Raw genomic sequence first — 1,153,433 nt, forward strand, 5'->3', positions numbered from 1 at the left:
GCCAAGAGGTTAGAAATAATAATAATAATAGTATTAATAATGATAATACACTGCCACTGAAATTATATTTTCAAAAATACATGCATAAAACATATAATACATTCGTAGGACATTGCTTCAACCTCCTATCGCAGCTCCACCTGCATCTATTCGACACACCTTTCTGAAGAGGATTTTCAAGCACTTGCGGTGGAGATTAACTCGGAGAAAAGATTAGGCAAATTAACCGTGATGTGTCTCCCGAAATAACCGGTTACTGTGCAGTTAGCTCTCCGGCCGTCATGATGTAGAGCATGGAATAACATTTTATGGCTCCTTTCAAAACAATTGGGATGTTTGCGATGCCGCTGAAGGTGAGTCCCAGTTCAGAATCCGGCAGTTGTGTTATTTGTTTGCTAGCTGTGGTTTGTTGAACTTGTTTGCAACCTTGACGAATAATGTGTTTAAAGCGACATATGGTCATAAAATCTTCATTAGATTTTCTGATATTTCTGATTCTGATAAATTACTACAAATATATTGTGCTGGAAATGTACCCACAAAAAAAAAAGGAAAATCATGATGGTTTGTTGAAGGGTAGTACTAATACTGCTACTGTGACTAATTATACTACTAGTGCTTTTATCGATTCACAAATGTAAATATGACACATATTGGCAAAGAAAGTGCATCTAATAATATCAGTTTTAAATTGAAAGGTTGTTATTTTATTTTATTTTATTTTATAGATTTAAAATGTCTAGAAAAATCAGTTAAGTGGTTTTAAGTTTAAACATAATTTACTTTCAGAGAAACAATAATTACATGTGGTACAAAATTGTTCTATTACAGTTCATGCATGCTCAGATAAATAGAATTATCTCGATGGCTTGTTGTGCTCTGTTGTGTTGTTAAAACTCGGGTAATTAAGTCACCTGATCGGTTTTCCCAGAAGATAGGTCATGTTACCTGATGGCCGTGAGTAATGAAGTAAACAACATATGCTGGCAAGGCGTCATTAAGTCGTTTACACGTCGCGTTTTATTTAGATTACCTTGAACTGATGTTGTGCTGTTTGGGTTTTGAGCCACGTGCAAAAATAGTTAGCTCCCAAACATATTTAATTGACAATACATCCACGGCGTAGTTGCAAAAATGGAAAAGACAAGGTCAGTGAGCCAAGAAAAAATGTCTGATTAGTCAGGAACTTTATTTTTAATCCCCCACAGTAGGAAATATATAAAACAAGTGTTCTTGCTAATCGTCTAATCCTTTACTTTTCTTTGTCTTGCCTTGCAGCCAGTCGACAATGATGCATGAGACAGGGCTTCGAAGGCTCCTCCCTGACCAGTTATCGGGGAGTGGGCACACTTTTGGCACCACGCGCCACCCAAGCATCAATGACCCCATCCTATCGAAGAGGGTCTGCTTCTACAAAAGTGGGGATCCGCAGTTCAGTGGCCTGCGCCTGGTCATCAACAGTCGCACCTTTAAAACCTTCGACGCACTCCTGGACAGTCTTTCTAAAAAGGTTCCCCTGCCATTTGGTGTTAGGAATATTACGACTCCTCGGGGGGTTCACGCAATCTGCACACTGGATGAACTTGAGGATGGAAAATCCTACATCTGCTCCGACAGCCGTAGAGTAAAACCCATCAATCTGGCCCTGGCCAGGAAAAAGCTGCCACCCTGGTACAATGCCAGACCCGTTACTTCTCATCGTCGCCGGACTGTGCGGCAAGCCGCGTTTTTCCCGGGCTGGAGCATCCACAAGCAGAAGCCGGTGGTCGTGCGCACGCCCAAGAAACTGCTGGTTTTCCGCAATGGGGACCCCACTGTAAGACACACTGTGGTGCTTCACAAAAAGACTACGCCGAGCTATGAGTCTATCCTGGAGTACATCTCAGAGCTGATGCAGTTCCACGTGGTGAAATTATACACTCCAGAGGGCAGACGTGTGAGTGTTCCCCTCTATCACAACAACACAATTCATTGTTGAAAATTTTTATTTTACAGGCACAGGAGAACAACATAATAATAGACACATCTTTACAAATACAACAAAACTCTTGCCCTTTTGCACAGATATCATTGTCATTACTGGCCGATAGAGCAGTGACTTAACCCTGGCATGAAATAAACGTCACATGAGGAGAGAAAGTGTTAAGCTTCTTTAGCAACTCTAACACCCAGGAAGGCATTCTGGGATACTGGAGTGTAAGGCCTTACGTCAGGGATCTATTTAAAAGATAAATAAGAACACACCGCGTTTATAATTGTCATACATTTACATTAATGTAAATCAAGGTTAATAATGATATATTTTTTTTATGTTGAAATATTTATTGTCTCACTGTATAAAAGGGAATAATTTATTTATTTCTTTTGTCTGCTGCAGGTTGACGGTCTTCCAGGTCTGATATTGTGCTCTGGGACTGTAGTGGCCGTAGGCAGGGAGCCTTTCAGACCTGCAACCTACAGTGCAGAGACATCGCCAGCTCCCAAATGGCTGCATACAAACCGAATGGGTCTCAAGAGACAAAAGGATATGAATCGTAAGTTTACCTACATAACTAAATTTTTAACTAGATTAACTAGACTTGTAACAATCGTAGTGTTTTATATTTAGATGATGGTAACAGAGTTGTGACAGATAACTACATTGGTATGACACACATATTGTGTGCACGGTAATCCAACTGCTCTCATGGGATAAGGCTTGGAAAGTGCTGAGGCAGTAATATTGTACATAATACCATAGATGGCCTACTTTCACTGCAACAAGGCCACTGAGCCGCAGCAGTATCCTACTAACTTTCTTTTTTTTTCTCTTCTCTCTCCATGCATTCAAACTGCCCCCAACCATCTCCATCTTCTTCATGTTTTTTTTTGTCTTTTTTGAACCTGACCCTCTCAAAAGGTAAAAAGAAGTCACTATCATTTTCGTCAAAGTCAAGGAATTTCTCCCCGTCATCTGAGAGGTTCATTGTCAATCAGATTCACAACACCATCGCGGGGAGTTTATGTGACGTACCCTGTGACCTCAGTAACTCAGCTGAGTTGGAGTCCCGTCGTATACTGGAGTCAGTAGCAGAAACAGAAGGTGGCGCCGGCTTTTGCGATGGAGATGAAAGGCGGAGCACGACGCTGCCGAATGAGGACGACATCGAGAAGTCCTTTCGGGTTAATCAGGACGGCAGCATGACGGTTGAGATGAAAGTACGGCTGACACTTAAAGAGGAGGAAACCATCCATTGGACGACCACCTTGACACGCTCAAGTGTAGCCAATCAGCTTAATGCGACCTGCTTACCGGAGCTTGAGGCAGGGCAGGAGATCTGTTCACCTGAATCAAACTCACTGGATCTACAAAGCCCTGCTGCGTCCATTGACTTCAACAAGGACAAAACCAGAGACGACAATGATGATGATCCACCATCGCTGGGCAATGGAGCTTTCAGTGAAAGTGGTAATGAAGAGGATGATATCAAAAACCATTCAGATGTGTTGTCTCCAAGGAGAGCTCCAACCCCTGGACACAAACAACTGACCAACAATGAGCAGAGCAGCACTAAGCCAGTACCCAAACCAAGGAGATTTGAATCTACAGAGAGCAGCAGCAGGAACATCTCTTCATTCAAGTCAGCAGAAATGACGGAATTTTTGCAGATTGAATCCAGTGGAGAGGAGATCGCTGAAACAGTCGTACACATTTACGAACAGCAGACTTGTCAAGACAATTTCCTCGCCAACGTTTGTGCACACAGCATGTCTGCTTCTGGAATTACTTTTGGAAGGCCAGCTACTTCAGAGACTGGTCATCTCTCCTCAAACAATGAATTTGACACAGAGCACTGGAGGCCATCAACTGCCTCTGAGTCCATTAGTATCTGGAGGACAGAGAGCATGTCATTAACATCGGATTTAAACTTGCCACCGATGAAAACTGGTGCACTTCAAACAACTACTAGAAAATTCCAAGCGAAGCCCCAGCAAATAAACCTCAGTAAACACGGGATGGTCTCCTCAAAACCCAAGGCGGTTAAACATCTCGGCAAAAAGCAAGAGGTGATTTCTGGGGGAGCAACCAAGACTCCAAAGAAAGCAAAAACTTTCTCCAGCGCTGGGTTCCTTAAGAGAATATATGGAAACAAATCCAAATCAACTAAAAGTATTAAAAAGCTTAAAAAAAGACCAACTCAAAATGGGGATGGGGGTGTTACAAAACACAGATTAGAACAATCAGATGACACAACACATAGCATGGTCAAAAACCCAAATATACCATCAGCACTGACAGAGCATATGAGCGAAAGAGTTTCTTTTGAAACAAGCAGGATGAGTGTTTCTCCCAGTGGGTTTAGCCAACCACGGGGAATACTGACACGGCAGACGTCAATGCATACGGAAAAAAAGGGCAAACATGAGTCCTATGTTACCAATAAATACATAGAGAACTGGCTGGAGCAAGCCCACTTCAACCCTAAAACTGAAAACAGCAGGTGTGGAGATTCTGAAAATAAGCAAGAAGTTAAGTGTTGGGAGGAAACATCAAAAATCGAAACATGCCAAGCCTCCGAACCACCACCAGAAGCTTTGTTGACAACAACTGTCAAACTGAGAGTCCGGTCTTTTGAAAGTCAATCATCATCAAGTCAGTCAGCGGAGACCGCCTGTCAGCCAGTTGCTCATAATGGCAACAGTAAGATATTAGCTCCAAGAAATATAGAAGAAATGAATCCTCTCTCAAATGGTATCTGTCCCAAAATAATTCCACCAACTAAGACTTCTACAGAAATGCCATCAGGTGGGGAAGTTAAAAATAAATCAACCCCAGTCAAAATCTTGTTTCAAAAGGCAACACCTTCCAATACACTTTCAATGGAGATGGAGCTACCACTACCTCCACCACCTGCTGAAAACACAGAGCTACCAAACCCAGAATACTGCATGGATGTAATGTCATTGGCAAGCAGCCCATCATATAGAATCTCATCACTGACCGGTCAAGAAACAGATAATAATGTATCCGTCAGTCCTACATCAGACAAAACTATGTCACCAACTGAAGACACAAAGGGAGTAACATCTGTTCACACTGACATTCCTTCTACGCTGAATGAGGCACCATTATCAAGAATTCCATCCATTAAAAGGGCCCCTTTGGTCAGTAATCTGTCTCTTGAAAGGAAAATGTCTCTCAGAAAGGCCTGTGTGGATGAATATACTTTAAGTAATGATGCCACTTCAGAGTTGAAGACATTATCTACTCCTATGAACAGTGTTGCTGATGTTGTGCCAGCGAATTCACCACGACCCATCAAAGCAGAACCAGAAGAGACACAGGAATCAGTCTTAGATCCTATCAGCAAGAAGTTATGTTGTACTTCTGTATCCCCTACTAGTTTAACATCTGAGGAGAGAGTGTCATCAGCAAGCATTTCATCAAGCGAAGCTTCAATGCCAAGCGATCTCCCACTTAAAGACGTGAAAATCAGTAAAACACCATTTTTAACTCAAAAAGAGGCATCGTCGCCTAAAACTGTTGTGAAAAAAGCAAAGCTAATCAGCAGTCCATCTCCAGAGAGGAAATTTAGTAACAAGAAAATTTCTTTTGACCTCCCAAATAGCTCTCCGAAGTTATCATCAGTGCATACACACTCTCCGGATAAAACAATATCTCCAAATTTTGGAAAACAAAAAAATGCAACACCAAATGCTAGCCCTTCTACTGAGAGAAAGCACGGGCTCTATAAACCAAAACTGCAAAAGACACCATCTCCATATTCTCACTCTCTGGACATGGCGTCACCACCTGTCAGACACAAGTCAAATAGAAAGCCGCTCTCCAGAAACCTCTCCACAGACAACCCATCGGAGCTGACAAATAAAACACAAAGGACAACACCATCACAAAATAGAATTCACCAAACACAGCCGGTAAAAACGACATCTGAACCGGGGAAAACGTTGGCCTCTGACACTTTAATGCCTTTGGAAGCTGATGAAAGTAATGAAAATAAGGTTGTAGGAGCAGATCAACACAAGTCCATCACATATATGCAAACAATACCACAGCCATTAAACGATGCAAACCAGCCCAACATGAAACCTGTTCTTGAGAAGATTTGCTACTCAATCAAGTCAATCAGACAAATAACTCAGAACAAACGGCCATCATGTCTGGAGAGGTCCAACAGCTTACCCGACTTCTCCTCTCATGTGGCTTCAACGTTTGGCTCCTCATCTAAAGCTCTTCTTGCTTTCTTGTCAGTCATGACCCTAAAGGAAGGCCTAACTTCCTTAAATATGAATGAACTGAATGCAAACAATGTCAGCTGTGCAGAGGCTTTGAAAATGATCGATTCTCTCAGAGAAATTGCGTGCATTGAGGATTCCCACAAGCTGAAAACTAGCTTGTCAGATTTGCAACAATCAGCCTCGAAACAGCTTCTGCAAAGTTGGAAGGGCTTTCAGGAACTCAGTGACAGGTGCAAAAGTCGAAGCTCATTGTCTGACAGTTCAGAGCAAGAACTCAATACCAAGGCGGGTTCAGACTGTGGCATTGAAGAAAATGTTATTGATGAGATCATGGATGACCTTGATGTACCGGAAAAGCTCAAGGAAGAATTGGCTTCGTTTTCGGCGGCAGTCATAAGTGACAATGTAGAAAAGAGGTCTGCCAAGATCACTGATAGAAGTGAGCGGTCACCAGAAGAAAACAGTGGCGAAAACACAAAGCACTTCTCCATAAACGATAGTGTCAATGTCCAGGAAGTTATACAAGATGATAAAGCTGCTGGTGATGTGAGGTCAATAATTAAAAAATTCTCTGACGTGACGTCTAAACAGAATGAAGCTGTGACCAAGTGTCAAAGAGGTACACCCAGTTATAAACAAATTCCAGAAGAAAGGCAGCTTTACACTACACTGCTTGAACAGGAGGATGGAGAGAGCTTGCAGACATGTAAGGATGCAATACATCAAGACTGGGAACGTAGGCAGAGTGAGGACAGCTCGAGTATCCCTGAGGATGAGTGCATCCATGATGATAACGCAGCTTCACAGGAGGAAAGGCAGAAGATGTCAAGTGCCAATAAAGATTTAGGACTAAAAGAGAAACAATTTGCATCCAGCTCAGAGGAAGGTCATCAGCATAGCTCAGAAGAGGAAGAACCTGAAGTAGCATGGGAGGAGAGCGAAAAGAAGAGAGGTGACGGTGAAGACTTGTCAATGTCTCAAAGTCTCTCCGAGGAAGAAAAGGACGACGGACCACGACCTAACTACTATGTGGAATTGAATGTAAAAGGGGAGAAAAGTGTGTCCAACTCAGAGGAAGAGCAATCAGAGGTTGAAAGTAAGGAGCCATGCGACAAAGATGACTCATCATGTCTGTCCGAGACTCAGAGACAAGTGACTCAAGCATGCAGTATGGGACTGAATGTCAGCGTTGATGAAAGCACAGGAAATTCAGATGCCGATGAGCAATGTTCAGAGGAAGAGCCACCAGAGGATGAACGTAAGGAACTGCAAGCTATTGTTGAGGAAAATCTGTCTGGCGATGACGGAGAACAGGACGACATGGAGGAGGAACACCTTTCAGATGATGAGGGACAAAATTGTAAAGGGTTTAGTGTTTTGACAGAGGAAGCAGGTGGAGAAAAGGTTAGCTCAGAAGATGAAGACATTCCTGCTGTACAACACGTAGCAGAAGGTTTTAGATATAATGCAGAGGAAGATAGTGGGAATGATCACAACAGCTGTGAAGAACACGTGGATGAAGAGCAACCAAGGGTCGAACATGCACACATCAGCCTCTCAGTTGAAGAAGATGATTATGAAAAAGAGACGAGCTCGGAAGAGGAGCGATGCAACAACCAAAGGAGTCCACAAATTCAGGAATCTCCTGCTCTGGCAACACAGTCTACAGCCACCACATGTGAAAAGTCTGTGGTGAAGCCAAAGCATCAGTCTGAAGAAATAATATCACAAACTGTCGCAGAGAGAATACTTCTTCTTCAAAAACAAGTTGCTGACATCCAGAAAAGAAAAGATACAACGAAAAGTCCGACAATAACACGTCTCTCACAAAGAGATAACTCTTTAGAGTCAGATGTGGAAGATTCCCCTTCTGATTCGCCTACATCTCAGATGGCCCCCAGCACCCAATCGGCTCCTCAGTCGTCGCTGTCTTTCAGCTATGACTCCAGCGGTGTTATAACCAAAGAGCCTGAAGGCAGAGTCAGATCCATCAGGGAAATGTTCTTAGCAAAGTCTGGCGCACATGCCCAGCAAAGTCGTTTCCCGGGCCAAAGCACACCGCAGCTGTCCGAGCTAAGAGCCGAAACATCAGTTAGTGGAGGGTATCAGTCTCAGACTTCAAGCGAGCTGTCCAGTGGCGAAGATGACACCGCACGGAAATCCATCACCAAAGGCTTTGTTAGGAGGGCAATCGAAAGGCTTTATGGCAAGAGAGACGCTTGTCCTGACGAGGAATCCGGTGAAAGGCCTCCATTGGAGCCAAAGCAGAAGAAAAATGAACATTCGAGCATTTTCTCTCCATTCCACGCGGCCCGAACCAAGGCAATGTCTGAATTTTCTTACTTCAGTTCCTCTAATGCACTGGACACCTTAAGCGAAGCGACAAGATGCATCGCTTTTAATGCACAAGTCGGGCCTGGGGACAGTGTTCCCATTGATAGTGGACGATGGCTCCTCAGAGAGAACACAGTGATCAGGAAGTCAGTCTCAGATCCAGTAGGAATAAACAAAGCCTTCACAGACGCTCCTCATGGCGAAGAAATATGTAAGGACACAAAGGAGAACGTTCCATATTCTCTCTTCAGTACAAATTCTGAAGTGGAAGACAAGGCCAAGACATGTTCCAAAAAATGCACTTACTTTTCTTTGCCCCACGCTAGCGAGTCAGACGTATGTCAGGATGACCTGAGCACAGGTAGCAAGAGCAGCATGAATGGTGACAGCATCGTGGAAGCAAAGGACAACTCAGAGGACACCAAAACGTGGGTAGAGAGGAACGGCATGCTGCCAAGCATTCCCGACTTTAAGTTGACGGATAACAAAGTGTACCCTCTTCCACCTGATGGCGAGGTGGTGGTGCTGCAGCCTGGGAAAGGCCAAGGCGTAGTTAACAGAAGGATCCAGGAACCTGATGTGTTGGACATACTGTACAATTTCTGTGGTCAGCATTGTCCCATATTGTAAGGCGAATTAAGAATCTGAATAAGAGTCACTGTTGGGCTTCAGTAGAATATATCTTCTTTGGTGCCTACATTTTGACGTTGCCATAGTCTTGGCGTATAACACTATCAACTCGTGAACTCACCGAAGCTGAATGTGAGCTTGTGCTACCGTTGGTTGGTTTAAGCTCCGTGTTCAGTGTAAAAATAGGGAACGTTTATTTAAAAGACTTGATTGTGTTTTTTGCCACGCACACTCCTGAGCAGCTCTTTTCTACTTATAGGTTGCCTGTCAACACAGTAAGCACCCAGAGCATTACGGTAATCTCATTTTAAACTTCTTTAAACCGATCAAGTCCCCGCAGATGTCAGGCAACAAGGCCAATCCCGAACGCAACGAGGGTCAGTCCATGACCACGGCTCAGTCAAAAATGGTGCCGTTTGTTTTCTTCCAGTCAAAAAAGCAACACAGCATGAACCAATTTGTGTACCGATTAAAGAAATGAACAATTAATTATGTTGTATAATGTATATCGGTTGTCTACAGTGTAAATAAGTCAATAATCATATGTAAACACATATTTAACCTTTTATTTATCATTAGAACAAACTGTTGTATGGTTTACAAAGTGGCAGCTGTTTTTTGTCTTTTTAAATTGATGTGTAAGAATAAAAGCGTGTGTTTACAACTGTTATCTTTTTTTATTGTTTCTACAATAAATTCCAAATCATCTTTTGAGTTTTATCCACAAATCGAGACGACTCGTACCAGTAAGAGTCAAACGGCCAAGGTGGACGGTGCGTTAAAAGACACCTCAGGAGTCTGAGCGCCGTTGTTTTCTCTTGCTGATTAGCATCAGATGCCTGAGGAGGAGCGGAGACCTCTGTTTTCTCACTCTCCGTTGGAGGAAGCATTCATGTTGTTCTAAGGTTGTTTTGTTTCTCAGAAGTTGCCATCGAGCTGGCCCGTGTTGTGACAGGAGCGTCGAGGAATGCGCCGAGAGGGGGGCTGTTTACATCTGCAACTGCATAGAGAAAACACGACCGCCGGACTATTCCCACCATTTAAAAATATTGCACATTATAGGATCGGTCCTGCGAATGGCGTATCAAAACAATGCAAGGTGTTAATCTTTCTGCACCGCTCCAGCGTCCACTAGATGGCATCAGCCAACAGCACAACAAAATACTCCCACCTGCAGCCAAAATGTTTTATCGTTTATTTAAATAAATATTTACATAACAGCTTCGTATAAATCAAATTTCTTTTCCTCACACGACACGTCTTTCTAAAAGCTTCAACAAGGAGAAAGAAGAAAATAAGAGATGGATTACAAAGATGCAGTTAATCTGTGTGTTAAGAGAGGCACAGGTTCACCTGAACCCCTCGCGTTGATCAAGACTTTGCTCATCTTTCATTAGAAATCTTGTTATAGTATGCATAAATCTACATGATAATTTGATATACATATAAATTCTAAGGAATAGGAGGATGACACTACGCTAAATTAAAATAATAATAATAATAAAAAAAAAATGTTGCACACTGCTTAGAGTGACGTACGGCTTCAAATGTGTAAAAGAAAAGAAATCAACATCTTAAGTCAAACATTATTCATTCAGGCACAAACAAAAGCCTCTGTGAAATTAAAAGACACCACTCATACAGTATAGGCTACAATGCCCCGCTAAACGGTGTACAGTATATATGGCTCGGCTTGGAAAACGTTTCAGGCAAGGTGATCGAAGTAGAGAACACGATTAATGCCCGAGCTACAGTTCTAACCCACATCTCTTCACACCCTTGAAATGAGTCGTGATGGTTCGTTTGAAATATTACAACTAAAAGGACACTGAAATTAGCCCGTTAAAAGGTGAAAATTTAAAAATTAAACATTAACCGCTCGATACAACAATATAAATTCCTTTCAGAATGACCAACAACGCTTTAAAACAACTCAAGTTGATGGCAGAGTCACTGTCAACAGGAAAGAGGGACCCTAAATGTATCATAGTGTTACGACAGAGCATAGAAAACAGAACAAACCGCTGTGGCTTTACGTTACGCTCCTCAGGAATTTCAAAATAAACAATGAAATGCTTTTCTATTGCTGTCAGGTCATGCTTGTAACCTCCATCCTTCTAATAAAACCGAATATTGACTTAAAAATGAATAAAGAAAATAATTCTTCAAAATACTATGCAGGGAGGGTTTAAAGGGTGAATTACCATTTGTTTAAACAACACTTTGTTGTTTTAATCCTGAGATTTAAACCAATGTGTTACCTCTCCAAGGAGTCAATTTACAGTTTTTTTTTGTTGTTGTTGTTTTTAAACACGTGAAGATTCAGTGTCAGACACGATTTGGTGAGCGTGGGTCTCACTGGACAGTGAGCGTCTCGCGCGAATCCGTCGTCGTTTTTTTTCCCCCCCGAACGCCGTCATACCGCTTTAGCTTCGGACTGGGAGGAGCGCGTCCCGCTCACAAAGTTATAAACCAAAAACTGAGAAGTGCCGAAATACTGCGTGGCGAAGAGCTTTCCGTCGGGTGTGGGGTCTGAAAACGCGATCTCGTCTTTGCTCAGGTATGAACCGTATATGAAGTTGTTCCTGCGCAGGATGAGAGAAAAGAAAGCGTTAGCGTTTTTCTTTTTATTTTATTTTGTTGAAACAACGTCGGCAGTTTGCAGGCGCTCTGACCTGAGGCACTCGAGCATACGTGAGGCGATGCCCTGGCGTCTCATCATGTTGACGACCCAGATGCGGCTGATGCCACAGATGGCCGGCTCTGGTGTTGTGGAGCAGCACCAGGCTCTCTGACGTTCAAACATCACCTTCTCTCCCTCCGAGCCCTCTGGTACGGGCTCCTCTATCACCCTGTACCCCTGTAGACATCCACAGAACTCAGTGCACTGCAACCAACAATTACTCACAGATCAAGACACACTACAACTCGTCCTACCTCTTGTATGTGCTCCGCTATGAGACATCCAGCCACTTTCTTATCATTAGAGATGAAGAGGAAGGTTTTGGTCTTAGAGGGACACTTGGTCTCCACCTGCTGGAAGCCGAGGTCATTGTCCACCATCTCCCGGATCTCCTCAACCTGAGGGGTGGACATTGTACAGTATTTTACAGAGACACAATATGCTGATGGTAGCTCGACATCGCAAATATCTAATATTGTGATAAAGATGTTTAACTGTACATTCTGACTCTGCAACCATACCTTCTTCAAAGCGTATTTGGGATCATCTGGCAGGACAAGAATGATTTTCCCATCAGGATATTCTGCCAGAATCCTCTCCTTTTTCCATCCCTGAGAGAAGGTAAAATGTTTTATTTTTTTGCTTCCTGATTAAGTGCTTGTGTTCTTTATATCACGCCGACAAATATCCATACTTTTTTTTTTTTTTACATTGTGGTTCTGCTTTTGCTTTAAACTAGAAGTAAACAGAAACACAATACAGTTCCACAGAAATCACTCACATAGGCTGCACAGTGTGTGGATCTGATGCAAAAATTCATAGCTTCATTCATACAGTTTTACCCCATCTGTTCAAGTGTTGTAATATGCAGTTATATCATAAAAACAATTATCTATTTATTGCCACAAATGTCTGCGCTAACAGTCTCGAAGCAAACGACATATTAGGCAAGACAAACACGAGACTTCCTCTCACCACATATTTGACAGCACTGATGAACTGGTTGTGAAAGAGCAAATGCTGCGATTCGTCCTCAGGGTTGGCAGCGGAGTACAGCATCCCACACACGCTGCAGGCCACGGCCCCGAAATGCTTCTGGCCCGCGTCCTGTGGGACGGCACCGATTTTTAATCAGACATGAAAGAAGTCGGTTTCTTCAGTGGCCAGACGCAAAAACACGGTGAAAGCGTTACAATATCGATCTAACAGAACGGGAGTTTCACTCACGATAATAGTCTGGGTGCCATCTTTGTCAGCCTCCTTTAGTTTCTTGACTTCTTTTTGCAGGCAGGCATCGGAGAGGGGAGCCCCGCCGTCGTGATGCTTCGCTGCTCCGCTGTGATTAAAACACACATTTGATTATTACTAGATTCAAAAATGAAATAAAAAAGAAAGACAGTAAAATAACTTAGGAGGCACTTCTTACTCTTGACCGAGCCTTTCTGATGGCTTCTCCATTGCTGTGACCGTTTCTTTTTTAATCTCTGGAGAAGGTTCCTCAGTAGCGACTGTAAGAGAAAGTTACACATTTTACAAAGCTGCGCTCTGGTATATAAAGTTATGAAAGCTGTTGAGCCAAACAATGATAAAATCAACGACAGTTAATGGTAAAATACATACTACAGAACCGTGTTTACTTTGATTTTGTTATTTATCTGTTCAAATGAGGATAAATTGTTACTGAATCCACCCGGCATTTTGTAATGTGACAGCTTGATACCTGCAGGCTTTTCTTCACACTGCTGCGCGCCATCACACACTTTCAAGCTCTCCTCAGGGGGAAGGGAAACAGCAGGAACTGATGAAAGTGGCTCAGCTGTTTTCTGTTTAGGAGAGAGAGAGGCAACATCAACAGTGTATTCGCAAAGTTGCTTTGACATATTTTGGGAAAAAAATATTTTAGTCTTACCTTGTATTTGCCGTCTTCCCCTGATGGAGGATTTGGTGGTTTCTGTTGCACTAAAGAGATGTCATTGGAAGCAGCAGGCCTCATCTCAGTTTTGGCTGCAACAGCAGGCCTAGCTGCTGTTGTTGGAGTAGACTGCTTCAACGGTGCTGCGTTTGCACCAGCTGTCTTTACTTGGGATGAGGCAGAAGCAGCAGGCTTGGACTGGCTCGTAGCTGAAACAGCTTTAGGCTGCGGCGCAGTCGAGACAGGAGACTTCAACGGAGCACTGGCTGATGAAACAGGCCTTGTCGAAGTTGCAAGTGTACCTGAGGCCTTTGACTGGACGGTTGTCGCAACAGTAGGTTTTGACAGTGCTGGCTTTGACTGAGCCGGAGCTGCAGCGCCGGGCTTTGACTGACCTGAGATCTGTCCAGCGGGTGTGGTCTGAGCTTTGAGTCGGGCCTGGTTGGCGAGCTGTGGTGAACCTGTGGGTTTAGACTGAGATGCGAGGTTTGAGGGAACGCCGGGGCGAGCTGATTGCTGGAGACCCGACTGGTTACTTGGCTTCGTCGGTTTAATTGGTAATGGGTCGTCATCTAGTTCGAAGTCATCAGGGGAGTACTTGGGCCTGGGTTTGTACGGCTTGTACTCAACTTCAACGTTGAGTTTTTGAGCATTAAGCCCGTTGGGCATGGGGGGAGGCTTTGCCGGCAGGGTCCTTTTTGCCGCTGACCTGGTTACTTTTGGGGCAGGCGCCGGAGCAGCTGCAGCTTTCAGTGTTTGAGCCTTACTTTGCCTTGTACTTCTACGGACCTCTGTATTAGAAGGTTCAGTTTTACTGGCTTCAGTTTTAGCAGCTTCGGCCTTCCTGGGCTCAGTTTTGGAGGTTTCCGCTTTAGTGGGTTCAGTTTTGGGGATTCCAGTCTCAGTTGACTCAGCCTTAACAGTTTCCACTTTGGGAGTCTCGGTCTTGGGTGTAGAAGGTTTGCTAGCTGTAGCAGGACTTGGAGGGGATGTCTTTAATGGACTGGGTGCAGGTGGAGGAGTTGTCGTGGCAGGGCTCACCGATGTAGCCAAAGGTGGTTGCCAATCAATGTCTGAAAACATCTGATTTGCTTGGTCGGACTTTAACTTCTTAACACGCGCCCAAGACATTTTCTCTCTCTGCAGCTCCACCTGTCTTAGTCTTTGATATCGAGTTAGCTTCTTTTTCTCGTGAGCTTTCAGGGGCACTGAAACCTGTGTGATGAAGAAACGTCTCTTCTGAGGCTCTGCAGCAGGCTTGGTTTTGGATGAATCTGCCGTCGGGAGCTGGGCGGCCGATGCTTCCTCAGCAGGGGTGACTGAAGAAGAGCACTCCTCTGGTCCAGCAGGGGTGGCAACACCAACCATGTCTGCATCTTGTGTGCTAACGGGTGGATGTTCCTTCTTGTTGGCTTCACTTTTGGACGCTGCCGCTGCCGCCGCCGCTTGTTTTTCTTCCTCTATCCTCTTCAACAGCATGCTGTCTGTGGCAATGTCCTCGGCGATCTCCTGGCACAGGGCTAAGAGGTTCAGCTGCTGTCTGTTTGCTGTCCTCTTAGCTGCAGCAGCCTTCTGCTCAGCCAGGGCTGCAAGGCGAGCTTTGGTTCTTGCTTGTGTATTCATTTCTTGTTTCTTGGGTTTCTGTGCCTCTTGTTCCTTCTTTTCCTCTTCGGTCTTTACAGTAGTGCTGTTTTGCTTGATGTTGGTCGCATTACTGTCATCTTTGTTTTTTACTTTTTCTTCAGACTTTTTGGGAAGACCTAGCTCAGGTGTTTCCTGTGGTTTTTCTATTATTGTAACGCCGCTGTCTTCTTCATTCTCTTCCTCTGCAACTACAATCTCGTGGCCAATCTCTATATCCTCCAGAATCTGCACTTCTTCTAGGTTCAAATTTCCTTCGGCATTCTCCATCACCACTTCATTACAGTCCTTATTTGTGCCTTGAGCTTTAAGGTTCGTCTCCTCCATATTTGAGATACTAATATCCTTTATTCCAGATGTGGACTGCTGGTCAGAATTCTGAGTAACCTGAATTCCTTCCTCTAAAGCTGAAATATTTATCTTATTCTCCTGGTCACCTGAGCTATTTTCTGTGGCATCTTCAACCACATCAGTTGCTTCGTGTTGCTGTACTTCTGCTTCAAGACATACAGTTTGTTGGGAACCATTTAAAATCTTTTCATTTTCCACTTCTCTCATCACCACATCGTCTGGACTAACTTCCTCTGACATAGAGGCCGACAGACCTGATTCGGCTGCAGCTTGAGTGACGATATCAAAGGGGATTTCGCTCTCTGGGACTGGTTCTAAAATCACAAAATCCTCAGATGCAGATTGAGTGTCAGTTGTAGGTGTTATCTCTGTGATATTTGTCACTTCCTGGAGTCCAGCATCCTCCTGCAGCTGTTCAGACAACTCCGTGGCAGGAACACACTCTGGAAAACCATTACTTTTACTTTTGTCAGTGGCATCTTCTGACCGGCCATCTGGCACGCTGATACCATCACCAGAACTTATCGATGCAAAGTCTTTCACATCCGCAGTGGGGTTACCCTGCTCCAGCTGTGCAGGCACAGGATTCTCTGGTACATCCATAGTTTGTAATTCCATCTCAACTGCTGTATGGCTGACTGAGACACCAACTTCTTTAATTTCTTTGTTTTCCATCCGTGACTCAACAATTTCTTTGTCATTTTCCTTGACAGAAAACTGCATATCCTCAGCTTCTGTGCTCTGCACGTCCAGTAAAGAAACACCGACATGATCCTCTGCTGCCGAAGAAACCTCTCTGCCGTCAATACTCTCTGGACTACTAATGGGTTCATACACTATCTGGTTTTCATGAACCTCCGACTGATTAGCTGTCTTAATCTGCTCTTCTGATGTCTGAATTACGAAATCACTGTCATCTGATTGGCCACAGACAAAAACAATTACCTCACTGCTTTCAGCTCCTTCTGCTTGTCCTTCAATATTACTGACAGACTTGTCAGCCTTGACCTCATTAATCACTTGGCTTCCCATTTCTCCTTCTAATGCAGTATCTGCCCTTTCTATTGATCCACTTATTACATCCATATCCCCTTGGACATCGTCAGCACCAGGCTCTGTCTGTCTGTCATTTTTGTTGTTTTCCAAATTAGTGATAGCAAGAGGCTTCTGAATCTCCTCTGATAAGGCCATGGTGTGTTGATTGATTTCCTCTGTCACATGGTTTTGCTGTTCTGCTACAGCTGCTGGATCAGAAGCCTCCTCTGGAGCTGAAGTAGTTTCAATATTAGTTGGAATCTCTTGGACATCAACACATTCAGAAGCATCCTCGACTTCATTTTGCTTACTCTCACAGCTCATCAAGTCTTTTTGAACATCACTGGCTGTACTTACTTCAGTGATGTCCTGACTTGACTGGTTTTGTATTTCCACATCAGGTCTTGAATCAGAAATCTCTTCTGATATTACTGTTGTCTGCACCTCCATCTCTACTTGATTCTCAGTAGTGCTGCAACATTCAACATTAACCTTATCGTTGTTTAAGTCACTTTCTGTATTGATGAAATCTTTTTGTATTTCAGTGTCTGTTGTGTCCTCACTGACATCAGGACCTCCCTGGTTTTGGATCTCTACTGTGGATGTGAGATTAGAAATCTCCTCCGGTATTTCGTTTGTCTGTATTTCCATTTCTGTTGCACCCTCTGTAGTGGTGACTGACTCAGTGGCAGCACTGTTTCCATTTTCGTTGCAATCATTTGAAGTAACATTTAACCGTTCTTCGACTTCCTCCGATATGTCGTTTGCAGGTTCATGGACTTCCTGGCTCTTCTCACTTGGAGTTTGAGCTGCAGATATAGAAACCTCAGATGTTGATTCAGCCTGTGTTTCCATTTCATTTTTATTCTCTGCCACTGTCACAGACTGTGTACATACATCTGTGGTATGTTCACAGACATCCTGGTTCTCTCGTGCTTCCACTGCAGGTGTTGTGTTAGAAATATCCTCCGAAGTCGTTGCGGTTTCTATATTCACCTCATTGTGGCTTTTCTCACTTTGTATTTCCTCTGAAGAGGCTGCTTGAGAAATCTCTGATGTTGATGTAACCTGTATTTCCATTCTGATTTGATTCTCTTTAACAGTTGCACCTTCAACAACCGTGTTATCTTGATGTTTCACAATGTGAAGATTTGCAGTCATCTGGTCTTGCTGAACCTGTTTAAATGTTTCATCTGCAGTATGTTTACTGGCGTCTTCGTTTTCCAGACTGTGCATTTCCACTACAGAGGCTTTGTTAGGACTCTCCTCTAATGTTTTAATCTGCAAAGCCACTTCTGTTTGGCTTTTTTGTATTTCCACCATCAGGTCTGGTTTTGAAATGTCCATTGTTGACTCCGTTTGTATTTCGATTGGACTCTCTGGTGCAGCCACAGTCTCTAAGTTCACTTTGTTGTCATTTTCTACCGTTGTGAGTTTTTCAACCTCATGATCCCCATGAAATTCAGTTGATACATCTGTGATGGGTTCATCGACCATCTGGCTCACCTGGCTGTGTATGTCGACTACTGGCATCATGTTACTGATTTCCTCAGTGGTGGCTGCTTTCAGTACATCCACCTCATTTTGATTCTTCGTAGCATCCATAAATTCAGCTTCTTCACTGCTCCTATGATTTGCAGTTCCAGCATCTTTTAGAACCTTGTCAGGTTTGCCTGTGCTGAGTTCACTGACTGGGCTTGCCTGGGTTTTCAATTCTGCTTTATCTGCTGGATTAGAAAACTCATGCATTTCCGTCTTGCTTTGACTCTCTGATCTACCATCACATTCAAATATTTGCATGTTTTCAGATCTATCAACTACGATAGGAACCTCAGTAGATATGACTGTAGTAGATTCACTGACTTTCTGGCTCTCCTGCATTTGCATTTCCTCAGTTTGTTCTGGATTAGAGATATTTGATATTGTTTCAGTCTGCGTCTCTATTTTTTCATGTCCATCAGTTCCACATTCAAGGTTCACTGTGCCGTCTATAATTTCACAATTTTCACCCACCTGATGCTCAGGAAGATTTGTAGATGTGTTTGTGGTAGGTCCAGAAACATCGTGAGTTTTCTGACTTTGTGTTTCCACTGTAACATCTTGATTAGAAATCTCTGATGTCACTGAAGTCATTATATCCATAGTGATTTGACTATTTTGAGTAACAGCACACTCAACACTTGTGTCCTTATCTTTTTCTGTGCTTGCAGACTCTTCTTTAGCTTCTACTGACATTTCCGCCGTGTTGTCATGAAGTTTGTGGGTCTCCTCATTTTGTATTTCCTCTTGCGGTGCTATTTGGCTCTCTGGAACTGTGAAACATTCAGAAAAGTCCTCTTTTTTATTTTCCTCAAGAACGGTCTCACAATCAGGTGTCAATATTTCCGTAGTGTTGTTAGTTGCTTGAGAGGTGTGGCTCAGTTGCACCTCAACAGTCTGGGTTGACTGGAAGTCAGCTTCAAGATTTTCCCCAGAATGTATTTTTGTGTTCACATCATCATGAATGCTGGTGACTATGTGTGGCGTGTCTATAGATTTGGATTTTTCTTCAAAAGTCACTTGAATTTTGACACTGAGGTCTGTTTGAGTCTCTGAATGGTCAGCAGACACAGATATAGACTGAGTTTCATCGATTTGACTCTCTGGATTACAGCTTTCTACCAGGATTTGTTGTGGCGTGGAATTTGCTTCGTTTGACGTTGCTAGTTCTGGTATAACATTACTGTCACTTGCAGAAACTCCCAGTGTGCCAGGCTCATCTTCACCAGTTTTACAATTTAAATGGAGTTCATTTCCATCAGAAACAAACTTTGTGTTCTCCTTAGTTTCAGGACACAGGTCTGCCTGACTTTCTGATTCACAAACCAAATGCATCGTTCCATCTGCTTGTTCTACACTTTTGCAACTTGTATTATCCTCTCCAAAAGACCTTAGTGTTTCTACCGACGATGCTTGCGTTTCATTATCTCCATCCTTTTGGCTTTGGATGGAATCAGCTTTATCCTTGTTTTCCTTTTTGTCATCCTCAAATGTGAAAGGGATTTCCGCAGTGTTGGGATCTAACAGTTCTCTAGGCGATGCTGGTGATTCGTTATCCACAGGCTTTTGGCTTTCTACATTGTGTAGTTCCTTGTGTTTACTGTCTTCAACAGCAGACTCAAATTTGGTGCCAATGTCAGTGCTTACAGAAATTGAGGTTTCTTTCGTCACCTCTTGTGTTGCATTAACGGATATTTCTTGTCCCTCTTGAGGTGTGAAAGATTCTTTTATCTCATCTTGATGAGTCTCACCCGTGCCTGGAACACTTAGCAAATCTGAGAATCTACCATAATCGTGGTCCATCTGTACAGGGCCCACGGGCGGGGATGGTAAACCCTGGCTCAACTCATTTGGATCAGAAGATGACTCTTCAGCTTTGCGCTTGGCTTTGTTCGAGTATTTCCTGATGCAGCGTGCCTTGTCTTCGTCATCCCTCTCTCTAAAGAAGTCAACTTTACTGTCATCGCTACTTAGCTCATCATCAGACTCCGTGGAGGCTGTTCGCTTCAGGGACGCGTTGGAGTTAGCTCTCTGTGTGGGAGCTTCTCCACAGGAGGCACTTGTGGCTTTCAGGAGCTTGGCTTTTTTGACAGGCGGGTCAGAGTCTGTTTTGCTGGAATCCTTAGGGGGGGAACTCTGTTTGGGTGACTTGGCAGGCTTATTCACCCCTTCCACTGACATTTTTTTCTTAGTCCGTGGGGCTACTTTCATTTCTCGCATATCTCCCGCTTTGATGGGCTGATTATTAGTAGCTGGTGCAGGGCTGGATGACAGAGCCTCTCCATCCTCATCCAACTTTCTCATCTTGGGCTGTGGCTCGTGAGGATCTGATTCGCTCTTTGGGGCTGGCATTCTGTGAAAATAATTAAATGCAGCAGTTAGCACAAGGACAGGAGTCATATATTTTTTTACTAGCACCATGCAGTTTCTTTTCCCTTTTAGTGAAAAAAAAAAAAAAGGAAAGGAAATCCTCCTGAGTAGAGAGCACAGCTTCAAATGCTGACACTCACATCATGCATCCGTACTTATATCCAACTTGTATTAAAATAGCATGAAATATAATCTATTTCCACATGTGTAACCTGCTTTACTACAAGCAACAAGGCAGGCTAACGACATAAACAGTGGCAAATCGTAGTTAAACTAGATGGCTAGCGAGTCACGCAATGTACAACGCATCCTTGCTCACTTACTTAACATCTATACAGGCAATTTATCTCATTGTGTAAAGGCGCACAATCACTGCTGTCACGGGGAGTCGAGCTCACAGTCGGAAATGGTCAGTTAGTTAGCTAAGAGTGGCTATCTGGGAGCCCACAGTGATGGGAGCTAACGCTAGCAGCAGCCAACTCGCAACAAATGAGCAAACCGAGACTCGCTGCTCCAAGTCCGCCTAAACAGCGACCGGACAGACCGAGCGGAGGGTCCACGGACCGGTCCTCACGACAATAATACCAGCGAAAAGACGAAAGCACGGCGTTCATTGGTGAAACTCACTTTGATGTTTTCTTTTTCCAACAACAGCTGTTTTTTTCCCTGTGAATAAAAATTAACTGTACTTCCGGAGAGAGGCGCCGGATGTGACGCAGCAGCAGTGGCACTGAAAATCGAGATTTTTTCTAATAAATGTTTTTTGTTTTTAATTTATTTTAACTTAAGTGTGAGAAACAGGCAGCTCACAGTGGTTTACGTGTTATTGTTAATTTTAATATATAAAAATGAATCACATTTTCGTGAAGTTTGATGTTGAAAATGCATCTCATAGGCACAATTTAAAAAAAAATCATCTGTGTAATATATGTTTTAAAGAGAATATAGAACAATAATTTCACAAGAGTTACAGATAAATGGGTAAAAATAGATTTTTTTTTTTCTTTAGTAAACTCTAATGAACATTGTAGTTGTTTCATGTCTGAGCTATATATGGATTTTAGCCCAGTGTTGAGTAGGTGAATTCAACTGGAATATCTTCCAGTTGTGGTTTTCTTCAAATATTTCTTAGCATTGAAGGAGCAAAACCTCTGAATATCTTAATAACTAACAAGACCATCATGGCTTTCAATACACTCCTTGCAAGACGTTTGATTCATTTCAAATGGAAACAACACGCTCCTCCTTCCTTTTCTTGTTGGGTTAGAGATGTTATGTGTTTCTTGACACTAGAAAAATCAGATACACAATCAAGGCATTCCCTTTTCAAGATATGGAGGCCCCATTAGATTTGTATTGCAGGAACCCCTTAATAATGACTAAGATGAAATCTAGATATAACTCATTCACTCAATGCAGCAGTGCCCTCCTCCATCTTTTTTTCTACCTTGTTTTGTTAGTTTATCCATGTATTTATTCTCTTACTCCTTAATGATCATGACCTGTAACCGTGTGGGTGGGTTGGTGGTTGGGGTGGGATTGGAACAGTGATCAGTGTGTCTAATGAATAATACACTTGTTTTTATTGTGAGGATGAATGCATAATTGATTCTCGCCAAGGGTCAAGTATATGACCTTTCCTTTATTTATTCAATGCTTTCATACCCATCACCAGTGCACAAAGTTTTGACTGTTTTTGTATCTTTATGGCAAGAGCAAAACATTTTAATATCTTAAAAGTGAAAGCACATCAGCTCAGTCTATTAAAGATATTTGACATTGACATTGATTTTGACATTCACATAATTGCAATTCAAGTTGCAACATGAGGATTATTGGTAATAACCTGGTGATACATTACGTACTTGTTTTTTTCTGCATTAGCACTTTCAATATCTAATATTTTCTGTTTAAGAAGATCAACTTTCCAACTCCAATGATTTAAAAAATCATAATAGAAAGATAGATAAATAGAAGGTCGGATCAAACTTAAAATTAAATTATTTGCGAACATTTTTACTTAATTGACTTAAACTGGATTGAAGAATACAAAACACAGACAGTTTTACTGCGACTTTATTTCATCAACAAACCCTAATAGTGGCAAGCACAACAGGCACAGAGGTTTACAGTTGTAAATATACAGACACCTTCAAGTGTGCATGTTAAGCACTTTTGCTAGTGTACAGTTTGATAGCTGAGGAAAAGTGATATTTATTGATCAATGCACCGCGGACGCAAATGGGAAACGAGACAAAAAGCATCAGTAATATTATTGTGAGTGCATAAATCCATGTTACTTTTTCATCTCAAGGATTCCACTTCCTGGGCCTCGTCTCTTCGCACTGCAGATGTTACAGAACTGCACTCCTGGGATCTGGGGGAAAAAAAAGTTTGTGACATTCTCAGATAAAAAACCTCGACACCAAAGAAAATAAATAGCGTGTTGTATAAAGTACAATACACACCACAGAGTTGTCACTTACTGTTCCCGCAGATGGTAAACACTCCTTGTGAAACATGTGTCTGCAGTGAAACACCACCACACTGAAGGGTTTGGCCATGTCTGTAAAAAACACACGCGAGGCACAAATGAGCACGGAACAGCTTTTAAGTGCAACATTAAAATAATCTTCGAGAAAATTACCAACCTGAGGGTAATACTGTAGCATGGCATGACTCACAGATGTTCTCCTCTGAAAGGAAAAGCACGAAAACACATACATGAATTCAGTGCAATTCATCTCCACCACTGCTAAAAAAAAAAAAAAAACATCCACCCACCATCGACCCGAACTCCTCTCATCTGGGTTCGATGCATTTTCTGGAGCAGAGAGAGGGAGTCTGCCACCAGGATCTTTTTGCATCCTTCCCTCAAAAGAATCTTACAAACAGGAAAAACAAAAGCCAGTTAAAAATATAATATATTTTATTTGAACTGATTTTTGCAGCTGAGTGCAGTAATTAATAATCCGTACACTAGTGAAAACAAATGCAGCGTCATGGTTGTTATAATGTTCAGCTCATGTTGAGGTCATAAAGGTGGAAGTTCAACAGTCTGATTATTATAGAGGAGGTGGTTTGTGGTGTGGTTACACTGGACTGAATTAAACACGAAAGTGTTTCTGGTAATTAGGCTAGCCCGCTGACTAAAATGGGACTGTCAAAATAGAAGAAACATTAGAAGAAGGTGACTAAGGCACTCGAAGTCCAAAGTTTAAAAAGCCTTAATTAAAATTGCCGCAATTTATCAAGCCTGCACCAAAGAGCACATTTTTGCTGTTCTTTTTTTTTCTATTAAAAGAAACATTAGTCAGGAGAAACTAAAAATGATCAGCTGAATCAACATCTCTCTCTCAGTTATTTTAAACAAACGCTGAATACCGTAACTTTCATGAAGTCTTACTGCAAGGCGTTTATATTGGAGTGTCAATCTGAGAAAGGCAGGTCTAACCTGTAGATTGTAGTCCTGGAGGATCTTCACCAGTGAATCCCTAAGGTTCGGGATCTCCATGCCTTCCTTTATGCGGTGGATGAGGAGAATGGGATCCACGTGAGTGCCGATATTATTGAGGAGTCCAGTGATGAACGCTACAGTCATTAAAAAAAAAAAAGAAGAAGTGATTATTAAAGATAACAGGGCTGATGTTGAGCATAAGTGAGTCAGCGTCAGTGAGTGGTGTCCTACGTGGTTTGTCGATAGAGTAGGAGATGAGATCCTCCCACAGCTCTGCGTCGTCCTGCTCTTTGGCGAACTCTATGGCCTTGTCCACGTCGCCCAGCTCCTCCATGATCATCTGCAGGGCTCTTCTGCAGTTCCCCATCCTGCCTGTGAGCGACACGACCAATCAAGTTTCCTCTGCCACGTTTTAACAAGCAGACGTTCACCTCAATCAAGACTTACTGAGCAGGAAGACGGTCTCCTCCACGAAGTTCCTCTGCTGACAGATCTCCAGAGCCTGTGAGGAAGGGACGGAGAAGAATTACCTCATAGCAGCTGACGTTTTCTGGGAACTTGAAAGCGTGGCAGGATGATGATGTACCTTTTCAAGAGGGCAGTGTGTGCTGTCTCTCAGGAAAGGTAAAAGGTTTGGTCGGTCGTATTCGGCGTAGAGGCCTATCTGCCTCTCGTGGTACTTTTGTCCTTTGTGGTGGTCCCTCTTGAACAGTTTATGGAGGTACTGTAGGGGAAGAAGGTTTGTCAATTTAACTGTTAGAGCCGACTTTGTGCACTAAAGCGTATGAATTTACACTCACCACATGCAGAAGCTCAGGTCTGTCTGCCAGCTCCTCCACCACCCGGTCCGTCTGGTGTAGCGAAGGAAAAATAATCAGTCCGCAGCCTGATCATTAACAGAACAATCATGACAAGATGCAAAGACGTCAGCTACTTACCGATATCTTGTCTTCATTGTCCAGAAGCATGTCAACGGCTTTCTGACAAGATAAATTCAAACAGTTTGTCACTTAAATAGAAAAGCGGTGAATCAAACTGACATGTTTGCCGTCAGTGACGACCCTTCACCTCTTTGTCAAAGTCCATGAGGAGTACGATCTTGTCCTCTATGGAGGAGAAAAGGTTGTGTCTGTGGATGAGCTGGTAGACATCTTTGTGCCTCAATCTCAGGTAGATCTCCAAGGCTCTGTCGTACCGCTGGTCGTACGTGTACCTGAAGCAGCAACAAACACCGACGAGCTGAATAATAAATGTGGATCGCATGCGCTTTTCTTTTTTTTCCAAGTCACTTAAATGATTTCTTATTTTCTGTATGTTAGGATCACTCACAGCTCAGCCAGGGTGGTGAGCAGTGTGCTGTTGGTGGGATCCCTCTTCAGGTGATCATTGACAGCCTGAACAATGGCCATGTTATTATAAAGCTCCCCCGGCCACTCTCGGATCAGTGTGGCGAAACCCTTTGTGGAAACAAATAAAGAGAGCCGCACAGACTATTATCTGGTGTTCATCAACCAAACGCACAACCACTGATACGCCAAAGGCCCGTGTAAGTACCTCATAGTCAGTTTTTAGAAATTCATGTAGGATCATTTCATAGATGGCCGGCCTGAGACGTAGATCTCCTCTTGGTAGATACTGACTGATGGCCTGAAATCAGAGAGAGGTGGATAACTGTTGATAATGAGCTGGTACTGGATAAGAAGACACAACTCTCCACAGAGAAGGCATCACATTCCTTTTTGTAGTTTATGTTAATAATATCATTAAGTTTCACAGCCTGACCCGGGCCTACCTTCAGCTGTCCGATGGTCTTGAACCTGTAAACTTCATTCTCCCACAGTTCCATGTTTTTCCCAAGAACTTTTTGACACTTCCTGCATTGTAAATGATTCAAATAACAAATAAAGGAGACACTTTAGTGGCAAATGGAGTCAATTCAAACACCTTCAAGATCTAAAACCAGCATGGACGTTCCCATTTTGACCCTTGACGAGGTAGTTCATAAACGCTCATTAATCATTAAAAATCATTAAAATCATTAAAAATAAAATAAATTTACATAAAATATACAAAAATATAAAACAACATACAAATAAAATAATACAAATGCCATCAAAATGCGTGTTTAGAGTATGAAAATAAGACAAAAATTTCTTATTAAGTAAATGTACTGAAAATAAACCTGAAGTTCCTTCAACAATTTCATGTAATAAAATGTTTGTAGTCTTTATATTATAGAGTACGGGAAGATATACACTTGGCATTTTTGTATTTGGGAAATTATTTATTTCAAATCATGATTGAGTTTCATATAAGCAATGTAGAGACAACAGAATATTAACAGCTCTATGGTGTAACGTAAGGATAACAACTTAAAGATTCCATCATTTATTACACAGTCTGTAATAAAGTTCAATAACATCATTATAGTTAATGAATCCTATATCAAAACAGGAGCCATCGTGATTCGCTAACTGAATTGTCTCAAACTTTTAATAAATTAATTGTTTCTTAAATGTCATGTACGTTACCTTGCAGCAGTGTCATAGTCTCCCTTCTCCACCAAGTGATTGATGTAAGCCATCCCAATCTTCTGGACTTCGTGCCTCTTAATGTTTTTGAAGCTGATCTCCGCGGCCATCAGTGCCTCCTGTCGCCGTTAAACCGCATAAGCAGGACATGAAATTAAACTCTGACATCGCAGGCTGTAACCTTTAGCAGCATTCATAAAACTCCACAGCGCAAACCTCATATTTCTTCTTTTCCATCAGCCAATCAATATGGTCGTCCTGGTCTCGCTCCTTGGCCACAACGATGTCTTTGGGACTGATGATGTAGAAGAGCGGCTCTCCCTCCGAATGCTCTGTTAATGAAAATACATTTATGCCTCTACGTACTGCTGCATTACCGCTGACATTTCGTGCTCGGCGCATAATGAAATCAGAACGTAGTGGAAGGCCGCGTGACATTTCTGCGAGGGCGGTTTTTTATTGTCTCACCGAGCCGGTAGTCTCTGCACTCGTTGTCTTGGAAGTTGCGCACCGTCAGCGCGTCCGAGGAGATTTCCTCGCAGGTCTCCAGGAGAGGTTGGATGATGTCGAGACGAGGACGCGCACGAAACTCCTCGTCCTGCACAACCACACACAGTTACTTTTCCATACTTCAGTTTAACATGAGTGTTTAAAAATGCCGCTGTTACCATTTGGTCAGAGTTTTCCTTCACGAAGAAGAGGGCGACCAGCTGATCTGCCAGCGGTGCCAGACCACTGATGAAGAACTCGGTCTCAAATGCAGAAGCTGTTCGGAAGAAACACAGAAACATCTTTGTAATATCTCTCATGTGAAGTACAGTTTCTCCTGCTTGTTTTGAAGTTGATATAACACAGAGTTTGGCTTCAGTTGAACTGAACAACAACTACTGAAATGTAAATGCTGAGTGAAATAGGCTTGAAACCTAAAATGAAATATATACAAATCAGCCACAACATTAAAACCACCAACTGGTGAAGTGAATAACTTTGATGATCTCATTCCTGAATGAACAATTCTCCAACCTGCCCATGATTCCTCTTACACCCTCGAACTGTCACATAAGATCATCAGCTATATCTTGTATTATTAGATTCTACGTGTTTCCTTCAGCTTGATGTACGTATGGGAGTTTTTCCTTCACGCTTGCTCTGGAGGTCAGTTTTTGTAAAACCTCTTGAGATAATTTGTATTGTTATTGACGCTGTATAAATAAAATTGAATTGAATTGAATTGAATAAGGACGTTATGTTCTAGTAAAACTGGGACCCGGTATTCATATGGATGTGGCTGTGATATGTTATGTACTACTACTACTACTACTACTACTACTACTACTACTACTACTACTACTACTCATTGAACATTGTTGCAAACCATATACACCCCCATGGCAACAATAAGGAGTTGTTCATTGCAGAACACCTCCAGATTAGCCTTTAATGTGCATCCAACTATCCAAATGGTGTAAAAGAAACTGTGATTTATCGGACAAGGCCACATTCTTTCATTCCTTTTATGTCTATTGTTGGAGCTTTTTGAAGAGGACGGGGGTCAGCGCGGACACCGTGACTGTGTCGCTCACGACCCAGTCACTGTTTGATCCTTTATTTTGCCCATTTTCCCAGCTTCCAACATCAACTTTGAGGCCTAATATGTCCCATGCACTGACAAATGCCACAATAACCAGATAATCACATTATTCACTTCACCTGTCATAATGTTATGGCCGATTGGTGCATTGTTGATTCTTAACACATTTACGTAAAACTACTGGTTGTGTTTTGATGTTCTATCTTCACAACACCCAGAGGAATAATTGTTTTCTGAGACGTGGCGGCCATTTTAACACTAACTTATAATTAAGTCTGACTTCTAGATGTGTTTCTGTTCCTGCTTTTAAATGCTGCCTTCTGATAGTGTTGTGTTTATAATGTGGTATTCACAATCTTTCTGATAAGATACAGAGAGTGTTGATATTTTTAAAGGCAAGCTCAAGACTTACCTTTTTAGTTTGGTTTATCTTTTTTTACTGTCTCAATAGTTAGACTTTGTATAGTGTTTTTTCATGACCTCAAACTTAGTTTGTATTTATTTATTTCATTTTATGCTCTCAGGTCTATAAACTATATTAATGAACTTCTTAGGATGTTATTTTTTATCCACTCTCTGGTGTTTCCTCACGTACGTTGGCATTTCTACGGTTAGTGCTCCTGTTCTAATAAATACTGTTTTTATTTGTTCAACATAATGAATTTCTAAGTTGTGTCTCTCTCTGTGCATGTGTGTCTGTGTTGGAGGAGGAGGTTTTTGAATGAAAAGTGCTCTACAAATACAGTCTGACTGATTGACGCTGAAGATCCGAGCTCACAGGTTTCCGCCTTGAAGGGAGTTTACTCATAAACCCGATAAAAAATTACACCATTTGAAAGAAGCCTCGTGCTGTGTCCCATAACCTTATGACTTTATTCCTGGTGTGTAGTGCTATTATACCTATTTCCACATAGCGACTTGGCAGATCTCTCATTTCAGTTGGATTTCGCTCCTTCACGACGCAAATCTGAAGAGAAACGAGGGAATAACAGTGAGAAACAGCAACAACATACCTCTAATAGTAGTTTGAACATGCAAAAAAACAAAGCAGACCTTAATGGAGGTGCCCCAGCCAACAATGAGAGTGGTGTTGTCTTTCCAGCAGAGGCTGCACGGGTACATGTCTGGCCTCAGACTGATGTTATCCCTCAATACATTGGTGATCCGCTGTTTTGTGCTGATGTCATAGATTTTGACTCCCTAAAAGAAATGAGGGTATCAGGGCGTTCGAACATCGTGCAAACATTGTGCAGCTCTGTGGCTTTAGCTGAACACTCACCACATTGTTGGCCCACGCAATCAGGTTGGCCCTCCACTGGATATTAGTGATCGTGCCCTCGCCTTCATGCAGGAGCGAAGTCTTCCAGCGATTCAGCCAGTTTCTTTCATACAGAAGGAGCTGGAAGGAAGAAAAACAGAACATTTAGCATCACACAGTCAGCTTTTGTGCAGTAGCGCAGTCCCGCCTACAGAGGGCAGTAGATGAACAGCACATTGCACGAGAACCGGTAAGTGCACGAAGCAGCTTTATAGATTTAAATTAAACCAGATTTTCCTCCTCATATGCAGACTTAATTCCACTCCAGGGCGTTTAAGTGCAAAGTAAATGAAGACAGATTGTTCATTTGACTCCATCTGAGCAGGAAAAGCTTCACATTAACTGGTTGGGGAAAAAAAAAAAAAGTCATTTTAATGACTCCCATGGCCGATGAAAGGAGGTGCTGGAAATGCATCGCATTACAAGCATGAATTCATATACGCTTCTCACTCTCATGATGGTTACACACCATTTATTACAGACACCGTGGGTGGTGTAGACATAAGCATTTAAATACATTTTCATGCTATGTATTTACTGTCCCGTCTCTGTTGTGGCGCTGACGGCACTTGTTTGGGCCTCATTCGGCACATGCTGCAGAGGCCGAAGCCTGTCATTCACATTCCCTGCATTGTTACTATCCTTACTTTATAAACTGATACAAAAATAACCCCCCTAGAAAAGTGCATAATATTACCAAGGAGGCCGAGAGAAGGTTGTGTAGGCTCTTTAATTCAGCAGTTGGGCTATGTTAATAAACAGTTTGCTCCACAAAGAGATGATATGACAAAAGAACTGGGGAGACGAAATTGAATTTCCTTTGACAGGATGTGGCTCCCGTTGAGGCTTATTGATTTTCATCACAGGCACCTTGTGGAGGCCTTCACAACTTAGAACTGAGAGGAATCAGCACCAATTGAAAGAAAATGGCAAAGTAACACTAACAATGGAGTTTCACGGAAAAAGTTTTCCCTTACATTTGTTGTATAAATGTCAGTATGCTTTTTTTAATAGACGGCTGGGCAACGACGCCACATCAGCGCAGCTCATGGTAGCGTAGCGGGCGCGTTGTAATAGGTAGCCGGTTTTGCTTCTGAGCAACAGAAATGACAAATCCCGATGTCTAAAATAGTTCTCACCTTCAGCTGTGACATACCCACCGGAGGCAATGCAAAGAAAAAGAGATTACTGTATGCGCCCCGGAAATCCTAAGACTATGTACCCTCTTGATAATGACATCTATTTGCCGTGCTTGTGAAGCATTGCCTTTCCAACACTGTTGAGCGAACAGCACTTTGTGAAAATGGGCAGCTCTCCCGAGAGCACTCCAGCAAAGAGACAGAAAAGTAAGAGCCTTTCACACCAGACAAAGGCCCGCGCATCGCCTTCAGCCGCGCCAAAGTGAGACGGTTTGCGGGATTCGGTTTCACCCGGACACAATCAGGATGAATTATTGCAGCGGGAAATGCCTAAAAATGGGCGAAAACTGTGTGTAATGACCGCAGGAGTAAAAAAGTACTACTGAAACCTACCTTGTTGCCCCCGGTGACAAACTGCTTGTAGTTTGATCTGGTGAACTGAGGGTGTAATGCAACCACCTGAGGAAAAAAAAGATTTGACTGTTTAGAAGGGAGATTTCATTTTTTATTACACGTGGAGGTACAAACAGTGAAAAGGAGTCATAAACTTACTTTGATGGGACAGTCGAAGTTGTCATGGAAGCCCTCTCTTGTGTAGAGGCCGAACACTTGCACCTGAAATGGAAACGAGCGACGGGCGAAAAAACAGCAAGCAAAGGTGAATAACTCAAAAGATTTCCACTTCTTTAATTGCCGCCTCTGCAGCTATCTGACGCCAGTGGGCAGGAAGTGTGGTCAGAAAAGACGTTGATTGGCTCTTCGCGTCTCCGCTGGGTCACCAATTAGTGGACAAGCTGATTCATTGAACCCTGCGGGGCTTAGAACACAAGCCCTAATCTCGGCCTCAGCCGGCTACAGCGGACCTCTAATGTACTGTAAGAGATCATGACACCCACTTTCCCTTTATCCGGGAAAAAAGATGGGGGGCGCGATACAAAACTGCGATGCTAACTCCTTTACCGATCCGTGTCAGTGAGTTGGGATTAAGTTAGATTTCAAGGGATTAACAGACAACTGGTGCAGCGCTGATGCTAATTGTGTGCTCCACTTTTTTTGTATGACAAGATCTAGGTTTTGCCACCAGAAGTGTTGGAAGTATGGGGAGGGGGAAATCAGAGAACATATCTTGACTGCAAAAATCCACGAAGGATGGTGGTAATGATGAGTAGAGACAAGATAACAGCGAGGAGGAGAACACGGAGAAGGGCATCCATAGACGGATGATGGCTGACTGACAGCTCGGCGGATCCGACTGCAATCCTTTCCCCTGCTCTTCAAAACTGTTACAAGCTTTTTATAAATTCTAGCAAAAAAAAAAAAAAATAAATAAAAAATAAAATAAATATGGGTGTAGATGTGAAGATAAAACTCCAGGTTAATGCTCTGGTTTGCGGAAGAAGTGCCTCAATTCACTCCCTCTAGTTCCAAATCATTAGCATAAGGTCTAAAGCTGATAAGGCTATATGCATCTGAGGATGAATTACGGAAGATGAAAACCACTGATTGGCGATTCTCTTCCCAAGGACCAGTAACCAGCGGGCGATGAGTGGAGAGATCTCACCTTCCCATCCTCGGAGCAGATGCCCACATGCTCTCCACTTTCATCCAGACTGATCTGGTTGATCTTCACTGAGCTCTGCGGAGACACAATATCACGGCATCTTTTTTTTTAGAGAGGTGGGGGAATATATCTTTGTGGCTGGCTGACATTTTACCCCAACTAAGTGAAATGCCAGGAAAAGCAATAGGTAAAAAAAAATTTTTTTAGTATGTAATGGATGCATGGTCCCATATGTGTCAATGCATAGAGAGTGCATTAATACTGAGGTTCCTTCACTCCTGATGCTTTTAAATTTAGGACTCTTAAGATAAAAGGATCAGACAAATGGAATAAATTACAGCAAATGGTACTTTAAAAACATCCCTGAAGTGTAGGCTGTTTGCTTATCATACATTTACAATTTCTCAAGCGTAGTAGCTCTGCCCATTTGGTAACCAAAGTGAATCCTTTTCTTCTGTTCTGTGTCTTTTCCGTTTAGTAGAAAACTTTGTTGTTGTTGTTGTTGTTTTTCAGGAAACGGCCGATAACTGGGAGTAAGTTCTTTTTGTGTGAGTAGCACTTGAATCAGCATGCTCAGTGGGGACACTACAGTCAGGAGTGCAGGTACAGTAATGTAAAACTGCTCCTTTGTGTTGACCAAATCAGCCCTGATTACTGGATTTTTTTATTTTTTTTTGACTTGCAAATTAAATTATTGGTCAGAGCTCATTTCCTCCAGATTGAGCGAGCAGAGACTTATGGGGGACAAAAATCAGATGTAATGAAACTAAATGCGTCTTCGTGCTTCAGTGTGAGATCTAAACCGTTTTATTTTGTCTAAATACTCGGGTTTTGTCCTGCGTTCATTCAGGAATTTATACGTTTCACTAGACACATTTTGAATCGTGCAATTTATTTTATAGGCCAATTCTAACATTGTTTAAGAACGACTACTTTCGGCTTGAGAATATTATTCTGATTCCAAACATATTCCTGATGATGTGGAGCGGCCTTGAAACTGCCTCTAAAGCTTCGCAGTGTTGGTTGTTTCTGAAATACTAACTACAGTAAAGTCTGTGACTTTCACAGACGTGAGGACTCTTAACAACGAGTAAACAGTAGAACAAGCAACACAACGCAATACACATATATATATATAGAGAGATATATATAAAGTATATTACGCCATTGAGTATGCTTGAATGCTAGCATTTGCTAATTAGCCGTAAACATAACCTACAGCAGCAGGGAATCTAATTCATTTTGGTTATTATCTGGTTATGAACCAAAGTAAAATTTATAATTGACGACAGCACGTTAAGTAACTAAGGACCATGCATGTCCAAGTGTCATGGAAAAACTAGCCTATAGTTGCAGACATGCTTCAGCGTGGACAGATTAACATTATAATTTCTCAGATATGAAGACTCAATAACAATAAGACTAATGACCTTTAATAACAACACAAGTCCACTTGTCTTTGATTTAGCCTTGTTTTCAGATAAAACACAACCTGAAAGAGTGAAAACATTCAAAACAACACAACACAAGGACTATATTTAGCATGTTTACTTGCTTAGCTCCGGTTGTTAGCATGCTAACATATGCTAATTAGCAAAGTAGAGCAGAAAGGAATGTCAGTTTTACAGTATTTGGTTAAGAATCAAGGTAAAGTACTGTTCATCCTCTGAAGACCATGAATGCGCAACCAAATGACTCTTAATAATAATGGTTAATGGTTAAGGGCCTTTAAAAACAACACCAGTGTAAGTTTAGCACATCTATATACTTAGATAAGCATGTTAATGTGTTACATTGGAACATAAAGTGAGAGAATGTTACTTATTTTGCATTTATAGCATTATTTGGTTATGATTGATGGCAGCAAGTAAAGGAATCATCAAACTGATTGTAGCTTAAACCTGTGAGGACCATGAACGTCAAACTATCCAGTATTTATTGCTGTACTTTGCTATGGATAATTAATATGTCAAGGTACACAACGTATTACGTGGACTGGAAGTGTTAAAAATGAAATCATTATAACCCAAAGGATTTTAATCACACTTACAATTTCAAACTTCTGAGTTACATTTCCTTGGATGTCCAACAGGAAAACCTTCCCAAAATGTGTACCTAGGGCGAGAAACTGAAGAGAGACAAAATATAAATGAAACCAGGAGACACTTGGAAGCAATTCTAGATTTTGGAACAAAATCTGTGTTTATGAAGGCTGTGGGAGAGGATTGAAAAAAGAAAGAAATAATATTTCCTGGAGCTGCAGTGACATGGGCAGAGTGGGGATTGGGTGGGCTTGGAGGCAAAACTGTGAAATTGCAGGGGGTGGAAAAGCCCTATTTATTAAAGCAGACAGTGTGAAATGGCATTTTTTTACCCCCCCCCACACAAATTAAAATGCTTAAGCATAATAAATGCACTGTACATTTGACTTGTCGCCATGCTCCCCATGCAGCCCAATCACCTCCCTGCCCAGCGCAGAGCCATTATTTCTACTGAGCGGCAACTGGTTCCTGTGTTTTGTGCTCCAGCAAAAGTGCGTGTGTCCACACGTATGTGTGTGTACAAGTGTGTGTGTGTGTGCGGGTCCACTGGGACAAAAAAATTATAGAAACCGGGGGCTTTTGGCATTAGATTAAGTGTGTGTTCTTCCACCCCAGCCCCTGCTCCGTGCCCTTCTCCTAATCCCCCTCCCTTCTAGACCAGCATGTGGATGTGCGGCGAGCCTACCATGCTTCAGTGCAGTCTATAATGAAATGCTTATATTTACAGGCACAGCTGAGCATGTCAGACAGAGCCTCTGCAATCTCCCCAAATAAAATAACCAAAAATAAATAAATAAAGGGTTCAACCTTGTGAGGCGGAGCGACTTTTAAAGGGATTTATCAGAATGGAATTGTTCAAATGAAATTCCGATTCAGACACTTAAAATATGAGGCAACATAAGGCAATATATGCCGTCGGTGGCTTTAAGGCTGCGGGAGTTTGTCACGGCGGAGGAGGGGGTGGAGGGGGTGGGTGGGTGGTGGTGTGACCACACACGTAGCTGCATTGTAGAAGGAACATAAGAACAGAAATCCCAGGGCTAAAGAAAGTCGGATCAAATTTAGAATTTCAGCAAAGCAGTCTCTCGCTGTTTTTTTGTTTTTTTAAAAAAGGGGGGAGACCAAATTCTCAAAGCAGAAATAAATAAATGAAAATCAATAACGGTTAATAAAACATCAGGTGAGGAGACATAACCGGGTACGACTTTTGCTCTGCTCAGGCGTGCAAGTGTGCTGCCGGTGCCACGACGATTAAACATCTCGCCGAGAGTGGCCCTCTTAAAAACATCAACAATTCGACAAACAGAGGAGAGGGGCGGCGGGTACGTGAGGGTGGGAATAAAAAGAGGAGAAGACAATGGCGCCCGGAGCCTCGCGATGCGCCTCCCCGAGAGGAAAAGCAGCAGGAGGTGAGAAAAGAATGGGCTGCTTTTACAGATTGAACAGAAGATGACATATCTCGAACACGTACATAAACAATGTGAAATCTGTTGTTGAGATGGGCGGGCCCGCGGCTGGAATGCCCTTGTGGGCGGCAGATTATAACCTCTACCTTGTCATGGACGGTCATGCAGCTGGCTGCGTCGTTCTGGAGGATTTCTGTCACTCCATTGGTGAGCCTCTCGTACTTCAGCTTGGGCTCCTCCTCGCTGTCCTCCTCCTGTTCGAGAAAGCAGTCTCCTAAGTGGGCTCTCGCCCGAAACATTTTCTTAAAGGTATTCATAACAACAGGGTCCGCTCAGGAAGAAATCGTACAGCTGACAAGGCTTTCAGAAAGCCCTCGCCGAAATTGTCCATACGGTGACCTCTCTGAGTAATACCGTGTTCTGAGTTCAAACCTGATGTTTTACAGAAAAGAAGTTTTGCGAGAACTTCACGTCTCCACTTAACTTAAAGGCAAGCCGTTATTTTTCTCACCACTAGATGGCTCTGTAGAGCAAGGATTTTTACATGTGGGTTTTTATTTTGTGTCCCTTTGTTCCACTTACTGAACATTGTCATTGGTAATGCACAAGAAAGATGTAATGATTTGTTAAAATTAAGGTAGATGACAGGAAGAATTCTGGCTAGCAAGTATAGATTTAAAAAAATATTTTAAATAATGAGTGGAAGTACATAACTTTTCTTTGTTTTGTTCCTATTTATTTATTTTAAGGTGTTTATCTACAGAACGAAGAAGTAAGTTAATGTAAAGAATCCCCCAATCATAAATCTATCACGCTTGAAAAGATTGTGTTTGTAGGATTGCATAAAAGGATTAAATAAAATAAAATCCTTATCAAAATGGAAATGCACATATATGATAAGTAACATGTGTGGATACTCATATTAGATGATGTAAACTGACTGGGTATGTTTTACAAGAAAAGCCAGTATAATAAATGTCTTGTGGGCTTGTTTAAGACAAATCTAATTCATTAACCATCTACATAATGACGCACACAATATGAAAATTAACTAATAAATTTAAAAAAAATAATTATAACTATGCACACATATAATATTTCTGTACTCAAAACAAAAAAGAGCAGTGCTTCCTACATCACACTCCTACAACAACAACTAATATGTTACTAATCCACTTTGGGAAGCTGGAGTGGTTACTGTATATATGAACATATGCGTATAAAATTTTTCATTACCTTGCATGAAAGGTAGGCAACATTTTTATTTATTTATTTATTTATTTCATCTTTTTATGAGGCCGTCCATCCCCGGTGAGATACGCGGCTTTAGTCTTTTCATAAAGCAAACTTAAGGTATTCTACCGCGTTACACTCTCCGGCACGAGTCAACATTTGCGGCCAGTCACAGCCTGAATATTACCCATAATTCAGTTTATAACCAATGCTGCACAGTCTGTGGCTGCCCAGAGGGTGCATCAACTCAAAACATTGTCTGCCATTATGTGCTACTGGGTTGGAGGTGGGGGACAACAGCGTGGAAAAAATGTTATTTTCAAAAACAATCCTTTCCCACTCAACAACGCCATATCTAGGCTATTTCCTGTGTCTTCTGGTTGTGAGATTTTTGATGCGAGGGCATTTGTCACGGGTTTCAAAGGCGTATCAAACAACAAAGGCGAACTTCATCCCCTGCGAGAAACTACCCATTTTAAAACTTTTGCCATCTCTTGCAAGATGCTCTTTGTTTTGTCAACTACTGAACTGGCCTTTATTTTGTGAACGTTTTTGCCATTTTCTTTGCCAATTGGTTGTTGGACCGCAACAGGTTGAACCATTCCCTTTGTCTCAATCGGTGACGACATTCTGCTTTAAACACTGAGGGTGCAGTAAGTGACATTTAGGATGACAAAAAATAGACCATTGTCACCCAGCCCGTCTGCCTTAAACATTATGTGAACACAGGTAAGAATTTAACAGAGAAATCTGAATAAATGGATGGATAAACAAGGAACCAATGACCCGTCCTTGCAGTGGTGTGTTTCAGATCATTAAGAAAGGTTGTGTGACTGGATGCTTTGCCAACTACTGGGGAGGACTTTAATTAATAACATACTTGGCCCATTCAACAGGTTAAGGCACAACATTAGCAAAAGATTTTGTAAGATTTTATTAGGTCTTCAACAGTGAATACTGCAAAATCTTTGGTTGATCGGACATTTTATTAATTTTTCAAACACCCTACTGTTGAACATGTTTGATATAAAAAAAAAAATTGAACCTGTGTATTATTTGAATAGGTTAATATTGAATGCAAAATGATAATAATAATATATATTTATAAATAGCACTGGGCTGAGTTTAATATAGAACACATATAGTATGTAGGGGGTCACTACTTAATCTCTCCATCAGTTTGAGGGTCCTTGGTCTAAAAAACGTTGAACACCCCCTAAGATGTACTCGCTTGCCAGTTAATTAGGAACACTAGTGGAAATAAATCCTTCCTAATGTAACAATCCTGCGTTAAATCTTAGTGTGGTGAAGGTTATGGTGTTCAACATATTTGCTAACATTTGCATGTGAAGGCAAGTAAATCCTAAACCTCAGAGATTCACTGGTGCAGATCCTCCAGGACTAAAATATACAGGTTAGACCAGCTTCTCTTGGACTCACACAAAAGCATCCTCAAATAAAAAGTCTTAGCTTCATGAAAGTTATGACGTTCAGCATTTGTTTATAATAAGTGAGAGAGGTGTAGATTCAAATGTGCTTTCTTTTTAAGGACTGTTTGCAGTACTATTAAATTATTTGTGTTGTACTGACACAAGTTTCTTTCACTTTGATAACCGTCAGTTGTCTAGGCTAAATAAAAGACAATAAAGCTTGAAATGCATTAATTTTCAGAAGAAGTGCACCTAACTGGAGAATGAGAGTACGTATGGGTGATTTCAGTGTTTATGGTTTTAAATATATTCTAATTATAACTAAGATTTTGAGGGGTGACAACAATGACTTAAAGTCCAGAAACTTCTCTATCCTACATCTGGGAAAATTCAACATAGACGCTACTGTACTAGCTACATTGTGTGAATGTGTTTTTGTGTCTTGGTGACACGCTGAAATTAAATGGCTGACGTCGACGTATCTGTGATTTTTCCTTCTTTGTTTTTGTTGCTGCAGATTTGCATATTTTTTGTATTGTGCATATTTTTATTGTGAAAATTGTAATTTATAATTTAAAAAAGATGTATTTTAAAAGCAATAGTCTCTCCAGTTTGCATGTAATGTTTTTGTTTCAGGCACAGAGCGAATAAAGTCAGAGTACTAATATACCGTTCATACCAATTGTTTATCAGGTTTGGATCCACAGAAGGAAACTTCATGAAAACAATACCAAGCACAACCACTCACAAACCTGCCTTATCGCTGTATCAGACTCGTCAGGACAAATTGCAAAGGTGGTGAAGTGTATGCCTCTGACTTTCAAGAGCCACAATTTTGACAAATTGTTACCCTGCTCATTCTTTTTCTGTGAGTAGCAGAGTGTACAGAAAACAGACCCTCACTACCTTTATCCCGCGAGGCTGCTGTCAGCCTGCAACAGCAGCTGACGTCGAGTCAACTAAACAATATTACAGTACTCTAAGCAAGTAATAATGAGCTGTTTGCCGCCACTTGGAGGAGACACACAATCCCCAAGTCTGTGCCGTTGTTCCCCCGTGACTGTCGGTGTCCTACAATACAGCACACAGTTGTGCGCAGACAGAACAAAACATGCAAGAGCTCTTTCTGTTCAGAAGCTTGGAAATTTTCTACTTTCTTTTACCTCACCCTTTCTTGAGAGAAGTGCAGGTGTCCAATGCAGCCCTATCCCATATATATGTTATTCTATTCTCCGCTTCCTATAAAGACAAATTCCCCTTCCTGCCAGGCTGATGTGTAATGCAATATTTTATTTAGCCCACGTGTAATTCTCCGAAGCACAGGTGTACTGTAACACGCCGAAACTCGCTCGTAATATTGATGGACCTGGAAAGGTATCTGTAATTCATGAGTGTTTGACACCTCTCAAAATCTGACAATGATCCTTCAGGGATAGAGCTGTGCTGATAAAGGCTGGCTGTGTATCACAGTCCTTTCAGAGGGCAGAGAGTTTTATTTTGAGTTCAAAAATCAGCCACGCTTGACAGAACTATGCACACCTCTGGCTCCGATGATTCGATTCTTCATTGACACCCTGGTGCAACCGCATGACATTTCTAGGTCTGTCTCTTTTTAGGAGAGAAGGAAGTAGCAGCACCAAACAATCATGCTCCTGTGTTTCTTACCTCAGACTCATCGGTGCATTCCTCACTTGATTTTCTTCCCTGAATGAGGACACACATCGAGTTGCTTAGGATAAACTCATAAGAGCAATCAATCGTTGCAGTCAGACGCCAAAGCTTGATGCAAAAGGATTGTGTGTGTGAATTTAAACTCCAAATTTCACATGTTCATCCCTGTCAGGCTATAACGCCCCAAATGTCTCAAGTCCTGTCACAGAAATGTTAGCTAACAGGCTGAACAAATCCCAAACGTAGCTGATAATATTCCCCAAACACATTTCTAATTTATTTTTGATGCAGTGGTGTCTGGAACGTCAACATTAGCCAGCTAGCTTTAGCACGTTTAGCTTACCTGCTCCTCCATCTCCGACATTGCGATATAATATTTTGTTGAATCCCAAGAGAACAGATGTAACAGCTCAATACGCGTTGACCAAACGCATGTTAAATCCCCGCTAAATCTTTACCTCATGTCAAAAGCTCCCAATAAATAAAATTTGTTTGTTGCGGAAGCCTGCTCCCTGTCATAAGTTAAATCACATGACTGAATCAACGCCGTGAGGCATTGTGGGTATTGGAGTTGTCCAGGCAGAAAAGCGACGGCGACGGCCTAATGGAGAGGTGGAGAAGCCAATATACAAATAAGGGCAGGTGAAAACTCAAAATATGTTTTCTATGGTTATATTATTTCGTCATTAAACTAGTTACATATTTAAAAGTAGCTCCCGTCAGTTTTTTTTTCATGTTTGAAGCGGTACGTTTGCAGAAAATGGCCATTTCTTCGGTCGAAGCCTGCGAAGTCGTGCCAAGTGAAGGCGCTTATGTCCACAAATCATGTCTTCTTCACGCAGAGGCCTAATTACTTAAACAGCTTGAACAGCGGCCAGATGCCATAAATTAAAACAGACTGTAGCCCTTGAAACTTTCCCAAAGTGGATAAAAAAGGTCGATGGCCGCTGTGATTAATCAAATGGATCCAGTCAGTGGTGGAAACATAGCTCACTCAAACATTTGGTGCATGACGTTCGTCATTTGCCACTCCTTAAACTTTAAGCTATATAATATTAATGATAGTTATATCACGCAGCACTTTTCTTTTAGTCGTATGTTTGATACTTTTAAGTTTATTTTTCTGACGGCACTTGAACGGAGCATATTTGTCTGCAGTTTTGTGTTTCTGCATCACTATTTTTTTTTTGTGAAAGTGTCACCACCACCTGAACATTTTTGCAGACCAAGCGTGCCACAGTTGGTAATAGAAACGGCTGCAGCAGAGCAAAGCAGAGCGAAGCAGCAGGTGGATCTGGACAAAGAGGAAGGACCCCAGCTGGGCTGCAAAGAGCGATAAAGAGGGGTAAAAGCAGAAGGGGCCTCACCTGGGATGCCAGGTGTTGCCGTTGAGCTCTCTGGAGATGCCCACCTGAAGACCCTGATGACGTTCTTACCCCGTCGCTTAAAACAATGCTGATTACTAGGGATATTAACACCAAGAACTATGAGCTGAATCGCTTATGTGACCAATTAGGAACTTAAATAAGTGGACGGGGGTCAGCAACCGTGATAATATGTTTGTTGTGAAGCCTCATTAATACACATTCAGTGTTATTTACTTGAGAGTATGAAAATCCTGTGTCTGTTTATGTTCTCATTTAACGTGAATCAAGCTCAAAATCATATAGTGTCAGACTTTTCTGAACTTGTCACCTATGCATGACCTTCTCCGCATTTAACCCCAGACTAAACAAATACAGCCATTTAACATTAAATCACCCGGAAGGTTTTATTTTTTTAATGTGTGTTGGTTTGGCTCGATCATATTTAGGTCGTTGGTTTTTATTGTGTATTTGCAGAAAAACCTGAACACGGTGGAACCCTTCCGATATTGGTCGACTCCCCGGGTCCTTCGTCACTCTGCTGACAGCTGCATACCAGAGTCCAGATGAATGCCAAAGGTATGATTTGCCTCTTCTTTATTGAGATTGTCTCACACCCCCATCTTGCCTCATCCATCCTCAGGAGAATCCTAATGCACTGATACCAAAGGGGAATAATTTTTATTTTTTTCTTCACAATCTGCTTAGCAATGATTTATTGATTGCGGCTTCCACCCTCGCAGAGAATTACCGATCCTTTTTGGGAAATCAGATTTTCACACCTTTCATGGGTGTGTGCGCGGCGCGGGTCTCCGGAGACGGTGTGAGGGGAAACTGACTTTGAGGAGCAGCGGTGTGTGAATCTCTGCGGTGTCACTCCTCTCCTGCCAATGGTTTGTCCAATGAATGGCCCTGTGATTCTCCCCACCTCTCTCCATAGTCCTGCATTATTTATTGGTTGATAAATACAGTGTCCGAGCTTGATTTCAATATGCTTTCGTTCCCTTTCGAACCGCTAAAACGCACGGGCCGTGCAGCCTCTCCTATCGCGAGCCCCTCTAAGTTATACGCATTTCTTAGACAAAAAAGTAATAAAAACATCCCTCGCCCTCATAGGAGGAGTCAGATTAGTGCACTGAAAGCTTTGATGCTCCAGAATGTCAGCTCGGTGGATCGATCCGGCAAAAAACACACACACACCTGACCAATCAGAGGCGTCTATCTGTTGTGGACCTGCTGGGCACCTTGGTTTACAAGCTTCAAAGAGCTCCTTTTAATACACTGCTTTGATAGCCCTCGGCCTTCACTGACCCACCGACCATCCACTGGGGAACATTTTAGCTTTAGTGGAGAGGAGTGGGATAACTGTTGATCATATTAACAAGCATGGAATATAAAAAAATAAATCATCCAAAGTCTTGGCAATTTACACCACTGGCCCTGCTATTTCAAAAGGTAAAATACAGAGGAAGTAAATTAGCGAGGAATTTTACAGATTCAATTTGTAAAATCCAAATTTTTTTTTTTTTATGAGTAAATCACGGATTTCATCAACATTTGCTTTTAAAAGGTGATTTAGTGAAATTGTCACGAAGATTCATTCAGTGAGAGACAGGAGGACAGTCTGGTTAATAACCCTAAGGGGGAGACAAATCATCATCTAACAAACCACGTTAGACGTCTCTGGATGTTTGCCCGGCGTAGAATAACACACATGTATAGAGGGTAATTAGCGCTTCGAAATTACTGCTTATTGTCGGCCTCTTATTGATGCTTTCTGTTCACACCATGTGTGCGTGCAGTACTTTTTAACTTATATTTAGGTAGTTGAATCAGTCCTTCATTAATCTCACAGTGGAAGAATGTACAGTGTTGTTGCAGAAGAGAGCGTAGAACTGTGACACACTGTACAAAAACAAATGTAAATAAAATATATCTATGAAAATACCACAGAAAAAAAAGTTTACATTGGACATTGGCGGATGAAAAACAGTTGTTTTTTCTGTTTTGTTTTTGCAAATTTGTGTTTATATAAATTGCTCCTGGAATCCGGATCAAAATTGAGGAGTAAAAATGTGATTTATTACTTTCAGTGTAGCATTTAAAGCTGATTTTTTTATCAATTCAAGTTCAAGATTCAAGTGGCGTTGATTGTCACTTCCACCATATGTTAATAAAAACATGCAGAGGTGAGAAATACTGTTTCTCCAGCCTCCCACTGTGCTAGATATATACTGACAACATGCACACATTAATTACTATGACAGCTGGTGGAACTTGTAACTATACAGTGAATGTACACTGCTATGTACTGTATGTACACAACTGCACAGGAGAGCTGTAAGTACAGGAGTTACCAATACAACGAATGAATACTATTATAGATATATACTATGATATGATGATGTGTTGTTATGTTTCACTGATCATTAGACTTGCAAATTACCAGGAATAATAATTTATTTAGTTTCAACAGAAAACTGATTAGGTCACTTAGATCCATGTGCAGACATTTTGAAATGAAGAGACTCCTTTGTGAAAAGTCATAGTACCTCACAAAAGCTTATCTAATTCACTCATCTGTTAGTGTTTGACCCTTTAAAGGGCAACTGTTGAAATACTTACTAGAAGACTGTTTTAGGTTTGTGAAAATGTTCTAGATTTATAATTTTCATGGAAAAAATCACAATTAATGAATTTACCATATAAAATTCCTTTCCCTTAAGTGATAAACAAATACAACGTGCTGATTCAGACACTTGTCAACATTATCACATTAGACAACATAAGGCCACTTCTTCATGGCGCCAATTAAAGCAGTTACACTCAGCTTTCATGCAGAGGCGGACCTTGAAGACCACATTAGACCTGAGAACGTTTTCTTTGATCTCCTCTGATTGGCTGAATGGAAACTACCTACAGAGACAACAATTTAAAATGTGTGCGAACTTACCAAATGTGATTCCTTGCCCCATAAAGTGTTAAGAATGCAGAAAGGTTGAAAAGAGCTGAAGGAACTCCTGGGTCACTGACACATTTGGATCCATCCCGGCTTATATATCCGTCACTTATCACAATAGAGAGATCCTAAATCAAGCTTTGTTGTATTTCCATGATAGATTTAGATTTAATCTCAGATGATTTGTGAATATGTGGTTTGTTATTACTATAGAACACCTGCAACACCTGCTCAACAGGGTGAGCTGTGGCACTGGTTCAGTTCCAGCCTGCAACTTTTTCTGCATGCATCCTTTATCTCTCTGCCAATTGTTATTTATATATATATATAGATATTAAATTCTCTAAATTTGTTAATCTCATTCCATTTTTTTTTTAAGCTGAATTTGTGAGATCCTGATTTATCTACTTAACCAGTTAGTTTCTTAATCTATTGATTAATCGTGTCAGGAGATAAAGAGAAATCTCCCATCGCTTGATGTAATAATTTATTGAACTTGTTTGTTTAATACGACTTTAGTTCCAAACCTCAAAGATATTTAATGTACTTATTAAGGCTGGAAAACGAATCGATATGGCAATATATCGCGATATTTTTTGTGCCGATACAATATTGATTTTGAATGTCTTACTATCGGTTTTAAAAGAAAAAGAAAAATTCATGTTTTGGGCCGATCATGAACAACTTCCACACCTCCACCACTACTTCTTATGTACAAGTGCAATAAATTGGAAATGATTTATTCGGATTAATATCATGTCATCTGATGTGCATATATACTACGTGTATTTTAAGCTGCATTTAAATTTGTCATTGTAGAATAATGCAACATATCGCAATATCACAATATCGCAATAATGTATCGTATCGTGACTCAAGTATCGTGATACGTATCGTATCGTGAAGTCCTTGCCGATACCCACCCCTGGTACTTATTTAATAATTAAAAAAAAATTATCAAATTCCTGCAACTGAAAAGCTGGAAGCAGCAACTGTTTGCTTCCTTTTATGAAGTGAAAGGATGAATAAACCATCAAAAAAAGATGCATTTTTAAACTGACTAAGTGATTAGTCACCAACCATAGAGACCATCAATGTAATCTTCTTTTATTTTCTTAAACAGATTTTTTTTTTAAACAATCTGCTTATTTTGTGTAAAACTGGGACTAGCCATTTAGATATTATTGATATATTTTAGTTGATTCTGAGTTGAACTAAAACACAATTAGGGTCATTTTAATGAGGATTGTGCATTAAGTATAAGAGCCCTTTAGCGTTCGGTCACAGACTGAAACTTCTCACCCAGTCTCCCTCACACTGGGACAGCACTGGAAAGACCAGCAGCTCTTAGCATGGATATCTGGTGACGCTAACCACTGATTCAACGGCCGCTGGGGGTATTTGGTGAGCGGGAGGCAGAGAGGGAGGGAAGGGCATCAAGTGCTTTTTCTTGTTCCTGCAACCTACTCCCGAGCTCTGGCCAGACTGAGTGAACAGAGACAAACCCTCTCCCCCATGTCTGCCCCCGCCAAGCCCTTTATACACATTATTGCTTAAATCGGGGGTGCGGGTTTTAAAAAAAATAAAAAAAATAGGAAGCTAATCCTGCTTAGAACCACTAATATTTTAAATATCCCCTCTTATTATGTGTTTTTATATATATATTTATATGTTATTATGTGTAATTACATTACTCCCTCCCTCAGATTAAATTAATAAAAGCGTCTAATTTGGTGGCGTCTTTCCAAATAGACAAAGCTGTCTGTTTTTTGGGGGGGGAGTAATTAACATCTGTAGAAGATGGGGAGAGATGTGTTGCCGCCTCATCCCGGAGCCTCGGAGGCCAGGGGAAGATTAGAGCTCTGATCTCATTCCCAGCACTTGTTTTGAGTCTGTCAGGAAGAGAAATGCCAGCATTAGAGAGGTACCGCCACACTCCTGATATGATGAAATAAGGAGAAAAGGGGAAAGGGAAAAAGATGGAGGGATGGACAGAAAGGACCCTGCCCTTCTCTGAAGTGTCAGTGGCTTGTTTATTCTATTTTTCATCGTGGCTGCCGGGGCAAAGATTCCCATTTTTCCTTTTTTTTTTTTCTTTTTTTTTTCTTTTCACCCCACCTCCTAACAAAAACCACTGCTCTCATTTTTTATAGGCCTTGCAAACTCTCATGCCCCAGTGAAAATTACATTGTGAAACGGTAGAAATTTCTGGGCTGCCTGCGCGCGCTCTCCCCTCCGCTGTCCCTCTGAGCTTTCAAACAGTCAACAGACTGTGAAGAATAAATAATAAAAAACTATTGATTATTTTGATGACTGCAAGATTCAATTAGGTATTAATTTTGCCCTCCAGTGGACCTATCAAGCAGCTCAAAGGAGGGGAGGGAGAGGGAGGCGCGGGGGGGGGGTTGCTCCCAAAACACATGCAGAGTGTGGCCAGGCTCAGACAGAGGGGAAAATGTGTTTACCTCGGCGGGCAGGGAGGTGCATTGATGCGCAGTGTCCCACATTTAAGTGCTCCACAAATGAAGCCCTGATGACTAGTGACATTGTTACCAGGGATATGAGTATTGACCAGTCGGCTCACGTTTTTTTAACGACAGCTTAAACTACTTCTATTGATTAACATTTTCATAGATTATCGTGTGTCATATCAAAGAGGGCTGATTCCTGTGATGAGCACATTAAAAAGGCCCCTCCGGGTGGAAATTCATCGACCACCCCGATAGACGTGGGAGGAGTGCGTGTGGGGGAATGATGGGGAGGGTTGGGGGGCGTTGATGTTGGGTGCAGGGGCCAAGATAAGACCTCTTTTCTTTTCCCGTGCTTACATGCGAGGTCACCTGTCCTTTGCTCAGACGTTTTTAGGTTGGGCTTGATTCATAAATAAGAAAAAAAAAAAGAAAAGGGAAAAAAAAAAGGGCCGCGGTCCTGCTGTTTCTCCGGCTCGAAGCCTGAGGTGGGGTGAACGCTGTCTGAGGAGCTTTCCAGTCAGAAGACACAAGAGGGAAGAGACAGAGGGAGTGAGAGATAGAGAGAGGAGGGAGGGACGGGGGAGGAGGTGACATCTCTAGGGTTTGTCTTAGGAATCAACCCCAGGCTTGGACCTGTGGTGGCCATTCACACGCAGAAAGGTTGAGGAGGCTGCTTCTGGTTCAGTAGGAAAGCATGCGCTAAGCCGGTCCCAGCTCTGCGGTGGCATGTTGTAGCTGCTGTTTGACCGATTTCGACATCTGGACTTTCTGAAAACTCCTTTTTTTTTTTTCTCCTCTTTTCTTCTGGAGCTTGGTCTAGGTAAGTTTTTTTTTTTTTTTCACCCTCAACACAAACTTTCCTTTTTGGTCGTTTTAAAACGTTCATTTGAGAATCTCTTCAAATATTCGTTTTGTTTCGTTTGTCGTTCCCCGAGTCGAGTCTGTCGCCGGATGAAGCTCTTAACCGCGTCGCCTAGATGCTGCTCGTTCCTGTTACCGCGCGCTGACAAAAAAAATGAAAATAATTGGGATAAAAATTTGGGAACACCAGCGACTTCATCTCTCGTTTAAATCAGGGCCTTAAGTTCCCGTTGCCTCGCGTTCTTCCCGCGTCGTCTTTGATCCCATTTTTTGTCCCCAACTATGTGGAAAATTGACATAATCAGCCGCCCCCTTTTTTCTCCCTTTTTAGAATTAGATTTGTTGCATTTATTTGTCATCGGCCCCTGCGTCTCTTTGTGGGCCGCTGTCAGCTTAGTGTTTGCCCGAAGATGAGGCACATGTCAGGTAGTAATGAGCCCTTGGAGATGGATGTATCACCGTTTTAGGACCGCGGGGTATAATGGCAAAGCCACGCGATCCGTAACAGTTCTTCACCAGGCGGCAGCCGGCAGTATCAGCGGGGTAGCACCAGCCTCAGATAAAAGAGAGAGCTGGGAGAGGGAGGGAGCAGGAGAGAGAGAGAGAGAGAGAGGGGAGAGTGATGAGTGAGCGATAGAAAGGAGAAGCTGGGTTAGAGGGAGAGGGAGCAGAGACGTAGAGAAGGAGCCGGTGCGAGGGTGAGACGCCGAGGCGCGCACATCTAACCAGGGGCATTTTCTCTTTTTTTTCCCTCCCCTCCTCCTCCTCCTCCTCCACCTCCTCCTCCTCCTCCTCCTCCTCCTTCCCACCTGGGCTCCCAAGCTCCCTCCAGGATCCAATGATTACAGGGCAGCTGAGCAAGCCGCTGCTCTCCCTGCGCAGCGACATGAGCGCGGCAGAACTCCAGGCGGACGACAAAGCGGCCAGCCCAGACAGCGATCTGAACGACGAGCCCCTGCTCCTGCCCTCCGAGGCCACGGACAGAGAGGGCACTCCCAGCAAGCTTTACGGTGAGTCCGATCGCACCTCGCGCCTCAGCCGCTCTCTCTCTCTCTCTCCCTCTCTCTCCTCGGAGCTGGCTCCGGTCGTCCGGGTTCGCGCAGGTGAAAAAAAACGGGAGAGCTTTTCAGTTCCAGTTCTGGGACAGGTGTCAAGAGTGTCAGGAAACAAACTCAGCCAAGTCGCTGCTGGGATGTGTTTAGCGGGGAAATTAGCGCTCAGATATGTGTCAGCCACCGTCCCGGCAAGCAGCTCGTTGATGGAAAAGGGTGTAAGAGTTGCGGTGCGTTTTTTAAAATTATGATGCTTTGTTACTGTTAAGTTGTATGTTTAGTAGCAGCAGCAGCTCTGCACGAGACTCTTCACACAAATCTATTAAAAAGTTTAACTGACCTGTAAAAAAAATCTAATTTATACCTGCATAGTGTTTTGTAATATATAACATAGGTTTGTACTTTAAACACTATGCAAATCACAGCTTAATTCAATTAAATAACACATATAGCAACAAGAAATTATATTATTGTTTGTGAATAATTGTGAGTTTTGTTTTTTTATTTTTAGTCTTCTAAGTTATCTCAAAATAAGATAATTTCCCAGTCAGCATGCTCATTATTTTTCCAATTATCTCACTAATTGTTGCTTTGCGTCTAGACAAGTGTGTTTTTTTTTTTTTTTATTATTAGCTCTTTCACTCGTGTGGACTAATTCAATCACAGAGCCTTGTTATGAATCAATAAGCGTAAGGACAGAAGTAATCTTATGGCAAATTTCTCATTAGAATAATTTCTGAGGGAAAAGTAATCTTTTACTTTAATTAGAGAGACAGTTTGCAGAATATTGGCACCGAACGTTGCTGTGCAGTAAATGCTGGTTTATCATGTTTGTACTGTTACAGAAGATTAAATACGTTCAGCTTAGTTTGATATATTTAATTTTAAATGTGTTACTTATTCCCCTGCTTATAATCTTTCTGTTTGATCTCCCTGTGACAAATTATTTATGCGAGATCGTTCTCATTTGCTTCATTTCAGTAGATCAGCTGTTGTAAATTTTGACAGAAAGCTCATTTAACCTTCATGGAAAGTTTTATTATTATGTTTTTTTTTTTGAATGTGGATGAAAGATAATAGAGGACGAGGACTCCTGTCTAACAGCTTCAGATGTTGGTTTTTAATATTTGTAGGAACTTTGTCGTCTTCAGATGTCAACAGTCGTGTCCAGTGTTATCTGTGCAGTTAAACTGCGTGCGTGTTGCTGTATGTTCTGCTGTTTGTCGTATGTAATTACTTCGTATTTGCCGGTTTCCGAATTTATAATCGAGTAAACAGTGCAGGCGTTGTGTTTGTCAGGATTTAATGCGAGTTTTAAATGGGATACAATTACGTGTGACTCTCTGGCTCCCTGGCTGTGTGTGTGTGTGTGTGTGTGTGTGTGTGTGTGTGTGTGAGTGCGCGCGCGCGCTTGTGTTGCCTGTGAAGTGGCAGAAAGTATAATAAAGTTCCTATAGAGCGAGCTTGCCAAACATTTGTGAACGAAATAAAATAGAGTTTGGAGGAGGGAGAGCCAAATGCTGCTCTCAAATCTAATCAGTGGGAGTTCAGCTGTCTTTTAAATCCTTATTTCAAGAATAACCCGAGGCTAGTCTTCTAAACAAGGGCTGCGTGCTGCAGGATTTGTCTCCAAAGTGTTGCAATTTGGTTTAATAAGCATCAAGTCTCTCCTTCTTTCTTCCTCTCTGGTCAGTTTTTATCTGACTCCTCTCTTGATTTACGCTCACAGCTTTCTGATTTTCCTTCTCTCTCACGCGCAGACAAGTAAATGTCATTAAATGAGCTGCAATTTATTTGTAGTTTATTTTTTGTTGTTGTTTGTTTGGAGAAATTCTTCACGAGGAGCGTGGATAGTTGCAGTAGCTTCTGGAGATTTTCCTCCTGAGATGAAGATTATTTGTGTGTCTTGTGTGGCTGCTCTCTCTGCTGATGTCGTCACTGTGGTCGGTCGGTCGGTCGGAGTGCTCCCGTGCACCTCGTGCGTTTTGAAGGCAGGTCCCTCCCTGGCCGGTGACAGAGCGCCCTGGGCTGTGCCAGCAGCAGGTTTGGTTTGGAAAACCGCCGTCCGCATAGCTTCTGAGGGAATGCCGAGGAGTCGAGCCTTTCACCGTGGGGGGTCTTTTTTTTTTTTTTTTTTCAAACGCTTCCAGACCAAAGAGAAATGTGGGCTAGTGACTGGACAATCAAATTTTTATATCACTCACGATGGTCCTCTCCTTGTTACACGCTTCGGTCTCTTTCATATTGCGTCGTCTCAAGTTTTTCTGTAGATGATTTCTTAAATCGCACGCCATAATTTGAGGCAGGTCTCTTTGACGCTTTTTTTGACCACGTGAGAAGATAAATTATTTATAATCTCACACATTTTGCACTAAGTATCATCTTTGTATTTGGTTCTAGCAGGTGATTAAGTCACGTTTGTTCGTGTCTGCGTTTGGAGTGATCTCAGAGTTTTCCATTAACAACACAAATTCCGCTGATATGAAGGAAAACTTTGAGCTCTGACATTATCTTTGCGTGATACTCAGGCTTTCCTGGGACGGTGAAGCAGCAGATTGTTCTCATTTAGAATAAAGAAAGAAAGAAAAATTAGCACTTTGCTCTGTTTCACGCCTCCTGTTTTGGAGAAAAAGAAAAAAACAACCCTCTGATAGATTGCTCCAGTTTGGTGATTGACAGACGCGCGCAAACCAACGTGCTCGTCACATGGTTTCAAGGAAATGCAAATCGAGACTAGAGTTTGACTGTGTCTTCTGCGCAGAAAATACACACTGCGCTCCTAACACACCTGTCTGAAAGAACAGTTTTGAGGATAGACTGCACGAGGGTTTTTGTCACTTGGAGTAAATGTGCATTTTTCTGGACTTTTCTGTCCTTATAAGCATTTTCAGACATTTCCGATAAGTGTTCAGCCTGAACTGCAGCTGCCATTTATGTTTTTATTAGATATATATATGTATATATATTTAGCACCTACTACAACTTTTCTTTCCCTGATGTACGACTTGAGTCTTAATGCTGTTTATAAGCGCCTGTGTGAGAAGGAGAAGTCGGCGGGAGACAATGACAGTAGCGGTCATGTTTGTCTACAGTAAATTGTCCACCTCGTACACCCACCGCACGCTTACCGTGGTGGTGAAAGGGTCGTTCTCCCCTTAAAAGCTTGCCTGTGCAAATAGTCTTCCACTTCAGGTAACAGGGGCTATGAGGCACCACAAACATCCTGCAGCCTTGTATTTATTCCAAGTAGAAGTGGACATTAGGTGGGAAAGCTGTGGTTAGTAGGGCAAGCAATTTTTAGTTTTTTTTTTTTTTTTTTTTTTTTTTTCCAAGGGACGAGATCGTGTTTGATGCATACAGTTTCTGTCTTCTCTTCTCAAGCAAATCTCCCCCTTTCAGACATCAACAGACAAGATAATAAGACACTCAGAGCACAATTCCGTATTATATTCAGCAACCAAAGGCTCATCTCTTGTCAGTTTGCATTTACTCTCCCAAGGATGTGACGCTTCTATCATCATGCTGTCAAAGAGAGCCCGGCTGGAACGACAGGAGCACTCATTTCATACACTTACTGTCTACATGAAATGGTCTGCACTTATACGGATTCTGCCAAAATGGTGGAACATTTTCACAAAGGTCACCTAGAGACCCCCCTCCCCAAAAGAGCAGAACGAATCTTCATTGATTCCTGGTATTGGAGGTCATTCAGAACAACAAAAAAAAAAAGAATGATAGAAGAAGAAGTCCACGCTGGACGCTCTAATGCTGCACCTCGCTTTAATGTTTTTGTAGCGTCATTAGGCTTCATTTACTGTCTGTGTAAACTGGGCATATTTTATTTAAAATTCAAATTTTTTTGTAGTTTGAAGAAGCTGTTTCCCAATTTCATAATCCAACCTGTGCTGTTATTAATAACTTGAAATCAGACAGGACGTAGACGTAAATCTGAGAAATGACGTCTTCTCAACTTTGACAAACATCTCGTAGCATTTGTTCTTGGTTTAAAGCGTAAAATCTACACATTTCTTATAGTAACTTGATGCTAGTGGTTAATGTGAGTGTGCGTGCTTTGTTTTAGTTGTGTTCAAGAAAACATTAGTGTTTGGAGCAACATTTTCAGTTTTAAGTTTGTTTCGGCAGCCTTGTTGTAATGAGTACACACAGATAAAGAGTCACACACAGACACACACACACTGTTTGAGAAAGACCTTCCTTCACAGTTATTTTTTATTTCGTTCAGGTTCATTGGGATGTTGTGCTTCAATATGTCCCACTCTCATAACTCTTTCTTTATAAAGCTGACAACCGTCTTGCATAATCTTGCGAAATGCTCTCAATTATTGGGCATTAACGAGTGCGTCTCATGTAAAAATTTCAAGCAAGAACTCCTGCCTACAAAGTCTGGAGACTAAAGTTTTCTTTTTCTTTTAACTTTGATCCGGGATCCGTCCTACATTGTTTCTTCTCTGTGCCTACAATAAAATGCACTAATTTATCAAGACACTTTGTGATAGCTGCGTATTGTAGACGTGGGATAAAACTACTGTCTCTTGTCTAAACACCTCTTTTATACACACATGTAATCACTGCCTGATACTAGTGCACCTTGCTTTTATGGGCTTATTTCAGGCTCATTGGGCTTCATTTATAATTAGATTGTGAAATTAATTTCACCTGGACTAGTAAATGAGTATAATGAGATGCACGATGATAAAATGGATGTTTTTTTTTTTAACAAACAATTTAATTAAATGGTCAGTTTATAGATAATTGAACATGTATTTTCCTTTTTTAATTAAGCAAATGAAAACTGAAAGATTATTAGTTTGTACTTTTTTAGTTAGAAAAAGTCTTGCTCTTTCTTTTTTTCTTTTTTTTTAAAGTTTGATTCGACATCCATCCCGTGTCATCTCCTCCCACCGAGCAGTGAGCGTGAACGTGCCTGGTGCTGGATACACAACGCGGACGTGGGATAAATCCACTGTCTCTCATGTAAAACCCTCTCTCCTGCACACACGCACAAGTCGCACAAAGAGTCGCGCAACAAAACCCACACCGCTCGAGGCACGCGTTCTTATTATTTTTGTGTAATCAGCTTACTGAGCGCGGGCGCATGGTGGGACAGGCTGCTTGCTGATGCAAAGAGCCTCGTAATGTTGTGCGGTGAGGTTAAGTAATAAAGTGGCGCAAACCTCAGCGCTGAATGGGCCACGCTGTGTAAATAAGAGTGGATAAAGGAGAGCGAGGGGGAACGAGTCTCTCCCCAGGAGGTGGATCTCATTATGGGGATTTCAGCTGTCTGCACAGACTTGAAAACAGGCTTAATGCATGCCTATAAAGCAGGTGTAATACATTTGCTAATGCGCCCGCGGCGCCCGTGGCTACGGCGACGCGATCGGTGCGTGGAGGACAGAGACGGGGCGTCTTCTTGTTTTCTCGCGAACGGCGGCAAAAGGTCACCGGGTTTCTCGGCGCGCGCTTGTTTACGCGGGAACGACTTTGAGCGACACCTGCAACTTCAAAAACTACTGACAATATAATTCTCCCCATTGTTTGTATGTTTAAAGTTAAGGAGATTATTTCGGCCTCGACTAGAGGGAATTCCAAAGGAAAGCGCATTACAGGTGCTACGGGCGGCCGGCCGGGGAGAGAATAAATTGAATTTTCGGTATGCATTTATTTTTGTGATACACTTTCTTTAAGTTGGAAAATATGTGAAAAATGTGCAGCGCGCGCCTCATAACCAATATCAATAAGCCTTTCATGTTGAGCTAACAAAGAGGCATCACATCTCCTGGCGCGGACACGGTTGGTGTTGTTGAGATGTAATTGAAGCTGCAAGGGTCACATTTTCGGAATAGAAATTACAGTCTTGTCTTTGACTTGTGTGGCGTGAACCAGAGATGCATCCCACAGCCCTTGTGTCCTTCACAAGCCTTTATTATTTATAACGCTCGCTCTTTGAGCAATGACCAGTACTAATGCATAACCTTCTGTCCTTCTGGCTGATTCGCTTCCTTTGAAACCAAAGATTGAGGCAGGAGAAGTGGGTGTGCGGTGGATGAGGCAGGGGTGTGGGCGGGCGGGCGGGCGAAGGGGGGGTCGGGCGGGGGAGCTAGTATAGGGCAGCGGAGATCCAGGCTATCGAGAAGTTATTATGTTTTTTTCCCTTTATATCTGAGGATGTGGAATAACACCGTGATGCTTCTTTTCTCCAGAATAGAGTCATGGGCTTCAAAGCAATACTATTTCCTGACGTCCCTCCTTCCACTATTTGTCTGCTCCGCCAGAATTATGTGCTCGGAGTGGTGGTGGGTTGAGGCGTTTTTTTTTTTTTTAGCTACATGATGATTTGCTTGTTTCCGCCCGTAGTCACTCGGCTCCGCGAGTATCGCGACAACGGGGGGATGCGGCCGCAACCGAAATCTACTTTTTTCCGGACAGACTCGCGTCTAGATAAACTCTGTTTAGCTCGGGTTCAGTGGAGGTAAAGACGCGCTCTTGTGCAGCCTGTATCACCTGATGTTATCCCGTAGTGATTGAGCCTGTGCTGCAGCGCCGCTCTGATCCATTGTTATTACACCTCTATGACAGAAGGAATGGGTGAGGAGGTGGGGGGGGGGGAGGCTTTGAGGGGCAAGGGCTAGAAAGTGGGACATAGGCAGCATTAGCGCTGGATAGCCCGGGGGGCCGAGGCTGATGTGTCAGGCATGACATGTGGGTGTCTGGCCCCCCCACACGCACACACACAGACACACACACAGACACACACACAGCGCCGGACTGGCCTCACACCCCAACGGCCACTTCTAAATGTCCTGCAGTCGACCAGATGCAACTTAAGACGGACAAATCTAAAAGGAGACTGTTTTCAGTCGGGTTCCAGTTTGAAGTTTGAAACCCATTAGAGAGGATGCAAGTTTATTTAAATATTTCAGAATTAATTTGTCAAAATAAAATGAGATAAGATTCTTTATAGTTTCACAGAAGCTGACGTTGTCTATGGAAACAACAGCCCTAATGGAAAATGGTCTACAGATTTTATAATAAGCAAATACTCACATTTGAGAGGCTGAACCTAGAGAATATTTGCATTTTTGTAATTTGATTAATTGTCAATATTGAATGATGACCTGCAGCTTTTTTTATATATATACATAAGGAAAGTTATTTTATTGGCTTTTTGTGAGATACAGGAAGTAATGGTGCCAGGGAGATGGGATGATATGCAGCTAAAGGCGCCGGGGTCAAATCGAAGCAGCACCTCTGCAGGTGATGTCTGTAGCCTCGGTTTAATTCAAAATAGTGAGCTGTAGAGGTGCTGAAGTGAACTGAAGTTTAACCTGCAACATATATATTTTCTGTAAGGTAGTTAATGCTCAAACGTTCTTAAAAATCCCCGAAAAAGGCTGCTAGCACCTAGACCTCAATCTTAAAATGTCTTGTGCAATCCAGCCGTTCCTACTAAGTCCCGATAACGTTCACTGTACACGATATAAAGCAGGAAATAGCTGAAAACCGTCAGATGAGAAAGTGGCAGATTTGATTTTTATTTAGTCCGCGGTGACACGGAGTGAGGGGAACTGCCTTTTTTTTCATCACAGGGTTGTAGGCTGCAGGCGGCCAGAATCCTATTTACGGCAAATATCATTTAAGCAATTTAGGAGGAGGAGCGACAGTGGAGCAGGCACCTCCTAAAAGGCTTACAGCTCTGCAAAGCTAGTCTCCCTCGCAGCGTCCCGCCTCCGCTGATGGCCGTAAAAGGATGAGGAATAATTTGGATTGTTATTTGCCTCTTTCAACCCTGAGATAATCAGGTTGACATTGCTTTGGGAATGAGGAGGGCGCATATGTGCTCATGTGCAAAGTGTTCCAAGTCCCCCGTGAGGGTGCAACACAAAGGCCCTCTTTCCCCCCTCCACCTCCTCCTCCTCTTCCTCCTCTTCCTCTCTCCATCACACCATCTCTCCTTCTTGACCTTTGAAATGGGCATTGCCTCTTCTCACCAATTTACCTCCCTCTGGTCCCCTCTTGTGCTCGCGCTGCCTCCATCTCCACTCCAGCATCGAGGGACGGGCAGGTAAGAGCCGGAGCGGAGCACTCTCATGTCAGAGAGCCTTTCGGTGAAGACCTGTGGCCACGAGCGAGAGCTTAAGTGTCAGAGCACAGGACCCTCGCTGCCATAAGCATTGTTTGTATGCAGATCCCCCCCCGTCCATTCATCAGAAACCGGAGCCCCTTCTCCTGCTGGAGTGTACTATTTCCCGCAGTTTACACTTAAAAACCCTCCCATCAGCCGGAGACGCGCATCTCTCCGTCCATTTCCTCCTCGTCCTCCTTCACCTTGTGTCCTCTGAGGCTTCCCCCCGCTGCGCCGGTGACTTAACAATGATCTCAGAAATAGTCGCCAGAACTGCTGAGGTGTAAAATCCTTTCTGTTCGGCGCGCACTCCCCCTCGCGCCACCTCCTATGTAATTCCCTAACTCCATAATTCCACTTTGTGCCAGAATAATGAATGAGATAGATTTTCTCCCCGGCGCAAGGTCCGTGCCCCCGCGCGGCGAGGAATCAAGCTTTAATGTTCGAGGGCCGGAGAGATTGCCGTGGCCTCCTCTGCCTCCCGCTCCGCGCTGCGCTCTTAATTAAGGAAATGACAGCTCTCCCAGCAGCAGCAGCGGCCATAATGTAGCTAATAGTGTTTCAGGCAGACACTCAAAAGTCAGTCTCTGGTGATTTTTTCTATCCCCAGAAACACTATTGACCTATCCCAAGCTGCTCCTCCACCCTGGCCTCTAAACAGAGTATTACTTCCCTGCAGGTCCAGAGGGAGCCATCTGACTAAGAGCACCTGGAGTTATTGGCAGCAGATTATGCCCCGTGTTATTGTTGAGGGCTTTGGTGGGAGTAATGAAACACTGAGCTAAATCGCTGGTGATTTCGGCTCCCTTCGCATTCTGCGAGGAGTTAAGTAAATCGCCGTAATGCTTCACATTATAGTCGTCCCTCATGTGCGCGGCTCCACTCGGACTTCGCTCTTGCTCTGCTTGGGATGGAAATACGTGAAATAATCTCTCGGGCTCGCCGCGATGGCCACATAAACTTTCCAAGTGGTATTAGCGAAATCAATGGTCAAACAATTTGGGACGATTGGTTGCGTATTGATGGAATTAAACCTGGTGTGTGATGTGGCTCGTTCTCTATCTGGTTCCCATCCTTTACGCTCCAGCGGCTCCCAGATCCCTCTCCGACATAAAGAGCATCACTGCACGCTTTTTGCACTGCGATCGTCCGCGGTAATTATACTCGGAAAATAATTAAGAGCGTAATTAACTTTAAATATTAAGCCTTTTTTTTTTCTTTTTAAAAAAGGAAAATAAAAAAAAAACGTTGAATTCTTTTCTATGGATTACATTTCTCCGGGAACATGATTGACAACATGTTAATAGCGAGCACATGCACTCAGCCAGACATTTTCCAAAGGACCATTATAAAAATGGGGGTTGGCTGTTCATTCTGAATAGCCTCGAATCGTTACCAGGCCTCTCTCTCGCACATTTGACAACTTACATAATGCATTTCCACTAAAATAGCTTAAGTGTTAAAGCTTCTTTTATGGGCAAAAATTGATTCATAAATGCACCGAGGCGAAAGCTAACGCGAACACAAAGCTTTCAATAACACCCATTTTATACAGACTGTCAATGTATGAAGCGGTTGCATTAGACAAGGTGGCGTGCTGATTGCTTTATGAAATCCAGGCTAATTGTTTTGTGGTGTGGTCCTTGGGGCACCCTGCATTAAGACAGGCTGAATGAAGTCAAATAAATATAGCTTTTTGCCCCCCCTCCATCCACCCCTCCCACCCCAACACAGACACACACACACACAGAGTAGCCTTTGCCTTGTCTGGCATTGAAAGTCGCTCTCCAGTGGCCACTTTGGTGATCAATGAGAGAGAATTTATATAGTGTTGGATATTGGCAATATTTCCATGACATAAGTCACATCATAATACACTCTTTGCCCTGTAATAAATATAATTATGAAAAGTATTTTCACTGGAGATCTTATCACTTTGATTTGAGAATGACTTCTTTTATGTGTAAGCGGCGAAGACCTCCACAGCGCAGGTGTACATACATTTATCGACTAAAGTGCGCTTTTGTCGTTCGGCATAAACTCATGTTTCAAAGGCACTCATACAGTCGGAACAGCAATTAAAGTTGTCGGGACGCTCAGAAAAAGAGACGCGGCCTGAATGTCCCAGATAAACGTAAAGCTATGCTGAATGTGCGTCGCCCGTTCTTTCATCCGTTTGGCCTCTTCTTTCATCTCCCCTCACATCAATACATCCATTCATTCCATTTTTATCCATTGTGTGACCTGTGTATAATCACGACATCAAAGGACTTTCTTTTTGGCGAAGGGTTTGATCGAGATTTTTTTCCTTTTCCCCCCATTCGGCATGCAGTATTAATCTCCATCTGGAAATCCATTTAAGAATCATTCACATTTTTTTTTTTTTAAAGAAAAGAAATGTGTACAAAGATTCTGGTAATAAAAAAAGAAAAAAAAGAATTGAAGATTGAGTCCCTGGATATTTCTCCTGTCAGCTATTTAATTTAGTTAAAGAAATTACACAAATCCTTTGGGGGGGAAGATGTGCATGTGTATTTATTTATTATCGATCCTTTTTTCCCGTGATAAACATGTTAACGTTACAGATATTTGCAAGGGGGATGAAGCTTTCGAGGTTATTGTGAAAGGGAGCGCTGAAAGGCGTCAAGGAATCGTTATTCGGTACGCTGTTTATCCGATAGAATACATTATTCACGGCCGACGTCTTCATCTACAGTCATCAGCCATTCTCTCTGCAGCTTATTCAAGAATTTATAAAATCTTTCATTATTAACTGAAGATCCTTACTTAGCTAATTGACTTTGTTGTGGTGATAATTGGATAATTCGCTGGCATGGAAGTTGCTCAGCGGCGCGGCGGCTGGGTTTTTGGTGTTGTTATCATAGTGTGGCAGCTGAGCCGGTTGGAAAGTTTGGGTTTCAATAAATAAAATTAAGATTGTTTCAAGTCTGGGGGAAAAGAAATTAACCGCTCAGAGACAACACTTCTAATGAAATCAATATCCACTCTCCGCCTTTCCAAATTAATTCGAAAAATGAAACAGATGATTATGATGATATTGCGCTGTATCCTTAGCGCCGTGGTACGGTCGCAAAGTATTTCCTGCGGATTGATTTTAATCCCAGATACTGCCCCCGCGCAAGGGTGGGGCCCGGGCCGCGACGCGATCTGTAATGGGCGAAATAATTGGCGAATGGAGACTGGCTTGTCAAAATAACCACTGCGTAGCGAGGCTGATAAGCGGGAGGATGTGGACGTTTATGGAGAAGCAGGGCCAGGCAAGCCAGAGGTAGAGAACCAGCCAGAAAAGCAGGCTTCCCCTTGGGCTTTCACATCAACCATCAAATGCTTGAGGTTCATTTGTTGGGTCATGCCATTCACCAATTATTTGGATTTTATGCAAAGATGAAATGATTTTAGTTGGCGGAAGGGAGCTTAAAATGCACTGCATAAATATACTTGACAGGCAATGAGATCTCGCTGCGGAGGCGATTGAATGGTGCGTTTGGTATGAAGCCTTTATAAAAGGACGAGAAACCATTGCGCGCCTTGTATGTTTAACACATACACAAAAAAGCTTTTCAAGCAGGAATAAAAACACACAATGCGTTCGGGGATTTATTCTTTATTTAAAAGCTGTGATATTCCATTTAAAAAAAAAAAATCAATACTACAGAGGAAATGTGATTACATTTTTTTTTTTTTTTCTTTTTTTAATTCGATGCCGACATTGTCTGGCTTAACAAGGTTCGGTGGCCTTCAAATGCATTTCCACACGGTTTGCTTGATTTCATCTGTAAAATTCGTTTTGTGCAGGGGAAGAGTCGCTGAATGAGGGGGACGGTCCATTTAAAGAGACGTTCTGTTAACTTTTTGTCAGGGTTTTTGTAGTTCAACGCAAGATTATGAAATCATGGATGCAGCGTCGGCTTTTATGTGCAACGATCACCTCGGTGCTCTTGGAATACGTAACCCAGCTTCACTGGGGCTCTAGATTGACTGATGAATAATACGAGTTGTAGGCGCATTTCTGTACTGATACAAAGCTTTTGCATTTAAATTATTGATCCAGAAGGCGGTGGGCAAGGCTAAACAGACAAGATAACAGAAAAACTTCGGTGTTTCATTCACTCCAGTTTAACGGCAGCACAAACTTCATCCTCAAAAATGATCGCGCTATTGAATCGCCACATTTTTTTTTATGCCGTTTCACCATAAACTGAACATTACAACAGTCACAAAGAATGGCTTTGTGCATTCGTTTTCACTTTTGAGTGTATTTATAATTAAATACACAACAGTCAATTTAAAAAATATATAAAAAAACTACTAAAATTACACACTAAACTGAGCTAATCGGCTAAATATGTCACAGACCAGGTTTGTTTTGTTTAGATTTGACAGCTACAATTAAACCAACAATCTCCAGATTTTGATTCAACTATCGCTGAATCATAAAGTGAATGCACTGCAAAAAAGGGGGGGCCTAAAAACAAGATAAAAACACTAAATCTGAGGGTAAAGGTACTAAAAACAAGTGAAACTGTCTTGCTGCATGGACAGATAATTTCACTTGACAAGATTTCTTAAACTACGATTGTAAAATGTAGAAATTAGCAAGCTAAACACTTGAAATAAGGAATTCACTCTTAAAACGATTATTTTACACTTATAAATCTAATTTTTTTTTGTCTTTGTAAGAACAAAAGACACGTGAAGTAATGTAAGAGGTCAGTGGAGGAGAATATTTTTTCAGGCTTCATCTTGAAGTGTATGAGGAAAGGCCATGTTCTATAACAATGTATATGGGATGATTTAGGTTATGCTACAACAAGATGATTACAAAAAATACAAGACTGATGCCTTATTATCAGCAGATCTGACTAAAAGAGACAAAAAAAGTAAACTTGAATAAGGAGCAGGTTAACTATGGATGACATTTTTTTTTTTCTTTAAAAATCTTCACAATGCAAAAAAACACAAAAAGATCACTTAATAAAATGTCTCCAAATAAAGCAGCTTTAATACCTCGGTTAAGTGCCTGAAGGTCGATCACAGACGGCTTTGTTCGCCCAGGGTAAGGATGTGGTTGTAAAACACGGCAGCTGGCACTAACAAAAGGCCCAAATCAGGCCTGAAGATGTCTGAACGAGAACGAGGGACCTTGTTTCCAATGGCGCATAGTTTTGTAAGACTTTGTTTCTGCAGTGCTTCGCCCGCTCCCTAACCAATACTTTCAAAAGACGCTAATCCTCTGAAGCATCAGACTGGTTCAGCTACTTTTCAACTCTCTTATTTGAAGTCTTCTCATGAAAATCGATGTGCGCCGCGAGTTGCGTTTCCCGGAACGTTTGTCTCTTTGCGTCCTGCGAGACGTACGGTAAGCGGTCTTCGCGTTAAATTCCTTCAGATTCGGAGGAGCGCTCGGAACCTCCGCGTCAGCGGCGGGACGTCGCGTGATCTCAAAACCCCGCCGAGGTCAGAGGGTGAAAGCCTCTCGGACCTTTCGCAGCAGTCGGCAGTTGCTGAGAGACTCTGCGAGATGGGGATCGCCGCGATAACCAATCGTCCGGCACCCTTTATTTTCCCCCGCAGCCATCAGTGAGCTTATTATCATGTCCCTGTCTGCCGCGCTCCTCTCTGCCCTCATAGCAAACAGGTCTAATTGCGTCTCGTAGCTACAGGCTTGGAGCGGAGGGGAGGGAGTGGGTTTAGATGAGTGATACTCAGTGATGTAAATGGCTGAATAATATGGCGCAGCGTTTGCGGTGGAGCTCTATCTCTCAGCGGTAATCTAGGCCATCGGGGACCCGCCAGTATGCATCATCCCCCATCAATGAGCCTCTCCACTGGTGGGTAATTTATTCAGTGCTACAGTGGTTATTGATAAAGCACTTAAATACAAATTCCCTCCCTCCTTTCCCCGGCTGCCCCGCCGTACGGCGCTCTGTGTTGCAATATCCCAGCGTGGTTCGCGCCGCGTGTTTATCTACTTATTCAGCCCGTGTTGATCTCAGGTGTGAGTCTTTGTTTTCCTCTTCATGGATCTCTGCCTGTTGCTTTCGCAGGAGCTCGCGACGGATCGGTTCAGTCTGACGCCAGCAGCAGTCCTTCGGAGCAGAGCCACCTGGGCCAGTCTCACCCAGGATACCCCATGGGTCCGCAGGTGAGTGCAAGGATAAGAAAACTCTCCGCGCTGCATGTGCGACTGATGGCAATAAGTCTTTCATTGTGTTAACACTTGGAGACAGTTCGTGCGTAAACTGCGATACTCAGATACACGTTTTGGAGAAAACGTAATAAAAGATGTTATATTACACAAAGAAAAACTAAAACTTTTGCACTATATACTATATTCTATAACTATATTCATGTTCTTAATGAAGATGACATTAATAAAAAGATAGAAGAGGCTCTTTATATACAAAAATAATGTGATATTTATATGCGTCTCAAATTCAACCTACATACAGATTTTAAACAAGCACCTTTGCTTATTATTTTTGCCTTTTCACTCTCGAAAACTCCTAAAAACACAAATTTCCAAGAACAACAACCTGCGCGTGTGATTGATAGCTCCTGATATCATCTTTTTTTTAAATTTATATCACACATGCCCATTTAACAAGATATCTCAAACAACACTGACACTGTTTTGTTTGAATCACTTTATTTCTGTCCTTTATGAGGATTTCTTTGTGTGGATCATCAGTCGTCCTTGACTGGCTTAGAATCTCCAGAAATACTTGTGATTCTTCATAGTGTGTTTTTCACCTGCCTTCACACGCATATGAACTTAAGTGACACCCCGTTCTTAATCCATGGGGTTTAATGTGACGTCGGCCCACCCTTAGCAAACACAACAGCTTCAGCTCTAATGGGAAGGTTTTTCCACAGGGTTTCCTCAGGAGTCTGCTTAGGGAGTTTTTTGATCATTCTTCCAGAAGTGCGTCTGTGAGGTCAGGCACTGATGTTGGACTCGAAAGGTCTGAGTCACAGTCTTCATCTAATTCAATCGGGTTGAGGACAGGACTCACCAAACCAGCTCATCCATGTCTTTATGGACCTTGCTGTGTTGCAGTGGTGCGCAGTCATGTTGGGACAGGAAGTGTACGTCCCCAAACTGTTCCCACAAAGTTGGGAGAATGGGATTGTCCAAAGTCTCTTGGTATGCTGAAGCATTCAGAGTTCCTTGCGTGGGAACTAAGGGGCCAAGCCCAGCTCCTGAAAAGCAACCCCACACCATAATCACCCCTCAGAACCCAAACTTCACATTTCCAATCCGATCCAAATTTATTTATAAAGCACTTTAAAACAACCACAGATTACCAGACAATTACGGTAGTCCTGGTAACCTCCAAACCCAGACTGGTCCATCAGATTGCCAGATGGAGAAACATGATCCGTCACTCCAGTGTCCAGTGGCGTGGGCTTTACACCACTGCATCCCACACTTTGCATCGCGCTTGGTGATGTCTGGCTTTGATGCAGCCCCTCGCCCATGGCAACCCATTCCATGAAGCTCTCTACGCACTGTTCTTCAGCTGATCTGAAGTCCACGTGAAGTTTGGAGGTTTGTAGAGGTTGACTCTGCAGAAAGTTGGTGATGGCGTTCCCCATGGCTTCCACTTTGTTGTAATACCACTGTGTGAGGAAACTGTGCTTGGTTTTATAAACCTGTGGCCATGGAAGTGATTGGAATACTAGAATTCAGACTTAAAACTGTACCCAATATGGAACAAGTCCTGTCCACAACTAAAGTGACTTATTTGGTGCTGCTGTTTCGTACTTTACAGTTGGTTGCTAGTGGACGTTCCAGGCTCTGGTTGCCCACACAACTTTTGAGTGAAACAAGAATTAGCCGTGAACAGCGCTGCAGCTTCATCTTAGTTCAGAACCAAAGTGGTGCCCGTTGCTTCCTTGCAGTAAACATGTGGGGAGCTCTGTGTCCTGGTGCTTCCGATTGGCCGTTGTCTCCATCACATTGCCTTGAAGTTGGGATTAGCTCACCTCTGTACCAGCCCGCTTTGTGTTGTGTTTTTTAACCTGCAATTGCTGCAACTCACTCACTTTCATCAACAATTTGTGGTCCCATGCCACCGCAAGCGCTGCTAGTTGTGTACGTCCTTGGAGTAGTTTTTTATAGCTTGACCAAAAAAAAACTCAGCGCTCTGATCAAAGCTAATTGAGTATGATTAATGTGTTTGCAGGACAATTTCTCTGAGGAATTTAGCTGCTTAGTCTGCTTACGTGCAAATTCTTTCAGTGCTTGTGTTGAAAGCACATTAACACCCTGACTGGATGTGACACTGTGGATCCTTTTTAGCTAAAATGTGAAATTGTTAAGTATTTAATCATCACATCATCCTCAGATGTCATTGAGCTGTGGCACTAATGAGCTGACAATACAGGCCTTGTCAAAACAAGCAGGGGAGCAAAGAGACCGAGCCTGCAGCCTTGTTAATAGCTCAATCAGACATTGTCCTATCTGATTGGATTTATTGGCCTGGTGGCTCGACGATGTTTAATGAACATCTATCTCATTAGCGTTAGCTCAGTGTCACCGCACGGCACACAAGCACACACACACGCGCTTTCAGAGCGTCAGGTTTCCTCCACCCCCTTTAATAAGGCCATTCTCCCAGCACTCGGTGTTACTCAGTGACAGTCAATCCTCATCAGGGTAGACAAAAGAGGAAACATGAGACGAGGATTTTCTTGGGCAGGTTTGCAGGGCGAGAAATCCCCTGTGAAATCGTCAATCTGCTAGAGGTAAAAAATGCCCTTAATTAAAAGCACTTCTCTGATTACACACTCCCTGGCCGGCAAAAGCTGATGTTTCGGCAATAGATGAGAAATAAACACAAAAGGAAAAGCATCTCGGAGCAGGCAGCAGTTACAGTCTGAGCCTCGGCAGGCGGCTCTCAACAGTCACCATCTAATATATTAATGCTGTCAGTACAGTCTCTGTGAAGCTAACACTTTTCAGAAACAAAGGCGCTCCGCATGCCATACCCAATTCTCTTGTTCCAGGATCAATATGTTTTGATAGATTCTCGCTCCAGAGCCGGATATTGTTCGAACAACCATTATCCGATGGTAGTTTACCCAACATGAATCTACCTTCCTTCTGTTTCCCACTCGCAGTTTGGATGACAAAAGTCTGCTATCTGGGTGATTATGGGCAATTTCTCAGTGCCAGAGCTGCCAAGCAGATAGAAGGGCCTATTCTCCCCTGATGGGCAGACAGGCAGGGTACCGCATCCAGTCATGAGTGGGGCTGCTTCCCCATCCTGAGCCCAACACACACCCAGTCTGAGCGTCTGTGTGGCCCCTAGGAGACCACTTCTCAACACTCAGCTGTCAGGTCTGCCAAGCACTGTACAGCAGTTTTCCAGCAGCACCTATGGAGAGGAGGAGTGAGAGGATCAGGCGAAAAGCCAGAAGGTGAACTGCCTCTAAAGCTACATGAGTGATGCTCAGGATCCTCGCCAGCTAAAGCTTGTTGTGTGGCGGCAGAGTTCGGCTAATTATGTTCTCGGCAAATTTGCTCTTCAGATATTTATGTGTACAGATGAAGATCGTAATCAGTCTGAAAGTTGCACAACAAACAGCCTAAACACAGAGAGCTCTTCCCTTGTCAGCTGCCTGCTCCTCCAAAGCTGCCTGTAATGATAAATAAATCAGGGCTGCATCTGATAATTGTGGAATTGCCTTTTAATGTTATTCCCTTCCATGTGAAGCCGTCTTTGCTGTCAGGCCTGACAATCTTATTTTGTTTGATTCAGACATGGGATGTTCAAAGAGCGTCTATGATTATGCGCCGCTGCGATTTGAGATTAAATTCAGTTAAAAAAGCAAGATTAAACATATGTCACTTGCTGCTAGCGAACACGTCGCCTTTGTTAGTTTCCTCTGAGGATCCTTTGAGCTCCCAAATTATTAATTCATATTTTTAAAGTTAATGGCAAATGTCATTTTCAATGCTCTCAGAAGCGTCAGATTGTCATTTGTGATGCGCTGTTGTTGCGTATCAAAGCAGGCGTTGAGAAAGAGGAATCCTTTAGTGTCTGCGGGCTGAGAAAAACACGAACAGGTATTCGCTCGTGCCTGAGTGCAGACACTCTGGCCTCGGATCTCTCTTTTCTTCGCGGCCGAAAAGAAACCAACGTGACCTCTTAAACTGTGATCGCATGTGCGTCGGAGCGGGCGCAGGCGTTCTGCACCTCGCGGGGTTATCACAGTGACACGCCTGTCACCTAAGAGCACACCGCTCGAGAGGAGGGCGGGCTCCTCGCACCAGTCAGCCCGTTCTGCATCCCGCGCGAGCTGCACACGCACCATGCAAAACAGAAGCAGATAGCTGACAATTGGAGTTTAAAGGTTTGTGAGCTTAAGTCACGGTGGGGGAGTCAACACAGCGCAGCCGGGCTCGCACGGCGGCGTCCGAAGCAGCCTGCTTTACCGCGGACGCAACACAAGCTGACAATCTACTTTTTATTATTTTATTCCGAACAATTCAATTCCACGTTTAGACGCTAATTTCGTTGGATTTTCAGCATCTCCTGTCCCCTAAACTAAATCACTTTGACGTGCTCGGACGCTGACATAATTTGAAAAAAATGAAACGTAAGTTGTCATTTCCTGTGGATTTCAGCCTCGGTACAAACCTTCCCACTTCTGGCTCAAAACTCTCGATGAAAAAAAAAAAATGCGTAGGTGTGTTTCCCAAACCCACTTTCTCGGAAAATACACTTGAAGAGATCTTCGGCTGTGCGAAATATCTCTGAGCGATACTTCTGATAAGATATCTTTTCCTCTCCGGGTATGACTGCAACGATTCCACTTTAACTAATATGAATGAATGGTTACACGAAGAAAGCGATGCGTTATATCCTTCATCAAAAGAGTAAAGTGCTGATACTTTTTTTTTCTTTTTCTTTTTTTTTTATAGCGCCGTGTATTTCAAGCACATTATACTGTGTTACCGGGGATTTGTTCAGTGGGATGAAACGTAAATCACTCCGAATTTCTGTGAAAGGAAAACTCGCAGCTCTTTCACAGAGATGGGGTTTGATTTCTGTCAGTACCAGCAGCACTAGTGTGTTTTGACTGTCAATCTGTGACACAGCAAAGCTCAGCCGCAAAACAACCGCATTCATCTAAAACACATTGATTAGTGGGGGAGTCGAGCCGGGGACATCTGCTTTAATTCTCGCTATTAAGCATCTCAGGATGTGGAAAGCGTGTATATTCATCAGTTGCTCTTTTTACCCCGTGTGTTACCTCTGGCTTTAGTTTCATCCTCATCTCGTTTTATCGTCTACTCAAGACTAAAAAGGAGTTTTATGCTCTCATTCTGCTATGTTCTTCAGTTAATCCATGTTGGTATTTTACACATAATCACAATCTTAAAAATAAATTTCCATGTTTTTATCTTGCTAATAGGATACTTATTGACCTGTATGACACAATACGCCAGGCAGGATATTACAATCTTTAAATGAAACCTGAAGTGTTTGTGAATAGAGGTCACATAGCTACAATCCAAAGCTTCACTTAAAACATAGGTCTTCAACAGGGGGTCCGCAACCCCTAGGGGGGCCGCGGAGGCACTACAATGGGGTCGCAAAATCTTTGGTTGATTGGACATTTTATATATATATATATATATAAATTTTCCTCTTTTGCACAATAAAACAAATGAATATTTGAACCTGTGTATTATTTGTATAGCTTGATATTGAATGAAAAATGATAATAATCATGTATATTGATAAATAGCATTAGAGGGGTCCCTAATTAATCTCTCCATCAGTTTGGGGTCCTTGGCCTGAAAAACGTTGAAGACCCAATCACCTAAAATAATGATGTATCTTGACATGTGCTGACTGGCCGGTTCATTGGATGCATTTTTGAAAATGCAAACACTAGTCCTTCACTAGATCTTAGCTTCATGACATTTATAATTTTAAACGTATTTTGAAACAGTGTCAGATGTTTTTTTTTTTAATTCTAGGCTGGAATAATAGGAACAACAAGAGCATGCCATAACCTTCATGAAGATAGGATTTAGTGTGAAACTGTTATATTAGAATAGAAATAATTTACACTAGTGTACATATTGACCTGGATGAAGTGAGTGTAGATGAATTAAATTTTAAATAAGCCAATGCCGGGCTTTCATTTACCTTTAAACATAGCAGGTGTGGTGTGTTTTTAAAATAAATTATAAAGAATTTGATTGAGATTCTGTGAATCTTCTATGAATCAGGCGACACACTTGTTTTATTTTGTTAGTGCAAGAAAAGGACTCTTAATATACACATACAAAATGCTAAGACACACCACTCACCAGTAATGTTTTTTTTGTGTGTGTGTGTGTTTGTGTACGCATGTGCCCTTTTGCAGTCTCTCCTCGTGGCTCAGCAGCTGGCCAACGCTGTAGGTGGTGTGATGTCCGGGGCCGCGCCGGGCATGAACCAGCCCATTCTCATCCCATTCAACGCGGGCGGACACCTGGGCGGGCAGCAGGGTCTGGTGCTCTCCCTGCCCACGGCCAACATCCAGAGCCTGGTGGCTGCTGCTGCTGCAGGGGGCATCATGACGCTCCCTCTCCAGAACCTGCAAGGTGAGGACAAGGGCAACGCTGACGAGACGCTACAGAAAAACTTAGCGTTAGCCTGATAGCATCCTTGCCATTTTACTGGCTAACTTAATGTTACGACATCAATAAAAACACCAATGTGCTTGCTAGAAAGTGTATTTTCTTCAAATATGACTTGGGCAATTACGCTATTAGGCTAACAATATGCAGCTTATGATAAAACGACATCTCTCTGTGAAGCTTCCCGTGGTTAGATAACAACTGATAAATATTATTCTGTCGCGTACACAATGATTTATAGATTGCGCCCTCGAAGATGACAAAGAAGAGTTTGTTGTACATTTCTTGCAAGACATGAAACAGTGTTTTTTTTCCCTAATAAATTGCTCTAGTGAGGCCTCGACCAGGTAAGAATCCTCCAGGGGTTTGTGTCCCAAAAAGCAGCCTTCCTCGACTTGCCCAGAGGAGCAGCCATATTAATTACAGGTCAGCGTTTTGCAGTGCAGCGCAAAAGCACTTTATGCCTCTTTCCTGCGCATAAGAGTGCACTGTACTTCGCTCTTTTTTATCTTTTTTCCACCTCATCTGTCCGTCCACATGGCTGTACTTATCTTTGCCTTTTTAAACTTTAATGCCCAAGTGTTCTCTTTTGATCATAGTTGTAAATGGTTTTCATTTTAATGTTTAAAACATTGTCTCTTTTATACCATTAGATTGAGGGATGGATGGGGAAACCGTCAGTCATGAATCTTAGATGAGAGAGCTGCACTAATGTAAAAAGATGCCCGGCCACATGTAAAGCAGTGTGTTTTTAGGATGGAGATTACAATAATGCCGGTGCAGCACAAAGTGCAGCGAAAGGCTGCCTTCATGTGGGGGAAATGGATGGACAGATGCCCTGAGTGAGGAAATGTGGAGGTAGAAGCCTAATGGACACAAACATGCATAAATAACAGCAGCCATCGCTGTGGGCAGAGCTTTTAATAAACCCACATCTATCCGGCGAGCCCTTCAATGTATCCGTCAGTAGTGGACGATAATGGGCCCAGCAGGCCAGTCTGACTCACACTTCAACAGATCCTCTGCCCAGCGCGTGAGGGACAACCCAGAGGCTTCAGTGATCTGATGCTCTGATCGACAAACACATTGTCAGGGTGTCAGAACACCAAAACAAACACCTCTCAGTCATCCGTATTGCCCACTGCCAAACAAACCCAACAGTCTGAATCCAGCGCGCTGATAAAATTCTCCAGCCAGAAGAGATACCGAAAAAAAAAAAAAAAAAAAAAAAACTGTTGGAGAAATGCCTCTGTGGCAGATCTTTTTTTAAGCGTGTGGACTGACAGACTGCCTGTTCGCACGTCCTCTTATCTGAAGGGGATGCATTGAAGGGACCTCCGCGGAGGGAAAGTGACACAAGTCACGAGTGAAGCTAAATGTCTTGACTGTGTCCAGGCCCCTCTGGCCACGAGGCGCTCCTCCACTCTCCCCTGTCTGAGTTCATCACGGCTCTGCTGAATGAGGCCTGCTGGCACAGCACCTCTGTCAGACAACTGCAGCTCCGGCCTCTGCCCTCGTGTCCCCCTCACCACCACCCCCCCAACCCCTCCTAACCCCCCCCTGGGGCTCCAGGCCTGATTAATCACACATATAATACAGTGCAGCGCTGTCGCCGGGGAGCAGTCAGCTCATTTCACAACCTCGGGAGCAAGTGTGCTTTCCAGCACTCACACTGCCGGCTAATTAACGTCAGATCAGGCACAAGACAACGGTTTGCGAGGCTCAGTAATGAGGCTGTGGGAGGAGCCCGGCCAATGGCTGCATTTAAATGTAATGAGGCGGCTAATGACCAGCTAATAAGCCTGATTGTCTCGGGGAACTGGTGGAATTCTTTATTTTACGTATGAGCTCACATGGCTGTAGTCTCACAGTGTTCAAGCTTTCGGTCCAAACAAAGTAATGCACTTATATTAAATTAAATTGGTCGGTAGAGATCGTAGCTATATGTATTATATCATTTTGTGCAGTCTTATATCAAACTTTAATGAAGGAAACAAAATGAAGATGCGAGCTTTTTGATCACGCTAATCAAAGCCGGCTCTGCCAGAGTTAATGTTGACAGAAGGGAACCGTCTGGGACCACTGTGAGCTACAGGAAGGTGCCTCTCTCAGACTGTGATGAATAACTATCACTGTAATGGGGTTGTGCTATAAAGTTGGAGCGGCTGCTTAAATAAAACTGAGCAGCATCTTGTGGCAGACTCAGTAAACACAGGCACCAGTGTAACTGGTTATTTGTCAGAATGATTTATGCCCGCAAACACGCAGTAAAAACAAATTCCCAATGAAACTAAACAAGGGAGAAAGTTATCTTTTGTGACAGAGTGCACACAATTCTAGCTGACTTCACAGAGGCAAAAACTAGGTTGGGTCATGCTAGAGGTCTGTAAATATGACGGCTGATGAGAATGAATAAAAAAAAAAAAAAAAAAAAAAGGAATTATTTTCACATTTTTTAGATGTAAGCACGCACCGACCGGCGCAGACAAAACATCCGCCGACTGTTGTTCTGGATATGATGCTAACTATCTGCTGCATTTTTAATAGGTTTTCATTTCGCATGATTTTCTAACAAGCAAAGTGTGATCACCGTACTTGTAAAACTAGTTGTATCAAAGGACTGTACATGTAATGCTCAATGGGAGGAAGCAGAACAAAGTCTCATCTGTCTGTTCCCCTCGTCTGTGACTCGCTCAAAGGTAATGCAAGAAGCTAGTTTACTGGAGCGCTTTCATATTAATAAGCATATCCCATCTTATTTGCTCTCAGCAGAAAGCCAGGCAGCGCATCACATCAGAGAGCCGAGTTCTAATGGTGAGGTGAGAGCGCTGCTCCTCTGTACTCGTCCGCTGGAAACACAAAACAGCACTCAAGCTTCCTGATAAAGGTCGGCATCCCACTCACCTGCAGTAATGAGACCCCGTGTCAGCGCCAATCAAAGGCATGTCTGTCGTTTTGATGAAAACGCTCAGCGGTGTCGTTCGCGGGTTGCGGGGCTTTTGGCGCGATACAAATTAGGGAAATCACTCTGCTCATTACACCACCAAAGGGTGGGCTCCTGGGGGGGGGGTGGGAGGGGGGGAGCCAAATGTTTCCACACTAGTTAGACATGTCAGAGTGCATTTCTTCTGCCTCAGCTGACTGCTGCTCCTTTAAGAGGTTAGCTCACCGGGCCGGGCCACTGACTTAACCTCTGTCTGCTGTGGGAATGCCTCCGTGTCCCTTTACCCGTTACAATATCAGGGAATTTCATGCATCCTTCCTCTTTTTTTTGGGGTTATAGCTGCAGCTGTTGCTCTTTTTTCTTTTCTTTGCATTTGTTGCAATAAGAAACGAAACAAGCCGCGGCTTGAAGGAGCGTTCAGACAGCGGGAGAGTGCATTAAGAGGACGGGCGCGCGAGCAAGTCCACACTTCCTCACATCAGCATCTGCCATCTTAACACAATAAAGGCCAGACCCATCCCTTCTCCCTTATCGCTGTTTAATTTGAAGCGCTCTCAAGCAGTATGTATTCCACGTCGCCCCTTTAATGATTTAACTTTGCAGCGGTTGTAAGATGACTCGCAGGGGAGAGAGCCGCATTAAATAAATAACAGTGATAAAATGTAGACCTCATACATTTCAAAGCTAATGCAACTAGCGGTGCAATAGGAGCAGCTGCACACAGTCCTGGAGCGGTAATTTGATTGATTTGTTGTGACAGCAGCCAAATAATTGAGAGTGAGAGGTGCTGCCGGAGATGAAGCGCAGGCAGAGGCAGGTTCGCCAGGCAGTCCCAGCAGATACGGCACCCGGGCTCCTCATCTCTGCCATTGATATCTGCCAGTGGTTTATTGTTTGTCTTCAATAAGCAGCTCGGAAACGTGTGGGGTTACCGCCTTTGTGGCGGTTTTGGCGACGGAAAGAAGCTGGGGAAAAAAAAAAAAAAAAAGAATTACCAATCAAAATGTACAGAGGAGAGGGTTAGAATCAAACACGTGAATTTACACCGAGCCCCGGGTTTTACTGTACACGCGCGAAACACACGTGCGCACTCCCGTGAGACGGATTTGTGCGCTGATGTGTGTTTTGAAGGAGAGATGTGAGGAAATTTTACCTCCCGCTGCTTCACTTGTTGCAGACATGCTAATGATTTGTTCTGAATTTGAATTACATGCTTTTCATAATTGCACACATTTCAATACATATATATGTATACACACACACACACACACACACACACACACACACACACACACACACACACACACATATATATATATATAGTCGTGTGTATTTAAATGCGTGTATCGCCTGACATTTTAATGCTCTCTGTCTGGTATAAAACAGTAGTGTCATTTGTCTTAACCTCCTGGCTCTTGATTTTTGTTTCTGCGGATGGTGGCCGTGTCACTCCGGTTCAGCCATGCCACAGGACATCACGGTGCCAGAAATAGAAGGAAAGAAAAGAAAAAGAGAGGGGGGGAGGAGGAGGATGTGTCTTTATGGCGGTGTGGAGGAGGACAATAATATTGTTAATCAGATGTGGCTGCGTCTGCTCCTCCACAGCAAACCCTGACATCTGCCCTCGCTGGTAAACACTGAGAGAGAGGCTTTTTGCAAAACCTCCTGCCATAAACACACGGTCTACAAGACAGTCCCCTCCGCATTACACAGCGTCTGCCTGCGCCGTGCATGCAGGGAGTGTAATGCGTTTACTTTTATGGAGGTGGCAGTAAAGCGGGGGGGGGGGGGGGGGGTATTAGGCAGCCGACTTACAAAATGACAAATTCTGAAATGAGCTTGCAGTTATGGGAATAATCAACATTTTAATCCGGTTGTTTGCTATTCGCTTTGCTCCTCCTGAGCTAAAGCAGGTTTCCCACCGGCTGGTGTAATTAAGTTTTCGAATGAAACGTTCGCACCGTTGGGTTCATTTAGCCAAATTAACTCCCAAATATTGGCTCTTCCAAAATACTCTGCACTCTCTTAATTAGATATTTAAGATTGCTGCCTATATTGATCAAACGCCCGCCACAATTATGAGCAATCAATATTCATCTTTTTATTGTCACAAAGTCCTTCCTCCTTTCCCCCCGTCGAGCAGACCGGCGTAAGGTTTCAGTAAATGAGGGAGTATTGACTGTCCTATAAATTACAATGCGTATTTGTTTCCATGATATTTCAGCTCTCATAAAGTGCTCCCAGTAAAGGCCTCGACCGCTTGGCCCCGGAGTTGTTTTGTCGAAATTACATCTCACTTTTTTTCCCCCCCTTTTTTCCAGCCAGACAGCTTTCCCAAAGATTTGCTAAAGGTCTGCCACATTGCTCAGGCAACTCCCGGAGCTTTCAGCAACAATCCGTAGTCAAGCATTTTAAATGAAAATTGATTTGTGATTTACATGGTCAGTGAGGGGAAAATGAACTTATGAAATGTTGTAAATGAAATATTAGACAAGGTGCAGTGGGAGTGAGCAGACAGAGATGCTAATCTTGTGGAACTTGAATTCCTGCCTGGCAGGACTGGGTGACATTTTACATTTATCTGTGTTCTGCATGAGTTGTAATGTTAATGGTAATTTTATGGGACTGAACCGAAATGAAAATGGTGTTATCACCGATTGCTTCAAATGTGGAATTGTGTAAAGTAGCACAGCTGCGCTGCATCCTTTATTTCCCATTCCCCAGTAATGCGAGTTATTGCATGATCTGTCCTCTGAGGCTGAACGTTGTGTATTCAGCCTGTTTTTTATCAGCCGGCTCTACTCAGAGCGCTTTATATCACACACAGACTGCTGTGTTGATACCCCATTTGTTTGTGAACGTTTCCCACATTTGTTTAGCAGCGTTTGTTAAGGATTTCTTGTGCGTTTCACCTTATTTTACTTGCTTTACATTTAGAGGAATGATCTCAACACTCATTTATGTTCAGTAGCAACATGCCCACTTTCAAAATAATTGTAAATAACATAATAATGTAAAGTAACATACAGCTTTATTGATACAAATCTATCATGGGCTTAATAATACAAGCAAATCAATGTAGCATTACGCTCTAATCAATACTACTTACACTGAGCCCAGATGTTTTAATTTTGTTCGATAGCGTGCGCAGTGAACGTTTCCCATTCCCGCCCCGGCCCCGCGCTCTACGTTTTTATGGATTTCCGCGGCGCTTATTCTTCTGCGTTGGAAAGGAGAAAAGGAACCCAAGAGGGTGCGGAGAACAAACAGAGTGATGCCGCGGCAGCGAGGCTGTGGGTAGTCCGGGAGGCGGCTCCCCGGATCACACAGAGGTCATTTTTAAACACGGCTCTCCGGTCCCCCCCCCCCCGTGCGTGAAACCAAAGAGTCCGCGGTGACATTTGTCAGCAGATGGTGTGGAACCGAACCCCTCGCCAGCGTGGACGTCTCAGCCACTGCTAAAAGCTATCTGTGGTTACTAATTGCTGACCAGGGCCTAATTACCTTAATTAATGGCAGGAGTATCTGGGGGCCAGATTTGTAAGGGTTATTGTGTTATCGGCATCAGCGCGGCTTAAGAGGTCCCGCAGGAGGCCGGAGGAGTGCGCGAGTCCCCTGGGCGCTATTTCTGGACTAACTGCAGACACATCACAGATGGATCCTGTGGCATCAGGACAGGACGGCGTGTTTGGAAAGAGAGGTATCCGTTACTTGGAGATCGTAAGGAAGCCTCGCTAAGTACACGCGAGCCTTTTCTTGCCTTTTTCCTCCTCTCTCTCTCGGTACACAAGGCCGTTTCCTGAATTACACCGCCGTAATTCACAGTGACAAAGTAGACTTAGCACCTTTTTTTTTTCTTTTTTTTTCTCCCACAGACCGTGGTGGTTGGGTGGTGGGGGGGGTTTGTGCAGCGGGCTCTCACTGTGAAATTAGCCCCGCTGCTTTCATTTTCCAGCCGCAGTGAAATGGTTAAAAGACACAGATCAGCCGGTATGAAAATAGAACTGATTCAACAAAAAAATCCGCTGCTGCTTCCTCACCCATCCACCAAAGAGCGACCGCCCCACCCCACCCTTTCCATTTCTCTCTCCACCCCTCCCCCCTCAAACCCCCCAACCCCCCGACAGGCACCTTGTCCGCATCTGAAGAAGGCTTGTAAGTTTTCGGGTGCATACATTTCTTTTGATGATATATTGTCCTGGTGCGGAATTTCATTTACTGCCGCTGCCCTTTGCTGAACCTGTTGCTAGTCAGTGAGCACGATAAGCGTATAAGTAGCATGCTACTTCATTCATCATACATCGTTCTGGGCTCTCAAATATCTCATATGCGATTCAGGAAGAAACTACTAAACCGGCACAAAGGATCCCGCCAGGATCAGCTGAGGTTCCATTAAACGCTGTGTACAAAACAGAGCGCGCTTGCTTCTTGTTATCAAACGCACATTTTCATTGTTGCATCCGCAAAACATTAGGCTTCACTTTGTGGCGTACACATTGTTTATGTAGCAAGGGGGGGAAAATGTATTTCAAGTGCAGTGCTCATGTAGTACATAATTCCATTCACATTGCATTTTGGAGTGCATGCATTTTGAAATCTGTTTTTTCCCTCAGTCATAGTGGCTGCTCTGTGTTGTATTAAACAGCATTAATAATCACAAGAGGCTCAGTGTCACTCAGAAGTCTCCACATCACTAAGGCAGAGACAGTGTTGTGCTGCTGGGCATGTTGTGCTGTGTGAAAGTGCTTACACGCTCCCTCAGACAACCAAAGGGAATAATTAAAGACAGAAGATGGAGGCAGAAGAATGGAAAGCAAATCCCATTGTTTGGGGTTATTTCATCCCACTGAATTTCTTCTTCTCACTTTGTTTCGCTCTCTTCTCACATTCTCCCCAAATGCACTGTGGGTATGTGGCACGTTATCAAAAGCATATGTAAGCGAAGCGGCGCAGCACAGAAGCCCTGTGATGTCCTCCTCATACCCACATTGCCTTTTGATTATTCTACAATCATTTTGTGTAAGGAACGGAAGGCTTAATAACCCCATAACATACAATACTGTAGCCGCTCAGAAGCAGCAGTAGAAGGTGTGTTTTAGACGATTTGCTGCTTGCTCTCTCCTGCGCTAATGGTGTAATCCTTGAATCCCTTAATATTCAAGTTGTTGCTAAAATAATACGCGCTAAAAATTCAAATTTAAGGTGAGCCAGACTCTCCGAGCGACTCCACTCCACTCCATTTCTGGAGCAGTAAATGTAGCCCCTCAATCTCTCTCAGGTTTTACTGTCAGTCAGAGAGCACTCAGTCATCTCCGTGCATCAGGCCCGCAATATTGATTTTTCCACCCACTGAAACAGCCGCATGAACATAAATTTTGCATGAGGCTTTTACTCGCGGCCTCCGCTTTGGTCTGACGACACATGATGGGACCATGAACATGCTGTAATAACCCAGTCTGTCCTGCCAGGCAGACAGGGCCCCTTTTATTTACAAAAAAAAAAAGAAGAAAGAGAGAAAGAAAGAAATAGAGGAAAAAGGAGAGTCGACACCTTCTGGACTCTGAAGGACAAAAGCAAGAGACCCTTTACTTGGTTCCACAGTGTTATGTGCTGTCTGTGTAGGGCTGTATTCCACATAAGGGTTTTGTCCTAAAGAGACCTAGATGCACCATCTAATTTCACTTATTAAATCTGTGAATGTATGCAAAGATCTAGTTCATTTACCATTAATTTGAATTAACTAAGTGTTTTTGGTCATTGTGTATGCATAGTTAATATAATCAGTATATAATAAGTTTATTACCATGTATAGCATATTCATCCACCAGTTTTCTCACTGAAAAGAAAGGGGCTTGTTACAAGAAATGTTCTTTCCATACTGCCGCCTAATGAGATTTTGTCCTAAAGAGCCGAACATGCACCATCTTATTTACGGATTCACAAACATATGTATATAGGAGTTGGTTTTCATTTGAATAGTAATTTTAGAGGTTTTCTACAGACATCTAGAAAACAAGTGTTTTGAGACATTGTATTTGCTAAGTTCATATGGTCAAGTTGTTTCTTTTGAGGGTTTTCTGCAAATTTGCTGCTAACTTCAAGGAAATACAGAAAAAATGTCCCACCTCTTTTATTTTTCTATGTGACTTAAAAAAAAAATGTCCAGATTGACATTCAAAGCACAAAAAACATGTCCAAAAAGGGAATGTCTGTCTATATAAGAGATCTAGTTGCTTTTTCTTCTAATGCTTTCCACCATTATGTACGCATAGGTTATATAGTTACATTTACATTGTTTTTTAGAGGATTAAATGCAAATTTAAACCATTGCAACATCTAGAAAATACAGGCAAAAGAGTGTTGAAGCAGATTTTGGCTTTAATATGTATCTTTTAATTTGTTAACCAGGATTCATGCTGCAAGTGCCACTTATGGTCTCAAGGACACCGTCTAATTTCACAGAATAACTATATTGACTATAGTTACTTAGGCTTGATAACGAATGTTAATATAGTTTGTACCCTTGTTATATTTGATGCATAGAGAGACCGACTGTGTAGCACCTGCACCAAACTTTCAAGCAGAAGCATCGAGTCTTTGGTGAAATTAACGTGTTCAGTCGAATGGTAGACCTTAAACATTATGAACTCACAGCAAAATATCACTTTGCTTCGGATCCCCTGGAACTTTGTCAGGGGCCCCCTGGAGGCTCCCGGACCACACTTTGGAAATCAATAACAAAGCATAACCATCACCAAAAGGGCAACATTATCGAGTACACGGGGATTTTCTTGTATGTGTAACAACTCCATGGAGAGGATTTGATTCTTTGAAATGCTTCCCCCAGAGTGAGAATTCTACAACACTGCTTGATATTGCCTTGCATCACAAACTGAAAGCATTATCTCTGGATCCCTACAAGCGATGTGGTTTACTCTCTAAAATCCTGTGGCTGCGACTCCGCTCAAATCGTAACTGCCTGTACATATATTTTTATATATTTTTCTGCAGGAGCTCTGAAACACTGATATTGCCCGCTGTGGCTCTGAGTAATGTTTTTATTCAGTGGCTCACCAGCTCCTTTTACATTTCATTTTCCCACATGTTTATTCCAGCCATCACCGAGGCAGCAATCTATGCGCCATTTCTTTAAGGTGATTACCAATTAAATGGACTCGCTGGTTGAAGGAGCGTAACATAAATACGTGTTCCAGGTTGTAAAAAGAAAACCCACTAACAACAGCGTGTGTTTGTTAGTTCTGCCCTGGGTGTGTCTTCCAGTTTTACATCAAATAATTAAAGCTGAATGACGAGCAGTGTTGGAAAGTCACATTTACTCAAGTCTAAATGTAATTTCATGCTACTTTGTGCTTTTTGCCTCTGTATTTTTAAGGGAAATATTGAATCATGTGAATCAGCTGCAGTAACTTCCCAGAGTAAAAAAAATTATTTAAAAATAGTACATACAGTAAAGTACCTAAATGTACCTAATGCTAGCACTGTTCACAGTAATGAGTTAGTAACAATTAGGGCTGTCAGTTGAATATTTAATTGCGATTAATCGTATGATCGCCCATAGTTAATGTGCGATTAATCGCAAATCTGTTCTAAATTTACGTGAAAGGGATTTTTTTCTTCCTTTTTTCTTTTTATCAGCATAGGACTGTACTCATGTGAAAATCCAGAAAAGGTACTTCATCTATGTTGTAAACTATCCAGCATGGTCTGGCACTCTGCTAGTGGCATTTTAAGAAATGTCCATTAACTCATTATTATAGCATTAATTTTGACAATCCCAGTAATAATATACTATAATTCTCTATATGCTGTTATATTAAAGCAATCACAAGAGCCACTTATTGCGATATGAGTACTACCTTTGTTAGTCCACATAGGTTTCAAGATTATTTTTCTAAAACCCCTTATAATTCTGTAAATTGATGAGCTGCAAAAAGCTGAAAATGACAGGAATTATTGTCTGGACTCGCTCCGTTCAAAATACATTATGTTAAGCGAAGATCTGCCAGGCCAATGAAATCACTTGGCTGGGCTTTACGCAGTGATGGACAGATAAGAAACACGCTGCTGAGCACCACTGAGTTGATTTGGTTCACAACTAAATATCAGCCTCATTTCATGTCTTGTAAAATATACTGACAGTGAAATAACTTGAACGGTGAACACTTAAGAGCAATTAATGCATGTGTTGTGACGCATTAGGCAAAAATTACGTAATGTATTGCTCTGATTGGCGGTAGCACTATCAAGTTTTATCAATTGAGACATAACTTATGAAATCAGGATGGCTGCTCCCAGCTATGCCTTTCTACAAGTCGTAAGAAATCATTAACGTAGATGCTAAACAATTAAGGAGAGATATTACAGGTGGATAGGGTAAAATTATTTTTAACTAATCAGTATCACTCTTATATTTGAATATGCAAATGAGGAGTTATCTACTTAAATAAGCACTAATTTGCATATGTTTCCAGAACAGAAATCTGAATTATGGCTAAAGTGGGGTTCAAAATTCTTGTTTTATTTTGTTAACATATTAGATTTCTAGGTATTTACACGGGGAATTTTGTATATCTCTGTTTATCACTCCAACACAATCACAAAATACTGTCAACAGTACAAAAACAAAATAGTTTTGCCATGTTTTTAGAAGTAAAATGTTATATAAATCAGTCTCTGAATGCTAAATGAAAAATCTCCTTTGTAAATACCTGCAGAATGTAGTTATGAATACATCTGGAAGGTTTGGTATGTGTGCGCTACCGAAGTGGAGATTTCTGGCTCAGAGTATGTAGAAAAACTAATTTTGAGAAAACAGCCTTTAAAGTTTTACCTTTCAAAATCAAGTACATTTTTATTGGAAACCATTGTGTATCAAAACCAAATCTACTCAAATCCTTGTAAAGCAAAACATATCATAAAATCATATCAACATAAAATATCAAAATATCAGACTTCATTCAAGTATTTAGCATCATCTCCATCTTCATCTCCTTTTACCAAAGACAATTCACAGGCTGGATAAACTCAGATGAATCTGATTTCCCCTCTACTCTCCTTTGTGTATCTTTTCTTTGACTGTTCTTGCTAATTTGAGCTGTAGTTTTCGTCTTAGAGAAGACTTAACAGCATTTTTAAATGTCCCTCACAGATAAAGAGCACAGAAATCGACACCAACCAATGAGAGTTCAAGTTTAGCTTGGGATCAGCCTTTCTACTTGCACCATTGGCTGCCAATACAAAGGATATGACCATATTTGGACCCGACAGCCTTCTGCAGGAGAAAAGGAGCTTCACAACGGTACCTCATATGCCGGGGTATTGACAAGGCTCATAGTGCTAGGAGCCGGCTTAGAAAGCTGACTTTTAGCCAATTTAGGAGCAAATTAGAGGCGTAACACGGACAAAATTTAGTGAAATTAACACCTAAATGTGCATTTTGTTAATTTTTTTTTAAAACTAGTTTGATAAAAGACATGTAATGAAGCATAATAGCAAAAAATCTCAAAATTGGTTAGTAGATGAAAAAACTGTATTTGCCTAATGCATCTCACCTTAATTAAAGAAAAAAAAAAATCTTTCATTAATGAAAATAATCAGTCTTAGAACATGAATAGGTGTTATAAGTGTGACTAAAATTGAGCCACTGCGCTAAAAGGAAATGAGAGCGTAAGATCCACTTCATCAGTGTGCGCGCTCCGATCTAATCCGCTCAGTAAAAAATGACCTTCCTTTGACCACCTTCATAATTACCAGATCTCACAGAGTCTAAATCTCCTTACCTCCAGTGGAGTAATTATCAGTGTGACTCACTGAAAAGGCAATTGAGACAGTGGTTTATGGACTCCCCTAGTGGAACGTGAGGCGGAGCGGTAATGGGGGAGCTTGTTTGTCCCTCTCTCTTCTCAAAGAATGACAGATGTGTTTAGATGAGAGCAGTTCCTAAAAATGCGAGGCGGGCGACGCTGGACGACTTCATCAGCTGCTGACGGGCTCCTCCGCAGCTTCTGATTAGCTCTTAATTTACACCTCACCGTAAACAAGGCTGGAGACATTCAGCAGCTGTTGGGTGAAACCCTTTCTGTCTGCTACATGAATGATGTACTTAAGCTGAATGGAAGCGGTGGCATATACGGCAGCATCGCTACTTCAGAATCAATAACCACGTCTTTAAGAAAAGCAGTGTGCTTACGTACACATATCTTACTGATCTGACACAAAAGCCACTACTAGGTTTTATTCATCTGTCTGAATTCGATAGATTCCTTTCAAGGTTTGCGAACTGTGCTTTCGCTTCTGATGCCCGGAAATCTGGAATTCCTCCGACATGAGACGATCGTCTCCGCCTTCTTCTGGCCGTACTTTGTGCAACGTGGAGAGAGCGCGTGGATGCACTTTGATGGGATGAAAGATAGTCAAAGTCTTTTTGTGTGGATGCGATTAGTGTGACACATGCAGTCACTCTTAACGCAGGCTTCGGCCAGGGCCTTTTCTGAGGATGGTTACAGGATGAGAAGCTACGAAACACATGTTTTCATATTTTATTATATTATTTTAACTCAATGAAGGTTCCTTGGAAATTGTACTTATAGTGCGTGTGCTGTACATCTACCATTTACATCAAAATGCTGCTAAATATAAATATTAAATATAAATATATAATATGCTAAAAAAAAAATCATACGTCCAAAGGCATCAATGCTCGTTATTCACTAAATTATCAAATGCGATGATTGGAGAGGTTGAATTTTTTATTTTTTGTTCATCAAAAAGGTCTTCAATACACGATTTCATGACAATGGTTTAATGAATCCAAGCACATTCTTCAATAATGGAGTCGACCTGACACGTACAACATAAGAACAGCCTTCACCCCGTCAGTAAAGTAGTAAACAGTTGTAGAGTTAGGTTTAAAAATGAGATCTTCTGATTAAAATCGTTGTTTATTTGAGAGATATGTAAAATAGTCGGATTGATTGTCTTATCAGAAATCTCAATGCAGTGTTGTGATACTGGTTTTGCATGCCGATTGCATTTAAAAGCTATGACAACAGAGAAGAGCTGCAGATCTCTTTCACAATTAAGTAAAATGGTTTTCAAACCAAACATTTTAAAAAGAATAAACGTTGAAGTGAATCAAACTGAGAGGAAAAAAAACAGCAGTGATGTGCAGCCCTAGGCAGGCTGCATGGTCCTTTCTTCTGAAGCCTCACCCCAATCTTCTTTCATCTTCCCTCGTACAAACGCCAGGCTTTCGAATTGTTTAAATTACTTTTTAACTTTCCCTCCATTGGTGCTTCGTCTTGTCGTGCGACTGACGCTGGACACGTGGGAGCTGAGAGCTAAAGGTTTTTGAGCTGCAGGGGTTTATGCTTCACATGCAGGTTTGTCGCGCTGCTACATTTAGTTTAAATAAAACCCGTGACTGCCTTTTATTTGTCGAAAAGTTGTTCCAATCCAAGTACCTCCCTCAGCTCCAAATGACTTGAGTTTAGTTTTTTTTTATCGTGAACATTTCAGATTATCACGGGCTGTGTCCTATATTTCCATGATTGGTGGTACTTGTCTGGAAACTTTTCCAGACTCAAAGTGTGAAAAACCTTTGGGAGGACAGATGTTACAACAGTTTTCCGATTCGACATAGAGGGTTTATTTTATTTCTCTCATAGATCATGTGGCTTCTCCGGCTGAAATGTTGACATTGTCGTCCTCAAAAGTGTGTGTCCCCTGTCCTCTGGGTGTAGGTGGGCTTTTGAGTCCTCACCTGAACAACTGGCTTTGGCATAATTCCAGATGAGTGTTACTGATGTGAGTTTCAGGTGAGAACCATCTACAGATGATCGTATAAAAACCTAAAAGTCCAACCACGCAGAACTGAGGAAGTCCTTTGGATAAGTGGTGAAACATCTTCCAGAAAACTCTCCATTGCCTTGGTTTATCTTTCTTTTTAGATACACAGTGAGTGAGCGTAAGTGAGAATCTTCACAGACATGCTTTTATTTTGGTGTCATTTCAAAGGAATCATCACCAGCAGCCCCAACTAGAGTCGTGCATATTCCTTAAAATTCAGCTTTACACGTTGGACTTCGACACTGACTACATCTGTTCACGCGCGCGCACACACGCAAATAATCTATAAGGTGGAGAATAGTTGTGAGCGCAGGTGTTGTGCATCACAAGGAAAACAAGGATCCGAGCTTCGAATCCACCCCGGAGAGAAAAGTGTACTGTAATGGGGGGTTGGCAGGGACTACTGAGATAGCGCTGGTAATGAGAGAGCAGGGTAGCCCCCCCTCCTCCTCCTCTCCGCTCCTCTCCACCCTCCCACCCACCCCACTCCTCAACCACAGAGGAAACAAAAATAGCATTTTGTCTGACGAATGAGCCGGCTTTGACCTAGCCTTTCGACCTCTGACAATCAGTCTCGCTTCGTCCTCTGGTACTTCAGACGCCGGGGCCGGGACAGTCAAAGATAACGGTTGATTTCTATTGTGACACTATAGAGTGGAAAGAGAGGGAAAAAAAAAAAAAAAAACCAAAACAAAAGAAAATCTGAAAGCGAGATGGCAGACCGTTTCTCAAAGCGCTGAGGTTGGAGGCTTTCTCGGTTTCAGAGCTGTTAAATGGAGCACGAAAAAATAAAACAAAAATAAAAAAAAAAACGCCGCAGCTCAGCTCGCATCTGATCATTTTAGCTGCGTGATCTGGCTCGCTCCTCATTACCAACATTAACATAGGCAAGTTGTGACAACAGTGAAAGCGAGACCCTTGCTCTTCCACCCCTCGGGCGCGGTGACTAAGTGGGAGCGCTGCTTTTGCTTCACAGCAGACAAGGACTGGTGAATATGAAACACAACAAAGAGACAGTGGGAGATATAATGAGCGCTATAGGATCCTGGCACCCTTTTGCCCTCTCTCCATCATAAGTGAAGCTCCCACTCTCATCCCCGGCCTTGCGTCTGCTGGAGGAAGGAGCGCAAACAATTAGCCGAGACAAGCCATTTGGATTATGTGCTCAACCAAAGCAATCAGACAGCTGTGGTTAAAAGAACGAGCTTCAAAATGCCAGTTGCCCAGTTAGAGGGGAAGGGAGGGTCAGTGGTCCTGACAGTCTTAACAAGATGACAGAATTTATAAAGCACTGCTGTTAAAGAATATAGTTACCTGCAGTGTAGCCCTTATAATAAGGCCACATGGGGCTTCTTCCATATTCCCTCTGTATTTGTTTTCTTTTGCCTCATATTCTTTTGTTGTGCCTCTTGTTCCTCGGCGTAATGGTCGGCGCTGGAGGAAATTCTCCGATCGTCTTTGATCTTCCCCTGGTTTCGATAATTTTTTGACAGAAATCTCATTTTGCCCCCCTTTTGTTTTCTCCGTCTTTGTTCCCCGCTTTATTCCGTCTTTAAGCGGGGCTCAACGTTTTTGTCGCCGCGAAGCAGCAGAGGAAAAGGGCCGGGTCCTGTCAGGGGCTCGAGCACTCGCCCCGACAAACTTGCGCCAACATTTCAAGCGAGAATTGGACTCTCGCTGTTTGCACAGATGATATATAATTCATGGCAGGGGTGTGAGAGAGGTGTCAATGTGTCAGGAGGTAGAAGAAACGTAAAAAAGTGCACTGTTTACCGGCCGAGAGATGCCGGCTCCCTTTGGCTGCCGCCGAGCGCGGAAAAGAGGAGGACAGACGCGATCTCCATCAAATGTTCATCCGTTGCCGGTCCTGGACTCGCAGTGACCGCCCTAATCAAAGACTGCTCATGTCTGCTCCTCATGTTTTATTCATCTTTTATGAGACAAGCGCGCTTAAATTATTTAAGTGCATTGATTCGGCGTGTGTACAAGCTTGTCTACGCCGTGTTCACAATCGCTGGGCTGCATTATCAATAGATGTTCACAAGCGCTCTTTTGAACCGGCGTTTGTTATTCAGCCCTTTGTGCTTTGAGTCATTTTGAAAGTAAGCTGTGAGCGTGAGCTCCACTTATTTCCCTGCAGATGTTTACCTGGATTCTTTCAACAATTGATGAGAATTCGTGTCGAAATGCGGGTTCATAATTTGGGAATTTCCGTGTCGGCGGACATTTTTATTGTGAATAAGTCATAGGGAGAGTAACATTTGCTTTGTTTAATTAACTTAGGAGAAACTGGTAGTTCCCTTTTGACTGTTAAGTTTATATTATAGTTCTTCAGCAGTTCTTCAGGTCTGCAGAGGTACTGCAGGTGGGTCGCAAAATCTTTGGTTGATTAGACATTTTTTATACATATATATATATGAACGTGTATATTATTTGAATAGCTTAATACTGAATGCTGAAATATTAATAATGCTGTATATTTATAATAGCGCTAGCCCAAATTTAATATAGAACACATATAGTAGGTAGGGGGTCCCTACTTAATCTCTCCATTAAGTAGGAAGGGGTCCTTCATCTGAAAAACATTGAAAAACCCTGGTTTTCATCACTGGTTGAATTATTAAGGGAAATCAAGACACTTCATCCAGTAGTCAACTCCGTCTTGTGTCTACTCATCCCCTCCAATCAACAGAAATCAATCACACCATGGTCATCCATCTGTTGACTCCATCCTTTTATTCTTCGAGTCAAAGGAAGAATATGTTCTGTGCAAAGTTTATTTTTATTATTTTTCCTTTGTGTTTGAGGAAAAAGAAAATACTGTCAAGAACTTTCTGAATGCACACAGGTTTTACAGGTTTCAGAAAAATCCATGGTATCTGTATGGAAACTCCGTCTGTCCTTTGTTCTATTAAAGGGGGTGTGAAGGTCAGCTCAGATCTCGTTTTTTAACGCAATTCTCCACGTATAGTATTACGCTTGATACCTTTATTAGATATTATTTGCTGCCTGTGTTGTGACATTCAAACAAAAAGGGTGTTTGTGGTTAGAAAAGATCCACCAGGTTCTGCATTCAGACGTTTTCGAGGCAACTTCCATAGAATGTAACTGCGATGTGGTGGTGGGAGCAGCCTCGCAACATGTTTCCACCGTGATTTTATATTAAATTTCACATCGTGGTTGTCGTGGCTGCAGCCTCAGTTTAAAGCATAAAATTTTATAAGCATTTAAATGTGGAAATTAGCTTCTAATAGCATGCCATTATTGGATCCAATTAGTTAATGGGTTTATTTCTGAACTGTTCCTGTGATTGATGTCTCTTTCTTATGAGATTTCAAGCCATTAAACCAAAGATTCTGTCAGTCTCCAAGTGACAATGACCACTTTTGGATCCAGAGAGAGCAATTATATCAGTCAGGCTTGATAGCTTTGTCCTCCAACTGGCAAAATTAAATTCACTGACTCTTTCACGCGGGCTAAAAACCCTGGTGGACCCCGTTGTGACTCCATGCAATTTACATCTGTCTCTCACTATTCACCCTATGCATCCCAAGCCTCCACATGTGTTTGCGTTCCTACCTGAGGTGTTAGAACACTTTTCAGGTAACGAGGGCTTCCTGTTCGTGTGCCCGAAACAAGTCGTCCCTCAATTCCACCCGAGTCTGTCGTGTAACTTCACAGCTGTCCTCTCGCCAACAGCTACCTCATCACTGAACTCCCAGCTCCAGCACCTGCAGCAGCTCCAACAGATGCAGCAGCACCACCAGCAGCAGCAGCAACAGCAGCAGCAGCAGCAGCAACAGCAGCAACACCACCACCACCACCATCACCACCAACACCAACAACAACAACAACAACAACAGGCCCACGCTCAGAACCAGCTGTCGTCCCACCATCACATGACCCCACCCGGCCAGCAGCAGACCTCCGTCCCGTCTCCGGGCTCCGCCTGCTCCTCCGCCTCCGGGCAGCCACAGCAGTCCCCGCCGCACCGGCCCAACCAGTCGCCGGCGCGCAGCCTCCCCTCGCCCGTCACCCCGCCCATGCCTTTGCCGGTGAGTCCGTAAACCGAGACGTATTTCGCTATTTTAGCAGACGCGCAGATTGACTCTTTCAAATCCAACAACCATTCATATAATTTTTGTTTGATAATAGTCTCACTATGCTCATGTCGAGCCGCCTCACGCCCATTCACATGTAATATATTGAATAATCTACATTGCAAGAACTGTAAAGATCCCAGGTTACTGGCCTTGACGTAAACGTATGTAATCCTTTTAAATACCTCGAGAGTCGAACCGTGCATTTGAATAGTGCCATTGTTGATTATGTGACACCGTGCCTGATTCTCCGTCAGCGCTCCATCTTCATCAAGTGGCCTGCGGCTCTTCTGTCCACGTGGAGCCGTTACAATATGCATTTCGCCGTTAAAGCCCTGACGCACTTGACCAGATCCGACCTCAAAGCCACGACTCTCATCCTCCCGCTCGCACATTCAGGAGGAGGGATTTTTAAGTTATCTGTCCTCAGGCTCCCCAGTCGTAATCAGTCCCTTAATCTTTGCTGCTCTTCCTACTCAACCTCCTTTTTAGTCACTTTGTCCGTCCATCCGTCTCTGCCCTTCTGTCCGTCCGCCTGTCACTGTGTGACGATAATAACCTATTTTATATCCCTGTGGTTTCATTTCTGGTGGAGACTGGCCAGGGTCGCCTTTCTGTCCCTGGTCACATTCATCAGCGTCAGACCCTTATTGGGTTGTGGTGCAAGCTTCTTTATGGCCAGGATGAGTTGGGCTATTTGTTTCCCCTTGCAGCCCTCTCCGGCCCTGTCACGGCCTAGTGAGACTCAGCAGGAAAAACAGCCTTTGGATTTAATGGGCTCCAAAGGCTAGCCGCTACATCGCTCCAAACACACTGTCTGGTGTGTCTGCGGATACAAGAGCTACTGACCAACATACAGATTCGTGCATTAAGCTAAGGTCAGATTCTCCACAGTCTCCCTCTCTCTCTCTACTTATTATAGTCTTTTGATTTGCCGGGAAACTACCACTTGTTAAAGTTTCCAAGAATCCGTGAACATGTTCCTCCGATGCACGACAACAGCAGAAGCTCACAGCGCCGATAAGTGCGTCGGCTTTATATAGCCCCGTCTTCTAAAAGAAGCGGCGCGGCTGATTATGATGACTGAGGACAGACCTCCTTGGAGGGGGGCCAAAGGGGCCACATCAGGTGTCATTAAGATATTGCCTCATCAAATAGGATTAAGGAGGAGCGTGCGAGTGTGTGCATGTGTGTGTGTGTGTGTGTGTGTGGGAGAAACAAGAATAGCCGTAAAAGGTTTAGTTTGTCTGGGTCGGCGGCGGCGCTGGGGCTGTCAAAGAGCGAGGGGGGGGGGCTCGCTCAAGGACAGGCCTCGGCCTCAGCACCCTCTCAAGGCTGCAATAGGATTTAAACGGCGGCTCCGCCTCCCTCCGCCACCGGGGTCAGTGATTTGATTTTTTGCGGGGCCCCCAAATCGCAGAGCAGGTTAATTCGCCGAAGTTGCCACGCCGACCGGCCCTTTGTGTGTTTTAATTGAAGGCGCAGAGGAGCGTTTGTGATGCCTCCGTGTTCCGCCCAGAGGAAAACTGGTCTGTTAAAGAAAAGTGGAGTCATAATTACCATATTACAATGAGCATTACACAGATAACACCCCCTGTTTCCTGCTGTCGTTATTCAGACGAGTAGAGCCACTCAGCCGTTCTGCTATTTGCCGAAAATACGATGCAAAGCTGCGGAGAGACAAACACTCATTATGTTCCAATTAATGTCCCATTGTAATTCTCCTCTCGCGGGAGGTGTGTGATATTCTTCGGAAACTCATAATGAGGAATTCCTGAGCATTCATTACCTCCCTGGTGTCTTTTGTTTTTAATTTGCGAGACAGAACTCGTTAATTGGCTCATTAATATCCTTATTAGAAAGAGAATCGCGCCACAACAGACCGCGTCCCCCTTGAGCCGAGCCTCTAAACTTAGATTACCGCAGCTCATTTGGTTAAACGGGGAAAGGATTTTACCTTCCTGCGCCTTCCCACTCTCCCTCAGCTCGCCGGCGCGCAGAGTACAGTCGGACGCGGCCCCGAAACAGCCTCCGCGGTGATGACAAATAGACGGGGGGAAGATTATGAAATTTGCTTAAGTGCGTTAATGTGCTGATTGCGGGAGCCCGCTGGATTTTGCTGGAAGTTGATTGATTAGAGCTGCGGGTTTTCTCCACGCCCCGAGAGCTCGGGGATTTGACGGGGTAAAAGGCGCGCCAAGTCTGTTACACCGGAATTGATCTTAATTAGATCTGAAAGACCTGCCACAGCAGAATGGTCGCGGCGATTAAAATGAAAAACAGGAGAAATTACTGATCAAATTAATCATAATGTCGGGCTACAGCTGTAGGTCTGGTGTAATTTGCCACTCCAGTGAGTTACATCAGCCCAGGCAGGGAGAGGAGAGGCGGTACATACTGATCCGTGGCAATGGGAAGCTTAGGCCAGCCTATCAAATCTCCTATTCCAGTTCTTATGCCCGGGCCGCCCCTGACCCGGCTGCGCCATCCAGCGGAGCCCCCGCGTCCTCCTATCTCCGCAGCTCTGATCTAATTACTTGCTTTTTATTGCCCCATTTTTTCTCCTACATTATATCTTTCTTCATCCAGAAACTGTGTCGTCCGCAGCGCTGCTGTTCCGGTCACGGCTGTCTTGTCACCAGCGTGTTGTGTGTTCGCTAATAGCCTCTGACCTTGGTCCAGTGTCTTGCCGGCTGGTTTTTCTTGGGGGCCCCGGCGGAGGTGGAGGCGCCCTGTCTTCCTCCTCCTCCGTCAGACTACCGCCGTCTGTCTCTCTCTCCCCTTCGCAGTCGCCCCCTTGATCGCTGTCAGAGCCCCACACTGGGCCTGTCCACTCTCCATCCGCACACTCATAGGGGTAATTACAGCCTAGGGGCCTGCCTCCTATCCCAGTGCTCCACAATTTACCACCAAAGCGTCCGCAGACATCTCTCTTCTTCCCAACTGCACCCCGACATCACAGGACCGCAGGGCCTCAACCCACAAGTGCTGCAATTACCTGAGTCTCTCCGCAGTCCTTCCTCTCTCTCTCTCTCTCTCTCTCTCTCTCTCTCGCTTTCTTTCCCCCACTCCCACCCTCCATGCTCTCCTCCCTACCCCTTGGCTCCCTCACTATTCCCGGGCAATCAGCCTTCATTAGAAGCCTCTGGTGAAAACCCATTGTCACCAAGGTCAGCTGCTGCCAACCACAACGGCCTTTCAGATGCCTGGCTGTCTGCACTCTCCATCTTTCCTCACCTCTTTGCCATCCTCCTCCTCCTCCTTCTCCTCGTCCCCCCTCCTCCACTCCACTGTCCCTCCTCAAATCTCGGGCCCACGTCTGTAGCTTTTGTCTCCAGCTGAGGCCCCTTCAGACACTCATGTCACTGTTTTCTGCTGCAGTGCACTTTTACTTATGTCAGCCGCTGTTAAAATCACCACCGTCCAATTTGCTCCAAATGTCTCTCTTTTTTTTTTTTTTTCTTTTTCTTTTTTTTTTTAAACCGGGCGGCGGGTGTCTCTCCCATTACATTAACACGTGGACGAAATGAGCCCTGAGCATCGATTAATTGATTTTTCCAGATCGGCTCCGTGTTCATTCAATTTAGCGAAACGGGCCAGCGTCGATTTGCGGGATATTAAATCAAAATTAAAATGACACGCTCACATGTAGACCCAGTGGCTCGTACTGGGGCTCGCCAGTGAAGCCGGTAAGTAAGTTAAGGGTCCATTATCTGTCTTACGTCTCAGAATTCAACGGAGGAGTCCACGGGGTGTGGTGCATTTCTCTAAAATCGTGTAAAATGTAATTAATTCAGCGATTAAACGATGGAAAACTGACTCATTTCAACATGAAAACATCAAATCTACACTTACGTCCATGTAGCATCATTGTGTTTTAATCTTATACATCTTAAGTCATTTAAATAAACGTGATCTATTGAAGCATTATCCAGGGTAACACGTTTTTTTTTTTTCAGATCTCTAATAAAACTTTTAATACATGTTGTGTGGTTTGAGGCGATGTGTTTGAACGGCTGCTGGTGGTTTTGGAGCATGAACGGGGGCCCTCAGCTCTCCAGCAGCTCAGCCCGGCCTCTTATTAATGCACAGGAGATCCGGCTCTTAAGAAGGCAGAAAATTGCCTTACATAACAAGCGCTCCACAATTTAGAAATACAAATGTGCACTGTTGACTGAAGCAGAAAATAAGACTGTTGCCCATCAACAGCAGCACATTTCATATGAATAATTATAAAGCATGGGAGCTAGATGAGGAAAACAACCTGACCATGACAGCTCTACTACTTTTATTTACTTCAAATGAGGGATTAGGCAGGGAGAAAATCTACAGACTTAAGGAGCAACGATGAGCCTTGAATTTCTAAACAGGGAGAAACTTAAATTCCTCATATTTCAGAAGGATCGTTTGAGAAACTTTTAAAAAACTGAACCTCCCTTGCACTCACTTTATGGCTTTCTGGATTTGTTTGGGTTTCAGACCTCACCAAGTTGATATTTCCTACCGCTTTCCGAGCTCTGCAATTCTTCCAAACTTGGCCCCATCACTCTGGAGGTGGGCAGAGGGCTTCCAGCTCAGACGCCCAGCAGAAAGGCAGCGCTCCCTGATCGGCCCACATGCACACTGGGGGCAACACGCATTAGACGCCCACAGGGGAGCCCTCGGATGGAGCGCCGAGCTAAGGCTCACCTAACAGTGGATAAGGAATAGGGTTTCTTTAATTATGAGGCAGGGCTGTGACATTGAGTTCCCCCCTTTCTCCTCCAGCAGCCTCCCAGACACCGTCTAAGTGCTCCGCTCCGCTGAGGAGGCCAGTCCCCCCGCGGGGCGCGATTCCACTGCCTGTAATTTTTGATGCCCATTAGTGACCGCAAACAGAGCACCGGGCTAACACAAGGAATACAGCTGCGCAGCGCTGCCATGCTGTAAAAAGACCCTTTTAATGCAATGTTATTGCATTATGCCCTCCTCATAGACCAAGCCAAAAGTCCCATTTGCGGTCCCTGCAGAATATTATCAGAAATTCTTCTCCGCGGAGTTTTCAGCCGACGGTCGGTAGACGCGGGTTTGATATGTACGTCTGCGATGTATAGCGCGGATTGAAATTCCTCTAAACCGTCCTCTGAACCCAGTGACGCGTCTTTTGCATCTTTATTTTTTTTTCATTTTATACACTGATGGGTGATCTCGCGCCATTTTTCATTACCAGCCGGAATGCGCAGCTGACAGATTTTTTGCAAACAAACTCCGTCGAACGCAAGAAGAGTATATTTCCTCGAGTCAACTCCTCGGGAGCGCCGACGTCAAAACCGGAGCAATCAATACAGCCGCGGCCCGTACATTTCGTCGGTTCATCTCTCCACTTATGCTGATTTAGCTTGTGCCAACAACAGTGTATATTTTTTTGGGGGGGAGGAGGAGAGAGAGCGAGAGAGAGGGAGAGACGGTGAAGCAGACAGACACAGGATGAAAGGAGGGAGGGTGGTGGATTTATCGATCAAGGGTGACCACATCTTAGCCACAGAGCCCCTCTCTCGTGATTAATCTTAGGGCTTAGAGTTGGCCAATGACACATGACAGGCCTCCTCCTCAAACTCCTCCATTTCTCTTCATTACTGGCCGTATTTTTGGACACCACAGTGGAGAGTAATCATTTACCTTTATTGTGTTTATAAAGCTGCGGCATGGATGACCCTTCCTATATTGAATTGAGGACATCAAAAGATCACTGGACATTGATTAGGAGGATATTAAAGTCATTCAAATGCTATATTTATATGTCAAACAACAGCGGAGTGAAAAGAGATGCCATTTCCACCGAAACGAAAAGGAATGGGCTGAAATCAAACTCCTGGAATCAAGAAAGATGTTTTTTATTGCGTATTGAATATTTGAAGGAAGAGCCTTCGCTAATGCACAAAAACAATCGTCTTCGTATTTTCTCCGCGGTCTCCCGACTCTAATTATTTAATTTTTCATTTTTACTCAAGCCAGGGAAAAAAAAACAAAACAAACTAAGCCAGGTATCTTCAAAATCGTAGCTGGAGCTGCAGGAGATTTACTGCAACACTGGTTGCTGCTGTGATTTCCAACCCAGCAGAAGTATGGTACAGAAATAACTGCGCCAAATATGTCACATCAGGAGCTGAAATGGTCAGCACTTTCCTCCAGATACTTAATCACCAAGTAGTTTCAAATTTAATACATCTGGAAACAGCTAAATATTATAGATCATTCCTCAGGAAGAGGAATAGCGTGAGAGGATTGTAGTATAACTTATATTTTTACTCGCCGAGTGTCCCCTAACCAGAGGAAATATACCGCCGCCGTGATTGATGACAAAGAACCCACTCTGAACCGCCGCGCCTCACAATTATCAACAAATGGGCTGGAGCAGATTTTATGTAATGATTAGAGCCGCGGTTAATTTCACATGAAGGTAATGAGTGGGGAGATTGACGGCCACTGTCCGACACTCCATCATCCCTTTATAGTTGGTTTAAACGCTTTCACGACTCTTCTCCTCCTTCATTTGCATTTCGCCTCATTAGATATGGCCATTTCTGAGGCCGGCCGCCGTATCCATTTCCTGGAGTTAATGCTTTTTATTTGATCAGCCAAACCTCCCCCGGTTAACTAGCTGTCACTCCGGCGTTTCGTATGACATCACTCCATTAGCGCCCGCCGCGCCGCGCCGCCCCGGCCGCCTCCACGTCCGCACCCGCCGCCATCGCCAGCAATTACAATGTCCCGCTGTCACCGGATGCGGCGTTATTGTATTTTGCCGGGCGTTATCTGCCCCAGTTGTTCTATCCGTCTTTCACTTCCCAATATTTTTCCTCCAGAACGGCTCTGTTTTTTTGGGCGGGTGGGGGGTTTATTTTTCACAACGGCTGGAGCTGAGGCCCAGCGGTGAGCAATAGTCCGCGCTCCGAGGGGCTCAGAGTGCACGACCACAGTGCGAGGCCTCGCCAACCGAGGGACCGAGAGGTGTTTTGGAGGGCCTAATGGCATTTTGATGTTCATAAGCGCGGCAGATGTGAGGAAGGGGAGACAGGGGAGATGGGGTTTTCGGGGAGGAGGAGGGGGGGGAGTCGGCGGAGGACTGTCAGAGGAAAGCTAGCAGAGTCCTGACAGACACAGAACGTGTTTTCTCATGTCACAGCTGATTACATTCACTCCGGAGTGGGAAAAGAGCAGGGAGGAGATGTGGGGTTTAAGACGGACGAGGGGGAAACTTCCATGTTGTTCCAGATAAAAGACATTCTTCTCCTGGAGAAACAATAGTGATATCGACTGTTAATTTACCCCGCGGGGCCCCACTTTGACGCAGTTTAGGCTGAACGATTACGAGTAAAACTTCGCCATCGCACGTGACTCTGCCTTTACTTCACATTTAAAAGAGGTTTACATGTAACCACTTTCAATTAAAATCATTACTGGCCACTAATTTCATAAATCATTCTCTGTGGTCTCTCCTCTTTAGATTAGATAAATGTTAAATTGTGGTCTTGAATTATAGACGAGCAGAAAATACGTTTTACACACCGCCAGACGAATCCGGCCCCCTCCTTCTATTCTAGCGTCTGCACACTTGTCCATTTATCTTTGCTCTTTTTTTTTTTGTTCGTTGCAGGACTGGGAAAAAAAAGGGAAAAAAAAAAAGCAATTAAGTTTAAAACGGCCACATGAAAAGAGCAAAACCACGAATAAACTCCGGTTAGTTTGTGTCAGACAATTTTTTAGTTTCCAGGGGTCTCTCCGCGCTTTACGTGGAGGGGGGGGACGCTATTTTTCCCTCTATTCCTGAGATTACACGGGTTGCTGCACCGGGTGACCCTCGTGGTCAAGCAGGCGACGGACAGCCCGGCGGAGTTTGGGCTCCCTCCTCCTCCTCATGCTGTACAGAGAAAAGATGCATTTTTAACAATTCGCGGAGGTTTTTCTTTTTTTATACCTGCCAGAGACTTTTATTTTGTGTCTGCTGATCCCCGTGTTACTCTGTATATTTGGCTAAATCAAACTGGGATAGGAGAGAGCGATAGCCGTTGCGCCGAGTCAGAGGTGACAGAGTGATGTCACGTGACATAATGGAGGAGTCAAAGTTGGCCGCTTCAAAACACGGGAATGGAAAGCGAAACTTCTCCATTTCTCGGCTTTGATTTTACTTTAAAATATCAAACTTTTCTATTTATTTATTTATTTTTAGCTCTTTTAGCTTTTAGATTTAAGCATTCGCGTTATCTTCACATTCACCCGGCTGACCAGAGAGGCCAGTGGCACCAAAGATCTTCTTGACTCCCCGTTTGCAAAAGATTGAAACACAATGCTTAACATGTAGGCTCCACAAACAGGAAGATCACTGTTTATCTCCTCCAACACATGCAATCAGCACAAATGCTAGGCCAGGTCTGTCATTTTGTGCCTCCCGCCGAGGTGTTGAGAGGAGTCACCGTGGCGGAAAATCACCTGTTTAGGTGTTGAACACAGCCTCGCCTCTCTCCTTATTCCTGGCTCTCCTTCCAGCCGCCGTCCATATTACCCAGTGTCGGAGACGCGGCGGTAAAACCCCGCTCTCTTTTCACCCAGATTTAACTGAATAACATAGCATCTGAATAAGGCTATCATCGAAACGAAACCCGATGATAATATTTCAGGTAAAACCGAAAGCCTCGACCGACGGCCCAATCGCTCACGCGATGACGCCGAGCGCGGCAGATTTTCAGGGAGGCTCCGGGTGTGCTCGTCTGAGCAGATCGCGTTATCTGTGTGTTGATCTGTAGCCGCTGTTTAACTGACCGTGTTGGTTCTCCCGCGCCTCTCACAATCACAACGCTGCGTTTAAAGACCCTTTAAGTCTGTAATTTATATTCAAAGCCTGTCTCGCCCAAACTACTAGAAGCTGGAGTAGCCTTTATTCCTGCTTCTTCTTTAAAGACGGAGGGGGACGTGTGTGCTGGGTTTCAGTTCCTGGCGGATAGCAACAGATCAAGGTCCTCTCTGTCAGTCATCCCGTAGTTGTGTGCATTATTACGTTGCATTTTTAAAAAATGCAAAGTGTTAACATGTATGAAAATGTCGTGGTGAGGCAGCATTGTCCTGATCTTACGTTTTAAAAATACCTCTTTACCACCAAACACTAGTGGGCGCTACATAATAGAAGATGCGGAAGAAGAACATCTTTTGACAAATGTTGTGCAGCATAACGTACTTTATAAATACTATTCCATCGCGTTAAACTGCATTTAGCATAAGTACGTATATATATATTGTGATTATGATTAGCTAAACCAAGCCATGCTCCATGGCTGAAGTGCAGCTGTGCAAGGCACTAATCCCCTGGCTCACTGCCTCGTCGTGTACGACGACATTAAACGCAGAGGAAATAAAACAGATTTGTTCAGTATCGGTAAATATGACAAATGTACGGCTAATAAAATCAAATGCTTTAACTGAGACCAAGCCGTTCCAGCCTGCTTCAAGCCGTCTACAGAGCTAACACATAGAGACAAACGACCGTCCAGTCAATTTAAGAATTAGATTAAACTAACGTGCTCGTGTCTTTGGATTGTCGGAGGGAAGCCGGAGCACCTGCAGAACAACCCGTGCACGCACAGGGAAAACATTCAACCCCCCGACAGAAAAGGAAAGGCCCTCGGCAGATTAGACTATATTATGTCACTTTATGTTAGTGTTAAGAGGATGTTCTGGACAAATTGTAGTTTGGTAAAGCAGGTGCATTTTTTGAACTAAACTGCAGTGGCATTTAAAAGAGCAAATGTATTGCTAAAAATGACACTTATTGAGAAATATAGAGTACCATGCATCGTCCACTAATGCCTGACATCCTTTAATCTTATGGCATTACAAAGACAAATATTATCTCAAACTGCAGTTTTACTGTTGGCATTAAAGTCTTAAATGCTCCGGTGCTTTTGCAGTCGTAATGCACAGTCAGACTCACGCTTGTGGGTTTTTTCGGGCGGTTTTTCCGAAGGACGGCCGCTGGACACATAAAAGACAATCTGGCGATTATCGAGGAAAAACTGGATGACTTTCAGACGAGCGCAGGCAATATCAATCACGACCAATTTGAGGCCACCAACATGAAATATGATTTCATAAGACAAATGCAGTGTCATTCTTAATGTGCTTAACCTTTACTGTCAATGAAAAAGTATTGATCGCTCGGTGGCATTTTTTCATCATTTGATTTCAGAAAGTGTAATAATATATGGTGGTGGGGTAAGATAAAAGATGAATGGCAACCCAACGATCTTGGATGAAAAGAAGAAAAAAAAATGGGAGGGGGGGGGGGCGAGTTGTCCGCAGTGCACGGAGACAAGTTTATATTTCAGGGGGAGAATTCTGCTGTTATTTAAGCCTTGTGCTTAAACTTTTATTTCCTCTTTTGAATATGCAGCGCCAAGCGGCGTCAGCAGCAGCAGCAGGGAGCGGGCAGCCGTCTTCTTAGCAGTGTTTCTATTATTTCTCTATTCTGTTGAGTAATTGGGAGGTCTCCTATCTCTTCTGGGTCTTTGATCTACTTACTCAACCTAATAAGACTTTGCTCTGCTGCACTACAACCAAATCAGCAGTGCATTTTCAGCCCCCTAATAAGTGGTTAGCTTGATTTATATGGCTAATCTGAGCGATGTGGCGGGGCTCTACAACCTCTCCCCGATGCGAGGAGCCTCTCTTCACAACCACAGGCCAGACCAGATGAGTCCATTACAGCCAGGGTAAAGACGGTCATTTAAAACCTCCCCTCCTTCAACGCTATCCGTGTGCTAGAGCCCAGTGACACAGGAGGGTTTCTGAGTCGAACCGTATTGAAGCGGTTGACGATACGGTGATGCATTGCCGCGCCGCCCGGGCTCTATTGTGAGAGCGGGGAAGCTGCTGGACCATTGCTCGCGGGCGGAAAGACCGGACTGGGCCTGTGGGGAGCCCCGGGGGCCGGGGAAAGCACTTAGGGTTGTAAAATGGCCACTTATTCACAGCCTACCTCCAGTTTTCACTGTTCCTCCCTACCCTCGAGCCTCCCACTGGGTCCGAGAGCACAAACCTCTGGGAACTGCGTGATGGACTGCGTAGCTCCCACTGTTGGACTAAACAGACCTTCCTGATGCTAGCCCGTTCTGGCAACAAAAAATCAAATCATTCTCTTTACGAACGTCTTCAGCGACAACATAAACGGATGCATATTTTATTACTTTTTTTTTGATAAATTATGTCTTTTGTCGTCTCCAGCTGAACCCTCTGGCCAGCCAGGCGGCGGTAGCAGCAGCAGCAGCCATGGGATCCATCGCCGGCTCTCAGGTGTTTGGGAACGCCCTGTCAAACCTGCAAGGGGCCACTGGGCAGCTGGTCACCAACGCACAAGGACAGGTGAGTAACTGAGCACAGTAATTAAAACAGTATCTTTGTTAACCAAAGATGCATGAACGTGCAGCAGCTCCAAGCAAACCGTTGCCATCGTATTTCTGATCTTTCCACATAGATTTCTAGTGAATCTCGGCGTCGAGGCCGTTTGCTCCCCCGCCATATATTAAGCATTTTGGGAATAAACAAAGCCCTTCCTTCTCTTATCCGCATGCGCTTGTCGCAGTAAAACGCTGACCTTGTCATATTTACAGGGTGGCTGCAGAATTGTTCCATCAGTAGCCAGAGGCTTGAACGATGATGCTTGTCATTGCGGGGCCCTATCTAATGAATCATCTTATCTCAGGTGCACACAGCACGTATTAAAGGGAGACCGCATTGTGGACAATGTGCCCTTTCGTGCCACTTATTTACGCGAACCCCCCGTTTCATCTCTCCCGAAGCAGAGGGGACGTTTCTTGATTTTTCAGAGCTTCGGAGCCACCAGCTCGGAGCCGGCGCTTCGTTGGGCGCGGAGACGGTGTGCGACCGCTTGATGTTAAACGCTGCTAATGAGACAGTATGGACTTCCCTGGCTCACGAGGTGCCCGGGGCAGCGGGAACAGATCACTGTGGATATGGACTTGACGGGATGCTCTGTGCTTTTGTAGTGTCGTGGTGGCTGACACTCCCTGACATAATCAGGTCACAGAGACGGTCAAAGCCCTGGGCTACAGCCTTTGCTCCCCACCTCATTACTCCGCAGCATTATTCAAACGCAGGGCTCTGAAACATGCACTGCCCTATGAGAAGCTCCTGCCCCTCCCTTCACCCAAACACACGAGATATTACCCAGACTCATGTAAAACTCAAACACGGCTGGAGGTCCAAACAAACAGACAAATGTTGTTTGTATTTATTAGAGAGCTGCCTCTTTCCGTTCAGTGTTTAATTCAAATTTAGGGAACAATCTTAACATCACCGCACTAAAAAGTAACTTCTCCTTGAATTTAAAATCCAGTTAACCGTCTTCAGCTCACTCAAAAGAGCTTTTCTCAAGCTGAGAACCTTGAAAAGTGTCAGTTCTGACGGACATTTAGAGTTCAGCGTGTTGCTAAACCTTAATTATATTGGCCCGAGCTTTTTTTTTTATTCTCCAAGGAGAATCAATGAGGCTCTTTAATCCTCGGCGCCTCTACAACAGTGATTAAGGCTTCGGATAAAAGCCACAATTATTAAGTCACTCTCACTCCTGAAATATTTTTTTTTTTTGCCTTTACAAATCTGTGGCATTTTTCTCAACATTTTCTCTTCACTTCAGATTCTCACTTTTCCGCCCTAATATGTGATTAAATCTGTATTGGTGCCATGGGGACATTAAGGGCTGCACATTTTTCGAGGTGTAGACTTTCCTGAAAAGACTGTAGATCTGTTAACCCTGTTGCCTCCGCTTTGTGCATGAAAACCGTTTACGACTCGCATTCTCAGCCTTTGTCGCAGCCCTGAGCCCGGCGGACGGATAATACTGGCACTAATGTGGAAAGCAACAAGTAAAGGATCACAGTCACTGTTAACCTGCAGAAGGAAGGTGGCCTGTAAAGTTGGCGAAGCTTAACCACAACACAAGGTGGCCCTGTGTGTCGATGCGAGCCTCCAGCCTTTAGATCAACTGGAAAGCGGCTGTTGACCTTGTAATTGTAAATCTACTGTAGGGCTGCGAGCATTGATTATTTTTATCGTCAATAAATCTGTCGATAAACAACAAAAGATATTAAACTTAAGATATAAAACACAGCAGACCCTCTCAGAAGCACTAATCACTTATACTGTACCTTGTGTAGCCGAGTAAATAAAACAAGGACTTATCAGGTGTCATGTTGTTGCGTTTCCGTGAGGGGCAAACATTTATGGAAAACAGGAAGTGTATTGTATCCGGCACTCCGTTATGAGTCTGCTGTTTTAGGCTTTAATTTGCTCTGAATGTTCGCTTCTTTTGGACTTGTGTGTTGACACGATGCCAGACTCCTCAAACATTTTTCCCCCCGGGGCCTCGATTCACTGCGTGAACAGCGGAGGAGAGAAAAACGGGCAGAGATATTGCCTGGCGACCATGGCTAAAGACACAGATTGGCCTGGCTGGAGAGATGAGATGACATTTCTGTGGAAACAAGAGCAGCATAATCTTAATGAGTTCTGCTGGGTTTGGAGAGAGGCACGATTCTCACATGCCACGCGGCGGACTGGAGCGGGGAGGCAAACGCAGGGAGCCAAATAAAAGGCAAAGAAAGTGAAAGATAAGTGAGGAGAGGGGCTGCGAATGGCCGTGAATGAGTCCTGAAGGCTGCTTATATATGAAATGGCTGCGAGGTGAAATTGAACCTGAAGACATCTGCATTAAATTCAGACAAGATGTGCAGTGAGATTTGGAGCTTGGTGGAAAAAAAGTTTTTCGGACATGCATTTGCGAAATATTGCATTAAGAATCACTCTTCAAGTCTTCAAGTGCAATTTCTTTTAGTACAGTCGCAGACAAAATGCGAAACAAATGCTAAAACAGCCATTAAAAGCTTAAAATTGATTAGTTCCATAAAAATACATAAGAAATTTTGAGTAATGGGTCATTACTCGTGCTTCTTAGTAGAGGAGACATTTTTCTGTTGCCGTGCTTTGTGTCTATATAAAGACAGTACATTTGAAAGTTCTTCAGAGACATAAAATAAGGAACCTAATGCAGGAAACACGCCTGAAGATACAGACTCTCAGCCAAGAAGGGCACAGCTGCCACCAGATCGCTGGTAAGTGCAGATGCAGTCCTTCAGCAGTTGGATCCACTCTGCAGAAATACAGACAAACCAACAGCTTGGACGTCAAACCAAGATCTGGGCATCCAAGAGTTTGTTCATCAAGAAATGACCACATCCTGATCCACATGCGCAGTGAAAACCGCCAAATGACATCACAGGAGCTCCAACAGCAGCGGTCAAACCAAACTGGTGTGAGTGTTCCACCTGCATCGTACGTGGTCGACTTTTAGATCATGGCTTAACGTCCTACAAGGCTGTCAAGAAGCTCCTGATCAATGAGAGACAGAGGTTAGCCCGGCATCGTTGGGCCCAAGCAAACAAGAACTGGACAGTCAGAAACTGGAAGAAGATCCTGTGGTCAGATGAGTCCAGTTTCCAGCTTTATCTTCCTCCTGCTAATGTGAGGGTACTCAGAAGGCCATGCGAAGCATCATCTCCAGCATGTACAGTAGCTACTGTCAAAAATGGTGGAGGTGGTATCATGGTTTGGGGATGAATGAGTGCTGCTGGTGTTGGTCATCTCACTCTCTGTGATGTCACACGCACCCTCCTGCACGTGTTCTGTTTCATCGAGGTCCAAACCGGATGTTTCGACAAGATAATGCCCATTAAATCCACACATCCAGGGCCAGTAGAACTTGGCTGCAGGAGCACGAGATCCAGGTCTTAGAGTGTCCAGCTCAATCCCCGGACATGAACCCCACTGAAAATCTGTGGTGGATTATCAAAAGGTCTGTTTAGAACCAAAGAATTTAGGAGAATTAAAAGTAGTAATTCAAGAAGAAGAAGAAGAAGAAGGGTTCATGGGGAAGATGCCCACCAGGATTAGAGCTCTATTGCATGATAATGGTACTAAATATTAATTTGATGATGTGATGGTTTATTTATTTTTAGTTCAGTTTTCAACACATTCTCTGTTATTTGTTGACTTTGACAGTTGAGAACTGACATATTGAAACTGTCAAGACTTTGGTTTTGTTGATTTACCTTGTTAACCACAAACAAAATAAATATAATGTGTATTTGTTTGTGTCCGTCTAATACAACCACACCTTTTGAATAGATATTTCATGATAATATTTGAGATTGTGTAAAATTTGAAGGGTGTTCGAAAACTTTTTTCCACCACTGTGTCAGAATCACTATAAATATGAGACTTAAACATAGATTTAGGTGTAGAAAATCAACATTTTTTTTTTTTTTTTGCTTTAGTTTGAGGGATGTAAACATATTATGTCCACTGCATTATGTTAAATTAAGTTGTAATAAAGGTATAGTATACCCTCTATCCCCTATGACTGTGAGCTGACACAGAGCTCTACCCCTCCACCCTGAGCGTAGCTTTGTGACTCCACCGTGAAACATCTGCCCGGGGTATTCAGATGAAGAAGCATGGCACGGTGGGACGGGGACGAGAGCTAAGTTGTCACTTGCCTGGTCTTTTATTATGCTTATAGAACAACCACTTAGTCCAATGACGATGAATAATTGAGCGGAACAAGTTCCCTGCCACAGTGGCATGCAAAGCGGGATCAGTGGGACTCGAGAGACACGAGCGTCAGGCAGGGCAATAAAATATGCTAAGTGGCAGGAGAGCATTACAGGGAATTTGTAAAGCCGGCGCGGAGAGAGAGATAAATTATCTCTCCCCTAATGCGAAGCAGCGTAAGCAAATGAGCCGTGGCAGGGATGAATTACAGATTGTCGGCCCACCTTTCTCTCACTGATCCTTCCCTATTATGTCAAAGAGATGAGGGGTGGAGGGGAGGGGGAGAAGGAGGAGGAGGCGGGCTGTGTGCTGAGACACATTAGCAGTGGTGGCGATAGAGACTAGGGAGCCATAGACGACTGCGCCTTGTTGCTTTGGGCTGAGGTGGAGAAATATAAACACAAAGAGAAAGAGTCCAAGGCGGCGCAATTTTTTTTTTTTTTTGCAAAAGTAGCTCTTTGCCCAGTTGCCAAATAACAGAATTTAAAATGATGGGCGTCTCATCCAGGTTGAGCTGCTCTCTGGTGTAATGAGGCTTGGCGGAGGAGCGCTGCCAGCAGGGGGGGGTGAGGTGGTGGGGAGGTGGGGGGGAGAGGCAGGGCGATGGCGGCTCAGGAGCTGCCCAGAACCAGTCCCCAGATGACATTAACCTTCATCATGGTGAAGAGGCGCTAAGTCCCCCCTAAAGCGCCACTCTCGGCCACACTCTGGCAGCTCTGAGAGCTAAAACGTTGCAGTGACACTCTGCCGCCCCCTTTGATCTGCCCCTCCTGATTACAGCCACAGAGGAGCGCATGGAGGCGGGTGTGGAGGAGGAGGAGGAGGAGGATGAGGAGGAGGGATGGGGGGGGGGGGAGTACCCAAGGGACCCTGAGAGTTGAATTAGAGACACAGGGTCCTGTCTCGCTCTCTGATGCTCCTGTGTTCTCCCTCTTATTGTTTCTCTTCTTGCTCCTTCCTTCCACTTCTTCTTTCTGGCTGCTTCTGTGTGTGTGAGTGAAATGGGGATGGGGTGGGTGGGTGGTGGTAGGGGAGGGGGTGGGGGGGGTCTCTCAACAGCCTTCTCACCAGAGACACACAAAGACACTTAAGCACAAACACGCTCAGCAGACACACACATTCACAATCATCCCGGTCTTGGCCTGGTGATGGATAATACAGTCAGTGGTGTGCACCATCACACACACAGGTATTCAGCGCTGACCTTTGCAGTGTGCTCCCAGCAGTCTGCTCTGGCTTCACTAGCTCCAGCCTGTAAAACCACCTCAGTAGTGACAGATGATCAGCGGCCGCTCCTGCACGTTCCTCTCCCCAAATCACCGAAAAACCCTAAAGCAGAGAGGTCTGATTAGCTTCACGAGAAGAAGCGGGAACGCTTACGTTTAACCCCCACCCACCCAAAAAAAAACCAAAATAAATCAAAAAGAAGAAGACGCAACCGCGGCCGACACCTCCAGTGGTGTTTACCCTCTCTTCTCCTCCTCCGTTTTTGAAACCGCCCAGCTGATTTTGTCTCCTCTCTTACCCCCTTTGTAGATAATTGGAACAATCCCACTGATGCCCAACTCTGCAGGGCACTCCAGCCAATCAGGGGGTGGCAACCCAGCACTGCAGGTACAGCCAATTACACCTCAGCTTCTGACCAACGCTCAAGGCCAGATCATCGCCACGGTGATCGGCAATCAGATCCTGCCCGTCATCAACACCCAGGGAATCACGCTGTCACCAATCAAGCCCGGACAGCAGGTAACATATACGCTCATGGTCAAACACACATATGAAAGAAGATGTCTCGGCGAGCGGCTTATTACATTCTTAAGCTCCAAGAAATGAGCTGTTTTTTTTTTTTAAAAGTGTTGAATGAGCAACACCTAGTGGAGTCAGACTGGAGCCTTGTTTACTCATGAAAGCAACGGCCAGTCAGCTCCGCTTTATGCTAAGGACCTCGTATTTTTTTTTGCCCGCTGCAGCACTCAAAATGCTCATTTGCATCATCCCACTTGGAAAATTGCAGCTTTTGGTACAATTTCTTTCACGTGCGTGTGTTTGTGTGTGTGTGCGTGTGTGTGTTTCTTGCATGTATCCCCGTGCGCCTGTGCATGTTTGGAAGGTACTTGTCAGCCAACCTTTCAGACTCAGTCTCAGCGAGACTGCTAAACCCCTGCAGAGCCCGAACTAAAAAAAAAAGGAAAACAAAACAACACTTTTCATCACTCCACTTAAAACTCAAACACTCCTGCCTCTGTTCTCCACCTCTTTCCGTTTCACTGCCTCCTCCCTCCTCCTCCTCCTCCCCGTCCCCCTCCTCCTTCTCCTCCTCTCCTTCCTCACTCACACTCTCCAGCCTTATGATTTGTCCTCTCTGACCTGAACAAGAAGTATTTTGTTTTGATTCAAAGGAAGCCACATAAAACACTCAAGTCGCTTTTATTTATTTATTTATTTATTTTTTCCCTGCACACCTGATTTGAGCTCGCACCGTAAGCCGAGATGCTCACGACACCTCCTCCACCCAATTTGGTGAATCCATACGCACAGACAGTGAAAACGTTATTGACTCGATAATGGTGATGTCAGCGCAGAATTACAGGGTAAAAGTTCACGCCGAAAGGCCTCCATAGTGCAGGGCGGATGAACTCTCAGCAGATGGACGCCAAATTGTGGGCCCCGCCGAAACGGCAGATCATACTCTTGAATGAATTAATGCGTTTTGTAATAATGTTTATGCTTTTGTCTCCACTTCAAAGCCCGCATGTACACATTGTTCCACCGGCATAATTTACGGTTGTCAGAGCCTGCAGTCTAGAATATTTCCAGTGAAGCTAGATAATTCTCCGAGCCTGTCAACAGTCCTGACAGTGTGTGCATCGCTGTTGACACCCCCCAACCCCCACCACCCCTCTCCCCAAACCATCCAAACAAACACATGCCACGGAGAAAATAATTAATAGCAAAGAAGGAGAGGAGAAGCCAGCCCAGTTTAAGGGCGCAGACAGCTTTTTCGCTTTTAAAAGTGAAGACGTACCATCTTGATCTTGTAAAAGCAATTCAAATGTGCATAAAACATGAAAATACATCATTTCTTTTTTTCTTTTTTTCTCTCTGCCATCAGAGCACAAGGTTTGCGGATCATGAATTATGTTTGATACGGGGACTGCTGTGTCCACATGTTTTTATTTCGGATTATTAGTCGTGACGAGAGGGGGAGACTCTAATTGTCACAAGCTGTTTCTTTTTTCTTTTTCTTTTTTTTCACTTCTTCAGTGAAGTGATTGTAAAGCTCGGGGAGACAGCGGAGTGCCTGAGCTGAACCAGCGTGCACTTCCATTTAAACTGTCTCCTTTAACTACTGCTGCAGCTATTGAGCAGAGTATCAGCACTATATTCCTCTCTGTCAGTCTCAATACCGCGGGTGGTAATTATTCATCACCGGGCGCGAAGGTAAATCTCATTACGTCTGGCTTCTAAGTGGCTAATTTAATAGCCGCTGATTGTTTGATTAGATTTCAAATTGAGGTCCAATCACCGCGACGACAGGGCTGTGAATTGTGATCATTATGACGATGATGATGATGATATGAGGAGGGGATATCTTTGTGTACCGCTTGCTGTCAATACATCAGCTCCGTGCGTTTTTTGTGTGTCCAGCTGCCTCAGGCTCAGCAGGGCCAGACGGGCCCGGCGTCGTCTCAGCCCAACCTGCTCCACATGCCCCACAGACAGAGTCCTCTCCACCAGGCCTCCTCCTCGTCCTCCACCTCCTCCTCCTCTTCCTCGGCTCTCAGCGTGGGGCAGCTGGTCAGCAGTAAGTGTCACACAGAGCATGCCTTCAAACGCGAGGAACGATACCTTCACACACATTAGAGTCTCGAAAATCACGAGTGTGATTTTTACTCTCGCCCTCATTTCAAAGTTTAGTTCCTATTTCCTTAAAAGGCAAAAGAATAACAACAGTTTTTTTTTCCGCTTTACTGTCAAACAATCCCACGAAGGCCAACGAAGCGTTGGTTCACCTCTCACTGCTGTCCGACTTTCCCACCGCGTTCCTGACCCTCTGTCCCAAATCCATTCATAAATACTGAAGTCATAAACTTCTAAAAAGCATAAAACAGCTGGGTGCTCCAGTTTTCAGGCCGTTGTAATGGAGGAACGTGTCAGACGGCGCGAAATTGTGGCTCATTGTGCTGTTTTTAATAGCTGTTGGATGACAGCGGAGCTCCGTGGCGCAGAGGCACAAGGTATCAGAGAATACTTGTTAACAGGATCCGTCCACTTTCAGTTTTGGTCTTTTCGTGGGATTTGTTGACAGTAGGGAAAATGAAGATCGTCAACTAAAATGTGGATGTGGGAAAATATGCAAATAATCAAAATGATGCATGCAGTTGATGCAAATCAGGTTAAAGTTTCTTTTTGTATTGTTTATTTCCTTCTCTTTCCTTCCTTCTTTCTCAAACTAATTTTGTGTAAAGACACAGACACAGTGTTACCTCTTGAAGGAAATTACAAAGAAAACAAAGTTTTCAGGAATTAAAGGGCCAGTCACATTCAGAAACCTTAACTGGAACCAACAATGAGCAAGGTGAAGGAATGGTGTTAGGGACTGTTAACATGTTACAGGCTGAAATTAGACACAGGTAGAAGACATGTTGTACAAATCAAGATGTTGAAGGAAATGTCCATGTTTTCTGGGAATGTCGCTCCATCACTCTTTAGTGACTGGAGCATGGATAACATTTTGAGAGAGGATGGGGCAAGCTCCAGAGACAAATACATGCGTCGGATAAAGTCACTTTAAAGTAAATGAAAAGAAAATGGCTGAGGACACAGGTGCGTAGTTTGCAGGAATGAAAAGTATGTAGAGAGTGAGGAAATATATATATTTTCTCCTCCTTCAGACTGAAAACAGACAAATTCAATAGATTCTGGGAAAATCTGATTGATCACTGAAATCTTTGGACTGTGAATTGCGTTTACGGCTTGTGTTCTGGTCATTTCTTTAATATAAAATACTAAAACATGGACAGAATGACATAATTAATATAGTTAATATAAGACCGCAGGCTTCGCTCTGTTCTGATTTAATTGGAACATCTTTCTAGTAAAGAAACACAACAGAAATACTGCTCCTTGAAAAAAGATATTTTTTTAATATTACTTTGAGGTATTTTTTAAGGCAGCAAGCTTCCATTTACCTCATTTGTACTGAGGTAATGACAGATATCGAGAGAGAGATCTCTCAAAATCTGAGCTAAGATAAGTAAAAAAAACAACGATATTTTTCTTTTTTGTGATTCTGGGAACCTGGAGCCAGAGGATCAACTTGGCGGACTCGCATTACGCCGAGTGCAGACAGCTCTGACTGATCCATGCCTCCTATTATTGTTTTAGATTTTCCCTGACTGTCATTTCTTTGGTTTATTAGTCAATCCAAAGTGGCGTATGTTATGTGTAATGAACATTGGTCCCATTCGCTCGGCGCGTGGGCCTTTGGCAGGGCCTTATAAATCACCGGGCCGCAGCCTGTCAGCATGCAGCTACTGCCTTTAAAAACTCTGTTTTATTCAGATAAATTTCATTTGTCAGAGTCGATTCTCTTAAACTCAGTGTAAACTCATTTCAAAGGCAGCTACAAAGCTACTGAATTTAATAAAAAAAACAAGTCCATTGATCAACTTGTTGTAGACATTGTGTTCAGTTTATGTTTACTCGGAGCTCGGAAAATATCTTACAAAGCCTCTCTGAGTCTGCACTAAAATCACAGCGGCACAGTTTAGCAGTAAATGGAATTAACGCTTTATGCTGAATACGAGCCGTATCGCTTCCTCTCGATATCACTTGCAGCGGCGCACGTACACAAAGCGCGGATCCCACGACAGAGTCAACAACGAGATGAAATGCCACTGAAAAGCTGTTAGTAATCAGATGGAAACATGTCAATCACACGGAAGAATGCCAGCAGTATTTTATATTAAGGTTGTTTGATTTTTACCCTTATTTGTGTGTGTGGGGGGGGGGAATCAATAGCGCATGCTTGCTGTTTTACAGCTGCACTGGAACAAGAAGGAGGTTTAAGTTCCTTGGTCAGTGTGAGCATGTCCCGCGCGGATAGAGGTGTAAATGCACGAGTAGATTCTGCAGGAGCATTGTGATCAGAATTTAGTCGTGTGACCGAAAACAGTGAGGATGAGACTGAACCAGAGTTACAGATGACACTGATCAACACTGAGCTCAAACTCACTGTGAAGCTGATCCTTTAGGTTCATCACAACGTCACTGCGTTGAGTTCATGTTGTCACAAAAGGACACTTTTAAACACTCTGTCCTGCACTAAATCTCAGCTTCATGGAGGTTGTAGCATTCAGAAATTTGTTTAAAATAACTAAGAGAGCTGTTGATTCAGTTGTGCCTTCCTCTTGAAGGCTGCTGCTTGTACTGCTATTTGTAATATGTTGTGCGGACACATGTTTCTATTATTCCGTCAACCCTATTTTAATCAGTGGGCTAGGCTAAATAATAGAAACACTGATTATAATTCAATGAAGTTTAACAGAGCCACAAACGACATCCTCCACAGTGATCCTACAGTTGAATTACCACCTTTCTAAAGCAGTTTCAACGTGAATTGAACTTTATAACAGTTCTGATGTGGGAGGATTTAGAGCAGGATTAAGTTAAAGTACATTAGTTTTCACTAGTGCGTCTAATGATCTGGTAAACGAGTGCGTCAGTAATAACTAAATCTTAAATATATATTTCAGATGTACGTGTTGACATCACATTTTTCAAGATCTTGCCGTTAGTGTAACTAATCTCCTGAACCGAGTCACATCTATAAACTTTAATGTCACTTATTAGAACTTCAAACATTCTTTCCACAACTGAAAGACAGACAGAGCCGTAAAGCGGTAAAACACAACGGCGCGCGTCGAGCCTGTAATTTATTAAGCGGGCGTTTATTTAATTATTTATTTTAAATTACTCACTTTCCTTTTCAGCAGATATATTGACTGTCTAAGGTGTTATTGTCCCGTTGCAATTATTTAGCTTATTACCAAGTTTGTTGTTCTCGTGCAGAAAAGTCACTTTACAGTTGTTAAAAATCTTTAAATTAAATTACGTCTAAAGAAAAATATGGATCCAGGAGCTGGACCAGTTAAGGACCGCTGTCTGCCATTGTTCCGGTAAATAGCCTCCGCTGGGAATAATGAAGAGATGCCTGTCGCCGTGGAGACGACGCACACACCCGGACGGTCGGTGCAGACGGTCCGGCCCCTCGTTCCTCCCGAGCGTTCGCACGTCTGGAAGCGGCCCGCGTACGGCCACGCGTCACTTATGAGGCGCAACGAGATGGCAGCCCCATAGATTTTTGCTTAAATACGCTTGGTGGATTCCTTTTAATAATTCATTGATAATGACCGGAATGAATAATGCAGAGGCACAAACTTTGCTTTAGTAAGCAGGATGTCAGGCCATCTGACATTGATGTACAACGCGAAATCACTTTTTATTAGCGGGGAAATTTTTCAAAAATGCCTCGGCAAAGTTTTCCAGATCTCGCAAACAGCATTTCTTTTGTGCGAATGTTTTATTTGCGGAGCATTGTTGCTGCTGCTGCTTTGAAAGTGTCTTTATTGACGGTGAGGTGGAAGATGTCTCAATACATTCTTTACTGTTCTTTACTGGGAGCTAGCCTCAGAATATATGAGTATTCATAAAGAAAGCCGTAGCACTGCAGCACCTATCTATCTGTCTGTCTGTCTTTTGAATTAACAAGCCGTGCGCCATGTGTTTTTCGTCCGTGCGCTTTTGTGTGTGAGATTAAAGATTTACAGTCGCGAGTCAAAGCCACGGCACGCCGGCATTCACACCTCCAATGATTTTATTCTTCAAAACACCTCGGCTCTGTGTAGTTTACAGCGACGAGAAATAATAGGTTCTGACCCGGAGCGTCGCTATTTATTCTCGACGTTGTTTAGAGACGATCCTGATCGCATATGGCTGGATGTTTGCCTCATTCACTCTGAAAAATAAGCTCGGCCGCGGAGGAGCAGAGGGCTAATAAAATGAGACGTGTGTGTGTGTGTGTGTTGTGCTGCAGACCCGCAGACCGCCCCCAGCGAGGTGGACGGGGTCAACCTGGAGGAGATTCGAGAATTCGCCAAAGCATTCAAGATCCGCCGGCTGTCCCTGGGCCTGACGCAGACCCAGGTGGGCCAGGCTCTCAGCGCCGCCGAGGGGCCGGCGTACAGCCAGTCCGCCATCTGCAGGTAAGGGGCAAACAAAAGGAGGAGAAGCGAGCGATAAATAGCCGTCATTACTGCTAATCAATACGTCCCGGTTCCGTCGGATGAAAAAGCGGAGGAAGCGGCGCAGCCTCGACGAGGCTGTCTGGCGCTCTTATCTAGTCTTCACTCCGCGTCAGAACAGACGTTATTAAGATATTAAAACACATAATTGAATGACAAATGAAGCTCTCATGTCCGCACTTACTCCCTTTCCTCTCGCTCTCATCCCTCTCGTCTTTTGACATGACAGCCACGCGTCACTTATGCAAAATACATACACGAGTATTACACGGAGCACTTAAAGCATTTAATAATTACTAAGGCCCCGCTGCCTCCCCGCTCCGCCCGAACATGAGAGAGCTTGACGGCGATGATCTGTTAATAAGATTGCCGTGTTTTGCCGCTTCCACGAGGACAGTTTAGCAGTAAATGGCGCATAATATATTCATGAGACAATCAGACAATCAGTGTTTCATTTCTCATGTTGTTCCACTCGAGTAAAATTTCGCGCGACGCCAAAATGAGCGTCAGTTCCCTTTTAAGTCAAAATAATTGGGCTACACATTGTCCAAATATTACTTTTACCACACAAATAAACTGCAAAATTATTAATTCTGCATTTTTCTTGGAAAAATATAGTAATAATAATAATATTTTTAATGTTTAAATGAGGTGAAAAGCAGAAAAGTAGCAAGCAATTTTCCAAATTTTCGTTTAGCATCCCTCTGACCCGTACCGTTTATGCAGCACGCCACGGCAACGCCACGCACCTTTAAAAGTTTCATCACATCAACATCAAACGGCCGATAAAATGTGAAACAGCAGAGGAGCCGGGGTTCTTATGCGGCCCAGACTAATGTTTAAAGTCATAAAATCACACATGAATTATTTACAGCCCTGGCATAATTCAAATATTTATAACATACATTAAAAGCCATTAGCTTCAAAAATAAACACCGTGCGGGCCGTTTTTTTTTTTTTTTTTCTCTTGGGTTAGTATGACATCGGACATGACATCCTGATGTTTTAAGTAGCGGGGCGAACTTCACATGCTTTAGTTTAGTTAACATCAACATAGACATGAAGTTTGAGGGGGAGTGGCACGTCAGAGCAGCTCTGGGGCTCTGAACTCAGACAGCGAACAGACACTGACAGATGCTTCCATCTTGTCTGCTCTCATTGCTCACCGTGTTTCCAGGCACTTTATTAGTTTATCTAAACAGGCTTTACAGGAGGGCGTCCTCCAGCCCTCGATGGGCCTGCGTGGCACCATTCAGACTGATTTAGGTGAAATTAATACAAAAATAGTTTTGAATAAAGAATCTCGTGTTTTGTTTTCATTTTACACAGCCTCTGGGTTCTGTCGTCACCAGTTAAATGAGATACAGAGACAAGTGGCGTTTAAATGGGACTGACACTCGAGAATAAGCACAAAGGCTTCGTTAAAAAAGAAAAAGTCTACTAAAATAAAAATGACGAAAGCGTTTTTCAGGCCACAGACCCCCAAACTGATGGAGAGATTAAGACCCCCCTACATACTATACGTGTGCATGTGTTCTATATTGAACTCAGCCTATTTTGCTATTTATGAATAGGCTCTCTTTAAATTTGTGAGCGAAAATTTAAAAAATATATAAAAAATGTCTAATCTACCAAAGACTTTGCGACCCTCCCCCTGCAGTACCTCCATGGACCACTAGGGGTCACGAACCCGACATCCACAGGTTTGGCTCATACCACTAAATTCACCATGCTGACAGCAGGCTAAGAACGCCGTGGCAGCAACAAGAGCTATAACAACATACTACTCCACACTAAGTTTTTATGTTGCACTTGTTTCAAGATTGGGTGTTTGAAATATAAACAAAAAGCCTTTAGGTGGATAAATAGACTGATAGATTAAATAGCTTTGTAAATGGACGAGCCTTTAACCTTTATCTAAACAGAGTTAAGCGACATTCATTTCAATTTTACATCATGTAACCGAAAGCCAACCATTTCTAAACTCTGTATTACCATGAAACACATGAAACAGCTTAAGAAATGCTTGATGTCAAATATCAAAATAATCGGTGTCGGTGCAACAGATACAATTTAATAGTACTTTAAACTCCAGAAGTTCTGCATGGAAACACAGTAGAATCAACATCATCTTATAGTTATTTAAACAAAAGTTCGACACCATAACCTTCATAAAGCTTAGATTTAGTGCACAACTGTTGTATTACAATGAATATGAGTGCGTATATATATAAACTATAACACTATAAAAAAAACTGCTCGTCTGGAAAAAAAAAGAGCAAAACTTTAAACAAATATGGAGCTAACTATAATTGTAATTCTAATTATTTCACAGATTTCAAGTCGCATCCTGTATTAATTTAAGTAAATATATAAATGTTGAAGCAGGCTGTTACTCGGGCCCGAGCAGATCTCTCGGGGTACTTTTTAGAAAAACTCAGAGAGGCTCCTTCGTTCGTGCTGATGCACCAGAGGAGTGAGTGCATGCCCCAGCTGAGCAGCTCTCAACTCATTTTAGTATCTGCGGTTCCTGTTGATCCATGAAATGTCCTGTCTCTGGTGACTCTTCATATTTACTAATGTATTCCCCGCAGTACGGAGCCCTCCTCTTTCCACTGTTTAGGAAGGAGGACAGGGTTATAAATAATACCTCCTGTCGACGAGGAGGGATGCACCGATGAGGTGTAGGAACAGAGGAAGTTCATGCATGCGTGGGCATCTTGCCTTCAGCTCACCTCGCCATTAAAAACTGTCTTTTTGGAATTGTTTGTTCCACAGAGAGCATTCGGCTCTTTCCATGAGGGTTATTTTCCTGAAAGCATTTGAAGTCAGCACTCTTAACTGATCTGGGCTTATTTATTTAATAGTCTTTGAAAGAAGAGCAGCTCTTACAGATTTAGAACTGCTCCTCTGTTGGTATATGTTCTTTGTGTCTATGTGCGGTTAGGGTTAGTTAACCGTAATTTATTTAAGAAACACGTGAATACATCCTGAGCAGCTTTTGTTACATTTCACCACTCAAAAAAAACAAGAAAACGTTTAAAGTCGCCGCAGTTCATAGGACAAAGATCCTCTTGTCTCACAGTTTGCTGGGTTCTGACTTGCTCCTGTCATTAAAGAAAATATTGTATTGGTTCCAATCTTTCCAGTTCCTCTGTCTTAGACAAAATAGCCACGGAAAAAAATGCTAGCTGCACCTGTCAGGTCCAATTCTGAGTCCAGCACCAGTAACTTATAAATAAACGCTGCACACTAAACTGATGAACAAGTCAAAATCTTTACTAACTATTATAAAAACATCTCCTCTCATTAAATATGTGTATTTATCAGAGTATTTACTTTGCTATTAACCAACAATTATAAATTAAAATATGTTTGCATCCACTTAGTATGTTTTAAACTCGTAAATATCAGTCATGCCAATATTGGTCCGTCCAAGGGCATAAAATCTTATATTTATAATCAATCAATCAATTAACTTTATTTATATAGCACATTTAAAAACCACAGGGGAAGCCAAAGTGCTTTACATTGGGGCATAAAATAGGTTTAAAATTAAGATAAAAGGCATAAAAAAACACAAACACAAAGTCACTTCACAACAACAACAAAACAAGCAAAGAAAACAGAATAAAGGAAAAAACAAGCTCACTGCAAGAGCTTTAAAATAAAATGTAAAGATATTTTAACACCATATAAGCAAAACTAAACCGACCCCAAACTTTTTTTTTTATTATGATATCTAAATAGTTTTTTGAGCCCCAACAGAGGGAAACTTTCCAACCCTTCCATCGTATCTAATCTCCACATACACTTCACTCTAAATGCACCTGACAGTCATTGAGCTGAGGACCTGCATTCTTCCAGCCGAAAGTATGAATTATGTGTCAAGTCACAGTGTTCGAGTGTGTAAATGTATTCTTATTAAATATAAAATGAGAGCTGGTTAGAAGTCGGACGAAAGTTGTATTAAAAAATGTATTAAATGTACATTTTGATCAATGATTCATGCTCTTTGTGTAAATAAATGATGGGGCCGTATTTAACTGCATGCGTTAGTGGATCACCTGAGGGAAGGAAATGGGATATTTTGCGAGTAATTCCTGTTTTTCTGTTGATTAATGCAGTATTGCAAACATGCGGTCAGGTGTTTGGTTTATGTTTTTTTTTTTAAGTACAACTGGACCTGATTTCTAGCCATCGGCAGTATCTCCTTGTTCCACTATTGCCAATTTGGGACAGAGAGCCACAACCTCGTCCAGAAAATTAAACCGTGACCTCGAGCTGCTTCAGCTGAGGTGTCTCCAGGTGCAGGATGCCGAGGAGTTTTTCCCCAGATGTGCACCTGGATGTTAGTCTCAGTCCCTGTGGCATTCTGGTTGAGGAGACTAAAAGGCAGGTAGCTTATCCCTTGTTCTGGCTGGGCACCTAAGTAAGATTCTTTTTTCTCAATTCTCCCCAGACACACCATCCTGAGAAGCCACTTTTTCCTACCACAGGAAGCCCAAGAGAACACTATAGGTAACAATCTGACAGGCAAACTGAACCCTGGCCTTTTATATCCTGCCAGGTTTGAGAAGTTGGACATCACCCCTAAAAGCGCCCAGAAGATTAAGCCCGTTCTGGAGCGCTGGATGGCCGAGGCTGAAGCCCGCCACCGATCCGGCATGCAGAACCTGACTGAGTTTATCGGCAGCGAGCCCTCGAAAAAACGCAAGCGGAGGACCTCTTTCACCCCTCAGGCCCTCGAGATCCTCAACAGCCACTTTGAGAAGAACACGCACCCCTCCGGACAGGAAATGACGGAAATAGCCGAGAAGCTGAACTATGACAGGGAGGTGGTGCGCGTCTGGTTCTGCAACAAGAGGCAAGCCTTGAAAAACACAATAAAGCGTTTGAAACAGCCCGACCTCGGCGCGGCTGCACCAATGGACCCCCTCACCGATTCCCTAGAGGAGCTCCCGAAATGAAGACGAGGAGTGGAGGGGGTGGGGTGTGGGGGGGTGGGAGGAAAAGCGTGGCAGCCATTAAAAACAACCCGGATGAACTGAAAATTGTTCCCAAGTCACCTGGATGGACAGTCTGCAAGCTATGTGTTGTCAGTGTGATTATGTAAATGACCTTGGCGAAAACCAAAAAACAGTGAAAAAAGAGATTAATATCTGAGAATTATGTAAAAACATAAACGGTGTGCTGTTTCAAAGAGTTTTAGATTCTGGCCTCACAGAAGACCAGACCAAAATTTTGGTTCCCGCGACGGAGGGGGATTTAGTAAAGAGATCATACCAAATCAAAACACTATTTACCAAAGTCTGTTGCATCTGAGTACTAAGAATAATTTTGTAATGTAAATGTGCTCTAAATTTTTACATTTGTACTGGCAAAATCTAAGCTATATGTGTGAGGTTGAGTATACATTTTATCTTTGTCTCGCTTACTTTTATTCTTCATTGTTTGTATGTAAATATCTAAAAGGAAAAAAAAGGAAAAAAAAAAAAAACGCTGTCTTCAAATTGAAATCACACTGATGAAGTTCCTCTTTTGGATGGGGAAAAAAAAAAAATGAACCTTTGCTGTTGAACAATTGCATAAAATAATGTTGTTTGCCTCCGATTTGTGTTTCATCTGCAAATATTTTCAGTCACGGTGTAACTTTGTACAACTTTTACAGGTATTTATTGATAATTTCTTGAGATCGTTTCAGAGGGTGGACAAAGAGAGAAATGAAGGATGATGATGATGATGATGATTCAGAGAGGTTTCGGTGTCCGTCGAGTCTACCGCAGCTTTGATTTGAGCTACTGTGTCATTCTGTTGCCAAAGCCTGATAGCCAAAGAACACACACAAACTTCAGCTCAAGGACTGGGGAAGATTTTACCTTTTTATTTACTTGTTCACACGGCTTTATCCCCCTTTTTCTAAAGTGTTTCACTCTGTGGGTCAAGTTGAATGAAATGAAAAATCGTGTCAAACTGCTACAACAGTGTCTGCTGTAATTTCTTATCCCAGCAATATTGAAAATGTGTTTGTTTTTCGTTTTAAGCAGGTTCGCAACTGCATGCTTCAGCTCCGACCACGCGGAAAGTTGTTTTGTATCTCACCGAAATTTGACCGAAAAACAAACCCGATAAACCCTTTAATTGTGCTCTAAAATTTATTGTGGTTTTGAAGCATTTTTTTTTAATTTTGTTGCTACTGACCAAACTACTGAGCTCATTCCAGTTTAGCCGCATATCAGATGTGCTTTTATTTATTTTTTTTCTGCAAAGACGATATGTTGTTTCCATTATATTCTGCATTCCTCTCAGCTAAGTGAAGGTTTCAGGTTACAATCAAGATATATATTGATTCCTACAGCATTCTCCATCTTCAAGAGTTCGTGTGTCTGTGGTTGTTTTAATGTGCAGAATTTATTTCATCTCGTCAGAAATGTTCGGGCAAAAGAAGAAAACCAATGAGGCCGTCAGTCCGGATATTTGGCTCTTAGGAAAATCCCCACAAAGAGGTGACTTTTGAGAATAAGTGTCACATGTCAGGACGAGTGAGCTTAATTTGAAGTGAGTTGAAATTTGATGCAATTTATTCAGAATCGCGTGTCTGCTCGATATGTGTCCCTCCATATCACTTGTCATTGGTTATCTCGGTTTGTCGCTGCCTGGAAAAACATGCACACACACATTGTAAATGTTAAAAATAAAAAAAAATAAAAACAAAAAAAAAACATGCAAAAACATAAATTAAAAAAAAATAACTACATGTCTGTGCTTTAACACTTTAACAGAAATAAAGCAAAATATCTTTTTTTTAACTTTTTTTTTTTTTTTTTTTTTTGATGTTTTGTTTTTGTTTTGTTTAGTTTTTTACTCCGTTTTTCTTTTGCTTTCATGGGGTAGAGCAGGCAAACCTTTGGCCAAGAAGTACAACATGTCTGCACAGATAAATATATTAGTGGGTCAGTTCTGAGGCTTAATAATAAAGCTGTAACCAAAACTAAAAAAGGAAAAATAGTAGATGCGGAAACGAGTTATGCCTTCGCTCAACTTTTCAATGCTGGACCAAAGCTCTATAGTTATGCACATTGTACAGAGAAATAAGATTCATGATGTTGACAATCTTTGAAATCTGAAATGAAAAGAGCAGAAAGAGTGGAAATGTACAGTAGTTCATCCAAGGTTTACCTCAGTACCGTTCTTGTGAGAGTCATACAAACGCCATACAAGCAGCCACAGGTCAGTAGAAAAGGAGGATTGCCCTGCACTGTGTGTGTTGATATTCACCTTCTAACGTGGAGAGGCTCGTGGGTGGTTTTTCCACGTGTGACTCGTCTGTTTTATATTATCGTAGAGTTATTTTTCATTCTTTGTGCCGTACATTCACCTCTTAGTTCTCACCGACCCGTAGACCAGCCAAAAGGAAAAGGAGATTACACTGAAGTCACTCTCAACTCAGTTGGGATGACTTGTTTATCACCTTTCGATGCATTTGTGAAATTTTCCTAACACAGACCAACTGGTTTGACATTTTGTTAATATTCAAAAAAACTAGAAACCAAAGCTAAAGAGCCTGCGGAGGTCGTTTCTTGTTTTGTTTTTTTTTATAGACTGAAAACTGTACTTAATCTATAGAGCAATATCTGTTTGGTCAGTTAAGCAGCACTTTGTGTATTTCTAAAAAAAAAAAGGGAAAAAAAAAGCTTCAAGTCTGTCACATTGATTTGTACCATAATTAGTAATAAACAATTGTTTGACATGAATTTTGTGTTGAGTTTCCATTTAAATATGTTTTTATGATAACTTCTATCAAGTAAAAGCAAAACCCCGCCACTACACTAAAAGTGAAAAAGACAGGAACCTGCCTTAAATGTATATATAATATGTGAATATGTGGAAATATAAATATTTGTATTGCCACTGCGTAATAAATTAAAGGTTTACCTTATCTTGTCTTATGTGCTACAGATACCCATTTCACCTCAATTTGTTTGACAAACCTACCACTAAATCACATATATAAATGTAGTAAATTGTAGTTTAGTTTATTGCTGATTTCATTCTTTACTCTCCTTTAGTGCTAGTTATTTAATTATTTTAAAAAATTAAAATGCATGAATTAATATTGACTAGTGTGGAATGTGATTTAGTTAGATTAAATTAAATTACCTCTAAATCACATATTCAAATACAGTAAACTACCTCCCATGGTTTCTGCAGAGTCTTAATAAGTCTAAAATTTAAAAATCCAAATTTAAGGCCTTAAAAAGTCTTAAATACTAGCATGTTTTGCATTATTATGTTTCTGTTCCTCATTAGTGTAGAACACAAATTTTGTTATTTTGAAAGTAATTCTGTATTTTCTGTATTTTTTGTACTTTGTGTAGGTATTAAAGTTAACCTACAATGATCTTAAAAAGGTCTTAAAAAGGTTAATTTATTCAAATCTGCAGAAACCCTGCCTCAGAGAGCTAGCACTAACCTGCTAAGGGTAACTAGCTTTACCAATGCTAACTTAAATGAAAAACGATGGAAATATCTAGAATCCGCTAATGGCAAGTAGCTTAGCTTCAGTGAACTGTCATCTCATATTTATGACAATACCATAATTCACACCTTTGATTAACCTTAATAAAAGTTTTTCCAATTAAAGCCAAGTCATGACTAGAATAGCTCGCTAACCTCCTGCTAACAGTAACTAGCTTAATTATTAGACGCTGTTTTTATTGACTGCTAATAGTGGCTAGCTTAGCATAGTAGCAGCCTTTTATTCTAGTAGTGTTTATGCAGTTTGGTTTGTTTCCCTTTCTCTAAATGATATAAAAAACGAGGCTGTATTCAGAGATCACAATCTACTTTTTTTTTTATCTCACGTTACTAAATTAGACAATAGATAACTTTGGTCATGATAACAACAAAGCGCTAACCCGTTAGCTCATTAACGTTAGCTAGCCATAGTAGCTGTTTATGTACTGGACAGAATTTAAATTACATTAATTGAACAGAATGTATTAAAATGTAGATTAATTTATTATTAAATTCAGGACAGTGTAGATGTTAACAACATACATTAGCAATTTAAAGTACATGAAAATAACACTGTTATGTAGGCTATTGTTTCAAAATGTTTTTATATATTTTGTGATTTAGAAAATATGTGTATACACGATGCAGTGTAAGTTTTCCATCAAATACAAATATTTGAAAAAAACGTCCCCGATTTTCTTTTCGTCTTTCTGAACTAGCGGCATAAAAACTGTCAAATAAAATGAAACCTGCTTTTACCTTTATTTCTTGGCAAGGTCATGGTCAAGAGCATGTTAAATCACTCCGTGCAAATCTTCACGTTTAAGACGGTGTGCAAAATGTGACCCGCTTGACCCATTTTTAGTGGGAGGACGGATGAATGGCCATTTGGAATGTTCTTTAATGAGAGAACAGGCTATAAAAAAGGAGTCCTACATACAATATTTAGCAATTTATTTAGATTTCCTTGGGGTCAGCAGAGAAGAATACATGTCAGGTTTGCTTCTCATCAAAGCTTCATGCGTTTGCCTCGCCAAATAACAACAAGACAAGTGTAAAGAAGGAGAAATATATAAATAAACGAGAAGAAAGCCTTTTGAAACTAAACTCAAAAGTTTGATACGGCTTCCCCGTCCGTGATGCCTTTTGAAAAACGGGCAGGCTGCTGAAAAGAAAGTAGTAAATAAATAAATAATAATAATAAAAAGCGCAGACAACATAAATTATTAACATTAGACTGAAAACTGATGTTCGAGATGCTTTTTCGTCTTCCTTTCAGCTCCCCCCCCCCTCCTCACTCTCTCTTCATTTCAGAACGCTGGATGTATTTTTGAGCAGTGATGGCTGAGGTGTACGCAGCCCGAGCGAGTTATTTGATATTCTTTTGTTTTCAAGCCGCGCCATTTTCATTGTCTTTGCCATTAACAATGTAATTGTGCAGAGGCAGCTCCTGACCCATATCTGTTTTCTCGAGCTGTTTGTTGAGCGACTGCTGATAAAAGTTTACTTTCCCTCCGCAGCACAGCAGAGCTTTGAATGACGACTAAGAGCTCAGTTAACAGGGAATCTCACACAGATATTATAAATGTCAGGGTTTGGATGTGAATCTGGTAGACAAGTTTTGTCTTATTTGTGTTTGAAGATTCAAGAACCTAAATCCAGTTAAACAAAGTTGAATTGTGTTCTTAAAGTCTTTCGTTTGTACCTGAAATATTTTTATTAGAGGATTGAAGCATTTTCCTTAAACAGTATTTGTTCTCCAAATGTAAAATGATCCAAACCTACTGTTAGATACGATCACTTAATACAGTTTGGATATCATTTTAGCTACAGTTAGTGACAACTGAGTCCAAATTACAGAGTTGTTTACTTAGTCTTGGGCTTTTTTCACAGCTCAACAGTGACAAAACACATTAAGTTATGAATGTGACCTGTTTTGAACAGATGAGACAAAACAGAAAAGTGACAACAATAGACCACAAATGGATTTTTTAAGGCACAAATGTTTGGAGCTTTTTTTGTGTTTGCGTAAAAATGTAAGAAATGAAGACAAACAGAAAATTAACAACATCCCAGTGATTGAGGTTCCATTAACGTGGGGGAACTTGGGAAAGAAAGCTGCAGCTGTTAATTCAACACAAAGTATGCTGCATGTGTGCTTCATCCCGACACACGTGTGGTTTCGTCTGCTTCCCGTTGCTGCTCTCCTCTGTCCCTCCTCCCTCTTTTCTCACTGGGTTCTATAGCTGAGGTTACAGGCTCTCTGTTCTTCAACAATAGCGATTGTTACTGATACTAGATAATAATTGAATAGAGCTACTCTGATAATATGCTGCTTCTCTTTGTATATACATACATATGTATATATATATATATGTATATATATATATGTATATATATATATATATATATGTATATATACATACATATGTATATATATGTATATATATATATATATGTATATATACATACATACAGATGTATGTGTGAAACAAAAAATAAAAGAACGTAATAAATAAAGAAATCAGAACAGATTGAGTCAAGCAGTCAGGATGAGGTGTTAACTTAAATACAGTATATTGCACATACAGTTGGTATTGCATATGTTAATGGAAGCTGAGCGTCTTGATATCCCAGGATACGGAGGTTAAGTAGATTTTTAATGATATTAATGTGAAACCCCCACCGAGTGCGTCTTTATGTTTCAGTGCGGTGTCGACGTAGAGAAACTCATTCAAACTTTTTCCACTTAAAATGTCGATTTTTTTTCTTTTTTTTTCCACGCAGAAGCTCCGTTTCTTGGAAAACTTGCATTTTATTCTTGTTTTCGTTACTTATGACAGATCTAAGAGCCGTACACAGTAGCTTGAGGAGTTGCACCCAAGCCTTTGTGGCGTGTGATGTTTCTAGTAAAGACAGTCGCCCAGTAAAGACAAGTTTTGATCTCTGAATCTTTGAGTTTCATTGTTTTTGTGTGTTATTTTTTATTTTTTTATTTTTCTTGCACCTACAGAGGCTAACGGGAGCAGATGAGGTCTCCTTAAGAAGAATTTAAAGTAAACTCCTTTTTTTGTGTGTGTGTGTGTGTGTGTAAGTCCCTTCATCCCCTCTTTTTTTTTGTTTTTTTTTTTGAACAGAATCAAAGGCTGTCTGGCTTGTTGAAATAAAACATTCCTGTTCAACCTGCAGCCACCTGAAATTGTCCTGAATGGGGAGAGGGAGGCCGGATAGAAATATAATGACATGTCGGCGCTCCAAATGGATTATGTTTCAATATCAGTCAGGACACAGAAACAGAGAGGTGGAGGGAGAGAGTGCATGTGTTGGATGCAGATGGTTTTAAATTGCTGCCTTTGTTTTCCATCAGGCATGAAGCATTCACTTTCCTTATCTTTCAGACAGTGTGCGGTGGGCTGATGTTCTGGGTAAATGAACTGTCTGTATATCCCTCACCCTCCGCTCCTCCGCCTTCTTGTTTTCACTTCCTCCTCGGGGTTGAGATGTTGGTACACTGACTGTGAAGCCCGAGCTGCTCAGGCGTCTCCCACTTTGCTGCTCTGCACACCCAGATGCCTCTGGGGGTGCAATTACCAATCCTCACATGCGATCGAGGTTGGCCATGCATATGATCCCCTTTGCTTTCACCGTTGCTTCTGTTTCTTTTTTTTTTCTTCTGCCTTTTTTTCAGCGTTATTAGCAATGACACACTGTGAGGTATTTGCAGGTAGAGGAGTTAATAGCCCGGGTCTTTACAGAGACACCTGTCTGAATTGTGCAGCTGATTGCATCGGCCCATAGTCCATTTAACTTTGTAGCGGCCCGGGTTTTGGTAATGCATGTCTTTAGGCAGTGATGTCTCTGTTTTCTGCCAGGAATCTTAACACAAAGTATCGCGACCAAACTGACGAGAAGCTGCACACCTGCTTTCTGCAGGCCTCGAGAAAACAGTCTATAAAGAAAATGATTACCTTCTTTAAAAGTTCACATCCCACTCTTTGCTACAGGTGTTTAGCAGTGCTTAGCATTGATCAGGCATAACATTATGACCACCTTCCCTTCCTAATATTGCACAGTCGTGACTCATCAGAGATTGGACATGGGGGGGAACCACCTGCGTCTGGTAACAGGATGTTGTTAGTGTACGGGTCGAGGGGAGGGGCCTCTGTGGATCATCCCACAGACACTTGGTTCACTTTGGGATTTAGTGAATTTGGAGGCCACCTTGTGCTGTTTTTCATGTTTTTTTTTTTTTTTCCTGCCTTCCTAAACCGTTTTTGTGTGTCTGTGTCAGCCTCAAGGAGCGTCATTGCCATGTGGTGGGGGCGCCTGGTCTGGTCTAGGTGGGTGGTGCATGTCTAAGTAACATCCATGAGAAAAAAAATGCCAGGTCCAAACATTTCCCAGCAGAATTGTCACAACACGGTCAATGATATTTTTTTTATCACGTCTCCTATCGGTGGTTTTAATGATGTGGTGAAGAAACACGAGGACATGACAACAGTTATTGTCAGGAACTTATGTATGTAGCTCCCTGGAAAAGAGATTATTGCTCTCTTTATGTTGTCACATGTGACATTGAGCACTATAAACTGTCATTATGGACTCACTAACACAAAAAAATCCTCTGGTGGTTCAACTGGAATTTTCAAAAAATTACATTTTTGTCCACAAAGACAAACTGATACCTTAAATAAATCTTATTTCAGTAAAGTATTCCACATGAACTACGTTCTGTGTGTCTCTGAATACCTTAACCGAGTCAAACCAACTATCGTTAAGAAACTTGTTTACCTCAGATATAATCCACAGAATAAACAGCGTAAACAAATGCATTCTGATATAAACGGTCTGAACTAAATGCCCCTTACAATGTTCAGTTTATGTTGAAGCTGTGTCAGAAAAGTGTTAATTCAACTTTATGACCATTTTAAAGCGGTGCTGTTAGACTGGACTGAGTTGGGATTGTCAAAATAATAGAAAAATACAATACGGTCCAAGACAATACAATTCAATACTAGTATAAAGCGTGGCCTCCAACACAAGAACACAGCTGAATGCATTTATTTATTATAAATAAATGCTGAATACTATAACCTTCGCGAAGCAGAGATTTAGTGCGGGACTGTACAAAGGATGGATTCTTTCTCACTAGTGCAACTAATGAAAAGGCAGCGATTGTCGGTCAAGATTAAATTCTTCAGTTTTCTTTGAAGGGTAAACAACATTTGCTTCTTTGGGTTTTAAGTGTCTGCTGCGACCAGGCAGAAACATCACACCACACTTTTCCCCGGAATAGATGATTATGAGTTAAGAGCAGCAGATGAAAACTGAAGTACTTTCCATCCTGTCAGGTAGTTTGTAAGCAGCGCATGAAAAACCCTTTGGCAAAGTGCAACTCTTTTGAACATGGGTCATCGCAGCTTTAAGAGCTAGAGGAAAATAACCAGCCCTGCCCTCCATCATCCTCTCATCCGGCTGACCTCTACATACGGTATAGTATACTTATAGCACATACAGAGGGAGAGGGGAAGAGGAAGAGAAGGGGAGAAAAGAGAATGATTGCATATCTGAAGGCATCGAGAGAGCAGATATGGATGGGAGAGGAGTGACATGGTTGGACACATCTTTGCTTTCTTATTAGTGAGGGCCTGTACGGACACTTTGGGCCCTTTTTATGGGGCCGTGATGAAACCCCTCTTCCTGCATCTGCAGAAAATGGCCAGGGGAAATCACAGATGAGAATCACTCAAAGACAGGGAGATGTCAACAGGCCCATAATGATAGCTGATGGCCCCAGAACACTCTCCCCTCTTCCCTCTCAGCCTTACCTGCCCAAGTTGCACTATCCTCGAAAACATAATTAGAGGTAAAACAGAGAGACGGAAGCTTTATCTCTCTGTTTTCTGTAAGCAATGCTCTTTGTTTTATACATCTGGGAGTCCTTTTTTCTCCCCTTCCCAATCTCTCTTTCACTTGGTGGAGAGAAGGAGGAGGAGGAGAGCTCCCTCTGTGAGACGCCAAGGTGCTCCCAGTCCATTGTGCTGCTGGCTGTCAGGTTAAATTAGGGAGTACAGGCTCCGTGAGTGTAAAAAAATCAATACTTGATGGAAGATTGCTCCCCGGAAAATCTGTTTTGATTCCAGGATTAATTCTTGACCAAAGGCTCCTGCAAAATGACATGCCATTAGCCTGAAAATGAACACATTCTGCAGTGGAAATTGGATGGAAATGTGTCAGGTGATTGCCCCGGCTGCTTGTTTTGACTCTTCGAGCGAGGGGACTGAAGGTGTGGCTGCCGCGAATGAGGCCTCCGGCCCGACTCCATTTCCAGAACAGAGACAACTCCTCCGCGGCCTCCGAGTATTCTCAAGGCCATTGTTGTCCAGCGGCTGCAAATGCACTCCGCCAAGGTGAAATGCATTTACCCGCTGTCCACTCTCTCCTGTGTTTTCCATAAAGTGTGGCATGAAGAATGAGAAGACCTGAAAATAAAACAAGGAGGATTTTCCCCCGTCTCCCTCCTCAACAGTGAGAAAAAGGGAGGTGAGATGCATTATTGATGAGTGAATAATGTGTTTGTCATGACAGATGACATTTTCCTGTTTGAAAACTTAAACAGGGAGCTGGGGAGGCGCACTGGACGGCGATTTGAACGGCCTGCACTGAACACTGGTATCGGTGTTAAAGAATTTCAGTGATTTCTGAGAAGTTTCATTTAAATGTCTTTCAACTTTAACTTTCTTTTCTGTTTTGCATATGAGAAAGTTTTTTTTTTTTAACTAGAAGCAGTTTACTTTCTTCTATTAGACATCAATAAGTCCTCACATTACTCAAATTAACAGTATTGGGTAATATTCCTTTACTTGTGTTCATCAGAACATAAATAATACTAAAATAGTCAACCTTCATTAAGGATAAATTTAGTTTGTGGCTTGATTTTATCTGAATCGATGCCATAAACGCACATGGTCATGTTTTCAACAAAAATAAACTGACATCAGTCATCTAATTCTCTAAATAAATGTTTTTATTTGTTACATTTAATGCTTTCCATTCGTCTAAATATCAAATCGCCTAACATGATGTGATATGTGAGCTATGGTTTGCGCAAATGCACATTAATCACACTTTTGGTCAATCAAAAATTCAGAGGGAATTAAATGATTATGTCTTTAAAGAGATAGTAGGGTAAAATAAATTGTGTTTAGTGTATTTTTTTTTTGGTTCTGCACGTCCTTAATGAAAATTAAAGTGAGTCGCACCCACAGAATCATGAGGGTGTTCAAAATACATCCGATGATGATGATGGTGATGATGATGAGGGGCCACATCAGTTTTACTGTGAGCCTTTAGCGCCCCCTGCAGGTTTGATCTGTTAGTGACTGAGGCGTAATATATCACTAGATGGCAGTGTCGCCACAGAAGAAGTCTGCGCTTTAAAGGGAAATTTTCACCCTAAAAACACACATACATTTAGTATACAACGTCTGCATGACTTTTTGTGTACAGTATGTACATTCTGCTTGAATATGAATACATTTGGCGGCAATGGGTCAATGTAAAATAAGTGAATAAAAATACTAAGCCTTGTACTTGGATAGAGCGATGATCCACGAGGGAAACTGCATGGTCACAGTAGCTTGATTGCACAAAAAAAGGGGAAAAAAAAAGAGAGAGAGAGAACCACAAGTAAAAAGAAAGATAAAGTAAAATAAAATAAAAATAAGTAAAAATTTAGCGTAAGTAATTAGCATATGAACAAATGTACAAAAGCAGAGACGGAATAATATATATTATATACATAGGAATGATAATAAGCTGCAACAGTGTGCAATAACATTGAATCAGCCTGTTGGAGAATGAGCTCTGCCCCTATCAAGTCTACTGAAGTGGATGGCGCAGTTTGTCCAGTGTTCTCCAGCCCCTCGCCTAGACAAACATTTCCAACTCACTGCCAAAAAATAATAGTAACAAACATTACATCTGAAAATATTGGGTCGTTATATTGAGTCTACTTATGAATACTTTTTTTGTAAAGACAAATGAACAATTTTCCACAATATCAAATGTATTACTAAGATTGAAATAAATGGACTCAAGTACATTACTACTGTATTACTTAATTTTGTTGATATTCAGTTAATCAAACAAAATAGGCCGGATTTTATAGTTGACAACACTTCCGGGTTTAATGTGGCGTTCCCTTTTCAGTCGCAGGTTGATGACGTTCCGTTGTTGCTGACGCAGAGACGTTGGCCGCTGCCGCACAGGTGGCTCACATGCCAGAAAAACACCGACAGTCGTGTTAAAAGCAGGTTTTTTCATTTCTTCCGTCATGTCTTGGGTTAAAGCTGCGGCCTTAAGTGCAGACGATGTGTTCGACGAGAACGGAGACGAGCTTAATTTACAAAGTAGGGAGTGGGCGTCCAACATGAAGAGGAGAATCAAGGTAAAGTTGGCGTTAGCATACTTCACTCACTTAACTTAAAATGTGCTGTTGTGGCTCTCTTTCACCCAGTAATGTAGCAGCTTGTAGTATCTGCAAAGCTAAATGTTGGTGATTAATGTATGTGATTGAAATCTAAATCTAACGTTGTGGGCGTTGTTGTCAGGATGGTTATGTAGATGGTGCTGATGCCGGAGAGGAGGCCTCTCTTCCAGAGGGATTCGTCCTGGGATACAGAGAGGGAGCAGCTCAGACTGTGGCTGTGGGCCGACTTAGAGGAATCGTCAGGTAAAGCATGAGAAAACTAATCCACGTGTGATTCATAAAGTGACAGATGAATTTGTACTAATACTGAATTATATTAACTGTTGAATTCGGTTTTCAATTAATGTTATTTATAGGGCCCCAATATCAATACAAATTGCCTCAAGACGCTTTACAAAGACCTTGAGCAGAACCCAGCTCATATGGAGGGACTCATTTGCCTAAGGCTGGCTGGGTAGAGACACAAACGAGAGAACAGCAGGAGAAACAAGATAAACATCCATCTGTCATAGATACAAACATCTGACTAAAGCAAGCATGTAGACTCTAATAATACAAGACTTTAGTTATAGTTTTTCTGCATACTTCTATCTCCTTTTGTCTCTAAGTGCTTCAAGAGAAGAGAAAGGAATATTACTCTTCTGTGTTTAAACTAGTTAACTCTCACTTTACCACTTGTAATAGGATATTACATATTAACACTGCTACGTTTTAAAGGAGCCACAATTCACAGATGTTTTGCAAATCCTTCTCACCAGAATCACCATAATATAAATGACCACATGCTCTGGATTCCTTCGAGACGCCATGCACATTCAACACTAAATGTATTTTCGGTATGTTAATTTGAGAAGTTCTTCCTGCTTTTTCATCTAACAAAAGTTAATCACTGATTGATTTCACAGCCCCATAATGTCTCCCCGTCAGCACAAGTGTGAAGAGGTTGTGTTGTAGCTACATATTGTCCTTGATGATGTTGAGGGCTCCTCCTCCTGATAACACTGGTCCTGTAAATATCCTGTAGTGATGGGAAATCTCCTCTGGAAGTTAATTGTTCAGTTTTTAATGACACGCTGGAGAGTCTTCCTCTAATGACACACTCAACTCTACTTCTGTAAAAGAGATTTTGTCCATGGGGCCAGATTTCCTCAGCCATCTCAGTTGTTTTATGTATGTTTTATGTATGTTTCAAGAAATCCAAAGTTTTTTCCCTTCTTTGCGTCCTTCTGTATTTTTTCTTTTATTATAATCAGATATTTGGGGATATTTATTGATCTAGCACAGAAACATCATGACTCTCTTTTGTACTGGCTATTATTAAAGCCTCTTTCTGTCCAGCTCACAGTCACTCTGTGCCATTGTATGTGACACTGTTGCCTCTTTGTGTCTCATGTCACAGTGCTATATTGTGCTGGTGCCAGATCCAGCATCCAGAAGCCCCTGTCCCGGCCTCTGTGACTGACCTACTGCAGCAGGCGACGCAGCACGAGAATCAAATCCTAGACCGTATCAAGAATGAGTTGGAGAATCCTCCTCCCAGCGTGAGCACCGTCTCTGAGAGCATGGAGGATCTGGAGATGGGACAGGCGGATCCAGGCTGCTGTGGAGAGGGATGCAAAGAATCAAACTGCTGCAAAGCAGAAAAAATGGACATGGATGTTCATCAGCAGCCGCAAAATCTTTGCTCAGGGGCCAGTGACTGCTCCTCCAGCTCAAGTGAAAGCCTGAGCGTCCTCCTGCAGCGATGTGTGGACCTAGTAACAGAGCTGGGACTACCTCAGGAGATGATCAGTCACATACAGGAGCTGAACAACATGTAGTGGTCAAAACTGCAAGGGAACTCGATTAAAACGTGTTCAAATGACGATGACTTGACTGAGCAGTGAAAAAGGATTTAGTATGATTTTTTTTTTTCATTTGATGTACATATAATGTAAAATATAATCTTGAATTTTTGTATTTTCATATTTTCTTCCAAGATATTTTGAAAATAAACACAAGCTACCTACAACATATTTACAATGTTTTGAAATGTGAACGGCAATATGATCTCTTATTTAGTGGTCACTGAAGCACTGTCTATAAAATTCCCCATTTTAAAGTAAAACTGAACAAAGACATCACTATAAACTTTTAAAAAATCCATTTATAGATTTAATGTATTTACTGTTTTGTATTCCGTCACTACACTACCAGTATAATAAGTCTGTTGAGAGAATTTTCCTGTAATGTATAGCAAATGTTAAAACTACATAATCAAAAATGTCTGTAAAGTGGTAATTTGCTTCAATCTTTCAATTATTTCCTGTCATTTAGGGACTAAATCAGTTTATCTCTAGAATTTCTATCAGATTCCTATCACGCTTCAAGTGATCACGTGAACGCAGCCAAGCCCACGACGTACAGTGCTGTGACGTCACGCGCTCGGACCGAGCCGTGACCTGGTGCTCTACTCCGGCTAAGCTAGAGCTTCTCGCCGACACATGTTCCGCATCAAACACAGCAAACACCCGCTTTTAATGAAATGGGCCGTGTCAAGCGGTAACGGCGCAGTCATAAGAGAAGCTGAAGGTCGCGGCTGCATCGATTTTAATGAGCGGCTGTCACTCTTTAGTAGCACATGTTTGTATCTTAAGTTTAACGCAGCTAGCTGGCTAGCTAGCGAGCTAACCAGAAGTGAAACAAAAACAGAAGCTATATGACAGAAAGCCTGCGGAGTTCGACTTCAACAAGACCAAAACAAGGTACGTTTGCTTGTCATGTTTACGTGTTTATATTAAACTGTCAGCCCAAGAAACAACTGTAATTATTAACGCTACTTATTTATTTTGTATCGGCTTTAATAATTCGGTGTAACTGTATTTCTGCACTAAACGTATACAGTACAATGTCAAAATGAGGCCTCAAACAGGAGTTTTATTTATAGGAGTTATCCCCACTACATTACTATTATTTTTAAATTTATTTATTCCTTGCTGTATTGTGATGCCAACCAAAATAGTGTTGTTTTGGGTGTATCAATAAATGTTAACCACACATCGCGATCATGTAATAGTCTGTAGACCTCCTGATGGTGTTTAGTGAACACGTTTGGTCAATTTTAAGTCAAATATAATTCCAGATCAGAGACTTCAGGACAAAAATACTATGGGGGCATCGTGTTGGCTATCATCTATAAGTCACACAGGAAGCTTTTGAATTGTGCATTCAGTCATGTTGGACATTCAGACTTTAGGTATCAGTACTTCAATGAATCATGCATGTGTCTGCTTCTTGGCTTTACCAGCAACGTGACCCCCTTCATCATGGATCCCTGAGACCTTCGGGCTCCAGCGGCTCATCAGGTCGCTCGTGGGGTGTTTCGGACTACAGGCCAACGTTCAGCCCCGCCACCTGCGTGACCTCCCTTGAAGAGGGGGCGAGCCGATGGGGAACTGTTGCTGTGGCTCTCAAAGTCCCTGCGGCAGCGCTGAAGAAAGCCGGGGTTTGCTGAACGATGAGCAGAAGGCCACCGTGGGCACAAGTGAACCGGTAGTGGTTGGCACTTGTGCCACTGAAGAAGAGAATGATATGAGGTAAAAAAAAAAAAAATAGATTTTTTTTTTTTTAAGTTTAGATTTAAACATTCTTATAACTCAAAGCTAATCTTGGCCTTAAACGAAGTCACAAACTGCCAGAGAATACGAAAAAAACAAAATGAGTAAATTTCCCCCTGTGGCTTCGCGTAGGATGAGTTACGATGGACAGGGGAACTTCCAAAGGGCAAGCATTTGCAGCTTTTGATGCACTAATGGGAAAGCTGTACCAACCAGCCATAACATTATGACTGGTCAAAATAACCAGTGAAGTGAACGCTTACTTCATTATCAGTCAGTGGGTGTGATACATTAGACAGCACAGTTGATCACCTTTGGTGTTAAAGGTGCACTTGACTTGCAACGATGTTCAGTTGCTGGTATGTGTCAATCCCAGCACCCAGTTTTCTCAGAAGAATGTTACATAATGCGTGTTATTCACTGGTTGGTGGTTTCATGTTCTGGCTGATGGGTGTAGGTTTCCACCTACATACAGACTGAATCACGAACCATCGTCTGTCATCTGTCGTCACACGTCTGTTTGTGTTCCCGGTCATTAAAAGGGCTCTGTTAGAGTTTTAATATGTGTTTTAAAGGCTGCTTTTGTTTAGTTCTGTGACTTTGCTAATTCACTGTTCTTCGCTGTTGTGTCGCTTAGGAGAAACACGGAGGATAATCGGGAGAAGCAGAGTGCTGAGAAGGGGGAATCCAGCAACACTCAGGGAAATGGACCCTTGCAGGAGGAAAGCATTCGAAATAAAACGACGCCCCACGAAGTGTCTGAAAACGGCACCAGAGCACAAAACAAAGATGAAACCCCTGCTCATAGTGGACAAGCTGAACAAGCTGAACTTCTGCACTGCACTTTAAACTCTCTGCCGAAAGTGGGATGGTTGGATGCGAAACCAGAAGAAGAAAATCCAGCCTCAGAGAAGGACAGAAACCCAGGTGGATGCTTGCCAACAGCTGAGCTGGTCTGCGCCGACAACCGTACCGACACAAACACAGAGCACACGACAGTGAGTGCTACTCTTCATGATCATGAAGAAGAAGAAGAAGAAAAAGCACCTACCGCAGTTACTGTTTACAACGTCGCAGCCAAGCCATCGGAGGAGACTGCTCAAAATAATGAGGTGTTATCCGCGCCAAACGCTCAGCTGGCTGAAGCAGCAGATCCGATGTCGTCCATTTTTGTGGTCCGTGAGGAGACCAAAACAGAGCCTCAGAGCTGGTAAGTGACAACAATCATGAAATATGGCTTATTTGTTTATGTCTTTCACTACTTTGATGTCTTTATATTTTAGAGTAAACTGTAGAGAGTATGCATTGACGTCACTGCCATCCAGGCCGTGCTCCACAGAGCGGCAAAAACACGGTGAAATGTATCAGTAAATACAGGGAGACCGGGAAAAAGTTAGATAAAATTAAGGACAATTGGATTCAACAATGATCCAAACAAAGTAGTATGGGTTTGGAAAAGTGGATTAGCTTCAGTTTCAGCTCGTTTTTGTTCATTTCAGTTATGGTAAATGTACCATATGTAAATATTGCCATTATAGTTTATTGTTATTTATTGTTGGAACTGAAATAGTTACTGTCGGCCGTAACTACGTCAAAACAACAACATCCACAAACTTATCTGACAGCCCTCCAGAACGTAACTTAAGAAGTAACTTATCAAACTTCATCAAAAAATACAGCATAAATGAATATTACCTGACACTAAATGTGAACCACAACAGCAGGTTTCTGTGCTTGGATTCCAGTTGTTTCTTCGTAATGCAGCGATCCATTTATATCCATTTATATCCATTTTCTTTGAGTTTTGTGAGCCTGTAAAAATATATCTCTGTCTGCTTTTCAAACCTGTTACAGTCACAGCTCCTCCTCATTTTTTTAATTAAGTTTTACAGTTTAGATGCTATTAAAGCCTATGATTGAAACTAATGCTGGTTTTCTCCATGCGTAACTGTCACTTTTTGCCACTCAGTGGCCGTAACCACGGAGGCTTCCACTTCCACTGTGACGTCACGTGCCCTCTATACTCACTTGCCAAAATATTAGGTACACTAGTGCAACTAATGCATAAAAGTTTTGCACTAAATCTGCCTTCGTGGTGGTTATAAGGTTCACTTGAAACGACTGTTAAACTGTATAAAAATAAATACTGACGTGTTTTTGTTATTTAGCATGACCAGATGATTTGTACAAACCATTGTCTCCAACATGTAAACACTGCTCTCTCAGTTATTTTTATCAAATGTTTAGTATCATAACTTTCATTAAGCTAACATTTAATGCAGGACTTTTATATTAGAATTCATTTTCACTAGTGTACCCAATGAACTGACTGGAGGTTATGAATTAACGAATAAATGAGGTCAGAAACATCAGGAACAACCGAACTAAACATTTCTATCTCACTAGATGCCACGGAGAATGAAGAGTGGAAGACTAACTTTATATTTACTTTTTTGGACGATTCGTTTTGTTTGCTGTTCCAAGGTCACCATCTTTTAAATCATTAATCTCACCTCTGTTTATATTACGTCTGCGTGGTGTTGCTAAATCAGCGATCAGGACCGTTTCACATTTCATTACCATGATGGATTTAATGGACATTTTCTTTAATTTCTAAAATCTGAAATATGATGAGAGCTGTAAACTGTTTATCTGTTGAATGCTATTATGCACATGTTTATATGCTATACATTGATTATAAATTCTTGTCATCGATGTGCGTCCAGTCCCGTTACAGATAATTCAGACGGCAGCCGCTCTCCAGTGTGCAGGGAGGTCGATCCTGCGGACGTAAACAGCCGTGATGTGTCTCAGTCTTCTCCTGGACTGGAGCCGAATGAACCTGTCCACAGCCGTGAGGAATGGTCTGCTAGCGATGTCCAGCAGCCACAGACCACAGCTCCAGCAGACGCCAGCGAGAGGTCAGTAGGTTCAGAGAATGTGACACCAAAACAAGACACTTGTTTACATAAACTGGGAACTTGTTGTGACCACAAGGGGGCGAAATGCTACCACTCGTATCATCAAAACTGGCTTCCTGTTGTATGCTTTTCCTTCAATATTTTACCAATTAGCGGAATTTTTCCAATTCTCAAAAGGGGATTTAAATAGTACATTTACTAGAACACAAGTTTAAATCTTATAATTCAAACGTAGACGTGTTCTCTCTCCAGCTCGGATCTCACTCCAGAGTCGGATCCCAAGCGTACGACTGCAACTTTGAGAGAGGTCACTTCCTTCAAACCGGATGTTGGGGAGGAAGAGAAGCCAAACGTGCAGGACAAAGAAGAAGATGTTCCTGGAGTAAAAGAGAATGATGGGATGAAGGTAGCGGAGGTGGAGAAAGGAGAGGTGGCGAGTGCTCCCACAGAGGCCGAGGCTGAATCTGGGAAAGATGCTGAGATCCGGGAGATGGGTGAAAAACAGGAAGAGCCGCCCGGAAGCCCCGTCACAGGTGGCAAAGCTGAGTCTGAACCTGCCGCAGAGGGAGAAGAAGATCTGGATAACAGGTCTGTAAACTTGTTTGTGCAGCAAGACACTAAAGATACAACACAGGAAGGAAATGTTTAAAAGTGTTGCTGGTTGTAATCTGAGTACACCACAGAGACACACATAACTCACAGAGTTGTTTATTGTGTGATTAAAGTATAAAGTTTCTGCTGGGAAAAAAAAACAAACAGGGTCCAGGATGCTGAGGAAGTTCTTTTATGCATATAACAAGGATGCTCTTTGGAAAGGGACATAAATAGGCTTTTTATGTTTTTTCTAGCTCGAAAAAACATAACAAGCCTTTGTTAAGGTGGTTGTTACATAACGAAACGGTTTAAAACACACTAAAGTAGTAAAAGAAAAAAACAGACGCTGGGATACAACCCTTCTTCAGGGTGTGTCTTCAGGGTATAAAGTTACTCTTTGTGTGTGGATATTTTCTTGTCAACAAAATACGTGACACGCAAATAGTGGTTCTGAGCACTAGACAACGACGGGTCTGTCCGAAAACATTTCAGCTTTACTGACAACACCGACTTCAATGAGTAGAAGAATTTGGCAAAGGCGGACGGTGCTGCCCACGTCAATTTTGTCTCCATTAGTTAGTTAGAGAATCTGTCCCCTATAAACTGGAGGGCTGCTGATATGAATCCTATTTACATTCCTTGAGCTAAACAGCTGTTATCCTAAAACTGCACCCTGGGCACCTTGTCTGACTTCGCACCGTTCCAAATATGTCGACTAGTACCTTGCGTGTGCTTACATGTACTTGACCAATAAAGTTGATTTACATGTACACCTTTCCACCTTTCCTAGAAAGAGAGAAACAATCAGATCCAGAGTTTTTAGGAGCTAATAGTTTCACTGATTGGTCTGTTTAATCTCTGTAATTCTGTTCTGATTGAGGTGGTTACATGAGGCACTTTACTAGTTGTATTTCCCAGCTTAATCTGTCTCTCCATACTGTCTGACTTCCTTGACTGATGTCATAAATAGTCTGGGAAGAGAAGGTAAATTTATTGTTGTTTTGCTCAGACTGGTTGTTTCTGTTTCCTCTTCAGTGAAGAAGACCTGTACAGAGGAGCCGAGGAGTTGTCTGCGTGTCACAGTGATGAACCAGAACCACTGTCCGAGTCAGAAACTAAATGTGAGTGAATCCTTCACACCTCCATCATTAATGATTTGAAACGTGAACGGTTGTGCTGTTGTTCTGTCCATCGTCTCACCTTTCACACCTCCGTCTCTCTCTCTGGTTCAGGTTTAAAGTTAGAGGACAGATGCAGTTTGGACCCGGCGGTGGACATTCTGTATTACAGCGAGAGAGAGTGGAAAGGAAATACGGCCAAAAGTGCTCTCATTAAAAAGGTCGGTTCTTTATAGCTCCTGGGAAAAGGTGTTGCAGATTAAAGCCAGTTGTTGTTTTTCCTCCTTTCTTAATAAATGGCTTCCTGTGTGCTGCTGCTGCTGCAGGGTTATAAAGAGATGTCCCAGAGGTTTGGCAGCGTGAGGAGAGTGAGGGGAGACAATTATTGTGCCCTCAGAGCCACGCTGTTCCAGGTGTTGTCCCACACCACCAAGCTGCCTGTGTGGCTGCAGGACGACATTGTTATGGTAAATTTTCACTTCCATGTAGTAGGTGACTATTGGCTGAGCCCCAGCCTTAGATCTAAGCCATACAATTCTTATTTAATCAAAAATTATCATTTCTGGTGCATTTAACTGGTTAAACGACAGGAGGAGTTGAAAATGCTCACTTTAAATCTGTTTGGGTTGCGTCATTTTCAAAAACAGCAACAAGTTCATTTTAATTTGTACAGCTTCAGATCACAACACAAGTCATTTAAGGTTATTTTACCTATAGAACCGGTCTATGCCCTGTTCTTTTATTAACAAAAAAAAAACTAAAATGCCTTATGTTACTCATCTAATTTATAGAGGGTATGCACGTGACATCACAGCCAGCGAGGTCTCCATGGTTACGGCAACTGAGTGGCAAAAAGTGGCAGTTGAACATGGTGATTAGTAGCATTAGTTTGAAACATAGGCTTTAATAGCGTCTAAACTGTAAAATTAATTTAAAAAATGCAAAGAGCTGTTGTGCGACTGCAATCCAGGCACCGAAACATGGTGTTGTGGTTCACATTTAGTGTCAAGTAATATTAATTTATGCTGTATTTTTTTATGAAGTCATACCTTAAGGTACTTCTTAAGTTACGCTCTGGAGGGCTGTCAGATAAGTTTGTCGACGTTGTTGTTTTGGTGTAGTTACGGCCGACAGTAACTATTTCAGTTCCAACAATAAATAACAACAAACTGAATATTTGTGATCACTCCTCGTCATCCCTTTAACGTCCAGTCAGAGGCTACAGTATTGTCTGGCTAATGTTACTTCTCGGTAAAGCTCTTACCATCAGCATCTTTTACTTACACTACATTTATCATAATTGAAATGACCTAAAACTACCTGAAACTGAGGCTAATCCACTTTTTCATATCCACACTAGTTCGTATAGATCGTTGTCGAGTTCAATTGTCCTTAATTTGATCTGATAATCCACATTTTTCCCGGTCTCTGTGTATTTACTGATAAATTTCACATGTTTTTGCCACTCAGGGGGGCGTGGCCTCAGGTGGCAGTGCGATCAATTCATACCCTCTATACATCAACATGTCGTGTCTCTCTCTACACGGTCGCATGTTCACTATTCTCCTCTAATCTCTGTATCGCGCACGGCAAAGCTCTGCCCAAACGCACAGACGCACACACAGAGACGGCGTGTTGGAAAATATGTCGCACCAACCTCCTGACGAATAGACACAACACTGAACGGCTGCAAAGGCCTTGACTCATTGTCTGTGTCTGTGGCCCTAGTTTTTTTGGGCTCTCCTGCAGTGCTACTAGTGGAACGATGACTACAAACTACCGGCACCTGTTGGTATGAAACGGTATTTGCTTTCACGCCGGTCTAGAACATACTGTATGTTCCAGTTGTCCCTTTGGCTGTAGTCTTTGTGGTGTGATGAAGCGGTGTCACAGTCGGTAGCTGTTTAATATCAGCTTGCTGTCTATATCTTAATGGTCATAATTAACTAATTACTGGTAAGAGCCACTTAAAGTAATGTGAGGTTCTCGCTATATGTGTGTCTCAGCTTTTAAAGGACTTTAATATTTGTTTACATCTTCAAAATATAGACGCTGTATGTTTTGCTTACATTTCCAGACAGTGGTCTGACCTTGAGCGGGAACTGACTGTACTGAATCACTGTTGTCAGTGACTGAATCAGTAGCTTTCAGTTCCTCTCAGCCAAGGGCACTGTCGTCAGGTCTGTTGTGATTCACTGCGATTCCTTGTTAAATCTTAATCTGTCCTAAGTAACGGGCTGCTGAGCTGTTAACCTTGCGCACAGAGGTGGTAAATTTTGGGCCAAAAGAAAACTGCTGCAATAAAAACCAAACACATGAACATATGAACAAAGATTTAGATTCAGATTCAGAAAAAAAATAAATAAATTGTTCCCATTGGCCAATTTAAGGCACAAGTGAGCAGCACGACGTGCAAGTACAAGACATTCAGGAACAAAAAAACAAAAAATAGAACAATGCAAAGTATATACAAATAATTATACCATAACAACTATCAACGTTACAACTATCCGAACCATAAACCGTGTGTGTTTCTTCCTGTGTTCCCATTTCGTTTACATTTGTCATTTCTGTTTCTTTTAACATCCACTGATTCGCTAAGTTGTCCATCCAGTCAGAGTGGTCTCTCTCAGTAATGCACTCCAATCCCACTTCAAGATGAATCGGCTAAAAAGCCACGATAGGGATCAGGCCGCTCGTAATGGTGCCAACACCCTGCTAAAACTTGAACGACAGATACTCGGCAACAGCCCAACTTTGGCAAACGGACGACCACCGTCTCGACCAAGGAAGAATTAACGACGTTCTAAATGACAAACACCTACTCGCATAAGACTGAATAAAACAGAAAGAAACTAGAACTGTTGACACAGCTGTCGTCATCCCGAGCGATCTTAAAATCTTAATTCTTTGTGTTTACAGCTGCCGAAGCAACTGGAGGCCCAGGAAGGGCTGATAAGTCAGTGGACATTTCCTGGAGAGTGCCTGCAGGGAGATGGGACTGGAGATGCCGCACAGCAGCTTAAAAGCTACATGGAGCTTCTTCGAAATAAGGTACAGACTGCAGATGTGCGCAGCGGCGTAGAAATTACACACAGTGAGAAAGTATTTTAAAGACACAGCACGGGTGGACCACAGTTCTATTTTTGTGCTGCCCGTAGACACTGGTAGTATTGATATTCATCTACAGAGGTTTTTGGAGGTGATTGCTACCATATGTTAAAGGGAGGTCGTTTTTAAAGGCTGCGCGGCGTCATTAAGTCGATCCTTTACGGCCCGGTCGCTCTGTAAGGGATCAGGAGGCAGAGATAGACCCTCATTCTCAAAAGAAACTGTTAAAGGCGCAGTGACTCGTTACTTTAACAGTAAGGGCCCCGGAGAAGACTTTATAGTCGGTGACTGACGCTAAAAGGTTGAGGAGTTCTGGTGCATACTACACATGTTTTTGTAAAAGTCAGACCTCTGTTGCTTTATGGGTCATGGAGCTATGTGCCGGTTGCATACCTGACATTATTGGCGCCATACAGCTGCACTCAGAATAGACTCTATTTTGTTGTCCTGGTCTCTGCTGTACTTGCAGTAATGTATATATGTGTGGGGAGGGAAAATACCGCACTATACAAAAGCTCTTCAGTGAATAAATCAGGGATGGGGTGTTTGAAGCTCCAGCTGTACATTACCCATGAAAGCCTCTTTATTTAACACATGATCCCTGGACGTAAGTCAGTAATCAAATCTGCTAGTTCATGTATGTTTCCATTTATGTGCATATTCAGTTCAGGTGACCCACTGACCTAATTACTGAAGGAGCAGCTTGCTACGAATTAAGCTGTTTAAATGTTAAATAATACTTAGATTTCCTTTAGATTTGCTCATGGTAGTCAGAGGATTGAATCCCTCACATATTTTATCAGCTGTGTAGTGCATCCAGAAAGTATTCACTTATTTTTTCCACACTTACAGCTGTATCCCATAAATGAATTCAGTTATTTTTTTCCCAGAAATGTTACACACAGTAGACCTTAATGACAATATGAAACAAGTTATTTTTGAGAATTTTGCAAATTTCTTAAAAATAAAAAACTTAAGAATTCACATAAGTATTCGCAGCTTTTGACATGAAGCTCAAAATTGAGCTCAGGCACATCCTGCTTCCACTGATCATCCTTGAGCTACAGCTTAATTGGTAAATTCAGTTCACCTGTCTGTATAAGGTCCCACTGTTGACAGTGCATGTCAGAGCACAAACCAAGCATGGAGTCAAAGGTCTGTAGACCTCAGAGACAGGATTTCCTTGAGGCACCGACCTGGGGAAGGGTACAGAAAGATCTCTGCTGCTTTAAAGATCGTAATTAGCACAGTGAATCTGTAAATGGAAGAAGTTCTGAACCGCTACGACTTCCTATGATGGTCACTCTGTAAGAGTTCTTCTGTGGAGAACCATCCAGAAGGAATCCCCCAATCAGCCCAGTTTAGTAGAGTGTTTAGACAAAAGCCACTCCTTAGTAAAAGGCACACTGCCTGCCTAGAGTTTGCCAAAAGGCACTTAAAGGACTCTTAGACCATGAGAAACAAAATTCTCTGGTCTGATGAGACAAAGATTGAATTCTTTGGCCTGAATACCAGGCGTCATGTTTGAAGTAAACTAGGCGCCGCTCATCACCAGTTCAGTACCACCCCTACAGTAAAGCATGGTGGTGGCAGCATCATCCTATAAGGATTGTTTTCAGTGGCAGGAGCTGGGAGACTAGTCACAGCAGAGGGAGTGATGAACGCAGCAATCTGCAGAGACATCCTGGATGAAAACCTGCTCCTTCTTGACCTCAGACTGGGACGACGACTCTAAGACACACAGCCAAGATATCAAAGTAGTGGCTTCAGGACAACTATGAATGTCCCCGACCGGCCCAGCCACAGCCGAGATTTGAATTCGTTTGAACGTCTCTGGAGAGATCTGAAAATTGTTGCGCATCAACACTTGCCATCTGACCTGAAGGAGTTTAAGAGGTGCTGCAAAACGAATGGACAAAACTGCCCAAGGATGGGTGGTAATAAGCTTGTTGCATCATATTCAATAAGAAATGAGGCTGTAATTGCTACCAAATTGTGCATCAACAAAGTATTGAGCAAAGGCTGTGTTTTTTGCAAAAATGGACTGGACAAAAAAAAAAAATGTGGAGAAAAGTGGAGCACTGTGAATACTTTCCACATGCACTGTACTGTAACTATGCCTACTGGTTAGCATGAGCAATTACGGAACAATGCTGACTCACCAGCTCTCCAGTATATATACTTAGACAAGTCTGACCCATAGGCTATTGATCTTGTTTAAGAGTATAATCCAATAAGAGCAGAACACAAAACATATTTTGTCAGATCAAGAAGTAGAATTAGGTAATTGTAGGTAAATGTTTTCATTTGGCACACGAGTTAAAAGACCTGACGAATGATTAAAGTAGTGGAGTAAATGTATGTCTATTTTAGGGTTTATTCAGCAAAACGTGGAGGTTCTGCTGAATGATTTAACATGACCTTTCTCAAGCTGGTGGTATTATATTTTGCTAAACAACCTCATTCCTCTGACGTCTCCAGTGGCAGGCAGCAGTGGACTGTGGCTCTACTGCAGAGCGGCAGCAGCTTTGCGAGCAACTGTTCCTGGGCGGTGAAGAGGAGCTCGGGCTGCTGGAGGCGCTCAAACTGCTGATGCTGGCCAGAGCGGTGGAGCTGCACGGCTGCATGCAGAGCGGAGAAGACGTCCCTCTCTTCTGCTGGCTGCTGTTTGCTCGGGACTCGTCCGACTGTCCACAGTCCTTCCTCTCCAACCACCTCAGCCACGTGGGCCTCACCGCCGGGCTGGAGCAGGTGAAGCAGAGAAACCAAGTGCTCCTCTTTCAGATCTTTAGAGTAAACAACGCTGCTGGGATTTTCTCACCATCTCTGAGCAGTAATTTTTTGCTACATAAACAATTGTCATGCTGAGCGACAAAATGAAACAGCAATTAAAATTCAATGCCATGTGCATTATAATTTAATAATCTGAGACACACACAGAAAAACATGTTGACACTTGCTGCTTTTTGTTATTGAGCTGTCGTACCTCTGTGTGATCAGCCCCAGGGGTGAGGCGGTTTCAGGAAGGACAAGCTGCACCGATTCAAAATTGTATTTTCGGGATTATATTTCAAGCTTTTACAAGCACAGTGACAGGACAAGACTTGACCCATAAATCTCTAGTGCTAGATGAGCTGATTAAACATCATGCTGTTTGAGTTCCTCTGTAACCCTGCAATTATCTACCTCTTTTTGTGCAGGTAGAGATGTTCTTGCTGGGCTACGCCTTGCAGTGCACCATTCAAGTTTACAGACTGTACAAGGCGGACACAGAGGAGTTTGTCACCTACTACCCAGACGACCATAAGGACGACTGGGAGTCTGTGTGCCTCGTCACAGAGGATGACCGCCACTACAATGTGCCGGTCGCAGAAGCTGCAGAACTCCACAAGGAGACCCCCTCCAGCTGACTGCAGCTGTAGAGAAACCTCCTGCCATACAAACACCCCTCAGGTCGATCGAGATGAACAGATCTACGCCAACTAAAGGAATAGTTTTGGTAAATATGCTTGCTAGCTTGTTAAATGTTAGATGAATGGATTGACACAGCCTGCAGTTGGTTAGCTTAGCTCAAACAGCGGAAGTGAAGGGGAAAAACTAGCCTGGCTGTGCTCTAGCTTAAGGCGCATTTCCACTAGCACGATACGGCACAGCACGGCATGGTACGACTCGACATAACACGGCTGCGCGAAACTGCCGTGACGTCATTTACACCGCGCCAAGCCACGCGCAAAACCGGAAGACCGAAACAGCAACAACAACAGACAAGAGTACACAAGCTGCAAAAAGACGACGTTTTAAGGGTAAGCTAATGGTTGCTAATGCTAGGTCAATCGGTCAATCAGCTGACGTTACGTTTTAGTATCGCTTCGTATCGCCTGAAACCAGGACTGAGGCGATACTAAAATAGTACGTGGTAGCAGGTGCTACATGCTAGTGGAAACACGCAAATACCGTGCTGTGCCGTGCCGGTGGAAATGCGCCAGTAGAGAAATCCGATCATGTCTTGTTTCTTTATCCATTCAAAAAAAGTGTTGAATGACACACTGTAGAATATGACCTGGGTTTGGCCAAATGAAGATCTGTATCTCTAATTCATATTAAATGTCAGCAAAGCTGATTAGCTATTAATTATTGCGTCATCTTTCTCTCAAAATAGACAGCTGTTTTGGTTTTTGGACAGACAAAAGCTAACAGTTTCCCCCTCTTTCCTGTCTTTGTGCTAAGCTAAGCTAACCATCTCCTGACTGCATCCTCATACATCCAACTCTCTGCCAGGAAGCTAATAAGCATGTCACAAAGCGTTGACCTTTTCCTTTAAAAATATGCTGATTTGAGACCCTGTACAAGATGCGGTTTACACGTCCTTGTGCACACTGTACTGTATAGAGTTTTCTATTTGGGTGTATGTGTACATATCTGAGATTCTGGATCCTCTCAGTTTGATGCAGATTTAATTTACTGAGTGTAAAAACCTACATTTTTCTTTCTAGGGTTCTGATCAAGACACAGTTGAGCTGCCAATAGTGCCAAAAAAAGATTATCAGGACAGTGTTTACACGTGTTTACACTGGACTTTAGGCACTTTGTGTGTTAATTTATTGATTTAGATTGTGTCAGAAATGCATTTGAAACTTTTTAAGTGTGACAGAAGTGAAACATGAGTTAGTCTATGAAGGGTTTGACGACGTATCGGGTTTAACAACAGCTGATGATCGGAAGACTTGGAAGATTAATGGAGCCTCTGTGTCAGAGGCGTGATTTGTGATGGTCTGTTTGTGTGTGTTTCGCAACCATGTGTGTGTGTTAAACTCAATGTGTAACATGTTGCCTTTAACCAAGCTGTTATGAGGGGAAGAAACGTGTCGATGTTGCTGCAGATACCGGCAACAATGCCAAACACTAGCCACTTGATTCAGAAGAAGAGGCACGCTTGGTCCTCCATGTTGCCTTAGAAATAATGCACAATAAGAATGAATGTTGGTAATTTAGTGGTAAGAGGCCATTTCCTTGACCCAATTCCAGACCAGGTAAATGTGGTACGTTAACAGTAAAATATTGATTATGCCATTTGCAGGAATGCTCTTGCTTTGTCTGTTTTGGATGGTATTTAAATAAAGTTAATTTTTGGAAGTTTGGAAAAGTCTCTAGAAAAGTTAATTTTGGGTAAAAAAGCTCAAAATATTAAATTTTTTTCTGTAAATGTTGTGTTGGTCCACTATCACTGGCCAAATTAGCTAACAAAATGAAGACTGTCACACTTCTACAAAAGTCGTTAATTTACAGTATGAAGCAGCAGCCTCTGCAAGAAAAATAAAGCCACTGTGGAAGCGCCAAAATCTGCAGGTCATCAGTGCCCAGTGGTAACATGCCCAACTTGACAACAAAAATAAACACGTTTACAGCCTTGAACTAAAGAATGATGTGTGCTGCTTTCCACACTACAAAGCACCAAAAGATACAAAGTGGATGGCTACAATGTTGCTGAGGCGATTGTGGTCATTATTGGTGACATAATCAGGCCAAATGAACGCATTAAATTGGATGACGTGTCGCAGGTTCAGTGGACCATCAAAAAACAGTTGAAGCCAGATTGATTTTGATACGCAGTGCCTTACGACTGTCGCATAGCAGTCGGGCATCAGCGTGATGCTTCAGATCACTCGTTTGCAGCTTTTGGCTCGATTGCTGTGTGGGCAGCATTAGCAACTTTCCCCAAGGCGGGAATGACTAGTGTCTCCACTCTGAGCTTCAAAACCAGTGAGGGAGACAGCGTTTGGATCAAGTTTAGATCCCTTCATGGCCCACGTCACTGTGACGTCACGTCTTTAGCTACGTCAACAGAGGGAAGCTCGAGGCTAACACTGTCACGAAAATGTCATCTTGTTGTAAACTGAAAAAGCAGAAACACTAAGTTGAAGGTTTATCGCTTACCAGCCACTGTCAGTTGAAGACAATTAAAAGAAACAACGCTAGTGTTTGACGCACACACTTGATATCAGCTGAGATTAACGTGTAATTTTTCATCAGGTTCAGCCTGGATAACGTTATGTGTTAGACTAAATTATGACTGAAATTACAGTGAGTTGATCATTATTGGGGGATTCTTGTTACATATTAATGCTATTGCTAACCGACAGGAAACAAAACGTTAGTTGTGTTTCAGTGTCCAAGCAGAAGTTGCATTGACTATGTTACCAGGTGGAGACACTTCACTTGATAAAGACAGCCCAGACTTCGTCCCCTCTGTGTCCTCCTTTTGTCAAAACGTCCACCCCGCGAGTTTGAGTGTAGGTGTCGGTGAATGTTGTCCCATTAGTCAGAGTCAACTATTTAAAGTAACGCCCCTGGTTTCAGGGAGTGAGTGTATTAATATATTCTCTAAAATATGCGTTTTCCTCATCCATTCTTGCCAAAATAGTCCGTTGAAATATGCTAACCACTGTTCACAAGCTAGTGTTTGACATGTTTCGCCTCCAGCTAAGCCCCGCCCTTCAAAAATACATAACATTGTTTAAGAGCTTTGAAGGGATCTATACACTTCTCATGCCCCAACTAAGTTTATTTCACTATATAATCTAGGTCTTTGGAGCTCACTTCAATCTAACCAACCCAAAAAAGATTTTAAATGAAGCGTTAATATGTTAGTTGTATTAGACCATAAGTGAGAAGTTTGTGTTCATGTTTGTAAGCTCAGTGTGAGGCAGAAGGTTTGCCACTTGAGTACCTTCTGACATTTTGGGTTTACAAAGAAAAATCTTCCGTTAAGTAAACACAAGAATTAATAATAAAGCAATTTATTTGCCAAATAAGAATGCCTATACAGTATGTACAGTACATATGACAGTCTGAATACTACCAGGAAACTGCTTGGCAAAACAAAAGTTGATGGACTCTCAGACTGCATGGAAAGTGAACAATCATAACTGTATTCTTTAACACGCAGTGATATAACGAGGGATTCCTGACCCCTCTGGGCAATTAAATATACACAATGCATTACCTATATAAAACAACAATAATCTGTACACCATGGTATGTAAAATACGATTGCACAACCCAACAAGTCCCACAACATGTCTATATTTGAATTCAAGCACGGCCTTGCCACTTATTTTTGATAAAATAACATAAAATAATGATGAACTCTGTATTTTTGGCAACTCCACTACCACTCGACAGACGTTTCATTCTTGCCGCTGAGGAGGACGATTTCTCCTGTGTCGGTTTCCCTTGTTTACCAGTAAACACAAGAAAATGGTTAATGATGCCAAACTATAGGAATTGTTGAAAAGGTCGGAAGACATAACGGTATTTACACTGATGATTAACACTTGGAGGTGCATGGCTTTCTTTACAGTGTGCGTTTAAATAAGTGTGCAGGTTGACGTGAAGAAGAGCTCGGTTCTGTTGGGAGAACCTCTGAAACCAAACCATGCTCGGGTCCTCTCTCCTAACATCCGGCCGTCTCCTCTTCAGAAAAGTTCCAAGTTGAGGTCGGCTTTACCTTCCCCTGCAGCCTGAGCTCACTCCTGTTCCTCCTCCTCTTCCTCCTCCTGGAGCTCCTCGATGGCGTCCATCTGAGTCCTGGAGCACACCTCGCTCATTGGGGCCGAGTCCTCGCCCTCCACCACCAGCTCATTGGACATCTCGTTGTTTTTCTGTGGCAAACGAGGGAGAAATTAAAACACTCTCTCAGCAAAAAGGGAACAGACAAAAATTAGAGCGAATAAGGCCATTGTTGTGCTAATTGAATACTTGGTAACCATTTTTTTTCAGTTTATCAAGCATTGGATTACACCTCCTAGTAATGTAGTCATGTGAAGATAAAGTGCACCTGCACACAGTTATTTCTAACGCTAACTTGTTGCAAATTGGTCATTTAAAATGAATCAGAGAGCAGGTATATTATATTAAATTATTAGTGCCTCAAATACAACAAAATGTGTCTTGAGATTTCAGAAAAAGTTCCTGTTTTTTTTTCATGTATAGACGAACAACTTGAAGATCGTGTGAAACTCCGAGCGGCAACATGTTAGCTTAGCACCAACGCTATGTAAACAAAGAGTCTGGCTCTGTCCTAACGGCGCCTCTAAACTCCATAATTGGCACGTTATATCTCTTTGGTTTAATCCGTGCAATAACAGTGTAAAACAGCAGTCTGTGGTTTCGCCGTGGGGTTTATGTGCCAGAATATTTCTTGGCTTAACGAAGTGACCGCAGCGTGAATTTGCCAAGCAACCAGACGAAACTCCAGGAGGCCTCCGCGTCCGGCCAAGATGTAGCCTGGCTCTGAAACTTGACTTTCAATCAGTACAGATTACACGAGTGAGCTATAACGTGTTCATTAGGCGATGCTTCCCTCAGTTTCCAGTTGCCGTGCTAAGCTAAGCTAACACGCTTTATAATGAACTTATATATTATACAAAACCTTTTACCTTTTAAAGCAGATGTTTGAACGTTTTTCAGGCCAAGGACCCCAAACTGATGGAGAGATAAAGTAGGGATCCCCCACCTACTATATATGTTCTATATTAAACTCAAACTAGTGCTGTTTACAAATAAGATTAATATCATTTTGCATTTAATATTAAAATATTCAAACATTGCACAGGTTCAAAAATTCTTTTTTTTTTACTTCAAACATGTGCAACAGTAGGGTGGACGTGCAGCTGCCGTAAACATAAACGTACCTGACATAAACATACATAAATACATGGGATATATGTATAAAAAATGTCTAATCAACCAACAATTTTGTGACCCACCCCACTGCAGTACCTCCGCGGACCCCCTAGGGATCACGGACCCCCTGTTGAAGACCTATGTTCTAAAGGCCTGACTAAAATACAGAATGAAAAGAATAAAAACCTCCTGTCCTTTAATGTAACCTGTAATGCTCCCGATGACATTAATGCTTTATGAAAAGCTTGTCCTATGTGGAATGATGGAAGATTTTGGATCTGAAATAAATGGAGCCAAAATAAATTTCCTTAACGAACGATGACAAATGTGGTACACCTGGGATTTCAAAACATGAACAACCTGTACAGACAGATAGCTGTGGTTAACACAGTGTGTCACAGGTCTTTTTTACTTGCACGCACGCATGGATCACTTACATCCCTATTCAAACTAAACCGGGCAATTGTAATTAGCGAGGGGGCACACCTGCTTCAAAATGGCCATTGATGTGAACCTGGATCAAGCACAAAACAAGGTGTGTTCTTGTGCCTACTTTGACATCAGTCCAGGTGTTCTTACCTGTTGTCGATAAACATAGCAGGCTGCTATGGCAACCATTGTCGACTCCCCTATGAAGCCGGCCAAGAGGGATCCAACGCCGAGCGTGGCCCCGTGAACCCTGAAATACAAAGGATGATGTTAAAGTAAAAATAGACACCGCAACCACGCAACCATATTAAATAACAGCAGTCCTGTGTCACAGAGCTGACCTCACAGTGTCCTCTGAAGTGTTGACTTACCCCATATAAGGCAGCACAACTAGACTGGTGATGAGGACAATGATCCGGAGAACCGAGCTGGGGGCCAGCACAAAGGTCTTTTTCAGGGTCATGAGCCATCCAGTCAGATGAGCCCGAACAGTCACTGCAAACACAAAGTGGAAGCATCACCCCACTGGTCCGAGCTACACCCCAGTTAAAGCTGCAGCAACGGGAAGGAAAATCCAGCTGATGCTGAAAAACACGCGTCTTACCTGGCAGCGGAAAAAAGGAGAATATTCTGAGCGGGACCACACACAGCTCAGCGAAAGCATAGTCCACCCCAATGACATCAACCAGGATCTTCTCGGACACATGAGGAGTCCAAAACACCACAAAGCAAAGCTGGACATGAAATGAACAAAAAGCAAATTAATTTTTGCGTTCGCTGCACCACAATAAGCCCGCGCTGCACGCCTCATTAGATTTCATTAGTTCATTAGCTCAAGGGGTTTCGGGTTGAATGTGCGCCTTTGAAGCCCACATAAAACGAGCGAGCGAGCGCATGGACGCGTGGCAGACAATGTTATTGTTTCCAGAAGCAGTTGCTGAGGCACGTGCGGCATTAGCATAGCATCTCAAAGCTATTACCGTTATGATCAGAGCATTAGGGGGTGTTAAACAGAAGTAAAAACTGTGTGATCTGCGCATGAATAATACATTGATTTGTTTAAAACTGTATAAAGACCATTTGCACACCAAACTGCAACCAGGAGATCCATAAATTTGTTTTGTTTTGTTTTTACCAATGTTTGTCAGAAAATACTGCTGCATTTACGCTAATACTGTGGCAGTTCTAGGGGCAGTTTTTAGGGAGATTGAAAACCTCTTAAAGTCTTGGGCAGCAGTCTCAACTGTCAGCAATACACTTTATTTATTAATTTAATCATCAATGCATCAGCTGTTGGATATCTAGCACTTAGCATTTAAATAAAGGGCAATGCTGAGGCATTTGCCCTTGTGTTCATATTATGACATCATTCATATAAAGGCCACTGAGTCCACTCTTCCTGTCCTGCCTCTACAATCTCTGGCATCTTCACAGCATCATGTCTTTCCACAACACCTCTGTAGTGCACTTGCAAACCTCCAGACTTTCAAACAGACCAGCTTGTTTTTTTTCTTGAACGAGAAAAATAAGTAAGTTTTCCTTTCTGTCCACGGTGTACCGCAAGGATCTGTGCTCGGTCCCCTTCTCTTTTTAATGCACACCACCTCTCACAAGAAAATACTTTCACTTGTGTTATTATTCCATCCTACCACCTTATCCTGACAACAGTAGCCACTGCAGCGCAGCAACGCTTACATTAATTTCCACTGAGCATTAAATCCTGTGAGTCATTCGTGACCAGGTTTAATCTAAGCGGCATGCTAATCTCTGGCCTTCACTTCTCTGGCACTAGCGTGCTCAGTCAAAGCTCTGCAAATGATCAAAAATGCAACAGTACATCTGGTCTTCCATATTCATTCATTGCTTCCCACAGGCTTGCATTACGCCCAAGTCAACAATAGGGAGGCTACTAGCACAGCACCGTCACACCGAGACATTCTCTGTCAGATTTACGGCGCTTCTGAATCTGTATGATCTACAAATGAATGACTATGATCAAGGAGAGGCAGGAGAAAAAAAAAAAAAACGCAGGGAAGCTCAATGAAAACTCTTAACACGTGTCTCTTGGCCTAATTCGAGTCCTTTTCTCTCATCTTTCTTATCTGGGAACTTGGATTCTCTACGCACTAATGTGTAACTTCACATTCCTTCAACCTTGTTGTGGGTTAAACATATAACTGAGACTGTATTGTACTAAATCTTCTTAGATGAACATGAACATATCTCTGACATGTTTCTTGATAAAATATAAGATGTGATAATACAAAATACCACATGTAAGCTCCAGAATATTGTTCCTGAAGAGTTAGATATATGTAGCAGGAAATTAAGTTGCACAATTGCTTTGATGTGGTTTGTGATTTTTGATTCCCGCAAGCAACCTTGTAACCTTGTAACTTAACTGATGCTTGCATTCTGTTATTGCCTCACCAGCTCTCATTGCTGTAGTTAAGGTAGATACAGATGATAAACCATGTGTAGGGCTCAAGCGAAGCCGGCGTCTCCCCTGTGGTTTCTCCAAACAAGGTGAGACATCCACAACAAAGTCTTGTTTTCTCAAGATGAAATGATTCGCTGCAGGACGTTACGTGTGTCACTTCTCGAATACCGGTCTCCTCTGCTGTTTTTCAGACGCTGCCTTTCGTGCGTCCATAATCAGAACAAGTCTTAACAGGAAGGACTGTTTGCAACACGACTAAGAGCCCATACCTATCTGCCTGTTGTGCTGTGCCGAGTCCACACCCTCACATACATGTTTACAGCTTTGGGATTCCACATCTGGTGTGCCATTCTCCTCCTCCTCCTCCTCCTCCTCCTCCTCCTCCTCCAAAAACACCCAACCTTTGCCACAAACTTCCTGTTTTTCTTCTTCGAGCCGTTAACACGGCTTAGAGGGACGGAGACTACGAAGGAAAACTCACTTTCCATCATTGTAATAACACAGACCAGAAGGCAGGCATGATTAGAAGGACTGGGGCGTTCTGGTGTAATTGTCCAAGCATTTAACAGGAAAACAAAACCTCTCAGCGGCAGCGTAGGTAATGCGACTGCAGCGCTCATTACTTAGCAGAAAACTGTACCTGCTAGGGGCGTCGTTAGGGGGAACGCGTTAACTGATACGTTTTACGTGAATGCCTGTCTTATTAAGCTCTTGAAGCCTGGGCGGGAGTGTCCGGTGGGGAACGGGGGACAAAAGCCCCCTTAGCCTCTTCACAAATTCCACCCTAATGTGTCTCCCTCTCTCCCTGCAACCTGAAACCAGGAGGACCACAAGTGAAAAGTACACCGAGTCCTCCTGAAACAACTACGCCGAGAAGCCTCATCACGTGTGCTCTTACAAATACAATCGTTTTATTCAGAAGGTCTTCGTTTCGGATCAAGGTTAGTCAGGTTTGGAGATGTGTTTTTCTTTTAATGGAAGAGCCGCCTTTGGCCATTCTGACAACGACCAACATGTCAAACATGTTTCTGCATAACACTGGACCGGTTATGTGAGTCTTGGAACTGATCACCGACTGACTAACTGGGGAACATCTCTTAAACTGTGATGCAGTTACTAGAACACAAGTGATGATAATAAATAGAGATACATACTTTTTTTTTTTTTTTTTTGCATGCTTAAGGAAGTAAATCCATCGAGACTAGTCCCAAAAACAATCCATAATGCAGCCGCTGGCATTAATGTATATGTATACGCAGTGAAATTAGACTTTTGCAGCAGTGCATTTTTGAAAATCTATTTCTTTCCAAAGAGGTTTTGCAGGGCGTCCCGGTACAACAGCTCACTCATAACTGTGTGAGAGGTCACTGAAGACCATCGTAAAAACCGTAAACAAATACCTGCCAAGAGCAGGGACGGCCCATTATGAAAATGAACACTGTAACCTCATGCCTGCCATATCAGCTATCAAGGTGAGGCCGCAGGTTTGAGTTGCAGTGTCGAGATTAGAGGAATGCCTCACGTGGTTTCAGATTCGCAACATGAACTGGTATTTTCTGTTGATTGACTCGTTGTTTAATCTCAAAACACAGTAATTAATAATAATAACGTTACGATACGTTCAAGAAGTGAAATGAGATGCCTGAGTCTTACCGTGAGCGACAGCACCAGACAGCAGAAGGTAAACTTTTTAATATTGGACTTGGTGACAGGGCTGTTGGCGTTCATCTTGTTGCTGGGATTGTTCTGTTGGTGAGAGGAGATTATTAGCGGCGAAGGCACAAACTGTTAACATAATCTGTTATCACTACAGCGCACATTGGCGCAGTCGAGGGAGTCCGCTTTACCTTATCAAAGGCAGGGTACACTGCTCTCAGCTCAGTTAACCAACCGTAGGGCATGTGACCTACAGGGTATGTGGCTGTGAGCACAGCTACGGCCTGGAATGACAAAGACACAAGCGGCTAGAAGTCATCGGCACGCCACCGCTTTAATGCTCAAAATACCGCTCGCCCCCGCACACGGCTAAATTAATGGCAGGTGCACAACAATAACTGACATGAAAGCTCGCGCTCTCACTTTCCCGGCGGTTTTTTACACAAGTTTCTGATTGGATGACAAGCCTTGAGCTTGTTATTGTGTCCCCGAAACAACAAAGGAACAGTAGAGCCATGTAGGAATGTTTTCACTCAGTGTAATCATGCCCTGAGTTTCGCATGAACATGGTGAATCACCCAAACCACTCGCAGCCAGCGTTGTCAATGATTTCCAGTTCGTTCTGGGTAAACAGCTTTGTATTGTCTCTAGTAGTTAGGGTCCCTGGAAGCCAGAAAGGTCCAGAGGGAGTTTGTTAGCATCTGGCATCGCGTGCAGCAACTTAAAGGGGAAACGACTTCACGCGGCTGTGATATGAGTCTTAATGATCCTTTATGTCTACAAAAGCCACTGGTGTTACGAATTATTATCAGGTTACATGTAAAAAATGTAAAATAAAATTAAAAAATGTAGCAAATGACGGATTGAAGCACCCACCTCTGTGGCATCACTGGTGCCCTTGAGGTCACGAGACACAAAGAGGTTGACGATGGGTCGGCTGATGCGCTGAGTGGCCAGGATGAGGGCCAGGGGCCACCAGAAACTCAGCATCTTTTTGATGGTGGCGTCGCCCTGCAGAAACCCACATAAGACGTCGTCAAAGTTGGAGAAAATTACACGGATTGTCCTTTTTGGGTCGAGTGGCTTTTCCAGCATGCACTAGAAAAAAAAAAGAAAAAAAAAGCAGCACATACGCCCACGTCGAGCCCACTGGAGTCTGGGATGTTGTCGTGGATATTGCAGAAGTAACCCAGCCCGACGATGGTGAAGCGGACCAGGGCGCCCATGTACAGGGAGAGGATCGGAATGAGCAGAGGCTCCACGCACTCCAGGTTGCTGTGGAGGAGAATGGCCACAAAGACGATCTGGAAGGAAAGAGCGGGGACGGTAAAACACCGGAACTCACGCACGCACGAGCAGACGTTACTCCGACATAAAAAATGGACCTCATCACCTGGGCCACGACGTCGGAGATGGAGGCCGAGCCCACGATGACGCTGTACTTGTGCTTGAGAAGGATCCCCGCGTGAATCCAAGCCTTCCAACAGAACAATGGACAGCGCGGTTAGTCCGAGACACAAAGCTAAAAAACAAAAGGGCCATTTTCCCCAACCACAGCTCAATGACAGTCCGCGTAATGGAAGCGGGCTGGGATTTAAAGGAGGGAGCACAGGCACGGTCGGAGGATTAAAAGCCATCTATTTCTAGGTCAGGTGTGTTTAAATCCACGCCTGCACGATAAAAGTGTCCCTCGCGCACCCACCATCGCATCCAGCAAAGGGAACGCAGCCAGGTACAGGAAGGCCCTTCTCGTCTTGTGCCCCACAGAATCGTCCACATGGTGGAGCTTATTAATAATGTAGTATCCCAAATCTGTGTACGCTGTAAAAAAAACAAAAAAAAAAAAACAAATAGAGACAGAGAAAGCCACAGGTGAGCAGAGGTGGCAGAGAATGTTTTTTTTTTTCCCAGTTGTTTTGAACAGCCTTAAGAAATAAATCTTAGGTTTGCCACAGCATACCAACACGTCACTTTTTTCTTTTTTTTGTTTTTTTTTTTTTTTTTGCACAGGATGCGGTTTTACGCAGACCCACACAAACAAACACCCTTTAAACACACACCTATCAAGATGTGCAGCACGAACGCGATGATCCCGGCCGTCACCATGCAGAACACGGCCTTCCTCCGGTCCCGCTTGCTGTTGACGAACACCAAGCCCACATTCTTGAAGTCGCTCATGGGTCCGGTGAAGAACTTCATCAGGGAGTAGGCCAGGCCGTAGCTGGCCAGCATTTCCACTGCATCCTCTTTGACTGTGGCTATGCCCCTGTTGAGGGCCTGGGGAAGATATTAACAGGAAGCACATGACCGTGGCTAACTTTATCTCGGAGCAGATGGCACCGCGGCACTTCTTAGAATGAAACACCGCACAGTAAAAAAAAAAAAAAAAAAAAAAAAAGCAGACCTTTGGCTGGGGCGATACACTGTTATGACGCCTCTACACATTCACCTTCACTTCTACTAACACTTCTACAGCTGTCCTTTCACTTTGCAGGACCGCGTGCTATTTATACCAGCTGAACATTACATAAGCTTAATCCAGACATACCCAAGCCCCGGCTGTGCTTTTTTTTTATTTATTCTCACACTATCTGCACAGATCAGACCCCTGTGGCCGAGAAATAGGACAGGAAATGTCCAGGCAGGAAAAATAATGACCAGTGAAACATCAACAAACACAAAAAAAATGTTGGGCGTGTTTAGTCTGCTGTCATGTGAAGACTGATTTACTGATAGATGAATGAAAGGTTAACAAGAAGAGGGAAAAAAAGACAGGGCTCGGTGCGTGTCATGGCAAAAAATATAAATACAATAGGATAAACAAGGGCCTCTCTTCCCCTCCTAAATAATGTACACAAAAGCCTAATGGATGCCTTGTACTAACAGGGGAGCAGCTATGCTAGCTCTTAGCCGCAACACAGAGACACAACAAGGCCGACACGAAGCACTGTCAGCCCGGGTACATGCGTGTACGTCCCGGAGCCGGAAAATTAAAAAAAAAAAAAAAAATGATGGAGCCGCGGTTGAACGCGTCCGCCTCACGGCCTGTATCAAATCTCGGCGTTTGCTGGTTAAAAATCGTAAATGTAAAAAATAGCAACAAGAGCGACGTTACCTGTTCCCCGAGGTCGATGGCAACATTGGTGATCGCCAAAGGCACCAGAAAGCGGATGAGAGGCCAGTAAGGGCTGAGAGATGGGAACTCCACCATAGTACGAGCCCGGGATGACAGAGCGAGGGGCATCTGCCTGGTTCACAGGGAGGAGGAGGAGGAGGAGGAGGAGGAGGAGTGGAGGAGGAGGAGGGGATCTAACGATTGTCGGCTATGTAAAAAAAATAAATAAATAACAATAATACTAAAGCAAAAGAAAAGCACCTGTGTATCCAGTGAGGGTTAAGAGAGGCAGCGACAGGAGCCGAGTCGCTCCTCATGTAGCGGCTCGCGAAGCGTCGGTGCTGCTGAGCGGATACGAAGGTCAACGGGTGTTTCAGACCGGCGCATCTTCCTCGCAAATCATCATCTTTTAGGGGACGAGGGGGGGAGGAGGAGGAGAAGGAGGAGGAAGAAGAAGAAGAAGAAGAGGAGGAGGGGGGAGGACGCAAGGTGACACGAAAAACGGCGCCGGTGCTTGAGAGGAGGCGGCGTCCTTAAGAGTCGCCGGCGGATATTTGGATGGAAGGCGACTGCTTGCTCTCGCTCCGCGGCTGCGTGTCGGACTGCGCCTGTGCCGTGGAGCCTGTGGAGACCGTGGAGTCCGTGGACCCTCCCAGAGGCTGGAACCAACCCGCCGCTGGTCGCACGTGGGCCTGGCCTGGCATCCCGGCTGTGACATCATCACTGAAGTCTAAATCTGGCTTTGATTACGGCTGCACGCGACGCGCGGACGAGGCTTCACCTGCGTTGTGTTTACATGAACTGAGCGCTGCTAAGGTCTGAGCAAGCAAACAGAAATGTAGAGAACTCGACTGGACCCCGATACGACGGCCGGTCTTAAATAATACCATGTTTAAGAGTATCCTTAAGCCTTAAAGTAAGTATTTGTATGTAACTTTACTCCCACGGTCGTCATTACGTGTGGTATAAACAGAGGGATTACGGTATGATATGAAATAAACTGTCAAATGCTGACACCTAGTGGTCTAAGAAGTAATAACACGTGCAACATAAAAAAATACAATATACATTTTATAAAATCTCAAATTTGTAACAAATAAATACCCTTATTTTAAAATATATATTATATTTGTATGACTTTTTTTTCTTTTAAAATGCATTGTTATTTTTTTTATCCCGTTGTCATTTAATATTAATTCTCTTTCTTCTCCATTTCACCATGTCTTCTGCTTCATATTCTTAGTCTGTTCTTCTTCACAGCTTCTTCTCCTTTTCCATCTCCTCCTTTCTCTTCTTCTGTCTTTTCTCATATTTTTCTTCTTTTCCTTGTCATTCTCATTATTAATCTCCAAATCTTTCATTATTCACAAGAAGAGTTTCTTCTTCTTATAAATAATGGAAGTAATATTAGTAGTTATATAGGTTATATACAGTGTGCACCTACAGTCAACAGTGTGAAGATGTAATTGATTGAATCCTTCGATGCCAATTATTAATACAATATTATTATTATTATTATAGTTCCTTTCATTCTGTTAGAAAATGGCTCTTCAGTTCTATCACATTGCAAAAAATTTTTTAGTTTAAAAAAAGTTACAGTGTTGACATTTTTCATTTTTTTGTACATTTAGGCTAAAGAAAAAATACCAAATAAAAAAACAAACTTGAGTCTATTTAACTGCAGATAATTAATTTAACCAGGTAGCCAATGACATAGCGTAGAAGGAGAAAAAATAAAATGCTGCTCATTTACTGCTGTAAACTGCAAATTTCATATGTGGCGTGCAGCCTTTGTTTGGACACGACAGTCGAGTAGTGAGTTAACCTAGTTTGAGCAAAGTTCAGTCCAAACATGAAGTTGTTTGTGCCTGAGGGAAGTACTGGTGTGATTTTAACAGACTCTTTTTTTTTCTTTTTAGCAGACATGCCTTTCCTTTGCTGCTCTAACTAAAGTCAGATGTTTGTACCTGCAAGTGCACTTTGTGTGTTAAGTCCTCAATATGCAGTTGAGGCCAGAACTCTACATACACTTGGATAGAAGTCAGTAAAAGTGCTATTTTGGCCACTTCACAGATTTAACGTTGATAAGGAGGATCTACTCCAGTAATACAATTATTTACAGATTATTTCACTATATCACAATTCCAGTGAGTCAGAACTGTCTTCGTATCATTCACCTTGGTTAAAACTTTTCAGTGAGCCTTCCTCAAGTTTCTTACATTTATTTGCAGGAATTCTAGCCCATACTTCCCATCAGAACTGGTGTAACTGGTTCAGTTTTTCAGTAAATCTTTTTCCTTATTTAGAAGAGCCATCTGTGATCATGTCTTGAGATGTTGCTTCAGTATACCCCCCCCCCCCCAAAAAAAAAAACTGCGACCCCTCTGCAGCTGCAAATCACAGTCAGGCATTTTAGGACCGTAGGCTTTTTCCTTGCTAAGCAGCTTTTCAGGTTATGTTGATGCAGAACTTGTACCAGGTTCCCTCTGTGTATTCACTTAGTGTTTTGCTGTTGTTCTGAGATAAATTCTTATTTCTTATACCAAAGTACATTCACCTCTTGGAGACAGAACTCGTCTACGACCACAACTATAATTCCTTTGAAGTGCCAGGATTGTTTCTGCTGTATATCTAAATATCTATTTAGTAGATGCACATTCATGTGAGAATGTTGTACCTGGTTTCATTTAGTTCCAAATGAAATAAATGAAAGCACTTCTTGTTGGATATGTCAACAGTGACACAAATGTGATCAATTTTCTTACTGATCACTTAGAAAATACAATTTTAAAAATAAATGAAGTATTTATTTGTTTATTTATTTATTTCAAATGAAATAACTAAATTAGAATATTGTACAACGTTAAATAGATTTATTTTACATTGTAGATTTGTGATTAATGTCTCTGCCATAGACAAATTTACGTTTTGTATCCATTGATGTTTTTATATGTTGATGTCACCGCCCTCTAGTGGCCACACTGAGGGACCATAATCAATTTAGCAATTACTGTCTGAGAGTCTCTTCATCTTAAAGACCTTTAATGTCATCTGGTTCTTTATGTTATTTTATTTTTTTTTCCAGATTTGTCTGATATCATTGTTGGGGATGTTATTCTCTGTGGTCTTTATGACATGATTTTATCTAACTTATGGTGAATTGTTTTATTTTGATTTCATTTTTAAGAAGTGGCTTATTTTTTTGTTTTCGATTTCTTATTTTTATTCTTGTGCAAGGCTTCTAGAGTCATTATGCTTTGAGAACAGCATCAGATAACATCTATAAACTCTATTTAAATAATATAGGGGCCTTACATGTGTAATAGGATTTCATCAGTGACAAGCGTCATGATTAGATTCTGAAGACCAGCTGCATCCTCACAGAGTGTAGTCTTAAAGGAAGGAAGGAGACGGAGCCCTGACATGTACATTGATGTCAAAATGTTGACTGAAATTATTTTAAGCATGCAGAGTTAAATGTTCACCATGACAACGGCCCTAAACCTGCAGGTAGATTTTCTGAGGCCTCTCCTAAGTAAAAAGAAACAATGAGTCCTGGAACAGGTGGTAACGGTCTCACGGAGCCCTGATCTCTGATTGGATTACATGAAGAGACAGAAAACACAGAGACAGATTACATCCATTGAAGAACTGTGGTAAATTCTCCAACATTCTTGAAATGTACGAACTAAACTGCTGCACGAGGAGAGCTGGAGTGACTTGAAATGCAAACTGTGAGGTTTACAGTGTGTGTGCTATAGAGCACATCAGTGCAGTCAGATGAGAAGTTAAAACAAGTCAGTTTGCTTTATTAGGATTAGGAGGATTATGGGGACAGATAATTGTTCTGAGTGAAGCAGCAGAGGTTGGTAAATGCAAGACAGACATCCCCAGTGGATCAGTTTGAGATTTGGGGAATCTTGAAGTGAATGCCATGTGCTGTTTTTCATCCAGTGGTTTTAATGTCGTGGCTGATCAGTGTATGTTTTTGGCACCATGTACTTGTCTTTTTCATCAGTACCTGTGCCTACATTACCCACAATGCAAACTCAACCACAGATAGAGGCACAAAAGTAGCAGTTGTTCTTCACTGGCCCACTTCTTTCCATTTTATATATTATATGCAAAATATTTCCTTGTGAAGCTCCTCCTGGAGTCACACATTTCCATCCCTACGTAAGACCTGGAAACACATGTTTTAAACTGCTTAAAATCAGCAGCAGCATCTCTTCTGTGAAATCGCCTGTGCAACAGAAAGCCGACACTGTACATACTGACAATAAGTACAATTCTGACAGTTAATGGTTGTACCTTTGTTGAAACAGGTGAGTCAGTTGAGAACAATAACAATGACAATGACAACCTGGGCAAGACACAATATATAAAACCACACAACACATAACAAAAGTACGAGCTAAAAGCGATAGTGCCGGTCCAAAAAATTTAAAATGGATGCAACGATCACAAATTATTGATATTTTGCAAGGGAGTCAGGGCAGTGGCCAAGGAGGGGCTGGATGTGTACAAGATGGTGTCGTCAGCATATAAATGGTTATGAGAACTACCCGCAGCAGAAACAATGTTATTTATGTTGATATGAACAGAGTTGGACCAAGTATGGACCTCTGACCAACAGGGGAAAGAGGAATCGCTTTGAAATAATACATTAAAACAATAACAAGACAACAAGACATTTGTGTGATTGCAAATTCTCCATACTGCACCTACTTTGTACCTTACTGTACAGCTGAATAGTCTAAAATATTCCCACGGTTTATACTCAGGACATGGTATGGTTGCATTTTCAATCTTTAGTCCAATTTTACTTTATTCTATTTGTTTTATACGATATTTTACTGTTATTTTCGCCTTTTATACCCTTCGTTTATCTGTCTTTTCGCAGCTGTTTTATTGTCTCAACAGCAAAATGGCCCAAAAGGAGAAACACAGACTCAGAAATTCGTGGTGAAAAGAGGTATTTAATTCAGCGTCGGCAGGTCATGATAATGAGGTGGACTGTTGGTCGTGACAGGCTGGCTGAGACGCAGAGATCTGGGCTGGTGAGTAGTGGTCCTCCAGATACAAAAAGTCAAGACAAAAAAAAAATAAAAAATAGAAGTAATGGGTGAGAGACCAGTTTAGACAAGACATACCACAGGGCTTGATAGCGGGATAGGCTTGAGGAATGGAGGCTGATTACAGAGTAGGAGATAATTGGATTGTCCCACCCAGAGACTCACACACACTCACAAACAGAGACAAAACATGGACAAGAGAAAACAGAAATAAACTTGAAACACAGGGAATGAGGGAGAGAGTCATAATGAGGATTTATAATAAAACAAACGATCTCTTAGTGTTTTTATTCATAACTTGTATCAAACTGGGATTTCTTCTTAACTCAAACACGTTGTTTATTTGACTTCGATGTTTTAAATGTGGATTTTGACAGTGGTGGTGAAATGTTGCTAAAGCACCAACAGGGACATGGTGTTCAGTGTGTGGAAACACGGATGCAGCTGCACAGTGAGTGTGTGTGTGTGTTTAAAGTGGGCAGTTGAATGATAAAACATTAGGCTTGATTTCCTCACTTAAAGAGCGAAGATGGAAATTCACAAGAACAACCCTGAAGCGCTTCATGTGATACTGTGTCGCGGCCACCATAAAGATGTTGTGGGTTTGTCGGTCGTCAATAACTCTCCATTGTCACTGTCAATAATTAATGACGCAATTAGCTGTCGAGCGGTCGGACACATGTGCCATGCTCTCTGTGCCGACTCGGCTTGGCTGGCAGCCCCCCTCTCACCAGCTAAGATGAGCAGATATCGATTTTCTGTTCCGAGGCGTCGTGCTGAATCGTGTCCTGGCTCCGTGACAAGAAGCAAACCCTCGATTTATCAATATGTGTCTGCTGATGTGTTCCCACCAATCAGTGTGTGTCTCCATTAAATGCTCTAAGTGCAGTTGCGTGTGCATATACCCGTTTGTCAAACGCATTCAGCGTTTTTTTTCCAGTTTGTCTTCTTGCTGATCACATGTTCTCACATCCTTTACTTACACCACAAGGTAAAATGCTCCATCACAAAGAAATATGCTGCAGGTGATAGAATGCAGAATTAAATTTCTAAGGGAACAAAGGAAATCTATACAAAACCTGTTTTGTTCAAACACCATCTACAAAAATGACTTACAATTACATCAATAATTCAAAAGAAAAGCTGCACATTTTCACATGTTAAAAGGCCACGACTATTAAATGTGCTGAAAGCTGCTATTTTCAAAATGGTTTCCATTTATTGTTCTTCGTCTACACTTGCATATAATGCAATGTAATTTAATTATTAACACAGCTTGTGCATACATTTGTATGTAGCTTCCTTAATTTATTGAGTAGTAAATAAAGCTCATAAAGTTGAATGAATGTGGCGCATTTAGCTTTTGAAAGCGTGAAAATGGTGCGTTAGCTTTTTTCTTTTTAACTAAAGTCAAGTGAATGCACTTGCAGATTCCTCCACAGCTTTATCATAAGCTCATGCCAGCGTAACCTCGCCGGACTGGGCTGAATAGGCCGCAGAGCGCAGATCGTTGGATTTGTGGTCAGAAAACAGGGAAGTTCACAAGAGCAGCCTGTGAGTCAAAAGGAAGGGCACGAGCTGGAGCCCCTCACGACTAATTCGCCAGTTGTGCTGTGTATTTAACAGTTTGTTCAGTGCAAAAACACGTATGTGTCGTACACTAACACAACTCTAAGTCGTCCTTAAGCAAAACCCGACGTGGGCTTCAAGTTATACTATTACTTCCTGTGTATCTCCTCTGCATTTAGTTTCTATCTGAATGTGACATTTTCTCAAGTTTCTGCTCCATTTATCTGAAGTCGTGCTGCAGTGGTAAGAGGCCATTATCCCAGCAGAGTCTCCCAGAAGTCTCTGTCCTTATCAACGGCTTTTAGTTCCTCATGAGGAATTCCATGTTGAGGCATCTAATCGGTTCAGTATCTTAAAGCTAGCTGTGAGTGCTAACCCCCCCACATCAACCTATTGACACAAATTAGTAGCAGAAAACAAGCCCATCTCAGTTTAATAAAAAGTTTCGGAAAGTTGTGTGTGTTTAAGCTCAGTTTTTTGCATATACTTTGACTTGGATGACGGAGAATGTGTGTCGTGAAAGAAAAAAACTAAACTAGCGTTGACTAAAGTGTGATATTTTAATTGTAAGGGCTGACTTTAAAGTCTAGCAATTAAATTGTGCATAATTTGTTTTTGTGTGGTCAGTTGTTAGACTGACTGATTGCAGGAAATATCGACTGTAATGAGAAGTACAGATCTACAGTGTGTATATATCAGACAAGACAGACGACTGATCCACCTTAATGATGGCCTTTGACCTTTATCATATAGTTTCTCTACATCCCCTGCAGCAACTGTACACAGACTATGTCAATCACAGTTTCACTTGGAGGAAAGAGAAGAAAAAAAAACACAATCAAACCTGTGCTGGGTTTCCACTTATCAGAGGAAACGATGCCAGACGCTCTCAAAGCTTCCCTCTGTGTCCCCAGGCGCTCTGAAACAGGGTAACACAAGAAACATCCGGATAGCACGCGAATCTGGTGGTTATGATCGCTATCCTCCCAACAGCGTCCCACAGCGGGGAAAGGAGAGGCGTGAGAGAAAGGACGGAGGAATGAGCGCGGAGGAAAGAAGAGAGGGTGCAATTTCAGGTCGGGGATTTTCTCCTCCGCTCTCTGATAACAAGAGAAACCCCTGAAATGTATCACAGTTTCTCCTTCTCTTTGGTCTCGTCCATCAGCCTCCTCCGCATTGTTCCCTCGGAGAGAGAACTCTTATGCGACTCCTTATAAAAGAGTTCGTAAAATAAAGCACATTTCAATCTGTGCGCATGGCATATTTATTCAAGTCTCAAGGACAATAAACTGACTTCTAGCTTAGTGACTTTGTAGCATTTAATGTTCATAATTTTAAAGTTTTCAGCAACTTAATTGTCTGTGAAAGTTCTCAGTCATCCAGGTCTTTACTTATTTTTACAGCACTGAATCACAAAATCATTTCTCTGACAGACAACAGCACGTATTGGTCTCATAAAGCACAGGTCCATGTCTCTCTTAAACAGTACCGACACGTCTGCATTAACATTCAGGGAGTCGCTGGCTGCTGTAACTCTTCCTACTCAGCATATTGTTAAAATGACTTTCAATGAACGTCATCTTTTGTGTGTGAAATGTGAAACAAATGTTGTGGCTGAGCGTACTCATACCGGCTCATATTGCTCATGCAGTTCAGGAGCTTTATTGTCTTAATCATCTGCACCTGTGGAGAAAAAGGTTCACTATCGATGCTGGATCGCTGTGATATCGGGGTTCTTTATTTATTTATAGAAATAAAACTAATATTGTTTTTCTACTTCATGGTATGTAGCACTTTTCCATTTCTTCATTAGGTCTGTCATTTAATTGTTTTCAAAAAGGTGCCGATTAACCCTTTAATTGGATCCGTTTAACATCTTCCTATGTGAGTTGAAAGGGTTTAGAGTGAATACTTTAAGGTATGTGGGAGCTAAATGAATTCAGACAGAACACAAATCCAATTAATCATTTCCAATAATAGCACTTACTAATCTCGAAAAGCATTATTTCACAACTATCTTAAAACAGTACTTACATTGCAATGTGGTCACTCAGGAAGTTTCGTGTATATGTCCCACAACCTCTTAAGTAACATAAACAATTAAGTTTTTAATTGTTTATGTCACTTAACGCTTTCCAGGAACTTGTTTTTGTGGAAAGTGGAAACTGCATCCTCTAATTAGATCTAGCAGCTGGTTTGATTCAAGTATCGGAGTACACTCTTTAAGACATCTAGAAGCTAATTGAATGGATTTTCAAATTTAATTTTATCGCAAATCAGCTTTATAAAGCGCACATTTGTCTTCAAATGGCACTAACATGTCCGTGTGTACATTTGGGGACTTACTGGCATTGTACATTGTGCATATATCTTACTTTTTATTGTGAATGATATGACATTTTTTAAGTTTTTATTATATATCAAGACATCCTGAGCGTGCCATATAAATTAACCTCCCACTTGTAGTGGCTCATATTTCAAAGTATTTGGGTCGTGCTGGAGCTTCATCATCTTAACCGTCTACACCTGAGAAAGTTTGCATTGCTGCAACTCTTTTCCCCCCTTATCTCATGTTTGTCTTTTTACCAGTGGAAATAAAATGAATCTTGGCTATCCACTTTTTGTTGCAGCCTCTTCATAAGAAGTGTCTTTTTTTTCCCACAGAACTCTATTTTTAGTGACCCAGTAACCCCAATAAAGCAGCTCCGCTAACCTACAGATTGTGCTATTTTCCTATAGAGTATTTCCTACTCTTAAATGCCGTATTTTTCTTTAAACCATTGTCTGTAAACTCTTTCTAATATCTGTGTTGATTTTTAGAGGTCGCGTCTCTGCTGTGACCCTGCACCCACCTGGCTGCTCGCCAGCCCTGCAGGACTCCACAGCAGAGGGCGCTCTAAGCCTATCCAATCCCCCTCCTATCTTTTCCTTTCCTTCCTTCCCACTATAACAGAAGAGGACACCTCCATCCAACTGCGGTACCAATCTGATTCCTTTAATTGCCTCCTTCCTGTACTTAATTGGCGCCATTCTGTCCGAGCTAAAATCCGAGCTGCAGTACTAGGAATTTAGCCAGAATTTTTATTTTTTTGTGTGTATGTGCGTATGTCAATTTTCCCAAACGGCAGTTACTTGTTGATGAACAAAAATCACCTGTTCCAGCCGGTTCAGAGCTGTCAGTGGCTGCAGACGGATCGAGGTAAACTGCTGCACCTGTGAGGTTTAACCCCTGTGCAAAACACACAAACTTAGCCACAGTCATATTTACACATGTTTACACAGTTTTCTTGCAGCATTCGTGTGAATGAGCAGAATACGCATAAATGCATTTAAAATATGGTAAATTAATTCGATGCAATTAATGCCGCAGTCTTAGTGCGCGTGTTAATTAAACGGATGTTTGCGTTTGCTGTGAAACTCCCGAGACAGCCCCGTGTTTGTTTGTGTGTTTTTGGCGGGGTAGTAGTAGTAAAATAACCTAATTATCTCTCACTACTACTACTACCACTCGTATTCTTTTTATTTTTTTTCTCTTCGTGCCGTCAATGGGAGCGCTACTCCACTATGACCCCTCCCACTATTAAAATAGATCCTTGCGCAAAGAAAAAAACACGCAAAAGAGATTAAAATGCACCGCTGCTAGCGTTGGTTCGTGCCCGGATTGTGCTCATCGGAGGGTGCGGCTTATTTTGGGGGCGATAAAAGTGGGGGATACGTTTGAGGCGTGCTACGTTTTTCAATGCCGGCGAGTGTTTCGCGGTAAAAAAGGAAGAAAACGCAGAAAGGGGGAGCCGGCGGAGGGATATGTGATGCGGTGGTTTTTATTGTCGAGGCGGAGCGCTCAGCTGTGATTCTCACGCTGCCGATGACAGACTACACGTCGTCCTCACCGGGTCGCTGCTGCAGCCTCTCCACTCTGCATGCATGCTCCACGCAGGTTGACTGAGCTGCAAACGCCTCCGTGGAAGGATTTAATGTTACTTTCGCACTGGAATAACTTTCCTGCTCCCTTTTTCGGCTTCCATTTTCCGGCTCCGTTTCTCCTCGGCTGCACTTTGGCATCTGAAAAAAGGTAAGACGTGGAGCCGTGTTCCGGAGCGTCTCACTAGCAGTTTATCTTAAGTGTAGATATATACACGTATATCACTTAGGAACAGATTAGTGAAGGTGGAGCCCCCACTTGAATTTACTACCAGTTTCCCAGTTGAGCACCTGCTGCCGCTGCCGTGCATGTGTGCCAGGCGTGCAAAAGAGGAGGAGGGTCGATGTTTTGGAGACCATGTGATGTTGCTTACTCTTTAATGTAAACCGAGCAGCTGCTCTCCGCTTTGAAGCTCCACGCCTTTCCTTTTTTACAAACGACAACTAATCACCCTGTTTGTTTATCCCTCACCCAGCTCCACCGACAAGGAGACACCATGCCGCTGAATTCAAGTTTGGCGAGTAAGAACTATGACTACGACTACGACTCCATGCAGCCGTATTTCTACTACGACAACGAGGAGGAGGATTTCTACCCTCAGCAGCTTCAGCCTCCGGCACCGAGCGAAGACATCTGGAAGAAATTTGAACTGCTGCCGACCCCTCCCCTCTCCCCGAGCCGCCGGCCGTCCCTGTCCAGCCTCTTCCCCTCCACGGCGGATCAGCTGGAGATGGTGACCGAGTTCCTGGGCGACGACGTGGTCAACCAGAGCATCATCTGCGACGCCGACTACTCGCAGACCTTCCTCAAGTCCATCATCATCCAGGACTGCATGTGGAGCGGCTTCTCGGCCGCGGCCAAGCTGAAGAAGGTGGTGTCCGAGCGGCTCGCCTCCCTGCACGCCGCGAGGAAGGAGTCGGCGTCTGCGGCCGGCGGGGAATGCGCGGAAGCCGCGGGGGCCGCGGCGTGGAGGCTGAACAGCAGCTACCTGCAGGACCTCAACACGTCCGCGTCGGATTGCATTGACCCGTCAGTGGTTTTCCCGTACCCGATAGCGGAGACCCCGAAGCACAGCGCGGGGACGCCGCCTTGCAAGGATTTGGGACTGGACACTCCACCCAACAGCAGCAGCAGCAGTTGTAGTGACTCAGGTAAGATGAATATGCACCCATCCTGCAGGCACACCCCTCTGAGCAATTAGGAATTTCCCCTCCTCTGAGCCAGGGAGGACTGTGCATGACTTGGAGCATTGGACCTCACAATTGTAGACAAAATGAGGCAGAGTCTGGCTTTATAGCATGAAATATCCAGTTAGGTTTCCAGGCAGGAGGTTAGAGACATGCTGCCACTTCCACCCATGTCATGTTGTGGACTGCTGAGAGATTAGCCGGAGGGTAGGGCTGCATGTTAAGCAATCAACTGATGTGGAAGGAGAGTTGGAAATGGACTGCAGAGATTGTAACCCCTCCCTTTCTAATGTGGCACAGAGGGTTTTGTGGAATCAGAGTGTGATTGTGATGTTTATTTTTTTGTGCTGTTTTGTAGAAGATGAGGATGGAGAAGACGACGAGGAGGACCAAGAAGAAGAAGGGGAGGAGGAGGAGGAGGAGGAAGAAGAGGAGGAGGAGGAGGAGGAGGAGGATGAAGAGGAGATCGACGTGGTCACAGTGGAGAAGAGGCACGCTGTGAAGCGGTGCGACCCCAGCCCGCCGGAGAACAGGCATCCCAGCCCACTCGTGCTGAAGAGGTGCCACGTCTCCACCCACCAGCATAATTACGCCGCCCATCCATCCATGAGGCACGAGCAGCCGGCTGTCAAGAGGCTGAAGCTGGAGACCAGTGGCGGCAGCGGAGGAGGCGGAGGCGGAGGAGGAGGCGGTGGCAGCAGCCACAGCAGGGTCCTCAAACAGATCAGCAGCAACCGCAAGTGTTCCAGCCCCCGGACGTCCGACACAGAGGACTATGACAAGAGAAGGACTCATAACGTACTGGAGCGCCAGAGGAGGAACGAGCTCAAGATGAGCTTCTTCGCCCTGCGGGACGAGATCCCCGAGGTGGCCAACAATGAGAAAGCGGCCAAGGTGGTGATCCTGAAGAAGGCTACAGAGTGCATTTACAGCATGCAGTCAGACGAACAGAGACTCCTCTCGCTCAAAGAGCAGCTGAGGAGGAAAAGTGAACTTTTAAAGCAGAGACTCTCACAGCTGCAGGGCTCTCGTGCTTAAAGTTTGGATCATTGACTTTTTAGACACTTTTTTTTATGCAAGTTCAAGAGTTAGGGTGTACAGATGTTGCATGCAAATGCAAAACAGATTAAGTTTGGAATCTTGTTTGATTTCAATGTTAAAACTGCCTCAGCTGAAGTTATGGGTGGATTTAAATATTTAAAAGTTTATTTTTATTAATGAAATGTTAAAAATGGGTCTGTCCTGTTGAGGGGCCCAAACTAAAATATAAATTTTTATGTTTTGTATATAATTAATATTTCCTAAGAAAATGTATTTTTGGATCTCAATTGTCTGGATGTTCAGACCCAGTGTTTGGTTTTTTCCATTATGTTCCTACATTCTTTTTGAAATATATATATAAAAAAAGTTTCTTCTTGACTTTGTGTCTGTGTTCTTGCAACTCAAAGATGCTTCTCAAACATTTCGCCATAGTTGATCACGACATATATTCACAAGATGCAGTGGGAGCATTATTTGGGTAAAGTGACTGACTGGGACAAAAAGTCGTTTTAAGGAGCTCCAGCAAGGGGAAGGTAAAGTTAAGGGTTGATTATGTTCCCTAGAAAGTGAAAATTTTGACAGGTGATGAGTTCATAAAGAAGAAAAGGTAAGTAAATGAACACATGGAAGGATATGAACTTCCAATGTGGTACGTTTTATAGGGAGAAAGATTGCATGAAGATTACTTACGGTCATAAATAGGCACTTTCTAGACTTTTCGTGGACAAAAAAGGCACATTTAGCTGTTACGTTTAAAATGTGTCAGAAACGGGACATTAAAACCACAAATTAGGCGTTGATTTCTCTTCCTGCATTTTTAAAAATTTTTTTAGCAAGAAGCTGAAGTAAGAGTCCTTGTATGCTTAAAGGTACATGCTCAGAAATTCAAATACTCCACGTCCCTTATTAAAATTGAATAAAAGCAAACTAGCTCGGTCAAGGATGCAATGACACCAACTGGTCTCCTATTGATTATTTTCCACACATTGTAAATAAACCTATTAAAATTTCTCTGGAATATCAAAGAAACTAATGGGTGGGTGAAAAATAAATAAGAGGAACCTAAGGTTGAGTTCCACATGCAGTTTAATGCCCAGACTCTCTCAACACTGTGACATATAACCGTGAACATACCTCGCTCCTATTTCATATCGATTTTTTCGACCGGCTTTCCAGTCTCGACGTGACGTCACGCGTCGTATCCCGATCGCTCCCCTGAGCGCGTGGTCCCGGTCGCGAGCACATGGAAGTGAGGTCGAGGTCTGTGTGCGAGAGACGCGCGACTGATGGTCAGAAAAACGGAATATAAACACAAAAAAAGCGGCGACGGGATCGAGCCGGACAGTCCGGTAAGAGCTCCTTGTGAGAAGCAGTCAACATTTAAAAAAGAAGAAAAAAAAAAGAGTCTCTACTTAGATGCTCAGTTTGGGCTGGTGTTCGCAAAAAAAGTAAATCTCTTTATTATCTTCACGTCTGGCTAATAAAGAACTTGATGTAAAGCAGCCGCAGTGATTTGGAGGATGGCTAATAAACAAGCAGAGATTTAATTTGCAGCACATCCGATACAACCTGTGCGCAACTATTGTTCTCAGGACAAGTGTTATTTTCGTCTGGCTCCTCTATTGTCTGTCCAACTCCTGGTTAAAGCTGCAGAGTTCACAGCTAGAAATGTCTGGAGCACGTGTTCTCATAGTCTATTGTTGTCTCAGACCGATAACTCCGATCAGATGATTTATTTTACGTTGTGCGCTAACCATTATTGTCATTGTGCACTTGTGATCATGTATTCCCCGTGGCGCAGATTTCAAGCCTGGCTTTATCTCTGCTGTCAGTTTGATAGCTGTTAGGATCATAATAAAAGATAACAACAGGAATCCAGCGATGCGTGCTGGTTTTGAATATATAGGCTGTGCAGCGTGGAGATGGTTTATGAGCAGCAAACGGAGGTATTTCTGAACCATATGTTTATTATAAGAGACGTTTACGGTGAGACGCTGGAGCAGCGTGTCTGAGACATGAGGGGCAGACGCACTGAGAGGAGGGAGGACCACATTAGTGTGGATTCATTGTGTGGGCAGGGTGGTTGATTGTGAGCAGGGAAAGTGCGATGTGACTGGGTTCGAGTGGCTATGAAAACATCCACCCACACTGTATAAGTGTTGTCCAAAATAATGTATGCAATAAAACTAGTTGTGCTTCAGGGCAGTAATTCTGATTAGTTTTCCCCCCACAACCTCATTGAAAACCCTGAATTCATTCAGAAGTAGAAGATGGAGCCACATTTTCATCAGTTCTGGCTTTTCAAACATTCTTTTGACCAACAGGTTGTTGTGCTACCTCCATGCTCCTGTCCCTCCTCCAGACTCTTTACGTCACTTGAAGGTTACGCCATGCAGGGCAACTACACAAGGAAAGTCTGTATTTAATCCAAGCAAAGCGAAACAATCTAATCAACTGTTTACATGGTGGATAATAGTTTAGTGTCTATCGAACAGATTATTGGCGGCTTGCACAACTCCTTTCGGTCTGATTGAACATTCCCTCTAGTTATCCCAGTCTTTCCTAATCGATGGGCTTTTTATGGTCTCAGGCAATTTTATTCCGATCAGCCTATTTACTCTGATTACCACGTAAACATAGAAAGTGGCAGGTGAGAGTTTTTTCCTATCGTGGTTACAAATAACTGCCATTTTAAACCGCATATCTGTGGCTATATTTCAGCTTGTAGTCAGCAACATACGCACTGAGGTTCGACCCAGTTTTATTTAACCCTGACCCCTAAACTCTGACATCTTTTCACCTGCGAGTTGTGCTTTCTGGGCGGCGTCACCATCCGCCAGCATCTAGACAGGCTTTTTTGAAATGGGGTTCATGATATTTCAGTTGTTTTGCATTGTTCATTCATTTTAGAAGCTCCACAGCATCATCGACTTCTCTCTTGATATCTTAATTAATGTCATATTTTCAGTATAACATGACCGTGCGCCTCTCCGCAAACTGGTGGATGATAACTCTATCCAGAAAGTTTGATTTGCAGGTTAAAGGTGGTCAGAGCGGCATTTCTAGTAAAATGACTTAAACTAACAATTGGTTTGTTAGTTCAGCGCTAGAATCAGTTTGGACTCAATTTGTAGATACAAATATGGATGGAAAACTGGCGTCCACGTGCTCATTAGTGTCACTATCATGCCAACAGAGTCACAGTGAAGATATTTCCTGTTCTTTGAGTATGAAAAGAACTTTTTATCTGCAGTATTGCTTTTATTACGGCAGCTCAGCGCTTGTCTGATACACTGAGAGCTTGTACTCCCCACTGGGTCCGTTTTCCAGTAACTCTTGTGTATGTTAGACTGCAAACTAGAGATTTTTTTTTGTGATTTCCAGGCAAACTTGCAGCGAGCCAGACTCCACCGCCTAGCCACAAGGACAGCACACATACTCAGAGGCCCACGAATACATGGAGGGCTGCTGTTATGTAATCTATGTTTTTGGGACTTGGAAGCTGGAATAGATTAAAGCAGCTGATATTCCTGAAAACTTTACCCGCCTGCCAGTTTCAACTTTTCTCTCGTTTTACGGCTTCATTATTATCAAATGACATCACTTTCCTCTTTGGGAGTACGTTGCCTCATTTACATTCTGTGCTGTCAGTGTGTTTTTATTGGCAGTGACGGCCTGTGTTTGACTGCCAGCTTCTACTTCGCCTGCACAATGTGAGACCTTTAACCACTGTGAGACTGTTTAGGAATATGTTTCTAAGAAATCTGGCACGTGGGCTTTTGGACGCCGCTCCGCCACAATGAAATTTCAACATGATCTCAGTTATTGTGCACGTTTATCAAAACAGGCAAGAAGGGTTTTTGGACTTTATTGTGGAAAGGGAGTATAACTTCAAGTCTTTGAGTGGCGACTACCAAGGCAGCAGGACTATGGGCTGTTATTCTCTATAATTTTTAATATTCAGCATTTGAAAAGGCCTAATGCACTATTAAGTTTTGTTTGTTTGTTTTTTTTTTAAGTGGAAGCCAATAAGCTTCATTGACTTGTTATGCCTCATAAATTCATGTCTTTTTTGGTACATGAAGGTACCAAAGTAGCCTGACTTGTTTCAGTTGAAGCTAGCAGCCTTCGGCTAATTCGTTTTCTCTCATGAAAAAAAAAGTGAAACTATGTGAATGTAGGCTAATTTCACTCCTATCAGAAAGTTGACAGTACCAAAGTAGGCTACTTGAATTGCTCTCACAACGTTGAAGCTAGCAAGCTAGGCTACGTACTTTCCTTTCGTACAGTTCAAACCTGCAGGCTAGGCTATCTCGTTTCCTCTGACTAAAAATTAGAGGCTAGCAAGCTTTGCAAACTTGTTCCCTTTCATAAAGTTTAAACCAGCAAGCTCTTGGTAGACACCAGAAAGCCAATTGGTTTCCTCTCATTAATAAACAGGAAGCTAAGAAGGAAGCTAGCATGGTAGACGAATTATTCTTTTTGTTAAGTCGAAGGTAGCATAGTAGGATAACTGCTAGCATGGTAGACTATTTGGTTTTATTTCATATATCAGAAGCTGCACACTCGGCTAACTAGTTTCATCTCATAAAGTTGACACTAGCAAGATAAATGAACAGGCTGTCTTTAGCAAACAAGGTTGGCTAATGGGGATCCTCTCTCTAAAAATGAGAAGCTAGCAAGCGAGGTAGGTAGGCTAACTGGTTTCATCTCATATATTAGAACCTAGCAGGCTTGGCTAACTATTTAGCCAGTTAACGAACTGTTAGACAGTAAGTTGATTAGCCTTGATTACTAAGAAATGTTCAGATTCCCACAAGACATTGCTATTTATTCATGTTACTTCAACATCTGTTGTGTCATTAGTCAGGTTTCAGTCCAAATGTAGAATACATTTTAACCACATTTTAAAAAATTCCCAAAAAGAAAATGCAGATAATGTGACTTCCCATCCACTTTTTTAAAATTATTTTATTAGTTCAGTCTTTGAAAATGCAGGTGGTTGAAAACACAGCAACCCGTCCGCCTTGTAATCATCCCTTATCATTTCATAGAAACCAGGTCTGTCATTGGGTTCATGCTGTGAATGGTTGGTCCTGTGCCTATCTTTTTTTATTAACTTATTGTCAGATTTGAGGTCAGTATCTGCGTGAACTGTTCATCTCTCAGATATAAATAAGTAAGCTGGTTTATGCAGTCTGCGGATGCTTGTGGCACTCATATCTATTTGTAGCCATTATGTAATGTGTAGTATTGGTTCCTCTGGTGAGAGATGACATTGGTTATACTTATAAAATACACTACCAGTCACAACTTCTCATTCATGTTTCATGTCTCATTCATGTTTTTCCTTTATTTTTACTATTTTCGTCCTTGTAGATACTGAAGCCACAAAATATATGAAGATATATGGAGTTATGTAGCAAACCCTTGGCCCACTCTCAGTGATGTAATGATGTAGTCACCTAAAATAGGTTTTCTCTTTACAGGTGTGCCTTGTCAGGGTTCATTTGTGGAATTTATTTTCCTTTCTTTCCTTCTTAATGGGGTTGGGCTCATCAGTTGTGTTGGGCAGAAGTCAGGTTGGGTCACAGCTGACAGGCCTATTTGACAAGGGTTAGAATTCATGCTATGACACAAACCCATCAGCTAAATAAAGAGAAAGGACAGTCCATCATTACTCTAAGGGCTGAAGGTTAGTCAGTCTGGAAAATTGGAAAAACTTTGCAAGTTTCCCAAAGTGCAGTCACAAAAACCGTCAAGTGCTACAACGAAACTGGTTCACATGAGGACTGCCCCAGGAAAGGTGGAACTCAGCTGCTGAGGATAAGTTCATCAGAGTTCATCAGAGTTCATCACCTCAGATTAGAGCCCAGATAAATGCCGCACAAAATTCTAGTTGCATATACATCTTTACACCAACTGTTCAGAGGAGACTGGGTGAATCAGACCTTTATGATCTTTGCTGGTGACGCTGAACCAGCATGGCTACTACAGCATCCTGCAGCGACATGCCATCCCATCCCATCCGGTCTGGGCTTAGTTGGAGAGTGGCCTCCACAGTCACCTGACCTAAACCCAATCAAGATGGTTTGGGATGAGATGGACCGCAGATTGAAGCCAAAGGTGCCAACAATTGTTCAGCATTTCTGGGAACTCCTTCAAGACTGTTGGAAAACCATTTCGGGTGACGACCTCATGAAGCTCATTGAGAGAATATGCCAAGAGGGTGAAGAATCTAAAATATAAAGCACGTTTTGAGTTATTTCACGCTTTTTTGTTGCTAATTGCTAATTCCATATGTGTTCATTCATAGTTTTGATGCCTTCAGTAGGAATCTGACTGGTAGTGTGTGCAATTTTATCAAGAAAATCATTGTGAGGAAGCAGGATGAGTAAAATTATACAGTCTAATACTGATACAAAACAATCAATTTGTATATCTTAACTTGTTTATATTGATAACCCTGTCTTTGGATTTGAACCTGCACCCGTAAAATACCTGTAATCTGAGTTAAGTGACACTGATGAATTGCTTTATCAACAGTGAATGAAATTCAGTTCACCTGACCTTTTCCAAGTGCTTGAGCAGAATCCTTTAGTTTTGAAACTTGTAAATAATTTAGCACATAATATAAAAGCCTTGTTTCCCAAAGTACTACCTGCTTGTTTCAACCAACTCTGCGTCCCGTTTCTACTAAAGTATTAAATCATTTTATTTTCCAGCTCCGTTGGTACTGGAGTAGCAGAGAGTCCCGCTACCTTTTTATTATCACCAAATCCACCTTCCTTCACTGTGAATTAGTTGCCGCACGATAATTACCCCACATTGTGTGCAAATCTCTTTCAATTTTCTCAGCTCTGCCTACACCTGTTCCAGCTGCCGCTTTCAGCTGCATCCCACTGATATTTATTTTAAGGAAAAGGTTTGAAATGGTAAAATAATTTCAGTGCCCTCCAACTCCGCCCGGCTTTCTTTTAAGGTCAGAGTTAGAAGAATAATTTCTTTTTTTTTTTCCACGCACGCTATGTTCCTGCTCGTTCCAGAGCTCCACTGAAGCGCTGTCGCACAAAGCCACAATGTTAGATTTTTACGGCTGCAGCTTTGTATCAGATGGAAATTTTGTGCGCATAATGCACTGACTGGATTTCACGAATTTCACCCCATAACACACCTCTCTCTCTCTCTCTCTCTCTCTCTCTCTCTCTCTCGCTGTCTGTCTCCACTCGCTACAAGTAGCTCGACACAGTTTATGCCACTCAATGACGTGCAGCTGTAAACACACCCAGGAGGTCTGGTAACCTTCTGTCACAGGAAAAATGATCCCGCTGCAGCCGGACAGCAGCGTTGCGGCGGCGCACCGACGAGTAGATACCTCGCCACAAAGCGTTGCGGTGTTTGGTAGACACGGTAACTAACAGTAGCACGCGGGGCGACGTCAAGCAGGAGGACGCGAACCATGTTCCACTTCCCAGGTTCTCCGGGATGAGATGAGTCACGCACGGCAAACAATGTGTTTGATTTTCGCTGTCAGCTTACCTCAGGCGTGGAGGGAGAGAACAGACAAACTGTTTGACTGACCTACATACTGTGTTTATGTGTCCTGTCACTTGTGGAAGGACTCGCGTTTGAAAGGAAGCATGCCCACACGTTTAATAAGCCGCTTGCTAAATTCCATTGTCGAGCTGACAGGGCAGAGGAGGAGCGAGAGACGGGTTCTCACCTTTTGTTTTGCCCACGGCGGTGACAGGTGAAGCCCACATGCGGTGAAGTGAATGCCAGGGCCATGAGTAATCTCAAATGTGTTACCAGTATTGCCGCATAAGCCCTTTTTCACATATTTTTGGTAACGTTGGTGGCTTTCTATTCAAACCACAGTTTTCGAACGGTTCTTTCCCACTTGCTCCTGAGACGAGCAAAAAAAAAAACGGAAAAAAACACAACACCCGAAAGGCTTGCATGATATTTGTCACCTGGTGTAAAAGGGAGTGGTTGTATTCATCACAGACTTGGTAACAGCTGCCCACATGTGATTTTTTTTTTTTTTTAGAAATTCAAATAGGTTTGGTTTAGGAGTTCACTGCAAAGCAGAGCTTTGTACATGGGATTAAGAGCAGCTTCCTGAGCCAGAGCCATAAAATGACGACTGAAGCTTAGTTTATGCTCCTGTAAATCAATGCAGAAAGGAGGGGAGACCCCAGAGTAGTACTGTACATGCATTTCAGACCAGTCACAGTCAGTGTCGGGGTCTGTTGGGGGCATGTCTGGGGAGGTGTAAGTAGGTTAAGGCCGCGCATCTGATGCATTTTTACCAATACGGATGGTCATCGCAGTGAATGGAATCTAACCAGGGAAGCTAGTGCTAGCAGGATGGAAATATTATCTATTCCAGAGCTAAGGGAAGTTGTTTTGCTTTCTGACTTAAAAATAATATGTCTCATACAACCTTAACCCCTTGACTGCCACACTAGAAAATACGATTAATCACCATTAAATATCATTTATTTTTAATCTATATTAATATTGTGCACTGCGAACAGAGTTTTTGACATAGCATTATTAAACTGTTCACATGATTGCACAGATTCACACACTATGAACACAGAAGCTGTATGATGTATATTTTCATCCGTTCAAAAGCGCCATAGTTCAGGAAGCATAAAGGCCACAGCTTAGATATTTGTATATTTAATGTGTTCACACAAATTTGTGCATCTACAAAATGAAAAATTAAGCATTTTATTGTCCACTACTACTATTACAAAAAAGATCAACCGTGTGGTTACAGTGCCGGTCGAAGGGTTGAGATCCTTGGACATCACAGCGCTCGCTCTAAGCGTTTCTGTTCATCTGTATTTATTAGGCAGGGAGGCATCAGTACAACACAGGATCACATGTTGCCAGCGGAGTTCACAGTGCAGCAATTAAAGCAACACTAATGAAATATTAATGGTGTCTTGTCAGTGCAGTCTCCCTCCATCACTGGCTCATCAGGGGTTGGAGGTCAACTGCTGCCTGTCTGGCAGCGTTCATTAGACTGATTACAAGTCCCCGCAGAAGGTTAATGCAGTTTCGCTCCTCCTGCATCGACGTCGGCCCACATAGGAGGCGTTGGCGAAGAGGTGACATCGGCGTCGGGTCATTTCATCTTTAGGGGCCTTTCATTTGTTTTCTTCTGTTGTTCTGTTATTTAAAGCGGCCGGTGGGCGAGTGTGAAAGCGACCACCCAAAACAAACGGCCGGAGGCACTAAGTGTCTGTGGGACTGACGCCTGGTCTAAATACGACCTCGTTCAGACGGCCTCGGGGCTGTCACTCAGGATCTCCAGCTGTCAGTCTAGAGTGGAGAAAAAGGTGGGCGTCTGTGAGAGTGACGCGTCGTCCAGTTGCAGGAAATAGATATTTTAAACTGGATCTAAGAAAAGTGTGGAAGTGTTGAAGCTGAGGAGAAATGCCCTCACTTCCTGCTCTTTTCTTTGCTGACTCCGCCCCAGTAGCCCAATTAACTCAGCGGAACGTCACTAAGAAGAACTCCTGAAGCAGTTCCCAGCTAAGCAACAAATTCAGTCTCTCAAACTCTCACTTTTTTTGCTACCTTTCAAATCAGACATAATGTCGAGGAGGATTCTACCTCCACCACTCATCCTTTCCTTGAGATCCTCCTGCTTTCTCCGGGCTCCAGTATCCAAATTTGTGGCTTTGTTTACTACTTCAGTCTCTGATTTTTATTAGGAAAGCTTGGGCCATAGACTTGGGTTCTGAAATACCAGCAGGGCTTTGGGAAGAGGCAGTGTCTCGGATCCACTGCTTTGCGTTACTCAAGAACAAAGCTAAATTGCATTTATGTGCTAAGTGTCCTATTGCTGAGGGTTCACTAGCGCATCTTTTCTGGTTCTGCCCTCAACAGCACAATTTTTTATCAGCTATATTCGAGCAGTTATGAAAAAAAGCCATTCAGCCCAACCGTGACGTGCCCCCCCGTGGATGCTCAGCTGAGACTTCTGATCTTCCCCGAGATACGCAAGTCGCTCTGCACCTAGAGACGGTGGCGGCTAAGCAGCTTATTCTCTTAACCTGGAGGTCTCCCACTCCACCCACCTTTGCTCACTGGCCTCGGCGAGATGTAAACCTTTTGGGGACCCTTACTGGCCCAACATATAAAGTATTTAAAAAAAAACAAATTGCATCTAAGAGGTCGATACGGAGGTTACACTTATATGTGTTGGTAACATGAGTCATCTTCAAATTCCATTTGTAGGTTGATTTGATTTTGCGGTATTTTCGAGTACATTCACTTCACACTTTACAGTGCCGGTTCTCTCCCCCCTGGGCCCGCCGGGCAGCCTCTGGCACTCTGATCCGGCTCCTTTTTGATGTGCTGACTGTCCGTCCCTGGGGTGGTTTTGATTGCCTCTTTACTCCCCTCCTATGTAAGTCAATAGGAGCCAGCCTGCCATCTGTGGGAACTGATACCTCTGCTGAATCATACTATTAAAGTGCTCCACCATCTTTCCACTATCTCTGCCTGAACCCGCTCACCCGTCTCACCCCTTCCCCGCCGACCACCCCACCCCCACCCACACACTCTTTCTGAAACTGGGCTGAGGGGGAAATGTCTTATCTTGCTGCTAGAGATGCAGGAGGCGTGTTTGCCAACCAGGGCTAAGGCCATGGTCCAGACTGCAAATAGCTCCGCGTTACAAAATGGTGATCATGTAATGATGAAATAGAAACGATGCAGGCCAGATGGAAAAATCACTGGGAGGCCGAACACTGCAGCGTTGACAGAGTATTTGAACGGTAACGCGTGCTTTCTTGTGCATTTCACCCGTGCGTCCCCTGACTACGCTGTGGCAACAAACCGAAGCCCTTCTGTGTCGCAACCGAGCATCATGGTGAATTTCGTAAGAGCCGAAGTTGGGTGGATGGTGTTCCCTTGTTGTAAATTTTTGGGGAACTCTCTGTTTACATCATGTGCCAGTGAACCGTCTCAAAGTTGAGATCAGTTCGACGGGGAAGCTGCCAGGGATGTCCCGAGTCTTTTTAAGCACCAAGCTCTGACACCGGTCTCTTAATCTGGTGTATCGGTCGATCCCATCTTAAATAAACAATATTTACTCCTCTATAGAGTCATTAAGGGTTTTTCTTGTCTTAGTTGTATTCTTCTAGATCATGCGTGCACCATGCAGTGTTGAGATGGCAGCTCGTACCTCGGATCCAGAAACTCCAACAAAAATGTGTTGGTCTCTTTAACTCTTTTCTTCGCCGTTTGTCGTCGGTGTTGTTTCGTTGGCGTGGTCCGTGTGCCCCACGGATTCCGTTTTGCGATTTTATTTTATTTTATTTACGTACACGGTGAATGAAGTCGGTACAGCTGAATGATGTCCTGCTACCACTTCCTCAAACATCCATCCACACTGCACAACCGACTTCATTTACTTGCCAACTGCCATGAAACAGATTTCTGATGTTACGGGGACGGGGTTGTGGTTTATGGCAGATCTGAAAACAAACGACTCGGGTTGAAGCCCCGATCCGATCATTTTAAAACGTCTGGCTCGGGCCTCGATAAGAACCTCCCCGTACCGATCGGGACATCCCTAATAGGAACCGAAGTGGTGGACGAGTGTTTCTTTGTTGTAAATGTTTGTGTAACCCTGTACTTAAGTTAATAAACATACAAGTTTCCTCAAAGTTGAGGTCGGTTATACCCTCCCACCCCTCTTCGGTGAAGAATCTGTTGTCTGTCACCTCCTGTTGCCACATCTCTGTTTCTCTTGTCCTCCTGTGCTCTTCTTTATCCTCTGTGCCTTAACCTTAATGATACTCTGTGGATTACTAGCGCCATGTTTTTGCTGCTTTACAGCAATATTCAAACAATCATCATGTTTACATCTTCCATGGACAGTTTGGACAGTTAAACATTTACGACACAGTCATTTGTGTTGTTCTATTATTTATTTGTTCCTTAAAAGCGTCTTGTACTTGCCTTAAATTGGCCCCTGGGGACAAATAGAGTTTCTTGAATCTGAATTACCTGTGTAAACTGTTGCTCCTTCTTTTATTGTTCACACACATTGAGTAACTTTACATCCCTGCCGAATGATTCCTGACTCAGAAAGCTGAATCAGTCATTTGGTCGCTCAGTGCCAAAGCAGCTCCTAAAACAACTGTTTATTTTTTTGGTGGGATTAACGGCGGGCTGTAAATTATCCCACTCCTCCTGTGTCGGGTTTTTTTTTCAGTTATTCTTGGAGGACAGTTGTGAAAACATTGAAAGTGGCAACGAAAGGAGCGGGAGTGGCAGCCAGCTGACACCTCCAGCCGCTAATGGAGATACAGTGTGTGGAGCAGGAGGAGAGTTTGTGCCGCCGCTGACTTGTCGCTCGGAGCCCAGCAGGCTCATCCTGGTCCTGATTAATGGATCTGTCTGCCGAGCCTCGCAGGGGGAAGAGCTGCGCCGTTTTCCCATTCACCGAAGCCCCCCCCCCCCGTTTATTTGCCCACAACAGATGGGCCCCCCGGGGCCCCTGGCTCGCTCACACCTCTCCTGCCTTATGCTCATCCTCCACCTGACCTACAGGTAACCTCCGCGACCCGTCCACCTTCACAAAGTTCCCAGACGTGCTCTAAAAGCGGCGGCTCATTACTCTGGGATCCTCGGGGTTTGGACAGTAGCAGGTTTCCCTCGGCCCCTGTTTATCCTTCCTCTGCTGGAGCTCCGTGTACTGGCACGATGACAGATCAGCTGTTGTGTTGTCGAATAGGCACTCAAATGTCAGTTATTTACACTGTTGTGCTAAAATTATACTGGTGCTGCAGGTCTTCTTTAGAATGAACGATACAGCAGAAATATACATCTGCCTATAACACACGTGGGGGTTGTGTCTCACTCACTGTGTCAAAAGAAACTATTTTATTCACCAATTAGTGGTTTTAGAAAAAAATTAAAGCAAAACACTGAACGCTTATAGTGTAAGAGCTTCTCTTTTGTTTTCACTCTGAATTGAACGTCTTTGGGTTTTAACTAATCAAGCCCTTGGAAGACGTCATCTTGGGCTCTGGGAACTGAGCCACATATGAATCTAGTTTAACTGCTGCGCCAGAGCACCGATGTTGACCTTATTATAAGAGGATTTGATTGATCCGCAGCCTCCTCATCAAGGTTGTAATGAAATTCGGTGTTTTAGCGATGGTGCGCCGACTCTATTGTTCGTGCCACAGAGATCCTTGACCTCGGAAATTATTTCAACGAACTCCCCTGCGGTGACGCAAGCATCCAAATAAGATGATAAAAACATTGCACTGGTATTGATTTGATAATTGGAATCAATGGGAAAGTGGAATTTATTAGTTGTTGCTACCACAGGAAAAACCCTTTATCTTAATGTTGAAAACTCAAATAAATATCATATAATCACATGTGAAAAGAACCTTTTTTAAAAAATAAAATAACAATAACTAACTGACCATTAAACCAGTTTCCTGATTATTGGGGTTACAGCCCTTTCCACCACAGGAAGATATGAATTTATTTAAGAGAATCTCTTAATCCAAACTGGCAATTCATCTGCTCGTCACTTCCTTGGTAAATTGATGCTCCACAAAATATCAATCCATCAATTTTAATCTGCTAATCCAAAACTGGGTCACAACAGACTAGGCAGGGCATAAACAGGACCTCCCTCTTCTTAGTAGCACAGTCTGGTTCCTCATGAGTGATCCTGCAGGTTTTGCCTGGCCAGATACATGACGTGTAATCCCTCTTTGGGTAAAACCCCCAACAAAGAGGCATCAAAGAAACATCTTCCCTAGACACCAGAGGTGCTCCCCCCATTATCTAAGGCTGAGCCCTGCAACCACAATGCCTGCTTCACCATTTATTCTGGTTTTGACCCAAAGTTCAAAGCCATAGTTTAGAGTCTGAACACACTCTGACTGGCAAATCTGGGAAAACTTTGAGTATAAGGCAAAGGAAATCGATCCAACCCAGATATTTGTCTTGCAGATTCAAACATGTTCATCCTCTGAGGGTTAATTAATCAATAAGTTGAACTCGAGTCCAACCACCACAGTAAAAGTAACACTTGCTGCTATCGGCCGTCCAAATCTACCAGTTATCGGCCCTGTCAGCCAGATTTTCTTTTGCCCAAACAAAATTATGCACTTGTACTTGTGAATCTAATCACCAGGTTTTGCCAAATGAGACAAATGCAGCACCAGACTGAAAAATGCCTCGTCCCAGGAGCGTCTGTGCTCCCCCCGCCCCCACGCGTCTCGTGAGCCTTTCATTCGCACAGCAGATTGTCTTCGCTCGTCTGAGATTGTGGTGAAATTCTACATCTTGGATCAAGAAGACAGTTTCGGAAACTCCCCGTCAATTGTTCTGAAATGTTCAAATCAAATCCTTTGTTTGAGCCCTCCTCGGATTTTGAGAGTTGAACATGTCTTATCCTCCCGTCTCCTCTGTGGTGACATTGGACATTGTTTCCTCTCCGTGCTGATGGCAGTTGTTCTTTTCACTATCGAGAAGAAGCAGGATGGGGCTTTTTCAGTTGCTGCTGATTCACCACAGATTAGTTTGCCGTCCTCGAGCGTGATATTGTTTGGTTTCACCGAAGTTACATGAAACATTTCTAGTGTGGGGTATAATGCAGTCCACTATGTTCTGTGGCTCTTTGAAGTGTTATCGCTGGTCTTTACATCGATGAGCTGTGTCCAAAGCATTTGTGACAGATTTAATGAAACCCCAACAGCTGACATTTGTTCTTTGGTCACATTTATTAATAGCTTCCTCCTTCCAATTGTTTTCCCCCTCCGAGACTGAACTCTTACCCCTCTCCGTCTGACCCAGGCACTTTTGGGACTTAGTGGTGAGTCAAGCAGATGCCTCATTTATGGAGAATTAGCAGGATCTCCAAATGTAAACTGATTAAGGATTAAGAATAAGAGAGAGGAGTCAATCCCACCCTCACTTCTCTTTCTCTTGGCTGTTTTCCACTGCCCTCTTCCTCTCAGTCTTGCTTCCCTTTATTCGTAAATGTGACCTTAGGCTCAGTGAGACTTTATGCCGCCAAGTGATTAGGCTAAAAAAATGTCACAGGAGCAGTTTTTCTTGCTTTATTACAGAGGAAGCATCGTAAAGGCTTTAAATGCGCGAGATTTTCACACTTCTGCAGTACCATTTGTACACTCAATTGGTTTACCTTTTGACAGGATTAGCTGACTCTTCACCAAGCCCCGCCCCCCATAGTTACTGTTGCTAGGCCTAGTTTTGAACATTAGTCAGGCTTAATTACTTAGTCGCAGTTTTACCACCAAAGTACAGACCCTTTCATGGCCTTCGTTACTGTGACGTCACGTCGTTAGCTGGAGGCGAAACCGAAGGAAACATGAGGCGAACACTGTCACTTTCAACTGTGAAAATGCCGTCTTGCTTTATTTTTGGCTTGTCAAAACCGAAAAATCTAAAATCAAACACTTGAAGTTTTATCACATACCAGTCGCTGCCAGTCGTAGACAACTTTGGATGACATTCATGGAGTGAGACAATCAACAACAGCTTGCACACTTCATATCAAATAAGATTCATATGTAATGCATTTATCAGCTAGTGTTATAGCTACGTGCCTATTAAGTATGTTGTTTATGCCATTGTTTTTACCTAAAGGGGCCTTCGGTAAGAACGTACTGGCTACATTTATGACATCGGGCTAAAAGTCTAAAGCTAATCTAACATTTTTTAGGTAAAAAAGTTAGCACCCTTATCGGATTATGATCCATAAGATCCCAAGCAAAATGTTTGTGTCGACAGATCTGAGGCAAAAGTTTGCATTATCAGATTATGGTGCGTTCAGAAACATCACTGTCCTTTTTTAGGCTCGGTGCCTCATATTTTGAATGAACGTTGCATAGTTGAACTTGTGCCCATAGATCATGTGCATTAGTGTAATTCTTGGATCCTTTTCAAATGATTGTGTGTTGGCAAAATTAGATTTTGCGTCAGTGTGCATCATGTGAACTTGTAGCAAAGTGGTTTAGCCACTTCCCCGCTATACAATTGAGATCTGTTCTTGTGGGTTTCAAAGTGACGCTTGCTTTGTTTACCTCTGTAGATGATAAGCTAGTTAAACTTGAAAGAGGCCCCAACCTAGCAACTCCTTTCGTTTAGTATTAATAGTGGAATCCTCTTCTGCTTGACAAGCGTCCCGTGCTTGGGTATTGTCAAGCTACAATTTCCAACATTTGGGGGACTCGGTTTTTAAGAAAAAAATATGGTAAAACTTCACTTTGTACACCTCATTCTTGTGTGATGATGAATGGTGCGCTTTCAGCTGATCAGATGGCCTGTCGTCTTTGTCTGTAATGCCCTCACATGGTGTTCAAGCCCACCTCGGTTTAATCTCTTTGGGGCTCAGCCAACTCTAAATGCACAGATTGCCTCTTTTCACAGAGACAGCAGTGTCAGCAGCACTGTGCTTCTCAGCTGAGCCCCCGAGCAGACCCCCGGGTCCCTGTCTCCAATGCCCTGAAAAGGAGGTTGAACCTGTGGGACCGGCACTGTAAAGTGGCCTGGTACTCATCAGCCGCTGGAGGTGTTTTGTCTAAAGCTTTTTCATTCATTTACTCTGCGGTGCGAGTGTGCCGTTAACATTAAACAAGCAAGGGCTGATGTGTAAATATTTAGCCATCCGTGTTTGAGAGAGTTCAAAGGCGGCTTAAGAAATGAATGGGGAGACGTGGCCGGTGACTTCTACAGCCCAGATAAAAGAATGAAACTGAACAAAACTTCCCAGCTAAACCCGCAATTTCATTGTCAAGAGGACGGCCATTAATCACGAACCAGCCCTTAATGTAGGAGACGCAATGCTTCCTGTTTCTCATGTCCCTCGAGCTGTTGATTAATGGATTGAAACTACACTGTCTTGTGGAGTTAGTTATTGGTCCATTACTTACGATGACAAGCATGCGGGGATGCATAGCGGAAAGGGTTACGAGGGTCTGGCTGCAGGGTGACGGGGCATGTACAAGGGTCTCTAAAGGTCGTCTTCGGCACGAGTTTGTTGCTTTTTTTTGCGTCCAGACGGCTCGGTCGGGAAGGTCTTGACCCTTTAAAAGGATTGGAGCTGCGTCACAGGAACAGTTAATGTTATGTAATCTGACTTTCTCATTTTTCCTGCTTTATAAATTTAAAGATCACAGCTCAGATTATGTAAGAACAACATATTTTGGACTTTTACATGCTTTCCCTTGATGTTTAACAGAAAAAAATCACCATCTATTATAGTATATTTATTGATATGTGACTAATACGCACTTCAGTCTCCTGGATGGTAATTTGAAATGTGTCACGCTGGTATGTAGTTCATGCCTGGACTAGAGTTTATTACCATTTCTTCCTACAGACCTTCAGCTGCTGTCCTCTAGGCACAAAAAAACACACGTATTTCCTTGTGACATTCATAAAAAAAAAAAAGAAAAAGAAAACTGACGTCGTCATTATCTACAGCATCAGACGGGTCAAGATTAGGTCAAGCAGATGAACTGACATTGTGGAAAATGTCAAAACTTTCAGTGAAAAGGATGAACTTTAAAAAGCGAGACAGAAAACGTCTGCTATGTGAAACTCATTTCTCAAATTAAACCCAGGAGCCACGAAGAAGTGGAAAGACCCAAATTAAATGTCCATCCTCGCACAATAATGGTGTCATTCTTACGGGCAGGAAATCAACGCTGTCGCATCAGAATGCTAATGTGAAGGCCGGTTGTTCCTTTATTGGATTTGTTCGGGATGTTTCTTAATCACTGGACGTGAGGATGAAACGGGAATAAACAGGATTAAATTCCATGAATGTCATCGAGAACAGTCCGTCCTATATCGCCGTGGGCTGGCATGACGCCTCTCCATAGGAATCATATGTCAAAGAACGATTTCACACAAATGTTCTCATTTTCAGAGGAAGTCTGTGAAACGCTACGGACAATGGTTTATTAAGTTAGTTTATGACCCACTGCAACCTCCAAGCACCTCGCTGGCTTTTATGTGGCGCAGCTGTGTCATCAGTTAAAACTTAAAAATAAAAACTTAAAAAAAATAAAAAATAAAAAATTAGATTTAATCTTGTACCCGTGAGGTTTCCCCATAAATCAGTAAACCATGAAATTGTGCTTTTAACCACGTTTAACCCCACGTCATGTATTGTTTGTGCTCATTTCTGGTTGTGATGCGTTTAGGGCCTCTTAAATTCAGAAATACAGCCCATCATTAGGGTGCTGCTGTGCGCTCATAATTGCTGTTTCAAGTGGAAACTCAAGAGGAAGAAGTGGCCGGCTGGAGTAAAATATTACACGGGCAGGTGCTTAGCTGCAGTCAGTGTTTTACTTACAGTAGATGGTGATCGCCAGGTTATGTTGAAGCCCAGCTCACCCAGATTCAATCATTTTCAGAATTTGAGTCACTGTGGGAAGCTTTGTGGATACCACTGGATGCAACTGGAAAGTCCTACAACCAATTTGTTGTAGACAAATTCAGCTCCACGCACTCAGATGACTTGGACGACCAAGTTACTGTCACTCCTCCTCCGTCGCTGCATAAATCCCAAACGATTTGATCTTCGCGGAGCATAAGTCGCTCTGACTTTCAGGCTGCTTATATCACTCGCTTCAAACCACCAGACTCCGCTGACGTTAAATTCTACTTTGCCGCTAAGCCACTGTAAGGCTTCAGTGATTTAATGCATTAATTAACACTGGAGCCTTAACACAGCAATGTTAAATAGTAACTCGAGCAAAAACACCGGTCATGGCCGCCGCAGACCAACAACAACAACAGCTCCCAGGTTCTGCGAGGTAAATTACTGTCTTAGTAGATGGGGCCTGGTGACTTTGAAGAGGGCTTCGATCGATGTAACGGCTCAATATGCCTCCTGGAAAAGACTGTCTAAGAGCAAGGTTAAGCAATGATAACTTTCTAAATAAAACAACAAACATTCAGACAAGTAGTTTCTTTTACGTGGGCCTTGATTTAGGTTGTTAAAATATATATGTTTTGCCCCATCCATAACACTCCAGCGCTTTGGTTTGTGTGTCGATACTGTTGCAGAAAACATGACTATAGGGTTAAATCAGGGGTGTCAAACTCATTTTAGAGTAGAACTCATTTAAAGAAGAATATTTACATTTGAAAATGAAATTTCTTAAGAAAAATAAGTGCAATGTGGGCTCATTGCTGTCTGTGGTTCAGTCCTTGGTCTCAGTGTTGGGTTCTGTCCATTTCTCTGACTAAACCGGTGGACAAATTAGGAAGAACAGTTATTTTCATTGGGAGATTGAAGGCTTTTGGACCACTGGTCGTATATAGTGTGTGGGTTAAATGATGTATTGATGTAAAGAACATTTGTCAATGAACTGGTTATTCTGGAATCAAGTAGAGGTCCAGTTTCTCATATCTGAGTATTGTATCGGTTTAAACGTCCAGTAAACTAAAATAAATGACTCAACGATGCTTGTTGGGGACATTTCCAGTGTCCTATATGATATGAAGGCAAACTCCTGCTGGGCAATAGCTACAATAGAGTAGTTCAACCCATGAAAGATCAAGTGGTGGCCACTTAGTGAAGCAGACAGAATCATACCCTGCCTAGAAATCTTGTGCTCAGGCTACCTGGAGCTTCCTGAGCACGCACATACAAACAGCAGCGGAGCAGGTAATTGTGCAGAAGTGGGCTAAGAAGTTTATGCAGTGAAATTGTAAGAGCTATTCACAGCCAGGTTCTGTCAGCGTTTGATTCTCACAAGATAAATCTAGTCTGGAGTGTCACCCCTAAGAAGAGCACGCCCTGTTTATCCCCACAAATCTTTACCGCTTTGAAGCGTTTTCCAGAGGACAGAATGAACTAATATCTCGGAGCGCGCATGCTGATTTTGAGTAATGGTTGAGCTGTCAGCCGGCGAGGAAATTAGATGCGGATCAGTAAGCAGATTCATGTTTAGGAGAATCCCAAACAACAGTATAAGCATCCATCCATTATTCATGTCTCGTAGTCTTCGCTGGAAATCTACAACCGTGGTCGCCACGTCACTTTGCAGCTCAAGTGTCAGGGGAAGTTAAAAAGTGCAGCGAACGGACAAGAAGGCGTTTCTTTCAGTTAAAAGTCCTCGGTTTCATTTCACACCTTGCGCTCGCTGTGTGTGTACATGTCAGACGCTGGCGTCTTATTGTTTATACTCTTTCACTGATAAAATATTTATCGGCCCAGAACGAGCGTGGACGAGCCAAGTTTCTGCCTACTGAATATGCGGCGGTTTAATGAAGGACTGTCGTTGTTTTAATGAAGGCCGCTCGAGCGTCGTAAGTTCTCGGGCCTGAATGCTCCCGTCTCTCCCGTCTTTGTCCTTGCTCCTTCAGGGAGAGGGAGAAAAAGAAAACGGGTGACCATTCATTCTGGGCCTGCACCTGTTGTGTGGAGCGTACGTCTTTCCCGTTTTACGTCTTGAATTTACGGCCCTCAGCTGGAGGGACGACCTTTCACTCGGCCTCTGTGGCAGAGCGGCGGCAGCTGTGGTGACTTCACTGGCTCCCGGCGTTAAAAAGAAGGGGGATCTCTCCCGCTGCACCTTGAAACCGATAGCTGCCCTCGACTCGACGCCTCCATCAGCTGTTGGTTTCCGTCTGATTAAAGCGATTTTTTGGAAGAAATAAAAATGTGCATTCATCACCCCTTGTGGTCTCATTTGTCTCTATTCATATGAGTCAAAGAGAGGCAGGAAGAGACCACTGAAATGTCCCCAGTTCCTCGTACGTGTGGTCCCTGGCAAAAGAAAATTGACTTTTTTATGTGGCTAGCAGCTGTGTGAAGGGAAACATTAGCGACGCTGACTCATTACAAAGACTAGCTGAGAAGTCTGAGCCAATTTATTCCTGCTTTGGCAGTGAAAGAATCATGCAGCCCACTTCCAGTGGAGAACAACGTCTCAGTATGAGGAGAAATCTCTTCTCTGTAAATGGGGGGTTTTAGAGAGTGGCTCTTTACTGAGAAGCTCAGTTTTCCTGCTGGCTTTCCTCTGGAGCAGCTGTCGGTCAGCGTGTCAGATGGTAAATCTCTGAAATACAGATTGCTAATGAGGCTGGAGCTCTTGACGAAGGCCTGGCCCTGAACCCGGCATCGCACGTGCAAAGTGACGAGGATCCCCTGCTGCATTTCAGACTTTGAACATCACATACAGTACATTTTGTGAACAAGTAGACCCATTCCCAGCTTGAGTTACCTGGCTCTACCGCTAATGTTTTCTGTCGTGCTGGCGGCTCTCACAGTGGTGGTCGGCGATCTCGGGGTGGTCCTCCACGCTCGGAGCGGGCCGGGTCAGACCTTTAACCCCCCTCCCGGACGGCTCCCGCCGACAGTCGCCCTCGTGTTTCTCAGCTCAGCTCGAGAGGTTTTCGGTTAATGAGGTTGTTGTCGATGAAAGATAGGTCGCAGATCACGCTGGTGTCGGCACTGCTGCGCATTCCCGCCGGTTCGCGTTACAGCGGAGACGCGAAGCAGCTGGAGCTGGTTGAATTTAGTAACTCGCAACTAAGAGGCTGACGTTTCATTCGGCTAGTTAGAAGCAGCAGATCTCACATCCTGCGGATGCTCCATGACCCATAACAAAAGTGACGCGGCTTTACGACGGCACGGGGGGGAGTTTTTGCTGAATTTCTTTTGAGAGTTCCACGTTAAGCCAAAGAAACTTCTGTAAATGTGTTATTTTCCCAATTTTATTGGTGAGCGAAGCCAAATGCGAAACCTGAATTCACGTGGATTCTGTCCTCCTTCTGTGAACTGGGTCTGATATGGAACTGGTATCAAGACCACGCTTTTAAGATGCCTCAAAACCTTTGGCGGATGGAGTTGAAACTCATCTGGAAAATTGCAGTTTACCATAACCCCTGCAAAACATCTAAGGATTGCCTGAAAACACTGGCTAAAAGTCCCAATGCTGCTTCTAAAAGGACATTGAGCTTTGGGTTAATTTGGCCGTTTAGTTCATGAAAGGATGTAAACTCTATACAAGCATCTTTATTGTTGCTACTTTTAAGAATTTATAGACTGTGGGAAGAATATAGAAGAAGTGAACCATATGCAGCTCTTGTTTGGTATCGTTCCTTTGAAGGATTATCTAGATCTACCTTTATGTCTCCTTAGTTTCTCTGACCAATCTTTTTATGTAACAGAGTTGGATTTGCGGTAGGTGTTGGCTGCTAATGTGGATTGTCTAACTATGAGGAATACTGCCGGTAGTGGTTTTGGTAGACGGCAGCCAGCCGGTTCCCTGTGTGACCTATTGTAGACGATCCCTTCCAGCGCCGTTGTCATCAAGCCACTGACCTGGTTTAATCAGCAACAGATGAAACGGGATTTCCCCCAGTGCACTGAAGCCACAGCGGGAAATGTCATCCCAGCTCTCCTGCACGCCTCATTGTTTAAGCGGCGGTTAGTTAGGTCGCCACTTATCATGTATAAATAGCCGTGATGCGTACATGAAAGTGCAGCTCAGATAGGAACGTGCTTGGCATCTGCTTCATAGTGTAAAGGTGCATGTGACTCAGACACTCGGATACCGAACCTCTACAAATAGGGTGAGATCACATGAGGAGGAAGCGTGGCAAGGAGCCAGATGGGTCGTGTTGGTTACAACCTCGCCCACATTCTTTTTAGTACTCTGTCAGCCCCCTGCAAATACATTTCCACTGACACGAGGCGTCCGTGCTGTCACAGACACTTGGCTGCCCCGAGAGGTCGGCCTCTGTGGTCCCATAATGGGACAATGATTGAAACCTGTCTGCATGAAGCGGCAGATCCTCGGTTATTTAACCGCCTCGCGCACGCTTCGTGTCGTATCTTTTACATAATATGATATAAACGGCCTTCTGCGGTGCGCATGCAAGGACTGGACAGAACCGGGATGAGCAAAATATGAAATTTTTCCTTCAAAATGAGCTCAGAGAGTTCGTCTGACTTTGTAATTTTAAAACGAAACGTTCAATTTACAAAACGTTTTCTGGACCTTTATTTAAAAAAGAATAATTCTGGTTTTCACGTGCATTTTCTTGAATTCTTTCCTTTTTTCTTGTGCGTCCATTTGTCGGCGCACGGATTAGGGGCGGGGCTTAGTCCACAACAATCAATTGACGATGTTTACATGCGACAACCATCAACCGTAACAGCGCTCCAGGCTCTGTCAAAGCCAACGCTCAGACCATTGCGATCTGTGAGACATATTTCAGTCTGAGACACCTCAGCAGAAGAAGAGTCTTGCTCATACGCCCTCTGAGTAATCCTCTTCATCAACACAGAACTTTCCGGCGAAAACAAACAAGGTGATGTCCCCGAGTGTTGTTGTGTTTCTCTTTTTTTTTTCTCCTTTTACCAACCTACTCAAACGTGATGCGACCCAACACCTTCCTCGCATGACGTGTTGTGCATTCCCGACTGACTTTCCACAACAAGTGAAAACGCACACACACACACACACACAGCATTAGGTGCAGGGCCAGGAAGTGGAGGAGTATTTCAGCAGCTTCAGAGAAACCCCTCTCTTAAAGCAGGGCTATCCAGAATGACGTCCGAGCCTCTTCTTTGAAACGTTGCTGATGGCTTCAGAGGCAGGCAGCGCGCTGAACCGCCACGTGGTTTTTACACCCTGCTAAAATTAACATATGGATTCATGTGTGTATTTATTTAACCTCATATTAGAAACTGTACGGCTATAGCTGCACTCTTCTTGAAAGTCGCAGATGTCGAGTCTTGGAGGTGAAGGTGCACTGAGCTACGCTTAATTCATAAAGAACCTGAGACACTTTCAAAAAGAAAGTTCAAGAAGTTTCTAAAAAATAAATAAATAAATAAATAAAATAATTGCAGCCCTCGCTGTTAGACAGATGTCCTGAACTCTGTGCACTTGAAACCCAAGCGTTTATGTAAGCCTCCTCTCGCCGTCATTTGAATTTCACAGCAAGTGTACAACTCTTCACTCCTAACTCATAGCGAAAGAGGCGGCTCATTTGCAAAGCCGAGCGTTTTTGCTTGGTGAAATGAAAGTTTGTTCGCAAGCAGTCATATCAGGACTTTCACTCCTCTCTCTTTTGCAGGCTGCTGCCGCTGCTGCTACTGCTGCTACTGCTGGTGGAGGTGGTGGTGGTGGAGGTGGAGGTGGATTGTGCAGACCCTCACGCAAGGCGCCGGGCGACTAAAGATACCGAGTGCAAAAGGATGCAAAGGTGGAAGCAGTCGGTGCTGGATTCAGTTTCAGTGCATCTTCAGCGCACACACACACATTGCCGTAGTCACACGTACGCGCAGCATGGTTTTTTAATAGTATCTACTTCCCCCTTTGTGTCGTTAGAGGACACAGATACACCCTGACTGGGCCCCTGTGGTGCTCTACATTGTGGTTGGGAAGTACCTAGTGTTACAACTGTCATGCGGGCCTGCTTAAAGGGGCGGCGCTTATCACTAGCAGCTTTTCAGTCACCTTAGGAAGGGGTCACTTACTGTAAATTAGAAGCTGTGATCCTAAAGAGTAAAAAAGCAGCCCGTCTGCGCGCTCTCATGCGATGCGAACGGATCTGAAGGACACTCATTTGTCACATCGCGCATTCGTACGTAACGCCTCTGCGCTAAATCTCCCTTTTGCGGTTGTTCTGATGTTCAGCTTGATGCTGAAAAGGTGATAAATGCACTGGCCCTGGAGGATGTAGTATCTGGTCAGTCAGCGTTTTGGATTGAGACGTGTCCGTACGACACAATACAACTCAAAAATCCTTTCGAACCACGGCCTCTGGAATGAAAACACGCTCGAATCAACGTTGCTCTCTAGTTTTGTTTTGTTTTGTTAATAAATTCTGAATTTCATAACCTTCATGAATCTAAGATGTAGTGCGGGACTGTTGAATGCATCGATTTTCACCAGCGTACCTAACGAGCTGGGAAGCGAGTGCACGTTTAAATCCATTAAACTCTTTCCGTGCTCTTGAGAAATACACTGTAAGTAAGTATTTTAGGCTTGAATACATCTCAAAGTTACCATGTCTCCAAACCACCATTCAGGCAAATGGGAGGGAAATGTGTGTTGTTTTTTCTTGCTTCATGTTCTCATGCGTTTTTAGGCCTTTAATGACCCTTCAGTGTTGAATGATTTGAAAATAAATGTGTCGCCCTGGCAGCATGTTTACGGAGCGTGTGTTTTTCTTTTTTTGGTGAAGTTAATCCTGGGTGTTCTGCATCGCTTACCTTCCGCTAACAGCTGCACAGAGTGAAAGCGTTTTAATCTGTACACGCGCTCCCCTGGGGTCATTCGCACACCCTGGACACCGTATCTGCACTTATTACCAAATCCTGGCTGCGGCGCTCAGGTGTTTCTTCATCATCTAAGTGTCGCCCTGCAGAGTTTCCCAGATTTTTTTTTATTGTTTTGATGATTTAGAGGCAGTTAAATTCATTTGATTCTCCACGAGTTCTTGGACCTGTGGACGCATTAAAAGCTGGGAAAGTTAAGAACGGTTAATCAGTTTTAAAAAACAACTAAAGAAGAGGTTAAAGACGTAATCGATAACAGTATCCAGATGACCCTGTGAAGGAGTAACGTCTTGTAGTTTTTTCTGCCGTCTGGATGGCTTCACGTGGCAGAGGAAGTGTCTGGCTTGGTGTACCACAGACCAACGTGCTGATCATCGGTCACAGGTGACTGTCTCGCCTCTTGAATCCACAAGACGTCCCGGTTATGTAATTCTAGACGCGCAGCGGTTCGCCCAGACCTTTCTCATAGTAACGCGTTTTAAAATGAAAGTGAGCAGTCAACATTCATTGAGCTGTGCGACGGTTATTACACAAATTACTACTGGCTGGTTTCAATCTCATCATCTAACTCCATTTCTTGTAAGTGCGGATTGATCCCGTTCATTTTCTCCCGTCAGCTGGGCAGAGGCTTTTGTTTATCTGCGCAGTTAGTCACGCTCGCCGGAGTGGATATCCGCGCGGCGGCGATCCCTCTTTATAACTTCACCTTTGCGGTCAGACCTTCCCGTAAACCGCGCCAGGTCGAGCCGCCCGACTCTCCGTTTTTCGCTCGCTTTCATGTGAAGCCGAGGTGGGATTCGCAAGAACAGAGAGGAGGTTAGACAAACACAAAAGCTCATTAAAGTAAACTTCAGTCAACTCCCACTCCCTCGTTCTGAAGTACAGGAATGTGCTGTCGTGCCTCACGGCCCACGCAGACTTGCTGCAGGACTTCAGGTAATGAATGAAGTGGGGATGCCCACCCAGCAACCAGTAACAACAGACGCGACTCTCCCAGACTGTTAAAGGATGACTGAGTTTCCCACCACTGTGTCAGCTTATCGTGCAGGACGGTTTAACACATCCCTCACATTTTTACACGGTGCGCTCGTTATTCATCTTCCTATACTGTTAGAGCTTAGAAATTTACTGTTAAAATGTAATTCACAATGCATTGCAGGTATTCCTTTCTCTTTTTTTTTTTTGTAAAAATGTCGTTGTTGAGCAACGATGTGACGTTGACGATGAGTAGCTGGGAAGGCATCTCATCTGGTCAGATAAACCTGTTTAAAATGTTACCGTACGCCCGCTCATTCTTTGCTCTTTTCTGCTGGGTCACAAACGTTTGCAAGGTGGGAAAGAAAGGAGATGGTGACAGGTAGGGAAGCACCAAGTATGTAGAGTATTCAGAGAACTCCATCTGGTCCATTAAGGCTGGTACAGAGAGGAACGCAAGGTTAGTTTAAAGGGCTCTATATATGTATGTATATGCACTACTGGTCAAAAGTTTTAGAACAGTATCCTCTGGTGTAGTTGGTCAGGGCTTCATCCTACAGCGAGATAATGAGCCAAAGCTTTAGTCCAAGCTAAACCAGAACCACCTCAGGATGAAAACTAGATGGAAAGCTTGAAAACACGGAGTGGACCTGTGGCCCAGTCTCTAGACTTTAACCCCAAGGAGCTGGTTTGTGATTATATTACCAGCCTCCAAGTGCCGCTACATTTCTGGGAACTTCTGTAACGAAACTGGGAAGAACTCTCTGAAAAAATATTTGATTTCCATTTTAGAAGGAAAAGAATGTCACGTGTGTGTTCATGTGTGAAATCAGCCACGACGGTTACTTTGATGAGTCCAGAGTTTAGAATATATTTTAGGTTTTATATTGATTCCAGGATTTTCTTTTTCTATGCTTAGAGTAAAATGAGACATTAAACTGCATACATTTCAATAAAAGAAAAAGAAAAGAAACAGAAATATTGACGTGTTCTAAAACCTTTGTCCGGTTGTGTGTGTGTGTGTGTGTGTGTGTGTGTGTGTGTGTGTGTGTGTGTGTGTGTGTGTGTGTGTGTGTGTGTGTGTGTGTGTGTGTGTGTGTGTGTGTGTGTGTGTGTGTGTGTGTATCACTGAGAATATTGACAACACTCTCATGTCCAAACAGTAAACATTAGCTTAGCTTAGCTTAAAGACCAGAAATGGACAGACAACCTTCCACTAAAGCACCGTCCACACGTCAATCAGTTCACTCTTCGTCCGTCTGTTTGTAGACGGTTGGTCCAGGTTCCTGTTGCCTTGGTAACTCTTCTTGTGTTTATGTATATGTATGTCCCGCTGCAGATGTTTTGTGAATTGACAAAGATCTGGTGCTTCTTTCCGTCAGTGCTCTCGAAATTCCACAATCATTGTTGCCTTACGCTCCATCCATCCATCCATCCATCCATCCATCCATCCATCCATCCATCCATCCATCCATCCGCATAGAGATGTTGGTGATAGGAACCAAAGTGGTTTAAACTTCTTGGGAACTCTGCGCGTTCGTCACATGTCTTAGCTAAGCTTTTTTTCATCGATCATCATTACAACTTGTTGAAATGTTGAAACAATCCATGGTCTCTTGTTGCTGGTGTCTTCCTCTGTGTCTCTTAATTAATTAACATGTTGGAACAAATATGGAAGAGATGTCGATATCTCGTGGAGATCTGCATCTGATGCGTCAGCCAACGAAGGCTTCAAAGCACAAAACCTTACAACTTAAACTTTACGACCCTTTCTTAGACGCTCTCAACCTTTTAGTCGGATTTAGTGAAACTAAAATGTCCTAATATTTAACCTGAAAAACGAGTTTAAACAACAATCTGCTCCGGATGATCACTGCATTCACAGAAACGCCTAAACACCTTCCCCATTGACAGAACTGACTGAACAGAAAGTAAAACAGAATTGGACGAGCATCATCCCGATCGCTGATTGGCTCTAAACTCAAAGGACCGTCAGAAGATGAACATGAAAACCTGGCTGACTAATCTATAAACTCTACACTCTGCACCAACTGTTTAATTTCCCGTTGCGGAAAAAAAAATAAAAACACTTTTCTGTGTGATGCAAACACAATGATTAAGTGAAACACCAAACCGCTGCTTTGGGTTTTCAGCCACTTGTAGTAGTTTTTCATCACCGCCGGCGTCTAATGGGTCCACGCTGAATTTGAACGCAGGTGACAAGTCGCACCTGACCTACGGCCTCGGAGAACCGCGGCTCCTGAGGTGTGAATGAGAACGCGTGTTTCTCACTTCCTTGGTGTAATATGCAAACAATGCCTTCGCTGCTGGCCGGTCAGAATGGGGGATTTAGAAAGTGTCAGATTGTTGAATGGGAGAGAGCAGACCGCTGGCGCTGGTGAACAAACAGAGCAGCCACATCAAAAGAGAGAGGGCGTGAACGCTGGCGATAAGGTCAGACTGACAGGTTTTTCCCTAAAGTAAACCACGACGGATGATCCCGACATTGCAATGCAGATAAATTCATTTGAAATGACTTGAGATAGCGGAGGGTGAATGAGGTGAAAGTTTTCATATCGAATGATTTCCTCATCGTAGATCGTGTGGTTCCCGGGAGGCCACAGCGTGGACGTGAGTGGTTGCGTGGAGTTTAACTGAAATAGGAGCGCTATGTGATGTTAGACCAAGTACTCTATATACAAAGAAACATGGCCGACAGACTTAACATTTGACCATTGACTGTATATTATACAATTTGCACTGCATTTGGATTTCTTTCCTTTGCAGGCAGAAAAAAAAGTTTAAATTCCCATAATAACAAAAAAAAGTATAAAAAATAAGCGGACAGCATAGCTTTTCTTGAACTCCTAACTAAACTTTAAGCAAGGAAGCGCCACAAAAGATTTCTTTTATTGTTATACATATTACTAAAAGAAGGCTCTATCTTTTTAAAAAGGGGCCGATCGTCGGTGTGAAAGTAAAACGGGCGCGAGAGATGAGAAGCCGAAACTACCTGAAACCAAGATTCACCCGTTCATTTTGCACGCTCCCGGCTATCTCAGGAAATGGTTGAACAATAGTCGCGGTGAGAGTCTCGAGGGCGGCAGGTTTACAATGGCATCCCATAGACGGGGAATGGGGGGAAAAGTAAAAGTGTATTTGTGAATGGCAAAGTTTCCGATGCTGGAGATGAAAACCTTATGACTCATTAGAAACAGGAACTCTTAAAGATACGGAAACGTTACTTGTTTGGTTACTCTTTGATACGTATTCCAGTATTCCAGACTGAGAGGCAGCAGCTTAATTGAAGAGCAAATAATACAATGTTTGCACATTTTAACTTATCACAAAGAGCTGATGAATCATGAATGCGACGACATGTCGCAGGGAACTCGCGCTGCTGTTTTTTCTTTTTTCTTTTTTTCTCTTTTGTTTGTTCTTTCACAATTCATTGACAAGCAGACAAGAACAGCTGAAACCGAAGAGAGGAAACCATCGTATCATGTTGAGTTCCTCTTGCTTATAGCAGCACCATAAATGGAAGGAGCCCCATTCACAAATTTGCACTCTGTGAACCCACAACAGCACCCGCTGGCAACTGTGACACACTCATGCAGCAAAATGCACTGTCAATCACATGCCTGTGGATAACGGAGACCGATCCTGACTCCCTCTTGCAGGATCGCCGTGAAAAAGCGCCGACGCGGTCGTCGCGTGAGCGAAACGTTTCCCTGGAAAATGTAGGTTTTTTTTCGACAGCGAAAGCGGAGCCGCGGGCTCGATTCAGTGCGACGCTTGTGTTTTCCATTACAGCAGATCAAATTTCAGCACATGAAATGACGTATTTAAAGGTGTTAATATCAGTAATGTAGCTTGCTGTGACTTTATAGCCCAGTATTTTTACTACTAAAGGTCAGCGGGGGTGTGGTGAGATAAAAATAGAAAAGCCCCATTAAGCATTAGTGTGTCTTCATCAGCAAATCTTCAATTAAAATAACTGCTCAGGCCGTCAGTTATTTAATCCCTTTATCTAAAGGATCTGACCCTCTACACTCATGCATACGTGTGTGTGTGTGTACATATGCACGTGCACCTTTGCGTTTTTTCTGTTTATGTATGTTGCTGTCTCCCACATCAAGTAATATAATACAGCCACCCTCATTTCATATTATCTCAATTATCTTTTTTTTTTTTTCCACTTTGCAAAGATCTGAGAGGTACATTATTTCCCACAGCTCCCTGACACACAGAGAACCTGTAGATTAAAAAGTGTCCGGACTTGCTGCAGGTGAGCGTTAACTCTGCGTTCCCAGGCCCGAGGTAAAAAATAGTCAGACAGCTGTGGGAGGTCTCCAGCTTGGCAGGAGGAGTCTTCAAAAGTATGCCTTCTCTGGAGTCGAGCTCCGGCACAGGCTGCTACTTGCTCCCGTCCCCACTGATCTGCCCGCCCACACATGGGAAAGCACTTTCCAGGAATCACGCTCCATCAGCCTCCGTGCCCAGCGAGGCACTTTTATTTCATTTAAACCCATCACTTTGTTTGGGTTAAAAAGATTTCTTAAAATAACAGCGTGTCCGTAAGGCGCAGTAAAAGGCTATAAAGTTCCAGCTTAAATTTAAACAGCGCTCTTTAATCAAAGGGTTGGCTCCGAGTCACAAATGGTGATGATACAACCGAAAGTGATCTTAATGCTGCGAGGGTGCGCTATACTGCTGAGCGGGCCACCGTATACAGAGCTGTCGCTTTGGATAGACTCAAACAGAGCTATATGAAAAGGCTCTGTTAGTGGGGGCCTGCTCGTTCCTGGGAATTGAAGTAGAGGCTGTGTCATGACCAGGAATGCTCGACGACTTTGGATTTGTTTCAACATGGAAGCATGGAGGAGTGGTGATTGGAATTTTTTTTTTCCTAAAGTCAGATATATGTCGTTGCTCCTGACATTTTTCATTTGAGTCTCTGAGTCATCAAATTATACCTGATCTGACCGCGTCCCTCTAGTTTCTTTTGGGATCATGTTTAGTTTGATGTGAGAATTCCACCTTATTACAAACAGAAAATAAAAGTGAAAAGCTTAAGTAGGAACCCCCTACCTACCATATATATTAAACTCTGCTGACTGAAAGATGACATCTCCTGCCTCCATTTATCCCTTTACTAGAATATGCTGGATTCATGTTAATGTGTATTTAAATGTGTGTATTTGTGGGGGGAAATTGTAGGAATTTTTTTTTTAAAAAGTACATAAAAATGTGTAACCAACCGAAGATTTTGCGACAACCCTAGGGGCTGCGGACCCCCTGTTTTAGAAGGCTAACTTACTGAGATGTTAATACTAAACAGTATTGACAATAATGGCATTTAATTATTGCAACTTGAATATTATGTGGATGTGTGAAAAAGGCAAGAGAAAATTAGCTTGGTTAGCATAGAGACTGAAAGTAAAACTACAAGTAGACATATTATTTCTCTCTCATGTTCACAATAGTAGCTCAGTGTTTTTATTTATTTTTTTCCCAAGAGTTACAGGACGAGTCTCACTTTGTAGCTACATGTCATGGAGCGGAGGCTCTGAGACAGTTAGCCAAGTGTAAAGACAGGAAACAACTAAAATGGAAAATGGCTCGTTTGACTCAGCTGTACAAACCTGAACATTTAGTTTGTGACTTCATCAAACACAAGGTATGATGTGTGAACCTTCAGATGCCAATTGAGAGCCAGGATAGCCGTTTCCCTTTCTCTTTCTTTCTTTATACTAAGCTAAGGTAAGCTAAGCTAATCGACTCCTGGACTACCTCCATACTCCATACTACAGACATGAAAAAAAAAACTTTTTTTTAGCTTAGGATGAATGCTGATAGCTGGAGTAGTTCACAACAGGTCCCATTGTTTAGGTTTAAGTCAAGTAAAAGTAAAAATTGCTTAAAGACAGCTGCCAGCCTATTGTCACTGACTGATCATGTCTTCACATTTAGAGTTATTAGATTATAATAAATATCTCATGTGGCGTCAGATACATTTTCAAGTCTTGTTTTGGTTCAGCTAAAGCACACAACACTAATTGCGAGACTTTCGACAAGCTGTAAATACACTAAACTCATTTCATCATACATGACTTCTCAGCATACAGGCGGTCACTTCATAATCTCAGACAGTGGCGGCCGCTTACAACTCAACAAGTTATTTTCTGATTCCAGAGAAAACAGCAAGATGCCGTTGATGACTGTGGAAAATGTACAGCCATTTAGGTATTGAAAATTTCAGTCTATTTTGTTCAGCATCTTCATTCTGAGTCATGGTTAGGGGAAGTTGCTGCTCTCTTTATGCATATGTTCGTGTTGCTTTTATAAAGTGCCTGTTTGAAATCTGTCTGTGCTGGGGCCTCCCCCGGTCACCCAGGCTCTCAGTTCTGCTAAGCAAAGTGTGTATCCACTCACTTTATCACACCACTAACCCAAATGAACTTCTGTGTTTTGCTGTGAAGGGGGAAAGAAATTACCCTGTTTGTCTTAAGATACTTCTTGTGAATCACGCAGTGGCATGCATGTCAGACGTGTACGTTATTCATACGCGACCTGGTACCTCACCACAGAATATTTAAATGTGACAGGTGTTTATCTCTTAACAGTAATTAATATGAGAGGGAGCAGCAGCTGATCCAAGAGGATGTGCGCCCTGAATGTGATTCTGTCTATTCAGTCTCTGCTCTTTCCGCCCTCACAGCAGCGAGCCAGCGAGCGTATTACCTTAGCGTTTACACAGATGCTGACATTTAGACCTGGCCATGAGAAAGGGGAAAGACAGAGCGATCGGGTTGCAGGCAGTGAATCATTTTGTCCCCCCTGAAATTCCCTGTTTATAGCAGAGCATGTTGTTAAGAGCTTTTCGTAATGGCCCAGGAGTGGACGGGGTACCTTGCTCGTCCGTGTACCTGCGAGGTTTTGTGTTTGTGGGCGTCACCGCTGCATTTTGGGGCCCTCTCCCGGTCCTCTCCCTGGGAACGGGTCAGCCGGTAAGGGTGTGTGAAACGCCGGTTAAGCAAACTAACACCAATAAGAGCTGCCGTCTGACAGCGGCAGCTAATGGGATGTGAAAACGACCCCTCCATTCAACTTTTAACACATTTAAAATCCCCAAAAAAAGCAGCTTAAACGCAAACTCTCAATCTTTATTGCCGAAAGACAGACGCCGACTTTAACATTTAAATTGCACAAGATTATAGGAAATTGCATCACAGACTTTTCAAAAGGAAGTTGGCGTGCATATTCTCAATTTAATGTGGTAAACCACTCTACGCTGCAACTTTGAATATCATATCTTGAATGGAGGCCATGCCGTGAGTCGTCCTTGTATGTTTATCAACCCACAGACACTTCTAGGAATGAACACTGCCACTTCTTCACAGAATGTAGAGCATGTTCGTTTCAGAGTGGAGCTAAAATAAAACAGCTAGTTTCCTCTTTGTCTCAAACGCACCTTTACATTTTTGAGATTCACTACAACCCTTTTACACTATTTCCTGCTCGGGCTAATTAACTCACTGATATAATGAGTCAGAGGTTAATATACAGGATTAACCATATTACACTGAGAAGCCGCATGAAATATGCATCAGCAAAACACGCTCGCCAATTTGTGCAAGAATAATTTAGTGTATGTTTGCGGGGGGGTTCTGTAAATTCCCTCGTGGCTGCAGAGCTCCGTGAGGTCGTCAGCGTTTTGAGGTGTAATTCTGGAAAAGCTGCGGTGCAGACACCTCTCACCTCCCTAAATAATATTCCCCAAAGCCGTCCTCCCGTTGCTGTCTCTTGTCCTCGTCTGCAGTTTAAAGCGTCAGCTATCAGAATTGCAAATACAGAGCGCACTGCCTCCTAAATCGGAATTATTAATGGCCGGGCCCTTTTGAAGTTTACTCGAGCGGGATTCACCTCACAGACAAGCTTGTTTTAATTTAAATTTTCTAATTTAATTTAAGTATTTGCAGAAGTAAACGAGAGGAATAACGCTTAACAATAAACTATGAGTATGTGGGGAATCCATCACCGTGACAAGTTGATACAGTAAGCGGGCTCTGTGGTGAGGACAGAGGGGGAGTCCCGGACACGGGCGGCTGAGGGAAGCACCTTCAACAAAATTATGAACAATGTCCACCACCTCCTACACGACACCATAGTCAGGTTGAGGAGGAAATAACTGGACTGTGGTCACTGCTGTCACCGCTGTATATTTATAACACAGCATTGTAGTCATTATTTATATCATTATCTACATTGCCTAGACAAAAAAAATGTCACACACTCTAATATATGGTTAGACCGCCATTAGCTCTGATTGCAGCAAATGCACATTTGCACAATGCACATTGTTTTGAGTATCTGCAAGACTTATTTCCGTCCAGTGTTGCATTCAGTTTTCACTAAGATCTTGCGTTGATGCTGGGAGAGTGTGACCACTGCACAAACACTTCTCCAGCTCATCCCAAAGATTCTCAATGGGTCTGGACTGTGGTGGTGTGTGAAAATGATGTCTCACAGTCCCTGAACCAGTCTTTCACAATTTGATCCCGATGAATCTTGGCGTTGTCATCTTGGAATATGCCCGTGACCTGGTCATTCCTTATATTCAGGTAGTCAGCTGAACTCATTCTTTGGGCATAACGTTGCTGAACCTAGACCTGAAGCAACTCCAGTAACCCCAAATCAGAGTACTGCCCCCCACAGGCCGGTACAGTAGACACTAGGCATGATGGGTGCATCGCTTCATCTGCCTCTCTTCTTACCCTGATGCCCAATCAGTCTGGAACAGGGTAAGTCTGGACTCATCAGACCATGTGGCCTTTGCTCCAGAGTCCAATCTTTATGCTCCCTAACAAATTGAAGCCTTTTTTTTCCCAGTTAGCCTCACCGATTAGTGGTTTTCTTAAGGATACACAGCTGTTCAGCCCCAATCCCTCGAGTTCCCTTCACATTGTACGTGTGGAAATGCTCTTATTTTCATTATTAAACAACAGCCCTGAGTTCCATATTAACAAACGCATATGCATCTCTTTATAGATGCCTCTGCCACATCTTATTTTGGACGGTTGTGACTTGTCAAATGTGCAGAATTAGTCAGAAATGGTAACTTCGCAACTGTTTTTTTTTTTTTTTTAACGCCTCGGCTTAACTGCTTATATTACAATTCTCCACCTGAGAGTTTTTCGGGGGTCGAGTATCAGCTTATAACTGCATTATTGCGTTTACAGATAACAAAGCTATGTATATAGAGAGCTACAGTTGGGGAAAAAAAAAAAAAAAAAACATTTTCTGGGGCATGAGGGGTATGTAGGCTTTTCAGGTCACACATGCAGATTTGTCTGCAGTAATTCACCAACACTCCACTTCTTGTCTGAGTGGGCTGCTCTGCTTCAGAGGGCATGAAATCTGCAGACAGATGTACACGATAACAAATGAGAGATTCACGAATTTCAGAATGACATCAGAGGACTTCCTGATTTAATAATGCCTGCAGCCACATTAGTCCGTCCATTTTATTAAACGAGGAATGTTCACTTGGACATGTGGAGGGTTTTTGTGGGGACAAAGGGAACACAGAGACGCAGCTGCTCTCTCCACGCACTACGTTGGTTAGCGATCTGACGGGGCAGATGCCTTGTGACGTTAGGGGAAGAAAACAGCTCGAACTCTGTCTCTCACACACGCAGAAACCACAAGTGGATCAAAGCTTGTAATTTTCAGCACAGTGGCGTTTAGGCATCTCCCATCTAATATAGCGCCTGTTGTTTGGGGTGAATATAGTTCTGGCATCGGCAGCATAGAATCATGTGCATCCACAAATGACAGCTCAGGCCCAGGGAAGACAGGGTTCACAGAGTACAACTCCACGACGCCCGAAATTAATTCACCGTCTCTCGATCTGCTATCAAGTGATCAGATGCACCAACAGGAAAAGGTCAACGGAGGGGGAACATTTGATGATTCAACAGACAGTAAATGACTCCGTCCTCAGTGACGACTCTGGGGGGAGGTGGGGAATAACGCCCTTGACCTCATGAAGAAGCTTTTATTATTTAAACTGAATAAATCAATTATCGTCTTTGTGCGCAGTCACAGCCGCGAGACGAAATGTCTTTTTTATTTGCCACCATGTTCATAAATAGGCTGATTAGGACGGCTGTGGGTGTGAGGATCATGTGCTGCAGTGTGACGGACACTGAATGCCTGGCTGTGTTAGCTCACAGAGGAGGAGACTCGGGGATGGCGTGTACATGAAGGGCCCTCTGTATCTCTGCCGTGCACACAAGTATGCATCTTATTACTAATTTGACTGAAATAACTCCATGGCGCAGGGTTTTGGGCTTTAGGCCACCTCAGCTGAGCCCTGACCTACGCTTTCCACAAACTTGACCCTCCAACGTCATTCACAGAGTTTTTTTTTTTTTCCCTCTCCTCCAGGATTTTAGTGTGAAGTGACTGTTCCAGGCACAAGACTAAACGAGTAAATACAGACTCAAAGCAGCTTCAACAATAAGCGAAGTGACTACAAATGTACTACATGTAAAATCAAAAAATGAGGAGGTATTAAACTACTTTTGGAAAACGATGAAAGCAGAAAACGGCAAAGAGCAACACAACCAGATGCAATGTGACTACAAAGAGATGTAAAATGACTACCATGAGCGACAAAGAGACACAAAACAACTTCAAAGAAGCATGAGACTACTACAGATAAGTACGGTGAGCTATTAAAAGACACATAAAACTACCACAAAAAACACAAAACAGCTGCAAAGAGAATAAAAACAACCAGATGAAAGGTGACTACAAAGAGATGTAAAACAACTACCAAGGAACACTAAATGGCGACAAAGAGACACAAAACAACTACAAAGATGCATGAGACTACTACAGTCAAGTACAAAACGGCAACAAAGCGACAGGGAGATTTTAAAAGACACACAAACAACCGCAAAGCCGCACAAATCACTTGCAAAGACAATAAAAACAACCAGATGAAAGGTGACTACAAAGAGATGTAAAACGACTATTGTACAACATAAAAAAAAACTACAAGAACATGAAAACTAACACAAGAAACACAAGCTTACTGTAAGTAGATGTGAAACGACTGCAAAAGGACGCAATGCTTCTACAAACAAGTATAGACAAAAACCAAACACAAAGTGCAAAGAGAGGAAATACAACCAGATGCAATGTGTCTATAAAGAGATGTCAAATGTCTACCGTAGAGAAACACAAAATAGCAACAAAGACACACAAAGCAACTACAAAGATGCACAAAACAGCTGCAAAGAGACTAAAAACAACCAGATGTTTTTAGTCGACAAACAGATGTAAAATGACTTGCAGGAAACAGTAAATAGCGACAAAGAGACACAAAACAACTACAAAGAAACATGAGACTGCTACAGTCTACTACAAAACGACAACAAAGAGACAGTGAGCTGTTAAAATACACAGAAAGCCACCACAAAAACACACAAACCTGCAGCAAAGAGAATAAAAACAACCAGATGTACCAAATAACACAAAGCAAACACAAAGAGACGTGAAAAAGAGACACAAAACTAGAAAATAATAAAAGAAATGCACATTTTAAAAACCACTCAGATGCACTGGAAATTGTATCAATAATAAATAATTATTTAATATTTTTCTATGTCTTTTTTTATCAGATATCTCCAAATGTGTCTGGAAAGGGTCTATAATATTGTATGGTTTATTATTGTCTCAAACTGGGGCTATAAATGCGAAGTTTTATAAATGTGAACTCATCCTCAGACCTGTCCTGCTCTCCTCAGCGAGAAAGAGATGGTTCAAAGTCCACACCTGAAAGAAAATCTGTACATCTCAGCAGAACGAATCCCTCAGCTCTGTGACCAACCCTTCAGACCGCTATCTGATAACCAGACCGCACGATAAGCAAAGAAACGAGATTTACATATACATATACACACACACACACACACACACACCGCTAACCGGGGTCAGTAATTAACAACGGCTCGGGGCAAAAGGTCCATAAAAACTCTGTAAAATGAGGGGGCGAGAAGGGCCCCTGATTATTATGAGGAGCCTGTTTTGCATTTCAGGCCTGTTCACATGTCTTTGATGACTTGTCAAATATTCATGGGAGTGTAGCTGCTGTCCCCCATGGGCCACTGAAGGTGTTTTCAAGAGCTTTTGATCAGATCTCACGGACTCTCAATTTGGCTAATATTATTTTATGAGATGTCTTTAAAAATTCTGGAGGACATAGTTGCCCAAGTGGAAAAAAGGATTGGTGCACTTTAAAAAAAACAAAAAAAAAAAGACAGACGACACTGAATAATTAAGTTGATGGGCTGAATATGAAAGACGTCAAGGTCTCCGCGTCAGATGATGAGATCCCGAAGCTTTGCAAGATAGCTTAAGGGCAATGGCTATCTCAAAATGTGTTGTCAAAACTGAAAAAGTGTGTGGCAGCAAAGAGACAATACAAACCTGACGCCGTTAAACCTGTTCTCCCAGAGGGAATGGGGGGGGGGGGGGGCTAGTGATTACGAGAAGAATTGTGAAAAAGAGACATGGAGGCCTGTAAACCATTGATGTGGTGAGCAACCTTTATTTTTGTGTTTTCCTAAGATATAAGAAGAAAAAGTGCAGAACACAAGTTGTGCAGCGCAAAGACATCTAGTTTAAAAAAAAACAGCATGAATCCAATATAATCTAAGTCTGAATGAAATATAAATACGAATAAACATCTGAATGAAAATATGAATATAAATCTGACTAAGGAATATACAGATATTACGTACAGTGTTGTGCAAATTGTCATCCAGTATAGGTTATTTACATAGCAACAGCATGATTACATTGTATACAGTTGATTGTCTATTTTTGGTAAATTTTGGTAAGAAATGTGTTGCGGAAACCTGCACTGACCCGATTTACGCTTTTCACAAATTGTTGCACGTGAAGTGCAAAGTTAGCATAGAGCCACTCCTTGCCACACCGGTGAGAAATACTAATAATCCTTTAAACTTGTCCGGTAATAAACTTCTATGGCCGTGATGTGCCACCTGCCGTAGTCGGGTCATTCAAAGCATCTGTGTTTCCAGTGTGTCCCGCTTCATTGTCTCTAGTTGGACCTCGTTGAACCCCATCAGCTACGTTTCAACATGTTATATTGGCGCGTAGGAAAAGTTAGCTAGAGTGATCTTTCCGACTGGCTCAGAGGGCGCTTTTACCAGATATGATTTATTTCTATCTAATCTTATTTTATCTTTCTTTTTACTATGTGCAACTAAGCTACCGTGACCAAGTAATTTCCCTCATGGATCGTTAAAGTCTAACTCTGTATGACGGTTTGTATCACCTCCTAGCTTCTTAGACTCTTAGTTAATAAGAGCGAACCCAGACTACTGCCACTTGCTGCAATGAAAAGTTATTTCCTTTCCACAACGTACTGTACGAGCTAACTGGCTAAAACCTTTGTGATGAGTTCAAGTGCAACTTTAAGTTCCGGACAAAGGCAGAGTGATGTGACATAGTCTGCTTATGTTCTTTGAAGATGGTTGGGTGCTTTCACATCCAACGTTTAGTTTGTTTATGCATCTTTGTAACACATAAGCCAATAGTTGTTCGCGTGAATGCAGTCTGGTTAAAGTTAATAGAGCTGCTACCGAACAGTGTCACATTTTTGAAGATTTATATGCGTAAACTGTTAAAACAAGTTCAAGTACAGCAGACATGCAGATTCCTTCACGCCTGAGCTTCCGGCTCCAGAGAGCAATCTGCTTTGGGCTATCATTTGCCGGGTCATAAATCTGTCCAGCCCCCTAGCTGGAAGCTGCTTGAGCGTCTTACAAGACAAGGCGCCTTCACCACAGCATCACCCAGTGAACCCTCTTACCTTCCCCCCTGCACGGTGACAGAGACCCACAGCTGCCGCATGGATGTCCCCATCCCTCACTGTCAAAACATGGCACCCTCCCAAAGTCCTGTTCAGTAGTAGCTGCTCACTACCTGGGAACGCTGCCAGAGACTCCGCAAAAAGATACTCCATGTACGATAGTTGTAACATTTGACACTAATCCCTCCCCGGCTGTATTATCTATGAGTGTGTGTGTGTGCTCGTGCAGTACGTGCCTTTTTTTTTTTTTTTTTGTGTCCTCAATCAAACTGATGATCACTCTCCTTTCCTTTAATCTTTACCTTATGTGGCCTGAAACAAAGTGAGGTAAATTTAGGTGACCTGAGCTGAATTTATAATTTGCTGATAAACTAATTGGGTCCGAGTGACGGCTCTTAACAGCCATCAGCAGGTGGACCGGAGAGGACCGGAGGCATCTCAGTGCAAAGAGCGCTTATTTATGGGCGCTAATCTGGATCATTTATCTTTAGGCCCACTCGTTTGCAAGCTGCTCTGATACGGGGAGGGGGTGCACGCTGAGTCGGGTTTATTCAAAGTGTCCGACGAAGACGGAGCAAGCTCTGCAGGCTTCGAATGCTGCAGGTGTTAGATCAATGCTGAAAGCTCATGTGGAGAACAGTTGTCACCTCAGGTTAAGACGCGGCAGCGAAACAGAAAAGTTTAGATGACTGGGAATTGGCGCGACGTGTTTTGTCTTGATTATTTCTGTGCTTATTTCCATACAATGCCTCAGGAGTGTACAGAAATCTGATAGTTTCCAAGTTTTCCCAGTGCGAGTATGTGTGTGTGGCTGAAGCCGGTTGGCAGAAGAGCAGTGGGGCCAAAAAAAGGGGATGACCCGCGGGTTCACGTGTAACCGTTCCATGTGACGTACCTGTTATTGACACTGAGCATTCAACAGGGCTCCTGCGGGACCCTTGAACTTGAGAGGCAGTCCCTGTGAGCAGCACTGGAGGGCTGAAGAGTTCAGAGCAGTTAATGTTCAACCCTTTTGATCTCTGCCGAGAAGTTGCATTCCCTGAATTCCTCACCAGCGTTTCCAGCGGTACGGAGGCTATGAATGGCTCTACAGAAGACAGTTAACACTCTCCCAGGCCGTCGCTTTTTTTTTCTTCTCTCTGGTCTTCGGAGAGCAGGAATAATCATCCGGTCGGTTGTTAAACCTCGCGGCTTACTGTCAGCTTGCTAATTTCGTTTTATTGATATCGTATATCTGTATTTCGTCAAACGTTACTACATCATCAACATCTGGTTTCTGTGACAAAAGTGAGCGAAGGATTAAGTAAACCCCCTTGCAAATATGTCATAATTTCAGAGAAAACTTTGTTAATCATTGCCAAATGAGGTGACCTCATGTTGTGGTGGGCTTTCAGGATTTCACTCGTCCTTTCCTTTAATTTGCCTGTCAGTGTTGGTCAGAGTGACCCACTGCTTTGGACTCTGGGTTAATGAAGCAATGGGTCAAGCGATGATGAGTGACACAGGACTTTTATCTGGAAAGAACAGGAACTCTTTATCCAGAACTACGCAACCGTGTTCTCTCTCCACATTTGGACATTTACTGGCAAACACATTTTGTTAGAGCCTCACACGCCAGAGCAGTTAAACCTTTTTAATGACAATAAAGTGATCACGCCGGCGGGGGAATGTGTTCAGTAATTTACTTAAACGTCTGCCATGTGGATGCCAGATTTCATTCTCGGAGATGAAACCGAGCAGATGTCGCAGCAGAGGCGATCAATTTATCGGCCATATGAATATTAAGAGGCCCGGCGCAGCGATCGCTCTGAACGCCGCCGTAAAAATGCTGATTGATTGAGTGGGATGTTTTCTATTGTTTGGGCGGCTGGTTTAGGAGGTTTAGCGCGAGAGTGATTAACTAATGGAGGCACGTAATCCCAGGTAAGAGTCAGACGCCGGGCCCCGCGGAAGCTCAATGAGCAGCCTTTCGCTTAATCTGAACGCTGAGATCACAAAACCCCGGGCCTCATCTGCAGACGTCATCTCTAAGAGCCGTCTGGGTTTAAGAGGACCGGACTAGAAAGTCCATCTGTCGGGAAAGGAGAAGGAAACAGCTCACAGGCTAAATGAGGTATTGTTTACAGTAGTAAATAATAGAAAGTTGGGGAATAGCTAAAATCAGAATTAAGGGGAATGAGACTTGGCTGTAGACAAGACATCATTCACGTGCAGATCAAGTTAGACAACAATCAGACTCCATCTTTGAACAAATGCACTGAGCTGAGTCTGGTATGAGAGGGTGGATCCCGGGAGTGGTCAGTTTGCACACACTGTGAACATGAGCTACCCACAGATTGATGTGACTACACTTTTAATTATATAACCAGGTAATTTATTTTCCTGCCAAATTTTCACCAATCATAAAAGTATGGTGATGAGCATGAATTTGTCTCGACTGCTCTGAGAGCACGAACCGAATTAAGGTTAAATTCAGTGTACAACAATATTGTATCTATTGCTTAATTCATTAAAGCATAAGTCTTCAATAGGGGGTCCGTGACCCTTGGGGGGGTCGCAAAATCTTTGGTTGATTAGACATTTTTATATATTTTTTTATTAAATTTCCCCCCCACAAATTCAAATTTCTTTAAATACACATTAACGTGAATCCAACTTGTTTTAGTAAAGGGTTAAGGGATAGTTTAATATTGAATGCAAAACGATAAAAAATAATATATATTTATAAATAGCACTCGGCCGAGTTGGGACACATATGGAGACAGAATACGTTATCTTTGAGTCAGCAGAGTTTAATACAGAACATATATAATAGGTAGGGGGTCCCTACTTAATCTCTCCATCAGTTTGGAGTCCTTGGCCTGAAAGACTCCTGCATTAAATATGTGAACGAGGAACAATCACAGTCGTTTCCTGGTGAAGGTGAAGGTGATAAAAAGAATGCTTGCTTGATGAAAATGGGACTTTTTCTATTATTTTACATAGTTCTTTTTACTAATGGGATTGGGCGGTGCTGCACTGACCATTTTAGCATTTAACATTAAGTTCTGGCATTTTTCTTTGAAATGTACTTTAAATAATTGTGCGCCACAGTTTAGACCTCCCCCATCCTAACCCTAGGTAAACATATTAACAGTCAAGAATATCTCAACGCCTCCTTTTTATTTATTTTTTTAGGGTCATGTTTTTTTCTTGCGTGCCTCTTTACAATGTGGTCTTTAAAATGTCTTCAATTTAACCTGAACTTGAAGAAACCATGACAAGATGTAGAAACAAACTACAGAGGCCCCTCAGTACGAAACGTGCACAGGTGCGGGAAATTATGCAAATACCAAAGCACGTGTGAGAGGATAACGCGTGAACAAACGTGGATGTTTGCCGCCTTAATTGTCATGTCACATGTCTTTCCCTCACCGTGTCTCACTCAAATATTTGTTATAGAATTTAATGTTAGCCCTGGGGACACTGAGCCGCTTAACTCCTTGGGTAGTTTTTAGTGAACAAAGGTAAGTAATATAAAAACCACCGAACAAGAGTCTGAAACTTTTGTAATTTCTTATTCAAATAAACCCTAAAACTGCTCCAACCCTTTCTGTTAACACTGTGTTGGATTAACAGCTTAATCAAAAAGTGATTCTTCAGTCTCAAAATGTCTCATTTTAATGATTTCAGGGAGGAATAAAGCCCTCCAATGAGTCACAAGTAAATAAATATAACTCTGAGGCAGATGTTTGTCCAAAGAACAACAAGAAAGCGTGAAGCGTTGATCTTCGGGTCACATGGAAGAAATGATTGTGTCTGGGTGTCCAGATTCCTCATTCATCTTTTGACCTCTGCCTGAGAAACAACAACTCTCCAGAACAGATGTGTGCTCTTAATTTTGTCCTGTCCTGTAAATCACAAGCTTTCACTCTGATCATGTGACCCTTTGGGAGAATCCCATGCTCCAATCCTGGACGGCGTGTTTTCACAAGCTGGAATGATTTTTGTTTGCGTTAGGGTGATAAAAAGTTTAAGAAATTAGCTTCGGCTTTGAAGCTTTATTTGCAGGGTAGAAGGTGAAACTAATCTTTAGTCCCAGAGCTGACGTGACATAAGTGAAACTGACAAAATAGTTATTTCCAGGGGAAATCCTCATCAGCTCTGACAGGAGCACCTCTGGGTCAAAGAGCAAATGGCTTGATGACTGTATGCTACACCTTTGCTCACACCATATGGGCTTTTAGTTCCTGTGGGGCACTCCGTCAGTTGCCCTGCCACTCAAAGAGCCAGAGAATGAAACAGGCATCTGAGCATGTGCAGAAGCTCCTGTCATCACCGGCCCTGAGGGGGAAACGTCTCCAACCCGTGGACTGATAGTAAGATCACGATGGCTGACACCATTCAGGGTGACAGGAGAGGGTGTGGATGGGTTGAAGTGAGGTTCTGTACGAGCCCCTGTGGCGTTACAGTGACGTGAGGCGATTGTGATATAATCCCATTACCTTACACTGTAAACCATAAAGCTCGACCAGAGAAGATGGCAAAAACGCTTCACATTTACACATCCACACAGCCTGAAAACACTGTGTTCTCTGCTTTAATTTTTATTGAATGGACGGTAGCAGCTGGGAACTTTACGATCCGCTCACAGGTGCGGCGCGTCGGGGGCCATGTTGACAATGAGTTGCGCTTGATGAAATGCAGCTCCTCGTCGTCCATCCAAGCATTTTTAAAGCTGCAACTTATGGCAACACCGTGCTCTGATGCTGTTCCAGGCGCTGAGGAAAAATGCAGTAATTTCTACTCTAAGTGGCCTTGGGAAGGAGTAAAACAGTGTTTATCTTTCAGCTGCAGAGCAATGATGTTTTATGAGCGCATGTTACAGTTTTATGAACACCTGACTCCCTGAGCCGTGTGTGTGAGAGCTGTCGGTGCCACTAACCTTTAAGTATGACACTGTTTCTACGATTCAGATGCTTGTTTTTTTTTTTTTTCTGCTGCTCTTCTAGCTCTGAAGAAACCTGACGACAATGAATATACAGTCTTTTAATGTGTCAGTCCACAAAATAGTTTCATTTACGACATGAGAAGCATGACACCACATTCTGCCTTCAAATGTGAGCTTGTGGTTGCGACTTGTCATATTCAGAAAATTCTTGGTGCTGACGTAAGTCCTGAGGAGACCGCTGCTAGGCAACTGTTAGCTTCCACCGGGGCTAACGGTTTAGCATGCTAACGGATAGAACTTGAATATACAAAGATGTAATTTAGAGATGAGGCCAAATTATAAACAAACTTCTATACGACAAGATTACAATATATAAACTTACCTCTTATGTACCATTAAGCACGGCATCTCATGAATTCAGATCTAAAACTTTCCACTTTACGCTCAGTAGCTTCAGGTTTTCAGGATTTACCCAGAAAACCTGAAGCTAAGCCATTAGCTTAATTTAGCATCGAGTCTAGCAGAAGGGACATAGCTTTTTTAGCTAGCTTGCGTTTGTCTAAACTGTACTAGTAACCATGTTATATGCTATTTATTTGTGTTGATAAGACACATTCCTAGGTTAATTTAAGCTAACTAGCCACTAGCAAAATCTTTAGATACAAGTATAAATCTTTTCATCTTATGTAAAATATTTTAAAAAGAAAATGTCAAATTATATCCTTATGGTACATTTATACCTGTGCGTTAATGCATCTCTTCCTCTTCCTAAATCTTTCCTTTAATGTGACTATTGTTGCTCTATTGGTCATGCTAACTGTTCAGCTCCATTGTAAAGGATAAGGGTAAAATTGTAAGCCTAAACATGTCAAAGCCGCGCATATTTTAGTAATGGTGTCCTGTTTTCTTTCTTTTTTTTTTTCTTTTTTTCTTTGAATGATCGTAACCACTGTGACCACTTTGGTGGCTGAAAATATTTCCAGGTAAAGCTCTACAGTAAGCAGTAAGGCCTGTTGATAGTGTCGATAAATCTAGTTACTGTTTTTGGAAAGGCAAGCAGCTGTTGTTGTTTTCCATTATTTCCTGGGCATTGTATGCTTTTGTTGGACATTAAAAGTGAAAAGACAAAGGGCCAGATGCTACTGGAGGTCGTTTTTTTTTTTTGTACATAGTTGGCCAACCCAACCACCAGAGTGCTCCTTATTTGCAATTTCCTAATGTTTTGAACACCAGAATAGAAATCCAATTACTTCCATCCACTCCAGATGACAGCAGGGGTCTCGGTAGCAAATATCTGAAAGTGAAACCAGTTCCGAGCCAACTAATGGGGGAATATACTTTACAGGGTATGTTTCACGAATTTGGCAAACCGACGCTTTAAAAACATTTTTAGGGGATTATAAGCGCACACTGAGAGGCATCAAACTGTGAGATATGTCATCCATTCCCCACAAAGACTCGGATATTTTTAGGAGCTGCAAATTTCACAAAAACCAAAACCATTGAATTCGCACCCCCCAACGGCTTTCATGCAATCATGCTTCAGAGAAACGTGGGAGTGGTGATGGTGGTGTGGGTGTTGTGGGTGGGTGTAGTTGAGGGGGGGGTGGTTGGATTCTGCCAGTTACTCACTGTGCTGCTGCCGCCGCTGCTGCTGCCGCTGCTGCTGCTCCTGCAGCTGCTGAATTTCTCACAGTAGCAATTTCAAGGACGCCAAAATGAATTACACATAGGGAGTCCACGTTTGGTAAAATCTCTCCACCTAATCCGCACAATCCCGTCCTCCTCAGCTAATTCCATATCCGCAGCAATTCAAAAAAAAAAAAGAAGTGCTACAGACCCGTGCATGCACAGGCGCACTGATCCTCTCACACTCACACACACCCGCTCTATTTCTTTTTTTTTCACAAAATATTTTGGTGAGCCCTGATCTGTGATTTGCATGAGCAGTAATTAGGAGGCTCGGGGATTAAAGTCACTACAGCATGCTTGACTGAGGAGCGGGCGCGCGGTGGGAGGTGTTAGTTAATCGACAAGTGCCATTCAGATAATAAAGCAATGAATAACAATTGCTCCTCAGTGCGTTAACCTGACACTTCATTCAGCGAGGCCATTTCACGAGTTGTTAAAGGTAGGAAACACAAGACTCCGGCGGCTATCGGAGAGCTGGCCGGCGGCGCAGCAGGCTCTGTGATGTGTGCGAGGAGACTGATAGCAGAGCTCGAGCGTTATGTGTGTGTGAACCAGCAGCCTGTCTGCATTTGCTCCATCCTTCACCCTGCCCCTATCCCACAAGGCCTCGGCGGCTCTCTCCTCTGCTGGCGTCTTATCAGGGGACAGCTCGTCAGGGACACACGTGCCATCGTTCTGACACTGACCGCGGGTCATTGAAATGCAAACAGAGAACACACTAAACCAAATGGGGTCGAAGAGCAGCAAATATTTGGCCAAGACTTTTTTTTCTTTTTTTTTTTCTCTGATGGAGCCGGCCTGTTTATGGTCGATGAAACAAGGTTAGAGCAGATGGCCATTCGCTGCCTAGAGCATTCATTTGAACTGTCTTCAAATCAAATAAAGTCAATACTTGTAGAAACGGGAGAGGATGTGAGAGGGGGGCCGGGGCTGACCATTCAATCTCCTCTCATTAAAAATTGACCAGGAGGAAAGTCGGCGTAAGAACTGAGATAAAGTGAGTCATCTTAAAACCCAAAACAACCTGAAATTAATACCTTTTAAAGATAGTATTCCACAGATAGATTGGGTTATTATTCAGTTCCTCACAGACCTCAACGCAAAAACTGACCGTCAGACAGAAGAGGCAGCTTTATGAAACGTCATCAAACTGTCACAATCAGAGTCCCTCATTTAACTACAGGAGAGCAGCTCCCTCTATCTACCAGAACCAAAAGAGAAACAGGGAGGAGAGCTGAGTGGTTTGCTTTAAGCCTTAAAAACACACGGATGAAAGTAAATCTGTCTTCATATTATATTATCAGGTGGGCGTTGAGTTTCTCTAGAGTATTAAATTAAACTGCAGTGCTTCCTAATGCCTCACAATACTACGCATCCTGTTTGAAACACTCGTGATGCGCCGTAAATCATGCTCATTCAAAAAGATACCCGAGAGAAAAAAACACCCACAAGCCGCGTTTCCTTTAAATGAAAACATCTAACAGTGTCTTAAAATAGGCTTTGTTTATGGTTTATCTTATGGTGATGCCTCTTATAGTGAAAATCACATGGTATTCTATTAGGGATTTTTTTTTTTTTTTTTTTTACACCCACAAGCTACAGCCTCCTACTAACTCATACTCTGTTTTCAAGAAAGACTGGCTTTCAGTGTTTGATGCCTCATTAAACATGCAGGTTTCTCTGATATAGAAAGTTAAGGTCAACTGTGGGCTGCTGCAAGGAAATAAAATGACTCAATTAAGTTCTCGATAAATGCATCTGCGGGAATCGGCTTTAAAACACAAGCTCCGGCAACTAATGAGAATGTAAAGTCTTAACAGTTTTGACATTTTAAGTCAGATTTGCACCAATCAGTCATAACATTACGACCAATTATGGCCATAATCACCAGGGAAGCGGATAACTCCATAATAGTGGAGGGAAAGGCGGTGAACTGGCACCAAGGACACAGCCAAGGCTCACTGACGCACACGGAGAAAGGAGGCTGACTTGTGTGGTCCGATACAACGGCTGTAGCTCAAAATGTGGAAAAAGTTCCTGCTGGTCCTGCGGTAAGATATTAGAAGACACGCAGTACATCACACAGTCCGTGGTCAGTGCAGAAATGATCTACAGCGGGATGTGAGTGAGCACCAGAGCTGCACCACAGAGAGATGGAAGACGGTGGCCGAGGTCTGATGAATCACGTCTCGCAGCCGGTCAGGTGCATCGCATGTCTGAGTAACGCGTAGCACCGGGATGTAAAGAACAACGGCCATGGGGGAGGATCTACAACAGTGTTCAGGTGGTCGTACGTATCAATTTCACATCCACATAAACTAGGAGGAGCCAGGTTCACCAGAATAATCAGATCATCATCAGTGTTATTCACATCACTGGTTGGTGGCTTGTTGTGGCTGATAAGTGAATGTTGCACTATCATCACTGTACTGTGAGTCACGAAATACGGGTCAAAGGCAAAGTACTGAAATGATGTTTCTAAGGCAGGAGTCAGCATCTACCAAGAACTTATGGCTCATAGGGTCTGTACCTGCATGAAAGGAAAACAACCTTCATACCAGCTGGTAGCAGGAGCTTGTGTTCATCACTAAGGAGGAGGAGCTGTTACTATCTGGGCTAGGAAGCTAGGAAGCTAGGAAGAGCATTTCAATGTTCAGATGATATGAAGATGTGAAATTAGAGTGTTTGTTCTGCATGATGTCAGAGGGCTAGAAGGATAGTGGGGTCTCAGGTCTCAGGTTCAGGTCCACCAGACACCTGAACATTTTTTTTCCCCCGGGCCATCTCCCTCCTAGACCCCTACCCCACCACCAATCCGAAAGACACTTAAAACAGTAGAACACACCCGTCCATTTCTGCATGCAACATCCACAGCAACAGCCATTTCTTGCCTGTATTTATTATTTAAATCACTAAATTCAATCTAAATTGTGTATGTTGTCTTTTTCCTTTTTTTTCTCACCAAGTTAACTTTTATTCAATGTTATGTGGCATTCCTGTTATGTGGCATTCATGTGTACATTGTACATTTGGCCAATAAATAGATTCTGACTCTGAATAATACTCTCTGGTTCTCTAGCTTCTCAGCGACTCGTTCCGCCACGACTCCAAAACGCTCAATTAGCTGAAAAGCAGAAACTCTGGTCACGGATGCTAACCTGCTGCCCAACGGCAGCTTGTGATGTGTAAATTTCTACTTTTAATTGCTCACGAAAGACGTTTCCATAACCAGTGGACATCTGCTGACAAAGCACTTGACGAGTCTTTAACACGTCACCTGAGGAACATTTGCGTTTGTGGTCGCTGTATAAATGCACCTTCAATTAAAACACGCACGCTGTTAATATATCTTAAATGAATACCGTGTGGACATAAAAGCTTGTTTTCAGGTACGGAAAATGATCATGAGGTCATCGGGCTGTAACATATTCTCTGTCATAACATCCCGCCTGGAGAGCTCTGTTGTGATGCGACCGCCTCGCTCCCTGGGAAATGATGCTTTTGACATTTATAGCTGCGGCACATCCGTCCCTGACGCACTTGTTGTTTGCTCTTTGTTTTATTGAGCGTGATGAGTCAGTCTTTCCCTTCTACTGTCCAGCATGTCCGACTCTGTTACCACGGCGATTTATCCTCCAGACAGCACCCGCTGCACAATTAATCAAACAGTCGATGTGACCTGACGGTGGCACAAAGCGCGTCACATGAGAAAAAAAAAATAAATGTCATTTCACTGATTTGGGAGATCAGAGAGGAAGTGCACAGACAGCACAGACTTTTTACAAACAGCAGAAGGGTTAAATCTAAAGGGAACATGACCTTTTCCTATTTTAGACAGAAAATGAAAAAAAAAAAAATAAATGAATATCTCTTGACCTGACCTCTTTAATTCAAAACTGCAGCATGAACACTCACACTTAACCCAGCCTGACCTGTGTTTCTGGACCCTTTGGGATCCTCCCTTCCACCGTCCTTTCCTCGACCAGAAACTTTCCAGCCCCTTTGTTTGTCATTTGAGCCGCAACGTCACTCCCGACCCTTCACTCACTTTACCAGACATGCATTAATCATCTCTGATCGTGTGAAGATGTGACTAGGCGAAACTCGCACAGCTGGCATTAAATCATCTGAGACGCTCTGTTACAGCAGCACTGGCGCCTTCAAAAGTGGAATCATCTATATAAACAAATGTTTAATTAATTACCACCTAACCATTGTGAAAAGTCTAAAATGCAAATAGTTACAACTAGTTCTGCAAAGGATCACAAGATAAACCCGAGAGATTCTTCATTTTCATACCTTCATTATCTTTATCATTATACCCTAGATGATCTAAATGTAAAGCAGAACATTTTTTACTGCCACCAGTCAAATCAGGTCTACTGTTCAGTACTTTTCAAAGGTTTAAATAATTAATTAGGTTTTTAGTTTGCTGATTCGAACCAACCCTAAGCATAAAGACTGCAGATAGACAACTTACAAGTTATATCAAATCTTTTGCATTGATAAATGTTACTGTACAAGGTCAGAAAGTGGTACATTTTGTTAGAAATACAGAACATTTCATATTAATGTGCAGCAAAGGAGTTTTTCTTTCAGTGAACCAGGTGTAAATATAAAAATGCAAAAAACAAACTTTTAATGATATTACACACATAATCTTACAGGCACAGCAGCAGTGACGTTAAACTCCAATACCTGATTGTGTGAAGACAGAAAACTATGAGTAGTAAAGGCAACAAGGTAAAGATGACTGACTAGGAAAACAAAAAAAAAGTATAAAAAACAACATTATTTCCAGATAAAGTTGAGACAGGTTTTCCTATATTTATAAGGTTTAGCACAGCTAGCATTTAAGCTCCTGTATGTGGCCACCTAACAAGTTCCTTTTATTTGTTTATGTTTCTGCCACCTACAGAGGAAAATATCTATCTTTTGAGTTACTTAATTCTCAAATTTGTACACCGCCCACTGTGTGTTTGAAGGTTAAAAGCTGAGTGGGTAGCCTACCGCAATTTTTTTTTTTCAAGGTTTCCAGCAGGAAACTCATCCTGCTTCTGTAGTCACACTGAACCAAAGGAGCAAATTTAAACAATGAGCTGAAAGGTGTTAAAATGCTCAGAGGGGCTGAAGGAAGCTGCAGAGGATTGTTTAACGCTGACCCCTTCTTTGTAATTTCAACAACCTCTGTTATGATTTTATTTCCAACAAATACAAACGTGTTGAAGACATTTTCTCCAGCCCAAAACAAAGTGACTGCTTTTAATTTTTTGTGGCTGAAACGCGGCGGCCTGCACAGACAAAAAGGGGAATCTGGCCTTTGTTTGGTTATCATCTGTCGCTTTAATGAGGATGCCACACACGGGCAGCATTTTAACGGGCTGTTTTAAGGCCTAATGAAGGGGGTGTTGGGTCAGACTGAGCTTTAATGAGGCGGGCTGCTTAGGGACGCTGCTTTCGATCGCCCATTAATCAGCACATTCCTCTCAGCTTTCTATTTTGTCCCCATCTCTTGCTGTCTCTCTCATTTTCTCTCCCCTGTAATTACACAGCAAATTCTCCCCGCAGGCAGCCGAGTGTGGATGTTCTCCGAACACACACACACACACACAGACACACGCGCACACAGTAACGCTAACCACACGTTTACGCGCTTTCCCTCATCCTGTCAAGGTACATCAGGAAGAGGCCATTTCCTCATCACTCTCTAAGTAGCGCTGCTGAGAGAGACGAGGGGAGGCAGAGGCGGAGACGTTCAAACAGACTGAAATGGACGGAGGTAGCCATTAGTGGAACATCTTGGGAATAAGTGTGTCTCCACAAAGCAGAGGGTGTTGGTGTTTCCTTTACACTCTAATCTCTCTTTGTGGTTTAAGTGAGCGCTGACTGATAAGTGGCATCCATCTCTCCTGCACAGATGAAATGTTTCTGGTCTTCTTTTTTTTGTGCGCGTGCTTTGGTCATTTCTCGGTTTATCCTGCACAAACAGAGCAACTGCTGAAAAGGCAAAGGCAGTTTGTTGTTTATAAGAGGAGTGGATACAGAGAATAACGGCAAGATTCGGTTTAGTAGAAAACAAAGTTAATCATTAGAGCACATTCAGACACACACTTGCCAGTTCACTGGTGGAAACGGATGCGTTCGTATCATATCTTGATGAAGGTTGTAGTATTCGGTATTTGTTTAGAATAACTGAGAGAGCTGTTGATTCATCTGTGTTTACATTTTGAAGGCTATGGTTTGTACTACTACTGAATTGTATTGTTCCGATACAACTTCCTATGATGGAGAACCCTGTTTTAGTCAGTGGGTGAAGCTAAATAACGGAAGCGCCTTTAATTCCATTCAGTTTAACAAGACAAATGAATGGAGACGAGTGGAAACCAAGAGATACTTCAGGTCTTCAACAGGGGGTCCGTGACCTCAGGGGGTCCGCGGAGGTACTTCAAGGGGGTCGCAAAATCATTGGTTGATTAGATATTAATACGACCCCCTTTCCAGGTAACCTATTATGTAATTTAATAAACAAGAGTCATTCATGCAGCAGACCGGCATTTCAAACAACAACCAGACAGATAATAGATCCGATTACGTAATGCGTAACCGGTGCTATGCGTGGGCCACTTATGGTGCAGATAAAATGCGTGCTATCTCTACTGGCTCCTTTTACCTTCTTCTTCTGTGTTTTTGTTCCTGGGGTCATACGCCAGCGCAGCAGTTGTCAAGCATGCACACATGCATCATCTAGTTAAAGCCCAGTTAAGGCGCTTACATGCCGGGGAAAACTGTTGATATCTGGGTGTCTTAGTCAAATGAGGAGAACTAAAGTTCTCCTCATTTGAATTAAGGCAATAATTTGTTTTTTTTCCACGTGTATGCTAATGTACTTACTAATTCAGCAACACGGAAGCTGAATGAGCGCCATACTACCCGAGATCTCTCAAACAAAGCCTCCTGTACACAGTAGGCCCCGCCCCTATCGCTGCTGAGCCAATCACGAGGCCGCATATATTACACGCTGACTCTGTCAGGTCTCCCGCAATTGGCTGAGGGCCTATTCTGTTCCCAGGTGAAATCCCAGAGCACACTGCAATATTAGCAGAAGAGAAGCTAACAGTGCAGCTCACTCCTATCAACCAACTACGGAGGCCTAAATGATTTTAAGATGAGCAATCCAAATTAAATTTAATGAAGACTTCCCAAATATGGAACAAGAGGCACTGCAGAAGTGGTTCATTTTAAACTGACTTCATTGCAGTTTTTCACACACACAATAAAGAGATTTCCTACCTTATAGGCATGGTTAAAAACAATATAAAATAAACAAAAGTAATACAATCAGTATGTGTGTGTTATCTATCTGGGTTCAGCATGCTAAAGCTTGATGGAATCAACAATGTTTGAGAAGCGTGTATCAGTCCATCCTACAGTGGATTATCACAGCCGCCAGGATACAGTGTCTGGGAACCATTGGTGTTTGTACAAAATGTTGATCCATCAAGTAGATGTTGGATGTATTTGATCAGATAAAAGAGAACATTTATACAGCCTGCTGATAGTCCGGACCAGAATGGTGTACGGTCCGACTAGCTGCTCATCAGATTAGTTCCCCTTTAACCTGAACAACACAAATAATCTGATCCAAAACCTTAACATAAAAAAATAGGATCAACACACGTTATGTCATTATGTAGATCTGCTCCTTTTCAGATTTTTTTTGCCTTTTTCTTACCATTCTTGTACATACAAAACCCTTGTGTACTGGATTTTTGGACTTCTGGATCTGTCTGTTGCTGCATTTACACACACGCTAATATTCCACTAATAATCAGAATAAATGTGGCTCATGCAACCACTTCAGTTTGTACAGACTGAGGAGTGTGGTATAAACCTTTATTAACGTCTTGGTTGTGTTCTCCACTTAGATGAATTCACTGTTAATTGGACTGATTGATGTTATGGGGCCTGTAAATGGATAAATCTAATCATATAAGTTTATGTAGTTTAGAACGGTTAGGAGTGTGTTGCACATTTGAGTCTCCTTCCACATGATTCAGTGGTCATTACGTAAATATGCTGCAGTCTATATGGAGGAACCTGTGAGACCAATCAGTAGGATGCACAATTCCACCAAGTTTCATCCAAACATTGGAAATGTTTCCTTCAAAGACCTTCAAAGAAACTATTTTGACATTTTAGGAGGCAACTAAGGCTGGATTATGCCCATGTGACCACTGTCAGTTAGCTGTTTGTGCCTCATCCAATCAAAATCCAATCTGTAATTTTCTGCAACAGCACATGATTGCTGTTGGCATCAACCTCGCGTGGAACGCACATCAGTCAAGAATGGCTCCGGCAGCACAAATCAGCTGAGGACACTGACCTGTTAGCAGAGGGAAGGCAGCAGTCCTCTCACACACTCATGGGACAGATAAACGTATACACATCACCAGCCCGTAAACCTGTCCCGTCAGCTGTTACAGACATTCAGCTCCGATACACAATTAGCCCGGACATCGAATCAATACCGTTCTGCTCAATTACCTGTGGCTAATGCTGAGACATGTATGGAGGAAATAATAATGTCATGATGGGAGTGACATTTGACCCCTGAATTGATATTGTCCTATTTCATTCAGTCTTTGAGCTCAGGGTGCTGCTTCTTCTTCTTCTTCTTCTTTTGTCTGAGATAAAACGGAAATGAGTGCCGACAGCTTCTGAAGAGCCAACTCTAATTTGACATTGTTCTCTGCCATAGTGTTTAATTGATTCTTTTTCTGTGTGCCTTTTTGCAGATAATAGGCCACTTTCTTTGCAGCTTAACCCACCAGGACAGAGGGCTTCAAATGAAATGCCTTTATTTCACTGTAAAAAAAAAAACAGAGAAAGTTGAGAAACCTTCAAGGCAACTGGCGCATTAAGTTGATTTAAGACTAGAAATTACATCTTGTGTCAGATACAATCCAAGTAAAGGCAGTTTTATAAATCTATTATTAACTGAAATTGTAGATATTTTAACATCTGAAATGCTGAGCTAATATAACAAAATATGGATCTCCCACATGTATTTAGAGGAAAATACAACACGGAACAGAAGGCGTCATTTTATATTCAGTTCAACTATTTGAAACTAAATATGTTAGATAGATAGATAGATAGATAGATAGATAGATAGATAGATAGATAGATAGATAGATAGATAGATAGATAGATAGATAGATAGATAGATAGATAGATAGATAGATACTGAGCCTTAAAACTGAGCTTCAGGGAGTACTTGTCCACCTTCATATAAAATCAAGTCAAATGTGGGACATAATTTGAGTAGTAGTGGTATGTTAGTGTACGTGTAACCATATTTAATCTATTCCAAGTGCATTAGAGGTGCAGCAAGTGTCAGAACCAGAGAGTTACGTTTTGCCGAGTTTTAATTTTGATCAGAGAGAGGGCCGAAGTCTGCCTCCTCTTAACCTCAATACAATGCGTGACCTCTGAAATCATTTGATCAGGGACATTAATAAGGCCACTCATCAGCTCGACAGGACCAGTCATTTATTTCCGATGAGCGGAAGGTCACCAGCCGTCCTCTCAACGGAGCAAAGCTGAGATAGATCCTCTCTTATTCCAGCCAAAGACAGGAAAGCAATTAGCGGCTCTCAAATCTTCGTGGCTCTCAGTTATTAAGACAATTCCCCCCTCTTATGAATTTTAGTGTTTCATATTAACCAGGATAGAAGCACTTACTGAGGCTGTAAATCATTCCTAACGACCCCACCGTCCTTCCCCCATTAAAATATAACTGAATCCAGCTTTAGAAGGCTATCATGAGGTTGTAAACGAGTAACCAATCATGACACATTGTTGACGGTGCTAAAGAAACACAATTAGATCTTCATTAGTCATTTTTATATAGGTCCACTGCAATGTGTGTGTGTGCACGGTGTTTACCAGGACCTGTCACAGATGTGACAGTTGGTATTGATTCATCCATTGAGCCGAGTGAACAGCCAATAGCCGATGGTGGAGCTTAGAAACACCCTCCAGACTGACTGCTGGGAAGCAGGTGGGCGTCAGCTGCCCTCATACATCACAACACTAACAGCCTCTTCTGCAGACAGTGGGGGGAAAAGAGGCTTGAGGCAAGAGCTGGAAAAAAAAATGTCAATAGAAACGAGACAAAAAAAGAGAAGCTCGGAACGAGAGGGAACGGCGAGGCCTGAAAAACAGATCAGGCTGCAGAGAAAAAAGAAAAGAAAAGAAGGTGATGTAAGAAGAAAAAGCCAGCTGTAAGTAAAACAAAGAAGTCAGCTGCTGGAGTCGTGCACCAACAGCTGGTGCCAAAAACAGAGTCGAGGACAAAGTGGGTTCTGTTTGGACTGGAGTTGTGCCAGAGCTGGGCCGGGTTAGCAGGCAGGGAGCACCGCCAACACCAGAAGAGGCCTACGGGAAGATCATTATATAACCGAGAGGGGAAACCTCACAGGCACAACAGAGATGCTCTTGACTCCCTAATGATATGGCTTGGTTTAAACCCATGTCAAAGGGGAAGGCAGGGAGGCATTAAAAAAGAAAGAAAGCCGTCTATAAAAAGACAGACGAGAAGGAGAAGAGTGGAGAATGCAGTCTATTGTTTGTCCATTAACCGCTGCCTTTTCTCTAAGACGTACAGTTTTCTATCAATATGTAATCACCCTATTTGGAAAATCTGTCACTGATAATACAGGTATGTGGGCTTGGATGGAAAACATTACACAAAAATATCGAGCTTGATTAACTTTTCCCATTTTCTTCAACATGTGCGCAGAGAACAAGTTCAAAGAGACGTGGTTTTGACTTCCTCCTCCGCCTTTTTCGCTCGGTGAAAGCGTAAAGTGAAAGTGGAATTTAACCTCCACAAATAAATAAACGATTACATTAAAGCGGCGCGTTCACGTAGCATCTAGCGAGCTCCACGTGAGTCTCAAGCTATGCTCAGATATTTGACACAGCGCCAGGCCTCCTCACGCGGCCCAGTTTGGAAATAACGACAGCGCAGAGGCACCCCGCGTATCCCGTATCCTCTCTATACGTTTAAAAGCCTGAAGACGTTGTTCCGGCTCCTCCGACTTTTCGGACGCGTCAGAGGCCCTGATAATGTGCAGAACTAGCATGTTTTTATATCACGACTTAACTTCTCTGCGAGCTCTTTCATTAGGTTTGGAGGCTCAGAGCCAAGATTCAAGCTAAAGAATTACTTAAGAGAGGGTTTTAAGAGACGCTGGCTCAGTTTGACCATATGTTTCCATGTGGTAAAGAGTTTTATTCTACGATTCTGATTGATACATGATGAGTGTTGAGGCCGAGGTTGATGAAATGTACTTATTGTCCATGGACGGACTACGAGACGTGGCCCAGACGTGGAAAAGACCCCCTACTTCTTCTACGTAGAAGTAAAACACCCAGGAGATTAGAGGAGTCGATTTGTGTCTTTTTATGGTTGTTGTTCGTCCATACGTGTCTTTTTTTTGCCACAGCATTTGTCCCGTGTCTCGGTTTTGTGTCTTTGCAGTAGTATGGTGTCTCTTTGAGGCTGTTTCCTGTCTGTCTGTGTTGTTATTTTGTGTCTTTACAGCAGGGAACTTCAGGTCAAAGACCCCAGACTCATGGAGAGATTAAGTAGAGACCCCCTTCCTACTATATGTGTTCTATATTAAACTCAGCCTAGTGCTATTTATAAATATACATTATTATCATTTTGCATTCAATATTAAGCTTTCCCTTATCCCTTTACTAAAATATGTTGGATTTATGTTAATGTGTATTTAAAGAAACATAAATTTGTGGGGGAAAATTTAAAAAAATATAGAAAACGTCTAATCAACCAAAGATTGCAGTTGATCTTTGCAGTTGTTTTGTGTCTCTTCATGGTCATTTTTGTGTTTCTGTGTGTTGTCCTTTGGCATCTATAGTTGTTTTGTGCCTCCTTGCCACTGGCTTTCATATAAGCAAATGCTAACACTCACTTCAAATTATGCTAACAGCCTCTGAATCTATGGGCCCCTTTTAGGAATCGATCCATGGATCCTTTTAAGCTCAATAAGAAACTGGCACAGCAGATTTCCAGCTAATGGCCGTTTTTGAATGAATAGGAGCGAATGAATCAGGCGCCTTTGTGCATTTTCTTTTTTCACCTGTTTTGATTCGGTTGTGCATTTTGACCAGTTCTGCTGCATCTATCACAAGATGCCTCCATGGACAGCTGCACCAAGCAGCTGCTGGTCTGTAGAAAGACTGCAGTCTCCCAACAGTCTGTGGATTCATGCTGCACTTGACGCTCACCCACTGATGGGATGGCAGTGGGGCGCTCGCCAGGACATGCCTAGGCTTGTTCCTAATTGTTCATTTGGGGGCTCAAATCCAGCTTAATCCGTATCTGTTCTTTTTGTTGTTGTTTTTTTTTCTCCTCGGCGTAAAGGTGATTAACTTTAATAAGCTGACATCAGGTCGCGTTGACACCAAGATGAGGATAAGGAAGAGATGTCAAGTGCGTATTGTAGGTTTTCTTATATCGAGTGTGTAGAGGACGGCGAGGTGTTTGTGACCTCCTGCCAATCAAACACCCGCTGAAACACATTAACGGCGCTCATTTCCTCACAAAAAAAAAGTTGCACAAATGAGCTCTGACTGCTAAATACGGACTTACACGGTGCCCTAATCACCGCCTTCATTGTTGGTTATGCTGCTTTTTATCTGCTGCCGAGCCGCTGGAGCGTTCGGTGAAGTGTTAACATGATGAGCTCTGCAGAGGGGGAGGCTTGTTAGCAGCGACGGATATTCCTGAGTCAGACTGGATTGGGAATACTGCAGCAAGTCAAACTGAATCAGTGTAATCGTCGGCCCAACTCTGACTGCTAATAGATGGCCTTGCCAGCGCTGGTGGCAGAAGACGTCATAATTACATAAATAGGAGAAAGAAAAAAAAAGAAAAGAAATTGATCATTTTTAAAGTCAATTGAAGGGGATACATTCAGAGTAACTTGGTTCATCAGTGGTTCCCAACCTTTTCTCCTTGGAGCCCCCCTTACTTTAATGTAAGAAAAGCAGGGCCACCCCCTCCCCACCCCTGTCATCTGAACTTTTAGTTCAGTCCCAATGTATACAAAAAAACTGTAGATCATATTCGCCATATATACATAAAAAATACATACAAAAATGTACATACATATTACTTATTGTTATTATTTTTATTATTTTCAAGTCCTTTGTTTGCGGTTAGGAAACATTCTCCTAGCTTCATAAATTTACTCTCCATCTTTCTGACAACACTGACTTCGATGAAAAAACGCGGGCTTAGATGACGCCTTCACGAAAACTCGGAAATCCTATATTCCAACTTGGAAATTTCAGACTTACGATACCACAGCATTCACGTTACAGGTTAACTCGGAGAAGAAAGAATAAGTTTGGTATACTTGCTGAACCTTGAAAAATGTGCAGTAGCTATTTTTTTGTTTTATTTATTTTGGAAGCAGTCATTTCTGAGTTTTTCAATTCAGAATATATTTATTCCCAAGTTGTCTTGAATGCAGCATGAGCTGCAGCTTGTTCTCAACCAATGTTTGATTGTTTGATGTTTGATGATTGGCTAGTGCTGTTTGGGGAAGGAAAGCTGCATTACTCTCATTCCATTGGTAGATGAACGCTAATATCCCGCATTGACATGTATTATTCTAAATGTTGACTTTTATTTATTTTTTAATCGCGATTGAATGCCACACACCGGAGATCCAACACAGTACCAGAAATACGGCGTCCTCTTGGTGGGGGCGCGTACCCCAGGTTGGGAACCACTGATCTACTGTCTACTGTTCATCATTTCAAAACCTCAATGCTCATCAACAGTCACGACTGCAGCAATTAAAAATTATGTTTCAACTTGAGTTTCTGGTGCCCTTATGATAATAAAGTTCTCAAAATGCAATAAAAGTGAGTAAACAGACACCGCAGCAGATGTAAAAGTCTCTAATGGACACCAACTCGTCAGAAACAGACTCACTTTGAATTTAAATCGCTCCGTGCCAGAATGAAAAATGTGTTTTCTCAAGCGTCATTAAAGCAACTCCATATGCAAAAGTGTATGAAACCAGGAGGGCGTGTGTAGCCGACTGCAACATTATTACTCACTGCGGTGGGGTGCATTTTGAATTATGTATTAATAAAAACAGCAAACACACGTTTCACACTTCAGGATGCAGACGGCAGACACACGGGCTGAAATCGCTGCAGATAGCTCATTTCCGTGACATTGTTTGCTGTGGTTTGAAACCTGTTACGTATTTTGCGTTGATGATGATAATAATTGGAAGTCATGACAAGGTGTTACCGATCAGTTTCATAAAAGATGGCCAGCAGCTACCAAGAACTTTTCTGTCTGGAGATTGATGTGTTTTTCAGGAGCTTTCGGTCACTAACTTTATCAGTGAAATCCATAAGGTTTTGTGTCCATTTCCTTTGTCCTTCACATGCTCCAAATGATGATGTAGTGAAGTCATTAACGAGCCTTTGCTTTGGGCTCCAGTTCTGTTATTTGCTCGGTCTCTATGGTAGTTTTAAGACCCTTTGCATTAGTTTTGTGTGTTTTTGCTGTCTCTATTTATTTTGCATTTCTTTGAGGATCATTTTCTTTTCTTTGAGCTTGTGTAATGCGCCTCTTCATTTTTTGTGTTTTTAGAGTTGTTCTCTGAGTAATTTCACTAATGTTTTGTCTCATCACAATTCCAACACATCGTTGCTTTGTTTCTTTTTTTATCCAAAAGGCGAATTATAATACAGATAATAATACATTTTTTTTTGCATAGAAGTGACTGAATGACTTGCTAAGTGAGTAATAACCTATGTTCGCATAATACGTTGATTTGAAATACATTCCTCTCGCTACCAGACCGAATCAGAATCAGAATTACTTTATTAAGGAGAAATTATTTTTCGTTACAGCAGCTCCTACTCAATGTGTACCAGTGTCCTGAACAAAGACCAATGTAGACAATAAGAACATGTAGAATAGGTAGGCAATTATAATAAGAATGCACGCATCAGTGTAAAAAATATAACAAATATATATAAAAATATGCACAAGTATAAGTGTTGTTCCTCTATAATAACATTGAAGGATTATTGCATGTGGTGAGCCCAGAGTATAAATATATAAAGAAATATGTACAAGTATATGAAAATAAAGTGAACATGAGTCATTGCACAGTGACACACATTGAACAGACATGTATTATATTTTTTTTTTAGAAAGCCAGAGCTTTGTTTTGGTCATTCGTTTCAAGCCACAAGCTCCTCACTTGTGCTCAACACCTCCAGCGAGCTGGCGCACAAACTAGGAAAAGGTTTGTCCTCCTCTCAGCCAGTGGACTCGCTCAGCTGTATTACAATCCCCTCTTTGTTTTCTTTCACTCTAATGGCTTCTTTATCATTTCTTCCTCTGTTCAAAGGGCATGCAGTACTTGACTGGCTGTAAATCTGTTCAGAGACTAATCTGCCACTACCTACCAGCTGCTCTCTTGGCACCCGCCAGGGCCAACATTCCCGTTGCCATGGAGATAACCAGGCATGCCAGTTACCCATAAGGCCTGGCGTCGGGCCGAGAGGGCCGAGCGTAGCGGGCGTGTGTGCATGCGCGCAGAGTGTGCCTGGATAATATGCGTCTGTGTTTTTAGAAGTCAAACCGAGTGATGTGGCAACGGCCAAATAAAGAAAAGGTTCTTGATTAACTGCCATCACCAGCTGTTTGCCAGTCTGAGTCAGTTAAGGGCTTCAGCGCTGTACAGTGTTTCTTTCATGTTCCACAATGTCTACAAGAGAGTCGACCAAAAAACCAGCCGAATGCTGCCTTTTTGTCTGATCGCCTAATTGAAGAACACAAAGACCATGCAGCTCTTTACCCTGGATGGGACACAGAAAGTCACCTGCAGCAACATTTTGTACCTGGTAACACTGAGAATAGTTTACATTTTGGGAAACAAGCTTTTTTTGTCATAGCGAGGAGAACATAAAAATATTGTTTGAGTACGGATGCTCTGTTTGTAGTTAAAACCGATGGATTTACCGTGGCACAGATTCTGTAGAGTTTATACAAACTCACTACGATGTTATCCAAAGGTTTCCAGAAGAGCACTTCTGAAGTTCAGTGTCATGTCGCCAGCTATTGGCCACGTAAAAATGGAAAAGAGACGGAGAAAAAGTGAAGTGGATCCACCCAGTTAAATTAAATTAGCCATACAGAGCTGTAATTTGCACAGTCATCTGTAAAGATGTTTTCTGCTAAAATTTTTGACAGTTCAGCATTTGATATGTTACAGTTTTTCCTTTTTTAGATGTTTTTTGTACCTTGACACTTTTCAGTGGAAACTTCTTCAGATGTGGGTGACGTGGTCTTATCAGCTGATGTTACCTATACGTTTTGACGGCTGTCAATGTGACAGGACGGTCACGCCTCGGTAACATCAGCTGATAACGCCGCGTCACCCACTTCTGAGGAAGTTTCCACTGGAAATTGTCAAGGTACAAGCGAGATCTTCCTGGAAATTGGTGTTTGAGAAAAAAAAAAACAGTTACATTTTATTAATCAAAAAGACACAATGAACACCACTGAGCTATTTAAGTCCAAAGGTGTTGATCATAGGCTTCACAAAATACAGGACGGTGCATCTCCACTTCTTTCTACAGATAAACCTGAGGCTAGAGTACCAGGGGTATGGATGGAGCCATCTTTGTTTGGAGGTAGATTCTGTAAAGTACCATGCTAAAGCAAACGCCATAATGGTTCAGACTTTGTAAATGCTACCTATTTGTTCTCCTCAGTGCTTACGTCAGACTTTTGTTTTAGATTATAAAATTAATTAATGACGTTAATTCACTTACAATCTAACAAATCTAAAATTTAACTCACTGAAAACTGAAAAAACTGTAAAGATCCCTCAGGTCTTTGAGGTTGATTTGCTCAGTTTACACCAGAGTTACTCAATTTTAAGTTGTTATTTGAAGGTTATTATGCTGTTATGTGACTGGTCCGCCCGCCTTCAGATCAAATCAGGGCTGTATGTGACCACCGAACTAAAATTAGTTCAACACCTCTGGTTTAAAGTATAGACCCCTTCACAGTTTGTAAACAGTGTGCCGGTATTTGAGGGGCGGGGCTTAGCTGGAGGCAAAGGATCTCAAACACCATAGCCTGTAAAAATGGACGAGGAAAACGCATATTTTAGAGAATATACTAACACACTCTCTGAGACTGTGAGTGTTTTATTAAAAAGTTGACTCTGACTGATGGGAGCATATTCATCAACCCCTACACTTTCATTCACTGGATGGACGATTTGACCATATGAGAACACAAAGAGGACAAAGTCTGGTCTGTCTTTATCAAGTGAAGCCTCTCCTACAAAGATATTACAAGATCGTGGAACCACTGGTAGTGTAGTAGTGTGAGGGCAGTGTAGTAAATACAATTTACGCCTGAACACCCCTGAACCATACAACTAATGTTGCGTTAGCTCGCCATTAGCATTAGCATTAATCAAGAAGCCTCCAAATAATGGTAAATTTAACGTTATTTCAAAAATTATGATTTATTAGATATTAATCTTACCTGATATTAAATGTACGCTGCAAACAGAGAGTCGTTGGTGATTGTCTGACGCCAATCCTTTCTTTTAATCGTGTTCAACCAACCATGTCTACACGTGTCAGTGGCTGGTGTGCAATAAAAATTCAAGTTCGTGTTTTTGCTTTTTTGATTTTGTCCCCCCAAAATACAGCAAGACAGTATTTTCATGATGACAGTGACAGTGTTCTCCTCAAGCTTCTGTTTTGCCTCCAGCTAAGATCTTGACGTCATTATGACATAGGCCATGAAGGGGTCTTTTGACTGTGCTTTAGAGACAGCCTCAAGTGGCCATTCAAGGAACTGCAGCTTATGCCAATTTCTTTTTGTTTGTCTGCATAGTAAATTGCAGAAAACAGCAGGTCTTTGCCCTGTTCACCTATAATGACAACTGTTTTCTGTGGTTAGAAGGCAGGTTCAGCTACAGAGCTGTAATCACTTTGGGTTTTATTCATCAATAATGCCACCGCTCCATCTGGGTTCATCTAACGCTGCAAGTCTGCTAACAGAACTGTGACTTGATCTGTCGAAGAGAGTGTTTCCCCTTTGTGTCCTCAGATCACATAGTAATAAACTATATAGGACTCTCCCATTGGTTGACGTCTCAAAATCGAGATTTGTTCAATCTCACTGAATCTCATTAACATTACACGGTCGCCTACTGTTTGTGCGGCCCTTAGGCAGCTGTGAACTTAGCTTAGCACAAAAACTGGAAACAGATGGAAACGGCTAGCCCAATTCAGACTCTCCTAAAGTCCACAAATTAACACATTATTTTTAATTAGTTTAAGTGTAAAAACAACACATTTCTGGAGTTAGGCTCACCAGCTGCTGGTGGTTGATTCATTCACATATTTCAGAGTGGAATCAACCTTCTCTGCAAAAAAAGAGAAGAAGAATATTCCTAAAAATGTTGTATTATTTTCCCTTTATATATCTCAGCTGTACAGTAGCTATGCTATGCTACTGTACAGCTGAGATATTCACATAGTTCTCCACATTAAGACACTATACGTAAGGTATTCACGTATTCATTGCAAAAAAAAAAATGTCCCCAGTGTCATATTAAAAGGATAAAAACTAGAAGGAACTAAAATACTTTAGTCACACATTCATTGAATTCATACCTACATAATTTTGGGAGCATTTACATTAGACGAAGACCTTTAAAAGCACTTTTATCAAATAGTTATAATAATAAGACATAAAGCAGACAAAAAAAACTACACATGGCTCAATCTAAGATTCTATAAAACCCCGGGAACACACACATATATATATATATATTAAATACAGTATATATGTAGTTTTATGCCACATTTTAGGCCCATTTTTATAGATCTTCTGTTGAATTATGAATGTGAGTCAAAGGTTGTGTGAGTAAAGGATGTTTGTCTGCACTTTATTCTGCACACACAACGGAAACTTCAGTCTAAAAAGTACATTTAACGCATGTGTAATGCATGTAGCATATGAAAGTGGGGGAAAATGAAAGACGAAACTCATTAAGATGTTAAATTGAAGAGCAGTTAGGGTTTGCTTTTTTCTTTTCTCTTTTTTTTCTTTAGTTTGCAGTTGCAGCCAAAAAAAAAAAAACGTGTCTTTGAAGTGTAAAAAAAAAAAAAAAAAAAACTGTTAGTGAAAGGTGTTGAATCTTAAACCTCAAAGTGTTTAACTTTAGCTGTATAGTGAGACTCGCGGGCAGAGACAGGACTCGCTGGTTGGAGACAATGAAAGGAGACAAAAGCGAGGGAAGAGCTATTGTTGTCCATCACAGCCCGGATGGCACATGTAACCTGCACAGAGCTCTCTTTGATTCTCCCGTGTTTTCTAGGTATGCAGGGGGCCTTTCACTGAACACGTCTTGCAACATATGTAAGGGAGGGAGGTGCGGAGGGGAGGAAGCTGCTGTGGTTTGGTTGCCGTGGAAACCAGGTGAGAGCATGTGCTGTGTGTGTGCTCTGGCGGTGACATCACACATTCCATGACGTCGGCGCGGCAACAGTGAAAGGCAGAGAGGCGAGGGGGCAAAGCGACACCTCAGCGCCGCTCCACCTGACAGGGAAACTGTAAGTAGGGAAAACCCTGCTGTTCCCAATATTATCTATTTGTTCCTCACAAGGTCAGCGTGTTCCACACGACTGCAAAAGATATTTAATGATTTATTTAGAGAGAACAGTGCTTTGTACCAGAAGATTTGTGAAGGTTTACTGTATTTATGCACTGTGTGTTTGCACTTTATGTAGATTTTTACATTATTTACATCTTCTCTGCATATTTTCTTTTCTTTTTTCCTCTGTTCTTTTTTCATCGAGTTATTTACATGTCTATATATATATACAGATGACACGCACATACACACAAAGAAACAAACCAACAATAAAGTACATAAGGTTAAATTTAAATCAAGGAAATAGGGGATAAGTTATAGGGGCCATGCACGTGCGGATCAGCTTAGAGAACGTGTGCACTGGAGACGAGACACAAATTGACTTTAGTAAATAAAGTGACAGAATTCAGCAAAAACAAAGAGTTTTACATCTTTTTCTATTCTAAGTGATCAAATATGCTAATATTTTCACTGCATTACAATCTAAACCAGGGGTCTTCAATGTTTTTCAGGCCAAGGTTTATAAATATACATTATTATCATTGTTTTGCATTCAATATTAAGCTATTCAAATAATACACAGGTTCAAATTTCAAACATGTGCAACAGTAGGGTGGCTGTGCAACTGCCATAAACATACGTACCTTTACCTTTATCTTGTAGCTAAATGTAGAAGGTATAGTGAATCGTCAAAACATTTTGGCCTCAGTAGTTGGATGATGCACTGTTAACTACTCTTCCGCTAATATTACAGCGTGCTAATATGTTGCTGAGCAGCAGTGGGTCCTACTGTGCCCAGGAGGCTTATGGCTCTTATATATTGCTGAACAAGTGAAGTGTTGACTGAAAGATAACCATGATTTATCCCTTTACTAAAACATGTTGAATTTGTCTTAATGTGCATTTAAACAAAAAAAATATATGAAAAATGCCCAATCAACCAAAGATTTTGTGACCCCCCCCGAAGACCTATGATCTAAACCCATGAATGAATTAACGACCGATCCATCAGGGTTGATTCTGGAGACAGCAGCTGTGTAGAACGGTTTGTAGCTCTTCTAGCCTCTCAGCTAACTGTAACGCCGGTTTCCCAGAAGAGTCATTTTCTTTCACGCAGGCAGAGATCATATGTGAGTGTTGGCGGTCGACTGTGGTCTTTGCGATGTTCGTTGGCTGTAGCCTTCACGATGAGTTCAACTGCAACTTTCTGGCCCAGACACAAGGTATCAGCCTTTGAAGTCCGTTTGGTGTCAAAAGCGAGCCCCCCAAGTTTTGCAGGGTCTTTTCACCCATCCCTTTAATCTGGTTCTGGCCCACCATCTAACTGAAAGGACCCACTAACATCCACATAATGGTAGTGTGCCGTAATGTGCTGTAATGTGGCTTAATGTGCCGTCGTGCTTGAGTTTCCTCGGAAGAAATGTGTCAATGAAAGTCAGTCTCACACTTGTGTGGACAACCCACGGGGCTGGAAAGGTCAGACGGCAAGAAACCTCAGATAGAAATCAGCGAGGAAGTTTCCAAAATGGTTGTGTCTTTCTTTACTTTGAGTTAAAAACAAAAGCTGCTTTGTGTCGTTCTTTGTTTCTTTACAACGTGGACAGAGATTCGAGGGTTGGCTATACCCAAAGAGTCACAATAAGAAACACAACATCTACCATCTGAAGATGATGTTTTAATTAATTAAATCTGTTGGTCATTTATTGTACTTTATTGTACGCTGAGTTTTGTTTCAGACTTAACGTTTCCTTTCTCCAGTACATGGTAATGTTACCGTTAAGACTTTCCATTCTCATAACCTGTAAAACATACATCATATTGGATGATTCATACCATAAGCCTTCTAACCCCACAGCTCCTTCTTTATCACCTGCCTCCATCTTGCTTAACTGATACAGATAAAGCTGCCTGAAAAAGAACCAATTCCCACTTACCTGGCACTCAAACGTGGATTTTCAGTTTCCTGGGCTGTGGATGTGATTACACATAGATTGCAGGAACCTCTTCTAAACACTGGAAAGACTATTACAGGCTGCTATTCAGGTTCAGCTCTAACTCTCAGCAGGTTTTTTTTTTTCCCCCAAAGATGAACCTCTTAAGCTTCTTTTCACAAAGCTAACAAAACAGCAATAAGTCCTGTAATGAGCTGATGAATGGGTGGCCAATGGATCTACAGGAGGCTTTGGTGCTCTAATCTTGCTGCATTAAGGCTGGAGAATAGATGAGAAAATGAGTGATAAGAAAATGTATCAGGCAAGGGAATATGCCGCTATGACGCACTCTGAAAAGAGCCCACTGAGTAAATTAGAGAGCACACGTTAGCAACGTACAGCACATTTTATACGGGTCTATAATGTACCGAGTGTCCAAGAGGGTAATTGAATGAATCGGTGAGTAAATGAGCGAGGCTTGAGTTTTGTCACATTCCTCTTAAATTAATCCTTTCATCCTGATTTACATACATTCAAATGGACATTGTCATCAGAAAAACTAGAAAATCCATGCAAGTGATGACGGAGTGCAGGTGACTTGCCAACGCCAGCCCTCCTTTTTTTAGTTTGTATTAATCTCTATCTTCTGGCCCAGGGCCATGGCGGGAACATGTACTGGAGGACGGCCACGTGCCCTTTCTCAGCTGCCTCCTAATCCCCACCACCACCCACCCACCCACCCCATCCTCTCCCTCCAGCCACAGGCTCGTCCCGACCCCTCGGCCCTGCCTGTGCGGTCTGGCCAATCTTTTCCTCTGGTTCTCTCCTGCCCCCTAAAGCACGGAGAGCAGAATAAGCCGGTAATGACCTGAGCTGGTGGATGACTGAATGATTTCCCGAAGCGTCTTTGGAGCGAAGCCACTGGAAAATGCAATGTACAGGTTCATATTGATACCTTCCTAATGCATTAAGTATGCTACACACTGGACTTTACATTACAATAACATGTTTGACTGTAATCGTCCTCATTGTTGCGTCAACGCCATCAGATGATAGAAGGGGGAGAAATAGCGCTTGGCAATCAAATATTCCCATGTCGTCGCTTTGCTGGCGTGCTTCTTTGAACCTTTTCGATTCGCATGCATTCCTCTCGCAATAGGAGCTGTCACTTTGTGTGGACATTGTCCTTTCAGTGTGTGTGGCTATAGGGAGCGTCTGATGTCCACTGCGGGCCACTTGTCTGTGATGTGAATGGGAAGACAATGAGACCCCCAGTGGCTCCCTCTCTCTGTGACCCGCCTGGGGTCTGATTTGCCTTGGCAAGGGGGACTGAGGCCCAAAACAAAGCTGAAGGAGTCTCCAGTGAAGGGGTTCAGAGGTCAGCCCCAACGCCCAGCTAACAGCCCCGTCCTCTAGTTTGGGCTCCTAAATGGGGAAGAGACACAGAGGCGTAGAGACAATGGGATAAAAGGAACCTCCAAAACCATTAAATTCTGAGGAAGTGATGGCCGTGAATGATGACAGAGACTGAATAGGGACTCTTGAGGTGGGAGGTACGCTCCATTAATTACCATGGATGCTCCATTATGGCAGCCGTGGGAGGTGGTGATGAGGCTTCTCCGAACGAGGAGACAATTCCAGACTGATGCAGGAATCCTGGTCGGGCCCGCACAGACCCCCGCGATGAACCTCAGCGTAGGGGTGGGGGGGTGGGACAACGTGACACCACTCGGGCCCCTTCAGAGGTAGGACGAGTCAAATTACTGTTTGCGTAACGTCAAGCCTTTCATAGCTCCCCCAAAGGACACTTTGATTGATGGACTTTCCCTTTTACATAGAGTGTGGAAGAAGATGTGGTCATATAGTTCATGGCTTCAAAGCGTTCGGGATAATGGATCTGCTTGTGACTGGCTTCAGCTCGACATTGTCTAACTTTTCTAAAAGGAATCAGTGATGTAAATGATGATTTATTCATTGATCTCTGTCGGCGTCAGACATAAAGGACAACTCATTAAACTACATTTACTACAACAGACGAGTCAACTGAACATGTTGCTGTGAAGCATAGTGTTCTTCCTCCATACATTGAACCAATCCCTGGTGAAGGATTTGTTCGGGCGTCCACATTAAGATTATGTCACCAGCATATGTTGGCATTAAGAGTACTTACAGCTCTCTCAGGTTAAATCATTAAATCCCTCTTATAGGCTGTTATAGGACTTATTACTTCTTGACCGTAATTACTGGCTATCAGACGTTCTCACGTATGTTTAATAAAAACGCACCATACGTAGCCTAAGCTTAAAACACAGGTTATGAAATGTTTTGCTTGGCCTATAAAATAACTGGGACTTTTATGTGATTGATTAATGAGCATAAATGTGTAGAAACAAGCAACGGACGCAGTTTTCCAACACTTCTCAGTCCAACCCTGTAAACTGAAAGCTCATTTTCTTCCTGAAACACTTCACGTAACTCCCTCCACCTCCCACATCCTTTACTTGGACCTGATCGTGCAGCTGTGATGTAAAAAAAAAATAAAACCTTTCCTGCCTGGATCGCCAGATTTCGCAGTTTTACCGAACCTTGCTGGGAACACTGGTAAAGTTTTGTCACAGCAAGATGCCAGTTTCTAAAAATGTCTCCCGTGTGAAAACTCCCAGTTTTAGTTGTGTTATGTTCATTATGTACCTGGCGCATTTATGCTTACAAAGGTATGTTTATCCATAGGCGTCTCAGACTACATCTCCTACATTGTCTATTCACATTTCTTTAGGTTTCTTTAAATGTTACTTGCCAGTGAGTCTGTGTAAATGTAAAGTTTATTCTGTGGCCTTAGGAGCCGTGCAGTAAATACCTGAAACAACATTCTTAGCTAAACCTGCTAGCGTGTTAAATCCACTCTTTATGCAAAGATATCTTAAAAATGTCAAGTCGTTGCTCCACAGGTCATGTATAACACAGGCGCAGTTTCCAAAGGGAATTACTCCGACAACGCGTCTGCTCCTTCACACAGTCAGAATCAATCCCAACAATTACAAGCAGCCGCTGATTTCCCTGCACATATTTCCATTTACAGCCACTGGGTTTTCCCCTCATCTGACTGGCAAGGCACCAGACTCCGTGTTTTTCCTCCACGTAGTCTGTGTATATTATCTGTACATTCAAATGTAACTCCAGATTCATGTTAAAACACAGAAGCATGTCTAGACTGCAATTATGTAGCCACAAATAGCTTGATTTAAGGAAGCCGGCCAGATGTTTTACAGTAAGAGTCCTTAAAAGCAACACTTCACAGCTGGCTGTGACTGCTCAACAGTGCTGTCAGGAGGGTTTCACTCTTTCTTTTTTTTTTCTTGCAGAAAAAAAATGCAATAGTCCAGCCAAAAATAGGCATTCCACGCAGTGAGGAATTGCTTGCAGGATGACATTCTATAGCAGTTCTCCGGAGCCACACGTGGCTCAAATCCTGGGGCGGCAAACTTTGAGCAGAGATAAGGAATGTGGCCTAGTGGTCGCCAGCAGAACGCATTTAGAACATACAGGGGCGAATGTGTGGACCAGGGTCAACAAAACAACCCAGCAGAAGCTACATGCAGGTCAAAGCCACTTCTGGTGCTCCTCTACTCTTTCTTCGGATGGCACTTTCAAGAGAGAGTGCTCGACAGACTGAAGTGCACTTACAGCATCTTTGAGGTTAAGTGCTCTACATATTATTGCCTCTCCTGCACAGAAATGAGATTCTGTGATACCTGCACATTTCTAGATTTAAAGCCTTGATTAGCAGGAGAATATCAATAGCTTTCTTCCAGCGTTTGTTCAAAGAGGAGCGGAAACGGAGAGCGGTGCATCCACTGGCATGAGGATTTATCTGATCAAAGTAACAGCTCTAAAACCTTTCGCCAGGGGAGCGCTTGCTCTCTGCAGATGGAGATCCCGACTGCTGACAGAGCTGAATAGCTCAGAGTGGGACTGATGGGGCTTGAATCAGCTGGACTAGCTGTAAGAATGCTAATATGCTAATGTTAATATGTTAATCACAATTCCCATATCGGTGCAGGGATTTAACCTCGGTAATGAGCATTTTAACAAGGGTCAGGTTAAACAGGGGATCTGTATTAAAGATAAACACGTCTGACTCAAAGGTACGGTGATAAGCAGTAGCCAGAAAGTAGTATAAAAAGATATAAATGTATTGAAACTAATGTAGAGTCACAGAATTATGATTATTGCAAAGACGTACACAAAGACTTCACAAAATACTTTTTGCGAGATATGTTTTTGTCGTGATGATACCTCAGTATCTCAGTTCGTTAGCTTAGCATAAAGACCAAACAACCACACCAAACTAAAGGATAAGAAGTCCAACTGCCAGTACGTCTTTGTGTTTAATAAGTTCAAAAACCTAAAATACGACAGTAGCAGAGAAAACTGCTAATTCAGAACTAGACAACGAACAAGCCTTTGTTTAAAAATGTGAAATTATTTATTTAAACACGATGTTCCAGTGGATGGATGCAGTTATATTGAAATTTATATGTATATTTTCCTTTTTTTTTTTTTTTTTCTTAGGGAAATTCCATCCATATCAAAAACAGAAGTCTGTTTTTCTAAAGATGGTCCCCTACAGAGAATGCTGCCTGTTTGATGTTCTGTATTTGTTAATTTAATTGTGAATTTGCTTTTGTGTCCAGTGCTCCGCAGCATGCATAATTTAATTTTCTATCCCTAATAACTTCCACCACCGCACCCCACCCATGACTGGTGCCGTGGCCCTGGAACGGGTGAATTAGACTTTCTTTTGATTCGGCTGTAATTAAAGGGGACTAATGGACAATTAGTCTGGTCTAATTTGCAGGACAGCGCTGGTCTTACAGTCACCTTTGAACCGCGGGGCTTGACACCAGCCTGACCCCCCCACCTGACTCAGACTATACGTCAGGGTCGGCGGGGTGGAAAGGTTGTCCGTGCTCACCAGGGCTTTGATTTCTCTAAGGCTTGTTTGCAGTGATTTGACAGACGTGCATTCATTTGTTTTGTTGTCACATTAAATGTTTAATGTAGCGTCAGTGACACCGGGTGACTCTACGAGACACAACTTTGAATCCTCCAGTGAATTATCAACCTCAACACGCTGTTTAAAGTCCTGAAGACTATCTAGAAATTATTCCTAAATTGATCCACGTTCATTTTCTTTTAAATTATGCAAAGCCCCCGATTAGATCCACCACTAGTGTGTGGAATTAACCTCCAGACTACGGAGCCTAAACTCTCTCTTCTCCGTGTGACACTTCCTCTGTCATAAATGTAGCACCAACGTGTGTTTGTGACAGAATTTATTTAAATTTCTTAATCAATAATCTTCAGCAATGATCCAGACGACAAAAGGGATCGCATGACTTAAATGGATACAAGTCAAATGTCCACAGACGCCCCTTTGTGTTAGCAATGAAAGCGCCCTCTCTAATAAAGGCGGCTCTTTGTCTTCATTAAGAAAATCTGACCTAATTGTGTAGCCATTGTCTTGGCCACTTCATTAAGGTCTTCATGTCAGCTCGATGTCAAAATTAAATTGTAACATTTTAACTAATTAAATTGACCGTTTTGTTAAAACCGAGTGCATTTAACTCAACTTTTACATGAAATTTTTTGTCTTCAACAAAAACCTAAACAAACACAGTCTCCAAAGGATCGTTATAACTTGCTCGTTAGATTTTATATTTAAAAAAAATAAAACATTTTAAACTAAATATTTAATTTTAATGGTGATTTAAATCATTTCAGTCTATTAAACATATACGTTGATGTATGCAAATGTCATCAGATGTTCAGTGTTTACGGTCAGAGCACACAAGCACAAAGCAAGTCGTCTGGAAGCAAATGAGCATTGAACAGCAATTGAAGTAATCAGCTTCCCCCAGACACAGATTGTTGTGGGCGCTGGTTTAAAATGCTTTTGAGGGAAACGGCTTCAATTAAAAACAGCTCTAATGAGGTTTTTAGGGATAGTGGCATCATTATCTTGTTGGGATATCTGTTTTGAATAAATTATTATTGGTGTTAACAATGAGGTGTATTTTAGGAGCTGGTTTTGGATATCAGACATGTGGCAGGAAGTGTAGAGATAATATAGAGTAGGTAACCACACACACATATATATGTATACACATATAAGTACTATACGTTTACATTATCCTGTATGCGTGGCTGGCAAGAGTTTCACGTTGAATTGTGTCTATATTTATGTCTGTTGTTGAGCGTTGCAGCACACCAACTCTTGACATGTGGCTTACTGTGAAGTCAGAGCCTGTAAAATTGAAATTCACATGATGAGACAACATGAGCCATATCATGCTGGACCAGCCACGTAGTTATTAGCTGCTTGCATCCTGACAAAAGGAAAACTACAGAGAAGGGCGACTGTGCGAGGAGAAAGTCTGACACAAGCTGTAAAAAACGGACACATGCTGTTGCTCAGAGGGCGAGAATTTATTTACATTGATGTGCTTTTGTTGGATTTCTTTCTTCTTTTTTTTTGAGTTATGTCGTGTTCTGAGAAAATGGTAAGATACCACATCTGGACAGCAGCAGCAGCAGCAACAAGACAGACTCATCTGTTTCTCTAGATTAGCAGACAGGTCAAGTGTACCAGCAGAGGGAAGACATTTCTTTGAAATTAAAGAGGATGAAGGATCCTACTTGTACAGCCTTGATTTACGTGTAGTCAGCAACTCTCAAGGGTGCAGTGATGTAACAGGATGGATATGCACCTTAAGGTCCTGCAGGCCATGAAAACAGCTAATACAAACACAGACAGATGCTTAAAACAACAGTAAAAACTGTCACTGGAATGGCAAAATGAATCTTAATAAATCTAGTTCAGTAGCAGGTAATTGTTGCACAACGCTAGAATAAAACAAATGCAATAAAGTGGTGAAAGTTTTGGCATCTGTGTTAATGTTTTGCATTGAAATGATAATTAACAGTGTGAGAGAGCAGTCATCTGCAGGTTCGCTAGTGGAGGAAGATGGCTCAGCCTATTGACATGTATTAAACATGTATCTCCTATATCTTTACTTGTACTCTTCTAACTAGCTTACCAGGTTAGTAACTGCCATCAGCTACTACCTTAGCATTTGTTTTCATGTGTTTCCATCAAATTATCATTGTGGGACAGCAGGCAACTTGACAGCGAACAGGGGAGTGTTATATCAGCCTCAAAGCTAGCTCTAAAGATAACTTCGGCTAACGTAAGTTAAACATTAAACATGTCTCTATATTTATTCTTGAGTTCAATCTTGATAGTTCAGTGTAATATTCCACAAAAGCACACATATTCCCATTCAGCCCAGTTAGCTTCTCTGTTCACTAGCTCTGTGTGTTGGAATGATCTGCTAGGCTAACCATTAGATAGCATTAGCTAATTCCCCTGGCAGCTACTTTATTATCTATAAGTAGCTATGATGCTATTTAGCTTAACCAGTTAGACTTAATTGATTCTTCTGCAACTACAATCCACAGTGAAATCATTTATTTAAATATTTTTAATATATGACTGTTTATATTGATTAATTTATTAACTTTTAGGCTAAAGTCAGTCAGAACGACAAAACAGCTTACTTGCAAACTAAATTTGCAAACTTCCAAATTATTATTATTTTTTGTTTGTTTTTTACTGAGGATTTCATATTGTTATATGCTAATTTCTTAATTAGATGTTTAGACAGACGTCATCACATGAGAGGTGCTTCATCCTTCATCAAAATAGTAGTTTAACTGTTTTAATAAACAGGAAAAGTAAAAGCAGACATTTTGTTTTTGTATGTTGTTTCCTGTCCTAAAATGGAAGCCAGTGTGTGAAACAATTTTTTTCCCCAATTTCACTATGCTCCCTGGCTTTGCATAGTAGCATTCATCCATGCCACTATAGCTTTTGCGTGTTCAGTTTGAACAGCAGGGCTTAGATCCTATGTAATGTGAGTTCTGAGAAGCAGCTAGTGTGTGTGGACTGACAGCTGATTGCGCTATGGTTTAATCTTGTTAGGGATTTTCAAAAGTGCTGCGTCCACTCAGATGTGGAGATAGGAGCGCCACGCAGCCTTTGTGTGCAAAATTTTAACGCTCCCAGAAAGGGGGACAAAGGGCCCCCCTCAGTGATGTCATTTCACTGTCAGCAACCAGGGCCTCGCTGGAGGAGAGGGGCCAGGACAGGACATACTGTGACCATCACTCCCCTGCACAATCCATCACGGACCTCGCCGCCTCTCCCTGACCCCTTCTGAACCAACGGACCAACCGCTGCTGTGAAGTTCAAGATCAAAATCTGAGCGACCCGCACATAAATTGTAAATATGCGTCATCTGACTTGGCAAAATATGCCAAAAGAAACTGAAATACCAACCAGCGATGCACACATGTCATATTTCTTCCGATACACGTCACTCCGTCAAACTTCCAGTCGCACTGAATAACCATCAGAGTCCTGGAAGTGCAGCTGCCCGTTGAAATATGTTCCTTGAACTATATTCGTCAGGGCAGTGTCTTATCTGCACACACAAGTGACTGTTCATCCACACGTGACACATGCTGCATGATACTTGTGTTGAGTAATCGTGTGCACGTCAGCATGTTGGGAACCAATTGTGTCTTATCTGCCTGCTAAGACCAATTGTGTCTTGCGGCGTAGCTTTTGATTTCCAAAAATACATCAATCAGCCATAACATTAAAACCAGTGAAGTGAATAATTCCATTAAGATGTAAAGTTCCTCTGAGAGGACTGGGTCCTAGCATTTATGTGCATGTTACCTCGACGTGCACCACCACCTGGACATTGTTGCGGATCAACCACTTTTACTAAGTTCAGACAAGCTGCAGTTTTCAGAGATGCTCCGACTCCAGACGTTTAGCAGTGAATTTGTTTGTTGTGCATTTTTCATGCTTTTAACAAATCAACTTTGAGGACAAACTGTCCACTTGTTGCTTGATATATTACAGCCACTGACAGATTCGATGATAACGAGATAATAAGTGTGATTCGCGTGGTCAGCGATTATGGTAGGTGGTCATAATGTAATGGCTGACAGGTGTATGGTACTCTCATTAGTGCTGTTAATAGGTGTAATTAGTGGCAGTGGAGATGTTCTCATACACATGTTTATCACTACCCTTTAATGACCTTTGACACGACTTAACCTGAGCAGAACATGTGACACAAATTGAGTCTTGGCCTCTCGGAACGTTTGTGTCTTTTTTTACTTGTAATGTGAGTTGTGTGAGGAATTGTTGAGCCAGCTTTACATTCCACAAAAACAGCTTCATAAATCTCAGCTGTTGTGTGTGTGTGTGTGTGAGAGAGAGAGAGAGAGAGAGGGGGAACACAGACAGATGTGTCCTAACTTAGCAAACTACACTGCACAGCAACTCCTGTTTCCAAGAAGCCGTGTGTCACTAAGTTCCCCCCCATTTTTAGAGAACGAATCTGGAGACGCACTATTGGCTTGTGTTACAGCGCATAACGCACACACACACACACAAATATACTGGGATATGCTTGTGTCGCCTACAAGCAGACATCTTACACCTGGTTTCAGATGTACAGTAGCATACACACATCCAAGGATCTGTGGGTATTTATGGACATGAGTCATGTATGTTCATCAGAAGTGCCATCCCCACCCATTCACCCCACACACACACACACACACACACACACACACACACACACACACACACACACTGTGTTTGCCGTCAAAAAAAACCTGTCAGCCCCCGTGGTGTTCCATTTAAGTCAGTCTTTTTCTCCCCACTGTAAATCATTTTGCGGCACATCAGCAGGTCTAACAGAGCAGAGACACTTAAACAAGCTACCGGTGCTGTGAAAATACGGCGTTTGATGGATGAAAGACAAACATACCTTGGGGCCAAGGGGCTTGAGTTGTGAATGGCGCTGGTATGTTCGACGGGCAGCTTCCTCCTGTGAAGATCAGCAGGATATGGGGAACTTTGACTCACTGCTGTTGACCTACAAGTCTCTTAGAATGACCAGTTTTAACGCTTTTATATAACTTTTGTCGCATTGTTCCATCAGTCTCATTTCTGAAGACGTCTACAAACATGTAACGTTTTGTGAAAAATTTTTCAGTCAGGACATTGTGAATACCACTAGAGGGCACTATTCATATGAGTTCTTCTTGAAGATGGTGAACTCAACCTCCTTATAAGGCAACCCGTGTCAATGCAACCACTGAGACTAAATGGTTTGCTTATAGCGGTGATGCACATTTTCCGCCATGAGGTAAACTTTGACTATTTTTAACACCCATGCTGATGCCACTGGACTAGAAGTCACTGGTATGATTTCATTTTTTAAAAATAGACTTCACAAACTATGTGTCCAGTTAAAGCAACTGCGCTATGCTAACTAGCATACTAACTGAGTATGTGAGTGGGTTTTCTCAAAGAGCTTTTAAGTCCCTTTTATGGAAGAGTATTTGGGCCATCCGTGAGAGGCAGATTTTTTTTTTCATCATGCACTTCAAGAAAAATGTTGAAATTTCGAGGAGAAAAAAGCACTAGCATGCTTCCCATCAGTTGGCTAGTGTCCACACAGTTAACTTGCCAGGATCAGCAATTAGGGCCTCATCAGAGGAGAGGGGAGGACAAACTGAAAAAGGTGAGTTTGTGATTACAACCTGGAAAGTTGTACACAAGCATTAGCTTTAGCTTAGCATAGATGCTGTAATGTAGTGTTTCCAATTAGCCAGTCGTTGGCAAAAGTGATAAACTCAAGAATTTTCCTAATTACTTCTGTACATTCATATAGAGTACAATGATTTGGGACTATATTCCTGCAAAGCACTACGCCGCACCTGAAAATTCCCAACTTCCGTCAACACACCAGCGTGACTGGTCTAAGCTAAAGCTAATAGCTGCGCTGCCGGATTAGGACATTGCCTGGACCGATTTAAAAACACTCTTTCTCACTTATCCAACTCTGAGGAATATGGTGAGTGACTAAATTTCACACAGCTAGCTGTCTACAAGTCACCCAGGCTAAATGTTAAGCTAACGTTACGCCAGGGTACCTTCATGGCAGAAATGAAAACGCACTAAGGAAGTTGCTTTGAATATGGTATCACTACTATTAACTCATTATGCGGCATTTGTTACGTCAGTGAGCACACCACAACTCTGACCAGTTTCCACTTATGAAGGTGTGTGAAGATCAGAAAAAGGGTAGTTTCATTTTGAACACGATAAACATAACTTCACTTAAAAAAGTGAAGAAGTCCTCGAAGTCAACACCTGCTGTGAAGTATGAGACCAAATCAGCCACCAAAACTATTACATGATCACAATTAACCTATATTGGTCTACAGAAAGTCACATGCCAACAATTTGTTGGTGCAGGCTAATTTTAGCAGTTAGCTTACATGGTACATTAGCACCAACTTAGATCCACATAGCTTATTGAGGAGGGACCTGTCCCTAAAATAGAAAATATTCAAGTGTAAGAAAAACTATTTAAGAATGCCAAAGACAAACTGGTTAAATGATCTCAAGCAAAATTATGTCAAAGGTTTAAAAGTGGTCCGAATGTATTTTAATGTAGTGTTAGGAGAAGTGTCTTATATTTAAGATGAAAGGAATTATCTGTTACGTTATCTAACACATGGTTGACCTGGTTGTATGACTTCACAGCCAAACCATCATGGAAACCTCCTCTGCTTTAGCTGAGAGGCTGCACAAGGCTGCCGTGACGTGGGCGGACAGACAGATGCTTTGACCACCTGCAGTGTAGTGTTGGCGGATGACTTCACGGCAGACTTTAATGTGAAATCCATTGACGGCAGATACAGGCTCAGCTGGCAGACTGTTGGAAAAAAAAAAACAACCTATAAGTAAGAGAAGAGAGTGGGAGAGAGAGCATAGCGCTGGAATTTCTTGTTCTGATATTTTAGTGAAGAAAGGAAAGTGAGGTCCCAGGTGCATCATAACAGGAAGGTGTTCGGTCTGTGGTTGGGGACCACGTAGAGCTTATGTCTGGAGGTGAGTTTTACTATTTTAAAACAGTTTTCCACAAGGTACTAGTGTGCTTTTAATAATGAAAAAGACTTCTCTTCGGGCATCTGGACTGAATGATTACATCGAAGTTGAACTCAAAGCCTTTATTGACTGCAAAGTGACTGATGTATTGAGACAGGCATTATGCAGAGGCTTCTGTTTGCAATAAGTGCCTTTCATTTATATGAGAAACGAGGGCCTTTTGAAGTGGAAAAAACACCACCTCTGCAATGTGTTCATTAAAAAAGTTATAATGCTTTTTTTCCTGAAAGTTCATCATCGGGGTACTGAGTCACATCAATTTTAAGCAGGCCCCCTATACTGCGCATTTACCCTCTACAAAGAGCTCCAATAAGGACGCAGCACACATTTTCCCATAAATACCTGAATTTGGCCAGTTAATGATGCCTGCACAAATGGCCCCCAACCAAACTAAATAGCCCCGATTGCCGGTTAATTTATAGAAGACAAGCTCCATACTGAGATCAAAGGAGTCGCTCTCACTTGTAGCACCTTCGCTGCAATGAATTTGCTGACCCCACAACCTCGTGCATTTTTCTATAAGGGGCATGAGAGGCCGAGAAAGAGCAGCCCTGAGCAAAAAAAAAAAAAAAAAGGGTAAGGGGGGCGACTTACATGAGGTTTGGGTTTGTATGATGCATGTGCAGCCCAATAAATCAGCTTGTTAGGAAATTTTCTGTACACACACGGTAGCTGAGAGAATATGAACGTGAAAGCCAGATCTCCTGAACCAGAAGTAGCTGCAGGGAACAGAAACACACATGACTGACAGATGTGTGGGCGTCATGTCCGTCCTTGGTAAACATGTTGCGCTACAAGAACACAATCCTGAAATGCCTCATGAGCTATGCCGCATGCATGATTGCACTCTAACGCTTTCTAAGCATCTCCTTTCTGAATTTTTTTTTTTATTAGGACTATCCTTGAGTCAAGGTGAAGCTTGAGTTTCATTACAAGGAAGCTTTAACGACTACGTTAAGGGCTTGGAATTCCCACAACCTGAACATATGAGGAGGATTTAGCTGGGCTCTTTTGTTCCCGACTTGAAACGGCACATTGTTAACCATGGCCCGCGGCCACAGTGGCCACGGCAGCAGGTTAGGATCAGCAGCTACCGCTCGCACACTGTTTATTTTACAGTTGATTGTTGTTCTAGTGCGCTGATGATAGATATTTGGATTTAACATTTGGAAAAATACGGGGCTATTAAGTTATGGCGTCCTGCAAATGCTTTGCCTGTATTAAACTTCTGGACGGGAATAAATCCTCCACAGCAGATGTAGGCTAAGTTTAGTCATATGTTAGAGACAGTAAGGTTTCTGTTGAAATTAAAATGTGCACATGATAACAAGTTAAACCCAATTCATAACAGAAGTCTGCTGTTTTGAGTCTGCAGACAAGGAAGCAAAGGAGGTGCTCAATGTTTTTGTAGTTTCTGCTCAAACACACGACTACAGGTAGCTAGTAGCTTCCTAAGTGTTCATTTAGCTTGAATTAACGTAAAATACTCAACTTAAAATTTAGTCCAATACCACAACAATTTTTCCACTACTGTGTCCAAAAATGAATGTGATGAATGCTTGTAAAGTGAACTTATGACACCTCACGAATTTAATTTATCTAGGCAAAATCTTAATCCATAAACATCACACAAAGCAAACATACTAATTAGCTCGATGTCTGTACTCAACCAATCTGAAAACACCACAAATGAATGGTGGATTTATTATTATTTTTTATTTGCCAGTTCTGGAAAAAAATAATCTTTGTATAAATTTATTGACAGTGATTGGTACATGTGCAAATCTTTTGTGTGACCAGGTTTGTAAAAGCACAAATACCCTGTGTCCCCAAAGTCTTTTATCAGTGTCAATAAAGACAAACCGTCACGTGCACTGGCCTCTCGCTGGTTAAATAATAAAAAAAAAAGAAAAAAGCACTAAAAGCTTCCTTCTGTGTAGCAACAGCCAGTCTGCAGTTTGATTTGATGTGGGTGAATGTGTCAGGGTCACAGTCAGGAGGTCTCCACCCCGCTGGCGATGGACCCCATTTTCATGGAAGACCCCCCTCTGTGTTATTGAGACATGCTAGTCATCTCCATTATGGAGTGTAATTAGGTTGTTGTGCTTATTAACTCCTATTATCAGAGGAGGCCCGAGATGTCTAGATGCGGCTGGTGGTACGGACGGGGGTTTGCAGATGGCTGCAAATTTGTGTTGGCATCTCGTTCCAAGATTGGCAGGAAGACACAGCTCAGTGAACACTGACAACCTCTCTTGTCTTCGTGAAGCATCGTTAAAGCATCACTGGTTTTGATCAATTCTACTGGTATTATTGTCTCCAAAGCCCAAAATGTATCGCTTTCTATTTATAAATGCTCAACACTTTATCACTTTACCGTATTTATCTAGATTTGTTCGACGATGAGACTGACAAAACTGACTGCTGCTTCAGTTGTGGTACACCATTTTGTTATTTTGCCTTAGTGGTACTTTCATAGACATTTTCTGATTATTACGCTTATTTTTACTTACATGCAAGAGATGTCAGATAACATTGGGGGGAGAAAATGTGAATTCATAAACCTTTTGCATTAAATGATAGATTTCTGTGGCCGCAGTTGACTATTCAGTGGTATCAAGTGTCTAAAAGATTAAATATTTCCATAATGCAACTTGTTAGCATGTATATTAACCTGAACAGATGTTAAACTTATATTTTTAGAAAATACCCACGTTAATGTTTAGCAAATGAAAAGAAGTGTGATCAAATGAGTCACACCTTTCAGACCCATTCCTGCTCTCAGTTCATATATATTAAGAGATGTAGAGGTTCGTATTCAGCTGCATGAGACTAATAATTCCCCCGTTTTATTCAGTGCGTCCCCAGTCCGTACCAAGGTGGTCCAGACATCTGGCCAGCTTCCCTTTTTAAGAGGAAACATAAAGAATAAGTGGGGATGTGGAGCTTACGGTTCAGGCCGGAGTCTGAGTTTGCTCATTTCTAGCTGGGAAGGTTTAAATTAACTTGCTCGTGTCTGAACTGAAATGATCTGCTTAATGTGTGAGGTGTTTTTAATGGGGCTCATTAACTCACTGATGCGTCTGATCAGTAAGATGCGGGAATTTACAAGAAGCAAACATTATTGCCTTAACATTAGCTGCTTTTTAATTAGCTAATAGCTGTACATAATGAATCCTCAGCCGATTGCCCTCGCTAATTCACTTAAAAGCTTAAAATTACTTTGCCTTTGGAACATATTACATTTCCGTGGCTGAGATAAACTCACAGATGCAGTTGGGAAACCTATTGACCCAGCACGCTTGTAGTTGGCACCAGACGTGCCGTAATGCTGTGACACTTAATGTCAGCAAGTTTCAATGGAAATTTGCTTGTCACTTGGTCAAAGATCAGGGTCAACTATAGCAACGCGAAGGTAGAAGCCAGTGGAAATTTGAATGCGGATCTCCTTCCTCGCTGTAGAGCTCCAGACAAAGGTCATGGACCACAGCCAGACCTGAATGATACAGTATGCTCCTCATTCCTCTCAGATGCAGCTTGTTCTTATTGACTTTGTGCAGGAAGACCTCCACCGGATCCTGGTGCTGACCTCCGTGGAAGCTGAAGAATGAAGAGTTGGTTGGCAGGTGAGGAGATACATGAATCCTGGTGGTTGAACTCGGAGTCCTTCCTTTTTGGCTTTGAGCCCAAGCCACGAATGGGAATGTGCAATCATAACATTCTCTTCTCGAGAGTAGTAACCTGAAACATGCCCCTTATAGACCCGTGGTATAATTTATTTGTCTTTGCTAGAAATGGTAAGGATGAGTTGACAGCGTTTGAGTTCCAATCCAGGAGCGACATTTTTAAACTCAACCTATATTTAATAAGACAGACTGTTCCTGGAAGGTATCCCTACAGTTATTTTTTTTTTTACATCTCAGCAAGAACTGGAAGCAGACAATATCAGCTGTGCACGAACACTAGACCAAAACTGGTTACAGCATTGACTGGGAATAGGTCCAAGTAGTGGATTAGAAGCAGTCGGTCACTGAAAAGGCAACACAGAGGACATCCAAATCCAATGTTCAAGATCATCCCAAAGAATTACGTCCAGACTGAATGATTCCACATATATCATGTTCCATATGATTGGTTGATGTGTCACTGCAACAGAGGAGCGACAAAAACAAGTTGGAGCTCAACTTTCATGTCGCGAGGCATGTCCCACGCCCACCTGTCATTTCATATTGTCACTGCTAGTTTGAACGCACCATAAGGTCAACTGCAAATTCAGCTTCACAGTGAAGTGAAATTCAAGCTGCACTCGAACACATCACAAAGACCACTGCACATCATCCAGCTGCCACACAGGTTCCGAGCCGGTGTGAAAGAAAATGACTCTGCAGCAGGTGGCAGTAGACTAGACGGAAAGCGAGAATAGCTACTGTTAGCTGGGAGGCAAAAAAGTTAAACTTAGGCAAATGTTCAAACAAGAATAGCTCCTGGTTCACTAGGCTAAATCAAGTCGAACCACCAATCATAGTGATCTCTTGGCCACTATGACAGGAATCTAACTAGCACCAGACACAACCTAAGAACTATGGCCTAATTCACGCTGATGGTTCAACACTAGCTCTGTTACAGTTAAAACTGAAATTTCTGAAATTTTGATAAACTATTATATCGATACGTCTGGAAAAACCACCTCACAAGAGCGTAGAAGTGTTTTAGGGAGGTTTTTCGAAATGCAAGTGTTTCCATGACCAGCTTTTTATTCTGATATTTGGGTTTTGCGCATTTCTAGGGGTAATGGAAACGCAGCAACAGATGATTCATGTGCTTAGTCAGCCACGACCTTAAGATTTAAAAATACATAACTGGTATTAGAAATAGAATAAATAAAAGACAGAGTTATTATAGACGAAGAGTCAAAATCTACATAGGCTCTGACTGCTTAATGAGCAGTGAGTTTAAAACGTTTTATCAAGTTCACAAGACAAAAAGGAAGCTCTCTGCAAGATAGATTGTGTTTGGTTTTGTGGTTGCTTTCGTTATTCCTCAGTTTGGTGATATTTCACACTCTCGTGAAGTTTACAAGGCACAACGAAAGGCAAATATTCATCTCACATGTTAGTTTAACATTTGTATTCCGAATCCTTTAAGAAGTGCTAATGAATTACACAGCAGAACACATTGATCAACAACGTTTTCTTCTCTGCTTCCCATTTGGTTTTCCTGCTGGATGAAACAGACATCTAGGATTTGTCAATAGCAAATGTGATTCTCAAACCGAAGGCCTGACGGGATTGGCGGTGGCTGCTCAGATGTCTGCGTATGTGTATGTATGTAGCTGTGAGAGCTCCCTGTTGGCCTGCAGAAGGAGATTGATTGTGACATCAATGCAAAATGCCGTTTAGAACAGAAGGAGTCGAGGTTAAAAGACTCGTGCCACAGTGGGGGTTGGCGCTCGACAATAAGCCGTCTCCAGACAGCAAAGAGATGGAGACGCTGCCTTTTGACATTACTTATCTGTCATTTACCAAGGATGTCCCAAGAGGTTCAAACCATGGATGGAAACGTGAGCTGGAATTTCTGTTTGAATTTCACCAAGTCAAACCATAGTTGCTTTTTGTTGGAACATGTATTCCATCAATATTACTCAACGGGAAATACATAGAATTAAAATGTGACAGAGACTGTATAAACTGCAGCTGTATACCGTATAAAGTTCATCAGTGACCTTACTTCATGATGCAAACAGGAAGGAGGATTTAAATGTCCTAAAAGATAGCTTATTGGATCTGATTGCATCCAGGGTAAGAATGAAAAAATGTTGCAACAACGCTGCAAACATAAGGTCATCGAGCTAGATTTATGCTTCTGCATCCAATCTACGACATACATCTGTTGCGCACCCCTCCAGAAATGTAACTGCAGATTGCAAAGCCCTTGATTCGTCCAAAATGCATTTCACGACACACATTTCACGACAAGCACAGAAAATCCACCCTTCATCTCTACCCCAGTCAGTCCAGGGGTCCAAGTAGTGGATCAGGAGCAGGTGTTGGCTGAAGAAACACAAACAACCTAACGCTAAAGATCATCTCTAGAAAGGATATTCGACTGAAAGACTTCACACCTCTGTTGTTAATCCCAAAGTAGTAATGACCTTATGACCCTTTCTCTTTTTCCACCATAACTATTTCCTCAACTACACCTCGAGGTTGCACCTTAAACTTGAGAGTGAAACCAAAATGGTTGCTTTCAGCTATGAGGCTAAAAATAAAAACACAACCATTGTACAGAGCTGCCTTCTCCTGAGTAATGTTGAATAGTTGGTCTACAGTTTATTCATTCTAGATCATAGGTCTTCAACAAGGGGTCCACGCCCCCTAGGTGGTCTGCGGAGGTACTGCAGCGGGGTCGCAAAATCTTTGGTTGATTAGACATTTTTTATATATTTTTTTTAATTTCTCCCCACATTTTCCCATATATCTTAGCATTGCAAAAAATTATAATAATAACGTATATTTTTATATATTATATAGTTTCATATAGAACACAGATAGTAGGTAGGAGTCCCTACTTAATCTCTCCATTAGTTTGGGCGTCCTCGGCTTGAAAAACGTTGAAGACCCGTCCAACATGAGCTGCTTATTCCCGTTAATAATTCTCAAAGTCATTGTTTGAAGTTCCTAAGAAAACTCAACAAGAAATCCCCACTGCCTGATAGAGTTTTAGCTGCAAAATTGCCGACACACCAGCGCACAAGTAGAAATGTTCACTATGGCGTTCGTCGAGCTTTAGCACGTGCTCCGCTACTCATTAGCTCAAAGGCTTCAAGTGCCCTTAAATAGCCCTTAATTTACAGCTTCAATGCTTTCACAGCATTTCAAAGAAAAAATGGTCGTCAGTGCTCAAACTCCTGCCAACTGGCTGGAGGATTATATTCATAAATTCTACTTTTGATCTCACATTCATGACTTTTTCCAGTCTGCTGCTTCAGCCTCTTTGAATCATCTTAAATTAAAATGGTAAAATGATTTCAGTGAGAAACATCACAGACTCTGGACTTCTGAAACCCTTTCCTACACGTGTAGCAAGGTTGTAGACGGACCTGACAGTTTTTTGGCACATACAGTATTGATCTGGATCTCTCTTGAGTCCCGGAGGTGACCTTCGTTACTTGCCATTTATTGATTGTTGGGACAATAATGACCCGCTTTCTTTTCACGCAAAGAAATGATTACTAAGTCAATAAGATGAATCAACGCATTTTATTTCCATTTTTGAGGTCTTCTTCGGTAGTGGTTTAACAGCACTGAACTGTAGAATTAAGACCACCAGCTGTTTATGTTTCGATTATCCAACTTTTAATATTGGCATAAACTTCCTGCATTAAGTAGAAGATTTTCTGGAGTTAAATTTCTGGGATTGAAATTTGGATTCACATGCAGTGCAAGTGTATTTTTGTATTATTTTTTTGCTTGTGAGTGTATGTTTCTGTGTGTTAGATGTGTAATCACTCTCCTCTACACTCACTACCAGCAGCCCATTACAGAGAAAAGCCCCAGAGGGGGGGTAGATATTAGATAAAATGGGTCTAAAGCTTCAGGCCCATCTTTTACCTTACTTTCCCCTGCACCCCTTTAGCCCCACTGAGCAAATAGACATTAGCAAAAAAATAAGAGAGACTCCAATAAGGGACCCAAAAACTGGAAAAAAAAAAAAAAAAACACCAGCGGGCACTTAAAGCATCCTCATCCTCGGCCCAGACGGCCGCATCAAACGAGCAGAGCGGATGATTCGGCCTCTCCGTGAAGTCTCACTACTGTACTCTGTCTCTCCCCGTGCCCCCGCATCGCTGAGCATCTTATGTGGTAGCTGCCCATTGACCTGAGCAGGCTCGTAAATCACTTCCACGGGAGAGGGGTTCTTCTGAAGGTAACAGGGTCACAAAATGGACTTTTTCACAGCTTTTCTTCGGTGCGTTAAATCTCTTTAATCCCAAAAATTATGTGCTGACTCAACGTAAAAATTTGGTGTAACAATTTGCATGGACGCTCAGCTTAGCTAGTATTGAGTACATGCCACACAGGACCTCTCTAGCTTTCTAGGCCAACTCAGTTACTTTAGTATGACCAACATGATTTGCCTTCTCCTCTACAAGCTTAGTTAAGTTAAACTAATTTAATTTTAAAGCAGCAAATTTCTCCTTCTAGTTATTCTAACTTATTTATTGTTCATGCAAATTGTTACCTTAATAGTACACAACTTTTCAACAGATATTTCTGCCTTAACTCAGCACAGAGGTGTATCGTACTAAAAAAATGAGTTGGGACTGTTTATTTATTTCCATTTAGACCAACGTGTTAAATTAAGACAATCAACTCATTATAGTGTGTGCACAGTGCACAGCAGAGATTTGTCACGGCATTGAAAATACGTAACCCGGAAATGAAAAGGTTTGATGATGCTCGACAGTGCAGCTTTAACTTCAGCCACTAAAATGACTGATTTGTTCAGGACATCCTTATATTTCAGTTGCAGGTGTGTGTGTGCTTGTGTAGATTAGTACATTTAGTTCAAACATATTCAAACTCCTGACGACATCTGTGTGTCTGAAGAAACCAGCTGATTAGCAAGTCACACCAGAGGGAAATATGAGGTTGCATTTCAGGGTCAGCCACCTCATAAAGTGAACTACACACATAGTAGAAGAAGCAGCGATGGTGAGGAGATGGGCTGCAGGGAGCTGGAAGCCTGAATGCTCTGTCTGCCACCTCCAGAAGGAACAAACTGTACAAGGAAACTTTTCTTGAGCTTGTCAGATGTGATCTATTTCTCGTCATTACGAAGTGGTTGCTGTTGAGCTGGAACACGTGCCCCCCCCCCCCCCCAAACCACAGTGAATCACTCTCAACTTAATAATCTTCACATGCATACGAATCTGTAGGAAAGGAAGTTTACTTGTAGCTTTTTAAAGTTGAAATACTTTTGTGCAGTCCACGTGGAGAACAAAAGAGAAAACGAGCTAACACACGCCAGGAAAGATTTATTTTCGGGTGCTTGTTAAATGTCTTTGTAGTGGTTTTAAATAGTTAATTAAGTGTAAAATATCCGGTTGCAGATGTGAGCTCTCAACTCTTGGCCCCAATATCTGTTATCAGTTATCCTGAAATCTGCCGGCTGCATCAGAAGCCCAGAAACACGAGCAACAGGACAAGTGTTGTTGCGTTAAACAAACACTACAAATCAAAGTTGAGTTTTTTTATTTTCAGTACCCCAGAAATGCAGTGACACATTAACCACTCAATCTATATGTGTTTGTTCGTTTCAGTGAAACGGATGTGCAACACTTCAACGCCGTCTCCCCGACATCGTTCCTGGCCGCACTTTTGGCTGTTTTGCAGCCTTCGTCGCTCATAGTGTGAACACAATTTCTCAGATGATATATAAAACCCCCGCAGCCCGCTCAGAAACTACTGAGGATGGAAATAAAAGAAAGATGAAACTTTTTGTCAGGTTTGAGAATGTGTGAAGATCAGTGATGAGTAGTTTTAGTCATTTGATCAAACATCGTGCTGATGTGGAAATCCGGAGACATGTACCGCTTGGAGATGAAAAGAAAAAAGAAAAAACATTTACGTTTTCATTTATTTTGACACATTTATTCATATTTAAACTGCTGTGTCTGTAATGACAATACTACCGTAATAATTGTAGTCTGGGCGCAACATTTTTGTTCTCATTCCTAAAGCTAAAAGTGAGGACATTTTTGGGGACGGCTTTAGCCAGGGGACAGGTCATCCAAAACAGGAACTGTCCCCATAAATCATGACCAGACATCTGGTCACCCTAAAAAAACATCTCAAACAATCAACGCAGCACCTTTTTTTTTCTGGCGCAAGTCCTCTCGTTCTGCCGCTTTGCTTTTTTTTTCGGACCTTTCCATCTTCACCACGCCTTGCAGTGACGCAGTGTGTTTAGAAGCGCTATTTTGAAAAAAGGTCCTGTCTGAAACAGTTGTGTAATCAAATACGCCGGTAAATTAAAAATGCATATCATCATGGAGAAAAAATAGGATATGAGCCGGTATATCGCCCAGCCCTAGGTGAAGATGATTTCATTTCAGAGTAAAACGAGACATTAAACTGCATACATTTCAATTAAAAAAGAAAGAAAGAAAGAAAGAAAGAAAGAAAGAAAGGATTATTCTAAAACTTTTGTTAGTGTATTTATATGTATAATATTCTGACAACTATCTATATTTTGGATGTGAGTTTACTAAAGGACGACAAACTTACGACAGAAGTTTTTAGAGGGTACATTGGGTAACACGGCCACTGGGTCACTTAATCTCATCATTATTAATGAAGAAAGTGATAACTTTAGCTTGGCGGCTCACACCAGTCACTTTGATGCTGGCGCCCACGTACAGTATTACCCAGGGTGCCCAGCAGAAGGTCAAAGCCTGTGAAGAAGGCAGGTCTGAAATATGCCTGTGTTCAGCCTAATGACCCACAGCACAATTAACACTCTGCAGCTCAGCAGGTCAGCGCGCGGTGAGGGAGGCGTTTATTGGCTGCTGGCTTCGGTTCCCTGGCGGATCCCTGTCACACCCAGCTGATCATCCTCCAGACTGGAGCTGGAGGCGCTCCAGTCTGACACATGCACAGTACAGTGGAGCCCAGCAGCCACACAGTGGGAAGCTGACACACATAGCAGCACAGGGGGACCAATGAGAGGCCAGGATGCCCGAAAGAGCTATTTCCATCCTCCTGTGATAAAACGACGAGCTCTGTTTTCTTCAGGCCGCTTCTCGAAAGTACCTGCAAGAAAGGTGCGAGGACATTAAAGTGTGTGGAGGCCGACACAGTTTCCCCGCATGATTGCGGCGTGTACAGTAGATGCTGCAGAGGTCACAGCGGGCAGCTGCTGGGTTGCAGCTGACTGGTCAATACTAAAGCAACTGAAGGTTGCCCTTAAGCTGAACCTCTGGTTATATAACGACACATTCTTTGCTTTTATCACCTCAGCTCGCGTCCCCACATCAGATATCAGTGGATTAAAAAAAAGACGGACCCGTTTTCACACCGGAGAGTCGTGCCTTTTGCATCTTCGGAGGCCTGACGGACGAGAGCCGTTAACTGGGTGTGACAGCTTCGAGGGAGGATGCTCTGCTTTGCCTCAAAGTCACACAAGACTTTAAATCCCTTTGTCCTCTGTTGACTCTCCGCTCATGCTGTGTTTACTCACTCGCAAAAGACGGAGGAAGGACATTTTGCTGTTTAAGGGAAAACACCTGCACTCTCGCACATCGCTCCCTAAAGCTCCCTCCTCAGCTCAACTCAGTGTTTCCGATGCGGAGAAGCAGGACAGAAAACAGGGAAACTCCCCTCAGATTTGAGCGGCTCAGATCAGTTTTTTTCCCTCCCATGTGTTGATTGCGGAGACACTGAATGTGCCAGACCCCGAGAAGCAGGTGCGCCTCATCGAAGCCAGATTTTTAGACCCACTGTCTCCTAGCAACAACACCAAAAAGAGGAGAGAACCACCGGCTCTGAAGGCTACTGCTGTTTTACCAAAACGTCCTCTGGCTTTTGTTTTGGCAGTTTTGATTAGAATATATATATATATATATTAGATCTAGGTCATCACTCGGTTAAAAACAGACTGGTCTGTTTATTTTAAACCGAGTACAAATTAAAATCGACTGTGAAGTATAAATGATTGGAGCGTGTTTGTTGCTCTTCACTGGGTCATGGATGAGTTTTTTCAGACCAGATATTTTGGAGGCTGCCCCTGAGCTAGTCTGTTAATGCATCGTCTTCAGCCAACACACTGCTGTAAGATCATCTACATATTTATTCCTTTGCTGTTAAATTCTTTGTGTAAATGCAGAGAATACATTTACATTTAAAATATGTGCACATGCAGAAAATATGCACAGGCCAAAATTCAAGAAATTCTAAATTGCAATTCCTTCAAGAATTGTTAAAAATTGCTACTATTTTTTCTGTTATACTATATAAATTATGATTATATAATTTTTTCCCCCAGAGAAAGTAGAAGTGTATAATGCAATACTCTCACAGGACTTATGCAAGATTTTGAACAGTCAGCGCAGGTGGATCAGCCCATGCTGCGCAGTTAAAAACCACAGAACTTTATTTTCAATTCCAGCACAGGTGCCAAAATATCTACAGAAGACACTGATGTTTGTGCAGCGGTGCAGCAAGGTTCCCTATCTTTAATTAAGATGAAAAGCTGGACTGATAATGACGAGGAAAATTATTTTATAGGTCTTATTTTGAGACTACTACGCGAATCTGTGCCACAATATCACCATCCCATACAGGCAAAACATGTATATAGTTTGCACCGAGGTGCAATATAAATGATGCATTGCGTTCAAAAGTAAACTCATAAATCTGCCAAAAAAAAAACGACACACAAGGCAACTCGGTAATTACCGCTGCGTTGCGTAGGAATGCGGATTAAAAACATCTCAGCCATTTGGAGTGTGTTAAGTTTCTAACGCACGAAGCAGTCCGTGTTACACCATGAAATGTTATCCATTGTCGTCATGCCTTTATCGCAGAGGTCCGTGCTTGATGTGAGTGCCAGCCTTTCTTTCTCATTGTGGGCCGTCCCAGCAGAGATTAGGGGCCTGGGCAGCTGAATGGAGGCGAGAGGGAGCTCTTTTTTTTTTCCCCCCCCTGGATGCTTTCACTCGTCACGAATGAGCGTAATTCCTGGAAATGTGCCCCATGAACAGCAGAGGAAACCCCTAAATCCAGCAGAGCTCCTGAGGGGATCTGTCTTTGACAAACGACTTCCCAGTGGATCAGTGGATGCTGTCTAATAAAAAGGGTGAAGGCTCGAGCTCGTCTGTCAGTGTCGCGAAGCTCCGATCGCAGAGTTCAAAGAGAATTGATGCTGCAGGTAGTTCATCTGCTCGCGCTCTCTTACATGGTAAATGGTTCCACTTTAAACCATATCGTGTACACAAGAGACTGCATAATGATATCTGAAGCCGTAGTATAGCCCCTGAACAGCGGAGGATAATGATAAAACAAACAGGGTTTACAGCTCTGGCACATTCCCATCACAAAAGGTCAAACATCAGAAAGCTGCTGAATGAATGACACTGACAGATGCTGTCAATCCTAGTGGGGTTATACTGCCTGTGGTTAGCAGGAAGGCGGGGGTTTAGGACGGAAACAGACAGCTGAGTGGGCCCGATGTTCTCCAGAGCCTGAACAGCTGAGACCACAAGGGCTGAGGCAGGCCGCCGGGACTTCACGACGAAGAAAGCCAGTTGAGGAAAGGGGACTCTGTGAGCCTAACCTATCACCTGAAAACCTGCAGACAAACTGACCTGATACGAAACGGTAGCAGGACGCGCACTGCGCCGAGAGAAAACAAGCGTTATCACAAACAAGCCGCTCTTCAGCTTCTTCACCCATAATGCTCGCGAGCGGTTTACAGTTGCACAACAGATATATCCAGCGGTTGTGCTATCTCCGGCAACAAGCATGTCGAGATTAGGCAGACGGCGCATTTCAGTTCAACAGCCGAACGACATACGTTCAGTTCAGGAAAACCGTTCACCTTGAGGACCCCCCCCCCCTCGCTCCAGAGTGAGGAATGCTAAAAGCTCTAAGACATACTTCATGGTTGGGCATCAAAGGATCTTGGGGGTACTTGAATGATCAAGCTTTCATCTCCACTCTGCTGGTTAAGTAAGCCTTGAGTGAATGATGGGAACACTTTGCAAAGGGAGAAAGAACTCGGTGTACAGCAGCTTTATTCTTTTTTTTTTTTCTTTTTTTTGATTCGGGACCTTGGCTCAGTGGAGGCAAAAACACCTAAAGATGGTTCACCTCCAAGCTACCAGGACAGCATGGTAGCATGGGATGTAAGTGATCCGGGGTAGTGCCTCATTGCAGACCAGAGCACCTCAGCACAGTAACTCATCGAGGGTCAAGCTGAGCTCTCAATGATGTGCTCAGTTACTCTTCCATCTCCGAACGTGACCTCTGTCGTCCAGGATCGCTTCCGCTGGGCTCGTTGTCCTTACTCCCGATAGCTATCTGAGCAGCGACATCTGTTTTCAGGCTGTATTTACAAAACTGGGACAGGAGTAGATTCTGAGAATCCCAGGAGGCTCCTTGTTTGGTCTAGAGGGGATTTCAGCATCCATAGGCCGTAAACTGAGGCCGTTACCCGTAAATGAGGGCTCAAAGGGGCTTTAAATGACACTGGTATATGGTGTAGAGTTAGGAGAATATAAAGGACACTTTCTCATTTAAAACTGTCAAGTGACTTTATATACACAAAAGAAAAACATAACCCAGGCCAGCCAGGCACCAAAATCAGTGACCAGTTATCATGACTATATAGAGACTTCCTTATTATTAAAATTAATTTCCACAATCTTCAATAAGAAATTATTTTTTGGCGTATCACAGGAAATTTTGTCCCAAAATTACGAAACTGAAATTTTAGTTACTGAAATTTGTCAGGAAAAAAATCGCTAAATTTTTACACAGAGATGTGATGTTAATTAAATATTGTTCTAAGTTACCAAAATACAGACTAGTTGACATAGTAACGATGCTTACACTCATTTTAAAGGATGTGATTCATCACCTAAACACAACTCAACTGACACTCGTTAGCGTAATTGTTAGTCTCTTGGCTAGGCTAACGGCATTTAGCTTTATATGATGTGTTTAATGTGTCTGCTGGAAGGAAGCACTTGTGCAGTCTATTTATGCTTTTATCTGTGCTTTTATTATTGTGAACAATACAATATCAGTGCATAAAACAAACCAACAATGAACTAACAGCGCATTAGCTGACTAGCTATCCTAGCATTAGCTTGGGCACTTGTCCTACATTCTCCTCCTCGGATGGACCATGTCCTGAATTGTTATGTAGTTTTTCTGACTCACTTTCCTTGTTTTTGTGTTTGTAAGTCTAAATATATATTTACAACATAAATATATAGTGTATATATATATATGTAGTATTTAAACAAAACTTTGATAGCTTTGGCCAGTATTTGAAGAGCAAAGGAAACACCTCCATACCACAGACAATGGTCAAACACTGGCTTATATGTATGATGTTAGTCTAACATTTAGGTATTGTTAATGTAACTTAAGATCGCCTTGTTTCTGTGTAGATGTCGCCAACAACTCACAACAGTTTTCCTATCTGAAATATAATTTTTTAATGTGACACTAATCTCAAACATTGATGAAAAACCTGCCAACATTAGGTACAAATAACTTCACATTAGACTAATGATAAAGATAGTAAGATTTTGCCTGGTTACACAAAAACATTTTATCTTCTATGTGACTTTCTTACAGATTGGATTTAATTTTGAAAATGTGCAAATGGAAGCTACGAATAAATACAGTACAGTAACAGTGAGAACATCTTTATTCAAGGTCAATCCCAGTGAAAATGTTTCTCCCCAAATATGTTTTTCTTCTGGGTTCTGGAACAAACAATGTGAAAAACATTGTGTCGTTTAGCCTTTGACACATTTACTGGATGTGAAGACGTCATATTTGAAGGGGTTTGTTATCAGGAGCAACTCATACAACCAATGCATATGGTGTGATGGAAGTATTTGTTGCAAAACACAACAAAGTATTATCTGCATGTGGGTCAGGAAGGCTGACTTTATTAAAACAGGTTTAAATGAGGTAACATCTGGAAAACTACCCTGTTAACAGCTTTAATATGTAAAACTCACCAGAAAATGAAAATACGGTATACAAGAGATTACTGATTTTGCTCAAATTAATGTTGCAGTATTTGCCTTTGGTCGGTAACAGCCAATCTTGGTGCCTAACGACGCTTCCAAGGATGAGGAGGCTGCCATGGCGGGACCATCTGGACGCTGGACGTTGCACCACTCAGGGGTGAAAGATCGGTTTAAGGGGGTGCATACTAAGAAGAGACGAAATGATGCAAGAGATTGTTTGCGAAAACAAAAACCAGACAAAGCTGGTCTGCGGCTTTGCCACTTTCTAACTGCTTGTTATTTAACCTCATCGGCGGAGAAGGTTAACGTGTCTCTAGTTTCTATTCCAACTGAGATAAATGTCTCGGGGCTGCAAGATGAAAGACGATCAAACCACCACAGCAAGTCTTGGTTCTAGTTGAGCCTGGTCTTTGCTAATGACTGTTCAGCGCTGGCAGAAACACAAATGAATAATAAATCAAGCACTTCACAAAGGTGCGAAGGCATGAGTCCTGCAGGGCAACAAATGGCTCATCAAGTGCTGTCATCCCCCACTGACGTGGCCATGGAGAGGCAGCAAGGTGTGACCGTGGCCGCTCTTGGACCGTGCCGCAGGATAATGAGAGGAGGCGATTGGAGCTTCAGATAAGAGTGAAAAACTCTGATGTGGCAACAGTGTCTGTTGAGGTAAGGGAAGCGTGTTATTTTGAAAACAGGAACACAGGTGGTTACTCATGGCTGCATGCATGTTCAAATGATACACAAAACAGTTGGGTTTGGGTAACGTCTCACCTTCAGGTAAACATCTGTTGTAGGTGCTCCTTGACCTCAAAACATTAGTTGGACCTTATTTAGCTTTTCTGATGCAGCACATCGTCTGCTGTATGTGAACCAGAAGATCAAATTCGAAATATCTGGAATAATTAAACCGTCTTTCAGAGAGCGGGCTCCACCTATACTTGCCTCACCTTAGTCAAAAAAACAAAAACGAAAAAACAAACCAGGGACAGAAACTAATAAATAATTTAGATATGAAAAAACATGCAGACTTGTATCCACACACACACACCTCCATTAGGATCAAGTTGCAGCTCAGGTGTAGTTTTATGATCAGTGACATAAGGTAATTAATCAGATTTACCTTTTATTCATTTATTTATTTATTGATTAGTGCTTAATTATTAATTTATTGATTCTTTATAGAGCATTTTAAAGCCAGTAGCAAGAGGCTGCCAGGTTGAATGAGCTCTCAGTTTTTTTGTGCAGCGAGTCAGAGGTCGAAACTGTCTTATTTATTATTTGTCAAAACCTGGCAACCCATAAAGCTTTGGTGAATGGTTTGTGACCCATCAATAAAGCAAACTGTCCAGCTAATAAACATAGCACCAATGTTTCTGTGCATTTACAACCTATACTGTAAAATTGTCCAACCGAATATTTTAATGAGAAAACACGACCGTAGAATGACAGGAAACGATTTCACCTTGTTAAGGTGCAAAAGAATACAAACATAAAGACGGTTAAGCGGAACAGAAAAGAACAGACTGAACCGAGACGATTCGTTTCCAGCAGGGTGTGACCAGGCATTGAGAATTGAATGCAAATATTTACTTCTAGCTCCGCACCTCCATTTCAACCTGGGGTCGCTCTCCTGCAGGGACGTGCAGGTCAAGGAGACCTTGCGAGCAGACGCATCGAACTGATGCCGGCAGGCGGCTAGAGGATCTGGGCAGCGGCGAAGGGGAGATCTGTCTGACTTTAGTGTGAATAAAACATGCCGTGGCATGTTGGTAGCGACGATCGAGGAGGCCCGCTGCATTATTCATGTTGAGTAGCAGTCGGGGATGAGGGGTTGGTGGTTGGTTGAGGAGGGGTGGAGGAACAAGGGGTGGTGATACGCTCTGCGGGGACATGTGAAGGTGCAAGGGTGTTGCCAGGCTGTAGAGAACCAGCAACCATGCTCAGTCAGTTATCATCACCCCCGATGCCGCTCTCACATGCTGACAGCCATCTCCCTTCTCAATATTGCAGGCTGGAATAAGCAGCAATTTATGGTTTTGATTCATTAGTAGAGCAAGATCAACCTGCTTTTTTTTTTTTATATTTGCAATTAAATGAAAATCCCCACAAAACTTAATTTAGAGTATAGTCATAGGTCATCCGTGATTAGCCACATTTATCAGCTAATCAATGAGGGTGAGTGATGAGGATGGGATGTCTTGAGCTGCGGTAGTGTGTTATCCCAACCTCACTAACCCCAGAGACGGAGTTGTCCCATAAGAGCTGAATCGGTGTTTTCCCTCTGCAGCGCACAGCACAGCAGAGACGAGGAAATGTGTTCCAGTCAGCAGCTTCTTCCCCCCAGTCAGGGAGAGGCCGGCAGACAGAGCTGCAAGCCAAAGCTGATGCTACTGCACCACCTGCAGGCTCACAACCAGAGCAAGGGAGTGCGTTACGCAGTGGGTGTGAACAAAAGTCAAAACGATCTTGACATTGGGAAGTTCTCTGCCAAGCACACGCGGTATTATACGTTGGGTTAAAGAAGAAATTAATGAATGCTTCTCTTTGGTAGATGAGGAAAGTGTGCCGTCATGGTGAGAAGTTTTAGCAGAAATGGCAGCTTGTTCTTGTTGGTTACTAATATTTCAAAGAAGTCAGCAGCTGTAGACGCACGTGTCCATTCATTTCTCTGGTGACACGCCCTGCAGAGTAACAGGTCAGCGATGAGGGCGCCGCCGGTGAAGCCTCCGCTCTGACAAAATTATGCGTCAGCAAGCGACATGCAGCTTTAAAATCCAGCGAGCAGAGCTGCAAATATCGATTACTTTTATTATTGGCTATGTAAAAAGAATATCACTTGAGAGTCCCTTCTTTTAATATTTTGTGTGGCCTAAAGCCAAAGGTGTAACATGAGATATGAGATATAAGAGAATCAGGAAATACCGTCATTTTGATTTTGCCAAATTGATTAATCAAAAAATAACAATAGTTATTTGCACATTTATTCTACAAAAAAAAAGCAGCGCTTGCTAAAATAAAACTGAAACAGCTCTTGGAACTGTCACCTCTCACGTGCAAAATTCTGCTTGTCCGTGAGTCTTTTTTTAAGTTGGACACGCATTGCTCTTTCCTTTCTAGTAATGTAAGATAACCCTGTTGCAAGAGGGAGGTGGAGGGGAGCAGCGTAACCAGTGCCAACAGGGCTTGATTACAGTAATGTGAACGCTCAGTAGCAGCTGGAGCTTCTCGGCTAAAGTCAGCAGCGTGCCGCACCGGCTGACACACCCCTCCCTTTCCTTACAGCATAAAACATGCACATGCTGCCTGGTTTCTAATTCAATATAAATACACTCCATCAGCTTTTGGATGCAACAACGACCATAGAACCAGAGCCAGAGTATTTTTTTTAAGTCTGAACAAATTAAAATCAAAATAATTAATATTTAGCTTCAAGCTTTATTTTTCATTTCAAGTTTATTCATTCATTTTGTGTAACCGCTTGTCGTCTGGAGGGTCGTCTGTGTGTAGGGGGGTCTATTTAATTTATTTATTTTATTTAGTTATTTCTGAGAACTTCCACACACTTCCACACCTTGTAGTATTATTGATAATTTCAGGCAGCATTGTATGATTGTCATACGTCAGTAAAAACTCCAATAAAAACATTGAGTATTGATGTTAGCTTAGCACTTACTGGACATAGAGGCAAATTACTAGCCCAGAATGCTAACAAGGTCTGCCTATAAAATATTTAAATGCCCTTAACAAATCAGCTATAAATCTCACAAAATATTAACAACCATAAGTTGTGTGCTTTTCCAGTATTTAGTAAAACAGATTTTAACGGTGCCTGATGGCACCGTCTTTAGTTTTGTAAGCTATAACTAGCTTCTGGCCTCCGCTTCAAGTTTCTATGCAGAGCTATGGTGGCTGCTGTACGCCTCCAGCTTCCAAAGATTCATGCTGATCTTCAAATTTTACTTGTTAAAAAGCCAAAGGGTTGCTTTGCTAGCACTTAAAAAAGTGCGTTTGGTATTCTTCTCTTAGCTAACAGGTTTTAAAATGTAATTTGTCATAAAGTGCAGCAACTCAGAGTCAGCTGTAGTAGCTTTAGCTTTAAACAAGCTTTACAGGTAGTTGTAGGAAGAGGTTTGTTAGCTTTGAGAGAACTATGCAAGGTTTAGTTGCTTCTCATAACACTTTATGAGTATGTTTAACTGTTGCTTCATCATTCACATTCTTTAAGTTACTGTCAGCTAAGTCAAGAAAACATTAGCTTTTAAGCAACCTGTAGATGAGCTTGTAGGCTGATTTCATTTTAACTTTTAAAAAACAAACTGGTGCTTTTCTCTGTTTTGAGTTTTTATACTGTGTTAAGATGCCTTTTGTTTGTCTGCTTCCCCATTCACATTATATACGTTAACGTGAGCTAAGCTAAGATAGCTGTAGCTTTAAGCAGGCAGATGTTTTGTTGGCAGTTTTTTTTTTAGGTTTGACAAAAAAAGCTATCCCCATTTACAATCGTTACGCTGAGCTAAATTAACTTGTGTTCAAAATAGCTTTAGATTTAAATAAGCTTTAGAGGTGCTTGTAGGCAGATATTTGATAGCTAAGAAGCATAGGTTAGCAGTTTCCCTCATTATCCAGTGTTTATGTTAACCTAATCTAACCTGAGGTAGCTTCAGCATTTATAAGGTTTAGAGGTGCTTTTTGGTAGATTTCTGTTAGCAAAGAGAGAATTAGGCTAACTGTTTTCCTTTTGTTTTCAGTCCTAATGCTAAGCTAAGCTAAGCTAAATGCCTTCTACTTCTAGCTTTGTGAAATCTCACTGTTGACAAGCAAGAAAATATGCTACCTTGGTAGACAACGCTAAAAGTTTATTTGCTCAAGTTTGTGTTTAGATGTCCTGCATGTGTTTCCATAATTTAAGCTAAGCTAAGTAGCTGCTGTCTCCAGCTTCAGCTACAAAATCTCCATAGTTTCCACACTGTCCCAACAGGTTCTGTTACCAAGAAAAAAGCTGAACTATTTCACCATTTTACCTTAGGAGGACAACCACTGAAACACAATAAGTTGGTGGGACCACACCAGCAGATTTCACACACAGCAGGGGCCTCTCATTTGAATGTTGTGTCGGATATTACTCAGTGACAGGATGGCTAGAGACAAACCTCCATGGTGGAGACTGTGACCACAGTTGCACAGTCATCAGGACTTGGGCCATGATTTATGGTCCGACAGAGAGACAGAAAACGGTCGACTCCCTTCAGGACCTCCGTCTAAGGAAATTGCAATAGGTCTATCAAAACTGCAAGTGGAAGTGAATGTGGGCATGACAGTTTTGTATACGCGGGCAAAAAAAAAAAAAAAGAGAGAAAATCCAAAGTCCAAACCAGGCATTAATCTGGCCAAGCTTTGAGGTTATTCTTGGTTCTGAATCAAGCCTGTCCAAAATGAAAAACACCTGTCAACATGTGTGAATGACCAGATGATGGATTTAAGCTCTACAATTTAAAAATACACACTTTAAAGGAAAAATGTGAACAATGACTTTGCTAACACTGAATTATTCAGCAGCAGCCAGACAAGCCGTTGTTTGCCTTCTGTGCAAAAGGCTGGCGTGATAACCTGCAGCAGGAGGTCAGCGAGGTTAAATATTCAGTTCTCACATCCGTACAGCACCTCCTGGCTGTAAACCACCACACAGCAGGAAAAGCACAGGTGTAAATAATGACATGGCTGCTAAATGACGGCTGCGTACCGTTTAGGATATCATGGTGCGAGCAACAACAAAGGTCAAAGGATTCAAAGAATTGTATCTCATCGTCTCACAACAACATGATGATTATCTCAAAGGAATAAAGTGCAGAACAACTGATCAGCACGATTGAGGAGACACCAACTTTTCCTCGTTTCCTAGCCCTAAGTTAATGATAGCTTTTCCAAGTTGCCTGGTTGTTGGCTGTAGTCTTTGTGGTGCATTCAAGTGCAAAATTTTTGTCCAAACCAGTTGTGGTGAAGTCACAATCACAGTCAATCACTCACAATTCTCTGTGTCCAGGTCTCAACACTCACATTGGCGATGTTGTGAGGTAATGCTAATGCTAACATGCGATAACTGGTGCTAAACACAAACTATTTGGTCTAAAATAAATAAAAGATTTTTTCACCACGTTTGTAAAACTTATGATTCATCCTCATGAGATAAATCTCATAGCAACTCATCCAAAAATTGAATTGAGATAGAGTCATGGACTCTGGATAAAAATGATAGAGCATATAAAATAAATGAGTAAATATTGATAAATCTCTATGATTAAATAGAACCATGTTAAATCACTAAATACATTTTAAGATTAGTTACAGAACTATTTCAAGAAAAGGCAAGTTTAACATTTGTGTCTTTGAAATACATTTCTTTTGACTCTTTTCACTGGCTTGGAGAATAAACAATACAAACTTTTTTGTGGGAAACTCAAACTACACAGATTGAGTTTATTTAAAAAGAAAACAGCACGGAGGTTTCAGCTGCAACTTTTTTGAATTAAATAATCTTTTTATTTATAAAATACTGCACAGAATCTCAATTAAAATATCATACCTTGTCAAGGTAACATTCATCTAATATCATCTAATGCCTAATATTCCAAACTAAAAATTTAATAGTCGCTTTTCCTTCTGGTTTTAGCTTTTTATTTAACTTGTATTTTTAATAACATTAATTGACGTTGTCATAATTTCAGCAGTCATTTTTACAAAGAAAATACATTAAAAATGCTGTTTTAATTGAGTAATATGTGGAATATTATAGGATTATCAATGTCACGTCACTTTAAAATTTACAAAGCTTCAACTTTCTTTGACAGTGCTTTAGAGGAACTCGCGCTCCTTCTCTGAGGTGTAGCAATACTTTCACTGACTCTTAGTTCCTGATAAAGTGCCGAAGCTTTGCCCAAGCAAATAGTCCTATCTGCCCAACGGACCGAGATTACAGCACCCTTGGTTCAGTTTTGCTGGCATGAAACGTGATCCTCAATGAGCCGTTGATGTTTTGACACGACTGATTAACTAAGACTCCCCCGATTAAAGCAACGTGCAGAAGGAAGTGGGATCCTGGGGGGGTGGGTGGGTGGGTGGGTGGCGGGAGGGAGGGGGGGCTCTGCATCTGCGACAGTGTGTTTGTGTGTGAAAGGGGTGGTTGAGAGGGTTGGCGGGGTGGTCTCAGAGGATAGCCGTTGTCTTTCTCAGAAAAGTGAACTTGTCTCACCCAAGAGACAGATGAGCAATGTGTTAGGGCCTTGTGGTTTATGGACAGAACTCAGTTCTCAGGCTGCTGGGGTTTTCACTGGAATAAAAGAAGAAACTCTTTACTTGGAAATAACTGACAGTTGTGCCAGTTCGCTGTGACACATAGTGGTCCAAATGTCAAACCGTCAGGCATCACTCCAGCAAAAAGGTGTTCTAGTTTTAGAGAATGATTCACAGACAGACGAGGCTGATTATCCTTCCAGAAACTCTAAGGGTTTAAAATGACACTCTCTCTTTTTTCGTCCTCTGCGTCACCTTTCACTCATTATTAAATATATTCCACTACAAACCCACACTGTGCCACCGTAAACCACACGGTGACTACAGTCCACAAAGCGCTCTGAGCGATGTGGGTCATGAGAAGGAAATATTCCTCCGTGAGGTGTGACCAACAACATAATTCACTTCCTCTGGACTCCTCTGTGTTCCTCCTCTGAGTGCAAACTCATCTTCTGGAGGCCACTTTATCCACAGAAGAGGGATTTATTCATCCCGCGTGTCTCGTAGGATCGTGTGCTGCTGCTTCGCGACTTTCCCTGTGGGGTTGATGACTACAGTAAAACCACCGCTGCGTCATTTCTTCTTACAAAATAGAAATATGGGCGACAAATTAAAGGCAGGTGATGAAATGAATACAGACAATACAGATCTCAATGCAGGGAACATCTTTTGGATGCATATTTATTTAGCTCTCCAGTACAGTTGAGAAAGTTTTCTTCAAGTAATTTATCACCCAACTACATGCAGAAAGATATAAATAGAAAAATAACTGCTCCGATATCGACCTAAACAAAGCAAAATTTAAAAAGTTTCTCTTTCCCTGGTCAGTGCAGGAATAAATATTTTTAATAAGCTGAGTTTTTACACAAATGTAAGTGCAATGAAGGAAAAGGAAAAACTCCTCTATAACTGATACATAAGTCCGATTCCATCCATCATCTGTCTATCTAACGCTTATCTTATGTGGTTGTGCAGGAGCTGGAGTCGATCCAGGCCGACATGGTTTGAGAGGCGGGGAACGTGGTGGACTGGTCATTGGTCCGTGTAATAGCTAACGCGATAAACACCCGTAGCTAGTCAACAATTAATCTGGAGCAAAGCAGGCGTAGGGAGAACGTGCTAACTCTGCAGAGACAAGCCGACAGGTTCAAGCCCAAAACCTGGTAGGTGAGTGCTAACTACTACACCACATTAAGTGTAGTTAGAGTGAATACAGCAAGTCTTCTAAGGATGAGAGATATTATTTAACCTGTTTTTAAGACTCTCATCTGCAGCCAGATTAAACTGCAGTAATGAAGCACAGCAGATGTTGAATTTATTTTATTTGTAGTAAAAACCGAATGGGCTTTTCATAAACTTTCTTAAAAATGCTTTTTAAGAGCAGGTGTGGTCGTGGTTTTGGAGCCGCTCACATCTCCAAACTGCACTGTTGCAGCCCTGAGAGGAAAGGTTGTCTCGGTGTTTCGATTAAAAGCAGCATCCCTCCCGCCTCACAAAGGGTTCATTCATGTGGACAGCGACAGAGTCTCTGCAGCGGCCGGTGATGCAGGAGACAGGAGATCAGCTGGTGCAGAGCAAGGTCGCCGCTGACCACTGAAAAGAAGTCACAGCGAGCCCTGCTTGCTCTGCAGCCACGTTCGAGCCACATCCATCCACCCTTTGCAACTCTCTCTCCCTCAAGGACTTTAAACCCCACCCCAGAATGAAACCACTTCACTTCCTCCCGCCTCCTCCTTCGCTCCCTCCCGCTTCCTTCCCTTGCCATGTCTGTTAGTGCAGTGATGCTGCAGAGGACACACCCATCCACAGTCTGTCTTTGACCCTGAGAAGTTCTGCAGATAGTGCTGCAGTGGCCGCACAAGACAGGCGTGCTCCACTCCCTGAAGAAAAAAATGAGGAGGAGAAAGAAAAGTGAAAGAAAATTTAAAAGAAAGTGTCTTTCTTTTTTTTTTTCTTTTTTTTTTTACCGAAGGATGAATGTGAGAGGAGAAAACCCTTAATATATTACAAAGGGATAATGGATGATGGGGGGGAAAAAAAAGATGAGGGCTTGTCACTGACAGTGCAATTATGTTTCTTAATGAGCTATTAGCTACAGCTGACTTAGAGTGGTCAGAAAAGGCAGAAAAGAGGGCAGTAAGAATGAAAAAGCACATTTGAGTCAATGCGTGAAATGGATGTTTTTTCATAAGTATCAAAATGAACAAAACGCTGCTTGTTGTTGTGCTAGGTTTATTTTTATATTTATTTAGCTTATCTTTCACAAAGCTGGACATCAGTTGTTGGCATTGACTCATTTAAAGAAACCCACTCGCCCACTAGTTTGTTATTTTAGTGCGTAAAGCCACGTGTGAAAGCAATACTGAAAGACAGTGAATCACCTGAGTCCGGCTATACTCTCCTTCGTTGGACAGATGAAAAGAAAAGTCGCCAGTAGCTTGTAGCTTACGGTTCATTTTTATGACTAAATAGAACGGAGGAGGTTTTGTGACATTCAGTTGTATCAGACTCTCCATTTGTTCCTCAAGTCAGAGCGTCATCACCACTACAACTCGCTACAAATCTGTTCCTGTTCCAATTTTATTTCATTTAGGAGGTAGAGCAGACCCAAAACAGAGCTAAAAGAGATAAAAATACTGGAAAGATTCTCTGCTACTAGCTTTAAATGCATCATAACGTTGCTCTGCAGCAGCTACTAAAAATCCCCAAAATTTAAAATGTCTCATTGTTCACTTGCATTCCACAGTTTTCAGTCAAAGACAGGGTTTATTGGAACTACTCTGTAATATATACTGCTGAGTAGCTCTCCTTCCTGGAGTCAATAACATTATTTTGAATAATAACAATATATCTGTCGTGTTGTGGGCCTAACTTAACGAAACATCGCTGAAGGGAGGTGTCCTCTTGAAAACCCCAATGATTTGCCACATACTGCCGTTGGCTAGGCTCGTTAGCTGGTGTCGTCTTGTTGGTTGCTAGTTGCTAGCAGACTGCTAGCCACTTTTCAGTTGGACTTGGATTCTAATTATGTTTTGCCTGGGATCTTGGCACAAGGGATTGGATCTTAATGAATATATATCTTCTGTAATGTTCTTTGATGTAGTACTTGAGTACATGGAGTAAGAATAAATAAACATGCTAACAGTTCCCCTCTTGTTTAGTCTTTAAGCTAAGCTAGCAGCTGGCAGCCTTTTCATATTTTCCTTTAGAGCGAGACATGATTGAATCAGCGTACCCTCCGGCGACGCCAACACGACTTCTTTTAAGTAAGAGGGCCCGAGACGCCTCATAAAAATGTATCAGTTTCATAAGAGATTTGTCTCCCCCATCCATTATCTTTCTGATTATTATCACTGTAATTAATTTTTTTGCATATTTCTTTCTTTCTTTAAAATAATTATTAATTGAAGCTTTATGTAACTTTATATATTCTTACTATAATAATATGTAATGACTATTAATTCATCATTTATTTAATTGTTATGTAATAATTATGACTTTATTATTATATTCATAATTTGCTGGTAAACATATTTATGAAATTTAAAACCATGAATGGTCTCGCTCTCTCTCTCTATCACACACACTTTGTTCATATCTGTATTGTATTGTCTAATCAAGTATTAATATTAAAATATCTGATCTGATTTCAGAGAACCTGTGTGTTATTGTGTACCGTTAATCAGGACAACAGATCACAGATGTTTCTTCCAACTGCATGTGTTGTGGTTAAAACAGGAACACCTCACGACATGTTCACATGAGAAAAACCCAACCTTTTCCTCAGCCGTTCGGGGGCAAGAGATAAGATGATAAGAGACGAAACCTGACGAGGTGTGTTGTAGAAAACAAGAGTTCTGCTTTAATTTCTCCAGCCACAGCATACTGTTCTTTTACAGTACATACTCCCAATTTTAATCTGATTTTGCACACATCACAGTTTAAAGTTTTCAAATGAAAAGAAAAATACAACACAGCTATGAAATGAACAACCATATGCACAAATTAAAACCTATAAAAAATATAAAAACAGTACTCTTAACATCTTGACAAGTACCATTCCGATAACAAAACATTTAATAATGCACAATCGAGCAAATTAAACTGAACCATCAGGGTTTTCTTTTTAAATAGAAGGAAAAGACATCATTTTCATCATGCAGAGGACGTAATTAAATAACAAATCAAAACAAAAATAATATATATATATACTTCTCTATATATCTCTCTTTTTCAAATTTTCAAGTCAAAGCACTCCCGTCCCTTATACAGGGAAAAACAAGACATCTTAAAAAAAACCCCAGAGGATCCGCAATGCTTTCATTAGCTGCCATCGTCACATGGCCTTTCATCGAAAACACATCAGCAACATCTTTTTGGCACAGAAAAAGACGTTCGTAATGGCAGTAGCATTTTGCATTACAAAAGAGGGCGGAGCTGTAGCTCTTTTTTTTTTCTATTAAAAAAAAAAAAAAGCCAAAAACAAACAAACAAACAACCAAAAAAAAAAAAAAAAAGAACATTTTGTGCAGCGACATCAGTCAGGAGAGAGAACAGAGTGGTTTCTCCCCAGCAGTTGTAGCAGCTCAGTCCTACTGCAGCATGCTCTTGATAGTCTTGTTGGTAGAGTCATCATTCAGATGCTTGGTTGTGTACCTGTGTGGGAGAAATAAAAGACAGAAATGTTATGATGCGTAGAGTATGCACAGAACCACCAGGAGACTAGTAAAAGTGGAAAAAAAATGAGAATATTACTACACTGTGTCAAATAAAAACCCTAGTTTGGAAAATCAGGAGCAGGAATAAGAATAAAGAAAAGGGTCAGCTTCACTCTCCTTAGCAAAGGCAGATCACATTGGGTAGTCTGCAGTGTATGAGAGTTATTTTACAGATTATTTTGCACAATTTTTTATAATATTGCCCCTAACTGTGATTCAACAAGTATGTGTTCCCATAGATGGAAGACAAAGTAAGAAACGACTCATTGCACAATAAGGAACCATTGCTGGTGCCACTCACTGACATCTGAAACGTTTTGGACGAAGGGCTCAATCTCAGAACAGTTATTCAATAAAAACTGCACAACATATAGCGGCTCTCCAGCAAGAGCTTTGAGTACACGCTTTTTGTTACTTTCCACCTCTGCGTGCTTCTCGCATATTCTGCCATCCTGCTTAAGATCAGTGCTGAGTCACTGAGAGAAGCTTTTGCACGAAAATGACCTCGTATGGCCGGGCAGCGGCGGCGGCGGCGGCCCGCCTCAGGCCCCCGAACACAGAGGGAGACAGAGAGAGAGAGAGATACAGATGTGAGGTCGGCTCTGGAAAAAAAAAAGAAAACGGCCGCGTCAGCCGGAGCAGCTGTGAAAGGCGGCGGAAATTTGGGAGACCGTGAGGGAACGAGGTGTCAGATGTAATCGGCCTTTTACGGCGAGGCTCCGACACCCAACCCGCGTCAGGCTCACAGCTGACCGGATCCCTGGGGAACTGAGCGGCGGATGAGTCACTGAGCGGAAAGGGGAGTAAAACAAACCGAGATGTCTCGGTGCTGATTGTGAACGGGCGCAAATATCATCCAACTCGCAGCGTGAGCCTCCCCCTCTCCTGTTTAATGCGAGTGTGCCAGTTAAAGAAACCATCTGATCTGACGGCGAGCTGACCTGAGAGCGTTGAGAAGGCCATCTACGCTGTTCGGAGGCTGATCTTTGAGGACTTTGATGCAGCCTTTCATCTGTGGACGACAAAAGACACGAGTTAGCTTGAGTGGAAACTGCGACCGTTATCAAAAGTGTATGAAAAGCCGCACTCACGTCGATTTTGGACGACTTGACGAACGCCCCCACGGGATGGACATAGTCGTACAAGATGATCACCCCGACCATCACCCGGAGGCAGAAAGACACCGTCTCCTCGCTGGCGAAGCGGCTACGGTACTCCCTGAGAGGGGGGACAGAGGAAGAGTGAGACAAAAAACAAACACAGTCACAGAAGAACGACATGAGAAGCAGGTGCGGGAGGTCACTCACGGCGTTTCCAGCATGACTTTACACACGCTCGCCATCGTGCTCAAGCACTCTGTCGTGTTCTCGATGGGCAGGTTCTTGTTCTGTGAAAAGAGGGAAAGGATGAGAGGATGCTTCCGCACACACGGCTAATTAGCCATTAGCTAACACTTCGTAAAAGCAAAGGACTCACATCCGATACAAACTTGGTCGTGCCATCGCTCAGCGCCTTCAGCATGGGCGTGGCATCGGCGTAGAACAGAGATATCCGATTGGCCAGTTCATTGTTGACTTCATTCTCACACTCTGCCTGAAAATCATTGAAAAGATAACAGCAGCTTTTATACGTCGACCTCTTGGAGGAGATTGGAAGTTTTCACGACTTAGGACAAACCCAAAGTAAACTGAATGCTGTTCATGAACAGTTTGGAGCTCACGCCCAAGCTTGGTCTCCTTTAAAAGTCATGACTCTGAAGTTTCTAACACAAAAGTCAGAATCACTCTAACTGGTTTTGTTCTTGAGTAATCAAAGTTGGCGCACAGTAAAAAAAATATGGGTTTTTTATTTGAACAAATGTATTGGTTGATTTTTATGAATGAAATCAGAAGAAAATATGACACTGCATTTACTCAAACACAACACAGGACCAAGATGGCTCCAATTAAGACCTCTATAGAGACATGAGAAGGGAAACAATGAGACGATTAATGAATGTTTACTTAGGTAGAAAATTAATTTTGAAGTGAGGAGACAGAGCATGTAATATTGCGTTATCAGGGGACAAGAGATTATTGAGCATTGGTGGGAAAAAAGAAAAAAAAATGACTTCCCTCCTATCGTAGTGTGAATGTAACAGCAGCACAAATCAAGATAGAAGATGTTGGAGATCTTTGAAAAAGCTGTTACCCAGAAAATTGAAAAAAAGAGCTACCTAGAGTGAGGGACTGGGTTTAAGTAATGAAAAATATTCATTCAATATAGAACTGGAACATAAAATATTGGATGAAATATAGAATGCAAATCAGTTTGGGCCGATGAAGACGGGGTATGCAACTTGTAGGATAAATTTCGCTCGGAGCAATTTATTCGTGGCGAGGAGTTTTTCGTAATGCTACGTGCGAAAGGCTTCCTAAACAGGCTTCCACTAAAACCTGCCTGGAAGGTCTCTGCTTCGCTTTATTAGCATCTTGCCGTGTTCAACCCTCTTTTAGTAAATTCTTAAAGTATGCAGTAAACCATGAAGTTTTATTAAAAGTTTATTTGAGGGAAATAGTAAATCCATTTGCTCCTCCTTGCGGCATTTCTTCTGAGCAAAACAGATGAAAATCACCTAAAATCTGATCTGGACTTAGAAGAGGTTCGTTTGGCTTCGGCGCATACATTAGGTAAAAAAAAAATGAAAAGAGACTTGATTAAATAAAATCCAGACAGGAAAACATCTCCGAGCCCCCCTGCCTTCCACCCCCTCTGGTTCCCCAGCTGACTAACTCATCCGGCTGCGTTACAGCTTCAGACGGAGCGAGACGCCGACAACACCTGGAGGACAACAAAGGACGAGGCGCCTCTCGAAGAGTCTGTTCTAAATTTGTCTGCGTATTTAAATAAGAACAACACTTCCTGCCCCAAACCTTCAAACCAATTTGTGTTTTAACCGACGATGGCATGTGAGCTCAAAGCCTGTTTGCGCGGGACGGATGCGTTTCATCTCGCGTCTGAATGAGTCACTCGTCTGAGTGGTGACTAAAGCGCGCACGGCCGAGCCGCCAGGAGGAGACGGCAGCGTGAGCGTCTCTTGGCGATGACAGGTCCTAACGACAACTTGTCTGGAACCATTTGGCTAATGGCGTAGTTTGGTTGGAAGAATAAAAACCTCCTGTCACGCGGGTCGAAGCGGCTCACGCACAGGCCGCCGAAATCAAACGGTTCCCGAGCAAACCTTCTCCTCGCCTTTGAATCGACAGAACAAAGACGTAGATCGGCAGAGCTGAAGCTTGAATGGTGATGAATGGATTTAATATCTCAAATGATATTGCTCATAGTCAGCACAGGAAACATCCCATAACAATACTTCCTTTTTGTGGCACCTAGGTAATTTCTGTTATTTGTGGTTTAAGGCGTCTGACATTTAAGGATTGTTTAATTCTGTCGCTACAAACTCATTGTATTTATATTAATATATCACTGAAAGCTGGCAGGCAACTAATTGATTGGACGGTTTTGGTGACACATATAGGGAAATCAGGAGGAAATCATAATTTCCTACAATGTCACAAGGGGCTCAAGAATAAATAGACTGAATCTGCACCTGGAGATCACACATCAAAGTGAGGAACAGACAGAAATGGGACGCGTCAGGTAGAATAACACAGGCGCCTCCTGGAAGGAAAAACCCAGGTAATAGAAAAGTCCATTAAAGCTAGTTGGGTGTCCTGGTATCCACAGAACAAAACCTGCCTCATCTCAACAGCTTTCATTTGGCATTAAAGTCAGACTTCTGTCTTCGCTGCTATGTTGAGGCAAAAGGTGAAAATGGGGAAGAATAACTGACGCGTCGCAATTTTGAGCATCTTTTTACACAGATGGATGAAAGTATGTATCCACACATGCCGTTTAACATCCGAAGGGTGTTTGGATTTGAAAAACGCATATTGGTCTGAACAAAAAAAAAATTAACAAATCACCTCTTCCTAACAACCACTATTCCAAAAATGACTAAAGAGATGGAGTGGGAGTGTAGCTGAGGTGCACAGACATTTAGGTCAATGGGAAAGCAACACGTGACCACGCCCACCTGCCACTCAAAGTGGACACGCCCTTAATTCTGCAGAAAATGTTAACTTTTTCTACAACTGTGTACAAGCAACCTCCTTTCACATAGATGTAATTTAGTTAACTGTTAAATAAAAATATGCTTTCTATCATTTCGGTGTGACGAGCTCACCGGTACGTTGTTGATCCGCATGCGGCTCAGGGTTCTCCTGTAGTAGCTGAAGTCGTTCTGAATGGCAGGATTTGTCATCTGCAGGAGAAGAATAAATAAATAAATAAATAAAAATGCATCTTACTACGGGGAGTAAACAGAGAGAGGAAGAGAGATTTGTCTGTAGGTGGCACAGCCTGCAGGAGGACATTCAGTCCTGGATCAAACGCACCATGATGACTGAACGCTTTAGCCAACAAGGCAGAAATGTAGCTTTAGGGGGAGATGACATAAAAGCACACTGATACAATTACAGTTCTATTTGCTGAACTGGATTTGAGTCGACTGACACTCATTCCCTGCTTACATCCACATCTCGGCGCCTCCTGTCAGGAAATGTTTGGTTGTTTTCCAGTTAGAGCCGAGCCGAGCATCGCTTCTGACAGGAGGGCTAACAGCTACGACGCTGATAAAAAGGCCTCGTTAAGGAGAGGCGAGGATGGAGGGAACACGGGACGAACACGGGCCTGCCCGCTGACATTACACGTTCAAAAGTGCGTCGGCTAGAAAATATGAATCTGATACTTTAAGCGTGGAGTCACCCTGACCTCTTAAAAAAGGAAGCCAACCAACCAGAGAGCTTCCCTTCAAACGTCAGCCCCAGCGAGAGCTCATCATGTGGCCAATTATGCTCGTTCCTGTGTGAGCCTGTCGCAGTCAAAGCTGTACTGGCAGCGTGCTAATCCCGCTACAAAAGGCTGGTACTCAGTCTGTGTCCACTGTGTCCACCAGGAGAGACAGGCTGCTCCAGCAGGGAGGGGCCGCCCGCCACGCAGACACTTTATCTAGGTCAGAAGCCCGTGTATGAGTGTGAAAGATTGATGAATAGGACTGGCATGCCACCTTACCACCCCCCCCTCTCCCACCTTCGTGTTTTTATCTTGCCAGTCTGGGTGGTGGGCACTAATTGGGACGTCGCCGCAAACCGCCTCAGGGGAGGTGGGGAGCATTTTTTTTTTGTTTGTAGTCTCTGTATCCGAGGACCGACGACGCATGGGCCAACCCATTCACCCACTGTCTAACCAGATGAGCCTTCACACAATTTTTGACGCCGGCCGTTTGACCGATGCACTCGATTCCTGGTGTTTTCTGGGCTGCACGTCAGCAGTCTGCGTCTGAACTCGAGCCAGATCGGACTCGGCCATTTGTAAAAACCTGCCACATTATGCAGAACTCGGCTCAGGAGGACGACAATTTGCAGACCTCTTTCCCTGCAATAACCCTCATTAGCCATTCCACTGACATCCACTGTATTATAAACAGCAGAGCAGTATCAGGATTCTAATTAAATGCTAATCATGTGCTCTGTGGCTGCAGTTTAAAATTGCACAGAGCTCAAAAAAAAAAAAAAAAAATCAATTCGGTGGCAACAGCAGCTTGCCGGTACACTGAGAGGTCTGGTTTGTGTCACAGCAGAAAAGAGCAGAGCTTACACACACTCGGGGATAAACAGAAAAACAGTAAAAAACAGGCGGTCATACTTTAAGCTCGTCAAAGCGCAGCGTGAAGTGCAGGATCTCGGCGAACTGCTTGGCCAGGGCCTGCTCCCGCTCCAGGTGTTGAGTCGGGTCGCTGTACGTCTCGCTGGTCAGAGCTCCCAGGAGGCTGTGCAACGCCGCCTCTGTTGGGAAAGAGACAGACTGATATGGAATATGCGCGCACATTTTTCACCCGTTTAATAAAGGCCGCGAAGAACAGACAGTTCAGCTGATGAGTGTAGTCTTCCAGGTCATCAGTCAGCGCTGCTGAATGGTTCGCGTTGAGGTTTTTGTCATTTAAGCACCGAGTTAAAAGCTTCAGCCGCGGCTCAGGCTGAGATGCAAAGGTCAGAGGAGGAAAAAAAAAATGCCGTCTGTAGCAGTGAGATAGATAGAGTGATGAATACTGCAGGATAGAGAGTTCAGAAACAACGGAGAAAATGTCATTATTCATTATTGATGTATCTTTTTTTCTTTTGAAAGTCACTTTTCATTGTTTTTCAGCAGAAAAACAACAGGCAAACAGGAACAGGAGATTAAAAAGAACAACAAAAAACAAACACAAAGGGAGTACAACGGAGGTCAACAGTACACTTACACATATTCAAAATATATGCATACTGCTGGATAAGGCCCCATATTGTTATATATCATATCATAGGTCGTCAACAGGGGGTACGTGACCCCTAAGGGGTCCACGGAAGCACTGCAGGGGGGTCGCAAAATCTTTGGTTCACATTTTTTTTTTATATATTTTTATGAATTTTCCCCAACAAATTTAAATTTCTTTCAATACACATCAACATGAATCCAATATATTTAAGTAAAACAATTAGCTTAATGCTAAATGCAAAATGATAATAATGTGTATAAAGAGCACTAGGCCGAGTTTAATATAGAACACATATTGTATAGTCTCAATCAGTTTGTGGTCCTTGGTCTGAAAAACGTTGAAGACTCCTGTCATATATAACTCTTCCTTATCCATCAGCCTGTAACACAGAGTTACGTAGGAAGAAATCTCGGCCATTTTGTCAAACCGCTCCTTCACTGATATATGGTGTGGACACGACATTTAGCCCACCTCCCTTCAGTATCACACCCAACAGACCAAGCCACGGTTGTTTTACCAGTGCAGATGACATCACAGTGTTAATAAAGGAGATAATCTTAGACCAGAGCAAATCTATCATTAGGGCATGAAAAAGTACCACAGGAAGCATCACATCTCCAACATAAGTCATCAGCCATTTTGCATAAGTTCAATAATAAGTCCTATTAATAATTTATCTATAACTATAATAACTAAATGTCTGCATTTCCCTTTAAACTTTAATTTCAACAGATATCTCTTCCCCTATATCCCTCTCCCAGCATCTCTTTAGACCCCCTCAGAAGGTTGCGAAAGCGTCATGTTTTCCCTTTAAGGTGCACACCCTGTTCCAGTCTGCTCTGTATTATAAGATGTACTTATAATGTAAGTACATTTTTCCTATTCTGAGGCTGTTATTACGCCAGAATGATGTTTTATTTGTAAAATTAGGGTTTAAGCCTCCATGATTTTTTGTGATGTGAAATGCATTACTTATATAGGGTTAATTTGTTTAATCTGTGAAATGCAACATTTTAAACGCAACGGTTTAGAATTAGTTCACATTATTGATCATGTAAAAAACTTTAATTATTAGCTGCAGTCCAAAAAGAATGTGATAATTTTGTACATTGTGTATTAGTTAATAAAGGGTTAGATGTGTATTTGTTTTCTTGCTAAATCTGCTTTAATACCCCATTATCTGCCTCAAAATGCTTTATAATCTGCAGAGCGCACACACACACACACACACACCCACACACACAGAGGAATGAATCCTTGTACACGGACTCAGAGGTCAAGGAGCGTCTCTCAAACTGGATCACAGCCACAGTTAGAAAATGTGAACACTGCAGAGCGTGGGCCATCTGAAGCATCCTGATTAGGATGGAGACAGATAATGGGGCAGCGGTGGTGCCCAAACTGCCCAGGGCCCAGTGCCAGTTTCTGGGTTGGACAGAGGGGGAGAATTCAAGGGTGCGGATGGGGCAAGTGGGGGGTGGGGGGGTGGAGAGACATGGGACTAATTATCTCAATGGCATGACGTGGAGGGGGGGCAGAGGAACAGGATTTAATTCAAGTGGGATTACACTCATTGTTTTGACAGTAAGTAAATACAAAGGCTGTGCCATGCCTTAACGTAGCATACCCATAGTCTGATAATTAAGCGTGTAAGACGAGCAGGGAAATGAGGAAAAGATTCGCTGAAATATGCCGAACGACTTCCAGGCATGTAAAAAGCAAACATGTCTTGTTCAAACACTTTAAAAAAAAAAAAAAAAAAAAGGGGAAAAAATAGAAAATACTTAAAGCCCTGAGGGAATTTTTATTTATAGACGCAGTCTTAGAATTCAGTCTAGACGCCGAGGCTTCATCAGTGATATAACACAGGGCGAGCCCAACATGCTGCACGACACCAAACGAGCTAAATAGATTTATTTTACAGCCCTCGTTGATTACAAACGACGACACGCATGTCAACATAACCCCCCCCCCCCCCGAAACAGGCGGATTCAGACAGCGGCCTATGAAAACAACCCTAAGAGGACCTTCAGAAGACGGACAGGGAGCTGGCAGTGCGGTGCGGTAAATTGAGCACGTTTGCCATTCAGTAATGACTCCCATCTGCTTGGGCCAGCGTTTGCAGCAGAGCGGCTGATTAAAAATGGCCTTAGTCGTGCAGTTTTTTTTTTTTTTTTCTACCTCTCTACATCCCAGTCAAAACAGAAGATGGAGCTGCTTTCAGGGCCTCAGAAATGAGCCACTTCAGTATGTCGGGGAAGGGGCGGGGCGGTGGGGGGGGAGATGTCTGATCTCATCAGGTCACGGCAGAGCAGGCGAGCAGAATGCAGGCGCATAGAGAGAGGGAGAGAGGGGCGGGTCGGAGGATGGCGGGACTTCTGTCTGGTCTAGAGCACACAGTCGACGACATATAGTATAAACTAGTATTGGGAAAAAAGCTGCTCTGAGCTGTGATTGTAATAATATAAATTATCTCGTGTCAAATTAAACAAGTGTTTCTATAAATGATCACCTGATGACATTTATGAGCCCAAACATTTGCTCATCTCAGTTTGTCAAATGTAAGAATTGTTGCTGCTTATCGCTTCGTGACCCCTAGAGGGTCCGCGGAGGTACTGCAGGGGGGTCGCAAAATCTTTGGTTGATTAGACTTTTTATATATATATATATTTTTTTTTTAATTTCCCACACAAATTTTAATTTTTTTAAATACACATTAACATGAATCCAACATATTTTAGTAAAGGGATAAGGGATAGCTTAATATTAAATGCCGAGTTTAATATAGATCACATATAGTAGGTAGGGGGTCTCTCCTCTGTTTTAGGGTAAAAAGAAGCATTAGGAAGATGTAAAGTTTTAAATGTGTTCATAAAGATAAAAATACATGTATGAAAGAATGCATACCGATGTGTCAAACGTTGCAGGAAAGCGACACATTTTGCAGCTTCAGCTTCTCAAATGTGAAATTTTGTTGCCATTTGTCAAATGTTGTGAATATTTTTTTTATTGCACTTCAGACAAAATACGAAGATCATATTTAGATCTGAAGCGTGTTTGTGGTGAGAAAATCGCCTTCCGTTTTCAGTTTTAAATGCCTGTGTGGATAGCAGATACGAGTCGTTTCATTTGAAATACAAAGCCCGTTTACGTAAGTAAGGTGCAGCTCTGCTCTGGATGTATCGCTCCACCAGCCTGTAGCAAAGGGCTTTCAGCTACATGCGTGTCAGGGTAGGACAGCAGGCTGCAAAGGACCCTGAAGCCTGAAGTCAAGGAGGTGAAATAGAGCAGCAGCCGAGACTGGAAGGTGACCTACTTTATTACATAACAGCCATCGTTGTTTCAGTCGCCGCCGCCGCCGCCGCCCGTTGCTCCCACTGACTACCCTATCCACTGCCACTGGGATTACGGGGTTGAGGGCGTTGAGGCTTGACGTGCCCCCCCCCTCCACCAACAGCCTCGGGGTCGTAAGAAGATCAGGGAGCAGTAAGCCTGAGTCCCCACCCCCTTGTATCCATGCTAATTAAACAACCTATAGCCCCATCCTACACAGAGGTCAGCGCACAGTGCAACGCAAGCAGCATATAGAGAAATGCACGGCTGGCAGGAGGAGGAGGGAGGAGGAGGAAGAGGGAGGAGGGAGGGGGTTGTTTATATAAGGCTGGCGTGCATGCATGTTATTGTGTATGTGTCGCATGTCTGTTGACTTTTGCAGCTCAGCAGTCAATAGCACAGATGCGCACGTAAACAATTGAGGTCACGAGCCGAGGTCACGTCTGCGTGAGTTCACCGTGAATCGCATGGAACACGTCGGGAAGCGGAGGAACTTTAATATGAAAATCATAAACTAATGCACGTCTCGGAGCGCCGGTGGCGCCGCTTTGAGGGAAATCTCACGGGACACCTGAGCTCGTTCCACTCGAAGCGGCGTCTGAGCAAGAGTCAGTCTGAGAGACGGTGATGTGGTTCATCCTGGCCTACATAATAATGACTGTAATAACTGTAGAGGGAACGCGTACCTAATCTCTGGGAGAACTCGTAGAACTTCTTGAGTTTGCCGACCAAAGGGACCACGGCCGCCCACGCCTGCTCCTGTAGCGCCTCGTCGCTCGGATTCTGGATGGCCTGGAAATCAAAACAAGGAAACCACAGTTAGACTAATCTTTAATTGTGAGTCCGCCACTTGCACGACACAGCCGGACCCCCGATCGAATTATTGGTGGATATGTTGCATTGTGGGTAATGTAGGGGCCGAGCTTTAACAAGAAGAGTGCACAAGAAACACATCACATAGGAGCTGACTGCTTAATTGGTGGAATACCAGCAAAATTGGAAAACTTCTTTTGAACACAGGGGCTGGAAACTCATAAAAGTTGAACAACACAGGCATTTTTGTGGCTACTGAAAGTAGTGACTGCACGTCTGTCATGAAGCTACTCTTTCTAAGTTTGAATTTGGAAACCAAACTGGGACTGTAAAATGTTTCCGATCCCACTGCACCGCTCCGGTCGTAGATCTGTAGAATCAGATTCTACAAAATGAAGCATGAGGGGAAACTTCAAAGGATTTGGAGACTATTTCCAAACTTTGGTCAGAGAAATTTTTGAAAGAGGAGCAAAGGAATCGTCTATGTCAAACTAGAAAATCCTTCTCTATCTGCCATCAATCTACAACACAGTCTCAACATCTGTCCCCTAGATGTGTCGCCCCCACTTGCACCTTGAGAATGGGGCCTCCAGAGACAGAAAACGGGATCAAACTGTTAAAAACGTCAGGTAAGTGTACGTCGTTAACAGACACTGGTCATGCAGGTTTTTAAAAGGCGAAACACCCGCAGATGTTCCTGTTTAAACTCCCATTTAAACTCCCCACCTTTTTTTTTTCTGAATGAATGAGGCAAACTCCGCTCACGCATGAAGGTGCTTGCCTCATTCATTCAGAAAAAAAAAAAACCCACACGATTATAAATGATCTCTTAAAAAGGAAAACACACCATGGGTGATGTTTGTCCACTCGCTACAAATGAAAGTGTTTAACATGAACACACAGGTGTGATCCTGTGTTGACTATTGATTGCGGCCGCGCTGATGTACGAGGGGGCGAGAGTGTTTGCGTATTTCCCCCACATCTTTGTTTACCTTTACGGCCGGAGATAACGGCGCGTACGGAAACTTCCAGGGCTGGAGTCGTAATCTGAGCTTTGCGCAGGTCTAACTAACGTCAGGGCGGAGATCAATAAATAATAACTTAACACATGTGAAGCCAAAGTCGTGACATGCACACATAAAACAGAGCTGCTCTCAGTTGTGAAGCAGCTGTAGCGATAAAATATTCTACTGTTCCCCAATTGATGGTTTAAGGGTTTATCTGCATATAGAGCAAAATAAATAAATGAATAAATAAATGGAGATTTTAATGCCAGGTGTGAAGAGGCTCAAACCAGAGCGTGTTCCACCCTCCTGAGCTCTCTGCAGCATGTCTCAACTCTGCAGCACTTGTGTTTGCCGTCAGTCAGGGGTGGGTAATTGCATCAGGTGTACCTCTCTGATCTCCTGCCCCGCTCCCTTGTAGGCCTGCAGCTCATCCAGGATATCCCTTGCGTCCTTCAGCACCACGTCCACCTGCTCCCAAACCTCTCGCTCAGCCTCCGTGGGCTGGGCATCTGCAAGAAGAACAGGAAGGTCAAAAAGGGGGGGCAGATCTGATTGGTCTCTAGTTCATATTCACAGCAAATCCGCAGGAGAGAAAAAAAAAAAAAAAGATTTTAGGAAATCGATCAAATCGCATAAAGTTTATTAAGCAACTTTTCAATTATGTAAATGAGAGTTCACTGAAATAATCTCCCCTCTCCACTGCTTCCCATTAAGTTCGACACCACCCACTTTCCTTGGCAGAGAAAAGGAAAATGGAGCGAGATAAAAGAAGACAAATGGATAAGGGTTATAGTATGCACTCTGCTGGAGCCTTGTAACAGCTCTGGGGGTTCAGCTACGTTAGTTACAGAGTTTTTCTTGCTTTCCTTTTTCAATACCTGAAGCAAGGACGCGCTGCCAAGTATGTTTCTTATGCTCAAACACAGTAACCATAGTCTCTTTACTGCACATTTTCACCAAGAATTATTTTTTTAGTCAGACCAGACGTCCTTGATTTCTGGGGACAGTCCCCGTTTTGGACTAAATTTCCCCCTGAATGTAGCTGTCCCCAAAAGTGTCCCCAATTTTAGCTTTTTATGAATGGGGAAAAAAAAATGTTGCGCGCACACTACAATTATTACGGTAGTTGGTTGCGCTGCTAGAAACGGTACAAACAAAGCAGTTTAAATGTGAATAAACATGTCAAAATAAATTAAACCATAATTGTCCCCGTTTCTTCATTTCATTCTTGATAATATATATTTTTTTTCTTTATCTTCGAGCTGTAAATGTCCCCATATTTCCACATCAGCAGGCAGAGCTAACACGGGACCATGCTAACCTGTAGTGTGGTATTATGCTACAATATTTACTCATCATCACAGTAAAATAGTCCATTCTTAGTTAATCTACGGCATTAATTCCTCCCTCAACCAATAGAAAATGTTGTGAACACATGATTATGTATAAAAAAAAAAATACCGTAATATACTGTGATACCATCAGAATTTTGAAAAATATTGTGAAATACATTACATTTTTTTACATTTATAATATTTTTACATTTCATACATTTTTTTGGTCATACCCCCCAGCCCTACCAAGAAACATGATTTCAGTTTGGGCTTTTAGGTGTAATGCTATTCAGAAAACACTATTACAAACCCGTGAAGGTGGCAAAATGAAAGAAAACTACAATAATGAGCACTGCAGTATAAAAGCTGGATATATAAATGTGATCTTCCTTTAACATAAAAATCACTTAGAAACAGTCTGAGCTGCAGAAAAACTGTTTCCTCTGAAGGTATGACTGAGTCTCTGCGCTTGCCAAGTGTGAGAATAGTACAGTACAGGTTCAAGCCGCATTGAGGGGCCTTAGGCAACGCAGCAGCTGAACTTCACTGCTTTATATTTGGGGAAGGGGCTCTGCTGCAACTCTGCCCTGATTGATATTCTGCACACACACACCAGCGTGGAAAAGGCAGGTTGATGGAAAAGCGCAAAAGCTCTGGTGGTAGATTTGATTCCTTTGCTGCTGGGAGGAACGCAGTGTTAAAGATAAGTGGCGGCGCGGCTGAAAAGACTTAAGAGTTCGGAGTCGATAAAGCTTTGGTGAGATTGTCGCGTGATTAACATCGGAAGCAATCGCCTGAGAAGAAACTCACTTTCAAAATCGAGGAAAAAATTGGGCTCCTGTTCCAGATCTGTGCATGTCAAAACTTTCAGTAGGTTCCCCATGTTACGATGATACCTGTTGAGGAAAAGAGAGAGAGAGAAATCAATAAAAACAGAAGCGGCAAGGCGAGCAGGTGCCGCTACGCCGATGTATCCGCGGCACCTCGCTCCCGCTCTGCTTCACTGCTCTGGTGCCTGTTTGAACTCAGTGGTGCCCCAGATGTGCCCACCGCTCGCAGACGCACGAGCGCTCCCCTCGGACCCCCACGGTGCGTGTTTCCTGAGCCCAGGCAGATGTCAGACCAAAAAGCCCCAAAAATAAAATACACAGTTTGAGTTTTTCTGCTTTGCTAAACTTCTCCCCGCCATTCGTAAGCATTTACGGGCAGCGGTATGCAAAGTAATCCACTTCACCATGCTCCACGGGGATGTCTCTTATACACTTACACCCGAGGTCATTAGGTGCACTGGTGAAAAAAAAAAAAAAAAAAACGCATCCCAATATAACAGCGCTGCACTAAAACCCCCTTCATGGCCGCCGTCGTGCTCAGTTTATGGTGAAACCGTTTCACTTTGGAGGAGGCAGTTTGTGACATTGCGCCTAACGAACTGCCCGGTGAGTGCACGTTCATGCATGATGCAGGTGAGTGTTGGCTGCACGATAACGTGTCCAATTAAACGTTCATTTAAATGTGTTTATGAGGATGAACGTCGGGTGTTTGTTGCCAAGCTCTTAAATTCATTTGATCGTCTCTGCAGGTTCAGTGTTTTCAGGGAGTGGAGTCATCAGACCTGAAACATGGCATCAATATTTAACGCAGCAATGCCAGTACTTGCATGTGGTACAGTAACCTCAGAACACGGGCGCCTACAGTTCACCTTATTTAGTCTGTAAGTAGTCTACTGTACAAATCCATTGTTTGAGTCTATAAAATGAACATCACGGCTTCATGGATCAGGTAGTGTCAGTCAACTTTTGGACTTGGTATTCGTGTGGATGTTATTTAGACATGTATCACCCGCTTAGACCAGACCAGACACCCCCACCCCATAACAATGACACTCCTTGATGCTAGCAGCCACCCCCAGCTGGATGCAGCCTGACACACACAGACACACACAAAAACGGTTTAGGAACAACTCAAAAAACATGATAAACAGCGCAAGGTGTTGACCAGATCCCAAACTGATCAAGTATCTGTGGGATGATCCACAGAGGCTCCTCCCCTCAACCCATAGGACCCAAAGGCCCCCACTAAAAACGTCCTGTTACCAGACACCACAGGACACCCTCAGAGGACCCATGTCCATTCTGTCAAGGACAGAATACTTTAAAAGGTTCTCATTACTAATGGACAAACATCTATGCTGCTATAAAAAGCAGCATAGATGATTTTTTGTGTGTGTTTTGTTTTTCTAATGAATGAGGCAAAACGCCGCTTATGCAAGAGCACACTTGCCGAACAGGTGTTCTTTTACGCCGCCCCAGAATGCACTGCGTGTTTGCACGACCAAAGGAATGAGGCCAAATGTGATCTGGACCTCTACTGGAAGGTGGCCACTTCCGATCGGACTGCCAAGGACGGATGTTAACGCAAGACGTGGCTGGGCGCGGCCTGATAAAAAAAAGTCAACTGGTTTTGAATTCTTTTATCTGCACATGTTTTATAACAGAGGACAAATGAGAAGCGTTAAAAGCGCCCCCAACTCTGGGGCCTTAACCCATTCACATGGATCGACGCTTTATTTAAAGTCACCCGGTGGCTAGATGAATGCAGAGAGAGCCGACATGATCCTGCCCAGAAAACCAGGCTGGGTACCGTGAGGTGAGCCCCGTGACCTAGAAACGACAAACCAACCTAGAAACCACTGCTGCACACCATCTGCTTAAACGCTGAGGACTCCTACTCTAAACTTTGACACTTCTAGAGTCACTTTACTGTTTACTACGATCTATGTTGATAGCGGCTCCATAACGGGCCATGCCACGGCTCTAGATGATCTCCGTGTGAAGAAATAGAGGAAGAGCAGTTGCATTACACCCTCTCTGGATGCCCCACATGAGCACATACTGTATATCATCTATACCGAGCACACCTCAGCTGCATGTTGTGCAATGAAAAGCGAGAGCCTCACCCTGCTCCCCGCTCTGCCGATCCCCCCCTCCCCCCCACGACTCCTGGAAAGCACATGGTCGACGTTTCTCAGAAGTCGGGAGGTCTGCAGGAGTTTGTGGATAAAACAGCGGCTCCTGACTTAACCCTTGGTGACAGAGAGGAGATGGACAGGAAGTCGCCGCGGACGCATCGTCGCCGCGGAACGAGTGACGGAGCCGAAGTTTGGCAGGCAGATGTCACCTGAGCTGAGCGATGGGCGAAAAAGCTACGGGGACCGAGCGAGGGCCGCTGGTGACGGGGTAAATCACGCCGACGCGGGTAATTCTGAGAGACAGGGAGGAGCTGCGACTGAGCAAAGCACACACTCAGCAGTCAGGTGCAGGGGGTTAGTTGGGGTAGTTTTTAAAATGCATGAGATGCGTCGCGAGACAGGAGGAGGAGGAGGAGGAGGAGGAGGAGGAGGAGGTGGAGGGGGGGGGGGGGGGCGCGATATCCAGCTTATTTTTCATTAAAAAATATCTGGGATATTAGAGTGACAGTCTGGCTACACAAAAACAAACCATTTATTTATTTAAGCAATATGTTTCTGCGCATATATCGTTTTTCTCTTCTTCTATGGTCTGCATTTTGACAGCTGGTATTAATTACCAGATTCAATTAAGAATTTAAGGAGATTTACAATTTAATTCTCCTGCATCAGCATAAACCAGGACTTTTTTTAATTTATTTTTTTTTTAGGTTATTGCGCATGATATTATTTCTACTCTACTGGTCTAAACCTGAGCCCACCTGCAAAGACCCACCTGCCTTGTCCAGCCTCGTCTTATTACCCTCCGCTAATGTGACCTGAATGTCTGACTGTGCCAACACTTGCACCTCAGCGGCTGTCGGAAAGCGCCACCTGATCCGGCCCTCAGAAGGGACGAGCGGCCGTCACTGCTGCCCTCCCTGCTGGATGATGTGGGCACTGCCCGCCACCGGGGGGAGGGAGGGGGAGGAGGGGGGTGTGGGGGCCTGCTCCGGTCCTCCACCGGTCCTCTACCGCCACCTTTCAGCCGCACGCTGACTGGAGGCGGCCGGGCAGAGCAGCCTGGGCTCTCGGCGCTACAACGAGGGCACTGCCAGTCTGCCAGGGCCCCGGTGCCTTTAGAAATGAGGTCACTTTGAGGACGGGGGGGATTTGTGTGGCTGCATTTCAACGTCCAGCGGAGAATCTTCAAGTGCACCAGAAAAACAGATTAAATTTAGAGCTTTTATAAATATATATCACTACAAACCCATCTGCAATAACATAAACAAATTACATAAAGTTATAAAGCAGCTGACCTCTTCTTATGACGGAAGCCCTCACACTCATAAAGAGGCGTTTATAACTATTTGAGCAACTAAGTGAAACACTTTTTTAGACATTGTATCAGAGAGAGGTTAAGGAACAGAAGTCCCTCTCCCTCCCTCCCTCCCTCCCTCCCTTCTCCCTCAGTAGCACCTTACAGTCCTGGCATGTCCCGGGCGCCGCAGAGACCCCGACGACAGCCTTGTTGTTGTTTTGAACCCCCCCACTGAGCCATCGCGTGCTCGCAGTGAGCGAAGGGAGGGCTGCTCCCAGGGCCGGGGGCAGAATCTGACAAGCCGGAGCCCGCGCAGCTCTCCCATTGGCTGAGAGGATCTACCCAACCGCTCGCTGTATCCATGGAGCCAAAAAAAAAATCGGTGCCATTGAAAACATTGCGGCAGCCAATCGGGGCGCGGGCTCCGGCTGAAGAGCGAGTACAGTAGTAGTAGTGGGACTTGAAAGCGCATGCATATATTAATACAGATGAGGTAATGCGCCAAAAACAGCGGATTAGAAGGGGAGGCGAGTGAGATGTTTAATTCTGCCACTGAGCACTTTTGAGTGATTTTTTTTTTTCTGTGCAGCTCAGCAGATTCACTTTATTACAACATTTATTTTTTTATTTTTATTTTTTAAATAGTAGCAAAGTAAATGAGCGCACTGTAATTACACATCATCACTATGTAGAAATAATAAAATGCATCTAATAAGAAATGTCCACATCTGGAATATATCTGCAGATATTGCAGAAAAGCCTCGTGCTCAATTTGGTGAAGACGCCAAAACAGTGCCACGCCCATGCAGCAGCCTGACCCCTCGGTGGCACTGCCTTTCACCGTCTCCCAGCCCCCGGTGCCTGCCCTTTAATGGGAGAGAAGGAGCAGGACGCAGCTGAAATCTAGCACTGCGGCAGCGTCCTGCTATGAACTGCTCCGGGGGGCTCGAGGCTGTCTGATGTGAAGGAGGGATAGTGCTGACATTCCACTACTCGGCTGCAGCAGCAGCAGCAGCAGCAGCAGCATGAGGATCCACGTGCCCTGCTGCTTTACTATGGAGGGAAAAACAACGCCCTCCCTTCCCCAGCCACGGCGCGGAGCGTCACGTGGGCTCCGCCGTGGACCGGCTAAGAGCTTGCCTCGGGTGTGGAGTGGAAAGGAGGGGAGGGGAAGGGGGGAAGAAAAAGAAGAAGCAGCAGTGTCTCAGTGTTTATGTCTATAATAATATGGAAAAGGGAAATGCATGGCTCATTCTCATCTATACGCAACACTTAACCTACGAGTCATGTAGGTGAAGATGTGCGTTGAATATTCTTGTGTGTGTGTGTGCGTGTGTGTGGAAGGGGGAGGGATTTGAAGCGTCACAATGCGGCAGAGGCGGGCAGAGCCAGGCAGCTTTAAACTTGACCTAGATTCCCCGGGTGACACGCCACATCGCATTAGCCCACTCGGCCAGACCCGGACCCGGCGGAGCTCGCTGACACTGTCCCGACTCGACAGGCAGAAAATGGGGGAGCACTTCCCCACAAATGGGGCTGGCACGCGGCCCCCCCTCCCTTTCCGCCATCTCAACTTCTCCTCACCCCGACCGTCTCCTGCCAGTCCTGCCCAGCTGACTAAAAAAAAAAAAATGGCTTAGGGGCTTCGTGGCGACAAGGAAAAGAAAGGCGAGGCAAGGAGGAATGGAGGGAGGGGGGGCACTATCATTTGTTTGTTTATAGGGGTGAACTCGTTTACCTCGTAGCCACGCCTCTATATTGTCGCCACCCTGGTAAACATCAGCTAATGCCCCCCTCCTCCTCCTCCTCACCCACAATCCGGGAAATCAAAACAAACCCGCAGACAGTCTGAATCATGACAACTGACGGCGGAAGGTGACATCCACCGTCGTCCGTCTCATCTCACTCCCGAGACGACGCGGGCGTCTAAAAATATTCCCTCCGCTGCGGCGACGGCTCCTTCAAAGCCCCCCCCCAGCACATCGCATCACCATGAAAGTAAATGAAACACGTAAAAACTGGCGGTTAGTCCGGAGGAGCAGACGAGAGAGAGGAGGATGAAAGCGGGAGCGCCTCATCCCCGGCTAAGCTCCTCTCTTTGGACGGCACCTGATGAAAGTTGGAAACCATGGCAACAGGCGCATACACAAGAGTCAGCTAAACCGGCTGGCTCCGCTGAAAGAAGGGCTGCGTGGAGAGGCTCTCAGCGGCCGCTCTTAAAGTCCACACCGATGCGACACTTTGTGTCATCTAAAACACACGGGCAGACACGCAAGCACAGTCAGGATGCTGGTGATTTCAGATCAATGAGTTTAACTGATGAAGAGGCCGCAAGTGGCCAGAACTGCACGGTCCTTTAAGAACTGCAGAGAGAGAAGATACTGCTCCATATTCAGGAAATACTTCCCCTCAGAAACACTCTAAAGAGTCAGACGAGACGTAAAAAACAACCAAAAGTGTCTGGATGAACTTTATATTTATCTGCTGACTCTCTTCCACAGATTGACCCCTCTACGTCCTGCCCTTGTGAGTCCTCTAACTCCTTCCTGGGATGTGTTAGGAAGTCATCACGGGGTGCACGCTGACTCACAGTCACCGGTCAAAGCAGCAGCATCCCCCCCTCGAGGAGGCCGCCTCCTAAATCCATTCACACACAGATTCGTCTGCGTCCACCGTTATTTATCTGACCTTCTGACTGACTCACCGGCGTCACCTTTAAATGTTTTTTTCGCTCACAACAAACGCTCGTTGAGAAGCAGGCCGGTTCGTTCAAGACAAATTTAAACATTGCATTAGCTTAAATGTCCCCCTTTTTTTTCCTCCGCGTGCACTAATTTAACAGGATTTTGGGTGGGGCACAGAGGAGGTTTTGGAGGGATGGTGAGTGTCAGGTTGAAGAGAGCTGGCGTTTTCCCTCCGTAGGAGACGAGTGCCATCTGGAGGAGGGGAACAGCTGTGCACGCCGGGCAGGGAAGGCTGGAGGAGGCCACTCCCAAAACCTAAAAAAACAGCCACACGTGCTGTGTTGTGGATGCTAAATGAGAAATATTTAGCATACAACCAAATTTTTGCAGAAAAATGTCACAAAAATGCAACAAAAAAATGCTGCGAAAAACACAAATGTGTGACTTTGGGATGTCATTTTACTGGGATGAGCAGGAGCAACGGTGCCTGAGCCGAGAGCACCATCCAGTGTTGACATGCAGCCATTTCAGGAGAGGGTGCTCACATGGCGACACACACACACACACACACACACACACACACACAGGGAGGATTAAAATTTCATAGCTGCAGACTAAATTCTAATCCCATGTTTCAAACTAGTCTGGCAGCCACTTTTAGTTTTCGCTGTATGTCCGCACAGGAATGGCAGCGGTCTTGCGAGCTCCTCCCCGGGCAGGAAGCTACACATGTCAACCCTCCAGTGGCATAAATAATAGATAACTGAGGAGAAGCTGGGAGCTTTTAGCTGACATAACAAGCCACTCTACATATTACACCCACTCAGACGTATCATCTCAAATTACCTATTCAGCGGGTGGGGCAGGGAGCGGGGAGCAAGGGAGCAGGAGGCCGGAGTGTCTTCCATGAGTCAAGAGTGGAGAAACTAAACATTTTCATCATTTCTTCTGACAAATTAATTAATTATAAGGTCAAAAATATTAGTACAATAGGGCATATTTAAAACCTAAAAATAAAAAAATAAAAAATCCATGATCTCCATAAATATATTCTACATCTATTACGCCCAAGCAGCAGGGGGCAGTATTGATCCACTTATGAGAATCAAGAAACTCTTCACCTAAGGCAACTGTGGCACACCTCCCCCGGCTTAGCAAGGCTAATCCTCTCTCTATCTATTCACACAAAACTCAAGCTGCTGCATTAACTCAGCCTATTCTCCATGTATAATGGAACACGCATAACGTTCCCCTGCAGCGCCACAGGGGTTCTGCGCCCTGCGCTAACTGAGCTAAAAGTGCTATTCCGCTGCTATTTGAGTGGATGGATTTGGGTTTTTTTTTTACTCGTACTACGACGTCCCTCATGTGGACACGCCGACTCGGTGATCCTGTGCACGAACCACCTGAGGCTTAGCTGTCAAAGCGGCGCAGCATTCCAGCGCCAGAGCTCAGCCAATCGAGTGATAGCCGCGCGTCATGGTAACAATCTCCAAGGAGACACGGGAGGAAAATACAACAGGGATGGGCTGACATGCAAGCGGTGAGAAATGATGGGTTGTGTAGTGTAGGGTGAGGCAAAAAAAAAAAAAAAAAGAAAGAAAAAGAAACCTGGAAACAAAAATAAAATGTATTGTTCCCTCTGCTCTCCTGAAATACAGAGAGGAAAAGCCTTGAATGAAACATTCTGGTCTGAGATCAGGGGGTCATCCGCGAGTATAAAAAGGTCAACAACCACTGAGGCTATTAAACAAGAAGAAAAATGCTGCTACAAGTCTCACGCCGGAGCTGTCAGACTGTCGCGTGAACGCTGACCCGGCGTCCGTGGTTACGTAAACCTCTTCCTTGAAGGGGAACAGGAAGTCGAGAGCACCTACATTACTCAACTCCCTTTTTACGGCCCACAATGCACTTCATTTCCTGAGTCTGCATTACACATACACCCACAGCCCTGCACATTAAGACTATAATAGGTATAGGTGCTCCACCACATGGTCTTGTGTAATGACATGTCTGTATCTGTGCACGGGAGCTACTGATACAGTTATAAAGATGTTTTTTTTTTTTTTCATGCCTTAGCCTCAATAAATTTAGGTGATCGATGAAGCAGGTTGGAATTTTACCAGCAGGCATAGTTATGGGAGCTGTGGGAGTGATCTTATTCCACTTTAAGAAAGGGCAGAAATTGGACTGCAGGAAGAAGAACAGTCAAAACAACAGTAAAGCTGGCAGGAATCATGATTCATATGAAGTGAAAGGAACTTTTAACCCTTTGACTTCCACACTAAGAAATACGATTAATCACAATTAAATATCATTCATTTTTAATCTATTTTAACAGCGTGAACTGCAAACTGAGTATTTTGACATGTCATTATTAAAATGTTAACATGTTGTACAGATACATAAAAGTCACAACTTGGACATCTGTATATAATGTGTTCACACATGGGCAAATTAGTGTATCTTGCAAATTGAATGACTGGCAGTGGTTAGAAAACATATGCATTTTACCGTCTACTCAACCGTGATCAACCATGTGGTTACACTGCCAGTCAAGGGGTTGAGTGTTTTTAGTCATTAAATGCAGATATAAAGACATGCAAAGAGACTATAATCCACACAGGCTTAGACACAAAGACTCCTCCAATTCAAAAGCAAGTTAAAAACTAACCCCCACAAGTGTGACACATTTCTAGTCTACGTACGAACATTTAAGCAGCTCCAAAAATAGGAGCAAAACAAATGTGCATTGTACAACTTAATTCAGAGTTGGTAGTTAAGTGATATTTTTTTTCCCGCCCACCTGTACTGAGCCCACATCAGCATGGAAGAAACCGCTAGCAGCGGAAAAGAAAGCAAAGTAACCGACTCAACTGCCATATACAGAAATGCCTTCATTCATTCAAAGCCCTCCAGTTCGCATCATGATCTAAATTAGGCTGAGGCAATGGGGGGGGGCCAACGCACAAAAAAAGGATGACGTAAGCTATTTTGATTCTGTCACCTTTTTGTTTTCCAGGCATGGCAGTTTATTCAAATTATGAAAGATGTGTTACAATATTTGTTTACACGTCTATTTATACATCTATTCAAACTTATTACAGAAGGTAAAAGAAAAAAAAAAACCTGACAGCGTAAAAACAGTCCAGTGGTCAAACTTTGCATTGACAAATATAACGCAGAGATGCAAATTGTGGGCGCGTTAGCAGGTTTCTCCAATTGTATTTTTAGATTACACAAAGATATTTGAGTTTGCGTTAAAAATAAACACCGGATCGGCCTGCGGTCGGACAAGCGGCGATGGAAGATGAGAATGATAATAAACACTGGATGGAATCAAATGACTTTGACTGAACATGTATAACTGCGAACGCAACCGTGTCATAAAGCGGATACGTTTCACATTTAGACAAAACACGTGTTGCGAGACAAGTTTCCACACTGAGTTGGGAGTCAATTCCCAGCGTGACGCAAAGATTTAAGGCTGCGCCAAAACAACTGTCCACCATCACTTCAGAAAAACACAGTCCACAACTTTGGTTCCTATCAAATTCACACATTTGAGGTGGGAAATACACCTAGGCAGGGGTTACCTAGGCAACCGGAGCCTGGAATGTCCACTAGCAGCCAAGAGTCGGCTGCAAAGCACAAAGGGTTTTGGAGTTAGGAGAGTTTAACACTACTGAATTATGCGTCACGTAAGCATGCAGTCAGGTTCAGTCTTTAATCTAGACAAAAAAAAAAAAAAAAAAAACACTAGCTAGACTATCTCTGTTTACTCGCAAGCAATACTTATGCTCTGTTTGTTTCACTTGCAAACATTTGGGGCATGGAAAGCAGCAGGGATACCTAGACACAACAAAGCAACAACTCTGAGCTATGAATGAAGAGACATTGGACGACAAGGCTTTCACACACTCTTCAGCCAATCCAGAGGTGATGATAAACCCAGAGTTAATTATCAATTAACTGATAAACAGACGGTGAAATCTACGAGGAGCCAGGACTTACCAACAGTGGAGATGTGCAGTCAGGAGGAGGAAGGAGGCCCGGCCTGGCAGGTGGCCCCGGGTCACAGTCCTCCAGAAGGAATCAGCCTCTGAAGCGCAACAGAAAAACATTAAAGTTTTCTCCTAGTAAGTGTTTAACATCCTAGAGTCAAAAAAAAAAAATGACTTGAAAACTACCGTGTCAAATAAACTTATACTAAATTCACAACACCTACTCCCAACTATGACTTTTGTACATTTACAGAACAACACTTGATGCATACTTCACACATACAGGTCACACCCTATTACAAAAGACGTCTTCTTGGTTCCCCTTTAAACTCTGCTATAATCACACGAAAGAGAAACCTAACATCACCGGTGAGGCTACTGATACCAGGTAGCAGGTAACTTATGCACTGACAGGGTCGTTCTTCTGTCCCACTATTCCTCTTTGTGAAATACGGGCTAATTGCAGACTTTTTTTTTTGCTTTTTTAAAAAAAACATGGAACAAACAGAGTCACATAAAAAGCACACCACTTCCTATTGTGTAATACTTCCTCTGATTCACTTCAGGTTTTCTACAAGGCTCCCCGTTTCCTCCCTGTAAGATTGCCGACACACAATCCCGCTCTGTTCAGTGAAAAAACAACCAATCCAAACCAATGACTAAAAGGGCCGTTTGAAAAAAAAAAAAAAAAAAAAAAAGCATACCCATGATCTAGTTTCTGTCTGAGGTGAGACTATGCTTACCACCCGGGTTTTAAGACTCAACAGTCCCTGCAAAGCCACAAGCTCGTTTCACAAGTTGTGCAACTCTGATTGCGAGTACAAGTTCAGTAGACTGTGAGTCCATTAGGACCAGGACACTTCTCTCTTCGCCTGCCTGCATACAAATGCCGAGCAATAGCGGCAGCGTTGGTCATGCATGAATGTGCATCAGACTTCAAACCCAGAAACTTCAAACCACAAGAAAACGGCCTTGTTAGAGCCGAGTTGTTTGGAGGTGATGAAATGAGACACTTGTGAAAAGGGTGCGATAAAAAAATAAAATCTAGAGGTCGATGCTGAAAGAAGAAAAGTCTTGATAAGATGGAAAAATAGTATGGTGTGAGGGGATATCAGCTGCTTCTTTGGTTGACTTTCTGGCAGAAGGATTTCTGACCACAGCTTGGTTCTAATCCAATAGAGCTGGGATGTCACAGGTGACATCTGTGGCAGGGCATCATGGGAGTCAGCTATGCATCATGCCTACAGCTGGGGGCCACGACATACGGCCAAGTCAATGCTTGACTAAACACGAGGTTATGGGGGTTACAGTCAAGCCTACAGTATGAGGAGCACTAGGAATGCACAATGGACTGACTGCCAAAGAAAAGAGAAGTAAAAGGATCACTGCATTACGAAGAAACAACTGGAATCCAGGCGCCGCAACCCGGTGTTGTGGTTCACATTTAGTGTCACTTAATATTAATTTATGCTGTATTTTCTGATGAAGTCATACCTTAAGTTACTTCTTTAATTACGTCCTGGAGGGCTGACAGATAAGTTAGTCGACGTTGTTGTTTTGGCGTAGTTATGGCCGACAGAAACTATTTCAGTTTCAACAATAAATAACAATAAAACTATAAACGGAATATTTGTGATCACTCCTCGTCATCGTTTTAACATTCAGTCGGATGCTATAGTATTGTATGTATGTTTCTTCTCAGTAAAGTTATAGCGTTAGCATCTTTTATTTAGCTACATTTATCATCACTAAACTGAAATGACCTAAAACCAGGCGACAACTTCCAGGTCTAAGCTATGAAGCTCATGCAGATGTGCAAAAAACTGCAGTTCATCGAGTGGCCACTTGAGGCTTTCTGCGAAAGGGAGCAAATCCTCATAGACTCCCATTGTTAAAAAGCCCAACTTTACAGCATAATTAAACATGTTTACAGCGAGGTGCAAAAAACGGTTTTGGTCTCAATGGTTTATTTCACTATTCATGACAACTGTATGGGGGGGATTTTTTTTCTAACTCATTTGTTTATATTTATTAAGGTTTACAATTCTGCATAATTAAGGGCGTTCCCGCTTTGAGTGACAGGTGACATATGGGCGCTGTCAGAGGCTGCTAGCTGCTAGCCTTGGTCTCTCTGCTAGTCCTCGCCTGAGCTAATGACAACATTTCAGCTGAGTTTGAGGTTTTGGTCCATTTTGGATCATTTAAAATAAAAAATAGTAGTTGTACTTTTAAATACTTTTAAATAAAATGTGTCAGTATGGGTCCATACATAACGTTAGTCTACATATTGAAAGGAGGTTTTATGTTAGTAGTTTAAGTTAGACGGTAATATAAATTAAGATGGAGGAACCAAAATGTGAATATGTGTAATGATATTCTGTACACATACACATTCTGTACATATAACACATACATTATTTTACATGTCTATTTGTCTGTGCAAAATTCAGGTGATCCAGAAGAACTGGACTATCAGGACTTCTCATCTGGGCAGAGAACACTTTGAAAGTCATCACTACATCACCGATTTTTATTATAACCCAGATATGAAATGTGACTCAAAACTTGTAACAGACTTAAAGACATGAATCCCCAAATCATCTGTGCTTAATGTATTATATATTATATTTTAGTCGGGACAAACGGCATCAAACCGGGAGGGAGGCCACCGTGTTAGCCAGCTGCTAGCACCTCGGAAGGTGATTAGCCTAGCTCGATAGCCTGAGCTAACCGGTAGCGCTGAGTTGGGTGGGTGAGATAAAAACATGGACTGGTGCCAAAAATCCATATTATATGCCAACTATTACAAAAACTCACTTCAAAAGAATGAACACAGAACAGCTAAGGATTACACCAACATGCTAATGTGCTAATGCTAATTTCTTGAAGGTTAAAAGGTCAAAATCAGCCTAAATGCGGCAAATCCTACCAGAACCTTAAATACGGGTTTTGGTATGAGGTGACATGGGAACACAAGTTGGCACCAAAAAGCCAAGTCAGTTCAAAAAATGCATACAAAAACGTTTCGATTAAAACTACATGCTAGCATCGGTGCGCTAATCTTTGCAGGTATAAAGTTAGTCATGTTCATTCTCTTAGTTTAGAGTGCTAGCATGCTAATTAATATTGGCTAATTACCACTAAAAACAAAGCACAGTGTCTCTTGTTCTGGTTGCAGTTAATTTATCCAGTGGGGGAAACAGTTTCATGGTTCTCCAGCAAACATTTCAATGTGAAGAAAACTTCGAAAGAAGAGGACAGTGATGTCGCAGCATTCAATTGTTGAGATATTTCAATCTGAACCAAAGTGGTGAACAAGCTGACTGAGCTGCTAGTGAGGCTAAAAAGCTCTGAGCTTTCCTTTCTGCTAAGATCAATTTCCAAAATATTTTTTATTAAATCGTTAACTTAATTGTAGCAAAATGATAAAAAAAAAATAAAAAAATCCCACCTTCAAACCATCATCAGGCTTTTAAGCTTCATGGTTCATACTGTAAACATGTAGGACTACTGTCATTCACTCCAGTGCTACAGCAGGAAAAGACCAACATGATGAGATCATTCAGAAGTGGCTGAGTGTGTGGTGTGATTCAACCTGACTCTTCCCCTCCGAGCAACAATTAAATCAAGATAAAAAAATAAAACTACAGGCACAGTTAACCAGCGCTGCTGCTTGCAGTGGGGGGCTCAGAGTGTGGTGTTTCAGTCATCTCTAAGGCATCCACTCATCATGTGAGTACTTGGTCATCCTAACAAAGGGCTGATAGAAGCAATTTAAGTTCGTAAGAGGAAGAGTTGCCAGTGAGAAAGATGTTCAATACCCTTAGATTGTATAAAACTTAAGTAAACTACGGTTTGATTATTTATTCCTACGGGATGTGAAGCATCAAAACTACTTTTTTTAAATGCTCGCTTCCTTCTGTTTATTTGTCACTTCCTAAAAAGTGCACACAAGTCACACAATAACGGGAATCAAAAGGTTCAGAGTGTAAAAACTCTGACGAAATCTGACCATAGCTATAGAACTATTAGAACATCAAAATAAAAGTTGCAAAACGAGTGAAGCAGTAAACTCTGATCTGAATCTGGGCTCTCTCATCTTCAGTTTGTAGGAGCAATAAGCTAACATACCATGAACACTTGTTTGGTTTTAATTTACTCCACCACATGAAGGGCTCGATAAATGTGGGCGACATGTGTGGCCCTGCTGCAGGCCGAGCGAGCGACAAATAGCAAAGCAGGCGTCCAATGTGTGGACCAGGCGGTGTGGTAATCAATAAGATCCACATGTGGAGCGTGTTCAGTTGTCATGCACATAGATAAAGCATTTATTTCTTTTTATTAAAGGGCATGTCCTAAAATATTAATTGCATATCTAGATTATGTGAGTTTTCAGCAGATGAAGGATGCGGCGTTGCCACGGAAACGGTTTTCATTTCATTTCTTCCCCTCGAAAGGAGATTATTTTGTCAACTCTTTGTTTTTCAAAGCACAAAATGTATTTTCCAGTGACGAGCAACGTTAAAGAAGAAAAAAAAAATAAAAATAAACGGAAAATGTGCCGGGCTGTTTTCAAAGTCGAGAAAACAACAAAACGTAGCTGCATAAATTTAGACTTTTAAAAACCCCCGGTGCATTTTAAATGGTAATGAGACTATTTGTCCAAGTGTGTGTGTGTGAGAAGGTGACAAACAAAACAAAGCAAGTTACACTGGAAAGAAAAAAAGAAAACAAAAAAACAAGGTGCTTGCGGTGTTGGTTTCAATGCCACTGAATAAAACTTCCATTAAAACTTGGGTCGCCATGACAACCCGTATTCCCCGCTGGTGAGCCAGAGAGCCGGGGACCGAGGAGGGATATCGACTGTTACTGAAGTTGCTGAAGCCTACAGAGCACAGCAAAGCCTCTGTGGAAAAAAAAAATCATTTCATTATGAAAACTCCCACAGATATGTTACACGGGAGGAGGAGACGCTTGAGTCGAAATGACACCACAGACGACTTGTTGAAGGCTCTTTCATTCTTAAACCAGGTACACGGGTTCAGCGCATCACAAACTCTTTGACATGGTTATTACTGTGCAACGTTAACGCTTTTATTAGAAGAGATATTTAGACGCTTATGATTTCCTATAATACACATGTACTTAAATAATTCCCTCAGACTGATGACGGGGCCTCGTGTTGAGCTCATATAGTGTTTGCTGTGTTCGTCATCTGACCTTTGGTAACTTGTTTCCTAAAATAATGGAAATATTAAAAAAAAAACTTGTCGATGTGCACGACTTAACATTAAGTGGCCCCTAAAATTACTGCAAGGCCACACACGAATGCATGCACTAATATGCACGGCCATTCATTCAATAATTGTCATATTTGCTACTGCAGATTCACAAACATCTTTAATAATCCAACTTTGACTTTGATATTAAGGTGAAATAAAATAAAACGAGGATGGAGCTAACAATGTGTTCAGATTATTCTTTAATTTAATTAACAAATTGTCTGTAAAATGTCGAAAATGTTGTTGGTAGTTTCCCAGAGTCTCAATTTATCACATGATTTAATAATCATATAAAATAGAGAAAATCTTTTGCAGCTTACATTTCATTATTTAACTGATGCAGCTCTAGTTAACGTCGTACTTAAGCACCAAAATTGAAAGCTCTGAGCAAAAGAGCAACATAATCGCACTAAAAATGATAGTAATGATACATTTCACGAAGGCTTAATTAAAAATGGGGATGAGGATGAAATACACGTGCAAAATCTAGACCCGATTAAATAGTGTTCAGGCAGGTGGGGATGAAAAGGAAGTGGGACAAAAACCACCTCAGGTTCATGTGACTGTCTCAACGCTGTGTGAGGATGGAGGTTTGGTGCGGGGGCAGCGCGGCAACAGCTTCACGCAAAAGCTGAATTCTCTACCATGCTGATTCGCCATCTGTGGCGGCACGCCTGCTCTACGTGTCTGATGACATGTAGGCAGACACATGAGGATCTCACGCCTTCCCGGTTTTAACATAGTAAAATCATAACTGTCTTTTTTTTTTTTATTATCATTGTGATTTCTTGTAACACGGGGGGGAACGACTGAATGCCTGGATCAGCTCTAAGTGGCTGTGAAAGGAAAATATCCTCAACGCTAACGTCTCTGCTGTACATTTCCTCAGATGTGAGCCCGAAGGGGTTTTCGGTGTGTGTGTGTGTGTGTGTGTGTGTGTGTGTAAAAAGGTGTGGGGGCAGGCGCTCGCAAAGTCCCAGTGGTTTTCTTTTGTGCAGGCCACGTTATTTATAGCTTAATGTTGGGAGATTCAACGCGAGGTCCACTTTGCTTCTTCCTCCGCGTTCACTCGGCCGCGTACGAGGAGCAACACATGAAAGCATCCCCAGCATCACAGGCCTTGAGGCGGCCCAGCCTCGAGGAGAAAGAGGATCCAGACGGCCCTCTCCTCTCTCTGCGTGCCTGCTCGGGGCTTCAGATAAGCCGACATCACAGGACAGAAGTGAGAAAGCTGAGAGGAATGCTCGAGTCCACCGGCACAGCACAGCCAGCGCCGCACATCAGAAACTGACTCATACACATCAGAGGCGCAGATCAAAAAGTGTATTACCCGCCAAAGGCTACAAACACCAACCACCACAGGACCTCCGTCTTCCTCCGCTCATTTAACAGCAAAACAGTCGGCATGCGCTCATCAACGACCCTATTAAATAAATCCATTTGTGGACCGAACTGCAGGGAAATGTGCAACGCTTCCTCGCAGCAGCTGAGGAAATTAACGATTGTTTGCATTCGACTTTATTTAACCGACAAAAGCTGCCACGACACATTGCAAAAAAAGAAAAAAAACAACTTTACATAAACAGGCCACACAAGCTGAAGGAGGGAATAAAGCGCAGAGAACAGATAACGCCGCTGTTTGGGAATGTAACTCCATCAAAGTCAGCGCTCTTTCAAGGGAGTCAGATGCGAGACGGGCGAAAGTTTTTCGCTCCCCGCCATGTGCTGAAACAAGCAGCGCGAGAGGGGGGCGAAGTCAGCTCTTCCTACTGAGTGTCTCAAGTATGTCATCAATTCAACTCCGATCCACTTATGGACAAGAGCCGGCATGCAAAAGCAATGGAGGAAGGAGTGTTGTGTGTACTCAGGAGGCAAACGAGATTACCTCTTAGCACAGAGCAGTACACAAACTCAATTCTGTATTCATTGTCAAAGGATAATCCAAAAAACTATCCATAATATCACAGATCTAGAAGACAAATTATACGCAATTTGAGACCACATATATATATATATATTTTTTAATAATATTGTTCAAAGGGACTGATGCTGAAGTCGCCGGCTCTTATGGATTAAGCCGTGTCATGATAATGGTGTTAGAGAAGAATGCTGAACAGGCCGGATCAGTTAGAGGAAGTTAATCCAAATAACTGCACAAACAGCATTGTGCAAGAAAAAGGGATCAATACCGCTCTTTTCTGCATAAACCCGAGACATCAGAACTGAGCACGCTCACTTACGTATATGAAATTCACAATGGGTTTATTTTTTTGTAACCGTCAACTAATCAAACTAACCAAGAGCAGAACAAAGGAAAACCTTCAAATTAAAGCGTTAATCGCGTCGTCAGACTGTAAAATGAGCACAGTGTTGTAAATAAACATGTGTCGGTCGCCTGAAATGTCACAACTCTGCACGGAAACCACACGCACACACGAGCTGAACGTGTTAAAACAATGACTCAACCGAACGAGGCTTTCGGCGTGCGCGGACCCACTTTCCCGCTGTATGAAATACAGCCATGCTGTCAGCGGGAGACTACAGCCATCATCATACCGGGAATAACTGCAGTAACCAGACCTGAAGCCAGAGGATCAGTGACAGTGGGTGTGTTCACGGGAGCAGGCTGCAGAGAGGGGGTCAGGACCCCCCCCCCCCCACCCCCCACACACACACACACACACACCCGGCGCCTTTGGGACATTCCGGCGAAGTCAACAATGTAAAGCAATGTAAAGCTGTCGTTATAACTAATGAATGTGCCCAAGAAAACCCTTGAAAAGACTCCTGGAAACACGATTAATTATTAAAGTTAACCACCATTACGTTCCCTCATTCTACCCTGAGCTTATAGTATCTACAACTGCCTGAGCAAGAAAATAGATTGCCAGAGAAAGTATGTGGTAAATTTTTTTCCCTCTTGGGATCCCTCTGGTATTCGAGGGGTTGTGTGAGGAGTCCGACGAGACGCTGCTTTACGCGCATCGTGTTTGTTTATGTTGATTAGAATCTTATTAAGTGCATTATTAACGCTGAATGATGATAAAAGTCCAATCTGGATTCGACTAAATGTGCATTAATTGGGTGTCAAGTACAAGATCATGCCTACGCAGAGACTCCTATGGACTTCTGCACAGCCCCAAATCCATGTTTGATTTCTAAGAAAGGATGTGCCCGAGCACACCTGCGCGCCCGTACCTGCATGAGATTTATGAGGGAGTAAATTTGGCCGGCTGAGTCTTCTTCCCAAGTCGTGTCGAGTCACACACCCGGACTGTGAGAAAAAAGGCTCGCACGGAGCACTTCCTGTACCCACAAAGGGCCCAGCAGCAGATTTCACTTTCTTGTCGCAAGCGGCCTTTCTTCTCACTTTTGCAATGTTTTTCTGACCGCCGCAACTTTGACACGCAACGCTAGCCAAAATAAGGAAGGCGTCGCTCAAGAAGAAGCAGTGAGTCACTTGGTCGACACAGTCGGAGAGGGTTTGAGACGGGGCCTCCATCTTTAAATGTCTGCAGTGAAGGAAATTTTCACACAGCTGTATTTGATTTGCCACAACGACCTACCAGTTTGATATCAACTTGCATAAAAGACTAAGAGAGTCTGAACAACCCAGTCTCCAAATGATACACTCCTTGTCTGAGATGCTCTTTTAATTTTATGGTAAAAATCCAACTAAACATCTACCAACAATCTAAACCAATATCTGCCATCTTACTGTACGCAATGTGTTACAGTTCATACAAACGCTGATCAACTCCAGAGATGCATTAATAGCTGTGGTGACTTTTACACCAGGAGAAGTTTGTGAGGCCAATTAAATATTGCACTTTGGTATCATATCATCTGTCTGGACGTTTCACTTCCACTTTCAGCACCTTTGCAGAGACAGGGCGGAAAGGAAATAACACGCGCTTCCGTGCCGTGGCCCTGTAGTTGCACAGACAATTCATGCAAAGGACTCAAACACAGACGAGCCTCTTTTTTTTTTTTTTTTTTTTTTTTGAATTAAATAAAGTCTATGGAGATCCCATGAGTCAGTGGTGGATTGTAATTTACTGCAAACATTTTATTTTATCCCCCCCGATCCTAGTGAGGATAAGCGCTTAGAGAAGATGAGATGGGATTTAGTTTTGCTGGTTTCCATGTTCCAACATTTAGTTGAAAGCTGTAGCTTCTGGCTATATAAAAAAAAGTGGGTGTAGTAAACCACCAATGAGTAAACACAATTACCGGTAATAAATTAATAATAAAACAATAATGAAATAATACATGGTACTTGAACTTTTACTACACAAAAGAGTATAATAATGTGTTGTATTTTGCCATCTTTACTCTGGGGAAATTTAACTAATCTATTGCCACACTCAAATTTGTTCACACACGTTGGTCAGAGTGGAAATCATCACGCAGACAAACCAGATCTGAACATGTCCCAGCTGTCATTTCCTTTAATGCAGCTTTAATGATGCACCACTCACTGCCTGTAAGCGAGCAGTCTTAATCCAAGCCACACGGTTCGTTCAAAGCCCAACCTATAGCGCACATGAGGGCCAGGCACAGCTGACAGACTGGCTTTAGGGCAGTGTTATGGATCGAGCACGAAACATTCAATGCCTCTGGCCAAATAACAGGGGAAATGAAGCTAGCGGTGTAGCCCTACGCGTGTAGCCAGACGGAAAGGGGAAGTTAATGGTTTATCAATTCTGTAAAATGTTAACGCAGGCATTTTTTCTTTTTTTTTTAAAAAAAAGAAGAAAAAAATATTTTTAATTTAAAAGTAACTTAGAGATGTATGGGTTTGATCACTCGAACGGATTCATTATAATTTCTGCGAGGAACAATATTTAACTCTCAAACCCTAGGTTCAGTGAATGGCAACCGGTGGATAGCAGAGGCGGCGAAGTTGAGAAGCCACAAAGAGGAGAGATTAAGTGGTAATTGTTGTTCTTTTTACCTTGATGCTCGTAGAGAAACGCCGGAGTCGGTGTCTGGATACCACGCTAGAAGCAGCGGTGCGGGTTGAAAGGAGAAGAAAAGCGATTTGCTGCCGCTGCTTCCGGGTTCGCGATACAGCGTCACTGTGGCCGTCAAGCGAGAGGGGAGCTCGGTTTGTTCCACCTCTGAGCGCGGAGGCGGGGTTAACCAAGCCGCTAACGCTGACACTGACAGTGGAACCCGCCCGGTCAGCCGACACCCACTGGGTTGTTTTAACACTCATTTCCCAAAGGCTTACTAGGCGAGTCTGTAAATATGTATGACTTCTACCTTGTTTATAGTAAACTTTGAAATAGTAATTGTTTAAATACGCCGAATGTGAAGCAGACATTAGAGGTTTCATCGCTCTACCGAAATGTCACTGGACAGAAAGGTAACATTAAGCCTTAGAGGGGCGCTGTTGAGTAATTTGACTCTCAAATCAGTTATTTCCATTAACCTGATATGGTAAAATTTGATCCATAGAGTTGATCTTGATTTGACCACGTAACGGCAGGTATTGTGATATAAGGGTGATAAAAATGGCAGAATATACAGTATTTTACTACCAAAAGACTGGCTAAATATTACAAAAATATCTATTTTTACTACTGTGTTTACTACTAATAAACAATTGACTTATTTATTTTGAAAATAGTGAAGTTTACAATTATTAAATTATTAAAGAGATGATTATATGCACACATATTCTAATCAAGTCTTTTTAGGGGGAGAAAGGCTGAAGTATTTCCCTTAATTATGAAGTGACTTAAAATTACTAAAGTGTCTCAAAGGGTCCATTATTTTGGTTCAAATGCCAGTTAGTAGAATGTGTTCATAGCCTTGCCATCAGTTCTTTAATTTACTATTTAGGCCTCAGTCAAAGCTGCCCAGCTCCACAAAGCATAGTAAACATGCAGTGTTTGATAAACAGACACAGTGTTTGTTATACCACGGCTCTTTTGTTTTTACTGGCACAGGAAATAATGACAAGAATGGAGCTTATTGTTTAACTGCAAGTGAACGCCTCATTAGCAGATGAGATTTTCACTACTCGAATCACTCAGCAATACGCTGTTTATATCCACAATTACTGCACACACCCCTTATCTTTCTACTCTACTTGTAACAGATGATGTAAAAAGACGTATTTCCTCTTTAGAAACTTAAAAAGCAAAAATGGGAATCTTTACTACACACACACAAACAAAAACTCTCTATGTAGTAAAAACATTACTTGATTCTGAAAACAGTTACTACAACATCTACCGGTGAACTTTCAATGTGAAATATTGCTTTCTGTTTAGCACCATTACCAATAGAAGTGACCGTCAGTCTGTTTAATATTAAAAATATATTCATTTCCTTTTTTTTTCTTCTAATGCTTTGTGGTTGCTGAGCGTTTTGTTTGATAAATAGGGATAGGCTCCTCATTAAAGCTGGTTCAAAGGCCTTCATCTCCAGATGACACACCTGGTTGTAATTTGAGATCCACGGTGGAATGCCCCAACACACACAACTAAGGAGAGTAACTGCTGATTCCTGCAAAAGGATCAAATATCAAGCTGAATATCTGACCATCGTTGAAAGTAATATGTGCAGTTGTGAGGAATACTTAAAATGAAAGCCTTTTCTCCTGGTTTTCAAGCTGCTTTGCCATTTCGGTTTTGATGAAAGTGTGACATCAATTAAACTTAATTAAGCAGCACACCTGTCTTCAGTTGTGTGCCTGTAGCTTATAAAGGAACGCCGAATGGGCAGCGCAGGTCCATTTAGTAAAAGAAGTTGGAAACGTGTGGGGTTTTGTTTGTCCTGCAGTTTAGAAAATCTAAACTAAAACTAATCTCTTTCAGCCATGGCAAAAGAGAAGACTCATGTCAATGTGGTCGTCATTGGCCACGTTGACAGCGGCAAGTCGACCACGACCGGACACCTCCTCTACAAATGTGGTGGTATTGACCAAAGAAGACTGGAGAAGTTTGAGAAGGCTGCAGCTCAGGTAAGTAAATGTTAGAAAACGCTTCTGTTAAACTACCTGTACCTAAATGTGTCTGCTTCACAGATGGGGAAGAGCTCCTTCAAATTTGCCTGGGTTTTGGACAAGCTGAAAGCCGAGCGAGAGAGGGGCATTACCATTGACATTTCCCTGCTGAAATTTAACACCCAGAAATACACCATGACTATAATTGATGCTCCGGGGCACCGTGACTTCATTAAGAACATGATAACTGGGACATCACAGGTAAAAGGAACACATGGTTAATGTTTTTTTTTTCCCCCATGATTTAGGGGGAAATTTAACAAAACGACTGTCGTTTCAGGCCGATGTCGCCCTCTTGGTGGTCTCCGCAGCTAAAGGAGAGTACGAGGCCGGTGTGTCTAGAAGCGGCCAGACCAGAGAGCACGCCTTACTGGCTTACACCCTGGGCGTCAAGCAGACAATAGTCTGTGTGAACAAAATGGACCTGACCGAACCGCCTTACTGCCAGAAACGCTTCGAAGAAGTGGTGCGAGGAGTGAGTGGCTTCCTCAAGAAGATCGGCTACGACCCAACGGCTGTGCCTTTCGTTCCCATTTCCGGCTGGACCGGGGAGAACATGATCACTGCGACTCAAAGGGTAAGGACGCCTTGTACTGAAGATCACCAAAGGTCAAGATGCGAAATATGTAGGTAATTATCTCTGTACAGATGCCGTGGTATCAAGGTTGGAAAGTCAGACGAAGGGAAGGGATTTCAAGTGGGAAAACTCTTCTTGAAGTGCTGGACTCCATTCAGCCACCTGTGCGCACAATCAACAAGCCACTGCGATTACCCCTGCAGGATGTGTACAAAATTGGAGGTAAAACATCGTCTTGTAGTTGACTTCAATCAATCGGTCGGCTTTGCTCTTGATCTCTTGAGCTGGACTGATTGGCTCCAGGTGCGTCACGGATGTAGAATGAAACTGGTTTCAACTGGATGTCCTAAATGCTTCGTGTTTCAGGGGTTGGGACTGTACCAGTGGGGAAGATTGAGACTGGCATCCTCAAACCTGGCATGACCCTGATGTTCTCCCCTGCCAAGCTTACTGCAGAGGTCAAGTCAATTGAGATGCACCACCAGGGCTTGCAGACTGCTCTTCCAGGGCACAATGTTGGCTTCAACATTAAAAACGTGGCCGTGAAGAACCTGCGTCGTGGGGACGTGGCCGGCAATGCTCAGCAGGATCCTCCCTCAGACGTCAGCAGCTTTGAAGCTCAGGTGATCTCTCTGCAGTTATTAAAAAAAAAAAAAAAAAAAACGAAAGCCTTAAATGTCTTGTCGTCTGAACTGATGCGTTTTGTCTGCAGGTGATCATACTGAACCACCCAGGAAAGGTCAAAGCAGGCTACTCTCCCGTCCTGGACTGCCACACCGCCCACGTCACCTGTCGCTTCGCTGAGCTGAAGGAGAAGCTCGACCGTCGCACAGGCAATAAACTGGAGGACCTGCCACAGACGCTCATGTCTGGAGACGCTGCCACAGTCAAACTAGTTCCCATCAAGCCCATGTGTGTGGAGAGCTTCTTCACATACCCTCCTTTAGGTACAACAGTCCAGCTTTAGGATTGCTAAACATCTTCATCTTGTCTCGTATTAACCCATTCTTGGTTTTTCACAGGTCGCTTTGCGGCGAGAGACCTGAAGCAGACGGTCGCTGTCGGGGTCATCAAGTCAGTTGAGAAGGACCAAGGGTCTAAACACAAAGTTCAAGTGTGTAAATAAGTTGTTTTTGTTTACCAAAATTCTGGTAGCTTCATGTAAACATTTTCATTTGGTAAAATGTGCTATTTGTGTTGTGACACAAAGTATTTATGTTGTCTTTAGAGTATATAGTATTCCTGTGTTGATATTGAATCTAAACAAAGCTAAAGAGTTGGATGGTGTACTTTGGTTAAATGAAAGCAAAATAAAGTGATTTTGAGAACTTTATCTTTGAGTTTGTCTTTAATGTTGAGTTACATCAGTGAAGAGACGCCTCTGGCCAACGACTGCAAGGTGTGTAGCAAAAACCGGTGCATGGTACAAGTTCAGTGTCGAGTTAAAAGTGACCAACTTCAGGCAAATTTCATCTTTAAATTTCTATACATTTTGTATTTAGAGTCCTGAAATGGTTCAGCATGAACAGAAATGCTAATGTTGAAGCTAAAATGTTAGCCTGGACTGTGCTGTTGCCAAGCAACAAGCCACGCTGACCAGGAAGTCAGAATTCGTTCACGGTTGCTTTTGATGATGTATTACAAAATGTCATTGAATTTTATGGGTTAAATGACACATGTTAACTGAGCAGGTGCCATTGTTTAAAACTAGTAGCCTAGAGGTGAATTTAGGCTAGCTGTTTCCATGTTATGTTAAACTCAAGTCTGAAAGCATACATTGAATATTAAATAGGGTCTACCTGCACATTTATAAAATTATGTAAAGGCAGATATAAATGGAAACATGTAAATGTTCAAAAAGAGATGCTTTATGCAAAACATCACACAGTAATTTATATTGCAGCAACACATCATGTGACACATTAACCAGTGTGATTAAACTATATTCAGAGCAGTGCTACATTTACATTATGATTACTTAGAGTTTAGCACTGCATGTCTATGATCTAAGTAACTATAGCAGTAAGATTAGTCGACAAAGACTTGGCTAAATTTTTTTTAGAACCATGTTTCTCTTTAAATACTTTTAGAAACAAGCTCAAACAATACTTACAGATCTAGTCAGTTTTGTATCATTGGGTTTTATATGTATTTCATCTTCACTTTTCTATGGTCTATTGTTAAATGGTGTATTTATTACTTGTGTATGAGATTCAACGGGCAGAATGGTGCTTCTAAAAATGCCCACTGTTCCTGGGGAAAGCTCAAATCGATCTCAAAATCACGTGCACCGAGTAAAAGAGCAGACTCATGCTTTAGGTACAGCACTTTTAATGATACAATGGGTTGATGGGTTTGTTCCTTAATATGGGAAGAACTGCAAGTCAGTGAGGACCAGGTGAAAGTACATGGGCTCTCCAGCCGTTTACAAAGTCCACCCCTCATCTAAAAGACATCTCTGGTTCACAGGCAAACCTGGAAAGGTACTGAATCCAGTAACGTGGAATGATAATAACATGACTCAAAGTAAAATTAAAAAAAAAGAAAAAGAAAAAAAAAATTCAAGCTCATGAGGTTTTACAAGACACTGAATCGTGAACACAGGTTGTTGTGAAACTTCTAGCCTGTCAGAAAATCAAGTTATTGCTAAGATGTCCTCTTTGAGTTTCCTGTACTTGTCATTAATAGTGGCTTTAACAACAGGATAACTTTTGTGTAGTCCTGCTTAATATTAATAGTGGCTCTTCAGACCCTGAGGTGAGTGTCGTTGAACGCAGCACTCCACTCATTTCCAGTCATTGTTACACCATGCACAGAAAAAGGTCAAAGGACTGTGGAGATGGCGTCGAGTTCACACACCGAGCATACATACAGTGAACAGTGTAACAAGGAGTTAATTAGGGACCTACAGTGAACCACAGGCTTTGATATTCCACCACACATTAGCAGCAGGTTTCTATACTGTAAAACAACCATAATACGTGTACACACAAAGCAAGCAAGAACAAGGAGTACATTTAATGAAAGTCTTTTCATCTCGGGAAGATCAGTGGGAGACTCCTGCCTCTTCAGTCAGTTGTGGTGGTAAACAGGGATGCAAGACACAAATAAATGACATATGACCTATTTCACATTCCGTTTCATATATGTCCTTTTTTTTTCCAGAAATATAAGCTGATAATTACTTGAGGGCCAGTAAAATTAATACAGATAAAATTCAGTCTCTACCACCCTGATGCTTTATCTGACAGGCAGAGAGAGCAATGGTACATGTTTTGTACAATAAAACATGTATATACACTCACACACAAATATATATATTTACATACATATATACACAGGAACAGCATAAACATAGACTTTTTTTTTTTTTTAGGTAAGTGCTAGGGTTTTGAGAGTGGCTTCTTCACAGCCGTGCTATAGGGTTAAGATAATACTGGTAGAGGAAGAATACACACATTCTTTGTACAGCATGGATGAGCATCCATGGCTAGATGAGCCTTCTTGGGTTTCTTCTTTGTTGTTTTTTTCTTTAGGACGCTTGTCGTTTGACAAGGGGTGTTATATTAGCTATTTACAGGACCTCCCGACGTAGGGAGCTGTGTAGTGCAAGTCTGTCTGGCTGTCAGTCACTCAGGATGTGCACAAAAGACATGGGGAACACCCCTTTTCTTTCTGGATCTCCTTCAATGTGCCCGATCTGGAAGTAAAAGAATAATAATAATGTAATCAAACAAGTATTGTGTTTTTTTTTTATGTTTTTGTGGCGGTACAGTAAACTGTAAGAGGTCCAGCTATTGCTACTGACTTACCCACCACTCCTGATCCTCTTCCCCTGTAACTATGATCACTTCTCCTTCAACAAATGTCAGTTCGTCATCGTTGTCAGCCTGGCAGTCGTAGATCGTCTTCACTCTGCGGGCTTTGTTCTTCCCCTGGACATGCGGGAAACAGAACTATTACATAGTTAGATAATAGAAAAACACTGTTTAGACGTTGGCTAGGCTTGGTGACCTAAGGAGTCCAGGGGGATTTACAAAAACCACATAAATAAATGAAAATATGAAAACAAAGAAGAGGAAAACATCCCTTTGGAAAATCTACATTAAATCTAAATCTAAATCTACATTAAGTATATTTCAATGTGGAGTGGACGTTTAAGTGTGCAGGAAGTCTTGCCTTTCCTGTCTAATATTAGCTTGCCTGCAGGGCCAATGCTAAAAAAAAAATGCTATTTTTATGTTATCTTTTTTATAAAAGATTTGATTAAGTACGCCCATACCGTGTTGATCTTCCTTGGGAGGGGCACAGGTGTCTCCGCGGTCCCCGCCGGGGTCCCGTTGGTGTCTTCAGGAGGCTGCTGAGATGGCGTCGCTATGTTGGCCTGCTGATTAGGTGACGGCGAGTCTTGAGGCGGAGGCTGCGACTGCGGCTGACTTTGAGGGGGGGGCGGAGGTTGCGTTTGAGGCCTCTGCACCGACTCCCCGGGAGGTGGCCTGGGAGCCGACTCGGCTGCCCCGGGCTTCGGCGGGATGTCGGAGAGATGAGGCTTGGGAGGGAGGTCTTTGAGCTGGGGTTTGGGCGGCAGGTCCCCCAGCTGGGGTTTAGGAGGCAGGTCAGAGAGCTGCGGCTTCGGAGGAAGCTCTCCGGGTTTCGGGGGGAGTTCGGACACCTGCGGCTTCGGGGGCAGGTCTCCCAGCTGGGGCCTGTCCGCCAGAGGAGCCTTCTGCGGGGTTTCGGCTGGCGGCGGGGACTTCTGGAAGACCTCTGGAGGAAGGCTGGGCTTATCCATAGATGGATGGTGTATGGTGTCGATCTTACGCAATGCCACTGGAGGTAGAACCACACGGTTAATGATTTCTCCGGTTACACAGGTTATATTTAAACGTGACGAGGGCCGTACCTTTCTGAGGTAGTTTGGGTAGAACCCTTGGACCAAGTGTAGACTTCGTGTTGCTTGAAGTAGTGCTGGGAAGAGATTTTCAGATGAAGTCATTAAAGCAAAATCAGAGGAGAAACTTTCTCCCCCGCGAAACATCTCATCGTTAAATAAAGAGAAAAAGAGGCGTCTGTGGTACCTTTGCTGCTGAGGAATGCCTTCAAACTTATTGGAAACAGGAGACATCTTACTGACCGGAGGCGGGGTGGAGTCACTCCCTAAAATATTAACATCGGTGACGACAGACAGGATTATTTAACACCACGTCGGGGCGCAGGGCGAGAGATTAATTTTATATAAATGTGGAAATAAATCAACATGCTGTGATGGCTAAAAGAAACAATGAGGGAGGCGTCATCTGGCTGAGCTTTCCATGAGCCCGTGTAATTTGGAAACTGAGTGCAACTTGTGCAATAAATCGCCTTTGTGTAATTAGTGGTTGGGTGTTAACGGCATGTGTGACACAGGATGCACAAATACAGCAGAGGACGGATGACGACAAGTGCAATAACAATTAAAATTGTCTCAATAAAAGACATGAAGCAGACACGTTTGACTCTTTGTATTTTAAACTCAGACATGCACGCTTGTCTCTATAAGGTATGTTTTTTTTTTTGGATGTTTGCAGCTTCTATAGTGCTGCATTCGACTTGCACAAAGCTAAAAAGCAGTAAATGTTAAGTAAAAGTTTAAGGTCCATTTTTCTAGATATTCTAACAGCTGCTCTTTGAAGGCCTATTTTATTGCCGAACAGTTATCAAGAATAACTTTATAACCTTGTCTCGTTGCGGCTTTAAGTTATAAGGACTTACTGACTCAATTCTAATGACTTCACCTTGAGTTTAGTCAGTCAGATAAACTGATAATGATAGTAAATCATTAAATGCAGTCTTACACATAACCTGTAAAATGTTCTTGGCTAATGGATAAACCTGCAAATTGCATGAAAGCAAAGTAAAAAGGAACAAATAGTGGGTACAAAGCTGGGTGAAATTAAATAAAACCCCAAACTCTTACTCCTGTTATGCATGTCGGACAGATTTTTGGTTAAAAATATTAAGTCAATGTGTTTGCTCGTTTGTCATGGAGACAAATCGGTTGCAAAATATCTCTGGAAGAAGATACAAGTGGACTTAGAGTTAATATTATTTTGTGATAATGATATTCTAACTTCAGGCTGGAGCCACGCCCGAGTGAAACCAGCCCAGGCTGTCAGGTGTGCTTGCATCTCACCCCCAGTTAAGCCCCCTTTACTGTGTGGACTGTGAGAGAGCGGGCTGGGTGGGTCAGACAGGGTGCGTTTGTGTCCAGGAGGGGGGGGCGGAGGTCTCTTCTTGGACAGGGTGGAGCTGCCTCCTGGTGTGAGTGCAGAGGGAGGGCCGGATGGGGGAGGAGCTGGAGGAGCGATACATAAAACATATGAGATGAAGAGGCCCCGTAAAAAAAAAAAAAAAAAAGTATTCTGTCAAGCCCTGCCCCCCTCCCAAAAAAACCCAGAACAGGTAAAGGAGAAGGATGATGGAGCAAGAGGAGGAGGAGGAGGAGGTCAAAATGAATGCAGGTAAAACAACATACTGTTTGAACAAATATATAACACAGGTAAAATAATGAAAACGGATTTGGGGTGCGTTGCCTTGAATGTGTCTGACTCTTGCCTAATTCAAATCACTCACTGGTCACTGATAGAGAGAAAAGTAGGATGAAAGCAGCTAATAGAGAGCTCAGCCAGAGAGGAATCAGCTGTGTTAAGAGTTTACAGCTCAAGGATGGTGGGCATATATTTAAAAAGAATATAAAATAAAAAATCACATAGGCAAGAAGTAATTAAAATCTGCAGACTTGCCTACGTGCTCCCAGTATTTACTTTAAAAGAAAACCTCACCACCCTGCAAACCTGAGCTGTAAAAGAAGAAACAACTGAGGAGATAACTGTAAATGGGGGGCACACAGCCGAGTAAGTAAGGGAGAACATAAAAAACAGGATATTCACTGATGTATGGTCGAGTGCCAGCCAGTGTGGCGTAGTGCGAATGAGAGCCAAGGAATGCCAAGTGTGGAGCTGAAAGAATAGAGAAACAAAAAAAGAGAAAGAAAACAGAGAGCGAAATGAGGAGTGTGGGAGAGAATCTACAGTATGTCAGTCGTATAAAAGAGAGAGGCTCCCACGCGCTGTAAAATAACAAGATGAAATCTTATCAGTGGCGAGCAAAGCAAAAAGAGAGGAGAGAGATGGCTCCGAGAAGCGAGCTCTTCAGCACACGCTGAGAGCAGGGGAGCGGCTGAAGAGTCAGGATGTATGTAGTCACTCTGAATCTTATTTTTGCATAAATCAAACTTTCAAAATCAACTTGTTTCCAGTGCTGCTTCGATAAGAAATCCTAACTAATTATCAATCCCACGTTTTCGGGCTCTAATTGCAGTGACACACCAAGCTGACGGTCGGTGGCGTTACAGTTTCGAGTTACAAACGAGCGTCTGCACCGTTGCTACATGGCCAACATGTGTTGCCATGTTTTGAGCTGATTCAGCGTGATGAATCAGCTGGCACGATGAGTCACTGACAGACCTCTCCCTGACTGAATGATCATCTTTTCCCCATTGTGGGCAAACAGAGGCATATCTTATCTTAGCAAACCGGTTCACGTAGCAGTTCTTTGATGTCCGTTTACCGTGTCCATACCTTAAGAGTAAAAGCAGCTCTTCACGCGTAAGCAGACCATGAACTACACTGAAACCGGTTCCTCCAATCCAAACACAGAAAACACTCATCTAAAATATTCCTCTTGGCAAAATGCAATAATATTGCATCCCCTACAGTCACTTGATAGCGATTACTTAGCATGATGAATCTGGAACCATGAGGCCTGTAAATCTCCACATATATAAGAAATGCATTGGGTCTGAAGTAGAGTTCACAATGTGGTGCCCTTTCACCACTTTACCAAACATGAACTCACAAGAAAAACTTTAAATATGCAGATGAAACATTGTGTTTATCCACTCCAAAATGTGCTGCAAATGTTGGCTTGTCGGCCAGCTAGCTTATTAGCTATAATACATCTGCTTTCTTTCAAAACAGAGAATATTACGCTACATAAATCCGTGTTCTGCTTCATACAGAAAGCGGGTCAAGGCTGGGACATCCACCGTGAGGAAGCCAAAATGCTAACAGAGATGTTAGTGTTAGTTAAATGAGGTTTTAAGGCTAACATTAGCAGCACTCTTTGTTTGATTTGGCTGAAGCTCTACCCTAGCAACACCAGCAAAAGAAAATAAATCGATAGCGGTACAAAAACTAGGAGCATAAATAAACTTCAGTGTGGTTTGTCCTGTTTTTCTATTGTTTCTACCAGAAATGTTTACATTAAAACAGTTTTAATTGGCTTCTTATTTATAGTATTCACCACTGACACTGAGGCTAGCTAGGTCTTCATATTCTTCTACATGTATCATCAACTACTGTTGTTTTACCCATAAAACGTAGCTTTAGTCTGAATCTTTCACAGTTAAATTGTCTATGGATGTTTTAGCCAGAGTTAGCATTAATTAGCAAGCTAAAGCTAAAGAAAATAAAAATCCAAATGTTGCCTAGAATCAAAAGCTCCATCATCGTCTACTTTCTGAGATATTAAACAGGCTGTGTTTTAAATGCAACTTTTAAAGCTAATCTGCCACTTTAATTATCCTAAGCTGCGTATTTGTCGTGCTACGATAGAAGACTTGACCGTCTTTGCGACAGAAACCAGAGCCTTCGCCACGCGTCAAGTGAGACGTGTCCTCTTGCACTGGAAACAGGTGAAATTTCACACCCCTTGCTTTAAGAAAAATAAGATTTTAATGCTCAATAATGGATTAAACGGCTTGTTAAGATGGAGGTTAAGCTTATGCGATGTGCTTATGTGATGTTTTCACATAACTAAAGCTGTGACAGGGATCCACGGAGGGAGGAATGTTATTTTTAATCCTGATACTGCAGAGACAGCACGCCCACAGTACACTCTGTGTGTATACTGTGCCGAGGCTAATGATGAAGTGTGTATCCAGCTTCCCTTTCACACGCCTGACTAACGACCACCACCCTGCCCTCTCCTGTGGCCATGTTTTCCTGAAGGTTCACTGTGTAAGCAGTCTTAATGACACCTGCTTCCCGCCCTCTGATCTGCCCGCTGACAAATTGCATACCACTGCAGGGTGCGTACACGTGAGCGCGTGCAGTCTGACTGACAGCACAAAGAGTAAACTTTCCAGTGAAGTGATAACTGAGCATTCCTCTGCTCCTACTCCTGTCCTGCATGTAATCAAACATTAACAGACATTCGCGGGCTATCTTTCCCCTGCAGTAATCAGACACAGTGGAGCATACACAGCCTTTGAGGGAATTTACATTAAACACCGACATTTGCAAAAGAGATATTAGCGGAACGTGACCTCCTGAATTCACTGTCTGTCCTGGTTATAAACCCCGAATCCCGATAAAACCGAATGTGGCCTGAAAAAGGGATGTAAGAGCGCTTGGAGCAGGCAGGTCTGACCTTTGCCCTGGTTCCTGGGTGGCAGCGGCGGCCCGTCGGCCACAGGGGAGGAGCTGAGGTCGGTGGAGGCGCTGTACATCTGGTTGGTGAAGGCGCTGTAGGAGAGACGCTGCTGCTTGTCCCTCTGGCTGATGAAGCCCGGCAGGGAGAGCTTGTCGTGGGGGGACAGGCTGGAGGAGTGGCAGAAGCTCTGGGGCCTCGGGGAGCGGTCCTTCTTGATGGGACTGGGCTGGAGGAGGACATGTAACAGACTGATCATGCACAGACACAGTAACCTGAAGTACACGCCTCAAGCCTCGGAAACAATTAACTTCCTGAAGTCCTCGTACAGGGACTTTAGATTTTGGGTTTGTGGCAACTTATTCTGCTTCATTTAGACCTGTTGTCCTCATAAGGAGACACTTTAGTCTGTCATGTACTGGTAAGGAAAGGTCAATACACATGTTTGTTTATGCTTGTTAACTTTTCAAGTTTGATATGACATGAAAATTTAAGAGATTTGCAAGAACTCATTTGAGGACACTGGTTTTACATTAAAATAAACAGTCTTAAATTGTAATATACACTGAAATAATCCCTCCACATAATTGCTTTCAAAAACAGTTCAAAGGTTATGTTTATATAATCCACACATGGCTCTTTTTAGACAACTAAACTAAAGCAAGAGTCACCACAAAATGTTAAAAGCTAGTCTAACAGTATCTTCATCCGAACGCCGTAATCGTTGTTGCGTTCGAACCTTATCGTCCAGGTCGTCGTCGCTCTCGTCCATCTCCTCCAGTCTGAGGCTCCATTCATACTCCACGTGGATGTGAGGGTTGAACTTCCCCTCCGCGGCCTGCACGAGCTGACAGGCGCACAAAGAAAAATCATTATTATTCATCTACATACAAATTACAGCTCTACAAACAAACACATGGTGAGACATGAATAAAAGAGTTCTAACAGCATGTGAATAACCAACACAGTCTCATGGTAGTTTGTGTAGCAGTCATGTCATCCTTAGTCATACATTTTTTTTTCTTTTAGGCCACACACCAAGACTTTGATAATGGTGAAATTTAAAGGAAGTCACAGACTAGACTTTCCAGCTCAGAGACCGGGGTTTGAGTCCCTTTTCGGTCAATTACATTTCTGTGTCAGTTTATGTCTTGGGCATCTCCTTCACGTTCCAGATTTCCAGCTACGATCTACTTCATACGGGCGCTACATGAAAACCCTGCGTGCAAACCATCCATTTATTTATTAGTCATTCTACTCTGCATTTAATGTGTTTTCATCTGCTTGCTCGTGCCGCCGTTAATAACCGACATACATCAACGATTACTTCCACTCTGCTGTCTCTGCCGCCCTGAGGCTGGAGACAGACCCTTGGCTGCCACCTAGTGTTCAGAATAAACAGCCAAACAACGGCTCAATGTGCTGTCATTTATTTTATTTTATTTCATGTTGTTTTATTCATCTTGATGTATAAATATATAAATATATTTTTGGCTTCATTTGTCTAATAATCCGCCGTGATGTCCAGCAGCTCTCCCACTTACTGCCTCCTCGCACTGAGTGTTCCTCAGTCGCCTGGCAACATCCAGCGCCGTCTCTCCGTTCTGATTGGCTGAGGGGCGAGGAGGGATACAATCAACGGTTACGAGACGGATGCGTGCGCACGGGTGACATTAACGAGAGCATGAACCTCGGCGCGTGACTCACCGATGTCTGTGGCCGGTTTGCCCCTCAGCAGCAACTTGAGGCACTCTGGCTTTTCGTACATGCAGCAGTAATGCAGCGCGGTGTTCCCCCACTCGGTCTGCTTATCCAGGTTACCGCTGAGGAGGAGGAGGAGGAGGGGGGGGGAAAGAAAAAAAACACACACACATAGTCAGGACACAGGTTGTCAGGACGCCTCAGGGTGTTTTCCACACAATCCGGCAGTTTAAGGTTAATGTGTCGTTACACGGGGCTTCGCGTGGAAACAACACATTTTAAAACACGTGTCATTAACATAGAGAAATAACATAATAATTCCCATAAAAACAGACGAGCTGTGCGTCGTGAGAGCTATTAATTAACGCGAGGTCTCCAGTCTTCTGTGGAGGCCGTGTGCAGTCTGAGCAGTGGTGGGTAAACAATTGAAAAGAGAGGAATAAATTAAGGCAGAGAACAAGTGCTTGACCCATTTCTGTTTGCCTTGTGGGAATCTGAGCTGAGCGGCGCTAAGCTTTCCTCTGCACTTCCACTGCCGCGTTTACAGGACTGGGGCGCAGCACGAGAAAGACTCGCGGGCAGACGGACAGATCAAACCTGTGTGTTTGTCACAAAACTGCGCTGTTTAATTCATAACGACAAATCTCTGATGTTTCTTAACAAATTTATGATGCTTACGCTGAGCCAAAGGCAGTGCACACGGTCCTACTGTGTTTGCTTTTTATAGCAAATAACTAAGCAACTATTTTTATTTATTTTATTTTTATTTTTTTTTACCTGTTCTGCACAAGGAAGTCCACCAGGTGCAGTGAGGTTTGGTCAGCAGTCCTCACAGAGTAGTGCAGTGCTGTCTCTCCAACTTCCTGCAGGGGGCCATCAAACACAGCAAAGAAACGGTGAGACAATCTTGGGCAGCATCCATTCTGTATTCTCTCCCTCTCGCCGTGTCTCTTTCAGCATTTAAACAAGCTGCAGTAAACAAAATGGCTCCTAAAAATTATATTTCTGCAGCTAAGACGCTGGATTTCGCCCAGTTTTCAAGTGATTCGACGTGATTGTGGCGTTTTAAAGCCTTAAAGGTGAAGATAAAAGGGGGGATATTTTGGAAATTTGTGGTATCTACGGGGTAGAGTACGGGCTCTGTTTAGTCATGTACTTCTGTCATGCTCTCTGTGTCGGGGGTTGGGATGTTACTGTTAAGCCCTTCAGATGTACTGACGGCAGCAGATCAGATATCGGTGAGTCAGACTTCATAGCGCAGACAGCAGCACCAGCAGTTCCCTTTGTCACCAGACGATATCCTCTTTAATTCTGCTGCAGCGGTGTCATTTTTCCTCACAGAAACACCGTGTTCGTGTTACACAACCTTGACCCATTTATGTCAGATTAAGTCTGATCGTGCGTGTTGTTCCCTTTGCGCCGTCTTCACCATATACTCCTCGTTTTTAAGTTTCATTTTACGCCTAAACCAATGAAGAAGAAAAAAAAAGAGAGAAAAAAGAAAAAAAAAGAAAAGAGCGCAGCCACGAAGAGAAAACAAGCACAGCCGCAAAGAATAAGAAACAGACGCAAGAACTGAGCCACCACAGATGTCGCCATCTAAGTAAATATGGAACCAGCGCAGATGATGCCCCACGATGCGGAGGAGGTTGCTGGCTATCTCCACCTGCTGGTGAAATTACCCGGATGACTCACGGTTTTCCAACTGTTACGCCCATTTCCACACGAATAATTCAACCAACCGGCAGAAATGTGTCAGAGTTGGTTGTCCTGCTGGGAAACTCCACAAGTTTCCTTGTCCCTGTGGCCTAGTGTGATGGAAATGTGCTGTATGTGTGTGTAATGCATATCTGAGGGGGGGTTACGGAGTCAAGCTGACATGGAGCATATTTTCACATCAAGACAACCAGATGACCGACAAACATTTGGTTTTATGAGTCAAAAGTTTAAGCTTTCCTGCTATGACTCCCTCCTTGTGATGCTTTTCCTTCTCCCAGAAATTCCTCACAGTTATTTGTTTCATTATCCAGTAATCTTCCATCATTTTCTTTCTGAACTCACCATTAGTTCGAGTTGACTAAAGGCCCTGGACACACCAATCTGATCTCAAACTATTAGTGAAGGACAACTGTGACAACACGCCACACATAGCTAACGTCCAGCTGGTGAATACAATCTGAGAGGAAATGACTCCTCTTACCAGCAGGTGGCAGTATTCTGTATTCGCGTAACAGGAAGGGAAACATGAAGCTACTGAATCGTGCTGATCTGCTGCGCAAAAAGTGATGAAATTTTAAACGAGAAGAGGATACTCTGTCTGCCCTTTTACTTAGGTCACATCCATTTCGGTTCCAGTTTCACAAAGATGATCGTGGCGCTAGTGCAACACGAGGTCTAACTAGGGGTGATTGTGAAGGACATGCCGCAGAAACTAGGGCCGGGACCGTCAAGTTTTTGCATTTCTTCTAAAACTGTTATTTTGTTTGGTGAAAGAGGTTCAAGTTCAAACTGCTGCCTATCCACACTTTTCAAATTCCATTCGGCTCGACTGCCCACACACAAATAAAACAAAACTACCGTCCACTCACCGGTCCTGCCTCTGGGAGAGGCTCCATAAGCTCCACCCCCTCCGCGTAGACCTGAATGAGAGCCAGCAGGTCCCTGGACTGAACCGCCTCGAACAGCTCGATCATTTTGGCCGACGCAGATGTGCACGTCTTCCTGGCATACTTGTGGTCCACGTACTTAGCGTTGATGAACTCCTTCCTCACCGTCCTGTGGCCACAATGTGTTTTTTAAAGCGTGTTTGAAGATGAGACGGACGTAAACGTGGATGTAAAACTCGAGACGCTACTTACATGTCACTGGAGGGAGTGGGCTTTGGTGAAGGGGAGGGGAGGTTTCCCTCCATGATCTCATTGAAACTACTGTTCCCTACATTCTTGGCCAGCTAGAGACAGAAGGAAGCATCAGCAATGGATCACAATGACAAACAGATCAGCGCGTGACAAATGAGCACATCGGGAGACGCATCAAATTCCGCTGTCCACAACTCTTTCATTTTTTTTTAATATTTCACTGGAGATGGAAATAGTGAAGGGCGCGCCTCATAAAAAAAAAAGAAAAAAAAAAAAAGGAGAAGCTATTTATGCACTTGGTCTGACTCACCAAGAGTTCTGAGGTTCCTAGCTTGTCGAGCTCCATGGACTGGATGCGGGAGATGTGGACGCCCATCTCTCGGTGGATGCCAGAGCACTCGATGCAGGTGAGGATCCCCAGGTTGGTGGAAAGCCACTTAGGGTCTGCAAACAGAGAAACAAACATTTTGTTGAGCATGTGAAGCCTGTAGACAAGGGGTCTTCTACGGTTTTCAGGTCAAAGATCCACAAACTGATGGAGAGATTAAGCAGGTCAACATTCTACTGTGCAACATGTGCAACAGCAGGGTGGCCAGGCAACTGCTTTACACATAAACACATGTAACTGGTGTATAATTCAGTCAACATGTAATATGCGGCCTCGTGATTGGCTCAGCAGCGATAGGGGCGGGGCCTACTGTGTACAGAAAGCTTGGATTGACAGGTGTCAGTGCGCTGCTGGGACAGCTCCTGTATCTCTGAATGCATCCCTTCACTAAAATGTGCTGGATTCATGTTAATGTGTATTTAAGCACACTGAGAAAACTGGCAGCAGGTTTAATTTTAAATGTCTTTTTATAGAAGGTGTCAAAAGTGGTTAGTGGTGAGCAGTTTGTTTATGCGCCTCACAGTTGGCTCAAGAAGAAGAGGATTGCTCTTAAATGTTTGCTCCTAGCGACGTGATATAAGGATATGAAAAAGGTTATAAAGCTGAGGATATTTAAGTGTCTGTCGAAGGGATTAAAGAATAAACTTTATGATTCCTGCATAAGTATTTGAGGAAAATAGATTATTTCTCATCTGTGGTCCTTTCATGAGGCACATTTATCTAGAAGAATAAAAGATAAGAAAAGATCGGATCAAGACTAAGACTGTCCGACACTCGCTATCAAATAATCAGGACATCCCCCCAATCTATTAATACCTCAGTATTATGGGTAATTCCCCAATCTGCTTACGATACGTCACACATGATGCCAGCCAACACTGTTTACCCACTAAGGATTTATTTATGTATAAAAAACATTAAATTTGTGGTTTGGAAGCCACACTTTATTTCTGACCACATTTACATTCATTAATCCACTACAGTGCTGTCACTGGTGACCACAGTCCCTGCGGAGGAGGGAGCTCATTGCATAACCTACTGTCAAGCAAAGGGCACAACACGCACGCTGACATGTAACAGATCAGTGCGGCAACTTCACATGGCACCAGCAACCTCATCTTCTGAAGCAATCCTGCAGATCTGAGTGAGTCTTAAATGTCGTCAAGACTCCAGTGACGCCGCTCTGCCTGAGCAGGACCAGTGAGCACCAGGCGGGAAACAACAGAGACGGACCCAAAAAAACCAATGAGTCATACACAGGAACGCAGTTAGCGGTTAGCTGATAGCAGGCAGGAGTTAACTGGACACGATGAACAGATGCGAGCTGGTGATAGGTCCCCGGGTGTAAATTACGCACGCCGAGGAGAATGTATGGTGACCTCTACGGCTGCTTAATGCTAAAGCTGCAAATCAGCGTCTTAGAGGGGGGGGAATATGAAACGAGACGGAGTAGATCACTCCGGCCGGATGAGAGGGAATAAAGGGATGACCTTTGAGTGTCATTAAAATGACCTTTGAGCCGCGGAGTTAATTTAATGTGTCGAGGAAAGGGATGGAGGTGGACGTCGTCAGCAAACATCTGGAGCACGGGTTAGGGCCGGAGCCACGTACGCGAACGGATGCAGCGAGGAGAGTGTAAACATGACGAATCACCTCCCCTTTCTGCAGATTGCAGGGGTCGACGGCGCGTGTGACTTATGTAACAACGTGATGTAATGATGTTGTTTCTGAAAGCCTGGAAATGTTTTTTTTTCCCCCCTCGGAGCATAAAGTCCTCCCGTCGGTCGGTGGAGGAGCTGCTGTGTGTTTATGTATGAGTAGAGCGTGTGTAGGCCCGTATGTATATACATATATATATGTATATATATATATATATATGTTTGTGTGTGTGTGAAGTGTCAGGGGGCCTGAATGTCTACGACACTCCTGAGTGCTGACTCTTTGCTTCTTAATGTGGGGGAGGATGGGGATCGGGTTGTGCCCTGAATGCTAACAATGCTAGCGCGCGCACACTTGTTTGTTCAAGGCTGCCGAGGGATTCGCGGCATAGGTCGTTCTGTTACCGGCTAACTCAAGGACGCAAAGTTCAATGCAGCTGTGACATTGCAAAGACGGGGCGTGCGGCTGTAAATAAAACACGCGTCCACGGTCTGAATCAGGAAGCGGCGAAGTGAAGGTGAGTGTTGACTAAGCACAAAACAGGAAATATACGCGTGAATGTGTGGACAAAACAGCGGCAGCACACACCAGTGGCTCCACAGTCGCAGCAGACTTCGTTGCCCGGCATGCGCAGCACGTCTTCTATGATGGCTTTAGTCAGGTCCTCTAATCCGTCCTCCCCTCCGCTGCTCTGCTCGCCGCGGAACGCCATGTTCAGCGCCTCCTCCTTGCTGTTGGTCAGCACAGAGATCCAGCTGCAGGAGGGAACGCATAATAAGCATTTTATTATTACTTTTCATGGTTAGCTTACTTTGAGATTGAAATGGCAACAAATATAGATGAATAGGTAAAAAGAAACAATTTTAGGGCTTCAGCTAACAGTACGTTATTCGTTTCTTGGTACAAAAAAATTATCTAAACCACAGGTCTTGCTCGTTTTTCAGGCCGAGAACCCCGAAACTGACGGAGAGATTAAGTACAGACCCCCTACCAACTACTGAATATGTGTTCAATATTAACCTTGTGCTATTTATAAATACATGTTATTATTATAAATTTGCATTAAAATTTAAGCTATTCAAATAATACACATGTGCAACAATAGGGGAAAAAATTGTGGGGGAAAATTAAAATATATATAAAAAAAATGTCTAATCAACCAAAGATATTGCAACCATCCCCCTTGCACTGCCTCTGTTGAAGACCTATGGTCTAAACTGTCTAAAATTCACCAAAATCACAAACTACACATGGAAAAGAAGCTGGAAGATAGTAAATTTTGCCAGTTTTGCTTTTTAAAAAAAAGGATTAAAGTATAAATTAGTTAAATAAATATCTGGCCATTGAGTTCCTCAGCTAAAAGCCTGATCACAGTTACACAGGACTAAGATACGAGGTATAATAACCCACTCTAACGTCACTGTGTATCAATAAATCAATGAGAAATTGATCTTTTTAAAAATAAATTCTTTAAAAAATCCTGATTTTGAAGTTTTACAGGCAGGTTATTTTGGGATGGCTGATACGCACACACACGCACACACACACGCACGCACGCACACACACACACACACACACACACACACACGCGCGCGCGCACGCACGCACGCACGCACACACACAGTGGTCATTAAAAATCAAACAGACAGGAAACACTGGTGCTGCCTTTCAAACATGACCTCCTGCAGTTCGGTACAAGGCACAATCTGCTCGTGCAATCTACACACTTAACTGACCACCACACACACACACACACACACACACACACACACACACTGGGCGTTATGACGCTGACGTCAGCACTTCCTCTGCTACTGTCACTCAGACCCTGCCTGTAAATGCAGAGACCAGACCGCGAGCAGGCTTGTGAAGCAATGTGTTAGATTGTTTATCTCTGCGTGTGAAAAACAAGATATTTTTAATCTACCGCTGCGTAGGTGTGCAGATGCCGGGCCAAAGGGTTTTCGTGTGTTTACTTGTAACATGTATTATAATATGCTCCCAGCCTAATTGAGGGGGAGCACGATGGCAAATCACAGAGAACCCCGTGGAATACTAAATATTTCACTATGAAGACGCTGCTGCTGGGATAGCGTGACACAAGCAGCCGGGAGAAGCTGCGAGCCGGATCCCAGAGGACAACATGTACATGGAGATGCTGTGTTCAGGCAGCCCTGACTAAAGTGGCACCGCCGCAACGAGGCTGGAACAAAGTTTCCAGCATCACAGGAGGAACATGGCGTCCCAGAACAAAAGTGTCACAAATCAAAGGGTGTTTCCAGAGAGTTTCAGTGGAGGCGGCTACAGAATTAATTTCATTTTTTTTGTTTTTTTGTTATTTGATTCACAATTCATGTGTTTCTGAGAGATGAAAAAGCTTAAGAAGCGACGGATTACACGTTTATTTCCATTTGTGACTGTGGGAAAATACATCCAGGTTACTCAATGCTAAGAGGAGGTTTAAATTGTTAATTGTATTCCTGTGTTTTATTCTTTTAATTGTATTTGTTAAATATGTTGAGTGGCCTTTTAAAAGCCCGCTCTGCTGTGGGGAGGGGGGAGGGACTTGAACATTCAGGAAAGCCTCTCATTGGACACCAATTAATACACGCCCCCTAGTGCAGAATGAGTCATCAACATTATTGAATTTTTTTGCCAGGAAATGATTAATACCTATTATTATTTTTTTTTATATTATTTTAACAGTATAACAGCTACAAAATAAAAAACATTTGAATATAGAATTAGATTTTTACGGGGACTTTGACGTTGTCATTAACGTGTTCTTTAAAAACATTAGAGCCTTTAATCAATTAGTTCAAGAAATTTAATTGGAGGGTATTATTCAAATCTATTAAATATTAATACAGTAGTATCAGCTTCTAATTAGTGAGGATGTTCTTATTTTCTGTGTTTTATATGAATGAAAACAGAGAATTTCTTGTTTTAGAGTAAATCCTTTTGGGTTTTAAGAAATATTCTTTATTATTTTGAGACATTTTACAGAAGAAACAATTAGCTGATTAACTGCTGATGAAAATTCACTTTTGCCCAAATAAAAGTTTAATATCAATTTTGGTTTTCAATAAATAAAGCAACATACAACATAATAGATAATACATTCTCCACCTTATGCTCTGCTCATATTTAAGCATTAAACAAGTAAATGTGTCAAAAATGTGAAAATCTAACCCAAAAAGACTGACAAATCTACTGTTACACAACTCAATGAGGGAAGATGCCCAATATTTAAACAGGCTTCACCAAATACAAAAACAAAACTGATCCCTTGGAGAAACAGCTAGCATGCTAACTGTTTGGTTAGCATGCTAGCTAGCATGCTAGATTACGAAACTTAAAACTCAAAACGCCTTGTTAACTGTGTTTGACGTTGTACCAAGAAAACAAACAGTGGTGCATGATTTAAATAAATATATTCACTGATCTAATCCTGTGTGTGTGTTTGCCAGCCTGCATTCAAGTGTGCAATGGCATGGGAAACAACGGTATGAGGTTACAGCGACCTGGATTACTCTAGACCACAAACCCCACTGCCATCATCTACTCTAGTCAATCTGCTTCCTGTCTTCAACAGCGACAATGAAGTGACAGAGCAACCACTTCCAACCAACATCTCATTATTAAAAACCATTACACCGTTACAACCATTACACAAACTTTTGAATCAGTCCCAGCGTTCAGATGAAAGGTGACATTTTCAGGTTTGCTTCAGTGAAAACAAACGGATCATGTGTTTTTTTTTTACTCACATGACAAATTCTTGTTCATCTTCAGCCTGGAAATGATATGTCCGGTTATCTGCGGGGGAAAAAGAAACATGCAAATCTCTAATTTTGCATTTTATAATGTTTCCAGGAGCCGTCTGAATGTAGTTAACTCTTCTAACAATTCTCTGTGTGGTAAAATACATCATGTACCAGATTCCCTTTAGAAACTGAACGATTCATGCATCCAGTGCAATAGTTGCACTAGTGAAAAAGGCCGTATTGTGTTACAGCAGTCCTGCACTAAATCTTATCTTCTTGAAGGTTGTGGTATTGAGCATTTTGTTTAAAATAAAACAGAGCTGTTGACTCAGCTGTGTTTTCGTTGTGGTGTTGTGGTGCTGTGTTGTACTGTAAATAACAGAAACCCTTTTGTGTTAGCGCCACAAACTACATCTTTATGACACCGTTTCCAACATAAACTGAGCATTACAACAATCGTAAAGTGAAGATTTAGAGCGGGACTGAATGAGTTTGTTTTCAGTAGCGCGCTTAATGTTTTGAAAAATGAGTATGTGAGTGTGTGTGTGTGTGTGTGTGTGTGTGTGTGTGTGTGTGTGTGTGTGTTTAAGACGTACGGGAAATGAGGTCAAAGCATTTCCTGTCCTCAGAACTCGGCTTCACCTGGCAGGTGAGCAGGTTGAGTTTGACCGGCTGCCTGTTGGACTGTAACAAAAACAGACTTGGTTACAATGGAGGAACAACAGATCAGAAACATTTCATTACAACAATGCATCTGTTCATCTATAACCTTAAGAGCAGGAGCGTTACACTCATTTTAGTTCGGGGGCCACTTTCAGCCCAGTTTGATCTCAAGTGGATCAACAGAATAATAAACCTTAAGTAATAACAACCATGGATTGTTTTAGTGCAGAGAAGAACATGTTCTTCTTCTTCAAAAAAAATAAAATTCTAAAGAAAAATAAGTGCAATTTGCTGTCTGCTCTCTAGTCCTGGGTCTCAGTGTTGTGTTCTGTTCACTTCTCTGACTAAAATGTGGGACAGAAGTTATTTCCATTGAAAAAAATGCCTTGTCTTCTATGTAATTTTGTCACTTTGCTGTTGAGGGTCAGATTAGACCCTCCGATGGGCCGCTTTGGGCCCGCGGGCCGTATGTTTGACACCTGTGCTTTAGAGGCTCACAGGAGGCGGATGTCTATTCCACATGGCACTGAGCGCTAAGTTTGTCTGTATTTTTTCTGTCTGTAATTGTTTTGTGGTTTAAATGTGAAGGCCAAGGTGACATATATGTCCGGATACAAGCTCCTGATATTCAGAACACAATACCACAATGGCATTACTCATTATTTAGTGCTTTCAGTATTTATGTCTTGAGTCTGGATGGACTGCTGTGAACACTGGTATACTAATTAAATCTGGTGAGAGCCATCATATGCTTTAATTAATCCAAGGCTGCAGCAAACCCTAATTATTTATTTTACAATTAATAAATACTGTATATTAATTCTTCCTTCAACTGATTCTGTGAATCTACTGGTCGTCTTTGATTCATCCATCTATCCTCCTATTGCCTTAACTCACTGCTAAATATTAAAGATCATTTTTAAGTTTTTAGTGAATAATTAATGTGCACAAGCCAAAAATAAATACTGCAAAAATATGACATTCACCTAACACATAGAGCTGCAAGCACAGCTGAAGACTGGTTGGTCGGGTTAACATATAAACATATAAAATAGATTTGAAAATGAGTTTCGGCTCTTTTCTTTCTTTTTTTTTTTTTTTTTTTGTCCAACCAAGAGTCAAAATTATAAAGGACAAATAAATAACAAAGAGAAAATTAGGAAATAGTTTGTTGAAGCTACCATCTGGTTCATACTCCTGCATAAAGCATTTGCATAATCATTGCAGATAAACGTGTGAACACATGTATGCATTATTCAACGCCACTTCTCTGAAGCGAGCTACAAGGGCTGTCGCAGAGACGCAAGGTGTCCCCCCATTAAAGAGACTGGACCGTGCTGGCTGGGCTGTGTCCTGTAATAACGGGCCCAGTTGGCACATGTGCGCTGTGTACGTCTGAGCGCTGTCTCCTGCCAGTGCAGGGCAGAGGGGTGGGGGCGGAGGAGGAGTGGTGGGCGGTGAGCAAGGCACGTGCTAATGAAATGCTAACAGTCTGCGATGAGCCGCGGAGTCGGGCTGTCCTGCTGGCAACAGGCCACGTCAACTAGAGTCACCTAGAGTTCAGCTGCCACGAGAGCCAAAGAAAAAAAACAAAAAAAAAACATAGAAGTTGGGATTGTTGGTAAACCAAGAAATTATCTTAAAGCGTGATTACCACTCATGAGCAGACAGACAGCTCACTCACTTATTTAACTTCACAGCGGAACAAAAAGTTTTCTAAATATATTAACCACTTCCCCTACTTGTGGCAGACAGATATGATGAAAGTTCACTATATGCTTGCGGCTTAGAGCCACGAACAATATATTAATATCAGCATCGGCATCACATGTGATTATCAAGGGACCACTAGAGATTAACCATCATCACATCTGGAACACCTGTGTCAACTCCACTAGTTTATCCTCAACCATGAAATCTTAGATTTATATCAATATGATGGCAGCTTGTAGCAGACAATACCAAATATAAAACAAGTGAATTTAAATATATTGTCTTTCAGAGTTGTGTGATTTAATACACAGACTCAAGGTGAGCCGAGCAACTGTTCGTGGCCTTGAGATAAAATTGAGGAAGAGGGACTTTAGGTGGAAACCTGCTGGGATAAAGGTCTTCAACAGGGGGTTCATGACCTCGCAGATGTACTGCAGGGGGAGTCGCAAATTCTTTGGTTGATTAGGCATTTTTTATGTATATTTTTAAAACTTTTCCCCCACAAATTATTATTTTTTAGTGCACATTAACATGAATCCAACATATTTTAGTAAAGGGACAAATGGCCCTGTATCGCTTTACTCATTCAGCAATACAGGAGCTGTCTCAACAGCGCACTGTTTCACACAGAGCGCCACACTAGCCAAGACCTGTCAGTCTAAGCCTCCTGTACACAATAGGCCCCGCCCCCATCGCTGCTGAGCCAATCACAAGGCCGCATATTACACGCTGACTCTGTCAAGGTGAGATCCTAGTCAGCCAGTGATGACTATGTATGTCAAGTATGTTTAGAGCAGTTGGCCACACTACTGTTGCACATATTTGAAATATTTATTTTTTTTAAAACTGTGCATTATTTGAATAGCTTAATACTGAATGCAAAATTATAATAATAATGTATATTTATAAATAGCATTAGGCTACAGAGTTTAATATAGAACAATACTATCAGCCCTATTATGTCTTTGCCTGGGCCCCCCCAGAACCTAGGACCGCCACTGCACAGGCTGCTCCTTCTAGCTAATGAGACTAAAGCCATGGAACTGAAGAATCTGAGTCTGGTCCACATGAGAGACTAATATGTCCAGGCATATATCCTTAACCAGAGAACAGGTACTTTTAGCTGGGAAGCCACAAAGAGCAACTAACCGTCAACAACAATATGTATAGCATATATATATCAGTATGTAAAGAAGATATTTACTGTGCTCAATGACACTTTCAAATACACCTGCCAGTTCATTAGGCTACAGTCGTGCACTAAATCCTCCTTCATGACTGTTACAATGTTCAGTTCATGTTTAAACAGTGTCAGGAATGAGGTGATTCAACTGGATGAACACAAAACACAAAAGGTGTTTCTGTTATTTAGACTATCACACTGACTGTCAAAATAATAGAAGCACGTGTCGATACAACACAATATAAGTCAATGGTTTTACAAACTACAGCCTCTATGATGAATTTGAAGTTGAACCAACAGTTTTCTCTCGACCAAATGCTGAAGACTATAACCTTCATGAAGACTTACTGACTTGACTATTATTTTTTTATCTAATGAACTGGCAAGTGAGTGCATAATATAATATTGTTTTCCCCACACGTGCCTTGTCTCCGTTTAATTCGCCGGTTGGATTCACTGACAGATCCCGATGAGACACCTGCCACCGCTCCGCCGGCAATTAGCTAAATTTCCGGATTGTGCTAAGCCGCTCGGTCCGCTTGCTCTCTTTGTTACGGAGCTCAGCAGGAGGCTGTAAGTCTAATGGTCGACGGATTTGATTCGCACGCGAATCTTGACTCTGACACCTTTCACGAGGGGCAACGTCACGTCACGCTGAGCCGAGCCGCGTCTGCTGCGGCGGAGCGGCTGCAGCGCCGCAGACGTGCCAGCGTATACAGTACGCTCACACTCTATCAGGGATGAGTCACCGAGGCGCAGCAGCAGCAGCAGGCGGCAACAAGGGAGGGGAGGGGTGATGGGGGGTGGGCGGGGGGGGGGTGTGCGGGGAGACAGGGTTGCCATGACAACCCATCTATGTCAATTCCACTCTGCCAGCCTCCAGATTGAAAAAGCCCAACACAGCCTCCCCACATGATGCTCTCCCTTTGATCCACACAGTCAATGGTGGGGGGGTCAGGGAGTTCATGCCTGTGCGTTTGTGTGTGTTTGTGTGCGTGTTTGTGTACTCACCGTGGCATGAGAGATGGTGAGCATGCCCCCCTTCACCGAGCACTGCCTCCTCTGCCACACCTTCCTCAGCCTGTGAGACACATTAGAGGGGAGGTTTGTCTCATGTGTTCCTTCTCGTCGCGCTCTTTAAATTTTAATGCAACCACAACGGGCCGCTTATTTTTTTTCATAAGCGACAATGTCAGCAGCTCACCCGTCGCTCTTCTTCAGCAGGTAGCCTTTCTTCTCACTCCCGAACTCCTTGTTTCCCTGCAGCTGGTGCATGCTGTAGCCGCCCTGCTTACTCTGCGAGTCCTGTGGGTACACCAAAAAAAAAAAAAAAAAAACGCATTTAAACACACACGTCGTGGAGCTGCTCCGCGACATGCAACACGAGCAAACACGCGGCACAAACTCATTCTCTGGCGTTTAAAAGCGAAGGGGCTCTGGTCGAAAAAACAGAAAAATAAAAAAAGGACCTACAAGGCATGCTCTGCAAAGCCCCTACAGGGCCAAACCACTCCACTGTCAAGCAGAACAGACAGACGCCAGCATGCGCCACATGCACCAGCACTTACTCTTCTAGACTTGATTCCAGATAAGCAGAAGGCAGAAGGGACGAGATAGAGGGGAGAGGTGTGAAAGATCCAGTTCAGGTGCAGGCGTTAGGTGTGAAACAGAGAGTTTCCCCGAGTGTCAACCCAAACCACAAACCGAGTGTCTTAAAGTTCCGCTCGTGTAGGTGTGTGGAGAAAGTGTGTGCAGATTGTTTCATGCAGTGGTGAGTGTGCAAACCGAGGGGGGTGAAGCTGATAAGTAAAGTTAAGAAAATGTCTCTCCACTGAGCAGCCAGTGAGGCACAACACTGGTCACCAGCAAAGCCTACCACACACTGGCTACCAGCATGGTACAGCACTGGACACTCGCTCTGTGCTGCAGGAGACAAGCTCCAAACTTGGTAGTGGTCACAGTGAGAGGAAGTGTGTAGTTAAAACGTAAGAAAGAAAGTGTTTTTTTAGTACGGCCGGGGGTGGCTAAATTAGGGCTGCTGTGGCTGTGTGGCTCAGTCTAAACCAGCCTGGCGACAATTCGGTTTAAATTTGGATTTTTGCGGCTCCGGCTGTGACGTGCCTACCTCCTTCTGGTCCAACTGGAGGGAGGACTTGATCAGATCTCGCAGGGCGGTCAGCTGCTTCTTCTCCTCATCCTGAGTTTGCTTGATCTGAGGAGAAAGGGCAATGACGGTGGGCGATGAATCACGTACGTCAGCGAGCTTAAACGGTAATCAGATGCAGAAAATCTGAAGTTCAAGTCCACTTATTAGTTGTTTTTTTTCCACTTGTAAAGAAAAAACAAGGAGGATGTGTGAAGACAAACAGCTAACCGCAGCTTTTCACACCTTCGGTGAACAAGAGAAAACGAAACTTGCAAATGAGAGGGAGAATGAAACGAGGTGGATGAGTATTTACATTGTAGAGATCCGCTGCCAGCTTCTCGATGTACTGCTTCAGCTTATCCGCCGTCTTCAAGCCGTCTTGGAAGAAACTGGAGAGAAGGGGACACATTTGTGAATTTCCCTGCTTAATTAATGGCGCTTTTCCTGTATGAAGGTCACACACATAAAAAGAAAGAATGAAAGAAAGAGGCCGGGACACTGCTTTAACGTATGGCTCGGCTCCTTCTGGCACCTTTGCCTCTTGGCGCAGATTTGCAGAGGTGCTTAGCGCACCCCGAAACCCATTACAGATCTGTCAGCGGTACACACCTCGACACAGCGCTGCAGTTGCAAATCACAACTAATGACCTCCCTCTTTATCACTCTCACTCCTCCTCCCCCCGCTTCTTGGACCATACATCTCGCTTCCTCTTTTCACTGCTTTCTCAGCCACGTCTTTCCTGGCTGCCGCTCTTCTCCCTCCCCTCCCTCTCCATTCATTCAAGTGTAAGTGTTTACACATTTATAGGGATTCACCTCCCCTGACTCCTCGCATTTAATGGATCATTCATCGCCTCGCAGCCCTTTAAACTATCGCAGACAACCTTTTATTTGACACTTTCGCTGCAGAGATTTAGCGGAAGAAATACTTTCCGGTCCACTTCTCGAGTGACTAACATTTCATGCGAGCGCGCAAATGATAGTTTACATCAGTTTGTTGTGCAAGAAGATGTTTTGAGTCGGAAGGGTTTCTCAATCACGAAATAATTGACGGTTTCCCCCGACTGAGCGTAAATAGTCTCCTTCTTCTTCCGAGGCGGCGTGCACGCTCGCGCTCTCCATCCGGCGCGCCGATGCCTCCGATCCATCACCTCTGCAGCTTTTCTGTCCATCAAGGCCCAGGTTGAAGAGATTAACGCGGGGAAGTATATTGTTTTGTCCCGGTGTTATGACAGAACGCGGCGACGCCAGGAGCAAATCTGTCATCCTGTCACGGGTCGTTGCGGGATGTGGGTTCCGGCACGTTGCGCGCCCACTTTATTTACCCGCCAAACCCCACAGCTGTCAGAACATATCTGTATGACGACCTGTGCATATTTATGAGAGCTATATGCGTACACGACTGCGCACCCTGAAGATCTATGAGTCACGCAGGAGGTAGAAAATTGACATCAAGAGGCAGCAGCGGCCTCCGTCTTTTGCGAGGTTGTGAAATACCAGTGGGTGGGATGAGTGCGACAGGAGAGCGCCGCACGTTCAGTTTAGCGGGATTAAGGTGGTACTTACTTGCACTGCGCGTGGTAATACTTAATCAGGTTCTGGAGGAGGTCCACTCCCTTCTTGGTCTTGATCTCATTTACTTTGATCAGGTACTGCAAGGAGAAGAAGAAGAAGAAGAAGAAGAAGAGAGGTGCAGAGTTCAGGCACGAGGTGAAACTCAGGGTATGTTTAAAGGATTTCTTCAGTTTAATGAGGTGCAACACGGCAGCGCCGTCGCACCGTCAGCGCCGCAGACACTCGCAATATGAGCGCTTTGCATTATGATAATCGCATCTGTGCACATATGCTCCATGGAGCCTTTGATGTGCGAGCCAAGGCCGCCCCGATACTGTGGGAGTGGAGACCAGACTGGTAAACACTGCTGGAAAATGCCTCGTAGAATTAGGAGGAAAACCTTCCCTCTGCCTTGATCTAAATAAAGTTCCTAAAGCGTGATGAGAAAGATTTAATATTAGCATTATTGAAAAAGACTGGGCGCTCAGACTGGGCGACAGAGGATTCAAAACAGACGTCTTCAGACGGGGCTCCCACCAAACAAACGCATAAAAGATAATCTTAATCTTAAAGTAATCCCGCCGCGTGCCAATCCACGGAGATTTACAAAGAGTCACAGCTAAAGACCACTTTCAGCTCCGCAGTCAAACCTAATCTATTACACAATGCCTCTTTGAAGCCTCTGACGCCAACATACAGTTTCAATTTGCTCCTTGTATCGTGTGTGGATGCGCCTGTGTGTGTGTGTGTGTGCATATATGTCCCTTTGTTGGCCTCGCAGCGCTCGTCAGACGGGAGATTATCCACATTTTGTCTGAGGCTCGTGTGGGTTCAGTGTTTTTTGGCGCATGTGCGCGTTTGGACTCTTTTTTTGTGTGAATGAGCCGCGTCTCGCCAGAATATAATGCGTCCCCGCTGAGCCCTGCCTTTCCACACTCCTCCTTCACCGGCGGCGTGGGATGAAAAGGGCGAGAGAGTGAGAGCATCCTGTAATCTGGTGATTGAGTAACGCGGAGAGAGACAGAGAGAGAGGGGGGGAGCAGAGTGTGCGCGTGTGCACGCAACAGGGAGAAATGAGGTTAAGTGCGATGAACAGATTGTACCAGTGACTGCAGCAACTGTCCCACACAAAACAATGGCAGCGCTGATATTTGCAGCCTTCACGACTGCTGATTTAGAGAATATATCAAACGTGATTATTGTGGCTCCTCTGTTTAACAGTAGTGACATCTACCCTCACAGGATGCTTTAAAATAGATAAAAATACAGGAAAAATACAGGGAAAAAAAGCTAGATATAAATGGTAAATTTATGTGTATGAATCAGTGGAGGCATAAAATATGACTTAAGCCTCCAAAAATACATCATCTGAAGTGGTTTAATGTCTCGGACTATAAATATTAACCTTTATTATCTTGGCGCTGGACTCTGTATGGCCTGGAATGGATCATTAAAGTAGAGAAACAAGCCAGTATATATATATATATTATACATATATATGTGTGTGTGTGTGTATGTATATTTATATAAATAAAATGTCCTCTGTTGCTTTTTTTTTTTTTTAGTTTTTTAGACGATAAATGTACATCCCTAAAAGAACAGCACGTTCATCAAACTATTATTAGAGACGAAGAAGCAAGTGATCAAAACTGTCTTCTCGTTTTTACTGGACAGCACGAGCAAAACTCCGAAGACAAAAAGAAATTTCAAACCAAATGTGGAACCGAAGATGCCAGCGAAAGAGGAAGCTAATGTGACACGAGAGCTGCAACCCGCTTCTTGGGCGTCCTGCGTCGACCGGTGGTGCACTGCGGACTCGGACAACGCAGAAGCGGAGGAGCCAGTCTTCTGAAATCATGCAAAGATGAATCTGTCTGAAGTGGTGGCTTAGACAATATCATGAGGATGAATGAAATGACGACAGAGATGATTATTGGCAACAAACCTTATAGAGATTTATAGATTGATTTCATTGTTTTTGGTTCGTTCTCATTCTGTATGTTAACATGGACATTAATATTCCACTGTTATTACAATCATGATAACAAAGCAAAATGAATGTGAGCGATGCTTTTAAAATGGAAGATTTGTATGTTGTAATGCTGTTAGTGGGGGGCCTTTGGGTCTTATGAATAGAATCTGTGGATCATCCCATAGATACTTGATCAGTTTGGGATCTAGTGACTTTTTGTGCAGTGTCACTGCTATGTGGTGGGGGTGTCCGGTCTGGTCTAGGTGGGTGCTACATGTCTAAGTAACATCCACACAAATGGACTTTTGTCTAAAAGTATCCTAGACAAATGAGTCACAGGATCTCTAAAACTGCAGCTATTGTTTGGTGTTCCCGATCCGCAGTGATCAGTAGCGAGGAAGGAACAGATGAATCAGTGACAGGTTCGTAGCGAACCGAAAGGCCGACCCGTGCAGTTCAATCCAACAGGCAAACCACTGTGGCTCAAATTACTTAAAACGTTAGCGCTGGTTTTCATAGGCACACAGTGCATGGCTTTTTGTTTTGTTTGGGTCTGTGTAGCTGCAGACCAGGCGGGGCGTCCACGCTGACCACTGTTCACCGCTGGGAGCTCCCACAGAGATCATCGATGTTATTCACTTCACCGATCGGTGCGATTTAATGTCCCGGGAGATCGGCGCGCCACATTAACATGACAGAGACGCTAGCATGACTGCTGCTTTCATAATCAGCATTAGAGGTTACTGGAAAAGATTTCTAGTAACTAGATCAGACTGAGCCCACACACGGTAACAGAATAAGAAGTTTGGACACAGGTGGAAAATGTGGGCAAGAATATAACACTGAGACTGAGAAGGCTGATCGGCACGACGGGGCACCAGAAAGACGACCACAAGTCAGTTTCGTAGTGAATAATTCACACAAGCAACAGCAGTGCAGCAGCCTTTGGTCCATTATGTAACGTGAGCAAAAAATCCTACCCGGGTAAAAGAGTGAACAAGGCGTAGGCGTCACCACCCACCACTAGAGAGCTTTTTGGCAACGCAGAGTGAGCTCTAACAGTTTGTTCTGATTCTCATGAGCACATAAAGAGCTCGCGTTTGTTTTACACTTAATACTCGCAGTTAGAATCCTTTAAGTTCAGCTTTTGTTAATACCAAAGAGACCGGACGAGTTTAAAAGCAAAAAGAACAGAGGAACATCTGGAAACAATTACGGGCGATTGTTTAGCACAAGCTTAAGATGTGACTTGTGAACTCATTTATGTTGTACTCTCTAAATCTTATTTGCTGACATGTAATCACATGGGATCATTCAAGTCCAAACAAAGAATCACAAAATATAACCCGTCCAAATTTGGGCAGGGCCCGCTGTATCTGAATCTCTACACGAGGTCCTGCACGTGTAATAGCTTCGATATAAATTATGCAAATCATTTAAGAGAAAAAAGTCATCTAAAGAAGAAGGCGACGGGAAGAAGGCTTACTGTGCAATAGGACTTGATATATTTAGTTTAGCCAGTGGAGTCCTGGAAAGATCACTTTCATATTTTTTTTGCAAGATAAAGTGTTTTTTTTTTCGGGGGGTTTGAGTTTTTATTTTCAGCACCGTTGACCTAACATGACAGGACACAGCATAGATGTGAATATTTTTAAAGTTGAGTGATTCACAGTGAAACAGCAGCTTCAGCAGCACACACGCCTTCAAGGCCTCTGATGACCGTCACTGCTCTGAAGCCATAACTTCAGCCACTTTATTTTCACAGTGCATTCGCGTAAATAATCATTTCTGAACTACTTTTGCTTGCAGTGCGTCACTCAGATCAAGCTAGATGGACACACGCCGGCGTTTGGTGACCTTTCAACTTGTAAGGTGGATTTGAAGTTGTGTAGATCACAGATCACAAAAAAAAGTCACTGCGATGGCCAGAGTGTAATGAAAAGGCTCATGCAACTATATGTCGACGACGCTGCATTATACCGTCATGCCAACTCAAACCAAGAAGCTGCTGCAGTACTTTCAGGAGCCATGATGCCACTGTCCCAAATAATCAGTCTGTAGGTTTTTCTCCCGACAGCCAACAGAGGGACAGCAATAAACAAGTACCTCGGAGTAATTTTTGATTCCAAACTTAATTTTAAGCAACAAGTTAAAGAAGTCTCAAGACAATTAAATTGAACTAATTTAATATATATATAAAACTTTTGCTGACTACGGAGTCAGAGAACACCTGCCAGAAGTTATTAGGAGCTCTGACTCTGCTGAGGCTTTTAAAAGGCACCTCTATGGCATCTGATCTGTTTTTATTTTAATAGCTTTTCTTTTGTTGACACAGTGATGTTGATCTGTAATTTACATGTTTATATGACATGTTGGATGTGAAGCACTTAGGTGTGCTATATAAATTGGTCTATATAAACATTTGTTTTTGGATGGCTGTCTCAATCATTAAGGTTTTGAATGGATCAGCCCTCAATTATTATAGGGCTTCATAAAGATAAGAAATGTTCCAGAGTAAAAACAACAGAGCGCTGTCTAGAGGGGACTGTGATGTCCAAATGGTGGTAACTTCTTTGTCTTTTCTATCTTGTATACGGACTTTTAACCTTTAAGTGAATCGGAAACTCTTTTTTTATGTAAGATTTTTACATGTTTTGTGTATTCGTCATGGTGTATGGTCTGTATGTTTTTTAAGATACCTGCCTTAGGACAGAGGAAGAAATTTAGCAGCTCTGCTAACTCTGGTTTATTTATTTTGATGCTTTTTGCTGATATGTGGGTTAATGTGGATTGCCCTAATCAAATAATGATAAAAAAAAAGACAAGAGACACATCGAAGAACTCTCAGCAACAAAGGCCAACACTGTGGGCCTGCGCTACGCCTTAAGAACTGAACGTGGTGACACATTAAAGGTTGCAGCTTTTGAATTACCATAACTCACAGTGGTTTGCGCTACTGACAAAATTCAAAGTGTGTCTGAACACTGGGAAGCTGTGCTTCTGTCTGGAAGACCTTCGTGACATCTCAAGGGTATAACTAACTCTGTTTTTAACAACAAATTCCTCCACAACCTCCAACCTGCAGCCAACAGCAGCGGTGCGCCATCATTACCGTAATAGCAGCTTCTTTTTTTTCCAGAAAGGGCAACTTCCCTTCCATTGGTGAGTTACGGTAATTCAATTTATCTTTTTATCCGTGGGTGGATATTTACGAGCAGATAGAAGTAGCCTGTAGTCATCAGTCAGAAGGGGAAACCAGAAGAGATACTATTAGCTGGGAGGCTAGGAAACAAGGTGGAGCCATGAACTCTGTACAGTTTCCTGAATTAGTTAGTCGACAGTTTACTCATTCTGCATGATGTTGTAAAAATATTTCTGGATTTAAGTCATCAGTCTGATTCAACGAGGTGCATCGTCAGACACGCCACAAAAACCAAGGCATAGGTTTTAGGCTCACTCCGTATAATTTACCTCACACATCTGCAGCTGAAACAGGCGCCGTTCCTTCTCCATCTCCTCTGCGATCTCGGCCCCGGTGATCTCCGTGCGGATCATCCCGTGCTGCTTGGCGTGCTCTCGCTTCTCCTTCTCTATCTTCGTACTGGCAGAGAGAGGACCAGTTAATGGATGCACCTCTACTCTACTGCTACAGTAATGCTGGGCATTATCAATCCGTTGTTTAGTGACTGATCTATTATGCAGCACTCTATACAGCTCTATACTATGAGAATACACAGCCTTGCAACAATTATCTACTCACAACTTGGCTTCGTAGTCTTTCCATGCCTTGTCAAAGGGCTTCTTTATGTCCTGCAGGAACACGAAAGGGCAACATCAGTGAACTGCACACTGGCCATTCAGAGGGTGGAGTATTTTTGCAGTTAGGCCACTACTACTTGTGGCAGAAATTGCTTCACCGTGTTCACAATTTATGGGTTGGACGCTAAACGAATGGCCACGCCCCTCCTTGTACCTCCAGCATCAATGCCTCATGACCCAGTTACTCACCACTCAAGCATCAAGCACAACAAAAAGACAGTGTTTACTTCTATGAGATTTACAGTTCTTTAAGAGGAGGGTTGTTGTTTTTTTTTTTTTTTTTAACAGTCTCTCTCTTAATGGCCGGCACAGAGGCTGAGAGGGGGATGGAGAGATGTGCTGACGAGGCATCTATCGCCCCACTTTCCAATTGGGAGGCAGTAAAAAAAAAAAGTGTCAAGAGAGCAGCAGGAAAAGAAACAGTTTCACAGTTAATCGTACCCCTTTCACGCCTTTCAGATCACCCTTCAGCAGCGAGTCCAGGGTGAAGATCACATTGTGGCTGAGGCTCTGGAGCTGAAAGGGCACAGAAAAGAAAAGAGTTAGAGCACGATATATCAAAACACACTTTCAGAAGAGACAGGATGCAAGCAAAAATTACGGCTACTGTAGACCACATACAGTACAAAGATTCTCTTACTTTGTCTCTACGTTTGCTAGAAAACACAATAATACATTGGGACCAACAGATAGTAGCTTTTAGCTACACTAATCAATCTTTTCATATTAAATATGGGCTAAGTAAATATGTTTGTCATGATTATGTCTGCCTGCTCCATGTTTTGAGTTTCTGCTTTTATTTTGTTAAGTTTCTTTGTTTCCTGTTTGGGGAGTAACACCCCGTGTCCCCGTGTTGACCATTGATTGTTTATTGGTTTCTTCTCATGTGATCCGCCCTCATTAGTTTCACCTGGGTCTCATCATCCCTCTGACCCTGTGTGTGTATATATATATATATAGACCCAAGACCACATATATATATATATATATATATATATATATATATATATATATATATATATGTGGTCTTGGGCCGTAGAACCACTGAATTGATCTTTATTGTACAGACACATGTTTCTATTATTTTGACAACCTAATTTTAGTGAGTGGGCTAGCCTAAATAACACCTTTGTGCTTAATTCAGACCAGTTTAACGACCACCACAAACTACATCCTGCAAACTTATCGAACAGCTGAATTAACCAAACATAAACTGAACATTAGAAGTCGTTAAAAGTTAGAACAGAGCCGTCACGTTATCTGCTAGTGCACCTCATTAACGAGAACATATTGTTTGTTTTAGCGTTTTAATGATAAGAAAAAAATGCTACAAAGTCAAGATGAATTAGCGAAAGCTTGATGCTCTTCCTACGGCTCGGGTTGCCTCAGCTATGCTCAGCAGCTCCAGCCATTAGGATCAGCAAGGTCATTTACAACAGTGCTAAGCATTTAAGTCCCTGTTGTCGTTAGGCACACGCACACACATGCACGCAGCAGCGGTCAAGGAAGTAAACAACGCTTAATGGCCGCTAATGTGCTTCTTAAGTGCCTGTCTTGCATATGGCCAACGTCAGAATCAATCTTTCACTGGCCGGCTGCCGACGTGCTCTAACAGCCCGTCCTGGAAACTGTCACTGACTCGAAACAACAAGATTCTCAGAAAGGAAACAAGCAGTGATAACAGAAAGATGAGGTTCTGTTGATGAGGTTTATACGTCACGTGCAGGATTAACACTAGCAGCTAGCAGTGCAATGAGCTGGTTAGCTCGGTCGTAAGTAGCACTAAAACTGTATAATTCCTAAAATTTACAGTATATTTACAAATGATGATCAGTGGTTGGTAAAAGGGGCCAGAGCAGGTGTATTGGACATTGTAGATATGGTGGTAGTATATATGTTGAGCTTTTTCAGCATTACACAACACGTGCCATCAGAATTTAAGATGAAAACACATGTAGAACATCCAGGGCGACTATTCATCAATAGTCATTTGTAGCACATGCACACAGCAGCCGCCCTCAGGGCGCAGCTATTGAAACTCACTCGATGAAATGCTCAGAACAAAAGTGAGACAAAAGGAGAGATAACTTCACTTCTCTCTCTGCGATACGGCAGGTAGCGCTGACAGGTGAGGGATTTAACAAGGTTCGTGCATGGGCACACGCAGGCATACACACAGTCGTCCCTGGCGCTGCCAAGTGTATTTATGGAGTCTAATCTCGCCGTCAGCCACACAGGAAGAGGCAGACAAGAGAGAGGCCTGGCTCTTCTTCCAACAACAATCGCTCACAGAGGATTCAAACAGGACACATTATTCAACAGAAACGTCAGGGGGAAATCCACGGCTGGCAGATAAGGAAAAAAAAATACAGGGTATAGCCACGGACAGCTATACCGTCCCTGGATGGCTTTCGCTGTGTAGGCAAATTTTCAAACAGCTTTGTCCAGGTTTAGAGATTGCTGAACACGTAGGCTGGAACTTCCTCCTCTGACTTCAGCTGTCCACTAACCTCTGCTTTACTACATAAATGAATTCAGCCTTTAATCTTGTTCTCAACCTTAAACCCAAATCCTAAACCACTTAAGAGTGAAGACGGGAATAACAAGACAACATTCTCCCCGTGAGGACGAGACCACCCATGAGGGCGAGCGGACATGCTCTCTAAGCTGTAGGCACGGTGGACTCACCAGGTTCTTCAGGAGGGCGGACAGCTCCTTGGTGAGGGAGGAGAACTTGACGAAAGCCGTCCCCAGGTCGGGGTTGTCCCGGCTGATGAAGTTGCTGCCGAACTTGTCCAGGGCCTGGGCGTAGTTTTCTTCATTCTGGACGTGGTCTGTGTGTGAGCAGAGGCCAAACCAGTGGTCAGTTCATTCTGGTTAATGGTTAACACGATTAGCTCGACGTGTCAAGGCCTGGACTGATCCGATAAGATATATGAACATGTAGACATATAGACATATGCAAAGTGGCGTCCAATCTGCTGGAAATATAAACAGACGTTGTACTTCAGCAGTGCTTCCAACCAGAGACAAACAGTTGGATCAAGTGTTTACATGGTGGTTAATATTTTCTCATTGAACACATTATTAATCATTAAACACCCTACACATTTAAATTCCTTTAAACACACATTAACACGTATCCAACATATTTTAGTAATGGGATACATTCAATGATACAGGAGCTGTCTCAACGGCACACGGTTTCACGCAGAGCGCTGCACTAGCCGACACCTGTTGATCTAAGCTTTCGGTACGCAGTAGGCCCCGCCCCAATCACTGCTGAGCCAATCAGGAGGCCGCATATTACACGGTGACTCTTGTCAGGTTCCCCGTAATTGGCCGAGAGCCTGTTCAGGTTCCCCAGGTGAAATCCCAGACGTATGGTGCAGTATTAGCAGAAGAGAAGCTAACAGCGCTGCTAGCTCCCATCATATGTCAATAATACACTAGTTAAGTATGTTTATGTCAGGTACGTTTACAGCAGTTGCCTGGCCACCCTACTGTTGCACATGTTTGAAGTAAAAAATAATCATATTTGACCTGTGTATTATTTGAATAGCTTAATATTGAATGCAAAATTATGATAATAATGTATATAACTTGAATATCCAAAAAATAAGGTTCTAAAGATGAATAAGCATTTCTGAGGATTTATTCTGGTGTTTTATCTTACTGGGTACTTTCACCTCATGTTCTGTGCAGCTTTATATTTATCAGAGTAAACTTACTAAAAAGGTAGAGTCTGCCTTTGAAATTCAAGGTCTAGTGGAGAAGAATGAGGCCCTATGTGCTAGTGTTCGTCATGACGAGACGAAGACGCCGCCGCAGAAGATTACAATACCTCCGCAGCTCCGTCAAGTTGAGATGTAAAAGGGAAAGGGATTTTATACACCAAATATGAGTCAACTTTGTATGAAAACGGCAGGTTCAAAAGTCTGGGGGAGTTCGAAAGAAGGGAAATTATCCGACTCAGACTGGTGTCTGTTGAAGCCGCACTCTAGGTAATACTTGCACTGAATACAACATTTATCTCCATGTCATTTCATTTATTTTTCTGAGAATAATAACCACTTGTACTAAAAGGCAAACTGTGAACTTATAATAATAATGATTAATTCATTGATTTTCTGTAACTGTTTGTCCTCTGGAGGGTAATGGGGGGGGGTTGGAGCCTATCCAAGCTGTGATTGGGCGAGAGGCGGGGTACACCCTGGAGAGATCATAAAAATAATAATAATAATGTTAATAATAATTATTTATATTGTACTGATCCCACCTGGGGAAAAATTTTCTCCGTACTGGACCCATCCATTTCTTCACATATTTTTCCGACAGTTTCAGATAAAAGAAGGAGGGAAAGGGGGCTGCGTATAAAGAAAATCTTTCTATGAATTCTTTTTTCCCCGAACGGTAACGGAGACACAAACCTGGAACAAACACATTTGTTCTAGTCATGTTCACAATAACACAGATGTGGCAGAAAAACTCAACAAAGGAAAGTTCCTTCATCATAAATGCAGCAATAAAAAAAAAACAAAAAAAACCACACGTGATCTCGGCCCGTGATTTCTGACCAGCTCTGTCCCGGAGAGACTTTGTGTTTTATAAGCTCTGACAATGGCGAGAAATCTTTATTTACAGTTTATGTCAGAATAACATGATGCGTGGTTCTCTGAGCGCGCTAAACTCGGCGGGAGATGTCGGTCAAACGGCCCCGTCCGTCTGTCCTTGTCATTAAGCTGGAGGTGGAGGGGGAAGGTGTTTAGACTGCTGCCAAATCTGGAGTGGAGATGGAGGTCAGGTGAGACGAGAACCCTGCGGAGTTTGTTCCTGGAGCAGCCATTTTGAACTTTCCTCATTCTGGAAACTTAAATACAGTCCAAGCAAGGTTGTAGCTACCACAGAGGACATTTAATCTGTAGTTCCTGCCTTAAATGTAATATGATTCTGATTTCTGTGTATCAGAGTTGTACTAAATAATAATTCCAGTTCATTTCAATCGTGGCTCTTTAGATCATTCTCTGTTAAAAATTTGCGCAAAGCAGCATAATTGGGTGAAAAAATTAAAGCACGGTCAGCTTTGCAAAACACGAAGTCTAATTTTGGATGAAGACAAAAAATAGCCACTATAAACGCCCATTTTTTAACTGTACTATGCATTTCCTTAACCCTTAATTCCTTAATCAAGCTACATCTTCAATTGTGCAAAGCAGTTTGTTTCCTACTGCTGCTGCTGCTCGAAGGTGCGTCTCTTTCTCTTTTTAGTTTTTGCAAGACTAATGAAAACAAGAAAGAGCCGTAGTTAGCCGTTGCAAGGACTAGTAGCGATGTGGTGACAAGAGACAGCAGAATAAACATGAAGTCATGACCAGCAATGGCCATCACAACAACTGGTATCCAGCTTTTTCCTGAATTCTGAATGTTACCCATGATTCATAGCGGAAGCTGGTTTTGCCACGTTTCCATGGTTTCCAGATGTCGACATTGTGGTAAATGCCGGCTTTTAGCTGTGGATAGCACAGGAATGGGCAAAATCGGAGGTAGATACATGATATGGATGTGGGTATAATTCTGCGACAGTGCCTCATTCATCATTCATCACGGACTGCTTAGATGACTTGAAGCTACGCTAGCATGTTAGCTACGCCGACATTGTGCAGTACAATATTTGCCTCTGAGATGCAGTGGACCAGAAGCAGAAAGTATACATAAAATGTCAATAGTAAATGTAGTACAACTGTCATTTTCCATATTAATGTCCATCCATTTGGGTGAATTTTTACACTTACACAGTTTATCCGAGATAAACGTCAACACAGTAAATCATTTTAAGGGGAATTCTCCACATCAGGATGCAGTTCTGTCGGATGTTTACCCCTGGAGTGGTAAGAGCAAACATACACTCTCCATTTAGGATATTTTAGCTTTAAAGCCACAAGTCACGCTAGCTTTCGTTCCTCGACGCTCGGCCTGGAGCGCACCACAGTGAATTTCGTGCTAGGAACCACTGTTATTAAGGTGTAGGAGAGGTTTCCTTGCGATAAATGTTTGCCGATCAACTGTATCAACCGGTTTCACTGGTCACCACATTAATTGTGTCATCTCAAAGTTAAGATTAGTTCAGATTGGTACCTACTTAATGTTTTAGCCTCCAAATTTGAGAACCCTGATGGGGCGTCCTCATTGACTTTGCAAACACAGACAGAGATGTATAACAGCTGCCTTCATCCATAGACTAGTAATATTTAACATTTGATGTGGCAACCAGATCCTCAAATGTCCATTAGTGATCAATGGTCACCACCAAACCCATGGATGATGAGGTAAACCCTTTTTATGTGGGCGGCCTTGCAGGATTAAAAGCTGCACACCTTCAACTCCACAATAATATTATGTGGTGTGTGAGCAACTACTTGTACGTAGCTTGAAATCTGATTACTGTTTCTCAAGGATGACCACTCAGTCCCAATGATTTAATTAAAACAATGTGAGTTTGTTTTGCTGCACTGTAAACAGATAACCCCGTTGCTAGCTGCATTTCTGAAACTTCAGCCTTTTTTAAAGTCCTGGATCCTTAGTCTTGTGCGCCCCAGGATGAACCAACATCCCTCTCTTGTTTCTATTTTGAGATCACATAAAGTGTTTGTCTCACTTTAACTAGATGCTATGTGCAGCCAAGGAAACTGACACCAGTGATTAGCAGCTGACTTATTAAACAGCAGACTATCGTTTTTTTTTTGTCCTTCTAGAAACTATCGCAGTTTCTCATCCCAGACAGCCACAATGAGACTAAAGGTACCATTTTCTGTGGAGAACAAACTGACTCTTTTTCTGGGACAAACATCCTGAAACTGTCAATTTAAAGGGAGGAAGGCGCTCTCAAAAGAATTCTGTGGAAAATTACTGAGGATCCATGTCACAGCAACGAGCAAAACAAACTCAGGTGTTGGATTCTGGGACAGCCTGGACACACAAAACACCATCTGTTCCACAAGAGGCAGTGTTCCAGACAAAAAGAAAAAACAATCCTCATCTTTATTAGAGATATATTTAAGAAATCCCAGGCTTTCCACTGGGGCTTTTTTTATTTTTTTATTTAATTTTTTTTTGGAAAGCGCTGGGAAAGTGTCCCCATACGCGAGCCAAAAACACAATCAGAGGTGATAAATTTAGAAACAAGCTGTCTCACCTTGCCCTGAATTGTAGATGGCCTTCACTGACTTCTTCACCTTCTGCAGGGAGGTTCGGTCCTGGTCCAACGCCTGAAAAAAAAGAAAGAAAAAGGAATCTTTTAAAATATCCATTAAACATTGACAACAAAAGACGGCAAATATATTTAAACACCTGCGTTATTGGCAGAGCAAACCTGAAGAGAATAGAGGATAAGATCAACTAATATTTGTTTTGTAATTCAAAGCATGCGTGCTCCATAAAGTGCTTGACCTGAATGTGGCATTAATAATTATTTCAACACTATAAACTGATGGAGTCTTGGTGTTCTCTAACAGGACAAATAAATAGTTTGCACAATTTTATCACGTCCAGGCTCGTTATTATTATACATTTTTCACAATGAAACGCTAGAAAAATAAACACCAGCCACCGACCCATTGTTTCAGAGGATTATTTGTCTCACTTGCTTGCAGTTTCAGAGATTTACTCCGAGAGTTTAGCAGCAGAAGCACCACTAGAGTAGAAATAATGAATGAATAAAACAAACAAACAGACGCTATCAATCGCGGCACCCGTGGTTATCCTACGGTGGTTACTACTACATACGTTTCAAAGAACACTACAAAAGCTATTCCAGGCTAATGTGTCCAAGCGTGACCCTTGAACCGATTTACCCATCAACCCCCTTAAAATACGGCACCACATGAGGAAAATTCATCATCATAAACATCAACCGCACGCAAGAAAAACTCATCATGTGGCTCAGTTCATTCCCTGCCAGAGAAAATAACAACTACATCTGAAGTTACACCTCATAACTCACGTATCCTCTCGACGAAAACGTCTACTCTCTCACCTCCAAACTAACTGAACGCTATCCCAAATTAAACAGATTTAGATGACCTTTTAAATTTAATAGCGTTTTCATTGTCAGCATGTTTTGTTAAAGCCTCCTGGGTTTGTCTTTCATCCAGGCGCTTCTTTCTTCTTAATGCCTTATCAATTTTTTCTTCCTTTAAACACTGTCCAAGGTTTTTTTTTTTTCATTTCATCCCAGGTCATATTTCCATTTCTTTATGTATTTAAATGAAAACACTATAAAAAAAAAAAAAACTATTACAGAATGTGAGGGGAAAATTCTTTGGAAACCTTATTTAAAATGTAGTCCAAAGCACTATGTTGAGACTGAATAATACTTCTACCTGCCAATGATGATACCTCTGAAAAATAGGTCTTCAACAGGAGGTCCGTGACCCCTAGGGGGTCCACAGAGGTGCTGCAGGGGGGTTACAAAATCTTTGGTTGATTGGACATTTTTTATATAGTTTCCCAGTTTTGCCCTACACATTTAAATTTCGTTAAATACACATAAACATGAATCCAACATATTTTAGTAAAGGGAAACATTCAGCGATTCAGGAGCTGTCTCAACAGCGCACAGTTACACATAGAGTGCTGCACCTGTCAATCTAAGGCTCCTGTACATAGTAGGCCCCGCCCCTATCGCTGCTGAGCCAATCACAAAGCCACATATTACACACTGACTCTGACAGGTTCCCCGCAATTGGCCATGAGTCTGTGCAGTCGCCAGGTGAAATCCCAGACGTATGCTGCAGTATTAGCAGAAGAGAAGCTAACAGTGCAGTTAGCTCGTATGATCGCTGTTTTGTTTTCTTTATATGTCAATTATACAACAGTTTAATATGTTTATGTCTACAGCAGCTGCCGGGTCACCCTACTGTTGCACATGTAAGAAAAAAAATATATTTGACCTGTGTATTATTTGAAGTTTATTTGATTTTAATATAGAACACACATAGTACGTATAGTTCGCTATTTATTCTCTCCATCAGTTCTGGGGTCCTCGCTGAAGACCCCTGGTCGAAAACTTAACCAAACCCAAACCCAAGGATGTGCAACTTATTTTCTACATTTGCCACTTTAATCAGTGGCAACCATTCAAATTACTCAGATTAAAATTTCTGTGAGCTTTTCTTCTAATGCCAAAGTTGCAGTTTTCAGAGTTTATGTGAAACATTATTAGTCACCCTTTGTTTACAATCTCACTAAAGTCACGCATAAGAATTTGTCCTTGAGCCAAATACCAATAAAACTGTCTCCAAGAAGAACAATGACTTCACATCCAATAAACACAGTGAACAGTGATCGATGTCCCTAACCCCGTCTCTCCAAAATATGTTTAATCCACTGATAAGGCCTTGGAGTATCCTCACAAAGCAGCATCGCTATTATATTATATTTGGCAGTCAGTGTATTTCCCTGATGGCTATCTATAAAGACGTTTCATTAAAATGAAAAGCAGATGTTTATTTGACGGGAGAATGCAGGACTTTAGTGCATCAGTTACAACAAAGCTGAGGTCAAACATTTTATCCGCGGCGACGCTGCAAAACAACAGCATGAAAATCACCTGTCACACTGCACGCCATCTGTCCATGTGACATCTATTAGCGGTTAATTTACTGCAGGACAAGCCGAGATGATCGGAGGACTTGGTATGCTCAGGAAAAGCGAACACAACAGCAATACACATTTACATTACCTGACTATGCTAAATGAATAAAAACCAGTACTGGTGGTTTTCAGGATAACGTAATGTGACATTAGAAATATTTTACATTTTAACGACAGAGAATTAAACCATAATTCTGCCACTTTTGCTCACATGAGATTATAAACATGAGCAAAATCACCATTACGTCAAGGTCAGTCAGTTAAAAGCAGAGGCACGCACCCAACAATGGACCAATTAAACTTCATAACATAATTAAGCCATCTTTTTGCATCCCTTGGACAGTTTTACATGGCTCTTCCCCAATTATGACAGCAGTAGTTTGCCGCCACAGGGCCTGTCCTGCCAGGGCCAGGCCCTTTGATCCCTCTGCACATGGGAACAGACTCGGCTGCCACATACCTCCTCATGCTGCCTCATTACTTAGCCCCACGTCTGTTTGGTCGCACTGTGGCCCAAACAGGCTCGGGGCAAAATGAAAATATAATGGTGGCCCTCATCTTTAGTACGATGTCTGTGTATGATATTATCCTGAAAATTACTATGATGAAAATCTTCAAACAGACCAAAAACATACATAAATGATGCCTCCTACTCAACTGAGTGGTTAATATGTAACCTCAGTTCTATGATGATATGAGCCGGTCGTAGGCCCGTCGCTCCGGGCTTGAAATAGTTGGCAACGTAGAATATGTTGTTGAAAATACCATTGAGACAATTAGCTGGGACACAGGACACAGGTTTCTGTATGCGACTGGGCAATGTAGTGGTGGATTTCTTCCCACCAGACAAACCCATTAAAGCCCATGCAGGGTTTGCAAATTAGCTTAGCACAAAAATTAAGAAAGATGTTGCTATTTAAGTAAATCATAGGTCTTCAACAGGGGACCCGCGACCCCTAGGGGGGCCGCAGAGGTACTGCAGAGGGGTTGTAAAATCTTTGGTTGATTAGACATTTTTATATATTTATATATATTTTTTTTATTTTCCCACACAAATTTAAACTTCTTTAGATACATATCAACATGAATCCAACATATTTTAGTAATGGGATGAACTTTCAGTCGACACTTTATATGGCACTAGGTGGAGTTTAGTATAAAACACAAATAGTAGGTGGGGGGGTCCCTACTTATCTCTCCATCAGATAGGGCATCCTTGGCCTGAAAAATGTTGAAGACCCCTGAACTAAATCATATTTGTCATTTAGTTGGTTGAGAGTTGCATCGGATATGTTGTTCAACTCTCAGCAAGAAAGCCAACAAAGAGGCATAGTCCTGCTACTTCCTGTTGACATCATGGGACCTTTTTTATTTTAGGAAATAATGTGTATGGCAGTAGTGAGAGAATAATTATTTCCGCTGGAATTGTGCCATGAATTAATAAATAATTAAATTTAAATAAAAATAAAAATATTCCATTAAATAAAACAAAACAAAATCAACATTAACCACCCTAGGTATTTAGTCTGAAATATGGTCCCAATACATTTTCCAAAAAGTTAAACCACTGCTTTTAAATTAAATACTCAAAACGTCCTTTAAAAGCGAACCACCACCCAAAAATGTGACACTGCAGTAATATCTATCACTACCCCATTTATAATTATAACGGTGTACGCTGAAATGTGGATTTGAGCTTGGTTAACGACTTTCAAAATTAATGCTTAATGACGTCTACAAGCTAAAAGGGAATCATTCATTTTCATGACCATGATTTCATCTAAGTGGTTAGACGTGCTGTGTTATACTGCGACAGATTAGGGCCCCACAGCAGCTGACACATTCACTAGCAAGCCGTGTTTCCTCTAAAAGTGCCTGTCGCCAGACAACACCCTCGTCTCTCAGTAGATCTGTGATTATTCAGAGGTTGTAGAGCTGTGTGCTGATTAGGATGAGGAGCACAAAAAAAGAGGCTGAACAGGCAGATTGACCTTTGTGGTGCTCATGTTGAGAGCAGCTGGCAACGCCACCCAAGGGTCGCCCGTAATCCACTCCGGCCTCCGTTCTCAATTAGATATTCAGCCTATTCAAATTCACCTTTTCTTTCATTTAAATTTTCTGTCAAAGATATCTGATTTAGTGGCGGCTTAGTTTAGATAATAATACCGAGAGCATTCATCTGAAAGCCACATGAATAGAATATCTTCACATTGGTTGCCTCTTTTTCAGTTTCAAATCTGACTGATGTAACTTGGAGAGATGGTTTTTCTGTATGAAATCTGTTTTCTATCTACGCCTTAGGGTAAAAAAAAAAAAAAAAGAAAAAAAAGGAGAAGAAAGAAATCAATGAAATAGCATTTTCTTGGCACGCAGTCTTTGCAAACCCTTGGCAACAGGCAAGAATGCATCCGAACTCCTCTCTCCAAAAGGCCGAAAACTATTGAATATAGTCAAAGGATTGTTTTTCTCTGCCAGCCACCAATGGCAAGCTCCCACTCAACCCGAGGCGGGGGGGACGACGACTAGCAAGTGTGAGAATGCCAAAACATCTGTGGGCACTCGCCCCTCCACCCGAAGAGCAAGAGATTTCTTTAATTTAACATTTAACAAAAAAAAAAAAAAAAAAAAAGGAAAATTAAGCAAACTATGAGTCATTTCAGAGAGACAGTGTGTCATTTATCTATCTTCCTCCAAGAACCGTTTGTGCTGTGAGAGTCAACATGTGTGTGTCAGAGTGTTCGTAATGGGAAGCCTGACAGACACGGAGTCAAAGAGGTCAAGGGCCGACTTAAGGGAGGTGAAGGGCGGCAGTCGAGCATCGGTGCCTCAGCGAGGGCAGATTTTTATAAACAGCAGGAGAACATGGGTCAAAAATGAACGCCCCTTTAAAGTTCCTTAAGCGTCTAAAACTAAAAATGAGGAAGCACAAAACATGTTCCTGAAAAGTATAAAGTATCAATATTTGAAAAGATTTTACACATGTGCTATAAAAAAAAATATAAAAGACACCTGATTATTTTGTCTGTAAAATAATTAGTGACAAATTTCTGCTTTTGTTTGTTAAAAATTCTGAAGGCAAAACAAAGGCAAATTTACTAAAAAAAAAAATAGACTAATGGCAAACGTATTGCAGTCGTTCTAATCGCTGTAGCACTTTTAATGTTTAATGTTCATATTTTTAAGCTGGAAGAACAGATTTTTTGTAAATGCTCCTCAAAAAACTGACTTTAACGAGCAACCAATTGTGAAAACTGTCGTCAGTGGACTTGTTACTCAATAACTGCTTATTCTAAATGTAATGGTGCCTAAATGTGTTGTGTTTAACATGGATGTGATGAAGTGATTAAATAACTAAATGACTATTTATATGGAGGAAGGGAGTTCGGGAAGAACGCAACGCAATGTGAACTGAAATGTTATAAGCCAGTGAAGATGCTACTTTGAACACAAAAAATGTCTATCAATGATTGTTAACTGTCGTCCTACTTTTAAAACAAAAGGACTAAACACCCCTAAACTCTGACCCGGGAGCCCAAAGGGGTTAATGGGGCCGACTTCCTGGTTCCCAAACGCAACAAAAACACACACAGTCATGCCCAGGAGGTCAGAAACCAGTGTCTGGAGTGACTGAGCATGACTGACTGGAGGCTGTCTAAGCTTCACACTTCCTGCCCAAGGTCTTATCCTCCCTCAGCAGCCCTGCCGCTTCCCCTGCAGCCGTCCTTTGACAGGAAGCAGGAAGCGTCCAGGCTTGTCAGTGTCCTGTCCCGGGTCTGCAGCACTGCGTCTAATGACACTAACGGCTCTCCGCTGACAGCTGAGGGATAAAAACACTTTCTGGCTGTTTGGCAAAGTTTACTCCTCATCTGCTCGTCCAGCCTAAACTCTTTGATCCTCTTCGCCTCCGTGACATTTGGCATCGGACTGGCCGGCGGGCGGACGGGCGGGCGGGCAGGCGGGCAGGCGGGCGGGCAGGCGGGCGGCTTTGCGGTTGCTAAGGAGATGTGATCTGGCCGTCTCACGCGTCAGCTCAACATTCTTCACCGTGGAGACTGCGGGAAGCTGCTCTGACTAACCGACCAGCGCTCTCTGTTTGTCAGCAGCTCTCCCGGACTTAGCGGTTTTGCCACTGTGGCAAAAATTTGCCTTCACCCCGCAAAGAGTGGACACCAAACCTCTCAGAACTGCTAAAATGCAAATGATTTCCGAGAAAGAAGAAAACAGGAAAGGGCACAATTATCAAAGGACTTCACCCAGAGTTCAGACACAGGCCTGAAAAACATCTGCAGGGGCAGGGACAGTGACAGCCCACATCATCTTTATGTTTTACTTGTGTTTCACGCTCCACAGATACAGTTTCATTTCATTTTTCGGCTGTGATCACACAAAGCCCACTCTACGAATACACAGGAAAAACAAAAAGGTGTTTACGTTGATGTGTGAAGCCATATAAAAGATAAGTCTCGGTCGAGTCTATGTGGCATGACTCAAGCAGGAAGGGTGGGGAGCGTTTTCATTGGCAGGAAGCAAATGCACATCCCTTTCTCTGGGCCTGCAGCCGGCGAGTCCTTCAGCTCTCCAAGTGGAATGGGAAAAATGAGAGAATGTAACATTTCCAAAAGCAGCTGAGGTCAGACGACCTATTTCTCACAGACAGAGAGAGGGAGAGAAAGCAGTCGACTGCCAGCGGTTTTGGTTTTGGTTAAGAGGTGTAGACCACATGACAAAGCGTGTCGGATGTTGCAAATGGATTCAGATTAGACTACATCTTTTTCATAGGTTTGAAGTTAATGGGGATGTCAAACATTGATCAGAATTGAACGGACCTGCTGCTTCCTGCCACTTGCCTCGCAGCTTTAAAAAAAAAAAACGCTGGGCGCGTTATATCACAGAACCTCTGATTTAGCGCTAAATCCAGGCGCCATTTTGCCGTTAACAACGTTAACAACAAGATCCCGAAGTCTTTCGAGCCTTCTCCGTCTTCCATTACGTTGATTTCCTTTCAGCGACTCATCGACGCATGCTTGCGAGCCACTTCAGTCATTGCCGCCTCCATTAGCACTTGAATGCCCCACCGAGGAAGTCCAAACCGCAATGAAATTTCAGCCGGTCCCGCTCTTGAACGCATCGTCGCGCTCCTCCCACAAAGAAGAAAGCGGCCTCTGTCTTGAATTAGCGACGTTAAGAAGAAAAATTAAAGAGCCGTAAAGTGAAATGGAAACAATAGACGTTTGAAACTTTTGGAAAGCTTCAGGCAATTCTTTGCGGCGACATAAACGTGAACAGCATGTTGTTTATGGGCCACAGCATTCGCAACGAGCAGTGCACTCCTCTTAATGTGATTTTTATGCTGTTAAAATTAAATAACGAGCCGGGATCTTGAACGAATCTTGACCTGCTAATGCTGCTGGTCACTCAGAGAGGCTGATGTTACTCCATTATATTGCATCTGGCTGTACGATCAAAGAGAGACCGAGCTGTGCGCTTTTCTGTGCAGAGTTTGTTGAGGCAACATGAACATAAAGCAAACTTCCTGAGCGGCGCCTTTTTTACTGCAAATATCCACAAGTGCAAAGTTTGCATGGTCACCGGCCACGTAGAGATGCGTGCCACTGCTGAAAAGTCAGGCTTTGCATGCAGCAGTATTAGAATATAGTACATTCACACATCTCTCTCGCTATGCTCCCTCACACTCAGCCGAGTGATGTGCGTGTTTTCACAATCACGCCCACGCACTGCTGCATGCGAGTGCACTCATCCAACATCAAACAGGCATCATACCTTTATTTGTATTGTGCTTGGCAGTCAGGAAGTCATCATTCACGTGAAGCAGCTGCTGGATTATTGCGCTGACAGCCTTCACTGTCACCCTCCAATTAAGCGAAAACATCCAGCTGATGGTTAATACATTGACAGCCACCGTGCTCTTTGTGATGCAATCTCAAAGCCAGCAGAGCAGAGAGCTTGTTTGTTTCCGGACAAATCTGAACCACAAGAGTGACAAAACCACTTTCTGTTCACGGCTGCTCTAAGCTGCCAATTGTTCTACGGCTTTTGACATCTTTAGACAATTGTTGCTGTTATATATCATTTGGTCAACAAATGTCCAAGATTACATCTAGTTTTATTTCAAAATCTAGTGCCAGCCTCTCAAAATTGCAGCTAATGTAGTGGTTGCAGTTCCTTGAATGGCCACTTGAGGCTGACTCTAAAAGTGACTCAGTCACCATAGACCTCCATGTTGGAAATGTCCAAGTTTACAGCAGAAATAAACATGATTACAGCCTGGTTCTGGTCTCCATAGTTCATTGCTGCATTCATGACTTAACCATTTATATTATATCATGGCTTAAATCTATCCACAAGTAAGATTGTGGTTACTTTGAGTTCACCAGGAGTTGGAATAAGAGCACAGCCAAGATGGCGACGGCCTAAGCCTCCAAACGAAGCTTCGTAACGGCTCTTTAGGAAAACTATGTTTGACGTCACAGAGGGATAGTCCATCTTTGTTATTGTCCGAAAGCCAAACACACGCGGTTTACCATTAGAAAAAAGACAAAAGTATGTCCACGTATGTCACAGTGGTTTTATGACATTGCCTAAACAATAGTTTCTTTGGATTAAGTGACTTATGAACAGACAAGTGGGTGTTCAGAAACTATTAAGACACAAATAACGCTGCATTCACTGCCTCTTTCACATTATCATGAGGATTTTTTGTAAACTTTTCAGTAGTAAAGATAAAGGAAGGTTTCCTCCCCACAAGCCTTAAAAATGTGACATGTGTCACCCGAGCTAAAAAGTGATGATGATGCACAAGATGAAAAAAAAAACAGAGTATTTTTATTGACTTGTTAGTGATGTTATTGGCACAGATTCTTTGATAAACTGCTTTTCCTCAATGGACGTTTGTAGAAATGTCCCTTTTTCCAGCAAGTTTAAATTTCATTAACTATGATAGTTTAACATATTTTGATTGTGTGTCAGTTAAATCCATGTTTAAATGGTTTAGCTAATTAAATATGGCCCAAAAAATAAGGCATGATTTACTTTAGTGCCTTAGTACTAATGAGTAGAGGTGAAACTCTATAACAGAAGATTCTGTAAAGTAAAAAACTTGTCTTCTGTACAACAGCAGTGTGTCGGTCAATCAAAGAAAAACTACAATAAACTACTTCAAGCTTTTTATCTCTAATCTCTGACTTATCATTGATCAGCTGATAAGCCTGCCAGAGCTACTTCCTACCAACCAGCCTCCCTCGTTGTAAATCTTCAGGGCATACAGCCAAAAACACGAGCCCCTTTGACAAACACACACTGTTAGAAGTAACATTATTCTTCTAGCCGCTGAGTAACGCTCCTACACAACACACTGAGTCACGAGTCCTTGGCCAAAGTCGCAGGCGCCGACTCTGCAGAGCACTTTACGGCATTCCTTGAAGTTTTTCTGCAGAAGGGTCTCAAATTTCACACTTTATGGGACTCTGCCGGCTGGGAGACCAGCTATTCCAAAACCACAGGTGCATCCACTCCCAAAAGCCATTTGGATGTTCAGACGCAGCAACTGGACATGCAGACGAGCCGGAATAAGCCTCTACTGTGATGACCAGCAAAAGCTCCAACTCAATGCATGTTTCCACTCTGATTTTTTTTGACAATTTCTGAGTCTGCGGCTTCGACAGCTGCCCTCTCATAGCGGAAAAGGAAGCGTTGTAATGCTAACTTTAATTGGCATCAAGGAAAGAGATAAACAACTTGTCTTAAAGGACCAGCTACGTATTTCCTGCAGGCTTGAATGACCTCAGCAAGCACATCTTGGTTGTTCTGAGAAAGGTAGCTTTCAAAGTGGACACTGAAAGTCTTTATCAATGGCAGCAGCTATACGCACACAACTACACACTACTACACACAATACAGGGTCAGCGTCAAAGCTCACAGACAGCGACGCGCTGTTTACCCCTGAGGCCACAACAAGACGGCCAGCCGTCACAGGACAATGGCTCCTGGCCGGTCCTTGAGAACAACAATGTTACCACTGATGTAATCCTCAAAGAAGAAAAATGGAAAGCCAGAGGATGAGGAGGAGGAGGAGGAGGAGGAGGAGGAGGAGGAGGAGGATGAAGAGAATCTGTGGGTGCTTTGTTATTGCTAGAACACAGGCTCAAAGAAAAAAATGGAGAAAAGCAACAGAAGGGCGATTAAATAATAAGTGCATCTGTGTATCACAGCTGCATAAAAGGAGTATTATTAAGTTAAATATTGGTGGTAAAAGTGTTTCAGTCTAAATAAGGTTGTAGGTTGAATGGCTGTACCAAATTCCATAAGAATTCATCCAACATTTGTTTTGATATTTCACTGTGGCTCAAAGCAGTGCCAAATGCTAACGAAAAATCTATGTGTAGAAGAAAAACACTTCATGCTAAAATAAAAATAGCCCTCGGAATACGTAGTCAAAGCCTTGACAGTGGAAATAACATTTATTGTAAAGTCAATAACCTCCTTGACCCTGCCATGCTTCACTATATCCAAATGTATCCGCACCTAGTTAGCTCCAGTGACGGCATGCTGTGATCCCTCAGAGATTAAAATGGCCGTCGATGGAGCAGAGGGGGGGACGTCATCCATCCGTGTGAAGAGGGGTGCAGACAGATGTGAACACTGACCCACTCTTCCCCGTCTAAATCTGGGGGAATAGCGGGGGATCAGAGTGCCAGAGCGGGGTCTGGTCCGCGGCTAATCCGCTGCCAGCTAATAGCCCTTGATGATATACGCAGTGCAGCTGTGGCAGGAAGGTAGGCCAACAGCTGTGGCCCACAGACCGATTATCAGATTTCAGCACAAACAAGCAACACAACACAGTCTCGCCTTCCCGCTGTGGGGCAAATTAAAAAAATGTCTGGAAGGTTCATAGAAGTAGATTTAAAAGAACATTACAATTTTTCAATGCTCTTTTCATCACTGAATTGTTGCATCGGGGAACAGACTCTCCATACACATAAACACTATTGTACAGGAAGCAGTTATTGGTGGATACTGGTGTTAGTCTTCACGGTGTAATGTGGGTGTGTGACACCATTTAGTTAAAGTCAATACAGAAATGACATCACTGTAAGTTTTATTAAATTTAATAGCATCAACGTCAATTAAGAAGAACTACAGCGTGTGTGTGAATCTAGTTTCATGTGTTAGCAAACTGCTACACAAACATAAAAACAACAACCTGAGAGTAATTTCCACTAATTGGAGTCAAACACTTGGCTAGAAATAAAATTAGAAATATTATTTCCAATTTGGAATATATTTTCCTGTTTGCTGTAATTTACAACTAAAACGAAACATTGGACTGTGTTCTAGCTAAGCTAGCATGCCTCAACTCAGCTAAATCAAGCGTGCTAGCTAGAAGTTTAGCTTACACCAGCTACTAGCTCTTTGCTAACACATAATAACAGCAAATAATATAACATCTAGAATCTTTCAAAAGTTAAATTGTCCCCAAACTCATTACAATTTTTGGTATGACAGCTTCACGGGAATAATTTGAGATAAGGAACTACTCAAGGTGAGAATTTTTCAGAAGGAAAGCATTATATGCTTGGTGCTGCTTTCATTATTCCCAATGTCTTTATACTTTCATTATCTTTGCATTTCCTTCATTAAGTTGCCTTGTTATAAACGTAACTGTTAGCAGTGTCCATAGCTTCTGGGTGACAGCACTAACACACATTAACTATTTGCAAGCACATAGAAATGGCCAATAACAAAGCGTTTAGGTTATTTTCAAAAGCCAAATCAAGTTATTAAGAAATAACACTGCTTATTCAACAGTGAATACATCCAAACTGAGACTGAGAATCTTGGGAAGGTCCACTTTTTTTTTTTTTTATAGTGCAGTTGATCTGGAACAAGATGTGGGCAACATCGCCAAGGGACAAAAAATGCTCCCATTCTCTCACACTGTATGATTCACTGGGTTTGGTGGCACGAGGGTAAGATGATGAATAAAAAGCCATAACTTCATTAATAATGGAATCTGACACAGCTGTGCTCCTCAAATGTAGCAGAGAGTAGCCTTAAATAGCCAGCACTCGGTTTTGTTATGCAAAGCCAAGTATGATAAAAACTTGCCTCGTCGTTTTGAATTATTCACCATCTTTGCCTCGCTGCTGGTGGGGGACTACTAAAACATATCAAACCAAACAAACCAAAGAAACATAAATAAATAAACGTATCTCTTAAGTGTCAAATCCTCAAAACCAAAAAAAAAAAAAAAAAAATGACAAAATCCCCAACAAGCGAAACCCATCAGAAGTGGCAAAGAACTGAAAACGAAACTTCCTTTCAGCAAAAATCCCTGTTTATCACACATGACTTCTGGGTAGTTTCCAAATGTGCAACGGTCAATAAAAGATGCCAACTGAAGGCTAAATGACCAAACACATGAGAAGAAAGCTGGAATTATGCGTTATCTGTGCAGCCATTGTTGAGGCTCGCTCCCTGCTGGTGGACTGGATGCTACATGTGACGGGGCTGAAGCCTCACATGACAGCGTGTCATTGAGGGTATGCCTTCAGGTGCCGCTGGCTGTATGCTCTACTCCCTTGCTCTGCTTCTGAACCCAACAAATAATGTTGATTCATTTAAAAGGTACCCTACGGACATTTTACTGTAAAAGCGGCTTCGCAATTTACTTGCAGCAATTTTTTACAAACCGATGTGTGAATCCAGGAGGCTACAGTTGTTGTTGAAAGCATTTGCTTTCTTCATATTGACGAGCTGTTACTGAAGGAGGGCCGTTGCCTATTGATTACTCTGTTTTTCTTTCTTGCGAAGAAACATTCCTGACCTTCTGACGCAACAAGGCTTTTAGTGAGTTCTGATACCTCAGGCAGCTTTTCTACTTGGAGTTCTTTCGAAAGGAGAAATTCATCCCCCTCTCGTTCTATGACACATGTGTGAGGGTATATTTTAGACCGTGATTATTATCTTGATTCGTGAGATCGCACTTTTGTTTCCAGATCTGTTGAATCGTCCACTGACCTGCTAACTGTAGGGTTTGGTTGCAAGCTTTCAGAGCTTCTCAAATTATTGATTGTTTTGGTTCCTCTTTGGGACTCTCGTACTACCTCATATTGTGTGTTGAGTCTGAGTAGTTGAAGACAAATTACCATAGAATGAGTAGTAGCAAAACAACAACAACAACAAAAAATCGTGGCATATGAGAACAAAGCAGTTACCTAATCCACGTTTACACGAAAACCATTTTTGGGTCAAACCACATAAGTCTTGTAAGTTTAGGCCGACGTCATGATCGATCCGGATTTTTCGGTGATTGGAACCACACCTTTTTGTATCCAGGTCCCAGGGTGAAAAGGACAATTACGGACTCTTTCATTTTTATTCATGTGGACAGTGATATGAACCCCAACCCCCTCTAGCCCTCGACGTCTCATAGCAACAACATCAGTGGCGGACTACAGATATTGACCCTTGTTTGGCGGCTAGGGCGATATATACACTGTTACTTCTGTACTTCTGAGTATTGTAGCAGAAACAACGACATGTATAGGCCTGGGGTATGTACTACACCGTGTCTACAACTAGATCGGAAAAATTCTCGAAACGACGCCAAGGAAAACCAGAAAAAGATTGTTTTCCTACGTGACCCTAGTTGATCTAATCTGAACTTTGATGTAACGCAACGAAAGAGTCTGATACAGCTGACTGACATACGACGCAAACAGAGACCTCCACAACCGTTTAACGCAAGGAAACATCGTCCGCGACTTTGGTTCCTACCACCAGTTACCTTGGCGACATCCATCCAACCATCGGCAACACATCGCAACTGTCAACATCCAAGCAGTGGCCAATGAACAGAGTGTGGCTATTGATGTCTATAAACAGATTCAGTCTTCTTCTCCTGCCTTTTTCCGTACTGTCTCTTAATGCTGCAGCAGGTCATTAAAAGACTTGAGACTATTTTATCTACGACTGGTTCTAAAATTTAATTAATCAACCAATTAATCACAGACAGTAGTCAACACCCTAACTTGATATACAACTGTTTGATGAGAAAGTTCACACGACAGTTAGATTAATCTCTTACATTACCTGGTTTGGCATTTGCTGCTTTCTGTTAAAGTTAATGAACACTATTAACACATTTTAAACACCATTTTCCTTGGTAATTTATAAGCTAAATGATTAACAAGGGGAAATATCACTGTTGGTGAATGAAGGACTGGACACGACTGATGACTGAAACCATATTTTCTTGGGTTTTTACACGGTCTTCTACACCAAACTGCACAGAATTGACTGAATATGACACTGATGTCTATGAACAATGTCACAGGCATAATTTTAGAAGTCTTTTTGGCTTTGCTCATCTATTTCCTGAGGTTTTGCTATCTTTTATGACACCTCACTACAAAGCTAAGATAAGATAAAAATAAGACTATGTTGACCACCAATGGGGGAATTCAAACGCTACAGCAGCACAACCACCCACTGTCATAGAGGAACCTTTAAAAGTACCACCACTTCATACAAAATGACATTCTGTAAATAAACACTGGCGCTGTTAGAAGAATGTTGGGAATGTTAAATATGCTCATGGTAAAAATAAATAGGAAAAAATATGGGGCTTCCACACTGGATGACGACTTCAAGCAATTACTTTCATTCCAATATAAATACTCAGTGGTTTGGAATAAACCCCCTCAGTTTTTTTTTTTTTTTTTTTTTTTTTTTATATACCGGAGCATCAGCCTGTCACGCTTAAAATGCTTCAACTCAAAAGGAAGTTATATAAAAGTAAAAAATATAAAAGGCCCATTAGGTCAAGGCCAGCCAAGCTTGAATGGAGCAACTATGAAAAGTCAACATTTTTTCTGGTCCAGCCCATGTGATGTGGTGCTCAAAGGAATGCCAATGCAATGAGGGTTTCCCTTGTATCGCTGCCGCGGCTCTCTGTGGTTTAGGAAAGCAAACCCAGTGACGCAAAGTGCCATCTGTGGGGCAGAGGGAGAGACAATGCATGCGCCCTCGGGGGAATAGCAAGTGCCTGCTGCTAATATTAACTCACATGAGGGAGAGTCGTCTTTGAGCAATAACCCGTCGCATTTTTTCTATACGCAAATGTCAGATTTGCCGTTCTCCGCGGCTGAATAAACCAACAACACAATCTGCTTAGTTGGCTGCTTAGTTACTGTGCTTGATCTTCTTTGGATTTAGGGAGGGAGGGATTCAGTTAAACTTAACATATTACATGGTGCAGTTTGAGGGGAACAAATTAAAGAAAGGATGTTCACATTGATTGCAAAGATGCGTCTCACAATCGTTTTAACTGATTAACTGAAAATGTAATGTGGGCAAACAAACTAGAACTTGGTTTTCTGTGTTCTTACTAATCAATCGGTGGACCTATTTAACCTGGATCTGCAGCTATTTTGAATAATTGATCATTTGGGGAAAAAAAGGATAGATTGTATGGCTTTTTAATGCGGTATAAAAGTGGAAATGTTTCAGAGTTGGGACTATAGACTGGACAAAACAATATATTTGAACATGTTGCTAGGTCTTGGGGAACTGGTCCTTTATTGGCCCTCTGATTGGTGTGCTGTCCACCAATCAGAGGGCTCCTAACCTTTGTCACTTCCCGTGTTACTGTTGCTGGGACAAACAGTAAAACAGGTTTATATAGGGAAATGTTGAAATCTTCACTTGGAGACTTAAGAGTTAGCATTAAAACGGTGATTCCTGAAAAGCATGAAAAACACAGTCGAGAAAAACTGAAACTGAACATGAAAATAAAAGACTGATAATCGTTTCTCCAATGTTGCCTAAAAGCACACACATTTGGTTGTTAAAGTTAGCTGCGTCGCCTCCATGTTCAGTCAACACCACCTACAGACTTTCTGGTTTTCGCTATAGGAGTGGACCCTCGATTGAGCAACACAGGAAGTCGGGACAAAGTGTAGAAGCCTTGTGATAGGTGGTCAGCAGACCAATCAGAAGGGTCATTTTTCGTTTTCAACTGAGAAACTCATATGCAGCGGTTGGTTCCGGCTTTTATCGACGACAAAAATCAATACTGAAAATGAGTAAAGAAACAGCTGTGGGGGTGGATCTCCAGCCTCTGAAAACTTCAACCGCAAGAAAATCCACACGCAGCTTGTCATCCAAGTGCTTTCTGGGAAACGCAGTGCAAACAACAACACGGTAATAACTGCTTTGCGCCAAACGATGACAGCAAAATAAAAGCCAGACACATCGGCCCGGTTTCCGGTCTGCCACCCACACTCCCACCGAATACACACATTGTCCCTCATCTCCTGCGCCTCGAAGCCGCCAAGACAGTGAACCAGAGGGGTTATTTTTACGCTTTATCTCTCCATCTCCCTGCCCATTGTTTTCGCCTCTGATCCGAGTGTAAACAGCAAAACATCTTTAAGTGTTCTGGGGCGGGGGCCAGTGAGTCATAAATACTTTCGTGTCATTACGATCAATAATTGTAGCGCGGGAATGAATTAAGGGGATATGACTCTTTCCTGTCCTTTTTTTTTTTCTTCTGCACCCGCCAGATGACTCAGTGGAAGCACGTAGAGAATGACAACTCTCCTGCGGGGTCAACTCTCCCCCTCGGGTTACAGCATTAAATATTTACACCGTACCTTTGCATAATTTACCTCGTCAACATATCAAAGGAAATGAGTCGGGAAGAAGAAGAAGAAGAATTAGGAGAAGTAGTGAACGCTTTAAGTTTGAGAAAAGAGCTCAGCAGAAAACTGGGACATGTTAAACAAACTCCTCTCCGGGCGAAGGCAATTTACATCTCTGCTGCGGCTCTAATCTGTGTATGATGCAAGTCGAGCCTCTCCGTGTCTATGCAGGGATCAAACGGAGCGTCTAATATTATAAAACAGACGCTAATCTAAGTGTATCCACGGCTTTAGGCTGGCTGTCTGCTCCTCGCAGCCCGATGGGTGTATCCCACTCCCGAGCGCAGAAAAAGGCGCATCTTGCCTTTGTTTAAACCTTGCGTTGCTCGCTCTCCGGTGCCAGTATAATGGTCTTCCTTGTCATGTGATCTCTGCAAAAAAATTCCAGAGCGGCTACTGAAGCCCAGCGCACATGGCGGCCCTCTCTCTCTCTCTCTAACAGATGTTTTTCGTTTGTGCTGCTGCAGTCTCTCGCGGAGGCACGGAGCCAGAGAGGTGATTCATGATGCGAGCCTTTTCCTTGTTACAGTCAGCAGACTGAATGTGCGCTCCAGGTTGAGGATAAACACGGCCCTGGCTCTGTTTTGGTGGATTTTCTATTGTTACAATATAATAAACTTGCAGAGGTGATGGATAGCGCACGCACTGGGTGTTTTAGTATCTGCTGAAGGGAGGACCGGGCCTGTTTTTCCTCCTTTAAACAAACCATCTCTGGTTACAATCTGGCCCGTTTTAATGTTGACATGTGATGTGTGCAGCTATTTAACTAAACAAACTCAATTTAGTCGCCCCCCGAAGCAAAAACGAATGGAGGGTTCCCGCTTTACCTGAGGCAACGCGCTAAATGCTGATATGTCCGCAGCCACAGTTGAAGGTGGGAAATGAGGTCACATTCATGGACAAGAGCGAAGGTGTGCAGCGACCCCTTGGTTCGATGCTCCACTTAATCGTGGCAGGAAGGATGCTAGGTGGGTGGGGGAGGTGGGGAACGCTTCACGACCCACCTGACTGACCCGATTACCCTCTTCCTGCGAGATCAAGGGTGACACAGCATCGAGTAGGCATGCTTCTCAGCAGTGCTTCCTCCCCAACGAGGCCTGCGCCGGAGTTAAATCCGACTGCTGGTGACTAGAAGAGCCTCTTTCTGTCTGTGTCACACAGCCACAGCCTGGCAGCATGCTCTGAAGCCCCGAGTTATGTAATAGTGAACACAGAGAGCTGCAGGCCTGAGTGCACATCCATCTATTCCCTGAGCTCTTCCAGCAAAGCCATCCACCCCCTCTACTCGTATTATTATTATTATTATTATTACTACTATATCTGGATGCCTCATCCATGAGGATAACACAATGTGAGTGTACGTGGCTCTGCATCACCTGTCTGCATGATGTCTATGCACTGGAATAGGTTTGCAAAAAAAAAAAAAAAGGCAACAGGTGTAATTATTTTGTTTTCTGAGCGCATGATGTGCAACATAATGATCTGTCAGGGGTTTGAACTGCTTGCAAATAGATTAAATTGTGCATGCATTCGTTGAGCAAATTCATATTTAGGTTATTTTTTATTAAATAATGGCAATGCTAAATGGCTAAATGTGCGGTCGGGCAGTTTTTATCCTCAATTATCCACCCCGTGCATCCATCCCTGCATCCATCCATCCATCCATCCATCGCAGGCTGACACCGTGGCCTTACCTCCTCCAGCACATTCACGGTGTTCCTGCAGCTCTGCAGTCGGGTGGTGAAGCTGGACGTCGTCGGGGAATTGTAATCCTCTGTCGTCTCCGAGAGAAACTCGGACACCGATATTTGATCCGGCATCCTTTAACGGGAGGAGAAAAAAAGCCCACGGTGGTGGGGGGGAGGAGGTTGACGATGAATGTTCAGAAAGACAAAACCATGTAAGAGTTAAAAATAGAAAGAAAGCGGAGGGAGTCCGGTGCGAGGCGAGTGGAAGGAGATTTTTTTTTCTTCCTTGCAAAAACAGTAAAATAAAAACAACAAAACAAAACAAACAAACAAACAAAAAAAACTATGGAGATGATTAAGACGCGTCTTCTCCGGTGACTTCTCAAATGACTTCGTTGATCCCCAGGGGCCACGTTAGGAGGGAATTAACTATATTTCTGCAGGACGTTTCCCCCTCGGCGTGCGTGTCTTTTCCTTCGGATGCTGCCCTAAAAGCGACACATTCATAAATAGTGTCACTCTGCGTCTGACTAAACCTCGGAGGAAAAGCCACCGTGAAGAATAGCGGATGCCCTCATTATGCTGCTCTACAGATGTGCAATAAGCCGCTCGTCGTCAAAACTGCCCACCGCCGCCAGGCTCCGGTTCAAATTTAGCATAGTCCACGGTCCGCCGAGGTGGTCTGGGACTGCAGCGGGGTTTTGGTCCTCTCGTCTTCGGCCGTAGTTTGCGGGTTTTGAAGCTAAACGCTGCCGCAGACACATTCACTGCCGCTCTCTCCTGCTCGGAGCCGCTCACAGGGGGAGTCAAGCTGGAGGCAGGAGAGGAGGCGGCGTCCGGTCGAGAGTTTCAACATAAACCTCCGGAGCATCTTCAATTAAATTGGAGGTGAGATAAGATAAGCTCTCAAAACACAAGGTGCATAGTTATACATAGTACAATGCACACTGAAATTTATTTTTTTCCCCTGCAGCCAGTAGTAAAAAAGTAATATATTAAAAACAGTAATAATTAGCACACAAGGTTAAAATAAAATACATAAAAATAAAATAAACTAAAAAATTATAAGTTGTAAACTTGAAATGTAATCTTAAAAAGGGGGTAGCTCATATATACCTGCATTTACAATATTTTATTTTTATTATTATCGATAGTAATAGTACATTATTGCAATAAAAATACATTGCAAGCAATAAAAACATGAAGAAAACGAAAAAAATATATATTACAATGCAGTGGATCAGAGTGAAAAGTGATTTTGAATGGGTAAGATGCACTAATGCACTGGTGCTTGAGTCCATTTAAGACTCAGAGTTGACCTTTAACTGGACGTGGAGACAGAAACTCTCCTCCAGCCTCTCAGTCTTGTCCTCAGACAGCGGAAACTCTGGCCAGAAGGCAGCACGGAGAAGAGGGAGCGTGCCAGGATCTTCTTGGCCCTGAATCTGCAACGTTTTGCATGAATGTCCTGCAGGTTCAGGAGCAGGGGGGGTTCTGATAGTCCTCTCCGCTGGACTGACCATCCTCTTGAGGGCCCGGTGCAGTTCCCCATCTAGGCGGTGATGCTCCCACATAAGATGTGTGCAGGTGTAAAAGTTCCTGAGCACCTTGAGACGGAGCTGAGGCGTCTGAGGTGGTAGAGACGTGTTTAAAGAAGAAGTAATGCGTTAGCATAAATCTCATTTAAATGTCTTCGTGTGTATTTATGTCCAAATATTTTTTATGTATTTATTTATTTTTTAATAGCAATGTAAAAATATCTTTACAATAAAAAACAATGCATTTTTTTGGTTCTCCCCATGCATTTAGGATGGAAAAAAAACAGCTTTTATAACAAGAGATTGTATCAAACATGTTCGGATATGTAAATAGGTGTTAGGTCTCTTTTATAAAAATGTGCAGCTCTTATAACACAGATTTCAAAGTTATCATTATTCATGGGTTAACACGCTATTGTGTCACTGGTCCAACCCCCGTATCAAATTTGGCCGTATGTGTCCCCTGAGTGTGACACCCATGTCCCATAACGATAGTTTGTTGATTTTATTCTGAAAACTAACCTGCCCATTCTCCGTTTTTGTATCCCTTGATGACAGCTTTATGAAGCTCTCTCCCACCCACTTCGCCTGGTTGACGGGGACGAGAAGCCACTCTACGCATGCGCGCTGTGGAATCTTGCTGCAGAGTGAGCCAGCCGATGGACTGCAGGCCTGCAACAGAAAACAAGATGTACCAAAAAAATACAAAAAACAAAAAAGCAATAGCTATGTTTAATGGTTTCACTTTCACACAGTTTGTTGGATGTTAAAATTTATGTTAACATTTATTAACACTACAAAGTCATCTAAATACTGCACTATACTGAACTGTTTTATGAATGAATACTGCACTAGTTTATCAATATTAGGTAGCTACTGCTTATTATTTATTTAAATGTCACTTCATCTTCATTTTCTATCGCCTTATTTATCATCTACCATTTCCTTTATTGTAAATTATGTTATAGGTCCTGTTTATAGTCTACTCACATTTAACGCACAAATCCATCTGTACCTCAATCAGTCATTGTGCATATCCTGCTCATTCACCTGTATACATGGCCTCACCTGTGCATCTGTTTTCATCTGTAGATATTGTCCATATGCCCATAGAAATATATATATATAGCTGCCTTCAAGAGTCACCAAATTAAACATACATTATTTTAGCTAACATAATATCTGAATGTTTAACCATTGAAAAACTTATGTAAACGTGTTTTTTCTCTTTAAAATGTATGAATAAACCTTTGCTATGACAAAAAAATAAAATAAAAATGTCACAATATAAGTCAGATGTATATCTTATGTCCGTAGGCCTTTGAGGAAGGTCATTTCAATCCTGTATTGTGTTGCACAATAAAAGCGCTTGTGGTGATTTTCCACTAGTATCCATATTATCATGTTTATTATCTTGTAGTGTAGCTAATTAGCAGTTTCAAGGTTAAATATAACTTAGACCTACTGAATATATGTAATGCATATTCTATATAGCCTAATAGAAATTGATTATAAGTTGTCTGCAAGTAATATACACTCACAGCTGTCTTAATATCCACATAATTCAATACTAATGTGATGCAGGACTTAAATATTTACATCTCGAAGTTTATTATAGCATCGCTTATCCTTCCCTCCCATTTTTTTTTTTATTCTATGTACATTTTGACTTCCGTTTCAAAACTGCATAAACGGCATCTATGAATACTCCACAAATGAGCAAAAATACAAAAATAAATGTCTCTGTCTTTCACTCTGTGTCTCGTCTCCATTAGGAAAAAAACAAAAAACAAAACAAAACAAAACAAAACAAAACAAAACAAAAACACACGTCATTCTTTACAAACTGATTCAAACTCAAACGCGAAGCGCCATCTTGTGTTCATCCACTGGTGTGTGTGTTTTTCTCTCTCATTTTATTTCGCCCAAGAATCCTTTTTATAATTAAATTATAACATAATCTGACACAATGACGAATGTTACAAGAAATCAATGACGAAAAGTTAATAATATAAATGTGGGCACACACACAGTAAGTAGCCAATCCTCGTGAAACAAAAGACACAAGAAACAAAAGAAAAAAGAAAAAAATAAGGAAAAAAAGAACATGAAGCAATGAAACATAAAAATAAACAAGACTGGAACATTTTTATTAGAAAAAAATTATTAGGAATATTTTTATTTATGAATACTAATACGTAAATAGTTTAGGCCCAACAACTGATTTTAAGGCTTTTATGTTGAATTAACTTTTAGGCAGCACTTACAAGCATCTTTGAAATCCTGCAGACAAGATATTATCTTAAAAATACATCATACAATATACAAACTGTGCAAATGGGATGTGACTGTATGTTTTTTTAGGGGAAAATTAGGATGTTGACATACTGGCGTAAAGAAGAAGCAGTCATCGCCCGTCTCAGGGTAGGACACACTGGTCCAAACAGCACGCCTCACAAAATAGGAAATCATGCAGCTGGAACATGTACACACTGTAATAATATAGAATCTGTCCAACGTGTACTGGTTGACTTTAAGGCCTACAAGGAAGACAGGAGCAAACAACAGCACAGAGAGCAAAGTTAAATTTGGGTTAACTCTGTCCCAACACCCCTAAAATAAGAATTGAAAAAAAAATTCCTTCGTGTGTTTTTCTTAAATTCTATATATATATATATACATACATATATTTATTTATTTATTTATTCCTTTAAGGTCTGTTTATGATAAGATAACAAAAGAAAATCAGAGCAATAGTAGAAAGTATGTGGTGGAAATATAGAGGAGGTCTTGGGGGTTTCCTTCTAGGAGTCTGGGGGTCTGTTCAGTCCAAAATGAGAGACAAATGATGAATGATGTTGTCTCTTAGGCAGGGTTGATTGATGATTTTTTGTTTTGCTGTGCTGATTTACTGACCTACACTCCGGTAGGTGGCGGTATTGCACTTTTAAACTGGTTGCCTGCCGCCAATCAAACCAAAGAAGAAGAAGAAGAGCCTGCTGCCTAACTGTGCTAGCAGTTAGCTCGTCCATGTAGATAAAGTGAGTGGAAGGCAGGAGTGGACTGTCATCGCTTTTAAGGGAGGCCGTGTCCATTTCAGCAACCAGAAGACACGTAAAGAAGGGGAGATTGTCGCAGATTACCTGGATAAGCTTGTCATCTCTCAGAAAAAACACTATATTGTCGTCAAACTTGCGTTGGGGAAGCAAGAAGCAAAGTTCAAACTGAATGGCTGAAGGCTCCTCAGGTAACTCACATGCTCTCTAAATAGTTCATAAACTAATAAAAACATAAACAGTGAGCCAAAGGCAGTTAGTATAATATATATTAGAGTAGCACTGAATTGTTATTTTACCTCGACTGTTAACGCTAGTAGTGTTAGCCCTAGCCTTAGCCCTAGCCTTGGCTAGTAACATTAACCTGAACTTTTAGCTTACTGGATTGTTCCATTCATGATACACAACATTAGCCTCATATCATAGTGTGTCCAGGCTGTTCGGGGCTGACACCATAACACGTGACACTGACCTTTGGTATACAAAACACCGCCCATCTGAGTCAGAAGCTAGATACTTAGCCTTACAGCTAGCAGTAGCAATGTGAGCTATTCTGCCCCACATCATTCAAATTAAAGAAATCTAGTGTCTCTTTTTATTTTAGTTTACATCAGTTTTTTTGGGGGGGGGGGCTCTGAGAACTTTTGGTGGAAGTTGCTGTTAAATATTTAACAACAGTCATTATTTACTGCTTATTGCTCTTCTGTTTAGATGCTAAACTGCATTTCATTGCTCTCTACCTGTACATGTAAAATAACAAAAGTTGACACTAATCCAGAATCTAATAATGGCAGTTCTTTCCTGACCTAATCATAAGATGTCTCAAATCATTGCAGAATTATAGTAATTGATGTCTGTCATACCTACTGTAAAGTACTGTTTAGTCCTTTTGTTGTTTGAACACACTTCTTCAAGCTTCCGCTTTCTGTTTGCAGAACCACCAGACCTCAATCCGGATGGGACGTCGCACCAGAGGCCACATCAGCACAAATCCAGGAGGGGACGACCCAGACCGAACAGCGACCGAAACCTGAGCAGTTATGACCCTTCTCAACATTATGGAAATTTTCAGCAGGGGTTCAAACCCCCATTTAGCCACAATAACTCAAATTATGCAGAGCAACAGCAAGCTCCCTACCACAGAGAGGATGTGTCCCGAAGACGAGGCCGAGGTAGAGGAAGGGGGGAAGGAAATCGAGGGATGAATGGGAGCTTTGGTGGTCCAGGGCCCCGGTGGCAAAGACCTAACAGTGACCTTGGCCCTTATGGTGGAAGTGACAGATACGGAGGTGGCTACCAGCCAGGTGCTCATCCTATGGATGGACCTGATGGACCCAGCTGGAGAAGGAAAGACGTGAACTGGAATTCGGAACAAACCAGCGATGACAAAGACGTCCGAGTTAAAAAACCCAGAAGGTTTGGCCAGGAGCAGAAGAGAGGAGGACAAAATGAGAGAAGTGATCATTTTAAGGAGAACAATACGACATCAGAGGGTCTGCGGTTCAGTTCGACCAAAAGAGAAACCCAACCTCCAGAAACCAGGGAGAAGACTCAACATGACGATCATCAGAGGAGACACCCCGAGGCAAAGCGACGCCAAGGACCAATTAAACCACCAAAACAACCATCTCAAGAGGAGGCGGGCGCAGAAAAGGGAGCCGGCGGCCAAGACGACTCCGACCACGGCAGGTCCTCCCAGGACGCTGCCGGTAAAGCTGGAAGAGGCTCGGGACGACACACGCCGCTTCAGGCCAGAGGGGGAAAAAGAACAAATCATCAAAACCACAAGTCTGGTCAGAGAAGCTGGGACAGGATGCCCAAAAGCAAAGAGACACAGACAGGTTAGACTCTGGAAACTAGACTCATTACTGTAGCTACATTCGTACAAACATGATCTCACTCATGAACCAGAATTCTTTCTGAAGTTCATACATCCGGAAATTTAGCCTTACAGACAGAAATTAATTATTGAATAGATTATAGAATTGCTCTACATCATATTTTGCTAAAAAAATGTTTGTTATCTTATGAACCTCTGATCTCCTCCCTCCACAGGGTGCCTGATTGAACAGCTGTCAGAGGAGAAGTATGAGTGCATGGTGTGCTGTGACGTAATTAGGGTCATGGCTCCGGTGTGGAGCTGCCAGAGCTGCTTCCACGTCTTCCATCTGAACTGCATCAAGAAGTGGGCTCGATCCCCGGCCTCGCAGGCAGACGGTATATTTATTATGAAACGCCTCAATGTCCACGGTTTACTCCGTGTGTGTGTGCCACTCAGTGTTTTTTTTTTTTTACGTTGGACTACAACACAATAGGTCCTCACAGCAAAACACACTGCAGACAATACCTGGTACATTTGCTTTTCAGAGATGGATCTCTCAACAATAACACTGAAATTACCGCTGCTTCAATAGCCCATTGTATCACACTGAGGTTTCAAAAAATACTTTGGCCTAGTGGGCATTCTATTACATATAATAAAACTGAATTATACAGTACAATACGTTCTTTATCTTTTCAGATTCAGCTGACGGCTGGCGGTGTCCAGCCTGCCAGAATGTCACAATGAAACAACCGACCTCCTACCTCTGCTTCTGTGGTGAGTAAATTCATCCATTCAAATAAAACCAGCTTGCTAATCTCTGGATTTTAAAGATCGCAGATAATTTGTTGTTTTTTTGTTTTTTTTTGTTAGATGCTTGAATGAGTTCATGTCCTGTTTCTTTAATTCCACATTTGATCTGCAGGTAAAGTGACGAACCCTGAGTGGCAGCGGACTGAGATTCCCCACAGCTGTGGTGACATGTGTGGGAAGAAGAGGAGTGGAGCCGACTGCAACCACCCCTGTAACATGTGAGCCTTTTAAAACTCAGGAAATCCTCAGCACTTCAGAACAGACCAGCTATAAAATTATGACCACTCACCTGTGAAGTGAATAAAACTAATTAGCTCAGTATCAGATTTCTGTCGTTAGGTGGGATATATTTGGCAGCAGGAGAACATTTTGTGATAACATTTGATGTTAGAAGCAGGAAAAATGGGGGACAATGAAAGTGACTTTGACACTTTGACCAGAAACAAATGTTCAGACATCTGGATCAGAGCATCTCCCAAAAACTGCAGCTTTTCTGCTGTGTTTGATTTGATCTATTTGACAGTTTCATTTAATACAACACTAACTCTGTCAGGGCATAAGTGCTAAAAAAAAAAAAAAAAGACGAAAAAGTCAGAATAGTATAATAAAGCCTGAAGGGGGGAGTGCAAGGGGAAGGTCAGAACAGCACCATGACCACAGTCATCAAAAGTGATCCAATGAAGGAAAAGGATTATTTATGCACGTGGGGATTGAAGGCTGACTCGTCCCGTCCGATCCAAAAAGGCGAGCTGCTGTAGCTCGGATTTCAGAAACAGTTAATGCTGATTGTGATGGAAAGACGTCAGAACACACAGTTTGTTTGGTTTTGGGGCTTCGTAGATTCAGATCTGTCAGGGCGACCGTGCATGTGACCATCAGACCTGGACCACAGGGTGATGGAAGGCCTGGTCTTTCTTTTACATTACGTGGGTGATTGTGTGTGTGTGTGTGTGTGTGTGTGTGTGTGTGTGTGTGTGTGTGTGTGTGTGTGTGTGTGTGTGTATGTGTGTGTATGTGTGTGTATGTGTATGTGTGTGTGCATCACTTAGCATGAGGATGTGCTTGATCTGCAACAATGTTCAGTACCTATCAAAGTAACATCCACATAAATGTCAGGACCCAGGTTTTCTAGATTGACATTGTAATGAGCTCATCAATGTTATTTACTTAAGTAGTTGGACCGGTTTTAATGTTTTGGCTGGTTGATTAAGGTATGAACTTGTTCCTGTCTTCAACCCAGAAGCCGGTTCTACAATAGAGGAGTATTGTCCTTAAACATCACCTGTCCTGTTTGTCCTCAGCTTGTGTCACCCTGGACCTTGTCCTCAGTGTCCTGCGTTTATAACGAAGTCCTGCATCTGCGGGAAGACGAGGTACTGGACCTTTCACTTTGACTGTGTTGAGTCCTCTGTGTTTGGCGCAATAAATATCGATTCAAACTTTTCTCTTTAGTCAACCCATGCGCTGTGGCCAGGCGACGTTGCTCCAGTGCGACAAAGTTTGCGGCGCTACACTCAACTGCGCTGAACACAACTGCATGCAGGTGTGCCACAGCGGGTCGTGTCAGCCCTGTCAGCTGCTGGTTCAGCAGAGTGAGTCTCAACTTGGATTATGTAAAAAAAAAACAACTTGTTGGTGGTGTGATAACTGAAATTCAGAATTTCATGAATTTCTGCTGTGTATTTATGTGTAGTTTGCTACTGTGGCGTCACGACCCGTGAGGTCCTGTGCGGCACAGATAAAGGAGGATTTGACGGCTCAGGGCATTTCTCCTGTCAAAAAATATGTGGAAAGTAAGTGCGACTGAGCAGCCATGACGATTCCTGTTACACGTCTTTGATTTGGTCATTTAATTAACACGGTTCGCATCCTAATCTGACATTTTTTGTGCCTTTTCTCCGTTGAGGATGTTGAATTGCGAAGCTCATCGGTGCCAGCAGGTGTGCCACCGCGGGCCGTGCCAGCCGTGCCCACGCTCCCCGAGCCTGGTGAAGACGTGTCCCTGCAGCCAGACGCCACTGACCAAGCTGCTGGAGCTCGGTTACCCTGAACGAAAAAGCTGCTCCGATCCCATCCCCTCCTGTGGAAAGACGTGCAACAAACCTCTGGCCTGTGGCTCCAGCGGTGAGCTGCTCACACCGAGTCCTGAGCACAGACTGAAACACGAATTCTCATAACACAGCGAGGCCCTATTGAGAATAGGAACTGATTCCAAGCTCATAAAGATCATAAAACAGGATGTGAAAAAGTGTGATCGAGATACCTCTTAACATTATATAACGTCACAAATATATTTTAAATCATTTTTATTTATACAGTCGGTAACAATCCAAATAGTTTCGAGACAAAACCCAGAGCCTGAAGCCCACAGCGTGAAAGGCTGGTATGGAAAATTCTTTTTTTTTTTTTTTTTTTTTTTAACAGCAAGAGACCTTGAGCAGAACTGAGCTCAAAGACGGCCCTGAATTAACTGAAAGTTAAACTGGAAGCCACAAGTTCTCTCTGTTTGGTGATGCAGCACTTGTTGATGGTTTGCTTACAAAAAGCCACTGAACATTTAAAAACAAGATGAAAGCCACAGAGGGGGAACAGAAACCGACAGACGTCATGTCAAATTTTGTATTTGTATACATTTAAGGTGCGGTCGGCGAAGTTTGTTGACGCGTGATTAATGCATGCACATTTCTGCAATGTGATCCTCAGTTCGACGTATTTTGGAAAAAACAGGCGGCAGCAACAAACCACCTGTAAAGAAAAGGGTCTTCTGAACGTGGCTGCAATTGGGTACATCTCCATCTCACATTTCCTCTCCTGTTTCTTGAAAGGAATGTTCAGTGATGTACACTGTCCCTGCTTAAATAAATAAATTGAAATTGAGACACTTGTCCACTCCCATGAGGAGAAGAAGAAAAAAACTCTTGAAAATGATGTCATTGTGGTACAATTAGAAAGGATAAAAAAATTGCAATTAATCTCGTGTTAACTAGGCAAATCATGCGATTAATCACAATTTAATCGATTAATTTAATCGTGCTTGTCCATTATGTCTTGTTAAAACTTTGTGTTTCATGTTGAAGTACAAAAACTTTTTATTCGCCTGGTCATGCAATCCGACGCCCATACATAAAGTTTGGACGCGCCTTCTCGTTCGCTTCAACGAGAAGGCGTCTCCAGACTTCTGACCGGTGGTGTATTTTAGTGAAGACATTTGCCACGCTTTGTCTGGACTTTTGTTTTTAAAAGAAACAAACCGCTTTTTTACGTCTTCTCTGCGGCCCATTGTGAGTGCGTGCGCAAACAGGATGTGCATTATCTGGAGCCCGCTGGCATTGTCGCTCCTGCTGCTGCTGCTGCTGCTGCTACATGTCTGGAGATAATGAACCTGTTCTATTTCAGACTCCATCCATCTGTGTGAGAAGCTTTGCCACGAGGGCGCCTGTGGGCCCTGCTCTCTGACCTCCACTATCAGGTGCAGATGTGGCTCCAAGACTCAGGTGAGCAGAGAGATACCTGCAGAATATTTCTCCGTTGTATTGGCACCATTTATTTCTGAGTTTTTTTTAATGTCTTCTTTTTTAGGAGGTTCCATGTGAAAAGATCCAAAAAGAAGGTGGGATTTTAACAGATTAAACGCGTGACTCTGCTACACCTGTTGTCCTGTATTTCACCCGTGTCTTTCTTCTCCAGATGAGCTCGTCTTCACTTGCGAGCGGCGCTGCAACAAGAAACGTTCCTGTGGCCGACACAAGTGCGGCGAGCTCTGCTGCGTGGTGAGTGTTTAACGAGCCTGCGCTGTGTCTTTAACAATTGGACCATATAAGGCGCTATAGCTGTTTTGTTTTCTTTTGTCTTTGCTGATCCAGACTGTGGAGCACAAGTGTCCCCTGATCTGTGGCTACAAGCTCAACTGTGGCCTCCACCGCTGCCAGGAACCTTGTCACCGTGGAAACTGTGAACCCTGCTGGCAGTCCAGTGAGTCCCCGCAGTCATTTTCCATTTTCAGCGCAACAGCGTTTGATTGTCTGAGCCAAGTCTCAGAAGTAGAACATAGTCGTTCCGTCCTTGAAGTAGAAGAAAAAAAAAAAAAAAGCTCGTTTTGAGGTTTTTACTTCATGTTTTGTTTCATTTTTTCCCCTTCGTGGTATTTTGTCTGGCATCAAGCTCATATTCGCTGTGTGTTTGTAGGTTTTGATGAGCTGACGTGTCACTGTGGGCTCACTGTGTTGTACCCACCCATCCCCTGTGGCACGAAGCCACCAGAGTGCAAGAACCTGTGCACAAGGAGACACGAGTGCGACCACCCGGGTAAGATTTAACCGTGGTAGGAACCGATTCAACAGGTTGAGAAATGTGTAAGCGTTTCAGTTGTAAGCTGGGCCCAGGGTGCAGTTTTAAGTTTTAAAATCCTTTGAAGTTTACACATGCAAATAAAACGGAGACTGCAGAACAACGAACTGTTGTCAGTCCGTTGAGCCACTCCCCAGTCCAGTAGGGGGTGGTAACGTTCTTACAAGATAGTTTACCAAAGACCGATCAAACTAGAAGAAGAAGACGATGCAGGGAAAACCTTAAAAACAAAGCATTTGGCTAAAATATTGTGGCGTTACAGTCAGATCTACCTAAAGTAGCTTGTTGGCTAATGTTAGCTTAGAGGCCTGGGATATTTGCTTTACAATCGAGCCTGCTGCTCCATCTCCTTGTAGATTTGTTTCTTTGTTTTTGTGAAAGTATGACCACAATCATCTTGATATTAAATCTTAAATATCAAACATGTTTAATGATAAATGAGAGGGTAGTAGTTTGGTGAGAGGTTTAAGAGTGGATCTCTTAATAACCTGGGACGAACCTCAGTACTGAGAGAGGTTCAGATCTGATTGTACCTTTGAACCCAGCTTTATGTGATGTGTAGATATGTAGTAGACGGTCGAGCAGGAACCGTGATCCTAACATTTGCCTCTGATTTAGTGTTTCACAACTGCCACAGTGAGGAGAAATGTCCACCCTGCACATACCTCACTCAGAAATGGTGCATGGGAAAGCACGAGGTAACGTCCCCCCTGAGCTCATTCACATTCACTCCCGTGATTTGCTTCCCCCGTTTCTATACCTGCGACTAACTCTTCTCTTCGACTCGCAGCAACGCAGCAACATCCCGTGTCATCTGCAAGACATTTCTTGCGGCCTGACGTGTAATAAAATGCTGCCCTGCGAGATGCACCGCTGCAGGCGGATCTGCCACCGGGGAGAGTGCGTGGCAGAGGGCCGCTGCCAGCAGCCCTGCACGCTGCCTCGTCCGGACTGCGGCCACCCGTGCTCTGCTCCTTGCCACAAAGGCAGCAGCTGCCCACGCAACACCTGCAACGCCAAGGTACCGCGCGCCACCCCTGAGAACAGCTGCAACTCTGAAAAAATTGGTTTGCGAACTTGCAAATGCGCAGATGGTCTTTGTTACTCTGAGAGTTGGATTCACAGAGAGCTGAAGCACATTTTCCCACCGGCAAAAGTTCCTGCTAAATCTTAAAACTAATTTCCCTGATGAAAAGTGTTTTTTTTTTTATTCAGTGAATAATATCAATCCAGCTGTGTATTCCCCGAGCACATTTTGGCTACGTGAAGGCTACCAGCAGTCGACGACATCTGCTCTTACGCCGTGTAACTGTCACGAATGGCTGAAAAAATAACACGTCACTGGCAGCCCTACGGACTCAAGAGCTTAACAAACAATGAGACCTTTCACAGCTGCAAGAATTCCTCAAAGTCAACCTGTCAAAAAAAAAAAAGCAACATATTTGTCGTCTTGCTGAGGCTCTTTCACCAAGGAGCAGCGTGTTTCTCAGTAGAGGAGGAATTTAGTGCATTTTCTCGTTTGCAGGTAGCGCTACAATGCGACTGTGGTCGAAGAAAGGAAACTGTGGTCTGCACAGAAGCAGCCAGTTCCTACCAGAGGTCAGTTGTGCTCATAATTGGCTTTTTGACATCTGATTATGTTGCAGTTAAAACATAAATTTTTCTGTATTTATTCATGTATTTGTTATGTACTGCAGGTATGCAGCCATCGCCATGGCCAGTAAACTCTCTGACATGCAGCTCGGTGACTCAATGGACATCGGCCCGCTCCTCAGTAAAAAGGAGCTGAAACAGACCAGGTACAGCAATGTAGGAAATTAATTAATAAGCGTTAAGGGCCAAAAATGTCAAAATCAAGATATAAAATGCTGGCATGAAGCAACAAGAACAACCACTGAGGCTTATGCAGCTTGCACACAGATATATTTCTCATTTCTTTTATGAGCTGATGAATGGATTTATGAATCTTAGGTGTATTCAGTCACATATTTCTTTTAAACGTGTCGCAGACTTGAATGCGACCAAGAGTGCGCCACTTTGGAGAGGAACAGGCGTTTGGCCGAGGCCTTGCAGATAGACTCGTCGTCCGACCCCTTCAACGTTCGCTCGCCCTCCGTATACAGCGACGGCCTCAAAGACGACGCCAGGTCAGAGCTTGACTCTTGATTTACTGCTTGAAGCCCAGATGGGCCGCTGCTCCAATAATACAAAACTTCTTGCCTTCCAGAAAAGACCTGAAATTCGTCACAGAGGTGGAAGAGGAGATCAGGAATGTCGTTGAGCTCGCTAACAAGGTAGGATGTTGATTCTACTTCCTTTGTGGTCATTGTTATCCATCAGTCATACTAGAAGATCTGCACTCAAGTTAATGCAAGATCTCATTCAACACTCTGGGTTTCACTGTTTACTCAAGGCCGGTGGATTACACTTTAAGATTTCGAGTTATAGAGTTATAGTCTGCCATTACATGAACCAAGTTATAAATAAAAAAAAAAGTGACCTTCAAATATAAGATATACAAGATGCACAGCAGTCCTGCAAAAAAAAAAACTCTCCATTAGCACCAATTAAAGATAAAATAAAACATTTTGCTGATAAAACCTGTTTTGCACTTAACGCTTTAACGCTGCCTCTGCTTTTTACGTGATGAAGCTACTGGACACTTCATTTCCTTCAGGGTAAATAAAGTGTCTGTCTGTCTATCTATAGTATTTATATAAGTTCACCTGCCGTAAATAGTTGTATGTTTTCATTAGAATTATTGTCAAATTCCAACGCTCATGTTTAGCTGTGACATTAACTAACAACATACATCATCTTCTTCTTATACATATTCAGGCCTCCTTGTATGTTCTGCCATTTTTGTCAAATCGAACATGTCACCAGCTGTAGGTGTTTGTAGATTTCATACAGGATGATGAAGACGTTTTCTAAGACAGTATAAATGAGTAGGTTCCTATATATCATTGTTTTCTCTGCTTGGTTCATTGCATTGCGTCTCTCACCGGTGAAGGTTACTGCTTCTTTACAGATGTCAAGGATTGTTTGTCACCAGCTTAATCTCTTATTAAAACAATGAGCCATGAACTGGAGCTTTTCTGTTTATTTTGCTGAAAGGTTTAATGTTTTTCTCAAATCTTACTGTTGCTGAATGCTGGCGTCATTTTTCTATCCCGAGTCTTTTTGTGTGGGCTCGTACTTTCTCGAAAAACAAGGTTATTAAATCTTCCTCTCTTTCGAAGTGTTGCTGTAATCCTCTCCAACCACCTTCTGGGCAAAGAAAATGGAGCAGATTCATGCCAGCTGGTGTTTCCTCGGTTTTATTCTGCTATAAAACCCTATAGAAAAAAGGCCACACATACACTACAAGATCAAAAGAGCATGGATGCTCCGACATCGTCCTGCGTATACACATTAATCTCCTGCTGTAATAGCCTCCACAGTCAGGATAAAGGGCTTTCATGTGAATTGGGAACATGCCTGCAGGGATTTGCTCCAATTCAGCATTTTTCATCGGAGATCATTTTAAGGGCTTTGGTTTAGTGGAGGTCATGAGGTCTTGCACAGGCCACTGAAATGTATACATAAAAGCCAGGGCCATAGATAAATGCTTTGTTGTTGTTTTCAGGTGAACCAGAGATTATAGTCCAGTCTAAAATATCATTATTTGTGACAATAGGTTTTAGTTAAAAAGCTTAAAACACTGTATGTGTATGTGTCCATATAATTTAAAGGATAAAGAGGACAATGCACATTAGATTCAGATTCAGAAAACTTCCCCAGGGGGCAGATAAGGAGTTATGGTTTGAAATCCGAAGGTACAAGAGGCTTCTTACTCTTTGGCAAGATTAACTGTTGTTATATTAGATCATTTAAAATTCGGTATTAAGCTGTCCCTTATCCTTTTACTAAAGTATGTTGGATTCATATTAATGTGTATTTAAAGAAATTTCAATTTGTTGGGTAAAATTAAAAAAAAAAACATATAAAAAATGTTTAATCAACCAAAGATTTTGCAACACCCCCTGCAGTACCTCCTGTTGAAGATCTATGGTCTAGAGGTAATGTGGAGGCGATACAGCTAATGTTAGCGACCATGCTAACATCAGCTGACCTTGAGAGGGGAAAAATAAAGGTCTCTCCACCAGTTTTCATGTTCAGTTTTGTGAAGTGGACCCCAGAATTGCCATTGTTCATCTCATCTAGCAACAGTAACATAGGATGTTGGGACTTACTAAGTGTTTGTAACCTTACTGCAGTCCTCAGGGCACTGATTGGTTTGTAGACTGCCATTTTGAAGCCTTTGGACATAGCCATTTTTTTTTTTTTTGGAGCCAGAAGTGACCATATTTGGACAAGAGGGAGGAGCTGGGGCGGAGCAAGGGGTTGTTCTGACTGACAACTGATGGGTGGCTTACTGGCACGCTCTTTGATTGTTTAATTATCAAATTATTATTTAAAGCATCACCAGCACACTGATAAGAAGATACAGACTTAGAAAAAGACATTGAGTCAATTTTTCTTGGAGCCTGCCCCTAGTGGTTATCAGTGGTATTGCATTTGAAGACACTTCCTCATTGGGATCGCTTTTTAAAACCTGTCTCTTCGTCCATCTTGGACGTTCCTGATGACACTTCTGAACGTCCTTAGAGGAAAGACAGAAAGCAGTCATTGTGAATACTTTTCAGTGTAAACCTGAGTTTCTGCTGTCTGCAGGGAAAACAGTCGAAGAGGAGCCACTGCTTCCCGCCCATGAACAGAGAGCACCGGAAGATCATCCACGACCTGGCCGAGGTCTACGGCGTGGAGAGCGTGAGCTACGACAGCGAGCCCAAACGCAACGTGGTCATCACGGCCCACAAGTAAAACCGCCTCCAAATATAGACGTCACCACAAATTACAGAGCTGATTAGGTCTTTGAGGATGCGCCTGTGTGTCTTTCCTCTTCCTAGAGGGAAGTCGGCCTGTCCGAACTCGAGCCTGACATCGCTGATAGAGCGCGAGACGACGGCTAGGGCCCCTCCTCCCATCGCTCATATCAAGCAGCACAGCAGCAAGTAAGTCGTCTTCTGCGGTTAAAGAGACTTCTATTAATGGACGGGCACAGCTGCCTGCTCATGATTAATTTTCTTTCCAATTGTCTTCATAGAACTGCCGGTGGAAGCTCTTGGTCCAAGATGGTTAAAGAAGAACCAGTGATAGATTATTTTGATGTCCAAGACTAGAATATGACGCCAAAACCAGAGGAAACCGCAGGTCCACCTTCAAAACTCCATCTGCCAAAATGCCTGAACCTGCCTAATTTGTGTTCATAAAAGATCAGTAATAATTCATCTGGCTCCATCGTCCAATAAAGTGATTTTTGGACATATTTCAAAGGTGTGATTGCCTCTTGCGAACGTCCGCTCTTAATTTATAGGAGAGAAGGATTTGAACTACTGCCCAGTCTGATGTTTTCCTTGATTTAAGACGTTGCAGTTGATGAAGACTTGCACAAATTCTGGGAAGGGATCACTTTGAAAAAGCTTCTGTCTGTTTTCTTTGCCCCACTTTGTTTGCATTTTAATAAAAAACAAATTCCTCCTTGTTTGAAGGGCACCGACACTGATATGAATTTAATAAACCAGCTTCACAGTACACTTGCTCATAAAAACGTCTCGTATCTAAACAGAAGGTGCTCTCTCTGCTATAAGATTCCCAAATGGTTTGAAAAGCAATCCTTCAGCCGTGGGATATCTTTTGTTTTTTCTGCTGGTCGTGAGCCAAGTCAAACCTAAGCTGATAGAGGGAGAGAGGGGTGTGGGTGGGCAGAAGTGGGCTGCACTGCGGAAAGAAAGCTTTGTTTGAGACGCGGCTATGACCCATACGTTTTGCGGCACTTTCGGACAATTCTTTCTCTAAGCTAAAAAGAAAAAAAAATAAACACAAAACCTCATGGTAAAGGACTTGCTTCAGAACACTTCAGCAGGCCCTAAATGAGTCCAGATAAGAGTTTAGACCCCGTTCTCCAGCTAATCGGAGTGTTTTAATACCTGCTCCTGCAGCCTGTCAGGTTAAGAGAGTTCAGATGCTGACTCAGATTAGAGTCACTAATATGCTGACGTGAAGCAGACCCGAGCACTGAATAGAGTTTTTATTCTCACACAGGTCAAGCGCTGGCAGTTGTTTGCCTCAATTTTCCAGTTAATTAAACCAGGAGCAACTTTTCACTATTTACTAATGGATTACAAATTTGACATTGTTCCTGATTTATTGTGGCTGATAATGTATATTCTAAGGGAGGTAAAAATATTAGTCTAACTTTGATACTATTTTCACATTCATACATCACTGTGTATTATTTTTGCACTCATACAGACATTCAATTTTTCATTGCAATAATTGTCTGAGAGTGAACATTTTTGACCACAATTATGGTGCCGTTTTATATCTGAAGTAATTATTTCTCTGGCTAAAAGCTATCTGTAAGAATTTCCATTTGCCTAGCTGTTACAGTCAGGTAATGATACACTGTCATGTGCCCTGGAGTTCAGTTAAATAAGAAGTGGAAGCAGCATCCTCACACGCTAAGACACCTATTACTACCATAAAGGAGTTAAAATCTTAAGCAACTGAAATACAGGAGTTGTTGCATGGGTTCTTCACCACTGTAAGCTAGTGCTATGTTTAGTTAACACCAAACACTGCACCACAAACACACCATCCTCTCTATGGAGCACGGTGGTTGAAGCATCATGCTGTGGGGATGCCTGTCAGCAGCAAGTCCTCCGTGGTTTTTTAAGGTAGGGGGTAAAATCCTGGAGAGCAATCTGGATCAGTCTGAAAGAGAACTATGACTTGGGAGAAGATATATTTTCCAGCAGGAGAATGGCCTGAAGCATACAGCAAAGTATGATATGATTTAAAGACAATGGAGTGAATGTAAAGGAGTGGCCCAGCTAAAGCCCTGAGCTTAGTCCAATAAGAAGCTGGACTTGAACGTCTGATTCCAGTGCATCTTGACAGATTTGCAAAGAAGAATGGAATAAAATTGCTGTGTCCTGATGTGCAAGTCTGGCTGTAACGTATCCACACATACTTTAAGTTGCATAAACTAAATACTGACTTTAATGGGTTGGAAACCTACGGTATAACTCATTTTACATTATATAATCTGAAATGCTTGTCTATACTTTGTAGAAATATGTTTTCACTTTCACTTTCTTATGAAAATGTCAAGATTGCATTAACCTTGATTCAGTTTTTAAGAACAAGGGAAATCATGTAAGGGGGTGAATGCCTTTTATATGCATTATAAGTCTTCAGTAAATCCTTAATGCACTGATAAATATATCTTTTTTCTCTTTTACGAGTCCTTTGCAGTGCTGCAACAACACGGTGTGTAGTCGTTTGAAACACATGTAATTTATCCATAAAAACAATTTAGAAACAGACACTTTATTAATGGTTCCTTGTTAGAAAGTGGTTCAGTTCTTCTGGTTAGGGAGCTGCTGGTCCTTCTCCTTTGTTTCTGTATTGAACAGGCTTTTTTTATGGTACCTCTTTGTCTTTTCCTGTGCTCTGTTTACACATACAGCCTATATTTGCAGCATTTGTTCAGGATAACATGTGGTGAATATTTTCCATGCTTCTCTAAAAAATCTCCCATCGTGCAGCAGCCCCCTCCAAAAAAAAAAAAAAAAGAAAAAGAAAAAAAGAAAAAAAAAATCCGCTCATGAGGATAATTTGATGACACTCCCTGCCACTGGTGATTTTTCATTATATCGACTCTCCAGCAGAGACCGCGCCTGCGCTCCTGCTCTCTTCCGAACAAGGCTTCACCAATCCCCGCTCTGGCTCCATCCCCGGCTCGGAGTCCCACAGGCCAGCGCTAATAAGTCGCCTAGCTGTCCAGTAATGGGGAAGTGATAGGGAGACGCCGCCGTGTGAAAGCCGTGAGGAAGTTGAGGGGAAGCTCCACGCCGCGCCGGACCGGACACCTCCACAGAGACACATCCCACAGTTGCTGTTGTTGAGTAGCCTAAAAAAAAGCGCATAGTGATGGAGAGAAAGGTATGGATGCTTCTGCTACCTTGTGATACATTCACGTTTGTTTTATTCCACGCCACTCTGCTCAGTAGACGCATCCACCATTAAAACTATGTATTGTCTTTATCCTGTAGGCGCGTTGCCAGCCGGATTAGTGCGCACCGGAGTTTTTTTTTCTCCCTCGTCTGGCTGTAATTTATTGTGCGTCTAAAAAAAAAAAAAAAAAAAAAAAAAAAAGGGAGAAAGAAAATATGCCGGGATTAATTTCCACCACCTCGTGGCGAATTTGGGCTCATTGCGAGACATGGGTGCACAATGTGGTGGATGGTTATTGAGCAGGGAGTGGGGATGTGGTGGGGAATATTTAAGGGGACTGTAGGCTTCAGTAGCTCTCCCTCTCTCTTCTCAGTCTGTCTGCATCATCACACAGCTCAGTGTATAGTTGCAGCACCTCACTCCTCCACCTCCCACCCTCCCTAGTTTTGCAGCCGACGCAGACACCAGCGCGGCTTGTTAACCTTGACTGTGTGGGAAACAGACTCTTGAGGAAGGGATGCACAAACAAGGGAGTGCGGACCATCCTCTCCGTGGTTTCACACATGCCTTTAATTAATTAATCCCCGTCCCCCACCATCCTCCCCCCAAATTCGGAGACGCTCACTATAATGTAATTCATTTTTATTTTTTATTTTTTTCACGTACGCAGGGCTACTAGTTTCCCACAAGTGTGTTTTTAGATCTTGCAGGAAAAGTTTCAGTTTCACTCACTGTGTTAATCTGCTGGCTGGTTGTGGTGCACTCAGCAGCAGGGGAGGAATTTGGGGTGTTCAGCTGAAGCCAGATCCACTTCTGCTGATCCAAAGGAAAATTTAATTTATATATTAAAGCTGTAGTCAGCAACATATTACCTTCAACTGGAGCAAATCTTCTCTTTTGTACTGTAGCCTGCCAGTATAGAGAAGCAATAAACTGTACTCCTGCAGATAGCTGAGCAGATTGCTTATATTCACCGCACTGCCTGTTTTTCCGAGCATATCTTGAACTCTGACTCAACTTAATCTAATAGTATGTATTTTATGAAAATATCTGGACAAATGCCTGTGAAGGTTCTCAGTCATCCAGGTCATGGTATAATATAAAAAGTGTTTAAAAAAGCACTTCTTCGAAGGATGAGTTGCGGAAACGTCTTCTCTGAGCTCAACAAGTTCAGTTGCTTTTTAAAACGCTTTTTGGATACCTGGACCAATATATTTGTTTATATCTGTTATCTGTTAGCAAAAAGAACGTAATTTGTTGCACTTTCCAGCTACAGACAGATGAACTTAACCAAAACAAAAACGCATACAGTTTTCTGTCAATATTGAGAAGTAAAATCTCACTGTTCTATCTGAGGAGATTGTTATAGTCACAGTATCGCCTGTTATACCAATTTAGCAGAAATTCGAACTAAACCAACAGGCTACCATAGCTAAAGCCGGATGGACAATCTGTTCATGCTAACTGGTGGTTTGTTTTAGCAATAGCATACATACATTGAATAAGAGAGGTTTTAGTTTTGTCATTTACCTCTTAACTAACTAAACTAATGTAATCACACTTTTTTTTTATAAGCAAGGTTTATGTTGATGCCCGTACTGACTCCAAAGTCAAACTAAACTATTAAAAGTTAATGAAACCGAACACATTAGCACCTTTGTGTCTCTTGACTAAATGTTTAGCTAAAACTAGCATATAGACTCACTGCTCAAGCTAACTGATGGCAGTGTACTTAGTGTACGTGAATTAAATAAGAGAGGGATCAGTTTTCTCATTTCTCATTTATTCAGCTAAGAATTACCAGTTGCGTATTAGCATATTTTAGCTAAAACGCAGGCTAAACCAAGTAAACCTGATGTTCTATCTGGACAGAAAGCAAGGTGGATGTTTCAGTTTCTTTTAATTATTTGCTCAATGCTAAAGAAGCCACCAACGGTATTACTATCATATCCATTTGCTAAATATGGAGCTAAAGCTAACACATGGAGCAGATCTTCAAGCTAACCAGCAGTTGGTTCAATAGTTTCAACCATGTATTGAGATTTTTTTTTTTTCATTTAACACTTAGCAGGGAATATAATTTCTTTGTACCCATTAAAACAAGATATAATATGTTAGTAACATGAGGTTAGCCAGACTGACAACTCCATGATCACTGTCTTTATGCTAAGCTAGGCTACCAGGCTGATGGCAGCAAGTTCATATTTAACAGCCAAATTGCTTTTGAGCAAAATGGACAATTTCCCTAAATGTTGACGTAATTTATAAATACTGAGGGGAGTGGCATTTCTATGTGTTCAGTTAGCTTAGATAAACGACCACTCTGTCGGAATGCTAATTGCAAAGCTAACCACTCGAGTCTAGTTTAGGTCTGCATAATTACTGGAAACTGAGCAAAACAACTTGCTTGAGCTCAATCCAACATAACCATTAGAAAACCTGAAAGTTTCATTTAAAAGTGTCAGAGGACGTGTCAAGGCAGAACCAGAAAACAAAATGACTTTAATAAAAATTTGAAAAAAGAACTGCAGGGTTGGCAGGATAATCCAAACAGACAAAGCCAAGACAAAGAACTGAACAGCAAGGGTAACAGTACAGTTGACTTGAAAGCAAACAAATGGAAAGGCCAAAAAAAGGTCAGACACTCTAATATTTTGTTGGACCGCCTTTAGCTTTGATTACAGCACACATTTGGTGCGGCATTGTTTTGATAAGCTAGTGCAATGTTACAAGATTTATTTGCATTCAGTGTTGCATTAAATTTTCACCAAGATCTTGTATTGATGATGGGAGAGTCTTACCACTGCGCAAAGCCTTCTACTGCACATCCCAAAGGTTCTCAATGGGGTTAAGGTCTTGACTCTGTGGTGGCCAATCCATGTGTAAAAGTGATGTCACATACTTCCTGAACCAGTCTTTCACAATTTATGCCTGATGAATCTTGGAACATGCCTGTGCCATCAGGGAAGAAAAGCTCCATTGATGGACCAGGCTGGTCATTGAGTATATTCAGGTAGTCAGCTGAACTCAGTCTTTGGACGTAATGTTGTTGAACCTAAACTTGAGCAACTGCAGTAACCTCAGATCCTAGCACTGCCCCCACAGGCGGGTGCAGTAGACACTAGGCATGATGGGTGCATCACCTCATCTGCCTCTCTACTTACCCTGATGCCCTGTGTGATCCTTATGCTCCCTAGACAATTGAAGCCTTTTTTCCCGGTTAGCCTCACTGGTTAGTGGTTTTCTTAAGGCTTCACAGCTGTTCAGTCCCAATCCCTTGAGTTCCTTTCACAATGCACATGTGGGAATGCTCTTACTTTCACTATTAGACGTAGCCATGTTGTCTACTGTTGTTTTCCTTCCATTTGATTTCACCGAACATTTATTTGATCGCCTATCTTGATCAATCAGGATCTTTTTCAGACCACATTTCTACCGCGAAAACGATGGTTCCTCACTATCCTTCCAGGTTTTAATAATGTGTTGGGACAGTTCTTTTAGTAGTTTCTGCCTCAATCTCCTTAAATATTTTCTGTGCTTGATGCATGACAACGATTTGAACCTTCTAAAACAGACTTTTCCACAACAACAGGATGTGTGTTTCGACATTCGTTGTTTAAGAAATGAGAATCTACTCGTTGCATGAGTTGGGGTTAAATAACTTGTTGCCAGCTGAACAGTAATTGCCCTTGCAGTAAATATCCAATAGGAGGCTCGTACCTATTTACTTAGTTAAATCCATGTGGCGACTTTTTTTTTTTGGCCAGGCAATGTATATACATGGGAAGAGGGATTAACGAGACACAGGTGAAAGTGAGGAAAAACACAGGAAGCACAGCAAGAGAAGAGACACCAAAGAAGAACAAAAACAGAAAACGCAAGGAAAACCAAATGGAGTCATAGAAAACATTCAGAATTCAAAACTATGTCAGGAAGAGCTAGTATGTTTGTTTTGTTTTTCATTTTAGTATTTTGGCAGACGACAAATTCTTTTTCACCTTTTCACTGTAAGCTATGGCCTAACTAGCTAGTGGCTGCTTCATGTATCTTCTCAGCTGTTGACAAGAAAGTAACAGAAAAGAATTGAGTTTCTTCTCTAATACATGGGCAGTAAACCTCTATAAACAACAATAAAAGCCGGCCATTAACTTATGTCTGTATGGTAGAGGCGAAGCTAGCCACTTAGCTTAGCCTCAACATAAGTACTGGACATAAGTACCGTAACCTTCATGTCAATAAGTAAGCCTTATGGGTGTTTGTACATATATTCTTAACGACAACATAGCTAACTGCTAACTGTCGTTTCACTGTATATTTACCATGCAGCTCATATGCTTGTGAGTTATTGTTGATGTTATCCTTTCAAATGTTAACTGGTGATACAAACACATGGGATTGGTTGACGTCAATGTGTTGCTGGAGTGTTGAAACTTTAGCCTGCACATTTCTGGCTTTCATTGAAAATGTATTGTAGTCCGTTGCTCTGTTGGCGCTAGCGTGAATAAGAGTGCACAATGCTAAACATTTCCTTTAAAACTTGGTTGAAATATTGGGCGTTAACGTTTCATTTCAACGTTACGCTCAGGCTTATTGACTGCATTGTTGTTTTCTTAAGAGTTCCACGTCCACTGGTGTTGGACCGATTTTAGAGAGGAATTTACTTTGAGGAATATAAAATGCTTCATTATTTTTTGCCACTGCCATCGTTATCACAACAGCAACGAGGCACTGCAAATCTAAAAACCTGAAAGTGTTGGGGAAACTAGAAAAGTTTTCACGAGGTGTTTGTGCGATGACTGCAAATGTGTTAATTTAAGCTTCTCGCCCTCTTTCATGTTCTAATTTCCAGTACACAACTGTTGCCTTACCGAGGACTTGGTGACTCAGCTGCTTGCTGATTTCAGAGAGATCAGATGCTCTTCATTTTGTTGCTCTATATGGGTGGAAAAAAGACTACAATTTCTATGCATTGCATGGCGATTGTTATTTCATAAAATAAATGGGTTTTGTCTCTCAGTAGCGAGACGTGTGCAACGACTTTTTCCATACATCACATCTCCATGCTTTGATTATTGAGGAATGCCTTGCCTTTTCTGCTCTTTGCACAGTTTAGATTTATCTCATAGGAAGCGACAATTGACTTTATTTCTTTTACACAGAGTGATGAATAGCGGGATGCTTTTTCCACTTGTTTGCAGTAGAAGTGGCTGGTCCTTGTCGGCGCTCTCTATGAAAAAAAAAAAAAAAAAAATAGGACAAAAATAGCTGTGTTTCAAACTGCAGTCTTCCCTGACCCAGCTGCTGGCACACATATTCCCCTCAGTATAAAGAAAGGAGAACAGTGTCCATTAGTATGCAAGGTGCCATCATAGCTTCGGAGGTCTGATAGAGGATCAGCTCCTTTTACAGTCCACTGAATGCTTGACCTGACTTTTTAAGGAAAGCCACACAGGACACCCCCCCCCCCCTTCCTCACACAAATACCCCAGTCACTTTGTTCAGTCATGGTTGAATTTTCTTCTGGGTCTCTCCTCAAGGTCAGTCAGTGTTTCATTCAGTCAGTTCACCTTCACGAGTCTCTCAAACTTATTTTTCACGCTGTTATTCTCCACCAGCGGGGAGATTGATTAGAAAAAACTGGAAGCTGAACACATTTGACATTGTTTCCTGAATAGTAGGTCACCCAATTAAATGTTCCCTGGCTTTTTGTTTCGTGTTATTTGCGGGGATAAATGGACAATGCAGCACTTCCTTTTTTTGGCTGCAGAGGAATGTGCTGGCTCAATGGCTGTTTGTTACCCAGGAAACAAATGAGCTTACAGTAAAAATTGATTTTGATAAATAGGGAAGCTGAAAAAAAGTAGGCCATGATTTCAGTAGCCAAATGAGACGATGATTTTCATAATAAAGTAAGACATTTCCAAGCAAAATTGCCATAAAAAAATGTCTTGGCTGCAGCTTCTGAAACTTGAGATTTTGCTGCTTTTATTTGTTTTAGATCAAGGGTCTTGAAGAGGACTACTATATCACTACTATATGTGTTCTATATTAAATATAAATATACATGATTATTATCATTTTGCATTCAAATTTTAAGCTATTCAAATAATGCACAGGTTCAAATATTCATTTTTTTTAATTTCAAACATGTGTAACAGTAGGGCCGTGCAACTGCCGTAAACATAAACATACCTGACATAAACATACATACATGGGATTTTACATGGGACTGAATAGGCTTTCTTTAGATTTGTGAGGGAAAATTAAAAAAAATGTATAAAAATGTTTTATCAACCAAAGATTTTGCCCCCAATGAACATCTTGTGAGACTGTAATTGCATTTCGCAGTCCTTACGGACGTAATACTGTTTCCTGACAATGATGAACTGTGCTGCTGTGCTATTCCAATGCGTTTGTGTTGCGCACAAACAAACATTCTGCATCTACAGCCACTGCACACAAGATAAATTTTATGCCATCGCCAACCAGTAAACAGCATTTTCTTGCAACTCTGTAAACCTCCTCTGTGTCATTCTCGCGGCGAGATTAGACATTTTTATGGTTGTAAGTAGAGCGCTTTAACCTAATTTCACACGGCGCCCTCCCGCCCTGATGGATTATAACCAGGTTTTTTTAATCCCTGTTGTTTTACCTGGAGCCTTAGCTGGATTTATTTCCTTTTTTCTTCAGTCGTGCATTACTCCCGTTTCTGAATTCAATAATGAGATTATGCTCTCGACTCTGAGACAAACTGTCTGGGTCTTAATGGTGCTACAGTTCACTGGGCGGTTGGTTGACCCATTTAGATGTTAGCGCTCAATACTGCACCGCGCTCCGTTGGAGAGTTTGGTGCAGCTGGACATCTAAAACTGGATTCAGTATGCAGAGCTGGTGCCTACACTTGCAAATAAATGTCCATTTAATTATTTATAAGACGTGCACAAATAAGAGACCTACTCGTGTGAATGTGTTTTATTTATTTATTTATTTTTTATATATGGTGGCTGCTAACAGTTGTTTTCGTGATCCTTTCATCCGTGGATTATTTTCTCAGTCAGGTGATTGATTTGTGCAGAGGTGAAGAAGGTTTTATCTGACTGAAACCTAAACATAATCAATTTGTTCTGTCGTGGTGGCAGCCAATCCTCACATGGAGGGGGAAACAGAAATGTAACATTATTTGGGATCTAATTGATAAATTGAATGTCATGCAGTGCAATACATATTGGGACAGATGCGCACGGTGGAAGGATTGCTCATTAGTCACCATTTGTGACCATTTTGTTGCATTTAAGGAGCCGAACGACATCTGTGATTAGGTGCAGAGGCGGGGGGGTCAGGTTTTGTGCTGCTGTTTAGGTTTTGGTGCGAAGCTGGTTGTATTTTGTAACAGCAAGGTGAGATATGTGGTTGTGTTGTGTCGGTTCATGCGGACTCTAAACGTTCCATTTTCTACGTATCGAACGGGACCCGATAACTGTATTAGCTGCTGCTCGCTCCACTGTCCGCTGGTGTGCATTAGCTCCACGTCTCAAGTATCACCATTACATTCGAGTCACAGAGCTAGGCATTGATTTTTCTAAATATAAAATACCTGTCAGTCTTTTAAAATCCCCGAAGGTCACTTTCCATTAGGCATTTCCAGAATCCTCTGGTAAATGTCTGGATGAAAATAATCGATCCGAAAGGATTATTTTTTTGCATTTTTTCTTTTTATTTTAAGCTGAATTAAAGATGTGGACATTTGTTGATTGACTATTCAGATATTTTATCTTTTTTTTTATCTAAACAATGTGTTACTGTTATTAGAAAAAGAAGGAAGAATATTGAATGGTATTTCTTGATAACTGGAAGAAAAACTGTCTCTAAAGGTTTTAGAAAGACCTTCAGCACAGTCTCAGGTATTGATAAGCAGTCTCTAAGTTAATTTTGTCATGTTGATCCAAACTGAGGCCAGTACAGAGGCCGGTGGTGGCAGTAATGTGAAGACATCGCCTCTCTCTCTCTGAGCGCCTCTGCACTTCATTTCTGATTTTAATCTCCTATATTCGGAGTTGTCTGGATATGGCCCCGCACATACCAATCCTGGCCTCGATCTGTCGGCTCCGTCTCCTATCCTGCATGGGCAGAGTGGTGCTGAAAGATCAGGGCTAACGCTAAGCTTGGATGCACAGTAGGAAAGACGAGGGAGAGGAGGGTGTGAGGTGTGGAGGAGACGTGTGTGCAACCAGGGAGAATTCGTAGGAGAGGGATTATGCGGAGTGTCCGTCTAGTTTTATTTTTCACCCTGTGGAATTTTTATACGGGCGCTGGAACGGCCCGCTCATAGTTTTCCCCCCGTATATTTGTGTCAGTGCTGATCCCGGTGACCCCGCCGCTGACTAACGCTTCAAGACGAAGCTGCTTCTCTCTCTTCAGACTCGGGTTTCTTTTTAGTTTTTTTTTTTTTTTTTTACAGTTTAAGCTCCTCTCACCAGCTGCTGCTCTAGTTTTGAAGTCACTGAAGTCGGCGGTGCTCTCGCCCGATTGGCTGTTCGCCTTTAACGCGGGGCAGATTACCCCGTTGTCATGGCTACAGCAAACAGGAAATGCCCCGAGGCAGGTAATGCTCCGGGGCCTCTCCCCTCGCGCGTGTGTGTGTGTGTGTGTGTGTGTGTGTGGTGTCCCTCGCGGGGGGAAACTTGGCTCATTACTGTTGCGTCGTCTTTCCATCTGCTCCTGCAATGCCTCGTCTTTTCAGGGCGACGGGAGCCGGAGCATGAACGCTCTCCTCTGGATAAAGATGCTTTGTCCCAAACAATCCCTGAAATCCAAGGTCGGCCCTAAACCCCTTATCTGCGGCTTCTTAGGTTAGGTGCTTAACGTGTCTTCTCACCAGAAAACGTCCAACCGGGGGAGCTCCGCGGACGTTTAAGTTTGTGCGAACCCTTTTCACCTATTTCCTCTCGGCGTATTGGACCGAACCACTTTGATCATAAAATACCAGCAGATGCTCTATTATTTCCAGCCGTCACGGGAGACTTTTCTCTCTTTCTTTGCAGACCTGCCCCGACCTACCCCCCCCTCCCACTTCATTACATATGCTGCAAGAAATCAGCGGTGAAATGTACTTCTCCTCTCTCTAATCCCCCCCTCAGCGAAGGTGTGGGTCCGTGTGCTTTTGTACAGTCCCTTTGATAGCGGCTGATGGCTATTGAGTGGCTTTCCCAGAGCTCTGGCCTTTAAGCAGCTTGAGCTGGGTTTTGTCTGCAGCTCTTAAACTGAAGAAAGAGAGGAGAGGGGCCCAGGAGTGGGAGCGAATCACACTACCCTCGGTACAGTCCGCATTCCCCCTAGTGCACCCCATCTGTCTGTGACAATAATGTTGACGAGGGCAGGTTTGTAGCTCTGGTATGTAAACGTTACCACTGGGAACTGTACGTTATACGTCAGCGCCGATGTAACGTTTCAGTCTTCCCTATTCCTCTTTTTTTTTTCTCCTTCCTTTCTGTGACTGTAAATAACAAGGCCAAAGTCACCACACTGTGGATATGCTTCTCTTTCCTTTCCTTCAGCCTTTTGTTGCACAGCATCAAAGCAAAAAAGCCATCAAAGGCTTTTCGTTCCAATTAAAATTTAATTTCACACAATTACGCCAAGAATTTTGACCACTTTGAACTGGAAGACAAATGTCGTTTTTAGAAATAGCAACGGTTCCTGCACTACCGTGCGGCCATAACATTATGACCAGCTGCTTGATATTGTGCAGATCTCCCCTTTTGAAGCCAAAACAGCCCTGATCCATGGAGACGTGGGCTGGTCTAGACCTCTGAAGGTGCACTGTGGTCATTTAAGTCCTGAATGGGGCCTTCATGGATGTTTTGAGAACACAGTGATCAGTGATATCATCTTCCCTTCTTTTGTTTAGAGTAGCTCATTTGGAAAGCTGTGCAGATTTTTTTTAGCATTGAACTCAATAAATATGAATGTAATGTTTCATGTTATAGTTTATTTGTATGTGCTCTCTGTCTGATATCGCTGTAAGCTGAATATCTCTCAGATACATGTTTCATAGACCAAATTTAATTGTTTAATTAAGAAGATTAAACTCTGTTGTAGCCTATCGCCACACATTTTGTCATTTTGGAGGTTTTGTCAAGGCTTAAAAGCAGAGGTCTCCCAGTGTCCTTTGTTGGGATCCTACTGTAAAATGATGGTGCAGCTGGGACTGCAGGGTAGAAAACAGACCAGACCGTTTACTGGGTGTCAGGATGAGCTCTTTGTCTCCCCCACGCGGCCAAATAGGGAATTGAAGAATTTTTAAAACCGTTAAGAAGATGCTTCGAGAATAAAATCATCCATGGGACTTTGGCTCTCACAATCTTTAATCATCATTTCACTGTATCTCATGTGGCTTAATTTTCATTCTTTAGTCTTTATCTCCAAAAGGCCCCGACGTTGCGTCCCTCCATTAGTAGCTCCCTGACTCCTTGCTTGTTTGCTCCCCCTGTTGGTCATTAATTACACCACTGCGGCTCCCTTACCCCCTGTTAGCCCCCCTCTGCCCCCTTGTCTGCTACACACTGGGGCATTACCATTTGGTGAGACTGACTGGCTTTGGTGAAGGAGCCGATGGGGGTCCGGCAGGGGGTACTCCCGCGCTCAAGGCTCTTTTGCATCGCCTGAGCTGCCGGATCTCTTTGTTATCATTAAACGCCCACGTGCCATAGATGGAGAAACGAGAGATTGGCACAGTCTCTCAACCTGATCAGATAAGCTGGGTGGATTGAGCTCTTGACCTTGCAGGAGGCGCACACTGTGTGCCTCTACAATAAATATATTTAAAGCTCCTGCCATATATTATGTAATTCAAGGCTGATCTAACGTGAAGCATGACCACTTATGTGTCAGCGTTTGACTGCAGGGAGTACGCAGATGGACTGGGGCGGCAGTAAAAAAAAAAAAAAAAAAAAAAAAATTGAGTCAAGGTTCGGACTCCTCGAAACCTCCTTCACTGGATTATGAGCGGGGAGCAGCAGTAGCCTCCTCTCACCAGCAGGTGTCGCCAACAAGCAAAGTAATGATGCTACAAGCTGTCAGGAAACAATTGCGGATTAATTCCAATAAGCAGGAAGTTTGTTGGGCGCATGTTTGGATTTTTTATTTTTTCTGACCGCTGCTGCTCTTTTCCTGACCGCTTTGCATTCGCACGACGTGTAAGAGAAGACGAGGATTCATAAAACCTCCCCGTTGAATGATTTTGATACTTGATACATCCTTTAGAAGGTCGTGACCTCCGAACTAGAGGTCACAGACCCACTAACCAGCTGTCCACACAATAACTGCACGGTCGTCCTCTCGTTTCTGCAGCTCAGAAATGGAGCACGCTTTTAAAGGGCTCGCCCGGCCGACGCTGGTGTTGATTAAAGGACAGATTTTGCGCTAATTGACTGTTTAGGCTGTACTTTGACACCTGGTCCCACACTCCTCTGCCATTTTCACACCAGCAGAGCGGAGGACGAGCAAAGAGAAAACTGTGACAGTTTGCCATTAGGTGTCACCGAGCCAAGCCCCCCCCCCCCCTTCCCTCGCCCCCCTGCCCCCCCACTTTGAATCTGCCCCACTTCACCTCCTTTGTCATTCAAATCACCTCATGAATATTTCACTCCTCTGATCTGCTGGAAGACGGAAGATCGGAGCGGAGGGGGTGGTGATGGGTGGGTGGGTGGTGGGGGGGGACTCGGAGCAGACTTGAAAGAGTCATAATCTTCAGCGTGGCGTGGTTTTTGTCAGAGTAATGACCTGTGTGGCGGCGGCGGCGGCGGCGGCGGTAGGCGAAGCTGCAGAAATCACAGCTCCCTCACAGAAAGAGCCAGTGCTTCTGTTCCTGAGTCTTTACGTCGTTCCTTTTTCGGGGGGATTTAGTGTTCTACATTTTGTAGAGGAGAAGGGCATTTAGAAATAAATATATCATAAGAGAGCGTAATTACATGTGCCAAGTGCCGCAGTCACCTTGCTCTGCGGACCAGTGTGTTTGTTTGCTGTTACACTGTAGCCACAGTCAGAGAGCAGCCTCTGGGCCGACTACTGGGTCAAAGGTAAAAGCTAATGAGGGGAGTGGAGGCTATACTTGTAGCTCGTGAATGCACCCTGACGGAAAGACAGGAAACAAAGGTGCTCTTGACGTGGCCTCATCGCCGTGTGTGAAGTGGCTTTAGAGCGGCGTCGAGATAAAACGCTGGGAGACGGACGACGGTTTCCCCGACTGGAGCAGAAATCATCAACACGGCGTCATAACTCCATTATACACTCGCTTTCCACTCCATTAGCGGCACCAGCGACTACAAATGCATTCTAGTAACGGCCTGCGCTAAATCTTCATTGAAAATAACTGAGAGAGATGTGGTTTGTTGAACTATCGAATTGTGCCGACACATGCTTCTGTTATTTTGACGCTCGGCTAAACACGGAAACGCAGTTTAATACGTTTAACAGAACCACAAACTAAATCCTGAATAACACAGCTGAATTACCACCTTTCTGCCTCAACATAAACCGAACATTAGAACGAGATAAGTTGGGCTTCTGTTATTATTTTTATTCTGAAAATCTAATTTATGTTTTTTGTATTTTCTTACATTTTTATTTTTGTGTTTTTTTGTTTTTTTTGCACCACTGAGTAAAGTGAGTCAGATTCCTTGTATGTGCTCACATACTAATAAAGATTCAAGATCACAAGAGTCACGAGATAAGAAAGAACGGATATGAACCAGACATGCACATAAGAATAATAATTATAAGATAAAATGAGAAAATGAATGAGGTAGACATAAAAAATTACAAAAAAATGTACAATCTAGTTTACATGAGATGTACAAACATTTAGAAAGTGTCCTAGTGTATTGTTAACCTTCATTAGAGCAGGACTGTTATATTAGGACGTACTCCCGTTCGCTAGTGTACCTAATGTTTTGGCAAGTGAGCGTATAAACCCTGCGAGTCGAGCAGAAATCTCATTTATATATATTCGAGTGTGTGCGTGTACACGTGTGTTAATGATATGCACCGTGGTCCCTTTAAGAGGCGATGTCCTTTTTTTTTTTTTTTTTTTTTTCTCTTTTTTTTTTTTTGAGAATGAACCCAGACTCGGTGCGACTCCGTGTGAGCCCACCGTGGCCTCCGGGCTGGCCACCGGAGAGAAGGGGTGGTGGGTGGGGGTGGGGGGGGAGGTTGAAGCTGCACCGGAGGATTGGCTAACCGGCTCCTAGCCTTCCCCAGCCCCCGTTCAGACCAGACGGCAGCCTTCGCCACGCCGCATGCCCTTATCTACCAATGGAATGCAACAGCTGTGCGGGGGAGCGGATGGGTGGGCTGGCTGAAACCCCCCTCCCAGACCCCCGTATGGCTCAAACTCCCCCCCCCACCACCACCACACACCCCCACTCCCTCCTCTCCCTCCGCCGCGGCTCCCCCCCCCCTCCCACCCCCCCCCTACCCCACTCCACCTCCAAGCGACGTGCCGGGCTCCTGAAAGGCAGCTCAACTAAAAAGTGAGCTAGACACAGTGAGAGGCTCGGCAGGGCTGCTGCACATTCAAAATAGAGGGAGAGGGAGGGAAGAGAGAGACGGAGAGAGAAGGAGAGTCAGGGACAGGCAGTGCTGAAAAGGAGAGCACAAAGAGAAGGAAAGTGGAGCAGGGGAGGGGAACAGGAGGCTGGGTGAAGGGAGAGGGAAAGACAAAAGAAGGAGAGGGGAGACGTAGCAGGGTGAACGGAGGGGACCAAGCAAATGGCTACGGAGGAGACGGCGGGGGGAGCCAGGAAAGCCACCAAGAGCAAACTGTTTGAGTTCCTGGTCCATGGAGTGGTGAGTGGCGCTGTCCGTCATTCCCGTGAAGGGAGCTGGGCTCTGGCATGCATCCGTGTGTGTGTGTGTTTGTGTGTGTGTGTGTGTGCGCTGCAGCGGTCTGTGTGTGTGTGTATGTGTGTGTGAGAGAGAGATAGCTGGGTAAAGCTGGCCATGTGAAGGTTATTTCCAGCCCCCTGGATCCCAGCCTGTTAGGAGGCGGCTGGAGAGAACAAGAAGTGGAGCAGCGTGGATGGATGGGGCTGAGCGGGAGAAGGATGGGGAGCAGAGGATTTCTAAACACGAGGTCGAAACGGGATAATTGTAGAAAGAGAAGCTGAGCGGCGGCGGCGGCGGCAGCAGCGAGCAGAGGCAGAAAAAGCAGCCAGCTCCCCCTTTGGCTAACGGAGGAGCACACTGAGCATGCTTCCCTGGGAGTCACACACATAGACAGAGGAGGAGGAGGGGAGGAGGAGGGGTGGTGGTGGTGGTGGTGGTGGTGGTGTGATGGCGGGGAGGGTGGGGGGATGACGAGTCCACTCAAAACAACAGAGTCAGAGTAGCCTTCCAGGCGGCGTGCCGTTGGCTGGTGGAAGGAGTCGAACCTGTAAGGTCACGAGACGAGCGGACGTAGTATCGTAGATGGAGCCGAGGCAGGCTGCCAATAGTCCCGGAGATCAAGCAGAACAATCGGCCCATTCATGTGGAGCTAGCATGAAACGTCAAGTCAAGTGCTGCTCACGGTTAGAGGTTAGGCAACTGTTACCGTGAGCCTCGTACGGCGCGTTAGTGACAGCACATGGACGACAGCGGCGGCTTGTTTTCAGCGACGGGATGAGTGAATTATTGGGGGGTTTGAGGATGTTGTAAAAATCTCTGTTGGAGCCTTTTAGCACGTTTGACTTTGACTGAAGTGTGTAAATAAACTGGAGGTTTATGGTCCATGTTTCACCCCCTTAAATGAAGCCATGTGGCTGAGATCCCCTCGTCTTATGTCATGTAGATTAAGGAATGGTTCCCCTCCCCCTGAATTAAATTTTTAGAGCGACTAATTACTTTTAATTATCACTTAACTTCATTTAGTCTACTTCCCAAAGCTCAAGGTGACACCTTCAAAGGTCTCGTTTCTCATCATTTAAGAAATTAAATCTTCAAACTCAGTACATTGGGATTGGAGAATTTGAAGCTTCTTCTCTTTTTTAACACTTTTTTTTTTGTAAAATTAATAAAAGCCTTAATCAATTATTAAAATATTTGCCATTTCGCCTGTAATGTCTTTTCTGTACTTTTTTATTGGGAGAAATACCAAATGACAAAATATTTAATAACATTAACTTTTTTAATCAGCAATATTATTTGTATTTTTTATATATATATTGATCTGGTGAAATAAAATCAAGTTTATTTAACCTTTTATTTAACCACACAGATGCCGTTGAGATCGTAATCTCGTTTACAAAGGTGACCGTAAAATCTAAAAAAAAAAAAAAAAAACCTAATAATCTGGTGACCACTCGGATTCATTTCGCGACCACATTTGGGGTCCTAAACCGTGCGCTGAAGCGCGTTCTTTGGTCGCAAACATGCTTGTAATTCTGGAGGCGCGTCTGTGGTTTCGGCTTCTTCATTAAGTCGAAAACCTTTGCGCGGATTCTAAAATAGGACTTCCTTTAACGAGACGATGAAACAGACTTCGGTGGTGGTTTTTCTGTTCAGCTGAAGAATGAAAGACGAGAAGAAATGAGACAAAAGGAGGAGAAGAAGAATGTGGTTTGAAGAAAAGTGTGAATTTGAGGGAGGCAGTCACCTTGCGGGCGCCGTCCTCTGGGTTGGAGAGAGTTTAAATGATAAATAGGAATGATAATGTAATAATAATGATGAAATTGCTTTTTCTTTTGAGGATCAGTAAGTTACGTTGTGATTGGTTCTGTCTGGCCTGGAATCCAAATTTAAGTGTGGGTGTTCATTATTCCCGGCGAAGGTCTGAAGGGCCAGTGAAATCTTACAGATGTAAACGTGATTTTGTTCGTTTGTTGTCGAAGACATTCACGATAAAATAACTTGCTGTGTGTGGAGAAGCGTACGTCACGGTGGCGTCTCTGATTGGTGGTAAATTTCCCGCCTTCAAAAATGGCGCATTTCCAAACTCATGCTAATAAATACCGAGTCTCGCTAAGCTAAGCTAAGCTGAGTTGAGTGTAAGTTTCAGCAGTTGACAGAATATTTTTAGTATTTGGCCTATTTTCAATACGATTAATAGAGGAAGTAATCCCCAACGACTCAACTGTCCGTCGTAAATAGTGATTTCATGCTGTAGATGCTTTATTCTGAACTACGGTTCACTTCTGCTCTCATCCTGAACTCCTTCCTAAACCCCTGAGAACACAGAGAAGGTCAAAGACACTTTATTTATTTTTATTTTTTTACATCTTAAAGTCCGACTTCTGGTTCTAACTCCATTTAAATCAGTGCTGATGGTCGGGCGCGGTGACACCCGCTGGATTTATACACTGAAACAAGATGAGGCATTGTGTCTGTGACAGGAGCGGTCATTACAGGGGCTTTCGGCGCTGAAGCCCTGCGCACGGAGACAGACTTTAGGAAACAATGGAGCAGGTGATTGATGAGCCAGATGAGCGTGTCCTCTCAACAGACCAATTAACCTTGATGAGGCTCTGGCTGCTCCAAGCCAAATATTTCCCTCTGCTTATTTTCTCTCGTGCGTGCCTCTCTCCTTTCTTTCTCCTCTCTCTCTCTCTCTCTCTGCCTCGCTCTGCCTCTCTTTCGCCCACATCTCAAGATGGAAAAGTCCTGTTGTAATAGTTGCGGCAGGTTCCTCTGTGTGTGTGCGCTGCAGAAAGGAGAAATATTTATACAGCGGGATATGGGGTTGATTTGGTGCAGTTTGTGAGCTTGTGGCGAGAGATGACGTCCCGCTCCCCCCTTCAAACGCAGCAAAGTTAACTTTTAGATAGACAAAGACGCACGAGCGGGGACGTGTTTACACGCGTGGAGCACATATAAATACGGCTTAGACATCCATAGTTGTGGCTACTGAAGGTCGGAGCGTTCCCGATCTCCGGTTCGATGGGTGCAGCGAAGTCTCTTCCTCTTTCACTATCTCATTATCTGCCTTCACCTCCCTCCGCTGTGCTACTTCCCTGGCTCAGGATTGTGTTGTGTGGAGGTCAGCGATGGCCGCGGTGAAGGGAAAAGCCTTCCAGCGCTCTCTGCGTGGGAAACCCCGATAAGCCAAAACATAACACGACACACTGTGGCTTCGTCGTCTTCAGCGCGTTCGGGTTGTGTTCTTGCGCAACAGAAAGCGTTGCCGTCACCTTTCTCTTTACCGAATTACACAATGACGCGTAGTCTTTCTATATGGTTTTAGTTTGTGAAATAACTTCTGAGGTCTCAAGGTGAAAGAATTGTGTCTGCGAGGAGCCAAATTTAAATAATGGCCACTTGACTTCACACAGTGTCCTGGATAATCCACAGACCTTGCCATGATTCAGTTTTTATTGAAGCTGCTCTGTCGTTGCTGTGAAGGTAATAAAGGTGTTGTCTTTGGGAAATCTCAGCACAGAAACATGCCTGCACGGTTAGATTCCTCTACAGATGAATTAGAAAATGTGTTCGTTTAGTTTTGATGAATTAAACTTTTACTCGAAGCAGGATTTAGATAATTTTACGCTGTGATATTAACAGGTGAAATGACATCTGTTGAGACATTGTTGAGGGACGTGAAGATCAGAAGATCAAATACATCAAGTTCCCTACCTCCCATACGTTGCCTCGGACTAGAGCTGCAACAAACTTATCTTGGTCGTTTAGTTTAGTCAAATAATGTCAAATAAAATGTCAATAATTATCATTCAAGCCACTTAAATATGAAGATTTTATGCTTTTCTGATACATCAAGGACATCGCAGATCTGCTGTGTTTCAACACACACATACATAATAAATGAATAAATGGGGGAAAAATGATGTAGAATTAAAAATGTGGATGTACAAACTCACAGTTAAGACAGTTGTTAAATTTCTTCAGCTCTTATTATCTTCAGTAAATGTCAAGACATATAAAATAATATTATTGTCTTTCTTAATTGGAGAAAACGTGTGTAAAGCAACACCTTAATTTGTTAGTCTCAATCTAAAGTCAACAAACACTGTATTGGAGCTGATATTTAAGCAATATTTAAACAGAAGTGTCCGTTAGCAATGATTTGACCATCTGTGCTTCTAAAATGAGTGAAATGATTAATAATTGTGCTGCTACTATCAAATCTAAAAAAAAAAAACTCTTTTGCAGTCTTACAGCTTTTTAGAGTACTTAGAGTACACTGACGATGTAACCTACACCGATGTGAGACATTTATGCTCGTCAATCTGTTTCACTTTTTCTCTTTCTACATCCTGCTTCACTTTTAACAATGGCGACTGAAACTTTCCCCAAAATTTCGCCAAAGACGAGTCTTACAAATGTTCGTATCTCCAATCAACCTCACTTAACCTTTCCTCCTGACATAAACATGCTCAAGTTTTGACTTTAAATGTAGCTAAATGTAGTAGGGACAGTGAATCATGTGTAGTATTTAAAGAAATTTAAATTTGCGAGGGAAAATGAAATATACATATATATATATATAAAGAATGTCCAATCAACCAAAGATTTTGCGACCCATCCTGCAGTACCTCTGCGGACAACCTAGGGGTCGTGTACCCCCTATTGAAGACCTAACTCAGGTGTCTTCAACGTTTTTCAGGCCAAGGACCCCCAAACTGATGAGAGATTAAGTAGGGGGACCCCCTACCTACTATATGTGTTCTATATTAAACTCGGCCTAGTGCTATTTATAAATATACATCATTATTATCATTTTGCATTCAATATTAATCTATCCCTTATCCCTGGTGTCCATGGTAATGTGTATTTAAAGAAATTTAAATTTGTGGGGGGAAATTTGAAAAATTATATAAAAAATGTCTAATCAACCAAAGATTTTGCGACCCCCCCCCTGCAGCACCTAAGTTACCTAAGTTCTAAACTGTAGATTGAGACGCTTTCTGTCATAATTCCAAAAACTAAAATAAGATAAGACAGTCAACTTCATGTTCATTACAAAATATATAGAATGTTTTTATACGGGGAAACCTTCATTTAGTTAGCCTGATAGCATAATTGCCTAAGTCATATTTTAACGTTTTTGGAAAACAAAAAAACCACAAGCTTTAGAAAGCACATTGGTATTTTTATTGATCTCGTAACAGTAAGTAAACAAAAAATGACTTAGGCAATTACGCTATTAGGCTAACGATTTAATTAGTTTCCACCAAAGCCAAAAACACCAAAATCTTGAAGCAGAGCGAGCTACATTGTTATTTGTCACATCCACCGTAAGATTAAGTGGAGTATGAGGCAGCAGAATAAAAATAAGGATGAAATCACCGTGTGGTGAATACCTTCTAAAATATTTCATAACGAGCCCCGTGTTCCTCATCCTCGGTTTTTTAATTGAGTTCATGGCTCCACTCGAGGCCTGCGAGGGACCCTGCATGTAGCAACCCACAGATTTATATGTTTAGTACGGTGTGGGTTAAGTTTGGCCTCCTCAAATCCCTCCAGCTTTCCAAAGAGATGCCAACACACTTCTCAGATATCCATCCACATGGCAGATTCGATTGCTGGCTGGCTGGCTGGCTGGCTGGCAGAGTGTTGGAGTCTGTTCAGCAGGTCAGATTATAGAGTACTACTCATTGTGTGTGTGTGTGTGTTAGTGTGTGTGTGTGGATTTACATTATCCAGCTATGGTTTGTATCTGCTATCTGGAAGGCTCAAATTCTCCAGACAGCCGGGTTGTAGCAGCAGCAGCGGCAGCAGCAGCAGCAGTCAGTGTGTCTGGGTGGTTTTGCCTGATGTCTGTTATTGAGTGTTATTAAGTAAAAACAAGGGGTTCTCGTAAGACTGCACAAGTTGGAGCAGGAGGTTCTGACCATATGTTGTTTTATCCTCTCGTGTTTGAGACCCTATGACCCCCCCTCCCCTGCCCTCCCCCCTCCTCCCTGTGGTCTACATCCCATCCCCCCCCCCACCTCTGTCAAACTCCTAGAGTGACAGCAGCGTCTGCTTTGGCTTCTTATCACGGGATCTCTGCTAGGTCCGTTTCAAAGGGCACATAATACGTCAGCCTTTCGTATTCTGTCACGATCTGTTCGGAGGTATAAAATCCCCCCCACCCCATGTGAATTCACGCATTTGCGCCTTGGCACAGTTTAACGTCTAGTTTCCTTTTCAGCTGTTTATTGCCCCGGCTCTTTTGTTTGTTCTTGGTGTGTTTGTGGACGGTCTAAAGATCATTGGGATTCAGATATGTACAGGCAGCGGTCCGCATGCAGGACCTCAGGACCCGCGGGACGCACAGTAACGCCAGAAAGATTTCTTAGAAGAATAATCCAAGCGAACAAGTAGCTCGGTGAACATGTGCTCGAATTGTGCCTCCGCGCTCAGTAATGAGGCACACACCTGACGCCATATTTGCTCTTTTGAATGACAGAAAGACGGAGAAGAATACTTTTTTAATGCGACAAGGATTTTTATATTTTCGGATCAATTTGTGCACACAGCGCCGACAGATTTGCACACAAAACACGTGTTTTACATCTCAAATAAGACTTTAAAAATACATACTCCGCATTTCCATTTAATTCTAATTTATGCCCCTTCATATTTAGTCTGAGGGACGTGTTGTACTCTTTTATTTGACAGCTGTACTCGCAGATTTACATTTTTATACACCGTCTCGTGACGAGCTCATAAAATAAACACGATGCACAGTATCGATCGAACCGCTCGACAGTCGTCCTCTGAGGGAGGGGGAAAAAGCCCTTTTCACCTTCGCTTCCCTGAACATGAACTAAGCATTAATCCCTTAGTAAGATGATTTTCTTCTCGTGTAAAGTGTAAATTGTGAGTAATTACTAAAGAAAATGAGGTTTATTTTCAGTTGGAACGCAAGTACGCATGTGCACAACTTCCTGCGAACAATGCAACACATTTTACAGACACTGAAATGACTCTTATGTCACTAAACTGATCCAGCAAACTATTGGGTGTCCAGAACTTTTATTTTTTTATTTCTTTTTTTTTTATACCTGGCACTGTATAGTGGATGAATTCAGTAAATCAGTAAAAAGGAATGAATTTGGACTCAGCTGCAATGGCCTCGACGCCTTTTCATACAAAGACAAAGACTGAACATATTAGCTTAGCTTTAGCGCTTGTGGTGGTTGTTACTAATTAAACGAACCGGATAATGACAAATATCTGCCTCGCTGTTACCGTGGAGACTCGGCGAAGTTGCCAACAGTCAAATATTTGTTTATTTAGATATTAGAGGTATGAGTGCAGGGAGAGGCAGATAACCCAATTTAGATTTTTTTTTAAGCCTCCATCTAATACATTTAAAAATTCCCCAAATTAATATGCACAAGTATATAAGTGCATAACACTGACAGCAGATTAAATAGTAAGAAAATTAGAACAAAGTGCAGTCTCTATACCTGCATATTCCTGTAAATTGGACATGTGAACAGGTAAAATACAAAATAAAGCAGTTAACTTTTTTTCTTTAAGCATTGTTTATAATATTTTATTGCATTATTGGCTATACAGAAAGTCTTGAGCTGATCAGGAATAATTCCTTCACTTGAATATGAACTAAAAAAATCATATTCGGGAACTAATAGAAAATCAAATGAAATGTGTGACTCGGATCTGACTGAAACAAGACGTTTCTAAAGAACCAACCATTTGTGGAGAGTAGTAGGAAAAGTACATAAAGAAAATGTGTAGTTTAGATGCAGGAGCTTTGCTCGTGTTTGGAGTTTGTTACACTCAACCTATGAGTTGTATTGGATGGGTTGCGGTTGTCCTTTTCCGACTCTCAGGGGTCTGTGATCTGGAAGAAGTCAGACGTTTTCTCTCTTTCACACAAATCCCTGCTTGGCTTCAAACAATAAACTGAGGCGGGAGGCAGCTGTTGCCATGGGAGTGACAAGCACAGGTGAGAGTTGGCCAGTTGTTCCCAGGCGTCAGGGCGGCAGTGTGGGACTCTGGGCTCTGACACTGTTTGCATTGTTTAAGGAGACGTGTGTGACGGAGTGTACGTGCCGTGAATAACCTCCATTTAGTCTCATTTTCGGTCCAAAAACAAGACGTCGGTGTTTGCTCTCGGTGCAGCTGCTCTTGTGTCGAGCGTTTTGTGGAAATGAACTTACAAACAAGACAAAATAACGCTGCTCGAGTGTCAGATTATTATAAACGTAAATGATTCATCAAATTTATTCGGTTGACACTTCTAGCCCTTTAAGACCTGAACATCCGCCTGCGCATAGAAAAAGCTTATCAACATAACGATGGACAAAATTCAAACGTGTGGCCGAACACTGGGAAGTTGTGCTTTCTGGTGGGAAAAAAAAGTCTGCCATTACGGTAATTATGACGCACCGCTGCTGTTGGCTGCAGGTCGGAGAGCGACGCAACACCAGGGAACCCCAGGAAGAGAGAGTTGTTTGGAGGAATTTGTTGGTAAAAACCAAGTTAGTTACACCCTTGAAATGTCGCAAAGGTCTTGCACAACTTCCCAGCCACGCTTTGAATTTTGTCAGTAGCGCAAACCTCTGTGAGTTACGGTAATTCAAATACAGCGTGCTTTAACGTACGTTCAGGCTTTAAAGGGTTAGAAAGCAAACGTTTCACTAAGTCGCGCAAAGCTGCTGTTATTGCTCGACCAATGAAAGGTTTCTAAAGATCGTGGAAGAGCAAACTGTGTGTTTGTATTCTATAGTTCAGGTATGTGGCGTCATAACCGTGCTATGACTGGATCTCTTTGACAAAACCTTGAATTAGAAGCCGTAACAAACAAGTGACCTTCACTTCCACCTCCGAGCCACTTCACAAACGTTCTTATTAAGCCAATGTTTCCTTTGTGGGATTCTTCTACTTGCGTGACCTCCCTCTTTTCCTGCTTCCTTCCCAGCGTCCCGGCATGCCGTCTGGAGCGAGGATGCCCCACCAGGGAGCTCCCATGGGCCCCCCCGGCCCGCCCTACGGAGGCAGCCCGGCGGTGCGGCCCGGCCTGCCCACCCCGGTGATGGAGCCCAGCCGTAAGAGGCCCGCCCCCTCCCAGCAGGTCCAGCCGCAGCAGCAGCAGCAGCAACAGCAGCAGCAGCAGGCGGCCCAGAACCGCGCCAGGAAGTGAGTCCGAGTCCAGCCCGCGTCCGACCAAAACACTGAAACACTGCATGGCTCCAGTACAGCGTTTTGTGTGTCTGCTTTTGTGTGAACCGGTAGCTCAATTAGACGACAACGGGCCGTGGTTCCACTTTCAGCTTTGATCTGGGGGAAACTAAAATCTCATATTGCTCCAATAGGCACAGGAATTAAATCCTTTAGATTCCTGTTTTCTGTCACGGCACGCTTGTGTTACCACACGCATATATTAATACACGCTCAAATTGTTTTAATAATTAATCACCAGCAATAAAAAGTAGCTTTACTTTATCTTACTACTAGCAAGATACTACGATCTTAAGTCAGTGTGCTAAAATATGTCACCACAAGTCATGGTGTCTCTAAAAAACTAAGTTAAAACAAAGATAACTAGACTTATCTGACCTTTCTTGAATTAGTTTTTGAAAGTATAGGGCAAGATCTGATGTAATGATGGAGTTAGAAACATTTAGGGATACAAATTTATGAATGAAATACTTTCCCGCTAATTGAGATATTCTCACTCTGAACTAGACTGAAGGACCGAGAGCTGTTGCCTCAGAGCGTCACTGTTAGCTTAGTCCACCACTGTTTCCCAGGGTTAGGATAAGGAGTTTATCTATTTATTTTATTTAAATTTTTATTAATCACAAATGTAAGTCAAAATAAAACAAGCGAACTTTATATTCATATTAATCAAAGAAGGCCCATGAGCACACCTCCATTTGCGCTTGTTTTCCAGAATCTGGAGTTGAATTTAATTTTTAATGTCGTCATATATAAATCAGGGCAATTAATCTATATTTGATATAAATATTAATTGCGATAAATCACACGATTGTCCATAGATGCCTTTTTTATTTATTTGAAATCCTCTTTTCTTTCCAAATTAACAAATATAGATCAAACAACTCACAAACAATTTTGGCCTTAATTCTTAATGTGTCCATTTTCTCCCTTTTTAACTGTGAAACAACAATTTAGTCAAATTTAAAGTCAAATTATTTACACTTTCAAACACTTGTCTCCAAAATCAGACCTAAAAGATTTGCTCAGATGAAAAGTGAAACCATGACCTGTGAGTGTGTCTTTTTAGCTTTCATTTTGTTTTTTTGTGTTCTGTTTTCCACCTCGCACTTCGCCTCTCTCCCACTCCTCACCTTCGCTGCATCTCTGGCCTCGCTCGCGCCTTTGTTTCATCCACTCTTACTGTCTCTGTCACCGCCTCAGTGTTTGCTCTCCGTTTGACCTCTGTGAGCCTCCGCCATCTTTGTAGTCTTAATTCTTACCCTCTCATGTATACGTGGCCGCCGCACATCTGTCAGCAGATGTTCAGACTCTCGTTCTTGCTTTGGCTTTTTGTTACACTATCTGTTGTCAACTGTTACCATCTGCAAACAAACACAGCGGTGGGATGCACGTAAGGAGACGAGTGCGTGGCAGGTGTGGTCATTAGAAAGGCGATCGATGTGCGCACTCGGTGGACCTCTCGGTTTCATTCTCTCTCTATCTGCAGCACGATTGATCCACTTACAATTAAGCAGGCTTGTCAAACAGGTCAGGGGAAATGTTGTTCTGCGCCGGGGCCTCAACCCCCCAGAGCAGCTGTGAAGGCTCTGATCGATGGTCCAGGGTGACCCGTCCAGGTGTCTTTGTCTCTTTCGCTCTCTGTTGCTTTGTGAAAGTGTGCGTCCTCTGGCAGCCGTGCTCCAGCTCCTCCATCCAGCTCAGACCTCATGCTGCTGCCAGATGAGGACGAGGCCACCTGTCTGCAGTGTCATTGAGACCTTATGGTCCCGGCTAGACTCGCCCCGAAGAACCAGCTCCGTCCTACGCAATGCCGCTGCTAAAAATAGGAATTGCTCCCGACTCACTTTGCATAAAGAGGCATAAATACCCACTTATTTTCCTTAATGCGTTTTGCAGAGGAAGCTCTGCTGTTCGTAACTCATCGTCATTTAGTTGGGTTGGATGGTGGTGGGCACTAGCATAGGACACCGGGTTCCAGGATTTACATTAGCCGATAAACATTTTTTCATTATGTTAAAAGAAAACATATCCCATGGGCATAAGTTATTTTAAAACTTATGTTCTAGTACGGCTGTGAAGACTCTCCAGGTCATGGTATATCCAAACAAACAAAGCCAAACTAAAATCAGGCGGATTTATTTAAGTTTCTTTAAAGATATGTCGCCATTCATCCAAGAGGTTTCTACATTTGAGATTTTAGGTTTTCATTTGTGGATGGTTCACATCTAAAACTCAGGTTTGCAGAGTACGGTCCTCAACAACTCCAATAACCTTAGTTTTTCCTCTGCATGTTTGGATTTTTTTATGAAGTATAAAGTATAAAAAAGTTTATACGCCTCGCTAAAGCATATGCTATAATTTTTCCATTATAATTTATATTCCTTTTAATGTTTTTTTATTACAAGAAATATAAATTATAATGAAAAATTATAGCATGTGCCTTGAAAATCACCTTAAAAAGAATGAAAATCCACTTATTTGCGAAAGTGACAAAGTCGACGTTTCCAAAAGGCGCCTCCTAATTGCAATAGTTTTCTCATTACACTTTCATACAAACTAGACTTTGGATTGTTTGTGTGCCGAGCGAATAATTAAGCGTTTCATTGCTTCGTTATTATTTTCTCACAAAGGATGAAGGTGAAATATTTTTGGGTTATTTTGAAATCGATTGATCGCTGAAATCTAGGAGTTTCCTAGCAACAGACTCTAGGCCTATTACAATAGGACGTGATCTGACGATGCTCTGACCGTAGCTGCTGGTCGCCGCTGCTTCGAACGGCACCTCAAAAATGGCCGTCGCCTCATCATCACTGACCTGAACTACATCTGCAACTTAGCACGAGGATGAGGACCAGTGTTTTGACTGAATTACGTAAACCTGAAACGACACCAAGTGAATTTAGCACCTTGCAGCCACAAAAAAAATTTAAAATCTGATGTAATACGTTCCTTTTGAGAAAAACCTACCACATTTTGGTTATATTTTCAACTTTATCTTTTATTTCTTTTGAGTGTCACATAATTTCTGAGCCTTGGTTTTTGCTATTAATTTTGATCTTTGTCCTTGAAGTGAAACCTAAGTTTCCCCGCTGCTCATGGTTACCTTGGACACCTCAGGTTGCTTAGGAACGTTGCGAGGTTTATGCAATAGTTAAACAAGCTTCTTGACGTTAGGCCAATTTTCTGAGTTTTCTGGTCAAGAGCTAGTTTTTCTTTGGCATTGGAAAAGCTTATGATTTTATTTGAGCATGCATGATATCTTCTTCTGCACCAAGTGCTCATTACCACATCAAAACGACACGCCTACGTAGAGCCATCTAGAGCTGAACCGAAGAGGTAAACCCGGCCCTTCCCTGTGATCCACGAGTTCAGTGTGCCCATTATCAGTGTATTGTCTGTCTCTTTGTGTGAAGCATGATTGTTTTGGTTCACTGAGAAACTTTGTTGACCGAGTGTGTCCCTCAGATGAGCAGGACACCTCCCAGCTCGTCTTCTGCTGCACTTTGTGCATGCATGGACACAGTTCCACTCCCATCCCCGTGCCTGCCCTTGTCTGAGTTTTAGAGTTTGCACCTACTAACAGACCCTTGAACCTAACACACATCCAACATGTACAGACACACAAACAACCAGAACCACCAGGTGTTTCCCCTCTGACATCGTACTTGCTGCCACTTGAGTGTGTGTCTCGCCACAACTCTAATCGGACAACCTTCAAATCCTCACCAATTCTTAGGAAGCCCGTTGGATTCCCGGGAGCCAATGAGATGCCGGCGAGGCAGATGGACATGAGAGAGCCCCAATCAGATCCCACGCTCGGATCAAAGTAGGAGTTTATTCTGCTGCATGTCTTTCATTCGATGACTCTGAGCCCAGCACTCCTTGAATGAAATGTTTTGGCCAAAGCATACGTGCAGGCCTAGGAGCAGACCTCTGAGATGTAGTGGTGCATGCTTTGGGCTGGAGCATGGCATGATGAGAACAGTTTTTCTTTTGTGCAACTACAGAGCAGAATATTTAAATCCAGTCCTGAACCACTTTAAGAGAGTGTAAAATGGCAGATTGTTTGTGTTTTCCTTTTTCAATGCACCCCTGGATCCTTCAGTTCTCCTTGCAGCAGGCTTGTTTCAGTATTTGGCATGCTGATGTAACACACTGCTCCACAGACCGTTGAAGTGCTCTGTGACAGAAATTCTCTACACTGCAAAAAAAAAAAAAAAAAAAAATCTTTTAAAAGCAGACAGAATATTCTGTAATCTAGGAAATGTATTTGCGGCAGGGCTGCACAAGGTATACGATAGAAATCTAAGAATACTATAGACTCCTCCACAGTTTGTAAACAATGTGACAGTTTTTGAGGGGCGGGGCTTAACTGGAGGCAAAACGTCTCAAACACCATATCCTGTAAAAGCCAGTTAGCATATTTCAATTGACTTTTTGGCAAGAATGGATGAGGAAAATGTATATTTTAGGGAATATACTAATACACTCACTCTTAAAAAGTTGACTCTGTCTGATGTGACTACATTAACGGACCCTGACACTCTCACTCACTGAATGGATGATTTGACTAAAGGAGGGGACGGAGTCTGGTCTGTCTTTATTAACTGAAACCTCTCCAACAAAGATATTACAAGACATAAGTGAAAACACTGTGGAGGGCAATGAAGTAAATGTAACTTCAGCTTGGACACTCCTGAAACATGTTGCGTTAGCTAGCGGTTAGCATAAGCATTAATATGTAACAAGAATCCCCCCCCTAGATAATGATTAACTTAAAGTAATTTCAGTCAGAATGTAGTTTAACCCATAACGTTATCCAGGCTGAAACTGATGATGCATTACATAGGACAAAGCCAAACCAAAGTTGTCTACAACTGGCAGTGGCAGTGGTGTGATAAAACTTCAAGTTAGTATTTTTGGTTTTTCGGTTTTGACAAGCCAAAAAATACAGCAAAGCGACGTTTTCACGGTTGAAAGTGACAGTGTTAGCCTCAAGCTTCCCTCTGTTTTGCCTCCAGCTAACGATGTGACATCAGTGACTGAGGCCATGAAGGGGTTTATAGTATCTACGTCTATAAAAGATGTGGTTGTATTGTTTGATTATGGGCATTTATTTACAGACATTTGAATCTGATTAATTCGCAAAACGTTAACTTGATCTCAGTATGGAAGTGGAAACTTTTCGCCCACTTCTGTCAAATAGAAAGTCACGATGACCAAAAATTATTTTAGACTAGCAGTCTTTGAAGAACTCATTTGACATTTTGGGAAACGTGCTCACTCGCTTTTGTACACAGAAGATCAGTGCCACTAAAATAAATATTGGGCAACAGCAACGAGATGAAGAGAGATTAGAGTCACCCTTGTTGTCATTACAAATGCAGTTTGGCGTCAAACCAGAAGAGCAAAATAAATCAAGCGTAAATTGAAATGGAAAAATACTTTCAGGTAATGATTATTTACTTAATACATACAGTTTGTCCTACGGGAATAAATAGACTGATGAAGTTATAGACAGAAATAAACATAGTTTCATTAAAAAAACAGTTGAAAGGAAGAGATGAGAAGAAACAAAGGGATGATCTTCAGCCTTGGTTTGCCTTCGGTCCCTGGTTCCTATGATAAAAGAGGGAGGAGAAGGATGAGAAAAGAGAGGAATAAGAGACACATTTTATACGTAAGAAAACACAATGACATGAGGCTTGCTCCCAAGCCCGATTTGGAGTAGTTTAATTAAACAGGTTAGTGCAAACACCACACCGCAATGTCTCAACAAAGACATAACAAGTTAATTAGCAAGCTGTCCAGTGGCCTGCAGGTGGATTTTGTTTTGTTCAGGCGGGGTAGCTGTCTCCCTGTGTTTCCAGTTTTTAAGATAAGCTAAGCTAACAGTGTGGTTGTGCATGTTTATACATATGTGGGCATGAGAGTGGGCTAAATCTCCTCATCAAAAATGCAAATCAAGATTCTTTCCAAAACTTCCAAAATAAAGCTGCTTAAATTAGTATTTTAACACAACGTAGCAGCTAATACAAAATGAAACAGGGCTTCTGCTAATCTGTCTTTTGGAGCCTCACTCAGAGAATGTAACACCAGGGACAATTATTTACCTCCAGTGAGAAGTTTAAAGCATCCCGAGATGAGTCGTTCCACCTTTTTATTGCTCTTTTTGCAGCGTAGCCGCATCTAGTTGTTTGCAGGCTGCGGCCTTGTGTGGCCGCCAAGAACGTGCATGACATGGGTTCCTAACCTATCACCGGGATCCACAGATGTTCATTAAACATGTCAGGACATTTGAATAGAGACAGAGGTGCTGTTTTTGTATCCTGGTAAGAAAGTTTCGACAAAGGAATCAACTTGGGACAGGTCGTTTGATTGTTCTTGCTCAGTAAGTATAAGATAATAACAACGTATTCCACACATTCGTACATTCACCTTGGAGAAAATCTGAGACGCCGCATTCCTAAAAGCTCTTCAACACACATCTTGTCGACATCCGACTCCTGCGGCATCGGCCGCAGCGATCCCGTGCGCGTGTGTGTTCGCGTGCACGAATTCATATCAGGCAAGACGTGTGTGACTGTGGCACTTTTTTGGCTGTTTAGAGGCTCTCGCTCTCCAGGTGGACCGCTGCATTTCAGAGAACACACAAACACAAGAGCACATATGCGCACGTATGCACACACAAACACACACACACAGCTGGGACGCTGGGGTGCTGGATATGGCCCAGCATTTTAGCAGATGGCCTGGGTGCTACGCTATCAGTCACCATAGTAACATGCTCTCTTTTTCCTCTTTCTCTCTGTCTTTCTCTCCCTCTCTCTAGTGCTAAGAGAAGGAAAATGGCAGACAAGATTCTTCCGCAAAGGGTGAGGCTGCATGTTTTTACCTTTGTTACTCTGTTTTTTTTGTGAGTGTGTTTTCATCTTTTGTGCGCCAAAGGAAAAATCTTGTTCTTTTTTTTTTTTGACGTCTGCGGTTCTTGGAAGCCGCAGAGGGCCAGATGATTTATTTCCAAATGAGGATAGAGAGGATGAAGGGGGCGATGAGAAGGTTTTTTTTGGGGCTTTTATTTTATTTTTTTTTAGGGTTTCTCTGTTGTTTGGACGATGGCTCGTTGATTTATTTTGGACTAGTCAGCGGGATGTAGAAAAGAAAGAGGCGGCAGCTTCACCATGTTGCCACAGGTGAGTCTGTTGCCGTCTGAGGTTGCGATTCTCATCCCGTGGTCTCAGTTTTCGGGCCCTGAGCCGCGGCGTCACCTCGTCACGTTCCGGCCAGAACGCAGAGGGGCTTCCGTGCCCGGGCCGTGGAGAGGTCTGGAGACTGTGAGGCTCGGATCTTATCCCACCCCCCAACCCCCTCCTCCTTCTCCTCCTCCTTTCCAGCAACACAACCCAGACGGGGAGATAGCAGTAGGCATGGCCGGGGCGCCACTTCACAATAATGAGTCAGAGACAGGGAATGTCTGCCACACTTCTCCGTCAGCTCGGCCCGGTGACAGGCGGCGAGATGGAGATAGAGCAGGAATGAGAGGGAACAATGAACACAGCCTTTTGGAAAGAGACATGAAAGAGGAAGGATGAGGGAGGGAGAGTGTGTGTGTGTGTGTGTGTGCGCAGGTTGGTAAGCAGCAGCCCTCGATGCTCTGAGGACTTTCATCGGTATGGTAATGTCTGAGCCCTGGCTGGTTGGCTGCACAGTCTATAGCTCATTTTGATCCCCCAGCGTCCCGAGGATGCTATGGACCGCTGAGCTAACAGACACACCGGGCAGCAGGAGTGCAGTTACCCAAATTCAGTTTAATTTCTTGCCGATATATATTTTTACTCCACAACATTCAGAGGCAAATATCGCGCGTTTTATTCCACTAAATTAATTTTATTATCTGAAAATCAAAATTGTGCAGTTATACAGTATTTTTTCCCTATATTTTTATACAAAAAAAAAATTGAATCTCACTCTATACTAAAAAAACTAATAATAGTTGTAGAGTTTGAAATGTGAGAATTTGTCCTTTTAAGTTGTTTAAATAATATTCTTCCACTGTATCTTTCTTTCTTTCTTTCTTTCTTTCTTTGTCTGTTAATCAAGAGAATTATTTTTTTTTATAAAAAGAAAAAGACTTCCTACACCTCAGTCAGTAACAACAGTAAAATGCTGTTTTTCATAAATAAATCACAAATGATAACTCACATGTACTGTACACAGTACATAGCTTATGTTAGCGTTGCATTAGATTATCTACAGGCTAACTAATGCTAATTGCTTTTTCTCCAAATTACACCAGTGTTGGCTAATGTTAGCATTCCTTAAGGTTAATTAACTTTAGCGCAACTTATTTTCTCAACGTTGTCGTTGGGAGGCTGTATCTCTTTACAACTCATTGTTATCTAAAATAACTAGCAAGTTATAAAATTATGTTAGGCTTTATTAGCTTATCAGAATAGAATAGAAAACAATACAAAACAATAGAATATCTCCCCTCCAGAACGCAAACAAGAACACTTTGAAGATGTATTAATAAAGTCAAGGAGAAATAAAAAGACTAAAAAATATAACAGAAATATATATACTGCATATATGTACACAGTGTAAATAGTGGTAGTGTATAGTAATAATATTGCTGCTCTGGGATCGTATGCTAAAAATATACAAACGCATCGAGTAAGTTCTCTGAAAACCTTTAAAGTTTGCAAATGTATCCACTTTTAAAATAAGTCCTTTCAACAGAGGAGAACAAAATGTTTCTCCCCAACCTTATAGTGACTTTAATAATTATGGATGTACTGTAAAGGGCTGAAACGTCCTTGGAACAAGACAGAGGACCGCCCCGTCCCCCGCCCTCCAGCATCAGAATGGACAGCTTATCTGCCTAAGCTCTTTAGTAATATTTAGTTATGTGAGCAAAATCCGACTCATTAATTCCGGGTGTGAAGCTCCGCCTGATCTGGAGGTCTTAACGTTGAGGTTGTCTTTGCTCCGAGCAGATCCGTGAGCTGGTCCCAGAGTCCCAGGCCTACATGGATCTGCTGGCGTTCGAGCGCAAACTGGACCAGACCATCATGCGTAAACGAGTGGACATCCAAGAAGCACTGAAGAGACCAATGAAGGTAGCGAGAAGAAAGTCGTGGCTCCCGTGGAGTCTCTGCGGCCCCCTTTTTTTTTTTTTGTTTCCTCCCTTTAAACTGTGGTGTTTGTTGTGCCCTTGTGTCAGCAGCAGAAACGTAAGCTGAGGCTTTACATCTCCAACACCTTCAACCCAGCCAGGCCTGACGCTGACGACTCTGACGGCAGCATTGCATCATGGGAGCTGAGAGTCGAGGGGAAGTTGCTGGACGATGTGAGTTTTAGTGCATATATGCGTTTGGTTTATGTGTCTAAAAAAAATAGAAGTGGATGAAAGTAGCATTATTAGTGGGTAAACAACGGATTATAACACAAATCACAAATAGTAGATAAAGCAGATCATTTTGTGGATGTCCCTCCATCAGCCTTTATTGCCGAGAGACAAATAAATGAGGAGTTTTCTCTTTACGATTGAGGTATTACAAATGAAACTCATGTCACCTACAAGTTAAAGGACCTGGACTAAAGTTATGGAAGATATACACATGATGGGAAAGTTGACTTCCTCCCTCAGACTGGAAAAGGAAAAATTCATTCAGTTCTGGAAAATTTATATGGACTATATCGTGAAGATTAGTTGGGATTGATTTGGAATAATAATTATTATTTTACTGGAGGAGGTGACATTTTTAGACAAGTCTGTGTTTTTTGTTTAACTTTTGATTTATCTGAAAAAAAAAAATAAAGTAAAAGTGCGTCATCAGTGTGAGTCAAATAGCTGCTTGTTCTCTGAAAAAGTAGTTACAATCTTCCCATTTTAGTTGAAGTTTACTTTCGTTGGGTCGTCTCCGGCCCACAGTCACGCTCTAGTTTTAGTTTAGTTCAAATTTTAGTTTTTTTTATTTCATTCATTGATTAAAACTATTCAGTATAAACACAAACGTTCCCAACTCTGAATGAAAGGCAGCAGAAAGAAGAATAGTCTTATATAATCTGCTCCTTTACCCCAAGAATCCGTTCAAAAAGAACTTAAATTACAAAAAACACAATAAGCAGCAAAATAATGATAATAATAAAATTAAATTAAATAAAATAAGTACCAACACTGTCACGTTTTTTAATTTTAGTTCCCAAGATACATCATACAAACAAAACAGAAAAAAAAAAATTTTTTTCATTAACATACTGACTTTACTTGTTTTATAATAATGTGCTCAAACGACTTCCGACAGAAAAGCATTGACTTTCTCCGAATATAAGTGAATAAAAGTGAATGTTGATAAGTTGTCGAGGGGCTGGAGATGCTTGTTTTGCTTAAAGCTTTGCTGTGAAGCCTTCTGAGCCATGCAGGGCAAAGCAGGTGTCTCACAGTGTGCAGCACCAAGGTGTCACAGACCACAAGTAGGAAGTGGACACTTAAAAATGTCTCCTTTTACTTCTGATGTCACTCAGTGCCTTGCGGGTTGTTCATGAGTTATATTTCTGTAGGCGAAGACAAATGTTTGTGAACATACTCAATGGGTGTTTCACGTGCATATATATAGATATATATATGTATATATATATAATGATATTAATTGACCACTTCATTCTGTTTGTGTGTTTCGCAGCCGGGAAAGCAGAAGAAGAAGTTCTCATCGTTTTTTAAGAGCCTGGTGATCGAGTTGGACAAAGACCTGTACGGTCCTGACAACCACCTGGTCGAGGTCAGTGCAGTCATGGCCGCCGTACAGAAGCATTTCCAAATAATTTCAGCACTAATCGTCGTAGCTTGTAAATGAAAATGTTAGGTCACTCATATAGTGCAGCATTATGTTTTTGATTAGGAGCAGTTATTTATCTAATTTAAATGGAAACAGTGAGGGAGAAAGTGGATTTTCCCCCTCTACCGGACCGCTGAAGGTCCTTTAAGGTGACTCAGAAAGTGTGTGGCTTGGTTCTTTGTAGAGGACGGAGGCTATAGTTAGCAAAAGCACACAGCAAAGAGAAATTTATTGTATGTGCGGTGAGGGACAGGATACAGCGTTAATGCAGGGGTTGGCTTGGCTGGCAGGCAAACAACTGCAATTAAAAGGAAAATAAATTAAATAGACGTCTGTGAAACGTTTTCCTTCTGTCTTTGTCCTTGCACCCACCTCAGCCAAGCAGTGTCCCCACGGCACAGCTGTTTTATATTTTAAAACAAGGACGAACCAGAAGCAAAAATGTTCATCTGAGCGCAAAAAGAGCCACGTCAAAATAATAATAAACACTTGTTATTCACTTTCTCGCCAAGAATTTAAAGAGAAAACTGCGACGGTTGACGTGTCTGTCTTTTAAATATGAGAGTAGTAGAAAGAAGGTGGTCAGTTCGTCATTATGAGACAACCAGTGGAGACTCCAGGAAGTCAAGAAATAGTTCAGCACTTAAACCCCCATCAAACCACAGCGTATCGTTTTTTTTTTTTTTTTCACATCAGTTTTAGTGAAGATTAAACAGACATCATCTGGCCGTATATGTCAGTCTGGAAGGAGAAGACCGGATTTGTTTAATGTGCCGTTTGATTTTGACAGATTGTGACTTTGTGAGAATGAACGATGCGCCAAGGCCTGAGTTGAAAAAGTCTCGAAGACGAGAAAAGGCCAGAGCAACTCAGCAGCTGTGTAACCGTTCATTATTCTACGCATGTACAACCGGAAGACTCATGTTTTGTAAACAAACAGTGTCTTGTAGTCCCATTGGGTCGGCCAGATGTTTGGTTTGACACAGAAATGAATTTACGCTAAATTAAACCAAAAACTGAAAAAAGGATAATATTGGATGAATTAAAAACAAAACTAAGATTAAATAATATAAAAATAAAGCAAAGCCAAGCTAAGGTATGCTAGTATAAACTAAGTAAAACTAAAACTTAGAAAAGCTAAAATAAGAAAAACTACTATAAGCTAAGCTAAACTGAACTAAACTAAGCTGTAACCTTAGATAAAGGTAAACTAAGATAAAATAACCTAGTTTATAAAACTTAAATAAAATCAAGCTAATCACAACAAGACATGGAGAAACTTAAAGCTAAATTTAGTTTAGTTTAAAGTAAACCCAACTAAGATAAGATAAACTAGCTGAGCTAAACTAAGTTAAAACAAAAACTAAACTAAACCAAACTAACCTAACATAAGACGAGCTAATATAAGCTAAGCAGAACTCTAACTAATCTAAGATCAAACAAAAGGTAACTAAACAAACGAAGCTAAGATAAACTAAAACCTAACCAAGATAAGATAAAGTAGCTAAGCTAAACTAAGTTAAAACGAAAAGAAAACTAAATTAAACCAAACTAACCTAAGACAAGCTAATATAAGCTAAGCTGAATTTTAACTAAACTAAGATAAAACAAGATAAAACAAAACTTAACAAACTTAACCAAGATAAGATGAATTATCAAAGCTTAACTATGAAAGCTAAAATAAATCTCTCTAAACTAAACTCTAAACTAGCATATATATATATATATATATATATATATATATATATATATATATATATATATATATATGTAAGAAATATTTATCTTTTAAGATAACTTCGGAATGAAAGATACTAGGTGCAATTTTCCAAAAAATGTCCAATTAAGTCCAAACTAATTTCACTGTAGCTTCAAAGCACATTTTCTCTCTAAGCTTCTTGTGAACACAGCTGAAGAATGAGCCCACTGGTCAATTCGTAGGTCAGCGCTTTTGTTTGTGATTCCGCATTCGCAATAAAAAGCTTCCGCGTGCTGCAGAAGTCAGTGAATCAGACTGTTCAGCCGTGCACTCGGGGTCAATGACAGCCTCTTGATTAAGCAGCGCAGATGTTCGCTGCTCGTTCTTTATTTTGCGATGTTCGGTTAAGTCTCGAGCTACAATCGTGGCAAACTAACCTGCCCCTTTTCATCTCCCCATTGGATAAATGCGACGGGCTGAGAAAGCGGCCTGACCTTTTTCCTCATTTGATAAATAGATTTTCTGTAAAGAAGAGGGTCTTTTGAATTTCCATCATACAAGGTTGTTTAAACATGCAGATGTAAGCGCAGGAGAAAACAGCTGCTTACTTATTAAAAACCAACCATTAGCTGCCCTTCACTTTGTGTATCCTCACAAACTGTTCAAAAAAAAAAAAAAAAAAAAACACTTCAAGAGTTTCAGTGTGAAAATTATGACTTCTCAAGGTTGCTCTATTTAAAAGGGCATTTTAGACCAGCACTCAGGTGCTTCATTTTGAATGATTTTCCATCAAAGGAATTTTGTTTCTACCTTGAGATACAATCAGTACTTAATCTGTTCTGAGTCAGTCGATGGAAAACATTACTCTGTACCGCTTGGCAAGTTACTGCAATCCACTGTACTGAGGATAGTGCTTTAAAGTGCTTTTTTATTTAGTTTCTGGGTAGTTAAGACAACAGAAATATGTGAATCACTTCAGTGGTTAGACGGCCCATATAAACTTAAAGGCAGAATCTTATAGAGATAATTGTATTTGGTTGGTGTTTGATTGTTTTGTTATTTCCCTCCGTGTCTCCGCTGATTGTGTGTTCCTGAGCACGATAACATTCAGCAACACGACCACGTGGTTAACCTTTAGCTATCTTGGTTTTCTCACCATGCTGCGCCCGGCCGGTTTGCAGAAAGTTGACCTCTCACCAGACTTCTTCAAGATGTGCGTTGCTGGATGCTGAAATGAATTTTGCTTTTGCTCGTTTTTAATTGGTTTAAAGTATCCTCCTTTTGTGTTTTGTGTAATGATTTAAATACAGCTTAATGAGCTTGTACTTGGCAGTGCTTACAGCTAAATGCTAACACGGACGTGCTAATAGTGTTTATCATTAGCACAAAGTGCAGCTGTGCTGGCTGATGGGAGTTTTATTAGTTTTGCAAGTTTGGTTATAAACTACATTGTTGGAAAACTCAACATTTCGATGTGATAAGGAACAAAATATCTTTTTTTCATAGAAGTCTGACTATGGAGTTTAACCTTGTGGTGATGCTTATTACCAAAAATATTTCATGTATATCTATGAAATGCTTGTAGGGATATTTCACTCTGGACCAGCACTGCTCTAAATGTGACAACATACCAACATACCCACCTATTTCAAAGAGACAAACAAAATATATTGAAATCTTTAACTTGTCAGCTGATGCTGCTCAAAAACAGCAACTGAGAACATTTTTCAAGGCCTCTAAGATCGACAATTAGCAGAGATTTTTTTTTTTTATGAAACGACGTGTAACAACCAGATAATGAAGTGTGAAACTAGCAAAATGAACACTTAGCCAGAATAAAACTAGTTAATATGTAGCGTTTCTGTGTTTGCTCTTTCAGTGGCACCGCACGCCCACCACCCAGGAGACCGACGGCTTCCAGGTGAAGCGGCCGGGAGACGTGAGCGTGCGCTGCACTCTGCTGCTCATGCTGGACTACCAGGTGAGGACACCCGCAATGGACTGTTACAACTGTGTGACTGTATCCCATTATATCAGCTGTTGTGATGACAAGCTGCAGCCACACACCGCTGGTGGCCGACCATTGAGGACTACATTTCAAAGCTGACCTGAATCTCTAAGCCACTGGGGGTTTCTAATGCCGTTTCGTCGTCTTTGCAGCCTCCCCAGTTTAAGCTGGACCCTCGCCTGGCACGTCTGCTCGGGATTCACACTCAGACTCGCTCGTGCATCATCCAGGCTTTGTGGCAGTATGTGAAGACCAACAAGCTGCAGGACTCCCATGACAAGGAGTACATCAACTGTGACAAGTACTTCCAACAGGTGCAGGAAATAAGACTTACGTTGGACAAGCTGTGCAACATGATGATGGATGCTTTTTGGCTTAAGTTAATGTGGCTTGTAGCTGTAGTTTAGTTCAGGGGTCTTCAACCTACTATATGTGATCTATATTAAACTCGGCCTAGTGCTATGTATAAATATACATCATCATTTTGCATTTAATATTAAGCTATCCCTTATCCCTTTACTAAAATATGTTGCATTCATGTTCATGTTTATTTAAAGAAATTTAAATTTGTGGAGGAAAGTGGAAAAATATATATATATATAAAAATGTCTAATCAACCAAAGATTTCCTGCTGAAGACGTGGTTTAGTTGATCTTAGCTTCTTATTTTTAGTTTAATTATGTTAGCTTAGTTGAGTTTAATTTGGTCTCATTAGGTCATCTTTGCCTACTTTTGCTTAGCTCACTTTAGTTAAATTTACCTCAGCATAATTTATGCCTGGAAGTACTTTATTTAAAGATATTATTTTCCCCTTCCACTCCAGATTTTTGACTGCCCTCGGCTGAAGTTCTCTGAGATCCCTCAGCGCCTCACCAACTTGCTCCTGCCCCCTGACCCCATCGTCATTAACCACGTCATCAGGTAGTTTTATGTCACTCAGATAAACAGATTTCTTGCTAAAATAGGATAAAATCATGGATCAGACTTTGTTGAAGGATTATTGAAATCTCATTCTCTCTCCACCCCCCGCCAGCGTGGACCCCAACGACCAGAAGAAGACGGCCTGCTACGACATCGACGTGGAGGTGGAAGACCCCCTGAAGAGCCAGATGAGCAGCTTCCTCCTCTCCACCGCTAACCAGCAGGAAATTGCCTCGCTCGACAACAAGGTGAGACCAACGTCTCTGATGCCGCGCGAGCCACGTGTCTCGCTCCGTGTCGCACCGAGTTGTTAAAACGTGTCAGCGTTGCACATTTCATCGTAAACTATTCAGCGTAGGAGCTGCTTTATTACAGGAGTTTGCCTGCAGCAGATTTCACACCTGATTGAGTTAAATGTGGCTGAGCAGGAAGGAAGCGTGGGACAAATGACAAACACAAAAATACCACCCTTGTGTAGTGCAAAATACACACCGACAATAAGTATTGCTGCTTTTGTTAAATGCGTGGACGCTGTTTTTTTAATCAAGTGTTTTTCCAGCAAAGCAATAATATTGTAAGTATCTGGCACACGAGGGAGAAATGAAATAGTTACTAGTAGTAGTACACATGCAGAGAACCACTAGACCTTTCTAGGTATGAATGTAATTTGAATTTACAGGGTTTCTGCAATGTTTAGATTAAATACAGATTTTTTTCTGTATATATTACATACAAAGCAATATTTGCAGAGAAAATGAGGGCCGGGAATGTAACCAATCAATTAAATGTGATTTAGTAGGAGAAAAAATAATGGATATTTTAACATATTAAAAATGATTGAAGTCTATAAGCTTCCTAGCCCCTGTCTAATGCTCTCTAAACGCTTGAAATTAACAATTTTCTGTAACTTCAAAGACTTTTTTTTCGTAACTTTTAAAGGGTTTTCAAAACTTGCAATTATCTTACAAATTGAATTCCCTTCAAACGTCAAACATCATGTTTCAAAAAGGAGAGGACACTTAATCTGTCCGCCTTAGTTCCCTCGTCCCGTCCCGATCATGCATCGTTTAAAGTTTGTTTTCAAAGCTGAACGAAAACAGAATTATATCCTGTCTGTAAACTTCCAGATCCATGAGACCATTGAGTCCATCAACCAGCTGAAGATCCAGAGAGACTTCATGCTCAGTTTCTCCAGAGATCCGAAGGGCTACATCCAGGACTGGCTCAAATCCCAGAGCCGAGACCTTAAGGTTACTTCTGTTATACTACTATTTATATATATATTTATATAGACCATAGAATCACCCCTGCTAAGTGCTCTGCCTCTTTTAACCCATTTATTTTTTATTTTATATGCATAAGAGCGTTAATCATTCTTTCAGTTCAGTAAGTGTTTATGTTTTTGGTTAAATTGAGACGTGTAACATTTGTTATCATTGTGTAATTTTTATCGTATCCGCCAATGCTGATGTAAAAAAAGAAAAAAAAAGAGTAGCGGTATTGGCCTTAAGAAATCCATATCGGTCGATCCCTACTAGTATTTATATGCACACAACACTGTGCCCACTCTTCTCAAGTTCAAGTATTTCACATGTATGGGCATAATCATCTTTATTCTTGGGTACTTCAGTTAATTACTGCCAGCGATCTGTCCAGGGTGTACTTCCATCTCTAGAGGACAAGGGGTTACAGAAAATGAATGAATGAAGGAATAAATAACAACCTAGCGTCCAGCTGGAGCCCCCTGCAGGCCTAAATCGAACAGTTACACAGATGCCTTCCTGATATACATCATCAGGACGAAACTGTTTCTTCAGTCTATCTATTCCATGTCAGACACTTTTAAGATATAGAAATTTTATGGGTATTTATTAGTCAATTAATGTCTGTATCTTCTCATTGGCTGCAGTTAATGACAGATGTAGTAGGCAACCCCGAAGAGGAGAGGAGGGCGGCGTTCTACCACGAACCCTGGTCTCAAGAGGCCGTCAGCCGCTATTTCTACTGCAAGGTGAAGAAGTGGCCTCTCTTTGTATTTAATATTTGCTTTATACCCACTTCGTGTAGCTCCGATTCTATATAACCACAACATTATTCATAGTTTTTACTCCTCCCTTCCTGTGACAGATCCAGCAGAGGAGGCAGGAGCTGGAACAGGCCTTGGCGGTCCGCAACACCTAAGAAAAAGCCCTCCTGGATTTCTGAATCTGATTTCAGAGCTGTGTGTGTGTGCGTGCGTGTGTGTGTGTGTTGTGGTGTATGTGAAACCATCGCTGAAGTCCGGTGAAACCTTGAACCTCTAAAAACATTAACTCAACTACGTGGAATTCATTTTGGTGAATAATGAGCAGGCAGTGATTTGCAGTGAAAATAAACGAAGCAGGTTTTCACACGACGGCAGCGAACGCGGCCGTTTGTCTAGGACCACGGTGACGTCATCGTTGAAAAAAAGAGCACGTTCAGGTGCAGGTTCTGCTTTGTAAATACTAGAAAAAAGAAAAAAAAAACTCCCTCTCAGCCGGCTGCTCACACACCTCTGTGTTTTCTCTCATCTCAAAGAGTCTGCGGACAGAAACGTTCATGATGTAACCCACTGTCAGCCCCTCGCAGCGCTCTGGATGAGCCTCCCGTGTTTCGTGCTCTTTTTTCGTGCGTGACTGTGTGCGTTTTCATTCGTCCTCGTTACACAAAGTGTTTTTAATTGCACCAGCAAAGTCGAGATTGCAGTGTGACGCGCCGCAGACGAGACGAACCAGAGGTGTGGATTTCATTCGTTTTCACGTTTGTGTGAACATGAGCTGGGCCCAGTTCAGACCTGGTGTTAACAGGCGTCCTGATCGATCGCGTCGCTAGTAGGCAGCAAACTCTTGAGATCAAATACAGTTTCTGCTGATCTCTGTAAATAAACACGGACATCATCCAATCCGTGTCCAGTCCGTGCTGTTTGTTGCATCTGTGTCCAGACGTTTAAGAGCTGTGAAAGCTGTAAAGTCTCATTCACCGAAAGCACACGTGTTTATTTATTATTTATTTATTTATCTTCGCCCCTAGTTATTTTGGAGGCCCCCACAAATCGGAGTAATCTCATAAAACTGACACGGCCCTCTCATAATCGATTATTAGAATATGTTTAATTTATTGTTTACTCAGTTTACTGCATTACAAGGACAGAATCATTTTTAAAAAGGCTCTCATTACCTCATTACATTTTCCAACAGTCACAAACAATATTTTTTTTTGGTAATGAATGAATCAGTCAACACCTATGCAGATGATGTCGGCCCGTTGCTCGTTCGTACGGCTTAAAGAAACCAGCTCCAGCTGCGGTCTGATCACTCAGGACACACGTTAATACCAGGTCTGAACAGACTCCGGTGCATCTGACTTGCCAGTAAAACAGTATTTATCAGCTCCATGTCTGTTTATAGTAAGAATAATGTTTTAATGAAGGAGAAAACAAGTGTTTTGATGATGATCACAATAGAAGCTTTTCTTCCCTTAATCATAGCAAGTATGTCTTTACACGTTGAGCCTCGTTGGCTGGTTTGTTCACTCACGGCCTCTTTCTCGTGAGTTTTTTTTTTTTTTGTCCTGAAGGTGTTACCAAAGGTTGCAACGAGAAGAAGAGAATATGATCACTGAGATAGAAGTGGGCAGGAATCCAGACTTTGGTTTAATGTCCTTTTTTCTCATTGGTCTGTTAAACTCTACCAACACTTAAGCCTAAGTCTGTGATATTTTGTCCATTTCTACGTTTTTTTTAATGTTACACAAAAAAAAAGAAGAAGTTTTTCTTTTTTAGAGATGTGAATGTAAATATGGTTTTCTTTTTTCCCCCCCTTTAAAGAGGGCCAGCTGTACAGTATACGACAGACTATCTGTGTGCGTGTTTGTTTTGGGGAATGGGTGGGTGAGTTACATGTCGCAGTATGGGAGCTCCATGAGTTTTGAATTAGTAGGGCAGGAATGTTAGAGTTCCTCTGTGTACTATCTTGGGTTCGGGGTGGTTTATTTTAGGTCCATCCCGAGTCTATCGTGGGAGCTGGAAGCTGCAACAAAGAAAGACCTCCCTCACTTTCAGTCTCAGTAGCTGTAACACACGATATAATCTCATTTTACACTTTTTTTAACGACTTGTATGTATATGTTGTAATGTCAGATGGAGGATTTTACTTTTCTTCCGAGCAGTTTCTAGATGGAACCTTTTTTTTTCAGGGGGTTTCTTTGCACTGTGCTGTAACAATTTACCGGGACTCTCTTGGTCACGGGTGAAGCCCTCTTTATTATCCCAGCATACACACGAAGTGATTGGACGATTTCACAAAGACCTATGCATGCTCCGTGGACATTAGTCGATACATCCGATGAGACAGTATGTGTAAATATACAAAGCTGGCATAGCAGTATGTGCGACGAGCGCGTTGAAATGCCTTCTGGAAACTTTTTTGCCAAAAATGACATGCCCTACCAGCAACTAACTAACTGTAGGTGTGATTTTTTCTGAGCTGTGTTTTTGTTACTAGGACTAAGTTATATTAACTGCACTCTTTAGAGGAGGAACATTAGTCATAGGTAGTATCTTGGTTCTGTGTCTGACCCAGAGTGGGTTTCTTTGTACGGCCGGGGCATTCACGTTATTGTCACCGATTCACTAGCACCCTCTTGTGGAGGAAACTAGAAGCTGCAACGCCTCATCTTAGAGCAGCGAGATGTTAACAAACTACTGTGTGTTCTGTTACTAAACCCCTGGCATATCGTTTGTCCCAATCCCTGCATGTGTTTCTGACGAGTGGGAGCTGCACTTCCTCTCTGTTTACACTGTTGTCAGAGGGTCACCGACAGGAAGATTATGGTATACGAGATACTGTACGTCTGTGAAGAGCAAAACTTGTTTGGTGATTTCATTCTATAGAAGAAGAAGAAAAAAAAAAGGGAAAACAGCTGTGACACCGCGAGACAGCCTGGATGTAAATAAAGAAGCGCTTGCCAAAGTTTGTAAATGCCATGATATCTACAGAGTCTTTTTTTGTTGTTGTTGTCCATCTTCCTGTTTACACCAATGCTTTTATACATCCTCTTTAGGCAGAATGTGGATATTATTGTTAAACCGAGTCTCCCACAGATAAATAACTTGCTGTTAATATGGTTCAAAATGCTAATTTAAAATGGGGGAATGTTTGAAAAGATACTGAATATCAGTCTTTTATAAAGCCACAGCAGCAGTCTAACGTATGATAAGGTTTCAGTCAGACTACAGATAGATGGACGACAGACAAATTCAGGGACGGACTGAGGGATAAGAGGGAAAGACAAATCAAGACTGACAACTGAAAGACAGATGTACAAAATGCAGAGGGACACAGAGTGATAGAGGAATGGGAAATTAGAGGAAAGAACAGATAAAGGGAAAGACAGACATACAAAACAAATTGAAGAATGAACAGAAACTAGGACACAAACTAAAGCTGTTTCTTACTTATTTTTTATGAGCTGCAGCAGCTTCCTTCCCATTTATCCTAAACAAAACGCGGAACAATTAGAAAAAACATCTTATAAACCCCTTCCTTTATTAACGTACCGTATAGTTAAATACACTACAACGCTCTGTGGATGTGAGCTCAGGAGCCTCGGAGGTGGCAGACAGGCGCGTTATTGTTCACTGACCTCACCACAAGGAGGAAGCAGGTGGAGGCCTTTCCACTGTGAGCCGTGGCCCCGCTCCCTCCTCAGAAAGAGCCTCTTTCATTCTGCTGCCGCACTATTCTCCTCACCGGCCCCTGCATTTGTGGGTGAGGGGGGGGCACACAACGTAATCGTCTCACCCCTTCATTGAAGAGGAGGAGGAGGAGGAGGTTGTGTGAAGCAAGTCATTCATTCTCGCTGGAGCTCCTCGTCTAGGTGGACTCGACCCTCCCTCTGGGCACTGGGTTCACTTCTCTCCCCCGAGAGACATGTGTGTACAGAATATTTGCCAAAACTCGAGGAGGCCCGGGCAGGGGTGGGGATTTAATGCGAGGAGACGAGGCGGGGCGAGTCTGCTGTGGAACAAACTGTTCACTGGCTCCGGGCGCTGCGCTGAAGCTTTAAGGCAGCGAACGGAGCTGGATGCATTAAGCTGAATATGAGCACGGCTTCGTTACTGACCACAAGATTTTTTTTTTTTTTTTTTCTGCCATATTGCCTTTTCTTCGGCTCTGCCAAGCAGATAACGATACCTCCGGGGATAGCAGCTCAAGCGCGCCGCGCACAGATCCTATAAACAGTCGCTTTTTGCCTAATGAGACTGAAACGAGCGCTTTAACAAACTGTGAGCCTGCGAGTATGAACAAAGGAACAACGCTGAGAGGAAATACAACTCTTTAATAAAAAGAACAAATCTTAAAGAAAAGGCAGCTGATTTTTTTTTTTTTTTTTTCCCCATCTGTGAACATCTTCACAAAAGAAGACTTATGGCTCAACATTTTTTTCTCTCCACGACTTATTAATTAGAGAAGGCATTTATTCTTTCATCATTTAAAGACACCACCTCCGATATTTAAAAAAGAAACAAACAAACAAAAATAAAAAAACCTGTATAAATATGGTTCTTGCCTCCTTTGGGCACACATCGATAGGTCCTCAGCAGGTCTGGTCAGGGAGTCGTGCAAAAGTGACACCTCCGTGACAGATTTAAAGTTTGCAGTATATTCTCAAACCAGGCAGCGAGCAAAGAGATCTTCAGCTGCAGGACACAACCGAGACATAAACTTTGCTCTGCATAAGTGTCCTTGAGCACCATTTTTTTTTTTTTTTTTTTGGTTGAACCCAAAGACTGAGAATCATTAAAATGTATCTTTATTCCAGACCGAGCGCGTGACGTACAACGACACTCCAGCGGTTCAGTCCTCTATGTGCTGTTGGCCTGCTCTTGCTCAAATAAAGCCATCGCTAGGTGCGAACGCGAGCCCAGACCCTCCAGGTTGCTGAGGACGCAGCGGTGGTAGATGTCCTCACTGAAGCGCGGGTTGCACGCTCGCCGCACGTACTTCTGTATGAGCGCCGGCTCCACAGCTCTGAACACGTGCAGGCCCGAGTAGCGCACGAAGATGTCGTACACGTCCATGCTCTCCAGCAGCTCCTCGTTGTCCAGGATGTCCGCCGCCATCTTGGTGCGCGCCGTCATGTAGTCGGCGTTGTAAAAGCAGGCCTCGTCGAAGACGTGCCGGTCGAAGTGGCCGTCGCGCAGCGACTCGGCGGCGAAGGAGGCGGAGGCGGCGGACGGCTGCTGGTCGCGGTAGATGACGGCCGGGCTGTACTCTTGGAAGTGGATGGGGAAGAAGACTTGCCAGTTGCTGATGGCGTTCATCCTGCAGCGATTCAGGAAGTCGGCGTTGACCTCCGTCCAAACGCTCGCCAGGAAAAACAGCGTGTCCACCGGGTGCTTCTTAGAGATGATGTCCATCAGCTTGACCTGGGAGGGCACCTCCGTCTTCACGCTGATCCAGGGGATTTTCACGTCTCCGTAGCGCTTCTCCACCTCCCCTATCATGGCCTTGATGCCAGCGAACACATCGGTCTGGCTGACTCGCTGCGCGTCGAACGGGTCGTAGATGAACAAGAAGGTGAGCAGGACGTTGTCGTGGGTGTCCAGAGTGTTCATCACGTACATGTCGAGGAAATTGCCGACGTAGTCCTGGTCCTGGGCTGTGACGGGAAGGATGACCTGCACTCGCGTCGCCTCGGTCACATAAGGCATCGGGATAATCTCGACCGCGCTCAGAGGTCGCAACAGGTTGACCCGTTTGGCAATGACCTGGCTGTGTCCTTTCTGCGTGTAGGCCTCCAGGGCGAGGTCCAGCATGTACTCCATTCCCCGCGTGGGGTCGAAGCGCCTGTAGCCGTTGAGGAGACGCCGCTTGCGGAAGCGCAGCTGCGGCTGGTAGCGCTCGTTGAGACGCTCCACCGCTATCTCCAGGACCGCGCTCACGTCGGCACGGTCGGCCCCTCTCATCTCACACTTCGGGGAGCTGTCGACGCAGGAGTAAATGTGCTCTTCAGTGAAGTACTCCCAGTTTATGACCTCGAAACGGGTCCTGGGTTTGAAGGGAGGGTTGATTCCGATTGGCCACGTCACCCCGGCCTTACCCTCTGGAGTCAGATCACTCAGGTTGTTGATCTGCATCTGAGGAGCGCACACAAAAAGAAAAAAAAAATAAATCTGTCAAATGTAAAGAAAAAGCCACAAAGGAAATCACAGACATCTAAACTGTGATAGAACTGAAAGCTGTGGTGTATTTAAAGTCATGTCAAAACCACTCTAATGAATCATTGCAGGTATTTTAATTACATGCTAAGGCTCAGAATTAGATGACAGTGGAATGCAGCTCTCCTCAAAATGGGAGTGGTGCAGAAAAACTCAGACTGTAAACTTTCACATTGCTCTTTGGATGCAGTCCAATAAAATCTGACTCACAAGTGAAAAACAAGTTGTTTAAAGGTGTGAAAGAAAAAAAAAAAACACAGAACAAACCTGCAGCTGCTGGATCTGCAGGTAAGTCCATTCCAACTCTATCTGGCTGAAGCGTTTGTGCAGGCGGTACATGAGATTAGGTTCGGACACAGGATGGACCGTGAAGGCATTTTTAAACTGTGCGCTGTCTTCACGCTCTGGATCTGCGTTTTTCCCCAGCTCAAAGTAACGATAGGTCATTTCCTGTGAGCCACACAAAGAAAGAGAAATATTAGTAAAGACATCCCTTCCTATCCGCTAACCATAATGGACACAAACACCGGTCCTTTTTTTTACCTGGTGCACTTCTACACAACTAAGACCCAGGTAGTCAATAATGCAGCGGCCCAGCCACTCATCAGGTCTCACGCTGAGGATGTCATTGCGGCAGGTGTCGAGATGCGGCTGCAGACGCGCCAGCAGGCTGCGCGAGAGCAGGTAGCCGTAGCCACCGTGGCAGTAGCGCGCTTTCTCCTCTCCGCCGATGAACTCCTCCGCCCTTCCCATGTACAGGTCCTGCCCCGCGCTGAGGTGGCCCACCAGCTCCGACAGCCGCTCCGCCTGCATGTACGTGTCGTCCTGGGCCAGGAAGAACCAGTCGTAGTCCGAGCCGTAGTGCTGGTGGAGGTGGCGCACGGTCTCGTACATCAGCCACACCGGGCGGTCGTCGCCGTGGGCGACCACGGTCATGCCGTGGGGCACCTTGGGGCTGCGCAGGCCCGTGAAGAAAAAGGTCCGGTGGAAGTGGTGGGCGACTGTGCGGTTCACCGCCACGGCCAGCGTGTTCAGGGTGGCCCGGGACGTCAGCACGCCCACCAGCAGACGCTCTCTGATGCCCAGCTCGGTGTGGATGTATCGAGTTCTGAAGGAGAGGACAAAGGAGGAGAAACCGGATCAAGGGATGAGGGTGAAATTGAGAGCATCAAAGCACGACCAGGGTAAAAGTCGGAACATGTTTCTACCACAGTTAATGCAGGTGGAAAAAAGAAACATGTTGAAGACGATTATTATGTGAATACGGTTTCTTACAAGACACAAAAAAGGGATGAAATCTTTTCCATCAAAAGTTCCGGTTTCACGTCTGATCCATTGAAGGGATTTGGCAAATACAATTTCTTTAGGCTGCCACCCATACTGCACACAACTTAGAGCATTCAGATAATAGCAGGGGGAACTTAAATGTAAGCCTATTAAACAGATAATTACCAAATGTAAATCCCTGGATTTGTCTCTCATTTACTAAAACAAACCCGATGAACCCGATTAGATAAAAGGTAATGGGTCTGTTACAACATTTAAAGGAGTAAAGGTTTCTTCAAGCTCCTGAAAACAACGACAAAGTCCGTCAACGCTTACCTGAGGACTTTCTTGTGTGGCTTGTTGGGATCCTTGTGGTAGGGCACTATACGCGGCTGGAAGTCCTCATCTCCAGCCGCATCTCTCGAGTCTCTCTGGGGACTTTTTCTGTCCACAAAGAGCCGGCCGTTGCCCAGCTCTCCTCCACAGGAGTCATCTGCGTCCCCTTGAGTCCAGGACACCATCAAAAGGCTCAGACTGCAGCCCAGAGACAGCCCGAGGATAAGGGGCAAAGCAGGCCTGAACAGGGCCAGAAACGAGGAAAGACGCATATCTGGCAGCTATGAGCTACACCTAATGTGGAATAAAAGCAAATACTACCTGCAGAGCGTTTGAAGAACCAACACTGTTGCAGTAGATCAACACATTTTAACTAAATATAAGTTTCCTTCAGTACAATTAACATTAATACTGGCATTGCCTCTAGCCTATTTGGTGAGGTAGTTCCTTTTAAACCTATGAATTAAAGATTAGATTCCAACTTTACACATTACAGCAAATACATAAAAAAATATTTAGGATATCACGACCAGGTAGCTACTCTGTAAACATGAAGCTACCAGAACTAGTAGTTCATTTAAAAGAGCAAATAAACGCAAACAGTTTTACATATTAGACGCTTATTGCAAATAAAGTGGTGCCCGACGGCTGGTCGTGTAAGATATGTAAATTATGTAAAGTATTTCCTTCCTTTTTCGGCTAAACGTTATGTTAATTAGCTCAACTAATTTTGGGCTAGCGTTAATGCTAACAGCTACTTCCAAAGTCAGCTCAATAATTACAGGTCAGACGCTGAAAGCCACCGGGTAAAGTCGGTCGTCTGAGTTTATATTAACCTGATTTATGGGAGGTTATCGAAGTGAGAGGTGTCGAAAGTTTTCTAAAATGAAAACCTCCCACCGTGAGGAAGACGCGTCAAGGAGCGAGCTAGCCAGCTAGCATCCCGTGGCTTTAGAGCAGACACCACGGATCCATCTCCACGGACACCGACACCGAGGCACAGGTCCACATTTTCGTCGTGGATACGGGTAAAAATCCACCCAGGAGAGCCACGCATCTGTCGTCCATTTCCCCCCTTTCCGTCAGTGTCTTTTACTTCCTCAGAAATTCAGTGACACACACACACGCACACACACAGTGAAGACACAGCGTCCGTCTCACGTCGTTTTCATCATCACCGCAGCCAGTTCTCGGACTGACCGTGTATTACCGCAGCATCAGTGGACAGCAACACAGCCTGTGTTCAGCGATAAGCTTTGATTTAAAAAACCCTCACCAGATAAATAAAAACACGGTGTTTATATGTGATTTGCTCCGTGCCTATACCAGAATAGTTATAATAATGCGAAAAATATGCATTTAAACGCGAATTTAATGAGGTTAAACCTACTTTAACTGTCTATATTGTAGTCAAACTTCTGCCGGTGTGGCTAATTACTGCTACGTTTTTTTTTATATAGATTCGCGAATTATTTTTAGACTAAATGGACATTTTTACTGCAGTCCCACGAGAAGAGGAGGGACTAGTGATGCGTGATACCGCTAGGTTTGGTATCGATCCGATAAATACAGGCGATACCGGTAATGATACTTTGTTAATAGTTAAGGTGGATGCATCATCAATCCAAATCTAAATGTGAATGAATTTTAAGTGTTTTTTGGCCTTTTGGATGATCAAAACACAGTTTATATCCTGTTTTATATATAAATATTTGTAAATAAAAAAATACTATATTATCATGAAAAAAATATTTTTCTTAAGCGTGTTCAGAAATTACATTTATAAAGTTAAATCTCTCCCTTCATTGCATTTCTTTCAGATTTTTTTCTTGAATAAACAAAGTGTGCAAAATTATCACTTCACAACAAATATAAAAAAATAATAATAAAGCAACATATTTTTTCAAGGAGTATTCCACGTAGCATTTTGTTTAGGAAATACAACAAATCTCATCCTCTCTGCATTTCTGTAGCTTTGCGTTTTCTTTCCCACAATTTTTCCATGTTACCACTGTATCTTACAGGCTTTTTTTTTTTTTTTTTTTTTTACTGAGAGTACTACTGGCTTTGGTAAGAGTATTAGAGCCACCCAGGAAAGAGAAATGAGAGGATATGTTTTCATCATGCACTTTGAGAAAAAAGAGTCGAGTAAAAAATCTGAATAAAATGTCGAGAATAAAGTCGAAATGTTGACAAAAAAAGTGGAAATGTCAAGAATGAAATTGACTTTCAAACCGATGTGTATTACGACTGAATTCTACATATTTCGACTTTTTTCTCGAGATTGTAGTTTTCTTGACTTTGTATGTTGACTTTATTCTTAACAATTCCACTTTTTTCTTGACATTGCATTTGGATATTTTTTCTCTACATTGTATTTCGACTTTAATCTCAACATTTCGACTTTTTTCTCGAGGTGCATGAGGACAATAAAATCTACCTCTAATTTTTTTTCCTCTCATGGGTGGCCCTAATACTCTTACTCTGCCACCATCCTGCTCCGTCTCTGTGCTGTATGTGACTCTTTAATTAAACCGCTGCAGTCGTAGAAGAGATAAACTAAAGCATTAGTATCGATATCATTACTTTGGCATCGATAATAGCGATATTAGGACCGTCCCGCCCCTCTCCTCCATATATGGTCCGTCTGGTGGTCCGCTAACTGCTACATCCACCCGGCGAAACGTGAACACGAGACGGTGTCGGTGTGCTCCGGAGAACCGCGCTTCATCATCTAGGTAAGAGCGGCGTTAATCGTGTGTGACAACCGCCATTTAGACTGATAACGTAGGCAGGCGTTTGTTTAATTAAAAACAGCCCTTAAAAACACATCTTTATCCGCCTTCATACTTCAGACCGTATCTAAGTTGGGCCTTGCGTCAGGTTAGCATTAGCATTAGCACCCCAGGGCCTGTCAGCCTAGCTGGGTGGCCGGCTCACTAAACGACTAATTGGTGAAAAAAATGGCCACGACTTGCTTCTTATTTCTAACGGTGTGGGTTAGTCAGCTGACGCGGCTGTTCAGTTACCGGTGTCGACTAATTCACGGTGAACTGACAAAGCCTCTAATGCTAAGATGTTAGCGGCTAACAGCTGGGCTATCCGGCATTACGCGATAAAAAGCCCAACGTGCGGACAGGTGGGCACGAGAGGAGCCAAAAATGCGGTCCGGTTTATCGTTGCCATCATTGTCAAAGGGCTTTTAGTGAATATTTTGCCATGTTAGGCCTTTTACTGTAAATGTTAGTCGTTTCGTAATCACCTATTGGCTGAAGTCTAACCGGCACGTTTTCGATAACCGGCAAGTTTGCTTCGGCCAATTCAAGCGTCGCTTTACGTAAGAGATTAGTCATTTTTATCATGATTCATACTAATTATATTTGACCTGTACACTTAAAGTGATGGCAAATATTTGAACATGTGAATGGTGTGTGTGATGTCATTTTTGATGGTTTTATTTATTTACTTATTTTTGGAGTTACATAAATGGATATTATCAGACAGTAATGTCACTGATCCCCATTCAGAAGCATTTAACTAGACCAGCTGGACTCGTTGAGTTTAGAGAAGATGTTTCACTGTAATTTATTCAAGTAGCTTCTTCAGTTCTGAGGGACTGATGGGATGTTTGAGATTGAAATAAGAGATTGAACTCTGTAGGTAAAACCCCATCAGAACTTCAGAAACTTGCTTAACCAAAAATGTCTTCTCTAAACACAACAAGTCCAGTTGCTTCCTTTTATTTATTTATTTTTATTTAAACACTTCTTAAATGTACTATGACCTGGATCACTGAGAACCTTCCCATCATTGATCCCTGTTTTCCCTTTTTGTTTTCTGCTGTCGAATAGACTTGCACCACCACCACCATGCCGTCTGACTTGGCTAAGAAGAAGGCAGCGAAGAAGAAGGAGGCTGCCAAAGCCCGCCAGCGCTCCAAGAAAGCAGATGAAGGAAATGAGGAGAGCGAACAACCAGAGACCCAGCGCAACGGAGCCGAGAGCAACGGTGAGATGACGATTGCTCATCAGCGTTACTTTGTCTGTGTTTTAATATCACATTCAATAACTTGTGGGATATGTCTTTTTTTTTTTTTTTTTTTCCTCCAGGTGTAGCCAGTTTGACGAAGGAACTGGATGAGTTTGAGCTGCGGAAGACCGAGGCACGGGCAGTGACGGGCGTTTTGGCCTCTCACCCCAACAGCACTGATGTCCACATTAGCAGCTTGTCGCTCACCTTCCATGGTCAAGAGCTGCTAGCAGACACCAGCCTGGAGCTCAACTCAGGCAGACGGTATGGCCTCATTGGCCTTAACGGCACAGGTAGCTAACTGGTTCATCCCCTTTTTCTGTTTGAGAATCTGTCATTTGCTGCTTCCTTTTTTTTTTTTTTCAGTGGTTTTCATTAAAAAAACACGTTTGTTTTACCTGCCAGGTAAATCCATGCTGTTGTCAGCCATTGGGCATCGTGAGATTCCCATTCCAGAGCACATAGATATCTACCACTTGACACGAGAGATGGCTCCCAGTGAGAAGACGGCTCTTGAGTGTGTCATGGAGGTGGATGAGCAGAGGATCATGCTGGAGAAGGAGGCAGAGAGGCTTGCCCATGAGGACTGTGAGTTACTTGTGATACGTTGTGCAGTAACAAACAGAAGAAGCTGAATCTTGGTAGCAATAACAGAGATGATGGTAGAAGATACAAAACGTCTAGTAAATGCTTTTATGTCGCCGCTTTACAGCCGAGTGTGAGAAGCTGATGGAGCTGTATGAGCGTCTGGAGGAGCTGGATGCAGACAAGGCACAGATGCGAGCATCTCGAATCCTCCATGGTTTGGGTTTCACCGCTGCTATGCAGCAGAAGAAACTGAAGGACTTCAGTGGAGGATGGAGAATGCGCGTTGCTCTGGCCAGGTAAAGACAACAGGCTGAGTAGCAAACGTACAATAACATGGTCGTCTTGGCCTTATTGTAGGTTTGAACTTGCATCTATTATTGATACTAATGTTGCGTTAGATCTTGCTAATTTTTATTTGGTTCTCAGAGTTCATGTTTAACAAAAACCGGGCAACTGGAAAAAGTGACAGCTGTGGAAGAGGAGTAGTCCCTATTGGATTACGTATCTGATAAACTAATGCCTTCTGTATTCACAGAGCCCTGTTCATCAAGCCCTTCATGCTGTTGTTGGATGAGCCCACTAACCATCTGGACCTGGATGCTTGTGTGTGGTTGGAAGAGGAGCTCAAGTCGTAAGTTCAACTTAACCGTTAGATAGACCAAACCGCTTTTATCATGTGTGCACGCACATTTGTATTTATTGACCTTTTTATTGTTCTCGTTAGGTTCAAGCGAATCCTTGTGCTCATCTCACACTCTCAAGACTTCCTGAATGGTGTCTGTACCAACATCATCAACCTGCATCAGAGGAAACTGAAATACTATACGGTAAGCAGAGTTTGCTGAAACCACTGCCAGTGCTTGAAAGGAAGTATATCTGCAAGTTTCTTTAATAGACTTAACTCAAGATGCTGAATAGGGAAACTACAAATGGGCTGCTGCTAATTTTGTACCTAGGTTCCTAACTGTTTGGATGACCATGCGCATCTATTTTTGGTTTAAGGGTAACTATGACCAGTATGTGAAGACCAGAGAGGAGTTGGAAGAGAACCAGATGAAGCGCTTCAACTGGGAACAGGACCAGATAGCACACATGAAGGTAAATGAGGGGGACACCTGGTGGTGGAATAATTAAACTACACATGATGGTATTGGAGAGTAGAGGGTTTAAAATAAACCCATCCAAAGAAAACCAGACAAAATAGTTGGCTTCTAATTGCTGAATTTTAAGTAAAGAAAGAAAATTGGTCTTAGAAAATAATTCCACTTCAGGCAAAAGTCAACAAAATGGATCCTGTAAATGGATCTGAATACCTCATTTCAGCTAAATAACTTCTGGGGACATAAATGTTTAAATATAAAACATCTTTACTGAACGGTCAGTTCAGTACTTGAGCTCATTGTTCTTTCTATGTCCCACTCCCCTAGAATTACATTGCCAGGTTTGGTCACGGCTCTGCTAAGCTGGCACGACAGGCGCAGAGCAAAGAGAAGACGCTGCAGAAGATGGTGGCGTCAGGCTTGACTGAAAAAGTGGTGAATGACAAGGTACCGTAACGCTGATATTCACAAGCTTCTAATTGCGGCTTGGAAAAGACTCAGCCAGGCCGTTGATCTCAGACATTTGACCCAGTGACGCAGTTTGAGGAACCGTGGTGGGTGGTGAATGTATCGTCATTGTACCAACACCTTCTTGTTTCTCCACAGACGCTGTCATTTTATTTTCCTCCCTGTGGGAAGATTCCTCCTCCTGTTATCATGGTTCAGAATGTGAGCTTCAAGTACAGTGACAACACAGTGAGTAGAGTTAATGTCACAGCATTTTACCTCTAAAACAATTATTTATTTCTCAGTCTGACTTATCTGTTAATGTTCCCTAAAGCCACACATATATAAAAACCTGGAGTTCGGTATTGACTTGGACACACGAGTGGCTCTGGTGGGACCCAACGGAGCAGGAAAGTCCACCCTGCTGAAGCTGCTTATGGGAGAGGTGCGTATATTCACTTATTGGCCAACATCAACCTGCGACCATCTTCAGAGCACTCAGATTATTCTCCTTTTTCTTTTTGTAGCTCCTACCCACCGACGGCATGATCCGCAAACATTCTCACGTCAAGATCGGCAGATATCACCAGGTAAAACTCAGAATCCAAACATCATTTAGCAGAACTTGTGTGTATATATAAGCATACTGGACTCCCTCTAAAGCATTTAAAGCCGCCTGTACATTTACATGTTTCTTTATATGTGTTGTAGCATCTGACAGAACAGCTGGAGCTCGACTTGTCTCCTCTGGAGTACATGATGAAGTGTTTTCCTGAGATCAAAGAAAAGGAGGAGATGAGGAAGATCATTGGTCGTTATGGCCTGACGGGAAAGCAGCAGGTATGAAGGGAATACTTTTCCACCAGATATCGGCTGAATTCAGTTTAAGGGTGACATTGTCTCTAAATTGTCACTGCAAACCTCTTCCAGGTCAGTCCCATCAGGAACTTGTCAGATGGGCAGAAGTGCAGGGTGTGTTTTGCCTGGCTGGCGTGGCAGAACCCTCACATGCTGTTCCTTGACGAGCCTACTAATCACTTGGATATCGAGACCATCGATGCACTGGCAGAAGCGATCAACGAGTTTGACGGTGGCATGATGCTAGTTAGCCACGACTTCAGGCTAATTCAGCAGGTGCGTGTTTGTAATTTATCCGGATGCGACACCGTAAACTGGAGGATTTAACTTCTAAGCAGCCATTAATAACCACCCTCCTTCCTTCCTTCCCTCCTTCCTCCAGGTGGCACAGGAGATCTGGGTCTGTGAGAATCAAACCATCACAAAGTGGAATAGGGACATCCTGGCGTACAAGGAGCACTTGAAATCAAAGATTGAAAAGCAAGCGCATGACATCTAAAGCTGCGTCATACTGAGCCACTCCTTTACCTTGCATCATGGATTTGACCTGCAAACTCCCGAAAGAAGGAGCAGGAAACATCCCAACTGAAAACGATCTCTTATGCATCTTATTGGACACGTCTCTTGTACATGTCGTACTCTTATCTCCATCTCGGTTTGACAGTGCTGCACCATGCTCACCCAGTCCCTCCACCTCAGGCTGCACTCTGATTGGCTGATTTCACCTTGAAGCGTCTCAGTGCATTTTGGAATGCATTCCATAGTGCTGTCTTCATAGAAACGTTTTATTTTATTTTTTTTTTTTTCCAAATGTTCAGTTTTATCCCGACATGTATGCAGCAGCTTTTAGGTCATATTTTATGATATTTAAAAGTTGACTTTTTTTTTTCTTTCGTGTAAAAGAGCAGTTCTGCCTTATTTAACAATGTAATGCAATAACAATAAACGGAACATAAAAACAGCACATTTAGCTTGAAGAATTTATTGTTAATTGTAAACGAATACAGAGCTTGTATCCAAAAATCAAAAGTTTTTAGGGAAAATAAACTACTTTACATCTCTGTAAACAAGAAGGAAAAACATTGAAGTTGCTTTGGGTTTTGTCTGTGAGCCACGTGGCTGCATAGATCATACGTTAGATTACAGCCTTTATACTAAACTGTATATGCTGCTCACAAACAGCTGAAAATGGCTGGGCTCCTAAAATAATAACAAAAAAATAACTGGCCTTTATTGGTATAACTAACAAAGAAAATGAACTGAGGCCAGTCCATCACCAGGATGCTATTTGTCAAAACAAATTTGCAGGCGGTCCATAAAATCATGATGAATTAAGTCAGCCATCTTTTCTAAAGCTAATGACAAAAGCTGTGTTCGTGTCAAATTGTGGAAGTCAAACTATTTGTTGTTCGACATGTTAATGCCAATTAAACGTTTGTAAGACACAGATACAGGCTTCTCAGATCTAGTCTGCTGCCACTTCATTAGGTACACAAGTGATAAGTGACGCATTTCACAGATGTTATAAACATAACTCATCTGTGGTCTGTAATGCTCTTGAATTGTTTTGTTGCACCAGAACGTTTCCATTATCTTTACACCCCAGCTTCAGTCAGTGTGCTATGCAAAACAAACACTTAACTCCAGTTAACATCCTGCAAAAATTATCATAAACTTATCACTACAGCTGTGAAGGAGGATGATTCAGTGCAGGACTATTATATTAGCATGCATCCCTTTTCACTAGCGTACCTAATAATATGGCAAGCATCCTGTAGGCCAAACCTTTGCCATTTACTGGGTCTGCACGTACTAAAACTGCAACTCTAATATTCAAGATAACAAAGAAAATATTAATCCTTCTCATAAATCCAATGTGACACGAATACAGTTCAGGACTCGATGAGAAGCAGATCTCATCGGTTTTTTTTTTCCCTCCCAAACAAACTGTATCCAGCTCGGGTTTTAGTTAAACTTCTTTCTGTTAGTCGTTACAGTCTGAAAACACATGCTGTTATAGATTATGTTTGTAACGTCAAGTTTATGTTTTTTTGCCAGTTTTGCCGACCAGGAGAGAAATGCCTCCGACCTGTGAGGCTGCGAGTAAAGCTTAAAAGCTTGAGGATGGGGTTGCACCAAAGCGGGATTAATTTATAAATCCAAAAACAGTTAAACTTCAAGAGTGATCCTCCATACAAGGAGGTTTTGACTCTTAAGACAGCTCCTCCTTTTGGGACGGAAGGAGCAAAACGATGAGTTTTATGATATCTCTGAATTTCTCAGGACGCTGGACATGAAGCTGAATGTCGTCCTGATCAATAAATTAAATTAGATTACTTTTTAACTGTGCATCCGAGCTCTGCTTGACTTTGAAACAGGAAACGGCCTAATCTGGGTGCAACCCAACCACGACGTTAGACATGTGGAGTCGCGCGTGTTGGTATGCAGGTAAATAGTGATTAATTCTACACATGTAAACGTCGTGAAGGGAGGAGCTGATGACGCGGGGCTCCCGTTTAAGGTTTCAACGTAGCGTGCGTGATTGACAGATTAGTGGCACTAGCTGCGGTTGAAACAGTGCAATAAGGAGGAGTGTTTTCGGTGACGCCGTCTCCAGGTGAGCCTGGGCGGCGGCGTGTTTAGGGAACAGCAGCGGCGGCGGCAGGTGTCAGAGCCGTGCTCGGGTGCGCTATGTCTGGACCGGCCCGCCCCCGTCGGCCGACGCTCACTGGGCTTCCCACTCCTCGTCGGAGACCTCGTCGGGGGGAATGGCGCGAGTGTGGCTGGCCCGGATGTTGCTGATGTTGGTGAAAGACAGGAGGCTGGCGATGCCCATCAGAGTCACACCTGTGCCGTCCAGGTTCACCTGAGCGAGATGCATGTGTTTCAGGATCTTCAGACCTGAGGGAAAAGTGTGAAATACACGGGGGATTGGTCATCCAAAACGAATAAATAAATAAAAATAAGTCAAAGCCGGTTTGGAGTCGGATCTTACCGTGGTCTGTGATCCGCGTGCGGCTCAGATTGAGTTTAACAAGCTGATTGCAGCGGATCAGACCTCTCTTCACTACTGTGTCTCCCACTTGAGTGCTGGCCAGCCCCAACACCTACAAAACAGAACACAATACATGAGGCATGCTAAATTACTTAAGTGGCTCCCAGCTGTCTGTAACAAACCTTCAATAGTTTACATACACTGGAACCAAACTACACCATCAATCCACAATTTCATGCTCTGAATGAATTAATTCTACACGATATCAACTGAAAACATGAATGAATAACGAAGGCCTTGAATTTAAATGTCCAGGGAATTAAAACCAGTGCTCAGTGTGACACACAACACAATTAATCTTATAGGTACAGACAAGATAAAGTGATATCAAAGAACCTTTGTCAATAAAACGCTGAATGTGACGTCTGTGATGTCACAAACATTCTTCTCATGTGTGAAATAACCCTTTGACACCAACAGGTGGCAGTAGTATGTATTTGTCATTCAAAATGGCACACTTTTGGGGAATCATGTTTATCATTTGGTCTATAATTTATTAGTTCTAGATGATCATGCTGAAAATGTTTATGTTTTAATCTAGCACAATCAATGAACATTAATTTGAAGTATCCTAGAACTGACAGCCATCAGAGTGGGCTATTCGCATTAGACCTAGTTGTTCTGTGCAATCGAAAAAAAATAAATAAATAAATATCACAATTAAAATCACCTGGAGGTGCGGCAGACAGGTGATGAGTTCAGCCACTCCTCGGCTGGTGACGGCCGTCCGGTCCAAGCACAGTTCCTGCAGCTCCCTCAGGCCGCGCAGGGAGGGGAGCCCCGCATCCGTCACCTGAGTGTTGCTAAGCGACAGCTTCTTCAAACTAAAAAAAAAAAAAAAACACACACACACACAATAGTCTCGGTCAGTATCTTTCCTCTCATCACGCAGAAACACCTGAGGGGGTGCGGGAGGGACCTGGTCATGGTGGAGAGCTGGCTGACTCCCTGGTCCGTGACTTGTGTGTAGTCCGTCAGGTCCAGCTCCGAGAGCAGACACAGTCTGGAGAGGAACGACAAGCCGCTGTCTGTCACCGAGTGGCGTCCAGGGAGGGTGAGGTGAGTCAACTTTAGACCTACAGGAGAGAAAAAGAACCTTCAGTACAGACCTGGATGACAATTATTTTCACCCCATTTTAAATTTAAATTTTAAGAACCTGAGATGATCTGAAGAGCGTGGTTGCCATCCAGTACGGGGATTCCCCCTAAACTGAGACTAGACAAGGAGGGGTGCGTGGCGAGATGCTCCAGAGACTCCTCTGTCACACCTGTCCCGTCCAGGTTGAGAGTCTGCAGACTGGACATCCCTGCCAGGGCTGTCACGTCCCCGACCTGGTAGAGGAGGAAGATGTCATGAAATAACGACTATAGGAAAAAGTTAATAAATAACCATTGTTCAAATTAAAACACAAAACCTTAGTTTGCTTGATGCTGAGAAGTCGCAGCTGTGGCACGCAGGCGGGGAGCACGGCAAGCGTGGCTTCGGTCACTGCCGTCTGGTTCAGGCTGAGCTGAGAGAGGCAGGACGGAGCGGACTGGAGGTACAGGACCATCCCAGCATCTGTGACTTTGGTCTGGTCCAGGGACAGGAAACACAGGCTCTTCAAACCTTCAAAACATGCCGATCACACGTTAAGCACCTCACCAAAAGAAAAGCAGCTTATTTGGAAATGTGGCGTTGCTGCACGTAACTGTGAGCACATGTTACGCGTTACATAATATGTCACCCCCCCCACCCTCTAACAACACCCTGAGGCTTGGTGAGAAGTTCGAGCGCGTGAACCTGTGATATACTGCAGGCAGGAGTCAGTCAGTTTGCTACAGGAGGCCAGGTTGAGGTACTGGAGTTTGACCAGGCTGGACAGGATTGACAGGCCAGAGTCTGGACAAAACACAGGAGGAGATTAAAACAAGGGGGGGAAAAGAAAAGCACAGACTTTGATCAAACACGTTGACGACAAAAAGCCTGGATCCAAGTGCAAACTGTAAAAACCTGTGATAAGAGGGGAGTTGACCAGACTGAGATGCTTCAGGGCCGTGAAGGCCCGCAGCTGCCGCAGGAGCTCGTTGGTTGAATAAGGGTAGCAGTTCAGGACGAACTTCTGCATCGGGCAGCCGAAGAAGAGCTCGAGGGTGCGTGGACGCAGCAGCCTCTCGCTGGACATGTATTTGAGCAGGAGCTCCGCCAGCTCCGGGGTCAGGCACGCCAGGCTGCTGCTGTACTGCATGCTGGGAGCTGAAAGGGTTAAGAAAGTCACCACGGTGAATGAACGGAGGAAGAAAGAAAATACGGCGTGGGGGAAATCTGACGACTCCTGACGTCTCCGACCTGTCATTAGGTGCACAGTCGCGCGGATGGCCAAGGCACATAGGGTCGGCACGTTCGGTGGCCGGAAGGGTCTTTTGGGTGGGGACGGCTGTCCCTGCTGGGAGGCGTGGGGGTCCTCTTGCTGTGCGGCTCTTTGAAGACGCTCCACTGCAGCCAGGCCTGCGGCGACGGGCGCCACCGGACCTCCTGCGTCCTCGGGGTCAGCCGCGACTTCTTCTGCAGCCGCTCTGAGACGCGCAAACACAGGCGTCTTTTACACATTTCAATGTAACTCGTCATATTTATTAAAAGTTTTAGTTTTAACAGGGAGGTTAATAAAACACACTATAAATAATTATAAATATTTAAAGTGATGATAGTATTATATATAAGACATCTGAATGCAACAGTAGGCAACCAAACGGAGCACAGAAGCCCATTCAAACTAATTCCACACATCTGGTTCTAAATTAAATTTGCAGAGCATGCAGAATTATTAAATCTAACTTCTTATCATATTACTACATCACTACACTATTACTAAAGCCATTCTCTCCAGACACGTACCTGAGTCGATTGCCTTGCCCCGGCCAGTGGTGCCAGGGCTCGAACCTCTGCTGCTGCCTGTTCTCCGGGAAGAAAGGCAGCCGGGGGATTCCTGAGAAAATTACACAACTGTAATCCCTGAAGATATTTTAATACAACCGCAGCAACATTCGCAGACCCGCTCTGTTCCTCCGGCATTTTTTTTACCAGCTTCATAACAGAAGAAAAACTTTATGTTACACACCTCTAATCAACATCTTCAGGATCAGGATTCGTCAGGAACTAGCTTCCACCGTGAATGAGCTCTTTTCACGGTCACTGCTGGCACTCGTTCAGGATACTATATCAGAACCACATGCTCTCGAGCGTTCAACGTGATTGGCCGGTCACTAAGTTCTCACCGCTGAGCAGCTCTGACCCCGTGTAGTATGTTTGACAGAGAGGGGCATTCACCTGCACGTTTCCTAACCATTCTTACAAACTAGGGCAGCCTGTCGAATGCTGTGCACACTGAGAAGATAATGCAATGTGCAGAATGAAAGTTGGTCGAAAAGCGACTGACACGAAAGCGTATAAAGTTCACTGCGGCCGAGCAACGGAGACACGTGGAAACCGTAAGAGAGAAAGCAACGTGTAGGGAGAATCTCCAGCAGAAACTGGGAGCAGTACCGTTAGGCATGTGGGGTGGTTCTTCTTCTCCTTCTCCTCCTCCTTCTTCCTCCTCGGCTCCTACGACGGGATCCTCAGCGTTTCCAGGAACCATCCTCTGGCCGCGCCCTGTCGAGCACGGAAACCACGTCATCCAGCGACTTAAATAACACTCAACAAATAATATGTTGTGACCCTATATCACTGGAAACTAGGAAGAGGCGTCATGTTACAGCAGGAAAAACTCCAAGTAGTTGAAAGTAATAATAACTCCTCATGCCACCACTGTTCGTCTTGACGCGCGATTGACGTGACTCTTGAGCAGAAATGAGGAAAAGAATAGGGACACCAAGATCAGCTGCAAAGCCCTGCCAGATGTTTCTCTTAACAAGACCAAAGTAATTTGCATTTGCTGTCGATGGAATAGAGCTTCCACCAGAGTGTGTCAAGTCTCAAACACCACTTGGGGCTATTCTGTAGAAACTTCTGGACAGGATTTGTATTTGTGTTGGATTTTTAGATCAATAATAACAATAATTAAGCATATTTATGTGCTCTACTGTTTATATTTGATTATTAAAGATTATAAAGAGTATTTATTTAATATAATGAGCTTTATATAAAGTTGAACTATGTGTGGATATCACAGCAAGAAACATTCAACTACAGAGATACTACGAACTGCACTGATTGTGATAAATAGAAGGCAAAACCGAAAACAAAATCTGCACCTAAACTTCAGAGTCTGGGTCAATTTGGGATGAATTCAGCAACAATGTCAGTGTGACTGGTTTCCACAACAAAGCGCTTGGAATTTGTGATTGTTCTGTCGTTCTCCATGGCAACAGCAGCTCAGGCTCACGGGAACTGAAGCGTTCAAAAGCGTCCGTCACGCCAAGAAAACACGTCTCAAATATAAAGTTAAAATTACTCACACTAGCAGTGAGCTTAGGATTTCTTGTGCACTGAAAGTAATTCTTACCCCAGACGTGAGGCCAAGGCAGCGCAGGGCCAGCTCCAGGTATCCCTGCATAATTCACTGCCTCTTCCCAAAGCTGGTTAGGCAGAGGAGGAGGTAAAACGGGGCCCTCGTCTCCCACCCTCTCCGGGACAGCAAGGATATCTACCTCCTGGGGAGGCACAACACAGGGAGATGGCTCAATCGGACCTGCTGACGGTGGATCCGCAGGACTCGGCGGGTCCTGAGGAGTCTCCGGAGGAGCGGTCTGAATACAAAGTGCGGCGTTCGGCGTGAGGCCGAGAGAGCGCAGTGAGCAGGCGAGCTCTGCCTCCCCGAAGCGTTTCCTAGGGAAACCCTGGAGGAGAGAAAAGGAGGGTAGGGTGGGGTGACGTCCGGTGATGTGCTCCACAACGCTGCGCAGAGGAGCATCAGCGGAGAAGCGTTCACGCATGGACTCACCGGATGGCAGCCGAATCTGCATCGAGACAGACACGCAAGACGTTTAAACGACCGTGTGCTTTGACTGTACGTACCTGACGGGAAACTCAAAATGAAGGTTCCACCGCAGCCTCACCATGAGAATGCAGTTGTTATCCAGGTTTGTCTGAACCTTTCCTCCGAGCTTCTGCCCTTCACCACTGGGAGGAGACGTCTCTGCACCAGAGCTAGCGTGGCTCTTCTGCTGCAAGCTCTTGCGATCGTCAGCTATCCGCTTCAACACAAGCTCACGCTCCTGGCAGTGCACAACACAACACTTGATTTCAAAAATATTCTCTTCTAACAGCAGAGTAGCTAACAGAAGACTGCCTCGTCAGTGCTGCTGACCTGTTTCTTTTGTTTTCTCTCCGCTCTCGCTTCTTGAGCAACGCGCTGTCTTTCTTTCTCTTCAAAGTCACTCTTGTCCTGTTTGATCCGCGACTCAACCGGCAGTGGATCTGGGGACAGGGAGCCAGGCTGAGATGGCCTCAGCACCAAGGAAGGACATGCTGCTTAAGACAGGGGAAAAAAAAGCTGAATTAGAGCATTTTGGTCCAGATAATGTGCAGAGTATGAAAGTGGTTTTGAGTTGGTGTTTTACCTGCGCTGTCAGCGGGAGATGTAGGTGACTGAGAAGTGCTGGCTGCCTCTTTGGGAGGGTTGAAAGCAGAAAAAGCTGTCTCAGCTGACTGCGACGACTGCTTGACCAACTTGTGTCGCGGGTACTGACCATGCAAAAGCCTATGGGAGATAGGGAGCATTAAATTAACATTCAATTAATGCTAAATGTCACAAGGTTTTAGGAAAGGGGTAATACAACTCACCAATCAGCTGCTTCTGGCACAGAGAAATGTCCCGCCTGCACTGCCGCCTGGATTTGCTCCTCTGAAAATCCCATCTCTCTGAGGATGAGGAACAACTCCCCGATGGTCTGCAATACAACATGTCAAATCAAAAAGCCATAAACAGGGGCCGCACCACGAGTTTCCCTCCTTTTTACGCCCACAGTTGCCAAAGATGCAGAGATGTTCCTTGCAGCCTTGTTGGGACATGGTGGCCGTCCACCAACCAGTCGACAACTCCATCCATCTGGACCATCCAGGGTCACACTCATCAGTGAATACGACGGTTTTAAAATTAGTCCTCACGTATTTCTCCCCATGAGCATTGGTTAGGGGTGGCCGAATAGAAGATTTGTGCATAACTGCAAGCCTCTGGAGCATCCTACATCCTGATGTTTGTGGAGCATTCAACTATTTCATGTTTTTCAGCAACAGAGACATCGTTCTTCTTTCCCACATTGCTTGACAATGGTGGTCTGTTTAATAACCTGGAACATCCTTCTTCAGTAGCTTTTCCTTTAATTGGGCTCACCTATTAAACTAATTATCAGAGGTGTCTGAGACTGAGTTCACTGATCCAAAGCCAGAGCCCTGAGACACAACAGCGTCCATAAGTTTGATTGAACAACCAAAAACATATATAAATACAATGTGCATAATAATTTAGAACACGTGTATAGGTGGACTATGTATGGAAAACAATAAAGAAATATGAAAGATATATGACAATCAGGGCAGAATACAAATAAATAAATAAATGAGCATACTCAGAAATGTATATATATAAACACGCACATACACATTTACCAGTTTAGGATGCAGACAGTGCAAAAATGCACGTGTGTGTACTGTATGAGTGCAGTCGTGAATTGGTTCATAATAAACGTTTTATGTAATTAAACGGGGTGATAATGTGTCCTAAATCCTGCACAAGACCGTTAATAACACACACAAAGATCATTTACCAGTATTATTATATGTATTGCAGCGTAAACCTCTAATTGACATGTTTCTTTCTACTATTTACCTTCCATCAAACCCCATTACAACTTAGCTTCGCCAAGACAAGTTAACGCTAGTTTATAAAGTTTTCAGTAGTTGTTTAGCCTCTGTCAGAATAAATACCAGCGAAGACAGCGACACTGGGTTTAAAATCAGCCAACGAGCTCTTACCCTGCAGCTCATGCTAAGCGTGTGTTGTTATTTGCTACGAACATGAGGCTGTCAACAAACAGCGTTAGCCTATGCTAAAGCTAAAGCTGAAGCTAAAATATTTTTAGCGTCGCGCACAGTCAAAGACAGACGGGAGGTTTGGTGCTTACCGGAGAGGCAGCGGAACTCATGCCGTTGTTTCAAGGTCACTGCAGAAACAATCACAGTGGGGTTGGTATTTATTTATCAACTTTACTGACTTCCTGGTTTTGCCCAGAGAACAGTATGCTAACTAGGCTACAGCTACACTGACCTCTCCCCCTTTGACTTGGAGACTGACACTACATCAGCAACCAACCAGCCTACCACCACTGCGGAGATCCGAGCTCTGATTGACGGATCCTAACCCCCAATCAGCTGCTGCCTTATCAATAAACCTTGAGCTGCTTACACGAGTGTCAAAACATGCGGCCCGCGGAGCAGAAGCGGACCGCCAGAGGCTGGAATCCGTCCTGCAGCACGAATTCGCAAAGTGCGACGATTACATAGAAGGCGGCAATGCCGAAATTTGTTTTAGTCAGAGAAGTGAACACAACACAACGCTGAGGACTTAACAGCAGACAGCAATAAGCTCAAATTGCACTTATTTCTCTTAAGAAAAATATATTTTTTTAAAGGACAGTTTATTAAATGCTAACATTCTCCTAATTTACCTCTTTGCACTAAAACAAATGGAAAAAAAAAATTCGGATACAGTTATTATGCTGTTATGTTACAAGTCTGAGCAATGTGGCCTCAAAACTAAAATGAGTTTGATACCCCTGTTAGAAGTAGATTCTACTATGACCGAACATGAACCAGTGGATATTTATTATATATATATATAGCATATATAGCAACTAATCTAATAAGTGAAAGCTAAAGGATACCTCTCCAAAAATTGCCTGAGACAGCTATTCTACTTAATGAATAAATAAATAAATAAATAAATAAATTCATTAATAATTAATTAATTAATAATGAAATAAGAAAAAAAAATCTATATTATAATAATTTCTTTCAACAGGTCTAACTTCTACTGTCACTGGTAGCAAGCCACCAGTAGACGTCACTCTTACTTTGTGTGCAAAAGGCATGCCACGCATTTTTGGAAAAGTACAAAAACGTTGTTGACAGTGCCAAATTTGGCAACGCATACGTGTAGAGGTGTGAGGGACAGTCACCGAAGCAAGTGGAAAAATATACAAGTAACAGTCAAAGGAATATTTTACATGTCTGTAGACATAATTTGTTTATTGCGTTGGCAGTATTGCCGTGAAACATGGCATTACAGAGAGATAAGAATATAATTAAGTGAGATAAGGTATTCATAAACGTGAAGCTGGACGAAGTATGACAAACATTTGAAGGGGAGATAGATAAGCCATCAAATTATTCACAGACACCGTTTATAATAGTTTGAACACGGAAATTATCACATTTTCTTTCCTGCTTTATTTACAAACATATTTATGATCAAGAACCATTGCAGCAAATGCAGAAGTCCTACTTATTGCTAGGAATGAATGGCAGGTGTGTAGAAACTGCAGTGATTTTTTAAAATATAAAGTTATAGTAGGCAATTTGCAAGAGCATTAAATGAAGAAATGGTGTTTGGTATTCTTTACTACTTGAATATCTTAAACAATAACATTTGATATTAAACTGCTGAAATAATTATAAATATGAAACAAATCAGCTTTCTTAAGTAAAAGTGTAAATAAATCCTCCAGTGAACAGATTCTGTTCTTAATGTTTTAATAGTATTTGAAGTCAGTTTAAACAACCCTCCGCTTGTTTTTTTTAATGTCATTATTTTCTTTTTTTTAAAAAAATATGCTGGAGCCTCATAACGGAACGACGCCTTCTTCGTAAATATGATTCATCTTTTACGCAAGCGCAGCAACTTCTACGTAAGGAAAGATAAGACATGACACCAGGAATGACCAGTGTAAAACCGGAATATGATTGTTGTGCTTTTAAAATAAAAGCAAAACGTCGCATTTGAAAACATACAGAAGGTTTTCGCATCGTTATGTTATATTTCTATACGTATTTTAATGCTAAAAACCCACCATAAAATGTTATTTTTGAAGTTTTGCAGATGAAAATCCACTCGCTTAATGTCGGAGTATTTTAATTTGAAATTCTCGCCGGAAAAGGAACCGCTTTTATTCCAACCACTTGACGCCGGCGGAGCAAGTCATTCAGAGGAGTACCAGGCACTGGTGAGTAAATGAGCTATAATCAGTATGTGTTTGTAAGCCTAACAAATTTTTCGCTTTGTGTAGACGCGTTTTTGCTCTGACCCCGTGTTTTTTTTTTTCGACGCCCACTAACCGGACTCGACCGGGTGACTTTATTTTTTTTTTTTTTTCCCTGAGGAGAGGCGACATTGACAGGCTGTGACCGCCACACATGTACGCAAGTGTCGCCGGTGGATGACTTTGTTTTGTTTTTACCAGCTCGTTACCGAGGTAAAACGTTAAGAAAAGTTGTAGACATGTGTTTCGGGAAAGGCGTTTGGTTGAGGCCGAAAAGAAAAGCATCTTCACGGGGCTGGTGAGGATTTAACCGGTGGTGTTGGGGGAAGTTGCTCATCCTAGCAAGCTAGCGGGTCCTCCTCCTGACAGCAGCCGCCGTGGGTCGGTGACATTACAGCCAAGTGTGTCTCCTTAGCTCGAGAATAACCACAAGACGCGTGAAATGTGGCAGTGTGGATGGCGTGAAGGGGGTGTGGTCAGCTTTACTCATTCATTCATCACTCATTCGGTCATTGCTCACGGGAACTTTTGTGTCCTTTGTTTCTCGGGTCATGGGGGGGAGACACATTCCTGTTCATAGCCTGCAACTATAACTTGTATTATTCCAGTTTATTCCCCTCTAGTCTTTGTAATGTCAGACAGAATTGTGAAATATTTATTGCAGATTCCTATAAGTCAAAGTGACTTATTTATATATATATATATATATATATATATATATATAAAACTTATAAACAGAAAGAAAATAGTGAATGCATCTGTTATGGTGTAAGGCTGTGCATGAGAGTTTGGTACCACTGTAGGCAAATCTTTTACACTACTGACTTTAAGTGACTAATAGAGGGCAGGTGTGTAGGCAGGCAGTCCCCTGATGACTTTAAAGCTGCAGGAAGGACTGAGGACAACTGCTGGTGAAGGAAGGGAACGACACAGCTGGAGAGATAATAGTTGTCTCTGATAAAAAGCCCCAGTCTGCTGCAGAAATGACGATGTGAGCTTCAGAACTGGACCACGGAGAGATAGAAGGTGATCTTATTCCCCCCGTATTCCCCAGCTCTCTGTTCTGTCGAGCGTCCGTGGGATGTGCTAGACAAACATGTCCGATCCATGGAGACCCCACCTCCCTCGCAGCCCGCAGGACTTAAAGGATCTGCTGCTAACGTCTTAGTGCCAGATACCACAGCGCAACTCCGGAGGTCTGGGGGAGAACGGGCCTCGGTGACTCAGGGCTATTTCTGTGGCAAAAAAAGGGGGGGGACCTGCACGTCGGTGAGGTGGTCGTAATGTTATGGCCGATCAGTGTTTGTGATGATGTGAATGACCCACTGCTCGTTTGTTTGAACAAGTTTCCTCATGAACTGAAGCATGTGACGCAAGATGCGACCTAAAGGTAGAGACTGTTATATGCTGCTCAGAGCGGAAAGTCACTTGAGCTGAGGTATAAAAATAACACTTTATTTAATCCAGCCTTGGTGATACAGAAGGTCATCATTAGCATGCGGCTAAGGCAGCTTGGCTCATGTTCTCGTATAATATGCAATTAAGCAATCTGCTGATCTGCACTGAGCTGTTTTATTGTAATTAAATCAGACGTTTTCAGCCATCGTCTTTAATAATAGTAGACCTGCATTGACCTACTTTTTAACACTGGTTGTCGCATCCAAACCGTAAAAAAACACTATAAGATATTTAAAGCCCATAAAACAAAACAAATGATCTAATTCTCGTATTTGACGGGTTTAAACCTGTAGATATTTCTTTGATGAAAGTTTGTCGCAATGATGATGATGATGTGACCCTACACTGCCTTTGTAATTGTTGATTAATTGGCTACACATGACCAGGGATGAAAATGTTATAAAGCTGATGATGCCTTGCGCTAATTTCTGTGTTGGAGCCATGGATGATATTATTAGTTGTCCTTTTGGGACTCCTCCTGTCATGACAAGTCACATTATGTGCTTTAAAAAGCTCTGAGCCTTGATGTTAGCGAGGTAACACAATGCACTAATTGCAGCTCTACATTTCTTATTCAAAATCCCTTTCAACCCCAATTTGCTTACCACGATGCCTGAACTGTTGCCATGGCTAACGATTGACAGGACAGTCCCTCAGGCGGGACGGAGAAAGGATGCGTCCCTTCTGCTGACTCACTACTCTCATCTCCATGTGCACTGCAGGTTATTTTGAGGACAAAGTCAAGACACAGGGTAGAGTGATTATCCTTCCCTCTGCAAAGAGACACAAACTTTTCACCTGACAAAAATCTTAAGCGCTGAATCTGATCTTATTCAGTCTTTGAGTGGGAAAAAAAGCTCAAATTTCAGAGTGGTTAAGCCTCCTTGTGTTGTTGTACTTGAACACATCAGATAGAGCTGATCGCGTCTTATCTGCGATCACAATCTGGGCTGTTATTTGTTTTCCTTCGCCTCGCTGGAATATGTCAAGCAGACTTATTGTGAAATGATTTGTGACAACAGCTTTGCTCCGGAGGAACAGAAAAGGCAAACAGTTGAGCAGCGCGCCTCCACATTCCTGTTAGAAATTGCTTCGTCATGCAGAAGATGAGGAAGGAAAGGAGGCAGATAATAAGCGGTTTTTAAATCCCGAGCTCATGGCTCTTCGTGTTTATTTGACCTTAAACTGGGCAGATAAACACACCCACATCTTTGTTCACAAACAAATCAAATCAGACAAGATCTTCATTTACTAAACATCATCGTTTTAGTCTTTCTTGGCTATTACATTCGCCGATCAGCCACAACATTATGACCACTGACAGGAGAGGTAAATGACACTGATCGTCTTGTGACGATTCAGTCAGCTGGGAAACCTTTGGACCTGGCATCCATTCACGTGGGTGTCACTTAGACATGCAGCACCCATCTAGACCAGACCAGACCATACACCCCCCCACCCCATAACAATGACCCTCTTTGATGGCAGCTGCCATCCCAAGCAGGATGCAGCCTGACACAGACACACAACACAAAAATGGTTTAGGAACAACATTAAAAAACATGAAAAACAGCACAGTGCCCCCATTAAGCTCTCTACACTTCTAATTATACAATGAGACACATACAATAAGAGCATCCTTTCTTCATCCCCTGCATCCATCTTTGTCGTCCCTTCCCATGAAGATGTAAGTTAAGATTTCATTCCCTTTCTCTTTCAGAACTTCTCAGCGGCACAAACATAATCACCTCAAGTTGTTTCCCAGAAAATTAGTAAATGGCTGATTTGTATTTGTTTGCAGTTTGAGAGTTGAGGCCTTTGTTTCAGTCTTGGGAGCCTGGGAGGTGTGTTATTCCTGCTTCCCGTCTGAGTCTCAGGAGAGTTAATTCAATAATTACAAGGGGTCAGACCTTCACAATTGCAAACGTAGCCGTACGTTTTGTTCCGCCGGTGCAACCTGAGTCACCCAGGACACGGTTTGGACAAGAAGAGCCACACCCTAACACCGGACAGGACAAGTCTGTGGGGGCTGTTTAAAAAGATCTGATTGTCCGGAGGAGAAAGCTCTTATTTTCTCCCTTTTGCGTTGTTGTGTGCCATTATGTTTACTTCAGTTTTACAGCACTTTAATTGCACTACTGCAAACAATATAATTTATCTCTCCATTTACCGGAATAATACTGGGAAATAGAGTCGGAGTTTGTAATTTTTGAGACTGACAAGGACTGATGTTTGAGGCTTTAAAGCTCCAAAAAAAGAACATGTTCTTTAGTAACTTTGGAGGATATTAGTGCACGTAATGTAAAAAATATATACACACATATATATACACACACAGCTCTGCAGGTCTTGGCATCTTGCAGCACATTGTTTTGACTTTACAACTTTGTGACCACCAACCACTGAGAAAAAAAACTCACTGCACTTGAATAAAATAAACACCTGCACTATTTCATCAGTTGACTGCAGTCATGAAAATGATGTCTCACCAGGCGTCTGGTGAAGCTTAAACTAATGATGGGTGAATATTGATATTCTGTTCCAGTATGCACGAGCTATTGCATAAGCTGTGTAGAACAAATGCAACTAGAATAGTTTGAGTTTTATCCCTCTTGACTTCAGATGACATGTGGAGGGTTGAGGTGTTTATTAGGAACAACTGCAGGTGCTGCATGCCTGAAATTCACTTACTGATTCAGTTACAGATTGAATACTCACCTGCAATTAGATTAATCTGTTTAGATTAACATGGGTGATGTCCTGATCATTTCCGATCGAGCTTAAGGTGTGAAGGATGGACATTCAGACTTCTTTTTTTAAGCTGAACCATGACCTGGACGAACCTTCAGACATAATGATCGGCTGCTCTTTGACTTCTGGCTAAAAGGATTTGTCTCCTGTTTGGAATTAACTTTCTGATGTTAACTCTGAACTTTGTCCCGAATTTCCTTCCCCCCTCGTGGACATTTATATCCTGCGGGCAGCGCGAGATGTATATTTCCATTTCAAACTGTGCATTAGCCTCCCGCAGCGCTTCATACGCCCCTAAACCTCGTCTAGGTATGAGCATGCTTGACTGGTGATTTGCTTTTCCTTTTCTGGAGAAGAGGACAATAGTCAGACGTTATGTAACGGTTGGTACTCAGCTGCCCTATAAATCCCTCCTCACCCAAGAGACAGGTGCTGTCTTAGCTATAGGCACAGCCCCTGCCGCCGCCTGGAGCCTATGATGGGACAAAGAGCGAGATAAAGATGGGCATAGATCGAGTGCGTGCAGCTGTTAGCTGCGCGAGACGGGAGCTGCGTGCGCGTAACGAGCACGGTCGTGCCGAAGAGCTGCCAAAGCCCGAGCGAAAGCGTAGCGTGGCCACTGGGCTGTGAAGAGCTGGAGACATCTGCGTGTTGAAAGACTCAGGAGGTGACTTCTAAACTGCTGAGCTATTTCTGGCAAAAACACTTGGAGGCAAAGCTATCAGCATAAACCAAATCTGCATAGAGGTCCACAGACAGGGCCGCCGCTGCCAAAAGGTGCACAGCGTCATTAGCAGGAGATTTAACAGGGTCACAACAAGGTTCTGGTGAGTTCTGGTCAATCCGGCTTTTCCGTCTGCGTCGCTTTACGCGGCATCTCGCAGGGACATTTCTGCACCACTTCAGTGCGTGTTTGTTTTTTTATAACCGGCTAAATGAGCCTGGTAGACTTGAAGGGAGAGGAGAATAACAGGAAGCTGGATGGAGAATTTCCGAAATGTGTTAAGATAAAAGCCAGTAACAACTGAAGGCGGGATGTTATTGTGTAAGAATTCTTGTTAAATGTTATTTTTACATTTTCCTTTCTCTCCGCTTTGTAATGTACACGAGATGGTTTGGGCCGCAAGCAGATTCTATCATTTTTGCCAAACTTTTGAGCCAAAACCTTCAATCCGGCCCCGGACACGTCAACTTAACCATGAGTGGCAGAAAGAATAAGAAGCGTTCATCATCCGTGCGCGATCATCTGTTGGTTGGGAGTGAATTCATTCCCGCATGTATGAATTCACACCTCTTTATATAGCCGACCACAGTGGATTATGTTATTATCAGCACACTGCGTGGATTGAGGAAAGCCCCTCACTTTGAAGTGGACTTCAATTTTAGCCGCTTGTGGTCCTAACTGTGTTTCTTTTCCTCGTAAGACACGCATGTGACTCCATAGTGAACCGGCGTCGCTGAGGACAAACAATTATATTAGACGCACACACACACACACAGGCTCACGCTCCTGCCCGGGTATTTCTTTAGCCCTTAGGCTCATATAAGCTGATGTGGAATGCAGCTCTTTATTATTTGGCGAGTGGGAAAGCAACTTGTTTAGATCACAGGTTTGTTCTTTGTTCGCTGCACAACACAATTAATCTGGTGGCTTTTATGACTTTAGTTGGGATTAATTGTGTAATAGCGTTGATTACTTCACGACATGACTAGTTGTTTGCTGTCCGATGCCAAAATGTGTGTCATGCCAGTGTGTGCGCACGGAGCGAAATGCACCTAAACACGTAGATAAACAAGACGACCGGCGCGTTCGCTAATTTACTTTCTCAGTAATTACGCCAAATGTAATTTCTGAGATATATTATGCAACATGTCATTAGTTTCCCACTCATTTCATCCACACGTTGACAAATGAATAAACATCCTGTGCAAATTTATAAACATGCTCCTAAAACACACAGCTAAAGTAAAGCGAATCACTGCATTTTATTTTTAAATTCCTGTATATATACAGAGACATTAATCATTGCCCGTGCTTTTTGCAGAACATTCACCTTATTGCCCATTCTCAGAAACCTTTGACAGAGTTGCAGCGTCCTCCGTGGGAAGCAAAGTTGCCCAACGTATAAGAAACGTGCCGGTACATAATGTCTCACTCGCTGTTCTGTAGTGAATTATTCCTCATTCGTTTGGCATTATATAGGAGACCAGGCTTTTATTATAAAAAGCCTTTTCTGTGCAAGTTGGTATTGACTTTGTGGAACAGAACGTCTCAATGTCGCTCCTGTGCGTTAAGAAAGAGTTGTTTTTAGAATATTTCCCTGTGGGGAAACACTGTGCGTAATCCTCATGTGATTTAACGGACCAGAAAACATTCTTCCATGGTTTGTCTGATTATTACCACATCCGTTATTCAGATAACCTTTATTTCTGATAACATTACCGACCGCATTACAACACTAAAAATTGTGTGTTTTCCTTTTTAATCTGAATGTGCAATTGTGTGGCTTGTTTTGCGTGTCCCTTAAGACGCTGTCATGTCTTTTTAAAGTTCCCCCATGGGGGCAAAATAAATTGATTTGAATTGAAATGTATTTTCAGCCATGTGAATGGCCTCCAGTGAGGTTATAGTCCCCCGAGGCTGAACCTTCATGGCTTTTTTGGGGGCCGACCGCTTTCAGTTGTGAATGAATGAAACTACTATCAGATGCTCTGACATGAAACTTCGGGCGTGTATTCATGTTCCCCAAAGGATGCATCACATTAACCGATCTGCTCACGGTGCGTACAGCAACACTATCAGTTCCACACTAATGATCCACCGACCTCACGTCCACACTTTGTGTTAGTTAGCGTTTAGCATTTAGCACATTTCAAGGGTCAAGCCTTGTGCTGAGCTTAGCAGTTTTACGCAGAGTGTGACGTTAGCATTTAGCTCAAGATACACTCTTTGAACCTTAACTGGGAAAAAAAAAAATGTGTTGAGGCAAATGCTAATGTCAGTGATGCCAGAACAATGCTAATATGCTGCTCTTGTTAATTTGACACCTTGAAATTGAAATTTTATGACTGGCTGAAATGATTTAAAAGGAGAGAGAGAGAGAAATACGAAGTTGTGCATTTACTTTGCTTCTAATCCTTGTTTTTTTTTTTGAAAATTGTGGGACTTGGCTCATTCGAGACTAAAACTATGTGGTCAGGTGGAAGAAAATCACTGTTTTGCTGAATTGGTCGCAGTCGTTTGCAGCTGCTTTGAGCATGTAAATCACTTCTTATGGTTTGTTGAAGACAGATATTGATCACTGGTGTCGAGTTTCCACATTCAGCCTGTGGTGTGTGTGTGTCTGTGTGAGTGAATGCATCAGACACAGATAGATGTGTGTGTGTGTGTGTGTGTGTGTGTCTGAGTAGCAGCCTCTGACTCAGTGTTGAATGGGTCCTGGAGTCACATGGCTACTTGTCAGCAGGCTGGAGGAGGAAACCTAATCCTGAAGAGGAAGGCTGCACGTTATCAGTCTGTGCGTGTTGGTCTGAGAGAGCACTTGGCTTCGACGACACACGATCGGACGCTCCACATCTCTAACTCTCGTTTCCTTTGTCTCCCTATCTCTGTTTTCTCCCTCTGTTTGCTTTCACCCTGCACTCTGACCAGACCCGGGTCTGTCTTCGCAGCAGAGTTCAGAATTGCACTACGATGTCTGCGGTGGCTTCTCTGCAGTAAGCACACAAAGGTACGGTACAATCCAGGATCTGTTTTCTTGCTTAGGAGTTGTCTTATTTGTCGCATTCTTACTATTTGTTGTTTTTCTATCAGTTTTATTATGTGTTTAATTCATTGTTTATATGGGCTGGTCTTTTAATTAGGTGACCAGACGGCGTTTATTTAGTCAGGTCTTAATGAAACTTATCTTAATTCTTCCTGCTTGCGTTAAATTTTCTTAAAATCTGGTTGACTTGAGGCGAGAATCGAGCTGAATCAGGCTTGAACTAAGGTGAAATGCTGCCAGCTGTAAACAAATCCTGCTCCACAGGTTGCTCAGTTAAAAAAAAAAAAAGTGTTTCAAACAAGCTGCTTTCTGGCCACTTATCTTGTGGTAGCACAAACATGCTCGTACAGAGTTATAAATCCTGAATTAGAGCTTTTAAGGACCATGTTTTGGGAAAAGGATGGTTCTATAAATGATGTGGTTTATTCAGAATTGACCATATATGGCTACATCAAAAAACAGACGTTGCTTTCTCAACCTTTTCCTTAAGCCACATTTTTTTTTTTTTTTTCGCAGTTAATCACTCTCATAGCTTTTTGTTTGTCTTTATTGAGTGATAATAGTGTTGTATTTACAGCAGCGTGCAGAATGTGCTTGATAAGAACTGAGGCCACAAATTACTTGGAACCATAAGCAACTCTGTGTTTTCTGAAAATACGAAGGATTGTCTGCTAAACAAATGAATCACACTGCCGTCTTTTAAGTTCTTTATTGAAACCTTTAACTTCTGCTCTCCTCCCTGTCATTGTCCTGCTTTTTTTTTTTTTTTAAGTACAGGCCTGTGTATTGGTTGAGGTTTGAACATTGCGATCAAGCTTCTATTTCTGGTCGGAGGCATTTTTACGGGCAGTTTGTGCGTTTTATTGAACTGTTCTTTAATTACGCCTTTTTTGATAGAATTTGTAGACGAGCGTGCAGTCTGCGGTCGACCGTCACGTTCCAAGCCCGACCCGACCGTGGCGTCTCGACCGAGCGCTGGTTTAAGACTCGTGTGGTCGTGCGTCGTGAGTTTGTTCAAGTTCGACTCGTAACCTCTGTCCTGACGTCTGCCTGTCTCACTTCTTTCCCCTTAATCTAATTACGAGGAGGAACAGCCAAGACTTTTTGACCTTTTATCTCTTTAAAGAAAGGTCACATGAGATGGAAGCGAATGATTTATATTTTTTAGATGCATGTGTCGCTATGGATTGAACTTTTTTTTTTTGCAAGTTGCTTGTGTCATTTAGGTTTCCATTGCAGTTTTTCGCAAAATAAAAGCGATATTTCTGAAATTTCGACAAAGTAAAATTGCGCTTTTTCAAAGGTGTTTTGTTCTCGTCTCACGATATCTCATAATTCCCTTAAATTTTCATGTCATGTGACACTTCGCTTTGAGGAAGATGTTTGAAATGAACTGGTCACATGACTCCATGTGTCATCGCCTGTGACGCAGGTGATGGGGAAATACGGGGAGAAAAAAGTGTTTCCTTTGTACTTTTGCGATATATCGATACATCTGAAAAACCACCTAATGAAAATGTTGAAGCAATATTTAAGTTTGGTTTTTTGAAATGTAGGTGTGCAATGTTTAGGTTTTGCACATTTCTAGGGAAAATGCAGCAAGTGCAGGTTTCTCCATTGAAAATCTGAGCAAACAAGATGCATTCTTATTTAATTCAGGCGAATTGTATGTGTGACTCACGTTCTTATAAAGAAGAGGGGTAGACTCTTCTCAGAAATGCCATCTTTTCTAAATTTTTTTTATTTTTTTTATCTGTAGTAGAAATTCACAACATACCGATGAGACTCTGGTGCATTGACAGTCTTCGGGACAAACGATCATCGATATCATAGATGTTACCAATAAGTAAATGCCAAACTGTCATTATCTCCTGACAGTCTGACACAAATGCCAAAACAGTCAGTGATATTGAGATAAATGTCAGATTAGGTTGGTTTGCCCATTACAGTCCTTATATAAATGACTTGTAGTTAAGAGCAATGGAAATGTCAAGTTGCTTCAGAGACTATAAACAAACACATTGATCTGTGAATAGAGCTTTTTTTCTTGTGTTTCTTGAGTTCAAAACATATATAACTTCATGAAATGTGTAGTTAATGAAAAAACCTTAAACAAATCTGCACTGGGTGTAACCACTCTGTACAAAAGAAAACTGGTTTAAGGTTGTAGGTTTTGCACTTGTTAGTTAGATAAGTTGTCTTGGAGACGCGAGGGGTGTTGTTTTGCAGATTTAGTGGTTCTATGTCTTATTATAATCCCAGACTGACTGCACTGATATTAAGCTCAGTGCACTATAGGGACCGGACCATCTGTTGCACGACTCCTTGTTGATCTGCATAATCAATGTGAGGCCAATCAGATAGCATAAGATTATGAAAAAGAACTAAACTAAACATCTAGAGTGGAATTGTGCCAGGAGATCTGTTTCTGTTATTTTGGAGGTATTTGTAATTAAAATAGGAGTGAGGCAGGGTTTGGTATTGCATTTTTGTAGTTTCCTCCTTGGAGGCAGCATCCTTTAACCTGAGTGCACACTTTGTTCTTTGTGTCGTCACACTCTCCAGGGGTGCAACACTTGTTATGCTGTGACGAGATGAGTTAACCTATAATGTATAATAATGTATAATATTAACCCAGTTGATCGTTGAACTCTTTGTCCAGTCTATACATATGTTATCTTTGAAGTCTACGTCCAGCCCATAAAGACACTGTCCTTCATGTCTGATGTTACAGATGGTAGAAATAATTCCATAGTAGTTCTGTTTTTTTTGTTTTTTTACTAAAGTAGGTTTGACTCTCCTGACAAGTGTCCGTCTGCAGACGTTCTTCCTGTTTTAACTCTTACTTCCTCCCAGAAGGACAGTTTTCCCAAAGCCCCGCGTGCGCACAATTGAAGCAAAGTTTAGCAACAAAAAGGTTTTTTCTTTTTTCATGTAAAACTCTTTCATGGACGACTCATCATCCCGTAGGAACACTTTGCAAAGACCTGGGCTTCTCGATGTTTCTGGAACAACGTGACGAAACTCTTCCCTGGGAGACGCAGAGCATCGTGTCCTCACTTCCTCTTGCACTGTCAGCACTCATCCATGTCCTTGTGGTCACTTCAGTTATTCCACAGGGGGACAACCAGTTCCTTTTTATTCAGCGCTCTGATGGGCTGATTGTACCTGACAGCACAAAGAAAACACTGTGATCATTGAGGACTGCGTTGGCTTTTTTGTGCTTGCTTAATAAGACAACAGCAGGAGCTATTATTGTTTTCTGATCATTACTGTTATCCTAATGGTATTATTACACGCATGCCCTGAGGTAGAAAATCTGGTTCCCATGGTTTTTGCCCAGGATCCCAGGGTTCAGTAACTTTATCCCTGTGTAGCCAGCCCTGCCTCTTCAACAGTGGTGGAGTCTAGGTTTACTGAGAAAGTAATCTTCGTGCTCACTCAAGGAGCCTCTTTTATTGCACAGACTGGAACGTCTCAAGCCCCTGTGTAATTAACATTTGGTGCTGTGATTAGGAGCTGGCTAATGTATTTGGATGTAATTTACCTGATGTCTTGGCAGGTGAAGTGTTGGTTTAGTTCACATCCGAACACAAGTTCACGTCGTCCTTACATACTTGTGTTTAATCTCTTGATTGTACTTTAATGAAACATACTTCAATGAAATCTCTCGCTGTCAACAAGGTCATTGATACGGTTGTGTCCAGGCATCGGGACGGCTTATCGTTCCTTTGATAGCTGCTGGCAGAGCGTGATTTCAAGCTGTGACACCGAAAAGTGAAACAAAAGGGAGCCCTGCTCTGGCTCCAGACTGAATGAAAACGGTCGTGTTTGTTCGTAATGTTGCTAATGAGACACTCTGAGGATTTCACGACTGACTATGGAGGTGACTGGCATACTGAAACAACCCTAAAACAACACACGTTTCATTGTGCGATTTAATTAGGTCGTTACATATGCATCAATAAATACATATTTTATACTTTGGTACGCTTGGACTAAACCAACATATATGTTCGTCTGTGCCTAATTTCTATTATAGATAGGTTGGTTTTAGTCTTGTTTTGTCAATACAGTCAATTTTTTTTGTCTCGCCAACCAAATTTTTCAAACTCTCAGTTGTCACTTTTGAGTAAATGCCACATTTATGTTTGTGTTATTGTACGCCCGTTTGTTTTTTAGTGAGCCGCTCTAGCTGCCTGAGTTGCAATTACGTCTGAATTCCTGTGGTTATGGCATACAGTATATCAAACGCAGCAGGAGTGACGGAGCTGAGGCACATGTCGTCGCTTATCAAAGGGTCCTCCACACAGTAGCATTGAGTTATCTGGTTCTTATCTGGCTCAAGTGGCTGATGACCTTGAACGGCCCTAAGAAAGTGTCGCAGGACTTGAAATTCAGAATAAGAGAAATTATTACAGTGGGTTTATTTTTAAGCCTGCTGGCAATAACAACTTTTGCCGTTATTTATTTTCATTATTTCTGAAGTATGACGTCACTGTTTACAGTGTTTACTTCATAATAAAAATTACATTCACTTGTGGCAATTGTGTTTCTGAAGTCAGCTGCGGGGGCTTCCAGGAAATCCTGAATGTGTTGATCACTCCTCCCAGTGGAGATGGTATTCGGACCAGGAAGTTGGCATAAAGTCTTCACGTATAATGTTTGGCTTCAAATTCTTGGTGGGTAATGATTGATTGATGTCAATGGACGCTCACTATTGACCTGGAGCATGTTCGTAAAGTTCATCGTGTTGCATTAGAAGCTTATTTATTTATTGGCCTTGATTTAGGGCACTAAACTCAAATGCGACTTTATTAAAAGGAGCGCTTTCTGGTGTTGCAGTCCTCCACTAAATGCCTCTTCATGACTCTTATAATGTTCAGCTTATGTTGAAACAATATCAGAAAGGTGGCGATTCAACTGGGTGACAATTAATCTCTAAACTCTTATTTAGCCTAATAAGAATGAATTTTTTCCGGTGTACCTAATGAACTGGCAATTTAAAATGCACTACAACCTTTAAGCTGAAAATCAGAACCATGTGCTGGAACCTAGTGCCTCATATTCAGAGATTATTTCCCCATTTGCCTCAGGTTTGAAGCCGGTCTTCATGTGAACTAACCCCTCTATCTGTATCAATCTCCAGGTTATGCTGCCCAAAAGCTGTCTGAGTCCCAGTGAGAAAGAGAAGGGCTAAAGCCGCACCAATCCAAACCAGCTTTCCAGAGCCTCTCCAGCAGCGACTCTACTGCAGAGCCATGAGCAACCCCAGCGCGCCCAAACCAGCCTCAAACGCCGTGGCATCGGTTGTTCACAGCGTAAGTAAGACGCAACTACGTGCAGCCGCCGGTCACATGATGAATCTCGGGAGGCAGAGCTGGTGGTCCTGGTGATAAATCAGACAACATGCACCTTAACACTTCTTAACATTCAGGAGACTGTAGCCTCAGTTCACATTCTGCTTTTGCTGGATTTATGCTGCATCAGCTTCCTCCCTCTCCTTTGGCATTGGAGTGTATATTTTGGACAGAGCTGTTCCCTCCAAATCTAGTCACAACCAATTCCCTGCCAACTTACAGCCGTTCTGACTACAAAAATAAATATGTTCAGAATAGCCCAAAAACACTTCAGAAGTTCACGGAGAACGGCTCCAGTTAAAATTCCCCCTCTTATTAGAGCGCTGGACGATGTCAACAGTTCCACATCTAAAAAAAACATAAAAAAACAATTCCTTCCTCTTTTCTTTAAGTTTAACTGTTGCTACTGGTTTTTATTTCAGCTGTGTGATAATTTTAGCACGTAATGAAAAACCTGATTTTTGTGGCTCCGGGTGAGATCGATGTGATAAAGCTCCAAGGGCGACTTGTCAGGAGCCAAAAAAAAAAAAGCAATTATTTCTCATCTCAAGACGTTCTCAGCAAGTTCATCTCATGATTAAGCTGGTGCAGCAGAACATATCAGTAGCCTAAAGGGCAAAGCCACCAGTGAACATTGCTGGATTTCATCAGCGTGAGGTGGAAGGTGGATTCCAGGAATTACGTTCCATTGCATTTCAGGAATTATAGGGATTTTGTGTTTATTTTTATTGATTTACCCACAGTTTCCAACAGATTCTGTTACTTAAGTGAAAGATTCCCATCTTTCCCAGAACCTTAACCCATATTTCTGGTAGGGTTCTGGGCCATGGCCTGAATGTGTAGGTGGTAAATATTCCACTCACTAACTACTCATAGGGGCCACTGTTGACAGCCTTCTGTCTACGCTTTTATTGAGTTTCTCAGAAACGAGAGCGTATTCTTGCTCAAAGGTTAATTCATCAGCAACAAAACTGAAATGTGCTGTTTTCACCACAACCCCACGATCGAGGAAACCCCTGCTTTCCCTTAGCTTTGCGTTTTTGTGTGCCTTCTGTCAGCTGCTTCCTGTCAAATGTTGCACAACTGCGTGACCGCTGTTACAGCTCCTGCATCTACCTACGTGAAATCTGCTGGAGAGAGGGTTCCTGACAGACGTAAACAACTTAAGAGCCGTTTGAAATCAAATCCGACCAGTTAAGGCAGAGAATGCAAACTATTTAGGTGATGTATGTGGATCCATGACACTTAACTACTGATCCCTGAAAGATGTGTGGAGACACTATAGATTTAACTACCCTGTTGCCTTGACCAGCATTTTCAAAGACATAAAAAAGTGGTTGAATAGCTTTAAATTTTCATAGACGCCAATCTGTCCAATGCCTTTATAAAGTCTGAGGCTGTAGACGACAATCTGACTTGGCTGTAATAGCAACTACATGCAGGTTGTCTGGTGTCCAAGAAGTTCACTACAGATAAAAGTGTTGTTCCTTAACAGTTATTGGCTGTTCTTTTGGCTCCAGCTCTGAGTTAATTATTATCTCTTTAACAATGTGAGTATGTGTAGTCAGGGAGAGTTCAGATAATCCTGTTTGAATTTTAAGGGCTAACATTGTGAAACTAACGTTTGAGTAATGTCTTCTTCCTGACGTGGAGATCTGCCCTGATCACGTGACACGGGCTCAACTGAAATAGGAAACAGTTTGTCATCCATAAAAGATCCTGGCGCGTCTAGATTGAGACTTTGGAAAAGAAAATATCGCTATCTTGTTATATTCTAGACCCCCTGTAATTTGATGGACTATCTCTATGGATATAAGGTGAGTTTGTCCACTTCATAGAGGACTAAAGGCGGCACGTGAGTCTTACGCGGTGTTTATTCTTTATCTGTAGCGTGCGCGATATACGTACTTGTTCTTATCATTCCCAGTAGGTCATTATACATTATCCTACAAAGGGGTAAAGAGAGATTTTCTAAGCGTACGTGTAGCCTGATTTGGGTTCTTTGGGTAAATTTAACCCGAGCACGAACCCCAGCAGCTGGTTAATATTCAGTCTGGCCCTTATGCTTTTGAGATGCACTTGTACTTTGTCAACAGCTCAACTTTAGCTCAGCTCAACCTATTCCCCTTAGGCATTAGAAATCCTAGGTAATAATTACTTCCTAATGTTATCTTAATGCGTCACTAGTCACAAATAGTCACCCTTTTAATGTCAGCAGGTGGATTTGGATAGGTGTTTTCACATGGAAACACAGAGAACATTTATTTGTTTTAGACGTTTGCTTCAAAAGCAAAAGCCCTTTTCCTTTACCTTACCCAGGCATGCTAAAGGTCGCGGTCCTTCGCAGAGCAGAACCCGTAGATGACTTTTATTTATATCTCCTTAAAGAACTATTAAAGAACGATTTTGGTGGAAATGACACCTTTATTGTGTATTGCTTTGTAAGATTGATACCACTCGTGTGTTTCTCTAATATGGCAAGGAGCAGTTAGCCTAGCTTAGCGTAAGGGCAGCACACCTGAGCCCGTACAGAGGAAATAAAATCCACCTACTGGCACCTCTACAGCCCACTTTTAACATGTTATATGTATATTGTTTCAGTTTGAAAACATCAGACTGTCGTTTGACAGTGGTTATGTGTCTGACTTTTTGTTTTTCTTCTTATCCTAACTCGCATCAATGGAAAAAAGGGTCAAATTATCTCTTGATCGTCTGCCATTTTGCAGATTACATATTTTTTTTTGCCTTCTTTATGTCACACGTGCGCAGTAATCATGCTGCTGTATCTGGTTAGCATTGGGATAGCATTGAGCTAATCTGTTCGTTGTAGAGTTTTGGGCAGAGCTAGGCTAGCTGTTTTACACAAAGCTTCAAACGTTATGAACGACCTCTCCTTGAAGGCTGCTGCCCTTTTAAGGAGAGTTTAATTAAATTTTAAATTATTTTACTACCATCTAGTTCAAAATATGTATTTCTGTCCTTTTAATCATTTTGTGATGCATTGGATTTAAGTTATGACTCATTTTGGATTGTCACTCCTGTAGTTTGGGAGCTAATCTAATCTAGCCCTGTGAATAATGAGTTGTGCTTGTATGGTGCAAATTTAACACTGAGACACCTCATGTCTGAACGCGAGCCATTAGTCACACCACCTCCTCCCTATCACTTTTTTATTATTCTCACCATGTCTTTCCTGTGACATGTATCTGGCAGCTGCTGCAGAGCTAGACAAGCTCAACGGAGTTTCCTCAAGAAACATAAAACCATGTAGCACATAGTGTGTAATACCAAGGAGATGACTGTTAAATGCCTGTGTCCTGGTACCAGTTAAACTGAGTAATTGAAGGTTATCTCAATTGCAAACATATTTCCACATGTAAAAAGAGGAAAACGTGCCTAATTTATGCTCCAATAAGAAGGTTTCATACGTCAGTGCTTGAAAACTGGGTTACAACTCCTGTGCCTCCTCAGAATAATCTGAAGCCCTGAGCATATTGCAGAGTGGTATTTCCTTGCAGAGATGTGCAGGAATCCAGTGACTCAGCCACATGGTACGACATGATCACTACAGCATCCGCAGCCTGACCCCCTCCCCTCCCCTGGCTCCTGCAAGTGCTGACTGTGTGGGATTTGAGACACAGATAATCTCCTGTGGCCTCCGCACACCGTAGAGTGTCCACCTTGTTATACAACACAGTTAATGCACTGGCACGGTAGTTTTTAAGCAGTGACCTTTAAAAGATTGGCGGTGAGAAGGATTGACATGGAATTTAGATCAGATGTAAAAGTCTCATTAAGAATGAATTGTAAACACTTTGGTTAAGACCTTAATTTTCCTCCAGCACCATCATCAGGTCTGAATTCAATTTATCCAGTATTTTAGTTTATGATTGAGAACCTGCAAACCCTAACGTCATCCACGGGGGGAGCTATACCAGCTGTTATTGGGTGAGAGGCAGGGTACGCACTCATCGTCTATCACATGCAAACATAGGGTCAATTTAGAATCGCAAGTTAACCTAACAAAGTATCTGGAGAAATGTGCAAACTCCTTCTGTGAACATGGACGTCTTAAAAAGTAGCATAGTTATTATAATCATGTTAGCATGCTATCATGTACCATTGTGCTCCAACCTTTTTTATTGTGTTGTGACTAGTCCTCAATACTTAGTTTGGTTCCTTTCCTTAAACCTCATGATTTGGAATGACAATAAAAATGCAGAACCCGTGATAAATTTACCCGTTTCTCACACAAGAACATAAATTCATATTGTGTTGCGTTATCCCATGAGTGATAATTACTGGTTGCAAGGTTAGCACAGCTCTTATCAAATTTAACAGGGAGAAATGCATTGACATGCTTCAGCTAGTGCGTTTAAGCTTCAAGGTTGAAGCGGAGACCCTGCGTCCTCATATGGGGACGTTAAGTTTCAGGTGTGTAGCAACTTCTTGTGCTTCATTTAGACTTTTATCCTCATTATAGCAGGAATTTCAGTGGATTTATTCTGCAGCCAATCAAAAAAAAAATGTCGACAAGGAACAAAACCTCATTTTACAGTTCAAACTTTTCTAGTTTAATGTGATGCGCAAATGGAACGATTTCTATCGACACTAACGAGCTATAACTTTGCTCATTAGCAAGTAGCGAGTTGAGGACATTGGGAGTTTTTATACTTCTTAGGTCCTTCTAATCCTAAATTCCTTGGAGAAATTAAAAAAAAAAAAGCTAAAGCTCAGGTCTCAGGAGGTTAAAGACGTTGAAATATTGTAAATCAGCCATCATTTGTGGCTTCACATTTTAATGACGTTTGATTATTCCCTTTTAAAATGTCTTTACAAAAACCTAAGACATTTAGTTCCTATGCATTTGCATTACCCTTCAAGTCGCATTGACTGAAAGCACCTAGGTCAATATTTAGGCTTCACGCGGCAAAGTTAAAATGTGGAGATGAATGTCAGCATCAGGTTTTGTTCCCGACTGTTCAAACACGGCTTGTTCTTTCAGGCAGCATTTGTCCTCAAAGGGGGAATGAGAGTCTTGTTTATTCTGTATTGGCACAATGGGCAAACTGGTGAATGTGGCAGGTTGGCTGATACGCCTCCGATTATGGTATCACAAGGCTTTGATAAGCAGGGAGAGAGGGATGTCTCCCGCCTGCAGGTCTTAATTGAGGTGCCGAGGGTCAGAGCTCCAGTGCTGTCATGGTGGAAGGTGCCGACTCTTGTTGTCACGTAAAAAAACCCTTTTGATTGAGCTCACGTTGCCATGAGTGAGGTAAGTCACTGGGAAAAAAAATGTTTGTCTTATTCGGGTTTTCTTTATCGTCTGGTCAGTTTTGTTTTTTCTCCCCTCGGCTTGTTTTCGTACTCGGTGTGGTTGTGGAAAATTCTCTCACCTCTTTGAGAATCCCTCACACATCTCTCCCACCTCTGGGGATTCACTGTGAAACCATGATATGAATGAGGGCTCTGTAAAAATAAACTGCCGGATCGTGTAGCAGCACTCGGGGTGCTTCAGTCATCTGGATAGAGTCAGCGTAGTCCAAGTTTTTTAAATTAAATATTGAACTATTGGTAGTGATGCGTGTTATATAATGATAATAATAATAAATGTCTGCAACATAAAAGTTAATTTTAACGTTCGGTTCCAGTGAGTTAGATTAACGGAGCAGGTTTCACTCAACAAAGGAAAATGTGGCTCCGCTTAAACTAAATATAAGTGTCTGTGTTGTCGGTGACAAATTGCTGTTGTTTGCTCTGAAGGTCGCTGAGGTGAACGTGGAGTTTGTTCACATCTCCTTTTGAGTCTTTTGTCAGGAAAAAAAAAAAAATAGCTATTGAACCTTGGGTCAATATTGAATGTTTGCCTGAAAGTCTTTTACTTATAAATCTGTGCTGGTCAACAGGTGAGTGCAGGGCTTTCTGCTTCGGTGCTTCGTTGCTTCTGTGTGGCATGTAAAAACAAACCAGATAGCATAGCTGTATGTCTCATGTTCATCAGTTTTTTACACTTTCTTCAACATCTCTGCATTTACGAGAATCTCCTGAGCCGTATGTTACTACACAGTCAGTTTAAACGCCGCTTCGCATCGTGCACAAGTTAAAAACTGCTCTTCTTCTCTTATATAATATGAGAATAAGGCATTTTGAGTTATTTTAATTCTAAATTTATTTGTGCTTCTCAGTGCATTTAGTTTCTTTAGTTATCAGGACATGTATCATAAAGCTAAAACGATGACGGCTAAACTGGTTTGAGGACATTTCGCCATCCTAGAGTTTAGGTTTTTACTAGGAACATGATTGTGCTAGTGTCGGTTAATGAGCCAATACTTGCCTCAATCAGAGGAAGTTGTTCACATTAACCTGGTTGGTGTCCTCTTTCAACCTAAGTGGCATCTATTTAAGAGCCAGAAACTCTCCAGAAGGTGTGAATGGGGGTGAAACTTTCTGTGACGTTGGAAGTGGCTGATAAATGATTTTACAAACAATCTATCTTCCTTGACTAAAGTGAGGACGTGTTGTCCTCATTAGAGTGTCCTTTCAGCCCTTTGAACCCCCCGGCCACATGAGTTTGAAGTGACCAGACGCTCCGGAGTAAAACCTGAACGCACCACTGGTCATTTAGAAAGTGAAGAATGCGTCTAGGTTCAGTTTCTTTAGATACACCAATGCCACTATTTGAACATAAAAACAACACATGGAAAATATGCACATTTTACCTAATCACAGATTCTGTGATTAGGGAATTAAATCAAAATGCTTGAGATGGAGCTGGTTTCAACTCTTCACCTTTAATTTCTGAAGCATATGAAGCCACTGTCTTAGTGCAGTATAAACTGAAATAGGAAGGAGCTGCAGGTGGGAGAATCCCATGTTTTCTGTTGCTCCCTGCAGCGGAAAAGAAAACCGTAACGTATGACTGACACATTGGGCGTCCTGGGAACCATTTACCAGGGCACCATCAGATGACTTGTGGCCCCCGAGTTTGGCCACAGGCAGCGATCGCTGCAGGATTCGAATGCACCTGTGCAGTAGCCATGGCAACGCTCTGTTTGCAGTAGTAGGTCCTCACACTGTCTCGCTGTTGTCCATCCTTATCACAGTATCCCACCGGCAGATCTGTTTTCCTGCAGCGTGCTGCGTCACGCTGCAGGAAAACAGATCGGTGTATCACCCTCGAGATCCCCGTCGCACCCCGGCATGGAGAAAGCGTAACCGATCGAAGCACATGACTATTGTTTCCGATTTGAAGCGCCTATATATCGAAGAATGTGAGGTGAAGAATGTGTGGTGTGGTCCCAGGATCAGACCTCCCTCTAGTGATGGTCGAAGTGAACAGCAAACACACACACGCACACACTGATTCTAAGCAAATAGGCCGCGTTTCTACAGAGCAAGGAAAAACTGACTGTGTTTGGTGATCAAACAGTTTCAGGAAACACTTCTGAACATAACATAAACTGCAGATTTTAGTTTCATGGACAAAATATACGTTTATAGGTGTGTCTCAAATCTAATTGTTGTGAAAATGTGTGTCTCTTTAGTGGGTGTATAGTGTATTTAACTATAGCACAGCTACTATATGGACTTTGACTGGCATATATGTTTGTCGTTCTTTATGGAGACATAATGTTAGCGTTAATAATTATTAAGCAGAAAGCCCAGGATTAAATACATCCATATATTTGAGCTTAAAGATTAAAGCTGTCAGACTAAAGATGTTCAATTTAATTTTTTTTTTATGTAACATCAGTAACAATACAAATGGTCTCAAGACAAACAAACAAACTTCTGACACAAATATTATAGATATCAGACTGAAGGAAACACTTAGAATCTAAAATAAGTGTTGAATCCTATAAAAATATTTAGTCATCGTCCATTTGTGCTGATGTTTTCTGTCAATATTAACCTTTAAAACGTGTTCTTACAGAAATGTGAAATGTCCTAAATAAATAAATTGTTGCAGGTCGTTTTGTGACCGACTGTACTTCTGGCTTAAAGGATAATTTCTTTATGGCTTCATTAAATTAATTTCATGATTTTATTGTCTCATTTTGCATTTGATCGTATTGTTTAACCATAATGTGGTTCATTTGTTGTGTTTGCAGCCAGATTCTCCTCCTGCTTCCCTACACGGGCCTCCACGCCCAGAAGAAGAGGATGACGGGGACCTAAACAAAGCCCTGGGGGTCCAGCGCTTCCAGCAGATCCTCAGCCCCTCTGCTGCCGTACCCGACGAGCAGCACCACACCTACCATGAGGAAGACATCGAATGTAAGCGTCGCGGCCCCAGGAGGCGTCACACGACGTGTCCCGATTTAACGTGGCTCATCTCTGCATCTTCTGTTTTCTCTCCGCAGACCACCGTCACTCCTCTCACCACATCCACCGACCTCTGTCCAAACTGCCCCCCGAGGGACGCAGGAAGAAGGGAAGCAAGAAAAAGAAGAAGGACAAAGATCACAAAAGCAGCCGCGTCCCGTCCAGTGGCACCATAGAGGAAGGAGAAGATGAGGAGGAGGAGGACGACGAGGGGGCGGAGGCAACGGCCACTTCCTCTGAGTCAGAGAAAGCCAAAGATGTGGAGGTAATCGCTTCACTTCATACCTCTGGGACCAGTCGAGGGGTTTAGCTTTTTGATACAGAATTAGGAACTATTTTAATGGTTTTGTTTTTCAGCTTTTTATTGTTGTTTTTTTTTTACAGAAGCTAAAGCCACAGCTAAGGCTTGTTTTATTTATTAATTAGATTATTTTCCATTCATCTTTCAAAAAGCAGAAAGAAAGTAGTGACAGATTTCTTAATTAATATTCTAGTATTGTTTTGCATTTAAGTCGTTTGAGTCGTTGTTTTGTCCGATTAACTGTACCAAACCCCAAAATATGACATTAATATAAAATATGTACTGATACATTACTGGTATATCATTAAAAATATTTACTACCAAACAGTGGAAGTGGAAATGAGAAAGTAATCCCATTAAATGTGTCTCAGTTAGTCTTTAAAATGTGATTAATTGAGTATTAAAGTATTAAAATGGTCAATTCTGTCGTGCATGCCAACTGAAGTCACACTGACGTTTTTTATTTATTTATTTATTATTCATCTCCAATGCCCTTTACTACATGTATCAGTTTATTTGAAACCAGCCTGGACCAGGATTTTCTGTAACGCTGTGCGTAAATGTCCTTTACTAGATAAAATTAAATCAAAGCTGCCGTTAATGTCTGAGGTGATTTGCATCACTGCTGGACTATTGAACACGCTCTGATACTAAACCTTGACGCCGTCGTATCATTACCATATTTTCCTCTATGAATATTTCAGTATAGTCTTAATCATTCATCAGTGGGTTTCATGTTTGGTTGTTGTTATGATACTTAACAAGACAAGACCAGATTTAAACCTAAGCACAAGTTAACAAAATAGTAAACACTCAACTGATTAAAAAAATAAATGAATACTAATAATCGATTGTTTATTTGATTTAGGAGCAGACGTTTTTGCAAAATATCATGCACACGTGATCCTTAGGAAACCTGTAAATGAATATTTGTGCAGGATAGAAAATCTTACTGCTCTTAAAGTATTCATTACTAATTAATCAGATCATTGTTTAGGCGAGAAAGAAAACACTGGGCATTTCAATAATTTATCTAAATAAATTAAATTCAGTAGAGCAGGTTGTCCACTGATCACAGGCCTGATAAACGAGTTTCTTTGTGAATGGGTTTAATCTCGTAGCTCCTACGTGTTCAAATACATGTTTATGAGGTTAATTTGTGATCCCAAAATGGCTCTAGATGTGGATGAGAGTGTGAATGATTGTTAAAAGATAAAAAAAACTTCCTCTAAAAATTAGGAAAACTGCTTCAATTCAAGCCAAAAATAGAAAAACTATTTTCATCCTGTACAAGAAAAGAGGGAAGAATTCAACTCTAACATAAAAGAAAAAACAAATAACATTCTTTAGTATGAGAACCTCTATAGATGACATTTACAGATTCAGTTGTAGAGGAAAATATTGCTCTAACTTGATTCCTTCCCTTAAGTTTTAAAATACTTCACTGGGCTTTAATACATGCTACTTTTATTTTTCTTCATTGAAAAACAGGAACATGTAGGAAAAAGTCTGTATTGTGTGAAAAACTGTGTGTGCTTATGTATTTATCTAAAAAAAAAAAAAACCTGATTTACAGACTTTGTTTGTCTCCAGCAGAAGTCCCTTCTCTAAATAACAAGTGCTCTCTTACTCTGCATTTCCTTCCTCAGTTCTTTGTTTCCGATGAAGACCACCATGGCCCAGAGAGCCCTCGCTCGGCCCGAACCCTGGATATCGTACCACAGTCCGGTGAGGGAGCAGACACCGAAGACGCAACCTCCACCGAGTGAGTGGCAAGAGAGCTGTGGAGACATTAATTAGGTTTACGGACAACTTCACCTGCTGTGATTATTGCACAATGATGTTACTGAAATGTCCTCATAGCCGTTTCGATTGGGCGAGACCGCTCAGGTTCACGTGTGATTGGACGGTGAGGTACGGGCTGTACGTTACCATGTCTCAGGCATGTAGTGGGCCTGCTGGGGATGATCTGACGCACCGGAGTAATCCTCTCCTCTCACAGACCCGTATATCACCTGTCACTATAGACGACACAACACTCCTCCTAGGACATTTACTTTCCCACTTTTTTCCTCGAGGTTTTTAATCTGAGCTGGGATGAAGCTGCACAGACGACTTTTTCTGCTTCGCTTTGCTTGTTACCTTATCACAGAAGATTTGTAATATTTAAGCCAAACGAAGGAGTCGGTGAAATAGTCTAGAAATACTTTTGAGGAACTGACAGTAAGTTGTTTTTTTAATGTGTGACTCCCTAAAGTGTAGATATGTTCGCACTGTGATAGCCAAGAGGTCAAATATTACATATTAAAGAAAGAAAGAAAGAAATCAGCTGTCATTTAATGGGGGATTCCTGAGCTTCAACTTTGTCGTCGTTCTGCCCGCTCCCTAGCAAACCAGACTCGGCGGACGCTTCCAGGCCCGCTCCGGAGTCGGTCCCGCTGGAACACACGCCCCTGGCCCGGGTCTCCTCCGCCAGCCGCAGCTACGACCTGCAAGAGCGTCGGCGCACAGGCAACATGACGGGTGCCGAGCAGGCCAAGTACCAGCGCATCCCTACCGACGAGAGCGAAGCCCAGACGCTGGCCTCGGCCGATCTGGACGGCATCAAAAGTGAGTCGTCTGGGCTTTTACTTTTATTTGAAAGGGCAGTTTTGTCAGAAATTGAGGAGGAAAAAAAGTTTGATTTGTGTAGATTTCTACGGCATCTTCTCCCACCAAGAGAGGATTTGATAGAAAAGGTGACCTTCACCATAAAGTGAGGTTGCATCATCACCCTCTGTGTTTGATTTTAAAGCATTTCAAAAATCTAAACTATGATTTTTAGATTAAATTTGTTGTTTGCTTTTACCTGTTCAACATTTATCAGCTCGAGATGCAACTAGTTCCTTCAGTTGAAGTTGTAATTAACTATTGTTGAAACAATGTTTCCAACGACTTCAAGTATTTTAAGTTTGGTAAATTATAATCTTCTCTTAAAACGTCTGACTTAAACTGTAATTTCTGGGAATGAGGTTTTTCATCATTTTGCCAGTGTTGCTGTGTTATTAGAAGGCACCAGTAATGAAGCCTCGGCTTTGCAGACGCTTAGATTTCCTCCTCAAACATTTTGGGAAAGGGCGGGGATGACGGGGGCAGCCTGTCCCCCACTGCCCCGTGACGTCCCCGGGCCCCCGGCCCAGCGTGGGGTTGTGTTCAGGGCGGCGGTGATTTACGTCAGGGAGCCGACCCCTCAGCGGAGAGCCGCAGCTCATCAGAGAGCGCGGCCGACAGGTCTGCGTTATTAAATTAACCATTCCCGCTGTCAGCTGAGGCCCCTGGACTCCGGCCTGAGCCAACATGGTGGCTAATTGTGAAACCCGGAGCTCAGCCTCCCAACCTTTTAATCATTAGACGAGTGAAGCGAGGAGACGAATTCAGGAGACTTGGAGGCTAAATAAAGAGGCAGAGGATGGAGGTGTGCGCTTTATATTGTTACAGCCATTTAGTCATCATGAGGCTTAGTGACAAAGAGTTGAGCCTACAAACTGGTTCCTCACCAGTTGTTCTGTCTTCTTTTATCTGCTTCCCGCCAGCGTAAATCATCCTGGGAAAGTGTCCGTGTCTCTGGCCGCTGCTCAACAATAGGAATTATTAGATCACTGTTCCTCCCCTTTTGTTCGACCCGAGCGAATTAACACCTCTGCTCGCTGATGCATTCTGATAGTTTCAGCCCCTGCAGGGTCAGATTCCGGCCAAGAAATGGAAACATTTTCCAATTTGTTAAAAATTCAGCACAAGTCGCACACTCCCAAGTCTGTGGGAGGAGGAGGAGGAGTAGGAGAAGGAGGAGGAGGAGGGGGCACGCAGTCAGTAGCTCGCAGTGCCAGCTTACTTCAAGCCCTCCTCTTCATCATCAGACATCATGGAGCGACTTGACTCTGGGCCCTCTCATTAAAAACTGTAGGTTGTAGAAGTGAAGCTGGAAGCAGCCGGGCAGCAGATGAAAATTTTATGGTCTTGGATAAAAGTAAAGACAACCGGTTTTCAGATAATGATGTGAAACATTAATGAAGAACCTCAAAAGCTTCACGTTCATTTACACAGGACTGGTGAGCTCCGGCGACGGTAAGACAGAACATTTCTCTCGGCTTATCTGTCATTTTTTTTAAATTGTGAAATTAGACTGTTGCATAAGTTTTGGTGCTCGCCTTCATTTCTGGATGCAGATTGGGGAAAGAAATCAGGCGTCTGGTCCACTGGTCTTTGAACTTTAATGTGAACAGTTTCTACCCGGTGTTGTTGCTGTGCCATCCAGTGTCTTTCTCCACATCCTTCTCAGTGTCTGATGCACTGCCAGCGTCAGTAACTCTACTCCCTGCAGGGAAACAGAAAAGCAAAGAGGCCTGTCTCTAGTCGGTCTGACGTTTGAACTTCAGGCGAAAGGTCAATGGGTTTAGGCTGCGAAAGTGAGAAATATAAGGATGTAGATACTTGATAAAACACTGAGATTTGATCCCCAGAAGTTGTGCTGAATTCCACACGTTTTTGATTTCTCTAAACCCTCGTCCCCATCTTCTCCTCCAGGCCATCGTTTTGAAGATGTTCCCGGGATGCGCAGGCACCTGGTCAGAAAGAGCACCAAGGGACAAGTGGTGCACATCAGCAAAGACCACAAAGAGCCGACCACTCGCACTCGTAAACAGGACCGCACGCCACATGAGGTGAGACGTGACTGCATTTGACTCACACAGACGAGGTCGATGTCATCCGCATAGAGTTTGACAAAGATTGTTTCATTTTGAGCAATATTGATTCGGTCACACTATACTTTTAAGAAGGTTTATGAGAATTAAAAGAATCAAAAGGTAGTAAAATATACAGGTTTCAGGTTAAGGTGATCAATAATGATCACAGCAACTAATAAATCACCGTGACATTTCCAAAGCTTGGGTAAAGTTAAAGCTTGTGTAACTTTTTAGGACTAGATCATGCTTTTATTTTACTTTGTTGACATGTGCTGTAACCATTTAGTGGCTGAGCAGAATCCATTTGTGTATAAATGTCCGAAAATGCATTAGTTTAGTTTAGATTAGTTATTTATTTTGAATAAAAAGGAAAAGAATATACGAGATCAGTTCAAAAAGGAGCAGGAAGACACCTTCCTTTATGATTCATTTCCATATTGCAAGTCCCTGTATATAATGAATGGATTTAATATACAAAATGCATTGATATATAATCAATCAGCTGCACCAGTATAGGCCTACGGTATAAAATGATACCATATGCATCATCAATCGATAAATCAACTTAATTAGAATAAATATAATGCCATTTATTAATAAATAATAGTTAAAGAAATGTATATTAGCAATATAAATATATTAACAGTTCATTACATATATACACATATATATACACAGAATATCAGGATGTTAAACAGCTTATTTTTTAACTTTACGGTAAACGCCAACATCATAGAGACTGATTTTCTACTTCAGATTTACCATAATCGTCTGAAATACAGCAATAAATATAATTGCAGTCAGTCCCTGGAAACGTTTCCCCTTCTTCCCCTGTTCCAATTCACCTCAGCCTCCTTTGTTGATAGGACACGGGGAAGGGAGGGGAGGAAGGAGACAATTAAAAATGAATGAATGAGTTCTTTCCTTTCACGCGCGGAAAGGAAAAAAGAGGGGAGAGAGGAGCAGAGGTAACCAGACCCTGGGAGCTCCTGAGAAAGGGGGAGCTATGTTTTATTAACGCACATTCTCATACAGCGCTCCGAGGCCCCCGGCAGCCCGGTTAAACAACCGGCCTCTGTCAGGTGTGTGCGATGAGGAAGAGTTACCTGTGGGTGGGTGTGTGTAAGTGAGGGTCGCTTCCTTTGTGCCGCTGTGGGTGGCGTCAGTGTTTGAGGCCTCTCCTGCATCGTTTCGCTCCTCCAGTCGTTACCGGTGGTTCTGTACCGCTCCGCCTCGCGGCCCGAAGGCTTCATGCTGGACATGGACTCCGGTCAAATGGCTCACTACCAGAAGGTGAGGCTGGGCGACCGGCCAGAGTCAGGTTTGACCCGCGTGTTGCGTGATTTCACAGGCATGCAGCAGGTGTACGACGGCACGAGGCGGGAGGCGAAGGGAATATTTGACTTGTGTTTTGGTCGACGTTGCGCGCAGTGTTGTGACCGGCATGGTGTTCAATTAATCTCCTTTTAACGGATGCTGAGAGATGGCAGGAGATATTTAGTAGGTAGTTACACACTAATGTAGATGTACTCAGATTCAAAGCATTTAGTGGCATCCGTTATTAAAACAACTTAATATGATCATTAATAAATAATAAGGTTGTTGTGTTGTTCTTCATTGCTCACTTAATGTCCCTGTTAAGCATGGGGTCTGGTTTCTAACATGCAAGTTGGATTTCCAGGCATATTGTTGTACTGAATTACTAAATCGAGTTGGAGAACACAAACCAGCCGACTTAACTCGACTTAACGTTTGGCTCATGCCGCATGACGTTTGGCGTGGACCGTATGCATGTGTCTCACCCGCACCGCCGTCGGTTCCTGTGCGACATTCAGGTGTTCGTGGAGCTGAACGAGCTGACGATGGACAAGAACCAGGAGATGCAGTGGAAGGAGACGGCTCGCTGGATCAAGTTTGAGGAGGACGTGGAGGAGGAGACGGAGCGCTGGGGGAAACCTCACGTCGCTTCACTGTCCTTTCGCAGTTTGCTGGAGCTCAGAAAGACCATCTCCCACGGTAAAAGAAAGAGCATATTTGTGTCAACAGAGTCATCGGGCCGTTCGTAGATGACTGAGCTCAGTGTGCGTTTGTGTTTGCAGGTGCGGTGCTTCTGGACCTGGACCAGAAGACTCTGCCCGGCATCGCCCACCAGGTGGTGGAGCAGATGATCATTTCTGACCAGATCAAAGCTCAGGACCGAGCCAACGTCCTGAGGGCCCTGCTGCTTAAACACAGGTGCCTGACTAAAACAAACAAGCTGCCAGAGATTTCCTTTTACAGAGGCGTTAAATTCTGTCCATGCGGCTGAAATATTGAACTGGGAGTTTAACTTATAGACCAGGACACAGTTTAGACACAGTTTAGCATGTTAGCTAATCCCTTCTAGCCATTCGATAAATAAGACATAAGACGACATTTATTTATCCCACGTCTGGGAAATTACCGTCACAGTAGCACAGAATTTCATAAGAAATGTATACAAAAACATTTGAAAGACAATATCAGTTTGAAAAAATGTACAAAAGAATACAAGAATAACCAGCACTCTGTCTGTATAAACAGTGTGGACTGGGAATTAATGAAATATGGGATATAACTGCTAAAGATAGTAAACATGGACAGCGAGATTGTTGGTGCAAAACAAAGACAGGCAGCGCACAAAAAAAAAGAAAGCAGATTATTGTGCAAAAGAATTTGTAAAATGGACAAAACCGGTCTCAAAGACAAGCCTCAGGTGTGAGTTACTGTTGGCTGGTGTTGTAAAACCATTATAATATCAGCTGTTACAAGATCATCAGAACAATGACAATGAAAATTTTTCTGATTTCACTTTTTTTTGTGGAACAATTATAAAAATATTTACTGAATAAAACAAACTGAGACAGGAAGTGTCCAGTGTAATAATATAAAGATATTATACATTATTAATAGACTGCTGTGCAATATGCAAGGCAAAATTAACTCGGCTAATCATAACTAGCTTTCTCTTTAGATATTCTTATTAACTGAGGATGAATAAATCCAGACATCGGAATAAAATGCTCTTAAAAGTCTGGCAAGAGAAATATCTAAGCATGCAACTGTCACTGTTGAGTTTTTTGTCCAATATTAGAAACTGCTCTTCTCTCACTGCTGCACACTTCCTGCTACTAGATGGCTGCATGCTTGGTCGTTGCCTCTTTTCCTCCTCCTCAACCTCTCTCTACCTCACCCTGCCTCCCCTAGTCACCCGAGCGATGAGAAGGAGCACACTAGCCATTTCCCCAGGAACATCTCCGCCGCCAGCCTCGGCAGTCTGATAACGCACCACCACAACGCCAACCACACCCACCAGTCCGAGCCGCTGGTGACCGACCCCCTGATGGGCTCCGTCCACGCCGCGGACGAAAAAGACGCGCGCATCGACGTGGAGAAGAACGAGACACAGGTACGGGGTTCTTAAGTATGGAATCAATGGAATCTGTTCAGTTTTCTAAAACATAAAAATTATACAAAAAATAAATGGATCAGTCTGGGTTTTTTGTTTTTTAAGGAGCTTGGTAGCACAGCTAAAATGTTAGTGTGAGAGCAGACAGTGGGCTACATAGATGATCAGTGATGGATGATTCATGTGCAACTTAAAAAAAAAGAAAACGTGCACTTAATTTCTCTGGGTTTGTCCTGAACTTATTTGTATGAACTATAATCTTCTGGAAAAGTATTTGGTGACATAACAGTTTATATATTCAGAATAATGAAAACAAACAATTAATTCCAAATTTATTTACGTGATACATAAAGTCTGGAGATTAAGATCTGGAAAAAGTATGGAATTTAGAAATTTCAAATGTGCAGGAACCCTGCAGATAAGTCTGTGCCTGTGACCAAAACTGACTCGTTTTCTTCATCCTGATGATCATCTTACATTTCCCGCTTGTTGCTCCCAGCAGAAGGAGCCATCCTTGGGGCCCGGGATGCATCGGTCCAAGTCCAAACATGAGCTGAAGCTGCTGGAGAAGATTCCTGAAAACGCCGAGGCCACAGTCGTCCTTGTGGGTGAGTTGCTGTCGTTTTAAAAGCTACCGCTTATACGCACCCGATCATGAAAAGGTCGCCTTCAATCGCATTCTGTCCGCCTCGTCCTGCAGGCAGCGTGGATTTCCTGGAACAGCCCACCATGGCGTTCGTGCGACTGCAGGAGGGGGTGCTGCTGGAGTCTGTCCTGGAAGTCCCCGTACCGGTCCGGTTCCTCTTTGTTCTGCTGGGACCCCCTACCACCAGCATGGACTACCACCAGATCGGACGCTCCATCTCCACCCTCATGTCTGACAAGGTGAGCGCTCAAGAATAGACGCCATTAACAGCCTGAAGCAATAACGTTTACACCAGAAAGTGTCAGAATTACAATTATTCAAATCAAATCTCCAAACAAACATTCCCTAATCAATCCATCCATCAGACTTTATCTGTAAAGCACTGTGGAAACGCTATCATAGGTGAGGAAACGCCAGAACCTGGATAAAAACAACACCCTGAAAACCCTAAAAACAGTTTAAGAGCTTAAAATGAAATAAAGTCACACCAATATCATCAATAAAGCCGTATAAAACTAAAGCGATAAATAGACTGTTGCCACATAAAGTGTCAGGAAGACCTACAAGGAAGTGATAAACATTTGTTTATATGTGAATCACCATCCAGCAATTCCACGAGGCAGCCTACCTGGCCGACGACAGGCAGGACCTGCTCAACGCCATCAACAGCTTCTTGGACTGCAGCATCGTGCTGCCGCCTTCGGAGATGGGGGGCGACGAGCTGCTGCGCTCCGTCGCCAGCTTCCAGAGGGAGATGCTGCGCAAGAGGGCGGAGCAGGAGGTCAAGCTACTGGAACCCAAAAGCCTTGAAGAAAAAGGTGAGCGTTTCCTTAACCCGGGGATCGGTTGGTTTTCCAGTTTGACTTTGTGTTAATGAGACTTTTTTCCCTCCCGTCACCCAGAAGCCCTCCTCACACCTCTGAAGAAGTCAGACGACCCCTTGGAGCGAACCGGACGCCCTTTCGGTGGGCTGATAAGAGACGTGCGGCGGCGTTACCCAAAGTACGTCAGCGACTTCAAGGACGCGCTGAACAGCCAGTGCATGGCTGCGGTCATCTTTATCTACTTCGCTGCTCTCTCTCCAGCCATAACATTCGGAGGTCTACTGGGTGAGTCTGTGTGCAAAAGTTTAACCACAGTGTGTTCGTCTTCATCATCTCGGATGTCGAATCCTGGTCGTGTATCTGTGACGATGGCACTGTTGCTGTCCCATCAATGAACCTTGTTTGTCTGTTGCTAGGTGAGAAGACAGAAGGTCTGATTGGAGTTTCCGAGCTGATCGTGTCGACTGCAGTTCAGGGTGTGATCTTCTGCTTGCTTGGGGCTCAGCCGCTGCTGGTTGTGGGCTTCTCTGGACCACTGCTGGTCTTTGAAGAAGCTTTTTACAGTGTAAGTTAGTGGTCATTGAACTCAACGTCCCTTAACCTCTCTCCCTGGTTTCGGGTAAATAAATATCTGTACGTGTCAAATAGTGTCATAGCTTTGTATTTATTTTGTTTTATGTGTAACAACAACAAATTGTGGCGGTACAGGTTCTGTTCCAGCCCTTTGCACATAACTTCCTTTCTCTCCAAAGAAATAAAAGGAAAGAAGAAAAAAGGATCATATTTATAAAGCGCAACACCCCTAAACATTTGATGCATGTAATTTTCCATCAGTTAGTTTAATTTAAAGGCCTTAAGATGGTCTCAAGACATTAGTCCTGGTTTTTCATGAGGACCGAACGGTTTAACTAATTCTTCGTGGCGCTCTGTCCTGACAGTTCTGTAAAGAAAACCAAATGGAGTATCTGACGGGCCGCGTCTGGATCGGCTTTTGGCTCATCGTCATCGTGGTGCTGACGGTGGCTTTCGAGGGGAGCTTCCTGGTGCGCTTCGTCTCCCGCTTCACCCAGGAAATCTTCTCCTTCCTCATCTCCCTCATCTTCATCTGCGAGACCTTCATCAAGCTTGCCAGGGTAAAGTTTAAATAACAGCTCCTGGTTACAAAATGTTTTTTCTTGGTATGCTGCGGGCGCAGGCCGCTGACACTAAACTAAACAGACTAATCTTTGGAAGGAATTCAAAACTTCGGGGTCGAAATGAGTATGTTTTTTTTCCTAACAAGCGCACCTGAAATCTTTTGTGATTAATTGGCCTTGAAAGGTAAATGGATTGAGAGTTTAACAATTATAGAGGCTTGTGACTTGGGAAGATTTGTTCTGCTTAGACTCGACTGTGGAAAAGAAAGGTGTGTGTGGCTACGGTATGATCTTATTTTCCAGCATTTGAATGTTCACCGTGTATATGAAACCTCTTTGTGCAGATTTTCAAGGAGCACCCACTGAAACGCTGCTCCCTAAACGCCACCGAAGGAGGCGGCTTGTTGGAGAACATCACCATCAACAGCACCGAGCCTGTGAGGGTGTCGGTTACAGGGGAGCCCAACACTGCACTGCTCTCTCTGGTTCTCATGGCTGGAACATTTTTCATTGCGTTCTACCTGCGCAAGTTCAAGAACAGCGCGTTCTTCCCTGGACGGGTGAGTAGCTAAGGTCACTCTGAAACATCAGCTTCAACATCTATGAATAATCTCATGAGATCGGATCTCCTAGGGGTGGTTCAATCTAGCATGGACCACATGCTAAAGTGTCCTTGAGCAAAAAACTCAACCCCAAGTTCATGATTGTCCTCGTGTGTAGAAATTGTGACGTAAGACAATTTACCTTACTGGCTGGAGATCTAGATCCTTTATCACCAGGGTTTTCCCTGTTGTTAGATGCATGTGGCAAAGTATAGTATGATTAGAATTTAAACCTCAGGCATCCTTTTATTTTATTTTACTACCGTCTTGTAACCTTAGCGGACAAAAAACGTCCATGTCCAAAAACCCAAAAACCACTATAAAAACTTGACCGATTAATATTCTTTTGTGATTTTTTATTTTTTTTTTGCATAAATCTCTTAAACCATTTCAGCACTTTACAAAACTACCAAAAATACAATCATTTTTATGAATTTTAACCATTTAAATGCCAATTTGGATGCTTGAAGTCACTGTTGTTTTTACGAAAAAAAAAACATGAAAAATTGGCTATTTTCCATAAAACTAATGTTGGGTGGCTTTGGATTTTTTTTTTTCCAGATCAATCTTAGGTGTGACCAACATTATCTAAAATACTGACTTGCTTCGATTATTAGTTTTTGTGTCAGACTTAAAATTGACTACCCTCTTGTAACCTTAGCGGACAAAAATGTCCCATTGACTTCCATTATAACTAAATATTTTGCTCACTCAGCCATGGCACAAAAAAGTCATTCATTCTGCAATATAAGGGTTTCATTTATGAGAGTAATGGCCAAATTTGTCATTTTTAGTGTTCAACACTAAAATCAGCTATTTACCCATTATAGGGCTTATGCATAATATGTTTATTTCATTCCTTTTTGTGCTTGTGCTATTGAGCTTATTGCTGAAATTGTTTGAAATTCTGCATCAAGTAACAGTTCATACTGAACCTCCTTGTGTCGTTTAGTTCCGCAGGATTATTGGAGACTTTGGGGTGCCGATTGCAATCCTCATCATGGTTCTGGTGGATTACAGCATAAACGACACCTACACACAGGTGAGACTGAGAGCAGGAAGTGTTTCTTCAGGCCAAACGTTCAGAACACGGTGGTGCTGAGTTCGATCTTTGTCTTCTGCCCAGAAACTGAGTGTTCCCAGAGGATTCTCCGTGACGAGTCCTCAAAAACGTGGCTGGATCATCAGTCCTCTTGGTACCAAAGGCGACTTCCCCATCTGGATGATGTTTGCCTGCTGCTTGCCCGCTCTGCTGGTTTTCATCCTCATTTTCATGGAGACCCAGATCACCACGTGAGTAATACTGGAGAAATGACTTCTTACATATCTCTCTGCCTGACTCTGTTGTTTACTTAATTTTTTTTTTTTTGTGTGTGTGTGTGTGTTTGATATCCTGCAGCCTGATCGTCAGTAAGAAGGAGCGGATGTTGGTGAAGGGCTCCGGTTTCCATCTGGACCTGCTCCTGATCGTGGTGCTGGGTGGTAGCTCAGCTCTGTTCGGCCTGCCGTGGATGGCTGCTGCGACCGTTCGCTCCGTGACCCACGTCAACGCTCTCACCGTGATGAGCAAGGCCGTCGCCCCCGGAGACAAGCCCCGGATCCAGGAGGTGAAGGAGCAGAGAGTCACGGGGCTCCTGGTGGCAGTCATGGTTGGTGAGTGTCGTCTTTTAACTCGTAATTTAATGAAATTAAACCACATTCCTTGGCGTTCTTATCCGAACTTCGTGCTCCACCCTCTCCAGGCCTGTCTATTGTGATAGGGGACCTTCTGCGTCAGATCCCCCTGGCCGTTCTGTTTGGTATCTTCCTCTACATGGGTGTAATGTCACTAAATGGCATCCAGCTGACGGAGCGGATGATGCTGCTACTCATGCCACCAAAGTACCACCCGGACCACACCTACGTGCGCAAGGTGAGAGGAGCATCAAGAAATCCATTCAATAACTTTATTGTACACCAGGACCTCATTCTTTTAACTTTGAGAAATAAAAAATACACAGCTATTAGTAATATAACTTAGAATTTAGTGTTATTTAGTGAGTGTATTTAGTTGTTTAAATAAAAAATAATCCAGTGAACAACACATCTTCTAACAACCAGTCCAAAATCCAAAGAGATTCAATATGTGAAAATTAGCTACAATGAGTGGATTTTTAGTGTTGTTTTGATTAATAATTAGCTTGATTCATTAAATGAATGATTTAAGAACAAATCTTTATGCCTCCAAACAGTGTAACTGCATTCATTGTGAACAAGAACGCCTTTCTCACTGAGATAAACACGTGATGTTATTTTTACCTCAGATTTAGTCTGTCTTTAGTTCTGGTTACATCAGTGATCTCTTTGTCCTGCAGGTCCGTACGTTGCGCATGCATCTGTTCACCTGCATCCAGGTGGTGTGTTTGGGGGTCCTGTGGGCCGTCATGTCGACCCAGGCGTCTCTGGCTTTCCCCTTCGTCCTCATCCTCACCGTCCCGGTCAAGATGTTCCTACTGCGACGCATCTTCTCTGTCAGAGAGATGGCATGTGTAAGTCAGCCACAAGGGGGCGCAGTGTGCTCATTTAAAAACCTGCAACTTAACCTAAATCACTGTTCACAAGAGAACAACAATGTTTAGATTCAGTTCTGCTTCTCACAAATGTCCATAAGCGAAAGAGTAACTTTTTTCACTCAGAAAATCCATTATTTTTGTGATGTATTAAAACACTCATCTCCCTCTCGTAGCTGGATGCCGATGATGCAGAGCCGAAGTTTGACGAGCGCGACTGTCACGACGAGTACTCGGAGATGCACATGCCTGTGTAACCCACAACACGCCCTCATTTAACCACTTAACTCCTCTTATTGGACACAAAATCTGTCAGTCACGACCAATGAGAGCGAGTTCTGTGACGGATTACTTCAAATGTGCATCAGTCACCGGAAAATCTCTGTTCACGTAGCACAGCAGTCAAAGAATGAACGGGGGATCAAACATTTGTTTGCGTTTGTCCACTTTTTTTTTTTTTTGTTAAAACATGTATTTCAGGGGACAAGAGATACCAAATCAAATGATGTGATCTCGAGCTCAAAATTAAACGCGATAACGGTAGATAGATTTGCAAGACTGATTCATTTTTAGCCCTGAAAGTTTGCTCTGATTCACATTGAATAGGTGGAGGATATATAGGATACATTCCTTTATATTAACAGGCTGAGTTATTGCTATTCACATTTGTCTCTTCTTTTCGTATTTTAAGTTCACTAAGCGCCTTATGAAGGAATCAAAGTATACTGAATTTTTATTTTCTTCATTCTGTCTTATTTTAGACAGCAGATCACTTTACCTGAAACTCGATGCTCGTAGCACTTTTAAAAGATACCAAATCTGAACAATATCTGTATTTTATGTAATCATTTTATCCTCTTAGTGTATCTTCTTAAATATCAGTGTTGCTGTAGTTTGCTTCTTTAATCATGTGTGATTAATCGGTCCGTCGGTCTTTAACCTTTTATTTGTTGTGCTCAGTTTAGATGATAGTTGGGATTTTATTTAAAATACTGTACCTTCAGTGAATTGAGATCGCCACCAGAGGGAGATCTTGCAGGACTGTCATAAAGAAGAACCAAAAACAAACAGTATACACAAATGCAATTTCGTATTACACTAATGCCATTTAATCATATTTTTTTTCTGGAAAATCACTTGGTGGCATAATAAATGTACTCTAAATGTCTCCACCACATGTTTAGGGCACTGTAGTACTATGTTAGTTCGTTCTGAGGTGTCTCACTTGGTGTGGGTGTGGTTCATGGGAATTGCTGTAATTTATTAGTTTCCTTATCCAAGTGCCAAATGTCTTGTGTAAATATTTGCATGATCAGAACAATAAGCTGCAGTTGAGTCATCTCACTTCTCCTAACTGTGCTGGTTTCAGCCTAAATTGACACATTTTTGTTCCTCATTTTATATATATATCTATTTTATTTTTTTTTTAGACTTTCACTAATTGTTTAGATATTTCACTCATGTCTTCTTGGTCGACCAAATTTCCACACAAGCCGTGTAGACAATCTCAATATTCATTCACTGCTGAGATGGAAGGCTTTTAAAAAGTTTTTTTTGTTTGTTTGTTTTTATGTCATGTTGCATCAGTGCGACATGGGTTGGTTAAAGCTTTGACTGTGTCAAATAACTTAAACTTTTGGTCCTCTGTTACTCTCACATGCGTATTTCTGACACTAATTTCCCTCGGCCCGACTGTCGTCGTGATCTTGTGCCTGTTTGGTGTCACACAAAATCTCAAGTGCCTGTGTGAACATGATGTGATTGGTGTCTTCTGTGTTTTTAAAGATGGCGCACGTTACAATAGTTTGCACTGTTAAGACACTCATAAATTAAACATCTCCATCATTTATATGTTGCAATACGTGGCATAATTTCTGTATTTTTTTTTTGAGTACATCACAGATTTTAATTTTTTTTATAGTGTACACCTCCACCCACACCCACACACACACACTTGGCTGCACCATAGCCGTGACAATGAAGGACATTTATAAGAAATGGGAGGTGGAGTACAGTGTCAGTTTTGTGTCTGCTTATTGTGCCTGTGAATGTGGAGTGAAGGTTGTTTGTGTTTGTCCAAATATCTGTCAAAGTCGCAAAATGCTGATTGTGTGGATCCATTTCAAAAGCAATACAAAGTCCAAGGGGCTAATAATTGCTGGTGTTCCCTTGTACATTAATGGTTCAAATATTGATGACAAATAAAAGTTATTTTCTATTGATCCCTTCTGCTTTGTATTTTGCATGTGAAGGAACTTGTAAGGAGGTAGATAGGGCAGATTTAATTATTTCTGAGCTAAAAGGACAAAAAGCTGCAGCATTTCACCCTAAGTGGAACCAAATTTCATGGAGACCCATTTAAAAGTTTATATTTCTCTCAAACCTCTCCAACTAAACCAAAGTTAACTAATTAGCTAAAATAATACAATCACACGGAATCATACAGATAAGTTTAAAAATGCTGGAAATAGAAAAGTCTGCTCCATTAAGTAATATTTTACAGTGAGACCAGTCCACACTGACCTCTGTCATTTGCCGAAACCGCCTACAAGGGAGAGTAGAGCAATGGGAGAAGGCCTGGTCTGATGAATCAGTGAATCAATCATTCTACATCTCAGTGCAATTGAGATCTGTGGGATAATTAAATCCGGTGGGAAGGCACCGCCTCCCAATTTGCCAGATTTAAAGGATCTGCTGCTCTTGTTTTGACCTTCTGAGGTCTAGACTCTAGAGGGGCACACGCCCACACAATACGTCAGGGCATTTTTTGTTAGCAAAACCACGATATGGGCAGATGGTCATAATGTTATGGCTGACCAGTGTATATTTGAATTAATTTTGTTATGCATAATATTTGCGTACCATTCACATAATATGTTGGTAAGAATTATATACTTTGAGTTAGTTGGACTAGTGTAAGAAGGTGAAGATGAAATAAAAATCCGGATCAAGAATTGAGCCCTGTTGAACACCATATGAAAATGTGTCTCATAAAATCTTTAGTATAAAAGTAGTATAAAATAAAGTACAAAAGTAATAAAATACATTTCTGTCTGATATTGTTTCAACTACTCAAATTATAAACTACTTTTTCTTTAGTATAATTAACAATATGTTGTGTTCTACTGCCATAAGGAGCAAACAAAGAAAGCACTATTTCAATACTGTCACCAAACTACTGTAGTTTGTTATTATCTGACTGATGGAAAACAGATTTTTTTTTTGAAGAAAGTGGAAGATGTTAACATTCACAGTGGACTGTGAGTTCCAGTAAAAAGGGGCTGGATGTTCTTTTCTCTTCCTGAAAACAGCACAGAGACAAAAGTGGGTGGTCTGCTGCACTTTTCCTTCGCTGCCATTGTCGGAGGCACGGAGAGAAACATGGCTTCATTGTTGCTGTGGCTCTTCAGTATCGGAGCCTTGTTCTTTTCTTCTAATGCACAGGACACTTACGACAAACTTTCTGAACCCTACAAGAAGGGAGTAGATCTGGTCCTGGAGAATCTCAACTCCCGCACTGGAATGGTGCATCATTTTCTGTTCTTCAAAAGTGTCCAACAGTCGGACATTGAGGTACAGTGCAGCCTGTCTGTCTTTTATTAATGAGTTTTGTGTCATTTGTTTTGCTGTGGCTCAGAGTATTTTCACGTGGTTTAATGTGAGTAGAAACTCTGTTTCTAAAATGACGCTAAGAAGAAAACTAGTTGTTTACAGTTAAGTGTTAGTATCAAGTGTCCTTCTTTTTCTCCTCAGCATGGTTTTGACGTGAGCTTCATCTACCACCACTTTTACTGTAAAGCCACCAACTGCCCAAAAGGAACAGCTGACACCACACGGTGTCAGTTCAGGAACGACAGAGTAAGTTCTGACCTGTTTTCTTAACTCAGAAATGTGGAATGTGAAGTGAGAGGCCTGCTCCAACTTGCCTGTGCCCTTTTGTTTGTGTGTGCTCGCGCAGCCGCTGATCGACTGCGCCATCTGTTACAAAACGTTCAGAGGAGACATTGAACAAGAGCCAAAACCTTACATTCACTGCGTGCACAAACCAGCCTATACAGCGGTTAGTGTGTCCCACTTTTACCTTCATTACAGTCTCTTCTGATGTTAAACGATGAAACCAAAGTGAAAATATAAATAACTCTCTCTTTTTTTTTAATTTCCCCTTCTTTCTGAATGGCAGGATATGAAGCAGACCAGAGTAGATCACTGCAACTTAATGACGTACAGCAGTGGAGCTGCAACTCTTCTGGCGTCAACAGGAAACTCGTGAAAACTTTCTTGGGATGCGTATATATGATTGTTTAGTAACTTTTATTAACTGAAAGAGGACGACTAACTACACTCTTGTGAAGTTTTCTCCCCATGGTGTTATCATTTTGTTACATTTGAATTAGATAGTTTCACAAAGTATTAATAAAGCTGTACTTCTGTCAACAATTGAGCATTGGTGTGAACTGGGTACCCCTGACATGCATCCCTCCTGTTCTGTCTCCATTCTTTGTTTTGATTGATATGTATATAATTGAATAAATTCGTAAATATGGTGGTGCAGAAAACCCCACAAACTCTAATATTGCTGCTGTGATGGCCTCCTGGGCTGGCCTTAGGTTGTGGGTTGGGAGGTTGTAATTCTGTGTTGCAGGAACCTGGGAGGTGGTGCTACAGCCTCATCATAAGATGCAGTACACCTGAAGAAGCTGCAGTGGAAGGCCATAAAACAGGCCTCTGCTCACTTCTCTCGCTCTCTCTGACAGGCTCCACTCACCTGTCCAGGTTGCCTCGTGGTTTTTGGTTTCTTTCTTTTCATGGCACACTTTTGGCACATGGCACATCTACACTTTTTCACTCATGCATACATGCACTTTCACCACTGATTGACTGATTAACACACCCCATCGTTCAGTTGAACTGTTTTTGGCCTTCAACCCCTTCAACCCCTTTGTGTTTTGTCATGGCTTTAGAGCCAGGTCATGACACTGCTTACAGCTTATAAGTGTGTGTCAAATTCAAACAGTAAACAGAAAGTAAACAGAAATTTGTCATGGGCCAAGGGGTCTGCTGCACAGGCTACACATTCAACACATTCCACTCATGCATTCAGAATTAGTGAAAAGAAACACACAATTCCATAATAAATAAAAAAATACATGATCAACCAGATCAGGTAAAAGGTGCATTCCAGCTTCTCAGTGCAAAGTCGGCATCACGTGACCTCAGATTCTCTTTTCTGTCTATCCTGAGCAGTCTGCTCATTAATGAGCTTCACTGATAGTGGGATGAACGACTGTATCTGTTGTGTTTACATAGAGGAACTCTGTAACTCCTCCTGGAAGACGGGAGGTTAGGAACTATATTCACTTATGGATTGTATACAAAGCTAAGTTTTGTAACAGAGGGAGGCCAAGGACTAGTGAGCATCCAGGGTCCAGGATGAAACATTGAAAATCAAGTACAATTGAGAAATCAAAATCAAATTACCTCCATGCTATGTCAGAGTTTAAATGTTCATCAATTTTCTCTGTGCTGCTTCAAAGACCTCGTTTCAAGGAGTGAACAGGGATAAAATTTTTCCATGCATGGCTGGTTTGGCTTCATCAAGATAAAACAGTCATGGACAACAACAAGGCATTCACTGTCTCATTATCTTAACGTGATAGGAACTTTCCTGTCCTGACTGACATTGAGATCATGTGCATTGTCACAAAATCATAAATACCATTTGTTCCACTTTGACAAGTTCCTTGTTCCTTCCTTGCATGGTATTTAAGAACTATGCACCCATGCATTTAAGCAGAAAAAAGTAAAAATATGGATTGTTTTGTTTTGATATTTAGGTTGTCAGTTTAGCTTTCAAAAAATAATTTAGGTAGGCAACATTCAAACTTTAAGATAGATAATCTCATGAGATCGGATCTCCTAGGGGTGGTTCAATCAAGCATGGACCACATGCTACAGTGTCCTTGAGCAAAAAACTTAACCCCAAGTTCATGAGTGTGCTCATGTGCTCATGCTTTTTTTTGCATAAATCTCTTAAACCACTTCAGCACTTTACAAAACTACCAAAAATACAATAATTTTGCGGAATTTTAACCATTTAAATGCCAATTTGGATGCTTGAAGTCACTGTTGTTTTTACGGAAAAAAAAACATGAAAAATTGGCTATTTTCCATAAAACTAATGTTGGGTGGCTTTGGATTTTTTTTTTTTCCAGATCAGTCTTGGGTGTGACCAACATTATCTAAAATACTGACTTGCTTGGATTATTAGTTTTTGTGTCAGATTTAAAATTTACTACCCTCTTGTAACCTTAGCAGACAAAACAGTCCCATTGACTTCTATTATAACTACATTTTTTGCTCGCTCAGCCATGGCACAAAAAAGTCATTCATTCTGCAATATAAGGGTTTAATTTATGAGAACAAAATCTTTAGTGTTTAACACTAAAATCAGCTATTTACCCATTATCGGGCCAATGCATAATATGTTTATCATTTAATTCGTTTTTGTGCTTGTGCTATTGAGCTTATCGCTGAAATTGTTTGAAATTCTGCATTAAGTAACAGTTCAAACTGAGCCTCCTTGTGTTGTTTAGTTCCGCAGGATTATTGGAGACTTTGGGGTGCCGATTGCAATCCTCATCATGGTTCTGGTGGATTACAGCATAAACGACACCTACACACAGGTGAGACTGAGAGCAGGAAGTGTTTCTTCAGGCCAAACGTTCAGAACACGGTGGTGCTGAGTTCGATCTTTGTCTTCTGCCCAGAAACTGAGTGTTCCCAGAGGATTCTCCGTGACGAGTCCTCAAAAACGTGGCTGGATCATCAGTCCTCTTGGTACCAAAGGCGACTTCCCCATCTGGATGATGTTTGCCTGCTGCTTGCCCGCTCTGCTGGTTTTCATCCTCATTTTCATGGAGACCCAGATCACCACGTGAGTAATACTGGAGAAATGACTTCTTACATATCTCTCTGCCTGACTCTGTTGTTTACTTAATTTTTTTTTTTTTGTGTGTGTGTGTGTGTTTGATATCCTGCAGCCTGATCGTCAGTAAGAAGGAGCGGATGTTGGTGAAGGGCTCCGGTTTCCATCTGGACCTGCTCCTGATCGTGGTGCTGGGTGGTAGCTCAGCTCTGTTCGGCCTGCCGTGGATGGCTGCTGCGACCGTTCGCTCCGTGACACACGTCAACGCTCTCACCGTGATGAGCAAGGCCGTCGCCCCCGGAGACAAGCCCCGGATCCAGGAGGTGAAGGAGCAGAGAGTCACGGGGCTCCTGGTGGCAGTCATGGTTGGTGAGTGTCGTCTTTTAACTCGTAATTTAATGAAATTAAACCACATTCCTTGGCGTTCTTATCCGAACTTCGTGCTCCACCCTTTCCCCCAGGCCTGTCTATTGTGATAGGGGACCTTCTGCGTCAGATCCCCCTGGCCGTTCTGTTTGGTATCTTCCTCTACATGGGTGTAATGTCACTAAATGGCATCCAGCTGACGGAGCGGATGATGCTGCTACTCATGCCACCAAAGTACCACCCGGACCACACCTACGTGCGCAAGGTGAGAGGAGCATCAAGAAATCCATTCAATAACTTTATTGTACACCAGGACCTCATTCTTTTAACTTTGAGAAATAAAAAATACACAGCTATTAGTAACATAACTTAGAATTTAGTGTTATTTAGTGAGTGTATTTAGTTGTTTAAATAAAAAATAATCCAGTGAACAACACATCTTCTAACAACCAGTCCAAAATCCAAAGAGATTCAATATGTGAAAATTAGCTACAATGAGTGGATTTTTAGTGTTGTTTTGATTAATAATTAGCTTGATTCATTAAATGAATGATTTAAGAACAAATCTTTATGCCTCCAAACAGTGTAACTGCATTCATTGTGAACAAGAACGCCTTTCTCACTGAGATAAACACGTGATGTTATTTCTACCTCAGATTTAGTCTGTCTTTAGTTCTGGTTACATCAGTGATCTCTTTGTCCTGCAGGTCCGTACGTTGCGCATGCATCTGTTCACCTGCATCCAGGTGGTGTGTTTGGGGGTCCTGTGGGCCGTCATGTCGACCCAGGCGTCTCTGGCTTTCCCCTTCGTCCTCATCCTCACCGTCCCGGTCAAGATGTTCCTACTGCGACGCATCTTCTCTGTCAGAGAGATGGCATGTGTAAGTCAGCCACAAGGGGGCGCAGTGTGCTCATTTAAACATCTGCAACTTAACCTAAATCACTGTTCACAAGAGAACAACAATGTTTAGATTCAGTTCTGCTTCTCACAAATGTCCATAAGCGAAAGAGTAACTTTTTTCACTAAGAAAATCCATTATTTTTGTGATGTATTAAAACACTCATCTCCCTCTCGTAGCTGGATGCCGATGATGCAGAGCCGAAGTTTGACGAGCGCGACTGTCACGACGAGTACTCGGAGATGCACATGCCTGTGTAACCCACAACACGCCCTCATTTAACCACTTAACTCCTCTTATTGGACACAAAATCTGTCAGTCACGACCAATGAGAGCGAGTTCTGTGACGGATTACTTCGAATGTGCATCAGTCACCGGAAAATCTCTGTTCACGTAGCACAGCAGTCAAAGAATGAACGGGGGATCAAACATTTGTTTGCGTTTGTCCACTTTTTTTTTTTTTGTTAAAACATGTATTTCAGGGGACAAGAGATACCAAATCAAATGATGTGATCTCGAGCTCAAAATTAAACGCGATAACGGTAGATAGATTTGCAAGACTGATTCATTTTTAGCCCTGAAAGTTTGCTCTGATTCACATTGAATAGGTGGAGGATATATAGGATACATTCCTTTATATTAACAGGCTGAGTTATTGCTATTCACATTTGTCTCTTCTTTTCGTATTTTAAGTTCACTAAGCGCCTTATGAAGGAATCAAAGTATACTGAATTTTTATTTTCTTCATTCTGTCTTATTTTAGACAGCAGATCACTTTACCTGAAACTCGATGCTCGTAGCACTTTTAAAAGATACCAAATCTGAACAATATCTGTATTTTATGTAATCATTTTATCCTCTTAGTGTATCTTCTTAAATATCAGTGTTGCTGTAGTTTGCTTCTTTAATCATGTGTGATTAATCGGTCTGTCGGTCTTTAACCTTTTATTTGTTGTGCTCAGTTTAGATGATAGTTGGGATTTTATTTAAAATACTGTACCTTCAGTGAATTGAGATCGCCACCAGAGGGAGATCTTGCAGGACTGTCATAAAGAAGAACCAAAAACAAACAGTATACACAAATGCAATTTCGTATTACACTAATGCCATTTAATCATATTTTTTTTCTGGAAAATCACTTGGTGGCATAATAAATGTACTCTAAATGTCTCCACACACATGTTTAGGGCACTGTAGTACTATGTTAGTTCGTTCTGAGGTGTCTCACTTGGTGTGGGTGTGGTTCATGGGAATTGCTGTAATTTATTAGTTTCCTTATCCAAGTGCCAAATGTCTTGTGTAAATATTTGCATGATCAGAACAATAAGCTGCAGTTGAGTCATCTCACTTCTCCTAACAGTGCTGGTTTCAGCCTAAATTGACGCATTTTTGTTCCTCATTTTATATATATATCTATTTTATTTTTTTTTTAGACTTTCACTAATTGTTTAGATATTTCACTCATGTCTTCTTGGTCGACCAAATTTCCACACAAGCCGTGTAGACAATCTCAATATTCATTCACTGCTGAGATGGAAGGCTTTTAAAAAGTTTTTTTTGTTTGTTTGTTTTTATGTCATGTTGCATCAGTGCGACATGGGTTGGTTAAAGCTTTGACTGTGTCAAATAACTTAAACTTTTGGTCCTCTGTTACTCTCACATGCGTATTTCTGACACTAATTTCCCTCGGCCCGACTGTCGTCGTGATCTTGTGCCTGTTTGGTGTCACACAAAATCTCAAGTGCCTGTGTGAACATGATGTGATTGGTGTCTTCTGTGTTTTTAAAGATGGCGCACGTTACAATAGTTTGCACTGTTAAGACACTCATAAATTAAACATCTCCATCATTTATATGTTGCAATACGTGGCATAATTTCTGTATTTTTTTTTTGAGTACATCACAGATTTTAATTTTTTTTATAGTGTACACCTCCACCCACACCCACACACACACTTGGCTGCACCATGGCCGTGACAATGAAGGATATTTATAAGAAATGGGAGGTGGAGTACAGTGTCAGTTTTGTGTCTGCTTATTGTGCCTGTGAATGTGGAGTGAAGGTTGTTTGTGTTTGTCCAAATATCTGTCAAAGTCGCAAAATGCTGATTGTGTGGATCCATTTCAAAAGCAATACAAAGTCCAAGGGGCTAATAATTGCTGGTGTTCCCTTGTACATTAATGGTTCAAATATTGATGACAAATAAAAGTTATTTTCTATTGATCCCTTCTGCTTTGTATTTTGCATGTGAAGGAACTTGTAAGGAGGTAGATAGGGCAGATTTAATTATTTCTGAGCTAAAAGGACAAAAAGCTGCAGCATTTCACCCTAAGTGGAACCAAATTTCATGGAGACCCATTTAAAAGTTTATATTTCTCTCAAACCTCTCCAACTAAACCAAAGTTAACTAATTAGCTAAAATAATACAATCACATAATCACAATCACACGGAATCATACAGATAAGTTTAAAAATGCTGGAAATAGAAAAGTCTGCTCCATTAAGTAATATTTTACAGTGAGACCAGTCCACACTGACCTCTGTCATTTGCCGAAACCGCCTACAAGGGAGAGTAGAGCAATGGGAGAAGGCCTGGTCTGATGAATCAGTGAATCAATCATTCTACATCTCAGTGCAATTGAGATCTGTGGGATAATTAAATCCGGTGGGAAGGCACCGCCTCCCAATTTGCCAGATTTAAAGGATCTGCTGCTCTTGTTTTGACCTTCTGAGGTCTAGACTCTAGAGGGGCACACGCCCACACAATACGTCAGGGCATTTTTTGTTAGCAAAACCACGATATGGGCAGATGGTCATAATGTTATGGCTGACCAGTGTATATTTGAATTAATTTTGTTATGCATAATATTTGCGTACCATTCACATAATATGTTGGTAAGAATTATATACTTTGAGTTAGTTGGACTAGTGTAAGAAGGTGAAGATGAAATAAAAATCCGGATCAAGAATTGAGCCCTGTTGAACACCATATGAAAATGTGTCTCATAAAATCTTTAGTATAAAAGTAGTATAAAATAAAGTACAAAAGTAATAAAATACATTTCTGTCTGATATTGTTTCAACTACTCAAATTATAAACTACTTTTCCTTTAGTATAATTAACAATATGTTGTGTTCTACTGCCATAAGGAGCAAACAAAGAAAGCACTATTTCAATACTGTCACCAAACTACTGTAGTTTGTTATTATCTGACTGATGGAAAACAGATTTTTTTTTTGAAGAAAGTGGAAGATGTTAACATTCACAGTGGACTGTGAGTTCCAGTAAAAAGGGGCTGGATGTTCTTTTCTCTTCCTGAAAACAGCACAGAGACAAAAGTGGGTGGTCTGCTGCACTTTTCCTTCGCTGCCATTGTCGGAGGCACGGAGAGAAACATGGCCTCATTGTTGCTGTGGCTCTTCAGTATCGGAGCCTTGTTCTTTTCTTCTAATGCACAGGACACTTACGACAAACTTTCTGAACCCTACAAGAAGGGAGTAGATCTGGTCCTGGAGAATCTCAACTCCCGCACTGGAATGGTGCATCATTTTCTGTTCTTCAAAAGTGTCCAACAGTCGGACATTGAGGTACAGTGCAGCCTGTCTGTCTTTTATTAATGAGTTTTGTGTCATTTGTTTTGCTGTGGCTCAGAGTATTTTCACGTGGTTTAATGTGAGTAGAACCTCTGTTTCTAAAATGACGCTAAGAAGAAAACTAGTTGTTTACAGTTAAGTGTTAGTATCAAGTGTCCTTCTTTTTCTCCTCAGCATGGTTTTGACGTGAGCTTCATCTACCACCACTTCTACTGTAAAGCCACCAACTGCCCAAAAGGAACAGCTGACACCACACGGTGTCAGTTCAGGAACGACAGAGTAAGTTCTGACCTGTTTTCTTAACTCAGAAATGTGGAATGTGAAGTGAGAGGCCTGCTCCAACTTGCCTGTGCCCTTTTGTTTGTGTGTGCTCGCGCAGCCGCTGATCGACTGCGCCATCTGTTACAAAACGTTCAGAGGAGACATTGAACAAGAGCCAAAACCTTACATTCACTGCGTGCACAAACCAGCCTATACAGCGGTTAGTGTGTCCCACTTTTACCTTCATTACAGTCTCTTCTGATGTTAAACGATGAAACCAAAGTGAAAATATAAATAACTCTCTCTTTTTTTTAATTTCCCCTTCTTTCTGAATGGCAGGATATGAAGCAGACCAGAGTAGATCACTGCAACTTAATGACGTACAGCAGTGGAGCTGCAACTCTTCTGGCGTCAACAGGAAACTCGTGAAAACTTTCTTGGGATGCGTATATATGATTGTTTAGTAACTTTTATTAACTGAAAGAGGACGACTAACTACACTCTTGTGGAGTTTTCTCCCCATGGTGTTATCATTTTGTTACATTTGAATTAGATAGTTGCATAAAAAAAATGTACTCAAAAGTTTCACAAAATATTAATAAAGTTGTATTTCTGTCAACAATTGAGCATTGGTGTGAACTGGGTACCCCTGACATGCATCCCTCCTGTTCTGTCTCCATTCTTTGTTTTGATTGATATGTATATAATTGAATAAATTCGTAAATATGGTGGTGCAGAAAACCCCACAAACTCTAGTATTGCTGCTTGAAGCTTATAAGTGTGTGTCAAACTCAAACAGTCCTTACTTGTCTCCCTTGGGAGAAATTTGTCATGGGCCAAGGGGTCTGCTGCACAGACTACACATTCAACACATTCCACTCATGCATTCAGAATTAGTGAAAAGAAACACACAATTCCATAATAAATAAAAAAAAAATACATGATCAACTGGATCAGGTAAATGGTGCATTCCAGCTTCCAGGCATCATGTGACCTCAGATTCTCTTTTCTGTCTATCCTGAGCAGTCTGCTCATTAATGAACTTCACTGACAGTGGGATGAACGACTGTATCTGTTGTGTTTACATGAGGAACTCTGTAACTCCTCCCCTGGAAGACACCATCAATTCTTCTGGGTTCACTTGCACTAACCGCAGATCTTCTGTGGATGTAGGCTTCCCCAAATCCTTCATGTAACATGAAACTGTGTAGAGTTTGCCTGTTTCTCACCTTGTTTTAAGCCTCCTACACAGCTGTACATGTTTCAGTTAATGACTGTTTCAACCTATATGTAACATTGGTGAGTGTTAGCACTTGTTTGGTATAATAATTTCTTGGTCATACACTTGACTAAAATCCCTGATGTTGTGCAAGTGAACTAATAGGAACTGATGCTGGAGGCATGTTTGAAGGCAAACAGTTGTAACACCAAATACTGATGTGAATTTTCTTTTGTTCGCTCATTTTGCATTTTGAAATTGATAAAAATAAATAATTATTTATAATTATTTATATTCACTTATGGATTGTGTACAAAGTTAAGTTTTGTAACAGAGGGAGGCCAATGACTAGTGAGCATCCAGGGTCCAGGATGAAACACTGAAAAGTACAATTAAGATATCAAAATCAAATTACCTCCATGCCATGTCAGAGTTTAAACGTTCATCAGTTTTCTCTGTGCTGCTTCAAAGACCTCGTTTCAAGGAGTGAACAGGGATAAAAATTTTCCATGCATGGCTGGTTTGGCTTCATCAAGATAAAATAGTCATGGACAACAACAAGGCATTCACTGTCTCATTATCTTAACCTGATAGGAACTTTCCTGTCCTGACTGACATTGAGATCGTATGCATTGTCACAAAATCATAAATTCCCTTTTGTTCCAGAGACTACCAGTTTGCCAATTTCCTTGTTCCTTCCTTGCGTGGTATTTAAGAACTATGCACCCATGCATTTAAGCAGAAAAAAGTAAAAATATGCATTGTTTTGTTTTGTTTTGATTTTTCTTTTACTGGCATGCAGAAATCCTTTAAATTAAACCGTATGAGAGGGGATACTTTCCTGTCTTGATTGACATCTTATGCCAATTATAAATTTCTTTTGTTACAGGGATGGTTTGACAAGTTCCTTGAGAGTATAGGGAAGTCCACATCTGTGGCCACACAGCACAGGAAAGAAAGGACTTAGCTCAGGTGGTGAGGACAGCGTAGGGGATTGTGGGATGCCATCTACCAGATCTGGACTCAGTTCATGCTGACAGAGTCCAGAGGAGGGTTAGACACATTGCAACAGATCCCATCTACCAATACACAATACACTGTTTGTACCGCTTCCATCAGGAAAGAGGTACAGGAAATTAAAACTTCTCCTCAGATGCAGAGCACTGCCATGATCGTTATAAAAGTGCCGGATATCGCTATACACACCTTTGACATCACTACTCATGGCAACTGGGTGTTCCCTGAACCTGATAAGGACTCCCTGCTGGTCACCTTCTCAGGTCACCTGAGAACAACAGACTGGCTCCAAGACTGGGCTATGGCAGGAGATGGTCATTCAGGCTCTGTCCTTTGAAGGTAAAGGAGCAGTTGAAGACGATCCTGTCTTTACCATTGTGGTATACCATGTGGTGTGGGGCAAACATAGCCAGCATCGAGAAGTTTCCGGATCTCATTGGAGTAGGCTTCTTCCTTCCTGGTTTTCTGGCTAGTCATCTTTCTGTCCCGCGTAACCAAGGCAAGGCTGCCTCCTATGTAGCATGGAGCAGAGGAAGAGTTTCCTTCCAAAGTAGCATATCGTCTCACTCTATCCACTGGAACTCTGATTGTCTGCTCCTCCAGTTGTTGGATGGATGCAGCATCTTGCCAAGACCTGTTAACTAGACGTTCACTGCGATATGGAAGTTGTCCATCTGCCACAAGTTCTGAACATGAATATCTTGGCCTCCGGGTTGGCACTGACTACAACGGCAGGTCTGCCAGGGGGGCCAAGGCGTACTGGCTTCGCAGGTGTGATAATATGTGGGTTATCTGACCCACTGAGCAGCAAGGAGTGTGTATCCTTAATGTCTGGCAGTGGCAGGCCCTTGAGGTGTTGGTATCTCTCCATCAATTGATTGCTGCTTTTATGTTTCTTCTGGGACTGAAGATCTCTCCTTGCATGTAAGGGTTGTTCCACAGTGTTCTTTCTCACATTAATTAATTACAATACTGTATATGTTTTGTTTTCATATGTGGATCATAGGTCAATGAGTTTTTTTGTTGGGTGATCTTATTAGTAAAAACTCCCATTATTATTTAGGGTCACACAAAGTGTGACTTCTCTTTGTCCTCCGCAGGGCTTGGATGTATGCTACATCTACCACCACGCATGTCAAACAGAAGCAGCTGACTTCACTTTTGTCTTACTTCCTGAGCTTCCTGAATAAATGTACACCACCCATTTACAGCTGGAGCTGTAGTTTCTGTTTGGCTTTCTGATTGGCTTCTGATATGCGGACTTCAATTATATTTCAGTCTCATTTCTGATCAGTTATGTAATTTTTATTGCTTAATCAAAGTTCAGTTCAATGTCTGTCTGTGTTAGACTTTGTTGAGGGCCAGTAGACGTGTGTTGAAACACCACTGCTCACGTATAAAGTTTGTCAACCCTCAGGGGCTCCCTGATTGACCCGTGGCCCCGAGCAGTTGCCTGTCATGCCTGTTGACCAGCTGTGTCCCCGTCCACATGTAAACCATGAGCAGTTTTTACATCGTCCTTGCACAATTTACTGCACATACTGTATGCATGATTACACCATGGCCTACTTGGCCCTCTATTCAAATTAAGATTGTTTACTTTTTGCGAAGAGATTAAATTTTCACCCAGAAAAGTTTGAATTTAAATAAAAAAATAAGCTAAAGTTAGGGTAAGATTTAGTATTTTCTAATGAAAGTTATTTTCTCTTTTAAATAATTATGTTATAGCACAGATTAATTCTGCAGGCCTGCAGTTTGCACTCTAATGTAAAGTTTCTATTTTACGTGGTACAACAAGAGTTAAAGTTTTTTGGCCTGGTGTTCATACGAACTCTCACTGTGTCATAAAAGGCTTCATAACCATTTCATATTCAAAGAAAAGCCTCATTTATTACAAGTGATCCACACTTAATGCAACAACAAGGGAGCTGCTGAAGCGAAGCCAAAAAGAAAAAGGTTATTCACCCGCTGATTGCTGCTGATACTTCTATTTGTCCTCGGTCCAAAGGTTTTTCCAGGAAATGGACTGACAAAGCCCATTCTTATAACATTTAAGGATATGAGGGTAACTGTTTCTGGAATTTCTAGCACGTGGTGTCTCATGCGTAAACTCCCCACTGAGAGTGTGTTTTCCTGAGCCAAGACTAAATCTGTGTCCCCTGGGGTATTTACGGGAAACTGGGGGATTCAAGTAAACGGAGCAGCGAGCCTGTTGCTGTTCAGCGAGGTTAGTTTCACTTGTTACTCCTACAGCCATAATAGGACTTGTTTTGGATGCAAGTATCGATCCCCCCAGGGAGAGAGTGTTTACCCTCAGAGCCGAGCTGCTTTTCTCACACAGTAGAAGGAAGATGGCTGCCGGGCTGCTGGTTCTGGTTTGCGCTGCGGCTGTGCTGTACTCTGTAGAGGCCCAAGAGCCTTATGATGAACTGACTGAGAGCTACAAGAAAGGAGTAGATCTGGCAGTGGCACAGCTCAGTTCCCATAATGTGGTGCAACACCACTTTCGCTTCCTGAGAAGTCAGGAGAAGTCAGAAATCGAAGTAAGTGTCTGAGTTTTTGTTTTTAATCATCGGTGCTGTTACCAAATCTGCACCCTCGTGTCTCCAGGAGAACATAAAAGTTAAAATAAGCAGTCGAACATTTAACTGTAATCTTAAAAAAAGAGAGGCTGTGTTTCTGATTTGTTCTGGTTTCAAGTGTTGGCACTTTGCCTTCTAGAGAGTAATTTTGCTCATCGGCTCCCACAAAATTAGATCTTATTTACAAAGATAAATATGTTTTGTCTTGTTTTCTTACTGACTATATTCAGATAATTGGTAATAACAACTGTAAATTGGGAAATTAAGCTCTGAAGATTATTATTTTGAAATGAGGTTTCCAGACTTTTCTATGCAGGTTTGTTGTTCCTATTAATGCTCTGCTCTCTCTCAGACGGGTTTTGGTGTGAAAGCCATATGCCACCACTTTTACCTGAAGCCCACTAAATGTCCCAGAGCAACATCTGACCCCAGCCCCCAGAAATGCCCCTTCAGGAATGACCGAGTGAGTAAAAACAGGAGCTTTAGTTAGATGCATATCAAAACATCAGCAGTGTTCTCATGCTCTTTCATGTTTTAATAACTTCACAGCCGCTGATGGATTGCGCCGTTTCCTACAAAATAACAAGAGAGCAAATTGAGGGCGATCCCAAGCCGTACATTCACTGCATCCAGAGACCAAGACTCACAGAGGTATTGTTACTAATGTCCTGTTTCTCTGCATAACAATCTTTTTGTTTCAGCTTTTAGCCTTCTCCTATGTTCTTTAACAACTTTTGATGTTTTTCTCCATGTGCGTCACATACTTTGACATAATCTGAAATTCTAGTCTGACCAGACATCTTGATGTTTTCTCTTCTCTCAGGCAATGAGGGTCGACAGAAGGGACCAGTGCAAAAAAGTTAGTTACAGCAGTGGATCTCCTACACTTCTGGCTCTGTCTACTGGCTAAAAACACAGCTCTGAATGGAAAGCACGCTTCATAAGACAGTATATCCTGTCCAGTATATCCTACAAACTGCAAAAGAATCTATATCTAATAAGACGTTGCATGCTGATGTTGACTGTCATATATTAGCCTGCAGTAATGCCGCCATCAAATGCAATTATTCTAACATTTAAGCTCAAACCTGCTGTCATTAATCAGTTGTTTCTTTGCTTATTAAGTTGTATTCCCGATGAAATAAAACGTAGAAAAAGTTCAACTGTGTCACATTTGTTTTTCAACTTCATCTAAACCAGGATCTATGACGCACAAATTTGGACAACATCCGAATTTTGGCCCATGTCTTGTCAGGTCATTGAAATGTTGACAGTAGCAACTCTTAACTAATTTTATAGTGTAATGATAATAATATCATTCGCATCACTGCAAAAAGAGAGCTCAGATATATACACACTGTGTGCCAAAACATGACTGGTGCTCCAGTCAAACACTTCATGCTGTGAAGTGTCAGTGTAACTGACTAACTGCACTGTATTGTAAGAACTGTTTACTCCTGCATTTCAGAGCTAAAAAGACATGTTCTTTTTTTATGCAGAGAAAATAAAATATTTGTTTGTTTAATGCAAGACTTGTTTTCATTCAGGTAGGTGGTTGTCTTTAATCTAGAACAGTATCACTTTTGTAGAGCTTACAGTAAATTAAATGCACTTGAATTGAGATGAATTATGATTATTATTATTACACTTCAAATAAATGTTGTTAACAATATTCTCTGTGTATGATTTTAAATGTATTGATTAAGATAAAAGCTAATCATAACTCGTGATTCGTCTTGTTAAGTTGCTCTGGATTTATTTTTTTTCACTCAATTTGAGTATGAAACAAAAAGTGAAATAAGAATTGAAAAGCTAGTTTTGAGATTATTTGACTTGCATTACTTGCAGTACTTGGAATGAGTGTTTCACCACTTATTTTACGATATTTCTCACTTGCCTAATATGTATTTATTTTTTCTTATTTTAAGAAATCTTACCAAGTGTCATTATCTTACTGCACTGGCAGATTATTTCACTTAATTGTAGCCTATATCCGCTCAAACCAAGTATTTATTTCTTATATTAAGACTATTAATTTATGCAGTGTATCAACGAACTACATGTGGCACTATTGACTTATATCTGATACTGACTACTCTTAATGGCCTGCTGCAGTAGCAACACTGTTCTTAAAATGAAGAGCTAAAATCTGCTGTATTTCTCATTTGTATGCCAGAAGTCAAAAGGATGACCCAGACTGGATGCCATCTGAATGACAGGTCAACAAAGATCACCAGAAGAAACAAGTAGCTTGATAGCTACTTAGTAGGTTGATATGAACTATATTATTATTATTGTTACTATACAAGACTAGACTAGACAGACTTTTACCTGGTAGATCTGGTTTTGCTTTGCTAACTGCAAGCGTCTCCTTTCTTCTGATAGCTTTTGGCATTGATCACCCTGACTAGTAATAACTTGCCCGGATTATGGCCTAAAACACGACAATGATTCACCATTTTCCACGACTTCAGTCCTTGTGCTTTGTTTACCTGCCGAGTGCCTCCAACATGGCCGCTTCCGGATTTATGACACGCTAATAACGCTTTCTGCCTGTTCCTACAGGACAACTGCAGCTTGTCAAATATCCACTGTGAATTACATGACTGGAAAAGAGCTCATCAGAAATTCAACTGATTAACATTTTTTAATCCTATACCAGATGACAGCTGGCCTTAGCTGTCCCACTAATTTATATTTTACTTGCATTTTAGGGTTGCTATGGGTTAAATTTTGCCTGATCTTGCAGAACAAGATAATGTGGTTTTTGTGTGAACACTCCCTCTGTCCCCCCCACTTCAACTATATAAAATGCTGTGGATTTGATATCACGTACTTCACTTCTTTGCCTTCGCTGTGATCTGACTGGGGAAAAACATTCAAGCCTGTAAGTACTCTCTATACTTCTACTGAGTGATTTAAATCAGCTTTGGTGGAGTTTTCTGTTACACCTGTACTAATGAACAGAAGTTTGTCTTTGTTGCAGAATCATGAGCAGAAACTTCTTGTCTAGAAAGGAAGAACTCCGTAAGGGAGACTACCTGTTGTCCAACAATGGGCAGCATAAAGCAATTTTCCAGGTGAGTAGCTCAAGACATTGATCAGGAAGAAGGAAACCTGCACTCTAAAAACATTGCACTGGCTCAACTTAAAAAAATTGTTGTAACAATTTGCATTTATCTTTTTAAGTAACTCCAAAAAAACATTATTGAGTATGTCCCATAAGACTTTTGTAGCTGGACTAACTCAATTAGTCGAGTACAACTAACATGATTTGTTTTGTCCTCTACAAGCAATTTTTATATCAAAGTTTTAGTGTTAATAAGTGGTCAAATTACTCTATTTAAGTTGCTATAACTCCTTTATTTTACTTTCTTTCTACTCAGAAAAATCCATGCAAATTGTTACTTCAATTTAATGGAGTTTAAAAATGAAAGTTCTGTTTATTTGAACTTAGAGTTTTAGTCTTGTAGTAATAACTTGCTGTCTATATGATGTTTTTCAGTTTTTAATGTTGCTTTTCGAACTGTTGTTGGGAAGGGTTGCTTTCCTAACCGGATGTTGCAACCAGTTCTCCCATTTCTGAAAAATAATAAGAAAAAAATACATTTAGAATCACCTCGTACCAGAAATGGTTATGTGATCACAATAAATAGCTTATCACTAACCTACAGAAAAAAATGAAAGAGATCACTGCCAAATCCTAAATTTCTCTGGTTGTATTTGCAGAAAATATTAACTGTTCAATATACATATATGAAGATTAATATTCTTTGCAATATTTAAGATATGCATTTTTTTCATGTTGAACACTGATTTTCTGGTGACAAAAACAGAAACTGATAATTTTACGGTGTCCCTTAATTTTATTTTCAGGGGCTGTAACTTATTCAATGTGGTGTTGGCTCTCAGCCTACATTTGCAGACTGCATGGGGAGAACATTTTTTTCTTTTAATTAACCAACTTTTAACATAAAAATAGTTTTAAACTACAGCTGTCATATCATTTAAAAATTTACTGATTAATTGTACCACTACTGTCAGAACAGTGGAAATGCTTTTGCGCCTCATGTGTCGCTACCCGGAAGTAGTAAACAAAGAGGCGCGTTAAAGGCTAACGGCTAATGCTTCTATGTTCATTTATCATTATTAGCGTTAGCGGCTAACGGCCAGCGCCTTTCCACAACATATTCCTCACTGATGCCAGCTCATATATGCGTCTCCAAACACGAGGCCTGAAGATTCATGCCCAGAGCAGTTCTGGGACCGCAAGTTTAGGCACCTCATAGTCGACTCCACAGCACTTCTAACTTAAAAGTTAAGTTACTTTGAATACACTAGCTAGCTAGCTAAAAGCTGAGGACCAAGCACGCTGTGGACAGTTCAATTCTGGACTGAGCGCTGATAGTTACTTGCTGTTGCACATAAAATAAAGAAAATAAAAAAATTATTTACTCACCAAGTAAAGTTAATCCAACAGTGAACACACGTGATAGGAAGCTGCACAAACTTAATATTATAATACAATATTAAGTTTCACTAACTTAATACTTTTCCTTTTTAAATGAAGGCAGAAATGCTTATTTCTGGGTTAAAACAACTTTCTTCATTTGTAATTTTGATCAAGTTCTTGAAATAAGTTATCAAGTTAATAAAACAATGGACATGTAACAAATTGTATTTTTTAGGCTGAAAAAGCTTATGTTTTTAAGTCATACTAACTAACCTCCTGAATTATTTGTTAGATAGAGTGTGTGCAAAAGAAAGGAAAGAGTTTGGAGAGTTCTGATAACACGTCTCTCTTTTTCTTTCTCCAGGATGATGGTAACTTTGTCATCTATACTTGGAAACCTGTGTGGGCTTCAAACACTGATGGATCAGATGCTTACCGTCTGTGCATGCAAAACGACTGCAACCTGGTCATGTACAACAAGTGCGGGGACGCCAACTGGCACACAGACACCCACTTTTCTGACTGTAACGTGTGTCGTCTTTATCTGACCGATGACGGCGTACTGGTGGTGCAGAAGGAAGCAGAAACTGTCTGGAGCTCTGACCCATCCAAATGCAAGGAGTGATGGTTTAACCTGATGGTCCAAAGCTTTTGAATATGAATCATCTGTATCTGACGGTTATCTCTGAATGTAACCTCAAATAAAAGCATATTTACAACGAATAACCAAGTTTTCTTTGCAGTGAATTGACTCGTGCCTTTGATTAGTGTTGAATTTAATGTAGCAACATTTATTACACACTAAAATCACACATATAACAACTAATACGCACTTTTTAGGCTTCTAATCTAATGTCCAACATTAAAATCCAGAATGATTCTAGATTTAATGAAGATGATGTTAATATAAATATTTAATATAAGTGTCCTATCCAGCTGAGCAGACTGATGCCGACTCTGGATCAAACTCGTTTCCTTGTCAGAAATCATCAAACCTCACAAACAAATTAAAATTTGAGTCTTTTAGTCTTGTAATCCATCTCTAATTTTGAGAAAATAAATATTAATGTGGTGAAGAAGTAAAGTAAGCAGAACTACAGTGTAAAATGTAATTACATCATAAAATGTAAGAGGTATTTGTTACGCTGCACAATGGACATGGAGTCATGTTACATTATTTCTGATGCAGAAAAAGAAGCATTTTAAAGCTGTGTTGTTGTCATAATTTAATTAACTTATGATTCATTGGTTTGTTAAAGATTGTATTTTGTTGAAAACAATCTGGATGCTTAGTGTAAGAATGCAGCCGTCAGATCCCGCTCACTAAACAGCCCCATTCTGGTGTGTTCTTCTGTTCCAACCGGCTGAATGCGTTAGGTCCAAGTCGCCCTGAAAGTGCAATATATTATCATTTTCTGTAGATTAACAAGGAGGGTACAGGTAAAGGTATGGCAACACAGAAGATGACTTCCTTGGTAAAAAAAAAAAAAAAAAAGCGAGAGAAGAATTGACTAATTTTCCCTTTCAGTTTCTTTATTTACTCAGCTGTAAAAAGTGGGAAAATAGACAAAAATAAAACATTAATTCACCACCTTCATCTGATGCCATTTCTGCTCTTTGACACTGGAACGCTTCCTCTAAAATAAAGAAAGACAGAAAGAGTACAAATTAATAACACTGATTTTGTTTTATGCTGGGAGGAATAAAGAGGTCTACAGTAAGCCTTTACACGTGACAGTAAACTAACTGCATTAACTGCAAATTAATACGAACACTGTAAAAAATATCTGTTGTTTTTACAGAAAAAAACTGGCAGCTGTGGTTACCAGAGTAATTCTGTAAAAAATACAGTACAAATGTAAACAACTTTACAAAATAACAGTTTTTAACGGCTATTAAGTGTACAATAAACAATAACTGAATGTTAATTTTACTGGTATTCAATGCACAATAAGCAAAATCTGCATGTAAATTTTGCATAAATAATTAGTATAAAAGCAGCATCGTCCTGTTAAATTAGCAGTAAAGGACTGTATAATCTACAACTTTCAAAGTTATTTTTGGTGAATTACTACAGTTTTGGGATGTAAAATTTACAAGTTTTTTTTCTGGAAAATAAATGGGACATTTTCTTTTTTCTTTTTATTTTACAGTGTTGCAGGATTAATGATTTTACAGTCAAACACCTAAATACTAAATAAACAGAATTTGCTGTAAAATTTTTCATTGCAATTTAAAAGGCACAAATTCCTATTCTATGAATCATATGTATACTGTGAAGCTGTCTGAAAGTATTTCTCATCGCCTGTTACGATTATTGCTCAGTGAAAAACGGAAACAGTTTTTTTAATATTACAGTTAGCTTGACCACATCTTAGATGACGTTTACCGGAAATGGAAATGGGTGCACAGCTTAAGCATTTTTAAATCAAAAAGTGATGCATACCTCAAGAACTGCACTGACAGCTAAACAAAAAAAAACAAACAAATAACTTGTCTCTTCAGGAATTTATTAACTTATTCATATTATGTATTCCTCAAAACAGTGAAAAAAATCATGCCTTTTTTATAACAAACTTTAGAATAGAAAAAAAAACTGGCATAACATGGCCAATATGGATGTGTGTGACCCGTGGGTTTTACATCACAGAAACAACGACAATAAACCTCTACAAAAAATGCATACAAGCTACCAATTCGCTTGCTCCTTAGACCTGAAAAACTCAGCAGATAATGAGCTGAAACACATGTTGAGTGTGGGCGGGGCTAGGACAGACGACTGTATTAATAATAAAATATTGTCACATTAACAAAAACCTTTACAATGATAACATGTAATGAAAGCCCAAAAAAAGAAAAGAAACTCCAGGATTGATGCCAGGGATGATGGATAGTGTATATTTAGGCAATAGTAGCTCCCAAACATCAGGCACAGGACAGACATGAAGGAGGGGATGTTGTCCTGTACAATGTTTTGATCCACACTCAGCATGAAGCGTTTTGCAGAATAGCAGGATCGTCCTAAAAAAACGGAACAAAAAAAACAAACAAAAAAAAAACAACAACACACAATTCAAACTTAATTAAAAGGAGACACAAAACAATTTGAGCATTCTCTTTTAAACTTTTCATGATTTAAATTTTTTTAGTTTAATTGCCAACCATAAACACAGAACTTTACTACAGTGTGTGTGTGTGACATATTGGGCCTTTCAAAATCCACTTTGACTAACCTTAAGTGTCAGTGACAAAAAAAAAAACATTGTGCAAGATGAATTTGTGTCAAAATAGAAAAGAGAGAAACAATGAGGGAGAATGAAAGACCAATTTTTTTTTCTTACCACACACAACAATGGTGGGAGTCAGGGGAACTGCCAGGCATGTGTCCTCCACATAACAGAATATGGCATCTTCCTTTTCATCACAGTACGACAGCAGGAGCAACACCATATCTTTGAGGCCCTCATCACTTGATACTTCGTTACAGCTTTTAGGAACTTTCTGCTCTTGTTCACACAACCTGCTTCAAGTAGCTGAGGAGCCGTTTCCTCTTCAGATCCAGGTTCCGCGTGAAAGCTTCTTTCAGCCCAATTCCGGTTAGTTCCTGAAAGTGGACTGCCATACCAAGCTCATCAAAAATGGCCACTCTTTCAGGAGGTTCTTGATATTTTCCCCGTGGTTGACATGTTTAGGCTGAGTGTAGAAAGTCAACTTCATCTGAAGTTTGACCTCGTCTGGATTTGCATCAGTTTGCTGAGACATCATCTTGAGTTTTTCTTTCCGTTCTTGCTGGCTCTCTACAGTCTCTCCCAGGTGCAGGAACATTAAATCCCAGTTAGTGCACCCATAGGTGTCCTGAACTGCTGCTCTCTGCTCTGGAGGGACTTCATCTGTGTCAGAATCTTCAGTGTGATGTTTTCTTTTTCTTATTTTTTGGGTTGTACATCACTTCACATTCTCTATCCTATTTTGCAGCTGCTTGACTTGAGAATGATACCCTGGCCCAATCACATCTCCCTCCATTATGTCTTGCAAAGACGTTGGATATTTTGCCGTCATCTTTTTGGCAACTTCTGTACAGCCCCTTTTATTTATGCAAGACCTTTTTTTGCATCATCTCAGAGACCACGATTCGGACCATCTTCCTTCTCATTCGTGGATTTGGTCGTTTCCCTCGCTCCAATGACTGCATCAGTTCCTCTGGGAGCTTTTCCCACGGTATCATAAAAGTATCCACCCAGTCAGGGCTTTGGCAGTTGCTGGAAGAGGTAGAGGATGAACTTCTGGGTGAAATCGACTCCAAGGATACGTGAGGTCCTGGTGAAGCAACGGCAGATGAGCTGCACGTTTCAGGAGTCAGGCCTGCAAACAAACACACAAAACACACACACAAATAAAGTGTTCAGGGCCCAAATGGGAATGTTTCCATATTCCTGATTAATCTTTTATGCAGTGTACTTTGGGCACTGGTTGCATCCTGTACTGCAAAACTTAACTTACATCTTAGCTTCCAAGCAGCAAGTAGTTTTCGGGCTTGAATGGGCCTCAATGCTGACACCAGATCAGCTTCCTCAATAAACTGAAAGTCATTAGATGTCTCAACCCCAAGTGTAAGTGCTCTTAGAATATCTGTACTCATCTGTGACAGGTCAGGCAGGACCTCAGTTATGGCGCTGCGTAGAAATGTTTGCTCCAAGTCAGGTCTTTCTAAAAGAAACAATGATATCAAGATGCAAGAAATTTACAATTAGTCACCAATGTACATATACAAATTACAGGAACTTCTACTTCGAGTATGACTGAGTAAGGATTCATACTTTCTATACTTCTAAATAGGAAAAAGTGTCACTTTTGTATTTCTCAAATAGTATGTTATCATCAACACAGTGACAAAGATCATGTTATTTCGTCAACACACTGTTTCAACTTGAGTATATTATGAGTCAGGATTTACACTTTTTTACATTTTCATCTATAAGGGAAAAACTGCTGTCACTGTCATATTTTTCAAATAGCATTTTATCTTTTGCTCAGAAGTACATGCTCTAGTTTATGTTTATTTTGATAACACACTGTGTTTCAGCAGAATGACTTCAACAATGTATGATGGTAATGGATAAAAATCTACCAAGTCATTGGTGTTCAGACAGTGCAACCCTGTGCTCTGTTTTGACACTGAGTACAGATGGTATTCAGGATGATAGTCAGTATGTCAGTCATGTATGTCTACCACAAAATACACAGTTGCATCATTTTGAATTAAAATAACTAGAAGTTCTCCAAACTCGATGGACTCATCATTTTTTGACACAAGGAAATGTCCCTTTTTATATGATGTACCTTTGTATTGTATGTGTGTGGAAGCACTAGTATTGTGTTCTGAAAAGCCAAACTCTCTCACTGCATGTTTAATTGCATCACTGTAAAGGCTGGGATTAAATGGTCCATACTCTGATCAAGGGGCCAAATTTCAAGATTAGTGCCGGATAATGACACATGAAATGGTGTTTGGGTTTTAGTGTTGTCTCAGGAAATGAACACTTTCTTGATTCCAAATATTCTTGGATTATAATGTCAAGATAGGTTACTTGGGACAAAATTATGTATAATATATAGTAAAGAAAGAAAGAAAGAAAGAAAGAAAGTATGATTTTTGTAACATATTCTTACTGTCAAATTAACAGTTGGATTTGGTTCGGAGTTTTACTTTTAACTTTTTAAAGTTACACCAGATCTATGACAGCTGGCCTTAGCTGTCATACTGATTTCTATATTTTCTTGGATTTTAGTGTATAAAGGTTCCTGATTAAAAATTTGCATGATCCAGTTTGAACTGTTGACAGGTTATTGTGCTGAATGGACACACATGGGTTACACACCCACTTCCTCATAGTGCAGAGCTTCCTTAGAATTTCTCCTGTGTCTGATCATTTTAGTGGGTTTGTAAAATAACTTCTTGCAGAACAAGATAATGTGGTTTATGTGTGAACACTCCCTCTGTCCCCCACTTCAACTATATAAAATGCTGTGAGTTTGACGTCTTGTACTTCACTTCTTCGCCTTCGCTGTGGTCTGACTGGGGAGAGACATTCAAGCCTGTAAGTACTCTCTACACTTCTACTGAGTGATTTCATGGGAGTTTAAATCAGCTTCAGTGGAGTTTTCTGTTACATCTGTACAAATGAACAGAAGTTTGTTTTTGTTGCAGAATCATGAGCAAGAACTTCTTGTCTAGAAATGAAGAGCTCCGTGATGGAGACTACCTGCTGTCCAACAATGGGCAGTATAAAGCAATTTTCCAGGTGAGTAGCTCAAGACATTGATCAGGATGAAGGAAACGTGCCACACAAATTTGAGGGACTTTGAGTGGGGCTTTATCTGTCTGGAAAAGTCTGGCAGCATAAAATGGCTGCTGGTCACTTGCTCTGCTTTAATGCATGCACAAATGATAGGAAGCTGCACAAACTTAATATTATAATACAATATTAAGTTTCACTAACTTAATACTTTTCCTTTTTAAGTGAAGGCAGAAATGCTTATCCAAAATGGATATATTTTTGGGTTAAAACAACTTTCTTCATTTGTAATTTTGATCAACTTCTTGAAATAAGTTATCAAGTTAATAAAAAGACATGGACACATGGACATGTAACAAATTGTATTTTATAGGGCGGAAAAAGCTTATGTTTTTAAGTCATACTAACTAACCTCCTGAATCATTTGTTAGAGTGTGTGCAAAAGAAAAGAAATGAGAGTTTGGAGAGTTCTGATAACACGTCTCTCTTTTTCTTTCTCCAGGATGATGGTAACTTTGTCATCTATACTTGGAAACCCGTGTGGGCTTCAAACACTGATGGATCAGATGCTTACCGTCTGTGCATGCAAGGTGACTGCAACCTGGTCCTGTACAATGGGTACGGGCAGCCCAGGTGGGCCACAAACACCGACTGTTTCAACTGTAAAGTGTGTCATCTTCAACTGACCGATGACGGCGCACTGGTGGTGCAGAAGGGAGCAGAAACTGTATGGAGCTCTGAAACATCCAAAGGCAGGAAGTGATGGTTTAACCTGATGGTCCAAAGCTTTTGAATACGAATCATCTGTTTCTGACGGTTATCTCTGAATGTAACCTCAAATAAAAGCATATTTACAACGAACAACCAAGTTTTCTTTGCAGTGTATTGACTCGTGCCTTTGATTAGTGTTGAATTTAATGTAGCAACATTTATTACACACTAAAATCACACATATAACAACTAATACGCACTTTTTACGCTTCTAATCTAATGTCCAACATTAAAATCCAGAGGATGAAGAAGAAGAAATCGCAGCTCTGGGGTGACTCAGAAGAAATCGCGGCTCTCTACTTCTCCTTCCTGTAAAGCAACTCTACAGACATATACTGTTGCACATTGGCATACTAGGAGATTAATAGATACATAAACACTCAGAGTAAATATGTTGAGATTAATAGATACATAAGCACTCAGAGTAAATATGGGATAACTTATGAACAATAATTCCAACAGTTTGTACAATGACGACTTGCAGAACAAGATAATGTGTTTTTTGTGTGAACACTCTCTCTGTCACGTACTTCACTTCTTTGTCTTTGCTGTGGTCTATCATACATGGGTAACATACTCATTTCCCATAGAATTTCTTCTGTATCTGATTATACAGACATACAGACATATTTTTCTGTATGTCTGTATGTTTCTGCTTTCAGTCCTGAGGAGCTGACTCCCGCATCAGTCGACTTATACTAAGGGTGAGATTTTCACATTATTGTGCGCTGGTTTGCTCGTGGGGACTGTGCTGTGTTGCTGTGGGGACACACCGTAAAGACTCTTTGTGGGGGTGGTTAGAAGTTGTTCGTCGTTCTAAATTTCTAAATTTGGGGGGTTTATTGCCGGCAACGCAAAAGGGGGGAAGGACGATATAGATTTAAAGGAAATAAGAAGATAAGAAAAAGAGAAGTTAGGATTAAGAAATAAAAGGAAATAAGAGTAGGCCTACAAATAGAGAAAAAGTGAAGAAGAGATTAGAAAAGGAATAGAAGAAATAAAAGTATAGAAGCCTTTTTAGTAACATGAGGCGCTAAACTCACATCGTGCAAAGTTAAGTGGAGGGGCCCTTTACCGCTGTAACTAGTAAGACACATGGTCTTTAGTTGCAGTGTGAAAATTGGCTTTATTGGCTTTAAAGGAAGCAAAAAGAAGCAAGAGGACAAGGGGGGTTTCTGGAAGCGGAGGAGAGAACAGCTGGTCTACCTCACATGAAACTTGAGGCCTCCAGACGACAGCAGAAGCATCTAAACCCAGCAATAAGGCCAGTGTGATTTTATCCACAGACTCTTTCTAATCTACCTGCTTTTTGACCTCTATGCATTTGTTAATGGTTGATATTGATGATACATATATTGTTTGATTGGTAATCAGATTTGGGATAACAACAGTATATTCATTTGTTTGCACATAACATATATGTTGCAGTTTGAGGCTTGGCAATGACTGACCATTCAAATAACAGAGTTTAATTTCTGCTGAGTTGGGGAAGCTGTACCTTGCAGTTTGATCGGTGGTTTGTATATGGTTGATATTGTGTGTGGACCTGGCGTTGTTTGCTCTTACATCTGTAGGGTGTAACATACTCATTTCCCATAGAATTTCTTCTGTATCTGATTATACAGAACCCCCCCCCCAGCACACTTCAACTATATAAAATGCTGTGAGTTTGATGTCACGTACTTCACTTCTTTGCCTTCGCTGTGGTCTGACTGGGGAAAAACATTCAAGCCTGTAAGTACTCTCTACACTTCTACTGACTGATTTCATGGGAGTTTAAATCAGCTTCAGTGGAGTTTTCTGTTACATCTGTACAAATGAACAGAAGTTTGTGTTTGTTGCAGGATCATGAGCAGGAACTTCTTGTCTGGAGATGAAGAGCTCCGTAATGGAGACTACCTGCTGTCCAACAATGGGCAGTATAAAGCAGTTTTCCAGGTGAGTAGCTCAAGACATTGATCAGGATGAAGGAAACGTGCAAACGAAAAGAAATGAGAGTTTGAAGAGTTCTGATAACATGTCTCTCTTTTTCTTTCTCCAGGATGATGGTAACTTTGTCATCTATACTTGGAAACCCGTGTGGGCTTCAGACACTTATGGATCAGGTGCTTACCGTCTGTGCATGCAAGAGGACTGCAACCTGGTCATGTACAACAAGAGCGGGGAGCCCAAGTGGCACACAAACACCCACTGTTCTGACTGTAAAGTGTGTCGTCTTCAACTGACCGATGACGGCAAACTGGTGGTGCAGAAGGGATCAGAAACTGTCTGGAGCTCTGAAACATCCAAAGGCATGAAGTGATGGTTTAACCTGATGGTCCAAAGCTTTTGAATATGAATCATCTGTATCTGACGGTTATCTCTGAATGTAACCTCAAATAAAAGCATATTTACAATGAATAACTAAGTTTTCTTTGCAGTGAATTGACTCGTGCCTTTGATTAGTGTTGAATTTAATGTAGCAACATTTATTACACACTAAAATCACACATATAACAACTAATACGCACTTTTTAGGCTTCTAATCTAATGTCCAACATTAAAATCCAGAGTGATTCTAGTTTTAATGAAGATAATGTTAATATAAATATTTAATATGAATGTCCTATCCAGCTGAGCAGACTGATGCCGACTCTGGACCAAACTCAAAAACTTAATTAAAAAAATACTGATTAATTAAATTTTTAGTCTTTTAGTCTTGTAATCCATCTCTAACTGAAGGTCGTGAAGAAGTACTCAAATCGATGTAATTAACAAAATGTAATTACATCATGAAATGTGAACATGTATTTGTTACACAGCACAATGGGCATTTTTTTTGATTTGTTTAGGATTTTATTTTGTTGAAAACAACCTGGATGCTAGATCAAATGGAGAGGCACATCGAACTATTTCCCCTTCAATGTTATACGAATATAAGTTTTAGCTCTCATAGTCTTTTTTCTTCTTCTTCATGTTTTGCAATAATTCACTCAAAGTCTTTTTACATCAGTCTCTTCAAAACATAGACATAGTGTCATGTCCCTCAACTCTTCAATAAGGTCTGTTTAAATGAAGGTTACTTCATTGCAGAATATTACTGCAGGTGTTCCAGATAGTTTGTTAGAAGGTGAAAGTCACTCTTCCATGATGCGTTTGCAGGGATCGTGCACAGCCCCCGCGTAGAACACACGCGCCCTGTTGGCCACTGAGAGTATTACAGCCGCGTAAATCGCGTCGACCTTTTTCACTGATGCTGTAATAAAACACCTGGCTGGTCTGAGTCAGGCCTCCTGCAGAGACAGTCCGGATGAAAAACAACCAAGATGTAACTCGTGGTCTCCGAATCTGAAGAACCGGAAATGAACCGTCTCACAACGTGTGATTGCAAAAACGGTCCACAAGATGTCGCTCTAGAACCACTACAGTATTTTCATTTACATGCATCAACCTCTGAATTCATGAGGTAGCTATATAAAGCAATACTATCAAATTGTTTTTGCAAAGAGAGAGAGAGAAAATGTGTTTAATGACATTTCCAGTTTAAACATCAGTATTTTTGTTTTCCTCTTCAGGCAGAAAGTGTGATCTTCATCGTGTCAGTCTGGGCTGCAAAATATCATCCTTGCCAACATGGAATAAAATAATGAATTCATGCAACAAGAGAAGATGAAAAAATTTGATAAGTTATTCCATCACAGCTGTACATTTATCACCATCTCAGCCTCCGTCTTTATATGAATGGCCTTTTTTTTCACCCTGAATGGACATCAAAATTAAATACAGGGGTGCACGTGTATGTGAATTCTGAAAAGACTACATAAGACTATATATTTAGAACAGATTTTCACATGTCGTGCCAAACCTTTACCTCCCTCTCTTAATGTTTTTTTTTTTTGTATGTGTTGACTGCTCACTATTATGCTGGCGCCTGTCCCCCCTCTTTCTCTTCGCCTCTCATCGCTGGCATTTCAGAAACACCACTTTGTGCCCTAGATGTGGTTCGTCTAGACGTCTCCATTGTCTGCTCGTCTGTGCCTCTTGTGCCGAGAGCAAATCTCATTAACAGTGAGAGGGATTGGGCGCACTCAGAGGCCCTGTGTGAACACTGCGCGCTAAAAATAGAGAAAGAGGGCGATTACTTTATAGATCTGTGATTACAGCTGAACTGTTAACCTGTGCTGTCTGATACCATTTCCTTAGAAGTGCTGATGGTGAGACTGTATGTTATGGTGATAAAACTAAATGCATAAAACCCCTAACAAATATGTGATCACATACACAAATACTAAGAGGAGAACGTACTTCTTTAAATCCACTCTCCTACACGATCACTGCTTTCGCTCCAGGTGTGTTTTTTGAAGAAGAACCACTAGATGGCAAACTGGGTTTAAACTATCTATTTAAATCTGGCTCTCAAGGAATAATAAATAGCTCGGCCTGCTATTGCAGATTGGGTACCGTATTCTCTCTGGATTGGGCTCAAACGGACGAAACCTGTAGAACTGCAGCTGTTGATTTAGTGTGGAGGAGCGACGCATCTTCAAAGATGTGTTTCTACCCTCTAGGTTTGTGCTGTGGTCACCGTTGGAAGGCATCAATGGTACTTCAGAGAATTTTTAAATTAATGGAAAAAAAAAAACAAAAGAACAAAAAAACAGGTCAGACATGCTATTTTTGAGTATTTAAGACCTTGTGTTGTTTTAATAATTATAAGTATTAGCTGCTGTTCTGCTGTGAATGTGTCAGGGATCCATTGACCTAAGTGCAGTTTTCACGATATTCCCAGAATCCAGTCTGGTTCTGTTTAAATCAGTTTGTGGCAATTTGACAAAACAAAGGTTCGTTTATGAATGAAATCAAACAAGAATAAGCTCTTTAAAGTGGATTTCGCAGCAGCCACCTTGCCTGATGTGCATGACCAAAACTGATTGCGCCTGTGGGGCTTAGTTAATAAGCTTTGCTTTTCCTCATCTATTGTCATTATAACTCTATCATATTAATTTTGGATAACTTTTATATTTGATTTAGTGTTTTTTTTTTTAATTAACATTACATCTAATTTCCTGTCTGTTTTGATCTTACTACATTTCAACATTGTCTATGTTTCAAACTGACATAAACCTTTTTTTATCATTATTATTTTTTATTCAGCATATTCTCGATGCTGTGCACTAACGTTCTTCAACTAATTCCCTGTGGCTCGGTGCCACACTGCACAGCCCTCGTGGTGGGCGATGAATCTGAGGCTTTTAATTGCAGCTTGCCAATGGCGTCTTCTTGCTGAACAATTTGTATGAGGCTCTGGACAACTCGGGGCATTCAGGGCTTGTTTTTATTTTCAGTCATAGCTTTCTCTGCCAAACATTTGCCAACACGGCAATTATGTGAAACACAATATCAGCCAGAAATTACCGGTTCAACTTTGTTTATTAAAATTTTCTTCAGCTGTCAGTAATTTTCCAAGCGGAGCCACGGCGGGCCGCAGACGCTCCCTCTTAAGATACAAAAAGCCCTTTCTCTTTTCATTAATATTGGAAGGACAGCGACCTTCTGGCGCCCTCTTCTAGTTTAGCCTCTGGCTTTAGGGTCTTGACCCGGAGCTGAATCCAGATTTTCTTGGTTTATGTTGTAATAAAGAACCAGCACTGAATGCACCTGTCCAAATAGTAACAAAACAAGAGAGAAAAAGACCAAATATATAAATTAAAACTATAACGGACCCTGAACCTGCTGAGACAAAAATCCAGTCATCAATCCATCCATTCATCAAATACAAAATAATGTATTCTCTGTAGGGGTCAGAGTCTATCCCAGACAGATGTCACTGGGCGAGGAGTGGAGTGCAGAGAGGTAAACAATCGTTTACACACACAAGCCCAGAGATACGAATTACACTAACATGAATGTCTTTGGACTGTGGGAGGAAACCAAACAGACAAACTGTGTAATGCAATGTGTTAACCGAATCGATGCCACGGGATAAAGCAGGTTGTGGTGATGCGGACTCTCAGTATCAAAGGCTACAAGGCCCCAATCAGAAAGTGGCTGGAAGCTCATTTGGATCTTTGATTAATTATTGAATGGGCCTGAACGGATCACTGGACCAGAACTTCTCTATGACGTGACTTTTGTTGAGGAAGAACAAAAAAATAAATAAAACAAAGACACTAAATGATCACAAAGATGTTGTGTCTGAAAAGCGTCATTTATTCACTGATAATTTTTAGGTTTTATAAAGCCTCAGCTCTTAATTTAAGTCTCAACTCCTTTAAGCTGTCCTAGTTTTGTACTTAATTTCCCTTCGGAGATGAATAAAGTATCTATCTATCTATCTATCTATCTATCTATCTATCTATCTATCTATCTATCTATCTATCTATCTATCTATCTATCTATCTATCTATCTGTCTATCTAGTCTGAACTCAATCAAAGTTTCTGAACTGGCTGTTCGTTTGCAGACCACAGCTTCGCTCCAGCCTGAAAGCCATCCTGACCTTAACTACTACATATCGCGTTTTGCTTTCTGTGCCTACAGAAATATATCGTGCGCCCATAGTGGTGCCTTTACGGTACTCCGCTCCATCCCTCTGCGCACCGTGCCTGGCATGAGCCCACAGCTTCAGATCCCGCAACACTGACAATGACGCGTGTGGGAGATGGTCGAAAAATGAACTCCGCTCCGTAAAAAAACAGACGGCTTTTGATCGCAGCACACTCGCGGGAAGTTTTTTTTGTGTTTTCCTTCACTGCCCGAGTTTCTACCTCCGTGTTGCTCCAGGGTGAGTGGACAGACACGCAGAAATCCATTTCGCAACCTATTTTGCATGCAGCCTACAGGGCGCATGAAGTCTGGGACATAATTTTTCCACCCTGCTCAGTCCTCCCTGCCTTGCAATGCGCACGCTTCTGGTCCCTATCTGAAGAAGGCGTGGGGCTTTGGACGCTGACCGTGGAGTGCTCCCTTTTTAAGCGACAGTCATCTGTCTCTACAAGATGTTTTGAGCGCCAAGGGCTGAGAGAAGGGCTGGTGTCGACGGGGGAGGTTCCTTCACTGCGCAGACAAGCGGCGGTACCGTCTGTGCGCCGCCGCTCGCCGTCTCCTCCACTACGACGACGACGACAACAACAACAACAACAGTAACAACAAAGCAGCACCAGAGGACGGCGAGAGGGAACCGGAGAGGGGCTGGAGTGGAAACCTGGAAATATACGGCGTTAAAATGACGATGTCCGTCCCGGAGAGGAAATCAGGATCGGAGGGGAAGGAGGAGGAGAGCGAGGATGAGAGCGAGATCTTGGAGGAGAGCCCCTGCGGCCGGTGGCAGAAACGCAAAGAGCAGGTTGGTGGGTTTGTGTCGGTGTGTGTGTGTGTGTGTGTGTGTGTGTTTGCGAGTGAGCGCGTTTCTTTGAACCGAAAACAATCCTCGATGAGGAAATCAATCAATCAAGCTGTGCTCTCTGGTCAGGCTGGATATAGCCCTCACGTTATGCAATGCTTGGGCCAGGCTGGAGTATTTCAGCTCAATGTTGTTATGCACCATAAATCTCTCCCCCTCACATGTCTGATCTCTGCCTGGCCCGCATGAAGTCTATTTCAGTGGCTCTGGCTGTCAGGAGCGGTTTGGCCGTTCCATGCTTCAAATCTTAAAACGGAGAGAAACTGAACCTGTAGGTTTTTTAGCATGGATGGAGGTTTCAGCAAAACCTATTTCAGGACCTGGACAAACATTCGAATCTAAGACACTGTTGACCAGTCTTGACTCTTGCATAGAAACACGAAAGCGTGCAAGACTCGGAGACGGCTAAACAATTATTCCTACATTCATATTCATTAATCATTTGTTGTCTTTTCTCCCCTTAGATCATCTTAAATTGACCATTTTTAAGTTTCAGGCTCTCGTTTGTCTGCAAATTCACGTCGAGCAGGATCGAGACGAATATATAATCACACACAGCGCGCACACTGTGGACAAGTCTGTCTCCTTCACTTGCATCATTCCACAAAAGCGCGGAGGACTTAGAGACAGATGGAGGATTATAGCTGAACACTGAATGGGGTTAATATTAAAGGCAACACATTAAACAAAGTCATAGGAACAAAGTGTTGCAGTGGCGATCAGGAGAAAAGAAGTTTGTACATTTGTTTTAATTATATTAATATCTGTACTGGGATTCACTGTATCAGTCTGTCTATAAATTGAAAAAAAATGATTGAACATAGGGAATATGTGAAAATATCTGGGTCAAGAAGTGGCCTCTTGCTTGGAAAGATTTGCTGTTTTTAGCAAACCTTTCCAAGCAAGAGGCTGCAGCTGCGTAAACTTTGGCATTTTTTTGTTGCAGGGTGACTTACTGGCAATCTAATTTTACGTAACGCCGAAATCTGTGCAGCACAACACGTTACTTTTCTGACTGTGAAGACACTGAGAGCAGGTTCAGACAGTCTGAGGAGTTCATTAGTGGGAACATTTCCTCCAGTACAGCAGCATCATCAACAGGAGCTGATTCCACTGATTATCATTTTTATTTTAATATTTATTTTGAGGCTCTCATTTGCGGACGTGGGGGCTTAGGAACATTTTGAACTATGTTCTGACATATTGTGAAGCTTCATCTCATGTCCACATGCGAATAGACAAATTAACAAAACCCACATGCTGTTTTTTATCAGAGAGAAGAAACAGACAGTCTAAATGTGACACTATTGTGAAGCGGCGGGTGTCTCCTCCGCTAACAGCTCCAGATAAGGCTCAGAGTTTAAGTTGAAGGTTATCTCTGGTGCACACACAGGGCCCTCTGCACGCTGCAACCACCTTACGTTGCACTTTTTGTCCCCACTCCCCAGTATTCTTCATGTTGAAATGAACACACACACTCAGTCTGCCCCACCCTGTTGGTTTTCCACCCATTGATTACCCATCTGTGCTTTTTTTTTTTTTTTTTTTTTATACTGGCCTACCACTTTTTTATTTGCTCCACACTGACGGGGTCAGTCATTTATGGCTGGCAGCCGTAGTAAATACTCATTGGAATGATTTGTGTGATCACTATAACATAAAAGTAATAATATGGGCGGTCACTGACTAACTTGTTCAAGGGTTTTCTTGGAATGCTTCAGATAGGAAGCGTTTGTGTGGTTAAACAAAACACTCTCAGTATTTACTATAACTGATTAATCCGAGGAAGTATTTGCTCACAGAGTGTCAGAACATTAATGACGTTAATGGCACAGCAAGGTGACGTCTTGCTCGTTTCGTCCCGCAGGCCCAAAGTCAAACGATGTTTAATTTGCAGTATCAGCATCCTCTTTTGTATGTCAAGTATGTGTGCATATATACAAGGAATTTGACCCCCCGTGCACTTACACAGTGACTGAATACGAGAAGCAGAAATCATAAAATGATCAACATTTCTGCTTCATCAGCGACATAAATGTAGATTAAGTTTTAAATTATATTTCAGTAATGTAACTGTCCCACAGCATCATAATACACCCCTATCTACAGTCCTTACAGTCAGGATCAGTGAATTCATCTCTTTTTTCCACTAAAATTGTGTAAAATACTTTGTTACAATAGCAAAAGACAGCTTTTGTTTTTCACTTAAAAACCCAAATATTCAGTTTTCTGTCACTAAAAAGAAAGAAAAGCTGCAGCCATTGAAAAACACTAGTTTTTGCATCGCAGTTTACATTAGCAGCATTTTTATTTTTTTTTGTTCCATTGAATGTTTGCATAAAAAAAAAACAAAAAAAAAGAAATGGTCCGAGCAGTGAGCACCACAACATGACACAACACACTAATCAAATCTAAGCCTTATTTTTTTTTCTCTCTAGGAACCAATAAATTCGAATGGGCGGACAGTCGTTGCACAATATTGCTGACATGCAGGGCTGCTGCTCTCTTTGATTAATATGACTAACAAGGAAATCTGCACGTCAGCAGCGAGCGTGATTTACACTTCTGGCTGGTGTGGTGGCACGTATCCTCCGATTGAGTCATCTGTGCCTTCCCAGAATCGGGACATTCTGGCCACCACAGGCCATTTGACTCAGAAAATATTGCTGCCGAGGCATGAATCTGGATAAAAAAAAACAAAAAAAAAACTGTCAATTTGTCCCTCTTCATTGGAACATAAGAAACATAACTCATGTTGTAATATGCTTCTTCAGGAGTCACGGCCAGCAGCTGTAGTTTGCATTAAAATAGAAATTAAATTTAAGACATCTCTCACAGGTCCCATTCAAAATAAAGGGGGTGTCAAACTGCAGAAATCGGTTGATATTTGCCTGGACTTCGATGGGCGCATTGCAAACGGGAACTGCTAATTCAGCCTCATGAGCCACACGAGCCTCGGCGTGACGGGAGCGTGCTGTTTTCAGCACCTGCGTCTTTCCTAAATTCCCACGTATGTGTCAGTGCTCACATGAATATCAAGAGTCTTTGGCAGATACTGTAAGCACAGACACGGGAGGTCAAATTAATGCTGCCACGCGTAAATGTTAAATCGATACACCTCTGTTTCATCTACAGTGTGAAGTCAACGCGTGGGTAAAAATCCATTATTGATTCATTCCCTAATTGAATTATTTTCACCGCACAGAACTTGACTCTGACTTCCTCTTGGTCAGTTTTTTTCTTCCTCTCTGAAGGTAAATGTGTACAATATAGTGGGCAGTTTTATTCTGTTCCTATAATAAAAAGCCTACGTTTAGAATACATCCAAACATCACATGGTGTTTTATTTAGATTTATTGAGCATGCATCCTTACCATCATTAAAAGTTGTCACTTTTAATTGCAGCGCTGCATTGCTCGGGATGTCGCATGACCCTTCCAAAGTGTTGTGCATGTCAGATTTTATTTAAGAATAGATCGTCATGTTCTCTATAACGTGCTGCGAGATATTTATAAGAAGAAATTATGGGCATGCTTCGGCTGATGCAGAGCCTCATTCAGTTGTCAACAGATTCAGCTCTACAGAGCTGAGATGATGTGTGTGACTAGGATGCTGTTACTCCATCTTCTGTCATAAAGCCAGCCCAAAGGAGCGTGATTATTTCCCAACAGAGTCACTCTAGACCATCTTCCTGCTACAATAAAAAAAAAAATTGTGGGCGGAGAGGTTTGTCTGACTAATTTTAACCAGCATAAAGACGCAAAATTTCCTGTTAATCATTAAATCAGCAGTGGTTCTCCACCTTTTCTAGGTGTTAAAAGTGTTAAAAGTGAAAAGCCTGGTTGGGATAACAGTTGCCATGATCAGTAATGAGTCGTTTTTTTTTTTTTTTTTTTAATGTTTTCCATGCTCGAAGCTGTAAATCTGAGCCATTAAACCGAGCAAACAAGCCCCCCGCACAGAGCGCTTACCCCTCCTAAGCCCGTGTAAAAGTGCTGGTTGTCCTGAGGGGTCCTTCTAATAACTGACACAATAATCCAGCAGCTCATGCACGCTGGCTGCTGTGACAGCTGTCCGACGAGAAATGGCATCCACTCAGGTTTCCCTGGAGGGGAGACAGGGAGCGGGGACAAGCAGCTTTGATACACCTGTTAACGCCGCCGCTCTGCCAACAGCAGGGCCTCCCCGCCCGCTGATGACGATTAGGGATTTAGTGGGAAACCCATTCACATCATTTAATTCATAAAAAAAACAAAACAAGAATAATCATTTGCGTAGTTGAGCTAAACAATTTGTTGTTTTTAGTGGTGCTGGTCTCTGCGTTGGTTGGTCTCTTCACCACTTGGATCGAGTCTAAACTATCTCAAGTACTTTGACAAGATCTTTATGATTCTTTGTCTCTGGAGTGTTTTCAGATCAGATCTTTCACTTATTCAGTTTTCTTTGATCTTTGCTTCGTTTGATGGCTTTGTGGATGGATGCCAGACCTGTTCTTCTTGGAGCATCCCGCGTCCGGCACTGTCCTCCAATAAAACCAAAGTTAAGGCAGCTTGTGAGATGCAGCCTTACTTTTATCTTTGATGCTCATCAGCCATTCAGACTTTTAAATTTCCCAGACATCTTTAATTTGTGACAATTAGCCAGGATCAGCTTGACTTAAGAAATCTTCTGGCTTCTCTTTCTGTGTCGCTGTGATGTTGACATATTTAGATGCAAAGTCTTGGATTTGAATAAGTCAAATGTTCCCTTAACCTCCTGAGACCCTGCGTCCTCATGTGTGGACATTAAGTGTTTGTGGCAGTACATTCTCGTTTGAGGACATTGGAATTTCATTGTTTGCGATTCTGTCTTTGCACAGCAATGTTTAGTATTAAAAACAGTTTTATGTTTTGTTACGTTTTTGTGACTTTATTGTAACAGGCAGTGAAATAATCCCCATGTCCACATATGAGGACTTTTTTTTTTTTTTTTACTTCTTAAATCCTACTAATCCAAAATACCTTGGAGAAATTAAAAATGCATACCAAACAAAAACTCAGGAGGTTAAGGATAAATTGTAATAACTTTGCTCATTTCTAAATGTTTTATGTGACCAAAGATTCAGACCACTCCCCTCATGGTACTTTGTGTTTAGGATCTGCTACATAAAGACTTTAAGAGAAGACCATGGTAAACAAAAACAATTAATACATTTAAAAATTAGACTTGTAATGTATTCCTACAACTACCTATTAAACATGAGTCAGTATTAACCTGCCTCCCTGCGTGGGAAAAGGAGTAACCAGTTTTTCCGCCTCTGATTTATGAATGACTCAGTGACGCAGCGTAATTTACCTGTAAATGTGTGATGACATACTGTATTTGACAATCTTACAACAGATTGCAATAGATACCGCCTGCTCGTCTTTGTCCGTGCATTTCATAGCTGCGAGGTTCGACGGTTCTTGTGCGAGCGGCAGCGTTTAAAATCAAATTAGTGCCGTTGCGCACTGCTGTTCACATGAGCTAATTGTTGTCTTTCTTTCAGTGGCGCCAGTGCATGAAGGAGGCTTGTTTATACGCAACAGACTCTAGCAGGTACCTTGCGTAGCACCTGCGTGACGGTTTTAGGCTTGTGTTTACTCGTCGGTCAGCATCTAGATGAGGAAGCTGTTACGAACTCCACAGAGCAGACAGCTATCGTCAGCCTGTGATATTGAGTGAAGTCTAGAAGTTCATTTGAGTGTAAGTGTGGTGACTAAAGCTTGTATCTCATCTTCATGGCAGATGGGCCGAGGAGGAGAGAAAAGTTAGGCGTTAGCTAAAATGGCCTCAGGTGTGAATTAAAAACAAATACTTTACCGCTGAAAACAGAAATGTTAAGTGTATGCTTGCATTAAAATGAATGGTACCCTGTGGAGTGTTTGACCACTGGTGGCGCTAGTGAGCAACATTACATGACCACTATTCCACTGATCAAAGTAAAGGAAGAAGAAAGATCCACCAAAAAAGGCAAGAAATATGCAACCAAGTAGAATTGTAATACTTGTGGTATTTTATGGCATAGTCAATGTTGATGATGTTTATTAGACGTGAATATATTTCTTTTTTTTTTGTCACGTTGTGGAGTTTTGTTAAAAATCTCATTTAAGAAACTTAAGTGAATTAATTATTGCAAACATAATCCCATGACCATTAATTTGTTGCTTTTTGGGTCAAACAAAGGAGCGGTCTGACCTTTTTCTCTTTGATAGTACTGTGGCTAGGCTAGTTAGCTGGTGTCTAGGTTGCTAGTTGGTAGCTGACTGTTAGCCTGCTGGTTGGCTGTCTGTTTTTTGTTTTTTTTTCAGCTGGACTGTTTTTCTAAATGTGTTTTGCAGATTGGAGAAGCATTGGTTGACATGTAGGCGCATATCCCTTCACTTCTTACCCATTGGCTAGGCTGTTAGCTAGGCTAGTTAGCTGGTGTCTTCTTATTGGTTGCTAGTTGGTAACTAACTGCTAGCCTGCTGGTTGGTTTTTCAGTTGGCCTGCTTTTTGGGTCAAACAAGGGAGCTGTCTGACCTTCTTCCCTTTGATAGTTCTCTGGCTAGGCTAGTTAGCTGGTGCCTGGGTTTCAAAATGTGTTTTTGCCTCGGATCTTGGCACATCCTGTTTACTCATGTTGGTTCATCTGATTATCTGGACAAACCCCAACTGCAGTTGTGTTGCCATTTAGGAATTACAACCCATCAGCCATGTGATTAGATCCAGAAAGGCAATCACTATTTCCTTGAAGTAGCTGCTATTTCTGTAGGTGTGGGTGGCTGTGAAAAAAAAAAAACCTCCATAAGCCAAGAATAAGCACACTGTTGTGCAGGTCTGCTACAACATATTAGTCACATGTCTGTGAGCGATCAAGCAAACAGGAAGTACAAGGAACGCTTTTCTACCTGTATTTTTTTTTTTTTTTTTAGTCTTGGAATATTCATGCTACACATCGCAGCTTGTGACCTGCTTGAGTCATGTGATCTTGAGGGATCCAGTCACCTGGTAGTGAAATGTGAGCCACCAAGAGGCGGTGGAGGGGAGGTGGGGGTTGTCATCGGATCTGATGGGATGCACAGAGAGGCAGTTGTCAGCTTTTTCCATTCCAGCTGTGCGAAACGGAGCCACCCAGATATTCTTATTCGCACAGGGAAGTTGGCGTGAAAAGGAATCTTCGAGGAATGACTGTCCAGTCCGTGGGCTCTTGCAGAGCTGTCACAGTAGTTCAGTTCACATCCATGCTCCTGGCAAATATCTTCTGAATCCTCAAGTGTGCATCCGCAAAGACGTTGCTTGCCTAGAGTCACCTTCTGGGACGGCTGCGTGAGAATGTGTGACGTTCTGTTGAACAAACACACACAGATTTGTCTTTTCAGATTCACAGGAACAAAAGATTCTGGCGTTCATCACACGGGAACAGAAGTCTTAATAGTTCTGTATATATTTGCATAATTCAGGCCGCAATAACTACTTCTAAAGACAGCTTTTCTGTCTCTGCCTCTGTTTGCACTACTATAAGTCCACTTAAGGACTCATAAATTCAACTCAAACTCACTTTGTATTTCTTAATCTTTTCCAAACATAGAAAACATATTTTCAGAGCATCAGGAATTGAGTTTGATCGCAAAAACAAATTAGTTGCTTAGCAAATCTGTTTGATTTGAGGTTTCTTAAGCTACTTTAGACGTATCATTGTGCAAAAAAGTCATTGTAGAAACAAGTAAATAATGAGACCAAAGCAGGGTGTTAACGTAGAATAGAAAGACATTGTTTGAAATTGTGCAAGCTATAAGAACACACTCCTACTGTCACCCATCCACACCCTTGCTTTTCCTTTTTCAAACCAGTTCTGTCTGGTCTGAGCCCGTTTTCCACTCACACACACCTTTTAATGCCCCTTATGTCGACTCGAGTAAGTGGCTCTGTGCAGGAGTTAAGCGAAGTGACACATGTACCTGCGACATTACAGAAAGAAAGTCGAAGAAGTTTATATTGAAAAAGATGCCACAGCATGCCGTCTCGGCAAACGTCAAAGATTTGTAAAAATGTTCTCCTCTCATGTTGCCGTTTTATTGTTAGTGTACAGATTGTGCATTCTCACATGCAGCCTGCGGCCCGTTTAAGTTTTCTCAGCTATGCAAACAAGCCGTGAAGTGTGCCTGCATGCACAAACGGAGCGCAGCCAGTCATAAAGCCACTTCTGTGAGACATAGTAACGTATTAGGACGAGATCAGAGGTGCAACAAGCTCAGATATATCCAACATAAATCATAAAAATAGGTTTTCAACACATTAAAGTACATTCACTTGCGCCATTGCAACCAGTTTATTGTAAGAAAACATGTAAGAGAGAGTCGGAGCAAATGCAAAGGTGTGGATTTCCCCTCCAAACATGGAAACTTTGCAAGTATGTCCTTGTGACTATGATACACTGACAAATGTGGTTAAGGTAATAACATCAGAGTTCAGTTACTGCTCTGTATTATAATGTTAATCCTTTAATCGTTGTTTATAGTCTTCCGTCCTGTAATGTATGTAATCTTACCACTTTAAAAGAGCTGTTCTGCAAAGCAAAGAGCCTCTGAAGACGCTGACTGTACGGTCGGGTTGCTATTACATGTTTTTTTTTTGTTGTTTTTTTTCACCCTTCCCCTGGAGTAGGGCAAAGGCCAAGGTTCCCTACCTCCTCACAGCTGCTCCAGTGTTTTATGTGACGCTGATCAAAGAAACGCGCGTGTGGATATCAGCTCTAAAAATCATCACACGAACCCCATCGAGAGCTCCTACGGCCTGCAGGCAGGCGAGAACAGATTGCGAGAAGCCGCCGTAAACACGATAATCCTTACGAAGACTGTGTGTTTTGGCTGTCAATAAAGGGGCGATACAACGTGAAATTTCTTTTATGGCTTCAAAGGCTTCGCTTTGTTGACCAGCTGATACGAAAAGTGTGTGCACCCATTCCTCTGCATGTCAACGGCGGCAGCTCATATCTTGACCTTTGAAACCAAATATGGATAGCTTAATGTCAAATATGCACTTCATGAGGGACGTGGTGACCGTGTGGAGAAAAACACACTTAAGTGTTTTAAGTGCGGAGGAAAGTGTTGGTCAAAGGACGATTTTCATTTAGGCTAAGCTGTGCATATAAATTGCATTTGGACTTACAGAAGTAATGGGATGGCTGTAGGAAAACTGCACAATGCTCGCATCAACACTTAACAGATCAACACAAAATGATGCACGCGCTCACGGCCTAGGTGGCAAATTTGATTTTACGGAAACCAATTTTCCCCCAAGTCATGAAAATTAAGTTTAGCACAAACACTTCGCCCTGTAGAAAACAGTCAAATCAAATACGAGTAAAACCGGCAAATCCAGAGCTGTTGACGGTGTTGTCTAATATTATTTCTTGAGCTCTTAATAGTTACCTGGAAATCTTGTTTAGCCTGCGATTCGAAAGCTGAAATCACATTTCCGCTCCTCCATAAGTCAGCTGGCACACACGTCTAATTTACATTCAGAATTTGAATGTGTCTGTGGTTTATTTATGCTGATGCTGAGTGTGAATGGAAACCAGGTTACTGTGTCGCTGGAATTGAATTAGAAAGCAACCATCAATCAGATGGAGATGCCTGATGCATTAAATATGGAGCCTGTAAATGAAAGCCAAACCCACCCCCCACCGGTGCTACACAGCGATGACCAGGGCTTTAGTGTTGAGGGCACAATGTATACTAAATGTTGTTTGTTATTTTATAAAGTATAATATAAGTCAGATGTTTTTAGTAAATTAAATTGAGTCTAAAATGCCTGACCTTGTTTTTAATCTAAGCAGCAGTAACCTCACAGTTCATTTCAACTTAGCAAGAGCACTTAATGCACATCATGTGGATGTTGGCTCTCGATGTTGTCTTTAAATCCTCATCCCAACGTCAAAACTACTCACCAAAACTCACGTCTTGTTGGTGTAACCTCTCAGAATTCGAGTTAAATGAAAGATTTGTGTTGGTGCTTGTTTCCTGGACCTGGGCTATGTTGTGCCAGGCTGCACTCCGTAGGTCCCTGGCACTGTTGAATCCTGCAAAGAAGTCGAAGGCAGCTCAACTTTGGCCCTCAAGATAACATAATTTGCCAGTGTGATAACTCTCCAGCGTTGTAAAGTGTATTGTAAACCACTGTGTAATGTTTTGGCCTCAGTTAAACCTTCATATACGTATATTCAAATGGCATTTCTTCACTCTCCTTAAAGAGGCAGTCTTAAATATTTCAATTTAATAAAAAGTCTATGAACTAGGGATGTCCCAATCAAGCTTTTTTTTTTTTGCCCCTGATCCTTTCTTTTAACCTCCTGAGAAACCTGCGTATTCATATGGGGACGTTGAGTTCTAGGTTTTATTTCAGCTTGTTCTACCTCATTTAAACCCGTTGTCCTCATTAGTGGACACTTTAGTCTGCCGTCTGGTGGTAGCAAAGGGTCAAAAAATTTGTTGGTAAAACCATGATAGTGGGCGTTTCTTGACATTGCTTCTACAGATGATCACAGGACAAAAATTATGGTTAAAACTTATTTATTTATGCTTATTAACGTTTCTAGTTTGATATGACATGCAAATTTAACAAATTGATAATAGCATTAAGCTACGACCTCGCTAATTAGCAAGTACACGTTTGAGGACGTTGGAACTTCATTGTTTGTAATTGTGGTTTTGCTCAGCCATGTACAGTTATTGAAATAAACAGTTCTATATTTTGTCACACATTGGTGACTTTATTACAGTATAAATAATGAAATAATCCCAGTGTCCACATATGAGGACATTGTTTGTTTTTTTCACTACTTCCTGTTGAAAGATGATGCTTAGTTTTTATACTTTTTAGGTCCTACTGATCCCAAATACAATCCAACTTCAGGAGGTTAAAATTGAGTCCAGATCTGATCTTAAATTAAAAAAATTTCCTCCCTCGGCTAATCATAAAGGCCTTTATTATCCTACTTGTATTCTCTTAGCTCATGTGGGCACCGTGCGAGTATCCAGTAAACAGGGCTGTCAAAGTTAATGTTGTGAGGAGAGGTTAACGTGTACCTTGGCTAATGAAAACCTGTGTTCTCTACTCCAGAAATGGGCTGGTCATCCAATCCATCCTGGCTCAAGGAACTTTTTTTCTCTTTGTTTAAATGCAGCGCTCACTGTTTGTTGTTGTTATTTTCTACTTCTTCGTTTGGATTTCTGGCAGCTTCGACGCGAGCCAGTCTAAAGACAATGCTACATTCATTTAGTGCTGGATACGAATTCAGAAAGCCAAGTCAATTTCAATTGTCAGAGTCAACCCAGACCAAAAACTGGAACGTGTCACATTAAATAAATTGTTCCACAGGCTACGAATGTTGCTGGAGTTTTGATGGCTTCATAATTTTCCCTCCTGCCTGCATGTTGGAAGTAGACAGTGTTACATCACAAATACATCTCCACTTCTAAATTGCACGTTTTATTCTCATGCAGTCTCACACTGAAAGTCAACAAAACACAACAGCAGATCAGTTTAAAATATTGCAGGGAGTGACTAGAAGGAGCAGCCACAGTGAGCTGCTGGATGAAGAACTGGAGGCAACAACATCCAACTTCTCCGTTGCTGCGTTTTCATTAAACCTAGAAATACGCAAAACCTAAACCTAAAAAACTGGTAATGGAAACGGCTACATTTTAAAAGTATTTCAAGTTTTTTTTTTTTATGTTCTTTGAGGATTTTCAGACATATTGATATAAAAGTTTATCAGCATTTCCCTGTCAGCAGCGTGACCACAGATGATGCAGGGGGTCATGTGACTAGTTCATTTGAAGTCCATCTTCCTGAGAGTGAGGTCCCGTGTGATGAGAATTTAAGAGAATTTTGAGATATGGTGAGACAAGACAGGAGTTGCAGCCCATTCGGAAAACCCTTTCAATGGAAATGTGCACAAAGCATCGAAATTTCTGAAATATCTTTTTTATTTTAACCAACTCCCTTCACTGTTGGTGGACTTGTGCAGCATGAAATCAGATCACATTTGCTCACAGATTAGTAGAAAAGTGCCAGTTAAGTAACAACACTTGCAAACATAATCCGGTCTCCTCTAGTATCAAATACTAGGACTGAGATGATTGATTGCCACTTTACATCCAATTTAACCGTTGATGTCTTGTGCAGAACCTGTGGACGATTAAGTGGGGTTAGATAAATACACATACCCCCCATGTGGTGCTTTCACAGACACTCCCATTGAGCTTTGTCTGTAACGTTATGTAACAGTAAAGGGGGTCAAAAAAAGAAAAGGCAGCTTGGCATGTCAGCCAACAGGGTTTTGTTTGAACACGTGCTGAAGAGCCAGCTCAGGTTGACTCTCACTTTCTCCGCTTGATCCCTCTGGACGATAAAAAGCCACGCGATAAACCCAACTCCCTCTGCTCGGTCGCTTTATCGCATCTCCCGTCCTCTCGCTCGCGCTTTCCGTTTTCCCCACATGGGGCCTCCTTAACAAGCCGAGTATCGCCCACTTGACTAATTGAAGCCTATAAACACAACAATGGCAGCAGGAGAGAAAACGTCTGCTTAACTACATTCTCGGGCCCCTCTTAAGTGGTTTCTGCTGCTTGGTAATGCTGTTTTCCTGCTCCTGCCTGCAGTTGGGGGCGTGTTACGGGCCGACGTCAGTCCCAACATGCGCAAACCACGCCGCCTCTGCGTTCAGTCCAAGCTCTTAACTGTTTCTGGCTGACTACTGTGGCCAGTACTCAATAAGCCTTTCCACTGTCTGCCAAGTCTTTTGAGCTTTTACCCTGAGTCACCTCTTTTACTTGAGGGAGAGCTGTACTGCAGTAACCTTTGACGGAGTTGCAGGGAGAGTGGGGGAGACGGGGGGCGCGGCTGGTGTGGCTTAAATAACATGCTACTCTTCCGCTGGGTTTGTAGTGGCAATGAAGCAAGCAGTGTGTGGATTTACAAGCACGAATTGAGTAATCCAGTGGGCAGAAATTACCCCGCTTTATGGAGAACGCTAATACTCAGGCGGACTCTGCCAGACCTGGTTAAGCTTCTCCAGAGTCAGTTTCAGCAGAAGGTTTTTAAAAGAAACAGGAAGGCCGCCAGTTTCAAGCCGAAGGGAACACACACATGTTTTTTAGAACGTAGAACTTAGAGCTGCAGTTTCTATTCCAAGAACTGGCCTGGTTGCACAACATAATTGTTTTGCAAATCTCCTCTCGTCCTTAAAAGTCTCCCTTTGGCTGCGTGATACCGACGCGGTGCATTGTTTGGTGGCTAGAATTGAAACGGTGGACTCTCGTGAATCAGCAGCTCAGCCCGATCTCCTACGTCGAAGCCTCAAAATCTGCAATTAACTTGGTGATGTGCCTGGAGAAAGCGCTCGAGTTCAAAGACCTCAGTGAGGAATGAAACATGAGGAAATGAGGGTCAAATTTAAGTTTGTCCAAATACATGAACCACATCAACATGCCCGGCCGTTTATGGAATAAAGAAGTACAGTTTGTTTTTTAAGGATTTCAGACTTCCTCTATTTTTTTTTTTTTTTTTTTAGCATCCTTGAAATGTGGGTAATTCCTTCAAGCAAGTCTGCAGCAACACAGACAATGGTGGAACATGTCTCTTCATTTAGGGCCACATGAAAAACACTTAGGGGGGAAAGTCCTGCATTCAAATTCTTAAAGTGAAACACATTTTCAGCATGTTTTCAGAGTTTAGCATTTAGCCACGAACGTTTTTAGTTATTTTGGGAGGCTGGAGGAGACCGAAGCTGAGTTTAAATGCGAACTGAATGTGGCATGTTCATTTCTCCAACCCAAATGAAAGATTTCTGATTAGACAAATTCAATGGTTAAAATGGACGCTAAATAAAACAGAAATGTTTATGTTTATATGCCGCGCAACATTAATCGCAATAGAACTTTTTTAACATATGCAAAGTGGTCCCTACAGGATACTATGTACTGAAATAATGCACCAACATATATATATATATAAGCAGAAACATAGACTTGAAAAAGTAAAGACCTTGCAGGAGATGAACCCTGTGAGTCATGTGTTTACATGCACAGCTTTACCGAGCAAAATTTGGCTTTCTGAATGCAGCCTGTGTCCCGGTTTACATGCAGTTCTCGGATTTATGTCTCGCAAATGTTGTTAAGTTACATGAGATGTAAACTTCATGTGCATAAGAAGTGTCCCGGAATTAATCTTAAACTTGTTTTGAGTACATTTTATTCCAGTCATGAACCCAAACTTTCCGCCTGCAAGAAAGTCCTTGAAACCTTTACGGCCTATGAAACACCCAAGGCCAGAAAACGCACTGTGAGAGTGTGAATGCGGCTGCGGTTGTGGCATCATTCAGCATTTCTTCAGTGCCCTGGGAGAAAGCGAAGAAAGGAACCGCTGATGAGTCACACAGATTTTCTACAATTATGACTCGACACAAATCTATAACTCTGTGGGAGCTGTAAAATTAGAGAATCGCGCTGTTAGCTGCGGGGTTATGTAACAACGTCGGTCTGTAGGAATTTTCCTGCCTGTTTGATGCTGTGTGCTGCTGCTGCTGCTTCAGGGCTGAGATCAATGAGATAAAATCCAGTCTGCTTCAGCAGACTGGATTTTGTCAGATTGACTTGTCACTGTGATATTAAATCAGAAAGAAACTAAATTAAAATGCTGTTAGAGGGACTGACATTAATCTGATGTGTAGATGCATTTCAATCATTTAGCGGGAGTCCTGCTGCGATAGAGGAATGATTTATGGCATGTTATAAACTTTAGATTTTGACTACAGCTCTTCCAAGGTGCTTATCTTTATTCCATAGAGTTAGTTTCTCTACAGGATCCCAACAATACTGGACCCCCCCCTTGGACCCGTGGTCTGTTTGCTTTATTAAAAATGACACATGTCACCCTTATTAACCCTGGACTCCTCCAGAGAGAGGAAGAGGAGCCTCTCCACAGGGAAAAAAACACTAATTGCTACAAGTAATTTAATGTTATATTCATGTGTAAAATGGATTTCTTTGTCAAACAAAGCCTGTTATGTTAAGGATTCATACATATTTAACCTTATTTATATAATCCAGCCTGAACAAAGTGGAATTAACTCACGAGATTATACTTTTCCTGACTAAACAAGGACCGATAGCTACCAATAGCTTGCTACCCGGATTATTTCTTAAACAGAAGTATTTACAATCATATGTTGCCTTTATGTTACGTTCAAAACTGCAACGTTATTGTATTTAGGCTTCAAAACCTCCATATCGGTGTGATTTTATTATTTTTCCAGATTCCTTTTAATGCGATATTATAAGCAGTCATGTTCAATGTAAAAAGCAACTGGCGAAATAACAAATGTCGAGTGGTTGTTGGTGGATTTTCTTTCTGTCTTTAATGCTACATATGTGCGCGGATGTTGAGAAACAGCGTTGAGGATTTAAAGATGTCCCGGTATCACCGATATAGGCTTCACCTGTGTTCTCTGATGAAGGCTTTGCGCTGCAACGAGTAGGTGCATTTTAATTTTTACAATGTGTTAGCCATTTTTACATTTGCTACAATTGTTCACGCCAAAAGGCACCTTAAAGTTTTTTCCATTTATGCGGCGTTTCCATATGACGTCACGATGTAGGTAGGGATGTTGACGTCGCGTTTTATAGTTGGCTGGACGGCATGAAGAAGAGGAAGAGAGGTTAGCAGTTTTAGCGGTTAGCGGTTGTTATCAAAGCAGAGCAACTTATTGGTTTTAGTTTTATCCCTTTGTTGTTTGGATAAATTGATAAAAGCTGTATTTTCATTTAGTCTTTTCCAGGATAAAACGTTTGCCTGCCATACAAATGGAACTCAAATTATTTTGTCATTTTATTACTTTATTTGTTATGAATAATGTGCTGTCATCGTATTTTTTGTGTTTGGTGGAAAAATTGTAAACAAAAATAATAAAATTGGGGGATAAAAATACTTCTTCTCCTTCTGTCATATTGCCGCCAGATTTGATGCTGCACAGCGGGGAAAAATACTTGGCACAAGAAAAGTTCTCATCTGTTCTGTGTAAACACACATATCTTATCAGATTATTTCGTTCAGCATCCTTGTAAACACTTAAGGTGGAATTTGCGATCAGAACGATTCGACTCAGGCTGATAAAATGTCATCCCTCTAAACCTCTCCCAACCTGCCACTCTTTCTCACGTTTATCCTGTAACACCAGCATGACTCTCTTCAAAAGGCTAGAAAGATTAGATAAATGATAAAAAAAAAAAAAAAAAAAATGCACCGCTGCAATAACTTCCAGTGTTGAGAAATGTGGGATGATAACAGAGATTTATCTTGCTACATTATGCAGTTTTAACCTCTCACAGTGGAGCAGAGGTGGCCCAGGTGGTTGCTGAGGTGTGATAAAGCCGAGTGTTGTTCCTTTTCTCTCTGAGCTGTCAGCCCATTATAGTAGATGTTGGTTCACATGCTTATCAGATTGCCTCTACTACTCATATTCACCATGCTATATTTGGAGACAGAGAGATCAGTATCTCAGCTGTGAATGAAGAAAACAGATACACTTGTTGCCAGCTATTTGACTTCTTTTTTTTTTTTGTAAATATGCTCTTTCTCTTTTTGCTTCGTTAGCTCCATAAAGGACGTATTCTACGACTTTTAAGGAGTTTTTATCTTCACTGTCTTAAGAGGTTGAGCGGGAGACTGAATAAACATACGCCACAGGTATGCAGATAAAACGGCCCCTTAGAGCCCTGACCTTCACTACTTCTTACCACTTTGAACATAGGAATGGGTGATATTTTGAAATACATGGGTGTGTGTTTGAGAGGGGAGTGGGCTGGTTTCAGCTTACAGCAGGAAAGTTCACTGGTTTTTCTGTTTAAAATGACTGGAGCACACGGATTCCTCCAGCGCTCGGGTTCAAGCAGAGTTGGGCCGGCATGAGCCGAAACATTTAGTCCAATTGGTTAGTGAAGCTACAGAAAATTAGATTTTACATCAAATCGAATTCATTTGTAGTTCTGAGACTTCTAGTCAGAAATGCTATTTGAGGACATTTATTGGGGCGTTGTTTTCATTGCTATGGAACATTTTTGCAGATTTGATAAATTGGTTTATTGAAAATAATTACTTCTAACAAATCTTAATTTGTGATGTAAATGTAGTACACAAGACACTCACGAGTATTTCCCCATAAAGTTCGATCCATTGCGAAACAGCATCTAGTTGTAGAAAGGTTGTAGTACATATGCCAGGCCTATGCGTGGCACTGTTTCTGCTACAGAACTCAGCAAAAATAAGAAGAAGAAGAGGCGAAGCATGCACATCAACCATGCTGTATACAAACATACAGTCTGGATAATAGTCCGTAATCATTTTTAGCTCATGGTAGTGGTATGGCAGTATGTATTGGCCAAGCCCCCCAACAAGGTTCAATATCTGATACAGCACCGTCAGAAGCCTGTAGTCCACCACTGATGTTGTTGTTATGAGATGTCGGGAGCGAGGGTGGGATGATGACATCGTTGTGCTAGTATCAGGCTGTTCACACGAATGGAAAAAAAGGAACGATGTGGTTTCATCCAAAAATGGGATTCGTGCAAACATGGCTTAAGCCGACCCAGAACCTTTGAAACATACTACATTTATACTGATAGATGAAATGAAAGAGGGTGCTATAAATAACAGACAGAGACAGTCCAGACATCAGAGTTGCTCGACTTCCTAACCAGATAAAGAGAACTGAGATTTTAGTCGGAGTAACGTGTTTATATACACTTAAGTTGTCCGGTTTAAGTCAGATTAAGTCAGTAATTTATTTTTTTTCACGTGCATGTTTGGAGGCTAACTGAGATATAGGCCCTGGGTAATTAAATGTAGGAAATGCAAAGACATGATGGAAAAATGGGGCATTGGAAATAGCAACATTCTCCTCAGACATATTATGAAAGTTAGAAGAAAACGAACTGAACTACAGCTGAATTACAATATATCAACTTACTATCCACCTTGACCATTTTGTCAGCTAACACCTCCCAACGTGTGAACTCGGATCTTGCCAAATATTTCCTCTGCAAGGCCGTCAATACCGTGAGAAAGGGACTTGACATAAGCCCATTAGATGTTAGCGTGCTGATACTGACACTAGGAGATTACACCGACATTTTAAATAATATACAATCTCCTTTTTAAGTGTAATTGTACATTTTGTTCACTCTTAAGTGTAGTGTAGTAGTTTACTTGGGACTTTATTAGCCATTACAGCCTATTTTTGTGAAATACTATAAATAAATAGATTTATTGTATTCGAGCTGTTACTTAACCCAACCCTAGATTCAAGTATTGCCCAATGTGGCACCAATTTACACTTTGACATCTCTCTCACACACACAAGTGCAAATTGGTGTGAGAACAACACTTGACACATGCAGAGACATGTAGATTGTATAAACTACTTAGCCGCAAATCCATTTTTTTCCCCCCGTCATCTGTCCTGCAGATAGACCTGAGCCGAAAGCCTCATTTCTGAGGAAGCATTGTTTAAAGGTGAAAGCCTTACGCAATGAGGTGGCTCAACACTTCCCATGCTTAGCAAGTCCCAGTCAGTGCAGCTTCTTACGTCTTTAATAGAGTTGTGGTTTTCCGTCTGTTTCCCACTGGTCTTATAAATCTGAGCTTTGTCACAGTGACAATGGGGACGAGGACGTCTCGTATCCAGACTGAAATAAAGCGCGGATGATTGTCTCTGCAAAGGCGAATGTTAACATGAAAGATGTGTTTTATGCAAAAAAAAAAAGTAATTTTCTTATCTTTTGTGAAGGCCTCTGTCAAGACTGACTCCCATCGCTGAAGAGGTTTTTTTTGTTGGCAGAACTAATTTGATGTTATCCAACTCCTTTCAGTAAAAGAAACTGGGTCAGCACAACGGGACATAAACATCTGCAGGTTTATAAAAGAGCCTGAACAACTTTCCTGGGGTTTCAACGTGTTTTGACTGTGTTGTGTCCTGTTGTGGTTTGTTTTGCACCAGCTCTCCACCATGCACCCATCTGCTCTCCTACTGTCCTGCGCTCCTCTTTAGCGAGGAGCTCCATTAGAAAATGAACAAGTGAGACATGACGAGGGCCGTTCTGTCTAACGTCTCCTCGTGAGCCCGTGTGACCTTGTGCAAAGAAAACCAGAGCATAAAAAAATCCTTTCATGCGTCCAAATAGCCAAGATGGCGGCGGCGGTTTCATTTAGATAATGTAGGATATGAAGGACGTTAATCTGAGCGAGATTCTGCAAGATGATTAAAAACAAATGTCCGACGCCGCCAACATAATCATCCAAATGGGAAGCGGAGAAGGCAAGGAGAGTTGTACATTTCCTGTCTGCCGCTAGACTGGTCACGGCTTGTGCCGCCGTGCCATGCTTCACACTGAGCGGACACACACAGTAGCCGGGGCGCTGACCTTATTGTGGGCGGCACATGTGACGTCCCGGGGCGCGTGGGATACATGGAGACAATGTGCGTGGCTGGTGAAAGTCAGCTGGCGGTCAGTGGCTCAAAGCTTCAACAGGACGGAGGAGGAAGAGTGTGAGTCTGCTCACGACGCAGTCGGAGGTCTCCATGGCGTTGATTGTGTTGACACCATGGAGTCTGGTTTGTTCAGATAATGTTTGCGCGAGAGAGCACCATGTATTTACTGAATTACAATTGCCTCTCACGTATGGTTCTTCTTTCTTTTTACAACAAGCAAGAATTACGTTTTCGTCACTCCAGGAGAACTTGGAGCACCACATCCAGCCACATGCAATAAAGGAAAAGTTTTAATAAAGGACTCCCAGATTTTCTGGGTACATCAGTATACAAGCGGCTGTCTTGTCGATCGTTAATCTTCGACTTTCCTGTTGGTTGGAGTTTTCATTGCAGTACTGGCAAGCAGAATAAAATGGTGCATGTCGTCCAGTATCCACAGCGTAAGGAGCAATTTGTTGTCCTACAGCTTTTGAAAATCTGTTGAGTAAAAGATGATCTGTTGTTATTTTGCAAGTCTTGACACGTAGGAGGAAAAATTACAGTTGACATTATGTAATCTACGTGGAGCGTAGTATGTTCTGTGAATTTTACTGAACTGAATTTGTCGACGTCTTTGAGGCCACCAGACTCCATTGATAAAAACAGCGATTTAACCTCACAGATCACAGGAGTTTCGGATCCAATTTTACCTCGATAGTTACATCAGGATTCAAACGGACGTGTAAAAACGCCAATGTTTTACAGTAATAGACGAGCAACTATAGTGTTCTCTACGGAGGGAGTGGGTAACTTTAGCTTTCAGGCAGCTTTTAATCTAATCATAACATGATTCTATTAAAACACATTTCTGGTTAATCTGATTTTTTATTTATTTATTTATTTTTTAAATCATTAAAGTTAAGGAACGCCAAAATAGGCATTTTTGAATCTCCCAGGAAACAAATTGAATCCTGCAAAGCTCTGGAGGTTGATTTCTACACTGCATACAGACTCAAGTATTATATGTCGTTGCATGTATTTTCTAAGGTAAATAATTCCTGCTCCATACCTTTAAGGAGTTAATTCAGTGAGATAATAACCTGTGTTCACATGTACAGCAAATATTTGTTGGATCCACCATTTGTCACAAGGCATGAATTGAACAGGGTGTGTCTTTCTCCTCACTCACAATGCAGAGTCGATGCTCTCCGCCCATTCGCTTCTTGCGTTTTCCACCACATTTCAGTCTTTGATCCTCCTCTTTGATGCCCGGGAAGTCGCTGAAAGAGAAAGCTGGAGCTCGTTTACGTACAGGGCTAGCAGATATCCAGTGCGGCGCGATAACTTGGGTGTAGCCTTCGCTGTTCTACATCGACTTATTAAGTATTAATGTATTGCGGCGTCTTAGCTCATCGTCAAGGTATGAGGTGTAGGAAGAGGCAGGGCAGAGGCGAGACACTGACGTGGTGGAGACAAAGCTCTTTGTATCTGTGCGGCTCTGACCCACACACTATCAGACAAAGGCGCTCTTTCATTTAACGCGGTTCTGCGGGGAGACTCGCACTGGAGGAGCTGTCGTATTGTAGCTTCACCCTCTCCTTTTTGTGCCCGCTAATCCCCACTCTGTCCGACCTCCCCGTGGCTGACTCACAGCCAGATAATTCACTGGCTTTGTGCCACGTGCACAAGAGATCCCACTTTGGGTCTCGACAAGGAAACTGTCACTACGGGTTGTTCGTAGTCATTAGAACATTTAGCTCTGCAGAGATTAAAAAATAAATCCTTTCCCCTTAACAACACGTATTAGCATGATATCCACGAATGAAGAAACCTTTGTAAACTTCTACTTAACGATGCTGATCATCACAAATTTTAAGATTTATGGAGTGTAGACCTAATTAGAAAAGGTGTGTTTACTACAGTCTGCTCTTAATTATTATAGGTGGTGTTGAGTATGGCTTGTGGTGACATCACCTGAGAGTGTGGCATAAGTGGAAGCCATTTAGTGCATATGCAACTGGAAAGCATGTCCCGACACGCTATCACGCTATACATTAGCATTAGCCATTATCATGTGCTCTGGAGAGTCTTGGTTCTTTTTTGAAAAACAACAAAGAGGAACACAACGAGACGTCAACACCCTGAGCTCTCGCATGCAACAAACAATGTGGTGTAGGATGGGAAAGGCGCCATTTCAGCCGTAATATACAGTAAAACCCCATACGTCTACCTTCAACTTTTGTCAGTACAACACAATGATGTTAAGCACAGCTTCCAACGTGACCATTTTTAACAGTTTCACCAAAAAACTCACCATTAGGTAAATCTATTGCATCATCTTCATCTGAACATTCATTATTTTGCTGTCAAATCTGAGTGGTTTAAGTTAAATTGATTTAGTTTCAGTTTCAAGTATAGAATAGCAAAATGCTCAAATAAATCAACTATGCCTTTATGCTTGTAAGTGTGCATTGAAGAGGAATAGTGGCTGAAGACCGTTGCTAGTGTTTGTCTCATGCATTGTTCTGTTTCCTGTAAACTAGTATCCTCATTTCCTGTCAGATCTCTATATTTGCATCTCTAATAAACACCTAAAAATAATCCGACGCCACTCCATTGCTCTTGTGGTCCTCGGCTGAGAGGGACACATTTGCACTTCTACCAAAACCCACACACCAGTGGATTGTGGGTAATCTGCTGCGCTGAGGAATCAGTGTTTGATAGGATCTGACGGAAATGTACTTAAGAAACATAAAATTTGTTTACGATGATGTATTTCTTTTTATTTTGGATCAATTATTATTCTTCCTTTGTGATGTGAACCCAGGTTTCCTAACCAGAATGAGAATAATATGGTCCCAACAACATAAACATGTGAGTGAGAAGTGTCCAGAAATAAATGGTGTGGTAATGTAATGAGAGGTTTGTGTGGGAGCGCCTTCGAGATCCAGTTCTATCCTGCTCCGATGTCAATTTAACAAACATCAGAATAGAAGTCGCTCTTGTTTTGACATGAACACACGATCCCCAAATCCCATTCCACACCCAGTACCCGCCTCCCGCCCGATAGCCAACCAGAGCGCAGAGTCCAGGGTGGTGTTTACTAGTCTCACGGTACCATGACCAAGCAGCAGACCCTGCTGCACCCCTGGGACGCCGACGCTGGGACAGGGGACTGTTTCACAACACGGAGAGAAAATAAATAACAGCCGAGCCTTGACGCCAGAGGAAAGCTGACGTTAGTCCTTCTTGACGGCTATTGAAGTGAAGGAATTTTCTCTGCCGTCTGCAAATCAGAGCATTGTGTCCCAGCCCTGTAACACCAGGAATCAGATTATCATCTCTCGCCGGGTGGGAGTATTGAGATTGTGTGTCACGTTTCCTCTTCTGCTGCCCACCTCGAAATGTGAAGAAAACCCTCATTTTGACGGTCCATGGTTTGAACCATGTCATAAAGAAATCCTTCAAGTCAAAGCTATAAAATACGATCATTTGTAGCTCTATCTGCTCCGATTGCTGGTTGCAGTCTGCTTTTTGTGGGACTTGCTAACAAACCTCCTCCTGTTTGAGCTGGATACAGAAAAACGGTTTTGACTCCATTCATGGTCGAGTCAAAGGCCGTTGAGTCACGAAGGGTGGTACAAGCGGAGCTCTGTGGAAAATATCAATGGTTAAGACGTAGCAGTAACAGGCAATCATTTTAAGGCGAGGGGAAAGAGAGGGGAGTCTAAATAATGGTTGTTTGGCTGCTGCCCCCGTCATCGAGCTTCGAGCCGCCTCTCGGCTGCTCATCGGAGACGCCCAGCTGACATTTTGAGACGAGAGACGTGATGATGATTATAGGGCGGCGTCAGGTGTGCTCGTCTACCTTTAGAAAATTCGGTTTTCCGTCTAAACAAAAACTCTCAGTTTGCATAGTTTGCACACAGATCAGGCATAACATTATAATGAAAAGCTTTCTAAAAATTGTGTGGGTCTTCTTTGTGCCTCCCAAACAGTTGTGGCTCATCAGAGAATGGACATTTATGCCTTACAGTTCATCAGTGTATAAATTCATTCACTCCACCCGTCCTTTTCTGAGGTATTCAACTCAGGGTTGCACCAGACACTTTGTGTATATTGTATAGTGTCACACGCTATGTCATGTTTCTCTTTAGTCTACTTTGTATATGCAGGATATATCTTTATATTTTATATATTCTCAACGTTTGTATTTTGTTTACATTTTTTGCTCGGTTGCTGCACCGTAGACCTTTGAGGAAGCTAATATCAATCTGTATTTTGTTGCACATGTCAGAATTGGCAATAAAGTTGACTTGACTTGACTTGAATGGGCCGTCTGAGGGTGTCCTGTTGTGTCTGGTAGAAGGATGTTGTTAGTGGGGGGTGGGCCTTTGGGTGCTATGGGTTGAGGGGAGGGTCCTCCGTGATCAGTTTAGGATCTGGTGAATTTGGAGGCCAGGTAAACGTGCTGTTTTTTAGTTGTTCCTAAACTGTTTCTGTGTGTGTTCCTCTGTCAGGAGATGCCTGCTTTAATCAATGAGTGTCATTGCTATGGGGTGGGGGGTGCCTGCTCTGGTCTAGGTGGGTGGTACGTGTCTAACTAGCATCCGCACCAATGAATACCAGGTCCACGAGTTTCCCAGCAGAAGTCAGAGGTTTTAATGTTGCACTAAAGGCAATACTAAATAAATACTAAATGCTGTTTCAGAGTTCGGTGCTCAGATCTGTCGGGAAGGCCCCGATCTGCCCCAAATAGTTCCAGAAGCGTGACAAAGACCCCAGATCTTCACAACTGTCTGCAACAAGAACAAATAGTAGTGCTGCAACAAATAGTCGGGGAGTAGTTCTGGTCCTGATGCCCCAGAGGCAGCAGTCACAGCTCAGTCCCAGATGTGGTCTTGTAGATTTGGTCCATATGCTCACAGATTTCCTCACGATATGCTGGTAACAAAAGGATCTTTGTTTCGTATCAGTTGTTCTTGAACTGATCACAATAGTGTTGATCAGACTATTAAATTTACTTTGAATTAAGAGACTTTCTCCAAATACTTGTAAGGGCTGCCACATATACGGTACACGGATGATCAGGTGACATTTTGGAGGCGTCCAACCACTTTTGGACCATCTGTGCAGTGGAAACGACATGCCGTACGCTTAGTTTAAAGAAAAGACCACAGAAGAAGAATAAAATCAGAGCTAAACCCTTACAGATTACAGCTTACTCATTAACACGCCCCAGATAGCTGTCTTATATTGCAGGTACTGATAACCTACTTCAGTGTTCAAAGGAAACTACAGCATAATAGCCTATAAAGATGGAAGGCTGTGTGTGCCTGGCTGTAAACGTCTTTCTCTGTCTGTTGATGTCCTGGGAAAGCAGGCACCTCTGACTTAAGTGTGTTTGCATGGTGACGTTTGTTAATTTGAATCTGTTTCACTGTTTTGTCGACACTTTGTTTATTTGCGGACGAAGGCCACGAAACGTGCGCATGTTTCAGTCCGTCTTACAGTTCCTCAGCGGCTTCACTGAAAAACCCCAAAGCTGACACCCGGGTGGGACTGCCTGAAAAGTCAAGAGGCACTTCGGTATTTCTCAGGACGCCGTGAATGTCTGCGGCGAAGTTTCAGTTTGGAGAAATACACACACACAGCGCGGCTGAAATCCCGTGAAGTGTTTTTCATAAACACTCTTCGAGAAATTATGTCTCTTAAGCAGAAATTAATTCCAATCAGTTTGACAAGAAGCAGGATGAGACGGAATTGCGTCATGATTAACTATATTTACTCGCTAAATTTTAGCCCAGTTCAGCCTCTCTGCTCTCTGCACCACCACCACCACCGCCGCTGCTGCTGCTGCATAAACATAACAGGAGGTCAGATCAGGGCTACCCAGCTGAGGCAGCAATATCCTGTGATGAGCAGTCTTTTAGCTCTTTGCTTTTGCTGCTCCGTGCAGTGATTTAGCCCAGAGGCTCTCAGCTCCTGCCAGATTACAGCCCCAGCCAGTGCCTCTTCACTTCCCTCCACTCATTCTCACTCGTGGTGCCACCTTGTCCGGCATTCGTCTCGTTTCCCTGAATCCCTCATGCACAATCCCCGTCCTCTCATCCTCTCGCTCCTCTCTGCTGGTCGTCACCATGTCATAGCTGGCTGGAGGCATTTAACATAACCTCAGTACAGCGAATTATCTCCCATCTGTCTGCGCTTCTCATGCCTCCTCATGCATTAATGGATGGAATATAATAAATAATACATTAGGCCTGGCAGACGGTACTCTACTGTCTTTGTAACCCAGAATTTTTTTTTTTTTATTTTTTTTTAATGGAGCTGCTAGTGCCATAATTCACTGAATGCATTATGCAGGGCTTTCTTTGTAGATATTATAGTCACAGCAGGGGTGATCTCATGTAGTTAGTTCGGGCCTGCTCCTCTGTCGTATCTCAGTTACGGCTTGATAACGCTTTACCACTTTGTTTTTACAGTACAGAGGCTCTGCTGTGTGTCTTTAAGGGACACCAGCATGACGTCATGTGTTTGTCTTTAAATGCCTGTGCTGGACTGGACCAGTGTTGACAATGCTGGCAGTGCCTCTTGGCATCTCAACTATAATGTCACAGGAACTTGTGTTGTCTTTTTTTTCTTGTGCACCGCCAGTCAAAAGGTTGGACATGTCTTCTCATTCAGTTCAATGAGATCGTACTGTATGATAGCGCATGAATTAATATTTCTACATGTATATGTATCCGTGACAGATGTGTGTTGTATGTATCTTGTTCTCCCGTCCTCCGTCTTCTGTCTCTGTTTCTGTCTGTTTCCGGCCGGCCTCGGGGACATGGGTCCCCCCTTTGTGAGCTTGTGGGATTTTGTAAAGCATCTTGAGACAATTTGCGTTGTTGTTGGTCTCCGTGGAGACCAAAACAGAGCTAAAATAAGAGTTTTACTTGAATTCATTTATGGACACAAGTCAAACTGAAGTGTTGCTTCGTGCTTCGCTATTTGCAAACATTTTTCCAATCGCACGTCTGTTTTCTGTGTGTGTCCACTGCAGGTCAGCCAAGGTAATGTCCCGGGTGTGGAAAGTGCCTCACTGGCCATGGACACGGAGGAAGGAGTGGAAGTGGTGTGGAACGAAGTGCTCTTCTCCGACAAGAAGGTCTTCAAAGCACGAGAGGTATTCCGTCTCTTTTAACCAGTTTTTTGTCCTGTTGTTTTCATGAAGTTTTTTCGTAGAAGTAGGTTCGTCTGTGCCTCAGTCAGACATCCAGTATGCGTGACCTTATCTGCTTGCTTTCAGACTCTGGTTTCTCTTGATACCATTTGGGCACTGTATAAATAAAACCAAACAGTTCCCCTTTCTGGGGTCCAATAAAAACAAAAGACAAACAAAGTCAATGACAGAAACTACATCAACACATATCATGATCATATATTAGTTTAAGATAAAGGTCAGTTTCTGTGTGCAGCTTATTTCATCACAGTGTTTCCTGTGTGGTGGTTTTATTAGAAGCAGCAGAGTGTTTTAACAAGATATTTATCCTGTGAGTATTTGTCAAGGCCATGTAGTTTCTATTGCAGAATACAAGCGTTAAAACTATATATGTTTTTAATTATAAAAAGCATTTTTACTAAATGTAAGAATGAACCTCTGATTTAATTAATGAATTCATGTAACTTCATTTTATAAAAGGCCTGGGGAATAAAAGACCATATTTGGGCATAATGTAAAAACGTGAACAACAATCTCTGATGTATGCTCCCCAGGAAAAGATCAAGGAAATGTTTGAGAACTTGATGCAGGTCGAACACCCCAACATTGTCAAGTTCCACAAGTACTGGCTAGACATGAAGGAGAGCCAGGCTCGTGTAAGGCTTTCATCCATTCTCCTTTTCTTCTTCTTCTTCTTCTTCTTTTTCCTTCCACACGCAAACACGTGTAAGACATTTTTTTTTTCTCTGCGCTCCATTTGTGCCCCCGCAGGTCATATTCATCACTGAGTACATGTCGTCTGGCAGCCTCAAGCAGTTCCTGAAGAAAACCAAGAAGAACCACAAGACCATGAATGTGAAGGTCGTGTTTTGACGCTGGTCACGTACTGTGTTTCGTGGGGTTGTGCGGCCCCCGTCTCGTGGTGGTTGCGCGGATGTACCGCAGTCCAATCACTATTCAGATCCTTATTTCTTTCAGGATTAGAGATTATGTAACAGAACGCCCTGCTGGCTCAGTCTGCTCAGTCATATATCTTATCCTTGTTAAACTGTGGATTTGAAAGCTTCCTGCAATTTATCCAGGATGTTTTTTTCTCCGTTCTGTCTGGCTGTTTTATTATTTAAAGGATAAAAAGCCACCCTTTGTCAAAGGATGTTATATTTACATACCAAATACATCTGAAAACGCCAGGGAACAGTGTATGTTGCAATATTACGTGCCAGTATAACTCCAATATCATCTTTGTGGAACAAATGTGTTCTGTCAGAGGTGTTTCTCTTCATTTCATGTTGCTCTGTTTCGCTTCATTTTAGGCCTGGAAGCGATGGTGCACCCAGATCCTGTCCGCGCTCAGGTACTGACAGATTTTCCTCACTAATATGAGCGATGCCTTTAGCCTCGGCCAGGACGTTAATAAGATTGCTTTATTCGTTTACCCGCAGCTATCTGCACTCCTGCGACCCACCAATAATCCATGGCAACCTGACCTGCGACACCATCTTCATCCAGCACAATGGGCTTATCAAGATTGGCTCAGGTCTGCTCCCAGCAGGGCTTTTCATGTTACTGCAGCTAATACTGGCCTCTCTTATTGTCACCTAACACCGTGGATAACTGGATTTATCCATGTGCCTATTTTGCAGCTTTGTAAAGCAGATTTAATATCTCAATTGTGCTTAATTTTGTTTCCACAGTGTGGCATCGGCTATTTGTTAATGGTAAGAAATAGATAACTTTGTTGCAGTAACGTTTTCATTGGTGTCATATGTATCCATCAAGTTATTTGATCTAATGCGTCTTTATTCTCTGTGTCTTCACTGATCAGTCTTTCCAGACGCCAGTGTCCACAGTAAAGGGAGGCAACACCGCGATGAGCAGAGGAATCTTCATTTTTTTGCTCCAGAATATGGAGGTAAGTGTGTTTAGGTGAAGCTTTCTATGATCTGATTTTTTTTTTTAATCCATCGTTTCTTTATTCACTCTTAAATTGATGTTTTACCACAAAATTAGAATTATGTCCTTACATCCATAGTTTAATGGAGCCTCAAACCTCGAACAAACTGGTGAAAGCAGCACATACAGAGTGATTTCATACCTGTGACACTTTGTCATAAGTTATATTTTCTGTATGCATGTTGTGCATGTGCTTGTGCTTTACATGCGTCTCAACTGATCTCAGTTTTGTGCTGTGTATGCAAATAAACGGCATTTGTGGCACAATAGTACCGAAGAGCATTAGGGCCACTGATGAGAACAACATTTTTTTTTTCATCTTGCAAAGTCAAAATTTCGAGAAAAAAGACGAAATTTCAAGAAAAAAGACGAAATTTCGAGGAAAAAGTTTAAATTTCAAGGAAAAAATACAAAATTTTGAGAAAAACAGCCCCAATACTCTTCCACAGAGTATTACGGTACCATATGCATATGATCCTGCCAGTTTGAAGGTCTACTTTATGACAATGTATTTCGACTTTTTCCTCAAAATTTTGACTTTTTTCTCAAAATTTCGTATTTTTTTCTTGAAATTTCGTATTTTTTTTCTTGAAATTTCGTATTTTTTTTCTTGAAATTTCGTATTTTTCCTTGAACATTTTACCTTTTTCTCGAAGTGCATGATGAAAAAAATCTCTCTCCTCTAACTTTTTATTCTCATAGGTACTCTTCTGTACAATAGAATACTTTAACGTTTTTAACACAGCAGCTTATTATTTGCTTGACATTAGTTGACCCGCACAAAGCTCAGATTAGAACTCCAACCCTGGAAGTTTCTAACTTCATTGCCAGTCAAAAAGGTAAATAAAATCATTGAGATTGAGAAACACATCAACTTGACCGCATCAATAATTAACCTAATGCTGATACGGTATTTAATGAGTCACACTTGTGTACTCATATTAAATACTTTCATTTGTTACTTCTTACGTAGATTTATTTATTATTTAGTTAGTTGACAGCTGGCTTTTATTTTAAAGCTCTCTCTTTAGTAATGAATAATAATAATGTTTCTTTACTGAAGGACTGAATGAGGTCAAACGTTGAGCAGGACGTGTTTATTTGGTCAGAGATCAGATTCCCACCTATCTTTTATTGGCCACCTGTGATCGCGTGGCCCAGATTGGAATGTAGCGTAAGGTCTGAACTGGCCCAGTGACAGTAATTATAGGAGATAATGGTATGGTAAATACTTTGAGCCACTGTGCTCTCTTGAGTTATGCAAGATAGACTGAATAATTATTTGGTTGTAATGAGTCACAACTCCTCCCCTTTCCCACTGTTAAATAGAAAAACGATTAATTTTTCTTTGTGTTGTTCTTTGTGTTTCATCCTCATTTTCTCCTTTTGTCCTTTCCAGCTGGGGAAGATGACTATGCCATAGACATTTTCTCCTTTGGCATCTGTGCTCTAGAGGTGAGAGAAACAAATCTGTTGCGTTTTCCATCTTTCTTTGCGGGTTTGTGTGTGTTAACAGGTTATTTTTACCCTTAGATGGCAGTACTTGAGATCCAGGCCAATGGAGATACCGCTGTGTCCAAGGAGGCCATAGTCAATGCAGGTCAATCCCTCGAAGACCCTCTCATGAGAGTGAGTCTCAAAAATACTCAGTGTCCTAAATACACACCAGTGCAACCAAGGGAAACATGGAAGAAAGACCAACTGTCCCACACCACTCTATTGACACACACCATGTTGCTTCGAGGTTCATGTCAGACCACACAGTAGGACTTTGTGCCGTTTTAGAGCGCACATATCAGTAAAAATATGCCAGGAATCGAATTCAGACCGCGCTGATGCTCAGCAAACTGGGTCGTGCATTTGTGTGGTTTCAGATTGGACTGAGAGTCGAATTGTTTTTCCTTTCAGGAGTTCACCCAGTCCTGTTTGCGCCACGAAGCCAAGATCCGTCCCACTGCTCACGACCTTCTGTTCCACCGAGTCCTGTTCGAGGTGCATTCCCTCAAACTGCTCGCCGCCCACTGCCTCATCAACAATCAGTGTGAGTTTCCCACCTACGCACGCCGAGCCGTCCACGCACAAACCGCTCATTTTGCTACTTGAAACGCTCATCTTGATGGTGCACGTGAACTGTAGACCTTAAACTGATATTGAATGACAAGAAGTTTTAAACGTAAACTTTGATAAGTTGAACTTTACTATGCAATTAAACCATCTCTTCATAAATACTTAGTAATTTGTCATTATACAAATTTACAGTTATAATTTTAATTTTTTGTAATTGGTTTAATCCAGGACCCCCAGACTGATGGAGAGATTAAGTAGTATATGTATATGTGCTCTATATTAAACTCAGCCTAGTGCTATTTATAGATATACATCATTATTATCATTTTGTATTCAGTATTAAGCTATTCAAATAATACACAGGTTCAAATATTATTATTTTTTATTTCAAACATGTGCAACAGTAGAATGGTTGTGCTTCTGTCTCCATTTATAACTCTGCGGACCCCCTGTTGAAGACCTATGGTTTAATCTCATTCTCCTTCTTATTCCTTGGCCTAGTCGTTGCAGTTCCGCATGTGCATCCGTTCATATTACATAATTCCCAAACTTGTGTCGCGTCCACAGACTTGCTTCCAGAGAACTGCGTGGAAGAGAAGACCAAGTCCTTTGACCCCAACGCCGTCATGGCGGAGATCAAACATGACAACAGACAGGGAGTTCAGCTCAAGTAAACTCTTAACAACTGCCTCATATCTTTCTATCTGTTTATCTGTGACCATGGCGTGACCTGTCGAGATCAACACTTCTTCTTCTTCTCTCTCTCTCTGTCTGCCCTGCAGGTATTCCCACGTGTCCCCTTTGGAACTTGACAAGTTTCTGGAGGATGTCAAGTAAGTGCTTCGATGACAGAGCCGAGCATACGCAGACCATAGCCCCGTTAGCCTGACGTGCAGCTTCCTAGGAATGTAACCACGCACGGCGGCAACACAGACCACAAGAGCCGTGACTGGTGTTTCCACTTTAGTATTCCTGCCTGCTTCTCCATCTCCGCAGTCTTCAAACTGATTATTTTGGCTCAATAAAGGTGGAACTACAGGTTAACTGTGTCGCTCGAAATTTCACCGAAAATTTCAGTCGCCATTTGTTGAAAGTGAAGCAAGAAGTAGAAACAAATCACAGCCGGACTGATGAGTGCACAAAGCATAAATGTCTCACACCGGTGTAGGCTACGTGTGCAGGTCACTGCGTCTGTGTTCCCCCGTACTCTAAAAGAGCCTTTAGGTACATCACTGGTTTTTAAACCTTGGGATTTCAACATTTATTTTCGTTTCCCCTCTTGTCAGAAATGGGATTTACCCTTTGATGAACTTCGCCTCGTCTCGGCCTCACCCCGTCCCTCGAGCCCTCTCCTTGTCTCAGGAGCAGGTCGAGACAGTCAAGACGCCGACTCCTGAACCCCAGGAGACGGAGACGAGGAAGGTTAGCGCCTTGAACATCAGCACCCACATGAAAACAGCGCCCGAGTGTGTAACATGTCCACAGAAGAGGACTGTGTTTACGGTTTGCTGCATCTCAAGGGTGTAAGACTGGGAATGCGATGTCCCACGTCTGTTGTTTACATGCAGCGCCCCTCACGTTTGCAGCTTAGCTCAGCACCTTAGTTGCAGTCGTCAGAAAATGTCAGGGAAGTGTTCTTTTATTTGCAGCATGTTGCTTACATACAATAAGTAAAAGGACATGCGTCTGTCTACTAATAATATTATTATACCAAGTTATTATCAACCAAAACACATTCGCTGTTTTCTTATATTGTGCCTTTGTTGCAGGTTGTTCAGATGCACTGTAATTTGGAGTCAAATGAAGAAGGGACCAAAACTCATGTGAGTCACATAGTATTACAGGTACTTCACCCATTTCAGTCCAGACACTTTGTTCTGGCTGGTTTTCTTTTTTGCTTTGGCTGTGCTGTGGGAGGCTCAGTGGTGGCTGAACACGAATTCAGCTCAGTTTAAACCTGACCTTTCCATCTCCCCCCAGCTCTCTTTGTTTCTCAAGATGGATGACAAACTTCACAGGCAGCTCAGCTGTGACATCCTTCCAAGTAAGTGCACAACAGCTGTGTAAGAAAAATAAGCCTGGCCTCGTTCTCCACAAACCCCATAAAAAGACTCGCGCTTTGGAAGAACGTTTGTAGCTGTTTAGTCTCAAATCCATTGGTTCCTTTTAAAAATGGGTCACGAATAAACTTGAATGATTAAAAAAAAAAATAAATGATTCAGATATTCTTATATTCTCGCGGTAGGGACCTGCTGTGTGCAGGAGGCTTAGATTGACAGGTCTAGTGTGGCGCTCTGTGTGAAACGGTGCGCTGTTGAGACAGCTCCTGTATGAAAGATGACGTTTTCTGCCTCCATTTATCCCTTTAAAGAAATATGTCGGATTCGTGTTTGTGTGTAAATAAAGCCATTTGAATTTGTGACGGAAAATTTTAAAAAATACATCAAAAATGTCCGATCAACCAAGATTGTGCGACCCCGTGTGGTACCTCTGCAGACCCCCTAGGGGTCGCGGACCCCCTGTTGAAGACCTATCATCGACAGCAACAGGATGGTGTATCTGGAAGTCTAGGGTTAGGCTGAAATATTATTTATTTTATCAATTTATTGTTGATTTTTTTTGTTGCTGTCTTTCGCTGTCACGGGAGATTTTTCTAACTAAACTATTTCATGTGAATCTTTCAGCTGACACCTCTAAAGACCTTGCCAGTGAACTCGTTCACTACGCCTTCATAAATGAGGTAGGCGCTTCTTCGCTGCACGAACAGCAACGTGCATTTCTCCAATTCAAGCACCGCACATGAATTGATGGCTAATGTTTCTCGTTGAGGAATAATAATTTTCCAAAGTGAGCTTCAACCTTGTCCCGCGTGTTGATTAGGAGGACAGCGAGAAGGTGGCAGGGTTCCTGGAGGACGCGATCAGCCGCCACCGGGTCCGAGCGCTCGCCTCTGGAAGCACACAGTGAGGAGGGGTCACGACGGCGGCCGGGGGCCGGAGAGAGAGGGGCCCGGGGGGCATCGACCACACAGATGGAGAACGGGAGAGATGATCACACAGCTGCAAACAGAGGGAGAGCTGACCGAGCTGGGGATAAAAAAAAAAAATTAAAAAAAGGGGACAAATACAGACGGATCCTGAGCATTGACGGACAGTGAATCATGCCAGTGAGAAGAAATTAAAATGCTAATGCTGAGAGAGAGAGAGAGAGAGGGGAAACAAAAGCACCTCTGGTTGGGTGACCAGGGGCGTCACGGCTGTGTCCAGCGACCCCCACAGAGCAGTGGAAGATTGACAAACTCCCTGCCTAAAAGGGCTATCACGCCTTAAGATATCTCGACAACTTAGGTTTTACATGATGCCACTATTCACAGCGGAAATGTTTCACTAACGGATGCAGCAGCTACGTTCTCATTTCAATGCTCGACGCCACGTTTGCACTCCAGTGTCCACTTTTATTGGTGACAATATTTACTTTGACTTGTAATCATTTACTAAAGCCTCTCTCCCTTACAAGCCAGAACCGTTTTATTTCAGTTTTTAGGAATTTAATATTCCGTCCTCCGTGCACTGTTAATACTCATCCAGTTGACTTATTTATTTCTGTTTATGACTGTGAACGATAGAAGCATTGCACAATTGCCTGTTTTTTTTGTTTTTGTTTTTTTTTCCCTCTCCTCTCTTTATGTTTTTTGACCTGCAAAGTAACACACGTCACTGCACTCTTGTGTTAAAGGCTACTTCTCACACGACGGAACATGCCACGCCTACTTGAAGTGATGAGTAATGAGATGATGCCTCTCTTTTAGCCTGTAGTGCTCTTAAGGGTTTTCCCTGTTGAAGTGTTCTGAAAGCCAAAGACTTGCAAAGTGCCTGATATGGCAATGTACTTTGGGCAAAAATTTCCAAATGAAACGGCATCGTACCCAACAAGGGAGGTTTGACAGTAGCTGATTATGGCTGACTTTGGTTTTGTCTTTCAAACTAGCTCCCATGTGCCCGTCGAACCATTAAGTCAGCCTGAGTGAATGTGAAGATGAGCTCGACGCTCGCTAACAACAGCTCCGTTAAGAGCTCTGAATATTTGACGTACAAATTCCTACATAAATTATTGTGAGATGAAGGGTGTTGGGTATATGATATTAAAATTAATAAAAAAAATGCCATATTGTTAATAAATATTACTGCTCTTCTTATTTTTGTTTTATTTTGCCTGGTTTTGCAAATATGTCTAGAGGTCTCTAAAGGCAAAATCTACCCAAACACGTGATAATTAGTTATTAAACGTAAGGATTTGGGTATTTCCGTTGAGATTTTTTTTTGTTGGGTACAGATGCTACAACAATATTTTTGACAGGAAACTGAAATACAGAACAGAAGCTACCGGTTTGCACTACAGCCCACACACAAACACAAAAATAGACTTTAAAGTTCTGACAGATTTTCTTGTGTTCCCAGTCTTGGAAATGTAAAAGATTTGGGTGGATTTTTTTTCTTAAGAAAACTAGACTACTAGTGACTTGTCTGCTCAGCAATATACTCTTGTTTGTCAAACTCACTTAGCTCTGCTCCATTTGTTTTCTGAGTCTCATAACAGTTACACCGCTGTACAGTCATTGCTTACAGTACTTGCTATACTCTGTCTCAAGCCTACTTCTGTTTTTAACAGTGTGTCTCTGACGGCAGGAGCCCTACATTCTCCCAGTCACAGGCCAGGCTGTGGTGTACATATTTGTTTGTGGCTATCAAAGAAAGAGGTTTACTTTGGACAAAAATTTTAACACAAAGCAGTGCCACGATTGCTCTCATTTGGTCTCGTAAGCTGCATGTCTTAATAGCCTGCCAACGTTCAGAACATTGCATTGCAATTACATTTTGCCTTTGTCGGTCATAGTTCAGTTCCAGAGGGGACCTGACCAAGAAAATGAATGTTTAGACTGTGCAAATATAAAAACAAACAAAAAAAAGGAAAAAAAAATAAAAAAACAACAACAACAAAACACTTACATATCAGTCTTATTTTATGTCACAAGATATTTTTTCCCGTGACTCTGTTGAAGGAAACTTGCCTTTGGATGTGTTCTACTTAAACCTTTGTTAAATATTGTAGCTACTGCAATTAAGTACATGACAATAAACATGATGTGACATGTTTGTTATGTCTGAAATTATTAGGACGTGTTTCTTGAGTGTTGATCATTCATACTTTTTTTTTTCAATCTAGACATATCAGTACACTGCATATTGAGTACATTTTGATGTTCATATGAAATGTTTGGCCTATTTTGTCTGTTTTCTATTTAATATGCATCTTGACTTGCATGGCACCACAAATTGTGATGGACAAAAGTATTTTCAGCAATATCAAATGCACATGATTACTATTAATAGTATTTATCTACAGAAAATAGGAATGTATTACATGGACAAAAACACATTTTGGTACATTTCAGTCAAATACTCACAAGCTTGAAGCATATTTATTTTATTTCAGTGTGTGTCACTGACAATAATTCAGTATTAACTGACTGAATAAAATCAATATTGAAAGGCTAGATCTGCCTGCAGCCCATCTGTCATGGGAGATTCCTGTGGATAAAAGTAAATGGTTGATGGTGGCGTTTGTTAGAGCTAACTACTGTGCAACGTCTATGTTTTCCGCTAGTTTGTCTGGATCACAGGTGTCAAACATACAGCCAGAAGAGCTAAAAGAGGATCTAATCTGTCCTGCAACATGAATTTGCGAAAGTGACAATTTTATATGAAAGACTGCAATTTTTTAACAACTGCTATCCCTAATTTGCCCACTGTTATAGTCAGATAAGTGGACAGAACAGACAGCAATGAGGCCAAATTGCACATATATTTCCTACTTTTTTTTTTAAGAAAGAAAGAAAGAAATGTAAATCTGCAACTGGACACACTATCTGGTACGTGCACGTAATACGGTCAACGGCACGTACAGTACACAGGGTCTCAGACCTTTCATCGCGAGGGTTTCCTCCTATCGCGATATCTTTGATTGAAATGGGGTAATCTCGCGAGACCTGGCATACTTTGGGCCTCTCCGGGACGGTGTGCTTCATGGCGGTTACGGAGACTGCGGTAAATTCATTTCTTTAAATATTGACACATTAACATCGTTAGCTGACGATTTTGTTGCGCAAATAATGCACAATGCACGTTAGAAGACAACTGTGCTAAATGAGATTTAAACCGACGCTGTATCTGTGAGTAAAATGTAGCTTTCTTTACGCGCCATACCAATGAATGGCTAACATTAGCTCGTTGCTAGCAACAAAGCTAACGTAAGATGAATAGAAACCAGGCCTCACTAATCACGCGCGGCTTTTTTGTGGCGAATATGCTGCGGGTTTTATGAAAGTGTACATAAATATTTGCGTTAGTTATTTCCGTATTGGTTTTTAGCTAGACATTTCTCGGGGAAAGGTTTAACCGTAGCGCATTTACTACCGTATCGCACAACGGAACCGTCGTTAGCACACGGCTAAGTATAAGCCTAGAAGACAAATACCAGGAAATACGGGCCCGCTCTTATATTTCACTGTTAATTATTCTGGCTGCCTGTTTCATTCAATGCTAGTCTGAAGGCATTTTTTATTTCCCCTAGAATTTGTTGAATTGTTAAAGCTTCCCCATCAGTGCTCTTCCCCTTGGGGGCTTTCCTGTCTCAGTCTGGTGGACCCAGCGCTTAGCGGGTTGCGTAGGTAAGGACTCCGTCTGGTCCCACCTGGTTTAAATCTGGGTCTTTCTCCTGTATATGGTCCCATATGTATTGATTATCTGTGCTGTTTACCGTGTCGTGACTTCTTATGGAAATGCAGGATTTTTTCCCCCTTCTCTGTGATAATACAGCATTTAAAGGCAGGCGTTAATGCCCCAGATTGTTGGTTCACAGTTTTGTATAAATTGAATTCTCTGAATTTCAGGGAGGTGAAGCTCTGACGATGGAGAATGGACAGGGCACAGGCTCCAAGCTCGGCCTGCCGCCTCTCACCCCAGAGCAGCAGGAGGCACTTCAGAGGGTAGGGCATTAAATACATCTGCTTGAATGTACCCTTTGTTGTAATGCTTTAACCATTTATAAAAAGAAAGTGAAAGTGAAAAATACCAGATTGTGCCTAAAGAGGACAAAATTCTTGCCCATACATGCTCATGGTGTTTTGCTTGTGTGCCCAAAACATTGTAATAATGTACTTATTTCCTTTACCAGGCAAAGAAGTATGCCATGGAACAAAGCATTAAGAGTGTGTTGGTGAAGCAGACCATTGCCCATCAGCAACAGCAGCTCACCAACTTGCAGGTGAGATGTGTAAAACTTTTTGGTACTCCGCCAACAACGTGACGTTTGTAATTTGCGTGTCACCTGTGAGTCTTGATTTTAGGCAGAATGTCTTAGTTTTTTTTCTGACTTAAGTAATTCAGACATCTTCAAGTGTCAGAATTCGGTTTTGGCTTAGCTCTTTTGGAAGTCTTACTCCCTTCTCCCACGTGCTGTGAAAGACCTCGCATGTGTAGTCCATATGCCCTTGCTTCTACCTCTGCTCTTTTTCAGATGGAGAAGATCGTCATGAAGGCTTTGGTTGTCATGTTAAATAATTTTGCACCTTTAAAGAGGACTTGCTTATGTTAATTGCTGTGTGGTGATTTGTAAATTAGTTAGAGGAGGTAAATCCTCAAACTGTATGTTGTTTAGAGGGAGGGTCTGAATATAGTTCTAGCCTAACCGCTTTTGTCTATCTAGAAAAGCAATGAGCTTTTTGAAAAAGCAAAGCTAAGGGATATCTAACCTACTTTTCAGCACTTTTTTCATCTTTACTGTCTTTCAGATGGCAGCAGTGACAATGGGCTTTGGAGATCCTCTCTCACCTTTACAATCGGTCAATAGATTATTAAATTTTTTTTCTGTGCGCATTCCCAATGGAAAAGGACTGTTACCCTTCTTGTACTTGTTGCATTGGCAACAATCCCTGCCTTTTTGTCTAACTAAAGAATGCATATTTTATTAGAAAACATGACTTTCCACGACTAGTTAACATGCGACTATGTCTCTAGTCCTCTGTGAGATGAACTCATCACCAGTTATTTGCTTTCTCGACTTTCAAGGGACTTCTGTTTAGTTTCTTTACCAAGAAAATCGGAGAGGCATTTTTAATTGTCAACGTGCTTTTGCAGGACTTGAGGGTTTAGAAACGTGAGGAAAGTCACTTCTCTTCGAAAAATATGCATTTGCTCGATTTAAAACAAGAGAAACCTCTTGGCATGGGACAGAAGAGGGATAGCAATCCCTTTAATGGACCAAAATGAGAGAACTGCTGGGACAGGGATCTTTTGGCCATCTCAAAGTCAAGTTTTTTCCCTTTGAATGGAAAAAGTCATCTTCCTGTGATGTTATAAACTAGGAAATTAAATACTTAATTAACAGAAGCAGACTGACTTAAAGGCATCAGTAAAACACAGCAACTTTCGTTTATTAAATAATCCGTCACCTTAGCCTTGAGAAGAAAGTTTAAATTGCTTTCATCACGACTTTGTATGGATTTCGTTTGAACTCCACGGTTACTTTTGTTACCTTACTTGCATCCCTGGACTACAGGTCAGTTACTGAAGCCAAATATTTGTGAGGGCTGTGCATGTCAATCACTTCAGTGTGTTTTCCTCCATATGTCTGTTCAGTAGTAGCAGAATAGAGGCCATATTGTAATTACTACTGGTGACACCAGTGTTTTATAAACGTTACACATGCTATTTTTTTTCCCACTAAGTTAGCTCAATTGATTACAGTTTCCCATTATTACCCTATTTATCTGTCCAGGCCTCCTAACATGGAATTGGCCTCTAACATTTGTTTGGGGAAAGCAAGCAAGAAAATACACATTTATTATTTCTCTGTGTGTGTGCGTGTGTTTTTGTCTTCCTCTGTTTTACACTCTAATGCTTATTATGTGTTGTTTTCCTTGGTCGGCAGGTGGCAGCCCAGCGGCAGCGTGCTCTCGCCATCATGTGTCGGGTGTATGTGGGTTCCATATACTATGAGCTTGGTGAGGACACCATCAGACAAGCCTTTGCCCCCTTTGGCCCAATCAAGAGCATAGACATGTCTTGGGATTCGGTTACAATGAAGCACAAGGTCAGTGTCGTTGCACAGGGTTTCCATTCTGTTGCACCACATTAAATTGACAATTACAGGAGTCTTGAGTGTTTACAGATGTTCTGTTCTTATTTTCTGTCTGACTGCAGGGGTTTGCCTTTGTGGAGTATGATGTGCCAGAAGCTGCTCAGCTGGCTCTGGAGCAGATGAACTCAGTCATGTTGGGGGGGCGAAACATTAAGGTAAGTTGTCTGGAGAGGGTACGTGTTGAATTCATTGGAAGACCTGGATGCAGGGGAAAACAAAATCACTTCCTCATTTCCAATGTCTTAAAATGGTTTAGTTTGATTAACTGCCCATTTGGATTCCTTCCTGGATTTTGAAAACTATCCAATCTTTTAATTGACTGCTTGGTTGTTACTTAAATGAGAAATTGCTCGTGTCATTTCCGAGTGTAAAAGTACACAAAGATGCACTGATAGTTCTCTCTAATTTCTTTGTCTTCCAGGTGCGTGCTGTATGAATGTCTCGCGTGTATGTTTTGTGTACTTTCTGTCTGTGTTGTGTGTTATGCATCCAAGATGTCAACAAGGCTGTTTAAGTGAACAATTCCAGTGGAATGCCCATTGGCACGTGACTCTGTGTCCATGATGTGCTGATGATGGGCTGCGCCTGGTTGGTGTTGCTTGGCCGCCCCATCTGTGGTACAGATCCCAGTCGCTCGTAGATCCTCGTCTTAGTTAGGGAACGATTTTTCATTTTACAGAAAAGGGTTGTCAGAATTCGTAGCTGCAGCAGAAATAATTTAATGTATTCCTTTTTTCGGTGTTGCCATCAGCTCAGCTAGTCACACGGTTTAGGGATTTGGGGCTTTAAATAAAGCAGTAGTTCCTTCTGATATCCGTGGGGTTCTTTTGCAAAATTACTGCCGTCTTCATCGTAAATGAGGGACATTTGGTACTACATAAATACATTGGTCTGCTGCATACCAGTCCAATTAAAGCTGGTAATGGTAAGTAGTCAGATCCATGTTAAATATTTGATCGGGAAACAGTTTGTTCTACAGTACGTCTGGTTTTGAGTTTGTAGTCGCTCAAAATAAGAGAAATTTGAAAAAAAGCAAATATTGGCCTCAACGAGATGATCCCTCATTTTTCTAGTAATTTAATTATTCTATGACTTCCTTCTGTTTGGAAAGTAAAGTGGCCGGGGTGACAAATATGGGTCACTCTCTGAGCTCTTGAAAGAATTTACTGATGAGGACAGACTGATCGTAGGTGACCAGACTGAACTCGGTAGCTGCGGACAGTTAGCCCCTGCAGGGATATGAAGCTTTGCGGTAGTGCGTTCTCGGTCGCTACTATAAACCTCATACTCAGTAGCCCTGCTGGTATGATCTGTGCTATAGGTTGGGCGGCCAAGTAACATCGGTCAGGCGCAACCCATCATTGACCAGCTGGCAGAGGAGGCACGAGCCTTTAACCGGATCTATGTGGCGTCCGTCCACCCTGACCTGTCAGATGATGACATCAAGAGTGTGTTTGAAGCCTTTGGAAGGATCAAGTCTTGCACGTTAGCCAGAGACCCCACCTCAGGGCGACACAGAGGCTTTGGCTTCATTGGTGAGCTTTGGGGATCGTCACTCGCTCGTCACCTTTCGTTACCGTTGCTCCGCTACTAACTTGGTTTTTTTTATTCCCTTACAGAGTATGAAAAGCCTCAGTCAGCCCTGGACGCTGTGTCTTCTATGAACCTCTTTGATCTGGGGGGTCAGTACCTACGGGTGGGCAAAGCCGTGACTCCGCCTATGCCCTTACTGACCCCCACGACCCCAGGTGGTCTGCCGCCTGCTGCAGCTGTGGCTGCAGCGGCAGCCACCGCTAAGATAACGGCCCAGGCAAGTATGAATCCCTTCCAAAGGGATTTAATGGCCTTCCAGGTAAATATAACCCAGATCTAGCTAGATATGACACCAGCACAGATAAGATGGCCATAGAATATTTACTGAGGTGACTGGGAGAAGGCCTGTATTGTAGACGTCACATTAAAAATAAAAAAGAATACTTACCTTGATGGAGTCAGTTTAGCAGCCCTGAAATACGTTATCTTAGTTTAACGTGATAGAAACATGTTCCAACACATTGAATAGTAAGGTGTGTGATTAAAGCTCCTCCCATTCACTCGTTAGCTATACAAGGGCGATTCAGTTGTTTTCCTCATATCATGTTTATCACTCCTGTATATTTATGACTTGCTAAGGATAATCAGTGACCGTGTTATTTTTTTGCTGACATATTTCGACCCTGACTGGTGATAGAGAAGAGAGGCGTAGTTTAGCTCACTCTTTGTCATGCTTTGTGATCGTTGACTGTGCTGCCTTGTGCTGTGTTCTGTGTGTTTCCCTTACCTAATGTCTTCGGCCCCCCTCTCTTAAGGAGGCTGTAGCTGGCGCATCAGTCTTGGGGGCGTTAGCTGCGCCCCAGCTTCTCGGTCAGCAAATGGGAATACCTCAGGCCGTTATGGCTGCCCAGGCACCAGGGGTCATCACCGGTATGTACCAAGACACGAGTGAGTGCTCATTTTTATAAAGGCAGGATTTTAATAAAGCTCAATTGTGGTTTATTTTAATGTGTCTGTTACAAAACTTCCTTTCTCTTTGTAATTGATAATAATTATAATTTCTTTAGTTAATCTTAGGATATGAATACTTTTCCTTTCATGTTCAGAAAACCCTTTTCAATTTACCACATGGCGGTAGAGCAGACCAGATACTAAACCTCACAATATTTGCTGAAATCATTTGATGTAATTGACCCAGGAACCATCTCTCAGACAAGCCACGTTACCAAAGTCTCATATAAATCTAGTTTGAAGTGCGGGCCTCAGTGTAAACTTCACCTCCCATGTAGAAGCTTAAACCTATAGGACTTTAATGCTCCACCCTGTTACTTAAACTTAAAGCTCCTTCAAGGGGGGATTAGGTGGATTAAAGACAGAGTGGACTTTAAGTTGTTAAGTAGTTGCAACTGCTGTAACAAGACCTTACACAAGATGGATTTTGTGGTAGAAGTTTTAATAAATGAGGATACACGCTTGTATATTTCTATAAATAATTCAAGCATCTTAGAAAAATAACTAAAATAAAGGTGACTGGGCTTGTTTGAGTTTCTCTAAGACATGTCACCACTCATCTGAGTTTTGAAATATCTACAGGAAGTCCAGTTTCCTTTGTTCTTGTTTTGTTTTTAGATCTACTGTGACCCGGATGACTGAGAATCTTCAGATACAATAATGCCAGTATATTTCCTGTTATCTTAGCAGTATCAACAGTTGTATGTTGTTATTTTACCCTCAATGATCTTGCTAGACCATCTGCACGCCACACCTGCTCTGTTATTAATCGCCCTTTTTCCCTTTTAAAGATAATGTCTTTGCAGAGTCGCCTTCACTGACCCTATGTCTCGTCTTACCTTCCTCCCTCGTCAAGGTGTGACTCCAGTACGTCCTCCCATACCAGTGCTTCCCCAGGTCGGCCTCGTGAACCCGGTCCTTGCATCGCCGCCAGTCCTGTCTAACCAAGCCGCCGGCGCCGGCCAACAAGAGAAGAAAGAGGAGAAAGAAGAGATGCTGCAGGATGGCACGGGGCAGGAGATGTTGAGCGACCAGGAGCACATGAGCATCTCGGGCAGCAGCGCCAGACATATGGTGATGCAGAAATTGCTCAGAAAATCAGAGGTGACAGATGCCCTTGGGTTTTTGATTTACTCCTATTTCATGCTGAATTGTTTCAACTCATTTAATTCTCTTTCTTCTTCCCCAGTCGACGGTGATGGTACTTCGAAATATGGTCGGACCGGAGGACATTGACGACGACTTAGAGGGTGAGGTGACGGAAGAGTGCGGGAAGTTCGGATCCGTCAACAGAGTCATCATATACCAGGAGAAGCAAGGAGAAGAGGAGGATGCAGATATCATCGTGAAAATCTTTGTAGAGTTTTCCATGGCCTCAGAGATGAACAAAGCCATCCAGGCCCTCAATGACCGCTGGTTCGGAGGTCGGAAAGTTGTCGCAGAAGTGTATGACCAAGACCGATTCAACAGCAGTGACCTCTCAGCGTAAAGCATCTGACGTGGTTCACCAGCACCCATTCCTCTACCTGTCACCCAAATTCATTTCACCCACAGTCACTGCAGCTAAAGATACCAGGCCCCTGAAACTTGTAATTATGTTTTTATTTTATTATTGTTTTTTTTTTTATTATTGCTGTTGATATTAATGTTGAAAGTTCCTTTGGGAGGGGGGGATTCATTAAAAGGTTACTATCACATGTTTGCTTTGTGATTTGTGAAGACTCCCTTTAGGTGCAGGTTTCAAATCTTTTGTAATCCAATCTTGCAAAACGTTTTCCTGCCTTAGCTCCTTTTTATTATTCATGGAATTGCCGGGACATGTAAACACTCTTTTCTTTCTACGATTAAAGGTTATTGTTTGTCCAGAAAAAAAAAAAAAAAAAAGTGTGATGCGACTTTTTTTTATGAAAGAAGATTTGTAAAGAAACATGATTCTGTGCTCTGGCTGTAGAACGTAGTATATCAAGTAAAAACATTTAATACACTTGTTGAGCTCAAGTGTGGCTTATTTTGAGAAAGGTACTCTAATGTAACGGTCCTGCACCAAGTCTGCTTCAGAGATTTGTTAAAAATTATAGAGAAAGAGTTTAATTTTAATTTTGGAGACTAGTTTGCATTATTACCGAACTTAATTGTGTTGTACACTTTAGTGGGCAAGGCTAACAAACACATTGACACACGATACAGCACCACAAACAAACTCTTCTGATATAAACTGAACATTACAACCATCACAAAGTTGAGATTTAGTGCACGACTGTTATATTAGAATCTTTGTTTTCGGTTACGTACATAATGATGAGGGAGGGTATTAAACATCTTACAATGTAGCGACTTTTGAGCGGAGGAGTTTCTTTAGTAAGATCAGTTATAGATACAGAAGTTAACACACATACACAACCATCAATAAAAATAGTACCGCACTAAAACCCTCCCTTGGGACCCTGAGTACAAGAAAGAGGAAAAAACTTCTGATACTGTGTGGGTGTAACATCAGTGGGCTGTAGTCAAACGAGTTGACGAGGGTTTTTAACAAATAATGAATCCATGTAGTTTGAAGCTGCCTTCCTGAATAATGAAGTTAATATTTTGAATATTTATAGTATCTGTTCAGTGGTTTATTGATTTTAAATATGGCCGATTAACAAATATTCAGGTTAGTAAATTAAGATCCAGGCAAGTATTAAGATTAGCCTAGATGCATGGTTTTATTAACTTTAGTGCTGTGGAACTGAAATAATAAAGTTATACAAACAGCTTTTAAAAAGCTACTGGACATGTTGAGTCCAACAAGACCAAGAAGTCCTGTTGCTTTTTTAAAATGCTTTTTGGGTATACCATGACCTGGATGACTGAGAACCCTCACAGACAATAATAAAGTTATTTGTTAGTTGACAGGAAAAGAAAACAGTCCGCATTACCATTTTTAAAATAAATTTCCTTGCAAGTTAGAAAAAAAGCAATTTGACATAAATCTGGAGGTGACTACTATACGATAGTGACTACTATCATTCACTACCCAGTGGTTAAATTATTTTAGCGAATGGTGCGAGAGCTCATTTTAAAAAATCAATGTTCTTAAAACCAAAGAGCTCATTATTAATTTTAGAAAAAAAAAAACAACCTTGCCCTGTTTTTATTCATGGTCATCGGAAATTCAGTATTTCAACCCTAGAGTGTTATTGTAGTGCATAAGAAGACAACAAACTTTTGTGAAATGCTTAAAAATTTCAATTTTCATGGAGAAAATCAAGATTAATGCTTTTATCATATATGGTTCCTTGCCCTTAAGTGGTAAACAAATGTAAACACGTATTTAGACCATTAGAACATAAGTGCTGATTCAGGTTAACACACAAATTATCACAGACAACATTAGGCCACGCTTCATGGTACCTAATAAACAGTTATGCTCAGTGTCCATGCAGTTGTGGACCTTGAGGATTTGACTCACTGAGACGTACAGGGAAGCAATTTAAAATGTGTGCTGGAGTTATCACATACGGTTCCTGAAATTTATTGTTGTACTGTGTGATTGAAAGTGTGCTGTTCCTGTCTGTCTGTGTTTTTTTTTCTTTTCTTTTGTGTGTGTGTGTGTGTTGTTTTCCTGCTGCCTCTAAGCAGAAACTCAAGTTTACTAAGACTACGAGTTACCGCTTGGTGGCGCCATAAACCAACATGCTACGGAGGCGCAAGGCGGCGGTGCTCCAGCTCAAAGTAAGCCCAGCCCCCCACACACCAAACCGGCCTGCCTCAGCTCAAAGGTAGGGGTGGGTGATACTGCAAAATGTGGTATCGATCCGATACCAAGTAAATACAGAGCCAGTGTTACCGATACCGACATATTTTTCACGTACAAATGCAAATATTTTCATGTAGAGCAATGCATCATCAATATCAAAATTTGAATGAAAATAATAATGCTAAAAAAAAAAAAAATCCTGATGCTTAAATGATTTCCTTTTGAATTCGTTTTCATGATTAGGAACACACAAAAAATGTAAACAAATAAAATATTTTTTTATTTAGGACAAAAATCAAACAGATAAGATCAAAAGTACAAAAAAAGTGTAATAATTAATATTAAACAATAATAATAAATGCAGTATCTGGGTCTACAGAGGGAGACGAGCGATGCGACCTAGATAAGATAACTGAAACGTAAGTATCGATTCCATCTGCTAAGTATCGATCCGTTCCCAGCGTGGTATCGATACAGTCGATACTGTGGATCGATCCGCCCACCACTACTCAACAGTAGAGGAGGTGAGAGAAGCTGTAGCTGAAGCTCCGGAGCCCGCTTCTCTCTGGCGTTGGGATTAAAAGAGCAGTCACTGGGTAATTTTTCTGCCATATTTTTTTTTTTCGGATGTTGTTGCTACACGGGACTGGTCGGAGGTTTTTCTTTCGGAACATTTAATTTGACCGGTGTTAGCTGAGGGCACAAAGGCGTCCAGTCCCCCCCCCACCCTCCACTAGCCGATGTTGGCTAACAGAGACTAGCTGCTAACAACACATCCTCACAACCACTGACTCGCTCTGTGTCATACGCTTTCTGTTTTGTGGTAGCTGCTTACTTATAACCGGAGTAAAGTGGGTTTATTCGCGGCTGCCACTCATGAAAGCGTCGTTTGTGTGCGGCTCGGCTCTCGGCTGGGTGTTTTTCGGTCTCGTACGGGGATGGTGGCGGTAGCAGAACCAGCTAACCTCACTCCCGTCTGAAGGAGAAGGAGAAGAAGAAGAAGAAGAAGAAGTAGAGGGGACCACTTAAGCCCAGTGGGAGTTTCTCGCTTGTGTTTATGTTCATTGTGAATCCGGGCTGGATGTCGCTACGAGGAGCCCGACAATCACTAGCACACGACTGAGCGGAAACTGGGAATATCGCTAACACACCGGAGGGATTATTTTCGTGCCTCTAAGTGGATTTCGGCCTCCTGCTCCTGGATCGTCGTGGGAACACAGTTGAGGGGGTTTTGACATTGAGTGAGCCCACTCCTGCAAAAATTATCCTCTCTCTCTCTCCCTCCCTCCCTCTCCCTCCCTCCTTCCTTCCCTCCCCCCATCTTCATCCTCCGATGCGGAGATTTCAGTAGCCCCACGGTAGCCCCCTTATCCCCCCCCTACCTACCCCCCACCCCACGGCGGCCGGACATGCTGAAGTGTATCCCCCTGTGGCGCTGCAACCGCCACGTCGAGTCTGTGGACAAGCGGCATTGCAACTTGCAGACAATCCCCGATGAAATATTCCGCTACAGTCGCAGCCTGGAGGAGCTCCTCCTCGATGCCAACCAACTCAAAGAGCTGCCAAAGGTACGCTGACAATGTCTCCCGTGTGTCTTAGCACATTATTAGCGTTTCACTTCCTCGCCGTGAGTCAAGTCACCACGCTTGGTTTCCATTTTTTATTGTAGTGCAGGTAATAAATAAGCCTTATTAACCCTGCAGAACCGCATACCTCATTCACCTACTTGCAAAGCAAACATCCCCCAACAGGTGACATAAGCAGCAAAGCAGCCTGCGTGATATCACCTGCCCAGGTACTTCCTCCTAAGCAGGTACTGCCTTCCTTGCTTGGAAATGAGTCAGGTCATCCTTCCCTGCGTGCTTAGGATTGCTTTGCACTTATTTATGAAGGCAGCAGTCGAATGCACTCACGAAGGCAATCAAGAACCATAGGGCAAAGACACATACGTGAATGTGGATTTTGGTTAAATGTGAATGAATACGTTGCATATTCAGAGACTAACTCAGACCAGAGCTACTGGCACGCTCCATGTTGCCTGTAGTAACGGCATCGGCGGCCTCGTCTGAATTGGATGCAGTGTGGGAAGGCATGCGTGGAATGACTCGCAAAGCCGTCCCCACCCACACGCCCACTGCTTGATATATGACAAAAGTTCTCTTTACATAGTTTATTTTAAGGAGAGCACGGTCGCTGTTGCTCTGTTTTTTTTTTTTTTCCTACAACTCCCCAGACCCGCGGAGCAGAACACATGCACATAGTTCTCCTCGTTTTATTTAGTCCCGGGCATTGTTCCTTACGAGGACCGGGCCCTGGTTTGCGGTCGCGATCCAGCTGCGAGTTTATGTGAATGGGGCTGGTCAGTAATAGACACTGTCGGTCTCTCGCCTTTCGCGGGCGTAACGGTGAAAGGGACAAGTGGCACGTTCACTAATGAAGATTGTTAACAACCTTCAAGGTCACCAGAGGCCCAAGTGTTGGCACAGGACCGGCTGTTGCCTTCTGGGAGTCATAAACATCACAGCTTTTTTTTGTTTTTGTTTGTTTGTTTGTCTGTTTGTCCTTTGTCAGTGGCTGCGTATTCATCACACGAGACCGTATTTTAATCAATAACGCTCGTAGTAAAAGCATAAAAAAAGACCATAACCTCGACAGTCGTTGCGTAATCTAGAGTCACGGATGAACACGGACCAAGTTGTTGAATATTTTAACTTGTCTTCACTAAAGTTAACCGCGTAGGACCTTTTTTTTAGCACACAAGCTCATCTCGACTTTGACGAGGCCCTCATACCAAAGGGCCTTTTCCCTCAGTTTCGTAACCCGTCAGACCTTCACAGCGTTACCTGGTTTTTGACCTCTAAAAAAACACTGAGTGACGGATGCACCCGAACGCTCTGGCGCAAGACAGCGAACCGACGCAGTCTCTCTCTCTGTGTGTGTGTGTGGTGCTGGCTTCAACCATGAGACATAAATGTGCGGTGACAGAATGTCTCGTGTGGTCGGGGCGAATGCGTAGCGTGCAGACACAAAGCATATGGGCCCTCGGAGTCGGCGGGGGCTTTCGGAGAGGGTGCGGTGTGAGAGGTCAGGCGGCCCATGCGTGGGTTTGGGAAACGAGGGCGCTCGTCTGAATGAGCCTGGATGCTTCCACGAATTTGCGCGCGCCCCTTCCCTGTCACTATGTATTCAAGTCAGGGATGAGTCTGTGCTCCTGCTTGTCAGTCTTGGGCTATTTTTAGACGTCGGCCTAACATCCCGGTTCGTTTCAGCTCCTCACGTTATGTTGAAACAGTTTTTGGAAATCAATCACACGCACGGCCGGCGAAGCCATTCAAACAATTTTAAAATGTGGTGATTGTTAATGATGAACTGCGGCGGTAAATAGAGTGGCGTGTGTGTTGCGTGGATGGGTCTGTATTGTGCAGCTGGGGGTTTAACACGATGAACAGATGGAGATTTAGTCGCCCTGACAGTTCCTTAAGTTTGCCGTGACTCACCCCCACCGCGCCGCTCACCAATCTTAGATTATGCTCTCTGTGGTAATGATGCCTCCGTTTGTCACACGAGAAACATTTCAGGTTTGTAAAACGAGAAGCTGATGTAAGAAGAGTTTCTGAATATACTCGATGGGGTAGTAATGGCGCAGAGTCTCACTTATCTTTATGGACTGGGATCATTTTAAGGAGGCAGCTGGTGAGGAATTCCCCACGTGCCCATACATCCTTAGCTGTTAATGCGGCATCGCAGCTTTGTTTTGTCGTTGCACGAAAACTAATCTCAGTCTTTAATGGGATTTTTGTTTTACTGTTGGGTTGATCAGTACGGAGAAGCTTCGATTTTGTACGAGTAAGTATGTGTCAGTGTATTTCCCTGTACCTGTCTTGCGTTGTCAAGCAGTTTGCTCTAATCAGAATGTCTTTCCCTGCCTCAACTCGGATCATGTTGAGGAAGAGGGAATTATCTTTTTAGCCATTCTCAAGTCCCATGACAGGTTACAAAGAAGTCCATTCACCAGTCTGATTGCCCGTCCTCCCCCCCTTCTCATATCCAATGTCATAACTCTTCTCGTTTCCTGCGTGCGTGCGTCTGCACTGGCCTTGACCAAGTATATCATGACACAACTTATCATTTTTAAGATTTGCTGTAGGTCACTTTCCCCTGCTGACAAACGCGAGGAGGCCCTTTTTTTTTTTTTTTTTTTTTTTTTTTTCTCCAGAGGGACCAGATGGGCTGCAGGTGCAGCAGGCAACAAGCCAAACAGCAGCTCTAAAACATGAGCACTAGCCATCATATCTACTTGTTCTAGCACTGGCTTTTCTATTGTTGAAGAAGGGAACAAATCCCCACTGGGTGTGTCTCCATCAGACTTTGCCAAACCGGTTTTGTGCGTATCTGTCGAGGTATTATGACCTAACAGCACCTTCTAAGTACCGTTAAAGTTAAATGTGGCATTACTGGTTTCCTACCTCGACTTACCAAAAGCACAAATGTCACAACTCTTTCATCTGATATGTGTCTTATGTTACCATCAATCATTCCTATCAGTGAACACATGGATGCTTTATTAAGTTTACAGATAATATCCTCAAGTGAGCAGCCGTGTAAGGCTTTAAATGGAAATATTTAAAGTGTAGGCATTTTGTTGTTTTGCATGCTTGACAAATAGGAAGGATGGCTATACAATCTATTTAATCTGCAGCCGTCACCAGTACCCTCTGTGTGTGTGTGTGTGCTAAAACATCAGTGACCAAAGGGCAGATTAGGGCTTCATCCGGCTGTGAAAATGCCCCTCGACGCCACAGTCCTGACCCCTGCACGCAGCCCGGCGTGCCTCATTGTGCGCTTCCTCCGGGATCTGCTTTTGTGCCTCTTTTCTCGACATATAAATGCACCGATAAACATCTGAGTGCTTTTCTGTCCGGTCCCTCGTGTGTGTTCGGCCTCGGGTCAAGTTAAGCACAAATTGGCCCCTTCACTTAACTCTGGTTGAATCTGAATTGGTCAGCTATTGTTCACCCGAACAACAAGAAGTGTATTTTTATTTATTTGTGTTTTTATCATCTTTAGAGAAATAGTCCACAGCTATGATTTGAGACTGTGTTCACTGCCTGGGATTTATAGAATCCTAAATTTAAAAGTTTGCACTCGTAATTTAGGACATGTACACTTTCCGCTGTGTCCTTACAGTGTACTGTTCTGCAGTCGGTCCCTGAGATCCCAGTTAACTCGATAGAAGGGCCCTGGTTTGTCTCTCCCCAGTGACTGGCTGAACTAGACTGAAACCAAAGATAAATTGCACCTGCCACCGGCCTCTCTGCGGTAAAACCACATCGTCCTCTGGCTCGTGTGCTCCTCCTGCTTCGGTAACAGATAGCGAAGTGAAAATGAATCTAACCTCATGTTTGCGAATGTTTGTTGTGTTTCAACGCTGGATTGTGAAGTTTCCTCAGTTTCTAAATCGCCCCTTTGTGACTGCAGATCGCTCGGCGAGAAAACAGAAGTGAACTTTTGTAATGACCCCCCTCAGACATTGAAACGGAAAGAGATCCAGAGCCGCGGAGAAACGGCGACGCGAGAGGTCTCTTTCTTTTTGATGCAAGAGCGCATTCAGCAGGTTTCTTTGTCTGAGCTGATGACCAGCTGGTCCCACATCCTGCCTGCCTCCCCCTCCTCCCCTCAATCTGGTGGGACACAGGAGTAACGGGAGGTGGGAGATGTGTGTGCATGTGTGAGTGTATAGCTGCGATGGGGGAGTGTGTTTTATTCCGGAGGATTAACAGGAGGAGGGGGGGGGGCCCTCTGGCACCTCCACGGGAGGAAGTGATCTGGGAGTTGAGCTGAGCTGCACTGATCCACAGTCCTCTGGGACTCTGGCGTTGCGGTCGCTCATCCATCCATCCATCCACCCGTGAGCTCCCGGGTCTAAGCTGACATGCAGCGTCAGGTGGGAAGGAGGCAGCGAGAGAAGTGCACGCAGACGTAATAGCCAGTCGCCTGTAGACGTCTGCGTGATGTGGATGGATCTGTCCCTGTCTGACTCTCCCGTACAGCCTCCCTCTCGCCTCACGAGTCCAAGAAATCTTGCATTCCTTCCGGGAACTGGCGACATGATTGGATTCTACAAACCTACAGAAAGAAAACATATTGCAGCTATGAGGCGTGCATAAAGACAACCGCTTCTAGTAATGTAATTCTGCACACAAGTCAAAATTCATGCCTTGCTACTGCACACCTGTGGATGCTCCAGATTTGATATATATATTTTTCACACATTCAGTCGCTCTTTCACCATAAATTGACAACATACCAGACATTCACTGCTTTTTAATATCCTTGAAAACCGATGTTGGATTTTAACGAGTTGAACTTGTGTTAACAATGACGAATAAAAGATAGCAGGTGAATTAATAATGGAAATAACAGAGACAGGACGCCCTCTGCAAGTTACAGTCCCGTTCTTTTAGCGTTCGTGTTCCCAGGCTCTTTCGGTTGTGTTGACTTTGAACACAGTAGCGCAGTGTTCATCAAACGATCCCCCACCTCCAGTGTGATTTTGGACTCCACGCCAGTCTGCCGCGTCTCACCACTCTCCCATGCACTCTGGCCTCGGTCTCCAGCCTCAAAGGTAAACACGGAGGCGAAGCTCCGGTGAATAATTGATGGCCGTGGCGGCGGCGGCAGCTGTTTGCAGTAGGGGAGAGTCTGTGGCTGCTGGAGCGCTGTGATAGGAGGGGACATCTGTTGGCTACAGGCAATAAGCACACACAGACGAGATGTGCGAGGTGACGCCATTTTCTCTTTTTTTTTTTTTATTTGTGTGTCGATCTCAGCCTCTCAGCAGAAACGTTGGCGATAAACGGCGCAGGGAGTGGCATCTTTACAACAATACACATTAACTAATTTCACCTAAAAGCATCAAGTGGAAAGTTTTGTCATCCTCTTTAGCAGATTGTCGCGGCGTTTCAGGGTCAAATGTGATACGCAGCTGATGGTCTATAAATAGTGGTAAAAGTTGTCCCTCTTTTGTCCGGCCAACGCTCCAAAAGGTGCGAGTGTTTAATTAGATGTACGTTAACACAAAGATAAGCGGTAAATCTTCAAAAACCGAGAACCGCAGCGGGGAAAAAAAATTCACTAGTTGATTAACTGGTAGTTTGTGATAAGGATGTTTATCAGTAGGTAAACAATTTATAAATCAGTTTATATTATATTCAGACATTTATTTGTTAAGTATTTGTTAGGTGATGTGATCAAAAGCTCAGCAGCTATTAAATGGACGGCGGTTTTGTCAACAGGCTGTTTATGAAAAAGTCTTAAATGAACTGTGAATGTCAAAAGAAGACGCAAAAGGTTGTTTTAAGAGGAAGACGGATAGTGGTGGTAACTGACTCGGGTGTATTATACAACTCGCAGTAAATGCATTCAATGTTTTGCAGTGTTTACTGCAGGGTAATACAGTTGAAAATAACAAATCCGCACAAGTTATTGAAGATATATCATACTTGGTTTAATTAATGTCAGAATATTGTTAAACATCTTTCCTAACTTTGCTTGAATAGTATAAAGTGGTAAAAAGTGTGAAATGGACATCACTTTAAAATGTGTCATTTTTATGTTCGAGTAACATTTATCAGGAAAAGTTCTGTCGTATTTCAGTAGTTAAAACCGCTCTGTAAACGCAATCACTTATTAGCCCGTCATCGTTTCTTACTCCGCGGGGTTGTTGTTTTTATCTAACGGTGCAGCTTGAGGTCCTCTGGTGCCAGATGTTTATTCTTCTCGCATAAACACATGACATTTGCACATTTTCGGGCAGGTTATGTCGAGGCCGCGGACTCCGGGGGACACGTGGAAGTTCGGAGCGGTTAAATTCAGCGCTGACATTTCTTTGGGATACGATTGCCGTTTCCGAGGGCTTTTTGATCAGACGGGGGCTCGGGAACCGCGCTCTCAGTCACACAAACGGCCCCTTTGAGGCTAATCTGTCAGGGTGCTGACGTCCCGGCGGGGGGGGGAATAGGTCACCCAGGATGGCATTAAAACTGACCACAAACAAATGCCGCCCTTTATCTGGTGGCCGCACGCAACCACTGAAGGCCTCTATCTGTCACTCTGAAACCTGATAGCTCTCACTTCCCCTGCCCTGGTGCACTCTCTGTGTGCCAGTGATTTTTTTGGATGGGTCGGCGTCCCTCAACTTCAACTCTGTTATCTCCAATTTAGGTTTTACAGTCGAAGGTATCTCCCAGAGAAAGGAGCAGCGTTTTTGCCTCGTCGAATGCGACGCTCGTAATGGCTGTAGTAATGGGAATCGGAGTTTAACCACTCAACAGCCATTTAATCTGCGCAGCAGCTACCACAACAGAGCGACTCTGCTTTTATGTAGTGTTTTAAAACAGGTGGCTAGTTCAGAGCTGCTTCAGGACGCAGCAAAGCTCTGGTTTGTTTTTCCTTTTCTGTGGGGCGACTACGTTTGAGCCGGTCTGATTCGTCGATGCCTGTGTTGTTGTTGTTGTTGTTTTTTTTTGTTGTTGATTCCTTTTGTGTTGGGAACGTCTCCGCGAACAGGAAGTGGGAATAATCAAGCGAGCCGTGGAATGCCGTGTTTTTGTGAGACACATCTCCACTCCGGACCTTGTTTTGCAGGGCGTTTCGGGAAGCTTTAAGTTCAGGGTTGTTTGGTGAAAATGGCTCACGTTTCATTGGTCGTTCCAGCGCCCCTCCTTTCCCCCCGGCTCGTTGTCCGCCCCTCCCTCGTTCGCATGCGTTGATAGCGTTTCGCTGAAAAGCGATGTGTAGCCCCTTGTTTCTCTGTTAATCCTACAAGATTCGGCACCGGCCAATGAAGGAATGTTAAGCCCCGAAGAGTCACAATAAAAGGAGCCCTGTGCGGTTATGTTTACTACTTTGATGGCAGGGTTTGCTCCATCTCACTACATGTCGTCGACGCCGAACTCAAAACATTTGGTTTCGATCCTGAGAATATTTTTCTCCAACCCAAATCTTGAATGATGGGTTTCTGTGAATGTGAGTGTAGCACTTTTCTGAATAGCAGGGATGCTTGGGGTTTGCAGAGAAGTGCTGTTAAGTGTCGCAGCTGAAACCAAAACTGATCCGAAAGCGACTAATATGTGCAGCGTGCAGAGACCAAGTGCAAGTGCAAGAGTTTTTTCCTGATCATTAAAACTATCATTGACTAAATAATCACGTACGACTTATCTAAATTGCTGTGTTGTCTGCTTCTCTTCCTCATTGATCTCGGTATTGATTCGTCCTGCCATTAGACGGCATCGCTGAATGCTATCGCAGTTTTGCTGGTGGCTCCAGGTGCTTTTTCAGCCATAATGTCTCTGATGATCAGCGTTTTATGACTGCGTTTTACAGCCAGCGTGTTGAATAATCAACTAAAACTTCTTATTTATTTAGACTTTGCACATTTTCTTCGTCTCAATCTGTTTTGTCGAAGTCTCAATTGGTTTAATTAATCTATTTTGCGTATGTCAGTTCTGGTTGGTCTTTTTCTCCACCATTTATGCCGATGAAAGTCTTGACGAATGAGCGCTGACATCATATTTGCCATGCGAAAGTCACTTCAGTTGTTCTCTCAACTTGAGCCGAAACTTGAAGCCAACAGAAATAAAGCCGTCCGGTTCCGAGGATTAAAAAAAAGACGAATAAAAAAAAAAAAGTATTCCCAATATTGAAGCAGTTCTGCTTCAGTTACAAACTGACGCATATGTTGAAATCTGGGTTTGCTCCCCCGAGCAACACGGCTGCACACAACTACAGAGAAAACACCGAGGCTACGTGGGAATACGCTGTATGAAGCGGTCTCCGGGCGAATGTATCGTCGCTGCTTCGTGAAATTGTAAACACGCGAGAGACTCGGAATTTAACGACGATGCGTGGCCCTGGTTGCCTAATTGGTTTTTGAGCAAACACAATATATAACGGCACGGGCTGGATGTGTGGGCGGTGCGACATGACAAGTTTCAGGCCTCTAATCGAGAGGTGCTGATGGGTGAATGTTTGTGTGTGTGTGCAATGGGAAGAATGGATGTGAGAGGTCAATGGCAGTAGCACAGTAGGGTCCTTTGGAGACACAAAGCCATATGCACGCATCTTTGTGTCGTTCTCATGCCGGCAATGGATGACAAAAGAAGCAATAACAGGTCTGTGGAAAAGGACGGTTCGTAGCCCCGACCACACATGGTTTCATCTCCACTGCAGCAAGAATGCCCTGGTTTTTCTGTGTGCTCTGTTTTTTTTTAAAAAAAAACATGTTTTGGCCTCTGCACTTAACCCCTTCCTGTGCCTTCTTTCGTGTTGATGTCTCGGCTTTTAAGCGAGTCGATCCGCTCGCGAGCCCAATCCGATGACTGATTCAGCAAGTGTTGATAGACCAGGCATTGTTTACAGCGAAAGGTCAGTTATTTTAACTTGAGGAATCGTAGCATTTCACAATGAAACTCTTTGTGTTCATTTTCCCAGCCTCCGTCTCCCAGAAGGCAGCTTTCTAATAATATTTCTTCTTTTGGTGCTGTGTGAGAGTTCAGGCGAACTTCACAAAACCATTTATAGGTTCCTGCAGCACGACAGAATATGGGATTTCATTTAACTCTTTGATTTGCAGCCTTGAATCACTCCACTCCTGTTTTAGTGCCCTTACTGTAATAAAGCTCAACCTTATGCAACTACATATAGTGCACCAACTATACTATAATGGTTTTAAAGTGTGAAACGTTTGGGAAAAGTGAATGGCTCCTCTGTGCAATTAACTCGGCGTAGCAGCGTTTGCAGTGCGGCACGTGACATCCAAGGAAATGCAGGCATGCTAGGAATCTCCAGGAGTTGGCCCTGCCCCTCTGGAAGCTCAACTCACCCCTTTCTCTCCCAGCACGCGCACTTGAACTTACTCATTTCGCATTCCTGTCGGAAAAGCCCACACACGGATAACTTCGCTTAGCGCTGACCGAAGCTCGCCCGATACGCGCAGCTCGCTTCACTTGAACCTTGAATCTAACCGAGCTTAGTTTTTTTAGTCTCCTCTTGTTAACTAAGAGCCGTCTCTCGTCCTAATAATGTTTTAATTAAGGGCGGCTCGTGCTCTTCCGGGACTCAAAACTCAATTGGGAATCCTGTAAAGGAGCTCAGCTGTAAGAATGAGCTGAAAAATTAATTTGTTTAAGCTTGTTTCACAGAGCGCGCAATGCCATATTGACTTAAGAACTTTCAGATTAGATGAGTCTAGCTGGTATTGTAGATACACTGAAACGCTAAAATATCATTTATAAGCTAAGATACCATAACATAATTACGACTTAACCCACAACTCCTGGTTATAAACTTGACCATAAGAAAACTTTGACCCTTTTGACGGTGTTTTACATGACTTGGCGGACACACCTAAATTTCTTCTTTACTGTCTCACCCTCTGCAAGTTGACTTTACCACATGAGTTGTTATCTTCATTTGTAGATTACGGTTGTAATTGGGACCATCTCCTGTTATCTTGAAGCGACAGCCGCCCATTGCCTCATTATTTGGTTATTAAAATAAAATTATGAATCTCAGCCAGAAAGACAAAGTCGAGGGCTGCAACAGAAATGATTGAAGTAGAAGAAGACGAGTGAGCATGTTTGTGTTTCCCTGGAACTTTTAGTCCCAGAGATGTCCAAGATCTTTCCAAGTGATAAAAATGAATTCAGTCCCTTTGCTACGAGTATATCCACCACGGTCAAGGCCCTTATGTTTCAGGAAGGCTGTTACAGTCTATGTTTCTAGTAGTGTAACGAGATTTTAAGGAAGACCCAGTTTCTAAATGCTCTCTTTGTACGTCTCCAGGTGCTCTTCTCTGCATATATACTCACCAAGTTTACCAAGTTTGACTCTGTCATCGGCCCACGTAGGCCAGATCTCGTCAACTTTGCTCTGATAACATTTTGAGCTCAGAATGTGTTTTTTAAACGATGCTGATGGCTGAAACACACATTGTGTAAGAGCCTGCACAGTATGCATCACTGTGTTTTCACCAAGAAGTTGCTTTCGGGGTCTAATGTCAGGGAACTTCCCAAGAAACTAAAGTTTTGCTTTATTTGAATTTCCAAAATATTGATAATGACCATCACATTTTAAGGTTTTTAAGTTGTTTTTTATTTAACCTTTTCATTGCTCGTTGCTCATTCATTGGTCGATGTCTTTCTCTGCATTAATACTTCACAAAGCTTCGTCTTTGTCCGCGCAGTGCGTGTCATTCCTTTTTATAGCTGCAAATGAAATTAAACTCGTCTGCAGTCTCAGTGCTTTGAAAGAACGAAACAAAGCGCCTTCACGTACAACCTCAGATCTGGAACTGGTTCAAGCGACCTCCCCAGAGCTTTGTCCAGACCTGGTTCCTCCTGTGGAAGCAGAAACTCAGTTTCTCAGTGCCCGGGAAAAGAATTTCTCTCATGGCTTATAGGTGCAGGTTAGTCGAGAAAAAGAGACTCCCTGCTGCAGCTCAGCCGTGTAACGGCTTCTTTGAGGTCAAACACGAGTACGCATTTATACATTTACCAAGTAGAGTTTGGACTTTAACATCTCACACTAGACTCGACGAGGACCATCGCACGGTGACAAAGGTACAAAATGTGCTATCTCTGCTTAAAGTGCAGGGTTTATTTTCCTTTTCGTGTGCATCATCCGATTCCCCAGTGGTGTATTTTTAGATCCGCTATCACGCACCAGGTTCATGACGTAGAGGTTTGTAATAGTGTGTTTCAGGCGGCCGCTGGTGATCAGCGTGTGCTCGCCTGCAGGCCCGGGGCTAGTGTTTTGGTTCGTTCCTGCCGTTGATCCTCTCTGGAGTCATGCGGGAGGGGGACTGCAGACAGCTCTGTAATTATGCCGTCTCCGTGACATATTAATGGGGCTGGGTTGTAATCCTATGCAACTACATCCTTGTCTCGTATTGAAGATAAGTGTTGTGTGCTCAAACGTCGAGTGTTTCTCTGGTGCAATGTTTATCGTAAAAAAAAATAAATCAACAACACAGAAATGAAAGGGTGACCGACGTGGATCCAGATGATGATCCATGATGTTTCCCCAGTGCTTATACAGTGCGCATGCTGTTTATCTATGGACAGACACTGCGCCTGAATCGAGCGAGGCTCAGTTTTCATTTCATGGCGAGCGGAGCGTCGCCAGGGAGGTTTCTGCTTCCTCGTTTCCCCGGCTTCTCTCCCTGAACAAACGCTGGTCTCCAAGGCGATGGGTCTCCCCGGGCCAGCGGTTCGCCTGATGCGGGGGCACGTTTGCGTTGTCAGGGAGAGGGCACCAGATGGGCCGGGGCTTCCCTGTCGCCGCAGACGTCCTCGAGCCCTGTGTGTGTTTCGCAGAGGACGTCGCCGTTCCAAAAAAAAGCGCTTGCAACACAACAACCTTGGCCTCTGCCCGAGCCAGAGCTGTCAAACAGACGCAGGGAGAGGGAGCGGACCCGCTTGTCTCAGAGCTACACTCTGTCCTTGGGTTTTGAAAAGGCTACAGCGGCAAAGGCAGAGACACTTCAGAGCAGCGCCTAAAGTGGAGCAGTTATTTTTCCACCGGGGGTGAGATGCTAGATCAGTCGTCTGCGTTGAGGTGACTTTGTTCTGCTCTACGAGAGCTGCTAAATGAAGTCGCGCCGTTTCTGAGAACGCGCACCAACAGCCCTGCGCGTATATTTCTAAATGCATCAGCCTTAAAGACGAGCCGCACGTTAGATTGTGTAACAGGACTTGGCGCTCTTTGTGGGTAAATGAATAATAAAACAGAGGAAGCCGTTGTGTAATCCAGATTTGGTGGATCGAGATAAAACTGACAGTTGTTTTTTAAGCGCGTGTTTAAGCCGTTCCTGCCACCTGATCGGGTTACTTTCGCTCCACTCACGTGGCCGGGGTCATATATGGATTTATGGAAATGAATAAAGCTGATCCGTGGGTATATACTCTATAGATGGCGTTGAGTGAAGCTATATTAGCTTTGAACAGTTGCGCAACATACCTGAAATTCAGAGCCGGGCGGACCTCGGTGAAGCCCGCTGCGAAAAGAGGGAGAACGACCAGACGACGGTTACTGGAGAACGACAGACATTGAGCCACATGATACTGTGAGGGAGGCCACAACCTGGGCACATACAAAGAGCCAATTGTACCGAAGCAGTCGCTGCACTCACAACGCTCGCTGCCACTTAAATTAGTTCTTAAAGGTGTAACACTCAATAGCGTCTCTGTGGTCATGGATGCTGCAGTCGCTGAGAGGCTTCGGTTCCCCCCCTGTGACTCTTAACACAGCAGCTCGAGCGAAGTATTTGGCCGCCCTTTCGTTATTGAATGTCTCTCTGTGTATTTATGCTCATCTTCCCTCAGAGGCTATTCCAGTTTTTTTTCTGTTTATGTTAAATCCAGCAGATACAAAGTCCTCACGCTGTCGCTGGCGGCTTTTGATTGTGGTGCGTGTTGATGGTACGCTAACCGCCCGGCAAATTGCTTGTATACACAACGCCCGGAGCCACGCAGGGGGACGGACCCCGGTTGCCATGGCGGCCCCCCCCCCCCCGCTGCAACGGCTCCGCTGTGGGACGGACCGGGAGCTGGCAGGCAGCGCATACCGGATCCAGCCCATCCAGGAAAGAGCCAAACGTCCTCTGTGGACTATAAACAATGGCGCTTCTGGTTTTGTGTCATGTTTGTGGGAACGCAGACAGAGAATGAGCGAGCGTGTGATGAAGTCAGGGACGAGGGGTGGAGGTGGAGGGCCCTCCTATACAGTTTCTGGTCTTCCTGTGCGCTCATTCGTTCCTGCCGTGTGAGAGCATGGCTGGGGAATCTCAGGCCGTGACTTCGAACCGAACAGCGACGTCTGAATGGCCGCAGTGTGCCCTTGCTTCCCTCATCATTAAGTCTGCAATTAGGTGCTGGAAACAAAACACGAGTCTATCTCCTTTGTGTTCATTTTGAGGTCACTTTGTGTCTCGGCGACCTTCCACATACCTGCAGGACCAGTCATCATTTACATTTCCAGTCAGTGTTGTTGCTGATTGTTGCTGTGCTACACACTCTTTGGACGGAGTTAGTTCATCACTAGAGCCGTTTCCTCATTCCCTTTAACACGTGGCACTTTATAGTTTTAAGTTGTTTCCTGTTTCCTCGCTAATGCCGTCAGTGAAGCTGTTGATTGTGTTGCATTAGTGTCGTTTCACTCAGGTGGAGGATGAGCTGTATGAAACCTGAGATGGAAGGAGCCCTGACCAAGGTTGAGGCTTTCAATCCGGCTGCTGCTTTGAATTTGGTTTGGATTGTAAATGCGTGCGTGCTCTTTCCCCCCTCTTTCCTTTTTTTTTTTTCTCTCTCCGTGCCGATCGGGGTTGTGTACACGGTGTCCGCGAGCGCTGCTGCCACTGTGACGGTTTTAGTAACCAAAGCAGTGATTAGCCCACCAATACGACAGCACCTGTGGGATTACACGTCTATTTTTAAAACGGTGGCTTAAAAATGGCTTTACTGCACCGAGCAATCGTCCGTCCGAGAGGGGCCACGTCGTTTCCCATCATTACGCTCCGGTCTCCTCGTCGCAGCTGTCGGTACGGTGTAGCTGCAGACCTCAGACCTCCGTCAAAATGTGGCGTAATTACAGAACGAAACCAAGCAAACCAGCCCACAGGTATAAATACTTGCGTCGCTGTAGCCTGCGACGGGCGAAAGGCTCTGCAGAGATTTGTTGTGAGATTTTAAACCGAGCTTGTGGCGCAGGTGGCAAATGAAATTAACACCCAGCGCGAGCGTCAAGCGCGTGTAGATTTTCTGTTTAGGGAGTAAATCTTACGAGGCTGTGCGCCGCGCTTTAATGTTGCCTTTTAAAGACTTCGACAACATTCTTCTGCCTTGTTTTCCACAGATAAAATTGGAGCACAGTGAGGGGAGTGGAGGAACCTCTTAGCCACACAATGTCACGTCCACCTGTTCCCTCTCTGTCTTCCTTCTTTAGTCCTCTGGAGTCGACATCAATAGACACAGGTTGACATGGGCTTTCTATTTATTTTACGTGGTCAGATGGTGGATCCAGCTGTCTGATAGGAGCAGTCAGAGCCGCAGAAACTCATCCAAACTCAATAGCGTTCCCAGGAGGCACGGGGGCAACCCCCCCCCCCCGCGCTCGTTGTAGATCTGCGGAAACACCGTCAGGCTGAACTGTTGCCCCAGCGGTTAGTGTGAGGTCTTCACGGTCGGCTGCTCTGTCGCTGTTTTAATAGAGGGTTCCCTCTTTGCCTGAGCGGTTCTTGTCTTTTTCCATTTTAATTTAGAGTGTTAATAGATGCACACATAGCCTTTGTGCATGCCCTGCAGCAGGGACTTTTTATTTCTCGCTGAATCTGACCTGACCCCAGGAAGAATGGCTGCACTTCTGCTGCAGCTAATGGGGATCCAAATAAAACAATAAACTCATGATTATCACAAACAACATGTCAGAGAATTTCGGTGCGCTGTATTTTCTACGACATAACTTCTGCGCTATCAGCTACACATGAAACACAAATGACAGTTTGATGATTATTGGGTTTGATGAGTCCCATTGCTAAGTAGTTTCAAACTTATTGCTTTAAATTTAAGCTTTAACATTATTACAGAAAAGGATTCTTGGCATTTGTGAGTCAATCCAAACTCGTAGGTTTTTTTTTTTCTTACTTTCCACCACGTCTGTATGTCCCGACACCTCTCCAAGCCAACGTTTTTGTTCTGAGTCGGGCTGTCGTTTTTCTTTTGGTTTCGGAATCAGAATCCACATTTGTCCCCGAGGTGCAATTAGGAGGGCAAAGAGCAACACATTGAAAGGGCAAGAGAAGAAATACACAAAGGTGGGAGGGCAAAAGCAGCAGATAATACAAGAGTGGAGATGTATGTATGTGATTTTACATAAAAATGTAAAATAGCAGATTCAGTACAGCATTAAACTACGTGCAGCGTGGATTAATTAAAAAAAAAAAAAATCACATCTATTACAGCAGAATGAGCAGCAAACCCGACAGTGACATTGTGATATTGCACAGGAGACAATATTGCACAAAGCGTAAATCTTAAAGTTACTGTAACCGCTCAGAGTTCAAGAGGCTATCTGTCCTGTACTGTTGGCACTAGTTGGACCCCCGTCAGTGGCTTTCATTCATTTCGGCGCGTTGAATCTGAAGCGAAACGAGTCTGTGACAGAGATCCGTCTGAGAGTTTAGAGAACCGGTGCTAAAGAGGAGAAACGAAAGTGACAAAAATAATAAAGTTAAAGGACACATCTGAGATGCTTCTCATGTTGCATCTTGGTGCATCTCTTGGTTAAGTCTTTCATGATGTATTTTGACGTTTTCTATAGTCTTTGCCATGTGTTCAATGACCTTAGTCTGTTTTTTCCTTAATTGTCATTTAAATTATTTAAGAAAACAGGTGGAAATGTACTGTTTCACATGATCGGACTTATTTAAGGTTTTTATTTTACGGTTAAATTTGTATTTTTTGGCTGTATCTCCTCACGCTTTTATTTCCAGACCAGATCACTGGTAGGCGGCTCAAACTTTTTTTTTTTAGGCCTGTGTTTGCTCTCCGCGCAGATCAAAGTCCCTGGGACAGGTGTTAGCGCCGGGTTTGTCAGGCAGCCTCCACCACGCCCTTCTCTCTGTGTGGCCGCTCCATCCCAGGGGACTGGAGCCGGATTAGGGCAGTCAGGGCTGAAACGTACCACTTAAGTGAAACGCAAACACTCGCGTATGCAGTATGCAGGGTCTTTTAAAATCACACAAATCACTATTAATTGACGATACAGAGACGAATGCACGCTCGCTTTAGATTTTGCGTGTTTGGAGTTAATAGCGTTCCCCCCGAAAGAAGCGCCGATAAAGTTAAGCTGCGAAGTGCTGGTAGATTCGATCCTGTTTGTTTTGCACACATGAGCTCGAAGCAGAGGGAGAGTGGGAGACGGTGGGCGAGAGCAGGGGAAGTAGTGTGTAGGTTTACAGTTGTGAGTCGGTGGATGGTTGTATTGTTGGGTCTGATGTGTGTGTGTGTGTGTGGGTTCTCTGTTAAAAACCAAGGGGAGCGTTTCACCGCGCACTCACACGGCCGACCAGACTAAACCACATAATAAACGCCATTATTCATTTGTCAGAAAGAAGCCCTGTGAGCATGTAGTCCGTTGAGGCAATTTTTTTTGGTCAGTGGCTGAAGTCTTTGTCCCCATTAATGGTGTCCAGAGCTCTGTGGGAGTCCATTGTTTATCCTCCATCCTCCATTAATAATCCACCATCACTCCCTTTCTTTCTCACAAGCTCACAAGCTTCTGTTTCTTTTCTCTGCTGCCCTCCTCACTTTCTCTATCTGTCTCAGCCACTCCTCGCCACTTTCTTCATTCAGGTCTTCATCCTCCCATTTCTCCCTTTTGCTCTCCCGCTCTCTTAAACCTTCCCCTCCTCCGGTGCCCTTTGGGACAATGGAGGAATCCCCTGGCCGAGCTGCAGGAAGGGGAGGTGGAGGGGGGGGCGGCTTGAGCTGGACTCTGACTGACAGCCCTGTGTGGGACTGGCTGCTTGGCCTTTGTCCCTCTGCCAAGGAAAATGGAGGGAACCCAGAGAGGTGGAACAGTAGGAAGGAGGAGGGGGAAAGAAGACCCGTTAGGATGTTATTCATGTGTAGAAGTTTTTTGGGGAGCTTCAAACGGTGCTCTACAGGGGGATGGGGACGCTCTGGCCAAACGGAAAAGCAACACCACCCGGCCACGTTGCTCCGTGAGCAGCACTGGCCTCGGAAGGGCCGAGTACTCCTGCTGCTGCTTTCATCTCCACGTAACTCTGAAGGTATTAAGACGTGGCTCTCGGCTCAGAGCTACCAAATGTTAGAGTGGGTCATGAGTTCGCTCCGCAACAATGGCTGCCGCTAGCGATAGAAACAGCCGTGTGCTAATGAGCCGTTTGGAGCGACCGTCCAAGTTACTCAGTCACCCTAATCCCCTCTGCTTTTTTTTTTTTTTTTTTTTTTATTTCCCCCGACACTGAAAGAGTCCAGGCCAGCACAAAAGCAATGTGCTCTCCCCCCCCTCCCATCCCATTTCTTTGAGCCCCTCACCCCGGTGGTGTGTGTGCATGCGGCGCGGTGAAAGAATAGATATCTGGATGAGTGGGGACGTAAGGACCAGGCAGACGGGGCAGATTTCGCACAAGATTAAGAAGCTGAGGAATGTGTGAATAGGAATTTCATTTGCGTGTTAAGAGCAAAGAGGAGGCCTGAATGACTGTATGTAATCTGACTTCCTTGTTCTGGCGGATTTGGACTGACTCGTGTGTGTGTGTGTGTGTGTGTGTGTGTGGATCCATTGATTAAAGGCCTCGGTAGGCGAGCTCAGACCTGATCAGACCTTTTTTTTTTTTATTTTTTTTTAGTTTCACTTTACCGAAAGTCTTTGTCTCTGCAGAAGAAAGTATGCGAGCTGCTCTTGTCATGACAGAAACATTTTTTAAACGACGAAGCAGCCCGCAGTTTAACGAGCGGTCGACGTTTATCTGCAATCTCCCGCATGCTCTGATTGGAGGCAAACTATAAGCTAAATGGAATCACTTGACTGGAACAGTGCGGCCTCTGTAAACATCGAGCTCGGTCTCGCTGCACCTACACTCACTCGCACAGAGAACATACAGTTTACTGACGCAAACACACACACGCGCGCACACACACACTTTGATATCTGCAGTTGCATTTTAATTGGTTTCTCTGGACCGATGTGAGGTCTACAAACATTAACATTCCCCTCAGTAAATTTACAGTCTCTTCCAACACATGTAAACACACTCATAAACACTCTCACACAAACACCGGCCGCTAATACGCGAGTGCGCTCGCTACACACATTGTACCCTATCGCTCAGAAACGCACACGTCGGGTCTCACTGCTGCAGCCAGAGAACTTGGCAGCCTTAACCAGAGTAAGACTCTGTAAACAGTGGGGTGTAACTTAAAGACCTACAGCGCTGCGTGTTTTCTAACAGGACGACTGTAACGCACAAGCGCAAGATACGAGTACGTCCCGAGGCACATCATTGCACTCGGTCTGAGCGGAATTTAAGCGAGGCGGAGAGATGTAGATAAGACAAAGCGGCGCGTCTCAGCGCCGTCCACGAGCCGCGCTCACGTCACGTCGCCGGGCGTGGGTGACCCGGCGTCATCCGCCGCGTTGCAGGGACGAACATGTGAGATTTCCACTTCACGCCAGCGCAGAGTAACGCACCGAACCGAAGGTCAACCGCTTTCTGGTGCACGTCTGCGGCTGTGAGACTTTTCTTTCATGTGTCCTTTGCTCCTCTGACGCTGGCATTTCAGCTGATTCAGCGCGTTGAACTGGCAGCGGAGCAGGTCGGTGGTAGAGATCACTTTGGCATCGCGGTGCAGCTTTGAGAACCAGGGCACGAGAAGAGAAGAGAACAGAAGTAAACAAAACAACAAAGTGTAAAGGGCACGCAGAAGAACGCGATCGTCTAGAATGATTAAACTATAGACCAGCTGATCAGCGTGACTCAGTAGATGATTTGTGGCTCTTTCTGGTTTTCCCCTTGTTGTACAATAACAAATGCAGACCGCGGCCACCTGCTGGTATTTAAAATGATTTCCTTCCACACGGACACAAAACGCGTTCAGCTTTTTTTTTTTTTTTTGTCCAGACACAGCCTTCACTGCCGGCGACTCTTTGATGTTAGTTTGGTGTGTGCGTCTACACCAGGGATGGGCCCGTCTGCACCCGCGCAGGGAGTGGCCCCTGGATTAATTTCTGAAAATTGTAAAAAAAAAAAAAAAGAAAAACGTTTCCAAACGGTTTTAAATTGTCTGTTTACTGAATTTAAGGGCAACCCCTATGTGCCTGGTTTGCCTAGAGACGCCGTCGGCCATAAAAGACCATAACTCAAGTCGCCACGACAACAGCCTGCACGAAATTAAACACGAAACGTTTGCTGACGCTGCCAGGGCTGCTCTCGTTCGTTGCTGACCTCAGATCTAAAGCCACAACCGCACAGGAGGCTGCACTCACAGCGTCTTATGCTGTTGCGATTGAGCTTGCAAAAAGCAAAGAAGCCCTTGTCAGATGGCGAAATCGTGAAGAGGTGTATCGTGGAAATGACGAGAGCTTTTGGTGACCCTAACCCGGCTAAAAACTTTGATACGATCTCCGTCTCGTCGCGCAATGACTTGTTGAATTTCTTGTGGAAGTTCTTATTTAAACTAGTATTTTTGTCACATATGATGAAAGTTTGCGGTGCTATGGGGCCCCCTGCTAGAGCTGACAGAAACTGTGGCCCCCTCCATCATTGAAGTTGCCCCTCCCTGGTCTACACGGGCGCCGTCCTCCCGTTTGTGAAATCTTCTGCCGAATCTGTCCGGCCGTGCCCGCTCTCATGTCTGCATCGTAATCGCCTTTAATGCAATTTGCATTTTCCTCTGGAATTTCAAAGTTGTTCAAAGGGAAACATGGACCCGGTGTCTTATTTAATAAATCACATGCGTCCCGATGTTTTAGCTGCCGGAGCCGTTCGGTGTGTTTGATCGTGTGTCCCTCACTGTGGAACTAGTCTGTCCACAAAACGCTGCACAAACAAAGACTCTCCTGTTGCGTTTGGTTTGTCGCACTTACTCTCCTCTGTCAGCTGCAGGTTAGAGTTAGTGTCCAGTTTTCCTTTTTTTTTTTTTAAATATTTGTTTTTCGCGATTACCTCTGCCTTCTTTTAGTGACGATCAAAACTACCGACTAGTTGTTTTTCCGTGGGCTGTGCTGACTGGAAGGCTGCGAGTTACTGTAAGCGCCGTGAGACCCCACACTGCCCCCTGCTGACTTCTATCTCCTCCCCTCTCCCTCCCGTCTTCTCCACGCCTATGCATCGTCCTGTTACTCCCTTCCTTGTACAAATAACTCATGCAAGGGCCTCATTAATGCTTCCTAGTAAAGGAAGAGCACCACACTGGTTCTCACTAATGTGCTGCCTCACTCAGAGGTTACACACAAGCACACACACACACACACACACACACACACAAGCTCTACAAAGGCTGCCTGAGTGACTGAGCAGTCTGCCTCGGCTCACTGAGACAATAAAGAGGCAGTGGCGGTACACTAAATCCCACTGCTCCCGCTTGTTATTCCAGTTGACCCATAGACCCGTACTTCACCGCTCGCTCTCCATTGTTTGATTTGAAAATACACCAGTCGCGTCTAGTTTTCATTGTCGGGAGTCGACAAGAGGAAAAAGGATTTGTCCCGCGTCGCTTTGGAAATGAACGGTACCGGATTAGACGAGCACCTCACGCAAAGAAGTAACCCGTTCTAAATAAATATTGGTCCTCGGCTTCGGCGCTCAAATAGAGATGGTTTGAGGCCTGCGTGGCAGCTGCGTCCTAGAAAACGCTCGGACAAACCCCTGCCTGCGAGAGGCCGCTCAGGAGTGAATGGCCATCTTTGTAGAGTGTTCGTAATTACTTGTTCACGGGCGTGATTGCATTACCGTCTAACTTGATCCACTGATCAAGCCCTGGACAATGTCAGGAGTGGAGAGGAATGCACTGATGCGAACGCTTTCCGCGGAAGAACCGCCGATTGTCCGGTAGTGCTGGTCAGAATAATGATATTAATGCCTCATCGGCGGAACTGAAAGGTCGGTTAATATCTGCGGGGATGGAGACGCGGATATGAAGTATGGATTTTAAGTTCTCGTACCTGCGTCGAGAGTGATCCGGTGTGAAGCCGGGGTTTGGAAAATTGATTTAATTCTTTATTCTTCACATGAAGATTGAATCACCTTCGGGCCTGAAAGCTGGTGAGCTGGACAAAAACAAAGCCACATGCAAGATGTGCAACTAGACGTAGAATATTGTGGAAATATGACTATGGATGAAACCTCTCTTAAGTCATGGAGCCAGGATGTTGGTAGTAATGCCCGACCCTATTGAGATGTAAGTTTGTAAGTCACCTCCACGTGTCACCTGTTCTTCCAGCAGGGTTGCCTCCCTTCCTGGGGGCCGGTTCCCATCTGGGCTCGGCCCCCGGTCACGCGGTCGTTCGTCCTCGGCTCCTGTTCCTGCCATCTGATTCCTCTCACCTGCCGTTCAATGAGCCAACGCCCTCTTTGTCTCTTCTTTAGCTCCGTCCTTACCCGTATTTATCTTCCCCCCACCCCCCCGCCGCCGCCGCCCCGCCCCGTTTCAATTCCCTTCAACCGAGTATGAAGCTCTAGTCAAATTCTGGGAAGTTTTGAATAGTGGGAAAACACCCACAAGAGCAGTCTTGCACAGTTTCTGGAGAAAAACACTTAGCGGTTGTTTTGGACACCTCACGCTTCCAACCAAGCGCAATGCGCGCAGCTAGTTAAGACCAGCCCGTCATCGAGGAGCTGTGTGTACATGTGTCGTACTTACACTTGATTATTTGTGGACAGATCTACAGCTATAATCAGACGAGGAGGAGCTTGGAATTTCTCAGGACATTTCGGTTTGGTAAATTGGTTTCCGCTAATGGACATTTATTTGCATCAGATGACTTTGCCTCATTGCCTGAGGTTTAATTTGAATTAACATTCAGGCCATATATTCAGAAAGCATCCCTGAATAATGCGTCTACACAAATTCCGATCCAAGAAAGCTCAAGCCGGCGAGAGTTTCCCTCCCTTACGGCGTCTTGTTTTTGACGGGACACACAGTGGGCGCTCTGTTGCGCTGCGCAACCGGAGTCGGATCGAGGGGTTAATAACTGCATAGTTTTGGCCTGTTTAGCCGCGCTGGTCCTCGCCAGCCTGTCTTGTCTGTCCATCTGAAAGGCAGATGACACACAGACGCGCACACAGAGCGGCCAGCGGAGGAATGTTTCTGGATCCCGTCCTGTCCAACAAACCCGGCTCTTGTGAAAGCACTTGGCAGGGCCACAGTCGCAGCGCTTTTCCTAAGCTCTCCTCACGAAAGCCACTTTGTTTGGCTGGTGTTGCCATGGCGAGGAGGTATTTTTTTTTTTTTTTTTTTTTTTTGGGAATATGAGGATGGGCTGTTTTTGTAAAGCAGTTCTCGAGACGGCCCTCCACTGAATATACTGGACGCTTTGTGCGTTCACTACGCGGTAATTGTTAAGGCAGACGAGACGGCCCACAACATTTAGAGAACGAATGCACTTGCAGCGTGCATAATCAAAACTATTAGACAATTAATGTGTGAGTGGATTAATGGAATAATTAAATATGTTAATGAACATCATGTGGGGGGGGGGGGTTCCTGCTTATTTTCTTTGTTTTATGTCACAAAACTAACTGTTAATGGAAATGTTCTGTGGATGAATCAATAAGGAAATGAATCATTAATTGAACTTCTTGACATAATGTGTGTAAGCCTGCGGTTACACTTAATGCTTGACCAGTTTTTAACTTTTACGGGGTCACACTGCTCTATGTACAGTTTCTAGTCTGAGATGCTCATTTATAAAGCCGAGTAAAGCAGCCACTTCATGATTTAATCGATGAAGTATTGGGCAGCTATTTCATTGATTGATTACTCATTTTTAAAATCAAAAACATCAGACGTTTTCAGGTCCCTGCTTCTCAAATGTCCAAAATGTGTCTTGCGTCCTTGGCTGCCAGAATTCCAGTTGCAATTACACTGCTTTTCGATTAACGTGGTCTCACGTGTCTCCACAGCCTTTCTTCAGACTACTGAACCTTCGAAAGCTCGGCCTGAGTGACAATGAGATCCAGAGACTCCCTCCCGAGGTGGCCAACTTCATGCAGCTGGTGGAGCTCGACATCTCCAGAAACGGTACTTATTTGCATGTTCACGTTGCAAGTTATGTTTGCAAAACAAATTTTTTCCTAGTAGGGTTAAGCACTAGGATTCAACACACTAACAGCAGCCGCTGGATAAATATTAGCTAGCTCTCTTTGCTACATTATCCAGTCTAACCCCAGGCACAACTGACATTTATACACGATTCTTCCTACCCTATAAATTCAGCCTCCTGCAGCAGCTACGAGTAAATGCTGATTCCTAGTCACGCGTGTTACGTAGCGGTAAGACGAAACTCGTTTCATTTAGTCCTGCTATATTACTTTCTGCTGTAGTGTACAAATACCTCGCCCTTTCTGCGTCCTTGAAGGTTGCACACAAACACAGCGTGGCAGGGAGGGCCTCTGTGCTAGATACGAGACATCTGCTCTGCTACACACCGCATCAAGTGCTGTGGGAGCAGTTGTGCAGTGGCCTGTGAGGGCCTTTCCCATCTGTCTGCCTGTCTTACATCCCTGCTCCCGCTGCAGGACTACGGTGGCCTGCCTGGCTCAGTAGGGGATTTCTGAACATGCACCTGCAACGTACTGTGGAGAAAGATCTTTATCTGGTGTGGCCTGTAGGTGTTAAGCTATTTGATTTTTTTACTTTTGGAAAAGCAGTCATTTCAGTTTGATTCAGATTCATTTTGAGGTTGCCGAGTAACAATGGACGCGTCCGTCTTAAACGGTGGAAATTCCTTAAAGAAAGAGAGGCAAGCTGGATGGAAACATACACTCGCTGCTAGTACTGGGTCGGCTCCTCCTTCTCTATGGTGTAGATTCAACCTCCTGCTGGAAACGATTCTTACAGACTCTGGTCCACATTGGCATAATAGCATCTTGCATTTGCTGATGATTCGCTGGCTAGTGGTGCTCTGTCTGATGCATTCGGTTGCAGTGAACCATCACAATATGGGTGGTGGAAAAGGACGTGGACACGGTCAGCAACAATGCTATGTAAGTGATACTCAGCTGGTTGTAAGGGGCCCAGAGCGTGTCAAGGAAACATCCCCGACACCATCACGCCGCTACCAGCCGGAGCTGTTGATACAAGGCAGGGTGGCTCCGCGCTTTCATGCTGTTTACATCGAATTCTCACCGCTCCGAGTGTCACAGCAGACGCTGAGACTCATCAGACCAGGCTGCATGTCCCTAATCAAAACATCTTTACCTAATAAGGCGCGAGCGAATGCACGTTTACGCGGTTTTGCTCGAGCTGAAGACGCGATGCAACGCTTTGACCGTGAACCGTCCCCACGACCTGTCCACTTTTTCCGCCTTCCTTTCCATCCTCTGCCTCGCTCTTCGCAGCCATGTGGTTGCGATTAAAAGAAGGTTAAAATGATTCGCTCCATAGCGTACACCCCCCACACACTCTACATCTGCGCGTACAAGCGTCTGAATCCTGTCCTCCCTTCTCCCCTTTCCTCCTGCAGACATTCCTGAGATCCCTGAGAGCATTAAGTTTTGCAGGGCTTTGGAGATCGCGGACTTCAGCGGAAACCCCCTCTCCAGGTGAGAGGATTCACTTCTTTATCACAGAGAAAACATAAACATCCCGGATACAGTAGCGGGCGCAGGGAGCCTGTGCGGCTTCGACGAACTAAGCATGATGTGTGCGATTTGTTTGCTCCAATAACTTTGTGGAAAAAAACTGTGCATCTCTGTGTGGTTTACAGTACACAGAGAGTGATGCTTTGAGTACTTCAGCAGATGGGAGTATCCAGAGTGCCGGTTTTTGCCTCGAATAATCCCATGCGTTCTGCAGCGAAATCCTAAAAAGCCTCTCTTCACTGATTCCTCTCCTATCTTTGTGCCTCAGATTGCCGGATGGTTTCACTCAGCTCCGAACGCTGGCTCACTTGGCGCTCAACGACGTGTCATTACAGACTCTGCCCAGCGACATTGGAAAGTACGTGCCACAGATATAATAGAATAGGGCGTTTGTCTCTCGGATAGTTAAAGGTCTGTTTTCATATCTTAATTATGTAGAAGAGTTTTTAATACCTATAATCTGCTTTAAACGCTGGTAGTGAATTGATGTTGGATGCATGTCACCAAATCATTTAAGACAATTTATTTACAGGTCCATAATAATTAGTCAGAAAATACCAACAAAATTGCCAGTTTGAGCTTTTATTTGTGAGGTTTTATGTTTTTTATGTTACTGTAAATTTGTGATTTAATTTGGAGAATAGTGTCGGTGGCTTTTCACAATCTTTCACATCAATGTTTTATTAATAAACCGATAGATTATCTGTTGCCCAATTCTCTCACCTCATCACTTCATTCCATCTCTCTCCATTACTAAAAAATAAAAAAAGTGCTCCTCCTCGATTAGTTCATTGATACTTGAAATTACGAGACCGAGCAGGTTTTCTAGGAGTGCGTCCCCGCGGGCTCCGAGGCTGCCGGTCTCTGGGCTCGGGGCCACTGCTGCGCCCAGACAGATGGAAGAGCCCCTCGCCATGCCAGGCGGCCCAGACGAACAGACCTGCCATCTGACTAACCAACCTGCCTCTCTCCTCCCTCCTCTCTCCTCTTTACTCCTCCCCCCCTCACACGCCTCTCGTGCCAACTCCATCTCCTCTTCCGCTCCTGCCGTTCCAGTCTGGCCAACCTGGTGACGTTGGAGCTCAGGGAAAACCTGTTGAAGTCTCTGCCCACGTAAGTGTCTCCTGTGCTCACATGCAGGGCTCATTTTTTTTTTTTTTTTTTTTTTCACGTTCTCCGCCTTCATTCAGAACAGTTGCCCAATTACTGTCTCTGCTACGGTCGCTGTAGTTTAGGAAATAGATAGACATCACTGAGGGCCACGAGTCTAAAAACATTCCTTGTATAAGTCAGCGACTGGAACGCTATTTCTTTAATTACTCACTTATCCTGTGTTGTGTGCAGGTCACTGTCTTTCCTGGTAAAACTGGAACAGCTGGACCTAGGCAGCAATGAACTGGAAGTTTTGGTAAGTCTGTTGTGTCATTCACTACTCGAACAACAGAGTTAAAATAACCAGCGAGTGCAGCAAACACACACACTCACCAGTGACACGTATCACAAATATCCTTCTCACATTCCTACGGCAGCAATTATGACCCAGACCACATGTTTACCTCAAACTCTCCGCTGTGTCAAAACCGTGGCCCTGCCTGCACCGTACCCCAGAGCGGACGTTCCTTTTAGCCCGGGAACGCCCACCTGCCTCGGTAGGACAGAATAAACAACGCCTCGTGACCTGACAAGGGCGGAGGCTGAGCAAACATCATGATGAAACGCTGCCTGCTTGTACTGTCAGATGACATTGTCCTGACTTTCATTCATACGTCTTTCATGATCATGTTGTGAGAATGTAAAAAATGTTAAGATCTATTCATTTCTCAACAGCAGATTAAACCAGACAACATCCAGTCAAACTGAAAACTCTGATCGTAAATGAAGCCAGATTTATGAAATACACGCAGCGTTTCTAAATTTACGTGCGAGCACTGAAACGTCATCCCGTCTCCTGAAAATCCTTTCCCCGGACGGACGTCTCTCCTCTCAGTTGACAGTTGCGGGAGCATAAACAAAGCTTCAGTCAAAGCCGAATCGTGGCTTCGGGCCAGGTGCGCAGGCCGCATCAGACGGCATAGAGGCAGAAACTCTTTAATGTAATCATCTGTGAACATCCAGTTCACGTACGGATCGCACGTATTTCATGGCACATGATTTCGGTTTGCTTTCAGATGTAGCCTAATTTCATTATGTGTCGTTTAGAGTCTGAATGTACTTCTTCTTCTCCTTTTTTTCAGCCGGACACTCTGGGTGCTCTTCCCAACTTGAGGGAGCTGTGGTTAGACCGTAACCAGTTGTCCTCTTTACCTCCAGTAAGTTCAGTTTTTTAGGATGAGATAAGATAATTCTTTAAGTTATCCCACATTTCTTTTCTTTTTTCCCCCCAGAATTAACTCCCACATGCAGTTATCTTCCATTTGCTTCAGGGCTAGGGGGGTTAAAAGCTGTAAAGTGCCTCCGTGGCTCACTGTAACTGGTAATTTATTGTGTGTGTGTGTGTGTGTGTGTGTGTGTGTGTGTGTGTGTGTGTGTGTGTGTGTGTGTGTGTGTGTGTGTGTGTGTGTGTGCGTACAGGAGCTGGGAAACCTTCGGAGACTGGTGTGTCTGGATGTGTCAGAAAATCGTTTGGAGGAGCTTCCCTCAGAGCTTAACGGCCTCCTGGCTCTCACAGACCTGCTGCTCACACAGAACCTCCTGGAGGTCGTTCCAGACAGCATAGGTGAAGAAGAAAACACGGAAACGCAGCATACTATGTTTCAAAAACAACCCTGTCTGGACCCCAATAAAAAATTACACTAGCTTTTTAATTTCTTTATTTGCACACTTGCCATAAAAGATGGTCGATTTATGCACGTACACTTTCTGTGTACAAAGTGTATTTTGCACTCAAAATGCAATAAACACAGACCCCTTATGTGTGTGTGTCGCTGAGCTGCTAAACAACAACAGCACTGCCCTCTACTGGAAGAATAAGGCCAGTGAAGAGAGTGATCTGTACTTGACCTCCTCTTGACGTATCCAGTGGGTTCTTGTCTAAACAGTCACGTCCACAGCACAGAGACAGGCCGTGACACCATAAACACACAGATGTGCTCGATCACGGGCTTTCATGCCGTTTGTTAAATGGTTTTGTGATTCGTCTCCAGGTTGTCTGAAACAGCTGTCCATCCTGAAGGTAGATCAGAACAGACTGACCCAGTTGACAGATTCAATAGGGGAGTGCGAAAACCTCACAGAGCTCGTCCTGACAGAGAACCTTTTACAGGTAGGAAGCTACTTATTTAAGCCCTGCGCTGACCCAGTTGGACTTTATGCTCGGCCATTAATGTCTAAACCACATTAACAACAGTTTTCATAATTTATACCGCTGATTATTAACGGCCTCGGTCTCCCTCCCTCCTTCCCTCCTCCCCTCCCCTCCCTCAAAGTCGCTTCCTCGCTCGCTGGGCAAGCTGAAGAAGCTGACCAATCTGAATGTAGACCGCAACCGGCTGGGCAGCGTGCCCAAAGAGCTGGGCGGCTGTGCCAGCCTCAACGTTCTCTCATTAAGAGACAACCGCCTTGGCAAACTGCCTGCTGAGCTCGCAGATGCCACGGAGCTGCATGTCCTGGACGTGGCTGGAAACAGGTACTTTTACTCAACGCCCCGAGATGATAATGACGCACAGCGGCTTTTCTTGCGAGGGTTGAAAACTAAATGCCTTTACCAAAGAAACCCAGCGTCTTGCAAAGATATCCCACCTCTAATTTTGCCCTCGCCTCATCTCACCCTTTCTCCTGCGCAGATTACAAAACTTGCCTTTTGCCCTGACAAACCTCAATCTGAAGGCCATGTGGCTCGCCGAGAACCAGTCACAGCCCATGCTCAAGTTCCAGACGGAGGATGATGAGCGAACGGGAGAGAAAGTGTTGACCTGTTATTTACTGCCCCAGCAGCCTTCGCCGAGCCTAGGTGAGAAGCAGTAGAAGGATTTTCTTGCCTTGTTGTTGTCACTGCATGTCGTAAAAAGAAGAAGTTGTACCGGTGGTTTCGTCTTTCGGCACATTGTGTAACATCACATACTCTGGATTCTGTGTTTTTGCGTCAGTCCTTTAAATCGTTTTTTGCTCGCCCTCATTCTCCACAGAGAACCTGCTGCAGAACAGCGTCGATGACAGCTGGACGGACAGCAACCTGAACCGGGTGTCGGTCATTCAGTTCCAGGAGGAGACCAAGGCCGAGGACGAGGACGACGAAGCTGCAGCAGAACGCAGAGTGAGCGAATGCAAACACTGCAGACTCGTGTTCCGCCCTCCAACCCGTCTTTATTTATAGAAAAAATCTCTGTTAGAGCTGGAAATTGGAGGCACTCAAAGCCTTTGGCCTGTTATTGAATAAATGTTTTCTCTTTCTCCAGGGCCTTCAGCGCAGAGCCACGCCGCACCCCAGTGAGCTGAAGGTGATGAAGAAGGTGATCGAGGAGAGGAGGAACGAAGCCTACACATCCAGAACTGATGGAGAAGAGGAGTCCCTTGACCCACAGGTACATACATCACCAGCTGCCCTGGTGCTTGCGACTGTCATTGGTGCTGAGCTATTAGATCATGAATTACTGAAGCTGGCGCCTTTGTTTTTAGGAGAAACGTCTCAGCGACCTCTCCAACCAGAGCCACGACTCCCAGGTGTCCAACAGCACGCTGTCCGCCACCTCCCACGAGGACAGACAAAATGTGACCGCCGCCTCGCACAGGGAGGACCTCGTGGACGGCCATGAGGAGGAGGACCTGGACGAGATGGAGGTGGAGTACATCGAGGTGAGCACCGGAAACACAACGCGGGCAAAAATCCGCGATTTCGTGCCAAACTCTAAAGAAATCTCTTCCCTGCAGCCGACTGTGCACTTTGCGGAAGAGCCCATCTTCCGCGGCGGGGACGAGGACGACGAAGACGACGGGGAGGACGGAGAGAGGAGCGACGAGGAAGACGAGAGGCCGGCTTTCCCCGCGGAGAAGCAGCGCCTGATCAGGAAGGACACGCCACACTACAAGAAGCACTTCAAAATCACCAAGCTGCCCAAGCCCGAGGCCGTGGCCGCGCTGCTGCAGGGATTCAACCCCGACAGCCTCAACTCTCCCACGCAGGCTCCCGAGGAGGAGGACGAGGAGGAGGACGAGGAGGACGAGCCGAGCATTAGGACCCCTCAGCATCATCACAGGATGGAGGAGCTGGAGGACAGCCGCCATCAGGTCAACTCCAGTCAAGTGAAGGTAAAAGCTGGTAGGAGGTAGTTCAGGAATGAATTAAATATTATAAGTAGAAAAACATTTCCACCTGCATTTGCATAAGTAGTGCAGCAAGACATAGGTAAAACATGATACTTTAAATATTCAGCAAATTAATTTAGGCTCAGATTTTGTTTGTTTTTTTTGAAAAATACGCCGATCAGCCTTAATATTATGACTGCCTGATCCATCGAGGCATGGATTCAGACCTCTGAAAATGTGTTGTGGTGTTTGACACCATCAAAACAACAGCTGATCCTGCAAGTGGTGAGATGGTGCCTCAATGGATAGGATTTGTACGACCTGACGCGAGGACCTTCCCCATTTATACTCATCATTCTGTCTCGCTCTGTAACGTCGCTATGTCTTTGTATGTCAGTCGGGTTAATTTTTATTTCTACTTCCTGCTTCAGGAACAATGGCGACTGAAGCTTTCGCCTAAATTTCACCAAACACGAGTCTGTGTATCTCCAAACCTCCTCAAGTAACCCTTCCAATTCTTTACTGATCCAAATCAATCAATTCAAAAATCACGGAGGTGGAGAAGCAGCAGGAACCAAGCGGACCAATCACAGCTCTTGTGCTGTGTGTTGCTGCAGCACGTAGTTACATTTCTGAGTAGTTGCGCGTCAGATACGCAGCGAAGGAGTCTGCGTTAACAACGGAGCCTCTGCAACACTTTCATGCAAAAGCCTAAATTACACTTTAGATAGAGATCAGAACTGTTTGGAGGCCGAGTCAACAGCTTGAACTAATTACTACGTTTCTCAAACCAGTCCCAAAACAATTTTTGCTCAGTGGAAGGGAGCACGTTCTCCCCCACTGCCGTCGAATCTCCACCACGATAACCAGATAATCTGCGTTTAACCCGTTAGGAGTCATAATGTTGTGGCTGATCGGCGTGTATAAATGTCTTAAAGCGTAGTTTGGAGCGGGTCGCTAGCACTTCAGATGGATGTGACGTTGCATGCGAGGTCATCGTGGAAAGTGAGATGTCTGCACCCTTGTGCTAAGAACCAAGGGTAACGTTTGTTCCAGGAGTCGATGGTTTACCCACAAACTCATTATCATCAGTCTCACCTGCCTCCCTTCCTGTCTCTGTCCCATGCAAAGACCGAACGGATAGTTCACACAGTTGAGGGATCATCAAGAGGCCGTTTTAAAGACCGCGTCAGCTCTGTGATGAGTCCAGCCTTTCTTGCACAGTTCATCTCTAAACTCCTCACCATTATCGGCCGCCTGCTGATTTAATTGAATAATGACATTCTCACCCTCTGCTTTTGTAACATTGTGCGTGTTCGCTAAGTACGAATGAAACAGGCCACGTCTGCTCTGATTTTTTTTTTTTTTTTTTAAATGAATCTTGATCATTAGTATTTGAGGGCGATCTGTTGATTTATCATGCTCTAATTGTAGAAATCCTTTATTTAACGCAATGATCAAAGCTCATCATGTCAACCGTTATCTGTTCTGTGTGTGTTTATGGATGTTTGTTTTGTGTGGATGAACTCGTACCGACCACAACATCTGCAGGCAGAGCTGGAGCGCGAGATCCAACGAGCCTCGTTTGCATTTCATCTACGAGACATTTCAGTTACTGTAGAGAGTCCGACTCCTTTTTATTGTAAATCAAATACGCCCAGACGACATTTTTTTACATTTTATCCGTTCTGTAACTTCGCACGTAAGCTCTAAATTCAGTCGTGCTACTGGAGGACATTGCTCTATGTGGTGTGGAGGCTGGGCTTGTTCTGGTTTTCGGGAGCTTTGGCCTTCTTTTGTTCGCTCTCTCTACACTGTTTTTGTCGCACTGTAGCTCAGCTCCTTGGTCTTGTCTTTCCACCTCTGCCTGGATTTGCTTTTGGTGGCTGGGGAGTGAGTGTGGATCCACTTCTGCTTCACGCCGGCGGACTCAGAAGCAGACAGTGGAGTGAGTGGATGTGAAGTTTACGGATGAGGTTTATTTTGTGTGCGTGTGCATTTATTTTATTTATTTATTTTTTTGATTTAATTTTTTATTTTGGCCTGACTAATCCGCATGCCTCTCGCTGGTTCCTGTCCTAACAGGGGGTGTCATTTGATCAAGTCAATAATCTGCTGATTGAACCTGCTCGAATTGAGGAGGAAGAGGTCTGTACCTACTCTTTCCCGTCCAAGTCTGTCTCTCTGTCCCTCACTCACCCACTCATTTGTCCACTTGTATTCGGAAGTGGAGAAATTACCCACAGGAATCCGTGGATTAATCCATGATTGATCCAAGCCAATCACTAGGGAACCCCTAACATCACTCATTTACAAGAGGGCCAGTGTGGCAGAACCTGGTCACAGGACTGAAGTAGACATTCATGTATTTTTAATATTATCATTTTCGACACTGTGGTAGGACATTTTCACAAATTGTGTGCACCTCTGCTTCATTCGGTTGAACCACCAGGCAGATTTAAAACCCTCATCCATTATAGATGAATTAATCAAAGCCAAAGCGACAGAAATTTGTCATCATGGGGATCGGAACAGCCTGTTTTATTTTCCGTTTTCCTTTTTGTGTTGATACAGAAAAAGGTTATAGTGTTTGCTCTCCCACGCCCTCCTCAGAAGCCGATTACATGGAATTAGGATGTTTAATCTTTGTCTTCTGAATAAACAGCGCTAGGTAAATATTGGGAGCGGACACCGAGAGCAAAGGCGGTATCGTTGGTATTGCACGTAAGGTTAAATGAACACAAATGTGTGCGCTGTAATCGGAGCTTCAACTTCCAGTTTCCAGCGGCTCTACACGCTAAGCTAATTCATAGCGTATCCCAAGAAGCAGTTTTATTCCCCACAGTTGTGTCGTCCTCCTCAAACTGAACCACGCTAATATCTTCACGTATTCCTATCATGCTATCATGCGATATTTATCATGCTACCATTTTTTTTCCCCCTAAAAACGCCAGCACCGCTCCAAATAACTACTAGACTCAGTCCTGCGCCAGGTTCTGACTCACTGAGCGCCACCTTTCCTCTGCTGCCGCTGCCGCTGCTTCGCTCCTTTTCATCCTCTGTCCTCGCTGTGTTGCCCCGGAATGAATGGGCCGTCTGCACTGGGACGAGGCAAACCTACTTCTGCCAACTTCCTCCGGTCTTTTCTTCCGCGATGTTACAGAGATGGCGTTTAAAGCCAGAAGAACTGCTCCGGATAGACGGAAGAAAGTTTGATATTTGCCGAACTGTTTCCTGAGTTATATGATCTAAATAGACTCGTGCTTTATTTGTTATTTACGCAAAGGCTTCACTCTCGTCAGACGAGTTATTTGCCGCAGTCAAACGGACGCTGGAGTCTCAACAGCTCTAGAAATCTTCTCCACATCCATCCTCTTCCCTCCTACTCTTTTCCTTCCATCATTCGCCTCCATTCCTTCCCCTTTATGCATGGCTTGCAAGTACACAGAATATATATACGGTAGTTTATTTAGCCTCCGTTCTCCCATACGTACACAACACACACTGGATGTTTCCATTAGTGGGGAGGGGAAGGGGTGGGGGGGGGCTAGTTAAAGAGGGTTTCAGACAGTGTGTGTGTTTGTTGAGTTTACGTCTAATATCAGTTCAGTGGTTACAGGACGATGGTTTGGCTCCAGCTTAAGATCATCCTCCTTCCATTTAAACTGACATTAGGCTCCTAGAAGTGTCTCCATCCATCTGTTGGCATGATCACGGGATGCAGCACTGAGTGGCGCCACCTTGTGGCAGAGAGAGGGACGTCATCCACAGCTGAAATCATAAAGCTAATTAAAAAAAAAAAACAGAAATAAGTTGAATTTAATAACAAAACAAACGCCACTGTGGACTCGTCTCCCTCTCAATCTGTCACGAGATGAGCGGTGTTTTCGCGGCATTTGACTTTCACCTTCGTTGACTCACGCCTCCTCGACTTGCAGCATTCTCTGACCATCATGCGACAAACAGGGGGTCTGGGTATCAGCATCGCCGGAGGTAAAGGATCTACACCCTACAAGGGAGATGATGAGGTAAAAGCCTGGAATTATGCACATACACACACACACATATATATATATGTATATATATATATATATATATTAAAGGAGTTGGAAGTTAAAGATATTCTTTTTGCTTTTGACTTCAGGGAATCTTCATTTCAAGAGTATCTGAGGAGGGTCCGGCGGCTAGAGCAGGGGTTAAAGTTGGAGACAAACTCCTAGAGGTAATGATCTGTTTGAGGCCACGAACAGTTCGTGTTTCTCATAAAAAAAAGGACATTTCAGCATCCGTCCCTCTGTCCCAGGTGAACGGAGTGGACCTCCACGAGGCGGAGCACCACACGGCCGTGGAGGCTCTCCGCAGTTCTGGGACCAGCGTCTCCATGACGGTGCTCCGGGAGCGCATGGTGGAGCCGGAGAACGCCATCACCACCACGCCGCTGAGGCCCGAGGACGACTACTTCCCGCGGGAGAGGAGGAGCAGCGGCATCGCCTTCAACATGGAGAGCAGCCTCAGCGGGCCCCGGCAGCGCTTCTCCACCTGCCTCATCCGCAACGACAAGGGGCTGGGCTTCAGCATCGCGGGGGGCAAAGGCTCCACGCCGTACCGCACGGGAGACACGGTGAGAGAAACGTTTGGCGGGGAGACAAAAGCGTCTGTCTTCTGTATCAACTCGTGGAGAGTGGAAGTCTTTAATAACAATCACCTTTTGGCAGATGGTTTGAAAAGGCCTTGGCCGAGTTTACAAACTAAATCCATAATAGATTGAGATTGACGTCGCTGGAGGAGAAGCGAAGTCCCGACGTGTTTGCCGTAAAGAGACCCATCTTTTAATGCTCTCTATCCTGGCCCCAACGTTTACAGCCATCGCCAGGGAGACGGAGATATGAATAGCCGGTCTTGACACTCGATAGGTCTACTGTAACTAGACGGGGTGAGGTGTATATTTGGGCCAGCGCGCCGCTGCACTGCAAAACCGTGCAGCTCGAGGAGCCCGCAAAGAGGAAAGGACTCATAAACGTGTGATTTAGGCAGGTCTGACTGTAAGTCTCGCCCTTTCTCTTTCAGCCGCCTGTCTGGTCGTGAGTTTGTCTGGTGGCGGTGGATTTTGCTCCTGCGTGTGTTTAAACATTCTTTCAGCGTGTGACAGACTAACGGCTCAGCTCTGTTTTATTCGGTTAAACAAACGGTGCCATTTGTATTCACGAAGGTGACAATATGTCTCGGGGGTCACGCTTTTTAATGAGCCGCTGGCACCGTAGAGTCCTGATGTGTCTTAATGATCAAGCGCTGCGCTGCTAATCACTCGCGTTAGGCCTTGTTTGTTTATATGTGCGGTCGTCGTTCACGGTTCCTGGCACCGCGGGTCGCTAATATCTCAGGACTACCTATAAATCCTGGTGGCAGTAAAGAAAAGCTATTTTTGTCTCAGATGTTTACATACTGACCGGATAGTGACTCCTTTACCAACATGCCCACAGTTTAGCAGTCTGATTCATCGCGGCGTCGCAGCCTGTTGCTCCAAACGTTTTACCACCAACTAATTTAGCTCTCGAGCAGAGAAGGCCAGGAAAGATTTGTGTACTCTAGCACCGTGTCTGTGTTGTTTAGTTCCTGCTTTATACATGCGTCACATACATGAAGAAAGCTTTTTATTATGTACTAACATCTTTATTTTTTTGGTGGTTTTAGGGAATCTACATCTCCCGTATCGCTGAGGGTGGAGCAGCACACAGAGACAGTACGCTGCGCGTAGGCGACAGGGTGATCTCGGTGAGCGTAACCGTTCCTCCGCAACGTTTTTATGGCTGTGAAAACAGTAAAATGTCCTTTTCTCTGTTTTGCAGAGGAATTTTTGATCTTTAGAAACATTTCATTCATCTCATTTCTGCTGCATGCGTTAATGTTTCCATTTTTATCGTGTTATTGCGCACACACCATCAAGTTGCATCTCCCCATGTGAAAAATAGACCTCGCTAATTTCCCATGTTGAGCACATACACTAATATGGTCCCTTTTTTACTATAACAAACTCCCATCAGTCTCCATCAGTTCAGTTTTTATAGTTCTGGTTAATTAGTGCAACATTCAGGATAAAGGTTTCACTGCTCAGAGCCTCTTGCATGAACTTTCTTTATGCTTTATGCTTTGCTCTCCTGCACCTTCCAGCGTAACTCTTTTTCTGCATGTTTCTATCCACTTTTTAAATCAGTTTATTTCTATAAACAAACTGTTTTCAGGACCCTCTCCCGGTTTACCGCTGTGAAATCAATCCCACTCGTTACTGTTTCTGACGTCACCGAAAAGCTTCCTGTCTGATCCTCCTCCCTCTGGCAGCTTTTCCTCCGCTCCCCTCTCGCCTCTGTTTAGTCTCCGTCCTTCCTTCCTCGCGCTCTCTTCTTCTGCATGCTCACTAACGCCTTAAGTGCCTTTGCGTGGTGGAGGGTATGGTGCTGGGGTGGAGTGGCCTCGGCCCGCCGTCCTGTTGACGTGGCTCGTCGCCGCGGCAGCGGGCGCGTCGGGCTCGTCGGCCCGTAGTGGGAGCTGGTACTGTCGGGTCAGCGCTGACCTCTGCTTTTTTTTTGCCTCGGACCAGAGTCGTACGGTTGTGCATGACTGAAAAAGCTCCTCCCTGAGAATAATACGTACACTAACCATGAAACTCTGATTAAGAGGTGTCTTGCCTTTGTTGACTTAAGATCAAACCTTTTGGAGAACCTACTCTCTTCCACTTGTTTTTTAAGTAGACAAAGGCAAGAACTGATTCGTTTAACGGTCACAGCTTAAGCATTAATAATCCCACATTAGGTTAGCTGATGAATAAAGTAGCTTTGCTTGCTCGCACCTTTCCCCCCCCCCAGAGAGGAGACCTCCTCCTCCAGCTTATATCGCCTGCAGCAGCCCGCTGTTAGCACTTCTCTCTTTCTCTCTCCAAGTTCCCCTTGCTCTTTACGTTTGGGTTCCTCTTTAAATAACAGCACTCACAAATCTCAGACATTAATTAATTACTCACCTTCGGTTACGAGTCGACGAAACGCCGAATCTGGCGAGCTGTCGGCAGCATGTGTGTGTTCATTATGTTTCGCCGCTGGTCGCGCTGAGGTGGGCTGACACCCTCCGCGGTTGGTTTCACTGTCGATCCAGATCAATGGTGTAGACATGGCAGAGGCCAGGCATGACCAGGCAGTAGCGCTCCTCACTGGCACCTCCCCCACCATCACCCTCCTGGTGGAGCGCGACCCCAACGCTCCGGGGGGCTCCCCCGGTCAGTCCCGGGCGCGAGCCCACTCCCCGCCGCCCCCGGAGCCCTCGGACTCTCCGGACCAGGAGGAGGAGGGCCTCCACGGGAACCACATGACCCGGATGGAGGACGAGTACCCCATCGAGGTGAGAGCGACTGTTTTTTGTTTTTAGACGACGCCGTAGAAACCTCGTCGACGCGTTCGGTGTTAATGTTTGTTTATGTGGCCCCTGCCTCGTCCTTAATGCTGTCCAGCTCCAGAGAAGATGGTGCATGGTATGAAGGTTTAGTCTGATTTAATAAATAGTGTCCTATAGGTGGTGCCCCTATTATATCATCATCAGTTGTCCTTAACGCACAGATGATGCTTTTTAGATGTTTCTGTATGTTCGTGCGAATATAAATCTGTTGGTTTGTATTTATTAGGTTGTAATAGTTATAGTATAATCATTTATAAATAATAGATCTGCTGCTGCAATAAATCTCCTGCTTCTGATCCTCACAGGAAGTGACGTTGCTGAAGTCAGGAGGCCCCTTAGGCCTGAGCATCGTGGGAGGCAGCGACCACGCCAGCCACCCTTTCGGCGTCAATGAACCAGGGGTTTTCATCTCAAAGGTATGACTTGATTTAAATTGTTGTACTTTCGTATTTACGCCAGTCTGTAGCACGTCTCACTGCCCGTGCCTCATCTCTCCAGGTGATTCCTCACGGTCTGGCGTGTCAGAGCGGGCTGCGAGTCGGGGACCGGATACTGGAGGTGAACGCGATCGACCTGCGTCACGCCACGCACCAGGAGGCCGTGCGGGCGCTGCTGGCCAACAAGCAGGAGATACGCATGCTGGTGCGGAGGGACCCTTCGCCTCCTGGGATGCAGGAAATCGTGATTCAGAAGCAGCCGGGCGAGAAGCTGGGCATCAGCATTCGCGGGGGGGCCAAGGGTCACGCTGGAAACCCCTTCGACCCCACAGATGAGGGCATCTTCATCTCAAAGGTTCTTAAACGGCCTAAAACACTAATTTAAACTCTGAACGTTAATCCATCATCGTTAATATTATTATCATTGTCATCCAGTTTGTTGATAGTTGCAGCTTAGGGTGAATTCATGGACCGTTTGAGATACATGCTCAGTGTTAATCGTTGTTTGCAGGTGAGTTCGAGCGGAGCGGCAGCGAGAGACGGGCGGCTGCAGGTCGGCATGCGCATCCTGGAGGTGAACAACCACAGCCTGCTGGGAATGACGCACACGGAGGCAGTGAGGGTCCTCCGAGCCGTGGGGGACTCTCTGGTCATGCTGGTGTGCGATGGCTTCGACCCACGCAAGGTCGCTGCTGTGGAGGTGAGACGCCACGAGCGGTCACACTAGATGTTTCTTTGACTTAAAATAAGGTTAAATAATCTTGAGTCCTGAGATATGTGTGTGTGTGTGTGTGTGTATATAAATATATATATTGCATTGTTGCAGTGTTCACCCAGAGCTAAAACCGTCCACTCTTTTTTACTTCTAGGCGTCTCCTGGCATCATTGCCAACCCGTTCGCAACAGGCATCGTACGCAAGAACAGCATGGAGAGCATCTCCTCCATCGACCGAGACCTGAGCCCAGAGGAGATTGACATAATGCAGAAGGTACGGCTCACACTACACACTCATCACTGCATTTCCTTTGCAGTTTTTCACAAAATTAAAGTGAAATTTTGATAAACTACAATTGCATTTTATACATATAAAGTCTTGTTTTGATGACCCCTGCATCACTTTGATATTGATGTTGAATATTTGAGAGGTTTTTCTGAATGTAGGTGTTTACATTACCAGGTTTTATTGCAATATTTAGATTTTGCGCATTTGTAGGAGTAATGGAAAGACAGCAATTATTGTGTAACTTATGCTGCCTTCAAACGGGTAAACTCAACATGAACCACCTCTTCTTGAGGTATTTACAATCTCGTAGCTAATATATTATAATTTAATCATATATTGAGTTCATCATAAATTTATAATATGGTTGAGGGACATGTTGACATTACAATCTTTTTAATTTTCACGTTAGCTTGCTAACCCGTTAGTGACCTGGTGGTCGACTTACAGCTGATGTTAAGGATTGAAACATATTGTGTACACGACTTCCCTTGTCATCAGCTCCATTTGAAGGCAGCATAACTACTGTGGGATGCTTCAGTAGCCCCCCACCCTTCCCTCTCCCACCCAAGTGTTTTGGTTTGACCTGCAGTACAGTTTGGCGCCTGTTGGCCTCCAAGTCAACACATGACACAAACGTATTGTTCAGCAATTCTGTCGCACCAACACTCTGCTTCCGCAGCAGTTTGGTGTTTGAGCGACGGTCCAGTTTCACCCACTCCAGCCATGCACGACACACTCGCCCGTCTTTCTACCAGAGCAGCCACAATGCACCGGCGCAGTGGTTTGTTTTTTTTTTCCGATTAGCGTTCGAGAGGCCGCCCGTTCATAAGGAATCTCTCGGTTTGTCGGAGACCGTGACTGTGTTGCGCACGTTTATCATTGGAGCTGCTGCTACAGGATGAGGAGCAGCGGCTAACGAGCTTCTTCAACCTTTTTTCTCCAGGAGTCTGAGATGGTGAGAGAGACATCGCAGTGGGAGAGAGAAGAGATGGAGAAAGTGGTGAGTGAAACTGAAAATCCGTTGCTGGTTTCAGAAGGCTTCGGGTAAAATTGAACCCGTCAGATCGATGGAAACGCAGGAAGGCTAGAAACCTCATCAGTTTAAAAAGTAAAAACCTGAGTCCGGCAGGGTGTAGGTTTAGATCCGTGCTCAGGTTCGGTCTGTTAGCGGGTGAATGAAGCTTCTCCTCTGCACCCCGTGTGCGTATTGTGTTGGAGAGAACTATTCCTGCAATGTCCCATCCTGCATGCTTTTTTTTTTCTGCTCCCATAGCTAATGAATAGCACTTTTTAATGTGTGCGGATTCTATCCTTTTCTTTCCCTTCTGATTTTTTTTTTCCCTCATCTTTCCTTTTGGTGCGTTTGGTGCGATACGAAATCATCCAATCATCCCATACCACCTTCTCCACTGTTGTTTCTTCTTCTCCTCCTCCTTTAACACATCTACCCTCCACCTTTTTACACCTCATCGCATTATCGTGTGGCTGTGTGTGTGGGTGTCTTCCCCTCTGCACTCTCCTCCTCCTCCTCCTCCTCCTCCTCCCCTTCGTCTCTTGGTGAAGGAGCGTATGCGGGTGGAGCGTGAGGAGGCCACTCGCCTGCTAGAAGAGGAGACTGAGGTGAGACACCCCTCATCAGCAGGTCCTCGGACAAAACTTCCCGTCCGCGCAAAACAAAACGCCACGAATCAGCTGCTTTTAAATAGTCGCTCCTGTTTTACTGGAGGAGGCCCTTCACTAAAGGAGTCACAGGAAGTGGACGTGGGGATGATTTATGTTTTATCCTTCGCATGCTTTTCCATTAAAATCAAACCACATTGAATACATATTATCTCCTTGTAAAATAAACCTCCACCTCGACCCCTCCTCACCTCTCCGCCTGTTTATCTCCCGTCAGAGCATCGGCACTGGACCTCTAAAACTTGACTACAAAACCCTGGCTGCGCTGCCCACCACCAGCCTGCAGAAGGTCAACAGAGTAAGTCCCCCCTCGGGTTTGAATGGGTTTTACGTTCGAGTCGTAAATTACCGGTGTTCTGTGTGTGTGTGTGTGGCAAGTGTTGGATTTGGCCGTCAAAGTTCAAAATAGACCTTCGGGGGGTTTGTGTTTGTGTCCCCGGAAAGTCTGAGGTGACCCGGGGGCTCAACAGTTGCCCCTTCACTCCCAGAGAGTCCGTATTGCTGCTTTTTTGGCTCCGAGGCCGAACCCACAGAGAAAGATATGAGCACAGGATCAAAGACATGACGTTTTATGAAGACTGAACTCATCCAGGAGGAAGTACAGGCGAAGACTCAAGACCAAGGAAAATGAAAAAGCACGTGGAGGATAAAAGGAAAATTGTCTGTACTGTACAGAAAGTGGTGTCAGTGAAGGGAAGCATGGCCTGGGCGATAAAAAAGTGTGAGAGAAGTGGTGAGTTGGGGGAAGGGGACAGCTGCCCACTATCAACCCGCCTATCCTCTGTGATATTTTAAACCTGCATCTGGCTTTGAATTGGATGGAGTCTCTTGGGTGGGTGGGTGGGTGGGTGGTGTGCCACTCGGACAGAGGGGGGGTGTCCTCTAAGAGAAACAGACAAGTGTTTCAGTTTGAAGTCCTCGGCGGAGTAAGCTGGTGTGGACACACGGCGCTGTCCTGTTACAGTGAGTATAACCACGGGAGTTTCCTGCTTTAGCTTCGTTCTTCTTCTTCTTCTTCTTCTTCTGTCTTCTTTTTCGTTTCTGCCTCTGACTTGACCGTTTCTTTTTCTGATCAACGTGTGTTTGATACGTTTTAAGTATTTAATTAGGCCTCACGATATTTCTTTGAACTCTTATCAAATACAAAAAGGGGCAGATTATTATTACCTCTGATTGAGACTTTTATTTTCGTGCCCTGCTTGTAGATCCGTGGCCGCTGGGTTTTCAGGGTTAGCAGCAGAGTTTAAGCCTCATATTAAACGCAGCTGTTCTTTCTCTGTGTGGTAGAACTGGAGAACACGTGGTTCTGCTCAGACTGTGTGATAAAACTCTCCGTTAGATCCGTCACATTCAAGCTAGCGGCTTTTCCTTAAGACACGTATTGGAAATGGAGGTTTAGGAGCTGGTACATGTGAAACAATTCAAGAACGAGAGACAGTTTAGTGAAAAGATGAAGCACGACTAGAGCGGATATCATTGTACTAGTGTGTGGTTGAAGGTTTAAATGTGCCTTAAAAAAAGGTGTGGATCCTTTAATCGTCATTTGATTATTATAAAGAGGTTTGAAAGGATTTGGTGGAGCCTCTAGTTTCTTTCCAAAATGTTACAACCTCATTTGTTACTTAGTCTTATGTTTGTTAAAGTTCTTTCCATACTTGTCAAAGGTGCTTCTAAAGAGGACGGCGTTTACATATGAGGAGAACTGGAGAGTGTTTGTCCCGCTATAATTAAACTTAACTAATTGCCTGAATGCCGTGCTGCTGAGCCGTTCAGTATTTGCTGACGGTGTTTTACATTCAGCTAGTCAAATGTTTGATGTGCAGCTCTTGCCGGCGTGGCCGTGGACAGCTCAGCGTGTCGGCATGCCGGCGAGCCAAAGGCCCGACTTTCCTCTCTCGCACACCAAAAGCCCAGCTGTCCCTCGCAGCCTGGGCCGCTGCCAAAAGGGCACTCGTTCGCATTCCAGCCCACTGACCCTCATCGCACCGCAGACTCTTCCAGTCAGCATGTAGTGGCTTCACAATGCCCGTTGTATTCTTAGTCTGGCTATTTTGATTATCGCCAGATATGTCAAGGTCGCGTCAGATAGATTCCTCTGGAGTTTGGTGCGGTTGGTTTATCCTGAGGGTTTTTAAAGTATTCTTAGGTCTCCGGTATGTGGAAACACGTCTAAGGTTGCGCCTCACGGTGTCTGTTACAGGTCGAATGTTGGTTTAAAAGCGGCATATTTTATCTCCTGCCACGTCCTCTCCGTTGAGTACAGTACCAGGTGAAGATGTGTCGGAGCCTGAATGTCTCACGGCTCTGATAATGTGTTTATTTAAAGCTGAGAGTCTGGGCGGCAGTAAATGACGGGCAAACTTATCTCGACAGCCTCGGGAAAGATTTAGTGACGCTTATTTTGTGTCTACTTACAGAACCAAAGATGACGTTTCTCTTATTTTATGTGAGATGTTTCATTCATTTATTTCTCATTTATCTGTTTCAAGTAAAACCTAACAAAAAATACAAACTATATCTGCCTCTATAGGACTAGGTTAGACTTCATTACCATGTGAAACCTGAATCTTTTTATTTTTTAGTTTGGTTTTAAGTTTGTTTCCTTATTCTCTAGAGTTGATCTTGTTCTGATACTTTCAACATGACAACAGACGTTTTGAAAAAGGAGACGGCAAAATAAGTAGAGTGGTTTTAAAGTAGACGTTGGCCTACCAACATGTATATGGAAAAGAAATTAAAGATGAACAGGAAAAAATGTTCCTCAGTGATTTTACATCAATATAAACTTTCTGTACCAGCTACAGCCTCTTTATCCTCCATCCCACGTGGCAAAAGACAACGGTTTAGTTTGTTCACCTGTTCTCAAAACAAAAATAACAAACGTGAGTTCAGTTTTATCTTGAATAATTGGAAATTATTGCTAAAAGTATGAAGATATATATATAAAAAAAACACGTTGTCATGATCAGGAACTGGTCTTTAATCTTCATTTTCTTCAAGTGTTTTTTTTCCTATTCTCTTTTCTTTTTATGTCACTTTACTCTTTCCTCCCTCTTTCCTTTGCTCCTGTTCAGTTCTCTACCTCTATTACTGTGACTGGTCCCATGGAGGCCCCCCTGCAGGCCCAGTACGGAGCCCCTTTAGAGCCCCTGGGCTTCGGGTTGAGTCAGCCCCCGGCCCCCCTCGACCACATGGACCCTGAGTCCGGTCTCAGTCTGAGCTCAGACCACGGTTACCTTCGCGGATCCCAGTTCTCTCCTCACGAGTCCTCCGCCACCGAGAGCGCCGGCTCGACGACCACCATCGATTCAACGTTCGCGCCCGAAGAAGAGGAGGAGGAGGAGTGTCTGGTGGACTCTCAGCCTATGTGCTTCAAGGAGAATCCTTTCCTAGTGGCCAATCGCAAGGGGAAGGGCCTCCCTCCTGGAGATCGGATCCTGTCGGGGCCTCCGGTGGGATACGGCAAACAGGGCCAGCTGCAGCCCTGGTTGTTCAGCAAGGCAAGACGCCTGCCCGAGTGTGGTTTGAGGCAGCATGGCGTGTTACCGTTTAGAGTTGTGTTCCTTGAAAGGGTTCAACCATTCTCTGGACATGTGTGATCTGTGGAAGGGACTTAATCAAGAGATCCATCAGCGATTTAAAAAAAGAAAAAAAAAGAATTGGCATTAGTTCTTTCTCCCTGAGCTCGTACACTGAGGTGGTGTTTGGCCGGGATCTGAGGTTAAACAACCAGCTGAACTGGTGCATGTTTTTGCTGTGAGGCACCTCATGAGGTATTTGTGCACGTAGTCGGTACGAAGTCAGGATCGGCTGGAATGTCTGAGCCGACAGCTGTGTGTGTGTGTGGGAGGGAGGGGGGGTCATAAGTCACGAAGAACACCACCTGCAGGATGCCCGGAAAAGTGCACGTTTATCTTGTTTGCTCAGTTTACTGAGAGATGAATTCACTCAAGGACTAACCAGTGAATTTTCTCACTGCACTGTTTTTCTTTTGTTGTTGTTTTTTGACTATGAACAACTGATGAATGTATTTTTTTTTTCTTATTTTTCCAGGCACCTTCTTCCGATTTCAGGACAGACAGCCCGATCAGGGAAGCACCTTACTCTCCTACCATTCAACCGGTGAGCTGCCAAACATCCCATCACTCCTCCTCCATTATTCATCCCCTGCTCTCACACCACCTTGTAATTTATTTGAACCTTTTCCACGCGTCACTTTAAGCTCTTTAGAGGAACCGTTTGACAGTTCTTTCCTCCCACCCTTAGCCCAGCCACCACTCTTCCAACAGCTCCCTGTGCGCAGGCAGGGAGACGCGCTTCGTAAGTGGGGCTCATGGCCCTCATTGCTCTGGCCTGGATTTTTTTATTTATTTTTTTTTTTATAGCACATGTGACCCCTGTTCTGAGCCTCTCTCTGTTAATTAAAAAGTGGTTGTGCTGCCACAGACGATGCCGAACAGACTGAACAAGAAGAGCATGTGACTGCTTCTCCGTGGCCGGCTCATTACTGATGCTTTGCCTCGTGCAGACGTAGACAAATAGATTTTTGACTGGTTGTGTTTTATGTCTTTACTGACCAGCTATGCCTTCAATTATTCTCACAGACAGATAACAAAGAGCAGCATTATCTATTACCAGCTTCACATGTTATATCCACTCACACACAGGACCATGAGACACGTATTTGGTGATGAAATGATGTAAAGGTGTAATGGTGGTGTTGCACTGAAGTGTCTTAGTGGCCTGGCATCATCCTAAAGAAGCCCTGTTAGCTAGAGACTGTCTGCGCCGTGGGTTGAATCTTGTGTGAGTGATCATTGTCCCACCATTTGTATGTCGTTGTCATCGATTTGTTTTAATTTCCTTTCCAGGCAAACATTCATTACTCATCCACTCCCGCTGCCAAGGACAGCTCGCCATCATCAGTGAGTGTCCGTGGAGCTGTGAAGCACCTGTTAGGATGTGTTTTATAGTTTGGTAAAGTTTTATCAACCTGGTGATGAAGTGTCCTTCCTCACAGCAGCACAAAATCTAACGTGAACTGCAACAACTATACCAGCTTTTTCTTGAAATTGGTTCAGCAGCAGTCTGAATGTGCTCTGGTCTTAAACTAAAGGACTCTTCTTGTCTCTGAAGAAGCTTGCCTTACTAAATGACATAAAACCTACAAACAAAAGAATAGATTTACGTTCAGGTGCATTTTAATAATTTATCCCATTCATTTTGAGTTGTCATACACCCTGAAGTTTGATAGCTTTGGCTGTTTATTCATAAGCATTTGTTTTCCTTTCAGACGCGACCAGGTGCCATCCAGCCCGCTGGGCGCGTGTGGCCAAACGCATCCCCCGCCACTCCAGACGGCCACACTCCCAACCCCTTTCAGCATGGCCCCCCTCCCTTCAACTCCCAGACCTCTGTAAGACCCCTCACCACCACGTAGGGCTGGTCTCCATCCACTCTCTGTGCTGCCTGCTGTGACTGCGCAGCCCCATCGTAATCAAAGGGCGTCTAGCAGCAGCAGCAGCAGCAGCAGCTACAGATGATTAAGGCACATGTGTGATTTTTGTTTACAAAGAGGCTTGAACCAAAGACACGAAGACTTGTATATGAATCCACAGGAGAGCGGAGTCTCTTTAGCTCTGCTTTAGTGAACTACACCTGCACACGGAGCTTTGAGCTCAGCTCTGAGCTCCCGCGTCAAACGTAAAAGCTCATAATTGCTGCTTTGAGATGTTCATTCATTCATCTCTTAACAAGTGGCGTAATGAGATGAAGATTTCATCTCTTCCCGATTGTTTCGCAAAGGTGCTCAAACAAAAAAAAAAAAAAAAAAATCTGCCATGGCTTTGAACTTTCCAAGCCCTACTGTCTGTCTCTCTCTGGCATACTCCGTCCTCTCACATGAAACCAGCCGCCATTGCCGTTCACCTGTTCTCCTCCACAGTCTTCTTCAACTCTGCTGGTTTTTTTTTCATAGTCTGTCCTCTCCTCCATGTCTCTGTCTGTCTGTCCGTCCTCCCCACCTCCTCTTCTTCCCCCTTTGCCACCTCTACCATATGAACCCACCCCACCTTCCACGACCCCCCCCCCCCCCCCCCGCCCTCCCGCCCCTGCAGCCTCGCGCCCCCTCCCCCTCCTCGCCCGACGAGTTCCCCATGAATGTCAGGCAGGCATACAAGGCGTTTGCCGCCGTGCCTCGTTCTCTGGCAGTGCTGGAGCCGCCGCAGGTAGGCTGTGCTGCCCCCCGGACTCCGCCGGGTCTCAACCACACAAGCATGCTGTGCTGACTGGGCCGGTCTGGCCCCGCCGCCCCCCCCCCCCCCCCCCCCCCCCCCCCGACTGGAGGCAGGCTGAACCCTGATCGAAGCCTGCACCTTGTCGGGGGGGGGGGGCCTGTGACGTGCTGTGACGTGTGGAATGCGTTCATCGTCGTTTTTTTTGTGCCCCGCCATCATCTGTCGTGCCGGTGTTGACTCTTGATCCATTCACCCGTCCATGTGTGGCCCGTGTACTAATATTTCGTCGTGTGTTACGTCCGAGCTGTGAATCGGTCTGCCTGCTCTGTATCTCTGAGTTTGAGTCTCCTTTACGTCACCGCCGCTAAACACCCTCTCTGCCGACAGGACCCGTACGGTGTGAGGAACAACTTCCACCCGAAACAACCGTCTCCAGAGGTGAGTGCTCATCCAGTGTGTGGCCAGTTTATTTAATATGCTGCAGTCTGGTGATGACCCGTGTGGCCCTTTCAGGCCGAGTTGAACAACGAGGTGTTTGATGATGACACAGACGGTCAGGAGGGAGCCGGCGAGGGTCTGACCGGCACGGTCTCCCCTCGTCCCTCCCTCTCATCTGACCGTCGAGGGTATTTGAGCCTGGCGGCAGTGCCTCGCCACTCCAGGCCTTCCCTGGACCAACAGGTACCCACCGCCACAGCTGGAGCAGCCCTGTTCTCAACCCGGGCTGTGGTTGCGCTTGGCTTGACCGGTGGTGGTGTCTCTGCTCCCAGGAGTTGGGAGACAGCTGTGCTACTTTTGCCAATAAATGGGAGCGCCAGTTAATTGATCTGAAATCAGGATAATGGTGCCGGGTATTTTAATGGCTGATTGTCTTCTGTCTTCTTGCTCTTTAACCGCAACCTCCTCTGATCTTACTGCAAATGTCTTTTCACTCAGCTGTGGAGATTTCAGGATTTGGCGATGGTAACATTTCTCATTTAATAATCTGTCGTTGTGTCCGTACAGACCCCATCTCCGAGTGGCAAGGGCAGCCCAGAGCAGCGTTCCTTCAGGGACAGACAGAAATACTTTGAGATTGACGTGAAGCAGCAGACACCAGACAAACCCAAACCTCGAGTCTCACTTGTTGGAGAAGATGATCTTAAGAAAATGAGAGAGGAAGAAGGTTTGTTTCCAGAGTCCTGTTTCCAGTGACGACTGACCGTGACTGGATCAGCGTCGACGTTTAACCACCACGTGTCCGATGTTTCCGCAGAGAGGAAGTTTGAACAGCGTGCACGTGAGTACCTGATGGATGAAGACGAGGAGGATGAGGAGGAGGACCTGGCCAAGCAGGTGGCACAGATGAAAGCGACAGGGAAGGTGTTGCTGGATGGAGTGGAGTACAATGTGGAGCCAGTGTCCACCCCGTCGCAGCACTGCTCCACGCCACCAAGTTACAACGTCACGCCACCCAGCTACTACGGCAGCTCAGGGTAAAAAGTTATATTATTTTATCCCTTATTTTAACAGTCCTTTTTAGTTCTATTGTGGTTAATTGTACGTCTTGCTTGCAGGCCTTCCTCAGTCGATGGTAAGGGAGACTCTCAGAGGAATTCGTTGGAGGACAGCTTCAGGCTAGAGCAGAGGCCCAACTCTATGACTGGGTAATTAACAACGTCTGCAGTTACATCTCGGAAGGTTTGATTCTAAGCTAATTACTCATCCCTGACGTTGGTGTGTCTCGTCAGTCTGATCCCAGTTTACCCCGGGGAGACTGCTGCTCCCATCCGCACAGCCAAAGCCGAACGTAGACACCAGGAGAGGATTCGCATGCAGAGCCCCGAGCTGGCTGTGGCCCCGGACAAGGACCTGTCCCCTGCAGAGAAACGAGCCCTGGAAGCTGAGAAAAGAGCCATGTGGAGGGCAGCACGGTAAATACGAGCATCTCAAAAAGAAAGGATTTGTGATGTGTAATATGTAACATAAATAAAGGGAGGAAAGTGCATGTGAATAATGCCCCGTGCAAAAATATAAAGATTGAGATAAATACAGGTTCTCGGTAGATTCTGCTGTGAACACTATCTGGCGTGCGTGTTCAGTCTGTCTCTCTCTCACACTATTGTCATGTCTAAAAATGGTGTCTTTATTTATTATTCCTGGGTCTCCTAATTGTGTCAGTGTTTTACCTTCCATTCTTTGGTTTTCTTCTCTTTTTCTGTCCGTGTGCCTTTCCTCCTTCACCCTGGTGTACTTTTCATTCCACTCCCTCCTCCTCCTTCCTCTCACCCACTCCCTCCCTCCCTCCCTCCCTCTCCGTGGCCTTGTGGGGCCCAGGCCCTATGGCCTAGAGGAGGATGTTAGGCAGTATGAGCAGGACCTGGCTAAGAGGCTCTACCAGGCCCGAGTGAGGGCATCACAGGGCACGGCCGCGGGCCCCCAGCCCCCCACTTCCTCCTCCTCCGCAGCCTCCCAGCTCAGGTCTGCTCCTCGGCCCCAGCCACCAGGGGCCAGACGCACGGCATCGTGGGGGGGGTGTGCTGGGGTGCTTTGGTGTTGGGGGGTATTTTGCTAGAGGCCAAGTTCAGAAAGGTCCAAGCAAGCACTCGCAGCGACACTGACAGTGCTTCCACTGCCTTTCTAGTGCTGTCTTGCTTCTGCACGTCTTTGCCGTTTCCATCTCTAGCTTCCTCTGGTTCCCGCCTCTCTTTTCTCCGTCTTGTCCCCCCCCCCAACTATGCAGCATTCTTTCATTTTGTTTTGTGCCTTGCCGTTCTCTTTATACTCTCATTTGTACTAACACATGGCCCGCAGTCTGCAAGCTATCTGTGAGTTGAGGGTAAACCTACTAGCAGTAGGTAGTCCTTTTCCTGGAATGCCCCCCTTTTATTGTGTAATAAAATAAAATGGTCGCTTGCCACAGCAAACCAGGACAAGGAGCACCCAAAACTAGTCGTGATTGGCCTGCACCCACCCATAGTGGTGTGTGCCTCTGTCAGTCTTTGTCTCTTTGTTTCTTTAAGACTGGGACTTCCTTCATTTTCTCTGAACATTCACCTGATTGCGGTTTTCTCTCCTTCAGCATGAAGTCTCTGGAGCAGGATGCACTGAAAGCTCAGATGGTGATTGCAAAGTCTCGGGATGGGAAGAAACGTGGGACACTAGACCAGCTGACCGAGTCGCCCTCGCCTGCCCCAACACCCTCTCCCACCCCTATGGAAGGTAAGACGCAGAAATTCATACATGCGTCCCCTTTTAGTGAACTCTCACTTATAGGGTTGGGAACGTTCCTAACGTCCGGTTTCGGAACCGTTAAGAAGACGTTTGAATTTTGATTCTTTTTTTCGATTCCTCCATGCCCACGCTAATTAGTTTCCAGGGTTTGTATTACCCCGCCCAGCGAGCTCTGTTTCTTTCTGGGGTTTGTATTTGCATAAAATACAGCTTAAAAGTCTGGCTTCATTTTAATTTGAAAAATTGGCACACTGCAGCACCTGTGAAAAACCTAATACTGCCAAAGGAGGATGCATAACACACATGATCAAACACCTTTACCTGCATGGCATGATAATTAACCGGTCCATTCTTCAGGCACGCAGCTCTGACCCCGGACTTTTGCCAATGTGAAAGCACCAAAGGCGAGTTTAGCCGTGTCTGAAGATGCCGGGTCGACCCGCTGTGAGAGCTGTGTGCCTGTTTTTTCCTCCCTCATACGCCATCGCCTAAATTGCAGATAACATTGCAGTTTGTTGATGACCTGAAGAATGGACCGGTCAAAACCCTGTTCTTTCGAAAGGCTGATGATATTAGAATAAATCACTGTGTCCTGCACAGAGCCCGATATCTGCCGCCATATCTCATGTTTTCCTGGAATGCAGAGCGCTGCCATGATCATTACAGTGTGGGGGATCGCTATACAAGCTGTATATAAACACAGTCGCACAGTCGCTGTTCACCTATGTGCTTATATTAACGATCCTGTAACAACACATTTGATTTGTTTGAAAAAAGGAACACAAATTTCTGTCCTTCAGAGATCAGTCTATGGAAGTAGATCAAAACTTGTTTTTGAGCTGAAGCTTCTACAGTGATAGAGTCTGATACAGGCCGTCCAGTCAGAATGTAACAGGCAGATTTATCAGCTTCAGAGCGAAAAAAAACGATAAAAATCCGATAAAATCCCGGGTCGATGGCCGAGTCCTTAAACCTGGTCATTTGACCCGATTGAATGAAAAACCCGGGTTGTCGCAGGTCGATGTGAATGGGGCTACATACACCCACCTGGGCTGCAGCTCTTAGTTTTTTTAGACTGCTGCCAACTTGTAGTGTTATTTCAGCAAATTTCAGTTTTACAGTTACAGTCAGGGACCCTCCCCTGTAATTGAATACCCTAGTTGCAGTACAGCAACTAAATTAAACTCTATCAGATTATTTGGCAATGTGAATAAATGTGAGTGGCGTGTGTAAAGGCTTTTTCAAATGAAAAAAATTGTCTTGTGAAATATTTGTGACCCGTTGACCTACACCTCAAAGAATTGGAATCGTTTAGAACAGGAATCGAAATTGAGAATCTGAATCAGAACCGTTAAAATCCAAACGATGCCCAACCCTTCTCACTCATAGGGAAATGCATTTACTTGGGTTTTTGCTGAGACTTAGATGAGATTAGTCTTGAATAAATATCAAGTTAAGTGTGTACACAGGAAACAGAGTAATGACTTCCCAAAGTCAGTCTCAACTCAACTAAATCAGCCTCCAGTAGAAGATCAATTATTGACATGATGTATCTTGCCCGAAATAAAAACACAAATCTGCTTCCACTCTTCATGCTCTTACATGTTTCTCTCTGTGTTTGACAGAGCTCGGTCCTCGAGGAGTAACCTCACCAGGCAGGCTGGTAAGCACCAAACCTTTTCTCGCTACAGTTTGATTAGATTATTTTATTTTTTTTCTCCCCCAGTTGCCTCTGTGTTAGGCTGAACATACACCAGGGTGGTCTCTTTGTACGGACATGGAGAGTTTGAATCATCAAATATTGGACACAGCTGTAACACTGATACTCCAGTCTGATTAAGGGACCTTTGTTTAGAAAAGAAAAGAAAAGAAAAGAAAGGAAAAAAGGGTCTTTTGTTTCTTAGCTGTGGAAAACAAGGGACATATTTGCTTCAAAACACATTGACATGAATCCATCGTTTTGCTCATTGCTCACTCTTTCCAACCAGAGCTGAAAACATGCACTGCTCTCATCATATGCCACAGCTGGTTGTTTAATTCACCCATTAGCCTCTCCCATTAGCCTCTCTGCCTTTCCTCTTCTTTATCCTTCTTTTGAAGTTTCCCTCCTCTTTTCTTTGTCCCACACTCCTCCTTTTCCCGTTCCTGTTTTCCCTCTGTCTCCTCTGCTCATTCCCGTTTGCTATCCTTCTAGTCCCTGTCATCAAAGAAGTTTGACTACCGACAGTTCGCTGCCATTCCTTCTTCCAAACCCGTATACGACATCCAGGTATTGGCTGCATGCTGAGCTCCGGGGGCCCCAGCCTCCTTCCTTCACCCCCGGCTTTCCCTGCTGCCTCTTCCCCTCTAGTTTCTCGCTAATCCAGAGGCATCAGTGTGACTGCGGTCTAGGTTGTGGCTCGGTGATTGGACACCACTTCCTGCTCTGCACTGTTATTAGTGTGACTCACTAACTTGTACGATGAAGACACCTTTACTCTGAATACTGACACACCAGATCAGCGTCTGTCGGACCTGTCGGCCTTTCTCGATCAGACTTCACATAAGTGGAAGCATCTTCAACCATCTTTAACCACTCACACTCATCCACTTCTCAGCTAACTAATCAGCCACAAACAATAACAGTCACCAGCTGCAGAGACCCAGGCAGGTTCTTGATCCCACTAACCACAGTTGGTTCCGGGGTAAAAGGCCACAAACTCTGCTTCTCGTCAACAATCCCTTGAGTTAGCTGACTCATACCACACATGTACACATCAGACAGAAGAACATCACGTTCTTTGTTAGATTTCTTCTCCTTTGGCTTTTGAAGCACTCATCTGCTGAAAAGCCTCATCATGTTCTCTTATCATATATACACTAAAAGGCAAAGGTTTGGACACACTTTCTCTCTCAATTGATGAGATTGTTTGTCCAAATCTTTGAGTGGTAGTGTACGTATATATAAAGAGAGGGAGCAGGGGAAACCTGGAGTATTGCTGGAGCTGCAGTTTATTTGGAAGTGGTCTTTTTATTGTTTGGGTCGTCTGTGCCGGTGTTGGTCTGGGCTACTAAGTGTGGGACATTTTGTAATTTGTCGCACAGTGATGTCAGTCTGTATCCCCACTTTGGTTGTTATTTAATTCTCACGTGTGTGTGTTTAAATTGAAATATTAAAGAAACAACTAAAGTAGTGTTTTTATAAAATGGGTTAATTTGTGAACAATTTGCACGTTGTGTATTAATAGTGTTGGTTATAATTATTTCTTTGTAACGGCTGCAAATGGATTCTTCCTGCATCTCCAGTTTAAAAGAGACAAAATGGGCGTGAGATGAAATCATCTGTGCACTGAACATATAGAACACACAACTCCCAAACACTGACTTTAAATGTAATGAAATAACATCACTAGTGTGTCTTTATAAAAGGTGGACGACACCTGAACGTGCTGCTTGGTTTTTCCGTTGTGCGTTGGTGACATTGGTGCTGTGCTGTTGCTCTGTTTGCCGTCTCTTTGTGGACATGCCAACCCTACACAACAAAACCCCGGAGCTGATGACTTAACTTAACCCCCCCCCTTTCCTTTAACATGCCTCCTGGGGGAGTAGTTGAGTAGATGTTCTCTGGCTTATGTGGCTCTGACAGATTGGGAGCTTCTGTGCTGCCTGTTAAACCTGCAGTGAGCGGCTGGCAAACCTCCTACGCTGCCAGTCCTGATACTCACATGGTGAAGGCTTCCCCTGGGATACAGGTTACTGAAACACCTCTGCTGCTCTGTTATTCACTGTCTCTTATTTTTCCCCCAGTCTCCTGACTCCGCTGACAACTTAGAGTTTATTGACGACGGCTCCAGCAACCCAGGTACGAACTAATGTGTTTTGGTGTAATTTCTAATTGTGTTAGAGCAGGATTCACTAAAGAGATGAGGGTGAAAAAGTGTACGAGCAATGAAAGTGTGTATTACTTCAACTTCTTCTATCCCCTTTGATTCAGGTGACTACCTGGGATAAGCAGCTCCTATTGGTAGGATCCTGTGTGCATGCATTTGATGCTCTGTGTGTAGGGCTGAGGTTGTATGAGTGGGGAGAGTTTGTGTCTGGATGTGTGATAGTTTGTACAGTTACACTCTAACACGCTACATGTGTGGTATAGTTGTGGATTCAGGTATTGAGATGGGTGTGCTTTGCCATCTGTTGCCCACCAGATATGAAGCAGCTACTGATGTTGACGCCAAACTAACTGTTCCGTGTAACCATGATCTAGACGGTGCATGGGTTTGTTTTATGTTTAATAACTAGGATTATTGCCTTGTTGGTGTCAGTGTGTTTACATGCACTGTAGTAACCTTGTACCAAAAGTCTAATTGACTTTATTTTGTAAGCATGGCTTAACTGATTAATTGTTGCAGTGATTCAGTGTTCTGCTTCCTAATGCGAGTCATTATTGCTTTCATTTATCTGCAGAGCTGGCACAGTGATACTGGCACATGTTTACGTGTTTAAACACCTGGTAAACAAGACCAAAATAGCAGCTTTCCTAATGAATATGATTAAGAATAGACTTGTCCATGGTCACTTAATTGCATGTAAACACACTGAATGAAAACATATAAGGTGGAGAAAAAGCCAAACCGAGCCAAACAGCTCACAACTCTCCCTCTACTACAGCTAATAAGAAAACAAGCATTGCCCAGAACAACCTCTGCTTCCATCTTCAGGCCATTCAACTCCCTGAATGTATCCGCTGTCAATTGTAACGTGGATTCTAGCTGTTGAAGTGGACTGTGAGAACATATTTGGTGAATTGACAAAAAGCACATTGGTCCAAAAGGCTTTCTCCAACTTTGCAGGACAGACTTCCAATTAGTTCTTGCGGTAACTTTACTGGCATGAGCTGCTTTGTGAACCCACTGAGGTTGCAGGTGTACACATGCAGTCGCTGGGTGCTTCGGTTTTCTGCTCACCACCTTTGTTTCCAGCTGCTGCCAAGAATGCGGGGCATTCTCGGGAAGGTTTTAGCAGATCAGTCCACTTTCTTATTTGATTGCTCAGGACTTTTCTGCCCTTTAGTCTTGATATTCTCTCCCCACAGCCGACAAGAGAAAGAAGATAAACTGCAACAGCTCGGGTGCATTATTGTGATGCACGGTCTTGTTTGTTTTTTTTTTTTTGTTTTCTAGGGCTGACTGCAAGCCCCGAGGTTGAGGTTTCCACCCCGCTGCCTGCCACCTCTGCCCTGGAGGAGATGGCCCTGTACAGCAACAAACGCAAACTGAGGCAGGGCCGCCGCAGCCTGGAAACCGCTGTGCCCACGTAACACGTCACTGACAGAAGAAACCCCAGAACATAATGCGAATATATACACATTTACATACACTGTGGAACACTGGTAACATATAGGTGCAGATTCACTAAACACAGTGTCAGTAGAGCGAGATTAACTCTCCTACATATATATATATATATATAAAACCACTGCAGAGACTGTGGAGCTAATAGTCGCCACACATAGACACTTAACTTGTATCCTGCGTGCCAGTCTTGCCTTTACAGTCTGTGGGTGAGTTGGCAAGTTGCTCAACGATCCCTCCGGGGCAAGAGAGAGCTAGTGTGGTTAGCTAGGATTTCTACTAGACCATTCTTCTTTTTTGTTCAACATTTGCCTAGTAGAATCTATTTTAACTTGAGGTGATCAAAGTTTTTAGCATTTTTTTTCTGCGCCTTCAGTGATTTTGCTGTTTGTTTTGTTTCATTTTTTTTTTTTTAAAAGAACGAAAACATACTGGAAGTTAAAAGAAATGGGTTATAGCTATACTAACTTCTTGAATGATATTTTTAGGCTTTCAGTGATTAGACTGTAAAATGTCTTGTTTCTTGAGGCTTGGGCTGACAGGAATGTATATATATATGTATGAACTGAGGAGGGAACATCCTGCTACCTTCATAGTCACAAACTGTGGAGAGTTTTTAAAAACATATCATGTTTGCACTGCCACTGATCTACATATATATTAATTTATTGTTTTTACTAAAATTGAAGGCCTTCTGTTTTACAGTTTTAACCCGATCAGTGTTTTTGGGTTCAAGAGGACAACTATCATAATTTATCCTCAAATACAGATAAAGCTTCTTATTATTAGCATATCACTTTATTTCACTTAATCTACTTTATACAGACAGTTTTAATCTGCCAGGCTTTTTGAGTCAAGCATATCTACAAGTTAAATTGCTTGGACTTAGTCGTTGCACATGGCTTTCATAACACAGGAATGGGTTCTCTCGTCTCGGCAGACTCTGTCCAGATTTATTAACTGTGTTACATTCCCCTGTAGAGAGCATGACTACACTGGAGGCAGCAGCTTTGAGCGGGTAGTTTTAGAGTGAATATTCATGGTTGGGAACATGCATTTTAGCATCATTTCTTAATTAATGGTACTTACCCTGCCCTGTTTTGGGTTTTGTTTTTAATCAATGTGAATCAGTCATTTTTATCATGCATTATCAGGTGTGCCACAGTGACATGAAGGTAGCAGGTGTTTTATTTTTCTGTCTATGGTTAATTTAAATCTGATGCCACTGAAAATCATTTATTATTGTGTGAATAATGTACAAATACTGAGGAAACAAAATTTGGGGGTTTGAAACTGAGCCAGTCTTGACCCACAGAAAACGAGAGTCTAGACTGGTGATGCATCAAGGTTTGGACGGGCTTGGTGCCAGGATGCTCTCTGCATGTATATTGGTTTGTTAAATGGGAGAGCTGTGAGAGGCAGAACCAATTAAGAATCCCTCTCAAGACATGGATCTCATTCAGACATTCAGCTCACAGCTTCACACGATGTCAGTTTATCTGACGGGTATTTTTGCAGAATCACAGCATCGTAGCATTTGTGTTAATTTAATGTAGGGTCTTTTAATTCTAGCTTTCCATGTTGCTCTCACTGACTGAAATTCAGTTTGATAACATTTGCAATGGCTGATATCTTTTTTTAAACTTACAGTAGATGAATCTTTTTTTCAGATGGGTTTCACTACATTATTGATGCAGTGTTTCTGTGTTTATTCTTTTGTCTTGAGTTCTCTTTGGGGGCTTTACTTGCAAATAGGTCAGAGGGAAAGGGTCAGAGGTCCTAGGGTCAAGGGTTATAGCTCACACAAGACTGTAACTAGTGAATTTGTACAACCAAAGAAGTCTATTTTGTGGTTCAGGAATAATAAATTTTACTTTTCATTTAAGAAGTGGATTCACTGTGTAGCGTCTTTTATGATCCGTTCATGTACAAACTTCACATAAAACACAATTCACAGATTAACAAGCGGTTACAGCCAATTACACTTTTAGCATTTACAGATGTCACAAGGTTTAGTTTGTACATGACACTCACTTAACTTTGGTAACAAGCGGAATTCGAGGAAGTCTTCTTGGTCCAGTTCCTACAGTCATGTTCTGTTGCACTGGGCTGCAAGATGGGACTCTACTTTTCCTCTGCAAGCACACATCAACATATTTGTTACTCTTCTCATGTCTGGTAAGACTGCATGACAAGACTGTGTCAAGGTTTTCAACACTTAATTAATTAGTAGTTGTTGTTTAATAAAACAACAGGAAACTCACCCGTTTCAGCATCCTGTGGCGGGCGTTATAAAAGGACTCTGAGCTGGGGTTGTTGGAGAGAGGCTCTGACTGTAGCTCCTCCAAAGACTTTAAACTGTCCTCTTCCTAGAAACACCAGAGACTCTGATCAATCATTACTACAAAACAATTACAGTAAATCTGTCACAAATAGCTTCTTTTACACAACTTTCATTGCACTTCAACCTGCTGTTTTCCACATTTTCATGACAAAATGTATCATGGCAATGAGTATATTTATTTTATCCCTTGAGTGTGAGGCAGACCCACCCGTGTGCAGTTCTTGTCGCTAGTTACGTCGAGCTCCTCGTCGTCCTCCTCAGGTAACAGGAAAGACCGCTTATACCAGGTCTCAAATTCTGGGACACAAAACAGATTATTTTAACTTGTTTGTTTGTTTGTTTTTTATTTCAAACACTATGAAGAAAGGCAGCAGCTACAAAAGATTCCTGGAGAACTGACCAGAAAACAGGCGCACTCTGCACTGATCCACAAGGTGTTGACAGTAGTTGACCTCTGCCTTGATGTTACGCAGTGCCTTGTATCTCTGCCGGTACTGTGTCTTAAGCTCTCCAAGCTGCACCAATAAAGAGGCATCTGGCTCCCCATCCATATCAAAATATTGACCTTCATTCAGATACAAAGGAAATACATGTTAGCCTCTACAGTATCACAGTTTGGCAGATCCCTCCATATAAGCTCACTTTATGCAACTCTTAGGTTTGGGGTTAAATTTGGACCTAAATCTCTTCAGCACCTCTGTCTCTTCTCATCTCGTGTTGCTGTAAGGTGGCGGTGGTGCAGTCGATGGCTCTCTTAACGGCGTTGACCTCTTCCGTGAGTTGTCGGAGAAGACTGTGGCGTTTCAGCAGAACAGCCTTATTCTCCTTAAGGATGAAGTTAATCTTGCTGCCTTGTCCCACCTTGAAATCCTCAAATGCTTCTGCTTTGGGCTGAGGAGACCTGAGTGAGAAAGATGCACTGAATATTCCATACACAAAACCACCAAAGATATCCAGCTTGAGGATTTAATAGATATCCATATACACATACTCAACCTGAAGAGGTTCACTGGCAGCTAGTTGTGATTCCTGTGTGTCCTGGCTATCACTGTCTGGTTGTTGTGGCTCCTGTTCCTTTTCAGGCATCTGGACAGAGTTTAGCTTTGATTTGGAGGCAGTCTCTGAACGCTTCTTTGAAACAGGAGTCCCTTCTCCTTGTCTCTTGCTTTGGCTGGATCACATTGAATTTGCCATTGAGAAAAATACTAGTGCATTTAACATAATACCGACTTGTAATCTTCAATTAGTACACAAAAAGGCATTAATACACATAAGGTCAAGAAACTGGCAAATAAGGCTTTATTCTGTCCCAGATAGCTGCGCAGATTTATTCTGTCTGTTTTCATCTTTTCTTTGTTTTCTATGATGTAAATATTCACAAAGGACCACCAGTGTTAATGTTGTCTAAAAGTGTGTAGGGGCAAATTTTAGATTTTTTAACAATTTTTTTTTTTTTTTTAAGCCTGAAATGCTCACTTACCTCTGTTTTTCCCTGGACTTTGGCTTAGCTTTGGCTTTGGTTGAACTTGGGCGATTTGTCTGTTTCTGTGACCCCTCAAAGCTGCCAGCCTCCACATCCTCAGGGCTACTTCTGGTATCCCACTCCTTTACAACATCCAGCATCAGTCTGTTACTGTTACATCATAGAACCATTATCATGGTTTTGTGTCCTTAAATGTAGACTGACCATAATAGCAGCTGCGTTAGCACTTTGGTCTTTCTTCACCAAGTTAAAGGTGTGGCATAGCTGAGTCTTAACCTTCTGCTCCCGTTCCCTTGTCAGATACAAACATGCTTTATCACTGATCATTAACACACAGAGTCTTGTCCAGAAAGTTGTTGAAATATAAGGAGTATTTTAAAGTTGGAGCTAGAAGATACTTACTGGACAGCAACTTTGAACTGGGCGAACACTGCTCGAACCTGCCTGATGCTTATGATCTGTAATTAAATGGAATACAAAGAGAAATTAAAATCTTAAACAGGGGCTCAGCCAAGTTTGTAATATCAGACTAAACATTAATGGCCGTGTTGTTTGTATTGTTCGTTCTCACACTGATTTCATCCAGGCTTCCCTCAAGGTACATCTGAACCTGGCTCTGGATCTCAGCTAGTTGGGCTTCGGACAGCGGCTCATATGTGACACCTGCTCGCTTGATCTTGTGGTGAAAGGTTAATAAAACGCTCTTAAAATTCTGCTACAACCCAGCTGCTTTTGATTCTAATGTATAACAATAATCATTAGAAGTCTATATAATATAGGAATGAATAATATGAGTAGCATCCTGTCTTGTCATTTTCCTTTGAGCTCTACTCACCAGTGTATTATGGATGGACAACTCTTCTTTCAGCATTTGTACTTCCTTCTGAAGTTTCTTGATGTGGACCTAATCACAGCAGAACTGTGGTCTAATGATTGCAGTGACATATAAGACTGGGGTTTTGTAACATTTGTGATATATTGTCAACTCACTGCTGGATCCATGTGTTCATTAACAGCAGCATTGGTCTTGACGCACTTCATTCTGCTGGCAAAACGCAGAGTAGAGAGCTGCAAACAAAATGAATTATCATCCAGAGCTGAAATAAAACCACATACAGCAATGACCGACTTTCTTCTGTTTATATTATTTATTCAACTCCTTACTGTTTCTTCTATCTGTGCAGCCTCACCATAGATGTTGGCCACAAGCACAGTGTTGCAGTTTCCTCCTACATCAAAAAACAAAACAAATTATGATTTACAATTATTACTGTACAGATCAAGCGTCAGCGTTTTTAAAACTCGAGGGCCTGGCATCCCCACCCAGTGAGTCTTTGAGGGCATGTGTGAGTTTCGTCTGTCTGAAGGGGACATGGTCTCTGCGACGGTCTGCTAGAGCCAGGATGGCCTGCTCCAGAAATAACAAGGACTTGTTGATATACGTGGCTTCCGTCAACATTTGACCCTCTGACTGAAAAGTGACATGAAGTGGGAAACTGGTAAGTAAGTGCTTTACTGAATCTTTTCCAAATGATTAAGTAATTTTATTTAACTCACCACAGTCTTTCCCAGCCTCTCAGATCCAGCCAAATCCACTAGATTTAGCTTAGAGGTAATGTACTTGGCATTGGATACAATTCGTGAGCGAGACTGTAATTATAAGAAACATTTGTTTCAGCAATAACAAAGTAAACTACATGGTATACCTAACAGAAAACTGGTTTAATACCTCAATATGCACTGTTAAGATACAGTGCGACCTGGATGACTTCCTGTTTAGGGTATGAGATCCAATTATGCGATTCATCTCTCCCTGAAAACAGAAGGAAATGCTTTAGGAAGATTCAGTCTTCAATATTATTCTATATTTGGTCTATATTCGGTTTATTGATTGCACTTGAATCAACAGAAGCAGTAAACTTTAACAATGGCTAAATGTAGGTTTGTGAATCTCTGTTGTTTTGGTTATTCTCGCCCCTAAATTTGATCTAATGGCGAATAAAGATTACTCTGTACTGCAAGTTCTTTGAGGCACTGGTTCTTCTTAGGAAAAAGGGGAAGTAAGCCTTTATGTTACATACTGGTTTCCCCCCAGCCCAGACATAACACTACTCACCTCAAACAAAAGGTTGAGAGCCTCTTCCTCGCTGTGAACAGGATGAAGAGACAGACCTCTGATAAACACTCCTCTGCTCGGGTCCTCCGTCACCACCATGCCCCGTGAGGACAGGTGTGGTGAGCCCTGCAGTGATGACAGCAGGTCCCCCAGGGTCTCATTGTAGATCTCCAGGTAGGATAGGTGCACGGAGAACGCGTGTTCAGTCCTCTTCTCCACCTCCTGAAACACCTGAATACAAAGTTAAATGTAAAATACATAACAGTCAGAGTCATACATTATTAGAAGCGAAGATTAACGCGGTTTTGACGTACTTCTTGAAGGGCCCGAGGAATGATCCCTCTCTGCTTGAAAGACTCTGTAGATCCTGTCATGGTGTACGTTTTTCCCGCACCTGTCTGCCCAAAACACATCACTGTACCTGGCAGATAAACAAGATGGACTTAAAATTAGACACCTTTCTTTGTTTAAATCACCAATGGACTGACATCTACCAACAGACCATTATAGCCATCCAGTGCTCCCAGTACCACTTGTTTACACACTCTGGTGTACACCTCCTCCTGGGACACATTATGCAGGACCCCTCCCAGCCGAAATGACCAGGAGCTCAACTGACTCTTCCTGGACTCTGCTAGTTTCCTTGGGTCTCTTCTTTGATAGATGTTCACAGTCTGAGGGTCAACACACAACAAATTGTTAAGTGTAACAAACACGGGCAAGTCCAAAAAGTCCAAAAAAACTAATCAGGCAATATGTCCTCCTGTGTCTGCTGTGCTGCATCCCAGATTAAATATGACCATGTTGTTTTAATTGGATAGCTGCAACGCAAGGACAGAACATCATATAAATCTATGGGATTGTATTACAATCCTGGAGAAGATTTGAGTTTGTAATTAAGAGTAAGAAGTTCCCTAGTGGCAAATGATTGCGTGTACAAGAACAAGCGCGATGTCAAAACAGTTTGGCCACTGTGGCGTGGAATAATTCAATAAATATCATCAATTCAGAGGCAATAAATTAAATAATAAATTCATGTATACATCTACCAGATATCTGAGGATAAAGGAAACAATATGAAGTTCCTAAAAGTTAATTTTTATCATCATTATTCCCAACACTATCACAAATTCCCAGAGCCTGTGTCAAAATACTGACCCGATGAGAGCTTGAATTATTCAGTAGACAGTGAGTGAGGCTAAATACCAAAAACACTTAAGTGTTTAATTCAATACAGTTTAAGGGCGCCACAGACTACATCCTCAAAAATTATCACACAATTGAATACTTGACTCAGTTTCAACATGACTGAACGGTCGTGAAGCTAAAAGGTAGTGCAGCATTAAAACACATTAATTTTCACTAGTGTACCTAATGATTTGGCAAGTGAGTGTAGCTAAAAACCACTGGTTAAGATAAATACCAAGTGAGTACGAACATAAGAGACATTTTTCAGGGTATATAACGTTTACTGTTTGACTTGTTATCTTTATTAATGGCGGCTATTAACACATATGTGCTCCCCCTATTATGACAAGTCAAGATGTCCACGTAAAAAAATGTCAATATCATTAAAGTCATTAATTACACCTGTGCCCTTACTGCTGTTATAGGACAAAATGTCTGCCTTGAACGTGCCCTATATATCTAACTTTTAGTTGTCCACATTGCAGTCGTGGTCACGCGAAGCACACATTAGGTGAAACTTTTGAATTAAATTTGACAAACTCAATGCAAACCAGATTTTTCTTTTTAACTCTAGGACACGTAAACGAGTACACCCAGCTGAAACGTCATAAACATACGGTTAGTTGTGTTAAAGATGCTTACTAATTTGAATTTCACAGCTTGTTATATTTGCTCCTGTGTCACTGGATTAAATGTTATTGCTGTTTTTTTTTTTTTTTTTTTTTTTGCTGATATATAACTACCTGCCCGTCAGGAAGACACTGAATGAGGTCTTGAGCGAAGTTGGCGGTTGGTCTGATCCGGACGAACACTCCGACCTCGCCGCTGGGACCCCTCATAGCACCGGTGTAAAAAGAAGAAAAAAAAAACTACGGCAACCGGACAAAACCCTAATAACACCGATTGTCAGACTCTACGGTGATAAAGACTAAGTCTGCCTGAAATACTCGGAGGTGACATTTTGGGGTGAAGTCGAGTCATTTCAGGTCACTTTCCTCTGTTCACTCTGTAGCTTTTCCCCGGCGTCATGGCAACGGGCAAAGATGGCCGCGGCGCAAAGCGCATGCGCACTGCGCCAACGGGTTTTTTGAGTCCGTCCAAAAGCGAATTAATCGATTTATTACCCAAAAAGAGTTTTAATAAGGATATTGTTGCCCCAGCTAGAATGTTTTTTTTTTGTTTTCTTTTTTTTTTTTTTTATCAATACCTGCCTTAGTGTAGGAGAATTGTATGAATGCTGATACGGAGACAAAGAGACAAGAAAACAGAACAGGATATGGAATACAACAAAGATCCAGCCAAGAGTCAAGCATTTACCCAAATGAATTCATTATAAACAATAAAGCAGAAAGACAGACCAAGGGGCACCAGAGAGCAAATGATGTTCCACTGAGATTTCAAGAGTCTTTTAGTTGGTGACAAAGATTTACAAAAAGGCAGGATGCTATCAGAGAAAGATGGGTCTCCCTTTCATCCATAGCATGAATCCTATTATGTGAGAATTAAAAGTTTTACTATAATTTTCCAGTGAAAAATAAAATACAGTTTGGCAGCTCTTTGGCTCGGGAGCAATAAAAATAGAAATTGTAGCAACATAAATACTATATATATTTATGGTTTATTTAACTAATATAATATATTATATATAATATATTTAACTAATATATATAATATATTTAACTAATTTAACTGGTTTATTTATTTATTGATGCTGAAACTTGATGTCAACGTCCTTACTATCCAAACACTATCATGTCCTTGAATTCTTGTGCTTGTTTTCATTATCTTTCAGTGGCCAAAGGGGAGTGTGAAAACACTCAAAAATGAGCACGGGTTCAAAGAAACAACAAACTCGTCAACAGTGGGCAGACCCAGTGGGAGAAAGTGATTTTGTCTTTTTTTTTTTTCCAAGAGCAGGTTTGGAAAGGATCCAACGTTCTTGGCAGTGGGGGTTCAGACAATAGCACTGAAGCCACTAATAAAACGCAGAACTCAAACTCCACGCCACAGTGTTACTACGAAGAGGGTGCATGAGCAGACAGGAGGCAAATTTATTTTCAAGATGAGAGGGATTACATTGTTGGTTTTGGCTGGAATTATGGTAGCACAAATACATACGGAGTCTAACACAAAGGTAAACAACATAGTTCACCTAATTAAAAAAAGCTTGCTGTCAATATTGTTTAATAAGTTACATTTTTGTATATTTTGACCTTCCATAAGCTAAGCTAACACTGCAACATCCATGGACTAAATGAGAAGTTTTGTTAATTTTCATTTCAGCAGCCTAGAGGTCGTTTCATAGCACTGGGGTCGGGTAACGGGACAGACAACACCACGGTACGTAGACCCTGTGGATGACAGTAATGCAAATATGTGAGTGTTAAGTCATGTCATAGAGTTGATGATTTATTTGGTTCTTCCATAGTCAGAATTTATGATTATGTCTATTAAACTATGAGATATAAGAATTAAACTTGACTAAAACGGCTTTTACTTTTTAATATAATTTCCAATTTTTCCGAGTGTATCATACTACTATTTGTGTGGAGGTGTTTGTTTTGCTGCTCAGTCTGAAGTCCAAGAATCCAACAAACACACGGCTACAAAAATATCAAGTGCATGTTTCCTTATTAAAGTGCCATGCCCTCCTGTTTTAGGTTCTACTGGAAAGCAGAGAAAGCAATAACAGTGTTCAGGTAGGTAGATCTACCTCAGTTGAATAATAATTAACACACAATATGATGCAGTTTATTAGAGATATGAGAATAAAGTGTTAGAATAAAAGACTGAAGATTAATTTATCATCAGACAAGTATCAGTGTAAAGTGTTGTGCTGATATTTCTTCAGTTCAGTTCAGTGTTCTCTTTTTATTTTTGGTATTTTTGCTTCCTCTTTTCACTACAATAAATCTGTTTAAGCAATAACTGTTCAATAACTGTTCAGGCAACTCAAATGTGAGCATTTTCTGCATTTCGTTGTGGAACATTAGCTGAAGCCCTGCACTGAAACTATATATTTGTTTCCAAATTTCCATGCAAAGATGAAAGGGCCAGGAAACCTATGTAAATATTGCCTTCATTGAATTGTATGAATGCTGATACAGAGACAAAGAGACAAGAAAACAGAACAGGATATGGAATACAACAAAGATCCAGCCAAGAGTCAAGCAGTAGGCGCATTTACTCAAATGAATTCATTATAAACAATAAAGCAGAAAGACAGACCAAGGGGCACCAGAGAGCAAATGATGTTCCACTGAGATTTCAAGAGTCTTTTAGTTGGTGACAAAGATTTACAAAAAGGCAGGATGCTATCAGAGGAAGATGGGTCTCCCTTTCATCCATAGCATGAATTCTATCATGTGAGAATTAGAAGTTTTACTATAATTTTTCAGTGAAAAACAAAATACAGTTTGGCAGCTACAAAAATATCAAGTGCATGTTTCCTTATTAAAGTACCATGCCCTCCTGTTTTAGGTTCTACTGGAAAGCAGAGAAAGCAATAACAGTGTTCAGGTAGGTAGATCTACCTCAGTTGAATAATAATTAACACACAATATGATGCAGTTTTCTAGAGAAATGAGAGAAAAGTGTTGCAATAAAAGACTGAAGATTAATTTATCAACAGACTAGTATCAGTGTAAAGTGTTGTGCTGATATTTCTCCCCATCAGTGGAATGGTACCTGGAAGTCACTTGACAGTGATTCTGGGTTCCCTCCACCACCACCTGACAGAAAGGACAAACAGGTAAGACACAGTTCAATAGCAAACAGGACAGGGGCACCTTCAAATGTTTCTGAATGAATCACTTGATGTATCGACTGCAAATACTCGTCTCCTTCATTTTGTTTTCAACTTTAAAGTTCTTTTCTCCTTTGCCCAAATATTGCTCATCGTATTTCTTCCAGGAAATTTCAAAAGACTGACGGCAGCAGGTTCAACTCAACAGATCCAAACATAAAAAGTGAGAAGAGCTGTCATGAGAACTTCCACCCAGATGAAGACAACGTTCACAATAATCTCTTTTTAATCTCTTTTTATTTTTGGTATTTTTGCTTCCTCTTTTCACTACAATAAATCTGTTTAAGCAATAACTGTTCAATAACTGTTCAGGCATCTCAAATGTGAGCAATTTCTGCATTTCGTTGTGGAACATTAACTGAAGCCCTGCACTGAAACTATATATTTGTTTCCAAATTTCCATGCAAAGATGAAAGGGCCAGGAAACCTATGTAAATATTGCCTTCATTGAATTGTATGAATGCTGATACGGAGACAAAGAGACAAGAAAACAGAACAGGATATGGAATACAACAAAGATCCAGCCAAGACTCAAGCAGTAGGCGCATTTACTCAAATGAATTCATTATAAACAATAAAGCAGAAAGACAGACCAAGGGGCACCAGAGAGCAAATGATGTTCCACTAAGATTTCAAGAGTCTTTTAGTTGGTGACAAAGATTTACAAAAAGGCAGGATGCTATCAGAGGAAGATGGGTCTCCCTTTCATCCATAGCATGAATTCTATTATGTGAGAATTAAAAGTTTTACTATAATTTTCCAGTGAAAAACAAAATACAGTTTGGCAGCTCTTTGGCTCGGGAGCAATAAAAATAGAAATTGTAGCAACATAAAGACAATATATATATATATAGGGATGAGGGGGAAAAAGAGCAGCATTTAAAACAATTAAACAATAGTGCAAATGGCACATGTCCATATGTTTGTCGAAATACGCCCATTGTGGTAGGTGGGCTGGGGAATAAATATGGGGGTTATTGCACAGCAGTCTATGAAGGAGAGGTTTCAAGGTGTGAGGGATTTGGCAGTTTGAGGGTAGAAGCTGTTTTTGTCTTATAGTTCTGGATTTGATAACCCAGTATCACTTCCCAGAAGGCAGTGTGGAGAACAGTCTATATCCAGGGTGAGTTTGGTCCGTGGAGTTGTGACTGGCTTTCTTTTGGACCTGGTGCATGCAGATAGATAGATAGTCATAGTAGATAGATGAATAGTTTTGTTGTCAATAAAAGAAAATCTAGTGTTGAATGTGTTTCTTTCCTTCGTTTTTTCCCCCAAGTCCTATTTGATAGAGCATGTGGTGTTCTTGAAAAGTGACACCTGGTTTTGGCCCCTCAGTACAAACAAATCTGCAGACACTGTGCGATGCTATCATGACAATATGGACCAAAATCTCTGAGTAAAATTTCCAACACCTTGTTGAAAGTATGCCATGAAGAATTAAGGCAGATCTGAAGGAAAAAGGGGGGTCCAACCTTTTAGTAGCAAAGTGTACCTAATAAAGTGACCAGTGAGTGTACTTGGTTGCACAACAGGGTCTCCGCAAAGGGTCCCAACTTGTTGATTGAGGGGATATATCAGAAATCTGCAGCATCCACGATTAGATTCACATTCTCTGTTATCAATAAAAATAATCCAAAATAATATTTAAAAAACAAATAAGGAGCCTCTCCATCAAGACTCCACCCATTGCCAGGAACACTATAGCTGGTGTATGTGCAGACAAGGTCTAATCGGTGTGCAAGATGAGAGGACTCAGTCTCATATCACTGTGACTGCTGGGATTAACTCTCGCTATGTCAGCTGGAGAGTGGTAGGGTGGAGATTTAATATATAACTAATAAGAGCAATTCTGTACTTTAATTAACTCTACATTACTTTTATTCAGTCTCACCTGCTAAATAAAGCTTTTCACTCCCTTTACACTCCTCCGATCTTTATTTCTAAACGACCTCAAGCAAGAACTAGAGAAACATTTTATTTTCTACGGCCAGTGTGCACGCAACTGTAGAGGTCAGGAGATTCCTGTAAACTGGTTTATTTATTTATTGATGCTGAAACTTGATGTCAACGTCCTTACTATCCAAACACTATCATGTCCTTGAATTCTTGTGCTTGTTTTCATTATCTTTCAGTGGCCAAAGGGGAGTGTGAAAACACTCAAAAATGAGCACGGATTCAAAGAAACAACAAACTCGTCAACAGTGGGCAGACCCAGTGGGAGAAAGTGATTTTGTCTTTTTTTTTTTCCAAGAGCAGGTTTGGAAAGGATCCAACGTTCTTGGCAGTGGGGGTTCAGACAATAGCACTGAAGCCACTAATAAAACGCAGAACTCAAACTCCACGCCACAGTGTTACTACGAAGAGGGTGCATGAGCAGACAGGAGGCAAATTTATTTTCAAGATGAGAGGGATCACATTGTTGGTTTTGGCTGGAATTATGGTAGCACAAATACATACGCTGCCTCAGACGATAGATTTGACCAAGGTAAACAACATAGTTCACCTAATTAAAAAAAGCTTGCTGTTAATATTGTTTAATAAGTTACATTTTTGTATATTTTGACCTTCCATTAGCTAAGCTAACACTGCAACATCCATGGACTAAATGAGAAGTTTTGTTAATTTTCATTTCAGTCGTGTCCAGGTTGCACAACAGCACTGGAGGGGGGTAACAGGACAGACAACTCCACGGTACGTAGCCCCTGTGGATGACAGTAATGCAAATATGTGAGTGTTAACCAAGTCATGTCATAGAGTTGATGATTTTTTTGGTTCTTCCATAGTCAGAATTTATGATTATATCTATTAAACTATGAGATATAAGAATTAAACTTGACTAAAACGGCTTTTACTTTTTAATATAATTTCCAATTTTTCCGAGTGTATCATACTACTATTTGTGTGGAGGTGTTTGTTTTGCTGCTCAGTCTGAAGTCCAAGAGTCAAACAAACACACGGCTACAAAAATATCAAGTGCATGTTTCCTTATTAAAGTGCCATGCCCTCCTGTTTTAGGTTCTACTGGAAAGCAGAGAAAGCAATAACAGTGTTCAGGTAGGTAGATCTACCTCAGTTGAATAATAATTAACACACAATATGATGCAGTTTTCTAGAGATATGTGAATAAAGTGTTGGAATAAAAGACTGAAGATTAATTTATCAACAGACTAGTATCAGTGTAAAGTGTTGTGCTGATATTTCTCCCCATCAGTGGAATGGTACCTTGAAGTCACTTGACAGTGATTCTGGGTTCGCTCCACCACTGCCTGACAGAAAGGACAAACAGGTAAGACACAGTTCAATACCAAACAGGACAGGGGCACCTTCAAATGTTTCTGAATGAATCACTTGATGTATCGACTGCAAATACTCGTCTCCTTCATTTTGTTTTCAACTTTAAAGTTCTTTTCTCCTTTGCCCAAATATTGCTCATCGTATTTCTTTCAGGAAATTTCAAAAGACTGACGGCAGCAGGTTCAACTCAACAGATCCAAACATAAAAAGTGAGAAGAGCTGTCATGAGAACTTCCACCCAGATGAAGACAACGTTCACAATAATCTCTTTTTAATCTCTTTCTATTTTTGGTATTTTTGCTTCCTCTTTTCACTCCAATAAATCTGTTTAAGTATTAACTGTTCAATAACTGTTCAGGCATCTCAAATGTGAGCAATTTCTGCATTTCGTTGTGGAACATTAACTGAAGCCCTGCACTGAAACTATATATTTGTTTCCAAATTTCCATGCAAAGATGAAAGGGCCAGGAAACCTATGTAAATATTGCCTTCATTGAATTGTATGAATGCTGATACGGAGACAACGAGACAAGAAAACAGAACAGGATATGGAATACAACAAAGATCCAGCCAAGAGTCAAGCAGTAGGCGCATTTACTCAAATGAATTCATTATAAACAATAAAGCAGAAAGACAGACCAAGGGGCACCAGAGAGCAAATGATGTTCCACTGAGATTTCAAGAGTCTTTTAGTTGGTGACAAAGATTTACAAAAAGGCAGGATGCTATCAGAGGAAGATGGGTCTCCCTTTCATCCATAGCATGAATTCTATTATGTGAGAATTAAAAGTTTTACTATAATTTTCCAGTGAAAAACAAAATACAGTTTGGCAGCTCTTTGGCTCGGGAGCAATAAAAATAGAAATTGTAGCAACATAAATACAATATACATATATATACGGATGAAGGGGAAAAAAGAGCAGCATTTAAAACAATTAAACAATAGTGCAAATGGCACATGTCCATATGTTTGTCGAAATACGCCCATTGTGGTAGGTGGGCTGGGGAATAAATATGGGGGTTATTGCACAGCAGTCTATGAAGGAGAGGTTGAAGGTGTGAGGGATTTGGCAGTTTGAGGGTAGAAGCTGTTTTTGTCTTATAGTTCTGGATTTGATAACCCAGTATCACTTCCCAGAAGGCGGTGTGGAGAACAGTCTATATCCAGGGTGAGTTTGGTCCGTGGAGTTGTGACTGGCTTTCTTTTGGACCTGGTGCATGCAGATAGATAGATAGTCATAGTAGACAGATGAATAGTTTTGTTGTCAATAAAAGAAAATCTAGTGTTGAATGTGTTTCTTTCCTTCGTTTTTTCCCCCAAGTCCTATTCTTGAAAAGTGACACCTGGTTTTGGCCCCTCAGTACAAACAAATCTGCAGACACTGTGCAATGCTATCATGACAATATGGACCAAAATCTCTGAGTAAAATTTCCAACACCTTGTTGAAAGTATGCCACGAAGAATTAAGGCAGTTCTGAAGGAAAAAGGGGGGTCCAACCTTTTAGTAGCAAAGTGTACCTAATAAAGTGACCAGTGAGTGTACTTGGTTGCACAACAGGGTCTCCACAAAGGGTCCCAACTTGTTGATTGAGGGGATATATCAGAAATCTGCAGCATCCACGATTAGATTCACATTCTCTGTTATCAATAAAGATAATCCAAAATAATATTTAAAAAACAAATAAGGAGCCTCTCCACCAAGACTCCACCCACTGCCAGGAACACTATAGCTGGTGTATGTGCAGACAAGGTCTAATCGGTGTGCAAGATGAGAGGACTCAGCCTCATATCACTGTGTCTGCTGGGATTAACTCTCGCTATGTCAGCTGGAGAGTGGTAGGGTGGAGATTTAATATGTAACTAATAAGAGCAATTCTGTACTTTAATTAACTCTACATTACTTTTATTCAGTCTCACCTGCTAAATAAAGCTTTTCACTCCCTTTACACTCCTCCGATCTTTATTTCTAAACGACCTCAAGCAAGAACTAGAGAAACATTTTATTTTCTACGGCCAGTGTGCACGCAACTGTAGAGGTCAGGAGATTCCTGTAAACTGGTTTATTTATTTATTGATGCTGAAACTTGATGTCAACGTCCTTACTATCCAAACACTATCATGTCCTTGAATTCTTGTGCTTGTTTTCATTATCTTTCAGTGGCCAAAGGGGAGTGTGAAAACACTCAAAAATGAGCACGGATTCAAAGAAACAACAAACTCGTCAACAGTGGGCAGACCCAGTGGGAGAAAGTGATTTTGTCTTTTTTTTTTTCCAAGAGCAGGTTTGGAAAGGATCCAACGTTCTTGGCAGTGGGGGTTCAGACAATAGCACTGAAGCCACTAATAAAACGCAGAACTCAAACTCCACGCCACAGTGTTACTACGAAGAGGGTGCATGAGCAGACAGGAGGCAAATTTATTTTCAAGATGAGAGGGATCACATTGTTGGTTTTGGCTGGAATTATGGTAGCACAAATACATACGCTGCCTCAGACGATAGATTTGACCAAGGTAAACAACATAGTTCACCTAATTAAAAAAAGCTTGCTGTTAATATTGTTTAATAAGTTACATTTTTGTATATTTTGACCTTCCATTAGCTAAGCTAACACTGCAACATCCATGGACTAAATGAGAAGTTTTGTTAATTTTCATTTCAGTCGTGTCCAGGTTGCACAACAGCACTGGAGGGGGGTAACAGGACAGACAACTCCACGGTACGTAGACCCTGTGGATGACAGTAATGCAAATATGTGAGTGTTAAGTCATGTCATAGAGTTGATGATTTTTTTTGGTTCTTCCATAGTCAGAATTTATGATTATATCTATTAAACTATGAGATATAAGAATTAAACTTGACTAAAATGGATTTTACTTTTTAATATAATTTCCAATTTTTCCGAGTGTATCATACTACCATTTGTGTGGAGGTGTTTGTTTTGCTGCTCAGTCTGAAGTCCAAGAGTCAAACAAACACACGGCTACAAAAATATCAAGTGCATGTTTCCTTATTAAAGTGCCATGCCCTCCTGTTTTAGGTTCTACTGGAAAGCAGAGAAAGCAATAACAGTGTTCAGGTAGGTAGATCTACCTCAGTTGAATAATAGCGATTTTCTGGAGATATGAGAGAAAAGTTTTGGAATAAAAGACTGAAGATTAATTTATCAACAGACTAGTATCAGTGTAAAGTGTTGTGCTGATATTTCTCCCCATCAGTGGAATGGTACCTTGAAGTCACTTGACAGTGATTCTGGGTTCGCTCCACCACTGCCTGACAGAAAGGACAAACAGGTAAGACACAGTTCAATACCAAACAGGACAGGGGCACCTTCAAATGTTTCTGAATGAATCACTTGATGTATCGACTGCAAATACTCGTCTCCTTCATTTTGTTTTCAACTTTAAAGTTCTTTTCTCCTTTGCCCAAATATTGCTCATCGTATTTCTTTCAGGAAATTTCAAAAGACTGACGGCAGCAGGTTCAACTCAACAGATCCAAACATAAAAAGTGAGAAGAGCTGTCATGAGAACTTCCACCCAGATGAAGACAACGTTCACAATAATCTCTTTTTAATCTCTTTCTATTTTTGGTATTTTTGCTTCCTCTTTTCACTCCAATAAATCTGTTTAAGGATTAACTGTTCAATAACTGTTCAGGCATCTCAAATGTGAGCCATTTCTGCATTTCGTTGTGGAACATTAACTGAAGCCCTGCACTGAAACTATATATTTGTTTCCAAATTTCCATGCAAAGATGAAAGGGCCAGGAAACTAGTAAATATTGTTTTATTGAATTGTATGAATGCTGATACGGAGACAACGAGACAAGAAAACAGAACAGGATATGGAATACAACAAAGATCCAGCCAAGAGTCAAGCAGTAGGCGCATTTACCCAAATGAATTCATTATAAACAATAAAGCAGAAAGACAGACCAAGGGGCACCAGAGAGCAAATGATGTTCCACTGAGATTTCAAGAGTCTTTTAGTTGGTGACAAAGATTTACAAAAAGGCAGGATGCTATCAGAGGAAGATGGGTCTCCCTTTCATCCATAGCATGAATTCAAATGTTTCTGAATGAATCATTTGATATGCCGAGTGTGAATACTAATCTCCTTCATGTTTTCAACTTTAAAGTTCTTTTCTGCTTTGCCAAATTTTGCTCATCGTATTTCTTCCAGGAAATTTCAAAAGATTGACAGTAGCAGGTTCAACTCAACAGATCCAAACATAAAAAGTGAGAAGAGCTGTCATGAGAACCCAGATGAAGACAACGTTCACAATAATCTCTTTTTGGTTTTAGTATTTTTGCTTCCTCTTTTCACTCCAATAATACTGAGAGAAACTTAATAATAATATCTGTTTAAGCATCTATCTCAAAGTAAAATAAAACAAGAATTAAAAAAAAAACATGGATTGTATGAAACATCTTCCTAATTTATTTCTATCCACTTCAGATTTGATGACGATGTTAAAATTAAAGTTTTTATAGTCAGTGAAATTCCGTGTATGTTTTGGTCATCAGATTTTCTGTTCAGTAAAGGACATTAAAAAAAAAAAAAAAGCGGTTATTTGATTTTCATTTTTAAAAAAACATTAAAGGCATTTTTTCTTCAACGTCGTTCTAAAAACAAAAAAAGATAGAAACAAAAAGAGCCCGTTTTTTTCATATTTTTTTGCGACCGGAAGTTGTTGTTTTCAATGTAAGAGCACGCATGAGGAAGGCGCGTTGTAACAGAAGTTGATGGATCAGTAAGTTGATTTTCGAGACATTACACAACTGTGTCTCAGGGAAGACGACGTGACTGCATAAAAACTAAGCCGCATATTTCAGGTAAAAACTAAAAAATAACGATCTATAATAACTACCTATAATCAGGGAATAGTTAGCCACTAGCTAATTCTGATATGCTTGCAGAGATTTCTGCAGATAACAAGCCTTGTTTTGCCATCGCGTCAAAAAATCATGTCAGAGTAAGGTAGCAAAGATATTTTAGCCTGGGCCACGGAAACCACAGGTAGAAGTCATATATTTGGGCAGCACCGTCCCCATGCGTGCGTTCTTATATTGAAAACATCAACTTCCGGTTGCAAAATATTAAATAAAACGTTTTTTTATTGTTATTTTTAGAAACAGAAAATGAAAATCGGCTAGTTTTTAAAGTTTTGTTTATCCATTCTCGACGCTGAAAATCAAATAACGGCTAATTTTTCTTTTTTTTTTTTTTTAATAACGTTACTTTTCTGAACGGAAAATCCAAACATACACAGACCCTTTCACTCCCAGATGCAAAATGTGAACACATCCATAAACCGTGCGAATCAAGAATTGGTCAAAACCAACAAGTCATCAAACTTTGTGGGGGTAAGCAATTTTGACATTAGCAGATCAACACAGCAAGTCGGACTTTGATTTTAAACCAAAAAGCCAAAAGCTCCACGTGTCAGCACCGACTCTATAAAACAAGTGCATTTGCAGACGTGAGACCAGATTGCACGCAGGATGAAAGGGCTAGCTGTACTCTGTTTGGTGGGACTTATTCTCGCAGCCTCGGTAAGAAAGTCTATAGTTTGTGGAAGATTTACTCATCAGGAAACAACTTTGATCAGAACAATAAATAACACTTTCATTTCTCTAGAGGATTTTTGTGTTGTTCTCTGATTTCTTTCTCCGTATTTTATTGCATTACTTTATCATTATAACCAAAAAATAGGCATATATTATCCGCAGAGATTGTCTAGATTTTATTTGTTATTTGGTCAATATTGTAGGATGCTGCTTAATTATCGATGAGTGTTTTTTTTTTTGACAATAATTAGATCAGAGCATATGACATACTGCTGCTGTAAAGAAAGTTTTAGTAATGTATTTCTTTCTTTCTTTATTTATTTGCTGCCTTGTTTATAATCTGATGTCAGTGACCTTCCAGTAACAGGGGAAATAAATCCACTGTTATGCCTTTGTTAAGAGATGTATATATTTTTCAGTAAAGAGTTTTTATTTTTAATTCCAGTCGGCTGAACGTGTCCCTTTGAAGGGTCCAAGACCACCTCAGGTAGGTCCACTCACTGCTGACATGCACACGTATAGCTCAATACAATATCATAACCTTTGTAAATGCATGATTTATTTTAGAGTTTCAGTTCAGTAGTTTCATTAACGTTTCCAATTGTGCCCATCTTCTGTAGTTGCTACATTTTGCCTCGGTGGGAGTTCTGTGATGGCTGCCGTTTCTTTTTCTGTGAATGTACATTGAAATTCAGAAGAAATAGTTGTTGATATACGGCGTGTCAACATGCACACTATTATCGGACCCAGTTACAACAAACAAACGGGTCATTTTCTGGGCATTTCTTGGATTTAAGAACACTGATGACTGATTCTGCACAAGGGGCCGTGAACTAATTTTGCATACATGTTGATTAATGTAATAAATAATAAATTAATAAAAATAATAACAGTTCATATTGACATCAAAGACCACGCTTAACATTAGATTAGCTATATTAGCTTTAGCGGAAGATCTGTAGCCAAAAAGCCACATCAAGCAACTGATACATGATGTAATGTTTGGCTCCGTAGTCCAATCTCACAGGCAAGTGCTGGCAAAGCAGAACTAGTTAAACATTATTTACCCGACTGCAAACCTGGGACAATTCAGTTTTTAGGGGATGCTGCAACTAGCAGGGTTAGCTTGCAGGGCTAGACAAGAGGCATCAACGTGAGCTTCAAGACCGCTTCAACTTCAAAATTACTTCTGCTGTGTGCAGAAAAAGAAATGTGCCACAGCGACGCGATGGGGAACTGACTAAAAACATGATTAACCATTATAATCGAATATGTACCAGATGTTTGGTGAATGGAGCCCGTTGAAAAACAGCAATGGCTTTGGACCAGCACCAACTACCAGTGAAAAGGTGGTTGAGGTAAGGGGCTGATAGGATTGGCATTTAATCATCCGATCTGATTTGGATTCTTTATGATCCCATACATTCATATGTTGGTCATCTCATCTGTTCAGGAGAAGCAAACATGAGAGAAGACACGGCGGAGGGGCTCAGCAGATGGAGATAAATGGATTATGCTGCCGTTGGGGTCTTCTTTAAATAAACAAAACTCTTGTCATGTGAGAAAGGTTCCTTTTATTTGTTCATACGCTTAGAATAAGTTTGAACTATCTTTCATTAAGAGCTGTAACCTTTAATGACTTATCCAGAATGTGTTAAAACAGACTAAATGAAACAATACAGGGAGTGATAGCAAGTTGAGACAAGCCATGTATTCAAGAGACTATCTTTTAAGGAAAAAAAGACACATTTTTTTCCCCCAACGTTAAAAATTCAGACGAGACTAAATTCACAAGGAGCACTTTATTTTTAACTTTTTCTTTTTTTTGGGTTAGGCTTTCGTCTCTTCATCACAAATATCACCTAGGTCCACTCAAAGTGTCCAAGCAGGGAACGACGTGCCCCAACGTTAAGAACAGGACATACACAGAAACATGAATCCAGTTTTTCTTCACTTTTCTAGACATAAATCTGCTTGTAGGAAAAGTCTGTTTCATTTTAAGTGGACTTGTCACTGCATCTTTGTCAGTGGATTGGACTCTTGTTGGTTTTTTGGTGGGAGTATATAAGAGTACGACGCTGGAACTCTCTGGGAATTATGCACAAGCTATCTTTTCTACACAACTTCAATGAGGACCCGGACAGTAGGATAACCTGTGAGGAAATTAAAAAAAAAATAATAATAAAAAAAAAATTTAAAACTGGGGACTGAAATGTACCACTGTGTAACAAACTCAACCACACAATTATGCATTTGGTTTCCCATTGTTTTTTGACACTGTGATATTTGTGACAGCCTTGCATCAAAGCATGTGTTACCAAAAGAACGGTTTCACATTAGAAACAAGCTTTAATTTCTCCTTCTCTGATGTTTAAAGAGAAAGCGAGGGCATCAAAACCAAACGGTGGATATGAAAAGACAGTTAGTAGTTGTAATCATCAGGCAAACTACAACAGCACTACATTCTTGAACAGAATTTTTTTTTTTTCTTTTGCATGTTCATTTTCACAAAGTGGTGAGATCCAGAGGCAGGCAGCAGCCCGTGAGACAACAAGCAAAGATCACTTCAGATTGACAATGCAGTTTCTCTCTATCAGTAAGGCCACTTTATATAGAAATTCTAAATGAGGACCACAACCCATCACTTCTTGTCCATAGATCTTTGCAGTGCCACCATCATGAATTAAAAAAAACAAACCTTCAAGTTTCTAAATTAAAGAGCCTGATGGCCTGCTTGTTTGTGGGGGGGTTGGTGTTTGCCCCCTTCACCACCACATGGAGAAGAAAAAAAAAAAAAAAAAAAAAAAAAAAAGCTCAGTCCACATGGTCACCACCAGCTATGCTGCTGAGGTAGTGTCCCCACTCCTGAAGCCCCAAACGCAGCTCAAAAAACACACACCTCAAAATAACCATGTGCGATTGGGTTATAACGATCTTGCAAAAAAATAGATATTTTCACAGAAGTTTGTAAAATCATCTTGCCTAAAGTCATCTTCAATCCTCTGTGGCTTTATCAAAGCAAGTTGAGGTCCAGAGAGAAGTTGTACCACACAACTGCTGCTCTGAGTACAATCCACAAAGGACAACTAAGTTGCCTTTTGTTGCTGTTGCTGCTGCAGTGTCGTACATTTGGGTGTATTTTGCCAATTCCGTTTCCATTATTCCCTCTTTCATCAGCCCCTTCAGATGCAGTCCTTTGGGTTTGCCAACCAAAATGTATGTTAAGTGTGGTTCTTAATTAATTTAAAGGCGTGCCACTGCATATGCTGCAGTGGTACTGGTGTGTATGGGTGTGTGTTTATGTGGGGCTGTATGTTTTGAGCAATTGGTGTGGTGATGGTGGCAGCATGAACTCTATCAGGACTGCAGTCCACACAGCTGGAGTTCAGCTTCCTTCAAGGGGCTGGGCAGGACCACGCTGGAGGGGCCAGGGGACGGAGGGAAGCGGCTCTACTTATCCCCCAAGATGGCGTACTGGTTGTCGAGCTGCAAGTGCTGCATAGAGGCGCCGCCTGTCTCCTCTCTACCACGGTTCCTGTGTTTTACAACCTCAAAGGTTTTCTCCATTTCTCTGTCCCTGAAACACAAATGCGTAAAACATTTAGTGAAACTGCAATGACACACCAAACTCCCCGACATTTTCGCTTGAACTCGGCTTACTTGCGTGTCTCAACATGCTTAGCGGTGGCCAGTAGAGAGGGGAACTGTGTGTCGCTATAGATCTCAGGGGGACCCTGGTTGGGGGCCCGTTTGGTGGTGGTCAGCCGAGCCCCTGGAGGGCGATACACACCAGAAGGCTTCGCCTCAGGCACCTCTTCTTCCTCTGCTGCAGGACAAAAGGCATTTTTTATTTGTTAAAACAGCTTCAGGCTGTTCACATGACACACAGAGGCTCTGTTTAAATGATAGATGTGAAAAGCTGAGTCGTTTTACTTTGACTCAAGTGGTAGAAATTAATTATATATTATATATATAGGAAAAAAAGTGTGTGACGAGCTACTTACCCACGGGTGCAGCAGGAGGGGGAGCAGCACCAGACTTGTTCCAGGGACCAGACACTTTGTCTCCACTAACCAGAATGATCTCACCGTCCTCACCAACCTCCTCTTTCTCATACTCTTCTTCCTCTTTCTCGTCACTACAAACAAACAGATGCTGGATGAGCAGAGGTGGATGTGGATTTCTAAGCATTTTTTTTTTTACCCCTCTCATTTACATTCATACACTCAAAGCTAAAAATGTTTCCCGCTAAATTTAGGGTTTCTTTAGAACAATTCTGCTACTGTTAGTCTGCCCTTTTCACAGATTTAGCTAGGATTCATTCCACATCTATAACATCTACGCAACATTAAGTGTTGTTTGCATGTACTTGACTGGCAGCATACATCAGTTTGGCTTTTGAATTAAGCATTTATGGCTTAATAAGATGTTTGGAGTATGTGTGTCCAACATTTCCCCTGGGACAATCATATCAAGGCTTTAAAAAAAAAAAAAGTCACATCACATTATTCTCTGCACCACTGTGAGAACAGGATTTTTTTAATTCCTACATAATCAAAATGTGATCTGGTGCTATGCCAACTGCATTACTGTTACAAAATAAATCTGCCCCACAGGCCTCATCTTGAAGGCACCAGGCTGAGATCCAAATGACACCAAAAACCCATTTTCCTCTCACCTGATCTGTAAGGCTTGGAGACGGAGCCCGCTGTAGTCCACTTCTTTCTGCTCAAACTCTTTCCATTCCTCGTCCTCCTTGGCAAAGGAAAACATTACTTCATGTACATTACAGCGGGTTTACAGCAACATCCCACAGCTGTCAATGTCACCAGAGGCAGTGATGGAAACATCTGCACTCTCGCCAGTGTTGACGAGAAATCGCTTCAACAGGCCCCAAAAAAATGTAAAGACATCCATGTGTGCCAAAATATTTTACCCACCTAATAAATAATGGGTCACCTGATCATGTATTTATGGATTTTATCTGTTAATCGAGGAAAAACGTGACAAATGGCGGCTCGGCCTCGTTTTAAAGCCACGATGCAAAGAGGGCACTAACAGTTTCCCCCCGTAGATAAATAGATAATATTTATCTCTCAAGTCTGTATGGACTATATAAACACAATATGCAAAGGCTTTAAGAGATCGTCCATGTCAGCTGAAGTTGTAGGGTAAAGTGCACAAACGTGTCGTGTCATTTTTCCTTTTTTTGTAGTCCGTTAAAATGTGTGCCATATGCTAACTAGCAACCCGGCGTTTTCTCCCTCCGAGTCAAAACATCCACGCGTTCATTTCCGCTCATTATTTGATAAAATGTTGTAAAGAAGTTGTCAGCAAGAGGGGTATATTTATAGGGGTACATATTAGGAGTAGGATACTAAATCTGATGCGAAGCCGGTATTTCTAAAAGACGTAACTAAGGGGGAAAAGTTAGCAGAGAGTAGCCTTGGTTACCTTATCAACCTGGGCGTCTTGATTCTCGTTTTTCGCCGACTTTTCCTTCTCCTTCTTGGTTTTTTTCACCACAGCCGACGTGGGCCCAGCCGTGGACTCCTTGCCCTTTCCCTTCTCTTTCTTCTTCTTTTTATCCCGCTTGGCAAAGAAATCGTCCAGGCTCTTCTCCGGTTGTGCATCCGCCATTTTCAAAGAGCGACGTTAACTCGCGTCAGTTGGCTAGCCGAGCAATGACAAGCGTGAAGAGTCCGCGCTCAGGGAGTAAGGACAGCTGGAGAAACGAGCGGATAAGACCGAGTAGTTTCAGATTCTGACAGGTTAGCTCCTGTTACACGTTGATTAAAGATGTCCACCCTGGTTCCCCGTCTGAGTGGTTAGCTACCCTGTCAGCCATGCACCATGCACGGGGCTATTTGACAAATCCGTACCGTCACCCGGAAGCATTTCGGCTCCAAACCGGATATGACGTGAGAAAGAAAACTCACGATTTAGAATTATAACATATAAAGACTAAAGACTGGACTGTATAAAAGATAAACAATAAAATAAAATTAAGAAGAATAAACGCCGAGCAATTGCAATACAGGAGCCGTTACATTGCCTCCCTAGAATAAATACAAGTGTTGGCATGTATAGGCTTCGATTTAGATTTACACTGAGATTTAGACAGACTTTAATAATCCACGAAATTACTTTGCCACAGTAGCCTTGTTATACATAAAAGTAAACACTCTTAAAACGATTATCTACTAAAATAAATAGCGTAACCAAGAAAATTTACAGAATTAGCATTATGAACAAATGTACAAATGTAGTTGGCGAAACCAGTGCGCAAGGTGATGTGGTTGTTTGGCCAGTTGCATAGCAACAGTGGCACGGATCGTGTCATTACACGGTGTTTCTTTGTCTGCAGAGCAAAAAGTATTAAACCAAACAACCGCTTCACCTTGGACACTGGTTTGCCAACACCTTTTGTACATTTTTTCATAATACCAGTTCTGTAATGTTTTGATTGCACTGTTTATTTTATTTTACTACATAATACTTCTTTTGCACATATTACAAATGTTCATTGTGGAGCCTCACAGTAGCAGGAGGGAAAGACCTTCTGAATTGAATTCATTTTATTCTAATCAATGCTACATGAAATAATTTCAAATAGTTTAAAGAAAAAACTATTATTATTATATTTTTATTATAAAACTTTTTCCAAGGGGCCGATAGTATAATACCCATGCAGTTGCACAAATCAATTCAAACGTACATAAAGTACAGTAAAGACATATTTGGTGTGAGTTTTATGAATGCTCAGGAGCAAAACAACATTAATTAACATTTGGAAACTGTCAATTTATTCAAATAATTGATTAAATAAAAATGATCATTGTTTAAACACAGTAAAACTTATGGTGATGAATGTGACTTCTGATTATATTTTTCTTTTTAATTTTTGTAAATCAACAATAGAATAGAATAGAATAGAATAGAATAGAATAGAATAGAATAGAATAGAATAGAATAGAATAGAATTATAACTCAATAAAATAAAGTTCAACTCTGAATTTAGACTTCATGACTGGTGGATTTTGGGAACATGAGTTCTCTGTTTTCATTTGTCATTTCTGTCTCATCATTGTTTTCTAGTATCACGTGGCTTCGATGTCCTGAACACAAAATCTGTTGTCTGACTTATATTACATGCATATTGCATATTTGCATATTTGTTTTTATTTTGCACTTAATATCAAGCTTTTTGTGTTTGTGTTTTTGTGTTGCTTCAGGATTTACTTTTCAAATAATTCTGCCATTTATAAAATAATGGCAATGTCTGGTCTATATTTTAAGACCAAATACTTGCTGGAATTTTACAAGTTAGTATTTGAGTTGTTACACCTGGAACTCTCATAAATGTGTTTAAAAATTATTCCAGCAGCTCATACATTAATGCGGGAGAATGAAACCTCAGTACATTTTTAATATACTCATTTATTTCTTTATGCCCACCTTTTTTTCTTTGACTGAACTTGCTAAAGCCATTTGTTCATTTTTAAGACTGTGAGTAAAGACATTAAAAAGTAGTTCAACTTTCACCGGATTTAAAACAGCCTCACAAATCTGTAAATAACACTCTCACCTAACTAAGCCTCGCCTCAGCAGCGCAGAGAGCTTGTAAACAGATTACTGAACTGACGTCAGATTCCCACAGCCAAAGGTCACTTGACCAGAGGCAGCACCGGTGCACAAAGAGAAAATTCCAGCTCATTGTATCAATGGATGTGCTGTGGTCAGCTGGGCTGACGTCTGGCTCGCACAAACTGTAAAACTGTGGAAAAATACGAGTGAAATATCTGAAGTTATTAAGAGAATAAATCAGGCGAACGGAGTGATCCATGTTTTTTCTTAGTTTTATTGCTCAGCAGTAAAAAGTACAGTGTATAACTACAGTACAAAAAATACATAATGTTTAAACACTGCTCCACCGTGCCACTGAACGTTTTGTAAAATATCCACTTTTTGAGCGTGCAAAACAACAAGCCCAGCTGTGAGCATCTGATGCAGGAAATATCAATATGTTCAGCTGTGTTATTCAGCGTCACCTTTTGACTCGGCGATTTCAGAACAACATCTCACAATGCAGGAAATCTTTAGCGACGATAGAGGCAGGTAGCATTGATTACTGAATAGAACCGCAGCGATGCAAAGTAAAAACGAGTGACAGAAGGACCACAGGATCAAGAATAAAACAAAATATTCAAACGCACTTAAAAAAAAAAAAATTTAAACCGCCTCTGTATGTGCTCACAGTAAATATTCAGCTTACAAACACAATGTTTATGAGAACACTTACAGGAGCAAGAGACAGACGGACGCACACGACAACAGACACACAGAAACAGAGAAAACTGTGACGCAAAGTCTGGTTCGACTTAAAGTAACTGTGATGCTTGGGTAACTCCTCATCTGTTCACTCACATACTTCAGTGCAAACACACACACACACACACATATAGTAATGATAAAGAGCCAACATAAGGAATTAAGACATCTATGTGGTCCCTCTTCAGAGAAGCTGGTGACACATGAGGGGGAAAGCCATTTTAAGTCCATCTGATTGACGGACGAGCCGTCAGTCAAATCTTATTGGATGTTTGGACTCCAGGTCGCCTCAAAAATCTGCTCAGATTGACCTGTAAAATCTGGGCCTGTATTTATCAAGCTGCCAAAGGATTAAATCCTTCACTTCCTCTGCGCTCATTATCAAATCCAGTTATATCAAATATTTATTGACCTATAAATGCCCCATAGATTTTCTAAGTGGATAAAGAGCACATGCTGATGAGTGTAGTAGATGAAACACAGGTTTATGTGTCATCATTTATGTTTAACAGGTTGTTGAGCGATGTTTCCTTTCATCGATTCCTGTTGCACTTATCAGCTGGTGCTAAATTATTATCATTTTAACACATATTCATTATTCATACAGATATTTAGTCCTATCTTTTATAAAACTGCTTTGAGTTTATGATTTATGGTGAAAATCACTCTTTAAACACACTGTATTTCATTTATTATTGGAAATGCAGGCCAATTATACATTCTGAATACATTAGATTTTTTTTTTCGGCCCTGTTTCATGCTTTTACTTTGATAGTGGAGAGAAACAGGAAGTGACTGTACGAGAGACATGGGGTACCACACTAGGCTTGAACCTCAGTTCACGTGGCCCCCACAGATCCCATGGTTGACTGAGCATGAACAGTGACCTATATTGGCATTATGGAGGATAAAGAAACAGCTTTGGGACCTTGTGGTCACTGGCTTGAATCCCCCCTATATCCATGTATGAAGCGCCTTGAGCAAGCACTTAAAAAACCCCTAAACTTCTCCCTGGGTGCCTTGCATGGTTACTCACTGCTCCAAGTGTGCTTTGATGGGTTAAAAGCAGAGAACGAATTCCTCATACAAACGATCTGATTAGATGGTTGATAAACACAAGCCCTGATTTCATATACCTCATTTTCACACATATTTTGTCCCCCTCGGAAAACGTTAGGCGCTATATTCAAGTTCAACAGGCTATAAGTATTTTGGGATTAATTTTTTTTTTTTTAAAGAAAAATAAAATTACAAAGAACAGCTTCGATGTTTTCGTAGCACATCATTTTTTTTCTCTTCCTCTCTACGTGGCAACCACCACAGTGCACTCACCATCTAGCCACTGTAATTAACCAAAACCACGTATACTCTGTATTTTATAAAGACAATAAAAACCTTTTATCACAATTAAGCCTTTTTGTAGAAAATGTACATCAGAAAAATATGCAGGTGCATCCTCATAGTAAATAGCGTCTGTTTTACATCACTCTTCTCTCAGGTTGCTCTTTGTGTTTGTAATATACAGTATAAAGTCAAAGTCTCTGAATATTTACCACATATATAAAATAGACGACGACAGCGGGGGGGAGCGGAGGAGGAGGAGGAGGAGGAGGAGGAGGAGAAACGAACAGTGGCTCTCTGTTTCTGTCTCTATATGGCCGAAGCTTTGTCTCTGTTGATGAAGAGGGTCTCCTGGCAGAAAGGGTTAACCAGGACCACGCTGCTGCCGCTGTAGTCTCCATTAGGGGGTAGACAGGTGTCATGCTCCTGCAAGACAAACACAAACGGACACAAAATGACACACAAAAAAAAATGGGTGCAGAAACAAAAGCAATCAATTGTCATTCAGGGATTGCCATCTAAGCTGCATCTAAGTCACTTCACAGTTCATGAGTTTAGCGCTGAAGTGTTTTGTTGTCGAACAAAGACATATGACGCAACTACAGTGATACAAAGATTTAAAGGCTTCACGAAGCAGGGAAGCAAAATGGGAGAGATGACTCAGAAGAAAGCAGCAGTAGGACTTGAAATACGGGTGGAGGGGGTTGATGTAGAAATGGTTGTGAGTGATGATGGTGAGTCAGCAGTATTGAAGGTGGTGCCGGAGGAGGGAGGTGTGAAAAACAAAATGATTCGCAGGATCGGGGGCCATTTTCGTCAGCGAGGCCCAATCAAATTAAACCAAAATCAAACTGTCAATTAGGCTCGTGGTAATTTAGCTAAAGTACCGGGGAGGCTACAGTACGAGGCTTCTGCTCTACGGGGACGGGTTAAAGGCAGGGGAGAACAGCACCTGGGTGTCACCAAGGGCATCTTACACATGATCGACCCACGGCTTCCCTCTCCTGAAACCCTCACGGGAATGCAAATGAAATGAAGGAAAGAAAGGAAAGGAGACACGTGAGGAAACGGTCACTGGAAAGAAGATGAAAAAATAAAAAAACATGCAAAACATAGGCACAATGAGTCAACAATGAGATGGGGATATGGAGATTCAATAAAATCCACACCGGTGTCATACGCCACTGTTGCCAACAGATGGCGCTGCAGTGCATCGAAAATAAATAAAAATAGATGGATAAAAGTCAGTGTCACAGAGTAAGTTTGGCCACATTCATTATGGCAATCCTCCGCATAATCTTAAAGGACACATAGCTCTAATTAAATATACTGTAAACTTGTGTCCTGTGCAGCCAAACATTGGTTAAATCTCTTTAACAACCAATTAGGTTTATCAAATTTTGAGGAAATATGCAGAATATTACTAATTAATGGAAGATAGCAGTAAGTATAGCCTGGTTTGCATATCTAACATTACACAAACATATTACTTGCACTCTAATTGCCCTGTTGTCTCTATCCTGGATATGAGATATTTTAGTTTTCCTCAGTTTTTGTTTTCTTTACTAGATTTATTATTGTTTTTCTACTGCTCTGTGACCAGAAATCAACACTTCGTGTATCATGTTTTGAGGTGACAATAAAAAAATTAGACAACCTGATTATATCAGGCAGTTCAGCTGATCTGAACGATGCTAAAGCTACTTATTGGAGGAATAATAGGGACACTGTATGTTAAAGTATTAACAGTTAGCAGGTATTTTATTGTATTGTAGTGTAGTACTATGTATTTGGGTTTAAGGCAGCTAAAAGCAACAAGAGAATTAATGAGCTTCTTTATGAGAGCAAAGTGTTGGTTGAATAATTCATTTTGTTTAAAGGAAAGTATTGGTAGTCTGCAATCTAATTCGAGACAGCCGTGGAGTCCTAATGTATTAATAATGGCAACACATTACAGCATGGTGGTAATTTCTTGATATTGTGCTATTCTCGAAACAGTTGCTGTCAGAATCTTAATTCAAGAAACCATTCAATTTCTAAGAATCAGCACTTTAATAGAGCTCCTGCAGGCTAAATCTATTTTTTCCTTTCTCCAAGTATAGCATCCCTATGAATTGCAGAATCACAGCGTCATGCTCAAGTAAACCTCGGCAGGCCTCGAGGCTTGCTGACAGGGGAGATTGGACATGGATCGTCTTGTTGTTTCCATACTCATTAAAAGCATTCTGCTGACCGATCGCGTAAATGTCCTGCCCCTTCAGCTCGTGCAGCGCTAAACAGTAATGGAGCCGTATTGTGTCAGTCGTTTGTACCTCACTCTCCAGAGTGTGTATCTCTCTGGGCAGCTCCACGGCGTGCCTGCTGAAGTAGTCCAGAGTGATGGCGTTGTTCCAGTAACTGAGGTTGTTCTCCTGACTTGACGACTTCTTCTTCCTCCTCATGCAGCACACAGTCAACAGCACGGCTAGGGGAAGAGGAAAGCGAGGGTTAGCAAAGAAACTGGAGCGCACACACTGGCTCAGAGAGAGGCTGCCGTGTTTCAAGGCAACATGTGACTATTCGAATAAACTGTAGAGGAAAAAAAAACACCTTAAAATACAGTTAGACACATATACCTATACATCTGCAACAAATTCAAAAGGAGTGCATCGCCTCAGGTGGAACTCCGACTCCTTGATGAAACCTCTCTTCTAAATTAACCCAACAAGATAAGGGCCCGAAGGGTTTCTGGAGGCTGCTAAAATGCATGCTGGGAAATGCACTCACCAACTGAGGTAAAGGAAAGTTGCCACAGAAGATCAAACCAATTCCTGGAATATAATGAGACCCCAAATAACCTTAATATTAGATATATCGTAATATGTGAACTAGAAGGTTATTTATTTGATTGGAAGGTTGGAAATGCTTTCTTCACAGGAGTTGGATGAAAAAAATAATACCACTCCCATATCTCTGTCATTCAATTAGCTTGAAATGAGAGGGAAGGGAAAGCTTGTTTTGGCCTAAGGGTCCAAATTCCACATTCAGTTTTGTGGTGGGTTATGAGCTACCTGTCACCCCGTCTTGCTAGCATTTATGCTAAGCTGTCTGCTGGCTGTAACCGCATGAACTACTGCTTTAAAAATGGTCTGCTCTTATTTTACTTACAACACGAGGACACGGGCACACTGATGACCAGCACAATCCACACAATGTCCATCCTGCTCAAGCAGATGGGCATGCGGGACGGCGGGGGATAAGCAGTGGGGCCCGAGATGTTCTCAGCAGTCCACCGGTCTTCGGTGGTGGCCGGCACCTGCCTGTTTTGGAAGTTCCCCCTGGCGGTGGATGCCGCCTCCGAGCTGTTCCCCGGGCCAGACGCCGGCTCCTCGCCTGAGCTGCTGTTGGAGAGCAGCCCTCCGTTTGAAGTCACAATCGCCTGCCTGTGCACCACGGGGGGGCTGTCGGTGCTGTTACCTCGAACAACCTCATCATGACCCCCATTGGTGTCACTGGTTGTGGTGTTGTCGACGGAGGTGACCGTTGTATTCTGCTCAGTGGTCGTGGTGGACACGGTGGATATCAGCGACATGTTGGTGGGGGGCTCGTTCCCTGCGCTGACCTCTCGCAGAGTGATAGTGTGGTGGGCGGCCGGCTCCGGGGGCCCTACAGCATGCGCCCTGAGTTTCAGGCCTCGTGCAGCGTCAGCGTCCACTGAAGAGAGAGCAGTCAAGGAGGAGGGCTGCAGATCTGGAACATGCTGCTGCCTGGGGTGTGTGGGTTCCTCTGCACTCAGCCTCGGAGGATCGACGCGGTGTGCATCAAGTTTATCCCCTCTGTCTGATCCGGTCTGAGCCAGGGGGTTTGGAGCCCCTCTTGCAGCAGATTCCACATCTATATTTGGGACCACTTTGCTGCCGCTGGCCTGGTTAGTGCTGACAGTAACTGGGTTATGGATCTGAGGTAACCTGACCAATTTGTGCACGAGGCCTTGATTTACAAAATCAGAGCTGGGCTGCTGCTGCTGCTGCTGCTGCTGATTCACGTGGCCGTCAGAGCTCACAGTGTTTGGTGTGACAGTATCTGTGTAATGAATGGGAGGACGCTCATGAGCCAGGCTTGAAGCTTGGGTGGAACGGAGCATGGCTAAAGAGGGGAGGGCAACGGTGGGAAGGAGGACGTCAGCGGGTTGAACGCCTTTGGAGGACCATCCCCCGCTGCTGGAGCCTTCCTGATGCCAGTCCAGATGGAGAGGTTTTGGTGGGGGAGACAGGGGGCTGCTGCGAGCGGCTGCCATGTAGACAGAGTCCTGGACCGTCTGGCTGCGGTACGGCGCCTGTGCTGACGACACCAGTCCTACTGGCAGTGCTAGGAATGCTAGAACACCTGCAGAAACAAAACGGAGGGAAAGTTGATCATTATCACGAACGTGCATTTTCACCACGTAACTTCTCGCGAACACCCTGCCTTGTAAGAGCTACACGGGCGTGCAGCCGAGCACCTGAGACCGGCTGCTGAGGTGCTTTAGGAGAGACGTGCAGCCTTGTCCGGCATTCATTACGCTACTCAGGCTTTAATCTACTGAGCCGCTGTGTTTGTCACTCACCTAGTTGAACCAGACTGCTTTATTAACTGCATTACTCACGAAACGTGTTCCACCGCGCGTAGCCGTGCATGCAAAAGATTTTGACTAGATCACTTTACAAGAAGGAATATAGTGCATAATATTCTGTCAAACGCTGATTTAAGTCATAAAAATCATATATCTAAAAAAGAAGCTGACACAAGGATCTAACTTTTTTTTAATTTTTTTTTGGATTTGCAGACATCCAGTTTGTCAGTAGACTCCTGCTGCATGCTGTATCCAGATGCACGTATGAGTATATATGCCAGCTTCTGCTTTTCTCTTTTCCTCCTCCTCCCCTCTGTTTTCCATCTCCGTACCCGACTGGCCCCGAGCAGATGGACCCCCCTCCCCGTATGAGATGAGAGGTGATCAAGGCTCCTTCCTGTTAGAAGTATTGTCTGCGCCTCTGTCGCTCGCTCTTGGGACTTCCTGATTGCCAATGACGCTATTTAAACAGAGATTTTAAAACGAATTCCCAATGAATACGGTCGGATCGATTCATGACGGTCTTAGTGTCACAATTGCCTACTTATCATGCTAAGACAATCTGCGGGGGCCTGACAGATTTGCTTTCTCCAGCTCAATTCCACAAGGAAGCCGTGTAGTGACAAGTCATTAGCAGGTGCCTGTGGGGAATATCGGTCTTTATTGCTGTATGTCACCCAGACAGCAAGAAAGTCATAGAGGGAGGAACGCGGAAGGATTTATTAATTTCCCTCCTCTTTCTCTCCCTTATTGACACCACTAAACACAGCTAATGTGGCACATATGCAGAGCTCCCACCGGTGGCGGTTTCTATGCATTTAGCTGAGAGCGTAGCACACGTTAAAGCACATCTGATTGAAGTTTTGCTTCAGAAAACAGAACTGGAAATTAGTTTTGTATTTATCACATGCCTCATTCCACTGTATTTCCTTCTTGTAAAAGCTGCGTCAGCCCCTCCTCTCTCTGTCCATCGCAGTTATCAACCTTTCTTCCTCATCCTTTTCTTTTATGTGGATCCCCCTGTCATTATGGGGAACCTGGGCTTCCTGAGACATATTCCCCATCCATGGGTCCTGCTGCACCAAAAGATCATTTACAATCTGTGCATTCAATTCAGTCCACTTCAATTTCCCATTGGAGTTGGCAAATCTGTCTTGTTTAATATGTATTTTACCGCCAGCAAGACCAAAACCAGAAATATTTTCCAGACCTGTTTGTGGCACTCACCCCTAACGCCTTCAATTTTTTTCTGAATGGGGCACAAACATGTAGTTTTCAAGTTATTTTAGTGTGGGCCACTGTTGGTTTTAGCTAACTTTAGTCAAAGAGGAAGAAATAATTTGTAAACTGGGGACTATTTTCAAATGTGCTGTGATATATATGTGGTTTCCTACAAAAGTTTGGCTATATTGTGCAGTCTTCAAAAATTTCTCCCAGTGCAATTTTTGGACAGCAAAGGATTGCTACAGTAGAGGAATAAGCTGCCTCAAGCAGTAGTGGGATCAGTTCATTGTTGGTTTATTCATACCCTGAAAGAGACAAAATAACAAAGTACAGACAAGCCCAGTAGGATATTCACGAGGTCCCTGCAGCATGGAGCTTTAAATGAGAGTTAATGGTTATTTTCCAGCCTATCATTTTCCTAAAACTGTCCAAAAACAAAAGAACACACCGTCTCATGCCACTAATGTGACCTAGATGTTACGGCCATCGCTTAACTCCAGTTCTCCCTCGGTAACTATGGAAACCAAGTTTCAATTTCCAAAATTGGCAGAGGAGAAGGAGGAGTAGGGAGAAAAGGTGAGAAGTGAAATCCGTTTGAAATGTACAAAGAGGGGAAGAAAGGGACAGGAGACATGTTTGATTTTTTAAAAAGCCCAGGCAACAGTCGATATCGGTAATGTCTCTCAGTTTTTTTTTCTCTTTGTTCGCAGACAGAGATTTGAAGCAGAACCCCCTAAAAACCACTCTGAATCATTAATCATATTCTTCTATACTCAATCACGTAGAGTTCCAGGATAGAGGGTCCAGGCCCTGTCTTCCATTAACCAAGTCTGACACATCTCTAATCCACACAGCCCACTCCAGACCCATATCTGGTAGACGACAGACACACACACACACACACACACGGCCACTGTTGATTTATGAGTGCTCATTCCTTCTTGAAATGATCCTTTAAACCCAACTTATCAATGCACAATGTCGATGATCCTGGTGTAACGAGCTGTCAACACAAGCTTAGAGAAGATGCATGAATGAAAACACAAGAAACAAAAAGACTAAATATCAGAATAAGCATCAGACATGAAGCTAGAGACCTCACATCTCTCTTTGGAATATGAAGCTTTGAAGCTGCAGGCGATGCTAAAGAAAGAAGATTAAAAAAAAAGATAACGAGGGGACAATTATAGCAATTAAGGTGTTACACAATGTGATCTGGCTCCAGTCACGCCTCCAATCAGCGGCCGAACCCGTCACTCACAACCTGCTGACCCGACAGTCTGCTGCCATTGAATAAAACATATCACCGCGGCTCCTTCTACAAACAACGTGAACCTGGAAATGGACAAAGTCAATGCCGCGGCACACGTTCTCCTGATTGGTTAAGATGATCTGCGCATGATTTCGCTCTGATCTGTAACCGACATGCATGTTAATATTCAGGCGCTATTTTGCAATTTAGTCAAACCACATTTTATTAAAGATCGCCTGGGAGATGTTGCTTTTTAAGTTGGCTGGCACAGACATCTGTCTGCCCACATTGTTATTAGTGATGAATACAAAGCGAGGATAAAAAAAATAAATAAATGAAAAATGGCTTTTAGATTCAGTGCGCTGGGTTATGTGTAGTGTAGCGCGTGTGACGCTTCAGCAGGAATCTGTCATTATGCAGGGTCATGATAAGCACAGTTAAGCACATATGAAAATGAAATGTTTTTACGATTAACATTTTTTTTTATTTTTATTATTTAGCAATCATCTAGCATCTAGCAGGCTGGGTAAAGGGTCGGATGGTGCAAAGATATATTTCATGTACAATATGCTGAGTATGATGAATATAAATCTGAGGCTGTTTAATAAAACCTTGTTTTCCACAGGTGTGGGTTACTACTAGCAGATGACTGACTGTCTGTTCTGTTAAATGGTGGTGCGTTTGATGGATTAATCAAACTGGAAAGACAAACGTACCTCTTTGGTTTCATGCAAGTTGATTTCTAGGGTTTTTCTATGGTTAAGTTTCTATGGCACACTTAAACGAAAACGCTGTCAAAATTTAATTCTCAATTTCACAGTTTTACTCTGGTCCATTGACCCGTTTGCCAATCAGGGCCAAGTTCCCGTCCTTTTAATTCATTACAGTTCTGTCACTCTGCCTTTCAGCTCTCATCATCCTCACGTCCACCCCATCCTGGTTGTCAAGGGAGTCTCAACTCGAGTCTGAAACTGCTGACAGTACCCTTGATGTACCTGAGTATTGTGGGTTGGCTTTGTGTGCTGTAGATCTAACAAGGGAAACAACACAAAGCACAACGAGGCCTGACGTCATCAACCCAGACAACGCGGAAAATCTGTTCCTAATATGGAATTCTTTGCTAAAACCTGCAAAAATCTGAATGCTGAATTTCTGTGTGTGTATGTGTGTGTGTGTGTTTGTGTGCAGTGACTGCAAACATGCATCTGTGTATTTGCTTCTGAGGCAAATGGGTGTCATTTGTCACGTTCAGCCGATGGAGAGACAGCGAGCCCCGGCGCGGGCCTCCACAAAGACATGAACAGGGAGTGTATTAACAGGAGAAATGATTGAAAAGACCCGAGAAGTAACCTGAGCTTCATGAACATCCATTACTGAGTTGAAGCGCTGCGAGGAAAATGAGAAAATTGGATGGGAAAGGGGAAGAATAGTGAGGTCGGACAGGGTGGGAAAACCGCGCACGAAGTTGAGATGTGTGGGTGCTTCATCGGTTTAGGTCGCGGGCAGAGTTTGGGTTACACACATTAGGTGGATGACCACATAGGACATTTTAATTTCCACCATCGTTCGTGTGTGTGTTAGCTGTTTTTAGTCTAACACGGTTTCTCAATTAACACCGACAAAAACAGTGAGAAGAGCAAGGATACAAAAAAAAGAAATGGTGACATTGAAGCCCCATTATATACTATATGGGGAGGAAGGGCAACGCACAGCTGTTATCACTCACTCCAACCTGTTGCCTTCACTATCTACATCACCCAGCTGTTCATTTAAGAAAAGCACATGCTAATATCATGGGGACAAACAATGCAATCACATACATATTATACCCCCCACGTATTTGACTAATGTTTCTGTTGTCCAAGCGCAGGATGTATGGAGGGAGGAGAAATGCATGCATGAAACCTGCTGAATTAGGGCTCTTTTGAATGCAAAGGAAGCGTCTGACATTCGCTGGAGTCCTCCACTGATGTCATCAGGGACATCAATAAATCATGTTGCAAAGCAGGAACCCGTGCGCTGATCCCAACCAGGCTTTGTCCCACCGATCATTCACTATTAGACTCAGTGTCAGGGGCCAGAGTGGCTGTCACTGAAGCTCCGCTGAAGTGGGATGGAAAACAGCATAACATTTACTCCTGCTGATGAAATTCTGCATCAGATCCACTCATAAGTTAAGACTCTATTGCTGTGGAACAATACAGCTCAGGCGCACTGCATCATGAATCTTTCAGCCTAATCAATCACTCTCCGGAGCTCTCACTGTGCGGCATGCAGGGTATCAGCGCTCGTGCACTAGTCTGGCTGCATGATCAATCCTGAGGGCGGCTCACTGGGGAGGATATTTATCTTTTTTTCTCCGGGGGTCACCTCATGCTCCGTGCGACCGAGGGCTGCGTGGCTCCGACGTGTTCAGCGACAATCTGCCTATGAAGCGAGTTCTGGAGCCAGGACGGTTGTGCCGCATCATCAGTGGGCAGCTGGCTGTGGCACTATTCAAAGTGGAGGCTCCGCAGGAAGCCAAAAATAGGAGCTGCAAGATCATCCATCAATAAGGCTTGTGACGGTTTGTCAGGCTGTACTTCTAAACCGCTACTGCTCTGACGTCATCCTTCTGCTCAGCAGCATGACGGGAAGTAACAGAACTGCATTTACAAACGGCAAATCTGGCCAAGGTCACGTGTATGGATGACTGAGACTGCAATACAAAGGTTAAATAACTAACAATATGACAATGATTGTTTGCAAGCTATTTATAGCAAGCTAATTCAGACCTCCACACTTAATTCTATTTCCATACTTACTAGGGTGTGTCTAACCTCTCACTCTCTCTCAGTTTCACTATTTATTCTCACTTTTCTCCACATCTTTCTCCTTTCTTTGCATCTTTTTCTCTTTTTCAGGAACCAGGAACAAGGTGGACAAGGAGCCAAAGCTTTGTGACAAATGGCCCCCACTCTAAGTCTGGGTGTCATGTGTGAGAGTGTATTAGTATATTCTTTAAAATATGCGTTTTCCACGTACATTCTTGCCAAAACAGTCCATTGAAATATGCTAACCGGCGCTTAAAGACTATAGTGTTTTGCCTCCAGTTAGGCCCCGCCCCTCAAAAAACTGTTTACAAACTGTGAACTGTCATCAGTTTATAAAAAGAGTAAATACAACTGTCATATGTGAGCCTCTCTTTTTATTGGATAATATGAATTGTTAATTGTAATACTTTTATAGGTTGGTGTGAAGTCAAAGAAGTAACTCTAGAAACAACTAGTAGTGTAATTACTTAAAAGGGAATAGCTAAGATTGAATTATTTATTTATGAAGGCATGAAGGCACAAGATCAACCCTCGGATTCAGTTTGATAACGGCATTTTTGACTTTTAGTTTAGGTCAGTTCCTAAATGTTACATGAACTCATGAAACATTTTGATTGATCAATAATTAACTTGACGTCTCCAATTGGTGGATTGGATAAGATAAAGGTTATAAAATATCAACTTAACTGGGGTCTACATCTTTGGTAGCACTGATCTAATCTGAAGGCAAAAGAGGGCTAAAGATGAATTCATCTTGATCTCTCCCAATACGCTTAATAAAGCAATAAATTACACCTCTACCTTCAGTCTGCCTAAAAGAAAAATACTGAAAAAGACTCTGCTTGTGCTCTCAGTGTGAGTTTCTCCAAATACCTTTTATAATTGAATGACTGAGATGTAAAAGAAATAAGGGGAATTACTGTATGTCCATTGTTTAACAATCTAATGGGATAAACATGCATAACTGCTGGTTCAGAAGACCAAGGGCACTGAACCATGGCTGATAATTAAATACGTCCTCCTCACCACCCGGCCGGCGCTCAGCGGATCACATTTAGCTCCATTTATGCTAATAACAACCACTCCACAGCAGCAGACAGACCACCGTGGGATTCCCCCAAATCCTCTGAGGCAGGCGGAGAAAGCTTTATCTACAGCGTTCATCGGAATACCAATGTGTCTATATCACATCACAGTGGCACACACCGTGGCTCTGCTCCTCTAAATGAATCCATATCTCACTGTGAAAGAATAAAGGCTGACAGGCCCAAATCAAAGTAATCATAAGACTTAAATGGGCAGTTTTGTTGAAGGTGGTCCGAGGCTTTAATTTAAAGCTCCGATGTGCTGTCACAGTGAGTCGCAGAAACAGATCAGATCCATCAGCTTCAGGCAGACAAAACCCTTTATCAGCAGGCCGACTGGAGAGCTGTCTGACTAACTGCTGGTAAGATTGGATTATCACGGCTGGACAGAGAGCTATCGGCCCTCACTGACTTCAGTGGACCCACTGCACTTGTATAAAAAATTATCACTACCTAAAGAACCTACAACGTCTACCGTTAGTTATTTAGTTTGTTTGTGCAACCTTAATTTTAGAAATAGGCATAACCTAAAGCAAAATATCAGGAGACATAACCAGGCATTATGTTGTTACCTATTACCTGAACCAGTAGGGTATATGTACAAACTGAGAGCAGCACTGACATGCTCATCTGTCTTATGTTACAGGTGGGAAAGTAAACAAAAAGTGTGTGACCTTCTCTCATTATCACCACTGAGGACAGCAGAACTGACATATAGATAATCAAACTGTGGTTGTACTGGGAGGCATCCACATGAATCATCTATGCAACTGTGCAAGTGCGAACGGGTTCATGTTGGTGCAAAAATGCACCTGATGAATCATTAGCAGTGGTGTAAAATCACTGATTTACACACGTTTTGTATTTAAGTACAACTCTGAGAGTTAACTTAACATGCATGTCTATACAGTGACATCACAACGTTAGTTGGGGGCAAAATAGAGGGAAGCTTGAGGTGGACACTGTCACTGTCAACCGGGAAAATGTCGTGTTGTTATATGAGGCAATCATCAACAACTCTATTTGCAGCGTACATTTGACTTCAAGTAAAAATTAATATCTAATATTTATCATCATTTTCAGCTTGAATAAAGTTATCAGGATAAATTGTGAATGAAGTAAAGTTATCATTATTTGGAGTATTCTAATGCTAACCGTGAGCTAACACAATGTTGGTTGTGTGTTTCAGGGGTGTCCTGGCAGAAGTTGCATTTACTATGTTACCCTCCCCAGTGGAGAGGCTTCACTTGATAAAGACAGACCCCTCTGTGTCCTCCTTTGGTCAAATCGTCCATTCAGTGAGTGAGAGTGTAGGTGTCGGTGAATGTAGTCCCATCAGACAGAGTCAACTTTTTAAAGTAACACCCATGGTCTCAGAGAGTGTATTAGTATATTCTCTACAATATGTGTTTTCCTCGTCCATTCTTGCCAAAACAGTCCATTGAAATATGCTAACCGGTGCTTAAAGACTATAGTGTTTTGCCTCCAGTTAAGCCCCGCCCCTCAAAAAATGTTACACTGTTTACAAGTGAAGGGGTCTATAGATTATAGGGAGAAGCACCCTGAGGTAAACCATGCAGACAAAAGGAGAACCAGACTCAAAAAGTCCCATGATACTTTCTACATGGACTCCACCATATTTAATTTTACTGAACTATATTAAACAGCTGTGGCTATTTTACAGCAAACCTGTCAGAAACAGTGAATGCTGTAATGGAGCAAACGTAGTCGTCAGTTTATAAAATGAGTAAAATCAACTCTACTCCAGTCACCTACAATCCTCAAATGCTGCTGATATGTTAATGCACTAATAATGATCTAGTAGAATAAAATAAACTTTAGATCTTTTATTCAAAATAAGAAATAGTAATATTGTACATCTTCCACCATCTTTCATTTTGAATTTGGAGTCTAGGATTCCTGGAATAGATTTTAGCACTACAGCTGTTAATTGCAGTCATTGAAACTGGTTGTGATTGTGTGTGTAATGACTTCGTTAATTAATATAAAGACATATTTCTTTTGAAATGAATCCTGGAAAGACATAACAAGAGTCTCTGCTGTATAAATACTGCGTCATCTTACAGTAGCACAAACAGCCAAATTCCTTTGGTTTGCTCTTGGGTGTGTTGGTCTGCCATTCTGGGTAGAGTGTCTATCCCAAGGGGGGAAACAGACAGATAGGGAACATCCTGTGGACCACTGTGGCCGTCCTGGAGGAGGCCTGGATGGGCGGAGTGGCGGAGAGGCGGAGCAGGGAGGGCTCCACAGATGTGAGCCCAGAGATAAGAGGCAAAGCTTTCGTAACAGGATAATGGCTTCCTGTTTGAATGCTCGGCAAATTGTTTGTCAGGTTACAGCGGCTTTGAACACAGGCGTGTTTATCTGAGAATCAGGCGGAGGGAGAATGCGAAAACAAGAACAACAAAGAGTCCTTGTGCTGTTTACTGGGATAATGATTTAGCTACGGCGACTGTGACAGCAGCAGCGGACACGACAGGAAGGAGAGACATTAAACAGGAAGTTGTCTGGCCTGAAGTTATACTTCATTACAATCAGAGTCACAGAGAATTAAACATTTACCCTGGTGACTGTGACTTTAGAAACACCACAAATTACTCCAAGAACACATTTTAACCAAATAAGACAAGGCAGCATCCAAACCTATGTACTTGTTTAAAAATCACATTGACTCAACCTTTTAGGACACTGTTTATGTTTTAACGTTTTAAGTAGCTGATGTCAAAAAAACAATTTACAACTTTGCAGAGGAGACGCCTGGAAACTGTTGCCATACTTGTCTGGATTTGTTTTGAAGACCTAATTTTCTGTCTCCTCAGCTATTTCAGATGTAATTTGACTGCTCATCGTAAAGATAATTTACGTAGCTGGATGATAGAAAGCACAGAAGACAGAAGAATATGTCAATGACCTTAAAGAAATCAGAGAAACCTCTTGATGTGACTCCTATCGTGATGCGGGGATCATCTGTCTTAGTTCCTCTCCTTCTCTTCTCTGCCTGCAGTCAGCAGATGTTCAGGCACATCTGTCTCCTGCAGACGACTCGTCCAGAGACAGAAACGAGAAATGTCTGCATAGAGACGGAGATCCGAGGTTGCTCTCTAAATGCGGCACGCTTAAAAAAGGGAACTCTTAATGGAAGTTTAATAAGCTGGATCTCAAGATGAATGCGCGAAAGGAAAGTGAACACTGTGGCTTCAAACAGGGAACTTGTCAGGACAAAACCAAAAGAGAGGCTTTGAAATATGGCTACACAAAGCTAGTCCACAGCTTGGCTCCACCTCTCCTATAGCGTACAGTCCTCAGCTCGCATCCGCCCAGTCCAAGCTTAACACTTCTGAGTGATTAGGGCAGATTTGTCAGAGACAACCCTCTCCTTCGCTTTCCTGAGATGGAGCTTCTTGGTGAATGCAAGATATCATCAGCATGTTTAGCTAACAGACCTGGAGCCTAGTGGGCAGTCTGACCCCCACGCTCCATATTCATGTGACATTCTGCGCTGGTAGCCTGCCAAGAGCTTTGTATATCAGCTCCCAGAGCCTTGATCCTATCAAGTGAATTTAAATTAGTGCAGACTTGAACTATGACAAGAACTGTGACAAGAACTAAGCGGAAGGCAGTGCTGTATTTGTAGCGTCTGATGTCAACAACTTGGGGTTCACCAGGTATTTCGGCAAAGAAATATTTAATTTGCAGATAAAACACAGAGAGAAGTGGTTAGAAGCTCACAATCTCTTGGAAGGATTTATACACATGATAAATAAACAACACTCATTCTTCAGAAATATTCAATCTGTGCTGTGGTGATTGCTGGTTCACAGTATATACATAACATTCACATTAGCATCTAGATTTAAATTACAACTGGTTGCTTGATTTTGACCAATATATCCAGCTTTGGAAGAAGAGATTCTCAAACTCAGTTTAGCTAGAGGCTAGTAGCCATGGAATAAGAGGAAGAAGAATGAAAATGAAGGCGTTGAAGAGATGACAAGAAACAAAAACTTTTAGCAAAGCAAAATAGGCAGCTAGCACGGTCGCAAAATCTTTGGTTGACTACTATTCAGTCCTTGTGTAAAATCCCATGTAGGTATGTATGCTTATATCATGTATGTATATGTTTACGGCAGTTGCACGGCCACCCTACTGTTGCACATGTTTGAAATAAAAAAAATGAAAATTTGAACCTGCGTATTATTTGATTAGCTTAACATTTAATGCAATATGATGATAAAAATGTATATTTATAAATAGAACTAGTTCAATGTAAATCTCACCATGAGTTTGAGGGTCCGTGGCCTGAAAAATGTTAAAAACCCCTGATTTACAGTGACAAGCTTTTAATTTTGACTCTTCGATCTCTTGGCCACTGTTTTAATTTGAATCTTACTATATAAACAATTGTATAAATTCAGCAATGTAAAGTACAAGCAAGCTGCTGAAAAAATGTTAATTTCTGTTGTGTAACCTATGGCCTCAGGTAACATCCCTTCTTTCTTCTCTTTGCAAAGTGTCCCCTGGTGTGTTGACCACTTGTACTCACACCCTGGACACCCTGTTGATGCCCTCACCCCCCCTCCAGGTCTACTCACTCAGCAGCTGGCAGCGCAGGACCTGCAGGCTTGTCTTCATGGTATCATGTGATCCGGCTCCTCCTCCACAGTGCTCATGGTTCTCTGGACAAACACAAAGAGACGTAAGGTGAAACTCATTGCTCAGGTATCAAAATCACATTCGAGCCACGGTCAGTGTGACATACCGTGATTGCATCTGGGTAGGGTTTTGTAGAATGAAAACTAGATGAAGCGACGGGGGAACCTAACCTTGACAGTTTAATCCGGCTGATGACCAACACGCAGCAGATAATGGGAATTAGACGTAACTAACATTTCACAAAAGAAAGACCAGGTAGGACTGGTCAGCCTCAGCTGCCAGACTTCAAACCAGTGCTGGCATGCTGCAGGCTGCGCTGCTCGGTAAAACCAATTATGAAGCATTAAACATTGACCAGTAAGCCTTGTTCTGAGACAGCCACTGTGCGCATGTCAGCAAGAAGAGTACCCAAGGGTGCACTTTAGGAGAATGACTCACTGACGGCCTTCTGCTGAATGAAAGGCCAAGCACACACATCTCCTTTCACCCCTGGAGGAGTGCGTGCATGCGTGTTTGCCTCCTTTTGTAGAAAAGCCCCCGGGCAAGACACCTCTCACCCACGCACTCTACATAAAACAGACTTCTAAAGGAGTGTATATGAAAATATAAACACGCACCTAAGCACCCTTCACCTTACCTGCATGAATAATCTGATGTGAATTTGACATGTGAAATTGGATTTGCGCCCCCCAGGATGAGAGCTCTGGTTGCAGGCGACCCGTGCTTCTGCGGGAGACGCGTGAGATGAGAGGCACAGGCAACAAAAGCACAGTGCACTGATCCTTTCATAAGGTTTTATTTCTCATAAATGCAGCCGCGCTCCAGGGACCGAGGAGAGGCAATGCACTACATCTGAGTCATCCTGTTTATATTGCTGTCATTGTGACAACCTTTTAATGCCTCTAAACTATGTGGACTTATAAATCCGAATGCAAGCACTGGCTGTTTCTGAGAACTAACAAGGATGCTAGAAACCAAACTCAGGGGGTGATGGTGCATTGAGTTGTCAATAGTGGTAGAATATGTTGACACGTTGCAATGTTTATATCCATCCTCAATTATTGCGGCATTGTACTGCTGCATTATTACACTGCCTGTTGAAAGTGAGGTTTATATAAAACTTTTCTACCTATTGGTTGAGTAACTCGGGGTTCTCTCTGTTGCTCAAGGCAAGGACACTACAGCATGTGGTCCATGTACTGAGTATCAAACTTGTAATCCTCTGGTTTGTGGACAAATCACTCCACGTACTGAACGCCATAACCTCTGCATCAACTTACAAGTTGCGTAAGCATAAACTGCGGGTGAGCACACAACCACCCAGCAAGACCCAATAAGATGGACAACTAGCAAACGTAAAACAGCTCACAACAGCAGCACGGCCACAACGCACAAGCATCTTAACAGAGAAGATCCGTCCACTTTCCGAGCTCAAAACAAAAAGACAACAGACTCAGTCTTTGGGCTATTACAGTTGTCTGATTCTTGGTTGGCGTTTTGTTGCTTCCTGATCTGTTGTGCTCTGTTTTGAGACAAGACCTCAACAAAAGTCCTGTTCGGACTGGTCTAGTATTACCTGGGGACCTCCGATTATTTCTAATAATCAGGTCGTCTGTGACCTTAATCCCGTGCCAATTGCCCATGTCCATGATTTGTTAAATAAAAATTACGCCGCAAATTACCTACCATAATTCTCATAACACAGAGGTCCTCTGATAAAACTAATCCATTGTGAATCGACATCTCTGTTTCTCATTTATGGGTGAGTTTTTACTCTTTCGCAACTTTTGTTTGATTTTCGTTATTTAAGAATTATGAAGGATGTGCTATAATTTAAATTAAATCTATCATTAATGTGTTCATCAGCAAAAGTGGAGCTGATTTAAACACTGACAGGTCATTGGTAATTTCTTCCCTGGGAAAAACACTATCAAAAATATTTTTATATCCATCTTTCATCCATTATAATTTGTAACGTAATTAAAACCATCTCTGACACGCAGTGGAGTGAGACGGGAAGTAGCAGAGCCATGACAACATGATGTAAATTTGAGTTTGTTTATCCCGTGCAAATTCACCACATGAAAAACAGACGAAGGGGAGGGGGATGATATTTGAATCACAGGACGTCCTCAGGTAAAACTAAACCCAGATGCAAATAAGATTCTCTAGAAGTGGATGCTAAAGGCTAGCATGGCAGTGCTGCTTTCCAGCTTCAGTTCAAGTGCAAACTGCAGCTGTTCTGCACATATAGACCTATAAAGCTAAAGGATGTAGATTTCCATTAAGATTACACTCTAAGAGTGTTTAATTAACTTTTATCATTAGTTGGTTTCATGTTAAAATATGTTATTTTGCGGAAGCATTCGAAGCTGTTATGGTAGAAGTTGTGGTTGTCAGATGCCAAGAACTGAAATGATTTATTTTTTAGTGAAAAAAATAATGAAGATAAAATAGTTTGTAGCTTCCCTAAAGCTAGCATGAAGAAACATGTAGTATTACATACTATAAGTATGTGAAATGTCAAGTTTTCCCAGCCTAACTACACAGACTACTAAAAAATGCATTATATAAATCATATAAAAGTTAACTGCAACATACATAGCAGCATACTGCAACTGCAAAGCACAAAACTCGACAAAAAGACTTGTGTCTTGCTTTCCGTTTAACAATGGAAAATCAAAAGCTATTGTATGAAATGGCAAAGCAGAGAAGAAAAACCCCGGCTCAGCTCTCCTTTTTACAAACAAGATATGAAGAATAACATGACCGAAATAAAAAAAATATCTAAATAAGCAACTAAAAGTGGGCTATAATCAGATACACTTGAAAATGGCTTAAAGATACAATTTTGCGATTTTTCCAAGTGAGAGAGAGGCAAGAGAGGCACACTATTACCTCTTATCTTTGCTGTAGTAAGGTAGGAGTGGGAAAAAAGGTGAGGATCCAGACAATGTGTGATAAAGAAATGAGCTGCAAACGCATCCTCACATCCACTCACAGCAACACCATGACGCTGCAGTGACGGCATCCCCTTAGTTTTACTCCTTCTCTGCACTTTCATTTTTTCTTTTTTTTCTTTTTTTTTTACCATCACGTTCGCAGCCTAATGAGCTCGACGGCACGGAGCGGCTGAGCCTCTCGACGGTGATTACGCCTCATCAGCGCTGGAGGACCGGCGCAGGCTCGTAGACGTGCTCTTTAATTTGCCCGGCGCAAGGGGTGAGGCTGCGGGTGAAGGTGGATGAGGGGAGAAGAGACAGTGATGGGGGAGAGAGTTTCCTGTGTTCCTGTTATCACGGAGCAGGGGCTGTTTTTGTTGAGACAGTGTTCGGCTCTTCTGCGCCCCCCTCCCAACCCCCCGCTAAGGAGTTGAATTATAGTTCACACATGCAGGTAAAAGATAATATAGGATGACAGTCAGGGTCACTGTGCTGCCAAAACCCCAGACGGGATGAGAGCTTCATTGGCAGCTGCTGACAGTTTTGTTGCTACACTTCTTCACACTGGCTCAACCACACGGAAACCTGGATTCAATTCCAGACCTGAAACCTAATCCACACGTCTTTTACTTTGAGCGCCTGGTAAGACCCGGATTTGAGAAGCGTCATGAACAAAATGGTTTTAGTGTGCAGCTAATTTCCTAGCTAATGGTCCACAGGTCTGCTTACGTGTCACATGACCGCCTGATCGTCTACCTTTGTGTCCACTTTTGAATTAATTTAAATAGGTAAGGTAAAGAATAAGGCACAGCCATCGAATTTAGCCACACACACTGAGCTCCGCTCCACTGATGAACCACAGAGGGTTCATCCATCTAGGTACACAACGGTGTGTCTCAGAAGACAGGTGTGTTTCAAACATCTTAAAGACGGGGAAAACAAACAATCTCTCGCAACCACTCGAAGGAAACGTACCAAACTAACAACAAAAGAGCATTTCACGGGTAAAACAGTTCCTCGTGAGCAGTGGCAGCGTAGCACGGTACACTTTCAACCGGAGAGGGAAAAAAAAAAGTTGCATGGCAACTGACATGCACACAGACGCAGCCGTCACCATAGCAACCCTAATGGTACATTATATTCAAATTCATTCACAAGGACATTCGGGGGCTCGAACTGAATTGTGAAAAAAAAAAAAAAAAAAAAAAAAAAAAAAACAGAAATGAGGAGATTTGGAGAATTCTTGCTCACCGTAGGATTCCCGAAAGAGACGACCAATCTGCTTGTGTCTCAGTCTTGGTGCATGCTTTGTGTTTGTGGTCCGGCTGACGGACCCACGGTCCCCATGGCTCCCGGACTAGACTTTTTGAATAGTATTACTGGAGGGGGTGCAGGCTGGAGGCCAAGGTCACCCAAGCCAGCACAATGAAATAAGCCCGTCACTCCAATGCTCTGTGGCCGCCAGCCGCAGGCACAACAATGCTTTTAATTTTGGACTTCCCTCCATTCTGCCGTTATGTATAGGGGCCGTGATAGCAAGCTGGCTGCTTGCCCACGGCAGTGGCAGCCTGAGAGCTTTTCCATAACAAGAGAGGAGGAGGAGGAGGAGGAGGAGGTGAGGGGAAGTGTGGGAGTCGATGATGACAGTGTGAACCACAATGTTGTGTTCTCACAGACAGCTGATAACTGGACCTCCAATAACAACGGGCGCGTCTCTCCTTCCAGGTTTGATGCCACGCTCTCACGCTTCGGTTTATCTCTTCCCTGCGAACTGGTGGGAGAGCCGAGGCAGCCGAAGGAGGAGGAGGAGGCGCAGAAGGTGAAGTGCGAAAGCCGCGGCTGGGAAGTAATTGGACAGGTACAAAGATAATATTTGATGAAAAACAGCAGCTGGAGCGGCAGAGCTCCCTTTGCCGCAGTGAGGCTGTATCTTTTTCGAAAGTGAGTCTTTAAAAAACTTAATTTTATCTTTCGGGATTTACAGTACGGTCCCCCTGGTTGGCTGTGCCGTCGCATGTAAAAAGCTCATTACATCACTGCATCAAAGCCCCGGCTTGGTGGGACCTCAGCGGCATTGCAAGTTATGCAAAAAAAAACAACGTCCCTCAGCCCTGCCCTTCCACACAGACCCCGGGGACGCGCTTACACGGAGGGCGTCCATTTCGCCTTTGATGCCGTGCTTACTCTTTGATGGAAATCAGCTAAGCATCTCTGATAGCGCCGGGCCTTTGCTCAATCCACGCGTTTCCCGCGCCCGCGCCGATCGCGACCCAATCTGGGTGGGGGGGACTTTGGCTGTGACTCAGAAGCGAGGCTTTACACCTGACGGCGTCGAAGCCACGTCGGTGGAAAGGGCCAGCTGCGCGGAGGCAGCCATGTAAGACGTCGGCCTTATTGTGCAACGGGGGAAGCTGATTATGACTGATTATGAACAATTCTGTTATAAAACTGTTTTTCATCAGAGGGAAGGAGGAAAAACAATGGCGGTGACTCAAGCAGTGGCTGCGGCTGACCTGTGGGGCTTTCATAACACAATTGCCCTGACAGGATGCAACAACAAACTGAATGATAACAAGCACTGAATGAATGCAAAAACAGATCCAAATTAAATGCAAGCTGCACGGTATTAGAGGGCTTCCAGTTCGTCTTCCTAATCGCCCCATCCCTCGCAGAGTCACTGTGCTGCTGCGTCCCGTGCTATCAGTCGTGGGCCCTGGATGGGTGAACCTGGCAGGATGAGTTGCTGGTGCTGTGTCATGAAGGCTGGCGGAGCCTGTGCAGGTTATCAATCAGCACATGCACTTCCCTCCAGGCCCCTCTTTGCAAAACAGCAGCACACCAGCTATTAAAAGAACATTAGGCTCCCAGAATGCCGTTCACCGTGACGTTAAAAGCGGAGACACGTCACCCCTTCCCGCAGCCAGTCACGTGGTTAAAAGGGAGCAGGACGATCCATAATTGAAGGGAAATTAGAACTGCACTGCAAATGAAATGAATGAAGAACCTTTGGATTACGCTTTGCCGGCTTTTTGGTTTGAGGAGATTTTGTAGATTTCTAGGTTGCAGCCGTTCCTGCCCAGTTCTTTCACTGTTCGGCCTTGGTGCCAGCTTTCCTCGTCTGACAAATCTTCTTTGCAGAGAAAGATGTGCACACACGAACTTCTCTGGATTTTTTATTTTTTTTTATCTTTTCCAGGTGGCAGAAATTTCAGTAAACTGTATAACTGTATACTGCAGGTGGAGTACACAGAAAAACCTCAACAGTGGCACAGGAATCACCGCCATAGACCGTGAGCGTAGGCTATGTCATAGACTCGTACAAATCAAGCTTGGGTCCCAAGTCATCAGGTATATCAGCAGCAGAAAGGTCATGTCCCATCTCCCTTTGGATAATCTGCAAGCTTTATTTTTTTTTTTTTAGACATATGAATCCAACCTGATAATAAACTTTGCAAACAATCAGTATTTAATAATCAAAATTTCCAGATTCAGTTTTCAACAAAGAGCTGACGTAGCCTGGCTGTAGAAAATGTTTGGTTTCCATTTGTGCCTTGATGCTTTTTTTTTTTTCCTGGTCTGAAAAACGTGCATGAAAAGTGCAACTACTACTGCGACAGACGCACTTGTATTGTTGTTATACAGGCACAGCCTACAGAATAGTTTTTTAAATCAGCATATTTCATGGTAAAGCTAACGGCAACATGACAGGTAATCAGGACCTGACTACAGTTTGCCATACGCACACAGAACGGCTACACTCTAAAAACAAGTGTGTGTCAGACTCCAGCATCATGCTCAAGAAGATACATTTTCCGTGCTCAGTGAGCAAAGCTGTCAGCTCACATCCACGTCTTGGCGATAGTCCCGAGGTTAACATATTCTTCTGTGCATGCCTGTGTGTGTGTGTCAAGGTAGGTGTTAGCGGATTGTTGTTGTTTTTTTCGAAGCATAATTTCCATGCATGCAAAACCATAGAATCTCAGCTTCATGTTACACGAACAGTGATGGAACCTGCTCTGGCAGGATGAATGAATTTGAAAGGCGTTCGACAGAGAGCTCCCACTCGGGAGGAGCGGAGCACCTGTGCTCAGGGGCAACTGAGTAGGAGTGGAACAACATCACCGGCCTCTTCATTACTCAACACACACACAAACACACACACACGCACAGAGCCAGGACCAATGACTACAGCAATTCATCAGAGGATTCGTGGCCAGAGCCCTATCTGTGGGTGTGTGAACACATGTGAGACCCAGACAAAGAGATAAATGGGAGCAAACTGGAATTCCTGCCGATTTGTACAGCTGCCACCGAAGTCTATTTACAAGCAGAAAGTTTTACAGCGTGAGCTTTCACTGCACTTCGGAGCGGGTTTGAGTTTTTAAAGTGTGTCCAAAATTCTTTTCAGGTCAGTCCAAGTCACAAGCAAAGTGCAACTCAAGTCTTCAGGCACACAAATCTTAAGCAAGTCAAGCCTGACATCGGTCACAATGAAATCAGGTTCACCCGGACTTCCTTTTTGTGACTTGGACTCATGTCATGAGTCAGTCTCTTCTTATAAGATGATGTCACGTAGTCTTTAGGGATGGTGACATCAGGTTTTATCATTGGTTGGACAACAGGAAGCAATGGAAGCAGAAGAGAGGTTCAGCTTTTAGCAATGGCTTTACCTGTTCCTATTCTCAGGATAAATTGATAAAAGCAGTATTATTATTTAATCTTTTTAAGGATAAAACACTTGAATTCTGAGATGAATTCGAATGAATGGATTCACCTCGGATTATTTTTCTCATTTTACCATTTTACTTTCCATGAATCAGGTGCTGTCATCATATTTTTTTGTCTTTTGTGGAAAATTAAAAAAAACTATAAATAAAAAACTTTATCGAGCCATCTCTCCTAAACATATTGTGAATACAGCCGACGTCATCTAGAAGCCTCTAGCACACGTCAGGTTTCAAAGTGTGGATTTTTGTGATTTCGAGTCATTTGAGTCAAAAGCAAGTTTTAAATCCTCCTTTGTCATTTCGTTGCCAACCAAAACGTCCTTGCGCATCAGTGTATTCAGTGGTCGACCACACCGTTGTCGCTGGCATCTTTTTTTATCAGTACACGTAGCTGTTTATCCAAATCGAACATGAGAGCTCAGGTGCAGTTGAAGTACATGGGAAAACTCACCGCTGTAGACGTAGAGGTCAGGTCACAGACTCTGTGTAGATTTGCTGCAGAACTATAACTATAAACCAAGCTCTCAAGTCAATAACTGAACAGTGAGGTCCAAGAAAAGTGGTCAAAGTCAAGTTAAGAATCCAGTAAACCCTACATAGGGAGCAGGGGTTATGGAGTGAGTGAACAATTGCAGACACAGTAACAGTCTTTGATGGGTCAGTTTTAAAGGGCTCTTTGAATGCCTCAAACCTCTATCCTGTAAAGTCTGGAGGGGTGATCAAGTCAAATCACCTTCAAAATTACGTCTCAAGAAATTTTTCTGTACACGTGAGTCCACTTCTCAAATAAGTGTCACGTCGAGTCAAATTTAATAACAACAGGCGTCAGACGTCAAGAAGCGCTGCCTCACACTGCGAGCTCATTAAAACTAACAGAAGTCCAGACTGTCTGATGGATTCAGATACACCGTGTAATGCACACCTAAGGTCAGGACTGGTACAAAGAGCGGGGCAGCTAACAGTGCCTGAGAAAGGACCTGTGACAGGCCTGTCATATCACTGGAAAGAGGACACCCACTGCAGCCTGAAAACAAATGGCTCGAGGTGAAACTTTCCAGGAAGCCAGTGCTAGTGGGAAATTTATTAAATCAACTAAAATATGAAATCAAAGGACAGGTTGATAGAAAATGAGCAAAGCAAGAGAAGTAGATAAACTGTTCCAACACAACATCCGGTGAGTTCTCCTTTAAGACCTCTTGATAGAATGCTATTTGGCTTTTTTTTTGTGTGTGTGTTATTTACGCTGCACAGACACGCACACCTGGAGACCTCGAGACCTTCGATACCTGCAAATCTCTTCACAGGCTTATTCCTTCTCCCCCGAGAGTTATTGAGCCAGGCAGTAAAGGCGCAGACATTGGGATGCAGCTCAGCCTCGCCACCGTCTGAGTCGTAAATATCCTCCCCTCCATCCATGCCCTCCTCTCCCTCTCTTCTTTCTTCCCCTCGTCCTTACGTGACCCATGACGGAGTGGCCGCCGCTCACGTCCCCGCAGTTCTTGTCACAACCGGTAACGGAATCGAAAAAAACAACAACAGCAACAAAAAAAAAAACACCCACCGCTCTTATTGAATGCATAATGACTCTTCCCCGAGTCATCCAGGGTTTGAGGCATTAGTCTAATCTCGACGTTATTGGAAATGCATGTGGGGTTCTGCGGGATTTGATTGATTTATCTGCATGTTTTTCTTTGTAAAGTTGTGTTGACAAGTGCTGCTACAAAGGGAGGACAAACTTGGAGAGAGGGCAGGTCAAAGCGTAGGATGAACAGTATAAAAACAATCTAGTACAGAGCTTCTGATCAGCTGCCTTGAGGATAATTGAATATTCACACTGACGCCTTGCCGAACTAAACCTCCATTCTGTGCCTTTCCCTTCTTTCAGATCTTAAACACCAGGGGGAAAAAACGTTTGATCAAAGACTCATCTACGGCTCCCGTCTTGCGGCCAGATCTTTGCAGATCGCTACATCTCGTGGTGTGGCCGCACCTGTCAGGACCAAGAGACGGATTGATATGTAAAGTCCGTCACTCCCGCGTTACCGCATTGATTATCGGGCCGCTGCCGCTCAATGAGGCCACGGTAACGGATAACAAGCGCATAATCCCCCACGTAATGGCTGTCAAGGGTCTAAATTTACACCAGGAAAATAGGCCTGGAGAGCTTTGATGGAGCGTTTGACCAAATCAATTAGAGATTTTATCCCTGCTGGACGCCTCTGCGTTCTCTTTCATTCTCTTTCTGAAGCGTTATTAAGGACTGATTTAAACTGGACTAATGGCGTTTTGAGTGCTGGTTTGGTGATGACTTTCCGTTCTGCCCTAACACCCTGAAGCTGGGATCCGTCAGGAGGAAAGGCTGCAGCCACACTCCGACTAACACGAGGCTGGATGTTGGAGAAAAGCCCCGAGCTGCAAGGTCCTTTCTTTATCTCCCATCTCTCTTTGCTCCCCACTTCTTTAATGCCATGTCATGCTTTCATCTGAATAAGTATCTTCCTCTTCATCCCTTCTCTCATCTCTACTTCAAACTCAGTGCACATGCTCCGAGTCCCTCGAAGCAAAAAGGGTGTTTTAAAGTCTGGAAGCTGGAAAAATCTATTTTTTATTTTTTATTTTTAATATTTCAAAGATTCCAAATGAATGTCTACAAGATATCTCAACCTTTATTATGAATTTATGTTGCTATGTTGATAAGATGTTATTAAGACCACCTTCAAATCCTTTTAACGTGTTAACGACAATTGTCCACATGAATGTCACCCTCTTAGGACCCTTTGTGCTTTGTTAAAGTGTTCTGCAGTTGTGCTCTCCTGCTAATCTAGAATTTTAAATTAACAGCTGATCAAATTATGGTGTGTAACGTGAAATAGCACATTCACTATAACCCAACAGAGAACAGTTCTACACTTCCCCTCAGATCTGTGCCGCATTTTCCTATCAGCTAATTTGTTTTGGTTTTGCGACCCCCCAAATTTTCTTTTGGTTCACTTCACCTTCCTCAAAGTAGTTTTCAGGAGCAGAATCTGATAAATATAATGGACACCACGTTCTCCAAACAAACAGCAGACAACATGAGCTAGCTAGCTACTGAGCAGCTAGCTAGTGGAATAGCTATCAGCTAAACTGTAACAGGGTTTCCTCACAACCTAAATGGGGAGTGAATATGAGATTTGCGTTCAATGTATCACCCCAAAACACAACTCTAAACACATGCTAACTTATATTTGTTTTTGCTGGATGTGCTTTTATTGGTGTCTGTCTCTTTCAAGTAGCCAACAAAACTTTAGCAACAACTTTCAGTTGATATTTCTTTTGTAAATACTTGTAAGAAAATTTGCACATGCAAATTAAAACTGACGCTTTTGCTGAAGCATCCAAACATTTTAAGCCTTCTGGGAATGACAGCTCAGAGAAAAGAGTGGCGTAGAAAAATGCAGATTCTTAAAAGATAAATGTCTGAACCACCCACGACCGACACCGAGAATCAGAGGAAAAATTCAGGCTTCTTTGCTTGAATTACAAAAAGTTGACTCAAGAGAACAGTGGCAGCCACTATACAAAAGTGTTCACTTCCCTCTTACTTCTCCTGACCCCTGATTTCCCCTGGAAAGCTTTGCTCCTATCACACAGAAATGCCAGCTCTACTCCACCTCCCTCCTACATTCTGCCCAGCAACCATTTTTTAAAGGACTTTCAAATATTTTGGGCAGCGATGTGCACTTGGATTTGCAGTTATTTCCCCTCTCAGTCCTAAATAGTGTCAAAATGAAAGCCGTAAAACTTTTGATTGGCACTATAAATCCATCAGGGCGTGTAGGGTTATATGGAGGTTAGCACTACATCAGATTTCCTGTAATGCCGGTGACGTGGTTGTCCTCCATCTGACAACCCATCCGCAGCAGGTCGAACACCTGTCACACCTCACTGTCCGTCAGAGGAGGCGATGGCAGACCTGGCCAAATTGCCCTTCAGCCCTGCAGCCCAGGCCGGCATGGTTTGAGAGTACCCACAGCATGAAGCAGAATGAGTCAGCCGGAGAAGCAGGGCTGAATCAAAATACTCAACATGAGTCAAGCTTTCTAATTTTTTTTTTTTTTATTATTATTTTTTTTTTCAAAGGCTGAATCACAAAATTTGTTGGATTTTGGGCATGAACATTTCTGCGTGCATCCACTTTTAGAAAATTTTGAGGCTGGGGCTGTAAGAGAAAAGAAGTACACACGCATAGAGACAACGGAAATGCAAGATGGAAAGATTTAGCATAACAAGAAGAGAATCTAAGACGAGGAGGCCAATAAATGGTAAAGCCTGACTTCACTGCATGAATGTAACTTCCTGTTTGAGATGATTAGCGACGTCCGCGGTACATGCCATTCAATCACATCTTGTTCAGTCCGTTTCCCTGCTCCGATTTGGGGAGGCAGCAGGTATTTTTAACTCGAGATATTCGATAAAAGCAGACGCCTCGCCAGAGATTTTAAATTGAGACAAACAGACAAGCAAACACCACAGCAAAATAGCATGACACAGCAGTAGCACCGCGACGCCAAGGGTGCTGTCAGCCACCATCTATCCTCCAGCTTCCCAGCAGGCATCGCAGTTTCCACAAGGCCTCCCCGTACGCGCCTTACCCTCTAACACCGAGCAGGTAAAGTCGACACTTTATCACTTGCGAGCGCGGACACAAGCGCAGGCTTTGAAACAAACTTTTGGCCCGGTGACAGCCGAAGCACTATTAGTGCACTGCAGCACAACAACTGCTGCAACATTAAACTGAGAAGGGACCATTTGTCAAAGTGCTGCCCACGAGAACTCCCTTATGTGAAGCTGCTTCTGAGGAAGAGGAGACTTTGTGGCTCTCGAGACTCGTCCACTGGATTCAGGAGAAGCTTGGTGACACAGTTTTCACTCAAGTCGCACATCTAAACGAAGTGAAGGCGTCACGCAGAAATAATAGAAACACACTTAATCCCTTCAAATCAGCGTAAGATGTAGCAGGCCGAGACAGGGTGCTTATTTCAACATGCTTGGGGGGGAGGGACAAAGGACTAATTCTGTGTGTTGTGGCTGTTTGAATCTGACGAGATTCAAGTGATTGGGTTGAAATTGTTTTTACTGTAATGCAGTGGGTTTGGAAACCTGCAGGGGTTTGGAGAAAATCGGAAGGATTGATAGTAGCAAGTAGAGGTTCAGTTATTCAAAATGTAACTGCTAAACTGAAATAATGAATCATTTCCTTTCTGCCTCTAAAATGAGTCAAATCCTTTGGTTGTAGGAGGGGCAGGCAAACTTTTAAGGGTCACAACCCCAAGAAATGTTGGGAAATCTAGTATGCCGAGTGTCAGCGGATACTTGAATGCACAGTTGCTAATCATAAAAGGAAATTACGAACTTCGGAAATCCTCTCGCTCCAAGACAATAGTGGAATTTAAAGATGTAAGTGAGGAAAAATGTGACAATAGGCTGTGGAATCCACGCTTTCCTGTGGAAGAACTATCTCATAATCTCTCTGAGAGTATCTAGTATGAACCACACAAGAGCTATGTCCGGAGCAAGACAGGAAACAAGGGCCTTTGTTGCGTTCGGGAGGTAGACACAGCAAGCCTGTGCTGTATTCAAGAATTTGTAACGCAAAGAAGGAAATATAAATGGTTTCCACCGTGTCTCTACACTTCCTGTACTTCCATATGTAAAAAGCAACGCCACAGAAACTCCCTTAGACTACACACACATTCCTAACTCTACTTCTACGCAGCCTCTTGTCTGATCACAATGGCCGGAACGACAGGCAGAGAAGAAGGATGTTTTTTGGAGGTGCGGGGGGGTGTATTGTACCTCGTTTCCTTGAGTGGAGCAGCAGGGGCCGCTGAGAGCCAGCTGGGATGAGTGGACAAGAGGAGCGACATCCGTACACAACATCCAAGTCCTGATATTTCCCGCCGGGCAGTGACCACGTGTCCAGAGCCCAAACAGCGAGAAAAAGAGAGACGGAGGGAAAGATGTATTGTTCTCTCCTCCTCCTCCTCCTCCTCCTCCTCCTCCTCCTCTCCTCTCCATCCCCCACCATTAGTGAGACGGATTAACTCCAAGAGCTTCTAGTCCTGAGTTTGTCTGGGTCGCTATGCTGACACACATCGCATCAATTAGGTCGTGTGATTTAGACTGACGGATGAAGTCGGATCACAAAAACACAATTGGCCCGAAACTGGAGAATTCACCCATGGGTGAGCAGCTCAGTGGCTAATTTCTCCAAAGAGGCTAAAAACGCAATAAGGCAGTTACACAAACAAACATAAATTGCACAAGTTGCAACACACATACACATACACAGAACTAACACCAAACATGTCTGGGTGTGTGATTGGGACGCTGTGAAGGTAATCTTGTTCCAGAGTAATGGAGTCTTCTAACTGGATAGGGGTGACCCTTCTTCCACAGCCACCGCAGGAGCGAGCAATGATTAAAGACGTGGGATTTGGTTTGGAGCTCGACTGGTAAAGTCTGATGGAAAGGAAAGTCGCGGAAGCGGCGGATGTAATGACTTCAGCCTGCGCTCCCCAACGACTCTGGGGGTGATGTTTACCTGCAGATGACAGAAGATAAGACGGAGCGGGGACCTGACAGAGTTGACATTTTAAAGTGAGATCGTATTGGGGGTGGTCCAGTGGGAGTCCCGTTACAGCCGGGGAAATGTCAGAGGGTTGGATTTGTGACACATTATTTGGATTAATATCACGGAGCAGACGGCACACCACGGCGCTGTTATCGGAAACGCAGATACCGCAAATTATTAGCGGCAGAATCTGAACAATTCCGCTCGACAGTGCTTGAGTGTCAGAGTATCCAAAAAAAAAAGTACAAATCATAAGGAATGAACTCCGAAAGGAAAAAAAAAAGGGAAAATTTCTTTACTAAAGTGAGAACAAATTACCAACGATTACTTTTTTAAGTATTTACTATAAATACCAATAAATCCCAAATAATCAAATCAAATTGCTCAAATTAGCAAAAAGCACAAAAGAAAGATTTTCATTTACATTTTCCTCAATTGCAGAAGTAATTTGTTATCGCCCCTCGTTAAGATAGTTTGTCTGACCAATAATACAAAATGTTAATAATAGTTTTACTTGAACAGAGACACAGCAAATTTCACTTTGAATTTAGAGACCACCGCCATGCTAACAGCCCAAGATGTAAACGTACTTATCCGCAGTGGTGCTTTGAGCTAAATGCTAACACGAGTAAGCTAATGACAACATTAAAATGCTAATACAGCAAGTTATTTAGCATGTGGTACACATTAGTCCTTATTAAGATTTCTGAACACCAATACAAAATGCAAATAGTGTTACTTAACAAAGATAACAAGACATAGCAATCTTTAGACCAAAACAGGAGACTACTGCCAAGCTAATAGCTCCCTAAGATGTAGTATACGTATCTACAATGGCGTTTTTATCATCTTATGCTAGCTAACATGACACCGTAGACAGAAGTTAGGACCCTTTCATGCCTGAATAAATATACAAAACTGATGATTTTAAGACAAAAGTACAAATATAAAAATAATAGAAAATGCTAATATCGTGTGCTATTTAGCATGTTTTACACATTAGTCTTTATTACTGTACAATATCTGAACCCAAATACAAAATGCAAATAGTTTATCAAAAGACAGCAATCTTAAGATGAAAACAGGAGACTACTGCCATGCTAATAGCTCTCTAAGATGTAGTATACGTATATACAGTGGTGCTCTCATTATCTTACGCTTACCATGCTTGCTTGACATTGTAGATAGAAGTTAGGGCCCTGTATGCCTACACAAAACTGTTGATTTTATGACAAAAATATAAAAATAATAGAAAAATTAAAATAAATCTGTGAAAACAGGGGACCGGACAGCACTTTTTAATTGCCACACTGAAATGTTGGAACCCCTTCACCCTTCTTCAGCTTGTGTAATGACATTCACTATCAATAATCTCAGGACTGAATTCTGAGCACAAATTTTAATGTTAGTTGTGAAATAAAGTCATTTTGAAAAACATCTACCACCTTACCAACCCTCGGTTTCACGCAGACTCTGATTAAACATGTCGCAGATGACTGAAACCTCCAATTACACACACACACACATACACACACACACACCCTCTAATACCTCCGTGTACAAAAATAATCCTTGTGAAACTGGGTTGATAATTGCTGTCCCGCTCGCAGCATTAGGCGAAACCGCTGTGAACCAAACAAGCCAATTATTCTGAGTCCGTTTTGAAACGCTCCAAAGAAAACTGAGCATTCAGAGCCCGCTGATGGACCACTGTTTCCCAACCCTAAACACTTGGGGACCAGGAGCGCGCAAGCTGTGACAGGACTCGAGTGTTTACGTTGAGTAATCATTTGCATTGAGGTTTGGTGGTGCACTGAGCAAGATGCAAGAGGATCAAGATCAGGGCGTAAGCGCCTTAAAGGAATGCAGCTTCAGAAAATAGACTTGTTCCTATACGTTGAAGTAGCCTCAACATTTATAGCGCCCAATGCTCGTGCAGTATAAGTAGCATTAGCATGGATTACTCTCTAAACTCCATCAGTTATCGCTCACACACATCTGAAACATAATGAAGCAATCAGTGCCACCACTCAACATGTTAATTACCAACGCTAGCCGGGGACGCCCACCAGCAGCTTCTCAGACTAAGTGTGTATGTGCAGTTTTTTTTTCCATAATAAAAAAAGTGCCTCACCAACAGTTTAATTACCAGAGGATGAGAAGCTTTGGTTTTGCCCATGCTATCACTCATCATAGCTGAATTAATGAATAGGAAAACAGCAGAGGAACAAGGCAAGATCAGCACGGTCTGGATGAGATCCACGACGCCACGCACAGAGTCAGCAGTCTTTGGACGTTATGGATGAAGAGGTGGAGATGGTTCATGAGAGGAAGAGCTGGGTTTGCGGGTGATTTGTTGTGATGAAGCGATAAACCACAGATGATCCACGCCCCTTCGGTTCGTACTAGCAGGTGAAAGAATGAGCGGCACGGAGAAAATGACCAATACGTTTCATCAGTACGTGGGATTATCATAAATCTGTAAGCCTCCACCCATCAGTGAGGCAAATTAGAAGAAAAGCACCCACATCGCTCCACAGCAGCAGCACTGCATCTTGTCGGGGGCGAACACTATTTATCCAGAGGACGTTGCTTTATTTTATGGATCAGTGATGCAGCAGCGCAAAAAGATCTGTTGAATTTATTTAGCCCCAACTTTGATTTCTCCTGACCTAAAACACGTTTCATTTGTTCAATCCACTCTTTCTATATCCATTTTTTGGTATTTTATTCCATTTCATTATCTTGAGTGTTGTTTACCTGCTTTTAAGTTTTTCCTCATGTAAAATGGGACTTTTATGAAAGGTTAAAATAGCATTTACTAATTCATTATCATTGTCATGTCATTATATTACTATTAGTCAGTGTCCATAACTAATAGATCCAGTCAAACATGGAAGACTACTACTTCTTTTACTGTACTATATGCAATGACAATAAAGTTGAATGTAATCTCATCTAATCTAAAAGAAACATCTTTTACTCTAATCTCCGTTTGTCCTTTTATATCTCATTAGTTTCATTTCATTTTTGGGTGTAGAGGCTACACGATTAATTGATGAATTAATTTGTTCACTGACAAGACAGTAAACTGAAAATTAAAGTTCTTGCTAAATGTAATGTCTCGATCGTTGGTGACACTTTTTTTCTTGATTTTTTTCCCCCCGAAATTTAAGAATGTTAAACGTAAATTATTATAAACTCTGTAAATTTAGTTTTTGGACTGTCTGGGCGGGCATTTCAAGACATCACCCATCCCATCTTTGGGAAACTGCCAGTTATTGCAATTTTTTTTTTTTTTTGACAAATCTGTTATTGTAGTGAAGCGAGGAGGTGGTCACTCAAGGCCCATTCAATGAAGAGGTTGATTTTTTGAACAGAAGCAATAACATCAGTCTTTACTGACTCCTTAAGCTGGTACTTGTGCTAAAGTCTGGATGAAGTAACAGAGATCTCTTATCCATAGAGTTGCTCGCGTTGGCCTAATGAATGAGGAGCTCTTAAATACTTAAATTTAAAAAAATAAAATAAAAAATACCCACAAATTGATGGAAATAATCCATAGCTGCGATCCTGATTGTACTCTGATCAACCCCCTGCTCACCTAACCCAACCCACAACTCTAATGAGGGATGAATGTTGTGAAAAACACCAAGTTTCAAATGGGAAGTGTTACCTCTGCTAACACCTCCCTTTTCATTTCAGACAAAAAATGTCTGTGCCAGACAAAATGAATGTCAATGGCATTCCAGTGGCTTGTTTACGGCTATCGTAGTTAAATGTCAAATGCGTGGCCCTGCGGGGGACGCCGAGCCGCCCTGGAGAGAGAGTTAGCGGGTATCTCCTGCTCCATCGCCCTGCTACTCCTCTCCTCTCCTCTCCTCTCCTCTGCTCTCCGTGATGTCGGGCGCGGGGCAGCATGGTGGGATGAGCAGCAGGATCTAATACGAGTGAAGGAGTGAAGAATGAAGCGAGCACCCAGGGGAAAAGCAGAGAAGGCGGCCAAACCACACGGACATTATTTTAAGATTCACTGTGGCGATAATTTCTGCAGGAGAGGGCTACTGCACCACAGATGACAAAGCGGTGTGAGCTCTGCAATAAAAGGGACCATTCCAGTGGTTTGGCACTTTGTTGTTGTTGCTTGCTACAAATCACTTATACCATGTAGTTAAGCAAACTATATAGAGTCTGTTTAAAACCTTAGATTTGTTTTGTCTGCCATTCCAGACACGTCACATCCCCTTTTCACAGAAATTTCTTCAACACGCATAAACAAAACACATGGAGTGAGAATTCAACAGAAACCAGTGATGTAGATCATGTCATTTCTTGTCCTCCTCCAACCACCTCGGCAGAAAGCAAAGTCGTGCCAGAAATACAAATTCTTCCACAACAACCGGCAGTTATCCTTTAAGGCATAGGTCTACAATAGGGGGTTCGCGACACCCAGGGGGTCCGCGGAGGTACTGCAGGGGGAAATCACAAATCTTTGGTTGATTTGACATTTTATATATATATAATATTATTATTTTTTTTAATTTCCCCCTACAATTTTCATAAATTTAAATTTCTTTAAATACACATTAACAGGAATCCAACATAGGGTGAAATTGAGCCAATCACGAGGCCGCATATTACAATGACTGTCGGCCACCCTACTGTTGCACATGCTTGACTTAAGGAAATTAATATTTGAACCTGGGTATTATTTGAATAGCTTAATATTGAATGCAACATGATAATAACAATGCCTATTTATAAATAGGCAAGACATGTTTAAAAGTGTCCAATCCGTGGATGTCAAACTCGTGCATCTACGCTGCTGGAAAGCACGTATTTCGAAATGTGCATTTCATTTGACGAAGAAACACAACAACAGCAGTGCTAGCTGCTGAACTGAGACTTTGATCATTTCAAATTACTGCCAGAATCCCTGGTACATCTCACTCTTAGCAGAAGCTTAGTAGATTTATTTTTTGAGTAAATGAGAAACTAATATTCTGTCTGTTGTGGATGTTCTCTTTATACATGTACTCATACGCGGCTGTGCACAGACTGACTGTGCCAACAAATTTCTTTAAAGGATAGTAAAGGATCTGTCCATCTAGTAAATAACTGAACAGAAAGGCAGACTTAATAACAGCCTTTCTGACTCCTCTTGGTATCAAAGAGGCTTGTAGGCCTCGGCCTGGTGCAGTTGTCCATTTAGCAGCTTTGCTAAACCAGATTTAACAATATTCATTCATCAACTCTTGTGATAAAATAAAGCTGAGTTGATGACAGAGGACTGAACAAGCCTAATGATGCGGAAGACATAATGACTGTATCTGATTATGCTGTTGACTTCTGTGTCCCTATATCGGCCTATACAGTTTATTTAGCTGCACTGTAATTTCTAAAAGCACTCTGGAGTCTGTAATAAATATTTCCCGTATGGATAACGCGCTTCCTCTTAGTGCCAGTAATCCTACATGTCATCAAAACAAGCAGCACAGGAATGGTAGGATTATTCCATTATGGAGCCAAAAATCTGTAAACGCGCTGATATGCTCCTTTAGACGCCGTCATGCATTAAGTCCCGTTACAGTGCTGAAAGAGGCTGGAATAATAACTGCAGTCACTACAGCATGTTTGACATATCGTGCACCATAGCCAGCTGCAGTGTGTTTACAGCACAAACAGCCTGCGCAGTGTGTCCAATTTACTTGCAGCTTCTGACAAACCCAAAACGTCAAGTCATCTCTTCGCCCCCCCACCCCTCAAAGGGACGCTCTTGCCCTCCGCTTCGGGAAAGGAGGAGAGGGGAGTGAGGAGGCTTCAAGCGGCCGCTTCCATTCGGCTTCGCAGCGGTGCCATTCCCCGCACACAGCGGATAATCTGAGTGGGAGCATGCATTTTGTGGATCAGCAGTCCTGAGCCACGGATGTGTGGAGGCACAAATGTGAAAGCGCAGACAGGCTGGGGGCACTTTGAAGCGGGAATATTTACAAATGCAACGCCGGTCACAGAGCCAGGAGCCTGTCCAGCTCACGTCCAGTCAGATTTTCTATTCTGACATGTTGCTGCTGCCAACCCTGTCACTCAGCAGCATCGACGACGTCCTCCCGACACGATCCCGTCCCTGTCTCCATGGTGACGTGGCTGCCACAAACCACCGTCCCCGCCGCCGCTACCGGCACCGCAAACACCTTCATCAACAAACATGCACACAAAGCAAGCAATGCCCCCTCCACCAGTTGGTTGACGGCTTTCCTTCACCCGGCCACTCTGTGTATTGAAAGAAATTTGCGGGGTTGTCATATTCCGTATTAATGCCGTCTCGGATTACCACAGAGCTCTCCAAAACCCCCGGGGACAGAAATCTCTCAAAACTAGGAGAAGGAGAATGGGAGAAGACCGCACACACACCCCCTAATTGGGGGTGACAAGTGCTGATGGTTTTGTATTTGAGGAGTTCTCCCAGAGGTGGTTAATGCCATGATTACAGCCAAATGTCAGCTGCTGTGACACCTCTGGCAAGGAACACATCAGAAACACACTGCATCTCAATCCTGCTTTGCACGCTAGCTGTCGGGTAGCCTAAGCGATTCACTGGAAAAAGAAAAAAAAAAAAACACACTTCCTGCCCTTTTTGTTTTGAAGACTGTTTTGGCACACTCTTGCGAATCCTCCTTCTTCCATCTCTCCTACGTTTCCTTTTACCTCATGTGACCTGGCGGAGGACTTGGCTCTCACCCTGCCAAGTGCCGTATGAAGAACATCAGCCGTGCCGCTCTACAGCCCATCAATCAGACTCTCCAGCCGCCATGAAATGAGCCATATGCAGCACGCTCAGGGCACAGAAAGAAAACAGTGGTTTTATATAGCCTTGATAACCCTTTTTTATTTTTTTCTGGCACAAAGTGCTCAGACAAGGGCAGCGTAAGTCGAATGCTGACCTTGCGCATGTGATTACAAATGCACAGCGAAGGGAATGATTTAATTTAGAGAAGAGGAAGTGTAACGTAGAGATGACCAAGCAATTAAGACAAGACAGGGGGAGTCACCTCAGTCCACCGCAACAATTAGCCGCTGACAGTGACATAGGAGCCCAATAATAAGCTCAAGCGTGGCAGGTGGGGACTTCTCATTCCCTAACATATGGTGCCACTCTAATCTGCAGCCTCTGTCAGTCTGTCCACTCGGCAGGGTTTGATTTTAACCGATCAAAATGCTGTAGATAAAAACAAGGGAGAGATAATTTAAGCCACTCTCTGTGTCCTCAAAGTATTGACAAATTATAACTGAAAGGCTCTTTATGCCGTTTTGTGGTACAAATATCCAGATTGAGGAAGTTGCCAAGGAAACCAGAGCCTCTCCATATGTGTGTGTGTGTGTATGTGTGTGTGTGCTTCTTCTTCTTTTTTTTTTTAAACTTGATAGAATAGCACTTTTCTGGGTTGAGACAGTGGTGATTTGCTTCCTTGTTAGCCGGGGGGGTCACAACCTGCCATCCATTAGAGGTGCCAAGTAATCCTGATAGGTGAGCCCAACCTCAGACCTCGTAATCATCGCGCTGACACCTGCTAGCATTGTACCCTTTCATCACATGACCCCCAGCGTCCGGTCCGCAGGGCTTCGGGTTTGCAGGGGTTTGACGCGCTGCTCCCCCAGGGCTTCTTCTCCCCCTCTCCCACCGGACCCTCTCATAATCCTATTACACCCAGTCATCTGCACTGCATTAAAGGAAATGTGCTGATTGATCCTAAACCGCAAAAGCGGTCGCACACAGAGGAGAACGCAACTCGTATGTGTTTAACTTTTCACATGTGAGCGTGTGGCACTGTGATCTTTCTACAGATTTTTTCTTTTTTTTTATATGTGACAAGACAGCTGGATTAAAGGGGTCTTCAGGTGTCAACGACACAAACAAACTCCTCAAAAATAATATAGTGAGAAGAGAAGCTGTTGTACAACTGGTAACTTCGGGCTTAAAAGGTCTTGAAAAAAGAATAGTGTGATATGTATAGCGCTGGGATAAAGAGTAGAGTTAAGCCATGCCTTATGACTGCCTCGTACAAAACACCAGAGCATTTATGACAAAAAGTCACTCATTTGTTAAAGCTGCAGCTTAAGAAAATGTGCCGTTGTCCCCTGAATGAGTCCTTATATGTGCTGCATGGGAAACAGACACAACTAGTAATAATGTTCTATCGATAAATGCTAATGCCACATTACAGGCAGCGCAATGCTAGCATGCTGATGTCTACCTTGTATATGCTAATTTAGCTTGTTAGCACAGTTTGCTAATTAGCAGCAACCCTTTTTGGAGTATTTAAACATCAAAGTTCTGATACAATCCATTTCAAATGTTATAAGAATTCATCCTAAGGTAACTATGAATGTCTGAAGTGTCACGGCTAACCGTCTGGTAGCTGTAGAGATGTCTCACTTAACCTCCTGAGACCTTTTGTTTACTATGCAGTTTTGATTTCTCCAAGGTATAAGAAGAGTATAAAAACTAAGCATCATCTTACAACAGGAAGTTGAAAAAAACAAAACAAAACAAAAAATGCTGTCCTCATATGTGGACATTGGGATTATTTCATTATTTATATTATAATAGTCACCAATGTGTGACAAAATATAAAACTGTTAATTTTAATACCTGAACATGGCTGGCAAAACCAGAATTGTGAACAATGAAGTTCGAACGCCCTCAAACGAGTACTTGCTAATAAGCAAGGTTGTAGCTCATTGCTATTGATACAGTTTGTTAAATTTGCGCGACACATCAAACTAGAAACGTAGAATTTGATGGGATTTTGTTCCTCGGTAGAATGAATCCGATGAAACGGCTGCTATCATGTTTTTACCGACTAGGGTACTGACCCTTTGCTTTTTTGGGTTTACATGAAGCAGAATAAGGTGCAATAAAACCTTAAAGTTAATGTCCCCATATGAGGACGCAGGGTCTCGAGAGGTTAAACCTCAACAAGGTGGTGTTGAAAATTTTTTAGGGGTTCACGAATATAATCAGGATTTATCAACTTGAAACCATGAATATGTGTACAAACGTTCATGTTGAATTAATGGCTGAGACATCGCTAGGGTTCATCATCTGGGTACCATGAATACCTTTACAAAAGTTTGTCTTAACTTAATTGCGAGATATCAAATGAAAACTACAACCTGCAGACATGTGAATCACCAGAGTTATTAGGATTCTTTATCAGAGGACCATCTGTACCAGATGTTAACACATCCAATACCTTGAAGCATTTCAGTCTGAATTAACAGACCAACAAACAAACTGGACTACACCTAAAGCCAAGCTGCTAACAGAGACATATTGATCAAGAACAGAACCCTAAATGCTCGGTCATTTCAACTGAATCTATCATATTTTTTTTTAATTTAGTGCTAAAACGCATGCATTCGCGAGGCTTCTAACGCTGCAGAGACCTGAGTATACTCCTCAGCTTCCTACATAAGCCCCGTCAAATACTCCTGCAAATCTCTAGTAACACTCCAAAATCACCTTACATAACGCATTTACAGTAGCTTTGTAATGAGATGGAACTTACGGGCCCTTCTGGCCCCTTGGGTCCCTCTTGGCACCAGGGGTAGCCATCAGTGGGTGGAGGTGCAGATTGGAGTGGCATGGCTGCAGCTGAGGTATGTGAGGAATTCCCCTTGTAAACACCTCATGCTCCGACGGTCCCCACGCTCTTATCTCCCCGTGCCCATCGGCCTCTTTAATCATCATAATGGTTAGTTATTCATTACCAACGCCCCCTCTTCTTCTTCTTCTTCTTCTTTCTGCCTTTCCTGTGGCCCCTGCTTTGTCTAGGCAGGCAGGTGGGTTTACTGCTAGTGCCAAGACTTTTGTTTACCTGAGGCACCACATGGTATATTATTCCCACTGATACCCCCCAATGAACAAACAGGCCTGTTCTAATAATACTGATCCTACTGTATACAGTGTAGTGGCTTTTAAATATCAACACCTTGTTCTCTTCTTTGGGCAGTTCTACTTGATTAGCTCCTTCTCGTCCTCCGGGAACGCTCTTTAGCTGATAGGATCATAAGTGGTTGAGGGAGAAAATTTTATTTTCCTTCTTGGGTGAATACAGCGGATTTGGCTTGCTTTGCAGAATGGCGCCTGCCCCGTAGCTCCTTCATGTGAGCCCCCACTCAGCTTAAAAGAAAGTCATTTCAAAAACAGCTGAGTACCTTTGTTAATGCCGCATGGCATTCAGAAAACACAGGAAAAGAAACACAGGCACAAGCTGGCTTTCCTCCCATTGCTTAGGTAAAATCCTGTTTTGGCCGCTAGCTGTTTTGTCAGGCTGGACAAAGGTGCGAAGTCCATCCTGAGCACATACTGTGCAGTTTGAGGGGGCCCGTGGGGGCTGCATTCCACTTCACGGTGTACCACTCTCCACCAGTCATGAGGGACGCTTACTTACAAGGGCAAAAAAATCGGCTCACGTTGTCGCAGCCGCATTCCGACACTTTCCCATCAGCCCGGACTTTCTGCGGCCTGGAGTCATAAACCAGAATTTCCCTTTTCCTGGAAATTCCCTGATAAGGTTGTTTAAAGGGCTTCTGACGCTCTCTCTCGATGGGATAGTTGATTTTTTAACAGTTTTTTTTCTTCTTTCCGTTTTCCGTTTAGCCACTGAAAAGTCTTCCAAAAGTTGACAGCAGATGACAAACAACACAGGAAGATGTCGAGATGACTAACTCAAATTTTGGCCCCCATTATGCGACACCAATTAGAAACCAGTGCCAGGAATTTTGTCAGTAATTGCCGAAAAGGGGAATCCTCTAAACCACAAAATATTTCACTCTTTAAATCATGGCTCTTCAGTCTTGAAATCTTGAGGCTTCATCAAGTTTTTCCGTGAATTTTTGTTTAGACATTAACATTTCATTACCCAAAGACTTAATCTATAAGATGCAAAAAAATGTCAAAAAACACCTTCAAATAACTGGCGCCTTTCCTGTAGCGCCACCAAGAAGTTTGTGGTTTTTAAAGAGTAATGTCTTGACATTTAAGGCCAAATACCTTTAGAATAAATAAATTTCTTTCAGCCTCATTTCATCAGCTTTTTGTTCACCGCTAATACACACACGTCAGCATGAAGACAAACTGAACTAACAAGTTGCTGTTCATTTTGTCATGCTGGTGTTAGCGTTTCCTTGAACACAATGCTGAGTACAGAGTAGCCTGATAAATAACTTCGGTGGCGAATCAGTTAAAAACAATCTGTTTTCTACTATCGTTGAATTGATTAGTTGTCCCCTAGACTGTGACAACATTCCCATGTCCAGACACCCAGATGTCTCCATAATCGCACATCTGGATATGAATGCAGGATCAGAAGTTCAGAGGTTTCGGATGCTAATGGGAACCGAATGCGTCCCACTGCTGCAGCTTTGCGTTGAAAGCATTTAACTTGCAAAACACAAGTTGGATTTTATGATAAAACAGTCAATGGAAATGCAGAAATGTTCAGTTAGCTTAGCACTCGTTGCTATTCTTAACCAGAATTGTGTTCACAGAAGAAGACAGCATTCATTCTTTGTGTTTTCTGACACCAGAACACAGGATGATGGAAAGACGCCAATTATCTTCTTACTTCTTCATCAAATAATTTGTTTGTGAGTCGTAGTAATAAACTACCACAAGAAACTACAAGTGTCGCCAACTCAACCAGTGTCGCCAAAACCCCCTTTTAGGGTCTGAAAAACAAACTGGCCACAGTTCATCTTTACGTCCTACGAGCAGCAGCGTCACATGAGACCTCCGTGGACACACAACTGGTCCTGAGCGTTGTGCACAAGAAATAAATGTCCTCATTAGTGTTAAGTGCTTTGCTCATGTGTTCCCTAATACCCATTCACGGTATCACAGCATGTCAGCCCGCCCGGAGGAAGCTGTCAGCTACAGATGTCAATCCCCCCGCTGACCCGCTCCCTGCCCCCACCGCTGCACACATGGCACTGGAGGATTGTCCCCCCCAGAACAAAGGAGTGGGGGGTTTCTGTGGAGAACCGGCAGCCAAACATTCCTGTTACAATGAGGAGAGCGGCGGGCAGGTTCAATTAGTACACTCTTTAAACTTCGCTCTATACGAACCCCTCTGTTCTTGACAACAAAGCTGAAGCCCCTCACTCAAATGGGGTGTTTGGTGGTGTGGTCTGTCCCTGACGCTCTTCTATTATCTGCTTTTGTTTGCCGCCATGCTGCCGGAGGAATAAACCACTTGAGGTGCACTTTGGGGTCTGCAAGTTGGAAGATCCACTGCTTTTTCCTGTGTTCAAGAACTTTGCCTCTAGAAGGAAAACACCCTACAACACTGCTGTTTGTGTTTACTGCACTGCTGCTGCTGCTTTAATCCAAGAATTAAGTGTCTGCCAGGGAACATAATCAGGGAACATTTTCTTAATTGGCTATATTCATTAGTTTTAAAGGATTTCAAGGCTAAATCCCAGTAAACTGCGACAAAACCCAACTATTACCAATCGTCTTTCCATTGAAGGTGTAGCTACATTCTCAGGAAGCTTCCAGAGAACTGGCCAACTTCTGGCAATCTTATCCATACGTCCCTCTGAGCTGATAGGGTATGAACCGGGATATGTTGCAGTGACATGTTCCGCAGCACTGACACTGATCTGATGCTCACACCTCCACCTCTGTCACCGTGCTCGCAATAGCGTGGAAACCCTGAACAAATCGTGATTCACAACGTAATCGATAACCACGGGCGTTCTCGGGAGTGATCAATAACACCACAGAGGCTCAGATGAGTAGGTGAGCTGTCTGATCTGAAGCGCAGACATAAACTGATGGACTTACCTATTACACAAGGTGCGCCGTAACGTCGGGTACTCAGCGTATCCGAGAGAAATGCAACCCCAAAGCCGCCGTGTCACACTTCACACCATCCGGACGCACATGTTGCCAGTCCCCGCCGAGAAATGTCAAAATCATGAGCAGCAGCGTGAAGCCAGTGGAGCCCCGGCTGCGGACTGCAGGCGCGGATCGTGTCGCTGTGGGTCCCCTCTGTCACTGGGAAACGGCACGGCGTGTCCAGGCGCTGGACGAGATGCGCAGAGCGCCACCCTCTATCTGGACCTCCGGACCTCTGCGCCCACCTTTCCTCCCTCACCCTTAAATGTCGGGACGCGAACGCAACTCAAGACAGCGTGATCCGCGCGGCCACTGGCGACGACTGGGATCCGCGATCGCTCCTTAGCGCTCGGTGCGCAATTAAGAGGCGCGCAGGACGCCGGTGCCACCCACTAAAGGAGGCTTTCGCGGTGAGTGTACGGACAGGGAATTTTAATGAGGACTGCTGCAGAGTTTCCTCCCCGATGGCAGAGTCGTGCTGAAATCCACCGTCCCGACAGGAAAAACCTTAAAGTTCCCTCACAGGAGAGGAGGGAGCGAGGCCACGACGAAAGAAAGCGTCCATGAAACCCAGCTCCTGGCCACCTGCCAGTCAGCAAACTGGGCTATTAGAACACCTCTATGGGGCACCTGTTGATGGGAAATAATAGAGACATCCTCACCCAATAGACAGGCAGACGAACCAGAGCCAGGGGCGTAGTGACACCTGGAAACACACTATTTCTACTAAGATGGAAAAAACACGACGATTTTTATTACAGTCTTTTAGGTAAAGGACCAGGACGCCAAACATTAATGTGAAATTATTTTAACACCACAAACAAACAACTGATTGAAAACGCCTACGTTTTTTATGGTATTATATATATAGATCATTTTTAGGGTTTGTGTGCATTTCAGACATATTTACTCCATCAATCTGGTAGGTCAAGTATTAATAACATTTAAGTGTCATTAAAAGTTAGTAGCTTAAAAAAAAAAAAAAAAAAAAAAAACAGTTTACAAAACATGATCTTGATTGAATGCACGTAACCTGAAGATGAAATCGTGATACTGGATGTATTATACAGCATACACGATGATTCCAGTCTCCATCTCCAGTGATTCATTCTTATTAAATATTGCACTTGTACTGTTTCAAGTCCTTAAAATATTTAAATGCAATGGCCTGAGATTCACTTGTGTCTGGCAACAATCACCTGCTCACGCGATGGGTGAGGAGTGGAACTGAATCTAAATCTTAGTGAAATGTTTGGGAATCCCTGGTGTAGTCAGTACATTGGAGGCACACTGTCTCAAATCACATTTTGCTACTTTTTGGAGAACCCCATTCTCCTCCACACCTTAACCCTGATACGTGCAGGGAGGCAGTCGGCTAGTTCATCTATTTCCAGGTTAAACCACTTATCCGTCCCAGATGGGAGCAAATAGGGGCCTCTAACCTCAGCCGGCACCCTGGTATGAAACGGCCCATCCATGAACCGAAGGCCTAAATCAAAGTGGTAAACAAAATCTGGTGTTGATGAGATGGAGAGACACACACACACATAGATGGGGAATGCCCAAACTTTAGAGGAGTAACTGAATTTATTAGTCCCTTAATACGAGAGAAACGAGAGCTGAACTTCAAGAGGAAATCTGAGGATTTAAAGTAGTTTTGGTTAAAACATTGTCAACCTCAAACTTTAAATATATAAAGATATAGAAGAGGACGTTAGGGACTCATTATTCAACTCCATTGCAGAGAAATCCTCAGTAAAAAAGGCCTTAGGTTGACAGTAATAAAATACTGCCCTCTACAGGCCAGATGACATCATTGCATCCAATTACAAAACGTGACTCGACGTTTTCTGCAAACCTTCATCCGGTCGTTCATCACAGCTCCAGTCTCACATCTCAGGCAGCTGCACGCCACAAAAAAATACAGACTAACGAAAACAAGTACTACATTTATTTTATTTTCATACAAGACATAAAAATGCATCTTATTTACAATCATTTTCACAGAGTTGAGAATAACGCCAACCGTATATATAGGAGGAGTTTCAGTTCAGGCGGCTCTTTTTCAGCTTGGAGGCGTCTGCGGGTGCTTTACGTTTACGAGACGGCGTACCCGGAGCTTCCTCTGAGGGAGCTTCAGTCAGCTGGTACAGCTCGATAGACGGAGCCGGCTCCTGGAGGACAGAAACGAGGCAAACCTTTAATGCAGCGTGGAGTCTATTTCATACAAGACGATGGGAGGTCCTTCAAGACAAGAGCAAGAATATATGAAAAGAGTAACGAGCCGCTGACCTGCATGAGGTAGTCTGCAATGTACTCTGGCTTCAAGCATGTGACTCCCTGTGAGGTGGCCTCCGATACGTTGACTCTGAAGTCTCCAGGCTTTAGTCTGCTGAAGTCTGCGAACAGGTGGGTGGCCTCTTTGTATAAGGATGGAGAGGGACTGGGCAGGACCTGCAGAAGGATTAGAGGATTGATTTTAGTAGACTGAGCCAGAGATACATCTATAAAAAAAAAAACTAATGTAAAGCAAAAGCAACTGGACCTGTTGCTTCTTCAGTTCTAAACGACTAGCGGGGGAGTTTGTTTTTTTTGTTTCCATCTGTGACCAAGGTTTCCTCTCAGATGAACTCCCACTAGTCATTTAGAAACAACTGGGATGAGTGGATGGTGAAATACCTTAAAAAAAACTCAAACAAGTCCAGCCACATTTGTTTCATGTATAAATACCACGACCTGGAATCTACACAGACAACAAACTAATTCCTCAGATTTAATGGTAACACTTTCACCTTTATGAAATAAAACAAGTAACCTTAAGAAATTAGATTAGAGGACATATTTCATATTACATATATTTTTTTTAGGAAGTAACACTACTGTTAGGGGTGTTTTACCTATTATACGTGTTCTATATTAAACTCAGTCTAGTGCTATTCATAAATATAATATTATTATATTTTTGGATTCAATATTAAGCTATTCAAATAATATACAGGTTCAAATATACATATAAACGTGCCTCCATCTACCTCCATCGATCCCTTTACTAAAATGTGTTGGATTCATGTTTATGTGTATTTAGAGAAATTCAAATTTGGGTCGCGGACCCCCTGTTGAAGACCTATGATGTAAACCGTTTAATGGAGGAAATCCATTATATGTGAAAATAAACGTCACCTAAATCTTGCTCTGGAACAGGACAAGAGAATTTACAACTAGTTTGAAGAGAGAGAAGCTCTCGTGAGTTAACACTGGATGCTGCTCATAAAAGAAAAGTGCTGAGAAACCTTTGCCCCGCCGGATTGCAGCAACCGCCTGAAGCCCGATTCTCTGCTCTGGTCGATGTTCAGCAGGACGATCCATCCGCTGAACGCTCCCTGAACAGCACAGGAATAATAAATGTCTCATATTCAGCATCGGTAAGAGTTTCTGTTAACGTTATGAGTCTGAATGTACCTCTGGTGCGGAGCGTCTCTGCAGGCTTTTCCTCCAGCGCATGGCGGCTAACGCCAGCCTCTTCTGTTGGGAGGTGATGGACGGCAACGCATCCAAGATGGAGCCACTGCCCCACTCAAACTCGTCCTCCTGGGTCACAGATAGAGAGACGCATTTTAAAGACAATAAAGTGTTGTAGATCAGTTCTTAACCCCACAATTAAAATCTGGCTAATGAAGATTTTTAAAACCCAACTAAAGGAAAACTAGGCACAAACATCAACATAGTCACAGCAGGACATTAATGACATGAAATCAGTTTTAAAAGTGGCTTCATTTACATGGACTATATCAGAAATATCCAACTCAAAAGTCGACATGGGGCCTAAATAAAATGATTAGTGGATTACTAATGTCCATGTAAACACAGACTGATGTCAATGCCAATGAAATGTATAAATAGAGGTATAAAAAGCAGCCTGTGTTCTGGTTCTTACCTGAATGAAGTGACTTGCGCAGCGACACGCCTCCAGGTACGAGCGGTGCAGGATCCATTTCCCGGCGGCCATCGCTGCCAAATACTTCTCGTTACGCAGCGGAGTCCCCACGATGATGTGGGAGCAGCTGGGGTCAAAGGACTGCTTGTCCAAAACCACACCACCTACACAAACATGCAGAAAGACAGACAGACACCACACATGAGACACACTGTATGTGCACTGAAGTCACGGCTACAAACCTGATAAGAAATCATCTTTTTAAAGGCAAAGCTGTGCAAATAATCCCAGATAACCGAGGCAGATCCTCTGTTTTAGTCATCAGGGATCAGCTCCTCCTGGTATCTGTCGTCTTTGGTGCTGCAGCACGATGAAACACCGTCGGCTCCCTAATTAGCCGAGAGACTCACCGAGCTCCTCTATGAGGTGACTGTAATCGATGCGCTCCTGGGGGCTGAGGGAGGACAGCTGAAATCTGGGCGGATGTTTCTCTTCCTCCTTCTCCTCCTGAGGGAAATAAAGCACCTTTTAGCACCAGCAGCTCGTTTGAAAGAGACGACAGAGGCGGACGGGCGCAGCGCAATTTCAAAGCACAAGACACGCAAGACCTCGTTGGCCAGACCAGTGCTTCACTCGTTTAATATAAATGTGAATGTTCTTGTACGCAGTGAGAAAGGCCATTCTCAAGCTCTGGATTTCTAAGGACATACCTACAGTGGACGGTTGTTATAAGGAGGTAATGAGACCATGACAATGTGGACGGATTTATTAAGATCTGACAACCAGTACTGGACGCACTGGACCTCTCTAATCTGAACTAAAATATAACTACGTCAGAACTCGATAAAAAGAAATAACAAAACTAAATGAATAAATATGAAGCGTGACCTGGGGCTCCGGTGCCACCGGGGGATTGGCGAGAGGGAAGGCGATGCTGGGAGCTTTAGGCGTGAGGATGTCTTTTTCCGACTCCTCCGATGGAGGCGTCAGGATCTTCTGACCCATCTGCTGGTCAATGACGTCACAGGCAGCTGTGAGAGGGAAAGCGTGAATGTGAGGTGAAACCGAGTGTGTCGGAGGTCGTGTTTCTCCGTTGTTCTCAGCGGGAAGCTGTGCAAGCATTTTTTAAATCAAAATCAATCAGCAATGTAAACAGGGAGGTAGACAAGCTTTATAAGATGTACCTTTCCAAAAGAACTCCAACACATGACAACCTTCAGAAAATAAAATGAGCCCTATTCACACTGCTTTCTGCTTCCACTCCACTACATGTCAGAGGTAAACGCTGTACCTTCTACACATCATATGATGTAATAAGACTGTATTTATCCAGGAGCTGCCTCGGATACGGAGGATGCAAATCAGATCCAGCCCTACCGATCTGATGCATCAATAAATAAAATGAAATACAGTAAAATGTGTTTTTTGAAAACAAAGTCCCCATGAAGCCTGAGCCAGAAAGAGGCAGAGAGGAAACAAAACTCCTTGAATAACAAAGCACAACAACAAATCAATGAAATGGGTCTAGTTCTATCACCCGACCTCTGTGTTTAGATAAATGGGATATCGTTTAATTTTTATTTTACAAAATGCAAACATGGATGATTCCCATAGGAGACATTACCAGGTAATACTCATCCTGTGTGACAGTGAGTCATGTTCGTGCACTTTAAATTTCATGTGAAATACATAACACAACATTTCTTACCCATCTCCACCAGCTCAGAGTCCGTCATCGAGTCCCTGAACTGAGGTCCGTTGTCTCTGGTGTGGGGGGGCGGATGTGCGAGGGGCTCCGAGTGCTGGGAGGGGCTTCCAGGCCACTGGAAGTTATCGGCCAGCTTGGCCCTCTCCTCTCTGGCCGTGGGGTCGTCCCAAACTATCTGCTCACTCTGAGACGGCTCCGTGTTCACGTCCATAGCTGCTTCCCTGGACACCCTGCAGGAAGGAGAGAATGACATCGACACGTGTAAAGGCAAAAATGATTTCTGGTTATATGTATGGACTCCCCAGAAACGTAACCACGCATCACGGGGACGCAGAAAAACAAGAGTTGCGACTGGTTCGCTTGGTAGTAGCTTGTTTTCGCTTCAATATCTCCTTCTCAGTGATTTTCAAACTGATTATTTTAGATCAATAAAGATGGATCGCATGGAGGAAAAGCTAAAAAACGGAGGAGGTTCAAAGATGCAAACATCTGTAGGACATTTTGGCGAAAGTTTCAGTCGCCATTGTTGGAAGTGAAGCAGGAAGTAGAAACAAAAATGAACCTAATTGGTAAAAACATTACAGCGCATATAACCATCAAACTGTTTTTTTTTTTTTTAGTTTCGACATAAAGCAGCATGTCGCGTACCTCAGAGCTTCCAGAGTTCGTCTGTTACCACTTCGTCCGACTCGGCTCCCTTCAGGTGTGTGTGGTCCCGAGTCGGCTCCTCCTGATCCCAACCTCGCCAGTCTGATTGAGCTCCTCCTTCCTGTTGTCAGTTTGGTGGCTGACATGATCTCCTGCAGCTGTCGTTGCAGGTTTTCTCTCATTTCTAGAGTCTCTGAGATGTTAAGAAAGACATAAGTAAATCCTTATAGAAGCGTTATGAGGCTGGGGGGGGGGTGGGATTAACTACTCACCGCCTCTTTCCGTACTGTCGTTCATCTCTTCATGGTCCACGCTGCCATCGCTTACACGACGTAGGTTTGTAGCTTCTTCTGTCACGTTGAGCTCAGACTGAAGGGGAACAAGACTCAATTCAATTAGATAACCCAGCGTTAAGAGATTTATTGCAAAACCCATGGACTCAGACCCACCTTGTTGCCCTTTCCTTCAGAGACTTCTCTGAGCTGAGTTCGCGTCAGAGGAGGAGACCTCTGAGAGCTGCTGGGGACCTGGCTCAGGGTGAGGCTCATCTTGGGGTTGTAGTTGAAAGGGTACATAGACTCGGGGACGTGCTTCTGCTCCTCAGCACACTGCGCAGGAGAAGACAATGGGTAAGCTGTTACTGCACGCAAAAAAAATAAATAACTGAATGAAATAATTATGAGGCAGCAACCTCTTAAATTAACACATCAAAGCTGGGTTTCTCCTGCTCCTCTACTTCTGTTGTTGCGTGAATACTGAATGTTAGTCCAACATATAAAGACACATTTTAAGTTCTTGTTTAAGCAAATACCGAGACGGACTCCAGCATTCTCTTCATGTACATATTTTTACTTCACTTACACATAATTATCGCACTAATGCAAGAACAATTATTGAGACGACGCAGGACGAACATCGCTGCTAAGAATCAGTTCTCCTCCATCTGAGCCAGTATTTGTAACATAATGAGGAGTGACTTTTTTGACTCTATACTGTATCAAACTTCATCAGTAAATAGTTGAGCTTTTATCCTGTGAAACGTACAGCGTGCAGCCAGTGCTGGGAGACCACATGCAGTCCTCTGTCCTTCACTGCTTTGTATTCTTTAGTGTTGTCCCCGACTCGGCCTTGGTAGATGTAGTGTGTCACCGTGTCATCACACGCCCACCTGAAATTAAGTTCATGAAGAAACATTTCTTCTATTTGCATCCATTAAAAAAAATGAAATCTATTTATGTTTTTATCTAAATACCTGAAGTCGGCTCCAAGTGAGGCAGCTACGGCGTTCAGCTCGCTCTGCATTTTGCTCAGTTTCTTCCCCACACAGATCACAACACCAGTCAGAGGACCCGGATCTTTCTCTGGAACCTTAAATAAATGAATAAATCACATTCATATCACACACAATCTGCCCTGCGTAGAAGGTGAAGCGTCACATGATTATTTTCTCGCTTTTGTTTACCTCCTTCTCAGTTGTCTTTGTAAACTGGGGGCTAGCGGAGGCTGCCTGCATGTCTGAGACGTTAGCGCGGGTGCTATTAGCCAGAGCCACCTTCAGGTTCCTGTTGATGACGTCAGTTAGTGGAGTCTCCACCTTCTCTCCTGGCTTCAATCTCCCACCCGGAGTATCCAAAGCTCCAAGTGCATCCTAAATAAAAAAAAAAAGTGTTTACTTTAATATGTTCGTGGACATTTGTTGCTCTTGGTATAAAGCACAAATCTTAATTCTATCACGACTCAGGGTCCCAACCTTGACGTTAAACGAAGGCCTGAAGAGATGATCTCTACTGAGGAATCGAGAAGGAGTATCCAGCTGCAGGGCCTGCTCCTTCTGAAGTGGATTCTTTCTGCCGTCCTCCTTGTTTTGCTTGGGGGTGCTGAGGTCCTCTTTGGGTTTCATCTTGTTCAACACAGAGTGAAACATTTTGCTTTGAAAGCGACCCAGATCCAGCGGCGTGACAGCTTTGCCGCTCTGGACGCCGAGCAGCGGGATGTCTGGAGACAGGCGAGCCGGTGGAGGCATGGCCGGTTTCTGGGAGCCGCCGACGAAACTCTCTTCGTCCTTCTCTGCGGACGAGGAACATCACGACTTCAGTCTCAGATAAGGTTTTAATTAATATCGGTTACGAGTCAAACACAGTTCATCTGAAGATAGATGAGAGACTGCAGTCAAACCTGGCGAGGGTGGCCGGTCGACTGAAAACCTCTCCTCGTCAGCCCTCTGGCCGGTTCGAGCAGACTCCAGTATCCAGCGCATGGTAACGGCAGGGAAACCCCACTTCTTCGCTGCCTGGTACTTTGTGCCCTCGGGGGTTTTTACCACCAGATGAGTGCTGACCAGCATGCCTTTCTTCTGGTTGGCCAGGCGCACAAAGTAATCCTGGACACTGCAGCAGGGAGGGCAGAAAGATTTAAGACGGGGCTGTTCACAGCTGACAGAAGGACACATGAGAGTAAAACGCATGCAGCGGCGAGAGCGAACACAGAGCCCGGGAATCTGTCTTCAATTATTTAACGGTGGTAAAATGCCACTGGCTACGAGCACAAACACCTAGAAAAATGTATCTACAGTAGAAAACACCTCTTTAGATATTACTGTGCACACATTTCTACTGATATTCACTGAAAAAAAAACAATTAAAAAAACTGCAGCGGACTCTTAGAATAAATTACTTCACCAAACCAATTTAAAACCTCCAAACACTTAACGTTTATTCCAGGTTGAATGAAATCAACTGTGAGCAAAATAGTCATACTTGGCTCCAATGTGCTTGGCCAGCTCCACCAAAGACTCCCTCTCTGCCCCTGTGAACTGGCTAACCGAGAGGACGCAATCTTTGAGAGGAAAACGTCCATCCATCACAGGAACTGGCGTGAACAGAGGGCTGGAAGACAGCTCCAGAAGACACTGCTTCTCTACACACATGGCCTATAAATGAAAAACAAGGTAATATTAAACACATATTTATTTAAAAATCAAGTTCAGTTGCTTCTTGAGGGGACAGGTTTCTCCACACAGGTCACAAGTCCGTGATCTTACCAGCCAGGTATCGGTGACCACTTCGTCCACCGTGGCCTCCACCGAGCAGCCCAGCAACGGGACGACGGCATAGTCCGCCACAACCCGTGTGCGGCCCATCAGCAACCTGCCTCTGTGCTCTGTCACCAGCGCAGAGAGCTGAGCCTCGGCCTCGCCGCCGAAACCAACGAGGAGGAAACACTTCCCGAAAAACAGCCCCGCCTCACTGGCTTCCTGCAGAGACGCGTCTGGCTGAGGTTCTGTGGTTCGGTTTGCTGCGCAGGGTTCTGGTGGGGCCCCTGCTGCGGTGCTGACGGACCTCCTGCTGTTCCCCTCGGCTGCTGGATGTGGCGGCGGCGGCATATCGACTGGAAATTAAACAGACAGTGCGTCAGCTGTTTTTGTAAAACTAATCTAAGTCAGACAGATATAACGACCAGGTTTCAAATGTCTTTCTGAACTTTGAAACAGTGATGAAACAGCTGACCAGGGTTCCCAAAATCTAGGCTGAAGCTCAGAGGGGGGTGAGTGTTTTCTGTTGCAGCTCCAACACTGTCGAACAAACTGCAGCTGCACATTAGACAAGACTCCTCACTGTCTGATTTTAAAGCTCTTCTGCAAACTCACCTCTATTCAATATTTTGTTTTGGGAAGGACTGTCTATTTATTTATTAGGTTTTATCTTTTCATTTTCTTTTATTGTGTCTATTTTACTGTACAACACTTTGAAATCGTTTATTTCTGAACGACCAGCGCACTCCTCAGCGTCTGACACTTACTGACTGTAGGATCGTCATCCATGTACTGTGAGAGAAGGTCCTCGTCTGCCCTCTTGTGCGTGGGAGTGCTGGGACTGGCGACAGGTGGACCGGCCGACGGTGAGGAGGTGGGTACGTGATGAGCTGGCACAGAAACAGTCACCGGAGCAGGAGGCAGACAGTCGGGGTGGAGGTATCCTGATTCTGGGAGCAGGCTGCCTTTGGAGAAGCTGTCTATCAACCACTGGACTGTTACTACATGTGGCCTAGGGGGCAACACAGGGACACAGGATTAGTAACATACTAACATACCACTAACGTACTAATGAGCTTATATGTGGCATCCTTATACTGAACTTTGTAATAGTTTTATACATTAAAAACTAAAAACGCCAACTTCCAGTACACGATAAACAAAACAGAGGAGGCTACAAATGTTATGAAGAGTAACTGCTCTATTTAGTTCAGACCTGTGAGTGGCTTTGGAGAGAAAGTTCTTCAGTTCCTCGTCCAGCTGTCCCATAACCACATGCGTAAGTTCCTCACTGAGCTGGTTGAAGCGCAGACCTCCTGCGGCATTCACAAGACGCCGCAGCTTCTCCAGCCTCTTCCCCGACACGCCACACAGATACAGCTGCGCACATTTTAACGCGCGTCAAGTAAAACCTCAAATTTGCCTTTAACAGAATCACCCGACACACAATGCAGATAACTACTGAAATAAGAAAAGGTACTGGTGTTTTACTTTACAGCCGTCCAATATATCATCAGCGGGGCACACGGTGAGATCCAGGCTGTCTATGGGGTCTGGAGCTTCCAGGCGGCTGATGGCGCTGGTGGTGGTGGTGAGGGCTGTGTCGTTTATGGTCATGCTGGCGTTGACAGAAATGTGGCTCAAGCCCAAAAGAGATGGACCCTCTGGAGATTTAAAAAAAGAAATCAACTCTATATTTTAAGCGTAACACACCTTCAAATGCAGTAAACAAATGAATGCATCACTGTGTCTCACCCTCCTTCTTGCTGGTGCCAGTGGGAGTGGACGTATGAGGTCGAGTGGTTTTCGACCCATTGCGTTCCACGATGTATCTGCTCTCGTCTTGACAGAAGCCCTTCTCTATACTGTCGAACAGCCAGTGCAGAGACACGCAATACACATTCCAACTCCGAGCACACTCATATTTCTGACCTGCAACAAAATACACAGAATAATACTGAAGATACCAGAAGATTTTGTTAATATTACATATTTAATATAATAATCGTCTGTTTAACTGTTTACATTATATCAAATTTATAAGATTTCTGATGCACCAGTACTGACTGAGTCCTAAAGGCGGATTCATTTACCTGTCGGATCACTAACAATGAGGTGTGTGCACTCATTCATTCTGAGCTGACCGCTGTAGTTGCCCCCATGCTCCTCACAAAGCCGCTCCACCTCTTTGCGCTCCGTTCTGGAGAGGCCTGTGACACAAACAGTACAGCCACGCAGCACAGGGCACAGATATTCCTCCGTGGGCAGATCTGTATACCTGAAAAGACTGAAAGAGGTGGAAGGAGACTTGTTTTTTACAACAATTGCCTTTAATACTCAAAGTGACTAGTGAACTTCAGTAAAACATCTCAACTTCCTAGAAGTCTGAACCGAGTTAGTCACAGTACATACCTGTCCTGTGATTTTTCCCAGCATGCTCTGACCCATGAGGGCAGTAGAATAGGTTTACTCAAACTGGCAGCGACCAGGTACTTCTTGCTGCCCACCTCTCCTGCAATCAGGTGTGTGACGGACACATTTAGATCAAGGTAGACCCGTCCTCCCATGAGTTGCACCAGGTCCATTATCTCTGCCTGTAGAGTCAGACAGACGTTTAGAAAAACACCTTTGAGTAGAGTTTTTGCTTCATGTTACACATTTTAAACCCTTCTGACATTTATAACTACTCACGTTATTTGGAACTAATCAAAATGAGTAACCTTCTGGATGAACAATGAAACACAGCGAACTGACCCGTGTTGCTTTGTCCAGGCTGGTGCAGGAAATAGTGACGTCAGCCATGGCCATGTTGTAGACGGGCTTCTCCGCTTTGGGGACACAGCGTTGATGTTGCAGGCAGTACAACACCACCAGCGGACTCACAACTCTGCAGCAAAGCTGAAAACAAAAGAAGAGTTAATATCTGATTACCGTGAAACTCCGCGTCCAGCTTTTAATTGCGTGCCGACGCTGATTTAGACCTTCTTGCAGTGTAGGAACGCAGGAGACGTGAAGCTGCTGAAGACAAACAGAGCCTTGTCCTTCTTGTCCATCTGTAAAACATCTTCCTCTTTGATGGTTTTCAAATGCTTCTCAGACTGCAGCTCCAAAATAGCCTGTTTAAAAAAATCATAACATTCAATGGCTGACAAAGAGAAAGCGAAACCCTGGCTAAACAAATGTAAACACAAAGAGTTAGCCTGGTAGGTGAGTTTACCTCGTAAGCTTTGACAGCGTACTCATTTTTTGGTCCTTTACCCTCCACAAACTTCACAATAAAAGCTTCCTTGTCTCCCGTGGACATGGTTGACTTCTACCTTCACAGAGAACATCAGAGTAAAACGACACTTTTCGCAATGACATTAGAAGAAGCAAATGAGCTGACATAAATAATCACCCACAGAGATTATGCTGGGTCACGTTAGTAAATCTATAAATAGCGATACGTAGTAAATTACGCTGAAGTTAGCTGAGCCACTTACCTCCTACAGACTGCCTCAGATTACCAATATGAAGTCTGAACTTGTCACATGAGACTATCTCAATGTTAGCCCGCCTTGTCAAAAAGAAACACCTCGAACTATGACCTCACTTCATCTAAAGGCTTAACCGGTTAGCTAACACTCAAACTGGTGTATAACTCGTATTTATAAAGTAAAAATGCTTCAAAAACCATTGGCATTCACATTATCATAAACATACAATCACTAATATCCGTACAATTAAACAAATCAATGAACATGTTAGAATAATTCAAACATAAAAGTCCGGCGAAAATTAAAATGCACTCTTTGTTGATATTGTTCGCGCCTTTTACGTAACTTCCGGTGTTACCTCCTAATCTGACCGAGCGGAATCGATCCAAGTCCAAACGTTCCGCAGCAGAAGACGTCCATCAAAATGAAAAACGGCACAACACTGATGTAAAAAAGTATAAGTAGAATTTATACATATTATTTATAAATTATACGTTTTTTTGCACCTAAATAGAACCGGTGTCTTAACAGGTTTTATAATCCAAAAGGTGTTGAAAAAAGGCAACTGGACTTGTAGAGTTCCTTTAAGACTTTTTGCAGCTCATTGGAGTAGCTTCTTCAGTTCTAAACCGGTTACCATGACCTGGATGACTGAGAACATTCACAGACGACAGCTTTTATAAATATAAAAAATCAGGCCCTTTTTCTTAAAGAATATTTGGATTCTTAGGACCTGTTTAAGATGATTTCTCAATGATACGCATGTACACCCATCAGGCATAACATTATGACCATTTTCTGATACTGTGTCTCCCTTGTGCCTCCAAAACAGTTGTGACACATTAGAGAATGGACATGGGCCTTTTGAGGGTCTCCACTGTCCTGTGATGTCAATAGGATGTTGTTAGTCGGTGCCATTTTGTCCAGTTCTGTTCTTCATCTTTTTTTTTATCTTATTCCTAAACATTTTTTGTGTGTTACTGTGTTAGGTTGCATCCTGTTGGGGATGGCTGCTGTCATCAAGGAGTGTCATTGCTATAGGGTGGGCGTCCCTAGTGTGGTCTCAGTGGGTGGTACATGTCTAAGTAACATCCACATGAATGAATGTCAGGTCCATAAGTTCCCATAACATTGCATCACAACCATCAGGTGTTATTTACATCACCTGTCAGTGGTCATAATGTTATGTCTGATCAATGTACTACGAAGTATTTTTTTCTCAGTAGCCTCGCTGGTGTCATGTTAGAGACAGAAACCAGAAAAACTGAAAATGTGTAGCTTTTCCGAACACACAGGAATATGATGTACAGGAATGTCAAATACTTAATTTATTTTTATCTTTTAAGATAATTTTGTTGATATTTTAAAAGAAATGGATCTAAAATTGCAAGTTGAATGTCCACCAATGATATAGTAACCCTCTGATTAAAAACTATGATTTTGTGCTCAGCTTTACATAAGAGGAAGTCGTCATTAAGGTACACGATCATTATAAAGGTGACAATTAGGTTAATACCTACCAACACAACAAATCACCATCAGCATGAGCGAGCCACAGACACAGCTCTTTAATGTCAGACAAACACAAATGTAAATACAAAAGAACAACACTGTGGGTTCCCTTTTATTCTTAAAATTTTATGTACAAGTGTGACTGATTTATTTTTTTTTTAATGTACATTCAATATAGAAAGTTTATATACGTAATATTACATTGAACATTTCACAAATTGCACTAGTCTTTCACATAGATTCGTAATCAGGATCAACGTCATTTGTCAAGTCAGCAGAAGCTCATTTCCTGTGGTTATTATTCACTTATAAATATTCTAGTGCTTTTTGCATTCTGGGGGGAGAATTACTTTAAAAATGTGAGGCAGGACACGGTAGCCTTGGAGGAGAGAGCAGAACGAAGTGTGAGGAAATCGGAGGAGGAAGGCAGAACATTTGTAGAGCAGATCATTAGACCTCAGCGAGAGAGACAAAAGGTCATCAACAGTCTTAAAGTGACACTTTTCTTCTGGAGAAACAGGGCAGGGAATTCATTGATCGCGTTAACAGTTTCCTTTTCCACAGGGCTGTCTATTAAATAGACCAGTTAAATGACGTGTTTATGTAAGAGCTGGATAGGTCCTGTGCACAGATGTGCAGTGAAGCCAATCTGGATATGACAAATAGGAATACAGGAGTAGAGTCAATTTACCAATAACCAGCCTCAGTCTTCCCATATATGTGTCATGAAAAAAAAAAAAAAAAAAATCTAGAGTAAAAAATATATTCATACAAAAAGTAAACTTTATCTGTCATCATTGGAAGAAACAAGAAACATCACAGAAACAAAACAAATGTGGTCATCGGTTAAAACAAAGCGCTTGTGAAGACTTGAGTGACATTTGTAAAAGAGGGAAAGGAGAGTGATACTGTTGTAGAGATTTTGGTGACAGTCAATCGTGGCCAGCTCTCCCCCCGGCCTTTAGTTTGTTTGTTGTTTTTTTTTTTGTTTTTGTTTTTTCTATCCCATCGTGGGGAGCCGGACAGTACAGTCTTTCTCTGTGCAGCGGCCGTGAAGCTGCGAGGCAGTCTGGGTGCCTGAGCCGTGACTGTTAGTGTGTGTGTGTGTGTGTGTGTCCTTCAGCCTTGGTCTCCGTTGTCGTTATCCACGGGGGGTGGGACGCTGGACATCACCGTGGTGCCAGTTCCTGCTGTAAGGTAACCTGCTACTCCTGGACCTACAGGTGAGAGGAAGGCAGGTGAGACACAGGCCTGATGTATGAGAATAGCTGAAGCGCTAATGGTGAGCTACAAAGACGTACTGAACTACAGTGTGCATGGGGAGGGGGGATTCAGTTACTGCAACACTGCTCTGCAACATTCTGATTTTAGAGGTTTTAGAGAGATTTGTTTCAAATTAGGGATGTCAATTGATTATTTTTTATTTTACCAATCCAAATGTACCTAATAAAGCTATTTTTCCATTCGTTAATATTCTTATAAGCATGGAAGTGGGCAAACAGGCTGGCATTATGCAGATAGTGTTAATGCAACAAGCAATGGCAAACAGAATCCAGAAGAGTATTAGGGCCACTCATGAGAAAAAAAAATGCATTAATCTAAATTTTGAGATAAAAGTTAAAATTTCCATAAAAAAGTCGAAATACATTATTATACAGAAGACCTTCAAACCGGCAGTACTGTATGCATACGGTACAGCTGATACTCTGTGGATGAGTATAGGACTTAAGGAATAATATATATATAACAGTATCCACACCACTGTTGACACGCAAAAGTTCAATATATCAGCAATAGAACTGAAAAAATAATCACAATCGAATTTTTAATTCTTAATAATAATTCTTAATTAAACCCCAATACTCTTCTGTGGAGTACCATACAGATACGGTACAGCTGGTTACGCAGGTCTACTTTATGACAATGTATTCGACTTTTCTCTCAAACTGCATGATAAAAAAATAAATTTAAAAATCTACCTCCTCTATTTTTTCCTCATGAGTGGCCCTAATACTCTTCCGCACCATAGTAACCTATTAAAGTACTGCATGCTCAAAACGGAGCATCTAAGTGTCAGGCCTGATCTGCCTTTAGAGAGGGGGAGGACTTTCTCTATCAGCACCAAGTGGTGATGTTCTTCAGTGGTAACTCAGTTCACATTGACTTTTAAGGTGAATAACTTTAGTCTTGTGCTTTGAAGTTGAACCGGTTCTTCAAAAACCTTTTTCTTTGCACAGTTCTGCTCAAGAAGCTGCATTAATGCACATTACTGCAGCACTTAGTGATTTCTCAATCTACAGGTCGGGCAGAGGGTCAAATCACACAATGTGCATGCTTTAAACATGCACATTTATATATTTCGAATGAATATAATTCTGCAAATGCAATAATACTTTTAATTACTCCTCTAATGTACTTGTTTGCTACCCTAAAGACTTTATTATTCATGGTTGACTTCTTTTCTGTCTTTCCAAAACCACAATGTCACAAAGCTTTGGTGAATGGGTGTGAAAATGGCAGCATGTTATTTTCAGCAGTGTGAGATGAGGAGATGGGAATGGAAATGGATGGAAACAAAGATGGAGGCAAAGAGGGAAGGAGCCAGGTCAAAGTCTACCTGCATCAGAGCAAGAGAGAGGTGGGCTGTGAGGGCCTAGCTCGGGGAGTCTAGAGCCCACCTCGCAGTGGGCTGCTGGCGGCCAGGAGAGAAGGAGTGGATACCCCTGAGGAGGCAACGCGGAGGACAAAGAGGAAGGGAAAGGGCAGAGCCAGGAAGTTAAAGGACACGGACAGAGAAAAAGGGTTGCTGGTTGCTTAAGCACAGGTTAGAAGTCTGCCACAAGGTGTTTTTAGGGTAAAGCAAAGCATTAAAACTCAGCAAGAGCTCAAGAGAAAGGCGCTGAAAATATACTTTTAAAGAAACCACAGAGTATATTTCAGCTGTTAAATGGTAGTTTGAATACATGCAAATAGTTCACCTGTCAGGTAGCCTGCAGTCTGAGACTCTGAGATGAAAAGATCATGCTTCTGGTCTTTGAAGGCACTCCACACTGAGGACCTCGCAAGGATTTCATTCACCTGAAAAGCAGTTCAATTTTGCCTGATTAATTACCCCATCGGCAAAATGAGCAGCAGCTTTAATTACTTTGTTAATAATCCCACCTGCTCTCCATACTGAAGACTGCGAGTCATGGACTTAAGAGCTTTTACTATCTGGGCCTTAGTGGCCGAGGGGTTTTCTAGCGTCTCCAGGCCGATGCCTTCCAGTAATTTCAGGAGGTACGGAACGAGCTCCACTCGCAGGGCCTGTTATGCAAATAAGAGATAAAAAGGTTTACGAAGGCCGCGTCAAACTAAGAGAGAGAAAACGGAAACAGCGACGGCGTTAGTTTTACCTGCGCGACTAGTTCCGTCTGCTCCTTCTGGAACATGCGGTTCAGGGCTTCACAAGCCAGTCCGGCCATGTCTGCACGGACTTTCATCCCGGTCATCAGGGGGCCGATCGTCTCCAGAGAAGACATGGAACGCACGCACAGCTACACCAAACAACAGCTTTAGTTATTACGCTGAATCAGGACGCAAAGAAATTCACACAATGTTTTCAAGTGTTCTCTGTGATCTAGCGCCGAGCGATGAGTAAACTACACATTTTTACCTCGTTGTCCGACAAGACATGGATGAGGCGAATGGAGCTCTTGGGCACAGCATTGTTCTTGTGGTTGAGTGCTGCCAGGATGCGAGGGAGGTGACCCAGAGGGGGAACCTGGTCGGCCAGCTGGGTCTGGGTGCTGAAGAGGCAAACTGCGGCCGTGGTGACCGTCTCCAGGGCCTCACCCTGCGGGAAAGAGGTAATGAGTAAGAGAATCCAGCGCTTTTTATTCCAGTGTTGTGGCACATTCATCATGTCAGGAAGCTCACGTTGGGGTTGTTCTTCTCCAGCAGCTCGGTCAGGGTTTCCAAAAGAGACACCAGGAACTCTCTGGGCTTGCGCAGCACCCAGCCAGGCTGAGCAATGAAGATGCGCAAGAAGACTCCGCCCACTTCCAGCTCGCCCTGTGCTGCTCCGTAAGCCACCGTGAAGTCTTCAGGCAACTGGACACACGCAGAAAAAGTTAATGTTCCCACTGAGCAATGCTCAACACATTTATACCAAATCAACAAAACTTACTCTCCAGTTGACGTCAGGATTATCCTTCTGCTGTTTAAAGTGCCTGGGAAAGATTTAGAAGTATATAAGTACATGATGTTAACATGATGTTGGACAGTTAAGGATATTACATCAGAGCTTCGGTCACGTACTCGAGCATCATCTCCCGGACGGTTGTGGACACTTTCTCCCTTGAGTTGTCATTCCAGATGAGCTCAGGGTTTTCGTGCGTTCCTTCAAATATGTGAACAGCCGCCTCAGCGTTGTCTCGCATTGCGTCCATGAACACACCCGGAAGGAATCGTATCAGCGTCAGGCGCACCTGGCACAGAGCAAAGAGGGAAAAATAAAACGGGACAATGCAAATAGGAGAATTATTTGTTCTTCAAACGTTTTCATTAATGTCACTCCAGACAGACCTTTGGCCCAACCAGCTTGTCTGACGTCATCTTGGAGAAGAGCTCCGCGGTCTGTGTGCGGACCTGGGGGTGCGTGCAATTGCAGAATAGGTCCAGCAGATAGATGAGCGCACCTGTGGGACACATCGATTTAACGTGAGCATCCGTACACTGAAAGTTCACAAAGAACATGGACACGGAACGATTAAACCGCACAAACCTTTGGCCATGGCCTCTTTCACTATCTTCGTGTTGGAAGTCAGCGCATGGAGGGTTTCCAGCACGATTTGCCTGCCTAAAGAATGCATAAAAATATTTAGAGAATAAGCAAATAGAAATGAAGAAATACAAACAGTATGACAGTGAGTTTATTTTTTTGTCTTAAAGTGTCTTCTTACTGGAGGGAAGTGAGTGCAGCAACAGCAGAAGGTTGGACAACACCAGAGAGTCTGCGATGTTGCTCACACATTCTTGGTTTGATGTCACTGTGTTGACAACCTGCAGAGGAAATGAATAAGATCACAACCCAAGGACACTGGAATCGACACTAATCATGTATCAGGACGGACAGCCGTTGATCTCTACCTCCAAAACCAGCTGCTGCACTCGGCCAGCTCCATGAACACGCAGCAAAGAGAAGAGCAGCTTGAAGTGACCGATGCACTCCGACTCGGAACCTGCACAGAGACCCGCTTAGAAAAGAAGCGACAAAATCGAGACTTTCCGCTCGTGTCTCGCGCGTCGTATCTCACCAGGGTTGTTCTTGATGACGTTGCGCAGAGCCTCTAAAGCCATTTCAGCGAAGCGAAGCCGCTCTGCATGCTGCTGGGACTCCACCTTGTTACTCTGACTCATGGCCAGCAGAGTGTGGAGGTACTGAGCTTGGGAGCCGACATAGTCCAGCAGACTGGCAGCAAAGGCTTTGGGGAACTGGACACAGACGCAGTGAAACACATTAGGAAACGTTCCAGTCGGTATAGATTTTAATAACTCTGGACGGCTATGGTGAATGTCTACACAGATCTGTCTACTTCCTGGTAGTCTGATGACCAATTACAGTATAACTAAAAAGCAATGAAAGGGTTACTGCTTTGCTGCTTCACTCACTTCCAGTGGAAAAGATGGTTGTTCATTGTAGACTCGGACAAAAATCTCCCCAACTATGAGCTCTTTGCTGTGATCGCTGAACAAAAACTCTGCGCCGAAGCTTTTGTCGTTCTCTCCCTGTGAAGAAACCACAGAAAACGTTGACATGAGTAAAACGATGCACCTTCAGTTAGTCAGCTTGACGTCTTAAAGGATCGATCCTGTGAATGTGATCACAGTCTGAAAGGGACTCGTTCCTAACTCACCCTCTTGATGTTTCCTTCTTGTTGACTCTCTAGGAACTCCATCAGCTCTGCTCTGGTTCCATTGTTCCAGATCAAGTAAGGATTCTCTGAGTTACTATTCAGCAGCTTCAAGACCTAAACGCACAAGGTGGAATATAGGATTTAGTGGAAAGTTATTCTTCCTGATGCTATGTGACGTACTGATACAACCTGTTCAACTGACCTCTGGAGGAGTTCCTGTTCCTAGCTTCCTTGAGATGTAGGGTGTCAGCATGGCGGCTAAGCTCTTGCGTATAGTAGGGTTTTCTGGAGGTGTGCCTTCTACGCCGTTGGTCTCTGGAACAGGGTTGTTGCCATCTGTTGTGTGCGGTTTTTGCGTGTAGCCTCCCAGGCGGCTGAGAGCCACCAGGCTGAGCTTAGCCAAGCTGTTAGCGACCTCCTGCTGGTTTGTGTCCTGGTTAGCCTGCACCCCGCTCTCCTCCAGGGTGTAGTCGTAGTTGAAGAGGTGGACCAGCAGGTGCCACAGCACGCCGGCGTGGTAAAGATGAGTCTGCAGGAAGTAATCCACTGCGAAGGAGCTGACGCACTGAACCGCCAAGGCTGCAGTCTTTGCGAGACCCTGTGAGGAAACGAGAGAATGAATCAATTAAACTACTAAATACCATTTTTGTCAAATTAAAAGCCAACACTCAAGGTGTTAGATATAATATCTTAATATTATTATAGGGTATGCACGTGACGTCACAGCAAGGGAAGTCTCCGTGGTTACGGCCACTGAGATATACAAGTTTGTGGATGTTGTTGTTGTGGCGTAGTTATGGCCGACAGCAGCTATTTCAGTTCCGTAATATTTGCGATCACTCCTCGTTGTCCTTTTAAGGTGCGTCCGGATTGTATGGCTAACGTTAATATCAGTAAAGCTCTTAGCGTTAGCATCTTTTCTATCACCACATTTAACTGAAATGAACTAAAAACTAACTGAAACTGAGGCTAATCCACTTTTCCAAATCCGTATTAGTTTGTTTGGATCATTGTCAAGTCCAACTGTCCTTAATTTGATCTGATAATCCACATTTTATCCCGGGCTTGCTGTATTTGCTGCTACATTTCACCATGTTATTGCCACTCAGGGGGTCACAGCATTATCATGGAATATGTTAAAAAACAAACAGAGAACTGAGAAGGCGACGGAAGAGTCTTACCTTCCCGTAGTACAGGATGTGACAGAGGTCCCGGATGATGTTGGGCAGTTCGATGATCTTTTCCCTGCATTCTTCAAACTGCGCTGCCACACTGTAGCACTTACAGATGTGCCCGCACACCTGCAACATCGTTAAACGTGTTAAAGCGCTCATCTCTAGACAGAGATGTTACCACAGGTGAAGGAGTGTTTTTTTTTTTTTTTTTACCTGTACAGCCATGTCTTCGGGCTTACTGGATGCAGTTAACACAGCGACACACCGAGACAGAGCCTCCAGCAATACCTGAAAAAAAACAAGGAGTAATATTTCACCTGCTGTAATGGTTAATTTGAACTGTGGTGATAATTCACAGCTGTGTAAAATGTTCAAACCTCGATGCCGTTCTCGCGACGCAGCTCTTCCGCATTAAGAGCCGAGCAGTTTACAGTGTGGAAGGCCAGTTCAGCAGCAGCGGGGAGGAGAGGGGAGGTTTTGGAGAACAGCTGATCATCCTCCGTCTCCATAGTGATTGTTTTGATGAGCATGGGGTAACCGGCGTATTTGTAAGGCTCCAGCTCTGTGAACGCGGTCAAAACAACCGTGGGATAAATACAAGGAAGACGTCTCCAAGATAAAACTTGAAATATATTTTTAGTTTCCCGCCTCACACACCTTGTTTGTGTCTGTTGAACAGGATGCTCTGGGTTTTGAGGATGAGGATGATGTTTTCTGGGTCAGGCCCGTCCAGGATTCGGGCCGACTTGGTGCAGAGGAACTCGTAGGCTTTGTTAACTTTCTCAAACATGTCCTGGAAGACACAAATAGTTGAAGCTGAAATCGAATCCACGGTTCTTCTAAGCCTAAACATAAACAAACAATTCGTCATTATAATAATACAGGTGATAATACTGTACTTACTCGGCCTTCTGGGTTTTTGTCAGGATGGTACTTCTGCGCCAGTCTGAAGTAGGCCTTCCTGATTTTACTCTCTTCGTGCCTGAAGATGAAAATTAGCATTTACAGTAAATATTCTAAGCTTAAATACATTTATAAACCATAATCACTGAAATTCACTGAAAACATCTCTTCCACTCACTGTCCCTGTCCTTTGGGGAGGTTGAGAACTTCATAGGCGTCATCCACAGACATCGAGGGAGGCTTTTTCTCCACCTCCCTCTTCCAGGCTTCAAGAGTGTCTTTTAGAAGTTTCACCTGCAGGAACAAAGGTAGCAGCGGGTCACGATACTGTAAGAATAAACAAGCAAGAGTAGCAAACAGCTTCGATAAATAGTTAAAAGAAAACCAAACGCACAGCATCTCGAATGGGCCAGTTGGGGAAGCGGACAGTGTCACACAGATGTCTGAGGTAGTAGATGTTGCAGAAGAGCTCGTTGTCCAGCTGAGGGAAGCTGATCACAGGGATGGGGCAGTACTGGTACAGGGCCCGCGTGTTGCTCTGCAGCCTGGGGCTGAAGTCAGCTACGTGGGCTGCTATCTTCTCTATCATCATCCGCCTGAAATAAGAAGGTTTAAAAACAAAAAGCGGGGTTCATTTCTGCACTTTTAAACACCTCTACGCAACCCTTTATGGTCTCCACTTCTAACCTCATCTCACTGCTCCAAATGGCCTCAGGTGTGTCAAACTCCCCAAGGAAAATCTCAGAAAAGCGCTCGGCCTCGTAGTTCTCCAGGTAACACACCATGGCTTCGGGCAACACTGGTCCCAACACGCTGCGCTGCACTATGTCCTGACCCTTAGACTGTGCAGAAAGAACGACGGGTCAATGTCACTTTCATAGGATAAAATATGCTGCAATGTGTACGATAAATACGCATATTACAAATAAATGTTCACCTCCTCTGATTTGAAGGCTTGTTTCAGGTGAGTGTATTTGAGGAATCTGAAGAAAAAGAAAAGAAAGTGTCAATGGAAATAAGATCGAAACAAACTCATGTTATTCGCTCAGTTATATAAACTAAAATTCTATGTTCTATAGTCTATGTCTGCTGTTTGTGATGTAATCTCACCTTGCAACAGGAAGCACGTTGGAGCCTGTGTACATCATGATGAAGAAGAAGACTCCTGTCAAATAGAGGCGCTGCAGGTTGGGGTTGTCTTGCATCACCAAGTATAAAACATTGGCAACCTTCTCCACCAGAATGGGGTCAAAGGTTAACAGCAGCTGGAAAGGGCGAGGAAAAAAGAAAGAGGAGTCAATCAAAACGACAGCACGTCACATAGCATTAAAGATCAGAGATATCAGAGACAAACTGTACATTTACCTGGACAATATGAGGGAGACAGGCGTTATCAGTGATCATCCTCTTGATCTTGGGTAAAGGACGGATAATGGCATTATCCTGATCCCTGAGTAGAAAGCAAAACAATAAGTTTTATTATAGTTGCGGCAAAAGTTAAAACAAAAAAAACAGTGAAACAGTCATGGTGAATCTCACCTGCTGGGGTAGTAGGAGCACATGGTGATGAGCATGTTGAGGATCAGCGTGGCCAGGTCCGACTCGTTCATCACCGCCTGCCCTGTGGCCAGGAGGCACCACTTCAGTTGAGGAATGGCCTGCAGGGGGCGCCAACCGTCCATGCCCTGAGCCCAGCAGCGTGTCTTTGCAGTCAGGACGCCTGTGTTCCAAAACTCCTGCATCTGGACGAGATAAGACAAAAATGTAATGTAACAAAGGAAGCTACGGCTGCTGGAAAACCAAGCAATAGCAACTACGATCTAGATCAGGGGTGTCAAACTGATTTTAGTCTGGGGGACACAGAGACAGCCCAATCTGATCTATATAAGTAACAACCACTCCAGACTTTCCATTTATTTTAATGCAAAGATTAACAAGTAAATAAGGAGAACATTGACATTTAATAAATTATCCTTTAAAAAAAAGAAATTTCCCAAGAAAAATAGTGCAGTCAGGTTAACTGTTGTTTAGACTTGGGTTTCTGCGTTGTGTTGTGTCCACTTCTCTGACTAAAACAGTTGACAAATTAGGAATAGCAGTGATTTTCGTTGAAGGAGAGCAGTCCTCTATGTAATTTTCATACTTGGTAAATTCATGCTGCGGGCCAGATCAGACCCTCTAGTGGGCCGCTTTTAGCCCATGGGCCATATGTTTGACGCCTGTGATCTAGATCTGATCAAAGGGGAAATTGTATATTTATTTGGTAAGATTTGATAAGATGATGTTCTGCATGCTATTTGTCTCCACTTTCAAACTGATATTACAACGAGAGAAAAAAAAAAAAAAAAAGATGATTACATACCTCCTCAAAACTGAAAGGTCCTCTTCTTTCCTTGTCTGCGTTACCAAAGTACCACTCCTTCTCGCTCTCCCTCTTCATGTCTGGTGCCGCCTCCAGCACGTTGCTCTGTGGAAATAAAAGAAGCTCGTGTTGGACCATCTGTTTTGAGTCTGGGCAAATCTCACCTCCGGCTCATTAGTAACCACAACATCCATCCAATCTATAGAGAATAATTTCCTTAAAAGCTGTAGCCACGTTTGTACCTGTAGAGGCACAGTAGCTCTGCTGGTATGAAGATGGGCCAAAGTGAGAAGGTCCACGAGGATGCGAACTCCATTTGAATCCATGACTTCCTTCACATTTTTCTAAAGAGGAAAAAGAAAAATGTTTGAGTTCATGTTGTCATGCACCATTGCTTTTTATTTATATATATATTTATAGCTTACCCTGTTGAGAATGAGCTTGTTGAGGAAGAGGATGAGTCTGTCTCTCTCCAGCTTGTCTGTACACTGTAACCACGCAAGTGTTTTTTTTAGGATTAATTAGACACAAAAACAATATGCTAATGAGTTGCCGCAGCTGTGCTAAGTGACAAATTACGTGCGCTTACCCGGTCCAGCATGCCCACGATGTATTTTGTGTCTGTGAAGGGTCCGATCTCCTCGTAGCACTTCCCGTAGACTATCGCCAGCGCCTGCAGGCACAGGCACTTCATCGTAACTTTGGGTGTGAGCAAAAAGCGATGGTAGAGCTCGTTGAAGAACTCGTATCTGAGAGAAGAGAGGAGGAGAATCGTGAGTCACCTTTCATGCATTTGGCATTAACGTCATTAGTCTGGCGGTTAAACTGTAATCTTACGATCTCTTGATGGCACTCGATTCTGCGTTTTCATCCTCCTCCAACAGCAGGCGCAAGTAATAATCGCCGATCTTTATCTCGTCTGAAAGGCACTCGTATTTCACCTGCAAGGGACGCGACACAGAGCTCAAAGACGGCACGTTTGTGAATCCCGCGGCTTTTCGCTAAAACCGGGCACGAACCTCAAACTCCTGGTGGTTCCAGGAGATGACGGTGGCGCTGCCGAGCTCGCGGTCCACACTGAAGGCGCGCATCTCGCCCTCCAGGGCGTCCCGCAGCTCCTCCCTCGTTTTCAGGTTCCAGATGAGGTTGGATCTCGCGTGGTCCAGCTGGAACCTTAGGAAGAAGGAAAGCAGGATTTAAAATGGCATCTTCAAGTATCATCGAGTCTTGTGATTCAAGGTTGAATTTCTACCTGTAGTAGAAAAGCTCCCAATTTGATTCAATCTTTATTCTTTGTCTTCTCTTTCTCAGGATGACAGGCTTTTGGTTTGGATTCTGGATCCAGAAAAAAAAAAAACACAAATATGAGGAAATGCTTTAAGTCACTCATTGTTCACACCGTCATTCGACAGTTGTCCTTTTTCAGTTCACGGCACAAAGAAAGTTGTGAAGTTAAAATGGTTTCAGACAGACGAGAACACTGGAGGTGAAATGAATGCCTCAATGAATCGGTGGATAACAAGTGTGACACGACAAACGTTTTTAAGGATGGAGAAAGTCAGACGTTAAAACAATGAGATGAACACTCAAAAACATGATACCAACATTGAAAAAAAACATACAAAAACCAAGACAGGATCCCAAAATTAGGCGAGTTCTGTAATTCTGTTAGACGCAGCGTTTTGGAACGGTTACTCTTTGTTAAGTTACTCTTTATTCATGTTTTCCAGCTGTTTTTATTAAAAGATACTTTTAACTATGAGGACGATGCTACTCCAGGATTACTCTGTTACATAATGTCGCATTACACATGTTTTATTTCGGTGCCATAAAGCAATTCTGTGGATTTCCTGCATCATCAAAAATGGAGTGTAACACAGGCTGCTCGACAAAGGACTTTCTGTTTATGGTATATGCAGCATAATCGTGGTCATTATTTATTGGTGACGAAACTCTACAAAGCTACAAACGTTCAGTTCAGACTTTGTTCCTCCTTGAATGTGCCCTCTGTTGTAAGCAGGACACGAAGAGCCATTTTTTTTAAGGCCCACAGGCATCCTCTCTCTGTGGATGCTAATGGGTTATTCCTTTGATTAATGAAAAAAAAAAAACAAAAAAAACAACAACAAAAAAAAAAACACCCCCAAGGACGAAAACAGAGGACAGAAAATGGTTCGGTGAAGAGACAGAATATGGTAAGAACAGTATGGATCCCGTTGGTCAGTCCTACTCACCAGGTTATTTCTGTCCTGCTGCATTGTTTGACAGCAGAGAAACCAGACAAGACAAGGGGAGGGTGGGGTGGAGACAGACAGAGACGTTATTGTTCCTCAGATCAAACAGAGACCAATTTCAGCAAAAGGGTCAAAGGTCGCTAAACTACAAATACACAAAAGGACTACAACGACCAATGAATCTATTTGGATTACTGTGGTACACTAAGATGCATTAATCATTTAGATGTGGAGCATCGTGACAAATAAAAACGGAAAAGAGATGTGATTTGATTTGTGAAGATTTAAAGATGCAAGCCAATCAAAATGCTTCGTTCATCAGAACAATTGTGAATCATTAAAAAGTGAAAGTGTGGCAAGAGTGACAGAAGAAAGAGTGGATTATTGATTTATTAGTGTGGATCAAGTTTGAGAAACATCGAAGAGCAGGTAGTAGTGACCCAGAGGCACCAGCAACCTCTGCACACCCACACATTTATTTATTTATTTTGTTCACAAGTGCAACCCACGCATGGACAGACTGAATCGCCAAGCATTGAACTGAGGTTTTCCTTAAAAAAAAAAACAAACAAAAAACTTTCAACGTCTTTTCTTCATCTCTTCACTTTTAAGCCGTCTGAACTTCCCTGAAATAAACTATTACAGATACTCCAATGATAGCAAACCTTAAACAGAAAACATTGATTAAAAAAAAAACACACGCGTTAAAAAGGCACTTGAGGCATGTATCAAAGAATAATCAAACGTGATTGCATCGTCGCGCACAATACGTCAGCAGAGCAGTGCCAGGCAGCACCAGAGCTGATGCTGCTTCCCATGCAAAATAAAAGCAGCAGCTGAAAAGATAGTCATTCAGTCATTCAGCCATTCAGCCTCGGGAGCCTGCGATACTCTTCAGCAACAGCAGGAGGAGCAACAGTTTACGCAGGCTGAGCAGACAAAGTCAGCAGCAGCAACGGCAGCAGTGGATCGTTTTATAAATAATAGGTAAATTAGACCCTCAATAAAGTAAAGAAATCCTCACCTCCTTCTGGGCTATGCCCATCTTGTCTCTCCAGTGCATCAGCACCACGTCAGCTTTCTCCTTGGCGAACTTCTCCACCTCTTTGGCCGCTTTGCCTGCTATCCGCTGCCACTCAGGCACCTTGTTTCGATTTAGCTGATCCTGTGGGATTTAAAAAAAAAAAAAAGGTTAAATACCTCATTTATTTTATTCTAATCTCCAAAATGTACAGATGCGATTTTGTTCAGATACCGTGGCGATTTTCAAGTTGTCTCGGATGTGCATTCTGTCCACATCTTTCTCTGGAACAGGGTCCGGACTGTCAAGGTACGCCAGCAAGCCCGTTGGCTACAAGAGGAACAAAGCGTACAGACTTAAAGAAGCTACCTCGGCTGCCAGACACAAAAAACAGGGGCTTACATCATCGCTACACTAACAGCTTTTGGCATTAACGTTGGACCGGCATCGAGTATACGTTCCAACGTCTGGGCTGTGATTTGGATTCTTACCAATATCCTCTTCAGGAGGTTCATGGCAACAGGATTCTCTGCAGTCCACAGTCCCACCAGGTGTCGACTCAGTTGCCTGATAAAATGAGTTTATTAAGTGAAGCTGAACCACTGTAACATGAAATAAATGTTTCTGATGTGATTAGTGTTGTGTGTGTTTGTTGAGGCTGGACCTGTTGGTGAGCATCCGCTGGTCTGCACTGATGGTGAACAAAGACGTGTGCAGATGCCTCGGCAGAGCCCCTTCACTCAAAGCCAGCTCCTGCATCTTAGTGGCTATTTCTTTGTCTCCCTCCTAAATTTAAATAAAGCCGGATTAATTAGCATCCTAAATCAGTAGCAGTATGAGATAATCAGGTGAGTGTATTGTAAGTAATTCAACATTTTAGATCAGGGGTGTTCAACATTTTTCAGGCCAAGGAGCCCAAACTAGTTGGGATGCTTTGCACCTATATGTGTTCTATATTAAACTCGGCCTAGTGCTATTTATAAATTTACATTATTATTATCATTTTGCATTATTAAGCTAATCAAATAATACATAGGTTCAAATTTTAAACATGTGCAATAGCAGGGTGGCTGTGGAACTGCCGTAAACATACATGCCTTTACCTTTAAACAGAGTTACATGTGGTTTGATTCACCAACACATTTGGCCTCAGTTGGCTGATGAGAGTGAACTGATAAGAACCAGTCAGAGTCAGCGTGATATGCAGCCTCGTGATTGGCTCAGCAGCGATAGGGTGCGGGGCCTACTGTGTACAGGAGGCTTAGATTGACAGGTCTCAGCTAGTGTGGAGCTCTGTGTGAAACGGTTTGCTGTTGAGACAGCTCCTGTATCGCTGAATGAGAGAAGTGCTGACTGAAAGACAACCTCGATTTATCCCTTTACTAAAAATGTTGGATTTGTGTTAATGTGCATTTGAACAAATTTAAAAATTTGGGGGAAAATTAAGAAATATATGAAAAACATCTCATCAACCAAAGATTTTGCGACCCCTGTATAAAACCCATGTTTTATATCACTTAACCTGCAGACAGACTCACCTCAATAATGGCTTTCATGACCAGACCTGCTCCCTTCACTATTGCCATGGAGGGATGCTAGAGGAAAGGACGAGCACAAGATTCAGTACACATGTATCTGCTGCATAAATAAAACCCTTTTGCTATCATAATTGTATTTCTCTACTTCTCGGGTCTGTCTGACCTGGAATAGTTTGAACAGGGTTCGACCGTTGGAAGCAGCCATCTCCAGCAGCATGTCGAACTGCTGCCCCTCTGTTGTTTCACTGTAGGGGGCGCAGAGGGCAAACGTTAAGAAGTCCAACAAGGAGCTGATGACCAAAGCTCCCGTTCCCTGGTCCTGTAAAAAACAAAAAAAACACAATAAGACAAATAACATTAAAAAAAGAACGCGACACCACACATCTATGAATATGCCTGAGCCCAGACTGCACGCAGCATGCCGACAATAAAAAGTCATTTACCACATTAGTGATGAACTTTTCAAGAAGGTTTTCCAGGAACTTCTTGGAGGACAGCAGTGAGGCCTTGTTCAGCTGCTCCTGCCTCAGGTCGTAATCATCGTGCATCGGCTGGAGTGAAAGAAAAAAAAGATCTCAAGAAAACTGCAGCAAAGACACGAGTAAATTAAGTTGTATATAATCCAAGTGTGTATCTATATTTAGGCGATACTTACACACATAAGGGCACAGAGCATGTCTATAGCAGCATGTGTCACGCTATTGTTGTTCCTTTTTAAAGCTTTTACCGTCTTTACTCCCAACTTTTCCCTGAACCTAGAACACAGAAACAAATAGGAAGATTTAGGAAGTCCTGAAACTGTTCAGAGAGAGAGTTGAGGATCATTAACAGGAATACAACAAAATGCAAAGCAGTTAAAGGAGGTCTGGGGTTGGATACACAAAAGAATTCATTGCTTCAGAAGTGGCTTGTTGTTTCTTTGGCTTATCAGCTATCTAAACAGAAATGACGAAGAGTTCATTTAAAGGTATCAGTGTGTCGTGGCGGTGCGAGGGAAACACCAAGCAACACTGGCAATGAATCTTTCAGGAAAACCAAATTTGTCTCATTTGCTTCACGGGGAACAAAGAATATACAGTAAATACAGTTCCTCTCATACATCTCAGTGACCCTGAAAGACTCGTGGATATGGTGGATACATGGAAACGTAAAGAGCGGGATGACCAAACGCAGATGAGGGGAGAAATGAACGAACAAAAAACGAGAGGGCGAGACGGTGACAGAGAAAGGTCAAGACAAATTCGGGGAGGCAGCTCGACTGAACTGAGTGAAGTGACATAACCTTGCTTCTGAAGTGCCTGTCTTAAAGGCTGAGATGAAAGCGGAACAGAGATAAAAGAGGAGAACGCAGATGGACGGCTAAGAAAGACTCTGGGAAAGATCAAGTAGGCTCGAAAATAAAGACAGACAAAGAGCAGACTGAGATGTATGGATTCATATTTACGTTGCATCTGTGAGTCCAGACCCTTGACCAGACCTTGGAACGACAGAGCATGCTTGTTACCAGCAGCTCGGCAAAAGTACACTTTGAAAGAAATAAAAGCAGGACGCTAACGGGGACGCGTGCGTGACGGTCTTACTTGGGCAGCTGAGTGAAAGCCTGGAAGCCGGCCTTGGAGGCCACCAGGCGTCGGATGGCCTGAAAATGGCTTTCCAGCTCAGCGTTCTGAGCCGGAAGCTCGGCGTCCTGGGTTAAAAGAGCCAGGACGGCGTTGTTGATGAGCTTCTCTTTGTTCTCAGAGAAAAGACCCTGAAGAGAAAACAGACGGGAGAGAAATGAACGCGGATCCTCCTCCGGAAGCCGACTACCCGGAAATCACACGGAGCGAACAACACTCACATCTTGGGTTACTGCATGCAGCACGCCGCTGTAAGATATGTTGGCGTTGAATCTGAACACCGCATCTGCAAAGTTTCCATCTGAGCAAAGGAGGGAGAGACGAAACGGTTGAATTAGAAGAGAATATTGGCTAAAAGACATGAGCTGGGATATGGTCTCTCAGGGCTGGTTCTTCAGATGAGCTACAAAATTAAACGGGTTCGAAGACTTTATACGCCACAACGGTGGAGGCAGAGTGAAAGTTGGCCGCCACAGAGAGAGAAAGGAGATATTTAACAATGGTGAGCACTGAACATTTCTGACAGCGTCACAATCAGCAAGACGATCACTGTGATATCTTGTCATGATGAAAACGGTCAGAAATGCATAAGTAACACTGTCAGTTTTAGAAAATTTATCGAGAGTGCCTGAGAGTTTGGTGGGTTACGGGGGTTTTCCAAAGCTTTTGCTCCACCCGGCATGCCACCTGTGGTGTTAAAAGCTTGAGGAACCCCAGTTTGTACCTGATGTATTACAAACAAAACCTTCTGACATTTATACATTAGAGATACAAACTGGAGCAACCCACACCGGTTAAAAACGAATGTTAACATGCTAACACATGTACAGCTGCCATGCTAACAATCAAATGCAATAATATCTTTAAATTACACATTTTAGCTGTGCACATTGCATTAACACGCAAAGCTATAGTCTACTAAAGCTAAAAGACATAACATGAAATCCAATTCCAGTTCATAATTGTGGTGAGATGAAAGGCTGTGACTCACTAGGAGGCGCCGCCAGGAATTTGAGATGCAAACTCTCCACCTCCTCGTCCACGGGCATGCTCAGCAAGCCCCACCTCTGCCCTCGCTGCGTGGGGGCCATCTTGACACATACGTCCCTGTTACCCGACGCACGGACTCCATCGAGCAGGCTGGCTAACAGGGAGTCCCTACGGACACAGACACACTCGTCGCTAAAGATCGGTGGCAAGAGGCACCGGAGGCTCCGAGTTCAGGCTACGCAGCAAAGACACATCCGCGAAAGCAACATGCTCATCTTTGACACTGTGCAGAAAAAATTAGCGTGTCGTGTCTGTGTACCTTTCTGTGGAGGAGAACTTTCTGATCTGACCTCTGATGAATTCCACTGTAAACACCTGAGGGTTGTCGACATCACAGATGAGAGCAAATACCTGAAGGGAGACGACACAAGAGTTTGTGAATGACACAAAGAGGCGGTGGGAGGAGACTGTTTACTCATATCACACAGACTCGAGCGCTTGCATCCAGTGGTGTGGACAGGCGGTTATATTAACACTCATTCTCACAGGAGAACAGATAGACAGGACGTGGCTCTGGGTGAGTGAATGCTTCGGACGTTTCTTTTAAATGATACCACTTTGAATAAAGACTCACCTCTCCAAAGGGTTTGATCGTGACTATGTTGTACGAAGCCGGGTCTCTCTCCACTAAACACGTTTCCGTCAAGGCCAGAATTCGTTTAACGGGCTCCTAGAAGAGAACGAGCAAACGTCACAAGTTAGATGATAATGCAAAACTGATATAACACAGTGAACCTGCAGAAACTGACTGATTGAATGTTACTTTTTACAATGTTAACTCAGCAGAGCAATGACTTTAAACCTCGGAAACGTTAAACCCTTATAGTATAGATACCCTTATAATATATAGTTATGGTATAACAGATAAAACAAGTTATATTAGGTCTAACGACATCAATATAAAAACAGCACAAACAAACATAATATTATTAGGACATGATGTATTCAAGAACTGGACGAAGAAGGAGAAGGAAACGTATGATCAACGGAACAACCACTGAATAATTTTGTGCATCCTAGTAAATTTACTAAATATTTATCTACACAACAACTCATCCTCTCTCTTTCCGCAAATGTCAATCTAAATTGCCAATTATCAATTAAATCCTTAAAAACTAAAATTCATAATTTCACCGCGTGAAGTGAGATCTTTTGACCTGCTAACTACCAACATATCGCACTAAAATGAGCAAAGAAAGGCGGAGCGTTCTGACCGGGTGTCGAGGGGTGATCTTCTGCACTACGAACTCGGCCAGAGAAGTGATGCTCTCGTCCGAGCTGTATTTCCCCAACCTGTCGGTCACGAAATCCTCATAGGTCAAAGACTCCTTCCTCAGCCGCAGCATGATGCCGATGAAGTTCCCGGCATGCTCTATGGCGCTCCGGATGATTTCGTCTCGATTTTCTGAGGCGAACAGATGCTGAAAGAGAGAGAAGCAAACGGCGGGTAAAATTTAAGGGATCCTAATTTTGTCAAGTCAATATGAAAACTCTATGAGTACGCACCAGCCGGCTGAAGCCGCCGTAAAGGATGCAGAACCCTCCCTGGTAGTCAGAGAGCTCGACGAAGCCCTCTACATTTCGATAGTCGTACGAGCACACTACTCGATTCGTGTGGGGGTCGATCTGGTCGATGCCGCCCGGCGTCACCTCTAAACATACGGCCTTGCGTGTGTCACTCCAGTGATGCTTGTAGCAGTTGTACCGCTGCGAATAGTGGAGCACACGTGGTGAGATATTCAGTACAACTACTGGAAAAAATACCTTATAACTTAACATATGTGATTACTTACCCTTCCAGTTATCTTCCCCTCTGAAAACTCTGTTCTGAATCTCTGTAAATAAGGAAATATGAGGAGACAAAGTAAGACCAGAGCTCTGATCAAGATTTTAAAGCTAAAAATGCTTCTTTTAGGAGTGATGACATCACTTCTTCGCACCAACAAACTCTCTGCTGATTCACGTTTGTGCTAAACACTTACAGTAAATCGAGTGATTTGCAAGCACTGCATTCCTAAACGCCGCACTGTAGCTTAAGTGACATGTTTTTAAGAACAAAATCTGCAGCCGTGAGACAACTAGAAAGCACGGAAAAAGGCCACATCAAACTCCACATCTGAGATCATTTTTTAAGAAATGTGTGCGCGACGTCTGGTTAGTCATCATGAGCGATGACGCTGCAGCGGCGCAGCTGCGAGCGTTTCTCCTCACCAGCGCTTCCGTGAGCAGCTCTGTCCGGTGCTCTGTGGAGAACTTGAGCGTTTCCGACTTCTTGCCGCTGCCTTTGCGGAACGTGAGGTTGAACTCCGTCCCCTGACCTTTCCCGACCGGGCCGATGCCGCAGATGTCTCCATAAGGCCACTGGCAACAGAGAGACACACAAATGGACACTTTGTTGCAGTCACATGTGGCCTGCATTTTAAGCCACTCTAATTACCCTTTATAAGCATGTAATGAATGTTTACAGCCGTTTAACCAACACTTAAAACACTCTTATTGCAGATGACAACAATATTACAATTATAGTGTTTACACAGAGCTACTAAATGGTAAATGAAGGCTTTAATGTAAGTGAGGTTTCACATCTAATGGGTATTGATCATGATATATCTCATGTTGTCATCAGTGTTGGGCCCATGGAGCCGAGAACAGCACAACCCACAAGTTCCTCCGAGGCACTGATTCAACAACATCTGAGAGGTTCCTCTACGACGCGCCGCGCGCACACACTGACCTGATTCGTTACTTCTAGCGTGGTGGGATTGTAAGTGGTAATGCCGTGCGTCCCCACTGAGAAGACTCGCTTGTACCTGGAACACAGAGATGGGATGAGTCAGAGGCGCGGCCTACCCATCGACAACCGAACAAGCAGCACCCACACAGGCAATCGCACATCATCAGCGGTGAAAGTGCAAAACACAGCGAAGATACGCGTAAGATAGAAAAGGTCGCTACATATGTTTGAACAGAGGGAAGGATGATGTGAGAGAACAAGGTCCGTTCGCAAGCCTCTCGTATCCCTCTTTGAGCTATTGATGAATCGAAGAGCGGCGATATCACTCGGACTCTGTTCCCACGTGACATCACCTGCATTATCGTTTGAAATGCCGTTGTCCGGGAAGTTCTGCGAGCGACACAGGATGATGGCAAAACTCTTGCTGCTATTCAGGACAGAGACATGATATCACGCTGAAGAGGCACAGCTGTCATTTCTGTGGATGTTCACCCAGTATTTGTTCCTAAAGAATGTGTGGCGTTAAACTGAAAGGTCCCAACTCACTGTGTGTTAGCAGTTCTGTGAATGAGTCAGTGTTTTGACGCTGGAATTCATCTACACAATTCGTTGTAACAGTTGTGACAGCGGGGATTCTACACATAGGAGGAAGGAAGTGTGAAATTCTGTTGTGTCAATGTTTCTGGCATGTGCAGGAGGAAACGAGCTCGTACAGTCAGGCCTGAATTTGCATTTCAGGTTTGTACTCATTTTGTCACAAGGCGGTCCATGTTACTTCACTCTCCTGTCAGTGGTCATAATGTTATGCCTGATTTGTGCATGTAGACTATGTTCTGCCCCTTTTGATGCCTCCGCTCTGATTATGCAGACAGTTCCTTTCCACTTGCACATGCTCATAGGGAAGTTACCACTTTTATAGAGGTAGTCCTTCAGAGAAGCTGAGTAAAATAAAACCAATAAGTCACTTTAGTGCGTTTGTACTTGTGTGTGAATTACATGACTATAACACAAACAGACAGGACAGTCAGCAGCCTGAGGCAAGGGGGCGATCTCCTCCCTTTACCACAATTATACCAATGTTATGTCCCTTTCATGTGCCTCCCCCATTAGAACAACTGTGTAAATGCGCCGTCTATCTTCGTTTCTTCTCCACAGTGTCTTTATTTCAGGTCCTGGTCTCAGCGTGCCGCTCTACGCTGACCTTGGTGCTAAGAGGCTGGCTTAACTTAGATGTCAGCAGAAACGTAGTTAATTATTCATGCTTTGTCAGCTGACTTTTTTTTTTCTTTTTTTTTTTTTGCAACTCTATTTTAAAACACAGACAATAGCCAATTCTTTCCAACCAGTCTGTGTGTGTGTTTAAGGCGAAAATGACAACTTCATACACATCCATACATACACACATTCAGTAATATTTAATGAAGTATGGATTTGAGCTTAATAGAAACACGATCATGAATAGTCTTTAAATGACTGGTACAAACAACAGATTCCTGGACCGACTGAATCACACCAGTTGGAGGATAAGATAAGAAGAAATGACTCACTAACAAATGTGATGCAGTGATGAGTAAGTGTGGCTGGAGCAGAGCCAATACACCTGCCTAAGATGTTGGGATGAGTTTCCATTCAAATGACTCTATATGAGTAAATTAGTTCTCTAAGACACAGGTCTTCAACAGGGGGTCTGCACAGGTAGTGCAGGGGGTCGCAAAATCTTTGGTTGATTAGACATGTTTTATATATATGTTTTTTAAATTTACACCCACAAATTGAATTTTATTTAAATACATGTTAATATGAACCCAGAACATCTTAGTAAAGGGGTAAAAGGAGGCAGAAGACGTCATCTTTCAGTCAGCACTTCACTTATTAGTGATACAGGAGCTGCCTCAACAGCAAACTGTTTCACACAGAGCACCACACCTGACCTGTCAATCTAAGCCTCCTATACACAATAGGCCCCGCCCCTATCGCTGCTGAGCCAATCAAAAGGCTGCATATTACACGCTGACTCTGTCAGGTTCCCCGCAATTGGCCGAGAGCCTGTTCAGTCCCCAGGTGAAATCCTAGATGCACGCTGCAATATTAGCAGAAGAGAAGCTAACAGTGCAGCTAGCTCCGAGCCAAAATGGCTTCACCATCCCTACAACATTTAGCTACGTTTACAGTTAAAACTTGAATCTGTCAGTTATTTTCTTTACAGACATCTTAATCAGACAAGTTTATGTAAGTTGTGTTAACTGCAGTTGCACAGCCACCCTACTATTGCACATATTTGAAATAAAAAATGAAGATTTGAACCAGTGTATTATTTGAATGGCTTAATATTGAATGCAAAATGATAATAATGATGCATATTTAGAGAGTAGAAGGTCCCCACTTAATGTCTCATCAGTTTGCCGTCCTTGGTCCTTGGCCTGAAAAACATTGAAGCGTCTGCTCTAGGATATTAATTAACATATCTAGTGCTTTTCACTCTTTTAGTAGTGGACTGGGGTCAGCAGGGACACTGGTTTACAGCTATTAGCAGCTGTTATGTTCTGTTGTCTTTCTATCAGAACCAGCATTAATCTTTTCAGCAGAAGCTGCAGCTATTCATGGGTTGGATTGGACCACACGGCCTTCACCGCCCCCCATATGCATCAGTGAGCCTTGGTTGCCCATGACCCCGGTCGCCGGTTCACCGCTTTGGAGATACTCTCTTGCCGCCGGATATATCCCACCCACTGACAGGTGCCACGATAACGAGATAATCAGTGTTATTTAGTTAGTATTACTCGACCAATCAGTCTTAATGTCATGGCTGTTCGGAGTATATGACACCGCTGACTGGTTTACAACTCAGATTTACATTCAGAAAAAAAAGAGTAAACATGTACTCAAATAAAATAAAAAATAGCTTCAAGCAACGCAACTGCTCAGTATTTTAAACAGTGGAGGGATCTTTTAACTCAACCATAAAGGAAATATATCAGAAGAAAACATGAGATTGTAAAAGAAAACAGGTGAAGTTTAAATCACACATATAGTGAGTGATATGACAGGCCACTCTTGATCTGACCATACTGTACAGCACACTCCTTCCTCCACTTCTTTAGTTTCATAATTGAACAAATTTGGCAACTTCCTGTATCTGACCAAACTCTCTCCATAACCGCTTCTTTGAGTCGTTCAGCAAAAAATAAGCTCCGTTTCTCACAAGGAAGACTGAGCTAGGATTTGTGTGACAACACAGAAATCTCCAGAAACACAAAACACCGGATTACATGAGATGTGGTTGGTGTAATGTAAATTCCAGATCCATTATACTGTGAAGGAACCCATTGAAAGACTGAGAAATGAAACACATAAATCACACGGGGTACAAAAGGTAGCTACGACACATCCTGTTTCAAAAATAACAATAAAGAACTTGGGAAGAATACTCGTGGCAGCTAGGCTTTCCTATTGTTTGAGCAGCGACGCAGAGACGTCATTCAAAGAAGATTCAAAGGAGATTATGGTTTGCATCCTCGCGCACTAAAAACGAGCAATAATGAAGAAAAGAAACCTTGGAATGTGACAGACGGACCCAAGAGAATCCATTTGTGTAAAAAGATGTCTTCGGAAAGGCCATTCACTGGAAGGACACACACAAATGAATCTAATATCCTCTACAACTAAAGTCACAAGACTTGAATTAAACGTGGTCATGAGTTCAGAGAGGTGGAAAAAACTGCAACATTAAAGCAAATTCACAACAGTAATCCTGCTGAACCGTGTCTGTGACAAGATCTGAACGCAACTCTCAGACATTCAGATTTTCGCAAATTTCTTTATGTCACCACACAATCTGAAACACTTGACGTGTAAAGGAAACCAGACAGAAAATAGCGGAAACTACAAAGCAGCATTGTTTTTTTTATATCCTGTAGACTCCCTCTAAAAAAAAGATGACAGATATGCTGCCTGACTGCTGACTAATCTGTCATAATACAGTTCAGCATGTAAAATAAACTGCCACAGATTTGTATGAGCTATTCTGCCAAAACTGAACGTCAACTTTAAATAAAAGTAGACATTTGAAATAAATATCCAGAATAAAATGCCCTTTGGCAAGTTTAATCCTTGGAAATGTTGGACATGTAATGTACTGCTGATTCAATGTCAAACAGATTTACAATTCACATCACAAAAAAAAATAAATAAATCACAGATGATCAAAGACATTTGAGTATTCTGTGGCTTCCTGGTTAATGGGAAGGCTTTCTCAGCGTGGCGAACTAAGTAAACCGATTAGTAAAAATACACAATCTACGACCCACTGAAGAGAAAAATCTACTTCCGTGTGTGGTTTGTGTGAAGCAAGATGAAAATAGAAAACCATAGAACACCGTCTCTTTCCGCAGACCTATCAAAGCTTTGCATGAAAGACCGATCAAACTTTATATGATTCTGCTCATGTCAATCTCTGGTCGGCAGCATTCGTTCACTTATGAGACTGTAGTTACACATGATTAGAGAAACCACAGAAATGCATTACACAAGCCCCAAGCAATGTTTCGTTTTCATTTCTCCCCGCTCACTTTCATTACCACAGCGGCCCAAATCGTTCTTCTCGACTTTCTGACTCTTTTTCTCTACAATACAAATCATAAAAATTACCTTCGAATGCTGATTGCAGTAGTTTAAGCTCTCGTAACTAACAGGAACACCTATTTCACCAAACCTTTTATACTAATGTTCACATTTGGGTAGTATATGATGCATCTCAGAGGCGGATGTTGACATGTGTGGGCTAATTCATATAATCCACCGATGGTGCTTTAAACTCCATTCCCGTGTTGCCTGACGCACATCAACACTCGTTTCTGCCGGACACTTCAGCGAGCACTACTCGAATGAACCTCTGATGATGGATAATGGTCTGCAAGCCCTGCTTAGGTTACCCAAGTCAGCTGCAGGGCTTAATGGCACAAAGACATTTAGAAAGCAAGTATTGGTAATGTGATCCCACTAGCTCACTGCTCACACTGGAGCTTGTCTGTTGTGTTGGCTCTGAAGGCCAGCGAGTGTCTCCATAAGGCAGCTTCTAGTTTTAGAGCTTAAGTGGATTGAGTGTATAATTTATGCACTGACAGAATTCATATACTGTTTAACATGTGGTAAGATTTGATGTGTATATGATAAAGGGCCACTCTGACATATGCTTATATCATTGGTATCATTAGCTTATATCATAGTGTGTTATGCTGCCTTCAAATGGGATGTAGTTACATATGGTAAGTTCATTTACAGCATTTATCTATTTAAATGTATGGAGGTTTCTTTGTTTTATATATTTATATATACACACACACATATATTGAAATATAAATCCTATATAAATATAAATCTTTACATTATGCCTTTATATTTATGCCTATAGTTCATCATACTGTGTACATATGTATAAATTCATTCACTCCACTTGTTCTTTTCTGCACTATTCAACTCAGGGTTGCATCAGCCACTTTATGTATATTGTATATTGTTATGCGCTGTTACGTTTCCTTTAGTCTACTTTGCATATACAGGATATACTTTTTTATATTTTATATATTCTCAGCGTTTGCACATTTTGCTTACATTTTTTTGTTTAACTGCTGCACCGTAGGCCTTTGAGGAAAGCAATTTCAATCCTGTGTTGTGTTGCACATGTCAGAATTGACAATAAAGTTGACTTGAAAGTTGACTTAATTTACATTTAGGTTAACTGGTTATTACTTTTCTTGCCATTAGCCTCAGTGACTAATTATACTATTTCAATGCTAAGAATCTTGTGTACACAAATTCTCATTACATAACCATATCCATTTGAAGGCAGCACACCAAGACACTTCGTTCCCATCCTGAATGAATCTAGAAAATAACCAGTTAGATATGAAAGTGAATACAGACACAAAACTATTCTGTAGAAGCCATTTTAGTTAAGATGTAGTACGGTGACGTTATTTGGTTGTGAAAAAAATAGGGGGTACCAAAAGTATGGAGACTTTCATGAAGAAGAGGAATCCTATCTGTACCTTTAGGTAAAAGTCTCTTTCATACTCGACTCTCCAGAAAACAAATGAATGTCAGTGCATAGACATCCTTTTGTTGAAGACCAGTTCCATCCTGTGTTCACTGCTAGTATCTGTTTCTTTCGGTTACATTTCGTAAGACAGCGCAGCGTTACTAAACACGTCGATCACGTAGGCTAACTGCTGACTGGGGAAGGCTGACAGTCGTCTCCTATCCACGTCTAAGATAAGGATGTCAACATAATAGAAGCACAGAGTCAGGATTTTACAAGATGATTAAGAGGAAAGTTTTTTGCCAGTGTTTTCTGTAAAACTAAATACAAAAACGATATGAAAAAGACAAGCCATGGAATCTGATCAGTGGGGTCTCAATTAAAACTTACTTCCCCCTCCAAGAGTGTTTGGTGGTGTAGAAACAGGCCAGGTCTTTGTTTTCTTTGACGACATTCATCTTCTCACAGGACCTGCGGCGCAGAAGGAAAGGACGTGAATATGACAGGAAGAGGTTGAGAAAAACTAGATGACATTTTTTTGACCTTAACAAGTCATTACTACACCGCGCTTATGTAACACGCTCGTATAGATATACCGGCCGGACACACTTCACACATTCATTCAACATTTTTCAGCTCAAGGGGGCAGAGATCCCACCTGACAATCCCCTAAGCTACAGCACCAACACTGAGTAAACAGTGATTATCCAGCAACTAAAGAGAGAGTTATCCGTGACCAACCGATTCTCTGCTATAAACAACAATACAGCTGGTGGCACGTGACAGAATCAATGTCATTATGGGAGGCACAAAAAAAACAGTATGACAGTGCAGCAGCTGACCGTGTGTCGATAAAGTGGGGCGTAAAATCAGTGCAGATTATTGACCCCCTGTAGACAAACAGAGGTTTGGCGTGTGCTCAAGTGCCTACTTTAAATAAGAACACGCCTGTAATTTAGCTTTTATGGTTAAGTGTAATAGTTCATGACAATTCTAAGATGATGACTTCAAAGAGGAGCCGGTCAGAACGTAGGAAGCAAAAGGAGAGAACGCCTGCCTGTCCTATCCTTGCAGTAATATGCTTGAGGCTGCACTGTGACGAGGGGAACCTGTGTCAGCACTCTGCCAGGATCCTGGAAAAATCTGACTCCTGTTTTCCTTCCTCTCCATTTCTGTGTGCAAATGAAGTAGGAAACGACTAAACACGTCCAAATTATTCAGCCCTACATTCGCCAGTTAAACGGAGCGTCGGGTGTTCACAGAGAACAAGTACACGAAGTTCAGGCTAGTTTCAAGTTCCTCAACGCTTGATGAGGATGTATAAAAGTTAGACAGGTTTGACATCTCGTTAACAGAAGCTCACACGATCCAGCGCCAACCCAGTTTTGCATTGACGTTTGTTTTTCAAACATGCGTTCATGACTCTGTGTGCGTGTGTGTGTGTGCGACGACATGCACACGGAAAATGTTAGCATTGAGAATTGCAGCATTTGCTCTTTGCTGCAGGACTGTGATAAATGTTAAAGGGGACCAAGGCAGATCGCAGGAGTGAGTCATGTGATTGCCCCTCCCTGTTCTGTCTGTGCTTTTATGCAGATCATGGGCAAATTATTCATAGCCGTATCCTCCTTGACTGACTGAAATAAAAATAAAAGAAAACATTATAGGCATGCGAGTTGAGGGAAAGCAACCCAAAGCAAAAAAAACATCGTAACTTGTTCCAAACAACCCTCAAAACATTTCAAAAGACGTGCTTTAACCATTCTTTATCACCATAACTGTTGCTGTTGCAAAGATAGCGGTGACAGTTTGTACGATCCTACAGTGAATACTGGCTTTCAACCACACAGCTCCGCTAATGGGATTGCATGGAACCTCTATAAGGAACTAATCCGAGCGACTCTAAACCACACAGTTCTGACTAGTTACCCAAAGACTAGTTTACAGCCACATTACTGCCTTTTGTATTGCTCTGTCTATATGTTTGGCTTGTATTTCCACAGGTGTAGGCAAAACGTTGAATCACCTGTTTCCTTAAGAAAAGTACAGACAAACTGCTTCGAGCATCAACGTGGGTACAAGGTTCACATGATCATGTGCCATTACATCAGTATATGGTCCCATCATTTGATATCACTAGTTAAAATCGTGAAATCTGAAACTGTTGCTGAAATGTGGAGTAAAATGATCCAATACAGAGCAACAAAGAAAATACATCAGGCTGCAAATAGGAGCTTTAAAATCACATCTAGTAGCTCGCTACCAGGCTAACAAACTGCATGGTGCCTTTCTTCCTTAAAGTCCTTTCCTGCCCTGTCGACATTTTGCAATAAGCCCCGTATTTGCCAATAACATTAAGCAATATTTCAACCAAGACAGGAACTCCAAGGTCGGTAACATACAACGCGTCATCTTGCCCGATTCTGTGTGGATTTCGTGAACCACTTGCTGACGATACACAACTTACTTGCATCTTTACAACGGACAAATATAAAGACTGCAGCTAAATGCAACATTTTAGGCTGAGGATGTGCGCTGTCTCCCTTTCTGTCAAGTAAATCCCCGACAAACAGCATTAACCTGGTTACCTGGTCCTCAAGCAGAAAGCAAAACTCTGCTTCATTGCAGCAGGCCCTGACTGTGGACTGTCTGCCCATACAACAAAGCAAGGCGGCACAGTTTTGCGATGGAGACACTACTGCTCCACCTCACTCGGACGACATCGATTGCTCAGATAATTTTGTTATCGGCGTGTATTTGCTAAATGCTGGAATGAAACGGCTGCAGGCCAGTGATGGGCTAGCCAGAAGCTAGCGGCTAACTAGCATACCATTCAGGTTAAATGGGAGCGCTAGCTGGTCATTAGCAGAGTTAGCAGCGGGGTTCAGTCAAGCAAACATGCAGAAGAAGAAAGTGGCAGGTGCTAGCGGGTGCGTTTACCTGTAAAACTGCTAACGGGTGTTATTCGTAGCCGTCCCTCGGCCCCCCACCCTCCTCTGAGCGTGTCTCAGTTGTCCCAGTCTGATGCTGAAGGTACTCAGTTTACGCCGTATTCCCCCCAACAGCGCTCAGGACGCTGCCATATTCCTCATACCAACAACGAGCTACTGCGCAAGCGCGGGGCCTGCCTGTCATGCGGCTGTCAGCTGATTGGTTTCCCGGGAAGCGGAATTATTGAAACAGCAGACTCGAGATCAGTTCTTCTCCGGGTTCGTCCGTAATTCAAATCGACGGACTCAGTCGAAAAGCTGACCCCTGGACAGTTTATTGTAGCTGTCTACTGCGGAAAGTAGTTTCCATTTGAGTTAATTTTTAAGAAATGAGTAAACAGACAGACGGATGTTAGACAACAACCGTATTCATTGATTGAGTGAAACCTCCAGAAAGAACTAATCCGAGCAACAATCAACCACACAGCGCTGACAAGGTTACAAACTAAACTGCACACTTAGACACACCATGAAGATAAAGATAATAATGGACAGTTTGGCAGAATACTTTTAGTAACTGAATGGCTCATTTTGGAGATTTGATTGTTCACCCTGGGAAATAAATAATTACATTTGACTATTGACTACATACGACTATTCTGCCCTCTAGGGACACTATTCCATCAATGCAACAATACCCCAAGTTCAGACACAGTACAGTATTCATCACTGATCACACATGCAGACACACCTATTGTGTGCTTCACTGTAGCAGAAACTATTTTTAATAGCCATCAATATTATCTTAAAACACTCCTCTCTCAGACAAACACTAGAGCTTCACAACTGAATCTTTTAGCTGTACTTGGACTGGGCCTAAATGAAACAGCGACCGATTTAGCCTCTAAATGCAGTGTGAATTACAACTTTTAAATACACATCTAAAACGCCTGTTCCTCTTCTTTTCACTGTCCAACACATGTCTGCCAGCTGCTCACAACTGTTTCTTTTCATTTCATTGTTCATTATACTGTGTCCATATTGTCCTTGTCTTTGCATGCTTTAGGTTTTGCAATAACCCATATTTTTATTTAATTGAATTCATTTTGACAGTTTTCAAAGGAGGTCATAGATAAGCTGCTGAAATAACCTCATAATAAATTGACTGGGTTGTATGAAATGCTACTACTACTGTGAACAGCAAAGAGGCAGACACTGGAAAGTACTGTATCACCAACACATCAGATGCTATCAAAAGCTAACAACAATAATCTGTCATTTTTCAGCGTATAATTTTAACCCCCGTTTCAATTTGTAAGCGACTCACCGCGATTGAAGGTAAAGGGGAAACATCGTGGACTTTGTTACTGACTGATCTTGCACACTAGACTTGAGTGGGCCAGCACAGAATGGTCACGTTATAAGGCATCTGATTAGGTGACCAACCATGCGCTGCCCGTTAGTCTAATTTAATTACAGCTAGAGAGACATGAGGGAAAAAGCCTCTCCTTTTTTTCCTCAGAATCCCCCTTAACAACATGGAGGGTGAACTTCCTTTGGCTGCAATGACAGAGGAAGTCCACGATTAGTTTGACTGATGGAGAACCAACCATGCTGAATTCCACAAAACTATCGACTGAGTCATGTATAAACACAATATAACAGCTGTGCTGTTAATGTGCAAATACAAACAAGCCACATTCCCAATGTGTTACTTGAGACCTTATAAGCCGTTTGAAATTTAGAAATGTTAGCATTTACACAAACAAATAAGAAGTTGTATAAACTGCTGAAATCGAGGCCCCTCAGGAGATGTGAGTTTGTGAGTTAGCTGGAGCATTTGAGGGCTCAAGTGCTACAGCGTTTATTGTTGATGAGGAACAGACGTCTGAACCTTTAGTCTAATAAGCCCTGTCATTGGTATCGGTCTCTCTCATACTTTTCTAACTCTTTACTGCCATCTACTGCTGCATAACATACATTGAACCAGACATAATTGTCATTAGATGGCGGTTAAATTAACCCTTGAACACCCATAAACTGAATGTAAAGTATTTTTCTTAGGAACAAGATTCAATTTTAAAAATGGTTCCTTTCCTAAGCATAAAGCGAGAACCCTGTAGTGCCATTTATTTGAAAAAAATAATAAAATAAATAAATAAAAAAATTTGTGTGCAGGCATTGTGTGAGAGTTAATATTGCTGAAACAAGAAGAAGAAGAAGAAGAAGAAGAAGATGAAGAAGAAGAGGAGGAAGTACTGAAATCAAAGTAAGACATATGTATGTAAAGAAAAACAAACAGATGAAACAGATAAATCGTTAACAATAAAATAAGATTAAAATAAAATAGAAATAAATAAAATAAAAACAAAATAAGTATTATCTAGTAAAATAAAGTAGAAAATAGTTTAAGCAAAAAAAATGTACAGAATTATTATTATGAATACAAAAATAGCGGACAAAACAGTGTCCAAGGTGATCTGGTTGTTTGGACTGTAGCATGAAAGTTTTATTTTACTAGATAATACTTATTTTTTATTTTTAGGATCATCTTATTTTATTTTATCTTTCTTTTCACTTGTGGTTTTTAAGAGTGTTTCTTTTATGTGCAACTAAGCTACTGTGACCAAGCGATGTCCCTGGATCGTTAAAGACCGTCTGAATCTAACTTTTACGTGGTGCTATTGAACGCACCTCTGGTAACCAAGGTAATGACGCTGCTCTGGGTTACCAAGGCATCTAGGCAAACAGTAGCTGAAGAGAGAGCTAGGCTAGCAAATCTGCTACATAATCTTATGTAGCTATGATATAACATCTGTCTCCCTCTTCCCCGACTTGAATGTAAAAACAAGGGAATTAATTCGAAGTCCCGACTCCAGACTATTACCTCTGGTTTCTAGTCTTTCCATTGTGTGGCCTAAAAACATAATTTGTTTCCCTTTTGGATCAGCTCAGTCTGGAAGGCAGCTAACTTAGTTACGTTAACGTTAGCTCCGCAGCCGTCATGGTAAGTAGCTGCTATAAGTCGCTGTTATGGCCCCTTTTTGCTTGCTTTTAGAAGTTTACCATCACAAACATCTATCTGTTTCCTAAACCGCGTGCCCAAGTTGGATCTTAAAGACGAGTCGACAGCTAACGATAGCACCCTTGTAGATAGCATGCCGGACGTGAAAGGGCCTGTTAACTATTAGCTGTAGAAAATCCTTTTCAGGTTAGCTCATCAGCTAATTGTGTTTGCTATGACAGCCCCTTATCTCTCTGTGCCCATATTTTGTTTATATTTGTAGATGGTGCTAATTTCTTTCTTTTTCGTGTAGGCTGAATTAGGGTTTAATGAACACCATCAGAATGAAGTCATCAATTACATGCGATTTGCTCGTTCAAAGAGGGTCCTGAGGCTCAAGACCATTGACTCCTGCTTTGAGGAGCTTAAAGATAGCAGGTGACTGGTCATTTTCAAGTATTTTGGGTCATTGGTAAGCACTTATTCTACTTCAGATCAGCTGACTGTGCAAGTAAGGTGTAACATATGAAACAATAATGGTCCCTGCGATTTAGATGGATCTATAACATTTGAATGTGTGTCTGAAAGGCTGGTAGAAGAAACCTTCACAGTGGATGAGGTGAGGGATATGCTGGACGGGCTACAGGCGGTGGTACGTGGGGAGGTGGAGATGGAGCTCATCAACACAGCCCACACCAACGTACTGCTGCTCAGGCAGCTCTTCTCCCAGGCCGAGAAGTTTTACCTACGGCTGCAGAGTGATATCTCGGAGCTGGAAAACAGGTGAGCCACGAAGGAGGAGACAGAGACGTGCGATATTTGTTCCTCGTAGAGAACAAAATATTTTTTTATTAAGATCTCATGCAAAGAAGAGTAAGAAATTACACAATTAGACATTTATATGCCCAAACATCCACAAAGGTGTTGTCCACAAAGGTAAACATATTAATAAGGGAATAAAGTTACATTAATTCACATAATAAATTAACTAGAACAACATTTTCAAATTAAAATCCTGTAATAGTTCCAAGATTATGCAATCATACCAATCTGCAAAGTAAGTAGGGCCTCTGAACCTTCAAGTTCATGAGAAAGCTTCCTCCACATGCACCTAGGCCTCTTCCTTTTCAGTACACTTCAGATGTGTATCTCTCGCATGTTATATGCCAGGTAAAAAGGTCACTGGCAAACATTCACTACCCTGTGTGAATGGAACCCATGTTTCCATTGCGCTGGTTCCTCTTTTTTTGCTGTGACGCTCCAACCCCAAAAACCACAACTCCTGTCAGCTTTTAAGTACACTGTAAGGTCAATTCGCTAAAATAACAACAAACACAATATTTGATTTTATCTGTAATTGTAGTGAAACATGCAGAGACGTGCGGAACAATGAATGGAGCAAAGCCTGTTATTAGATCTGAAAGCATTAAAACTGTAAGGAAAATGTTCTGCCTCACAAAAGAGAAGGCCACTTTTCTGAATATCATTAGTAGGGAAAATGTTATTAATACGAATGCAGATAGCCAGGCCTTACAACGTTTCAGCAACAGTAAATGCCATTAGATCACATGAGCTGTATATAACCACTTGTAATCGAATATAAAAACCTAACAGGCAGTATACAAACCATTTTTTCATGCATCAAGCCTGAACACGGAGCAATGTGTTTGTGTGCACGTGGTGACAAGTAACAAAGATAAATCGATTTGAATTGTCGTCAGAAAGCTTCACTCTTGAGATTTAAAAGCACACGCTGATGTTTAGTAGCAGTACAAGTGGTGATATACTCTCAAGTGGTGATATACTCTCAAGTGGTGATATACTCTCGGTCATGGCTGATTTATGTTGCAACGTGAGAAACTGCACGATCATATTGGAGGTTGTAGTTTGCGGACTTTAACGCTGAATTAAACACTAGCATGTTTCTGTTATATAGATTAGCCCACTGACTAAAATAAAATGCGGTTATTATGCAGTATCAGTTATTGTTGACACATGCTGAATACCATAACCTAAATGAAACTGAGATGTCATATTAGATAGCATTCATTGTCACTAACGTATCTAATGCATTTATAAGTGTAGAATAGCAGTAATATCACACTTTAGATGAAATTTAAATTCAACTGCAGCTCAACATTTTTTTTTTTTTTTATGCTGAAGTTCCAACTACATGCCAGCATGTTTGTCTGTTTGCTGACGAGATGAAGAAAGTCAGTTTTGTTTTCACACATCATTTGCATTATACCAGGAAAAGACCACGCATCTGACTTTTCTTTGCATGAGCTGCTCTAGGCAATTATGACCAGTGTAAAGACTCGCGGTACATGTACGAACAATTGAATGTAATCTCAGGATGAACTTCAGGAACCTTTTGACCCCTGTAGCCTTGATAAAACACAGTGTATGTTATTGAAAATATGTTTGTTGTTTGTAATATGCGCGTAGTGGGTGGATAACCCTTTTTTTTTCACAGGGCTCAGCTGTACGTGACTGATACGCTGTCTAAAGCCAGGAATACGCCCCATGTCAGAGTCTACGTGTCTTCAGCTCCTTTATAAAAACCACATTTAAGCTTTTCAGAAAGCTGTTCTGTTCACCACAGGCGCATGTTTTATAAAGTGCTAAACTGCCACCAAGAACAAGGGTGTTAAGTTTCCTTGGCAAACATTTGTGACCGCCAAATCATAGATTGTTGTAATGTTAGAAAACATCAACAATGTGGGCCCTCCCTCCTTCCGTCCCTCCCTCCCAGAGATTAAAGATAATATTTTTAGACTCGACTGTTTGTCACATTCTTTGTTTTATTCATTATTCTTTTGTCTGATTATTTTCTCACTCGTGTAGGGAGCTGTTAGAACAAGTGGCCGTATTTGAGAAGACTGACTTTAAAACCACAGATAAGGTGAGGGTAATGTGCACCTGAAGCCATCATTAATCATGCATTCCTGGTATATTTTGCACCCACATGCTGTTCAGTAACTAGAGAGCAACCCGTCATTCCTGTGCTTTTCAAGTAGTTTTATGTGTCAGTCTGCCTGCCCTGCTCTTGTAGCCATGTGGTTCAGTCTGACATGTGGTTTTATCGCACATAGCTGAAGAAGAACATATCAACTTCGTATTGCTCTACATTGCTCTTTTGCAGGTTAAGCTTCTCACGTACTTCTAGAAAGCTAGGCGTGAATTTCAGTACTGAGAAAAGCAAGAGTTGGCCTAAATTTACATAGTGTAAGTTACAGTAAAAGTAATGAACTAGAATTCACATTTCAGCTTCAATTTTATTCCCAGATAAACCAGGAAACAAGCAAACCCAAGTTGGCCCCATTGAATGAAGGTGGGGTGTCCGAACTTCTTAACAAGGTAAAGAAATACTTGCACATGCGGTATGGATTCCATGCACGGATTGATTGCAAACCTTGACTATCATATCATGTTTCTACACTTTGACACTGTTATGACATCTTTAATATTTCTCTAGGAGATATCAAGATTACAGGAGGAAAATGACAAACTGAAAGCCAGGCTCCGGACTTTAGAAACCCAAGTATATAAAAGCGAACGTCATCTTTTCTCACAATTAGTAACAAAGGGGCGTGTTGCTAATTCTTCTTCGTTTGCTTTGTTTTATTAGGCCATGAGTGCACTAGATGAGAGAACCAGGGCAGAGAGAGCTCTGAAAGACCTGCAGAAGGTGCAAGGTGAACAGCAGGTACTGTTTAAATTTTTGGTTTGCAAGATACGTCATCATTTATGTTTGCTCACCATGTCGTTTGCATACGGACAATGAACGCTTGCCATTTGCTTTTATCTGCTAACTTGGACTTAAATGGTATGTATCGCCTGATCAAAGCTTCGCTTTCCTCTGCGACCATTAGGAGTAGAGGGTGTAGAAGATGTTTTAGAGATGATCACCATTCGTTCCATTTGAACCTGAACAGTTTCTTTGTCCTTTAAGATGGCCGCTCAATCCCAGGAGATCAGCAGTCTAGAGAACACAGTGGCAGCCCTGAAGGAGGACTATGAAAGATCTCTCAGTGCCACTGCTGCATCCCAGAAGGATTTGCAGGAGAACCTGATCTCTGCCAAACATGAGCTTCTGCGAGTGCAGGAGCAACTGGCCTTGGCAGAGAAGGTATGCTACTTCATGGGAGTTAACATTCACAAGAAGTGTTGTGAAGTAGTACTTGCCATTCTGCATGGCTGGTGACACAATGAAGGCGTCGTTGTTTACAGCCACATGTGATAAGTTCAGTGAAGCTGTTACGTTTGATCACAACTGTCGTGAGAATGTATTTCGCAAACTTTGCACTTGGCAGAAAAACATTAGGCTCAAGATAAGATAAACAGTCAGAACATTTACAGGCACATGAAAAAAGCTAATTATTGCCTCAATCCGACTTTAACTGGACAACTTAAATGCATGTAAACACTCCTTATCCGATTGAGACACCCAGATAATGCGATTGGAAATCGTTTTTCTCCGGCATGTCTGACTTTTAATAGGACAACAGTGTGCTTGTGCCACAACCACTGTGCTGGCGTATGCCCCCGGAACTAATGCTGTGTCCGAAATTGCCCCCTGATCCCCTAATACAGGGCCCTGTATAGGGGTTATGCCATTTTGTAGTGGTGATCAAATTCTATGCCCTACATAGGGCACTCAAAATTTCCCATGAAGTATTGTGAAAAGTAGCGACCATCCGGTGGTTACTCATCAGGTTGTTGATATCCCATCATGCATTGCGCTCTAGTGGCGGCGCCATTGATGAACGTCAGTGGCTGTGAAACAACATATCATCACGAAAATATGAAACTTTTTTTAAAAAACATAAAGTTATTTATTATTTCATGAACATCACACATATGCGTCTACAAAATCATCACGATTTAGCAATGTGTAAATTATAATGGAATAACAAGGGGACAGCAGTGACATTATTAACTGCGCGTCAAATGTTGATACTTGTAGTATCTGAAAGCTGTTGGGAATAAGCACACTATAGTGAGGTCAACCGGAAAAGGGGGGCGTATTAACCCACTGACAAAACACATATCGCCACCTAGTGTGGAGGAGGAGGTTATGTGCCCGTCAGTTATTCGATTTTCTCCGCTGCATGCAAACCGGGGCAATGACCGCATTCAGAACGTCGTGCATAGCTCGATTAAGCTGTGCATGTAAACGCACCGAGTGTAACAGCTTAGGAGAATCTGTGCTGAAATTAATATCAGATAGCTGCTCACATTAAAGCTCATTTCATCACTGAGATGGAGAACGGAAAGCATCTCCACGTTCAGTCGCGTCGCCAGAAATCTTCACATTCAGAGCAAAAGGTCACGCACCTGGCTGTTCTTAACATTGGTTTGTTTGAGCCTCTTCACCTGCACATTAGTATGCAGGGTTTGAGCCTTATCTCCTTCTGATCACACTGGGCTGACGTCTTGCTGCCAACATGAAGCTAACATCGACCAAATAGCAGATGTTTTCTCGCTGCGCAGCCTGTTGTTGAGATAACCATTCAGGTGCCTGTGCTGTTTTTTTTGGGGTTTTTTTCATGCACGGGTCATGTGTGCAGGAGTTGGATAAGAAGTTCCAGCAAACTGCAGCCTACCGCAACATGAAGGAGATTCTGACCAAGAAGAATGAGCAGATCAAAGAAATCAGGAAACGATTGCAGAGGTGAGACTTGATCGTTAATTGTAAAATAATTCATATATACAATCAAGTATCCACTATTTCTCTAATTTTACGTTACTTTATGTTTCAGATACGAACCCAATGAATGAGCCCTACCACAGACAGATGGTTTAACAGATGTCCAGAGTAAGACAGGACCAAAATTTATGAGTGTGGTTTGGACAAAAAACCACCAGTTCCACTGCTGTGAGACAAGAGAGAAAAAAACACACTTCTTCGAGGTTTATTCATACTTTATCTGGCATCTTCAGTAGTCATTCACTTTAGCAAAAAGCCGTAGCAGGGAGGTTGGCCTGCATACGCGCACAACTGAACACACACACGAAGTAGTGACAAATGGCAGCCTTCTTCAGCCATGTTTTGTTTTTTTTTGTTTTTTTTTTAACATCTGAATTTGGAGCTCATTGATAGTAGCTAGCAGATCTCCCTCAGTGCTCTATGCAATTACTAACATGTCCCCGTTTGAAGAGGCCTTGTCGGTGAATTTGACAGATACGTACTGTCTGCCTGAAGTTTTGCAGTTTTGTTTATCCAGTGGTTACAGGTAATATTTAGCCGTCTAGCACCAGGTAATTGATATTATACTGATCAGTCTTAATTTTAGCAGCTGCTTTTGTTCGTCACATCCAGTCAGGTTTCAATCAAACCCCTAGACACTTTCTTTATTAATGAGGAACAGCTCAGTCAAAAAATCTTGACCCTTTGAGGTCACTCTTGCTTCAGTTTGTTACCTAAACATTTAATTTCACATAGAAGTGGATCCAACGATCTTAGTCTTTTTTAATGCATTTCTTCTTTCTGATCCTACACCTTGAATAACATGGACGGGGATCTAGAATGGTTCCCCTACTTCCCAGAACATAGAATATTTTTGTCTTGTACTTTTGGTATTGCTGTGGATGCTGGAGTTTAAGAGATAAAACAAAAAAAAAAACAAAAACAAATATATACATGATGTTCATGAAGTAATGCTCTTGTAGAGTATGAAGCATCTGCCCTATAGTTACAGTAGATGTGCATTTGTTTGTATTGTGCAAAGTATGGGGAAATAAAAGCTGCCACCAAATTTATGCATGGTCAGTTTTTCTTAAGTTGAATGTCTGTGTTGAAATAATTTAAGCCGTCAAACAATAAAAAGGTGAGAGAATGTAGCAGAAGTGGATGAATGTCTGCAGCTGACTCAACCAGGGGGCGCCATACTGCACAGATTAACTCATGTCTGCTGAATTGATCCAAACAAAGTTATAAAGTGCTTCTCATACACGAAACAAAATCAAAATTTCAAACCATGAAATAAAACACAGCCAAACTTAAACAGAGCGGAGCACTAAGCAATCCAACTAAATAAGAATGTGCTACGTGTGACAGTATGAGGCCTCTGGTCACTCAAGTATTTATTCGTGCTGCATTATTTTAGTGCTACATCAGAGAGAAAATAGTCTTCCATTTCTGAACAGATTTTAAGAAGAAAAAAAAAGAAACCAGCATGGGTCAAGTGAGGTTGCGCTGTGGCTAATGAAATGACTGAACAGGTAATGATATCATTTGTGATACTTTGTTTTCAATTTATCACATTTGATCTCTACATCTGTTTCCTGGGGAAGTATCTTGAATATGACATCCTGACATCTTTGTGCTAACCATAGCAGGCCAAGACAGTGGCAGAAAAAGAAACAAAGTGGTCACCTGCCAAGTCAACCGTCACTCCCCCCCCTCCCCCCAATCCCCCACCGCCACCCCCTCCCCCACCGCTTGTTTTCAGTGAAACTCTTCAAGCCACAGCCACGTAACTCGCTATAGTTTTGCATCAAGTGCAGGAGTCGTTTGCACAGCGTATCTGTCTTTCTATAAGGGTAGAAAAAGAAGGGGGGTGCGATTAGCACACTGTGTTAAAACCTAAAAAAAATGTGCCTTTTAGCTTCATGTTTCAAGTTTTGTGCTACTAAAGGTAAAGTTTTCTAAAAAAAAATCATTTCTTATCCAACTGTTGATTGCTGTTCTAAAATAGGCAAATATTTATTAATTTATTTATTTTACATACATTTGCTTTCACATACATTTGCGTGCGAACTACTGTGCGTATGCCTTGGGAACACTGACGAACGCATGCAACTGCGAAACAGTTGCCTGTCAGTGCATGAAATAAATCACAGCTAGCAGGAACACAGGAAGTGGTGACGAGAGGATTAAAAACTCAGAGCTCTCGCTCGACTCAAGACTGCGACAGTGACTGTACTTTCCCACAATACGGGGCAACAGTTAATACATGTTAGAGAAGTGCACCCAATTCAGAGCTGCCTCCTGCTCTCTGAGTAGGCATCAAAGGGGTTTTCTCAGTTTCGCTAGCAGGGCAAAAAAACTCCAGTGGTTCTTTCTACAGAATCATCAAGAGGACGTCTGATTGTGAGAAATTTCAGCAGTGTCGCGTCGACGTAACGCGTGGATTCTGATGTCAGTTCTCGAAAGCAGAATTCAGGAGCTGAATCCCGGGCCCTTCACTTGTGGCCGCGTGGGGACAAAGGGCACACGTCACAAAAGCATCGGCTGGAAAGTCACAGCATCACCAAAGTGGCAACAATTTACCCCGCAAGGGAGCGTGAATGCGGAATTCATGGAAATGCGTAGCTGTCCTTCAAAAGTACAATTGACATGATAAAAAAAAAAAAACCTTTAGTTCAGCTTTTCCGCCCACGTCTTTTGTTTCCTCTTTCACATCCGTGACCTTACCTATCACTCTCTCAATGAGGAGGCTGAAGCTAGTTTATCATGGCTGAGGCGCCAGGAGCCGGTCAGGCAGTCAAATCCTGCAAATCACAAGGAGATAACGCAGATAAGTCATTTCTGAGAACGACTGCTCATTGTGCCAGTTTTCATCTCAATACAACTTTCTGTGAAACAGCATCTCCAGCAGCCCGTTGGGCTCAGACAGTGAGGCGTCGCTCTACATTCACACCCTCCGTTAAAAATCACGCTATGTTTATAGTACAGGTGTGAACGCAACCAAGAAGCATTGAGTGTAGATCTGAACGCTGAGATCACATGGGGTTCAGAGGTGATCAGGGCCACACGACACATTCTACCTGCGGCGCGAACGCAAACGATGATGCGCTGGAAGGCCGTCTACTTTCAGAGAGGAGTTTTGACTCATTCATTTTTTTTTTTTTTTTTTCCCCATCATCCTCGGCTGCAGTTGTTTTATATGTCGGGCTGGATTCATCTTGGCTCATTTGTCCTGTTGCACTGAAAAAGCTCAAGTGAGTAGTGACTCATCTGTGTCACATTCAACTTTCATCATCAGCGAGCCTTTGTCAGGTCTTCCAGGTTCTCACAATCTCAGCATTCAGAGGTAACTTTGTCGAGTGAAATCACAGGGGGCAGCCCCACGTTTACAACAATAATCTTATATTTCATATCACAAGTGCGGAATATAAAATGCCGTGTAACGCTTGCAGACTAAGTGTAAAGATCAGGAACTAGACAGTGGAGTTGTCTCTCGCATACGTAAGCTTTGTGGCCTTTTTTTTTTTTTTTTTTACTGTGATTCTCTGGAATTGTTGACTTCAATAAACATCTCAATTATTCACTCTTATATGATCACGACAGCCATTTCCCTGAATCTCACTGTGGTCATATTTTATCTGCAGCTGCTCTGAGACGGTATTCTCTGAGTTTACGTCACAAACGTGCACGTCATCCACGACCGCTGGCAAAAGCTGACAACAGGGACTTTTCTTGTGGACTATTTGTGAGTTCCCAAAAGGTTTGCTTCCCTCTTCTGATTCAGAACAACTGTGCCGGTCAGTCAAGAGCAACGCTGTTCATTTTGATTCTCCCTTTTTTCGCCACAAGAAAGATAAACACATCCAGACCGTGGAAACAAAATCCACATCACACGGGCTGCCTCCAGCCTCCCACAGACTGAGCAGGAGTAGCTGCTTTGTTACAATGCATTTGTGAGTCAGCTGTGGACACGACATTGTGTGACTCAGAGTGAGCCATGAAGTCTTAAAATTGCACAATCCAGGGTATAATTGCACAAACAGCGACTCCTGACAACACTCTGCAAGATGCATATGGCTCATTTTCTATCTTCAAATCTATTTTTTATCTCCAAACGAACCTTTCGTTTTGATATTTCGTCTTGAGTTTACCAAGGCTTCACAGCTTTGCATTCCCACGGAGCCTAACTACACAGTTGAGGGTTTGCGTGCTGACAGTTAGATTGTGGCAGGTAGTGAGTGAAACCTCTCAGTCTGCTACTTTGTCAACGGCCTGTTCCCAGAAGGAAAATACTGATTATGACACAGCCGTTTCCCTGTGCCTCGCTGTGATCAAAACCGAGAATCGCAACCAGCACTTTTTTCTTTTGTAGATATCAGACGCGCTGAAGGCCCCCACGTAGAGTAGACTGTAGCTGTGTCGGCTACGGAAGCGAAACAGCGAGAATATGAACACACAACAGAGACCATTCACAAGTGTGAAAGCACAAGGAAGCCCACTACTTTTGATTGGTAATGATGTCAACAACTGAATTTGCTGATCAGATCGTGTTGAGGCGAATTATTTTCAATTTTGCTTCTGATGAAACAGTTGGCATGAAAGGGACTTTCTCCTTTGTCATGTGTCGTACAAAGAGGTCAGCCACATTGTTAGCCACATTATTTGTTCTTGTTTTATCACGGATTTCCCTTTATGCTTGGGATTACCAGTGAACTTTCCATTTCTCTGTCTCCACAGAATACATTTTTGTTTCGCTACTCGTCAAATGAAACCTTTCAATGTTACTTAGACATGTGGCACCAGACTAGGCACCACCGCCCCATAACAATGACACTCCTTGATGCAGCCTGACACAGACACACACAAAAACAGTTTAGGAATAACTAAAAAAAAATCTCATGAAGAACAGCACAAGGTGTTGACCTGGCCTCTAGATCCCAAACTGATCAAGTATCTGTGGGATGCACCGCAAGAAGCCTGATCCACAGAGATCCCTCCCCTCAACCCATAGGACCCAAAGGCACGTCGACAACATTGTGTTGACGCCCTCAGAAGGCCCATGTCCATTCCCTGATGAGTCACAACTGGTTTGGAGGCGCAAGTATTAGGAAGGTGGTCATAATGTTATGCCTGACTGATGTATTCCATGACCTAGAACGCTGAGAATCTTTACAGTTATCAGTGTCTACCACCCTGATCACGCGGCCTGTTAGCTTAGTTTAGCATAAATTTAGAAAAGTGGGCGGCCTGGCTCAATCCAACGGATTTCAAAGTGAAAACGTTGGCTTACTTAGCATAATTGTATTTTATGATGTGGTGGACACTAGTATATTTCTTCAAGGCCTATGTCCCACAGCTTCCTTAAACGATGGTCACGTCAGACCGTCGACGACGTCATCAGGAAGCACGGGATAGTTGAGATCAGATACCGACATCGACATCTGGACTTGACAGAGGGAGAGCGAAGAGCACTGCAGGCACAAGATTATTCTGGTAATCAAATACTGTAGTGAAATTTGATTGGTTTCAAACTTAATATAATTCCCAATTATGGATCATAAGTGGGTTTATTGTTTTTTTTTTAATATTCTTTGATATTTATTAACAAAGTTAAGTCGGCATATGTTTTACTCGCTAATTTAAGCTAACGTTCTCTAGCTAGCTGCTTAAAGTTATGCAGCTAGCTTAAAGTTAAGCAGCTAGTTTATCGTAGCATAATAAACAGTACAGTTCACGTTAGCTTTCATATATCTATGCATTTATCATATAATTTCAGTGGAAACCATGGATAAGCGACGACTAGTAAAAACAAGTTCTTTTTTTAAATGTGAAAGTAGCAATGCAATGAGAGGACCCAGTGTATAAATAGGGCTACTTGTACTCATAGGGTTGGGTCAATTCTGAGTCAAATGGGGTAACCCAAGCACTTGGGTGAAAATAACCCAAGCACGAATGTTGTCCCATTGTTTAACAACCCTCGGGCTATAGGTTGGGTTCTTTTTTTAAACTCAGCAGTTTTTAGAGTGTAAACTCTCCTCACACTCATGGTTATAAGAATCTAACCCACACAGCATCATCTTTATACGGCTGAAGAAACACTAAGGCTCACATCACCTCACCACTGACTACCCCTTGGAGTGTTTTAGCTGCTTTGATCACGTCTCCTGGTTTTCAGTTTCATGCATCACTCATCTATAGAATTAAGTGCTCCACCTGTGTATACAAAGTGGGGCAAAAGTGGACCACTGCTTTTAAAAGAAAAAACAATCAGCTGAGGAGAATATGTGGGTGTATTTCTCTGGCAACAGCCTGATGGCCACGGATCAGCAGACAGAGTCAGAAAGTGGCAGCTTCCCTCTGAAAACCGTCAATCTGTTGTTCAAAATCGCACGAGGTAACAAGCTGAAGCATGTTTTGCCGCAACGTTTGCTACTTTAATGGAGAAATACTACGAGAGCTAGTGTGTGGGTCCTGTCTTATGTGTAGTCTCACACAGAAATCAGGTGATAAAAAAAACACAGCACGTGATTCTGTGGTTAAAGAGAAACCATATAAGCAAGTGACGATGAGTCAGGTTGTACAAGGACACATCTGTACAGAGCAGACAAAGACACGGTATCGTCACTGTGAGGTTGCTCTCTGCATCCATACTTGGTGAGTGACTTTTAGAAAAATGTAGTTGATTTATTCTCATAAATTGAATCCGGTTAGATTAGTATTATTTAATATTTTGGTGTGTTGTTTCATTTTACATCATCTCTTTTCAGTAAACATGGATACGTCGTATACAACTATGGCCCTACATAGTTATTCTACGGAAACTGTGAGTATTACTTTGAGACAATTCTCTGTATTTACAGTTTGTTTGAGCAGTATTAAAAAAGCTAGAGTGGAGCAGAGAAAGCATTTGGTATCACAGAGAGGGGAAAGCTATTTCTAAATCCCCATTTTAGCGAAGTGGTTGAATTGCATCGCAATACTTGAAGTCTGATGTTAAAGTAGGAAGTGCAACTTAATGAAAGGCAATGTTTAAAAGCAGTATATACTTAGAAACAATTTTGTGTGTGCTTGTGATGGGAGTTATATGTGTGTGTTATCTTTACATCTAACACAGACATCTGCATTATCTGTCACAGCCACAGCCGTGTCGGCATCAAATTTTTCCGTTGTTTGCAAAAACCTAAGCCCCCTTGTTTATCTCTGCCCTACATCTGAAGTTCTGATCTTAACTTCTGGGGTACCGAGTTCTGCAGTGGGCCCCTTTCTGGAGCCCCTCAGGATCGTGTACCCCCCCACGGGCTTGGATAGCAGCAGGAAATTGTGCAGTAGTGTGGTTTCTCCTGCGCAGACACAACACCTGCACTCGACAGCAGTTTTTATTGCGCGTTCTGGTTTAGCTTGTACGTCACAGACAGTGTTTGATGTCATTTGACCGTATTCCCACTAGAAGCGAACCATGTTATGAAACCATCTACAGCAGGCAGAATTAAGTATGGCAGGAAGTGGAGAACAAAAGACTGTGTATCGGTTCCACTCGGAGCTCTTTAATACTTGTCGTAATCATAATCGTCTATTTTTACTTATAGGGAACTGACTACGACTATGACACTGTGTCGACTGAGGACTCTGGAATTTGTGACTGAAGTGAGGTTAGGGAGTTTCGGGGCCAGTATGAACCCCCTCTTTTCTGGATCATCTTCATCCTCGGTGCCTTGGGCAACCTGATGGTGGTTTGGATGTACACCACTGTCCGCAGCCGGATGAAAACAATGACCGACATGTACCTGCTAAACTTGGCTGTGGCTGACCTCTGCTTCCTGTGCATGCTGCCCTTCTGGGCTGTCGATGCCACCAAGGGCTGGAACTTCGGCATCGGCCTCTGCAAAGTCGTCTCCGCTGTCTACAAGATCAACTTCTTCAGCAGCATGTTGCTTCTCACCTGCATAAGCGTGGACCGCTACATTGCTATTGTACAAGTCATCAGAGCCCAGAACCTCAAGAAAAAGAGGCTGTTCTACAGCAAACTTACTTGCCTTGTTGTCTGGCTTATCTCCACTTTACTGGCCCTCCCTGAATTTATCTTCGCCAAGGTGAAGATAGACGACAAGGGGAAATCCTCCTGTACTCTTGTCTACTGGGACAATGCAAATAACCGGACTAAGATCCTGGTGCTGTCCCTGCAGATTTGCATGGGCTTCTGCCTTCCTCTCCTAGTTATGGTCTTCTGTTACTCTGTCATCATCCGCACTCTTCTGCAGGCCAAGAACTTTGAAAAGCACAAGGCCCTACGAGTCATCTTTGCTGTGGTGTGTGTGTTTGTCCTCTCTCAACTGCCGTACAACGGCCTCCTCATCATGGAAGCCACACAGGCAGCCAATACCACAATCACCGACTGCAAAACTGTCAAAATGTTCGATGTAGCTGGACACGTAGCCAAGAGCCTAGCGTTCACCCACGCCTGCATCAACCCGTTCCTGTACGTCTTCATCGGCGTTCGGTTCAGAGAAGACCTCCTGAAGATTGTGAGGGCGTGCTCTGGCAGTCAGGGCCAAGGAAGTGGCATTAAAATGCAGGCCGTCCCCAAACGTTCTGTCTCTGTTATGTCAGACACTGAAACTACCCCTGCCTTTTCCATATAAACGCCTACTTCTCCTTAAATCCCCACGTCTGAGACCTGAGCCTTTTCCACCACCAATTTTTGTTACTTGCTCCTCGTGCATTACTTACTACTACAATAGCAACAATAACATTAGCAACTTTGAAAGCAAAAATAAAATCTTTGGAGATCACTGTCATTACATTCATATATTTACAGTCACATATATGCATATTTTTACTGGAATCGTTGTATAAACTGTACATTTCTGTAAATACATTTTTTAAAATGTTTTTTTTTTTACTCCATCGTGTATTTGTTGTGTGCTGCTGTAATGGAACAAAAGAACAACTGTATTTTTGACCCAAAGATAAAAAAACATCTAAAAGTAATTGAACAAAATAAAAATACATACAAAAAAAAGAACAGTATACCGCAGTTTATGTCCCATGGGGAAATGAGTTGCACCTGTTTCAAACCAATACATGAATGAAATGGTAAGACAAACAATTTATGTCTTGGAAAGTATTTCAGAGCTTTCACTGGTGTAACGTACAGACTGTGGTAGAGTATGTGGCTGGAGCAGTCCACAATGTTTTTCGTTCTGACTAGACATCCTCGCATCGGCTGTCTGTGCCATCCTCTGTGCTGACAGTTTGTTGCTGAACTTTAAACGTCTGAGTTTAGCTATGATGTGGCAATTTTTTGCAATGACTGCAAACGGCTGCCCATTCAAAGCAGGCATGAGAGATGTTTCCCACGGCGATCTTTTAACGGTAGTAGCCCAGACAAGACGCAGACAGGTAAATGGGCGCTATGGCCTCGAAAACAAGATATGTTCAACTTCTGCTTTACTTTCGCCGATTTTCAGTTTCACCAGCTTTAAAGGGGCGCACACTCAATGCTTGGATGCGTAGGATTGTCATCACGGTAAAACATCTGCTCGAAATTAAATGTAAAACCCGACAGGGGAGGATTTTCAAATTCAAACAGTTGCACGGCTTGTGTCAATAATAAATGTCAACAACATCAAAGTCAGAAGAGATGGATGAATTAATCAACTCTTAGGTGGTAAGTGGGTTGTGGGCGCAGTGCCTTGGCGCGCATATTTAGTTTCATGACACCCACAAGTAGAAACTGCATCTGTCAATATGATAAAAATCTGTACTTAGGGAATTCAGACAGATTTAAAGCTGAGATTTCAGCCTGTTCATATAAAGAATCGGAAAGGTTTCAACTAGGATGGCATGCTTATTAAGACTTTAATTTCTGTGCAGGCTGTGAGGTTGTTTTAGAATTGGAAATATCACGCATTGAATAATGAGAACAAACAGGTGTTAGAAGACAGAAACATCACACGGCACATGCTGGCAGTAAAAAACAAATCCTGGGCTGTTATTGTGGTCATTGAGGTTGGCCCCAGACAACTGCTGCCTACCTGCTCAACTCAGGTGAGACCACAGACACATTCTTTCATTTTTTTTTGCCTTTGTACTACTTCTTACTCTCACGACAGGAAACCATCAGTCAAGTCAATAACAACGTGTTCCCGCTTGACTTGGCAAAGCCTCACTACTGATGTCCTGGCAGATCGCGTCAAGAGTGATATGATCGAATATCCGCGTGAGCTTTATCGAAACCGGAAGTTGTTGTTGTTGTTGTTGTTTTTATTCAAAGGATTCTAACAATGCAATTTTCTATTCATTTTTCATTACATTTTTATAAACAAACATACAAAAGGCAGGACCAGACAAAACAGCAGCACGCTGGGAATAACACAAAAGCCAAAAACCCCAACAGAAAGATCAGTTCCAGATAAATGTGACAGGTACATTATGCATTATCGAGTGAAATACGGACTAAAACAGTTTCATACAAATGCTCTTGTCAGTATAACAGAAATATTTACCTTAATGTAAGTCAAGAAATGGTTTCCATATTTGTTCAAAGACATTAGTAGTGTAGAAGACAGGAGAAAGTCCAGAGGTATATATTGGATTATTGTCTATGCTATCCCACCACTAGGGGGCCTCATCTGAGATCCAAGGCTGCAGAATATTTTTTCCTGGCACAAAATCTCATAACGGTATACATTATTTTCTGAAATATATCAGTTACACAGTCACTGGGAAGGCCCAGAAAGAGGGAACCCTGGTCCAGTTCAAGCTCCTTCTTCAGAACCTCTTGCATTTCACACATAACGCCACTCGAGTATTTTTGTATTTTTGCACAAGACTGAAAACAGTTATGCAATTTTATTTTGATACAAAACTTGTGACTCTGTGATACAGGTCACATGGGGACATGGGAAAAATATGTATCATACCTTAAAAGAGGAAACAGCTGAAGTGTGTGTGTTTCCTATTGCAAAATATGTCTACAGTAATAAAGTTAAATTTCCCCTCTCATGCATAACAATGTTGGACTGTGAACAACAAGATACTGATAACATTTGGTTTCACTTTAGGGCAGTGGATTCTTGGTGATCTTGTCTGCAGACCTTTTCGGTCTGTGGCCGTACCACAGCTGGTCAAGATGCTCTGAATGACGCAGCTGCAGACGTTGGTCGGGATCTTTGGCGCGATATGCCGAATTTCCTCGGCCTCCTCAGCCGCTGTTGAGGCTTCTTGACCAGTTATGTGGTGTTCAGTGTCCAGGTGAGGTCTTCAGTGATGTGGATCCCCAGGTACTTGAAGCTGCTCACCCTTTTCCACTTCCTGCATAAACAACAGCTGACGAGGGCTCCCTTCATTCCTCACGTCCACTATCGTCTCCTTGGTCTTGGCCGTCTCGAGGGTGACGTTGTTAAGGTTAGGCTTAGGCAACCAGACAGGCCACTTCCCTCTCCTCATAGGCCGCTTCGTCCCCACCAGTGATGTGTCTTCAGGACGATGTTAACCTTGTGGGAGGCGACGCAGTCGTGGGTGAACAGGGTGCAGAGGATGGGGCTAAGGGCACAACCACGTGGGGTGCCAGTGTTAGTGGAGATGCTGGATGGAGTCCCGTTCCAACATCCCTTTACACTTTTATCATTTCAGGCTTCAGAAAGCAGGTGATCCAAGCATTCGTCCATCACCTTCGACATTTAAGGGGACTAGTACAAATGATTTCTAGGTGCTTTACAGAACCCAGACACCCAAACCCGAAGAGCGACCACTGTAGCGGTTGTGGGGAAGAAAACTCCCTTTTAACCGGAAGAAGCTTTGAACCGAACCCTCAATATCGTCATGTTTACACTGTATGTTGGGAAGCGATCACAACATATATGCATATAGATATATAGATATACTGAAATAACTAGGTAAAGTGAGGCCTAGTTTATGTCTGTTACAAGCTTGATGGGATTGCGCAATCTCAATATTTTACTCAAGTAAAATATTAACAACAAATATTCTTAAACTAAAACTGTCCACTGTTACTGATGTGTGAATAAAAACCCTAACTCTAACGCTTACTGTTACAGACTGAGACAGTTTCCGGTACTAAATTAAGATACAGTTAGATAGCCGAAAAATTGTGTGAGATAAGTTTGCAGATCTTTTTGTCTTTCACTATCGGTTTAATAGATTGCGCGGTTATATGTTCCAGTTTGACTTTCATACTTTTATGTACATTCTGAGTTAACAGGGGCAAATCTCATCTGTAATAACTACAACTGAATATTGGTTACACCATAAGTGTAATCTGAAAAGTAAAAACTGCAGTATTTCCCCAGACTATAACCAGACTAGATTATAATAAGGCAGCATAAACGGGAAGTACTGAAGTAAAGTAACACATCTTTTAATATTCTACCATTGATGTATGAACTTCTGTTGGGCAGGAATGGAGTTCCCCGGCCTTTGATGGCAATCGTTGCCTTGTATTGCAGAGAATTGTTTTTATCTACGTAGGCATTAAAAGCACAGACTGGACCACTCATCAAGAGGTTTCACCACTCATCCAAGTGGCTTCTTCGGCTCTAAATGACGATGGTCGGGTGTTTGGCATTTTGTTTGGAACACCTGAAACTCACATGACTAAGGTCTGTTCACGGCTCGGTATTCGTCTGTATTAGAGGACGTTCTCATCTGTGTCAGTGGCACATTAACAACAGAACTCTGAAGACTCAGAGTGCGAATGGGTTTGAAACTTTTTCGGTGACAGATGTTAAAACTGTGTTGTAAGCGTCTGATAAGGCTTGTCTAGGTCAGCCTCCCTTGTTCAGAGTGGGGTTTTCCTTTCTGGCGTAGGCGGCTTCTTTTATTGCTCCTACAGACCATCAGTCATCAAAGGTACTGCTCTAGAGGACGATAGGAATCAAAGAGATGTTGATCTGTGTTTGTGGGATTCTCGCACACTTCGGTGCTGAGGCTTTTGTACTTTTCCAACCGTTCACTAAAGAAGCCAAACTGTTCCCGCCGACCTCCCCCGGAGAAAACCTGCTGCTGGATAAGTGAGAGCCACGAACCACAAGGTGGTGTAGTTCGCACAGGAACAGTGAGTCAGTGGTTTTGGTTTTATAGTGGCTGTTACCAGCAAACACACAAAATAGAAATGAAAATAACCCCACCTAGTGGTGGTTTGGGAATGAGTCTGAGGGAAACAAACCTCGCAGAAACTGAAAAGGTGAACATTGGCGTGAGTGGTAGTCCAGGATTATAGATTCCTGTCAGCTGTTTAGAAGTGAAAAAGGACTTCTTCAGTCTGGAGGTCATACCTTTTACACTCCTGTGCCTCGGGTCTGAGGGCAGGAGTGTGAACCGTGTGAGTCGGGGGTTTGTGGGGTCCTTAGTGATGGAGGCAGTGCTCCTGTGTGCTACATGCTGGTAGGTGTTCTGCAGGCGACACACCGAACTTCTCCAGCCTCCTCAGGAAGCACAGTCGCCGTTGAGCCAGTTCAGTTCAGTGTCCAGGTGAGGTCTTCGGTGACTGCTCACCCTTTCCACTTCAAGCTCCCGCATAAACAGCGGCCGTCCACCTCCCTCCCGTCCGCTGTCATCTCCTCGGCCTCGTCTGCTCTGTTTAAAGCAGTCTCGTTCCCACTGAGCGACTAATAGACAGGCAGATTGATAGTATTTTACTAATATCCCGTGTTCCTCATTATATCACAACTCTGAAGTATGGTGGTAATCACCGCTGGGGAAAACAGTAAAAAGCGAGCAGTGGTGAAGAATGCAAAAGACTCACAAGTAGAGCAGCACCTGTGGTTTGGGAACATCCCATCCATCTTTCTGCACAGGGGGAATTGTGTTCGTGTGAGTGTGCATGAAGGAGATGTGTGAGAGGAGGAAGAAGAGGGATAGAGGGAGGACGTGGTGGAGTCTATGAGTAATAGGAGAGGCAGAGTAAGCATATGTGACCTACTGACATTGAGCAGGCTGCAGTCTGGTTTCAACTGGCCTATGGTCGGGTTCTTGCGGACAACAGAAAGCCTGCAGGGACGGTGGCTTATGTACCAACAGTGACCCGCTGGATTTGCACGGCCTTTAAAGCCAAAGCGAGGCAGAAATAGCTCGACGTGGACGCTTGAGTCAGTGTTTAAAAATTTGAGCATTAAAACAGTAAAATGACAAACAGGAAAAAAAAAAGAAAAAAAAGAAAAAAGAAATGGAAAAGGAAATGCATCTTTTATCCAAGCAAACAGGATCGACCGCTCCTCGTCATAAAAAGAAACGTAATAGAACTTGGACCTCCACAATTCCAGCCCAAACAGGGAGCCTCTTATCACCCGCCATCTCTCTCACAGCTAATATTTCACTTCAGCTCCCGGGCCCACAGAATGAGAGACGTTTCCATTTCATGTCAGTCATTTCCAGGCCTGTGTGTTACCTGTGTGGTGATAAGTGTTTGACTGGCTGGGAGTGTCGTTAGTCACTGTCCGGCTCCGAGTGACAGCCGCAGATTGACGCTGACGATGAGAGGAGGAGGAGGAGGAGGAGGAGGAGGAGGAGGAGGAGAGGCCCCGGTGTGTTCAGGGATGACAGAAAACCAGAACGTGATGTAGGCGAGGGAAACTAACATTTACACACATATGATGACGAACACACAGCTGTGAACAAACTAACAAAACCATTTATTAAAAAAAGACGAGATTCTTTCTTTGTAATAAAAATGTGGAACTTCATTGCAAAAAAAAACTTAAAATTATAAATAGGGATGTTTAATAAACAGGTTTATGTTATCTGACATTGAATGCAGGGACATGAAATGCTGATCTGATCTAAATGATTTTAAACAAGTGGTGATTTTTTGGTTAATAAATGGAAACCTAATATTGTGATGATATATATTTATTTTTTTCTAAATACAGATGCTCATTAACGTTAATCTTTATGTTAATCTGTAGAGAAACACACACTTTTTAAATGCTCAGCTATTGAACGTTTTCTACCCTAAACTGCAAATTCTTTCTTGAGTAATATTCCTTCATCTTTACAGTTAAATATCAATTACCTTCTTTCGGAAAATATGGAAGCACAAAGTCTTCCCACCAAAACTTAAAATTATAGACCATTATCTTTCTGTTTATGTTTAATTCAAACAGTTTTTTAAAAAGAAAATGCAAAAATGGAGATATTTTTGTTGGAAAAAATTCACCAATAATGAAAGCAATTGTATCTTAGCTTCCAAATCAACACTATATTTGTCCCTCCTAAAAAACAAAAAAAAACAAAACAAAACCTAAAGCTCTCCTTTTTGTAGTTCAGTTATTCATAAACTCAATTCTGTCTTTTAATTTTATCACATACATGATGCAGATGATTTCATTTTAATTGGATTTTTCAGCCTTAATGTAAAACAGGTTTGCATCAATAGAAATGAAATGTATTCCATTGTGTTTGATGTGTCATTACTTACATTTTGTTCTTATACTTGCATTCATTCATTCGTAATTTTACAGTGTACATAACATATGATATTTTCTTTCTTTAAAGCCGTACTCTGCTGTACTGTCGATCCTGGTTAAAGCTGCCGTCCACCATGCAAAAAGGTGTGACAGATGTAGGACGTGTTAAAAGCCTACACCTGGGCCCAAGACTATAACTAAACACCTGCCACGGCAAGGAGGGAGAAATTTAGGGGAGAAATCAGTTTGGTTTAAGAGGATTTTTCGAGCCCTGAGCTCACCATCAAAGACCCAGTCTGAGGTTACATGAAGACAAACAAGCAATGAGCTAAAATTTTACAAAATATTCTGAACAATGTAAAATCACACATTATTTTTAAGAATACATTTTTTTATAAACCTGCTTATATATATAACATATAATATTATGCCCTCAATAAAAAAAATAATAAAACATGATGTCTTCTTACACTTAGTGCTGATGTTAACCACTAAGTTAACTGTCTGAAGCTAATGGTCGCTAATACTCTCCAAGTAGCATAGCTATTTAATTGTTGGGGTTAAGTCTTGTGAATTCTACTCTTCTGGAGAGAAATTATCTCTATTACACCGACTGTGCCATTTTTGTGAATTTGCAGATTCGAAAAATTATAATAAACTAAAAAAAAAAAAAATAAAAAAAGACCCATGTGTCCCATCTTTCCTTGCCCAAAGTGAACAATATTTGTTGATTAGCTTAGTGCTTAGGTTAGCCACAAAGCTAACAGTCTAAAGCTAATATGTTGCTAATTTATCAGTCTAAATAAACTAAATTAAATGAATGAACATGTACTATAAAAACACTGTCGCCCCCGATATATTAAAATACAACTTACAAGCATTTTAGTTATTTCTAATAACCCAAACTCTAATGTTAGCCACTAACCTCCATCAACACTTCCATCTTTATTGATCCAAAACAATCAATTCGAAAATTGCAGAGATGGAGAAGCAGCCAAAAATACTAAAGCGGAAACACGCTACTACCAAGCAGACCAATCACAGCTCTTGTGGTCTGCGTTGCTATGTCACGTAGTTACATGTCTGGGGAGGTGCACGACAGTTATAGGCCGATGTTAGCCACTAAGGTTGATGAAGCTAATGTGTTTCCCGTAAAACATACCAGTTAATTTAACAGTCTTACTTTAAGCAAATCTAGAGTTTAAAACATTTAAAACAAACATTACAAGCAAGACTATGCTGCCATTTTCCTGTAAAACACTGCCCCCCCATGAACAACGCTAAAAATCCTAGCTCAAGTTAGGACAGTTGTTTTAGCTTGGTGCTAATATTAGCTACTATGCTATATGAATATAGTTATTTGAAAGAATTTAAAGTAACATTTAAAACATAAGTCTATCTTTCCACTGTCCCTGTAGAAAAAACTGTGCATCTGATGAACAACGCTAAAATTCCTAGCTCAAGTTAGGACAGTTGTTTTGTAATAAGTTTAGTGCTAATGTTAGCTACTATGCTAACTGTCTGACTGTCTAATACTATTACGATTAATGACTGTGGGGCCCAATCTTCAGATTTTTTTTTTAATGTTTTATTTTAATCTATATCTGTTAATCTTATTTTTATAAATATAGTCATTTGAAAGAATTCTGTCTTTCCCTGTTCCTGTAGAAAAAACTGTGGCCCCGATGAACAACGCTAAGGACGCGTCAAGTTAGCCCAATCATAGGAAGCAACAAAGGTTATTGAAACAGTGGTAAAGGTGATGGCTCGGATGACAGTGAGGAATGAAGTCTGCAACACTTTCAGTCTTTCAAAGACAAATTACAACACCCTTGTTCCCACCATTAGTCTCACTATGTACAAACTGCGAGAAAAACAGGAAATAATCTAGCTCTGCGAGGCCAAGAAGTTCAGTCTCTGGACATCTCTGAACATGTTTTCACCCTCACGGTCTCTACGCTTCCTTTTACCTCCTCTTCCAAAAGTGTGGCGGTGAGCCGCGAGATGGATGGGCTGAGCATTGCAAGATTTCCAAAAGCGAACAGAGTCTGACTGCTGCTCTACCTGAGGAGCAAAAACAAAAGAGCCATCTCTACCTGTAGGACTGTGGGAGTCAAGGCTTTGATCTGGACCAGAAAGAGAGAGTAGTTTGATGAAATATTGATGCTCTTCTTTTTTTTTTTTTTTTAACTGTGTCCCGTGGGAGCCCAGTCTGCTCTCAGGATGTGTGCGCAGATACACAATACAGCAGCGTATCTCGATAGATGAGAATGGACTTGACTACGCGGCTCAAAGAGGGTTAGCGGTCCTAATGGGCCTAATGATGACCCCCCACTCTGGGCCTGAATTGACCAGTGACTAGTTGATCAAAAGAAGAAGTGCGTTTAATCAGTCAGCACCCATTGCAAAATACATACCCGACTGATATGTGCCTGACATCTTAACAGAGTCTTGACAGCCCAGGCTGCATGTCTTAAATCTTTATTTGCTCTTGGACAGGTAATTGTTTGCCCTTGAAGACAAAGGTGCATCAGCCTTACATGCGCACGTCGAAGTGGAGAATGCCACAAAAGTATGAAAACATTTTTTTGACAAATAATGATCTACCCTAAACAACATTAAATAGATGTGCTTATAACCAGGGCTCCTTCACATAGAGGTTTTTCAAGTATTCAGACACCAAGGCCCACATTAATCCTGGTATCAAACCATGAATTCAACTGCAAAAGTTTGATTTGACTTTGTATTAAAGTGACCCACATTCTTCAAGCAACAATGCTCGCCATGCTAGAAAAAAAAAATTGCGAATATTGATAAATTGCCTCGAGTGCTTTTGTCTGAAAGTTAAGAGGCCAACACGCTCCAATCAGACTGTGAAAGACGAGTGGGGATTTATCACTCTCCCATGCTCACGTTCATACACAGATAGACGGCGGGCATAATGACTTTTGCGGGAAAAGCAGAGCGATTATTTTAACTTAAAGGGAGAGGAGAAAGGGGCAAAGAAGCGGGTCCGAGTGGGGGAGGGAGGAGGGGGTCCTAGGAGGAGCCAGGGGCAGAAGATAGTCTGGGAAAGGTCTCGCGTTAGAGCAGAATTAACATGCCTTTCCATTGGAGTCCATTAGATAATCATATTCATACCACACAAGGCTCAAAACCCTCTCTGTTTCATTATTCCCTTTTAATCCAGTCTGATAAGGGGGCGCAGGCGTCGTGGTTTTATTATGTCGTCATTTGGAATCCACATGAAATCCCCACGGGATATTATCACGGGGAAATTGCTTAAGTAGAACCAAGTGGATATAGTTTTGCGTTTATTATTTCTGACGGATTCAAAATAACTGCAAATATCCGGGTATTTTTTTCTTCTTCTTCTTCTTCTGATTATTGGGGAGCTAAGAGTCTTATCAGTCATTCACACTAATGGCCCACTCAAGCCACCCGATACCTCCGGCATGGGAGGGGGGAGAAGGGGGGTGGATGCTGGGAGGAGAAGAGGGGAGCGCTGTGTTTGAGAGTGTCCTGAATGTGCAAGTGTATGTGTTTGTGTGTGTGTGTGTGTGTGCGCAGGTAGCAGGAAATAGGGAAGAGAGAGGACATGAAGAGCGATGGAAAGAGGTGGAGGGAGACGTTTTGAGCTCAATCAAGGTAAATCAACCCCTGACAGTAGATTAGAGGTCCCTGAAGGGCTCCTGGCCTCCTGTAGTCGTTTGCGGTGTTCACTGTCTTGTTATTAAGCACAAGCACTTTGTTAGGCAGTGACAGCGTGGACACAGAGGAAGGAAAACAAGGGCCGAAGGAGCAACAAGCAACTACTGTGTGACCTTTGTGTGTCTCCTAATGCGGTAATGTGGCCGTTTAAAATATTTTTCTTAGAGGAAAAATCCAATTTTTTCATTATAAACAAGACTCACTGAATTATCCGGACAATGCATACATAACCGATTGGACGGTTTGGTTCAGGACGTGACTTCATCACATGATACCAGCACAACAGAGTTCATGATATCATAAACAAAACATTCAGGATTTGACTTACAGTCTAAAGGGTTTTACACTTATTACGCTCATTTGAACTTTAATCTATTTGGCCATGCATTCTCCATGCTTAGTGGGGGTTTGTGTGTGAGGTGAGGATGAGAAAGAAAAAAGAAGGAGAGACAGAGGAACATGAAGACCAAACTGACCACAGAGAGGTTCAAATATAAGGCCAACAAACTGCTGGGTCTCCCACACTTAATAATCAGCGAGAAATTAAAAAGTTCCTCTCTTTGGGATATTGCACACTCACTTGCCAGTTCATTAGGTACACTAGTGAAAACAAATGTATTCTAACATAACAACGCTGGACTAGATTTCATGTTCTCGAAGCCCCTGGTATTTTTTAAATATATGAAAGAGTTGTTGATTCAAGTTTGTTTTCATGCTGGAGGCTGTGGTTTGTCATGTGTGGTTTACTACTGAATTGTTTCTATTATTTTGACTACATGTTAGTCAGTGGGCTGGGCTCAATAACAATGCTGTTTCACAATCCAATTCAGTCCAGTTTAACAGCACCGCAAAGAACATACTAGAACTATCAACATCGAACACTGTAGAAGTCATGGAGGGGGGTTTAATGCGGGACTACCATTGCCATGCATTTATCTTAACTGACGTACTTAATATTTTAGCATGTGCATTGCAGTATTTGACCATTTGCATGCATTTTGCTTTTATTTCGAGATAACTGCCTCCGCTCCCATACAGCTGGTCTGAGTGGAATCCGGTTCATTGTCTTTTTCTTTTTTTTAACAACTCGAATAACAGAACAGTCTTACTTTTTCGTGATCTTTTTTCTTTAAAAGATTATTCTTTAAATAATACATAAACAGGTAGGTTGTATGAAAAAGAAAGAGTTATAGAGGGAGGGAAGAAGAGGGATGTGGAGTCCAGACTGAGCACGATGCAGTTAAACAGTATTGTCAACAAAGAGATATGTGTGCCCCACATATAATGATCTGCAAGAACCTACAACTCCTCTGGCACGTGGATTGCATTTCTAAACAAGGAACTACATGTTGCTGTAATTTAAGTGGACCGACCCATTAAAACATCAGTTTTTCCGAGCAGATTAATCAAAAATCACACTTATTTTAATATCAAACATTTATTACAAACAGTACTTTACATTTTGAGTAAACTCTGATTAAACCTACTTTCCTTCTCCACTTTGGCCTAATTATGTGCCACATGTAATTTCACTTGTACGTACACTAGATTGGTAAATTCCATAAATAACACTTCAGCACTATTACTGACTGTGATACATCAAGTACATTTAGATGGTTAAACCTCTGCAGGATGTGGAATAGAACTAGAATAGAAAAATCCACTGGGGTTATTGCTCTATCTTAGAAAAAAAATAAAAAAAAACTCCTGCAGCAAACAACAGCAGGAGCCTCTGTCCTTCCCCTGCTTCACGCAGCCAGTGCATTTCCACCAGTCACATCTGTGTGGATATAATATGCTTATCCCGCTGTATCCATTTCACAGTGACATCTGTCCAGCGGCGAAGAATTAAAGGCAAGAATCCAAATGCCTACGCAACATTCTGCCAAGTATTGATTTACTGTTACTCGTGTAACATACGTGGACACGCTGAGCGCTACATATCACTTCAGTGAGATCATCTGAAACTGGAAACACGCTCTGTCAGTTGGTCATTATTTGAAGAATAAGCACGAGGCGCAGATGTCGGTCTTGAACGCGCCGCGCCCGCGTTTCCTCCGCGGTCTCTCTCCGCGAGGGGAGAAGTGACAACGTGTGCACGGGGGCGAGTGGCCATCGCGTGCGTGCGCCTTAGCGGGTGCACCTCCCTGTCTGCGGATCTCAGGGCCTGGAACAAACAGTAGTTCCTTCTTAATTGGGGTGAGATCTGGGGCTTAAAGGGGGCCAAGAAGGGACCTGAACCCCCTTTCTTTCTCCTCCAGAATCGCTTTGGCTACAGAGGTGCTTTTGATGTGTGCTTTGGCTCTGCGAGTCCTACTTTGGAATATGTTCTTGGGAGACCATTGGTTACTTGCCTCCAGGCAGAATCTCAATCCCCAGGATCCTGGCCCTCTTTGATGAAATACTTTCGGGAGCCGCTAACCCCACTGATGCCCATGTGCACCTCCTCCCTCCCTCCTTTACCCTCTTGTTCTCCCCCACCTCGCCCCTACTACTACTCCCCACCCACCCTCCCCCCCACACCCGACTACTACCACGTTCCTTGGATTCTCTTTGAGAGCTTCATAACAAGGACTTTATCTCTGTGTAGTCCAGGCCAGATGAGCACTGCCTGACAAACTGACAGGAGAATTAGTTGTGTCTTACAGAGCACCTTTGACTGTCTCCTCTCTCGGCCCGACTTCCCGTCCGCATGGATACGAGCGTTTCCATTTTTGCTGGCGTGCGCAGCATTTCCGTGTTTATGTTTTTATAAACCTCCATTTGTTTTGTCCACTTTTTTTAAAAAAAAAAAAAAGTGAAATGCAAGGAAGGAAACAAATATGTGGATTTTGTACAGAGGAACAGGAGCAGCATCTGCCTCCAAACCACCGCTGGAATATTCAAAATAGTTGTTCACACGCTCGTCATACTTTGCGGTTTCGTCAACTCGCTCGCGTCTGTCAACCCCGGAATCCGCCTTCGTGCCCGTGACAAAGTCGGAATCAAACATTTTTAATGATGACAAAGATGTTGACAGTTGTGACAGAGGGCCCTGATGGATCAGAGGAGGGGGGGATGGAGGGAGGAGGGGAGGGGGAAGTAATTAGTCAATGCCGACTCTATCAGCATAATAATCGCCAGGGAAGTGGTTATAAAACAGCACGTAAAGACAGAAATGTCAAATAAGGGAGACCTCCTTATTTGGCGGCGGGGGCTGACCGGACGGTGCGCCGGGGACAGGGATAAACAGACCTGATGGACTTGACCTCTCGGCCACACACATACACACACACACACACACACACACACATTCAAATGTGGCGATTAACGGGTGATTTCCATTCCCAAACTCCAACCTCCTCATTGATTGAAACTGCACCCTTAAGACCTCTCTTACCACATCATTTCCCTGTATATTGATTATGTATATTGATCACACCTTAACCCTACAGGAGGGTTTCCCTCTACTAGCATTAGGTACCACTCAGAAGACTGCCCCTCCTACCCCCCACCCCACCCCGGGAGACTGTTTTAGCCTTGAGTCAAATTGCTGCATAAAAATTAATTTAATTAAACAGATTAGATTAGATCAGTGGAATTAATGTCAACATAGACCGGACAACATGTTTCCTAGTCTATAAACTTTTGAGAAAAGCGACTTAATATAGTTGAAACAGGTCTTTGCTAGTTCTGCTATGAGCCATTGCTCGTCCAGATTCACTCAAACACTCATAACCAAGTTGGAACCGGGCACATATTTTGGTTAAGAGTCTTTTTATTTAACAACTCACCTTTAAATGCCAAATGGATCTAATCTCCTCGCTTCTTAAAGAAGGAAGAAGGAAAGAAAATGATTGGGGGTACACAAGATTATAAAAAAAAAAAAAAAAAAAGGAGGGAGGCAGTGAGTAAAGGAGGGAGCAACCCGAAGGGAGGAGTCAAGCGAGGGAAGGAGCAGCTGGAGTCCCACACTTCGCCCTCTCTGTTCTCCTCGAAAAAACGCACTAAATGTAATAACAACTCTCCATGCGCTTCCCCGACGCTTATGTTGTTTTTTTACGCACATCTGCGGTCTGCTATCGGCAGATATTATCGGCAGGCTGATGGTGTTAGTCCGGCGGTGGTTGAGCGCAGCAAACTGTGAGAAGGAGGAGAAAGACACACAAGAGGAAAAACTCTGGCAGCGCCGTTTTGGAGTTGGAGTTGCAGCGTAAAAGAAAAAAAAAAAAAAAGTCCCAGGCAACTCCAGAGGCACATCTGCAACTTAGGAAGAAGAGAAGAAGAAGAAGAAGAAGAAGTTTTTCTTATATTTTTTTAAATTATCCGAGAAGATTTTTTTTTTTCTCCAGAAGGTCAAGAATTACAGGTGGAATCATCCAGAAAAAAAGTAAGTAATCTATTAAAAGAAAAACGCAAGTCACTGGGCTTTTAACAGTGTTGCGCCCATTTACTTTTAAAGTTTGGGAAGTGCAGGTTAGACTTTGCGGAGGGGGCAGAGGTTTCGGATTTCAAAACGGTGGAATTTCATCCCACAAGTTTAGGTGTAGACTTGAAGTGGATTAAGCGCAGGAACTCTCGCATGAGCTCTTCAAACAGCGATGAACGCGATCCCCCCAAAACAGACGAAAAAACTCTCGGTGTGGGTGTGATTTATTCTCTGTGAAACCAGTGTAGGTTGTTGGAAAGCCCGGATGGCACGCTTCACAAGTATCCGACAGACAGATGTGCATTTCAAAACTAGTTGCATAAACTTTAATATATATATTTATTTATATATATATTCGTATGCATTTTCTCTTATGCGTGATAGATAAACCTTTCCAATTCAGCTGAGAATTCTGAGCGCAAACTTCTTATGAACTTCTGCAAACTTTTTTGGGGGGGGATCTCTACCTCCAGAAACGTGGGGGTGTGGTGTATGTGTGCGTGTGTGTGTGTGTGGTGGTAGTAGTGGTGGTGGGGGGGCATGCATATTTATGTGTGATCATATTTCAATGTCTGTTATTGATTCGCCCGATCCTGTTGCTCGCCGAAACACTCGGCGAGAGGATAAATAAGCTTGTCAAATCAAACCCGAAGCGCCTCTGCCTCTCAACTTGACCTTTGACATTTGCACATATTCAACCTCACCCTATAATTTACAAGTTAATTCATGCATGCGTCGCTTGCTTCGCGGTGTTTGCTCAAAAGTTGCACGCTTTAAATATCCACAGAGGATTTTTTTTTTTTAATTATTATTAGAAATGTTTGTGTTGTGCAAAAATTATCCATAGATTCGCGTTTGATTCCGTATTGCAATTGAAAGAATGTCCCTCCCGAGACAATTTAAATCTTTGTTTTATTATTTTCTGTAGAGTGTGAGCATCTGCAAACCTGACAGCAAAACAGTCAGAGGCAGGAAACTGTGCTCTTCGGTTTGATTTGTGTTGGAAAATTTAGAAATTGTGTGTTCTACTCTTAAAAAAAAGAAAAAGAAAAAAAAGAGAGACATGCTTAAGGATACATCATGGCGTGTTTGAAGACATGTGCTCGGAGAAATTTAAGCCCATTACAGTGGGGTCTGTGGCCCTGCAGGGGTCCGTGTGGCTAGTTTTATGGGGTCCCAGGCAGAATAAAAAATACTGTAGCTCCTCTGTGGTTTCTTTTATTAATCAGCTTTGCAATTAAAAAGTACTGTTTATTTAAAAACTACTTTTGCAAAATAAACTCGTGCTAATGCAGAGGGTGATAATAAATCAGGGAACAGAAGTTTGTGTGTGTGTCTGTGTTTTTTTTTTTTTTTTGAGGGGGTGGGTGTGCGGGAGGTGGGGGTCCAGGACATGAAAAAACGTTTGAGCGCCCCCGAGCCTCCACATGTGCAGATATTTGTTTGAAACTTTCCCTCCTGTCCTCGCCAGCTGTTCCACATTTTATCTGCTCGTCTGCTCTCGGGTTTCACGCGGACGACGAGGGTCCGAGGTGCAGGCGGTGCAGATCAAATCCTGCTTTTTATTTTTTTTGGTTTTTTTTTCCTTCTCTGTTTTTGACACATGGCAAATTATTAACGGAGGTCTGGCCGCCTTGAGAAGGAGCGGCGGGCGAACGCACCAAATAAGATGTTTAACAGCGCAAGTTCACGCAGATAAAAATCTCCCTTTAGCTGCTTTTATGAGGCCGTTCCATCATTCATCTTCAGCTGTGGCTTTTGGCTTTGGAGCGGAGTTTTTGCAGGGTTTGGTTACATTTGTCCAATAAAATAAAAAAAACAGGACTACCACATAAACCGTCATTTAATATTTCCCCTATTTTATTTATAATAACAAAATAACACTCAGGACGTACAAATGGAAATCATTGTCACTTAACGTAGAAATAATAAAGTGGCAGTCTAGGCCTTAAATCACACTAACGCAGGCCTAATCTTGCATTTTTAAGTGACAACATGAGCATAATTTTTAAGCCCAGTTTTAATTCTATGGATTAAATAAAGAGAGGGACCAACGTTTTTTTTTTTCCTTAGGTGTGTTTTGATTTTGTGATCTGCGACGTGTTAATTAATCATTTTAAATTAATATTTCTAATTTAAAATAGTGTATTGGTGCCTCTGTATCATAACTGGAGGCTACAATTAGGGCTGCATCTCATTTCACATTGAAAGGGTTGGCAGAATATACGGTATCTCCAGCAGTGTGGAATTAGGTGTTTGTGATCAATCACAATTTTAGTGCTTATATATAGAAACGTGTAAAGAATTTAAACATAAATAATTACTTTCATTTCTATTTTTGCCCCATGTGCAATGATTTCTATTATCCAAATATTTTAAATGTAATAAGCTGTATATGTATATATATATATATCTATGAATGAAACACTGCATATGCAATTATACAAATATAACAATATTTTTGTGTTATAGACAAGGTGCATACTAATTTCAGCATAGTGCACCTTTGCCCAAAAAGGACTTTGTCTCATCATAATGCAGCAGCAAAGATGAATGCAGCCGTGTTTAAGATGCTAATCTGCTGGAATGAGATGCACAGCTCCAAGCCACTCGCTTTCTATAGCCAGAAAAGATGCATCATCGCGGCTCTGCGCTTCTTCAACTTCCATGTGCGAGAGGAACCAGGCGGATAACGGTCCCCTCTGCAGGAGTCAGTCCGTCAGATAGCAGCAGCATGAGCAGCAGCAGCAGCAGCAGAAGCAGCAGCGGCGTGCTGTTTTATCTCAACTTTTAAGCGCTCCTCTTTTTTCTTTTTACACTAACGTTATGCATAAGGGACGCTGGCCCGGGACACCTGTGACCCGGTGACCTGGCAGAATAGGGGCTGTCATGTTAATGCGGGGGGAGATGACATGCTATTAGCTTTTGAGGTATGGCTCTCTCCTCCTTTTAATGGCCTCACATTCACAGCTAAAGGCAGCTCCTGTCCTCGGGCCTTTTACACCCCGCAGGAAGAATACCTGTTATCAGGTCTGTATGCAAGAGGCCCTAATGAGCCGCGTTGTTGTGCTAATGCTCGCGAGCCGAAGCACTCAAAGAGGTGGCGAATGTTTTGTTAAAACGAGGGTAGTGTGAGGGAAGTGGATTATCCTTAAGATAATGATGATGGCAGTTCGTTTATTTATTTATTTATTTTTTTTGCAGGTTTTTACTGATTTTCTTGAGTTTCCTCTTCCTTAAAGTGTAACTTTTTTTTTTTTTTAATAGCAAATTAACACACACAATAGCCGCCTGGCCAGTGAGCAATTCCCTGTGTGTCATTATTAGCTGTTGCTTCTCTTGCATGTAACTATTGTAGCCGAATAGATGGCCCCCAAAAGAAATCTCCCACTTTGATGATTTGATACTTTGATATGTTGACATCAAATGAAACGGACGCAGTGGGGGAAAGAAAGAGGACAAGTCAGACAGAGGTGGTGATTGAGGAGGAGGAGGAGGGGTAGGGCTATGTGTGTGTGTGTGTGTGTGTGTGTGTGTGTGTGTGTGTGTGTGTGTGTGGTGTGCGGAGGGCCGCTGCGAAAACTTGGGGCTGAGATGGCAAACCTGAGGAGCGTCAAAACGTCCCGATGCATTTGCGTACGGGCAGAGACAAGAAGGGGTCTTCGGGCGCGCGAGGGTTTCTCCTTGGCCTCCTAATCCCCAGGCCCAGCCATCCCTTCAGGGCATGCCTCAGATCTGACTCTCTGGCTCTCTGCGTCGGACGAGCCAGCCCTGCCAGCAGATTTAATATGCTATGTGTTCCTGCTCCCCCGGCTCCCCTCCACCTCAACCATCATTGTCCCAGAGCGGGACCCTCACTCCCTGCTTCAAGGAGCCTGCTAAAGGCACCTTTCAAGGCGGGTGATGTCTTTGGATAAGGCGTATGCGGCGGTGGCGGGGGTGGGGGGTGGGGGTAGTGGTGGTGGGGAGGGTAACTTAGCGATTAAGAGGCTCGAGATAGCAAACAGTAATTTCAGATATGTATATTACTCACATTCAAGAATCTGGATGCGCTCACGCCAGAAAAATGCGTGCGTGGATTCTGCTCCTCTTCCTCTGTCTCTCCTTCACGCTGAGTTTTTTTGTGTGTTTTTATTTGCTCTCCTCGCTTCTGTCTTTTTAAAAAAAAAATTTTCTCCTCTCACTTGGAAGCAACTTTTGTCACCAAATAAGAAATGGAAAGGGGTGGGGTGGGAGGGGTGGGGAGGGGGAAGCGAGGGCTCAAGTGTGGAACGAGTGAGCACAGTTCTTTTTTTTTTTTTTTTTTTCTTTCCATGACTTTAGGAAACTGGACTTATTAGTCTGGTCAAGAGCTCTCCCACAGCGAGGCACAGACGACGGCAATAAATAAAAAAAAAATAAAAAAAAAAAAAGAAAGAGGGAAAAAGAAAAAAGTCACGTAAAATTGACCCAAGTGATTTGAATTTACGGTTGACGAGGCCGCCTCTGACAGCTCGACATAAGGCCCGTTGTAGGTTGTGGTAAATTTTACTGCAAATACTTAGGTTTGTGTGCGAGAATGCCGAGTGTGCCAGGCGGTGGCGGCGGCAGAGGAGGCGGAGGCGGAGGTGGCTGCGTTTTCTTTTCTCACACACACTCGGGGAGAAACGGGACAGGTCGCGCCTGCATGTGGCCGCCGCCTCTTGTTTGCTGTAGCCGCTGTAAAAATGTCTTTAAGTCTGCGGTGTGAAGTGTAGCAGCAAGAGGCGAAGTGCTTTGGTTCGGGGCCCATTTGCTCGCGGGCCACGTGTAAAGTCGGGCGCCTGAGGAGACAGTTTCCCGGGGGTGGGGTGGGGGGGTGAGGGTGGAGGGGCCGGGGGGGTGCTGTTGTTGCAGATGTGGCATTGTGTCGTCTTTGACGGGAGCCGGTTGTGGCATCCGTGAGGGGGTCTGGCCTGCGCTCTCTTGTCCGCGGAGGTGATCGGGAGACGGCGGATGAACCGGGGCGCTTGCTGTGAACAATGATCTGTCACGTATCCCCTGCTTCTCCATGTGTGACGCCAGGCTCCTCCTTTTTTTTTTTTTTTTTTCCTTTTTAAAAATTATTTAGAAAAACAAAAAAAATATGAGAACTCTGCAAAACAAACTCCCGCCCTCACACCGGTGCTTAAGTCGTGCGTTGTCATGCAATAACGCTCGCAGTGCAAAGCCCGTGTGTTTGCGGTCCCATGCTGCTCGTAGTTGTCTTCCACCGGGAGTTATCCCCGGGTTCCCGCCGCATCCTGGAGTGGAGGTCAAGGAGGTGTCTATTGTGTGAATGTCAAATGTAAATCCCAAGGTTAATACCTGAAAGAAGCACAGGCGCAGACATTCTCTTTGCTCTCCAAACATGTTTAGATGAGTACCTCCCCCCCCTCCCCACTCTGCCCCTTCATTTCCTTCTGCTGTGGACTTGGGGCAAGTTGGAGAAGGAGGAGGAGGAGGAGGAGGTGGGGGTTGGTGTGGGGTGGGGGGGCATGCATCCGTATAAACCCCTTTAGTAGTGTGTTCTTTTCAGTAATGAATGCTAACAGACCCTGGCTCTGATAATGCGTCATTTTGCAAAAACAAAAGGGCGAACTCCACTATCCGAGCGAATTTCTGCCCCAACCTGAAGAGACTCTCTTTTGACAGTGCAGCATTTGAAGACTAATCGTTTTTTCTCATGCAAAGCACGCTGTTTTAAGAGCCCGGGCCGTGGAAAGAGAGGGGGCTGTGTTTTAACAATACTCCGCAGGGAGTGAGGAACAGGGTTTGAGGAGGGGAGGTAGAGTTAGGAGGAGAGGAGGAGGAGGAGGAGGAGAAGGAGGAGGGGGGGTCCTCTCTCCTTTGCTCCTCAGACAAAGCCCAGTTCCTTTTCAGGGTTGCATGGGGGGTAGGGTGCGTGGGGGGGGAGCGGGGAGGGAGCATCCAAGATTTTGAGTTCCTTGAAAGAGGAGGACCCCGAGCCGTTTTAAATGACAGTTTGTCGTCGCGGCTCCTCCACCTTTCCGGGGGAAACCGGAGGGGCCGGGCCCCGCAGGTTGCAGTGACAGGCCCGGGACAGGAGCGGGGCCCCGAGAAAATTTATAGAGAAACAGAAATATTAACGTGTACGCGGGGCCCCTAAAACGGCTTCGGCTATTCCTGCCAGACTGGTGTTTTTATTAAGAGGGGTCGACATGCTTTGGAAATATATCTTATTCATGAAGAAAAGCCAGGTCGGACTCCGCAAAGAATTCATTATGGTCCCCCAGATGCGGCTTTTGCGGGGCTGCAGCCGTCCCTCGGAGGACGTGGAGCGTGGAGCGCAACATTGTAAAGCCTCCCTCAGTGGGCACGGGAGTGCGAAGGGCTCCATTTGTCAAAAGGTGCTAGAGTCTTTTTCCCTCCTCAACACTTTCCCCGGCTCAGTCTCAAACTCATTGTCTGAGCAAAGGCAGGACATTAGTCACCGCAACGCCGCGGGAGCCCGCGGGGCTAAGGACCAGTGCTCTGGAGCCCGGCTTGGACAAGAGGGGAGGAGGAGGAGAGAGGGGAGAGGGGAGAGAGGGGAGAATGCTGGGAGGGAGGGAGCAACTGAGAAAGGTGAAAGAGGGGCAAGAAAAGAGGAGGAAATGTGGGGTAGATGGAGAGTGAGGACATGAGTAGAGGGAACACGAGTAGTATGTGTGTGGGAGAGGGAGTAAAAACCGTGGGGGGGTTGGAGGGAGTGGAGTCTGAAGCTCTACCTCAGGGCTCAGTGTGTAAGCCCCTGTCTACCCCCCAAAGCTGCTTTCACAAAGAGATTTACAAGACAGGTCTCCGGTGTGCTTTGCTGCCCTGCATTATGAGCGAATGAGTGTGCGTAAATGTGTGTGTGAATGTGTGTGTGCGAAAAATTTTAAAAGACTTTAAAAAAATTTTTTTTGCATCATTTATGCAAGAAAGACATCCACCCATATTTACCAGTCGGGGCAGGTCAGAGCCTCAGAACAGCCCCGGAGGAGTGGTGTAAATAACCTATTCCCCCCTGGTGGCAGGGTTTGTGTGTGTGTGTGTGTCTGTGTGTGTGTGTGTGTGTCTCTGGGTGTGCGCATTCATGTGTGAATGTATTTCACAGATTCACACATACAAGGGATCCTGTTAGCTTTTGGAATTATTTATAAAGCCCGGCTTTTGTGTGGCGCCCTAAGTCCCTGTCTCCTCCCATTACTGCCTATGACTCTACCTGGGCCTCCTTCAGCCTCCAAATGCTCCCTCAGCCACCCTCCCAGCAGAAGGCACTCGGTTCGGCGTTACACCTAAACCCCTTACCCGCCATTAGTCTCTCTCTTTATGTACCGAGCATCAGCAGAACCTTCTCTTCCCCGGAAAAAAATAAAAAAATAAAAAAATCTCTTTCAGAAAGAAAGTTGCAATCTGCGGAGACAAACACAATCTATGCGCTTAGGAGAGACACACGAAGTTATGCAGACCCATCCCCATATGGCAACGATTACCCCCGTAATCCAGGAAAGTTCTTTCCCCCCTTTCTCGCACGGACCGAGCGGGGGCGAAGGTTTTTAAGTGTGTTTGAGATGGTTTATGTTAATGTTTGTCTTTTATTGAAACAAGCTGCAATATGATTATAGTGCTGCCTGGTGAATGCGTACGAGGAGGGAAGTGCTCTAGTTTCCTCCCCGTCTCCCTCTGGCGCGGCAGATCAATGCAAACCAGCTAACGCGGGGTAATAAGCCATTAGTACACACATTGTTGGAGAGATTTACATACATCGACCGGCGAACTGATAAAACCGGGTTCCGTGTCCTAGAGGTAAGAATGATTGTGTGCGTGAGTGATTAGCTGAATGAACGCCGGGTTGTAGAGCGTGTGTGTGTGTGTGTGTGCGAGTGTGAACTATAGCTGGGTGATCTCCTCGCCGTGGCTGCCAGTCCTGTGTGATAGGTGCCAGATTGCGTAGCTGGGAGCCAGGTTGTCTCTGCTTGTCAGGAGTGTAAGGTGGAGGAGGGGAGGGGGGGAGACGTGAGGATGATTACAGTACACCGTTCCTCTGATCTGATTCATCACTAACTGTCTCTCCTGCAAAGGGTGAACTTATTATCCCTGTCTCAACTTCCACCGTGGAGCCAGCTGCTCTCCATGCTTCCCAATTAACCCCAGGCACCCGTCAAACGCTCCAATTAAGGCCTCCTCCTCCTCCTCCTCCCCTCCTCCCCTCCTCCTTCCCCCTCCCTCCTCCTCCTCTTTGCGATTTTATTTGCCCGCGTTCCGCCGACCCCGCTCTCCGGTCGGGGATGCTCCGGCGCGGCGGAGGTGAGCGCCGAAGCGCTGTTTGTTTAGGAGCCGTCCTAAGCGATGGCGTTGCAGCTCCCAGATTTATTTTAGGCGGGGCCGCCAACAGCTGAAACAAGTAAATACACCCAGATGTTTGGCTCCCTCGCAGTCGTGTCGGCAGGCCTGAGGGGGCTGCCTGTCTAATGACAGTCTTGTTCCTAGCGTTCGCTTTTTTGCTCGGGATTTTCAGGGGGCCATTTTGTGACTGTTGCTCTTTTGAGTTTATGGGAAGTTTTCTTTTTTTTTTTATTTTAACGGCATCTCATTCCGGCGCTGTGTGGCGTTGTGTCGTCTCGGCGTTTGAGCTGCGCGAGCTCCTCAATATTCAGCTGTGTGTTTTTGATTCACTAGTTTCTGATGAGCGAGTGTGTCTGCGCGGAAACCATGTGTAGGAGTGTTGCTGTAGGTGGGATGCAGGTTTGGCAGCACCGCCAAATCCTCCCGAGACTGCATCTGTGCTTGCGTGCGTGCGTGTGTGTGGAGTCTACAACCCAGTGCAGAGGGAAATGGGGGGGCTCTGCGGCTGATATGAAAGTGAAGGGAGAGAGTTGTCTCCCCGCGCTGCCGTGGGGAGAGACGTCAGGGAGCTAGAAGTCTCTGGGACTCCCTCTGAGCTTCAGGCTGACTTTGATCTCACGCCTCCGACGCGCCACACTCCACACCGCTCCGTAGAAAACTCACCTGCCGCCACTCCCGCAACACAGACTCGCAGTAAATGAGACTCTTAACTCGGGGTGATGCTCTGTTAACAGATCGGCGCGAGGTTCGGGGCACCCTGTCATAGACACATCTGTGATGAAACTGAAAGCAAAATAATCACAAATCAGGGCAGTTATAATTACTTCAGCAGCACAACATGACTCTTTGAGTTGTTTATCTAATAGATTAAAGACCCAGCAGTGACAAAAAAAATGTTGCTTTGTAAGCGTCCAAATGTCGTTGACTCATCCCGAACACGAGAGCGCGTGCTCAAGCGCTTCCCCGATGCTTCACATCCATTCCTCTCCCCCCGCGCCTCTCCTCTCCCCTTCCCTCCGCCGCGTGCACGAGTGCGAAACAGCTGCAAGCGCTTTGACAACTGGAACCAACCAAATTGGCGCGTTCGCTCGACTAGGAAATGTACTCTGAAAAATCTGTAATTTGACAAAGCTAATGTGGGTCACCGTCCCCGTTGGTCGGAGGCCAGCTCAGCCTCCGCATCATCGTGCGCTCACGGCGGCGGCGTCCGTCGCTGACACGCTGACTGAAGGTTGATAGGGTGACCTTATTTTTACGGGTGTTCTCGCGAGGTGACGAGGTGCGGCGCGGGGACGCGATCGGAATCGTCCGTTTCTGCGTCTGAGGAATGTTTGACCCGGTTGCTACCCTCTTGGACGCGTTCCCATCCACACAGGAAGTCTAGCATTAAAGCAACGCTCCTCGCGTTCTCCTCCTCTCTCCCCGCATTCCTTTGACTCCGGCGCGTTTCAGGACAGCTTCATTCAGCATTCCTTTACATTCCGATTTGTTTGCCCTTTTTTTTTTTTTTTTTCCCTCCTCTTCTCCACGTCTCCCTCCGTTTAGGTTCCGGCTTTATCATGTGAGCGCCAAAACACCGAGACAACTTCATCTCATCCAATTTTCACCCCTTTAATTCGGTTTAAATGGCACGGCTGCGAGGGCCAAGACAGGAATTAATAAGAGCCAATAAAGCTCGCCGCTGGGGCATCGAGGCCAGTCTTTAAGTAAACATTATGACTTCTTGAGGGGGCTGGGGGTGGGGTGGTGGGGGGTGGTGGGGGTTTTCGGGGGCAGCACTTGATGAATTGTGGCAGAGCTTGGGAAGGGCTAATTTCTCACTTAGCCGTCCTGATGGGGCTAGCTAATAGGCCTTGCTTTGCCTGGCTGATTGTCTGCTGGCTTTATTATTGTGCATTATCGCGCTGCCCCCTGGCTGTTTTTAGTGTTCGGCCCCGGAGACGCCAGAGCCCGTCATTAATCACAGAGCGGCACTGACTCATTCTGCTCCAACACTTATTCCAATGACACAGTGGAATGAAGGAAAGGATGGAGAAACGGAAAGGAGGAGGGAGCAGAGGGAGTATGCACAAAATAAGTGCGGGGGATAGCTAAAGCGAAGAGACAAGCTCGAGCGGGCAGGGCAGTCTCAGGATAACTCTGTAACCTGTAGCTGTACAGCCTCAGGATCATGCTCGGTTACCTCATATAGCTGTTTTTTTTTTTTATATATACCTCTATCTAAGGTGCACAGGATAAGAGGAGTGTATCGTACAGTCCCCTGGGCTAAGAGGAAGACCTTCTGTCAAAGCCGTACCTGCTGCCACTACATTTACACAGGACCATCTATCTGCTTGATCCTTCCCTGAGTGCACGTGTGAGGAAGAGGAGGCAGAGAGAGAAAGAGAGAGAGAGAGATGTGTGCACGGTTTTCATCAGTCATCCTCTCCCTTGGGTCCCCACTCTGTTTTTTTTTTTTTTGTATGTTCTGCACACATTGATTGCACTTGCATATTGAAAGGCGCGCAGAGCAGCCGACGCACGGGCTCCACACCGCCGGGCTCACGCACTCTCAAACACAGAAGCCCCCCCCCCCCCCCCCCCCCCACTCCCTCCCTCCCTCGTGCCGCGTTCGCACACGCGCCGCACGGGAAACTGCGCTCTCAAGCGACGCGGCCCGCGGCGCAGCGCGTGCGCCGCTTTCGCTGTGAAGGCGCGGGCGCCGTGCGGAGCGCCTTCCAAAAGCCTCGTATGAAGAATGCCTCCACAAACACAGAGCTGTTTTCGCTGCCGTTGAGAGGCCCCGCTGACAGGATACAGATCCCGTTCTCCTGCGCTTTCTAGTTATCTGCCACGAGCAGGGGCCACTCGAACGGAAAAAAACTTACCTTCAGCTGCACTGTAGAGGCGGCAATTGGCAGCGGTTGTTTCGAGTGACTCTCCGGATACAAGCTAAGCAGGAAAACTTTGAGAGGAAACTTTTGCGTATAGAAATTAATGATTTTCATTTCTTCTTAAGGACTTTTTTTTTTTTAAAAAGAAAAAAGAAATATATGTATTTTGCTGAAGCACTGGCTTTGCTTTGTTTGGTTTGGCCTTCAGTAAATGGCTGAACAAGCATCTTTTGCTTCTCCTCAAGAATCGGGGGAAAGTGTCTGATCAAACAAAGGCGCTACGTTTCAGCAAGGGGGAGAAAGTGGATAAAGTGGGAGCAGTGGGAAACTTAACACTGCATAACTGGGCCACCGCCGGGCCGACAAAGCTGCCTGCGTTTACCCATTGTCTCAGTTGCCACGGCCCCACTTGCCCCCGAAACAAGTGGTTCCATAAACAAATGCAAAACTCAGAAATATATAAATAAACTATTCAATAAGCGGCGGGCTGCTGGGAAAAGGAGCAAGGCTTCCATTGTGGCGCGCGCTTTATTTGGCCCTTATCTGCCGGGTAGCGAGTGCAAAAGAGGCGTCGTGTAAGCATTATGATTACATCGTGTGGGTTTGTTACCCAGGAATGTAAGATGCACTCAGCTCATTCTGCTGTGCGGCGCACAGGGTCCCTCACCAGCCCTCCAAAGCATCTTAAGTGGAGAGGTCTGAGGGACCAAGACGCACGCAAGGATAATCTTATTAGCCGCGCTGAGAGCGAGTGATGGGCTGCGTTGTTTCGCTGTTTGTCCTTGGAAAAAAAAACAAAAACAAAACAAAACAGAAAAAAAAACACTTCTCATACGAACAGGCCTTCCATTTCCAGATTTTGTTCAGTGCACTTGTGGTTCTGTAACAATTCTTTGCTCACGGGATGCTACCTTTTAAAAGTAGCTCCGTAAAATCTTGATATATATTTAATCCCCCGCCCCCTACCCCTGCAGCGTTCATAAGATTATTTCCTGTTGTCTCAATATCAAATTTAAGCTGTGCAAAAAAGTTGGACTCGCACATCGGGGTAATATAGAAACATAAACGTAAAAAAAAAAAAAAAAAAACAGCTCAGCCATGACCCTGCGAAGAGGTGAGAAGACCTCGCACTAAACCGGCTTGCGTGTGCACATCTCGTATTCGATGCGTGTGTGTGTGTGTGTGTGTGTGTGTGTGTGTGTGTGTGTGTGGCGGGGTGTGACTAATTCCTGCTAAATGGCCCTTACTTGAGGGGCTGGTCCCCATCAGCTGTAGGCCAGACTTAGTGCCATCTGGGCACAATGTTAACTTGCGCTGGTGAATGGGAGCCGCAGCAACCAAATCCCAAATCCCCCCCCCCCACACTCCCCCTCCTTCCCTTTTGCCTTCCAGGGCCGAGGGCAAGCCATAAGTGCAACCTAAGTATGCGGTTTCCTCAAAGAGCTGTAGAGTTCAGGAAGACCTCCTCTGTCAGGATCCTGAACCCGTGACAGGTCCCCCCCCACCACCCCACCCCCATACACAGACCTCATCCAATGCAAACACGTGCGTCCCCACAGCCAGCATATTTTGTTTTATTGCTATATTCGGCTAACCTCGCTGAAGGCCTCAGAGCGCGCCTCCTCCCTTTCGCCCCTCAGTGTTTCAGTTATTCCAGCTGTGAAGGAGCCCTTAATATTGTTGGCATAGCTGCGAAACGTGCAAAACACACATTGTACACACAGGGAAACATGTGCCGGCATGCAGGGGCACAGTGAGACACACACACACACACACACACACAGATGCATGCATGCATACATGATCACACACACGCACACGCTCAGCCTCACGCTCCTCCTCCTTTCTCCATTCATTTTCTCCCTTATCCCACTTTTGCTCACAATCTCCCTCAATCGTCTCCATCTCCCATCTCTCCCCTCCCCTCTAACTCGCTGCGCGCCGCGGTGCGTTTGTGCAGCGTTGATAAGCTTAAGATAGCAGATCTCGGTGGTCGCTGATGTAATGATGATGAATGCTGCGGTGCTGCCAGTCTCCCCCTAAGGGGGCCCTCGACACTGAACAGTCGCCCTAATGAAATGAACACAAATACAGTACCCCCGTCCGTGAGGGGGGTTGTTGGCAAATCTAAGAAGACACTTCAAGAGTTTATATATAAGTGTCCCTCAGTTTCTAAGTGCGCGTGTGTACCCGATGCATTCGGAAAAAAGCGTGCTCCTGACGGCAGGATGCGGTGGAAACCGAGCTGCACCTCAAGCACTTTCATAAAATTAATCTTAGAGGCTTTAAATGACAAAAGGCGGTGATTTTTTTCTCTTTTTTTTTGATACCGTTAGCATTCATTTAAGCTTGCATGAAGAAAAACAGTTTCTTTCTCTATCAAAGGCAAAAGTTTATTTTAGTGTTTCACTTTGATGTGTACAATTTGCACATGACTTTCAACTCGGTGCCTTTGTCACCAAGGCGTATAATTTATGTTAAATTGATTTGCTTAATGTGCTTATAAAATAAGATTTTTTTTTTTTTTCTCTTTTCTGAGGGAACGGTCTGAATTGTGGTATTTTAAACCTGCTTAATCGCCTCCCTTTCTGTGCGGAAGGATTACAGTTCAACACAAATAAAGATACACCCTGCTTTCTCTCCCCTCTAATTGGGTGTAGGACATACATTTTGTGGGAGAGACATTAATATGAAATTAACATTTATTCCGCGCCCGGCGCGTGCTTGTAATTCGTTTTGCGTGCCAGGCGCCTGTGACACACTAATGATTAAGGCTCTTTAAGACGGTCCGCGCACGGATGATTATTCCTGAGCTGCTTGCGTGTAAATTGTGATTACGATTGGCGCGGCGTCTCTCCGCCAAAAAGGTCGTATTTAAATGAGGTTAAACTTTATTGTCTCGTAGTAGTAGTGTCTTTACGTAAACGGTAAAAGTGTTTTTTTGGGCAAAAATGAGCAACACGACGGCAGGAACATCTGCAGGACTGGGTGTGGGCGTCCAGGTCGGAGGGATTATGGGTGAAAAGGTCCTGCTTTTAATTGCTGCTTTGGAACTGTGGCCTGCCCTGTGGAACACAAAAGGCCCGTCAGACACGCTTCAGTGGCTTGGACTTGTGAATATTTGCCCGACCGGTGGAATGCCCCGCTTTCTCCTCACACTTCACCCCCCCCTCCACCTCCCCCCGACGCACACACAAAATAAACCCCACTCCCGAGCATCATATTTACTGCAGTTTCAGCTCTTTTTTTTTGCCTCTATCTGACTCACCTGGGGGCGGTACGAAGACACACACATGTGTGCACTCCGCACACAGAGCAGGTTCGCTCGTTGCTCTTTCCCCCCTTTCTTACCCCTGGCTTTCACTCAGTCATTAGGAGGAAGTAATGACAGTTCCAAACAAGTTTTCTCTCACCAGGCTCCCGTTTCGGTCGGTTTGCGCCGATGAAACAGATGAGTGGCACCTGTGATCAGTCATCCTGGTAGGAGACTGCAAACATGCATGCGCGGGCAAACATGCGTCGCAGCAATTACCGGGAAATAAAAGGAAAACAGGAATGAAAGCATCCGCTTTATCAAACAAACGCAGCAGAGGGTTGGAGATGCGTATCCGCGCAAGTAGGACAAAAACGTCTTTGGTTGGTTGGATGACGGCTACACATGTATTCATGTGGGAGTGATTAGAGGACAAGCTCTTGTTTAATTCTGTTTTGATTGGTAGGGGAGTAATTGCATTGTGTTTTTTTTTTCTCCTCCTTTTTTTTTCTTCTTCTTTTCTTTTTTTTTTTTTTTCTCTTTTCGGTAAGCCAGCAATTGCTTACAGATGTTGTTGTCGGGTCAGAATGGATGACAGACTTTGGTTTTTCAGGGGGTTGGGAAAAAAACAAACAAAGCGCGTAGTGTTTGTCTGAAGTTTACCCCTCAACCACTTCCCCCTTGCCTCCCTTCCTTGGGGAGTTGGTAAAAAATCAGCATCCCCCCCTCCTCCTTCCCTCCTTCGTCTACTTTCAGCAGCTTTTTTTTTTTCTTTCTTTCTTCTTTGCATTACAGCTGACTTTACCGTCTCTGCATGCATGCGTGTTTAGAGCGGAGGACAATTAAATCGTACAGTTGGGTAATTATCTGGTCTTTATTGTAAGGAAAACGTTGGTCAGACTAAATATTTTCAGCAAATTACGCATGAATTATGGAGTCTGAGTAAAGGCTTCGTATTGGACTAAATGAAGCTGTCCTGCACTTTGTGTATATGAGTGGTTGTGGTGATGTTGTCTCCATAATCAGAGACCTGTATGACCTAGATAGAGCTGAGCTTGTAGACGGCCTCTGAGGTGCTGAACTGAGCGGCGTGTCTGCTAGAATGTTGGCTGAACCCCTTCTAAACCCACAGACAGTATTAACTTGAACCACCTTTATTCTTTGAAAGAAAAATTGCCCGGCACCATGATATTCCCAAAAGGGCCTTCAAACAACCCTTGTTTTTTCAGGACTGCGAATGTTTCTCTCTCTGTGGTATCCCCTTAAGGTTTCTCCTTTCTCTCTGGAAAGACTGCTAGAGTAGGATTATCCACAAGCTGCCTTTACTTCTATTCTGAGATACTGTATAATAGTCAGGATGTCCTGCCTCGCTCTGTTTATAGAGTTTTTTTTTTTTTTTTTTTTTTTAACAAGAAGTCAGAAGTTTAGTGTGACATAGTTGGAAATAATGTGAGCTAAATTTTGGTTTGGGATATTTAACCGCAGTTGGACGGGGAGGAGATCAGCCCAGCAGATCAGAGCCCAGCAGGTTTGAGTTAAAATAAATCAGAGTGAGCCGGCGGATTGACCCGTGGGCTGCTCTGGGCATCATGAAAAGGGAGGATTGGATCTGAAGTTTTGCTCACAGGGTTCACGGCGCTGCAGTCTTCCAGCGCAGTATTGATAAAGTGTTTAACTCACAGCACATCTGGCGAGAAATACGTAAATGAACACAGGGGAAGCGGAGAAGCGCTCATTTGTCTTTTGCATTCGTTTGAATTGCCTGCGTTCTTCTTCTTCACCAGTTATCCCGTCTCCATGAGGTCCTGAGGAATGAACGATCGCCATGGAAACCCAGTCCCAGGCCAGTTCAGCAGCTGAGAAGAAGAAGAGGGTGGAGACCATTGTGGCTACCAAGGGCTCGTCGGCACGCAGTGACATCAGCGAGAAGGCGGTAGCCTCCAGCACCACTTCAAACGGTACACGTCACATTTAGCTGCACATGACTCATGTCAATACTGCTCCGATATGTCGGAATCCAGCTCCTGTAGGGTTGGAGAAATTAGCACCTCACTTGTTGATCAATCAATTAATCTGACGCCAAATCCAGTCTTTGTTGGGTCATTGGATTTGGTTTATTAGACCTAATATCATTGAATTCTATAAGAAGCTTCAGATGGATATAATATGGCCCTGTTCACGAGTCCTGTGTGACTGCATCGCACATGGACAGCCTTGAGTATGCAACCGGAGATCCGATCGAAGCTTTACGCTGTGCACGCAAATAAACAGCAGTGTTATACAGTGGAATATTGCACAAGCAGATGCTGTCTCTGCTGCTGTTTCAGAACCATGAACAGTGCTGTGTGTCAGGCGGGGGGATACGAACAAGCTCTAAAGTTTTTCACTGAAAATGCCCACATTAAGTTATTATCTTAAGTGAAACGTTGGAAGCGTCCGTACACAGCGCTGCACTGTTTTCAGTTATTATTTAGGAAATACAGCGACTACATGTGACTGCTTCGGATTCGTCAGCACGAGCACGCCACTAATTACCCACATGCCAGTTTGTTTTACTGCTTATGATGGTTTTACACATACTCATATTCCATAATTTGATTTGTTAAGTCTTGTTTAGATTTGATTAGATTAGTTTAGACATTGTTTTATATACTTTTAAAAACTTCAAGGATCAAATTTGTTTCTGAATGAATGAGGCAAAACTGCGCTCACAAGCAAGAGGGCGTCAGTTGAGTCAGGGTCCGTTCAAGCTTTCGTTAACATCTGTCCTGGGGAAATCCGCTCACAAGTGACCAGGCTTGGAGGACAGGTGTGAACAGAACACACCCAGATCTGGATCTGGATCTGGATCTGGAGAGCTAGCCGGAGACGCATGGGGAGTTGCAACGTGTGGTGTGATCATAAGCTACTTTCTTATCAGATTGCCCATGTCATGGATGTTTCCTGCAAGGTCTGAACAGACCACGTGTGCGTTTACACGTCTTAAATAATTTTGTCGAGGCCACAAACGTGGTCTGAGTGATCCAATCTGAAATGCGTCCGTAAATCACCTCGAGTGTGTTCACACCCGTGCATTGAGGAGACCAGTTGCACTCAGATCACTCAGAACACGTGTGAATACCTGTTGTGAGCAGGGCCTAGGTCACCGGCCCAAATACGTTTTGAGCACCTGCACTCGTGTTCTCATTATCTCATGATCGAGTTAACCAGCTCACAAAAACAGGATTAAACGAGTTGGACACGCACAGATTCTCACACATGACCGTTTCCATTTCCTCTATTCTCATGGTTCACAGCGAGTCAGACGCTGTGCTTTCTGGTAGCCACTCTGGCATGTTTACATAGCAATGTCTTCAACACTTGCTATTAAAAGCGACGCAGAGCCTGCAGTTCATTAAGCTTGTCGTCATTCAGCCTTTCATTCTCAATCCGGAGGCTCGAATGAGAAATATTAGATGGCGATTTTTATTTTTTTTTTTCTGGAAAGCCTCGCCGCATCAAGCTAAAGTCATAACAAAACCACAGTTGAGATCACCACGGTCTAAGCAGCAGCTGTGCTCATTAGCAGTCGGAGGATTTGGAAGGTTTTTTCGGGGTATGGAGGCTTAGCTCTCAGAGCTGGAAGCTGGTGTCATGATTGAGCCTCTTCCGACTCCTCCGCCTCCTCCTCGACTCTGCCGGTGTCAAACAAGATCACTGCGAGTGTGAACGAGAGACAAACAGTCCAGGGAAGGGTAAATAAGTCGTGGTGGATTGCGCTCCATATGGGAGTTATCACAGGAAGTGGGTAAAGTAATGCATCCTGAAGCATCTTGGGAACACTCTCACTCTTACTCATTCCCAGATGGCCAGCACGGTTTTATTCATTAAAGAGGCAGCAAGGAAGAAAAAGTTTGTTGTGGAAAAAGCATGGTTGCAATTTGGCTCAGTGATTGTGGATTTTTCTTAATAATGTGCTGCTAATTACGCTCGACACAGGGTTGGCTGCGGAGCCCTCTACGCCGGGTGAGCCACGTCATGTAGGCATGCCACGGCTCCAAGCAATGCCGCACTCCCTAAAATACAGTAGTCTCATAATTCACTTGGCGAAGGGAGGGATGATACTTATCTGCAGAGAAAGGTCCCTTTTAGATCCCAATCTCCCTCTTGGAATCATAAGATAGCTTACACATTCTTTGTGTGGTTATAATTACGGCGCATTCCCGATTCGCCCCCAGAACTCATAACCTCTTATCAGGTGTAACCCTACACCCGCCTCAACTTTAACCCTCGTAGCCCCTGCCCCCGCTGCCTCCATGCAAACAAAAGGTAATTGTGAGCAGCTGTGGAACCCCGGCGACTGGTTCTTCTTAGGAAGGCCCGGCGAAATATTTCCCCCCGTCAAGCAGAGCCGCGGCCCCTGATCTCAGCACAGCGGAAACCCCGCGGAGGGCCCCGGCAATGGCGTGCTATGATAAGTTGTGAAAAGTGGAAAATAATTAGGAAGGGCAGGTGGCGGAGCGGCGGATGTTTAGCTTGGTCTTTCCAAAAGCAAGCTCAGCTACCAAGAAGGACTTTTTTTTTTTTTTCCTACGATTGGGATCAGGTACCGAAACTTTGTTGATTTAGATCTTCACTGAAGGGATAACTCTCAACTCTTGTCCCTAAGTTAGTTTGGTCCAGGCCCAGAGTAATTACCGAGTCCCGGTGGAGCGTTCCCACATGGTTGGTTAAATGGTGGCTTCATCCTGCGTGCCATTCATCTCCGTGCCCCCTCCTCTCGCAGTGACAGCTCAAAAGGGCCGACTGTGCCTCAACAATGCTGTGATTGGTGCTCTTTAGGAGGGGTATCGAGGGGCTGCTCTCCCCTCCAATCCTCATCATTCGGCAGGCAGGTGGACCACAAAGTCCTCTGATTCTTTTGTTGGGTCCTGCGATTAAAAAAAAAAAAAAAAAAAAAAAAGATGTCCATGCTTCTTGGCTGAATAAATCCTGTCGTCATGGGATAATTTGCTAATAAAAAAAAAATAAAAGAAAGAAAGAAAAACAGGGTAGGAGCTAAAATAGAGGTTATTTGCACAGGAGGACGGTTGAAGAAGTTTCTAGCCGGTCTGACTTTTTTTTATGTTTACGTCAGCGGGTCGGTGGAAATAAAAGGATGGGAATTGAAAAATGCGGAGGAGAAAAGCTGGACTCGGTTCAGAAAAAAATTGTGCGGGAATGCTGCTTTATCAACAGAGCCTTTTGGTGAAACACGCTGTGGCGTGGGCGAGCCGGGGCCTTTTAATGGTCGTGCTGAAAAGTGCAAGAGGTAGGGTCTCAGGGGCAAACAAGTTAAGCCTTAAAGGGCAACAAATGTGAGGCGTTCGTGTAGGTTACCAGAGAAAATCCCTAAGCAAATGGAGAGCGTGGCTAAAGTGTTTAAAGGAGAAAAAGAGAACTTGACTACACTGGAAAAAAAAAAAAAAATCTTCAGAAGGAGGGAGAAAGATACAGAAGACGGGGGGGTGGGTGTGGGGGGAGATAGAGGGAGAGTGAGGGGCCACCTTCTTTTTAGGCAGCCATTTAAATGATCAACAGTAAATAGAGGGGAATGTCATCTGACAGAAATAAAGTTCCCGTTAACAGCGGGGATGGAAAGTAATTTACAGATACGCTGTCCCCGCCATCTTTGTGCCTCCCAGATAAGGTTTCATTTCAGAAACGGATAGGAGACATTTTCACTTACGGGCCCCCATTCTGGGACACCTGTGATAACAGCTTGTGGACCCCTAATTGAAAATGGGTTTCAAAATGGATTTTCACTTTTCTTCCCCTCCATTCCCTCCCTCCCTCATGACTAACCCCCCCCACCCCTCCCACCTCCACCTCCCGTCCCCCCCTCCGTCCCCGCCAAACACCCCGGCTTCAACCCCCTCCCTCCCCTTCTTTTTTTTTTTTTTTCTTTTCCTTGGCGTTCCCTTGTCGCTGGCAGAGGGAGGCAATATTGGAAGGACAGGGAGAGAGACGGAAGGGAGGGAGGGAGGCTTGGGGGAGATGGAGCGTAGGGAGCAGATCATCCCTCAGCCCGTGTCACAGCTATGACAGCCGCATGATCCGTCTTATTAATGAAATCATTGATCACTTGATGGGACTCATAATCAACTGTTTCTCCACTGCGTCCTGCCCCATCTCCTCCTCCCCCCTCCTCCCTCCTCCCTCCTCATGCTGCCGCTTCTGCCTTCCACTTTTCCACTGTCCCTGCGCCCCCCCTTACAGATGAATGAACAATATAACTAGAGAAAAATTATTAATAAACACATAAAAAAAAAAAAACGAATCAGAACACCTGCGTCCTGTGTTGGCTGCTAATTATTAAACAAGACGGGGGGAAAAAATGTCAAGAAAATAGGTGGCTGTTCCAAGAAATGCGCTTTGTGGATCACAACAGATCAAAGGTGATTTGTGTCATCTGTGTTTGTGCTTGGATGTATTTCATGGGGGCCCGGGGAGGAGGGAAGCAAGGGGCCCCTTCATGTTTCATGGGCTCTGCCTGTGGGGGCTAATGAGAGAGAACTGATGGAGGGATAAGGGACCTCATGGGAGCTCTGTCGGACCCATGGGTCAAACAGCACAATGGAGGAGGCGTTATGGAGCCTGACACGCAACCCCACACAGGAAAACTGGCTTTTAGTGTCAAAAGGCCTCTGTATGGTGCATACGTAATACATCAAACGCGCATAAAGGTGCATTATGTAAGGGGGATCGCACAAAAAGGATATGCAAATTCGGCCGGCGGTTTTCGCGTGCGTTATGAGCTTCGCGAGATGTGTGCTTGAGGCATCAAATATAGAAGCTACCTGTGGATTGGAGTTTGTGAAATCACCGCGTGCGCACACGGCGGACGGAGAGCCATGGCCATTTCATGGACCTCTGCACTGAAGGCAATTTCCTGCAGCAGCAGGGGGAGAGACTTTGGCAGAACCGCCTCACAGGGGCCCGAGGCGCGGGATTAGCTTAGCCTCGCTGCTATTCGGGGGCGGAGGGGGAACCTCAGCCCACTCCAGCCCACTCCAGCCCTGCCTGGCCTCTCTCTCTCGTCTGGCACACTTCCGCCTGCCCAGATCTGCCCGCTGTGGCCCCACTGCTCCGCCACCGCTGGAAGATTGCACATAAGCCGCTGCCTCGAGACTTCTGCGCGGCTGTGGAGGCGCCGCCAGAATTCAGCTGCAGTGGAATTGCATCTTTGTGTTTTTTGAAGCAGGCCTACTTGTTGTGGCAAGTGTCACGGCCTCAGTCAAACTCGCAAAACTCGCTCCTGCAACAATAATCATCCTGATCTCGTAGCTGTAAAGTAATAAAATTTATTGATCCATTGGCGTTAGTCAGAGTCGGCATTGTGAAATCCGCGCAATTAGCTTTATTAGTTCAATTTTACGGTTACAAATGACGCCCAGATGAGTCGGAGTTTGCGTTACGCCGACGGCAACCTTAAGCTGACATCGCACAGCCATAGCGTTTTAATTGTAATATGTTGTGAGAGTTCACGCTGACCCTCACAATGGCCCCTTTAAAGGGACCCGAGGTCATTTTCGCTGACACGCTGAGAACCAAGAAAGGCCCCCGGAGTCAAAGGTCACCCGGGTCCGAGACGAGCCTCTGAAGCGATGACCGGCCTCTCGAAGACAAATCAGCTTTCCCCGCGAGAGAGGATGGGAGTGCATCGACCACTCAGCTGAATATAGTCCCTCAGAGAATGAGAGAGAGGGGATCAGAGGCAACCAAAGGCCCCCATAAACTCATAAACCAATAAGGTGGGGAAACAGTAGTTGATTATTCTACCATTCTGTCCATTTGTCGGTAGGCATCAGCGGTCTCCCTCCTGCCAGGAGGAACAAAGCAGGAGTGTCCTGACCCTGCCAGGGGGATTCATTGTGGTGTGTTCTTCTCCGCGTCCTCTCTGTTTTGTTCGCTCTCCCTCCTCCTGAATGGGGCCGAGAGGAGGAAGTGGCAACTAGTGGCCTCGCCACCGGGGTTGGATTAAATGGTTTCGTATGAAAAAAGGACATACTGTTGAGCAAATCATTTGGATTATGGATGAAACAGAATTCGCACATATGGACATATCAGTTGTGTTCTGCTTTCCTGACATAAATGTGCATAAATACCGTGCACACAGTTAAATGCAGTGTTAAGGAAAATGTCATGATCTGTAATACAGCTCCATCTATACTGTCTGAACACATGTGCAGTTTAAATAATTTCTGTTTTTGGGGTTGAAATTCAGGTTCTGTCTGAAGGAGACGGTTTCAGGCCATTTTCTGTTCCCCGCTCAAAGCTCACTGGTTTGAATCAAGACATGCTTTCATATTTCAGAGCGCAAAAAGGCCCCACACCCCATAATCTCTCTCCCCTGACCTCTGCACCCCCTGGGCCTTGACTCTCACTCTCCCCCCCCCCCCCCTCCACTCCCCCTCCCCCTCCCCTCCCATTTCACCGCCCAACTCTCTCCCTCGCAGTGCGAAAGACGAGCTAGGATCAAAGGCCATAAACCATGGCAGTGATTTCTGGTGATTGATTAGAAGCAGAGGCTGAGGAGCGGCAACTCTCTTCCCCTCCGTTCTTCCCACCCTCCGGTGCAGTGCACGTATCCTCCCAGGGCTCTCGTAAATAGCTGAGGCTTTAAGTGTGAAAAGAGTTGCCGCGATTGGCAGACGGAGCCCAGGAACAACATCCGCGCCGACGCGGCCCGGGCCAGTTTTCCCTGCCTCTTCTTCCTGGATGGCAGGGCAGGGGGGCGGGCGGGCTGGGGGGGGGTGTCAGTTGATAAGAACCATTTGTTGTCTTGCTTGGATCTGGGGAGGGACAGCGTAATCCCCTCGCCCTGGTCTGCTCGCAGAGCTGGAGGAAAAGAGCAGAGGGGAGAGGAGGAGGAATTGATTTTCGGAGTGAGGGCATGCGGAGAATTGAACTCAGATGTGTAGCAGAGACAGGGTTTGAAAGAAACATTCTACTTGCGGGGGGAAACAAATGTCTGTAGCTTACAGCAGAGGGGCTGTGCAATTTGAACTTGAGCAAGTCCTTCTAATGTTAATCAATTGCATAGTTGTCTTTCACCATTCTCTCCCCCCGCCTCCTCCTCCTCCTCCTCCCCCTCCCCCTCCTGTCCCGAGCGCGACTCAACCCAGAGGCCTCTTGACAAGCAAGTGGTCTTGTAAAGGCATTTTAATAGGCCACGGCCATTCAGTGGCATTGAGATTAATGCTTCGGCGAATTCTCCCACGTGCGCGCTTTCGGCGCACAGGAGCACAAAATTCACCTCTTTCAGTCCTCGCCGCCCTGCCTTGATCTCACCTGGAGCTGCGAGCCGCCTAATGATGTTCGGAGTGTGGGCCTCGCAGCGACAGCTCCAGGTCCAGGGGAGATGTGTCTCATGTCAGGCTTCGCAGCCAGACAGACTCCAACGAGGAAAAAAAAAAAAAGGGGGCGGGCGTTCTCCGTCGCGGCTGGAGCCGGGCCAAAACTTAAAGTGCAAATTCTCCCGAAAGGTTTTGTCTTTTCCTCTGCCGTGTTCGCAAAGTGATTGAGCACATTTTTGGGTGTCGTGGAGTGTCTCGTTACGCTCCTTAAAAGCCTCGCGTCCATTCACATGCTCCGAGAAACACACGCACGTGTTGCGGGGCGGTGGATGCGAGGCGGCGCGCGCGCGCAGACACGCTCGTTTTCTCCCCACGTCCCTCGGCGGCGGCGGCTGCGGACTCTACACACGCAGCCCCGGAGCAGGATGGGCCCGACGTTATTAACTGTTTGGCGACCTCATGACTTCATCTTCGGCGCTGTCAGAGGCGGCCCACATTATGTCTCTGCTCGGCTCAATGGGCTCTTTGTTCTGGCTTGGCTCTGGAGCAGCTCAGCATGGGGCTGCGTGAGTCCAACAGTCCCACTGCGGCTCAAAGGGAGGGAGACGGATGGATGTAAGGAGGGGGGAGGGAGGGGAATGTGTGAGGAAGGGATGAGGGGAGATTCAGGGAGATTTGGGGAAGACATGGGAACCTGGAGAAGGCCTCGGCGAAGGGTGTGAACGGGAAGACGGGGGTGAGTTCACGCGCGTTAGCGGGAGTCCGGGCGAAGCAGATGTAAAATAGTGAAGGGGGGGGGAATCCAACAGGTGAATCTCGAAGCGGCTTTGGCCGTTTAAGTCCATATTTATTAACGAGCACCAGATTCTGGAAGGCGAGGTATCGGCTGAGCCGTGGCGGCCGTCCCTGTGCCGAGCGCGGGATTAATGGAAAAGTAACTCGGAGATTAGGGGAAGAGGTGAGAGGGGAGCGGGGGAGGCGGATTCCTCCGGCGGGAGTGACAGGAGAGGTCATACATGATGGGAGCTTATTACTGAGAGAGGGAGAGCAACAGGAGGAGGGGCACGGGGAGGGGTAAGAGGAAGGGAGGGGTGAGGGAACGAGGAAAATGTCTAGTGAAAAGGTGAAGATGTTTGTGGTCGAATTTGTGGCCGGAGAGGTTTACCTCAAAATCCAACCGCAAGTTATCCATAAATCCTTGACCTGGCGAATAACTTTTCCCTCATGGCGTGCTCATTCAGTGACCTGTAACACAATAAGACAACTGCAACCCCCCCCCCTTCCACCTTTCCATCACATTACAGGGGCATTTATCTAATCACACAGAAGATCTCGTGCCTTTTCATTTCCTCGCCTCACCTCCAACCTCCAGCCCGACAGCGGTGAAGTCTGTTTCGCCAACACGGCAGGTCCTGTAATCTGCGCAGTTCATCCCACGCGATGGAGCGGTCCACGTCTCACCTGTGTTTCGAGGAGGGAGACGTGTATTTATTAAGCGCGCTCACCCGCCGATATCGCACTTCGGGCCGAGCGTTTTGCAGCCCCAGATGTCACTCACGACGATTGCGGGGTCTTAAAAACGGTGATTGATATAAAGGTGTGAGGTAATGCGCCACCTTCCACAGCTTGACTGTGGAAAATGAACTAATGTTATTTTAGGTAATTAACGTGTGGTGTTGTTAAAAAAAAAAAAAAAAAAAAAAAAGTGGATTCAATTAAGGAGGTGACTTAATGTGAGTGCCGAACAGCCCCCTCATTGTGGGAACAGAGTGAAGTAGTCACTGGAGTTGTGTTATTTTTATGACATTTGGCTTGTAGTTTGGAATTCTGATTGTCATGCTCGCCGGTTTAAAAAAAAAAAAAAGGAGGCCTCATGTCCAAATGTGACGGGTTAGAAGCTGTAAGCATTACCAGCTGCAGCATCAAAGCTCCAGGCATGCTGTTCATTTAACCCAGATCCGTCACACTCGTGTGTAGCCTCTGATTCAACCTGTAATGTAGACATTCGGCAGAATGCATTAGACTGAGACTAATGTAGATTTATAGATGTGAATTAACTCCCAACACCTCCCTACCTGCGATATGTCAAAGATCACGGACTGTGTTTTAATATATTTGGCTGAGCCGCCGCTGGAAATTCATACGCATTCACTCTTTTTCCGCTGTTTAGGCGCCCGTTTATGGACTGGAAGAAGCATTTTCCTTGATTTCTAATTTATGTGGATTTTTATGTATTTATTTATTTATTTATTTTTTTGAATGACATTCAAACGTGACTGTGAAAACGCTTCGTCTCTGTTTATCGAGCGGCCGAGGAGGTGTGAGAACCGATCAGCGGCAAGAGAGAGCAGGCAGCGAATTAGACGGACAGATCTGAACATCCGCAGGCTTAATCACCATGGAAGAGAGAAAGAGAGGGAGAGGGAGAGAGAGAGAGAGCGTCCACTCCGGACTTAGACGTTCACCAGTCATTGATAAAGTGCTTAGCAGCAGGAAAATTAATGAATCCGGCCTAACTGGTAGAGGGAGGTTTTGGGGTGGAAGGGGAGGGAGAAGAGGAGGAGGAGGAGGGGGGATGGGGGGGATGTGTGTGGGGGGGTAATCCTGTTCCAGCTAAATGGCTGATCCCTCTCATTCCTTAGATATCAAATGTCAAAAGTTAAATTAGCCTGCTAGCCTCAGATACGAGTTAACATGCTTTTAAACGGGGCGCGGGGCGGTGATTCCTGCCTCCCCTGGGATGCTGGGCAGGTGCCTTTGAAGTGTCTAATTATCCGACTCCTACTAAGTGCTGGCAAACTATCTTAACGGAGGCCTGTGTTTTAGGGCAGAGCGCAATAAGAATGCACCTAAATGCACATTGATTCCAGTATGTTAAGTTGCAATTTCCACGCAAAGAAAAAAAATACACCCACAGGTCGTACTCTGCATGAAAACACACGGACCTCAAACGGAGCGCGGAGCCGGATTTCTAACTATTCAAAGTCGCGCGAAAGAGCTCTATGATATCACTCTGCGGCGAAAGGTGGGAAACGTCCACAGTGGCATTTCGGATCGTAGTTGATGTGCTTGAAATTACTGTGTTATTTTTTCTATTTTATCCAAACTGTTGGCTCCGCGTTTCTTTGCTTTGGCCGCGTATCCGTTTCTCTTGGCGAGCCGCTCCTAATCTGAGTGCCACAGAATTGGTCCAGATCGCTCTGGTGTCAGAAGTGGGATTCCAGCGCTGGGGCCCAGTGGAAAGCTGGCCCGCTCCGGCCTGGTGGGCAGCGAGCCCAGATTCGCCCTAGAAGACCCTCTGTTCCGCGCAGACGTTAGTCCGCCCTAGTCTGCCCTAGAACACAATCATGTCACATTGTTGCAGAGGACGTCGTAAACGGCTAACAGGTTATGGCTGAGGATGGCTGGCCTGTGACTATCTGAAGCGATGCTAATACATTCTGTAAGCCAATCAGAGCACTAAATGGCATCCTTCGCTTTGAAGCCTTGATCAAATGCATCTCTCGGCGTTTGATTCCTCAAAGAATGCAGGCCAAGGTGCCCTTTTGAGTGAAAAACCTTAAAAGCCGTAACTATCCGCGGTCAAAAATGCATCAGTGTGCATTTTAGTCGGGGGCTTTCAGCGTCCTCGCTGCAATGCTCATTGCTCCCTCACAATGTGGCCCTGATGAAACGGTAGTGGGGTTTCAGGCTGCTCTATGGTGGGCCTGCGCCCCTAATGGGCGAGTAAGGGGTAGCTAGGGGCAGGCGGAGGCTTGGCACGACACAACCCCGCTGTGAGGCTGATTTGAGGTGAGCGCGGGGAAGGAGGAAGGAGCCAAGCAGGCTTTGATTTGCCCCTCCCCAGCCCCGGGGCCTGGAGGCTGGGACTGCGAGATGCTGAGCTCTGGGTGCGTCCCAGCAGACCCCCGGCGGCAGAGAGAACAGGCTGGGACCGCGGGTTGTTTAGCAGGGGGTTGGAGCGTGGGCTGCCGAGAGCCAAATTGAGATGTGGGAGTCGGCAAATTTGCCTAGATGAATATTGAGGAGGGCATTCGCGGCCGCTGTGTGGGAAATCAGCATCTGACAATAGGCTGCTAACCAGGAGAGGGAACATCCTGACCCCTCTCTGCAATTCATCCAGACATCAATCACACGCTGATGGGTAAATAATGTACCACCACGGACTCGCTCTGCAGAGACAGAACACGAGCGAAAAAGTTGAGCGAACTTTGTACTTTCAGAAGTTCTCCAGGGGGCCGACAGACATTTTGGCTGGCGGAATGCTAACCGTTCTGCCCACCGCCAGATATCGGAGCAACGACCTCATTCTGCCGCCTGACGTTAAAGCGCATTTGTCCGGGAAGTTGCTCGAAAGTCGCCGCCTTTTGTGGGCCGACGTGAGGATCTTCGCGAAGCCTCTGTAACCTTCACATAATGCATATCTGAACCCGGTTGCGGGGAAGTCCCCGAGCCCCTTGTGGCGCTGAGCCTATCAGCCGAGACGTTGATCGGAAAAATACCTCACACAATTGCGGTAATCCCCCGCGCTCTTGTTGTTGGGCTTGGTAGAGTTTGAGCGGCCTCTCTCCTTCGTATTTCAGCCTGCGCTAATCGTGAATGATTCCCTCTGTCTTTAGCGGCGATGCCAGGGCCGGTGAATCAGGTACATAAGCCTAAGCCGCTTGGAGAGGTGCTCTTGTTAAACTCTAGCCAGCTGCTGGAATTTTTCTTCCCCCCTCTCATTGTTAATTGGGGAGTCTTGAGTCTTTCCCGGGAGTTGATTTGCAAGAGAAAGAAAAAAAGGAGCAAGAGATTATTGCACAGGAGGAGAGGAGCTTTGAAGAAGTGTTTTGTGATTTCGCCGCATATCCTTCACTCCTCTCCCCCTTGTTCGCTCGCCGTGTGCTCCCCAGCCAAAACCTGTTTGTGCCACTGACAACGGTGCTTTGAGAAGTTAGAAGGTGGAACACAGCACACTATGTCTGGCTTTGGCTCAGGGGTGCAACAACACCTCCTCTGGTTTTGGAGGCTTTTTATGTGGGGATGAGTGTGCAGTGGCCCTTTGTGCACATGCTCGTCCCAGCTTTGGGACCCGAGTTCAGATCAGAAGGCAAATTAGATGATCCAGAGTCAAAGGCAGATTGGCATGTGGAGGAACAACAATCCTCGTTCTTAACCTCTGCCTCTGGAAAATGCCTTGAAAAACAACAAGCCAAGGGTTTTGTTTCACTTTCCATTTCTTTGAATTGGCCGGGCATCCTTAACTTTAGCTCCCCTCCCCGTTGTCCCGGAGCCCAACTCTCAGAGGCGTTGGCCCCACTCCATATCTCATTATCTCTTTCAAAAATTTTGTTTTGTCATTGCATCCACACTCGCTTTTGTGCCGCCATATTAAAGGCCGTGCATAGGGTTTTTTCTCAGAAGGTATTTGAACCAGACTCCTACAATGGAGAGCTCAGACAAGGGGGTGGGGGGAAAAAAAAGGGAGAAACCTGGGTTTTAGGATTTAATGAGTGGCTCGCTGGGGGTGAGAGAAGGATAGAAACCAAGTGAGTGAGAGCAATAGAGAGAGTGCATCTGTAGAGGGTCAAAGAGAGAGAGAGAGCGAGGGGAGAAAAGAGTAGTAAGGGGGGAAGAATGCAGGAATGGAGCACCAGGTACCATTATAGTGGCAGAGAAAGCTCCTGAAATACTAGAGCTGGGGCGTGTGCTCTGATCAGGACGGCAGTGAGCACAATTACCTTCTTTTCAAATCCTTCAGTGACACTGCGGGAGGAAGGAGGACTTTGAAACTTGAAAGGCAGGAGCTCGCTTTCAACCTCAAACGCGAGCAGGAAAGGGCTCTGAAATTTGTTCAGTGCTCCCCATCCACCATTAGCTTGTTTCTTCCTCTCGCCTCCAGGCATTTAAGCGCTTTTTGAAAAGATGTTAAGAAATTCAATCACCATAGAGAGAGAGAGAGAGAGAGAGAGAGAGAGAGAGGGAGAGTGCGGGATGGTCTTTTTTTTTTTCTGTTTTTTTGAGAGGCATGCTTTCCTCTGGTCCACAGAGGACCGGCCTGCTGCTTTTGTGTTGGGCTGAATAGACCTGCAAACTGGTGGAGGACTGGATGCGGCAACCATGGGAAAAGAGAGGGAAATAAAAGAGGAATGAAAAATGAGGGAGGGAAAAGGGGAAAGGGTCTGCTGGGCGCATGGTCGGAGTTAGAGAAGTGTTTCAGGGTTGAACTTTTCAAAGTTGCATGTGTTTACCTCTGTCTGCTCTCTGTCTTCATTAGACCAGTTTTTTTTTTTGACAGATTCTCAGCGCGTTAGAGGGGAAACGAAAAGTTTCCACCGGCAGGTAGAAGCGGCACAGAAGGATAACCTTACCTGGAGCTGGTAGCTCTCTCCTACCCAGGAGTCGGGGAGTCAATTGACCATTGTGCTGCAGAGTGTTTGTTTAACCGTTTAAGGTCCTATGAGCTGAAGTAATGAAGCCCCTTTAGGTGGTATATGGCAGAATGATGAACCCCCCTCCGGACTTGTCAGGGTGACTGGAGGGGGATGGTGGGACTGTGACAGTGCTGTGATTGAACCATTAGTTGCTTGACCTCCCTTGGAGCACAGGGACACATCTGAATAGCGGCAGGGGTCACTGAGAAAGAAAAACGAAAGCCAGAAAAGAAAGAAGTTGGTGAACAAATTAAAGCAGCCAACACGCACTAATGTCTCGCATGTTTTTTTTTCTTTCTTTCTTTTTAAAGTTTAAAGAGAAGCTGCACCAGTGATTTTCTCTGTTTTAAAAACATTGAAAGAAAAAGAAAAAAAAATCATACGAAAGTAAGAAAAAGAGCTCATCAATGCGTGGACAGTTTTTCACTTTCCCAGATGTGACGCGAGATTTTTCCGCGTGTGAGAAGTTGAAAGTGTGCCGCGGGGGCCTGCGCTGCACACTCGGCGACATGCTCCGGCTCACGGCGGCTCTCGCTCTCTCCGCGTGGTTTGCAGCCTCCGTCGCCCTCGGTGCACGTCAGTAGATGAACCCAATCCGAAATCCCTTTATGTTAATATTGCGCTTTGCAGGCGCGAACCTATTAATCCAGCTTTAACCATATAAGTTGCATTATTCCCTTAATAAGATCACGGGCTGTGCAGTATGGGATTAAATACTTATATCATAACTGACGCTGTCATTTCCCGGGGATGAGAGCGACTTGCCTCTCTGGCTGTCAGTTCCGCGTTAAGGATCCTTGAATCCGCTGCCAGTTGCTGCGCGAGGGCACGACTGGCCCGAACGCAGGTAATGGATGTGGGAGAGTGAGGGGAATAAAAGCGGGGCCTTTGGGCTGCTCCTCCCGCTCTCCCCCCCCCATTCTCTCTTTCTGTTCCTCCCTCTTAACCTCCTCCCTCCTGATTGCTTCCCTTCTCCTGTGAAGTGCTACAGCACTATGGCGGCCCTCTCCGACGCTTAAGGTAGCGCTCTTTAATCTGCCTCCCCCCCTCCCAGCCTCCTCTGTTTCTAATTGGCTGTTGGATGCTGTCGGGTCGCGGCGCATAGTGGGGGAGCCGCTCGCGCCGCCAGGCCGCTAATGCTACACAACCTTCGGCGCCAGCGCAGCGGCAGCTCGCCAGGGTCTCGGCGAGCGACATTAATGCGAGAAAGAACACCGGGATGTAGCGATGACCGGCACCCTCAGTGGTGAAATCATAATAATTACGTGTAACCAGGGTGGAAACCAGACGCAGAGAGCTGGACTGGAATAATGTGGCCCGCGGCAAACTGAGGCATTGCAAGAAAATATTTTCGCTCATTTTAACAGTTTTACATTACATCATTGTAACCTGCTGTTTTAACTGGGCCACATATTACCAATGGCTGGAATCAGCGCCAGTGACGACATTTACAGCTTTATCTTTCTCTTCTCTAAAAACAGATTCAGTGTGGTTGCAGAAAATGACAAACCTGTGAATTGAAAAAAAAAATAAAATCCTGGAGATGCCAATGTCAATTTCAGAGTTTGCCACCTCACAAAAGACTAATATCAGGTCAGGAGGCCAGCTGACCCTTACATGTCTGTTCAGAGGTCAGGCCGGGGAGGTGGAGCAGGGAGGGGGGGGTCAAAGGTCATGTCTTACTGTCGGAGCCCAGCCCTTGAACTCAACTCCACATTTAGCCTCTTTGCACAGCGTGCCAAGGCGCTTTCTCCAGAGACCTCCTCTGCTCTGAGAACACGGAGAGTGAGCGGGGTGGGGGCAGAAGAGAGAATGGCGGAGGGTTGGGTTGGTGCAGCCCATGACGCTGGTTAATGGGCAGCTTGGAATGTGGGCACAAAGCCTGGCTTGCCTCTTCTTTGGGAAAAAATGAGAACAGAACAGTCATAGGTGAATTTAAAGAGCTGTGTGAAATTAAGAGTTTGCCCCCCCCCACCCTGCTCCTCCCTCTACCTCCACCCGCTTTGTGAAATTACTTCCTCAGCCCTCGTTGTTTTAACACCAGGTTCTCCCCCTTTGTTTTTGTCTGGCAGAAGATGAGAGTTCAGGCGCGCCGCCGTACCACCGCGAGAGGCGCAACGCCATCAGCTCCCAGGCGCCGGCGGCCGGCGGCCCCGACCGGACCGTGAGCGAGGAGCCCTCCACCTCCACGGAGGAGCGGCCCTCCCTGCTCAAGAAGGAGCTGCACAGTTCCCTCCCCCACCTGACCGAACATGCCCTGCCGTACCGAGGCACGCTGTTTACCATGGACCCCCGCAACGGCTACCTGGACTCGCACTATCGTAAGTCGCGAAATGCTTGCTGTTACTTCTTCCTCGTTTTTTTTTTTTGTTTTTTTTTTTCAAGTGGAAACCTTGGTGTTTAAAAAGTTAAGAGGCGGCTCAAGGACGTGTTTGTTGCAACCTCAAATGCTGAGGCCAAGTTTTCGTCTTTACTGTAGGTGAGAGGCAGAACTGCCAGATGCTTGATTAAGTCTGACAGATTAGCCGTTCTCTCCTGCTCGCCTCTACACACACACACACACACACACACACACACACACTCGCGAACACGCGCGCGCACGCTTGTCTTGTTCCGTGCCTGGGAAGTTAGTATGGGGAACGGCCGGCGTAGCTTCTTAATTCCCTCATTAGGGGCCTGTCTGAACACAGTACTCCACTTTCTCTCATCAACACACACTTCAAAGCCCCAAAGCAGCGCCGAGTCAAACCTCACCACCCCCTACTCCGCCGCTCTCTCTCTCTCTGGGACCCAGAGACTGTGTGAGAGGAAGAGAGAGTGCGAGCGGAGACGAAGCCCGAGAGACTGAGCTGTGGCTTGATTGAGATAGCGGAGATAAGTCGAAACAAAGGTGCGATAGGCGGCGGCGGCGGTTAGATAAAAGTGAAGCTGCGTGGAAAAGCGGGAACAGGAGATAGATGTTTGGGGTGCAGCAGGCTGATTTGGGGGGTTAATTCGGCGGCCACTGTAGCCAGGACTTTCGCCTGCAGACAAGGATTTGATGTGATAGCTTGTTTAGTTTGGTTACACCTGCTCTGAATTGGGGGAGACAGGGTGGGACAGATTTTAATCCAGCGCTTGTAATGAAAAGTCCAGTGGACCCCAACCTTACACTGTAACTCTATTTATTTGGCCACTTCATTAGCTGCTGCTCCCTCGCGCTTGGGTGCCTGAGAGTCACTGAGGTGCCTCTTTAAGGTAAAGGTTACTTAAAACCAGGCAACGGTGCCGTGGACAGGGCCCTCGAGGGCAGAACATTACTGCCCATTACGTCCTCACCTAACTCAGCAACACTGCCACTTCTCATTTCATGTGTGTGTGTGTGCGGAGGAGCTGTGGTGGTTCCAGACCGCTGAAGCCTTGGGGTGCGAGGGGGTTAGAAGCGGAGGGGGGGTTGGGGGGTGTCGCTCAGAGCCTTGGGGTCATGTGGAAAAGTCATAGTCTGAAATGGAGAGTTCAAAAGCAGCAGGAAAAGTCGAAAAAAGGGCCCCCGCTTCAAGAGGCGTTCTTTGAGCGCTGGACTCGAGAGGCTGGAAGACGGCAATCACACGAGGCAGCGCGGAGCGGAGCGCCGCGATCTTCGCGGTGCGCTCGCTGGGAAGCTATAAGGCCCGGCGCACATATTTTATTCTCCTTCTACAGCAAGAAACGCCAGACATCTCCCTAAATTCAGCCTCTGAAATGTAATGACTTTATACTTTTTCGCCTTTTCACATCGTGGCGGATTGAAAATCTTTAAGTCTCCAGCCATTTGCCGAAGTTAAAATGATCGTTTGAACCTCTCGCCACGGGGGTGTGAGGGGGGCGGGCATCAAAAAATGAGCTCTGAAGAAGCACCAAAGTAAATTGTTGGTTGCAGCCCCCGTGTCAGTAGATTCAAAACAACCCATTCATGCTTAAAAGCAGAAAATCTTGTGTTTTCACTGATGTCATTTCTCTGATCGGGCCTGACTTACGATCTGAGACGAGGGCATTGCCGTGTGAAACGCCTCCTCCTGGCCCCAGGTGTTGAAGACATGGGGGTGTCCCTGAAGACGGCGGTCCCATTCTGTCTGATTGAACCCAGCACCAGAGCGCAATCCCCATGTGCTTTGGCAGTCTGAGGGTCAGCAGAACGAAAGGGGTCCCCTTAAACCTCTGCTTCCTCCCCTCCTCCTCCCCCTTCCACCTCCTCCCCCTCCTCCCTCAGCCCGCTTTGAACCAGAAGCCTGTGGCATCTGTCGCCACTCCTGCACCACAAGGTGTAAAAAGCCACCAGCTCCTGTTCTGGTTTCTGGTTCCATACACAATTCAGCGCGCACACACACACACACACTGACACACGCGCAGCTCTTACTCCACCAGTGGCAGCCTCTCTCCATGAGGGCTTTGTCACCTCCTAAATTCATCCCAGGTGTGTGCATGTGTGATGGAGAGGGGGCTCCGAGCCTTTGTGCTGCGCTTGCACAGCGCGCCACACCGTGCAGCAGACAGCCAGGTAAATCCGATTACTCTTAGCGCCGGTGTGTGTCAGTGCTTAATGTGCCTAAATGCGACGGCACCTGCAGTCTCCCCACACCTGGACGCTGGGTCGTTAACGTGGCGGCGAAGCTCTGGGAGGTGTGGGAGTTGAGGAGATGGCAAAGGGAGGGGTTTTATCTTCAGGGGTCTGGGTAAATCTCTGCTATTCACCCGGAATTGTGATCTCCCACTCCTTGGCCTAAGACTGTGTTTACTCAGTTTTTTTTTTTTTTTTTTTTTTTTTTAACACCCACTTCAGTGCAGAAAAGAGGAGGCACTAAGGAAACATTGCTCCTATTGTTAGCATTAGCTAATCGTGGTGATGCCTGAGTCTTAGCCGCTTTTCTTGGGCAAACACTGGATAAGAGTCCATATCCTTCTTACCACGACGCTAATACACGGGGCTTGGCGGCGGAATAAGAAGAAAGGATTGAGATGAGGATTAATGAGGGAGAAGTCTTTTTTTTTTTCCTTTTTTTTTTTTAAATCTTAATTGTGTGACAGCGTGAATGGGATGCACGACGCTGACATCTGTTTGCATTGTGCGCCGATTAGCCGGTCAGCGGTCCTGCAGCAACAGTGAGCCCACTTGCTGGCGAAGCATCTCCGTCTCCTCCGAGGGGATCCCTTTTCTTTAAAAAAAAGTCTCCTTCTTGCACTTCCTTGCCAGGCTAAACACACCCATAGAGGGACTTAAAGCGCATCCTCATCAAAGCCTTTTTTTTGTGTGTGTGTGTTCAATGAAAGGAAGGCGACTAGAGGGAAGTAAATTAGCTTTAGAGATGGCGCCTAAGTATTTTGGCGCTAAAGTGACATAAGTTTTGCGGATGTGCTGATAGGTCGATGGTGGGGCTAGACGAGGCGCATGAAGTGTCTTGTATGGTTTAGCTCCTTAAAGGTCTAGCCCAGATCTGTCTGCTGGGGTCTAATCCCCACACCGAAGCCATGCTGTCCATGACTGATCTCAGACACCATCTCAGCTAAGCTACAAGCAATGGAGGTATGGCTCTGTTGGCCGGAGGATTCCTTCACATGTATCACGGTAACCCCGCTTTTTGAGCCTGACCGAAGGTGATGGCTGCGTGGATCACAGTAGCCCTGCATTCTGGGAAAGCTGCCGTAAAACCCGTTCTAGGGCTTTGTGCTTTGCGGCGGGGGGGGGCTGGAGTATCCAGTCACAGAGGTTAAACTCTAAACTGCTGCGCTGAGCTGATCTCAGGTCTACTCGGCCGTAGCACGCCCAGCCGCTGGCTCGGCGTCACTCTGTCTGCCTCCGTATCAAAAATGCAGCTGACCACTGAACTGAATGAGCTGGCTGTCATCAAACCGAACGTGATCCACACAACAATGGCCCCAGACCCCTCTGCAGTTAATTACACCGCTCGGCCAATCCGTTCATACGAAAATGCACTTTCCACATGTCTTGAAAGAATAGCCATAAAGAGCAAGGATAAGGTGTAAGCGTAAAAGCTGAGTGTGAAAGCTCTTGAGGAATTGCTTTCAAAGAACCAACTTTTAGCCCTCTTGTCGGTGAAAATGTGACAACAGGCTGTGATACAGGTTCAAACGTCCTCCCAGAAAGAACTGGGGGAGGGCCCAGGGTGAGAGGACACGTGCCTGTTTCAAGGGTAAGTGTTTGTCTTTGTGATTGTTTCAATATTGGCTTTTGGAGCGCGGTGGCACAGCGCGGTCCCCCAGCGGCGTGCCGGCGCAGAGAAGCCTGGGGCACACTGCAGGCAATGGAGAGGGATCCCTTCCATCCATCTCCTTTCATCAAGAAAGAACAACATGGGCCTGTGCTCCGTTGTGGCCCCTTGGTCCAGCGCACCAGGGATAATCAGATGATCCCCTTTTATACAGCTTATTAGAGGCATCTCATGCTTTAAGATAGGCAATATTCTCACATGTATGTGCCCCCTTTGTAGTGCGCGATGATTTAAGAGGGTTAAGCAGAGTTTGAAGTGATTTGAGGATGCACTTTCATACCGCCTCACGGTCATGTGCTGCTCCTGCCGCAAAGCTGGTGAGTGTGAACGGAACATCTCAGAGTGAAGGCGGCGCTTATTAACAATGATGAGATTAAATGTGAAGGGGGCTGAGAGGAATTAAGACGAATTTCCAGAGAACCCGAAGACGCTCAAAGAAGAATACTCAGCATTTCTTAGCATCGCTGCGGCAGCAACGTCTGTCAGCGCGTTCGACTAATCATTCAAGTCGCAGAAGCACGCGCGAACAATGGCACTTAGCTGATCTGAAGGCTTAAAATGAAGATTTGTTGTGTCTTGTCCACCAAAAGGAGAATAAACGGCAGAAAACCAAGCTAGCAACAATAAGATGAAGCACCATGCTATACAAACGAGAAGGCTCATGCTCATGGGGGCTTCTTCTTAGCTATCTGGTTCAAGCCACAATACATGTATCTCCCTTCTTTAAGTTACCCTGTAGTCTCCAGCAGGATAATCACCCCTGTGTGCTGCGGGACAGTCTGAGTTCTCCATGCCTTTCTACATGTTTGTTTCGTGTGTATCCAAATCTCATCGCCCCATTTAGTATTCACATTCCTCTTTCATAGCGGCAGAAGATAAGCAGCCTTATCCCTTCAGCCAACAACCCGTATCTCGCTCTTGTCTCTGGAGGGTCACGAGTATATATTGTTCTACACGAAGAAGAGTCTGATGAACACAGTGTAATTAAAATGTTTCCAGCGGCCCGGGTGAAATGTAAGATACCGCGGGAGAAAGGAGAGCGGGGGAAACGGGAGTCACGGCTGGGTCTGAGGGTGTGAGCAAGGCGGAGGGGTAAGAAGAAGAAGCCAGAGCCGGGGAGAGTGCAGAGGATGGAGGATAGAGAGGGGAGGAGGGGGGTAACAAAGCAGAAAATGAAGAGAGACATAAAAGAATGGAAGCTCAAGGAGGTCAGGCCCATCACAGGCTTTAGTGTTGCCTTCAAAGATGCCTGGGACAGGTGGCAGCTCCAGACAATCTCGCACCACAGAGCAGCATCCTCTCAGGAGGAGATAAGGGATTCCTCCATCCAGGCGCCCTCCCCTCCCTCCTCCCACATCCACTGCTCTCCCCTCCCCTTCCTTTCCATCTCGGGGGTTCTCCCAGACGGGGCCGCTTTGATGTGGCTCAGTGTGAGCGGGCAGCTGTAGGCCACAGGGCTGCAGCAAGCGCTGCTGGGCCACTGGGCCGGCGGACCACTGGGATCCGACTCGAGCGCGGCTCAATCAGCGGGGCTCTTCGGTGCCCGGCACTTTCAGGTCTCATTAAAGCACTCCGGCAGGGTTAATCCTCTTTAAGGTTTACATGGGCCCCAGTTTGTCTCTCTGCCCAGGCCGAGGGAACCCCCTGGGCGCCACCTGCGTGACAAAGACTCAAATCGCTGTGACACAAGTTCCTTCCGTCTGCGCTCCTCGACTCCCCTCGTACGTTCCTCTCACTCTTCCCTCTTTCTCTACGCCTCTCACTCTTCTCCCCTTGTGCATTCTGCCTCTTCATTCCACCCTTTCCCTTGGTAGTACCTAGGCCGGGGTTGTAAGTCTTTCAGGATTATTTGGGTAGAATCTGTTGACGGGGCCGCAGTAAATGGATTACAACTTTGTCCTTGTTTTGGGAGGAGGGAAAGGGGAGAGATCAGGAGGATGCGCTTTGAATAATTAGAGAGGCAAAGAAGAAGAAGAAAAAAAAAAGATAGACGGAGAGCGGATTTAACTGAAAGAATTAGGAAAACGCTGCAAGAGGGTGAAATAGAGGGTGAGGTGACAGCGCTGCAGAGAGTCGGAGGGAAAGAGAATCTAAGAGTTCCAGATGTTGTTCTACTCATGAGACCTAATTGGTCCAGAGGCGTCAAACCCTGTCTGGCCCTGCTGAGCCCGGCAGCCGTTTGTCTGATTGCTGTGACACTGGGCTTTGTCTTCCCTCTGTGACACGCAGTTTCCTCCGTTGGCCCGAATAACGGCCAGGCACCTCTGGAGGCTTTGTCTAATGTCAGTATGTGCTCGTCCAACACACGGGGGACACCGTCTGATTGCGAAGTAAGAACAGCTTTATTAAACTGTGCTTTTCAGATTTGTCTTCCAGCCACTCGTTTTAATACACTAATGTGAATTCGTGAGCGTCGTGTTGCCAGTAATGAACTCGTCTGTTTTGTGAGTTTAGAAAAACAACATTTCAGAGTTAGTTTTCCAACTGTAACCTTTATAATGAAAGAGGCTCGTGCTACCCTTTCCACTTTAATAGGGTTTTGCAGCTACGCCGTTAAGTAATGCGTTGCTTTTCCGTCCGCTCACCCCCCGAGTCTTGAATGTCAGACTGCCCTTGAATGCACCGCGGAGGAGAATTTCTAAACTGTCCCGTTGTTTCAGTCACATTATTTACACATAATTCTGGCACAAAGAAATAAAGGTGAGAAAGCCCTGACGGTGATGGATTGCATCTTTTAATCAAGATTACCTCGGGATTCATAGCGCATGGAAATGAACGGCGGCTACCTGGAAATGTAATCTAGTAAACAAAATCACATTAAAACGGCGGGCCGCGGTCGCTGCCCTCTGAGTGGGGTTCGAAATTGAGAAGCTGTCCGCTTTTCGGCAAGCAGCGGCCAGTCCGCGGGTTATTAAAATGCATGTGCATGAGCCCCACGGCCCGCTATCACCCAGCCACATGCAGTTTCAGTATCACCTCCGCAGGCGCCCGAAGAGGAGCCGTGACACGGGGAGGGGGGGGGCGCACGGAGCCTGACGCAGCTGTGGCAATCACAAACACGGCCGCTGACACGACCTCGACTCCTCCGTGCGCGTTGCGGCGAATCAGAATAGCTTTTCATACATTCCCAGACAGGTTGCGGACTTTGAGAACAAAAGGCCAAATAAATGTAGCAAAGTCCTGGTGAGTTAACCCGAGGTTTAAATCAGCTCCCTTCTCTCTGAGAGTTATCACTGTTAGGAGATAGACAGATGTGAGGGATAAAGGGAGTGTTTCAGCTACTAAACTGCTGCGTCTTCCCCCAGCTGGGTGGAACGGGGTGGGAGGTGTAGTGGGGCAGGAGAGGGTGCAAGGAGTGAGGAGGAAGGGGGCCGGGGCTCTTTGTTCTGCTCCCCAGTTCATCCCAACCTGGAGAGCTTCGGCGAATGCGGGAGATAGATTCGGCACTCCGTGGAAGGCCTCGCAAATGAACCTTCACTCCCGGATCCACGCGGACATGCAGGGGAAGAGAAGAAAAATGGGAAATGGCTTTGGTCGGACGGTGCTCGGGAGGCGGGGGGGCCGTGTGCGTGCTTAGCTCCACTTTCTAGCAAGAAAAGACTCCTTCCACTTGCAGTTTGTTGAGACTGGCTCGGTAAATTTCTTACAGATGCCGTAAAGTACTGAGGTGTCACGGCTCAATCTCAATTGTATAGGAGGCGCTCATCCGTAAAGATAAACTGTGGAAATCGTGCATAAAGTCTGGGGGCGGCGTTACAAACTACTATTGAGATGACCTGTGCGGAGTAAAGAAAAAAACGCACTCAGCTTTGTGCACATCAGCGCGAAGAGACGCCCCGCGTGAGCGTTAAGCTGCCGAACAAATATGCACAGACTTGTAGAGGCGCAAGGAGAAAGCACGGGCACTGACTGTCTTGTTCAGTCTAGACAAACAAATTACTTCTGACACCGAGTGGCGGTGGAATGTATACCCGAACAGAAAGCCCGCTATCGTGCAGACGTTTCTCTTTTCACCACTCACTTTCTCTCTCTCTCTCTCTCTCTCCTGCTCTGTTTTTCTTTTTCCGCCGCGTTAATTACTTTTACCCGCAGAAAGACTGTTTGTGTTTAAGGGTGTGAGAGGGCGTGAGTAAGAAAGACAAGGAAGAAAAAAAAATAAAATAAAACCCAGAAAAGATCACAGCAGAAGAGGGGCGAAAAAAAATCTATTGATTTACAGAGGAAGGGCAGAGTGTGCCAGCCTGGCGTGTATGATGAATGGCAGAGAGACTGGCAATACAAGGCCTTGTACTCTTCTGTTATTTAACCTCTCTGCGTGGACTCTTCTCACTATTTCTCCTTTCTGAATAAAAGCAGTTTAGAAAAAAAAAATGTTTCTGTATTCCACTGCTATTGCAGCGTTTCATACGGAGGAGAAAGCTCTGCACAGCGAGAACATTAGGCTAATTTATACAGCGGTAATTAGGCCATTAGACCTGAAACAATTTGGGACCCGTAATTAAGCAAAGCGCTCCAAAAGTCAACAGCAACTCCCATTGAGCTTAGCTAAACAGTCTCCGAAAGTGTTATTTACATGTCCAAACAGCTTGGGGTCCCAGTGTAAGCAAACACGATGAGAGGCGGGGCGGGGAGGGATTGATCAGAGCCGAGCTTATCCTCGCAGGATGGGCAGCTTCCAAAAATACTAAGAGTCTGAGGCTAAGGTTTCTCCGTCTCCTGCCAGGCTGATCATAATGAGGGGCTCGGTATCTTATCATTAGAGGAAGCCGGGATCAACACACCAAGTCGTATCCTTGCTCATTCTTGCCTGCAGACACGCAAAGGATCTAAAACCTTAAATCTTGCATTTTTGGTAAATGTTTTTCTTTCTCTTTTGCGGTGACGTTTTGATTTGATGCAGACAGCATCACGGCCCCTGTCACAGGTATGGACAAGCTACAAGGCGGCAGGAGAGGCATCCCAACAGCACCCCTACAGAAAACTCTTGAGCTTTTACCAAGCTGCTGACAATCAAACCTGCAGTTAATTGTTCAGAAAATATATACGAGTGCTCAAATTATTTTAAATTTAAACCTTTGCATTGTCTGTAGTTTTAAACTCGGGGTTTGGGACCTCTCGGAGTAACCTTTTTTGACCTTTAACAGGTCTTTTTTTTTGCAGAATACCGAACACCTCCTCAGGCCTCCAAAGCTATTCGTATAAAACAGTTTGAGAGGGAAAAACACACGGCTTCATTAAAAGGCCGGGAGTCAGTAAAAAAAACACCAATAAAGAAATGTGCTCGAGACCACGTTGTCCTCCCCTTTCCTTGCACGGTGAAATCATCCACAGCTGCAATGCTCCTCCAGAAAACGGCGGCGCGGGTCGCACGCGCACACGCACACGCACACGCACCGCCGGACATGCGAAACGGACGCCGTCCCGGGGGCAACTTTCACACACTCCGCGAAAAGTGTCGCGGAGCCGTGGCGTAACTGCGGGCCTCGCTGCAGACGAGCGTGCCTGAGCTGTGAGATCATGAGCGGGGAGAGAGGTGGCATAATGAAATCTGGCAGCCACGGCCGCGGCGCAGGCTTCATATGTTCCACATTAGCAATTCACAAACCTCTGGAGCAGGCCCCAGCAGCCCTTTCCTCCCTCCGCCTTAGTCGCTTATGACAATCTGTCACTGGCTCTTTGTGCTGCCGCCGCCGAGTGTCGATGAGAAGTGCAGTGTTTGTGGAGGAGTGTCTCGTCCGCGGCTGCGGGTGACACTCTGTTGGAGCGGAGGCAGTGAACCCTCACCAGAGGAGAGGGAGGAGCCCAGGTTTAGCCGCCAAGACAATAAGCTCGCAGTGCTGAGTTGACAACAAAAGAGAAGGAAGAGAAATTGTTTGTATTATCGGAACCCGAATCAGAATTGCGAGTGACAGCTCAAAGTCTCCGTGAGTATCACATCACATGCGTTCCGAAAGCACTGTGAAGATCCTTTGTGGCAAAACTTCCATTATGAGAGGAGATTAAGCAATAAGGATATTGCAAATGATGTGCTTTAGGCTTTATCCTCCCCTTGTCCTCCCCCTTCTTTTGAAATTATTCAAGTGTCCAATAAAGGACAAGGCAATTACCGTCCTCTCTTTAATGAAGGGGAAGCTAGCATTTGGTCCTAAGCATGGTGTGTTTTTTGTTGAATTAGAATTAATGAGCCCGGTCAAAGTTTGCTTCTAATTGCCCTTTCATTAGGACCCATTGGTAATCGTGTCTTAATAACTCCCATCCCTTCTCCTAAAAGGGATGAAAAAGGAGAAAAATGAACGGCGCTCCTGTGAAAAGTTGCGCCGGGGTCATTAAAATGTTTGACAAGAGTTCTGAAGAACTGCTTGAAATCTATATTTCAAACGGGGCTGAAAACGTTTTTCAAACTCACAGTTTTCCCCCAATACCACGGGCTCCTCAGACTTTCAGCGTCTGATTGGCCGAGATGATTTATTTAACTCGTCTCCCGTTTGCCAGCAGCGGTTTACCATATGCAACCAGGAAAAAGAACGTGGTGATTACACTTCCTTTAGGAATGCTCGAGCTGCTGTGGTGTGTTGCTGGCTGCAGTGGGAAGGTAAAAAACTGTGACGCGTGTGTTGGCTTCCTGCGTGCCTTCCAGCTGTATTCTGTATTAGAGGCCGAGAATACCCCTGAATATCCAGAAGAGCAGGGGCAATTTAGCCCCGGAGTAAACAGTAAGGAGTCCCTACAGGAAACGCTGGAGATGGATTGCAGGATGGAGTCCCCCCCCCCCCTCTACTTTCCTTTGCTCTCTGTTCTTTGAGACTGTATACATTCCCTCTAGTGACACAAGGGCTGTTTGCCTTGCTAATGGAGAGCTGCGCTGGTGTAAAAGAGGTGGCAGGCTCTATTTAGATAGGGACATAATAAAGTAAACTTCTGAGTCGGATTTAAATAAACCTCAGCGGAATGGTTTGCCATGCAGCAAAGTCATGGGCAACGGCGAGGAGGGAGGGAGGGAGGGAAAGAGTGATGAAGGAGCAAGAAAAAGAGTCCAGTCTAGGCGCAGGGCTGTGCTGAGTGAGTAGCTCCAGAGACATAAACAAAAGGGGGATCTGGGTAATTCAATGAGGAGTGGCGGATGTGGGAATGAAGCTGTATGTTGTGGGGGTGAAGGGTGGAGTCTTTAAAATGTTTTCACAGTTTCTAATCTCCGAAGTCATCCCTCATTGCCAAATACAACTGAGGTTAGTATAAAGTTCCTGCCGTGTGGGTAGGGATGAGCGAGATTAGAGAACGCGGAGCTTTTACTCCCACCGAAACGGGCGCAGAGTACACAGACCCTGGTAAACCTGAAGGTTCATTTCCGTGTCTGACAGCCGAGGGCCAGGAGTGGAGCCGCGGAGAGTAAACAAAGCGAATTCTGCCCTTGTCTTCCAGCACTTGCCCGGCCCTCCATCCCAGCATCCCCCCCTTATCCACCCCTACCTCAGCAGCTCTGGAATCAGCCGAGGTCAGTCGAGCCAAAACTGAGTCATCAGGAGAAAACTATCAAACAGACAGAGATGGAGTGGTCAGATACTTGCCAGAGCTGCATGGAGGAAGCTTTTACCATTTATCTCCGCTATTGTGAAAACAAGATAAAAACCCTAGCATGGTATCTAGAAGTTCTGCTTAAATTTGGCATATTTAAGAGTATTCTTTGTGATGGATGTACACCTATGACCTGTGTCTTCTTTTTTTTTTTTTTGCACATTATTTAATTTGATTTCTTCTTCACAAAGACAGTAAATCCCCTCGGATCTTTTCTACCTCCGGCTCCCCTAAAAGACATCAAAAAAATAGGCTGACGTCTGGATGGATAAAGGTGCACAAGCTAACAGAGAAAAAGTCAGCGGTGGCTGTCTTATTGTGTGTCACATGTGAACCAGTGTTTTAGGCTTAAAGGGCACTTCAGCAATTTATCATCCACAAGTCATTTTAATACTCATAGGGAGCGCGTGGCTGGCGAAAACAGCTGTTATAATGTTGTCTGTTGATGTGGAAAGAGCTTTTAAAAATCACCAGAAATAAGTTGCAGTTTTGAACTTGAGGCTTGTGTTACAAATGTTTTAAAGGCAAGGGAGGATGCGGGGTTTTTGGTCCACTCATGGTAATAAGCCCCTTTTTAAAAATGTGTCTTGAGATTCCCTTGTTTTAATGCAAATGTTTCTAACCAATGCTAACCACCTAACCAATGCTAACCATCAAGTGGTGTGTTACATTGTTGGCATTAGCCAGACCCCTGTCAGTGGCTTTTCATTCTGCAGCCGATTAGCAAACCAGTGCCCAAGAAGAGAAATGGAAGTGACAAAAGTAGACAAAACAACAAAGTGCAACGGGCACCAACGTTCAAATATGCAAAATTTTCCTACTGACATGATCATCTAGAATGAATAAAATGATTTGCACGGTCAGGAGAGGCCGTCTCTGCGCGACGGTTTTAGCTCTTCGTAGCTTCCTAGCCTCCCAGCTAATGGTAGGTCCTCTCCTTTCCCCTTTTAAGTAAAGAATATGGACGGATGCCACTGTCGGTTTGAAGATCCAGCCGACTCTTGTCACCCTTCATTTCCCGTAGTTCTTCAATGGCGTCGTGGCGTGTCCGGGTTTTAAACTCCGGGATTACAAACAACGCCGAGCTGATCTCTTAATTGCTAGCTGTTTTTGCCCAACTTCATCCCAGTAAATGAGTGAGTGATGAGCTAAGCAGACCTGAGATTTGCTCAGGGATCAACACCTGCTGCGTTGCCCAACGACGCAGCTGCATTCATCATGGCCCAACACTTTGCAGACCTGTTGGGCACCCCACCGTTTGGCCATCTGCCCTCTTGGCTCACGCTTCCAAATGTTTACAAGCGAAAGAAAACACATCGCCTCAGAGACTTGCTGCGTGAAGTTATGCAGATGTCGACACATGCTTCGCCTCAGGGCGGTGATACGCAACTTGGCAGTGGTCTCAGTAACAGGCAGTAAAGTGCTCCAGCAATGAGATTCGGGTTCGTACGTCACGAGATGTGATTCATTTGTGTTTAATGGCCTTTCGCTGTTTCTGTCTTTCCGTACAAGTTTTAACCCATTTCAGTTTCACAACATAAGGAGGGAGCGTTCGTGCTCACACATTCGCTTGTTACGACGTGTCCAGGGCTGGATGCACAGCTGCAACACGCAATCCCAGCTAACCTTAACCCTAACCCTAGGTTCAGTTGGGTTAAAAGATGAGTAAAAGACTGGTGTGAGAATTCAGCCCCGTGGCAGAACAACAGTTTCAATTTCAGGGGTAAAAATAGAGAAAGGCTTGGAAGCTCGTATTATGCAAATGTTTAAATGTTTTATCTGGAGGGGGGAAAAAAAAAGACGCCTCTGGATTCACTCTGTGACAAAACACTGAGATGGAAGAGGATGTTTTTGTTCTCATTTTGTACGTCTCATTGGTCGTACTTAAATGTTATCCTTTGTAAGAAACCATATTATGCTTGGCACGGTGAGAAATGTGCCGTTTGGCTGCTTTTCTTACAGTTATCTATCGCTGTTTATTTTGAGGTCTATCAGCCCTGAGACGTTTACAAAGACTTCCTCTGCGAACATTTTGGAGCAGATTTTAGCTCTGCGCGTTTAATGAGGTCTCCTTTGGGTGGGTCCGCTGAAAGATAGCCATCAACCACTGCCTTTCATTAAAGCTGCTATTTAGATTAGCCGAGGAGGGAATGGCTCCACATGACAGTATGGCTCAGAAAAACTTGAGGTCTTGCAAAGTGTAAAGAAAAAATGGCTAACGTTTCTTCTCTTTCCTCTTTCACACAGCTGCTCCACAGTTCTTCCCCACTTTCCACCCTCCCGTGCCAATCGACGACAGACATACCCAGGGACGGTACATCTACGAGCCCTCCCCCGTGCCCCCTCTCCACGTGTAAGTCTCTAAAAGTGGTCGCACGCACTCAAACACACACACACACCGAAACGCCTCCGATCGCGACCGGGAGCGCGTTTGATTCCTGCGCCCCGGCTATTAATGCCGATAGCAAATCAAAAACTTGCGCAAACTTCCTTCCGCCCCGTGGGCGCGGAGCATCCTCCTCGTGGGCGCTGGGTGCCTCTCTTTGCCTTTCAGGATCAAAGGCCGCGGCCCCGTACGCGCGCAACATGATCCGCATGTCAGAGACACGCAAATGAACATGTGTCAGAGACATGGAAATGAGAGCAGGGCGAGGGAAGCCTGGGAGCGCGCAATTCTCATAAGAGCAGTGATCAAGCCCTGTCAAGAGCAGGAAGCGATGCCTCTGCTGACATCCACCCGTCTCCCGTAGACACAGATGGGCTCCTGACGCCGCGGACTGCATGCAGCCAACCACCGCGCCCCATCCGATCGCATGTGCACTCTTGTTACACGCGAAGCAAGGTAGAAACATGGTGTCGGGCCTCGTAAGAAAGGCCGGTGAGCATTTATAAGCGGGATAACTCTTATTACAGTGGTCTCGTATTTCCCTGGAGTTCTTCTGGCGGTGTCGGCCAGGTCAGCAGAGAACTTCAAAGACCTCTGCATTCCCTCGGCTCACTCATACACAAATTACTCCTTTTTTTTTTCCCCCCCCCCCTCCTCCTCCACACCTTTTCGGCTCACTTTTAGTCACCCTGTTCCACTCCTTTCCTCCCTCTCCATCATTTGTATTCTTTGCATACAAACCATGCTTCGCCGTCCTTGCGGAGCTTGTTTCCCCCTCGCAGACACGGAGGAAGCGATCACCGCGCGACGAGGACAAATTGGATGGGGCAGCTACTTGGGCCGCATTATGTTTGATATTCTTCATCATTATCAACTCCCCCCCTCTCCTCCTCAGGAGTCATATCTCTCCCTTGCTGATGTGCCACTAAGCGTAATGAATTTTTTATGCCCCCCCCCCACACACACACACCCCCACCCCACCTCCGGCCCACCGCACCTCTCAACCCCTCGTCTCCTGCGTGGGGGCTACGGCGGGGGAAGAAAGGAGGTGTTGGGGAGGGGAGAGGCGAGGAAATAAAAAAAAGAAGAAGGGGGGGGGTGTGATTGATGCCCCATGTCACAGCAAACAAAATGGCAAATATAATTTAGCATTTAGCTTATGCGGAGATAATGGGGCGAACACGCACAGGCAACATTGGCTCAAACAAACAGTCGGGCTTGTTATCCGTCAGGAGCGCTTTGGTGCGATGTGGAGCGCAGGTTAGGGAGGAGAAAAATGAGGAAGGAGTGGGGGGGGGTTGGTTAGAGGGACAACACAGAGCCGGGGAATTGAATTAAGGGGGAGAAGTTACGCAGCAGCGCCGGTGTCTTCAGTCACTCTGTCCAGACAGGAGTTATCTGCGCGCTTGGTTTGCTGTCACTGGGGACACGGCCGCGCTCTGCCGTGCTACTTAGGGCCTATTTACCCAAACCATTAAGCATAGAGCTGTTTAATATGACACGCTACGTCGAGGGGAACTATTTGTCATGATTACAAGATAGCTGTTGAGTGGCCGGACTTATTTAAATCCGCCGTCGCGCGTCGCCCGCGACCTGAACGCGGGTTCCACGCCGAAGTCGTCTCTCTGGAAGCGGCGATATTGCCTCCTTGATTAAAAAAGCTGCACTGAATTCCTCAGCGGGAAGAGGCACTCATCACTTGTGCTATTGAAGCCGGGCACAGCCACCTGATGGCAAATTGCAAGAGTTAATTACACTACCCAAGGTTTTGTGCAACTTTTTGCTGTGGTTGAACTTTAAAAAAAAAGAGTAAATCTGCGCCCGAGTTGGAAGCGATGCATCCTGCCCGGTAATGCCGCTCGTAGCCGGCTCGAGCAAAATAGAGGCAGTCGAGGTGTAGCTGTCGCTTCGGGGGAAATTGAGGACAGGAGGCGGCTTATGGAGAAATATTGAATTGTTTTAAGACAAGTTCTCCTCGGCGAGCAAAATTAATCGTTATTAGCTCTCTCAAAGATATGCCTAAGTACACAGGGACTATTATTGCGGTACTTCCCCATGCAACCTCTCATTACGGCCTGTAATTACAGTCGGGTTGGCCCTGCGGCAGTTCCATCAATCCAGCCGGCTTTCCCCCCGCCACGCGCACGAGCCCGAGCCACCACCGGGCATCCGTGGCCGGAGAAAAACGCAAGCGAACGCCCGGCAGCTTGTTTCCTCTCCACCGCCGCAATGACACATCCACCATTCTGCGCATTGCAAATGAACAGAATCATATCCTATTACCGTGAAGGGCCTAATTGAAACATGTTTATTTATGGCCCTCGTTTTCAGACGAGGAGCGGGCGTTAGCAGCGCGGCTAACGGGGCTCGGGCGATATGAGGCGGTGGAATTAAATTAAAAGCTCATAAAATGAAATATGCTCCGTATTAGCTGTTTGACACTTAATTTGCCTTCAAATGAGCAGAGGAAATCACAAATTAACTGTCCTTTGTTTTTTCCCCTCTTTACCTCTCCTCCTCTATTAGGCGAGGGAGAGTGCAATTACAGACAGAGGCTAATCGTTTAGTTTATGAATTCTTGTGGGGAAGGTACCAATGTGCCATTCAATATTAAAGCCTCAGGGTCAGGAGAGGGGGTGGGGGTCCCTTCTTCTGGCTGCCTGCTTCACCCAGAAACTCATATGTTCGCATGAAGGAGTGGCGCTTGGCAAGAGCTTCAGCGTTATTCCGAGATTAAAATAATCACAGCAACTAACAAGAAGTTTATGTAATAGTCTGGACGGGTCCAGGTCCGGCGAGAGTCTTCACCTCCAGCCCCACCGGAGAAAGAAACAGCCCTTCCTGCTCCAGAGAAGATGCTTCCTGCTTAAATAAACACATTGATCGGTGAAGAGCGCGCTCTCCGTGGGAGCTCTGGTCCCCTCGGCCGCAGCCATTGTGCGGGACCGGCTTAATGGGAGTTTAGGCGGGGGGGCGGAGGGGACGGTGGGGGGGCAGGCCGGGGCCAAGAGAAGAGACCGCTCCTTTCATTCCAGCTTTATTGCCTGACCGCGGTACACAGGAAAACAAAACAGGCCTCTCATGCAGGCTCGACGCCCGCTCTCGGTCACCCGGAGACCGCTCAGAACAAACAGAGGTATTCGTCACAAGTCAATTATCGGCATCGGGGTTTGCTCTGGTGTCCCGGGCCCTCGTGCTGTGAATGGGGCTGCTAAAACAACAAAACATTCTTACGGGATAAGCAGTTGACTCGCAGCCTTTTGCTCGCTGGCTGTGTTTGAAGTCGGGAGAGAATTAGTCGAAGTGAGTCCATTTAAGAGTCCATAAAGTCGTAGCACAAAGGCAAAGAGAGAGAGCTTTGACTTTTCTTAATTCAATTGTGGATTTATAATAAATACCTTTAATTCATTTATAAAAAGCACAAAAGTGACATTTTACTTTCATAGAAGATGAGGAAAAAACGTCTATTCGCACATTAGTTAAAATACTGTCCTTTCTCTGTTCTAAAAAAAAAAAATATATATATATAAAGAGACACTTGACAGGCCGTCATAGACACATTAAAGATATTTTAAAGGATTTAGAGAAATGGATCTGGAGCTCAAAAAAATGCCAAAAGCTATATATTCCGAAGAAAGAAAAACTTGTCAGTGTGACTCATGAATAAAGTCATGGAGTGTATTTCCAGCGTGCAGGTGGGGGCTCTCGGGGTGTGTTTCCACGTCCCCCCAGCCTGTGTGGTTATTTCATTCAGGAGCGTGTTTGTTCAGCTGCAGGCCCGGGCCTGGCTGCAAGGTATTCTGGAGGCACCGGGAGGCGGGGAGGGTGGAGAGCAGCGGCACGTTTCTGTCACCGCGGCGCAACCTCAGCTCATAAACGGGCGAAACCCGGAGGAGTTAATTGACTTGAGGGCTGCGCGAGCCGCTGTTGCTTCAGGAGCCCTGGCGCGCGTGTGTGTGGAGCGCATTGTAACGTGACTGGATCACCTTGTTAGCCCCTAATTTTAATTTTATTTCCTGTCAGCGTCGGGAGAGTCTCATCAATTTCACACCGGTTAGATGCATCAGCTCTTCCACGCTTCCCCCTCGCTGTCCTCGTCGAGGGTTTTCATTTTTTTTTTTTTTTCTTTCCAAAGATGTGTGCCGAGTTCTTTTGTTATTTACATAAACTGTTGTCAGAGCGCCCAATCTGGGCGCGGAGGAGCGGCGTGTTGCTTAGCATAAAGACCAGGGTCTTATCTCAACACCTCCTTCCAGATGGGACGAGGCCGAGCACTGCAGCGCTCGCTCGCACGCGCAAGTGGAAGCACGCGCACACGCGCCGCAAAACAATAGGGAGACAAAAGGAGCTGGTGCAGCTTCTGTAGCAGCTGGAGGGAATATGCATCGCGAGGTACAGTTCCATCAGTGGCTGCTTATGCCGTGATTCCACTCCGCTGCTGCTGCTGCGTCATTTAATAATTTGTATTTCCTGTTTTTTTTTTTCTTCCTTCACATGTGAAAAGAACTCCGGCGCAATTTTCCATCAACGTGTACATTTGAATATTGTCTAGACCGGAATGTAAAGCGAGGCCATAAATTACACTAGGAACTAATGATTGCTCCACAATCGCCCCCGATAATCTCTGTCCAGATGTGGCTGCTGTCACCAAAACGCGCGGGCAGAAAGACGAAGGCCACTTTTTCATCGTCCGCTCCCGACTGTCCAAAACCCATTCTGTGTGACTTCATAGGTCACCCCTCTCCGGTGCAGTCACTGCTTTTCCCCTCCCTCACCTCTCTCCTCCCTCCTCCCCCCCTCCCCTTCCCTTTAATACTTCCTCTATGGAGTAAGTCGAGGGGACAGGCGGTCACGCAGTAGCTGGCTTCATGATTAATGGTGTTTATTCTTGACAGAAGGCTCCTTTATTTATCTGCATTGCAGTTTCACTGATACTATCAGTCACCTGAATGAAAAATATTCAGTCATACCAATTTTGCAGTATAATTGAGTAGAGTCACTTCCTTTCAGTTTTTCTCCCCCCCCTCACCCCCTCCAACCCCCACCTCTTGCTCTCTCCTCTCCCACTCTATCTGGCAGCCTTATCACCGCCACAGTAATTTTCGCGCTGCGTTGTTTGATATGGAGAGGCTGGCTTTAGCCGCATTTGACATAAAGCCTCTTCAATTTTCACAGGAGCAGAGGAAAAAAAAAAAAAAAAAGAAAAGAAAAAAAGAAAAAGAAAGAAAGTTGTGCGCCACTCTGTGAAAATGTGCGATGAGGGGAAAGTATCTTCTCTCCCCTCCTTTTTTTTTTCCTTCTTCTTCTTTTTTTTTTTTCTGAGGCAATTTCAGGATTTAGAGAGAAAGGAGATAAATGCCTAAGCAGAAATGTGGGCAGATTGAAGTTACTGTATATCTATTTTTTTTGTAATACACCAGTTTCAGAAGCCTAAATGGGCAGCGTAGTCTTTTTTTTTCCCCTTTCCCCTCTGCCTGTGCACAGGACCGTGATATTTTTGAAGGCACCTGTGTATTTTGAGAATGATGGATCCAGCAGGTTGGGAGAGGAAAAAAAAAGAAAAGAGTTTGGCACTGCAGATATCTGACAAGGCCTGTAAAGGTTTTAGGGTTGAGTCATTACCTGTGACGATCTGCTAAGACATGTTCCAACACTCTGCTTACTGGGCTGGGATTACCTCTGCAGAGGCCGCTCCGCGTATTTGTATTTCCACTTATTAAGCGTGAGTTTTAAATGTTTGAAATAACAGATTTTAAAAAAAAATCTTAAATGCAGAAAAAAAACCCCTTTTTTTTTAAATGCATTCCTTACATAACCAGTTTCATTCATGCGAATCAATTCCTGCCCGATTATTATTACTCGCTCAACAAACATTTCCCGTCCGCTGTAATCTCTTCAGTGTTGCCGCGCGGTCGAATTTAATTTAAGGCGCCGTTAAAAATAGCTCGTGGAAAAGGTGCATTTCGTTGAAGGAGGAATACATTAATCCCTAATACGAGGCCTGCGCGTTTGCACATGTAACACATTAGCGGATTTGATTTTTTTTTTCTCCCCCCGTACACAAGTCATTTGCCCCCTCTTCATGTTTGAGATCTCAATTTGTAGCTCTCCCAAGGAGCACAATGGAAAACCAGGTCTGAGGGGAAGAGATAACAGGCAGGTGCCAACAGCTCTGCGCCAATGAGTGTGTGTGTGTGTGTGCGCGCGGCCGTGCTCGCGTGCATACACACACACACACACCACAAGTCTGAAGTAATTTTAGTGTTTTAGCATTATTCATTTATTTCCCTGTCATTTTTCTTTCGTTTTTTTTTGCTTGCAGTTAGCATATTTTATTTGACCCTATTTATTATTCAGGTGTGCAGGTCACACTTCTCCAGCCTGAGATATTTCGTATTTTGCATAAATCGCAAAAACAAGGATTTAATTGGCACGTTTAAATCATTAGAATATGCATGAGAAATGACACTATATTTCTGCTACTGATTAATCTGCTGATGATTAGTCTTTCATTTGTTTTGCCAATGCGGTACTATAATATAGAGCGAAAAGGCCAAGGTGTATAATGACCAAAATATGGAGACTTAAATTCATATTTAAGCTGGAACAGTGACTGAAATATCATTTTTTATTTTTTATTTATTTTAAAGCTGCCGATCGACAAATTATTTAACTGACTAATCTGTGTAATTTCAAAATTTACTATGCAAACTCTTCACTTGCAGGATGTGTTCCATCCACGCGGAGCACACGTGTGAACGCAGCTTATTAACTTATGCGATGGGTGGGGTGGAGCCTTAATCAGCTGTCTGTAAAAGACCCTCCTCCCATTGGTGGAGACTTATTAGTGAACGGCAGCGACCGTCGACGCAGGAGCCGGGCGACGACAGACAGCGCGCCGCCTCGCGTCGTCTCCGAAACCTCAGGCTGACGTCTGCTTCTCACATTAAATATATATGTATACAAAAAAAATAGCTTAAGGAAGACCTCACTTAAATGTAATGAATTTTATTACAGAGGTCTTTCCTTACCTAATGCAGAAAAATCTATTTTATATCAAGGCTCTTAAAAAGTCTTTTTTTTTTGACTCAACCTGTGCCCTGCAGACGTCATGCTGTAGCGGTGCAGAAATGTGGAATTTCCATTACTCTGATCTCTGGGCTCCAGACCCTGCGATCCCACTCTGGGGGCCAGTTATAGCAAGTAACGAGACCAGGGGAACAGGGTCATAAATCCTCCCCAACTCTCCTCGTTTTCCATCCTCTCTCTCCATCCCTCCCTTCCTTCCCTCCCTTGGCCCTTTGCTTCCATCTCTCCTAGCCCGAGCCCTCGGTGAGTGATTGAAGGGAGCCCCGAACGCGGCCGTGTGGGATACGGCTATTTTCTGGTGATGAAATTCCTCCAGTCAGGACGGGTTCCGCTAAAGACCGGCGAGAGTTTTAACGTGGGAGGACATTAGTTCATTACCTCTCCGGCAGCTCCCTCCCTTTTTTTTCTATTTGTTTATCTTTAAAATCATCAAAAAAAACTCCCCCTCCGTTCACACTCGCCAATGAAAATGAATTCACATCGCATAAAGCGATTCTCCCTTATCAGATGTGGCGTCCGTTACATCAGATGTGGCGTGATGGAGGACTGTTCCGTCCGATAATGCCGTTTGCGACGTGGTCCCGAAAGAAGAAGCCGATCGCTCGGTCTTCTTGCGGGGGGGGGGACTTTTTTTTTGTTCTCCGTTCAAATATGCAGAGTCATGCACGCAGCTGCCGGGCCGCGTGGTGTCCATCATTTCTTTGACCTCCCTGTGAGCGATTTCACTCAAACAGGAATGCAAGTTTATTTAAAGGGATTGCATGAGGCTGGAAAAAAAAACGACTTAAAAATCCTCCTCCTTCGTATCAGTTTTGTTTGCCTGTTTGCGAGGGGGTAAAAAAAAAACTCCTCCGGCTAGATTTGTAAATTTCCTCCAGGTCTGCGGTTAAGCCTCCCCAAAGCTTCATCAGGCCCGAGAATGGCACCGCCATGCGTTCGGCCCCCTTCATGATTAAATATCAAGGAACTGCATTTGACATTTTATTAGCCCAACAAGATGGATGAAATGGCCAGAATAAAGTAGGCTGTGTCTGTTCACTTTCCCACCAGCGCTTGCCTGCCGTTCTTCTGTCTGGCTTTTCCTTCCTCCTCTGCGCGAAGTGTGTATTAGGAAAACGTGATGGATTTCACTCCGAGGAAGATTTTCAGCGCCGACGAGGAAACATATATTTTTGTGCCTTGTACCTGATGCTCCTGCTCTGTGTCTCTCCCCCCACCCCTCCTTTTTTCCTCCCCCCCCTTCTCTTGTTCTACCTCAGATCTCCGGTCTGAAGGATTAACCATCTCCAGCGGTGTGTCTCTGCTGTCTTGTAGCGCTGTGTATTGTTTGTGATTTGCTCAGGCCCATCCGCACGGCTGCTCATTTCGGCAGCCCAGTGTGACGCACTGAATTTTGCGGTGGGGGGCTCACAGATCCACGCCGCTCCTCGCAGCCCCCGCGGGCCGCAGTCAGTCTCCTCGCCCGCCCCTCACCTGTAGGCGTGCACACGCAGACACACACACACACACACACACTCACGCATGCTCATTACCTGACTCGTCTGGTAGTGGAAGGCGCTGGGGTGTGGAACTTGAACCCTGTTTAGCTGCAGGCGTCTGCAGTGTTTTCTTGTGTAAAAGCATCGGGGCCATCGAGACACTACTTGAGAGGAAAGAGAAAGATGGATGTGCTTCCTCCCTGTTTTCAAAAGTTTAACACTTTAACACCCAGGAGTCCCCCTCCTGTCTTCTCTCTAGCCCGAGGCATGCCAGAGGAACTCAAAACACTGACTGAGAGCTAATTCCACCTGTGCGCGCTCTCTCGCTTTAAAAAAAATAAAATAAAAACGGCAATCAAGTCTGCAAGTCGTGGCAACCGCAGATGAAGGTGGAATTCTGCGTTCAAAGCGATCGCCCCATTTGTAAAAGCGCAGAAATCAAGCATGGGAGAGGACAAAAAAAAAAAACAGAGCAATATTTTTTTTTTCTTCTACTCTGGTCTTATGTTTGTTCCCTGATTCCAGCCCCCTTGAAATTACAGGAAAAAAGGCCAGATCATTTTGTGCAATTGCACTTTCATGTTTTTCTTTTTCTCGCTATACACTCTTGTTGATTCGTTTTGGTAGACGCTCTTATCTCGATGGCTGAAATTACATTTAATTGCAGTGTGGAAAAAGGGTTTTCCAAACAGCCTGTGAAAGGAAACAAAAAAAAAAAAAAGCCCCTGCTGCGTGGCAAAAGCCAAACATAAACTTTTCAAAACGTGTTTTTTTTTTCTTTTTCTTTTTTTCAGTTGTAATTTGGAGCCGGCACAAGACGTGACAAGATGCGATTCTATCTCTCATGATAAAGCGTAATCCCCTGACTTTGTAGAAGTAGGAGCCTTGATCTAGAACAAGAAGCATTTTTCACATGTGACGCAGCTTTCGGCGGGTTCGTGACTCCTCTTGAGTTCACAGAGACAGCGGTTACAAGCGCAGCCTCTGACACCTGGACCCGTATGTTATGACTTGAGCCTGTCACACTCACTGACTCCCGGTGATAAACATATGTTATCACTCCAGCAACGTGGAAGCGATACGTGCCTACGGGGCTGTACTGTACATTGTTCCGGTAGGACAAGTGTGTGTGTGCTTTCCTTTTGCTGCTTATATGTAGACAGGGGCGAGTGTGACTAAAACACACAAGGGGGAGGAGATGGAAAAACTCAAGGAGAGCGCTGGGGTATTCAACTGGACAGTGTGTGTGAACTGACTGTGCGGTGTATGGGAATGTCTGGCACGCCTCCAGAGGTATCCCACAGAGAGGGAATCCTGCTTGATGTGACCATGAATAGAAAGCCTTCCCCACCCCCTGGACCCACCCAGGCCTTTGATGTCAGAGGGTCACACGGAGCCCTCGCAGCTCTTGGGGGACATAGTTTCCCCCGAAACGCCTGGCAACCTCGCCGTACCCTGCCAGCGCCACAGCCAGAAGAAAAGCTCAAAGCGCAGACTGCTGCTCGTCCGCAAGGAGGAAATTTGGATTACATGGACTGTATAACCGTTGAGACTCGCAGAAAAGGCCAGAGGACACGTTCCCGGGCCTATGTTTATTACTGAAATTTAACCAGAGAGCATGCAGTGAAATACCAAGACAAAAGTACCAAGACAACTAGAACTAACGTTATAACCTACGCAACGTTTTCCAGGCCAGGGTCCCCAAACTGATGAAAGTAGGGACCACCTACCTACTTTATGTATTCTATATTAAACTCAACCTAGAGCTATTGTTATTATCATTTTGCATTCAATATTAAGCTGTTCAAATACTACACAGGTTTAAATAATCATTATTTTGACACAACAGTAGGGTGGCCGTGCAACTGCCGCGTCAACATAAATGTGCCTCCATTTATCCCTTTACTAAAATATGGTGGATTCATGTTCATGAGTATTTAAAGAAATTAAAATTTGTGGGGGAAAACAAAACAAAACAAATATATATATATATATATATATAAAATGTCTAGTCAACCAACGACCCCTGCAGTACCACCATGGACCCCTAGGGGTCACGGCCCCCCTGTTGAAGACCTATGATCTACACTGTTGGCTAATGTGTATCTTCACAACTCCTTGTTGCCAAAAACAAAAAACTGACTGACTAAAATGCTAAAATGTTCAATCTTTTTAATGGCCAGTAGGGGGCGACTCCACGGACTCTAATAATAGTCTGTGAAATTAGCGTGTTTCTTACACCACTGTCACCTCAGTAAAGATTAATTCCTAGTCATTTATAGTCTAAGTCTTCTTCAACGCAACGCAATGTTCATTTCAGAAATTAGGGTAAAAATAGACATAGGTGTGGCTGACTGCACGCGGGTCCATCACGTCCCCTCGGTCCTTCCCACATCCTACCAAATATGATGATACTGGCGCCGAAAAAAACAAGATGGCAGCCTCAAAAAATGCTTCATGGGGCTTTAAAATAGCTGGGTCCACTTTTTTTTACGCACCATAACCTCTCAATCACACTGAAAGAAACAACATACACAATAGTCGAATCATCCCTTCCACTGTTCTCAAGTCGTGAAGTGATCATGTGTGAAACAGTCGTCTTGTGAATCTTTAAACTAAACATCAAAACAAACGACTGTATAATACGATGGACAAAGCCTCCATGACCCAAAGATTTAAGGTGATCCGACGTTAGCTAACTGGGGGAAAGAAGCTATAGAGACTCAAAACTTTTTTGTATGTGAGTGGAAAAATGTTTATTTTTGCATTAAAGTTAGGTATTTGAACCTGGCGAGTGGCTCACTTTGGGAGCCAGCCTCAAGTGGCCATTCAAGGAACTGCATTTTTTAGCACTCAAGTGTTGACTTGATTTGTTTGGCTCATGTACTAAAAGATTTATTTCTGTTGTATTTCTGAGAGATCTGTGAATTTGCTGCACCGATGCGATCTGGTTTGTCATAAATTACACTTGAGTTAAGTTTAACCTGACTGTCAATGCTGAGCGCCGAAGTGCTTTAGTGGCAGAACTTAATGAAGACTTTCTCCTCTGAGTCATTACGAAGGTATCTCTGCCTTCCCCTGTTTGTGTCTCTGAGTCTCCGTCTGTCTGTCTTCTCTCGCTCCCCTTGTCTCAGCTCCCTCTCCTCTCTCCTTGGGTCTCAGCTGGCTCTGTTCCTATGGCCCTTTGATCTCGGTGAAAGGGTTTGGAGCTTTAAAGTGCTTCTGTTTCCGCTGTCAGGAGCCCCTCTCTTCCTCCTTTCTGGTTTAGGCTTTCAGAGTGGTGGCAGCGTTGTTGCTGTGGCTGGGTGGGTTGGGTAGGTGGTTCGAGGTGGTGGTGGTGGTGGTGGTGCAGGTTTTCTATGGGGTGGTGAGATTGAGGTGAGGTTGGAGGGAAGGGGGATGTGTGTGTGATGCTGTCAGCCTCGGTCAGGAGAGAACTTGACATCCTGACTGATCCCAATTCCCTCCAAAACTCCCACTTCCCACCTTATTCAGCCCCTTGTGGTCATGAGTGTGATGTGTGTGCACTCCCTGTTTTGTACATTTTACAGAGGGGTTGTACATCCTTCTGTATGCAGCCCAACAAGGCTGAATTAGCTTATTTTTACTGACTTAGATACTACACTAAGAGAGAAATGTGTTTAGATGTGTTACCTCAAATAAGGGTTGCCCCCATTGGCAGTAGACACGTTTTCAGTCAAAATATTATAAGCCCTAGAGCACCAGGAGCTTTGGCTTTATGATGCTGGGCCACAGTCAGACTTGACTAGGACTAATGTAGGTCGTAGGGATGCAAAGACAGAAGGCCAAGTGCAAGTTCAGATTTTGACAGTGTCATTTATAACGTAAGTTCTTTAGTTCTCCTGTGTTTCTCAATGAGTGGTAAAACAAATGCTGCTCTAATGACTTTCCCATTCCATATAATTTTTCTTAAAGCACACTTGACGTCTAATAAACCAGATCTATTACTCAAATTGGACTTCCTGCATCAGGAACTGAGCTAATGTTGGCCTGCGCTCGTGCAATAGCCTGCTTCTCATTTTCAGTGTACGCCATCAATAAACTAAAGAGCAGTGTGAAGTACGACAGCGTCCTGGCTACCTGGTTGCCAAGACGGCACAACCTACGCACATTAGCAGTGCCGGTACAAGCCATTTATACTTGTGCGTCTGTCAGTCTGGCTCGCTATGTAGTAACACCACCCGTAGCTAGTCGGCGCTGTGACTTTTTTTGCCTGATATTTCACCGAACACGAGTCACGGAAAAGTTTGTATCTCCGAACTTCCTCAGTTAACCTCTCCTTGACGTGTTCGGAGGATGGCGGAGATGGAGTTCAGTTGGATATACTAAGTGGAAATATGCAACAACTAAGCTGACCAATGACAGCTCTTGGTTCTCTCCGTTGCTGTGGCGCATAGTTACTTTTCTGGGGGAGGTGCATGTCAGTTAGGGCGCTAGGGTCCACGTAGTTATCTGGGCCGATGCCATAGCTTCTGCGTCAACTTATCACAAAATACTTTTCCATTTGTTTTTTTTTTTTTTTCATTTTGAATGGTGACCACAGACTACTGCCACCTGCTGGTATGAAAGGTTATTGGCTTTCAACAGATGTGTAACCTGGCTGTGTAGTATAACGTCTGCAATATGCTCAACTTCAGCTTTTTAGTCGAGACACATGTGGCATGAGTCGGTGGTAGTTCTTTAGCATCAGTGTTACTGTGTCCAGAGCGCTACGCTGTAAAGTTTCGAAAAATTAAAGTTGCATTTTTCACATTTCCCATCACACACAGAGCAGTTGCTATCCAACTCTTGGTTTTACCCAACCTTCTGCTGTAGTTTGACTTCTACATTTTTCCTTCTCGACTCTCTGTTTCCGACCAGTCAAGAAGCTATGAATGAAAATAGGCTGGGCACGTCTGTTTGATTATTGTATTCAGGCGCGCCAATTTCCTGCCAAGTATACATCCAGATATCTTCATCTCATTTCATGCGCGACCATTTCAGCTGAAAATATTGTGCAAAGCGCAGCTTCCTATTTTAGCAGACCGCTGTGTCAACACCACCAGGCCCGACAGCTTCACCGCGACCGTACCTTCTGCGACTAAGCGAAGCCACCAACCCTCGCCGCGACTGTGTAGCTCTGCAACTTTTGCGCCGAGAAAAATTATTAGTGTTGATGTAACCTCGTTCCAAAGAAAGACTCAAGGCCGGCTCACATGAACGCACGCCCCTCCATAAAATCTCAAAAGTCTTCTGGGGGCATATTTTCACTTGGCAAGTGTATATTCATCCGGTGAAATAAGACGACAGCTTAAAATCCACAGACCGCCCCGTGTAAACATGCGATGCCTTAAAGAGGCGCAGGCTGGTTTAAGCAAGGCCACGTGAAAGGAAATGGCTTCCATATGTCAGGAGTGCGGGCTTTTTCTGTGCCTCGTTTGCAAGATGTCTTCCGCGAGGGTTAATAGGAATTAGAAAACCTCGCGAAGGGAAGCAGACGAGTCGAGCTTTCTCGCCGCGAACCCTGCGGAGCGGCTTTGATGTAAATCTCAAATCAGGTGTATCTTTAGATGCTGCTGCTCCGCCACACACCTACACGCGCAGGGTGAACGCTCCTGCACACACACATTGCACATTGTCAGGCTGCTTCCTTTCGTCATGTTGATTAATGCTCACTGGCAGATGCTAAGATGATCTCGGCCCCTGCAGCTGAATGCGGAGGATCGGGCCGCTCTCTCGCGTTTCACATGTACAGAGGCACGCTGCGCTCCCCCGAACTATCCATCTCTCCGCTGTCCTCCTCAAATCCCCTCACACCTGGCTCTGCCCCCTTTGAGACGTCTTTTTTTCCCCCCCTCCTCCCTTTTTTCTTCTCAAACTCCCCCACTGCCCTAACTCTTCTCCGTCCAACATTCCCTCCCCAATTCATGGCTCATATCTTCACATACTCCCGACTACTGTTCACTCTGTTGTCTCTTCCTCGTTTTTTTCCCTTTTTTTTTTTTTTTTTTTTTCACTTTCAACAACTGGAATCTCCCTCTTCTGCTCGTCTCTTGTCTTCCGACCAATCTACATGTGTTATGTTTTGCGCTTCCCTTCATTTCCAGAGAGCTCCAGCGGGGCTCTGGTTTTGTTCTAACCGGTGAATACGAGGCGAGCAGAGGCATTTTGCCGGGGTCAGTGTAAGGAGACGCAGCCAAGGCATGACATGGTTAATGAGTGTCACGGCTCAGAGCGGGTGTCTGGCTCCCCTCAAGCAGGAAAGAAGTAATCAAACTCTTCTAACTTTTCTTCCCTGGCTCATATTTCTATGCAGAAAATGTCTAAAGCATCAAGGGCAGAAATATTTGCTCCGCATACTTTGCCATTAAGCAAAGTAAATAAAAAAAAAAAAAAAGTGAAATCAAGCGTAGGAAGTGATTGGAAAACATATCTGTGTGCCAGTGACAGAGCAGGTTTTCTGTGTTTGTGTTGGTTGCAGCGTGTGCGTGCGTGTGTGTGTGTGCGGAATCGGCCGCGCGTCGTTCCTCTGCAGCTGCGTAGTGATCCCGGTAAATGAGGCATGTAATGGTGGCGTGTGAGTGCATGACTTGCTCATCATAAACACACGCACGCACGCAAACACACACACACACACCTGTTCCCGAAGCGAACGGTTGCCCTCACCCTCACCGTAGGCCCGCGAGCAGGAAATAAAGCATTTCTCGTGAGCCTGCCGACAGCTGACGTGCAGGAACGCAGCCGCCGAATGGAGGTGAGAAAAAATTCCATGACTGTTGTGTTGGCACGTCAGGTGAGAGATGTCACCTTTGCGCGCTTTAACTCGGATGTCTCCTCCCGAGAGGGCTGTTGTCTTTCAGCGTCGCGAGACATTGGTGTGACTCTGAAAAAAAAAAATAGGTTCTCCCGTCGCCCCTTTGGGCTAATTACGGAAAGTTCGTATGTGTCCGCGCAGACATACGTGCACTGTGGGTCTCTCCTCCGGTATGTGTGTGTGTGTTGTTTCCGCTCCTCAGTCCTCATTATTGACACTGGCCTGAGCTCTTTCATTAAGTCGGCTGTGAAGTGGAGGGACGATGGGGGCCGGGACGGGATCAGGGGACGGGGCGGAGGCCGTAATTGGGCTGTTCCGCTCCCCCTGGCCTTCCTCAAGGTCACTGTTGAGACGAGCCGTCGGCCAGGTCTCTCGCTCTTCCCACCTCCTTCTTAAACCCGCGCCTTCCCTCCACCTCCCCTCTCCTCCCCCCTCCTCCTCCTCCTCCTCCTTCTCCTGGGGTCTTTTGTCACAGTAGGCCGGTCCGCTGGGGAGCCGCGGAGAAGCGGAGGGGCTAATTCAGTCTAATCTTTGAGCCTGTTAATGTCTGGCTGATATGTGGATTTCTCCACATCCTCAGGGGAAGGCCTTTGTGGTGAAGGCCATCATTATGGAGTTTCCAGACCCTCCTAACCAATTATAAGAACGGAGACAAATTAGTTCATCTCAAAGTTGGCTCCTAAGAAGTTTTCCTGATTGTTCTCAACTTTAGCTCACATCTCACACAAAAGGAACAATTCTCAGCGAAAGGTTTTGGGATAAAGAGAAGCCCGTAGTGCCTCTATTTAAGGAATGACTTGTGTGTGTGTGTGTGTGTGTGTGTGTGTGTGAGAGACTTCGTGCAACCTTGTATCATGTGTAGTTTTTGTCCGCGCTCGAAGCCAAGTTCGAAGCCATCCGAGCAATGTAGCGTTGTGGTGTAGCGTTGCTTGTCGGGCTCTGGCCAGCGGTGAGCTCGGTCTAACGTTTCCCTCTGATTAAGACGCAGTGGTGAAAGCTGCCTTTGATCTGAGGAAATGTCTGCGTAGGGAGCAGTTGGAATGCAGCGCTCTCTTCTCTCCTCTGCAGATGGAGGGAGAGCGATAGTGTCACAGTCTATTTGTCTGGCCGCGGCAGGGAAATCTTGAAGCAACGGAACGAGCGCGGCGTTAGCTCGGTGGAGAAATTGAGTTATTTATGTTCTGTTTGCACAAACTCTGTGACATAAGAGCGCGGTGGAATCTAATGATGTTACCCCTAAGTGTGGTGGAAGAGTGGGAGTTGTGCAGTGGAGGAGTTCACGGCAGGAATGTTCACACTGGTTTCAACTTCAACCAAATTTCACGCTTCGAGCCACGGACGTCCAAAAAACTGTCCTCGGTGTTTACAGAAACCTGTCACATGTTTTTTTTAACCGCACATGTCATGTCCTCTTATGTATTTTCTTCCCCGCAGGCCTCCTGCGCTGGCGACCAGTCCGGCTTTCTCGGACATCTCCCTCATCCGGATCTCGCCCCAGAGGAACCCGTCCGTGGGGGCGGAGTCGCCCTTCCACCCCCCTCACCCTTACATCAACCCGTACATGGACTACATCCGCTCACTCCACAGCAGCCCCTCCATCTCCGTCCTGTCGGCCACCCGGGGCCTCAGCCCCGCGGACGGTGAGTAAAGCGAAACCTACACCGACGCACAAAGCATGATGCATGAACCCTCGCGGCGCGGATGCCGCGAAACGGGCAACGAGGCCCCCGGCAGGCCCTTAAAAATAATTGTCGAAATTGATTAGCGGGGTTCGATCGCTATTAGGAGGAATCTCTGTATCAGTTAAGTTCCCGTCTGAGATCTGACGAGGTCAGGTGAGAGGCAGCCAGATCCATCTCTATTAAGACCCAGGGGTTGGTGCGATGTTATCTGAGTGAGGGAGCCGGTGGATGGGAGTGTTATGAGCGCAGCGCCATCCGTGCGGGGGGGGGGGAGTTGGAGGGGAGGCTAATCCTTTTGATCTGTGAGTCATGTCAGAGACCACTGGAGGATGCATCATTGAGCGGAAGGGTCACATACAGTTACACCGCACTCAGGGAAAAAAGGTCGGATTCAAGTTCAGGGTTGGGGAGGGAGGGGGGGTTGGTTGTTATGGCGTCCTGCAGGGAACATTTGTTTCCTGAGATCTTAAAATGGAGTTTGACTGGGAAATCAATTGAAGCGGACACCGGAACCAGTTCAATTATAAAAAAAAAAAAAAGAAATGATACAAAACACCGCTGCTAAAAACTATTAAAAGGAAAAAGCACTCGGATACTTTCAGATGATAGATGTTTTTAGATTTTAGAACTTAAATAAAAAGCTTTAAATGTATTAATGTGTATAAATCCCATATATTAAATATTATATTAATTATATTAACACACACAGGTTTTACATGACAATTATCCAGTTTTGTGAAAGTGCAATTAGCTTTTTGCTATTTTTTAAATAGACGCAAAAAAATAAGTGGTTAAAAAAAAGTTCTCATAGCAGGAAGGCAAATAACCAGGCAAAAAAGTAAAACTGAGAAAAGAGCGTATTTGCTAAATATCTCCATTCACCTCGCAGGTCTTTAAAGGTCCCATTTCGTCCCTCGCTCTCTCAGCCATCAACCCAGAGACCCACTTCACTTCAGCTCCCGGCCTCGTTCTGAAGTGTATTTCTGAAATGGCAGATAGCAGGGGCATTTCCTCTATGCCACCACACTCGACTTCGTCTCATCCCGGTCCGTTAAAAGCTAAGTGAAGACCAAGAGTGTCTTCTCGCGGCCTCACTCAACCCTTCTCCCCCGCTCCCAGCATCCTTCTTCCTGCGAACTGGGAGCGTACACTCAAAGGCTCAACCCTACAATTTTCCATTACCGCGACATAATGTGCGCCAGGCTCTGATCGCCTTAAATCAAAATAGTTTCTCCCAACCTACCACAAGATCCCCGTTTCCCCCCTCATAATGCTGTGAATAGTGAACGAGGCACCTAATTACTCTTTTAATCAGTCCGGTGATTAATTAACCCATCGGCTTTTGTGTTGTTAGTATATCGCCGCCCTTACAGTGAGCCTCCTCCTTCTCCAATATGCAAAGAATCTTTTTTTTTTCAGCAAAAAGTACATTTGAATAATGATGAATTAATTAACAGAATCTAATGGAGGTTTAAAGTGGGTGGGATTCAGTGCCACCCTCTTGCTGCCACACATTTGCTTTTTACATCTACTTTTATTTATTTCCCTTCTTTTGGTATTTCTCTCGCTTTTCAACACGAAGCGCAGGTTCAGAGGAAGGCTTGCCCCTGATCCTATTGTTGTGCTGAAGGAGCACCCGGTGGCTCACCAAGTCCTGAGGCATGTCTCTGCCGTCTCCACGCCGAGTGCCACACTGACAGCCTATCCCCCTCTTCCCCCGATTTTGCCCCAAGGATCGCGCTCGTATGCCAGCGTTTCTGAATTAGAAATTCCGCAAAGCCCTTTTCTGCGCATGGGTTCTGAATGGGACACATTATGGTTGAATGCAAAAGCAAAGCTAAGGCGGAACACTGGAGACAATTAAGAAACTCCCCCCCTTCTGCTGAAGACATAAAAGCCAGATCGAATTAATTTAGAATTTTTTTTTCTCCTCCATTCATTTAGCCAATCGTGGATGCAGGCGTACAGGGGAGCCTTAAGAGGAAATCTCCTCATGCAGCGTTTCTTTATTTATTTTCTCTTTATTTCTCCAATTGAGGGGTAAAACGAGCGGCGGCACTCAGTGGTCTGAACCGATTCCGTGTTTGCATCCAAAACCGCAGTGTTAGTCTTTTCCCTCTCTCTTTCTTCGGATATTTGCATACGGAAGCCCACCGCCAGATGTTTATTTTTAGGCTACGGTTCAAAGACTTACAGCACCCTATAACTAAGGGAACGACTTGGAAGAGAGAGGCATTTTGAGGGAGAGAACGCGGAGTGGAGGCAGAATCATTCGCTGTATCTTTATGCATGCAGATCTATCTGGGCAGATTTAGGCCTTTTGTTTTCCTGCAGAGTTTAAAGGAGCAGAGTCGAGGAGCAGGTTGCATATCTGCAGGCTGCAGCCCTGCTGTCTACGACGCACGAGCACCATCTTTGGCAAAAGATGTGTCGGCCCACATACTCTTACCACACACACACACACACACACACATGCACACGTACAGTATATTTACACATTCTCCAAGTGATCAAGGAACAGTAAGGAGAAAAGAAAAGGCTGTTTAAGAAGTGCATTGTAAGGCGATCGGTTAGGCTGTTCTCGGCATGAATGCATCAATCACACACTAATGCACACTCACTGTAATCTCTGAGCAAGCATCCGGTAATTCCCAGCGAGGCTCTCCACTTCAGGTGATGCTCCCCGTGCAGCTGTTTTGCTTAACTTGATGGTGTGGCTAATGCGCTCATTACTGTTCTGCTGAGCTGATTATCATCTAATGTAAATGAATTCACGTCTTGTAAGGCAGCACAGGTGCACTCGCCGTCGCGTTCCTCTCAACCGGCGAATAAATCTCCCCTTCTCTCAGCCTCAAATTCTCCCTCCCCGACCAAACTTCCCCCTCCCCACCCCCAGTTGTCTCCCAGTCGTTTCCTCTTCCTGTCTTGCTTGCTCTTCACTGACCTGACGTCTTTTCCCACTCCAGCCCCGCACACGGGTCTGACCACGGCTGAGTACTACCACCAGATGGCTCTGCTGGCGGGCCACCGCAGCCCTTACGCGACCGACCTGCTCCCCTCGGTGGCATCCACGGCCGGGGCCAGCAGCGCCAGCGCCCTGCACATGGAGTATCTGCAAGCGATGGAGAGTAAGTCGGCACTGATCTCATACACGACTCACGATATGTACAATCAAGTATTTGTATATAAGTAAGTTTGTTTGTGTGATGTCTGAATAATCAGATAAATTAGCTAGTAATTGGAAAGGTTCATGTGAACGTCCCAAAGGCGAAAGACAACCCTGAAAGTTGGTTGACATCATGTACCAAGAAACATTACTGACATAAATAACCCTCAAATGTTACAGTTTGTCACTTGAAAGCTGCGTCGACTCAATATTTTAACTTACACAATCATCTAGAATCAATAAACTGTAGATCTAAACTGATTAGCATGATTCAGGAGAGGCCACTTCAGTTAAACGGTTTGTAGCCTGTCCTAGCTTCGTAGCCTTTTGGCTAACAGGAGCTCTTCCTGTTTCCCCTTTTCGTTGACGAATACAGACTACTGCCACCTGCTGGTGTAGAGAGTTGTCTCGTCTGATCCGTTCTTTTGGTTTTCATTGCAAATGCTTGAAATTGCCACTTGTTTATTAACCTTCATATTTTTTTTGTTTTTTTTTTACACATTCTGGTTTAAAATGAAATGTATACTCCGAAATCTGAACCAGTAAATGCGACATAATCTATGAACGAACGGATTTGTTCGTTCACTAGGTTAAAACTGGGATTAAAAAGCTTCATCACTCCGCTACATATAGTGACTATATTCTAATATGTTACAGGTTTTAACTACAGGCTGCTGTGCTTTTAGGAACAGTTTTGCGTCGAGTATTATTAAATTTAACCCTCCACATTTACCTCTGCAGGGTTGCACCTTCAAGTGTTATGGTTGCATACCTGCACATTAAAGCATGGGTGGCCCCATTGGGAATTCAGCCGTTAAATTGCTCTTTCACAACACACCTATCCTGTACTATATATAGATCAAGCTACACCTCAACCACGGCGAAGGAGGTATCTGCAACTTTACTTTGACATGATTTAAATGAGCTATTGTCTTAATGTGTTGAGCTCAGGACTGTGTGCAGAGGACTTATGCTAATGAGTTATTTTAAAGTGTAAATAGGAAATTAAACGCACACTGAATCTTAGAAAGGTCGGACAGCATCACCCCGCTCCCTTTGATGAGAATGTATTTAGTCAGGCAGACGCTGCTTTCATGGAAATCCGGGGTGAAGTTCCCCGTATTCCTCAGAACAAACTAATTAAAACTAGCCAAACTTGTGCGGGTATCAGAAAATTAATTGCTATTAAGTGGGAATTGGAATGTCCCACCATTCATCACCGGAGATATCCTTTCTTCTGTGTCACTTTTTAAGATTAATAGACTGAAACAAAACAATTAGGGGCAAATTTAAGTGGAGATGCAGCGCTCCTCACTTAAAAATCGCCTGTGATCATTGCTGGTAATAAGTCATCATGTTTCAACAACGTGTGTTCCTGCGCCTGAGAAATTAACACTTTAAAGCTTTGGTGGATTTCAGAAAAAAATAAAAAAAAACACACACACACATAAAAAAGAGCAGAGTGTATAAGGAGGCTTTCACTGATAATCAGGGCTACCACGTTACTGCGGCTATTTTAGTCTATTTCAAATCAGTGTAATTACCTTCAGACAGAGCTCTGCTAATGAAACAATGGGCCTGTCCTTCCTATTTGTGCTTTAATGGGCCATTGTCTGCGTTTGCGCTGCCTAATTAGCACCGTGGCTCTCATGGATCACTATGACTAAAATCTGAAGTCTTTATTTGTGGTCTTTATGAGCTAATTTTAATCCTTGCTTCTTTTTCACCCCCCCGAGTTGCTTTTCTCATGAACCCGGTTTGGTTTTAGTCACGTTTAAGCCTTTTAAACGCTGAAACTCTTTCACATAATCTGATTAAATGCAGCTATGCAAGGCCCTTTAGCATTTTACATAAAAAAAGTAGGTTTTTAAATACATTAAAATGTATCTGTGAGCAAATATTAACATGTATTATAACTCCTATAAGTGAAAACTGTTCATTAAAATGTTTTAAATCATTTTAAATACTAATATTCTGCTACAATGCTAAAAATCTTCTTATTAACATTTTTTTTTCAGCAAATAATTGTATCTATTCAACAACATTTGATCTTTATAATAAAAGTTTCATTTATTATGGCCATTTTACATGTAAAGTCGTAGTTTTGCCGGCTGTACGGCCATTACATCTCCAAAAATCCAGGTTTATAGTGCACAAAAATAAAACATGGGCAGCATTCCATCCACGCTCCGGCCCTCCCCCGTGACAGCATCCCTCTCAGGTGGCCCCCAAGACGTGTCTGCGTGGGTTCAAACCCTAGTTTTGGAGCCAACTTTTTATTTCCTCCGCCGTCAGTCTGGCCCGTCTGAACCCTCCCCGGTCACGAGAATTAATGACGCGGCGAGTAACCAGCCATCGCGTCCATAAATCAAGGGGAAATTAGAGGGACAGTCCTGCTACGAGCCGGGACGCTCCTCTCTCCGTCTCCCCCGGTTGGCCGATTTATCATTTGGGCTGCGCATTAATAAACACCACTCCCATGAGGCCTTGCAGCGGTGGGTTCCGGCGGGCCCTGCTCCTCAGCAGTGCCTCCCCTCTCCCCTTAATTCACCGCAAGCGGAGGCTGTCCCTCGCGCGGGCTGGGACCCGGCTTGTTTAATGTGTCACGTTTGGGACGTAGAAGGTTGGATTTGTCCAAATCACGAGGATGAATCATATTTTTTTAGGAGCTGAATTAGATGTGTGATTTTATCCGATGTGTCATTTGCTGTGAAACCGTATCCTTTGTGGGAAAAAATGTGTGCTCAGGGGATCGTATGTGTATTTACTGTATATGTGCTCCCCTTCGCCGACACATGAAAAGACAGATTTTCCATACAATGGCGATGTAAAGGGGGGGCGTTGCTCTTTTTATATAGCTCCATCTTGTAGTTGAATCTGAGGCCTACGTACGCCAGAACAACCACGCTGCCACCGCAGCGCCGTCCGCGCACACACACACATCCACATCCACACACTCTGATTACCATGTGAATGGAGCGCTCTGTAATCGTTGGATGTGTCAAACGAGAGATGGCGCATTTACGTTTGGGAGATGGATGGATTGTGGGGGACGTAAATATGGAGGGGGGTTATCGGGGCTTGGTAAGCTGGTTTTGTTTGCCTTCATGAAATAACTCAAAATGTTTTATTTCCAAGTCTTGAGTCACAAAGTCATTGTGTCAGTTCACGCACAAAGCACGACATCCCCTCAGCACCCCTCCTCTCGTCTCTGCCCCCCCTCTCCGTTTTTTTTTTTTTTTTCTCTGTCTTGTTTGTGACATCTCCGTGTGAAAAGACAACAAAAGTCATGTTTTAATCTCTACCCGTGGCTCATTGTGTGCGCGCGGAGAATGGTTCGCGCCGTTTCCGCCTTGTACCTTTTCAAACCCCCTTTTTCGTATTTCCAGTCAACACTGATTGCATTTGAATAACGAGTCAAATTGGACTTGATTAAATATTACCATACACAGTCAGAGCATTTCTCCAACATAAAAGGCATGTTTTCTCATGGATGAAATGCAAGCAGTGCATCAAGTGACAGCCGAACACTCACTCGGATGAGCCCTTTGTCTGATGATTGACAAAAGTGTCATGTGCTGGGGTTAGAGTAGGTTAGGGAGTTTGGATGAACAGAAAATGGTCACTTTTTCAGAACGGAACAAAAAAAATAAAAAATCGCGTGGATAGACGGAACAGATCCGTCTTTTTTTTTTTTTTTTTTTACGAGGTCGCTTTAACCTTTCATTTTCTCGCCTGCAGACTCCCGTTTCTCAAGCCCGAGGCTCCCCTCGAGACCCAGCAGGAAGCGGCCCCTGCCCATCTCGCCCCTCTCCGAGCACAGCTTCGACCTGCAGACCATGATCCGCAACTCGCCCAACTCCCTCGTCAACATGCTCAACAACTCCCGCTCGAGCTCCTCCACCAGCGGCTCCTACGGCCACCTCTCCGCCGGGGCCATCAGGTAGCGGACTGTTGTGTTATTTAATTAGCTGTTGCATTCATAGGTTCTTTGAAAAGTTTGTTGCTCTGATATGGGACTAGTTTTGACAGTTTTAATCGTTTTTAAGTGCCAATAACAAACCACCCAACGGGGAACGCCGTGTAAGACAGAAGGTTAAAGGAAGTGTACGTCGGTGTGAGGAACTGTCTGCATGTTTGCGTGTGCGTCGTCCATGTCAAACCCCCGCGTGGGTGACGATCTCCCATCCAGCCGGTCAGCCTGCCTCCCCGGCGGCTCGTGTCAGTCATCCCCTGGCCCTCGCCGAAACGTCACATACATCACGCCCCGGTACCAGCGGCTGGCAGAGGGGAGCGAAAGAAAAAGGGAAAAGGGAAAAGATGCATCGCCCCACCCACAGCCATTGATCAGCGATCTGTAAAGCAGAGCCTGATCAATCACGCTGCACACTCAGCCACTGTCCAAGTGACAGGGCCCAAATAGCCGGAGCCCGCAGACTGATGACTGATATGACAAGCGGATGGGCCCCCAAATGTGTCTCGGCCCATTGATTTCCACTCGGCTCGTAATAAGATCAGCAGACATATGGGGCCGCGCTGAGAGCGAGGCGTCAGGGGCTCAGGATGAATGGAGGCCGCACAGATCTGTGTTTATCCGGCGGTTCTGCGGCGGCTACACAAACCTTAACGCGCCCCTGGGATTTATTTATGATCAACAAAGTTAACTCAGGTTGAGGCTTAATAAACTGCAGCTTGAGCAACTATAACTGGAGAATAATTCAGCTTTATTTACATGGCTCTAGGACACACTTCAGATTATTTATCATCTGTATCATTTGCCCAGTGGAAGAATGACATACTGCCTTACACAGACCACATGATAATTCACTGTGTTAACAAGCTGAACATTCATTGGCATGGATTTACCGACAGCCCCGTGGTTCCAGCATTACCACACCATCTCCTGTCAGATTGTCCTCAGGGATGAGGAGCTATCCAGAACAATCCATTTATTCACTGTCGTTCCCCCTATTTTTCTTGCTGCAGTGCCTTCGCGGCGGACGTTTTAGAGAAGTTTCGTTTTACTTTTATGATCATTTCACCCACTTTAACAGATTTCTCCCCCCCCTCCTCCTGCTTTCCCGCAGCCCGGCGTTGAGCTTCGCCTACCCTCCGACCCCGGTGGCTTTGCACATGCACCAGCAGCTGATCGGACGCCAACCGGGCATCGTGAGCTCCGCCTTTGGCCACAGCCCCCCGCTCATCCACCCGACGCCGGCCTTTGCCACCCAGCGGCCCGTGCCCGGCATCCCCCCGTCGGGGCTGAGCGCCAGCGAGCGCTCGGCCATCTCCAACGACTCCTCACAGGTGAGAGCGGCGGCCCGGCGCCTCTGCGATTCATCATCGCGGGTAATAGATAGCGGCGTCGCATGCCAGCCGCCTCGGAGCGAAACGCAGCGAGCTGGCTATACAGGCAGGACCCCCCCTCCGCGCGCAACTCTCCTGGGAGTTTCCTCCTACTTGTGTTGTCTCTTGTTTTTAGACTGCCGAGAACGTGCCTGCAGCAAACAACAAGGGGCTTGTTAGCATAGAATCCCACTGCTGACTCCATTAATCACTAGAGAGGGAGCAAGGATATAGAGAGGGAATATTGACATGGATGGATGCATCCGAAGGGGCTTTTTCTCTCCTTCCTCAACCCTTACTGTATGTGCGGGCCCGCATTTGAAGTTTATTACCCATCCTCCCCGCTGCATCCCATGCCTTAAAATTTTTTAGCGCAAATGAGGCCTCGTTCAAATTGAGCACACCAGAAAACTGCCTTTTCCCTCTTCTGGATAAACAGCTTTGGGGCCACAGCTGAATATCAAAGTTGAAAAGACTGAGAGGGATGTAGCTGTAGGAGCAGGGTCCAACACAAAAACTTCTCCTTCTCCTTTTCCAGAAGTTTAATTCTTTTGGTGCGAAACAAGAATCCTCCCAAGGGCATATTTACGCAAGGGCCGGAGTCGGGTCATCCATTGGCTGAATTGGTTCTCGAGTTTGTTTTAATTGCAAATGATTAGGCCAGCTAATGTGATACACTGAATTGCATAGTTTTTCATTAGCTCAGTTAAAGCTTTGTGATGCAGGATTCATTACGGTTCAATCAGAGTTGTTTGTTCTGGTTGATTAAGTAAATGAATAATTGACTTATAAGCATCACATGCATTTTTAATAATATTATAAAGGATAAAACTTGGGAGAATTTGAAAAATGAAATGGGGGGGAAGAATCAAAACCGCGCCACCGCTGGAGGTTCAGAATGATCGGATAAAGGTTGGGAATGCCAAAGTGTTCTTCTTCTCTCCCCACAGACCAAACCGACGAGTGAATCCGCTGTGAGCAGCACGGGAGATCCGATGCACCACAAACGCTCCAAAATGAAACCGGAGGAAGAGCTGCCGAGCCCAGGCGCGGTGAGCGTGCAGGTGGGGATTTACCAGAAATACCCAAATCTGTTTTTTAAGTAACCGACTCAGTGGCTAAGCTCGAGCCGTCCGTCAAAACTGATCACGTTCAGGAAAAAGGTAACACGCTGGTTGGTAAATCCCAGAATTTAACCAGTTTTTTTATTTTTAGATTCGTCTATGCTCTAGAATAGGAAGCCCGTACATGCGCTGGTCACCTGCCAACATGGCTGCAACAATAGACAAGCTTACCAGCCGCGGCGTGTATTTGTTCACCTGCATCTGCTCCTTGGTGTTAGTTTCCCACCCTGCTCTTATCAGTTTCCGAAGCGAAACAATCCATTGATCTTTGGGACACGAGAAAGGAAATTGTTTTTGCTTTTGTTTAATCAAAATTTTAAGTGGTTGGGGGGAGAAAAAAAAGAAGAAAAAAAAAAAAACGAAAGAGAAAAGTGATAAGAGTAAGCGTTTGCATCTGCGGGAGAGCCCTTATTAGAGTCGATATTCAGGCGGCAGATACAGCCTGAGGCGTGCAGCGGAAGCCCGGACTCTGCTGCGTTAGCCCACACCGGCTCGGGGAATCTCTGCTCAGAAATCTTACTGTGACAGTGAAATATGTCTGGGCTAATAGAGCAACCTACAGCAGGAAGAGGGGGTTTAGATTCCTCAAATGCTTGCCGCGGTCCTGGCGCATAACGACCCCCAGCTACAGAGAGTGGCTTTCACTTCCACTCTCTGCACTTTTCTCCCGTGCTGGCAAATTCACAACGGCGCTGTATCCAATAATGATTGGCCTTTCATGTGATATATGTCTTTTACGACAAGTTTTGATGGACTCATGCTAGGAAGTGGAAGCAAACCCTATTAGCAGCAAGTTTTTCAGACCGAGGACCCTGAAACTGATCCCCCTACCTACTGTATCTGTTCTATATTAAACTCAGCCTAGTGCTATTTATAAATATACATTTTTATTATAATTTTGCATTCAGTATAAAGCCATTCAAATAATACACAGGTTCAAATATTCATTTTTTTAATTTATTTCAAACAGTAGGGTGGCCATGCAACTGCCGTAAACATAAATATACCTGACATAAACATACAAATATCTGCACTATATATAATATTACAGCATGCTTCTGGATTTCATGTGGGGACTGAATAGGCTCTCAGTCAGGCCTTGTGATTGGCTCATCAGCGATAGGGGCGGGGCTACTGTGAACAGGAAGCTTAGATTGACAGGTCAAGTGTGGCGCTCCTGTGAAACGGTGAAATAAAAAATGTCTAATCAACCAAAGGTTTTGTGACCCTCCCCCCCGCACTACCTCCACGAACCCCTAGGGGGCGCCGACCCCTCGTTGAAGACCTATTCTATTAGGCCACATTGTGTATTTTATTTTAACGTCGGGTTGTTGATCTTTTATCGTTCTCCAGGACCATCCTGATGGGATGACGCTGGTGAAGGAGGAAGGAGACAAGGATGAGAGCAAACAGGAGCCGGAGGTGGTTTATGAGACGAACTGCCACTGGGAGAACTGTTGCCGCGAGTTTGACACCCAGGAGCAGCTAGTACAAGTGAGTAGTGATACATTAAGGGCGCACCCACGTTAGGTATGCTTGCCCTCTATAGTCCGGATTCTGCAAACACGGTTCGCTTGCGTAGCCATGACGTATAACGCACGCGACCATCCCTACATCCCTCAACCCAGACATTGGCGTGGGCTAACTATTTTGAAGATTGCTCCTTTTTTTGGTTCCATTCTGCTTGTGTCATTGTGCTTGTGTATTCAAGAGGGTAACCAAGGGAAGGTCCACTGGAAATTGACTGTCGGCTACGAAGCGGCGGGAGACGATATGTGGATGAGGTTTTACATTGGTAGCTAAAAGAGAGAATCTAACACTTATATTTGCTAGGTGCATAAACACACTATGAATGATCGCATGTACCAACACAAAACCTGCTGCTCTAAACATTTAACCAAGGAACTGTTTTCAGTCTTGTGAAGAAAAAGATGGCTACTATTTGGTTTATTTGTATGCCCTACAATGCATCATCAACTGCCCGCAATCCTCTTTGTTAGGGGCTCCCCTAGACAGGTTTAGCTAATTTTGGACCGGTATCCTTGGTCTCCACCCCCGGGACCTAGGATACCAGCTGATTATCCATGTAACAAGCTAAGCATTCAGCACATTGGCAACTCATTCGCAGAGAATTTGTACGTTCAGAGGTTTAGGCAGCCTCCTTCGGGCTGAGAAGTGTTCACATTTGACCTCAGTTCTTCTCCAGTTTTCCTTGTAGGCAAACAGTGAGACACAACGGGATGTTTACAGCTCTGAGATGCCACTCAGAAAACACCAACCACTTTGTGTTTTCGTTCCGTGAGAGGTTTCACAGTTTCTTTCCTCGAGCTGGGCAGATCCCGGCAAACATCGACGGAAGCTGTGCTGTTCCGGACAATGCCTCCTATCAGGCCACAACCTCTGCCTTGCGTGTCTGGGCTAGCAGCAGTCTACAGTCGAGTCAGAGCTGCAGGCACTGACTGATACTGCTGCTGGATTCCTGATTGGATCCAGGGACTCTTGGTAATGGGCTCAAAAGCTGGAGAGCACATCTCACAGCTGAACGGCGCTAACTGATTTGGCTGGGGTTAAGCCTCCCGGAGTCCGGATGTGAGCTTTGTATCCTGCACCGGACCGGACCCCCTCCTGTCGTGTTATCAGAACTCTCACACAGCCCGGAGGATGGACGGCTCTCAACATCTTGCGCCCCGAGGGGCTGGGCGTAAAGCTAAATATTAATGACATTATGGTTTGCCCCCACCACGGCTACTTACACTGACACTATTAGCTCTGCTGCGGCCTGCGAACCGCTCGGCTAGCTGAGAGAGAGAGAGAGGAGGCTGAAGTTGGAGAAGTGATGAAATAACACCAATATAGGGGACGGCGGAGTGCACACACACACTTGAAACACACATCACCACACATCTGATAGAAAGATCCTCAGCTCTCCACAGCTGTCTATTTGCCGTCTTGACATCGCAATCCTCAGCTGCGGTGGTAACCCCTATCTATAATTGATATCCTCAGCACGGAATGGGCTGCCTCCCGTGTTTGAAGGGCTCAGCTCAAAGGTTGAGGATCTTGACAACTTCTTGCCCCTGTTTCAGGGGCCCGGGATGAGCCGAGGTGGTGGGAGATGAGGCGAGGACGGTTTCTTAATAGAGGAAAATCTTGCTCACATCCTCCCCCTAATGTAGTCGCGCCAGGTGGCCGTCCAAACAAAGCAGCGTCTTCCCGTTCCCCCCGCATACATTCTGCCCCATCCGAGCCTCGCCAAGCTGCACTTATTATCAGATTGCCGTACAGACGCAACAAAGTCATCATTAGTTTTCCAATTTTCCCCCCCGTCTTGGAATTGTTTCTTTCCCAGCTTTTGACTTTCCGATATTATTTCTCATTTCCTATGCAGATATGCAGAGAGATGCCAATAAAAGTCTTCGCCTACAGAATCCCTGCCCTCTAATTCAGCAGAGCGGACGGGAAAATGCTCTTATCTCTCCGCGCCCCCACCCCCCTCAGTAATAGGATAAGTACAGTATTTGGACCACAGTGGCTCTCCTCACACACTGGGAGGGGTTTGGGGGTGTAGGGGGGGGTGTCATATAACCAAACAATGGCGCGTCCCTTCCCCCTGTACTTGTCTTCTGAAATAGCTTTGGGGGGAAATAACACGATGAGGAAAAGAAATATCCCGTTTCTCCTCGGCTCTAGCCGCTTTTGCGCTAAGTTTGTACGTGGGTTCATTCAGCGGCGCCGGTGTTTAAAATTTCAATCTTGTGTCATGAACTAAAAGTCCTTTTGAAGTAAAAAAAAAATAAAAAAATAGAAGAAGAAAAGTAACTGCCGCACTGATTCAAATATCCCCCTTTTCTTTGTGGTTGGCCTAATTTTAGAATTAAGCCTCCACACCACCCTCATCGCTTTCCACCTTGTTCAAAAGCACTCCTGCCGAGCTCTTGATGCGTATTTTTACGCCCTCAAACGTGCTCTCACCATGACATGCCACGGCGTTCCTTTATCATCCGCGTTTAAGCGCTCTTGGTGCCGCCGATAAGATAAACATCAGATCTATGCAATTTGGCTCACTTATCTGGCCTACCCAGTCAGCAAAAGCGAGGCGGGTGTCAATTTTAGTTTGCTCTATTTATTTCATTTATTGCATTCCGGCTCTGTACACCTCTCCGTCGCCCTCTCTGCTCGACATTCTTCCGCTTCCCCCGTTTGCTCCCTCTCTCGTTTTTTTTTCTCTTTCATTTTCCCGCCCTCCCCTCTTTCCCCTCGGAGGGAGTACTTTTACAGATAAGGCCTGGTGGCTTCTTTAATGTCTCTCTTGAAGTGGGCTTTTTTTTTTGTGCCAACCCCACACTCCCGTAATTGCCTAATATGGCCTTGCTCGACAATCTTTTCTTATTTTCCTTATTGATCTGTTACTGATACCTCACCGCGGAGAATTCGCCGAGGGAGCTGTAGACTTGCACGCGACGAACATATTTCGTGTAAGCCGTATCGCCCCCTTTGTTTTAATGCGGACGTAGCGACTCTGGAGTCAATGCATCAAAGAGGCAAAAAGTAAAAACTGATCAATTCTGAAACACAATAAAAGTTTTAATGATGTGACTATCCTTTTATAACGTCCATGTTTTTCTCTGACTTGTGAATGTGAAAATTCATTCATCACAGACTGTGACGGTTATAGAAGATGTGCAGGTCTCTTTATGGGGGTGGTCTGCATGTGTGTGTTCTGCCGGCTCATCAGGCCCTTTCTCCCCCCCCTCCACCGAGCCTACCGTTCAGTTTCAGGTCATCGACACAGGTGGCGCTTTTTTGTCCTGGTTCTGGTGCGGGGTAGCCAGCCCTGCCTGTGTGCAGCCTTGCTGAGGCAGGCCGCTGCGTGCCTCCCCGGTGTTGAAGGGAGATAAACGCAGGCGCTGTCTGAAGGCAGCCCCCCCACCCCCACCCCCCCCCTCCTCTGGCTGCTGGCGCGGGCCTTTAATTGGTAAAATGCAGATTTTTTTTTGATCAGGAGAGGGATTAGGCCTCTTATCTGTCTAGAGTATCTCGTGCTAAGATGAAAAGACCGCGCTGAATTACACATGCCAATTCCAGCTCCCTGCCCCTTGCTCGTTCGCTCGCTTATTCTCATCCTCCCTCCTTCCCTCAGCCTCGGTTTCCCCTTTTACTTCCTCCCTCCCTCCTTCCCTCCCTTCTTTGCCTTTTTTCATGCTCAACCCCCCACACCCCCACCCCTCCACCCCCTCCGCCCCCGCCTCTCTTTACACAAAGCACTTCAGCAACTGACATCACAAAAGAGCATATGATTTATTAGGCGGTGTTTGATAAAGCTAAACGGTGTTGCGGGTCCCACAGCTTAGTGAAATTGCCTTGTAAACAGGCCCTCTTTTCATGCACGCTTGCATTCTAATGCATGGGGGCTATGTCCCAGAGAGGGTTTGATAAGGAGACGTGGAGATGGATACTGAAGTGGGAAAAAAAATGCCGGGGAACAGCGGGGAAAATGATACGAGTCCGTGTACAACAGGCTCTCGCGTGCGGAGGTGTGAGGGCCCGAGGACGGGAGGGCAGAAAGTCGTTTTAAATTTCCGAGCTCAAAAACGTAAAAACCCCAATCTACGTGTAAATGTGTGTTTTAGTGCTATTTATGGGCCTGCTTGTTTTTGCCGTGTCCCCAGGCAGCAGGGGTCTGGACCGAGTAAAAGAGTGTCTGCACCTGTGTGTGTGTGTGTGTGTGTGTGTGTGCACCACTCATACGTCACAGACGCCTTCAGTGTCCCCAGTGTAGACGTCCCTCGCGTTCCCTGTCGTGCAACTCCCTCCTAAATCCATCTTGGTGGCGTTTTTACAGTTGTTGGCCGATAAGCTGGCAGGGAGAAGATGAATAACCTGCCGCGCCGCCGCTATCAGCACCTGTTTGTCGATTTAGCCGGCCAACGGGACCTGTCTGCTCAGCATGGAGATTATTGATTCAATAAGAATTGCCATTAGATCATGCCATTAGGTTCCTCGGCGGCCCCCTTTTCCCCTGCGCTGCCTGTCCCCCCCTCTCTCTCTCTGTCAGCTCGGAGGCTCATGCATCACGGCCGTCAGCGGCCTCCTTCATTTGTACGAACGGGGCTCGTATCCATCTGTGTGTGTGCGTCGTGCCAGCCGCCGGCCATGATCCAGCACCGCGGCGCGCTCCCATCGCTCTCAGCCCGGAGGATATTGAACGCTGGTCACAACAGACCGATCGCTTGCCACAGGGATTCCCTCGCAGAGGGGAAGAAAAAGAGAGCGCGGGTCAGGTTTTTCCAAAGCTCCGAACAAGGTGGGGAGGAGATCAATCTTGGGGAAACTTCCTCCGAACGTCTATGGTCATCCAGTCCCCAGTCATTTTCCCTGGAATTAGTCTTGTTTTGTCACTTGAAAATTAAAAAGTGCCAAGCGAGAATAATGGAGGCTCTTTGCCGATACGTTAGCGTCCATTGCACTCTTTTGCTTTTGCAGTCCGCTTGCTGCTGCCCTGCTGACTCATTTGTCGATACAATACCCCCCCCCCCTCGCCTTTTGGTATTATTGAGAGGAGGGGGTCAAAATGTCTTGGAGAAAGATTCTGGTGGATGCGCGGGGTCACGATCTGGCCAGTGGGCAGGGTGCAGAGAAGGTACAAAGATGACATTGTCGGGGCAGTGTCGTGCCTGGAGGGAAGCTGACCCGGAATACTTTATTTGCTTTGTTCCTGCATGTTTTATAGCTCGGCAATCCTGCGAATAAGTGTTGATTCCCCAGACGTTTAAGAGCATTCAAAGTCAAGCGTGTATTTACGTCCCTTGCTCCCGTCTGTCCCTTTTTATTCACCCTCAAGGTAAAAAGACTCTTCTCTGCTGCTCAGGAATGTAATAATACCGCTTTCCTTCGGTCAGGATATTGTCTGTCTCCCTGGGTTTGGATTGCTCTCGGAAAGGCACTTCAGAGGCCACCGTACGCTGTTGTCTCCGAAAGAGAGCCAGATGTTGACCTCATCCCCAGAGGGTCTCCGTCTGCATGCCTTTCCCCTCCTCATCTCTTTCATCCCCTCTGTAACATCCACCACTTACCCCATTTTACAAGTCAGTTAGTGAGAAAAGGAGAGAAAAAAAAGAGCGATGGAGAAAAGGGGAATAGAGGAGGCTTTTGGAGCGGGGGAAAGGTGGCGCTCGCAGATATAATGCTTGGCTGGAGTTGTGAAGCCCCTGCATTTCAGAAGCCTCGACTGAACTTTTGATTTCTCGCCCTATCTGCTCACCTCCCTCCCTCCCCCCCTCTTCCTCCGGAGCGTCAGATGGGAAGTTGCCACGGCAGCACAACTGTCAGCGCATGTCACGGAGGGGCGCGGGCCCAATGTGACGCGTGGTGACAGGGTTGCATTCGAAAAACCCCGTTCAGATTGGACACTGAGACCTGAGCCTTTTTTATTCCTGCGCCTTTGTGCTGATTTTAACAGAGAGAGAAAAGGAGGAGGAAGTTCAGATGGAAGAAATTAAACAGGACATGAAAAGGAGAGGGGAAATGGGAAAGGCCTCTGCCGCAGTGCAAAAACTCCCCTAAGCGCTTGAATGAAAAATAACGCTGAGCTTCGTTCGAACTTAAGAAAAATTGTGTGCAGTAACGCAGCTCTGAATGGATTTATCCCATCTTCTTTTCTAGCACATCAACAATGACCACATCCACGGAGAGAAGAAGGAGTTTGTGTGTCGGTGGGAGGAATGCTCTCGAGAGCAGAAGCCCTTCAAGGCACAGTACATGCTGGTGGTCCACATGCGCAGACATACTGGGGAGAAACCACACAAGTGCACAGTAAGGATGTTCATATTTGTCTGCTAGACATCATATAATTGAAGAGGTATTTTGCATAGAAGCCCAAGATAATAAATTACAGGATGTTTGAGTTATGTTCTCTTTCTCTTCTTTTAGTTTGAAGGTTGCGCCAAGGCCTACTCACGTCTGGAAAACCTTAAGACTCACTTACGTTCCCATACTGGAGAGAAACCGTATGTGTGCGAACACGAAGGTTGCAACAAGGCTTTTTCCAATGCCTCCGATCGGGCGAAACATCAGAATCGAACACACTCAAACGAGGTGCCTACAGACGCGCTTTCACACGGTCCAGAACGGTCGAATTTCCATTTTTAACAATGTTTTAACCGAATCTTCTCCTCTCTCCTGTCTTTTAGAAACCTTATGTGTGTAAAATCCCAGGCTGCACCAAACGCTACACGGATCCCAGCTCCTTGCGAAAGCACGTCAAGACGGTACACGGGCCGGAGGCGCACGTCACCAAGAAACAGCGTGGAGATTACCCACGCCCTCCTCCACAGCCCCGGGAGCCAGGGGGCAACGGCCAGGGTCGGTCGCCAGGGCAACTGCCCCTGGGTGGGTATACGGACCAAAGGGAGTACAACCATGCTACCTCAAAACAGGATGAATGTCTGCAGGTCAAGTCCATCAAGACAGAGAAGCCGATGGTAAGACTTCATTTCAGGCTTTAAATCCACTTTACTCATGCACATTTAACTTCATTTTGATTCCTTGATTTTGACTTTACTAATGCTCCAACTATGACTTCCTTTACTTTGACACACTGTTTTGAATGCCTAGTGTTTAGGACTTTTAACACTGAAATCTTCTAATGAGTACATGTTCTCCTCTATCCAATGCTTCGGCATTTCTCTCCTTCCCTTTCTAAGGACAGTGGGTAATCAGGTGAGACAGGTGTCACTCTATACTCTTTCCAGGTCTCATTTCCTTTTCCTTTCTTGCTCATCGTTTTATGGTCTGTCCGACTTTTCTCATTGCATCACAACTGCTTGACACTTCCACGATGAACACACCAGATTTGTTATCATCGTAGTTTGCTCTCATCGCTCACGTCCATGAAAGAATTTGTGTATCATTGTACAGCATTTTGATGTTTGCATTTCCGTTAGCAATGCCTAATGCCTTTGGGAAAAACTACAAGGGCTCTGAAGTGCTGCCCAATTCTGTCCCATGGTTGCACTGTGAAGAAACTATTAAACAGGGAGAAAAGCGTCTAAACGTGATTGACGCTTTCCTTTTGACTGATGCTTAAGCCACACCCCAGTAATGTGCCAAACTTCTACCTCTATGCTTCATCTAAAAGCATAAATGTAGCAGTTGGCTCCTTGGTTTGTGCCAACAGCACAGACTTCTGTTTTTATATTATCATATCAACACATAGATAACCATCATTGTCCAGCATTATAGACCCCTTCATGACCTACGTCACTGTGACGTCACAATGTTAGCTGGAGGCAAAACAGAGGGAACACTCTCACATTCAACCATGAAAATGTCAACAGCACACTTCTTATCAGATAAGATTAATATGTAATGTATCATCAGTTTTAGCCGGGAAAACGATATGGGTTAAAATAAATTGGTACTGGAATTATGTTACGTTAATCATGATTTGTCAGATTCTTGTTACACGTTAGTGCTAACCGCTAGCTTAGTTGCATGTTTCAGGGGTGTACAAGCTTAAGTTGCTTTTACTACGTTGCCTTCAAAAGTGGTTCCACTTACTTCTTGTAATATCTTTGTTAGAGAGGCTTCATTTGATAAAGACAGACCAGACTTTGTCCTCCTTTGGTCAGATCCTCCATCCAGTGAGTGAGAGTGTAAGGGTTGGTGAATATAGTCCCATCAGTCTTTATAAAATAACACTGAGTCCTGTGTATTAATATATTCTTTAAAATATGCTTTTTTGTTGTCCATTCTTGCCAAAACAGTCTATTGACATATGGTAACCGGCTTTTACAGGCTGTAGTGTTTAAGATATTTTGCCTCCAGCTAAGCCCCACCCTCAAAAAACGTCACACTGTTTACATCCTGTGAAGGGGTCTATAGGGAATGCACTCATGAAAGCATCACATTGTCTCATTGTTTGTGACGTATTCCCGTTGTGTCACCAAAAAATAAACTTTTCCTTCCTGCATTGTGTCCATCAGACGTCTCAGCCAAGCCCTGGCGGTCAGTCTACATGCAGCAGTGACCAGTCCCCCGTCAGCACCTATCCCTACAGTGGAGTCCAGCTTGCTGTGAGCGCCGGACGCTCGCCAGGGGAGGGGCCGGAGGAGGACGAGGGGAGAGGGGAAAATGAAGAGGAGGCAGAGGAGGAGTGCGAGGGCGAACCGCCCCCCATCATGGACTCCACGGTGTCCACTGCGACCGCGGCCATGCTGACCTTGCAGGCGAGGCGAAGTATTGGCCGCCCCCTGCGCTGGATGGAGCACATGAAGATGGAGAGGCTGAAGCAGGTGAACGGAGCGCTGCCCAGGCTGGGGCCCCTGTCCCCTACACCGCCCCCTAAAGGTTCTACAGTACCCAGCGTCCTGGGGAAGGGTAAGGTTACCTTAATAAACTTAATAAAGTCCAAAAAGGGTGCGGGAAACGTTTTTTTAAATTCACAACGGCCTGTGGTTGAGTGAATGTGAGCGTGTTGCTGTTAAACTGTGCGTTACCATGGATCTGGGTACACATTTCAGAAAGGAATGAGCCTAAATTCCATGTTCTACATTTTGGCTGAAGGACTAAAGCAAAACAAATGCTTAAAATTTACTGTTACGCTGGAAAATGGTATCAAGCTGTATATCAAATCAGAGAGAATAGCATGTAATGTAATGTTTCATGGCCAAGTGCTGCCAGTTGTCTATGGTAACATCTGTTTGAGAGATCTCTCCACACTTACACTTTACTTGTTTGGCTTCTTCTCCCTCATTCTCCTGTAATATTCTTTTTTTTTTTTAACCACATATAATTTTTCGTGCTCTCTTTCTATCAGTAGACTTTCTTCAGTCTAAATTCTCTGTCTGTGTATCTCCCCAGGATCCTGTCTGGGCAGGCAGTGGGGGGTGTCTGCTCCTCAGCCGCCTGCTCACGCTGAGCTGAGCAGCACCGAGCTAACAGTGCTCAATTTGCTCAGAGACCGACGGGACAGCAGTGGTAGCGCCACCAGTTCCGCCTACCTGAGCAGCAGCCGGCGCTCCTCTGGCATCTCCCCCTGCTTCTCCAGTCGGCGTTCGAGCCAAGCTTCTCAAAGTGAGGGTACTATGGCAGCTGCCCACCACCGCCGCCTCCACAACCTCAGCTCCACCGACTCGTACGACCCCATCTCCACAGATGCCTCCCGCCGGTCCAGTGAGGCTAGCCACTATGGAGGTGGTGTAGGAGGAGGGGGTGGAGGGATGCTCTCAGGTGGGGGCTGTGGAGGTGTAGGAGGGGTAGGCATTGGAGGAGGAGGAGGAGGAGGAGGGGGATCAAGAGGGATGCTCAATTTAACCCCAGCACAGCATTACCACCTTAAAGCCAAGTACGCGGCAGCAACTGGGGGCCCGCCACCCACTCCTCTACCCAACATGGAGCGCATGAGCTTGAAGACTCGAATGGCCATGATGGACGACGGTGGAAGCAATCACTGTTTGCCACCTCTTGTCAGGCCACCTCGCTGCAGTGAAGGCACTAACGGGTATAACAATGGCTATGTGGGACATGCAGGTTACAGGAGGAGGGTACTCTATCCTGGCGAGGGACCACTGAATGGAAACAGGAGGGCCAGCGACCCAGTGCGGACGCAGGCCCCTGAAGCCTTCAGTTTGCCTCCAGTGCAACGCTTCAACAGCCTTAACAACCTCCACCCGCTTCCACCTCTGGCTCATCATTCTACACCCGAATCTCGCAATTTTTGCTTACAGAACTACACGCGCTCAGAGGGCAACTTGCAGAGGGGCCTGCAGCACTCACCGTTCACCCCCAGTATTGCAGAACATGCAGCCTTAGAAGCTCTTGCCATGGAGGACGACGGGGAGGCTGGCCTGTTGCTTGGGGACGAAGATATGCTCCCGGATGACCTGGTGCAGTATCTCCACTCCCAGGTTCAGATGGACAGTGGCCCCTACATTCACAATGAGGACCAAATAGCTTCCAGCCAAAGGGACTCCTCCCATCTATCTGTGGAGGATATAGACCAGATCCATACGTTAGGGTTGAACGCGACCTTCCCTGGACCTCATGGTCTCCAGCAGCAGCAGATAGCAGAGAGGACCAGCCCCAGTAAGCTTCCCATTCAGTGGAATGAAGTGAGCTCCGGCAGCACTGACAGATCTCTCCAAAGGGAACAAATCCACCACACACAGTGCGGCAGGTGGCCAAGCACAGAACATGGACCTGTATCTGCACCTTTTGGTCGGTTTGGTAACATGGTGGTTCAGCAACAAGTGCCCCATGATTTCCAGAACAGTTGTGCCCAGGTTAATCAGTCTCAAAGTGGTTGCTCTGTCAACGCCAGAGTGAAGCTTGAGACATCCCCTAACTCCTGTTCAGAGATGAGAGGTTCTGGTCACTTGACAAACACCTTTGGCAGGCCCAATTTCTCGCCGATCGTCGATGAGCCCCTTCCCCAGGGCTACAAACAGCAGGCCTCCAGGGGACCTCAGAGCCACTTCCAGCAGAACCACAACAGTAACAACTCGTGTCACGTTGGAAACAACCTCCCTCTTAACCGGGCCTCCATGGACAGCCTCCCCAGCCTCTCCCAGGGAAATTCTCTTCATCACCACAGTCGGCTGGTACATGCCCCTCGCCCGCCGATCAGCAGCTACAGGAACTTGGTCCGGACCCAACAGTACCTCAATCCTGAGAGCTCCAATGAAATCCAGTCTTGCCCCAACCAGCAGCAACAACTGCAAAGGAGTGGGGACCACTGTTCCCTTGCACATCAGGTATCTGGGCTGAAATTGGAAACCCCAGACCATGGATATTTGGAACAGGGCTTCAGTGACTGCCTCTCTTACGAACCAGCAGATCGCAAGGCCTCCTCATTCCCTGTTCTGGAGGACCAGTGTTTGCTGGACTCCATGGCTGAGCCTGAGGGACAAGGTGGTGGTAATGGGAATTCAGTCGCCCTTCTCTCCCCCGGTGCAGACCAGGTCACCAGTACAGTGGATGGTCATGCACCTGGTGTGTTAGACGGAGGGGTAAGTCTGGACTTTGGTGTCATGCTGGAAGACGGTTATGACCAGGGTAGCCTGGTCTCAGGGGTGTTGAGTCCCTCCATCTTCCAGGGTCTGTCCAGGACCTCATCACGCCTCACCACCCCCCGAACGTCTGCTACCTTCCACAGTGTGGCCCCTGGCCTAAACAACATGGCAATTGGAGACATGAGCTCTCTCCTCACCACACTCGCTGAGGAGAGCAAGTTCCTGGCTATCATGCAGTAGCCGCTCTGCTCCTCCTCCTCTCTCCGTCTCTGCTTTCTCCTCACTTAGGAAAAATGAAAAAAGAAGAGAAAAACTCTGGTGTACGTGAAGATTAAGACATAAGTGGCAATTATGAGAATTTTAATATGTACTTAAAAGTGTTCTGGAACAGTTGCTAAACCCTTTTATTTTGTAAAAAAAAAAAATAATAATAATAAAAAAAAAAGTCATCCCGCACAGAAATGGGATGTGTATAGAAAAACACTTATATTCCTTTTCTGGAATGAAGGCTATTTTTGGAAGACCTTCTCTTTATATTACCATGTGATGGTGAGTGAAACACTCACTCCCTTGAATCAGTATTCTGTGTATTGTCACTGTTTTTGCTGTTGGTAAAAATGCATGTACTCAAGTTAAACATTGAACACTGTCTATAGAAGTACATAGCCCCAAGTATCGGCCATTCGAATCCACACAGGTACAAAGTCAGTACATCCATTCTCTTTATAGCAGGTGACGCGTGGGCCATGAATTTAACCGGCCCCCGATGACAACTTTATATATCATAGGTTTAATAAGTGGTATATTTGCATTTGTTGTCATTTTGTTTATATGTTACTCTTGTGAAGCTGTAAATGTTTTACCAAGTGGTGTTTTGTTACGATGGTATTGAGTCCAAAAAAAAAAAGAGAGAGAAAAGAAAAGGACCTCCAAGTCTTCAAGGCACCGTAGATTTTGGCCTACTTGATATCTAAATGACTTAGTTAGTCTGGTAAGGTACTCACAAGTGTATATAACAGTGTTTTTCATATTCTGTTTGTGATCTGATTTTCGATGTTGGATTGCACGGTTGTTCGGAGCTGAGGTGTAAACTGGCGCTCTCTCCTTGATTCGGTGCTTTGTGTATGCTTACACTAATTGATATGAGTACATTTATGGTTTGAAAACTGTCTTAATGACCTACAGCGGTCCACAGCACACTGATGCTGTGAAGTGATGTGTTCTGTTTTATAGGAAATCATCCGTATCGTTTCCTCCAAAGCTCTTAAATTCAGAATGTGTACTGCCATCAAGTATTGCAGTGACTTTTGTCAACAGTGTTAGTATTGCCTTGTAGTCTTATGTGACTGCACACAGAATATTGAGTAGTTTACTTGTTATTCAAAGCAATGAGGTACAAACTGTTCTGTTGTTATTTGGTACTTTTTGTCATTTTTGTAGTTGTGCATTGATGGTGTTTTCTTTGTTTTGTTGTTTTTGTTTTGTTCTTTTTTTTTTCAAAGAAGTAGAAATCATTTCCTTTGCAAGAAGGAAATTACAAAGGTATGTGCCTTATACGTATCTGCCTGTCGGTAAAGAGAGAGATCACTGCCAATCTTCCATTGAGAATTATGAAAAAATAATAATTAAACGTGTATATAAGAAAATCCTGAATATCAGAAAAGTTGAGATTTGCGAAATGCATTCTACTTTTCATTTTTTTTTTTTTTTTTTTCACATTTATTGTGCTTTTATACAGTATATGTTGTGTAAATACATTACTCTTTCGGTAGGTTTTAGCAGAGGAAATGGGAAGTATCCTGGGACCAATAAAGAACTGACTTTAAAAGCAGGGATTCCCAGGTCCTGGGCAGAGGCCAGGCAGATCTGGCTCAGAGCGGAGCTTCTAGTGCCCAGGGCTGCCCCTCCGCCAGAAGAGCCGCTTTGCTCTTTTATAACTGACTACAAATGTTTGTATGGTTTTAATAAAAATGGAAATTATATTTTAAGTCTCTTTTCTTCTTTATGTGCTGGTTTTGATAATATGTAAAACACAATGAATAATGTATTTGTTTCTGGGAAGACACCAACCCAAGATAGGAGATGAAAAAAAAAAGAGATGAGTGATATATAAACGTAAACCGTGATGAAATATTATTAAAATTAACCACAAAGTTCCAGGATCGATAAGTTCAATCATGGAGAATAGACAGTGATTCTGATGCCCTCTCCTGATCGTGCTCAGAAATTACACCGTGAGCCCAGAGCCATGCGGCGTTTGAATCCAACATCAGTTGTAAGTTGTTAAGTTCCACTCACATAAAGAGCAGTCATGTCGTCGTCACTTTGCCGAGATTAAAGCCAGCAGCACATCGATTCCTTCACTCCGACATCTTTACCAGTCGTTATTCCACTACAGCCCACATGTATTTACAGGCCTCTTTAGGTTGACAACCCATCAGCACCTATCAGCCGTCCTTTTAGCACTCAACATGCAAGCGCAGAGAGATCTTGGATCATTCACCCCGGCCATCCGCACGGAGAAAAATGGGAATCTCTTCTAAGCCTTCCATTATGCTTTTTAGGAGCTCAACACAAGTGCAATCACGCGACAGAAATGAAGGGCACGGTTAAGATTTTCCACTGCAGAGAGGGACTGGATACAAGAATTTTTTACTTTTGATGCTCAGAGGCCGGAGCATTCTCAACAGATTTTACCCCCGTAACCCGTTCTTACTTGCTTGCAATCTTAGATATTATCTCATGTTCTCTACTTACCCAACTTTCACCAAGCTATTGATAAACAGTGTATTTATCAGATCCAAATGAAGAAAAAAAGGGGGTACGGTATACAATAGGAAACATTTTATTACTAAAAACTTGTCTCATACTGAAGGTGCTCTTTCAGCGTTTCCACAACTATTCTTTATTGAAATCACAAGATTGTTTTTTTGTTTTTTTTTAACCACTTAATGGAAAGAAATCATACATGAAATGACAGTAACTATGGACTATATACACAACAGTGGGAGAGGAGGGTCAAAGGTGTGGCTTCAACAGGCCAGGATTGTTTGATGTTTTAACAAACTAGGCTCGTACAGGAGGCACTTGAATGTGAGAGCCTTAAGAGCCAAGACCAAGCCAGAGGGAGAGGAAGGTAAAAAAAAAACGAAAAGATATGCGACCAACAGAAAACGATTACTACCTGCTTTGAAATTTAAACGAAAAAAAAAAATAAAAACAACTCTTGTTCGAGGAGTACATACTATGCATCTATTCCTTCAGCTCAGACTTCAAGGCCTGAAGACTTGTTTGGGGTGGAGGTGTTTGTGTGTGGGACACTGATGCACATACAGAGCATTTACACAGGCCTGCACCACAGTAATCTAGAGCACAGAGGGTGCACATTCAAGAGCATGCATCGCCCCACAATGAGCAATGTGGCTGAAAAACAAAAAGAAAAAAAAAGGAAAGGGAATTTAGACATCCGACACTAAGACAAAATTCAACTGTCTGCTGCTTTAGATTGTTAATGCAATAGACATACAGTATTTACAGGAATCATTTTCTTTTAAACATCTGTCACTCCAATGCCAGTTAAATTAAAAAAAAAAGAAGTCTGAAACTGCATTGCGGGTTATGAGGGGAGGTTTACGCCAATAATCGCAAAATCTTCAAGAATGGCTACCATTTCAATTATCTATTTACATTAAAACACAATTATGTATCCATAAACAAAATGATGTAAAGGAAGAACAAAAAAAATCAATGACATTCTGAATAGAAGTCTGTGAGTCGGCTGCCTCGCTGCAGAGTCCCTGTCAGAGCTGGTTTAGTGGTCGGTTCTGTCCGTCTGCTCAGGGAGTGTGTGTGGCGTTCAGGGTGTCAGATCTTCTCCTGGATAAAGGGGTGCTGCAGAGCCTGGTTGATGCTGATGCGTTTGGCCGGGTCCAGCATCAGCGTGCCGTCCAGCAGGTCCTTCAGCTGCATAACCTTCTTCCTCTGGTCCTCGGGCAGGCGCTGGCCTCCTATCATGTCTGCCAGCAGGTCTTTGGTGGAGTTGATGGTGCTCATCACCGTCACCTTCTCCTGATTAGGGTAAAGCAACATAAAAAAAAATAAAAGGAAAGCAAGGCGACTCATTTAAACTGCTCAACATTTTCAGATCCAAAGGAGGGAGAAGAATGTTCAGAACGCCTTACCCTTTCTGTCACTTTGTCTACTTCAATGTACAGGAAGTTCAAATTCTGATCGAAGTGCTGGTCTTTGAACAAGCCTTTCCGGATCATCTGAGGAAAGAATGCACAACATTTCATCAGTCTTGGCGTCTCGAACGCTGCGAGGAACAGCAACACGTCTGGCTTCATCTGAGAAAGAAACAAGTGCTGCAGGAAATGAAACTGCATGATGTAATTTCACCTTGTTGGGCATCTTGCCCTTGAGGTCCATCGCTAGCTTGATCATGTGATTGTTGGAAGATCCGGGGAAGAGGATTTTGCCGGTGTAAAGCTCGTACAGGGTGCAGCCGACGGACCACATGTCGATGCCGTAGTCGTACGGCTTTCCTATGACTGAGAAAGAAATGGTGAGTGAGTCTGAACTGTTAAGCGATCAATGGTTTCAATAACAAAGAGAGCAACTTACTGATTTCTGGAGCCCTGTAAAATCTGCTGACCAGATATGGAGTGATGTCATTGTCGGCGACGTGCGACGCTGAACCAAAGTCGCACAGCTTCAGGATGGTCTTTGACTCGTTTACCTTTAAAGGGGACAAAGAAATTACACATGAGACTGTTATCATTGTCGTTATTCTACAACCCAATTAAAGTTTCAGGAGAGTTCTGGTTGTACCAGGATGTTGTCTGGCTTGATGTCGGCGTGGAGGATGTTGCACCGTTTGAGCAGCTTGAGGGCCAAGAAGAGCTGCTGGCTGTAGGAGCGCACAGCTTTGATGTGGAGCCCGACATCTTTACCGTACTTTTTCAGCACCTCGCGCAAATTCATACTACAGACAAAGAAAAAAAAAACAATGAAATCAAACGTGTGGTCATCGGACAAATACTGCGGTAATTATTATGAATCGTCTCCGTACCTCAGAGGCTCAAACACCAGACAAAGATGCTGCTTGTGGTAGAAGTGCCTGAAGAGTCGGAGGCAGTGGAACTTGTCGTCGGGATCGGCATCGTTCAGCTTCTTGAGGAACTCCAACTCTTTCAAACCAGTCTTCTGCCTGTTCACCAAAAACACACACGTTTTAGAGTATGTCATCAAAGTATTTTCTGTATTTTAAAGTTTCTTACAAAAGAAAAGCTGACGTTCATGTTGCGGGTATGACGGGACTCACATGAGCTCGTTGTTTCGGATGATCTTGACTGCCACCTCCTGGCCAGCCCTGGCAGTGTCCCTGGCTCTGATCACGTTGCTGAACACACCCTGGCCGGTGTAGCCATACACGTCATAGCGCTTGTCCAGTGTCTCGCCGATATTAACACCTAAACGAAACAATGTTTTAAAAGGATGAACTTCAACTTAGATCCAGGTGGGATTATTTCACTCAGACTGCACAGGTAAATGTGTCTTATAGTTGTGATATTAAGCCTACGTCCTAAAACGGCCCAGGTGACCCATGTCGGAGGGAAATCTGCAATAAGTAGGAAGAAGTGAGAAGTACGTACGGTAGTAACCCTCAGCATCCGTCCAGTTGTCCCTGAGGTTGGGGTTCTCCTTGAAGTCCTTCCCTACCCCTGCTGCTCTCATCCTGGCACTCTGCAGAAACAGCACAAAAAAAAAAGAGGTCAGTTTTTCGCTCACGCTGAAGTTCCCTATTATTTCCCACTCTTCTGAAATAGCGAACGCAGTCAGTCAATTAGAAGCTTAAAGTCGAGTAGTAAGCAGTGTTTACTTACGTCAAAGTCAGCAGCAAACATGTCATCTGACTCCGTAAACATGTCGGGGGCTGAAGGCTTCTTTGGGTTGGCTCCTGAAAGAAAAAGAAAATCAACTAGACGCAACAACAGTGCAGTTTCTGCTCATACACCATGTTGTAAGACAGTAAATCTGGAACATGTGTTTGGTTCACATACTCTGCAGAGATCAAAACATGCTGCAGGTGGCAGAGACACCCAGGCTTTGGATTACAAGCCAGCAACTGAATGAACACATGACAGAAAGAAACAAAATTAAAATCCCTGCATCACAAAACCCTCTCACACAGATCAAGCCATTTTAAATAGCATTTTCAGCCTCTTACGGATTTGTGTACTTCGCCGTGCTAATATTAATGGGTATCTGCAGATAAAATTTAAAGGCAGGGAGAAATGCTACCAATCAGATTTCCACCTTATAAATTCACGTCCTCTTTTTTTACTGAAGGGTTCATGACAGGACTGAGGAAAAGGCCATTTTGAGTCTATAAAAATCAAAGACAGATATTTGAGACAATACGAGACATAAGCTTGATATTCTTAAGAGGGGGAGCTCTTGGAAAGCTTTTCAGATTCTGCTCTCCTGTGTCCTCAAACAGCTGTTCCCCTCAGGTGATCAAGTAGCAAATGCAGTGAGTCGTGTACGCTTTCTGCAGATTTAACCGCTTTAGTTATATTCAGTAGGACAATGAACGGTACGCATGGCAACTTCTCAATAACTGGAGGAAAAGCGTGCATCGTAATATTCCGCATGCCTCCGGGAATATTGATCGCACACTGACACTTTCAGTGAACTAGCGAGGGCCCACGACTGTGAGGTTCATTCAGTTGGTCTTGTATGCCGACGGAAATGATAATAATTCCGAGCACAACATTACCGTCTTTCTCCTGGGCGATGAGGTTGTGCTTGGCTTTGATGCTGGCCTCAAAGGTGTTGAGGTTCTCGCGTTCGTACTCCTTCACGTCGGCCGCCACTCGCTCCAGGATGTCGTCGGGTGAGGGGGAACGGCTGCGCGTGCTGCTCTGGGGGCTGCTGGGCTCCGAGATCATGTTGGAGTCGTCGTTCCCCACTTTGTATTTCTGTACGATGAAAGGAGTTGTTGGAACGGTTAATAAGAAGACGCGTTTATGTTTTCAGTTTAGCGGATTCGGATCAGCATGCGTTTAAACGGACCTGGACGATGGCCAGACGCTGCTGGCGGCGCTGTTCGATGAGAGCTTCTTCATCTACCTCCTCACCGTCAAAGTCCTCCAACCTTCAAACATAATCCAGGATTATTTTCGCGCAGGATAAATAAAATATATATTTATCTAAAAAGGTCTCGACTTCCTGGTTATGGATCAGCAATAAAGAATCTGAAGTAGAACATCAGCTACTGATGGTAGATTTCACATTTTATATCTAAATCTATTTTCTTTTAAGTCATTACCTTCAAGCAGTTGCTATAAAAAGTCACAAAGACTCATTCCACATCCTCAATAATGGCCTTTACTCTAACTGTTATCCTTTAATCAAACTTACAAATTAGCCAAAACCACATCTTCATATCATTTTTTTTAACACAACCATTTATTTCACTCACACTTCTTCCTCTGAGGATTCCTGGTCAACTTTCATTCCCTCTGAAAGGCTGCCCTTAAATTTGTCTTCATCTCTGCTGCGTCTTCTCCTTCTTTCCCGATCGCGGGACATTGAGCGTCTATACTGTCGAGGTCTACCATACCTGTCTCTCTCCCCAGACCTGACGCAAGAAAGGGATCATTCATTAACTCAGAAAGAATCATAGCTGAAAAACTTACAGAGAAATGCTACACACAATTTAAAAAGAGGGTCAAATTTTGCATCTGATTGTTTGAACTGCTTTGGTGCAACAGAGACAAACGTCTTTTTATACAGTGGAGAGTAAAGTGAGCTCCCATCACCTGTGCCCCAGCGGAGACCTGCTCCGTCTCCGGGGGGAAGAACGGGAGCGTCGCCGTGGAGATGGAGACCTCCGTCTTAAAGGTGAGCGACTGATCCTCCGCCAAGAGGACGCCCGGGGACTGTTCTCTCGTGATCTGTCTCTGCCCATTCCTAAATCTGGCCGTGGACGCTTCCTGTGTGAGCAAGAAAGTGGAGTCACTTTGAGAAAACACGATCGACAAGAGAAAGTAAAACAAGCAGAACATAGACAAAGTGAACATACATGCCGAGGCCGTCTGCACAGTCATGAGAACATGAATGTCAGACAATTCACCAAGAACTAAACGCAAAAATCTATCACTGATCACAAAGGTTGCATAAATGGACTTGTTCTTTTTTTCTGGTTCAGTCATTAACAACTTATGCAGCCTGCATTCTTGTAACATCAAAGGAGGTTAGAAACTTTTCACTAACCTCATTGGTGAGTCCTGTCTGTCAGCATCCCTCCTCCTAACGTCTGGCGAGCGGCTGCGGGGTCTCCTGGGTGGAGACCTTGTTCTGGATGGAGAGTGGCTCTGTTTTGATGCCCTGTCTGCGGCACCAGCCGAGGGATGGCGTGCATCTCTGTGTCGAGGGGAAGCACTGCGTTTCCTCGCTGGGCTGACAGGAGCTCGTCTATGAGGGGAGCGGTTCTCTTTTCCCGATGAAGCATCTTTGGATGGGGACTTGGCTGGCCGTTTGTCCCTGTCAGATTCTGAGCGACTTGGCCGTTCTCGCCCAGTGGATCTCGACCGTCTGCTCGCTCTTTCCTGGTTTGGTCTGTCGTCCCGTTGAGGAGAGGGACGTTTATCCGTGCGGCTGCCTTTCGGCTCTGCTCTAAAGCTGGAAGGAGAGTTGGACTTCCTTCTCTCCTTCGACCTATCAGTGCTATCTGAATGCTTCCTATCTTTTGACCTGCTCCTGCCTCGTCCCCTGTCTTTAACACCAGTGTCCTTGCTGCTTTTGGTCACCTTGTCCTGCTTAGGCTCCTTGACGGGCCTGTCTGCAGACTTGCTCCGACTACGACGCTTGGAGGCTGATTTACTGGCCTCTGTTGAGTCCCGTCTAGATTTCCCACTTTTCCCCGCTCTGGGAGAGATGGGTTTACCTGAGCTGCCCCTCTGACGCTGTTCTCCATTCCTGAATCTCGCATCTCCATCCTCTTCTGATCCAGAGTTATAACCCTGAAGGATCAAACCCATGCCAGACTGAACTTTGCCCTCCATCAACTGGCTGTCCAGCTCAGCTTTGATCATGGCCCTCTGTTTCTCCAATTCCTCCAGCAAGGCCCTGTCGTCCAGACTCGGATTTCCAGAGGAGGGAGAGGATTCGACTTTTCTATGGGCGGAGGAGCCAAAGAGGGCAGCAGCAGAGGGAGAGGAGCCCTCTTTGCGTTTGTGTTTCCTATGTTTGTGGCGATGCTTGCGTTTGCGGTCCTTGTCCTCATCAGAGGCATGTTTGTGCTTTTTGTGCTTACTACGATGCTTGTGTTTTTTCCTCTTGTGTTTACCGCTGCTGCTGTGATGCTTGGACCCCTCCTCTGTTTTCTCACCGTTGGTTTCAGCCTCCTCCTAGGATATGAGCAGATTGATGTGACAATTAATGCAGGTTCCTTATCAAAAACACAGCTATTATCGTTTTCACTCAACTTGGAGAGTACGGCTATATCTTGAATTCTGTATTTTCTACAGAATTTTTGGGTGTTGGAAAGCCATGCCCGTCCTCATGATTTGGTTTTAGGTTCGCATATCCAATCCACGTAAAATTAAACTTTCTTCAGAAGAAATTATATTGGGAAGTACCATTATATCAATATGTTTTTAAGAATCTTGTGAATTTAGCCGAACAGAAAGCTGCCACAATATCACACAATATCATCTATTCGTCGTTTAATTTGCTTGCAGGCATGGAAAACTGCAGCTTAACAACAACACAATTTACACCGCTGTAGTAAAAGTGACTTCCAGTCAAATTTCAGGTATAACTTTTACATCTGAATGATGACATCATACCACTTAAGTTATTTAGGTCTTGCTTCTGTCCACCCCTACCTCTTCCTCCTCTTCTTCCTCGGACACATCTCCGCTGTCCTCGTTCCCACTTCTTTCTTGGCTCTCCAGATCTTGCTTCCTGTTTCACAAAGCACAATATTAAAAGACGGACAGACAGCAGCAAGTGAATTAATCTGAAAAAGAATAACAGGCTCGTTAACTGAGGAGAATTCTGTAGAAATTACACATCTGATGAGGACTATGATGGTGTTTCCGCTACACTTGTCCAGCCTTAAAGACACCACTTATAAAACCGATTAACAATGACTTCCACACGAGGAGGCACCTTGCACTGAAGTACAGGAAACACTTAATGGCTGTTTCCTTGCAAATTCAGTATGGTTTTACTTTAAAAAAAAATAAAATAAAATAAAAAAAATGTTTCAAGGCACTTAATCAAGACCAGCAGTTTTGAGACAAGAGCTCTAAGTCTAGACACTAACATTAATTTATACAGTATTAGGCAAATACAAACTAATAAACTAATCACTGCACTGAAGTCCGTACCAGCATGGGTACCAGCACCTGCAGCGGTAGTTGTCAACGGTGCTACATAACACACGTTATACAGAAACCATTGTGTAATGCCATATTAAAAAGCACGCATTGTTTAAACACACGACAAAACACTCCACTACTACACTACCACCTGCTCCTTGAGATAAACCTGAAGCTATCATCGCTCGGAGGGAAGCGTTTCAGATCACCGTTAGCACAATAACTCAACATTAGACAAACCGCGGTTACGTAATGCGCTCAATTTAGCTAGAAGCCGTAGCAACGTTAAGCGGTAAATATTACATACAGGACATCGACGTGTCCTCAAATAAACTTGTTGTGAGCTCTTCCCCACAGAGCAAGACCGCCGAGATCATTTTCACCCGTTAGCTTGGATATGCTAAACGTCTTTAGCAAACTTAAAGCTAGCAGGCTATATCCTCTGGTAGCTTCTAGCTACGCTAACATGCGCTACACGATCACCGCGCGCGGCTAAATGAAAACGCGTGGCTACAAGTGCCCCGACAAACACACTTTATTAAACCAGATACACATGAAAAATGGAGCAAGCGTGCGGATGCTTTGCGTTTTGCCAAACTTAATGCTAATTAGCCAGGCAGCTAAAAAAAAAACGTTAGCCAGTCGTTGGCATGAAATGTAGCAACAACGTGAACCTGCTGCTCTTTCAGCCTCCGCAGTTCAAAACGTCCCTGCTGTCATTTCGCACTGGGAAGCGACTCACGTCTTATTGCCTAGGATGTCGTATCTTTAATTAAATGACTTACACGTGTTCGTTGCCATTATTCATTCTCCTGGACGCGATGTCCATCTCAACGTCGGCCATTTTCCTCAGCTGAGGGGGCCCTGTCTTCTTCGTGTATTTTCACCACCGCTGTGCAATGATATGAAAGACACTCGCATGCCCCCTGATGGGTCGGCGGCGCCCTACAGACAGGATATGTGTACTGAGGTTTGCCTTTAGTCCGCCAGGGAGCATGCTGGAGTTACTTATATGTCCTCATATTGCAGGGCTATTCAGTTACAAACTGAAGTGAGCCAAATATTAAAATTAAACATTGCAGCCATGGGTAAGTCCACGGTTTCATTGTTAATTGTACATTTTGGAGGGACTCTGTATTTTTGCACTATTACGCGCTGCATTGTGAGCAGGCTGTCACTCAGCTCCAGGGGTTGCTTTCCTGGGCTGAAAGGCTCAGAGACATCTGCACACGTATTCCTTAGATTGAGAAATATGAAGTAATGTATAACCTATACAATGCTCAGTTTGTATTTGAGTTTCACTGCATTGCTGGTCAGTGTTAAACAAGCATTCAACCAATCAACAACCACACCTTGAGTCCTGGATGAGGCCTTAGAAACACAGCAATAGGCAACAAAGAGAGATAAATGAAGGCCAAAGTGCAGGCTCTTGGAGGTCGCTCAGTTTTCTTTTACCACAGAGCAGCCCTGGAGGTCAATTTGTAAAACATGTGGTTGCTGAAGGCCCCTCGTACACCCTATGGTTCTGCTCCTCAGAGTGCACCACTGGTATGCTCAATAACAACATTAAATGATAGCTTGGTATAAATATTCTTGCATGCATGATATTTGTTGGTGTTGTTTGTTTTTCATTTTAGACTATAATTGCGCCTTATTGCATGGCATCTTATGTGTCTCCTATTTTTTTATCACAAGTAATATGTGAAGCTTTTTATGTCTGTACAAAATACGAATTTCATTAGTTTGTTTCCTGTGTGGGATGTGACAACAAAGCTGGCATTAACCACACCTGCTACATTAATCTTATTAATTAAATCTAACTTTGACCGACACTGACCATTTTCTGAAGTAAATTCCTGAAATATACAACTAAATCCTCATATGGATAAAGTTCAGCGTTTCCCGTTAAACAAGCCCAGACGAAGAAGAAAGTGAATGTTTTGTTCCATCGGACCCTTCTCAAAAGGAAAAATACAACATGTGACTGTGAACATCGTGCTGCCGTGCTAGAAAGCTGCGTAGACGTAAAGCAGCTGCCTCTGACACAGCCCCGTGAAATCACGCAACATTCAAGGATGCAAAAGCATTTTAAGGGCGGGCTATTACCCGCTCTTGACAGTTTTATACAAAGCAGTAAATTGTATTGTTGTGGGGCACCTGTGGTTGCTTATACACAGCACAGAGAAAGCAATGGAGCCGAAAGATATAGTCGAATTGATGTTGGCAGATGGGACAAGAGTGTCTGGCAGATGAGAGTGCTGCAGGTGTTACCACCATCACTCAGGTTCTCACGACATCTCGTTTTCTGTATATACTGAACCATAGACGGTCTATATACTAAAAAAAAAAAAAAAAAAGTGAATTATCTAACGGGACCTAAGTGTTTGAATTCCCCCTGCTATAGATACGTAATATTTTGAGTATACACACTGAGCCTAGAGCTGTAACTTACAGCCTGGGCCTTCTCCTGCACAGACAATCTCAGATTTATAAGATAAAGTTGCAAGCTGGAGGTCTCTCAACAGATTAAGGTCTCGGTTCCAGAAACATTACGTGTTCCATTACTTGAGACCTCTGTCCCTGTGAGCCCAATAAATCAGGACCATATACAATATGAGATAACACGTCCTGTACTGCATCCGGCTTTCTAAAGGTGATTTATTATGTGTATGCAGTTTGTACATAAAAAGTTTAGAGTCTTAGAGTCTTGATGTCCACTATGTCCATATCTTCTTCTGATAGATATCTGAAGATATAAAATATTTCCATAAATGTTTAAATGAGCATTAGGGGGTCACTATCTTACTAATTAAGAAAAACAAAACAAAAAGGGAGAGGACTAGTTAAGTGTTTAAGAGGTTAAATATGTACGACAACGAGAGGCAATATTTTCTTTGTCATTGTCTTGCTAGTATTTATGTTTATCAAATCTAACAAGAATACTTGTTCCATGTCTCTTACTTCAGTGTGTTAGCATGCTAACATATTTTGAAAAGCTAAACATTCCTGAAAGTCATTACCATTTCTTCTGAAAGAAACTTGAACCAAGTGAGGCCAAGATATCTTCATTGCCCCCTGGTGGCTGGTTGAAGCCTGGCGTTCCTAAGCCACGCCCCGTGTAGCCACGCCCCTTTAATTTTAGCGATGAGACTTGAACTAACAACAAGAAAAAATAAGCAGATAGGTAAATTTACCATGTCATATTCCTTAATTCTTTGTGTTTCAGTTGAGTCTATAAAAAGAAACATGATTGACAGGTATGTTACTCAAAAGAATTGTGTTTTGAAGGCCAAATTAATTAGTGCTAATGCTAATGTTATGCAAGCTAAGAAGACAAAAAGTCTGCAAGTAAAAGTGTTCAATAAGCCGAACAACGAAAAAAGCGTCATCCTGCAATAGCTGCAATATTTGAGATGGTTTGCGCTCACACTTTGGCAAAAGGTCAATGTTACAAAATAAATTGCACATTTGTAGGCCAAATTATTATTATTTTTAATCTTTTTGCTCCGTGGTAACACAAACATCCAATCTAAACATTTGCATTTCACCCACATTTATGAACTGAAATCAGCAACCACCGCAGCGAAGGGTGGAAAATTCAAGGAGATTTCTCGATGCACCGAGCCAGCTCATCTGATTTATGATATCTGCTGGAACTTGAGAATAAAGCAAGCAGACGTAAGGTCTGCCTTGACTGTTAAGGCCTCCACTCTCCGAGCTTCAGTGGAAACACAATAAGGATGGGGCCATAAAACATGGGGTCCAACAGATGCTCAGTGAAGACAACCACAGTCCATTATAGAGCCTGTTAAAGACACTCAGGCAGTTTGCTAACCCGCTGTCACCCCAGCCCCTGCACTCTTCACTGGGTTTTGTCTGCTGGTGAGGACAATGATAGAGTTACGGCTTCGAACGACTTCCTCTAAGTAAAGCTCTGCCAGTGCTTCTCAATGAAAAGGCAACGCCTGTTTCCATTAACGCAGATGTCCTTTGTTCCCTGACAGTTGTGTCCATCTTTATGTTTTTCTGTCTTGTCTCTTGTTTTCTGAACAGTTTTACTTTATGAGCCTCAGATGTTTGGTTTTCTGAGAGAATAGGGGCTGGACTGCGATTTACAAGTTTAAAGAAGCAGGTAAGGGAGCACAACCCAAACATATGGCCTTGTCGGAGGACCGCATTTACATTTGTTTCGAGGCAAGGGATGGGAATGAATATTTATATGATCATGCCACTAATGAAACAGCTGATGACTCAAACACAGGACTCCGTAGCAGGTTGTGTAGGGTAAGATTTAGAGCTTGACTGGAGACATCTGTGTTACCACCATCAGCGTGGGTCGAGGGTGTGGCAGCTAAGAGGCTGGCAGTGAGGGGGTGACAAATTAGAAACCAGAGACTTGGGAAGTCCTAATTTTCCTCCTTTTTACTGCATATTTAAAGTAAGCATGGGCGTGAACTTGTATGAAGGTGATAGTAAAAGCTCTAAATAACAGCCTGTACATCTGTGCTGTTGGTCCACCTCGAAGGCTACAAGAGAACGTAAAAAATAAAGCTAGGATTCGTGTCCTGTTACTCACGATGTCTAGTTTATTTCAACTTACTGAAATGTTTTTATTCTATTGTTGATGCATAAATATGGTAGTTTGTGGTTGGTTTTGAGGATTTCATTCGCAAGCTTTTTTAAATATTCTATTTACAAAGAAGGATGTAAAACATTTCACATTTTGAGAAGCATAACTGTTCACTTTCTGGCTTAGGATTCAATAATGTTGTCTAATTTAATATATATGGCAAAAAGATGCAACTTTATTAGTGTTGTGCTTTGGGTCAGATGCTAACATCAGCTTGCTAACTTGCCATTGTTTAGCAATAAAAAGATGAACATATCCTAAAAAGAACATAAGTTGCGAATAAATATGCACAACACAACAGTTAGCCGGAAGGGAAGCCATAATATCTTGATCGCCCCCTGGTGGTGGTGGTGGTGGTTACACCACAGTATTCAGTTATACTGAATCACTAACCTGACAAATCCAAGTTCTGTTTTTAAACTTAAACCCAGTTACATGAAATGATTCAATTTAAAGTGGGAAATGTCCTTAATTTGCATCTTTAAATTGTGTGAGAGTACCTGAAGGTTCAAACACTGTCACTGTCACTCCACCTGGCCTGGTGAGAGCTCCATCTAACCAACCAGCCCCGAACAATTCGTCTTGTTCCCTCACACAAAGCTTTAGCATCAAATGTGTTTAGAACTTTGCGTGAGCCCTTAAACATCAGTGGGCAAAAGTCTATTTTTCCATTTAAAGTTTACTCGTTCTGAGGAATTATATTGGAATGAGACACCGAGACAGAATGTGCTGACTCTGTGAATGTGGCCGAACCACAGATTGAAGCGCTGCTCAAAACAGACAGATCCTATTATCACACAGTGAGTGAGAAGGGGTTTTCTGATAATACTGAGGCGGTTTGTTCGGTAATATAATTATTTTAGCCTTAAATAAAATGTGCAGCGCACGGCATGACCAGACTCCAAATGTGTACCAAACGATATGTCTGTTAGGGCCTGAACTTAACACAACGAGAAAGACTTTGGTGAGTTTAGTGAAGTTTGGTGATTTGTCAGGCTGCATTTGTGAAACATTTTATGTAAGGATGAATATATTATTAACATCCAGTAGCAGCAGGAGCTCCTTTATTATTCAAAGCCACCACAGTAATTTTTCCTTCCACTGTATCATTTCTGATGTTGCAATGACGCAGGTTAATGGTTGGGTCTGCGTGGACAGCAATATCTGAAGGATATAATACGGATTAGGAGCCAGTTCTTGCCGCAAACAACCACTGATGCATCGGGTCTATAATTTAGAAGTCCTCTTGTGATGCTCCATAACATTTGTACTATTTCCTTTCGGGTGGATATTTTCCATTTAACACATGCAACTGAATTGGACATTTTGGAGACATTATTCTTTTCAAGCAAGATTCAGCCACCTCTATAAGAAACATACCAGCTACTACTGTAAATACGATGTTGTTCTATTATGGCTTCCCTTTCAGGAAAACGTTTATGCGTACAATAAAACTAAATTTTACAGGAAAATAGCCTTATCTGTGATTTCGGCACTGCACAGACTAGTCTACTAGTCGATTAGTTGACTTCACTGCAGTGCCATGACGCTTTAAGCATCATGTTGACCAGTCACAGATCACGTGACGGGGTGGAGGACAGGTGAGGAACAGTCCGAATCCTCTCTTCTTGCTGGAGAACAAGGATTAACCGCATTTTTACCATTAAAGTACCATTAAATACTACTGATGGTGCTGAGTTGCTGCCTGTTTTTATACAGGCTATACATATCTCCAGTGCACAGTATGTAGCATGCAAGCTGTTTGCTCTCAGTATATGTATTCAGGTCAAGAATATAGATTTTATTGTTGCAAAGCTTTGCTTTCCACTGTGTTTTTCTTATAAGCGACTAGTCGATGTCGACTTTCACCACATAACAGTTGACTTTTGTTGTAATTTTATCTGCGTTTGACGATGCAGACCTTTCAGGAGAGCAAAGACTTTTTCTGTATGCAGACAGTGTCACCGCCACCCTCTCTGCCAGTCTAACAGCTGGACATATAATTTTTTAGGGGTCCTCTTTGGACAGCGTACATTTTTCAAATTGAAACTTTATATCGTCATGACTGGCTTATTTTTTATTTTTTCTCATTTATTTACTTTTTAGTTGGGAGTGCTTGGACTTGCCATAATGGGACCGAGTCACTCACCAAAGTGCAATTTTGAGCTAAAAAGGGGGGCTTTAAGGCAGAGTTTTGCTCAGCCATCTGTGCACATTAGAGCTGAATATCTTCTCCCGATCTCAGCAGAACAATCCTCGGCTTTCTGTGCAGATATCTGCTATTATGTCCGTGTCTGCGCATTAAAGAGTGTTTTACAGCTTGCCTCTACTTGCCATTAAGATGCCGTTTCCTGTGCTGCATTGTTACGAATTGCTTTTACTGCGCGGCCCTTTTCTCACTGTACAGTAGTTAATTACAGCTGAATCCTCATTTCTCCACTTGGCCGCGGCTTCCCGTAAAGCCCTTTTTACTGGCCTCTGCCTCCCCTCTCAGAGAAGCATTAGTGTGCTGTTCAGTGGAGCGACGTGGAGGGAAAATCTCCTCCTTTTTTGGTCACTCTGTCAGGAGATAAATATTAGCCAGGAGTGCAGCTTTTTTTTTTTTTTGTGGGAACCAAACACTGGCTAGAAGATGAGTTATATGAAGTTAAAAATGGAGACAAGCTCCCCGTGACTGACTACTGCTGTCTGAGTCAGAATTTAATGACGGCTTGTTGAAAATTGACCAAATCAAAAGACCACCAAAAGATACAAAAGGACCACAGACAATGTCCTGCAACGTCACCACAAAGGAACACATATTGCCAGCAACCAGGATTTCAAATCCATGCATTGTTCAGATCTCAGCAGCCAGTCTTCTCAGAATATTCTGTCCTCGCATGCATACATTGCCTGCAGGGTCACTAATGACTCGTGGACAAAGTACAGAAAGAAAAAGAGAGTGAATAGGGAGTCTGACCTGGCGATGGATAGTGTTATCTATGCAGCCCTTTTCTGGCTACCTCTGCAGAAGGTTGGATCCATGGATGGGTGACTGAGTGGGAGTCCCCAAGTTCAGGCTCGAGGCCTTTGGAACAGATTGTCTGTTTCTTGTTGGAAACTTAACCAGATGGCCACAAACTGATACAAAAGTATTTTCTGTTATTTCCATAGTATAAAGGAAATCCAAGACCTCAAATGCTCATCACTAATAATTAGCTGAGTGGTGAAGGTGTTTGTTCTTATGGTAAATATGGAGAAGGACAGTGTTTTTGCAGCCTTTCACTCCTGCAGGAGTCAGTAGGTGGGTTTAATCAAACATGCAATAAGCTACAGAATACATTGAGATCCAAACACACGTGGAACAAAGTCACACAAGTTTAGGTCTCAGCTGCCTTGTCAGAACACTCTCCTGTGCTTATTTCCAAATAACTAATTACGAGATTAAGTGCGCTCTTGCAGGGGCATCACACGCAGGGTCACTAATAACTAGCTGACGGGACGGAGGAAGAAAGGAGAGAAAGAAAGAGCGGAGAAGGTGTTTGTGCTGGTTATAAATAAGGAGATGGACAGCGCTGTTTTTGCAGCCCCTCTCGCATTCCTTGCATAATAATACCCTGTTGTCAAGAAGGGAGGAAGGAAGGAGGGAGGAAGGAGAGGGGAGGAAACTGCGCCGAAAGAAAAGCAACTGATCCAGACAAGTTGAATGCTCTGGATTTAGGGGAAGCAGCGCCGAGAGGGAGGGTGGAGGTTTTTACTTTGTGGCGTGTAGCTTTATTATTCCTATATTTTATTATTAATTACTTTTTTTTTCTCCTTTGGGCATCTTTCTGACTTGTAGAATATAAACTGCTGTTGCATCAATATTGCCGGATCATCTCTGAATGGGCGTTATCGTTGACATTTTTTTTTCTTTTTTTTTTTTTTTTAGTCATGCCACGTTTGAGATTACGCGTGTGATGGGCTGAGCATACACTCATCCACCTCCTGCTTTGTCACTCAGCTGCTGTCTGCCGCTCTGACCGGACTGACCGAAAAGTTACCGAAGTTCCTCTTCTACAGTTTCAATTGGTTTTTTGTTTGTTTGATTATTTTTAGGAATGCTCAGATCTCTGTGGTCTTGACTTTTCCTCCAGTCCCCTCCTCTCCAAGCCTGTCCGCCGGTGGCGCGCCCCGCTCCAGCATGCAGGACTGAGGTCTGAGGTATGGCATCGGCTGTGTTTGAAGGGACGTCGCTGGTCAACATGTTTGTCCGGGACTGCTGGGTCAACGGGATCCGGAGGCTCATCATCAGCCAGCGCGGGGAGGAAGAGGAGTTCTTCGAGATCAGGACTGAGTGGTCCGACAGGAACGTTTTATACTTGCACCGGAGTTATTCCGATCTGGGGCGGCTCTTTAAAAGGCTGGTGGAGTCTTTCCCAGAAGACAGAAGAGACCTCTCCAAGTCCCCTCTGATAGAAGGTTGGTGTGATGCCAGATGACAGAATGTGAAAGGAAGTGATGACAGAGCCGCAACACAAATAACTCAACTATTAATACAGGCGCGTTTTATATAGCTTTACTCAAAGGGAGGGGGGGGCCCTTCTACTTTGTCTAGGGCCGTTTACTTGTTTTTGTTATTGGTCATCTGCAAGAAACTTTAAACTTTTTCAGCCAAAACCTTTAACATATTATTTTTTTTACAGTTGTGTACGATAAAGAAAATATCACTTAAAAAGCAACAACAAGTAATTATTTTTGTTTGCTCATGTATAGAAGACTTAAATGACTGAATTTTCCAAATTATTTACATCATTCAACAAGACGTCTCCTTCTATCACTTAAATTCTCCTCACTTCCTTCCAGCATAAACGCACTTGTCATGTCACTTGGATTATGTGGTAGAAAACATATTTCTGTTTTTCTCCAGCAGGCACAACAGCTGCTGTTTTGAGCTCTTTGTGCATTTTAATGGATTAAAACCAGAACCAGTTGTCCAAGTTGAAGTATTTAATTTCAAATTTAGGCCCTCAGCTTTGGGCCGTGGGTGGTTGGTAACGGCGTGGGGTGCTTTTTGCGTTGATGCGGGAGGCTAAACAGGAGAAGAAAACCAGCACAGTCTGGGTTTAGGGTCACCACAGCCTACATCTACATGGGTTTGTTTGGACAGGTTAATAATGAACTAAATCCACTTCAGCGTGTCACATTAGCGGACCTATCTCAAGAGCAACGTGCTGACAGCTTCTTTCTAATGCATGTCAATATTTAGGACTGTGAGCTTTGCTCTCATGTCTCCGTGGCCAAAAAAACTGATTACATTTGTGGACATAGTTAAAGTACCAACACAGACTTCCACATGCAAATCATCTTTCTTTTGTTTTTTGTGGCACTGGAGGAGAAGTGCATGGAAAACTGAGGCCAATCCTTAACTTGAAAGCAACAGAAGAAGCGTTTGTATACATTGTGCAGGTACTTAGTGCGAGGGAGTTCAGCAAAATAGTTCTTCCTGCGGAGGCTGAGATGTAGATATCTAGGTTTGACTCACAAGTTTTAGTTAGTTCGCTCTGTTGAGGTTGCAGTTGGCGGGGCTTTGCATTCTGTAAGTTGAACCCACTGCACTCTGGGTTTGGGTCTCACACTGTTGCACCCTGGCATTGCCACAGATTTGGCAGGCCTCCGAGCATGTTCTGTGTTTATGATCTCCACCCCTCCCTCTCTTCCTCCCTCCCTCCCTTCTGCCCAGCAGTCTTCTTGGCACTTCCCTTTCGTCTCTTCCCGCTGATACAAATGCTTTGGAAACATCTCTTTAGTGGCGACTGGAAAGCTTTGCTTCCTGCCCAGCCGCAGAAATATCTGGCAGAACTGTTGACAGCCCCGTCAGCGCGCTGAAGTTGCACTGTGGGACGAGACGTTTCGGACCTCGTGACTCACTTCTCGTTTCTTTATTCTGTCTGTGACCCTTCCCGCCGAGCTACGGCTAAATGATAAATGGGGCCTTGACATCTGAGCTGAAGCAGACATCTGTGTTACTTTATTGACTCTGGCTGGTTTCAGCATTTCATTGATGCATAGCGAACCTCAGGGTTAATAACATTCTCCTAATGGCCTTTCCTTAATTCCTACCTCTGCTCAATATTTCATTTGCATCCCTTTTAATTGCCTCTCGGGCTGAAAGAAGAAAAAAAAACACAATGCCGTGGCCTTTCTCAGTCTACTTTGCCACAGTTTTTGTCTCCGGGCCGTGTTTTCCTGTCTCTGTGCTGCGTCTAGGCAACAAAGAAGGCTTGCTGAGCCTCACACGCTGATGTCACGATGAGCAAGAGGGTGAGTGGGAGAAGAGTGGACTTCCCATATTTAGTCCCGGCGGCCTGCTAAGCCCTCATAAACGCTTACCTTACATGTGACCACAGAGTGAACACAGACAGGAAGTGATTGCTCACATTCCATGTGAAGTAGATATCATCAAGGAATGTGGACTGCGTCAGAAATCGGCCCCTCCTCACGTACACTCCTTCATTGCTGCCTGCAAAAGAATGGCAGCGCGGAGGTGGACATGCTACGGACGAACTTCTCCTTTCTGTTTTGTGTGTTTGTTAAAGGTCCATGTCTGTGCATGTCAACATTCATTCAGTACCATAATGCAATGTTACACAACGTGCTTAGTTCAGTGTATAGTGAGAAGTAAATAGACCTTTTAGACTCATACAAATCACATGCATGCTGGACGTGTTGAGCCTTGTCCACATATAGAGCGATTTACTTGCTGCCCAGTGTTTGTTGCCGATAGTTGGCAATGCTAGCGCACGTTCCAGGTTCTGATTACTTATGTGACCGTCTTGTGTATCTCCCACTTGAAATGCTTCCAAGTGAAACAAGCAGGACAAATATAATTAGTGTGTGGATGCTCTTCTTGCCTCCATCGCTTCCCTTACACATGTCTCCTCCATCTGGGTACACCAGATTTGGTGGTAGGAATCAAAGTTGTGGACGTCTTTTCTTCGCGGTGAACATCCCCTGTGTTCGCTCAATCAGCTGTATCGATCGATCCCATTAGCTTGCGCCTCAGAGTTGAGATCAGTTAAACACGGAATTCGTTTCTTGACGCCTCAAGACACTTGCAGTCTCATCCTGTGTGTACACCCCCTTTAGACGCATCTCTTCATTAAACACGAAGTTCCCAGTCAACAGCCAGCTAGCTTAGCTTAGCTTAGCATACTATAACGACCGCAAACAGCTAGCTTGTGTCTGTCCAGTGGTCAAATAACCGCCCTATTGACATCTCTCTAATTAACATATTTGTTCATTCTATACCAAAACTAATGTAAAAATGTTGCGGTTTCACACGATGCACATGACGTTACCGCAGACTAAAAGTGGTTGCCTGAAAATCATCTGGCATTCATGTCCAATTTTGGTTGGGACTAATCGACTGTGTGGATTTGAGAATGAAGCCAGGATGCAAACTGGCTCTTGCTTTCTTTTTTGCCAAGTGCAACATGGTGAATATCTTCCTGGGGAGACTTTAGTTATTCCGTATTGAGCATAAGCCGATCCAAGCTCTACAACAAATTAAATTCTTCTAAATCATAAACAGTTAGGTGCAGCTTCCAGACGCTTAATGACGCTTATTTCACTCTGTAGGGAATAAGTGTTGATATTATATACAGCATAGAATAGCAATTACAATACTGATACTACTGCATACCAGAAGGGAACATTGCAGCTATGTACTAATATTGAGACATTCTGTTTCTGATGATATCCTCTGACTGAGGCTTCCAAAAATAACCCGTCGGCCAAACTGAGGCGGGTTAGTGGTTGAATGATTCAGTGCTGTGCTGCTAACAGGAACTTATCAGATCCTCGCAGAAGACGTTCTGTGAAATGTGGTGCTCACAGCATCTGATGATTGTTTGTCGATAGCGCGTTTGAGGAAGACGCGGAGGCTGCTGAGCTCATCTGCCGCTGATGTGTCATTATGGCTGGGAGATGAAGTTACTGGTGTCGTTATCACTCTGCAGCACAAAGGTGGCAACAGCTAAAGTCGCGCGCTTTTCTTTGAGAATAGAGATAATTAAGAGCAAGGACCACTGTAGCCGAGAAGTCCATGCAGGAAATAGATGATTATCGGTAATTGGAAGAAATACTCTCAGGGATCACGATATCTTCTTTCTAACGGTCAACCCGCTAACTGGATCAAAAAAAATCAGAAATCTGTGTTTTTTGAATGATTGTCTTCTGTGTAACGTTTCTCTTGACATAGCGGTGCTTCCCCCGCTTCCTTGTCTGGGTTTTATTTTAGTGGATTGTCATGTGATACAGTGTGGGAGCAGTAGGAGGAGTGTCACAAGGAGTCTAGTGGAGCACTGCGATTTTGGTGTTGTGGTGACTGTTTTTTTATTTTTATACTATGTCCAAAAGTAATTACGGGAGTTGTTGCACGTCAGTCACTCCAAAATCAACTCAGTTCATACACGTCCACTCTGCAGTCCACTGTGTTTTCTTTAAAAACAGACCAGTGTGACACAGAGTGACGCCCTGCACAGACAGCAGAAGTGTTGAGCCTGCGCTCTCTAACCGAATACGTCAAAAAGCTTATTGAATCTGCTGTGGTTAGCTTGATCAAATCTTGTACAACCAGCAATTTGCTACAAAATGTAATTAATGAAACCTATGTAGCTGATTTAAATACGGCTGAAAACTGCATGGAAGACTCAAAATACAGTGAAGTCATGCATCTTTGGAGAATACCATAATTTCTCAATGCTTATCAGTATTGTCCCTAAACTTTGTGAATGATTGACACCCTTTTCCATGTATGTGCCTGCACCCAGTAAATAATGTGCAGTGTATTCATTTGATGCGTAACATTAGCGCGCCACGTCTCAGATGTGCAGTAATCTATGCTAACCTGTTTACAAGGACATTAACTGGAAAGATGTATGGCTCGGTTTAAAGGCTCTGTAGTGTAGATAAGTCATCATATCTTTTCAAGGCTTTATCTTTGAAACCAAATGGTGAACCATCAAACAACAATGACGCAGATTGAAACTTTAGTGTCTCATATTCTTAACTGATGTTTTCTTGAGTATACTGCCCACTTTTGATACCCAAGATGTTCTTTCACTAAGATATCATAGGATTGTTGAACAGCACGCTCACCGCTCTTCATCTCTACCTTGTCAGACGACGCAATGAAAGCCGTAAAAGTTAAAATACTTCAACTTCAGTTGTTTATCCATAGTCAGTGTATTATCTGCAGTAGACGATGATTACTTTCAGTTTGGACAAGCGGACATGAAAGCCGAGCGCTAAACTGCTGTGGGTGTTTAGTCAGCAGCAAAACCTATTTTAGCTACATAAAACAAAGCCCACCCAAAAGATCAATATCAGTTTACGCGTATGCTATACTTAGAATTTTATTGCCACTTTGCATTGCCTTTTCCTAACGGGACAGAAGCTGTTGATCAATGTTTTCTACAAAGCCACCAGACAGAGAGAGAGAAAGGAAACGTTGCAGACGCTTTATCTGGTAATTTCTTCGTGTTGTTGTGTGACATTCGTGCGCTAACACATTGGTTTGGATCCAAATTACAATGTCAAAGCACTGAAGTCACACAGCGGTAAACCAGTAGAAACACTGTTTTTGTCAATGGAGTCTGGTGGCTTTGAAGAGACTGATGCACGAGTTCCCCATCCAAAAAAGGCTGTGTGATGACAAGGTAAACAGTGATTATATTTTAAATATAGCGCACACTTGAACTGATGTAGATTTTTTTTTTTTTTAAAGTGGGTATTTTTTTTTTTAGGCAGCTAAATATCTTTTTTTACTTCTGATCCCAGCAGCTCATGTCTTGGCTTCTGTGTTAAACTGTGGGTGTGCCAAAGACATCTGCTGTAAGTAATACACTGACTATGGAGAAGTACCTCTTACAACTCCACTTCAAAGAAATGCTACTATCCATTTAATGTATACACGTTAATGGCTTCTCAGATTTATTAACAGACTGACCACAGAGGGATATTGTTAGTCGAAGGAAAGAAGATGGCCTGTAGATCATATGATCTCCAGGCTGGGCAAGAGTCTCACTTGGTCACTAGTGATGATTTAACTGCCCAGTCACTCTTCACATCCCCCTGGCCATGATGTCATCAGCGTGGGCCATTATAAATGGATGAGGCTGTGAGTGTGCATAGTGTCGTTTTAGGCCCTCTTACTCTATGTAACAGTAGCCGCCGTGTGACTGCGTTTGGTCAGGAGCACTTACATGAGACAGAGCCTCATCAGTGTGGCTGCAGTGTTCATCGTTATTCCCCTCACCACATCCCTTCGTCAGCATGGAAGTAAATGATGCCTTGCTGACTGCTTGCTCACATGGGCGGCAGCCTTGTATTGCATAATGTGCTGACTCCGCGCTCCCGCTTGCCTCTTAAATCACATTTCTAATTTGATGCAGGATTATCTCGTTATCACAGACATTGTCCTACAAATTGTGTTTACTCTCCTGTTCCTGGTATTATCGCTGTCACACAAATGCCAACGGTTTAAATGGCAATTTTATAGCATCGGGCTGTTGCGCTCTGTTATTCCCTCCTTCACTTGGTGGGGTGGATGTGAAGGGGCATTGTCAATAAAAAGGTTACCTAAGAATTCACTCTTCTCTTGCGTTTGTCTGAACCTTTTACAAGACTGGAGATAAATTAAAACCTGCCTGGCATTTATGCCTTGCCCTAAAGACAGATAACACTCTGGTGGCAGTAAAGGTCATAACGTCTACTCTTATGTCCAGGGACAGAAATAGTTACAGTTCGCATTTTGATAGTGAGAAAGTTCCTTTTCTTTTTGTTTCTCATTATTTCATCAGTGGGTCACAGGCTCCTGTCGCCACGGTGTTGCTGCACGTGTTCATGGACTTTTTTTTTTACCTTCCTGTCACGTGATTTGATGTAAATGTGGCTCACTGCCTTTATATTCTGCAAAGAAGTGTCCCGTACATAGTATATAGTACATAATTAAAAAGAAGTTGGCTAAAAATGTGTAACATAGAATACAATGATACATTATATTTTACGCTTTATAAATACTCAAATGGAGGACAGTAGTTGCATGGTCAATGGGAAGACAGTGCAACAGTTAAATGAAAATCATCAAGACTGGCATTAGAGGTTTTTGACTGAATTGTGATTATGTTGAGGGTTAATTTAAGTCTTACATTACAATTAGATGCTTTAAGTCATTAAGCTGAGAGTCTTCTCTTATCCCGGCTTATAGCTCTGTGATGATGCTCTACAAAGCAAACTGGTAACATTGCCAATCCCTACAGCCAAGTTGCCAGTCACGATTATAGCTTAGCATTTTAGCATGTTAACATTTAATTAATTTAAAAAGACCTACAAGAATGTCATCACATTATTTCTTGTATTTAGTAATAAACCAAAGCACTGGCGTGGGTAGGCCTATTTCAGGGGTGCTGAAGCCCCCCTAAAATATCCTTAAGCCTCCCTAAATAATTTGGTCCTGGGGGCTAAGCCTCCCTGTCCTTAAAAATCTAGTGACGTCCCTGAACCAAAGTATATGGGTAATTCAACCGGGAGATGCACCCGTAACGCATCAGAATGTATGCACTTAAGTTCAAAACAATTAATTTATGTTTCATAAGTGGTTTTATGTCTGTGCAAAACTTCGTGGCAATCCATTGCATAATTGTTGAGATAGTGAAGTTGAATTTCAGACACTTTAACAAAAAAAAATTGTTTGCTATCTGTACCAAACACCAGCCAACGCCATTAGAAAACACCCTTTGTAAGCTAGTGTTTTCTGATGTCTCAATGTGTTTGTTTCAGGGTTGGTGAAAATCAAAGAGGCCAACGACATTGAGGAGAAGCTGAACGAGGTGGAGAGACTACTGAAGAATGCCATCAACATGCCATGCAAGGTTAGTGGTCACTAATTAAACGCTTGTGGCATAATTAGCCAGTTTGGAAACTCAGACATTCATGCTCAGAAACATCACTCCACAGTATTCCAGGTCAGAGGTGGTGTTGACGTTCTTCGAGCGGTCACCACTGGACCAAGTGTTACGGAATGACAAAGTCCACAGAATCCAGCCATGCTTTCAGAGTCCAATCAAGATATCAGGTACGTATTGTTGTGTAACACGCAGATGCATCTGCTGCTGATATCCCTGATGTCACGACAGGATGACTTCACGCGGCACTTTGTACTTTGCAGAAATCATGCGATCCAATGGATTTTGTCTGGCCAATACGGAAACCATCGTATTTGACCACAGTATTCCAGAAGAGAAGGAGAGACCTTCGTCCACTGACTCTGCAGAACACGCGTGAGTATTAAGATCACACTGTAGACCACGATACATGTTACTGAGCAAGATCAGCTGAAATATACTTCAACTGCTGCATCACTTTGCGTTTAGCTCTGATCTAGAATTAGAGGTGAGTTTTGCGTTTAATTGCCTCCAGCGTAAAGCAAGTTCCCCTCTTGCTTTCCCACAATTCTGAGCATTTCCATGTTTAGTTTTGAGAGTACAGTAATTACCTTGGCCAGTGAAGAGGTCCTCGTCCTCCACCCCTTTCAAACAACACAGGAAGTGTGTCTGAGAACCTCTTCCTTCCATGGGTGTGTGTAGGAAGCAAAAGAAGCACGCATTCCTCTTGGTATTGCACACAAAACAAGACCTCACATCACTTTCCAACCCCACCGCCGCCCTCTGACCCTGTCGCCATGGGTTGATGTAGTAAACACACTTATGTCAAACCTTTAATTGATGAAGTTGACAGCAGAGTAGATTTTCTGTCCTTGGAGTAACGTGTCCTTCATTTCATTGCCAGGTATGAGGACGAAACGGAGTTTTTGCCAATGGAAGCAGATGTGTGTGACGAGGACACAGAAGCGTATGTCACCAACCTGTCCTACTACCATCTGGTCCCCTTTGAGACCGACATCCTGGAATGAGGATTTATCGAAAAGATGCCGGTGGATGGAAATCCCATTGAGAAACGCGCAACTATGCAACGCTGCGTTTAGCTGCTCCAGTTCAATGCTGCTTATTCTTAGAGAATGCACCAAAACATTTGAGCACTGCTTTGTTTTCATCCAGCTGATGTGACATTGCCAGCGTGCCTCATCCAGAGCCTTACTTTCATCTTCTGTTGCCTTCAGACTGAGTGCTAACGGCCTACGGGAGACGTGGCGTCGCCGTGGAGGTCTTCAGCCCTCCGCAACATTTTCAAACATGCTGCTCGGGCACTTTAAAAGATTTGGAAGCTGTGGTTTAGAGTATGACTGCGAGCGTCGGAACTGAAGTTTGGAAACAATTGGACCATTCACTGTTTTTCTGTTGAATTTACCAGCATACTTTATTTGTCATTAAGCTGCTTTTTGCATCTTTTGTTGTCTTTGTGTTGAAACCTTTCGCTGAAGTGTTACCCTCAGTGTCGCCACCCTAGTGTTTGAGAGCTTTGAGGATACAGACATCAAGCTCTCTATGATATTATGGTGCAGTTTCCACCAGCATTTAGCAAATTCATTTTTGTTTGTGTACAAATTTAAATCTCATAGGATGACTCCTACTTTGTTGCAGGTACATGCAGTTGGTTTTTTGGCGCAATAGTGCTCCAAGAGTCGAGTGAAACTAAACTACAGACATGTACAGCTGCAGCTAAATATAAAACAGTGTTACAATGAGTGAATGTGGTAAAATGACTAAGCTTTTATGCTATCAGGCTATTGTTTGTTAGCAGAAGAATTTCCGTTTTACTTGTTTCTTGTTTGAAATTTAAAAAAAAAATTATTTCATTGCAATGCTCTCATTCCAAAGTGTGAATGTAACGCTGCCCTTTTTGGATGTCTGTGAATTTCTTTTTAGCAATGTGTTGTCGAAACGGTGAATTGTGTTAGACATGCAACCTGTGGTTAATGTTCGTAAACAAAATAATCTGATGTAATTTGAGGGGGTTGAAGACCGGCCATTATGCGGACGAGTGAATCATCTCACTGTTGCTGCTGCCGTCTAATGAGCGATAAAAGGGGGCAAAGAAAGCTTTGTTTGAAGCGTCAGTTGAGGTCATTTCGGACCCGTTCTATAAGAAGACATGAGTGGGTTCAGTTCGGTCTGAGTGAACGTGGGAGTCCGAAGCTCGGCCTGTGACGGCGAAACAAGTCCTCTCTTTATCTGAAAAAGACAAATGTCCTTGCTGTACTAGAACTTTCTAAAGCAAAAGTTGTCTGAAAAAAGGCAAACACTTGATTAAAATTCCCGCCTTTGTATATTTCATGGGCCACCGCTGTAAGTAGCGAGACTTTCCTTTCTGAAACTAGCACTCAGTGGAGCATTGTATGTGTTTTTAATGCAACTGAAAGGCTAAAACTGTATGTTTGTGTGAGGTTGGCTGTCGTTGGATTGACAGTTTCATCCCTGCAGCAGCCACCATGGACCTACAATGCAGTTTGACAGCTCGCGCCCACGTTTCTGCCCTTCTAAATACAAAAGCACTCAACCCTCACAAACTTGGCACACGGGGCTGCACCAGAGAGGTCCTCCGCATGAGTCTGTTTAGTAACACAGTCATGATCACGTTTCCCTCCCGTGAGAAAGTGCAGCTCTTTCACAGGGAACAGAATCATTTCATGCTTATTTTGTCCTTTTTTTTTTCTTTCTCCAAGTGTTTAAAATATTGTTGGAGAACTTGTCTCTCCCCTTTATTTAGCATTTGATTAACATGATTCAGTAACAAAAAACTGGAAATTCTCGTTCAAGTTTTTGTACCAAGGTTCAAACAAAAGTAGTTTTATTTTAATGAAAGTTCATATGAGTTCATATTTAAGGACAATTTGCCTATCTTGCAAGCTTGGTGCATTATTAATATTCTGCCACAGTCTCCATGACTGAAATGGTACTGAATTTAATGCAGTTGCAGTGAAATTGTGAAACATATCAATGTGCCCTATTGTGCCAGCTGGGGATGTTAAGAAGTCAAATGAAGAAAGTATGTAACATGTAATATGAAAATAAAAGTACATTTTATATATAATTTATTTTGTAAACAGCCACTCTGTGTAAAGCTAACCATTTTATGCCTTGTAATGTATTTTTTAGGTTTATGTCATATGTGAGATGGTGTGTAAAAAATGTCAGGATAAAGTTAATGTTAAATATTGAAGATAGACTATGTGTTGTTAACTTTAAAGCTGTTTAGACTGTATCAGATACAAATTATCACTCTAAAAGCTTCTCAAATGAAATAAATATGTTTTCAATATAAAATATGGTCATGTGATGTTTTTTTGTGGTATGTTAAAGAAACACACTTCTGGGTCATAGAGTAGCATTCAGCAACTCAGGGTAAAAAGTATGTTGCAGACAGCTGATTGTGGGTAAGTGTAATTTTCTATTTGAGTGCAATTAGTTAGAATCAATATTGTCAGAATATTTCTTAATTCTGATAGGGTTTGTAACTGAGAAAATATGCCAAATGATGAATTTACTTGTATGGTGGATTACTTTATTTGTAGTGAAGGACTTGGCTTGTTGCCTGTTGTTGTAGAGGGACACCTAGTGGTGAGTGTCGGTACTCATCCCTGTTTTCAAAGTATTCTGACTCGATGCAGTTGAATATGGTTTACTATTTGGAAAATAATCACATCTGCAAGGGAAAAAAATATTCAAAAATTATAATTTTTTTTGCCACGTTTGTCCCACAATTTCCTAGTCTGATCAACTACAGAGTAATGTTAAAAGGAGGGTGAAGGAAATGTCAAAATACGGGAAAATACCATTATTATTATTATTATTATTATTATTATTATTATTGTTATTATTATTTAGACAACGTGTAACAGCAACTACAACTGAATTTAATATCGTACAGTGCAAATTAGTTATACTGTTTTATTAACACATTAAATAGATAATACGACAAAAAGACCAAAATAATAACCTAAACCACGCACATTGACTTAGATAAACAAAAAGGCATAGTACTTACACAGTAAATTAAATTAACATTTTACATCAAAGTTACGACAGACTAGGATAAAAAGTGAATAATAATATTAAGAAGAACAACAACAACAATATGATATTATTATTGTTATTGCACGATATTATTAATATTGCTAGGTAGCGAATGCATACATTTTAATTCATTTTATTATATATAATTTATTATTAAAAATAAAACACTGGCGCACAGGAGGCAGCGTAATCCCGCGCATGCGCAAAGGTATTGCTTAAGCAGCTGTATTTCCTGCTTGCAGTTTCCAGTCGAAGCGATGGCAGGAGTGAAAGCTTCCTTGATTTGCGGAGGTACGTTCACAATTTTATTTCCAATACAGATACCGCTAGGCTACTTGTGCCACCACGGCGCCTGTTAAAACGACCCTCAAAGCTGCTGCTGGCGAAGCTGAGGCGCAAACTGGAGCCCAGTTAGCTTTGGCTGGACAGCTTTAGCTGGGGATGCTTCAGTCATGAGGTTTCAGGCTGGAGGAGAACAGAGGCTGCGAAGCTGTGTTTCACGCCGAGATAAACGTGCACTTTGTCCAAACCTTTTATGTTCGCAGTTGTGGCGGTTTGTCTGAGTTCGGCGGTGCTTGCATTTGTTGAAGACCTGGATGACACGTAAGTGATGCACCGGTGTGCGCTCCATGAATCAGCTTCCTGCTACTGTCTTCACAAAAACATGTACATGCAGTGCAACTTCCGAGTACACAGACATGCTTTGTGTGGCTAAGTCTTTTCCCTCTCACTTCCTGTATTCTGGGAAACACTGCACTGCATGTCTTTGTATTACACCATCTCTTTTACAAATCTGTGGGGTTAGTCCTGATTTCTGCTCAGGTTTCCAGTTGCATGGTGCTTTTTTTAATTGGATACCTGCGGTGAGGATCTCTGGAGATTATGTCTCTTGTGCCTGTGCATGTTTGTGGTAGATGTGCTTATTGTCTCTTTTTGCATTGTTCAACTTTTATCCATCTATCGGTTAAATACAGCCTACTTGTATTATGCAGATAGCTCCTTTTTTGTTTTCTTCAGGTTCCGTTCATTCAGATGTGAAGATATGATGTTTGTCTTTGCAGCTCACTGAATTTCTTTTTTAATTTCTTGCGGAAACAGTTCGCCTACATAGGTGGCACAGTTCATCTTTTAATTTGTAACAAACATCTTTTAAAACGACTCATTCAGCGTATAATTAATACCACTGTTGTTGCCTAGTATCAAGTCTTTCCAACTGTAAATTAATTGTGTGTGTTTTTTTTTTCCTGATAGATTTAAAGACACCAGGGTGAATGACGTCTGGCTGGTTGATGTGAGTCACACAAACAAACCGAACTAATCTGGGTCCATTCAGCCACGGTTTACTTCATCCCTTCATCCCTTGCGGAAGTGGCGCTGGTCGGGGTGGGATGTAATAAGGGGGGGCGGGCGTGCAGACCGCCGTCTGCGATTGTGATTAGTGAATGAGAAGTCATGCATGCCGTGCAAAGCCAGGGGGCTCAGAAGGGGTTTATATCAGAGTTTGTGTCTAGCAGTTGCAGCTCAAGCAACCCAACGTTGCATCTATCTATCTATCTATCTATCTATCTATCTATCTATCTATCTATCTCTTTTGGTTTAACTATCATTATTTCTATAGCTCCTATATTGATGACTAGCTTCAGATCATATTGGGACAAATGAGTTTTCAACAAACACACGTGTTTCTTAACAGTTAGAGTTGGAGCCCAAAATTTAGCTACCAATCAAAGTGAATGCTAACTGCTATATGTGCTCCTGCACTAACCCGTAGCTTCACCAATGCTATGGCTTTGGGTTTAATGTTGAAACTGCATGTGAAAGGTAGCAGTTCAACTGTGTGGTCATTTTTGAGGATGTAGTGTGCGGTGCCGTTAAACTCTGTTAAGCTTAGCCTTTATGTTTTTTGTGTGTAAAATCACTTCCATATTGTTCTTTCACACATATTCAGAATATTTAGCAACAACAATCCTCGACTAATTACTAATTAACATGCATTTCAGTAGAAGCTTGCAACAAAAACAAGAACGTTTGGTGTGATTTTTTAATTAGCAAAAGTACGTGAGTGTCATATAATTAAATGTATTATTATTGATATGTTTTATGATTATATCACACGTGATCTAAAGGCCGCTTTCTTCCTGTGATCTCTTCCAGTTCTACGCTCCGTGGTGTGGGTACTGTAAAAAACTGGAGCCAGTATGGTACGATGTGGGGGCCGAGCTGAAGAGCTCCGGGTCGCCGGTTCGGGTGGGAAAGATGGATGCTACGGCTTACTCTGGTGAGTAAATCCTGGAGCTGTTTATTGTCTGCCACTGGAGCTCGTGTTTTTCCCCAAGTGATTATTTCACACATTAGAGACAAAGATTGACCCTAATGGACTTTGTTGTTCAACAACACCTTGATACCTGCAATGCAAACTAAGAGTAATCCCTGGACACATCCTGCAGTTGGATCCGTCTGTTTTTAATCCGTTACGTTCGAGAGAGATTTTTAATTTTGCAGTGGGACTAAGCTAGGAAGGTGTTTGAAACGGGTTATAGAGATTTGGCCTTTTAAAAGTACCGTCGTCTGCTTTCGTTCCAAAAGATAAGGGGTGGGCAACATGACGATATTAAATCGTGAACAATTACGATGTGAAGACGATCTGTCAAACTGCAGAGATCGTGGGATCGTCTAGGGCACGTTCTATAAATTGCAGTTCTATGCTGATGCACCGACGCACCAGACGCATTACGTCGTCAACCTGACCGAGCAATCATAGCGAATTACGGGCAGTGACGCGCTTTCTTACCCGCCTCCTTGTTTATGTGTGTAGCGGTAGCCGCATGGAGAGCCATGGCTGAAAGCCAAACGGAGTTGGTCACTAAAAAAAATTCCACTTCCGTTATATGGAATTGGTTTGAATTTTCCTCAACCGATGAAGCGCAGGCAAATGTTCTGTGCACAGAACAGGTTCGCACATCAAACCTGTTCAATCGTTTGAAGAGGAAGAAACAATATGCTGAGAGCCAAACAGCGAGGGGCCCGGTGACACTGGCACCGCAGGCGGAGGCAGCAGCTAGTGTAAGACCAAAACATTAACACAGGCGTTTAACAAAGGCACGTACGACAAGTCAAGCAAGCGATGGAAAGAGGTAATAGAAGCAGTTACCTTTTATCTTGCAAAAGATATGGCACCGTTCAAGACAGTAGAAAACTTACTGTTACTACTTTTGCAAGAGTGCACTTTATTAGAATGTTGTTGTTGTTTACCTTAAACTTGATTGTTTGCACATGATGGCAAAACTGTGACTACTTAAAATAAAATCTGTTAAGAAAGGTTCTTTTGACTAAATTGTCTGTTTTTCATTTTTCAATTTAAGATCGTGATAAAAATCGAAATCGGGATTTTATTTAAAAAAATTGTGATATGATATTTTTGCCATATCGCCCACCCCTACGTGCGATGTTAACATTTATTTTCTGTGTTGCAGGAATGGCGTCAGAGTTTGGTGTTCGTGGTTACCCGACGATAAAACTGTAAGTGTCATGTTAGTTTTCCACAGCTACAAGGTTGACTGTTGTCAGACTCATGCCAGACTCATGCCACAGTCTTCACAAGATTTACCGGTTAATTAAGAGTTTCACTGGTTTTACTGATTATTGTGGATGTCCCAGTCAATGTGCACCCTGATCCGATCCAATTTTAGTGTCGTGTATCGACCGATTCGAGTTTGATCCAATCTTAAATTTAAAAAAAGGGGTAGATTGTACCCTGGCTTTAGAAATTCCAGCAGATGGTGAAAATCGGTGATTAACTCTGTAACCGTCTCTGCAATATTTTTCACCTTGACACTCCCTCAAGGAAACTTTTCTCTTCTCTTAAAAGCAACATTCAGTGTTTTTGTTGTTGTTTTAGAGCAGCCTTTCCTTTGAGTGTAAAGAGATTTTTTTTTTATGTAGGTGGAGAATCAAGTTGGCCGTGTCCAAACATCCACATTGCACAGTTTAAAAATTGACATTAAAACAGAAGATGATGACTCATTTTTCAGCACAATTTAATCTCAAGTGGGCTGGACCAGTAACATAACAGAACAATAACCTATAAGTAACAAAGAATGCAAAGAAGAAGCAGTGCATTGGGAGAATGTTAATTTAATAAACAATCCTTCAAAAAAATGTATTTCTTCAGAAAAATAAGACGGTTTAGTCTGGGTCTCACTTTTGTGTTCTGTTCACTTCTTTTACTTAAACAGTGGACACATTAAGGATACCAGTTATTGCCATTGTAAAATTGCAGTCTTCTGGGCCACGGACCGTATGTTTGACACCTTTGTTTTAGACAAACAGACATGTGTGTATTGGATGCACCTCCCGAACCCTTTTCACATCTACACTCGCTTATCTTTCTGGTTTCCTTTTCTGTCTGCAGAGTATTACAGCGTAGCTTACCTGTTGTGGTACACAGTACACTGGAAAACTAGACTTGAGTTTATAATGCAGCCACTTCGGGTAGGATATTAAAACTGCCAGTGTACAGTAACTTAGTGTTTCTGTAAAATTGTTATAAAAATTTAACTTTAACATTCAAGACTCTCAGAAACCTCCATTCATAAATTCAAGGTGTTATTTGTAATTAAGACTATATACTATATTAAGACTATATTTATATGTATACATATATATATATATACACATATATATATATATACAGTGGGGGAAATAAGTATTTGATCCCCTGCTGAATTTGTAAGTTTGCCCACTTCCACAGAAATGATCAGACTCTGGTTTTTATGGTTGTTTACTGGTTATGGGTATAGACAGAATATCAGTCGAAAATGCATAAAAAACACACAATCTAAAAGTTATAAATTGTTATGTATTTTATTAAGGGAAATAAGTATTTGATCCCCAAGCACAACACAAGTCAGTACTTTGTAGAGAAACCTTTGTTGGCAAGCACAGCGATGAGACGTTTCTTGTAGTTGGTCACCAGGTTTGCACACAGCGCAGGAGGGATTTTGGCCCATTCATCTTTACAGACAGTCTCTAAATCCTTCAAGTTTCTTGGCTGCCTCTTGGAAACTCGGAGCTTCAGCTCCCTCCACAGGTTTTCGATCGGGTTAAGGTCTGGAGACTGACTAGGCCACTCCATGACCTTAATATGCTTCTTCTTGAGCCACTCCTTTGTTGTCCTGGCAGTATTTTTTGGGTCATTGTCATGTTGGAAAACCCACCCACGAGGCATCTTCAGTGTTCTTGCTGAGGAAAGAAGGTTTTTGTCCAAGATGTTACAGTACATGGCTGCATTCATTGGCCCCATAATGCGGTGAAGTTTCCCTGTACCCTTTGCTGAAAAACAGCCCCAAAACATGATGTTTCCACCTCCATGCTTAACCGTGGGTATGGTGTTCTTTGGGTCATACTCACGTTTTTTCATCCTCCAAACACGGCGGGTCGAGTTAATGCCAAATAGCTCAACTTTGGTTTCGTCAGACCACAGCACTTTCTCCCAAGCCTTCTCTGAGTCATTTAGATGTTCACTGGCAAACTTAAGGCGGGCCTGTACATGTGCCTTCTTGAGCAGGGGGACCTTGCGGGCACTGCAAGAGTTCAATCCATAACGGCGCAGTGTGTTGCCAACTGTTTTCTTGGTGACGGAGGTCCCAACTGCTTCCAGATCATTAACAAGCTCCTGCCGTGTTGTTTTAGGCTGCTCCCTCACCTTTCTCATCATCATCCTCACTCCATGAGGCGAGATTTTTGCGGGGAGCTCCAGACCGAGGACAGTTGATGGTCCTTTTATGGGTCTTCCACTTGCGAATAATGGCACCAATAGTTGTCACCTTCTCACCAAGCCTTTTGCTGATGGTTTTGTAACCTATACCAGCCTTGTGCAGGTCTACAATCTTGTCCCTGACATCTTTTGACAGCTCTTTGGTCTTGCCCATGGTGCTGTAGAAGTTGGAATGTAAGAAACTGATTCTTAGAGCAGGTGTGCTTTATATACATGACGAGTTAAGATCAGGAGTATTGGTAATTAGTTGACTGAGCACAGCTGTGTGCCACATGCGCACCAGCCAATCTGTAGGAGCCTGAATTCTAAGTGAATTGTTGGGGATCAAATACTTATTTCCCTTAATAAAATACATAACAATTTATAACTTTTAGATTGTGTGTTTTTTATGCATTTTCGATTGATATTCTGTCTATACCCATAACCAGTAAACAACCATAAAACCAGAGTCTGATCATTTCTATGGAAGTGGGCAAACTTACAAATTCAGCAGGGGATCAAATACTTATTTCCCCCACTGTATATACATATACTTTGCACCCTCCTTTATAATCTTATGTAATGATTACATTTGTGTTCATTATCAGAATCCTTTTCCTCCACTGTTTCTCTCTTGTGACCTGCCCTGTGGAGATGTCCTTAGATAACTTATTCAGGAGGGAATAAGGTGTTGTTGCTTTGTCCTCGAGGCATAACTAATGATCAGCTCCGCTCACACGTTTTGGACTTTAAATTTGATTATGTTTGACTCTCCTGAACGCTGTTGATTAAACATTTCTTGGGGGATAAATTGTGTGGAAATCAAGTTTAGCCGTTCCAATTTACTTTTGCGTCTTGGCCATTTGCATGAATTTCATAGACACAAAATCGCTTGAGCTAATCTCGTGATCGCCGGGCACGACAAATACTCTGCGTGATCCCTGTCTCGGCCGTCTCCGCGTTACAAATGGCAAATCAGTTCTTGATGTGGTGTTTTTTTTTAATGTAAAATTAATGAATTTAGGTAGACACCAGCTGCTTAACAGCAGAGCTCGTGTTGACATCAGATGAATCGAACATCCGACGTAGCGGAGCTTCCTCCCGTTTATCTGAAACCGAATCATTTGTCTGCGCACTGTCATAATGGGCTCCCCATTTAGTTTCATCAAGCCCATTTGGGAAACTGCCACAGGATCGCGGCAGGGTTCATAACATTAAACCAAGCAAGTGATGAAACATCCATCGAAGAACACAGGATCCCTCCCTCGGTGACAGAAAGAGACTTGATTTAGAGTTCTCTTTCCTCCTGAGTTCATTAAGCCCTGTGGGCTGATGCAACCTTAGTAATCCTTAATGCATTCTGTGTGTTGTAGCAGCTCGACTGGAGCAGTTTGCCTGGCTGGAACTCTATTAGGAAAAGTCATTAGTTTTTTTTTTTTTCTCCACTGGAGGTGCGATGATTTAAATTAAGTTGACCTTTGGGGTGAATGAGCTTTTCGTGATAGCTGCGGTTTCACCAAAGCGTTTTGTAAAACACAGGTTATCGTTGTTATGCTCGGATGTCAGGCGCAGACTGTAAATGTCCTGAAGACAAGTGCTGTTTGCAGTGGGCTTTGGTAGGTCTGCTGCCAGTGTTTATTTTTCAGCTCTTGGCCGGCGTTCGGGCAGCGTCCGTGACCCTGGTTTTTCCGTCTGACTCCTGTGAGCAGCTTTTCGGCCGATTCAGCATATTGAAGCGGCGGTGGGACGAGTCGCTCGCAGGAATCGCTCTGATTGGCTGATCAGCTTAGTGAAGCGGTTCACAAGAGGAGAATTAAAAGAAACGAAAAGCAAACAAACCGATCGGATTCAAAGGGCACACAGAAGGCTTTTCTCGTTTTTCATCTTCATCCGGACGACACAGATTAAATAGTTACGTGAAATAAAATTAAATGAATTCTGTGGCATCTCAAGGTTAAATTCTCTTAAACAGAAAAGAATATTACAGGAGAGGCAAAGTACAGACTAATCAGTTTGATTTGTCAATTGCGAACGCACAGTTCATCAGCTTTGTTCAACCAATCAAAAGGAGCCCCTTCTATGCATTTTTCCACATTTCACGGTCAACTTATTGGTTTAGCCTTCTAAAAAAAAAAAGTGCTTTTCCCTCTTGTTTGTCACGCTGACAAAATATGTTGCGGCAGATTTGTTGGCAGCACATTCGTTCGGCTGCTCTCCTTTGCGACCACATCCCAGAGGCGCTCTGTTGGACCGAGAGGCCGGTTCAGTTGTTGTCACTTTGTTGGAACCGGCTTGGGATGACGTGAGCTTTTAACCTGCTGGCAGCAGCCGCGAAGAGATGCACATGGTCGGCACCAGCACTCATCTCGGCTGTGACATTTGAACAATGCCCAGTTGGTATTAAGGGCTTTAATGTGCGCCAGGAAAATACATTCTCCACACCATGTCCCCACCTCCTTCAGTCTGAAACACTCAACAATGATTCTGAATAGTCACACAGTTTGTAGCTCTCCATAGGAAGCTGGTTGATCTTCTGGTTTCCACGTATTGACGGTGAATCCAGACCACCTCCACCTATAAGTTGTTTCCTTTCATGCAGAAGCAGATCATAGATGCCAGCTGGTTGTTTGCGCTACTCTTTGTGTGTCCAGACGATGGCGGCGACACAGTCGGCTTTCATTGCTGGTGGTTCTTTGATGTCAGTCTGCCAACACGACCACAAATTAAAGTGTGTAGACACAACGTTCAGGGGTTGTTCGGATCAAACATCATAATGGGGAAGATGCACAGCTGAAGTGACTCAGCCCTGGAATAATTTTTAGCGCCAGATGGGCCGGTCTGACAGCTAAACTCCCGGGATTCTTCCGACAACCGTCTCTAGCGTTTCCAGAGAACGGTGCGAAACCGAAACACATCAGGACGTCAGGTGATTGGAAGTCCCTGTTATGCACAGGAGAATTGGTAGTCTGGTTGAAGCTGTCAAGGAGGCGACAGCAACTCAAATAAAAAGGCGTGCCTTGCAGATGAGTGCATGTTAAAGCTTCGCGTCCAAGGGCCAAACCAAAGCAGGCTTCAGCTCACCAGAACAATACAGGGAAAATGTAGCCTGGATTGATACCACTTGATTGTAACAAAGAGATGCAGATGGCAGGGTTCAAATTGTGGCAAAGCATAAATCCGTGGAGCCTGTCAGTGCTTCGGGCTGCAGGAGGCGGGGAAGTGGTGTGGGAAATGGTTCTTCCTGGCACACGTTAAAGCTCTTAATACCAACTGGGCATCGTTTAAATGCCACAGCCGTGATGAGTATTGGTGCCGACCGCGCGCATCCCTTCGCGGCTGCCGCCAGCAGGTTAAGGCGGCATTTTGCAGACGCACACTTCATCCCAAGCTGGGTCCAGGAACGTGTCAACAAGTGAACCGGATCCTCAGTCCGGCCGAGCACCCCTGGGATGCGCTCGCAAAGGAGTGCGGCAGAAACGAATGTGCAGACGACACATCTGCAGCGACGTGTTTTTGTCAGCGTGGCACAAGATCGGCGAAGAATTCAGGCTGTTTCAGAAAGCTAAACCAATAAAGTCACCGTGAAATGTAGAAAATGGGAGGAAGCAGCTGTGCCAGGGAATTGTTTGTCTGCGGTTGACTAATCAAACGGTTTAGTCCGTGCTTTGCCTGTCCTCTAATATCCCTTTCTCTTTTAATGAATGAGTTTTTTAAGAGAATGTAAGCATGAATGTCACCAATTAATTCCCCATAAATATTTAATCAGTGTCATTCTGAAACAATGAATGGTTTCACAATGCAATCATCAGCCATTCACTCTCGTTTTTCTGTTTTGTGCGTCTCTTCTCAGATTAAAGGGTGATCTCGCCTACAACTACAAGGGACCAAGGACAAAAGATGATATTGTGGAGTTTGCCAACAGGGTGGCGGGGTAAGTCTCGGGCTTCAAACGACACCCAGACATGAAGCATACCCTTATTTCGCAGGAAGACGTGCTGCACTAATGAAAGCCGTCCAAGCCGGCTTATCAATGGCAGGCATATTTGTTTCATAGCTCAATGGATTTCTGCCTCTGATGCGCCACTTCAAGCCACTGTATCAACTGAGCCGGGCACATTTTCCTCCTCCTTGAGGGAAATCAAGCTAGATCCGTGACAGAGGGGTTGATCAAAAGCTTGGCTCTGAGTCGGGAGTCGAGAGCTGCAATTTTTATTTTATTTTTTGGAATCCCCACTGGGTGGTGCCACCAGCACAGGAATAAAGCTTTTATACACGCGCTCCGTGAGTTGTAATTTGAATGCTCATCAACATTAACTGATCTCTGTGGGTTTCGCTCCTCCAGACCGGCCGTGCGGGCGCTTCCCAGCAGGCAGATGTTTGATCACATGATGAAACGGCACGACGTGCTTTTTGTGTACGTCGGCGGGGAGTCTCCCCTCAAAGTAAGAACCTTTTTTGTTTCACCAAGACACGAAGCAAGCTTTTTATTCCCATCATTTACAGAGCGGCCACAATCCTGAAAGCATTGACTGAAAGCTAGAAGCACTATATGGCTACATTTGCATTTTAACAGCAAAAGAAGTGGTGTGTAGTGCCACATAATGACTCGAACTTGACAATTGTTAAAGTCTGACTTTAACTGAAATGCTGAAAGCCTCTTTTGCCTTTGCAGGAGAAGTACAACGATGTAGCCTCTGAGCTTATTGTCTACACTTACTTCTTCTCGGGTTCGGAGGAAGTCTTGCCAGAGGTGAGGATTTAAATATGCGTGTTCGTGTTTGTCCTTTGAAACCCTACTATGTAATGGATTTCAAAAAGATGCACAAGTTTCATATTCATTGTTATGTTCAGCATATTTATTTTCCTGCTAATATCTTTCTAGTATGTAAAGAAAGACATAGATGAGTAAAGAGTTATGGAACTTTTTCTTTGTGTGTTTTCTTTGTTTTAAACAGTCGGTGTCCTTGCCAGAGCTTCCTGCAGTTGTAGTCTTTAAGGACGGAGGCTACTTCACTTACGATGGTGAGTGTTTTGTGTACGTAAACTGGGATAACGCGGTGCCACTGCTTCCCTCCTCCTTCTCTCCTCTTGTATAATCCGTGTAACCGGAGCTGTGCGCCTGTAGTTTTCCAGTTCCTGCCACTGTTCTTTCATCTCCCTCACCACACTCACTTATGGTGTGCCTGGCCCATCATAAAGCACCCAGAGCTCTGCCCACTATTGTGTGTGTGGTGAGGCCAGTGATGTTGTCGTGGTTTGCCTCTGGGCGTACGCACATAGCAGGCCAGGGTGGACGTACTGGCCCGAGTGGGTGTGAGAGACCGCAGCTTCAGCCAAAGAAACCAGTGCGGAGCCAGTACTGTATATACAGTCACACCAAGCCAAAGGTTGAAGTAAACTTCGAGTCTTTGCAAAACAAATAATATTTGACATGATAAATTTGAAGCTTCTCATCGCAGCAACGTGAGCTCTCCACATTCCTCCATCATTTTTTGTATTTCGCTGCCGCTTATGGCTTGAGCTGGGAGGCGGAAGCGGAAAGGGAGCGCATCAAGGCACAGCGACAGCACAAACGGGCCCCAGTAGTGGCTGTTGGGGAGGTCGGGCGCGCGGTTTATCACTCGGAGGACAAAATCCATCTCGGCCACGGTCAGCGGGTTCACGTCCGTCAGCTCCACCTGACCATTACGGAAGACGGGCTTCCTGCGCCAGAATCGTAGCAGGAGAGGCTCACCACAGTACACGTTGATGACGAAAAACCCACTCTCCTCAGAGTCCTCCTGGACCCTGATACAGAGGATGCGGTGGATATCTAGCATTGCCATGGAGACGGGTCTATTAAACCTGTCAAGGACTGGGAAGGTGGGGGACGCTTGGCAAAATTACATGGTTGTGTCCTTTCTTTCCTTTGCTTTTTCAGTCCTCCAGAAACTATAGGAGAAAAAAAACACTTATTATCTGAGATGCCCTAAAGAGAAAAAAAAAAAAAAAAGACTGATGCCTGTAGACCCTTTCACAGATTGTAAACAATATGACTTATTTTGAGGGGCGTGGCATAATTGGAGGCAAAACATCGGAAACACTGTAGCCTGTAAACACCGGTTAGCAATGGACTGTTTTGGCAAGAATGGATGAGGCAAATGCATATTTTAGAAAATATACTATTACACTCGCTCCCCGAGACCGTGAGTGTTATTTTAAAAAGTTGACTCTGACTGATTGAACTGTATTCACCGACCCCTACACTCTCACTCACTGGATGAAGGATTTGGCCAAAGGAGGACACAGAGAGGACGAAGTCTGGTCTGTCTTTATCAATTGAAGCCTTTTCACCCCTGACACCCCTGAAACATACAACTAATGTTGCGTTAGCTAGACTAGCGGTTAGCATTAGCATGAACCTGTAACAAGAGTCCTCCAAATAATGATTAACTTAATGTAATTTCAGTCACAATTTAGTCTAACCCATAACATTATCCAGGCTGAAACTGATGATGCATTACATATTAATCTCACCAGATATCAAGTTTATCAAGTTTTTTTAGTGACTGGTATACGGTAAAACGTCAAGTTAGTATTTTTGCTGTTTCGGTTTTAGCCCCCAAAAATACAGCGTCATTTTACCGGTTAACAGTGACAGTGTTTGCTTCAAGCTTCCCTCTGTTTTGCCTCCAGCTAACGTTGTCACCTCGCAATGACGTACTCCATGAATGGGTCTATTAAGGATCAAGCACTTACCTACAACGGTGCAATGAAGACATTTCTCCACTGTGCATCAAGAAAATGATTGTTCCTGATCGTTCCTGGTGCTACTTCTGTTTTTTTACCACCTATGGTCCTGAGCACTGTGCCTCTCCCGTGCTGTTTCTCAGAAGACTGATCTCCCTGAAAATCATCAGAGTTGATGCTGGAGACTAAATGCATCTAAGGCGCCGTATGCGGTGTTCAGTTTGCATGGCGTTCAGTCAGAAACGTTTTTATCACATGCTATTTGGCTAAACTTCAGAGGACAATTTGAATAGATACAGAGTGACTCTGTTACATAGCGGCCTATGACTTTAATCAAGTGTTTGGATGTAACTGTATAACTAAAGCTATGTTGTGTTTATCTACTTGCTTTAGAGGCTGGAAGTTACCAGAATATGCAAACAAGCTTCGCCGTGCACCCACTGGTATTTGTTTTTCTTTGTGAGATTATAGATCGAAAGTACAATTGCTGCTCCCTTTGTTCAGGTCTGCGTTTTCAAAGAACGAGTCCCACTGAGCAGAACCATACTGTCCAAACACAACCTCTCACTTTGTGTAAAATGATATTTGACATATTGTTATTTTGTCTTTGATTGCTGCAGCGCACGCCACAAACAGCGGCATCCCTTTTGAAGAGCTCCGTTAAAATATAGTACAGCGCCGAGGCTCATACATATTTAATTAGTCAAATCCTCTGCCTCGTACTGGCGTACAGGTCTGCAGTGTTATTGTGCTTCAAGCGCCAAGTGGTTTTTGATCATCGCGTGTGTGCAGCTACGGGGCTGGCGCGCTTGTGCTGCGAGAAAACAGAAAGTATAATTGGAATATATGTGAGTGTACACAGAACGCTATTTGTAGCTGCTTCACTCACCAACGTGATGGTCTTCAAACGTGTGTTTAATGCCCACCACTTAATACTCGGAGCCGCACTCCTTCTGTTCATCTGCTTCAGTGGTTCATGGCTTGACCTTGCCGCTCCTTGTATGGAAGCGTAACACTGCCGACTGCGAGGCCGAGCTCCTTTGCATAGGTGTTATTGGAAGTGTTTAAGTGACGGCCTGATTAACAGTTTGTGAATGCGATGACGAGAGGAGGTCACACTTTAACAGGTGATAACGTAATGATGCCACTGTGTTACTGCACGCGAGTACATGCGGAGGAGAAACTTAATAACTGGGCAAAAGTTTTGAAGATTTTTTTTTTCAGCGGTACGTCCACACTGACAAAAATCTAGGGCAGACGGAGAGAAGGTGTAGACCATTTCTTTAGATGACGACGGTTGAACCATCTGCAGGTAATGAGCTCAGTGAGGGGTGATACCGATCGTCAGCGTCTTGGTAGTTCCTTATTCTGCTAATTCATAAATGGGAATAGTGGAGTGCGAGTGGAGCGGGGGAGGTGATACTTTGGCTGTTGACAGCTAGCTCCTGCCCTTTAATCAATTCAGTTTTATTTTTATAGCGTCTATAACGTTTGACATAAAGCAAGGAAATACTCCCTTTTAAGGGACGAAACCTTGAGCAGATCCCAGCTCATATGGAGGCACCCATCAAAAGAGAAGAGAGAGGATAGGAGGAATGAGATAAACATACATCTGTCACATATACACTACCCGTCAAAAGCTTGGAGACGCCTTCTCATTGAATTAAATGAGAAGGCGTGTCCAAACACACCAAATATAGCCCAACGTGTCACATGACAGTTATATGAGGGATCACACTCGGATTCAAGTAGGAGTGGATAACTGCAGGCCATGAAGACTGGGCAGGTTGATGAGACCACACCATGAGATTCAGCGCACACACACGATGATATACTGTAGCCCGCCATAGTTGTTGTTGTTAGTGGTGCGGTTAGCGCATACACAACTTAAGGAGGAGGCGCAATTCAAGAAAGATCCATATAGGCTGTACACATGGAAACGCCAGGGTGGCGTGTACGGGCTCCTGGAACACCGGTTCCATGTGGACGAAGCAACCATACGACAACAAACTTTGGCGTTTCAGTGCCAGAGTCTGGGCTTGGTTATGACATGCAAAAAAAAGCTATGTTTCCAGATGACCAAGAACTTCCCTTGAACTTCTTTCAAGGGACCAAAAGGTTCTTCGTCTTATTCTTCATCTTTATCATTATTATACTCCCGACTCATTATCATTAGTCCACTGACGTATGCTTGCAGGAAAGGTGGAACCTAGTCCCCATGATGGAACCTCCAAGAGTTCCCAGTCTCTGGGCAAAGTAATGCAAAGTAATCTCGCAGATGATGAACTGAACACAAGTTTGATAAAAAAAAATAGTGACCATATATTCCAAACATATTGTATAATAGTGTCCTTGTTTGTTGAATCCTCAAGTAATGAAATACACCAATTTAATCAGTTCAATACACCCAGGCGCTTCTTTCTTTAGCAGCTGTACTGCTATGGTATGACGAGTAGCCTTGGTCCAAATGTCAGATGCTGCTGTGTTACAGACATTTCTAGGCCAGTCTGTTTATTTTATGGCTTCATGACTATTTCACTGTATTCAAAACTTGTCACCGACAGTGGCCTCTGTCCAACTCCTCCAAAGTTACATGACAATGCTCTAACTTTGGTTACGACAGAGAGCCTTTTGCTCGTGTAACGGGCTCATTTAAATGTAAATAAGCGGCTAAGCACAGGTGCCTCAGTGTGGCGTCAGAGGAAAAGCCAGATTATTGTTTGCGGCGTTCATCTATTTGGGATCATGAATGTTGAAATCTCATTGAAATCAATCCTGTAGTCGATGAGCTATCTGAGTCAGAACTGGGGCTAAAAATGCCTCCCCAGACTCATATTTTGAACAACGCTTTAATCTTCCTCCCCGGGTATCCAGTTCCATCACTGAATCCTACTTAGCTCCCGTTCCCCACTACAGCTAGCCAGAGCGTCTTCGTTGTTAAGCTCAACGATTCCCTATTTATAGAAAGAAAGGAAGACGTCACTACGCTGAGCTTTCTATCACGTTTAATTACATTGATCTTTTCCCCTGTCACCTTCTCAGCCTCACTTGTTTGAGTTATCTGATGATAACACCCACACCTCTCCCCCTCCACTGCATCCCTCCCTCTCCTTTCTCCTTCCATCTGCATTGTCTTAGAGGTCTTCTGCGACATTAACCTTCATCCCTGAAATGTGTCAAAGCCGCCTCCTCGCTGCGCCCCGAAGTCTTGACACTAGATCATCCTCACTCCACCCACTGTCTGTTTTTATTCCCCCTCCTGCCCCTCATCTTTCTCTCCCCCGTCTCCCGCCGCGTGAACTCTGGGCTGTCAGGCTCCTGCAGGGCGGTATGGAGATTGTGAGGCTGGCGCCCAGGCAGAGAGCAGCTCTAATTTGTCTCAAGGTGAAGCAGGTTCAGCCGGCGTGGAGGTTCATCAATCTGTACGATCCCAGTATGGGGCCTCCGTTTTTCTCTCTCGCTTGTGAGGGGAGGGGAAAAAAAAAAAAAAAAAAGCCTTGCAGCTGCGTGCTGCCTATAAAGGCAGAACATCTGTGGAAAGAAGTCTCTGGAATGTCTACCAGATCGACTGACTCAGCAGTTCAGACAACAAGGCTCTTCTGCCTTCACGGCACCGTGAAATAAATTGTAATACTACTGTAAGCTACGACCTTGGGGTTTTAAACGCGTGTTCCTGGTTTTAGCTTGTCATGTTCGGTATTATGCTCCCAGCTCCTTTGGGGCGCACCAGCATAAGAATCGTTTTAAAAGTCATCAGCGTTCTTGTAATTACTGTAATGGCAGCGGAAAGGTCATGATAACTTATTAACATGTCATAATGAGGTCCCGGCTACGTTTGACATCAATTATGAGCATCCTGTAGCCTCTCTCAGCTGGAGCAAACTCTTGTTGTTTGAGTAGATGCGCCACACTCTCTCCATTCACGCCCTCCAGGGACTTTCTCCGCTTCCAGATGTTAGGGAAAGCAACAACACGTAGCTCCGCATCCGAGGCGGCGTCCTTTATTTCCCTTTATTTTTTTATTTATTTGTTACTGTTATTTTTTTTTTCCTTCTTCTTCCGTCCTGATGCATCTGTTGAATTATGCATTTGTTCCAAACATGTAAAAAAAAAAAAAAAAAAAGCTGCTACACCACTTCTTGAAAATGAATGCTTGTATATTTGGATAATCATTTACAAACCAAATGTATTTTTTAATTTATTTATTCAGTTTTTTAGACAGAAATGCGTAATAGCTGTGAAAATGAGGTCAGGTCACAAACATTCATTGTGGAAGATAATTTGATATATACATATTTTTTTTAATGTTCCCTACAGCCGGCTTTTCTGATACACAGCAAATGAATCTGGAAGCGCGCTCGCGGACAGTCCTGTCTGAACAAAATGTTCTCCCATTTATGTCTTAACAGCTTTTGATTGTTTGCATCTGCTCGCTCTGAGTCACTGACCGGAGTAGCATTCTGATCCAAAACAGCCTCCCTGACTGCTTAAGCCAGGAGCAGCCCTCTGCCACAACAGTTTCTGATCATTGTTGAGCTGACCTGTGTCTATGAATGCTCGGCTTGTGTCCCGCTCTTTTATTCCCTGGAGAGCGCGCAGGTGGTAAACACTGCCATCTCCTTACAACCCGGGCATCAATACACTTGCTTTTAATATAGATCGGCTGCTCGCTGAATGTCGATAAGCTGCTCCGTGCGTCGGCCTCTGAGTGACTGTGCCTCTCCGCGTTGCAGAGTACGAGGACGGTGGCTTGTCGTCGTGGGTGAACAAGGAACGCTTCCAGGGATACCTGCAGATTGACGGCTTCACGCTGTATGAGCTGGGAGAAACAGGTAGCTTTTACTTTTCTAAAATGTTGGGTTCTGTTTGTCAATACGCTTCCTGGTTCCTGGTTCCATATCAAATAGTAGAAGTTAACAAGATTGGTCTGGGAAGGTTTTTGGTTGGTAAGTACACTGAGCAGCCACAACATTAAAACCAGGTGACAGGTGAAGTGAACACATTGATCATCTTGGTGTCCTGGCATTCAGTTGGATGTTTCTTAGACATGTAACACCCAACCAGACCAGACCAGACCAGACCAGACCAGATCAGGGAGCGTCACCCCATAGCAATGACGCTCTTTAATGGTGGCAGCCACCCACAGCAGGATGACGCAGATACACACACAAAAATAGTTTAGAAACAATGCAAAAAACCCATGAAGAACAACACAAGGTCTTGATTTGGCCTCCAGATTCACCAGATCTCAAACTGATCAAGTATCTGTGGGATGAACTGGAACAAGGCCCCTCCCTTCAACCCATAGGACTCAAAGGCCCCCACTAACAACACACTATTGCCAAACACCACAGGACACCCACAGAAGGCGCTTGTCCATTCATGTCACAACTGTTGTGGAGGCACAAAGGAGACCTACACAATATCAGCAAGGTGGTCTTAATGTTACGCCTGATTAGTGTATGTTAAGTGCTTTTGCTAGATATATCTTTGGTTTAGCGTTTTGGTCTTGCCTGGCTCTCAGCTTATTCAAAAGTAGGCAAAGAGGTGAATCGGTGGTGGGAACTTTCCTTAATTACGTACAAATTTAAGACTTAATATAATCTAAACGAATAAATAACATTGAAGGATCCAAGGATAATATGTTTTCATTGTGATCATGAAAAACAAGGAAAGAACTGAATGTGGTGCTCAGGTCTGGCTCTCAAAAAGTAAGATGGCTCATGGAAAATAAGCAGTGTCCAATCCGAGTAACCAGTAAAACCTGTGCTTGTTTATTTAGTGAGATTTTAACACGGCCGTCTATGGGATTAACTCATTTTCGGATCCAGCCTCAAGTGGTCATTTGAGGAACTGTTTTTGTTTTTTGTTTGTTTTTTCTTCCAGGGGACTTTTTAGCTGTTCTTTTCAATTGACCATGACGCCAAAGTCAACTTCCAACCATTTCTTTAAATACATACTGTATTCACACCATGTCGTAAAATCCACAAAAACATTTAAATCTCCTCTAAAGAGCGTCTCCTTCACCCAGACAGAGCCCATGTTGCTCTACTTGCTCTAATGTACAAACTCTATTCCTTGAAATGGAAACTTAAGCCGCAGTGAAATACAAACTGCCTCTTAAACACCAATAAATGGATGCTCTGAGCAGAGAAAGGCATCCTTTCTAATATTAGATACAGTATTTGCCTCCTTTCATGTGGATTTTAGTGAGGTCAGTGATGCTCGACGGCGGCTGGCTGTTGCTTATATTTGTTGCTGCGTCTGTAACCAGACTCGCTGCTTTGTATTAAAGAGTTGATGCATATATAAAACGGTCTCCATAGGATCTTAATTGGATAATCAGTGCGCGGCGGATTAAAGACTACATAGTTAAGATTGATGAGTATCTGTGAAAACGGCATAAAATCCAGCAGCCTTGTCTCTGCGGGCTTTTCAACCGAGTGTCACATTCGGTGCGTTCGGGCTCGGTGGAGCTGGTGGGATGACATTTCACGCTCCAAAATCTCACATCCCCGCACGCCGTAAGTCACAGCGATGCGAAACTTGGTGCTCACATTTAAAAACCAGTGTGACCGAAGTCATTCAAGGCTCCGAAGCCGTTATCCAGATCCACTCGTGACGCGTCGAGTTAATTTGACGAAACTAAGGCGCGCAGGAACGTTTCAGAGGAAGCTTGGACAAAATGTCTGACAACCACAAGAGCTACACGGTATATCTTTCAAAGTTTACGAGAGAGATATACTGGAAGTATGGAACAGGGAGCCAGGTCTGGTTGGCAGGGTGGCAGACTATGAGCGTATTATTCCATAATGCATGTGTTCTGGCTTGACCTCCGGGTCACCATCTGCACATTTTATAACGCCAACTCGAGTGTTATACATCACACGGCCGGTTTTATGAGGCATTCTTAAAAATTGATTCATAAATGTCAAGCTTGTTGCATGAATTTAGAGAGAGGACTAGTCAATAAGTAATAAACAACACGGTCCCCAAATCAGCGGATCAGAAAATGGTCCCGGTCTCAGCCTGTGAAGACGCTGAAATGTGACACGAGTTCTCGGAGGGATCTCTAATAAAGTCAGATGCATTATCGCTCATCACTTCACAACAGCTGTAACGTCTTTCTTTGTGCTTTCACTAGAAAGTTATGAAGCTTGAAGGACTTGAACGACATTTCGAGGCTAGTGAGCAATAAACTCCTTCCTTTATACCGCGAAGCAAAGTCCTCATTCTGAAACGGACACATTAATGTCATTATCTGGACGTTTGTTTAGCCGTTAAAAGAGTCGTCGCCTCGGTTTGGACGATGGAGCCGCAGACGTCGGCGCCACTTGTAGTTACAGTTCATGTGTGGGTTCAGAAATAACACCTTAACTGGAGGAGGGGGAGCAGGCCGGGAAGTGGGTGAAGATCTCTTAATGAGATTTGGCTGAGATGCATCGGAGAAAGACTGTCAGGTCCTAAAAAGACAGCGATAAAGAGACGCGCAAAGCATTGAATTAATAAATTGAATTAGCAGTCATACCGATGGATGGCGAGGCTGCAAGAAAATGTTTCTGGTTGAGATTAATAATGTATTGATGTTTAATTAATCTCAGGCTTTGTGGGTCAGTGATGAGCAAGTTGCGAGGAAAAAAAAAAACCCTCCAGTCTCTGTCTAGTTTATCATACAGACACTCTGGAAGGGAGCTGCAAATCACCTGAACCAAAATCCATTCAGCACCTTTTACATCTGCAGACTTGAATTATGTTAAGAATCCCTCGTAAAAAGGCTTTAATGCTTGCACCTGCATCCGTAATGGCGCTCGGGAACTTTTGCCGTCACCTTTCGTGGAAAGTGAGGCACCTGTGACAATTTTCTTATGATTTAATTAACGCGTATAACTCCAATTTGTAATGACGCCCCAGGGTTTTTTCTTGTCAGGCGGTTACCACCATTTATAACTACAATATTACCACACACAGGAACACTAAGGGGATTTAACACAAATGTTGTACTTATGAAGGGATTAAATAAATAAACAGGAGGTTACATTACGTTACTTTACTTTAGCAAATCCCTCCACTCTTCCCGGCTGATGTTGCCATGCCGATTACTCCAGATGTACGTGTACATGCACAGAGGAGTTAATTGTTCGCATTTCCACAGATGGAATTCTGACGAGGAAACCATGAACCAAACTATACATCAACTAATTTAACCAGGATTTACAGTCTTTATCCCCCCACCAAATTAAAAACAATTTATTTATTTTTAATTTATTTTCTGTTGCGGGTTGAATATTGTGCAAGCACTCGTACATTAAGCTCATGTAAACTCCCTCTGCGGCCAGGCCGTCCACTCTCTTTACATAACCCTCCTAAATAAGGAGTGACCAGCAGGGGGCAGGCTGGCACTCTCCTCCGTCCACTAAAGAGTTTCTAGACTCAAACCGTATGAGCCTGAATAACAGACCTTTTAAGTTGTGTAACAGCGTTTTTAAGTAGACCTATTTGTCATGTTGTGGGTTTTGGGTTTCGAATGCCACTGAAATAGCTGTTACTCTACCAGAAAGTGACCTCTTGTTTCCTCTTTAACCAAGGAGAAAAGCCCAAGTTAGCTTAATGTTTGCCTTTCCTTTCTCTCCTCCCCCCACTGAGAGTTAATGCATCTCCTCCAAAACCTCCTATTCCTTTTTTTTTTTTTTTTTTTTTTTGCCTTTTTCTTTGTCTAATTCGTAACCCTTGTCTGCTACCTCAGGGAAACTGGTAGCGATTGCAGTCATCGATGAGAAGGACCCCACGGAGGAGAGTGGCAGGTACAAAAGCGCGCTGAAAGGAAATAGCACAGCTCTTTATGAATTGCTCCCACACTCTGCACAACGCAAACGCTTAAGCCCAAATAAAGATAAGGCTTGCTGTTATTGTTCGGATCTTCCCACAAATTGCAGCCGTCGGCTAAAGAGAAAAAAGAAAAGAAAAAAAAAATGGTTGCAACTCATGCGGTGTTTCGCTCTCTTGTCATTTGCTTTTTTAGATTAAAGACCTTGATTCAGAGGGTGTCGAAGGAATACAGGGAACATTTTAACAGGTGAGGCACGGATACGTGATGAGGTCAGAGATGAAAATCCAATTTATACATTTATTCTGGGCTGATGACCTCACTGGGGAACGCTGCCTGTCTATTCGCCAGCAAGTTTATGCTTTTGTCAGAGCATGTCTGTTTTTTTTTTTTGTTTTTTTTTCTTTCTGTGTGTGTGTGTGTGTGTGTGTGTGTGTGTGTGCGTGCGTGTGTGCGCGAGGAGTTTCAGTAGAAAGGTAATTATGCAAAATGTCAACTTCCAAATATAGGTGTTCTTCTCAGCTGTCAGTCATAAACTCGGCTCGGCTTGTATTAATGGAGAATTTTCTGTTTTCTCCAGCTCCGATTGTGCAAGAACAACTGGAGAATGGGGAATTTATTCCTGCTCTTTTCCTGCAGAGGAACCAGTTGAACAAGGCAAAAAATAATAATAATAATAATAGCGATGAATGTGTAATTTCAGAGCATTATTCTTCTTATTTTAGTTTGGGATAAAGACGGGGATGATGCAAGAGCGCAGACACTCCAGTGCTCGTACAATCAGAGGTTGTACGTGTGCAACAGGATGATTTAGAGAGTGCACTTGGTTGGTTATCTTTAGCCAGAGTGTCCACTTTAAAGCAAACATCTGCTCCGCTCAAGTGGAACGAATTAAAATCTTAAGGTCGCCGTTCCTTAGCCGACTGTTATATCTGATCGCTCGTAGAAGACTTGAGGAGGATTTCCACGAGGATTAAAAAAAAAAAAAAAAAAAAAATATTTGCATCATTAGGTTGCTCCCCGGTTCCATACTGCTCCCCGTCATTGACCGCGTCAGACGCCTCATCAGACGGATTTCTGCTTTTAAACAGAGAGGTGTATCTCAAACCGCCGCGATCAAAGAGTCTCTCCCTCTCCAGGCGTTCCCATTAGGAGTGATTGAATTACACAGATTCCTATCATCAGTTCTACTCCCGTCTGCCACACTACCCAGTGCTGTTTTTGAAGACTTCTGAATTCGAGATCCCCTCCGAGATCAGAGCTGCCTGCCGTGTGCCGACACACCTAAACGGTGTTTGTAATTACAAGTGGCAGACTCGAGTGCTGCCCCCACTGGTGGGTGGAGGCAGCACACGGCCGACTTCTGTATGAGCTCGTGCCATTTGGTGCAGAGATGAATTTCGGCGATTTCAGCTCATCCGGCATTTGAGGGGAATGCGAGCAAAACGATTACATTTCTGAACCAGTCACCGTCGACTCTTACTCGCATGTGCCAGTTGCCGGATTTCAGTCCATAAATAGTTTTGGGTCCGCAGTTTAAAGGCAGTCAGCTTTAGGGCAACATTTCTGAAGTTTCGGGATATATTATAGCTTCATAGGTGTAATGCGAAAATGCCTTCCTCTGCAGTTCCACTCCATTTTTGCATTTTTAGCTCATTGTTTAGTTTTATTGCCCATAACTCCAGTTTTCTGGCTCACTCTCCGCGCTCCCATCCAACTATTTTCAGCTGAAAAAACCTCCCATAAACCTACTATATTCTCCTGGCCGAGCAACAAAAATGCAGAAAAGTTGGAGAAAGTACAGTTGAACCAGATGTTTTCATCTGGAACTGCACCAAAACCGAAAGGGGAGTGAATATATTGGTATGACGTTCATCCACCTGGTGGCCCAGAAATAAATTCTTATTGTGTTGATCATATCTGTTTAATGCAAAAACAGACAAGTGTTGAATAATGACATTTTTTTTGTGCCCTCAGGAGTAGTATTCAGTCTTCTAAATGCTGATCTGAATGGCGGCCACTAAGTAAAATAGGGTAAAAGCAACACACGTGTTAGTGGTCTGTAGTTACAAGAGGCCAACTGGAGACCCCATTGTTTAACCCCATCCACAAAAACCGCATTGTGTTTGAAAGCATGTCTGGGAAGTGAAAACCCGCTGGTGTCCATCATAAAACACATTCTGTGGTTTGGCTATGGTTATATTGCGAAGTTTAGTTAACAGGGTTGGGGGTGGTGAGGGTGGGGGACCACTTTCCTCTGAATATTAATTTTTGTTGGCCTTGGGAGACGCTCCATTAGCGCTTCGAGACGTGAGAAATAAAGTCCTGCTAAGTTAGTCACACTTTTTGGCCAGCGTGCTCGACGGTCCGGCCAAGAAGCTGAAGACGGACATACACGACGGACAGACTTGTAAATATTTAAGCCGTCGAGTGGTTAAAATTGGAAGGAAATCAGATTCCAACATACATATTTTGGAGCCACAGAGTCGTGCCCCCATGCTCCCCCATTGAATCTCAAAGACTCTTTCTGATCTCGTAGTACTGCACTTTTACAGAGCAGACGTTACGAGGTAACTTTTTTGATGAGCTTTATTCCCAGTCTTGCCCACTGTTGTCAGCGAGATTATCATCCGGATTTCATATAGCATGCGGCGGCTTTATTATATAGTTGTGCCTCTTCATAATCATATCATTCATATAAGCTCGGGCACATTGCTCGGTACCCGGGGGACAAACGTCCTAGATGTAGCTATGATTCATATGAATGTAATATATATGTAGAGGCCCAGGGTAATCAGTCATTCAGTGGAAGTCCCTAGCTTTTCCTGGACTTGTGCAGGCCCCTTTCCCAGCCCAGCCACAATACACTCCGCTCAGACAGAGTGCAGTACAATGAGATACAAATTGAATTCCTCCTCCCTGCCTTATCGTTAAGATAAATCACCTGAGTCTTTTCTGTGGCGGAAGAGACGCGGAGAAACGGGAGACGGCACGGCATGGCGCTTTGGGGATTGTCTTTCTCCCGCCGTGACAGAAGCGATTGCCGCCTTTTTGCCGCAGCGACAACATGCGATTGCACTCAATGCGGTTTCATGTTTGTGTGTTGATGTGCATTGGCGTTTATGCCCCAGTTTGTGTTAGTACTCTGTGCTATGCTCAGACAGGTAAAAAAAAATTATTTTACACGTTTTCTTTTGGATGTTCCGCATCTCACACCAATCATTTTGTCTTTTATCTTCAGAGACTTCCAGTTTGGCCATATGGACGGGAATGACTACATCAACAGCCTTATTATGGGGTGAGTGTCTCATATCCAGGATTCTCTCTCTCTTCCTTTCTTTCTTTCTTTCTCTCTCTCTTCCCGCGTCATCCTCCTCTTCCTCGGCCTTATGTTACCCTCCGTCAGCTACTTACCCGGGTCTGCACTGACTTGTAACGCCAGCCTCCGCCATTAAAGATGCTCTCTTGTGGAGAAGTCAATTATGTGGGCACTCTTTTCTTTTCTCCTGTCGGCTTTAACCCCCTCGCTCTCTGCACAAAGATGCACGGGCGAATATTCCTGCGAGTTGTCAGGCTACGGCGGGGCGTGCTAAGGAATTCGGAGTTAAGGCTATGCATGGATTAAATCTATAGTGGTCGTGGCGCTTTAACGGCCTGCCGTAGAGCGGCACTAATGATGCAGTGAGACCCTGCCGCAGTAGTGCCCAGTCTGAGACTTACTGTTGGAGTATCCTGCACAGAGACGGGCCCTACAACTGACATCCCGCTCTTTTAATTAGACAGAAGCCCACTAGTGTTATAGGCCAGCGGGGCTCTGTAACAGTTGTCTGCTTTGTATCTGCTAACGTACAGCATCTAATTATGTGCATCCGTATAATTTCGTGCGAGAGCCTGCGAGCTATTGTAATAGACCGCTGCAGGATGTTATTTTAAATTGACCATGTTAGTGTTTTGTATGAGAGAGAATATGGCAGACATGGTCTCCTGTGTAATTAAGTTTGGGTGTCAGTGAGTACAGTAGAAGTCGCATTTGAAATGTGACTTTATTTCAAGCGACAGGCTACCGGTACAAGGCTGAAATTAGTCAGGGACTGTTTTTATTTAAGGATAAAAGAGGTGATTAGCCTTCCTAATTTTTCATGAGCACATACAATATGTATTTTGCAGGGTTTTACAGGGCTGCACTTGGCTGCCGTAGTGCTGGATTAATTGCCCTCCTTTGAGGAATGAAATCCTGGCCTGTCAATGTCCACTAATCCTTTCCCTTAGGAGGGCCATGGAAATAAATCTGATGGCTTTTTATCCCGCTTTCTGTCATCGCAGCGATTACTGTGTCCTGGCAGCAGTCTGTCTGGCATAAGGCTGCCCCAGCTTTCACCAGAGGCACATAAACACACTCAGGGATACACACATGCAAGATGAGCACGGCTTGAAGTCTGGGCTTCGCCTTTGCCTCTGTTTAAACGTAGGATTATCACAAACCTCTTATATGTGATGCGCTGTGGGATGTGAGAAAACTAAAGAGATGTGAGGTGACTGAAAAAGCCTTTGAGTGGGAAGAAGAAAGTCAAGTGTTGGAAAGGACTTTATAACAACAAACCAGTGGTCAGTTAGTGCTAACTAAAGGTGGCTCCGCAAACTCCTTATTTTTATATATTTTTTTTCCTTTTGTTTGATATTAACATCAGAGCAGTAGATCGATCTAAATCAACCTCCATCCAGGTTTCTTCTCGCCAGGCATCTGAATTTTTTTTCCTGGATACACTGTGATAATGATTATCACAGTTTACCGTTAGGTTTTTAATTAAGTCGTCTTCGCGGTGATTAAATCTCAGGAAGTGCTTTCGGTAACAAAGAAAAAAGAAAATGTAGCTAATGAACTGCTACAAATGAGTCCCACCTATGAATAAAGAGTGTGTTTCCTATGTATCCTATTTTTGTCAGGATGTAAAGATATTGCCTTTATTTCATTAGCACGCACCGATGCACCAACTTGACACACTAACGTACAGCAGCTTAGCTTAGTATGGTCGCCATGACATTGTTTCAGCACGTACAGTGTTGTGAAAAAGCCACTTTCCTCATTTCTTATGTTTTTCTATGTTTGTCACACAGTGTTTCAGATCATCAAACAAATTTAAATGTAAGACGAAAGCAAAACAGTTTAAACACAAAATTCAGTTTTTAAATGAAGGTTTTCCACCCCTTGTTAAAACATAACTGTGGTTTGTCGCACCTGAGTTCAATGTCTCCAGCTACACCCAGGCCTGATTACTGCCACACCTGTTCTCAATCAAGGAATCACTTCAGTAGGACCTGCCTGACAAAGTGAAGATTCTCAAAAGCTAGACGTCATGGAGAGATCCAAAGAAATTCAGAAACAAATGAGAAAGAAAGTAGTTGAGATCTATCAGTCTGGAAAGGGTTCTAAAGCTTTGGGACTCCAGTGAACCACAGTGAGAGCCATTATCCACAAATCATAAAAACATGGATCAGTGGTGAACATTCTCAGTATTCACTTTAATACCCCACAGAGGGAATTAATGTGTTGTTTTTAAAAAAAAAAAAAAATAAAAAAATGTAAACTAAAGATACATTGATTGGATATTCCGTTTTAATTTAGTGAGTTTGTAGTCCTACTTTAAAGCAAGGCTAGCTGGTTCCCCAACTTCTAAACTTAATGCTAACATATGCTAACTTGCACGAAGAGCCTCCTGACTGTAGCTTACCATTGTTTTTCTTTGCATTCCTGCTGTCATATCATCTAGGTGATGGTGATGGGTTGCTGTTAAACATGCTATGCTAAGAACAAAATCTTAGCTTAGACTTTACATTAGCACTACATTTAAATGGGTTTGGGTATTTTTGTGGTCGAGGGTTGCTCTTCATATTTGTATGATATTGACATCTCCAACAGTCTCATCTTTTTTAATTAAACAACTATTAGCTTGCTAACCTGCACATACCATTGGCTTCAAATTGCTAACCGTTGCCTAGCCTTGTCACAATCTTGATGTGCGCTTGCACCACACACATTTCGTGTACATGACTTGTCGTAACCGCAAGATCACAAGCTCCTATTGAACACAGCTTGACTTCTTGTGGCAGGAAGCAGAATTACAGTATGTGACGGCACCAGCTGGTTAGCATGCTAACGTTTATTACTGCAATAGAATGCAGAATAATAGCTTTTGTTCTCATTCAATAGTTTCCTAAAATAGTTAAACTATTCCTACAATAACAACCCTACATGCGTAGTAGGTTTCAGATTAAAAAGAAAATTACACGCTCTAATTATGTGGCGGACATTTATTTATTTATTTAGCTTGCAGTGGAAATGAAGTGACTGTAATGTGTGCGCGTGTGACCCTTTAAAATTGCGCCCCGGTAGTCCCACTCACAGAAGCGAATAGGCTAATCCATATTTATTTTAAATGGGTGCCATCTGTTGGAGTGGGCTGGATGATGGAAATGCCCATTCATAGCGGTGGTGTGTATTCATGTGATTGCAGATCTCAGCTGGACAGAGCAGCGAGACGTTGATGTCTCTGCCGCACAGGCGTGTGTGTTTGCACTCCTGATCTCAGCTGGGTTGTGGATTGGGACAGTGATGGATATGTGTGTACGCACGCGTGTGTGCGCCCGCAATTTGTTGCCGGGGCTGAGTAACACCGCAGGGATGTGAGGTGGCACCGCCGTGATGGACTGTTCGCGCGTGTGTGTGTGTGTGTCTAAGCGCTAGGATACCTTATCTGAGCCCGGCTTTGGTGTTGCGCGAGCCGTGTGGAAGAGGGATTGGCTGTGTATATGACCTTATTCCTTATCTCCCTGAGTTTTGTAATTCCTCTGCTGATTTGTTGAAATGAGCAGGATCAGGAGTTCCTATGGTGTGTGTGTGTCTCTGTTTTTTTCTATTAAAACGAAGCATCTGAGTCCACTGGGCTTTTTTGTATGGGCTGTGTACTGTATGTGCCTCGGCATGGATGCAGAGTTGCTTTCTTCTGAACTCCCAGTGACTCGCTTGTCAGCTACAGTTTGTAAAGGTCTCTTTAACTGTGACCGACACAGACCCATAAAGCCCCGGAGTTGCGCACTGTTTGCATAAAAGATAGAAGAAATGCCACTCTGAAATAGGCCATACTGCACCGCCTTTTTACTCGCAGAAAAAAAAATAAATAAAAATCCTCTCTTTTCCAAAGAGCCCATGGGAAAAGTTAGATTTCTCAGAGTACAAAGGGTTTGTTTACCTCACTGCTGTAGTCTGTGTGTTGCAATTTGTTCTTTAAGAGTCTCTAATTTGCTCCCATCTAATGATGCTCTTTGATTATGGCAGTCCAAGGTGCTGAGGTTAAGAAGATTAAACGCTGTGTTTCCTGTTTTTTTTTTTGTGTTTTTTTTCCTCAGCGAGGTGACAGTGCCCTCCGTTATAATCCTCAACACATCCAACGAGCAGTACTTCCTGCCCAGCGAGCCGACTGAGACCATGGAGCAGCTGGTCCAATTCATCAACAGTGTTTTGAACGGCTCTGCACAGGTCCAAATCTTCTCCTCTTCCCTCTCCGTTCTCCCTCTCCTGCTTCCTGTTTATGCATTCAGCTCAGTGTAGCCCCTTTCCTCCTCTTTCCTCTTGTGTTGCGCCATTGTAATCACACCAGCAGTCATCATTAATCAAGCACGTCGCCTCGCATTTTAAGCCCTCTCCAGGAAATATTTTTTTCGCCAGATGAGGTATTTTTGTAATCTCCTTCTCGCATGTTTAGATTGTATTTCTTTGTTCGTTTTTTAAAAAGATTACCTCCAATAATTCCGTCTGCTAACCCAAACCCCGGGATTGCTACATGGCTCCGTGTCGAAGTGTACACACCAATCTGGAAAAGAAATGCTTTTTTTGTTTTTTTTCTTCCCTGTACTACACTGAAGTCACCACATGTATGAAACCGTAAGCCAAACACCCAGAGCTCTGGGCTATTTTTTGCTTGGAAAAACAAACCACCTCCCACCGAATAAACAGCAACAGAAACTTCCAGGTTTCTGCAGTCCACTTGTAGCCGAATCCTGAACAATTTCAGCCTCTTCAGATCGAGCTGGTAACGTCTGGTATGAGGTGGCTGGTTTGTGCTTCACGTGCAAACAGTAATGTGCTCTTGAGGTGTGTGGAGATGATTTCTCTTTCTTCTATACCGATTTTTAACATTTTTTTTTTTAAAAGGATACACAAGAAGCTTTGTGTACAGAGGATTTTGGTTTTGCCTCGATTTGAGCATGACCCAGCCATAACAAGATATTGTGTGCAGGCCGTGGCATCGCTCTGCCAGGTTTTTATGAAATAGTTATGCTGTTATAGTTCATAGGAGTTTTCTCTTTCTCTGTTTCCTCCTTTACAGCTAAGGAAAAAAAAAAAAGTGTTTGTGAAGGCAAACTGCTTGCGTCGTCCTCGACCAATTTAGTCTGTATAACAGCTGCTTCCTCGGAGATCACCTCATTCCAGCCTTCAGCTCGGTCACTGCGGCGCCGATTAGTTAGAGCACACTAATTGGCCGTCCTGACAAATTAGCATCGGGACAGATCACTCATTGGCTACCCAGCTGTTTTGCTAATAAATGAGCCCAATGAACAAACTGGAACATTTGATAATTTTGTGCGTGGTAGTTTTTAGACGTTAATTAAAAAAACGTTTCAAATGTTCTGGATTCACTGGGAAAATGAGAGGCCACCTGATGCTGATGATTATTTCGCATGTATGTATGCACTGTCTGAGCAAGAGTTTGTTCACATGTTGATAATTGTTTTTGTTTATTAGTGATTTGAAACCCTGCATATAAGTTGAGAATATCAAAACTCATATAAATGTGACCGGGTAGCTCCCCTCTCTCCAATAAATTGTGTCTTCCTGCAGGCATACGGAGGTGATGGCATCATTCAGAGGATCAAACGCGTGGCCTTTGATGCCAAGTCCACCATTATGGTAAGTAGGTGACGGCTCATTCCGAGGCGCCGCACGTAGACAGTTGTAATGCTTCCCAAGCGCAGTGTCTAAAGAATTCATACAAAATGATATAAACAAATCCTACACAACATTTTCATTTGCCAAGTGCCAAAAAATCCTTTTTACAAATGGTTTATCTCAAAAAACACATTTCAGATGTATTTCATTTTAATTAATAGGGTTTGCCTGAGCAGCCCATGAAACTCAAAGCACAAAATTATTACAAATGAAGTTATTATTTGTGGCATTTAGTTTACAGTTTGTATTTACAAACATGTAGCAACCTGAGATTAATATATTACATATGTCAGATTTAAGATAAGAGAAGATGATACTTTGTTGATTCCATTAGTGAAATTCAAATGCTACAGCAGCACAAGTCAAGAATAAAATACAACAGTGACCAAAAAAAGCAATTAAATAGGACACAGAGAGCAGGCAGCCAACAGACATTAAATATAGCAAACGGAACAGTCAACAAAAAAATGCTGCACAAGAACAAAGTGACAACAGTTGTGGACGGATTTAACTTAAATATTGGCTACTTTTGTCTCTATTTTGTTCTCCACCAGTTCCTTGGAGGAAGAATCTGACTTTTCACTTGCTTTACTATGTTGTCATTGATTTATTTATTTTTTTGTGGACAGTCAAGAGCAGCACATGAAACTCTTTAGCACAACAATCAAGTAAAGTCCTTTGTGGTCGGAAAAAAATACTTTTTCGTTGTTTGCAGCAGCTAATGGCTAAGTTAACATCTGCTATTTGTTATCAAGAAGAGGAGGAGGCTAATGGTGCTTTCCATTTGTACTGGAAAGCACCATTTGTACTAATTTTCAACTGAACTGCCCCCCTAAGTCATAGTATACTCACTACCACTGAGTTGAGTTTTCAAGATGGCCACCCCTTGTGTAAACAGTAATTAGGAGCTCCTGTAATATTCCGTTTATTAGCACTTCTGATTAGTTTTTGTTGCATTAAATGTATTGTATAGACAGTATGTTTTGACATACATATGTTGAAATGCTGTTATAGTGTAATTTCAGTTTTTTATGTGTTATATGGGGACTACAAGTCCATGTCACGCTAACAACGGCTAAAAATGGGGAAAACCACAACAGTGTGAAACACTATAGTGGCAAACTGTGATTAATATTGTATTTTTTTTTTCTACAAGTAGAACTTTCCAATATTTTAATAAATTTTTGCCTCGTGTTCATCACTGTAAATAATTCTAGTAAAAAAAAACTCATGAGTTGGTTCAAGTTATCTGTTTGACTTACAATTTGTGTTACTTAAATAGCTTAAATTTAGTTTAACACCATTGTAATAATATTAGTTAATATCAAGAATTTTTTAAAACTTTAATTTCAGTCTGCACTCAAAAAAATGTAAATATTGAACGCACCAAATTTCTGCCAAGTTGGATTCAGACAAGGCAAACGCTTTCATGGATGTGGCCATCTGGTTTTCAGACTTGTGTAACTTAAACGCAGAAAACTCAGGTATGACGTCATTCCTAGTGGCGACTGCCACTGTCTGATGTAAATGGAACGCACCATAAGCTAATACCAGTGTTAGTGAGGGCACCAGAAAAGATGACAGTAGAACCAAAACAATAAGCTGAAAGACACTAAAACGTTCTCACTGACACATTTTATTTTGCCCGTTCAAATATTGTAGATAAGATTTTTTAACTTGGCTTCAAGCTCATTTCATTTTCTGCTCATTTTAATTTACTGTCGGAACATGCTACCCAGCTAAAACTCCCTTTGAAGTAAATGTCTCTCTTCTCCTCTACAATTAGAGCACACATTATTACGGTTCTACTGAACACCTAATAGGCAGTCTTATGGAGTAATGTTCTTGCTCATATGTGTCACCCCACGCTTCACCTTGACTGTGTTAGCCAAATCAGGGTTAATACCGAATATGTGCAACATGCTCCGAGTTCTCTAACAGTGTTAAACAAATGAGCTGCACTTTCCCTCTGGGAGAAAAACGACATTTAGAGGACAAGACTGGGTGTGCGACTGAGAATATGCAGTGCAGGCAGTATGGAGAAAAGGGGCGGGGGGGAGGCAACAAAGCGAGAGGAGGTCGAGGGAGTAGATGTTCAGAAGGCCGAACTTTCTTCTCCTCCCACTTCAAGTCTAAATAGTTGGCCCTTTTTGGGAGAACTTGTGTTTATTTTACCAAGGGTGTGATAGGAATGTAAATACAGCTGTGTTGTTATGCATATTTTTTAACATAACCAGGGGCGAAGCTGACAACTTACCCTAAAAAGTGTCCTTACAAAGATGCGGAGAGAACCTAAAGGAGCATTATAGATTTTATTTATGAAAACAGAGTAGGAGTAGAAGGTACTTTGGAAATTTAACATCAGAGCACGGAGAAAGGGTTTTTAGAAAGATTTTCATTGAGGGTTTAATTCAGATTAGGCGCGACAGGTTTTTAAATAGAATTAGTAGAAAAACAAACCCTGTTAGAGTTGGGTGAAGGTTTTATTTGGCCTGTAAGAATCTGTTTGGGAAGGTCCATCTGTAAGAGAAATTAAATTCTCCTCTCAGATTTCATTTAAACTTTTCCCCAAATTTAGCAGCAAGCATCATCGTGACTAGTTTTTTCCTCGCAGTGACATGATATGATATAAAGCAGATAGGCATCAGCTATCTACTTGTCCCCAGAGAGCCTATTTAAATGCGCGTCTGACAAGAGCATAAGGAAGCTACAGCATTAAGCCCAATGACTCATAGCCAACTGTGTTAGCATAGCATACCCATCTTTTCCTCCTCTAGCCGCGTAGAGCTCCAGCAATTACCATCTCTCTTCCAGTGGCAGTGACTGGAGGGAACATGAATATTTCCTTTCTTCTCAGCTCAGCGGCTGACAGAAGTGGTCACCAAATGCCTCCTTCTAGGTACATTCTCTCTGATGTATCTTACTACATTAAGGCCAAATGACCCATTTATCACCCAGATCATTTAAAGAAGCCCTCGCAGAGTCGTCTCTCAGTTGCTCAGTGCATTGTTGTGCCTGCAGGACATGAGGGACAGTGCATTTCGTGGAAGTCATGTGGAAAATATTTGAAAATTGTTTTATCGAAGCGAAGAGCATGCATGTGAAATGAGAGGTGTCTTAATTGTGGCCAGGGAGCAGCCTGCTGGAGGAACTTGTTGACTTTGTGGATTTACTTTTCTTTTAATCTGACTGATTTTCTCGGACAAATCCACCGACAGCCTGCTTTTAACAAAAATGTGCAGATCCTTCAGATGAAGCGTGTTACTTTGATCATTTAATGGGAGACACTACAGGCAAATATAAATCACCGTGTAATTTCCACAGCTAATTACTTCATAAAACCAGACTAAATCCATTTACCTCCATGTTTTAGGAATCAAATCTCGTATAGATTAAGCTATAAATCATAGGTTTTCAACAGGTGGTCTGCGACCCTTAGGGGTCCATGGAGGCATTTTTTATACTTTTTTTTTTTTTTTTTTATTTCCGACACGTTTAAATTTATTTAAATACACATTTACATGAAGCTGACATATTCTCTTATTTGTCTACTTTGTATATATTTTATTTTTTTCCTCTTTTATATTTTTAGATATTCTCAACGTTTGCACATTCTTGTTTACATTCTTTTTGTTTAGCTGCTGCACCGTAGGCCTTCGAGCATGGTAATTTCAATCCTGTATTGTGTTGCACATGTCAGAGTTGACAATAAAGTTGACTTGACCTTAGCAAAGGGATAAGGAATAACTTAATACTGAATGCAAAATGGTAATAAAATAGCACCAGGCCGAGTTTAATATAGAACACATATAGTTGGTAGGGGGTCCCTACTTAATCTCTCCATCAGTTTAAGGGTCCTTGGCCTAAAAAATGTTGACCCCTGCTGTAAATGATTTATGAACAAAATCCAGATATACAATGCTTCAAAATATATAAATATATACAGTAGATAGGAATAAAAACTGGAAAGTTTTTATTTGTAAGTGTAGCTGATGTGGAGATTAGTTTTATGAGGAACAAACCACGTTTTCAGGAAATCCTCTTTAAAGATAAACTCCCTATATTCTTGTCGTCTATCCTCAATTTACAGGAAAAACGACCATCATTAGACTTAGAAATGAGGTGTTATCTTCTGAAATATTTTCTATTTGCACAACAGAAATCTAAATATTGGGCGAAGCCAAGAAACTGTTTGACCTGGCGTTCATGTGGATGTTGCTTAGACATGGAACTTAAACCAGACCAGGAAGCTTCACCACATAGCAATGACACTCCACAGTGGCAGCAGCCATCCCCAACAAGATTCAGAATGACATAGGAACACACAAAAATGTTTTAGGAACAAATAAAAAAAAAAAAACATGAAAAACTGCACAACAAACAGATCAAGTATCTGTGGGATACAGTGGAATAAGCCTGGTCTACAGTGGCCCCTACCACTTAACCCATAGGACCCAAAGACCCCCCACTAACTTACTTCATCCTGTTGCCAGACACCAAAGGACACCCTCAGAAGACGCTTGTCCATTCTCTGATTAGTCTATATTGGAGGAGGGTGGTCATAATGTTATGTCTGATCAGTGTATATATATTTTTGATAACATTTAAGATAAAAACTCTTCTCTCATAGATATCGCCATTAAACGTCCCTACTTAATTACATTACATTTCCAGTACAGGCAATATCAGTTATAGTAATTGCTCGACGTCTCAAATTTACCCAGTGCATTAAAAATATTTTCTTCTGTTGTGTTCAACATTCTTTAGCAAGAATATGTATTATATATATATTTTCATGTTTCTTTAATACGCCCTATCTTTTAGTGGTGTAACACATAGAACATGTCCATTAATTATGTCATATAACTTTAGATATTTTCTCTCTCAGCTGCTTTTTGTTCTTTCCCGTTTTGCCTTTTGTCTGTAGTCTGTAGTCAGCTTGTGCCCTGTGGTTACCTGTTACGCCCTGCTTTGTGTAGGTCTACAGAGACATTTACATGCATCCACAGAGAAGCTTAATTGTTGCTTTAGTGTGTGTGGTCTTGGGAGCCCAAAATAGGCAGGGAAGACACTGTGTGGGTGTAGACAGTATCTTCAGACAGACTAGTGCCTAAAGGTGGATGCTTGCTTGTGTTTGAAGTTGGGTTCAAACCGTACAAGAGACCTCAAGGGATTGTACATAAAAGTCATATGGACGTAAAACAAAACAAACAGCAAGTGCGGTCGTATAACGTAACACGGACGGCCTAAAATTACATGACGGATCTGTAATTAATACTAAAATATTAAATGTGATCTGCTTTCTAAACACGCTCGCAGACCTCGACGGCGTGATGCAAATGGACGAATAAATGAATAAATAAAGACGTGCTATCTCTGCTAAAAACATAAAAGCCTCTGTGATTTTTCAACAGATATTTTTAACAGATCTGCCCTCTGACTTTAAATTCACCCAGCAGCTTTTTACTCTTTACAGCTGCAAACTGTGGCTGTTGACAGATGTCGTGCTTTTATTAAACAACGCCAAAGCGGCTCCACTGCGCTGAACTGGAACGAAAGAAGTGGAGATGAATTATTTGTTGTTTTTACGTTGAATAATGAAATAAGGCCATGGCTGGATTGACCCATCAAGGGACCTCAGGACAGAACAGAACTGTGAAACCCAGTTGACCTCCTTTTCCTCTCTTACAATATGTATGCATCCATGTAACTCAAGTACAGTGTTTATGTCAAACCACACAAGGCATTTAGCTATGTTTGAAGTTAAGGATGTCAGTTATTTTCTTGATAGTTTTAACTTAAACATAGCTAAATTCTAACGCACTAAAATATGTTGGATTTTTTTGTTAATATGTATTTAAATACATTTTAATTTGTGGGGGAAATTTAAAGATATATATAAAAAATGTCTAATCAACCAAAGATTTTGCGAGCCCTGTGCAGTACCTCGGGGTCTGTGGACCCCCTGTTGAAGACGTGTTGTGGATGTGGATGTTTTGTCTGGTAGTTAATGACTCTGCCCTTTCATAAAAGTTACAGTAATAGGTGAGTTATTTTTGCCTCCCATAGTGCTAATAGCTAGATCAGTTTCATCCAGTCAGTTCCTGTTTCAGTGTTGCTGTTATTCTCAAGTAGCTAGCTCGAAAATTATATCTTCGTTTCAAGTTGTAATCACACTACCAAGTGGTATTTGGTTGTCTGAGCACCCAAGAACTCCTGGGTGGAGTGACGTTGAGGGGTGGTAGTGAGTGTTGGAGTGACTACAGGACGCTGGAACTTGCTTCTTGAGGTGTTGTGGGCCTAACTTAGCGAAACATCGGTTAAGGGAGGTGCCCACATGAAAACCCCAATGATGTGCCGCATACTGCCTACTGCTGTTGGCTAGGCTAGTTAGCTGGTGTCTTCTTGTTGGTTGCTAGCTGACTCCGAGCCTGCTATATTGTTAGTTTTCAGTTGGGTTTCAGTTGGACTGGGCTTCTAAATGTGCCTCTAATTTGCCTCTAATCTTGGCACAAGGGATTGTAACATCTTATCCTATGTAATAATGAATGGATAGTCTCTGTTTTGTCTATCAGTGTTGAATTTTGTTCACCATTACAAACCATCTTGTCCAGGTAAGGGTTAGTAAATGACTGGTAATGGTCATTTAGCAAACTCTTAAGCTCAGTAGCTCTAAAAAGGACCTCTATCTGGAAACCATGGCTCTCTTATTTTACAGCTGAAGTTTAACCAAAGTGAACAACGTTGAACTTCACCGTTCACATCACACTTTCCTCCTCGACTGTGATTGCTGCAATTCCCAAGGAGTGAAGAGATTTAGCCATAATAACTTGCTGATTGATCCCGAAAATGGGTCGACAGCTTTTTTTTTTTTTTTTAAATTACTGGAAACGGCCACCCATTGGCATGATTTCAGGCCTATCTCTGAGTCAATGAACCCAGTTGGTAGAATTGATGGCAATAATTGTGGAACACCATGAAAAAAGGGTAAACTGTGCAGGTATTAATACTGTATTTTGGCAAACGTAGCCACTGTGAGACAGAGTGTGGACAAGCAAAGAGAAGCTGAAATAAGAATCATTTTTTTTGTGATTTCCATGCATCCACGGGGGTCTATCAACAAACATATTTGTGGTTAATTTGATTGTCACTAACAGTCCACATTGAAACCTTGGCATCTGCCTTCTTTTCCTGGATAGTAATTCAGATTTAAATAAGGGTATTGGAGACATTAGGGAGGGGATTTTGATTGGATGCTGATGTTTGCAGATGATAGGTGACTTTTACATATGTGCGCACTTACATCGGCTGTTACATAGTGTCTGATCCTGTTTTTTTCCATATTTTCTAAACTCCTCCATACCTTGCCTCCCCCCTCCTCCACAATTCCCTTTCATCTTCCCTTTCCTACATCAGTCTGTGTTTCGCAGCTCACCACTGCTGGGCTGCTTCCTGTTCGGCCTACCGCTGGGTGTAATTAGCCTGATGTGCTATGGCATCTGCACAGCTGAGACGGATGACGGTTCGGATGACATGGATGCGCTCAAGAGGGAGGGCCTGACTGACGAAGAGGAGGACGAGGAAGAGGAGGAGGAGGAGAGGCAACAGGCCGCTGAGCTGGAGGGCCCCGAAGAGGGAGAAGACGAGGAAGGGGATGTTGGGGAGAAGGATCCTGAAGAGAAGAAAACCGATTAACGCAGGGGTACCCGCAGGATAGAGGATGATAGGCCTAGTCAAATGCAGTGACATGAAACTCAAAGACATATCAATGTATTGCTCTTCTGCTTCTTTGTTTTTCGTCTCACTTCCCCTCAGAGCCCCTCTAGCACAGACTGTTCTCCCATCTTCGAGTTCTGTGTTTCAGAGTGTGAGGTCGGCTGCTAGGCAAAGCATCTGAATTACATTAAAACTAACAGCCTTTTTAATGATGCGGTGTAAACGCAATGCTCGTGAGAGGATGTGAACCAAACATACCACCTTATTTATTCTGAACCAGTGGTTTATTCCATTTGATGTGTGACACTTTTTGAAACCACTTAAATGCCCCAATTGTATCATTTCTCGTCATTTCCCAAATTATCCTATTTTCCCTTTTTGTTTCTAATTTACCATAATATCCTGGAATTGCCCTTCAGAATTAGTAGAACATAAAAGCACTGAGATATTTTGTTAGAATCTGCCCAAACCCCCAAGTGTAGGCTTGCATATAGTTATTGATGTGTGTAGATCGCAAAGGAAGTGCCCAAGAAGGAAAATCCGCCATAAATGACATGTGCTTTTTCTATTGTATGTTATTGCCTAAGATATTCCTTCTTTTTCTTCTCCTAGAGGTGCAAAGTGCTGAGACAGTCGTGCATTTCAATTTATTTCTCTGTCAGCCACCTATTTGTGTCCATTTATGTTGAAAGATGATAAAAAGAGCCAGGATGGCAATTTGTATCACTCTGTGATACTGACAAGAAAAAAAAAAAATGGCAGCTGGACATTTTCTTTTAACCCATTTCCACCCAACATGGCCAACCTGCTAAAACATCCTTGTATAGACGGGTTGTACCTGCCTAGCAAAAGCCATAACATGCATCAGTGACTCCTGTGGCTCTTAACAACTCGTATTCCTCAGATAGACAGGCTCTGTCTGTTTTCATATTTCAATCTGTCCTCCATCACTGGCTCCTATATTGAATTCACATGGCAGTTTGAAGTTTGCATCCCAATGCAGTGAGACGTACACTGAGCATATCATATAGAATATTAGTTGTGCCTCCCCTCCTTTTTTTCTTTTTTTTTTTTCTGTAATTGTAACCCACCGTAGAATTTTTTTTCCCTATTTTCTAGCCCTACGACTGAAGTGTATGTAGTAGCTAAAATCGTGTTGGGGTAATGGCGCCTTCTTTAACTCAAAGACACATTTCACAAAAAGAGCAATTGTTCCTAAAACCCGCTACGCCCAGTGTAATGCAATTTTTATGAAAAATTCAAAGTGCAGTGCGCCTTTTTGGATCAGGGGTCCGGTGAGGGAAGTCAAAGCACCTGAAAACATGTTTCACAAACGTGAGTGTGTGCGTTACCGAGTGGTACGTGGAAAGACTTGACCTGATTTTTGGTATAGACTCATCTGCTTCCATGTTGGACATTCTGGCCCATACGCTTTCTTTTCTTCTCCGTTTTCAAGGCTGCATCTGTTCAAAGGTAATAAAAAAGTAAGAAATCTGCCAGTGATCAAAATAAACTACAGGGATTTCGTAGTGCTGTTGTTGCTCCGCGACTTTGGCACGACTTAACGTAAGCACACCTGTTCTTGACACTCACAGAGGTTTTCTGTGTTACTACTGTGAAACTGCACTAAAATGGAAACCATGCCCTAGCCTTGCCTTCTGGTCTTTGTAGTTGCCTACCATTCTCTGCCAAACTTCCTCCTCGGGTTTGAATTGAGATTGTCACACTTTATTACTGGTTTGAAAGATTAAAATAAAGATTGTCCTCTTTTTTTTTTCTTGTTGACTCGTGTCTTTCCCCTCCCCCGCATATAATGTACAAATCTTCTGTCTGTTTTTTTCCCCCAAATAAATTGCCTGTCTTCCATTTAGACATCTATTTTCCATAAAGCTTTAATTATCTTCCATATAAATCCCCTCACCACCACCACCACCACCACCAGTGTAATTCTAGGTAGAGTTGTCTACTCAATTATGACAGATATAATCAAATTTTAGGAGATCCAGGTTTAACCACGGATGATTGCATTACTGGATGTGAAACTCATTTATTCCTTCTCTTTAGGGAACGCCGCCGTTCACCAGTCAAACTCCAAGACGTGACTCTCCATAATGAAAAGGCGCAATGTCACGCAGGCGTACCCTCTGAAGCCTATGCGCCGTTTGCAAGATGGAATGAAAAAGAAATGTTGCTTTTGGAAAGTTTGATAAGTTCTTCTCAGGTTTCTCTGATAAAGGAGGAGGATGTTTACTTTCCCCGGAATGCATGTCATTCTGAGGATAAATTGCCAGAAAGGGGGAGATAATATATTACAACATCACAATCTGTATCATTGAGTGGTGCTGATGCAAAAAGTAATTCATCGGTCAATTACCCCGCTGTATATTCTGAGAATGAGTCTCATCGTGTGGCAAATGAAGGAGGCCTGCTGTCTCTTTTCTTTTGACGTCCCAGCAATCTCGCGCGCTAGACAAGGACAATTACACTCCGCCGCTCTTTGTGACGTCTGTCTTCTCTTGAAATGGCAAATTAAGGCGCGATGGTAATCTTCTCATTTCTGACTCGCACGGGAGGTGTTTAATGGTTTAGGTTAGCATGTGGGGTCAAGGTAAAGAGATAGATGGTTATTTCAGTTAATGCTTCGAGCCTGCATTTCAAGGGTATTCCGGGCTCGGTCCGTCACTCAACAAGATGAGAAATGGCTGATTAGCTTGGCTCACCATGGAAACCAGCCCACACTTGCTCTCTGCAAGTCTTTGCAGATTCTGTTAGAAACGCAGTTGTTTTTTGGATTATAGCTGATGGATGACTGCAGCAGTCCAAGTCCATCTGTTTGCTGCCACTTAAAAATAAAAAATAACCCGACTGCCTAATTACACACAGCCCGTTTGAGATATCGCCTCCCCTTCAGTAAATAGCTCTTTTGTTTTTATTTCTATCATCAGCTGTTAGATCACTTCCCCTAGACCTGTCTGCCTTTTTTTTATATATATATATACACACACATATTTTTGCTGTGACTTTACCTCAGCAGTTCAACTGGGCTTAATAGCCGCTTGTCAGCTTGTCAGTCGATAGTGCTTGTTGCTGTTGTTCTCTTTGGAGCGGCCTGACATTTTGGAAATCTTTTCTTCTGAGCTTTGTGAAAATGACTGTGCAAAGATGGTTGCTGCCCATAAAGGCTGGTGCTGCTTCTCTTGCCTCTAAAAATGATCAAACAGACAAACTCCTGCAAGGGACAGTAACTGCGAGTGGAAACGGAGATAAGAGCAACACATCGGAGTCGCCAAAACGCCCTGTTCCTGAGAGACAAAAATGGTAGTGCGTTACTTACCGAACAGTCCCTATCTTGATTTTAGTGGGACTAACAGAAAACACAAGAACTAGGCGAGTTTTAAGCAAATGTTCACATGATTTGTGTTTTGTTGCAGTGTCTTGTAAACCAGCTTTATTTCATTATCGGTCTTACTGATCTGGGCTTTTTGTCACTTTTCTAAAAACTTAGTTCCCACCTTTAAGCTTCATGACGTAGACAGTGCCTCTTTATTTTCCACTATTTGACAATGACACATTTAGAAATACTTGGTAATGGCTAAACCAGTTGAAACACTGTAAAGCTTGTTTTAACCTTTTGCTCACAGACTGTAAAAAAAAAAAAAAAAAAAAGGAAGCAACGGCAGCTCCTCAAAAGTGACGTCAAAGCAAGTAGAGCTCCCTCTGGTGTCTGGCTGCAGTATAGAGGGTATGCGTTGACGTCACTGCTGCCTTTGGCCACGCCCCCCTGAGATTATCAAATCAAATTAAGGAAAATTGGACTGGACAATGATCTATATGAACTAATATGTATTTGTAAAAGTGGATTAGCCTCAGTTTCCATTAGTTTAAGTTAGTTTTAGGTCATTTCAGTCATGATAAATGTAGCTAAATAAAAGATGCTAAGAGCTTTACTGCAACTCAGTGGCCGTAACATCACGTACATACCCTCTATACAGTGGGGGAAATAAGTATTTGATCCCCTGCTGAATTTGTAAGTTTGCCCACTTCCATAGAAATGATCAGATCAGTTTTTATGGTTGTTTACTGGTTATGGGTATAGACAGAATATCAATCGAAAATGCATAAAAAACACACAATCTAAAAGTTATAAATTGTTATGTATTTTATTAAGGGAAATAAGTATTTGATCCCCAAGCACAACACAAGTCAGTACTTTGTAGAGAAACCTTTGTTGGCAAGCACAGCGATGAGACGTTTCTTGTAGTTGGTCACCAGGTTTGCACACAGCGCAGGAGGGATTTGGCCCATTCATCTTTACAGACAGTCTCTAAATCCTTCAAGTTTCTTGGCTGCCTCTTGGAAACTCGGAGCTTCAGCTCCCTCCAGATATCAGCTAGCTCATACTCTCATTTCCAGCCTTAGCTAACGTGGGTAGCTACCATTATTCTGTTTTCTAATGTTAGCTGTCACTGGTGATCAGTCATGAGCAGTGAAACAATTCAAGAGCCGTTCACGTTGAGATTTGTTTTCACATCGATACAGCGCTTATTATTACATTTTGTCTGTTGCATGCTGGAGGCATATGCAGTCTTTCACCTTTTTTTTTACATGGTTGGGTAAGTTACAACATCCATTTGCATGAATGGACATTGAAATCTATGAAATGAGGATGTAGTAATTGCGTTTGTATGTGTGAGTACTTCATTGAGCTCAGATTTGGAGTCAACATGAGCAAAAGGAGACTGAATAGTATTTAGGCACGGGCCCAGATGCTCTAGTAACACGTCTACCTACCCCCTTTGGCGCGTTGGTCGTGCCTTTGGTTCCGGTTGCAGCGCTGTGTGGGCCTGCGATTGAGAGGAAATGATGGTTTGCTGTTAAGTGCGTGGGTCTCGCTGGCAGTTTTGAGACTCTAGAGTGCGGTGTGTAGAGTGAGATATGGCCTCGTTTATAAGCACGTTTTATGCTGGTGCCGTTCCATTCTTAAAAGATGCAGAGCGTAATAAACCTTTCATGCTCTAAGAACCCCATATATACTAAAATCTACTTCAGTTGACGGCACCTGCCTTGTGATCATATAATGCCAGCAGGGTTTGAGCTGTCTTGAAAGGGAGTTGTGTTTACCTATGTTTTTGAGAAATAGTTCAGGTGGATAGTAAGTAATTATTTATCTAAATGTCTGAGTAAAATGCTGACATTCCCTTTCATTACCCCATTAAGTTACCTGGTTCTTAGCTTGATACCTAGGTGTCTTCTAAACGCCAATAGCTGGCTGTCAGTGATGTTCACGAGACTTACGTTACCACTTGGAAACCGAGGGTTTTTGTGCACAACTTTACACGTTGCAACCAGACTTTCAGAAATTTGTCTTGAAGGCAGCGTGAGTCAGGAAAAGCCGCGGACCAAAAGAGAAAGATAAAAACTGATTGGACCCCTGGTGGAACTGATTTGTTTTGTTATCATCGCCGTCATCGACCTTTCGCTGACATTACCAGCGAGACATTTTAATAGACTGAAGAGTTCACTTTTTTGCCTTGAAGAAACCGCTGGGCCCCCCGTGTATTTCGCACTCTGGCGGTAGTTAGTCATACTTGTTTGTGTTACAGCGGACAAACATGCTTTTCAGTCCGTTCCTTACAGTTTTCGCCTGTAAACAGGAAATCTAAAAACTAAGTGTCGCCCATGTGGAGGAGTTTTGTGAAGCTCGACAGGCCACTTGGACGGTCCCTGTTATGGAGGAGTTATGCAAATGGTCAATTAGACATCATCGTACTCCATATCCCGGTTTGTGACAAATTCATATTTATAGCTGAAGTGGACAAATGATGCATAGCTTTGCAAAGAATAACAAGCGCACGGCCCGTATTATCCCTGTCACCTCTAAGTGCACTGTAAGCATTTCCCTGTGGAGTGCTTCTGCTCATCACTCCGCCGCTGCCACACAGCAGTTGCCTAATGATGTTGCCCGGGTCGTGATCATTTACTGAAGGGACCTGTCCCTTCAGGGTGGTCAGAGTGACTTACAGTACCTCAGACATAACTGTTTCTGGAGGAGGTGACATGTGCCCAAGCGTCGAGACCGATGCTGGCACTTCCGACGTTGCCGCGGGCTGTTTCCTCCGACCTGATTATCCGAAGAGCTCAAAAAAAAAAAAAAATCAGCTTTCAGCTCGCAGTCGAGAAACACAACAGGTTTGTCGACGCATGTGTGAAAGTTAGCGGTGCGTGTGTGTGTGCAGCCTTCATGGCTCGTGTTTAATCTGAGCCTTAGTCCTTTCACACAGATGTTCAGGGACGTTACGTGACTCGCCTGCTGGGCCCGGAGCTTACTTCCAAGCCCCCTTATAGTGACTGTAGCCAGCTGGGTCTTAATGATGGTACAGTCAACAACGCTTATGCATACTTCATTAATGTGCACACATGTGATTTATGCGAGAGCCTCTTGCAACTAAAAACGGGAGCGCTTGAGGAAACTTGTCTGACTCCCTTTAACCCCTAAACACTACTGGGCCATGAAGAGCTGAGCAATGTATTCTGTGGAGAAAGTGGGATTTATTTAAATTAAGAGCTTTTGCACAATAATCCCATCACAAGCGCGCCTTGAACATTTTGAAGCGGTGGGGTCACAGGCTGAGGAGCTACCTATGTTCAGAAGTCTTTTATAGAGAAATGATTTATCCCACTGCCTCAGTAGCACAGAAGTGAGCGAATGGTTTACCGTAGAGGCTTATCGCTTTCAAAAATCAGCTCAGCAAAATCAACCCAAATGTTTTACTTTGCTTATTTATGGATGAAATCAACTACAGGAAATCTTAAAATATTCAATGAGTGGTCCAATTAACAGAGATGTAGCTGAAAGGGTGCATTTGACTCATGTTTTGGGTTTAATTAGGATCCAGATCCATCCTGGGTCCTACTTGAACGAAATCAATCTAAATTTTAAATTTTTTACATCATGCATTATGGAGAACGTCGGTTTTTATTTTGCTACTCTGTACCAAACGTACACATACCGCACTAAGTATAATTTAAATGATAGAAAAGACATGTATATAAAGTGGGACATAAACGCAGTCATAATACAGTTCAGTTATTTGAGCGTGAGAGCAGTTTATTTATTTATTTATTTATTTTTTGAATTATTCGTCCACTGAATAATTGAAGGTGAATTGTTTATGCTATGATTGCTTGAATAACTGCAGTGTCGGATTAAAAAGGATAAAAGTTTCGGGTCTATTCAGAAGCATCCATTTTATAAAACGGCAAAGCCTGATAATGGGAATGATAACGACAAACACAAAAGAATGCGGCGGTTATTTAAACAGTTATCATTCTGAGGTCGTTCCAGATGAGACGCCTCTGCCTGACATAGCTCCAACGCCGCAAAACATTAACGCATTCAAATTTTACCAGCTGCTTTAGGTGTTTCTGTGAACAATGTCAAGTCAAGTAGAGACAACCACTCCTGATGTGCTATTCTTTGGAACAGCGACACAAAGTGCTGTTAGTGGTCATTACCGAGCCCACTTCAGCATCCAGCACCACAAAGGAATAACAGCACAGAGCCTACAGAGAGTAATAGCATCTTAGTGCTTCTGTGACCACGTTCGGCCCAGGCCGGTGGTTAACTCTGCAATCTAATAGGAACTGTTTCCTTTTCAGCTCCCTTTGATAGCTGTTTAATTGCTTTCACTGACACTGTCACCTCACTCCCTCAATAGCCTGGAGACCGTGTTGTGTTTGCTACAGTAAGGGAGCCCTGTAATGTAATCATGAAATAATCATAATTAGGAAAACACAATTGCGAGAAGTTATTTGGTTTAAAATGACCCAGAGGTGCACATTAATCTTTTAAAATACATTCTTGCTGATAGCAGATGACGGAGGAACATGTTTAAAAATGAGCAATAGAGGCTCCAGGACCACGACAACCAAGTCTAACTGGTCCTTAGGGCTTTTGAGTTGTAGCAGAGCATATGCCTTTCTGGCTGTTGCCCTGAATTATACTAACTGTATTCAGCTAAACTGAAAGGGCCCTTTCACATTTGTTGACTATGGAAGAAACATTACGAGACACCGCCTGTCTCCGGCTGTCCTGACTCTACCCTGACCTGCAAAGAGGCCATGCCCATATGACAAAAAAACAAACAAACAAAAAAAAAACAGTAGTCATGAAAGGAGCATTTAGCGGTAGAGGTACCAAACATGTTTTTATGTACGAGGCTGTAAACATGTTTATGTCTCCGGTTGTTGTTGTTGTCGTTTTTGGGTACTTTCTTGTGACGCTCTATGGTGATTGTGTATTTGGGGTGACAACCATTACACCATGCAATCTCATAATGACTGTGATGCTGAGATCATTGCTCTGTATAGACCATATCATTTGGTGCAGGATTCTTTATTCTTCTAGCTGCTGAAGATGGTCATCTATGCACCAGACAATTGCCTTGGTATGCATATGCTATAGCTCTTGCATTGACGTCACTGCCGCCACCGATCCCCCCCCCCCCAGTGGCAGAGGCAAGAACACAGTGTAATGTATGAGTAAAGCGAGACCGAGAAAAATGGACAATTTAGAAAAAAGGACAAGCCTCAGTTTCAGATAGTTTTAGGTAATTTCAGTTAAGATAAATGTGGCTAAATAAAAGATGCTAACGCTAATAGCTTTACTGAGAAGTAACTTTACCCATACAATACTGTAGAGCCCGACCAGATGTTAAAAGAATGACGAGGAGTGATCGTAAATATTCTTTTTATTGTTATTTATTGTTGGAACTGAAATAGTTACTGTTGGCCGTAACTGTGCCAATACAACAACAAACTTACCTGACAGCCCTCCAGAACGTAACTTAAGAAGTAACTTAAGGTATGACTTCATAAAAAAAAAACAATACAGCATAAATTAATATTAGCTGACACTAAATGTGAACCACAACACCCGGTTTCAGCGCCTGGATTCCAGTTGTTTCTTTTAATGCAGCGTCCCATTTACTTCTCTTTTCTTTGGCACATATGTGTAAAAATATATCTCCGACTGCTTTTCGGATCTGTTAGTACAGTCAGTTGCAAAACAGATCTTCACCTTTTTTAAGTTAACTTTACAATTTAGACTGTCACTTTTTGCCGCTCAGTGGCTGTAGCCACAGAGACTTCACTAGCTGTGAAGTCACGTGCATAACCTCTATAGCTACTATTTCTTAAAGGACCAGTTCGTTGCAGTAGCGGCCTCTAGAGGTGAAGTTGCAGACTGCAGTCGACTGACTACCCCTTCTTGTCCAAATATTTAGTTGAATTTTAGTTTAATATCCTCATATAGAGACATGCATCTTGTTACAGGTGATAATGCACCAATGCAAACAAGTATGAATATTATTTCCTATTTATGCTAATAGTTTGACTTAAATCTTACACACTGTTCCTTTAGGTTAATGTTCATACAAGTGTAGCCATTAAATCATTATGTAATAGTGAGTTCTGTGTTGACACTATTTTGCTTCTATACTGGTTCCCAGAAGCTATGATAAACTACCTAATAAGAATCTAAATAAACAGATATACATAAAAACTCTGCTTCCTCCAAACAGCCCTAAACTAAGAAAGTAAAAAAATCTGAAGAAACAAACCCCACCATGTCATTGTCAACAAGCCTTGCTTTTAAGGAAGTGACATGTCCCCTCTTTGGGGACATGAGCAGCCTGGATAAGTGGTGCAGAAGTTGTCAACCATCCAGATAAATCTCCTCGGCGCTCCACACTGCTTAGACCACCCAGGAGGATCTAGCCCGGAGGTTCGTCAAGGACAGCCAGAGGCAGACTCAGAACTGGCCCTCAGCCCCACTTTTTTTCTTCCTTTTTCTTCTCTTTCTTTCCCAAAGTGGGTTGTCTTCCGTGGCTCCAGTTCTGTGCGTCTCTGCCTGGTTGATGTGCGTGCCCATGCGGTGTAGCTGCATATAGGGCAGAGATTGTCTGTCATGTGTTTCCACCCTCCTGGATTCGGTTTAAACAGAGCGGAAAGTGAAAGCGGCGCTCGGCGTGGGCTCGTCTCAGGCTCAGACGTGACAGAGAAGGGAAAGATGGGAGGCAACACCTGGAGTTAATGACAAAAATTTAACGCACATACGCAACATGAAGGGTCCTACCGGATCACAGCCTGCCACAGCCACTTAGGGGCTACATTTGTCACGCGCAGGAACAGTCTGTTAGGGTCCTCTGCTGCACCGGTTATTTATTTATTTTTATCAATCAGCTTTTTCAGACTGCAAAATGAGACGGAGACAGAAACAGATGCCAAGCGTCCTCACCTGCAAAATGAACATGTGATATCAACAGTCATTAGAGATAGAGAGTTTGTATTATTCTTTTCAAAATCTTATCTACCTGGGAACAGCTCTAAATTTGTCTCGACATAATCAGTTCTTACTTTAAACGGATGTCAGTGAAACAAGACTCCAGAACAAGTCCATTTAATGTAATAGCTGCAATCATTTAGTTTTTTTCCTCTCTAAAATGTAGACTGTAAAAAAAAAAAGAAAAAAAAAGTTAAAATTCCCATCTTAGTAGAGTGATAAAGCAACACTTTGACATATGCAATAGCTCCTGCGTTCTCTGGATCTGCACTTCATACTGATATTTTATTCATCTGTCAGAGAAAAACATAAAACAAAGTGCAGGACCTGGCAACGCTGAGCTGCATTTCTCTGTGTTATGCGGAACAAAGCGTAATTCAAGTGAGTGGACAATCCAATCCAAAATGATGAATGCGTTTGCCGTTGTTCGATTGTTCCATTCCATTTATCTTTCTTTGTAAATTATATCGTTTTTTTGTGTGTGATATTTTCACCCCCACTCCATCAAATGCAACTACGAGATACATCAGCTCTGTTGGTTTATTGTTTTTCAACACAGCACCCGGCTTATGTTGGTGTAAATCAACCGCAATCCATCACAAATTAATTTGACAGCGTATTGATTAATGACCTTTGAAAGATCCAACAGCAACTAGCTAAACTGGAAGCATTGATTTCATTTCCAAAGCACCTTCTTCCACTTTGAGAGCAATGAAATAAATTTTACACATCCAAGGAGCTCAATTCCTAGCTGGTGACGCAAAGGTTAGTTTCTCTGTGGTTCTCGGCGATATAGAAATCTTCATCTAGAAGTCTGTGCACAAACATGTTCATCACGTGAAAGGCTACCAATGTACAGTTTCGAAGAGTCATGTAGATCTTGATAGCCTACAATAAATTTTTAAACCATTACGTGGAGAACATAATTTACAACATACAACACACGTTTATGGAAAGGGGTTTTCCATCCATCTATCCATCCATCTACTATAACTGCTTATCCTATCGAGGGTCATGGTTGGCTGCCATTGGGCAAAAGGCGTATAAAGGGGTTTGTCTGAATATAACTACATACAACAGTTGTTTTGTGCTCCACACATTAGTTGTGAGCAACAAAGCTCCTTGCTAGCAAGCAAGCCTTGATGCTTTCACACTGACGTGCGACAAGTAGCCGAGGTGCTGTATGCTCGCTTCCAGTGTTGTCTTCATTCTCATTTTGTGGCATTTGACCATTACAACACTTGCAGCTTTGAGAGATCAATGCATCAAAGGTGTTTATGGGTTTGTGTTTTTTTCTACAACTAACGCCACATATATAGCAGCTTTTACACACAGCATGTTTATGTACCAAGCTCAGGGCTGAAATGCAGAAAGAAAAAAGACAGATGTTGTCTTGTAGGAAGCCTTGGAACCATGTATAGAAAGATAGATTCTATACCATTATGTTTATATGGAGTATGCTGTTTTGTTCTAGGTTGGATGCTTGGATAAAAATGTACATAGACAAGTGACAATACGTCATTTTTTTGAGGCCGGCTCTAAAAGGGAGTCAAACTAAAGGGCAACCTCTGGGTCTGAGAAATGAAGCCCATGCGGACATGCAAAAAATTGTAGGTTTAACATTTAAAATTTTTAAATTCTGCATAATTAAGGGCGTTCCCGCTTTGAGTAGCCTGAGCTAACGGGTGGCGGAGTATCCGAGTGTGGCCGGCTGCCCCTGTGGATGGAAAATGGAAGGCTGGACTATGTGGCTGTGAAGTCACAAACCAAACCTATAACAATAAGTATGATTTATGGCTTCCTAAAATGAATGTGGCACAAACAAAATTGTCCATTTTCATGGCATGTGCAGGTATCAGAAAGCCCCTTAACTTCCTTATTCACACGGGTGCAACCAACGCAAGCAACGGAGACTTCTCTTTCATTTATGGCTGCTGACACTTTATAGTGGTATAGAAAAGCAAGTGTTTTTTACTGACTCTCACACAGTTTCCCTAAAACAGCCTTGTCTTCTTTCACTAAGGAAATACTTATCAGACATTAGAAACTCACCCAGAGTGATTTATGCAGATAGACACAAACAAACCTACCCTTTGTCCTTAATTTATTCCCATTTATTTCCCCCCCTCTCCCTTATTTGCTCGAGTCAACAGTGTTCATCTCTCCGAATCCATCTGAATAGTTGCTCCTCTACGCCTATTAGCATGCAGGGGGGACGCCGTCGTTTTGCATGAGAATAAGCCGTTATTAAAATTGCAATCAGAAACTCAAGAGGATCAAAGATTAAATGGCTACAGTGGCTGACACGTTCTTGTACCGATTTCAAGAGGAACACACGTCTGAATAACCGGTTGTTTACTCTCGCGTCATGATGGGAGGCTCTTTGGGCAGCAGGGTGACATGCTGCATTGCAATAACCTTCAACTGGAAGGTGTGGAATGAACTAAAAGAGTTCTCAAGCATAAGTCAAGTCCAAGCACTGAAGTACTGTACAGTATGTCTGAACTGAACACCAGCTATGTTGTGCAGATCCACCCTTTTCATCCTGGTATCATTTAGTATTCAGAAAGCAAAATGTATAACTTAATAAGCATAGTAAGGAAGGTACCAGGAGTATTTTTCTAATTTAATATGGTAATTTTAACAAAAAACTGGGGTGTTGGGTTTCCACATTGCAAGTTTGTGCATAACACAGTCGAAGGTTCTTTTTAAAACTCATTTTCCGAATTGTAAAGCATTTAATAATGAAACAATGATACGACCTGCACAACTATTTTCCAAAGGATACGCTGAGTTAACCTCCGGGATGAGGGTTATTGTCCACACAACGGAGGCAGAATGAGCCGTTAATTGAGGTGCCAGGAATGAAGAATACGCCAAAAAAAAAAAAGGTGGTGTGTCAGCAGCGAGTAGAAATGAGCTATCTGAAGTTTTAAAGTCTATCAAGCAACATGTCAGCAGTAATTTGCTTTCTAACAGTTAGCTGTTAAGAGAGAAACTCTTGATTTATTTCCTCTAAACGTAAGTGGCGGAAGCTTTAATTCAGCATGCACAGTACAAAATGTCACTGTATTGTATTGTTCACTTCACCGTTGACACATTTAGTATATGTGGAGTGATGTTAGAATGGCATCCACCTGATGAATATAAATCAAACCTTTACTCTGCGTTTTATCTCAATTTTGTTCACCACCACCCTTTATAGTAGTCATTTATTTTAATGGTCTTACTATTTTCTTTCTTTCTTTTTTTCTGTATTTGAAGCACCATTTTCACATATTTTGTATGATTGTGTCCTCTGTTTGGTGGTTCTGTTGTTGTATTAGCTCAGCTATATAGTAAATGAGGCTGAGTTTAAAATGATGATGTCTTGTATTCTTTATGAAGCTATCATTTGAAATTCATTCATTTTTTTAGGTTTACCAGACACATTAGGGTGTATTTAAACAAACTATTGGTATCGGGTTAGGGTTAGGCCGATACCAGCCTGAATTTTACTCAGTATCAGACTGGAAAGGAAATCTGTGGTATCAAACGTCACTACTACTAAGAGTGAACAAGATTGGTAATGTGGTAAACAAGGAAATCAAACCAATTTGCTCAAAGACTAAAATGACCCATTGTTGAGGAGGGGCAGATAATAAAGCTCTGTCATTACAACTAGACACCATGTAAATATATTGATTATACCCAATTCAACATCAAATTTATCATGAAAAGTGTGGCCCGGTAGATGTTTTAGCTCCGCTCTGTTAGCATGCCGCTGATTTCAAGACGTACTGTGATGTAGAAAATTGTCTTTGCACAGCTTCTCACGGGCTGAGAAACTGCTTCTCATAACTCAGCTGTCAAAGGAGAGCAGCTAGCGAGGCTTTCGTCTGCTTTCAGGCGCTGTCTTGCCAGAGACTGAGGAAATGTTGATGATGGAAAGAGTGGAAGCAGCAGCTCTGGTTAAACTACCCTACACTACTTTAAAGCAAACACAAAGCGGAGTGCGTCCAATGTTTCTGCTGCCTAGGACTGAGCGACTCAGACATCAGTATGCTTGTGAGAGAAAAACATGGACATGACCGTTTCAAATACTAGAGTGTCTGGACTGTGGTCTCAGCCAGTGATAATGAAGCGTTTCTGTCTCGGCTAACAAGCTCTCTGTAAATGCTGCCGCCGCCGTACGCCCCGCTCTCTCGCCGAAATCCTTAACAACGCATGATCACAAGGCCCCCATGTTGACTTGTAATGTGAATAATGACTCAACGTGCAATGACACTTCTGTGATCATAGCAGGATGCGCCTCTCTTGTCTCACAAACACACAGTCACGCGGGGTGTTGTTGTAGTGTGACTTTTCCCTCCACTTTGTCTGCTGCACTAATGTCGGGCAACGTGCCTCAGCAGGATTTTTATTGGCACTACTGCACAAACCGTGACATTATTCACTGGACCAAATGAATCTACGAGCTGTGAAATCATTCAAAGGGTGTAATGATGAGCTATCACAGATCTGTTCCGGCTTTTGCGGCAATAAAACACACTGATAGAGCTTGAGCTGTGGATATGCTGACACTTTGGAATCTGAAAAGCTGCAACAGCAGAGTTAGGATGCACTGCGCTTCCTTCTTATTTGCCCTCGATTCATCTTAAAGCGTATTTCTTAAGAGACAGTGGAGACCTTAGTGGAACCCCAAAAGGACCCGCAGTATGTCCTTGTAGAGTCTGTAATAAATAACTTACATTTAATACACAGCTTGACAACTTCTTAAATTTATTTTGCGCTGCAGCAGTCAGGTAGTCTGTAGGCAGGTGCAGAAGAAGAGTTCACAAATCTTTTGATGTATTCCATTAAGAGATATTATCAGCAGCTCATTGCACAGTTAGTAATATGCTTTGGACGGTTGACTGGTAATGCAGATTGGTCCCGGATTGCGAGTTGGATTCAGTGTAAATAAATGTAGGCAATTTAACCATTTCATGAAGCTCACGGTAAAATTCAGAAAGAGATGTTGATTTGGTGAGGGCTGCGAGAGCAAAGTGATGTCATTATGTTCTTGCAGCCTGTTCTCGACAAGTCAACCGAGCAGAACTATTTTCTCATGTGGTGTCTGACAACTAGCGAAAATGCTAGCAGCCACCCTGTGAGCTCCCAGATGCTAATATTCGCAATGTGAACGCTAATCTCACCTGAGCATGAGCGTCAAAATGACGAGCCGACATGCGAGAGACATGTGAAGACTTCCCTGGAGTTTGTTGAGTTTCTTGTGAAGTATAAATTACAAGGCCAGAACAAACTTTTTGTCTGGTTCTTAAGGTGTAGACACACAAGACCAACAAACTGGAATTCTCGGTAGCTAGGAGGTAGCTGAATGAATTGTCAGTAGATGAAGAAAAGTTTTCTGTTTGGTCAATTGTTCGTTTGTCTTCACGTTCACGGGTTCACTAGAGGTCTGAGTAGTAGTGCCATCGTTGTGCGATGAACCAGAAACGCAGGGCCACAGACAGCCACCGATGGCCTGACACCGAAAAAGACTGTTGGTGTTTTAAACCCCTTCGTCTTTGCTTTTCAGTTTGAAGTTAAACAACATAAAAAAAAGTTAAATCATGATGGCAGCATTTCCCATCCCTTGGCCAAGTAGTTTTGTCTGCCTAACCTTAGAGCCATATTCTCAAAACAGTTCACTAAATCCGTGTTGACATTTTCCGAGGTTATACAGAATTGACTGTGACCTGACTCAAAGGCTGCTAGTTGCTGAAAAGACAGTGTTACTTCCACAGCCTTCAGTCTGCATGTCTTTGAGTGCAGGTGTACAAATCAGCACGATCCAGTAATTAGCACCAGTGGAAAACTGAGTGACAAAAGTTCACACTGAAAGTGTTATGATACGCAAGAAAGACTCATATAATACATGAGACAAAGAAAAGCCAAGCGTGCCTCGTTATAGCGTCAGGATGTTGTGTAACAGCTCTGAGTTAAGCATGCAAAGCTCCTATTTTAGTCTGATTTAGAAAGGTGCTGATATAAATGTGGTGTTGTTGATTTAGATTCAACCTATTTACCCAGCCTGGATGTCAGTTAATAGAGTTCATTTGGATTTAAGGAGCAAATCTGAACTAATAAATGCTTGTGAGAATAAATATTTTGGTGGTTAAACTCAGATGAGAAGCGACATTAGCCCCAGATGAAGGAAGCAGATAGGAAAGCCTAGACTCTGGTGGTGATTGTGGTGGAGCAGACAGGCTGATGAAGACTTTGATTGAGACTCCCTGGACAACCATGGGGTGGACATGTGGAAGATGAGGTATGCAGGGTGGTCTGAAGGCAGAGTGACATAATTGTAATGAATTTAAAGATTGGGGACTTGGGACTGACTGGCAAACAGACCATCGGACAGGAGCAGTGACACCGAAATTGAGTTTGAAGCAAATATGACAGCGTGGGAATACGGATGCTATAAACAGAATAGAGCAGAATAAATGACCCAAATCCACCGAGGAGGTACAGAGAGAGACCATGTGAGGAAATCTTCTAAGCTTCATTTATATCAAGGTACCTTTTTACACCTTCGGTGTAGAGTTCACGTCATCTCAGACTAAATTAGTGTTAGTTACATTGTACTTGACAAACTGCAAATTAAATCTAGATCTTCTGGTATCACTACATAACTTAGGTGGCCTGACACACCAAAATGTACCGCAACACATCTGGGAAGTCGTCTTTGGAAATCGAACGAACCGTCACAAGGCTTAACACACCGATGTGCGGCCTGAGGAGCTTTGAAAGAGAGCAGTCAGTTAGTGTAGCTAGCTTTACAGTACGCGCATCTGTCGACGAGTCTATCTGACTTTGTGAAGGCCAAGCTATCAAATAACTCGCAGCGATGAAGGCCTCCCGTGTGTGGCTTCGCCAAGAAGCTGCCCTTGAAGACTACAGCACAACTGTCGCCCAGCGTGTGGGTTCTGACAGGGGCCTGCGCGGCGCTCATTCAGATGCATTTAGGATCGAGGTTACACCAGTCAGAGTACATCGAAGTGCATATTTCTCAGAGCTGATGCCAAGCTAGAAAGAATTCTGGGAAGGTCTCCAGGTCTCCACCGCAAGAGAAAGACACGCAGCACTAATCTGAAGAGATAAATCCCTTCTCTGGAAAGCCTCAGGTGCCGCCTGGAAATGGAGGAATGGGCACAGGTTTAGCTCACTGGGAAACCTTTGCTTTGACTCTGCGTCCATTAGATTGTTGCTCCCTTTATGATAGTCATCCACTATGATTTTGAGAGTATCTGCATTGACTCAGTATGAAAAGATGGTTAATGAGGTCAAAACTAGGAATCTCTTATGTCACTTCAGGCCCCTCTTGCTTGGCAGGGTCTCTCACCAGCCTCCGCCAGTGACTTCGAGTACTTGGCCAATACCCCAGGGTGAATCATAAGCCCGTTGCCTAGCGCTGTATCTCCTACCCATAGTTCTTCCCACTTGTCCCTCCCTCTTCTCCTCCCCCCTGCTTTATAGGTGGCTCACTGCTGCCACCACATACTGACTGCGGGGGAAAGCGACTGCCTCACGGGTCTCTGGTATCTCAGCGCCCATCTGTCATCACCGGTCAGCCTGCTTCCACGCTGTGTCCGGGGGAACATCAGGCGTGGGCTGGCCGCCCCGCCGGCTGGCTTGATGACTTCAGTGTGCGCTCACGGTCACAGAACTGCCCAGAGATTGGATTTGTGTCAAGTCGAGCGGCAGGTTTTAGCAGATATCAGCTGTAATCTTTGTGTGTCCATGTGTAGCCACTGCTGATGGTTTTCACAGCCTCAGCAGTTATCGCGTACTGCATGATTGGATGTGACTGAAGACTTCCATTCACATGACATACCTAAATACGATGTCTGACAGGATGACAAGAAGGCTACCGTACAGTACAATATATGGACAGTATGCCTGGGATTTATTAGGGACACCTTTATTGAGATACAGCACACGGGAACGATGAATCCTGAAATGCAAAAGTGTTATTTCCAAAAATGAGCAGGAACTTTGAAGTAGTCAAGTAATTTGCCTAAAAATAAGAGTGAATAAAAGCGTTTTCATCACAGGATAATTTATACATGTTTCATGACATTTCAGAGGTAAATATTTCACATTTCACTCCTTTGCATTTAACTTTAAAATGCAACATATGCTCAGCCCATAAATATAATCTATTATTCGAAATTAAATTGCGTGACAGCTCTCTCAGTATGTAAATTAGATGTACACACCATTTAATATTCACATGTTGCTTAGATTGTGAATCAATAATTTAACAGTAGAAACTATTTACTAACCTTAATGTCAGTTCAGTGTTCAATGACTTCGTTGTAATAGTTACAGTAGTTACAAAATGAAATCATTTGAACAGGCGTGCACAGATTAAAAATTTACACAGTGCCACTTTGTGTGTTATTTGGGGTTGTCTTTTGAGGAATAATTGCATATTTGACAGGCGGCCATGACTCATGCGATTTTATGAAATTCCACCAATTGTTTTATGCACATAAATACAAGTTTCCCTTATTTTGACCATGTTGAAATACATGCAAAAGGTGGTAGACAAAAGTCCATGGAGATGTGGGAAGCACGGAGCTGCAGTCTCTGATGTCTCTAAAGGGCTGAAGGTGGTTAAAGGTCTGAGAGTAAATCATTTCTTCCATTAGTGTTATAAAAAGTGACCCACACGGAACATTTTCCTCATTCTTGGGGGATCAGCAGAAGGACGATATCTGCCCAACTCTAGCATTTCACACAGAGTCCTGTAAGAGTGCATTACTTTTTTCTTGTTTACACTTGAGGATTCGTTTTCTTTCCCTCGCTCTTGCCTCTCCTATTTAGGTTAGGCTTAGGCAACAACAATAGTTTTCGGAGATTATTTATTTTGCTAATTACGGAAGTTTTTAAATTTGGGACGGTTAGTATAAAGTAGCACTCATGCCACAGAATCTGATCACTCAATTACAATGGTGGACAGTAAACACTAAACAGTAAAAAGTGTTGCATAGTTCACTCAGCCGGGTCTGCGGGACATCTAACAATGATACAAAGTCACTGGTGATTAATGAGAACAGAAATCTTCAGCCGCAAAGTATCGCACTGCAGTGTGTACGTGACAATGACATCTTTGGTCACGTATTCAGCCTCCTTAGTTTATGGCAGGGGACTGTGTGAACACATCCCAGTTTCCAGCAGTAAGTGCTGAACATGTGGTTCTATCAAAGGCCCGTTTCCAGTGGTTTCAGCATTTTTAAATCACTCCCTAACCCAGATTTGGTCTCCGCTGAATACCAACCCAGATCTGGTGTCTTGGCGAGCCACTCCACGGAACGCTGAATGGGTGATTTATCAGTTCTTGGAGTGGTGGGAAATGAAATGATTTATGAGCGAGCTCCTTTTTTACCCAAATCTTATTTAAGTCACTGCGTGCGTTACTGTCTCTCATTTTCTCTTCTTCGTGTCTCTTTAGAGGTCACGTCGCTGTAACTTAAAGCTGGACAGTAATGTATGCTTTGAGTTCTGAGATTCAATGGGCGCTCCCAGTGAGCTCTTATGATTGATCAGAAACTGGAAGGATGTGACGTTTACTGTCTCGCATCACTGACACATGTCAGTCCCAGCATGTATTCATAGTGGGATTAATCTGAACATGCACTGGAGTGCACACACACACACACACACACACGTGCAGGGCAGTGTCAAAGTGAAATAATGCACAGGCTTTTCCTCTGCCATATGCAAGTTATTACTTATTCTGTCTTCTGCACAGAAACGTGCAAAATGAATAAAACATTATGTGAATAAACATGTATATTGATTTAAATATAACTATGAATATGCTATAGATTGCTCTTGAGATTTTCTCCTCCTCCTTTCCCCTTACCCATTATTACACATTCACTGACGTTAGCGTATTTCTCCATCTCTATTTTCCCATTTCACCCTTTTTTTGCTATCTGAGGAAAAATGGATTGCACTATTATCATCACGCATTCAGGAAACGCAGCCCGGGGATATAAATTGGTCAAATGCAAACAAGTGGAAGCCGCTGATCCTAAATGTGAATCAGTCTCTAAGTCGAGAATTTTGGGCCTTGAAATGTCTGACAGCTTAAATCACTGTCACTCTGGGCAATGACGCAGAGAAAAGCAGGACTAGGGGGAGATGGGAAGAGAAAAGAGGAAGAAATAATGAGTTTTCCTCTAGAAGTCTGTCTATACGGCCACAAAGGCCATGCTAAATATGAACAGCATTTAAATTTCAAGCCTGTCATCTGTGGCTCCATGCCAGATGACCACAGTTTGGCTTCATGCCTTTTTCATGAGCCTCTGTTGATAAAAAATAAAAAATAAAAAATCATAATCCCTATCTGCATTCTCTGATCAAAAGCCCTCCTAAAATGTGCAAACAGATTGTCACATCGGCTGAAACAGAGACGTTTCCCTGCGAAGGGTCCGGGTAAAACCACTGCGGGACACAGGCACTCTTTCAGTATGAAAATGATGCTTGAAAGGCAAGATAAAATATTCACCAGAGAGAAATATGGAAAGATAGCGCGTAGCCTTGAGCAAGCAGGGCTCCTGCTGAGAGATTCAGGGACAGCAATAGAGATAGAGGAGTGGGGAAAATGGAGAGTGAGAGGGAATGTACAATGAGATTTAGTGAAGGTGAGATACAGAAATAGTGTTTGAAAGAATGACCAGTGGGCAATTAACACCTCTAAACTGGAAATGTCACTTGCTCTGAAGGGTCGCAACTGTTTGCAAATTTGTTTGAAAGTTCACAAAAGGAAGGCAACACATGCCTGAAATACTTACATGACTTATAATGATGCTCCAATTCTAAAAGAAAGAAAAGGCTGCAACAAGAAATTATACTAATTTTCCACCTGACATTTCGCCTCCGCACTCCTTGAGAGAAACATTCGAAAAGATCATTAGATCATGGAAGAAAAGCATGATGTATCGACCCGGGACACAAAATTCTAGGTCACTATTGATTAGCAGACACAGGCTTTTTGCTTGCCTCTCTGTCATTGCCGGGCTCTGACTTTATTTTTAGGCGCTTGCTGATCGATAGGAGGCCGCTTTGTGTGAGCCTCGGTGGCATTGTGCCTCCCCATGGAGCCTGTGTAGGTCAGACCAAAGCGCTCCAAAAGGTTGAACCAATGATGGGAATCAATGGATGGGAAATGTCAACTAACATGGCTGTTTACCACACTGGAGGACACTTTCTGGACACATATTGTTTCATGTGAGCAGACGTCTAAACCCTGTTTAGAGTCTTCATCTCTTTAAAACAGATTACAATCTAAGACAGGGGGCCAAAGAAGGTTGTGACATTCAACCTGTGCAGACATAAGTGTCTGTTTGCTTTACTTGTGCTGTTAAATGATAGTGCAGTATTTGCTATTTGTTTTAGCAAGTATATGTCAAACCTCAGTTACTCTGAATTAATACAAGGTTTTACAAATTCATGGGGAAAATAACATTATTCTGAGTTGCAACAAGTGGATTTTGCTGATGGGAATGATGGCTATTTTTGCATCGTGCACATTCCAAATCGACTTCGAGCAGAGATGTTTCAAGAGGCACCTTGGAGGCCCCAACCCCCCCACTCAAAAAATATGAAGCAAATTGAACAAATCTATAGGGACTCCATCACCGTCATTGATATGGACCAATATCAGCCGTCTGTGGGGGCCCCCTTCTGGCTCGTGGCCCTAGGCAATTGCATAGTTTGCCTGTCCGCTTGCAACGGCCCTGACTTTGAGACATGATAAATTCATAAACCTGTAAATGAATCAAAATTAACCTCAAATAGTCTATATAATAATATCCCCAAGGTGTATTTTATCTGTTTTAACAATTAAACCAACCTGGTAATCTTAACATACTTGTCACCTTAAAAGAAAAAAATTTGGATTTCACTAGGTGAAAGTTGATTTCTTATCTTATGTGTCTATGTTCAAGATACAGTCCAGTGAGCGGACATGGAGCACCATTAGCGACTTCGAATCATGTCATTAGTCCCCAAAGTAATTGTTTGTTCACCTTTTGGCACTGTTTTGGTCTCCACCAAGGGGAAAACTCCAAAAGCTCCTTTCACAAACCACTAGTCCAATTTCCTAGTTCAACTTCCTATTCCCACATTTTTCTGGGATCACGTCAAAAATACTAGGACGACGTGGGGTTTTCAGGCCCGGGTCGACCAGCCTTTGGTGTGCTAGATCAAAACTTTGTTCTGTTTTTGAGCTGCTCGCTGCCCTGGAGCTTCTACAATGACACAAAATCAGAACGGGACAGGCAGATACACCAACATCATGGTGTAAATTAGCGGGTCGACACGGTATTACTGTTTGCATCGAAGCTGAGCCATTTTGATAAAATCCTGGGTCGATTGCCAGGTCATTCGGATCGGTTTTTCGTTGTGAAAGGGGCTTATGCCGCGATGGACAGAAGAACAACAGCAATGTAGCCAACCTTGTCATCTGAGCGCTGTGGAGCTAAATTTGTTTACAACAAAATAGCTCTGGTTGGTTGTCAGTCAGTGGAAACGCCCCATGGATGTGGCTGTCTGTCACGTGTTTTGGACACCATTTGGTTTTTTATTGTGTTTTGCTGTAGCTACAAAATGTGGTTGAAGATACACTGAACCAAAATACTAAATTGCTGAGGGTTGTAAAACCAAAACAACGAGCTGGAAGGTGATAAAATGCTTGGTACACCTGACAGTAACTCCAAGGCTTAACGTGGTTATTTCATCTATGGTTAATATTAATGTCTACATTAAAAGTGACAAAGTACTAGTTAACATGTATAAGTGTGTGTATGAATTTCCAAGCTTTTAACTTTTCCATTTAGTTTAATGCAAAAAGAAATGGCTAGAAAAAAAAACAGTAGGTATATATTATAATACAAACATCACTATTCTCGATTGTATGCTGCTTGAAAACTACTATATTTGTCACGTTCAAGCTGAAAATGATCCCGGTGCTGTTTTTCCAGATCAGTTATCCACTACAATCTGTGGAACGTACATCCGACCAATGCAGTGCCGACATGTTAAAGTACGACACATAACACAATTAAACAAATGCTTTGAACAAAGGTGACCTGACAGCCCAATTATCACTCCACCACACTGGTTCCAGCCTCTCTCTCTCTCCCTCGCTCTCTCATTTCCATGCGAGAGTCCACTCATGGAGCGAACATCCACCCACTTATGCGAGCCGCTTGAACTGCTCGATGACTCAGCGGCGTTCCACAGTGAAATCACAATCTGTTTTTGAGAGGCACTTAAAGATTTTTAATCCCTTCTGAAATTGGCCCTGAAGCGTGTGGCTGTTATTTTTTTTTTTAACATAATGGTGTGACAATCTGTTTGCTTACGGTTTCAAACTATACCCAAAGTCACTCGATTGTTTGTCATTCTCTGGACTGCAACAACAAATAGCACAAAGATTCTCTGGACTGCAAATGATGCAACTGTGAGGAAAACTGGCTCAACTGCATTTTTTTTTTTTTTTTTTACGGGGTTACTGTTTCCACATGTTTTTTTTTCTTTCATTTGAAGTTCTCTGGAGTCTGTGTCAAAACATCTCAGAAGAAATGAACTGATGAAGTTTTCACATTTAACACGCTACAGATTTCCGAAGAAACCACTTGCAAACAACCATGAGGTGAAGAAGATGAAACGCGCATATGAAAATAAATTTCCTCCACGCAACATCTAGGTAGCGGTATAGCAGATAGCTTTTCTTCTTTCTTCTGGTTCTTTTTTTTCTCAAACCGAGTGACCTTTTAGGTGATAAAGTTGTTATATTGTGTTCTATATTAAAGCACTTTTCTCTCCTACTGTGTTCTCGCCAACACATTAACATAACCGCGACTCGAACAAGCACGTTTCTATCTTGCATCATTCGGGCTCGACCCAGAACTCACCAGAAATCCTCTCCTCAATCTTCTTTTTTGTTATTCCCCTCCGGTGTCTCTCTTTTTCCCCCCTCGTCTCAGTTCTTTGACAAAGCAGATGTATGAAGCTCAAAGCCACGCTCTGAGATGTTCACCCTTGCGTCAGTGTGTCTAAACCGCAAGTTTGTAGATTTTTCATAGATATTGTGGCACGAGTGGATCCGAAACTTTTCCTCTACACTGCCCGTACGGTGGTTTTCCCGTATCAGAGGTTCAGGTGCTGGAGTGAGAGAGATAACAGGTGATTATAGAAACATCCACGCCCGAAGGCCCAGGGGTCACCCCGGAAAATCTCAGCGGTGCCGGTGTCAGCGGGGCTGCGGTGCATGCAGGGCAGCAGCCGGTCAGACTGGGGCAGCTGGTTCTCTGACACACAGCTCGGAACATTGATCCCTGCTACCAAGCCTGCTCGCACTCATTAGCAGCATTACTTGGAGCACTGCGGGGCCCAGGCTCCAACTGGACGACAGAGCCAGTCAGCGGTCTGAGGAGAAATGATAACATACACATTTTTCAGGCCAAGGAGCACATACAAGGGCCAGACGGATTAGAGGGAGGTGGTGCAGAAGTCTTGTTTGGCCAAAAAAAATAAAGTCTGACAATCTTGTGGCCACCTGGTCGGTTTCAGCGTACATTAGAGTGTGAATGTCTGCAGACCTGGAGGCTGCACATTCAGACACGCAGTTCGAGGCTGCTTATTTTGCTCGCCAGCACCCTCTATGCCATTGGAGACAAATATGGAGTGTGAGCGTTGAACTTAAAGAGGACATGAAACAACGGAACATACACCAACATAGTATATGTGTACTCCGCCATCTTTATTTTATGTCACTCCTGGATCATCAGATGTGTCGGTTGGTTTGGTTAGACCACGGAGACAGTGGCAACACTTCATGATGTATCATCAAAAGTTTAAGACCATAAGTGCGTTTGCATGCACATGAAATAACAAATGATTGACTTAATCTAGCTTTAACTGGACAATTTAAGCACATGTAAACACGTTATTCCAACTAAAATCTCCTTTATCCAATCAAGACACCCAGATAATGTGATTGTAAATCGCTTTTCCCTGGCATGTATACGCCCTAGTTGGACTTTAACTAGACAATGCATGGGTGCATGCTCCACACCCGCTGCACTGGCGTGTGACCCCTGGAACAAAAACATCCAAGACAGCCAGTCGCAGAAGAAGAAGGTAAATAGAGCTGGTAGAAGAACCACCTGAGGGATAGCACCATCTTACCTGCACCATGAGTGCTGCTGAAAAGACACACATCGCCACCAAGTGTGGAGGAGGGGGACAGGTTCATGTCAGTTATTTGATTTTCTCCATTGCATGGAAACTGATACAAGGACAGCATTCAGAAAGTCAAACTTTGAGCATAGCTCAATCAAGATGTGCATGTAAACACACTGCACAAAAAAAACATCCTCAAAACAGAAATGAAAGTGTCAAAAATGTGTAGCTACACCATCCTTTAACCCTAACCCATTCTTACACTTTTGATCAGCTGATGAACATAGTGGGGGGAAAAACAAGGGGTCTACAACTGCAGGTCTGCAGATATGTACTAATGGAGAAGTGTGGACTCAGAGCCCAGAGACCTGATTCAGGAACATTCAGACAGCAACTGGAATATAGGAAGCAAGTTTAGAGTGTGCTAGAGAAAGAAAAACAACAGGATTTTGCAGATATTTATTTCTGCGCTTAGAACGTATTTACCTTCCAGTGTTTATTGCAGTGAGCCAAAGTCACAACAAACACAACGCTTGAAATGTCAGCATGCACACGGCGGGAGGAAGATTTAAAATCCTCCTCTTTGCCCGGCGTTGATCTGCTGGTAGACTGAGGCACAATTTCATACCTTAAGCAGATGAAAAGTGAGATTCCAGCTTGCTTTTTTTTGTTTGTTTGTTTGTTTTTTTTGCAAAAACTGCACACATTTACATATTTTCCAGGAGGAAGGCGTTATCTACAGAAGGTGTGTGTTTGACAGTGTGCAGCGCCGTGAGATTTTGTATGAGAGAGAGGTTTTTCTCCCTTCTGAACTCACCCACATATCTCTCACCGTCCCGATGCCGATTCACTGGTACAGATGAGCGAGAGTCACCCATTCATAGCGTCTTCTTCACAGTATTCAAGCTTTTTCCCGTTAAACCTCACATCTTGCTGAAAAGCTTTGCAGTTGACATGACGACTGGTTACGTTTGTTGCCAATTAAAAGTACCACAATCATACAATGAGACACAAGCTCAAGATGGCGGGCTCAGCGGTTGGATGAAAGTGCACAGCGGTGTGATTTCTGCAGACAAATAGCAGTGTGGACTTTTAAATGGTGCATTTACACCAGCCAACCGGCAAAGTCGTGTTGTGGGATGAACACTTGAAATGGATCTTGATGCAGAAAATACACGTGAGGAAAAAAAAAAAAAAAAAAACTTGTCATGTCTTCTGCACCTCAGGTGTGTGTGAGATCACAAAGTGTCACTAACACATCATTGACAACGCGTGTTAAAAAAAAAAAACTTTTATTTGATCCCAGCAGCGGCACCGCGGTGCTCCCTCAGTGCCGGCACAAAAATACGGCAGCGAAAAAGCAGAAGAAGAGCACTGATGTTTCTCCGTTTTTTCTCATAAACAAACGTCTGACATTTGCCGCCTTGCGCATTCAACGCCGCACATTGTACTTCTGTCAAAGAATACCTTTGACTTTCACAAGTAATTCTAGTTTGAGTGCACCTGAAAGGAAGATGTGAGGGAAGTAGCCTCCAAAAATAGGATGCTTATTTATATCATATCTTCAAAGCCTTAGATAACACTTAGTTTATCTAAATATATATGTATATATTCCCTCTGAACTATTCGCTTTAAACAAAATCTCAATATCTCGGTTGATAACAGCGGGAAATTGGAACAATATCTAAATGTCAATCTGACACACATGATATTAGCGAGGACGAATGTCTTCAGAGGCATAGCTGTGAAAAACTCCAGAGTCAGTTGAGCTGTCAGACCCGTCTCTTTGTCCCAGAATAGCAGCCTCGCATCCGGAAAATGAATGTCTTGCTTAAGAGCACTTCACCTGGGGTTGCTTAATATTCAGGTTTTCACTTTAAGAGAAGAAAAATTAAAAAAAAAAAAAAAGAAAAAAAAAGAAAATGCAGCTCTACATAATTCCTGTCAAACTCTTTTCCCCGACAATTTTCTTCTACTGCCAAGTTGATCTTGGCAGGGCCTGAAAAGATTTTTTAACAGAAGCCATGTGTCAGGGTGGGGCTTGATAGGAGGAGTGGTGGCGCTGGTCGCGGTTGGGGTGAGGACAAATGTGGGCATTTAATGAACAAGGGGGGAAAAAAAAGCAACTGGGCTACAGCTCAAGAAGTAGAGTCTCCTCAGGCTAACTGTTTCCTCCAGACTTTGTGCTAAGCTAAGCTAACAAACTGGCATTAAGATTCAAGTCCCACTGGGCTACAAGACAAGACACACACAACAACCACCATTACTGCAACTGCTCCTGCACTACAACACTGCTCTGAGTGCCCCCATTACAGAATACAAATTATACAGTGAATGTGTGTACTGTTACTAGGCTAGATAACAGTAACAAGAGCTACCTATACAATGAATGAATACTGCTATTATATAACTATAGGTACAAGATTTGACTAGAGTTGTGGCATACACTGTTATGTTACACATAACATTATGACCACCTTCCTAATATTGTGTAGGTTGCACAGGCATGAGCATTGTATTGATGTTCTCAAGCATGTTACCTTAAACATTGAACCCTTTCTTTGTCAAGTCAATGGCTGCCTCTATGATCGCACTTTTGTTTTCTTTGGCAGCACTTTTTGAATTAAGTTGGACTGTGGTGGAATGGTAAGTACCGCATGTTGTGACCTATGATTTTGTGTGGGAACAGACACCCAGAGGTTCCGGGACCATGTGTAGCATATTGAACAACTTTTCAACTTGTGGTCTTCATCAAGAAACACACTGGGAAATAAAATCGTCTTTTTTTGGTGGCCTTGTCCTAAATAGCCGCTACACCTTTAAGATCTCGAGTTAATTCCTGATTTAAAAGGCCCGTCAGTCAATTAAGGAGCCACAGCTGGTGCCAATCTTCGGTAGTGGGCGGACTCTTTTTTTAGCTCGCACACCCCTAATGACTAGGGTCACCCTGCCACCCTGTTTGACACGGGTGCCTCACGCTTCCAACCCTCTCACCGCTCTACACTTCCTGTGGGAGCGCACATTATCACGCGGGTGTGAGGGGAGCCCATGCGATGTGAGCGCGTTGAGGTTTAAGGCTCTGCTTCGGTCATTTCATGGCCTTTAAAAACACTGTGGCTGAGAAACAGCTGGATAAAATTATGTCAGAGAGGCCTGCCGTGGGCTCTCGGCTTGTCTGCTGTGTCAGAAATAGCACCCGACTGCTCTTCCTTCAATCAGCCTGAATTAAAGAGGGGCCGACAGGAGCGAGAGAGGCAGGATGCACCCCAATCTTGAAAAAGTGGAATGATTAAAGCGCCTGCAAACCCACGCTCAGTCAGTTTATGACAGCTCTCATTACCGTCCCCGCGATGGCGCTTTGTCCCAGACGTGCCGCACACTCCCCAAATTAGCAGTCCTACATCATACAGCCTGTTTATACATTCAAACCGCACAGAGTGGGCTGTAAAAGTATAGCATGTCAGAAAAAAAAGAGGCAGACTCTTGGCATCAACATGTGACGGTCTTTGCATCACTTTGCTTTGAGAGTACCTGTGAGATTGCAGCAATTTCCTGGATTTCATGTCAGCTCCGGATCTAGCAGTCCTTCCTACTTTCATCCCGCGCCGGGAAGCAGAAGCTCTGTGCCCATTGTACGTTTTCAGGGGAAGAATATGAAGTTGGCAGGTAGTGAGAAGGTCTGATTGGTGTCTTGAATCATTAAGAATGGACCACGGCGGTGGTTGTCTGCGTGTCTGACATTTCAGAACGACACAAAGCCGGGCCTGTCACACTGATAACGTCCCTTGGGGTGAGGTTGCGAGCAAAAGCACCAACTTTTTTTTATTTATTTCTCATTAATCCCGTGCAGTCGAGGTGGCAGCTGCGCGCAGAGATTGTCACGTTTTGCCGTATCTTTGTTGGCTCCTCTTTGCTATCACAATGTTGCACCTTGTATCAAAAGTGCTGCGGCTCTCCGGGAAGCATTTGTATTCTCTTGCTAGCTTCCAACTTTTGATGTAAGAATGGTGGGATAATGTATGCAAGTGCAGAATTGTAAGGCCTCATGGAGTAAAATCCTCTTTGCTATTTCCCATTTGGGAGTATGGGTTGAGGGTTGAACATAATTGAGGAGAAACAGGACTTGCCGGCCAGTTAGCGGTGGACCCTGGAGTAATAGCTCATGCAGTGTCTCCGCTGCCACCTCTAAAAGTAGCATACTTCTTGTTTATGGTTGTGGAGCCTGCAGTTTTAAAATTCCAATGAGGCTCGATTCGGCTCTGTCTTTATCAGGTGAGATGATTTAAGTGCACCCGGGGAGCAGGAGACTGCCTTTGCTGCCGCCTTTCACAAGGCTGGTAGAGTGTGCAGCAGGGGGCCAGTGTCGAATGTGCTTGATCTTCAAGTCCCTTCGCTGGACCTTTGCGAGTGTGCAGTCTTCAAAGACCAACGCCATGACAAAAAATCAGTGATTCACGGCTTTTGATCATTTGTGCAGTGTCTCATGATGACAGGCCTTTTTAAAAAAGACTCCTTCACTTTAGGAATTACTTTTTCATTTTTTTTTTCATAGCTTTATACAATGAAGACACCTAAAATCATTTTAGTAATTTCTTGATTTATTATAATTGAATTCAGGCATATTAATAGGTGACTATGAAAACTGGTCACAATACCAGATGTGCCTGAATACTGATGCTCTCGGTGAGATTTGCCGTCATTGTACATTTGAGTCATCCTGACAGTTTTGGAAAGGAAAGCGCAGATTAATGACTCTCATCAGTGAGCTGTGGCACATGTCTGCATTGTTAGTAGGCATACATACAAGCAGTAGGAGTAGGGCCCAAGCAATTCATGGTTAACATCTCTCCTGTGGAATGTGGAAAGTTTATTGTACTTAGGCAGAAATGTCATTTATCTGACATTAATAGTCACATTACACAGTTTTTTGTACAAAGTCTATAAGAAAAAATGCATATTTATAGAATAAACTATATTCAAAGTCGTTAAAAATCTCATTCTTTCCCAGTAATTGTACAACCGTTTGCTATTGAAATCATTAATACAAAATTACTCAGAAGGAACCTTCACATAAATGTACAGCTGCATATTAGTTCCATTTATAGTGGTTATAGATCATGGTTGTATTGAGGATCCATTATTGACCACTGGGCAAATAACCCCATTCACATGGACCATTTTACAATCACCAAATAGCTTAACATGCAAATCTTTGGAAGGAAGCTGGAGATCCACAGAATAACATTGACAATGTGCAATTTCCTGGTATATGCCTGGTATATTATCTTTTTTTTTTTTTTTTTTAAAGGAAACCATGATACCTGTGAAGGCTACCAATTTACATCTCTTACTGGTACCTATACCTAAAGTATCTCAAAGGACGTTCATGTAGTCTGTTATATCACTATCTGTCGCCAAATGTGGAAACAACCCGATGAACGTCCCCAAAAAACAAGTTGAAACATAGGACTAGTTGGGTTTTCTTGAAGATGTTTCGCCATTTATGCAAGTAGCTTTTTCCATTTCAGTCGAAGCTGAAGATGTTTCTGTTCTGCATTACTGACTGACTGACTGACTTCAGTGCTAGCTTCGTTTGATTCCTACCCCATGATCTGGATGACTGGGATCCAGCACAGGCATGTACAGAAGTCCTTGCATTTAGAAATTCAGGATCTGGGTGTCTGTGGAAATATTTCAAATCGCAAGTCACGCACAGCTGGTGATGTGCGATCCATCTGTAGCTGTCTGCTGCATCTGACAGAGAAAGGATGTTCTTTCTGAGAAAGAAAGTACAGAGACACATCTGCAATCACAGCTTAGTGCCAAAGATAACACAAAAGGAGATCTTTGCGTTCGCTGCTTTAACGGGCTTTCTCAATGCTTGCAGTTGACCATTCTTACAGAAGAATACGTTCACCAAGTGGAGCAATTTGTTGACCCCTTTCTTCCATGTTCTAACCAACCCAACAATGGCCATTCGCTCAGAGTACATCTACTGCATGTGCAGTATGACAGAGATGACTTCACAACTCTAGCACTGCTGCATTTATTCTAAATGCAACTTTTGGATTCACAGCATTCATCATTTACGAGCGTTCCTTGTTTTTCCAGCATATGGTGCTCCACCGGGGCTCCTCTTCCCATATGTCACAGTGCCCAGGAGAACATGCAGTTTAAGAGTTTAACATCACCGGGTTCTTGTAGGGGCTGAAATATCACTCAATCACACGCAAACCAAGCATGAACGGAGCACGCACTGCCTCAACAGTTGATTATTACATGGAGTCTCAGCTTAATGTTATGTGAACATTTCTGTGCGGAATAGGATATGGTGATTAGGGTCTGCAGTAGTTTGAAAAGCGATTTGAAGGAAGCCCACTCAGATGTGATTGGATCGCTGCAACGTAGGCATAAATGCAGGACTACTGGACTGTTATTTTCTATAGTCTAATAAAAGATTTGAATTCCAGCTGAAGTTCAAACAGTAAACTCTTACTATGATGCTGCTCTGCTAGCTAGTCACAAGCTTTCGTAGAAGGCTGACTAATTTCCTGGCATTATTAGCATTTATTAGGTTGAGTTTCTTTGCATGGTATTCAGTAATAATTTTATTGCTTACTATTGAAAATAATAATGCAGCAACTTGTAATTTCGACCCCCTAATCCCAACCAGTGTGTGCAACGACCACGACCTATGAAAGTGATAATTAATTGTGTGAATACGTTTTGTTTTGGTTTGTGTGCAGTGGGCTGTGAAAATGTAAAATTGCCATAGATAGGACAGATATATCTAATGTAGACATAAATGAATTATGTGCATACCTTGGGTTTGATTAGAAAATCATCTCCCAGGTCATAAACTAGGCCTCTTATCATCCACTTACTGTGCAGTTGTGTCTGTGCTGGAGGAAATTCTATATATAATAAAACACAAGTACCTCTAACAGGAGGATTGAACTCCCACTGTAGAAGATTATTTCAACATTGCACACAATTCTCGGTATTGTGTTCAGTGGATTCCGAGAAATAGGCATTGCAAACATTTGAGGTAAAAAGGTGTGAGGTTCCTGTCTGCAGCGAACGTGGTACGAGCACCGATAATAAGCAGATACCAAGAAGATGATTTATGAAGTTTTAAATTTGTTATTTCTGAGCCCCTCCACTTCCTCACTCTCTCTGTATCTTTCAATCACGGTAAAGGTAGTGAGTGAACACATTCGTCATTAGAATTTAATTCTCCTGTTTCATTGTGGTCTCCGAGGCTCGGCTGTATCAGTGACGGAGTCTATCTCTCACGCTAAAATAACCGAATTACCGACATGGCAAAGAGACTATGGATTCTACCATTATCGCCATGGCAACATGAGCTGGGAGTGCGAGCTGCCGGTTTGATATCGCACTCTGAGCTCCAGCTCAAGCTTGTTAAGAGGATGGGAGTTTAGACCATTGTGTTCTCTGAAAAATAGGAGGGAGGGGGTGAGGGTAGGAGCATAGCCTCTTATTGTGTGCAGGCCTGCAGGAGATATAATCTCAACTATGAGAGGTGGCAAGGTTTTCTAAATAAGCTGATTCCAACAACGGGGGGGAAAAAAAGGTTGTTTTAAGAGGTATTTTAACAGACTCCGGATTGCAGCCTTGACATGTGCCATCTCCACTCTGAGGAAATTCAGCCTGCATTGTGATAAACATAATTGGTTGTGATACACACGCATTAGAAAAGTGCACTCAGAAAAATGAGGAAGATAAGACTGACGATAATAAAAAGGTGACGTTTTTTTTGGTTTGTGGTTAGGAATGACTGACTGCCTGATCGGAAGCCTCTGCTTTTAAATGTGTCATTTAATGCAAATGCAAATAAGAATGCTTACATAAGGAATCTGTATAATGTTGCAACAAACGATACAATGAACAGGCCTTGCACATGTGTCCAGTCATTCATTACAACAATGCATGGTTCTTGGGAGTGGACATGTTGGCAGTTTCAGGGTTTACTCTGAGGTAAGTCGAAGGTGAAGACAGAGGGAATATTGAGCTCCTTGCACCAAAAAAATAAAACAGTAGGAAGATATTATTAGCAACAGATACATATTCTCAGCTTTTCTGTTTTACGAATTATTTTGCTTTCAATTCTTTGTGATGTGTTATTCTGCGCGACCTTACTGACGTTATTCATTTGACTGCTGCTTTCCTTTCAAAACTCTCCTTCACACCTTTCTGCTGCCTGGACCTGAAATGTTTCTCATATGCAGTGCTGGCCCCGGTAGCTGGCCCAGTGTTCATTAGACATTCCTACCTAGATGTAACACTAACTTTATTACCTCACTGCATACCTATTCACCGCCAGTGAATGCTTTCCCTTTCTATTCACTTAATCCATTATCAATCTCTCATGTATCACACGTCACCAAGTATCATCTTTTTGTATCCTGTTGATATGCCGCATGTACTAATTCATCGGCATGCTTCTGCCGCCCTCCCTTTCCTCCTCCTCTGTCCCTCCTCCCTCTTTTATTACATCTCTCTACGCAGCCGGGATCAAAAAGACAGGGCCGGGTTTTTCCCATATCACTGTTGCTCTGGACGAGCCTTGGCTCTGTAAATATTTTCAAGACAAACTGGATTGCTACTGTGCTATGAAAATAAAATTGAATTAAATTTAATTTTAAAGCAGAAGAGATATTTATTGATATTGCTTGTCATATTCTGCTGTGCGGTTTATATATTGTGGCGCATCGTGTTTTAATACAAGTGTTCTTACCATTTTGCTGGGGCAGTTCTGGGGATAATTAGCTTCATATGTCTAAACTGATAAATTTAGATTTGGAATTCTTACTTTTAATGGACCAACACGCATCCTCCAAAGTAAATCTTCAGCAATGTCATCATACGTACAAAGAAAGGCACCCTGAAAATGGCTAAAACCAAATAAAGACCTTACAAATATGAGTTTAGACATCACGAATAGATTAATATGTAAACATGTGCTACAGCTACAGAATGACATTTTGGGAAGTACGTGTAATATCCATCTTGCAGAGACTTAATAAGACTGATTCCATTCTGATGTCTGAGCAAAACCAAAGCTTATTGTAAAACAAATGGTACCACGGGGTATAATTTTTTGTGTGTATTTCCCAAAACTGTCTTCAGTGCTGTGCCGTTTGCAATTAAAATTTGGATCACATAACTGAAACAAATGAGGATCCACTGTATTTTACCATCACTGGAACCTAATTTGGTTATCGTGGTCTAGATTGTCCCTACAGTTTTAAACACAAATCTCTTTTGTTTACATGGAACGATGCGGCTCTTGTACGTTTCTTCCAGTGATGTTGCGGGGGGAGGTGGTGCACAAGATATTCATCTAACACCCAATGGAAGCTGCGTGGCTGCATCGACTGAGCACCACAGGAGGATTCACCGCATCCCATCCAAAGGGTCCATGAATTGCAGCACAAAGTGGGAGATGGTTAAAGTGGGAGCTGAACAGTTTGATTTGATTGAACCGAGTCACAGTCAGCCCTAAACACCCATTTAAAGAGGTACTGCATTCATTGAAATTGGATTAGTTCAGGGTCTCGATGGAAAGGAGCCTTAGTAACATGCTGACATCAAGAATGATGCCATCACCGACATAAATACTTTAAAAAATTTCCCCACCAATACTCAATTCCTTGTATAATGAATTAAAAATCCAATTACGGTTGCTTGTTACCATAAACAAACACCACATTAGCATCCGTTATGCAAATTAGCGAGTATCATATTACTCAGCGTGATGAATTGCTGTGCACAGATGAGAGGGACTCCGATGTGTCTGCAACAGCCCTTCTTTTATTCTGGTTGAATGTGTGGAAACCACCCAGCGCATTTACTACTCACAGTGTGTCTGAGTACCATTTTTTGAAGCAAATATAATACCCATTAAAGATTCATTAGTAAACCAATCTACCAGACGCATTCTTTCATCCTATTTGGTTCGCCGGAAATACTAGCTTGCACATAAAAATGACTCAGAAATATGTTGTGGTTTCCTTTGGGTCCATGCAATTAAGTCTAAAGTGGTATGTGCAGTAAACTAGGAAGATAAAAAAATAAAATAAAAATGCCACTTCAAAGGACAGTTGTCCAACAGGAGCTGATGGTACTGCAGGGAAAGGCTTTAATTCATAGTAACAGTGAAGCAATGCCATTAAGATGTATGTACTTAAGATGCCAATTTGGCTTTTTTCCCACAGTGTATATGTTATGTTATATTTACATATGCACAATATGTCAGCGGCAGCATACAACAGGAAATTTCTAAACACCATTTCAACTAAAGCCTTTTCTTTTCTGTTTGAAAGTTTTTAACTTTATATATACTTTCAATTGAAATTTGTGGGATTCAAAACAAGTCTAAGCTAAAATTTTCAGTGGGCACCGGCTATGAAGCCACAAGGTACCATTAAACACTTATGGCTACAAGTCAGGGGAGATCCGCAACATGAACGTTCAGCTTTTTTTGTCACTAGCAACTCAATTGTAGCTTTTGTCGCTTGTAGTGTAAACACACCATTAGCTACAGCCACAGTAGCATCTTAGCTAAACTAAACGCTTACCATTGCTAACATGCGTAGCATGTTTAAAATACTCACCGTTGCTTATGTTAACATTAGCATGTTAGCATGTTATGCTTAGCACTAAACACACTTAGAGCTGAGGCTGGTATAAATATAATTAGTGGTTTTAGGCATTTGGTTATAAATAACAGTACTGGACAATAAAAATTTTGGTGCTTTTAGATGAACAGGTAACATTGGATCACAAAGCGATGACAATGTAACCTGAAGGAATCATGAATGTCCATGAACATCTCACAGCAATTCAGCCTGTGGTTATAAACAAAACAATCAAATCAGAACAAAGCAATAACTCTTTACAAGTAATTAGGGTTCATCCTCTGGTACGATTTAACATCTGTATGAATTTTTACAACAATCCATTGAATGGATTTTGAGAATTCAATGAAAACTCAGACCTGTACCCCCCTGTACCAAATTTCCTGGTTATTGTTAAGGAAAAAGCAAAGACGCCATGAAAGCCATGAAGATGTAGAGAAGAGTGACAAAGTCCATGACCCAGAAATGAAAGTCTACTTCATGTCAGCTGGCAGATGAAGACTTCTTCATAAGGGTAGGGAACACCGTTCATCAGAACAGAGGATTTACCCCAGCTAACAAGAAATTAATCTATCAGTGAGTTCACTAGTGTCATTTGATGTAATTTGATTTCAGTCTTTGTGAGAAGATCATTATGATCCTGTTATCTGCTCTTATCAAATTCAGAATTAAACATTGTCCTGTTTAATTGCCTTTAGGATGGCGAGAGCCTTCTATGCAGCAACTGTGGAAATGTTGTAATCATTCCCCATTGACATTCACATATGTTCAGGGACCTGAAGATGCTGGACCAAGCCCATCGCCTTGATGTTGCTCCAGCAACAAGTGTGATGTAGAATGTTTTGTATTGTGACTTAAAAAAGAAGTATAAGTCATGAAGTGAGTCAGTAAGCTTTTTTTATTTTCAGTGGCAAGGCTTGGGGCCCTGTTTCCTCAACTGAGTATCAAGTCATAGCAAACAAGGATCTCCCACAGGAAGAGACTTGACATGTTCTGGGGCCTTCTCGGGAAGGAGGAGGGGTTTACAAATCTGGCATCACTGATGAAGGCAATGCTCTGCATCCCTCACAGCAATGCAAGCTCAGAGAGGTTATTCGGCATGGTGAAAAAGGTCCTCACAGAAACCAGAATGGGTATGGATAATACTACTTTTTGAACACTTCTTTCTTGCAAGATAAATCATACCAGCCCTGGGCACAAGTATGCACCCTCCAAGAAAGTGACTGAAGCCGCAAAATCTGCCACATACAACTACAACAGGTCCTTGGGTGACAAAGGGAACCAGGAAAAGTGGAGTCCTTGACAAACACACTCACATTTTCACAAACATAATAAGCATGCCTACTTTTAGACGATGTTACAAGCACTAACATGATAATTTCACTGTATTTTCCGCATACCGTGGCTGTAAAACATTCATTATTAATTGTAACTGTCGAGAACCTTCTAACCAAACATATTTTGTTTGTGAATTAATGAAATTCAAGTGGTTTCCGGTCTGTAGCGCACTTGACTTAAATTAGTTACCCCCTTAATGTTGGGGTCAAAATAAATAAATAAATATAAAAAAATCACCTTTTTTAATTCTACCATTCACAAGCTGTGTTATCTTAGTTCTCCCAGATGCATACTTCCGAGCTACGACGCAGTCTCTAAACAAATCTGCCACATATTTACTGAACTCATCACAGAAGGTGAAAGGGATGTTGTTCTTCGCGGCCACCATTGCCATCTGCACCTCCGTCTTTGTATCTCTGTCAGCCTCCGACCCGATGCTTGGTGTTCGTTTCTATGCCTCCACTGCCTGTTTGTGTTTAGCACAGTTAACGTGCCTGCTAACGTAATTTTTCCCTCCGTGTTCCACTCTGAAGTTATGGCTCGTCACGGTTCACAAAACGCATGGTAAATGCTTATGTGACTTGTGACGACAAGGGTGAATGTGTCCCACCATTCAGATAGATGGGGAAAGTGAAGGTAGAGGCGGAGGAGCAGCGTGAGTGAAACAGGGGTGAGTGAAGTCAGATTCAGAGGAACCAGCAAGTGAAAACTAATAGTAATTAAATAAAATTCAATTCTATATGTGGTATAAAATAAAATGCCCTCGTCACGTTTTGGAACCTTGGTAGTCTGAGAAACTACCATTAACGTTATCATCATAATTATAGCATTTCAGTGTCCGTTTGTTTACAGTCAAATGCGTTGTTTTTTGGCAGAAACTGCTGCAACGTCACTCTCATCTCTCCTGGTGTCCCGGTAATGTTAGTCATCAAATTAGGATGAAGTTACTGCTGTTTTGTTTACAGGCTTTAGTCTTTGTTGAGTACCAGACAGCTAACGTTAGATAACTTTAGCACTCTTTTAGACATTTAGCTTCAATATTATTTATTTTTCTTTTAACTTTCTCTTGTATAGTCACACAGTAATACATTCTGTCTTTGCCAGAGAGTGAATAAAATTATTGGTTTTACTTTTATCAAAAATATATGAGAAGTGAATATTGATGAGTTTCAACAGCTGGTTGATTCCTTTTACATTTTAGTGTGCCTTACGCTTATTATTAGAATTTTAAAATGACAAAATAAAGGTGTAAAAACGCAACAAACCAAATGAAATACAAAGGGGTTGACAAATAAACCAGAGAACTAAATACTTAGCAAACCCAACTAGCAATAATTTCCCCCCATGCTTTGTCAGCACATGGTACAGTCTCATCGGCGCTTTAGTATTTATTTAGGCTCCTCCTCCAGCCACGCCTTTTGCTCACCCGGAAGGACACCGTAACCAGGTAGGTTAAAAAAAACTAAAATGGAGGTTAATGCAAACAAGGTAGCAATATGATAATGTTAATGCGTGCATGTCATGTAACACCATGTGGTTGAAGAGCAAATGCAAATTTCAATTATGCAAACAGCTGTGTTCAATGACTTCAGATTAAGCCGGTTGTCTGAAGATAAAACTAACTAATTTACCATGTGATGGCTGTGTCCACCACAGTTAGTAATCCAAGTCAGTATCTGATTAATTGGACAGTAAACCACCATTTTCTAAACTAATTTTGCTATGGAACAACATGGTGGATGCCAATCAGTATTGGCATTAAAGAGGCAAAGCTATGACTTGTTTAGATCAGACTAAGATCCCCCACAACAATTGTATCATTCATGTACATATACTGTATTGTCAAAAAAAAAAAATTTCTTCTGAGACACATTTCACCACATAACAGCACAGTGACTCTAATGTGGGCAGAAAGCTCCTAGTTTCATTCTACCCCTCTCTTTACTCTCGCCTGAAGGCAAGGAAGGTGCCTTTTCATTTTACGTCGGTGTCAAAGTGCGTTTGCTGAAACACATTATGCTCCATCACAGTGTATTTGCAGGACAATGACTGGACCTAAAGGGCTCCCATCTTAACAGTGGTGCGTTTCAAGGTTATTGCTGAGAAAGTGGTATTTTTCTTTGGTGGGCAGATGGAATTTCTCGCAGGTGATTTGGAACAATTTTGGTGTCAAGAATTTCCCAAATTTACCAGAACAGGTTTTTTTTGCTTTACTTTGATGCATTTCTCCTCATCCAGTAACAGATCTGCCATGATGGACAGGCTAAATATTTGTAGACAAATATAGACACTCATTTGCCCATCCATTAGGTACACTTGTAAAAACAAATGCAGTCTAATAGAACAGTCTTGCACTGTGTACCCTTTTGTGACCGTTTTAATGTCAGTTTTATTTTTGAAATGTTGTCAGAAAGATGGAAATTCAACTGGTTATTTTGGAGGATGTAATTTGTGGTGTCAAACTGGATTCATTTACACATAGGTGCTTCTGTTACTTGGCCTACCACAGTTGCTCAAATGTTGTCAGTACAGTCCAATAATACTACAAACCACAGCCTCCAAAATAAGGATTTTCACAAGTGCTGCATACCATAACCTTCATGAAGCTAAGATTTAATGCAAGGCTGCTGCATTAGAATGTGCTCGTTTTCTCTAGTGTCCACGGATCCGAGACAACGCCGTGTTATGGGGCGGTCCATAAGCAGACGTGTAAAAACCCAGCCAACAATGCTGCATGTTTTTCCCGTGCTGTAAATCCTCCCCCAGCCTCTACATGCATTAGTATTCATGAAGTCATAGTATTGCATGGTATTGCATGCAGTATACCAAACTTTAGAGCAGTGATTGCCATTTAGTTATTATGATAATACGATATGCATTTTCAGGAGGTGCTCCATACAGCAGGTTTTGATTGCTGTTGTGTTTGCTTGCATGCATTTGATTTATTATTTTTTTTTCCTTTTACGACTCAGAACACATTTACACATCCACATGTTAGAAAATGTTAACGCAACTTGATGGCACATTCGTTAACCGTTAGATTTGGTTTTTATATGTGTGCCTTAATATAGTGTAAAATGTGCACGGCGGCAGCGAGTAAATGACGGACAAAAATTGTAAGGACAGAAGTGAATATTTTCTTACAAGGTTACACACAGCAGAAACGCATTTCCAGTTTACTTCACATGAAGATATTCAATTGAATATGTTTTTAAAACGATTCCTTGTTCCCTCCCAATGAGGGGGGGAAAAAAATCACAGTGCACCGAGGTTGCATTTTCATCAGCTGATCAAGACAGCTCGTATAATTGTTTTATTGATGCATCATATATTTGTGCTCCAGGCAGCCCCAGACTCGATAACTCCGCAACACCCTCCAGCACCCCATCTCCTCCGGTCACCAAAGCTTTATTGTCATCTTGGTAACACACTCATGTTTCTATATATATATATTTCTCTACCTCATGCCACATCCCAAGCAAAAGTCTCTCAATTTTATTCAAAAACTCCCTCAAACTGTGTAACCATTTACACTGGAGAGGTCCTCCTGTTGGACCACCATGGGACATCATTACTGAAAAGTTTGCATGGTAGTCAACAGCAAGAGACGAATATTTTTTTTATCTCGTGTGAATTGAGCCGTGCGATTATTGATTTAGAAGATGGTCTGCGAGTAAAGAAATTCTTGATTGACGCATTAGTTGTGTCACTGCTAGAACTGCTTAAAGTCAAGTTCTATAGATTAGCAGTAGAAAGCTGTCTTACTTATTGATGCATTCTCCATTATTCTGGAAAATTGGTATGCCAAGCTGATGGCCGTGTTGGTGCATTCCGCTGATACTTCATCAGTTTGGGATCAGTTGAATTTGGAGGTCCAGTTTAGTTATTCCTAAACCGACTGCCATCAAGGAGTGTCATTGCTATGTGGTGGGGGTGCCTAGTGTCGAAGGAGGGTATTTTCCTCTCCTTCAGCCCAGGATCTTTATACCTTTTGGAAAGGATAGTCCATCTATGCACAAATTACGCGACAATTTCTGATGTTTAGGTTATTTATTTGGTACAGAGAGAACAGACATTTATTCAGTGCTGAGACTTACGTCTATCCACCTTAAAGGTAGAAAAAAACCGAAGCCCTCATCCAAGCAGGCATAGTGACCTTGTTCTACCTAGGCTTCGCCCATAGAAAAGGGCGGAGCACTGCCTCTCACGTGTTAGTGAATTTCCATGTGTAGCCAATTGGCTTTATCTGGTTTCCAGCATGTGAAATATTGGGGTGTGATGTATCCTAGTCTATGAGCAAGCTGCAGCAAAGCGGAAAACAACTCCCAACCCAACCCTTGTCTGGTCTGGTGTAAGTGAGTGGTACATGTCTAAGTAACATCCACACGAATGCCAGGTCCAAAGGTTTCCCAGTTTAATGTTGCAGCTGCAATGTGAGTTGGTTGATCGTATTGCTGATCCCACTGTGAATTCTTTTCATTTGTAATCTACTAATTTGTGGTTTGGGGTCTAAACTCATTCTCGAAACCAAACAGACCTAACGACAGCTCTCCAACCAAAGTAGACATTTAACAAAATTATGGGAAATGTTTTTTCCACATTTAAGCCATAAGAACTCTTAACAACTTTGCATAGAAGCTCTGCTCTGCTGTTGCTATAGAGCTTTTTCTGCGCCTAGGTCCTTAACACTGCTTAGTAAAGCTTTATAGTCTGGCCCATCATGCTTATTAATACAAAGAATGTCACCTCCGGTTTCCAAGGTTGCAGAAGATCCACTGAATAAATATCAGAATTTAGTTGCCTTACCCTGTCACTAACTGTAACGAATGCCACAGCACAGACTTGGAAAGATATTCATGAAAGTATTTTGAGCATTTCGACAATGTCTCGAAACGCCAAGTCTATTTTGTGTTATTAGCATTCCCCACTTAAATCTTCAGTCATCCAAATGTGTAATCCCCCTCTGCAAATGAATGCTTTCGGTTAGCAAAAGCTTTCATTTTTCAGAGGAGGGATTTTGATATCGGTGGCAGCAAGTTCTTTGATATGGAACATTTTAATGAATGCAAACACTTGGAGCAACGTGACTGCCATGGCAGCTGATAACATTTGATGGGTTTTGTTCCATCCAGATTGTTTAAATTAGGAATGTGCCAAGTTTGGCTTTGTCGATCGTTGTTACGTGAATGTCCCCTTGTTGGAAGACTTTGCCTAAATCTGTCCACCAGGAATTAGCTTGATAGAGGACAGAGGTGGAGGGAGAGATGATCTCAAGAGAAAGACGGATATTTCCATTTGAAAGGACCTGAGTGTCTTTTGTTCCATGTGGGGGGCTGCTGTTCCCCCAGCCATGCAGGAGGTGATTAGGATTTCAGAATGTTGAGTGTGAATGACTTGATCTTTCATCATTTACATATTGCAGTTTATTATTAGTCCTGATCTCTGGTTTTTAGCTGATGCACAGTGATGTGGAAACACATTTAACCTTCAGCTCCTTCTCATTTACCTCCTATGGAGATGGTGCCCTCGTAATTATAACCCTCAGCAGGGTCTCACAAACCTAAACAATTTTAAGGCTACACTTCCAACAAATCCTTGTCATGTCTGAGCTGCAGGCTAACGCTAATGGAAGGTCTGGCACAGCAGTCAGGCGCTTTTTTGATAAATGGCCGACTATATCGTCCTTTAAATCCGCTGCCCTATTTTTTTTTTCTTTTTTTACAGTACACAATAAATTATCCTCGGCGTTGGAGCCTGTCTTGTAAATTTGCAAACACATTCTCAGGCAAGCCTGAGGAATTTATATTTTATTTTTTTTCTTTGTTTTACCCCAGTTGCTGGCCACCTGCGAGTTCAGGGGATGGAATGGGACAGGGAAGCTCAACTGGCAGCGCAGCATCTGCTAGAACGGAGTGTTCCAGTAATCCCGCAGGCCAAGGTGTTTTATATTTATATATATATATATATATATATATATATATATATATATATATATATATATATATATATATATATTTTTTTTTTTTTTTTTTTTTGTTTTGGTACTTCTTCTTCCCCTATCAAAGACTGAAGCTTCATGTCGGCTTTCCGTGAAGCAGGACACTGGCCTTAGCAACAGGTGTCTCTTACTGTGACTGCACCATTGCAATTTGGATATGGAGTAGGTGCCTACAGTGATGGGTGTATTGTGTCTATTGTGTTCCATAACATTGTCCCGTGGACCTAATTTGCCTGAGGCAGCTCGCCTCAGAGGGAGAGCAGTAATTCCATGCGCTGGCAGCCAGAGTGATAACAAAAACCCCAAACTACTTTCTTGTGTAGAGGGCAGGTAATTTAGTATTTCTTGATATTATTGAGCTTTTGTTTGTCTTTCTCTCTTATGTTAGAATTAGAGTTAGATTACATTATAAGCTCACCAAACAACCCTGGATTTGAAGTGGTATGAGTGTTGTATATAAACCTGCTTAATACTATATTTTCTGTTTTGTTCCAAGCCCTTCGCTGTCCTTGCTTGCAGACCAGTGCTTTGCTGTTGACTTGCTGTTTCTAGGGAGGCTCCCTCATTAGTTCTCCCAGCACTCCTGCCATTTTGTCTCGGCTCAACTTACCATTAGTCCTTTTAAAAGCATTTTAAATAAACGGTTATTTCCAGTTTTTATGCAGACATGCATTTACCAATAAATATACGTCTCCCCGTAAAGGTGCATAATGAATCACAGCGCAGTAAAGCACATTTGTAATCATAAAAATTGTGTCTTGCTGGTGGAAACCTATAATCTCCTTTGAGTTTAGGGCTTAGTTACCGTGTGTTTCTGGATGTTCGTGGAAGAGGGGGGTGGAGGAGGGAGGCTAAGCAAACAAACACAAGCACTACTACCTACGGGTCATTCTGCCTTGTCCACGGCTTTTTGTTGTTGTTTTTCTGGCTTTAATTCAGGTCTAGCCTTGGGGGAAGAGTCTGCTGTGGGCGTGTTTGGCCAACTTAACCATCTCTGACTGGTTCACAGGGATGGCAATTAACCTTTCTTTTCACAGGGGTCGTAGACACACACTGGAAGAGAAAAAAAAAAATAGACACATAGCCTGTTGGAATATATTCATTACTTTTGCCCTGTCCTTCTCATGGACATTGCGGTATCATCCAATAAAGCATTATGTCAAGTGCAGCTGACGGGGTTATTAGGAAGCTTCATTTACAGCAGTTTATGCACATTGGAGACAGTGTTGTTGGTACTCGACTTTTACGTGGGACATAAAACTACTCTCTTTTGCTGCGAGACGCGCTGTTTTTGCACATTTGATGTTTCAGTATTAAACACAGGAATAAATTAAATGCAAAAACTATTTATATGCAGTACATATAAACATACAGGCTATGAAATAATTGGAAGGGAAGAGAACCACACGCCAAAAGGATTTTCAGCTGTATCCATTGCTATGTTGCCAACAGCAGCCATCTCCATTTCAAAACATTAGACGTCGCTTTGTAGTAATTGAGATCTATGTTTGTTTATTATTTCATGGCTGCGCAGGCTGCAGATTTACATATGGATGACATACAGGTCAGGAGTGTCTCCCTTCCATGAATCTTGCATTAGGAAAACAAGTTTGCTGCATGTAATTGATTAGAGAACCATACCGCTAATAATGTACGAAGAGCAAATGCTCTCCACAGGTGCCACTGGTCTTCCAGGGAGTGGAAGTTGTTTGATTCTTAACACGGTGCGAGGGCCTGGTAACAGCGTTACACTCATATGACTAATAGGGTCAAATCCCATCGTGTTTAATTACTCGCCTAAGCTTTCGAATGATTCTTGTTACCCAAGCTAGCGACTTGGTTGACAAACTATTGAATTAATAAAGAAGTCAAACAATAATTGCTCTTTTCCCTGCATCCTGTAACCTGTAGCTCCTCATCCAACAGGCTGCAACACCTTTTCGCTTACATCCTGCAATCGTTCCGTTGGCCTTTAATGGACAGATCGGTAGAAAGGTACAGGAGGTGAAGAGGAGCGGCTGATTGTCCCCTCAGTTAATGGTGTGCCTGCTCGACCAGGTAAGGTATAAGCATAGCTTCAACAAATAGAACAAAGTGCTAATATAACACAGACACACCACTTGGATGAACACACCGCATGCATTATGTTAGATTGTGTTACATGTGTGCGCACAGCCAATCTGTTAATTGCAGCCCATTGGTTAAAGCCTGATGGTGATTTAGCCTTCTGTATTCTTTACAATGTCTGTTTTTTTTCCCCTTGCACTAACTGCTTGATTGGTTTCCATTTGTGCAGTCTGGTCAATAGGTTCTTTGGTCCATTTAGAGTTGAGGCTTACCAGGTATTGTCTGGTTTCCATGGATTTTGTAAATCATTTGAAAGGTATGTCATTGTAGGTTGAGGACAATAGGTGAGTAGGGCACCTCTTTACATCTTCATGTGGACTTGGAGCCGTGCATCTGTTTTCCATGCGCTAGCTGCTTGATTGGGTTCCAGTCTGGTCAAGGAGTTCATTGGTTCATTAAAATTTTATTCAAGGTAGAGGGTGCTTCTTTACACTTACATGAACCACGGAAACCTAGAACAAACTCAGAAACTCTAGGGTGTCAGTTGGTTCCACTTATGTATTTTGGTGAAGCTATTTTAGTCTTTTTAATGAAGACACTTGGGTCTTTGGTTTGTTCTTTTGCTATCAGAAGTAACGAATAGTCAAATCTACCTTTGTTTTTTTTTTGTTTTTTAAAAAAATAACTTTAATTTTTCTGACCTTACCACATGGTCCCATCCTCCCCCACATTTTTTTTAAAGAACCTTGAAGTTTACAACTGAAGGAAAAATAAATCAATTCATTTTCCCTTCTACTCTGATTCCTTTAATTGATCTAGTTGTTATGTTGCCATACTTAACTTTCCTTATTGTCAGGGGATGTTTGCATCATCGACTGCCTCTGAAACTAAACCCACATTCATAGAGTTTTTCCTGAGTAGGAGATGGTGAGACAGACTTTTGAGTCAGAGCAGCCACATCAGTGCTGCTGTTTTGTTTCTGCAAAATTAAAGCTTTTAAATAAGTTAAAAAATTCCACCCTCTACTAAGCACCTGCACCAGTGGATGGGCATTAGAGACAGGGGGTTTACCTCATCTGTCGTTTCAGAACTGCCATGGCATGCCCTAAATAATATGGTGCGCTACGGCACCGCCGGCTTCACATGTAGAGTCTGTAAAAAGCATCCATGAAAACATTTCAGATCACATGCCAGTCCAGCCTATAAGTGACATTCATGGGAAAAGCCAAAAGTACCTTGGCAGAAACTGAATCCATATGAGGTTGCTGTTTTTTTCATATATATATATATATATATATATATAACTGGGGTTTAGAAAGTGTGTTTAAATGGTCACATATTCAACAGAAGTTTGTCCACACTGCAATTAATGGCCAGTGAATTATATCTTCTTACACTAAGCTCACCTCAACATAAGTCTAGACGTTCTACGCGTGTGGTCAGCGTTGGCTTAGTCTGACAGTAACTGAAAAGATTTGATGTCTGTCAATCAGCAGCACCATCAATGTGAGGAATCCTCTGGTGCTAGTGATTGATTCTGAGGTCTATCTCATCAAAGACCCTTGAGTGTTTTTCTTCTCTTGGAGCCATGGGTTATAAGCCGTCACGAATCCCTTAAAATTGTTTTTCTCTGCACCATCCGATAGACAGGGACTTGGGTTTTGTTTGTCATTACGTTTTAATAAGACAGATGAGAGGCGGAGAGAGAGGGAGAAGGGAGAGAGTTTTCAGAAGGAAAATAAATAATCAGAGACCTGCCTGACTCTAGGGCATATTGTGAATGAATCAATTGACTATTAGAGCCTGAAGCCAGGCATGAAAATGCATCTATCTTGAGCTAAGAGATATAGAGGTCAGAGATGACACTGGAAAGATGTGTGCTCCAGTCAGATCGCTGGCGATACTGTTGTCATGTCTCTTCTGGCAGAGTCGAGCTTTTGTTCTTAATGGCGCTATACGTCAAAATGGACATAACTGTCAACCACCCACCACGGCCGTGACTGGCGATGTTTCATCGCTATTGCATCACGGGGAAAATACATTCACAAGCATTTTGCTTGCATATCTGAATGCGATGTGGCAGTAACTGTGTTCGCTCTCTGCAGTTAGGACAGAATTTCAAATTTGCATTTTTTATTTTTTTTTCTCTCTGCGGCGAGAATAAATTGGGGGAGGGGGGAGATCTCCAGAGAAAGCAGGATTGCTTTACAAACAAAAACAGTATGACCGGTTTACCATAGTCATCAAATTTCACCTCTGCCTCTTTGTTTTGCCACATAATTGCAGCTTGGGCTGTATTCCTTAGAAAGGTTTTTTGAATTCTGAAAATGTGCTCGAGAAGTGACTGAGATCCCCAAAACCACGACCATGTCATTCAGTTTTGGCATATTCCATAAAATTTGATGATGTGGTGTCCATGGTGAAAGCAAATGAGCAAGCTATGTACATAAGTAAGCAGTTTTCCTCAGGAGGAGGTTGGGGCTTATGGATGGGTCAACAAAACGCCTCACTTTCATGTGGGATGCTGCTGGTTGTTTCCAGTTTTGTAAATCTAATATCGATTTTCTCAAATCTCAGTTTCTGCTCTCAACCCCATCCTGAAAGGAATGCTGGGATCTTTAGTGCCTAAATAAACCACTATGTCTGCTGCTAAGTCACAATCTGTGCCAGTCTGCTGTGCCGTTGACATAATGTACAGTTTAGTTTTCACCAATAAACTATGATGATGATTTAAGAAAGGTGCATTTCTCTTTGCCGCTTCAGATGATTAATATTTAGAAAGCTAGGAAACATCGTTCGAAATGCAGATGGACAAACTCATCGTTGATCTCAACAAAGGCTCAGAACTTCAAATGTATTTGACAGATGCCACACATTAAAATCATTCATTACCATTAATCATCACTGTGTCACCAGTAATTACTCCATTTAAAACGGACCAGCCCTGGTCGGCCCTCTAATGAAGGTTAATGGGCTCTGCAGCCATCATTCCTCTGCCTGTGTTATAGCAGCAATGATCACTGTCTCCATCAACAACAGCTCAGTGTTCTCAAACCTTTTACTGTAGCAGTGCCATTATTGTGTCACCACCCCGTCTCATCTCATGCAACAATGACTGCCTGACAACACTGTGGCCACCTTTTCTGTAATGACTTGCTTCAGCATTGCCTAGTGACTGAGAGGGAGAAAATATCTAAATGTAAAGACCGGGGAATTTTCCGGAGGAACAGAAAAGAGAGCTTATTTACATTCCCTTCAAGCACTGCAAGGAGTGAATGGTAACACTGATGGCAGGAATGGAGATGGTTAATATCAGTGTAACGCTAACGAGAGGATGTGGGGATTAACGATTAAATGAAAACCAGGGGAAAACAAACAAGATTAAGGAATCAAAACTACACCCTTCTTCCAAAGTGAAGGAATAAGAACACACACTTTCTTTGTTCCCTCTCACTTTGTATGTTCTCATCCCCTGATGAGCAGGTGACTCAGTCACCTGCTGCTGTGCTGGTTAAGTACAATGCCTGAAAGCACACAGGAAACGAGGATAAAGAAAAGAAAAAGAAAAAATGGTTTGAGGAAAACTGTAAGCTGCAAGTTGGCCAAAGATACAGCATTCAGGCATAACATTATGACCTAATCATAATACTGTGAAGGGGTCTCTTGTGCCTGCAAAACAGCTGTGACTCATCAGTGAATGCTTCCCTTCTGGAGGGGTCCTTGTTGGGGAACAGGATGTTAGTGGGAGACCTAATGTTTCCCAGCAGAACACTGTATTGTCAAAGGATGGTGACATGTTATTTACTTCTCCTGTCAGTGGTTTTAATGTTGTGGCTCATCAGTATGTAACAGTTTCACATATGAAATATAGCTTCAATTTTGTTTTGGTTAGATTTGCATCCTGGAAAAAAAAAAAGATCTTAAAACCAATTTGTTTAGGGTAAGCTGCATACATGTGCGTCTGTTTCCTAGATCCTTTTAATCGTATTTGGTTTTGAAAATTATTTACCCAAGGCCAGATTTTTGCAAGCCTTCCGCTATCCGCAAACTCAAACACATGCATGAACTGCATTCTTAGGGCTGCGGCAAGTTACAAAAATGGCTATAGAGGCTCTCGGTCCCGTCCCTCCTGTCAAAAGTTTTGGAAATACAGTATGATGACAAATACTCACCACTATTGCTCCAAACCCCAAAGAAACATCTTCAAATTACTAGTTTTCTCTGTCTAGCAGCAGAAATCCCAAGATAATATCTAATTCACAGTGCTACTACAGGGGGGAAAAAGGCAGCATATCCTCACATTTCAGTCAACGGAGCCAGGAAATTGTGGATAAATGCCAGAATGTGGCATAGAGCGCTTTGAAGAAGTGTCAGATTGTGAAGATGGTGACACTGAAGTGAAATCTGTGAACATATCTCTGTTCACTGGATCACACCATGAATGAATTTTCAAATATTTGTATGGCTGGCCCACTGGCCATTTTTTGTACGTGTTTTTTTTTTTTTTTTTTTTTTTTTCCCCGTTATCTGTAGCAATTGAACCATTTGTCAACAGACACAGCCCATCGCCCCGTCTGGGTGGTTGAGGGGGAAGATAAAGCAGCGCCGAGGCAGACTTTGCCTTTCTTACAGGAAGCGAGAACAGAGGAATAGGAGCATCCTGTTTGATCTCAGAGGAGGGAGGACGCCTCACACTGTTGGCTGTAGTTCTGCATACCGAGTGTGATAAGTGGATGGCGTGTTTTCTACACAGCCGAGCGCCGTACCGAATTCAGAAGTTAGAGTTTGACCTTTACAAGCATTTGAAGGTACAAACGAGCAGAAGTATGTTCAGACGGAAATCTCCCGGGTCCAAAACTTACACATAAATATTAAATGATCCCACATTGGATCGTTTTGATTCTGTCAAATTACAGCCATACTGTATCTTGTAAGTTTTATTCTTGGTGAAGCCGTCTGACATTCAGACCGTAACTTCAGACACTAAAATGCTCCATTAATTCTTTCGGACAATGAAAATGTCTGTGCGTGGGTTAGTAGCTCTCCTTGGCAAAGTGGTTCCTCCCAGCCATTCAGATATGGCAGAAACCCTGGGCTACACTATGGCCTTAAACAAAGGTTTTATTCCTGGCTACATAAATGGAATAGGGGATTAAAACATGCAAATAAACGTCTCCATCGCGCATTACTGATGATGCGATGATCCAAGTCATTATAGAAATAAAAACAGTCATGGTACGGTCTATGTGAAATAATCTTTTCGAAAGCACCCCGCTTATTTGTTGTTGAATGGCTCCTGAAGCTGCTGTAATCACCCCTTCAGTGATAAATGATAGAATCTAAACAGCTATATTGCCTTTTGTTTTCATTATTCAGAGCCTAATGACACAGAGGCTGCTAACTTGTTTCAGATGACACGGTTTTATCATCAGCCTCTGGTAAACCAACACAATTGGGTGGATTTATAATGCAGTCCGTGGCGGTAATGGTGTTCTAATTTGCGAAAGTGTTTTCTCACCAAGAAAACTGCGAATAAGGTGAAATACCTTGGGTTGTAACTCAAGTGACTCTGAAAGCCTCCGTGCCCTGTTCCTGCTGCAGGCACCCACCCAGCCTACCGTTCCTCCTACCGACTGTTAAAAACAATTATGCACTTCAACAAAAAGCGGGCGATGTAGTCAAACTGTGGTAACGCCGTCTGGAATTGTTGGAGTCAGCAGCAATGTTCTTTGTACTGAAGCGGACTGCGGTTGTTTTGGTCTTAATTAAAACACAGCCACAGTTTTAGGGGAATCTTAAGTTTTATGAACCATGTGTTTATGAAGGCAGAGACTGAAATGCCTGTAATGTACCACATGGGCAGCACCCCCCCTCCCTCAGCAGCCAAGCATGTGACTAAAGACAGCCCAGTTGTTCATGTCGGCTCAGAAATTATAATCAACATTAGGCTGAGAGGAAGCATAATAAAGGGCATATGAAACCAATCTGGCAGCTCGATATCTTTATGAACATTAAAGGTCAACCATATTGTTAATTTCTATATGGTCTCGACACTGTTCTCCACCACTTGCCGCACCACATTCAATTTAATCTCACCGACATACTTATAATTCAAATTTTATCATGCTTGGCGGTATGATTTAATCATCAGATTTTGTATGGAATAATTAATGTCAGTGACCTCTCTAAGATCAATAGGAGAAACCTAATGACAAAGCCTTGGCATGGACCCTTAATGACTCTCATCAGTCATTTCTTTATCTATTGATATGCTATTTGTCATTGACTCATTTGATATCATTGTCCAGGTAATAACCAGCCAATGCTTTGAAAATGAGAGCTGCAGAATCCTCAAGAATGAAACGGTTCAGATGTGGAAAACATGCAGTTTTAAAGGATCTTGTAGCTACAGTGTAAAACCTTTTATCTGTCCCTTCTGGCAGTGAGAGTAATTATTGAAACACACTCTGGGGCTACAGTACATATGACAAATGCCCTGAAGTCTACAGACCCAGTTGATCACTCTCTTTGCAAGTCTTTCAACCTTTTCTCAAGTTTCTTGGTTTTTATTTTTTATCGGGCCCATTATCAAATTAATATGATGCCATAATTCCAAACTCTGCAAAGAGTAACCAGGAGGTTAGGTCATATGACCCTTCCTCAAGGATGCTGACTACTTTTTTTTGTTTTACAGACCATCCGTTGCATAGTTTCCAACCTGAGCTGCCAATAGTCACATGACTTTCAGGCTCGGCAGAGTGTGGTCAAATCTCTGAAACAACAGTGCAATGTGAGTGCAAATGTACATCTGCGAGAGTTTCAAAATAAAGTTTTCCCCTTTTGATGTTCATGTTTCAAGCTTTCAGAAGTGTTTAACAAATGCTACAAGACCAGGTTTGAATCCTGGAAAAAGAAACTGATACACGAGGAGAACGACAAATCTGAAACAGAGAAGGTGCAAGCCTCCGAAGCTTTGATTTACTCTTGCCAACTCCTAACCTTTAACCCCTTCTCTTAGCTTTGTAGTGAACACTGAGTTTCAAACTTTCAAACATATCTTTTTTCTGAATTATGGCATAATGTTAATCGCTATGGATGCTTATTGAGATCTATTACTTTCTTCTTGACCACAAGAGACAGTGAACTCATAGAACCTTAGTTACATTTGTAACTTTCTATACTTGATAATGGGGGTTGTACTGACTAGTCGACTATACTGCTGTACGAAGAGCTTTAAGCATCAAGTTGAGTAGTCAGTGATCATGTGACAATAACAGACACCTCTAAGAAGACAGCTGAGGAGCCCAGTGGGTAATTGCACCAAACTAGCAGTGGTTCATCAAGTGTGTGAAAATACTTCACTAAAGATGAAGCTCATACTACCGTGACATGCAAAATATGTAAGTCAGTCCTGAAATACATCAAAAGTACTACGGCAATGCGCGCTCATCTGAAAAGGCGTCTGCTAACGGAGAAACGATCCAAATCATCCTGACAGCAGTCAATTAACAACTTCACTAAATGCCCTGCGGTAACAGAGGGAAGGAGGCTGCAAATCAGCAGAATTTTATTTTTTAAGTTTGCAGACCTTTAGCTTCTTTTTTTTTTTTTTTTTTTTTTTCAAATCACATCTACACTGATACATCTGATTTTACAACATGTTATGGAGTACTATTAATTCCTAGTGATGGTGCTGACTTGTATAGGTTAAATATATCTGCAGCGCACAGCACACCATTGATAAGCTCATGTGTTTATGTTCACTCCTGTTGTATTCTATTAGTTGACATTGTTGTTATGGTTGTAGAGCGTGTTTTTTTTTTTTTGTTTTTTGTTTTTTGTCCTTGATGTCAGTGAATGCACCAATCGAGAGACGAAAGTTATGGTAGAGCGAGAGCGGCATATTACAAGTGCCAGACTTATGGTGTTTATGGCGTTGACGTGATCTATGGCAGACGGTAGCTTCAATAAACTTAAAGAAAAGCCATAACTTCCTTTGTGTCGACTTGTAAGTTGTTTGACTCCTACTTTATACTATATTGGTTGCTGAAGGCTACTGTCTCCATTGCTGATGTTCATTGCTTGCCATGCAACAGGATTTACATACAAAATACATTTAACTTATACTCAGGATTGTGGGAACTTGTTTGGCAGGGACTTGGATGCAAAGTTTATTTATATGTCTAAGTGTTGCATGGTAATTTTAAATACATACATGAAGACATGTAGACCAAAGCACTATGCCTATTAATTTTAACTGGCAATCGCCCCACCAACACCAGTGAGACCACCAGTTGTGTATTTTCATACCGCAGAGTATAATTAAAAGTTGCTCAGAAGTGAGAATTTGGCTGAGCAGCTACAAAAAAGCCCCTGGGTGAGGTTAGAGGCACCTCATTATCGGACGGAAAGGATGACGCCAAGAGCCAGACAGATTACTGCCAGTAAAAAAAGGAACAAGTCATTTATTAAACGATGGCTACTTTTACTTGAAGCTGCCAGGCATCAAGAAAACAGTTCTCGCAATGCTGGGGCCCTTTGACACCTCAATTTATCACCTGCCCTGCTGTCGTTGACGCTAAGAGGTTTCTATTAGAACAAAACAACTGGACTGGACTGAGCTTTAATGGAGAGGAAGAAAAGATTAGCTTGAGAACAAAATGCAGAAGTTGACACAAATTCTAATTGTGCTTTTATTTTTACTTCTGAGATACGTTTTATTTTGTTTTATTGTGTGTTCTGGAGTTCTTGGTTCTGCTAATATCACACGACAGTGTCATTTAATTTGGACTTGATAAGATGACTGGCAAACATGAATAAATTGGCATGTTGGTTATTCAGTTTCACATTGATTCCTTTCCAAAAGAGAGGGACATGATTATGCAGTCACAGGGATGCCTGTAGCTCTTCTGTAATCACTGACACATCAGGGCATTTTCATAATGACGCCTCTGGTGCCATAATAATTTGTCTTTTTGTGGAGCAGTGGCGGGAATAAAGGAAGCGAAAGCAAGGTTCACCATGTTATAATTTGTGAAAAAAAAAATGTGTTTGTAATCATCATCTGTGCATCAGTTTTCCATTGTTTTCACCACAGACAGCCATTTATGTGAAAAATTTCAAATTGTAGTAGGAAATGTGGCAGCTAGAAAGCATGTACAGAAACTACTGACCCTGAGTGGCCGAGTGTGCTTCGGCACAACAGTAATTACCTAAATGCTAACAGCCTGCCAGCATTTTTGCAATGTTTCCATGTTATTCTCTACAAAATTGTTGCAAACTATGAACAGGAAAAAAACTAAGAAAATGCGTACAGTGTGTTTCCATCAGCTGGTTTGGAGCGATTCAGTTTTGCTGGATAGTCTTGGGAAAGACGCAGTGAACGTCTAAGTTTTAGATGGTTGTGATAAAAAGACTAAAGAAAGTCACAAACTGAAAACACATGGCAAAATGGCTTCAGAATTGTGTTGTCTTTTTGTGTTTGTCTGACTGCCTTTAGAGACTGTTCCATCTCAAGAGAACAAACTGTGGAAGTTTGAAAACTTTTTTGTGCATTTTCGTCTTTGTGTGTTTTTTTTTTCAAATGTTTCCTTTTCCATCAAATTTTTTTATTTTTTTTAAATAACAAGATGAAAATATGCACTGGGCTCAGTCTGGTCTGGTCTAGGTTGGTGGTATATGTCTAAGTAACACCCACATGAATACCAGGTCCAAACGTTTCCCAGCAGAATACTGAATTTTCACTAGATCAGTGTTAGTCAGTGTTATTCACTTCTCCTGTCAGTGGTTGTGGCTGATCAGTGTATTATAGACTCCAGGTGATTGCCACCATTCTGAGGTATAGCATGTAAAATGCTAATTATTCATCATGACAGCATGCTAATTAGCATGCATTTGCTCATAAGCCCAGCAGGCAGTACTTTTTTGCAAACATCTGGCCATTAAGTGCCACACAAATTGAGATGTAGTGATAGACAATGATTCTTTTTATTTTTTTTTTTAATAATATTAACTATAATATGTATCATAGCGATGTATTCAATAGCTATGAAGATATTTCAGACTAGACTTCAGCTATTTTTTTTATTGCCCATGATTGTCATAATTATTGTATTAGATGTTTCTAAAGTGCTAATAAACAATGAATATAGGAGGTTAGAAAAATGTTTATTAAATGTTAATTAGTTGACTGACATAGATTATCATATAGCATATCAACAGAATCCCATTACTAAAGCTGTGTGAATGCCTTGTACGGTAAACGCATTCGCATGGGACCTTCATGGGGTGAGACTGCGCTCTTTACAAATTTCACAGATAAAAATATCTACCTTCCTACAAGAATAAACTGGTGACAACACGGCAACGCAACACAGATGGCCCTTTTAGGAACAGCTTGAGAGGACACGGTGACGGAGATCGTTGTTTTTCTTTCCCACCTAAAACACAAGCAAAGCCTCTATATGATCAACGTAACATCTCCCACTGGAAATACAATTTCAAGGTCTGTTTGATACATAAAAAAGCAATGAAGTGTTGTAATTTAAGAATCCCACACACACACACAAACACACACACACTTCCAGCTTCAATTGGAGATAATGAGCGAATGTGTTCTTCGAGTTACTGCTACTTTACTGGTAATTGTGATTTAACAAGTAGGTTTTAGTAGGAAATAATACAAGTAATATCAAAAATGTCCCCACAATCCATCAACTACAGGCTGTCTCTGTAAAGAACAAATTGTTCTCACCAGAAAAATGTCAGCATTGGTTGTTTACACCAATAAAATGGCGTAAAATGACAGGCTGGTAGCCATGAACTCCTCTACTGCATTGCTTAGTGATGGACGAAAAGCCATGAAGTCTTATTAAAATCGAATGCCCTGGTCAGTGTGCCTCTATCTGCTGTCAATAATCCCTGTAAGAAGATTGATCTGTGCATGTGCAAGGAATGTTTATATGTCCGTCATGGATTGCAAGTGTTGTATGCGTTCATGTGTAATTATTGTGCATGGATTTGGAACTAAAGCAGTGATTTCCAACCATCGGAGCACGCTTCCTGTGCTCATGTTCCATGCAGGAAAAAATTAATTATGAAATAAATTAGTTACTAGGTTCTCACTATGTAGTCTTTTCTTTTTTTTTTTCTTGTAAGATTTGGCTCTAATGGCTTAATAAAGAACACTCTCACATCTCTGGGTTGACTGTGCTCCATGAATTTATACAAAAAGATCACTCCTGTATAGTTGCAGTATCACATATGGAGAAATTAACTGGGCCTTTAGGTCCTATGGGTTGGAGGTCTGCTGTGGGTCTGCATGGTTTCAGGTCTGATGTCGCCGCTTTACCATTAGCCTAAGTTTTGCTCTCAGATGTGCTAAACTAAGGAGATTAACATTAGTTCTTTAAACAAGTGGTCGAACAGAAGCGTTTTGGCACTTGAGCACTGGCTTCCAGTTCCCACCTCATAGAGTTTGCACGTCCTTCCTGTGTCTGTGTAGGTTTTCTCCAGGAATTCCGGTTTCCTCCCACCTCCAAAGACAGGATCGTTAGGCTAATTGGTGACTCCATATTCAGGTGTGTGTGCTAATGGTTGTCTCTGTGTTAGCCCTCCAATAGACTGGCGATCTGTCCAAGGTGCACCCTATCCTCCGATGATAGCTGGGATAGAGAGTAGAAGATGAGATGAATCATTTTTGGGGCCTGCCTCAAGTGGCTGTTTAAGGAGCTGCAGTCTTGGTCTAAAATCCCCCTCTAAAGTATACATTCATTTATGTGTATTTTTTGATTAATGTGTACAGAAGGTGATATATTTATTTTATTTCCTCTGGCTCGGTACAGGAAAATAACCAAATCTCAGTCTTGGCTTTATAATTATTGCTCTCGTCTGACACTCAGCCAGACGGCACTTACTGGAATGAGTAAAATGTCAGACTCCTGTTATTTTAAAAGCAACAACATTACCTCTAAAATTCACTTTGTATTCTCTCTAAATAGATTGCGGATCATGCCTACGACTTCAGTTTCCATTTGGGTCCATTTGAATAGGACTGTTTTTTTTAGTTTTTTTTTTTTTTTTAGCTGCCAGAAAATTGCGTTGTCGTGTTTTTGCCGTTGCAAGGCTATGGCGGAGACGAAATGTGAACATGTCAAAATTTTGAAAGGATAAAATATGTGCTTGTACTCAGCATTTGATTTGCAGGTGACCATAACAGACGTGTTTTCTCATCTAAGACAGAAATAGAACAACAAATTGAAGAAAGCTGAAGCGTGGTTTATCTCCTGAAACAAGTGCACAAGGCTTGCTATGTATAGCTACCAGCAGGTTATTTGCAGAGTGCAGTAAGCAGGGAGTAGGCAACTGATGTATCAATCCGTCTTCCTGAAAAATACCTATCGCCAAAGGAGTGAGATATACACCCCTGAAGTGACAAACAGCAAGGTGGTTCTCCTGGTTCAGCAAAAAAAAAAAAGGAAAAAAAAGCAGTGTACTGTAGAAAGAAAACATATTCATTTGTGTAAGAAGAGTTTGGCAGGGACACCTCTATTTGTCATGAAGAACACGGCGAGTGAAGAAGTGATTGAGTGCAGCAAGTGACCCGGTGCAAGGATTACACGGGATTGAAACAGTGACGAGGAAAAAAAACGGGCTAAATCTGAAGATAGAGGAGAAGCTTCATGTCTCCAGATTTCTAACCTGTGATCCACGTGCGCATTTCTCAAACGACAAACGGGACAAATCATCATATTAACTGGACCTAACATGTTCCCGATTGCCACCTTTTCCCTGGGTGTGTGAGAGAAATCACTTCCTTCCTATATTATTCTCCAACTCACCCTCTCAATTTAACTTTAATACGTCCTGGGGGCACGGATGAAAACGTCTCCAGAAGGGCCGATGGCCTCGCTTTTCGCGTCGTGGCAGGGAGAGAGCTAAAGTGCCATTTCGGTCCACCGCGAGCAGGTTATTTTCTCACCAGATCCCATCGGCTGTTTTGGCCCATGAACTCCGGCTGTGGGGAAGGGAAGTGGGCGCGTTAGCGACAGTCAAACAGCGTGGTGCAATTTTGGTGAAAGCGATCTCCGTGATCGTTATTCACTCTGCAGATTTGGATGCTCGCTAACTTGGACTAGCAAAGTAGGGACGATGCTTTAGATATTTATATACTAAAAACCTTTTAAAAGGCTGGCACTGAAAAAGGCAATAAGATGCATTTTTTTTAAGTGTAGCATACATTTGTCTGGCTGCAGACTTTTATATTCTTAATAGCATTGTCAGAACATGTCATGATTTCAAAAGTGGATTTATCCTCCATTAGCAGCCTGCCTGCGTTTCTCTGGGAAAATTGCCGGTTGCTGGGTGCGCAACTGATGAAATAATTAAACTTCAGTCACCGCGTGGCTGTGTTCCAGTAAAACGGGAAAAAACAGAGGCTGAAGGAGGACGGAAATGCCCGAATTTTCAAAGCCGGCGCCACGAGCAAACGTTGTAGCCTGTGGAGAAAGCAGACAGACTGGCGAATTTCTCATTAATGCAGCGCACATGAAATGAGGTTAGCATGTTATTTTTGGGGGGCAGAAATCAAAAAACTTGTACAATACAGGTGCGTGCTAGAACTGCAGATGAGTTACCCGCAGGTGCTGAATCAGCCACGCTGGGGCTGTTAATCCCAAAGCTTTGGAGTCCTGCCAGTTGAGGGCCTGCTGATTCATTCACCCAAAGAAGGGCGTCACTGCGTTAAGATTGCAGGACAAACTTGATGTGTATCAGCTGATAATTTAAGAGTTTTAAAAACCCTTGAATTGTCACTGGATGAGAATCAGCGGTTTGGTTAAAAACAAAAGCAGAACTGTTGCGGTTGGCCATAATATAATTACCAAAATCTCAGTGTTTAATCTGTCAGCACGGGGGAAACAAGGAGCTGTTACCGTGGAAACGAGCCTCCAGCACATCACCTTTAGCTGCTTGGAGATGTCAGTCACACTGTTAACACCCGTATGTGCAGGTGAATTCAGCTCGGCTCTGCTTTCACAGGAAGGTTGTTGTTTTTTTTTTTTTTCTTCTTTTTTTTATTTGAGCGGCGCTTTCTTGAGCCCTCTGCTTAATTACAGTCTTTTTTTTTGTGTTGTTGTTGTTTATGTGCCTCTTTTCACCGACTAATTGATATTTCCCACGCATTACAAACAGTAATTTCATGTGTCAAGAAGACACAACATTTCATTTTTTTCAACATTTCTTAAAGTCCAAACAGAACATTTGCGTTTGGTAGAATGACTGCACTGCGTTCCAAGGGCACACACTTGGGCTGTTAAAAGACAACCTCTCATTTTTTACATTTAATAATTGAATATAACTCAAATTGGATGTGATGGTGATAAGCTATTATGTGTGTGTGTATATATATATATATATATATATTAGAAAAAGGCCTAGGGAGGCATGGCAATCAATATGAAGTAAAACCAAAATGTTTCTCTTTGCTGTAGATTACTTTGACATTTCAATTACACGGCTGTATTTCCTAGAGCTAAAATGCGCAAAAAGGAATATAGTAAAAGTAAAAAGGGAAGATATTGAAAGTGCCACGGGAGCATATCTTAACTGAAAATCTCCTTGAGAGCGCAGGAAGCAGCTGCGAAGACAAACAGATCTGTGAGCCTTGCGTTCGCATGGCTCTCCAGCAATCAGGAAGTGGTGGAGAGGAGCGCGCAGGAAGCTGCTTTGATTTGATCAATCAACGACAATAACGCCGCGCGATGAATATGCAGCTAAACGCGGCGCTCCCCTCACAAGTGAGAAGACACAGAGTTTTAATTGACATTCCCAGAATCCAAATTAAACCACTCAGGCACGGTGGCGGCTGAAACGGGAAACGGGAAGCTTCGGCAATTATCAAGATAGACAGGAATGGCATCAAATGGCATCATTGTGTGTGTGTGTATATATCAATGAACCGGGATGGAAAAACTCTGTAAAAAAGCTGTATTAAAGCTGTATTTTCACAGCATGGAAAATATGATCCACGCTGCCCATATACAGTACAGTATGTCATCATTCATCATTTAAAGCCTCATACATTTTAGGAATGAGTAGCTCTCATTGTACAGACAAGCCCGGTGGATAAACGGTGAACTCTCACACACTTACACGAGTGCAAACTCTGTCTGGTGAGAAACACAGAAGTTTTTGAAACACTTTCAACTTATTGTGTCTAAGATTTTTTTTTTTTTTTTTTAACATATCAAGGTAGAGGAGATTTCAATGAGTGTTTTTAATGCTGCGGTGAGAAATAGTTCATGTGGAATCATCACTTTGAATTCAAACACTGCAGCTCTTGACAAAATCTGAGCCTGTGCACTTAAAGCTTAAAGGAGCGCTTTGGTTCTTTTCATGAAAAGGCCATTTGAAATCACCAACACGCACTCCTGCCCTTTAAATGCTGCTCTGCTTTATGGATCCGTGCTGGAAATGCAGACGGAATCATCGGGGGTGATTTCTCACACGCTGACAGGCCTGCGATGCCGCTTAATTGCGCAATCAGTGCAAAATAAATGCGTGGATTTAACACAGTTTAAGAGATGTCGTAATGGAGATTCCAGGAATTACACTGATGCCGGAGAAGTGCATGCTCGGCTATGAAGTGCACGAGGTAGAAAATATTGTTCTAATGCAGCAGAACTTGCTGTGTATCCAGAGAACAATATTTAATGATTAAGTGCTCTAATGACTGCCTTTAAGGGGCAAAGGCATAATTTCTAATGCACTTTGCATTAGATTTTCTAACGCTTATTCGTGTACCTCTCAGTGAGCCTTCATTATTTCCACCGTTAGCCCAATCAAATTAAAAGTGGCAGTCGGCGTCTGGGTTTGTTCATTCATGAGGTGGATCTGATTGTGCTTCAGGCCCCGCCAGTGCATGCAGCTTGATAAGAGGCTTGTACCGCGATCAGGCTGATTGCAGAGTAATGTTTTGGCTGCCACTGATGCAGAGCCCATTGTGCCGCTGATCAGGCTGAATAACAAGGTTGTTATGGTGACAAGGCTGAATCCAAACTCTGGCGTGAGCAATAATCTGAGAAAAACGAGCGATGTTTTTTGATTTTTCTGAGCATTGAGTGGCTGGGATTTTTTTTTTTTGTTGTTTTTTTGCGTGTCATTAAAAAAAAAGAATCGCTCCTCATGTTTCATATCAGCTAACCTGTCAGGAGTGTCATTCCACCACAGCGGAAGAAGTCAATTTACAGTATGTATTTGTGCATAGTGTTTGTTTTAACTGCAACACCGCCGAAAGATTTACGCTGCTGACGCCGCTAATGCGATTCGTGCAAAATATCTGTGTAGGTCGGCACTAAAAATAATTTGTTATATAATTCCGACAGCCAAGCAGGGAGCCAGCTAGGGGGTCGACCTCAATAAGTCCCATCTGTGACTTTGTACATTTCAGCATGTTATCATTCCAGTCACAGGGAATCTCAGCAGCCATCAGGTGGGCCGTGAACCGTGAAATGGAACACTTCAGCTTATGAACAAACACCTGCAAAGCACATGGCTTTGTGGCCGACTGTATATATAGATCGACAAACCCTTCGTGACCCGTGAGATTCCTGAGGAGCGGTTTTGAAGGTCGGCGCGTGTCACCAACCCCACCGTGCCTGACTTGGCATGACTCACGGCTAAAATGGGCAAAGAGCTGAGGCGGCGGGGTGATGCCGAGGCACAAGGCTAGCAACTTGTGGAGTCACCCAGACGTCATGCGGGATGGAATAAACCCCTGTTTATTCATAACTTTCAGCCTTGCTAAACAAATTATTAATATTGATGGAGATGTTTAGGATGGCGAGATTGGCTAGAGTGGGGGTGCCCAAGTTATTCCAGGGGGAGGGTCAACTTTTCAATTTTGCAGTACATTAATTTGAATATGGGTATATACAGCATGCCTGTGTAAAAATAAACACATAAAATCACAAAATAATTTTGAAAATGAATGACACTGCTTATTGTACTTCACATTAATGTTCAACATCTATCTGGCTTCTTTAATCAAGAAAAATAATTGAATTGAAAAATATCACAATGTTATTCAATGCTGGTCAGGTGTGGAACTGCACCAATAAATAGTATTCAGCGCAGATTCTGAGCACTGACAGTGGGGGAAAAAAATTACACAGTGTGCAAGGCACAGGCCAAATATGATTGGTGGCATGGCAACTTTAGCCCACGGGCCTCAAATTGGGCGGCCAGGGGCTGAGCTGCAAACATGTTTATTTTGGGACCAACTCACTTCTATAGCCAGACTCAGTGGGCATTTGCGGAACTGCAGTTTTTGGCAGTACCGTGCTGGCTAAACCTTTTAGAACTGGTGGCTGCTGCTTCCCCATCAGCCTCAGTTTTGCATGTAGCGCTCATTAGGAGTGGCATGCTACCACGTTAACCCAAGAAGCTAAACAATAATCTACTCTCTAAATACCACATCTTCTCCATCAGTTTGTTTGTGTGCACAATCATGCCCACAATTGTAACTTTGTCAGTAGTTGCTTACACAAAATGTTTGCCGCTGAAGTGGTAGCGTTACTAGTGGGTCGTGAAAAGATCCCTGCTCGGTAATTGTTGCTGCTTAAAAGACACTTAGGTTAACAGTTATCAAAGTATTTTCCACGTAACTTGGTTTAGAAAATGCAACGGCATAATGAGAAGATGAGGCCATTGGTTGTAGCAATCAAAACCCTATACACCTCAAATTTATTTACTTCCTGTATGTGACCACTATTTCTGATAATGCCAGAAAACATGTCACAACTCAACAACTTAGACCTTATGTATAATTCCTCACTTGCAAAGTTGTGAAAACCTCAAATGAGCGCTGCCCTGTTTGCATGAACTTTTCTCGTGAACATGGCAATCCCATTTAAAGACGCCACATATTACCTGTTTGTTAGCTTGCTAAACTGTTTGCTTCAGTGGCCTCATCAGCTGTTGCCTAGCAGCCGTCCTCTCACAAGTTACAGCTGATGTTACCTCTTGGGTGGCAAGAGGTATTTCCTGCAGCTTCCCATGTCATAATGACATGCTCACAAGTTGCATTTATAGACAGTATAACTTCCACTTTCCAGATAGCAGGTACCATGTTAGCCTAGCTTGCCACTGTTCCGCTCTCCAGGTGCAACACAAACTTTCACAACATGATGTGTCCTCCCACGAATCCAGTGTTGCAGCCAGCTTCAGTTGCTGTACTTAACCAACACTATATGGGCTTGTCAAAAAAGGGAAATAAAACACGTCTGTCAGAGTGATAGCACACCACACAAGGTGACAGCACATCTCTTCGCGATGGGAGCCCTTAGATGTCAGTCAACAGCTGCCATGGAAACACAGAGACAGATGCTGTTTCTACAAATAAGTCCAGATAATGGTTAAATCCTTATTAATAAGAATAAGAAATAAATGGAAAACGCGATCTAAAAACCGTAGCTCATATTTCAGAGCCTATAGCTCAAAATATTCACACCAAGAGTGTCTAGCGTATCCAAGGCCCTTTAATACAGGCAATCCAAAGGGAAATACATGATCAGTGATGCTGTAGGGGACACAGAAAGGTTATGAATGTCATTACAGTCCTCTCCAGACTTTGTGGTGAACTCATTCAAAGTAGTTCATAGTCATGCTTCTGAAAAGCTCAGATCTGGCCAAAATGTATTATACTCATAACAAAGAGGTGATGTGGTTCTGGCCACTTGTAATGCTGTAGATAATCAGATAGGCAAGGAACACAATGAGAGGCAGTGGACCTGACAGCATGGAGAGCTTGGATTAGAACACTCTATGAAAACAGAATCACTCGTGACAGACACTCGTGGCCTTTCATAGAGACAGCTCACAATAAGGGATAGAGGAGGGAAAAAAAAAATCATTCCCAGTCATTTCTCTTATCAAACTGCTCTTTTCATTTCCTAAGCTCACTATTGAATTTTCTCACTCAAGCTCAACATGGGTGATGGGGTTTCTTTTCTTTGTGATGTGTCATCCACACAGTGGTCTTACCCAGAGGTTAATAATGAAAGTTAAAAGAGTGTTGCATATTAATGCCAAAATCTATTGAGCCATACGGCAGAGCAATAACTTTCTTTCAATGGCTGGCTGCTGTCTTAAAATAATTAATACGTGTGACTCATTGGCCCGTTCCATGCTCGGCTAGAATAACAATTCAGGAAAGTTCTCACTTGGATTTTTTGGTAACAAAAAAGCCATTATACTCCAAAATGACTTTTTTGTTTTAGCTCAATAGATTAGATTCAAAACAAGTCCGTAGCTGAAGCAGGCTCTTCGTTCTCCTTGTTAACTTTAATTAATCCTCATTTAGGTAGAACATGTTAACGTGAATCAAACATCGTTTGTACTCATTTACTGCATGATATGTACAGATGTTCAATAAAACTATATTTTGTGTCTTAGTTACGGAGCTGTCAGGAACATTGCTCATCCAAATGACTGTATGTTTTCACATTGAAGCAAAGAGTAACAAAAACCCCATGACATTTATCCAATTTGCATGGTAATGTTTCTGCTGTTTGAAGAGTACTCAGGATGGTTTTGTTAGCCGGTAGTCTAGTATATTAAGACTTCTGTAATGTTGAGATTGAGTACTGCATATTGTGCAAGAACAGCAAGATAATAGTTTTTTGTGGTAGTTCTTAATTAAGTCCATTTTGACATTTCGTTAACTGTGTCACCGAGACGGAAACAGGAGAAAAACAAAATGTGAAACTGAAAACTAATGAATATTCATCTCCAAATTAAATGTACTGAGATGGAATAATGGAAAAGATGTGCAAATGAACTAATTAATCCACAGGCATCCATAGAACCTGTTTGCATTTATTAGTAAAATAATATCTTCCGCCGCCCACGACTATAGGCAGCATCTTGAGTTTCAGCCTTATATTATGGCCTTGACAGTAATGCCCAATTTGATGATGATCACACACACACACAGGGGGAAACTGCACAGATATTCTTCTCAATAATCTCATACATGCACATACTGCAGCTTAATATGTAGATCATCGCGCCTCATCTGGGAGTATTGAATGCGCCGCAACACGTGATCGCCCTTGGGAAAGAGGATGTAAACAAAACAGACTTGCTGCAAACCTATTAATCCTCCAGTCCAGTAGGGGGCAGTATTGCACTTGTAAGCTAGCACTTGCCAAACAAACAAAACACTATTGAGCTGTGTAATACTAAACAATAAATAAAACTGAAGGCTACCCAAGTGTGGATGAGGCTCTAGTACTGCTAAAAAGTAGTCTGCTGGCTAACGATATGTTTACCATTGCTTAGCTCATTGGTTGTTGCGACAGAATTATCCAGATTTCACGTCCTGAATTTCAAACATGTCCGTTAACCCACAAATGAACCGATAAATGTGTTAATTTACACTAATTTTAACAGGAAGAAACTATTACACGCCTTACAGAATCTAGCTTACAGTCATACTGCATAACCATAACATAATCATTCCCAGGCTTTTTTTCATGATTTTACAATATGCTTCACCTTCAGAAGAACCTCTTACTTTAATTAAATGTTAATGCAGCTTAAGCTGATGAAGAAAAAAAAAAGGAAAAGAAAAAAAAGGCAAAACAGAAGTCTGAAGAGCTTTTTAAAGTGCACTCTAGTTCTGTTGGTGAACTTTTGATTGATTGTTTTCTTTAAAGAATTTAACGGATCTGTCAGATAATACACTTGATGCTTGATCAAATTCCCATTTCCTGCGTGTGTCAGCTAATTTAGATAACCCCCCCGTGATGTGACACCGGTGACGGGTGTTAATACACAGTGAAATATCGCAACGTTTTCAAAGTTAATTAGAGCCGGGGCGCAGATCTTTATTAAGATCAATATCCGTTTATCTATCATTTATCATTTGCCTATTGACAGAGATTAGTTTGACTAGATGGAGAACAGATTTAGGGGGAGACGAAGGAAAGCTGTGGGGGGGGGAGAGGGGGGCGGACTGACAGGGGCTGTGTCGCATGATGGAGAAATAAATATCTTGAGCAGAGCATTATAAATTGACCACGGACTCCCCCAAACTTGAGGAAATGAACTTATTTCGAGGTCACTTATCCCTGCAGAACTGCTGAGTGGGCTCTTTAAGTCAGCGGAGCCGGCTGTCCCCTCGGCCACTGCTGATGAGATCAGCTGTGAGTTTACAAAGTCTTGTCAAAGCCAGGAGCTAGTAGTAAGTAATGAAACTCTGAGATTATATTTAACAGCACTCTCTCTTGTCAGCTCATATACAAAATGTGGTTTAATCTGAGCTAATGATGTTATGACATCTGATGGCCGCAACATGTGTTATTCTTACTCTAGAAACTAGTGTAAACATTTATATTGCCTCAGATTAAAAGCGTTGCAAGATGACAAGAGACAGCATAGGGAGACGCGGGAGAAGTTTTCTTGTTTCATCTTCTTCAGCCTCTATATTAATTGCAACCTCACGGTTTTAGTTGAGACTGAAATATATCTCATCTCTGTAGTAAAATAAAAAAAATAAAAAAAGGATATTTGAGTGGATAAATGCTGGATTTGTGTGTGGTTCCCTGACCCGTCATTCTCAGCTGCTGCAAAGAGGTTCATATTTGGTGTTGTGCTGAATCCTACCTCATTAATTTGGTCATATTTTAGAGATGCCAGCGTTTTGACTTGTGAAGATAATCTGCAAAATTAGACACAGACTGAACCCTGGAAATGTGATCTGTGCCTGGGCGTATTTGATTTGCACTTTCGCACATGATAGGAAAGTCATGATGAGGCTGAAAAATGAAGGAAATGCCTTGAACAGCCATTTGAAGACATCCTCAAAAGCAAGTCAGTCTCCATAGACCTCAGTGTTAAAATGCCACACTATACAGATCTGATCTCTCTACCTACTATCCTTTACTGCGCTTGCTAACCTGTGGGCTGAATATGCCCTGCAAAGATGGCGACAGCCACAGCCACCTCATTGAGCTTCAAAACTGTTCTTTAAGAATCTGATGGGTGACATCACGGAAGGTTTGATGCCCACCTTCATATACAAATCAAACACATATTGACTGACGTTTCTTTTTGAGGTGATGGTTTTTGTTGTGAGAGGAAATGTGTGTTGACATAGGTTGGTCCTTCTTAGAGGTTGCTATAAGGGAGGTAAAGGAAATAATGTCAGTATAAACATTACTATCATCGTTTTGCATTCAATATTTAGGTATTAATTTATATATATATATATATATATATATATATATATATATATATATATATATACATGGACAGATTTAAACTTGAATCATGGCTAAATTTAGTAGGAGAACACACATGCTCTAAAATCTCTGATATGTCTGACCTTGATGGGAAGCAGGCAACTTATCAGTGTCATACATCTCCTTATAAGTGAATCCAGACTTCAGACAGAATTATCTGAGCATTTTCAGGTCTTCTCCCATTTTTGCTTAAAAATAAGTACCTCCACAGGCGCCTTAGGGCTCACGGACCCCCTGTTGAAGACCTATTATCTAACTGAAGGGTTAAGGACCTCAGAAAAAAAAAATGCTTTTGTTGGTACATTCCTTCCACAAACAGTTGGTTGATTAGAAAACCTTGTGCTACTAACGTCCCCGAGTGACTTGATTTTATGTCGACCCCTCCTATAAATCAGTGCTGACGATTTACCAGAAAAAAAAAATAAACCAAGAAGGACTGAAATAACAGTTCCTCTGAGCAGTAACACACATGGTCCTGACCATTAATGGACAAATCTGCTTCACGAAAGATTGTCACAGTCAGAGAATCCCTGAATATTAACAAGAGAGACGATACCTCAACGTTGCTACCAGGTCAAGGCCGCAACATCATTTGTTTTGCCACTTTTCCCTTTAGCGGAAATCACTTCATACTCGTACTCTGCTACTCCCCAGCTCCGCCCTTCAAACGCATCCTGTCAGACTGGTGTAATTGCATCATGACAGGGCTGATTCCTCATCCCCATCAATCACTCATATGGAGATACGGGCTTCTTCCTAACACGAGTACACCCACGCTCCCTCCTCCTTTTCTCTCCCTGATCTGCCTCCATGCTTTCCGGTAATGGTGATAAATAACAAATCCAATGTTCAGCCGCATTCATCCAGGCCCAGATTTCCTGGCCTGCATCCTATCAGGGCAGTACCAGCAACACAGTGCATTGAGTGATATATTGACCATGTTGAGTTTGTGACAGGTTTTTTTTTTTTTTTTTGGGGTTAGCGCTCTCGGGCTGCCTTTAAGCACTGCCTCTGTTAGGTATGTTATGCTTTCTTAGTGATTTGTGGACCACCAATTAGGAATACATCAAGAGAAACGGAGAGTGAATGAAATTAACGTGTGGTTTGTTTGATGTAAATATATAGAAAGAGATAAGATAAATGTGCATTAAGGTCTTAGAATATTACAAAAAAAAAGAAAATGAGACGAAAACATGCACAGACTCATGGGGAGGTGGGAGGGTCACAGAATCAGAGGCGGTAATCTGGGACTCCTTAGATCTGCTGTGGAAAGATAAGAACTCAGGCGTTTCTAAGTGGCTTGTTCTCGTGGACAATGTGATTATAGTGCACAATAGAATTGACCAGCAGAAGGATCTTTATGGCCTTTAATTAATGTGTTTTTTTTTCTTTTCTTTTTTTCTGCCTTGTGAGGTTTTTGTTACATCCGGAAACAGATCAGTACTGCGGTAGGTTCACATGCAGGGTATTCTATTCTTAGCCGTGTGCACGATTGAGTCACTGGAAAGCCTCTCTTCATCTGCACCAACATAAAGAGTGTTTGTGTTTCGAGATGTTTTGTTTCTTATCAAAGGAAGAAGAGTGGAAAGAGTGCTTTCAGGGCCGGGTGATACAATCTCTTGTCTTTGCACTGCTATGAAAAAGCTGATTTTACAAAACTAAAGCAAACTCGAAAATGTGCACTGAGAATATGTCCGGCTGCGCTTGAGAAAACCGAACTGAGTTTATATCTAAATGTCCCACAAGGTCTTTGTTTCCAGGTTTAGCCCGGGCACTTCATGTTCCCTCCGTTTCCCTTTTAAATAAAAATATGAATGCTACAGTAGAAACTCGACTAAAGTTGCCCTTGACCTAACCACTTTCCGCAGAACTAGACTCGATCCCCTGGTGCTGCTCCGTGGCTGCACATTGCTCCTAAATAGTTAGGATAGATTAAATGCATGAGGACAAGTTTCCCCACAGGATGAATAAATAATAACTTGCACTTTCAAAAATACCCAAGGTTGTTTGAACATGTACATGCTATCATTTAACATCCTCCGCCTGCGTACTTCTCTGTTCAAGTTGTCTGGGCTGAGCTGATGTGGTCCTCGACTTTGCTGTAATAAACCTTTTATAGCATTAGAACATTAACTACATTATCATTTTATTCCAGCTTTAATGCTGAAGTTTTTTGCTCTGTTAATTTTACTCAAACCACCCCTGTATTGTTTTGTGATTCCCGACAACAAGGCTGAAAACGTACCATCACATTTTTTTTTTCTCCCATTGTTTCCATGCATACGGAGTCATTTAGAGCCGCGCAGCTACAGCAGAGGCACTAACACGCTTCTTGAAACATTTCAGCTCAGTGAGCCAAGGAAATAAGTCTATAGAGAACAACTCGTCGGAGCGGTAAGTGGTGTGTCTTTTACAGTGAGGAGTGGAAGGTAGAGGTGTAAAGGTCGCTGTGGTTGACAGACGTGTAGAACATATTAAGCTCTCCTCTGTTTAGCGAGCGAAACCATGAACCTTCTGCAACGAGAACTGATTTAGTTGCCTGACCATTCCATGAAACCACAGCTTAGTGGCGGCAGGCTAGTGGACAATTTGGTAGCAAATGATCCAGGTACGCCTGTGACGGGTGTGTGGGGGGCAAACTCGGACCGGGTGGCGAGTAAACACTGGCATTCATTTGGGAATTGTGCTGTCTGGGTTTCCCAGTGCATGCTTAACATTTTACCAGATGTGTAAAATTGCATGAGGCAAGTGGTTCCATCCCTGGAGGGTGCCGCATGTCGAACTGAAGCGTCTTGCAACTGGGTCGAGACACTGAACCCCCAGTCGAATGGGTGGATGTGGCTGTGACTGTAAAGCACCTTGCGTACCAAAAGATGCTATTTACCATATGCCCACATGCTTTCGGCAGCAAGCAGAAGTCAGCATGGACGCCTTGACTGATCTGCAGCTGCACAGCCCCACACAAACTGTGATGCAACGCGTGGCCTGACACTTTACAACGAGAACCAGTATGTTTCAGCCTTCTGGGCTACAGTAGCTCGCTTGTTGGCTCCTACACTCCCCATGTGCATAAATAGGTCTTGGCCAACCATTACCATGTCATCACTTCCCCTCTTTACCTTCCCCGGAGCCGTGTGATGGACACCGACCACGGCGGACTGGAAACACCCCACAAGAGCTACAGTTTTGGAACTTTGCTGAGACCGTAATCTAGCCACCATGACTCGTCAAAGTCCTTCCACATTGCACATTTCTCCTGCCACCAACGCTGAGGAAAAAATGTAAAGGACACGATCGGCGTTATTCAAGTGGTTATAATGTTATGGGTGATTGGTATGTATGAGCCTGTGTGTCTGCGCGGTGTCCTAAAGTGTTCCAGAGCCTGCCCCCTTTTTTATTTCCCCTACTGAAACCTTTTTCTGACTCTATATTCTCAACGGTTTCATAAAGAAGATCAGCATATAAAGTATAGACGCTGGATACTGTATATATGCTGTATATATAACAAAGCTGCTTGATTGGACGCAGCCAGCTCGAAAATGATCTGTGCATAATATACATTTCAAAGCAGGCTGAATGCAAAGTGAGCTACAGGAACTGTCGCCCGTATTCCCGGTAAAGACCGTGGCGGCTGCTCACTCGAGGACCCGCTCGCGCTAAGCCGTTAGTGGTTTATTTTTCAAAATTGCTCATCCCGCTTGAGAAATCTATCATTTGCACAGCACATGTTCGCAGCCTCTGCATGTTGCAGCTCCCACACAGGTAAATAAAATTAGAGAGGATGTGGGAGAGACCGAGTTTAAATGTTTGTCCCCACAAAATGTTGTCTACGTTGCTTACATCTCCCAAATTTGGATTGGCGTACACAAACAGATCCCGCAGCTGGAAACATTAGAGCCAAGGGTAGAATCTCTTTATGATCCTTGATACCAGTGAGACAGCAGGAAATGTTTTATTGTTTAAAAGCAGCAGACATGACAAGGTGACATCTAGGTTCCTGGCTGTGGCGAGAACATTTCACTAATACAGAGTTTTGGGCAAAAAAATTCAAGGTTACTGGTGCCATTGTGTTTGAAATTGACAAAAGAGCCTTTTTTTTTGTTTAATCCGCATTCTACATCTCAATTGATGTCGGATATAAAGTCGCATGAACTTCCTGTCCTCTAGTTCCTCTTTCATATTTCCGAGGTTTTTATTCCATCAAATATCCCCCGTGAACGAAGGCGAAAACCGCCCCTCCACCGCCCCCACCGTACACTTTGCAGTGCAGGCTTTGTGTCGAGGAGGCAAAAAGAACAACAAAGCTTTCATGTTCTTTTCAGGCTGCAGCTTTGATAAATGGTAGTGGTCACAAACAGCCTCCTCACTTGTTCAAAAGGATCAAACTGAAATATGAGAACAGGAGTAGTTTCCCCCTGAACTGATAGCTGTGACATTTTCCTCCACGCAACGACTTTACAGAGGGGAAACCGCTGCGTTTTAATGCTTTTTAATACATTCTTTCTCATAAGGCTCCTGACAGAAAAGCAACACATGGCCTTCCAACTAAATTTCCCTTCACTTGAAATGTAATCTCTGGATGATAACAAAGAAACAATAAGAAAAAAGAAAATCAATACTTTCAATTACAGAGATGTATTGGAAGTAATTATGACACTTGTATGTTGGAAATATATATTGCTTCTGGATTGCTTCATGCCTCTGGGTAAAGCAGAGAAATTGAAGCATCTGACAAGGAGAAAACTAGAAACCACCATTATAGTGGGCTGCCTCTGTAATCTCCCAGCTCATTATGATTTAAATAGGAACCGACCACCTCAGCTGCTATTTTAGTAACGTTAGCCCACACGCTAACCCACGCGTTAGCCAAGTGCGGTATTGTCCTTTTATCCTTGTTTCCCCGTTTCTGTTTAGCACACACGGCTGACCCTTTGTAGCCAGATTAGCTAGACGCTTTGGGATGATGGGTGGGAAGGATGAGGGTGTATTTATGATGCATAGGAGGAGAGGTGAACGCATATTTTCCGAACGCCGCTATCATGAGCGCAGGTGTTTTCGCTCCGGAGTCGACCTCCAGTTTTTTCGGCTCTGCCCATCTGCGGCTCCTGCCCTCCTCTGGGTCCACGCCCTCAGAAGTATGGCAGTCGGTGGCGTTTCCGAACAGGTTAATGGACTTCTAACCCCTCATCACTGATTAGCATGATTAATCAGACAGTGGAGTACTCCCCGCTTCCCCTCCCTGTCTCTTTCCCCCCAGCTCACTAGCTCTCTATTCCTGCCAGATGGTATCAATGCAAAGCTGAGAGCAGAGGAAAATCAAAGGTAGGCTTCAGAAGCTTGAAAATGAAGAAAGCACGGCAGTTATCTCCCGCTGTTCACATGTCAAATTTACAGGCCTCGTGCACTCTGTGGGGAATAACACCAGGAAAGAGTGCAAAAGACTCTTGAATGCACTCCCTGGAACACAGCTTTAACGTCTATAGTGTTGTGCGGACAAATACACACAAAGCCCAGTATGCACATGGATATATTTGCTCTTAAAAATCTGCTCTTAAAGATTTTATTTTAAGAAATCTATGTCAAAACCAAGCTGCAAGCTCCTATTAAGCTAATACGGAAGCAATTCCTCACAGTCACAGTCAATCTCCATAGGCCTCCATGTAAAAACACATTGACAGCCTACATACAAGCCAATTATTGTCTATATAGCTAATTTGGACCCAACAACCCCATTATTAATTAGCAGCTGTCATAAACATACACTTACCGATATATATCATGCACTGTTAGCTTCTCTTCTGCTAATATTGCAGCATGCGCTTGGTATTTCACCTGGCGACTGAACCTGACAGTCGGCGTGTAATATGCTGCTTTGCGATTGGCTCAGCAGTGATAGGGGCGGGGCCTACTGTGTACAGGAGGCTTTGATTGACAGGTCTCGGCTAGTGTGTCGCTCGGTGTGAAGCGGTGCGCTGTTGAGACAGCTCATGTATCGCTGAATGAGTGAAGTGCTGACTGAAAGATAACATCTGCTCCCTCCATTCATCCCTTTACTAAAATATGTTGGAGTGATGTTAATGTGCATTTGTAACTGTAAATTAAAATCTTTTTGAAAAAATATAGAAAAATGTCTAATCAACCAAAGATTTTGCGACCCCCCCCCCCCCCGTACCTAACCCCTTCAGAAATCCAACAAAACTAAACAAAAGTAAGTCACGAGTGAAAGTAAAACTCAAAATATCCACCCTCACAACAACCCGTCCAAACTGCCAACGTGGACTTTTTGTTTGTCTTTTCTACCTGCCCGTGCTGTACCTTCGTACATGCATGTAACAGTGAAACGAATTGTTTGCTTAGAGCTGAAGGTGTTCTGATTCACGGAAACCGCAGAAGAAAAAAACAAAACAAACAAAAAAATTGATCTGTTGACCTTTCATCAGTAACAGCGAGCCAAGGTCTATGAATTAAACATCTCTAATATGAAGTTAGGAAGAAAAACTCTTTGTGGAAAGCACTAGAGGCGCTCCCCGCGCTGAGTTTTTGAACAGAAATCAGGAGCTGATTGACACAGTTACAGCTAAGAAGCTCTTATTAGCTCAGTCGCAGATTTGACACGCACGTGCACGAAGCTATGAAAAATCCTAAGCCCTGAGCCGGCGTCATTAGCTGGAAATGTCAAGGTGGACTCAGATCTTAGGGGTGAGAATCACAGGGCTGGAGTCAGCCTCTGGAGAAAGAGAGGCTGAAGGATATTTCCGTCTACTGTCAGCCCCCCCCCCCGCCCGTGCACTTCCTGTTTGGTTATGTCAATGAATATAATGATTCAGCTGAGAGGTGGCAGATTGCCAGGGTGTTTCCTCTGAGACGGAAGCATTGATGAGAGACTGTGCCATGTTATTTTTGTTTTCCTTTGCAACACAGGGGTATTCGCGAAGAAAGACGCTTCCCAGCGGCGGGGGCTGCAGATAAACTCTCTGAGGAACTTTGAAATAACACATTGACTCACAGCCTTTCTGTATTCCTAAGCCTTAAATGCATGATTTAATCGCGAATCCATTCTCTCGACTCTCATTGTCGCTTCGCTGAGTTTGGGGAGTTCGCGGAGTGGAGGGGAACAAGAAAATGAGTTTCAGCTGCAGCCCTGCAGACCTGCACCAGAGTCCCATGGGCATTCTTATTTCAAATTCAAAGACAAAATAATTAGAGGCCGTTTTGTTGAGGGTAGCCGTCGCTTAAATCAGATCAAAGAACCGCGCGGGAACATGGTAGCTCTCCAAAATGTAGAGTCCATGTTTTGTTTAGTTTATTTACTACAGTTTCCAAGGCCTACATTCCACACGGGAGTCAAGAGAGAAGTTCCGGGAAGCCACAGGGCTCATTCGACCACAGGGCCATTTTCCTCCATCTCCCCTTTGGCCTGCCTTTATGACTTTAAGTACACCTTTGAAAGGGGACTTTCAGAATTAAACGCCGTGCTTGCTTGCCTCCAGCCGGCAGATGGTGATTTTAGTAACTAGGACAAATGTATTTTCTCAATACCTTATCGGAGTGAAAAATAGACCAGATCAAGCCGGGAAATAACTTGAAAAAAAAAAAAAAAGAACGACTACATCCCCTTCAATGTGTATCAATTTACAGGGGTGTACTCGTGATGTCCACATCTGCCGCGTGAAGATAATCCTTGTTTTTCATTCCTCGGACTGTGTCACGGATCAGATTTACAAGAAAACGGTTTGAAATGAATCGCAGATTAATATGACACATTTATATTACTGACCTGATCTTATTTTTTTTTTATAGACGTATTAACATGTGCTCATCAGATTAAATCCAGTGGACTAATGACCGCTATCAGATGAGCACAGATACGTCCTCTTGCACATGTTATACTGAGAGGAATTTGTTATTTACCGTACTATGTCATTAAATTAAAATATACAGTTTACACATTGAGATTTGTCAGAAACTGGATTCTCTCTGTTAACTGTTAATCACTGGAAAACGTCATTCATTACCTTTGCAACAGATAATTATTTTAGTGAACTATTTTAACTGTTTATCCATTAACTAATTATTAAATACTCACCCATCACCCTTTGCTGGACTATTTCAAGTGTTTACTATCTGTTCCTCAGTAACAAATTCAAGTTTCATGATTAGCTAGTGAATTGAGTAAATTTCGTTGTTGTGGAATAGTTTATTTAGATTTATTAACTCAGATTAAGCTATTTTTGACAGTTTAGATCCATCTCGACATTTACCCTACTCGTGTCACTTTATTTAATCCTTTAATCTTTCACTTTTCAACCGACTGCGTTAACTTTTCTTTAGGTGAGCTCACTATTTTAGTTAACGCTTAATCAGAACCTGCACCCACCAGCTTCTGTAATTCACTGATGCTACTCATTAAGTATTTCTTTTGCCTTTCTAAAAATATGAACCGTGTTTAAGGGTTAATTACTTGACAAATCAAATATAGCTCTATAGCAGTTAATGAAAGAAACTATTTTTTATGATTTTAATAAGGTAGAAACGCGTTTGACGAATCTTACTTCCCCCACACACCAGTGCACCACTTCTTTCATCAGTTCTTCTATTTGTTATCTCTATATGTAGATAACATGGTGTACTGGTAGCACACAAGACTTATGACAACAAGCTGGATTTTCTCATTTCTGAAGCATTTGTAGAGTTTGGTTCTCGATCCGCATCTCATTCCTTTTAAATACAGCACACACCAACGTCTAATCCTTTTTGGTTGTCTGCTAGCCACCTTAACCTAATTATGTTGATACATTTTTGCAAGGAAATCTTTTTTTATTATTATTATTATTTTCATATCTTACCAATTTCTTTCTTTTCCGTGGAACTGTAGACCTCACTGCAGCATAAGTCACCCTTCTAGGGAATCTGATCTAAACCACTCAAGACTCAGGAGTCAAAAATCTGCTCAAAAGTTAAATTCAGTCAGCTCTTATGTGTTTTATTTTTTTATTTACTGCACTGTGCTTCCATCCCATCTGCAGAAGTCGCCTGTAAATTCATATATATATAGAATTAAAGGACATCTTTAATTGATTATTCACTTGCCCTCAAAACAAACATCACATGACGCAAGGAGCGGCCGCGGCCCGTTGAGCACGTCTCAGGTACACGGTCCGCTCCGCTGGATGTGTTCATGTGTGTTTGAACGCTATAATTGCCTGTCAGCGGATTTCGAAGCTGAAGAGTTAATCACCTCCTGCTTGTAGTGCGTGTACGCGTGTGTTAATGTTAACGTAGCTGACAGGTGAGTGGCGGGCCTGAGTTTGCAGCAGATGGTGTGAGGTGTTGCACTGTACATTATAAGTGGGGGCACTTAATGAACACAACAGTGATTTGTGTAAAGTGTGGAGAGTGTGTTAGCGGCGTGTTAAGTCGGCTTTCTGTGGTGGTGTGTGGCTGATATTATTATTATTATATCGATGCTAGCGTTAGTATAAATCAATAAAAACTTTTTTTTTTGATAACCTCAGTGTATGAAATGGTGTGTAACTTAATGCGGTATGTCATCCGTGTGCGTATCTTCTCCTGCTTCCTTTGATGTACCTTAGAAACAAGCTTCAAAGCTCCGGGACCAGCTCTGGTTCACGCCGCTGTCTTCCAGAGGGCAAGAAGGGTGTGTGCTGGTAGAGCAGAAGATATGAAGTCTTTCTCTGCGGGGCTGAAGGAGCGACTGCAGGGTGGCCTCGGTCACAGAGTTAAAAGGAGGGTACGCGTTCAGCAAATGAACCGTGTGCAGCAATAAGTGAGAAATAACTCAGGCAGCATTTGGCACATATTTGTTTTCAAGGTCAGCGGAGGCCGGAGTCTATCTGTCCCACCAAGATATGAATGCACACGCTCTGTGTGGGCGAGTTTGTCTCTGCCTTTTCGAAAAAACACCGGACCACTCCAGGAATGATTCATGTGTTCTCCTGGACCATATCTCATTTTAAGGCAGCTTAAGGTTTCGGTGTTGTTTTCAAAGGCATGGCTTTGGGCGGTGGGGCTCCCGGTCCTCCAGGAAGACTAGGTCAGGAATTATCACCCTGAGATGACTGGTTTTTAATGATTTTCCACGTTTGTGAAAAATGTAAGCTCAGTCAAAGATCAGACAAAGAGGTTTTTTATTATCATTTCAACCATATGTAACAGGTGCAGCACATAAGTGAGATGAGATGTGGTTCCTCCAGGTCCATGGAGCCACATGAAGACGTAGGACTAAGTAAATGCAAGAGACTCGCTACAAAGTGTGCATGTGCAAGCTTGTGCAGACAAAAAAACAATGTAAACACCGTGAACAGTGCAAATGGTGCAAGAATGAGATACAGTGCAAAGGCAACCAGCACAATACAGGCAGTGCAAGAACATTGCTGATGTTATTCATAATTCATGGGCCCAAATTATTGAAGAAAACTGTCTAGTACAAAGCTCCCCGTGCTCTATCCACCATAACTTGGCTTTTTTTTTTTTTTTTTTTTTTCACTTCTTTAAATGGAAAAAAAATGTCAACGTTAGCTTTAGAGGTGCTGCACTGTGCCAGTCAAACAGGTCCCTCTTGTTTCCCACATTTGTGCCTAGCGGCGACCTCAGGGGTCGGAAAATGGATCCCCCAAAAAAAAGGAGTCGCTCCCCATGGACTTGCATTTTTCATCTCTGATTTCCTATCTGCTTAGATATCAAGGGCCACTTTTATCAAGGACCTAGGAGGAGTCAGGGTCATGTTGACATTGTCGAGGGGGATTGGTCCAAGCCAATAAACTGCTTGTAATCCACAACAGAATGTGGAAAGTAGTTATCTCACTCTTGGGCAAAAAATAAATACGTCAAACTATTTCCTTAAACTTCATTAATTGAAGAGGATTTAATGATGTTCGTAGACATGAATAATCATTATCATTATACTCTGTTAGAACAAACTTTTTTTTTTCGCAGCTTTTTAATCACTATGTTCATTTAAACGGCATCTACGTAGTACACCTCTCAGCCTCCTGTTGTGGAGCGTTTATTGTTAATGCATGCCGTGGTAAGGCTACAACTTCAGGGGGTTTGTACCTGGGGATATATATATATCTACATTTAAGTGTGCCTGCATGAATTGTACAAGTGATGAAGTGTCACCCAACCTCAGATGGCTTTTTAATGAGACTACGCCACAGGTCTGCGCGGCGGCGGTGGCGGCGACAGCATCAGCCACCAGCGTGATCCCTACTCCCTAGCTGACATTAGACCAACAGTGGCATGTGTGAGTAAGGATGAAAGAGGAGCAAATGTCGATTTCCAGCTGCAGCCTGGTAATGACCGTCTGATCACACCTGCCGGCTGTTTTTGATGCCGAGGAGACGTGCACCAGCCGCCTCCACCTTTGCGCGTCCGCCTCCTTTTGTGTGGGATGGAGATGCACTTAAAACGTTGCAGTAAAATATTTGGCACAGTCTTGAACACGGTCACTTGTAACAGTGACAAGTGTGGAGAGGAAAAGAATAACACGCCCTGGAAAACTGCCTTTATAAATATATACATGTACATCTTTGTCGGCGTAGTCAGCACATCGTACGACATAACTGATTAGAGCAGAGTTGCCCGGATCCACTTTGTTCTAAGTAGAGCCACTGCTGGCAGCTGTCTGAGGTGATGCAACTACGCCTCTGGAGAGCAACACAGACCAGCTTATTTATAAAAGCCAAAGGCAAGATGAAAGGACAAAGGGAGCTCGAGTGACCTGTTTGGAGAGGTAGGTTCAAAGTCAAAGCGAACTCATCTGGTCTTTACGGGGACAAGGGTAAGATAATGAGCACTGAGAATAGCTCTTGAGAGGGAATCACAGAGAGTTCAATTAGGCGTCCGTACCGTTGCTTCTGGCTCAGTTGCACGGTTCCATGCACCAGGATGAAATGTCTCAAGTTTTTTATAAAGACAGGAGCTCACTTGGAGGACCCTGTGAAAATAAATGTAAGTAATATATTCTCCTCGCCTCAACTGCAATAAGAGCAGCGTGCTTCTTACCTGCTCATATTAAAGCCCATTGGGGAATGGCGTGCTAATAGTTTTCACTTTGTTTGTTCTGATTAGAAGTTCTTAATGACATTTTTTGTTTTCTCGTTCTCAGTGAGGGTCGAAGGTTAAAGGTGTCATTTTCATTTGTTGTCTTTATTTTTTTCCCCCCTCTCAGTGTGGGTGTGTGGAACTCCTCTAAGGCTGTAACTGTGATTAAGGTCCACACAAATAAACAATTGGAAAATAAGAAACTAATTTCCAGCTTGGTCCCTAGGCGTGAGACACCACTAAAATCCTTCTTTATGTCTTGGTCAGTTGAAAAAATGGTCACGGGAAATACACTCACTGGCCACTTTATTAGGTACACCTGTTCAATTGCTTGTTAACACAAATAGCTAATCAGCCAATCACATGGTTGCAATTCAGTGCATTTATTCATGTAGAGGTGATCAAGACAACTTCCTGAAGTTCAAACCGAGCATCAGAATGAGGAAGAAAGGGGATTTAAGTGACTTTGAATGTGGTGTGGTTGTTGGTGCCAGACAGGCTGGTCTGAGTATTTCAGAAACGGCTGATCTACTGGGATTTTCACGCACAACCATCTCTAGGTTTACAGAGAATGGTCCAAAAAAGAGAAAATATACAGTGAGTGGTAATTGTGTGGACAAAAATGCCTTGTTGAGGTCAGAGGAGAATGGGCAGACTGGTTGGAGATGATAGAAAGGCAACAGTAACTCAAATAACCACTGGTTACAACCAAGGAATGCAGAATACCATCTCTGAACGCACAACTCATCAAACGTTAAAGAAGATGCTACAGCAGCAGAAGACCAAGTAAACAGGAAACTGAGACCACAGGTTGCACAGGCTCACCATAATTGGACAATAGATATTTGGGAAAAACGTTGCCTCGTCTGACGAGTCTCAATGTCAGCTGCGACATTTGGATGACGAGGTCAGAATTTGGCGTAAACAACATGAAAGCATGGATCCATCCTGCCTCGTATCAATGGTTCAGGCTGGTGGTGATGGTGTAATGGTGTGGGGGATATTTTCTTGGCACACTTTGGGCCTCTTAGTACAAACTGAGCATGGTTTAAATGCCACAGCCTACCTGAGTATTGTTGCTGACCATGTCCATCCCTTTATGACCACAGTGTACCATCTTCTGACGGCTACTTCCTGCAGGATAATGCTCCATGTCACAAGGCTCATATCATCTCAAACTGGTTTCTTGATCATGACAATGAGTTCACTGTACTCCAGTGGCCTCCACAGTCACCAGATCTCAATCCAATAGAGGAACCTTTGGGATGTGGTGGAACGGGAGATTCTCATCATAGATGTACAGCCGACAAATCTGCAGCAACTGCGTGATGCTGTCATGTCAATATGGACCAAAATCTCTGAGGAATGTTTCCAATGTTGAAGGCAAAAGGGGGTCCAACCTTTTACTAGCAAGGTGTACCTAATAAAGTGGCCGGTGAGTGTATTTATTGTTACAAGCTCTTTTTTTTGTCTCTCGGGGCCCCAGGTGCTTGTTCAATATAAAAATCGTTCAATAAATGTAATTCAGTTACATCATCATCTCCTGAGCATATGCTAACACTGAAAATCCATAATTTCTATCTTTGATAAACAGCAGGGCACTGAAGAGGACACGCAAGGAATGAAAAACATTTCATTTGTGTGGGACAATCCTTATTGAACCAAGCTTTGAAGCCATCCACCGCGAGCTTAGGTTGTCACCGAGCTGTGACAGAAACATGAGGAAATCATTGTTCCTACTGTTGCAGCGCATTTGTTTTCAGATTCCTGATCCTCTTTACAGTTCAAATGCTGCAAGCTAGCTTTATCTCCTCCTGTAAGTAACTTAAATGTCATTGAGTTTCCACTGAGGTGGCATTTAAATCAATAAGCGCAAAAATATTCAGCAGTTCCAACGGCAGCTGGGGTTCATTTGCAATGCAGGACACTTTGCTAATGTGTGAGACTGTGCAGAGCCCTCTGGGACTTCAAGATTTATCAGCATTTTAGGAGCAACAATTATTTATGCAATGTGACACCATTTGTTTTTCTTTAAACAGCGCTCTCAGAGAGGTTGATGTGATGATATTTGATGGGGTCTGGGATCAGCAGGTATGACTCACATGCACCATTTCAGGATGGATGAGGCTACTATAAATATTTCCTGACTTAGCCAGCCAACTGCATGGTACTTGGTCCAAATAGCCACAGCGTTCTCCCACCTGCTAAGCTTTTGAGTATCGTCAAACGAACTGGAGCCATTTACGACTGCAATCTCACTGTATAAGTGCAAGGCAAAGTGTAGTTGCTCTAGCTATAGTGCAGGTGGTGACAGCATAATAATTTGGGGTCTGTTTTTCTTTGGTAAAGGTAGTTTGAAGTGAACAACAATAAAGGCCCACGAACCAAATGAACAGTTTAACTGAGAGGAAACATTAAACACAGAGTACATGTCATATTTTTCACTGTTGCATCAGTGGGAGGTGGGTGAACCAGTGGCAGACAGGTTGTAACCTTTAGGAGGACCCACCTGTCACCCATTGTGTCCATACCTTTAATTATTTACAATGTTAAGCTTTAAGACGTCAATGTGTTTTGTTTTTACAGTACAGTTGGTATGAAGAAATAAAATAGCTATAGGGAGTAAAACTGTCTTTTGTACCAGGCTGTAAACATAAAGCTTTATTTACAGCACCACAGCACATTGGCTTCGTAGCAATTAAGATCCAAGTTTGCATTTTATAGTAGTTAATTAAAATAAATTATTGTTTAACTATTAAAGGCGTTATTATTTAACATCATTTTCACATATTTTGTAAGATTGTGTCCTCTGCTTTGCTTTTCTGTTGTTGTATTAGTTCGGCTATATAGTAAAAGAGGCCTCAATATAGTTGAGTTTAAAATAAATAAATTACTCCGATGTCTTGTATTCTTTATGAAGCTATGATTAGAAATGCTCTACTTTTTTAGGTTTACCAAACAGTATCGATATGAAATTGGTAGGAAATCAAAAGATATTAGTGAGATATTAGCATATATATAGGCATATACTGTGTGCGTATATATATGTTATACGTATGTGTGTAACGTGCTAGCTTGGTCCATTTGCAAGTTTCCAATGCGTGCACCAGGATTGAGCCACTCTTGGTGATCATGCACGCTCCTTCTGTCTCTTTTGTCTTACACCACGTTCACAAACCCCACTCGTTTCAAGGAAAATAGCTTTAATCCTCCATGTCTTTGGCTGTTAAATACGGCCTGCATGTAACCTGTAGGTGTGAGTTCTTCGGATGTTCTTAGAGCTGGATACCCTTTGTGTGTGTATGTGAGACCGCGTGTGTGTGTTTATCACCGTAATGACAATATTGCAAAATCCATGCTGTTGCAGAACGTAACAGCAGCGACGGTGACGGCATTGCCCCCACCCACAGCACTTTCATGTTCCCTCAGTATCCCACTGGGATAATTGTGTGACCTGGAGGCAGCAGTACGGTCTCTTTCGCAAACATAACAGCTCGTGTGTCAGTGCTTGCTGGTGTACGTGGGATGATGAACCCCACATCACAGCAACATAATACATTATCCTTAAATAATAGAAAGCAGTGGTCACCTAGAGCGAGAATTGACACATTTCAGTGCTATAAAAATACCTAGAAGGATGTAACCAGCATTTTTCTTATTCCCCTATTTTATTGTCAAACTAATTTTACATTTGTCTAAGGAACTAACAAGGATAACCACAAACCCCATATGGTGACCTACTGCGGCCTCGGCATTTGATGTGGCAGGGCGTGGTGGCGTATTAACATTAAGCGCGGTAATAAATCTTAATAACAGCTGGCGTCGGCTTCAAATTTATAGCTATAATTTTTTCACGTGGAGTCATTTAACTAAAAGTTCATTCTCACTGTGGGGGGAAAGTCACTTAAATTGAATCAGGGGCAGAGGAGCACTCGGTGTGGACGGACGCCATAATTCATCAATTCCAAATTCTAATTTGCAGAAGTGCCCCTGAGATTAGCGGGGAGAGGTAAAGGAAAAAAAAAGGCGCGGCGTCTGACTGCGCCGACTCTCCATTACGGGGGGCCCCGACCATGACCAGGTATTCTGTCGTGATAGATGGTTCTTTTGTTTGCGAACGTGCGTGCGTGCTTAGCGGCCGTACAGTCGAGCGTGAGCCCGACAGCTACCTGTTTCCAGTGTTCCGCAGCGCGAGGCGATTGTTTCTGTCAGCTCAACACCGGCGTGTGAACCGCTCCTGCTCTCATAATCAACCGTGACATTCCAGCTCAGTAGCTCACATAATGGAGGTCTCTCCTGATCACTTTAAATATTCATGCGGTGCCGGTGTAATTCACACGCTGCAACACCTATTGCCTTGTTTCCTCCGAAGGCAGTCTTCAGCTCTGGACCTTGAAGTCATATTCTGCAAAAGTCTCTCTCGGGGTGTTTGCTTACAGCTCACTGCTACGGTTCAGCTAGAGTCGGCGAGCTGGGAAAAAAAACTGTAAATTAAATATTCAGATAGGTGAAAGAAGTTAGATTTGCTGCATTAAACTTGCGTTCAAAACTGGCCACAACCTGTTGGTAACCCAAAATATCTCAAGTGTCATTTTAAGTCATTAAAGTCACGAGACGTTTTAGGGAATGGACAGAAGACTGAAGTCCTGCACATCTCAAAAGGGAAAAGAAAAATAATAAAACATTACTTAACGTGTGCATTAATGTGTCATGTGCGATCAGATCACATTGTTGGATCACTGGGCGGCATTTTAAATCCAACTTCTAATGTACCACATCCAAATAAAACATTACTCGTGGCAGTCTGTTGGAAAAATACTCCATTATTTATAACACACTTCCATTATTAGAAGACTAAAACGAGCAGACTAATAGGCAGGTCATTATTAACACTTCACGGTATATTCTTTATTTTATTTTTTGGACTCGCTCATTTATATTAACAGAAGGAGGCTAAACAATGAAAAATGCAACCCTGTAAAATACAGTGGAGTTCGGCAGCACCTCCAACTACATCCCTCAGAATGACCGTAAAGTTATGTTACAATCCTCATAAAGTCAAGATATACCGCAGGACTGTATCATTAGTTTAAGCCACAGTGGGTGTATCTAATAAACTTGCAACTGACTATAATTGAAAGATTCAGAGGATGTAGCATAAGTCTGGCACTAAATCCTATGAATAGAAGTGGCCTTTACCACGGGAAAAATTACAATTACCCGCAAATCTCGCACCAAAATAGCAACCTTCATATTTGTAGTCTTGTTTAATTATCCTATACCTAATGTACTTACATATTCTATATGTTTTATAGAAAGTGACATTATTTCTAACCTTGAATAACTTCACTTCGCAGCAGCTCAGTACGTACTGTACGTTCCTCTTAATTTTTTTTTTTTTTTTGATTCATCCACCTAACTTAGTGACTTTTTTTTAATATCTGTACGTGCACTGTTGTCTAGGAGGGAAAGTATTTCATCCTGATGCAAGTAATGAAGAATATCTACGAAAATAGATGTGTTTGTGAACAGCCATGCATCTTAAACTAAGGGTTTAACATGTCACAGTAATGTATTTTAAACTTTGCACGTCATTTTACAGCATTAAAAGACACAAGAGAACATTGTTCCGTTGCCTGATTCCAGCTTGGAAGCAGAAATCAGTTTTAAAGTAACTTACATGGATCGTTAAAAATGTTTTTGAACCCTTTGTATGGTCTCTTGTGCAATCATGTTGTGTTCGCTGTGTGAAACTACCCCAACCTTTGGCCATGAGGGTTCAGAACACAATTAATTAATTAATTCAAACCTGTCTTTAACAATGGCGTACAAATTTTTTAAATGCCTCATTAGTGATTGTCATTGTGCCCTCCTGTTCGTATACGGGTTTCTTTCATGAAGCGGTGAACGGTAAAAGGGCAAAATTAAAATATGTCAATTTCGTCTTTTCTGTTCAGCATTTCATTGTAAAACATCAAAGCCGCGTATTAAAATTCAACAGGTACCTCTCTTTCCAAGAACAGTGCCCTGACATTATTATTTATTTTCAAATAATCTGGAGGTCTTATTGTAATCATTTGAGCGTGGGTTATTTAAGAGGTTAGAAAACCATGAACAATACACCCTCAAAGGATCTGCATAACTAAATCAGTAAAATAATCAGTATTATATGACCTCTGGGCCTTACAGCACAGGCGTCAAACGTGCGGCCCGTGGGTCAAAAGCAGCCCGCCAGAGGGTCATATCTGGCACCAGCATGAATTTAAAGTGTGAAAATTACATAGGAGACGGCGATTTTTTATTGAAAATAACTGCTATCCCTAATTTGTGCAACGTTTTAGCTAGAGAAGTGGACAGAGAACAACACTGAGACCCAGGACTAAACACGAGACATAAATGTGCACTTATTTTTCTTAAGAAATTGTGTGATTTTTAACAAAAAAAAATTGTAGGATACTTTATTAAATCTAAGCATTCTCCTAATTCATCCTAATTCACTTGTTCTTCTGCAGTAAAACAAACAAACAAAAAAATTACCATTACTTATAGGTTATTATCTTTCTGGTCCGGCCCGCTTTAGATCAAACTGGGCATGTGGCCCCTGAACTAAAAATGCATTTCACACCCCTGCTTTACAGCTTTACAGTGGCATTCAATTTCCATCTGTTTCTTCCACAGTGTTTTCTCACACTCTTCTCATCATCCAAGTAAAGTCACCCCAAATAAACCTGCATCATTCATAATAAAGACAAAACACCGGCTATAAATCATTGCTGAATTAGATAAAAGTTTTTCCTCGGTAGGTTTGACGAATAAAAACGCCATCCTCTCAGCGTCACTCTCAGAGTGACAAATGCGATGTTTGATCTGGGACAGACTGATGCTTTGCTCGCATACACTGATAACAGAAAGCTTTGATGCTTCATCAGTGAGATGTGCCTCGTCACTGCTGCCCCACTTCCCAGATAGTCCGAGTGTACTCGAGTTACTGCAGCATGCGCTTTTCTGGACAGCCATAGAGTTAATACGATATTTCCATGATGTACGGGGGTAAAAATGAGCATAAATACATAATACATGGCAGCTGGGAAAACACTGACATGTAGCAGGCATTGTACAGTTGAATAGTTCCCAGAATAGACTCATGACTTTTTTATGCAACATTTTAGACATGGTAATAAACATGCCGAACTTGGTGCCACGAACAGTATGTCAGCTTGTGTGTGCTTGAGGCTAAATGTGGACGTTGCAGAATATCTTTCAGGTTAAAAAAAAAAAAAATCTAGCATCAATTTAAATGCTATTTCGCAAATAAGTGCCACGTGCAAAGGCAGCTTCAGAAAGTTTGATCCGCATTTTTAATCGGGCAAACAAATCTCACTGCTTAGTCGAATTCCCAGCTCCTGCCTTGTGGGGGCAAAGCTGAGGAGATGAAAGCTGAGGAAAACAGTAGCGGTGCTGCGGGGCACGCAGAGTAAACATGTAGCTCATTTTGTATGAGAGAGGATCATGCCTGAGTCAGCAGCAGCAGCAGCAGCATTAAATAATAACTAGTAGTTCTGAGGGTTATAGGTAACAGTGGGCTTTTGATGTGGACGGAGAAGAAGAGGGACAACGCATGGCCTCTTTCGAGTCTGGATGGACTCTTCATCCGGTAGACTTGGTCCGCCCGCTAAATTAGCTACCACATAAAGCGGCCCCGAGTGACTGCAGCGCCTCTTCCTCGCCACGGTCCCTCCACCGTCATGAAAAATAAAACAGATACAACACCCCCACATTGGGGAAGCTTTCAACCCCTGCTCAGCCTCCACTTTAATTTTTCATGGCCTCGTCTTACTTATTTTAGTGGGAATAATTGATCTGGAAAGAGCACTGCCACGCAGGAAAGGAAGGCTCAAAGGAGCCGGGCAGAAAGAACAGTTCTGCTATAGTTTTGACGACTTACGATACACAGTTTTTTTTTTTTTTTTTTGTTCAGTGCTGCCCAACCAAAAGCTGTAAGTACACCGCCTGATTTGTTGTGGAGAAAATGCATTCTGAAGTGTAGCTACATTCAGAAAGACGAAATGTTCCGGCGCTTATTTAACCGCTAATGGACAGGTTGCCCTGAGAGGTGCTTTCTCGATCATTGTGAGCGCAGCTTTGGAAAGGCTGTCAAGAAAATATTTCTATTAGCAACCTCACTCCACCTTTTTTAGACACCAGCGAACGTAGCCTATTTATTCGGCCAACCTCTGTCCATTTTAGGCCGATACTCACGACCGTACAAATACAGTGAGTTCATTCAGCGCTCTGAATAAGCCCTGTTTGCCGAATACGTTGTTATCTGAAGCAGTCGGTTCCTATTTTGGCTGCCAACGCGGGCAGTCTGGAGCCACAATTGATTCTTTCTCAGGGAAAAGGTCTAAGGTCAGCCAGGGCCAGGAGCTGTATTTATTGATGCACAAAAACACCTCCAGAGATGTGGACCTGCAAGCATCTCACCTCCTGTGAATTCCCACTGCAGCCCAGCTTAATGATTTGTAACAAAATGAAAAATAAAAGGTGATTGGTGTGGATGACCAGAGAGGAAAAGTTAGGTAAACTAAGTTTCTGACAGCATAAAAAAAAAAAAAGAACCAAAACGCCTTCTCTGAAAATACAAGAAGTTAACTTGTCAAGACATTTTGCTTGCCACAAGCATTTAGCCTTAACAATCATCTGTGTTATCATCAAAAGATTTTCTGTTGGGGTGATGGAAGAGGTATTCAGAATGTTTCTGTGTGTTTGTGTGATGCTGAGTAAAGGAAATAGAATACCTCAGTGACAGGTAGCACTGTGAGCCAATGGCAGCCCAAGACAAATAAAGTCAAATGGCCATTTATCATGGTGACAGCAGAAATCCCATCCCAGTAATTACAGCTGATGCCTGGGCCTCAAGATCAAACCAATCATTTCAGCAGAGGAACAAATTATGTGGAGCCAGGGACCATGGATTACTTTAGAGATCAATGAACTTCATCAGGAAGCAAGTTAAGCTGAAAAACAATAAACAATTGTTTCATGTCCAACAATACATTTGCTGCATGTGATGGATCTCAACGGCGTCTGGTCACCTTTCTCTGAGATATTGGAGACAGGACAACTTAGAATGGGGAGACGATCGATTCACTGGCGAGAGGACAATCCCTCTCTGCCGCGTTGCGCCGCTGAACGAGCGCTCCACATATCATCCATTGAAACCCCATCTCTCATACATCACGGGTGGATAGTTTACAGTGTTTCTTGGAGCTCAGGTTTTCTCCTGAAGCTGCTATTACCTGTAATAAAACATACTGCGTGTAATAAAATCCAAATATTAAAAAAGGATATAAAACTTTTATACTGTGATATGGCAGTCGTTTCAAACGATCATTTCAACATTTATTTTGGGTGTTGCTGAGATGTAGATGGACGTGTGTTCAGTGGAGTTGACGGGAAACCAACAGTCAGTTTGCTTCTATATAGTCTTATCTCTTTTGTAAAAACCAATTTTACCCATTACAACCATATGTAATAGTTGTTCAAGTAGGTCCATTTGTAGAATTTAGGTTCTTTTTCCTATTTTCTTAATCAGATTTGAAAAGGTCTCTCTAACAGTAAGTGACATAGATGTATTGTTTTTAAAATGCAGTTCACGTTCTCTTTAAAAAATGAAAAGCACAAGAAAACCAAGCTTGTTTCTAGCATTTTTTCAACGTCCAACATTAATTGTTATGTATAAAATTGGAATGTGTTGACGCAAAATGTTAAATTCCCCCCCAAAATCTAATTGGTTATTTAATTACATCTTGAATTATATGTCACCTTTTCACTAGTAAATGACAAAGTATACAAGTTTGCCAAGGTTGTTCCAATTTGAAAAAGGGGATGACTCATCGCGCACTCAGGGGTGTATACAGTATTTGTGTCCATTGAAACTTTTCCTCTCCTTTGCCAACAGCACTACCAACTCCGCCTCATTGTTTGAATATGTGTGGCAGTTGCCTGCTCAGGCCTCAGGAGATGACAAATCCGGGCAGTTTGGACTTTTCGGGGAATCCTGGTGGCCTTCCTAGCTCTGTTTTTCAAGGTAACACGTACACATAAAGAAATGGGACTTTCAGAAGTGAAAAACAAGTGACACACCTCCTGTCTGGTGCCAAGATACTAGTTAATGTTGTCCTGGAGTCTGAGGCGTACTCTAGGAAACATGTAATATACACCGTAAAATGAAAACTTGGCATTTTATAGTTTTATAGTCTTCAATATATAATTGTAAAGTAGTGAGCTCTAGATGTGTTGTTGGCTGGTTACATACACAGTGGTATATGTGATCTCATGCAGAAACTAAACGAACAAGAATATTTCACCAAAAGCTTGAATTATTACTTGAATTGACAATACCATAACTTTGCGTGATTGCATCTTTTGGGGGTTTGGCAATTTGTGGGAATTGTCTCAGAACATAAGATTAGTGTGTTTTCACATTCTCCTTCAAATGCAAAAGACTGTCTGCAATATAAATAGAGTTTGAAGGTGTCTGCTATAGCTCATGTTTCATTTGACCATAGTGAGTCTCTCAGGTTGCCGGGGGGGGAAAGTGCTGACACTGTGTGGTTTTGCCATCTGCTCGGTGTCCTGTGAGATCCCTGGCTTGCTCATACATCGGCTGTCTGGCTGGAGCAAATCTGGAGGATGCAGTGATATATTTCCGGTCTGACCTCTGCAATAAACATATTATGCACTGTAAGGGGGAAAAATGTTGAGGTTTGGAAGAAAAATGAAGGACATATTTAAAAAAAAAAATCAGTAGATGTAATGCTAAGACAATGATACAATCAATCACCCATCATACTACCTCCAGAGGAAACTGTAGTTTGGCAAAATGACAAAAGGACAAAGGGTCAAAAGGTGAAGAACCAGATGGATACACTGTGTTCATCCTTTTCATCTCTGAAAGGAACTGAAAACACCAGGAACACCTGGACTTGAGTTTGGTGCCTTACTTTATGGTTGTACTGCAGACATAAGAAAAATGCACACTGTTCTTTGTATTTCTCTTCTTTCTTCGCTCATTCTACTCATAAACACCCTAATATTAATCTGTGGAATTCAATAGGAAATCTGTCTTGAAACCCTTAAATCACAGTGGGGGAAATCCATCATAAAAAGGAGAGAGAATTTCACCACCAATATTCGCATCAATAGACCACAATACAATGCAGCCGCAAGATATATTGAGTGATTATCAAATACAAGAACACTAAGTCAATATTTGTGACCTTGTGAGAGAAAGCTGTTCTGAACAACCTTCTCTCAGAAGTACGGTAGTCCATGAAGAATAGGCCTCCTTTAATTTGAGACCATCTGTTCATATCAAAGGCTGGAATTTTCCCCTTTAAAGTACAAAAACTCTATTTTGGGAACATATTTCATGCCAGGGGTTAGATAAGATGATCGATATCACTCTCTACACCAGCTGCCTTTAAATGGAGCCTCTGAGTTTGTTCTTACAACATGGAATTGGGATATACAAACTGCTTATAGTTCAGGTGGTAGATCACATCATGTTCCTTGTACACCAGTAACCGGCTAGTAGTTTAGCTTACAGTTTAGCAAGCTAACAGATGGGTAAGTTAATGTAGAAATAATGAGCTGTTGGAAACATCAACCATTTAAGTATAGATATCATAACAGTGGTAATAAAGCTCTAAATTAGCTTACTATCCACCTCTGCCACAGCTTAGCTTCACACCAGCAGCCTAAAGGATGAATACTGGAAAAAGAAGGAAGTGGAAACAGCTAGCCTAGCTCTGCTTAAACACATCTCTTGGCTGTAGCTTGTATCCACTTCTGTTTTCTTTCCAAAATGTTGAACTGTAAGGTGTTATTTATTTTTTCGTTTATGAATAGAAAAAAAAAAGTTGATGAAATAGTAATAAATGAAAAAACTTAACTTTGTTTCTTGTTTTTGCTTTCTAAATCAAATGTCTTGTGCTGGAGGTCCAAATTCTAACCACATTTGGTGAGATATGAATTTATAAATGTTTAATACCTAAGTAGGTTTATACTAAAAATGCTAAAAATCCATGTGCATGCAATGGGAAAACGTTGCCTTGATGTGCTGCTGACATAAAACCAAGGCCGTTGACAAAGGCAACATGATTCTACAGGTTCGACTTTGTCAGTTGTTTATCTCATGATTCTTTAATGTAACCCCTCTCAGACCACTTAAGACCAAAAGGCAAATCCATTCTCTTCTCTTGGCCTTTGTAAGTGCAGCAGGAGACACACAGATGCTTTTGCTACTAAATATGGAAAGAAGAAGGAGAAGAAGAAACTTGGTCCATCATAGCAGACTTCTATCTGAGTTTTGGGGCTGATGCTGCAACATGGGAACTAAGTGCTCTTGTTTCCTTTAATGTGACCCAGTAGATCATCGTTTCATGTATTATTTATTTCCTCTTATATCACTTGATTGCTATCAGTTTAACCGTTTGTTGATATCAGAACAAAACCAGTCATTCAATTCGCCAGCCAGCCTTCTTTGTACAAATTGCTGCTTCTGTGAGGGGAAATTTACGCGTTTGGCAACTGATTACATTGTTGGAGATGTAGATGCACCCTGCAGCACAGGGTTCTCTGCCCTTTCCCATATTCCCACACCTCTCACCCCTGTGCAAAATGTATACTCTGTCAATTAAAACACATTGTATTCTGTCAGCATGCAATCTAAGCTGAACCACTCCTTTGAGGCAAGGATTACAGAAGTGTGACTCCATCATCTTCTCTTCAGAGGGAGGAGGGTGAATGGCATGAAGACAAACAATACTAGCGAGAGCGGGGAGACCTGCCTGTGCTGCACAGAGCCTAAACAGCATTGATTGCCGCGAGTCGCTCTGAGTGGTTTTGATAACATTTCAATAAATATTGAAATGAGCATGACTCTCTGAGGGCACTCTAGCGCAGCTGGATTGACAACAGCATGGAGAGTAGTTTCTCTGGAGCGGGGCTGGGTGTGCTTGTGACAGAACAAAATGTCTTCTGGCATAAAATCCTTAGGTCACGTAAAATGCAAATGGAACGTTAAGACTCATGCAAAAGTGAGCATTGCAATACTTCAACAAGATAATGTTCACGGCGTTGTTAACAGAGCTAGAAGGGTTGCCTCTGAATGCAGAGTGACCACAAAGCATCAAATCCAAGCCTTTCTAGGCAGTGTTTCTTCACTTCTGACCATTTCCTGATGCAAGTCACAGCCTGGATGCTTATCCTGCCTTGCAGTGTGCACACAGCTCTGCTTATTCAGTTGGCTCGGCACCGCTTAGGCCTTTGCAAGCTACCGAACCATGAACCTCTCCAAGCACTGCATGGTTAAATAAACCACACACACTCAATTCTAACCCATGAGGCTGTGGTGTAGCATTGGACACTTTGTTGTACATGTGTCTGCACATCACTTTCACTCACCCAGCGGTGTGACTGTGATTTGCAGCTTGGCCGGCATCCATGACCGTGCTCTACTTTAGCACTGATCAAATAGCCTCGCTAATGGCTTGGGATGATGACACTGGATGAAATTTCTATCACTGCCGCTGTTCCAAGACTACAGTCCTTTATGGCTTGCACTTCTACTAATGGGTCAAAAAACAGCTGAAATAAAAGAGGTGAGAATATTTCCTTGGATACTGTTTAGGTGACAGGCAACATGAAGTTTCTGTCTGTCAGATTGATTTACTACTGAGTCCTGCTATTTTGGCAGCCTAGTGGTTGTGTGGGACCTTGAAATACCAGGAAGACATTGTTAAAGCAACACATGATTGATGCGAGTAGAAAGCCAAACTTTGACAAGGACTGAGATGTAAAAGGTGGCAACGAATGAAAGGTTTTGACATGCATGGCTTTTAGAACTGTGAACACAGCGTGTTGCGCTAAATCTTAACTATGTGACAAGACAAACCAAAGCCGCTCGTTTATTGATTTTCAAGTCAGCCACTAAAAGACTAGGCTCAACAGTACCAAAATTGCACTTTTATCCTTACCCAAGGTTCTCTTTTATCTCCAGATTGCGCTGCACTTTCCAGCCCGAACGATGGAATTAGAAATCTAATAAAACCATGACACACAATTGCTCCTCTGCAACATGTTCTCTCCAGAGAAGTACGCCTCTGGCAAAAACATCACAACAAGCAATTTCAAGAAATTATTTTCCCCAAAAATGTTCTTAGCAAGTGGTGAATGCTGGCCTGTGCAACCCGAGCTCTCAATCACTTGCTTCACGTGTTTGTGCAATTGGCAGTTGTAACACCTGTCCTTTCTTATTTGTAGTAGTGTCTCTCACATGAATTCCTCGAAGAAGAGCGTCTTTTCTTTACAACTGAACAAAGTTCTTGCAGCGTTGGGGGATTTGACTGACTGACCTGTTGTGTTTCCGAGCTTGATCCCGGCTCTTTGTTCTGATAAACAGCAGCTGTAATGTACTTGAACCCACTTGTCTAATGAAATGTGTGTTTTTGAAGGGTTTTCATTGGTGCGCTTTCCGTCGGTATTCCACAGTTCTGTTTGACTTATACGTTTATGTACGGACTTTCTGTGTGTAATCAGAGACAGTCCAGCAGTGCCATTGCAGTGCAATCATACTAAATAAGTCAGGCTGAATTTTGATGAGTGAATATTACAAGCTTTTCTCTTGAACAGGGTAAACACAACCCCATTTGAATAAAGTATATATATATATCCATGTATGTATGAAAACTCCCCTCTTGTTCGTGAATTGTGACTTGTAGAGGTGAATGGTAAGTTAATATATTGTAATTTAGTCCTCCAGGTCGTGGTCCGTCTAAAACAAAGCTAAAACAAAGACACCCACATACACCAATCAGGCGTAACATTATGATGCTGAGAAATTGGACCTGGCATTCATATTACTTCATATTACTTAGATGTGTACCACCCACCGAGACCAGACCAGGCACCCCGACCCCATAGCATTGACACTCCTTGAAACTGAGCAGGTATCTGTGGGATGCTCAGACTTCCCCTTAGACTTTTTAGATTTCCCCACATGGTTCTGAGCTCACTAATTTTTAGCCTCGCCAGCTTCCAGATGCTTGTAGTCGCTGAGCAGTAGTGTTCTCACAACTTGCAGCTATTTTTGGGCGTCAAGGGTTTTGTGTGCACAACCATGTCCATGAGTTCCATTTAAAGGCAGCATTAGCTTCAATAAATAACTGGAAGATAATTCATATCGTGCAGATGCGGAGCCGATATTCGTAATCTGTGAGATGTAACTTCTGTAAATGTTTTAAATAAGGAACAAAAAGGAAATCCATTAGTTCCCTGGCAGACATTTTTTTGTTCAAGTATTTTGGCAGAGCCACTCCACTAGATTCTCCCACTGACTTTTCCTATGTTACACTCAACTATTTGGCTGCAGCCACATATTTACAGACAGACATATGGAATTGATTTTCTTGTCTGACTCCCAGCGAGGAGCAGTGGCTCTAAAGTGCATGTTTATTTTAATGTAGGCTAATTACAGTGGAGAGGAGGCCCCGTGATATTTTGCCTCCAAATGTCAAACTCCACGAGTGATGCATCCCGCTGATTTCACCGTGGCTGCATACTGTAAATAGCTGACGGCAGCGCTCTCACACAGCTGTGGACATCTCATTTCAAAGGAGCGTTGGTTGAGGAAACCTATGGCAGCGGATCACTCATATTCATTCCCTGTCAACATATTGCGGCTTGACCCTTCCGTGACTCTGCTTAGCGTCGGAACAATATATAGAGATGGGACATGAGAGTCACTGCAATCACACCTTACTGACTAAAATGGGCCATAACTTCAACAAATGACCAGCCATTTGGGCCAACAGGGAAAACCTACCTTCTGTGCAATATGTTACCGCTGGAATGGATGCCGCTGCCGACGTTGAGCAACACAGAGCGCTGCTGCAGTGAACAGAGTGACCCAGAGCTTGACTGGTCAGGATGACATCCGGAAATATTCTAGATAATGGAATATTTTTGTCAGGGATAATGGGATTATGAAGGCAAACACAGCCTGGCAGCGCAGGATAAACATTCAGCGCGGAGCTCTGAGGTCTGGTGAGGCAGGTTAATCTCTCGGAGCGTGAAGCCGAAGTTCTATTGGAGGACGGAGCTTTAGAAATCTTTATTTGCCCCGCCATAAGTCCTTGTAATGCACTGAGGCATCGCACGTAAACAAATTGAACAAGACACATTACAGTGCATGAGAGCACAGCAAAGGACATAACATTCACTCTCCAGCCTTGCACTTGCTTAATGGCTGTCATGTCATCTTTTTCAACTTAATGCGTGTTTTTCTTCTTCTTCTTCTTCTCCTCGCTTTTAAGTCGTGAGAAGGAATTCCACCCAAAACGCTCACTCGCGCGGCCTTCGCACACACTCCCTCGGTGCTGGGATTCCTGCGCACCCACTGAGGGCCCCCGCTTTGCTGCGTATCCACTAAGCTTGTGGAAAATTACAAACACACACAAGGTCACAGTGGAGCCGAGCCAGCCTCCCACAGAGCCCATCTGATCCCGCCTGAAACGCAGCAATTACCACCCTCTGTGTGCCTCCGTGTGGGGCTGCAGCTATTTCATTATTTATTTGAACAAATGGGATTACGGCCGGTCTGCGGTGGATTGATTGTGATGAGGGATGAGAGGCTTCGGAGAGCCTGGTGCTGTGTCCCGGGTTTGCTGAGCCACTCTGCTGTGTCAAGCAGCACGGTTGATCTGCCGCCTCGGTCTCGGCGACTCCTCCACTTTTCCCGGACAGTGGAGCGTCGCTGTGTTGACACATGCCATCCGCTCTGCTGCGTTCTCCACACCGGTTGATGGAGGGGGGGGGGGGGGATGTGCTTTTTTTGGAAAATATACATTTATGAGAGCCTAAAAAGCTGTCACATCCTCTGAGGCAGCGTAATGAAATCTCTCTCTCTTTTTTTTTTTTTGCTAAAAACACATGCCGTTTTAATTTACTTTGAAATGAATTTCCATCATTTAATGAGGCAACAGAGTGACACGATAAAAGTTCAGAATCGCACCTAAATTAATTGCTTTAAAGAAGCTATTAACTGAGCAGCTAAATGAAAGTGCTGTGCATGAAAGGGAAACACGAACAGCTACACGGCGCAGATTTGTCACACTGTGCTCAACATCTTATTTGCAGAATGCCAGTGCCTGCCAAATAGTAAGCGAAGCCTCTATAGATTATTGCGGGGATGATATGTTATGATGCTGACATCGATATAAGATTTAGACTCCGTCGTGCACAATCTAGCCGCATCTGAAATCAATAGTATAAGGTTAAGAGAACAGAATAAACAAGAAAGCCAGCAATCCCGGTGTTTTGGGAAACATTACCATCAGCAATCATTCTGATTCAGTGCAGACCGTGTGGTCTCTAATAGCTAATAGCTCATCCCAGATGGAATTTGACCTGTCAGCTCCCCCTAAAAAAGCACCCTCCTTTGAAGTGATGAAGCTCCAGGTCTCTGAGGTAGACTTATCTGCTTGTGGAGATTGATCGAAAGTAATTTTTTTTGCCCCAAGAAAACTAGGGAGGAACGTGATAGATAGCTCAGCCCCTCTGTCTCCCTGATGGCGATATTAGGCCTGATTAAGATAAATGGGCCCTCCCTGCCTAACCATGCAAATGCTTACTGCAGGTGCCATTTATCTAAGAATGTGGAATTGCAGAAACAAGAAAAGCACGCTTTTCCTTCGCCCGATCTTTGGCCAGAAGTTGCTCTTGCCAATATTAATCACCCTGGCTCCTGCCCTCATAACAGATATTCTTAATATATGAGCGGCCATGTCTGCGTGCCATCTGATTTGGTAATGGGGGGAGCTGAGGCAGAAAAACGGAAGGGCTTTTATCCTCATATGTATGAGCAGCTATCCAGGCATAGGGCATTTAGTGGGCTCTCCCTGCTGGCTGCCCTAAGCTGCTCTAATTGATGTTGATTAATCAAATCAGTTGTGGAGGGGGTAGAAGGACAACCCTATCAAGCTGGAGGTGTGACCTCTATGGTATAGAGCAGCCTAATGAATAAACAAAGACAACAGATATGCTACAGTAAGCAGGCTATATATGCTAAGTGAATTGAACTGCAAAACACAACAAAACGTGTTAATTGATGTTAAGAGGGATCGATACGTAAGAGTGAAAATTACTCCTGCTTTGCACATTTTAAAGAGAATATTGATATTGTTAATTACACTGCAGTCACTGCAGATTCTTATTAGCCTCTGTGTAGAGACGGCAAGCCGGTTCTGGTCCAAAGTATATTACAAATATAGATATATTTGTTCATATTTGTTTTTCCACTGGTGCGGCCAAGAGAAGGAAAGAGAAAGGAAGGATGTTTTTCTATGATATTAAACAACAGTGTGTGGCTAGCTGTCATCGACCGTCCTCGTGCTTCTGACTATAATCTAATCTAACAAAATAAAGAAAGCCGGGAGAGTGGTGATCAGTAGAATTACTGCCGTCCTGTTTGTGAACATTCCACTAAACTCATAAAAATGATACTGTTGCAGTGATTTTCAGCAGATCTCACACTTAAACCCCAAGAATGTACAATAGATTTGTGAACTTTACTATACGAGTGACACCTGAGGCCCCTCCAATCGGTGCATGGATCATGTAATACGGCGCAATGGAGAGAAGAACGTATATATTAAACAAACAAAATGGGGGAACGCAAAGAAATCAGGAATCTATTTAATAAATTCATGAAAAAAGATAGATATAGGGGAACTCCTACAAGAGTTTGCTACCCACCATAAACTAAATAATCAGAGGCGTCATTTTTATTTACTCATATCTTAGTCTTTTATTATCTTAGTCTTATTATAGAGGAGGTTGAAGAGGGTTATTCACAAATTTTAATATTCTCTGATACATAAGAATATTATTTATTATTTGTTTATGGGTGGGAAGTGGCCCCAACCCTTTTTTAACATAGCCACAAATCACCTAGAAAAAGGTTATTTCTGTCTGCAGGGCCAGCTTCCACTAAGATGCTCTCACCGAACATCAATTTTTCTTTTGTCTCTATTGCTGTGGCAGCCAGTCAGGTAGCGATCAAGACACTCCTGTGAAACACAAGTTAGGATCATCAGAAGGCACAGGCAGTGCTCTCCATGGAGTCAGGAACGTGCTTTAGTTCAGTGAGAGGGTGGCTGCCTGTTACGCTACTGAACGAGTAGTGATTAGTCGGAGCAATAGTAGAAGTGCGATTGTGCTTGTTGAGTGTTTACTGCTATATTTGTGTTGTAAATGTTTAATTCCCTGCACATAATGATTGTGAGAGGTCAGTGTAATCCTCATTAAATCTAAAGTAGCTGCCTTTACATCTGATGCTTCTGAACCATAGACTGTATATAAATATGGACAATTTGTGCCCACTTCCTTACACTGGCCAAACTGATGCTATTTTTCTGGAGTTTGGAGCCAATCTCCAAGAATAGAGCACAGATCCACATTTCTGTCCAGATTTCTGCCAGACTTACTCATGCTTTTATTTGATTAATACTGCACTCTGCTCTACTTCCAGCAGTTACACAAAAAAAATGTTGGATTACACATTGTACTTATTCATTTGTGCTTTGTGAAGCGGTTGGAATGGCAAATTGTAATCATCATGATGTCACCTGATTCTTTAGCATCAAATAACTAACTAAAACTTAGCAGAAAAATGAACACTTGAGTGTGCATCAGTATTTTATTAGCTACTTAACCCAAGTCCCATCCATTGACATGGAGGACGGAGCTTATGACCTGCTCAACTTGCTTAGGCTTAATTTCTGACAAACTGCTCCGTGGTTAATTTTTATACAGTCTATGTTCTGAATGAATAAGCCATGTAGTGGTTACTGATGGTATTTTTAAGTACATTAAATGGAAAAAATAAATATATAAACAGTTGCTTAGTGCAATGTGATAATATCTAGATAGCCAGTTGTTAACTTAGCATAGCAACAATGTCCAACATCACCCTCCATGAGAGATTTTGCAGGAGCTGCCCCTGGTGAAGAAATGCTGCAAAACTAATGAGTTTCCCTTCAACCTCAGCTGTCTTTCATGTTTTTCCCTAATTAGCTAATTTTAACATGCTAGCATTGCAATAGTCTCATAGATCTGAGCATGCACGGACTCTTAATTTTATCTTTAATGTATACATACATATGCATGAAAGTCAATCATTCTCAGTGTTTTACGTTAAAACCCCATCCCTCTCCCTATCTGCAGCTAATTTAAGTAACACCGAACCTTGTTTTCTTGAGACCTAAGAACTCTTGAGTTTATTTTGTGAATTCAAGAAATGGTTTAATTAGCCAGAGATGCAGAACCTCTCAGTGTGCAACGTTTCAGAGAGGTCAAAGCACGTAAAGCGTTAAATTACCGATGTGACATTTCCATATAAGAAAATGCAGCGGTGCAAAAACTTTTAATTGTGTGCAATGCAAACCACAGCACCGCGACTGCTTTGTGTACCAGGAGGTAAATGCATATTATACAACATATTATACAGTTCACACTTTTCATTTGCATTCATGTTTACAATGCTTTTGTTTCTTTGTTAGGTCTAAAATATAATTGTTGTTTGTAGCTTGTACTTTTGAAAGACTGATGCCACTGAAGGTGTTAATTTACAGAGGTGTGAAAAAGTGCTTTCATTGTTTTGTTTTTGCATGTTTGTCACATTTAATGTTTCATATCATCATATTTAAATATTAGTCAAACATAACACAAGTAAACACAAAATGGATTTTTAAAATCAAGTTTTTTAATTATTAAGGGAAAAGAAAATCCAAACCTACGTGGCCCTGTGTAAGAAAAGTTTTTGGCCCCCCTGTTAAAACATAACTCTGGTTTATCACACCTGAGGCCTGATTACTGCCACACCTGTTCTCAATCAAGTAATCACTTAAATAGGACCTCCCTGACAAAATGAAGTAGACTAAAACATCCTCAGAAGCTAGAACAAATGAGAAAGAAAGTAATTGAGATCTATCAGTCTGGAAAAGTTTATAAAGCTATTTATAAAACTTTGGGAATCCAGTGAACCTCCAGTGGGAGCCATTATCACAATTACCTCAAGAGCACAGCAACAACTCATCCAAGAGGTCACAAAAGAACAAGATCAAAAGAACTACAGACCTCACTTGCCTCAGTTAAGGTCAGTGTTCATGACTCCACCATAAGAAAGAGATTGTGCAAAAATGGTCTCATGGCAGGGTTCAAGACCAAAACCACTGCTGACCAAAAAAGAGCATGACTCGTCTCAGTTTGCCAGAAAACATCTTGATGATCCCTAAGACTTTTGGGAAAATACTCTGCGGACTGATGAGACATAAGTTGAACTTTTTGGGAGGTTTGTGTCTCATTACATCTGGCGTAAAAGTAAGACAGTATTTCAGAAAAGTCATCGCAACACTTCAATCTGGTGGTGGTAAGTGTGGTGGCTGGGGCTGGGGCTGGGGCTGTTTTGCTGCTTCAGGACCTGGAAGACTTGCTGTGATAAATGGAACCGTGACTTCTGCCGTCTACCAAAAAATCCTGAAGGATGTCCGGCCCGTCTCTTCGTGAACTCAAGCTGAAGTGAACATGGTTTTTGCAGCAAGCCTAGTGAAAGTCCTGACCTGAATCCCATTAAGATGCTGTAGCATGAACTTAAAAAGGTTGGTTCATGCTGGAAAACCCTCCAATGGGGCTGAATTGCAACAATTCTGCAAAGGTGAGTGGGCCAAAATTCCTCCACAGTACTGTGAAAGACTCACTGCAAGATATTGCAACAGTTGATTGGAGTTGTTGCTGCTAAGGGTGGCCCAACCAGTTATTAGGTTTAGGGAGCAATCACTTCTTTACATAGGGCCATGTAGGCTTGGGTTTCTTTTCTCTCTTAATAATAACAATCACTTCGTTTAAACTCTATTTGTGTTAACTTGTGTTATCTTTGATCAATATTTAAATTAGTTTGACGATCTGAAACATTTAAGTGTGAAATCAGGAAGGGAGACAACACTTTTTCACAGCACTGTACATATATTTGTATTTTTTTTTATAATTGATAGTCCAGAAATAGCGGAATGATCTGTAAAAACTGTCGAATTTCACATTGGAATAGGCAAATATGCAAAATGACCTCAGTGTCCTCAATGGTAGCTGCAGTTCTGATGATATGTAAATGTACATAGCAATATCCCAACCTGGCTGCATGGTTTTTAAATTTTTTGCAAACTTTTCCCTATTCCTTCCTCACTGTGGTCTGGGGAGCTCAATCACTGGAGCACTTTGACACACGATACTATGTTACCCTGCTGAGTGGTGCAGAATTGAAGCTGCCAATCAAGAGGCAGGAGCCCAGAGCTAATCAATCCAAGCAGGCCATGATGTGTTTTTTTTCCATGTCAAGATTTGAGCAGACTGACAGTCTGTTGGATGGTTGGATTCACTCACCTCCTGCAGCGTGTGTGTAAATCACGTCGCTATTATAAACACATGTTAATGTCTCTTGCAGGATCTGTTAAAAGACCGGCTTGCTGTTGCCGCCGCGTTTACATAAAAATGAGAACCGAGTGATAAGCGCAGACCGCTATTAACCTCGGACGACAGCACTGGCTGTTTGAGCGGAGACCGGTGACTGTTTGTTTGGCGTGAAAATACAATCACATTTTTTAGGTGGAGCTGAATTAGGGATCCATGAGCAGTTATAAAAACAGAATATCCAGAAGCAGAAGGAAATTTGAAACATTGGCACCACCAAAGGTCCCTATGGCATTCAGCAGAAATCAAAACAGAAGGCATGCCAAAGAGAGGACTAAACCCAGCCTACATGGAGGGCTGTTCATCGTAGAGATTTAGAGGAGAATATTCCTGTTTGACTCCAACAGTGGAAAAATGTCCTGAATGTGCTATGATTCTTGTCTCATGCATAATCACATTCAAAATGCATTGTCATGTTTTATTTCCACAGGAAATTTGGATTGTTCAGTAGAAAGAATGTTTCAGTTCTTGACTTTGATGTGTGCTTCTTGTTTGGCATGATTGTGGAAGTCCAGTGCTGAACACAAGATGATGTAGCAGCATATGGTCTTTTCATCCATCTACTTTCAACTCTGAGGCTCAAATACTTAGATATAGTATCTCCTTTTCATCTTTGAAACATTAAGCATATGAACAGTCAGCTGTGGTTTACAGTTTTGTAAAATAGGAAATCAATGGTCATAAATGGCAAAAATACCTTTTTTTTTTTTTTTTTAATATGATGAATCGATGCATGAGGGGAGAGGGGAGCAACCGTAGCAGCAGAAACAATAGTTACAAATGTAACCATGGTTCTATGAATGTCAGCTAGTGAGAATTAAATAAAAGCTCGGAAGAGTCCAAGAAAGGTATCTGATTTGACTGTTGAGAGGAAAGATAAAATTTTAGAACGGAACTCAATTGATGGCAAAGACAAACTCAGATTATCGTTGGTGTGGCTTTTCCTCAGATAAAATAAGTACAGACATAGATAAATAGAGACACATAATAAAAGACACATATCCAAAACAGACTGCAGGACGTACTTAATGCGTTGACAGTCATAATCATCTGTTGTAATTATGTTCACCACCAGAAGGGGGAGATAAACTTTCTGCACAGCACCTTTAAAATATTAATCCGATTCTGTGTTTCTGTAGAAAATGAATCTGTAGTTGTCCCACAGTTGCTGCTCACCATTCCTTTAATTTTTCAATTTATCATCATCATTACATTCCCTTTATTTCGGACGTCATAGGAGATTCTGTTTGTCACGCTCAAACACGACATATCAGACATGCTATCGCTTGATACCCTTTCACTCCTGACGGTTGGCAATGTCTTGGCGAAGGACAGTTTTCTTGTCAACGAGGCACAAGTGGCCATCCAATCAAGTGCTCAGCAAAAACAAGGCTGGATTTGCCAAGAGTGTTTCAGTTACCAGACCTGATGCAAACTGAGCATTTGTGCATTTGTCTGCGAGTCTGCAAATGTGTTTGACGCAACGCTTTCTCAGCCAGTACAGTCATAAATATGGAAGACTTAGATTATCCTTCCAAAATATTACATAAGTTGTAGTAATCACTGGCTCTGCTGCCAGAACAGACTACATCCAAACCACGGCAGGAAAAACTCACTGAAGTCATCTGCAGTGCAAATCACTGGTTGACACATACAGGGATTGTTGTATTGTTTTAAGTCATAGAGTGTGTGTGGTGTGACATCCAGACAGCTCATTTACCATCAAACATTCAGTGACAGAAACTTTTATTATGTGTGGCCATCAGTGTTGGACACGTTACTTTTACTTTTTTAGTTATAGTTACTAGCTCCCAATAAGCAACTGCATTAGTAACAGAATTACGCCACTATAAAAGTAACTAGTTACCAGGAAAAGTAACTCTTGTATTATTTAAAAAAAAAAAAACGCTCTTGTCTGAGAGCCAAGTCTGATGACTCTTGACGGCAAGAGTTGCTTTACTTCGCTGTGTTGTGTATTGTTCTTTGAACAATTTAAAAGATAAAACTGAGATTTCCTCTGTTCCCCTCAAGACAAAAGGATAAAAACCAAATGAATTTATGACATAAGGCCATAAAACAGGTGGACAAAGATGGAAAGCCGTGGAGACCTGATAGTGGATATGTGTACATAAGCTTCCTGCTGTAATTATGTCATGATTAATTAATTTAACCTTATGGAATGATTATGAATTGATGACAGACGTCATATATTACCTGGAGATTCAATGAGGGAAGAGTATGACACCTCTAGCCACTGAGGTGCTACCTCTTTTTCACCTCCTTGCAGACCATAGTGTGCAGTATCGTATTTCACCACCGTTTTGATACGTAACATTTAGAGGGATGCTGTTTTACACATCGTAAAATGCTCAATAATTAAATGAGTAGAGAAATTAGGAACAGATGACAGTAGCTGGCTTTAAATGGAGCTAAATATTCCGATTACAATCAGTTTAGAAGTCAAAGAACTAAATAAAAATGAGCCACCATTGGCCCACTGCAGTACAACAATGCCTTTGACATGTTTGCAGCATGGATGACCTCAACTTCAGCCTGAGCAACATGCAGTATTATAAACAGCAATTCCAGCCTGTCATGGCTAACTAAACTCATCATCAAGATGTTATTTATGAATGATCTGTGGAATGATGAGTGGGTCTATATAAACACCTCAGTCGGAATAAACAGGCCCAAACTGAAAGAAATTTCATTTGATTTCACAGGGGTAGAATATTCCTTTTCCTAAACCGAGTCAGGTAAATGAATATTTAATCGTCAGTAACGTTAACAGCGTTGTAACGGTGGAAATAGCAATTAGTTAGATTACCCATTATTAAAAAAAAATAATAATAATAACAGCGTTAGTAGCGCTGTCTATTTTAATGGCATCTTACTGCGTCATACTACCATCACATCAAACTGCTGGCAGATAAGACATACCCTTAAAAGTCATTCCACGATGTCAAAACTATGTTTCCTGTGAGGGGAAAGTTTCCGTGTGTTTAAAAGAAACTTCAGAATTAATTAAGAATCACATCAGGAGATGTCAAGGGATTTACTTCAAGGCTCATGAAGGCAGCTCCTTTTTTTTCTGGTGAGGCATCCTTCAGTGAGGACAAGTCTGTGTTCATAATTCCATTTTTCATCAAAGTGTGTTTTAATCTCAGCATTCTCAGTATGCTGCAGACACATCTTTACGGGGAATCCACTGTCCTTATCGTTTATTTTGTTCCCCGCCGGGCCTGCCTTGGCAAGTTTTAAACTAAAAATTATTGATTTCCTCAGACAAATTGGAAGACACGACTGCTTACTGTGCATAATTATTCTTCAAATGTTCCGTTGGGCCGTTGAAGCATCAGGCATTTCACTTATATTAGGAGTATCGCTTGATGAGAAACATGCTGCATTCTTGAGAGAACTAGCAGGGAGGACTCATTCCAGCCAACATTACACATGCCTTTAGGGTCAGGCTTGCAACCTAAACAAAGCAGGGAACATGACTGCTCGGCTTTGCCAGAAAATTATGCAGGGAACACTCAGCTACTGGTCACTCCTAATACTGACTCCCTTTGAAGTCGGAGCCTCTGTGGCCTGTAGAGATGCTTCCTCGGGCCAGGCCTTCAAGCAGTGTGCAGTGTCTGCCAGGTAGGAAATCGTGGCAGTCTGTCAATAAGGACACACTGAAAACCTCAGAGGACAGATGGAAATATAAACAGATGTTTTCTGTTTATAAAAGAAAGCCCACAGTTACAAACCTGACAGGCTGATATTTAGGAAGTGTAATGTTTACCACCTCAGCTACTTGGCTTAAGTGTGTTATGATGCATGTAGCTCTTATAATTTATCTTAAAGCAAAACTGGTCATAGAGAAACATTTATACAAGTTTAGATGTTGACCTGATGAAAGTGCTGCAAAGGTCAGAGTATATCCTACAGCAGGGGTTACCTACGTACCTACTATGTGCTCTATATTAATGTCTAGTGCTATTTATAAATATATTATTATAATAATAATAATAAAATAGAAAATATACATTATATATTGTGCCTCCATACATCCCTTTACTAAAATATGTTGGATTCATGTTAATGTGTATTTAAAGAAATTTAAATTTGTGGGGGAAAATAGAAAATATATGTATAAAAATGTCTAATCAACCAAAGTCAGTTGGGAACTCACCAAAGATCATCTGGGATCCATGAACATTATGTGATTATTTTGGGCTTCTGCTGGTAAAATATGGATGATTAAAAAAGTCACCAAAGCTTTAAGTATCCTTCCTCTTGGAACAATGACCAGTATACACCAGTCAGCCATAACATTATGACCTAATATTGTGTAGGTCTCCATTGTGCCTCCAAAACAGTTGTGACCCATCAGAGAATGGACATGGACCTTCTGAGGGTGTCCTGTGGTGTTTGGCAACACGATGCTATTAGTGGGGGCCTTTGGGTCCAAAGGGTTGAGGGGAGGGGCTCCTGTGACTCAGTCTTGTTCCAGTGTATCCCACAACACTTGATCAGTCACATGAATTCCAGGTCCTGATTAGTGTACAGTATGTATGTACAACATTGTGCACTAGTTTGAATGAAAATGTTGACTGTCTTAAGGATACATCACGTTTGAGACGAATTTCATCATGTAATCGTTGAGATTACGCGTCTCTGCCCGTCTCAGTGTACAGGCTACCACGTGGTCGTATTTTCGTAGCAGCTACAGAAAACACAAACTGAGCTATGAAATAATCCGTAGTATTACTGAATACATTTGCTGTATAGTTTTCTGGTGGGGAAGTTCATTTGTAAACCAATGATTTTGCCCTGAAAGTCCGCCGCTCAGATCTCCTTGGCTGTTACAAGAACACAGGAAATCAATGAGACATTTTGCTGTGAACTGCAGATGAACTTGCACTTTCCTTGTTTATGGATTTTAATTACGGCCAAATAGTCTCATGAATTTATGTAAAGCTCTCAAACAACGCTCTGTATACATCACAGATGGAGCGGAGGGAATAGGGCCAGTGATGCGGGCTGTGAGAGAGGTCTGTGCTCTTCTGCCAAAACATTGCATGATGTGAAGTACACAGCTGCAGCGTGCACAGTTATCTCTGCACTGTGTCTCATCTTTTAGTCCCTTTTCAGAGCCACTGCAGTTTCCCCACTGGATGCTGCCGTGAGTGACACTAGAAACTCATCCCAGATTCCCCAGCTTCACAGGCATGTCAGCCGCAGAAGCTGACAAGATGTAGAAGCCAACCTATGAGAAGCAAGTGTGCCCATTTGAATAACGTCTACCTAGGAGAACAGATTCTCTCCCAGACTCTTTGATGTGCTGGCTGTGAAAAGATGACTCCTAGCTGCGTCAGATTAAACCTCAGACTCCCTGAAAGTAGCAAGGAATAGTGGGAGGAAAGCATCTAACAGAAGTTGTAATCTCGCCCTGCAAAGACCTAAACCTCAACGCTGCCAGTAAATGATGTATCAGTCACAGTGGGATGTTTAATTTGGCACCCTCTGAGAAAATCACACGTCACTCTTTGGGATGGGGAATTAGTTTAGAGGGCTGTTTATTCGCTTCTTTACAGAGTCAATGTGTCGTGTTACACAAACCAATATCTGCGTGGCTGTATCAGCAGCTGGGGAAACAGAGCGAAATCAATTGTAGCCGAGGAGGCGCTGCATTGTGATGGCAGCAGTGAAAGGGGGACTATTGTGGGGCTCAACCGACCGCGTGTTTGCCTTGCGCCGTTTTTAAACAGATTTTACAATCGTCATCCCTGTTCCCGTCACGTCTCATCGAGGTGCGCCTTTTTAAAATTCAAATGATCCCTTTGGATGCCGAAATTAGCATCTTGAAATATTCATGGGCGAGCTTCAGAACTTGTATTGTGCACGTCGGAGGAGCTGAACAGGTACTGTATCAATGCAGCCCGCGTGTGTAAATTTTTCATGGGCCCTGTGAGGCAGAACTCAGATCGGTAAATCTTCAATGTTACACAAATGTCACATGCATTAATTTTCTCCCTTCACTGTCCAATTGAGTATTCATGCAACTGCAGTGCGTTGAGGTACAACAGAAGAGCATCCTGAGGTCCACTACCAATTCCAGATTATTAGAAGTTGTGTTAGTTATATAGATTACCCACTTATTGATTCTCATCAACTCTGATTATGATGTACTGTGTCGAGACATAGCCTGTCCTCTGAAATTAGCCTAATAATCATATGGTCCTGTGCTATAATAGTAGCTACCTCAATACTTTCCCAGTCTGCCCTGAACCCAGCATAAGAGGAAGAGGAACTTTTATTTTAAGGCCACTCTGGCCACAGTCGGACTGCCAGTTCGTGTCTTTTTCCCAAACTTTTGCAGTGACTCCCACACAGTTGCTACACGGATCTCTGCTGGCGACTTCTCAGCCCATTCGGCATGTCGATTCACTCTGATTGGCCGCTCATCTTAAAGAACCAGTGCACGATCAACCGATCAGCTTTGTACCGAAGTTTCTAGCTTTGCCTAGCTTCCTGCCTTCGCTTGATTATGCTTTGTACATTTGAACAACGAATACAGACTACTGCCATCTGCCAGTATGTAGGATTATTTCCTTTGTGGTGCGTTCAAGTGCGACTTTTTGGTCCAGACACAGGAGACATGAGGCAGCTTCTTGTTGCTAATGTTGGCTATACAGGAAAAACCTATGAAGGTAGTTTAACAGTAAAATGTTACAACACAGGTCTTCAACGGGGGTTCCGCGACCCCTGGGGGGCCATGGAGGTACTGCAGGGGGGTCGCACAAACTTTTTTTTTAAAAATAAATTTCCCCCATAATTTTGCCGGCACGGCCATCCTACTGTTGCACATGTTTGAAATAAAAAAAACTATATATATTTGAACTTGTGAATTATTTGAATACTTTAATATTGATTGCAAAACGATAATAATAATGCATACTTAGCATACTGACAAGAAAAAAATAATCTTTTTTTCACATATTATGTCTTTAAGTGACTGGACGTGTTTGCAATATTCTCTAGTTTCGCTGAAAACAAATGTACGTGCTCAACACACAGAAAGACGTGCTTGTGGGTATTAATGTTTGGATGGCTACTCGTTTTCTGATCCAAATCAATTTGGCGGACCTTGGGGATTATTTACAACCTCTCCGCTTGAACCGTTTCAGGCAGCCGAGTATGTGATGTGGTAGTTTTTGGAAGATGAAAGTGAGGACTAATCTGTGTCTTCCCTCATTTAATTCAGTTCAAATCAATTAAGCTTTATTTATCCCTGCAAGACCAATTGTTTGCCGCAGCTCACTGCCCAAGCCACAGCACTAACACGGTATGTAAGAGAAGATAACAGAAAAAACAACAACAAAGATATACACAGAAAACTATTTCAACCTTGGATTATAATATAGAAGTAACACCCCCTCCCCCCCATGGGTGTGCTGACAGGGTCTGACAGGGCCTATCATTTATACCAGTGGCTCTCCAGTAGACAACCTTGGGCCAAATCAGGTGATCCAAATAAACACCATCATGGAGTATATGTCATTTTCATGATCATGATACAATCTTAGATAATCATTATAAAACATTGGATTTATTCTGAAATAAATTAAACTGAAGGCGCTGGGGCAATTGGCCTTCATCTTTACTACATCATTGCTGTTTCAGCTCCCAGTGGAAAGTACGAGTCAATAATGTTTTGAATTTCTTGACACAAGGACATCTTCTCCTGTTTTATGTTTCTTTTTTTTCAGTGTTTTGTTTTGCACCTCAGGGCCACCGCAGATAAAGGACTTGATACAGTGGACATTAAAGATAATTTCACAGTTATATTATATGTTATGTGTTATAATAGCTTGAATCTTACAACATAAAGCATGGTCGAGTGAGGTCACACCTGTGTCAAGCAGAGTTAAAGAAATGAAAAATACCACATTGTTAGCGTGACAGCTGCTAAATTCAAAGGTTCCTTTTTGTGCCAGAGTTGCGCTGTTGTGTACTCGTTGAGGAGCATTTTACAGCATAACACAGAGTGCCCGGTCATCTGAATGACGCTATGGAAATGCAAATATTTCAAGTGATGTGCAAACTGCAGAGACAGTAATGATATGCAAATAAAACACACCAAAAAAAAAAAAAAAATGCGCAGAAACGACAGAAGTGATGTGCAAACAGAAACGAATGGCGAGGCGATGAAATGACAACAGCTGTCTGCCCACATTAAGCAGCAGGTATTAAGGACATCAGACAGATGCGAACCCCAGTGAACGCAGTGCAGCCATTAACGAGATAAAATAACAACGCAATAAAAACCGAATGAAAATGTGTAAACAAGATGAATATTCTTTAAAATCTGAAAACAGCATTTTCTTTTTTGACACAAACAAGGCCTTGTATATTAATGGTTACAATGAAACATAGCCTTGTGTTGGCTGTGACTGTATTCATGCAGGTAGGTTGAATATGTTTCTGTTCCTCTGAGGCAGAAGGTTACACACGTTCACCTTCAACTGTTATGAAGAACACAAATATTGTTAAATAAGCACTTAAAACTGGAGAATGGCCAGCAGCATTAGCCTTCACTTTTTATTTGCTGAGGCGATTTTGATAGTTTGATGAACAAAAATGGGATTCGTAGCAGTCCGTCCATGGAATTGACTTATTTTTGTCAGTAAGTATTGGCCTTATCAATAAGAGAAACGCTTAATGGTCAAGCGATATAGCCATCAGTTGGCAGTGATAAGGAGCAAAGGAGGAGGTGAGGTGAATTGAGCGTGGTTAATACTTGCTGTATCTCTGCTGCTCCAAAAATAAGACTCCAAAATGCTAGTCTGAAGAATTCTTGAATCATCCGAAGTAGGAGGAGAGTGAGTTTTCATTTGTCATCGGTTATTATCTCCAAACCCTAAATTATCCGCTCGGTTTGGCTGGAAACGCGTAGGAGTAGCAATGCTACCAAGTGGACCAATCACGATTTGTGTTGCCTCCGTGTGTTATGGTTAGATTACCATGGAGGTCAGGTCAGGCTACAGTGTAGGGTACAGGCTAAGAATCAATACAGAAGTAAATTTAGCTAAATTTAGCTATATAGGGCCACAAGCTCAACCCTGGCGGACGATTGGGGTGGATGGACGGGTCAACCAAACTTTTGGCTTCACGCTTTTCACAGATTCAGACCAACACTCAGTGTATTCATAAACAGCATGACCACAACCATTCAAAAACCGTAACTATGAGTTCAGTATTGTAACTTTGGCAAGCACAGTCACAGTCCGTACTATAATTTAGATAAAGCAACAAGCTACCATACAATTTCAATGGAAGCGTTAAACTAAGACACGACACTTGTTGCTATGTGGCAGGCATGACGCATGAACCAATCAAATATGCTTCACGAATCACATTTGATTAAAGTGATTATGGACGACATGGACAAAGGTTTGATCAAGTCCCTGGAGAAACAAGATAATTTGTTGTTTGTTGACTTAAGGAATTGTTTGTGGCTACCTTTGGCCAAGTTGATTTAATGGTTATGCGGAACGATAACGAAATGAAAGCACAGAACATAGTAAACATAGAAGCTGAGCGGTTTATCTGGAGAAAGACTACTACTGTGATTGACAGACAGCTTCACAGGGACCAGCCTTGAAGCTTGAACAGTTGGAATTTTCCTCCCACTTCCACCCAGAGGGCCAGATGCAGGACACAAGCTGAGCAACCTGAGACTCCTGGGCGAAATTGAAATTCTCTGCAGCGAGAAAAATCGGGGAGTCTTTCAAGGGCTTTGTTCGCGCCTCCCTTTGCTCCCAGCAGGGCATATTTTTAATAAGGGCACTGGCTGTCAGAACACACCTCTACTTTCAATATGTATGGCCGAAGGTCTGTAAAACTTAACAAGCAAAGCCAAGATTTGCTAAGCGTCGAACAGCCAGAATAAACAGCGGGAGAGCTACAGCAGGCACAGGGACACCAGTTGCCACCTATCAATCAGTTGTGCATGTAGGATCCGTGTTTGATGCATTCTTGGCAATCTTACATTCTTTATCTCTGATCAGATGTTCATGAGATGTCGCTAGGAAACCAGCGCCAAGCAACGACTTGAGGACCTCGTGCGCAACCTAAGGCCCCTGCAGCTGTGGATGAGAGTGATTAAAGTGTTTACTGTGCCTGACATCATTCAATCATTTCACCACACTGAGGCTTCGTCTGATTAGGATGCTCGGTTGATCGCTCCTATACGAGTCTGACAGGGCTGAATCGACACACGGCGTTGTGATGATGATGATGATGATGATGAGTTATTCCGGTTAGTTTGGGAGTAAAACTTCAAAGAATGTTGGCGGTGTGCAACAGACAAGCGTTGCCACCTCACTCAGAGTCCATTTAGCAATTTTCCAATGAAGACAAGATACTGTACGAAGAAAGCGGAGTTGACGAAATGAAGATCATGTTAGTTTAAAGCTAAGAAACATGGAGACTGATCAGGACAATTAATGGAAGTGAAAATGGGAGGGGTACAGTACCATGTAGAGTATGTATATATTTATGTATGGTACAGTATCATGTGTGTCAGGTCTAAGTATCTGGGATTTACAGCTGTTTGAAAGGAGCCAGATCTTGCAGCTCTTCCTTTCAAAGAGTCGTTCAAAAGACTGGCTCATTTTGATACGCTCATAACACGCCAGCCTTACGAGTAATTTTATTTGGGAAATAATCAATTGGTGGGCTACCTGAGTTTGAATTACACACTTTATTTTTCCTGTGGGGAATTCAGTTTGCGTTGACTGAGAATTGAACTGCTCGGAACGCTTGCTTTCCAATTTTTGCCGTTCGTTTTAAAGAGCCAGTCAAAAGTTTCAGTTCGTTCGTTTACGTCACATTTTTAAAATGGATCAGTCTTTCAGGCAAAATAACTTCATTAGTCTTCACAACACATGGACTGAATGCTTTCCTTTGGCAGAAGAATACAAAATGACACATTTTTAGAAAAGAAAGAAAAAAATCACATTGTAAAACAGAATCAGAGATCGAGGCTGTAATAATGTCTCGACTTTGGTCATCAGGGGCTGAACTCGCTGTGAACTACGCCCACACATGCCACTGACTAAATTTCTGCACTGATTACTGTATCTTGATAACAGGACAGTGGAGTAGCTGACATCAAACGCATTAAAAGAGGCCTCTTAGTGATTTCTTTCTGCAACAAGGTCTCCTCTTGCTGCCCTGGGTCTAATACAGTGCTTTAAAATATGCATAAAAATTCAAAGTGAGAGAGTGAGCAGAGATACATCTCTGACTCCAGCCACCTTAGCGACTTGTGCGGGGCAGCGATTTTATGATCCCAAAGGAAAAGTGAAAGGAGAAACATCAGCCTTGACATCGCTGAAGTGAGGTGCAGCCAGATGTGGTTAAAACTCGTAGCCCAGAGAAATGCTATAATACTTCCCTCTCTAGAGAAATGGCTGCAGGAGGAGGAGGAGGAGGAGGAGGAGCAGGAGGGTGTGGAATTTACAAGCACATTTAATGCAATCACAAGGGTATAAACTCATAACAAATACTTGCGATTCTGCAGCACTAGCAGGTAGGTTTAGCATATACTTTTTCTTAATCCACTGTAGTTTTGTGACCTTGTATCTAGCAGTGTTTCAACATTTGGCTTTCTTTGCAGCATTTATTTATTTATTTCCCCCCCTAAATGAGCTCTCTTGGCCACTGTAAAATGCACTGCTATTGCATTACGTCCATCCTGAAAAGACTATACAGTATACAGCAACACTACTTCAGACCCCATTCAGACCTAACAATTCTGGGGAATCCCTTAGAGTATAGGTCTTCAACAGGGGATCGGCGGAGGTACTGCATGGGGGTCGCAAAATCCTTGGTTGATTAGACATTTTTTTTATATTTTTTTAATTTCCCCCACAAATTTAAATTTCTTTAAATACACATTAACACGAATCCAACATATTTCAGTAAAGGGGTAAATGGAGGCAGAAGACGTTATCTTTCAGTCAGCACTTCACTCATTCAGTGATACTGGAGCTGTATTAAGTAGAGTAGGGGGTCTCTACTTAATCTCCCAACAGTTAGTTGGCCCTTGGCCTGAAAAACGTTGACGACGCCTGCCCTAGGGTAAAACCACACACCTTCAAGGGCTTCTTTTTTTTTTTCTCATTCAGAATGCTGAAATAGTACCATCAAGTTCTGCATTGCACATAGCCTGGACTTCACTTGCAGTCAGTTTCTCCTGGTTTTGCAGCACATATATGCATTCAATAACCATCTAAGTTTCTGATGTGTAGGCACACTAATAAAAAAGGGGCTACTTTCTCTTCAACAGTTATCAAAACATTTCTGTGCATTACAATAAATGTTTTGCCACAGGGCCTAGAGTTCTTATTCTCTAAACTAATTGATTTAGTGAACATTAGTATTATTGGATTGGGCACCTCTGCACCGCCTTCAGCTACTAGCCAAACATGGTCAAACTGTAAGGACTTTCTTGTCTTGTAACGGAACCAAATTTCATACTTCTGCAGACTGTCAGCTCTGTGCAGCCACAAAGCACAAAGATAACAAAATACGCTATCAAATTACGCACGTGTAATGGATTAAAAGCTAAATCCGCGCAGTGAGTTGTTCATTTTCAGGTAAAACATTTGATATGCTTGATGCAGCGATATGAAACTCCAAATTTTTAATTAGAATATGATTTTTAATTAGCTTCCTTCTTGAATCATCATCCGACTGCGTTTGATATTATCATCGGTGTTTACATTGAGGCGGCTTCCTTGCATATCCGTATGGACAGTTTCTGTGCAAAGAGAGATTACTGTGCACACTTCCTGCAGCGATCCTGATAAAGCCAACTGTGCGCCCGTAGCGGGTGCATTCGAACGGTGAGGAGGGGAAAAAAAAAACATTGTGCAACAGTGATGTGTGTGGAACAGCATGCTGAAGAACGGACATGTGAACTGGGTGTAGAGTAAACGATCCGTCATTAAATGAAGACACTGCGCAGAAACCTAATATACACAGAATGAGTTGATCAATGAGCCTATGGTGCGGCGCGTCAGCTCAGGCAAATGTCACACATTTCTCGAAGGGAAGAGCTTCTTCAGGTTATTGGATGCCTTTTCTGTTGCCTTTGGGAATGTGTTACAAAGGCAAGCAATGGAGACACAGGATAAAAAGGTGTAATGAGACGATTTGGCCAAAAGAGGGTTCGCTTCTAATTAAATATTTATTGAGATTTCTCCTGTAATTATTTTCACGTGTTTAATACGAACTCATATCGTGTCAGTGCAGCTACATAAATGTCAAATGGGTGAGTGAAGATTAAACAAGTCTGCTCATAGTCACTTTATGTAAATATTAACGACGTTTTAAAGGAATGGTTCGACATTTAGGGAGAAATGCTTTCTCGTTGGAGGCTAGGCGAGAAGAATAATGAAGCTCTGCAGATGCAACTTTTATAGTAGTGTAGCATGAGGGCTGTGAAGGGGGGAACTCCTTATCTAATCACATGTAAGACTTGAAAGAAAAAAAAAAACGATTTCTTGGTTGGGTGTTAGTTTAGCTTGATTGTGTCTGGGGACATCCAAGTCATCATTATCTTCTTCACATGCATACGTAAAACCTGATATGAATCAGTGGGGAACGGGAGCGGGTGGAGCTCGTGTGCGTGTATGGATTTCCACACACTCTGGTTGACTTATTCAGTGAGTGAAATGACTCAAAACCCGATGATTTGTGGTGAGCGGCTGATGTAAGCTGAAAAAAACAATTTTCCCGTCACTGATGTACACCGATGTACGGGAGGTACATCAACCGTTTTCTGACAATTCAATGTCAAATGTTCTGCTGGAAAATGTTCAGATTTGCCATTCATGTGGATGCTGCTTAGCAATCTCGCTCCTTGGTGGCGGCAGATGTCCCCCAACAGGACGCAGCCTGACACAGACACACACACAAAAACGGTTTAGGAACAGCTCGAAAAACATGAAAAACAGCACAAGGTGTTGACCTGGCCTCCAAATTCACTGGATCCCAATCTGTCGTCAAGTTTCTGTGGGACGCACTGGAACAAACCTGATCCACAGAGGCCCCTTCTCTTAACCCACGGCACCCAAACCCACTGACAACCTTCGGTTCCCAGACACCACAGGACGCCCTCCGAAGGCCCATGTGCATTTTCTGATGAGACACAAGGGAGACCTACACAATATTAGGAAGGCGGTGTTCGTAATGTTATGCTTGATCGGTGTATAATGTCCTTTTAATCTTGATTACTGCTTTTGCCATATTGCCACATTGGTTACCTTCTTCCTGGCATCACATCTACACACACATATAATTTTTTTTATTTATATTGCAAAACGAAAACACATTTCTTTTCTACAAAATGTCAAAACAAAATGGAGACACCAAAAGTGTGCTCATCGCCGCCGAATTCATCCCTGTATCCTCTCCCTCCAAATTATTAACAGTCATCTTGTTAGGAATACTGAGGCGACGAACGGGATTTTATGAAAGAAATACTGAGCCTTCCCAGCACGCTACACGAGAGGTGAGTCCGGGCTTCTGAAGTCACGGCTCCCTCTACAGTTTGTACAGTGGAAATTTTTCCATCCAGTGCAGGAAAACAATCAAACTGCCCGTGTTGAACAGTCGGGAGGACACAGCGGAGACGCGTCCGGAGATTACGCACATACGCAGCCCTTCTTGGCAGATGTGTGTCTCCAACGGCGGCGCGCACATAAATATCCTCACGGATAACGGCGGATTTCTGTGTGGACTACTCATCTCACGAGGAAAAGCAGACGGTTCCCGCAGACAATCGGGAAAATGTGTCATTGTTTGAATACTTGAGGAGTGACGACAACTTTCCTCTTTTCGGACTTAACTGCACTAATCGCGGAAGAGAGAGCGTGGAGCAAGAAGAGGGGAGATAGAGAGGGAGAGGGAGACGGGGAGAGGACGGGCTTTAACAATGCAGTCGGATCAATTTTCGGATCAGGATTTGCAGATTTAAACACCGCGGAGTTTGGCGTCTCTGCAGCGGAGACACTGGGCAATGTTGTCTGCGGAGATGCGCTGTTTGCTGAGGTTCACGTCCGTGGATGTTGCGGCTCGTTCGGGCGGCACACGGAGCCTTTGGGTGGCAGTGATTGGACCGGACACAGACTGGGGCTGACTGATCTTTGTCCAAGAGGAAATGTTTCGGGAAGGAGATCAATATGAGTTACTGGCGAGGGGGGAGACGCCAGCCTTCAGCAGCCCCCGTATAACCAGGAGGACGGAGGACAGCTTGCAGGCATAAGGATTTTATTTATTTTTTTTAACTCTTGGATTTAAATTCAAACCAGACCAGAAAGATATTTTCTTCCAACAGACATTCATGTATAATTAATGTGTTTCCATTCCTCTGCAAACTGTTTCGAGATTGTTACAAGTGGATAGTGTCTGCACTAAAGTTTTTTCCCTCTTTTTTTCTTGGTTAGATTGTCTAATGAAATATACATTTCAAGGACTTTTGCCCACCTGAAAATATATGTTAGACATGGACTTTAACTCTGAAATCACAGCTGAAGTAATTGGATGCTACAGCAACACTTCTGAAGCAAGAATGCAAACTGTTTCTTTTTGAAATACTCTCTCTCAGAAAAAAAAAAAAAGTGTTCAAAGGTGCCCAGCAACATGGCCGGCAACTGGGTTGTGCGTTCAGTTTTCCTGCTGCCGCTGCTCGCCGCGGGAGCAGCTTTCTCGGGGGTCTTCAACGCCACGGACAGAGACGTTTTTACAGATGACTTGCTGCAGGTCAAGCTCACACAGGACAGAGCGACGGAGCGGTGGAAACTCCAGTCAGCCGATTCCCATCCAAACCTGTATTTTAACCAAGTGGATGTGTTGCACTTGAGGCAAAGGTCCTCTGCCACCCACAGCCACATATTTAAAGTCATCCGGGCAGCTGTTCTCACCATGTTGTCTAATGTCCCCTTTTACATACCCCCTGTGAAACATGAGGAGTTTACAAGCAAGTGGAATGAGATTTATGGAAACAACCTGCCTCCCCTGGCTCTCTACTGCCTGTTGTGCCCAGAGGACTCTGCTGCCCTGCAGTTTCTTATCAAGTTTATGGACAGGATGGCTGAATACTCAGACTGGAAGGTGACCAGTGCACCGAACGATGAGGTCCCCATGGCGCACTCGCTCACTGGGTTTGCCACAGCTTATGACTTTATTTACTCTTATCTGGATGAGCGCAGGAGGGATGTTTACCTCAAGAAAATTCGGTCTGAGACAGCAGAGCTGTACGAGCTCTCCAAATACAGGGGATGGGGGAAACAGTATCTCCAAAATCACCAGACCACTAACATATTAGCCATCCTGACTGGTGCAATTGTGGTGGGATCACATGACGACCCAGAGTCGATGATCTGGAAACAAGTGGCGGTGAACTACATGGAAAAAACCATGTTCCTCTTGAACCATATTGTTGATGGCTCTCTGGACGAGGGAGTAGCCTATGGAAGCTACACAGCGAAGTCCATCACGCAGTACGTTTTCTTGGCTCAGCGCCATTTCGACATAGACAACATGCAGAACAACTGGCTGCGGGGACACTTCTGGTTTTATTACGCCACCCTGTTGCCGGGCTTTCAGAGGACAGTGGGCATCGCGGACTCCAACTACAACTGGTTTTATGGTCCGGAGAGCCAGCTTGTTTTTCTTGACACGTTTGTCATGAAGAATGGAACGGGTAACTGGCTGGCTCAGCAGATAAGAAAGCACCGACCCAAGGATGGGCCCATGGGGCAGTCGTCTGCCCAGCGCTGGGCTACGCTTCACACAGAATACATCTGGTACAACTCCCACCTGACGCCGCAGCCTCCTCACGACTTTGGCAAAGCTCGAATGCATATTTTCTCAAACTGGGGCGTGGTTACCTACGGGGCTGGGCTTCCCAACGGCCAGAGTAATACTTTTGTCTCCTTTAAATCTGGCAGACTGGGTGGCCGTGCAGTTTATGACATTGTCCATGACAAGCCTTACTCATGGGTGGACGGTTGGAACAGCTTTAATCCTGGCCACGAACACCCGGATCAGAACTCTTTTACGTTTGCCCCGAACGGACAAGTATTTGTGTCTGAAGCACTTTACGGCCCAAAGTACAGCTATCTCAACAATGTTCTGGTGTTTAGTCCGAGTCCTAGCAGCCAGTGTAACAGTCCATGGGAGGGTCAATTAGGGGAGTGTGCCAAGTGGCTGCGCTGGACTGATGAGGGGGTAGGGGATTCTAGAGGGGAGGTGATCGTTGCCTCCTCACACAGGGACACAATGTTTGTGAGTGGGGAAGCAGCGTCAGCTTATTCACCTGCCATGAGACTAAAGAGCGTGTTCAGAGCCTTGGTTCTGCTCAACTCGCAGACTTTGCTCGTGCTCGACCACGTGGAGAAGTGGGCCGATTCCCCCGTGAAATCGCTCAGCGCCTTCTTCCACAACCTCGACATCGACTTCAAATACGTCCCTTTCCGATTCATGGACAGGTATAACGGCGCAATGATGGATGTGTGGGACGCCCATTATAAAATGTTCTGGTTCGACAGTCAGGGTCACAGCCCGGAGACCAGGATACAGGAGGCAGAGCAGGCAGCCGAGTTTAAGAAGAGGTGGACTCAGTACGTTAATGTCACTTTTCAGATGACGGGTACAGTCGGCAGAGTAGCTTACGTGTTACATGGGCCGTATGTCAAAGTGTCAAACTGTAGATTTGTAGATGACAGTAAAAATGGGGTGAGGCTTTCTTTAACCATAAATAACACAGAGAAGATTGTCTCTATTGCTACGAACTATAAAGACATTGGAGCAAGGCTGACTTATTTAGGATTTGGAGGTCATTGTAAAGTCGAGGATAGATATCAAATCACTCGGTACGGGCTTGGCACACAACTCATCCCCAAACAAATCACCAGTGATAATCAGCTGTTTGACTTTGGATTCACAGTCAATGTGATCGCAGGGATTGTTCTCTGTGTGGCCATAGGATTTCTGACCATGCAGAGAAAGTTTTATGTTTTCTTCAGCCGGCTGATGCGCTATGTCCTCCTTTCCGTGCTCATTCTGTGGATAGCCGAGCTGCTGTTTGTGTCTAACAGCTGTGATCAGCTTCTCTGTGGGGTAAAATGGAAAGGTGCGGGTGCCAAAAACGAAGCAAGCAAACAAATCAGACTCTATGAGCAGCACCGGCTCCCCCTCCCCACCGTCGTCATAACAGCCCTTCCCGGATCGGGATCGGAGTTACTCAAGCACCTTTTCTACAATAGCTCAGACTTTGTTTACATTAGGGTTCCCACAGAGCACGTTGACATTCCTGAAACTGAGTTTGAGTTCGACTCGCTGGTCGATGCCTGCGAGTGGTCAAGGTCAGATGCCGTTCATGGGCGGTTCAAAATTATTCAGGGGTGGCTCCATTCACTTGTCCACAACATTAAGTTACATTTGCAAAATATTCAGCTCGTAGAGGGCAGCAGGTTCAAACAGCCCCAGAGAGTCGGCTTACCTAGGGACAGGAAGAAAAGATCTAGGAGGAAAGAGCCAGGGTCTGAGCTGAAAGGCAAACTGAGGGCCAGTCTGGACAGGGATGCGGAATATGTCAGGGAGATGAGGCGGCATGTTGCGGAGTACCCGAACGCACGGGTGGTTCTCAACATGCGGAGCGGAAGCTGGACACTTAAGCTGCCTTTCATTCAGGAGGTGGTGGGACCTTCCCTGAGGACAATCTATTTGGTGAGAGACCCTCGAGCCTGGATTTATCTCATGGTTTATAACAGCAAGCCCAGCCTTTACACGCTTAAAAACATCCCACAGCACCTTTCCTTGATATTCAAGGAGGATGCTGTCAAGGATGGGTGCCCAGCTGTCGCGCCAGAGTTTAGAATAATCCAGACGCTGCTGTCCCGTTCCGAGACAAACCCTGTTTTGATTCTGGCTCATCTGTGGCTGGCTCACACCGCAGCGGCGCTTAGGGTCAGCGGAGGCCTCCCCGAGGAGTCCTACGTCCAAGTGAGGTTTGAGGACGTGGTCGAGTTCCCCCAGGAGACAGCGGAGACTATTCACACATTCCTGGGTGTGCCGGTGTCGCCCACAGCCCTCAATCAACTCCTATTCACCACCTCCACGAACCTGTACAATCTAATGTATGAAGGAGAGATCTCACCAGCCAACATAAACGCATGGAGGCAGAAAATGTCTCGGAAGGACATCAGACTCATAGAGGACGTGTGCGGGAGCGTCATGAAAAGGCTGGGTTACACCCGGTTTGCCAGTTAACTGCTGCTGGTCAGCTGATATTGAGCTGTCTTATTTACTGTAGCTGCCAGTCACGTCAAGTGTTTTTTTTTCCTTTTTGTTTTTTTTTTTTTTTGCACTGACCTTAAATCTTAAAAAGAGACGTTAAAAGCTGAGGGGAAACTCGGTAGCCTTTCTGAGGTTTTCTTCCTGTCCGCTGTATTTGTTGGGCTGTGCGTAAGGTGATGCACCGGCCACGCCAGCAGATGTTTGTGAGGGAAGAATATTTTATATTAAAATAGAAAGGAAGCAGAAAGGAGCTTATTTTTCTTTTCCCCAAGCAGCCACTCTTTTATTGAGTGAGACTTGAGATCTTTGCTGTCTTGCACGCAGAGGAGAACCACTGAATACATTTTCTTCACGACAGTCCAGTTTCCAAGATTATTTACAGTACGTCTTAGTAAGAAATGAAAAAAAAAAGTAGTTTTTTTTCCCACTGCTAATCTGTGATGTCAAATATGTTTCTGTGTGTATTTAATTAGTTGATTGTATTTCGGAAAGGGGGGTTATTTACTTACTGGTCATTTTTGTAGCTTCGGGGAGGCTTCATCTGGCCATCGTTCTATCTGTTTCCCTTTAAAACTGTAAAAATATGCTGCAGCATATGGGCTGAAAAAAAAAAAGTGGTGTTTTGCTCAGTTGATACATACACATAAATTATATGGATTGTATTTTTTACTGCACCAGTGGAGGGATTTTATGTTGAGGCTCAAAGATGTCATGACTGTTTTGGGGGCTTAGCACTTTCACAGGACTCTTTTGATTGTATGTGGGATTCAGTGCATTTTCCAAGGCTAACTTTACTGTATGTAGTTGATTAGCTTTGGAAACGTAAAAACCTCTGAAGATATATAAACCTCTGAAGATATTGTGTCTAGAAGAAAGAAAGTTAAAAGTATTTATGGGTTCCAAAGACACATATCCCAAAGGATCGGGGTTGAATGTGATTATTGTAACTCCCTTTAGCATTTATTGAATTAGATCAGAGGGAAGTGCTTAATAGGGATCAAAATGAGGAAAAAAAAGGAAAACTGTCAGCCTCGGCACATTTCTAGTCAAAGCTATATCAAACGCATCCCCCTCAGCTACACATATTAATCTGCAAAAAAAAAAAAAAAATAAAAAATGCCATGACTGAGGCTTACCCTGCTTTTCATTGCTGTGGGGAGGAAATTTCCATTTCCTGTGGTGGTCACACAGATAGCCAAAAATCTTTGGGTTTTTTTGTCTCAACGGTGAGTGAGTAGCTCACCGAGTGGGACACGAACGGTGAGAATAGAAACAAAAATAAAAATGAAAAAAAGTCAGAGACCATTTCTACTCTGTGATGTTTTTTCGCTCCTTGGCCCGGGCACAAATGTACGCTTGCTTAAACCTTTCTGTATTGTAAATGGATCACATGCAACATGCAGATGGCGCACTCATTTATAGACTCATCTGTATACACACGAACACAAAAGAGACCATAAGGTGTTCATTTGGAAATCTCCATGTTTCCTCAGATAGAAGCAGCCCTGTTTGTTTTCTTCTCTATGAACGCTGAAACCCTTGACTGGCTGGAAAACCCGTTTGATGTTTGTGGTCTTTGAATGTGTAGACTTGGCAGACATGCTTTTACTTTGGTGTTGCAATCCTGTTACCAACTCTGTTTTGTATTTGCTCGTGGGGATATGGTTCCTTGCTTCTGTGGCCTTGAATTACAATCATTTCTTTCTAACGGTATTCTGTGGGCTCTGGGACAGGAGGCGGAGATATTGTAAAGAAAATAATAAATTCAGAAATATATTGGCAACCAGTCTTTGTTTGGGTGTCGTCAATTATCTCACAAACTGATAATAGCATGTGATTATATAACCCCGGTCCTTATTAACCGCAGCCACACTCATGTTAAACCAGCTATTAGCACAAAAGATAACATATATTTTAATTTGTTCATGCTCTCTTCCACTATGATTACTGCTAACCTACTAGCGATGTGTCTACTTACGCCGGCGCCTCTGTGGCGGCACAATTACGCACCAGCAAAATTTCCATTTCATTAGACGTGGATGACAGAAGCCTAATTGCTTATACGGCTGATGTGCATGACAAGGAGAAACCGACAATTAAAAACATGTCAGGAAGTTCTTCTGCCGTGCTATGACTGAGATGGGAACTCAACAGGAGGTTTTGAAAGAGCACGTCTCAGAATGGTGAGTCAGTCGTTTCATTACTCATTTGTTCTCGGTCGGTCCTGTAACATTCTAATGTTTGGCAGAGTCCTCGGTGTATAATCCTTCCATCCATGCCGAGACACAGTATTCACTGAAAAACCTCAGGCAAATGTTTTGGAAGGGAAGTTTCTGTCTTCAAGTCTGGACTCGCACCAGCTGGGAGTCTGTTCTGATACATTCTGAGCGCAGGAGCTAATGTTGGTGTTTAAATATCAATACTCCCCTTTAATTATTCAGGTTTTATAGGCAGGCTGTGTCAAGATAAATAGCTAATCAACAGAATTTGAATAATGCCTATCATGTAAGCTGTCTATCATGTAAACTCAAGGCTGCGACGCGCCGTCAGTGAATGTGCGTGACCTTAATTTAAGCCCCAGAAGTCGAACCTGCGTCAGATGCTTTGGTAGCAGAAGTTGGTCAGAGAGCTCAGACTGACTTCAAACATAATTTGTTCACTGGGTCTTAGTGGACAACTGATGTCACACTCAGTTTTATTTATTTTTACTTTCATCTTTATCTTATTTTAACATTCAAATATAAAAAAATATCTGTAAACTGCAGATTGTGGAGAGGCCAGCTCTGTATGATTTGGTTTGTAACTCTTCCTAGCTTCTTAGCCTCCCACATAATAGTAGTTTCCCCCTTTTGAATGATGAATGACAGCTTTGACATGACATTAGGTGTAATCATTACAACATGAGTTGAGGCCACAATTGGCCTTTGTCGCCAGTGGCGTTTTGATGTTTGTTTGATGTGTCATAACTTTAAAAAGTACAGATTCAAAATTCAAAACCCCAATGATGTGGCACATACTGCCCACTGCTTTTGACTAGGCTAGTTAGCTGGTCTGTAGTGGTCGCTGACTGTTCGTTTTTTTTGTTGTTGTTGTTTTTCAGTTGGACTTGGTTTCTACATGTGTTTTGCGTGTTGGTTGACATGTAGTTGCATATCCCATCGCTTCCTACCTCCTGCTGTTGGCTAGGCTGGCTAGCTGGTGTCTTCTTGTCGGTTGCTAGTTGGTAGCTAACTGCTAGCCTGCTGGTTGACATGTAGTTGCATATCCCATCGCTTCCTACCTCCTGCTGTTGGCTAGGCTGGCTAGCTGGTGTCTTCTTGTCGGTTGCTAGTTGGTAGCTAACTGCTAGCCTGCTGGTCGGTTTTTCAGTTGGTCTGGGTTTCTAAACGTGTTTTGCCTCAGATCTTGGCACAAGGGATTGTAACATCTCATCGTGTGTAATAATGAATGATAAAAAAAAATAACTTTGTCTCCTGAACCTTTTCTTTCATCTGGTTGATAGAGTTTGGAACCACCATCTCTCTTTCACAGGGTCGTTTTTGGTGTTTTAGCATTTTATTCCAAAGATAAAGACTTGAATACCTTCTCCCTGATGCCTGGAGAACACTGGCTCTGTCTTTTCAGCTCTTCTATAAGTTTATTAACTATTTAACATTTAAATCTGCAGACCTGATGGATTATTGTAACAAACCTTTTGCCAATAACTTATTAACTTTTACAACTGGAAACGACAGTAATTGATTACAGTTTACTCCATGAATGCTGTGTGAGTGCAGACTTGATGGTAATTAGAAAGTCAGAGAGTCATTATTAAGTAATGACTTAACAATTAATGACCACCTAGAGCTATTTTTCACAACTTGGAAATCTAAACTTTCCGCTTGATTAATGATTAATGTCTTATGATACATATAAAAATGTTATTTAACAACTTACAGTTCTCACTTTTCACCCTGATATAAAGGTGAATTTATAAAACCACTTTCCAGTGAGGTCTACACATTATAGATAATGACTGTATTAATGTTTCATTACTTTATATGTTAGAAGTAAAGGCTGAGATGAGGTTTTGCTTTTCTCTTTATAAAAGAAGGTCTCTGGTGTTAAACTAATCAATATGTTTTTCTATTTCATTCACGACATATTTAAATGCAGAATCGATTATTTCCTTCTGTCTTAGTTAAAGATTAATTAATAACTTGCTTATTGATGAAAAGCAGGAGGTGCACAACCTAGGCCACAAATTGCTCTGATAAATGGTTCATATCTGATATTAGTAAAGGTTTATGTGACTGTAATAATAAAATTTTGTGTAATTTTCTAAAAGGATTCAAGGATTTTTATTTGTAATTCACAACCATATGAACCAACGTAATTATGCACTCAGGTCCCGATTATTACCCATAATAACTATAATATATAGATACAACAGAAACTATAATATATAGATACTAGTAAGCAGTGAATAAACAAGATAAATAAAATAAGTAAAATAATAAATATTAAAATAAATAAATAATAAATAAATACATTTTTCGCTACGGCCGTGGTATAAAAAAGGTGGGGCCAGTTTCATGTCTGTTTTAGAAACACAGATTAGGAACATATAACCTCTAAACATTTAACCCAATTAAAAATTACGCAGGCGTTGCATCGTCCCCATGAAGCTCACACATGAAGCGTGCACCGATCAGGCTTAACATTATGACCATTTTCCTAATATTGTCTAGGTCTCCCTTGTGCCTCCATGACAGTTGTGACTCTTCACAGAATGGAAGTCAGTCCTCTGAGGGCGTCCTGTGGTGTTTGGAACAGGATGTTGTTAATGGGGGCCTTTGGGTCTTATGGGTTTAGAAGAGGGGCCTCTGTGGATCTGGCTTGATCAGTTTGAGATTTAGGGAATTTGGAGGCCAGCTCAACACCTTGTTCTGTTCTTCCTGTTTTTTTTTTTTGTTTGTTTGTTTTTTTTGTCTTGTTCCTAAACTGATTTTGTGTGTGTGTCTGTGTCAGGCTGCATCCTGCTGGGGATTTCACTGCAATAGGATGGGGGCGCCTGGTCTGGTCTAAGTGGTCTAAGTAACATCCCCATGAATGCCTGCTCCAAAAATGTCTTAGCATAACATCAAATTCTCACAAGATGATCAATGTTATTTACTTCAGCCTGCCAGTGGTTTTAATGTTGTGGCTGAACGGTGGTAGGTCTGCACAGACAACACATGCCTATTAAATTGAATGAGAATGAGTTTTAGAGACGAGATAAAAATAAAGCGGCAGGTTCTTCCGTGGAATTTATTCCCCACGCTGCGCGCAGCCGCTGCACGGAGAAGACAAATATGAAAAGCTTTTGATGTCTGTTCACAAGAAGCAGATTTGCAGAACTAATTTAAGCTAGGAGGTTGTCTCGTAGATTACCTTTGATGTTTGATAACCAATACATAATCATTGCATGAAATAAGGTTTTATAGAGAAAATGATGACAAGCTGCATTATAATCCAATTCCATGCGCCGGGCTAAGTGATCGAAAAGAGGTTATCCAGAATGAAGGGGAGGGGGGAGGTGGGTTCTCAGTTTCAGCTGAGTAGTCGTACCCTTTCCTGTTCCACCTTTATCTTTTGCCACTGGTGAATCCGAGCCCCAGGAGAGCCTCTCCCTCGCCGGCAGCCATCGTTCCTGCCACTGCTCATTAATTAACCTTTTCTGCAGCCGCCATCAGTCAGAGAGCAGCCTGATATTCTGGAGACGGGTAAACATCGATATTGTACAAGGCTTTGGCGCTGCAGAATTAGCTCGCTAATGGAGAGGAACGCCGCAATTGTTTCAAAACTCAAACAAGAGTTTGATGTATCACTTGACGTGCGCGTGTCCTTCAGATGTCAGCGGAGAGAGGGTGACTTTAGGTGTGAGCAGCTGGCATCGGCGCTCTCCTATATTTAGCCCTTTCCACTGTGGTAAACAACGCCTGTGAGGTCCTCACGTCTCAGCGTTCGAGTTTACCTGCTGATGACACTGCTGCGTTTGGGCGCGGGGAGGTGCGGATGCTGGGGACTCGTCGTTAATAAGAGTTGACTTGTGAGGAAATATGGCGCGGCGTTGTCAATTTGCAGCTGGTGGCAAGTCATCTCTGTAGTGAAAATGGGATCTTCTGCGCCAATAAAGCACAGCAGCAACTGCTAATGAAGCCCAGTCTGGCCTGATGGCGGAGGGAAATCAGACCAGATGAGGCATTTTGAATTTCACTTCAGGCAAATCTCTATACTGAGACGCGCTCAACAATTGTAAATAACAACACCCCTTAAGGCTTTACACATCCCTCGCTGCCAATTAGAATTTTTATAGTTTGACAGAACATGTGACTGTCAGCTAAATTTTTCCAAATTATATATATAACTATATATATAGAAGTGTTCTCTGAGGATTTGTATGTAAAAGACTTTCAACGTCCTTGGCTGATTTTAATTGTATCCTATCCAATTAGTTTATTGTGCAAACATACATTTTGTGGACTAATTTGCCCATTCTTCTGCCTCAAAGTCAAATGAAAGTCTGTGGAAATTGAATTCCCTCTGGTTAACGTCGTGGCGGGATATGACTTTGAGAAGTTTCCGACTTTTTTGACTTTGAAAATGAGACCCTTCAATATAAACCAATATCCTGTCAGCTTAACCTGTCTCTCTTGACATTTTGGCTAATCCCCTCTCTTGTTCTGTATATCATGGACGGTTTGTAGCTCTCGAAACGGAGCCGCTGTCGTCTTACTTGGTGCCTCTGTTTCTCCTGTTTCAACTGCAGTGCCTTCTAGCTGTGCAAGGAAGGAAAAAAAATGTGCAGAATGATGTGTAAGCTGGAAAAAGAGATAAAAGGAGGTGGAGAAACTAAATCTATTAAATAATTTAGCTGTTGAGTTTACCAGTTCTGTTATGGAGAGTGTGATTTAACTGAATGTTGTGATTTAATAAGCTGCTTCTGCCTTTTAAAGCAAATTGCGGCCGGTCTAGAGCGTTTGAGGGAGTGGTGTTATCCTGAGGTGTAGGACTGAATCCAGCTGGCTGGACAGCAAACACACACACACACACACAGAGGGGAGAGGCCCTTTTCCTGGATGACACACTCGGTAGTCGTTCATTACTGGGACCCAGAAACCATAACCCGGCTGTCACAGTGCTGCCGCGGCCACCGTTCTCCTGAAACCATGTCTAGGTACGGCATGACTGCCAAGAGGATCATTTTCATGTTTTATGCTGTACATAATAGAACGGATAGAGGAGATGGTGAAAGAAAAGTCAATGAATGCATGTCTGAGTTTCTTGTGGGGACGTCGCATCCGGCCGAATTACATCAAGCATGAGTCATTGATCTCTAATTAGTGTGATTTATGTATGGTTGACGAGTAACAGTCCATCTGACATTGGTCACGGCTTTGGAAACTACAGTAGAGCAAAGGCTTGGTGCAAAGTCACTGGAAATGAAATGACTAATGCAGGATTTCAACTCCCCATCCTCACTTACATATTTTCAGAAATGGAAAGCTCCTTCGCACAATAAAGAATTGACAGGAGACCCGACTGGGTGTGGGATTTGCGCGCTGGGAGCTCCGGCGATAAGCCAATTATTATATTCCATACAGATTTGATATCCTCCCCTCCCCACAACTGTCCCACCCAGCTTTGCTATCTCCACGGTTGGAATCTGTCCAACAACTTGAAATTTTGCGGTGACTCTTCGTTCTTCACTTTAAAAAAAAAAAAAAAGGAGACAACTTTCAAGAGAGCCTTACATGTCCGTGCAACAATCGCACCATTGGCTCCTTAAGACTTCTGAGAACAGTGTTTTATTTTTAAAAGAGACATCTTGACACTGACAGGCGGTGAGAGACGTTCGACAGGCTCCTCTCGTCCCCCGCGATTTTTTGCTGCAAAGGAAGCCAGATGGTCAAATTCTCTGCTCATATGGTTACGTTCCTCAGAGATCTCCGTTCTTGGCCTGATAGGAGGAAAAAAAACAGAGCGAGGAGATGTTCAGAGACGATAACCCAAAAAGTCCAGGACAACAGGACGACTACCCTGGAGAGAGTTTAAAAGAGCGGATGCCTGCAGAACTATCCGTTTCAGTGTATAATGTTAACGTAAGGAACGAGACAGTTCTCAGAGGTCGAGCCAAAAAAAGGAAATGAATGAACCGGCTTATTGGAAGTGATAGTACACGGTGTCATCATTGCTGGTACACAGTAATGATGATTTGTAGGTTATAGGAGGTGTTAAATTGCCCTTAAAGACCTGTTCTGTCACAGGATGAGAAGACCAGAAGAGTACAGAGTGGACTTAAAGTGCCACAAGGCTTTATCTTTTTTAATCTGAGAAGGCTCTTTGCTGAGCATCTTCCAGATGGAGACACTTGACACTTCCTTCATCAGCGGCAGAGCCACAGAAAACTGCCCGAGGGCCCGAGCGAGAATTTGCGGGCCCCCGTTACATGTTCACAAAAGATGGTGTGTGGTAAAGTGATTAGAAAACAACAAGATGAGCCAATTCAGTGCACCCCAAGACACAAAAACTTCTTTTCAAGAGAAGCCCTTGGTATCTGGTAATAAAGTAGGACTGGACTGATGTTCTTCATATCCTTTAGAATTTTAGAACATGTCATTTCTACACTGTGATGTATTGCCAGGAAATCTGACTTTGACTGCCACTTCCTGTCATCAGGAAGACAGACAGAATAACGGTCACTAGTCATGTATCCTGCTAGCTTTTGCTCAACAGTCACTAGTCATGTAGTCCTCAAATCAATCAATCAGCAAACTCTTTGAAATACGTCGAAAAAGAACAAATAAAATTCGTCAAAAGCTTTGGAGCAAACAACCTTCGAGGGATAAGGGTAAATTACCCCAAAAAAACAAAACACAACCCTGATGAAGATGAAGAAAATGTCTATGAGAATATTCCCTTTGGGCAACTTGTAGTTTTGACTATGTTTCATGCTACGTGGAGAGAAAGACAAAGACTCTAATACGTTGAACAATGAGGACCATGATTGATTTCTTCTTCTCTGGAAGCCGAAACAGCCATCAGCGACGTTATTTCAATGTCTGTATGTAACATCAGAAAACAGATTCTTACTAGCTAGCAAATAACTAGCATACAGTTGCTAGCTAAACTTTTTTGTTTAAATGAATCATACTTTTCACAAGTAATTTCAGTTTCATTTCCATTTACATACTTCACACACTGGCTAGATTTATGATAAATCTAGAGTAAAGCAAGTAAAGACACTAATCCAGTGTTCAGAAGTTAGCTTTTAAAGATAATTCCAGCCCACAGGGCAGGACGGTGGTGTGGTGGTTAGCGCTGTAGCCTCCCAGCAGGAAGGTTCTGGGTTTGAGGCTTCGCTTTGACTGCGTGGGTTCTCTCCGGCTGCTCTGGGTTCCTCCCACACTTCAAAGACCTGCATATTAGTTGGTGACTTTAAATTAGCATGTGGGCAAGCTTGTTTGTCTGTCTGCGTTAGCGCTGTGATGGAGTGGTGACCTGTCCAAGAAGTACCATGTATTTCGCTCCATGACAGCTGGAATGGGATCTGGCAACCCTGAAACCATCTACAGAACAAGTGGTTATGGATAATGGATAGATAGTTTGCCCATTAAATTGAAATTACAGCTAGTCAACGCTACTGGGAAAAACCTCACTCTCGCTGTCACCGTTTCTGAAATAAAAAATACAAAAGTACATTTGCGAAGCTAAACCACCTCAAGTCATTGCTGAATCACTTTGCCCTGACCAACACAACTTCTTCTGGCACCACACCTCTGTCAGAGACCGGACAATCCAAAACCCATCACATAATCTACAGCATGTATAAACCACAGGTTATTCTGAACAGTTGCTTTCCCATTTTTCTGGTTACTTCTTGAGTCAAGACCGCCATTAAAGACAAAGTGGTATCAAACCGGGACATTGTCCACTGTCACAGCAAAGTTGGTTTTAATAATTCATCAGTCGTGAAAACTCCTAGTCTCTGGAGTTCCCGCAGAAGATTCGTTTTTAGCAACCAGGGGTTTTTAGCAGCTGTGAGTTGACGCGGCTACGCTGCGCTGGCCTCACCACCTGTTTACTTATCGTCATCTGTGTCCTTCTGCAAACAGCCTTTGACAGATTTTGATTTGACTCGAAGGCGCAAACGATGGCAATACTTCAATAACCATTCGTGGTCACTACGGCTTTGCTCCTGAGCATTTTACTATAATAGGAGTAATGTGTGGATGGTGTCCCTCTGGCTGGGCTGCCTCATTAAATGGCTGGAAAAGAGTGACTGGCTGCAGGGGTGATGCATTATTGATGAGCGGGCCTGATTAATTGAAAATATCCTCCACGCCGGGGGAGGCTGCGCGTGTGTGTGTGTCGGCGCACATGTACGTGTGTGTGTGTGTGTGGTTGGAGTAAGTGCCTTCATTTTGTGTGAACAACTTAATCAGTTGATGCATGGTGCAGCTTTTGATTGCTATTCTTCATGTGAACTCACTGCCAAACACTTACTGTATGTGCAATCCCAAACACGGACGTCATAAATTATACTGCTCATATAAGCAGAGTCCAGGTGGGAGTAATAATCTTAGGCAATCTTCTGAATGCCAGCTGGTATTAAACAACAGCAGATATTTGTGTCGGGGGGATTTGAGAGCATTGTTCATCCCATACGATGCTGGTCTCTTGCACCTGCGACACTGGCTGAGTGGTGTAAATAAAAGATGAAGCTGTCAAGAGATGAGCAACAGGACCAAAACAAATTAGCAAAAGTAATCACTTGCTAACAACACCGAAGAGGGTTTTACGAGCCGTGTTTCAACTCAGAGGCGGATCAAAAGGCTGGACCTGCGTCTCTTCCTCAAATGAGACAGTTTATCATTGCGGAGACCAAAACTAATGATGCATTCGGGCGCTTTCCGTCAACTCGTTAAGTCAGATATTTGCAAGTTAATCACCAGAAAAGGGCCGTTTGAATGATCTACAAAGTGGAATGGAAGTGATAAACTGGAACAAGTTTCACGGCGCCTGAATTTAAACTGCAATTCAATTCAAAATACTTTACTGGTTCCTTGAGAGGCAATTTGAGCCGCGCAAATAAACAGAGTAAAGAGCTATCTGAAAAAAAACAAAATCATGACAATCATAGCTCAAATCTGCCAGGATTAATAGATTGTAACAGCACAAGGGCACAGACTAAGTGCAGTAACCACTACAGCCAATAACAAGTTAGTGGCCTCTAGAATTTCTTAAAGTTCTTGAACACAGCTTTCTCTGAACATTTTTTTTTTTTTTCCGGAAACCCCGTGTACTTCTAAACCTATGAAGGCTAAGATAAATAGTTGACACCCACACATTTTATTATTCCACATTCTGCAATGGCTTTTTCACTGGAATACCTCCCATTTTCTTGTGAAGTACCCATTTTGGTCTCCCTTTTTTACGGCACGGGGATCGCCATTGGGACGGCCTTGCTGTGAACACGAGCTGCAAACAGTTTGTTTCCATCTCGTGTTTGCGGTAAGGCCGTAACCCACGGGAAGGTGTCGCCAACAGAAATGTACATATCAGGAGCAAAAATAGTGAGCACAGATTCAGTTTATGTGTTAAAAAAAAAAATCTATAAGTGATAAATAAAAGAAAACACCCACCTAATGCCTCTCTGCTGGCACTAGGCCGTCTGGTGCTCTAGATTCTCCAAGTGACAAAGTAAGTACATTTGTTCTGAGTGTAAAATCGTGTAGTGCCTCGAGTATGTATAATTGGAAGCGAAGGGGTGAGCGTCATTCTTCCAGAAGACGTTTCCTTAAGTGGCATCTGTTACATGGTCGCTAGTGTTGCGCTAATGATCAAAACATTAGGCCAATCAACCATTAAAACCAGAACAGGCAGGCTCTATTGGGAGAAAACTTCCATCTGGTCGAAAAAGGCCGGTGTATACTGTATGTTACACTGATCAACCACAACATTAAAACCATGGACTGGTGAAGTAAATAACATGTTGTGGTAATAAAACATTGTGCTGGGAATCTTTTGGACCTGGCATTTTGTGGCAGTCTTACAAAAATAGTTTAAGAACAACTCAAAAACCATGATAAACAGCACAAGATGATGATCTGGCCTCCATATTCACTAGATGCCAAACTGATCAAGTATTTGTATCCACCGTAACAAACCCATTAACAACATCCTGTCACCAGAATGGACCCATGTCCATGCTCTGATGAGTCACAACTCAGGCAGGTGGTCACAATGTTATGCCTGATCTGTGCGTACTGTAAACCGTGTAAACAAATGGGAGGACAGAAATAAGAACAGATGGACAGATGGACAAAGCCTTTATCATTGTGAACAGCAACACTGAACCTGCTTCTGTCAATCTAGGTCATGTTTTTGAATAAATTCAGTGCTGCAGTCAAGTCAGCTTCTCCTGAGCTTCCTCCTTATCCTCAGTCATCAACAACTCTCGTTCCTCCACTGCCTTCACCTGGAGACTTCGTATCCGGGGTTCAAGCTAAGCTCATCCCCTTGTCATCCCATCCACATCTCCAGCGTTCTTCTTCTTTTCATGTGTCTGGGCCCGCGGTTGTTTTTCTGTACCAAGCACAGCCTTACCGCCGCCGACTCAAACATGACAATTTGATGATTGGTCTTATCACTAAAACCTCACATGTCTCTTATTGGGCACATTATTAATAATTTGTTCACTGTTCATCTAGAAGGCAGTCTCTCCTGATGGGTATATTTGCACCAGAGCTGGCAAAACTACGTTGTGCATGTCAATAAACTTATTTTCTAAATTAATGTTTCGGTGTATGTTGACACGTGTTTATCAGGACAGATAAACTGTAATCTCTACTCACAAGGATTTCAATTTGTCCTAGTGAATGTAGCCAATGTTCGGTCCCTCCAGTGTTTCTAAAGGCCAGAGTAGATTATTCATGCTCAACCATGTACAGAGAACAGTCGATCAGAGATAGTCGCAAGTGTCCTTCGGGTGAAGTGTTCCAATTGTTGCCCCTAAAACATTTCTCGTAGCGAGCCAACAATTACGGCCATCTGGTGGGGACCATTTGACCAGCTTTGGACTTCATGTAATTCTTACATTCAGTTGCTCTCTAGCTGTTTTAGACGACCACTTCTAACATTTGAAATAGTCCAACCACTGAATTAAACATGCGTTTTCTAGCTCTCGGCCCGCTGTGACGTATTCAGCCTCGAAGTTTGATACGACCTCTGATTTGGGACGCGGCCTCTCTCCATTATCTTGTTGCCTTCCCGTCTTTTGTCAACATGCAAATTTAGTCCATTCTCCTCACTGGAGTTCCATTAGGGCCCATCAAGGCAGCCATCAGGATTCTTTCTGAAGTCATGCCAGGGGAAATTACAAGCCCTGCTGGCAGCTGCCAATAACAAATGACTAATATATAAACCCATATTAATCTGAAATTCATAAAAGCGGAATATATTACACACCGAGTCACTTTTATAAAACGCTTACAGGACATAAACCCATTTTACCCCTTAGTCTGATGTGACATTAACTGACTCAAATGTGAACATCATTGCATATTCAGCGTTGGCTTATTGCCCATATATCAAGGTATTACGAAGTGTAAGGGAAACCAGGAATTAAGCTGAGACGTTAGGCAGGACTGCTGATAAAATATAACGTGATAGACAGACAGACAGACCACATTTCGACACCAGCACTTTGTCCCCGGTTCCTGCAAATCAGCAAATTTCAAACTGCAAACTGGCAAAGGGAGGAACTCAAACCGTGGGGTGCAAAGAGGAAGCAGCTTCTCTGAGTGTCTGGCTCTGCGGCAGCGAGTGAAGCGTAATGAGTCCCCGAGCCGAGGAGGCATCCATACGTTCATGTTTACGCGCATGTTAAAAGGTTGCAGCCCGGATCATTTGTCGGATAAAAAATATATTACGATTGAAACAACTCGCTTTGCCGTCATGACCGGACGCTGGGTCGGTCGACGTGAAATCTGCAGCAACACCTCCTCCGCTGATGCACATTAACTCATCGAGGCCAGGTGTATGCACCGCTAACAGGTGTGCACAAATTAATAGAATTTCTCCCAAGGATTTAAAAAAAAAAAAAAAAAACAGGTGGGTAGCATGCATTAAAAATATACTACTAAATTACTTTGTTCCATTTTGTTGTGGACTCAATCAAGTCATCCTTAAAAAAACACATTCTTCCTTAATACCTTTGGGACCAGAAAAGAAAAAAAAACATGATGCGTGAAAACCTCTCTCCTCCTCGGGGCATTAACCAACTCCAATACCCATATAATGTAGTTCATTAACCACATGTCTGCGTTTTCTGAAACACCCCATAGTGTTTGATTTCAGCTGTTAACTCAGATGCAGAGTTTATGTTCCCAGCTTCATGGCTTCAGCTGTTTGCTTTTTCACCGCAGAGAACTTTACGGACCAGGAAGAACATTTCACTAAAAAAACAAAACAAAACAAAACAAAACAAAAATTTATTAATATGATATGATATAATGATTGTTGTGAAATCATTTTAAGGATTTCTTCCTATATTGGTTACACTTGAGGCTCCTTTTAACAAAAAACGAATAAATAAAAATCTGTCAAAATAACAACGCCGGAATAGATTAGATCATAATCTTTTTTTCATAATGCCTTAAACCCGGCGTGAAATGGAACTAAATGTGGAACATACTGAGAAGTGGATTTCATCTATATTTGGTTGAGGAACGCTGAGATTTAACATGATTTTAAAAGACATTCCCTCCAAACATCAGACAGTGACGCGGCTTCTCACACGTGTAAATACATGTCGTGCTTTGATGTGTCTTTGAGAGATGCTTTTGGACTCACACCAAGGTGGCGTTCAGTCAATAAATCAATCAATCAACATTTAATAGGCACTTACATTTAAAAATAACATAATACAACAATACAACTGATGTAATCAGCACAAAGCAAGACATTTAGCATTGCTATGCTAATAGTTCATTAGCAACTCAAGTGCCAGCGACTAACATGGAGGAGGTGGAGCTTGTGACCTATACTGCAGCCAGACACCAGGGGGAGCTCTACTTGCTTTGACTTCACTTTTGCGGAGCAGTTCTGTGTTATACAGTCTATGTTTGAAAGCAATACAGAAAAAAGTGCTTGTGTTGTTGGATAGTTCAACAACTAGCGACAATGACTCTGTCCATCACTGCTTAAAGCCAGAACAAATGATTTTATTTGGCCCAGCAGCAGATCTTTGCTATGGCCTAATCAGCTCCCAATGGAGAGAACCCAAACCAAGATTTTTTCCAAGCTAGCTCACCACAAGTGCAGACGTAGAATTACAGCGGATATAAAAAGTATACACAACCCTGTTAAATTCCAAGTTCTTGTGATTGTGAAAAAAATAAGATCAATAATTTCCCACATATAATGTGACCAATGACCTGTACCATTCAATTGAAAAATGAAATATGTTAGGGAGAGATAAGTATTTATTTGCGTAAATGTGCACGCCCTTAAACTAATACTTTGTCGAAGCACCTTTTGATTTTATTACAGCACTCAGTCCTTTTGGAGAAGGAGTCTATCAGCACGGCACATCTTGATTTGGCAATGTTTGTCCACTCTTCTTTGCAAAAATGCCCCAAATCTGTGAGGGCATCTCCTGCACACAGCCCTCTTCAGATCACCCCACAGATTTTCATTCAGATTCAGGTCAGGGCCGTTCTAAACCTATAATCTTTTCCCTGCTGCTGTAACACCTTAACTTCCCCAAATAAAGTCCTGTCTTATCTTATCCTGCCTTATTTAGGATGTATGCTTTGCTTCGTTGTCGTGCTGTTAGACGAACTTCCTCTTCAGCTTTCTAACAGAAGATGAAGGTTTTGTGCCTACATTGACAGGCATGATGCTGCCACCACCGTGCTTCACTGTGAGCGTGGTGTTCTTTTTGTGATGTGCAGTGTTGGTTTTGTGCCAAACATACCTTTTGGTTCAGCATTGGTTTCCTCAGAGCATAACATATTTTCCCACATGGTTTTGGGGGACTTCAGAGGTGATTGTGTTTTTTTGCTAAATATAGCCAGGCTTGGATGTTTTTCTTTGGAAGGAAAGGCTTCTGTCTCTGTCCCTACCCGATAGCCCAGACATATGAAGAACACGGTAGATTGTTAACACATGTACAACACCACTGGCACTTGCCAGATATTCCTGCAGTACCTTTAAAGTTGCTGTAGGCCTCTTGACAGCCTCGCTGACGTGTTTTTTTTTTTTTTCACCTCGTCTGTCTTTTCATCGATTTCAGAGGGACGTCCAGTTATATTTTCTCCACTTGACGATAGCCGTCACTCACTGTGTTCCATTGTTTATCTGTGGACCATGGTTTCTGCTATAAGAAGTGAATAAGGAAATGTCATGAAAAGTTTACAACAGCTGAACACAGCTGCATCCATGCACACTTATGCAACCACATTATTTGATTTTTTATTTTTACTTCCTTCCATCTAATTTTTTTTTCATAAAGTCATTTATTTAACAGTATACAAATAGAAAAAAAAACCCACGAGAAAATGGCACGGAATGGGGGAGAAAAAATAACTAGAGGTCAGATGAATCATAATGACAACTTGTGTACATTTTAAGAGATAGAGCTACCTCCAGGGTATAGGAACAATTTAGTCCTTTTTGTTCCACTTGTCCGTAGTCTTTTCTCCACATCAAAACAGGGCAGAGGCCTTCTCGTATAAGTGGATGACAAACACTAAGAGAGTACATCAAATAGGACACGAGACACCATTTTTACTCAAACAAAGAACAAAACACAATTAGTTACATAGGTGGTAAATAATAACCTCCTGTTGTGTTGAGAGACCACTTATTCGAAATGAGCTGTCCATTTCCTCCAGTACGTAGTGAATTTGTCCATGCACGTGTTAAGGGAACAATTGCAATCCACTTCTCTTTTGATGGGGGCTTAATTTTTGTTTTCAATTGAGTGGTACAGGTTATAGGTCAGAATAACGGTGGCAAAATGATGGAAATTAACAGGGATATGTAGACTTTTTATATCAACTGTACTGTAGATCTTGCAGTTTAAAAAACAATATTTTTTTTTCCTAATTTGCTCTGTGATAACTTACAATACTCTTTTCTTTTGCATCTTCTCGTGTAATTCTAATTTATGGTCGCTGACAGCTGAGTTCTGACGATCCAGTGAATTGTCTCCTCATCCTTGACGCACTCATGTTGTGCTGTCATACGCTCGAAGCTGTTTGTAACTACCTTTCACATCACCGCAGCACATTGTCTCGCCTTGTACTCGTCCGCGCCGTGTCCTTTTAACTGACCCTTTCTCGTGTGAAGATCGCTGATTGTAGATAATAGCTTATTCCTGGGAAAATCAATCAGATTGCCTTTAAAGATTGTTGGCCCTTGTGTTGGTCTGCTGCTCATAATGGTGTTTGCTCAGCCCAGAGCGTGCTCATGCTGAATAAGAAACGTGCCCCGCGGCCCGAAGGCTCACTGAATTTCATTTGCCAACATGTGAGAATCAGGTTGCGAGAGAGAAGTCATCAACGCGTATTCTCTTTTTGACAACTGATGTGTGTTCGTTCAGTCGCCGTTTAAAGTGGACGCTGGGGCGGGAGGGACAATTTCTCCGAAGCCTGGATGATGTTGCAGATAGAATTCACTTCCTGTTTTAAAATGAGTTCCAGGTAATTGGAAAATAATAACCCACAATGATGAATTAGAATCATTCCCGGGTCTTGTAACCTAAAGGTGCACCGTTCAGAAAGTAATTTGAACATTCTCCTCTCTGCTCTTTGGATAATAAGCTCCTCCACTCACAGCAAACCTAGAAACTTGAAGGACTGAAAATTAGATTGCTTGATTTGATGTCATTTTTGATCAAGGTTTCTCGGCCCAGGCTGATTGCATTGCCAACATTTGGCAGACGTAATGTCAATATCAACCCGGTTAGCTGTGTTTTCTTTGGTTGCCATGCCAATTTTCTGTAGGCTTTCATTAGGGTTTATTGGCAAGGAAGCTGGGTTAATATTTAATGGGAAAAGAAAAGGAAAAGGAGGGTAAAGAGGACTGGCTATTTCAAGAAAGTTCTCATTAGCAGAATCCAATATTTTGCAAATGATGAGCAAGTTGCGTGCTGAATTATCAATATCAGTCAATAGACAGAACCTTGATTTATCAAGTTGACGTGCTGCACCTGTGATCTAACGGGGCTTCCTTTAGACACAATTTTTGTATTATTTATTTAAAAAAAAAAAAAAGAAGGTGTTTTTCAGAGGCTCTGCTTTCAGGTTTGGTGTTTATTGCACATATTTGAGCGCTGGCAAACCCGATCAGACCATACAGATTTTTAGCAACACCCAAAAGGCTGACTTTCACACACATTCCTGCGAAAACTCAAACTGAAGTGTCCATCCTGGGATCATGTGTTTGAATGTTCCGTATCTCAGTTTGTGTAATCTTCACTCGATGAGTACAGTCAATGTGTCCCAGCGGCAGCGCACGTGGCCTAAAAGGTCTAAAGCGGGAGTCTTTGGTATATTCGGGAGAGGCTTCAAAGTCAGACATCAAACACGAAACAACTTTCGTAACCACGCTGATTAATAGTGATTCTTAATTGCATTAATTCACTCCCAATAAAAGCACTTGAAATTCAAAACCCTTTCAAAAACACGCTTCTCATACTAAAGGAAACAAGCTCCAGCTGAAAACCAGGTTTGCAGTTTGGACTGTTTTGAAGTGTGGAACAAAATATTCTTCTAAGGTTAGCCCACTGAAGCGGGCTCCAAATCTTTCCGTCATATTATCTATCTTGAACTGCAGCCATCGTTTACGGCTGACAAGCAGTCAATATGTGCTATTTCAGAACTTCTCTTCTTCCATCACGTCTGTGACAGCTGTCTAGAGTTGCCTGATCCTGTTACTTGGTCTTGGGTGATTTTGTCAGAAAGTCCATCAGCTGGATGGCTGACACCTGCACTGAATGACTCCCCTGCTTTATGAGACGGTGGGGTCAGGCGGTCACATCTTCTAAAACCCTGCGGGGTCGTAGACGTTATAAGACGTCTTGGACATTTAGTGCGAGGTGAGAAAAAGCGTTTTTAAATCGGTCCAGTCATTGCCCTAATCTGGCAGTGCTGCCGTTAGCTTTAGCTAAGCATAGGCACTGTGATGCAGCATTGCCAATTAGCCAGTCATACGCAAAGGTGATAGATAAACTCAAGAATTTTCCCAATTACTTCTTGTGACCTGTACATTCGCATCGAGTACAAATGTCAATGCAATTAACCAGCCATGTTGGTGTGTTAACCGAAGTTGGGGGGTTTTCAGGTGCTGCGTGGTGTCTTTGCGCCTAGCAGCGGTACTTTGCAGGAATATAGTCCCAAGTCTGTATCTACCCTAGGCAAACCCTTCGTGTTAATTAATTAGGAAACTTTATTCATCTCTTCTGCGAACCACTGGCTAATTGGAAACACTACATTACAGCGTCTGTGCTAAGCTAAAGCTAACAACAGCACTGCCAGATACGAAATCATCTTCTGTGTTTACATGGACATGATCATTCCTCAATAATGAATAATTACAGCCAGATCAAAACAAAAACACCTCCTCCATCAGAAGGAATCAGAGTGGCTGATAAACTGTCCACTAGAAAAAAATATTAGTTCCAAATAACTTGGTAAACCAGTCTGATCATTTCTCTCTGGGTCAAATAAACACATTTCATAGGAGGGATAAAACATGGAGGAAAGCTAAAATGAAGCCTGAATAATGTGAAAGATGTCCAAGATGTATCCTGAGTCTATAATATACCAAGCAACACTGTACTGTAACCATTTATTACACTTGTGCCTGCACTGCATGATTTGAATTACTTTGCTAATTTTACACAGTGGCACTTTATTAGATTGACTGACTGATAAATTGATCGTTTTAATTTGCCATCCTGAACGATTACAGCCTAGTTTGAGAGGTATTATCCATGCCAACACAGTCCAAGTTATTGAAACCAAACTCCTTTATTATCGCCTTAAGCAGTGATAGATCTATACACTCTGGACAGTGCGGTGGAAATAAACTCAGTTTGCTGTCTGAGGGTAATGGACTTTGCATTTATTGACAGAGCTGAAATACAGAAAACTGCTGGTTGTCCTGAATTTAAAGTGACAAAGAGAAGAAGTCCAGTGGAAATTACAATCACTTCATTATTTCTACTTTAGTCGGAGCCGTGCAGACTCTTCGACTAAAATAATCTCCCTCGACGTGCAGACGGGATATTCTTCGCCAACACTGTGTATAATTATTCAGCGAAATTAGATTTTATAGCTACAAGCTTGTGTGATCAAACACTGCATTAAGAGCAAATCAAGTAGAATCGCCAATAAGTAAGTCAGAAACCTAATTTTATTAACTCATATTTTCCCTCTCGTTTTCATTTTGCAGTTCGGTTTAAATCTGAGCGCTGTTGTTGCTGCGGGCCTTTCATGCTCTGCAGAGAAAAATGATACAGAGTCACAGTCGAGCAAGACCTTGTCTCAACATACAAGTGCAAACACGCTGCAGTGATTCCGAAACTACATTCAGGTGATACAGCGAGGGGGGGGGGCCCAGAAACCTGCAGCAGATCTTGTTTGCTGTTTTTATTGGGTTTCCCAGGCTGTTTTTGCCAGACGTCTTAAATGTCACTTTCTGCAGCCATTGTACTGCAGGGAGAGGGTAACGCAGGTGTAAGGACGTTGTCAGAAGAGCGGTGAATACATGAAAGCAGTCGGAGGTCTTGTTGGGAGCATTTTAAAAAAGATTCCGACAGTAAGTGGTGTTTATCTGAAAGAGGCTTCCTGTTTTTTTGTTTTTTTGGGGTTTTTTTTTTCCTCCCACCCTTAAACTCCTGTTGATTTCAGGTGCAGAGCCAGAGAGTGAGATCAAAGCGGCCCCTCTCATCTCTCACTGTGTTTTGATGATGTGCGTGCGCGTCGCCACGGCTTTTGTGGCGCTCCAGTTTTGTGGCGCCGCGCAGATAAGAAATTGGCAGAGGAGAACGTGGATGATTATGCCTTTCGCAACATGATAAGTCCAAACGTCAACAGCATGTCCACTTTTCGGCCCTCGTAAAATTAAAGTTGTCAGCGCGCCTCAGACAGGTGTCTGTGTCGACCTTCTGTGGGAACGTCGGGCGCGCTGGTTTCACAGTGTGGTTTTTGAGTCCTGGTGAACTCACTGCGTTGCATAAATGATCGAATATAAAAGGCGTACTTTCACTTTAGTCAAACCCCTTTAATCAAACATGTTTTAGCCTGCAGAAATCAGACAAGTGAGGCTTTGTGTTGAAAGGTGCTAACTCAAGAAAACACATCTGCGCAGAATTAATGACAGTCAGAGCCTGTTGACAGCTGAATGAAGACTGCAATCAGTTGTGAAATGAAACTTGTGATATATATATATATATATATATGCTCTCACAAACTCTGGTAGGGGCGACAACTGTGGTACGCACCGCAACCAAAATTATATCGGCACTCGTGCTCCTGCAACTCGATTAATTTCTGCTCCACTTTTGCCGTCCACGAGTTTAATTTATTTTTGACAATATATTTGGAAGAGACAGCTCGATAATCTTTTTTTTTATGTAATTTATTATTGCCCACAAAACACAAAAACCATGACGGCACATTATTCAGAAAAAATAAAGTAATAAAATGACAAAATAATTCACGTTCAGTGCATTCATTTGTGTAGTAGGTGCAAAAGGATTTAAGAAGTTTTATCCTGAAAAAGCTGAAATGAAAATACTGATATTATCAATTCGTTTTAGTGTTTTATTATGGCTCAAGTCCCACCCGCTAACAGGGGAGGATTTAGATTTTATGACCACTAGTCGCACTGTAGAGCAATGTTTTTTTTTGTTTTTTTTTAAATAGACTGTAAGACAGATAAACATTGCACAATTAATCAGCTTTCCTTTTTTTTTTAAAGCAAATGTTTTCTGCAGGTATATGCACATAGTGTTTTGGTGGACAACACTGAATATAAACATGGATTTTCACTTTTAGCCTCACTGATCAACCTGAGTACTACAGTTAACCAAGCAGAGCTTCACATGTGAGTTTCCTTGTGTATCTTTTCTCTCCCGTGGGTTTTTTGAAGTGCTGCCCTTCCCCAGTGCTGCAGCAAGTGACTGAGTTCTCCCGATGCCACTTTTTTCGTCAAGGGAATGGAGGAGAAAACAAGGAGAGAAGGCACATTTGTTTGCCAGTGGACCGCTCTGGGCCGCCGTCGTGTCGCTTAGCTCGGTAGTTTACTTCCTCCGTGCAGAGGGAGCGTTTCATTTAGGTCTTTTATCTGTTTTTATCTCCATTTCTTTAGTTTCAGTAAAGACGTTTTCAGTTTAATTGGGATTTTGGCTTCAGTCGTCTGCTACGCTGTACATGAAACGCCATTTTATTTACGGCTTGATTTTTTAATTTAGTTTCTCTGCTTTTTTCTGGGAATGCTTTCCAGCAAAGACATAGCGGACGAGGCAACATGATGCAGATCATCTATCTCTGAACATGTTTTCAGAGAAGCGAGAAAAAAAAAACATGACCATTTGTGGGACACGTTTCAGCCGATGCAGAGAAAATAATGCAGATGCCCACAACTGGAGCATTTTGCTGTTCGCAAATTCAGCACGGCGGTGCTCAGATTGATGTGTGTGAGTACGTCGCTGTCACTCTCCTCATGAAGCCTGTGATTAGCCCGGCAGATCATTGCATAATTGATCATTGAGCATAATTGGTTCCAGACGGCGTGACTTCAGAACTTTCTGCTGAAACTTTCGTCGGCGGGGAAAGTTCAGGCTGGTTTCCAGGCTCCATTGGTCTTATTGTGAGAGCGATTTAGCATAATTTAGCAATTACATCGACCATTTTCAAATTCCAATCTATATGCTTGATCGTGTTAAATATGACTTTTTGACTGTAAACTCACAAACTTACATTTTCAATGTGTCTTAGCATCACTGGTGACCTTGTTCCACCTCTTTCCCACAAGGCCCAGCAAGCAGTGCTGCTACTGAATTCAGCAGTGGGTCCTGACTCATTCCAAATCAATATAATGTCCAGCAGGGCTTACTAAAATGACCCATTAAGCCTCCCCTTCTAGAACTGATGGGTGCTGTTAAATCATTCACAGTGATGCATTTTGTAGATGTAATTATGCTCCTCAAATAAAATAATTTACTCTGCCCATTCTGGACGGCCAGTCCGTAATTATTCCCGAAACCAGGTCCTATAATGTTTTAATCAGGCTGTGATATTGAACTGGCCGAGTGGTAATTAAAAAATGAGCAGGAATTAAGCACCTCCGCGTACGAGGAGCAGGATTGGCAGGGCTGTCAATACAGGGGGGGGGGGGGAGAAAATACAACGTGCCCTTTTCCTCATTTGCAATGGAAATCACTTTCTGGAGCAAAACAATAGGATTATTGAAATCAAAATCTGACCCAATGAATAAAACATGACGAGCTCAGAAAAGTAGAAAATAGGCCAAACAATGTTCCTGAATTCGGAATCACTGTTTATCACCGTGGTGTGCTTTGTAAGGAGAAAAAATGAGAAAAAAAAAAGAAAACATGCAAACAGGTTAACTACAGGGAGTCTTGCATTTTAATGGTGCCATGCTCTCCACAGAGCTTTTGTGTAACATATAGGAGTTGCTATTTTTTCCCCCCACTCGGAGGATTGTTCATTATGGTGCAACCTTTTTTTTTTTTTTTTTTCCACACTCAAGCAAACAGCAGGAACAAGGACACGTGGGAGAAAAGCATGCTATTTACAACAGCACTGCCACTGGGATCGGCCCCCGGGTCCCCGATGCTCGGCGGGAAGTTTGTCACCGAGGCTGTCGCCTGGGTGACAGCGAGTCCAGAAGCCCCGGGAGAGTCATCTCCGCGCGCCCTCGGAGTGTTTTATCCGCCACTTCCTGGCTTTTCCAGCTTTTGATCACCTTGCTAAAGTGGTAAATTAGTCAGGGGACACTGGTGTTGGGCTCTCGTTATTTGTACACTCAAGACTGTTTGATCTGCGGAGTGAGGCGCTCAAGAAAGAGTTGTCGGCGCCTGGAGCACGGGGGGCCGTGTAATGGAAACACTTGGCAGCTCGTCGTTGTAGAGGTTGACGTCAATGTCAAAAGTGAGATCAGGTGACAGACGTGATTAAATATTTAAAACTGTTGATAGTGCAACTGGAGAGTGTTCCTATGCTATTGGGATACAGTCGCTCTAAAGAGGCCTTGTGGACAAGAGCTGTTAATTTTCTCTTGCCACGTCTCACATCTTCACGCCCAGAGGCCGAACCCTTCAGTTATCCTCCGCGAGTCCCCAAATGCAAACTCGCTGGGTTTTTTTTTACCCATAACAACAGAATCTGAGTTGTTAATGGAATGGAAGTTAATCACACAAACTTGCCTGCAATTATTTTTTTTGTAATTAACCAGAGAGTATGATGAAGTTTGGTGTTGGGGCCATTTTCAATGTCTTCAATCAACTTTGACAACCCCTGCATTTAATCAAGTCTGTATTAATGGGATCATATTTTAAAATCTGCGCTGTCAGCCCGTCCGGCAACGAAACTGTCCTTCTTTGAACTGACATCAATCAGCGTCTTTTGTTTTTCCAAGTTCAGTATCAAACCTGTACATACCTGGGATGGTTGGGAGATTTATATTTTAGTTTCACCGTGCAACAATGTCTGTGACCTAGTGGTAGTCGCACGGCCGAACTGTGAGCTGCAGTCGATGGCTGTAGCTGTAAGGTGTAGAGATCAGTCAGCTACACAGAGGAAAAAGAGCTATATTGAACTCAAAAGAGCTAAACGTGGCCACAGCTAGAAACAGCAAAACATTAGTTGCCTCATTTAGTTTCTAAGAGTCATCTCTATGGTGTTTTTCAGACCTTGTTGCATGAGTGCATTCCCCTGTGATCCAATCCCAAGTAACGAGCCTGTTTACCCCAGTCATTTAAAATATCTAATCATGGTTTACTCAGCACTACTGCTGCTTACTCTTTAGGCGAATAAGCCCAACATATGAAACCTCTTTGATGGTTGACATGGGGGTTATCATTTAATTGGGTCAAGTAATTTTATAGTCACTGGAATACACACAAATAAGAAAACATGTTGCATTTTTTAGCAAAAATATGTGTGAAGAATTAAAACGATGTAGAAACTTAACCTCCTGAGAAGAAGTATTTGTTTGCATCATAACTTCTTGAAAAATAAAATTAGATTGGGATTAGTGGGACCTAAGAAGTATAAAAGTTAAGCATCATCTTTAAACTGGAAGTATGTTTTGAAGAAAAATTACATGGACCCAGGGATTATTATAGGATTATTATATTATAGGGATTATTTTACTGTATATTACAAGTCACAAATGTTTACGAAAATGTAAGACAGTTTATTTTAATGAAATAATGAAATCCCAATGTCCTCAAACGAGTACTTGTGAATTTGTAGCATTTTCATGTCACATCAAACTAGAAACATTAATAAGCATAAGTAAACAAGTGTATTGACCCTTTGCTACCAGTACATGGCAGACAAAAGTGTCTCCTTATGAGAACAACAGGTCTAGATAAGGCAGAATGAACTGTCACAATCCTAAAATGTAATGTCCCATATGAGGACGCCAGGTCTCAGGAGGTTAAAACATTTCAAAGTTAAGTATAAATAGGATAAAGGATAAAGAGGATAAAATGGGGGTGTAAAAGACACAGGTGATACATGATGTCATTGTTTTGGTTATTTTATGTCTTATTGTAATTGTATATGTGTGTGTGTGTGTGTGTGTGTGTGTGTGTGTGTGTGTGTGTGTGTGTGTGTGACACACATTTTGGAACAAGCTGCAGAGTCTCTCTCTTTCACAATGAAACCATTCTCACAGTGTTGTTTAGTGAGCTACGTCTTGACCCTGGAATTTTCCATAACCACAATCAGACACATGTGGAAACAATAATTACATAGAGCTAAGTAATGAGAATGCTGGGTAATGGATTACTCACATGAGTAGGTGTGAACAGGGCCTAACTAGCTGTTGATGAATCAAAGATTTTTATTCTGTGTAATTTAATCGACAAAGTGTTAAATACAGGCATTAAACCACCTTTATTAACTAATTTGGGGTAGCTTATGAGCTAAGGAGTGTTAAACTTCCATGTAAGCTTTTAATTTAGGTGGATTTCATGTGGTATATGGCTTTACTATAGTTAAACACATTTCATTTTCAGGTATCGGTAGAAGATGCGTAGGAAGAATTTGAGGAATTGACCTTAAGACATAACATGAAGGCATTACTACTACAACAGCAGCACTGCTGGTCTGGTTGCAAACTTCAAGCCCCTTGTTCCTGTTCTTTGTGTATTCGTGGATCCACCTCTGATATGGCAAATGTTTTCCTTCTCAGATGGATCAATACGTAATCAATCATTAATCGTCTCGAAATCGACACCTTTCAGTCTATCCTTCTCCTTTAACAAACCCAAATCATAGGCTTGTTGAAGTTTGTTGTTTTTTTCCAGAAGCTTTTCCTTCAACACAACAAGGTCATGCCCAGTGATATAAAATTGCAGCTTTGATACAAATCTACTAGTGTAAGCCTTCCAAATCGGATTTAAGTATAAGCCCCTTTCGTCATGTCAGGTTAAACACTGTTTTTTTTGTTTTGTTTTTTTTGGGGGGGCGGAGGGGGGATAGCTTGTCATTTATAATTTAAACAGCTTGGTTGTAATAGATATAGGAAAGGATCCTTTTCAGTTTCTTACAGACCTGCTTAATTGCCATTTTAATCGCGAGCCACCATAATTTGGAGCTGAACAGCGAATCAGATATAATGAAAGGAAAGTGAGAAATAAAATCCTAAATTCTCTATGATAATCCTTGGCCATCTCGCAAAGCTTTAATTTACAGAAACTCGACAGGCTGCGGTAAATTGGCTTTTTTATTTTCTCCTTACACGAGGCCGGCTACTTTAATGGTGTGTCCTCATCCACATAAATAGCTCTTATAAAAACTGCCACCTCCCTTAATATTTATGGATTACTGTTCCTGTCTTTAATTCTGACTTTTCTACTTTTTATTCCTTTGTCTGATGCTGATGACATGCAGTTTATTCATGATGCCTAGTTAAAGTTGCTCATTGATCAATTATACAACAGAAAATCTTCTAGAAGGAAAAAGGAAATGAGTACAAAGTAGGAAACTAACTTTGAGTTGGATAAGTTTTTTTTTTTTCTTCTTTGTGGAGTGCCGAGGAATGGGAGATAAGCTGGGAGAGGTAATGGAGAAGGCCCCTCGGGAAGAGCCGGCCTGGAAGCCAAACCACCTCCGCAGATTGGATTAATATTGCATGGCTGCTTGTGCAGGGCTCCCTCCTCTTGAAGCAACACTGATTGCCTTATTCGCTCTTTTCGCATCCTTCAAAAGGAAAAGTTATCAAAATACTGCAAAAAGCGAGGCGACGATGAAAACAAAGCCTTGCCTCATCCCGAGAAAAACATCAGTGACAAAAAAAAAAAAAAAAAGCTTTCAAATAACTCCTCTGAAAGGGACAATAACAAAGAGCAAGTGACAGGGAGCGTTTATCCCTTATTTATCTCGCTGTGGAGGCTGCACATGGAAGAAGATGTTTTTTGCTGTTAAGACATTGTGCTTTAACAGGAGCTAGGTTGAAACACAGTTGCACAGTTTTTCCGACTGTAATTGTCAGGTAATTTGTGTGAATAACAGACTTAACAAGGTCTGTGCACCGACACAGTCCCAGGAGGAGGTGCAACCTTGCCAACTCTGCGTGTTTCTGCCTGTATGGAGTTGATGATGACTTTGTGCACATTTCATACATTTGCTACACCCCCTCGTTTCTCAGCTGGGAATGAACTTGCGCTGACATCCGTTGAACTGCCGTTGACCCGCGACGGAGAATACTCCGCTTTTCTCTTGGATTTGGTTCAGAAACGTCACGCAGATTTACACAGTGTCAGTTAAACAAGAGCGTTTCAGGCATTGACTGTTAGAGCAGTGGTTGCCAGTCTTGAGAGAGATTATCTGTGTGGGTGTATCACTGACTGCAAGAAAGGAAGTAGCACGGGAGCCACAGTGGACACGAGGCCAGGGTTCAAACCCATACCGTGCATTTTCCCTCGCTGCCTGTTTTCAAAGGCGGTGCCATCTCCATGTTCTGACCTCACCCGGTTTATGACCCCCTATCGCCCATAGGGATCCGGCTGACGACGGAAAGCAGTAAACTGCAGCGTTGCCGCTCCATTTGTCATATTTTTTTCCCATGTCTGTGCTGCAACTTTTGATGAATGAGGGGGAGCAGTTGGGACACCTTTACCCTCTCTTTGTCGTGCACAGCGGGAGTGCTGTTAAAACACATGGAGCCGGCCAGAGGCAGCCTGTGACCTAGGACCGAGCTTAGATCTCGCCACACTGGATGAGCGCTTAATTATCCCGATCAGGGTGGATTTCGTGAAATGAGCACGGCTTCTCCGCAGAGCAACGCATCTGGACGGAGGGCTCCAGCTCGGCAGAGAAATAATGGATTTTTATCGTCGTAGATGCTGACAGATGTTATTTGTTTTCGAGTGTCATCCCGATGCTCAAGGTTTCTCTGAGCGGTGATTGATTATGTACTCCGCTGTCGATAGCAAGTACAAGAGGAGCTCAGCTCACACTTCCAAAAAATCAGTTTTCATGAAGCATCTAATAACAGTTTGATGGAGTACCTGTCTGTTGCCGGTAAACAAATCAATGAATATGAGACAATCAATAAAGCAGTGAGACTCCACTTCAGTAACAGCAGCTGTGATGACTGCCATCCGCTGGCTGGCTCAGATAACTGCAGGATGCTAAATTAAGACGTAATCTAATGTTATAAGGCTAAAATATCTTTATAGCAATAATACTATATGTACGTGTTATTATTTCTTAATTTAATAGATTTTCGAATACGTAATTTTAAATCTGTTCAACTCAGTTTTTCCTGTTTTTTTCCTAAAGCCAAAGAAATATTAGAAAAAAACTACTGTGATTTAAAAGAGTGTTAAAAAGATAAAAGTTAAAAAAAAAAAAGATAAATTAACAAGGGTTCCCAAAAGAATGAAAAGAAACTTTGAGCTACAGTATGGCTGATGATATACTGAGTTTAGCAAACCAGCTAATGCTACTTTGTACCACAAGATGGGAGTCTGTTTTTATTTTATACAACCTGTCATTGTAACCTCTTGTCACATTGAAGGCCAGACAGCCAGTGAACTGTAAAAGCAACAATGCCCGGCGCTCTTGGCAATGTTTAAAGAGGAGCATGCACGAAAGAACTGGCTCGTCCTGGCAAAGGTTGGTTTTTACCCTAGCATGGATCCCGCATCATTCTATTTCCTAAAACCCTGCTTACAGGGTCCTCATCCTCCAGCCTACACCGTTGGGTAGAGCTGGATGTCCACATGCCATTTTTTTTTTTACATCACAGCAATGTTTATTATGATGGAAGTAGTTTAACTATGTCAGCGAGCACCCGTGAAAACAAGTATGACACCATTTCTACTAACAATTTCTTCATTTCATAGGTAAATAACTTAAAGGACCCATGTGCAGAATTTTAGGTCACCTAGTGGAGAGACTGCAGATTGCAACCAACTGAATATCTCTTCATTTCCAAGCATAGAGAGAGCACTTAAGGCCACTATATCAACAACAAACATGAAAGGCCCTCTATAGAACGAATCTATGTTCCACTTAAACTGATCATATCTAAAAATTAAAAACAAAAACATGACTGATAAGCATGAGCTAAAACATGATCATTGTATTTCATTTGTGTGAATCGATCCCACTTAAATCTAAAACCTCTCATACGTGTTTCCACTTTACCCAGTCAAAATGTTAATTAACTGTGTGTTACATTTTATCATGTTAATTAATGTAAAATGCTCCTATTCAGCGTACGATAGCAAAGCCACAGTCAACTGCAGCTGTGGAGAATTTTTCCATGATCCGAGTGTGTAAATGGTTATTGTTACTCAGCAAACACTCACAAAAGGACAAGCCAGTGATGACATTCAGAGGCGTTTATTTGCACACTTTGTAAAAATAGAAAATTAAATGCCGCCTTTTCTGTCATGTAATTGCAAGGAGGTGACACAGACCCACAGATTCATTACGCTCACCTTCAATCCTTGAGTGAGTAAAACTTAAACGGTTTCAAAAAATAAAGACTAAAGCATTTGTCCATTAAATACACGTGAAATGAGTATTTATCTGCTCAGACGAGAGACACAACTCTGCAGATGTGCTTAAAAGCTTATTAAGGCAACACTCTAATCAGACCCAGGGGACGTCAGTTTTACTCCATTCATCACCTCATTCATTATTGCACAGCTCTGCGACCACATGTTACATTCCTCACCCAGCGATAACATTTCACAGTCGAGTCATAAAGCAGTTTCATGTGTAACAGCTGATTTTTTCTTTTTTTTTTTTAACCTTCCCATCAAATTAAAAGTTGACCACTAAAGGACTGGTGCGGCCTATCAGATCTCAATGGGATGCTTCATTAAGAGACGATTTGCATAATTATCTGTAATGCCATGAATGCACAGAGGTGTTCTTAATTCATAATGAGCTTGACCCAAAGAAGTTTCTCAAACCAGAACAAGATAGACCCGTGTGCATTACTGCCACCAACTGGACCAGAGTGCATTCACGGCAACTACAAATCCTGTTTTATGTGACGCACTATTATTTCAGTTATCACTGAGTGTGATTAGAGAGGAAAAAAAGAAAGTAAAACATATCTGAAGTGTTTCCTCTAAGTGAGTCGTGCACACAGGTAGGATTTTAAAACTCCTGCAGTCTGAGCCCTGCGTAAGCAACATTTGATTCTCTCTTTGAAGATCTGAATACTCCTTAAGTAATTTTGGCATAAAATTGAACGATTCCTTTTCTCTTTCACTGAAAATCATACCTGTATTTGTAAAAACAAATGGCCACTAATCAGTAATTTAGAAGAATCCTGCTGTTTCTACCTCATCTACACGATAACTCCTTTTGAAACCGACTTCTACGGACAATAACCTCTTTTCTATCTCTAAAAAAAAAAAGAAAGAAAGTAAGAAGAAGCCTTTGAAGTTAATTAAATCTCAACTTGCTGTGCACGTGGCACAGCTATAGGCTCCTCCACTTTGGGCAGAGAGAGCTCGGGAGTCGCCTGCATCCATCCATCTTCATCCTTGTCAATTACGCCGTTAGCGGGCTGCACATCTTCATTTCCAATGTGGGCAATGTCTCAAAGTACTTCCCAAAGTCACAGTAATCCAATTATAATCTGGCATTCACTGTGATACAGCCCATTAGAAAGGGCTTAATCAATGTTAGGTCTTCATTAAGGGAATTTATGAATATTCATCGTGACACTCCACCTGATACTGTGTGGGAACTTGACTCAAACCATTTCCCCCCCTGGCGCCATAACATAACCTGGCTTAAGTTTTAATGGCAGCTCTTCAAATGGAGTAATATAGAGTTGGTATTATGGAGTATTCTTCGCTTTACACACCGTTTGATGCACAGATGATTCTTTACAGTCTGTCCAAACATAAAAAGGGACTTTCTTTAGTGTTAGAGAGACGTATGTAGTGCTTTTAAGTGTTGGATTTGGCCCACTTAGGTGATACTATTCCAGGAACTGTGCATGATCTGCTAATTGCTCTGTAACCCTCAAAATGATTCTCTCAACAGAGAATGACAAACAGCCAATAACTCATCGCAGGCTGAGTATCCATTACAAGCTCTTCTCCCTTTATCTCCAACGAGACCGCACACACAGCGACCTAAACTCCCTTTCAGAAGCCACAGCTGACCTCTTTTTTTTATAATGGCAATTTGTATTTGTTCATTTCCAATAATGTATTACAAGAATCCTACATATGCCAGACCACACCAGATGAACGATAAATTATTGAAGTGCTGTGACTGAGCAGGATTTAAAGGAAATGTCTGATATTTTGAGAAGTGTGTTCTCTCACATACATTACTTATGAAGTTTCAGCCAGCAGATTGTTAGCTTAGCTCAGCATAAACACTGTAAAGGGAGGGAGAGGCAGGGAGGGAGGGAAGGAGGGAGAGAACACAATCCTCCTACCAACACCTCCGAAGCTCACTAAATATTACATCTCGCCAACTTTTCAGCTGGTCTGGCTGCTACATGAAAAGAAACTTCACATAATTTGTGGACGCCTTAAAAATTCATTCCGGCGGCTCTGCTTTCTGTCCCATTTGTCTCCCTCTGCATATGTACTTTCTAATTGGTAATGTGAAATTGTAGCGTGGAACCACTTAGGCCCCTCATTTGCATTTTCAGGCACATTTTAAATGTCAGCCATAGTAAGCTCAACTCTGATGGCTTTAAAATATAGCTTATTATGCAAACTGTGTTTGCTCTCTCTCTTAGATCAGATCCATCTTACTGAAACAAACAGGCTGTGCTCTTCCACTGTGCTACTCGCAGATTAGGAGTCATTTATTACACTTCTGATCACTTATGGCATTTTGATTTCAGTCGTGTCTTTTCATAGAAGCAGGAAGCAACGGAATAGAAAACACTTTTCTATTTATTTATATTCACATTATTTATTTAGTGGTTCCTATTATGGTATGCTAACCAGTTACTGGGCACAAGCATAGATACTGTGTGACCTGAAGGCAAATGTGGCAGACAGTCTTCTCATTAAATTGAGGCAGGGGTCTTCAACCCGCAAACAAACTGATGGAGAGATTAAGTAGGAACCCACCTACCTACCCCGATATGTGTTCTATATTAAACTTATAAATATACATGATTATTGTCATTCTGGATTCAAAATTAAGGTATTCAAATAATACACGGTTTAAATATTATTTTTTTTTATTTCTATTTTTTGTTTAAGTAACAAAGCGATCCATTTTGGCCTCAGTAGTTGGCTGAAGGGAGTGATCTGCACCGTTTCTCTCCTGCTAAATATTGCAGCGAGCATCTGGGATTTCACCTGGGGACTGAACAGGCTCTCGGCCAATTGCAGGGAACCTGTCAGACTCATTGATTGGCCGATCAGGTCCTACTGTGTACAGGAGGCTTCGATTGACAGGTCTAGTGTGGTCCACCTCCTGTCCCCATTTATCCCTTTACTAAAATATGTTGGATCCATCTCATTGTGTATTTATAGAAATTTAAATTTGCGGAAAATTCAAAAAATGTATATAAAAAATATCTAATCAACCAAGTATTTTGCGACCCTCTGAAGTACCTCCGCGGACCCCCTAGGGGTTGTGGACCCCCCGTTGAAGACCTATGAATTAAGGAAAACATCAGATAAGTATAATAAAATAAAAAATGTCAATAGAACAATAAAAATTGTGGTTTTACATCGTAGTATATTAATGCTACATTCACAGTAGTGGCCAGAGAACAACAAGCCAGGTGGACAAAGAAAACTTCTAAGTTTGCACAAAACATGAAATTAAAGAGGTCATAGACGTCATATGCGAATGTATAGCTTTTATTTACAGGCTCTACCAGAGAAGCTTTCATGCACAAACAAACACAGCCTTTTACCCGTACTGTACATCTCTGCAGCTGTTCGTCTCATCTTCTGTCTGAAACGCTCTGTGTTTGCCTTGACTAGTCAGCTGGCTCACTCTGTTGTTTGCGGTCAACTGCTCAGTGCGTGCACGGTGCCAAACGAGCCACCAGGCAGACATTATCTAAATGTGTTATATGGTGAAATAACAGAAGACAGGGCTGCTCAGTAAACATTTGTCAGTTTATTTTATTGTGATATATCTTTAAAAAATAAAAAATGCAGAGGAAAGGGCCCCAAAAATCACGATATGAACTCTTGAATTCGCTTGTAACCTCTGAGTCTGTGCTCCACATCCACACCTTGTCACTTCTTTTTGTCTGATTTGTGTATACGGACTGTGTTTCACTTGTTTCCTTTTGATTTCATTGAACCAGCAAAACCAAATATTTGCCATTCATAATGTACAAAGATTAGCTACATCTGAATAGTTTAACTGACTCCCTCTGTGTGCACTGCAGGATTGTTATTAGAACTCAGGTTGGGAAATTTAATTTTCAATAATAGGGAAAATCAGGAGAGTCAGTCTGAATCAGGAAAGGTAATGCAGCACAAGCGCCATCTAGTGGCTTTAAACCTATAATGCATTCACATGTACCTAATGACCCTGGCGTCATGAGAGACTGTCGTCTCTTATTATAAGCATTTTATGTCACATACAGTGAAGAGCTTGAGGAACAATTAAAGCCTGTGCTTATGTTTAACTGGAGTGAGACGGTTTGACTCTGTCCCAGCATGCATTTCAGCAAAAGACGTCATTTATCTTAATGCAGGCAATACTTGACACCAGCTGTACACAGTTTTTAATGCACTTAATTATTTTGTGAAAATGAATAAATGATTCAAGTTTACCTTATATGCGGTGCTGTTGATTAGAAATTATTTCTGCACTTACAACTAACTTCCACTAGATGGCAATGCCTCCCAATACATTGAGTGTTGTTGCTTTGAATGAATGAATGAATGAATGAATGAATTTTATTTTTAAAAAAAGTATGAAAGTATTATCAGAAACACGGCCCATCAAGGACAATCATCAGTAATTTAACGTTATTAATGCAGGCAGCAAGTTGTTGAACTTTCCGCTTACCCTGTCCATCAATTAAACTAATAATTAAACTGTAATCCACTAATCACTCCTCTCCCTTGAACACTGTGCCTTTATAAGATGAAACATCACTGCGCTGGCTTCATTGGTATGTGAAATATCACTTTGTGTTTCAAGAGTAAGCAAAACCGTGTTATGTTTTAGGAACCTTTAGGAGACGAATCAATAATTCATGACTGCTTTAGGTGCTACAGTCGGTCTGTTTCTCATCAGAACTGCTTTTACCTTACCAGGGAAAAGAAAAGCTGTGACTCACCTCCCACACCCTGGGAAAGTCTTATTACAGTAGTTAAGCGCATCCATCACAGTGAAAGGTCAATACACAACGAAAAGACCCATAACAATATTCGGAGCAAATTTGTCATTCGGCGTGCCGGAGGAGGGGATATCGAAACTCTGTCTGCACATCATTCATTGATCTGAACAAGCTGCTGTGCAAAATTTAGTTTAATATCATTATTTTAGACCGGAGACGGTAAAATAAAAAAAAAAATTAAAAAAAAACTGCACCCCTGCAAACAAAGATCGATGCAGATGCGGCTGAGCAATGTGCACCTCTCTACGGAAAACCTGCTGCTTGTGGAAACATTTGTGTGGATCTTGCGTGCGCTCTGGCCGGTGAACGGGCAGCGTTGGCGCGTTTCCTTCGAGGACAAGTGTAGCTGGAAGGTCAAGCACCCCCCACCTCACCCCCCCTTTTAAATCATTAACCATCGTTTTATTTGCTTTCTACTCCACCTGCATCGATGATATTAGAAGTGACAAGGACAAGGAGTCCCCGTGCTTGTATCTCATTTAGAACTATTTTCACATGTCATTTTTTTTCTTTTTTTTTTTGTACTTGGAAGGGAGGGGAGGTGGTGGGAATTGAATTGCAGATGTCAGTATAGACATAACCTCTGCAGCAGAAGTGTGTGTGTGTGTGTGTGGGGGGGGGACAGACAAGGTTAAAGCTGCATTTGTTGGTGAAAAATGAAAGGCTGCTATATAAAACAGTGTGTTTATTAACATTTTAGGGCTGGCTGTCCATCAGCGCTTCCACGGGACCATTGAATCATGTAATTTCTGTCACGGGTGAGAGATGAGAGGCTAGCAAAGCGGGACGGCAGAGCTCACTAGTTTCACAAGCACCCAGGTAAGGGCTCTGGAAACGCAGCCCACTACACTCTCCCCTCGTACGATAAGTGCAGAGAAATTGCTTGCATGAGAGTCTTTCATTTCACATTCATTAGAAAGGTTCTTAAATTAATGATGCATTGTCAACCACGCCAGGCAATAAGATGCAATAAACAAGAGCAGGATATTTATGATGCCGGGGTGAAGTCTATCACTGGGGGGGGCTTGTGTCATGTGCACAGGGCTCATGTACACAACACACCACATAGGTATGATATTGTTTACTGTCCTGCTATGATATCTTCGACGCCATTTATTTTCCGACAAATACGAGTACGTATTAAATTCGTTCTCTTTTTTGGTCTCCTCCACCTCCCATAAGGACACATGGGGGTTTTGTGTTTTATTGAGGCGTTTAAAGTGGCAGCGATTTACAGTTTTATTTGCGAAATCAGAGATGCACACACCACTGGTAGTGTGTTGTCACCTGGTAAACGTGTTGGGGTGAACGTGCTAACAAGCAGTTGTCTATCAACACCTTCACAAGATGGGAGCAACGTCGGCATTCGCAGAGGATTTGTATTCATTTTTAATCGCCCTGATGTTTTACGAGGGATCCTGGTATGATCTTTTATCTTCCTGCATGTTGTGCAGTAATTATTGTTAAATATATTTGTACATTGCAAAATGCTTCATGGGATCACTTATAGTCGTGCGTCACTTCATCGGTGCGGGTAGGTAGGTGTGCGCACGTGTGCAGCTGTGGCTTGGTAGATAGGTGGTTCACGGACCACACGGCGAAGCGCACTTGAGCAAGACATTGAACCCTGAGTTAATCCCAGTATGTGGCAGCGGTGTGCAAATGTGTGTGTGCGATGCTGTGGCCGCAAAGCTCTTTGGGTAACAATAGGCAGAAAAACGCTAAGCGCTATACGCCGTAGCCTATTCGGTAACCTCCACCGTCCCACAATGCCCCCCAGCAGCACAGACTAAAACGGCTGTGATTGGTCCTTGTCCACATGTCTCACAGTGAGCACAGAAAGTTTTTCTTTGTTCAGCCTCATCCACTCCAGGAAATTGTGGTACTCAACACAACCGTCAGGTATAAATGCTTTCACTTGCGTGGGCTCCTCATAGACCGGCTGCACTAGTTTAAATCCAGCTTTACTCTGTATTTATGTACTTAACAATGTTTGAAGCAAAATAGATATGTTTAGGTCTTTAACAGGGTCCGTGGAGGTACTGCAGGGGACGACTTAAATTCTTTGGTTGATTCGACATTTTTTTGTATATATATATATATATATTTCCCCCACAACTTTAAATTTCTTTAAATACACATTAACACAAATCCAATACATTATAGTAAAGGGATAAATGGAGGCAGAAGACGTCATCTTTCAGCGCACCGTTTCACACAGGGCGCCACACTAGCCGAGACCTGTCAATCAAAGCCTCCTGTACACAGTAGGCCCCGCCCCTTTCGCCGCATATTACACACTGACTCTGTCAGGTTCCCCCGCAATTGGTCGAGAGCTTATTCAGTCCCCAGGTAAAATAAAATTAAACCTTGAATCCGTTAATTGTGTACACCAGTTAGGCTATGTGTATGCTTATGGCAGTTGCACCCTATTGTTCCACATGTTTGACATGACAAAACAAAAGTATATTTGAACCTGTGTGTTATTTGAATAACTTAATATCGAATGCAAAATGATGATAATAATGTATATTTATCAACAGCACTAGACCAAGTTTAATATAGAACACAGAAGAGCCCTGGTTTTATTTAATTGGGGTGAGTTGCTGAAGAAGACGGACTGAGAGACGGACGCTCTGTTGAACTGCTGTTCAGGGAGCTGAGACACTTGCGGTCAGTCTACATTAAAACCTAACCCACGGTCACAGGTTGAGGTCGAGGCACTCAGGCACTCAGAGGGGGGCTGCTGCCCCCTCGCCTCAAAGGAGGACATGTTGAGGTGGACAGGGCATCTGGTGAAAATGCTCCCCAGGCACCTCTGCTGGGAGGCGCGCTGGGCATGGCCAGCTAGGAAGAGACACAGTATTCGTTAGAGGGATCATACATCTCACATTGCCCAAAAAAACGGGGATCCCTCTCGAGCAACTAGAATGCGTTGCTATGGAGATGGCGCAATACCCTTTAGCCTGTTGCACCCGAAACCCGAATACAGATCAGCAGATAAGTGGACAATGGATGGATTATATCTTCAACAAAAAAAAGCAATCTGACATAATCACGTTTGGCGAGTTTAGGCATAATCTGATTAGTAAATTAATCAAGAAAGTAATTAACAGAAAAATAGATAGTGAAAAGACAGTAAAACTTGCCGCTGACCTCGTAGAAACTTCTTCCTCTGATTATATGACACGTTGTCAACATAAAGATAACTGAGTCAATAACAAAACCAGCAGCGTTTTAGTACATTAGTTTCACACAGTGAATACGTATGAGAGATATTTCCAGGTTTTTATAGATAAAGTGAGCTACAAAGTAAACCCTTCAGCCTAAGCACATCTCAAGTCTCTTCTCGTGGTGTGAACACATCTAGTCAAAGGTAATGGAAACGCACTGTAAAGCACCTTCCTTAGTAATAAATGGAACCTGAAGTGAACATTTTTTTTTTTTGTAACACAGACACTAGCAGGAAGCAGAGTGGTGGCAGAGCTAACGCTGTTATGTAAATCAAAAGCAGTCATCTCGGTATCTTAAACTTTTTCAGAATATAAATAAAGCAGCGGCATGCCGGGACATGGAGGTACACAACGCTCAAATATAAAGTGATTTTGATTTTGAAATCAATACGCCTCTCTCCAGCTGCCCCTGACATGTACCGACAAACTTGATTTGCCCGTGCCCTAAAATAATAATAACAATACATAATGCATCAGTGCATGCCACATGGATGATGCCAAGTGTACGTCCCACTTCATTAATTCATCCATAATGAGTTTTGCGGCATGTAGGAGCAACTACCTTAGAGGCAGCCCCAAGAGTCAAAGCTAATTAAATCAGAATCTTAAATCCCAATCTACACACATCTGCCTTTGTTTGCCGAGTGGAAAAAAACACAGAAAAAACAAAAAAGAAAAAAAGCACAAATGAGCTCCACTCACACAAAAAACGTACACACGCGCTCGCCTCGTCTTTTGGAGACGGACGTGGACAGCCGAGGACGTGGCTCCGTGTTTGAAGCTCTCCACGCACAGGTTGGTGCACAAACTGCCAAAGCAGGGAGGAGCTCTGAACCAGTAGGTGTCCCTGTAACACAAACAGATCCTCTAATGCAAGACGAGCACTTCACTGAATGCCAAATTGTATTGATCTCCATTTCTTTGCGAGTGTGTGTGTGCGTGTTTACACTTTCTCTGAGGCTGAAAATACAACTTAACACTTGGTTCGAGCCTGATGTCCTTTCTTAATTGGTCACAAGAAGTTTCATCCACATGTAAAGATTACAGGAAGTAAAAATATACATACATATGTGTAACATCATCACGTGTGCAGGTTCCTGAACGAGGTTGGGCTAATCAGCCGCTGTCCACAGCCGCCACAGTGTCCTCAAGGACATTATCAGCAATGAAAGGACCGTGATTTGTGTGCTGCCCATATCTTGCTGTTCTCCCTCTCAACTTGTTAGGCAGCTGGAGCATCTCAGATATTGAGCGGCGACCTTTTCCGCGGAGGTGAGGCCCTGTGCATTCAGTCCTAAATGGAGCTGAAGGAGTGTTTTCTTTTTAAGCTTTATTTGAGGGGGAGGAGAGGGGGACAAAAAAAAAAAAAAGTTCTGTTGGATCACTGTATTCTTTATTGACTGGCCTCATGAATTCTGCATGACTGTCTCTGCCCTGGATTTCTGTTGATTCAACACAGGCGCGGCATCAAAACAGCCTCCCATGTTCCTTGAACGAGCAAACCGTGCGCCTCGAAAGCCCACCAATTGTTTATCAAGAAATTTAGAGCACCGCGCGCCGCAAATTTGTCTTATTTGCCGGCGCTCGGGACGCTCTGATAAAGACTTCCGTCTCACGTGCTCTCGGAGAGTAGTTGGGCCGCGCTTTATCTGCGCGAGGGGGGGAGAGCCGTCTCCGCGACAACAAGGCGCCGCGTGAGGAAGCCGGCGCGGACGTCACAAGTCGCCATCAATCATGCGAATGTGTCACGCGTCACACCGGGGTGGTTTCGCCGCATCTGGTCTTCAGTCATATATCCTAATCACGGCCGTATCAGCGCTCCAAATCTGTCCGCGGATGCATTATTCAAATGTGGTTCATTAGAAAAGTCATTTCAGACGACAGTTAAGTCCACCTAAAAGTCGGAGAACGGCCCTCTAATGACATTATGTTTCATTGTAATTCTCTGCTCTTACTGCGCCCCTACGCCATAATTCATTCTGACAAATACATCCCCTAAATATAAAGGGAGAGGCATGTGAAGTTAAGTATCTTTTGTTCCCACCGAGGAGTTTGCAATATTTTACTTTTTTTTTTTTTACATCTTTCCGGCCATTTGCCTAATGATGAAAAAGTCTTTAGCAGAATGAGCCCAAAAAAAAAAAAAAAGAAAAATACTGATATCGTTTCACCTTCTAGTGAATCATCATCTCTTTCTCGGCTTCTCGAGGTTGCAGTGTGTGTGTGTGCTTTGGATCAGCCTCTTATATAACTGCATGACAAATCAATCATAAAATTGTTGTTTAGATAGCTTTGACCGATAGCCACCTTGAGCAAACAAGAACCCAAACAGCCAAATAACTACAACACGCCATAAAAAATAGCTGGGATAAAAAGCAGGCATTTCCAGCTTTGCGAAACAGGTTTGTTTTTCGCCGCTGTAATGTGATCTCAGGCCCGTAATCTTACTATTTCACATTTTTACACATTTGCACGAACATCTCCGGAGGCTCCCGATGACCTTGAATCACTGCAGACCGAATCTGTGCCAGTATTTTAAGTATTATAGGGGTTCCCTCATCGCAGAACTGTCTATTCTAAGACAAATACAAGCAAAGCTGTACATCCTGCCTCGAGGATTAGTCGGGTTTACTCTGCGGAATGCTTACCAGAGACAATGCATGATCCATGTGTCTGCAGAGAAGGCTTCCTCGCCTCTCCCTGAACTAATCTCATATTGCTACAACCACAAGTCTCAATTGACGGAGGGCTTGAGGCAGATTTTACCCCTGAGTCGAACACCATCTCTACACCATTCACCGAGGACCGGCAAAGGAGATTTCACATAGAACATGCAGCCCCTAAGGTGTAATTTCAGAGAAGCCGTGACGTTTTCTCTCTCTCTCTCTCTCTCTTTTTTTTTTTTTTTACAGAATGATGTACTGTTCTGTGCATCTCTGCTCCTGCACTGTTTGACCTCTTTTGTCCTCTGACTCTGAAAGGCTGACACACTTTAGGAAAATAATTCACAAAATCCTTTTTTTTTTCTCTCCCCCCCTACTTCATATGAGCCTCTCATTTTGTGTTGACTCGACTCTTTAGTTATGGCCTGCTAGAGAAAAAACATTCTCAAATTGAACTCTGGCCGTTCAACAACAGCCACAGGACTAATTTCCATTTTCTCTGCCCGCAGTGAAAGAAATACAACCGCTGATGATTCTCGTGGTGACAGAGTGGATGGAAGAGGAAGAATTAGTTTATTTCTCAACCTGACCTGAGAGTGAAGTGACAGAAATAAAAAAGCCCACTTTATGGAGCATTGCTGGTAAACTTGGACTGTAGCTGAAAACTAGCTGAAAATCGTAGGAGCCCTCCGTATTAGTGCATAAAAAGTGTCAAGTGCTGTCTATGTTCTGAGGCAATTACAAATAAATGGTGGCACATGCACACGCTCTGTGTATTCATTAGTGGATGTTACACTTTTAGCGTCGAATTTGGTTTGTAACAAAGGTCTGACGAGTTTTATATCCTCTACCTACGAAATATGGCTTTTATTCCCTAAATCACGTCACAACCCCGGTAAAGAGGACCACGGGCTGCAACATGACGGACTAATAAAGATGTTCCCTAAATTTAATCCAGGGGTGTGGAACCTTTTTGACTCGCGGGCCACGGTGGGTTTTAAGATTTGATAGAGGGGCCGGCCCAGGAACAGACATAAATGACATGTAAAAGTTGTTCCATGGAAGGATTTGGCCTTTAACGGGCAGCAAAGCATGAATATACAGGGCTCTTTGTCATCCTTGTCATCAAAATGCATCGAGCCTCTTGACCTCAGTCATTTTTTTCCCCTCTTTGTGTATTTACTTGTCTTAGGGCAACAAAAAACAAGTTGTCATGTCCATGTAGATAGCCAAATTTAATTGACATAACGTTGCCTTGGCTATTACTGAGTTATTTCTGTTTTTTTACAGACTCATTTAAGATATTTAAAGGAAGTAGATGGTGAAAATAAGCGATTTATCCATGATTTGAGTCGACTCTCTCTAATATACGGCTCTGGTCAATGTGGCTGGAGTGCGCCATCTACTGAAATAATGCAGGCATTACAGGTAAACAGTAAAATGAAAGAGGTTTAAATATAATTAAATTTAATAATATAATTTGGTTGAGTTTGGCAGGCCGGATTAAAAAGCCCAACGTGCCGTTTATGGCTCATGCACCGTAGTTTCCCCATGTCTGATCTAATCACTTAATGATTGCTGTATTGCATCAAAGATAATGAGAGGTGCAACAGGTCGATAGATGGTTTTCACCGGATACAGATGGCACAATGGGTGGACTGTTGCTCAGTATGTAGAGCGGGTTGTCAACGAGCCAGAAGGGTTCAAGGGTCAATCCCCTGTGGCCCACGTGCCGAAGTGTCCTTGAGCAAGACGGGCACTTCAGAGTGAATGTGCGTGCTTGTGTGAATGAATGAGTACATGTGTCATTGGCGGCGTTTCCGTTACAGCTTTTCGCAAAATAAAAGCTGCACTTGTGTGGTGGGACACGTACAAATTATGCAAAACTAGAAAGTTTAGAGTTTAAGAGTACACTATAATTTCAATAGGAGATCACACACACTTTGTACGTGTTTCCGTTGAAAGTTGTTTTGCGAATGAGCTGTAACGCTTGTAAAGTCTCGTCCCACGACATCCCACAATTCTCTTAAATTCTCGTCACGTGATAAGAAGTGAACTGGTCACACGACCCCCTGTGTCATCTCCGGTGACGCCGGTGACGGAGAAATGCGGAAAAAAGTGTTTCTGTCGCACTTTTGCGATACACTTTAGTATCGATACGTCTAAAAAACCTCCTCATGACAAAATAAAAATGTTTAGCGATGTTTGAGAGTTTTTTTTTTTTTTTTGGAATTTAAGCATTTCCATTATATATATTTTTTATTGGCATGTTTAGTTCTTTTTTTGACATTTCCAGGGGTAATGGAAATGCTGAAATTGTGACTGTAGAGCTCTTTTATATATGTCAAAAAAAAATTAAATTTACCACTTGCTTATCTAGGGGAGACCATTATGAGATTTCAGAGCAGTAAATTGAGGGAAGGTATATGAAAGTGTAAAATATGGCTTTGTAATGTCTAATACTTAAGGCTGAAGGTGAGGACGCAACCCTCAAACCGTCATCAAAGAAATTCTAGCACCGAAGGCCAGCTGTTTTGTCTCTTTACGTTGAGGCCAAAAGGCTGCACTTGAACACACCACAAAGAATTTAACAAAAGTCATTTTCGTATGAAAATAGTGGCATTTGGAAAATCGAGAAGAGCCTTCTGTGCGCGCACATCAAACTTCGTCCTTTTGTCTACTATGGTCGCTTCACTTTCTTTTTCTTGTGCGACAATGAGCAAGAGAGTGCTCAGAGTGATTTAGGGGCCACAAAACTTAAAATGGATTCATTTGTTAATTGCAAAACAAGGTATTCAGATCAGTAGAAGAAATAGATATCCAATTTACATGTCTCCTGATGTTAACTAAGCTACTGTATCACTAGTCTGAGCCATACTGACAGATCACAACAGATCACGACTGTTTGACTCCACTAGCTACTACACTTTGTCTCCAGATCTGAAATGTCACAAAGCATAAAAATAGTGACGTTTTTTTTGAGTCCAGTTATCGTCAAGATAAAACCGTCGTCACAAAGCGTGAACCAGGACCGTTATGTCTTACTTGTTAGCATTACATTAATCTGATAAGTAGTACTGTGAATTACAGAAATAAATGTCTGGTTGCTTGCGAAGCGGTGAAATCGTTCCGTATCTGAAGCCACAAATGAACACATACTAATCTGATCTCTAGGACTGTCAGAGTTTGACTCCGCTCAGCCGTGACTCGACATTCTTTACCAAAAGAATGGTCTCCGCCCGCCACCCTACTCTGTAACAGATAATAGTATTATTGTTATTGCATTGTTGCTGCCTGCGTTGGCCCAGTTGGTGTTTATTTTCCTAACACTCTATGTCCACAGACGATGGCAGTGATCCATCCTGACAGCCAGGGGCTGAGAGACAGATTCCACACAAGAGGGAACCCCAAGGTAATCATTTGCATTTGTTTTTTATTGCAATCATTAGGGCTCCCCTGCCGGGCCTCGACACAAGTCTGTGTGACAGACTCCATGTTTTATCAGAGAGTCGGGGGAGGTATGTTGCTTGGAGCAAGCCGAAGAGTACAGTACGCTGCGCTGATAAAGAAAGCAGGCGCACCACCATGCATCATAAAGACGTTGACATCTGTGTGTCGCTGCATGTGGTTTACAGAGCCAGAACAGCGTTTTTAATATAGGGAATCTGTGATTAAAAATGCAGAGGATATTAATTATCATACTAACTTGCGCCGCCAATTTTCTCTCTGTCAGCGCATTAAAGGACATGGAAATCATTTTAATTTTGCATCATCAAACGCTGGAACACAACATAACAGAAACTGCTGACAGCAACAGAGAACCCCAGATGAAGACTGTGAGGAACAAAACAGAGGGATCCTTGATCAAGCCGGGCAGTGTCATGACCTCTCCCCCCTTCTCCCCGAAGGAGGTCCAGAGAGATCACAAGTGGTGCTCGAACAGCCATCTCCATGGCATTAGGATCTAGATATCACCAGCGGTACTTTCCTTTAATTATCTTGTGGTCTTTTGTGAGAATGGGCCTTGCGTGCGAAAGTCCATCTTACGCAGTCTTATCTGGAGAAAAAAAAAATGAGCTTAATAGTTACACAGCTGTCACTCTATAGTGTCAGTTAGAAAAGAGCCAAGGAAGAGTTCCTCATAGTGAGAAAAATAGGTATTCCTCTGGGACTTCACTGTAATTTCTACTCGCTGTGACATCTGCACACTTCTAATTAAGCTTCCTTAGCAGGTAACATGCATTTCCCAGCGACTTAAATGCAACTAACTATACACAGCCAACTCTCAGTGGAAATACCTCTGAGTGCTCGTCGAGACCGATGCCGGTCCAACACTGGCTTTTCCTCGACTTGTAGCGCACTCAAATTTACACCACTGTCAAAATGCTTTCTAATATATTGGCCTGTGCCGCGAATTCATTATAATGATGCCTTGTACGAATGCACAGTGTCACTAATAAACCCCCGTGGTTGTCACAGCGCATGCAGGATCATTAAGCTTTGATGAAACAATGGCAGGGCCCAAGGTGAGGTGGAGGAAGCCTCCCACGCCAGGGCCAAACTAGACTCGCCGCCGCAGAATATTACACTCAATCAGCTCATTACAGAGGGAACTGGTGCTTTTCTGACCCCCTCGCTTGCTTGTGTGTCCATGCTAGAAGCCCACACACATACACACACACAGACGTCTAATAGATGCCTGGGTCTCCCTCGTCTTTATGCCTGCGTCCTCCTTATCTGTGCTCCCATGGAGGAAGGCTGCCCCTTCTCGCCATCGCTCCTGCTCCTCAATCAACGTGGCTCCAGCCTCCAAGACTCATTCCAATTTGGTGCCGGCCCCCCGATACCAGAGCAATTACCCTGTCCTGGCCATCTACATCCCTCGTCACACTGTATGCCACCAGCTTGTCACCGAGCCTCCGCAATAAGGGAGAAAAGAACTTTTGTGGCCTTAAATAAGAAATGGGGAAAAAAAAAAAAAGGCGTGACATGGAAGATCTGTTACACCTCACGGTGCAGATCCTGCGTGCACCGTATCGAATGATTAATGGCACAAATCCCTGAAACACACAGAGACAGAAAAAGTTAAGTTCTCATGTGTGGAACCCAAGGACAAGCTAGTGGACAAAAGTCTGGAGCGAAACACTTGAGGTGTGCTCAAAACAAACTTCGTTAAAGAAGTGTTGCCGCTGCCTTCAATGCGACCGTCTAGGAATATTCCTGAAAGGAAAGACTCTGACGGTCACCGCTCTCCTAAGTATTTCTAGGAGTTCTTGCTCATCTCTTTGGCAGAGGTCCTTGCAGAGGTCTCCACGATGGGAAGGTGCCAGGGGTGGACAAGATCTGTGCCGAAGTAATGAGGGCTTTGGATATCAAGGTGTCATGGTTGATACTCCTCTCAAATGACACAGATTTCAGGAATAGTGGCGCTGAGCCCACAGGTCTGGGTGGTGGTCTTTGATAGGAGATGGAACATACCCCCTGGGCCTTTCTTCAGAGATAACTCTGTCTCCTTGGAAATGCTAAGCAACTGTAAAGGAGAGTCTGACTGTCGAGTGTCTCATTTCTATCCAAAAGTGTAGATTCGTCCTTCTTATCTCGGGAAGGTTGACCAGACTTTCCTCCTTTACAGATAATTGAAGGGTCATAAAAGATTGCTAATCCACTTTATCTGACTCCCATGTGGCTGCATTTGATGCTGTGATGCTGCGAGTCTTTCCCTCTCATGCGCATGTACGCAGTACTCTGAGAGAGTGACACATGCAGCGCGCGCTCTTGTTCATGCGAGGTTCAGTTTAGTCTCCTGCAAAGAGGAACATTGTCCTACCGAGAGTTTGATAAATTTGTGGACAGGATATCAAGTGATCTGGAGAGCTTCCAGTAACCTGCTGCGCCTTGATATTTAGGCAGCGCCTCCTCAGAGACGGCTTCTTTCAAAGAGCCGAGCAGTGCTTTGGCTCACAGTCAACATCTTTATGTTTCACAGAGGAGTGAGCATCTGCCCTCAGCGTAAAGAATATTTCCCAGGGTCTTCTTCACCAGTGAGGACAGAGTCGTGAGATTTGTCTGGCGCAGGGACAACTGTAATGCAGTTTAAGAGTGTGGTGATAAAGAAGAAAAGCTCTTGATTTAACAGGCAGTATTTGTTGGACTGAAGTTATATTTGGGGATCGAGAGAATAATGATGATGGTGATCTTCTGCTTAGTTTAGTCTTTCTGACAGGTTGACGAGCTCAGCTCCCCAGGGAAATATTTATCAGTGTGACTGTAGCATGCTGATACATATGGAGGACAGCTGTTTCACACGATCTGGGCACGGCAGTACCTCGGCAGAGTTTTATCCACAGTATAATATTGTTGTAACTGGATTTATAAAGACCAAGGACATGATGTATGGACAAAATAACACAGATTACTTATTATGACATTCAGCCTAGATAACCGTTACAGAAGTGATTTCAAAAAATTGCAGATATGGCCTTGTTTTACTCTTTCTTAGCTACTCTCAACACCATTTAAAATGTTAGGCGGAACAGCATCAATCTAGATTGGCATTTTTATGTGGGAATCATCCCTTTTCTGACAAAGGTTGACATTTATTGAAAGCAAGACCTTTCATAAATGTATTGTTTTTATTTCTTTATTTTATTTTATTTTATTTTTGTTAGCCATGCCAGTCTAGCTTTGCAGATTTACAGAGTCTTTTAGTCCACTTATGGGCTACACATTTCAAAGTTTTTCCTCACTTTATCTCTCATTAACACCTGCTCATGATCGACAACTTAGAAACATTCGGAGCAATTATTCGTGCATTTTAACAGTAATTTGCCAAAAACAAAAATAAAAATATGACTGTGCTTTCTATGCCAAGTGAACATTTTGTGACGTGATAAACTTGCAGTGGTTGCCATTTTGTCTGCATAATGAGAGAGCAATGACAGGCAAATAACTTTCAAACTTCTGATGAACATTGCACCGCACAAATGTTAAATTATACACGTCCGTAGAGCGTTTTGCTTCCACTCATATGCGGTTTATAGCTTTGCGTCACCAGGCCAAGGACCCCCCCCCAACAATGGGGAGTTTAGTAGGGACCCCCTACCTACTTATATGTGTTTTATATTAAAGTGCTAATCTAGTACTATTCACTATTCAAATCCCGTCTCGCAAAAAACACATAGTGCTGATTAGCTAGCTTCTAGCTAGTTTTTACAGAGTGAGCCAGACTAACAGGTGCAGTGCCTTGCATCATCCTTGTTTTGAACTCGCTTTTCATGTTTTTGTGCAGTACTTTGTAATACTAATTTGAAAAGTGTTATACATATAAAGACTGTTATTAATATTGTAAAATTAATTATTTTAGTTTTTGCAAAGTGAGTAAGACAGCAACATTTTCCTTGCTGATCTACCAAGCTAAAGCTAACAGTGAGAGTACGGCTTGCCTCGTTTATTTTGAAACATCTGTGTAAATTCATGCATTTCATCTGAAATGAGACCTACTGCAAATCTAATCATAGTCTTTTTCCATGCAGCCTGTTTAAAAATCACCGCTTAATTAACCCAACAAGCATGCGATTTGGATTGTGGGAGAAAACATCTGGCCTCAGCTGACCGGTGGGAATAAACCTAGAAGATCCTTTCTGTGAGGCCTCAATGCTAACCAACACTGCGCCGCCTGTCTTTTTTTCCCCCTACTTAATTTATTTGTCATTTTCTCACTGCTCAACAGTGGAAAATGCAAATAACATATATCCAGTACATAAAAATTAAGTGAAATGATTGACTTACTATTTATGCTTGTATGTTTGCCATTGATTCAAAGGTGTGCAGCATGTCAGTAATGAGTAGCAGTTCTTGGCAGAGGTCCAGTCTTTAATGAACAATAAGTGAACTTATTCCACAATACACATTTGTAGCACACACATTTTATACTAAAAGGCAACTTTATATTAGTCAGTTCCATCACAGTCAAATCTCCGACATGTTACCATAGACATACCCAGAGAAATATAAACGCCGTTATGAATCAGGGGAAAGGGTTAATTACATTTTTTCGACCCAAAATGTCTCACTCCTTCTATCCAGACTTGTTAACTGAGGTTATCACTGCCTCGCACACCCACACACAGGCCACAGCGAGTATCCGCAGTTTCCCATCTCTGTGTTGAGCTTCAACATAATTAATCAGGAAGACAACAAGCCAGAGATAAAAAAAAAAAAAAAAATGGAAAAAACAACATTAGTCAAAAATTACTCCTGACCTTTTTCTTGGCTGCACAATAAGCCTCCCTTCTGGCGAGATGTGTGGAAGTTTCTCCCCACACATGATGGACCTTGTTAACAACGCGCCGTGTCCTCGCCTATCTCGCCATCTCACCCGTTTACACCTCTTTTGCTTTTAACTTTCTATTTTTGGGAGTTCAAAGGAGCAGTCTCTTTGGTGGTCTGAAAGTGAGACTTTGAGTCTGTTTCACAGGCTGTTTGATGGGATTTTGTTTTATTTTTTGTAGAAGCTGCAGGTTAAACCTCAGTCGAACGCTTGTTGGTCTAAGCTTGTAACGACACATATTGCTGTTTGTTTCAGATAGGTGCAGATTATTGCCGTAGATGTTTTAATATTTGTTTTACTCTACAGCTACATTTAATGTGACATTTTTGCCTTTCCATGTAGATCTTTTATTTAACGGTTTACAGATATAAAACCCATTTTTTGGTGTTAAATGTCTCTCGTGGTCAGAGGTTAATTGTTCGCTATTCATATCTCAGTTCAATTTGAGGCGAGGCAACTGCACTCCAATAAAGTGGAACGCAGTCTGCCTCCGAGTGGATAGAGAGGGAGTTTTAATAACACAAGATCAGACAATAAGTCTCAATAAACACGTCTGAATAATAACTAATTCCCTGGAAATGTCAGGACAATAAGGCAGCAGCTGTTTGAAACGGCTGGCTAAATACGAACATGTCATCCTGAGGGATTATCTGGAAGACCTTAATAAAAAATATGGTGGAAAAAGTGTGACCAACAACAAGCTGCGTGTATTTTCGACGTGTATGTAGATGTTTCTGATACAATGCTGAGAGTGTACTGTAGGTTAGAAAGACGCTAGCCTGTCAAATGTCCCACAGATATGTTCATGTTATATTCAGCTTCAATGTCTAAGTGAACAGTCACTTCTGACTCTTCATAATGGAAACAAGAAAGGAAGAATTGTACTGTGCCATAAGGTGAGGCGTCAGTCTGACTTTGCACAGAGCAAATTCATTGAAAAAAGCATTTTAAATTATAGAAAAAATGTGACTTTGACAGTAATCCAGGATGATTTCCTGAGGATCAGGATGCATTTTTGACTCGGGAGTCACATCGTCGCTTCAATATAAAACTCAATCAGACGTAAAACTTTAGACAGGCGTTGTTGAAACTGTTTTTAGCGCGCGGAGTCTCCGACTGAGCAGCTGAAGAGTTCATTTGGGATCACGGTGCTGCTCTGTGGCTGCTGCTCGTTTTTACATCTGAATATATATGTGGGGATTTCTTTGTGGGATATTTTGTCATTTTATGGAATAGAGGGGGTTAGATGAGAAGATTGATGTCGTTTTCTGTATTTAATACGTGTCTGTTTTTGTAAAGATTAAACAAACAAAATATAACGTGCTAACTGGTGTTTGTAGGTGGATACTGAACATGTTTCACAAATTACGCCAAGCTAAGCTAACCGTCTTTCCCAACATCTACGCCTTTTGTGGTCGCGAGGACAACCCGTAAATGGAAGTAAAAGACAAAAAGCGTGCTGTCAGAAATCCACTCCAATCTTTCCAGGAATAAATAATGCACATGTTGTGGTTTCCAGTCTGCGGTGGAGTTTACCCATCGCTGCTGTTGTGATTCACCGGGGGAAATCAATCACGAAAGCTTTTTAATCGCCCCTTTGAAGAATACAAGTCACACGCACTGATGCGTTGCGCTGCTATCGCCACCATCGTAGTGTTTACCTCTGAGGTGTCTTCATCACTCTACCCAGTAACAGGTGTTGTCTGTAATGGATTAATTACCATTCTCCACGGAGAGGGGGGGTTGCGAGGCAAAAGCTGGATTATCATAATTAAGCCGTCATTTTTCAATCGATAGGAAAGAGGCGAAATGCAGAATGCGTTGCTCAAAAAGCAGCAGAAATGGAAATTTCATTCGTTGCTATGTACACAGTAGTCGGGATCAAGCTCAGCTATTGTTATGCAAATCACTAACTGTAGATGTAGTTTGAAATACTTCGACCTGTTATGAGTTAATGTCTGGAAAGATTCTGTAAAGGCAACCAGATCCTGGTATGTTCAACAGGCGCTATAATTTCTCTTTATTTGTTGTACATACGTGTTCATTATGGATGGCATAGAGGAGCCTTACAAGTGTGTTGCTTTGTATTATGACAAAAAACTTTGAGCCCTCACATGTACTCTAGACAGAAAGAAGTTGGTTGCTTTAACTGTGGCTGCTGTCCTTGCTATTTGTTTCTGCAGCATGTTTACTTGCATACTTGAGAGTGAAAGTCCTGCTTTCTGCAACCATTCCCCCAGTGAAGGTCTGCGGAGAAAATAAAAGCTAAAGCTGCACTTCCATCACACTTTTTTTTCTAAAATTTTGATAAAGTGCTGTTGCGCCTCGTTTCCATTGAAAGGTGTTTTGAGAATGAGCTGTAACTCACGTAAAGTCTCGTCTCGCGATATCGCATCATTCTCTTAAATGTGAGACTTCACTTTGAGGAAACAGGCTTCAAATGAACTGGTCACAAACATCTGGAAAAACCACCTCATGAAACAGTAAATATGTTTTGATAGATTTCCATTACCAGTTTTTATTGCAATATTTAGGTTTTGCGCATTTCTAGGAGTAATGGAAATGCAGCATATGGCCGATGGTGAACTGGTTTGCTTAATAAATAGGAGCAGAATATTAGCTTTGATTGAAGTTTATAATGAATGTAACGCAAAATGTGAATGAAGGAGGAGGTTAAACAAGTGCTGCCATTGGCCTCAATGGTTATGATTACATAGATACTAGTTTTTTTTTATGGAGATAATTGCCAAATCACAGTGTAACCACCTCATGGCATCCTTACCTCACTTAGAGGAGACTGGCCCAAAGGGAGCAGAGTAAGACTTTGATAATCTATTCGATAGGAATCCAAAAGGCGTTTGAAGAAAGGCAACTGGACTTGTAGAATTTGTTGAAGATGTTTCGCCACTCATCCTCGTGGCTTCTTCAGTTCTTTTTTTTTTGTCAATGTATATTTATTGAGCTTTTTTTTAGAGAAACAAGACAGCAAACCCTCAAAACAGGAAATAATAAAAGAAGGAAAAAAACAAAAAAACAATCAAGCACATTATCCAAAGACAAGACAAAACATAGCTACATTCACACAAAGCACAACAACAAAGAGAAACAAAACCAAAAAGTCCACCGTGGTTATCCAAAAAACGGCAAAACATCTTATTTAGAGTCAAAATGCAGTTAGTCGTTCTATATGGGAAAGAAATGGACGCCATGTCAAATCAAACTAGGCCACTGATCCATTCAGTGTGTATCTAATTTTTTCAGTTTTTTTAAAAAAAACAACATAGCTTCTTCAGTTCTGAGAGACTGGTGGGAAATGGAGGTATAAATAGGAGAAACTCACTTGACTTGTTTCTGTAATAAACAGAAACTGGTGCCACTAATTTCCATTAACAGCTGCGTATTTACCTGTCGCTAAAGAGGGGAACAGTGTGCCTAAGATACTTGTCCTATGAATGATGCTCTAACGAAGCCACAGTCAGTGGGAGCCTCCCGTCTCAAGCTGTGAATGGTGCTGAAACTTCTTGGGGACAGAAGTCAAGACTGTAATTGTAAATTGATGGCAGATTAAATCTCAGTCCACCTCCTCTGTTTAGAGAAGGTTACTCCAATTTGAAGTAGATGCTTTCCTTTGCTCTTCTCTTAAACCATCTGTCCTCTCTGGCCAGGACTTTGACGTTGCTATCTTCAAAGGAGTGTCATTTGTCCTTCAAGTGGAGGTGGACCGCCTAGTCGTTCCCTGATGGGCTGGCTCTCCTGTGTTGGGCCATGCATTTGAGGATGGGTTGTTTGGTTTCCCCAATGTACAAGTCTTTATATTCCTCACTGCACTGAACAGCATGCACTACATTACTCTGTCTTTGCCTGGGTGTTTTGTCTCTGGGGTGGACCAAGTATAGTGCTGGGTTTGAAATAAACTGGAGTGTGGTGTTTTCTGAAAATTCTCCTCAGTTTCTCCGACACACCAGCCACGTTGTTGTACTCCTCTTCCCAGTCCTTTTTGAGATACCTTCTTCAGCCTTTACCATGACCTGGATGACCGAGAACCTTCAGAGACATATTGGATAGGAACATATTGGTTCCTAATAACCATGTAAACCCTTGATCTCATTGTTTTGTGGATGTTTGCCTCACATCATGTAAAAGTGATGAGTTTCCTAAAGGTACAGAGCCATGGAGGTAGCAAAACAATCAAAAAGTGCTTGAGATTAGGGCGAAAAATTCAGTTGTATTTCTGGGAGCTTCAGACCCACTTCCACAGTTAAACAGAAATCTCTAATCTAAATTATTTCAGTCACATTGAAGAAATGTTTTCTCTGCTTAGATGTGTTCCCATGCACACTAGTAAGCCCCCATTAATCAGAATAATGGTCCAGTCAGATCAAAAATGCCTCAGTCAGAAACAGACTGGTTCAGATTAAGAGGGGTGGTGTAAACCTTTTTATAATCTGCTTAATAGTAAAGAGAAAAAAAAAGAAAAAAAATGCAACGAGTTTCCAGGTATGATGGAAGCATGCATGTAACAAAATGACGGTTAAGGCAAGTGCTTGAAAAAATAAATCAACATCGCAACAACATAGAGAATGGGAACCATTTTGGTCATCTTCCTCTATGGGAGAAATTCAGGGTTGTCAAAACAATTGGGGCAAACCTCTTCTTCTTCAGCCATATTTCCTACAGATTTAATGCGCCACAGTGATCAAAGTTCTATAGAGATGAATGTTGCGGGGCCATGCAAGTGCGTGCAGATCATTTATTTGGTGTCCATTTAAGCAATTAAGTCAATCATCTTGAAGAAATTTCCCAATTTGTCCACTTAAACATAACCAGCGTCCACATTAGTTAAACAGCAGTGAGTCGATCCTTTGAGGAAAAACTAGTTAGTTGGTTCTTTCGCGACGACAAAAAATCTCACGTCTGCAAACAGCCCTGGAGTTTTCGCTCCTGCTGAAGCGTTGAGTGTGTGTATCGAATCAGACAGCCGGCGCTTCCTGTGGGAGCTCTCTGCGCGATAGGTGCTTTGGCAACAATCTCCCAGTTTTTACAACACTCCGCTCAGAACTGTTTAACACACTTCAAACATCTCCAAGCGCTGAAATCACTTTGTCTTCTCCGTCTCGCTCTACAGTGCACCTGACTCTCTCTCTCTCTCTCTCTCTCTCTCTCTCTCTCTCTCTCTCTCTCTCTCTCTCTCTCTCTCTTGCTCACAGCCAAACTCCAGACATCGAATCTTTCAGTCACTTGAGTGAAATCAGATACTCCATCTTCTCGCGGATCCGCGGCGGCTAATCAGAGCCAGATCAGACGACTGGAGCTGAGCATGTCATTAGCAGCACGGCTGTGCTTACATGCAGTAATCTCATTATATTGTTCTCACTCTGATTGTGTGAACAAACCCATTAAGTTGTTTACAAGCATTGTGGGAAAGTAGCATGTTAATAACTGCACATTAACCCAACATTCGACCTATGTAATTGATAAAATACCATTATTCCATATAGAACTTAAATAATGCCAGTATGTTATTGTATAGTTTTATATATATATAGAAAACCCTTAAAGGATAAGCTGACAAAAATCACACTCACCTCTTACAAATTCACATTATTTTGGTTCTGCCTGGTCAGGCTTTGAGATCTAACTCTTAATTCTTTTCCCACCAACCCAACAGAAGTAGTGTTTTCGGTGAGGAAATACGACTAAAATAACCTCAGACCGCTTGTGGCCTGCAGTAGGCCTTCATTCTTTCCGCTCCCCCGGTTCTATGCTTTTGAAAAACAAATCATTAATGAGTGTTTCCCAAGAGCGTGATCTGAGTCTTTTTAACCCACTTCAAATGTGGCTGTATGATAAAAAGGTTTCTAACTCATCTGTTAAATATTTTCAGTCAAAGTTGAGGTACCATCTGTTTTTAGGTTTGCGTCGACTGACCCTTTAAAGTATTGATGTTTGCATATTTAAGTATCTGACAAAGCCTAACTAATGTATATATACACCAATCAGCCACAACATTAAAACCACTGACAGGAGAAGTAAATAACATTGACCATCTTGTGACAATACAATATTCTGCATAAATGGTTTAGGAACAACTCAAAAAACATGCGAAACATCACAAGGTGTTGACCTGGCCTCTAATGCACTAGATTCCAAGAATCTCTGGGATGCACTGCAACAAATCACAGGACCCCCTCAGAATGTCCTTTCTCTGATTAGAATGCACAAGGGCCTCTTGTGCATTCTAAAGACCTACACAATATTAGGAAGGTGGTCGTAATGTTAAGCCTGAATGAATACTCCACTTCTTACCCAGTCAACTTTATTTGCACACGTCAATTGTGGGACAATACAAATACAACGGCTTGACATGGGTAGTGCAAGTATGTTAATGTATTAATGCCGCTGATTTTACATACTTGTCACAAAGTGAATGTCATTCACAAAATCCAACATTCTTTCAGAAACGTTGTCGGGTCCAACTGCAGACAATTGAAGAAGGCCTTGTCGTGTTATTCACAGTCACAACACAACAGTCCTGCCTGCATGAATGTTACTGTCACCATTTTATGTTGAATTGGTGTCAACTGTTCAGGAGTGTGATCGTCTTGGAGGATAAATGCTGAATACCTGCATGCAAAATGTTCATGAATTTTCTTTAAAACATGTCAAACGTGGGTGATAACTACAGCTTTAAGGACATTTTCAACATTTCTGACAGAGAGCATCGAGTTCAAGGAGGTTTCTGATGAAAAACACGGTTGTGTTGCATTATGGGAAGAGCCAGCTCAAGAAGTTTATGTGCCGTTTCTCTGGTACTCTGACAGGCAGCTGAACTCTTCCCCATCTGAAGACAGATGTTTCATTGGCAAATCAAATCTAAACAAAAACACATCTGTGTTCCATTCGTACTCAGAGGTCGGAATTCCGAGTTGCAATTTTCAAGATGGCCGCCCCGTGTGTTAGAAGCTCCTGTAATATTCCGCTTATTGGCACTTCTGATTAGCTTTTGTTGCGCTAAATCAGTCATACAGACAGTAGATTTTGACATGCATATGTGGAAATGCTCTTTCTCTTTCCACTGCTAGCCCGCGTCGCGCTAACAGTGGCTAAAAACAACAGCCTGGAAAAACCAAAACAGTGCAAAACGCCATTGTGGTAAACAGTGATTAATAGTGTATTTTTTTCTTTACAATTAAAAGTTTTCAATCTTCTTATAAGTTTTCAATCTTCTTTCTGCCTGTGGTGATTTCATCACTTCAAATAACACTAGTAAAAACCCATGAGTTGGGTCAAGTTATCTGTTCCATTTACAGTTTGTGAAATAATGTACATTGTGTTATCTGTCACATACAGGTGAGGAGTTGAACAGGCGTATGACTCGAGGCAGGAAAGATTTCCTGTAGCGTTCTTTGAGTCTCTTGGAGAAGGAGCTCTGTTGTCTGTCTGTCATCTGGTGGAGAGGGTGGTTATGATTTATAACAGTTTATTTAGTGTCCTCCTCTCCACCACCACTTCAAAAGTTTCCTGTCTGCAGACAGAGCCAGCCTTCCTGATCAGGTTACTCAGTCTGTTGGCATCACTGGCTGTAATGCTGTTTCCCCAGAAAACCACAGCAGAGAAACGGATGCTGGCCACAACAGACTAGTAGAAGATCTCCAGCATCTTACTGCACACGCCGAAGGACTTGAGCTTCCTCAGGAGGTACAGTCTAATATTATTACTATTATATTAGTATATATGAGTTAATTTAAGTATTGAACACAACAAGTTTCCACCAAGTTATATATGTGGACAAGGCAAGTGCTTTCATGGACGTGGTCATCTTGTTTTTTCCGATTTCTGTAACTGGAACGCAGATACGTTATTCCCAGCTCCGGCTTGTCACATCCAAGGTAAATGGAATGTGGCATTACTGTGATAACCACTGACTGTTTATGTATGGACAAACACATCATGACGTCACCCATTGGATTCTGAACCTCGAAAATGAAGCCCGAAGTGCCCACACTTGGATACTCCAAATATGGACATGGAGGTCATGTCGGACGTTGAGACCTGCCCACCCAACTCTCGCCTGTCACCCAAAGTGGGAACGCCCTTAATTGTGCAGAATTTTGAACCTTAACCTTATTTTAAACCTTACCTCTAAATGACTTAGAAAAAAAGCGCACACTCCCAGTTGTCATCAATAGTGAAATAAACCAATATCAAATAAAGCAATCTGTAAACATAAATAAATGCTGTAGAGTTGGGCTTTTTAACATGGGGATTTGCTTCCGTTTGGAGCCTCAAGTGGCCACTGGATGAACTGCAATTTTCTGCACTTCCCCATGGGCTTCATTGCTCAGACCTGAAGGTTGCCACCTGGTGTGAACATGAAAAGCACCATCAGACAGTTGAGCTGTGTTACTGTGAATGGATTTGCTTCCTTTGCGACTTTAAGCACAGGTCACGCGAAAGATCATTTTAAACTGCAATATGAAAAGTGACAACGAGAATAATATAACGTTTTAAAGAAAAAACTTTACATATTTGTGACAAAGCCACCTCTCACGCTTGAACGTTTTCGGTTGGTGCAGTAATTATAACAAACCTTTAAATGACCTCAGTTTGCTTGTTGTAGTCACAAAAGTATATATTTGCCAAACACCTTTCCAGTGGTTTTTAGTACTGCTCCATCATGTATAATCAAGGTCATTCATTGTAACAAAGGCTCACAATTGTACGTCCAGAGACCTTTTTTTTACTGAGCACACAAGGCCAACTCTCCACACAAAGTGAATTCTGAAAAGTCACATTAAGCAAACACAATGTAAGCCCTTACCAGACGGCCGCAGCGCGATGATAAATAAAACATGAAATTAGACGTAGATATTATACCGCGGTGATTTCCAGACTGAAACACACACAGACGCGCGCGGATCGCCGCGGCCTGAAACACAAGTGTTACATAACGGCGAATGAATGAATGCATTACGAAACTCAGAGGCAAAAACTCTCCCGAGTGAGCCAGAGATTTGTCTGATATATTGTATCAGGAGACGCATTACCTCAGGGACCGTCGCCCTACCAGGCCAGCCATGATAAATAATGCAACAAAAATACATCATGGTGATGTTTCTCTTTAGCCAACATGTGTAGCTGTCAACTTTGATCAATAAGAGTGCACAACGCTATATAAACACAGTGCTTTTTATGTTTATGCGCGCTGCCGAAGCCAGAAACACTGTGAATAAGATATTCCGCTGTAAAATATTTCATCTCTAAAGGCCAAAATCTTTACGGTTGACTCGTGGAGCATTGTACAGGCAGAAATGTTTCCGTGAGAGAGACAGACCGGGCAGCTATCATCAAACAATGATACTCTTTGTGGCTTCTCCACGGAAACTACTCCAGAAAGGCTTTCATAAAAGCAATTCAGCTTAAGTATACTTCGCTATATGCCCACTGCTGCGTACTGTACCTGACACACCGACAACGTAATAAGACGGAAATTTGAAATTCAAATTTCCTTTCTCTCTCATCTTGCACCAGCGTAGCAGTGATCTGAGGACCTACCCATCAGTTTTGACTGTCAGATCAAAAAGGTCTTCATTTGCATCGGCTCGTATGAATTTTCATCTCTCTCGCGCACGTGCGGAGTTCTCAATTCGGGCCGAACACTGCGAGATTAGACGTCTGTATAATTAAAACAATTTGGATAGCATCTTCGTGCTTCTTGCTTTAAAGGAAGCGCTGCCGAAAGCGCCTTGTGTTGTGTCCCGGAGAAGCCACTTTCTCAAAAAAAAACGTCAGTCAGAGGCTTTTCTGTTGTGGTGCGTTTGCGACATTCCTTTATTTTCGGATGAATGCAGCTTTAAAACACTGTTAAAATATGATGGATTTTCAATTTCCATCCGTGTGTGATTGGGGGTGATGGTACGTTTGATTCAGCGCGTCCTCACGACTAAGTGCGTTGGTGGAGCACCACTTATTTGGATCAGGAGTTAATTTAGTCTCACAGTGAGTTTTCCGGTAACCCAACATATATGTGTTTGAATAACTGGTGCACATATTTAGAATAATGAGGACTCTTTGTGATTTTGTTTTATTATTTACTAAATGGAACGAATAGCTCTGACCAGCCTCCAGTCTCTCTTTGTAATACCATTAGCCTCGTCCTTTTCTTCAGTCATTTTGTTGCCATAGTTTTATATTTTGCCTTTCTTCATTTGTTCCCACTGAATAATATTTTCACTCTTCCTCTGTCGAGTTCGAGGCACGTGTGATTAGCATCGGTGAACTCGGCAGAGCTCTCCGAATTGGAATCCTGCCACCGACAATAAAGAGCGGAGAGAAAGATGAAACCAAAGGCTCCACTGTACTCCGTCTTGTGCTGCGGCCCCAGAGATCCGCGGTGCCCAAGGTTCTGAGGACTTTCTCCGAGGCGTCTTTTTGATGTGAAAGTCAAGGAGCGCTCTCTGTATTCCCCCATGCAGCCCAGCTCCAGCCTGACCGGGCTGTAATAGCCTCTGATCAGAGATCTATTACTCACTTCTTAGGAAAGGGCTCAGGGAGCACAGTCATTTGCCATTTTAAATTGATCTGTACTTTTGGTTCTTGGTCCGATGAGACAACATCTCTCAATTTCAATTTCCATTGGCGATATATTACTATCAATACATTATTAGAGTCATTTCATAGGTTATTCGGAAGACTCTGATTTGCATAAGTATATGCATTTCACTGCAGCGCGGAGATGGGAAAAGGTTTTAAATGCATAATACAGAACTGGGCGATGTGTCAGAGTGCACCACGGGATGGTGTTGAACTTCCTCTGGGCGAGCCCTCTCCCAGTTGTGTCCCTTCCTGCCCAAACATTTTAGCGTCATCCACCGGCGGAGAATCACACAGGAGGATTTGGAATACATTTGGGCTGAGGTAACAAATTAGATTAGGCTATTTATCTACTTGCTGCCCTCTCCTCCTGCTTTGCCTCCTCTCTTTTGTCAGCAGGAGGCCACAGTCGTGTCACTCCTGTCTCCTCTCCCGCTTCCCCCTCAGACAAAACTGTCCGCGCCGATCAGCGTCACCGCTGCTCACCTCAAGATAGAGAAGATATAAGGAATCGGAGCGGGAGATATTAGCATCTCGCGGCCAGATCATGAATATATTCAGCACGCGGCGAAAAGACTGCGACCCAGCTGTTACGGGAACATTTCATATTACAGTCATCCACACGTGAGGCAATAATTGTGCGCATGAAAGCAATGCATATTATATTTTCATTTCCCTTCTCCCTTTCTACTGTGGCAGCTGCAGACTTTTATTTGAAGGAGCTAAAAACCGCTGTAATAATCCGGCATTTTGCTGCATAAAGGTAATGTTCTCATTCTGGCTGGGATCACGCTGGTGTTGTTATAATGTACAATAACTGAGTAGCAGGTGTGCACTCCGCCAAAGCCGCATTCTACTTTTATTTCACACGGCGGAGATGCTTATTGAAGCGTCTTGAGGTTGTGGAAACTAAATTCATGTTTAGTTAGGCGGCCCCGGCGTTATGCTAAAGTAATGTGACTGAACCTAACTGGATGTGATTGGAAAGGGCGTCTCCAGTATGGGAACATACACTTTGCGTTCCGAAGCTGTGCAGCCAGTCCGGTAATTTAAGCGAGAAGGTACACATTTTCATAGCCATGCCTCGCCCGATGATTACAGTAAAGTGTGTAAAACGCTGTAAACACGTTGTGACACCAAAGGCATAACCTGGAGCCGCGCCAACCGTCTCATGTTTCCCCCAAGGGCAGCGCAGTCTGGACAGCGTTTTCCTCCTCATTTCACACCCCGCTCGTGGCAATCTCCATAGCTCTGTGCCGCGTTATATGCATCAATGGAACGGCTTCATTTCAGTAAACAAGTGAGTTGAAAGAGTCGCGGTGGAGTCGCAGTGCATCCGGATGAATTAATTTAGTTGCGTGTTAATTGTATTGTTTATCATTAGCGATGGTTGGAGGGAATAATGGCTCGCTTCTCTATTTTATTAATGCAAAGTGTTATATTGATAGTTGGGCCTTTGACATGGAAGATGAGCTCACAATTTACACGTGCACTAACAGAAAAAAAACAACAACACAAACATTGGTTAATATGTAGACGACTGATACAGTTGCGATCGTTTCTATCTTGGCAGTTTTTTTGTTTTTTGTGGTCATTTTGCATTTATTCATTGTCATTTTGTTTCTCTGTGGTTGTTTTGTGTCGAATTCTGGCTATTAATTTATTTTTTTGCAGGTTTGTGTCTCTTTGTAGAGGTTATGTATCCATTTGTAGTTGTTCTGTGTCTTTTTGTATTAGCAGATTTGTGTCTTTGTAGTGTATATTTTTAGTCACCGTGAGATGTCTCATTATAGTGTGTTAGGGTTATGTAGTCATTTTGTGTTTCTTTGTAAAAGGGTTGTGTCTCTTTATGGTTGTTTGGTTTGTCTTTGGATCTGTTTTGTGGCTTTTTATATTAGCAGATTTGTGTCTTTGTAGTTAGTCTGTACATATTTTTAGTTATTTTGTGATGTCTCATTATAGTGTATTTGTAGTCATTCTGTGTTTCTTTTTAAAAGAGTTTTGTCCCTTTATGGGTCCCTTTATGGTTTGTCTTTGTAGTTGTTTTGTGTCTTTCTGGTAGGTCTGCATTTTTTGTTGTGTTAATTTTGTAGTACCTTCACATCTTTCTTTGTAGTTGTGTCGTGTTTCTTTGTGTTCATTTGTCGTCATTTTGCCTCTCTGTGGTTGTCATGATTCTATTTTTGCAGTTTCGTGTCTCTTTGAAGATGTTTTGTGTCTATTTGTAGTTGTTTTGTCTCTTTTTCTGCACCAGAGGGTTTACGTCTTTGGAGTTATTCTTGTATATAACTCATTATGTCTATTTGCAGTCTTTTCGTGTGTCTTTGTAATACGTTTTTGTCCTTCTTTGCCACCACGTTTTGTCTCTTTACGGTCGTTCTGCATTTCTTTGTGGTCATTTTGTGTCCGTTTGTAATCAATGTCTTCCTTTGTGGTTGTTGTGTGTTCTCTTGCTGGTCATTTTGTGCGTCTCTTTATGGTTCTTTTGTGTTTCTTCGCAGTCGTTTCACTGCCTTTACACAACAGTCACTTCACACAGAGGTTCTGTGTGGATGCCCAGTGGGCCTGTTAAGCAACCCAACCGTGATACCAACAAGCCACCTACCTATCACCTTTTGACTACGATAGGGGCCACACAAGGCCAATCAGAGTCCGGCGAGGGCCCCCTTGTGGCCTCGGTGTCGGCGCGGTGTGACAGTATCCAACCCCTGTGGTGGGATTCTCCACACCGCGCCGCAGAGATAAGGTCTTATCTCACATTATATAACGAGACAATTTGTACAAAACCTTATCAGTGCTACAGTACGTCTATCACAATATCCTGAGCAACACTTTTAGGGTGGGTTAGGTCCAAAAGAAATATAGCGACAATTATCTAGTTGCCTTACGTGAGAATTGGCAGCAGGATGCTTAATGGAGCCAGCGCGGCAGAATGATGTTGTAGTTGTAAAGCCTTTGTGTGTGACATCCAGTGACTGTCACTGCTTCTGTTGACCTAATTCAATTTTCTTTTCAATTACCTGTAGTATATTACCATCACAGCCATTGGTATTGTGGTATAAATCACCCAACCGGGCCCCGTGGCTACAGCAGACAGGCACCCCGCTGGGTGATGTAGAGCTGTGTCCTGTCTGGCCCCTGTCTCCCTTAAATATATTTTAGATTAAAGAAAAGAACACAAAACACTCATGACCCACATTTCAGCAGCCTTTGCCGCTGGGTCCCTTCATAAGAACGTAATGTATAATTACAGTGACTCAAGGTTAGACGGAGACAAAACCGATAGCCGAGAACAAAGCTCAATGAGTTTTGGGATCTGAGGATTATACTTTGGAGATGTGTAATTAAAACCCCTGCGTTTAATTTATCTGCACATCTTTCTTTACAGCTATAAAAGCTAATGGCAGGTTAAATGAGGTGAATGTTGGTCAACGAGTGGGAGGGGGTTGCATTGACTGGCCTGTGTTACCACTGTCACCTCGGTGTCCCACTGAGGTGAAAACATTGATTTTATTCAAGAGGGAAGAGCGGTGAGCAACCAAGTTTGAAAACACCCTTTAATCAATGGGGGCAGTGTATCCAGTTTGCTTAATGTGCAAGAAGAATTAACTGTGCTGGACTATGAAGTGGGCACAGACCAAAACTAATACAGTGAGTAGATGCTAAATGAAATGTCACGCTGGAGTACGGGCTTTTCGAAAGGTCATGATGTGCAGCGGTGGGGAAGGTGTTTTTAGGTGTTATTGACAGGTGAAGTCAAGGTTGAAAAGTTGAGCTGTTGTGTCTTTGAGGAGTATTGGAACCAGCATCTCAACCCCATGTGTTTGGCCATGCCGCCTATAGTGTTGAGTGGTTGGTTGGTGCGTTGGTTGGCGCACCAATCGCCTTCCAAGTAGCAGGTGTTTGCTCTGATAACGTCCCACATTTCACTTTTATTTCACACAGCAGAGATGCTTATTGAGGCCTCCTACCGGTGTGGGAATTAAATTTATGTTTAGTTAGGCAGCCCCGGCAGTGTGTTACGGTAACGTCAATGAGCCTAACCACATATGAAGGGCATATTCAGGATAGGAAAATACACTTGAGTTCCTAAGCTGTACTCTCCACTCTCTACTGTGCTCTACTGTCGTCTAGTGATGCAAGCGCCATTAAAAGTGTCAGTTTTCATTGAAGATTACAACAAAGTGTGTACAAATCTATAAAGATGTTCTGATGCCAAAGGCAAACTACCTCATGTTTCCACAAGTGCGGTCCTGTCTGGACAGTGTTTTCTCCTGATCATATTCTCTGCTCGTTGCTGCCTCTATTGCACTATGCCATGTTACCAGTGTTGGGTGTTACAAAATGCAATGCAATTACTCTACCTTTTTTTTGCGGTAATGTAAGGCATTATAAAATAATAGTAATCTTTTACTTGGTACAAATGTCAATAACGCACGTTACAATGGATTGAAATTTAACTTGAAATTTATTACATTAATTAAGTTGCATTTTTATACAAATTCCAGATGAGCAGAGGAGGGAAAAAAAATGAACTTAATTAACTTCCTGTTAGTTCTAGGGAACAGCTGACTGGGGAGAAGATGACTGCAGCGGCAGAGTCGGGCTCTACATTCAGCATATGCTCATTATTTTCAGTTTGTCAGGGAAAAGGACACGAAGAACATTATAGTTAAGTGCACTTTATGTGCCAAACCAAAAGATCTCTCGATGTCACGAAATAGCACAGGTAATTTAACAAAACATTCAGCGTGGTGCCAGTTTTATATAGGTGTCCAGTCACAATATACAGTAGTAGCTTCTAGCTTCTATATTGATTTCAATATGAATACACACAATCTCTATCACAGTATGTATGGCGCCTTGAACCTTAACTGCAGCCATTATATTGTACTATTGTTAGCGGTAAGCCTGACTTAATCATTATGCCATTTCACACCACCTTCTACTGGATGTATAAATGGGCTACACTGAATACAATAGACCCGTTCACGTTTTGTAAAGTTGCCATTTGTGTTTCTGATGGATATCTCAACTACTTACAGCTAGACTGGCCTAAAAATTAGCACAGGTATTAAAGTGGTCATTGAAAGCCCCTGATTCCAACACATTCCAGATGGAAAAGTTAAAAAACATTGTACTTGTGTTAACATTGTGTTTGGGACATGACGTGTATATTGCTGTTACTTTTCTGTCCATTAGTGAATAAAGCCCTTCCAAATGATGTGATTGGCCGATCTTTGAAGGGGGAATAATGAGTTCCCAACAGGTCTGCACCGCTCCGTATTTCAGTAACGCTATTAAAATAGCATCAAAATGAGTCATCGTAACTCAAAAGCTAAACACATTTCACTTCTTAACAGACCACTCCAAACACATCTGAAGTAGCCGTGTTTTATGATACGAAGTAAGGCTAACGGATTCAACAACGGACGCACCGAAATACTACATTAACACGCACAAAAACAAATAGTAATATTTCATTCCTCACTTTCTATCCACGCCACATAAAAGCTGCTTAAGTTCAACGAGCCAAGGTCGCCCGTGCAACTCTAAGTATTACTATTGCACCCAGACTCACTCTAGCTGATTTTAGTGGAATAATATGTAGGTCTGTGACACTCGGCTCAAAAGGTGAAAGAATAATCATCTACGCCCGGGCGCGACACTAAAAAAGGGCGACCCGGAGAAAGAGAAAAGACGCAGAAGTCCCGGCGTGTCTCTCTGTGCAGGTGTTTTTCTACGTGGAGAGGAACCGAACAGAGACCAGGAAAAAAAAAAAATCACTTTCCAGAAGTGCTAAGCTCCTTTGTAAAGGCTAGTTAATTAAATGAGATGCCTGAGTTGACTTGCCTAAATCCTCAGCCTTAATGAGGCTGATAACTATGTTCCTTTTAATTAAGCTCTATTGTTTCTGACAACCTGTAAATAGAGCTGTAGCCGATGACAAAACAATGAAAATTGCTTGCGATCATCTTAAACCTTTGTGGAAATATTTTTGCACCGAGTGTGAAATGTGTCAATGCTCTCATACACTGATAACAACCTGAGAGGTTTATATTAAGCTAAGGTCATGCACAACTTTATATTAATATTAATAGTTTTAATTATTAATAAACACCTCTCTTCACACCTCCGCACACTGCTGCTAATATACTAATATCGTTTGCTGTAACTTTTGACTTCCAAACAGCTATTTATTAAACACGCTAAAAACACTGGCTTATTTTTACATTCTGTGCCACAGTTTCAATTGTTTATTTATTATGCTGAGATGCTAAAGGTGAAGTGGCGTTCATACATGTTAATATCTCTGTACACTAGTTGAAACCAGTTTGATCATATCCAGATTAGCCATGCCTGCAGGTGCCTAACAAGCAAATCCGCTGTTTTCAGCCGCCTTTGCCTTTGACACGTGTGCGTTTGGAGGAATCACGGTTCAATCACGTTCCCACCTGTGACCTGCCTGTTCCCTACCTGACGTCATTTCAACACTTTTCTACTCGCACCCACGGACTTGAATTCCCAGTTGTATTCATAAGACTTTGCACTCACAGCTTTTAGATTCATACTCACATAAACACAATCCTGAACAATAAATCACAAGACTCACTATCACAAAAGATTTAGCATCAGTATCCTCTGGTATAGTTGGTCAGAGCTTCAACCTACAGCGAGATAATGAGCCAAAACTCTAGTCCAAGCTAAACCAGAACTACCTCAGCATAAAAACAAGATGGAAACCTTGAAAACATGGAGTGGACCTGTGGCCCAGTCTCCAGACTTTAACGTAATGGAGCTGGTTTGTGGTTATGTTACTACCCTACAAGTGTCACACATCACTGGGAACTTCTGCAACAAAACTGGGAAGAACCCTCTGAAAAGTACTTGATTTCTATTTTAGAAAGAAATCAGCCAAAGATGGATATATATATAGCATATATTTTGGGTTATATATTTGATTTTTTTAACTTCAGTTGTTTATTTGGTCAATGCTTTCATTTCAGATTAACATGAGACATTGAACTGCATACATTTCAATAAAAAAAGAAAGAAATGTTGGAGTGTTCATACAAGTGTTTAACATCTTTTTGATAACTGTCTTACTACACAGGGAGAAGCAGTGGGATTTTGGATTGAGGCGGAGTTGCTCATGTTCACTTATTGTCACCTAAGTGGTGTGCAACATGTTAGAATAGTAAGCTTTAAGGTCGTAATTGTATTTTTGGTGTTTGTGATATTATTTCTTCTTTTTTTAACCCTGTTTTATGTGCCTGTTAGCACACTGTTGCCCCAAAGCCACTGTTTTGCCCTGCTTTTTGCTCTGTTTTGATCTCCCTCCACCCTTAAAAGAAATATCTTTACAGCTGCGAAAAGGCATCCTCACTTCATCTTCAGCTAGTCTCTGACTACGTCTGTCAGCTGTTTGGTGCCTGGCAGGCACTGTGTATAGATAATATCAGCAGTGTCACAGATAAACCCTACTTGTTGCTGCTGGAAACGACGCCAATGAGAGCGGAAAAGAAATGGCCCCCGAAATCAAAACAGATATGCTAAAAAAAAAAAAAAAAAAAAAAAACTTGGAAGAGTTCATGGGAACTGAATTTGGTAACAGTGATTTGTCACAAAGAGCAGCAAAGAAATAGGTTTTAAATATATATATATATATATAATATATTTAAAAAAAAAAATGTTGATTAATATTTGAAGGTCTTTGGAATTTTCTAAGCAATTAACCCTTTTCCACTTGATGCATATACAGTCTAACAGTCAAAAAAGCACAACAGTATGTGACACAAAGGACACAAAATGTTTCAGTAAATTGCCTCGGCTAGATTTAACTGCACAAGCAAAAATGACGAGCTGCTGCAACATATCTGAAAAATCTGGGATCAAAAGTATCATTCGGTGTCGTGGAAAAATATCAGGTATTATGATTCAGCCTTTAAATTCACTTTTGTTAACTTTCATTCTTTATAATACCTGTAACCAGTATTGATTTGCAGGACTAAGTGGCAGGGGAGCAGGGAGAGAAATCAAGTTTAGTTGGTGGGAGGACAGAGTTGAAGGGAGGCCTGGAGAGACAATGACGGCGCTTTATTTGCATTAAGCAAATTGGAGTTTTAGTTATATAAACATTTCTCCGAGGCAGAGCTGCTCCAGAGGCAGGAGTAATCTTATTAGTTAGTTCAACCTGGCAGAGCTAAATGACTAAAGTTTGTCTCTTCCGCAGTTAGGCCATGTTTCCTCTGGAGGATTTTTCTTTAAAGGCCACGTCGCTGAAAATCATTTATACAGATATTACATACTATGAGTTAAGAAAAAGGGTTGCGAGCTAAACCGTGTGGTTTCCTCAGAGTACTAACTGAAATATGTATGTGGCACAAAGTAATTAAGACACGTTCATGTTAAAAATTTATTTAAAGACACAGATTTGATTGAATCTGTGTTTATATTCCCCTAAGAAACTGGTCATAGAGGAACCTCGTCTCCTAGAAATTAAATTTACACATTTTGAGGGAGCAAATTAACTTTTCTATTAACTCCATGGGAAAAACTTGTTAACTAATGAATGTATTTGACAAAGATTGCAGTGCAAGCTCTTGTATAGCCTTCAGCATTATTTAACTCTTTAATGGTTCTCTTTAGAAGCTTGGTTAATAAGGTTAGAGGAAAGATTGTGGTATTTTCTCCACTACGGGACAAATAAATGTTTTCTAATTCAAATTTTTCTAATTGTTTCATGCATCGTGCACAGTCACTTGAGACACAACACGTTAATTAACATTCAGCCAAAACCACCATCTTGCCCTTATCTCGCCAGTGAAAGACCTTGTGCTTTGTATTCCTGCACAGAACACATGGAGTGCAGACATTTTGTGTCTCATCTTCTCAATAAAAAGCTGCCTCTGATCATAATCCTCTGCAGAAAAATTGAGGCGGTTTTTCCAGGACACATGGCTGCATATAGACGCCTAGTTCTGAACGGTATATTCATTTAAAGTTCTTTGTTGAAAGCAGAGCTTTGGTTAGAATCAATCAGTAGAATAGCCGCTATATAAATTGTAGTTGTACACAACCTTATCCAATTTGCATATTCCCCCCAAATAACAGAAAAGTACTGTGGACATGCCTCTGTGCTCAGTTATAACTACAGCCCTGGGCTTAGTGCGCAGTTGAATATTTAACTGTGTTAACTGTGGTGTATATGATCAAAATTTGACAGAATTAAGTTTCTATCAAATACAAGTGGCAGTGATTTAAAGGACCTGTATGTATGATCTACTGACACCTAGTGGTGAGGTTGCAGATTGCAAATCAAGAGAATAAATCTACTTTTTAAATCTTGGCAGTGCCTGACTCCATCTAACTCCAACTTAGACTCAAACAGGCCACAGTTATGATGATTTGAATCAAAGCACAGAAATACGAATCACCACATGCGGCTGCTTGTATAGGGATCGTTGGATCAAATGCAGAGAACAAATATCTGATGTATGTTAATAGTTGGACAAACGTCTCCTACTTTAAAATCCTTAATTATGTCTATTCACTTTATTTCTTTTGTAAACTTTTCCATTTCAACACGGACGTCTACGGAGACTGACAGAATAACCCTCAAGTGGCCATTCACAGAACTGCAGTGTTTTTGTTTTCTTCCACGTTATTCCGGCATCATTTTTTCAGATCCAGATGTTGCTTGCTTGCAAAAACAGCTGGATGCCACTTCAACATAAAAACGCAAAAACGCCACTTTCCAGTGCTACTGTTCGGTTTCAGAAAAATGGTAGTGCAACGGTACAACGGTGCAATGGTAGTGGCAGATTCTGAGGAATGGAGCCCACTCCAGATGGAAATGTCTTGCTACAATGACAACATAATGGCTCATAGTTACAGATAATTAATACTCTAATAAAAATATTCCCATGAACACTACATTCCATTCCTGTAATAGATCCCTATAAATCCTGTACCCTTCTGGTTACTTGGCCAACAGAAACCAGCCAAACCTTTCTGAAGGAATTTAAGGCCATTATCTCTGCATCTAATGGGCTGCAGATAAAATGAGAAATGGCGTAGTAGCTGTTACCTCTGGATTCCTATTATAGGGAGAAGAATAACAGACTATAAAATCAAAACAAAGACTCTTAAAAAGAATCGTCTTTACACTGAATTCGGGCCCGATTATTTATGTTGTGTGCTTGTGGTGTTATTCCAAGAAGAGAAAACTGCTTTTGATACTTGTACCCAAAAGTAAGAAAGAGACACTATAAATATTTAACACAATTGGCTTGTTCTACATTGGCTTGTGTTTACCCTTCTGGTTGTTTTTCGGCCATGTGGTTTATTGAGGTACGGGTTAGGCTACTGCCAAAATTTCAGAGTGGAAAGGTTGAGAGCCCACCAGTGAAATGTTTTTTTTTTTTTTTTTTTTTTTTGTCATTTGGACTCCACCCAGCCAGCATGTCACTGACTGATTAACGAGCTCGCCCTGTAGGTAGCTGTCAGCTGCAGAGATAATGCATAGCCTACTTTTAAATGTCCTCTGTCTTCAGTGGTCCTGATTTCATTACAATCTTTGCCCATTTTTATAAATGCATTACTTATTAAATGTCTAAAAAGAAGAGCAGTTATATTACACAAAGAAACCACAAAAAAATAACTTTGTGGTTTGGCTTTGTCAGCACCATCCACGCGTGTGTTTTTTGTCTAATTTTCTCCATCATTTATTATTTGACTTTGCAGAACCAGGTTTTAAATTGCCTCAAAGGGAATCAAATAAATATTAATGTTAGTCATTTGGGTGGTTGATTTGCTTCTTTAAAAGCAGGCGCCGTTGCTTAAAGGTGCCCTGAGGAGGGTTTATTTTGTTTTTTTTTATGAGTCAGGCCCCCGTTTTGTTTGTTGTCTGCAAGCACAGAAGGACATGCTCACAGACAATGAGGTACACAATGGGTTTGTGACAAATGCAGGATGTGCAAACACTGGCATGTGAACATGACAAGAAAGAGAGTCCACGGGTCATCTTGAAGGTTTAAGGAGCAGGTTAAGTAGGTCACGGTGAAAAAAAGAAAAAGAAAGAAAGAAAGAACAAGTGTTTTAAATTGATTCTTGAAAACACCAAGGGAGAAAACAGCAGGAGGAGAGGAAGTCTGTTTTTTTATTTTTGAGGCTCCAGTGGAGAAAACCCTTTTGCCTTTAATCGTCAGTCTTGGGACAGATAGAGGGGGGTCGTTTCTGGTCAATGAAGGTAAACTAAGTATTGGAAAGCAATTATGATGGACTACAATCCAGCAGCAACACAACTGGGTGCCTCCAAAGGCCCCATTAAGTTGAGTTAACAGCTCTCTTAAACTATTTCAACATAAAGCAAACCTACAGTGAACTGCACAGGTTTGGACACACCAAGTAAAAATGTCAAAAAGTCTGAACAGATAACAGCAACGAGATAAAGTTAAAACGAGGCACGTTTCTTTAGTCTACAACCACCAGGCATAACATTATGACCACCTTCATAATACTGTGTAGGTCTCCATTGTGCCTCCAAAACAGTTGTGAGTCATCAAAGAATGAATGTGGTCCTTCTGAGGGTGTCCTGTGGTGTCTGGAAACAGGATGTTGTTAGTGAGGGCTTTTGAGGCAACGGGTTGAGGCCAGGTCAACACCTTGTGCTACTTTTCTAAACCGTTTTTTTTTTTGTTTGTGTCAGGCTGCATCCTGCTGGCGATGGCTGCTGCCATCAAGGAGTGTCATTGCTATGGGGCGGAGGTTTCTGGTCTGGTCCAGGAGGGTGGCACATAAGTAGCACATTATTTACTTCTACTGTCAGTGGTTTTAGTGTTGTGACTGATCAGTGTATAATTCATACTATGACCAAATCGCGTTGCTCAACTGTGGTAATTGCATTTATTACTTGGTATTGCTGGTAAAAAAAACAAACAAGCAAAAAAACAAGATCAATAGAAGCTGAGATATCCAGGAGTGACCTTAGGTGGAAGGCTAGGTAGCAGACCAGAAAGCAGGGTGTAAGATGCTAGCAGGCATGGCATACATGAATCAGTAACAGTGTTCAGGAACATCTATGCGGAGTGTGGAGCAGAAGTCCCAGGGTAAAAATGGGAGACACTTCCTTGTAAGTTTTGTTTTAGCTGCCTGTTAAGCAACCTCAGCCTCTACAGGTTCAATGCATTCCATCTAATGTCACTGGCCCTGTGTGGCCCATGCTCAGACTTTGAGGATCACATAGGCTAATGAGCTTGCTGACCTTTGTTGCAGTCTGTGTTCTTAAGGAGTCAAAGTCAGTCCGCTTTATTGTAGCTGAGCCGCGGTAGCTGATAAAATAACGCCGCTCTCCTCGCCGCCGTCATCCCGTTTGTTCACATTCCCCACACTTTCTCCACGATAATTATGTAAATGCTCTTAATTATTTTGATCCCTTTAATTAGTTTCTTCCGCTAGTAATTGTGTCTCCAGGTGATTTCCATTATGTGTCCTTTCATGTTGCATGTGTATCTGATAATAGTGTTTTTGAAGAACCAGCTGTATTTTCATTTCGCAAAACTGTGTTTAGTTTCCTTCCCGCGACGCACACGCAGATGCTCGCTACGTGCTAACGGAAACACGCTTGACTCTTGACAGAGGAGGATGTAGCGAGCGCAGACGTGGCTCCGCGCTGTTGACAGAAGGATGACCACATGGCCTGAGTCTGCTGTGCATCATGTCGTGTTTGCCGCCGGGACGTGTAAGACAGCGGAGCACCTGAGCTGCACTCAGCGCAACCACCGCAGCGGCCGCTACTCTGCGTCTTAAGGCCCATCTGCGTGTGCATGTCGGAGTATTAAGCATGTTAGGAAGAAAGCGCCCCATCTGCAGTTCCGCTATATTAGTTCGTCCTCAGCAGGGCAGGACGACAAAGGCGGCATCGCCGCGTATCTGCTGACGGATCAGTCTCCTAGCAGTGGGAGAAACCCTTATGTCAACTCGATGAGACTGCACGGCTCACCCTCCCCTTCTGAACAAATAAGATCAGAGTCAAAATGAAAAGCATTATTACTGCTGACATCTTTATCTTTGGTCTGCCTTATTTAATAACCAATTTCTTTCAAGGCTTCCTGCAGGAGTTTATCCTTTGGGCAAGTCTCTCTTCACTGCTGAGGATGTGCTGTTTAGTCATGTACGCTCTAGTTGCCGGAGGGAAGGAGCGGCTTCATAACTGTTAGCCACATAGCTGCACACTGCCTGTCACTCCGTCTGGTGTTATGTTTATTCCAATAAGGCTCTGGGGAAGAATTTCATTGGCTTATTAATATTATCATTAATATTATTATTATTATTTTCAAATACAGCGGAGATAAATGGCAGCTTCTTGAAAAATGTTTGCATAATGTAGCATTTGATTTGTCTTTAAACACAAAGAAGAAAATGATTAGTCACTTACTCAAATTTCATTTCCCTTTATCTGCTGCGCAAGTTCTGAAAGACGACTAGTGCAGTCCGCGGAACCGTCTGTTTCTTCACTGACAAGAAGACGTCAGCTGTTGCTGACATTTAAACTTGCGCTAATGGAAAAATCAAGGGATCGCCTAAGTCAGAAGAATTTATTTGCTGTGCTCTGATTCCCTTACTCGCTCACTGTATAGTGTTTCCTACATACAGGATGGGGTTCACTAGGAAATAAGGTGATGATGATGCTAGGTTCTGGGCAGCCCCAGGCAAATACATACGTGTGATTTCTCCCCAGGCTAAACTGGAACTCGTGATCTTGTGGTTCCCATGCACACGGTGTTCAGGTGGTAACATCAGCTGTAAGGTGTGAGAACACGAGCCACAGTTAGCAGGCTAATGACCAGGGAGCTCAGTTACAATATATTAAGTCGCCATGCACTTTAGTACGTCGCAATTCGTAAACAAAATGTTCCACTGATAAGGGTTAGGGGTTAGGATTAGGGATGAGGCTGGGAGTATTCACTTTTCTTACTAACAACGTAAATAGATTTGAAGGAAGCTTAAGCAACACAGTAAAGGTACGTGATGCTACATGTTTTGTGTGGACAGTTCAGTTTCAAAAGAACTGAAACAAACACTTTAATAGGAAAAAAATGATTTTTTTTTTACTGGTTCAGCAGAAGACAAGAAAGAGGTAAACCGCGAGGTCAAGCGTGCTATAAGGAAAGCTAAGTACAACTTCTCTTCCCAACGATCCCAACGCATTTTTTTCCCCCCAGGTTTGAAAAGAACAACAGCACAGAGCCACAGACAGTTATCTCCTTTCTCCATCGTGGCAACGCAGCCTTCACCTTCAGCAGGTTGGAGGTGGTGAGCGCCTTGAAAAGGACCGAACTCAGCACTGCCACTGGTCCTGATAACATCTGCGGGCGGACTCTAAGACACTGTGCTGGGAGATGCATTTCAGCAGCTGCTTCAGCGTTGCGGTACAGTTCCCCGGAAGTGGAGACATTCCACAATTATCCCCATCCTGAAGAAACAGTTTGAGGCCTGTTGCTCTGACCTCGCTGGTGGTAAAAGCCTTGGAACAGATTGGCGAGAGCTCCATCATAAAATCTGCCGACTACCTTATGGACCCACTGCAGTTTGCATATAGAGCCGACAGAGGAGTGGATGACGCCAAGGTCTCGAGATACGTAAACATCTCGAGACCCTCAACACCATCGCTTGTTTGCAGACTTGTCTTCTGCATTTACCACCATGCAGTCACATATCTTTGCTGAGTAATTACTAACCTACATCAGTTTGTACCACCAGCTCATCTTGTCGATTAAGGACTTTTTAACAGACCGGTCTCACAGAGTGTTAGTAAATAACATTCAGACATTCTTTACACCTCCATCGTCTCTCCCCAGGGTTGTGTCTTATCACCTCTGCTTTATATCCTTTACGCCGATGACTCTAGGTCTACACAGCCAAATTGCTATTTGGTGAAATTGCAGATGTCATCCTTTCCCAGGTCTCTGCCCCAACACCCCAGCACCTCTTTGCAAAACTTTGTTACCTGGTGTGAGTCACCACCACCATTCAAGAGCGGAAGGTGGAGGCTGTGGAAGAATACACGTGTCTTGGCACGATTTTCATCTCTCTGAGGTTCTCCCCCAACACCCTTAGAAAAGGTCATCGGAGGCAACGTCTGCTCAGGAAGCTGAGATCATTTGAAGTGAGCACACATATCCTTCTTTTATTGAAAGTGTGCTCACTTTCTCTCACACATATTACATCCTGTGTTTGAGTGGCTTCCATCAGGCCACGGACTGCCCCGTCCACGCTGCAGGACGCAAAGGAGGAGGGCCACTCTTGTCCCCACAGCAGTCCAGCTCCTGAACTCTGACGCCGCCTTGCTTCAACATCGAAATGATGCTCTGTCTCTCGAAGGGCAGATGTAAAAACTCCAGACCCTGTGTGCTATTCCGACATGTACCTTGCCGTAAATAACGCAACATCACGTCGCAGTGATGCAGAAAATGCATTTCCTTCTTCGCAGTTAACAATTCTCCCTTGTTCAACGCTCTACACGCCATCTACTCAGATGGCAGTAGCTCAGGAGGTAGAGCAGTTGGATTCTACCCTAGTCTGTCTGTTGTGTTCTTGGGCAAGACACTAGCTTGCTCCCAATATGAATGAATGATTGTGAGTGAGTGATGTATTTGTGATGTTTGGTGGTGGTCGGAGAGGCCGTAGGCGTGGAATCGGCAGAAACGTTTCCATCAGTGAGCCTCAGGGCAGCTGTGACTACTGAGGTAGTTTACCACCACCAGGGGGGGTGACTGTGCAAGGGAGTGAATAATGCATTTGATTTGAGCATCTAATGGAAAAGTGCTATATAAAACCAATGCGTTATTATTATTATTATGTCTTCTCTATGTTATGAGCTGCAGTGATTTCAGTGAACGTGACCGCATTTATTAATTTCAACTAAGCACACTAACTAACTCCCTGAAACTCAACCGAGCTGACCAGTCAAGGCCTAGTGATTTAGTGGCATAATAACAGAGCAGTGCAGATACACCAGCGCACAGGTATAAATGCTTCTGACAGCGTACCCCCCTACGGTGTGGGCTCTGCGTAGAGCGACTGCTGAATTATAAACCGAGCTCTACAATATGCACCACAAACTTGCAGTACCACTTTATTTACTTCATACTTTAACTGTAGCTCTGATATTAGCTGAATAACCAGTTTTATGTCCGGTCAACGATTCTATAGCTCTGAACTTAAAAAAGTCCTGTAAAGAACAACAAAATCTGTACTTGTACCACACATCTTTTAATGTCCTTCTGACAACAGAGAGGAATACAAATGGACCAGGGGACTACACTGTGAGTGAGTGCGTGTTCCAAACAGGTTTTCACAGTTTAGCAATGTGTCTGTTTGGTCCATCAAGAAATATTTGTGTGTGCAAGCGAGTGATTTAAGTGATTCACAGCTAAAGTGGCTAAAACGAATCAAAACATCAATTATTAGATTTGGTTTGTGTAATGGTGTTTTGACAACAGGACTGTGTGTTGAGATCTTGATGAGAGCTCTCGGCTGTTAGTCATCAACCTTGACCTTTGAAGCCGAGCGGGCGCCGCATTCAGCAGAGCTCGACACTCTCGAGCAAAGCGGTGTGCCTCAGCCCCGGTACAGTCTGCTCGGTTGCTCGGCCATATTGAAAACCGATGTGTAGCCCGCTGATGAATGAAGTTTTAGTTTTGGAGTGCAACATGTGCGGTGCGGGTTTGTGATTAAGAGAGGTTTTACAATTAATGGTACGGCAGAGGGGATCAATTGCAATTAGGAGTGTGTAACACACTGAGGCTGATAAGCATCCCCACCATCGATCAACATGCCAACACTAGGGTTCCGTGAACCTGAGGCGCTCTAGGTGTCTCCTCGTAGCAAACGTAATTGACCCCACAGGGTCAATGAACAAAGCCTGGCATTCGTCATGGCTCTGGGATGATCCGTCATGTGAGGGGGGGGGGAAATAGCAGGCTTAGCATTTGCAGTCGTACTTATTTTTATGCAAATGCTCCGTAATCTACAAACACACTGACACAGTTGGGGCAATAACGTGGCATCATGCTGTATGCTAATGCCTAGCAAAAAGACTGTGGGATGTTTTGAATTCTTCTGCATTCTCAGCACTGCTCAGCAACCTGAAGATTAGCTCATGGAGGAGATTCTCAATAGAACCTGAAAACATCAAGCCCGCTCCCATGACATCTTGTACTTTTGTGTTTTTCTCAAGGTATTGCTAACAAATTCCTTCCTTCTTCTCTACATAAAATAACGGTTAATGGTTCCTTTAGTTTATTTTCTCTGCAGCACTACAAACATTTCAAAGGATTGCAGCTGTATGAACCTGTGTGTGTACTGAGCCTAATATCTCTGCGCTTTGATCCGTCTGTTTAGTTGGATGTTGCAAGGTGCTGCTGTGAGTAGATTTTCAGATACAGTGGAGCCACCATGTTTCTTGATCTTGAAAAAGTCGAGGGAATGCCATGGAACTTAATCTCCTGGTTTTGGCCAACGGTTTCCATAAACCAAACTAAACAAGCAAAACAAGGCGTGAACAAACTGCGGACACAGAAATAAAGTTTGCTAACTCTATTATCAGAAGGTGTCATTCATAATTCAGTTGAGAGGAGAGTTTCAGATGGTAATCTCAGTTCATATCATTTTTAATGGTGCCGATCTCAGAGGCAGCAGTGGCCGAATCAGTGCCGTCCCCGAGGGCGAACTCGCCGAGTCAAAGGCTGTGGAGAAATAGAGCCAGAATAAATTAAGAAAGAAAAGACAGAATTTACAAAATCAGCTGCAAGAGACGAAGAGGAGGTGATGAATAACAGAATAGTAGACTAAAGCTAAAGAGGCCCAAACCAAAATGATATAGGTAAAGATGACACTTAAACACACGGGATTTGAAGTAGTCTTGTCAATAACGGTCACCAAAAGCAACAAAAATATACCTAGGGAGGAGGTCAGGGTAGATGGCTGGGTCCACAAAAAAGAACTTTGATCTGGAGACTTTTTCCATCTGGCTGCAGTCCATACCACTCACTCTCTGGTCTGCACCATGTTTCTTATTGTTTGCTTCTGAATTTTCACGTGATCATTGAGCATATGGATGGGAAATCAGACCCCCTAGCAAATCTTGGCAGTCTTGGCTTTACTTCAACAGTACTCTTTGACGCCCTGCCTTGACTAAGTGGGTCCAGACTCAGTGGGTCTGGCCTCCAGCTTCACATTTCATACAGAAAAATATCCATGTAAGGCTCCCGCTCCATGAACTCCATTCTGTGCACCCTGTGCAGGTTTGATACATTCATACACTAAAACCTTCCCAGCTCGGCAACAACAAATATGAGATCACTGACCTTGACCTTGGATTCGCTCTCGTGGATTAATACGGGCAAGTCTTCCCTCGAGCGCTCACACCGCTGATTTATGAGTTTGACATGTTTTTTCAGCAACTGCACACCTTAAAAAATATTTCAAGTCAAATTAAAAAAAATAAAAAATTAGGGTTTCTATTTGCTGGAATAAAACACCTGAGTAAATGTTTAAATTTGCATTTAATAAAGTGAGAGGAACGCAATCAAACAAAACTAAACAGGAGAAATAAAAGTCAAAGCCCTGATGTTAGCATGTACATTAACACGCAAATCTTTGGTTGATTAGACATTTTTTATATATTTTTTAAAGTTTTTAATATCCCTCCACAAATATAAATTTCTTTAAATACACATTTACATGAATTCAACATATTTTAGTTCAACATATAATATTGAATGCAAAATAATAGTGTATATTCATAAATAGCACTAGGTGAGTGTAGTATAGAACACATATCATAGGTATGGCATATAGGTATCTCTCCATCAGTTCAGGTTGGGGACCCCTGGCCTACAGTATAATTTAAACTTTTTATTTCCAGTTATGGAGAATTTAAGTGAAGCCTAATTGATTAATAAATTAGTTAACAACTTATGCGATATTAATCCATTTGTTCACAGTGCGCTTGCTAAAAGCTCCTAAGTCATGGACATGGGGGTAATACGAATCTGTGACCCTTCAGTCCCAACCTGTGGCTCTAACCACTAAGCCGCAACTCTCCCAGTATAAATATAATCATGATTCTGTGCATGCAGCACGGACTAAATCCTTGTGTTTTCACTCCACCTCCTTCATTGTGGTATATTTATATTATTTAGACAGATGTGACGTATTTGTTAATCAGATGCATAATTAGAGCACTTAAAACTGAGATTGGACCAGCGACCAAAATGCACCACGGTATCCTCCGACTGACATCTGATCGGGTCAATTGTAGCATCAGAGGCACTGTGGCTTAAAACCACCATGCATTGAAATGCATTAGATTAGTTTCATTTGTTCTGATATCTGATCCCATGCAAATTGAATATTTGTTCCTTCTCAAACAGACAAATAAATAGCAGTCAGTCAATGAATATCTAATCCAAATCCGTGTTTTCTCCTGGTTACAAAGCCCTTAATACCCCTCTAATGCACTGTGCATTATACTGTAGAAAAACACTGCCTAAAGACAGCTTTTCTGGGAAAGGGAGCTCCAAGTGCTTGATATCGCTCACCTTTTTTTTTTTTGTTTTGTTTTGTTGTTATTCTGGAACTAAATACAGAGAAGCAAAGCATAACAAAATCCTTACAGTCAGCCATCAAAATACTTTAGTTTTAGAAAAGGAAATTTCACTCTAACTGCCCTGCCTGTTTGTCTAAGTGCCAAGAGGATTACACAAGCTAACACTGGAATCATCATCTCCTTTCCCCGTGTATTAAAAGCAACAGTATGACTCAGTCTAAGAGGGTTAATACCTTGGGTGTTAGCGAGAGCAGCTCTGTGTATGTAAACACAGACTAATTCAAATTCAGGTTCAGCAGATTGCTTTACACGAATGGTTGTGAATATGTATCAACACCATTAATCATTACACTATGATAGATGTGTGTAGCCAAAGACAAACTTCCCCTGAGTTAACACCATTTTAATTTCAATTCAGTTTACACGCTGACTCATGGTCGCTGTGGCATGCCTGTCAGTTTGTTCACTGCACATTCACAGGTTCCACTGATACTGGAGGCAGATTCACTGCTTGAGATTTTTCGAAGCATCACATCTCGGCAGTTCATTTTAGTCGACTAGCATCCAGCTGCAGGTGGCAGATTTCAGCAGCGCTCAGAAGGGATAATGCTAAAATAGCTGTTGCAAATATACACATGGCATATACGTTGGCTCTAAATCTGCGAGTCTCTGCACAAATTTAGCATCCTTACCACCTGTGAAAATCCATGTGGAGTTTCATTTCACTGAGAAAGTAAAGAACCTTTGCATGTGTGCGTCTGATTTCATTGGAGTCTCAACAGTATGTCTTCAGCCTTTGTCATCAGCACATTAAAGTGCTTTTGTTGCCATTTTTCCTCAAAAACAAAAACCTTCTGAACAGTGCTTGGTTTAAACAGATGCTTAAATAGATGAGGGATGCAGAATAAGCCTTGTGTGGCAATATTTTGCTGTTTAATTTCAGCATGAGATGATGCATTAAGCGACATAAGAAAAAAAAGTATTTATCTGGTTCAGTTTTTGGAAATTGTATTTTTATTCCATTCTGCAAGAGAAACACGTTTTTTCTTTTAATCTATGCAGTACATGTTGCTATATACAGTGCAGCAGTAAACAGTCACAGTAAACAACATGTCCCCGGCAGCAGAGCAAGCAAGCGGCTGTGGGTGAGGAGGAAACACACTAGCTGGGGAGCATGCTAAAGGTAAGGCTAGCTGAGTGTTAGTAGTTAGTAGTAGGGCTAAGCTAATCTCTCGGTGGTTTAAAGTCACACGATTGTGTGGTGGCAGCATGAAGGGGGGAGACTCCAGGACGCTGGAACTCATTGTTAAACCTTCTTGTGGTGTCGTGGGCCTAACTTAACGAAACATTGGTGAAGGGAAGTGCCCAATTGAAAACCCCAATCATGTGCTACATACTGCTGCTGGCTAGGCTAGTTAGCTGGTACTAGTTGGTAGCTGACTGCTAACCTGCTGGTTGGTTTTTCAGTTGGACTGGGCTTCTAAATGCGTTTTGCCTTAGATCTTGGTACAAGGAATTGCAACATCTTATCCTGTGTAATAATGAATGATATGGTGGATATTTTGAATAGGCATTGTCCTGAAGAATATATTACATTATTGTGAGTTTTCTGTCAGACCTTAATGCTTTGCACCTTTATATTTTATTGTTCTTTGATGGTGCACATTACTGGACAGCGGTTTGCACATTAACACCGACACAGATTGTTCTTCCATTTGAAGCATGAGATCCGCATTCAGTGGGAGCTGCCTGTATTTGTTATCACTCCGAGTTATCTTTGGACCGCTATGCAGAAGTGAGACGTGAAATGCGCTTCTGTCTCCTGTCAACGTGAAATAACCAGAGACAGTGCAACTATTGCAATTATTCAATTTATTCTGATGATACTGATGTTCCCATACTTTTATTCTTTGTAATGTATGATGCAATACTTACACAAGGTGCATCAATAAAACATTACACGAATGTAAAAGCCAACAAGCTGTGTGACACATGCTTATGCTTGTGACTTGGCTCCGCTTTAATTTTTTAAACGGTTTGAAACTTTACTAAAGATGCGCTCTTATTTTTCAACCAGATATGTCACAGACTGACAGAATTGGGTACAATAAATTGGAGGTGACAGCCACAAAGAGACTGGCTCGGGCTCCGGTCTTATCTTGTACAGAGAGGCGCAGACAAGTTCAAGTCAGCTGATTATGAGACACACCAAAGAGACCACGCTCAGATCAAAAGGAAAGTAAGAAGGGGTAGAGATTTGCAAAGGCAATCCCCACCACCCTGTTAGCTTCAGGTACACTGTTTGATAAGGTCTTTGGATCGATACACTGATGGACACAATGACAGGGGCAGGACGGTTATGTACTCCCAACCACCAAGATCTTTTGATCTGCTGCGCTACCATGTTGGACCTTGATTGACCCAATAAACATCCCTGGTAAACAACCCTGGACAGGCGAAATAATGACATATCTAATCATTCTAGTGGATTTCAAGGGGGTGAAAATGCCTCCATTTATTCAAGCACAGTTCTGATAATACCTTACGTGCACAAAGCTAAGTCCTTAATAAAAGGTTTCCTAGTTCCTTATGGAAGAAGGACCAGACTGGCCAATGCAGATCCAGGATTTCAGCTTCAGCAAAAGTCTTCTGGGAAACCTGTTTCCGAATTAATCATCTCAGTTTGACCATGAAATGTGAAATAATCATGTAAGAGCATCGTGTTTGAGAGTCTCCATACTACTGGCTATGTGGTATATGCTGTATATTATAATACAACTCTGCAAGGGGAGAGTAGATTTTAGGTTTGAGAGCCTTTAACTGGCAATCCTTCTGTACCCTGGTGGGACTTTCAATGTGAGATATACCTATTGTATATGCGCCTTCAGAACATCAAACATCAAACAGCCTGTACAAAAATGCAATCAATCAAGGAAGGTTTCCTCTCTTCAGGTTGAGCTGAACCGCGGGAGATGTATTCACAAATGTTGTTTTCCTCACAGGTCTAATGGAGATTTTGCTGTTACCGGCACTAGGCCATCAAGAAAGAAAAGCCCCCCTCCTCGCCCATCCTCCTCCCTCCTTCACCCCCTCTCGCAGACTCCTTCTGTTCTTATCAGTAGGACGGAGATTGAAAGTTTCAATTGGGTTTATCGTATCAATTGTCCAGACTGAAATTCAGTGTAAGGCCCCGGCAGCACTGTCATGGCCAAGGAAAAATTCCACCTAAACAAAGGTGCAGAGCGATATTAACGGCAATGTCATGGGGACAGTGATGTGGCACTATAATATCTAAAGCAATAATCTGTTTAAAAAGCAGTTCTTAGCAATTAACTTCATCTCAGAGGTGCCTGGGCTTGGACTGGCTTGAGCCATCACCCCCAGATGACTCTTTGCAATTATATTGCTACGGGTCTGGACCAGGAGGATCAATCTGTCCATTTTGTGTCGTGAGGCAAACATAGGGGGAATAAGACTAGTCTGACTAAGGTTTGTTTTAGGGATATCTGGAATAACCTAACAAAGCATGTTTTTGGATTGAGGAAGGAAGCTGCTAAGGGAAAGTCTATGACGAAACATTGACTTATGCTATAACACACCCCTTCGCTTCTTCGTCGTAGGTTTACAGGGTTTTTGTTCTGGCCGAAAAAAGGCTTGTCTCCTTGTAATGGGTTAAAGGAAAATGGGACTATGTCATGGAGTTGTATATAAATAATACACCAGTTTCATGTTTATTTTGTTTGTCAGGGTAATGAATTTTAAGCTTGTGTGCTATTTTATGGGGTTATGTAGCATGTGATATATTTAGGCTTAGGGCTAATAGGACAGGGGTCTGAGGTGTTTCATCAAGATTACATGGTGTGAAATAACACCCAAAACCACAAAATGCGTACTGGTAGCATGCAACAGGACCTGGCATATTACTCATAGACTGTCGAGACTCTAGGCTGAATTAAGTGGTGCTTCACTAAAGTTGTTCCCAGGGCACAAAGTTGCCTTCAGATCATTTAAATATAATCTATCGACTACAGTAGTGTGAAATACCACATTGTTTACCGCTTGTTGTTCAGGATGGCTTCTATAGACAAATCTCAATGAAATAGAAAATGAAACGCATGTGGCAATTGGTTTTAAAAATAGCTCAGAGTGTTAATTTCAGGGTTCCTGGTTTCTTGATTGATATTTTTGTAACAACAATTTAAGTTCTGCTGAAGTTTTACTTGGTCTACGAATTCTTCGTTGGGGATGTTACATTGACACAGCGGGTCTAAACAACATCAGGAACCTGAATTGTTTGTGGTCTGTGTTTTACTGTTCAGCTGTCACGATATAAGATTGACTCTTTATTTATCAAAAAGAAAATAATAGTTATTTTTTTTAGGCATTACCAAGTGGCCGCATCTGTCAACTTGATAGTTAAACAGATGATCCGTGGTGCATTAGATTAAAGCGCGGGTCAAGATTTAACTACAATGGCATGATTCACTTTCCGTTTTCTCAGCAGAGATGCAGTACATCATAAAAAGCTGCCATTCTGCCTATTCTGTTTGATTGAATACAACTTGAGATGATTTATTTCTGTGCTTCTAAAGTACAACAGCTCCAAAAATGCAAAAGCAACACACGTCTGAGGCAAAGCATGTTCAAATGGATATTGATTAGCGGTGGGGCTTTCAAACAGAGAAACGGATACAAATGCTTCTCTCTAACCGAGATTTATTCTGCAGGTGTAATTTTACTTTATGTCACAACATATTTGGTCACATGACACATCTCCTTCTACTAGTTAATGCACTATTTGTTTTGATCTTTCTCATTAGAAGCATCAGTAAAATATCCAGAGTAAACCCTTTGTTGTTGGTTTTACCTGGAATGTGGTTAAGGTGAGGCAGTCTATATCTTCAGGAGGAAATGATCTTTTGATGTTTGAGGTGAATAGAGCATCCCAGAAATAGATGCACGCCTAAAATAGATTAAAAACTCAGAGGAGAATGCAGCCCTGTGACACAGAGCCACAAAAAGACTTCCCTCCACCGCTATGTTCGCTCCCAGCGCATTGTCATCAGTCTCTTGCAAATTAAAAAGTAAAGGGTTTTTCTTTAATGTCTGTAAAATTACACTTTTGTTAGTTTCCGAGCATAAAATATAGTACTGCAGTAAACTACGTTTTTGCCAACTTCATCACTTCCCTAAAAAGCTGGGATGGGACAAACTGAGTGAGCACAGACTTCCTCCAGCCAGAGAGAAGCACAATAAGTGTCCAATAAATCCCCCAAACTATTATAAAATATTAGCTAATCTTTTTACAATTCAAAATGACACGGATGGGGATTTTTTAACAGGTGCATTACTGCTGAAGTGCCTTGGGGGCAGAGATTAGCTGCTGTGCCAACGCATGACTGCAGGACTGAATGAATAATGCCACAAGATGAGTATTACTGCGCCTCGCTACTATGAAGACCCATTCTGCTGCAATCTGAATGTCAATATTTAAACATTACTGCCTGTCCCCAGTACTGACACTGCTCACCCCGTAGTCATTTCGCAGCTTATGATAATAATGTCAGAATCTGTAGTAATTTGTAAACTCATCTTCTTTACCACAGACCGGCCGGTGTGATAAACTTTCCACTGTATCAACATATCTGCACATTAACTGCTCACACGGTTTGGGGTAATGCTGTTCTTGGGTGCAGCGTGTGCGTAGAGGTGATGTTTTTTTTTTTTTTTGCTCAAGCTATAAAAACGGACAGGACAGTTGCAGAAGCTGCTGGAACGTCACCTACTCAGCCTCTCAGATTAGGTGCAAAAACCAGGGTGGCGAAAGCCAGCAAGACACGCTGTTCTCACATGTTGTCAGCGTATGTCAAGATGCCCTTTTGGCAAACACTTTAGCCTCAAATACTCTGAGGTGTGACGCTTGTAGTGGTTACAAGCGGTTTCAGGATCTGTCTTAGTTCATATAGTTACATTAAAAACCCTATTTACCTGGGGACACCCTGTGTTTCAGAAATTACACCCGCCTCTAGCTATTTACTATCCATAGTTATGTGTCTGCTTCTTTCCGCCTCTCTCCACTTGCACATCAGAGTGTTAATGATTTCATCATCCGTCCGACATCCATCCGAACTTTGAATAATAGCACATCCTTCATAATCCTAAAGTGACAAGAGGCGGGAAAAAAAGCCACAAGTCAAACAAAAGTTTTGAAAAAGTAAAAAAACACCCCAAAATCATAGAGGTGCCGATTTGCATTGGATTAGTATCATCACTGGGCCTCTGTGTTGCGAGAACTAGGGTAGGTAATTGTACAAATTATGGACATGGCCAGTTCACACCTAATTAAGATCACACACAACCTCTACTATATATTACAAATTACTGGAGGTCTCAAGTAAAAACTAATCCCGTTCGAATAGGACCCCCAAGCCAAGGACCCCCAAACTGAGGGAGAGGTTAAGTAGGGACCTCCTACCTACTATATGTATACGGCCTAGTGCAGGGGTCGGCAACCGCGGCTCTTTCACTGAATTCCCACAGTGCATTGCAGCGCATTTACTAGTTGCTATCGAGTATTTAATTCAAATGTATTTTTATTTTAGTGCGTTGTTTTTTTGTTTTGTTTTTTTTTTTTAAATATAATTCCAAATGTGAATTGATGATGATCTTTTAACATTAAAATAAAATTTATTTAATTTTTTTGTCGCTCAAAATATACGTCACAACTGCGGACGTGCGACACCCGCCGGCAGGCCCAGTCCGTTATTTATTGGACTTTTCGACCGCAGGTAAGACAACCGTAGATAAATCCCTGTTATGTTACATAAATGCAGTTTCGTTTTCTCTGTAGCAGTTATTTCATTTCATAAATGCAACACACTATAGGCCTAGCATAGAGGTAAAAACGATATATGCAGTGTTATCTTCATAAGGGGTTTTGTGGCTCCCAGTGTTTTCTTTTCTGTGGGAAACGGATCCAAATGGCTCTTTGAGTGTTGAAGGTTGCCAACCCCTGACATTATTATTATCATTTTGCTATTTGCTATCCCTTATCCCTTTACTAAAATATGTTGGATGTGTGTGAATTTGTATTTAAAGAAATTAAATATGTGGGAGAAATATTATAAATCATATATATACACACATACACATATATACACACACACAGATATACATATCTACATATGCGCCTATATATGCCCCTGCAGTGCCTCTGCTCACCATCTAGGGGTCGCAGGCTCACTGTTAAAGACTTATGCTCTATTTTGGTACTTTGTAATCAGAAGAGTATTGACCAGACATGTTTAGGTGGTTGGACACATTTAAACAATGTGTAAAACGAAAAGAGGCGGAGCCCTCCGCCGTACCCTGCCGGCAATCAAGCTAGCACCTTATGTTTGTTAAGCAAATACCAGCGCCTCTCGCACAGCATGCTAGCAATTTTCCCAGTAATGGACCTCAGACGCAACGCACTCTATAGAAAGACCTTGACAGCCAGTTCTTAACGGCTGCGCCCAATGATTGCTGCGATATGAAACAGCTGTCTACCAGCAATACCAGCTCAAATCGCTCATTAATCACCTGTTTTGCCTTAAACGCTGCGGCAGGGAGGTTGCCAAAAAGGTGCCAGCAATTTTATGCTTTCATTAGCAGCTTACGGTGATGATTACCTGGAGGGCACTTGAAGGTGATGCTCAAGTTTCACACAATCCTGAGATTATTAACAATTTAACCTGCGCACAGAAGCCGCGCCGGAGTTGCAGCAGCTTTGTGATTGATATATATTTTTCGGTGTGGGGCCCGAGATAAGGAGCCTCTGCTCTGACAGAGATGGGATCACAAAGGAGCTGAGATGTTGACATCCTCCCTGTTGTCCTTACAGAAGGCATTCTTGACGCGGGTCTTAGACTTACCACTTTTGTTCGTGTCCCCAGAGGTGGCTGCTTTCCCACCAACTCAAGGTAGAGGACATTGTCAGGACGAGGCAGCTTATACATGTTAATGTTCCCTTTTTCCTATTCTACTCCTGTTAGATTGATGGCTCAGCAGTGGTTCTCATTGATCAATCAGACACAATCTGCGTCTCAAATGAACCCGAGCCAGGAGGATTGTGCATTCTTCCAGGGGAACCACGTCCCCGAGGGTATGACAGTGTGGCGCACCGGATCGATTGTTTTCAACTTATTTGTGTAAATACTTTGTAACCTTGCTGATTTATCATCCGCATTCCTTCGCCGCGCACTGAGAAAAGTACAATAGATACCGCTGACATGGGCTCGGCTTGTGATTTTCGTTTTCGCGGTCAAGGCAGGAGAAGGATTACAGGAATGATGAGAATTAATTATGCATTTCATCAGCATGATGGATACCGTGCGTTCAACTCAAAACTATATTTCCCCTGAGAACAGAGACGAGTCTGCTCGTTCTTTGAGCGAATCCTCTGAGAAATGCTGTCAGTTCAGAAGATGAAACTTTGCTGACATTAAATAGAAAAACAGCATTAAGACTTTCCTACACTGTGGATATGTGGCAGACTTTAAATCAACTTAAGTGCTTAACACTATGTAGACAGATATCAAGAAAATTAGATTTTAGTTATATTTATGTTTTGATTTTACAATAGGATTCAATGACGAGTATTTTCAAGGGTCCATACTTACTTAAAAATATGGTCGGGCTCCCGGCTTTTCTTAATTAGAGGGTATTCACATCCATATTAGAGAAAAAGTACTGTAATTGAAATCCTTTTAAAACACAGACTACTATTTTCAGTGGCTGAGACTTCATCACATAAGCTGATAGAAGGTCTGGAGTTGCGTTTGGCGTTAAGGACGATGATCAAAGACGCTCTGAGCGGCCCCCGCTTAGCGTCGGACGAACCAACGGTTGGGCACGTTCTTGGAAAAAGGAGCTCCGCGGCATAAAAAGTCCCGGACGTCAGCAGACGTAAGACGACCTCGGGATCCTTTCAGCTGTGAAGAAAAACCTCTTCACAACATGTGAAGAACACTCTCTGGCAGGGAGACGCCAAGGCTGGGCTACACAGACGCAATTAGAAAGGGTTCACCACGAGGTGCTAACTATTTAATCCACTGTAGAAAGTACAGATTAGAAAAACAAAAAACATCTAAAAGAGACAGAACAGTGTGAAATTAAAGGGACTTAAAGAGTGTGCACTTTAAGCCCGTGTTCATAATGTAGCTGTGTATTGAGTATGTTCGTATAAACTAGCTAAAATAAAAGAGCCAACTAGTGTCTATGTCCAAGCATACTGTAATCAGAGAAAGTTGTATGTTTTGGTGCCACAGACTCTATTTAACTTCAACAGGGGGTCCACGACCCCTAGGGGGTCTGTGGCGGTACTGCAGGGGGTTTGCAAAATATTTGGTTGATTAGACATTTTTTATATATATATATTTTGTTTAGTTTCCCCCCACAAATTTAAATTTCTTTAAATACACTTTAACATGAATCCAACATATTTTAGTAAAGGGAAAAGGGATAGTTTAATATTGAATGATAATAATGTATATATATATAAATAGCATTAGGCCGAGTTTAATGTAGAACACATATAGTAGGTAAAAAAAAAAGTTGTAGACGCCTGATTTAAAGTGTTTTTTTCCCCAAAGAATTGTGCAGGAGTGGTGGACAGCTTTGCTTCAGTACCTGTGATTGTAAGATAACATGAAGCTGCACGGATTAGGACTGCAGCAAATCCTAAATACTAAAATTTAAACTAGTTGCTCAATGCTTTTCACCCAAAAGGCAAATGGTATTGTCAGTTTTCAACTCTATAATCATCTCCTCCTTTCACTGTCAGAGTACATAACAGAATTTGAAAAAAAAAAGAAGTGTGTAATCTATAGCAGCACATTCCCTGTAAACTCACCTACATATGTTTTGTGTATAAAACATGCATCCGTAAAGAAACCGCAGCCGCCCGATAAATACAGCACGAGTGTAAAGTTGCATTTACGGTATTTTCTGTGTATTTTATGGACAGAACCACTTTATGCAAACAAAAGATATTGCTGCCAGGTTCCAGGAGATTTCCCTTGCTGCACCGGGAGTGCAGAGTTACTGCTCATTTGTGACAGATTCATGGGGGATCTGGGAGGGCTGAGACGTCTCACAAGTGATCGGCCAGCAGCTGGTAGACAGTTGGCTGCCAGCCGCCATTCGGCTGCCTGCGCTGATGGTTCCAAAATTACCCCCAAACAAATTACTATAAAAATATATAAAAGATTTATGCGCGGCCGTATTTTATCAGGTGAGGATTTTTGTTTTAGCGCGGAACTTTTCCCCCGAACGGGCCCGGCGTTCTCCTCCCCGCCGCCTCCGTCATCCGTCCCGGGCAGATGACAAACACGCATCCTCGTGCAGAGGAGGCAGCCGCCCCGAAAAAAGACACTGATGTTTCCTGTCGAATGGAGAGATCCACCTCGGGCGGCGTCAGCCCCGTCCTTATTTGTCATAAGTGTCCGCTGTTTCCCATGGCTAAAGACAAAGGCCAAAGAACGCATGAGGAACATGCATTTTTAATGTGACATCCTCATCAAACTCACCACGGCGGACTGAGCAGAATGCCAACGACGCTTTATTCTTCTTCCAATTACAGAGAGGCCGCGCAACAGTATGAATGTAAGCCGTGAAGGGCACATCTGCCTCTAACATGACAAATCCTGAGCCGCTCGGCACTCCATCTCTCATGAACCTGAACTTGTGAACTTTGTATTGTTGCGGTGTTCAGATGGAAAACAGCTTGTTTTTCATAGTGAAATATAAACCGCGAGAGGCGGATGATGGAGAAACGTGAAAAATTTCTCAGTTTAATGTCGGAGCCGCGTCCCGTCCGCGCCGAGAGAGAGAGATGTCGTCACTGATGGTGAAGAGCGCGGGATATATATGCGAGCAGTATATCGCAATTACAGCTCGGATTATTTATACAGCACGACGCCCCCGGCGAACGCTGATTTGACCAGCTTCACCTTTATCTCGCCGCGTGTACGCTGACCGTTACTCTGCGCCCGTTATTTGACAGCGCTGAAATGTCACTGAGAGATAGTCGGATTCAGTTCATGCGGAAGAGGGGGGAGCGGGAATGTAAATAATCCTCGCTGATACTAAACCGCACCTTTCATCTCTGATGTTCTTTTTCAGTGGTCGGCCGCGCACTCCATCATTATAATGAGGGAGGCTCAATTAGACAAGGTCTACAATGGGGGTTTTAAATGTCACAGTGCAGGTCCTGGCATTTCCCTGTTTGATATGGAATCAGAATAGGAGTGGAGTTCACAGGGAGAACTAATCTCAACTTCCGAAATAACAAATTCCACCCTGTCACGAAGCCCCATATGGGGGGGGGGGGGGGGCGCTGCGGTGGTCACTCCGGAGACATTTAAACCCCAACAACGATAGCTCGGCCCTGATCTCGCTAATGAGGGAATCCATTAACATTGTTTAGGTTTGCAATTAGCCCCGCTGGAGGCCTGCGTGCTTATGAGAAGCACGTAATGAAGTCGCTTTTTTGGTTTGGGGTCGCCAAATCAAAACTGAAAGTCTGGTCTCCGGAGTGACCCGCGATTAACGGCAGAGCTGCGGCGAAGGGCGAAAGCGAGAGATACGTCTACCCGCCTCTCCGATTTTAACGTTTCACTCAGCCCTTTGCGAACCTCCGAGCAGTAAAACCGCTCTCTCCGCCGCAGCTGCTGCTGCTGTAAATTGTAGCATTGTTGGCTTTACGCTTCACTGAAATAGTACCTATATTATCGTATCTCCAGGAGATGCACATGTGACATTTTCCGGAGCTTCCTGTGCAATAAATGTCCCATAAAGGGCTGGGGGAGGTTATGTGGCCTTAAAGTCACAGTGCGAAGTGCAAAGTGGAAGAAGCAGTCATATCTTTTTCACTCAAGTGAATGTAGAACTTTGAAAGGAGAAGCCCTTGTTTTGACGGATATTAATGTTTTGGATGTATTTCACTGAGCTTCATCAAAGCTATTCTTTTTTTCTTTTTTTTTTTGTTGTTTTTGCTGAAGTGCATCCAAACGCTGCTTTAAGCCTGCATGTGAAGTAGTTAGGAAACATTGCCTAATTGTTGCAACAGAAAATAACACGGGGTTACACTCGAGCGTCAAGCGGACGTCCAACGAATCAAAGATGAGCTGC

General features: G+C 43.0%; 36 protein-coding genes and 5 long non-coding RNA genes across 101 annotated transcripts; 27 read left to right on the forward strand and 14 right to left on the reverse strand.

The window, feature by feature from the left end:
• The first annotated feature begins 232 nt into the window (after positions 1-232).
• LOC124995584 (oxygen-regulated protein 1-like) lies at positions 233-9,874 on the forward strand. The gene is made up of 4 exons (XM_047568075.1): positions 233-353; positions 1,279-1,936; positions 2,378-2,534; positions 2,900-9,874. The coding sequence occupies exons 2-4, from the start codon at positions 1,289-1,291 to the stop codon at positions 9,202-9,204; spliced, it is 7,110 nt and encodes a 2,369-aa protein (XP_047424031.1). The 5' UTR covers positions 233-353; positions 1,279-1,288; the 3' UTR covers positions 9,205-9,874.
• A 502-nt stretch (positions 9,875-10,376) lies between these two features.
• LOC124995583 (protein MLP1 homolog) lies at positions 10,377-21,431 on the reverse strand. Its single transcript, XM_047568074.1, has 10 exons — positions 21,363-21,431; positions 13,797-20,718; positions 13,608-13,710; positions 13,314-13,395; positions 13,115-13,223; positions 12,863-12,994; positions 12,409-12,498; positions 12,142-12,285; positions 11,880-12,064; positions 10,377-11,789 (listed from the first exon to the last, which is right to left on the reverse strand). Exons 2-10 carry the CDS (start codon positions 20,715-20,717, stop codon positions 11,621-11,623), a joined length of 7,935 nt encoding a protein of 2,644 aa, XP_047424030.1. The 5' UTR covers position 20,718; positions 21,363-21,431; the 3' UTR covers positions 10,377-11,620.
• Positions 21,432-22,357: 926 nt separating this feature from the next.
• On the reverse strand, positions 22,358-40,632 carry vps41 (VPS41 subunit of HOPS complex). 3 transcript variants are annotated; one of them, XM_047568447.1, is made up of 28 exons: positions 40,458-40,632; positions 40,109-40,147; positions 35,927-36,034; positions 34,383-34,460; positions 32,333-32,407; positions 31,324-31,386; positions 31,165-31,230; positions 29,594-29,713; positions 29,368-29,514; positions 29,215-29,281; positions 27,392-27,489; positions 27,192-27,321; positions 26,940-27,055; positions 26,724-26,842; positions 25,985-26,066; positions 25,747-25,839; positions 25,522-25,649; positions 25,261-25,405; positions 25,131-25,172; positions 24,993-25,043; positions 24,779-24,916; positions 24,640-24,694; positions 24,424-24,564; positions 24,190-24,326; positions 23,520-23,619; positions 23,387-23,431; positions 23,204-23,301; positions 22,358-23,112 (listed from the first exon to the last, which is right to left on the reverse strand). In XM_047568447.1, the coding sequence occupies exons 1-28, from the start codon at positions 40,476-40,478 to the stop codon at positions 23,032-23,034; spliced, it is 2,583 nt and encodes an 860-aa protein (XP_047424403.1). In that variant the 5' UTR covers positions 40,479-40,632; the 3' UTR covers positions 22,358-23,031. The 3 variants fall into 3 exon arrangements, with proteins under 3 accessions (XP_047424403.1, XP_047424405.1, XP_047424404.1); XM_047568449.1 differs by having other exon boundaries at positions 23,222-23,301; positions 40,458-40,630; XM_047568448.1 differs by lacking the exon at positions 40,458-40,632 and having other exon boundaries at positions 40,109-40,165.
• Positions 40,633-40,673: 41 nt separating this feature from the next.
• On the forward strand, positions 40,674-117,476 carry pou6f2 (POU class 6 homeobox 2). Of its 4 annotated transcripts, XM_047568451.1 has the most exons (12): positions 40,674-40,756; positions 41,956-42,057; positions 42,222-42,371; positions 48,592-48,779; positions 63,033-63,130; positions 69,376-69,595; positions 88,143-88,498; positions 99,797-99,934; positions 105,737-105,946; positions 107,849-108,005; positions 112,299-112,467; positions 116,969-117,476. In XM_047568451.1, exons 4-12 carry the CDS (start codon positions 48,608-48,610, stop codon positions 117,474-117,476), a joined length of 2,028 nt encoding a protein of 675 aa, XP_047424407.1. In that variant the 5' UTR covers positions 40,674-40,756; positions 41,956-42,057; positions 42,222-42,371; positions 48,592-48,607. The 4 variants fall into 4 exon arrangements, with proteins under 4 accessions (XP_047424407.1, XP_047424406.1, XP_047424409.1 ...); XM_047568450.1 differs by lacking the exon at positions 42,222-42,371; XM_047568453.1 differs by lacking the exon at positions 42,222-42,371 and having other exon boundaries at positions 117,077-117,476.
• An 11,709-nt stretch (positions 117,477-129,185) lies between these two features.
• otulina (OTU deubiquitinase with linear linkage specificity a) lies at positions 129,186-131,529 on the forward strand. Its single transcript, XM_047567757.1, has 3 exons — positions 129,186-129,472; positions 129,636-129,757; positions 130,914-131,529. Exons 1-3 carry the CDS (start codon positions 129,359-129,361, stop codon positions 131,332-131,334), a joined length of 657 nt encoding a protein of 218 aa, XP_047423713.1. The 5' UTR covers positions 129,186-129,358; the 3' UTR covers positions 131,335-131,529.
• A 1,385-nt stretch (positions 131,530-132,914) lies between these two features.
• LOC124995414 lies at positions 132,915-145,992 on the forward strand. Its single transcript, XM_047567754.1, has 10 exons — positions 132,915-133,089; positions 133,748-134,320; positions 135,837-136,031; positions 136,284-136,619; positions 137,661-137,746; positions 137,858-137,964; positions 138,070-138,210; positions 140,666-140,797; positions 143,336-143,605; positions 144,055-145,992. The coding sequence occupies exons 1-10, from the start codon at positions 132,941-132,943 to the stop codon at positions 144,262-144,264; spliced, it is 2,199 nt and encodes a 732-aa protein (XP_047423710.1). The 5' UTR covers positions 132,915-132,940; the 3' UTR covers positions 144,265-145,992.
• LOC124995418 lies at positions 132,938-135,079 on the reverse strand. The gene is made up of 3 exons (XR_007110703.1): positions 134,806-135,079; positions 134,162-134,317; positions 132,938-133,067 (listed from the first exon to the last, which is right to left on the reverse strand). It is a non-coding gene; the product is annotated as an uncharacterized LOC124995418 (long non-coding RNA).
• Positions 145,993-147,635: 1,643 nt separating the features above from the next.
• Positions 147,636-158,178, reverse strand: ankha (ANKH inorganic pyrophosphate transport regulator a). 2 transcript variants are annotated; one of them, XM_047567755.1, is made up of 13 exons: positions 157,441-158,178; positions 157,180-157,312; positions 156,125-156,341; positions 155,767-155,885; positions 155,458-155,541; positions 155,198-155,368; positions 154,941-155,075; positions 154,256-154,348; positions 154,062-154,154; positions 150,573-150,702; positions 150,340-150,463; positions 150,119-150,218; positions 147,636-148,515 (listed from the first exon to the last, which is right to left on the reverse strand). In XM_047567755.1, the coding sequence occupies exons 1-13, from the start codon at positions 157,494-157,496 to the stop codon at positions 148,381-148,383; spliced, it is 1,590 nt and encodes a 529-aa protein (XP_047423711.1). In that variant the 5' UTR covers positions 157,497-158,178; the 3' UTR covers positions 147,636-148,380. The 2 variants fall into 2 exon arrangements, with proteins under 2 accessions (XP_047423711.1, XP_047423712.1); XM_047567756.1 differs by having other exon boundaries at positions 157,180-157,308; positions 157,441-158,175.
• An 8,650-nt stretch (positions 158,179-166,828) lies between these two features.
• myca (MYC proto-oncogene, bHLH transcription factor a) lies at positions 166,829-170,351 on the forward strand. 3 transcript variants are annotated; one of them, XM_047568673.1, is made up of 3 exons: positions 166,829-167,022; positions 168,221-168,896; positions 169,291-170,351. In XM_047568673.1, exons 2-3 carry the CDS (start codon positions 168,242-168,244, stop codon positions 169,968-169,970), a joined length of 1,335 nt encoding a protein of 444 aa, XP_047424629.1. In that variant the 5' UTR covers positions 166,829-167,022; positions 168,221-168,241; the 3' UTR covers positions 169,971-170,351. The 3 variants fall into 3 exon arrangements, with proteins under 3 accessions (XP_047424629.1, XP_047424630.1, XP_047424628.1); XM_047568674.1 differs by lacking the exon at positions 166,829-167,022 and adding an exon at positions 167,534-167,895 and having other exon boundaries at positions 169,294-170,351; XM_047568672.1 differs by lacking the exon at positions 166,829-167,022 and adding an exon at positions 167,539-167,895.
• A 614-nt stretch (positions 170,352-170,965) lies between these two features.
• LOC125024418 lies at positions 170,966-195,191 on the forward strand. Its single transcript, XR_007114750.1, has 2 exons — positions 170,966-171,322; positions 194,106-195,191. It is a non-coding gene; the product is annotated as an uncharacterized LOC125024418 (long non-coding RNA).
• A 41,268-nt stretch (positions 195,192-236,459) lies between these two features.
• LOC124995780 lies at positions 236,460-260,298 on the forward strand. Of its 2 annotated transcripts, none has more exons than XR_007110751.1 (4): positions 236,460-236,540; positions 250,214-250,561; positions 254,179-254,244; positions 259,941-260,298. It is a non-coding gene; the product is annotated as an uncharacterized LOC124995780 (long non-coding RNA). The 2 variants fall into 2 exon arrangements; XR_007110752.1 differs by lacking the exon at positions 236,460-236,540 and adding an exon at positions 249,414-249,518.
• A 17,218-nt stretch (positions 260,299-277,516) lies between these two features.
• Positions 277,517-312,553, reverse strand: fam49bb (family with sequence similarity 49 member Bb). Its single transcript, XM_047568521.1, has 12 exons — positions 312,430-312,553; positions 302,201-302,288; positions 292,048-292,133; positions 290,291-290,412; positions 288,770-288,875; positions 284,141-284,280; positions 282,621-282,698; positions 279,872-279,988; positions 279,703-279,782; positions 279,487-279,613; positions 279,337-279,407; positions 277,517-278,333 (listed from the first exon to the last, which is right to left on the reverse strand). The coding sequence occupies exons 3-12, from the start codon at positions 292,118-292,120 to the stop codon at positions 278,270-278,272; spliced, it is 978 nt and encodes a 325-aa protein (XP_047424477.1). The 5' UTR covers positions 292,121-292,133; positions 302,201-302,288; positions 312,430-312,553; the 3' UTR covers positions 277,517-278,269.
• A 1,717-nt stretch (positions 312,554-314,270) lies between these two features.
• si:dkey-37o8.1 (Elongation factor 1-alpha-like) lies at positions 314,271-316,400 on the forward strand. The gene is made up of 7 exons (XM_047612075.1): positions 314,271-314,448; positions 314,512-314,691; positions 314,771-315,067; positions 315,139-315,289; positions 315,434-315,690; positions 315,780-316,014; positions 316,090-316,400. The coding sequence occupies exons 1-7, from the start codon at positions 314,305-314,307 to the stop codon at positions 316,191-316,193; spliced, it is 1,368 nt and encodes a 455-aa protein (XP_047468031.1). The 5' UTR covers positions 314,271-314,304; the 3' UTR covers positions 316,194-316,400.
• Positions 316,401-317,381: 981 nt separating this feature from the next.
• asap1b (ArfGAP with SH3 domain, ankyrin repeat and PH domain 1b) lies at positions 317,382-374,810 on the reverse strand. 7 transcript variants are annotated; one of them, XM_047567925.1, is made up of 29 exons: positions 374,030-374,810; positions 355,154-355,226; positions 350,650-350,795; positions 348,403-348,477; positions 347,903-347,952; positions 347,614-347,743; positions 342,183-342,268; positions 340,930-341,005; positions 340,596-340,682; positions 340,039-340,047; positions 339,675-339,775; positions 339,482-339,551; positions 335,508-335,595; positions 334,915-334,963; positions 331,733-331,899; positions 329,408-329,541; positions 329,098-329,189; positions 328,828-329,014; positions 327,017-327,102; positions 326,246-326,361; positions 326,083-326,150; positions 325,278-325,385; positions 324,539-324,767; positions 321,240-321,401; positions 320,146-320,224; positions 319,971-320,035; positions 319,350-319,897; positions 318,880-319,023; positions 317,382-318,767 (listed from the first exon to the last, which is right to left on the reverse strand). In XM_047567925.1, exons 1-29 carry the CDS (start codon positions 374,153-374,155, stop codon positions 318,693-318,695), a joined length of 3,426 nt encoding a protein of 1,141 aa, XP_047423881.1. In that variant the 5' UTR covers positions 374,156-374,810; the 3' UTR covers positions 317,382-318,692. The 7 variants fall into 7 exon arrangements, with proteins under 7 accessions (XP_047423881.1, XP_047423884.1, XP_047423883.1 ...); XM_047567928.1 differs by lacking the exon at positions 321,240-321,401 and adding an exon at positions 321,997-322,065; XM_047567927.1 differs by having other exon boundaries at positions 318,880-319,002; positions 374,030-374,808.
• A 3,745-nt stretch (positions 374,811-378,555) lies between these two features.
• nfx1 (nuclear transcription factor, X-box binding 1) lies at positions 378,556-390,970 on the forward strand. Its single transcript, XM_047568557.1, has 23 exons — positions 378,556-378,808; positions 379,553-380,458; positions 380,673-380,834; positions 381,139-381,216; positions 381,365-381,470; positions 382,554-382,625; positions 382,705-382,844; positions 382,946-383,045; positions 383,159-383,376; positions 384,649-384,746; positions 384,832-384,862; positions 384,940-385,022; positions 385,116-385,224; positions 385,438-385,557; positions 386,218-386,297; positions 386,390-386,620; positions 387,125-387,198; positions 387,297-387,398; positions 387,609-387,746; positions 387,827-387,893; positions 390,316-390,461; positions 390,552-390,656; positions 390,749-390,970. Exons 1-23 carry the CDS (start codon positions 378,790-378,792, stop codon positions 390,822-390,824), a joined length of 3,261 nt encoding a protein of 1,086 aa, XP_047424513.1. The 5' UTR covers positions 378,556-378,789; the 3' UTR covers positions 390,825-390,970.
• A 2,161-nt stretch (positions 390,971-393,131) lies between these two features.
• On the forward strand, positions 393,132-435,467 carry smarcd3b (SWI/SNF related, matrix associated, actin dependent regulator of chromatin, subfamily d, member 3b). Of its 5 annotated transcripts, none has more exons than XM_047568044.1 (14): positions 393,132-393,651; positions 416,528-416,745; positions 420,527-420,616; positions 423,623-423,665; positions 425,787-425,909; positions 426,014-426,139; positions 427,476-427,571; positions 431,207-431,308; positions 431,488-431,649; positions 432,159-432,256; positions 432,369-432,504; positions 433,384-433,506; positions 434,166-434,267; positions 434,384-435,467. In XM_047568044.1, the coding sequence occupies exons 1-14, from the start codon at positions 393,640-393,642 to the stop codon at positions 434,435-434,437; spliced, it is 1,485 nt and encodes a 494-aa protein (XP_047424000.1). In that variant the 5' UTR covers positions 393,132-393,639; the 3' UTR covers positions 434,438-435,467. The 5 variants fall into 5 exon arrangements, with proteins under 5 accessions (XP_047424000.1, XP_047423998.1, XP_047423999.1 ...); XM_047568042.1 differs by lacking the exon at positions 393,132-393,651 and adding an exon at positions 407,197-407,508; XM_047568043.1 differs by lacking the exon at positions 393,132-393,651 and adding an exon at positions 407,197-407,508 and having other exon boundaries at positions 426,017-426,139.
• A 3,129-nt stretch (positions 435,468-438,596) lies between these two features.
• On the reverse strand, positions 438,597-443,598 carry chpf2 (chondroitin polymerizing factor 2). The gene is made up of 4 exons (XM_047568040.1): positions 442,101-443,598; positions 441,042-441,606; positions 440,766-440,948; positions 438,597-440,417 (listed from the first exon to the last, which is right to left on the reverse strand). Exons 1-4 carry the CDS (start codon positions 442,370-442,372, stop codon positions 439,143-439,145), a joined length of 2,295 nt encoding a protein of 764 aa, XP_047423996.1. The 5' UTR covers positions 442,373-443,598; the 3' UTR covers positions 438,597-439,142.
• A 1,107-nt stretch (positions 443,599-444,705) lies between these two features.
• abcf2b (ATP-binding cassette, sub-family F (GCN20), member 2b) lies at positions 444,706-450,086 on the forward strand. Its single transcript, XM_047568041.1, has 15 exons — positions 444,706-444,838; positions 445,952-446,108; positions 446,210-446,422; positions 446,535-446,717; positions 446,842-447,013; positions 447,253-447,348; positions 447,442-447,544; positions 447,720-447,815; positions 448,145-448,264; positions 448,424-448,513; positions 448,599-448,709; positions 448,792-448,854; positions 448,976-449,104; positions 449,195-449,398; positions 449,505-450,086. Exons 2-15 carry the CDS (start codon positions 445,970-445,972, stop codon positions 449,619-449,621), a joined length of 1,836 nt encoding a protein of 611 aa, XP_047423997.1. The 5' UTR covers positions 444,706-444,838; positions 445,952-445,969; the 3' UTR covers positions 449,622-450,086.
• A 2-nt stretch (positions 450,087-450,088) lies between these two features.
• si:ch73-173p19.1 lies at positions 450,089-459,605 on the reverse strand. Of its 2 annotated transcripts, none has more exons than XM_047568039.1 (17): positions 459,282-459,605; positions 457,942-458,048; positions 457,719-457,858; positions 457,466-457,626; positions 457,215-457,373; positions 456,662-457,115; positions 455,701-455,808; positions 455,053-455,143; positions 454,507-454,733; positions 454,171-454,413; positions 453,961-454,059; positions 453,593-453,786; positions 453,335-453,509; positions 453,097-453,253; positions 452,848-453,001; positions 452,118-452,229; positions 450,089-452,023 (listed from the first exon to the last, which is right to left on the reverse strand). In XM_047568039.1, exons 1-17 carry the CDS (start codon positions 459,300-459,302, stop codon positions 451,848-451,850), a joined length of 2,778 nt encoding a protein of 925 aa, XP_047423995.1. In that variant the 5' UTR covers positions 459,303-459,605; the 3' UTR covers positions 450,089-451,847. The 2 variants fall into 2 exon arrangements, with proteins under 2 accessions (XP_047423995.1, XP_047423994.1); XM_047568038.1 differs by having other exon boundaries at positions 457,466-457,629.
• A 1,731-nt stretch (positions 459,606-461,336) lies between these two features.
• On the forward strand, positions 461,337-498,452 carry slc4a2b (solute carrier family 4 member 2b). Of its 5 annotated transcripts, XM_047612214.1 has the most exons (25): positions 461,337-461,378; positions 469,276-469,354; positions 474,540-474,711; positions 482,862-483,027; positions 483,114-483,340; positions 485,026-485,141; positions 485,766-485,986; positions 487,940-488,076; positions 489,304-489,393; positions 489,936-490,116; positions 490,200-490,335; positions 491,326-491,527; positions 492,027-492,135; positions 492,228-492,412; positions 492,781-492,991; positions 493,076-493,282; positions 493,414-493,562; positions 493,936-494,130; positions 494,478-494,693; positions 495,688-495,777; positions 495,862-496,028; positions 496,135-496,388; positions 496,478-496,647; positions 497,090-497,263; positions 497,461-498,452. In XM_047612214.1, exons 3-25 carry the CDS (start codon positions 474,652-474,654, stop codon positions 497,539-497,541), a joined length of 3,744 nt encoding a protein of 1,247 aa, XP_047468170.1. In that variant the 5' UTR covers positions 461,337-461,378; positions 469,276-469,354; positions 474,540-474,651; the 3' UTR covers positions 497,542-498,452. The 5 variants fall into 5 exon arrangements, with proteins under 5 accessions (XP_047468170.1, XP_047468171.1, XP_047468173.1 ...); XM_047612215.1 differs by lacking the exon at positions 461,337-461,378 and having other exon boundaries at positions 469,122-469,354; positions 492,030-492,135; XM_047612217.1 differs by lacking the exons at positions 461,337-461,378; positions 489,304-489,393 and having other exon boundaries at positions 469,126-469,354.
• Positions 498,453-500,613: 2,161 nt separating this feature from the next.
• Positions 500,614-501,855, forward strand: si:ch1073-406l10.2 (uncharacterized protein LOC100536977 homolog). Its single transcript, XM_047612220.1, has 4 exons — positions 500,614-500,857; positions 501,038-501,142; positions 501,243-501,344; positions 501,465-501,855. The coding sequence occupies exons 1-4, from the start codon at positions 500,666-500,668 to the stop codon at positions 501,552-501,554; spliced, it is 489 nt and encodes a 162-aa protein (XP_047468176.1). The 5' UTR covers positions 500,614-500,665; the 3' UTR covers positions 501,555-501,855.
• A 1,678-nt stretch (positions 501,856-503,533) lies between these two features.
• On the forward strand, positions 503,534-507,697 carry LOC125024442 (anion exchange protein 2-like). The gene is made up of 6 exons (XM_047612219.1): positions 503,534-503,967; positions 504,052-504,218; positions 504,325-504,578; positions 504,671-504,840; positions 505,283-505,456; positions 505,654-507,697. Exons 1-6 carry the CDS (start codon positions 503,926-503,928, stop codon positions 505,732-505,734), a joined length of 888 nt encoding a protein of 295 aa, XP_047468175.1. The 5' UTR covers positions 503,534-503,925; the 3' UTR covers positions 505,735-507,697.
• Positions 507,698-516,917: 9,220 nt separating this feature from the next.
• LOC125024420 (mannose-specific lectin-like) lies at positions 516,918-525,716 on the forward strand. Of its 3 annotated transcripts, none has more exons than XM_047612167.1 (3): positions 516,918-517,034; positions 517,134-517,227; positions 518,965-519,323. In XM_047612167.1, exons 2-3 carry the CDS (start codon positions 517,138-517,140, stop codon positions 519,223-519,225), a joined length of 351 nt encoding a protein of 116 aa, XP_047468123.1. In that variant the 5' UTR covers positions 516,918-517,034; positions 517,134-517,137; the 3' UTR covers positions 519,226-519,323. The 3 variants fall into 3 exon arrangements, 2 of the variants coding, with proteins under 2 accessions (XP_047468123.1, XP_047468124.1); XR_007114751.1 differs by lacking the exon at positions 518,965-519,323 and adding an exon at positions 525,399-525,485 and having other exon boundaries at positions 516,985-517,034; XM_047612168.1 differs by lacking the exons at positions 516,918-517,034; positions 517,134-517,227; positions 518,965-519,323 and adding exons at positions 524,334-524,698; positions 524,809-524,902; positions 525,399-525,716.
• A 1,751-nt stretch (positions 525,717-527,467) lies between these two features.
• On the forward strand, positions 527,468-528,063 carry LOC125024421 (mannose-specific lectin-like). Its single transcript, XM_047612171.1, has 2 exons — positions 527,468-527,605; positions 527,709-528,063. The coding sequence occupies exons 1-2, from the start codon at positions 527,516-527,518 to the stop codon at positions 527,967-527,969; spliced, it is 351 nt and encodes a 116-aa protein (XP_047468127.1). The 5' UTR covers positions 527,468-527,515; the 3' UTR covers positions 527,970-528,063.
• A 4,010-nt stretch (positions 528,064-532,073) lies between these two features.
• Positions 532,074-568,978, forward strand: LOC124995597 (nuclear receptor-binding protein 2-like). 2 transcript variants are annotated; one of them, XM_047568092.1, is made up of 18 exons: positions 532,074-532,990; positions 559,630-559,752; positions 560,343-560,444; positions 560,560-560,649; positions 561,102-561,142; positions 561,231-561,325; positions 561,483-561,506; positions 561,614-561,700; positions 563,141-563,196; positions 563,275-563,370; positions 563,650-563,782; positions 564,376-564,478; positions 564,591-564,641; positions 565,095-565,230; positions 565,578-565,652; positions 565,789-565,852; positions 566,493-566,548; positions 566,689-568,978. In XM_047568092.1, exons 1-18 carry the CDS (start codon positions 532,871-532,873, stop codon positions 566,773-566,775), a joined length of 1,539 nt encoding a protein of 512 aa, XP_047424048.1. In that variant the 5' UTR covers positions 532,074-532,870; the 3' UTR covers positions 566,776-568,978. The 2 variants fall into 2 exon arrangements, with proteins under 2 accessions (XP_047424048.1, XP_047424049.1); XM_047568093.1 differs by having other exon boundaries at positions 532,079-532,990; positions 565,578-565,631.
• An 842-nt stretch (positions 568,979-569,820) lies between these two features.
• LOC124995568 (poly(U)-binding-splicing factor PUF60-like) lies at positions 569,821-577,534 on the forward strand. 7 transcript variants are annotated; one of them, XM_047568032.1, is made up of 12 exons: positions 569,844-569,912; positions 570,439-570,535; positions 570,758-570,853; positions 571,042-571,131; positions 571,658-571,708; positions 572,797-572,958; positions 573,069-573,161; positions 574,328-574,541; positions 574,626-574,858; positions 575,355-575,487; positions 576,407-576,654; positions 576,740-577,534. In XM_047568032.1, the coding sequence occupies exons 3-12, from the start codon at positions 570,776-570,778 to the stop codon at positions 577,037-577,039; spliced, it is 1,602 nt and encodes a 533-aa protein (XP_047423988.1). In that variant the 5' UTR covers positions 569,844-569,912; positions 570,439-570,535; positions 570,758-570,775; the 3' UTR covers positions 577,040-577,534. The 7 variants fall into 7 exon arrangements, with proteins under 7 accessions (XP_047423986.1, XP_047423991.1, XP_047423990.1 ...); XM_047568030.1 differs by lacking the exon at positions 570,439-570,535 and having other exon boundaries at positions 569,821-569,912; XM_047568034.1 differs by lacking the exon at positions 570,439-570,535 and having other exon boundaries at positions 569,822-569,912; positions 574,626-574,816.
• A 2,262-nt stretch (positions 577,535-579,796) lies between these two features.
• On the forward strand, positions 579,797-638,152 carry scrib (scribble planar cell polarity protein). 19 transcript variants are annotated; one of them, XM_047568001.1, is made up of 47 exons: positions 579,797-580,860; positions 603,999-604,116; positions 605,561-605,639; positions 605,947-606,036; positions 606,735-606,791; positions 607,023-607,086; positions 607,913-607,987; positions 608,250-608,394; positions 608,822-608,940; positions 609,104-609,303; positions 609,461-609,627; positions 609,803-609,930; positions 610,073-610,198; positions 610,293-610,469; positions 610,545-610,922; positions 613,005-613,067; positions 614,858-614,947; positions 615,064-615,141; positions 615,223-615,540; positions 616,611-616,691; positions 618,063-618,305; positions 618,665-618,775; positions 618,858-619,151; positions 619,308-619,496; positions 619,666-619,785; positions 620,744-620,800; positions 621,364-621,420; positions 621,698-621,778; positions 624,555-624,980; positions 625,534-625,602; positions 625,747-625,800; positions 626,352-626,405; positions 626,774-626,896; positions 627,597-627,707; positions 628,104-628,154; positions 628,230-628,397; positions 628,722-628,881; positions 628,972-629,191; positions 629,273-629,362; positions 629,447-629,629; positions 630,033-630,176; positions 630,778-630,917; positions 632,555-632,592; positions 633,124-633,198; positions 634,716-634,770; positions 634,903-634,932; positions 636,089-636,237. In XM_047568001.1, the coding sequence occupies exons 1-46, from the start codon at positions 580,702-580,704 to the stop codon at positions 634,917-634,919; spliced, it is 6,042 nt and encodes a 2,013-aa protein (XP_047423957.1). In that variant the 5' UTR covers positions 579,797-580,701; the 3' UTR covers positions 634,920-634,932; positions 636,089-636,237. The 19 variants fall into 19 exon arrangements, with proteins under 19 accessions (XP_047423957.1, XP_047423949.1, XP_047423960.1 ...); XM_047567993.1 differs by lacking the exon at positions 634,903-634,932 and having other exon boundaries at positions 636,089-638,152; XM_047568004.1 differs by lacking the exon at positions 633,124-633,198.
• On the reverse strand, positions 637,891-644,257 carry kif9 (kinesin family member 9). Its single transcript, XM_047568014.1, has 20 exons — positions 644,134-644,257; positions 642,705-642,876; positions 642,517-642,623; positions 642,203-642,433; positions 641,816-641,899; positions 641,644-641,736; positions 641,410-641,557; positions 641,251-641,315; positions 641,077-641,154; positions 640,922-640,990; positions 640,658-640,762; positions 640,489-640,544; positions 640,291-640,378; positions 640,084-640,208; positions 639,595-639,774; positions 639,299-639,504; positions 639,004-639,168; positions 638,812-638,900; positions 638,524-638,628; positions 637,891-638,394 (listed from the first exon to the last, which is right to left on the reverse strand). The coding sequence occupies exons 1-20, from the start codon at positions 644,227-644,229 to the stop codon at positions 638,290-638,292; spliced, it is 2,367 nt and encodes a 788-aa protein (XP_047423970.1). The 5' UTR covers positions 644,230-644,257; the 3' UTR covers positions 637,891-638,289.
• On the forward strand, positions 643,822-644,248 carry LOC124995562. The gene is made up of 2 exons (XR_007110732.1): positions 643,822-644,008; positions 644,145-644,248. It is a non-coding gene; the product is annotated as an uncharacterized LOC124995562 (long non-coding RNA).
• An 11,053-nt stretch (positions 644,258-655,310) lies between the features above and the next one.
• LOC124995561 lies at positions 655,311-657,622 on the forward strand. Its single transcript, XR_007110731.1, has 5 exons — positions 655,311-655,325; positions 655,779-656,045; positions 656,506-656,547; positions 657,341-657,418; positions 657,514-657,622. It is a non-coding gene; the product is annotated as an uncharacterized LOC124995561 (long non-coding RNA).
• A 225-nt stretch (positions 657,623-657,847) lies between these two features.
• Positions 657,848-661,940, reverse strand: cdv3 (carnitine deficiency-associated gene expressed in ventricle 3). Of its 2 annotated transcripts, none has more exons than XM_047568016.1 (5): positions 661,515-661,940; positions 660,739-660,812; positions 660,065-660,198; positions 659,721-659,886; positions 657,848-659,637 (listed from the first exon to the last, which is right to left on the reverse strand). In XM_047568016.1, the coding sequence occupies exons 1-5, from the start codon at positions 661,698-661,700 to the stop codon at positions 659,511-659,513; spliced, it is 687 nt and encodes a 228-aa protein (XP_047423972.1). In that variant the 5' UTR covers positions 661,701-661,940; the 3' UTR covers positions 657,848-659,510. The 2 variants fall into 2 exon arrangements, with proteins under 2 accessions (XP_047423972.1, XP_047423971.1); XM_047568015.1 differs by having other exon boundaries at positions 660,739-660,815.
• A 1,961-nt stretch (positions 661,941-663,901) lies between these two features.
• tmem108 (transmembrane protein 108) lies at positions 663,902-709,456 on the reverse strand. Of its 2 annotated transcripts, none has more exons than XM_047568106.1 (5): positions 708,507-709,456; positions 681,311-681,394; positions 668,880-670,097; positions 668,045-668,196; positions 663,902-666,158 (listed from the first exon to the last, which is right to left on the reverse strand). In XM_047568106.1, exons 2-5 carry the CDS (start codon positions 681,348-681,350, stop codon positions 666,042-666,044), a joined length of 1,527 nt encoding a protein of 508 aa, XP_047424062.1. In that variant the 5' UTR covers positions 681,351-681,394; positions 708,507-709,456; the 3' UTR covers positions 663,902-666,041. The 2 variants fall into 2 exon arrangements, with proteins under 2 accessions (XP_047424062.1, XP_047424063.1); XM_047568107.1 differs by lacking the exon at positions 708,507-709,456 and adding an exon at positions 694,879-695,020.
• Positions 709,457-710,497: 1,041 nt separating this feature from the next.
• On the reverse strand, positions 710,498-721,685 carry topbp1 (DNA topoisomerase II binding protein 1). The gene is made up of 28 exons (XM_047568108.1): positions 721,364-721,685; positions 721,099-721,198; positions 720,863-720,997; positions 720,636-720,779; positions 720,294-720,475; positions 719,975-720,168; positions 719,637-719,813; positions 719,373-719,545; positions 719,098-719,261; positions 718,649-718,893; positions 717,891-718,237; positions 717,607-717,779; positions 717,026-717,237; positions 716,601-716,917; positions 716,313-716,498; positions 716,103-716,218; positions 715,895-716,018; positions 715,300-715,458; positions 715,123-715,219; positions 714,851-715,043; positions 714,203-714,432; positions 713,383-713,525; positions 712,905-713,001; positions 712,495-712,658; positions 712,020-712,148; positions 711,851-711,940; positions 710,853-711,014; positions 710,498-710,734 (listed from the first exon to the last, which is right to left on the reverse strand). Exons 2-28 carry the CDS (start codon positions 721,183-721,185, stop codon positions 710,606-710,608), a joined length of 4,569 nt encoding a protein of 1,522 aa, XP_047424064.1. The 5' UTR covers positions 721,186-721,198; positions 721,364-721,685; the 3' UTR covers positions 710,498-710,605.
• Positions 721,686-722,910: 1,225 nt separating this feature from the next.
• Positions 722,911-752,532, reverse strand: LOC124995695 (dnaJ homolog subfamily C member 13). 4 transcript variants are annotated; one of them, XR_007110749.1, is made up of 58 exons: positions 752,380-752,532; positions 749,830-749,910; positions 743,403-743,478; positions 742,880-743,029; positions 742,462-742,503; positions 742,175-742,375; positions 741,883-742,089; positions 741,243-741,338; positions 740,928-741,019; positions 740,610-740,776; positions 739,840-739,919; positions 739,580-739,749; positions 739,444-739,476; positions 738,655-738,754; positions 738,443-738,550; positions 738,163-738,318; positions 738,000-738,056; positions 737,126-737,247; positions 736,953-737,028; positions 736,696-736,791; positions 736,465-736,605; positions 735,441-735,458; positions 734,459-734,541; positions 734,226-734,379; positions 734,044-734,147; positions 733,796-733,955; positions 733,632-733,694; positions 733,449-733,550; positions 733,207-733,311; positions 732,384-732,586; positions 732,210-732,294; positions 731,955-732,109; positions 731,782-731,827; positions 731,532-731,686; positions 731,239-731,440; positions 731,023-731,138; positions 730,845-730,923; positions 730,599-730,734; positions 730,319-730,503; positions 730,155-730,229; positions 729,948-730,067; positions 728,969-729,364; positions 728,767-728,880; positions 728,522-728,638; positions 728,167-728,344; positions 728,000-728,091; positions 727,813-727,912; positions 727,635-727,709; positions 727,436-727,548; positions 727,169-727,338; positions 727,038-727,080; positions 726,788-726,961; positions 726,525-726,704; positions 726,265-726,405; positions 726,032-726,175; positions 725,848-725,947; positions 725,487-725,592; positions 722,911-724,086 (listed from the first exon to the last, which is right to left on the reverse strand). XR_007110749.1 is itself a non-coding variant. In XM_047568304.1 (57 exons), exons 2-57 carry the CDS (start codon positions 749,895-749,897, stop codon positions 723,989-723,991), a joined length of 6,819 nt encoding a protein of 2,272 aa, XP_047424260.1. In that variant the 5' UTR covers positions 749,898-749,910; positions 752,380-752,532; the 3' UTR covers positions 722,911-723,988. The 4 variants fall into 4 exon arrangements, 3 of the variants coding, with proteins under 3 accessions (XP_047424260.1, XP_047424262.1, XP_047424261.1); XM_047568304.1 differs by lacking the exon at positions 725,487-725,592; XM_047568306.1 differs by lacking the exons at positions 725,487-725,592; positions 739,444-739,476.
• A 2,561-nt stretch (positions 752,533-755,093) lies between these two features.
• On the forward strand, positions 755,094-762,138 carry lztfl1 (leucine zipper transcription factor-like 1). 2 transcript variants are annotated; one of them, XM_047612086.1, is made up of 10 exons: positions 755,094-755,376; positions 755,687-755,811; positions 755,962-756,156; positions 758,221-758,278; positions 758,662-758,733; positions 758,852-758,917; positions 759,005-759,082; positions 759,329-759,505; positions 760,947-761,050; positions 761,139-762,138. In XM_047612086.1, the coding sequence occupies exons 1-10, from the start codon at positions 755,374-755,376 to the stop codon at positions 761,155-761,157; spliced, it is 897 nt and encodes a 298-aa protein (XP_047468042.1). In that variant the 5' UTR covers positions 755,094-755,373; the 3' UTR covers positions 761,158-762,138. The 2 variants fall into 2 exon arrangements, with proteins under 2 accessions (XP_047468042.1, XP_047468043.1); XM_047612087.1 differs by having other exon boundaries at positions 759,347-759,505.
• Positions 762,139-767,840: 5,702 nt separating this feature from the next.
• ccr9b (chemokine (C-C motif) receptor 9b) lies at positions 767,841-770,090 on the forward strand. Its single transcript, XM_047568754.1, is given in 2 exon segments — positions 767,841-767,891; positions 768,655-770,090. Coding segments are annotated over 2 exon segments (1,104 nt in total). The 3' UTR covers positions 769,708-770,090.
• A 13,841-nt stretch (positions 770,091-783,931) lies between these two features.
• On the forward strand, positions 783,932-872,696 carry gli3 (GLI family zinc finger 3). 3 transcript variants are annotated; one of them, XM_047568156.1, is made up of 15 exons: positions 783,932-784,573; positions 800,854-801,027; positions 816,878-817,123; positions 830,867-830,972; positions 847,821-848,026; positions 851,035-851,196; positions 854,976-855,177; positions 856,322-856,541; positions 857,531-857,644; positions 859,058-859,198; positions 865,367-865,516; positions 865,634-865,798; positions 865,894-866,184; positions 867,688-868,081; positions 868,565-872,696. In XM_047568156.1, exons 2-15 carry the CDS (start codon positions 800,895-800,897, stop codon positions 870,952-870,954), a joined length of 4,920 nt encoding a protein of 1,639 aa, XP_047424112.1. In that variant the 5' UTR covers positions 783,932-784,573; positions 800,854-800,894; the 3' UTR covers positions 870,955-872,696. The 3 variants fall into 3 exon arrangements, with proteins under 3 accessions (XP_047424112.1, XP_047424113.1, XP_047424111.1); XM_047568157.1 differs by having other exon boundaries at positions 783,933-784,573; positions 816,875-817,123; positions 857,531-857,632; XM_047568155.1 differs by having other exon boundaries at positions 783,934-784,573; positions 816,875-817,123.
• Positions 872,697-873,543: 847 nt separating this feature from the next.
• On the reverse strand, positions 873,544-882,027 carry prpf4bb (pre-mRNA processing factor 4Bb). Its single transcript, XM_047567932.1, has 16 exons — positions 881,894-882,027; positions 880,611-880,689; positions 878,995-880,130; positions 878,541-878,714; positions 878,201-878,359; positions 877,792-877,873; positions 877,496-877,697; positions 876,600-876,673; positions 876,369-876,459; positions 876,038-876,185; positions 875,786-875,923; positions 875,545-875,698; positions 875,338-875,452; positions 875,113-875,264; positions 874,896-874,982; positions 873,544-874,782 (listed from the first exon to the last, which is right to left on the reverse strand). The coding sequence occupies exons 1-16, from the start codon at positions 881,950-881,952 to the stop codon at positions 874,579-874,581; spliced, it is 3,054 nt and encodes a 1,017-aa protein (XP_047423888.1). The 5' UTR covers positions 881,953-882,027; the 3' UTR covers positions 873,544-874,578.
• A 7,074-nt stretch (positions 882,028-889,101) lies between these two features.
• Positions 889,102-900,983, forward strand: pxdc1b (PX domain containing 1b). Of its 2 annotated transcripts, XM_047567935.1 has the most exons (6): positions 889,102-889,755; positions 889,854-890,178; positions 897,541-897,632; positions 897,718-897,835; positions 897,929-898,040; positions 898,549-900,983. In XM_047567935.1, the coding sequence occupies exons 2-6, from the start codon at positions 889,923-889,925 to the stop codon at positions 898,670-898,672; spliced, it is 702 nt and encodes a 233-aa protein (XP_047423891.1). In that variant the 5' UTR covers positions 889,102-889,755; positions 889,854-889,922; the 3' UTR covers positions 898,673-900,983. The 2 variants fall into 2 exon arrangements, with proteins under 2 accessions (XP_047423891.1, XP_047423890.1); XM_047567934.1 differs by having other exon boundaries at positions 889,103-890,178.
• A 957-nt stretch (positions 900,984-901,940) lies between these two features.
• On the forward strand, positions 901,941-941,538 carry LOC124995692 (protein disulfide-isomerase TMX3-like). Its single transcript, XM_047568286.1, has 16 exons — positions 901,941-902,024; positions 902,279-902,336; positions 902,985-903,024; positions 903,888-904,011; positions 905,207-905,252; positions 911,339-911,419; positions 911,831-911,930; positions 912,161-912,238; positions 912,444-912,510; positions 918,951-919,049; positions 922,961-923,018; positions 923,237-923,290; positions 926,283-926,339; positions 930,446-930,575; positions 931,938-932,006; positions 939,462-941,538. The coding sequence occupies exons 1-16, from the start codon at positions 901,991-901,993 to the stop codon at positions 939,738-939,740; spliced, it is 1,374 nt and encodes a 457-aa protein (XP_047424242.1). The 5' UTR covers positions 901,941-901,990; the 3' UTR covers positions 939,741-941,538.
• Positions 941,539-1,057,017: 115,479 nt separating this feature from the next.
• LOC124995903 (dermatan-sulfate epimerase-like protein) lies at positions 1,057,018-1,063,497 on the forward strand. Its single transcript, XM_047568658.1, has one exon. It carries the CDS (start codon positions 1,058,055-1,058,057, stop codon positions 1,061,685-1,061,687), a length of 3,633 nt encoding a protein of 1,210 aa, XP_047424614.1. The 5' UTR covers positions 1,057,018-1,058,054; the 3' UTR covers positions 1,061,688-1,063,497.
• Positions 1,063,498-1,153,433: the final 89,936 nt, after the last annotated feature.

This window comes from Mugil cephalus, chromosome 18, assembly GCF_022458985.1.
Source record: "Mugil cephalus isolate CIBA_MC_2020 chromosome 18, CIBA_Mcephalus_1.1, whole genome shotgun sequence".
Taxonomy (NCBI): domain Eukaryota; kingdom Metazoa; phylum Chordata; class Actinopteri; order Mugiliformes; family Mugilidae; genus Mugil; species Mugil cephalus.

Coding starts and splice junctions, on each gene's coding strand:
- LOC124995584 (XM_047568075.1), top strand. CDS start 1,289: ATGATGCATGAGACAGGGCTTCGAAGGCTCCTCCCTGACCAGTTATCG. Junction 1,937..2,377: donor ACACTCCAGAGGGCAGACGT/GTGAGTGTTCCC, acceptor TGTCTGCTGCAG/GTTGACGGTCTTCCAGGTCT. Junction 2,535..2,899: donor GAGACAAAAGGATATGAATC/GTAAGTTTACCT, acceptor CCCTCTCAAAAG/GTAAAAAGAAGTCACTATCA.
- LOC124995583 (XM_047568074.1), bottom strand. CDS start 20,717: ATGCCAGCCCCAAAGAGCGAATCAGATCCTCACGAGCCACAGCCCAAG. Junction 13,711..13,796: donor GGGAAGACGGCAAATACAAG/GTAAGACTAAAA, acceptor TCTCCTAAACAG/AAAACAGCTGAGCCACTTTC. Junction 12,995..13,114: donor ATGGCACCCAGACTATTATC/GTGAGTGAAACT, acceptor GCCGTCCCACAG/GACGCGGGCCAGAAGCATTT.
- LOC125024420 (XM_047612167.1), top strand. CDS start 517,138: ATGAGCAGAAACTTCTTGTCTAGAAAGGAAGAACTCCGTAAGGGAGAC. Junction 517,228..518,964: donor AGCATAAAGCAATTTTCCAG/GTGAGTAGCTCA, acceptor TTCTTTCTCCAG/GATGATGGTAACTTTGTCAT.
- cdv3 (XM_047568015.1), bottom strand. CDS start 661,700: ATGGCGGATGCACAACCGGAGAAGAGCCTGGACGATTTCTTTGCCAAG. Junction 660,816..661,514: donor AAGACGCCCAGGTTGATAAG/GTAACCAAGGCT, acceptor TCCTTTGCCAAG/GAGGACGAGGAATGGAAAGA. Junction 660,199..660,738: donor CTCCAAGCCTTACAGATCAG/GTGAGAGGAAAA, acceptor GTTTGTTTGTAG/TGACGAGAAAGAGGAAGAAG.
- prpf4bb (XM_047567932.1), bottom strand. CDS start 881,952: ATGGCCGACGTTGAGATGGACATCGCGTCCAGGAGAATGAATAATGGC. Junction 876,674..877,495: donor CATCGCCCAGGAGAAAGACG/GTAATGTTGTGC, acceptor TTTTTCTTTCAG/GAGCCAACCCAAAGAAGCCT. Junction 875,699..875,785: donor CTGGTGTTTGAGCCTCTGAG/GTACGGAGACGA, acceptor CTTTGTCTGTAG/TATGAATTTGCGCGAGGTGC.
- ankha (XM_047567755.1), bottom strand. CDS start 157,496: ATGAGGAGCGACTCGGCTCCTGTCGCTGCCTCTCTTAACCCTCACTGG. Junction 155,886..156,124: donor CGTGCTGCACATCTTGATAG/GTGTGTGTTTAA, acceptor TTTTTTTTACAG/CGTACACAGATTTGGGATAC. Junction 155,369..155,457: donor TCTCCGACGTCGTGGCCCAG/GTGATGAGGTCC, acceptor CTTTCCTTCCAG/ATCGTCTTTGTGGCCATTCT.
- asap1b (XM_047567925.1), bottom strand. CDS start 374,155: ATGCCGGATCAAATATCGGTGTCCGAGTTTCTCTCGGAGACGACAGAG. Junction 341,006..342,182: donor TATTACCACGCGCAGTGCAA/GTAAGTACCACC, acceptor CCTTCTCTCCAG/TTTCTTCCAAGACGGCTTGA. Junction 321,402..324,538: donor ACCCAGGAACCAGGGCAAAG/GTCAGACCTGCC, acceptor TCGCTCCTCCAG/CTCCTCCCCCATCCGGCCCT.
- otulina (XM_047567757.1), top strand. CDS start 129,359: ATGTCTTGGGTTAAAGCTGCGGCCTTAAGTGCAGACGATGTGTTCGAC. Junction 129,473..129,635: donor ACATGAAGAGGAGAATCAAG/GTAAAGTTGGCG, acceptor CGTTGTTGTCAG/GATGGTTATGTAGATGGTGC. Junction 129,758..130,913: donor CGACTTAGAGGAATCGTCAG/GTAAAGCATGAG, acceptor CTCATGTCACAG/TGCTATATTGTGCTGGTGCC.
- fam49bb (XM_047568521.1), bottom strand. CDS start 292,120: ATGGGGAACCTACTGAAAGTTTTGACATGCACAGATCTGGAACAGGAG. Junction 279,989..282,620: donor TGCGGATCAACAACGTACCG/GTGAGCTCGTCA, acceptor AATGATTTTCAG/GCAGAGTGTGAGAATGAAGT. Junction 279,408..279,486: donor TCAAGTCGTCCAAAATCGAC/GTGAGTGCGGCT, acceptor TGTCGTCCACAG/ATGAAAGGCTGCATCAAAGT.
- gli3 (XM_047568155.1), top strand. CDS start 800,895: ATGGAAACCCAGTCCCAGGCCAGTTCAGCAGCTGAGAAGAAGAAGAGG. Junction 851,197..854,975: donor GTATCTGCAAGCGATGGAGA/GTAAGTCGGCAC, acceptor TCTCGCCTGCAG/ACTCCCGTTTCTCAAGCCCG. Junction 859,199..865,366: donor CCCAGGAGCAGCTAGTACAA/GTGAGTAGTGAT, acceptor CTTCTTTTCTAG/CACATCAACAATGACCACAT.
- LOC124995597 (XM_047568092.1), top strand. CDS start 532,871: ATGACGATGTCCGTCCCGGAGAGGAAATCAGGATCGGAGGGGAAGGAG. Junction 560,650..561,101: donor ACAAGACCATGAATGTGAAG/GTCGTGTTTTGA, acceptor GCTTCATTTTAG/GCCTGGAAGCGATGGTGCAC. Junction 565,653..565,788: donor TGAGTCACATAGTATTACAG/GTACTTCACCCA, acceptor ATCTCCCCCCAG/CTCTCTTTGTTTCTCAAGAT.
- lztfl1 (XM_047612086.1), top strand. Junction 755,812..755,961: donor GAGGAGCTTAAAGATAGCAG/GTGACTGGTCAT, acceptor TGTGTCTGAAAG/GCTGGTAGAAGAAACCTTCA. Junction 759,506..760,946: donor AACTGGCCTTGGCAGAGAAG/GTATGCTACTTC, acceptor TCATGTGTGCAG/GAGTTGGATAAGAAGTTCCA.
- si:ch1073-406l10.2 (XM_047612220.1), top strand. CDS start 500,666: ATGGCTTCATTGTTGCTGTGGCTCTTCAGTATCGGAGCCTTGTTCTTT. Junction 501,143..501,242: donor GTCAGTTCAGGAACGACAGA/GTAAGTTCTGAC, acceptor GTGCTCGCGCAG/CCGCTGATCGACTGCGCCAT. Junction 501,345..501,464: donor ACAAACCAGCCTATACAGCG/GTTAGTGTGTCC, acceptor TCTGAATGGCAG/GATATGAAGCAGACCAGAGT.
- slc4a2b (XM_047612214.1), top strand. CDS start 474,652: ATGAGCAACCCCAGCGCGCCCAAACCAGCCTCAAACGCCGTGGCATCG. Junction 483,341..485,025: donor AGAAAGCCAAAGATGTGGAG/GTAATCGCTTCA, acceptor TTCCTTCCTCAG/TTCTTTGTTTCCGATGAAGA. Junction 496,648..497,089: donor ACCACACCTACGTGCGCAAG/GTGAGAGGAGCA, acceptor TTTGTCCTGCAG/GTCCGTACGTTGCGCATGCA.
- tmem108 (XM_047568106.1), bottom strand. CDS start 681,350: ATGAAGACAAGCCTGCAGGTCCTGCGCTGCCAGCTGCTGA. Junction 670,098..681,310: donor CCTGCGCTGCCAGCTGCTGA/GTGAGTAGACCT, acceptor TTGTTTCTGCAG/GTGTTCTAGCATTCCTAGCA. Junction 668,197..668,879: donor TGTGCCCGTGTCCTCGTGTT/GTAAGTAAAATA, acceptor CTCTTCCCCTAG/CCGTGCTGTTGACTGTGTGC.
- smarcd3b (XM_047568042.1), top strand. CDS start 407,431: ATGGCTACGGAGGAGACGGCGGGGGGAGCCAGGAAAGCCACCAAGAGC. Junction 431,309..431,487: donor TGCTCATGCTGGACTACCAG/GTGAGGACACCC, acceptor TCGTCTTTGCAG/CCTCCCCAGTTTAAGCTGGA. Junction 432,505..433,383: donor TTGCCTCGCTCGACAACAAG/GTGAGACCAACG, acceptor GTAAACTTCCAG/ATCCATGAGACCATTGAGTC.
- myca (XM_047568673.1), top strand. CDS start 168,242: ATGCCGCTGAATTCAAGTTTGGCGAGTAAGAACTATGACTACGACTAC. Junction 168,897..169,290: donor CAGCAGTTGTAGTGACTCAG/GTAAGATGAATA, acceptor GCTGTTTTGTAG/AAGATGAGGATGGAGAAGAC.
- LOC124995414 (XM_047567754.1), top strand. CDS start 132,941: ATGGGGAACTGTTGCTGTGGCTCTCAAAGTCCCTGCGGCAGCGCTGAA. Junction 134,321..135,836: donor AAAACAGAGCCTCAGAGCTG/GTAAGTGACAAC, acceptor ATGTGCGTCCAG/TCCCGTTACAGATAATTCAG. Junction 137,965..138,069: donor AAAGTGCTCTCATTAAAAAG/GTCGGTTCTTTA, acceptor CTGCTGCTGCAG/GGTTATAAAGAGATGTCCCA.
- topbp1 (XM_047568108.1), bottom strand. CDS start 721,185: ATGTCCACGGGAGACAAGGAAGCTTTTATTGTGAAGTTTGTGGAGGGT. Junction 716,219..716,312: donor CAAAGACAACTGAGAAGGAG/GTAAACAAAAGC, acceptor CATTTATTTAAG/GTTCCAGAGAAAGATCCGGG. Junction 714,433..714,850: donor CGAACTCTGGAAGCTCTGAG/GTACGCGACATG, acceptor TCCTTCCTGCAG/GGTGTCCAGGGAAGCAGCTA.
- kif9 (XM_047568014.1), bottom strand. CDS start 644,229: ATGAGGGGTCCCAGCGGCGAGGTCGGAGTGTTCGTCCGGATCAGACCA. Junction 640,991..641,076: donor ATGAACACATGGATCCAGCA/GTGAGTTGACAA, acceptor TGCTGTGATTAG/GTCCACATCAAGAAACTTCA. Junction 639,169..639,298: donor CGAGATGAGAAGAGACAGAG/GTGCTGAAGAGA, acceptor ATCTGAATGAAG/GTCAATATTTTGATATGGAT.
- si:dkey-37o8.1 (XM_047612075.1), top strand. CDS start 314,305: ATGGCAAAAGAGAAGACTCATGTCAATGTGGTCGTCATTGGCCACGTT. Junction 315,068..315,138: donor TGATCACTGCGACTCAAAGG/GTAAGGACGCCT, acceptor ATCTCTGTACAG/ATGCCGTGGTATCAAGGTTG. Junction 315,290..315,433: donor GGATGTGTACAAAATTGGAG/GTAAAACATCGT, acceptor TTCGTGTTTCAG/GGGTTGGGACTGTACCAGTG.
- si:ch73-173p19.1 (XM_047568038.1), bottom strand. CDS start 459,302: ATGAGTTCCGCTGCCTCTCCG. Junction 458,049..459,281: donor TGAGTTCCGCTGCCTCTCCG/GTAAGCACCAAA, acceptor GTTGTATTGCAG/ACCATCGGGGAGTTGTTCCT. Junction 453,002..453,096: donor CAGCTCTCCACCATGACCAG/GTCCCTCCCGCA, acceptor TTTTTTTTTTAG/TTTGAAGAAGCTGTCGCTTA.
- LOC124995695 (XM_047568304.1), bottom strand. CDS start 749,897: ATGAATGTCGTCAAAGAAAACAAAGACCTGGCCTGTTTCTACACCACC. Junction 738,551..738,654: donor TGCTCTGTGCCCTTATGTGT/GTAAGTATCGCC, acceptor CTTTCACTCCAG/CCGATGCACGATGATTACGA. Junction 733,551..733,631: donor ACAAGCTCATTCTCAACAGG/GTAAGCTATAAA, acceptor TTTCCTCTTTAG/AAAAATGTGAAGGAAGTCAT.
- scrib (XM_047567993.1), top strand. CDS start 580,702: ATGCTGAAGTGTATCCCCCTGTGGCGCTGCAACCGCCACGTCGAGTCT. Junction 605,640..605,946: donor AGCGGAAACCCCCTCTCCAG/GTGAGAGGATTC, acceptor TTTGTGCCTCAG/ATTGCCGGATGGTTTCACTC. Junction 629,363..629,446: donor AGGCCCAACTCTATGACTGG/GTAATTAACAAC, acceptor GTGTCTCGTCAG/TCTGATCCCAGTTTACCCCG.
- LOC124995903 (XM_047568658.1), top strand. CDS start 1,058,055: ATGGCCGGCAACTGGGTTGTGCGTTCAGTTTTCCTGCTGCCGCTGCTC.
- LOC124995568 (XM_047568030.1), top strand. CDS start 569,892: ATGGCGGTTACGGAGACTGCG. Junction 570,854..571,041: donor AGCAGGAGGCACTTCAGAGG/GTAGGGCATTAA, acceptor TTCCTTTACCAG/GCAAAGAAGTATGCCATGGA. Junction 573,162..574,327: donor TGGGGGGGCGAAACATTAAG/GTAAGTTGTCTG, acceptor TCTGTGCTATAG/GTTGGGCGGCCAAGTAACAT.
- LOC125024442 (XM_047612219.1), top strand. CDS start 503,926: ATGGTTCTGGTGGATTACAGCATAAACGACACCTACACACAG. Junction 504,219..504,324: donor ATGGAGACCCAGATCACCAC/GTGAGTAATACT, acceptor GATATCCTGCAG/CCTGATCGTCAGTAAGAAGG. Junction 504,579..504,670: donor CCTGGTGGCAGTCATGGTTG/GTGAGTGTCGTC, acceptor CCTTTCCCCCAG/GCCTGTCTATTGTGATAGGG.
- pou6f2 (XM_047568451.1), top strand. CDS start 48,608: ATGATTACAGGGCAGCTGAGCAAGCCGCTGCTCTCCCTGCGCAGCGAC. Junction 48,780..63,032: donor CACTCCCAGCAAGCTTTACG/GTGAGTCCGATC, acceptor TTGCTTTCGCAG/GAGCTCGCGACGGATCGGTT. Junction 108,006..112,298: donor CGTGGGGCAGCTGGTCAGCA/GTAAGTGTCACA, acceptor GTTGTGCTGCAG/ACCCGCAGACCGCCCCCAGC.
- nfx1 (XM_047568557.1), top strand. Junction 385,558..386,217: donor ACACGAGTGCGACCACCCGG/GTAAGATTTAAC, acceptor CCTCTGATTTAG/TGTTTCACAACTGCCACAGT. Junction 390,657..390,748: donor ATCAAGCAGCACAGCAGCAA/GTAAGTCGTCTT, acceptor TTGTCTTCATAG/AACTGCCGGTGGAAGCTCTT.
- vps41 (XM_047568447.1), bottom strand. CDS start 40,478: ATGTCGGAGATGGAGGAGCAG. Junction 23,302..23,386: donor TGCTACAGTATTACCCTCAG/GTTGGTAATTTT, acceptor TGTTTTTTACAG/ACATGGCCAAACCCTTCAGT. Junction 23,113..23,203: donor CAGTAAGTGACAACTCTGTG/GTGTGTATTGTA, acceptor TTTTTCCCCCAG/ATCCCAGGAGTGCAGTTCTG.
- abcf2b (XM_047568041.1), top strand. CDS start 445,970: ATGCCGTCTGACTTGGCTAAGAAGAAGGCAGCGAAGAAGAAGGAGGCT. Junction 447,545..447,719: donor GGAAACTGAAATACTATACG/GTAAGCAGAGTT, acceptor TTTTGGTTTAAG/GGTAACTATGACCAGTATGT. Junction 448,514..448,598: donor TCAAGTACAGTGACAACACA/GTGAGTAGAGTT, acceptor TGTTCCCTAAAG/CCACACATATATAAAAACCT.
- LOC124995692 (XM_047568286.1), top strand. CDS start 901,991: ATGGCAGGAGTGAAAGCTTCCTTGATTTGCGGAG. Junction 902,337..902,984: donor GTTGAAGACCTGGATGACAC/GTAAGTGATGCA, acceptor TTTTCCTGATAG/ATTTAAAGACACCAGGGTGA. Junction 930,576..931,937: donor TTTTGAACGGCTCTGCACAG/GTCCAAATCTTC, acceptor GTCTTCCTGCAG/GCATACGGAGGTGATGGCAT.
- pxdc1b (XM_047567935.1), top strand. CDS start 889,923: ATGGCATCGGCTGTGTTTGAAGGGACGTCGCTGGTCAACATGTTTGTC. Junction 897,633..897,717: donor CCATCAACATGCCATGCAAG/GTTAGTGGTCAC, acceptor ATCACTCCACAG/TATTCCAGGTCAGAGGTGGT. Junction 897,836..897,928: donor GAGTCCAATCAAGATATCAG/GTACGTATTGTT, acceptor TGTACTTTGCAG/AAATCATGCGATCCAATGGA.
- chpf2 (XM_047568040.1), bottom strand. CDS start 442,372: ATGCGTCTTTCCTCGTTTCTGGCCCTGTTCAGGCCTGCTTTGCCCCTT. Junction 440,949..441,041: donor GTTGTGTAGAAGTGCACCAG/GTAAAAAAAAGG, acceptor TGTGGCTCACAG/GAAATGACCTATCGTTACTT. Junction 440,418..440,765: donor TGCAGATCCAGCAGCTGCAG/GTTTGTTCTGTG, acceptor TGCGCTCCTCAG/ATGCAGATCAACAACCTGAG.
- LOC125024421 (XM_047612171.1), top strand. CDS start 527,516: ATGAGCAGGAACTTCTTGTCTGGAGATGAAGAGCTCCGTAATGGAGAC. Junction 527,606..527,708: donor AGTATAAAGCAGTTTTCCAG/GTGAGTAGCTCA, acceptor TTCTTTCTCCAG/GATGATGGTAACTTTGTCAT.